The sequence below is a fragment of the Podarcis filfolensis genome (genome assembly GCF_964270895.1).
Source record: "Podarcis filfolensis genome assembly, chromosome: 15".
NCBI classification, from domain to species: Eukaryota; Metazoa; Chordata; class Lepidosauria; order Squamata; family Lacertidae; genus Podarcis; species Podarcis filfolensis.
In genome coordinates, this window is record NC_139618.1 from 3,594,832 (window position 1) to 4,500,880 (window position 906,049).

A 906,049-nucleotide genomic window follows, 5' to 3' on the forward strand; every position below is an offset into this window, starting at 1 on the left:
ATTTCAGAGGCAACCCAGCCAGATGGGCGGGGTATAAATAATAAGATTATTATTCTTATTAACCTGGCTCTTCTTATAAGATCCAGGGCAGATCTTACGCAGCGCATAGTTTAAACTATGGAACTCGCTTCCACTGGAAGCACTGATAGCCACCAACTTGAACGGCTTTCAAAGTGGGTTAGAGAAATTCTCAGAGGAAAAGGATATCGACAACTAACTGGATACCAGTTCCTGCAAACCACAGGAAAGGGGAGGGCTTGTTCCCCCAGATCTGGTTTCCCGAGTTTCCCATGGGCATCTAGTCAGCTTCTGTGAGATCAGGATGCTCGACCACATGGGCCATGGGCCTGATCCAGTAGGATCTTCTACCGGAGACCTTTCGCACGCTGACACCCAACCCCCCTCCGGACGTGATACTGGAACTGGTCCATAAGCCATCTGTGTAAACGCCAGCAAGGGCCAATCCGTATTAATGTGCTCTTTGACCTGGATGTGTTAATGAATGGCCAAATTCACTGGATTAAGGGAGGGCAAAGGCCGCATTTTGACACCTGAGCGCCCCCTCGCCTCCCCATTCGGTGCACAATCTGAAGTCTTGCAAGGGAATCCAGATTCCAAGGCCTGTAGGAATTGCCATACCAAAGCCTTGAGGTGGTTTGCATTCCCTCCTCATAAATCGGCTTCAAACGCCCCTACTCAGTTAATTATTTTTAAAATCTCTGTGCTGGCCAGCCATCCATGGACGCATCCAAGACAGGCTCGTTTTTGTCACTTATAAAATGCGCACCCTCCGTTTCATGGCGATTTGATCTTTGCTGACCCGGCGCTCTCCTGATGGGTTGGACTACAGCTCCCATCAGGGCCAGGGGCCAGCACAGTCAGGGACAAGGATGGGATTTGTAGTTCAAACCATCTAGAGGGCACCAGGATTTAGCTGGAGGTCGCCAACAGGATGCCTTCTGGGTGTTGCTGTACTACAACTCCCATCCCTGCCTGACCATTGGCCCTGCTGGCTGGGGCTGAAGGGAGTTGTAGTTCAACAGTATCTGGAGGCAGCACGTTGGCTCCTTGGGGCTGTTTCCTTGGAACTTGTGTGAATCTGGGTGCTTTATTTAGTTACTGCGTTATTTAGTTTATTTAGTTACTGGGTGCTTTATTTAGTTACTACTACTGTACTCCCCTTATGGTTTTGATCTATGGGCTACTTTAAAAATGAGGCTGCATTTTAAATTGCATTTTAACCTGTATGTTAAATTGGGGTTTTTCCCCTATTATGATTTTACTGTAATTTTACTGGTGTTAGCCGCCCTGAGCCCGGCTCTGGCCAGGGAGGGTGGGGTATAAATGAAATGTATTATTATTATTATTATTATTATTATTATTATTATTATTATATCCCATCTTTTTCCTCCAAGGAGCTCAAGGTGGTGTATGTGGTCCCCCCCTTCATTTAATCCCCACAACAACCCTGTGTGGTAGGATAGGCTGAGAGGCAGTAGCCCAGTCAGCTTAATGGCTTACTTGGGAGTTGGGATTCGAACCCTGGTTTCCCAGGCCCTAGTCCAATGCTCTAACTGCTACACCATACAGGCTCTCAGTGGATGCTGGATTAGATGGGCCTTTGGCCTGATCCAGCAAGGGCTCTGCATCAATTCTTACTGTAGCACCCTGCTTGTGGTTAACGCTTAGCTGGAATGAAATATTCAACGCAGCAATAGAGAAATTAAAATAATCATTTATTTGTCAGACAAATAAATGAGAGACACAGTGGTATATGGTTACCAAAGCTCTGCCCACTCCAGCCCTGATGGTCAGCACTTATATTTCCTCAGCCCAGCCCCCTTGCTCCTCCTTTGGCTGCCTCTGTCCAATCAGCCTGGTTGAAATTCCTATTGGCTGTTTGCTAGAACCAATCATAAAAGATACACCCATTTCCTATTACCTTTTATGGGAGACAAAGAGCTATATTTCCTTCTATCTATAAATGGCAAACAAGTAGACATATATCTTACATTTGCCTCAACAAGGCACCTTAATTACCAGATCACCTTTTGCCCTTCTTGCCCTGTTGCCCTCCAAAACAGATGGTTAAAACAGATGCTCATTCTGTCTTAAACAGATCTTGGGTTCACATTCTCACACACCATCAATGAAATAAGAATCTAACATTTCTTACTTTCTAAATCCTTTGCATAATTACATTTAAGCCAATATATTTCATACATAACATATATAGATTTTTAGAAGCAAAGGCCTTTTCAAAGTAAAAAGGAACTTAGTAAAAACACTTTCCAGAAGCAACCCCCCTTTCAAGCCAGCTGCTGTTTCTATTAGCTCTTGCCCTTTAACCGTAGGAAAATGTGGCTAAAGTCTCTAATGGGAGGCACATGGTATTATTTTCTGTTAAACAATAAATCCTACTATTTACTAACTCTTAATTAGTGCTTTTGCAGCTTGATTGTATTCTGTAGGGTCAGTAACCTAGTAACCTTTGCTCCCAGCCTGTAATTCCCTTTTTACAACTTTGAGAATTTTGGCTCCTGCTATAAATTGTGGCCAGAGGATTGGAGAAGATCAGTCCACATCCCAATCCCAAAGAAGGGCAGTGCTAAAGAATGCTCCAACTACCGCACAATTGCACTCATTTCACACGCTAGCAAGGTTATGCTTAAAATTCTACAAGGAAGGCTCAATCAGTATGTGGACCGAGAACTCCCAGAAGTGCAAGCTGGATTTAGAAGAGGCAGAGGAACCAGAGACCAAATTGCAAACATGCGCTGGATTATGGAGAAAGACAGAGAGTTCCAGAAAGATATCTACTTCTGCTTCATTGACTATGCAAAAGCCTTTGACTGTGTCGACCACAGCAAACTATGGCAAGTTCTTAAAGAAATGGGAGTGCCTGATCACCTCATCTGTCTCCTGATAAATCTCTATGTGGGACAAGAAGCTACAGTTAGAACTGGATATGGAACAACTGATTGGTTCAAAATTGGGAAAGGAGTACGACAAGGCTGTATATTGTCTCCCTGGTTATTTAACTTATATGCAGAATTCATCATGCAAAAGGCTGGGCTGGATGAATCCCTAGCCGGAATTAAGATTGCTGGAAGAAATATCAACAACCTCAGATATGCAGATGACACAACCTTGATGGCAGAAAGTGAGGAGGAATTAAAGAACCTTTTATTGAGGGTAAAAGAGGAGAGTGCAAAATATGGTCTGAAGCTCAACATCAAAAAAACAAAGATCATGGCCACTGGTCCCATCACCTCCTGGCAAATAGAAGGAGAAGAAATGGAGGCAGTGAGAGATTTTACTTTCTTGGGCTCCATGATCACTGCAGATGGTGACAGCAGCCACGAAATTAAGAGACGCCTGCTTCTTGGGAGGAAAGCAATGACCAACCTAGACAGCATCTTAAAAAGTAGAGACATCACCTTGCCAACAAAGGTCCGTATAGTAAAAGCTATGGTTTTCCCAGTAGTGATGTATGGAAGTGAGAGCTGGACCATAAAGAAGGCTGATCGTCGAAGAATTGATGCTTTTGAATTATGGTGCTGGAGGAGACTCTTGAGAGTCTCATGGACTGCAAGAAGATCAAACCTATCCATTCTTAAGGAAATCAGCCCTGAGTGCTCACTGGAAGGACAGATCCTGAAGCTGAGGCTCCAATACTTGGCCACCTCATGAGAAGAGAAGACTCCCTGGAAAAGACCCTGATGTTGGGAAAGATGGAGGGCACAAGGAGAAGGGGACGACAGAGGACGAGATGGTTGGATAGTGTCTTCGAAGCTACAAACATGAGTCTGACCAAACTGCGGGAGGCAGTGGAAGACAGGAGTGCCTGGCGTGCTCTGGTCCAGGGGGTCACGAAGAGTCGGACACGACTAAACGACTAAACAACAACAAGAAATAAATCAGGGGGGCCTTTGTCCAGGAGGATAAACATCTGCCAAAGTCTTTTAGCCAGCTGGTCTTCTGCCTGGCATAAAAACACACAAGCATCTGCAAATATATTTTTTTTAAGCTCATTTTAAAATACAAGTCTTGATCAGATGCCTTATTACAACCCTCTACCATGTCCTGCCTCATCAGGTTGTTGTACAAAAAAAAGTGTGTGTTGTATGGACCATCAACTCCATTAGAAGCCTCTGGTAACCCTGAACTACGATTTAAGAACTGATGCCTGGGTTTGCTTTTTTTCCTCTGCCCTCCCTGCCCCTTTTCCTTGTGTGCCATTTTTGTTTTTGTTGAGGATTATAAGCCTGTGGGATCTTTGCTTTCATTGATTTCAAGGCACTCTGGGAGCCTTCTTGGCCGAAAGAGCAGGCCACAAATCCTCTAAATAAATAAGCAAACGCTCAGTTAATCTTAAACAAGAATTGAGGAAATAATGTCTGGAAATCGATATTTTGGCTCTAAAGATTCCAAAAACCTATCTCTGTTTGTGGACTGAATTAGCAGCAAAGCAAAGAGCGAGGAGCTGTCTCAGCAGGGGAAAGAGGAGGAAGAATCTGCTTTATTTTAATTGGCTGAAGAATAATGAGGGCAAATATTTGCAAGAGATTTGCAACCGGCAAATTGAGAAAATAAAAATCCCCCAGTCGTACAACCCTGACCTTTTGAGGGCAGGTTTTCGCAGACATATTGCATGTCTTCCGTTGTCTTGCGTGAGAGAGGCAACTATTACTGTTTGTCTGCTTTAAGAGAGAGAGAGAGAGAGAGAGAGAGAGAGAGAGAGAGAGAGAGTTTATACTGCCAATATCTTAGGGTGCAATATAGCATATTAAGTGCTGCTTTCGAGTGAGTAGATAGAGTCAAGCCTGTTGAAATCGACAGAGCTCAAAATGACTTCAGAAGAAATTGAACTGGGTTGAGCAATCAGGGATTGAACTGGGTACAGATTTTATTTTTTATTTTTTTCAAAAAAAATATTGGTTTTCACAATATTATAAACAAACAAACACATAAGACAAACAAACATAAATCATAGCCTTATTGAAATTTACACTTATTAACTTTGTTAAATGACTTCCCCGCTTCCCCTTGGTTGAATTTCATTGCATATCCTTTTAACGGTTTCCCAAATCATAATTTTTATAAAATTTAACTTAAACATAAACATCCTTAAATCTTCACTTTATGAAATTAAACATATTAATTCATCACTTAACATAAATAAAATCCTAAGCCAATTAAGTATCTGCAAGCTGTTTTCAGTTAATTTAACTTAACATATTTAACTAAATAATCATTAAATTTAATCCACACTTCCTGATACTTCTCCTCCTTCTGGTCGCGGACTCTTCCAGTTAGGTCGGCTAGCTCCGGAAAATCCATCATCTTCACCTGCCATTCTTTTATCGTTGGTAATTCTTGGGTTTTCCACTTTTTAGCTAACAAAATACGAGCAGCAGTACAGATTTTAATAGACGAGAATCCCACAACTTATTGAATCTGGATTTTATTCCCAATATCTGATTCCCAGCCTTTTAGTCATGTTTCCATAGGAAGTTTGCCTGATTCTTACCCAGAAATTATACAGTGACGCGATGTGATCCAATGAAATAGACTAGAGAGAACTGGCTCCAGACTAACTCTGCGACTCTGATGGTGCTTACGAGGGAGTCAGCCTCATGCAACTGAGCAGAAGTTCCTTTGGAGTAAGCCCAGTAGAATTTACTTCTGAAATCAAAACCGGAATCACTTTTGTAGCACCGCCTTAATCTGTTCAGCTTTCGCGGTTTTGTATTGCATTCCTCTGCATGTTGAGGGTATGTAAGCTGCTGCGTGTGGGCTATGATCATAGCAGTAATAAGAAAAATATAAAGATGGAAGTCAATATGACATAAGGGTGAAAGTATTGACCTTAGACAGGGTTCAAACCCCCCACTCCCAATGCACTCTCACTAAGTGACCCTGGGCCAGTCATATCGTTCTACGCGGACACTGAGGTCCAGCTCCGAGGGCCTTCTGGCGGTTCCCTCACTGCAAGAAGCCAAGTTACAGGGAACCAGGCAGAGGGCCTTCTCGGTGGTGGCCCCCTCCCTGTGGAACGCCCTGCCATCAGATGTCAAAGAGAACAACAACTAGCAGACTTTTAGAAGACATCTGAAGGCAGCCCTGTTTAGGGAAGCTTTTAATGTTTGATGTATCACAGTATTTTAATATTCTTTTGGAAGCCGCCCAGAGTGGCTGGGGAAGCCCAGCCAGATGGGCGGGGTATAAGTAATAAATTATTATTATTATTATTATTATTATTATTATTATTATTATACTACATTTAAACACTCCCCTTTCTCTGAGCTTAACCTACCTCACAGGGTTGTTGTGAAGATTAAAAAAAATAGCGGTGGGGTAACTCATGCTGCCTCAAACACCTTGGAGGAAAGGACAGGGAATATGAATGTGAATAATAAATTTACTTTAATAATCATTTCTATTCATAGATTTAATAATTCTAGTTACAGGTAGGTAGCCGTGTTGGTCTGCCGTAGTCGAAACAAAATTTAAAAAATTCCTTCCAGTAGCACCTTAGAGACCAGCTAAGTTTGTTATTGGTATGAGCTTTCATGTGCATGCACACTTCTTCAGAAAGCTCATACCAATAACAAACTTAGTTGGTCTCTAAGGTGCTGCTGGAAGGAATTTTTTAAATTTTGTTTTTACATTTAATAATGATTATTTAATATTGCATTTTGGTTGTGGTAACCTGCCCAGGGACTTTATGGTGAATAGCAGTAAATTAATATTGATAATAATAAAAATAAAAATAAAACCAATTATAATAAACTTAATTCATTCCTTTGATAATAATTTTTAAATATCTTATTTTAATTGTTGTGGTGTGCCCTGGGGCCTTAAGGTGAAGGGCAGGTAATTGATACTAATAATATAGTAAATCAATTTTAATCAACATTTTCTATTTGCTAATCGCTATTTAATATTTTGTTTTAATGGTTGTGACCTGCCTGGGACCTTAGGGTGAAGGGCAAGTAATTAATACTAATAATACAGAAAATCAACTTTAATCAACATTTTCTATTTGCTAATCGTTATTTAATATTTTGTTTTAACGGTTGTGACCTGCTCTGGGTGAAGGGCTGGGCAAGTAATTAATGAATTAACAACAACAACAACAAAATATGAAACCAATAATAAAAATGACCCCGCCCGCCCATCCGATTTGGGGGTCCCGGGTGTTCCCCCTCCCTCCCTCGGCGCGCGCGTCACCGCCGGCTCCGCCCAATGGGGAAGGGGATTCCCCTCCGCGCGCCCGCCCCCCTGGCCCGCCTGCGCTGCACGTGGCCGCCGCCGGGGAGCGATGCTTCGGCTGGGCTGGACGGCGCGGCCGTTGGCGCTGCCGCTCGGAGCTTCTGCTGCTGCTGCTTCTGCTGCTGCTGCTGCTCCCTCGCCCCGCCGGGGAGGAGGACGATGCGGAGGCTGGAGGAGAAGCGAGGCGCCGAGGAGGACGAGCCCCAGGAGATCCGGCCGCTGCCTCCTCCTCCGCCGCCGCCGCCGCCGCCCTCGCCCTCCTGCTGCGGCCGGAGCCTCCGCCGCCTCGTCCCCGTCGGCGCCTGGCGAGAGGCCCGCGAGCTGGTCCAGATCGGCGGCCCCGTGGTGAGGAAGGAGGGCAGGCGGGGAGGGCGGGGACCCAAAGGAGAACCGCGATCTCTCCCGGGGGGGGGGGAGGGCAGCGGTGGTGCAGTGGTTAGAGCGCCCTTGGCCCGCCTCGCAGGGCTGTTGTGCGGGCGGAATGGGCGGAGGGAGAGAAGCAGATGAATGATCGTCAGGATCAATGAATGAGGAGGAGAGACTGAGAAATGAGAGATCAGAGCATAGCTGTCAACGTTTCCCCTTTTTAAAGGGAAATTCCCTTATTCCGAATAGGATTCCATTGCAAGAAAAGGGAAAAGTTGACAGCTATGGGTCAGAGAGAGATCTGGGGAGAATAAAATGGGAGGGAAAGAGAGAGAATTGGGAGGAATAAAAATCTGTAGAGCTGAAATGGCTTTTAATCTAGTGTTCCGTTTACCGCCAATTGCATTTTTTAAAATAATTGTTCCTAACTGTTTTGACTGATAAATCTCACTGTTCCGTTGTTTTCGCAAACTGCTCTGAGTTTCTCCCTCTCACAATCAAGCAGTGTGTAATTTTTATTTGAAAGACGGAACGAAATAATGGGGTTGTCTCTGACCAAGCTGAACCCCGTCAGAATGGGTGAGTCAGCCGTGCCCCTTCATTTCAATGGGTCTACTCTGAGTGAGCAGAGCCAGCATTGGATGCAACCTGCAGGAGATGTACTGGGAGGCGTGGGGTGAAAGTGAAGGGACAGGATACCCAAATCCTGTCTGTGAAATCACCCCCCCCCAACAAAAGAAGGATGAAGGATGAGAAAATGGGAGGGAGAAAGGCAGAGAAAAAGAAAAGAATGAAATGAGAGGTGAATAGAGGAAAGGCAGGAGGAAGGGAAGAGGAAAGAAGAGGAAGGGAAGGAGGAAATTGAGAGACAGAACTGCACTACGTCCTCTGAAAATAGAACAAGGTTCCAGTCCTCATGGTTCTGAACGAAGGGCTGATTTCAGTTGAACTGCCTTAAGCTGAGTCAGTTCATCGGTCCATTTAACCCAGTGTTGTCTGCACTGACTGGCAGCAGCTCTCCAGAGTTTCAGGCCAGGAGACATTCCCTACCAGGAGATGCCACTGGAGGCTGAACCTTCATGCAAAACAGGTACTCTATCCCACAGCTGTGGTCTCAAGAGACCCACCCTATCTTGTCCTTGCCCAAAAGTGGACTCACCCCTAGATGATAAGGGAAGGAGGTGGGGGGGTCCAAAGTCTGAGCTTATTGGGGCCCAGAAACCCCACCCTGAGCCCTTTTTACGACCCGCTAAAAACTAAAGTACACATTTCATTTTCCGGCTCAGCCTTGTGACCTCTTCCACGAAACCTTACGCGAATGGCTGTTTTTAAAAATCTTTATTTTTGCATGGAAATTGGCACACGATGGAACCGAAAGTGCTTTTGTTTTCTTAAAAAAGAGATTTTCTAATCTGCCTTTCAGGGCAGGCTCCTTTGCCAAGACCTCTCGCACCAGAACAATACAATATAGACGAGACCCACCCGGATAAAACCACGAGGCAAAGCTGAGAACATTGTTTTATCCTGCATTATAGATCCTGCACCGGATTGAGGGGGGAGGGTTAGACTAGATTAGGGGTGGGGGGGATATCAGGCCTGGGGGTCCGGATGCGGCCCTCTGGCTCTCTCTTTCTGGCCCTTGATGTTCTTCTCGGGTCACGCCCCACACCTTCTACCTTTTTTGAGTTCTTTAACTGTTTGGAATGTGTCCTTGAACTGTAAAAAAATAAAAAACCCGTTTGTTTGCTTGGATGGCGAGATGTGTGTGAAAACCTCTGGCTTCTGCACGGCTGAAATGTGCAGCCTATAGTACAAAAGTAAGGCCCCCGTCTTCACAGTGCATTTAAAGCTGTATCATGCCACTTTCATAGAATCATATAGTTGGAAGGGACCCCAAGGGTCATCTAGTCCAACCCGCACAAATCTCAACTGTCGAACAGCTCTTACTGTCAGAAAGTTCTTCCTGATGTTTAGTCGGAATCTCCTTTCTTGCAACTTGAAGCCATGGGTTCAGGAGAAAGCAAGCTCGCTTCCATGTGGTAGCCCTTAAGATATTTGAAGATGGCTATCATATCTCCTCTTAGTCTCCTCTTTTCCAGGCTAAACATAACCAGCTCCTTCAACCACTCCTCATCAGGCTTGGTTTCCAGACCCTTGATCATCTTGGTTGCTCTCCTCTGCACATGTTCTAGCTTGTCGACATCCATCTTAAATTGTGGCGCCCAGAACTGGACACAGTCTTCCAGGTGTGGTCTGACCGAGGCAGAATAGAGTCAGACTATTCCTTCCTTTGATCCGCACACTAGACTTCTTCTGTTGATGCAGTCAAGAATAGCATTAGCTTTTTTTGCTGCTGCGTCACACACTGGGCTCATGTTAAGCTTTTAATAATAATAATAACAGCATCTTAAAAAGCAGAGACATCACCTTGCCAACAAAGGTCTGTATAGTTAAAGCTATGGTTTTCCCAGTAGTGATGTATGGAAGTGAGAGCTGGACCATAAAGAAGGCTGATCTCCGAAGAATGGATGCTTTTGAATTCTGGTGCTGGAGGAGACTCTTGAGAGTCCCATGGTCTGCAAGAAGATCAAACCTCTCCATTCTGAAGGAAATCAGCCCTGAGTGCTCCCTGGAAGGACAGATCCTGAAGCTGAGGCTCCAATACTTTGGCCACCTCATGAGAAGAGAAGACTCCCTGGAAAAGACCCTGATGTTGGGAAAGTTGGAGGGCACAAGGAGAAGGGGACGACAGAGGATGAGATGGTGGGACAGTGTTCTCGAAGCTCCCAGCATGAGTTTGACCAAACTGCGGGAGGCAGTGGAAGACAGGAGTGCCTGGCGTGCTCTGGTCCAGGGGGTCACGAAGAGTCGGACATGATTAAACGACTAAACAACAACAACAACAATTTATTATTTATACCCCGCCCATCTGGCTGAGTTTCCCCAGCCACTCTGGGCGGCTCCCAATTGAGTGTTAAAAACAACACAGCATTAAATATTAAAAACTTCCCTAAACAGGACTGCCTTCAGATGTCTTTTAAAAATAAGATAGCTGCTTATTTCCTTGACATCTGGTGGGAGGGTGTTCCACAGGGCGGGTGCCACTACCAAGAAGGCCCTCTGCCTGGTTCCCTGTAACTTGGCTTCTCGCAGTGAGGGAACCGCCAGAAGGCCCTCAGTGCTGGACCTCAGTGTCCGGGCTGAACGATGGGGGTGGAGACACTCCTTCAGGTATACAGGACCGAGGCTATTTAGGTTTTCCCCAGTCATGGCTTCCCCCAAAGGACCCTGGGAACTGTAGTTTGTTAAGGGGGCTGGGGATTATTAGGAGTTATCCCAGTTTCCCTCACGGGGCTTCCATTTCCAGATTGGTTCAATCCCTCTTCCCAAGGAACTACTTCCTGAAATTTATACGCTGCTTGATTGGAAAAGAAAAACCCCACCTCAAAACGGTTTACAAAAGAGCTAAAATGCTAACTATCAATAAAAAGAACTCAGAACAATCCTTTAAAACATTTTAAAAAATACGTTTGCTGGGCCGCACAACGACGTCTCACTTTTTCTTTTCTTCTAAAATAAAAACACTGAAACTCCCATATTTTATTATTCTGCTCAGTCGCCTCTTAATCTAATATTGGCGTTGGCTGTTCCGATACTTGATTTCCGCTCCCCTTGGCTCCGCTGGCAAAGCAGCAGAGCTCTTGCAACTTTTACAAGGAGGACCTAGAACTGAGTTGTCCACCAGCTTTTCTTCGGCTTGCTTGCCAGGGACCTGAGGTTTTGCAGCGAGCTGCTTGTTGGCCTTTCTGTTCAGATCCTGGAAGGCGTGTGTGCTTCGATCTGTGGCCCCCGCCTCGCCCACTGCTTGCAAAGCGCCCTGGGGCTGGAGCTTGCTCAGTTCCTGGGAGGCCTGCTTATTTTGGTTATCTTGCAAAGGAGCCTTGCAAAATGCTCTGGGCCGTAGATTCAGATTTGTTTGTTTGTGTGTGGTCCAGCACGGCAAATATACCCGCATGAAATTAACTCGGCTAAAAAGATATACAGTGGTACCTCTGGTTACGTACTTAATTCGTTCTGGAGGTCCGTTCTTAACCTGAAACTGTTCTTAACCTGAAGCACCACTTTAGTTAATGGGGCCTCCGTCTGCCGCCGCACGATTTCTGTTCTCATCCTGAAGCAAAGTTCTTAACCTGAGGTAATATTTCTGGGTTAGGGGAGTCTGTAACCTGAAGCATCTGTAACCTGAAGCATATGTAACCTGAGGTACCACCGTATAGGAACAAACGCAAACTTAAAATTTTGAATTTGCTCGGCGGATCACAACATTTCTGTTAAAAAAAAGAACGAACAAACCTGGGGACTTCTGCATGCTGAACTTTAAAGTGCTTGTGTTTGTGTGTGTGTGTGTGTGATCTTATGTTTGGATCAGCTGTCCTGTCCCTCTGGAACAGGGGGAGAGGGATCAGTCCCTTCAATCCCAAATAGCCTTTTGTTCATTGTCCATCTTGCAAGCATCTGACTTTGGGTCGGAAGTTTTCTGCTGCCAGATAATGGCACCTCTTGAAACTTTCATGCCCTGGGGTTGAGGGTTTATGTGTGTCTGACAGTCTGACTTGTTCCTTGAGCACATGCTTTGCATAAAAGGTCCCAGGTTCAATCCTAGCTGTGGGGGAAGGAACAGGACAAATGTGCGCTGCGATAAAATGTTGCAGCATGAAGTGCTGCTCTTCCATATTCTAGCCCCTCTCTCCCCCCATGAGAACTTAGGAAGCTGCCTTGTGATGAGTTGACCCTTTAGTCCATCCAGCACCGTACTGACCACACTGACCGGTAGCGGCTCTCCAGGGTTTTAGGCACAGTGTCTTTCCCCAGTCCTACCTGGTGATGCCGAAAATCGAACCCAGGACTGAGTTCAAACAGATGCTCTTATCACTGAGCTCCACTCCCTTGTCCCCTTTCTCCCAACAGTCTATCAGCATTCCCGGATCGCCAAGCCCATTCAGTCTTCACTGAGATGTTTTTGCGTCACCGTAAAATTGGGGGGAGTATTTTGCAACTCCACACAGCGCCTGAACTCTGGAAATAACAGGAACGTTGATCCTTCGGCTAAAGGAGCCAAAGATCTGACTTTTTAATATTATTTTTCTTCTCCTCTGCTGGGTCTCTCTATTGACGTGTTCCGGATTGGGCCATTCAGCTAACAGTACATTGCCTCTTCTCTACTTCCCCCCACCCTCCCAAAAAATCCACATATTTGTGTCAGGGCATGTCCAGAATTAGAGGACTGCTGTCCTAAACCTCTCCCCGCCATCGCGCGGTCAGGAAACAAAACGCTTATTTTCTCTTTCCCCTCCCAGATCCTTGTCAGGGCGAAAGATTGCTGCCCTAGGGTAGTGCCGAGCTTTGCCTAAGCTGTGCTTGTTGGGACCTGTTCAGCTTCTCTTGGCGCTCTTCCCCAAGTACAAGAAAACACTGCTTTGGATCGGGCCCCGGTTCCTGGAACCAAAAGCCAGTTCAAACTCCACAGGGCCAAGACACACGGGAGAGGTTCTGCGAGGCGCGAGCGGGGAGTGGAAATTTTTTGAACCATTTTTTGGAGGAACATTGCAGGCTCCCTGCAAGTAGAAAGCTAGCCTCTGTGTGACAAAACACCCGGGGTTGTTCCATGCGCCGAGACCTTGCGTTCGGGAGGCGGGGAGGCGGCCTGTTCTCTCACTTTAAAAAAAAAAAGATTTTTATTGATACAAGAAAGAAAAAAAACACAAATACCAAATTACACACAAGAATAACCATAGACACATAATTTTCTTAGCAAACAATAAAACATATATTGGTCTTAACACTAAAGACCCAACCTCCCGTCTATTCCATATTTCAATTTCATATTACTTATTGCCAGTACACACTTTTATCATAATTAAACTTATTCTTAATAAATCTAATTTCTTATATCTACCTTGCAACTATTACTGAAGTTCCTCGAATGCTGCAACAGAATTTAAACTACTATATTTTTCAGATATTCTTTGAAAACCTCCCATTTTCAAACAAATTCCTGTTTTGATTTATTCTTTATTTTTTCTGATAGACCATCTAATTCGGCATTTTCTGTCAGCTTTTGGATCCGATCTTGTACAGAGGGGATTTCATTAGTCTTCCATTTTGCTGCGATCAAAACTCTTGCTGCCGCTGTCGCATATAAAAAGATACCCTTCCTCCTTTGTGGAATATCCAAATCTGTTATTCCCAGGAGGTAGGCCTCTGGTTTTTTATTGAAAGAGATCTTTAGCATTTTTTGCAGTTCTGCATGGATACTCTCCCAGAATACCTGTATTTTCCTACATATCCACCACATATGGTAGAAAGTTCCTGAGTCTCGGAGGCGGCCTGTTCTCATAGTGATGTCCAGCAGATGCCCCCAATAGGAAGCCCTCGAGCAGGACGCGGGTGCGAGAGCCTGTGGCTTGTACATATTCGGAAGCCCTGCCCTCCCTCCAACCACAGAAGCAGAGCAGAACCACCGTGGCAACAGAGAAACTTATCCTCCGCAAACTTGGCTAAGCCTCTTTTATAGGCATCTGAGTTAGTGGCTGCCACTCAGTGACGCAGCGTGGGTTGCCGGTGCCCGGGGCAAGGCAAATAGCATTGGCACAGTCTGCCGATAGGCTGGGACGAAGGGGCAACAGCTCAGTGATCTACCCAAGTGGGAATCTTTCCAAAGCCTGCAGAGGGCACCCTGGCAACCAGCCACCACCCAGATGGACTCCTTAATCTACTCACGTGAACATTGGGAGATTTTCTGAGCGAGAGGATTGGAGTATTGAGGCTGTATTTGAATGTTTTAATGTTGTGTTTTAATGTTGTGTTTTAATCTTGTTTTTAAGTTGTATTTCAATCAATTTGTTTTATATTGGGTGTTATCCGCCCTAAGCATGGTCTTGGCTGGGGTGGGTGGGGTATAAATAATAATAATAATAATAATAATAATAATAATAATAATAATTATTATTAAAATTACAGGTGGTTAGCATGTTGTAGCGGGTTGGCCTGGATGACTCTAGGGGTCCCGTGGCACAGATTTATGCAACGAGGACGAGCTGTGTTTTTATTCATTATTACCACTTCTTCTTTGCCCTCTGAAATTTTGCGCCCCCGAGAATATAAAATACGCAGTGATTTACGTTATGCGAAACCAAAGAGAAGAAGGGAAGCGACTTATATTTTAAGGTTGTTTAAATGAATATTTTAAATTACAAAACAGAAAATTTAATAAAAAAAGAATTATTTTGTGCCCCGGGCAGCCGCCCCATGCTACACCACTGCCGCCACCGCCTCCTGCAGGAGTGCGTTCCGCAGTTTAATTGTGTGCTTGGCGATGGGATGCGCTCACACCTTACCCTTCCTCCTTAGTTCGTGGCGCAGCTTCTGGGCTTCCTGATCAGTGTGGTGAGCTCCATCTTCTGCGGCCACCTGGGCAAAGTCGAGCTGGATGCCGTCACCCTCGCTGTATCGGTACGTAAGGAGCTGCCTTGCGCTCAGCCAGACCCCTGGGCTGCCCCGCTCCCTGAGAGCTGGGGCAAGTGCTCCACCCTCAAGCTGCATCCCCTCTCGCTAAAAGCAGAGCCAAGATCCCAGTCCTCATGGTTCTGATTTCAAGAGGAATGCAGGAAGCTGCTGATGCCGAGTCGGGCCAAGGGGGCGTCTGCCTCAGCACTGCCTGCACTGACTGGCAGCAGCTCCCCGCCGAGGTTTCAGCCCTACCTAGAAATGGCGGACATGCCGAACCTGGAACTCTGATCTTAAGAGTCAAGTGGCAGCTCCTTGTGGTTCTGAATAACGGGAGCTGATTTCGTTAGGAACCCAGGAAGCTGTCATATATACTGAGCTGGGGCAATGGCCTAGCTAGTGTTGTCTGCACTGGCTGGCAGCAGCTCTCCAGAGTTTCGGGCAGGGGGCGTTCCCAGCTGTAGCTGGAGATGCCACTGGGGTCCGAACCTGGGACTTTCTGCATGACTTTGACACCCTCCCTTTCTTCCTTTCTCTCTCATCACTCCTGCCTCCCAGGTCATCAATGTGATTGGCATTTCTGTGGGCACCGGATTGGCATCTGTCTGTGACACTCTCATGTCCCAGGTATGTCCGAACATCGCATAGGGAGCTCCTCAGTACCATGTCTGACTTCTTCTACCCACCTAGTCCAGTATTCCCTGCTCTGGTTGGCAGCAGCTCCCCAGGCTCTTTCCCCCATCACCTGGCTAGCTGATCCCCTTTTAAAAACCCTCAAGATGCCAAGGACTATACAGTGAAGTTTTAAACGTTGGGTGTATGTCTTCCTGTGTTTTTATATTTTGTTGGAAGCCGCCCAGAGTGGCTGGGACATAACATTATTATTATTGAACCTGGGAGCTTCTGCTTGCAAAGCAAGGGCTCTAACCACTATGCCACATGGCACACCCGGAGAGGGATGCAATACGTCCCTGAGGAGGCCACCTCGCCTCTTATCAGGGACGCCAGGAGGGTTTCATCCTAATCCCGAAGTTTCTCCCCTTTCCCTTAGTGAATAACAGCCAAAATTGGGCAAAGCTTTGCAGCGGTGCAAGGAGCAGCGACCAATTTAATTGTTGCTTTCCTGGTGTTTTTTTAATCAGACGTACGGGAGCAAGAACGTGAAGCATGTGGGGACCATCCTGCAACGGGGGATCCTTATCCTGCTCCTCTTCTGCTTCCCCTGCTGGGCCTTCTTTATCAACACGGAGCAGATCCTGCTTCTCTGCAGGCAGGACCCAGAAGTCTCCAGGTTAGATGCTTTCGCTCCTTGCATGCAAATGCACACACACCTTTACAGCAAACATCTCAGGATGGGGTGGGGGGTGGGGAGCTGTGATCCACCCTTCTGTGGCGTTTCCTCAAACCTCTTCCCTCTTCCCGTCTCCTGACACTGTTCTCCAAATCGGTTCCAAGCTCCTAGTCCTTAACGTTTTCCGGCCTTTACGTGAGCGGCAAGCAAAGCTGGGAAACTCCTCTGCCAAGGCTCTTTGCTCTGGTTATCTCCCGCTTGGACTACTGCAACGCGCTCTACGTGGGGCTACCTTTGAAGGTGACCCGGAAACTGCAATTAATCCAGAATGCGGCAGCTAGATTGGTGACTGGGAGTGGCCACTGGGACCACATAACACCGGTCCTGAAAGACCTAGATTGGCTCCCAGGACATTTCCGAGCACAATTCAAAGTGTTGGTGCTGACCTTTAAAGCCCTAAACGGCCTCGGTCTGGTATATCTGAATGAGCGTCTCCACCCCCATCATTCAGCCCGGACACTGAGGTTCTGGTGGTTCCCTCCCTGCGAGAAATGAGGTTACAGGGAACTAGGCAGAGGGCCTTCTTGGTGGTGGCGCCTGCCCTGTGGAATGCCCTCCCACCAGATGTCAAGGAAATAAACAACTATCTGACTTTTAGAAGACATCTGAAGGCAGCTCCGTTTAGGGAAGTTTTTAACGTTTGATGTTTTATCGCGTTTTTAATGTTCTGTTGGGAGCTGCCCAGAGTGGCTGGGAGACCCGGCCAGATGGGCTGGGTATAAGTAATAAATTATTATTATTATAAAGCACAGATTCAGAAGCAAAACTGTGCCACTGTGCAAGGCCCAAGGGCTGAAATCCTTAACACTTGCTAGAGTGCTAGTCATACTCAGAGCAACCTAGTTTTGAGCAAGGATGCTCACACCTGTACTGTTAAGGAACTTGATTTAACCTCTTCTAGCTGCCCTGAGAATCTGGAAGGAAGCTGGGCAAAGTGATAAGGTCAGCCTCCCATCAATCTGAGAAACTCACCAGAATATTTTGTGGTTTTTTTACAATCTGGCGCTTCTGCACAAGTTTGGTCTTTGTGTCCTTATGGACTAGGAACTTAAAAAGAGCTGATCCCCAGTTTGTAGCCGGTTTGTGCTTTTGAGTAATTCGGTTTGCAGGACACACACAATTCTGCACTTCCTACTATCGCTCCCTTCTGTTCTCACATTTGGGGCTTAAATCTCTGCTCCCCTTCCTGGGCTTTGAGAACTCCTTCTCCCTCTCTCTCTCTTTCTCAAGAGACATCTTCGGGACCTCAAACCTTCCTTCAGGTGGACAGAAACACCTGATTAAAAAAAAAAAAACATTTTCAGAACTTCTCCTCTCCCAGTCGCAAAAAAAACCTGAAGATTGCTTTGGGTTTTTATTATTATTATTATTATTATTATTATTATTATTATTATTTAGTTTTTTTTAACATACCATTTTCAACAGTAATTAAACATACTTTTACATCTTATTCAAATTTTTGACTTCCATCAATCCTGTCTGAAAATTTTCCAATCTAATCTCTTAGTATGCATTTCTTATCTTCCTTATTACATTTCAAACTCATCACCAGTATCTCTATCTTTTTCTACTTTGTAACACTTCGTATATTTCTCCTTACAAAACTTCTTGTAGTCCTACTAGTGTAATTTGTTGATTACAGTTGCTCTTCAAATAATTCATATACTTCTTCCAATCTTCTGTAAGTCTCTGGTCCCGCAGGTTTCGAATCCTTCCTGTCATTTTGTCCAATTCTGCGTAGTCCATTAATTTTGTCTGCCGTTCTTCTTTCGTCAGAATTTCTTCTTGCTTCCATTTCTGGGCTAACAATACTCTTGCCGCTGTTGTTGCATATAAAAACAGTTTAACATCTTGCCTATTAATGTCCTGACCTATAACACCAAGTAAAAATGCTTCTGGTTTTTTAAAAAAATGTATATTTCAACATGTTGAAAGTTAGAAGATTTGTTTGTTTGTTTGTTTTAGCTATATACCAGGCTTCCTCAACCTCGGCCCTCCAGCTGTTTTGAGACTACAATTCCCATCATCCCTGACCACTGGTCCTGCTAGCTAGGGATCATGGGAGTTGTAGGCCAAAAACACCTGGAGGGCCGAGGTTGAAGAAGCCTGCTATAAACCTGGTTGTTGTGAGGCTTAAAGAGGGAGGGGAGAAGAACCATGTACACCACTTCAAGCTCCTTCGAGGACAAGGTGAACTATAAACGGAATGATAGACGGATGAATAATGGCATGAACTGGAGCCTCCAGATCTGAGAGCAGTCTACCTAACTATCTGCAGGGTTGAATCCCTGCTTCGGATTCTCCTAGACCTGCGAGCTTCCGATGCAACCAATGAACCCATTAAGTTCCTATCCGCTGTGCCTGGGAAGAAGAATAAAATTTCTGTTGATGTCTTTCAGATTGACTCAGGTTTACGTGATGATATTTATTCCAGCACTCCCAGTAAGTGTTGTTTTTTTAAAAAATAAAAAAATCTCCCCTTCTTTCCTCTCTGCACCCCCCACACCCCAGATTCCTTGTTCCCGTTTACACTTGCCATTAAAACAATTGCGATTTCAGAAGCACCTTAAATTCGCTTCGGGGAGCTGTGTCTCAGAGGTGGGGCTCGGATGTTAGTCCTTCATTTAGAAACAGATTCACACCCCGGCGTTTTCCCATATACCGGTAGTTCTGGGCAGCTTCCGAAAGCAAGTCAAAATACACGGCAGGATTTTGAGGTTTGCGGGTCATGGCTATTTAAAGGTAAAGGGACCCCTGACCGTTAGGTCCAGTCGTGGCCGACTCTGGGGTTGCAGCGCTCATCTCGCTTTACTGGCCGAGGGAGCCGATGTATAGCTTCCGGGTCATGTGGCCAGCATGACTAAGCCGCTTCTGGCGAACCAGAGCAGCGCACGAAAACGCCGTTTACCTTCCCGCCAGAGCGGTACCTATTTATCTACTTGCACTTTGACGTGCTTTTGAACTGCTAAGTTGGCAGGAGCAGGGACCGAGCAACGGGAGCTCAACCCGTCGCGGGGATTCGAACCGCTGACCTTCTGATCGGCAAGCCCTAGGCTCTGTGGTTTAACCCACAGCGCCACCAGCGTCCCTGTCATGGCTATTTGGAAGCAGGCAAATCCAGGGAGGACAATGCTGTCGATGGGCACTAGCCATGATGGCTATGATCCATCTCTGCGGAGGCAGCTGCTGGCAATTGCAAGAGGGGGGAGAGTTCGAATCCTGCTTACGGGCTTCCCACTGGGGTATTTGTTTGGCCTCCTAGAGAACAGGAGGCGAGAGAGGTCCCCCTGGGCTCTTCCGACCATCTCATGAGCTGCTAATTCACCGACATGCTCTGTGGCATCCCAGTCCAAACTGGGAATTAACTGGGAATGCTGGGAATCATCTGGGGCAAGGGCAAAGGACTCTTCGGGGCCCAGTTGCTCAAGGCAAGCTGCCGCCGAAAGAAATCTAATCCAACACGGTTCTGTGGTTTATTTCCCTCCCACCCCCCTCCAGGCAGCTTTCATCTATCAGCTACAAACCCGCTACTTGCAAAGCCAGGTATGGACCCATTAACCTGCTTGGGGGGGGGGTTGGGGGGCCGTCGCTGCGCCAAGGGGGTTGTGCAAACATTTCCTTTGGCATTTTGGACAGTCTGGGTAGTTGGCCTTGGTGAAGATTTGACGTTTTCATCCCCAAAAAGTTTTTGATCCGAGTTTCTACTGAAACGAGGCTGCATTTTAACGCTGTGTGTTAATCTTGTTTTTAAGTTGTATTTTAATCGATTGTTTTATACCTGGTGTTAGCCGCCCTGAACCCAATCATGGCTGGGGAGGGCGGGGTATAAATAATAATTATAATTATAATTATAATTATAATTATAATTATAATTATAATTATAATTATAATTATAATTATAATTATTATTATGAAACGTGTTTCTGGAGTGGGGTGGGGCAGCTTCTCGTTTGATTTATTCTTAGCAGCCTAACACAGTCAAGCACATTTTGAACCGTTAAAGACTGCTGGGGGGGGGCAGAGAGAGATGCTGGAGAGACTTTCCAAATCTTTTGTCAACCTTTCCCCAAAGGGATCCATCCCTGAGGGCAATTCCTCCAGGGTTTGAAGGTTGAGGGAGGTGGGGAGATGTAAACTGGGAGCCTTACCTGGGTGTGGGAACAGGCTGGCTAGCTGGCTGGGGAGGTGTGCTTAATTTTCCCTTTTTCTCCCCCCCCCCCCGGATCCCAGGCTATCCTCCTGCCCCAGGTGATCACGGGCGTCGTGGCCAATATCCTGAACGTGATCATGAACACTGTCTTCCTTTACTCCTTTGGGCTAGGAGTGGTGTAAGTTCGGGGTTCAGGGTTCGGGTCTTGTTGCTAACACAGAAATTCCTGGACAGCTTGGGATCCGGTTTCCCAAAAGGCCAAACTGTCCCTGCGTAGACCTGTAAGATCACTGGGGAAAGTTTTGCTCGTGGTGACCCCTACAGGATATCATGGGGCTGCGACCCCCAAAATTGGCATTTCCCACCCTTGCCGCTGCAACAGGGGAAGCAACGGGCTGTTGATGCCCTCCCTCTTTGATATCCACTCTGTGAGCCATTTTGGTGTGGACGGGGTTGGACTAGATGTCCTTTGGGGTGCCTTCCCACGCTACAATTCTGTGATTCTGTGACATGCTGGCTTATTTCAATGCTAGGCAACCGGGGGCAGTGGGAGTGTTTTATCTGCTGCATTACGGCCCGGGTGCACATATCTGTGTGCATTTAAGGTCCCCATCCCTAATTTGCGGGTTGCCATCTGATTGGATTTCACTTTGAATCCGATTTGATTTTAGGTTGTATCTTAACTGATCGCTTGATTTTATGGTAATATGTTATATATTTGATGTTAGCCGCTCTGAGCCTGGTTTTGGCCGGAGGGGGGCAGGGTATAAATAAAAATTATTATTATTATTATTATTATTATTATTATTATTATTATTATTATTATTACTATCTCCTCCCCAATTTATTTAAAAAATGAAAGCTAAGTTTCTAGTTCTCATGATTGCAAAGAAATCTGCTGCTAGCCCCGCCACCCACTCATAAAACTACATGGCAATGTGTTACTAGGACCACCAGCCTAAAGAAAAACTGAACCTGACATTCTCTCAATTCTTCCTCCTAACTTGCTCAATTTCCCCTCGCTGTTTCACAGGGGCTCTGCGTGGGCCAACACGCTGTCTCAGAATTTGCAGGCCCTCCTCCTCTTCCTGTATGTGTGGTGGAAGAAGATACACAAGGAGACCTGGGGAGGTACTTTATTATTATTATTATTATTATTATTATTATTATTATTATTATTATCAATTGCTTTTTATTAAAATTTATATACCACCATTCCTCCAAGGAGCTCAAAGAAGGCCATGCTGCCATCTCCCTGTTTTATTTCCTCTCAACAACCCTGTGAGGTAGGCTAGGCTAAGAAACAGCGGCCAGCCCAAAGATCACCCGGTGGCTGAGTCGGGTTTTGAACGGTGGCCTCCGAGGTCCCTAGTCCAGCACTATAACTGTGACACCCACCCCTGGGCTCTCTGCGAGGCGTTAAACCTGGGGATTATTTTTTAATTTTTGCCTTTGAGAAGGCAGCGTGGAAGGAGGGGAGAGCGAAAACCCTCTGGCAATGTCCTGTGCCGTTTGCGGGCGACTGCGGTGGGGGAAAAGCCTTTTAAGGGAGCCCCTTTGCAGTGATAGGTCAGGGTGGGTCACGTGACGCGCAGCTAATCAAAGCTTCTGGAATCTGGAAGCCTCTTTCTGCTGGTTCTTGCAGGCTGGACGCTCGACTGCTTGCAGGAGTGGGGCTCCTTCGTCCGCCTGGCTCTCCCCAGCATGCTGATGATCTGCATCGAGTGGTGGACATTTGAGATCGGCAGCTTCCTGGCGGGTGAGGCTAAGGCCGTGTCTCTATCTGCTTCCCTGTCCTGCATCTCCATTCCCCTGCTTCGTACCATGCCAAGTCAACAATCTGCAGTACCCCTTTCTCGCCACGACCAACGGCGGCACTGCAGAGCAGCACTCCCTGTTCCCTCAAGTCTTGCTGGTGCCCCAAACGCATCACTGCGCCCAGAGGCTAATCTTCCCTCTGTAGAATTATGGATCTGAGACAGGACACTTTAACCATTGGCTTCTCCTAAACTCAGATCCCCCTGGTGTAATATCCCTAGCGCTACAAGATTGTCACAAGTCTAAAATTGTCTATCCAAAGCTTCACTCTTGTGGTTTATCACCACAACAGCTACTCGCTTTGGGTTTTAGTAAAGAAAGCAGTCTAATTTGTCAGCGCCTAAATGATACCGAAGAGGGACGCGGGTGGCGCTGTGGGTCAAACCACAGAGCCTGGGGCTTGCCGATCAGAAGGTCGGTGGTTCGAATCCCCGCAACGGGGTGAGCTCCCGTTGCTCGGTCCCTGCTCCTGCCAACCTAGCAGTTCGAAAGCACGTCAGAGTGCAAGTAGATAAATAGGTACTGCTCCGGCGGGAAGGTAAATGGCGTTTTCGTGCGCTGCTCTGGTTCGCCAGAAGCGGCTTAGTCATGCTGGCCACATGACCCGGAAGCTGTACGCCGGCTCCCTCAGCCACTAAAGCGAGATGAGCGCCGCAACCCCAGAGTCGGCCACAACTGGACCTAATGCTCAGGGGTCCCTTTACCTTTACCTTTAAATGATACCGAGTGTCAGAACAACTTGGCCGCAATAAGGAACTTTTGTCCATGGCGTGACTATTTTCCACCTTCCCAGTTTGACTCTCTGGCACCCGATCTGCATAACCTAGCAATTCTAAAATATAGACACGCTTTTACTCTCGCAAGATTGAATGTGTTGCCCTCGGCTGGACTCGAGAGACGATTCCAACAGATTCCACACGAAAAACGCTTATGCCCCTGTGGAGATGGCAGTACAGAATTGGTGGCGCATGCCCTTCTGTCTTGCACTCCTTATAGAGACGCATGAGATTATCACCCCTCTTTTGCTGTCCATTCCGGGTCGCCCAACCACTGTCCCAGTGTCCTTTCTCTTGGCAGATCAAGATGAGCAGGTGACAGCAAAGGTTGCAAGGTTTTTAGCTGGGGCAATCAGAACAAGATCCACTACAGTCATACCTTGGGTTACAGACGCTTCAGGTTGCGTTTTTTTAGGTTACGGACCCGCCGAAACCCGGAAGTACCGGAAAAGGTTTCGGGGGTTGCACATGCACAGAAGCGCTAAATCATGCTTTGCGCATGCGCAGAGGTGCTGAATCGCAACCTGCGCGTGCACAGATGCACCGCTATGGGTTGTGAATGCTGTGGGTTGCAAACATGCATCCCGCATGGATCACGTTCGCAACCCGAGTGTCCACTATATTTGACTATTGATTCAAAACCCAAAAATATATTTTATATAATTACCTTTTGATTTCTATGCTTTGTATTTCGTATTGTTGTTTTACTGCTATGGCTGATGGCTGACGCAAATAAAGATTCATTCATTCATTCATTCTTGCTGGTGCAGAGAGTGAGCTGTGTCCAATTGGACCAGGCCAGCACCTCCTCCCCATTCACATGTCTGCCATTAAGTCTAAAGACCAGCATCTCCCGCCTCCTCCTTTTTGGCCTCTGATGACTCACCTGCTTTCAGTTCTCCTCCATAATTCCTCTGTGTCTCCTTTTCTTCCTCTTTCCTCCCCAAGGCATGATCAGTGTGGTCGAATTGGGCGCTCAGTCCATCATCTACGAACTGGCTACGGTCGCATATCTGGTGAGGAATTGAATTTCCTTGTACTGAGTGAGCCATTTTCGGCTAGAACTCGCCGTGCCGTTATCTCTTCACTCGAGTCTCCCGTTTTTATAAAAATTGCTGCTATTGTTCCAGTGACACCTGTTTATTTTGAATTCTCATTGCAGGTATTTGTTATACCTTAGTGGTTTGCACAACTTGGGCTTTTATACTTTGCAACACTATTTTGCAGCCCTTTTTTTGGCATGAATCATCCCAGTCAGAGATCTGCACTGATTCATCGCCAGACCAAATTCAAGTTGTTGCTGTTGTTAATTAAATTTGTATACCGCCTGATACCCGTAGATCTCAGGGTGGTTCACAAAATAAAATTACAATATACCATGTTTTTCGCTCTATAGGGCGCACCTGACCATAGGGTGCACCTAGTTTTCAGAGAGGGAAATCAATGAAAAAAATATGATTCCCCCCCCCCCCCAGCTCTGGGAGCAGCGGACAGGCTGCACGCAGCCTGTGCACTTCTCCCAGACCTTCTCCCTGCAATTGCGGGAGGTGGGGGAATTCCTCCATCACCCGCAAAAGCCCACAGGAGGGAGAAGGGACTGACTCGGCCAGTCAGTCCCTTCTCCCTCCTTGGGGAAAAGCCCCCAAGAGCGGCACGCTCTTTAAAGGCTGTGCGGCTCCTGCTGGCTTTTCTAGGAGGTGGGGGAATTCCCCCACCTCGTAGAAAAGCCCGCAGAAGCCGCGCAGCCTTTAAAGAGTGCGCGGCTTTTCGTGCTTTTGCGGGAGATGGGGGAATTCCCCCATCTCCCGCAAAAGCCCACAGGAGCCGTGCACCCTTTAAAGAGCGCACAGCTCCTGTGGGCTTTTCGACCTTCCCGCTACCCCCCGAGCCTGTGGGGCTGGCGGTGGGGGAAAGCGCTGCTTTCCCACACCGCCAGCCTCAAAGACCAGACTCTCCTGGCTTCAGCGAAAGCAACGTGAAGCCTCTGGAGCACAAGCTTTGGAGGCTTCGCGTTGCTATCGCTGAAGCCAGGGAGCCTGCATTCGCTCCATAGGACGCACACACATTTCCCCTTAATTTTTGGAGGGGAAAAAGTTTGTCCTATAGAGCGAAAAATACGGTAAAAAGCACAAAATACGTAATTAAAATTAAAACAAATACTATTGGTATATAAAACCCTTAACAGCTTGGGACCAGTTTACTTGTGGGAACGCTTTACTCCCTATATGCCCTTCGATCTGTAGAACTGGCACAGCTACACTCATTTCAAACTTTTAAGAGATTGTTCTTTTAGTGTGGCATCACCTACCCTTGGGAACTCCCTGCCTATAGACATCGGACAGCTTCTTTCACTGTACACATTTTGGTGCCTCCTCCAAACATTATTTTAGGCAAGCCTGTCCAGTCCTGTAGAATATTGACCTGTGTTTTAATCTGGTTGTTTTTTAAAAAAAGTTTTTTGTTGATTTTAGTTATTTTTGAAGCTTTTAAATAGCTGTTTTTAACTGGCAGGAGGGATCGGTTGCTGAAAATTTCATTGCTTTGATATTTTTGTAAACCGCCTTGCGGTGTGTGTGTGTGGTTTTGTGTTCCGTTTTAAAATTCAGCGGTATATATATTTTACAAAACAAAATAAACGTGCTTACTGAATAGGCGTCACCACACACTTTTGAGTAAACATCCCTAGAATTGCACTGTTGTGGCCATCTTCTCTCTCCCCCCCCCAACGCACAACTTCAAAAAAGAAACTCTCCAAATACAGTCACACCTCAGGTTACAGCCGCTTCAGGTTGCGTTTTTTCAGATTACGGACCCGCCGAAATCCGGAAGTACCGGAATGGGTTACTCCCGGGTTTCGGCAGCCACGCATGCGCAGAAGCGCTAAATCACAACCTGCACAGACGCGCTGCTGCGGGTTGTGAACGCTGTGGGTTGCGAACTGCATCCACTGTACTTTTTTTTAGCCTTAAAGGGGCTGTTGCTTTCGCTCCTCACTCCCTTTGACTGCAGAATATTTTGCCCCCTTGGTTAATCCTCTCTCCTGTCGCCCCACCAGCTACCGCAAGGCATGAGCGTTGCCTCCAGCGTCCGAGTGGGGAACGCCCTGGGGGCTGGTGACGTCCAGCAAGCCAAACTGTCCTGCATCACGGGGCTCCTCTGCACGGGTGTGTATGTCTCTTTAAGGCTGTCCCAGTCCCTCTGGTAGTGGGCGGAGCTCTCTTTCCCAGGAAGGGTTCATCCTTAAAGGGGCAGCGTCCCCTAGGCTCAGGGGCAGAGAACCCTCTATTCTCACAAGCATATTCTCATATTCTCACATATTCTCACAAGCGACCTTCTGGGGGCCATGTGATAGTGATGGAAAGGGCCAGAGACAAAGAGATCGAGAGAGAGAGAGGGTGAAAGAACAGGTGCAAGGGGTTTCTACGCACCCATTCCTATCTGCCGTCCTGCAGAACGTCCTCCCATCTTGGGAAAGGGGGCGGGGCTTGGGGAGGCGGGATCTGGAGTGTCCCAAGGGAGCCACAGAGGGCCGCATTCAGACCTGAGGTTCCCCCACCCTGGCATGAGAGATGTGCTACCTCTGAGGCACATTCAGACCGTTGCCAGAGGAGCTCTTTAAATAGTGTTGCATTTTTTAATGTGTGACATTTTTGTGTATTTTTGGTCTTTGTTGGAAGCCGCCCAAAGTGGCTGGGGAAACCCAGCCAGATGGGCGGGGTACAAATAATTAATTAATTAATAAATAATAATAATAATAATAATAATAATAATAATAATAATAATATAAAAACGCTTCTGATCTGATCTCTCTCTCCTGTCCCAGGTGTGTTTGCTATGGTGTTTGCTGGCCTTCTGGCAGCCGTGAAGGACGTGGTAGCCTACGTCTTTACCAGCGACAGGTAGGTCATTCAAACCTGGAGCAGGAAATTCCTTCAGCATTGATCTGGGCAAATAGGCGGACTGCTCAGAGATTCTCAACTTAAAAATGGAAAGCGTAATGCTGGTGGTCAACAAAAGAGGTTTAAAGACTCTCTCAAAAGAATGTGGTATAAACACCGACAACTGGGAAACGCTGGCCTGCGAGCGCTCCAGTTGGAGAACAGCCTTTGCCAAAGGCGTCATGGGCTTTGAAGACACTCGAACTCAGGACGCAAGGGAGAAACGTGCTAAGAGGAAGGCACGCTTGGCAAATCCACACTGTGATCAGCTCCTGCCCGGAAACCCATGTCCCCACTGTGGAAGGATGTGTGGATCCAGAATTGGCCTCCACAGTCACTTACGGACTCACTGTTAAGACCACGTTTATGGAAGACAATCTTACTCAGCTACAAGTGGTCACCAAAGAAGTTTAAACACAAAATGCATTAAAAGCAGGACAAAACAGCAACCAATAATACATAATTATGGTGGAGAAAATTACACTAAATTTGAGATTTTGACAGGGACTAGAACCTCCAAACCCATATTTATTTGATTTGGCATTCTTTTATTACAACAGAGACATCTTTTTCAAAGCAACCCTTTTGTAAGCCTGGCAAATGCAAAACTATACTTGATGATCTGATAATGCTGATATTCTTTACTGGGACTTGGTTATTTTAACCCGTTTTAAACTGGGCTGATCCTACGTGCCTATTTTGTAGCTTTGTTTTTCATCTTTTAATTTTTTTCTGTTAATTGTTATCTCTGTTTTATATACGTTATAAAATGAAATAATGCTTTTTTAAAAAACCTCAAAAACCACAAAAAAGCCCACCTTCTTTCCTTGCCCATTCTCAGTCTTGTCTTTCCTCCCCGACAGAGAGATCATCGCCCTGGTTGCCAAAGTGATGATGATTTTCGCCCCTTTCCATCTGCTGGATGCAATAGCGGTGAGTTCAGTACAGCATGAATTGGTACCCATGGCTCTGTGTGGCTGCAAACCCTGTAGTTTCACTAGGGGGCAGCACAAGCACAGAACGTGGTTCTTCCTTTTCCTGTTCTCAGGTTTAAAACTTAGCAAGCTGCTAGACCTCATGTTCATAAACATATTTTTGAAGCCATTCGGCCAGTCAATCTTCGGCTGCCAAATAAACCTTTCCAGGGTTTGGAGATCTAGTTTTTTCCCTGTCTTGTGGGTATTCTCCCAACACTGCCCCAGCCCCAGCAAGCAAAAATTGCTCACAAATAATTTTCGGATGGAATGTAAACGGAGAGGAGTTGTGCAAATGGATTCAGCTTGCCTCATATAAGCAGCTTTCCTGTTAAAATTATTGGACTTAGCTGAGGTGGCAAAGTTGGCGTGTTTAATCAGAGAAAAATATTTTTTAATATTTACGAAAGACTGGAAACCCCTTATAGACTCTTTGTGGAAAAGAAAATGGAACTGTTGATATCTGGGTTTGAATTAAACATTGGTTTATAGAACCATTGAGTGTTATCTTGGGAGTGGATGTTTTAAATATTTTTCTATATACTGTATAGCCGACAAACGAAGAATTGGAAGTTCTTTCTTTCTTTCTTTCTCCCCTTCTCCTTTCTTCATTTTGGTTTGTGTTTTATTTGGATTAGTTTTTTTTTAACTTTGATAAAAAGATATTGGATATTAATCTCTGTATTTTTTTCAAACTTTAATATTTATTTATTTTAAAGAAAAAAACCCAACCCTTTGAGGTAGGCCAGGGTTTTGACGCTCTCCCACACTGACACTGTTGCTGAACTGGTATAATTTTAGCCCACTCTCCTTCTCATCCCCTCTCCAGGCCACCTGCGGCGGAATACTGAGAGGAGCAGGAAAACAGAAGATTGGTGCCATCGCCAACGCCATCGGCTATTACACCATTGGGCTTCCCATTGGCATCACACTTATGTTTAGGTACAAGCTTGGAGTGATGGGTACGTATCTCAGTAGGCCAACGCCAGCTGACGTTTGCTTAAAAAGAAAGAAAAAGAAATTTAATTTAATACCTGCTGGTCATTTTTTTCTAAGAGACATCAAGGATTGTGTGTGCTTGTTCACCTCTTCCCTCCTCATCCTGTTTTCCTTTTGTGTCGTGTCTTTTTTTTATTCTAAGCCTGTGGGCAGGGACTATGTGTCTGTGTCTTTACTCACACCAGGAGCCATGCTGATTGAAGAGCAGGATATAAATGCTTTCAACAAATGGAAAAAAAAAGAGCAAAGCCTTTGTTTGGGACCTGCCACTAGGTCCCTTCGCTCAGCTGTCTCCAAGATCCAGCCGGACCAGGTGGGGGGGGGACCTGTGGCTCCTCCGGATGTTGCGGAACTACAACTCCCATCAGCCCTAGCAAGCATGGCTAATGGCCAGAGATGATGGGAGCTGTAGTTCAGCAGCATTCGGAGGGCCCAAATTTCCCTCACAGCTTTGTATTTATTATAATAATGAATAATAAAAAAATTTTATTTATATCCCGCCCTCCCCAGCCGAAGCCGGGCTCAGAGCGGCTAACAACAGTAACATGATACAACATTCTAAAATCAATTCATTCTAAAAGCAGTTCAAATCAGATTAATGGCAACCATTGGGCTAGAGTTCTGTGAGGATTGCCAAAGGAGGGGGTCAGACTGTGCCTCGGCCAAAGGCCTGGTGGAACAGCTCTGTCTTGCAGGCCCTGTGGAAAGATGTCAAATCCCGCAGGGCCCTTGTCTCTTGTGACAGAGCCTTCCACCAGATCGGGGCCACAGCCGAAAAAGCCCTGGCTCTGGTTGAGGCCAGCCTAACCTCCCTGTGGCCCGGGACCTCCAAGATGTTATTTGGTCCTCCGTGGGACATACCAGGAGAGGCGGTCCTGTAGGTACGAGGGTCCTAGGCCGTATAGGGCTTTGAAGGTTTAAACCAGCACCTTGAACCTGATCCTGCACTCCACCGGGAGCCAGTGCAGCTGGTATAGCACCGGGTGAATGTGATCTCGCAGCGAGGACCCCGTAAGGAGTCTCGCCGCGGCATTCTGCACCCGCTGGAGTTTCTGGGTCAGTCTCAAGGGCAGCCCCACGTAGAGCGAATTACAATAATCCAGTCTGGAGGTGACCGTCGCATGGATCACAGTGGCTGTGTATTAGGATGCTGCCTTATGCCAAGTCAAGTTGGACAACCCAATACTACCTGCTCTGACTGGCAGAGCACCACTCACTTTGGGAACTGCTGATTTAACATTTGTTGTAGTTCCAAAAACCGCTGGGGTGAGATGCACCGGGTTTGTTTTTTAAATGATTTTTATTGGCTTTACATATAATTATGTAACTTCAGATCCTCTTATTTTATCTCTGGCTCAACTGAGCCTGACAACTTCGTTCCCTCCCATCTGATGGTTTACAACAGGCACCCCCAACCTTCGGCCCTCCAGGTGTTTTGGACTACAGTTCCCATCATCCCTGACCACTGGTCCTGTTAGCTAGGGATCATGGGAGTTGTAGGCCAAAACATCTGGAGGGCTGCAGGTTGGGGATGGTGAATGGTTTCTTTAAATATTAAGGTTCATTATTGTTTCACAAGATGCGTGTCTCTTTAAAGGCCAGAGCAAATAACATGACCTAGTTTTACAGCTGTGAAGCAGTACAGCAGGTGCTGTTAAGTTGTATTAATTAAGCTGTGTCAGCAATGAGGTATTGTATATAAAGAGCAGCATGTAGCTCTCTCAGTCCCCTGGTGAATGGGATGGTGGATGGGTCATGCTTATTGATATAATGTAATTTAGTGTAAAAGGGGTTTTCGTTTTTGTTGTTAATGCCTAGCAAAAATTACTTTTGCATTTCGTGAATGTGTGGTCTCCCCAGCATGCCTTCTGCAGTGCAACTAGTCTGCAAAATAACCAACTGGGGATGCCTGGTTCACAAAATGAAACTTTCCATCTTTACATTTCGCTTCGTTTCCTATCCTTGTCATATCACTACCTAAAATATTAAGTTACTCAACCTGAATAGGTAGCAATTTCCTCTTACAAACCTTCAGGTAGCCCTGCTATAATGATGTGAACTGCTTACAATTGTCTTTCAAACATGATATACATTTGTTCCAGTCCTTTTGGAATGCTTGGTCTCGCTGGTTCCGAATTCTTCCCGTCAGTTTCGCCAGTTCTGCAAAGTCCATCATCCTCATCTGCCACTCTGCTTTTCTTGGGGTGCCCTGGGTTTGGGAAGCTTGACTTGTACACAGAATAAATAAATACTCTAACCCTACTGGACGGTTCAGGGACACGGGTGGCGCTGTGGGTTAAACCACAGACCCTAGGACTTGCCGATCAGAAGGTTGGCGGTTCGAATCCCCACGGCGGGGTGAGCTCCTATTGCTCAGTCCCTGCTCCTGCCAACCTAGCAGTTCGAAAGCACGAAGTGCAAGTAGATAAATAGGTACCGCTCCAGCGGGAAGGTAAACGGTGTTTCACCAGAAGCGGCTCAGTCATGCTGGCCACATGACCTGGAAGCTGTACGCTGTACGCCGGCTCCCTCGGCCAATAAAGCAAGATGAGCGCCACAACCCCAGAGTCAGCCACGACTGGACCTAATGGTCAGGGGTCCCTTTACCTTTACTAGATGGTTCATCTGAGGGATCTTGTTCTCTCTCTCTCTCTCTCTTTAGGCCTGTGGACGGGGCTGATCGTCTGTATCTCCCTCCAAGCTGCCTCTTTCCTGGTCCTCGTCCTGCGAGCCGACTGGAAAAAGGCCTCGGAAGAGGTGAGGCTCCAGAGCACCGGTTCCTTTGGTTTCCGTAAGTGGGCGGGTCCCAGCCTCCCCCAGGGGAAAGGGGGCACCTCATGGAATCATAGAGCGGTAGAGCTGGAAAGGGAGCCCCAAAGGACATCTAGCCCAACCCCTTGCAAAGAAACGCAGGGGAAGAATCCTTGATAGCTGGCCACCCACCCTCTGCTTAAAAGCCAGAGGAGATCGTCTGACAGCTTCCAAGCTTGTCCGTTCCTCTGTTGAATGACTCTTATCATCCTTCCTGATGTTTAGAGAGAATCTGCTTTCCGCAACTTGAATCCGTTGCTTCGAGTCCTATCGTCTGGAGCAGCAGAATAATAATACAGAGGACGCTGGGGTTGCGAACGTGATCCGTGCGGGGTGCACATTTGCAACCCACAGTGGCATGTCTGTGCATGCACGGGTTGCGATTCGGCACTTCTGTGCAAAGCGTGATTTAGTGCTTCTGCGCATGCGTGACCGCCGAAACCCAAAGTAACCCGTTCCGGTACTTCCTGGTTTCGGTGGGTGTGTAACCCGAAAAAACGCAACCTGAAGCGGCTGTAAGCCGAGGTATGACTGCATAGTCAAACCCCGGTTGTTGAACATAATCCGTTCCGGAAGCACGTTCGGCTTCCAAAACGTTTGACAACCGAGGCGCAGCTTCCGATTGGCTGCAGGAGCTTCAAGCAGAAGCCCATCAGACGTTCGGCTTCCGAAAAATGTTCGTAAACCGGAGCATTTACTTCTGGGTTTTCGGCGTTCAGGAGCCGAAACGTTCCAGAACAGAGGCGTTCGGGATCCGAGGTTTGACTGTAACAACAATAGCATCATCAATAGTAATTTAATTGTTTAAATGCTGCCCATCTAACTGGGTTGCCCCAGCCACTCTGTGCAGCTCCCAACAAAATATTAAAAAGAACATGTGGTCTGAGACCTGCCCAGAGCGTTTGGCCCCTGCTGGATTGATGCAAAACACATAAAAGACAAATATCCTCTTCTGCCATGGGGGGTGCTGAACTCTCGGCCTCACAGGAACTCTTCCTTCCTCAGTTCCCTGAAAGAGACGCAAAAGGTTTTTGTGTGTTTCTTGGGCTCTGCTTTCCTTCAGAAATTTCACACCCCAGTTTGTGGTTTTAAGGCAAAGGTGTGTCGTCAAGGTGGGAAAAGTGCCGTACTGAAAACGAGGAGCTCCAGAAACCTGACGATCCAAATTAAAATGTTGGGATTCTGCTCCCGGCTTCCAAATGAGAGGCAACGGGTTGCGGCGAGCTTTGCTCAGAAGTTGGAAATCGAGACCCCTAAGCTAGCCGTGCCCATTATTCCCAGTGGGACTGTTTTGAGCAGGACTAGCATGGGAGACAGCCTTCGCAGGAGACGTACTGAAATTAGCTGCCCTTAATTAGGCGCACCCATTAACTTCAAGGGGTCTACTCTAGGTAAGATGAGAGTTGGATGGTACCCAGTACAGTGGTACCTCAGGTTCAGTACTTAATTCGTTCCGGAGGTCCGTTCTTAACCTGAAACTGTTCTTAACCTGAAGCACCACTTTAGCTAATGGGGCCTCCTGCTGCCGCCGCACCGCAGGAGCCCGATTTCTGTTCTCATCCTGAAGCAAAGTTCTTAACCTGAAGCACTATTTCTGGCTTAGTGGAGTCTGTAACCTGAAGCGGATGTAACCTGAGGTACCACTGTACTTTTCGGAGAGATGTGCAGTTGTGAAAGTATTCAGGCGTCTAACGAAGGGCGACTTAATGAGCCTTGATTGGGACGTCATGGGAAATGTGTGCTATGGGTGTTAACCCTGAGATCTCTCCTCTCTCTCTCCCCCCCATCCCAAATTTTTCATCTCCTAGGCTCAGAGCCGAGCAGGGCTGACAGCCAGACTACAGACCGGCAGTTCTGAGGACATTTCTGCTAATAAACCGGTGCCCTTAGGTAATTTTTCAATGGGGGTGGGAATGAATGGGGTTGAGAGAATGATATATATATTTTGGGGGGGGGGAGATGAATGGGGCTGGGAGTGATTCCTTTTCCCGCTTGTCCCCGATTATATAAACGTCAGGTGGGGCACAGAGGAGAGCGGAGCCTGCAACATTTTCCCACCTTCGCCGCATCAAGCAGTTGGTCCCTTACCTTTCCCGCCCCGACCTGGCCACAGTGTTCCATGCGAAGGTCACCTCCAGGCTTGACTACTGTAATTCGCTCTACGCGGGGCTGCCCTGGAAGCTGTCCCAGAAACTCCAGCAGGTGCAGAATGCTGCAGCGAGGCTCCTCACGGGGTCTCTGCCATGGGAGCATATTCACCCAGTGCTTTTCCAGCTGCACTGGCTCCCGGTGGAGTACAGGGTCAGATTTAAGGTGCTGGCTTTGACCTTTAAAGCCCTTCATGGCCTAGGACCCTCATACCTACAGGACCACCTCTCCCGGTATGGCCCACGGAGGACCTTAAGGTCCATAAATAGCAACACCCTAGAGGTCCTGGGCCCTAAGGAAGTCAAATTAGCCTCAGCCAGTGCCAGGGCCTTTTCAACACTGGCTCCAGCCTGCTGGAACGCTCTGTCTCATGAGACCAGGGCCCTGTGGGATCTGATTTCTTTCTGCAGGGCCTGTAAGACAGAGCTGTTCCGCCTGGCCTTTGGCTTGGAGCCAATTTGATTCCCTCCCCCTCTTTCTTTTTTATTTTTCCTTTCTCCTGTGATGAGGCTGCATTTTAATATTTTAATGTTTCAATATTTTAATGTTGTATTTTAATCTTGTTTTTAAGTTGTAATCATTCAACTTGTTTTTATTATTGCTTGTTAGCCGCCCTGAGCCCGGCCTTGGCTGGGGAGGGCAGGGTATAAATAAAAATTATTATTATTAAAGTTTCGCTTTTAAAACCCAGTTCCTCGCAAGACAGCTTGATCACCATAACTGCTCTTCCCTGTGCGATACGTGGCCCGGGGCAGGTTTCCAAGGGTTAAGTTCCTAGAATTGTGGGGTTGGATGGGGCCCCCGGGGGTCATCCGGCCTAGCCCCCTGGCCATGCCGGAATCGCAGCTCAGGAATCGCCGAGAGATGGCTCACCCTGGCCTCTACTTTGCCTCTTGACCCCCTCTGCTTCTCCCTCTGTTTCTGGACTGCTCTCTGCCGCAGCCTCTTCCTGCTCACTAAGCCCTGTTCGGATACCTCCTTCTCCCATTCTTCCCCCTCTTTGGGCTCTGAGCCTTCTTCCCTTGGGGGATCCTCAGCTCATTCCCCCACATCTCTGCGCCCAACCAGACAATGACATACAGCAATGAAAGGGGTGAGTAAGATTGGGAAATAATAATAATAGTATTTATTTATTTATTTATTTATGCATTCATTCCCCGCCCATCTGGCTGGGTTTCCCCAGCCACTCTGGGCGGCTTCCAACAGGATATTAAAAACACAGTAAAAGATCAAACATTTAAAACTTCCCTTAGCAGGGCTGCCTTCAGATGTCTTCTAAAAGTCAGATAGTTGTTTATTTCCTTGACATCTGACGGAAGGGCGTTCCACACGGCAGGCATCACCAAGAAGGCCCTCTGCCTGGTTCCCTGTAACCTCACTTCTCTCGGGGAGGGAACTGCCAGAAGGCCCTCGGAGCTGGACCTCAGTGTTCGGGCAGAATGATGGGGGTGGAGACGCTCCTTCAGGTATACTGGGCCATTTAGGGCTTTAAAGATCAGCACCAACACTTTGAATTGTGCCCGGAAATGTCCTGGGAGCCATGCAGGTCTTTCAAGAGCGGTGTTATGTGGTCTTGGTGGCCGCCCCCAGTCCCCAGTCTAGCTGCCGCATTCTGGATTAGTTGTAGTTTCTGGGTCACCTTCAAAGGTAGCCCCACGTAGAGCGCATTGCAGTAGTCCAAGCGGGAGATAACCAGAGCAGTGATGGAGAGAGAAAAGGGGCGAGAAACCCTTTCCTTTTTGCAACTGCGGCCTTACGCACTGCCAGGACGCGGCCCGCAACCGATTTCCCCTTCGTGGATTGTGGAAAAGCCGCCCCCCTGAACTAACGGCGAGGTTTTCTACCCCACAGCCTACCTCACGATGGAAACGGAGGTCCCCAACGGAGACGCTCTCGCTGGCATGGACCACGTGATGGAGCACCCGCCGCAAGACCAGCTGATTCCCCCGGAAGAGCTCACTTCGTCTGGCGTGGAAGTCTTGTCCGGGAAACAGCTGCTTTTGCACCGGGGGCTGGCTGTGGCGTTGGCCGTCTCCGTTTTGGTTGCAGGCGTCCTGATCCGCCTCCTGTTGCAGAACGGGTAAGGCGCCGAGGGGCGGCAGGCGGACCCCATCGAGGACAGAAGACACCTGGGAACTCTCTTCAATTCTGGATGAACCCCTTTCCTTCCTGGGGCTCGGCCAGGTGTGTGTCGCACAAAAGAGAACCACTTAGCCAGTCACCCTTGGCCTGAAGGATGGGGGAATATTTCCTGGGCTGGCCTGAGCCGCTCTGCTTTCGTTGGGAAGAGTTGGCCGACTCAAGAAAAGGATAATCGGGTATCACTATGAGGATGTTCAAGCGATGGGTCACTGTTACTCAGTTCTTCTTTTCCTGGAAGTTTATTTTCAACCAGACTTTCCCCCTTGCAGCTCAAATCTTTTTTGAGTATCTCCCCACACCCCGTTTTAAAAATATTTCAATAACTAGCCTGCGGTTGTTGAACCCCGAGGCGCGAGATCAAGGACTTGGTTCATGCCGCAGACTTTATTATCTTGAGATGTGGACCCTGCCGGTTTTATGCGTCGTGAGCTCAGAGCTCGTTAAGTTTCCTTTGGCAACCTCTAGCCGAAAAAGCACCTTTTCTGTGACCCCTTTTTTCCCAGTAATTCTGCATTTTGGTATGGTTCAGGGTTTTTATGAATAAACCGAGTTTTCTGAGTTGTTTTAATAGAGTGCCAGGTCAAGTGCCTCTTCGATGACACCGGCAGAAGTTCTGAGCCAGGTGTGTGGGAAACGTCGGCCCGAGCTGAACTACAACTCTCCTCCGCTGCAGCAAGGGTGTTGGGAGTTGTAGTTCAGCAACGTCCGGAGGGGGACAAAGGCTCCCCACGCCTGTTCCGCCCCAACAGACATTGCTAAATAACAAGTGGGAACTGTAAGAAAGTGCTGCCGGCTGTTCAGGCTGCTAGCCCGTCTGCCGTAAACTCCCTTCCTTTCCCCCAAAAGGCCCTTGGTGCTCTAATAATAATAATAATAATAATAATTATTATTATTATTATTATTATTATTATTATTATTATTATTATTATCTATTTATACCCAGCCCTTCCCAGTTCAAAAACCGGGCTCAGGGCGGCTAACAACAAATTTAAAACACTTAATTATAAAAGCAGCTTAAATTCAGTATAAAAACATGAATAACAATAAAATTCAAAAATCAATTTAGGGGAAATAAGCATTGGATAACCCCCAGGGTAGCTGGCTGAGTTGGTCCTACTTGGGCCAGCGAGGAGGCCAGGGGAGAATTAGCTGTGGGGTCTCAGAGAAGGTGATCTTCATAAAAGGGGAGGAGGAGGGAAGAGAAGGGAAATAAAAGATCAGGCTGAATTCAGATTAAAGGCCAGGCGGAATAGCACTGTCTTACAGGCCCAACGGAAGGAGGTTAAATCCTGAAGGGCCGTAGTCTCATGGGACACAGCATTCCACCAGGTCGGAGCCATCACTGAGAAGGCCCTGGTCACTAACTGGCTGTGCTCAGGCCCCATTGCGGGGTTTTGAGGCTCCGCTCTCTTGCTTGTGGTTATTTTTGTTGGATGATTGAGGGCAGATTAAAGAATGCAGCTTGCTCCTACGGGAGGCAGCTATGGCTACCAGCCTGGATGGCTTTAAAGGAGGATTGTTTAGTCGTTTAGTCATGCCCAACTCTTCGTGACCCCCTGGACCAGAGCACGCCAGGCACTCCTGTCTTCCACTGCCTCCCGCAGTTTGGTCAAACTCATGCTGGTAGCTTCGAGAACACTGTCCCACCATCTCGTCCTCCGTCATCCCCTTTTCCTTGTGCCCTCCATCTTTCCCAACATCAGGGTCTTTTCCAGGGAGTCTTCTCTTCTCATGAGGTGGCCAAAGTATTGGAGCCTCAGCTTCAGGATCTGTCCTTCCAGGGAGCACTCAGGGCTGATTTCCTTCAGAATGGAGAGGTTTGATCTTCTTGCAGTCCATGGGATTCTCCAGAGTCTCCTCCAGCACCAGAATTCAAAAGCATCCATTCTTCGGCGATCAGCCTTCTTGATGGTCCAGCTCTCACTTCCGTACATCACTACTGGGAAAACCATAGCTTTAACTATGCGGACCTTTGTCGGCAAGGGGATGTCTCTGCTAAAGAAGGATTAGATAAATTCATAGCGGAAAAGGCTGCTGGCCAGAATGGCTCTGTTCTGCCCTCCACAGAACATGCTTCTGAATGCTAGTTGCTGGAAACCACAGCAGGGGAGAGTTGCTCTTTTGCTCGGATCCTGCCTGCTTGGTTTCCCTTTGGGGCACCTGGCTGGCCAGTGTGAGAACAGAATGCTGGACTAGACAGGCCATTGGCCTAATCCAGCTGTATTTCCTTACATTCTGCAGATTGTATTTTGCATTTCTGCAAATGTCTCCCGCTGGTGCATGGACCCGGCGTACTGATTCTTTGGCCTTCCAGTTGCTGCTGAGCTACAACTCCCACCATCCTTGGCCATTAGCCTTGTTGGCTCGGTGCTGGTGGGAGTTATAGTTTAGTGACACCCTGTAGGAGCCAAACCTTCCCTGCTCCTGGCACAGATAGCGTTTTGGCTGCAGTCAAAAAGAGTTTGCTATTAGTAAAGGTAAAGGGACCCCTGACCATTAGGTCCAGTCGTGGCCGACTCTGGGGTTGCGGCGCTCATCTCGCTTTATTGGCCGAGGGAGCCGTTGTACAGCTTCCGGGTCATGTGGCCAGCATGACGAAGCCGCTTCTGGCGAACCAGAGCAGCGCACGGAAACGCCGTTTACCTTCCCGCTGGAGCGGTACCTATTGGTCTACTTGCACTGGTGTGCTTTCAAACTGCTAGGTTGGCAGGAGCAGGGACCGAGCAACAGGAGCTCACCCCGTCACGGGGATTTGAACCGCCAAGCTTCTGATCGGCAAGTCCTAGGCTCTGTGGTTTAACCCACAGTGCCACCCGTGTCCCTTGCTATTAGTATGTAGCAGAAATAGAGCGGGGAGACAGGGACCCTCAAACCTTCAGATGTTGTCCAACTCTCATCAGCCCCAGCCAACATGCTCTGTCGCTGAGCTACAATCCTAAGCTTGAAAATAAAAACAAGATTCCAGTCCTCATGGTTCCCCTTTTGAATTAAGGCCCTTCCCCAGCAAGGAACCACCTAGTCTTAGCAAAAAATGATTCGAAATATAACAGCACAGAAACCGCTCAAGTTGAATTGTGAGTAAAGGAAAAAGAGATCAATTTGAGCTAAAAATTTGGAACAAAGGGGTTCTAAAAACGGAGGTAGATCCCTTTTTGCTGTTTTAAAAGTGAAAGTAGTTACCGCTGACCGAAGCCGCAAGCGGGAAAAGCTGTCAGGAAACTTACAAGTAAGCTTTCAAAATCCTCCCTTCTTGCGGGGGGAAGGGGGGGGGAGAACTTTACTTTAAAAAGAGAACCCTGCATGTCGATTTGAGAAACAGCTGGTGTAAAACCCAGATAAAGGCCAGGTGGATAAATATGAATGACAGATTTAATGAAAGTGATAAAAGTCGCTGGATAGAGCTGCAACCATTCCTGCGGCCACTAGGTGTCGCTTCAGCCCCATTTAACCGCTCCGTTTATCTTTTTGGCAATTTGATTTTGAAAGCAAATTTGGGACCCTTTCTACACTTGCACAAGTCAGAGAGGTGCTGGGGTTTGCTCCTGAAGCCCCTCCTCGCGGGTGTGAAAAGTCTGCCCCATGCCACTGGTTTCTCAGTCAGCCGGGGAATTAATTAGTTCCACTGTTCCTTCTAAGAGCAAACTTGGGTGGTTGAGGGCCCATCACTTTGGAAGTGAACAAGACTACATGGAAAACAGAAACTTGCTGCCTTTCCCCCCCAAAAAGGACTCATATGCCATGGGTAGGCAAACTAAGGCCCGGGGGCCGGATCCGGCCCAATCGCCTTCTAAATCCAGCAGACGGACCAGGAATCAGCGTGTTTTCACATGAGTAGAATGTGTCCTTTTATTTAAAAAGCATCTCTGGGTTATTTGTGGGGCATTGGAATTTGTTCATTTGGCCCCCCAAATTATAGTCCGGCCCCCAACAAGGTCTGAGGGACAGTGGACCGGCCCCCTGCTGAAAAAGGTTGCTGACCCCTGATATATGCCAAACTACACAAAGGGAACAACTCTTCTTGAATCACATGGAGGTGTCAGTGGTCAGAAAGCCCTCTTAGGGATGATGAGTGCGCTGCAACATTGCGTTGCAGTTCCCAGGGATATCACATTAATAATAATTTATAGTTTTATTCCGGCTCCCAGCCACCCACAAGGAGTTCTAGGCTGCATAACCATGCCCTCTAGCCCCAAACTTGCTTTATCCTAGCAAAACCCCCACCAGGTACATTAGGCTGGGGTGCTCTGCGTATGCTCAGAGGTGCATTTATCCGGCAACCGCAAACTCAAGCTGTGACCCAGCAGGGAAACAGATTTTAGGGGCCCCTCTCCTGTAAAAACCCTCCAGCTCTGGGTTTTACTGTGCTACTGTTAGGAATAATATTGCACTCACTCTTAAAATGTGGGTCCTTAAGGACCCAAAATGATACAAACGGGAGACGTCAGCAGGGGCGAAGGTTTTGCAGAGGTGCAGTGTGTGTGAAGTATTTAGGAGGGGAAATCTTAAAGTGGGGAGCCCCCCAAAAATAGGCCAACGCAGACTGAGCATGCTCTGTGAGCACAGAATGTTACGTGGGGGTGTGTGTGGAATGGAGTGCCCTGTCTAAGGGCGCGGCTGGCTGATGGAATACTCCACGCTGCAACATTTTGTCGCAGTTTCTGCTGACGAATTATAAGAACTGTGGGGACTCTGGACTCTCGGGGAAGTTTTGATGCTGGTTTGAAGAAAGCACATCGGCTTGGGCCTGCAGTACTGGCTTTTTTAAAAGGAGGCACACACACCCTGAAAAAATGAGCATGCAGAAGGCAAATTTGAATTGCTCCTGGGGCCTTGGCAGAGGAAGACAAAGGAGTTTAATAAGCGTGAGGCATCTTCCGGGGGGGTGGGGGGGTGGCGATTATCTGGGTATTTATGGGGTAATCTCAAAGGCCTCCTGGCAGCAGGTGGTAGAGAACTTTCCAGAGGCAGCCCTGATACTGGGAAATGAAAACGGAAGCCCAAAGCAGCCTGTGGGTGACCCTGCAAAAGCCACACCCCTGTTTCCACCCCAAATGTTTCTGCCTAGCTGGAAATGTGTCCAGGGCTCCACCCCATTTTGCCTGCGGCCTCCAGAAAGTTGCTCAGAAGGTAATATGGCCCTTGGGTCAAAGGTCCCCCTCCCGTCTTCTCCTTTGTAAATGTGTGATGTGCACTCAGTCAAACACCACGCGTGCCGGTGGCGCTGTAGAAATAATGCGCTTTGGACATGCTCAAGGGCACACCGTTTCCTGGTAAAACCTTCCGAGATGTTGCAGGTCTGAGGCCTCCCTCTAACAAAGGTCTGGAGAAAGTGAGGGGAAAGCAATTTGTACATGCTCAGGAGCACTATTGAGTCAAGCAGCAACACCATAAAATTGGCCTTGCTTTATAGCACCATTAATGGCCCTAACACAGATCTACATTTGGATACATACAATGTTTTCAAACGATTTTCAGTTGTTTCAAAATTCTGGCCCTTTTTATTTTTTACAAGCGAGTTTCAAAAACCTGAACTAAATATTACCATGCTCACTTTCCTGAGACGAAGTCCCCTTGACCACAATAGGACTTGCCTCCGAGTAGACCTGCAAAAGAGGCTCGGCCTCTAAGGGGGGGCGGGCTACAATCCCCGGCGCATGCTTTCCTCGGGAGTAAATCCTGAGCTGTTCCCGAGTAGACCTGTAACAGAGAGACATGCAACAATCCGATGGCACACTTTCCCCGGGAGTAAATCCAATGGAACATCGGACCATTTGCTCCCGAGAAACCAAGCAGAGAGAGAGAGAGAGAAGATCAAGTGCGCCTTCCCTCCCTACCCGCAGACTGTCTCACCAGAGTGGTGCATGCTCTGGTTATTTCCTGCTTGGACTACTGCAATGCACTCTACGTGGGGCTACCTTTGAAGGTGACCCGGAAACTGCAATTAATCCAGAATGCAGCAGCTAGACTGGTGACTGGGAGCGGCCGCTGAGACCACATAACACCGGTTCTGAGAGATCTGCATTGGCTCCCAGTACGTTTCCGAGCACAATTCAAAGTGTTGGTGCTGACCTTGAAAGCCCTAAACGGCTTCGGCCCAGTATACCTGAAGGAGCGTCTCCACCCCCATCGTTCAGCCTGGACACTGAGGTCCAGCGCCGAGGGCCTTCTGGCAGTTCCCTCATTGCGAGAAGTGAGGTTACAGGGAACCAGACAGAGGGCCTTCTCGGTGGTGGCACCCACCCTGTGGAATGCCCTCCCTTCAGATGTGAAGGAAATAAGTAGCTATCCTATCTTTAAAAGACATCTGAAGGCAGCCCTGTTCAGGGAAGTTTTTAATATTTAATGCTGTATTGTTTTTAACACTTGATAGGAAGCCACCCAGAGTGGCTGGGGTATAAATTATTATTATTATTATTATTCCCGGGAGTTTTAGTCCCATAACCACCGCACCATTTGCTCCCGCGTAGACACTATAGGAAAGTGGGGAAGCATCCCCCAGGGTACACCCAACACGTGCAAACATGCGAAAGAGAGAGGTTCGCGCCCAGCAAACCCACTGCCAAGCTGGGGCGGGAGAGAAAACCCCAAAGGAGTACCCTGCCATTTACTCCCGAGTAGACACATACACAAAGAGAGCGAGCGAGGGTTTCATTTTTACATTATATTGAAATTGGAAATGTAAAGAAAAGGAAGGAACGTTTTATCATATGTGGTGGACCTGCCCCAAGGTGAAAGACTTCTGGGGAAAGATATATAACGAATTGAAAAAAATGTTGAGATATACATTTATAAAGAAACCAGAGGCCTTTCTTCTTGGAATAACAGGTTTGGAATTGCCCAAGAAAGATGTAAAATTATTTTGGTATGCTATGCCACAACTGCGGCTCGTATTTTGATAGCTAAAAAGTGGAAAACCCAAGAATTACCAACGATAGAAGAACGGCAGATGAAGATGATGGATTTTTCGGAGCTAGCCGACCTACCCAGAAGAGTCGCTGACCAGAAGGAGGAGTAGTATCAGGAAGAGTGGATCAAATTTAATGATTACTTAAACATGTTAAATTAAACTAACTGAAAACAGCTTGCAGATACTTAATTGGCTTAGGATTTTATTTAAGTTAAGTGATGAATTCATAGGTTTAATTTCATAATGTGAAGATCTAAGGATGTTAACGTTTAAGTTAAATTATTTTAAGAACTATGATTTGGAAAACCGTTAAAAGGACATGCAATGAAATTCAACCAAGGGGAAGCGAGGAAGTCACTTAATAATGTTAATAGGTGTAATTTTTAATCAGGTTATGATTTATGTTTGTTTTATGTGTTTTGTTTGTTTATAATGTTGTGCAAATCAATTAAAAAATTTGGGGGGAAAAGAGAGAGCGCCAGCCTCGCGTGCTACAACCAGGGCGCGCTTACTCCCGAGCCGACCGAGGATCGGGGCCGCCGGTCCCAGAAAAGCGGGTCAGCCAGCGGGAAACGGGAGAAAGGATAGGAGAGGGAGACGGAGCGGGTCTCTCCGGTGCGCAGCCCGGGGCTGCTGGGGGCGGTGTCTGCGCGGCGTCGGGGGGCGGGTCGCGGGCCGGCGAGCGCCACGCGGGGAAGGCGAGGCGGGCCGGGCCGGGAGCGCCCGCTGGCGGCGGCGGCTGCCTGGCTCGGTGTGGCTGGGCTCGGCCGGCTGGCTGGCTGGCGGCGGCGGCGGGAGCTGCGTGGGGCTCGGCGGGGATGTCTTCGTCGCCGTGCGCTGCTGCTGCCGCCGCGGCGCCGCTGGCCGAACTGCTGGGCGAGGCGCTGGCGGCGCCCGACGGCTCGGTGGTGCCCGTGGCCTCGCTGCCGGCGAGGGGCGTCTCGCTCGTGGGGCTCTACTTCGGATACTGCGGCGCCGGCAGCAGCGCAGCCGGAGCCGCCGCCGCCGCCGCTGGAGCGGCAGGAGCCGGAGCCGGGCCGGGCGCGCAGCTGGCCGCTAGCCTGGCCGCCTTTTACGCGCGCTTCCAGCCGGCCCGGAGCGAAGCCGGAGCCGGAGCGGCGCCGGAGCAGCAGCGGCAACAGCGCCTGGAGATCGTCTTCGTGTCGGCCGAGCAGGATCAGCAGCGCTGGCAGGAAGCCACGCGGGCCATGCCGTGGCTGGCGCTCCCCTTTGCCGACAAGCGCCGGAAGGTGAGCGCAGCGCGGGTCGGCGGGGAACGTGGGAAGCGGGAGACACGCGTGTTGGGGCAGAGAGGGGGGTGGGTGGCAGGAGGCCACGTCTCTTTCTCCCTCCCTCTCTCTCTCTCTCTTTCTGGGAAGCGTCCATGATGGCCCGGACCCTCCTTCCCAAGCGCACATCCGTGCGCCCCTCTCCAAAAAGCGGTGTTTGGAGAGGCCGGCTTGGGGGACCATCGTTCGTGGCCGCTGGGCGCCGAGAATCACCGTCCCGATAGTTCCTAGGCAGAGGGAACTCCGCTAAAACGCTTTTTTCCGTCGCACAATGCTGCCTGTGCGTGTTCACTCCGAAGTAAGCCCCGTGGAGTTGGGAGGAGCTTTGCTCCGAAGTAAGCGCAGCGTAGGCTGGAAAGGGAGCGCGTAACGGGCCTTACTTTTCTACCCAAACTAGTCCGCCCCCCCTCCCAACCCGCCACTTTGCAACATAATTTTTTGCAGCCTCGTCCTGTAAGCACGCGTTTACTTCGGAAACAAATCCTGTTGCTTTGAACGCGGTTTACTCTCGAGTAGATGCGAGGCTGGGGCGGGGTTGCTGCCGTAAAAGGAATCCATAGTAAAGAAGGCGGTGGGTGAAGAATCCAAAAATCAAAGCCCAGAAATACTGCAATCCTATCTATGTGTCTCTTTACCTGTTGAACTTACGAGGTTTGGCACAAATATTTTTATTTTAGCAGGAATTTTAAGTTTTCTTATTTGTTTTGCGGCTCGTTTTAAACTGGCGTTGTTTTTCCTGTATCTTGTGGTGACCTTACCTTAGACATCACCTTTTGGAGAAGAGGCACAGAAAGGGTCAAAAGGTAGCTATTAATTACATCTACTCGGAAGTAAACCCCCATGAGTTCAGTGGGGTTTACTACCAGGCAAATGGATGTAGTAACTTGGGTGTAGTTGAAAGAAATAAATGGGGTTTTCTGCGCTGTGTGAATGGGTTGTAAATCACTGTGTGGAACCTGCTGTGATTCAGGGACCCCCAAATCTTAGCATTGGTATTTGGTTTGCAAAGAGACCCTTAAAAAAAATCCCCACCCCAAATTTCCTCCTCTAACCAGATATTTTGCCTTTAAATAATTTGCTGAAGGCTCCCCCGTCCCCGAAATCCTCTCTTCCGATTCCAGCTGTGTTAACCCAGATTAAATTCCATTTTTTAATTCCGGTTTTAGTGAAATGGGTAAGGATGTTTGGCTGTTGCAAGGAGCTGGCGTAAACCGCCCAACCCATTTTTCAATTCGTTATGCGTCTTATTTTGGGCGTGTGGGATCTACTCGTTGGTTCTCTCCTGTTCTGTTGGGGATGCTCCACATCAGATTCAGAAAACGGGATTTTGGTACCCCTGCCCTGCCCTGCAGCGAGAGCAGGACATCTTTTCATTTTGCAATAATTTCCAGAGAGTCCTCTGAAAGAATATTTATTGGGTTGTATATGGACTGTCTTTCTCCGTATTGTAGGCGGGGTGGGGGGGGAAGACTTGGTTAAAATAAAATAAAATCAAATCTATACAACACACCACACAGATAATTTTGTTCCGCAGACAGAAGGAAAATATTTCATTTTTTAAAAAACCTTTAAAAAACACATGTAATTCATTCCAATTCTCCACTCACCCCTTTAAAAAGAACACCTAGGCCTTCTCTTTGATGCAAGGCCTTTGGGTGACATTACAGCAGCTAGCTATTTTCTACCTGGGTAATCTGGACCAGCTTTTGATTCTGATTTTAAAAATCACCTTTTTTGGGGGGGGTTGATTATGTGCATTTAAAAGAAAATTCCCATTCATGGTGGAATTGCACCAGCAGGAACTGGCGGTCCTTAATCTGGAAGTAAAATCCACTGCAAAGCTGCCGCCCCCAACCTGGGCGCTGACCTCCTAAGCCTTTTGGACTGCCACTCCCATGATCCCCAGCTGATCCCCTGGGGGCTGATGGGAGTTGTGGTCCAAAAGGTCTGGAGGGCACCAGGTGGCATTGCTTTTGGATTGAGGAACTTTGCTTTGTAAGGCACATTTTAAAGTGGCGAAAGGATTGTTCTTTGCTTGCTAGAACAAAAGACCTCTTAGGTTTACAGCAGCGTCTAAAATATTTATTAATAATGCCAAATAATATAAAAAATTCAAGAGTTACAAGAGAAATTAATAATAATAATAATAATAATTTATTCCCCGGCCACTCTGGGCGGCTTCCAACCGAATATTAAAAACAACACAGCATCAGACATTCAAAAACGTCCCTAAACAGGGCCGCCTTCAGTTGTCTTTTAAAAGTAAAACAGTTGTCTATTGCTTCGACATCTGCTGGGAGGGCGTTCCACAGGGCGGGTGCCACAACCGAGAAGGCCCTCTGCCTGGTTTCCTGTAACTTTGCTTCTCGCAGTGAGGGAACTGCCAGAAGGCCCTCGGAACTGGACCTCAGTGTCTGTGTTGAACGATGGCGGTGGAGACGCTCCTTCAGGTCTACTGGGCCAAGACCATTTAGGGCTTTCAAGGTCAGCACCAACACTTTGAATTGTGCTCAGAAACGTACTGAGAGCCAGTGTAGGTCTTTCAGGACCGGTCTTATATGGTCTTGGCAGCCGCTCCCAGTCACCAGTCTGGCTGCCGCATTCTGGATTCATTGTAATTTCCGGGTCACCTTCAAAGGTAGCCCCACGTAGTCCAAGCCGGAGATAACTAGAGCATGCACCACAATATACATCACCGATTTTAAAACATTTAACTGAAACCGTGTAGCAAAATGCCGTGCTAAACTGAGTTGACCAAGAAACAAAAGATTTCAGCAGGGGCCAAAAACGTACATTGAAGAAGCCTGTCTAATTTCAATGTGCGGGGAGTTCCGAAGTGTAGGGCAACGTGGCAATTGTAAATGGGCCAGTTACACAGATCCCAGCAGTGAATGGGTATATATGGGGACGATCCAGCAAGTAAACTGGTCCCAAGCGGTCAAGGGCTTTGCATACCAATAGTGACACCTGGATCTATGTTGATCTCATTTGTAGCCTCCTCAGTGGTGCAAAAGGAAGGGGCAGGCAGGGGAATCGCAACTGGTTTTCTGACGTTACTCCTCTCTCCCTTTATTCGACTGGAAAGGCCACGACTGCATGGCAGACCTAGGCCCATATAAGGCAGCTTTCTTTCTCATTAAACCAGCCTTTAATTTTGAACCATGAGGACTAGATCCTTGGCTTTCTTTTTAGGTGAGGCGTTGTAGCTCAGTGGTTTGCAGAAGGTCTCTGCTTCGATTCCCGGGATCTCCAGCTAGGTCTCCCATCTGAAACCCTGGACGGCTGTTGCTGGTCAGTGTATCAGGCATGTCCAAAGTCCGTTTTGGGGGCCTAATCTGGCCTGCCGGTCAGTTTAATCCGGCCCCTGTGGCAGTTTATTTCCTGGGGTAAAATACAGTGGTACCTCTGGATGCGAACGGGATCCGTTCCGGAGCCCCGTTTGCATCCAGCACAGAACGCAACCCACGACTCTCTGCTTCCACGCATGCGTCATTTTGAGAGTTTGCGCATGCGCGAGCGGCAAAACCCGGAAGTAACGCGTTCCCGAAAATGCTTAACCCGAAGCTACTTCAACCCAAGGTAATGACAAAGCTCAACAACTTTGGTGTAAAATCATAAAAAACCTTAGCAACTTCAATCTTAAAAAAGGAACTTTGGTTGGCCCTTTGGCCAGCCCTCACGGCCCTTCACGTCATCAAATCTGGCCCTCTTTGAAAAAAGTTTGGACGCCACTGGTGGACAATCCTGAGCTGGTTTGGCCCTGTAAAAGGCAACTCCATGTCTTCCTAGGATTGCAGCCACAGAGTTTGCAAGCGCCCTGACTTGAGAGCCCAGCATACTTGCAGATCTGTGCAAATGACGGCAACATCATCTGTACGGTTAATACATAGACTGTGGAGTAAGTCAAGATGCACAAAGCGGTTTTCTAAGTTGCATGTGTACCCTGGCTTGGGACAAAAACCCTGTAAATATTGGGTTTGTGGAGTGTAAGGAGGAGTCACAGCTAGTGGGCCATATTTCTCTGCTGGCTTTTGATGTAAATAGCAAGTGATGGGGAACCTGTGGCATTCCATGTCGCATCAGACTCCAGTTCCCATCAGCCCCAGCCAGCATGTCCAGCGGTCATGGATGATGGGTGTTGTACTCCAGCAATATTTGGAAGGTCACAGATTCCCTGGCATTTAGGGTCAGCGGTGAGAAAACTGTATGTGATGAAAAGTACCTAAACCAGAAGGGAGTGATTCACATCTGCAGTGGGAAGGATGTTCCCAAGTCCTGGTCACACCTGGGCTTGGATTTTCACTCTGCCCTGGGTGGCAAGGGAGTTTGCTGCTTCTGGGCAACCAGGAAGTATTACAGGAATGAATTCCCTTCATTTCTCTATCCTGAAGACTGACTCAGGAATGCTTTGCAGACAGGCGATGAAAATCCAACAGATTTCTCTGCAAGGCTGCTAGATCTAATGAGACGCTTCAATTTATGAAACTTGGATCACTCAAGGTGGTACCAAAACAATATTTTAGGTAAAAACGACCCCTTGTTTGCAGTGCTTCCCCCCCCCCCCTGGAAAAATAGGTGGGGGAACTCATCACGAAGTAAGTTTGTTTATTTATTGCATGCTCAGTCGCAGTGCTGCCACACACACCCTCCCCACCAGTGCAGTGGCTAAGTGTAAAATGTGATTAATAAACTCAAACAGACAATGGTGTGGATCAAAAATGGCCACAGCTTTATTGATTACAGATACAGGTGGATTTTTGGCTCAGGCATTGGGTATGTTCCCGTTCCAGACAAAAAAAGAAAAAATTAAAAGGTGAGGGAACTTAGTTCGCCTGAGTTCCTGCTCAAAAAATCCCCTGCTTGTTTGTATTTGTTTGTGAATCTCTAGCTTGGCTGATCCGAAAGACATGAGCGGATTTGATGCAGCTGAGTTTGGGCTTGATTCTGAAAAGGGAGCGGCTGTGTCAGACTGAGAATTATCACACCTTTCTTTAGATTGCATAATCCACTGCAGAGTTTATTCAAGTCGCTTCCCAATCTACCAAGCTTTGGCGGCACTCCTCATTGCACCATGAGGACTAGGCCCTTGCCTTTTTCTTACAAATAGCAGCTCAGATTCTCAGGAGCCCACATCCTGTATCCCAGGCCGTATGTTGGTCTGCTAATGTGAAAACAGGTGCGTTACACCTGGCCCGGTCTGCTTGCAGCCTGGCCATCTTTGGAAACGGGCCTACTGATCCCAAACTCTTACCTAACTGATGCTTTTTATAGCAGGGCCTCCTTGTGAGGTGAAGCTTTCTGAAGGCCAAGGGCCGCATTCGCTTCTGGGCAAGTTCCTGGGGTCCACATGCCCATGGTCGGCAGGGCCAGAGGGGAAGGGGGGCAGAGTAACAATTTTTTGTCCACTTGGCTAGTTTTTACACTCAAACCTCCTGTCCCAATCCTCCTTGCAGGCTAACAAAAGGCAAAATCAGAGTTCAAGGAGATTTTCCAGCCCGGCAAAAACACACAATGAGGCTGCGAGTGAGAGGCAGTGAGCGAATCAGAGGAGGGTTCGAAGGGCCAAATAGAAAAGTCTAGGGGGCCGCATTGATTAAACATTGATACCGTTGTGCGGTAAGTAGTTCGCTGAGGAACAAAGTGCTTCAAATGGTCCCTGCCAGTCACTGAGTGGCAAATATGTCAGAAACGTGTTTTGGAATTGGGAGGAATTGAGTGGTGTGTGGAATTTTGAGGGTTTGACGTTCTCCACCAGAAATCTCTTTTCTGGCTGTGAGTTAATTCATGTGGAAGGAACAAAACCGGGTTTGAAACAGGGACTTGGGTCTCCTTTCGCACTGGCACGATTCAGAAGTGACCTGAGCACGTTTGAGGTCGATGTGGAGCATCCCAAATTTTATTTTTCCAAACAGGAGGGATATATTTTTCCTCTTCCACCCTGACATTGAAGAGGGCAGGGCGCTTTTGGGTTGAAGGATGAGGAGATTCTGAAAATGAACTGCCCCCGAAAGGTGTTTGGATTCCACATTCTCGCTTTTGAAGCGAAATTTCTGCCAGAGCTTAAAAATGGGGAAATCATTGTCGTGTGATGCTGGGCGTGAACCCCAAAGGACAAAAGAAGGCGTGCGGGGAAATTGCCTAATTTTCAGGTGTTGAAAGTGGGTGAGCCGGTAATCCACAGGCTTTAGCGCTGGGTGCAGACGTGCGCTGCAGAGCTGTGGTGGCGCAGGTCTAAGACGCATGCTTTGATTGCAGAAGGTTCAATCCGCAGCATTGGGAGATTTGTTTATTTTGAATAAATTTCATTAGAAATTGGAAATCCGAAACTAAAACATTCATCTAGATAAAAACACAGGTCCAGAGGAAAGGAAGAGGGAGAGAAAAAAGAAGGGGGAAAGAGAGAGAGAGAGAGAGGTAGAGACAAATAGAAAAATGATTAAACGAGGGAAAAGGTAATAAAGGAGGGGGGATTAATTTAAGAAACTAAAGAACTTCTGTCCAGTATAATACCTAGCCAGGCTACTTTCTAAGAACCAACATTATCTTCAGCCTTCAAACCCAAATGTCATTCATTCATTATGTTTTTCACGCAAAAATTCATCAGGATGTTTACGACAGGCAGAAGAGAGCCCTTCTTCCCCACAGCGTATAGTAAGACTGTGGAACTCACTCCCACAGGAGACAGTGGTGTCCAACTTAAAAGTGGATATTAGACAGATCAGGGAGAACTGACTATTAATGGCTACCAGCCGGGATGGCTATGTTCTGCCTCCATAGTTAGAGACAGCAACACATCTGCATCCTAGTTGCTGAAAAACACAGGCGAGGAGAGAGGGCTTCTGTGCTCAGGTCCTGATGGAGCATTTCCTGCAGGCATCTGGGTGGTCACTGCAAACAGGATGCTGGACTAGATGGACCACTGGTGGACTCCTCTTATATATTATATTTTCAGCCCACCTTTTCCACCAAGTTGCTCTGTGCTGGCCATCAACTTGGAGAGCTTTAAAAGAGGGAGAGATTCATGGAGAAGAAAACTATTGGTGACTCCTTGCCACAATGGCTGCTCTCAGAGCAGAATCTGGGACTTGGGATTAGCTCAGTTGGTTGAGCATGAGGCTCTTAATCTCAGGTTCATGGGTTCAAGCCCCACATCGGGCAAAAGATTCCTGTTTTGAAGGGCGTTGGACCAGATAACCCTCAAGGTCCCTTCCAACTCTGGAATCCTATGATCTATGATCTTATTCTATGTCAATGCATTCCAGTAACTGGGAATCGCAAGTGAAGAGAGACTCTATGTACAGTTTCTCCAAGGATCTGTCCTGTTCCCCAGACGCCAGGGCTGCGGAAGAGCTCTGTGTCGGTCTGCGGACTGTTAGCTTCCCTCGATCCAAGCTGAGGTTGGGAGTGGAGAGAGATTCCTGTCAACCGATGCTCTTCCAACATGCTCTGCTGTGTCTTCCGAGGGCGTCTGCATGGCGAGATCCCTGCTTGAGGAGTGTGTGCCGGCGTGCGGCTGGGTTTTTGCGGCGGCAAAGAACAGTTTCTCCCTTTCCGATTCAGTTTGCAGCTAATCTGCTCTGAAAGCTGCCGGGCGGCTCAAAGCGGCGTCCTGCCGTGTTGTTCCATATTTTGCTTTTATTTCCTTTCCTCCCTGCGGCACCTCCATGCGCTTGAGCGTCAAGAGAGGGCCGGACTCTGCATGTGGAATGGCAAGGAGCTTCTTTAGAAGAAGACGGGGCTTGCGCCAATCCGATGGGAGGATATGCTTGCTGGTTGCCTGCTTTGCATCCGGCGGGAGTCTTGTATTTCTCCTTCCCCAGAATACGGGCAAGACTTGTGCAGACCTGGCAGGGCTGTGTTGGACAGGGCCCTTGCCACGTTTTATTCCAGATGCCAGGAGATGGCCCAAAGCTCCGTCATGGGCCACCTGCTTCGTTCCTGTTCCATCTGCCCTTAATTCAGAACCATGAGGACTGGAAACCTGTTTTATCTTCATGCAGAAGAGCCATTGCTCAGTGGGAGAGCACCTGCATGCAGAAAGTCCCAGGATCAGTTCCAGGCAGCATCTCCCGGTAGGGCTAGGAAACACTCCTTTCCTGAAACCCTGGAGAGATCCTGCCAGTCAGTGTAGACAATACCAATGTAGATAGGCCCTATGGGCTTACTCAATATGAGGCAGCTTCTTATGTCCCTATGTATATCTTCCTTTTCCTCTTCCTGAATGCAAGTGGAAGGTTAAGGGAAAGGTCCTGCAAGTCTGTAGCAAAAAGCTGGTTGGTGGAAGGCAGCGACTGGCTAGCGCCTGTGACGTCTCCAAGACCCCTTTCCGCCCCAGATTGTTGGAGCGGTTTTGCAATTCTTGGACAACCCCCCCCTTTTTTTCTCTCTTTATAAATCTCTGCTCCTTTAGATAAATAAACTCCAATGAAAGGTAAAGCCACAAACCAGTAAATGTACAGATGGTGTTTGCTTAAAACAAAACAAATAAATTAAAACAACAATGGGGCAGCCCACCGAGGCATGTAAGGAATTGCTAGAATGTGAAGGAGGCTGAAGGCGGGAGCGAAAAATCTTTTGCACCTTCTCTTCGAAGCTCAGGCTTTCGCCCTGAGTGCTGAGTTCCCTAAGGGTGTCCTGGAAGCTGTGAGGTGCATGTTATTGTTGGGATCCTTGTGGGGCCAAACGGAGAAAATTTGGAGGGCCGCATTCAGCAACCTCCCTGAAATTCACTTCTGCCCTTCATTTCTGCCCTTTAGTTAACACTGTTAAATATTTCCTGGTTGGCTCGGTTTCCCGAGCAATAGCTCCGTTAAGCCTTTTGCAGCAGTGTCTTGTGGCCCTTTAAAGACTAACAAATTTATTCTGGTGTGACGCAGGAAGGCTGCCTTATTCTGAGTCAGACCAATGGTTCACCTAGCTCAGTACTGTCTACACTGGCAGGCAGCAGCTCCTTCGGGTTCCAGGCAGGGGAACATTCCCAGCCTGAGCTGGAGATGCCGCTTGGAGGTAGAGCCTGGGAGCTTCTGTCGGTAAGGCAAGTGCTCTACCATAGAGCTGTGCCCCTTCCACTAAAAGTGAAGTTAGATTCTAGTCCTCATGATCCAATATCTAGTACAGTGGCCAACCCGGGTGCCTCTTCTGGGAAGCCCAGGACCTGAGCACCCTCGCTTTATGTGGTTACCAGCGACATTCATCTTGCACCAGCAGCATTAATCTGTACTGGCCAATTCCTTCCTACGAAGATGCTGCTGATTCTGATATACAGTGGTACCTCGGGTTAAGTACTTAATTCGTTCCGGAGGTCCGTACTTAACCTGAAACTCTTCTTAACCTGAAGCACCACTTTAGCTAATGGGGCCTCCTGCTGCTGCCGCGCTGCCGGAGCCCGATTTCTGTTCTCATCCTGAAGCAAAGTTCTTAACCTGAAGCACTATTTCTGGTTTAGCGGAGTCTGTAACCTGAAGCGTATGTAACCTGAAGCGTATGTAACCTGAAGCGTATGTAACCCAAGGTACCACTGTACCTGAAACCTCATTTTTTTGTTGAAACTGTCTCAAAATGCTCTTGATGGGAAAGATACCCTGGCCTTGGAAAGGCAATTAAACCACGTGGCATGCTTAAAAAAAATAACACCTTTGTTGCTGTTCGATCCACAAGCGACAGCAATGAAATCTTTTTATGTCCGCTCACCTGTTTTAAAAGCCTTTCCAGCGAACTGGACAGGCCCTGGAGAGCCTAATAAGTTTCCTTTATGAGGAATATCGAAAATTGAATCCTGGCCTGCTTTTGCTCCACACGCCCCCTGAGTGTCTTTAGGGAAGCGCTAGGAGTGGCTGCAAATTTTATATTTTGGGTCTGCTTTTTTTCTATGAGAACATAGCACTTTAAAAAAGTAAATAAATGATGGTGTCTTTAAGAAGGGGAAAAAGGGGTTGGGCAGGGGCTGGCATTCCCCGAAAGTTCAGTATTGCGGTTTGGATTTGTGTTCCTGCGGAGTGCTGAGTAATTTTGGAGGCGTGTGGGGATGTGGCTCCGCTTTGTAAGGACCTCTTAATCTGGGGATAACAGAGCTTCGCTTGTAAGCTTATAACTGGCAATTAACGTTGGGTGGATCAGGTTTCGAAACAGGAGGTTTATAAAAATGGAAGGTTTGGTGCGCTCGGAGTTTGGGGAGGCAGGCTTGAAGTGTGTATCTGAGATCTGGATGGGGGGGAATTAGTTTTAAAAAAAGAGAAAAAAAGAACCCAGATATCTGTTGTATGGATCTGCAATTTTGAGGCTTCAGGACCAAATCCAGCCCTCCTAACTGATAGCTTCCCAGTGGCATGACTGGGGATCTCTGATTTTCTGCCTGCTCGACTTGCAGCTGAACTCTTGCGAAGCTCATGCTACTTGCCTGAATAAACCTGAATGCTTGAAAAGAGTGCTGTTGTCTCGGCTGAGTAGCACAGTCTGTGTACGTTCTATAAAGTACCTACCAAAGCCATGCATACAGTTGGTTTTGAAGAGATGCAGTGGTGCCCCGCAAGACGAATGCCTCGCAAAACGAAAAACGCGCAAGACGAAAGGGTTTTTCGGTTTTTGCGTTGCTTCGCTAGACGATTTTCCCTATGGGCTTGCTTCGCAAGACGAAAACGTCTTGCGAGTTTGTTCGCTTTTTTCTTAAAGCCGCTTGAAGAGGCGCAGTTGCGACGGACCGTGCTTCGCAAGACGAAAAACATCGCAAGACGAAAAGACTCGCGGAACGAATTAATTTCGTCTTGCGAGGCACCACTGTATTTGTTTCTGAATTGACTTGCAGCTGACCCCTTGCAAAGCTCTCCTGAAATTAGTCTACAGAGGAGATAAGCTCTTGTAAGGAGTTCTGCTGTACTGGCTTTTAATTCTTGATTTTAAAGTTGCAACTGAACTCTTGCAGAGGATCTGGCAGAGGTGTCCCAGTTTGATTTGGTGGTTTGCGGGAAGAAGACCTGAGCCAATAGGAAGAGATTTCTCATAGGCACCAGTGAGTCAGACCATATATACTGAGTCAGACCACTGGTTCATTTTGCTCCATGTTGCTTACACTGACAGGAAGGATTTCAGGCAGGGGACATTCATGGCCTTATTGTCAGGATTGGACCCGAACTTTCTGCATCCAAAGCAGAACCACAACCCTTCCCCATAGATCTGTGGGGGGCTGGACTGGCACCACCCCTCCTCTACAGAAGGTTGCTAGGTGCTGATACCCAACCTGGCGCAAGTTGCTAGGCAACAGCAGCATCACTCCCCTGTCCTGTCAAACTGGCTGCCCCAGGTTGGTTATCTGAGCGGCAGTTTAATGGCGGCAGGTAGCTCCTCCCCTCACCCTTCAAATTAGGCGGGGGCTCATCTGCTAATACCAGCTGTTGGACCCAGAGACATGACTTTTCTGGGAGATCTAGGAAAACCAGGAGCCAGGCCTAGTCGCTCCCCTCCAGATGTTGCACAGATGTTGTTCTGCTTAGCCAAAGAGAGAGAGAGAGAGAAGGCGATTATGATATTACTGGCATATGGGGCCTATTTATTGTTCCCTTAATACTCAGAAAGTGCTGGGTTGAAGCTGCCCTAAGCTTGCAAAAGGAGGCTGGCTGAACTGCCCTGCATCTTCCTAAAAGGTGTAAAGGGGTGGTGTGAAGGGGTATACACTCAGGGTTATAGCCGGTGCTAGAAATTCACCAGGTGCGTTTTGTGACTGGCGCGGGTCCAGCTGAGACCATGTGGAGATCTCTGGAGGCCAGAATGGCGACGGACGTCTCCACCTGGCTGGCCCCTCCAGCTTTCTTAAGCAGGTAGTAAGTGGTCAAACAAACCCCCCTGTTGCAAAGAGAACGTCAGCAATGTCTAAGCAACACGATGACCATGTACCTACGCAATAGACAATCTTTATAGAATTCCTTCAAACCATTTGTTGTTGTTGTTTAGTTGTTTAGTCGTGTCCGACTCTTCGTGACCCCCTGGACCAGAGCACGCCAGGCACTCCTGTCTTCCACTGCCTCCCGCAGTTTGGTCAGACTCATGCTGGTAGCCTCGAGAACACTGTCCCACTATCTCGCCCTCTGTCGTCCCCTTCTCCTTGTGCCCTCCATCTTTCCCAACATCAGGGTCTTTTCCAGGGAGTCTTCTCTTCTCATGAGGTGGCCAAAGTATTGGAGTCTCAGCTTCAGAAGTACAAAATGAAATCTATAGTCTCAAAGTCTCTGAAAATCTTTAAATGAAGCAAGGTACCAGACTTTGTACGATGAAAGACAAGCTGTGAAGCTTTGTGTATTCAGCAAATACGATGTCCAAGACTGGACAGAGATTCCGGATATTGACTACTGTTTCGTAGAATTCTTCGTCAGCGTGGTGGGAGGATATAGAATTGCTTCATAAACCCATCTTATGTCGAATGAATGCATGTAAATGAAAATATCAAATGCTGCGGAACAGTGCTCATGAAATAATTCTTACTTAAGCAGGTAAGCAGGTGAGCTTATTTATTGCATTTACAGTATATCCCACCTTTCCCCTCGGGAGTTCATGGCTAATCCCTGCAATGTCCCTGTGACTGACTCCAAGGTCACCCAGTGAGGTTCCTGACCAAGTGGGGATTCGAACCCTGATCTCTCCAACACTCTGAACCACTGAATCCCACTAGCTTCCTATAGTTCTTCTGCTGTGAGGTAGCTCTGTAAATTAAGTAGGTAAATGAGTATGGCGAAAGCGAAATGCCCCTTAGAGAAGGATCTGAAATATTTCTTTTGGCCCCGTGAGAACAGGAGGCAGGACCAGATGGGCCCCTGGTCTGATCCAGCAGGACTTCCCTTATACAGTGGTACCTCGGGTTACATACGCTTCAGGTTACAGACTCTACTAACCCAGAAATAGTACCTCGGGTTAAGAACTTTGCTTCAGGATGAGAACAGAAATCGTGCTCCAGCAGCGCAGCAGCAGCAGGAGGCCCCATTAGCTAAAGTGGTGATTCAGGTTAAGAACAGTTTCAGGTTAAGAACGGACCTCCGGAACGAATTAAGTATTTAACCCAAAATACCACTGTATTTTTATGACTGGTGTGAATTTTGTGCATCTCTCTTCACATTGCTTAATTGCTTTTTATAAATGTGTTTTTAAAATACTGTTTTTGCATGTGGACGAGGGCTTTAAATTCAGATCTCTTCTCCCTCGTCCCCCTTGCCACATGCTTTAGCCTGTTAGCTTTTGGTTGACACCCCTTTTTGTGGCTTTGTGTTGTAAGCATCCGTGGTGGAAAGGAATGCCAATCCTCCTTCCTGCCTGCGAAGGGAAGAGATTCCAAATGTGTTTAGCACTAACGTGAGGCAAGGGATTAAAATTCTCCTGCGGCTCAGCAGAAATGCAACCTCCTTTCCTTGATTTTGCGCTGAGCTTTTGCACTGGAGAAAAACCACGGCTGATCATAGAATTGTGGAGCTGGGAGGAAACTAGGTGTGTGCTTGTTAGCAAGTGGGGGGATGTGGCCCTCCATACCTCTCTGCCTGGCCCTTGGGTCTCTCTCCAGGCCACTAGCCTACTGCAGAATGATAAAATTATCATTTCTTGCTTCACCCACCTTTGCCTCTGGCCCTGCCCACTTCTGACATGTGGCCCTGGAGAGGTTTCCCAGAAGGCAATGTGGCCCTTGGGCTGAAAATGATTCCCTACTTCTGATAGATATATACAACCCCCCCCCCACGGGAAGATCAGAGATTAGGGGTGTTGTTTGCATCAGTTGAAGGAAATTTTAAATGATGAAATTTGATGGATTCTTAGCAGTGCAGTTCTCTACAGGTCTACTTGGAGCTCATAGGGACTTGCTCCCAGGCAGCAGATATATAGCACCTTTGTTGATCAAGCTGTCGGTTCAACTGGTAGATGGATTTTAAAAAATAATAATCCCAGTACAGTCAAGCCTTGGTTCTTGAACAGGTATGTTTTTGAATGATTCAGCTCCCGAATGCTGTTCTTGAACATTTTTCGGAACTCGGAACAGCTTCCGGTTTTTTTTTTTTTTCTTCTCCATTGACTTTGCTGACCACCCTTTGATCTTCAGTTGTCAAAGGTTTCGGATAACTGAGGTTTGACTGTATTTATTCTGAAATCTGAAGAGGCAGAGCTTTCTTAAAAGTTCAGACGCCACAGCGACGGGTCTAAGCAGGCATCTAAGGAAGGGTTTTCTGTTCTTGTTCAGTGGACAAAGGCACGTCTCGCGCTTATCTTTTTTAAAAAATTTTTTTATTCAAAGTTATAACAAAACATATTTTCCAAAAACATATCCTTATCCCCCCCCATTTTTCCTCCCCCCTCCCCCCACAAAACCCATTCCTCCACCCCACCCCCCGACTTCCCTCAGTTCCAGTCTTTGGTTTCTCCAATAATGCTATTTTCTGCATGTTACAGAGTTGTAGAGATCCTCCAATGGTTTAGCTAATTATTATCAGTAAAAATATTGTGGATGTTTATTCAAAACCTGCCAAGGAGTCCAGTTCGCTTTGCTGCGTCTTCAAATACTTTGTGAAAGGTTCCCATTCATTCTTAAAGTCACAGTTATCCTTGTCCCGTAGCTTATGTGTCAATTTTGCCAGTTCTTCATAATCCATCAATTTTTCTTGCCATGATTCTTTAGTTGGGATTTCTTCAGTCTTCCATCCTTGTGCTACCAGAACTCTCACGGCCGTTGTCGCATACATGAAGATGTTTTTCATGTCTCGCTCTTATCGAAAGCTTTTGGAAACTGGCTTAAAGGCATGCAGGACAGCTTGGATCCGTTAGGGTCGTGGAACTGTAGGCCAACCCCCTGCGATGCAGGAAGCCCAGCGACCATCCAGCCTCTGCCTAAAAGCCTCCAGTGAAAGAGAGCCCACTACCCTCCGAGGTAGCCTGTTCCACTGTGAAACAGCTCTTAGCACCAGAAAGTTCTTCCAGGTGTTTATTCAGAATCTCCTCCCTTTTGCAATTTGAACCTGCTGTTTCAGGCCCTGTCATCTGGAGCGGCAGGAAACAAACTCTCTCCATCTTCCATGTGGCAGCCCTTGAGATAATTTGAAGATGGCTACGCTATCTCCGCTTAGTCTCTTCTCTTCCAGGCTAAACATCCCCAACTCCTTCAACTGTTCCTCACCAGGCTTGGCTTCTGGATCCTTGATCGCCCTGGTCGTCCTCCTCTGCTCACCTTCCAGTTGGCTGTCTCCTCCATCTCTATCTTCCTGGTTACGATGATGGGGCGGCTCGAGGGGAGCTAACAGCTCCTCAGCTGTGTTTTTCTCATAATCTCTCTCCCCCACCCCACTGCCTTCCAGGAAGGCTACACACACACACATACTTTTTTTTTATCTGGCCTTGTGCTTTCACATCTGGCTGAAATCTGGACTGCCGGCGGTCAGGCCAGATGTGGCGGCTCGACTTGAGCAGGAGGGATTATTTCATAAGGCGGCTTTCTTGTGGCAATGTCGAGGCTTGAAAGGATAAAAAGATAGGTGTCTGATCACTTCCTCGCTGCCTTTATTATTATTATTTTTATTAAAGAAAAAGGCGGACTGACGCCCACAGGAGCTCAACGTATGCAGAGGCTTCGCTGTTTTCCTTTGCCTAATTCCCTTTTGGAGCCATCCCAAATTGGTGGCAGTCACCAGTACACATCTATCAGCAGAGAATTGTACTAGTGTGCTTTGCGAAGATTCACCACTCTCTTGTCTGTCCTGAATCTTTTGCACACCCTGGGATGACTCCCATTGGCCCAGCTGCTGTGATGTCACAGAGAGGCGGCAGCCTGATGCTGGGCTACAGAGGAATTCTCAAATGACATTTAGGATATGAAATCCCAGATCAGTAAGGAACTCCTGGCAAACTGTACCGCATATTAATAATTCCTGCTTTGCCAGGGGGTTGGACTAAATGACCGTTTGGGTGCCTTCCAGCTCTACAGTTCTATGATTCTTGTATAATAATAATAATAATAATAATAATAATAATTTTTATTTATACCCCGCCCTCCCCAGCCAAGGCCGGGCTCAGGGCGGCTAACAAGCAATAATAAAAACAAGCTGAATGAATACAACTTAAAAACAAGATTAAAATACAACATTAAAATATTAAAATGCAGCCTCATCACAGGAGGAGAAAGGAAAGAGAAAGAATAAAGAGGGGGAGGGAATCAAATTGGCTCCAAGCCAAAGGCCAGGCGGAACAGCTCTGTTTTACAGGCCCTGCAGAAAGAAATCGGATCCCGCAGGGCCCTGGTCTCATGAGGCAGAGCGTTCCAGCAGGCTGGAGCCAGTGTTGAAAAGGCCCTGGCTCTGGTTGAAGCTAATCTAACTTCCTTAGGGCCCGGGAGCACTAGGGTGTTGCTATTTATGGACCTTGAGGCTCTCCGTGGGGCATACTGGGAGAGGCGGTCCCCTAGGTACAAGGCTCCTAGGCCGTGAAGGTCTTTAAAGGTCAAAACCAGCACCTTAAATCTGATCCTGTACTCCACCGGGAGCCAGTGCAGCTGGAAAAGCACTGGGTGAATATGCTCCCATGGCAGAGACCCCGTGAGGAGCCTCGCTGCAGCATTCTGCACCCACTGGAGTTTCTGGGACAGCATCAAGGGCAGCCCCACGTAAAGCGAATTACAGTAGTCAAACCTGGAGGAGACTGTCGCATGGATCACTGTGGCCAGGTCGTGTATTATTTACACCGCTTTTTAGCATACATCATCCCTAAAGCTCACAGTAGTTCACGGGGGTGAAGCTTGTATGTAACTAGTCGCCTGGGGCGAGTAAGAATCTACTCCATTCAATCAGCCGAGAAAGGCAGGCAGGTGAACAGCTTTGGAAAATCTTCAAGACTTTCTGCAGTGAGGTGTATACAATATTGGAGTAGAGCTGATTGTAGGACCCCTTTGGGGTCAAGTTTGTGTAGCCTTTCCACAAAAGGATGGCTCATTGGGTGACAATGTGACAGCCGCAACCCACTGGGTATTTGTGTGTGTGTGTTTTGTCACTAGGCTGTTTTGGAGGCTGCACAGTAGCCTAGGAGATGATAGGCTCTGCATCTTCTGGGTCGATTCCCCCATTGTGGCATTTTGATCTCGCTGTTGAGATGAAACACCCCCTTTTTTTGCATTCGAAAAGCAGGCCAGTTCATTCTTCCGGGGCAAGGATCTGAACAATGGTTCTGTTTTTTCATACACACACACACACACACACACACACACACAGTGTGTGTGTGTGTGTGTGTGTGTGTGTATATATATATATATATAAAATCTGTTGTGAGATCCTTGAGAAATCTCAGCAATGTGTTCGTATCAGCTGGCAGCAACAGAGAAGAGAATATCATAGGAAATGACGTTTCAACATCCAGCGTGAATTTAGGCCAAGTGGGTCTTGGGGGTGGGAATTTTTGGAAAGAAAAGAGGCTTTCTGAGGCGTTTGCAAGTGGCAGAAAAGCTGTTAACTCCCCTCCCCTCGCATCCCGAGGAAGCCGCTAGAAAGCCCAAACATTTTTCTTATGGCTTCCTCATCTTGCATTTTTCAAAATTTGAATCAGAGCCAAACGGATACAATGATGAACGTCTATGTCTATTTTGCCCTCTTGGCGACACCGCCAGAGAGGTGGCGTTTCCTTCCCTTCAGTAACATAGGAACAACGTGAGCAGTCTTTTCCTTGGTCCATCTGGCTCAGTATCGTCTACACTGACTGGCAGCAGCTCTCCTGCGTATCTTGCAAGAGGTTTCTCTCCCAGGCCTGCCAGGAGATGCTGGCGATTAACCCATCAGATGATTAGTGCATAAAGTAGGTGCTGTCTCACTGAGCTACATCTCTTCTCCTGAAAAAAAGCCAAGATTCCGGTCCTCATGTGTGATGGGAATGGTACAGTTTGAACCCAGATCTCGCTCAGCTAATTTTGCTTCCCCTCTCTTCCCCCATTAGATGTCCTTTGGAGAGGTCCTTGCTGAAGGGATTTTATGGTTGTAAAATCCATGGCTGTTAACAGGTTTCCTGGGGTGCGTGGAAACCGTTTGAGATAATTTGCACAGGATAATTGACACAAGAAAAAATGAAGTTTGCATCGTTATTTTTCTGTTGCCCTGGGTCAGGTATTGCCTTGATGGTTCTCTCTGGATGTTGCTAGACTATAGGCACATGCATTTAAAGGGCTACGGTACCACTTTAAACAGTCTTTGCTTCTCCCCCACCACCAAAAAAAAAATTAAAAAAATTCTGGGAGCTGTAGTTTGTTATGGCTGCTGAGAGGTTGTTAGTAGACCCTATATCCCCTTCCCAGAGCTAGAATTCTCAGAGTTCCCTGCGAAGAGCAATTGATAGCTAAACCACTCAGTATTAAAAAGTTAAAACAAACTATAGTCATACCTTTGTGCTCAAATGTAACCCGTTCCGGAAGTCCGTTCGACTTCCAAAAATGTTCAGAAACCAAGACACAGCTTCCGATTGGCTGCAGGAGCTTCTTGCACTCAATCAGAAGCTGTGTCGGATGTTCGGGTTCCAAAGAATGTTAGAAAACCATAACACTTACTTCCAGGTTTTCGGCGTTCGGGAGCCAAAACGTACGACTACCAAGGCGTTCGAGAACCAAGGTACGACTGTACAGGCGCAGGAATAGGGTGGCTAACACATACACAAGTGGGAATGAGTGTACCTGTGTTGATTTGTACTGTTCAATTATCGTGTACGCGGGTATGCAGGCTATACACTCGTTGGAAAGTTACATGTGAATACCTGTGCGAGGGCACAGCTCAGCTGTTTGTATACATAGGTTGTACACTGGTTGAATGTAATGTGCGAACATCCCTACTGTAACCTAGGGAACCGGGAATCCTGCGGCCCTCCTGGATGTTGCGAGGCTACAAGTCCCACTATACCTGACACTTGGCCACATTGGCACATCCAGTGGCACCCAGAGACCCGTCTTTGGCTTGGGGTTCAAGATCTGGAGAGAGCAAGATGCTTAGCAACTTGACAAACAAACCAAAGCACATCCCTTTGGCTCTGTAACCTACACAAAGGAACGGAAGTGTTAAGACTCTCTGCAGCCCACAACCTGATCGCTCGACAGCACTTTGTGGCTTCTGTGGTCTGTGAGATGACGTCTGGATTCCCGTCTGCTGATGCTTTTGTGTGTGTCTTAAATTACGTAAGCATCTTTTTAAAGGTGGCAGCAGACTAGTTCGTTTCTCTCTCCCCCCCCCCCCCCCAAGGTCTGGCTTTAAGAAAGCTGAAGACAAGCTTTATCAATTTTGTACCACTAGTTATTGAGGATGAACCAGGGATTTTTATTTTTTTAAAGTCGCTTCATGAACTCTTAGCTACATTTGGAACTGGTGCCAAATCGCAGCTACCTGGTGCGTAGAGCAAGAGGGTGTGGCCTTTTTCTGACCAGGGGGCCAAATTCCCTTCTGGGAAAGCTCCCAGGGGCCACATTCTATTTGAGGGCGAGAGCAGAGGGAAAAGTGAGCAGAGCCACAAATGTAACTGTAAGCTTTAAATGTATATGTAGGCTTACACTCTCTGTCCTCCATGCAGGCAAGCAAAGAGGCGCATTCAAGAGTTCGAGGCCACATTCCCAGCCAGGCAAAAACCCTCGAGGGTGTGGATCAGGAGCACTAAGGGGCCTGGGGACAGTAGGCTTGGAGTAGGGGGCGCCACATTTGCAGAAGTTCCCCAAACCCTGGTTTGAAGGGTAAGAAGGCATCTGAGGCACGCGATGAGATACAACAAAATTATGAGCACCGTTTGAAGGTCAAGGTAAAGGGACCCCTGACCGTTAGGTCCAGTCGTGGATGACTCTGGGGTTGTGGCGCTCATCTCGCTTTATTGGCCGTGGGAGCCGGCATACAGCTTCCGGGTCATGTGGCCAGCATGACTAAGCCGCTTCTGGCGAACCAGAGCAGCGCAGGGAAACGCCGTTTACCTTCCCGCTGGAGCAGTACCTATTTATCTACTTGCACTTTGAGGTGCTTTCGAACTGCTAGGTTGGCAGGAGCAGGGACCGAGCAACGGGAGCTCACCCTGTTGTGGGGATTTGAACCGCCGACCTTCTGATCAGCAAGTCCTAGGCTCTTTGGTTTAACCCACAGCACCACCCATGTCCCTTATGAGCACCGTTTAAGAGAGGCTAAATAGCACATATAGGTAGGCAGGCAGACCCAGACCCACACCATACTGCGGTGGGCAGAAGATTTGAAAACTGGCAAAAGGGGACCTTTCTGCGTAGGAACATCATTAACATATGGAGTTGGTTATTGCAGGATGTAAATGGTGCTCAGCTCCCCCCACCCCCAGCCACTGCCCAGATTACATGGCTTTGGGGGGGGGTACACAGTCTTAGAAAAGTATGTGAAAGACTCAAGTCCATCAACCCGATATGTGGCAGCTCAGCGAAGACCCCATGTTTAGAGTCAGTCATCTGAGTTCCAGATGGCGAGGGTGGGGGGGAGTTTGGCAGGCAACAACTTAGAGGGGACCTGCTTGAGAGTTTGCCCCAGAGGCGAGATCCTGGAGCAATTTGATTCAGCAGGGAAATGCCAACATTTTTTATCCATTGTGGTATAAAACCTCTGGAAAAACCGTTTGGGAAGGAGGAAGTGCCGCTGAACCAGCAAATGCAACAGTCCATGTCCCCCTCCCTGTTTCTTTTTAATTTTTAACCCTGTCATCGTCTTAGAATCATAGCCCCCTGCAATGCAGGAATCTTGGTTCAACCTGATTTTTCTGTTGGGGCCACACTGTGGTGGGGCAGTTGTGCCTTCAGTTGCGGTGGCAAAATGCTGCCAGCTGAAAGAAAGGGCTTGATCGGCAGCTTTTAGGCCACACTCGTTATATACTCCTCATTACGTCTCTGGTAATTAAGCTTGAGGGCAGATTAGAAGCAGCGGGTGGGAATCTGCAGACAAGCAGATTTTGGCTAACAGCGGCCTCTGTATTTGTGCCAAGGCCACACCTCTCAACTGCCCTATGTCCTTGAACTCTGAGCATGCCTCTTGGTCGCCTGGATGGAGAAGAGAAACACTCTTGTCTTGTGAGTGTGTGTAAAAAGCAGCCTATTCTACAAAGGTTTTAAAAAAAGTGCATTTGTTGCTTCACCCGCTTCTGCCTTTGGCATGTGGCCCCCAGTAGGTTGCCCCAAAGCAATTCTGGCCCTTGGGCTGGAAAACATTACCCAACCCCTGGTGCAAGTGAAATCGGAGAGTCTACGCCTGCTTCGTTTTTTCTCACTGTCCTCCATTGTCTAATTTGTTTCTGTCTCTAGGGCATGGGTAGGCAAACTAAGGCCCAGGGGCCGGATCCGGCCCAGTCGCCTTCTAAATCCGGCCCTTAGACGGTCTGGGAAGCAGTGTGTTTTTACATGAGTAGAATGTGTCCTTTTATTTAAAATGCACCTCTGGGTTATTTGTGGGGCATAGGAATTCGTTCATATATTTTTTTCAAAATATAGTCCGGCCCCCCACAAGTTCTGAGGGACAGAGGCCTGGCCCCCTGCTGAAAAAGTTTGCTGACCCCTGCTCTAGGCTATCAGGAGAAGGGAGTCTGTCCAGAGTCATTCTTTTGAAAAAAACATGGATGGAGATTCATTCTTGCATTTATATCCCACCTTTTTCTACAAGGAGCTCATGTACATGGCTCTCCCCCTCCTCGCCACGCAACAACCCTTTTGGGTAGGTTAGGCTGAGAGAGACAGTGGCTTGAGCAAGGTCACCCAATGAACTTTATGGACAAGTAGCGATTTGAACTCTGGTCTGCCAGGTCCTAACGCTCTAACCACTCCACCACACCAGACTTATTATTATTTATATAAAACCATAGTCATTTCCTAGCCCTGAAAGAGATTTTTGGAACTCTTCGGTAACCTGGGTACCAATTTTCACGCCCAGTTTTTGCCCACAGCATCTGGGCAAATGCCTTGGTGGGTTGTTAAATTTTATTTTAAAGCAACCTCTATTGAGCTTTCGCGGCCAATGTAGCGCCGCCACCAAACCAGCCGCCTCCGGCATTCGCTTCCATGGCCTTGGGAAGGTGCATTGTGGGAGATTTTCCAGGAGAGAAATTGTCTTGCGCGAGGGCATTGCCTCTGAGGCCGGTTGTGTCTGCTGCGATTCAAGGCCATCTCCCAAAGACATAGGGGGCTGGGTGGGGGTGATTTATTGCTCCTTTGTCCCCACACAGAACATGATGCCCGCCTGGAAAATCGCTGTGTGTCCCTGCTTTCCTGGAGGCTGATATACAGCCTTGTTAAAAGTGATTGCTCCATTGCAATGCGAGGCGGGTGGAAGGAGCAGGGAGATGGCATTGATGCAACGGAAAAAAAGACATCAACGTATTAAATCTGTTAATGGCAGCAGTGCAGGGGGGTTGAATAACGCGTGTGGTTGCATTTTATGGCTGCGGCGAGGCTTCCTTGCATCTTTGTCCTGTAACTGGCATATGTAGCTGGTGTTTTGTAGGGAAATATGATGGTTTGAAAAGATGTAGGATCAACCAGCCGTTGTTATTATTTTAAATGAGAAAGGATATCCTGAGTCTGAACAAGAAAGGGGAAAAGCGCAATGGAAATATGGTTCAAGAAGGTAGATGCATTGCAGGGCTTTGGACTAAATGACCCTTCTAACTCTACAATTCTATGATTATCTGTATTAGGAAGGAAGACTGAAATGAGCATTTGGCCTTCCCAATTCCCACCCAGTTCCTTGTTCTCTTGTAGGCAGTTAACTGGGCTGTGTCGTTTTTGCACCATCCTTTGAGAAGGTGCTGTCCTCCCAATTTACCTTCACAACAACCCTGCAAGGCAAGCTCGGCTGTGGAAGAACGACTGTGCCAAGCGAAAGGGAATTTGAACCCAAGCCTGTGCTGTTCCTATTAGGGCCAGAGGGTGGGGAACATTTTCAACCCAAGGGCCGCATGGTGATTTTCCGAGGGCCACATGCCAGTGGGCGGGACCAGAAGCAAAAGTGGGTGGAGCAACAATTGATCATTTTTACTGGCCACACCCCCCTCCATTCAGGCCAAGCTAAGAGCATTATCAGAGTTCAGATCCATCTTTTGGCCGCAAATCAGGGTTCATGAGTGGTGTGGCCTGGCAGAGAGTCCCTGGACTAGATGTGCCATTGGCCTAATCCAGCGGACTCTTCCTAAACTCTTCTGCATGGGGAGAAAAAGGGAAGATCTTGGTAACGAGAGCCTCGCTGGGGTGGTTTTTGTCTTATATTTTTGCCGCCAAATGTTTCGTGTTGAAGACTGACTGAATGCAGGTCTCTCCCCGAGGCTCTCCTCTCTCTCCCTCTCTCTGTCTTTCTCTTTCTTTGCCCTTCGATGGAGCTCATCCCTCCGGCTGGGATTTCCATACATGGAAGCGCCAGGGCTGCAGCCAGAGGGAGCGGCCGTGGATGCCAGTCCATCTGGGCCTCGGTTTCCCCCGCAGCTGACGCAGCGCTCAGGCAGATGGCTTTGGTTTCTCTGCAATAATCCCGCACAAAAAGGCAAATAAGACGGGATCCCACTGCTCAGGGAGTGAGAGAGCGAGGGTATCGTTTTACGGGCCATTCAGGCCAGCCAGGAGGTTTTTAACCTGTTCTTGCTGAGCTTTGGAAAATAACCTCATTTTTAAAATATATAAATAAGAATAAGGCACTAGTTTTTCTTGAGGTTTGCAACCACCGCTTCTGAGAGAAGTCACATTCCCATGTTGTGGGTTCACTTTGTTACACGCTGTATCCCTGTTTGCTGCTTCTAGGAACTGTAGTTTGCTAGGGGTGCTGGGAGTTGTTAAGGGACCCCATTCCTCTAGCAGAACTACACTTCCCGTAGTGGTTTAACAATCAATTGCTATTGCCAGGGTATTCTGAGAGTTGTAGCTCCCTGAGAGAAATGAGGGTTCCCTAACAACTCTCAGGACCTTTAACAAACTACAGTTCCCAAGCTTCTTCAGAGTGGCATAAAAGTGCTTTTATTGCAACGTGTGGAGATGGCCTCATGTAACGGTGGGACACAGGAGATTTTCCCACAAAGATTTCATGCGAAGGCAGTATTGTGTGGGAGCAATTGTTTTTGAGATCCTCTCTTTGGGGATTTAAAGGGATCAGGCCCAGAAATGGATAGGAAGGCTGTAAAGGGCGCAAATCGTGTGCTCCAGGCAAGCTGCCCCTAACAATGCTATAGCAGCAGCGTTCAGCCCCACTTATACTTTTGGAACACTCTTCAAGGGCAGCCCCAAAGAGACAGTAGTCTAGCAGAGATGTTTCCCAGTCACATGCAACAGTTGCGTCCCTCTGCGGGGAAGACAATAGCTTTGAGGCAGAGCACCTAAAGGTCCTGGGCTCAGCCCCCAGCATCTCCAGATAGGGCTTGGAAATGCTCCTATCAGAAACTCCGGAAAGCCACTGCCAATCAGTGTAGACAGTATTGAGCTAGATAGTCCCAGTGGTCTGATTCCAGAATAAGGCTGTTTTCTCCCTGCTGTCTGGAAGATCACCAGAAACCCACCAGGCCTAAGGAGACCCCTCTGATTCTTCTCACAGATTCCTCTCTGATCAACAGGAAAGCAAACCCTTCCTGCTGTCCTTGCAAAATATTAACAGCAAGAACTGGAGAAATATGGATTATCCGTAACAAATTCCTTTATCGAGGCTTAGAATCTATTAAAGGCATCAGCACCCCATCGGAATGGGCTTGGCCTGAGTTTCCTCTGAGAGCATCCCGGCCAAAGCAAACATCTGGTGCCAAAATGATGGCAAGATCTTATTACACTTGCTTTAACAAGAGGAGGCCCTTTTTGTGAGATAAAAACTCTGCATCCCCTTTCAACTTTAGGTTTCTCCTCCATACAAACTTTGCCTGCTTTCATTTAGCAAACGGGAGTTGCCTTCGTTGCAGGGGACTTTGGGCTGACCCAGCGGACCATCTCTTAACATCCTTAACCGAGAATGCACCAATTCAGGATAGCTTAGTACAGTTTTCGTTGTGCCTGGACACTGTTCTGTAGTGGTTAGAGCAGGGAGGTGAACCCTGCGCACAGCCAGTGGTGAGGGATGATGGGAGTTGTAGTCCAGCAATGCCGCCAGAGAGCCATAGGTTCTCCACCTCTGGTTATCGGGCAGGATTCAGGGAGACCCGAGTTCAAATCCCCACTGGAGCCATGAAGAAGCTCACTGGGTGGTCTTAACGTCATTCACTTTGCTCTCAGCCTAACCTGCCCTGCTGAGTCAATGTGAAGTTAACATGGAGGGGGACCATGCGTACCACTCGCTCTTAGCTTCTGGGGAGAAGAAGGGCGATGGAAAAGGAAGGAAGGAACAGTTATGAGATTTTGAGTTAACGCTTTCGACGTGTAAATTAAGACAAGAAAATGAAGAGATGCAGAGATGTTGTTAAGAGATTATTTATAAGCTAGTGTTGTTGTTGTTGCTTATTCCTGGTAAAAAATGCCCAGTACTCATAATTGTTTTGGGGTGTCAGCACAAAATGGCTGCCATGGTCAAGAAAAAAAAGTGGCAAGGATACCCTGTGCTGGTGAGTCCCATTACAAAAATGAAGCAATTCAAGTTATTAGTGTACTTAAATAAAACTTGAGTATGCTCTACATTTTGAGAAGTTGTTTTTCTGTCTGTTCTCTGTGCATTTGGACACCTTTCAAAATACCGTAATTGAATTTTGTATGGTGGTTCCTGAGGCCAAGGAGCACGTTTTCATCTGTGTTTGGCTACGATAGGACACCATTTTGAATTTAAAAATGGCGGCCTAAAAGTATTCAAAAGCCTCTAAAAACTTTTAAAACGTCAAAATAATTTCTTGTTAGAAATGTGCTGCTGTCACAAGAAAACCTGCCTTGTTCTGCTCAGAGGTAAGTCCTAGTGAGCTCAATGAGAGCTACTCACAGGGTCAGCATGTATCAGATTGCAGCCTAACTATTTCTTCAGGAAACCATAGAAGGAGTTGGGCTCATCTTTCGTTTATTATTTCGCTTAATTGAATTTTAAGCCCCTGCGTTTTTCAACCTGGTGTCTTCACCCTAGGCCCTGTGAGATTTTTCTTTTTTTTTTTTTAAGGGAGCGAGGGAGAGAAATTTATTTATTTATGCCCTGACAGGCTGTGTCAGGGAGGAAATTGAGTGAAGCTTCATTGTGAGGAGAAAATTCTTGACATGGCCATATTTTTTTGGGATGGCGTTCATATTTCAGCCGGACAAAGGCGACGGCGTTTCCTGAAGAGGCAGTTAAAATATCTGTGGTTGTGTCTGTCGTCGTTGTGGGGTGTGTGTGTGTGTGTGTGTGTGTGTGTAAAAGCCAGAAAACATGGATTTTGGTGAGGGAACGGATTGGTTTTGTGGCGACTGAGCGTGTGCTTAAGGGCTGGTTTGGGCTCTTTTCCTTGACAAATTAAGGGCAGAATCTGGTTGAGGTGAAGCAGGGTTGCTCCTCAAAATGGCACCCCTGTGCCGAGTTTTCCTCAGAGAGAGAAAAAGGGGTCGATGGAGAGAAAAAGGTGTGGGGAGAAGGGGTAACGGAGAGAGAAACAGGTGACTTCTCTCTAAGGGGCGACATTAAAAAGTGGTTGGTGGAAGAAAGAGGTGTGAGAGAAAAAGGTCGGGGGTGGGGAGAAGGGGTGATAGTGAAAGGGAAAATAGAGAAGGGGTGAGAGAGAAAAAGGGTTGGTGGAGAGAAGAGGACAGAGAAAAGGGATAGCAAAGGGGAGAGAGAGAGAGAGAGAAGGGGTGACAGAAAAGGGTGAATAGAAAGAAAAGGGGTGATGGAAGGGGAGGAAAAAAGGGGTAGAGAGAAAAAAGGGGGTGACGGAAAGAAGGGGTGATGGGGAGAGAGGGAGAAAAGGAGGTGATAAACAGGAGGGAGGGAGGAATAATAGAACTGGTGGAATAATAGAAAGGGGTGTCCCTGCCCTTTGATATTGCACTATTGCCTTTGGCCCTCCTAACTATTGGCATGTGGCCCTCAACAGAACAATAATGGCGGAGGGGGTTGTCCACCTCTGGTACAAGAGGTCCCGTTACGTGGCAAGTTTCCTTCCCGCCCATCCCCTTGGGAACAACGCAGGATGAGCCATTGTGTTGCCTCCGTGTTACGACGCGGTGGTCTGGGTGGCTGAGGGGAGGGCGAAGAGAGGCTGTTTCCTGAGGGGTTTCTTTCATGTCAGACTCGGAGCTGCTGCTTTTTACGAGCCAGCCGGAAACATGCGAAGTGGTTTTATGGCGCTTCAGATCCTCCGGGGAGTGGGGAGGGAATGGCTCTCTGGGCGCACCTTAGCCCTCCGGCAGAAAAGAAAAACCACATCCGTTAGCATCTCTGCGGCTGAGGAAATTCCTTCTCTGATCCTTAAATTTGGCAGGGGAGAGAGAAAGGGTGAAGCTTTCCTAAGCCAGCGAACCCGTTTTCAAGTCAGGTTTGCTGTCAGGTGAAGGCGGGACCAGGTTTAGTCTGAGTCTGGATGCGGGCCAACCCCTCTTTGATGGCATCCGTATCCCGCCATTTTCTCCAAGGAGCTCAAGGTGACGCATACGTAGTTATCCCCCTCCTCGTTTAATCCGCACAACAACCCTCTGAAGTTGGCTTGGCCGGAAGAGGACATGACTGGCCCCAATGTCACAGCCAGTGAGCTTCATGGCTGAGAGGGGATTTGAACCCTGGTACTCTAACCGCTACACCACACTGTGCTGGCCATGATGCTGGCTGTGTGATGCTCGGCCACCTTTCAGCCTAGTCTGCCTTGCAGGGTTGTTGAGAGGACAAAATACGGGGTAATCCATGCACCTTGCCAAGCTTTCCTTGGGGTGGAAATGTAGAGCATAAAACGTACATGAAAATGGTACATTAAAAGGACGGGTTGCAGGCTGATTATTGGGGTAGAAAACACAGGTTGGGAACAAAATGGGATTCACTAATTTTCCAGTTTCCCTTCCTGGTTAGTAGCAACATAATTGATTCCGTAGTGTGAAAGAGTGAGAATTATGCACCTTCAAAGGGCCCCAACTAATAATAATAATAATAATAATAATAATAATTATTATTATTATTATTATTATTATTATTATTATTATTATTATTATTTACTTATAGTCCGCCCTACCGACTGGGTTGCCCCAGCCAGTCTGGGCGGCTTCCAACATAATATAAAAACACAGTGAGACATTAAACATTAAAAACCTTCCCAATTCAGGGCTGCATTCAGATGTCTTTTAAAAGTCAAATAGATGTTTATTTCCTTATATCTGATAGGAGGGCATTCCGCAATACAGCACGGGCATCACTACCGAGAAAGTCCTATGCCCTGTTTGCTGTAACTTCATATCCCGCAGTGAGGGAACTGCCAGAAGGTCCTCAGAGCTGGACCTCAATGTCCAGACTGGGTGACGGGGGTGGAGATGCTCCTTCAGGTATACAGGGCCAAAACCGTTTAGGGCTTTAAAGGTCAGCACCAACACTTTGAACTGTGCTCAGAAATGTACTGAGAGCCAGTCTAGATATTTTAGGACCTACAGCAGCAACTCACGCAGAGAGACAAGGGGCCACCTCTGCTGCTGCGCCTGTCCGTTGAGAGTGGTTACATGATCCAGCGGCACTTGATGCAGAAGATAAAGATCCGCTGCCTGCCTAGCTCCCAGCAGACACTGACTGAAAGAAGGTAAGCCCAGAGTAGTAGATCATACAGAGACACAGTGGGCAACCTCCACCTGGATAGATTCTTTGGGCATTTTTTTTAAAAAAAACCCTCAGCTTTGGTTTGGTTCATGTTCATGCACTTCTTGTGGGGGTGGTGCAAGTTCTCTTGCAGCCCTGACACACACTTTTGGGGTGAATGACTTAAAGGGGAGAGCACATCTGCAGGCAAAGCTGTAGCCCATCTTTGTGGATCTCTGGTATTTTTTTTGCAACAGGACCTCTTTTTTCCCCTTTTCCTTTTTTCGAACAGACATCTTGCTCTGTTGCTGGCTTGCTGGGAGCCTCTGCCAAGAATGCAAATAATTAGAGCAAATTAAACCCAAACTTCTTTTTTCTGCCTGAGCATGTCCTAACTTAACATCTGCTGAATGTACAAGAAATCCTGTAAGCCTGGACAGGAGCAGAGATGGTTGAGGGAGGTGGGGGGTGAAAAGTAGGATGGGCTGGTGGCAAACATCAAAAGGCCTACATACATCTCAGGAACTTGCTCTGAGACTCGGTGCCTGAGATGGTAGAATCCTGAGGTGTGAGAGTAGGACTGTACCACCTCACACCACGAGTGTGTGATGTGCGTTATTGTTGAACTGCCCTCTGCTTTAATGGAACATCCTGCAAATTAAAAATGAACTATACCCCTTGAAAAAAAGAGTACAGTACTTTAAGCAACAGAAAGCCGGTGTGGTGTAGTGTGAGAGTGTTGAACTAGAGCCTGTGAGACCTGAGTTTCGTATCCCCATTTGGCCAAGATGCTGAGTTGGGGTGACTTTTAGCCAGTCACTTTCTCTCTTTTTTCCCCCTTGTTCCAATTTTAGTATATGTGCTGCCGAAGCGAGCACTACTTTCTCTCATCCTCTCCTACCTTGCAGGGTTGTTGTGAGGATTGAATGGGAGAGGGGGGAACCCTGACAGCTGTGTCATGGAACAGCAGTGTACAGATGCCTAAATAAGTGATATAGAGCATTATTGGATGAGTAAAGGCGAAATGAGAGGTCTTGATGGGGGAATGGTGACCTCTTGAAACATTGCTTTCCTCACCATCACCCACCTCACAGAGCTGATTTCACCCTTCTTTGACCTTAGCTATGTCCTCTGTTAAGGGACACGGGTGGCGCTGTGGGTTAAACCACAGAGCCTAGGACTTGCTGATCAGAAGGTCGGCGGTTCGAATCCCCGCAACGGGGTGAGCTCCCGTTGCTCGGTCCCTGCTCCTGCCAACCTAGCAGTTCGAAAGCGTGTCAAAGTGCAAGTAGATAAATAGGTACTGCTCCGGCGGGAAGGTAAACAGCGTTTCTGTGTGCTGCTCTAGTTCACCAGAAGCGGCTTAGTCATGCTGGCTTCATGACCCGGAAGCTGTACGCCGGCTCCCTCGGCCAATAAAGCAAGATGAGCACCGCAATCCCAGAGTCGCCCACGACTGGACCTAATGGTCAGGGGTCCCTTTACCTTTTATGTCCTCTGTAATGTATAATAGTCATGAGGGGTAAATGGAACCTCCAGCTTCAGGAGCAGTTTATCCCCGAGTCCTGGTTGCTGGGAAACAACAGCTGAAGATGGCTATTGCCTTCATGTCCTACAGTGATCCAGGATGTTGAAAACTCTTGATACTATTTCTGCAGCAGGGTCTCCATCTTCAGCGTCTTAGAGCCTAGACAACATGAAACGGGAGCTTTTTAGCCACTGAGAAGTCTGTCTCCTTTTCCTTTGTAACTGATTGGGGCCAATCAGAGTGAAAGGAGGTGAGCCAGTCACTGAGGACGGGCTCCTAGGGTCACTCTGGAGATGGTGCATGGGAAGAACACTGAGAAGGAGTTGTTCTGTATGCTCCAAACCTAAGTATTTAGGAGCACTGAAAACACAAGGGGTTTCCAAGGGAATGGAGAGTGCAAGTTCTGTTCCCTACAAGGGAATTTCATGGAAAACATAACTTGAGTCCCACCGAAAGAAGGTATTAGATCACTTCAAATCATTTGCCCATGTGCCTGCACAGAAAACAGTAGATCTAGCTGAAAGGCAACAAACACATGGAGATCTGCACCAAGCATTGCAATGCACCCCTAATTATTATAGTTATTAGAGAGTTTTATAAACTTAGAAGGGGCATGGCTGTGACTATCGTGAATGGACCCTGCACTACTGAATTTGCCACTACACTACTGATGTCCTGATTGTGAGCTTCCCAGGACTGGGGGATCTGCCTGTCCAGTCTGGGAATAGAAAGCTGAATTTTTATCTGATTCAGCCAGGCTCTCTGTAATGTCCTTTTTATTGCCTCATTCTCTCTGGCCACTGCTGAGTTGGAGTTCCTCCCAGTTCCGGTAAGTGGGAGATTTTTTCTTCTTCCTTTTTAGAACAGAGGCTGACGGCTTTGTTTTGAAAAGCGCTAGCAGGGTTTTCTGTGGGCTTTGGACTCATGTCAGCTCGTTTCCTTCTCGGCCCGCCAACCCAGGGATCTCCATAGCCAACAACTACTGTATCACGGTGCGTTGTTCCTCCTTGGCTAATGGGGTTGGTTTTTTAAATCCAGTGCCTTCGTCTTCTGCAACTTCGCCCTTTTTTTTTTTTTTTTGCATTCTCAGCTCTTTGCATTTTCATGCTACTGGCATCCGTTGGCTCAAATCCAGTTCCTTTTGGCCCAAAGGCGACAGCGCTTCTTACTCATTTCATTGTTCGGGACCAAGAAAGGGTGGAACTTTCCCACCTTTTCCAGGCCCTGCTGATATATTTTGATTGGCTAGATTCCAGCAAGGAATCCTGATTGGCTGGTTTCTAGCTTGGCTCCCTGATTGGCTGGTTCCAAGTTTGGCTCCCTGATTGGCTAGGAGGCTTATATAAGTGTTCTTAACTCTGGGGAAACTTCTAGTCTTGAACAGCTCTACAGGTGACGGTTACCTCTTTCTTAGATCCAGTGTGAGATTGGATCTCAACGTCTTATTGATGATGAAGCACTTGTAATGTACTTTTGTCTTTCCCTTTCCCAGTTTGCAACACCCTTGTGAAGTAGGCTGCTTTGTTCTCCGTTTTACAGGTTGAAAATGGAGAAGGAAGGATACCCAGTGCATTAAATGGTACAGTCCTTCCTTGGAATTGTACCACTTCAGAATTTAAGTAGGGGATGCAGATTCCTGTTGTGTTATTCGCCTGGTGTCCTTGGGTACATTTTATTTTATTTTATTTTTGGGAACACTCAGCTAGGCTCAAGGTAAAGCAAGCAAGCAAGCAAAACAAAACAAACAAAAACAGCTGTTCTAGTTTAAATAGTGAAAAGAGAGGGAAATTACAAATTCTTTGCCATTCTGGTCACATTTCTGTGACCCAGGAGGACCAGAAGTTACTTAGAAGCACTTGGATTTCCTGATAAAATTATGTTCTGGGACTAATTAATGTCTTAATGATCCCCAAATAGCTGTGGTCAGGATAGCAAAAACATAAACAAAACAACTGTGGTTCTTTCCCCCACGGAACAGAAGAGACTCCCTTATACAAAGTCAGACCATTGTTCCATCTAGCTCAGGGTTGTCTGCACTGACTGGCAACAGCTCTCCAGGTTTTCAGATGGGGGTGACATTCCCAGCCCTATGTGGAGATACGAGGGTTTGAATCTGGGATCTTCTCCATGCTGTATCCCTGAGCTACAGCTGTTCCCCTGGAAATGAACCAGGGTTCTAGTCCTCATGGTTCTTTATTAAAGACTGATTGATTAGGAATATTGGAAGCTGTCTTATAGTCAATCAGACCTGTGACCTTCTGTACACAAGGCAAATGCTGTTCCACTGAGCTATGTCCCTTTCCCTCAATATTCCAGTTACAGAGCCAAATCAAACTCTAAAATCCTCTGTGTGTGTGCCCCCCCCCCAATAAACTTTGATGCTCTGAGTGTAGCCTGTGGGTGTTACCGGTCAGTTCCTGCCTCAGGGCTGCAGTTTCCCCCCACTCTTCTTCCTGGTGGTAGGCCTGTCTCTTTTTGCTAGCAGGTGAGTTTGGAGCCAGCTGCGGATCCTGCCTTTTCAGAGGCCCGTTTGAGCTTGAAAGGAGGGAATGGGGATAAAGAGAAACAGCGCACAGCGGGGATGAATGAACTTGCCCTACTTTGAACAAAAGCCTCCCTCGCTTACTCCCACTGTCGGATTTGAGGGAAAAGATGTTCCGTAGTGCACAAAACGCCTCCTTTGCTACGCAGTGAATTCTGATGCAGGAAGATGGTGGCCGGGAACTGCTTTGGCAAGATCAAAGCTCTGAGGGTCCAGTTCTTTTTTATATATAAAAACATTGCGTTCATAACCCCACTGTGTCCTCCAGGGTGGTGGATGTGGTTCTCTTCCTTCCCATTTTATTCTCACAACAACCCTGTGAGAAGCTGAGGCTGTGAGAAGGTGAGGCTGAGGGACAGTGAGGGGTCCAAGGTTACCCAGCAGTTTCGTGTGGCCGAGTGGGCATTTGAACTCTGGTCTCCCGGGTCTTTGAGTGCAGGGGAATCCCATAGATTGCACTGTTCCTCCAAGACACTTTTCATGTACTTCTAAACCAGAGCTCTGGTAAATTTCCTTCTTGTCTAGAGAAGGATTTGTGAGGAAACGTCACCCTGTCCTGATAAAAGCCAAGGGTGGGTGGGGATTAGACCAGAATCCCCTTCCGATGACAGACTGTCTTTGAAAAATCCACCATAATATAATCTCTCTCTTTCAATTAACTTAAATGAAGCTTCCTCATCTTGATTCCCTTTGGAGAGGCTCTGGAGCTAAGTTGTCCCCCAGATTTTTCCTCTGCAGAGTCAGGTGGTGCTAGCCCCGCAAAGTGGGGTGTTCACCTGGGGGTCCAAAATGAGTTTGATCAGAATCCTAACTGGCCATCACCTGTTTGCTTCCATGAGAAGGGGGAACGGAAGATTTTTCCGGTTTTGAGAGAAGGAAATTTTGCTTTAAAGTGGTTGAGTACATCAGAATCACTGAGTAGATGATAGATAGATAGATAGATAGATAGATAGATAGATAGATAGATAATGTATTTTAAAAACCACCTTTTAATAAGCCTCCTTAGACAGGAGGTGCTAACTGCTGCTATTCTTTTAAACCCAGAGCTGTTTTGACAAATCCAGATCTAGGATCCTGGGGGCCTCTGGAGTCAAGGGAACGGGCTGGGATCCAGCACGCCAGACGGTGTCTGGATGCATTCAATAGACCTTCTGGCTCCAACTGTTGACTGCCTGCTTTTCTGCTATAGGTCGGGATTGTCAGAGCTTGCAAGAGCCTCTTTGAATCCGGAATGTACTGACTTTAATTATCTTTGGGGGGAGGGGAGGGGAACAGAGAGAGAGAGAGAGAGAGAGAGAGAGAGAGAGAATTGTAGCTTCTCCCCAATTCCTCCAGACCTGGGTATAGCATATCTGAAAATTTAAGGGGTTAGCTGTCAGTTCACCCTTGGAGTTTTGCTTCCCTGTGCTCAATCAGACCTAGGAGGCTGGCTATATTTTAAAAAGTGGCCTTTGGTTGCCTGTGACAAGTGCCAATTGCCTCCCAAGTAACCAGGCTAGGAATATGTTTGTAATATCTGAATGTGGGGACTTCCTTGCTGGATCAGGGAAAAGAAGTCAATCTGAATGTTATGGAACCTTCTTCAATCCGAGGACCACATTTCTATCTGGGAAACCTTCCAAGGGCCACGTGCCAGTGGTGGGCGAGGTCAGAGGGGAAAGTGAGTGGACCAATGAAGGTAAATGTCTACCTTTGTGCCTTGGGCTACTTCCTATACATGCGCCTTCTAGGTCTGCTCCATGGCGTTTGTTTTCTTGTGTATTTAACATCCTGGGTCAGCATCTCCACACATCAGCATTGGTGACCACACACTTGAGGTGATAGATGATTTTGTCTACTCGGGCTCCACCATAACCAGCAACTTCTCTATCATTGGTGAGCTGGACAAGTGTATTGACTAGGCAACTACGGCAATAGGTCGCTTCTCCAAAAGGGTATGGAAGAATGTGATGCTGACGACCAATAGCAAGATGAAGCTCTGCTAGGCTTGCGTTTTGAGCATGCTGCTTTATGGAGGTGAGTTGTGGGCAACTTACACCCACCAGGAGCGATGCCTCAAGCCCTTCCACGTGTGCTGCGTCAGGAAGATTTTGAGCACCACAGGGCAGGACAGAGACTCAAACAAAGATGAGCTCTCCCAAGCCCAGATTCCCAACATGTTTGCAGTCCTGTCTCAGCGATGTCTACACTGGCTTGGTCATGTTCACAGAATAGAAGATGGCAGGATCCCCAAGGACACGCTTCAGGCACCAGGCCCATTGGCAGACCAACTCTGCGCTACAGAAATGTCTGCAAACGTGACACAAAGGCTGGCAACATCAACCCTGCTCTGTAGGATTCCCTTGCAGACGACCACAGTGCCTGGAGATAGGCAGTCAGGTCGTGTATCTGTAGCAGTGACCGGAGGAGAAATGACTGCTGGGAGGAGCGCAGAGAGAAGAAACGCCATGGTGCATCTGCAGCAGCACAACCGGATGCCTTCCTCTGCCCCAGCTGCAACAAAACATGTCTCTCCTATATCAGTCTCTGCAGCCACGGTGGGTGCTGCAACCTGCCAACACTTTGACTTCCACTTTTTATACGACTTGTGGAAAATGGTGTGGAAATCTTGTTTTTCAGATTAATAGGGAGGGGGGAAGAGAAGTATTTCTCCTGTAACACTTTCCAACTCGGGAGCCAATCCAGAGAAACTCAAGGCCGGGGCGTTCAGGACACACAACCCAACACACTTGTGGAACTCATGGCTGCAACATCTGGGGAACATTGCCAGGTTTAGATGGCTTTCAGAGGGGATACGGCAAAGATGGAGGAGGGGAAGCCTCATCAATGGCTACTAGTCACAATGGCTATGTGGAACCTCCCAGTTTAGGAGCAGTCTATCCCCAAATTTACCTGTTGAATCACAAATGGGGAAAGGGCTTTTGTTGCGCTCATGTCACTCTGTGAGAACAGGATGTTGGACTTCAACAGCCTCTGGGTCTGATCCAGCAATGTTATTCTTACATTATTGCCTCCCAGTTGTGGAGTCCACAAAAGTTTGCAAGATGCTGTTTCTTTTCTGCCTTTGAGGCCATCAGTGTGCTGCTCTGTGATGATATTGACCTTGAGTGTAGGCCAGGCGCATTTCTTATGGACTAGAAACATTTCCCTACCTCCTCTGGAGGATTTTGTGAAGGTTGGGAAAAAGTCTAGGAAGATTCAGGGGATTGGCTTGTAAGGCTGCAGCTTGGCTTGCTGAGTCTCCAAAAAGAATTATCCACGGTACTTTTGATTCTCCTTTTCCAGCCCTCCATAAATCTCCCCTTGTATTCTACCCTGGAACGGATGCCGAAAGCCTCTGTTAAATCAGACGCAAGCGGAAAGGCCCCATTCAGCCACCTGGCCTGGCCTTCTCTCTCTCTGTGGTCTGGCTTTGGGCTTCCTAGGCATCCCTCCAAGTTGTAAGGCCAAGGTCCCCAGGGAGGGCATCTGTCAGCCGCCTGCCCTCCCCGTCTGGGCCTTCCCTCTGCGGCAGGTGGCATTAAACCCTCGCAAAGAGTCCCACTGCAAACGGCTCATGGGGTCCAGTGAGACTCCCCTCTTTGCTTCCCAGGGACGCTGTCCTCTGCCCACCAACCCCTCTATTGTGCCCTTCCCTCCAGAGAAGCGGCCCTGGTTGGCAACGAGCAGCCGCCGCCACCTCCCCGTCCTAAGACGCCACATTCCTGCTTAATTGGCTAATGCTTTTCTGTTTACCTTTGGTTTGTTATGACAAATCGGACAGATTTTTCCTGGCGCTCGCTGCAGTGGTATCCAAACAAATCAAAAGAGAACGGTGCGTGGAGCCAAGTTCACTGTGATCCATGGAGGGGGGGGTGTTTGTGCACGCGTTCGGAGGAGAGGGGGGGTTTACGTCTGTTTCTTATTTTCGTCTTGTTGTTGTTTACACACCACCCTGGGTGTTTGTGATTCATGTTGTGGCTACGATCTCCAAAGCCATTTCCTGGGGAATGTCCCCTTGGCTTACTTTCTCTCTGGGCTCTCCACCCCACGTGGGCAGCTTACATGCTCAGCTATGCACTTATTATTTGCTTACTACATTCCCTCCAAGGAGCTCAAGGTGGCATACATGGTTCTCCCTGTCCTCGTTTAATCCCCAGAACGACCCTGTGAGGCAGGTTAGGCTGAGAGAGACAGTGACTGGCCCCTAAGGTCATACCCAGGGAGCTTCGTGGCCGAGTGGCGGATTTGAACACTGGTCTCCGAGGTCCTAGTCCTACACTAACCACTACACCACACTTGCAACCAGCTCAGAATCTGCTGTCATCCTCCTCTTCCTTAATCTGATTTCCTCCCCTCAATAGAACTGTGAGCCAGTGTGGTGTAGTGGTTAGAGCGGTAGATTTGTAATCTGGGGAACCGGGTTCGCGTCTCCGCTCCTCCACATGCAGCTGCTGGGTGACCTTGGGCTAGTCACGCTTCTCTGAAGTCTCTCAGCCCCACTCACCTCACAGAGTGTTTGTTGTGGGGGAGGAAGGGAAAGGAGAATGTTAGCCGCTTTGAGACTCCTTTGGGTAGTGATAAAGCGGGATATCAAATCCTTTTTTTTTTTTGTATAATAATATTTATTAAAATTTCAGAGGAAATACAAAAATATGAAAAAGAAAAAAAAGAAGAAAAAAGAGGGGGGGAAATGAAGAAAAAGAAGACAAAAAGATACAAAATACAGAAAAATAAAAATAGTTAAAAACAAATCAGTCATTCCATATCCTATCTTTCGTCTGCCTATTTCCCCGACTTCCTCACACCTCCCTCTTCTTGTATCCTGATTCAATCATTGTTTCAGCAAATCCTTTCTATATTTTAGCTTATAACCAATTAATTAACTCTATATATCCTATCCATCTTTCACCATATTCTGTTATTCAATTTACCTTACTTTATTTAACCTTATCTTACCATAAAATACCATAAAATACCTTAAAACTTAAAAAACTTAATACTTATTTATCCTTATATCATTTCTGCTAAAGCCAGACAATTTCATTCCAACATTCTCCCTAATATTCATTAATTTTACACTAATTCCCAAAATAAAATTTTTTCTTTATAGACTCTTCCAATTTTCATCCAACGTCCCTTCTTTCTGCTCTCGGGTTATGTCAGTCCTTGCTATCCATTCCATCTAGTCCATCAACCTGGTAGTCTGATATCCGAGGCTCTTAAGTCTCTTCCATGCCCCTTCTGCAGATCTTTTTCTTCTTGTTTATTTTTGCACTTTTCCTTGTCTTTTGTTGGTCTCTTTCTTAGTTTCTTTCCTTTCTCCTTAGGGAGTAGGTCTCCGGGGAATTTCCACCCATACTCATGTCCATCTCCCCGCATCAGACCAGCCCATTCCCCACAGTCCCACTCCCCACAGTCATCAATATAATCCAAAAGATCTTTAACAGCATATTTCAAAATCTCTCCAAAGTTGAGAGCCTCCTCAGCTCCCAACTCCCTCTGGCCTAATTCAAGTTCATTCTTCCAAAACAGCTGCTTATGCTCCTGCAGGGCCTCGGGTCTCTCCATTTGTGTTGCTTGAGGTTGCACCGTAGCCTCCTTCATTATTGTCTGCCCTTGCATTTGCCCAGTCGAACCAGTTTCCTGAATTGGTCCCTGTATGATTTCTATGTCAATATTCCCTACTTGTCAGCGGGATATCAAATCCAAACTCCAAACTCAGCAGGAAGCAGTATGGGGGCAAAACCAGACTTCAGTTGGCTCTGCCTGTCATTGTCTCTGGCCCTGCCTACTGTTGGGCTTGAGCAGATATATAAGAAGGGTTGCCATACGTCCGGAAGTTCCCAAACATAGCCAGGATTCGGCCATCGGAAAGTGGAAAGATTTCACTTGCAAAAAAAAGTTCAGCAACTGTGTTGTATCCAGATTTTCACTTTTTGAAATATGGCAACCCTAATACAACTGCTAGCACATTTGCCAAGCTAAGCAAGGTTTGGTATGGTTTCAAACTGAGATTCCTGGGAGCTGTAGTTTGTAAAGGGTGCAGAGAGTGGTTAGGAGACTTCTGTTTACCTCCCAGAGCTACAGTTCCCAGCGTTTCCTGTGACATGGGATTGATCTTTAAATCGTTCTGGGAATTGTGTCTCTACAAGGGGAGTTGGAGTATCTCCTTGCAACTCCCAGCACCCTTAGCAAACTGCAGCTCCCAGAATCCTTTGGGGGAGCCATGGCTGTTTAAAGTGGCATCATTTAAAACATGTGGTGTGAATGTTGCCCAAGACGCCAATCCTAGACCCTCTTGCCTGGCATGTTTAAAGGGAATGCTAGCTTGTTAAAGAGGCTGAGAGTTGTCAGGAGACCTGCACCCACCGTGTGAATGTCGTAAGTGTCCCCTCACCCTTTTTCTTTTCCGGAGTTGTTTTCTTTCCTTGTTGAAGCTGGCTGGCTCTTACGAAGCTCCCCATCCTGTTTGCCCTATCCGGGTTTTGTCAGCATGCAAGATCTCTGGCCGTCTCCTCGGAGGTCTCTCTGGACACCTTGACGAGACCAAATCCGCTTTCTCCCGCCTGGCCAGTGATGGTTGCTGCAAAGAGAATTAACAGAAGAAAAGATCTGTTACCATTATGGTTAAGCTCTTACCCGCCCCCCCGCCCCCCAAGCACAAAAAAAGCCTCTTGTGAAGCTTGAAAACAGCTGAGCTTTCATTCCAAAGCAGCAAGGCACCTCTGTGCTTTCTCTCTTCCCCCCACCCCCAAAAATGTTTCTTTAAATGTTTATTTCAAAGAAAATTAGAAGCAGAAAAATCTCTTGCATCTGGGATAGTTCTGGAAATGGCTTTCTTAGTTTTTTTTTTGTTTTTTTTTTTAAAAAGGGTGCTCAGGGGACATGTTTGGGGAAGTAATTGCCCCTCCCTGATACCATATTAATTTTTTTTAAAAAAAATGTTTTATACATCTGCAAAAAAAATACAACTTCAACATGGACGCAAAGTCAACAACAGATATATAATACAAAGGTTTAATGTATTTAAACGAGGAAAGGGCAAGGAGGAGGGAGGAGGAAAAATAAATAGGAGCAGATGGGTTTAGGACTACAGTGTTCCCAGTGATATCTGCAGCTTAGCATTCTCTTGCATTTTGTTATACCCGTTTTGTGAACTACCAATGCGTCCAGCATTCTGTTCTCACAGTGGCCAACCAGATGGGGTACCTCATCTGGCCTGCTGGCGAGATCCTTAATTGCTCCACTGCCCTATGGTCAAACTTTTGAGGAGTGCCTGCCCGTCAAAGTTCAGAGGCAAAACAAAACAAAAAATTTTTTTCCTTCCAGTAGCACCTTAAAGACCAACTAAGTTAGTTCTTGGTATGAGCTTTCGTGTGCATGCACACTTGTTCAGATACAAGTGTGCATGCACACGAAAGCTCATACCAAGAACTAACTTAGTTGGTCTTTAAGGTGCTACTGGAAGGAAAAAGTTCAGAGGGGCTCTCTGTAATTGGCACTGAGAGTGATCGCCCCACCATAATATAGATGATCCCAGCTGTTTGAGAGCCCAGCTTGTAAAGGAGTTATGTCTCACCTGCATCCCATATGTTGTCAGGTGTGGGGCAGGTGAGTGTGGTTTGGGGGAAACAGCTTATTCAGGGCTGGAGGTTCCTAAGGCTTTTACGCCATGGTCTGTCTGATTGCCCAGACTCTATATAATATAGAGCCACATGCTGTATATTTATTAATTGCATTTATGTCCCACCTGCTTGTCCAAGGAACTCATTTCATTCCCACAACAAACCTGTTGTTGTCCCAGGGTCACCCAGTGAGCTTCAGAGCCGAATGGGGATTTGAACTCTGGTCTCCCAGAGCCTACCCCAGCACTCTAACCACTGCACCACACAGGCTCTCTATAACTACGATCTGAAGCCATGGTTTATTTACTACGGTTCACGCTCTTGTCGGCTCCATTGCTTGTCAGGGCTGCTGGGAGTTGTAGTCCAAAAAATCCAATGCTTTCCAGGTTGTGGGAAGCTGATATCAGTCACCAGTCACACACACACACCCTCTTTCCCCCTGCAAGACTGATACTGTCAGGATTGGACCAGCTATGAGCTGTGGTGTTTTCAGACCATTGAGTGAGGCAAGCTACAAGAGTATTTAGCTGTTGAAGCGATTATTGTAGCTTAGCAACGGAAAGAGTTGAAGTGGGGAGGGAGACGCACACCCTGTTCTCTGAGTTTTTAAAGCAATATTGGATGAGACCTTTTTTCCTTTTTAACGGGAACAGCTAATTTTTTTTTTTAAAGTGCAGGAATCTCTCCAGCCTCCAGAAAAGACGGAGCGAGAGGGATCTTGGCATCCCTCTAGTATGCTCAGGGAACAATGACGGAATAAGCCACTGGAGTTTAGGTTCTGCTGGAGGAATTCCTGCTGTCTTGTTCCCCCTTCCCCCCCCCCAAAAAAAAATAGTCTCTGGGGGGATTATTGTGAAAATGGCTCACCTGTAGGAATTTCAGCATGCCTTGTTTGGATCTTCCATTTTTACATATCTTAGGGACCAAGCTAGGGTGGCTGCTAGAGACTGACAATTTGATTTACTCTTTCCACCTTCAAAGGCAGCCCCATATACATTGCACAGCAGTAGTCTAGCCTGGAGATTTCCTGTGCCATGAGGAGTTACGGTCTGAAAAGCTTACAGAACTGCTTACAAATCAGTCTAAATAACACCAGCTTGCATTCTAAAAGGACGTGACACAAAAGGAAAAAGGGATAAGGTGGGGAGAGGAAAAAAGCAGGAAAGTTTATCCTTTGCTTACCCCTGCAGTAGTCCAAATGACACATACGGTACTTCTTTCCATCAAGGCATTGATACCCTTAACTTCCCCTGCCCCATGGACCACTTGAATTTTTTTTGTTCTGCCTGTTAATAACAATTGTCCTACCCTGTGCTAGATGCTGTATGTTTTGAGGTTTTTTTGAAAAAATGTTGCTTTTATTTCTCGTATTTTAGTGTGTTACAATTAGAGTTCCATACAGTTCAGATTGTAAGTGTTATTCGCTGACACAATGCTGAATGAAGCTTGCGGGCGTTGAATTGCATTGTTTGGTTGCAGCAGAGCACTTGGTTTCAGAAAGACAGCAGCTGCAGCCTCCCAACCTAGTAAGAACTTGGGTTTGATGCGACCTCAGCATCAATCCTTTTAGTGAATGGAGCAAATGTGGAGCTTATTTCCCCCACTTGATCTTCTTGGCTGCCTGGTTCCCCTTCCTTCTCCACCCTCCTCCGTCTCTTCTCTCTCCCTCTCTCTGGCAAAACTGACATTTTTTCTCTCTTGACCCTCCTGAGATCCAGCTGCGCAGGCCCTCTCCAGCTCACTTAAGCATCTGAGCTGCTGCCACATCGCTTGACTTGCGACGGGAGGAGAAACCCGCTCGCCTGTCTCCCAGCCAAGGAAAGCTGATGCAACCCCAGCCGCCCTTCCTCTGGGTCTCAAGGGCTGCAAAGCCCGGCCAAATAAACAGAAGGCTTTAGCCGCCTTTAAGTGGACACTGCGTCCAGAGCCTTTGCAAACACATTCCGAAGCTCCTCTAAAGACTGCGGAAACTCCATAAAAAAAAAACCCTTTTGGCTCTGGAAATGTTTTAAAGTGCAGGCCTGCTGTTGTCAGGGTGAGCGATTGGTTGAGTGAGGGCTGCGTTTTCCAGAGTGCGGCTTTCCTCGCAACCCCACCTCGCTTGAGCTCCTGCAGCTGAAGTTTTACGAGGTTGAACTGACCACCTGGCAGGGCTGTTGTCTTTGCTCATGAATCAATTCTGAACGAATCTGCACATGGCTCATACAATCATGTTGGTGGAAGGCCAACGATTTCAAATGGTGCGTTTTTAAGTATCACCGCCATCCGACATGATAGAATCTTATGCATGGCATGGGAGAGTGGCCAGAGAACAGCTTGCACATAGTTAAACAATGGAACTTGTTGCCAGAGGAGGCAGCGATGGCCACCAGCTTGGATGGCTTTGAAAGAAGCCATCTTTCAAATCATGGAGGATAGGCTATTGATGGCTACTGGCTGCAAGAGCTATGATCCACTCCCATTGCTGGAGGCAGTTAGTACATGCCAGTGTGGTGTAGTGGTTAAGAGCGGTAGTCTCGTAATTTGGGGAACCGGGTTCGCGTCTCTGCTCCTCCACATGCAGCTGCTGGGTGACCTTGGGCCAGTCACACTTCTCTGAAGTCTCTCAGCCCCACTCACCTCACAGAGTGTTTGTTGTGGGGGAGGAAGGGAAAGGAGAATGTTAGCTGCTTTGAGACTCCTTAAAGGGAGTGAAAGGCGGGATATCAAATCCAAACTCCTCCTCCTCCTCCTCCTCCTCCTCCTCCTCCTCCTCCTCTTCTTCTTCTTCTTCTTCTTCTTCTTCTTCTTCTTCTCTGAATACCAGTTGCTGCCATTCATGAGTGGGGAGAATTGTTGTTGTGCTCAGGTTCTGCTTGTGGGCTTTCCCATTGGGGCATCTGGTTGGTCACTGTGAGAAGACTAGGTGCACCATTGGCCTGACCCAGCAGGTCTCTTCATTTGTTCTTTTTACCTTATTTTTTAAAAAATTAATTTATCATACCTGGCGCCACTTGGGACATCTAAGAAACCCAAAATAATCTGTGTGGTTTTGAATTCATTTATTAAAATCAGCGCTGCTTTGAACAGTTCCGTGCACCATCTCGATTCAAAATGGCCTCTGGTTGCAACCGGGAAAGCCAGTTAGGTCCCTGCTGCAAGGAGCTTACAGTCTGAGCTTTTGAACCATGAGGCAGCAACTGGGAGGAGGGAGAGTGGAAGGGGCAAGAGCATTCTAAGTATAACTTCACTCCTTGCTTTTGCAGTTCATTACCACATCTCTCTCTCTCTCTTTTTTCCCCTCCCTCCAGTTGAAACTCTGGAACAAGTTCCGAGTGTCCAACATTCCCTCGCTGATATTTATAGATGCCACTACGGGAAAGGTTGTGTGCCGGAACGGCCTCTTGGTAATTCGAGATGACCCAGAAGGTAAGGCTGTGTGTTTAATGCTCTCACTTGTCACGCCAAAGGAAATCTTTGCATCATTGCCTCTTGTGGGTCACGGTTGCCCTTTTCTGAGAGCATGGCAGAGATTGAGGCAAGCCGATGCACTCGGGCGAACCTCACCAAAGACTTCTTGGAGGCATAGGAAGCTCCAGCTCTTCTCCTAAGAACAAAGCAAGATTCCAGTCCTCATTGTTCAGAATTACAGGCTGATTTAATTAGAATTTCAATATACTGCTTTATAAGGAGTGGTTTATCTAGCTCAGTTTTGTCTACACTGACTGGCAGCAGCTCTCCAGGGTTTGGGGCAGGGAGTCTTCCTCAGCCCCACGTGGAGATGCCATTGAGGATTAAGTGTGGGCCAATTGCCTTCTCCATCTCCTGGGCCATTGTGAGGGTTTAAGCAGTGCTTGGCAACTGAACCTAGCTGCCATATTTATTTCCCACAATGCACTTTCCTGCAATGACACCAGTCTTGGGCCTGCATGATGGCAGACACCATTTTGGATTCTCTTTTGGGGGGGATACAGGTCGAGACAGATGGGGTGCTGCTGTGATGTTGTTAGTCGTTTCTCTGCTTTATGCTGTGCTCCTCCCGCTCCTGCTCCAGGTTTGGAGTTCCCTTGGGGGGCCCGGCCATTCGGCGACGTGGTTGCTGGGCCTCTCCTCCGAAATAATGGCCAGACCCAGGAGAGCAGCACCCTTGAGGGCTCCTACGTTGGCGTTTACTTCTCTGCACACTGGGTGAGCTATGCTCTTAACTTTACCACTTTGGGGGTGTGGGTGGCGAATGGAGCTCAGGGGTGCACGCGAGCATGTGCAGAGTGCCTTCCCCTTACAACTGAGTCATCACAAGCAGAGCCATGTATTGACTAACGTAGTGATGAATTATAAGTAAAGAATAATCAGTGATTGTAATGGGAAGAAGTCTATTTTTAATTAATAGCGGGGATTTTTGTATGGTTTGTGGCTCAGAAAGTTTTGTTATGATTCAGACGCCTTTTGTACAGCAGCTGTGACTGCCAGCATCCCCCATCAACGTATATGAAGTGCATTTGGAGTGTTTTCATACAATCCTAGCATTGTAGAGTTGGAAGGAACCACAAGGGTCATCTAGTCCAACCCCCTGCAGTTCAGGAATCTTTTGCCCAACATTTGTTAAACCCTTTATTTGCATTGCACCGGCTTTACCTGTGCTGAAGGTTGTAGTCCACAGTGTTTCTTGTTTTGCAGCCTGCCTGCCTACACATACCTACTTAAGTCATTTTTGGCATGTAGAGAGCCTGATGGGGAGAAAAGCACTTGCTCCCAGTTGACCAAACCCTTTCCCCGTAGGCAATTCCCACTCACCATGAGGCTGCCTGTGTAATAGTAATGTACCACCTTCCCCATGCTATTTCTTTTGCAGTGCCCCCCCTGCAGAAGCCTCACCCGGGTACTAGTGGAATCCTATCGTAAGATCAAGGAATCCGGTCATAAATTCGAGATCGTCTTTGTCAGCGCAGACAGGTAAGAGCTGCCTCTCTGCCATTGGAACCAGCTCCTGCTACGCTTGGTGGGGAAGGGACAGGACATGGGAATGAAAGGTGATTGGCTATTGGCCAGTCAGAATGGATTGGCAGGTGGTCCATGGCACTGGGGAAGCGGGTGCCAGAAGCAGGCGGGACAGGAGCAGGGGCTGTATGTCATTAGCGGAGCTCTGAGTGTGGAATCAAGCATTCTGAGAGCCTCAGCTTTTGGTTTTCTTAAAGCACAGTTTCTAGTCCCTAGGATTGAGTTCAAAGGTGCATGTGACCCGTTGCCTGGTGAAATGTTAAGTTACAGAGCTCTGGACCTTGACACATAAGCACTTGCATACATATTTTCCCAGGCTTGTTACCTGTTGGAGGGGTTCTGTGCCCTCACTACAGAGGTGCCAAAGTTTAGTTCCTAGAAGGTAATCAGGGATTGGTAAGGCAGGCATGGAGAGAGAGAGAGAGAATTTGAGAGCAGAGCCAGAAACACCCGAGGAAGAGCCTGCAGAGCAAGGGAAGCATCAGGAGGGTAAAGGGACCCCTGACCATTAGGTCCAGTCGTGACTGACTCTGGGGTTGCAGCACTCATCTCGCTTTCTTGGCCGAGGGAGCCGGCGTACAGCTTCCAGGTCATGTGGCCAGCAGGACTAAGCCGCTTCTGGCAAACCAGAGCAGCGCACGGAAACGCCGTTTACCTTCCTGCCGGAGCGGTCCCTATTTATCTACTTGCACTTTGACGTGCTTTCGAACTGCTAGGTTGGCAGGAGCAGGGACCGAGCAAGGGGATCTCACCCTGTCGCGGGGATTCAAACCACCGACCTTCTGATCGGCAAGTCCTAGGCTCTGTGGTTTAACCCACAGCGCCACCCGCGTCCCATCAGGAGGGTAGTCAGGAGCAAAGGAAGGGATGGAATCTAATGCAACAAATGGCTCTCAGCTACAGATTAACAAAACCCATCCACAGTAAAAGGAATTCAAAGACAGCAACTGATATCAGTAAAGTTGCGTGTCCTTTTCCAATGAGTTGCAGTGTGGCTTTGAGATCAGGGGTCCTTCTCAGCTCCTGGCGTTCGAATCCACACTCAGCAGACAACCTTAGAACTACATTTCCATTGTGCAAGGCTGTTCTTTGGTGGCCTCTTCCTGTGGCTTTTAGAATCCCTGTGGCACCTCCTAGGCAGTATTTTTATATATCCCACAATTTTACAGACGTTGGGGTTTTTTTTAGAAACTCTGCATCCCATTCACCCCTGCCTTATTTATATATACAGTATATGAAGAAGAGCAAGTTTCTAGTCCTCATTACAGTGGGGAAAGTACACTTGGGGGCGGGGAACCATTGTTGGAGTGCCTGGCCCCAGAGTGATGGATGGATAAGTTTCCTTAGTATCAACCTTAATATGGTTGTTAAAAGGTAAAGCGACCCCTCACCATTAGGTCCAGTTGTAACCGACTCTGGGGTTGCGGCGCTCATCTCGCTTTATTGGCCGAGGGAACCGGCGTACACCTTCCGGGTCATGTGGCCAGCATGACTAAGCCGCTTCTGGCGAACCAGAGCAGCGCATGGAAACACCATTTACCTTCCCGCCGGAGTGGTGCCTATTTATCTACTTGCACTTTGAGGTGCTTTTGAACTGCTAGGTTGGCAGGAGAATATGGTTGTTACGCTTCTATAAATCATAGGGTGCACACGGTCGCCCTGCCTTGCCGCCTGGCCGCCCCCTGTGCCATATCCACAGCACTGATCAGCTTCATCCCCCTTCGCAAAGAGCACATTTCACAACAGCAGCCCTGTGAAGGCTACTGCAACCAGACTGCTTTTGTCCGCACTCGTTCCGCACTGCAGGGTTGGTGTTCCACCTGGAAAGCGTAAAAGGCTGCCTCCTTTTGCTTTGCCCCCTCCAGGTCAGAGGAGTCATTCAAGCAGTATTTCAGCGAGATGCCCTGGCTAGCCGTCCCGTACGCTGATGATTCTCGCCGCTCGCGTCTCAACCGGCTCTATGGCATCCAAGGTGGGACAAAAACCCTCTTCGAAAACTAACGTTCCTAGGATTGCATGTGTCGTGCATAACATACTTGTGGCCCTTGCTAGAAAAGGTAGTGCCAAAACAAAAAGGTCATTGATTAGGTTTAGTACTGACGTGTAATGTTTATGTTTCCTTATATCCCAGTTATTGGGATATTTGTGTAAAACTCTTATAAAATGTTTACTTGTATGAAATTCTTATAAACGTCTTAAAGTAAAAAAACAAAAACCAGCCCTCAACTTGGTCCCAGATTCGATTTCCCACATTTCCTGGAAGGGCTGGGAAGGTGCCCCAGTCTGGAATCCTTGAGAGCTGCTGCCAGTTAGTGTCGACATTATTGAGAATAGATGGACTGATGGTCTGACTCAGTAGAAGGCAGCATCTTACATTCTGTGCATTACTCGCCTCATTCTCCTCCTCCTTCTTTTAACTCTGTCCAAGAGGGAGGTTTTCTCAGATCTACCTTTTGCCAGGCTTTTGTCATTTGCTCGTTTCCCTTTGTCATTTTCACCACTGTGCCCTGCTGGTGACCTTAGGGGATTTCTAAGGAAGCATGAAATAGTTAATGATAAACACTCAAAACCAATACACCCCTGCCAAGAACCAAAAGACACTGAACAATGATTTAACCATTTAAAAAAAATGCTACATGGGCTATCAACAGAATTTTTGAATTCAGCTTAAGGAACCTTTGATCTTGGGGGTGGGTGGAATTTAAAGGTTCAAAGAATATGCAAAAGTACCTAACTCTGTTAAACACCTGAATTGTAAACATTTCAATAAATAACGAGGGGATAGCAATACCTGTGGTAAATAATAATAATAATAATAATAATAATAATAATAATAATAATATGCTGCCCATCTGACTGGGTTGCCCTAGCCACTCCAATCAGCTCCCAGTAAAATATTGAAAACATAATAAAACATCAACCATTAAAAACTTCCCTTCAGATGTCTTCTATTTAATAACAATATTAATGTTGTATGTACTTATACTTGCCAAATCTCTGGGCTCAATGTTGTTGTCACTCCATAGAGGTGGAGTGGGGAACTTCGGGTTTGGGTTTGAGATGTGGCCCTTGAGGTTTCTCCATCTGGCCCTCTGGACACCCCTCAGGCCACACCCTTCACCCAGCCTTTCTTCGTACCCTCCTTGAATATTTTTGCCTGCCCTGGGAAAGTGTCATTGAACTCTTTCTTTCTTGGATGAATGAAAGAGCGAACGTTTGCATTCACATTTGTTGCTCCGCCCACTTCATCTCTGGCCCCACCCACTATTGGCAGGTGACCTATGGAAGAGAAAGCAGAAAAAAAGCTCCTTCACTTTTCTTCTTGAGTGATCAAGAAAGGGAGAGGAAGGGGTGTGGCTATGCAAATTAGGGCAACCTTCTGATTCTACGGCTCCCATTAAGGGACAAACGAACGGGCTGTGGCTTTGCATGGCTAGGGAGGCACGAAAGTCCTCTTTTTCTCGGCCCACCCAAAAGTAAACTGGAGCTATTTGGAGTAGATTTGGGCCCGTGTTAGACAAGGCTGGTGGGAGCTGTACAGGCGACTCCCCACTTAACGCAGAGGTAATGTTCAGGGGTCCTGCGTGCATAAGTGAAATTGTGTAAAGTGGGGCGCACCCCCCCAAACACCCCAATTGCTGCTCTCTCTTCAATCCATACCAAAAGTACTGTATCCGTTATTGAAGGCTAGAACGATGTTGATTCAGAAATTAAGGGGTTAAAAGCTGTAATGATTATGTGATTAAGAAAAGAAAGGCTAAAAATTATATAGAAATTAGGGGAAGGATTTGCTGAATTGACTTAATTAGAGAATGGAATACAGAAAGGGGAGGTATGAGGAGGTCGGGAAAGTAAGTTTTATGAATATAAGGATGGAAATTATACTTGTTTTGTACGTGTTTTGTTTGGATTGTATGTATTTTTATTGTTTTTGTTTTTTATTGTTCTGTTTTTTCTGTTTTATATAAATTCCTAAACCTTAATAAATATATTATAAAAAAAACCAAAAGTACTGTATCCGAAAACATCCACAACTAGATGTCATCTAGAGGCCACACAGCAAGACGACTGCTGCGCTGCCCCCCACATCACTTGTTAGTTGGGGAGGCCGAGCAGCATAAACAAAGCCCCTCTGTGCCTCCAGTCTCTTCAAGGCTTCCTCCGCCTTCACTGATGTCCTCTTTGGGCTCCAAGGAGGGTTTCCTCATGAATCACGAGGACTCTCCAGCTCTCTCCTGCCATTTCTGGGTTCGAATGGAGTTGTTTAATTATTTTCCAGCACTGCACATGAGTTGTTTGCGCGTAAGTAGGGGGGGACACCTTCAGCCCCAAACATGGCTGTGAGTCCAAAGCACCTGGCAGGGGCCCCAGGCTAAGGAAGACTATGCTAGAGATGTTCCAAGCTGGCTGCGTGTGTCTGCTTCTGTTTTCCTTCCTGAGTAGGGAAATGACAGGCTTTCTTGTTCCTCTGGCCTTGTGCCCTGGAGGTGGTTTGTGCTTTAACTTTAATTTTTTTCTGCCAAAAGGGAAAAGAAAATCAAATCTGCAGGAGGAAATTGTACACAGACCCCGAGAGCTTAATTTGGGGAGTGTCTGAAAGCTCCCATTCACAGCGCTGGGGAAGGGAGGGCTCCACCCTCATCCCCACAAGCCCCTGACCTTGGGAAGGGCTGTAGCTCACCGATAGAGCATGTGGTTGTACAGGCTGAAAGCCACCAGTTCTGCATCTGACATAATCTCCCTTTAAAAGAATCAGGTGGCAGGTGGTGGGTTAAAGACCCTTCTCTCTCTGAGACCCTGAGGAGCCATTGCTAGTTGCTGTAGACTTTGGGGCGGGGATAGACCACCATGTTGGAACTACAACTCCCAGCATTCCTCTCTGTTGGCCAAGCTGCCTGGGGCTGATGGGAGTTGGAGTCCAATAACATCTAGAGAGAATCTTGAGCTAGATGGGTCTGTGATTTGACTCTGTAGAAGGTCACTTTCTAGGTTCCTATGTTCAGGGTTCCCTGTTGCCAAAAGAATTGCAAAAAGGGGAACTTTTTCAGCCTGAGGGCCACCTTGCTTTCTGGACAAGCTTCTGGGTGCCGTGTGCCAGTGGGAGGCAGAGTCAGGGGGGAAAGTGGGTGGAACAGCAAATAAAATTTTTTCCACAGTGGGTTAGTTTATAGACACTCACCCCTCTTAAATTCTCCATCCAAGCAAGCAAAGAGGCGTGTTCAGAGTTCAATGGCACATTCTCAGCACAGCAAAAATACTGAAACAGGGGCAGTGAGGGCTGTGACCTGTGAGGGAGACCCAAGGGCCAGATAGAGAGGTCTGGAGGGCCTCGTTCATTCCCTGAAAATAAGATTAGTCAGAGTTCTTTTGCCTTTTGCTAGAACCCAAACATCTACCAACCTGAAGCCAGGTGTGAAGTAGATGAAATGAAAGACTTCGGCTTGCCTCCAGCTACGTTTTACTTTGAGTAGACCCAATGAGATTAATGGGCCCAAGTGTATAATGTCCATTATCTTCAGTGGGTCTGCTCTAAAAACATAGCTGGCTTTGTGCCAAGTGGTACTGAATTCTTCATGTTCCCTAGGCTTTTCTCATCTCTAATGAAGCTGAAATTATTACTATTATTTATTATTATTACATGGTTCTCACCATTTAATTCTCACAATGACCCTCCAAGGTAAGCTAGCCTGAGAGACTGCGCATGGCCCATTTTCACCCAGTGAGAGTTTCAAGGCTGAGCAGGGATTAGAGACCCAGTTTCCCCCAGGTCCTAGTCCATGACACCGTCATTGGCTTCCTCCTTCTTCCAGATCAGGGTATCGTGCAGAGTGGCAGCACTTAGACTCCTTAGCAGATCTGAGCTTTGCTGTGCTCCTGTGTGCCTTTAACTCTTTTTTTCAATTTGCTTTTCCTCTCAGCACACAGTTTGGGGATTTATTTCCCTCTCCCTGCGTGTCGAATCATCACTTGGGGTTGTTGGTTTTTTTTTGGTGTAGGTCACCGCACAAAAGCAGCTGTTGCAGGAAGAATGCAAACAATGTGGGGAATGAGCTGGAAGCTCTGAAGGCAGCCGGCTTGTGGGGCAAATTCCTGGCAAAGACTTGGCTGGCAACAGCCGGCTGTGAACCCTGATACATATTCTTTGGCCAGGGGTGAGGATATTATATTAAAATTTAAAACAGAACCAGAGGAATCATAGAATTGGGGAGCTGGAAGGGACCACAAGGGTCATCTAGTCCAACCCCCTACAAAGCAAGAATCTTTTGCCCAACGTGGGGCCCAAACCCTTGACCCTGAGATTAAGAGAGTCATGATCTGCTGACTGAGAGAGCTTGATTGCAACAGCTGTGCCTATAAAGCACCACAAAAAAGAAACAATAACTGTTGCTCACCAATTTCAGCACCTCAAAAAAAAATTCCAGATTTTTTTTTCATTCATTCTTAATAATAATAATAATAATAATAATAATAATAATAATAATAATTTATTATTTATACCCCGCCCATCTGGCTGGGTTTCCCCAGCCACTGTGGGTGGGTTCCAACAAAACACTAAAATACAATAACCTATTAAACATTAAAAGCTTCCCTAAACAGGGCTGCCTTCAGATGTCTTCTAAAAGTTTGGTAGTTATTTTTCTCCTTGACATCTGGTGGGAGGGCGTTCCACAGGGCGGGTGCCACTACCGAGAAGGCCCTCTGCCTGGTTCCCTGTAACTTGGCTTCTCACAGCGAGGGAACCGCCAGAAGGCCCTCGGTATATGCACTGGTATATACCACATTTCATCACATAACTTACAGCATACTTTTTTTCTTTTTTAAAAAAGCAAGTTCCTAGTCCTTATGAAAGCTTCCTGTGATCCTGTGATCCTGTGGCTCACCTGATTCCTTGGCTGGTGAGGTGGGGTGTCAGTCTGTCCTCGAAACCAGCCAGCGTGGCAGGGGCTCAGTAAGCAAGGAAGCAGCTCCTGTCCTGGTGAGCTGCCAGTTTGAGCCCTGCGGCACCCATTGCTCTTGACTTGTTACTTCCATCCTTCTGGCTTAGTGCTACATAGAGCTTGCTCATGAGTGAATTTCTCCTACCTCACCCCCCCAAAACAAAAAAACCCAGTTTTATTAACCATCCTACATGAAACCAGTTTCACGCTGCCTACTAGAGAAGGAGGCAGGCTCATCACTGTTTAGCCACAATTTAGGGAAACCTGATTCCTGGACAGCTGAGTGGCAGGTGGTGGCTGCAGGCGGGACATCACTTGACACCTGTCAGATATTTTTTTTCCAAGGCAGCAGGGGGATCAGGTCAGTAGGGGTCCTGAAGAGAGGCAAAAGCAATCCAGAGATCCAAAGTGACTGGCAAGGAGGGTAGGAAAATGCCCAACTGGCTGAACATTTCAGTATGTGTAAGTTAACATCAGAAGAGTCCAGCTGTGGAATCGGGCCACAGGCTGGATTTGCCTATGTGATGTCATCACTGAGGGCAAGCGAAGTCAAATGGCGAGTGAGGGCAGTGTAGGAAGAGGCTGGCCACTGGATCATTTAGTCTTGTTCTCACAGTGACCAGCCAGAAGCCAGATTGGGCTATCTGCTGCCATCACTGAGGGCAAATGCAGTAAGATTGCAGTCTTTATGGTTCTGAGTAAAGAGCTTTGCAACTAAGTTGTGGTTTTCTTCCCCAGAGAGCAGAAGAGACTTCCTTATACCAAATCAGACCATTGGTCCATCTAGCTCAGTGTTACCTGCACTGACTGGCAGTGCCGGCTTTCAGACAGGAGTCCTGCCCAGCCACTGGGGATTGAAGCTGGACCGTCCGCATGCAAATGCTCTGTAACTGAGGATCACCGTCTCCCTCTTCGTATGCACCTTGCCCACACAGAGGCTCACCTTGCTGTTTATCTTTGTCCCTATCCCAGGCATCCCGACCCTCATAGTCCTGGATCCCAAGGGGGACGTGATCACGCGACAAGGCCGGGTGGAGGTGCTGAACGACATCGAGTGCCGGGAGTTCCCCTGGCACCCCAAACCCGTCCTGGAGCTGACCGACTCCAACGCCGTCCAGCTGAACGAGGGCCCTTGCCTCGTCCTCTTCGTAGGTAAGGGATTCCCCCAACTGCGGCAGCCGCTTCCTCACCTGCCTCTTCTCCACTCGGAAGGTTGCAGAGATCAGAAACACCACATCTCTTCCTGAAAGTTGTAGAAGTGGCTTTGGAAATTTTTTCGTCCTCAAGATTGCAACACACACTCTGTTTCTAGCCAGAAGCAACATACCAGGTGGAACCTCAAGCCTGGGGGTCAGATGTGGCCCTCCATATGCCTCTGTCTGGCCCTTGGGACTCTCTCCAAGCCATGATCCTCATGGGTCAGTTTCAAACCCTCATTGCTTTTGTTTTTGAATGGGTCTTGTTAGAAACTAGAATACCATACAAAGGCAAAATCTGCATTTCTTGCTCATTCATTCCCCTCTGCCCCTGCCCACTTCTAGTATGTGGCTCTCAGGAGGTTGTCCAGAAGAGAATGCAGCTCTCAGTCTGAAAAGGGTTCCCCATCCCTGGCTTAGTGTGCTCCCCAAACCCTGGGGTTGCTGTTAGGCTTTCTCCTCCGTGACCACAACCTGCAGCCATAGGACAAGTCTTGGGTTAAGGAGGAGAGACTCTGACTCCGTTTCTGGGCTTGGATGACGTGTTAATCCATGGGGAAGCAGTGGCTCTTTGGGCATCACTGGGCTATAACTCCCATCATTCCTGGTTGTTAGCCATGTAGGCTGGAGCTGATGGGAGTTGTAGTCCAGCATCTGGAGGCCACCCTGCTCCGGAAATCCCGGGAAAGAGCAAAGCAGCTGCGATCTTCTCTTCCCCGGTGTGTTCCCACTAGCAACACAGCTGTTGTTTCCAGTTCTGAATCTGGGTTAGGGCTTCCAGCCCAGTGGAAATCTCTGTTCAGCATGAGGCTACATCTCCCCCCCTGCAAGCAACACCCCACCCACCCACGGTGATGTGGTACCTTAATCGGATGAGCTGTTCCCCAGTTGCAGCCATGCTGTGCCTGATCAGTTCCCTTACAATGGCGGCACTCCAAGCCTCACATTCATCCGTTTCCTGTTTCTGCCCCTGGAGTCTTCTCCCCCTCCACCCAACCGAGGACTCAAGCTGTGTCTGAATGCGGTTGTCTGTAACCCCCCTGGAGTGCGGGGCCAATTGCGCTTCTTTCACGGCACATACATCTAAGCCCCCCCACCAACCCCAACAGTTCTCAGTTTGTATCGGCGGCCATGGGGGAAACGGGGGCGGTGAGCGTAACACCTCCCCACGTAATTAATTCTTTTGCTTTAGATTTGATCTCACGCTTAACCTTTTGTAAAGCGCTGTTTTGTCTGCAAAGTGCTTGAAAATACACAAACGCTTTTTCGCACGAGCGCACACTTGAGACCGTTTAGTGCTTGGAACGGCTTGTCTTTGGCAACGCGCTTGTGTAAGCTGTACATCTCCTGCCTTTATCGCAGTTGTGTCCTTCCCTTGTGATGTGCACACACACACACACACACACGAAGGCAGGCAGACCCACAGACACGTGGATATTCAAACTAGGCTCTCGCCATTTTGTTCCTGTTTTCTGGTTGTAACCGTACCAAATCTGGGTTTAAATGCACCATTGAGGTTTGTTTCACTCTGAAATGTCGCCTCCCACCCAGCCCCCCAAAACGTGTTTTGAGAAAGGCAAAAATGGTTTCTCTTACAGTGAATTGGATCAGGGAGGTAGATAGATAGATAGATAGATAGATAGATAGATAGATAGAAAGAAAGAAGATAGATAGATAGATAGATAGATAGATAGATAGAAAGAAAGAAAGAAGATAGATAGATAGATAGATAGATAGATAGATGGATAATTAATTAAGACTTGCTGCTGCTTAAAATGCTACAACGAAATGAATCATACAATATTTCACAATGCTGTAGGTGAAATGTATTCTGAATGGGAATGTCTATACATGCTTAAATGCAAAAAAATAAAACAAAATGATAACGTCCAACAAAATAAATGTGACAGATTGTGCTTAATGGAGGCTATGTTGCAATCAAGCAGTATATGGATTTCATTACATAAATAAATAGCACTGAGACAGTAAGTTTGTTTTGTTCGTTTTTTAAAAAAACAACAACCCAAAATGATATATCCAAATAGATGCCTGATCAACAGAATTCATGTCTGTTGATCAGCTATCTCTTCAGATAGATCATTTTATTTATTATGGCTTTAAGCATGTATAGCAGTTCCCTTCGTTTTAGTGGAATACGTTTTTATCTGTGTCATCATCAGTTCTTGTGTGCTATATGTGAAACAAACACGATAGTCTCTGGTCTTAGACGAAGCTGTCTTTTTTTGTCCTACTGGGATGGGGCAGCTCTGCTAGTCAGCCTAGTTCTCCCCCTCACCGCTGCCCCCTAGTAATTCACTCTCCTCTCCGCTTTCTAGCTCTCTGTTCAAGCTGAGCTCACTGTGACCCTTCTTATTTATTCAGCAAAGCGCTGCTGCGTGAGGGTCCTCCAGCCCACCGGGAACCCGACTCTTGTAGCCGGGGGTGGGAATAGATTGTTGCGCTCCCTGCGGGTGAGTGGGGAATGATTGATAGGGCGGCCCCATCTGGCTAATGATGGACCACTCTGGAAGAGAGTTATCCCAGCAGCATAATAACATCCTTCCCCCTTCCATGCTTGCCTGTGGGGCAGAAATTCAGCGGGGGAACAAATAATCCAGGAATTGTTTCCAGGGGTTCGGTTAGAGGGTGGATCGTGCTGTGTCCTTGCAGGGTGAAAATGACCTAGAACTCTGTTGCCATGATGACAAATGTCAAGCCCTCTGCTAATGAGTACCTGTCATTACTCTGCCTAGGGGGAAACCTTGTCCTTTTTCTTTTTTGCCTGGTTTAGGGCTGTTGTTGCTTTTGTATTTCTTTAAAAAAAATAAATTTATATATACATGTATACTGAAAGCTTTAGTGATGCTCCATCCCTGTATATATATAATCACGGCGATCAATAATTCAATTAATCCAGCCATCTCATATCAAAAGGAACCTATGCTAATTGTGCAATTAATTCAGCTGAATATTTGAAAACCTTTCAGTTTACCCAATTTCATTCTACTTTTTTATATTTTCCCTTCCCCCCAGATTGATTCTAAACCAGTGCATATTAAAATAGCAGACAATAGCCCCTTAATACAATAAAAGTGTGCTGAAATGATAATGTAAACATAATAAAACTGCAAGACAGTCCAAAATTTTAAATGCAGTCGTTAGCTACAACAGCACATGGTTCACAAATGCTGTTTTAAATTAGCCTGAATGAATGACAGCAGTTAATATTTCATCTGTAGCTCTTCTTCGTAGTTTATACATAACATCCAGTTATTTAAAAAAATTTAATACAGTATCTTTCTTTTTTATTTCATTACTTGTTACACGTGTAGCAAACAAGACTGACAAAATATTCCAACAATTCAAAGAAAGAAATTGTTTTTCTGTCTTCCTTAAATGGTTTATTTTATGTTATTTTTGTTTATACCCTGCTCTCTGAAAAAAAGAATAAGGAGACGATATGGGAGTTAGCACATAGCTATGGTTGATGAGGCTGTTTCAGCTTCTTTGCCTTACCCTAGTATATATATTGCCTCGATCTGTGGAACTGGCGCCATTACAGGCGCCACATAATACTTGTTCCGCCTTTGTAAGAAATCCATCATTTAATGTGGTAAAACCCACCCTTTGGAATTCCCTGCGTCTTGACATCAGGCAGGGACCTTCATTGTACACTTTTCGACACCCGCTAAAAACCTTTTTGTTTAGGCCATGGGTAGGCAAACTAAGGCCTAGGGGCCAGATCCGACCCAGTCGCCGTCTAAATCCGGCCTGCGGATGGTCTGGGAATCAGCGTGATTTTACATGAATAGAATGCATCCTTTTATTTAAAATGCATCTCTGGGTTATTTGTAGGGCATAGGAATTCGTTCATATTTCTTTTTTCCCCAAAATATAGTCCGGTCCCCTACAAGGTCTGAGGGACAGTGGACCGGCCCCCTGCTGAAAAAGTTTGCTGACCCCTGGTTTAGACAAAACCAGACATGACATGTAGAATGCTGGCATGTGTTTTAATCTGTTTTTAGCTTATTGTGGATTTTAGTTCTTTTTCGAATGCTTTTCAGAGAACGGTTTTTACTGATAATTTTATTGGTTATGTGTTTATTTACCCACCCTTCACCCTAAGTTCTCAAGGTGGGTTATAGCATTATTGTATTATACTTTTTGTAAACTGTTTTGAGGTTTGTGCTTAAAAAAACCCACATTAAGTAAAGTAGTATATAATTTTTTTACAAAGTAAATAAATAAAGTTAGATTGGGGTAGCCACTGTAGCTCCCTCCAGATTTTGTCGGCTGCAAACCCCTTCATCTCCTGACCGTTGGCCATTCTGGCAAGTTCTGATGGGATTTGTCGCCTGACAGCATCTATACCTCTATAGAGATCTTGCTGTTCTACAGCTGCCCCCCCCCCACTTCACCTCTGCACCACTCTGGCTCCTGAAATTCCACTTCAGGTGCTGTTGCTGCTATCAACATCATCATCATCATGATCATTATTATTTTCATTTCTATGACGGTTTCTATTTTTAAGGGGGGGGAAATCTCAAAGCTGTTTACAACACATTTAAACACCAAATAAAACAATCCAGAATGAAACATGATTGAAGAAAGTCAAATATGGAGTATACATTCAAAGCAACATAATTAAATCAAAATTAAACATTGTGTCAGGGAACTGACATCGGAGCCAGAGGTGGAGGCAAGGCTCCCAAGCGATGCTGGAGAAGGGCCCAGCAGGGAGAGAGGGAGCTCATCGGCTGGGGAAGGAAATCAGCGTAACACCAGGGATAAAAGGGGGGAGATGGGGGAATCGGCGAGGGGGCTCCAGGACTCCTCGCCGGAGACCAGCGGGGAGAGCACGGGTCCTCCGCTACCCACACCCACCCTGCGCAGAAGACTTCCGCGCAGGGAAAGTAGGCGTAGACTTGGCGTCAAAGAACTTCTTTGCTGGAAGAAGTTCAAGAAACGCCCACTGACGGATTCTGCTAGTGACTGAAACAGCCACGAAGTGAAGGGCTGTCCAGCCAGGAAAAGGTTTAACCAGGCAACCTAGCCAGGAGTGGCAGCAACTTACGCACGAGCAACCCCATATAACCATTACACATTGCAAGGGAGGTCAGCTGCAGAATGCACATTTAATGCAGCAAAGTTAACAACAACAACAACAAGGGATAGGGACAAGGGACTTTTGAAACAGTCGTCGTGAAAATCAACGGGCAAGTTACAGGTGCCTTCTGACACTTGAATTGCTGCTGCATTAAGTTAGATACCAAAAGCGACACTCTCCCTCCCTGTGGCTTCTGAGTTTCCAGCAGGCAATGCTCCCATGTTTTCCGAACATCTTTGCACCCAAATGGACTAGAAACTTGATTTTTTTTAAAAAGAGGCTTTTGATTCTCTGGAATCTAAATTTTGGAGCCAGGACCACAGCATGCATTCTTGCCAGTATTTTCACGGGGTTGTGATGAGACGCAGGACCTGGCTTCCTGTGACACGCCCCCCCCAACACACACACACATTTAAAATTGCTCTGAAAGTTCCCCAGATAATTCAGCTGTCCTTTCAGCTGCGGGACACCCTCCCCTATCGATCCAGCCCGACAGCAAAGCCCCGTTTTACAGTCCCCCCGTCTCTCCATCTCTCTCTCCTCGTGACCCCACCTCCTTTAAATTAAACAGCAGGAGCCTCAGAACAGCTTGGAGGGGTGTGTGTGTATGTGTCTTTACACAGAGCTGCATCTGTGACTATTATTAATCAGCTTTGTGCCGTATATATTTGCCACCTACTTGGGAGGTCAGCCTGGAGGCACAGGAGCTGGAGCGCAGCCAATTAGCTTTGTTGGTGGGGGGAGAAGGGGAGAGAAAAAAATTAATCCCATTATTAATCTTTCTCCCCGAATGCAAACACGGAGGGTGGGTGGGATTGTCTGTGTCTTCAGCCTCTCTTGTTCTCTGTTTAAATTTTTAAAAAAGCGAGAGGAACAGGGAGCTCATCTCACGGGTCTTTGCAAGCTGACACCCCATGGTTGAAATTACACAGCCAATCCAGACACAAGCACCGCAACATTCAAAACGTTCCTAATCGAGTCAGCAGTGTGGCTTTGGCCTTCGGGGTTCTTGCGGGTGAGGCCTGCACATTCCAGCCGGCTTTAGACAAAGAGACTGTCAAAGCCCCAAACCGCTGCCCTTAACTCGGAGCAGGTCAGAACAGGGGACTGTTTGTAGAAACCCCCAAAGCTGTGATCTACTTTTAGGAACGTGGGAAGCGATAACTTTATATCAGACCCTATTATACAGATTGACCTGTTAGGTATTCATTTATATTTAAAAATTACCTGGAATTGGCTTGTTTTGTTTTTAGAGATTGCTTTAAATTCAGTGCCCTTCAGTGCAAGAGGCAAGAGGCCTGTGAATCACCAGGAGGAGGGGATCGCGAGTGAGGGGGGACTGTCACCATTGCACCCCGCTTCCCATGTGGGCTTCCCCGGCCCCTGTGAGAACAGGATGTCAGGCTGCATGGCCACGGGCTTTATCAAGCAGGGCTCTTTTGTTCATGTACTTGATTTCGCTTGCCGTCGGTGATGGCAGCATGGAGTCAAATCTGCCATCTGGTTGGCCACTGTGAGAACAGGATGCTGGATTAAGATGGGCCTCTGGTCTGACCCAGCTCTTCTTATAATGTTCTAAGCTGATTGAAGAAGTGTGTTGGTGTGTATTCAATGCTTTCCAGTAACGAGTGCATGCCACAATTTCACATAAGTGTAGAAAGCATCTGGGGGGGGGGTGTTGTCTTTGCTGTGCCATTCAGCTTCTATGTGGCTGAAACTGCGCCATACACAAAGCCCTCCCAGGATACACTGACAGAAGTTGCTTTTAAAAAGTGAAGACTGGAACCTTGAAGCTGATGCCGATCATTTTTCCTCCACATCTCTTGCCCTGCAGATTCTGACGACGACGGGGAGTCCGAGGCCGCCAAGCAGCTGATCCAGCCCATTGCCGAGAAAATAATTGCCAAATACAAAGCCAAAGACGAAGAGGCTCCGCTGCTGTTTTTCGTTGCCGGAGAGGTACGGCCAGGGAAGGGGGAGCTGCAGCAGTGGGGGAAAAGGGTGGGTCTTGCATGGCCATGTGACATAGTAAGGTAAAGTGACCCCTGACCATTAGGTCCAGTTGCAGACGACTCTGGGGTTGCGACGCTCATCTCGCTTTACTGGCCAAGGGAGCTGGCGTACAGCTTCCAGGTCATGTGGCCAGCATGACAAAGCCGCTTCTGGCAAACCAGAGCAGCGCACGGAAACGCCGTTTACCTTCCTGCCGGAGCAGTACCTATTTATCTACTTGCACTTTGACGTGCTTTTGAACTGCTAGGTTGGCAGGAGCTGGGACCGAGCAACGGGAGCTCACCTGTCGCGGGGATTTGAACCACCAATCTTCTGATCGGCAAATCCTAGGCCCTGTGGTTTAACCCACAGTGCCACCCGCGTCCTGGGGCATAGCTGACTTCTAATGCTTGTGGGCTTCTGATTCCTCTTAGGGAGGGCATCTGTGTTAAAAGCTGAAAGCTGCAACACTAGGCCGTCTGCCCCTTTCCCCAGTGCACCCTGGGAACTGTTGTGATGGGGAAGGGGAAAGGGTTCTTTAACAGAACTCAGCATCCTCACCAACCTACAAGACCCAGAATTCCTCAGGGGAGAGGCGAGGGAAGTGTCATCAGCCAAGGGCCACATTCTCTTGTCAGTGATCTTCTAAGGGCCAGAGGCTTGGGCTTGGGGCGAGGCCAGAGTGAGCGGAGCAAAGGATGCTGCATAAATTTGTAGAGGAAGTTGCTTTCCAGCTGCACCAAAGTCAGAGGTGTCTCACTCTCTGCACATGCACAGAGGGGAGGGGATGTGGCCTAGGGAGAGGACCGAGGGCCACATAGGGGAGCCCTGAGGGCTGATCTGAGCTTCCCCACCCCTGCTGCTTTAGGCAAAGCCATGACTGTTATCTCAGGGTCAAAGAATGCAAGCTGTAAAGCTGCTGGTCCAAATCTCAGGCCAGCTGTGAACTTTCTAGGTGGGCTTACAACTTTCTTACAAGGTAGGAAAGCACTACTATCCTCATTTTACAGATGCGCTTCCTTGCCCTCCCTCCTGCAATGCTTATAGATAATAGCTTGACTAAGGCCGATATCATGCCAGCAGCAAGTTACCAAATACGTAGAATATACCATCGCAGATTACAGTTAATGGTTGTGGCTTTCATACAGTTCAATATTTTCTCAATGAATAAACGGAAACCTTGCCTATCAGGTGAGAAGCTTAGGCTAGACCACTTTTCCCTGACATGCCAGCTTTCTATGTGGAACAAATTTAGTCTGGAGGAGTATTTGACCATGTGATCCCTTCCCTTCTCGCATCCAGTCTGATGTGGTTCAGTCCAGAAACGGGAACTTTAGCATTTTTCCTGCTGTCGGTGAGCAAGCAAGGCTTTACAGACTGTTAGCTTAGGCCTCCACCTGCCTCCCCAATCTGCAAAAAATAATACTGGCCCTCCTTGCAGGTTGGTTTGTAAGGATTGAGAAAGCCAATGTCAGCAAAGCACTGCACCCATTTTAAAAACATGCTTTTTAAATCATAGAATCATAGTGATGAGGTGTCACGAGGGTCATTAGTCCAGCCCCCTGCAATGCAGGAATCTTTTGAAGAGTCTCATGCTCTACTGACTGAGCTATGCACCTTTCATTGTTTGAGAAGCGCACAGTCCAAACACTGTCCCAGGCGCATGGTTAGGATAAAGGCTTTTGGGAACAAGATGAGGTCATGTCCGTTGAGATTTAACTTGGAAACCTGACCCAGTTGCTCAGAGCTTTACTTATATTCAGAAGTGGCAAGCCTGTGTGTGTGTGTGTGTGTGTGTGTGTGTGTGATGTGAGAGAGACAGAGAGAGAGAGCGAGCAATTTTGTTTGCCAAAGAGTTGCAAGGGATCACTAAGAGAATTTTCAGACTCAAATCTGGTTCTTTGCACATTCTCAGGTGTCCTGTTGTCTCCTTATGTGTGGGCTGCTGGCAGTCAAAAGGGGTTTGTGTGTAACCCCTGTGTACCAGGACATTTTCAGACTGCTGACTGCCGTCTCCCTTCCAACCTGGCTCCCCTTGGTAGCTTTTGCTGACTGGCTTCTATTTGGATCGGAGCCATCAGGGCTTCTTATGTACAGCCATGCCTTGGAAGTCGAACGTTCAGAAACGTTCAGAAACTAAAGTGCAGCTTCTCATTGGCTGCAGGAAGCTCCTGCAGCCAGTCGGAAGCCCCATCGGACATTCGGCTTCCAAAACAACATTCGAAAACCGGAGCACTCACTTCTGGGTTTTGATCGTTCGGGAGCCGGAACATTTGACTCCCAAGGTGTTCGGGAGCCGAGGTATGACTGTAACTCATTTGCCACAATTAGTTTGGAACACAGCCTCCCTGTCCACAGAAAGTCTACCTCTGAATATCAGATTCCGGGGACACTGCAATAAATGGGCCTTTGGCCTGATCTAGCGATGTGATCCTTATGTTCTCTCACCCCACTCCTTTTTATTTTAAGGAGTTTTGGGGGCTGAGTATGTAAATTAGGGGGCCTTGACCGAGACATGGCTCAGCTTTTCAACTCCGGGGGGCGAACGGGACATGTGGCCATTCCCCTTGTTTCCCGAGCGAGCCAAACGAACACGGCGTTCCCTTCCTGCCAGAGACCACCCCTCGTTTTCCAGAGCTTTGTTGCTCCTCCGTCCATACGCTTCCCCCTGCCCCGCGACCCCCTAACATGTTTGAGATGCCTGCCTGCCACCCACCCCTTGGGATTTCTGAATGCGCTCCTTGTTGTAAAAAAAAAAAAGCCTTCTAAAACAAAGGTCTCCAGCACCCTATTCCCTCCCTCCCAGATAGCCCCGGGAAATTCCCTTCTCTCCCCCCCCCCCTTCCTCCTGCTTTTCTCCCTCTCGCTCTCTCCCCAAAGCCCCTCCGCGGACCAGCCCCACATTGACAAACACAGCCCTTCATTCATTTCCAACGCCATCTGCTTGCAGGCTCCCTGACAGCCGCCTGAATGACCCATTCATCACCCACGCTGTAGCTCCTGGATGACGCCCCCCGGCGTTGTTTTGCGCTAACCCTGCGAGCGAAAGGGGGCTGCGGTAACGTGCACATGCGCGCGGGGGGGGGAGGGCGGCTCCCACCACATCCACAGCATTGATTTACGGGCACTGCGCTTTTTTGCGGTGGGCGGAGCTTCCCTGCGCCGTCTCCCCCCTTTTAAAAGCAAATAACAAACGAACAAGGGAGGGGTGAAATAAATAGGGGGCAGTGAAATGGGGGGGGAGACTCCCTAGTCCCGCACCTGTTGGGCACTGATAATACGGGGTTGGCGGGACCCGCCCCCTCGCCAGCTGGCCTTGGCCCCCGAAGGTGCTGGGAACGCCCTCTTGCCTCTGGGGACCCGACACAGCGACCCCGGGGGGCTTCTTGGGGCATGGAGGGTCCTTTGTGGAAGACGGAACAAATGTCAAGCCTTTTTTTTGAGGCCCTCCGAGCTGGTCAGAGAATGAGAATCGGAGATTTCGGAGAACTCTGATCCCGGCATCTGGCAACAATGCCTCCTCGCCCCCTTCGTCCAGAAAGCCTCTCCAAGATGCTCTCTTCCATTCTCTATAATGCGCCCAGCACCGTTGGGTCGGCCTGAGGAGGATTGGTTGCAGACAATACTGGGGAAGGGGCAGCGTCTCTGAGCACCCCTGGACTTGGCTGACGATTCCTGCCTTTCCCCCATCCCCCTGTTGCCGCGCCTGCGTGTTCCAGACATTGATGGGATTTTGGGCGTGGAGGGATGGGCGCCCGCCATTTTGTCGAGACAGAGAGGCAGACCAAGATGGATGGAGGCGGGCAATGGGGGTGGGGGAGAGCTGCGGTCGAAGAAAGAGGGGGGCGCTCAGGGTTGGATAAGAGTGAACGAGTAATAAATAATATTTGCCTATTTAGCAGAGGAGCAGCTCAAGATCCACTGTGTCGTGATGGTTAGCTGATGAACCTGCCAAGGCATGTTAGAATCCAGCTCCCATCCGCCCCAGTGGCTAGCATGGCCACCGGTCAGGGATGATGGAAGTTGGAGCCCAGGGCTCTCTGGAAGGCCCCGGGGTCCCCATCTCTGGGCTCAGAGAGTAGCATTAGGGAGATCTGGCTTCAAATCCCCACTCAGCCATGAAGTTGACACTTTCTCTCGGCCTAGCCCACCTTCCAAGGGTGTCGTGGGGTAAAACGAGGAGCTGTACGCTGCCTTGTACTTGTCAGAAAGGTAGGATATTGATGCAGTTAATACGTAGGAGAGTCTAAGCCCTTCACGTGCCTAGGTTAGCCCTCAACAACATCCCCAAAAGGTAGGCAGTGGCCATGAAAAGCAGAGAGTTTGTGCTCCTGGCACTGAGGAGGTGCGTTTTGCTTTTCTTTTAATCGTGGCTGTCGCGTCTGCCTGCATCTCCTGCCAGAAAACCAGGGGAAAAGAGGAATAAATCTCACCAGGGCCTTCATGGCTCAGAATCCTGTCTCTCAGCCCACGCTAGCTGCAGTCACGGTGCCAAGACCCAAACAAAGCAAAAACTGCCTTCAGCAACACACAGACGTTACACACAAACAGATCCTTTGCATCCATCTGCTTCTTTATTAAGGTTTTTATTGCCCATTTCTTTGGCACTCCACCTTGATCAGGCAGGGTGGGCTGATCTGCCCGGGATATCGATGTTCAGGCCGCCTGTTCTGTGCGGGTGCTTGGGCACACCTCTTTTGCGTCTGTGGATGCCTTCAGGTATATCTAACCAAGCCTTATGAGGGAGTTTGGGATGGATTCGCGTTATGGCAAAAGAGATGCTGACTAAAAATTAGGAAGAGCTTTCTGCCATTCGACAGTGGAGCGGATTCGCTTGGAAGGCGTGGACTCTCCTTCCTTGGAAGTTTTTAAACAGGTTGCCTGGTCGTCTGTCAGGGATTCTTTAGCTGCGATTCCTGCATTGCAGGGGGTTGCACTGGATTAACCTTTGGGTCCCCTCCTGTGATTCTGTCTCCTGCACCATTCTAAGCCTGTTTCCCCCCTAATTCAGCCATGAGGACTAGATCCTTGGCTTGCTTTTTTTTAAAAAAAAATGCAAGTGGAGCTTCTCAAGCTGCTAAAGAGTAGAGCAACCTGTCGCTCCACTTAACCTAACCACAATTTGCAGCGCTCTCTGTTCACAGCCTTTTCCCCGTCTGGGTGATAACAGAGCCAAAATAGATAAGGGAACACTTACTGGCTTCAGTCAGCTGTGTGTGTGTCTGTGTGTGTGTGTGTGTGAGAGAGAGAGAGAGAGAGAGAGAGAATGGGAGGAGGCCTTAACCTTTGGCCTGGCTTTCACCCTTTCTAAGCAGAGAGGGGAGGCGGAGGCACTATGCCACAGACCCCCCCCCTTTGTACTCCCCCCCCCCCCGTTTTCATTGTGGCTTGACTGACAGGCAGGGTGAGAGGGTGCTGCAAGTACAGACAAAAGGCAGCTTCTTTTTTCCCCATTGCCCCCCCTCTGATTACACCAGGCCACAATGAACACAAGACCCTCCTGCCTAGTTGATGATAATACTTATTTTACATGGTACCAGCAGTTCCTGAGATGCTTTACACAGTTTCATACACACACAAAAATGTTTTTTGGGGGTATTTTTTAATATCCCGCACCGAAAAGGGTTTGCAATCGGATCAAAGGCCCCTCTAGTCTGGAGCTCCTAGCTATGTCCCCCCTCTGCTTTCAAAGGCACACTGCCCCTGAATAACAGTGGGTTGGGGATCGCAATGACTCCTGCTTGAAACCGTGCAGAGCTGCTGCCAGTCAGTGTAGACAACAGTGAGCTAAATGGACCGTTGTTTTTATATAAGGTGGCTTCCCATACTCCTGCTTAACGCATCCCTTTGTTCAGAACCATGAGGACTGGGATCTTTTAGGGGGACACAGGGAGCTGCTGCTACTCCACCTAGCCCAGAATTGTCTTTTCTGATGGGCAGGGGCTCTCCAGGGTTTGGGTCAGGGGGTCTCTCCTAGCCCCGCCTAGAGATCCTACTGGGGATTGAACCTGGGAGGTTTTGCATGCAAAGCAAGGGCTCTCTGCTTCTGAGCTACAGCCTCCTCTTCCCCTTTGCAGGCAGACAGTCCCAGACTCACTCCCCAAAGGGCATCTCCAGCTAAGGCTGGAAATATCCCCTGTCTAGAGAGCGGGTGCCAGTCAGCGCAAGCAATACTGAACTTAAGAGGGAGCAAGGGGATAAGGAAACTTCCGGTGTTCCTGCCTCTTAGATTTTGGGATAACGGATCTCTCTCGGTCATCTTTTACAGGATGACATGACCGACTCCCTTCGGGACTACACCAACCTCCCAGAGGCTGCTCCTCTTCTCACCATCCTGGACATGTCTGCGCGTGCCAAGTACGTCATGGACGTCGAGGAGATCACACCCGACATCGTGGAAGCTTTTGTGAATGACTTTCTAATGGACAAGCTTAAACCGGAGCCCATCTGAAGAGAAGCAGAGGCAGGGTTGAAAAGGGGAGGGGGCCTCTTTTTTCCTGCCCCCACTCCCAGCTTGGACCTTATTTAAAAAATTGCAGGATTTTTTTCTCTCTCTCCAGCTCTGTGCACAACGTTAACTCTTGACGTTCTTGTGGTGCCTTGTTTTTTCCAAACACAGCAGTTTCTCTCTTCTTGATTTCCCCTCCTAACCAAACTCTTTTTAAAAGGTGCTGCATTTCAGCTGGGAGGTGCTGGTCAGAGGAGGCTTGGCTTATAGTTTTCGGGGTGTGATGGGAAGTGGGAGCTTTCCCAAGAGCCCAGGTGAAGGAGAAGTGATGGATTTCCCATGGTCCCAGCCAGAGCTGTGGCTGCATTCTGGTTTTTTTTTATTATTAAAAAAAAATCTCTGCTGGTCACTCATGTAACCTGTCCAAACAAAACAGTAACCAGATCCTTTATCAAAGCCCAGTTTTTCCATCTTTCCAAGATGACAAGTGACATACAAGCACCCACACCTAAATCCAGCATATGTAATATTTTGGGGGAAGGGTAGGGTAGTTAACCCATCAAAACTGTTTGCCTTTCGAGGCTGAAGAAAAATAAAAGCTTACAGAGCAGGCCACTGCCCTCCTGGCTATGTTCTTTTGAGGGGTAGGGGAGTGAGGATCTTCTAACAAATACTCTGTATCTTCTTCCAGCTGCACTCCCTTAGGGTGTCTTGCAGTAGGGAAACAGCATCAGGTTTCGTAGGTGAGGGTCACCTCTCCAGCTTTGCTGGAATGCTCCGGGTTCAAAATGCAAAAGCATTTAATGCTCACTTGTATTGCAAATCGAATAGCATTTTCTCTCTCTTCCCCTTGAATCTTCCTACAACTTGGATCGTAATCCAGTTGTCCATGCCTTTCTCTCTTTGCAGTTTGTACACAACAGTTGCATCTTGGGAGCCTGTAAGTTGCCAAGCCACCTGAAAGGTCGATATTAAAGACTCGGGAGCCCTGGGATAATGAGATTTCCTCGGGCCCCATATCTGCCATGCAGGGCTTAAAGCACATGGGGAGTCATGGGACGTGCCCGTGGGGTCTGTGTGTGAGATCTTGCTGGTGCTGCCACTGGACTGTATAAATTGAGATGGGGCGGTGTAGGAGGACAAATTAGGGGCCTTGGAAAACGTTTGCATCCTCTTGCGTTATCTTTTACCCTGGGGAGGAGGAGGTTTCCTTGCATTTTTTAGCCTAGCTTTGAAAATCAGCAATTTGACTGTGGAAGGTTGTTCACCCACTGTTTAAAACTTTCAACCGCGGGTTGGTGGGGTGTTTTGGTAGTGGCCTGTTTTTGCTAAAATTAGCAGCATTTTGCTGCCCCTCAGAAATTCAGGCAAGTCAAGACTTCAATGGCTCAGTTAAGTGGGATGTCGCCTGAGGTGTAGTCCGCCATTTGCCCAAACTTTCAAGGGCTCAGAGTAAGGAGAGGAGGGGCGCACATTAACTTCCCCACCCTACTGCGTTGTGTGGCTTAAAGATATGCAAAACTTTTCTAAGTCACATTTGCTGAGTGTAAGCAGAAGCTTCTGCCTGGTCAGGGACCCCAGTAAAACAAGCTCCCTGGTTGGGAGAGGGGTCTGTAGCTGCCATCCTAAAATTCAGGCCACTAGCAAGTAGAGAACTTTCCAGTCACTCTGAATTGTTGAATTCCACCTTCTGCTTTGCAACCAACTTTCTGCAGAGTGCTTTCTTCCACTGACTTTGAAATAAAACCCAGGACTCTCTTCGGTATTTTTCTCCTCCCTCGCCTTTTTTTCTTCCTTAATCCCATGTTAAATACATCCCCCCTAAACATGCAGCTGATAAAAGCTTCAGCAAGTCTCGATAGAGGCGACTCTGATGTTTTTAGCCGTTTTGGCAAGCAAGGTGGGTTGGGTTGGGATTACGCTGGGATAGCACAGCCAGATCCTCTCTCCCCAACCCCATCGTCTCTCTCTCCCTCTTTCTCTCTCCCTGGCAAAGTTGGACGTTGTAAAAAACAAACAGACTTGTACATGGTGACTGGAACTTTGTAATAAAACCCGTTCTAGTAACGTCAGCACGCCCAGAGTGTGGTTTTGCTGTCAAGGCTGCAGAGGCAGGTTGCTAGAATGTGGAGACGTGTTTGGGCAGGATAGCGTGGGAGAAAACTCTTGAGAGAAACTCATGGCAAGGGGCCTCGGGACAGATCTGCCCCCCTCCATGTTTTCTTGCAACATGGAGGTGATTTGTTGTGTTACTCCAGATGCTGCTGGACTACAAGTCCCATGATCCTTGGCTGGGGCTGCTGGGAGTCCCACAGCCATTCACAGGGGCTTCTGATTTGCTCACCCCGTTAATGCAAGAGGTCTTGCTTTCCAGCACCTCTGCTTGGAGGTAACACCCAGGAGCCTGGAGTTTATAAAAAGGCCTTGATCAAGTAGAGTGATGCTTTAGGCCACAGATCCAACAGCTAGAAAGTCCTGCTTCCTCCAGACGTCCCTCTTTCTGCAGGATGCAAACCCGGACGGGGTGGCAAAGCTGAATTCACCACTGCCTAGAGCAGGGATGGGGGCCCTCTAGCTGGAACCCAGCTCTATGATCCATAGCCACCCCGTGGCTGATAGGAATTGAAGTCCAACAACATCCAGAGCAGGGGGTGATGGCAGCTCTGGCCTTCTGGATCTTGGAGGAGTGCTGCTCTCATCCCTGACCATTTGACCAAACTGCCCAGAGCTGATAGGAGACCAGCCTTTGACCAGGGGGGTCGCAGGTGCACCGATCCTGTCCAGGAGTAAAGCAGGGTAAAGAAATCTGGCAATGCTAACTACTTCATGTAGAGTCCCCACCCTTTTGCCATCAAGTGCTTCTGTGAGTGTTCTGCCACCTTCTGGTGAAAAAGAAGCTTAGCAGTTTGAGAATCACACATATACAGTACTAAGAATTTTCAAAAAGCTCCTTTTGGAGGGGCCAGAGTGGCAAGGGTCAGAGCTGGAGGTTCAAAAAGAGAGGAAACATTTAAAAGACATTTCTGGCAGATGGCAGCATTCAGGCTTCCATTAAGGGTGGGCAGGGCAGAGCAGAGAAGCCACCTGTCAGTCCAAACTGGCTTTTACAGAATGTTTAAACCTTGCTGGCAATCTGAAATGAGAAGAAGCCTCAGTGGCTTATTAGAAATACACTCAACAAAGAGGGGAGCAAATCCAGAATTTATTCTGTACAACTCCACATAAACAATGGGAAGATCTCTTTTCCCAGCAGAAAGAGATTTAAAAGCTTGATATTTAACCAGGATGACCGTTTAGCAGATTTATCTTTTAACCTATTGGCTTAATGCACTAAAACGCTATCTGGGTAAGAAACCTGAACATCTGATTTGGACAAAAGAGGAGATTGGGAGGGCTAGGAAGGAAGTAGATGGAGATTCCCCCCCAAAAAATCAGGAGTTTACAGGCTCAGCCAGGAAGGGTCACTCAGCAGGAGAAGGAGACACCAACCGGAAAAAGGCCTGAACAAACACATTGCATTGTGAGGAGGGACTACAGCAAGGGAGCCTGTGGCAGCTTGAGGTCGCCCGCCAGAGGCGACAAGCTGCGCCGTGCCCTTGGCAAGGGATCAGAGAGGACCTGGTGAGGTCACCCTAGAAGCTGTGCCAGAGGCTGAGTCACGGACCCAGCAATGCACCGTCGCTGCCAGAAAAGGGAGGAGGGGGAAAAAGATGGGGTGGGGATGAAGCTGACTTTTTAAAAAGTACACGCTGGCAGATGCCACAGCCCTGGGGCGCTTGGCTACATTGATTTTGTGCCAGCTTCACAGGGTGAGGGCCTCCAGGCCCAAGGCAAAGCTTTCTTTGTTATCTCTGAGTTTCAGAATTCAAAACGCATGCAAGATCTGAGAGTCTGGATTGTACCCCTTTAGCCAGCCAGGTATGTGCACTTGGGGCAGGGTCCTATGCTGGAATGTCCCTCTATAGCTGCTGTTGTTTCTCCTATCAAAGTATCCCTGCATGGAGTTAGCTAGAACCTCAAGGAAAGATCCAAACATGTCCCCCTGAAGTGCTGGTTTTCTAGATGCAGGGACCTGTGTTTTTTGTGTTTTCCCACCAGGGGTGGAAGGAATTCAAATGCACAGGCACTCCACGTACGTATGCCCCCATAAGCCCCAGTGACGCAATGTGGGAAAACAACCGACTGAAGCAGAAAAAGTGTAAAAAATGGGGTTGAATGTTTCTGCTGGGCTTTCTTGCAATCACACCTGCCTCCCCCGGAGAGCCATTCATGGCAAACAGCCTTTTGTAAACGACAGTCTCTTAAGAGACACTTGCCCCCTCCCTTCCTGTTCACTTCCGTTGTCTTCGGCAACAGGGCTGCACTGAGAGTGCGGTCCCACCAAGTCAGAGAGAAGGGCCTCTCCAAGATGGAGGGGCCAAAACCAAAGGGCAATGTTTGTTTCTCTGAACACCCCCACAGGCAAGACTCCGGCATCTCTTCCTCAACAGTTCTGCCGGATCCCGGAGATGGGGTTTCTCCCCGCCTCTGACAGCTTCATCTGCCGCTTTCCTTCGAAGAGAAGGATGCTGGCAGCCATGGCACAGTTCAAGCTGTCCACGCCAGGGACCACCGGGATGACCAGCCGCTTCCCCCCCGTGCTCTGGGCCAGCTGCCTGGCTTCCGTGCTCACGCCATGGGTCTCCCCACCGATCACCACCGCCGTTGCGGGACCCTCCATCCAGGGCTCGGAGTAAGGCTGGACTTCCAGCCGGCCCGGTTCTTGCCTCTCGTCTTCGCTGCCGTCCAAATCACGGTCCCAACCCTGCAGAGCCGGCTTCGCCTTCAGGTTGTAGGGCCGGGAGACCCAGCCATGGCTGGCGGCGTTCTCTGCCACTGCCGGTGTGGCCTGTGCCTGGGAGCAGTCGGCCACGTGCACACAGCTGTCGGGGAGGAGGTAGCTTGGCAGGACCCCCCAGTCCAGGTCGGAAAGGATGGAGAGGCGGAAGTGAGCTCCCATCCCTGCCCGGAGGACTTTGGGCTCCCAGGCGTCGACGCAGCCTGCAGTGCGGGGAGAGGGAAAAGGAGAAATGTTAGAAGAGTCTGGAGCAGTCTTGTGGAGAATGACACACTGCTAGGACAAAAGGGGTGGGACGCGGGTGGCGCTGTGGGTTAAACCACAGAGCCTAGGACTTGCCGATCAGAAGGTCGGCGGTTCGAATCCCTGCGACAGGGTGAGCTCCTGTTGCTCGGTCCCTGCTCCTGCCAACCTAGCAGTTCGAAAGCACATCAAAGTGCAAGTAGATAAATAGGTACTGCTCTGGCGGGAAGGTAAACGGTGTTTCTAAAGGCATGTCTTGTTGTTTTTTAATTTAACAAATGCTTCAAAAATATAGATAGAAAAGTAAACGTCCTTTGGGGAGGGAGGGATTCTCATTTGATGAAAGCAGTCGCAATCCCAATTCCACAGATCTCTTTAAAAGATTAAAGGAGGAAGCTTTCCAGAAGCAAAGCCTGCCCCTTTTGCATATCTGAAGCCTTACCAAGTCCATGAGTCAGGTCAGCTTTGGAGATGCCCTCCATATCTTACAGCCATAGGTTTGGAAATGTGTCATAACAAAAGCTGCTTTGTTAAAGGGTTAATGGCAACAGGCTTCTTGATTAAGAAAACTCCGTTACCCATCAGTCTTATCTCCTTGGAGCCAAACCGCCGCAAGCCCATCAGGTTCTATTCTATATAAACCTTTCTCAGCCTGATGCCTTCAAGTCTGGGACATTAATTCCCATCAGGCCACAGAATGCAGAGAGAGCAGGGACAGGTATTATTTCTGACCCCTCTCCCTGTCTGCAATTTCCAGCAACTATTATTCAAAGGCATGTTGCAGTTTCTGCCTCACTCTCTCTTAAAGCTGTCCAGGTTGGTGTCAGTCACTGCCTCTTGTGGGACCAACCAGCTGGCCTCTGGGAAGACCGCAAACAGGTCCTGCCCAAGGAGCAGAAGCGGAATTGGAACCCAGCTCTGATCTATCCATAGAGTGACGCTCCCCACCTTTTAGAAGCAGCACCCTGCTGCAACCTGCTCCAGCTGCTGATCTCAGGAGGGTGCCCATGTTCCCTGGGTCGCGGATGTTGTCGCAGATCAGAGAGAGGGGCAGCGCATGTTCTCGCTGGACTTCCGGGTACGCCATTTTGGCGTGGTCTGGTCTGGAGAAGATTCCTGGGGGGGAAAGCAGTCAGGGAGGATTCCTTTAATAATAATTTTTATTTATACCCCGCCCTCCCCAGCCAAGGCCGGGCTCAGAGCGGCTAACAAGCAATAATAAAAACAAGTTGAATGAATACAACTTAAAAACAACATTAAAATACAACATTAAAATATTGAAACATTAAAATATTAAAATGTAGCCTCATCGCAGGAGGAGAAAGGAAAAGAAAAAAGAAAGAGGGGGAGGGAATCAAATTGGCTACAAGCCAAAGGCCAGGCAGAACAACTCTGTCTTACAGGCCCTGCAGAAAGAAATCAGATCCTGCAGGGCCCTGGTCTCATGAGGCAGAGCGTTCCACCAGGCCGGAGCCGGAGTTGAAAAGCCTAACTTTTTTAGGGCCCGGGACCACTAGGGTGTTGCTATTTATGGACCTTAAGGTCCTCCGTGGGGCATACCGGGAGAGGCGGTCCCGTAGGTACGAGGTTCCTAGGCCGGAAGGGCTTTAAAGGTCAAAACCAGCACCTTAAATCTGACCCTGTACTCCACCGGGAGCCAGCGCAGCTGGAAAAGCACTGGGTGAATATGCTCCCATGGCAGAGACCCCGTGAGGAGCCTCACTGCAGCATTCTGCACCCGCTGGAGTTTCTGGGACAGCTTCAAGGGCAGCCCCACGTAGAGCGAATTACAGTAGTCAAGAACAAGGATGGAGGCTCCTCAGACCCGTAGCCTCAAATGGGCCCCTCAAGACTCTCCCCAAACCTCTCCCCAGGCCACACCCCCTACTGGCCCTGCTTCACACACCCCATGAGTGCCTGAAATTCTGGAGTGCCACTTCCAGTCAGTGTAGACACTACTGAGCTAGATGGGTCAATACGGTCTGACTCAGTATAAGGCAGCTTCCCATGTTCCTCTTTAAACCAGCCCCTCATAAGGACTAGAATCTTGTTTTAATTTCAGGAAAAGAGCTGTGACTCAAAGTATCAGCCTCGCCCTGGTTCAATTTCCAGCACTTCCAGCTTGGGCTGGGAATATCCTCTTGTCTGAGACCCTGCAGAGCTGCTGCCAGCCAGTGTGGATGTTACTGAGCTCAGAGGGACCAATGGCCTGCCTATGTATAAGGCAGTTCCTGATGAACTTACCAATCACACCCTGAGATGTGATGACATCAGACCAGGTCTTGAGGTCTTCAAACTTCACCTTAACAAGGCTGGCGCCTTTCAGCTTGTCCACTGGCAGCTCCTTCAAATGCTCTATGGTGCTGAAGAAGAGTGTCTGGGGAACGGCGCCAGCTGCCAGCGCGTCGGTGATGAGTCGCCTGCCCTCCAGCAGGATCTTCCCGTGTCTCTCGCGAAACGACCTGGACTTGGCAAGCGTCACCACTTTGCTGCAGAGAAACAGATCCGTCAAGCCCCTCTTCCCCAGGCTGGTTGACAAATGTTATCTGTAGCCCCCAAAAATGACAACCACCAAAAGCGATAGAGCACATCGGCCTGCTCAACCAGAGGTGGTTCTTCCAACAGAAACAAATCCCAAATGTGCACAACTGTTTCCATTTATAACAAGCCCTCCAATACCAGGAGAATGGTTGTAGCTCCACTGTACAGCCTCAGCGTTTCATTCACAAGGCTCCAGGTTCAATCCCTGGCATCTCCTGGGAATGTTGCCTTCCTGAAGTCGTGGAAAGCCACTGCTGGGCAGTGCAGACAATTCTGAGCTAGATGGATGGGTTGCTCTGTCTTGCTATAAGGCAGCTTTCTGTATGAACCCATCCAATCTCCATCACATCCTTCTGCAGCCTTTTTCTGCCAAAAAAAAAACTAGAGAGAATGTGTATCTATGGTGAGGGAGGGAAGGAAACCTTACCCTGCTTCCAGAGCCACATGGAAGACTGACTAAATGAAAGCCACGTGGACTTAGGGACATTGGGAAGTTGCACTGCCTTGCTTGCCAGAGAGCATCATTGCAAGGGGGCGAATAACCCAGCTCATTTGTTTCCTCTACCCTTCCCTTCTCCTGCCGCACCATAATTCAAAAGCATCAATTCTTTGGCGATCAGCCTTCTTTATGGTCCAGCTCTCACTTCCATGGGATGTATGGAAGTGAGAGCTGGACCATAAAGAAGGCTGATCGCCAAAGAATTGATGCTTTTGAATTATGGTGCTGGAGGAGACTCTTGAGAGTCCCATGGACTGCAAGATCAAACCTCTCCATTCTGAAGGAAATCAGCCCTGAGTGCTCACTGGAAGCACAGATCCTGAAGCTGAGGCTCCAATACTTTGGCCACCTCATGAGAAGAGAAGACTCCCTGGAAAAGACCCTGATGTTGGGAAAGAGAAGGGGACGACACAAGGAGAAGGGGACGACAGAGGATGAGATGGTTGGACAGTGTTCTCGAAGCTACGAACATGAGTTTGACCAAACTGCGGGAGGCAGTGGAAGACAGGAGTGCCTGGCGTGCTCTGGTCCAGGGGGTCACGAAGAGTCAGACACGACTAAAAGACTAAATGACAACAACCACAACACCCTTCCCTTCTGTTTTTCCTTTCACCCTGCAAATACTCGACTGCGAATCAGCAGACAGAGAAGACTGCCTTATCTTTTAATATACAGCTGGCACTTTTTTCCAAGTAGTTTAAAGTCGCTTCTTATTAATTTTTAATATTATTATAGGAAACCAGTGTGGTGCAGCGGCTGGAGTGTTGAATTAGAAGGCACTGGCAGACCAGAGTTCAAATCCTCCCAGCCGTGAAGCAGTCATGCTCTCTCAGCCCAATCAACCTCACAGGGTTCGTGTGGGAATAAAATGGGGAAAGAACCCTGCTCCTTGGAGGAAAGGTGGGGTTTAAATACAACAAACATTTCCATCCTTCTGTCTCCCATCCACCCAGAACTGCAACTCCCAGAGGCCCTTGCGCGCGGCCTTTTTCGCCTGCCCTGGTGGCTCTTGGGAGTTGTAGTCCCTTTCCCATTCGTCGCTTCCCGGCCTCCGCCCGTGCCCAACAACAACCCCCAGGATGCCTTGCGCGCACGCGTAGCCTTGCCTAAGTCTCTTGTCTCCGGATTGCGCCCTCTCGAAGCAAAGTTCCGCTTCTTTGCGTTCCGGCACCTTCTTCTCCTCCTTCGCGGCCGCTGCCTTTGGGACCTTGCTCTCCCAGCCGGCCTGGTCTGGAGGCTTCTTCGAAGGTCCGGCCTTGGCCTGAGGAGGGCTGGGGACGACCCGTCGCTGCTCCTCCCGCGTCTCCGCGACGGAGGGCAGCACGCGGACCGGGCTCCTCTTCAGCGCGCGGACCCCTCGCCGCCCGGCCGCGCTGCCCAAGGCCGGCCTGAGGAGCAAGAAGGGGGCTCGCGCTCCCCTCATGAAGGCCGCCATATTGGTTCCTGGCGCGGGCGTCGAGCGGGATTTCTCCTTCTCCGACTATCGCGAGATATCCGTTACTAATGGCAACAGCGTCCTTTTTTTACATACCGGCCCTAAAAAGCCATAGAGATGGAAGAGGGGCGTAAAAACGTTTGTTCGCAAGTTCCGCGAGACATTCGGAAGCGGCCATTGGCTGAGAGTCCCTTGTAGAGATATGGCATAGTAGAGTCATTGTTGCGGTTTCCAGGCTCACACTTTTAAGATGCACCCGACATGGTGTTCACCATAGATATATAAAGTTTTAGACACACCACTCAACGTTCGTGGAAAAACATGAATTATAGAAGCCTTCAAAAAGAAGTTTTATCGTTTTCAAGAGCGCTGTCTGATTTGAGGCGACAGCGCTCTTGAAAAAGATAAAACTTCTTTTTGAAGGCTTCTAAAATTCATTTTAAAAGTTGCCTCAGGTTTAGGCGGCGTGTCGTGACGTCATTCCCACGCGCCAGAAAGGGGAGAGGATAAATACAAAACCAACCCCACCCCCTGAATCAGGCGACCGCGCTTGCTCGCGAATCACTTCTGTGTGGGCGGGTTTGCCCGTGAGGTGGAGTTTGGGAAGAAAGACAAAACCCCTCAATATGAAGGCTCGGCGGGCGCTGCATTTCGTGTTCAAAGTGGGCGACCGAGCCGAGACCGCGCGCTTCTACCGGGATGTACTGGGCATGCGCGTAAGTGGGGGCGCGAGGCGGTGGGCGCTTAGGAAGCGGCCTTGGCTGTTTGGGGGGAGGGCTTTTTGAGGCAGGGGTGACGTCACGACTACGGGTGCCCCAGGGTCCCAAGCCACGCGGGAACGAGTTGGTTTGGTTTTTGAGCGTCTTCCCCTAGAGCGGATAGTTAATTACGGCGGCCTCTTTGGCCCAATCTTTCCTGCAGATGCGGCGTTTGCTTTCGTGAACGTTTGCCGCTCCTGATTACGCCGCAGAGGGGCGCACTTAGTTTTTCAGGAATGCATTGATTTTATATAAGTAACAAACTTCAGGAAAAAATCTGCGTGTGTCTCTGTATATCTATATAGATAGAGTCACATGTTGCGTTTAAGATCACTTTGGAATAGATGAAAATATAGAGTTATAATATGTTAAGATACAGAGTTAAGATAAACGAAAGAGGGTAAGGATTTGCTGATTTGATTATTTAAATGGGGATACAAAAAGGGGAGGTGTGAGGAGGCCAAGGAAATAAGATAATGAGTTAGGGTTACAAAAAATGGATTTGTTTTTATTCTTCTTTTTTCTATTTTATGTACTTTTCTATGTTTTTTTTTGTATTTCTTTCTTTTTATATGACCTTTTTAAATTTATGTTTTTGTAAAACTTCAATAAATATCTTTTTTTAAAAAAAAATAAGATCACTTTGGAATAACAACAACAACAACAACAACAACAATTTATTTATTTATACCCCGCCCCTCTGGCTGAGTTTCCCCAGCCACTCTGGGCGACTCCCAATTGAGTGTTAAAAGCAATACAGCATCAAGTATTAAAAACTTCCCTAAACAGGCCTGCCTTCAGATGTCTTTTAAAAGATAAGATAGCTGCTTATTTCCATGACATCTGAAGGGAGGGCGTTCCACGGGGCGGGCGCCTTGTGTTAAAATGCAATATTAAAAACAATTTTAAAAATAAAGTGTCCCCAAACCATGCACGTCAAAAGTGTCAAAAGCCTTCTTGTTTGTGCCTGAACGTTATTTTTTTTTAAACAAACAGGTTCTAAGGCATGAAGAATTTGAAGAAGGCTGCAAGGCCACTTGTAACGGGTACGTCGTCTTCATTTTCGTTGTTTCTCATCAAAGGGGACGTTTCCCTCGACACTCTTGAGCAGGCATAGGCAAACTCGGCCCTCCAGATGTTTTCGGACTACAACTCCCATCATCCCTAGCTAACAGGACCAGTGGTCAGGGATGATGGGAGTTGTAGTACCAAAACATCTGGAGGGCTGAGTTTGCCTAGGCCTGCTCTTGAATGTTCGGAGGCGGTAGCCCCAAAGGGGTGGAGAGCTCTGAGGCAGGTGCCGCTGCCTGACAACGCAAGCTTCTTCTGCCAATAGTGCCTGCGATATAAATGCTCCCTCACTTCCCATTGGCTGACCTTCTGTGACATCATGGGACGGGCGCAACAATTCTACCTGTGTATAGTGCCAGTGTCTGGATAGAATGCTGCCCTTCAAATGAGTGCAGCGTTGGGTGGAAAGGAGTTGTGAACCATTGATGAGAGTAGAAGACTGGGAAGGTAGATGGGAAACTAATCAGAATAGAAAAAAGCTGCCAATCTGACCTGGTATGTCTGCCCATCAATCAAGCCCTTGATTGCCCTCTCTGACTGGCAGTGGCTTTCCAGAGTTTCAGGAAAGAGTCTCGCTCAACCCTATCCAGAGATGCCGGACTTGGGACCTTCTCATGCAAGGCATGTTCTCTGCCATTACATTGGCATCTGAGTGATCTGAAGAACCCCAGAGGAGAGGAAGATGTAGGCTTTTTTCCTCCTAATTTATTGCAATACAAATAAAAGGCAGCTGTGTTTCTAGCCCCTATGACGGCAAGTGGAGTAAAACGATGGTGGGCTACGGTCCCGAAGACAATCACTTCGTCGCGGAGCTAACCTACAATTACGGAATCGGAGATTACCGCCTCGGCAACGATTTCCTGGTAGGCACCGCTTCATTTGGTTGATAAGTGAGAAGGTTTGCAAAGTACGTTGGTTCTGGGATCGCTAAGGCTTAGTTTCTGCTCAAAAGAACAGGTGAATTGAACAAAGCACTGACTAGGCCCTGGGAGTTCGGTGGGCCACATTTCTCATTCTAGAAAAGGTAAAAAGCTCTGCAGTTGCTGTTGGGGGACTTTAGAGTTTGCATTGCAAAAGGACTAGATCAGTGAGCTTTCGTGGACTGTGTGTTCTGAGGCTTGGAGTCTTCGATTGTGGTAGGGTTAGGTGTACTGCAGGGGTTAGGAAACCTTTCGCCCTCCTGATTCTGCTAAACTACAACTCCCATCAGCACCAGCAAGCATGTCCAATGGGCACAGAGGATGGGAGCTGCAGTTAAGCAAAATCTTGCTCAGTGCCCTCCATCAAAAAATTCCAGGACGGTTTTAATCTGTTCTTAGTGAATTTTTATTTTAACTTTTGGAAAGTCTTAAATTATTGTTAATTTTTCTTATTGATGATTTTATTCTTTCTGTTAAGTGCTTTGAGGGTTTTTCTTTTACAATCAAGCAGTTTATAAGTTCTATGAAACATAAAAATTGTAAAAGAAAGATGGTCTTGTCAACAGAAAGCGAGACCTCTGAAGCCTATCCAACAGCTTGGGCAGGTTCAGAAACTTCAGGGGGTCAAATGTGGCAGGCGGGTGTTATTTTTTTATACTGCTACAACTCCTACATTTATATCCCGCTTTTACTCCAAGGAGCTCAAGGCGGTAAGCATGTTCCCCCCCCCCCCTTGCCATTTAATTGCAAACACAACCCTGTGAGGCAGGTTAGGCTGAGAAAGAGCAATTGGCCCCAGGTCATCCAGGGCTGTGATTCTGGGGCTATTTTCTTCTTCTTCTTCTTGTCATGCCAGGGGATGACTATTGTGTCCAGCCAGGCTGTGAGCAATGCCAAAAAGCTGCAGTGGCCGCTCAAAGAGACCTCAGCAGGCGTCTACGAAACAGAAGCCCCAGGAGGCTACAAGTTCTGCCTGGAAGACAAAACGTCATCAAAGGAAGGTAAAGAGGGGGTGCCATATGATACTCTAGTTAGGATGACAGTGGATTCATCTGCCCATGGGGATTCAGCCTTCTGAAAAAAATTCTTTTCCTTCAAGCTTATGCAGGCAGTTAAGAATGCCTCTTTCGACAATTGCTAACTGATTTCTGATTTTAATTACCGTATTTTTCGCTCTATAAAACGCACCAGACCACAAGACGCACCTAGTTTTTGGAGGAGGAAAACAAGAAAAAAAATATTCTGAATCTCAGAAGCCAGAACAGCAAGAGGGATCGCTGCGCAGTGAAAGCAGCAACCCCTCTGGTTGTTCTGGCTTCTGGGATAGCTGCGCAGCCTGCATTCGCTCCATAAGACGCACACATATTTCCCCTTACTTTTTCGGAGGGAAAAGGTGAGTCTTATAGAGCAAAAATACGGTATTTGATATGGCTTCCATCGTATTGTTTTTATGTTCAATTGCTGCAAACTGCTCAGATTTTTTAAAATAATGAATCAGCAGTACAGGCAACCCCCAGTTGACGCGTGTTCAATATGTGTGCGACTGTGCATACGCTCATCATGCCAAACCCCTGGAAGTGACCTAAAAATGTCACAAAAAGAAGCAGAACGCGGCTGGGTAGGGGTGGAACTGGGTTGGAATAGGGTGTTTGCGGGCTTTTAAAAATGTGTTTCAAATATACGCAGTCTCACTGACGCGTGCGGTGCCCAGAATGTAACCCCTGCGTAAATGCGGGTGGGTGAGAGGCGTTGCCTGTATATAACCAGTTTTTATAAAGAATAACAATAAAGTTGGGGAGAAGAACTACCAGCCACCAGTCTGGAATTTCTTGCAATCCTCAATCCGGTACCTAAAGCCCACCCATTCCTGAAGCTCTTCCGTTCTTCCAGATCCTGTGCTGAAGGTTACTTTGGCTGTGTCCAGCCTGCAGAAATCTGTGGACTACTGGTCCAAGTTCCTGGGCATGAAGCTGTACGAGAAGGACGAAGACAAGCAGAAGGCTCTGCTCGGCTATGGAGATAACCAGGTGAGGCTGAAGGTGCACCAGGCAGCTGAGGGGATCCTCAGGGCATCTTCTAGGTACGTGTGGCAGAGACAGGGCCGCCATTCCAGCTTCTGCAGTGGGTGGGCGTCTATGGCTCTCAGTACCCAGCATGTCACGACTGGACCTAATGGTCAGGGGTCCCTTTCCCTTTTGAAGGGACGTGGGTGGCGCTGTGGGTTAAACCACAGAGCCTAGGACTTGCTGATCACAAGGTCGGCAGTTCGAATCCCCACGATGGGGTGAGCTCCCGTTGCTCAGTCCCTGCTCCTGCCAACCTAGCAGTTCGAAAGCACCTCAAAGTGCAAGTAGATAAATAGGTACCGCTCTGGCGGGAAGGTAAACGGCATTTCCGTGCGCTGCTCTGGTTCGCCAAAAGTGGCTTGGTCATGCTGTATGCCGGCTCCCTCGGCCAATAAAGCGAGATGAGCACCGCAACCCCAGAGTCGGCCACGACTGGACCTAATGGTCAGGGGTCCCTTTCCCTTTCCTTCCTTTCTACCCAGCACCGTGTACCAGGCGCTGTGGTCTAAAGCACTGAGCCTAGGGCTTGCCGATCGGAAGGTAGGCGGTTCGAATCCCTGCGACAGGGTGAGCTCCCGTTGCTCGGTCCCTGCTCCTGCCAACCTAGCAGTTAGAAAGCATGTCAAAGTGCAAGTAGATAAATAGGTACCACCCTGGCGTGAAGGTAAACGGTGTTTCCATGCGCTGCTCTGGTTCGCCAGAAGCGGCTTAGTCCTGCTGGCCACATGACCCGGAAGCTGTACGCCAGCTCCCTCGGCCAATAAAGCGAGATGAGTGCTGCAACCCCAGAGTTGTCTGTGGCTGGACCTAATGGTCAGGGGTCCCTTTACCTTATCCAGCGCTGTTAACAAACTATACAGTTCCCAGGATTCCATCGGGGAAGTCATGTGCTTTAAATGGATGGCATGGATGTCACTGCTCTCTTCGCAAGCCCCACTTCTGCTGCTGCTGCTGCTGAGGCACCAGTCTACATTGCAAACCCAGTGGCCTGATTTCCTTTCCTTTTATTTCTCTCTTCCAGTGTAAGCTGGAGTTGCAGGGCATCGGCCAAGCCGTGGACCACGGGGCAGCCTTTGGGAGGATCGCCTTCTCCTGCCCCAAGGAAGAGGTCAGTGGGGATTGCTTACAAGGTTTGTCAGGAAGGGGCTGCCACTCAAGTGATAGATGGAAGGTCCTGGGTTCGGTTCCTGGCGGCATCTCCAGGTCGGGCTGGGAGGGACTCCTGCACGAAATCTTGCAGAGCCCCTGCCAGTCAGAGTAGAGAACACTGAGGTAGGCCCAGTGGCCTGGACTTGGTGTCAGGCAGCTTCTCATGTTCCTAATATTCCCAACAAGACAAAGGCAACTTTAGCTTGAAATAAATGCTTAGTGGGGAAATATCAAAAGCATGCGACACCTGTTCATAAATAAAAATGATGAATGGCTACCTATCTGTTCATTAAAGTCCTTCTTCACGCAGCACCTAGTGAAGCTGTGGTGCTCACTCTTGCAGTGGCAGGTATGGCTTCAAAAGAGGATTGGGCAATTTCATGGAGGAAAAGACTGCCATTGTTTACTAGTCACAGTGACTGTGCTCTGTCTCCCAATGCTTCTGAATGCCAGTTCCTGGAAGCCACAAGAAGAGAGAGTTTCCCCACAGAATCCCCAGAGGGGCCTCTGGGGGGCCACTGTAAGAACAGGTTGCTGGGCTAGAGGGGCCGCTGCCCCTTCTTCTTACAGTCTTTTTTTTTTATTCATTTCCCTTTTTCATTCATTCTATACATCTCATATTCATAACATTTACTATGCGTTCCTCCCTCCCTCCCCTCCTGGGCTTCCCCCAACTTCTGATTTGTTTCTCCTTTCACCCACTTTGCTACCTCCTAAAAGAAAAAACTACGAATAACATATTTATACAATAACATCAAACATAAAAATAACAATGAATACACCATATTCTCTATCTTCTACACATTTTCTAATACTAATAATGTGTATGTTTATTTAAATCTCTTCTTACAGTCTTAATTCAGCTAGTTATTGAATACTGTAAATGGATTCATTTGGCTTATTTATTTATTTGATGACATTTGGATCCCAACTTTCCTCCAAGGAGCACAAGGTGGCATCCATACTACTCCTCCCTGTTTTATCCCCCACAATAACCCTGCCAGGTAGGTTAGGTTGAGAGACAGGGACTGTCCCAAGGAGCTTTGTGGCCAAGTGAGGATTTGGACCCTGATCTCCCAGTTTGGCACTCCAACCACTGGACCTTAAACACAACTGAAAGGGATTCTTCAGAAACTATTTGGCATCCAAGTTACAGATTTATTTCATTAAAGGTGCTCAAAAGATTTTCCAAAAGAGAAATGGGCTTCCTCTTCTCTTCCCTCGCTCAAAACGGACACATTCGCACTCTGCTGATTTTCCCTTCCCCCGTTTTGTTTGTCCTCCAAGTTGCCCGGCATCGAAGCCTTGATGAAGAAGGAAGGCCAGAAGATCTTGACCCCCCTCGTGAGCCTGGACACGCCTGGGAAAGCGACGGTTCAGGTGGTCATCCTGGCGGACCCCGTGAGTGCAGCCTCAAAACAGCTTTTGGGCCTCCAATGTAGGTCAGGAACGAGGGCTCTGTGGCCAGGTGTCGTTAGACTCCAACTCCTATCAGCCCCAGTTGCAGCAAGGCCAGTGGTCATGGGCGATGGGAGATGTAGTCCATCAGCATCTGGAGGGCCACAGGGTCCCCTATCCTTGATCCCACGAAGCAGCATTCCCTACTTGTGTGCAAGTGATGAAGGAATGCCTCTGTTTAGCAGAGGGAGTCTTTCCTGAGAGAGGAGAATTCCTCTTCTTGGAGCAACGACTGACAAAACTGTAGACCTTCAAATGTAGGACTTCCGACTCCTACCATCTCTATGGGTTCCTGTATATGTAGTGCATGCGGAGGGAAAATTTTAACACATCACAGAGTTCCCAAAAAATAAACCACAGGCAATTTCATCCAGCAGAGCTTTACTGCTGCTGAAGGCAAAAGAGCACAATGGTCACAAATCCAATACATTCAGGATTGACACAGGCCATAAGAAATGCAGTTACAGCAGATTTACCTTAAACTTAACAATAACTTATAATCAGACTAAACCTTAATGGCCTCGGTTCAGTATACCTGAAGGAGCGTCTCCACCCCCATCGTTCAGCCTGGACACTGAGATCCAGCTCTGAGGGCCTTCTGGCGGTTCCCCCCCTGCAAGAACTGAGGTTACAGGGAACCAGACAGAGGGCCTTCTTGGTAGTGGCGCCCGCCCTGTGGAACGCCCTCTCATCAGATGTCAATGAAATAAGCAGCTATCCTATCTTCAAAAGACATCTGAAGGCAGCCCTGTTCAGCAAAGTTTTTAATATTTAACGCTGTTCTGTTTTTAACACTTGATTGGGAGCCGCCCAGAGTGGCTGGGGAAACTCAGCCAGATGGGCGGGGTATAAATAATCAATTATTATTATTATTATTATTATTATTATTATTATTAACACTACAGCATACAGAACAGAACACCACACCAGAACAGAGAAAAGAGAAAGTGTGAAACAGAACCCAGGCTCCTCCTGGCCTGACTATTACAGTCAGCATGACCTTGACAGAAAGGATAAGGAACCAGTTTAAACCAGCTGTGCTTGGTTTCCCAGAATAACCCAAACACCAGAAACCACCTGCCTGTTTCTTTCACGTAGAAAGAAACCTTCCAGAACACTCTTGAACTAAGCAGAACAGGAAAGACCTCTACACATCAGATCAATACCTTCTGTACTAAGAAATGCAAACTGACAGTATATCCCCCAAATAATTGCCAGCTCCCTTGAGTAGTGACTGCGACCGCCGTGGCAAATGTCGCTTCCCTTCAGGTGACCCCTTTGCTGTTCCTCCTCTTCCACCTGCTTTAGGACGGCCACGAAATCTGCTTCGTCGGGGACGAGGCTTTCAGAGAGCTTTCCAAGGTGGACCCAAACGGTGGGAAACTCTTAGATGAGGTGAGTCTCCCCCTTTCAACGTTTATTCCAAATTAAAGGTGATCCAAGGGCTCAGCTTCTCTCCTCCGCGATGCAGCTCACGGCTTTTCTCTACTCTCCTGCAGGCGATGGCGGCTGACAAGAGCCACGAATGGTTTGCCAAACGTAACACCCCAAAGCCTTCCGCTTAGCCTGGGTGGGGAATCGTCTGGTTGGCTGCATCTTTTATGGGGACCTGGGAAAGGAGGCCGTCGGCCATACTTTCCGCGCACGTGGATGAGTAGCGCTGCTATTGCTTGGAACTCCTCTTTTAATTAAATTAATTATGGTTTCCTTCCTTCCTCTTTTGAATCTGTTCCTTTCTTGTGTGTGCGTGGAGCGGGGGGAGGCCTCTTGGCTGCTACGGATGCAGCCTGCAAAAGTGTGATGATTTGCCAAAGCAAAACGCCACTGCATGTCACTGTCCTGTCCAGTGTTTCAAATGCACACACCCCTTTGAGAACTTTTCTGTGCGACTCAGCCAGCAATAGATAGACAGACAGACAGACAGACAGACAGACAGACAGACAGACAGATAGTCTATCCTACTGAGCATTCCTGCTGTCTAAAAGGACAGGCCCCCTTCCCCCAAATTGTTGGGACCGTACCACTCTATCTTGCAAAATGTATGTTTTTAAGTGCCACATTTTTACTAAATTCTCTGCACCCAGAAATTCTAGCAGACCGTTGCCAGAAAACAAATGTCAGAGCCCCTGTCTTGCATGCAGAAGCTCCCACAATTCGATCCTCAGCACCTCCGGGTTAAAGGGATTAGTTAGCGGCAGGTGATGAGGAAAGAGCTGCCTGAAAGATGGGCGGCAGCTGCCAGTCAGAGCAGGCAGCAGTGGCCTTGATGGAGAAAGTGTCTGACCTATAAAAGGCTGCTCCCTAAGCTGCTTAAGCACGTCAGGAAAAGGTTTAAGGAGCAGGTTTGGTGCTCCTTTTCAGGCAAGGCATTTGCCACGGCGGTACAGTCCTCCAACCCTTGCAGGGCTGTACCACAAAACTAAGCCCAGTGCACCTCTCCCAATTTGAAACGACAAAATACCGCAAGGTGACGCTGGAGAGCTTCTCAAGGGGCGCTTTATTGCCTTAACCGCCAGAGATCGTCGGGGCGGAAGATGACTGAAGCGACCTGGAAGCCGGGTTCCGCGCAGCCCTCTCCGCAGTCATCTGCTGTCCTTCTTCTCCAGCTCCTCCACCCTGGTGATGTGGACCTCCTCAGCGGCTTCCTCCTCCGAAAGGTCTCGGTGGTCGCTCCCTGCCTCCCTTGTCGCTTTGGATTTTAGGTCGTGGCTGGCCAGGCAGGGGGCGGCCCTCTTGTGCAGCAGATCCATGACGGAGACGGACCCTTTCACTTGCGAGACCAGGCCAGTGGCTTTCTCAAGCTCAGCCTGTGACATGTTGTCATGAGCGCGCCTTCCTTCTGACCTGTGCACAGGGCCTTTCTCGAAATCAGGAGCGAGTCATGCTTGAAAGGACTGTCCCTGTGTTCCAAACAGAGGGCAGGAAAAGGAGCCTATTAATATTGTTCTTCTTCTTCTTATTATTATTAATTAGTATTAAGGTGAGCATCGCCTTACCCCATACAGCGGTACCTCGGGTTAAGTACTTAATTCGTTCCAGAGGCCCATTCTTAACCTGAAACTGTTCTTAACCTGAAGCACCACTTTAGCTAATGGGGCCTTCTGCTGCCGCCAGAGCACGATTTCTGTTCTCATCCTGAAGCAAAGTTCTTAACCTGAAGCACTATTTCTGGTTTAGCGGAGTCTGTAACCTGAAGCGTCTGTAACCCGAGGTACCACTGTACAGTGTACTAACGGGATCCATTCCAGAGCCCCGTTCGCATCCAGAAGCAAACGTAACTAGTGATGGCACATCTGCGCACACGTCGCTTTTCGCCGCTTCTGCGCATGCGCGTGACGTCATTTTTGAGTGCGCATGCGCAAGCGGCGAAACCCGGAAGTTAAAGCGCTCCATTACTTCCGGGTTGCCGCAGAGCGCAACTCGAACACGCTCAACTTGAAGCGTATTCAACCCGAGGTATGACCGTATATGCCCTCTTGGCTGTTTCGATCTGCAGAACTGTCCCTGTGACGGGTGCCACATAACGGCCATTTGTAAGAACTCAAGCTGTTAGTGTGGCAGCACTTACACTTTGGAACTCCCTGATACAAGGCGGAACTCCCTGATACAAGGCGGAACTCCCTGATACAATTGATACAAGGCGGGCGTTTTCACCATACTCTTTCCGGCGCTTGCTAAAAACATTTTTGTTTAGACAAGCCTAGCCAGATATTTGGAATGCTGATGTGTGTTCAGTTTGTTGCGAAATGTTTTGAATGTTTTAATTATTTTACTTGTAATCTTATTCTTTTTGTAAACTACTTTGGGGATTTCTACAACCAAGTGGGATATACATTCTATGGAATATTAATAATAATATAATAATAAGCCTGCCCTTCACTCTAACGGCCCAGGGTTACAGTAATTAAAACACAATATTAAAGACAGTTTAAGACTGCAATGAAGTTGTTCTAATAATACAATGACAATAACAGTGTATGTTTTGCTCAGAGCAATATTACAGAGCAGTGATGAATTGCAGGAGGACCTTTCATGGATTTAAAAATGCATCGCCTATAATTATCTTCTGACACAGCACCCCGTAAGGTGGCTGAGTTCCAGAGCGGTAAAAGGCCCCCTCGCTTCAGATTCCCAGAGCTGTAATTCTAGTGTTGCCATATTTCAAAAAGTGAAAATCTGGGCAGAAAAGCTGTTGAGCCTTGTTTTTTTGCAATGCCTCGAAGAAATTGGTAGCCTACAGAGAGATACGCTTGTCTGGATGGTGTCGGGCCAACCAGCATGGCCGATGGTCCTAGACTACACGAGGCAAACAACGGGAGGGGGAACCCTGTGGCCTTCCAGCTGTGCCACTACAGCTCCCATGAACCCCAGCTAAAATGGCCAGTAGCGAGGGATGATGGGCGTTGTAGTCTACCAGCATCCGGAGACTCCCCACTCCTTTCATAGCTGCCAACTTTTCCCTTTTCTTGCGAGGAATCCTATTCGGAATAAGGGAATTTCCCTTAAAGAAGGGGAAAAGTTGACAGCTATGCACTCCTTTAGAGTTTCGGATCGGGACCGGGGCAGCCTGGGATTAAATCTCCACTCACCCCAAAATACAGCGGGGCGTTTTATAACCCGTATGCGTTTTATTTGCTTGCAAACGCTTCTGCAGTGCCACCATGCAGACAGAAATGCAAGAAAGCACTCTGCACATGCCCAGAGACGCGTCCCTCAAGCTATCCCCAGGAGGCGATTTAAAAGATGGCAGGTGCGAAACGTCGAGAGCTGGAAGAGAATGTCTCCTGCCCCAATATTTCCAAAGCCCGGCGCCCTTCTCGCTTTGCAATCGGGGAGCCCCGGCACTTGCTACTCCTAGTAAGGAAGGAGGAAGAGAAAGAGCCTCCCCCCAAAAAAACAACCTCCATCCAGGGGCTTTTTTTACCAGCCGGTGTACGCGGGCAGCAGGATGGCTCGGCGGCCCCTGCGCCGTGCAGTGTTCCGCAGGAGCCTACAGAGGTAGCTGTTCCGACGGCGCTTCTGCTTGCGCAGCCCCGTCTCGCTGGCTGCAAAGGGATCCGCCCAGGGACCGAGAGATCCGGGAGGAGGAGCCGGGATCCAGCGCGCCCGCGCGGTTGGAAAGCGACTACAGTTTTGCTGCGGCGGCGGCGGCGTGGCGCAATTTGGCGAGCCTGCCCGTGCGCCCCTCTCCAAAGCTTTGTGCCGTGCGCCCTGAGCGCACAATGGACGGCGCCGCCGCCGCCGTCTCCAACTGCGGAGCCCCGGAGGGCGCCGTCGCCCGAGCCGCTGCCGCCGTCGAGGATCCCGGCGCGGGCAGGCGGCGGAGGAGCCCCGCTCTCGGCCATGCCGCCTTCCCCTCGCCTGCCGGAGCCGGGCTAGGAGGCAGCCCCGAAGCCATGGAGCTAGGTAGCTGGGCGTCTGCTGGCCTTCCTCTCTCGCTTCCCGCTACTCGGAGTAGACCCCTTTGGAATGAACGGAGCCCAGTTGGTCGCGGCTGTTCGTTTCAAGGGGTTCTTCTGCACTGAGTAGGACTTGGGTTTTCTTAAGCGGCTTTTCCTGCCAAGGAGCGCATTTGTAAGAAATCAGTCTTTTAGCGAGGGCAACACGCACACTTTTGAACTCGCCTCCTACTGCCCTCTTTTCAGAGCCTGGGGGGAAAAACATTTTAAGAAAGCCCACCCAGAAGTGTAGTCAGTGGACGTTTGCTTTAAGCTTGTCGTTTATTTTAACTCTCTTCTGGATATTTTAAATAGCTGCTTTTAACCGTACAATGTTATTGTTCTTTTTTTTGTGTGTGTGTGAACTGTTTTGAGGTGTGTGGGTGTGTATATATGCACACACACACACACACAAAAAAAAAATCAAGCAGTTTTATGAAATTAATCAAAATGAATAGGGAAGGTTCTGGTTTGAACCCTGAGCCCACTTAGTGGCCTTCCAGGCATGGCCAAACTCAGTCCTCCAGCTATTTTTGGGACTACAATTCCCATCATCCCTGACCACTGGTCCTGTTAGCTAGGGATGATGGGAGTTGTAGTCCCAAAGCAGCTGGAGGGCCAAGTTTGGCCATGCCTGCAGGCTTAAGCAAAGCCAGGTGACTGTCTCTCTCAGTCATTCCATCCTTGGAATATTGGCTGATTATAATACTGACTTCGCCTTGCCTGCAGGGTTTTTGTGATTGTCAGCTAGATGATGACAAAGTAGTTGATGGTGGTTATTAAGAGAATTACTGTTACCACCCTTCTTTCCTTGTCTATCTGCTTTCTTGAAGAAACAATGGTGCCCCTCAGAGGGGAGAAGAACTCTGTACGTGTTCAGAAGCATTGATAAGTTTTCTTCTTCTCTGAAGCAGACAAAACAACCCTGTTGCCTTTCAGAAGGCACTCTGCCTGAGCTCAGATGCTCCTTTTCCCCTTTAGTACCTTTGAAAATAAAATAAAATCCGCCACACTCTGCGGCAGGTGTGCTCAATGGCGTTATCTGTTTTCTTTATTTTATTGGGAAAAACTTGTCTTCCACTTAACTGTAGGCAAAATCTCGTAAGGAGTTTACCAAAGATAACCTCACCCCACATTAAAAATATACATTAAAATGATAGGTAGGTAGAAATAAAAAAGTGTTTCTTTAAAAATTGAAAATATAATTAAAATTGGCTGTTAAGCTAAAATGGATTCAAATGTATGCCCCCCCCCCCGGAACACTTGCCTAAATGGAAATAGTTTTTGGCAGGTGGCGAAAAGAATGCAGCTAAGGCTCCTGCCTAACATCAAGAGGCAGAGAGTTCCAGAGTCTGGATGCTGCCACCCTGAAAAATCTATTCCATACAAGTGCAGAACGACTATTATGTGGCACTTTTACTACTGCCATTTCCACACATCAAGACGGTCGAGAAGGTACATGTGGGGTCCTGTTGACTAACAGTGTTTGTCACAGAAGGGTCTTGGGTTCGAACCTCCACGCTTCCAGCTCAAAGGATCGTGGAGTAGGTGGGAAGGTGTCGGGCTCAGCAGCAGGGCGTCTTTCTGGCATGTAGAAGGTCCCAGGTTCATTCCCCAGCAACTCCAGATAGGGCTGGGAATTCCCCTCTCCCTGTAGCCCTGGAGAGCGGCTGCCAATCAGTGTGGGCAGTACTGAGCTAGTTGGACCCAGTGGTGTGACCCTATATAAGGCAGCTTCCAATGTGTCTCTGCCCAGGACCGAAGAGTGCTGCTGCCAGTCAGAGGGGGCCGTATAGGGCTGGATGGATAAATGCAGGTCTTTGCCTTCTCAGTATGCCTGTCTTTGCTCAAACAGGGCCGGTGACCATCTGCGGAGAACTGAGTGTGTTGCACGGGGGGTTCCTGTTGGCTTCCAGCATCTGCCACCCCAAACCGCTGTCGGAGTTGGCCAAGTCCGACTGGCCCCAAGTGGGGAAGCCCATCATCGATGCCCTGGAAGAGATCTGCACGTCCCATTCGTCGTACCCACCCGAGCCTGGCGCCTGGAAGAGGAAAGCCGCGGTGGTCCTCTGGTCCAAGATCCTCCTCTCGTTGCCCTCTGTCTCCGCCAACCAGAGGTGGAAGGAAGATGTCTTCTTCTCGGCCAGCAACATGATCCCGGAGATCAACCACACTGTCCTCTTTGAGCTCTTCAAGGCTATCAACGCCCCGCGGCTGTTCGCCCAGCTGCTGCTGGTGTTGCCAGAACACGTCTGCCGGAAGGAGCTGGAGACCTTTGTGGGGTACGTGGCCGACGAGACTTCCCCGGCCGACGTCTCGTTCTTCTTGGACGTCTGGTGGGAAATTCTGAAGCATCAGGAGGGACAGGAGGACAGGCTGATGCTCCTCTTCCGCTCGGTATCCCACCAGTATCTCTCGGAGCCTGACGAGGTGGGGCAGCCCCCAAAGAGATTCAAGAGCGACGCCCCTTCTTTGCTAGGTTCCTCCGTGGCCGCTGGCGTCCTCCCAGTCTTGACCGAAGGCTTGAAGCTCATCAAGGAGAACGTCAACCCAGCCAGGATGAAATGCCACGCTCTCGCCAACCTGGCAGACGTGCTGTCCGTGTCGCTCGCGGCGCAGCGCGAGGCGGACTCGCTGCCGGTCCATGCTTATTTGGAGAAGATCTCCTCCGTGGTAACACTCTGGAGCAGCGACTGCGATGGTCGATACAGCAAGCAGGAACTGAGTGAGCAGGTGAAAGAGGCGGAGAGGAGCATCAGCTTGCTGAACGCCGTGAGGCCACCGGGCGAAGTGCTGCCCGTCGATGTGGGCTTCCTCCGGGCCTTGCTGGAGGAGTGGTCCCCTGCTCTGCAGGAGCTGCTCAACGACCCCCAGCAGATCTGCTACGAGAGCTACCGGCTCCTGGAGTCCCTGGCTTCTCTCAAGAAGACATTGGCGGACTGCTCCAAGCAGGAAGACCACAACAGAGATGCTGCGCAGGAGATGTCGGCGCTCAGTGACCTCATTGCAGGCTTCTTGAAGAAAGTGAGCCCTGAGTTGTGGGGCAAGAGCGCCAGTGGCAACCTCCTGCCATCGGTGGCCATGGTGGTCATCGAGAAAAAGATGGACAGGCACCAAGAGGTGTGCTCCCTTTTTGCTTTGGAGAAAAGCTGGGCGTTCACAGACGACTGGGTCGCTTGCCTCGTTCGGAACAAAGACCTGTTCCGGGAACCAGAGCTGGTCTTGAAATTGCTGGAGACGTTGGCGTCTGCCGACCCCTCCGGGAAGCAGGAGCAGCAAGCCACGGTGGCGAGGGTCCTGCTGGAGTGCTACATGGACCTCCCCTTGCCCGATAAGAACAAAGTGATTTCGGGCGTTTTGGCTGCTTGGGGCAGGCGGGGCCTCTCTAAGGTGTCTCCGGCTTTCTCGGAGGGGTTCCAGGAGGACCTCAACGTGGCCTTCAACCAGATCATCCAGAGCGCCTCTGGAGAAGGCTTGAAGAAGGCCGTGGCTTCCGTGTCCCGGCTGGTCGTCCTCAACCCGGAGGCCACCATCAAGAAAATGAGCAACTTAGCCGTGGCCAATCTGGGGACGCACCAGTTCTTGGCGGAGATCCTGTGTTCCTTCCCGGCTCTGAGCTTCCAGGAGACTCTGGACTCGGAGGAAGCACCTGTCGGCCTGCTGCTGGGGTGCCTGAAAGAAGCCGTCTGGGACCGCCTCTCGTCGCCCAAGGAGAAGGAGCAGTTCCTGGAGTTCGTGGTTTATCTCTTGCAGCCGAGCGCAGCAAGGCCTCTCCTCTCTCCGGCAGAGGTGACGCAGGCCCTCATCCTCCCTTTCCTCAAGGCGGGCTCCCCTTGCATCGAGCTGTGCTTGCAGATCCTCAACAAAGTCCTGAAAGTGCCGCTGCCCGCCGAGGAGGCCAGCTGGCTCCACAGCTGCCACCCTTTCCCTCTCCTCTTCTGCCTCTGCAAGCTCCTCGATGGCTTTGCCCAGTACTGGCACGAGCCGCAAGACCAGCACTGCCTCTCCTTGGAAGCCAAGGACTTGGTGGCCGCCAACCTAGCTCAGCTCTGCGACGCCCTCTTGGCGCAGAAGGACTCCCTGTCGCCCGAGCTGTGGGCACAGTCGGTGGCTTGGCTGCACAAGAAGGTGGCAGCCTTGGACTGGACCGTCGGCCTCCGCCTGAAGAGCATCTATGGGGAGCACTTCAAGAACGAGGTCCCGGCCACGCTCTTTGAGGTCTGCAAGCTCCCAGAGGGAGAGTGGACATCCTGTCCGCTCCCGAATTACGGCGCGGGCAGCGGCCTGCTGGCCTGGATGGAGTGCTGCTGTGTCTCTGCCGCCTTGCGGGAGGAGATGCTGGCGCTCCTCACAGTCAACGTGGACAACCCCGAGGAGGTCAACCTCTTCAGCAAAGGCTTCCTGGTGGCCCTTGTCCAGGTCTTCCCTTGGTGCAGCCACAGCGAGTGGCGGAGGTTGGTTGGCGTGGTTCAGAGCCTTCTAGATCAAGAAGTGCTGTACGTGCCGTATTCATTGGAGTACGTCCAGTTCCTGCCCTTGCTGAACTTCCGCCCGTTTGCCTACCATCTCCAGTTCTCGGTTCTTCTCCTGAGGGCCTTCCAGTTCCTCTGCGGCGCCAGCGGCTCCACCTGGCTGCCGGCGGAGGCGTGGAGGCACGTGGCCCGGCTGTACTGCCTCGCCGTGTCCGATCTGCTGGGTTCGGTCAAGGGCATTGCCCGGAATCAGTGGCAGCCGGCCCAGGAGAAGAGTAACGTGACGCGAGAGCTGTCCTTCGTCTACATCCAGATCTTCTGCCACGCCCTCCACGTGGCCGCCATGCTGCCGGACGACGGCACGGGCGAGCCCCTCCTCCTCCTCTCCCTGGAGATCCTCTCGCAGTACGAGATGCTCTACGACGCCGACGAGGCTCTCGGCAGCGCCCTGAGGAAGGCCAACGAGAGGCACTTCCTGGAGTCCATCGCGGAGAACGTCACCAACAAGGAGCTACGAACGATGCTCCTGCAAAAGCTCCGGAAGCTGTGAAGCCGGCCGCGGTTCAAGAACTGGGAAACAGGTTGCGCGGTCCGTACGGAGTTGAAGGTGCCTTCTGAACCTCAGGACCATGGTTCGTTCTGCAGGCGTCTCTCCCCAAAGGAGCAGGGTGGGAGATTTGGAACCTCTATAATAAACCTTTTTATCACTTTGATGGTTTTCGCAACCGGCTAATCGGTATTTATTTATTTGTGGGAATAGTTGTATGCTGCCATATACATAAATATACATATCCAAGTGGTTTACAGCAAGGAAAGCGTAAAACGTGTGTTGTAAAAGCACAAAAAAGCTTAAAAACGAGCAGCAGCAAAGCATTGTGGAAGGATGCACTCTTAATTACCTCCATAGTCCTGGTGGAATTGAATTTTTTTTTCAGTAGGTGCTTAAAAGTTGGCAGAGAAGGTACCTGGTGAGTCTCCAGTGGCAGAGAGTTCCACAGGACTGGGCCCATGGCACTGAAAGCTGCCGTTTTCAAATGAGACTCGCTGACTTGGGGGATGATCCACAACACTCCTTCAGATGACCTCCGTGGTCGAGATGGGATATAAGCATTTTTGCAATCCCTATTTGTTGTTATTTTGTGGTTATTGGAGTGTATCTCCTACTAAATTCAACTCAGACTCCTGAAACTGAAGCACTTAAGCTAGTCACATCATTTAATTTCAGTGGGTTTACTCAGAGTAGGACGAATGTTGAATGCAGCTTGTCGTTACCAATTCAGTTATCAATCGCCTTTTACATAGGTCTCAAGGTGATTTTATAGACTTAACACTGAAAGAGCTAAAAGTTTTAAAATCTCTGGCTAATATGCAACATTAACCATGTGCAGAGCAAACCCGCTGAAATTAATGGATGTGGCTTGACTTGGGCCCATTAATTTATCTGTTTTGTAACTCACTGCAAATCCTTCTGAGAGTTTTTGTGGAGTCAGCTACTATTTCTGGGGCTTGGAGGAGAAACTTTCCGGCAGAACGCAGTCACCTGTTGGTGGTTTCTCCTGTAATAGCAAAACAATGATTAGCCTAAAATGGTTAGGCACCCAATATTCCCCTCTGCACCACATCATTTAACGGCTAAAGCCTCTGCAAGAAGCACAAAGGGTTTCACTGGATGAGTTGTCCAGGCATTCTCTGCAAAAGTTGAGGCAGCGCTGAACCAAAGCATTGCCACAAAAAGTGGTCAAAAAGAAAATGCCAATCTAAAATGCACATGGGCACTTAATTTGAAGGGCTCCTTGTATTTGCACTCTTTCAGTTGGGCCGGATTTTTAAGGCTTGTCTTTCACCTCCCTAGCTCTGCTTTTAGGTTTTTAATCAGTTGTCCGTTACACTTGATTTTAGTGTTTTCCTAAATCCTTAACCAGCAGAGCTTCATGGTTCAAAAGGTAGGCCTTAGTTTGCCTACCCATGGTCAAGATCCAGTGATCCCCAGGCACGTATCTCCAGGTTGTGGAGACATCAGGCACCATCTTGGCCCCTAGGTATCTTCACTTGGTCAAAAAATGCGCCTGGCATATTTCGAGCACTGAACAAGAGTCCACAATTCAAATTTATCAACAGGTTATCTTTTATTTGTCTGCTTTCAAATATATATATATATATATATATACCAGGCCTGTAGTCTTGCAGGAGAAAACAGTGAATCCAGTGACAAAACCATTTAATATGGAGTCTCTCTTTCTTTCCTTCCTCACCCATTTTGGCAGGGTTGTGTCACAGTGAGAGGAGACTTGTCCAAAAGAGTCGCTTGACGCTGTCCCCTAAAGAGTAGTGTGTAAACGCTGCAAGTGGTTATAATGTTTTGGGCATCTCCTAGGCACTTGTTTGTGATCTTTTGGAGAACCCAAAACCCGTAGAATCCTCTGGTTATGAGGGACACAGTGAATACTTATTTACAGTACATTCCTTTCTGGTTTTGCAATATAACGTTGAAGGTTCCCAGGGAGGGAAACATGCTTCTGTCGGCCTCCCTGCTGCCGATTCCACCTGGCGACTTCAAAAGGCATTCTTAAGATGTTTGGCACGTCTGACCACGTCTCGTAGCATCGTTTGGAAGTCAAAAGACAGCATTTAAATATTGTGGAACAGGGATGGAGTTTGCTGTTCTCTCAACCTCTCTCATATCCCTGGCATATGATCTTCCTTTCAAAGAAAAATGACACTTAGGCATGTTGGAGCAGATATTGTAAACCAGCGAGTTGGCTGAGGGGAAAGGGAAATATCTCCTAGGATTTGTGCAATTTCAGAGACATTTGAGGGCTGTTCCCCGTTCTGTTGTACACAAGGCACCTTATTGGTCTCAAGGAAAATAATATTAATAAAGGAAAGTCTGGGACACATAGGCATGGTCAGAGCTTTTGGCCTGGGTGGGTCACATGGGGGCTGTCGACAGACAGTAGTTCCCATCATCTCTGAAAAGGACTGTGGGAAGAGATTTGAGGTTTCTGAGGGACTCCACAACGAGGAAAAGCGACAGCATTTGGGGGTGAGGGTTTAGTTTAGGAAGTAAAAAAAGGAGGGTTATATGAGGTAGAGGAGAAGATAACCTCCCCATCTTCTGTTCTCCACAGTGCACAGTGTGGAGAACAGTAGATATGAGGAAGAAAACCTCCCAAATACAGTGGTACCTCGGTTTCGAGCGTCCAGGAAGCCGAATATTGCGGTTTTTGCCGAAAACCCGGAAGTAATTGCTTCCGTTTTCAAATGCTTTTTGGAAATCGAATGGCTTCCGGTGAGTCCCCCCCCCCCAAATTTCTCCACTGACGTTGCAGACCGCCCTTTGCGCCTCGGTTGTCAAACATTTCGGAAGTCAAGCGGTCTTCTGGAATGGATTATGTCGACAACTGAGGTAAACCACTGTACTAGAATCCAATGGGGACATCTAATAGAGCTGGAAAACTGAGTGGAAAGAACTTCGCCCAGCGCCGCTACGGAATTCGCTCCCCTAAGTTGTCGTGAGGGCGGCCATATTGGTTGTCTTTAAAGGGGGATGAGGCACATTTGTGGAGGATATAGCTTATCGCTGGCAGCTAGGCAGGCTGGCTGTGGTGTCCCAAGACTGTTGGAGGCAGTAAAAAGCCACTTCTGATGAAGTGAAAGGCGCTTCTGATGAGTTTGGGGACCTCTGGAGAGCACCACAACCTCAGAGGAGACGCTGGTTTGTTAAGGAGAAGTTGTAGCCGCATCAATCCGAAGGCTGCTCCAACGTGGTACAGTGGTACCTCAGGTTACATACGCTTCAGGTTACATACGCTTCAGGTTACACACTCCACTAACCCAGAAATAGTGCTTCAGGTTAAGAACTTTGCTTCAGGATAAGAACAGAAATCAGGCTCCGGCGGCGCGGTTGCAGCAGGAGGCCCCATTAGCTAAAGTGGTGCTTCAGGTTAAGAACAGTTTCAGGTTAAGAATGGACCTCCAGAACGAATTAAGTACTTAACCCGAGGTACCACTGTACTTGCAAAGGAGTTCCGGAAAGAGCAGACATAAACAAGGAGGTAGAAAAAAGACCAGCTGCTTCTTGGCCAAGTTGCGCAGGGTCTAGAGACACCCCCCCAGCTTGACCAGAAAGAAAATGGGCACAAGAAGTGATGGGGGGGGGGAAACACCCCTGTAGGAAAATGGATTGCACCAGTGATGGGGGAACCAAATGCTGCTGGACTCCAACTCCCAGAAGCCAGTGTGGTCAATGGCCAGGGGAATGATGGGAGTTGTAGTCCAGCCCCATCTGGCAGGCCACGGCTTTTCATAGAATTGTCGAGCTGGAAGGGACAACAAGGGTCATCTAGTCGAACCCCGTGCAATGCAGGATTTTTTTTGCCCAAGGTGGGGGGGGGGCTTGAACCCCCGACTCTGAGATTAAGAGTCTCATGCTCTACCAGCCCAACTAACCCTGGGTTGGACCCAAGCTCCACCTGCGGCAGACTTCTTGCGTTCCAAACGGAGGGCCACCGTCAACGTGGAGCCGGGTGCGAATTGCGTGGGGAAGCTTTACCCCTGTGTGGCGCTGGCACTGATGGTGCAGAGATTTTAGGCTGACCCCTGCAGGGTCTCGACAAAAAGACTCATCTTACAGGCAGGACAAAGAAACACCAACACATTTGATTTGGCCCCGAGACCAGGTCACGAGAGGGGGCGATCCCCGCACCAGCCTCCAGCTGCCTGGTCATTCCCCCCCCCCCCCAAATATGATGACCAGGCTGCCCAACGCCCCATTTTCTTCCCCAGCATAGAATCCATACCCTCCTCATTTTTACAGCTCAGGGAGTGGGTGAAAAGACAGCTTGATTTTGCCAAACTGGCACGTGGGTCCCAAGCCCACGATTCGAGTCCTGGGGCGAAACAGTTCACAGTCCTCCCTGCGGAAAATGTACTCTGGGTTATCTGCCCCCCCCCCGGCCTTCTTCACTTCAGCAGTATAATGGGGGGGGGGTCATTTTCTTGCTCCTATTCAGAGCATGACTTGAGAAGCAATAAACCCTCGATTTCACCGAAGCCATCGAGAAACCTACAGCCGGCGTACCCAGGGCCCCCTTTCTGCCCACCCTTTTGTCCCAAGAGAGGCCAGCGCTGGCAGGGGACCGGATCCTGGCACGCTGCCCCCATCCTGCAAACTGGAAGCAGCTTCCAGGAGTCCCGGCCCATTTTGAGCACCTTGGGGGTGCGCCTGTGGGAACGGGGTGCTAGGCGAGGTGGGTGGGTGGCCGGATCCAGCAGCAATCTTCTGGCAGTAGACTCCTCAGAACAGAACAGAAAGCAACCCGGCCTTGCTCGCACCGTATGGCAACTGGATTTCACCCAGGGGCCACCTGCAGAGGTCGTTCGCTTGTCACTTCTGGGCAAAGCCCACGGCGTCCCGACTGAGAGGTCTCTCCCCAGAGGCTGGCGCAGAAAGTCGGGGCGGGCAGGACCCAGCCGACAGGGAGCAGGTCTCAGGCCGCCATTATCGGGCTCGGTCCGGGGCCGGCGGAGCTCTGTACAGCCGCAGGGCCTTGCGGCAGATGAGGGCGAACCAGTAGAGCTGAGGGGCGATGAGCAGGGCGTTGGCCACGTTGCAGTGGAGGGGGATGTGGAAAGGCACTTTGTAGATGGGGAGGCCGGCCTGGCGGCCGTAGGCCCAGTACATGAAGGGGAAGAGGACAATGCGGCAGAGGAAGAAGGTCACCAGGACAAGGATGCCGTTGACTTTGTGCAAGGCCGAATCCTGCATTTTCAGCTGGGGAAGAGAAAGCAGAGTAAAGCGGGAGGTGAAAGTGGTTCTATACAGCTATTTAAACAACAACAACCAGAAAACCCTAGAGCTGTGGAAATTATTACAGTGGTACCTCGAGTTACAGACGCTTCAGGTTACAGATGCTTCAGGTTACAGACTCCGCTAACTCAGAAATACAGTCATACCTTGGGTTGAAGTAGCTTCAAGTTAAGTATTTTTGGGCTGCGCTCCTTGGCGACCCGAAGTAACGGAGCGCGTTACTTCCGGGTTTTGCCGCTCACGCATGCGCAGACGCTCAAAATGACGTCACGTGCATGCGCGGAACCAGCGAAACGCAGCACGCGCAGATGCGCAGTCGCGTGTTACATTTACTTCAGGATGCGTTCGTATCCAGAGGTACCACTGTAGGTTAAGAACTTTGCTTCAAGAGGAGAACAGAAATCGTGTGGCGGCAGCGGGAGGCCCCATTAGCTAAAGTGGTACCTCAGGTTAAGAACATTTTCAGGTTAAGAACGGACCTCCAGAACGAATTAAGTTCTTAACCTGAGGTACCACTGTATTACTAATCCTCATCTGACTGGGTCGCCCCAGCCACTCACTCTGGGTAGCTTCCAACAAATTATAAAACCACACACCGTATTTCCAGCAACATCCTCCTCCTTTGTGTAGGAGAACTCAGTCCTGCATTTGCAGTGTGTTTCAGTCACTGGTACAGTGCATTTAGCATCTCTCTCGGGGGGGCGGGGTGCCTGTTGCTTCTCTGCATGATTGCACTGCTTTTGTTTTTCATAAAAAAAAATACCAGTGACTTGTGGAGAAATGAAGGCAGGTGCTTGCGATGGCAGGAAATTCTGTCTTTTGCCATCAGAAACACAACTGCCCTGAGCCTCAGAGCAAAGCACATCTCTGCTTTTAACCAGGGAGTAAAAGAAACGGGTATCGGACCCCGAGTGTCTGAGAAAGCCTGGGGTTGCGGTTTTACCTGCAACAGGATCTTGCCCAACGATACAAAGGGGGTGCTCAGCTCAGCCGTGTAGATGCAGCCGACAAAGAAGTCTCCCAGCTCACCTCTGAAGTGCTGTGGATGAAAGCAGGGGAGAGAATTTTAGGGATTTGTGTGTGTGTGCAAGCGGCTTGCAACCCAGCAGCCCTTTCTGGCGTTGGTGAGGAGAAGTAGGGAATGCTTTTCAGTCTGAGGGCCAAATTCCCTTCCGGGCAGCCTTCCGGGGCCTGCATGGACAGCTCTGAAGATATCACAGCCATATTTTGCATCACACTTCCTGAAATCGAGGAACAGGCTTTTGCCAGTCCTGGGATGCTGTTTCAAACAGAATTTTGCACGATGGTTCCTGAATCAAGGAGCCCTTCTATGCTTGGATATAATCCAAGTAGAGGCTCCTCATGAGGCCAGAGGAACATCCCCCGGCTGTGAGGTGTGAAGGCTGCTCCCCGCAAGGCCCTTTCCACCTGGCCTACTATGTTAAATATGTACAGTGGTACGTCGGGTTACAGACGCTTCAGGTTACAGACTCCGCTAACCCAGAAATAGTACCTCGGATTAAGAACTTTGCTTCAGGATGAGAACAGAAATCGTGCTCCGGCAGCGCGGCAGCAGCAGGAGGCCCCATTAGCTAAAGTGGTGCTTCAGGTTAAGAACAGTTTCAGGTTAAGAACGGACCTCCGGAACGAATTAAGTACTTAACCTGAGGTACCACTGTATTCTGTAGTTGACCTCCTTTGTAATGTTTTATTTTGACATCTTTAAGATATTTTAGTTTTCTTTTATGTTGCTTTGACTGTATACTCTACACAGTGGTACCTCTGTTTATGAACGTTTCTGGTTACGCACGCTTTGGGTTTCGAGCTCTGCTAACCCGGAAGTAGCTGCTCCTGGTTGCGAACTTTGCCCTGGGATGCGAGTGGGAATCATGCGCCGGAGGCATGCATGCGCAGCAGGAAGCGCCATTAGCGAAAGCGCGCCTCAGGATAAGAACGGTTTCTGGTTACGAACGGACCTCTGGAAGGGATTCAGTTTGTAACCAGAAGTACCACTGTATTTGACTTTCTTCAGATAGTATTATTTATGTTTTATTGATTTAATGTGCTGTGCTGGCCACATGACCCGGAAAAACTGTCTGTAGACAAGCGTCGGCTCCCTCAGCCAGTAAACCGAGATGAGCGCCGCAACCTCAGAGTCGTTTGCGACTGATCTTAACTGTCAGGTGTCCTTTACTTTTTTTAAACCGCTCTGAGATTTTTCTTAAAAATACAAAAAGCGATACAGAAATTTTAAAAATAACCGGGCACCATTGCGAATCGAGATGGCAGGCTGGACCTTTCAAAACGGCACTGATTTTATCCAAATTTTGCAAGTGGGCCCAAGATCAAGGAACAGGCTTTCGGCTGCCTTTGGATACCACTGGTCGCCATTTTGAATCAAGATGGCCGGCCAAACCTTTCAGTTTTGTATCATAGATACAAGGCTGCTAGTTAATCATGGCGATTACAGACACTTTCCGGGAAGTTTCCACGCTTGTGCCTGCGCAGGTTGGCATCTCCCAGCAAGCATGGCAGAGCGCCCACAGGTACGTTTCCAAGCACAATTCAAAGTGTTGGTGCTGACCTTTAAAGCCCTAAACGGCCTTGGTCCAGTATACCTGAAGGAGCGTCTCCACCCCCATCGTTCTGCCCGGACGCTGAGGTCCAGTGCTGAGGGCCTTCTGGTGGTTCCTTCACTGTGAGAAGCCAAGTTACAGGGAATCAGGCAGAGGGCCTTCTCGGTAGTGGCCCCCTCCCTGTGGAACGCCCTCCCACCAGATGTCAAAGAGAACAACAACTACCAAACTTTTAGAAGACATCTAAAGGCAGCTCTGTTTAGGGAAGCTTTTAATGTTTAATAGATTATTGTATTTTAGCGTTTTGTTGGAAGCTGCCCAGAGTGGCTGGGGAAACCCAGCCAGATGGGCGGGGTATAAATAATAAATTATTATTATTAACACCCAGAACGCGCCAAACTCCTTGAGAAAACAGAAGTGCTCTCACCGTAGCCACTGGCGTGAGGACGATGAGGATGAAAAGGTGGTGTGTGACCATCAGCCTTTCTCTCTGCAGGAAGCTGTTGACGCTGGCCAGAGAATGCTTCGGGTGCGCCTCCCCTTTCTCCTCGCCCTTGTGCCAGTGACAGAGGTACATGACGTAGATGTCGTAGGCCATGTAGGAGACCACAACCCACATGTACTCCTGCGCAATCCAGTGCCTGTTTGGGGAGGAGAAGGAAGAGCATAGAGGGGTGGGTTAAGGGTGGGCATTTGAGGGCATCACGGACCGAGGGCCAAGGACCTGGAAATCCCTAATTTCGCACGCCTCGTTTCGAATTTGAAACATGCGTCCCAAGAATAATAATAATAGCTTTAAACTTCAGGGTGTGCCAACGCTAGTCCTGTGTGCAGCAGACCCACTGAAGTTAAGGGACATCGAGAACCCGGGTTCCTTGTTCTCAATGGGTCTACTCTGAGTAGGACTCAGTCAGATACCATGGGTTAAAATTTTAGATTCAACATGTGGCAAAAGCTCCCCCCGCCCCACCAATGTTTCCATTCCAGCTGGCTGTTGTAAGAACTACCGCTGCATTTTAAGAATTGTTTTGCGTGTTTGCTTTCACGCCTCTTCCCTCCCCATCCCTTTTTCCTCTTGTGTCGTGTCTAAGATTGCAAGGCTGCCGGCAGGTGCTGTCTTGGGGGTGGGGGGGCATTCTTCTTGCATTCAGACTGCCTCCACACAAGGAAGCACTGTGTGGCATCCTGGTTAATATCCACCAAAAGGGCTCACCTTCTACCACGAAGCTGTTTTTTATTTTAAACGGTGGAATCTGCAGCTTCAGGCCTTCAAGGGCGGAGAGGGGTGCTTTTTTGTTTTGGTGCCTTGATGCAATTCGTTCTGCAAAGCTTTCCTTGCAGTTAATGATGCAACGCATGCTTTGTCAAAATTGCCTGTTGCAAAAGTGGTGACATTTCCCCCTATTTTTCTAGGACAGAGCTTTGCACAACTCGGGATGAGTTCAGCCAACACAATACGCAACCCCTTTAGAAACTAATTCATATCCAGCAGTCTCTCTGGCAAAAGAGAAGCATTCCTAGTCCTCGTGATTTTTATTTTTTATTTTAAAGTGGCAGAGTGCCATTGGTGCACACGGTGCGCATGGAATTTAAAGTTGAGCAACTGAGTGCAGGTCTCTGCTCCCAGAAGTTTGCAATAGATATTTCCAAGAAGGGAGGAGAAAATGAAAGGAAGTATGGAGACAATATGAGCCAGTGGAGATATGTTAATTTGGGTGGGTGGGGGAGAACAGAGTGAAGGTTTGGAGGGGCAGATCTGTGACCCTCATGTTGGACTCCAACTTCCATCATCACTGACAACCGGCTGTGTGAGATGCTGTGGCTGTTGTTGTCTGGAGCAAGCCAGCTGTAAATCACTAAGGTCTATTACCTCTTCAGCTTCCAGCCCTTCCTTTTCCTAGTCTTCTCCCTCTGATCACTCATCATTGTCACACCACCAACCTCCAGGCTCTGAGCCTTCTTCCCTTAGTGGTTCCCAAAGCTGGTTCCTCCCATCATTCCTCTGCTTGCAGCCAGTCCAGGGCAGTTATCTACACTGAACCCCTGCCTGAAACCCCGGAGAGCTGCTACCAGCCACTGTAGGCAGTATTGATCTAGATGGACAGCTTCCTACGAGGAGCAGTGCCAGCCTCCAAGCACTTCCTGCAACTCAGGGGCATCTGAGTCAGAGAACCTGCACTCCAGGTCTGGATCCGGGTCTCAGCAAGAGTCAGACCACGGGGTCCATCGGACTTAGTATTGTCTGCACTGGCTGGCAGCAGCTGCCCAGGATTTCAGGCAGGCAGTCTCAACCTGTCCTACGTGGCAATGGAGGTTGAACATGGCTCCTTCTGCATGCAGAGCAGATTCTCTCTACCACTAAACTAGGGCCCTCTCCCCATCACCAACACACCCAAATTCCAATCTGGATGTGGGTTGGACTAGATGATCCCTGGGATCCCATCCATTGTATGATTCAGTGAAATACGTCAAACCCTGCAGCAAGGGCTGCTTGGTCTCAAGACCACACACCTTTATTCGGAAGCAAGCCTCTCTGGGATTTGCTCAGGAGGAAGAGGCCTGCAGTCCAAGCATCCTTATCTCTCGCAGGTGAAAGTCCTCTGATAAGCGCAGGTGAAAATCTGCACACCTGGCTTCAGTTTACAAGCCTCTCTTTAATTACCTGTCGTGCACGACGTCCTCGCAGCTGAAGATGACAATGATCCCAGAAAGAGTGGCCATCATGGCCTGGACAGACGACACCAGCCTAGGGAGAAAACAATGGTCAACGAGGGAAATGTTTGTACAGTGGTACCTCGGGTTACAGACGCTTCAGGTTACAGACTCCGCTAATCCAGAAATATTACCTCGGGTTAAGAACTTTGCTTCAGGATGAGAACAGAAATCGTGCTCCGGTGGCGCAGCGGCAGCGGGAGGCCCTATTAGCTAAAGTGGTACCTCAGGTTAAGAACAATTTCAGGTTAAGAACGGACCTCCGGAACAAATTAAGTACTTAACCCGAGGTACCACTGTACACTGTAGCTGGACTCCAGCTCCATCATTCCCCTGACCATGGACTTGGCCAGTAGGGGCTGATGGGAATTGGAGTCAACATCTGGAGGGCTGGCTGCAGGTTCCCCGGAGCTAGATCCGCAGGATCCTAGAACTTAGGGGGTGCCTAAAATGAGGGTGCAGAAAGTGGACACAGAGATGTATTTGCGACCCAACTCTACAATTCCAGGATTCTGCGACTTCCTGATTGGCAGCTTATCATTTGAACTTTGGGGTGGGGCGGGGAAAACGCTGGCTCTTCCCACAAAGAGGTTTAAACTGAAATTGGCACGGTCACCACGTCCCAAGAGACAAAGTAAATACCCTTGAATCAATAAACAGTGGTTTCCCTTTCTCGTATTTATACATTGGTTCTCCGGCTTGTCGTTGGTTGAGTTTGGCCTTCCGTTGAGTCATCAGTTTGCGTCTCGGTCCTGCTGGGAGACTCGTGAGCCGAGAGGAGATACAATGGCCAACTATTTTGAATGGTGGGGGGCTTTTACTAGGTCCATAAATAGCAACACCCTAATGGTCCCGGGCCCTAAGGAAGTTAGATTGGCTGCAACCAGAGCCAGGGCCTTTTCAACTCTGGCTCCGGCCTGGTGGAACGCTCTGCCTCATGAGACCAGGGCCATGCAGGATCAGGGCTGATTTCCTTCAGAATGGATAGGTTTGATCTTGCAGTCCATGGGACTCTCAAGAGTCTCCTCCAACACCAGAATTCAAAAGCATCAATTCTTCGGCAATCAGCTTTCTTGATGGTCCAGCTCTCACTTCCATACATCACTACTGGGAAAACCATAGCTTTAACTATACGGACCTTTGTTGGCAAGGTGATGTCTCTGCTTTTTAAGATGCTGTCTTAGTTGTGTTATAAAATGAATTTTAAAAAATGCGGGGGGGGGGGGAGAAGGCAAAGGGAGGCTGGCTGCCAAGTATCCTGTTCTGACAGTGGCCAACATGATGTCCCCAAGCAAAGCCACCAAGCAGGATTTGAGAACCACAGCAATCAGAGTTTGCGATTCCCAGCAACTGGTATTCAGAGGTAGACTGCACCTGGCTGTGGAGGAAGAACATTGCCACCATGGCTTTCTTTTATCTGCCCTGAATCTCCCGACCTTCAGCTCCCTTGGCTGGCCACGGGTTCAAATGTTACGAGAGGCAAGGAATGCTTTTCTCTACCTACTTTCCCCACACCGATCCATCCTGTTCTCATGTTGTTATGCAAGAGGGAGAGATAAACGTGTCGTCTTAATTCAGCTTCTTGCCAGGACGCAACCAAATCTCTCTGTGTCTGGTGTGAATGGATTGGTCAACCTGCTCTTGATGTAGAAACACAAGAACCGCCTGGGTCTTCTGAGGAGGTTCCCTGCTGCAACTCTGACAGGGTTGCTGCTCCAGGCTCCCCTCGCTCAAAATCAAGAAGTGCATTCCCAGATCAGAAACAAATTGTCATCTAAGGCTCCCGCAGGGCCAAACTGCTATTCTGCATAGGAGGCTGCCCGGTGCATCTCTGGGTGATACCCTGGGATTTATTTTTTAGTGTGCAGTCAGACACAAAAAACCACTGATCCCTAAGGAGAAGCTGCCACTGATATAGGATGTTAAGCAAGGAGCAAAGTATGCTTTTGTCTGTAATGACTGTTTTGAAAATTATCATCGGGTGTGTGATGGGGCATTTGTGTAGTTGGGAAATCTACTTTAAAACACAACGCCGAGTCCCTGTTCTTCTCTTCTGCAAGTTCGGCCACACCTCTGAACCTGCTGCGACTGGCTCTCTCTCACTCCAAACGTCAGGGAATTGCCTGCCCTAGGATGAGGCTGCCCGTTGCACCCCTGCACGAATCCCTGCTCCAGGATTCCTGTCTCCCAATCCAGAAGCACTCCCAAATTAGCATCCTGGGACAACATAGAGAGGTTGGTGTGTTCCTTTTGGGGAGAGGAGCCTATGATCTTGGACACAGTCTGTTAAATGGATGTAGGAGTCGAGTGTGCCCTGGAGTTCAATGTTGAAAGCCTTTTGATGTTTAAAGAGCATTGTGCGTCTCAAGCATGCAGCCTATGATTCGGTTTGGGAAGCTCTGCTTTCAACAGTTGGGTGGGGGTAACCATTCCACACCCCAGTAAGAGGCTAGCGTGATGCTGTGCTTAGTGTTTGGGGTCAAGCACGCGAGGCCTGCGTTCAAATCCCGCCACCTTGAAATTCACTGAATGGTCTCCAACGATCCAAGAGGGCTGATTCAGCCAGGATAATAGCTTGTGTCCAGGGGCGGGGAAGGCTTTTCACCCACGAGGGCCGCATTCCCTTCTAAGCAAGCTTCCGGGGGCCATGTTCCGCTGGCGGGCGGGGCCAGAAGCAAAAGTGGGCGGAGCAATGCATATAAATATTACACACACCTCCGCTCTCTCTCCAGGCGGTAGGCGTGGTCAAAGGCACCTGATAGCCAGGTAAAAAATAGGGTGTGTGGCCTAGGTAGACTTCCCAGAGCCAGGCAGAGGGGCCCGGAGGGCACCCCACACCTAGCATGGAGAATACTGAGCTAGATAGAATCAAGTCACACATTCCAAGCCCCTGCAATGCAAGAATCTCAGCTAAAGCAGTTTTAGGGAAGTTTTTAATGTTTGATGTTTTATTGTATTTTTAATATTTTGTTGCAAGCTGCCCAGAGTGGCTGGGGAAACCCAGCCCGATGGGCAGGGTATAAATAATAATAATAATAATAATAATAATAATAATAATAATAGTTGTTGTTATGGCGGCCATCCAACCTCTGCTTAAAAACCTCCAAGGAAGGAGAGGCCACAACCTCCCAAGGGGAAATTGGAGCACTGGAGCAGAGACTTTGCCAAAGTACTGTGTCCATAATAATAATAATAATAATTTATTATTTATACCCCGCCCATCTGGCTGGGCTTCCCCAGCCGCTCTGGGAGGCTTCCAACAAAATATTAAAATACAGCAATGCCTCAAACATTAAAAGCTTCCCTAAACAGGGCTGCCTTCAGATGCCTTATAAAAGCCTGGTAGTTGTTGTTCTCTTTGACATCTGGTGGGAGGGTGTTCCACAGGGCGGGCGCCACCACCGAGAAGGCCCTCTGCCAGCTTCCCTGTAACTTGTCCATAGTGGCAGAGCATCTGCTTGGCATGCAGAAGGTCCTGGATCCAACCCTCGGCTTCTCCAGTCAGGGTTGGGTAACACTCCCTGCCAGGGAATCCTGGAGAGCCAGCAGCAGCGAGTGTCAGTAATACGGAGGAGGGTGAAACCAACAGCCTGGCTGCGCGGAAGACTGTGTTCTTGTGTAATAGTGAGGGTCATGGCACTGTTCCTGCGAACTCGTAGCCTCCTCTGCAGCAAAATAAACACCCAAACCCATTTCGCAAGCGACTCTCCTTTTGTCCCCAACTAGGACGGTGGAGAGAGAGTGGAATCCAATTTGCAGATGACACCAAGCCGGGAAGGGTAGCAGAAGACAGAATTGGGATTCCAGGTTACCTCTGCAGACAGGAAAATTGGGCCGAAACTAACATGGATTTCAATAAGGGACACTTAGGTAGGAAGAAGCAGCTGGACAAATATAAGGTGGCTTGCCAGTAGGACATGTGAAAAGGATCTAGGGGTCTTAGTGGACCACAAGCTGGTCATGAGTCCATTGTGTGATGCTGCAGCAAAAAAAGCTAATGCTATTCTTGGCTGTATCAACAGAAGTCTAGTGTCCAGATGAAGGGAAGGAATAAAGGTAAAGGGACCCCTGACCATTAGGTCCAGTCGTGACTGACTCTGGGGTTGCGGCGCTCATCTCGCTTTACTGGCGTTTAGGGAGCCGGCATACAGCTTCCGGGTCATGTGGCCAGCATGACTAAGCCGCTTCTGGCGAACCAGAGCAGTGCACGGAAACGCCGTTTACCTTCCCGCCAGAGTGGTACCTATTTATCTACTTGCACTCTGAGGTGCTTTCGAACTGCTAGGTTGGAAGGAGCAGGGACCGAGCAACGGGAGCTCACCCCGTCACGGGGATTCGAACCGCCGACCTTCTGAGCAAGTCCTAGGCTCTGTGGTTTAACCCACAGTGCCACCCAGAAGGGAAGGAATGGTACTCCTCTATTCTGCCTTGGTCAGACCACACCTAGAAGACTGTGCCCAGTTCTGGGCGCCCCAATTTTAGAAGGATATTGACAAGCAGGAATGTGTGCAGAGGAGGGAGACAAAGATTATCATGGGTTGTGGAAACCAAGCCTGATGAGGTGGGTCTGTTTAGCCTGGAAAAGAGGAGACCAAGAGGAGAGACGATAGCCATCTTCAGATAAGGGCTGTCAGATGGAACAAGCCTGTTTTCTCCTGTTCTAGGTGGGACTCAAACCAACGGCTTCAAGTTTCAAGAAAGGAGATTCCGACTAAACATTAGGAAGAATTTTCTGACAGCAGGAGCTGTTTGACAGTGGAACGGACTCCCTAAGCAGAGACCATCTGCCTCAGATGCTTTAGTTGAAATTCCTGCATTGAAGAGGGTTGGACTAGATGACCACTGGGTTCCCAAATCCATGAAATGTCTGTCCTACCAATAAGCACAAGCCATTCTTTGGGGATCTGGCTTCAGAACGATATTGCTTCTCTTGTCCTGTTCCTTGACGACATTTCCATCCCAGCTTTTCACCAGACCGAGCTGTTCCCAATTTCCCCCACATAACATACTGAGCATCCCATAGCTAAAACTTCCTGCCATCTTTCCTATGACTCCGATGGCTGAATTTGTACAAACACGGATCCTTCCCCTCTGGTTCCTAAATTGCAATTATATCATTATATGAATAATATATATATATTTTAAGAAGAAAAAAGTGCCATGAAAAGATTCACTCACTCGACATATGCAGCCTTATACAGAGCAAAACCATCTGTAAATTTGACTCAGTATTGCCTACACTGACCGGCAGCCTCTCTCTAGAGTTTCAGGGGGCCCTACTGCATGCACTGACTTGCAGCAGCTCCCTGGGATTTCAGCAGGGAGCCTTTCCCAGCCCTGACAGGAGATGCTATTGGTGATTGAACCTGCAGCCTTCTGCATGCAAGCTCAGTATTGACTGCACTGACTGGCAGCAGCTCTCCAGGGTTTCAGGCAGCCCTACCCAGAGATGCTGGGGGTTGAACTTGAGACCTTCCGCATGCAAAGCAGATGCTGTGTTGCTAAGCAACAGGAGCCATTCCCTCTGGCTCCCTAAGGATAGAGATAGTCTCTTGCCTGCCTCGCAATCTTCTCTTTCATCGGGACAGGAATGTCCCTGCCTTATCGCTGCCCTGCCCTTAAACTCCTGTTGAAAGCCTTCGCCCTGCCCTTAAACCAGTGTTGCTGTTCTTAGGGAGGCAGGGAGAGACTCCCCTTCCTCCCATGGGCCTTAAGGGGTCCTCTTCCCTTCCCCCCCCCCCGCGCAAGCCCCTCTGGATCCTCCAAACAGGCAAAAAAGCAAAACTAGAGCAATTGCATTTGCAACCGATCCGGACTGAGGAACCTGGTGCTCTTCAGATGCTGTTGGATTGCTACTCCAAGCAGACAGCAGGGCCAATGGTTAGGGAGTCCAACAACATCGGAGGGCCTTCCAATTTCCCCCGAACCCGCTATATGGGATCCTTCTGTATTGTTAAGGGGTCGAACTGACCCCGTTTGCCTTTTCCCAAAGCCCGCCCGCCGAGGAGCCCTGTGCGGCTCGTAAGCAGCCGGCTTTGCTCTTCAAAGCAACAGGCAGCCAAGCCTGGATGGAGAAGAAGTTTCTGAAAGTTCGCGCCAGCTGCTCGCTCTCCCTCGATCCCGGCCACGGAGAGCTGGATCCCTCCAGCCTGGGGAGGGAGAGGGAGAAAGGGACAAAGACCCGCCGTCTAGGGGTAGCATCCAATCCGAGGGCTACACACATAGAAGTTAACAGATCGCAGTGTGAGGCTTGTTGAGGCCGGCGGGTCTACTCTGAGTCGGGCTTACGCCGGATCCGACCCGGCTTCCCGCGCCTGCAAGAACTTTGCGCCGGCTTTTCATTCAACTCCATCCGGTTGCATAAGAGGATCCGGGTGGAATGCCTTCCCTTTTCCTCCGCCTCTCCCCCCTCCCCGCACCTCTGGCTTCCCGTCGGACTCCCTCCCTCTCTCCCCCACCTCGGTGCCAGCCGGTACCTGCCGCTGAGAACGATCCGGTCCTTGAGGCTCCATGCCGGCGCCAGCCAGCGCAGGCTGCGGACGGAGACTGCGAAAAGCCCCGGGAAGAAGAGAGCTCCGAGGGCCAGCGTCTGCCACATCCCTTCCCCGGCTCCGCGCGAGCCCTTCCCCGGCTGCCGGCCGCCCAGGCGCTCCGGGGATCTGCTCCGCAGACAGAAGAGGCGCTCGCCAACGGGACGCCCGCCTCGAACGCCGTGTTTGTCAACAGCAGGCCGAGCGGCGGCGGCGGCGGCGAAAGAGGAGGTGGAGCTGCCGCCGCCGTCGTCGTCGGGCGGGAGAGATAGTGAGAGAGTGATGGAAGGGGCGGGCGGTGGGCCGCCTTCTGCAGCGGCCGGCCCTTCCCTCCCCCTGAGCCGGTAGGAGCGTCAATGTGGGGTGCAGGGAAGTCGAGGAGGAGGAGGAGGAGGATCCTGTGTCGTCCGTCCCCTCGAAATAAATAAATTAAATAAATCTCCCGCCCCCTCGGGGCTGAACCCTTTGCAAGATCGGTTGCCGCCGCCGCCCCGAACTGATGGAACGCCGGCTGCCTGAACGTTCCGCGGGATGGAACGTTGGCTGCCTGAACGTTCCGCGCGATGGAAGGCTCGGCGCCCTCAACGTTCCAAACCCCGCCGCGCGAAACGTTCCAACGTTCCACGGAGCTTTGAAGAAGTTGCCCCGCTCCCCAGGAGTGGGCGGGGCCGTAGAGTTCACGGAGCGTTGACGGCGCGCTCCGAACCGCGTGGGCTGCGGCCGCCGAGACTTCCAAGGGTTCCACCCCTGTCGCTAACACTCCGTTCCATTTTCCCCGCTGGATAGTTTCCAGGAAAGGGGGTGTACCGGGTGGGTGTTGGGATAGATCGAAGTGTATTTGGTGCATAATAAGGAAGAGGCGCCTCTGGTGTTGGGCAAACAGGTTTGTAGGCTTATTTCGTTTATTTTTAAATGAATCCACCCCCCGCAACAACAGCCTCCCTCTAACCTGGCGTGTTTTAGTTTCGTTTTTTAAAACAAGGACGGCTAAAAAAGAAGAAGAAAAAATACAGGAATGGGGAGCTTTTTCCAGCCCGAGGGCCGCATTCCCTCATGTTGGCGGGGGCGGGCCAGGACAATGGTGGGTGTGGCTAGGGGCAAAAGGGGGTGGAGTGTTGGATATGACTGCATTTCAGCAAAGCAGAGTTCTCTACGCACAGACCACTCCATCCTCCATTCTCCATCCAGGCAAGAAAGAGACATAAGCAAAGTTTAGCGACACATCCCAGTCAGGCAAAAGCGCCAGAGGAGCGTATGAAGCATGACTGCTGGGGGCGTGGCCTACAGAAATGGGGCGTGGCCTAAGGAGCCTCCGGAAGGCTGTACTGTACAGTGATACCTCGGGTTACAGACGCTTCAGGTTACAGACTCCGCTAACCCAGAAATAGTACCTCGGGTTAAGAACTTTGCTTCAGGATGAGAACAGAAATCGCGCGGCGGCGGCAGGAGGCCCCATTAGCTAAAGTGGTGCTAAAGCGTGGTGTAGTGGTTAAGAGCGATAGACTGGTAATCTGGGGAACTGGGTTCGTGTCTCCGCTCCTCCACCTGCAGCTGCTGGGTGACCTTGGGCTAGTCACACTTCTCTGAAGTCTCTCAGCCCCACTCACCTCACAGAGTGTTTGTTGTGGGGGAGGAAGGGAAAGGAGAATGTTAGCTGCTTTGAGACTCCTTCGGGTAGTGATAAAGCGGGATATCAAATCCAAACTCTGCTTCTTCTTCTTCTTCAGGTTAAGAACAGTTTCAGGATAAGAACAGACCTCCGGAACGAATTAAGTACTTAACTCGAGATACCACTGTACTTGGCCCTGGGCCTTAAGTTCCCCATCTGTCCTCTATCCCCCAGGGTTGCCATATTTCAGAAAGGGCCCAGGGCCACCCACTGAGCTTCACAGCCTTCCAGATCCTACTCCGATCCTTTATAACTGCTGTTCTTCTAATTCCTGAAAAGGAGTTGGTTGTGATATCTCCCTTCTTAGGGCTAGGGTGGAAATGATATTTAAAACTGTTGAGGAGGAAGGTGAAGGCAGGTAAGCTGTCAAGTTCGATTTGGATCTCAAACCACCTACAGATCTTGCAAAATGTGGATTCGAAGGGAATGGGGAGTGGAGAGGCTGCCTGCTGTGCCAGGGATCATAGAGTGTAGCCTAGAAAAGGGAATGCTGGAATATAAAACTCTATGCTTCGGGAGGACTGAACGATAGGGACAGGTCTTGCTATCCAAACACTCGCTGTACAAAAATTCACTTCTCCACATCAGTACCCAAACACACTGCAGGTTCAGATATCCAAACAGCCTGCATATATAGTGCCTTATTTTTTGTGTTTTGTTGGTGCATGGCAACCATTTCACCAGAAACCACGGCAGGATGGAGCAAGGGGGGGAGATCGGATAAATAAGATTGCATTTTCCCCTTCTTTGCTTGCCTTTTGCAAGATTTCAGTGGGCTTTCCAGGGTTTTCCTGTCATCCTAGCATCAAAATTTAAACCTCTGCTACAAACACCACTAATGACAAAGGCTTCGAACCATGAACATGTGCTTCTTAATTATGGGTAGGCAAACTAAGGCCCGGGGGCCGGATCTGGCCCAATCGCCTTCAAAATCCAGCCCGTGGAAGGTCTGGGAATCAGCTTGTTTTTACATGAGTAGAACGTGTGCTTTTATTTAAAATGCATCTCTGGGTTATTTGTGGAGCTGTGATAGGAATTTTATGGTCTTAGACATATGGTAATGTTCATAAGCTGTACCAACCGAGCACATACATAGATCAGCACAGGAAGACCGACCTGGAACCATTTTGATTCCTAAACTAAGCAAATGTTTTCTCTGCAAGGTCAAAGTGGGAAACCTCCCATTGTCTTTTCCTTCACAAATCTTGTCTTAAGGGCACATTTAAGATATGAATAGGGTGTGAGCCTGTGACCTGGCCCAGGAACTAAGTATTTATCACTACAAAAGACTGGCCAGGCTCCCCAGGCAATCCAATCAAGTAACCTGCCAGACAGGAGAGAAACAACAACAGGAGAAAAACAACATTCAAATTTCTGTTTAGGCCGCCTTTTCTGTGATGTAGGTGTGATGTATCTGAGGGGTGGTCTTAGGTTACACCCTTTCTGTTACAGATAGGTAGCCGTGTTGGTCTGCCATAGTCAAAACAAAAAAAAAAATTTTCTTTCCAGTAGCACCTTAAAGACCAACTAAGTTAGTTCTTGGTATGAGCTTTCGTGTGCATGCACACTTCGTCAGATACCCTTTCTGTGATGTATGTATGATGTTTCTGGGGGTGGTCTTGATCTGCAGGGTGGCAATTTCAAAAGTCTTTATAAGGCCTTGCACACCATTTTTCTGGGTCCCTCCTCCTCTCTTGCAGGTGAGGGGAGCACCCTGTTGCAACAGATCAATAAAGATCAGGCTTACTAGCTGCTTTGCTTCTCAATACTCTCTGGTTGGCCTCTGTTATTTTCTCCTACCATTAGGGAACCTACGTAAGGACTCTATATGGGCTCTTGGATACCCCATAAGGGAAAAGGGCAATTTTTTGTTTACAACAGGGCATAGGAATTCATTCATATATATTTTTCCAAAATACAGTCCGGCCCCCCACAAGGTCTGAGGGTCTGAGGGACAGTGGACCGGCCCCCTGCTGAAAAAGTTTGCTGACCCCTGTTCTTAGTCAATAAAGGTAAAGGGACCCCTGACCATTAGGACCAGTCGTGGCCGACTCTGGGGTTGCGGCGCTCATCTCGCTTTAGTGGCCGAGGGAGCCAGCGTACAGCTTCTGGGTCATGTGGCCAGCATGACTAAGCCGCTTCTGGTGAACCAGAGCAGCGCATGGAAACGCTGTTTACCTTCCCGCCGGAGCGGTACCTCTTTATCTACTTGCACTTTGACGTGCTTTCGAACTGCTAGGTTGGCAGGAGCAGGGACCGAACAACGAGAGCTCACCCCGTCACGGGGATTCAAACCACCGACCTTTTGATCGGCAAGTTCTAGGCTCTGTGGTTTAACCCACAGCACCACCCACGTCCCTTCTTAGTCAATATGGCAACCCATTTTCAAACCTCTTCTCTGCTCACCTCTTTCAAAGCGTTATTTGAGGGATCGAACTCTTGCAAAAGGCCGGCTTTTTACGAGGCAAGCCGTTTTTATAAAACACAGCCATGAGCTCCTGTGTAGTGTAAACACGGCTGGAGAACTGTTGTGGGTGTGCTAATCACAAGAGCCTTTCTTGCTGAGAAATTCCTGCTTCAGAATCTAGAAGTGGCAAGACAGGTCTGGCTCTTCCCCATCTCTGGACGACACCACTGTGTTTTGATGCGCTGTGCTGATGCCAGCGAGGCCTGGCACAGGCAAGAGAAAACTGGCATCACTTAGACTTCTAAACACCCGCCTGTTCTATTCTTTTTGTAAAATTATTCCTTTATGTACCTGACTGTTTTAATTGCTTCTCACGAACATATCTCACAGCAATCTCACAATTGCTATTAAATTGCAGTTTCATATGCAAAAAACCCCCAATTAAACGCAATTCCATTCATTATTTTTAAATGTATATCAAATTCTCTGTATAGAGACAGTTAAAAACAAGTCCATATATGAAGACAGTTCCATAGATTAAATACAAATTTTAATCCAAGGCAGATACATTGAACACACTCCAAATATTTAAAGCTGTACACACCCCCCTCCAATAATACTGTATTTTACCCCTTACAGAGCTACAAATCCCAACACAAACAATAGTTCTCAGTACACTTTGGTGGTGGTGGTGAAATGTGCTTTAAATGTGAGGTGCATGAACAGCCGAATAAAATACAGGTTGGCAGTCAACTATGTTTTTTTTTAATCAAAAGCAGACCCACTTCAAATAATGACAATGGCAAAATTAGACCCATTGACTTCAATGAGTCTGACTTTGTTGAGGGGTCATTCCTTTCAATGTGCTTACTCTTGAGCAAAGCTTAGCTGAGCACCACCCATAATTCTGCCTCCGGGAATATTGTTTCCACACATAGGCAAGCGTAATCAGTTGAAATGAATTTAATTGGGCTGTAGCTGTCACCTCATAGGTCCCTGCCCCAATGAGCTTACAAATTGCATTTCGACTATGCCAGGTGGGGTGAGAGAGAGTGACTATGGGCAGAGCTGGCATCCACCTCTGCCATCCTTTGCCAACTCAGCTGATTCCTGCCCTGGATCCACACCCATGGAGAGAAAAAGTCGTTCCAGGGCTGTGAGTAATGCTGGATCTCTGGGCCTCGCTGCCTTGCAAGCATCCCGCAACCCCCCTGAAGTATTGTCCAGAATCAAAATATAGTGGTACCTCGGGTTAAGTACTTAAGTCCGTTCTTAACCTGAAACCGTTCTTAACCTGAAGTACCACTTTAGCTAATGGGGCCTCCCGCTGCCGCCGGGGCACGATTTCTGTTCTCATCCTGAAGCAAAGTTCTTAACCTGAAGCACTATTTCTGGGTTAGCGGAGTCTGTAATCTGAAGCGTCTGTAACCTGAGGTACCACTGTATAATGAAATAGGTCTTAAGTGCTCCTAGCTATGATACCTATTGCAACCCACCCAATCAGAGGGGTTGAGAAACACTGATTTGCCAAGCTACACATACCATCCTGGCAAGGTAACAATGCGTCCCGGGTGAGGAAACCTGGCCAACCTCATGATCACGTCATGTAAGCACTAGGTTCTGCCCTCCCTTTAAATAAAACAGCCATCCACGCATGAATCAAGCTTTGTCGAACGCCTGATGACAGTCTGCAGGTGGCAGCTCAAAATCCACCTTTGCAGTTGGTGGGAAGTTTGTGTGTTCAGGCAGAATCACCTGCGCTTCCTCTGTTTATCTCTTGTTTTCCCTTTCCGCCCACTGCTCTGTTGTCTTCCAGTTTCTAAATTGTATGCCCCTTGGGGCAGAGACTTGCTGTCTCCTTGATTGCAAAGCGCCACGCTGCAACAATGCACCCATTAAATGTAATCTTTGGGGAAAACGTAATCAGATTTTGGCCTAGAGCAGGCCTTATGCAAGGGACACGGGTGGCGCTGTGGGTTAAACCACAGAGCCTAGGACTTGCCAATCAGAAAGTCGGCGGTTTGAATCCCCGCGACGGGGTGAGCTCCCGTTGCTCGGTCCCTGCTCCTGCCAACCTAGCAGTTTAAAAGCACGTCAAAGTGCAAGTAGATAAATAGGTACCGCTCTGGCGGGAAGGTAAACGGCGTTTCCATGCGCTGCTCTGGTTCGCCAGAAGCGGCTTAGTCATGCTGGACACATGACCCGGAAGCTGTACGCCGGCTCCCTTGGCCAATAAAGTGAAATGAGCGCCGCAACCCCAGAGTCGGTCACGACTGGACCTAATGGTCAGGGGTCCCTTTACCTTTACCTAGGCCTTACGCATCTTAAAAAGAAGAGACATCACCTTGCCAACAAAGGTCAGTATAGTAAAAGCTATGGTTTTCCCAGTAGTGATGTATGGAAGTGAGAGCTGGACCATCAAGAAGGCTGATCGTCGAAGAATTGATGCTTTTGAATTACGGTGCTGGAGGAGACTCTTAAGAGTCCCATGGACTGCAAGAAGATCAAACCTCTCCATTCTGAAGGAAATCAGCCCTGAGTGCTCACTGGGGGGACAGATCCTGAAGCTGAGGCTCCAAGACTTTGGCCACCTCATGAGAAGAGAAGACTCCCTGGAAAAGACCCTGATGTTGGGAAAGATGGAGGGCACAAGGAGAAGGGGACGACAGAGGACGAGATCGTTGGATAGTGTCTTCGAAGCTACAAACATGAGTCTGACCAAACTGCGGGAGGCAGTGGAAGACAGGAGTGCCTGGCGTGCTCTGGTCCAGGGGGTCACGAAGAGTCGGACACGACTAAACAGCAACAGGCCTTACGCTACCTAACGCCTTCCAGATATTTTGGACTACAATGCCTATGAGCGCAGGCCTCCACCAAGGCTGTTGTGGGGGGTGGGGTGGGAATATCCCGAATATCCCATCTGATAACCCAGAGAACTTCTGCCAGTCAGTGTCAATGGTACTGAGCTACATGGACCAATAGTCTTACCCAGCTTAAGGCTGTCTTCCCGTGTCGGAGTAGAGCTATGGTAATTCTTCTACTAGCTTTCACTAGGCGTCCTTATCAGCTACACAAACACTCCAGTTCATTTCACAAGTGACTGTCTCTTTGGTCTCACTGGGATAGGGACAAGAGAGGACTCCTGCATGTTGAGGTCTAGCAACTTGAGCTTTTTTCAAACGGGTTCTTTGAATGCGTCCACAGGCTGGGGGGCCGAAATCAAACAGAATAAGGAATATAAAAAGGGCTTAAGTGGCACATAGATGCCAGCCATTCCCAACTGGGTGCCCTCAGGATGTTTTGCACTACATCTCCCATCAGGCTCAGCCAGCACAGCTTGATGGAATTTGTTATCTGCAGTGGCTTTTTAAGAAACATTGATCACTAAAAATGTGCATTTTTTTGCTGAGGTTTTTTTTTGGGGGGGGGGAGAACCTGCAGTCGGGCTACATTTCCCATCACCCCTGACCATTGGCTGGGGCTGATGGGAGTCGGAAGGCCACAGCTGCCATATCCCTGGTCTAAATATATGATAAGCCAGATACCAGTCTCCCACCCACCCCCTAAAAGAAACCTTTGCAGGAATACAGTGGTACGTCGGGTTAAGTACTTCATTCGTTCCGGAGGTCCGTTCTTAACCTGAAACTGTTCTTAACCTGAAGCACCACTTTAGCTAATGGGGCCTCCTGCTGCTGCTGCTGCTGCTGCTGCACCGCTGGAGCACGATTTCTGTTCTCATCCTGAAGCAAAGTTCTTAACCTGAAGCACTATTTCTGGGTTAGCAGAGTCTGTAACCTGAAGCGTATGTAACCCGAGGTACCACTGTAATTAGTTGCAATTATTCAAACCTGATTACAGCAGAAATCTCCCCGGCACAAAAACTTGGTTAGGGTTGTGAGTGATTCCCACTCACTTACAATTTTCCGGCTAATGTTAGTGCACTCTTAACTCCCACCCACTGATAATATTCTGGAAACAGTGGTGGAGGTTTTAATCTAGTGCCCAGATACGACAATTTCAGCCCTCCTTTTCATCCCATATAGTTCTTGAGCAGATGTGATTAAGCCAGACATGTCTTTCTAATTAGTTTATTTTCCTTTCCTACCTCCACCCTTCCTCCCCACTTAAAATACCGGTAGCTGCAAACTGCCTTCTTCCCTCCTTAAATGGAAACCAAACATGTCAATAAGAAGGCAGGTCCTAATTGCCCTGAATTGCTGAACACACCCAGCAACAAAGCCATCTTTGACTCAGGAACACCAAGGGAACACCAACAAGGAGGAAACCACATTCCAAGTATATTAATTTATCCAATCGGGACTGGAACCTCGAGTGGTGAGATGTGATGGGTGTGACTTAAATATTTCACTCTCTTTTTTAATTATTGCTTCAGGACAGGGACATCCCAGGTTCAGTCCTCAACATCTGCAGGCAGAGCCAGATGTGCATGAATTAAGTGGCCAAATGTAATGATTTACTCAGTTGCTTCAAGAGAGCAGCTGAACTGACACGACAATCTATCACAGGGTTCCTCCACCTTGGGTTCCAAGATTTATCATCACCGTCACCATCAACTAAATTTGTATTCCACCTTTCATTTGTAGATCTCAGGATCGTTCACAGCTTAAGATAAAGGAAAGGTAAAGGTAAAGGGACCCCTGACCATTAGGTCCAGTCGTGACCGACTCTGGGGTTGCGGCACTCATCTCACTTTACTGGCTGAGGGAGCCGGCGTACAGCTTCCGGGTCTTGTGGCCAGCATGACTGAGCCGCTTCTGGCGAACCAGAGCAGCGCACGGAAACGCCGTTTACCTTCCTGCCAGAGCGGTACCTATTTATCTACTTGCACTTTGACGTGCTTTCGAACTGCTAGGTTGGCAGGAGCAGGGACCGAGCAACGGGAGCTCACCCCGTCGCGGGGATTCGAACTGCCGACCTTCTGATCGGCAAGTCCTAGGCTCTGTGGTTTAACCCACAGTGCCACCCGCGTGCCAGATAAAGTATACAGACACAAAATACAAGATAAAAACAAGATCAATAAACCTCCTGGACTACATCTCTCACCATCCATCATATTTGGCCAGCTTAGCCAATGGTCAGTGTTATAAGAATTTTAAGGTCTCAAATATAGAATAAATATTCATAAACACACACATATCTAAATATATGAACCATGTGTCTGAAATAGTAAGAGAGAGCAATCCTGAAGCCATTTTGACTCTCCCAATGACCTCAAATATTCCTCTCCAGTAAGGGAGAAAGCCTTCCCATTGTCTTTTTGCTTGCAAATCCTGTCTTAAGGGCGAATTTGTGTCTGAATAGGGTGAGCCTGTGACCAGCACTCAGGAACTATTAACCATCACAAAAGAATGGCCAGACTACCCAGGTAATGCAATCAGTGACCATTATCAGGTGTCCTGGCGGACAGGATTTCTGCTGTAGACTGCCTCCTTCTGTGATGAATGTATGATGTTTTGAAGGGTGGTGGTCTTGGGCTACAGGGTGGGCAATTTCAAAAATCTATATAGGGGCTTGTGCACCAATGTTCTGGGTTCGCCTCCCTCCTGCGTGTGGTGAGTGAGGACCCTGTTGCAAAAGTTCCTTTAATAAATATCAGGCTTCCTAGCCGCTTTGCATCTCAATATTCTCTGGCTGGCCTCTATTATTTCTCCTACCAATAGGGAACCCACTTAAGGACTCTATATGGGCTCTGGAATACCCCATAAGCAAAAGGGAGCAGTTTTTCTTATAACAGGGATGATGGGAAATGTAGTCCAACACCATCCGGTGGTCCAAGGTTGCTGTTGTCGTCTTGACCATTATGGTCATAGCAACCACAGGAAATAATAATCCTATACTCTGGTTGTCGTTGGCATCCGTCTGTCTCGAGAGACAATGGAGTCTGCCTTCGGGGGTGAAGCCAGATTGCCGTGCTAGCGGCAGTAAAGTGACCTCCCTGGGTGCAAGTCTGGGCAGTGGGTCTGGGGGTGCTGGGCTGCCCAGACGACAAGACCCCCCCCCCAGCCTCGCTGATGTGGTCGAAAGGAAAGCAGAGCTGAGGTCCAGCACTGAGGACCTTCTGGCAGTTCCCTCGTTGCGAGAAGTGAGGTTACAGGGAACCAGGTAGAGGGCCTTCTGTCTATCACAAATTTGTCAGAATCAGACAACAAATATGTGATTTCTGTTTGATCACCACCATCAGGTATCTTAACTATGTCAGGAAAAAAACTTTGCCCTTGGTTCAGAATACAAGCAGCAGTGTATAAATTATGATAAAAATCTTCGGCTGCTTGGGCACTAAACATCGGTGCTGTTCTACTGGAATTTTTTCTGCCATGTGCCTCTAAATATTCTGACGGCGCCATCTGAAGCCGCAAAGCCAGAAATGCTTTCTAAACAAACTAACCGGTAAATCATGTAGGTAAATCTCAAATCCGTGTGATAATTTAAGAAAATGTAACAGTGACAAGAGCGGTTTATGGAATGCTTGTAGATCTCGCTGAGCACAGAAATCACCCAGCTTATTATATATATATTTATATTATATATATATATATATATATATATATATATATATATATAAGTCTGAGTGAGGGCCTGTTTTTAAGAACCTGCAGAAGTATATCAAAAGCAAACATTTGCTCTTCACAATTTGCTACCCAAGTAGTCTCTCTGTGCAGCTGTAGCTTCCATATTAAGAAGTTTAAAACAATACATAAACAAAACCATTAAAATAGAAGACTGTACTGGCACAATTCCAGTCTCCGCTTTAATACTAGCTGCCGGTGGGCAAACCAAGTAATATTTTGAGGATTTTGTTTTGAATAATTTCCAGTTGACTGGAGGGCCAGATTCCCCAAACTACATTGACCTGGAGTGACTTTCCGTCAGACAGTTTCGTACCAGCCAAAGAGACTTATTATTTTTAGTGATTGTTGTGCTCCTTCATTCAGATCAGCCTTCTCCATCTGGTGCCCTCCAGATGGTTTCAACTACAAATCCCATCAGCCATTGTGGCCAATAGTTAGGGATGATGGGAATTGTAGTCCATCAACATCTGTAGGGCACTGAGTTGGAAACGGTTGGTTTACATCAGGCGTCCCCAAACTCGGCCCTCCAGCTGTTTTGGGACTACAATTCCCATCATCCCTAGCTAACAGGACCAGTGGTCATGGATGATGGGAGTTGTAGTCCAAAACAGCTGGAGGGCTGAGTTTGGGGATGCCTGGTTTACATCATTATTTATTGTTGTTGCTGTATATCATGACATATCTTAATAAACTACTGGTAGAGGCCTCGATGCATTTAGCGATTATCTACCTTTATCTCTCCTGATTCCTGACTTAAAACTTGTACTCTGGGATTTACTAAAGGAGTAAATTTGCTGGTTCTGGGTCTCTATGAGTGATTACTCCCCCAGGTTACAGATCTGCTTGGGGAGATATCTTAGGAGCCAAGAGAGACCACAGACAGCGTGTTTCTGCTCTGTGACGCATATCACCAAATGGAGAGAAACATGCTAATTTCAGGAGATGAAGCTGTGTTGAAGTGGAGGGCGAACGTGGACCCAGAAAGTAACATGGGCTGGCATGGCAGGCTAATTGACGGACCCCCTTGCCTTGGCAACTGAATGCAGAGATAATGACACTTCCAAGTTCATTTGTGGCAGATTAGCATAGGCTCAGAGAGTGAGAAAAAAAGAATCAAGCAGAGGCTAGGTACTACTTTTTCTTTTCTTTAATGCGGTTCCTACTTCACACCAGCTGCTCAGACGGTGATGCTTCTTTGCAAGACCCTTTGCATCTCATTAAAAGATAAAGGTTGCATTTTGTCAGACTGAAGCTCTTCTGTCAAAGCTCAAATGTGTTTTACGAGTTGAGTAAGTAAACACCACCGACTCCCGGGAGATTGCAGTCGTGCTGATCCTAATAACAGCTGGGTATTGTGAGGTCTTACTGCTGTTTCGGGGAGTGTGTGTGAATGATAACCGATAAATACAGCTGCCTTATTTTTTCAGAGCATCCTTGGGGGATGTGCGAGAGGCTATATATTTGAGGTTTCTTTCCTTCTCTCCACTTCTAGGATGAATCTATAAACATTCCTGTTTGTTCACCGGGGCATTTCCTAACTGAAAGACATTGTTCCTGGCAACCTGCAATTATTAACTGCGAGAGCAAACAATTGGCTTTGTTCTTAAGTTTTATTCACCAACACGCTTCCTGCCCTGGGATCCTTGTGGAGGAAGGGCGGGATATAAGTCGAATATACATAAATAAAAATAATAATGCAGAGCGGCCGCCAAGACCATATAACACTGGTCTTGAAAGACCTACATTGACTCTCAGTACGTTTCAGAGTAGAATCATAGAATCATAGAGTTGGAAGAGACCACAAGGGCCATCGAGTCCAACCCCCTGCCAAGCAGGAAACACCATCAGAGCACTCCTGACATATGGTTGTCAAGCCTCTGCTTAAAGACCTCCCAAAAAGGAGACTCCACCACACTCCTTGGCAGCAAATTCCACTGTCGAACAGCTCTTACTGTCAGGAAGTTCTTCCTAATGTTTAGGTGGAATCTTCTTTCTTGTAGTTTGGATCCATTGCTCCGTGTCCGCTTCTCTGGAGCAGCAGAAAACAACCTTTCTCCCTCCTCTATGTGACATCCTTTTATATATTTGAACATGGCTATCATATCACCCCTTAACCTCCTCTTCTCCAGGCTAAACATGCCCAGCTCCCTTAGCCGTTCCTCATAAGGCATCATTTCCAGGCCTTTGACCATTTTGGTTGCCCTCCTCTGGACACGTTCCAGTTTGTCAGTGTCCTTCGTGAACTGTGGTGCCCAGAACTGGACACAGTACTCCAGGTGAGGTCTGACCAGAGCAGAATACAGCGGCACTATTACTTCCCTTGATCTAGATGCTATACTCCTCTTGATGCAGCCCAGAATTGCATTGGCTTTTTTAGCTGCCGCGTCACACAAGTATAATTCAAAGTGTATAATTCAAAGTATAATTCAAAGTGTTGGTGCTGACCTTTAAAGCCCTAAAAGGCTTTGGCCCAGTATACCTGAAGGAGCATCTCCACCCCCATCGTTCAGCCTCGACACTGAGGTCCAGCACTGAGGGCCTTCTGGCGGTTCCCTCCCTGCGAGAAGTGAGGTTACAGGGAACCAGGCAGAGGGCCTTCTTGGTGGTGGTGCCTGCCCCGTGGAACGTCCTCCCATCAGATGTCAAGGAGATAAACAACTATCTGACTTTTAGAAGACACCTGAAGGCAGCCCTGTTTAGGGAAGCTTTTAATGCTTGATGTTTTATTGTGTTTTTAATCTTTTTTGGGGAGCCACCCAGAGTGGCTGGGAAAATGCAGCCAGATGGGAGGGGTATAAATAATAAATTATTATTATTATATTATAATAAGCTGCCACGGCGAGTCCCTACACTTCAGAATTTGCCACAACGCCACTGAGATCAAAGTACTCACAAAGGCAGAAGAGCAGTGTTTGGTTAAGACGCTGGCAACCCTTGCTGGCAGAGGGAGGCCAGTTCCAGATTCTGAAGCGGAGAAAAGGTTTGTAATAATAATAATAATAATAATAATAATAATAATAATAATAATAATAATAAAAAATAATAATGTATTATTTATACCCCGCACATCTGGCTGAGTTTCCCCAGCCACTCTGGGCAGCTTCCAATCAAGTGTTAAAAACAATACAGCATTAAATATTAAAAACTTCCCTAAACAGGGCTGCCTTCAGATGTCTTTTAAAGAGAAGATAACTGCTTATTTCCTTCACATCTGAAGGGAGGGCATTCCACAGGGCGGGCGCCACTACCGAGAAGGCCCTCTGCCTGGTTCAAGGTGGAGCAAGGTGCTTCTGTAGCTACCGGAGCTGTAACTTTGCCAGAGGTTATTGTGCGGCATGTGAGGGCTTGCACGAAGCAGCTGGATGTATTTGGAAATTTTCTATAAAGAGACGTCTCCCTGGAGCAATGGGAGGTGTTTGGTTTTTGAAAAAAAACAACACGTACAGACAAATACCAGAAGGAGTAAGAGCAATCATAGCTGTGGCGTAAGGAAATTGGAAGAGCTTGGCTGCAGGAACAGGGTCAAAGGGAGCCCATATATTCCAGGATCCTCTTCTCACAGTGGCCCCTCAGATGCCCCCAAGCAGGTCCTGGGGGCCGCAGCAACTCTCCCTGCTTGTGATTCAGAGGCCTATTGCATCTGAAAGTGGAGCAGGCAGAACGCAGCCATCATGGCTGTTGCAGAATAATTAAAGGTTGGCTTTTGCTGCCCAGTTCCCCAAGGGACTGAGTCCCCAAAGTCCATGATTGGCCAGAGAAGAATGGATGGAGGTAAAATCCAGCGAAAGCAAGGCAGATCTTTATTTTTCTGTTGCAACAGAGTCCGTCCACCTCCTTGCAAGGAGGTGAGAGACCCAGAACAAAGATGTGTTGGAAGTAAAGACTTTCGGCACTGTCCATCCCCTTAGCCAAAGACGACCCTAAGAAGCGTCATACATGCATCACAGAAATGTCTACCACAGACATTTGAGAGTGTGGCTTCTCTCCTGTCTGCCAAGATACCTGATAAGTGTTTTACTGATTGCATTACCTGGGCAGTCTGGCCATTCTTTTGAGATGGTAAATCTGGGCTTGCCCTGTGTCCTCTTTTTCCAGGACATGTCCCCTTTTTCACGGGTATGTAAAACAGGAGTCGGGACGCAGGTGGCGCTGTGGGTTAAACCACAGAGCCTAGGACTTGCTGATCAGAAGGTTGGCGGTTCAAATCCCCACGACGGGGTGAGCGCCCGTTGCTCGGTCCCTGCTCCTGCCAACCTAGCAGTTTGAAAGCACGTCAAGTGCAAGTAGATAAATAGGTACCGCTCTGGCAGGAAGGTAAATGGTGTTTCCGTGCGCTGCTCTGGTTCGCCAGAAGCGGCTTAGTCCTGCTGGTCACGTGACCCGGAAGCTGTACGCCGGCTCCCTCGGCCAGTAAAGCAAGATGAGCGACGCAGCCCCAGAGTCGGCCACAACTGGACCTAGCGGCCAGGGGTCCCTTTACCTTTTTAAAACAAGAGTCATCATAGCGATCCATGGTTAAAAGTAGAAGTCAGCAAATGTGTCCTCTTTTTTACTCTTCAAAACATGGCAACCCTAGAAATACCTTAGTTCTTGAATCCAGGTCACCGTCCCACCCTATTCATACCCAAATATGCCCTTTAAATAGAATTTGAAGGATTTGAAAGTGTAAGAACTATTGAGAAAGGTTTCTCTTCTCATGAGTGATACGGAAGGGGGGGGCATGTCTTCTTCACCTTCTTCTTCGCTACAATATATCAATTTATTTCCAATTGTCAATGTCAAAAGGGACTAAAATCTATAAAATTCATAGAAAATCAAGGTGCCAATTTGCTCAATTTCTCTAGGACTCCATCACACCTCCCCTGTCCTCCATAATCCCTCAAACAAGGTGTCAAGACCCTAATCCTGTCAAATCACTCTGCCTCCAGGAAATGCCAGTACATGGACCATTGTCTTCTCATCAGGATGTGCTTATCTGCGCATATCTCCAGCTCTGCATATTCCCCCCTCCCTCCTCCATATGTTAATCCTGTGTAACCCAACCTCTTCTTAATGTATTCATGATGTAACTGTGTAACCCAACCTCTCTTTAATGTATTCATGATGTAACTGGGATGTATTTTGCACTGTATTCTGGGACATGGAGGGAAGTTTCAAAAGTTTATGTCACCCCTTTCTCGCGGTTCAATCTCGCCTTGAACCTGTTGCGCAATAAACGTGGATCTTCTGCAGCTTGCTCCTGTCTCCGGCTGAGCTCATTTTCCTCCGCAGGGATCCGCGGACTTAGTCCGACGAGCTGGGTGGCTGAGCAGCCTCGCACCCAGATTTTTACCGTAACATGAGGAAAGATTTTGAGTGATTAGGAGAGCCAGGATGGCTTTTGGGGATTGTTCTGTGTGCTAAAAATAATGTGTAATTGTCTCAGAGAATATTTCCTAAATTTTGAAGGATTCGTTTCCTGTGGAGTGTGTGTTTGCTATGTGTGTGTACCGTAAATACACAAGATGGGGAGAAAATCCCTCTTCAACCTGTGAGATAAGAAAATAGCAATTTACAGTAGTAGTAGTAGTAGTAGTAGTAGTAGTAGTAGTAGTAGTAAGAAGAAGAAGAAGAAGAAGAAGAAGAAGAAATTTTTATTTATACCCTGCCCTCCCCGGTTCAGAAAACCAGGCTCAGGGCGGCTAACAACAAATTTAAAACACTTAGTTGATGCAACAAAAAAAAGCATAAAATATGGTATAAAGCGTGAATAACAATAAATTCAGAATTCAAAAATCAATTTAGGGGGGAAATCCATCCAATAAACCTCCAATTTATTGTAGAAGAACAAGCAACTGGATCTATCATGGAGCAGCTTTGAAGTGACAAGGATATAAAAAGGATATAAAGGTTGTTGTGTATTGAGTCAAAGGATTTTATATCTGTATTATTATTGTCTGTATTTGCATTAGGGTAAAGTAACTGCCTTTTGGTTCCAGAGGGGACAGCTACTATTGGTTCATTTAAGCTGCTGTATTTGGATCCTCTGTCTTATTGGTTTCCTCCAAAAGGCAGGACTGTGATTGCCTGATATTGTTCCCTCCAAAATGTACCCTTTCTAGCTAGTTCCCTGTCCCTATAAAGGTAGCTCTCCCCTCCTCAGTTCTCAGTCTTGTTTGCTTTAATAAAGAAGTGTTACTACAGAACTGTCTCCAGCATATTATGTCAAGAGAGCTGAAATCACAAACCCCGCGTCACAACAAAGGTTTATTCAAAATGTGGCAAGCTTCTTAATTACACAAACATTTAGCCAAGAATATAAAACCTACAGAAGCTAATAGCTAAATTCTAATTACCCATTAATACATACAAATGAAGCAGAGTTGCCAGGGGGAAGTAAAAATACAGCCAGAGGAGTATATCAGGAGGCCTGACATAACACCCAGGCACATTGCACTAATTAATCAAACCAGCACAGGGCTAATTTCACCTGGGCAAGGTAAATTCTTGACTGCGGCTAGTAGCCGTTGGCAGGGGACCTCAGATTCCTGTTTGGCTATAGGTGGCCTTGGTCAAGCGATACATCTTGTCTCTGCCGACTCTTGTGCTGCTAAGTTTTGACCCAGTTTGGTCTGCCAGTTGCTGCTAAAGGCAGAAGAGCGGGTGGAGGCAATAAAAGTTGGCAACCCTGAGGCCCATCATTTTAAGTGGCACCCTCTGCTGCATCCCACAGAACTTGCGCCAGAGGGTGTGACACAACGGCTGGGAACCGCAGCGAGGGAGAGTGATCGCATGTTCGGGTCCTGATTGCGGGTTTCCTCACAGACATTTGGTTGGCCGCTGTGACAACAGGATACTAGACTAAATGGGTCATTGTCCAGACTGTTATAAGAAAAACTGCTCCCTCTTGCTTATGGGGTATTCCAGAGCCCATATAGAGTCCTTAAGTGGGTTCCCTATTGGTAGGAGAAATAATAGAGGCCAACCAGAGAATAACTGAGAAGCAAAGCGGCTAGGAAGCCTGATATTTATTGAAGGAACTGTTGCAACAGGGTCCCCACTCACCACACGCAGGAGGGACGAGAACCCAGAACCAAGGTGTGCAAGCCCTTATATTTGTTGTTGTTTAGTCGTGTCCCACTCTTCGTGACCCCCTGGACCAGAGCACACCAGGCACTCCTGTCTTCCACTGCCTCCCGCAGTTTGGTCAAACTCATGCTGGTAGCTTCGAGAACACTGTCCCACCATCTCGTCCTCTGTTGTCCCCTTCTCCTTGTGCCCTCCATCTTTCTCAACATCAGGGTCTTTTCCAGGGAGTCTTCTCTTCTCATGAGGTGGCCAAAGTATTGGAGCCTCAGCTTCAGGATCTGTCCTTCCAGTGAGCACTCAGGGCTGATTTCCTTCAGAATGGAGAGGTTTGATCTTCTTGCAGTCCATGGGACTCTCAAGAGTCTCCTCCAGCACCATATTTCAAAAGCATCAATTCTTCAGCGATCAGCCTTCTTTATGGTCCAGCTCTCACTTCCATACATCACTACTGGGAAAACCATAGCTTTCACTATACGGACCTTTGTTGGCAAGGTGATGTCTCTGCTTTGAAGATGCTGTCTAGGTGTGTCATTGCTTTTCTCCCAAGAAGCAGGCGTCTTTTAATTTCGTGGCTGCTGTCACCATCTGCAGTGATCATGGAGCCCAAGAAAGTAAAATCTCTCACTGCCTCCGTTTCTTCCCCTTCTATTTGCCAGGAGGTGATGGGCCCAGTGGCCATGATCTTCGTTTTTTTGATGTTGAGCTTCAGACCATATTTTGCACTCTCTTATATCCCTTATATAGACTTTTGAAATTGCCCACTCTGTAGCCCAAGACCACCATCCCTCAAAACATCATACATACATCATAGGAGGAGGCAGAAATCTTGTCTGCCAGGACACCTGATAATGGTCACTGATTGCATTTCCTGGGCAGTCTGGCAATTCTTTTGTGATGGTTAATAGTTCCTGAGTCCAGGGTACAGGCTCACCCTATTCAGACACAAATTTGCCCTTAAGACAGGATTTGCAAGCAAAAAGACAATGGGAAGGCTTTCTCCCTTACTGCAGAGGAATATTTGAGGTCATTGGGAGAGTCAAAATGGCTTCAGGATTGCTCTCTCTTACTATTTCAGACACATGGTTCATATATTTAGAAATGTGTGTGTTATTTATAAATAAATAAATAAATAAATAAATAAATAAATAAATAAATATAATTTATTATTTATATCCCGCCCATCTGGCTGACTTTCCCCAGCCACTCTGGGCGGCTTCCAATTGAATGTTAAAAACAATACAGCATTAAATATTAAAAACTTCCTTAATGAATATTTATTATATATTTGAGACCTTAATTTTTTTGTAACATGATCCAACAGGTTGTCCTCATCTAATATGAAGAAACAAGCCTCCTTCTTAACTTTCCTGACCATCTCCAAGCACCCCACCTCTGCACACCCACAGAATATTGCATATATACAGAATATGCAATATCTTAGGCAAGCAACAGAAGCTTAATCTGCCATGTCTGGCTATTGAGAGGGCGGCTTTTTTTGTTTGTTAAGAGGCAGCTGGTGGGCGGAACTGGGGGCGACATGTGTCAGAGGGTTTAGTCTCCCACCCCCACCGCCCCATCTTCAGAACCCCATTTTTGTCCATCTCCGTAAGTCCTCTTTATGGGGAGGGCATGGCTGTCTGGTCTTTTAGTAGGTCCGCTCCTACTTAAGAGGTGGAACGCTGCAACATTTTGTTGTTGTTCCATTTGTTATTGTCATCATCTCGCGATTTGATGCCACACGCAATGCAACATACCATGCTCATTAAACGGGCGTTGAATTATCCTGTTCATAACTGATGCAAGAACATGAGAAGAATGTAAGGAAGACGGCCTGGATCAGGCCAGTGGCCCATGTAGCCCTGAATCCTGGTCTCACGGTGGCCAATCAGATGCCATCAGTTGTTATTAATTGTACTTTATTATTAACAGCGATGATAACACCATTGTAAATATCAGTTATAAGAACTCTGTTGGCAACGACAATAAGATTAATAACAACAGATATTTGAATACTTGGGAAGCCCATGATTCATAAGTACAAATGCGTGAGTCAAAAGAAATGATTCTTAATGGGAAAAGTTACAAAGCATGTGCTTAAATCAGCCTACCTTTGAAAACAAATGGATTTTAAAAAACCAAGCAAACCCTTTTTAAAAAAGTGTTTCCCCCAGCTTGAGCTGAAAGGCACTCTGCCAATGCTCAGAAACGCTGGTGGCTGTCATATATGCAAATGCCATATATGCATATGCATCAAAAAATATTAAGGGGCTCAGAAATACTTTGAAATAAGTATATGAAAATATTCTCGCACCAACGGAAAAGGAATGCAAGCACTCTGTAATTTCGTATAGCGACCATTCACTTTTTTCTTGATAGTGTTTGACTTGTAAAAAGCTTAAATAAAATGTTTATTTATTTTTTAAATAAAAAGTACGCCCACATTTCCCTCACCGCTCCAAGAATTTCGCAGAGTCTCAAGCGCCCATTGAGAAAAAGAAAAACTCAGAGGAAACCCCGCCCCCAGGAGGGAGGGGGGTCGAAGTGAGCGTGACCGTATACGTCATCTGGCCCCGCCCCTCCTTCCCCATTGGCTGCTCCCATTCCCCCTCCCTCCACGCGGTCCTCCAGCATCCCAGAATGCCGCCGTTCCCGGAAGTGGCGCGCTTTCCCTCAAGCGTTGAGAGAGAGGAAGAGAGGAGGCGGGTGGCTAGTCGAGCGTCGCGGGGCAGGCCAGGATGGAGGAGGACGAGCTGGACTTGGCCGACGAGCTGGAGGCCGCCCTGCAGCTGGCGCCGGAGGTGCAGCTGGCCATCGAGCAGGTGAGCGAGAACCGGGCGAGAGAAGGTGAGGGGAAGGGGGCGGGGCTGTGCATGCTAATGTGGGGTTTCGTGGTAGGCGGGGCTCCCGTAGTCCCGAAGCGATTGGGCGGAGTGTAAGGAGGCGGGGCTATGTATGCTAATATGGGGCTCTGTGGTGGGAGGAGACGCCTGTATCTCCAAAGCGATTGGGTGAAGTGTGAGTAAGGGGCGGGGCTCTGTATTCTAATATGGGGGTTCTGTGTGGGGAGGGGCTGTAGGGAGTGGGGGGGGCTGCCTTAAATTGAGGGGGGTCTATTTGGGTGTCTTTGAGGAGAGGGACGTTGTGGGGGTGCTGCTTATTTTGGGGGGGGTCGTGATGTTTTTTCTTCTGTACTGAATTTCTTCTATACTTACCTTCGTTGTAAACGATCGTTTGCATCTGTATTTTAAACCAATAAAGATTTACCATGAAAAATAATAATTTGGGGAGGGGAGCAGGTGCTGGTTGAATGACAGGCTGCTAGATAGGAGACCCCCTGCCCACAGGGCAGCAGTTTATTATTTATTTGCTGCATTTATATCCCACCTTTTTTATATACTGAGCTAAAGGTGATGTACAATAGTATTGTTGTTTAGTCGCTTAGTCATGTCCGCCTCTTCGTGACCCCCTGGACCAGAGCACGCCAGGCACTCCTGTCTTCCACTGCCGCCCGCAGTTTGGTCAAACTCATGCTGGTAGCTTCGAGAACGCTGTCCACCCATCTCGTCCTCTGTCGTCCCCTTCTCCTTGTGCCCTCCATCTTTCCCAACATCAGGGTCTTTTCCACGGAGTCTTCTCTTCTCATGAGGTGGCCAAAGTATTGGAGCCTCAGCTTCAGGATCTGTCCTTCCAGTGAGCACTCAGGGCTGATTTCCTTCAGAATGGAGAGGTTTGATCTTCTTGCAGTCCATGGGACTCTCAAGAATCTCCTCCAGCACCATAATTCAAAAGCATCCATTCATCGGTGATCAGCCTTCTTTATGGTCCAGCTCTCACTTCCATTCATCATACTGGGAAAACCATAGCTTTAAGTATACAGACCTTTGTCGCTGCTTTTTAATATGCTGTCTGGGTTTGTCATTGTGTACATTAGTATTGTAATTATTTATTAAATTGTGGCTCAGGGAGCAACTGGGTTGTGTGTACAGTGGTACCTCTGGATACGAACGGGCTCCGTTCTGGAGCCCCATTCGCATCCAGAAGCAAACGTAACAAGCAACAGCACGTCTGCACACATCATTTTGAGTATCTGCGCATGCGCAAGTGGCAAAACCTGGAAGTAACGTGCTCCGTTACTTCCGTGTTTCTGCGGAGCGCAACTCGAACACGCTCAACCCGAAGCGCATCCAACCCGAGGTATGACTGTACAGTGGTACCTCGGGTTACAAACGCTTTGTATTTGTGTTTAGAGCAGGGGAGGGGAGAGAGTTCCTCATGGGCATGACACGCATGCAGCCAGAGAATTCAGTTTGCAAATGCGCCCCCAAAGGTTGACCCCCCCCCAGTTGACGCAATGTTTGTAGAGTGAAGGATTTAAATGCCAAGGGAGGTCAGTGCGACCTGGCTGCGTTTACTTGGTCAGATAAAGAGCAGGAAGTGGAATAAGTTTAAGGACCGTTCACCATTAAAACAGACATTAATGCGAAGAACCTGCTTGGGGTCTTAGTTCAGTGGTAACAGTAGCATATAAATAAAGGGAAACAAGCAAGATGCACCAAACAACTCATACCATTCAAAACAAACGCGTAATGATTCAAGATTAGGAGGGACAGGAGGACACTGGGATTGGAAGCAGATAGTGCCAATGTGTTTGCATGATGCAGGAGTTGGGGGTAAGGTGAGGCTGAGCTGGATTGGAGAAGATTTTGCTGGTGAAGCAGAACTTGGGAAGGATGGAGGGAGAGGTAGGGGAACCTGAAGCAGCCTCTGTGCAGGCCAGGGTGGGATCCTGACCCCTGTCTTCCAGCCTCTCTCCATAACCAAGGAAGGAAGGAATGTGATCCATATCCCACAAAGCACTGCACAGCCTCTCTGTTTTTACCATGGTGCTGGACATTTGCTGTTTTTGGCACAGCGTGTGTGTTGCTGTGTTCCTTTTCGTCTTTTATTTGAATTGCTAGGGTTTGAGGTTTTTAATGTAAGTCACATTTATTTATTTATTTATTTATTTCATTTATAATCCCATCTTTTTCTCCAAGGAGCTCAAGGTTCTCTCTCTCATTTAATCCCCACAAAAACCCAGTGAGCTGGGTTAGGCTGAGGGGCAGTATGACTTGCCCAGGGTCACCCAGTGAGCCCCATGGCCAAGCGGGAATTTGAACCCCAGTGTCTCCCAGGTCATAGTCCAACGCTCCACGCCGTACAGGCTCTTTTGTAAGAAAAACAACTAACACATACTTCCGTTCTTTTTCTTGACCCCTAGGTGTTTCCGAGTCAAGATCCTTTGGACCGAGCTGACTTCAACGCTGTGGAGTACATCAACACGCTTTTCCCGACCGAGCAAGTGAGTGCATGGTGTCACAATTGTGAAAAACAGTTTCTTCTTTTACCCTGTTTTTCTGTTGGTAGATTCATAAGAGATTCACAAAACAATAGTAAAACGTTGGAGAGTTTCCCTTGCCTCCTAACAGTGATCAACTTCTGGGGTCCATCGATGGTTAACCATTGCCTTCTAAATATATTTATCGAGAGAATTTCCGCAAAAGAGAAATAAAAGGCTGCTGAAAACACAAAAGCAGCAAATACAGTTAAGGCAAGACTAAAAGACTGCAGCTGCCATCATATCCAGCCAGCTTAGCCTGTGGCAAGGGATGATGGGAGTTGTAGTCCAACAGTATCTGGGAAGCCAGGGTTGAAGAACAATGGTCGAGGGAGAGAGCCTGCTTTTGATCTCTGTGGCATGTCTCATTTTGCAGTGTCTTGTTTGTCCACTAGAGGCCACCGTTCTTCTTCCGTTAAGCAAGATCAGAACATAGGAGGCTGCCTTATAGTGAGTCTGGGCGGCTTTCACCATATATAAAAACATAATAAAACATGAAACATTAAAAACCTCCCTATACAAGGCTGTCTTCTAAAGGTTGTATAGTGGCTTATCTTCTTGACAGAGGATGTTTAACTCCGTATCCTCCAACATTTCTCTGATGAAAATAGGGACGTCCTAAGGTGGCACTGTGGTTTAAACCACAGAGCCTAGGACTTGCCGATCAGAAGGTCGGTGGTTCGAATCCCTGTGACGAGGTGAGCTCCCGTTTCTTGGTCCCAGCTCCTGCCCACCTAGCAGTTCGAAAGCACACCAGTGCAAGTAGATAAATAGGTACCGCTCCGGCGGGAAGGTAAACGGCGTTTCCGTGCGCTGCTCTGGTTCGCCAGAAGTGGCTTAGTCCTGCTGGCCACATGACCCGGAAGCTGTACGCCGGCTCCCTCGGCCAATAAAGCGAGATGAGCGCCGCAACCCCAGAGTCGGGCACGACTGGACCTAATGGTCAGGGGTCCCTTTACCTTTAAGGAAAAGTAGGCCATTCCGGGATCAGATCAGATCCCGGCTTCTGTAAATCCGGGACTGTCCCTGGAAAATAGGAACATTTTGTAGGGTTTGCCAACAGGCACCATGCTCTTCTCGGCATGGAGGGCCAAATCCCCATTCTGTTGACACTGCATATATGGCTAAATAACTGACTCCCCCTTTCTCTCCTTTTTCTTTGACAGTCTTTGGCAAACATTGATGATGTGGTGAACAAGATCAAGCTGAAAATAAGGTAAGCAGGGCAATTAAAAATATTATTATCAATGGGGCTGCTGTGGGGCGGTAAAAGCTGCTGTTCCTTTAGCCTAGGGAAGGGGCTGACCGTCTTTGTCCCAACTTAACCCCCGCCAGCCTGCTGGAGGCTCTATGCCAGCGGTGGCAATAGCACCCTGGTGCATGCAGACACATTGGAAATGGCACAGCTGAAAAACACGGAGAAGATAAAAGGCACACAGCCTCTTGCCTGAGGAAAGGGGAGTGGTCGCTTCCTTCTGACTCGTGGAGTGATTGCTGTGATGACAGAGGAGCTGGCTCCTCTGGAATGGGGCGAGCTTGCTTCAATTCAGGAGCGTAGCTGTTTTTGATTTAAACCACTTATTTATTCGAGTAAGCTGTGTGTGGAAATCCGATATGAAAACTGTGAAATGGTATAAAAGCTTGTGACTGTAAATTGTGGCCAGCTCCTGAAACGCGGGAATTGCAGCGAATGTGGAACTGTCGTCTTGCATTGTGGTAACCCTTCCTGGAACCTTGTAGCAAAGAGGAGTGTGTAAGAAGTCGAATAAATATTATTAATAAGGAATACCAAGGTTCCAGTAAATCAGTAATTTAAAAACAGGAATCCAGTAATAACCAGGTTCATTCCTGCTGGTCAGGGAAAGCCTGGGCAAATAGTTATTTCCGGGGAGGGGGGGTGTTCAAGAAACTTTACCCAGAGTAGACCTGTTGAAATCAATGCAACTAACTTAAGAATAATAATAATAATTTTTATTTATACCGTGCCCTCCCCAGCCAAGGCCAGGCTCAGGCGGCTAACAAGCAATAATAAAAACAAGTTGAATGAATACAACTTAAAAACAAGATTAAAATACAATAGTAAAATATTGAAACATTAAAATGCAGCCTCATTTTCAATGGATCTGTAACTGCCCTGTGTCTTTTCAAGAACATAGGAAGACTGCCTTAGACTGAGTTAGACTAAGGTTACCAGATTTTTTTCAAAGAATCTGGGGACACTTTTTTTTTTGAAAAGAGGAAAAAAATATTTAAAAAGTTAAAAAAAAAAGAAGTACCCTATTTTTTGCCCTATAGGATGCACTTTCCCCCCTCCAAAAATGAAGGGGAAATGTGTGTGCGTCCTATGGGGCGAATGCAGGCTTTCGCTGAAGCCTGGAGAGCGAGAGGGGTCGGTGCGCACCGACCCCTCTCGCTCTCCAGGCTTCAGGAAGTTATCCGCAAGCCTTGGGAGCTCCGCGGGAGTTCCCGTCAGGCTCCCAAGGCTTGCGGATAGCAGCCTGCATCCCGAAGCCTGGGGCACGCTGCACAGCACACCCCGGGCTTTGTGCAGATATCGGGCAGCCCCACAAGCTCGGGGGACAGCGGGGAGGCAGAGCGCCGCCTTCCCGCTATTCCCCGACCTGGTTTGGAGGCTGGCACTGGGGAGAAGCGCGCAAGCCTGGGGAGACCAGCGCGACTTCCCGCTGGGCTCCCTAGGCTTGCGGATAACAGCCTGTTCTGGGGGCTGGGGTTGGGGGAAGCTCGGGCATCCCCCGCCCCAGCCCCACGCCTGGGTGGGGGAAATAATTTTTTCCCCCTTTATTTCCCCCCGCCCCCAAAAAACTAGGTGCGTCCTATGGGCCGGTGCGTCCTATGGGGCGAAAAATACGGTAATATATTTTCTTCTGCGGGCAGTTGGCCAGGTGGCTGGGCGCTCTTGCTCCCAGCTCGATTTGGGTCGCGGGGGGGTCAGCGCTTCCCCCAATTGACGTGCCGGGTGTCCCTGGTTCCCCCTTGGCAGTGGCAGCAGCAGCCTGGAGCCAGCCTGGTAGCGCAGTTGGCTCTGGCTGGCTTAAGGAGCTGTTCGCTGCTGTGGCCATTTTGCCTCGCCAGAAGTCCCCATATGATGTATCTTGTGCCGTTGAACCAATCACACAACATTCATTCCCTACTAATAAATCTGCAACACTTAAAATATAAATCCGGGGACGGATTTTGTCCGGGGACAGATTTGTGAATCCGGCGACTGTCGCTGGGAAACGGGGACGTCTGGTAACCGTAAGTTAGACCTTTGGTCCACACTGCTGGGCAGCAGTGGCTCTCCAGGGTTTCCAGGCAGCGAATATCTCTCCCAGCCCACCTGGATATACTGGTGATTGACCTGGGGACCTTCTGCCTGCTGAGCAGAAGCTCTACCTCTTTTGTTGTCAGTCTGGCTGCCTACTTGCTTGCTGTCTGCATGTCTGTCTGGTCCTAGCAGTCTGCCCCTTCCCTGCTCCCTGCCTCCGGGAAGTTCTCATGCAGGTCGCGATTGCAGACAGACACCGGAGGCAAATGCAATCTCCTCCTTTCTGAGATCACTGTCGGGTAAAGGAACAAAACTTAAGCAAGGTTTGCATCTTAGAGCTTGTAGTGGCTGGAGTATCGGACTAGGACATTCCTGGGAGTTGTTGTTGTCGTTTAGTCGTGTCCGACTCTTCGTGACCACCTGGACCAGAGCACACCAGGCACTCCTGTCTTCCACTGCCTCCCGCAGTTTGGTCTTGTCTTTGTCCATGGGGTTTTCTTGGCAGGGATACTGGAGTGGCTTGCCGGTTCCTGCTCCAGGTGGATCACGTTTGGTCAAAACTCTCCAGTATGAGCTGTCCATCTTGGGTGGCCCTGCGTGGCATAGCTCATAGCTTCTCTGAGTTATTCAAGCCCCTTCGCCACGGCAAGGCAGTGATCCATGAAGGGGATTCCTGGGAGACCAGGGTTCAAATCTCCACTCAGTCATGAAGCTCACTGGGTGATCTTGGGCTAGTCGTCATTTCCTGGCCTAACCTACCCCGCAGGGTTGCTTTTTGGATGTGATAAGGCGGCAGAAAACTGTGTGCCGCCTTGAGGTGGGTTAGACATGCAATAAATCAAATTATACAGGAGTGGGATTTCTTTTAACTCTCTGTGGGACTGGTTTACAGTGCTGGAATATTTGTTTTTAGAATATAGAAACAGCACAGTTTTCCCTTCCCTAAAATGGTCTCTTGAACAAACTGTGTAAAAAAAGAAAAGAAATCTGATGCTGAACATCAACCTTCAGGCTGTCTCCCTTCTCTCTTTCTTCCCCTTTGCAGGCGTTTGGATGATAACATCCGGACCGTGGTGAGAGGTCAGACAAATGTTGGGCAGGATGGCCGCGAGGTATGAGTTTATTAAATTTCTCGCAGCTGAATCTATCCAGGGACCTTGCCGGAGAGATGCAAGGAATGGCATTTAGACAGCAGAAAAGTCTTCTTCGGGAGGTGATAGACTCTCCTTCCTTGGAGGTTTTTAAACAGAGGTTGGGTGGCCTTCTGTCATGTTGATCTAGTTGAGATTCCTGCATTGCAGTGGGGTCGGACTAGACATAACCCTCAGGTCCCTTCCAACTCTACCATTCTGTGATTCTCTAGGTTTCCCCCAGCCCTGTACTGAGGACTAGAAACCTGCAAGGGTTGTTGGCCCCATGTTTCAAGATTATTATTATTATTATTATTATTATTATTATTATTTATACCCCGCCAGAGCCAGGCTCAGGGCAGCTAACACCAGTAAAATTACAATAAAAACATAATAGGGAAAAGGAAAAAAAGCACAATTTAAAATACAGGTTAAAATGCAATTTAAAATGCAGCCTCATTTTAAAAGTAGCCCATGGATCAAAACTGTAAGGGGAGGGAAAACATAAGGGTCAGACTGAGTCCAAACCAAAGGCCAGGCGGAACAGCTCTGTCTTGCAGGCCCTGCGGAAAGATGTCAAGTCCCGCAGGGCCCTAGTCTCTTGGGACAGAGTGTTCCACCAAGTCGGGGCCAGTGCTGAAAAGGCCCTGGCCCTAGTTGAAACCAATCTAACCACCTTGCGACTTGGGACCTCCAAAGTGTTGTCATTTGTGGACCTCAAGGTCCTCCGTGGGGCATACCAGGAGAGGCGGTCCCGTAGGTACGTGGGTCCTAGGCCACATAGGGCTTTAAAGGTCAAAACCAGCACCTTAAACTTGACCCTGTACTCCACAGGGAGGCAGTGCAGTTGGAGTTCAAGGTGGTTTCCAGCATGTTGGGGGGGTGTCCCCCCGAATATGAGCAAGTGTACCTGAATATGTGGTACCTTTAAGATTTGGGTCTGGATATAAGAAAGAGTGGGGCATTCAGGATCATCTATTTCCAGCAATAAAAAAATCCCTTTGTGCGTTCAATCCCCACGTTGGGCCAAAGATTCCTGCGTTGCAGAGGGTGGGACTGGATGACCCCTGGGATTCCTCCCAATTCCATGATTATATGATTCTTGCCCCTTGTCACTTCTGAGGAGATGGCTGCTGGTTCCTTCCTTGTTAATATTTGGCTGCACTGGAAATGTTTATTACATCTGACTCTGATTTATATATTTTAGCCAGCGGGTACCACTTGGTGTGTCTTAATTTATTTCAGAACGGAATTAAAATGCTTTAATGTGCGTACAGTGGTACCTCGGGTTACATACGCTTCAGGTTACATACGCTTCAGGTTACAGACTCCGCTAACCCAGAAATAGTGCTTCAGGTTAAGAACTTTGCTTCAGGATGAGAACAGGAATCGTGCTCCGGCGTCGCGGCGGCAGCAGGAGGCCCCATTAGCTAAAGTGGTGCTTCAGGTTAAGAACAGTTTCAGGTTAAGAACGGACCTCCGGAATGAATCAAGTACTTAACCCGAGGTACCACTGTATTCTGTAGCATTTCCGCTTCTAACTGTGGAGGCAGTGCATAGCCATCATGCCCCATCTGGTGCCCATTCCTGCCTCATGTGGAGGAGAGTTCCACAGATTAACAATGCACTGCGTGATGAAGTCCTTTTCTTTTCTCCGTCCCGAATCTTCCAAAAGTGCCGTTCAGGTTGAAATAGTAAAAGCAAGCGTGAGCAATGCGCGTGGCCGCAGAATCTCACTTCTTTGCGATTTTTCCCTGCCACAAAAGCTCCGTTGAACTGGCGGCTGTTTTTGGAACTACAAAGCCGGCAGGAATCTTAGGAATTTCCCGGCTCCAGCAGTTAATAGGTCAGAGCGTAGGGAAAGCAGAGCAGGTCTTATTACACAGGAAAAGCCTCTTGAATGGCATTTTGGTCCGCAGTGGGTTCCCCCCTCCCTTCTTTTTCCTCCCACCCCAAAGAAGCCAGACGAAAAAGGAAAACCCTGGCGAAATAATTTCTCCTCCTGAGCTGCTCTTTCCCCAGGGAGGTGGAAGGAGAGAAGAGATTGTCTGTCTGTGATAATAGCCTAATTAATAATAGGGCTGAAAGCTCCCCCCCTCCCCAAATCATGTTCTGGCCTGCTTTCCCCCCCCTCCCACCCTTTCGAAATGAAGGGAACCTTTGTTCAACACTAAAAATGTATGGCGCTTCAGATTTTTTTTAAAAAAAAAAGGAAAAGAGGCTTATGTGTCCCCGACCACACTACTCCTCAGTCCACCCTCCTTTTTAGAATAATAGAATTGCAGAGTTGTTAGGGACCCTGCAGGTCATCTAGTCCAGCCCCCTGCAATGCAGCAATCTTGCACCCTATGTGGGGCTCGAACCCACAACCCGGAGATTAAGAGTCTGGTGCTTCACTGACTGAGCCATCCCAGCAGTTCATGCACTGTGATGCTGCTACAGGCTGCACCGATGGCCACCCAATGGGATGGTTCAATTCCAGGGATTGGGTCACATCCATACTTGCCTCTGCGAACCACACAAGGAGGATTCAAGAGAGGGTCTTTCCATCACTTTTTGAAAAAATTGGACATCCCAAGGACAGATCTCAGGATCTTTTGTTTCCACGCAAAGCAGATGTTGTGATTGCTGAGCTACAATCCCCCTTCCAAAATTTGGGATGTGCTATCGGTGTGGCAGTGGGACGCGGGTGGCGCTGTGGGTAAAACCTCAGCGCCTAGGACTTGCCGATCGCATGGTCGGCGGTTCGAATCCCCGCGGCGGGGTGCGCTCCCGTCGTTCGGTCCCAGCGCCTGCCAACCTAGCAGTTCGAAAGCACCCCCGGGTGCAAGTAGATAAATAGGGACCGCTTACCAGCGGGAAGGTAAACGGCGTTCTGTGTGCTGCGCTGGCTCGCCAGATGCAGCTTGTCACGCTGGCCACGTGACCCGGAAGTGTCTGCGGACAGCGCTGGCTCCCGGCCTATAGAGTGAGATGAGCGCACAACCCTAGAGTCTGGCAAGACTGGCCCGAACAGGCAAGGGTACCTTTACCTTTACCTTATCGGTGTGCAAGCAGACAGGAAGATAGATATAGATAAATAAATAGATTTAGATATAGATATGCGTGAGAGATATTAGCTTCTTAGGGATGATTTGCAAAGTTGTGCAGAAAGCTTATGTCACATTGTGCCTAAATATAGGTAATTTTGGAATATTCTCTCCCCGCAACAATTGTATGAGATGATGTTTTAGAACCCTTCCTCCTTTAATGCATTGTTCCTTGCTTATTGGAAGCATTTCCCACCCTGATCTTCAGCCTAAAAAAGGCTCCCGGAGCAGCTTGCAGATGTCAACAATGAGACGAGACCAGCTTTTTTTTTAATGGCATAAAAGGAAAAGGCATTGGGAGGGAGGAGGAAAAATGTAAAATTAGGTGCTAGACCTCGGTTACAGAGTTCTCATGACAACCAGCTGGAAAGGAAGCAGCTGAACGAGAGCAGGAGGATTTTGCTCCTGGTCTCCCAGTTGAGCCAATTTAGCAGCCCTGCTTCCCATTTTTTCCTGGTGAAACGGCTGCGTGATGGTTGAGGACGGGGCTGGATTCGCAGTGAAGCCAGTGACATAACCCTGCTTCCCTTCTCTCCTTTGCTGCAGCTGCTCACTTTACAATTAAAACAAAAAGACAGCGAACAGCAACCTTTAACATAGAAACCTTTGCATTAACTTTGGGCAGAAGGTGGAGTTGGGCTAGCAGGAGCTGCAGGTTGTGTCTGGAATACTTGTGGATTTTTATTTTTAATTTTAAAATTGCAAGGCTTCAGGAGCTGCCCTGCACACCAATCTGTAACATTTCTCAAGTTTTGAGCGCGTTCTTTTTAAAAATACGCTGCCCCAGATTTCATTTTTCTCTTAAGATTGTTGGAAACGCTTAAAATAGCCTCGCTTCTTCTGGCTTTCTGGTGGGTGTGCTTCGCTTTTGAAATGGGGCTTTTGTTTTGTCTTGCCCAAAATCTGCAGATGGATTTCTTTTTTTCTTAAAAAAAAAAAGCTGCATCGCTTAATGAGTCCTTTATGGGGAGGAAACAGCGGGAGCGCATTCCTGGGCAGGGTGTAACACACTCCCCGCCCCCCCCCCCAGCAGTTCCAGACGGCGGCTATTTCTGACTCCTGGGCAGGGGCCCGGGAAAGCAGATCCCACTACTGCTACTGCGGTAGTCTCTCCTTCCAGCGTGAGACGGCATTGCAGATGTTTCCCCCCTCCTTTCTCTCTCTCACCCCCCCTTTAGGATTTTTCTTCAGTTCTGCCCAGGAACACATGTTGACACAGTTTTGGTTGCCTCGCTTAAAAAGGGATACAGTGGTACCTCAGGTTAAGAACTTAATTCGTTCTTAACGTGAAACTGTTCTTAACTTGAGGTACCACCTTAGCTAATGGGGCCTCCGTCTGCCGCCGCGCGATTTCTGTTCTCATCCTGAAGCAAAGTTCTTAACCTGAGGTACTATTTCTGGGTTAGTGGAGTCTGTAACCTGAAGCGTATTTAACCCGAGGTACCACTGTATTGTAGAGCATGGGTAGGCAAATTAAGGCCTGGGGGCCGAATCTGGCCCAATCGCCTTCTCAATCCAGCCCACGGACGGTCTGGGAATCAGCATGTTTTTACATGAGTAGAATGTGTCCTTTGATTTTAAAATGCATCTCTGGGTTATTTGTGGGGCAAAGGAATTTGTTCATTCCCCCCCCCCCAAAATATAGTCCGGCACCCCACAAGGTCTGAGGGACAGTGGACCGGCCCCCTGCTGAAAAAGTTTGCAGACCCCTGGTGTACAGTCAGAAAAAGGGTTCAGAAAAGGGAGACTGGAATGGACATGGGGGTGTGAGGAAAGGTTGCAGCTTTCAGTTTGGGGCTTTTCAGTTTGCAGAACAGGCGAGTAAGAGGAGACCTGAGAACCGTAGGATTGTAGAACTGGAAGGCACATCAAGTACATTCCCCTCCAACACGGGAATCTTTTGCCCGATGTGGGGCTTGAAACTACAGCCGTGAGATTAAGGAATCTCATGGTCTACCGACTGAGAACCAGAGAGGTTTGTGAACCTCTGTATGGGGGATGGAGAGAGTGGTTAGAGAGGTGTTTTTCCTCCCTTGTAACCCTAAAGCTCACTGACAGCCAGAGAGCTGAATTTTGGAAGATTCAGGATAGATGGGAGAAAGGATTTATTCACATAGCACATAGTTAAACGACAGAACTTGCTCACACAGGAGGCAAAATGACAGCCGCCAACCTAGATGGCTTTGCAGGAGGATTAGACGAATTAATGGAGGGTAAGGTTATCAGCAAGGGACGCGAGTGGCGCTGTGGGTTAAACCACAGAGCCCTAGGACTTGCCGATCAGAAGGTCGGTGGTTCAAATCCCCACGACGGGGTGAGCTCCCGTTGCTCGGTCCCTGCTCCTGCCAACCTAGCAGTTCAAAAGCACGTCAAAGTGCAAGTAGATAAATAGGTACCACTCTGGCGGGAAGGTAAACGGTGTTTCCGTGCGCTGCTCTGGCTCGCCAGAAGCGGCTCAGTCATGCTGGCCACATGACCCGGAAGCTGTACGCCGGCTCCCTCAGCCAGTAAAGCGAGATGAGCGCCGCAACCCCAGAGTCGGTCACGACTGGACCTAATGGTCAGGGGTCCCTTTACCTTTACCTTTAAGGTTATCAGTGGCTACAAGCCACAATGCCTGTGTTCTCCCTCCACTGAGGCAGTAAACCTCCGAATGCTGCTTATTATTTTTATTTTTATTATTATTATTATTAGATTTGTACCCCACTGTGGTTTACATGGTTCTCCTCTTCCCTGTTTTACCCTTCACAGCAACCTTGTGAGGCAGGCCAGGCAGAGAGAAAGGAACTGGCCCAGTTTGTTTTATTGCTGGGTGGGGTTTCGGAGCCTGATCTCCAGTTGTTCCCAGGCCCTGTCTGTGGGCTTCTGAGAGGAGTCATCTGGTTGGCCACTGTGAGAACCGCCGCCTGGGCTGGATGGGCCATTGGCCTGACCCAGAAAGTTCTTCTGAAGTGGAAACTCCTCTTGGTTCGAATCCCCCGCCCCCCGTTTTTGCAGAAAACCCAAAAGAAAGTTTGTTATGGAGTGTTATAGAACTGTCGAAAGTGGGATAAATAGAATTGTGGCATCGCCAGAGACATCAACATCTGTGTTATCTGCTATCTATTTTTATTTTCTATTAAATTATATTATTGTTAACAGTTTTGTTATCATTACTTAAGGATTGTAATAATAAACGAAAGAGCCTTGTGGCACCTTAGAGTTCTAGGAACTTTTATTCTAGTCCAAACTTTCGTGGGTCCTCTTTTATCAAAATGCCCTCAGCTGGCAGTTCACTCCCTATTTGCCCTCTCTCACCCTTTTTGTTATTTCCGCAAGGGCTCAACACCCTTCTGGGATTTTCCCTGCCCACCAAGAGGACTAGGAGCTTGTTTCTTGCCTAGAGTCCAAGAAGCAGTAGCTTTCTGACCAGAAAAAAGGTTGAGCTCTTGCCGCTTGGCTCAGAAGAACTTGATCTCTGCCTAATTCCTCCTGAATTTGGAAACCAAACTTTAGTCTCCCTCTTCCTCCCTCCAGGCACTGGAAGAAGCCCAGAAGGCTATTCAGCAGCTCTTCGGCAAGATTAAGGACATCAAGGACAAAGCTGAGAAATCTGAGCAGATGGTGAGTGACGAATAATATCTTGTTGCCTGTTATTAATGGTGTCCTCAGCAATCTCCACCCCCCCTTTCCTTTTCCTGCTCCATTAGCACAACGTCTTACAGGAACCTTAACTGAGTCAGATCACTGGTCCATCTGGCTCAATATTGTCTGCTCTGACCGGCAGCACCACTCCTGGATTTCAGTCAGGAGTCTCTCGAGACTCTACCTGCAGATTGAACATGCTTGCAAGGCAGACACTCTGCTGTGCCTGTGGCCCTTCCACAAACCATGGGCGGCCCCTGAAGCAACTTTACCTGGCCCTTGGTAGTTTGAAAACAAGGAGAATATTTTTCAGAGCTTCTAAGGCAATGAAGAGATGACTCTTGGGTGTGTGCAGTACGCTGCCAACCCGTCTCTGGGTACAGGTTTTCCTTGCCGCCCTCCCTTCCAAAGCAATGACCTTGCACAGGGCTTAGCATCCTTTGGCCCCACGGACAGAAGCCATCTGACAGCTGAGCCACGTCACTAGAGGGACACTGGACTCTTCCCTCTGAGATTGTCCTCTTCTGTGGTGTCTCAGGCTCTCCTCTGGGGAAGATGGAGGGGTTCCTGCAGCCTGGAGCCGAGCCCTACCATCAGGCGTGGGGAACCTTTGGCCCTCCAAACGTTGCTGAACCACCCATCGCCCCTGGCCATTGGCCCTTCTTATTGAGGCTGATGGGAGTTGCAGTTCAGCAAGAACCGGCACTGGGTGTCTGTTTCCAAGCGATGCGTCTCGGAGGGCACCTTTTTCAAGTGTTCTCCTAGAGCTTGGGAAACAGCGGCCCGCCTGGGTGTTCCTGGGCTGCAGCTCATCCCTGCCCAAGGGCTTCTGGGAGTTGGAGTCCAGCAACATCCGGAGGACCACCAGTTCCGTATCCCTGCCTCAAAATTTGTGACCAGCGCTGTTTGTTCGCGAGCGGAAAGGGTTGGGGGTGGGGAACCCATTGGGGTGGATTTTGTGGCTTCTACAGACATGGGTGGGGAGAGGGAGGGGTCTGGGCAGGTCAGCAAAAACTCCCATGGCGTCCGTGAAGTTAACTCTTTATTCAAAGAAACAAGACTGCTCTGGAAGCGATGCCTAGTGAGCACAACAGCACTTCCTAGCAGATCTTGCCCCAATGAGGCATTTGTGGGGACTGGAGCTCTCTAAGTCTCTCTCTGTGTGTGCACAGTTTCTTGAATTCTTCTGTTTATCCTGGGAGCATATTCACCCAGTGCTTTTCCAGCTGCACTGGCTCCCGGTGGAGTACAGGGTCAGATTTAAGGTGCTGGTTTTGACCTTTAAAGCCCTTCATGGCCTAGGACCCTCGTACCTACGGGACCGCTTCTCCCGGTCTGCCTCATGGAGAGCCTCAAGGTCCATAAATAGCAACACCCTCGAGGTCCCGGGCCCTAAGGAAGTCAGATTAGCCTCAACCAGAGCCAGGGCCTTTTCAACACTGGCTCCGGCCTGGTGGAACGCTCTGTCTCATGAGACCAGGGCCCTGCGGGATCTGATTTCTTTCCGCAGGGCCTGTAAGACAGAGTTGTTCCACCTGGCCTTTGGCTTGGAGCCAATTTGATTCCCTCCCCCTCTTTCTTTTCTCTTTTCCTTTCTCCTTCTGCAATGAGGTTTCAGTATTTTAATGTTGTATTTTAATTTTGTTTTTAAGTTGTATTCATTCAATTTGTTTTTATTATTGCTTGTTAGCCGCCCTGAGCCCGGCCTTGGCTGGGGAGGGTGGGGTATAAATTAAAATTATTATTATTATTATTATTATTATTATTATTATTATTATTCACCTGCGACAGGTGAAGGAAATCACCCGCGACATCAAGCAGCTGGACCACGCCAAGCGCCACCTGACCACCTCCATCACGACCCTGAACCACCTCCACATGCTAGCTGGCGGAGTCGACTCCCTGGAGTAAGCAGTGCGCCCTGGGGGGGGGGGTGCCATGATAATGTGGGCGCGCAGAGGAGGCTGGGGAAACTGTGGCATGGAATTGGGTACGGGATTAGCTTTTGGGCAAACCCAACTTTTTTTAAAAAAAGAGTAAGCTTCTAGTCCTTAGGGGTTGCAAGTCAGAGGAAGCTTACAGTGGGCTGCATTGAAGGCAAGCAAAACTCAGCGGTGGGCGGGGCCAGGGGCAACAGTGGGCGGAGCAATAAGGATCGATTTCGCCTGGAGACAGGGAGGACCTCGGGGGCCAGGCAGAGGCCTTGGGGGCCAGATTTGGTCGCAGGACCTATGGCTCCCGACCCTGAGTAAGCTCCTTGGTCTGACTGGGTCCAGTATACCTGAAGGAGCGCCTCCACCCCCATCGTTCTACCCGGACACTGAGGTCCAGCACCGAGGGCCTTCTGGTGGTTCCCTCACTGCGAGAAGCCAAGTTACAGGGAACCAGGCAGAGGGCCTTCTCGGTAGTGGCACCCGCCCTGTGGAACGCCCTCCCACCAGATGTCAAAGAGAACAATAACTACCAGACTTTTAGAAGACATCTGAAGGCAGCCCTGTTTAGGGAAGCTTTTAATGTTTGATGTATCACAGTATTTTAATATTCTTTTGGAAGCCGCCCAGAGTGGCTGGGGAAGCCCAGCCAGATGGGCGGGGTATAAATAATAAATTATTATTATTATTATTATTATTATTATTATTATTAGGCAGCTTCCAGTGTTTGATTTAATCCCCAACTTCTCTCTTCTAATTAACCACCCCCCCTTTCTCCTCTCTCTTCCCCCCACTCCCATCTCTAGGGCAATGACGAGGAGGCGGCAGTATGGGGAAGTGGCCAACCTCCTGCAAGGGGTCGTGAACGTGCTGGAGCATTTCAACAAGTACATGGGGATCCCGCAGATTCGGCAGCTTTCTGAGAGGTGAGATGAAGGCGGTGATCTCCCGAGACTCGGAAGAGGGGAGCCCAGGAACATAGCAGCCGTTCAGAGTCTCCCTGTGTTAACAGAGGAGCGAATGTTAACTGAGTTCCTGCTCAGACATTCAGCTGCACCTCTTTGGTCTGCAGAGACAGGGAGGGCATTCCTGCCTTGTTTTTCACTTTTAATAAAGCGACTGCTCTCCGTCCATGGAAGATGTTAACATAAATTTACCCTGACATGCTTTCATGGGATTTGTGTTTTTAATAAAGTCAGGAAACCATACAAAGCGACCCTGTTAGCAGGCAGGACTGTCAAAACAGTCCCTTATACTCCGGGGTTCCTTCAACTCAGTTCTTAAATCTTCGTTTTCACCCTTTAAGGAATATTCTGGTTAAAGGGCTGTCACTCTTGCTTCTTGAGTTGTTTCCGGTACACTAGAAGCCACCGCCTTGTTTGGCTTGGCAGGCGTTTAATTCCCCAACTAGTTTTGCTAGGAACAAAAACTTCCTGCAGAAGCCTGCGTTTGGCGACCAGAGCCCTAACCCAATTTCCTTGTTGGTTCCTGGGCAGGGTGAAGGCTGCCCAGAACGAGCTGGGGCAACAGATCCTGGCAGATTTCGAGGAAGCGTTTCCTTCTCAAGGCACAAAGGTAATGAAATAAATATAAATCCCGGTCTCTCCCTTGCTTGCAGAAGTGCAAATGAGCTTCCCCTATTTCTCAACAACAAAATAATGGTGTTTGTAGCCCAGTTTTTATGCAGCTGGCATGAGAATCATTTGTAGGGGAGAAATGGTAGCGGGGAGGGGAGGTGCTTCACCCTTTACCTTGCAACACCTCCCCGTGGCTGCTTTTTCTGTTTGACCAGCCAATGTCCCAGATTGAGGAGAAAAGGAGCTGGGGCTGGAGAAAAGGGAAGCACCTCAAACCCTCTGCTGTGTCTCCCTATCAATGGTTCTTCTCCCTGCTCCCTCTTCTTTTTCACTTCTATAACTGCTCATCGCTGCATCTTCTGCATCATCCCAGATGATCTATATTCACTATGACTTTACCGTACTTTGGGGTGTCCTGAATACCACCATTTGGTAGCCGAGCCCAAAACCCCAAGTCTCATTTGGATGCTTTTTGGTTTGCCTGCTGCTGAAAGTGACCACGAGGTGATTGATAATATCATTTATCAGTTTTAGACTCTTAAGTACTAGCAGTTGCCAGGACTTGTCCTGTTCGCTTCTGCGTAGTTCCTTCCTTACCACAGATACAGTCATACCTCATGTTGCGTTAGGTTCATGTTGCATCTTTTTGGCTTGCAAACGCGGCAAACCCGGAAGCATACTTCCGGGTTTTGCTGGGCGTGCATGTGCAGAAGCATTCTGTGGGCTTTGCACATGCGCAGAAGCGCTCTATCGCGCTCCGCACTTGTGCAGAAGTGCTGCTCTAGTTGCAGACTTTGTGGGGTGTAAACGGCACCCTGGAATGGATCATGTCCGCAACTAGAGTTACCACTGTATTAAGATATACAGTGGTACCTTGGGTTACATACACTTCAGGTTACATACGCTTCAGGTTACAGACACTGCTAACCCAGAAATAGTGCTTCAGGTTAAGAACTTTGCTTCAGGATGAGAACAGAAATTGTGCTCCGGCGGTGCAGCGGGAGGCCCCATTAGCTTAAGTGGTGCTTCAGGTTAAGAACATTTTCAGGTTAAGTACGGACCTCCGGAACGAATTAAGTACTTAACCCGAGGTACCACTCTATTGATATATCGCGATGTTTAGCTGGTGATATATCACAGTGTTGAAAACCAGATATCGCCCAGCCCTACTTGCATTTAATATATCCCCAAAGTATAGTCACTGGCACCACTGGAAGCGAAAACCCTGAATTCTTTGCCTTTCTCCTCCCTGACAGAGGGCTGGAGGTCCCAGCAACGTCCTGCGGGATGCCTGCCTGGTTGCAAATGTCTTGGACCCCAGAATCAAGCAGGAGATCATCAAGAAATTCATCAAGCAGCACCTCTCGGAATACCTTGTGCTCTTCCAGGAAAACCAAGATGTAAGTCAGGATATTCCCCCTGCGCAGAACTCTTAGCTTTTCGCAGGCTGTTCAGATATCCTCCTTTCTTTTTTGGGGGGCATAGGAAATGTATGCCAGGAACTTCCTTTGTGCTTGTAAGCTTCTTAGAAGGCACTTTGGCAATTGAGCAGCGTAGAAACCAACCAACACCAATCAATCAATCAATCAATCAGTTAACAACCTCTGTCTACAGCTGTTCTCATAGTGCCTCCCTCTCTCTTGCCCTCCAGGTCGCCTGGCTGGATAAAATCGACCGGCGTTACGCTTGGATCAAACGCCAGCTGGTGGATTACGAGGAGAAGTACGTCCGCATGTTCCCGGCGGAATGGTGCATGACCGAGAGGATTGCGGTCGACTTCTGCCACATTACCAGGTAGCGGGGCCCAGGGCACTCTGCTTTATTTATTTGCGGAAGGATTTTATATGCCACCGCCCGGTGTATAAGGTCAGGGTGGTGGACAGCAACATAAGAACCTGCAGTTAAAAGCAGCGCAGAGTAATTATTAAAATGGCCAGCTGCTTGAGAAAATGTATGGTGTGTCAGGGGAGGGGGAGCACCTCTGGTGTCTTCCGATCCCGACAACAGCAGTATAAGAACCAGCAGTTAAAAACAGCACACAGGGTCATCGCTAAAATGGCTACCTGCTTGAGAAAAATGTAAACAACCTGCAGGCCAAGCAGATTTGATCTGGAGTGTCTCTTGGGAATGTCCCTCTCGCCTGAAACTGAGAGAGCTGCTGCCGTTCAATGTAGGCAGCACTGAGCTAGGTAAAGGTAAAGGGACCCCTGACCATTAGGTCTAGTCGTGGCCAACTCTGGGGTTGCGGCGCTCATCTCGCTTTATTGGCCGAGGGAGCCGGCGTACAGCTTCCGGGTCATGTGGCCAGCATGACTAAGCCACTTCTGGCGAACCAGAGCAGCGCACGGAAACGCCGTTTACCTTCCCGCCAGAGCGGTACCTATTTATCTACTTGCACTTTGACGTCCTTTCGAACTACTAGGTTGGCAGGAGCAGGGACCGAGCAACGGGAGCTCACCCCGTCGCGGGGATTCGAACCGCCAACCTTCTGATCGGCAAGCCCTAGGCTCTGTGGTTTAACCCACAGCGCCACCTGTGTCCCATCTAGCACTGAGCTAGATGGACCCAAATGTCTGACTTTCTATAAGGCAGCTTCCTACATCAGGGCAGGTGTGAGGTAAGGACCTACCTAAGCTTCTCTCCCCCTGCCGCAGGACGGAGCTTGCAAAGATCATGCGGACGCGGGCGAAGGAGATCGAGGTGAAGCTCCTTCTCTTTGCCATCCAGAGGACCACAAACTTCGAAGGGTTGCTGGCAAAACGCTTCTCGGGTTGCACCCTCTCCGACACAGTGCCGGTGAGTCGGGTCTCCCCAGCCGCTCTGGGCAGCTCCCAACAGAATATTAAAAACAACGATCAAACATTAAAAAATTCCCTAAACAGGGCTGCCTTCAGATGTCTTCTAAAAGTCAGGTAGTCGTTTATTTCCTTGACATCTGATGGCAGGGCGTTCCACAGGGAGGGGGCCACCACCGAGAAGGCCCTCTGCCTGGTTCCCTGTAACTTTGCTTCTCGCAGGTAGGGAACCGCCAGAAGGCCCTCAGAGCTGGACCTCAGTGTCCAGGCTGAATGATGGGAGTGGAGACGCTCCTTCAGGTATACTGGGCCGAGGCCATTTGAAAGGGTCCGAGTGTTACAAGCGAAGCAGGAAGAGCTCTCCCCTGTCTGCTTTCTCCCTGCCTAATTTCCTTCTGCTTTGTCGTGTCGCCCTTTCCTACCTCATCGCAGAAGAAGGCTGAGCCTCCACCTCCCAACACCAACCCCTTCCTGGAAGACGAAACCGTCCTGGAGTCGGACGAAGCCACGTTAGAAAAGGCCGACATTGACAGGGTAAGTCTCTTAGCCTCTCGAGGCTTTCGTGGGTGCCGCCCATGTGTTTTCAAGCCCTTCTTCCTGCCCAGAACGGCTGGGCACTTAATTCCCTCCTTTAAAAAAATAAAAATGGAGGTTCTCAGATGGAGGAAGGTTTGGTCCCGCCAACTCCTTTCTGACCTGCAGGTCCCCAAGCTCCCCTGTGTGAGATTTTGCATTGGACTACAGCCAGAAACACAGGAAGGTGCTTTGTGTTGTGTCAGAGCTTTGGGCCGTAGAACGTCAGAAGGGAACCCAAGGGCCATCTAGTCCAGCCCCCTGCAATGCATCTAGCTCAGTGTTGTCTACTCTGGCTGGCAGTAGCTATCCAGCCCCACCTGGAGATGCCTCTGGGGGTGGAACCTGAGACCTTTTTTATGCAGAGCAGAAGCTCTTGCCCAGGGGTCAGGAAGCTTTTCCAGCAGGGGGTCGGTCCACTGTCCCTCAGACCTTGTGGGGGGCCAGACTTTTTGTTGGGCGGGGGGGAAATGAACAAATTCCTACACCCCACAAATAACCCAGAGATGCATTTTAAATAAAAGGACACATTCTACTTATGTAAACACATGCTGATTCCTGGACTGTCCGTGGGCTGGATTTAGAAGGCGATTGGGCTGGATCCGGCCCCCGGGCCTTAGTTTGCCTACCTCTGCTCTTGCCTCTGAGCTTGCAGCCCTTCTCCTAAAAACACAGTCAGCTTCTAGTCTTCATGGTTTAAGAGTTCACAAAGGTTCCGAGAAAAATATTTCCCCATCCACTTTCTCTATGCCAAGTTTATTGCAACCCCTTCGACTAACATGTAGGGGATTTTCCTGTTCCGTTTGCTGTTTTATGTTTATGTGGGGATACTGACCTGATGGAGGGGAGCATTGCAAATGGAAAAGGAGACATTTTCCTGAGGGTTGAAGAGTCTGAACTGAGTAATTAAAAAATAACGACAATCAAAATGTCTCTCTTTAAAAAAGTTCCTTCCAACTTTGTTTTCCAGCCCAAAAAGCCGAAAGTTCCAGACAATCCTTTTCATGGCATCGTCTCCAAGTGCTTTGAGCCTCATCTCTACGTCTACATTGAATCCCAGGACAAGTGAGTAAAGGAAGGAAAAAGACAAGAAATAAGAATGTATTGATGCTCTTTCCCCATCCTCACCCAAACTTTTGGTCCTGATCCATTGGGAACATCCTTTTTACATTAGCATTGGTACGGGGCCGTGAGCAACTCCCTTTTTAATTTCTTCAATTTCTCGTGTGGGAACAGACCCCTTTGTCCAGACCTTCAGGACGAAAGAAGGGCCACAGATTTGCACAGCCCTGAGAATCTCGGTTTTTGCTTTAAAAGTCAAGTTTCTAGTCCTTGTGGCTGGGACGGTAGGCTCGGGAGCACGTGCACAGCGCGGCTTGGCTTCGATGCCCTCTGGTAGATCTATGCCTCAGTGGGCAGAACATGAATGAATGAGACAAGCAAAAACCAGTCTAAATCCTTTTGCCTGACTGCCTGTATGTTTGTCTTTGCTTCTCTTCTGCCTCCAGAAACCTCAGCGAGCTGATTGACCGCTTCGTGGGGGATTTCAAAGCCCAAGGGCCCCCCAAGCCGAACGTGGACGAGGGCGGGGCTGTCCTGCCCAGCTGTGCTGACCTCTTTGTGTACTACAAGAAATGCATGGTGCAGTGTTCCCAGCTGAGCACCGGGGAGCCCATGATTGCCCTTTCCACCATCTTCCAGAAATACCTCCGGGAATACGCCTGGAAGATCCTCTCGGGAAATCTGCCCAAGTGAGGTTTTAACACCATCAGATGACATTTTTTAAAAAAATGTTAGCGCTTTAGAGGAACCCCCCCATAGCAAGAAGTTAAACTATCAGTAACAGCGTAATAAAACCAACGTCGAGGGGAGAGCGATGTCTGCATTTAAAGCGAAGCAAAGTCAATACACTAGTCCTCAAGAATACAGAGGGTTGTAGCCAACTAAATTCTGCTTGGGGGAGATCCACTGAGATTAATGGATCTTCTTTAGTCGTGGCTTTTCAGTGGGCCTAGACCAGCGGTTCTCAACTGTGGGTCCCCAGACGTTGTTGGACTACAACTCCCATCATCCCTGAGCTCTGGCCTTGCTAGCTAGGGGTGATGGGAGTTGTAGTCCAACAACATCTGGGGACCCACAGGTTGAGAAAGGCTGGTCTAGACTGTCGCTGGAAGCAACCCATGAGAAACAGCCTTACACTGAGCTGGAATATTGGCCTATCTAGCTTTGCCTACACGGGCTGGCAGCAGCTCTCCAGGGTAGCAGACAGGAGGCCGTGTCCCATCCTTGCCTGGAGATGCCAGGACTTGAACCTGGGACCCTCTGCATGCAAAGCAGGTGCACTCGATCACTGAGCTACGCTCAAGTGCAGAGCATGGGTTGGGAACCTCTGGCCTGTGGGCCAAATGTGGTCCTCCAAGCATCTCTGCCCAACTCTCTGCCCTCTCCCTAGGCGACGCCCCTCACTGGCACTACCCCTCACTCTCGCCCAGTACTTATGCCTGGCTGGAAGGTGTCTAACTGTGAAAATGTCCGGATGGAGAGGGATGTCTGATGTGTGTGTGTTGGTGTAGAAACCACTGGCTCTTGTTTGGCTGGGTTGTTGGCGAAGAGATCAGAGGTGACCCTGTGGACCCGCCCATTTTGCTTCTGGACCCGCCCACCAGTCGGATGTGCCCGCCCCTTTCCCCAAAGATCGTCCACAAAAGAATGTGGAATGTAGCCTGTTGCACCCTTGAATATAATTATTCTTGTTCTGCAGAAAAAGAGACTTCATGGTAAGGAGATTGAGAAAGACAATGGTTTGGTCCCCTTGATTACCAGTGTGAATTATCCCAGAGAATTCAGGACAATGCAGTATTGTATATACCGCATTTTGCTGTGTATAAGACGATGCTTTTTGCTGAAAAAAAATTAGGCAAAAATTGGGTGGCGTCTTATACACGGATAGTGAATTCAGAGGGGGGGGACGTGCGATTAATGGCAGCAGCAAGCAGGAGATTGGCAGCGGCGATTGGGCGGGTGATTGGTGGCTGCAGCAAGGCCTGCTGGCGATTGGCTGTGGCTGCGGCATTTGGGCAGGCAATTGGCGGCTGCAGCGAGGTGTGCGATCGGCAGTGGCTGTGGCAAGCGATTGGCAGTGGCAGGCAGGCGGGTGAGTGATTGGCGGAAGTGACATCCCCCATCCCAAAAAGCTAAACAATTTCTTAATTTGGGGTTAAATTTGTTGTTGTTGTTGTTAGTCGTGTCCGCCCCTTCGTGACCCCCTGGACCAGAGCACGCCAGGCACTCCTGTCTTCCACTGCCTCCCGCAGTTTGGTCAAACTCATGCTGGTAGCTTCAAGAATACTGTCCCACCATCTCGTCCTCTGTCGTCCCCTTCTCCTTGTGCCCTCCATCTTTCCCAACATCAGGGTCTTTTCCAGGGAGTCTTCTCTTCTCATGAGGTGGCCAAAGTCTTGGAGCCTCAGCTTCAGGATCTGTCCTTCCAGTGAGCACTCAGGGCTGATTTCCTTCAGAATGGAGAGGTTTGATCTTCTTGCAGTCCAGGGGACTCTTAAGAGTCTCTTCCAGCAACATAATTCATAATTATTTTTTAAAAATAGTTAAAAAAAATAAGGATTGTCTTATACATGGGGGCGTCTTATACATTTTACTAATCGCCTCCTACACAGCCTACGCAAGAAAAACAAAAGAAGTTAAAAACCCACTAGAAACAGCCGATGCATTTAAAGCAGTGCATTTAAAATGATTTAAAACAAAACAGGCATTCACGGCTGGTGCTTTTTGGGCTGTCAAGCCCCCCTCTGTGTTTAATTGCCGGGTTCTTTCCCCCCTTGCAGGACGACCAGCAGCAGTGGGGGGCTGACTATCAGCAGCCTGCTGAAGGAGAAAGAGGGTTCGGAGGTGGCCAAGTTCACCTTGGAGGAGCTCTGCCTGATCTGCAGTATCCTGAGCACGGCCGAGTACTGCTTGGCGACCACCCAACAGGTAAAGCCTGCAGGTGGGAATTGTTGGGAGATGGATTTCAACAATGACTGTGGCTGCAACGCGCAGGTTGTCTCCTCCCACTTGCTCTCAAGGAAGCATAGCACATGGGTAGGCAAACTAAAGCCCAGGGGGGTCGGATCCGGCCCAGTCGCCTTCTAAATCTGGCCCCTGGATGGTCCGGGAATCAGCATGTTTTTTACATGAGTAGAATGTGTCCTTTTATTTAAAATGCATCTCTGGGTTATTTGTGGGGCATAGGAATTTGTTCATTCTCCCCTCCCAAAAATATATATATAGTCTGGCCCCCCACAAGGTCTGAGGGACCATGGACTGGCCCCCTGCTGAAAAAGTTTGCTGACCCCTGGCATAGCACATCTGAAAACATCCTGCAGTTTCTGACAGAATTCTAGAAATGTGGAAATGGGGGTCCCCAGTTATTAGGGGTGTGGGGTGTACATGTCCCTGGCTGCCTCACACGGGCTGTTTTCAATTTTATACTTAAAGGCAGAGAGCAGTAGGCATGGTTAAGCGAGTGGTTAGACAAAAGACTTGATGTTTCGGGATCAGCCAGACTTTCACGGAGAAAGCCTCTCTCCCTGTCTCACACCCCAAACTTCTTCAACAGCTCGAGGAGAAGCTCAAAGAGAAAGTTGACGCCAGTCTGGTGGAGCGGATCAATCTGATGGGGGAGATGGATACCTTTAGCATGTACGTATGCTGCTGGCGACCTCCCCCCGCCCCAAAATGTGCTCATGGGGTCCATGGGGTCCTGGCTGGGACTGCTGGAGAGTCATAGCCCAGAAATTCAGATTGCCAAAGACATTTGCTTGTCTGGATGGAGGAGAGAGAGAGGTGTACATGTACAGAAACTAGTCTACTGTCCAAAAGTTAAGATTTGCACCCACTGCCCTGACTACTTTTGCCATTGGCTCCGCCCACCACCGAAGTTGCGGCCCCCAGAAAGTTGCTCAGATGGGAACGCGGCCCCCCAGGCTGCAAACCATCCCTGCAACAAGGCCTTTAAACAGGCAGAGGCAAACTTGGCCCTCCAGATGTTTGGTGACTACAACTCCCATCATCCCTGTTAGCTAGGGATGATGGGAGTTGTAGTCCCAAAACATCTGGAGGGCCGAGTTTGCCTGTGCCTGCCTTTAAAGGTTAAAAGGTTAAAAGAACTCTTTAAGTTGGCTTTCCCATTTTTGCAGGTTCCCGTTTTTTTAAACATCTGCTCAGCTCCTCCAAGGACCACCGTGGGGCCTGCGAGCCCCTCTCCCTCCCCGCCACTGCGGCCACCTTGACAACCATATTGGCAGCCACAGCTCCCCGCGGTGCCTGTGTTTTCCAGGCCTTTTTTTCCTGACAGGCCTGTCAGCTGAGGTGACGTTTCCCTCATGCTCAAAGAAAATTGAAGTAGACGAGAGCTGATATTTCTATTAACGGGTGACTGTTTTTATGCGCCGTTAACAGCTGCGTGTGTGAGCCCTGACAGGCCGGGAGTTTTGTCGCGCCTTTTTTTTAATTTCCCGGCATGAGTGGAGGTGCCTGGGCGAGTTCTTGTGACGGGCGGCTTCAGCGTTGACGGCTCTGTCAGGAAGTTATTTTGTCCGTTCCTGAGGGAAGATTGGCAGCTTTAATTTACTAAGAGTAGATTACGCCTGGGAAGGCGTAATTTGTGTCTCCCAAATTTGGCAGCTGAGTGGAGCGCCGAACTTTTTTCTCTAATAGAGCTGTTCAGCACAATTCAAGTTGTGTTAACATTCATTTACCCCCCTGTGTTTCGTTGTTGAACTTCTTAGCCTCTCATTACATAGAAAGGCTTTCTCTCTGGTGTGATTGCAAATTGTTTGGCGCAGTGCAGCTTTCCCCAACCTAGATGTTGTTGGACTACAAGTCCCATCGTCACTTGCCTTACTGGCTAAGGATAATGAGAGTTGTAGTCCAATGACATCTGGAGGTGGGAAAGGCTGGTGTGGTAAATAGAGTGCCATACTGGGACGAGGGAGATGGGGGCTTGGATCCCCACCTGGGCATGAAGTTTGCCAATGAACGCTGGGCCAGTCACTGCCTCTCAGCCCAAACTACCTGGCAGGGTTGTCGTGAGGGATAAAACAGGGAGGAGATCTGTGCATCCCATCTCGAGCCCTTTGAAGTAAAATTCTGGTCCTCCTTTCCTACCGAAGGGAGCCCAGGGCCAAAAAGTTAAAATAATGCCATTTGAAATGAAAAACATATTTAAAACAGTATAAAACAGTTTAAAACATTTAGAACATCTGGAAGTCATGTAGAAGTAATGAGGAAGTGTAAAATGCATTCTGCTCAAAACACATTTGCACAAAAGCACTTGCAATTCATAAAAGAGCTGCAGTTCCCAGAGTGGTTTAACCATCAGTCCGTCTGCCCAGGGAACTCTGGGGATTGTGGCTCTGGGAGGGGAATGGGGGTGTCCCAATAGCTCTTACTACCCACCACAAACTACAACTCCCAGAATTCTTTGGAGGAAGAAGCCATGACTGTTTAAAGTGGTATAAAACTGCTTTAAATGTGGGGCCTAAATGTAGAAAAGTAGGGTGTCAGGGCGCTTTCCCCTGAACTTGCTAGTTTTCTGCAGGCAGGGAATTTTAAAGAAGATTTTGCCGGGAGGCAATCCTGAATCCCTCCCTTTTCCAGCCTCAGGTTGCGTCTCTAGAACAGAGAGTTCAAGCAGAGAAATTCAGTGATCTCCCCCTTGACCCTGAGCTCACCCAGCTGGCCTTTGCCTCAGTCGTTTCATCTCGCTTTTATTATTTTCTAAGTGTCTCTGTATAATTAAAAAAAGGAAATTCAGAAAGCTGTCAGATGAGTGAGTAACAACAACCTTCTAGGGCATCACAGCTAGCGGGGCCTTCTTTGTGTTGGCTCCCACAGCAATAAACGTAAAATGAAACCGCCTTGTTCCCTTTTCAGAGTGATTTCTAACAGCATCCAGCTTCTGGTGCAGGACTTGGACGCTGCCTGTGACCCAGCTCTCACGGCCATGAGCAAGGTAAGAGTCTCAAGCTTTTAAAAACTAAAGTAGGAAGGGATTCCGGAGGACATGTATTCCAACCCCGAGAAGCTTACCAAACTATCAAAGTGCTGTTCATGTTTTATACCGTATTTTATGCTGTTTTTTGTAGCATCAATTAAGTGTTTTAAATTTGTTGTTAGTCACCCTGAGCTCGGTTTTCTGAACCGGAAAGGGCGGGGTATAAATAAAAAGTGTGTTTTGGTCTGGCTGGAAATGTGCCCTTGGTCTTGATGCCTCTTTGCTTCCCTGGATGGAGGCGGAAGAGGGATAATAAAATAATAATAATAATAATAATAATAATAATAATAATAATAATAATATTTATTTATACCCCACCCTCCCCAGCCAAGGCCGGGCTCAGGGCGGCTAACAAGCAATACTAAAAATAAGTTGAATGAATACAACTTAAAAACAAGTTTAAAATACAACATTAAAATATTGAAACATTAAAATATTAAAATGTAGCCTCATCGCGGGAGGAGAAAGGAAAAGAGAAAAGAAAGAGGGGGAGGGAATCAAATTGGCTCCAAGCCAAAGGCCAGGTGGAACAACTCTGTCTTACAGGCCCTGCGGAAAGAAATCAGATCCCACAGGGCCCGGGTCTCATGAGACAGAGCGTTCCACCAGGCCGGAGCCAGAGTTGAAAAGGCCCTGCCTCTGGTTGAGGCTAATCTAACTTCCTTAGGGCCCGGGACCTCTAAGGTGTTGCTATTTATGGACCTTGAGGCTCTCCGTGGGGCATACCGGGAGAGGCGGTCCCGTAGGTACGAGGGTCCTAGGCCATGAAGGACTTTAAAGGTCAAAACCATCACCTTAAATCTGACCCTGTACTCCACCGGGAGCCAGTGCAGCTGGAAAAGCACTGGGTGAATATGCTCCCATGGCAGAGACCCCATGAGGAGCCTCGCTGCAGCATTCTGCACTCGCTGGAGTTTCTGGGACAGCTTCAAGGGCAGCCCCGCGTAGAGCGAATTACAGTAGTCAAGCCTGGAGGTGACCGTCGCATGGATGAGCAAGTGTGCATAGAAGCTGGCCTACTGCACAGAGGCAAAAAATTGGCATTGGTTGCTCCGCCCACTTTTGCCTCTGGCCCCGCCCACTGCCTGCACACGGACCCCAGGAAGTTGTCCAGAAGGGAATTTGGCCCTCAGACTCGAAAAGGTTTCCCACCCCCAGCTGTATACAAAAACCAAGGTGTGTTAGGGGGTCAGCTGCTGCTGGTAGCACAAACGGAATGCTAAAAAGTTGAGCCCAGGGGTCAAATAAATCCCCGCCTAACCCAAATTTGATCTTCTGGCCCACTCCGTCTCCCGCCAAAATTGCACCCGGCAGCCTTTAACTACCTAACAGGACCGTTGTGAGCATACGAACGGGGTTGGAGGGAGAGAATGACGTAGGAGATTTCTAAACGCCTTGGAGGAAAGACGGGATTAAAATACCGTATTTTCCGGCATATAAGACAACTGGGCGTATAAGACGACCCTCCCCCCAACTTTTCCAGTTAAAATATAGAGTTTGGGATATACTCGCCGTATAAGACTACCCCTCTTCCAACGCACGCCAAATAAAAATTTAAAAAACCAGTCTCCAGTCCGGCTCGGAAATCCGCTTCACTTCCCAGTGGCCGGGGGCTTCTGGGGCCAATTTTCAAGTGTATTTCTGCTTCATCTAGAGAGCTTGGTGTCCTCTGATTTAATTTGCTGTCGTTTTATCCTTTGGTGGGGAGCTGCTGCTGTAGCCGGCGTATAAGACGACCCCCGACTTTTGAGAAGATTTTCCTGGATTAAAAAGTAGTCTTATACGCCAGAAAATACAGTAATCACACGGGCACGAAAATCTTGGGCAGCATCACTGTTGGTCTCTGGTTTGTGTTGCGTTCAGGCCTCGGAAGCTGGGTCTCGTTCCGCTGCTACGTAAAAACCTTCCGCCTCCTTGCAGATGCAGTGGCAGAATGTGGAGCACGTGGGCGACCAGAGCCCCTATGTCACGTCGGTGATCTTGCACATCAAGCAGAACGTCCCCATCATCCGGGACAACCTGGCCTCCACCCGCAAGTACTTCACGCAGTTCTGCATCAAGTTCGCCAAGTGAGTTCCTCCTGCTGCTCTGCTTGCATAATAATAATAATAATAATAATAATAATAATAATAATAATTTACTTATTCCCCTGCCCATCTGGCTGAGTTTCCCCAGCCACTCTGGCCGGCTCCCAATCAACTGTTAAAAACAGTACAGCATTAAATATTAAAAACTTCCCTGAACAGGGAATTATGTAATGAGGAATTATGATGCTGATTTATAAAAAAGAATGTGATTTCTCAAGGTTAATAGATGATAGAGAAGTGATCATGAGACTGCGATAGATATGTTAAATGTCATGGGGATGTCAGAAAGAGAGACGGAAAGAAGTCAAAGCTCATTTTGAGCAAATAATATAAGTTGTGAATATGTGTATGGAATTCAAATGAAATACAGAAAAAAATCAATAAAAATTATGTTTTAAAAAAAAACTTCTCTGAACAGGGCTGCCTTCAGATGTCTTTTACAGATAGGATAGCTGCTTATTTCCTTCACATCTGAAGGGAGGGCATTCCACAGGGTGGGCGCCACCACCGAGAAGGCCCGCTGTCTGGTTCCCTGCAACCTCACTTCTCGCAATGAGGGAACTGCAAGAAGGCCCTCGGCGCTGGATCTCAGTGTCCGAGCAGAACGATGGGGGTGGAGACGCTCCTTCAGGTCTACTGGACCGAGGCCGTTTAGGTATGCATGGCCTTCTGGGACCTCAGGCCCTCCAGGCTTCTCTTTTCAGCCCCCCAGGACTCTCTTGCCAGGCCACGCTCCCTCACCGGCCCTGCACCACCACCCTAGCTGGTTTTCACCATCCATGAACTCTGGCAATGCCTCTCACTTGACCGGATGGTGGGCAAAGAGCGTCATGTGCAAGTGTGGCCACTGCTCAGAGCTGGAATTTGCATCCCTTGCCCTGCCCACTTTTGCTCCTTGCCCCGCCCACCGTCGACAAGATTCCCCAGCCATGTGCTGAAACTTCTTCGTCTTCTTTTACTAAACCGTTTTTCATTAAGTTTTACATTTCAAATTTAAATTCAAATGCTGAACATCATCATCATTTAAGATTCCCTGAATGCTTTGACTCCCCTCCATCCTTCCATGGTCACCATTTCCAGTCTTTTCCCACCGCTTCACTTATTTCCTCTATTTTTCTAATCCTTTTTTACCTTCGTTTTTAGTACATTACGTTACTCAAATCCTGCCAAAGCTTTTAGTTGTTTACAGTGTTCTCTTAAATACATTGCAAATTTCCCCCTTAAAGTTCCTCTCTTCCTGGTTTCTGATTTTCCCGGTCACTTTCGCCATAGCCCTGTTCAGGGAAGTTTTTAATATTTAATGCTGTACTGTTTTGAACATTTGATTGGGAGCCGCCCAGAGTGGCTGGGGAAACTCAGCCAGATGGGCGAGGTATAAATAATAATAATAATTAATAATAAAATACCGGCATAGTCCATCATCTTCACCAGCCATTCGTCTCTGGTTGGGACTTTATCTTCTTTCCATCTCTGGGCCAGTAGTATCCGCGTACATAAATAATTGTTTCTGCTCCTATGGTATCTCTGCACCTAAGATTCCTAGCAAAAAAGCCTCTGGTTTTCCCCACAAATGTTATTTTATTTTATTTTTTTTAAATAATATTTATTAAAATTTTTCAAAAATACAAAAAATATCGCTTTACGGGACTCCCCCCTTCCCCCACCCCTACCATATTCCCCTTTCATATTGTTGGCCAAACAAGTTCCCCATTCAAATTGAAACTTAATTTGTTTTACAGTAAAAAAAAGAAAAAAAAAAAAAAAACCCAGTGTTCTTTCCCCAAGACCCACCCCATGTCATTCCACAATTTCCATTTTTTAATAAAAGAAGCACCCCAGATAATAGAAACAGAAAAGGTAGAGAATAAAAAAAATATAATGAATAATAGACCAATTCAGCAAAAAATAACCAAGTTGGCAAGCCTTTGGAGTTTTAGTTCTCCCCCCCCTGTCCCCGGTTTAATTTCCCCCTGACCATCAACCCCTGGTGTCTGCCTGGAATTCTTAAGACCATAAATCACAACTTTTCCCCAACTCCTTGCTGGCTTTTTCTTTTTTTAAAATTAAAAATAAATTTTTTTGAAAATCAAAATTATTATTATTATCATTATTTTTCAAAACTTTAACTTCAGTCTTTAATAAAACTGTAATAGAACTCCCTCCATTGTTCTTTCCAGGTTGTAGTCTGATTTCCCTTTGTTCCGCTGCTAAAACGTTGTAGTTCGAAAGTTTGGTAAGTCTGCAGGGATGGTTGTTATTCAGGGGCAAAACCTTACGTTCAGTCCCTTCCTTTCTTCAATAGAAAAATCTATTGTCTCCTTTAAAAAAACAAAAAAGAAAACACCCTGAAGACGAGATGTTATTTCCGTTTTGCAGCTTTCCCAGAAGATAACCAGTCCTGTAAAGTTCCATTGGTGTTTTTCCACTTTCCCAATCCTTGTAATGTCCCGAAACTCCTCAAGGGGGATTGTTGTATCTTTGTTTCCTCTAATCCAAAAGTCAATTTGTTATCCATATTCGCCATTTTGTATCCAAATTTTAACAAGTTGTAGCAAATTGTATCAAATTTAACCAGCCAAGTTCTCATAATAAAATCCACTCCGCTTTTCGACTTTGACAGCTATTTTGACAGCTGTCAAGATCTCCGACTCCTTTCACCAGGCTCTCTCTTCAGTCACCCCGGTTCCCAGGGGGGGGGGTTGCGTTTCCCTTCTCCAGTTCCTCCTCCAGCACAGTTCTTGTAGTTCCCCATCGTGAAATTTTGGATTTTTATCAGCAATGCAAGCCTTTTTGGGTCTTGGTTTCCCCGTCCTTGTTTTGGAAAGTTTACAATAGGGAGGGGACTGACTTCCTTTTTGGATCCCCCCCGCTCGTATCCAATTCGAAAAAAAAATTTTTTTTTCCTCCTTTTGAACCCGATTTCCAAATTTACTCACGGGTTGTTGTTGAAAAGTCCGAATTTTCAATGGAAGAAGTCAGCGCTCTCCGCCGAATGGCATGCGGCTTCGCTCAGCAGGGGAAGCAGAAAACTCAAGGCACCACGCTTCTCCCCGGCACCCGATCCGTAGCCTTTAAAAAGGCTCCTTCACGAGTCGGGAGGGCGCTAACGGTGCAAGCCGAGTCTCCATGTCCACGGCCTCCGTGGCCGTGGTTTCTAAGGGTCCCCGCATCGCCGGTGCGGTAGAACCCAGCCCCTGCCGAGCAGACTCCCTCCGGAGCTCGGAGGGAGTCCGCCATTCGGCGATGGCGCCAACCCGGAAGTCCCCACAAATGTTATTTTAAACATTTTTTTAACTCATTATATATCATTTCCCAGAATGCTTTTGTTATCTTGCATGCCCACCACATGTGGTAGAACGTACCTGTGCTGAAACTTCTTAGGCTGAAATCCTCCTGCTTAGCAGAAAACCCCAAGGAACAGAACTTTACTTCTGAGCCGAAAAGGAGAGGGTTGTTCCATGATAGTGTGTAGCCTTGAAACCTCAATGCGGTTTGACATGGGGACCAGCCTACACCAAAGGGATGGTTGTAGTCTTAGGCAGAGGATGGCTGAACAAGCCGTCCCAGAGGAGAAGTGGAAGAGCAATGATTACGTACGCATAGATACATAATTTTATTTGTATGACGCCTTCCCATAGTTAAAACCAAGCTCAAAGGCGGCTTACAACAGGGAAAAATACAGTAATTACAAACATAACAAAAATAGGCACGAACAAACAAACATAACATCAAAAAGTATGCATCCAAATTAAAACCATTTCCACGTAAGTCGTAACGCCATCTAAAATAAAGGTACAGCAAAATTAAAATCAGTAACAGCAACAAAAAAACGGCCAAACAGTTGTTGTTGTTGTTGTTGTTTAGTCATGTCCGACTCTTCGTGACCCCATGGACCAGAGCATGTCAGGCAGGTAGCTTCGACAACACTGTCCAGCCATCTCGTCCTCTGTCGTCCCCTTCTCCTTGTGCCCTCCATCTTTCCCAACATCAGGGTCTTTTCCAGGGAGTCTTCTCTTCTCATGAGGTGGCCAAAGTATTGGAGCCTCAGCTTCACGATCTGTCCTTCCAGTGAGCACTCAGGGCTGATTTCCTTCAGAATGGAGAGGTTTGATCTTCTTGCAGTCCATGGGACTCTTGAGTCTCCTCCAGCACCAGAATTCAGTACCCAAACAGTACCCCAGTCCAAGAGTGTTCAGCAGCCTCCACTTTTGCAGCTGGAGTCAGTCTGGACCCCACCTTCCCAGTCCAGGTGGAAAATGCCTGCAAGACAGGGAGCAGGTCTTCCAGGATCCGCAGCCCAGATGGGCTTGATGGCACCAGTTGGTTAAGTTTCAGGAAGCAGAGAGGAACCAGTTCTCCAAATGGAGAGAAGTAGAAAGGGGGGTCCTCCAATCCATGGATTGATTCGGGAAATAAAAGTCAGAGGCCCCGCAATTTTTCCTTGCCTTGTGAGAAGGCAGCCATTACTATTTCTCCTCAGCCTCTGATCCAGCTAAGGTAGACTTCTTTGGAGCAGAGATGTTCCATTCAGTTGCTGTCTGGCTCTGTGTGTTTCTCTGAAGCTTTCCCTCCTTCAAACCCCTCTTTTCATGTTGTTTTTGTCGAGAAATACGCAGGCGGATCTCTCAGACTGGTTTGCACCAACATTTTGGGGCTCTCTGTGTCCCTTTCCCCCTCTCTGGGAGCGTTTAGTTTCACCTTATGGGGCCTTCTCCTGATAAATCATCAGATGTTGGCGGGCTTTCTAAAGTGCTGCCTCTGCGAAAAATTTATGGCGCTTCAGGCTCCAACAGAAACTGTGCCTGAGGTTTTTATAGTATCGCTTAGCGGGGCGATAAATCCATTTATAGATTAAATACACAGACTTCTGCCATTTTTGCTGGGCAGGCTTTTAATAGCTTGGCTCTGCTTGCCTGGCTCTTTTTAATTTCAATTTTTTTTTTTTAAATAAAGACTTCACTGATTAGCCCACATCATGGAGGGAAACTTTGCCCGACTCTTGCATCTGGAACGAGTTTGGATGGAGAGGGGAAGGGAACGTTACTTTGAATATCGCTGCGTTTGTGGAAGCCTGCAAGGGTGTCTCCTTCGCCCCAGCAGCTGTGGGCTGAAAGGCCTAGAGATCAGCTTCTTGGGAATTGAACGTCCCCCCTCCAGTCACTTTTATTCCATTTTAAAAGCTGCTAGTCCCCATGGCCGCAGGAGTACGCTTAAAAATGTGTGGGCAACACCTGGTTGGAATCTCAAGGTGCCTCTGGAACATAGGTAGCTGCCTTGAAACCATATCAGACCTTTGGCATCCATTGAGCTCAGCTCTGTCTACACTGGTTGGCAGCAGCAGTTCTCCAAGGTTTCAGGCAGCGAGTATTTCCCAGTCTTATCTGAAGATACTGGGGGACCTTCTGCATGTGGAAAAAAACAGAAGAGCCTGGGTCAAAGGGGGACTATCTAGCCTAGCGTCCTGTTCCCACAGTGGCGCCCAAGATGCCCTGATGGGAGTCCCATAGTTTAGATCTGTGCTGTGTGAAAATGGACTTTATTTTAGCTCTCCAGAATCTCCCAATAGTCAGCTTCACTGCATGTCCGCAGGTTAAGTGAGAAGGAGAAAAACTTTTCCCTGTGCATAATTTTATAAGATTCTATCATGTTGCCTCTTGTCTGCCATTCTCGGCAGTGGTGCCCGCCTTGTGGAACGCCCTCCCTTCAGATGTCAAAGAATTCAACAACTACCTGGCTTTTAGAAGACATCTGAAGGCAGCCCTGTTTAGGGAAGTTTTTAATGTTTGATGTTTTGTTGTGTTTTTAATATTCTGTTGGGAGCCGCCCAGAATGGCTGGGGAAACCCGGCCAGATGGGTGGGGTATAAATAATAAATTATTATTATATTATTATTTCTCCCAAATGCCACAACCTTTTCTCAGAGGGGTCACTCCATCCCCCTTGATATTTTTTGTTTGTTTCATTTACATTTTTGTTGTTTAAAAAAAGATTGTTTATTCCCCCTTCCTTTTCTTTGTTTGTTAAATTGTTAAAAAGGAGGAGGGGGAAATTATACTTGTGTTTTTTATTTTATTTAAGTAGGGGGATAAAATGTGGAGTGTTCCGTGTTGATTTCTTCGATTATTTCCCTGCAGCTCCTTCATCCCCAAATTTATCAACCACCTCTTCAAGTGCAAGCCCATCAGCATGGTGGGGGCCGAACAGGTGAGAATCGAGGACTGAAAGGGATCAGGTGAAGCAGGGGCCTGCAGGCGGAGCAGCGTAGAGAAGGGAGAACATTGCATTTTGAATTTTTAAGTATTTAAAAAATATAAATATTGCATTGGGGTGGCTAGCATACCACGGTTTACAAGGTGTGGAGAAGCAAATCCTATGTTGGCTGCAGAGTGTATTTCTGAATGGCATTTTCCTTCATCCAGCAAAAAGAAGTCTGAGCAGAGGCAACCCAGTGAGGCAGCCCCTCTGAGCTGCCGTTGAAAATCCTGGGCAAGAGGCCATTTCATTTCCGCTCTTAAATAAACCACGGTGCCTAGTGATTTCTGAACTCGGGGAACTGTGGTTTGTTTAAACTTGAGTGCTTTTTATTGCCTGGGTTTGCCTGGGCTGAAGCAAGCCGCAGTTCCCTGTGTTTCTGTTTCTTAGCATATACCAGAAGAAGAATGTTTTAGTGCAGGTTAGCCAACGTGATCTCTTCCCAACATTACCGACCTGCAACTTCCATCATCTCTGAGCACTGGCTGTTCTGGTTGGGGATGATGGGACTTGGTGTGGTCCGAAATATCCAGAGGGAAGACTGATTTGGGGTGTTGGAAAGCACTAGGATTTCATCCCCCGCCCTCTGGAATAGCCACATCCCGTGTGTGGAGCTTTCCCACTGGGCAACAAGAGTCGGGGGGCTCCCTTGACCCACTGAAGCTTAACCCCCACCTTTAAATCTGATGCAGCTGCTTTTGGACACTCATTCTCTGAAGATGGTTCTGCTGGACCTGCCGTCTATCGGGTCCCAGGTGGTGAGGAAGGCCCCTGCCAGCTACACCAAGATCGTGGTGAAAGGCATGACGCGTGCCGAAATGATTCTTAAGGTAACTTCAGGGCTCTTTCTTTCTTTCTTTCTTTCTTTCTTTCTTTCTTTCTTTCTTTCTTTCTTTCTCTTACCTGACTCCTAGCTGCCCTTGTGCAAAACTCTCCTGTCCCACACACCCACTATGAGAGCCAGTGTGGTGTAGTGGTTGGAGCGGTAGATTTGTAATCTGGGGAACCGGGTTCGCGTCTCCGCTCCTCCACCTGCAGCTGCTGGGTGACCTTGGGCCAGTCACACTTCTCTGAAGTCTCTCAGCCTCACTCACCTCACAGAGTGTTTGTTGTGGGGGAGGAAGGGAAAGGAGAATGTTAGCCGCTTTGAGACTCCTTCAGGTAGTGATAAAGTGGGAAATCAAATCCAAACTCTTCTTCTTCTATCAACTGTCAGCCCGTTTTGTTGCCTATCGGAAGGGGCGGCATTGTCACGGGAGCCTTGCCGGTCCGTAATCTCACAGTTAGCTCTTTCTCATCAAAAGATGGAGTTAGCTCTTTATTATCAAAAACGCAATCGCCATGGACTTGGTTGAGTGCTAGACCTAATGAGCAGATCAGCTCATTCCCGGTGGTCTCCCTTCAGGAAAATCAGTTGCTGAAAGTCCTCGTCTCCTTACAGCTGCTGAAGTTCCTCTCCAGGGCGTTTTCCAAGCAATCAGAGACCGTGCCTTTGTGCAGCCAACCTCTCCTTTGCCCTTTCATGCCTCTTCTGGTTCTGGGAGACAGAGCGGGAGAGGGTGACACCTGTGACACTTCACCAGCCTGACTCATCTCTGCTTTTTTGGCCTCCAACCTCCCTCTCTCTTGCTTCCAACTCTGCTTCTTGACTTCTCTCTGCACCGACTCTCCCAGCTCACTAAGCCCTGTTAGCTCTTCCCAGTCTGCTCCCTCTTCCCCTCATCGACGCCCCACCACCAATCCCCGGTTTCTGAGCCATCGTCCCTTGGAGAGGTTCCCCAACTGGTCCCTCGCACCATTTCTCTGCGTCCAACCAGTTCGTGACCAGTGGTCGACTTTGCCAGCTCAATCCCTGAAAGCATCACCAGGTTCAAAAAGTGACTGGGTGGCCAGTGACCTTTCTCTCCCTGAAGAGCCACTGCCAGATGAGTACGCAGTATTGAGCTTAAATGGACAACAATTCTGTGTCCAGGGCAGCTGTCTACCAGCTCCACCTAGTATGCAGGCTAAGACCCTACCTGCCCGCAGACTGTCTCACCAGAGTGGTGCATGCTCTAGTTATCTCCCGCTTGGACTACTGCAACGCGCTCTGCGTGGGGCTACCTTTGAAGGTGACCTGGAAACTGCAATTAATCCAGAATGCGGCAGCTAGACTGGTGACTGGGGGCGGCCGCCGAGACCACATAACACCAGTTCTGAGAGATCCACATTGGCTCCCAGTACGTTTCCGAGCACAATTCAAAGTGTTAGTGCTGACCTTTAAAGCCCTAAACGGCCTCGGTCCTGTATACCCGAAGGAGCGTCTCCACCCCCATCGTTCAGCCCAGACACTGAGATCCAGTGCCAAGGGCCTTCTGACGGTTCCCTCATTGCGAGACGTGAGGCTACAGGGAACCAGACAGAGTGCCTTCTCGGTGGTGGCGCCCACCCTGTGGAACACCCTTCCTTCAGATGTGAAGGAAATAAGCAGCTATCTTCTCTTTAAAAGACATCTGAAGGCAGCCCTGTTCAGGGAAGTTTTTAATATTTAACACTGTACTGCTTTTAACACTTGATTGGGAGCTGCCCAGAGTGGCTGGGGAAACTCAGCCAGATGGGCAGGGTATAAATAATAAATTATTATTATTATTATTATTATTATTATTATTATTATTATTATTATTATTATTAACAAGCCCATACATTGCAACCAATGATGGTAACTCAGAGGTAGAACACCCGCCTTCCATGAAGAAGGTCCCGAGTTCGATTCACGGCATCCCCCATTGAAAGAGGCAGCAGGTAGGCAGGACTTTGCCCAGAGAGCGACTGCCAGTCCGAGCAGGCACTACTGGCCCAGGTGGAGAAATGGCACGGCCTGTTCTGAGACAGAACGCTGGAATGTCTGTGGCTTTTAATAAGTAAATATCCTAGCCCTCCGGCCTCAGATTCTTGGTGCGTGTGTCATTTTTTTGGGGGGGGGGGATGTGTCTCATTGACACCTCACAAACAGAGGCCTCTCCACGCCTGGCCCCAATTGCTGGTGGTTTGGTGAATCATCTCTCCTTTGCTTCTGTGGGCCTTGCCTTCCCACACCTCGTAGTAGCCGTGATATATACATATAAGGCAAAACAAAACCCCACCAGCCTTACTCTGGTTTTTTCTGTGGATTCTCTTCCCTGCTCCCTCGTCCTGTCAGGTTTTCTGCACAGACGCAGTGGCTGGTTGCTTGGCTTTCGTAGATAACCACATGAACTTCCCACAAGACTATTATAGATCTCCCTCTCTCTCTCTCGTTCCCCGAATGCTGTCCCAGGGCTATGGAGGGGAGGTTTTGGGCTCCCCTCGGGTGGAATTCCTCCGGCGTTCCCGATGAGATCATTGCAGAGGGTTGCCAGCTGTTGCTTGTGGGGCTGCGATTCTGTCAGGATGGGGGTGGCCTTGCCACTAGAAGCATCCATTTGCTCTGAGCGGCACAGGCTTCTTAGATCATGTCTTGCATTTATATACCACCCTGCTCCTCATTTAATCCCCATTCAGCATGGAGGAATGATGGCGGGAAGGAGTTAAACGGCTTTGGCCCTATACGCCTGACCCCCATCGTCCAGCCCAGACACCGAGGTCCACCTCCGAGGACCTTCTGGCGGTTCCCTCCCTGCGAGAAACGAAGGGAGAGGGAACCAGGCAGAGGGCCTTCTCGGTGGTGGCACCTGCCCTGTGAGCGGCTTTGAAAAAGGACTGGACCAATCCACAGAAGGGGGGAGGGCTCTTGAGCTTGGGTCCTGCTTATGGGCTTCACACTGGCACCTGGTTGGCCGCTGTGAGCCCAGGATGCTGGATTACATGGGCCACCGGCCTGATCCAGCACAGCTCTTCTTAAGTTCCTAGGATAGGTTCTTGGTGGCTATTAGTTGGCAGGACTGCGTGCTGCCTCTCTCTGAATGCTTCGCACGGCAACATTTTGATGCCTTACTTTCTTCGCCTTCCTTTAACGCTTCAACGTCCCTTGACTTGCTGTGGTTTTTGTGGTCCGTAGTTGCCGCGGTCACGATCACTTTCTTGTGGGATCCTCTTTAGAGCAGCCTCTAAATCATCCTTTCTCAAGCTGTGGGTCCCCAGATGTTGTTGAACTACAACTCCCATCACCCCTAGCTAGCAAGGCCAGAGCTCAGGGATGATGGGAGTTGTAGTCCAACAACATCTGGGGACCCCCAGGTTGAGAACCGCTGCAAATGAACAGGCGGGAGGGCTAGCATGGTGGCTAGAGCGCTGTGCTAAAACCCGCGAGACCCGAGTTCGAATCTCCCCCTCAGCCGTGAAGCTTTCTCAGTGGGGGCTTCTCTCAGCCAACCCCGTTCCCCAGGGTGGTTGTGAGGACAAAACAGAGGAGAGGGAGAGAGCTGAGCCTGACGCTTTGAGGAAGAGATGCGAACATGATAAAGAACAATGAAATAAACCCCCACTGGTGGCTTGTGTGTCACTTCTATGGGGTTCCTCAAGGTTTTAAGGGGGATATCGCAGCCCAGCTCCTTAAAGTTGGAGGTGGCCATCCCGATCAGGCGGAAGGGCCTTGCCTCAGCCGCCCTCTGCCTGGACGACCCTCCCTTCTGACAGTTTTACTCCCCGCCTCTCCCTGCAGGTCGTGATGGCCCCCCACGAGCCGCCCGTGGTGTTTGTGGACAACTACATCAAACTCCTGGCCGACTGCAGCACCGACACCTTCCAGAAGATTCTGGACATGAAGGTGAGGGGAGCCCTGTGGGCTCCGCCAGCGCTGGTGGCCTCCACCCCGATTCCAGGGTTTTGAGGCCGGCACTGCAGCTTTCCTGCGACTCCCGTTCATTTAGAGAAGCCTGGAGTTGGAAGGGACTCCAGGGTCATTTAGTCCAGCCCGCTATAACGCAGGAATTTCAGGTCACACAGGAGACCATCCCAAGGGGCACTCTGGTGGGAAGGGGGCACGTTGACGCTCTCTCGGGCTGATTTATTTCTGCGTTTATTCGTGTGGCGTTTGCCCTCCTATGTGTGTGACATCATACTGGGTTCATAGGAAAAAGGGTTAACTAATTGTAAAATGACTAACCAATGGGAACCCAGGGGGCAGAGTTAACGATGTATAAGATTTAAGCACAGAGGTTTTTAGTGAGTTAGAGTTGTTGAGAAGACAGTCTGGAGTTAGGAGAGACAGAGAAGAGAAGTCTGTGGGTTGGGCTAGTCTGGTGTGAGAGAGGGAGAGAATTAGTTAAGAGGAGTCAGTCACACAGCTGAGATCATCAGTCAGAAGGTATTAGGAAGGTAAAGGTAAAGGGACCCCTGACCATTAGGTCCAGTCGTGGCCGACTCTGGGGTTGTGGCGCTCATCTCGCTTTATTGGCCGAGGGAGCCGGCGTACAGCATGACTGGCCAGCATGACTAAGCCACTTCTGGTGAACCAGAGTAACACACGAAAACGCCATTTACCTTCCCGCCAGAGTGGTACCTATTTATCTACTTGCACTTTGACGTGCTTTTGAACTGCTAGGTTGGCAGGAGCAGGGACCGAGCAACGGGAGCTCACCCCGTCGCGGGGATTCGAACTGCCAACCTTCTGATCAACAAGTCCTAGGCTCTGTGGTTTAACCCACAGCGCCACCCGCGTCCATCCAGCCTCATAGAACCACTCTAAATGCATGGAGAGGGTTAACCCACAGTGCCAGCCGCTAAAGTTAAAATACTGGCAGGAATATTATCTGAGAAACCACAAATTTGTTAATGTTTGTAAAATAAACTTGTTTTATTTGGTTCACTTTTAACAACTGATTGGACTCGGTGTTTTACCATAGAGTAACTGGTTGTGGCAGTGGGGAAGCGAGCACAGTGGTGGCACAGGGATCAATAGATGGTTAAACATCCGGGGACCCTGTGTGATGGCCACAATTCGCCTACACATGTCATCTCCCTCGTCCCGCAGGGTCTGAAGAGGAGCGAGCAGAGCAGCATGCTGGACTTGTTCCGCCAGAGGCTCCCGGCTCCTCCCTCCGGAGGCGACAGTGCCACCTCCATCTCCCTGGCGGCCCCTACGCCCGAGCAGGAATCCTCGCGCATCCGCAAGCTGGAGAAACTCATCAAGAAGAGGCTCTAGGGGGCTTCTTCTTCTTCTTCCCCTCCACGCCCTGCTCTCTTTTTCTCCAAGATGAGCCGTGCTGCTGAGAATGAGTCTCCCCTTCGCCTGCTCCTGGTACTCCAGATTCAAATTCCTTGTCGCTCACTTTTGGAAGATCCTTGGCACTGAGACTGTACCAGCCGGAAGAGTCACACACACGAGGGGGCTTTTCGGCTATCCTGTGCCACTTCAGACTCCAGCGAGGAACGTCTCCTGAGCCACCTTCAAAAATATAAAGAAATCACCCCACATATTTCACTTTTTCATTGTCACATGCTTGCTTTGCTATGAGTATGGGTTGTCTGTATAGGGAGGAGGATATTCAGATGTGCAGTTCCGCCCTGCGGTCTGAAATGGTACAGGCCAGCAAGTCCTCAACATGGGAGTCTCCTAATGGGATCAGTTCTGCGCTTTTCCCTCCATAGGAATCCCCTGAGCTTCTCCACCTGAGCTGCTTCATCTCCCTGCCATTGCCTTCCCTGTGTTCGCTTCCATACAGTCCCCGCAGCACAGCGGTACTCAGTGAGGCCGAGTGCTGCTTTGTCCTCTGCGTGGGAATGGTTGTTATGGTCTTGCACATAAATGTGCTGTTAATGTAAGAAAACACGGAAGCCAGGTGCAGGGAATGTTGGTCGTGGAACCCGCAGGATATGACAGGTCAAAGGTCCCTATTCACTCCCCCCCCAAGTGACTTTCCTGCAGGGTCCCTTTAGTTGTGGCTCCTAAAAACACCCTGGCAGCTTGGTTTTGAAACAATATTTTGCATTGTTTTCCGGAGGCGGGGCTGAGCTAAGGCCTAGGGGCCGCTAGCTGCCGACCCTCCTTGACTGGAGTCGGCTGCCGCCCTGCTGCTTGACTCGGTTGGCCCTTTGTCCCATTTGGCTTCTTCGAGGCGTGCGTGGTGTTGACTCTCGCTACAGATCCGCTTGCGAAAGGAAGCCTAATCAAGGCGGGCGTGGCTTCTCCCTCCCAGGCTATATGGATGTCCTTGCGTTAAGGGCAAACAAAACCCGGGCCATAAATTCCAAAGGTGATAAAGATCAGGAAGCTGAAAAATATTCAGAGCTAGGTTTGTCCACCCAACCCTGCCTTTGCAGATATGTAGACAAAAGGTTGACCGTTAAAATGGAGGTATACTTTTCGCTGTTGACAGTTTTTGCCACTTTGGCGTGAAGATTTAAAAAAACTTTGTTTTTTTGTCATCTTGATTTGAAACTACCCTCTTTCCTTATTTATCAGGTGCTTTTGGATGGTTAGGTTCCCTTTCAGTTGTATATTTTCTGTTCTGTATAGCTCTCCTTTAAGTTGTACATTTTCTGTTAATAAAGAGGATTCTTCTGTGAGGTTTTTCTTTTTCTTTTTGTTAAGTTCTGCCTTCCTGTCAGATTTTTTTCTTCTTTTGCTGTTTCTTGCAGAGTGAAGTTTAAGTGAAGTAAATGGGCAGCCTCTTTTCATGTCATCTGTGTTTGTACATGTTTTCAGTGATATCTATTAAACAAAGTCGGAACCGTTTTTGCCAAAGGGAGTGTGTGTGAGCAAGCCCAGAACTCATTAAACACACTTTACTCTTACTCCCCGCACCCCAACGGTTTAATTTTAGAGGAGCCAGTTCCTTTGATTTGAGCATGAATTGCTTCTTTGGCCAGGATTCATGCATGGGAGTGGGCAAGCTCCAGAACAGTCATTCAGGCAGAGACACAATGGATATCCTCCTTGGAGGGCCAGCTAGGTCTCCTGCATCCTTGTCTTGGTGGAACTGCCTTGCCTTGAACAGATGCTGATTGGACTGAGCTCTAAGGGCAGAATAGTGCCTCATACAGAGATGCGGTGGGCAGGCTCCTCAGAGGACAGGCAGCTTTTCTGCATCTCTCTGTCGGAAAGAACTGAATGATCTAGTCACATGCAATCCTTAGTTGTGGTAGAATTACTTGCCACTAAAAGGAGCCCAATAAGAAAGAAACAAGGCTGAGGCCCTGGATTCATGCAGAGAGGCAGCAGGCATTTCCTCTGTGAAAGAATTCTTTGACATTCGTAGGAGCCTTTACATTTATCTCTTGTGCCTGAAAGCCTGGAGAGCCCCTGCCAGTCAGTGCAGGTAGTACTGAGCTAGAGGGACCAATAGGTCTGACTCTATAAGGCAGTTTCTTGTTTAAATCTGCTCTTTATTTCGAACCATGAGGACTAGACTCTTAGTTTTTAGGGGATGGGCTGTATATAATGCAGCACCCTATGATCTACCATTTGGGAATTCCCAATCTCTCCAGCAAGGAACAGTGGAAGCTGGATCTCGTGTACACATGATTAAAAAATACAGCTTTATTTCACTATGTTTTATATTTATAACTTTTTTTAAAAAATGCTTGTAACCTCTCCACAAAGTTGCACGTCTCTCGGTGGGGGTCTCTGCGTGTGGCGTTTGCCAGGCTTTGTCCCTTGTTTCTAACAAGCGGGAGTTCCCTCTTTCGCCCTCTAAACTTTTGCAGGAGTGACCTTTTCGCGGACAGAGTTGGTATTCAGAGCCAGGGAGAATTCTCTGCTCCAAAGGCTCCAGAAGGAGCAACTTGGGCGGGGGGAGTTTCATAACCCCTTCTCTTCCATCCCAATGGCTTTGCCTTTCTCAAGTTTAACCCTCATAACAAGGACACATTTCTGTGCCCAGGGAACGCGGTGTGCTTTTCTGGTCCCTCTTTGCTTTTAACCTCCGAGACGAAGGAGTCAGTAAAGGGTGCCCTACAAAGGGACCTCTCCATGTTTGCTTGGCAGTAGATCTCACTGTGTTTGATGCGGATTTCTCCCTAGTAAAGTCTGGTTTTTGGGAGGGGTTGGGATTGCAGTATAAGACATATTTAGAGTGGTACTGGACCAGTTCACAGAAGAAGAAAGATGTCAGAGGATATTGGTCTGGCCATCTAAATTATTATTCATTATTCATTGTTGGAATTCTTGTGTTTTTTTATTTATTTAGCACATTTGTACCCCGCTGTTCAGCCAGAAAGGTTCCCAGCGTGGCTAACGTGCAATTGAAACAAGACAGCCCTTCCCCAGAGGCTTGCAAACACGTCACACAAGGGAAATGTCTCATCTGCTTCTACACTGGTGCACACCTGCTTAAATATCTCAAATATGAAACAGCCCTGGACCTAAGAAACTTGGTGTGGGCTTCTGGCATTTGTGAGAGGCGTCAATGAAAAGCAACTCTTTAAAAGAAAGGAAAATGAAGGGTTTCAATAGGTAATTGACCCAGTTAATCCCGGTTAGTAAGGCACCCTGTTTTTAAAACATCACCGTTGTAGAAACGGCAGCAGCTGAAATGCAACTTCTGCGTCGAGTGCTGGGCCTCCGAAGTGCTTAGGGCTTCATCCGTGACCAGGGAGTGCCTCTGAATACTTTTGCTGAGCTTGATGCCCCCAAGTGAACCCCTGCAGTGCCAGCGCAACTGGGATGGAGAGAGTTAAAAGAGCTTCCCGTTTAGGTGAGACGCAGAGAAGCCTTCCCGGGGCAGGTCTGCTGCACTTTGAGAATCTCACGGAGGAAATCCCTCTACGCCTCATCTGCCTCTTGAAACCCTGCTCCAATTGGCATCAATTTCCCCAGGATCCGGTTTCGGCAGAGACCAGCAGCCTGTGTCCCTCACCCCGCCAGCATGAGGCTGCGGCCTTCCTTCAGGAAGCCCTTGGCCCCGGGACGTGCATAGCTTGAAGCCACAGACGCCGGTGGCGGCTGGCTCCCTCCTGCGCCTCGTTCCAGGAGGGCCATGAAGGAATTTGTCTGAAAGAGGCTTTGGGCTTGCACTCGAGCGCCGTGGCCGCCGGGCCCAGACGTTGGCCGTGTGTTTGCTTTGGCCCCCAGGTCTGCTTTGAGCTCCCCCGCCGCCCCCAGGAGTCCTTCCCCGGCGATGACGCAGAGATCTAGGAGGCTTCCAAAGGTTGTTCTGCACACACTTCTATATATTGTTGGGGGTGGCCAGTCCAGAGCTCATCTGGGATGCAGCCGAGCGTCGTTGCAGGCCTCTGGGTTTGAGGCACGCATGCCATCCCATAAACGGAGGCCGGCTCATGACGACAAATGGGGCTGTGCCTCACTGACCCACACGCAGCTGCGAACACTGGGCCGTTTCTTCTGGCTCCCTCCACTGCCATCGAATGCATCCCCTCCAACAGTTCTCTGATGGAAATAGGGACGTCGTAAGGAAAAGTGTGGAACGTGGGTGGCGCTGTGGGTTAAACCACAGAGCCTGGGACTTGCCGGTCAGAAGGTAATCGGTTCGAATCCCCGCAACGGGGTGAGCTCCTGTTGCTCGGTCCCAGCTCCTGCCAACCTAGCAGTTCAAAAGCACGTCAAAGTGCAAGTAGATAAATAGGTACCACTTGGGCGGGAAGGTAAACGGCATTTCTGTGCGCTGCTCTGGTTCGCCAGAAGCGGCTTAGTCATGCTGGCCTCATGACCCGGAAGCTGTATGCCGGCTCCCTCAGCCAATAAAGCGAGATGAGCGCCGCAACCCCAGAGTCGGCAACGACTGGACCTAATGGTCAGGGGTCCCTTTACCTTTACCTTTTAAGGAAAAGTGGGACATTCTGGGATCTGATCAGAACCTGGGATGGCTTCTGTAAATCCAGGACTGTCCCTGGAAAATAGGGACACTTAGAGGGTCTGTGAACGCGATGTTAGTCGTGATCTATCCGTCGTCCTGTACTTCCTTGATAAATATTGCTTTGTTGCTTTTCTCTTCCATCTCGGCTGCTGTCTGATTTGAAAACAGGAGCTGCTGTTAAGCCGAGGTGTGTTCGCTTGGGCATGTGCAGATGGCAGCTTCCTTGGAGTTTTGGAGGAGGGTCAATGTAAGGGCCCTGCCGGATCAGGCCAGGGGCCTATTTGGTCCAGGGTCCGGTTCTTGCGGTGGCCAACCAGATGCCCATTATGGGAAACCAGCAAGCCACATCTGAGAGCAACAGCACGCTCCCCTTCGGTGGCTGGCAGCTAGTCGCTCCCTCCTGGCCTAACCCACCTCGCAGGGCTGTTGTGAGGAGAACGAGAAAGGGCCAGGAACCATGCACACGCCACCTTGAGCTCCTTGTAGGGAAAGGCGGGGTAGAAATAAATGCAACATCGGTGCAGCCAAGCTCTTAGAGTCTCCTTCCAGCTCTCCTTCCAAGCCGCAAATAGTCCATGAGAGACCAAATGTGGCTTTCAGTGAGCAGGGGTAAAGGGTGCAGGAGAAAATGGATGCGTGCCTGAAAAAAGCACACTCTGTTTCGTGCTTGGCGGGGACACACCTCTGCTTTTTATCACCCCAGGAATGGCTCAGCTATTAATACAGCCATCACACTGTGCAGAAGGACACACCTTTATTGACTAGAGACCATTGGCGACAGAGGGTGAAAGAAGGACTCAATGTCATATTGATTGTTGGTGTCACTGCATAATCTTTTAATGGAAGCTGTAACTAACAATTTGTTTAGGGTGCGGGGAGATTCCTTCCTCTGGTGAATATGGCATGCGTGTGTGAGACACATGCTCCTTCAGAGGTGGTTGGCAGATTGTGACGTTCTACCCTGTCCTTTATAGCTACATACAATTTGCATTAATTCCTGGGCGGGGGAAAACCCAACTGTGAGTAAAATGGGGAACAGCATTTGCAAACCAGCGGTGCTGAACATTTCATGGAAAGGGCAGTGTGACATTCCAGTTCATGGAAGAAGTCTTGCTAACATGCGCTGTGGACCTTACTCTGGTTCAACTGTTTACCCACTGTGGGCTTTTGGGAACCTGATGCAGCGACTGAGAGACCTGCAACAAAATGTTGCAGTGTGGAGTGCTTAGTGGCGTGTGCGCACACGAAAACTTTTAAAAACATAATAAATATGTTTTAAGTATCAAGTGACATAAGAAATAAAAGAAAGGGGAAAAACAAGAAGCAATAAATATCCCATGTGGCTAAAGCAACATAAATATAACACCACCTTACATTTTCAGGTGTCAAATACAAAACAGTCTCTAAATAATAGCTTTCAGATGCCTGGTGGGAAAAGTCCAGCTTTCAGCTTTCCAGCCAGCCAGGCCCTTTCCAGGAAACTCCATTCCATCTGCCCTCCTTTCCAGTTTCACTCCGTGCCTACTGAGCATGCTCAGTCATTGGTTTTGATTCCCACCCTGCCCTTTCTTACATAAATTTTTGGGTGTTGATGCTGCTGTCTTGGCTAAGTAAGGACTGGCACTCCGATAACTGAGATGAGCTGGATTTGCTGCATCCAGTGAAGGAAGTCCACCTGAACCCTGTTTCCTGTCTCCGGTAGTGGACAGCCAGATCCTTCTGGAAAGCCTGCGGTCAGGCCACAGAATGGTCCTCCACTGTTTTCCACCTCCAGCATCTCGTATGCCACAGTAAAGTGCCTCTGAATAATGAATTTTGTTGCTTTGCCTATTAGTGGTTGTTGGTAGCTCCAACCCACCCCCAAATAATGGTCTGATCCTTTTCAAAAGGCTATTCTGCTGCTGTACAGAGTATCATCCTCCTCCTCTAATCATCCCTTGGCCACAGTGCTTGGGGGCTGATGGGCGTTCAGCAACACTTAAAGCCACAGGTTTCCCATCCCTGAATTAAAACATGCTTCACCATTGAGTTATGGCCCACTCTGAGATAAAATTTCTCTCTCTCTTCATCTTCCAAAACTGAGCTCCGGGAGGTCTGGGGCAGCCACTTCACCACCCTAATGCCCTCCTGATTATTTCGGACCACAACTGCCACAACCACTAGGGATGGCTGCCTCTGAAGTGTAGTTCGGGGCTGCGTTGGCAAAAGCCTCCCTCCTCCAGATCTACAAATAGCTCTCCTCGGGGAAACTGGATCAAAGCCGAAAGGGGGGCCTTTTCTTCTGAGTTCACGGAAACCTCGATGAATCCACATCAGGTTTTTTTTTTATATATATCAAAAAAATAAAAATAAAAGTGTGGTTTGACCTTTTAAAAACGCCTTTTCCATACTGATCTGCTGAGTCGCAGGTTCTGTGATTCACTGAAAAAGTGCGAATTCCCAGTGGCTCCCAGCCGGCTGGCTTGCGAAGGCCTGGTTTTGATTTGGGTTATTTATGCTTGCAGACGGAGGTGGGAGTGGAAAGAGGGCAGCCTTTCTCAAGGTCTTAAAAAAAAAAAACTTTCAGTGGAAGCGGAGAGGAAGGGGGGGAGTTGAAGGAGGGATAATAACATTGCAGTGTGGGCTCAAGGGCAGTGGAACTGCGAAGAGGACTAAGTCAGTTCACCTGTCCATCTAGCTCAATATTGTCTGCACTGACTGGCAGCAGCTATCCAACAAAGAGTCTTTCCCAGTCTGCCTGGGATCAAACACAGGACCTTTTTTTGCATACAAAGCAGGTGCTCTGCCACTGAACTACAGCCCTTCCCCTAAAATAAGATTCCAGTCCTCATTATTCTGAATTACGAGGGCTGATTTAAACAGGAACACAGGAAGCTGCCTGGTCCATCGAGCCCAGTGACTGGCAGCCCCTCTGCAGGATTGCAGGCAGTGTTCGCATATCAGAGACACTATGGAATTGCCGGTGCTCAGAGGAGACTACCTGTTGCATCTCTGGAAGAGTTGCTGCTCTGCCGATCTGTCTTTACTTTTGCACCAAAATCACATTGCAATCACATTGGATGTGATTACCTAATTCAAATGATACAGGGAAGCCACAGAAAGAGAGACTCAAGAGATGTTGCCTATTGCATCTCTGCGGGAGTCATTGCCTCTTTCCAGGCAACCTCTCTTTAAAGGTAAAGGTAAAGGGACCCCTGACCATTAGGTCCAGTCGTGGCCGACTCTGGGGTTGCGGTGCTCATCTTGCTTTATTGGCCGAGGGAGCCGGCGTACAGCTTCCGGGTCATGTGGCCAGCATGACTAAGCCGCTTCTGGCAAACCAGAGCAGCGCACGGAAACGCCGTTTACCTTCCCGCCAGAGTGGTACCTATTTATCTACTTGCACTTTGATGTGCTTTCGAACTGCTAGGTTGGCAGGAGCAGGGACCGAGCAACGGGAGCTTACCCCATCGTGGGGATTCGAACCGCCGACCTTCTGATCCGCAAGTCCTAGGCTCTGTGATTTAACCCACACAAATCGGCCATATCTCAGCATCCAGGTGTGCTGCGTTCGTCCAGCTGCTGTGGAACTATCTGGGGAGGCTGTCTCTGCTGCGGGATTTCCATCAGAAAGCCCCTCAAAATCACTGCTACCCTCCAGGAGCTACAATTCTCAAGACTGTGGTTTACATTTAAAGGCAACCCTACCCGCAGTCACGCCATACATTTAAAGGGGTATCAAGCCACTTTCAGCAGTCAAGGCTTCCCCCCAAAGTATCCTGGGAGTTGTAGTTTGTGAAGGGTGCTGGGAGCAATTGCTCAGCACCTGAGCTACAGTTCTCCGAGTGGTTTGACAGTCAACTCCTCCTCGCAGGGAAGTTTGTGAATCGCACCTCCGGGAGGAGAACAGGGGTCTCCTAGCAAGTCTCGGCGCCCTTTGCAAACTTAGTTCCCAGGATTATTTGGAGACGCCAAGGTTCTTGCAAGCGCCGTAGGACGGCTATAAATGGACGGTGCGCACGGAAGTGGAAGATCCGGCTAGCCAGATAGCAGGCCCCTTCAAGCAGCATAAATTTGGTGGAGCCCCGGGCGAGGGAGCCGCGGCCCTTTCCCCTCGGATCGTGTCGCCAGGCTGCTCCCCTCTCGGCAGCCCCGGGGAGGCGGGTCTCTCTCCGGCCTCCGCCCCTCGCCCGAGGCGGCCGCCTGCGCGTCCCTCTCGCCAGTGCGCTCCGGGCGCGCGGAGGAAGAAGGAGGCGCGATGGTGGGGCGGCTCAGCTTGCCGGACGTCCCGGAGCTGCCGGACTCGAAGCGCCGGGCCGAGCGGGGCCTCGACAGCCCCGACTCCGGGCTGCCCCCCAGCCCCAGCCCCGGCAGCTGGCTGCTCTCTGGCGGCGGATCGGAGCGGGGAGGGGTCGCCAGTGCGCTGCCGGAGACCGAGAGACCGGAGACCAAGCCGCTTCCCAAGGTGAGTGCAGGAAAGCGGGCGCCTGCGTCTGTCCCGGCGTGGGACCGGAGTGAATCCGGGTTAACGGAGTATGCGTGCACGGCGATGCAGGTCCAAACGCTAGCAAGGGAGCGTCGAGCGGGGGATGCAATCCGAATTAGCGGCGCGGCTCAAGCGGGATTAGGGGAGGCTGTGGACGAGTGCGCAAAGCGGAGTGTGGAATTGGAGAGCTAATCCGGAGTATGCGAGTCCATGTAGTGCGGGCTCAAGGCGCTCTTGACGGTGCAATCCCGAACATGTTTTATCTGACGCTAAGGTTCAGGGGGATGGACTGTCTAAACTACTCAAGCGAGTTTTTAAAATATATATACTATTGCAGTGTGAACTGGATCATACTCGGTGCAACATAAAATCCAGCGCGCGCCTATTTCGTTTTGCAACGCAAATAAAACGCAAAGCAGCCTCTGCAGATCCGGGCGAGGTCAGTTTGAGATGCCAAACTAGCAACAAATTCCTTGCCCTCCTTCTGCCTCCCTTGACGTGGTGCTTTCTGAGACCCTTCGGGGACTAGGCAGGTGCATTTGTAACCCCCACTTCCTGCCTAGCTGTGGCTCCAGTTTCCCTAACTGGTGCAAACTGGAGAACCCCTCTTCTCCCATCCGTAGTATTTTCCTGCTGGAGGCGACCTGTTCCAGCTCCCCGTGGGAGCAGTCGAGGGTTTTAACTTGGGGAACTTAATCCTCTCGAGATCCTTCGCATCATGGTAGTAAAGTTAGGCCATCATGATCACTGTGCCCATTTTGCAGACTGGATGCCACAGGCAGTGTGGTGACTCGTGTTGGGATTGTCCAAATCTCAAGGGTGCCATCCTGTGCCCAACCTGCTGCACTAGAATTTAGTGGAATCGGCTTGCCATGGGCCCAGATGAGAGGGGCGTATGCCACAACCCCGCTAAATGTTTTCAGTCAGATGCCACTGCATATTGCAAGCTAGTGTGTTGATGATTTCTTATGCCTCTCGAGAGTTTCCAAGTGCATGATGGGCGGGAATAGTAGGGGGTTATGAGCAGGGGTGGGGGGCTGCTAGGATCCCCAAGGGCTCTGTGGGTGGGTTATTACTGTATGTTGTACATATGAACTTCCCAAATTCTCTTGTGGGATTATGGGGCCCCGGCAATTGTCATGGGACCTCCTAACGTTTCGTTTCTTTATTATTATTATTATGACATTTATATGAAGAGCTCAGGGTGGCATACATGACCCATAAGACTGGACATATATTTATATGAATCCCCTGAATCTTTGTTTCATTTGCTGATGTTTTTATGCTGCTCAAGTTTGTATTTTTCCTTTTTTAGCTGGGTTCACTTTTCATATTGCACATAGTTTGGAGGTTTTTGAACTATTCGGCTGTTTGGAAAGGCTTTGAAATAAATACATGGTTCTCCCCACCCTCCCTGTTTTTAACCTCCTAACAACAACCCTGTGAGGTAGGTCTGGCTGAGATGACCCCTGGTGAGCTTCCTTGCTGATTCCAGGATTTGAACCCTGGTCCAACCAGTATAGCAAACAGGCTTCCAAAAAGGATTCTCTCCCCCACCCACCCCCCGTATAGTGTGATTCCCACCTCCAGCATGGTGACAGACCATTTGTGTCTTGTTAATAATTTCTCTTCCAGGCAGCTGCTACGGAATGTAAACCAACATTTGGCGCGCAGCTGCTGTGTCCCCCCAACATGCTGCAACAGGATTCGGAGACAGGTGGGATCAGGAGAGGGAGAGCGTTATCTGGGGTCTGTGGCTTTCTCCGCTGAATATTACTGCCCCACATACAGATAGTTGTGGGGAGGTGGAGGCAGTTACCCCAGCTCAGCCACGGAGTTGTCAGTATAAATGTACCTTGTCCACTTCCTCTTCTGCTCCCTTTTACCTATGAGATTGCCTTGCCACATATACTCAGCCACATTGATTGGTGGAACTGGTGCTCTTACAGGTGCCACATAATACCTGTTCCACATCTGTTAAGACATCCGTCTTTTATTGTCTTTGGAACTCCCTGCCTATTGATACCAGCCCAGGCTCCTTCACTGTACTCTTTTCGGCTCCTGCCAAAAACACTTTTGTTTAGACAAGCCTGTCCAGATGCTCAGAAAGTTGGTGAGTGTTATAACCTGTTTTTAGACTCTAGTTCATGGGTAGGCAAACTAAGGCCTGGGGCCTGGATCCGGCCCAATCGCCTTCTAAATCTGGCCTGCTGATGGTCCGGGAATCAGTGTGTTTTTATCAGCGAGTAGAATGTGTCCTTTTATTAAAAATGCATCTCTGGGTTATTTGTGGGGCCCGCCTGGTGTTTTTACATGCGCAGAATACCGGTATGTGCTTTTATTTAAAAGGCATCTCTGGGTTATTTGCGGGGCATAGGAATTCATTCATTTCCCCTCCCAAAATATAGTCTGGCCCCCCACAAGGTCTGAGGGACAGTGGACCGGCTTCCTCCTGAAAAAGTTCGCTGACCCCTGCTTTAAAACTTTTGAGAGTTTTAAACTATTATTGTTAATTTTTTCCTATTGATTTGTTGTTTTATTTTAATTTTTGTATCTTTTTGAGGTTTCTTTGAAAAAACAAGCAGCGTACAAATTTTAGGAAGCTAATAATTTTGTCACTCTGGGCTAGCTTGCATACACAAAAGGTAACAGGTTTTAAAACGATAGGCTGGCTAATTTGAAGCCCACACCGCCTCTTGGTTCTGACTTTGCAACCACTAAGGTGGATTGGAATCCCCTGCACCCATTAAGAGTGCATTTGAGGAAGGCAGTAAGGTGTAGTGATTGGAGTGTCATACTAGGACCAGGGTTCAAATCCTTGCACAGCTATGAAGCTCACTGGGCAACCTTGAGCCAGTTACTGCCTCTTAGCCTAACCTACCTCACGGGGTTGTTGTGATGATTACACGAGGAGGGGGAGAACCATATTTGCCGCCTTGAGCTCCTTGGAGGAAAAAAAATGGGATGTAAATGCAATAAAGAAATACATGTTGAAAATGAAGGGGAACTGGGTAGTGGTTAAAGGGTGTGAAGGGCGTAGCTAAATAATATTTTAGCCTGGCTACGAATGACCCCCCCCTTCCCTAATTTGCAGGAATTAATTCCCTGAAGGGTATCTCCTCCCCTTTATTTGCAGACTCCTCTGGAGACAAAATACAAACAAAGAATAAAATTGGGGTTTTTTTGCTTTCTTATGTTGGAGGGAGGAAAGGAGGAGGAATTTTGGCTTGATTCTCCTGAAATGTAGGTACTAGGAAACAGCTGTGACTCTTCGGTGTGGCTTCTTTGAAGCAAGAACTCAGAGCCTGACCCCAAGTTGAAATGGAAGTCAATGAGGGGATGTTGAGTGGGGCAACCCAGCCAGATGGGCAGGGTATAAATAAAAACAAATTAAGAAGAAGAAGAAGAAGAAGAAGAAGAAGTCCCCCCCAAGTCGGAGACAGGGCACTGGGATGGATGATTGAGTGCGTGTTGCTCCACTAGCCACTGAATTTACACAACCCGCATTTTTCGCCCTATAAGACGCACCAAACCATAAGACGCACCTAGTTTTTGGAGGAGGAAAACAAGAAAATAAATATTCTGAATCTCAGAAGCCAGAACAACAAGAGGGATCACTGCGCAGTGAAAGCAGCAATCCCTCTTGCTGTTCTGGCTTCTGGGATAGCTGCGCAGCCTGCATTTGCTCCATTAGACGCACACACATTTCCCCTTACTTTTTAGGAGGGAAAAAGTGAGTCTTATAGAGCAAAAAATACGGTAAGTATCTTGGTTACTTGGGGCACTTCAAGCCTGTTTTTTGGGTTGGGTTCGATTGTGTATCGGCAAACTCAGGTTTTGCTGTTATGGTTGGTTAGGAGATCTTGCGCAACGAGCTCGCTTCCCCAAACAGGCTCCTTTTTTTTTGCGATGGGCAAATGCACTTTGGAAAGTGCGGGGGGTAAGGCTTGCATCTAACCTCTGTCCAAAGGAATCAGAGCGGAATGGGCCTTAAGCAGAGCAGGCGACAGATCAGGATTGGAGGCTTGTTAAATAGCCCACGTTATCTAATCTCCCTGGGAAAGAAAGGGATGAGTGTTCCAGAAATGGGTTGTCTGGAAGCCTTGTAGGGCGGCACGTTTTTTTCATGGCTTGGTTTTAGATGGAGGTGTTGGAAAAGAAGGAACTTTTTTCCAAGATGTGTAGCTGCCGGGGCTGAAATGGTTTCAGCGCTGTTTAAGGACTGGATCGAGTTAAGGGCCAGGAGAGGTGTGAGAAATGTGTTCCACCTCTTCCGCCTTGCCAGGACAGTAGCACTGCGCCTGCAGCATCTGTGTGGGAATTGTCTCTGTCCAAAACGCTAAGGACTTGAGTTCATAACTTGCAGTGCTGGGCGGTTTTCCCCCCTTTTCTTTTTGCTTCTTTGTTTTTGGCTGAGCTGATGTTGCTCAACCTCACTTTTCCATCTTTAAAAGAGGAAAAGAGGAGGAGGAGGAATTATCGTGGCCAAATATGCAGGCTGAACTTTTTATAGGACTGCAAAGAACACTGTAGGCTGAGGCCGTGCTATTAAAAAAAGAGAAAAAAGTAAGAGCTGCTGAAATCGGAATGTGTTGGATCTTTTTAAGGGAAAAAACAAAACCTTGAAAATGTAAAAGTGTGAACTGTGTCAGATTTGTGTTTGCTGATACAGTACAGTGGTACCTCGGGTTACATACGCTTCAGGTTACAGACTCCGCTAACCCAGAAATAATGCTTCAGGTTAAGAACCTTGCTTCAGGATAAGAACAGAAATCGTGCCCCGGCGGCGTGGCAGCAGCAGGAGGCCCCATTAGCTAAAGTGGTGCTTCAGGTTAAGAACAGTTTCAGGTTAAGAACAGACCTCTGGAACGAATTAAGTACTTAACCCGAGGTACCACTGTATGTGTAATGACGAGAATCTTTTGCCAGGAAGGGCTGTAGCTCAGGAAGGAAGTATATGCTGGCATGGATTCGGGTTCAATCCACAATGGCATCCGGGTTCAATCCACAATGGCATCTCCAGGTGGGGCTGGCAGAGACTCCCTCCAGGAACTCAGGAGGGCTGCTGCTGCCAGTCAGTGTAGACAAGACTGAGCTAGTCTGACTTGGTAGAAGGCAGCTTCCTCTCCTGTGCTCCTAACAGCGGCATTGCTACTGTGAATTGCTGTCCGGGGCAAGGAAGGTTTTCCAGACAGGGGCCGTGCTCCCTTTGGGGCCACATGCTGTGGTGGGCGGGGCCAGGGGCAAAAAGTGGGCGGAGCAACAAACGCAAATTTTCACAGCTAGCTTTTTTTTTTTTTACACTTCCTGACATGACCTCTCTCTATCCTCCACCTTCACAAGCCAGAGGCATTGCCAGAGTGCAAGGACACATTTCCAGCAAAATGTGGAAACACACAAGGAGGGTTCAGGTGAGGGGTGTGGCTTTCAGAGAGGGGGTGTGGTCTGGAGAGAGTCCCACGTTTGGGCCCCGGGAATGAGGTTCTGCGCTCTGGCTTTGTAAGATTGGCTTATATTTTTGGATATAAAATATCCACGCCTTCCGTTGTCTTCCATGCCTTCTGCTGTTTGATAGAGTCACCGTTCAGTGTGTTGCCTGCCAACTTCCCATGCTGAAAGACGTGCCTTTTCTTTTGCAGGAGACCTCGTCTTCTCCCAGCCCGCTGCTCCCCGGATGCTCCTCTCGCTTATGCCCTCTGTCCTTTGGGGAAGGAGTGGCGTTTGATCCGTTGCCGCCCAAGGATATAAGGTAGACTGAAAGTTGTAAAAGGAGGGGAGCAAAGACGACCAGCAGGATTTGTCAAAGCCCATCGCTGGGCGGAGAAGCGAGATGGCCTTGTGTGGACCTGCAGAGTCAACTGCATTCCTGGGCACTGGAGGCTGGGGGCAGCCTGCTACATTTCTCGAAGAGCTTGAGGAAAATAGCGCTTTGCATATTAGAGCACAATTCCCTGAGGCTTGGGCTCCATGAGCTGTTTTAGGCACAAACAGAGGCTTGCTTTCTGTTATCGGCCGACCCATATGCCATATCGCAGACTGATTTTGGAAGCCCCCTCAAAAGTGGTTTGTCAGGCAGGCTTCTGTTCTGAGAAATCATTATTTATTAGATTTATATCCTTCATCGTAAGATCTCAGGGCAGTCCACAGAGTTTAGGCATTACCAAACAATTCTGCCAGGCTTATGCAAGCAATTAAGAGTTCACAATAGTTTGTTGATACTTGTTTCTTATTTTTTTGCTGTTAAATTGCTTTTAAATGCTTTTATTGTATGTTTTTGATCTTTTTAATGCTTTGATATGTTTTTAAGCAGCATATAATTTAAAAATAAACCTATAAAATCTATTCTTTTTAGCTAAAGCGTTCTGGCAAGTGTAACGATGCTAACTGTTCTGTCCTGTTTTCTCTCTCTGCTCCACCCTGCGTCCATAGGTACACCTCTTCGGTGAAATACGACTCTGAGAAGCACTTCATCAACAATATTTCTATGCCGATGGGGCTGGGATTGTCCTCTTGCAGCCAGACGGTCATCTGCGTCCCCAACAACACTTGGCGCAGCTACAAAGCGGAGGTGCACCTCGAACCGCGCCCCCGGCCCAGGAGTTTCTCCAGCACCACAATCGTCTACCCCAAGCACACCAAGACTGTGTACACCACCACACTGGATTACAACTGCCGAAAGTTCATGCGGAAGTTCCTGTCCAGCGTGGAGCTGGAATCGACTGGGAGTGATAACAACCCTGATGGTTGCTGACTACACTTTCTCTCTCTGTCTCTTTCCCTCCCTCCCTCTCTGCTGTTGCAACATGATGGGTTTCCGTCGCATCGTAAGCTCTCCACCCGATGGAAATGGATGAAACCCTGAATTAGCTTTGCCTCCCGAACGAGTTTCCTCTTGTAGCTACCTCTCCTCCACGGCATGTCTTCAGCCTTAAGGATCCTGTGGGCCTGCACTTAATTTATGTCTACAGGAACGCAAAAACTATTTTCTCCGAGGTCACTTTTTCTCCTTTCTTTTGCTGTCTTTTCCTCGTGTGGGGTGAAAATAAGCGGACCTTTCTGTTCCGAGAGGAAAGTAACTTGTTCGTGGAGAAGAGAAGGAGCTTAGGACAAAGGCCTTCAAGCGAAAACAATTCCTGAACTGGCAATTGGAAACCATCCTAGTGGCTCCTGCATCAAGTAACTTTATATATAAAGAAGAACTCTTTCCCACCTAAAAACCATAACTTATTTTCGATAGTCTCATTTATTACGTTAATGTATTAAAACAGATTTTTTGCCAGGGAGGGCTGGCTGGTGGTCAAATCACAGTTATAGATTATCACTCTATAAACCTTACTGATCACACTCTTTGTGTTATGCCTGCGTCTTTTAAGGAAGCCCAAAAATCAGGCCAGTTGTGGTTTGGCATAAAAACACAATAATTACTAGGTTATCGGTTTCCCAGATATGCATTATATAGCATGTTTTATTTAATTCATTGCGGACTTGTCCAACAGTTCACTTTGGTTAAATTTGGTTGAAGTTGCTCCTGCAGGAGTATAAAGCAAGTATAAAGCTAATATTTACCTTGGGATCATCATCATTTAACGCATCATTGCTTTAAAAGAGCAACATTTTGCAAATGCCACAATTCAGAACCGCCCACGAGTGCTTTGGAAAGCTGAGGATAATGGTGGCACAACCTTAGGCAATCTCTTTTGGATAATGACTTTCAGATTTCTATGATGAAAGTAGCAATTCTGTGGCCCAGCAGCATGCTAAGCTGCTGTTAATGGGAGATTCAGAGCCAGTTCCTCTGTCCTGACTGCCTAAAATGTGTGTGTTGTGAACAGGTCATTTGAGTAATTCTTCACAGGCACAAAAGGAGGATCTGACTTGACTCCTCTGTGTACTGGGGCAGATACTTTGGTCCATCTAGCTTAGAATAATTGACACTGACCAGCAGGAAGTCTCCAGGGTTTCAGGCAGGGGTCACCCTATCTGCAGACGCCAGGGATTGAACCTGGGATCTTCTGCATGCAGTGCAGATATTCTATTACTATGCCACAACACTTGCCCCAAGGGTCTTAGAAAGATTTGCAGTAGCGTGTCAAAACAGTTTTGGTAAATTTGGACAACTGTTTCACTACAAAGGCGGAGTAAGAATGCTGGATACGTACACCCTAGAAATTGGTCCTAAATATTGAGCAGCATAGAGGCATCTGAGAATTTTATTCTGTCTCCATAGCAGTGCCTCCGTTTGTGGTCAGAGACTTCCTGGTTGTGAGGGGTAGATTAAACCTCCTGCAATAATCTGGACTAGAAGTATGACCCAGTTGGCCAGTTCCGATTCAAAGGTAACGATCAGCTTTCTCCAGGGGACAGGGCAGTCTGGATGAGCCCTATGTTGTGTCGAGAGCTTCCCCTTCCCCACCAATTTTTTCTTTGAAAGCCTTGTTCCGTTTTTAGTCTGAAAAACAATTTACGTTGCCTGTTGTAACAGCCATTCCCTGTCAACAAATCTCAGTAAATTTGAGGAAGGCTGTGAGATGGCTGGGGTTTTGTGTTTTTGTTTTGCCAGTGGTTCCCTCTACAAAAATAAACAGCTGAGAATCTTGAGGCACCTGAAAGGCTGATGGGTTTATAATGGCACGGCCAAACAGCGCAAACAAGATTTCATTTTCTTTCCTCCAACAGTTCCCCGGCAGGGTCTCTTGTTGAAGTTTTATTGTTATGCTTTTGCAAGCACTCTGACCAAAGGAAACATTCCCTTTTATAAAAAATGCATTCCCCCCCCCAAATGTTGCTGAAATATAGAGCAGATGAAGCATGGAGAAATTCCTTAGCCTGGTTGGAACAGAAGTTGTTTTGTGGGGTGTGTGAGCCAGTTTCACTCATAAGAATTTATGATCTCTACACCTTAAAAGGTGTGCGGGAGAGATTCATTTTGGGCAAGAACAAGTTTAGTTTTTGTCAGGAATCCAGAATGGAGCAGAAAGTCCAGTCAGTTGAGTTTGTTCTTGCAAGTGTGATTAATGGTAAGTGTAAGGTATTTATAAGGCATTCTATGTATGAAGGCAGGGTTACTTCATGGTAAGAAGGGGAAATTGTTTTTGAGTTATTAATTTGATTATAATTGATGGTTCCTTTGCTGTGAAGGGAACTAGAATCTAGGGAATCTTTTGCAAATGTTGCACACTTTTAAAGAAAACTTTGGGGATGCTACTGCCCCCCTCCTCCATCCCACCATGCCACGGCCAAACCAAAGCTAAGTTTTCAAAAGCCAGGAACTCTGTATGCAAACAAAATACTGTAATCTCTGGTGCAGGATGCAAACAACATGCTATCATTTCCGGTGCAGGGTGCAAACAAATTACTCTGTTACTACGTAGTCATAGAGAAACACTGAATTTGTTGTTTTTGTTGAGTTCTGCAGAAGGAGCAATAACATTCTTTGAAGTAACAGAAAAATCTTTATGAAAGGAGCAAGGTGTAGGAGTCATTCCTCACTTAATTTTGCATTGCTGTTGCGAAAGCAGCTGAATGTATATAAAAAAAGGACATGTAATTTTCCTACTGGGTGGGGTTACCAAGTAGCGTTTAAGGGGAAACGACTGAGAAGTTAGACATTCCTTGAGGAGTGACTGTTTTGTTAGAAATGACCAAGTACTCATTGTCATTGCTGCATACCTAGCAGTGTGAAGAAGTGATCTAAGAACTCGTAGGGCTGCCTATGGGAAGATGTCCTCTTAACTTTTGAATCTGTGAGCTCTCTGGGAATACTAGCAAGTTGTTTTTGTTTTAAAACACACGCACACAAGTCTCTAGTTCTTGTGGTAAAATGAACATGGAAAGGTGGGCAGGTCTCTTTGATGAATTCTTTGCATAGATGGCAGCTGACAGAGTAGCAAGTGCAAATTTCCCCGTAGAACCTTTCTGCGTACAGGCCCCAAATCTTCTAACAGTGATATTTTAACTGGGCAAACAGAATTTGGGGAGAGACATCCCACATGGGATGAGAGATGGAATTTGAAAAAGGATGGGCCACTGAGTCCCCAGTGCTGCAAATGCACGTGGTTCAAAAATACTGAAAAAAAGAGAGCCCAGCATTGGCAGGGCATTATTGCGGAGGTTACTTATCTTTTTCTTTTGAATGGGCTACAAGAACATGTGTGGTATTGCAAATAAGGTTTCTCTTTTTTAAAATAATAAAAAAGGTACAAAAAATGTATTGGGAATAGGAAAAGCATCCAGTGTGGACCCAATAGGGAGATGAGATGTTTGCAACTCTTTGCTCACAAGAGTCACTTATTCACATTGTCATCCCCTCAATTAAGTATCCTCCATAGCAGCCCTAAAAACCAGCTCTGTGGAGCCGATTTATGTGCAAAATGTCTCAGATTCAATCCCTGGCATCTCCATGAAGGACTGGCAAGGATTCTTGCAATAATAATAATAATAATAATAATAATAATAATAATAATAATAATTATTTTATTATTTATACCCTGCCCACCTGCTGGGTTTCCCCAGCCACTCTGGGTGGCTTACAGTACATATAAAAACAAGCTGCTGCCAGCCAGTGTAGAGGGAGCAGTAGGGAAACTATGGCCCTCCAGATGTTGTTTGGCTCCAGCTCCTGTTATCCCCAATGGCCACAGCCTCTGGACAGGGACGACCTGGGCAACTCTAGGCTCCCCGTCCTTCGGATAGTGACACTACTGGACCAAATGGTCTAGCTCAGTATGAAGCCGCTTCCTAAGTTCCTACAATTGCCAACGTGTACCTACTACTAGACAAAGGAGTTTGGCTTCCTTCATTTAGCTCTTATCTCTCAGCCTTCTCCCTCCTAATCTTTTAGGATGAAAAGTCTGTGGAAGGCAGTGATGGCAGATTTTACTCCTTTTTCCAGCAGCCTTTAAGATCAGGATGGTAGAGCGCTCATAATATTTTTATTCCTATGGCAGTGAATAAATCTGTGCCACTCCTAGAGGTATATTTTGGGGCTTTAGTTGCTAACTTGAAAATATTAAACTGCTCTTGCCTGCTACCTCCAGGATATTTTTGTCTGCAGGAACCAAATAGGGAACTGACTAAAGGGGCTTCCTGGAAGTATTTGGTTGAAGGGGCTTAGGCCAATTCAGCGAAGTAACTCTTGGGGTTCATCAGACATGTCACAGTGGCTTCTAGCCTACTTCTTGGTTAAGAAATCAAAGGGCTTCTTTTTGTGTTTAGTAACATGGCATTTGAAGAAGCCCCTAGAATTTGGGTGGTGGTGGGTGGGACCCACCTGGATACTTGTTTTATGCAGATATTTCTCCAGGTCGATGTGCTCTGGGGCTCTCCAAGTTTTGCTTTTTCAATGAGTTAATTAATAAACTAAGCCTTGTATCATCCTCATCCTTGCCTGTTGTTGTTTTTTTTAATAACATGATCAGTCTTCGATATCTACCTATATGTGTTTTTATGTTTTAAAAAAGAGGTGAGTTTTTGGTCTTTTTTAAGTGTCATGACATGATTTAAAAGTTAACTTGTGTTGCTGCATTCTTGCGAAGTCCTGGATATCACTGTGCAATGTCAATGACATGATTCCTCTCCCTATCTCTATGACTGTTCTCAATTTGCTTTGGATTTCTCCCCATTTTAACTAGTAATAAATTATCTGAAGAACATAATCCCAGAGAAGTGTGTTGTGTTTAAGTGTATTGTGTTTATTGACACTCATCGCAGACGAGGCTTGTCACTACTACCATACTTTCTGTATGTGTGAATGTTTACTGAATCTGAAAAACTGACAAATGAAAACATAAGGAATTGGAGGTTATGTTTGCTTTTCTTTAAAATAAATATTTTCATAGGCACTTGATCTCATTTTATCCATACCACCAGGCTCTCAGGCAAACCATTTTAAATAGGTAAAAAAAAATATCATATGTGGAGTTCCTAGCTTTAAAATTTTCTTTAGGATAATTTAGCTTGCACTTCTATATACACTTACTTGGGAGTAAGCCCTATTGAAGTCTCATTTAACTATTTCCAATCCAGTACCAATGCAATTAGGAAGAAGGGCAGGGTATAAATTAAATGAATAAATAAAAACCAAAAGCTCCAATGATAGTTCTTAGCAACCCAGTAAAACCTCAGATCCAAGGGTCAAATGTGGCCCCTGAAGCCTCTTTACCTGGCCCTCAGGACTATCCCTAGGCCACACCTCCTCAGCCATGCCCCTCAAGAGCCCTGCTTCTTTGAGTGTTTTTTCTTGTCTTCAAACTCTGCTTGTGTGCCTGGATGGAGGATATAAAAGGGTGTGTGTGTGTGTGTGTGTGTGTGTGTGTGTAAACTTGCCTGCTGTACAAACGTAAAATGTACACTTGCTGCTCCAACCACTTTTGCCTCTGGCCCTGTGCATCACTGGCACGTGGGACCTGAAATATTGCCCAGAAAGGAATGCAGCCCTCACCTGAAAAAGGTTCCCTACTGTGCAGTAAAAGGGAGTTCAGGTGAAGTTCAGAGAAGATACCTTTATTGTGTCGTTATTCTTCCCCTACCACAAAGGGAGCATACGCCATGTTCTCTCCACCAACTGCAAAGGAAGACGACACTGATTGGTTTTGTACACAGCAAAGTGAGAAGCAATGGTTTAATTCTGACAAAACTGAAAGTCATTCCCGTAGATTCCCCAATCCCTTCCTCCATCTATGGAAGGTTAGTTGGATGCCAGCAAATCATTATCTATCCATCCGCACAGAATTTTATCAAACTTAAATTTGCAGTATGCAGACAGCTGTTGGTTAACTTGATGAAAAGATGAATCATTTCATTAGTTTCAAATATAACCATCTAGGGTTACCTCTTCAAGATCTTCATGCCTTTGCTTAAACAAAGCAAAACAGAAGCGTCGGGAAGATTTCTTTACACTATTTCCTGAGAAACACTTGGCATCAGTGCTGACGGCCTTTTTGAGACGTTTGTTGAGATCTTAGAATTCGGTCCACTTTGGTCTGTCTTGGGCGCTGAAGTAGTAGTGGAGGACATGCTCTTTCGTAGCAACTGCTCCTTGCCCTGAGGAGGAGCCACATAATGTTGTGGCAAGTGCTTAAAAGCGAACGATGGCTCTGGTGGTAGGTTTTTCTGGATGTACTCCCCATAGCGCTTCCTTCTGTTCAGCCTATAGATCCACAGCCTCTCCTCTTCTGCTATGGGATCATCCAGGACCCCATCCCAGCGAAGGCTCTCGTTGGAAAGCATAGAGTCGTTTTGGGTCAAGAACGAAATGCTGGCAGAGAGAGAAGGTTTGCCTGGAGTCGCCTTTGGGGCGGCACCTTGGGGCGTCGTTCCAGGGCCAGTTTGGTGTTGAAGTAGTTCAAGGGGTGATGTCACAAGGATGGAGGGCTTCTTGCTTTTGCTTTCAGGTTTTCCTGCTTGAAAAGAATGGCATCAGAAAGGAAGTTTGAGCACCTTTCAAAGCACATCACAGGAATGTACAATGCCTTAGGCCAAGTCAGACTATTGGTTCCTGTAGCACAGGACTGTCAACGCTGACTGGTAACAACTCTCCAGGGTTTCACGAAGAAAATCTTTACCACTTGCACCAGGGCATGTTGGGGATTGAGCCTGGGACCTTCTGCATACAAAGCAGAAGATCTCTCAATGGCTTGTCCCCCGTATCAGCATATTAAAATACCTGTGTTGAGAAAGACATGCACAAAGGAGCAGCCTTATTTATAGAGTCAACTGGGTGTTGACTGACAGGACAGCAGCTGCTCTTCACCATCACTTTTTTGTAATTACTTTAGCTACAAAATGGTTTAATTGTATTATTCAGCCACTTCTGTTCCTAAAGGCAGAATGTTTCAACATCCTCCTGTTGAAATGGAGTGGCGATTGATGAATATCTCCCGCCCTCTACTGCTTAAACTAGAGAACAGCAGCTGCTTGAAACTTGCTCTGGAAAACACCCAACTCTTCCTACTTGTAGATCCAATTTCTAGAACAAGTGTTTGCTTCTCCAAGAAAGCAGACCGCCACCAGCACTGTTCCTTCCCTTCTTGTGCAAATTGCTATCTAGCATGGAAGACTACTTGAATAAACCAGACATGTGGGTCTAAAAAATGCAAGTTTAGCACTTCCGGGTTGGCGCCATCGCCGAATGGCGGACTCCCTCCGAGCTCCGGAGGGAGTCTGCTCGGCAGGGGCTGGGTTCTACCGCACCGGCGATGCGGGGACCCTTAGAAACCACGGCCACGGAGGCCGTGGACATGGAGACTCGGCTTGCACCGTTAGCGCCCTCCCGACTCGTGAAGGAGCCTTTTTAAAGGCTACGGATCGGGTGCCGGGGAGAAGCGTGGTGCCTTGAGTTTTCTGCTTCCCCTGCTGAGCGAAGCCGCATGCCATCCGGCGGAGAGCGCTGACTTCTTCCATTGAAAATTCGGACTTTTCAACAACAACCCGTGAGTAAATTTGGAAACCGGGCTCAAAAGGAGGAAAAAAAATTTTTTTTTTTTCGAATTGGATACGAGCGGGGGGGATCCAAAAAGGAAGTCAGTCCCCTCCCTATTGTAAACTTTCCAAAACAAGGACGGGGAAACCAAGACCCAAAAAGGCTTGCATTGCTGATAAAAATCCAAAATTTCACGATGGGGAACTACAAGAACTGTGCTGGAGGAGGAACTGGAGAAGGGAAACGCAACCCCCCCCCCTGGGAACCGGGGCGACTGAAGAGAGAGCCTGGTGAAAGGAGTCGGAGATTTTGACAGCTGTCAAAATAGCTGTCAAAGTCGAAAAGCGGAGTGGATTTTATTATGAGAACTTGGCTGGTTAAATTTGATACAATTTGCTACAACTTGTTAAAATTTGGATACAAAATGGCGAATATGGATAACAAATTGACTTTTGGATCAGAGGAAACAAAGTCACAACAATCCCCCTTGAGGAGCTTCGGGACATTACAAGGATTGGGAAAGTGGAAAAACACCAATGGAACTTTACAGGACTGGTTATCTTCTGGGAAAGCTGCAAAACGGAAATAACATCTCGTCTTCAGGGTGTTTTCTTTTTTGTTTTTTTAAAGGAGACAATAGATTTTTCTATTGAAGAAAGGAAGGGACTGAACGTAAGGTTTTGCCCCTGAATAACAACCATCCCTGCAGACTTACCAAACTTTCGAATTACAACGTTTTAGCAGCGGAACAAAGGGAAATTAGACTACAACCTGGAAAGAACAATGGAGGGAGTTCTATTACAGTTTTATTAAAGACTGAAGTTAAAGTTTTGAAAAATAATGATAATAATAATAATTTTGATTTTCAAAAAAATTTATTTTTAATTTTAAAAAGAAATAGCCAGCAAGGAGTTGGGGAAAAGTTGTGATTTATGGCCTTAAGAATTCCAGGCAGACACTAGGGGTTGATGGTCAGGGGGAAATTAAACCGGAGACAGGGGGGGGAGAACTAAAACTCCAAAGGCTTGCCAACTTTGTTATTTTTTGCTGAATTGGTTTATTATTCATTATATTTTTTTTTTATTTTCTACCTTTCTTGTTTTTATTATCTGGGGTGCTTTTTTTATTAAAAAATGGAAATTGTGGAATGACATGGGGTGGGTCTTGGGGAAAGAACATTGGGTTTTTTTCTTTTTTTTTTTTATTATTATTAAGGGTAAAACAAATTAAGTTTCAATTTGAATGGGGAACTTGTTTGGCCAACAATATGAAAGGGGAATATGGTAGGGGTGGGGGAAGGGGGGAGTCCCGTAAAGTGATATTTTTTGTATTTTTGAAAAATTTTAATAAATATTATTTAAAAAAAAAAAAAAAAATGCAAGTTTAGGTAGGTTCTTATGCACAAAATTCACAACCAGCCCTGTAACGGCTGCACTAAAATAACATTTGGCAGCCACAGCGTGGGGGGAACCTGTGGCCTTCTGAATATTATTGGACACCAGCTACCAAAATCAGGACTGAGAGTTGGTTGGCCATGCTGGCTGTGGTGGACGTAGATCAGCTGAAGAGCCACCAAGTTCCCCATGGCTGCTTGAAAGGCTGGCCTCTCTTGCAAGTACCATCAGGCCACTCATACAGAGCCAGTGCGGTACAATGGTTAGAGGGCTGGCCATGGAGCTCAATGGCTGACCTTGGCCCAGTCACTGCCTCTTGGCCTAGCCACAGCTGTCAACCTTCCCTTTTTTGCGGGAAACTCCCTTATTTCAGCGCCATTTCCCGCTGCTTCCCCGGATTGTTAGATGTCCCGTAGACTGTCTCTGGGACAGGTGAGGCTGCTGATCCCTTATTTTCAAATCCGAAAGTTGATAGCTATGCCTAGCCTACTTCACAGAGTTGTGGTGGGGATTAAATTAGGAGCAGAAGAACCATGCACACTACCTTGAGCTCCTCAAGAGAGAAAAGTAGGTGGGATATAAATGCAAGAAATAAAATACCCTTCACACACAAACACCCAGTTCTGGCAGGGTGAGTACATGCAAACCACCATTTTGATTTCCCACAATGCCCAGTTTTCAATTTCCAGCCATGCCGTGCAGGGAAAACTGTGGTCAATTTTAAAATGGCAGCTTGCAGGCACTGCTGCCAAGGAGCCCACCATCACAGAAGGGAGATTATTGGGCTTGGGGGTGCCCACCATTATCTTGTGCTGCCTTCTTTTTCTTCTTTCTTGCTTTCTTCTTGGTCTGAGGGGTGTGTGGGCGTTCCTTTGCAGGTGGCTTTTTGGTCTTGGCCCCCTCCCCCTCGGAGAGGGGGTCTTGCTGACACACGTCCATCTTTCTGGGTATCTCTTGCTCCTTTGGGTGCTGCTGCTGAGCCTAAGAGAGACAGGAGCAGACGAGGAGTGTTGGACTCGGTCTTGGGTTCAAATCCTCCCTCAGCCATGAAGTTCGCCCGGTGGCCTCAGGCCAGTTGCTGTCTGTCAGCCTAACCTACCTCACAAGGTTGTTGTGAAGATAAAATGGAGGTGGGGGGAGAGAAAAATGCAAACCACCTCGAGCCCCTCGGAGGAAAAGGTGGAATATAAATGTAAACAATAATAAATACATCTTCACTTCCAATCTAGTATTTGTTTAGAGGTCAAGGCGTTGTCTGCATGAATCTTGGGAATTGAATTTTGGAGAGGATACTGACTGATCGCCATTTCTGACTCTAATCCGCTCTCACAACTCCCCTGGAGTTAATAATTCTTTGATATGTCATTCAAGAGATTTATATTCTGCTTCCCAAGGCAAATCCTTGAGAACCGTCCACACATCTTTCTGTTTAGTGGGTTTCCTGCGATGTTCACAGCCTGGAGGGGCCTCTTTGCCCTGCAGCAGAGAGGACAAAGGAAGCCCCTCCATGGGAACATTTGCAGTACGAAGAAAGTTACAGGATTTCAGTGGGATGTTACAAGACGTGCGCAGATTGGAAATGGAGGAGTGGGGCTCCCCCAAAACATCGGCAGGCACAACAATATTGAAAGTGGGGTAGTGGATAACCACCCTAATACTCCTCAGTAAACCTCCTTCCCCCCATTAATTGGCCATTTTCTCCTCAGAAAATCCCAACTTTTCACTATCCCCCCATTAATTGACGACTTTCTCCTCAGAAAATCCCAACTTTTCACTATCCCCCCATTAATTGACCACTTTCTCCTCAGAAAATCCCGACTTTTCACTATCCCCCCATTAATTGACCACTTTCTCCTCAGAAAATCCCAACTTTTCACTATCCCCCCATTAATTGACCACTTTCTCCTTAGCAAACCCCGACTTTTCACTATCCCCCCCATTAATTGACCACTTTCTCCTCAGAAAATCCCAACTTTTCACTATCCCCCCATTAATTGACCACTTTCTCCTTAGCAAACCCCAACTTTTCACTATCCCCCCATTAATTGACCACTTTCTCCTCAGAAAATCCCAACTTTTCACTATCCCCCCATTAATTGACCACTTTCTCCTCAGAAAATCCCAACTTTTCACTATCCCCCCATTAATTGACCACTTTCTCCTCAGAAAATCCCAATTTTTCACTATCCCCCCATTAATTGAACACTTTCTCCTCAGAAAACCCCAACCTTTTTCTTACTCTTGCTTCTTCACACCCCCATCCCAATTAATTGACCACTTTTCTCCTTAGAAATCTCCTCATTAGCCCTCCCCCAATTAATTGTTCTCTTCCCCCCTCCCCCATAGCATTTCCATGACCTGCCCCCCCCCGAATTACAGGCATGCTGAGGTGGGGGAGGGGTCCTCCCCTCCCCCCGCACTCCCTCCGCTTTAGCAGCTGCCGCCGTCCTGGGACCGAACCTTTCCGCCAGCTCCGGTGCTCCGCCCCCTGTCTCGCTCCGTGGACGCGTCTCCAAGGCAACAGCGCACGGAGATCCAACCTCCATCCGCGCAGAGCCGAGATGGAAAAAAAAATAGTTCCCGCCACACATTTGGCCTGACTGACACTCCCTAACTCAAAATAGACTACATATTAATTTATGCTAGTGCTGTAAATCGTACTAGTCATCATCACCACCACCATCATTGTGGGTTGGATCCAGCGAGCTTCTGCTCAGAATAGTCCCATTGGGATTAATGGACCAAAAGTCAATGGTCTCCATTAATATCAATGGGTTTAACATTGAATACAACTTTGCCTGCCTACGTGCACAAATAACTATATATGTTTGAAATATTTATATGCCGCCTTTATAGAGTAAAACTTTTATCAAGGTAGCTTCCATTTTTTAAAAAAATCCCACAGCCCCCCTAAGTGTTTATAAAAACAGCACAAACTGTGGATATATGTGTGTTGTAGAATTGAGTTTTTAACATCATTCTTATTGTATATGGATATTTTAAATGGTATATTGCTTCAATTTTTTCTTCTAATCCAAAGCAATTTTCATGATTTTTAAAAAATATACAATTTTATTTATTTTGTAGGATCTATATGCTGCTTGATTGTAAAAAAACAAATAAAACCCTTACAGCAGTTTATAAAAAGGAGAAAGCAATAAAACTATTAGTTAAAACATTTTAAAACATTTTTCTAGGGTTACCATCTTTCAAGAAGTGAAAATCTGGACACAAACAAATTGTTGACCCTTATTTTTATTTTTTTAGAGAAACAACCCAAGGTTTCTGCCGCAATTTTGACCGTTATGTTGCCGGGGATCCAGGATGAACCCCTGAAATCCCAGACGTATGGCAACCCTATTTAAACATTCAAAAATTAATGAGCATGAATGATAGGTGAAAGCTAGATTGAAATGCATGCCATCATTCTTCATGCCTGGGTAGGCTTGCCTAAGTATAAATGTTGTTAGTGGGTGCTGAAAAGAGTAAAGCGCTGACATGTCGTCAAGGGGCAGGGAGTTCCAAAGTGCAGGTCTAAAAGACTTATTTCTTACAAATGCAGAATTGAGTTTTAGGGGACACTTGTAACAGGCTGATGGTAAGGCCAAAGTCCCGGCTGGCTTGGGCAAAACAGACAGTCTCCGTAGAGCTTCCTCAGTGTGCACTGTCAAGGCTGTATCATCTGCACATCACATCCTGCCACAATTTTGTCTTGGCATGGAGACGTTTCAGGCTGAACAGACCCCCCCCCCCCATCACTCATTGAATGGATACACATACTGTCTTCAGTCAAGCTGAAGGCACAGGAGAACAGCAGGACATCTGAACTGCTCAACAACGTCAGGGAAGCTGAGCTATCTTCCAGCCTTTGCAATGACCCTGTAAGGTAGGCCTGCGTTTATGTTAAGTTGTGGGTGAACATATCGGACGACACAGCGATTCTTCAAACAGCTCTTGTTTATTCACAGGCCAGAACAGAACTGGGCTGAAGGGTTCAGCCAACCTGTTTATATAGAGCTCAACTACAAAGCAACAGTAACCACTTTCTGTAACTATCCAATCACTGAACGTCACTTCCAATTCCTTATTTGCATATGTGGACCTGAGTGAAAACTCTCTACAGTATCCCCTTGCTGGCTCAGGGTGAGAACTTCAGTACATAACACCTTATTAATTCCATACTGCAGCTAGGCAGGAGTTTGCCTCTTGTAGTTCTGCCACGATGTTTTCACCCCTCCCTAGATGACCCTTGGGGTCCGTTCCAGCTCTACAATTCTGTGATATTTCACATTTCTTTTGCACTCAGGTTTTTGCTGTTTCATCTTGACTTACGATTCTGCCTCTTATCCTTGGGTTCTCTCGCAACACTGACTGATTATCCTGATTTAACAGCAGACACATAACCCTCCCAAAAGATGCCCTAATTCTTCATCATGCTAATTATTGCTACCAACTGTCATAGTGATTGGTGGCGGTTGTTTTTCCCATTGGAACAAAATGCTTAAACAAGATCAGCCCTTTGTTCCTAAGCAAAGCTTTTCCGAGACAATTTTTGCCGTTAGCGTGATAAATGGGAAATATGTACAATTATTGTATTATTATTGTTTTCAGTAAAAGAATAATTGCAGCCTCCTCCTCACTCTGAGGGTGCCATAATTATAATTCCAAAGAAGACTAGAGTAAGGCGGCTGAAACTAAAAGCCAAAAGATCACATCTGTGTGGTTATATATTGCCTTTATGGTGAGTAGAATGTGTGTGTGTTGTTTTTTTTTAAATATTGTGTTTCAGTGTTGTAATCCACCCTGGAACCTAAGGGTGAAGGGTGGGTAATTATTAGTATTAATTCTTATTTTCAAAGTTTTGTGAGAATCAGATGATATGCCCCCTCCTTTTTGACAGTTGTAGCCCATATAGATCAGAGGTTACCCCCCACTGAATTAAGAGAGACTTACTCCCAGGTAAGGTAAATCTCTATAGGTAGTGGAGATAGGTCCACAGACCTGTCTCCCTCGGGAAGTTGTGGACTCTCCTTCCTTGCAGGTTTTTAAGCAAAGGCTGGATGGCCCTCTGCCATGGATGCTTTAGCCAAGATTCCTGCATCAAAGGGGGTTGGACTAGATGACCCCCGGGTTCCCTTCCAATTTTACGATTCTATGGTTCTATGACAATGTGTACACATTGTCTTCTCTCATAACGCTAGGACTCGCAGACATTCGATGAAGCTGGAAGATTCAGGACAGATAAAAGAATGGACTTCCTTGTGCAGTGCAGAGCTGGAACTGTGGAACTCTCTGCTGCAGGAGGCAGTGATGTGTCCACCAACTTGGATAATCATAATATAATAATAATTTATTATTTATACCCCACCCATCTGGCTAGGTTTCCCCAGCCACTCTGGGCGGCTTCCAACCGAATACAGTGGTACCTCGGGTTACATACGCTTCAGGTTACAGACTCCGCTAACCCAGAAATAGTACCTCGGGTTAAGAACTTTGCTTCAGGATGAGAACAGAAATCGTGCTCCGGCGCGGCCCAGCAGCAGCGGGAGGCCCCATTAGCTAAAGTGGTGCTTCAGGTTAAAAACAGTTTCAGGTAGAGAATGGACCTCCGGAACGAATTAAGTACTTAACCCGAGGTACCACTGTATTAAAAACAACACAGCATCAGACATTAAAAACTTCCCTAAACAGGGCTGCCTTCAGATGTCTTCTAAAAGTCAGATAGTTGTTTATTTCCTTGACATCTGAAGGGAGGGTGTTCCACAGGGCAGGTGCCACCACCGAGAAGGCCCTCTGCCTGGTTCCCTGTAACCTCACTTCTCGCAATGAGGGAACCTCCAGAAGGCCCTCGGCGCTGGATGGCTTTTAAAGAGGATTGGACAAATTTGTAGAGAAGGCTACTGATGACTACTAGCCACAATGGCTATCCTCTGCCTCCACTGTTGCAGGCAGTTCTGCTTCCGGATCCCAGTTGCTGGAAACGACAAGAGGGGAGAGTGCTATTGTGCTTGGGTCCTGCTTGCGGGATTCCCATTCCCCTGGTTGGCCACTGTGAGAACGCTGGCCTGATCCCTTTGACATTTGGGATGGAAGTTGCTTTGCAGGGGAACACACCAGACAGTGGTATTTCTCAATAAATACTATAGGATTGATCTGGGTTGTGGCTAACAGGTCCAGCTACACCATACATTTAAAGCACTCTTAGATGACTTTAATAGTCACTGCTTCTCCTAAAGGATATTGCGAACTGTAGCGTGCTGACATTACAGAGCTATAATTCCTGGCATCCTTAGCAAACTGGAGTTCCCAGGTTTCTCCACAGCTGTCAAAGGGGTAAACAAGAGTTCCAAAACTAGCAGTGGGAACACACTGGAGCCGGAGTAAATGGTCTTATATGCACAGACAGCCTCCATTGGACTAGCACCTTAAACACAGACCACTGCATTTAGGAAACTTCACACAACAGCAGTGATTGGTTGCATTGCATTTGCTGCTAGAGGGCAGCGGAGAGTTGCGAGAAAAGGTCATAGTGAAGCAGATAATCAGGTTGTGTTCCTAAAAGTGTGCGTGTGAGATTGTTATCGCTCATCGCACCCTGCAACACCCGCCTTCCAGTAATTTATCATTCAGCAATCAGTGCGGTTGCAGGTTCAACATGACAGGTTAAAAACACATGGATATGCATCCGGAGAGAAATAGCGAAGGGTATTTTATTCCGAACCTACTTTGCAATGTTGAAGTGAGGATGAAATTGGGTGGGGTGGCGTAAGAAAGACCGTGTCTGCCTCCTGATTTCTTTTTATTCTGTAGAATATATATCTTGCTTAGTTGTAAAAAAACACACAATAACTCTCAGAGCAGTTTACAAAAAAATAAAAGAGTAAAATCAAGAGAAAATCACAACAATAACAAAATCAAAGTTAAAATACTAAAACAGATTAAAATTACCTCAACTTTCTAAGCATCTGGGTAGGCTTGTCTAAACAATAATGTTTTTAGCAGGAGCCGAAAAGTGTACAGTGAAGGTGTCTGCTTGATCTCAATAGGCAGGGGGTTCCAGAGGGCAGGTGCTCTCAAATTTCAGCAATGCCCTGTGCCGACCTAAAATTTAGTGCTCCCACCTCTTGTGGTCTGTTGTACATCATTGTTATGATGCCTCCTGCAACTCAGGGCTGGGAGACCACTGTCTCTCTGAGCCTAACCTACCTCACAGGGTCGTTGGGGGGATTAAAGAAGGACCTTGTATGCTGCCTTGAGCCTCCTTGGGGAAAAAGGCTATAAATGCAAACCATACAAATAGATATTATTATTTGGGGTGGGAAAGAGAGGAAAAGTTCTCTAACCTCCTTCCTCACAAATTATGTTGGAATTTTTTATTTTCCCTGGTTGATCGCTCTGTTCTGCTGGTTCCCCTGCTGTGGTCTTGAGTGATACACTCTGAGCAGGATTTTACCACTTCAATTAGGACTTAGTTGCAGATGAGGGCTGCTTTCAAGCCCAGATTAAGAGTTTAACCATTTACATAAATTGCCCCTCCATGCCTTACGAGATATACGGAAACATTTGTCGGAAATGTAATGTTTTAAGGAGAGAAACATCTCCCCGCCACGCCTTTCTCTCCAGCAGGCTGCAATAAAGCCATAAAATGCTTTTTAGAAAAACAAAATGGCCAATTACCCTAACTGCCTCGTCTCAGCAGGGAAATGCCACAGTGAGCTGCGGCATTGTCTTAAAACATCCCTTTCCATAACTCTGACAGGCGGTGAGGGATGGGGAGATGTGGGCTGCCATGGCAACCAGCGGTCTCGGCCTGCAGCACAACAGGCCTGACACCTGTAAACAGAGGAAAGCCTTGTTCCGCCAGCCTTTTTTTTCCGATTCCTTGATGAAATTACTGCCTCCCTCCTGCTGGCGTGTGGGATGCTGTCGAGAAATGTTAAAACCAGTCATGCAGCAAAGAGGCAATCTACTTTCCAGAGGAAGTGAATTACTGATAGCTTGGATGGAGCTGCTGCCAGTCAGAGTAGGCTCTGCTGAGCTAGATGGGTAAATGCATAAGATCCCTGAGAGAAGGGTTCTTGCAATGTAATCAACAGACAGACAAATTTCAAACGGTGCCAGGGGGCCTCAGTGAAATTTCTGCAAGCTGGATGTTGGATAGGTAAAGGTAAAGGGACCCCTGACCATTAGGTCCAGTTGTGACCGAATCTGGGGTTGCGGCGCTCATCTTGCTTTATTGGCCGAGGGAGCCGGCGTACAGCTTCCGGGTCATGTGGCCAGCGTGACTAAGCCGCTTCTGGCGAACCAGAGCAGCACATGGAAACGCCATTTACCTTCCCGCCAGAGCAGTACCTATTTATCTACTTGCACTTTTTGACGTGCTTTCAAACTGCTAGGTTGGCAGGAGCAGCGACTGAGCAAAGGGAGCTCACCCCGTCGCAGGGATTCAAACCACCGACCTTCCGATCGGCAAGTCCTAGGCTCTATGGTTTAACCCACAGTGCCACCCACGTCCCTCTTCATTTAAAACAGAAAGTCGCATTTAAATCCAGTTCAAAATGCAACAGAGGCTATTTCAAGAGTGCAACAGCTGATGTAACGTGGCAGCTGTTTTGGTAAGGAAGTGAGCAGATATTGGAAATCGGAGGCAGATTTTTACACCAAAAGAGGAGATGAGAGCAGCTGATATGGGGGGCACAGGGAGCAATGGGGAGCAGAGAGGCCTGAGGATGGAAGGAGGAAGCTGGTGTGGAAAATGGCACAGGAAAATCTCTTCCCTGCCCCTGCTGCTTTCTGCCCTCCAACCTCAGCTTCCAAGGCTCCTCTCTGCCATTGATTCACATGCCTTCCCCCCACATCCTGGAGGATTTTCAAAAAACCGGTGGCACCTGAAAATATGGTAAATATGTGTTATGTACTGTGTTGAATAGGATCCAAAATGCAGCAGTCTGATTGGTGCTAGAACAATAGGATCCAAAATGCAGCAGTCTGATTGGTGCTAGAACAATAGGATCCAAAATGCAGCAGTCTGATTGGTCATAGAACAATAGGATCCAAAATGCAGCAGTCTGATTGGTCATAGAACAATGCAGCAGTATGATTGGTCTGCAGGAGCCACCCAATCCAGCTCCAGGTGGAAGTGAATCCACAACCTGATTGGCCTACTGGAGAATCCTGGAATTAGACAGTCACGTGCAGCCCAATGTGTAAATAATGTATATACAGCAGATGTTGTGGGGGAACTTCCATTCCTCCTCACCACTATGAGCTGAATAAAGAGCATGAAATCCACTCTCGAGTATATTTCAATATGTGAATATACTGTTTTAAGAAATCATCAGTTTGAACAATTAACTAAACCACAGTCCTTCCTTATGGAGAAAGTGGAAAGAGAAAAGTTTCCCTGCCTCTCTCGTAATGATAGAACTTGGAGATATCCAATGAAACTGAAGATTGGCAGATGCTCATTTATTTGGCCTGATCCTTTCAAAGTTTCCTTTTCCTTTAGCCGCCTTGCATAGGCATAGCTGGCCAGGGTGGGGGGCAGGGGGCAGCTGCTTCCCCTAAGCCAAGTAAATAAATAAAAGCACTTAACTAAAAGTAAGTTTTAGTTTTTATAAGTTGCAAGACTTCCAAGTCTACAGTTCTATGATCTATGACTCAGAAGCTGAACCATGGTACACCACGTGGAAGAAGGAACTCAGCAAAGAGCAGATAAAAGAGCTGAACATAGCAGACCTATTAAAAGAGGTGGAAATCTTTTACCCCACCACAAAAAAGGTTCTGCTCATCTCTCTTGCTCAGCGAGGCACCATTTGCACCCTGGGTGGAGAGTAAAGAAGACCTGGTTGAGGATGACAAGGGAGCGTCTCAAGCGGCTATGCTGCCTGAGCATGCACAGAAAAAAACTGCCTTGGGGGAAAAGTAGGGATTTGAGATTAAAAGGTTTCCAGCAAATCCAAGAAAACTTGTTTTAGCTTAGATTTGTTTAAAATAATAACAACAAAAAGCTTAGATCTGTTTAAAATAATAATAAGAAAAAGCTTAGATTTGTTTAAAATAATAATAAGAAAAAGGGTGCTCTTTTTAATTTTGCAAAACACACTCGTTAACCACATGAAAGGTACTCCCTGGTGTTAATTTTTTTATTTAACTTCCTGGCTTTCAAATGCCTGGAGAGTTTGACGGATTTCTTCCTGAGGTCAAAATAAAGTAATTGAAAACAAGAGTTACTGTTGAGACATTTCATTCTGAATCTGCTCCAGCCTTTCTCAAGCTGTGAGTGTCCCCAGATGTTGTTGAACTACAACTCCCATCACCCCTAGCTAGCAAGGCCAGAGCTCAGGGATGATGGGAGTTGTAGTCCAACAACATCTGGGGACCCACAGGTGGAGAATCACTGTCAGAGGATGAGGACAGGTGGGTGTCTGTCCTGCACCCCCCCCCAAGATAAATCCTGTTAACTGGAGGCGGGGCGGATCAACCCAACCCCCGCTCCTACAGGGTTGCCAACTTGAATAAAATGCAGTGGTACCTCGGGTTAAGTACTTAATTCGTTCCGGAGGTCCGTTCTTAACCTGAAACTGTTCTTAACCTGAAGCACCACTTTAGCTAATGGGGCTTCCTGCTGCCGCCGCAGCACGATTTCTGTTCTCATCCTGAAGCAAAGTTCTTAACCCGAAGCACTATTTCTGGGTTAGCAGAGTCAGTAACCTGAAGCGTCTGTAACCCGAGGTACCACTGTACTGTACAGTATGGGGGGGCGGTGCACACACACAATGCCCATCAATTTGGGCGTTTTCTTGGGGGGGGCTCCTATGTCCCCCAAACTCTGCCCGTGTCTGGCCCCGCCGCTCCGCAGCCTCTCCGGCTTCCTCCCTCCACCGCCCCCTCCCCGGCTTCTCCCAGCCGCCTCCTCGCCTCCGGGATTCCAGGCCGGGCTTTCCCTCCCTCCCTCCCTCCCTCCGCACGCTCCGCTGCCTGCCGGCGCCTTATTTATTTAAGGTCTGAGTAAGAGCCGCGGTGGGGAGCGCGCCTCTGGCCGGGCCGCCGACGGGGTCCCGATCTGCCGGCTCCGAGCAGCCTCTGCCGCCTGCAGAGCGGAATGGGCGCGGTGAGTGTGACCCGAATCGCGTTTACACGATCACTTTCCAATCCGGTTCTAAACTTTCCCCTAGTGTCCTCCTCCTCCTTGCGCCTTTCCCCCCAAAGATAAAGAAAACCCAGTTGCTCCTCGCCAGAATCTCTTGAAAACCGAAAAGCATTTGTTGCAAACTGGGCAGATGCATTTTTTTCTTTTTTTTAAAAAAATGCATATTATTTTTTTCCCAGTTCCTTGGGAACGGAAATCCCTGGGAACGGAAACTCATTGTAAAGCTGCGGCGGCGGCGGCGGCTTCCTGGCAGAAGCGGTGCGCGGGGTGCTGTGTTGCGCAGGCGCGCGCCGTGGAACCAGAAGAACTTTGTTTCTGAGGAAGGGGAGGAGGCGGAGGCGGCGGCTTGTTAAACGGCGGAACTCACTGCGACAAGAGGCAGCGATGGCCGCCGACGGGAGGGGGGCGGCTTTCAAAGTGGATGGGACAGATGCATGGGAGAGGAGAAGGCCATCGGTGGCTGCTAGCCAGGTGGGCTATGCGGTCAGAGGCAGGGATGCTTCTCAAAATCCAGTTTCTTGAGGACACAGCAGGGTATCGATCTCCTTTATTGGCACAAAAAAGTGCATCGTATACATCATGGGTAGGCAAACTAAGGCCCGGGGGCCGGATCCGGCCCAATTGCCTTCTAAATCTGGCCTGCGCACATTCCAGGAATCAGCGTCTTTTTACATGAGTAGAATGTGTCCTTTTATTTAAAATGCATCTCTGGGTTATTTATGGGGCATAGGAATTTGTTCATCCCCCCCAATGTAGTCCAGCCCCCCACAAGGTCTGAGGGACAGTGGACCGGCCCCCTGCTGAAAAAGTTTGCTGACCCCTGGTATACATGGATCAGAACACAACACAGTTAACGAAACATAGTAGGAGATGCTCTAGGATAAAACTGTCCAGGCATCGTGAGGTACAAAGATGGCTCTTAGGACCTACGGTGATGTAATTTCATAGCGTTACTCAAAAAACTTGCCACATTCTCTCCAACGTCATTCCTGCAATTGTTCAGCAGATAAGACACCCTGGAAGAGTCAGTGAGATAAATCCTCTCCTTCAGTAAGGGGGCCAAATACTTATCAAATACTTTTGCATAAAATGGGCAATAAAATAAAAACGTGTGTGATAGATTCAACCTGTTTTGTGCCACAAGGGCAGTGTCTTTCAGAGAATGAGATTTTCAAGAAACTACCTTGCGAGGGAAAGAGCTCTGTGTAGGTGGGGATCGCAAAGCTGTAAATATAAATATGTGTAAATATGGAGTGTCCTGGTTAAACAAGGGTGGGATTCCCAACCCCAAGGGGGAACAGGTTTTCTTGGCTGCACTGCAAAGGGGTTTGAATTCAGTCTCTAGGATTCTGCACTTGATTTTCTGGAATACTTCCAACTGTGGGAGCACAAGCAGCGACTCGAGTGATAGGCCACAGGTTCTGATTTTGCTCTCAACTCAAGATAGCCATTCGAAGTGGTGGGATTCTACCAGCATGTGGAAAGTTAAAGAAGACCGATCGGACATGAAATGTTTGGAGCCAGAATTTTATAATGGTGAGCAGCTCTTTGGTTTCCGGCAGCCTTTGTCCAGTTTCCAGACACATGGCTGCACATGGCACACAATTTGGCAGCCCCGGGATTTTGCGCTGAAATTTGGATTGGATGCGTTCCAATGGTTGGTTAGCTGCACCGATCCATAATGGAACACCATACAGGAGTTTTGGGGCTACAGTGGTACCTCGGGTTACATACGCTTCAGGTTACATATGCTTCAGGTTACAGACTCTGCTGACCTAGAAATAGTACCTCGGGTTAAGAACTTTGTTTCAGGATGAGAACAGAAATCGCGGTGTAGCACCAGCAGGAGGCCCCATTAGCTAAAGTGGTGCTTCAGGTTAAGAACAGTTTCAGGTTAAGAACGGACCTCCGGAATGAATTAAGTACTTAACCCGAGGTACCACTGTACTTGGGCGTTAAAGCTGGCACGAACTGATTCCCTCTGTTAAAAAAGAAACAGGAGATAGCCAGAGCCTGGAGTATCCGTTCTGTTAAGTGTGAGCTTACAATGGTACCGTATTTCCAAGAAGCGTTATATTGGAAGTGGATGCCTAGGTATTTAAAGTTTTCAACCCTGTTCCAACGGGGTTCCACTGATCTTGAGAAAACAAGCACTTTAGATTTTGCGAAGTTCAGTTCCAGTCTGTTGGCTGTACAATATTCCTGGCAACAGCTTCAAGCCATTGTGCGAGACAAGATGACTGCGTCATCGGCATATAGTAAGATGGGAACGTAGGTGGAGCTGAGCTTCAGGCAATGACCACCCACCCTGTGAGGTGGTGCAAGGTCATTTAAGGTTGAATAAATACGGGGCCAAGACGAAACCCTGCTTTACCCCTTTGTTGGCAATAATTTTTGGGGTTAGCCTGCCTGATTGGAAGAATCTCACTTGGCAACACGTGGAGGTGTGTAGTTTCCTGATGAGAAAGAGTAACCTTTCAAAGATGTTCAATATGGACAGTGTGTTCCAGAGCAGGTCTCTCAGGACTGAGTCAAAGGCTCCTTTCAGGTCCAGAAACGCTGTATACAGTTTTTGATGAAGAGCATTAGAGTATTTATTCAGTTGGTGGCACAATGATCCAAGGTAGCTTTACCCTGGCAAAACCTGCTTGGGGCCTGCAAATTGGGATACCCACTGGGTAAGCTTTCTCAGAAGATGCTTAAAGGTAAAGGTAAAAGGACCCCTGACCATTAGGTCCAGTCATGGCTGACTCTGGGGTTGCGGCGCTCATCTCGCTTTATTGGCCAAGGGAGCCGGCGTACAGCTTCCGGGTCATATGGCCAGCATGACTAAGCCGCTTCTGGCGAACCAGAGCAGCGCATGGAAACGCCGTTTACCTTCCTGCCAGAGCGGTGCCTATTTATCTACTTGCACTTTGACGTGCTTTCAAACTGCTAGGTTGGCAGGAGCAGGGACTGAGCAACAGGAGCTCAGCCTGTCGTGGGGATTCAAACCGGCGACCTTCTGATCGGCAAGCCCTAGGCTTTGTGGTTTAACCCACAGCGCCACCCGCGTCCCTAGAAGATGCTTAGCATAGAGCTTTTCCACTATGGAGGAAGGGGAGTTAAGGATTTGCCCCCCAGCAGTGTAACTTCTGATGGCTGAAGCTTTGGAAGACATTGGGTTGCCCAAGGATTTTGCCTGTTCAGGGTCGTATCAGAGTCTGAAGGGACCCTTGGAATGGCACCCTTTTGTGGAACTCCCTTCAGTGCCCCCCTTTATACAGTGGTACCTCAGTTTACGAACTTAATCCGTTCCGGAAGTCTGTTCTTAAACCAAAACCGTTCTTAAACCGAGATGCGCTTTCGATAATGAGGCCTCCCACCGCCAGTGCCCTTCCACCGTTCGGATTCCGTTCTTAGACTGAGGTAAAGTTCTCAAACCGGGACAGTATTTCCGGTTTTGCGGAGTTTGTGAACCAAGTCATTCTTAAACCGAGGTACCACTGTATGTTATTTGGTGGGAGTACTGCAGTCGGAGAATGGTGGACTCACAGAATTGTAGAGCTGGAAGATTCCACCACACCACATTTTTATGTATGCCTCCCTTCACCATTAAATGCATTTTTGTATATATCATTTGGTGGGAGGTCTGCATCACAAAATCCGGAAAAGTACACATACTGGTTTAGGAAGCACGAATGAGATAGTTTTTCATCAAAAAGCAGATAAAATTGAAATGCTCCTCCATGCCTCAAGTACCAGGTTATGACCAGGGAACTGTGGGAAATTAAAAATGGCACCTGTAGCATCTCATCACTCTCTTTGGGAACCCCTGCTCTAACCACTACACCACATTGCCCTCCCCCAGTAATGCATTTTTGGACACTTGGCTCTCCCCTCTCATTGGGGAACTGCATTTTGCATCATGTATTGTTTCTGGGAACTGCAAAGTAGGTAAACTCAGATTAAAATGCAAACGGATGCAAATTCCACCTCCATCTGCCCCTCCCATCCAGGAACTCTCTCATTAACTGACTTTCCCCTTCAAAAGCCATTGATGGGGCCCCTTCTCTGGTTTTGCCCTCCTCTTTCTGGGGATGCGGCAGAGATCAGCCCGCCTGCCCCTTTTATCTTTCCTCCTCCGCACTTGTTGCTGCCTTTGCCATGGCAACGGAGGGGGCTGTTTGTGCAGGTTGCCAGGGTTTCTTTTCCTGCATAATCAGACTTGGCAGTGAGCTAAGGTAATTGACACCGAAAACCGGTCCAGTTGGAAGGAAAACCAGGCCCGGAGTCTTGCTCTGTCTGGCCCGGAGCGGAGACCCTCCTGTCAGTGATTTAGCAGCCAACATCCTGCTTCCTTCAGTGGCCAATCAGATGCCTCCAAATAGCCCATAAGCAGGGTACCAATGCAGCTACCCTGTTTTGCCTCCGTGGGAGTCACTGCTCTGATCTTCAGCCAAACGGCTGTTCTCAATAATAGATTATTGTATTTTAATATTCTGTTGGAAGCCGCCCAGAGTGGCTGGGGAAACCCAGCCAGATGGGCGGGGTATAAATAAATTATTATTATTACTATTATTATTATTATTATTATTATTATTATTATTATTATTATTATCTGATGCCCAAGCCCAACAGCAGACTCCCCTCCTGTGGTTTCCAACATCTGGGATTCACAAGCATAGCCGTCGTGGCCTCCTCCATGGATTTTTCTGACCCTCTTTCAAAGCTATCCAGGTTGGTTGCCATCTCTGCCTCCTGCAGCAGCAAAAGTCTAAAATTGTCCAACATCCAGCTTTTCTGGACAACCCCGCTAAGTTCCAGTGCTCTGAAATTTAAATTGGCACCGGGAGTAAGTTCCTTTTCTCCGGCAGTCAAGCCCCACACACCTGCTTGCCGGCATCTCAGCCTCAGTTTTCCCCATCTGGTAAATGGGAACAAAGCAAGTGATAAATAGGCTGTCAGGCATTCTGCTGCTGTGGGAATCTGCCTTTCCCACTGACCCACTTCCCTTTCCTTCTTCCCTTCCCCTGCAAACATTTGGGTCATGGGACCTGCCGGATGAGAAGCCGCCAAGTTTGGAAGCCGAGCCCCACCAACAATGTCAAGTTCAGCAGGTTAAGGAAACACAGTGATGTCACCTGACCCTGTTTGTTCAGAGCTGCCTTGAAACAGCTGGGCGAAGGATGGTGGCTGGTTTGGGACACGCAGCCAAGTGAATGAATTCCAGTTTCACTTCTTCATTTTTGGATTTCCATTGAGAGTTGATTTTTGCGACAATAATAGTTCATTACCAACTGAATTTACACCCTGTCCTTCCTTTCCAAGGAGACCACGGTGGCAGGCAGATAGAGAATTTAGAAAAAGAATGAAAGCAAAGCAAAAACAGATCAAAACATTATCGATTAAAAGCAGTTTTGGTTAAAAAAAACATTGTAAGAGCAATGACAGATTCTGCCCTGTGATCAAGGAATTTTCCAGTGCCGGAAAAGTTTTCAGCCACTGAATGCCTGGATAGAGAGGAATAGTGTACGCGGTTCTGGTTGCCTCGCCTCAGAAAGGATATTGTAGAGCTGGGAAAAGGTTCAGAAAAGGGCAGCCGTCATGCTCAAGGGAGATGGAGCGAGTCGAGCGGCTCTTCTTCTCCTCGCGGCACATCGTTAACCTTTGGAACTCACTGCCAGAGGAGGCAGGGATGGCCTCCGAGTTGGATGGCTTTAAAAGATGATTAGACAAGTTGATGGAGGACTAATGAAAAACCTAGACAGCATCTTAATAAGCAGAGACATCACCTTGCCAACAAAGGTCCGTATACTTAAAGCTATTTTTTCCCCAGTAGTGATGTATGGAAGTGAGAGCTGGACCATAAAGAAGGCTGATCGCCGAAGAATTGATGCTTTTGAATTCTGGTGCTGGAGGAGACTCTTGAGAGTCCCGTGGACTGCAAGAAGATCAAACCTCTCCATTCTGAAGGAAATCATCCCTGAGTGCTCACTGGAAGGACAGATCCTGAAGTTGAGGCTCCAATACTTTGGCCACCTCATGAGAAGAGAAGACTCCCTGGAAAAGACCCTGATGTTGGGGAAGATGGAGGGCACAAGAAGAAGGGGACGACAGAGGACGAGATGGCTGGACAGTGTTCTCGTAGCTACCAGCATGAGTTTGACCAAACTGCGGGAGGCAGTGGAAGACAGGAGTGCCTGGCGTGCTCTGGTCCAGGGGGTCACGAAGAGGCAGACATGACTAAACAACAAACCACTGTGGTTCTGCTCTGCCTCTACAGTCAGAGACATTAATACTTCTGAATATCGGAAGCTGGAAACCGCAGGAGGGGAGAGATACTGGGGAAACAGAGGCAGGTTTAGCTCTCTCCTGGACTTTTGAGGTTCCCCTGGCAATGGAATGGGGAAGCCAGCTCTGTCGGGGTGTTACTGCTGTGCGCCCCTCTCCAAACTATACTCGGGCTGTACAGATGTGTAAATAAAGCCATATAACTGAAAGACCCCACTGTCTCCGCTGAACTTCGTTCCAAGGAAACTGAATCCTGGGTAAGATCATAACCCCTGGAGTCTCTTGGTCCTTTACCACAGTCCAATCCAAATAAGTTTATTGTACTAGCCATTGGCCATGACAATTCTGAATCAAAAATAAATACAGACAAAAGGGGTGTTGCGCCACAAATAATGGTCTCTATTTCGATCTCTGCGTCTCCCTTAAGTTCATGGCTGTATTGCCCAGGGTCTTTTTTCTGATTGTTTTGGCCGCCAAGGCAAAAACGGCAACTTTATGAGTCACTGAAATGTTTACATCGCTAGGAGGTCATGGGGCCTTCTCTGCCGGGGAGAGACATCTTTCCCGAATGGGTCCAGTGAATAGTGGGCAATATAGTAAATACAGTCGTACCTTGGAAGTTGAACGGAATCCGTTCCGAAGGTCCGTTTGACTTCCAAAACATTCGAAAACCAAAGCGCGGCTTCTGATTGGCTGCAAGGAAGCTCCTGCAGCCAATTGGAAGCCGCAGAAGCCCCATCAGACGTTCGGCTTCCAAAAATTGTTAGGAAAACCAGAACACTCACTTCTGGGTTTTGATCATTTGGGAGCTGATATGTTCAGGAGCCAAGGTGTTCGAGGTCCAAAGTATGACTGTAGTGCAATATGTCTTCCATCTGTGGTTGCCCACAGAGTCTGTCTCCGTATGGCACCTGTTGTACCGTCCTCCCGGGACGGCAGAAGGCATAGCTTGAAAACGCAGCTCGGTAAAAGCAAATTGTAGTTGGAGGCTGGCCGGAGATTCGACAGGCTCTAAAATGGACCGTCACTTAACCCCAGTATATGCTTTTAAAATTACTGCGTGCACACACAAGAAATTGCATCTATCCAAACGCTTGGGGCCGTCCCACAGCTACGAGCAGGTAAGGGAAAGAGAGAAAGAAATCCCAACACTCGTGCTCAGAGTGGGCCCTATCCAGGAAGCAAGGCTTAAAACAGGCATAGGCATACTCGGCCCTCCAGATGTTTCGGGACTACAACTCCCATCATCCCTAGCTAACAGGACCAGCGGTCAGGGATGATGGGAATTGTAGTCTCAAAACAGCTGGAGGGCCGAGTTTGCCTATGCCTGGCTTAAAAGCTCTTTTCCTCCTGGGTTACCCAAGCCGACCCAATGCGAAAATAGACTTTAAATTCTCCCTCTTGATCTTCCAAGCAAGGGGAAGCCTTAGAAATCCTTTCTGCCACCGGAAACCCTAAGTACACCTGGTGCAAAAAGAGCTTTCGAGCTCTCCACTTGGCTGGGATTGAATTTGTGCAGTTTAGAGGAGCCTGCCTTCAGCCGCATATACAGCTGAAATCACTGCGAGTTAAACGTGCGTCAGGTGCGGTTGTACTTTATGCTCTCCAGGTCCAGAACCGGCAGTTGGGTTTTCGTTTGTTGTTTGTTTGTTTTGTTTCTGTGTGTTTTTGCCATGCGCTGCCTCTTCCCTCTGGGAATGCAGCAGACGGGCAAATATGCTTCTGTGTGATATGGAGCCAAGGCCAAGCCACCTGTGCCGTCGCTATCGGTCTCTGGCGGGAGCCTCGTGGGCAAAAAGAGACAGCTGGGGGTGGGCTGGCTCTGCATTTGGGATCCCGGGGCCTCGAGGAATCAATATTTACGGAAACTGATCCCAAGTGTTGTGTCTTTCCTGGCTCGGTTTGGAGGACAGGAATTTTTTCTTTCCAAGGGATGATTTTGACGCCTGAGCCTTAGATTCTTTTTCTGCCATATAAACACACACACACACACACACACACACACACAGTGGTACCTTGGGTTACATACGCTTCAGGTTAGAGACTCCTCTAACCCAGAAATATTACCTTGGGTTAATAATAATAATAATAATAATAATAAATTTTATTTATATCCCGCCCTCCCCAGCCGAAGCTGGGCTCAGGGCGGCTAACAACAATAAAACAATACAAAAGTACAACACAAACAACGCTCTAAAATCATTCATTATAAAATTAATTAAGTTCAAGCCACTGGCCACTATTGGGCCAGAGCTCCGCGAAGATTGCCGAGGGAGGGAGTCAGGCTGTGCCCTGGCCAAAGGCCTGGCGGAACAGCTCTGTCTTGCAGGCCCTGCGGAAAGATGTCAAGTCCTGCAGGGCCCTAGTCTCTTGTGACAGAGTGTTCCACCAGGTCGGAGCCACAGCCGAAAAAGCCCTGGCTCTAGTTGAGGCCAGCCTAACTTCTCTGTGGCCTGGGACCTTCAAGATATTTTTATTTGAAGACCGTAAGTTTCTCTGTGGGGCATACCAGGAGAGGCGGTCCCGTAGGTACGAGGGTCCAAGGCCGTATAGGGCTTTAAAGGTTAAAACCAGCACCTTAAACCTGATCCTGTACTCCACCGGGAGCCAGTGCAGTTGATATAGCACCGGATGAATGTGATCTCGTAGCGAAGACCCCGTAAGGAGTCTCGCTGCAGCATTCTGCACCCGCTGGAGTTTCTGGGTCAGTCTTAAGGGCAGCCCCACGTAGAGCGAGTTACAATAATCCAGTCTGGAGGTGACCGTCGCGTGGATCACAGTGGCTAGGTCAGGGCGAGAGAGGTAAGGAGCCAACTGCTTAGCTTGGCGGAGATGGAAAAATGCCGCCTTTGTTATAGCTGCAATCTGCGCCTCCATGGAAAGGGAGGTGTCGAAGATTACACCCAAACTCTTAACGGACGGTGCTGGCACTAACTGCGCCCCCGCAAGAGATGGGAGTTGCCCCCCCAATCCCATATCGTCCCGTCCCAGCCACAGGACCTCTGTCTTCGAAGGATTTAGCTTCAACCGGCTCCCACGTAACCATCCAGCCACAGCTTCCAGACATCTGGTCAGTGTGTCTGGGGCCGAGTCAGGATGGCCATCCATCAACAGATAGAGTTGGGTGTCATCGGCATACTGATGGCAACCCAGCCCAAAACTCCGGACAAGCTGGGCGAGGGGGCGCATAAAGATGTTGAAAAGCATTGGGGAGAGTATCGCACCCTGAGGTACTCCACACACCAAGGAGTGGCGCGATGACAATTCCCCCCCAAGCGCCACCCTCTGTCCCCGACCAGAGAGAAACGAGCGCAGCCATTGAAGGACTGTGCCCTGGATCCCCACGTCGGCAAGGCGGTGGTCCAGAAGTTCATGATCGACCATGTCGAAAGCTGCTGACAGATCTAGAAGAATCAGCAGCCCCGACCCGCCTCGATCCAGCTGTCTACGAAGATCATCTGTTAGGGCAACCAGAGCTGTCTCGGTCCCATGACCAGCGCGGAAGCCAGACTGGAATGGATCCAGAGCCGATGTTTCATCCAGAAACCCACCAAGCTGTTCAGCAACCGCTCTCTCAATCACCTTACCCAGGAACGGAAGATTCGAAACCGGGCGGTAATTGGATAGATCTAAAGGATCTAATGATGTTTTCTTTAAGAGCGGGCGCACCACTGCCTCCTTCAGTTCCCCTGGGAATGTCCCCGTGCCAAGGGACAAATTGATGATATCCCCCAGGAGGGCCCGCACCTCGTCTGGACACGCTCTAATCAGCCAAGACGGGCACGGGTCGAGAGGACAGGTGGTGGGCTTTCCAGCTCGGAGGAGTCTGTCTACATCGGCTGGGGATATCCGGTCAAAGTGGTCCAATACTGGACCCGAGGACAGTCGAGGGGCCTCCAGTTCCTTTATTGTATCCAAATTGGCAGGGAGGTCATGGCGGAGCAACAAGACCTTCTCCGCAAAAAAGCTCGCAAATGCCTCACAGCCGTGTGTCAAATTGTTATTTAAATTTGGCTGTCCTTCAAGGGACGTTAAAGACCTGATTATACTAAATAATTGCGCCGGGCGAGAGCTAGCGGATGCAATGGAGGCCGAGAAGTAAGACTTCTTAGCAGCCTTCACCGCCATCTCATAGGTTTTCATAAAAGCCCTATAAGATGTTCTTGAGGCTCCGTCACGGGCACCCCGCCATACTCGCTCTAGCCGTCTGAGGTCCCGCTTCATTTTCCGGAGCTCCTCGGTAAACCAGGGAGCCCGGTTTCTGCGGGGTCGCAGAGGGCGCTTCGGTGCGATCTCATCGATGGCTGCCAGGAGCTGGATATTCCAGCCCTCAACAAGCTCAGTCAATGAGTCGCCAGGGGGAGCAAGGTCCCGCAAGGCTTGGCGGAATCTATCGGGGTCCATCAGCCTCTGCGGGCGAGCCCAAATCGGCTCGGCACCTAAGCAGGGTGGGGGTGGAAAGTCAATCCTGGCTTTCAGAGCGTAGTGATCAGACCATGGCACCTTCATCGAAGGAGACATGATCACATCTATACCTGCACCAAAGATCAAATCCAGCGTGTGGCCTGCTTGATGTGTGGGGCCCGAAACAAACTGGGAGAGCCCTAGTGTCGCCATGGAAGACACCAGGTCCAGAGCCTGTGAGGAGGGAGTGGCATCAGCATGGATGTTGAAGTCCCCCAATACCAATAGGTTAGGGAACTCCAAGGCCCAGCCGGCCACCGCCTCCAATAGGCCTGACAGGGTGGCTGCTGGTGCGCTAGGTGGCCGGTACACCAGCCAGACAGCCAAGCTCTCCTCGGAGCCCCACACTAGGCCAACACATTCAATGCCGGGGATCGATGGTGATGGTTAAGAACTTTGCTTCAGGATGAGAACAGAAATTGCTCAGCAGCGATGTGGCAGCAGCGGGAGGCCCCATTAGCTAAAGTGGTGCTTCAGGTTAAGAACAGTTTCAGGTTAAGAACGGATCTCCGGAACTAAGTAAGTACCTAACCAGAGGTACCACTGTGTGTGTGTGTGTGTGTGTGTGTGTGTGTGTGTGTGTGTGTATCAGATCTGCAAATCTCTCTATCTATACCCTGCTTGCAAATTCTCTCCTCCCCTTGTTATTGAAGTATGTCAATTCAAATAACAGAAGCACAAAAAGAAAAAAGCAGTGCAATATATCTGGAAGAGACTTGAATCAGGTAAGCAGGGTACAGTGGTACCTCGGGTTACAGACGCTTCAGGTTACAGACGCTTCAGGTTACAGACTCTGCTAACCCAGAAATAGTACCTTGGGTTAAGAACTTTGCTTCAGGATGAGAACAGAAATCGTGCAGTGGCAGTGCAGCGGCAGCGGGAGGCCCCATTAGCTAAAGTGGTACCTCAGGTTAAGAACAGTTTCAGGTTAAGAACGGACCTCCGGAACGAATTAAGTACTTAATCCAAGGTACCACTGTACTTAGGAACATCAGAAAAGCCAAATTTAATGCTGCGGTGTAGAGAAGGAGTTCTGTGTGTCTGTGTTTGTTATGTAAAGGATAAAATCCCCCCCAAAAGCACAGAATTTTTCCGGATCCTCTAAGCCTTTGGCAACACATAATTTATATGTTGCTTTATCAGCTAGTCCTAAACTTCTTTTCAAGGGATGATTCCGACGCCTGGGGCTTGGATTCTCTGTCTGCCTCTTTTATTTTGAAAGAGCGGATCTGCGAATCTCTCTATACTCTGCTTGCAGGTGTCACCCTCGACAAAGTCAAATATTGAATGTGTGCACCTTCCTAACTGTTGAATGGGGACGTATTATGTTGTCAGCTCTGGCCTGCCTGCTGTTTTTAGAGCGGGTGTCAAAGCGGGTGCTCATTTGTTTCTCTGCATCTGTCCTTTTGCTGGGTTTTCTAGTTAAAAGATGCTAGGGGGTTTTAAAAAAAAGGGAATCAGGATGCTGTCGGAGAAGCTGGCCAGTGGTTCTGCCATTGGCAAAACTAGCCAGTCGGAAGCAGGGCGGAAGGGCAACAGCCAATTCCTGTTTTGCCCATTATCTGGTATTTTAATATCATTTTTAATTGACTTTACGTATAATCCTCCTCCTGAAAAGAAACCATATGCAGGAAAAACAAGCCTGCGCTCAGAACTCCGGACTGTCATTTCACATTCAAAGCACCATTACTCACTGGGTAGCCCAAAGGTGGAAAGAGGAAGCCGTCCCGACCAGAGAAGATTGGCAAACTGTTAATGGACTATGCTGAAATGGCTAAATGAACTGGAAAGCTCAGAAATGAAGATGACAAGAAATTTGAAAAGGAATGGGAAATGTTTATTATGCATTTACAAAAGTATTGTAAACAGGTTCATACACTGGCAGGATTTAAAGAACACTTGTAATTGTAGAAATAGTATAAATAATTTGGAGTAGAAATGATATGCAGTTGAAGAAGAAAACTAAGGAACCGGGGAGAGGGGAGTCACAGGATTTGGAGAATCCCATTTTATGGATTTGATATTGCTTTTGTGTATAATTTGTTGTTGTTTGTTTGCTTGTTTTTTATTTTCACTATCTTTGTTGAAATAATAATAATAATAATAATAATAATAATAATAATAATAATATGAAAGCAAAGCACCATTACTCATTGGAACTGGCATGGTTATGGGTGCTACATAATACTCATTCCAGTAAGAAATTGGTCTTTTAGCCCTTTGGAACTCCCTGCCAATGGACTTCAGGCAGGTGCCTTCACTCTACTCTTTTCGGCGCTTGCTAAAAACATTTTTGTTCAGACAAGCCTACCCAGATATCTAGAATGCTGGTGTGTTTTTTAGTTTATTGCTGGTTTTAGTGTTTTAACTGTTTCCCTTTGAAATTTCATTTTATATATTTCACACACCCCTGTTTTCCTCCAGGTTTGATGTCTCCGTCTGCCCTGCGTGGTTTGTCGCCATGGCCGATACAATCTTTGGCAACGGGAATGACCAGTGGGTCTGCCCCAATGACAGGCAGCTAGCTTTGCGGGCCAAGTATGTCTCTCTCTTTTTAACCCCACGCTGGGGCAATTTCCTACTGGGGGGGATATCTTTTGTACACTGATGCTGTGATAACCCTTTTTAAAAAAAATAAAATAAATAGAACTGCCTGCCAATATTAGCTGCTGATTCCCAATAACCACTTATTTGTAAGTACCCTATTTTTCGCTCTATAAGACGCACCAGACCACAAGACGCACCTAGTTTTTGGAGGAGGAAAACAAGAAAAAAAATATTCTGAATCACAGAAGCCAGAACAGCAAGAGGGATCACTGTGCAGTGAAAGCAGCAATCCCTCTTGCTGTTCTGGCTTCTGGGATAGCTGTGCAGCCTGCATTCGCTCCATAAGACGCACACACATTTCCCCTTACTTTTTAGGAGGGAAAAAGTGAGTCTTATAGAGCAAAAAATACGGTATTTCAAGGGCAGCTTAAGGGACACGATGGCCAGAGGCCAAAGTAGACAGAGCAGCAAACGAAAAAATTTGGACCCTGTGTTGGGTCATCCAGTTAGGGCTGCCAGGTGGGGACAGCAGCAACTTATGAATATTGCCAGCGGAGGTTCTCTTTCAGATCTGGCGTATTGTGTGGAAATGAATTCTCATCACAAAAATATGACGTTCCGAAGTTCTGCTTGCAGAAACTCCGTTTAAACGTTACAAAACAAACGATGCATTGTCTCATATATTTCCACCATTACCTATACTTAATCCCAGTATAAGGCTCAAGGACATATCTTTGCTAAAAACCACCTTTTTCAGCTTAAAAAAAACAACCCCAGAAGATCTCTGTCCCCCCTCTTTTTCCAGCTTGCTTGCATCTTGGCCAACGCCCAGGGAGATCTGTGTGCACTTGGAAAAACAGCACATGACTCTGGAGTAGTCCGGGCTACCTTCAACAGCATAAGCAAACACTCTGAAAACCTGTGACTCAATCATAAGCTTGGCCCACCCCAACTTTGCAGTGGAAAAATACAAGCATTCTGCCAATTTGTCCGTACATTATGCACCGTAATTTAAATGCAATGCAATATCAACGGTGCACTGTTTTATGTAACGTTTATTAAATAACTTCCAACATCCCAGACCCTGAGATTTCAGAGCCCAGACTTGAGACTTTGGGGTGGCCTCTGGTGATGTCAGAGGAAGTGGAGCCAGTGATGTCATAGGGGCGGGCCCTGGGAATGTCCGTTAAACGCAGCGCAACTGCGGAGAGCCTGTCATTCAAAAAAAGGAAAGGAAAAAAGAGACCTCAAATGAGTAAATTTGTTGTTGTTTAGTTGTGTCCGACTCTTTGTGACCCCCTGGACCAGAGCACACCAGGCACTCCTGTCTTCCACTGCCTCCCGCAGTTTGTTCAAACTCATGCTGGTAGCTTCGAGAACATGTCCAACCATCTCATCCTCTGTCCTCCCTTCTTGTGCCCTCCATCTTCCCCAACATCAGGGTCTTTTCCAGGGAGTCTTCTCTTCTCACGAGGTGGCCAAAGTATTGGAGCCTCAGCTTCAGGATCTGTCCTTCCAGTGAGCACTCAGGGCTGATTACCTTAAGAATGGAGAGGTTTGATCTTCTTGCAGTCCATGGGACTCTCCAGAGTCTCCTCCAGCACCAGAATTCAAAAGCATCAATTCTTCGGCGATCAGCCTTCTTTATGGTCCAGCTCTCTCTTCCATACAGTCATACCTCGGGATGAATACGCTTCGGGTTAGGAAAATTCAGGTTGTGGCCTCCATCTTTCCCAACATCAGGGTCTTTTCCAGGGAGTCTTCTCTTCTCATGAGGTGGCCAAAGCCTTGGAGCCTCAGCTTCAGGATCTGAGTCAATACTGGATGGAAATCAAGAGCGAAGCATTAGCTAAAGGGGGTGTTCTCAAGTCTCACCTGGTTAGAGAGCCTGGGTAGGGGAGCTGCGCTTGCCCACCTGGAGATTCACATCCCCTCCACCTGCCGCCTCTTCCTGGATGGCAGGCACACCTGGAGTCTTCAGGTTAGCCCTGTGGGGCGGAGGATGTCTGGCAACCCCTTCATCCTGCCCGTTGGTTAGAGGCAGGGCATGGAAATGAGAAGTGATGGAGGAGGCAGGGAATTCACCCTCTGCCCACAATTTGCAGCTGAGCCATGTCCTTCTTCATCGGGGGCTGGAACAGGCTGGGTTGATCTTGATCCCCCCCTTCCTTCCACATGGAAATTAAATCACACAGGAAGGTGTCAGGGTGCTGGACAAATACTGCTCAATATTGACATGAGTCTACCAATTGTGTGTGGGTTTGATTGCCTTGTACGCGCCCTGCTTGGCTTCCCGGAAGGTTGTAAAATTGAAGATTAAAAATTGGATTGCTTGGATTTATTTTCTTAGTTCTTTTTTTTTTTTAATTAAACCTTCCTGTCCAAGTCGTTCCCCCTCCACCCGGCTCTCCTGGGATGTTTTTACTGCGAGTGATTTGTTACTGTCTTGTTATTTCGTGGCAGGGGGGTAGTATTTCATCCCTTTGGCTCTCTGTCTTCAGTTTGCTTAGGAAGCTGCCTTGTGCTGAGTTAGACCCATGAGTCCATGTATTGCCCACACTGGCTGGCAGCAGCTCTGCTGGGTTTCAGTCAGGGGGACACTCCCACCCCATTTGGAGACCCTGGGGATTGAACCGGGGACATTTTGCAAGTAATAATAATAATAATAATTTATTATTTATACTCTGCCCATCTGGCTGGGCTTCCCCAGCCACTCAGGGCGGCTTCCCAAAAAATATTAAAATACTGTAATACATCAAACATTAAAAGCTTCCCTAAACAGGGCTGCCTTCAGATGTCTTCTAAAAGTCTGGTAGTTGTTCTTCTCTTTGACATCTGGTGGGAGGGTGTTCCACAGGGCGGGTGCCACCACCGAGAAGGCCCTCTGCCTGGTTCCCTGTAACTTGGCTTCTCGCAGCGAGGGAACCACCAGAAGGCCCTCGGCACTGGACCTCAGTGTCCAGGCAGAACGATGGGGGTGGAGACGCTCCTTCAGATATACTGGACTGAGGCCGTTTAGGGCTTTCAAGGTCAGCACCAACACTTTGAATAGTGCTCGGAAACGTGCTGGGAGCCAATGTAGGTCTTTCAAGACCGGTGTTACGTGGTCTCGGTGGCCGCTCCCAGTCACCAGTCTAACTGCTGCATTCTGGATTGGTTGTAGTTTCCAGGTCACCTTCAAAGGTAGCCCCACGTAGAGCACAGATTCTCCTCTACTGAGCTGTGGCCCTTCCCTAGCCCTGATCTAAATGTACTTTTTTTTAGGATCTACAAACTAGGTAATTTTTTTATAGAAAAAGTTAAACCTCTCCCCAGGGAGACTTGCCCAGCACAAAAACATTTCTTTTCCCCCAGGCCTTTGGCTAATTAAACAATCTATGGCCTTTTAAACTCTCTCTGGTTTTTGTTTTTTTGATGTGTGTGTTATCGTTGTTTGTTACTTTGGTCTAGTTTTTTGTGCTTTTATGTTGTAAACTTCCCCGTGATCCTCAGAAGAAGGGTGCCGTAGAGATTTAATAAAAAGAAGTAAGTAAACAAACCACCTAACTTGAATGTATTGATTTTAAAGCACGACAGGCGGAGTTGGTTTTTTAAAACTTCTTTTTTCAAAAAGAAAGCAATGCAACGGCTGTTAGTACGGATTATTTCGTGTTTATTAAGATTCTGATGGTTTTAGCATATATACTTGGACGAAGTTCTGTTGGTGTGCTCGGAGATGACGCTCAAATTATTTGATTTTTTGGTTTTCCTAAATGCATAATCGTTACGTGTAATTATTATTATTATTTTTTAAATCAACATCCTTGCTTCGTGACAAAGCTCTTCTTTCTCTCCTCCTCCTCTGAATTCCTTTCCTTCCAGGCTTCAGACCGGCTGGTCGGTTCACACGTTCCAAAGCAACCGGCAGAGGAAAACGCAGGCGCTGAATGCCAAGGAGATGGAAGTCATCCTGGAAGTTGTCCGCCGGGCGGAGAAACTGGATGTTGTTGAACAGCAGAGGATTGGGTAAGGTTGCCTTCCTGTAGACCTGAGGGTTTCTCATTACTTAAGAAGCTGCCTTAACACCACACCAGACCCTTGAGCCTCCTAGTCCAGTGCTGTCTACACGGACTGGCAGCAGCTTCTCAGGGTTTCCAGCAAGGGAGCCTTTCCCGGCCCTGCCATGAGCTGCCAGTCGTTGAACCCAGGGCAGTTGCACAGATGCTCTGCTCCTCAGTACCTCAGTTCTTCCCCTACAAATAAGGCAAGGTGCTAGATCTCATGGTTCTGAATGGCAATATAGGAAGCTGACTTATACTGAGTCGGACCATGGGGCCATCTAGATCTGTGTTGTCTACACTGGCTGGCAGAGGCTCTTCAGGCTTTTAGACTGGAGTCTCCCCCAGGCCTGCCTGATGGTGCCAGGATTGAACCTAAGACCTTCTGCATGCGCCACTACTGAGAAGGCCCTCTTGTCTGGTTCCCTGTAACCTCACTTCTCGCAATGAAGGAACCGCTAAAAGTCCCTCCTTGGAGCTGGACCTCAGTGTCTGGGCTGGACAATGGGTGTGGAGACGCCCCTTCAGGTATACTGGACCGAGGCCGTTTAGGGCTTTCAAGGTCAGCACCAACACTTTGAATTGTGCTCGGAAACGTACTGGGAGCCAATGTAGGTCTTTCAGAACCGGTGGTCTCGGTGGCCACTCCCAGTCACCAGTCTAGCTGCCACATTCTGGATTAATTGCACTTTCCGAGTCACCTTCAAAGGTAGAGCGCATTGCAGTTGTCCAAGCAGGAGATAACTAGAGCATGCACCACTCTGGTGAGACAGTCTGCGGGCAGGTAGGGGCTCATCTAGTTTTTGCCAGTGGCCCCTTCCAACATTCAGCCCCTGGAAGGTTGCCCTTTGGGCAGGGCTGTCTTAAGCATATGCGGCGCTGGGGTGCTAAGATCCGCCCAACGCCCCCCCTCCGGTTGCCCAGTCCCAGGTGCACCCCCGACCGGCTGCCTCAGCATCTTGCTGGCTTGGTCGCCCCCGAACTCACGACACAGAGCTGCCTGCAGCAGAAGAGGCCGCTGTGGCGCTCCGGCCGACTGGCAAGCTCTTCCCCGGACTCAACTCTCTGGCCCCGGACTCTCAGCCTGGCGCCCCTGAGAGCCCGGCGCCCGGGTGCCCTGCACCCCTAGCGCCTATGGGTAAGACGGCCCTTCCTATGGGGCTGAAAAAGCATCCCCTCGCTCCTCGCCGTGCTGTAAATGGGCAGCCAAGCCCAGAAATGGCTTCTTCCTCCACCTCGCAGAGCTGATTGAAGAGACCCATTAGCTGGTGGCGGTCTTAATGCTCTGCTTTTTGAAAAGGAAAAGGTCCTGTGGTTGCCGTTTTCAGAACCACAGCTGCCTGGCTGGCATTTCCCGAAGCAAATGAGGCCTTAATAGCTGGACGCTGTGAGGCCTGTTGTCGAAAGGTCTTTAGAGCTGGCTGGGCTCGGCGCTCCAGTCAGCATGGCACAGCCAACAAGCCACTGTTGTTTCTCGACATCTTTCCCTTCATTACCCCGCAATTCCCTGGGAAGTGGTTTTTTTTTTTTGCCTGAGGTGATGAACTGGCTTAGGCTGTCTTCCTTGGCAAATTCCAGCTGAACAGTTTCTTAGCTGGAGTTATTAGCTCATTGACGACAAAGCCCCCTTACCTCCTCCCGCTCCGGAAACCCCTTCATTTGGTTGTTTATGCCTTCCAACTGGAGATATTTTCTGATCTTCTCAACCGTGCATTTCTGGGCCCAGCAGATTCCTATTTTTCTGAGTCACAAATCTCTGAGCCCAGTGGATTTGGAAACCTTTTAAAAAAGCATGTGGTGAGGGGAAGAAAGAAAAAAACAGGCAGAGGAATCTGGGCGAAATAAGCAGAGTTTGGGTTTCCCCCCAGCCTGGGCAAGGTGAGCTGTAAAATTGTTGGTGATTTAAAAATCCCTTCTAGGGTTGGGCGACTGTTGTGATGGCTTATAGCAGGGACGGGGAAGGCTTGAGCCCAGGGGCCATGTGGGTGGCCCTCTGGGACTCTTTGCCTGGCCCCCGGGAAAATTCTCTGCCATTCAGGTAAGCGTGAGCATTATCAGAATTCCATAATGTCAGCCCCCCGAAAACATTTAAGGTAGTATTGGTGAGAGGCATGGGCTGGGGAGAGATCTGAGGGCCAGATAGAAAAGTATGGAGGGCCACATCCAGTCCCACTGGGGCCTGAGACTTCCCTGCCCTGGTGCTAGAGTGTGACCTGAAGGAAATGGCAGAATTTGGTTGGGTGCCTGCTATAAACATTTTTGTCTGGACGAGCCCACTTGGGTATCTAGAATGCGGATGCATTTTAAGTTTATTGCTGCTTTTAATGATCTGAACGTTTTAAATGGTTTTTACCAATCATCGCTTTGTTTTTTTTAAAAAAACAAAAACAAATGATATATAATTTTTATGCAGTAAATAAAATAATAGGTTAAGATCCCCATGGCAAGGCTGTCAAGGATGACGCAGAAGGAATGTTCTTACAGCTGTGGAATTCTCTGCCACTGGAGCATGGCTGATATTGAGCTTGATTCCACCATGGTCACAGAACAGTGCGGTGGGGATTTTGCTGTGGGTGAAAGTAGCGAAGAGGGGGAGGAATTCAGTTCCGTTTGCATTTTACAGCGGACGTGCTTGACTCGCACTTTCTGAAACAATACATGAACTGCAGCACAGTGAGCCTTTTGAAACCCACTGTTCTCTGGATTTTGCAGCGTGGCTCTCCAACCCAAACGTGAGGACAATAAACATGCAAATTAGGACAAAAGTGTGCATTAAAATGAAAATAGCATGCAAAAAATGTGCTACAGTAGGGGAAATTGCTTTGCTCAGTTTTGTACATTGGGAGAAATACCCACTATAAAAGGCTGGTTGAAACTTCTGCAAGGACGGGGGGGGGGGGGGGCAAATTCACAAACTGCCATGGAAACGAGGAGGATAGAGTGGGGGAAATGACAAACGGAGCTAATCCAAAATGACGGATTCGCCCATCATAGCAGAACATCCCAGGTTCAATCCTTGCATGGTGCTGATAACACCAAGGTTGCAGGTTCGATATCCGTATCGGACAGCAGCAAATTCCTGCATTGCAGGGGGTTGGACTAGATGATCCTCAGGGTCCCTTCCAACTCTTAAAATTCTGGGTAGGGCTGGAGAAACTGCCTGCCTGAAACCCTGGAGAGCGGCTGCCAACCAGTGCAGACACTACTGAGTTGGATGAACCAATGGTCTGGCTCAGCAGAAGGCAGCATACTGTGTTTCTAATTGAATCTGCCTTTAATTCGCAACCATCTAGAATCTTGCTTCATTTGCAGTGGGGAAGGAGCTCTAAGGCAGCTCCCTATGTGTGGGGTCACGAATCCTCTGGAAATCCCTGCCTTGTGACAGCAGCCTGATGGAGGCTCTTGCTTTTGCAGGCGCCTGGTGGAGCGGCTAGAGAACATGCGGAAGAACGTGATGGGCAATGGCTTATCTCAGTGCCTGCTCTGCGGAGAGGCTCTGGGCCTGCTGGGGAGCACGGCCGTCTTTTGCCAAGACTGCAAAAAGGTGAGATTGCTGGTACCTGCAGAAGCGTCACCTAGTCTGCTGCAATCTCAGCCGAAGAGTCCCTAACAGGTGGCCACCAAACCTCTGTTTAAAAATCTTCAGGGAAGGAGAGCCCATCACCTCCCAAGTGAGTCCATTCCTCTGTCAAACAGCTCTTTCCGTCAGGAAGTTCTTCCTGATAAAAATAATAATTTATTATTTATACCCTGACCATCCGGCGGTTGGGGCGGTTTCCAACAAAATATTAAATATAATATTGTTCCACAGGGCGGGCACCACTACCGTGAAGGCCCTGTGCCTGGTTCCCTGTAACCTCACTTCTCGCAATGAGGGAACCGCCAGAAGGTTCTCCTTGGAGCTGGACCTCAGTGTCCGGGCAGAACGATGGGGGTGGAGATGCTCCTTCAGGTATACTGGGCCATTTAGGGCTTTAAAGGTCAGGACCAACACTTTGAATTGTGCTCGAAAACGTACTGGCAGACAATGTAGGTCTTTCAAGACCGGTGTTATATATGGTCTCAGCGGCTGCTTCCTGTTACCAGTCTAGCTGCCGCATTCTGGATTAATTGTAGTTTCCAGGTCACCTTCAAAGGTAGCCCCACATAGAGCGCATTGCAGTAGTCCAAGCGGGAGATAACCAGAGCATGCACCACTCTGGTAAGACAATCCGTTGGCAGGTAGGTTACTAGTTGGAATCTCCTTTCTTATAACCTGAAGCCATCAGTTCGGGTCCTGCTCCTCAGGAGCAGCAGAAAAGAAGCTTGTTCCATCTTCCATGGGTCAAGCTCTTCAAATATATGAAGATGACTATCAGATCTCCTCTTGGTTTTCTTTTCCTGGTGAAACACACCCAACTCTCCCTCCTCTGTTCTTCTTAAGCCTTTATCGCTGATGCTCTCTGCTGTGCTTTGGGTTGTTCGATTGATCGTGAGCTTGTTTGTATTCTGCCTTTCCATAGTGAGCTGCGTTCAGAGCAACTTCCAACAGACACCCATTTATTACCATTTTGGGGGGCAGCTTGAAAGCTGGGGGGGGGGGAGAGAGGGAGAATGATTTGCAAAACATACCAGTGAACCCAAAGAAGGTGAAAACCTGTATTTTAGTAAGTTTAGAATAAAGTCAGTTTTAATAATAATAGTAATAATAATAATAATAATAGGGACGTGGGTGGCGCTGTGGGTTAAACCACAGAGCCTAGGGCTTGCCGATCAGAAGGTCGGCGGTTCGAATCCCCGCGACGGGGTGAGCTCCCGTTGCTCAGTCCCAGCTCCTGCCCACCTAGCAGTTCGAAAGCACATCAAAAGTGCAAGTAGATAAATAGGTATCGCTCTGGCGGGAAGGTAAACGGCGTTTCCGTGCGCTGCTCTGGTTCGCCAGAAGTGGCTTAGTCATGCTGGCCACATGACCCGGAAGCTGTACGCCGGCTCCCTCGGCCAATAAAGCGAGATGAGCGCCACAACCCCAGAGTCAGTCACGACTGGACCTAATGGTCAGGGGTCCCTTTACCTTTACATCATCATCATCATCATCATCATCATCATCATCATCATCATAATAATAATATCTGGAATTAGATACATCAGTGGAAAGCAAAAAAATAATTGAAATGTAATGGATCCAGGAGCCTCTGCAGCCTGGGTTGCAGATTACACACAGAGTAAGACCTTCTGTATGAATGGGACTGAGTTTTGTGGCCCAGTTCTCCAGCTTGGTGGCATAGAAAAGTTTTTCAGCAGGCGTTGAAAGGTCAAAGCAGAAGGCTCCTGCTGAATCTCTGGTGGCAGAGTGTTCCACAGGACTGCTCTGTTAAGGCTCAGTTTTTTGTCGCTGTCTGAGGAACCTCGCTGGCACGGGGGGTGGGGGGGTGGGGGTGAGAGAGAGAGTGACCAGCATCGCTTCTACAAAGGATCTTGGATATCGAGCCGCGATGCAAGGAGTCAGGTGGTCCCAAAGTGCCCTGAATCTAAGTTGTTCAGGGCTTTGTCAATTAATACAAGGGCGTTGAGCATGTAGTTAAACTACGGAACTCACTGCCACAGGAAGCTGGGATGGCCACCAGCTTAGATGGCTTCAAACAGGGTGGAACGGATTCCCTCGGGAGGTGGTGGACTCTCCTTCCTTGGAGGTTTTTAAGCAGAGGTTGGGCGGCCATCTTGTCATGGATGCTTTAGCTGAGAGTCCTGCATCGCAGGGGGTTGGTCTAGATGACCCCCAGGGTCCCTTCCAACTCCACAATTCTGTGATTCTATGAGGTTTGGAGGAGGAAAATGCTATGGATGGCTACTAGCCACGATGGCTAGCCTCTGGCTCCTCAATCGGAGGCAGCAAATACTTTTGAATACCAGTTGCTGGAAACCACAGGACAGGAGAGGACTCTTGTGTTCGAATCCTGCTTGCTGGTCAGCCTGAAAGGATAATTAATAATAATAATAATAATAATAATAATAATAATAATAATAATAAATTTTATTTATACCCTGCCCTCCCCGGCCAGAGTCGGGCTCAGGGCGGCTTACATCAATAAAATTTCAGTAAAAACATAATAAGAAAAAATAAAAATAAAAATTTAAAATACAGGTTAAAATGCAATTTAAAATGGTGACCTAGTTGGGCCACTGGCCCAATCCTGCAAACTCTTCCAGCGCTCTCAGCGTGGCTTGGTAGTTGATGGGCAGCCAGCGAAGATATTTATCTTGGGAAGCAACCTTTTGAAAACCTTGTAAAACAAAGGAAGGTCGACTCAGGAACTCTGGCAGAGTGTGTAAACATCTGCCCAATAAGCTGCTCTTTCCTTCGCGTCAAATTTCAGCGGAGTTCGCCCTTCGTGCACTTTCCGTGCGAGGAAAAAGCAACACCCAGCCTTGCGTGAAAATGGATTGCGGCCACCCGTTAAGTATAGCCCTCTGGGCTGGGCTTGGCAAGGTTATAGGTTTGGGGGCTTCCTCTCTCCCACCCCCCCACCAGTCTAAAGTCCACAATTTTTCTTTCCCATCCCGCTCCGCTGCCTTCCCATCTGAAACCCCATTTAGTTTGCGAAGAGCAAGGCTTCCTTCACGCCCGACGGCACGGAGAAAGCATTTAAGTGCTTTTAAATTACCAAGGGAGGTGATGTTGAAATGACAGCTCACTGTCTGCAAAATAGTTTCCGCAGGGAGCTGATTTTTTATTTTATTTTTTTCATTTTTAAAATATCTCGCTTCTTTTTTCAATTTGCGATATTCTAAGGCAGGGGGCAAATATAGCTGGCTGGGTTGACAAGCTAAGCCACTACTCTCTTTTTATTTTATTTTTAATTATTTTGCTCTTCCCCGCCACCCCCAATAGTCAATTTAGCGGGAGAAGACGGGTGGGAAGGAATGAGGAAGGAAGCGATATTGCCTCAGGTAGAACCTACATCAAACCTTTTAAAGCACATTTCCCCCCCCTCCAAATCATCATGGGAACTGTAGTCTACCTTTCAGAGCTACAGTACCTGGCACACTTAACAAACTATACTTCCCAAGATTCGTGGCAGGGGGAGCTGCGTGCTTTAAATAAGGATTTCCCAAACTTGGGTCTTCAGCTGTTTGTGGACTACAGTTCCCATCATCCCTGACCACTGGTCCTGCTAGCTAGGGATGATGGGAGTTGTAGTCCCAAAGCAGCTGGAGGGCCAAGTTTGGGGAACCCTGCATTAAATGTGGATGATGGCAACGACTGCTAACAGAAGATTGTTACCTTCAAACCATGGTTGGTGGAAACACCGACCAACTGTGGTTAGTAGGAACCTAACTGTCAAGCTTTGTGGCTTAGGGCCCTCGTATTTATGGGACTGCTTCTCCTGGTATGCCCCGCAGAGGACCTTAAGGTCCATGAATAACCATAGTTTAGAGGTCCTGGGCCCCAAGGAAGTCAGATTATCCTCCACCAGGGCCAGGGCCTTTTCAGTGATGGCTCCGACCTGGTGGAATGCTCTGTCCCAGGAGACCAGGGCCCTGCAGGATTTAACCTCCTTCCATCGGGCCTGTAAGACAGAGCTATTCCGCCTGGCCTTTAATTTGAATTCAGCCTGATCTTTTATTTCCCTTCTCTTCCCTCCCCCTCCCCTTTTATGAAGATTACCTGCTCTGAGACCCCACAGCTAATTCTCCCCTGGCCTCCTCACTGGCCCAAGTAGGACCAATTCAGCCAGCTAGCCCTGGGGATTATCTGAAGCTTATTTCCCCTAAATTGATTTCTGAATTTTGAATTTTATTGTTTTTCATGTTTTTATACTGTATTTTATGCTGCTTTTCCAATTAAGTGTTTTAAGTTTGTTGTTAGCCGCCCTGAGCCCGGTTTTTGAACAGGGAAGGGCAGGGTATAAATAAAAAATTATTATTATTATTATTATTATTATTATTATTATTTTCTTTGCTATATTTCCACCCCACTTTTCAGACAAATATTGCCTCTCAGTGGTTTGAGAGAGAGAGAAGGGTCTCGTCATAGGTTTTATCAACTAAGAAGGCAAGACCCACAAGAAACGGGGAGCGGAGGAGGGAAATGATGTTTTCTTCCCCAGATGTGCAGAGCTCAGGTTTAAGCAACGGTGCCCAGTTTGAGCCAGTCTGGTCTTCCTTTGCTGGTTCCTCACTGGTACGGCATCACCCTTTCAGGCAGGAGGTTCCAGGTCCAACCCCCAATGGCAGCTCCATGTGGGGCTGGGGGAAAAGCTCCCTGCCTGAAACCGTGGCAAGGTGCTGCTGCCAGTCAGTGTTGACAGTACCGACCTAGATGGACTAGTGTTTTGACTTGGTCCAAAGCCCAGCTCCCTACGTTCTGAAAACTAGAAAGAAGAAGACAGTGGAGATATCCCAAATTTAAGTTCCAAGGGGGCAGCCGGATTAGTTTCGTCTGACCCACATCCATCAGGTTGGCTGATCTTTGGTTCAGTGGTAGATCACCTGCTTTCCATGCAGAAGGTTGTGTGTTCAGGATCCGGCAGGTAGGTCTGGGAAGTGTCTCCAAACTCCAGAGAGCAGCTTCCAGTCAGTGCAGGCAATACTGAGCTGGTAGATTTGAATCGGCATAAGGCATCTTCCTGCGTTCCTATTGAAACCAGCCCTGAACTTAGAACAGGGGTAGGCAACCTAAGGCCCAGGGGCCGGATGCGGCCCAATCGCCTTCTTAATCCGGCCCGCGGATGGACTGGGAATCAGCATGTTTTTACATGAGTAGAATGTGTGCTTTTATTTAAAATGCATCTCTGGGTTATTTGTGGGGCACAGGAATCCGTTCCAAAATATAGTCCGGCCCACCACATGTTCTGAGGGATGGAAAAGGTTGCTGACCCCTGACTTAGAACCATGAGGTCTGGAAACTTGCTTTGGTTCACAAAGAAGGGCTGCAGCTCGGTGGCTGTTCCTTCTTTCGGCTGATAGATGGGGATTTATTCTCCACATGTCAAAATTAAGAATTTTGTGGCGATTTGAGGGGACACTTCTTTCTTCTTAGCATCCTTTAAAGTACCTGCAAATAACCCCCACCTTGCAAAACTCTCTCCCCCTTTTCTCCTCCTCCGCCTGAGAGCCAAAGCGAAGCAAAACGGTTTTTGTTTCCTGGGTGATATGGCTGAAAAGCAGGAGGGAATTTCTTATTTCGAGGGCTTCTAGAATTCCACAGGTGCCCATCAGGGGGCAGCACTTGACTGTTACAGGCCTAAGCTGTAGACTTGAATCCCCGCAGGGAGAGAAACAGCAGCGATTTATTTCCTCCCCTTAAGTAAGAGAGCAATCCTGGACTTCTCATGTTTGGGTCTAGCACAGGGCAGGAGTGGGGGACTTTTTTTCTGTCTTGAGGGCCACGTCCCCTTCCTCGTAACCTCCTGGGGGCTGCACGCCAGAGGCAAAAGTGAGCAGAGTAATAAACGTAAATTTTAAAACACACAGCGGTGTAGGTGATGAGATTCCTGCTCAGAGTAGACCCATTGAATGGGCAGAAGTTGGCCATGTCCATAATTTCAATGGGCCTACTCTGAGTAGCAGTGGCCTTGGATTTTCCCCATGTGCCCCCTCTCTTCCAGGCGAGGAACAGGCATTTTCAGCCAGGCGAAAACACTCGAGGAGAGTGGGGATCGGGACCAGGGGGGCGTGGCCTGAGAAGAAGGGGAGGGGCTTCCCAAGTGTGCCAAGGGCGTGATAAAGAGGGCTAGAAGGCTTCAAGCCCGGACGTTCTTCAGCCTTGCTCTTAAGAACAAAGGAGCTGGATATTTTTTAGCCTGCGCAAGAGGAGGCTGAGAGGAGATAGGAGAGTCATCTTCCAGTATATAAAGGGCTGTCGCATGGAAGACGGAGCAAGCTTGTTTTTTCCTGTTCCAGACAGTAGGGCCTAAACCATCGGTAGGCAAACTAAGGCCCGGGGGCCGGATCCGGCCCAATCGCCTTCTCAATCCGGCCCACGGACGGTCCAGGAATCAGCGTGTTTTTACATGAGTAGAATGTGTCCTTTTATTTAAAATGCATCTCTGGGTTATTTGTGGGGCACAGGGATTCATTCATTATTTTTTTTTCTTTTCAAAATATAGTCCGGCCCCCCATAAGGTCTGAGGTAGGGCGGACCGGCCCCCTGCTGAAAAAGTTTGCTGACCCCTGCCCTGAACCAATGGATTTAAATGACAAGGAAGGAGAATCTCACTAAATTTTAGGAAGAACAGTGCAATGGACATCCTCTGTCAGGGATTCTCAAGCTGCGATTCCCGCATTGCAGGGGTTGGGCTCATAGCTGTCAACATTTCCCTTTTTTTAAGGGAAATTCCCTTATTCCGAATAGGATTCCTCGCAAGAAAAGGGAAAAGTTGACAGCTATGGTTGACACTACAATTCTATGCGGCTTCTCCGGGGAAAACCTGTACGTGTTTTTAATGGGTTAACCAGCCTTCTCGATGGCGATCAATGGCCGCTAGCACCACCTGCGGCTCTTGCAGTTCAATTGGGCACCTTAATTCTCTTCCCCCTCTCGCCACCAGCAGCACCATGAGGGAGTATTGCCGTTCCCTCATTAGGAGAATTGATTTTATATCGAGCACCGGCTGTTTATCCCCTGGCCGAACCTGCCTGCTACATCTCTCTCTCTCTGTTTTTGAAATGTTTACCCATCTCATGCCCTGTGGGTTTGTTCCTCCCACCCCTCTTGTGTCTGGGGAGAGTTGGTCAACCGCTCAGCCACCCTCCCCAATCTGAGGTCCTACGACCTGCAAGCAGGTGCCCAGAAACGGTGATCCATTTCCAAAGGGATGCTGCCTCCCTCTTCAGAACTGTGGGACGCCCCCCTCTGGTGGGCTTGGAAATTGCAGCAGCGCAGCTTGGCACCTGCGGCGGACGGTTAGGAGCCGCCATTTTGATTTCCCACAATGCTCCGGGTCAAGAGTTGCCAACGTGGCGCTTGCTGAACCAGCAAAAAGCTCGCTAAGGCCGCCTTTTGATACCTGATAGGGAGCCCCCCACCCTCAATTTTGTGATCTTTTCTCCTTTTCTGCTCTTTAAGATACCGCAAGCATTACAACATGCCCAACGTGGCAGCCATTTTGTATTGGGCCCCTCTCCCCGCAGCAGCCATTTTGTGACTGTCCCCCACCATAGCTATCAATGTTTCCCTTTTTTAAGGGAAATTCCCTTATTCCGAATAGGAATTTCCCTTAAAAAAAGGGAAATGTTGACAGCTATGGCCCCCGTGGAGCTCTCTCAGCATTTCCCAGTGGAGCAGTGCACCATGGGGAATTTAAATGGCAGGTCTCCTAGATCCTGTTGTTTGTTTGCTTCTTTCCTTCACGGGGAGGGTGGTGTTGGCGTTGGGCTCCTTCGGCCTTTCTAATGGTTCCCACCCCAATCCCTGTGTCGTCTTTCCCCCCCAGAAAGTCTGCACCAAATGTGGGATTGAAACCCTGAGCGCCCAGAAGCGGCCCGTCTGGTTCTGCAAGATTTGCAGCGAGCAGAGAGAGGTGAGTCCATGGTGGCAGGATTTCTGCTTTGCAGTATCAAATGTCTGCTTCTTCAGGAAAGACTCCAATAATAATCAGAGGGGGGCAGAAAAACCACCGAGTTTTTGGGTCAGTAGTTTCTGCCTGCCTCCTTCATCCACACACCAAGGTGGTCTTGAGTATCATGCTTTAGGTTTGAAAGGGTCAGTCTGGATGATGCCCAGGGGTCCCTTCCAAACCTGTGATCCTGTATCCTGAGAGCCGGTTTGGTGCAGCAGTGAGACTCAGACTAGGACCCGGGAGACCAAGGTTCAAATTCCCACTCAGCCAATATCTTGAGAGCATCAGACTGACTTATCCCAGCAATAGAATGTTGCCACATTAAACTTAGATTGCAGGTGAGGAACAAAACACACAAAACACTTCCTGCGAAGAGAGACAAGTGTTGCTTTTGGTTTTGCACCTTCATTTTTTAACCGTTGTGTGAAGGATCTATTGCTTTGCCCTCCCTCCGTTAACTGAGTTTAATCTTCATTTTTCTTGTTTAATTTATTTATTGTTATATCTATATCCCACTTTTCCTCAAAGTAAAGGAAATCAAGTTTGCAAGCATGGTTTCCCTCTCTCCCCCTTTCACCCTCACAACAATCCTGCGATGTAGATTAGGCCAAGAGGCTCAAGAGGAGATCCTTAGGCCCAAGGATCTCCAAAGGAGCTTCATGGCTAAGTGGGGATTTGAACCCTGGTCTCCCAGTTCTTTAGTCGTGTCCACTACTGGGAAAACCATAGCTTTAACTATACGGACCTTTGTTGGCAAGGTGATGTCTCTGCTTTTTAAGATGCTGTCTAGGTTTGTCATTGCTTTCCTCCCAAGAAGCAGGCGTCTTTTAATTTCGTGGCTGCTGTCACCATCTGCAGTGATCACGGAGCCCAAGAAAGTAAAATCTCTCACTGCCTCCATTTCTTCCCCTTCTAGAGAGGAAACCTCATTCCTCAAAGCTTTATAAAGAGTGCAAGCTAGAAGCACAGGAACTCCTGACTCAATACTGCCATCTCCACATGGACATAACTATTTTCCCCAGAGGTGAAGGCAGTATATTCAATCTTGTGAAAGTGAAAGCACGTCTGTATTTTGGAATTGTTAAATTTTGCAAATAGGGTGCCAAAGTGTTAAAATGACTAAGTGGAAAATGGCTCACTGGCTGATCTCGGCCCAAGTGACCTCGCTGGGCTGTTGTGAGGAGGGGGAGAATATGTTTGCCTCCTTCCACCCTTCTGTGGGTGGTATACAAATGTGAGGAATGAGAAATAGTTGAGCAATAAAAGCAGAGTAAGACGTTTTCAAAATGTCTCCCTTCATCAGTGCCCTTATGCAGGAAAAGCAGTCGCTTCCTTTACCTTCTGACAGGGCCGGCACTGTTTTGGATGGGGTGCCTTGCTCAGCCCCTGTGAAGCTTGACGACGTGACGCTGTTTAAACACCAGCCTTTTAACATGAAAAATCTGTCCGGTTTGAGGCTTGTGCAGGGCCAGGAATGATTTATTTGAAGCCTGATCACCTCCTGCTCGCAGCAGACTAGGAACGGGCAGATATGTCAATTTCAGTTTCCGTCATATTTCCAATCTTCAGCTCTCCACATTTCTGCACCAGTTTCCAGTAAAAAAGAAAGCCCTCGTAAAAATTCAGCAATTTAGTGTGAGTTTCTCCTAATAGGCATGTTTGTCATTCGGTTTTGCCTAATATCCACTTTTGGTAAAGCAAGGGTGGGTAACAACAGCAACAGCAACATCAGACTCTTAATATCAGGGTTCAAGGTGGGTTCAAGCCTGAAAGATTCCTGCATTGTAGGGGTTGGACTAGATGACCCTTATTGTCCCTACCAACTCTGTGTTTCTAATAATAAACAATTGTTAATTGATTTCTGATTTTAACTTTTTTGTGGTTTCTGTTGTATGGTCTCATGCTTTATTGCTATAAACCACTTTGATATCCTTTTATGGCACAGTGGTAGATAAATATTTTTATAAATTAATTCTAATGATAATCATAATGTGCCATTTTATGCACGTTTTACCCTGGCAAATGCAATTTTATTTTTTTTGCACACCTTGTCTTGGCCAGACAGCAGCATTTCAAAATCCACAGGAGCGCAAATTCTGTTCACATGCTGGCAGTTCACATGCTTGTTTCAGGGCGTGTAGATTAAGTAAATTCTCGTTTCGGAATTAAACTGAACCGGATTTCTCTGAATTTCTGATGTCTTCTACATCGGAAGGTGCAGTAGGTGGACTTGCTTTACCTGCGTTTAGGAAATCAGCCTCTTCCCACCCACCCATCCCTGCCGCTCTGCAAGGCAGTCGTGTCGTGGAGCCAAGACAGATTGGTCCAAAGGATGTAATTGCAAAGTTCTGCTGGTGCATAATGAAAAGGACCGGGGTGCTTGTTTCATTTCCCCACTTGCCTCGTTTATCCTGCTGCCGCTTGACTTTTTCTTTTTTTGGGGGGGAGGTACAATTCTGTGCAGCCTCATTAATAATGGTGTGCGTGTTCTACATGCTAACCAAATGGGCCCGAGCCCATATGACATCTGTTAGCAAGCTGCTATTTGGTGTAATGAGAGAGAGAATGTATAAAATTACCTGGAGCTGTGCCCATGCTTGCTTCAATCACCAACCCCACCTGCCTCCACCTCCTGGCCAAACCATCCTCCCTGCCCTTAGAGTTGCTTCTCCACGGTCTGCCTAGACTGCCCACCTCAGTCTCCCTCTTCCGCCTTCTTTTTCCTCGCCCACCATCGCTGCTGCAGTGGCTCAACAGGTCTCAGAAGACTGTTAACACTCTCTAGGTTGCAGTGCCACCTGCTGGTGCCCAAAGAAACTACTGTGTGATGACAGCCTTATCTTTTTATTATATCAATGCCGTGCATTTCAAGCATAGCCATTTCAGCATGGGGTGCAGAATCAAGTCTTCTCAGAATCTCTTTCTTCCTTTTTAATAATCAGGTTTTCAAGAGAGGGGCTCAGCATACTTTAGGCTTGCGGGGTTGTTGTTTTTCCTGGACCCCACCAGTTGGAACCAAGGGCGAAACACATATGCTTGGAATGAAAGAATTCTTACCTTGGGGATTTGGTTTTGAGAACTGAACTGAGCTCATAGTCTGTCTACCGCTTCAGATGCAACCCCCACTGTACTTCACATCAGAAGTATAGTTCAGGAGAGAATTCGTTTTGTGTTGTCGCTCTTGAAACATTTGGGAGCCAGAAATCCTCATGGATCTACTTCAAGTGTCCCACAGGTTGAGCAGGAGATCCCAATACAGCTTCCTCCCACACCAGGCCTACTGGCAGCGGCAGGCATCGTGTTGGCCATGCCCACTTAACTGATGGGCACTACTAAATAAATAAATTTAAGTGCTGTGGCATCTGGGGGGGCAGCCCTGGGGACGGTTCATAGAATCACAGAATTGTAGAGTTGGAAGGGACCCCCAAAGGCCATCAAGTCTAACCTTCTGCAATGCAGGAATCTCGACTCAAGCATCCATGACGGAGGGACCCTCAACTTCTTTCTAAAAGCCTCCAGCTGAGGGAGTCCGTTCTGTGGCTCTTGCCCTCAGCAAGTTCTTCCTCATGTTTGGTTGGAATCTCCTTTCTTGTCTTTTGAATCCATTGGTTTGGAGCAAGAGAAAACAAGTTTGCCTATTATTATTTATTTAAATTTGGATACTCACCCTTCATCCGTAGATCTCAGAACGGTTCACAACATAAAAATACAGGATAAAAACAGATCTTCCATGTGACGGCCCTTCAGATATTTGACGACGGCAATCATGTCTTTCCTCTCCTCCAAGCTGAGCACCCCCAACTACCTCAGCCATTCCTCATAAACCCACAGGGCCTGAAATATTTCCAAACCTTCCGATTCCCTCCACCCCAAAAGCAGACCCACACTTCCTTGACTCGAAAAACCCGTCTCGTTCAGTTCACTGTTTGCTTTGTCGGAAGGCTCCAGTGAAACTGGGTTGGCTTTTTTGTCTCTAGATAGTGTTTCGTTTTCTCTTGCGCTCCCTTCCCCCCTCCCTCTCCTTTACCCAAAGCCGTGTATATTAAATGTGCGCTAATAAGCTCCCTTCATCGCAATCTCGCTATTAAAATCTAAATTGGAACGTGTGGCGAGCATTCTTGCGGGAAGCGCGAAGTCTTTATCGCTGTAGCCGGCCGCGTCTGCCGCTGGGGCGCCCTAATCTTCTCGCTCCGATTTTTCACACTCAAACGATCTTTTTCTCTCTGCTTGAGTCCCTCTTAGGCTGAATTTCTATAAGGAGGCAGCAGCCTCTCAGCAGCTTGTAATGCTTTTATTCCGTTTTTAATATTGTACTTTCATTTGCCCCTTCTATGCGGTTTTTACCAGAGAGCACTCAGGCCTATGTGTCTTTCGTAGGCCCTCTTGGGAGTGTCTAACTGCCTTGTGAGCTTGGATTTCTCATTGCGAGGTCCCAGTTATGAATGCCGGGGGGAGGGGGGGGCTATCCCATACAGCACAACCACATCATCCCACAATCTTGGAGGGCATTGGGCCGAACACTCCTGCAGTACAATATCCTGTCCTAAAGTTAGATTGCAGGTGAGGATCGTTTAAAAAATACTATTTGCAAAGATAAACGAGGGTTGCCAGAAAAGGGCTTTTTGGCTCTTGCAGACTTCATTTTCCCCCTCACCATTGTGCAAAGGATTGATTTGTTCTCCCTCCATTAATTTGGTTTAAGCTGCCCTTTATCAAGCTTGTCGTGTCAGCTTCAGAAAAGAGAGAGAGAGAAGAAAAATAGGTTGGAAGAGAAATTCTCATGCTGGACTTTGAATAGCTTGCTTTTCTGAACTGAAATTGGATGCTTTTGCTCTGAGCCCTTATTGCCACAAATGGTTTTGTTGTAAAAAGTTTTCCAAAACAGGTGCAAGACCCTCCTCTCATAAGTGTCTCTGCATGAGTCACTGTTCCAGGTGTCCCTCAGTTGGCAGAAAGCCATGATTCGTACAGAGACGCAAAGGGCAGACTCTTTTGTTTTTGAGGGCAGGCTGTTTCTCAGTTAAAAGGCAATTTCTCTCCTGCTGTTGATTGCCATGGTGATTTTCAGAGCAGGTTGTTTAAAATCAATATGTAATAGATCAATCTTGAATCCTAATTACGATTCCCTCCTCTCTTATATAAAGCGCATGAAGGATCTACCGCATCTTTACATTTATTTCATTACTTCTCTCGTTAATGCATTAATGCAAATAACTGTAAGCTTATATTACAACTCACTGTTAGCTTTTTAAAAATCTAATCATAATAAGAAAGCAATTGGTATTCAGATACAGACAACAACCCTGCGAGGTAGACTAGTCTGAGAGAGACAGTAATAATAATAATAATAATTAATAAGAATAAGAATAATTTATTATTTATACCCGCCCATCTGGCTGGGCCTCCCCAGCCGCTCTGGGCGGCTTCCATAAAAACCAAAAATACAATAAAATATCACACGTTAAAAACTTTCCTGAACAGGGCTGCCTTAAGATGTCTTCTGAATGTCAGGTAGTTGTTTATCGCTTTGACATCTGCTGGAAGGGCGTTCCACAGGGCGGGCGCCACTACTGAGAAGGCCCTCTGCCTGGTTCCCTGTAGCTTTGCTTCTCGTAACTTGCCCAAGGTCACCTAGTTTGCTTCATAGCCGAGGGGGGATTCGAACCCTGATCTCAGAGGCCCTAGTCCGATGCTCTAAGCACTACAGTGGCTTCCCAGTGGCATGGGATGAATAGGCAATTTCTGCACCCGGGTTGATTTCTGTCGGGATTCTCACAGGGCTGAGTGCTGTTCAATCAGTGGTTTCCCTGGGTTAGACGCTCAGTGCTTGTTCCGTTGTCCTCATTCTGTGTCCACAGGATCTTTGCAAGGGAGGAGGATGGAGAGAAAACCAGAACAAAGCAGCCCCACAGCCAGTACAGTGGTGCCTCGGGTTAAGTACTGTATTTTTTGCTCTATAAGACTCACTTTTTCCCCTCCTAAAAAGTAAGGGGAAATGTGTGTGCGTCTTATGGAGCGAATGAAGGCTGCGCAACTATCCCAGAAACCAGAACAGCAAGAGGGATCGCTGCTTTCGCTGCACAGCGATCCCTCTTGTAGTTCTGGCTTCTGAGATTCAGAATATTTTTCTTCTTGTTTTCCTCCTCCAAAAACTAGGTGCATCTTATGGTCTGGTGCGTCTTATAGAGCAAAATATACGGTACTTAATTCGTTCCGGAGGTCCGTTCTTAACCTGAAACGGTTCTTAACCTGAAGCACCACTTTAGCTAATGGGGCCTCCTGCTGCTGCCGCGCCGCCGGAGCAAGATTTCTGTTCTCATCCTGAAGCAAAGTTCTTAACCCGAGGTACTATTTCTGGGTTAGCGGAGTCTGTAACCTGAAGTGTATGTAACCTGAAGCATATGTAACCCGAGGTACCACTGTACATCCCTTGGGTCACCCCAGGAGGGTCCAGAGATCACCCCAATTATTTGCTCTCCTTCTCTCTAGGTTTGGAAGCGGTCCGGCGCCTGGTTCTACAAGGGCCTCCCCAAGTACATCTTGCCTTTGAAAAGCGGCGGCGGCAAAGCCTGCGAGCAGACCCCCAGGCCTCGTCACCTGGAGCCGCCAGCGATGGACCTTAAGGGGGTCTCCCCCCGTCATTCCTTCACCTGGGCCAGAGGAAGAGGTCAGTCCTTTCCTGGCTCTCTGTGACCTGACTACGGGGGGGTGGTGGGGTGGGGTGAAGACTTCTGGGGCTGCAACATGATTTTAAAAGAAATATTGCAGAAATAAGTGGTGGTGGTGGTGGAATCTTATAAGGGCAGTGTTGGAAAGCTACCCCAAGGATCATCCACGAGAGATGGCCTTGTAACATCTGCTTAAAAACCTCCATCGAAGGAGAGTCCGCCATGGATATTTTAGCGAGATTCCTGCACTGTAGGAACGTGGATTCTTGGAACTTGAATCCTAACCTCCTGAGCAGGAGAAAACAAGCTTGCTAACCACCTTCCATGGAGCAGCCCTTTAAATGTTTAGAGCCAGGGTGGTGTTTTTAGTTAGAGTGTCAGATTGGGACCTGGGAGATCTGGGTTCGAATCCCCCATCGGCCATTAAACTGACCGGGTGACCTTGGCCAATCACTGTCTCTCTCCATCTAGCCTACTTAACAGGGTTGTGGTGCGGATTAAATGAGGAGGGGGGAGTCCAGAATAGATTTAGCCAGTGCACAGGGGAGAGGGGAGGGAAAGAGAAGTCCTGTTGAGTAGCCAAAAGCTCTTGGGCTATGGGAGAAGCTTGGTTGGACACTGCCAGTTCTATTGGGGCAAATTGTTTGCAAATGCTAGGAGAGGGGCACACCTGAATGTTTGCAATTTTTTGTGCGGACTTAAAAAAAAAAAGCAAGCTCATAAACTGATCTGGAACCGAGAAAGCCTGGAGAAATGAAGAATAATAATAATAATAATAATAATAATAATAATAATAATAATAATAATAAAATTTATTTATATCCTGCCCTCCCCAGCCGAAGCCGGGCTCAGAGCGGCTAACATCAAATGTATAACACATTAACATAAAACCAGACAATCAATTAAAATACATCCTCAGATCAAATCAGGATCAGAATAAAATCCAATCAGATGGCAACCCGCAGATTAGGGATGGGGACCTTAAATGCTCATCAGGCCCAACTGTTTGTGCTGGGTCCTAGGCCGTATAGGGCTTTAAAGGTTAAAACCAGCACCTTAAACCTGATCCTGTACCCCACCGGGAGCCAGTGCAGCTGGTATAGCACCGGGTGAATGTGATCTCGCAGCGAGGACCCCATAAGGAGTCTCACCGCGGCATTCTGCACCCGCTGGAGTTTCTGGGTCAGTCTCAAGGGCAGCCCCACGTAGAGCGAGTTACAATAATCCAGTCTGGAGGTGACTGTCGCGTGGATCACAGTGGCTAGGTCAGGGCAAGAGAGGTAAGGAGCCAACTGCTTAGCTTGGCAGAGATGAAAAAATGCCGCCTTTGTTGTAGCTGCAATCTGCGCCTCCATGGAAAGGGAGGTGTCGAAGATTACACCCAAACTCTTAACGGACGGTGATGGCACTAATTGCGCCCCCGCAAGAGATGGGAGTTGCCCCCCCCAATCCCATATCGTCCCTTCCCAGCCAAAGGGCCTCTGTCTTCGAAGGTTTTAACTTCAACCGGCTCCCACATAACCATCCAGCCACAGCCACAGATAGGAGCTGAAATTGACAAATTTGTCCACCCCATATCATAGAATCATAGAATTGTAGAGCTGGAAGGGACTACAAGGGTCATCTAGTCCAACCCCCTGCAATGGAGGAATCTTTTGCCCAGCGTGGGGCTCACGCTCTACTGACTGAGCTATTCCCGTAATTTGGGGTATCTTTGGTGGGTGCTGATGCTATGGGTGTGCACTCTCACACAGCTGCATTGATGTGAGTATTTACGCTTCCTGGCTGTTGCCAGGGAAACCCCTCCCAGCCTTTTTCGGCACTTGATTTATGGCTGGAGGAAGTGCCTACAGCTCCGACAACCATTTTGCTGTGTTGACAGTCGTCCTCCGTCCCCTTTTTGCATCGACATGTGTTCGTGGGGACTATCCACTTCTTTGTCGCACAGAAACTCCTAGTGTGGTCTCCTGTATTTCTGAATATCCTCTTGCCACGTGAATTGCAATAGATGGAGAACCACCTATCGGTGCAGAATTTGTGCTAAGCAATTTGCTGTTGGGGCATGGCAGTGTTAAGAGTTGCCCTTCTTGGAGGAACCACTCTTTTTGGGTGTTTGCACAACCCGGGCATGCTCAGAGCAGCCACTCGAGAAAGCCAGAACAGTAACTCGTGCAGAGAGCTGGAACGCAGGTAGCCTGTGCTGTATCAGGAGTGATTCTATGCCCTGTGTAGGGATGGGAGTAGAATGATTTACTCCTAACAGAAGGTGATGGGAAGGAGGAATGGACAGACCAGTGACTCATACAGAGACACAGCAGCCTTTCTGGGCTTTCCAGAAGACTGGGGGGTTAAATGCAAACACCCCTAATTTCCAGTTCCTGAAACAATACGCAAACCAAAATGCACCAATCCTTCAAGATCCAAATAGCTCCAAATTTGGTGATGCCGTTCTCTACACGCACACAGTGTACAAAAACGCACGCTTTCTGGGAAATGGTTCTTAAAACATATATATTGGCAAAACAAATGCACTCTTTGGGGAAGTTCCACTGAAAAATGCAGAGAGCTCCTTGGAGGAAAAAAAGGGGGTGGGATATAAATGCAATGCGGTGACTTCATCCCCTATTTTCATATTTTCTTTGCTCCAGCTTCAGACAGGAGCTGTTGCTCAGCTGGGGCTCACCCTTGGGCTTTGAGGCCTTCTGCAAGGATACTGGGATTGTCTATCCGTTGTCAAATGGCCTTGCCGTAAAAAAAGGAAAAAGACAATTCTGTCTCCTCTCCTCTTCTCCCCTACCTGATCTCGCCATCAAACAGCTGGCAGCTAAATTAGTTCCCTCCTCACATGGTGTTTAAATAGAAGAAGTGGTTGCAGTTTTCTTTTTTCTCCTTTTGTTTTTTTTGCTGCAAAGTGGGAATAATTTACCAATTCAAATCACACCCTTAGATTTGTGTCAGCGAAATTGAGCCTCCTTCGTTTTTATCGCTCTCTCTTCCTCTGTCTCCCTTTCGTTGAGCTTGCAGAAACAGCAAAAAGTGAAATAACATTTAATGAGACTCGTGTTTGGCACGATCCGCTGTTGGGTTTTAGATTGCTTGCTTTAATAGCAGCAACATAACGAAACAAAAAACCTGTCGCAAATGACCAGAACCTTACTCGGAAAGTCACTACGTGCTTCCTTGTTCAAAATCCACAGCATAAGACCCTCAGATCTGAACATATTTGGTCTTGAGGTTCTGGAGCGAAAGAACAAAGAAGTCGATCCCTTCTCCATCAGGATCTGTGAGATCCAATGAAGCCGATTGTTTGAAGATTCCCAATGGGGCATCTGGTTGGCCACTGGCCTGATCCAGCAGCCTAGTCTTCTGCTCTTACATAGTTTTAATCTTGCAGCTAGCAAGCTCAAAACCTTTTAATTTCCAGGTGTCTCTCCCCCCCAAAATATGTTATTATAGGAGTTGCTTCTGAACAACTCCTGAGAAATGTCACAAGAACATTTGGGTCTTATGAACACTGGTTCTCAAAAGACCCGCACTGGTTGCCCGTGTGCTTCGGAGTCTATCTCTAGGGTCTTCCGCTGGCAGACAAAACCCTAAGTGAGCTGAGCACCAAATATCCCATGTAGATCTGCCTGGGGGTTGAAATCTCCCTGCAATTCATTGAGCCAGTACTGCATGACAGGGCCTTCTCTGTCGTGGCTCCCGGGTTATGGAATGCCTCTGAGTAGTGTCTGTCTTCAAAGCTGCATGCATATCTCAACACCCAGACAAGATATATTATAAGCTACGTCTTGTACAACAAAAGATTTACAACAAAGATGTACAACAAAAGAGTTTATTGGACTCCATCACGATTGCATAAACATGGTCTATTGACGACAACGTGTTGTTGGAGATGCAGTAAGGACAATGCTTCTTTGAAACGTATGGTTTACATGGTGGTCAGCGTTAGCAAATATCTGGAGAAAAATACTAGGAGGTATAAGAACTATTGTGGGGAAGGAGTTACAATTTTTGGAAAGTAACTATAGGATAAAAATATGACCTCCTTTGATCAATGGATAGACGACATGACAACTCTTGTAACCTATGAACAGATCGCTTTCAGACGAAAATTATGCATGGACAAATTTAATATTTGGAAAGTATTTATCAAAACCATAGTAACTCATGAAGTGAGGGATATAATAAGTCTTATCTATTTACATATATATTACATAGTTCTGCAACCCTAATTACATTTTAATGTTACTTCGTTATTGTTGTTATCCTGCTTTCTTTTGTTTCTTTCCCTCCTCTTCTTTCTTCTTATTTACTTCAGTTAACTGTAAAACTTTCAATAAAATATAAATAAATGAAAAAACCCCAAAACACCCAGTTTAGATGTGCCTTTCCACACAGACATTTGGGGGAGTTGAGGATTGAATCTGAATATCCCTCTCACTGCAGCAGGCTTGCCATTTCTGACTAGTGTTGATTCAGTTTATAATTTATGGCCGGATCTTCCCCCCTCCTCCCCATCCGCCTTGCATTTCTGTCTCCCTACAGTGGTCTCTAGTGATAGTGACAGCGACTCTGAGTTCAGCTCGTCGAGTCTGGACGACCGGTCTTTGCTCGCAGGATCGAAGGGTTTCAAGATCAGACAACACCGAGCTGAATCTGGTGAGGAAAGCAACTTCTTGTGTCACTGAGGGCTCCTTCAGTATTGCAGTATTATTAATTATTACTAAGATTTTATTAAATGTACAGTGGTACCTTGGTTCTCAAACTTAATCTGTTCCAGAAGTCCGTTCCAAAACCAGAGCGTTCCAAAACCAAGCACGCTTTCCCATAGAACGTAAGGCAAAACAGATTAATCCATTCCAGACTTTTAAAAACAACCCCTAAAACAGCAATTTAACATTAATTTTACTATCTAATGAGACCATTGATCCATAAAATGAAAGCAATAATCAATGTACTGTACTATTAAATAAATAAGAAGGCATTGTAGATGATAAAACTTAATTTTTTTTTTTCTTACCTGCACTGATGATAGTCATTGTTTGGATGGGGGGCTTTTATCCATTTCCGCAGTCACACAATCAATCAGTCGGTAGCTGAACTGGGTTCCACACAGTCACAAAAACAAATTAACTGAAAAAGCCTCAAAAACAAAAACGCAGTATAAATAGCAAAAACAAAAGCGCCAAACTTAATCTGTTCCAGAAGTCCGTTTGACTTCCAAAATGTTCGAAAACCAAGGCACAGCTTCTGATTGGTGCAAGCGCCCCGGAAACAGTAGCCAACAGCCACATCGGACATTCAGCTTCCGAAAAACGTTCGAAAACTGGAACACTTACTTCTGGGTTTTCGGTGTTTGAGCACCCAGGTACCACGGTGTATACATTTGCAGGAACACTTTGTACAAGTTTCTGAGGCACAGGGGCAGAGCCTTTTTCACCCAGAGGGCCACAGAACCTTCTGGGGGGCCACTTGCCAGTGGTGGGCGGGGCCAGAGGCAAAAGTGGGAGGGGCAACTGATGCAAATTTTTACCTGTGTACAGGCAAGTTTCTGCACACTCTCACCCCCCCCTCTATCCTTCCACCCAGGCATGCAAAGAGGAACGATCAGAGCTCAAGGACACACTTCCCACCACTCAAGGAAGGGGTGAAGTCGGGTTGGTGAGGGGTGTGGCCTGGGGAGAGAAAGGGGTGTGGCTGAAGAGAAGGCGTGGCTTGGGGGAGGGCCAGGCAGAGAGATTTAGAGCGCTGCATTTGGTTCTCAGGTCAGCACAGACCATCTTAAGGGGCTGGAAGGCCAGGAGGAATGGCAGCAATCTTTGAAACACTAATTTGGCTCAGGTTTCAAAACCCAGTGTCTTGGTGTCTTGGTTGGAGCTCCGACCCAGGGTTCAAATCCACACTCAGCCATGAAGCTCACTGCCTAACCTACCCCCCAGTGTTGCTGTGGGGATTAAATGAGGAAGGGGAGAACCACATGTGCACCATCTTCAGCTCCTTGGAGAAAAAGGCGGGATATAAATGCACTAAATAAATATAAAAGAAATAAAAACGCAGCGTGGTTTTGCGGGGAGGGCCTTCCATTTGAAAAAAAAAAGTTAAAAATGGTAGCGGTCACACCCTGCTCCCTGTTAATACATAAAAGCCTCTTTTCAGGAACGTGTTTATTTGACTTCACTGCGCCGTAGAGAAATTGATCTTCGCAAGACTCCTCTTAATAAAGTCACGCTGGTTTTTTTAAGGCCGTAATATTATTTTGCGCAGCAGCAGATTTTAATCTGTGACATACTTTGGCATTGACTGATTATTGTTCCAAGGTTTCTTGAGCGGCTGCCTCTGCATGATAGATCGTTTCAAATCATTTTATAGGGAAAGGGGCTGGCTTGCTATTGACAGATAACGTCCTTGCGTACATTTTCTTAAAATGGATGCATGGGGGAATAAGCACCCGTAGCAAATGTTTCTGCAAAAACATTTCCCCCCCTTTCGGTTAGCTTTTGTTTTCCTTACCTTGATGAAGAGCTCCTGTTGCTCTAAGTGCATGAGGGTGGTTTTCTAAGGGGGGGGTAGTGTGTGTGTGTGTGTGTGTGTGTGTGTGCTGGGAGAAACACAGCTCTGTAATAGAGATCACCTGCTTGGCATGTTGAAGGTCTCAGGTTTTCTCCCCCATGACATCTCCAGGCAGCTCCGGAATGTGGAACCATAAACCCTGGAGAGTCGTCGCCCATCACGGTTGACAATACTGTGCTAGTGGTCTGGCTCAGGATAAGGCAGCTTCCAATTTCAACCAGCCCTTTGTTCAGAACCATGAGGACTGGAACCTTGCTTTAAATTCACAGGAAAGGGCTGCAGCTCTGCGTGGCATGCACAAGGTCCCAGGGTTCAATCCTCAGCATCCCCAGGTAGAGCTGAAACTGACCGTCCATCCTGAACTCAATGGAGTTGCAGTTGATAGGGGTAAAGTAGTGTCATGTGGGGGGACGTGGGTGGCGCTGTGGGTTAAACCACAGAGCCTAGGACTTGCCGATCAGAAGGTTGGCGGTTTGAATCCCCGTGACGGGGTGAGCTCCCGTTGCTCGGTCCCTGCTCCTGCCAACCTAGCAGTTCAAAAGCACGTCAAAGTGCAAGTAGATAAATAGGTACCGCTCCAGTGGGAAGGTAAACGGCGTTTCCGTGCGCTGCTCTGGTTTGCCAGAAGCGGCTTAGTCCTGCTGGCCACATGACCTGGAAGCTGTACGCCGGCTCCCTCGGCCAATAAAGCGAGATGAGCGCCGCAACCCCAGAGTCGGCCACGACTGGACCTAATAGTCAGGGGTCCCTTTACATTTACCTAGTGTCATGTGGGACTTAACTGTCAAAGAGCGAGTTGGCAGTAAATCACACTGATCAAAGTTGGAGTTAACTCTTTATTAGCAAAAACACAACTTGCACAGACTTGGCTGAGTGTCTGGCCTTAATGAGCACAGCAGCTCATCCCTGGTAGGTCTGGCCCCATGGAACAGTTGCTGAGACTGAAAGTCCCTCCCCACAAAGCTGTCCTAAGTCCCCTCCTCCCCAGGGTTTCCCCCCAAGCAATCAGAGACTGTGCTTGCATAATGCTAACTTGTCCTCCACCCTTTTCATGCCTCTCCTGGTTCTGGGAGAACAGCGGGGAGGGGAGCTTGTTGCAGCAGGAGGGGGAGACCCCTGTGACTCTTCACCAGCCTGACTCATCTCTGCCTCTTGGCCTCTCCTGCTCCAGCTTCTACCTCTGATTCTGGACTTTTCTCTGCCACAGACTCTCCCAGCTCACTGAGCCCTGTTCCCCTTCAGCTTCCAGCCCCTCCTCTTCCCAGTCTTCTCCCTCTGACCACTCATCGTGGGTCTTCTTCTCCTGGGGGGTTCCCCAGTTGGTGCCTCCCACCCCATTCCTCTACATCCAACCAGTCCATGTCACTAACCATCAACCCCCCACCCCAATTGTTGTGTGTAAGGCCACCAGAAGGGGGTGGCTGCTGGATATTTAGGTATAGTTTTGAATGAGGTTTCACAAACCAGGACAGATAACCCAAAAGTATAAACATCCTCCAACAATTGTCAGCATGAGAACAAACAATTAGCATGAAGGCAGAATGATTCTAGTAGTGACCAGTGCAGGACTCCATAGAAAAACTTAGTGTTTCCGTCCTTGCTGAGGGTCTTCTTGGTAGTGGCACCCACCCTGTGGAATGCCCTCCCATCGGATGTCAAGGAAATAAGCAGCTATCTTATTTTTAAAAGACATCTGAAGGCAGCCCTATTTAGGGATGTTTTTAATATTTAATGCTGTATTGTTTTTAACACTTGATTGGGAGCCGCCCAGAGTGGCTGGGGAAACTCAGCCAGATGGGCGGGGTATAAATAATATGTGTGTGTGTGTGTGTGTGTGTGTGTGTGTGTGTATCTATCTATCTACCTATCTATATATATATAAAATTATCTATTCCTGCATCCTGATCTCACAGCTGCGGTTGGGCTCTCTGCCTCCCGCTCCACCAGCCATCACTGGGAATGGAGCTGTAAGTAGGAATCTGCATGTACTGGCCAAGAGATCAGACCCTCTTCTCCCCCCCCCCCTTGCAGTGTCCAGCAGCGAAGTGGCCCGGACCCCCACCAGGACCCCCAGCCGCGCCTTGGGGAGCATCTTGTCGGAGAGCCAGAGCAGCCTCTGCAGCGAGAGGGGAGGAGCCTTGAGCGCTACGGAGAGCTGCCCCAGCGACCTCCCGGCTGAAGACGAAGACAGCGATGCCGGCCGCGGCGTCTCTGGTGAGTGGGGAGGAGGGGAAGAGGGGCACAGGAGGCTGGTCAGACTGTCCTGGACCATCGAGGAAGCTGCCTTGAGACAGACCAGGGGTCCATCTAGCCCAGCAGTGCCTGCACTGACTGGCAGCAGCGCTCCAGGGTTCGAGGCAGCAGGACGTCCCTAGGCCAAGGATTGCACCCGGGACTTTTTCATGCTGGACAGATGGTCTTCTGCTGATCTAATCATAACTGTCCAGACCTCACGGTTCTCAGGTGAGAGGTGATTATAGCAGGAACATAGAATGTTGCCTTATAATGAGCAGATCATCAGCTCCTCTAACTCAGCATTGTCAATAGCTCAGTCAACAGAGCACGAGACTCTGAATCTCAGGGCTGTGGGTTTGAGCCCCACGTTGGGCAAAAGATTCCTGCCTTGTAGGGGTTGGTCTAGATGGCCCTCAGGATCCCTTCCAACTCTAGTTCTATGATTCTAACACCGACAGGCTGCAGCTATCCAGGGTTTCGGGCAGAGGACATTAGTTTAGTTAGTGCTGTGTAAAGAAGCCCTTCCTTTTGTCTGTCCCGAATCTTCTAACATTTAGCTTTCATTCAGTGGCCCCAGTGAGTTACCGTATTATAAGACGGGGGGGGGGATCCCTTTCCCCTTTCTCTACACATCATGCCCAATATTATACACTTCTCTACTGTGTTCCATCCCATTACTCACTGTTTTCTTCCAGATTAAAAAAGACCCAAACATTGCAATCTGTGCTTGCTTTTGTTTTTAAAGGTACAAGTTTCTAGTCCATGTGATTCTGTGAGAGCAGGGTGCTGGGCCGGATGGGCCCTTGGCCTGATCCAGCAGGCTCAGCTTATGTTCTTAAAGGTGCTTTCCTTCTGTTGTGTAAAAAGATGCTAGTGGGTGGGCCACAGGCAGCAAATCATGCATTTTGGCCTGTCTGTGCCGTGGTCCTGCCACCCAGCTGGCTCCCTTTCATGTCGGAACAGGAAGTAAGGGCTGTTTTTTCATTCCTGCATCCTCCTTAGATCTTCACCTGAGAGTTTTGAACTCTTCCATCAACTTTGCTGCTTTTAGCTTACCGAGGGAACTTGGGTGCAAATGAAGTTTGCAAGAACTGGGAATTAAAAAAGGGGGGAAAAAGCACCCTGAAGTGTGACATTGTTATCCAGGGTGAAAATTTTAGTGTTTGCAATGTATATTTATATATATTTTTCTGGGCCAGTTCTAAATCTAAGGCATTAATATGCACACACTCTGTTTCGCACCTTGACAGTCCTCCTCTCTCACTTCCCCACCCCAAATCAGCTTGCTTTGCAACTTGCCGGAAACTTTTCTGTGTGCCTGTGGGACATTGATTTTGGATTGAACCTGGGAAATTCAGTGCACTCTCCCTGAGCCACAGACGGGGCTAGATGGATGCTGTTTTGCCAGTACAAAATCAACCATTTGCAACTAAGCAACTGAGAATTCTGTGGCCTGCTTTCATTTCAGGTCCCTTATCCTGCTTTATTTGTTTGCCTAATTCATTCTGCTCCTGTTTTTTAATCAAGCCAAATGAGACTTTTGCTCTCTTGCCACAAAGAATCTTATTCACTAACTCAAGTTGCTTAAAGGTAAAGGGACCCCTGACCATTAGGTTCAGTCGTGGCTGACTCTGGGGTTGCGGCGCTCATCTCGCTTTATGGGCCGAGGGAGCCGGCGTACAGCTTCCAGGTCATGTGGCCAGCATGACTAAGCCGCTTCTGGCGAACCAGAGCAGCACACGGAAACGCCGTTTACCTTCCTGCCGGAGCGGTACTTATTCATCTACTTGCACTTTGACGTGCTTTTGAACTGCTAGGTTGGCAGGAGCAGGGACCGAGCAATGGGAGCTCACCCCATCGCGGGGATTCGAACTGCCGACCTTCTGATCGGCAAGTCCTAGGCTCTGTGGTTTAACCCACAGCCCCACCCGTGTCCTAACTCAAGTTGCTTAGATGTCACCAAATTTTGCCCCATCTCTCTCTCTTTTTCAAATATATCTTCTTGCCTATTAAAAACAAAAACGAGCTCCAAGAGCAGGATTCTGCAGCTAGGGTCAAAGACAGGAGCCTAAATAGAGCCTTGCTATATCAGGCCAGTGGCCTGTCTAGTGCAGCATCCTGTTCTCTCATTGGCCAACCAGATGCCCCTGTGGGAAAACAGCAAGTAGGAACTGAGCAAAAGAGCAACCCCCCCCCAGCGATTCTCAGCAGCTGGTGTTCAGAGGTATACTGCTTCCAACAGGGGATAGCAGAACATAACCATCATGGCTAGTTGCCTTCTCCATGAATTTGGGAGCATATTCACCCACTGGCTCCCGGTGGAGTACAGGGTCAGATTTAAGGTGCTGGTTTTGACCTATAAAGCCCTTCACGGCCTAGGACCCTCGTACCTCTTGGTTTCTATTTCCTCACTGTGCAGCAAACTGCTTGTCACAAGACATTGTTTACATTCCACAGTCAGAGTTACTGCTGGGTTCCCACGGGAATAGGAGACTGGATGTGACGTACACTGGTTTCCTGTTTTTCAGCGTTCTCTCGGTTTCTTTGTTAGAGAGACTGTTGCTTCTCTGCTCTTACAGAGGCAGGATGCATGTTTGTATGCTCTCAGCATAGCTTGTAAATAAAGTCAGCATGTGGCATATTACCTGCTTATCCTTCTGCTGTGTGACGACGCTCTGCTTGGGCTCAAGATAAGACGAGCCTGTACCAGCTTCAGATGGGCCGAAGCTGGTCAAAATCTCACAGTACCTATGGGACTGCCTCTCCCGGTATGCCCCACATAGAGCCTCAAGGTCCATAAATAGCAACACCCTAGAGGTCCCGGGTCCTAAGGAAGTCAGATTAGCCTCAACCAGAGCCAGGGCCTTTTCAACTCTGGCTCCGGCCTGGTGGAACGCTCTGTCTCATGAGACCAGGGCCCTGCGGGATCTGATTTCCTTCCGCAGGGCCTGTAAGACAGATTTGTTCCACCTGGCCTTTGGCTTGGAATCAATTTGATTTCCTCCCCCTCTTTCCTTTTTCCTTTCTCCTTCTGTGATGGAATTCCTATCTGGGGACTTCCCTGGCTTTTTTCTGGCCCACGTAGGACCAGTCTGGATAGTTGGCCTTGGTGAAGATTTGACGTTTTCATCCCCCAAAAAGTTTTTGATTTGAGTTTCTACTGAAATGAGGCTGCATTTTAATGTTGTATTTTAATCTTGTTTTTAAGTTGTAGTTTAATCAATTGTTTTTGTACCTGGTGTTAGCCGCCCTGAGCCCGGTCTCGGCTAGGGAGGGCGGGGTATAAATAAAATTTATTATTATTATTAATCCTCTTTTAAAGCCATCTGAGTAGGTGGCCATTGCTGCCTACTGTGGAAGGGAGTTCCATAGGTTAACCTTGTACTGTGTGCAGAAGGACTTTATTTCCTCAGTCCTGAATCTTCCAACCTGAAGCTTTGTTGGGTTCTGGTGCAATGAGAGAGGGAGAAGAGCTTTCCTCTATCCACTCTCTCCACGCCACGCCTGGTTTCACAAAACCCTTTATCATGGCACTTGCTTGCATATACTTGCTTTTTCTCTAAACCAAAATGTCCCCAAACCTTTCCTCCTCGTAGTGAATTTGCTCCAGCCCCTCAATCATCTTGGTCACAGTGGTACAAACTACTGTGTTGCCCACACAGCTGTCGCTCCTTCTTGTCTCCATTAAAAAAAGCATTCCCAGAAATTAGTATGACTCTCCCCCCCAGTCTTTTGTCCTTCCCTGACTCCCCCCTCTGCCCCCCATCCTTCTTCCTTTCCTCTCATCTCCCACAACGACTTACTTCTATAAAGCGTTAATGGACCTTGTTTTCTAACCACGAGTCTGGCTAACAATCCATAACTTCTTCGCTTCATTATGGCTCTTAGTGAGCTTTTAATGATTTCTGCAGAGGGGTTTGTTGTGGGGCGAGGAGAGGCGGAAGCCCCCTCCTGGGAATGTATGGGGCACTCTCTCCCCACAGAACGTTCTCGGAGACATAAGACAATGGGGGAAACAAATCTGTTATTAGGAGTTGGTGGAAGAAGACTGGAAGAAATTTAAAGACTATCTTCAGAAACACTGTAAAATTAATGAATGTTAAAATGATGTTGGATTGAAAATAAGTGGCATTAGCAACAAAGTTAATAAGAATATGCAAAAATGAATTGATAATGGATGAAAATATAGAGTTATAATATGTTAAGATACAGAGTTAAGATAAACGAAAGAGGGTAAGGATTTGCTGATTTGATTATTTAAATGGGAATACAAAAAGGGGAGGTGTGAGGAGGCCAAGGAAATAAGTTAATGAGTTCAAAGTTACAAAAAACGGATTTGTTTTTAATTTTTTTTTAGCTATTTGTCTTTTGTATTTTGTATTTTTACTCTTCTTTTTTCTTTTTTATGTATTTTTCTATGTTCTTTTTTGTATCTTTTTCTTTTTATATGACCTTTTTTCATTTTGTAAACTTATGTTTTTGTAAAACTTCAATAAATATCTTTTTTTTAAAAAAACAAATCTGTTATTAGGATTGTGACGCTTTTAAGAGTGGGCATAAAATCCCCTTTGATTGTCTGCTGCTTAAATTGAGATGAGGGTTTTAAAAAACAAACATAAGACTAGCTTGCTGGATGAGGCCAGCAGCCCATGTAATCCACCCTCCTGTTCTCACAGTGGCCGATCAGATGTCCTGTGGGAAAGTCACAAACAGGAGTTCATCACAAGAGCATCCCCAGCTATGAATGGCCAGTAGCTTTTTTACAGTCAAGAGGTATATGCATAAATAAAATAAATACATATATATAAGGCAGTCGTAAGTGGTCTTACACAGATGTGACTGACCTAATGCAGCCCTGGAGCAAAGGGATCGCAAGAGACTCAGAAGAGCAGCCAGCGAGGGACTGAATAATGGGATATATTAGGACTTTCCTAGCCCCTTGATAGAAACTACAGTTTAAAAAAATGACATGCAAGGTGAACTCTGCCTCAACGTGGCTACAAGGGCAGCATTTATTGTTCCTTGGGCTCTTGCTGTATCTGCCTTCTGATAAATTGGAAGGGAGAACATTAAACCTTGCCCAAAGAGGAAAGCCTTTCTGCATTTTGGGATAGTTCACTACTCAAAATATGCCTTTTCCATCTTCACAAAAGGAGGAATGGCCACCCCGGTGTATATTAGCAAAGATAACCTAAGAAAGGCATTACGTTTGGGGAAATAGTTTGCAAAACTCTCTCTCTCTCTCTCTGTGTGTGTGTGTGTGTGTGTGTGTGTTGGGCATAGCTGTCAACCTTCCTTTTTTTTGCGGCAAATTCCTTTATTTCAGCGCTGCTTCCTGCTGCTATCCCGGGTTGTTAGATATCCCGTAGACTGTCCCTGGGACGGGTGAGGCTGCTGATCCCTTATTTTCAAATCTGAAAGTTGATAGCTATGGTGTTGGAAGAGATTTCCATGAAAATGCTGACTTTTTTTCATGAGGATCCCAGAGAGAGGAAAATCCCCAAACTGGAGGATTTGTTGTCAAGGTTTCCCATTTACGGGGCTGTGTTGAAATCATGTTTTGTTTCCTTTCTTTCCAAGGGAAAAGACGCCTTCTGTCAAGCCCGCGGCGTTGATGGGGGCCCAGCTCCTTCCTGAGAGGTTTCCTCTACACCGACCCGCTGTGCAGAAGCCGGGCTGGACTGTGTGACCCGGGACTTTTGGGGCGGGTGGGGAACCAAAGATACACGCCAGCCTTACAAAGACCTGAGCTTGCCACTGTGCAGATGGTGATGTGACTGTGGCTTTTGTCCTCCTGTTTTGTTTTGCTCCTCTTGCTGATAGATGAAGAACTGGCGCAGTCAAGGAATAACCTTCTGTCTCTTCTGCAGGACACCCCTGAAAAGAAACCAAGAGAACTCCTTTGACCAACTCTCTCCTTTGGCCTTTTCAGTTGGGGTTCCCTGCATTTTTGACCACATGTGCTGAGATGCTTACTAGGACGGCTTTCTCTTGGAAAGAGGGTCCTGCTGTTGAGTGGTTAGGGAGAAAGAGGAGCTGTGTGGTGTGGCTGCAACGCTTAGCTCTTTGCACAGGCCTAAAAATATTTTGCATCCTGGGAAAGGCAGTAAGTATCAGTCCTGGGCGGAAAATGGGCATCGCACTGTGTCTCCCTTCTCTCGAGAGGCAGAGGGTTTAGGATGGATGGACGGAAGCCAGGTTAGTGGCTGGTAGATCCTTTTTAAATTAAATGCCACTGCAGCCATGGGTTGAGGGGGAGAAGCAATGCCATGTGGCAAACTGAGTTGCCTGATTCATCCCGCCTTCCGCCCAATCGCTGGGAGGCTTTTAGGACAGCAGTTTGGAAAGGAGAAAGAGGTGAAGTGGGAGTACCCTTGTGTCTCACTTGCCCCCTTCTCCCCATGAAGAATGCCTTCCCAATTAAGTGTTTTGCAATTGGGATCTGGAACTGGAAGCTCTAAGGCCAAATCCGTTGCAATCATTACAGCTCGTTTGGGGTTGGGAGGGTCGGTCCCTGACGAAAAGTGTCCCTCTTGGATCCCCTCTCTCTTTGCAAAATTCCTTTTTTGGCCTGTATGTTGCACACAATGTGTTCCGCTCATGTGGGAGGCTGTTTTTTTTAATAAAATAAAATAAAATTCCAAACGTGCCATTTGCTGTGTGTGTTCTCGGTTTCTGAGCAGAAGTGGCTTGCCAGGTGAGGTGGAGCTTCCGCAGCAGGTGGGCTGCTGTGGCGTCGCCTCAAAGAGAGTGCTGTAGATTTGGAAAATGTTGAGAAAAGCGCAAGGAAAATGATAAAGGGGAGGGAGATACCCCCCCATGAGGAAACAATGCAGTGTTTGGGACTTTTGTTCTGAGGAGGTGGGGAATCTCGTGCTCCAGGGCCAAATGAGCCCCCCAACCCTCTCTATATAGAGCCAGTGTGGTGTAGTGGTTAAGAGTGATAGACTCGTAAACTGGGGAACCGGGTTCGTGTCTCCGCCCCTCCACCTGCAGCTGCTGGGTGACCTTGAGCTAGTCACACTTCTCTGAAGTCTCTCAGCCCCACTCACCTCACAGAGTGTTTGTTGTGGGGGAGGAAGGGAAAGGAGAATGTTAGCCGCTTTGAGACTCCTTAGGGTAGTGATAAAGCGGGATATCAAATCCAAACTACTACTACTACTACTACTACTACTACTACTACTCTTCTTCTTCTTCTTCTTCTTCTTCTTCTTCTTCTTCTTCTTCTTCTTCTTCTTCTTCTTCTTCTTCTTCTATATGGCCATGCCAACTTTCCCAGGACACACCTCATGCTGGGCTTGTTCAAGGGCCAGATAGAGAGTCCTGTGGGAGGTAGACTTGGTACCAGGACCTGAGGTTCCCCACCCCCTGCAAGTCGCCCTCTCAGACCAAAAGGATACTGCACATCTGAATTTGCCACTACACTGCTGCCCACCAGCTGGGCTTGAAGGCTTCAGCCTTCTCCAGCCCATGACCCCCCCCCCAAAGCAACAGGCCTTCAATGGCACCCGGCTTCTGAACTCAGAGATGCTCCATCCGTCCACTGTGACTTCAGCTCCCTGCAGAAACCGGTCTCCAGGCTCTCGCCAGCCACTGTCAGAAACAGACCCCAAACTTGAGATCATTTTTTGCATATTGCAGCATCTCCCAATTGGCCTGTGACCGGGATGCCAAGAACAGACCTTGTGTGCTGCAGGAACCGTAAATGACTTTGAGGGGGTTGAAGGTCTTCCATGTTTCTGCATTCCTCTCCCTCCTTCCCTCCATCTTCTCAACCCTAACGCCATTAACAATACATCTTTCATAGCCCCGTACTTTCCCCCCATCGACGCTCCTCCTGTGATTATGATTATTTCTACCTTCTGTTGAAAACCATCCAGGATAATGGAGCCCTTTAATAGCGGCTCTGAAGCTGTTCTTCTTGGCCTTCGGCTTGTCATTCATTTTGCCTGACAATGAGCGGGGCCATTCAAACCTCGCCAGCTAAGAAAAATCATGCTATTGTTCATAAAAAATCATATAGCTTTTTCTCTCTAGATCTCCACCTTTTGCTCTCCATTCAATCTCAAGGCTTTTTAATACCTGACATACTTTTTTTTTTTTTTTTTGCAATTTGCATGGTGGTTGTTTCCCCATCCCCCCTTCTCCAAACTCTTTGCAAATTGCTATGGGGTGTTTTGGGGATATTTTTTTTTTTTAAACCCACAGCAATCGAGAGCTGCTGTGTTGATAGGAAATGTTCCTTTCTATGACGAAAAGCTGTCTTGATCTGATGCTCCTCTTTCCCCTGCAGCCACCTCTCTCTGCACACTTCACACCTCTGAATCATTTGCATTCAGCTCTGAATTATATGTATCTAAGGGCTGATTCAATCCTCAGGTGGTTGTGTTTAAAATTTGGAAGCAGGCGCTGTGGGACTGTGACTCCCATCATGCCCAGAGCTAATGACCATCTTGGCTGGGGCTGATGGGAGTTAGAGATCCTCCACATCCCTTCTTCAAGATGCACCCCTCTTTCTCAGGAGCAAATATCTTTTCTAAATAGAGGTGTTCCCGCCTCTCTGGGAGCCACACACTTTCTCAGAGCTCTCCGTGGTGCTGAAACCAAGGACCTGATTCCTTCTGCCTTGTGCTGTCTCTTTGTTGAGGACAGGGCAAGGCAATTATTTTGCCCTGACCACATCTGGAGGGAGCAGCCCAAACACCCATGCGCAGGAGAGAGTGGCTGTTGAGCTCAGGTCCTGTTTGTGGGCTTCCCAAAAAGGAAGAGACCAACAACATCTGGAGGCACCAGGTCCTCTTAACAAGAGGAAGAGTGTACACTCCCCACACTTAAAACGCCTGTGCAAATAAAATTAGGCACGGCATGGAGGAAGTGGACAGATTAAAAAAAATTCTCCCTCCTAACACTAGAACTTGTGGACCATCCAATGAAGCTGAATGTTGGAAGATTCAGAACAGAGCATAGAACTGTAGAGTTGGAAGGGAACCTGAGGATCATCTAGTCCAACCCCCTTTGATGCAGGAATATGCAGCTGTCCCATATAGGGATCGAACCTGCAACCTTGGCGTTATCGGCACCATGCTCTAACCAACTGAGCTATCCATGATACAAGAGAAGACTTCTTCACACAGAGTTAACTATGGAACTCATTCCTGCAGGAGGTAGTGGTGGCCATCAACTTGGACAGCGTTAAAAGAGGATTGGACAAATTTGTGGAGGAGAAGGCATGACGACTATACTCTGCCTCCACAACAATGATTCTGAATACAAGTTTCCGGAGACCACAGGAGGGGAGAGTTGCTCTTGTGCTTGAATCCAGCTTTCTGGTTTCCCATGCAGGCATGTGGCTGGCCACTGTGAGAACAGGATGCTGGACTGGGTGGCCCAATGGCTGAATCCAGCAGGCCATTCTTAGGAGAGGAGTAGAATCTCCCAGGCTCATCGTTTTGTGCTTCGGTAAGTGGAGCAACAAAGTGGCCCCGTCAGGACTGTTAGAAACAGTGTGTTATTTTAATCCCCACAAAACACTCTGTCATCCTTGTTACACCGTGTCAGATGGCGAGAGATCAGCAGGAGTGGATCTGCCCAATCGCCTCGTGCGTATGGTGGCAGGATACTAACCGCAGCAACATTGAGCCTGCAGGACTCCGGTTTTAGCGCCGTTCCATGGTGTCCCCATGGCTCCTCTTTAGAAAGAAGCAGACAGAGGAGTCTGTCATGAGCTCGTCCTACACTCGAGTAGGACCCTGGCAGAGACACATGCCCGACTGGCATGTTCTCTCCCTCCTGGTCGATTGTTCGGGAGCTTCAAAAGCTTTCTTCAGCCCGAACATCACAGCGACCGATGCCAACAGACATCGGCACACTTAGGGATCCGCAGAGTCTTCGCAGCTTACGTAACAGACCTCAGCAACTCAGCATTTTGGCTAATCTACTTTATTTACATATAAACACACACGGAGCACTGCGACATGGCTCCCCCTCTCTCTAGCATCAGACAGCAAAGAGAGAGAAAACAAAGGACAATAGTCCCACTTCATGGAACACAGTAATACCAAAACATCCTGTCTCCGTCACTTCCCGCTCTGTGGAGTCAAAACATACACCGTCATGTGATAGACAACAATCCCATGACTGCAGTCATAGAGCAGGAATTCTAACAGAGTCTGCACAGAGCAGGGGATGGGGAGAAACCTGTGGTCCTCCAGCTCCCATCTGTCCTAGCCAGCACTGTTAGGGATGATGGGAGTTGTAGTCTAGTAATGTTTGGCAAGCCGCAGGTCTCCCATCCCTGCCCCAAGTGGCAGGAACAGCAAGTAGCACTTCTGGGATTGGCATCAGGCACCCTTCTTGTGCTTGGCCCTTGGTGCATGCCCAGTGATGCCAACTTCGGTGCCAGCCTTGCCAACTGTGCATCAGGGCTCAGGTACTCAGATGCCAGGTACTGCACTCTCCACCCTGACTCTTAACTGGTTGAGCCAAAGTATTTCCTCACGGAGGAATAATGTTCCATTCATGGGCGCTGCTTTGCTTTTGGACTCACCGCCTGCAGTTGCCGGCGTGCGGGTGGGATGAGGGAACTGGCTGGGTGGAGACGGGCACGAGGTTAATTGCTTTGTCAAGGAGCCTTGTCAAATCTGGTGGGTGACGCCACATCTTGCTTCTCAGCCTCGCAGGCAGGCAGCCGCTGACACTTTTAATTACCCTTGTTCGTATATGTAAAACAAGGCGCCGAAATCTGCGACCGACTTGTTATTCGCAAGTGCCTGTGAAAAAGGCTGGAGGGGCTCCAGCGCATGAGCCGAGTGCAAATGGCAGGAAGGTGTGCTTGGGGGGGGAGGTGTTTAATGTTGGGATTTGAGGGGCTGAGCCTTCAGCTTTGCTGCCCATAATAATAATAATAATAATAATAATAATAATAATAATAATAATAATAATTTATACCCCAGCCACTCTGGGTGGCTTCCAATCAAGTGTTAAAAACAATACAGCATTAAATATTAAAAACTTCCCTAAACAGGGCTGCCTTCAGATATCTTTTAAAGATAAGATAGCTGCTTATTTGCTTCACATCTGAAGGGAGGGCGTTCAACAGGGCGGGCACCACTATCGAGAAGGCCCTCTGCCTGGTTCCCTGTAACCTCACTTCTCGCAATGAGGGAACCGCCAGAAGGCCCTCGATGCTGGATCTCAGTGTCCGGGCAGAACGATGGGGGTGGAGACGCTCCTTCAGGTATACAGGACCAAGGCCGTTTAAGGCTTTAAAGGTCAGAACCAACACTTTGAATTGTGCTTGGAAACGTACTGGGAGCCAATGTAGGTCTTTCAGGACCAGTGTTATGTGGTCCCGGCAGCCGCTCCCAGTCACCAGTCTAGCTGCCACATTCTGGATTAATTGCAGTTTCCGGGTCACCTTCAAAGGTAGCCCCATGTAGAGCACATTGCAGTAGTCCAAGTGGGAGATAACTAGAGCATGCACCACTCTGGCGAGACAGTCCACAGGCATTTGGGTCAGACAGCCATTAGAATCTCTGCTCCAAATGTTGGGAAGGACCATCGCTCAGTTGATAGAGGACCTGCCTTGCATGCAGAAGGTTCTAGGTTTAATCCCCAGGTGGGGCTGGGAATGCCCCCAGCCTGAAACCCTGGAGAGCTGCTGCCTGTCAGTGTAGACAATACTGAGCTACATGGACCGGTGGTGTGATTCTGCCTAAGGCAGCTTTCTATCTTCTAGCCAAAAAGGTATCACGAAATGTGATGCTGCTACCAAGATGAAGATCTACCAGGCTTGCGTTTTGAGCTTGCTGCTTTATGGAGGTGAGACATGGGCAACTTACGGCCGCCAAGAGTGACACCTTAACCCAGCCTTTCTCAACCTGTGGGTCCCCAGATGTTATTGAACTACCACTCCCATCACCCCTAGCTAGCAAGGCCAGAGCTCAGGGATGTTGGGAGTTGTAGTCCAACAACATCTGGGGACCCACAGGTGGAGAACCGCTGCTAACACCTTCCACATGAGCTGCATCCGGAAGATTTGGGGCATCACAGGGCAGGTCTCAAACAAAGAGGAGCGCAGAGAGAAGAAACGCCATGGCACATCTGCAGCAGCACAACCAGACGTCTTCATCTGCCCCGGCTGCAACAAAACATGTCTCTCCCACATCAGTCTCTACAACCACAGAGGGCACTGCAACCTTCCAACAGCTTGACTTTACCCCCAAAGATGCCCTCCTCCATTGTCTCCCGAGACAGACGGGTGCCAACGACAACGACAGTATCTTTCAGCCACTTCTTGTAGCAAAGGAACCACCAGAAGGCCCTTGGAGGTGGACCTCAGTGTCTGAGCTGGACAATGGAGGTGGAGATGTTCCTTCAGGTATACTGGGCTGAGGCCGTTTAGGGCTTTAAAGGTCAACACCAGCACTTTGAATTGTGCTTGGAAACGTACTGGGAGCCACTGCAGATCTTCCAGGACTGGTGTTATATGGTCCTGGCGGCTGCTCCCAGTTGCCAGTCTAGCTGCCACATTCTGGGTTAGTTGCAGTTTCCGGGTCACCTTCAAAGGTAGCCCCACATAGAGCACATGGCAGTAGTCCATTCAGATACTTTTCAGATGCTCTGCCTCTGAGCCCATTGGGTACCCAGGAGGCCCATAGACCAGGGGTAGGCAACCTAAGGCCCCTGGGCCAGATGTGGCCCAATCACCACCTCAATCCGGCCCGCGGACGGTCCGGGAATCAGCGTGTTTTTACATGAGTAGAATGTGTGCTTTTATTTAAAATGCATCTCTGGGTTATTTGTGGGGCATAGGAATACGTTCATATTTTCCCCCAGAATATATTCCAGCCCACCACATGGTCTGAGGGACGGTGGACCGGCCTATAGCTGAAAAAGGTTGCTGACCAACCATAGACACTCCTCCTTTCTATTAGACTCTAATGCCCAACCTGGGTGGGTCAGGATCTGTCCAGGTCCTGAAATTTCTTTCCTAAGAAGCTACTTCCTGCAATTCATCTGTTCGCCACGCGGGGCAGCAAAGCACCGCATCCAGCATCTACTGGAACTCCATCTAGCCTCCAGCCTCTGAATCAGTTCCTCCCTAATGCCTTTCCTTAGATAACAACTCTCTCACTTTTTTAGGCACACTTTTCCTTAACAGGTACATTTCCGCGCACCTCTTTTTGACTGGAAAAGTCGATCGTCAGAAATCTCGAGCACTGCAGTCAGTGGAGGACAGCCAGGTTTCGGTTTGTGTACTGGTTTGGGGAAACATTATATATTAATTATATATTGAGAATTGCTAACCAATTTCTGCCCCCTACCCTGGAACAGCGCAGGGCTTGGCAGTAGCAATTTCCGTTTCAAATGACGGTCTTTTGCGGTTGATTTTTAATTTTCCAAAGCTGCCCCCGAGCATCGGGATCGAAATATATTTTTTAAGTAAACAAAGCTGGTTTTCTGCGTAAGGAAAGGGAAGGAGACATTAGGTTTGTAGCAAGGCTGTATGCTGGGTAATCTCCCCGACCGGCAGCTTTGCCACTGAGTGATGCATTACAATTAGGTGGAATTAACCTAATAAGAGCTGATGAACCAGAGAGCCTCTCCAGGCCCCGCCCACTCTTGGCCTGGCTTTGCAAGGAACTGCAGGATCCGACTATCACACTCTTGCTTTTTTTGGGGAGAGGGGAACCTTCCTATTTCAGGGATTTGAGAACAGGCCTTCCGGGGATTAATCTTGAGTTGGGGGGAACCGGGAAAGAAGAAATAAGCAACAGCAACTCCAAGCATGTGCAGAGGAGATTTGACTTGCCGTTGCTAAGTCTCTAAAGCTCAGCAGTGGAGATTCAACCATCACCCTTCAATTTTCCTTGGAAAGAGGGGGTGAGCGCTAGATTGTAATCGGGCAGGGGCAGCCCAAGAAGAAGAGGAACCAGGGCTCAGCCCACTATATAATGTTCTCCATCTCCTGGCTTTCAGTTCCTGGCATGGCTGTCAACTTTTCCCTTTTCTTGCGAGGAATCCTATTCGGAATAAGGGAATTTCCCTTATAAAAAGGGAAACGTTGACAGCTATGGTTCCTGGTGCAACAGCTCCCTCACTAGGACTTAAAAATTCAGGTCCTGCTGCTCAACTGGTCATTTTTTACAAATCCATCTGTCCGTCTGTCTGTCTGTCTAAATAATTTACATTCTACTTAACTGCAACCGCTAAGCGGTTTACAAAGAGGCAATATAAACAAATATCACAGAAAGCTATAAAATCAAACTTCGAATCCATTCTGCATTTGTCGCTCCCTTTGCCAAGCCTGCCACAGAGCCTAGGGCTTGCCGATCAGAAGGTTGGTGGTTCAAATCCCCACGACGGGGTGAGCTCCCACTGCTCAGTCCCAGCTCCTGCCAACCTAGCAGTTTGAAAGCACATCAAAATGCAAGTAGATATATAGGTACCACTCTGGCGGGAAGGTAAACGCTGTTTCCATGCACTGCTCTGGTTTCACCAGAAGCGGCTTAGTCATGCTGGCCACATGACCTGGAAGCTGCACGCCAGCTCCCTCGGCCAATAAAGCGAGATGAGCGCTGCAACCCCAGAGTCGGCCATGACTGGACCTAATGGTCAGGGGTCCCTTTACCTTTTTACCTTGCCAAGCCCGGGGTTCCCAGCCTCTGTTTCAAAGCCCAGCTAAAGAGATGCTCTGAAATGACAGGTGAGCAGGATCCACAACTAGGCAAACCCGCCCCCCTCCCATGTTGCAAAATTCCCACAAACGAGTGTTCATTTTCTCCTGCATGTTCCATGCAGCTCTGGAAGGAGGGAGAAATCTCATTGTTTCTCATAAGAAAGGCATTGGGTCACAGTGACATGAAGAAACCATGCTGGACATTGAATCTTGCAGTTGTGGGCTGGGCTTACAAGCTCTGAGTAGAAATATTTTGGGAAGGGGGCTAAAGAGAATGTGGGGAGAATGTGAAAATGGCCCCTCCTTCCTTACAGACCTTCCCAGCTGTTAAGGTCAACAAAGGAGCCCTTCTTGGCAGTGCCACTTCCCTCAGAAGCTGAGGGCCAGGACATGGCCTTCTCGGTGGCGGCCCCTAAGGCACCATTTGCACCACACATTTAAAGCCCTGTGGTACACCCTTTGTTTATTTCCTGCATTCAGAATCTCTCTGCGGCCACAGCCCTGATATCACAAGCTTGGAATAGAAAGCTCCCCAGCGGATGGACTACAGAGAATTGGATAAAATGACAAGAAGGACTCGAAACCCACGGGACCAGAGATTTATAGAAGATTGGAAGAAATATACGAACTATTTGAAGAGCAACTGTAATCAACAAATTACTCTAGTAGGACTACAAGAAGTTTTGTAAGGAGAAATATATGAAATACGAGAAAGAAGAGAGACATTAGTTATAATATTTAAATGTAATAGTGAAAGTAAGAAATGTAAATTAAGTGATAAGATTGGAAAATTTTCAGATGTGATTGATGGAAGTCAAAAAAAGTGTATAAGATACAAAAGTATGTTTAATAATTGTTGAAAATGTTATGTTAAAAAATTAATTAAAATATAATTAAAAAAAGAAAGAAAGCTCCCCAGCGGTGCTGACTTAGGCTCCAGATTATGGGTGCCCAGTGGCCCCCACGATGTAACGTGACATCATGACTTCATGTTACATCACACGTGCTGCAGTGATGCAACTTCCGAGGTCATATCCGAGGCTCAAACATGACTTCCACTTTCACCTAGAAGTTGCATCGAGGCCCCGCAGTGTGGATGTTGAGCACCCACAATTTATTTGTGTGAGTGCCCAGGCCCTCGGGGTCCCCTGGAGTTGGCGCCAGTGGGGTTGCCGATGGCTACTAGCCAGAACGGCTCTGAATATCAGTTGCTAGAAACCACAGGAAGGGAAAGTTGCTCTTCTGCTTTGATCCTTTTTGTGGGTTTCCCATAAAGGCACCTGGTTGGCCACTGTGGGAGCAGGATGGATGCTGGGCTAGAGGGGCCATGGCCTGATCCAGCACTCTCTTCTGGAGTTCTTAAAGGTTTTTAAAGCTTACCCCTCGAATTTCGGCAGCAGAGGTGTAGGTGGGTGGCAGAGGTGAAGATAGCAGCAGCAATGGCACGATTTCACCAGCTGTACAAAGGGAAGAGGAAGCCAATCTAGGTGTGGAAGGAGGGGTGATGGTTTCTTCAAATTAAATTCTGGCTAACCGGGCACAAGAGTCCATCCAGAAGCCCCTGTGTTCTCCAGAAGATGTGGCAGCCGCTGCTATTCCTTGCTTGCCTTTGCCAGAACAATGCCGTCCATGTTAAAAGTTAAACAGGAAAGATGAAGATTGCATGTGCTTCCTCCTAGGCTACAAGAAGCCTATGTTGTTGTTGTTGTTGTTGTTGTTGAGTCGTTTAGTCGGGTCCGACTCTCGGTGACCCCATGAACCAGAACACGCCAGGCACTCCTGTCTTCCACTGCCTCCCGCAGTTTGGTCAAACTCATGCTGGTAGCTTTGAGAACACTGTCCAACCCTCCATCTTTCCCAACACCAGGGTCTTTTCCAGGGAGTCTTCTCTTCTCATGAGGTGGCCAAAGTCTTGGAGCCTAAGCTGCAGGATCTGTCCTTCCAGTGAGCACTCAGGGCTGATTTCCTTCAGAATGGATCGGTTTGATCTTCTTGCAGTCCATGGGACTCTCAAGAGTCTCCTCCAGCACCATCACTGCCTTGCCGTGGCGAAGGGGCTTGAATAACTCAGAGAAGCTATGAGCTTTGCTGTGCAGGGTCACCCAAGATGGACAGGTCATAGTGGAGAGTTTTGACCAAACGTGAACCACCTGGAGCAGGAACCGGCAAGCCACTCCAGTATCCCTGCCAAGAAAACCCCATGGACAAAGACAACAGAAGCCCGCGATGTTGTCTTAATTAGGCCCACACCAGTTCCCACTAATGACTTCCTTCCGACTCCTCGGCGGACTTAACCGAGTCTCCTTCTCTGTGCAAATGTTCACCAGGATCATCTGCCTCCTCTGTTCCTCGCCTCCTTATCAGGAGACTCTGATGTTCAGGTGCAATTGGAGGCAATAGCAAGACCCAGGAGGCTGCTTGCCAGCTCCCCCCCACCTTTCTTTATCGCTCATTCCTGCTTCAAGACCATTCTTTGTCAGACTAGGCTGGAGACAGACAGACAAAGCTACTGCCTTCCTCCCAGCCTCAGCAGGCGTCAGATTCGGTCCTGTCGCCTCGACCCAGAACTTGATTTGTCTCTGGTAGCTCTGGCTCCTTCAGGGATAGGGCTGAGGGCCGCATTCCCTTCTAGGGCACCTTCTGAGGGCCACATGCCAATGGTGGGTGGGGCAACATTCCAAAGCAGGTGGAGCTAAACTATGGAACTCACTGCCACAGGATGGCTGTATTCTGCTTCCACAGTCGGAGGCGGCGATGACTGTGGGATGTGAAACACAAGAGCAGTCAAGTACAACATTCCTAGAGTGAACATGTTTACACATGGGGAGGAATGTTTGTCCAGCCAGCAGGTAAACTTCCTGTTTTCTTCTGGGCTAGGACAGACTTCCTCTGCATGTGACTAGAGGTGGGTGTGGCCTCACCTGTGCAGGTAAGGACAAAAGCATAGGGCAGGGCAGCCATCTCTCTCTCTCTGTGACTACTTTAGTCGAAGAAGCAACATCTGCTTAGCCAAAGATGCTCTCTTGGCGTCCAGCCAAGAGAGGACAAAGGGACTGTCTCCTTATGGGATAGTTTCCAGGTGTATGTTACTTTTCTAAGATAAGTCTGCCTTCTGGGATCCGATTGTGAACAGAATGTGAGTAAACTCTTTTTATACTTTTATAGAAGACTGTGTCGTGTCTTATCTTTTATGAGGGAATAAGGGGAAAATACCAGAACAGTTAATATAGAGGCTTTTGCAAGCCTGAGCAAATGCATCCGCTGTGAGTTTAAAAGGGGGAATGTTACTCTGCTAAATTGTGAACTTGTTTACACAAGTTGGAAAGGCTATAATTAAACAATATATCCTCTCCTGCATCCCTGGACATTCCCACAATGATTCTGAATACCAGTTGCTGGACACCGCAGGAGTTGCTCTTGTGCTCGGATCCTGCTTTGAGGATTTCCCACTGTTTGGCCACTGTGAGAGCAGGAGGCTGAACTGGGTGGGTCACTGGTCTGACCCAAGAGGACTTTGTTCCCTAGGCTAGCTTCTACATGCAAACTTTTTGTCCTGCATTTAGGGAAGCAAGAAGCGTTGTCAGAGTTCAAGGACACAGTTCCAGCCAGGGGAAAGACACTAAAGGAGGTTTGATTCTGTTTACGAATTGGTTCCTGTGAAACATCTCAAAAAGATTAAGATGACAGTGACGTCAGCAAAAGAAGTGTATAAAACCATCGCATCTGCAAGAACAATTTTAGAATTTAGTGTATGAAACAATTCAAGGGGGATGCAGACTGGAATAAGGAAATTCTCCATTTGTCACTGAAAAGACAATAGAGGTGGGGCCTGTTTTGAGATGAAACAGGAGGAGTTTGAAAGGCCCTTTTCCTAGATTGTATGGAGCAGACCTCCAGACAAAATGGTATCTGCAGGAGGCCTTCTCCTGCAGAGTGTCGGTGGTTATTTGGTTGGGCTGGGGCAGAATTGTTGAGTTGGAAGGGATACCAAAGATCATCTAGTCCAACCCCTGCAATCAGAGGAATCACAGCTAAAGAAAATAAACCCAACTTGCATTTAAAGGACAGCCTACCTGATCCACACTTTCCTAAATGATGCACAAACTGGAGTGCAACCATCCTTTGAAATTTGGCCCTTCTCTGAATCTTGCCAGTTGGTTCTGCAGCCAAGTAACGTACGCAGAAAAGGGAACATGGTGGAGCGTCCGCATATTAGCCAAAATAGCACACCCAAATTAGTTATGTTAGCGGAAAGCTGCCCTGCAAAGTTGTGTGTGTGTTAGGTAGTGTTGTCTACAAACTTGCGCATTTTGGGAGAAATTTGCACTAAAAGGATGAAGGCTTCTCATAAGAACTTTAAAATAAACAGATCACAAAGTGCTGTGGAAATGTGGAGATGTAAACATAACAATGAGAAATGCATCTGCATCTGTCCTTATGGGTTGGGCATGTATAGGGTGAGATTATCTTTTCTCATCCAATATAAACTGGGAATCTTCTGTGAGCTCTCCGAGCTCTCTGTCCAGCTCTTAGCAACCTCCCCGGGACTTAAGCATGACACAGGTGAAAGGATTTATTCTTACGACAAAAGAGCGATGAGGTCCAGGGAAACCTTGTGCCAACCTGATTCTTGACCATGCGCAGAGTGCAGCCGTCACTCTGCAAAAGGACTGTGTGCTGAGCGGCCGGGCCACAAACACAGTGTGGTTAACTGGAGCCCCCTGGGGGAGGCAGATTTTGCCACTCAAAAGTACACTCGTTTTAATCATGCTCAAATACTTTTTAAATGGCCCGTTGACTCAGCCCTGTGTCAGAAAGTCATGTTTCTGAGTCCCATCTATATTCCGGTTGCTGGGTTTAGGAAAAAGGATGTGGAAGATGATCTAGGTGGTGAAATCATCTACCTGGAAAGGAAAACTGCTGAGGGATTTGAGAATTGGAAGTAAGTTCAGGGTGTACACGTGGAAATGCTCCCCTCCCGCGCAATGTGTGACGATCCTGTGGAACTCCTCGACACAAGCTCTGAGAGGGGTTGCCTATATGCAGCTGCAGCCTGGAGAGGCGAAAGGGAAGCAGGGCTCTCCTGAGATTCCGTTTTTTTGTCCTCCCTCCCTGAACTCTTTCTGTCCCAGCTGGTCCAGGAAACAGGTGCCTCAGACTGTTTTTCTCCTCCTCCCTTTCCACTCGCTTTTCCTTTTCTGCTGTGTCCTTTAGATTACAAACCTGAGGGCAGAGACTATCTTGAGGCTTCTCTTTGACCAGCAAGCTGCTCTACGAACCTTCGTCCCCCAACCACCCCCCCCCGCCCACCTCTCGGCTGAAGCACAGCAGCTTTTCGAAATTGCTTTCGATTAATAAATTCTGGGTGGTGAGCTCATTCCCAAAGGGCAGCTGCGTTTAGCTGCCGCAGGGAAAACAGAACCTCCAGTCTCAGCGCAGCCTACCTCTCTGGAGTCCCAGATGCTGGTGTGTGTGTGGACATACCCCTTGCCCTGCTCGCCGCTTCCTTAGAGACACGCGGTTGAGTCCAGACAACCAAACCCACCCGAGTTTCCCCGCTTTGCGGCTCAGGATGGAACCCTGCAGATCGCGAGCCATAGGCGCAAGCGGCTGAAAGTCAGGCTGGGCGCTGCTGCTGCTTTGCGCGTGTTTTTGAAAACCAGGCAAGTGGCAAAATTGTTGGGTTTCTTTTAATAATAATAAAAAAGCAAAAACTCACGAACCCTTCCCTGCCTGGGCTCCTCCCCCTCCTGTTAGCGATTGGAAAGGAGCAGGAGGCGGACGAGGCAGAGGACTCCCTCCAGACCCCTTTCCCAGCAGCCAGAGGGCTCTGCGGCCAGAGGGGAGAGGCGCTGCCCCCTCGCCCGGCCACCTGCCCCCCCCCAGCCTCTGAATTCCTCCCCCCGGCTCGGCTTTTGTTGCTGCGAGGTGGTGACATCACCCCGCCTCGCTCCTCCTCGCCGATCTGATCCGTCTCAGGTTTCCCACCGCGCCTTCTCTCCTCCGACTGACGGTGTCTGTGAATCTAGACGGGGAGAGAGAGCGAGAGAGCGAGCGCGAGGGAACCAGCAGCATGATCAGATCCCCGGGGATCCCGAGGGCACAGCGGACCCCGTAAGGCTCCGGCGGCGGGGAAAGCGCACCTCCATCCCCGAGCCCCCCTTGCTGCGCTTCTCCTCGGTCCCCCTCGACGTACTCCGGGCGATTCTCCGAGAGCCGTATGCATGACACTCCGGAAAGGCGAGCGGACCACCATCAGCATCCAAGAGCACATGGCCATTGACGTCTGCCCCGGACCTATCCGACCCATCAAGCAGATCTCGGATTACTTCCCCCGCTTCCCCCGAGGGCTCCCGGCCACCGTCAGCCGCAGCAACAGCCTGCGCTCCTCGACGGCGCCCTCCGCGGCCGGGCAGCAGGCGGTCAGCCCCTCGGAGACCACGGCGCCCCGGGAGGACGACGAAGATGTGGATCAGCTCTTCGGCGCCTACGGGACCGAGGCGCCGACCGAGCAGCCGGCCAAGCGGCGAGCTGAGCCGGAGGAGGAGGCGGCGGAGGCGGTGGACCCCGAGGGCTACGAGTCGGACGACTGCAGTGAGTTCCGCAGGTCTTCTCCTTGAGTCGGGCTGGGGGGGGGGTGCAAGAGCCTCGTTCTGGGGTTTGGGGGTGGTAGTGTTTTGCCTCGAGAGCTCTCAGTCAGTTTCGGTTTTTCTATTCCCCTCCCCAATATCCAGAGTTCTGAAAATGTGCTTGTTGTTTTTTTTAAATCCTCACCAGCGTTTGGTGCAAATAAATTCATTTTTTGCAAGCGATCTCCCCCCCCCCGCACCCTCCAGATATAAAACTGCTTGTTCTTTCTGCTGAGATATTCCTCTTTATGCCTGTTTTTTGTTAAAAGAAGGCATTTTTATTTTTATTTCTTTGGTAAACATTGTATGGCTGGGGAACTGCATTGCAAATTTCAGATCAGTGCAAATTTCAGAAAGTGGGATTCAACTTGACATGCACACCGGGTCAGATTTCTGCCCCATCCCCGACTGTGAGTTTTCCTTCTAATACGCTCCCCCCCCTGCCCAGTTCTAAATCTAGATTTGACCGAGTTTCCTGCAAGCTGGCCTTGGGAGGTCAGTGGAAACCTTGAAAGCTCAGCCGGCCTGTCACCTGTGACAGGGACAATCCGTTGGGTGGCCTCCCTCCCCCCCCTCCTCCAGCTTGCTTGATACAAATGCCGGTTGCTCAGAGGAGCATCACACCCGCACACTTGCGCACCTGTGCCAGCCCCACGGAAGAAACCAGAGGGGAGCTGTGAAAGAGACACCCCCCCCTCTGGTGGCTTGCACCCACCAGTTGCTGTTTGGCACGGATAGCGGTGGAGATGGCAATCGCAGGGATCGCTTTGTCCTCGTCCGTGTCCCCCCCCCCCTCCCGCCACCCACCGAATCCAGAAGAGAGAAAACAACCCCTTGTTGCAAGGGCGCGTGAGCTTTCGTCAAACTCTTCCAGTTTGGCAGAACAAACATTGCACTACGCGGAGCCTGGCACACCGGCGATGCCATCCGTTTTCCCTTTTGCACATTTCCTTTATCCATCTTCCCTCCTTCCGTTTTAAAACAACACCATGACTCCTTTCACCCACTCCCTTTGGCGCTTTCTCTCTCTCTCATAACAAGGCACGCACAATTCCCTTATTTTTTGGGAGGGAAAAGGTCTCTTTTTCCTCTGCAACCCAAACCCCCCCCCTCTCTCTCCCCCTCTCTCTCTCCATTCCTGCAGCCTCCCCCCACTCTTCCTCCTCTGGTTTCTTAATCCCCCTCTTCCCAGTGTCGAAATTCCATCCCTCCATCCCTCCTCCTCCACCCCCGCCCTCAAGCTGCCGACTTCAGCCCCCTCCCCACCTCGCCAATGTCACCCCGACAGCCCACCCTCGGTGGGGTCCAGCGTTGCTACAGCCGCAATCCTCCGCTATGCAGCCAAAGAGCTTGTTCGCCTGGCTCCTCCTTGCTCGACAAAATATAAACAAGCGAGGGGAGCCCCCTCCTCGCCCTGCGCGCACCCCCTCCTCTTATTTGAGCGCTAGGATGTTTCAAAGACACCAGTTGCATCGCCTTCTGTGGTGTGGCCGTGTTGGGAAGGGAGGGGGGCACGACTCGGGTCCTTGGCAGGTTTGAGCTGGTTTGAGAGCAAGGGTAAAGAGGCGTAGAGTGGGGACCTTCTATGCAAGGCGTGCTAGACCAGCTAGTCCACTGATGGAGAAATCTGAGCCCGGGAAGAATTTCAGTGTCTTTCGCCGCCACCTCTCTCTCTCTCGCCTGAATAAAACTCCCAAGCTGTCATCTTCCCAGCAGTGAGATGGGGAGAAAGAGAGATCTCTCTGGTGTAGTACAAATGGTGCAGGCAATCTTTTGCATAACCAGAGCGTTGTATTTTTTTTATTTTTTTTATTTTTAGGAAAACAACATTTTTTCCCCATTTCATCCCAAGCTGACTGGGTATTAACCCTGTTGCCCCTGCCACCTGTTTCAATGAAGAAGCCTTCTTGTCATTGGCAGACACATATGCAAGGCACTGGCTAGGCAATCACAGAACAGGAGATTTGGAAGGGGACAAAAGGGTCATCTAGTCCAACCCCCTTGTGATGCAGGAATCACAGCTATATTTGTGTGGGGGGGCGGCGGTATTTTTCAGCTGATTTTGACTGGAGGAAAGAGCTTGGGGGAAGAGGGAGAGTTGCAGTGTGGCATCCAAACTTGGGAGTTTTTAAAAGGGTTGGGGGAATTGTCAGTGTTTAGGGAGGACGGACCTCTTTGAAGGGTGTGGAAGAGGCCGCCTCTGCTGTTGTGGTAATCACAAGGGGGTTTAAAATACTCTGTCTGCGTTAAGGTTCCCCTCCCCAAATCAGAATCCTTTCTCCCAGGTGTCATGTCAGAGGAAATAAAAAAAAGGTCAGACCAATATTTATGTATGCAGCTAGGGTGGCAAGGTTATTGATTGCCCAAAATTGGAAAAGCAGCAGCGTCCCAACTAAAACAGACTGGTTATCTAAAATGATGGAATACTTCCATATTGCCGAACTAACAGGGAGGATAAGAGGAGATATGGCACAAAAAGTGAATAAGGAGTGGGCTATCTTTAAGGAATACATCAGAATTTATGTGGGGAAAGTAGAATTTCTGACAGATATTGAGTGAATCCAGAAAATGAAAGGAGAGTAAAGTCAAGATAAAAGAAGAGATTAAAGAAATAATGAAATGTGTTTAAGCCAGTTGGAAAAATAAAGTAGTGTAACAAGAACGGCTGGAAGTCAAATCACCGGGTGGGTGTTCGTGTGGGGTAGGTGTGTGGGTATGTTGATATATACAGTATAGGTGGGTATTATATAGAGTAATGTAGGTATGTTTTATGTTATGAAAATAAGGTAGTGTGTTATGTATGTGTACTGTGTAAATGTATATGTATGTGTTTTATATGTTAATAAAATTTATATTTAAAAAATAAGAAAAAAAGGTTCCCCTCCCCATCCACCCTCATATTATTATTTTTTAAGCTAGCCCTGCTTCTCTGCCTAGACAAGGAGAAATTCAAACTGTGATGCTCCGATTGAGCCCATGATGGAAGAAAGTGTCACTTGTTGAATGCTTGTTCCATGTGTGCTTGTGGAAGGAGGGGTGGACAACCAATGGCCCTCCAGATGTTTCTGGTCTCCAGCTCCCATCATCCTGGGCTATTGGGAGCTGATGGGAGCTGGACGCCAACAGCATCTCGAGCTCCACAGGGTCCCCACCTGTCCTGAAGGTGTAGGAAGGTAGGTGAGCTGACAGGTTGCCCTCTGCTCTTCAGATGCATCAGGTCTCTCATATCCTCTGCTCATCCTTCCCGCCTAGGGAGAAACATACAGTGAGGGGTCAGTTGATGGGAGAGCTGAGTCAGATTTTTGCTCATCCGCAGTCACTTGAGTACGTTGCTAAGCCTCGTTTTCCCCCATCTTGGTGGTCTACCTTGCAGGGCTGGTCTGGGGTGCAGAGGAAACAGGTTAGGTACTGTAACTGCTTCAGCTGTAGCTCAGCAGCAGAGAGCATGGTTTCGAACAGCAGGTTTGATCCACAGTGCCTCCAATGGGAAGATTTCGTGGTAGCAGATGCTAGGGGGAGATTCCTGCCCCTGTATCTTCAACCATTTTTGCAAAATGAAATCTTGTGCTCCAAGGACTCTAATGGAGGTGGGAAGGTTTGGAGAGAGCTTAGGAGGAAGATACGGCAAGCTGTCCTCTCCCCCTTCAAATCCACCAAGTTAATCAGACCTGCTCTTATCCTGCTAGAGAGGCGAGGTGCAGTTTCACACCTTTGGAGTCCTGCACATGATCTGCACATTGGCACTTGCTGTCAGAAGCAGGAAGTTGGTTTGTCCCAATTGAGTGTTTTGGATACTTGGAAGTGCTGGAAGAGGATGGCTAAAATGGACAGTCCTCCAGCCTCTGCCATGACTTGGTAATATTCTGAAAGTGTTTGAAGCAGGGGTCAGCAAACGTTTTCAGCAGGGGGCCAGTCCACTGTCCCTCAGACCTTGTGAGGGGGCCAGACTATATTTTGAGAAAATAAAGGAGCAAATTCCTATGCCCCACAAATAACCCAGAGATGCATTTTAAACAAAAGGACACATTCTACTCATGTGAAAACACACTGATTCCTGGACCGTCCGCGGGCCGAATTGAGAAGGCGATTGGGCCGGATCCGGTCCCCGGGCCTTAGTTTGCCTACCCATGGTTTGGAGGGAAGGAAAAAGCGTCTCTCTGTAGCCTGTGCTCCTCAATCCTGACAGCCATGCATTTTTTCCAGGCATGTGGAGCTCCTGCACTCCTGCAGCTCCATGAGCATTCCAAACCATGTAAGAAGTTATAGCTGGTGCTCCACAAGTGCTCCAAACACTATAGTTGCTTTATAACAAGGGGGCAGGAGCCTGTGCAACTCACTCCAGAGATCCAGGCATTTTGACAGGCACTTGGAGCTCCTGCACTCATGAGGCTCCACACACACACTCCAGACATGTAGGTGCTCCACATGCATTCCAGCTACGGCAGTGGCAGAATATTTGCTTTTTAACAAGGGGGCGGGAGCAGCTCTCTGCAGCCCTGTGCCCCTCAATCCAACGTCAGGTGGTGCTCCTGCGCTGGCACAGCTCCACACACATTCCAAATACGTAGGAAGCCAAACAGTGAAAATACCTGGCGACCATTTTTCTGTGGAACTGGTGGGGCTTCTGAATTGCTTCAACCCAAGATGCTTCTCAGCGTCAACACATTCAGCTGCTTAACCAAAAAAGCGTTGCATTGCCTAGAGACCTGTTTCGCATATGAGAACTGATCTTGCATTATCCATTTTTAAAAAGGATTTGCTTCTGGCCTCTGAGAAGCAGTGAAGATCCGACTTCACCAGAGAGTAGAAGTACTGGATTCAGAATTAGGCAAGTTTCTACTCTAGGGTGACAGTCCTCACTGACAGAAGTCGTGTGCCAGAGGATAAATGGGTCCACCTGAAGGGGGCAGCCCCACTTTGCAGAAGTAATTTGCTAGAGCTGGATGAGAATCTCTCTGAGATTGTGATTTCCTAATATAACTCAGGTGGGTTTAAGGATTTGAGAATTGGCTCCCCCGCTTCCAGTTTTGACTCATTTTGAGATGCACATTATTTTTACTACTGAGGACGAGAATGAGAATGGCTTCTTAGGGCGTGTGGAATCTCTGGTCTGGGGTCCAGTTGTGGCCCTCCGCTCCTCTCTCTCTGGCCCTTGGGCCTCTTCCCAGGCCACGCCCCCTCCCAGAGGCCACACCCTCCTTGAATGTGTTTGCCTGGCTGGAAGTGTGCCCTGGAGCTCGGATAATGGCTCTTGCTTCCCTGGATGCAAGATAGAGAGAAGGGTGTGCAGAAAGTAGCCTATGCTGTAATGGTAAAATTTACATGAGTGGCCCCGCCCACTTTTGCCTCTGGCCCCACCCACCTCAGAAGTTTGCCCAGAAGGAGATGCACCTCACGGAGCTCAAAATATTTCCCTGCCTCTCTTAGGCGATCAGAGAGAACGGATCTCCTATGGACCTTAAAAGACAAGAAAAATATATGGAAGTGACTAGGCGAGACATTACTGTAAGGTGCTTATTTGATCTTGTTTGTGCAGATAGAAGTTAAGTGGTTTATATTAAATAAAAGGGAGAAAAACAGAAATGGTTCTTCTAACAGGAAAAGCTTCAGGCAGCAGACAGCGATCATTCTGCCAGGGTAACGGCTTTCTGCAGCTGCTCTGAAAATCCTTAGGTTTCGGTTTTCAGGTAGAAAGGAGTTCCCAGCACCATTCATTCCACAACACTTAGGTGCTGTGGAATATCTAGCGTTCCCCAGCATTGCTCAGAACCAGTTCTCCCAGGCTGCTGCTGCTTCATCCTTCCTGAAATATTTCGCGTGGGTGATCCTATCCTATCAGGGAACCTACAGTGAATGGGACCGCATTCACTGCCCAACTCCACAGCCCATCAGGGATCCCATAGTAGACGCAAACCACCACCGGGTTTTGTGGCCAGTTGGAGTGCAGGATCCTGTCCTTGCCAGCTGGATTTGGCCGCGTGGCAATGTCGCTGAGGGCAAGGAACAAGCAGGCATCTCTGCAAGGAAGGCCCTGGCAGTGCGAGGGTGGCGAAAAGGCATTTGGCGGTGCCAGAAATGTTTGCGACAAATTGTCAGTCATTTTGGCACAGTGCTAGCTCTTTCCATTTTGCCCTGAGAGGCTAAAACATGAAAGGTAACACATTTGCGAAAACGCTAGTATCTTAACATCCCCTTTGAACCTTTTTCCAGAGGGCGATGTTGGGGGAAGAAAGCATTCCCGCCCCCCCAGAAGAAGGGGCCCAGTGTGGCTTAATTTCATTGTCGTCTGTTTGTGGGAAAAGAAGAGCCCCACCCTATCAAAAGGCAAAATGCACATCTGGGAGGCTGTGAGCAGGCGAGAGTGAGCAGGCAAGACGCCCTGGTGTGGATTAAATGTTTGGTAACATGCCAGGTGGCGCCTGCTGAGATGGGGCCACTTTTCTGCTAGGAGAGGCGCGCTGAGCAGTAATTTGCCTTAAAAAAACCCAACACTGCCTGGAATTGAAGGAGAATGGACTTCCCGATCCTCATCTTCCTGGAAGGTAGTGGTCCCAGATGGATTCTGGGGAGGCAGCTGTTGTTTAGCACGTCTTGGAGACAGAAGCTCTAATCTGGGGCTCCCGAGAATTGAGGGAAATGGGTCTTTACCCCTCCCAACACCCCCTTCCCCACAACCTTTTAAATGCAGCTGCACAGCTTTTCAAAGAAGAGGTTTTCCTGCTGCTTAATCATAAACCACTGTGATTAAATAGAAAAAGGAGTGGTATGATGTTACATTGAACTAACACAACAGAAACAAACACATATGTGTTTGCAGATATGCATACACACACACATTTCTATATCTACATACTTACACACATTACAATCTTACGCACACATGTGTGTGAGTGTGTTTATATGTACATCTTCATCGTTGTTTATTTGTATGGCACCCTTCTGCAGTTGAAAGCATGCTCAAGCTGGCTTGCAACAGGAAAACATTTACGTGGTTACAAAAATATAAAGAAAGTCGTCAAAAGGAATAAATATAAATTTGTCACCACCATCCTTTATCTGAATTTGCAAACATATTCCAAAACAACCCAAATGTCTCTCTCTATATGCACACACCTCTCTCTCTCTATTTACACACACATGTGCTTTCTATACCATATTTGCACAAATCCGCCATCACACTGTTTTCATTGCCTGTTTCCCGCTGATCGCGCTTTTGCGGAAATCACGCCAGTTTCTCATGTCGGCGGTTGCTTTGGTGGTTCTGCTTTCTTCACCCTCCTCTTTTCCCATTCTTGCTCATGAACGAAGTGTTGCGTGTGCAAATGGAGCAGTCCTGGTCTCACAGAGAAGCCAAAGAGAACTAACGTCTCAAAGAACAAGGGGCCAGGAATTTCAGGGGAGCAGATTTTGGATGAAAGTTCAGAGATGCATCCTGATGTGATCCACTGTGGGGCAGATGGAGGGTGGGCTCCTTCCTTCACTGGATCTTTTTACACAGAGGCTGGACAGTCACCTGACAAGGTTGCTGTCATTGCAGACCCTGCATTGGGAAGTGCAGTTGGACTTGATATCCTCTGGGGGGCCCTTCCAGCTGTAAAATTCTGTGCAGGCTGTACAGAAAGGGCCTGAGATGAAACTCTTTGTTTGTGATGGCTTTGGTTGTGGGTTTTTTCCCCTGGCATAGGATGAGGACCGGCAGTTCAGAGTGGCACGTACGAGTTACGGCCAGGTTGCCACCTCGCTCTCCCCCAGCAGGGCTCCTGTGCTTTTAAGACGATTGCGGTAGTCAGGAATTCAACAGGTGCAGCTCCACATCAGAACCGGCGTGGAGATCTGACGCTGGGGAGAAGACGGTTCTCTCCCCTCTTCTCAAGCCAGGCAGGAGCCCACACAGGCCTGACGGCAAGTATTTTTGGCAAGATGGCAGGTAATTATCTGCCTTCTTTTTCCGAGCAGGGATGTTGCTGACTGGAGGGCAACCTCCAATGGACAAGTATCTGAGCAATATCTCCTTGGGATGATTCAGCAAAAAAGGGGGGAAAGGCTGGAGGTGGAGGAGGAAAGATTTCTCAGCCCCCCCTCCTGATAATTAAGCAGCCAAGATCTTCCTAATGTGTGTGTGTGAAATATTCATTAGCAGCTGTTGATGATCTCAAAAGATCCAGAGTCTACAGATTGCTAATCCAACAACTTAATGAAGGAAGCAAAGAACTGTGGACGGAGGAGGGAGGGGGAAAGAGAAAGGAAAGGAAGTTTTTAGAGAAGAATTTCGATACTTCACTGAGAAGCATTTTGTTGGCAAATGGCCCCCGGTGCTATTTATATGCGCCTGTTTATCCCTGCGGTTTGGGCCTATCCGAGAGGCACAAAAATAAAGCCTGTTTGCAAACGAGGTGCATCCATCTTCTCCAAGAGTAAGAATGAAGAACATCTGGGGTTCTTCCAGATGTTGGAGGACTTCATCTCCCATCAGCTCTCCTCGCTGGCCACATGGGGGAGGGGGGTTCAAAAGCAGCTCCTCACCCCTGCAGCCATGGCCAGGGGAATTATGGGAGTTGGAGTCCTCTAACTCGCCGACTGCTACCCAAGTCCCAGGAGAAAGGGCAGTTTAGGGCAGGCATAGGCAGACTTGGGCCTCCAGATGTTCTGGGACTACAACTCCCATCATCCCTGACCGCTGGTCCTGTTAGCTAGGGACGATGGGAGTTGTAGTCCCAAAACATCTGGAGGCCCAAGTTTGCCTATGCCTGGTTTGGGGTGAAGCATTTCCTTCCACATTGTGCCAATGTCTCATGGTCCCCACCGTTCTGAAAGCAGGATGGCTTCTTTGGTGTCCGCAGTGTAGGGGAAACTTTAACGTCCCGAGGGCCACATTCCCCTCTGAGCAACTTCCCGGGGGCCGAATGCCAGTGGTGGGTGGAGCCAGAGACAAAAGTGGGTGGAGCAACAAACATTTAAAAATATTTGTTATATATGCACTGTTTCAACACATGGCCTCTATCCTCATCCTCTGTCGGAAGTCAGGGGCACAGCTAGAGGAAAAACAACCAAGGATGGTGCGAATCAGTGGGCCTAGCCAAGGAGAGGTCCAAGGGCCAGATAGAGAGCCTCGGAGGGCCACATTTGACACTTCCCTGGCCCCTGCCTGAGCTTCCTGGTACCCGCTCTCAACACAGCAATGGTGGCTGAGATCAAGGATGCCACTGGCCACGATGGCTGTCCTCTGCCTCCACAGTCAGAATCAGCAACGCTTATTGAATCAAAGAATCATAGCGCTGGAAGGGATCCCAAGGATCATCTAGTCCAACCCCCTGAATTGCAGCTGTCTCTTCTGGGGATCGAACCTGCAACCTTGGCGTTAATAGCACCATGCTCTAACCAATAGAGTGATCCAGCTGAATATGAGTTGCTGGGAACTATGGGAGGGGAGAATGCTGCAGGATTCGCACTGGCATCTGGCTGTGAGAATAAGATGCTGGACTAGAAGGGCCTCATCTAGCAACCTCTTCTTATCTCGGTGTTGCAAGTACGTCTCTCCCTTTCGCTCATCCTTCTTGGCTTCCCACTTCTTGATTGATCCGTTTCGTTATGCAGTCCTGGTTCTCCAGCCCCCTCCCATTTCCCCACCCCCAAATCCCGAGTGGTCGCCAATTCTTTTCATCTCCCTTCATATACAATCTCTTTATTTTTCCCTTTCATTCTCCGTTCCGGGAATCGAATATAATTTAAAATAAAAAATAAAAAAGGGGCAGGAGAAGAGAAGAGTTTGTGAAGGCCATCTTTAAATTGAAAATGTGGGAAGTCTAATTGCTTATGACACCAGGGGACTGTTTAACTCCGCAGAATATAATTGCGTCTACGGACTGCGCTGCATTGATAAGTGCTCTGTGGAACATTAAGTATTTTTGGAAATCCTTCTGATTAAATCTTCACCTGTCGCAAGCCAGACCGATAAGCAGGAATGCCTCGTTTTTTAAAAATAAAATAGGGGGTGGACGAGATTTCGACGTACGTCTCATCAATCCAGTTCTGGCTTTGAACAGTTTCTTTATGATCTCCTGCGGTTTTCTGTAAAATATTGAAGGCGGCTCAAAATAGGAATAAAAAATGCATGCTCATAATCTTGAAAAGGGGGGGGGGAGGAATCAATGAAATTGAAGTTTTGTTTTTTTTAAGAGGGGAACTGTTAAAGGAAGCAACGGTATCAAAAGGAAATTCAGAAAGGAAAAACTTGCTAGAAGTGTCAAAAAGGAAATGTTGTAAGATCAAGCAGACTTCGCTTGAGAGTGAGTGTGGTCCTGAGCTGTTTAAGGCCTTATAGGTAGAAACTAACACTTTGAATTGGGCCTGGAAACTAATTGGCAGCCAGTGTAGTTGAGCCAAGATATACTGAAACCATCTTGCTCCAGTGAGCAACCGGGTCACCAAATTCTGCACCAGCTGAAGTTTCCGAACTGTCTTCAGAGGCGGCCCTACGTATAATGTGTTGCAGTCAGTGCTTTTCCCCCCCTAAAAAAAATATTTAGGGATACTCTAATTTTCCTACTCATATTGAAATACTGCCCCTCAATGAGGCCAAACTTAGATTCACAAAATGTTTAGGGGTGTGCATACCCCTGCGTCCCCCCAGAAAAAAAGCACTGGTTGCAGTAATCTAGCCTAGAGGTTACCAGAGTATAGACAACAGTAGTTAGACTGTCCCCATCCAAACAGGGGCACAGCTGGGGCACCAGCCGACGCTGATGGAAGGCGCTCTGGGCCACTAAGGCCATCTGAGCCTCAAGTGACAGCAAAGGATCCAGGAGGACCCCCAAATTTCATACCCATTTCTTTGGAGGAAGTGTAACCCCATCAAGAGCAGGCAACCTCTCATCCATCCTGTCTAGGGAACGGCCTACTTTAACTCAGCCTGCAAAATGTCTTGGAAGTACAGTGGTACCTCGGGTTAAGAACTTAATTCGTTCCGGAGGTCCGTTCTTAACCTGAAACTGTTCTTGCCAGCATGGTGTAGTGGTTAAGAGCGGTGGACTCGTAGTCTGGTGAACCAGGTTCGCTTCCACATGCAGCTGCTGGGTGACTTTGGGCTAGTCACACTTCTCTGAAGTCTCTCAGCCCCACTCACCTCACAGAGTGTTTGTTGTGGGGGAGGAAGGAAAAGGAGATTGTTAGCCGTTTTGAGACTCCTTAAGGGGAGTGAAAGGAGGGGTATCAAGTCCAAACTCCTCCTCCTCCTCCTCCTCCTCTTCACCTGAGGTACCACTTTAGCTAATGGGGCCTCCCGCTGCCGCCGCATGATTTCTGTTCTCATCCTGAAGCAAAATTCTTAACCCAAGGTACTATTTCTGGGTTAGTGGAGTCTTTAATCCTGAAGCGTCTGTAACCTGAAGTGTCTGTAACCTGAGGTACCACTGTATGACCCTCTTTGTAGCAAGACCACTTTAGCTAATGGGACCTAATGCAGTAGTACCTCGGGTTAAGAACTTAATTCGTTCTGGAGGTCTGTTCTTAACCTGTAACTGTTCTTAACCTGAGGTACCACTTTAGCTAATGGGGCCTCCCGCTGCCGCCGTGCGATTTCTGTTCTCCTCCTGAAGCAAAGTTCTTAACCCGAGGTACTATTTCTGGATTAGCCGAGTCTGTAACCTGAAGCGTCTGTAACCTGAAGCACCTGTAACCTGAGGTACCATTGTACATCTGTCTGACCGTATCTCCTTCTCATGGGTCAATGTGGTGAAAAAGATGCAAGGCTTGCTTTCATGGTGGCCTGGTTTGAGGTTTCTGGAGGGCCTAAAAGACACTCTTGGTGAGTCCCACTCTGCCTCACTGCCACAGTTGCCAGCTGTCGTGCTCCCTCCTCCTCCTTGCTCCCATTGGCTGGCTTGCCAAGCAGGCAGCCAATGGGCAAGCAGGCAGGGATATCTACCGCTTTTCCTGGACCAGGTGGAGAGGCAGATAAGCAATCAGGTTGCAATGGTGAGAAGGAGGAAGAGGTGGAGGTCCTTGTCCCCTGTTCTGGCATGGGCCCCCGTGCAACGCTCAACAAAGCCTGCAGGGTCATTTTTTTAAAAAAATAAATGCATTTCCCTATATGCAGTTGCACTTGGATGCAGCAGCCGCACGTCAGGAGAAATCATTTTATTTTCTGCTTGGCTCTTATCACCAGAAACCGCTCCACTTTGCTGAAAGCCCTCTCCGGAAAGTTCCGGGAGGGTGGGGAAGCCATTGTGGAGAGCCGCAGGGTTTCATTTTCCAGGAGGATCGAAGAGCAAGGAGGTTCGCGGTCTGTGTTGCTCTTGTTTATTTCTTATCCAGGGAATTTTCAAATGAGCTCCCTGGCAGAAACGGAATCCAAAGTAGGTGTTGCAATGGAGAGTCGTCCGAGACAAGGCATTAAACAAAAGCTCCATCCATCCGCCAGTCTGAAGGTTACTGATCCTGTCTTTTCTGCAGGAGAGAGAGAAGAGAGAGAGCTAATCCAGGCAGGCCCCTATCAGCCTCCTCTAGCTGTTCCTGTCAGATCCTCTTGGCACAAACAAAAACAGATTATCCTGGTCTTGGCTGGGCTGATACGTTAGACTTTTGAAAACTTGCCAGCTTTGTGTTCCAAATAAACTGGGCGGTGTGCCCTTTCTGCTGTCGTTGGAATGCAGAAAGCCTCTGAGCACATGCAGAGTGTTGCCCTATATCACTGAACAATAGTGGCCACCCTCATACATTATGGTTACCAGATTTTTTCCAATGAATCCGGGGACACTTTTTTTATTTTTTTGTAGCTGAGTAGCAACAGGGAGTCAGTAGTGGGGGTGGTGAGGCAAAAGACCCTGGGCCCTCGCACACATGCATATTGCATAAAGGTGCAAAGCCCTTCTTTCGCACCCTGTGAAACATAAATGCGCAGTTTTTAAAAAACTGGGCAACAGCCGCCGGCCCGTGATTCCCGAGCCTTCCCCAATCTCCTGCCCCATTCCTCATTTTGACTGATTGGGGGAGGCTCGGGAGTCATGGGCTGGTGGCTTTTGCCCAGTTTTTTAAAAAATCTCTGCGCATTTATGTTTCACAGGGTGTGAAAGAAGGGCTTTGCACCTTGCCTGGCAGAGAAACCACGCATCTTGCGCCCCTCCTGGGCAACGGCCGCCCGTCCGCAACTCCTAAGCTTCCCCCAATCTGTCAAAACAAAGGGGGAAGGGGGCAGAAGATTTCCCCCGCTGGATGTCCCCGGTTCACCTTCGGCAGTGGCGGCAGCAGCAAGCAGCTCCTGAAGCCAGCCAGAGCCAACTGCGCTACCAGGCTGGCTCTGGGCTGCTGAGGCTGCCGCTGCCACGTTTCCCGGGGACAGATTTGCAAATCTGGGGACATTCCGGGGACGGAATTTGTCCGGGGACAGATTTGCGAATCTGGGGACTGTCCCCGGGAACCGGGGATGTCTGGTAACCCTAATGTACATTGAGGGTTGAGATAGACAGAAGGTTTCTGGGTTGGAGGACAGAGATGGGACCTTTTCCTCAGCCCAAGTACCGTGTCCCCTTGTGGCGACTCCGGGGGGACAGCATGTGCCAGCGGTTCTTTCTTTCTTTCTTTCTTTCTTTCTTTCTTTCTTTCTTTCTTTCTTTCTTGCATTTATATCCCACCTTATTCTCCAAGGAGCTCAAGGTGCTCCTTGGTTCTCCCCCTCCTCATTTAATCCCCATGACGACCCTGTGAGGTAGGCTGAGGGGCACTGGGTGGCCCAAGGCAGCCAAGTGGGGGCGGGATTTGAACCCGGGTCTCTCAGGTCTCGGTAAGTGGGACAAGAATCAGAAGCAGGTGGAACAGCAGACGCAGCTTTTCCTTGTTGCTCTATCATCAAGTTTCAGGTCTCTCCCCATCAATTTATAGGGTTGATTCTGGGAATCCCACAATTTCTAAGAGGAAATTCCATTATCCATAGTTCTACATCAGTTTGAGATTTATTTTTTTTAAGTCTTCATGAAAATCCATTCGTATTTTAATACACATCCACCCTAATAGGCACATATTTTTTACAAAGCGATGTTCATTATTATGATTTCGATTTATTTCCTGCCTACTCTTCGCCATCAGGTCCCAGGGCAGGTTGTGCCATTTTAAAATCCAGTCTTAAAAACAGTTAATACAAATTACAAAAGCAGGAATAGGGTGCACCCTGAAAATAAATATCTTAGGTGCTGAATGCCAGGGTAAAGAGGTGCACCTCCAGCATCTGAGGACAGCTCAGCCCCCCCCAAGTATGTGGGGATGGGGCTGAGGCCCCCCCCCCGCCCCAGTCTTGAGGGGCTGGTCCCTCAAGGCCTCCCTGCGGGACCTCTCTACAGCAGCAGAGAGCCTTATGGGAGAAGCCCCTCCCCATGACATGTGGAACTCAGCGCCACTGGATGAAATTGATGTAGCGCCCCCTTGCCTCCCCATTGCCTCTTAGTGTCTCCCCCAGGTAATCCACCCCTGGGAGCAGTACCTCCTGCTTTGGAAACCTAGATAAACACAGGAAGATCTGCACTGATAGTTGCACTGCAGCCCTAATTATAATAGAAGATAAAGGGACCCCTGACCGTTAGGTCCAGTCGCAGACGACTCTGGGGTTGCGGCGCTCATCTCGCTTTATTGGCCGAGGGAGCCGGCGTACAGCTTCCGGGTCATGTGGCCAGCATGACTGAGCCGCTTCTGGCGAGCCAGAGCAGCGCACAGAAATGCCGTTTACCTTCCCGCCGGAGCGGTACCTATTTATCTACTTGCACTTTGATGTGCTTTCGAACTTCTAGGTTGGCAGGAGCAGGGACCGAGCAACGGGAGCTCACCCCGTCATGGGGTTCGAACCACCGACCTTCTGATCAACAAGTCCTAGGCTCTGTGGTTTAACCCACAGCGCCACCTGCGTCCCATAATTACAATATTACTGCATAATCTTTGAAGGGACCCAGCATTTCTGAATTTGCCACTCCGCTGCTAGTCAGCCCCCGCCCCCCAAATCTTGCTTGATAGCAGACTGTGGTCTCCAGAAATGGTGTGCTGTGTGTGTGTGTGAGAGAGAGAGAGAGAGAAAGAGGAAAATAAAAATAAAAGCGGATTTAGAGACGGCATTAGGCCAACGGTCTGCTACATCCAGCGTGAGACAGATAATTAATACCATTGTCACGGTGTCTAAAGTGGATTGAGGCTCTGTGTCCAAATGCACATGTTGTTACCATTGTTCGCATTAATTACTTAATTGCTCTCGTTAATGGTCTTAATCCACATTTGCAAAGAGATATTGTTCAAGGAGCGCCTATGGGCTGGAGACAAATTGCAGGCCTGCCTCTCCTTGGGGGCGCAGGGGGGCGCCCCCCCCACCCCAGCGTCCCTGCACCCCTTTGATTCTCAAATGCTTGCCTCTGTTCTTCCTCGCCTGGAGCCCCAACCAAACGGGAGTCTAAATGGAGAGTTATTGTTGGTTCTCCCGCACCCTGCCAGACCTTTCTCATTCTGGAGGCATTAATAACTTGGTGTCCAGTCACCCCCGCCGCAGATGAGAAATGTCAGTTTCTCTTGTTATTGGAAAAATCTGCAGGAGCCATGCTTGGCTGCCAGTTTGCAGACAAAGAAGATCTCTCACTCCCCACACAGCCTGATCTGTCTCGAAAAATGTAAGTAGAGACCTTCCTGGATCAGGCTGGTGACCCATCCAGTCCAGCATGCTGTTCTCACGGTGGCCAACCAGGTGCCCCCGAACAGAAACCCACAACCTGAGCACAAAAACACATTCCCTTCTCCTGCGGATTCCGACAATTGATATTCAGAAGCATTGCAGCCTCAAACTGCGGAAACAGATCTCAGCCCTCCTAGACAGCAGCCATCGATAGACTTTTCTCCATCCACGAATTTTTCCAGCCCTCTTTGAAAGCCCCCCCAACCCAAATTGGTGGTGTAGTGAAGATTCCATCAACGGTGTCTCCGGAAAATTTTGCACATCACTTGGGAAGACAGGTGAACTAATATCAGTGTACTGGAAGAAGCAAAGATCACCAGTGTTGAAGCAATGATTCTTCAACATCAACTTCGTTGGACTGGTCATGTTGTGCGGATGCCCGATAATCGTCTTCCAAAGCAACTATTCCGAACTTAAAAATGGAAAGCGTAATGCTGGTGGTCAACAAAAGAGGTTTAAAGACTGTCTCAAGGCAAATCTTAAAAAATGTAGTATAAACACTGACAATTGGGAAACGCTGGCCTGCAAGCGCTCCAGTCAGAGAACAGCCTTTGCCAAAGGTGTCATGGGCTTTGAAGACACTCAAACACAGGATGCAAGGGAGAACTGTGCTAACAGGAAGGCACGCTTGCAAATCCACATCATGGTCAACTCCTGCCTGGAAACCAATGTCCCCACTGTGGAAGGACATGTGGATCCAGAATTGGCCTCCACAGTCGCTTACGGACTCATTGTTAAAACCGTGTTTATGGAAGACAATCTTACTCGGCTACGAGTGATTGCCAAAGAGATAAGAAATGAGCGTGTGCTAAAACTGCCTCCAGTACTAAGGTAAACTTTACTTCTGCTGCTCCGCCCACTTTTGCCCCTGGCTCCACCCACCTTGGGCTTGCGGCCCCCGGATGGCTGAGCAGGAGGTAATGTGGCCCTCGGCTTGAAAAAAAGATTCCCCTCACCTCTGCCGCCTTCTGAGCAAAGTACCAAGATTCAGCTGGAAAACTTTATTCTTTCTTTGATGTGTGTGTGTGAAAAATGTCTGTCTCTCCTTTCCTCCCCTCTCTCTTCCCACAATGTTTATGCCGAGGGCAGCCAGTGGAGATCAAAGGTTCTCAATCTTATCCCCCTGGAAAGCAGAGCAGTAGTCACCCCAGCCAGGAAGTATTAAACTGTGGCCGTGCGTCGCATTCAAAAACACTGGCGCCAGCTCTCTTGTCTCTCCCTGTCTCTCTCTCTCTCTCTCTCTCTTTCTCTCTGAGGACATTGGTACAGCTAAGGCAGGCAGCCCAGGGATTTTAGACACCCCTGCAGGGGCGTTGCTGGGTCCTTAAGAGCCGGGGTGGGGGAGTGTTGCACAGACCTGTGGCCCAAATTTGCATAAATGTGCCCTTCCTAATTTACATGGACAGATGATGATTTGGGGGGGGGGGAGGGGAGCTTGCCCTGTTACCAAAGTGAAAAAACATTAAAATTAAAAGCGGAGGTAGATCAGAGCTCACTTAACCCCACAACTCCCAGGCTGTTTGCTTAGTAGGTCTCTATGCAAGCTCATAAGTCTGAAAGAATGTTGTATAGAGTACTCTATCAACTATCTATCTATCTATCTATCTATCTATCTATCTATCTATCTATCATCTATCTATCTATCAATCATCTATCATCTATCTATATCTATCTATCTATCTATCTATCTATCTATCATCTATCTATATCTATCTATCTATCATCTATCATCTATCTATCTATCTATCATCTATCTATCTATCATCTATCATCATCTATCTATCATCTATCTATCTATCATCTATCTATCTATCTATCTATCTATCTATATCTAAGAACAGCATGCTGGATCAGGCCAGTGGGAAACCTGTAAGCAGGATTTGAGCACAACACCCCTTTCCTTTTTTGTGGTTTGCAGCAATAAGAATTCAGAAGCGTCGCTGCCTTTAGCTGTGGAGGCAGAGTAGGCCATTGTGGCTAAAAGTTGTTGTTAGCGTTATCCTCCATGAAACTGCCCAATCCTCTTCTAAAGCCATCCATGGACCAGCTGGAATGGCTCAGTTGGTAGAACATGAGACAAAGAGTCTCATGGGTTGTGGGTTCGAGTCCTAAGTCGGGGGTTGGACTAGATGGCCCTCAGGGTTCCATCGAACCCCACAATTCTACGCTTCTGTGTCGTGGAAGGCGCAGTGCCGTCCTTCACAACCCTTCCCCGTCCCTCACAGCTCTCCTAGTGCTGATTTTTTAAAAAAGGAGTAAGCACAACATATATATTTTATTTCATCCACATCGTACGATGTAAAGGTCAGCGCTGGGGAGTCGGCAGTGGCTTGGAGGCCTGCCGACAATGCAGGTTTTCTATTCCTTAACTTTTAACGAATTGCCTCTCTTCTTCTTTTTTCCCTTTTCAAAAGATCGCCTCTCCAATTAAAAGCACCATCGGAGGCTTAATGTCAAATTTGGAGCTTGGCAGGGAGGGCAGTTTGTGTGTGTGTGTGTACGTGTGTGCGCGCTTTGCCAAGGGCTGTGGCAGGACGAGAGCCAGTCTCTTGAATGGCAAAACATCCTAGCTTTTCAAGCAATGTCTGGCATGGACATTTTCTCGAGTCTGTTGTGAGCATCAGTACAGAGCTGTGTCACAGAGGTCCAGGCCTCTCTGTCTGGTCCTTGGGCCTTAGATTGGAAGAGTGCTGCTGGATCAGCTTGATGGCACACCCTCCAACATTCCTCAGATGAACAAAGGGACATTTCTCCCTTCCCGCCGACTGGCCCTCCTTGACCCACCCCCCAATTTTGTGTGTGTCCCCCTTCCCTGCAGAGTATTTCCTCTTACCATCAGCCTGTTGAATTTCTCCATCCTGTGGCGTAAAGGAGATAAACAGGTGTCGACCCTTCGCTATCTGCTATGTGTTACCTGGAAAAGGGGAGGATGTTAGGATATTGATGTTCCGATCCACATTTCCTCTTACTGCTACAATGGGCCACAACACACATGCCAGCCTGAGAAAAACCCTAAATCCCAATTTTATTTTATTCTTTGGTAGACCTACAAGAAGAAAAGCACATGACAATAAATGAATTTTAGAAAGAGGTAAGATTAGAGGAGGGAGGCGCTGTGGGTTAAACCACAGAGCCTAGGACTTGCCGATCAGAAGGTCAGCGGTTCGAATCCCCGTGACGGGGTGAACTCCCGTTGCTCGGTCCCTGCTCCTGCCAACCTAGAAGTTCGAAAGCACGTCAAGTGCAAGTAGATAAATAGGTACCGCTCCAGCGGGAAGGTAAACGGCGTTTCTGTGTGCTGCTCTGGTTCGCCAGAAGCGGCTTAGTCATGCTGGCCACATGACCCGGAAGCTGTATGCCGGCTCCCTCGGCCAATAAAGCAAGTTGAACACCACAACCCCAGAGTTGTCTGCGACTGGACCTAATGGTCAGGGGTCCCTTTACCTTTTAAGATTAGAGGACGCACAAAGTGTTTTTGTTTTTTTAAATCAAGACTCTGTGCCCTCTGCTCTGCTCCCCTCTTTTTTCCTGCCCAGGACGGCTCTGCCCTCTGCCTGCCCCTCAGAACCAGCATGGCACGCAGGGCCTCAGCCTCCCTTCCTCCTCGCTGGCTCTCCAGCAGCCACTACCAGTTGCCCAAGGGAGGCGGCTGGCAGCAGAGGCTGTAGAGAGGCAACGGGACAGGCGTCGGCTCATCTTCCTCCCCGAGTTCGGCTGTGGCAGTGCTGGCAGAGGAAATAGGGACATCCCAGGATCATATCAGAAGCTGGGGTGGCTTTCGTATTTCTGGGACTGTCCCTGAAAAGTCGGGACACTTGGAGGGTGTGTGATGGCTTATTTAACCCAGCACCCTGTCCAGCGCCAAGGGCCTTCTGGCGGTTCCCTCACTGCAAGAAGTCAAGTTACAGGGAACCAGGCAGAGGGCCTTCTCGGAGGTGGCACCCGCCCTGTGGAACTCCCTCCCACCAGATGTCAAAGAGAACAATAACTAGCAGACTTTTAGAAGACATCTGAAGGCAGCCCTGTTTAGGAAAGCTTTTAAGGTTTAATAGGTTATTGTATTTTTGTGTTCTGTTGGAAGCCGCCCAGAGTGGCTGGGGAAACCCAGCCAGAGGGGCGGGGTATAAATAAATTATTATTATTATTATTATTATTATTATTATTATTATTATTATTCTCACAAAGTCTGACCAGGTGACTTAGTGGGAAACCTAGGATCTGAGCACAAGAGCAATCTCCTCTCCCATGGCTTCCAGCAACAGGAAGCAGTTGTGGCTAGTAGCCTTCTCCTCCTCCGTGAATTTTCCCAATCCTCTTTTAACGCCATCCAAATTGGTGGCCACCGCTCTCTCCTGTGGCAGGGAGTTCCATAGTTTAGCAGTGTGCGGCATGAAGGAGCCCTTTCTTTATCCGCCCTGAATCTTCCAACATTCATTTTGACGCCCTCTCGCCCACCCTTGCGAGGGGAGAAGAGTCCGCTCGCCCTGCACCCAGCCGGATTTTACCCTTCTCTTCCAATGCTAGGCCGACTTGTGAAATGTGGGTCATCGCTGAAGGCACTCTGGCCTGGCTGAGTCGGGAAAAGAGCAAAATGGCTAAGTCCTCTCTCATGCAGCAGCTGGGAGGTTCAAGGTGACTTTGGGATTGGCGTGGGGAGGGCGGAATCCCTGAGCATGATTCTCCGCTCATCCATCACCTGAGCTCTGCCTCCTTGCTTAGGATCAGAGCTTCTTATGCAAAAAAAGCTTAGCCAGAGGTGAGGACACTCAAGGGCGATTGCAAGCCTGTCGAAGGTGCGAGAGGAGCAGATGGTCTGTGGCGTGTGGCTGCAGAGGGGGCTTTAAGCTGCGCTGCATCAGAGCTTGTGGCGGTCGAAGTAGGTTTTATTATATGGCTACTGAGGGGATGGATCCGTCCATTTGCACCCACAGCTTCTCTGTGTTTCTGCGTTAGCTTGCAATTTCCCCCCTTCTGAAAATTCACCTGTGTTTCAGTGCAAATCCCACCTACGTACTTTGGAATGCAGTTTCGTTTTATTTATTTATCACATTTATCTCCCACCGGTTTTTCCTCTCCAGGTGGTGTGTACACAGTTCTGATCCTCTCCTCATTTAACACCTCATTTAATTAGGTTAAGCTGCTGAGGGATTGATTGTTAAACCGCTCTCAGAACCATAGCTCTGGGAGGGGACTAGGGGTCTCCTTGACAACCCTCAGCGCCCTCATCAAACCACAGCTCCCAGAATTCTTTGAGGGAGGAAGAGATTGACTGTTTCAAATGGTATCATAGTGCTTTAAATGTATGGTGTGGATGTGGCCTAAATCTCACTGAACACTGTACGAAAACAGCCACCATTCAGTGGGTCTGTTGCACAATGCTCACTCTATTTCTTATCCTTTCCCACAAAAAAATGCCTTGTCCACACAGGCGCACTGAGCCTGCCCCCTGCCATAGATGGCTTTTGAAAGGAAACCAGAGAAGCTCAATTTTTAAAATTAATTTTGAACCTTAAAGGGTGACTGCTAATCACAATGACTATATGCAACCTCCAGATTCAGGAGGAGTCAACAAGACTCTGACCCAGCAGGGCTCTTCTTTAGTCCCTATACAGAGAACTGGGAAACACTTAATACATGCAGTTCTCCTCTCTTACTTCTCTTCACAACCTTGAGGACTAGCCTCTTGGCTTCCAAAATAAACACATTCTGAGTTTTTCAGGATGTACACACCACAAGTGCACATGATATGTATGGACCTGGTCATCCAGATTGCAGAAGTCCATTGCGCAAATGCTTAACTACTAGTCGTAATAAGTAGATGTAGTTAATACTACTACTCTGGCATTAATCCCTTAGCCCTTGAACTTGGAAGAAAACGCAGAAGGAGGTGCTATCATCCCCCACCCCAGGGCCTTCCAGCCCAGATAATGTGTGTTTTACTGGGCTTATTAGATGGGGGTGACACATGGCCATTGCAATCCTTCCTGCCCCAGGCGACAGGAGCCAATGGCTGTGGAATGGGGTAATTGCCCTTTAAGTCTGCAGGCAGTTCTTCAGAGGGCAAGGGACCAAAAGCAGGACCAGCCCAGCCACACTCTGCAGAAGCAATAACTCCCCCTGGTGGAGGGAGGCTGCTACAACCAGCAGCTTCCACAGTGCTCTGTCCAGGGTCCTGAACTGCCTTGCCTTGGGAGGCAATGGGCGGTGGAGACCCCTACTAGTAGGAAAATCTCAACTCTCACAAGGGAGAAGTCACAGCTGTTAAAGGAGTTTACATGTGTCAGAACAAAGTTGGGCAGGGTTAGTTTTCCAAAAATGTTAAGTCCAGGCTTCCCAAATTAGCTGGTACTGACTCTCTGGGGTTGATGGAACAGTGCAGAAGGGTGAATTATGGTAAGACCAAGGGGGTCAAATGGGCTTAGGCATGTGGAAAATAAGTTGATGAGGTTTAATCCCCCCAAAATAATTCAAAAAAACTATGAGCCTCAGAAATAAAGGGCATGAGCATGTACAGAGCGCACCTCCCTTGGCAATGAGGAACTTCTGCATGGTAGCAAAGCATAAAATTTACATTTTATGATTCCTAGCACTGGTGATGGGTAATTAATACACATTGAATAGATATCAATTATTTCTTGGTTTTATTTCATTTGGGTTGGGGGTCAATGCCAATTTCATGAGCTCATCAAGGGTTCAGTGAGCTCAGAGGTTCTCAGACTTAAGTGATTGAAAATGGTGGAGAAACCCCAACTTCCCTCATTCCTGTTGCCAAAGTCTTTATTTCCTTTAAGAGTGTGAGACTCTTCTGCAATATCTGGAAAACATTCCTGCCCACATCTCATTTTGTATAGAAAGGTTCTGTCTACTATCTGTCAACTTGTTTTTATTATTGCTTGTTAGCCGCCCTGAGCCCTGCCTTGGCTGGGGAGGGCGGGGTATAAATAAAAATTATTATTATTATTATTATTATTATTATTATTATTATTATTACTACTAACCTACCCACGTCAGCCAACCCCAAGACCCACCAACTCACCTACCTACCATGGTTTGACCATCTCAAACCCACTCCCCATTGAAGGAGTAGCAGGATAAATGAGGAAGGATTAAAGTTTGTAGATGTTCAACAAACTACTAAACAACTGCTAAACATTTCCCCCCTGGGTGTGACTGTGTGCATCCATGAGGACCAGAAACTTGAAAAAAAAATCTAAAAAGTTGGTTCCAAAGTGTTCTGGCCCAAACATTCAGACCAGGAGGGGGAGCGGGGTAGATATTCTTTATAATGGTCCTCCAATCACATTCCTGCGATTTCTCAAATCCCACCCCTTTCATGTCATTGGCCCATTTTTGCTTTGTGAAACTGTGCTTAATGCATTTGGGGGGGATTGCACGAGGAGCTCAGCAGCCGTGACAAACCAAAAGCTGCCTCCTTCTCCTGCCAAGGGAGACAGACTGCATTTCTCAGTTCTGCTCACTTTTTTCCTTAAAAAAAAAAACAAAACAAGGCAGGGAGAGAGAAAGGAAATGTAGATACATAAAAAAGAGCATCTGCTTCAATGTTTTGGTTCCTTTTATAATCACGTGTGTTGCTGAACAGAGATTAGTGCCTTCCCTTTCACCTGAGGGTGGAGGGAATTGTCACCATCTTCCTGGGCTGAAAACAAACAATCAATTCTCTTCTTTCTTTCAAACCCAGCCTGTGGATTCACGCTTGGCATTCATTCGCTTGCGCACAAATAGAAGGCTGCATGTGATCATTCCAGAACAGAAGAGGGTGGTGCTCATTGAGACTGGTGGGGTGGGAAGCAGGCAAGGCTCACACCTCCGTAGGAGAGCATCTGCTTTGAATGTAGAAGGTCCCCGTTTCAATTCCTGGCATTTCCAGGTAGGGCTGCCTGAAACCCTGGAGAACTGCTGCCAGTCAGTGTAGGCAATACTGAGCTAGATGGAGCAATGACCTGACTCTGTGTTAGGCAACTCCCAGTGTAGGTGGAGCAAGAACCTCTTACAGACAGAGCCCCATCCTCTTTTTCTATGTGCTCTACAAACACCACACTGGAATTGAGGAGGAGGAAGCTGCCAGCCGGTGCCACCCCTTGGACAAGCTGAGAGTCAGAAGCCAGGTGGGCGGGGACTACTGAGGCTGGTGGAGCAGGCCCCATTCCCTCCAATGGTCTAGCCTCCACCTTTCCAAAAGTCCCCTAGTATGGGCACAGTTCCAGCAGGCAGCTGAGTTCGAATCCAGTTGTTAATCACATTCATGGAGGGTAAGGCTCTCAATGGCGGCTGGCTGTGATGGTGACATGGAGCCTCCAGTGACAGAGGCAGTCTGCCTTTGAATACTGGGAATCTGCCAGCAGGGACAGCTGCCACTGCACTCAGATAACCCAGCAAGGCTCTTCCTATGTGTGTCTGTGTGTCTCTGTGTGTGTCTGGTTAAACCTCGCAGGCCTCATCTCCGTATAAACAGAGCAATTTTCAAAGGATGTCCTCCCAGAGACACTTTTGCAAAACACTGGAAAATAAATCTGCTGTTTGCTTGCCGTAATGGGAATCTTAACGAGGCCCTGAGGATTGATCTCAACCATCCAATTTTAATAGGCCGGGTTTAGCTTCACAGAGTGGTGGCGGAAGGGGGGGCGGGGGGAGGAAAACTGCCACCTTCCATTGGGCTGTGAGCTTAGCGGCCGGAAAAAACACACCATCATTTGCTCCAGGAGCCATGCAGGATCAGGGTCCGGCAGCAGGTGTGCCACCAAAATGGAGTGACCTTTGCCAAGGGCTGTCATCCAATTAAAAAAACAAACAAACATTGCACACCCCAGCCTCCCAGAGCGATGGAAGAAGCCAGGGATAGTTACTTCCCATTTTGCAGGGTCAAAGGGGGATTGTTCCACAGCCTGGCTGGCTGCCTTGCAGAGAGGCAGGCAAAGCTGCTCCCTTCCATTTTCTGGATCCAGAGGCAGAAGGAAGTGTTCAGCTCCATGGCCTTTGACAGCCAGACCCTTCCACTGTATCCAGGCCCATGATACTGGCTACAGAATGAGGCCATTGCCAGTGTCTTGAGTGCCAAACACCAGCTGTCCAGAATCAGTTGCTGCTTTAAAAAAAAAAAATTAAATCATTAAGACAGCAAAATAATAGATTCCCACAAATAAGGCACAATAAAGCAAATAAAGACATCTGCTTGCAAATGCTAACCGTATTACAACAAATTGAAGGCGGCATGAGGCCATTAAAGTTGCTTTTTCCAGTGCATCACAAAGAATACCCATTTTTCTACAAACTTATTAGCTTGATTTATGTGCGCTCTTTCCTGAGTTAATTTAATCATTGTTACTATAGACCAAATCATGTCAAGCCATTCACATACAGTTGCTTTTTTTAAAAGAAGAAGACTTTCCATCTCATTTGCATGTCCAGAACCTTTGTGTCCCTGTTTATCAGTGTCCTTTCCTAACCTGGGGCTGGGGATTGGAGGATCTGAACTCAGTACTATGCAGCCAGGGGCTGGGGAACTAGCCTAGGTTGTTAGCTTTGGGGAGTGGGTGTCTTGGATTCGATTTTCACTCCCAGTCCTGACACCTGGTGAACATGGTCTCATCTGCATCATCATCATCATCATCATCATCATCATCATCATCATCATCATCACCACTTATTATTTATACACCGCCCATCTGGCTGGTCTTCCCCAGCCACTCTGGGCGGCTTCCAACACAATATTAAAATACAGTAATGCCTCAAACATTAAAAGCTTCCCTAAACAGGGCTGACTTCAGATGTCATCTAAAAGTCTGGTAGTTGTTGTTCTCTTTGACATCTGGTGGGAGGGCGTTCCACAGGGTGGGTGCCACTACTGAGAAGGCCCTCTGCCCGGTTCCCTGTAACTTGGCTTCTCACAGTGAGGGAACCGCCAGAAGGCCCTCGGCACTGGACCTCAGTGTCCAGGCAGAACGATGGGGGTGGAGACTCTCCTTCAGGTATACTGGACCGAGGCTGTTTAGGGCTTTAAAGGTCAGACCAACACTTTGAATTGTGCTCAGAAACAATACATTTAAAGCAGCATCATACCACTTTTAAGCAGTCGTGGTTTCCCTAAAAGAATTCTGGGATCTGTAGTTAGTTCTGGGCACTGAGACTTCATAGATGACCCTCTTTTCCCCTCGCAGAGGTATAGTCCCTGAGAAGAAGGATTTGGTGGTTAAAGCACTTTGGGAATGGTAGCCCCGCAAGGGGAATAGGGGTCATCTCACAGCTCTCGGCACCCAAACTACAGTTCCCAGGATTCTTTCAGAGAAGCTGTAACTGTTTAAAGTGGTATGTGAAATGGATTTACAGCTGCGTCCCTTGTCTCCAGATCAGATAATTTATTATGATCAAAGACCAGCTCACATAACACAACACAATAAAACAGCGTCTCCCTTGTCTCCTATTTGAAGAACTTCCATATGACAGGCTTCTACCATTTGAAGGCATCCTTTCAGAATGTGGGACCCCAGGCGTGTGTGTGGAACTGGGGGGGCCAACCTTTTTTGGGGGGTGCATGTGGGATTCTGAAAGAGCACCCACTTTCCTCCCCTAGTCTCTCTGCTCAGCCCTCCTTCCATCCAGCTGCCAAATTTTATATGATTTTTCCAGCTCAGATCAGTCAGCTGGGTGCAGGCTTGAGTCTTGAAAGCCCGCAGAGCTGGAAGAAGAAGCGGGAAAGAGTGTCACTTTTTTGACTTCAACTCTATGCACTTTTTTAAAAGGGGAGAGCCACCATCCTCGCCACCTTGTGACCAAGCGGGAAGGGATCAGGGGCCTGGGGGGCTGTGGGAGGGCCAAAAGAAGTCCTTAAGAGCATCCACCCCTCCTTGGGCAACTTCAGGTGCAGAAACAATCAGCACTTTCCCTGTGCCCATCAACAGTTAGCCCATGGGTAACCAAACCAAGGCCCGGGGGTCGGATCCGGCCCAACCGCTTTCTAAATCTGGCCTGCAGACGGTCCAGGAATCAGCGTGTTTTTTACATGAGTAGAATGTGTCCTTTTATTTAAAATGCATCTCTGGGTTATTTGTGGGGCATAGGAATTCGTTCCTCCCCCCCCCTTCAAAATACACTCCGGCCCCCCACAAGGCCTGAGGGACAGTGGACCGGCCCCCTGCTGAAAAAGTTTGCTGACCCCTGAGTTAGTCCGTAGTGGGCAGGTTGAGCAGGCAGGCAACTCACCTTTGTCACAGTAAAGGGAGATGCACTGCATTCCTAATATAAATCGCAAGAATTATTTCTAAATCTGCAGCCAAACATGGACCTCAGCATATTGATGTCCCCTTTCTTTCTTGGACAGCCAACTTCAGCCTGCCCTCACTGGAAGAGGCAGTAATGGCCACCAACTCAGATTTAAAAGAGGACTAGGCAAAGTCATAAAGGGGGGAAAAGCTATGGATGGCTACTAGCCACAATGCTCTTGCTTTAGCCCCACTTGTGGGCGTCCTGTTAGGGGCACCTGATGGGCCTCTGTGACAACAGAATCTTGGACAAGATGGGTGTGATAGGAATTTTGACGTCTTAGATATATGTTAAATGTTCATAAGTGTATCAACCAAGCACGTACATAGATCAGCACAGGAAGACCGACCTGGAACCATTTTTTATTCCCAAACTGACCTCAATTATGTCTCTGCAAGGTCAAAGTGGGAAACCTCCCCATTGTCTCTTTCCTCACAAATCCTGTCTTAAGGATACATTTAATGACAGCATTTAAGATATGAATAGGGTGTGAGCCTGTGACCTGGCCCAGGAACTAAGTATTTATCATTACAAAAGACTGGCCAGGCTCCCCAGGCAATCCGGTCAAGTGACCATTAAACAGATAACCTGGCAGACAGGAGGTAAACAAAGCACTCAGATTTCTGCTGTAGACTGCCCTTTATGTGATGTAGGTATGATGTATCTCGGGGTGGTGGTCTTGGGTTACACCCCTTCTGTGATGTATGCATGATGTATGGAGGGGTGGCCTTGAGCTCCAGGGCAGGGAATTCAAAATGTCTATAAAAGGCCTTGCGCACCATTGTTCTGGGTTCCTCCTCCCTCCTGCGTGTGGTGAGTGAGGACCCTGTTGCAACAGATCAATAAAGATCAGGCTTACTAGCTGCTTTGCTTCTCAATATTCTCTGGTTGGCCTCTGTTATTCTCTCCTACCAATAGGGAACCTACGTAAGGACTCTATGCGGGCTCTTGGATACCCCATAAGGGAAAAAGGGCAGATTTTTGTTTACAACACTGGGTCCCCGGTTTGATCCACCAGATCTCTTCTTATCTTCTTAACCCTTCCAAGTTGGGGAACCTGACCATCTCAGGTCAAGGGACGAAAGGTTCTCCAACAGTACCAAAAATTTAATATGCCTATATATTATTTTAAGAAACAAAACAGCACAGCAGGAAACTGGGAAGTCCAGCGCTGCCATTTACAACCTATTCATCATTTCTGCAAATCAGCATCCTTATCCCACCCTGTTCCTCTCAATTTTCCCCCCTTTTAAAAATATGCAGTGCTAAATTTAACCAACTTATTGGCACAGTCATCCCTCTCCTCTCCCCGCACCCCCACACATCGCACCCACCTTACTTTCCCTCTACCATTCTGCCAAGGATCGGCTTTGAGTATGATTTGAGAGAGAAAACCAACAGGGTGTCTTTCTGCTTCAATCAATAATCTCTTGTGTGGGAACAAACAGGGCCTCAAATTATAGAGGCTGGGCTCGCAAGGATTGCGTGGGAGCAGTGTGCAGGCATGGAATCCGTAGCAGAGCTTTTAGTTGCCCACCCCCACCCCTCCATCATTTTAAGAAGGCAAGTTTCTAGCCCTCATGGGGCATTCTGAGAAAAGATGCCTTGGAATTCGGTACTGGGCAATGTCAGGAGTAAGCTCAGAGGCCTTCTGAAGTGAGGTGGGCAGTAGATGGACAAAATCGAATTTAAAAGCCAGAGCAAGGAGGGGGTAACATCTGGGAAACTCCCCCCCCGGCTATAATTGGACTCCAGCTCCCATCACCCCTAGCCTGCATGGCCAGTGGCAGAGGATTCTGGGAGTTGTAGTCAAACAGCAGCTGAACAGCCACAGGTTCCCCATCCTTTCAACAGAGGAAAATATTCAGTGGAATGTCAAACATTCATTACTTAGAGGTAGATGTTATGTACTGCAGCAGTCTGATTGGTCCTAGAACAATAGGATTCAGAATGCAGCAGTCAGATTGGTCCTAGAACAATGCAGCAATATGATTGGTTGGCAGGAACCACCCAATCATGCTCCAGATAGAAGTGAATCCACAACCTGATTGGCTTACAGTAGAATTCCGGAATTAGCCAATCATGTGCAGCCCATTGTGTAAATAATGTATATAAAGCAGATACCTTGAGGGGACTTTCATTCATTCCTCCTCACCACTATGAGCTGAATAAAGAGCATGAAATCACTTTGCGACTCTGAGTATATTTCACTGGCGACGAGGATGGGATCCCGCTGAGCTGACTGCCACACACAGCACCGCAGCACCGCCACCTGCCGCACCGCTGCCTCGCACCGTGTATCCAGGCTTCAGCTCCGGGACACAAGGAACTCAGAATGGCAACCGACAGCAGCTTCTCGCCGTTCAACCCAGCATCTGGAGACTGGGAAACGTATGCCTCCCGTTTCACCTTCCTCCTAGAAGCCAAAGGGGTCACCGATGAAGAAGACGCCAAGAAGAGGGCGATATTCTTCAGCGTCTGCGGAGAGGAGACGTTTGAAATCGCCCGGGCTCTCCTTGCACCCGAAGACGTCGCTACTGTTCCATACAAAACAATAATGGAACAGCTGAAGGGGCACTTTTCGCCACAGCCCTCTGTGGTGGCTCGTCGAAATGCCTTCTATGCAAAGCGGCAAGCCCCTGGGGAAACCATAACTGGGTTTGTGACCTCTCTCCGCCAAGCTGCCCGGTTCTGCAACTTCTCAGAGCTGGAGAACATGCTTCGTGACCGCCTCGTCGGTGGCCTGAAGGATGAGAAGCTGCAACGACGCCTCTACGCTAAGAAGGACCTAACGTTCCAGGTCGCTCTGGAGGAGGCCCTGGCAACGGAAGCTGCCGAGAGGTCGACGCAAGAGGCACGGCCGAGCCAGCCGTCCCAACCGAGGGTCCACCACGAAGACCTCACCGACGACTCAGGATCCAACAGGGAGGAGGTGCACCGAGTACAGCAGCGCACTCAAGCAGCCCACATACCACAGCTGCCTCGACGAGAAGCAGGGAACTGCGCAAGCTGTGGAGACAGTCACGAGAGGAGGACCTGCCGTTTCCGCAACGCAGAGTGCAGGCAGTGCAGAAAATTGGGACACATCGCCCGGGTGTGTCGAGCTCGGCCCACCCGACGCCAGGCATCAGATGACCAATCCAAGAGCCCCAGGTCCCGGGGCCCAACACACCAAGGCAACTCGACGGAGCTCACGGACTTCCAGGTATACCAGTTGCCCCACCCCAACGTAGAGAAAATTTATGTAGAGGTACAGATAGAGGGGGCCCCATGCCGCATGGAGCTTGACACGGGTTCAACTCTATCCATAATCTCGGCAAGGACCTTAAGGAAACTGTGTCCTACTGGGGGTCCCAAACTCAGGCCGGCCCCATTCACCCTCCGGGACTTCCAGAAACGTAAGGTCCCCACAATGGGGGTGGGGACCTTCAGGGTGCAATACCGAGGGCGGACGCGGCAACTGGACTTGCTTGTGGTCAAGGGCCCCTACATTAGCTTACTGGGATTGGCATGGTTTGGACCACTGGGGCTAGCCGTCACTGGGGTGAACCACACGAGCTTACAAGTGGACGTGGACGCCATATGCAAGGAATTTCCGGGGGTTTTTGATGGGAAATTGGGACAGTATACGGGCCCCCCCATTGCTCTACAGCTTGACCCCGCAGTACGACCAGTCAGGCTCAAGGCCCGCCGGGTCCCGTTCGCCCTGAAACCCCGTATAGACGAGGAATTGGACCGACTCGTGGAGCAAGGCGTGCTGGAGCCGGTGCCTAATGCCCCCTGGGAAACCCCAATCGTCACACCCGTCAAGCCGAATGGTTCGGTCCGCATCTGCGCAGACTACAAATGTACCATAAACAAGGCCCTCACGGCCCATGCATACCCAGTGCCAGTGGTCAGCCATGTCCTTGCCACCCTGGCTGGGTCGAAAATTTTTGGCAAGCTGGACTTGGCCCAAGCATATCAACAACTGCCAGTAGATGAGGCCACAGCAGAGGCACAGACGATTGTGACGCACAGAGGAGCGTTCAGGGTAAAGCGGCTGCAATTCGGTGTCAGCGTGGCACCAGGCATATTCCAGAATCTAATGGACTCTCTCCTTAAAGGGATTCCTGGCGTCACCCCCTTCTTCGATGATGTGTTGATTGCCGGGCCCACACCAGAGGAGTTTGAGGACCGCCTCCGCACCGTTCTGCACCGTTTCCAGACGGCGGGTCTCAAGGTGAAGCGGGAAAAATGTCTACTAGGAGTGCCTCAGGTGGACTTTCTGGGATTTATGGTGGACGCAGAAGGGGTCCACCCGACTGGGGACAAGGTACGGGCCATTTGTGATGCCCCAGCGCCCAAGAACAAGACTGAACTTCAGGCCTTCTTGGGACTATTGAACTTTTACCATTCCTTCCTTCCCCACAAGGCGGCGGTAGCGGAGCCCCTACACAGACTCCTGGACAAGCGGGCCCCTTGGGTGTGGGGCCAGCGCCAGGAGGCCGCATTCCAGGCAGTCAAGGACTTGCTTGTCTCAAACTCGGTCTTGGCACACTTCGACGAGAGGCTGCCGGTGGTGCTAGCATGCGACGCCTCACCCTATGGCATTGGCGCTGTCCTGGGACACCAACTCCCGGATGGAAGAGAGGTACCGGTGGCATACTTTCCCCAGACACTCAACGCAACCGAGCGGAACTACTCGCAAATCGACAAGGAGGGTCTGGCAATCGTGAAGGGAGTAAAAAAATTCCATGATTTCTTGTACGGGCGGCCCTTCACCGTGGTGACTGACCACAAGCCCTTGCTTGGCTTGTTTGCCTCCGAAAAGCAGACCCCCCAAGTGCTGTCTCCTCGTGTCCTCAGGTGGTCAATTTTCCTTGCCAGCTACCAGTATGCACTGATTCACCGCCCTGGGAAGGCGATGGGCCATGCGGACGCCCTCAGCAGGCTACCACTACCGGAAACAGGCCCCGACCCAGCACCTGCACAAGAGGTTATGAGCCTGGAGCTGCTTCCCGACCGCCCCATTCAGGCACAAGAAGTTGCACACCATTCCAAGAAAGATAGGGTCATCTCCCGCGTCCTGGACTGGGTGTGGAGGGGATGGCCCAGCAGCAGCCCCGGGCCAGAATTCGCCGGCTACACAACCCGCAAACATGAACTGTCAGCCCACAAGGGGTGCCTGTTATGGGGAAGCAGGGTCGTTGTTCCCCAGCCCCTCCGCAAAAGGGTCCTCACAGCCCTACACGAGACACACCCAGGGGTAGTAAGAATGAAGGCCCTTGCCAGGAGTTATGTGTGGTGGCCAGGGATCGACGGAGAGATAGAGGCCTGGGTCAAACACTGCCAGGCCTGCCAAGAATCCCGCCCAGATCCCCCAAGGGCCCCAGTCCAGTCCTGGGAGTCCGCCCGAGCACCATGGTCACGCCTGCATGTGGACTTCGCTGGCCCCTTTCAGGGGAAAACATTCTTCATAGTGGTGGACTCCTACACCAAATGGCTGGAAGTCGCACTGGTACCGTCCACTTCTACGTCCGCAGCCATCCGGGTACTACGCAGGCTGTTTGCAACCCACGGGCTCCCTGACACTCTCGTCTCAGACAACGGGACTGCATTTACGTCAGGAGAATTCCAAACCTTCACAGCGCAGAACGCCATCCGCCACATCCGTTCGGCGCCATTCCACCCTGCCACCAATGGCCAAGCAGAACGCATGGTGCGGACCACCAAGGACACCCTTCGCCGCATGACGCAAGGGGATTGGGAGTACCGCCTTGCCACATTCCTCCTAGCACAACACAGCACCCCCAGCTCAACGACTGGCCGGAGCCCCGCTGAACTACTAATGGGTCGGCGCCTTGCAATCAGATTGGACCGCCTTCACCCCGATAGAGCTCAGGATGAGGTAGTGGTGGGGGAAGGCAGGAACCCCCGGACCTTCGAGGCCCAGGACCCAGTGTACGCAAAGAATTTTGGGGCAGGCCCAGCATGGGTACCCGCCACAGTCACCAGGGTCACTGGTCCCGTGTCGTACGAGGTGCTAACGGATGGGGGGCAATGCTGGCGCCGCCACTGCGACCAGATACGGCGACGATTCCCGGGAGAAAACCAGGAGGAGGAAAGGTCAGAGGAGTCCCAAGGGAACAGAGGGGCAGTGAGGCCAATAGAGCAGGAGGGGCCAGCAGGAGAGGCAGAATCAGTAAATACAGAGAGGACCCGCGAAGCCAAAAGGACACTGGAACCAGAACCACGACTGAGCGAGCCGGTTGCACCAGACCAGACAGGCCCATCACAGCCAGCATCCTTGGAACATGAGCCAGAACCTGAACCCCGGACCAGGGAACACCCCAGGCCGCAACGCACACGTAGGCCACCGGCGTACCTCGAGGACTATGAATGCGACCTCCCGGGCAGGACTGGAACTTAGAGGGGAGGGGTGTTATGTACTGCAGCAGTCTGATTGGTCCTAGAACAATAGGATTCAGAATGCAGCAGTCAGATTGGTCCTAGAACAATGCAGCAATATGATTGGTTGGCAGGAACCACCCAATCATGCTCCAGATAGAAGTGAATCCACAACCTGATTGGCTTACAGTAGAATTCCGGAATTAGCCAATCATGTGCAGCCCATTGTGTAAATAATGTATATAAAGCAGATACCTTGAGGGGACTTTCATTCATTCCTCCTCACCACTATGAGCTGAATAAAGAGCATGAAATCACTTTGCGACTCTGAGTATATTTCAGTAGACTTCCTTTGAACATTGAAATTCCATGTAACTAAGTCATCCCCCACAAGTTTGTTTAATGTAAATCCCAGGACGATCATCACATCTTGTGGAGGTGAGTTCCACACATCAATATGATAAAGATGTTGCACGTTTTCCCCTCTCCCCCACCTCCTTTTATTCTTTCGGACGTTGATACATGTTGTCAGAAAGCCCAGAAGCAGACTCACTTGCAAACATCTCAGTTCTTGGCGGAACAGGAGATGAGGATTAGCTTTGCCCCCTGAACTCGGTGCTTGTTCGCCAATGACAGCTAAGTAGAGTCTCCAGGCTCAAGAGGAGTCTACCGCTTGGTGCTAGCTGCCCAACATTCTCCTTGCGTTTTTTTGCAAAAATAAAAAATAAAAATTGGTACCTATTACTTTTCTACAGAACTGCAAAATTCAGGAAAAAGTACAAATTGCAAAGGGTGCTTGAGTTTCAACTTACGTAATGTTTTGGGGAGCGCAGATCGGGTTGATCCAAAAGGATCCTGTACCCCTAAAGCTTTTGGTTCCTTTCTTTGACTTGATTTTTTCTCCTGTCGTTCTGACTCCGCTTGATTTTATGTTTCAAAAAGGGGCAAACACTTCTCTCCTCAATACATGTCTCCTTTTCATTTTCTTCCAGCTGCCCTGGGGACATTAGATTTCAGCTTGCTGTATGATCAAGAGAACAACGCTCTCCACTGCACTATCAACAGAGCCAAGGTGGGTGTCTGGTAATAGATGTGTTGCTCTAGGGATCAGCCTTCTGTAACTCAGATAGACAGCCTGGAACGATCGAGCCGCCTGCCGAACTCTTGAGGCTCCCGTTAGCCAGCAGTTGTTCAGCCTTTGATCAGTGCCTTGTCATTATTTTATTTAGTATTTCCTAACATTTATATGCTGCTCAATTGTAAAAGAAACCCTTCCAAGTGGCTTACAAAAAAAACCCCACAACGTTATTAGTAAAAACCATGGAAACATTCAGAAAATTATAGCCGGCATTAAACGAAAACACATCAGTAGTCTGGAGATCTGGGTAGACTTGTCGAAGCAAAAAATGTTTTGTTGTTGTTGTTGAGTCGTTTAGTCATGTCTGACTCTTCGTGACCCCCTGGACCAGAGCACGCCAGGCACTCCTGCCTTCCACTGCCTCCCGCAGTTTGGTCAAACTCATGCTGGTAGCTTCAAGAACACTGTCCCGCCATCTCGTCCTCTGTCGTCCCCTTCTCCTTGTGCCCTCCATCTTTCCCAACATCAGGGTCTTTTCCAGGGAATCTTCTCTTCTCATGAGGCGGCCAAAGTATTGGAGCCTCAGCTTCAGGATCTGTCCTTCCAGTGAGCACTCAGGGCTGATTTCCTTCAGAATGGATAGGTTTGATCTTCTTGCAGTCCATGGGACTCTCAAGAGTCTCCTCCAGCACCATAATTCAAAAGCATCAATTCTTAGCAGATGCCAAAAAGATTGCAGTGAAGGTGCCTGTCTGATATCAATAGGCAAGGAGTTTCAAAGATTATGTGCTGCTACACTGAAAGATCAATATTGTAACAGATGTGAAACGGGTATTATGGGCCCGGCCAGTTCCGCAGAGCAAACTGGTCAAGGTGGCATATTTGAGGTAGGGTGAACTCACAGGTAATCTGGTCCCCGGTTATTAAGGACCCGGGACGCGGGTGGCGCTGTGGGTAAAAGCCTCAGCGCCTAGGACTTGCCGATCGAAAGGTCGGCGGTTCGGATCCCTGCGGCGGGGTGCGCTCCCGTCGCTCGGTCCCAGCGCCTGCCAACCTAGCAGTTCGAAAGCACCCCGGGTGCAAGTAGATAAATAGGGACCGCTTACTGGCGGGAAGGTAAACGGCGTTTCCATGTGCTGCTCTGGTGCCGGTTCGCCAGAGCAGCTTCGTCACGCTGGCCATGTGACCCGGAAGTGTCTGCGGACAGTGCTGGCTCCCGGGCTCTAGAGTGAGATGAGCGCACAACCCTAGAGTCTGTCAAGACTGGCCCGTACGGGCAGGGGTACCTTTACCTTTACCTTAAACTAATAGTAACACCTTGAACTTGCCCAGGCAGCAAATTGGCAACCATTACAGCTCTCTGAGCATGGGTGTTAGATACTGACAAGGCCTCACTCCTGTCAGCAATTGGGCTGCAGCATTCTGCACTGACTGCAGCTTCTGGATCGAGCACAAGTCTCCCAAACATACCCCCCCCCCGTAGAGCTCATTACAGTAATCCAGACTTGAAGTAAGTCTGGGGGGGGGGTTTATGTTCGGAATACTCAGTTCCCAGTGCCTTTCGAACCTCTGCTGATTTTATCTTAGCTAGAAATGTGCGGATGAGGAGGAATTTGCACTAAAATCCACAGATTTTTCGGGGGGGGGGAGGAACTGAAATGGACAGATCCAGCCATCCCAGTGCACGAGTAACAAGTAAAAGAGATGAACCGATTATCCTATCACTGTGCACATGTAACAAGTTGTACAGCAGAGGTCAATGCGCGGGGGGGGGGGGGAGCCACCCAAAATGGTCTAAATTTGGGTGGTGGGGAAGGGGAACCCAAAATGAAACATTCCTCCAGAGATGTGGCCCTTCTTGCCCTTCTCTCTCTCTCTCTCTGTATGTTTCCCCCCAGTTGAAAAGGACAAATGTAGACAAATGAAACAGTTTTGGGAAATGATTTATAATGAATTGAAAAAGATGTTCAAATATACTTTCCCAGAAAAGCCGGAAGGCTTTTTGTTAGGCTTGATGGGAGAGGATATAGAAAAAGCAGACCAAAGGTTATCTATGTACGCTACGACTGCTGCTAGAACTTTGTTAGCCCCAAAATGGAAAATACAGGAATTACCAACAGTGGAGGAGTGGCAGACGTGGATGGTGGATTACGCGGAAGTAGCAAAACTGACCTGCAGGATTCGAAACCAGGAGGAAACAAAATTCTGAAGAGATTAGAGTAAATTTATGGATTATATACATAATAACGGTAGAAATTTGAAGACTCTAGGTAAAGGTAAAGGGACTCCTGACCATTAGGACTTTGGGGTTGCGGTGCTCATCTCGCTTTATTGGCTGAGGGAGCCGGCGTACAGCTTCAGGGTCATGTGGCCAGCATGACTAAGCTGCTTCTGGCGAACCAGAGCAGCGCACAGAAATGCCGTTTACCTTCCCGCCGGAGCGGTGCCTATTTATCTACTTGCACTTTGATGTGCTTTCGAACTGCTAGGTTGGCAGGAGCAGGGACCGAGCAACGGGAGCTCACCCCGTTGTGGGGATTCGAACCGCTGACCTTCTGATCGGCATGTCCTAGGCTCTGTGGTTTAACCCACAGCACCACCCGCATCCCTTGAAGACTCTAGCAGGACTGAAATAAATCTTTCGACGTGGACTGGATATAATAAGAAACTGTGGAAAGGAGATTGAAATAAGAAAACCTATTGAAGGGAGGGAAGGAAGTTAGTGCTTGGCAGAGTGCTGGGTAAGGAAATGGGTAGATAATTGTTGAATATTACTGTATTTTGTTTGTTTGAAATGGAAAACCAATAAAAAGCATAAAAAAAGAAAAAGACAAATGTAGGAAGTTGGCAAAGCAGTGAACATGTGGTGGTCTTTAGGAGAAGTGAGTGGGCAGATGGATACCTGGGTGTTCTCCAGTCTGTGGCCCTGAAGGTGGACTTACCGTATTTTCCCATGTATATGACGCTCCCTGTTTTTGGGTTGTTGAGCTCACCATCACGCGACACAAAATCCGCCTCTCGCCTGTTCCAACGTCGGCAGAAGCAGCCAATCACCCGCCCAGTTGCCACAGCGTCAGCCAATCAACAGCAGCCCTTGGCGCAGCAACCAATGACACGCCCGATAGCCTCTGACAGCCGCGGCAGCAACCAATCAAACGTCCACCCTGTGCGCTACCCATGTATAAGACGACCCCCACTTTTCAGAGTCATTTTTAAAGGGGGGGAAAAAACTAGTCTTATACGCGGGAAAGCACGGTGCGCATCCAAAATGACGGAGCGAGTTGGCAACGTTGCTGGGAAAGTGGGGCAGGGTGTGTGTGTGTGACGATGAGTAATTTCCCTTCCCGTCCAATGCAGGTTCCTTAATTGCCGCCTCTGTTTCCTTTCTTGTCGATATAGCTTTTCCCAGCCCACACTCCGCAACACCCCGCTTCCTGGAGATAATTTGGGGTGGGGTGGGGGTTGTGCTGCCTTCTTCTGCTTTCACAGAGGAAGCTTGAGCCAGAATTTGAATCGAGAGAGGCGGCCGTGGAGAGGTGGTGGTCTTCTCACCCCCACCATAGCTTGTTGGGGGATTCATACAGCTAGAAAGAGTGGGACCCCTACCCTGTGCCTCTCCAAGTGAGGAGATGCCAGGGACTTAGCCTGGCACCTTCTGCAGACAAACAGTGGTGTAGCGAGAGGGGCGGCTGTCCAGGTCCATTTTTTAAGGGGGTGTGTATCTGCTTCCCTCTCCCTGCTGGGAAAACCCTTCCCCACCAACATCTCTGCCGCTGCCACCCAGCCCTGATAGGAACCGTTTCCAGGTGGGAAAGGAGAGGAGGCAGGGAGACCGCGGAGATGGAGGCCAGACCTCAGTGGCTCTCTCCTCCTGTGAGGCCGGGTCCCCCACTTGGCATCTGTCTGTGCCCCGATGGCAACCCACGCTACACCACTGTGCTCTAGCACTGAGTTACAGACCTTTGCCTCCAAATAAAGATTCCAGTCCTCATTAAGGACCGATTCAAATAGGAACACAGGAAGCAGCCTAATTTGCATCAGGCTGTTAGGCCATCTAGCTCAATATTGTCGACACCAGCTGGCAGAGGCTTTCCAGAGTTTCAGGCAGGGAACTTTTTCTAGCCCAATCTGGAGAAGACTGAGAGTGTGTCAGGAGCTCGCCCTACTCTCAAGTAGGACCCTGGCTGAGACACATGCCCGACTGGCATGTTCCCTCCCTCCTGGTCGATCGTTTGGGAGCTTAAAAAGCTTTCTTCTGCCCGAACACCATAGCGACTGATACCAACAGATATTGGCAAACTTAGGGATCTGCAGAGTCTTCGCAGCTTGCGTGACAGACCTCAGCAACTCAGCATTTTGGCTAATCTACTTTATTTGCATATAAACACACACGGAGCACTGCAACATGGCTCCCTCTCTCTCTAGCATCAGACAGCAAAGAGAAAAAGAACAAAGGACAATAGTCCCACTTCACGAAACACAGGAACACAAACATCCTGTCTCCGTCACTTCCCACTCTGTGGAATCAAACCATATACCGTCATGTGATAGACAACAATCGCATGACTGCAACGATGGAGCAGGAATTCTAACAGAGTGAACCTGGGTTCTCCCAGCTAAGCTCTGTTACCGAGCTAAGGCCCTTCCTGTAAAATTAAAGCAAGATGCCAGATACTGTGGGTCTGAATTTAAAAGCTCATCAAAATCAGCACAGAGGAAAGTGCCTTATACTAAATCTAGTCCCGGGTCTGACTCTGACAAAGCCTTAAACTGAATTTAGATTGTCTGCCTGCGGGTAGGGAGTGTCTTGCCTTGATTTTATGTAAGCTGGTGTGGGAGCCTTTTTGGCTAAAGTGCAGGGTACAAATGCTACAAACAAACAAACAAGCACAGTTAAACTGTGGAACTCCCTCCCACAGGAGCAGGCAGTGATGGCCACTAACCTAGATGGATTTAAAAGAAGTTTAGACAAATTCATGGTGGAGGAATGGGCTATTGATAAATGGCTATGCTTCTGAAAACCAGTGGCTGGAAAACACAGAGGAAGAAGAAGAAGAAGAAGAAGAAGAAGAAGAGGAGGAGGAGGAGGAGGAGGAGTTTGGATTTGATATCCCACTTTATCACTACCCTAAGGAGTCCCAAAGCGGCTAACATTCTCCTTTCCCTTCCTCCCCCACAACAAACACTCTGTGAGGTGAGTGGGGCTGAGAGACTTCAGAGAGAAGTGTGACTAGCCCAAGGTCACCCAGCAGCTGCATGTGGAGGAGTGGGGAAGCGAACCCGGTTCCCCAGATTACGAGACTACCGCTCTTAACCACTACACCACACTGGCTCTCTACAACACAGGAGGGGAGAGTTGCTTTTTTGCCCAGATCCTGACTGTGGCCTTTCCAGAGACATCTGGTTGGAGACTGTCAGAGCAGGACGCTGGGCTGGATGAGTCCCTGGCCTGATCCTGCAGGCATCTCCTCTCGTTCTTATCTTTGACGCAACATCTACAGAATTCAGCTTCCAGGGAAGCTCGTTTTTGTTTTTAAGATAGGGTTACCAGACGTTCCTGGTTCCCGGGGACAGCCCCCGGATTTGCAAATCTGTCCCCGGACAAATTCCGTCCCCGGAATGTCCCCAGATTTGCAAATCTGTCCCCGGGAAACGTGGCAGTGGCAGCCTCAGCAGCCCAGAGCCAGCCTGGTAGCTCAGTTGGCTCTGGCTGGCTTCAGGAGCTGCTTGCTGCCGCCGCCAATGCCGAAGGTGAACAAGGGTGGTTCAATGGTATAGATCTCCTGCCCCCTTCCCCCTTTGTTTTGACAGATCAGAGGAGGCTCAGTGTGATGTAGTGGTTAAGAGCGGTGGACTCGTAATCTGGGGAACCGGGTTCGCATCTCCGCTCCTCCACATGCAGCTGCTGGGTGACCTTGGGCTAGTCACACTTCTCTCTGAAGTCTCTCAGCCGCACTCACCTCACAGGGTGTTTGTTGTGGGGGAGGAAGGGAAAGGAGAATGTTAGCCGCTTTGAGACTCCTTTGGATAGTGATAAAGCAGGATATCAAATCCAAACTCTTCTTCTTCTCAGGAGTCACAGGCTGGCGGCCGTTGCCGAGAAGGGGCGCAATGCGTGCAGTTTCTCTGCCAGGCAAGGTGCAAAGCCCTTCTTTCACACCCTGCGAAACATAAATGCTCAGAGTTTTTTAAAAACTGGGCAACGGCTGCCTGCCCACGACTCCCGAGCCTCCCCCGATCTGTCAAAACAAAGGAGGAAGGTGGCAGGAGATCAGGGAAGGCTTGAGAGTCACGGGCGCGTGGCACGCCATTGCCCAGTTTTTAAAAAACTGTGCATTTATGTTTCGCAGGGTGTGAAAGAAGGGCTTTGCACCTTTATACAATCTGCATGTGTGCTTGGGCTCAGGGTCTTTTGCTTCACCATCCCCACCACTGACTCCCTGTTGCTACTCAGCTTAAAAAAAAAAAAAGGGTCCCCGGATTCATTGAAAAAAATCTGGAGACAAATTCCTGTTCCTTATGATTCTGCAAGAACAGGATGCTGCTGAACTGGATGGGCCTGATCCAGCAGGGAAATTCTTAGGTTCTTAAGTTCTTAGGCTAGGGAATGGGAACAACGCCAGGCCTGCTTTTGCTCGCTGGAGAAAGGTGCCCTGGAACAATCTGAGATATGGTTGTGTTGTGCAATATAGCAGAAAATAAAAATTAAATGCCTATCATGCACCAACTCTTTGCATCGATGTCGCCACCCCTGCTTCGGTATCCACCCCCCCTTACATCACTGGAGAGCCCCCCCCCCATCCTGAGAGCGGGATGTTCTTCCCAGGTGAGGGCCGCTAGCTTAGCAGAAGCAAAGCTGCAACTTGTGCGCAGCTCTGTTTTTCGAAAATCATATTTTCTTCCCTTTTCTTGCAAAATGGAAAAAGAGCATTGGGAAGGAAGGGGGTGGTGGAAACCTAGTGGCTGCCAATTATGCAGCCGCCAGAGAGAGCCGTTTTGCAGGACGTGATTAGCAGCATTTAACAGCCCCATTTATAAGCTGACAAGGCGGTCAGGAGCGTCAAGTAAATAATCGTTATGTTGGGCTGGCCGTGGGTTGCACTGGCTTATAAATAACTCTTGCCATTTTCCTTTCCTTTCGGGGAGTGGGTGGGTGGGCAGAGGAGGCTTAAAGGTGTTAAGAAACCAAATCTATTGTTCTTAACAGCAATGAATGGCCATCGGTGCTCAGATTGACTAAGCCAACAGTTTTCAAAGACTATCCAAGGTATTTTTTTTAAAAGGGAAGCATTCATCCCTCAAACATCGCGATCTACTTCTTCTTTGGCGATCACTTGTAGCCAAGTAAGATTGTCTTCCATAAACACAGTTTTAACAGTGAGTCTGTAAGTGACTGTGGAGGCCAATTCTGGATCCACACGTCCTTCCACAGTGGGGACATGGGTTTCCAGGCAGGAGTTGATTTGCCAAGCGTGCCTTCCTCTTACCACGTTTCTCCCTTGCGTCCTGAGTTCGAGTGTCTTCAAAGCCCATGACACCTTTGGTAAAGGCTGTTCTCCAACTGGAGCGCTTGCAGGCAAGTGTTTCCCAATTGTTGATGTTTATATGGGTGGCGCTGTGGGTTAAACCACAGAGCCTAGGACTTGCCAATCCGATGGTCGGCGGTTCAAATCCCCGCGACGGGGTGAGCTCCTGTTGCTCTGTCCCAGCTCCTGCCAACCTAGCAGTTCGAAAGCACGTCAAAGTGCAAGTAGATAAATAGGTACATCTCCAGCGGGAAAGTAAATGGCATTTCCGTGTCCTGCTCTGGTTCACCAGAAGTGGCTTAGTCATGCTAACCACATGACCCGGAAGCTGTACGCCAACTCCCTTGGCCTATAGAGCGAGATGAGCGCCGCAACCCCAGAGTTGGTCATGACTGGACCTAATGGTCAGGGGTCCCTTTACCTTTATACTACATTTTAAAAAATTTGCCTCGAGACAGTCTTTAAGCCTCTTTTGTTGACCACCAGCATTACGCTTTCCATTTTTAAGTTCAGAATAGAGTAGTTGCTTTGGAAGATGATAATCAGGCATCCACACAACATGACCAGTCCAACCAAGTTGATGTTGAAGAATCATTGCGTCGACACTGGTGATCTTTGCTTCTCTGAATGTGTGAAAGAGCAAGGATTGCCCACCATTCGCAGGTGGGACCACACCTTCCCATTTTTCTGCCTGAGCTGTTGGCCCAATTGTCTGAAGAGGTGACTCATGCAGAGACACAACATTGTACCTCCTCAAGCTGTGGTCAAGCTGCCTCTCTGCATCAGAAGGGACCAAATGCCCCAGTGTCAGGGACTGACTGGATGAGGACGAGAGCTGGTTTCCCAAAGGGGGTGCTTCTGCCTCTGGGGGGGGGCAGTAGGATTACCTTTGGGGGGTGGGCAAGGGGGAGGCAGGGGGCACTGGAGGTGTAAATGCTATCAGACTTCGAAAAGCTGGTATCACAGCATCAAGTCCATCCATTTTGTTGAATTAATTATACTAAATAGTTTTAACTGGATTTTGAATCGATGTGCAATTAATTGTTACTGTTTTGAATTCTACTGTGCTATTGTTTTTCTTTGTGGGCCGTGAAACCCCCTATTCTGAATAATGTTTTTTATAGGGTGGCGGGCACGGGAGGTGAGTTTATGGAATAATAATATATAATTATAATAATTCATTATTTATACCCCACCCATCTGGCTGGGTTTCCCCAGCCTCTCTGGGTGGCTCCCGACAGAATATTAAAAACATTAAAAGCGTCTCTCAACAGGGCTGCCTTCAGATGTCTTCTAAAAGTCAGATAGTTGCTTATTTCCTTGACATCTGATGGGAGGGCATTCCACAGGGTGGGCACCACCACTGAGAAGGCCCTCTGCCTGGTTCCCTGTAACCTCACTTCTCGCGGGGAGGGAACCGCCAGAAGGCCCTCGGAGCTGGACCTCAGTGTCCAGGCTGAACAACGGGGGTGGACTGAAGGTGCGGGACCCCCCCCAAAAAAGTTTGGGAGTCGCTGGATTAGCCTATACTTCCTGCGGTCTCAAAGTATATTTTGCCCTAATAAAGTTCCTGCTCAACATCACCATGTTTTGCAGTGATTACGGATGTAATTTGAGATAGTGTCTTGCTCTGGTCACCTTTCACAAATTACGGAGCCCATTTTGCTTCGTGTAATCTGGCGTGGGGACCCTAAAACGGTTGGATGGTGCCTTGTACACCTCCTTCCAGCAGCTCTTGCAGCCAAACTGGTGCTCTGCTTTCCTTTGGGCCACATCGGCGAAGCCGGGGTGTGTGTGTGTGTTTCTTGTCATCTGGGTAGCCCAGGACCTCCATACACACTGCCCAGGCTTGTGCCCCAGGGAGGTCACTCCGGTGCTGTTGGACTTCACCCCCGGAGGCACACTCCATTGTTTCTCGAGACAGACGGATGCCAGCCACAAGGTTTGTGTGTGTGTGCTGTATATTAATGATGATGATGATGATAATAATAATAATAATAATAATAATAATAATAATAATAATAATAAATTTTATTTATACTCCGCTCTCCCTGGCCAGAGCCGGGCTCAGGGCGGCTAACATCAATAAAATCACAGTAAAAACATAATAGGGGGGGAAGAGAAGGGGGGGAACCAATTGAAAATCCAGGTTAAAATGCAATTTAAAATGTAGCCTCATTTTAAAGTAGCTGATAAATCAAGACCATAAGGGGAGGGAAACATAAGGGTCAGACCAAGTCCAAACCAAAGGCCAGGCGGAACAGCTCTGTCTTGCAGGCCCTGCGGAAAGATGTCAAGTCCCGCAGGGCCCTGGTCTCTTGTGACAGAGCGTTCCACCAAGTCGGGGCCAGTACCGAAAAGGTCCTGGCCCGAGTTGAGACCAATCTAACCACCTTGCGACCTGGGATCTCCAAAATGTTGTCATTTGTGGACCTTAAGGTCCTCTGCAGGGCATACCAGGAGAGGCGGTCCTGTAGGTACGTGGGTCCTAGGCCACATAGGGCTTTAAATGTGCTTCAGAGAGGATGGGGTGGGTGAAGGAGGTGGGAGAAAACCAAGGCAAACCAAACAGATTCGCTTTACTTGTTTGTGACCGACGCTGATTTAAAACTTTCCTGGGCCACTGGGACTGCGGGGTTTGTGTCCTTGGATGATCTTGTTCTGACTGGATGCATCTCAAGGGATGACCCCTGGCAATTTCTGATCAGGACATTCGTTTGATATATAATCACAGCCAGACTTCCTCTGGGCTCTGATTGCCACCTCCATAAGTAAACCTGTCCCAATTTAGCTGGCAGAATCAGAACCAGGCAACCCCTCCAGAGACACGCTCAGAGAATTTGGGAAGGGCAGACAACCAGAACGATCAAAGAGCTTGGAACTACATCCCAGTGAGGAAGGGTCAACCTGCTTTTTAGTTTGAGCAAGGGAATGTGAGTAAGGAAGCAAGGGAACATGGAGAGTAAAATCAGGGCCAGTGGGTTGGGAAAGGGGTTAGGGAGATTTTGCTAGCTCTCCATGGCAGGGAAGCAAGGGGCCATTGATCCAATGAAGGCTGAAGGGTAAGAGATTCAGAAGAGGGGAAAAGAAGAACTTCTTTCTGTAGCTCAGTGGTAGAGCATCTGTGCCCCAGGAAAGCTCACAATATTTGGGGTGTTTTAAATTAGGGAAGGGACGCGGGTGGCCCTGTGGGTTAAACCACAGAGCCTAGGACTTGCCGATCAGAAGGTCGGCGGTTCGAATCCCCGCGACGGGGTCAGCTCCCGTTGCTCGGTCCCTGCTCCTGCCAACTTAGCAGTTTGAAAGCAGTCAAAGTGCAAGTAGATAAGTAGGTACTGCTCCAGCGGGAAGGTAAACGGCGTTTCTGTCCGCTGCTCTGGTTCGCCAGAAGCGGCTTAGTCATGCTGGCCACATGACCCGGAAGCTGTACGCTGGCTCCCTCGGCCAATAAAGCGAGATGAGCGCCGCAACCCCAGAGTCGGGTTGACTTTAAAGGGAATTAAAGAAACTCAGGTAGGGTGTAGCTATCAATGGCTACCAATTGCAAGGGCTTTATACTACCTCCAGGATCTGGAGATTGACAGTGGGAGGCAGCGGCTGCCCTCACGCCTTGCTTAATAGGTTTCCCGGAGGCATTTGATTGGTCACTTTGGGTAACAGAATGACGTGCTATAGGTGGGTCTCCGTCCTCACCCAGTGGGGCTGCTTTTTATGTTCCTGTGAAGAGAGGAGACCCAGGCCCAAGCGGACAGGCACTCAAGCAGGGAGGCAGCAAACAACCTCCTCTGCGAGTTAGGTCATGTTCAAGCTTTTCATCCCTTCATTTATTTCTTTGTGGACGTCTCGTGGATCTAGCTGGGCACAGTTTGGGGACTTGGCTGGTTTTAAGACTCAGTTGAAATGAAAATCTCAGGCCTGTCTGCTTCTTTCTCTTTATATTCCCTTGCTGTCTCCAGATATGATTTCCTGTACAGCCATCTCTCCATCACAGCTAATCTCTCTCTTTCGCCTGCTCCTCCCAGCGTAGAAAAAAACCAGTTCGTCTTATCTTCCCACTATCAAAAGATGTATCGCTCATATCCCTTTTGATCCGTAGGAACCTTTTCCCTTGATGTATACAGTGAAGTTGGGTCGTTGTTTACCTCCCTCTGACAAAAGGGTAAATGCATCAAAGAAGAAATTGAAAGAACAGCTTGTGTAGATGGGGGGGGGGAATCCCTTTATCCTCCTTTCCTGCCTCGATAATCTGTGTTTAATGGATAATTCTGGGCAATCTGAGGTTTTTATTTTTTAAATGTACATTTTACAGCTTTAGGTTTTTTTGTTTTTTTAAAAGAATGATAAGAATGTGAGAAAATTGAGCAGAGCCTTGCTGGACCAGACTGCCTATTCCATCATGCTGTCGCCCATCAGATCACTGAAGGAGAACTGGTGATGGGGTGGGGGAAGCCTCACAGGATAAATCGTTCCCCATGAGGTGCTTTTGTTCGGGGGGGGGGGGTTAAAGAAGTAGACAACCCTTTGCAGCAGTGCGGGTGGAGAAGGAGGAGAAGGAGGGGAGAGAGAATAGGTGGGTTTGTGCTGGGCAGAAGCGTTTAATTGGGGGAGGAAGAACAAGGGTTGCTATGTTCCCCACTTCTTAAAGGTAAAGGTAAAGGGACCCCTGACCATTAGGTCCAGTCGCGGCAGACTCTGGGGTTGCGGCGCTCATCTCGCTTTATTGGCCAAGGGAGCCGGCGTACAGCTTCCGGGTCATGTGGCCAGCATGACTAAGCAGCTTCTGGCGAACCAGAGCAGCGGACGGAAACGCCGTTTACCTTCCCGCCGGAGTGGTACCTATTTATCTACTTGCACTGGTGTGCTTTCAAACTGCTAGGTTGGCAGGAGCAGGGACCGAGCAACGGGAGCTCACCCCGTCCCAGGGATTCAAACCGCCGACCTAGGTGTCGGAGGGAACCTCAGTGCTCGGGGGCTCAATGTGGCCCTCCAGGTCACTCTACCTGGCCCTCAGAACTCCCACCAGGCCACACCCCTCACCAGCCCCACTTTACATCCTCCTGGAGGGTTTCTGCTGGGCTGGGAATGTATGCTTGAACTCTATCACACTCCTTGCCTCTCTGCGTGGGCGATGTTGTTGTTGTTTAGTTGTTTAGTCGTGTCCGCCTCTTCGTGACCCCATGGACCAGAGCACGCCAGGCACTCCTGTCTTCCACTGCCTCCCGCAGTTTGGTCAAACTCATGCTGGTAGCTTCGAGAACACTGTCCCGCCATCTCGTCCTCTGTCGTCCCCTTCTCCTTGAGCCCTCCATCTTCCCCAACATCAGGGTCTTTTCCAGGGAGTCTTCTCTTCTCATGAGGTGGCCAAAGTATTGGAGCCTCAGCTTCAGGATCTGTCCTTCCAGTGAGCACTCAGGGCTGATTTCCTTCAGAATGGATAGGTTTGATCTTCTTGCAGTCCATGGGATTCTCAAGAGTCTCCTCCAGCACCATAATTCAAAAGCATCCATTCTTCAGCAATCAGCCTTCTTTATGATCCAGCTCTCACTTCCATACATCACTACTGGGAAAACCATAGCTTTAACTATACTATAACCACCTTGTTGGCAAGCTGATGTCTCTGCGTGGGGGAAAGAGAGGGGCAAAATTGAGTCCAACGGGCAGAGGTAAAGCCCGTGTAAGTTGCACCGCCCACTTTTGTCTCTGGCTCCTCCCCCTGCTTGCATGTGTCCCCCCCCCCCCCGATCCCCCAACGAAGGTTGCCCACAAAGAAGAAAAGCTTTCCTGCCTGCAAAGCTGTAGGGAGGGAAAAGGCCCTGAATGATGTGTGATGGAGTTGGTTTTTTCCCTGGCCTGTTTTATTTTTATTTTTTTCTTCTTCAAATATCTTCTTTCCTCTATTTTAATTGAAAGCAAAAATGTCATGGAGAATTGCATTTCTCTATAAGGCTGTGTCGTGCGCGCTGGTGCTTTGGAGACCCTTCTCTCCCCCCCCCCCACCCCCCGCTCCTCCTGCCCTCCTCTGCTTTTCCATTTAGACCACATTGAGTGCTTTTTCCATTTGTTATCCCATTTGTCAAATAATAAAGGAAAGTGTAGCGTCGAATGAACCTATTAAAAAGGGACTGCGCGGGGGAGAGGGAGGCGGGCAGCGGAGCGGAAAGTGACAAAGGCGCAATCTCCCGCGGAACGCGGAAAGGGGGCTAACAAGGGAGGGAGGGCGGCTCGCTGGTCCAGCCATAGACCGGGGGGGTCCTGTGCCAGGGGATCGGGGGGGGGCGAAAGGGGCAGCCGAGGTCACCCCCCCTTCGCCTCCAAACGCGACTCTTAATTTGTTACAGTGGTACCTCGAGTTACATACGCTTCAGGTTACAGACTCCGCTAACCCAGAAATAGTACCTCGGGTTAAGAACTTTGCTTCAGGATGAGAACAGAAATCGCGCCGCGGCGGCAGCGGGAGGCCCCATTAGCTAAAGTGGTGCTTCAGGTTAAGAACAGTTTCAGGTTAAGAACGGACCTCCGGAACGAATTAAGTACTTAACCCGAGGTACCACTGTATTTGTAAGCTTCTGGTCGAATCTTGAACTAGGGTTTCCATATTTCAAAAAGTAAAAACCAGGACACTCCTAAAGTTGTTGAACGTTTTTTGTTTTGTTTTTTTAGGAAGACCAAGGGCTTTTTTTTCTTTTAAAAAAATGTTTATGGGTACTCCCATTTTGACTCAAGAAAAATCACCATTTTATAGTTCAAAGCGGGGGAAATAAATGCAGTAAAATGGACAAAAGTACAAAGATTCACAAAATGTTTAGGAGCATATGTCCCCCTAGGAAAAAAGCACTGGGAAGACCTCCAAACTGTTAAGCTTTTTTTTTTTAAAAAAAGAAAAAAGGTAAAGGACCCCCGAAATTCGTTGTTTTCCATGTCAATTCTGCCTTTGAAATCCTGGTAATGTCCAGATGTATGGCAGCCCTACTTAAGCAGAGGGTCAAGATTTGGGGGTGATTATTCTTATTTTATTTTATTTTTTTTATTTATTTTATTATTATTTATGGAATTCGTTTTATTTTGCCCAGCGCAACCCAAAGCAGCTTACAGCCAATGGGAACCAACCATTGGAGATATATTGCCCCAAAAATTGGTTTTATATATATGTGATCTTGGCAGCTGGAATAGTCATAGAATTGCAGGGTTTGAGGGGACCCCAAATATCATCTAGTCCAGCCCCCTGCGCCGCAGGAATATTTTGCCCAATGTGGAATTCGAACCCACGACACTGAGATTAAGAGCCTCGTGCTCTTTCCAGCTCGATGGAAAACAGTTCCAAATCTTACACTGGGCGCTTGGTACGGCTCACTCTTGAACGTAGTCACAATGGAGAAAATCACACATAATTGGAGATTTCGACAGACGCTTTTTGTATGATTTGCCATCCCTTTATTTCATATACAATGGAAGCATCAGTTTCAACACAACCTGGTGAATCACAAGCCTGGTGAATCTGGAGCGATACCTGATGATCTGACACCGTCAATAGTCTGTACTTGGACTTTGTTATTTTTCACCCATGTGCGACTGGACTCATTCTGTGTGCCTGTTAGATACAGTCAGCCCACAACTTAGCACGCGGGTTAGATTCCGAAGATTGTGCTTAAAGCCCAAATCAGTTACAGTAGTACCTCGGGTTAAGTACTTAATTCGTTCCGGAGGCCTGTTCTTAACCCGAAACTGTTCTTAACCTGAAGCACCACTTTAGCTAATGGGGCCCCTGCTGCCACTGCACCACCGGAGCACAATTTCTGTTCTCATCCTGAAGCAAAGTTCTTAACCCGAGGTAATATTTCTGGGTTAGCGGAGTCTGTAACCTGAAGCGTCGGTAACCTGAGGTACCACTGTACTGATGGTCTGCTTTAGAGTATGAGACAAGTCAAGGAATCACTGAGAGAGTGCCCCACACAAGTACATTTTACAGTGGTACCTCGGGTTAAGAACTTAATTCATCCTGAAGCAAAGTTCTTAACCTGAAGCACTATTTCTGGGTTAGCAGAGTCTGTAACCTGAAACGTATGTAACCCGAGGTACCACTATATAGTCAAAACACATTGGATGGAGCGGCAGCCGAGATTGCCAAAGCCCTTTTTCCTGGACGCCAACCCCTTCCCCACCCACTTTTAAATTTTAAAATATATATATATTGCCAAACACTTAAATCTGAACACGCACAAGTTAAATATACATATGTTGTGGGTCTATTGTAATTGTTATGCTCTTTTTAAATTTCATATGTTGCTGTGTGTTCTCTCTGTGTTGTATGTATTATAAAATGAAATTTAAAAAAATCTTCACCCCTCCCACAAAGTTTTCTTTTGGGGAGAACCACATCTGTTGAATTTCAACCTGTTTCCAAGCTGTTAGAATGAAGCCAGGCGGAACCTTGCTGCCCTTGTAACTGCTAATATTGCCCCTAGTTTTTTGGGGAGGCCTCCTGGTTCCCAGTGCTAATCCCATTCAGAGTAGACCCATTGAAGCCATAGAATTATAGAATTGTCGAGTTTGAAGGGACCCCCAGGGGTCATCTATCCCAACCCCCCTGCACTGCAGGAATCTTTCACCCAGCTCGGGGCTTGAACCCACGGCCTTGAGATTAAGAGTCTCACACTCTACCAACTGAGCTATGAAAATCTACTCGGGTTCATTACCTTGCCTTCTCTGACTTAGATGGATTTTAATAGTGCTGCACTGTTTTTATTATCTACATTTTAATAGATTCGTTCTTTGAATTGCTTTAATTCTATTAGAGTTCCATTACTTTTCAATGGCGTTAGCTTTTTGTATTTTCTCTGTGTTGATTCTATTTGTGTAAACCGCCTTGTCTGGGGGAAAGGCAGAGTAATAATAATAATAATAATAATAATAATAATAATAATAATACTATCCCCAAGAATTTGATTTGTCTGCGTTTTATGTTCAGAATGTTGAGCCCATCCTTAACCCTTTGCCACCCACCCTGCTCAGAGGAACTGTCTCCATTTCATTCTTCACACGTTTCTTTTCTGTTTTCTCTGTTTCCCCCTCCCCTCCTTGTGGTTATTCCCCTCCCCACTTCCTTTCTCCATTCTGCCACACTTCCATTTCGTTGTCTCTCGGCCTGGGGGAAACCAGGTACCGAAGGCTGAGTTCCGAAAGGTAAGGCCTGGCTTAGCCACGTGTCTTGTTATTGCACCCTGCGAGACCTAGGCTGGCCCATCTCACACCGCAGCATGAAATCTAGCTGCTCAAGGTGCTTCAAAGAGAATGGGGTGGGTGCGGGAGGCGCTTTGGCTACCGCTTCATAGCTGCCGGTCGCTGTGTCCGGATATTGCTCACAGGTGCCGCCTACCTCCCAATTTTGGGGGAATTTGCAGGTCGCAGGCTCGCCAATTTGCTGCTCCCGAGTTGTTGGCACGCGCCACCTGAGCTCATTGCTAGCGGGAGTCACGGTTTCGTGTTTCTTATGCACCCCATTGCCACAGCTTACTCACTCCGGGTTCTAGCCAGTGTTCTTCCTATTCAGAGTAGACCCATTGAAATGAATGGCCCTGGATGTTTTAGGCTTGCATTGCTGCATGCATCCCAGTCTCCAAGCTGTGAGAGATTCCTGCAGTTCTGGCACTTCCCCAAAGTTTGGTTTCCTGGGAATGAAGATCCGTGGGGATTGCTGTGTCTTTAGGATATATGGTTTTATTTACACATCCATACAACCTGAGCTTGCGGCATTGACATCACAAGAGATCTTGTCTCCCTATTAGGGTTCCAGGGACGCCCCAAACTCAGCTTTAGGTCCAGCACAGAGCAAGACATTCCCACCTTCCAGCATCAACCAACCAACACACACACACACACACACACACACACACACACACAGACACACACACATACACACACACACACACACACACACACACACGGCCTATTATTCTCCATTCTAGGAGAATGGAGGTTTGGAAAACACCCATCCATTTGTCTCCACGGCAACAGAGCAACCTCTTTAGACATGTAAATGGTGGTACTTAACTGGCCAGCTAAGGCCATCATCTCACAAAGGAACTTGGCTGACCGGTTCAGTGGCCTCTTCTACTTGATTCTAAACATCACATACATAGGATCACAAGCCTCGAAGGGACCCACAGATATAATCCAGACTGACCCTCCAAACCTATAACAATTCATTTCAGTGTTCTACTCTGAGTAGAACTTAATTGGATACAGTATTTCTGCTTCCTTTTTTGGTCTTGCTGTCTGCCCCCGCCAGCAGTCTAGCCTCTGCATTGTGTACTAACTGGAGCTTCCAAGCGCAGTCCGAGCAAGAGCACATTGCAGTAACCCAGCCTCCAAGTTCATATCCACCACAGAGCTTGTGGTGGTGAACCTGGATCTCTATCCCTCTTTTAAGTCCCCACAACGAACCTGTGAGGTGGGCTAGGCTGAGAAAGGAAGACCAGCTCATGGTCACTCGGTGGGCCTCAAGGGATTTGGTTTGGTTTCCCACACCTAGTCTGAGACTCTAACCATTGTACCATCCTGCTCTGGAATGATCGTGTGAAAATAATGATAAGCCAGTGTGGTGCAGTGGTTAGAGTGTCAGACTAGGACCTTGGAAGTCCAGGGTTCAAATCACTGCTCAGCCATGAAGCTCACTGGGTGACCTTGGGCCACTCACTGTCTCTCAGCCTAACCCACCAGAATAACTGGAGCGTCCAGACCAGAAAGAGACAAGGCATTTGAAACCATGAGCGACTTTCTCAGGTCATCTGTGCAAACTTGGGGAAACGGCCCCACTGTTCTCTGCTGGTCTAGGAGCCCCTGGGAATGTGTGACTACAGCCTCTGCTCTCACAACCACCTCCCTCGCTTTGTGGTCTGCGTTGTCATGCATTTGTTTAGGAAAGGCATGGCCAAACTCGGCCCTCCAGATGTTTTGGGACTACAACTCCCATAATCCCTGAACACCGGTCCTGTTAGCTAGGGATGATGGGAGTTGTAGTCCCCAAACATCTGGAGGGACAAGTTTGGCCATGCCTGGTTTAGGACAAAGGCAGGCCAAATATTATCACTGTAGCCATGGTGTGTTGCAAAACACTCCGTTTGTCACAAAATGTGCATTGCCATTTTGCAGAGTAACAGTGAGTACAGGAGGCAGGTCTCTGCTCCCAAGGTGCACACAATCTGAATTTTGACAATTGTTCTCCTTCCTCCCACCCCACCCCCCCACAAAAAAACCAGAGGGCAAAAAAGCAGGTAAGTGACTATGAGTAGTTGAAGTCCTAACCCCCACCTGGGAATAAGCTCCATTGAATTCAATGGGGCTTACTTCTGACTAGACATAGAATCACAGCCTAATCCAACCAAGCTTAGACCACTGAGCTGCTTTTATCCCATGCTTCTTGGCTATTTTTAAAAAAATTTGTTTTAATGAAGAAATGTCTTATTGTTTGTTTGTTTACTGTTGCGTTTTAAATGTGCAAACAACCGTGATGCATTTGTTATGGATGGTGTGTGTGTCTTAAGATAAACACGATGCATTTTTTAAATACTTGAGGGTACTAACAGCAGCTGCTGTGATCAGTTAGTGGATTACTTTGGTTTTGCTTCAGTTGAGAGGTGGAGGTGGAGAGGGTTAAGTCAAAGACTGCATGGAAGGGAAGGGGTGGGGTGAATTTGAAAGATGAAGGTCTCTCTCTCTCTCTCTCTCTCTCTCTCTCTCTCTCTCTCTCTCTCTCTCTGGGCTTTTGGGTATGGCTCCATAGCCAAAAGGGACACGGGTGGCGCTGTGGGTTAAGCCACAGAGCCTAGGACTTGCCGATCAGAAGGTCAGCTGTTCGAATCCCCGCAACGGGGTGAGCCCCTGTTGCTCAGTCCCTGCTCCTGCCCACCTAGCAGTTCGAAAGCACGTCAAGGTGCAAGTAGATAAATAGGTACCGCTCCAGCGGGAAAGTAAATGGCATTTCCGTGCGCTGCTCTGGTTTGCCAGAAGTGGCTTAGTCATGCTGGCCACATGACCCGGAAGCTGTACGCGCTGCAACCCCAGAGTCGGTCACGACTGGACCTAATGGTCAGGGGTCCCTTTACCTTACCATAGCCAAAACCGCTTGCTTTTCATGGATGCTGGAGGTCACCTAATGTTCCTGGAAGTTAAGCTGGCAACAGATTTTTGTCAGGGGTCTTTTGCAGCCCAACTGGAAGATGTTAAAGATTAAACCTGGCACTTTCTGCAAATCAGATGTTCTGCCAATAAGCTGCCAATTTGCCTCTATTGTGGGGAAGTTTCAAATGGCCACCCCCACCCTCTCTCTTGCCCCATCTTTGTGCTAGCCAGTGTGGGGCTTTTGTCTGCCTGTGTTTTTTTCAAGGACATTGACAGGACTATGCTAGAGACTTCTTCTCTGTGTGTTAATTTGTACAGAATCCAGACAGATCATCTAGCACAGGGCAAATCCTTGGGGCTGCAGTGCCTGTTCTGGAGGCTGACATTTTAAAAGCCTTCAATATTTCAACAGAGCCTGGGAACTTCCCCCCCATTCTTAAAAAATAAAAATGAGCTCAGCTTTCATTCTCCTTTTGATCTTCCCTCCAATCATTTTAATCTCTGGCTGTCTAACATCGATTTAGAAATCCCACCTGCATTCTGAAGCCACCCAAATCCACTGGGATCCTTTTCATTGTGCATTTGGGACGATTTGTGCTCACAATGTTATCAGGGCAGTTAGACACAATCTCACTTCCAATACTATCCCAGCCTGCAAAAGTTTTGGGGCGGACAGACTGCTTTGTTCCCGATCGGCTCATGCCCCGTAAAGCCCCCTGTGACTTTTCATATCATAAATGTTATACCTTGGCTTGTGTCAAACCAAATTCTGTTCAGAGTTAGTCCCATTTGAGTGAATGTAGCCAAGTTACTCATGCCCATTCATTTCAATGGGTCTGCTCTGAAAGTTGGTAGACACAAATCCATTACCGTACACTTTAGGGGAAATGGCTTGCAAAAAGAAGCATCTATTAGCAGAAACATGCCCTAAAATGCTAATGCATTTTCATGAGGACTAGAATAGGGGTGAATTTCAGGGTGAATTTCATTAGGAATTTGCATTTTAGGGAAAATTGCTACTAATAGGTGCTTCTTCTTTTTTGCAAAGCAATTTCCCCTAATATAATCTGCTTTCATTATATATAGATAGATGATAGATAGATAGATAGATTATATATATATATATATAAAATAGTTATGGATATAGATATAGATAATTTCTTACATTAACAGCCTGCTTTTTCCCTCCAAGAAGTTCAAGATGGTGTGCATAGTTTCCCCCCCTCCCCATTTTATCTCTACAACAACCCTCTCAGGTAGGCTAGGCTGAGAGAGGCAGTAACTGGCCCAAGATCAGCCAGTGAGCTTCATGGCTGAGTGAAGGATTTGAACCCAGGTCTCAGTCCAGCACTCTAATAACTGCTCCACACAGCCACCAATTAATGCACACTTTACCCCAGTGAAGTCTCCTAATGACTCTCAGAACCCCTTGACAAACTACAGTTCCCAGGATTATTTGGGGGGGGGGGAGCTGAAGCAGTGGGTGTTTAAAGTGGCACATTTTGTTTCTGAATGCATAGTGCTGGAGCAGCCTTCGCCTCTTTCATGCTATAATTAAAGTAGGGGGCCTCTCAATGGCTCCGTCAGGTGGCCAGAAATGACATCAGGGGGACACACACACACACACACACACACACACACACACACACACAAACACATACACAAAGAAACAACACCGTCAATCCATTTACCCCTCCCACGTCATTTCAGAAAGGCCCATTATGGCTTCCTTAGAAGGTAATTCAATTGCAGCAAAATCAAATTGCTACGCAGGGTCTATTTCACGGTTGTTTTCTGGGAGGGAGAAAGAGGCGGCTTTTATGAGCATCTACACACACACACACACACACACAACCACATTGCAGACTCTCCGGTTGTGCAATCAAGCAAAAAGCTCTGCTGAGCTAGTGAAGCCTAGGAAAAGAGAGAGAGAGAATGATAATTTTTTTCTGACATAGCCAACCATTTTCAGAGAGTCAAAAGGCCAAAAGAATGGGAAGGGACGCCTCCGTTCTTGCCCTGTTGTTGTTGTCGTTTAGTCGTGTCCGACTCTTCGTGACCCCATGGACCAGAGCACACCAGGCACTCCTGTCTTCCACTGCCTCCCGCAGTTTGGTCAAACTCATGCTGGTAGCTTTGAGAACACTATCCAACCATCTCGTCATCTGTCGTCCCCTTCTCCTTGTGCCCTCCATCTTTCCCAACATCAGGGTCTTTTCCAGGGAGTCTTCTCTTCCCATGAGGTGGCCAAAGTCTTGGAGCCTCAGCTTCAGGATCTGTCCTTCCAGTGAGCACTCAGGGCTGATTTCCTTCAGAATGGAGAGGTTTGATCTTCTTGCAGTCCATGGGACTCTCAAGAGTCTCCTCCAGCACCAGAATTCAAAAGCATCCATTCTTTGGCGATCAGCCTTCTTTATGGTCCAGCTCTCACTTCCATACATCACTACTGGGAAAACCAGAGCTTTAACTATACGGACCTTTGTTGGCAAGGTGATGTCTCTGCTTTTTAAGATGCTGTCTAGGTTTGTCATTGCTTTTCTCCCAAGAAGCAGGAGTCTTTTAATTTCGTGGCTGCTGTCACCATCTGCAGTGATCATGGAGCCCATGTTCTTGCCCTATCATGGCCCATATTTCCTTGCTGTCATATGTTAGGGCAGCTCAGAGGGGAAAATGGCCAAGGGCACCCATTCAACTCTCTTTCCTGGCCACTCTCTTTTCTCTCTCTCGTTCTCACGCTGCCACCCCTTCCTTCTCCTCCCCTCCTCCCCAGCCACATGAAATTAGGCCAGAGGACTGCGTGAAATCAGGCCTTCGGGCCACAGGTTCACCTGGCGTAATGGCGGGTATCCATTGGCAGATGAGACTGCAACAAAGTGTTGCAGCGTGCAGCGCTCCTGTTTACAGCTCCATTCTGTCAGCCATGCCCTCTTCCAAAGTACTTCAGTCACCATTGTGTAGGCCAGGGGTCAGCAAACTTTTTTAGCAGGGGGCTGGTCCACCATCCCTCAGACCTTGGGGGGGGGCGGACTATATTTTGGAGGCGGGGGGAGAATGAATTCCTATGCCCCACAAATAACCCAGAGATGCATTTTAAATAAAAGGACACATTCGACTCATGTAAAAATATGCTGATTCCTGGACCGTCTGCGGGCCAGATTAAGAAGACGATTGGGCCGGATCCGGCCCCCAGGGCCTTTGTTTGCCTACCCATGGTATAGGCACTGCACATGTTCTGTTTTTTGAGGGGGCTTCTAGACATCTCGACCTCACCCCCGCCAATTCTTATCTACCCTTTCATGGAGGGATATTGGCGAAAGTGCAGTTTAAGGAGGATATCGACAAGCTGGAAGATGTGCAGAAGAGGGAAACGAGGGTGATCAAGGGTCTGGAAGCCAAGCCTTATGAGGAACGGTTGAGGAATCTGGTTATGTTTAGCCTGGGAAAGAGGAGATATGAGAGCCATCTTCAAATATCTAGAGAGCTGCCACATGGAATAATAATAAAAAAATAAAATTTTATTTACACCCCGCCCTTCCCAGTTCAAAAACCAGGCTCAGGGCGGCTGACAACGAATTTAAAACACTTAATTATAAAAGCAGCATAAAATACAGTATAAAAACATGAATAACAAATCAATTTTGGGGAAATCAGCTTTAGAAAATCCCCAGGGCTAGCTGGCTGAATTGGTCCTACTTGGGCCAGCGAGGAGGCCAGGGGAGAATTAGCTGTGGGGTCTCAGAGAGGGTAATCTTCATAAAAGGGGAGGGGGAGGGAAGAGAAGGGAAATAAAAGATCAGGCTGAATTCAGATTAAAAGCCAGGCGGAATAGCTCTGTCTTACAGGCCCGACGGAAGGAGGTTAAATCCTGAAGGGCCCTAGTCTCATGGGACAGAGCATTCCACCAGGTCGGAGCCATCACTAAGAAGGCCCTGGCGCTGGTGGAGGATAGTCTGACTTCCTTAGGGCCCGGGACCTCTAAGCTATGGTTATTCATGGACCTTAAGGTCCTCTGCGGGGCATACCAGGAGAGGCGGTCCCGTAGATACAAGGACCCCAAGCCACAAAGAAGATGGAGCAAGCTTGTTTTCTCCTACTCTGGAGGGTTCAGGAGGGACCTGAACCCGTGGATTCAAATAACAAGAAAGGAGATCTTGACTAAACATAAGGAAGAACTTTCTGACAGTAAGACAGTGGAACAGATTCCCTCAGAAGGTGATAGATTCTCCTTCCCTGGAGATTTTTAAGCAGAGATTGGGTGGCCATCTGTCCTGGATGCTTTAGCTGAGATTCCTGCATTGCAGGGGTTGGACTAGATGACCCCTGGGTTCCCTTCCAGCTCTACAGTGCTGTGATTCTGTGATTCCTCTTCCACCCCTGGAATCCAACACAACACCCCTGGCTTTTGTTATTCTGCTGCCTCTGCTTAATCAGGTACACCCACCCCCTCTCAGGATCCTGCAGTCGTGTGGCAACAAAAGGAGCATGTTTGCACATAAGCAATTATCAAAAATGCCAGAGCCCCGTAATTTGGTACCTCGAGAAACTGCTCAGTTACTTAAGCTGAGAATTAATTGTGAGTTGGAAGGAACCTAGAATTAGCTGCCAGAACAACAGCAAGGCTGTAATTAATTATCTAGGTGGTTTATTGGATTCTACCCAGAATCGTGGCTTTGGAGAACAGCGATGGATCGCAGGTTTCCATCCACAACTGGGAGAACCCAGGATGCCGTTTCCGGGCTTGTTTGAAATGTGGCTGCTTTGCCCATCCTTCTCCAGCTCTCAGTAACCTTGGCCTGGTTTGGAAGGAAGCGACTCGCGAGTAGAGCATCTGCTTTGCGTGCAGAAGGTCCTGGGTTCAATCTCTTGATTTCTCCAGGCGGGGCTTGGACTGCCCATCGCCAGACACCCTGGAGCAGGGGTCAGCAAACTTTTTCAGCAGGGGGCCGTTCCACTGTCCCTCAGACCTTGTGGGGGGCCGGACTATATTTTGGAGGGGGAAAAAATGAACGAATTCCTATGCCCCCAAAATACAGTGGTACCTCTGGATGTGAACAGGATCCGTTCCGAAGCCCCGTTCGCATCCTGAGTAGAACGTAAGACAGGTCTGTGCATGCGTGGGTCGCGTTTTGCTGCTTCTGCGCATGCGCGTGACGTCATTTTGAGTGCCTGCGCATGCACGAGTGCCGAAACCCAGAAGTAATGCACTTCGTTACTTCCGGGTCGCCACGGAGCGTAACTTGAAAACGCTCAACCTGAAGCACATTTAACCCGAGGTATGACTGTAACCCAGAGATGCATTTTAATTAAAAGGACACATTCTACTCATGTAAAAACACGCTGATTCCCGGACCGTCCGCGGGCCAGAATTAGAAGGCGATTGGGCCGGATCCGGCCCCCCGGCCTTAATTTGCCTACCCACGCTCTGGAGAGTCACTGCCAGTCAGTGTAGACAAAACTGAGTTGGATGGACCAGTGGTCTGACTTGGTACATGCCAAGTCAAGCCGTTTTATTGCAGTTGATGACCAGTATCAAAACAAAACAACCATTACAAAATGTAAAAGCTCAAGGCCGAATAAAATAATTTATTAAAAAACCACATATACATGAAAGAGCAGTTCTGGGTGGACATTTATCCGTCAGAAAGGAAACCCTTCTGGCCTAGGAGGGTCAATATGTTATACTAATCCTGGGAGCTAATCACTGGATGTCGTGTTTTAATAGATGCTGCACAAAATTTGGCCACCCGTTGTGTTATTCCGGGATTGTTGTCTAGGAGCAGCAGAGTGGCAAGAAACCAAAGTGAGGGGATGTGTGTTTATTATTATTTTATTTATTTGCAGGAATTCCCCCTTTATAACCTGACATTCTCTCTCCCTTCTCTCTTTCTGTATCTTTTTAAAGGGACTGAAGCCCATGGATCACAACGGACTCTCGGACCCATATGTGAAACTACACCTGCTTCCTGGTGCCAGCAAGGTAGAACATGGCCCCCTTTTTATCTGGGGTGGGGTCTTCTCCAATGTGGCCTCTGTGGGCACTGGAGCATTCTCACCTCACAAACACCCCCGGTGCCCACTCAATTTTTAATTAAAATAAATTAAGATGGGGAAGTTGAGGGGGCTTACCTGCTTTTGGGGAGGACTGCCTGGAGTGCGTTTTTTTTTGTGTGGGGGGAGGTTCTATCTGTGAATGTACAAGGCATTTTGCCTCTTAATTTGGGGGTGGGGGCTGTTCCAAGAACCTCCACCTTTTCTTCTGGGAAATGGGTATTTTTTGTGGTGCTCGCGACAGTTTCTTAGTTTTCCAAATGTACGTGAAGTTTTGGGAGTGGGGTAGGTTTTTGCAGGAGCAGACTGGGGGTGTGAGGCCCCCCCCCATGCAGCAGGTCTTTCTAGGAGTAGCTGGAAAGGCACCGCAAGCCATTGGAAAGTTGTGAGGCTCTCTCTGGCCTGCAGTCTTAACTAGGGTCCAGTAAGAACGAAAACAATAAAGATAATGGGATTACCTAACCATTAGGTCCAGTCGTGGCCGACTCTGGGGTTGCGGAGCTCATCTCGCTTTATTGGCCAAGGGAGCCGGCGTACAGCTTTCGGGACATGTAGCCAGCATGACTAAACTGCTTCTGGCGAACCAGAGCAGCGCACAGAAACGCCGTTTACCTTCCCGCCGCAGCGGTACCTATTTATCTACTTGCACTTTGACGTGCTTTCGAACTGCTAAGTTGGCAGGAGCAGGGACTGAGCAACGGGAGCTCACCCAGTCGCGGGGATTCAAACCGCCGACCTTCTGATCGGCAAGTCCTAGGCTCTGTGGTTTAACCCACAGCGCCACCTGCGTCCCAACGAAAACAAAAGTTTTACCATATTTTGAAATGGCTTTAAAATGCTTCATAGGAAGTGATTCTTCAATGAAATGGTTGTTGTTTATACTAATAATTATATCCAATCGCATTCTAATCTAAATAGACCCCCCCACTCCCCGGGATTACTCGACCCAAGTTAAGTTGTGCCCGCCAATTTCTCTGGGTCTGCTCTGTGGAACGGTGGTCCGAAAGCTAAACAGACAAGTATTGATTTTCAGGGGCTTCCAAGCAGATGGTATATGCGTGTGTCTGTGTGCCTGAGATGCTAATCTCTTCCCACCTCCCTCGATTCTTAGAAAACGTGGCGGATTTTTCAGGTCACATTGCGAAGAAGCCAGGGAGCCCCAGTGCTTTGCAAGCTAATTGATAAATGATTGTGGAATTACGTTTTGGGGAGGGCGCTGTCAAGGTCGAGGCATGGAGAGGAATGAAAAACTATAAATAACCCTGGAGGAGTGAAGGGGAAGCAGGGCAGCGGGGTGGGGGTGGGGAGACAGTCTGCGTACACCGGGAGTCGCCAATTTAGCTCCCTCCAGATGTTGCTGGACTCTAATTCCCATCAGCCACAGCAGCCAGCGTTGGTCAGGGATGATGAGAGTTCCTATCCAGAAACATCTGGAAGGCCAGAGGTTCCCCACCCCTGATTAAAAGATCCCAACCCAACCCAGCCTTTCTTCTACCAGATGTCTCCAGATGTTGTAGGACTCCAATTCCCATCATCCATGCATGGATGATGGGAGTTGGAGTCCAGTAACTATTGACAAACCTAGACAGCATCTTAAAAAGCAGAGACATCACCTTGCCAAAGAAGGTCCGTATAGTTAAAGCTATGGTTTTCCCAGTAGTGATGTATGCAAGTGAAAGCTGGACCATAAAGAAAGCTGATCGCCAAAGAATGGATGCTTTTGAATTCTGGTGCTGGAGGAGACTCTTGAGAGTCCCATGGACTGCAAGAAGATCAAACCTCTCCATTCTGAAGGAAATCAGCCCTGAGTGCTCACTGGAAGGACAGATCCTGAAGCTGAGGCTCCAAGACTTTGGCCACCTCATGAGAAGACTCCCTGGAAAAGACCCTGATGCTGGAAAAGATGGAGGGCACAAGGAGAAGGGGACGACAGAGGACGAGATGGTTGGATAGTGTTCTCGAAGCTACCAGCATGAGTTTGACCAAACTGTGGGAGGCAGCGGAAGACAGGAGTGCCTGGTGTGCTCTGGTCCAGGGAGTCACGAAGAATCGGACACGACTAAACGACTAAACAACAACAACAACAGCTATGCTTTGCCTTCATAGTTGGAGGCAGCAATGCTCCTGAATGCCTGTTGCTGGACCCCACAGCAGGGAAGAGTAATCTTCTTCTTGAACCCTGATTGCAGGTTTCCCACAGGCAGCAAGTTGGCCATTGTGAAAAGAGGGTGCTGGACGAGATGAGCCATTGGACTGATCCAGCAAGCTCTTCTTTATGTGCTTAGGTTCTTAACTTGGATGGTTTTAAAAAAGGATTGCTTGGGACTGCCTGCCATTCCTCTGATGTAGCTGACGTGGCCACCTACTGGTGGCCGTGTGAACTGCAGAGCCTGATGACACGTTACATTTCTATTTATATAGGGAGAAATGTACTTGAAAATATGTGCAGATCTTCATCCGTCCTGAATGTAGCCTTGAACCAAATGTTGCCAGTGACTTTCGGAAGCTCCTTGACAGAGGAAGCTATCCTTCCTTGTAACAAGAGCGGCATCTTTTATTGCTCCTGCTATTAACTTGACATGCTAAATGCCCCCCAGTTTCCCCACTAATGCAGGCCTCACCAAGTAAAGATGATAAATGTAAGCCGCTGCCGAAAAATGTTCAGTGGACAAGTTCTTATACATCGATTTCATCAGAGCTCGTTACCTTGAAAAGTGGCCCGGTCGGGGAGAATCAACTGTCTCGCTTTACATCCAATTAGAGTGGAAATTGGATCTCTGTCCGGTTGTCCTCCTGATGCGGCAAATTAATGGGGAAGCCCAACCTGGAGGAGGAACCCGTGGGCCGGTTCCCCTACCGCTGCCCCTCCTTGCAAAATGATGCATCCATCTCCACTCTTGATGGAAGCTGACCTGTCTCAGGGCGGAAGGATCGGAATTAAATAAATTCTGTTGAGAGCTATCTGTCAGGATTCAGGGCCTGAAAGGGGAAGAAGAAGACGGATGAGGTGCAGGGAAGAGGGAGAGATTGAAAATGCGACTTGACTCAGAATCAATGACCGCTTCTCCCCTCGGGTTGTGCTTTGATGGCAAAGGGAGACTTCCTGGTGGATGAGGAAGGTTACCAGCTACCGAAGGACTTTTAATTTCTGTTTTAAGTAAATGAGCTGTTGGCGGGGATTGGTGTAGTTACATCAGGGCTGGGGAGACAGTTCTGCAGCCCGTAGAAGCCAAGGAGGTGTGTGCACAGGGGCAGTTGAATAGCTTCAGCCCCATCTTCCATCTGCTGCAGTTGTGCATAGAAATCCGCTCCACTTCCCAGTGGGGAGGAGCTGCGGTGGACCGCGTGGCCACCCACTCCCCACCGGGCAACGGGGGATCCCGGCCACGTCAGAGCCCAGCCAGCCAATCCGCTGGCTGGGGGTGTGTGGCAGGGGCCGTTTAAACGGAGGAGCGAGCCAGAGGACTTCCTCTTTGGCTCACTTCCTCAATCACCCGCCTCCCTCTCCATTTTACAGGTTAGGCAATGGCCTTGCTATGGACTTCGGTTGGTCGCCTTGGTTGTCCAAGGGGCCTGGTAGGAATTTTTCCACTTGGCTATTGGCACTGGCCACTTGGTTTTCGCCTACCTCGTAGCAATCGTCACAGCTTTGTTAGGGCCGCAGTTAGGCATTGTTTGACCTTGTTTGGGGGAGGGGAGGTGTGGCCATCACCTGCCCCTCCGTGCTTAAGGGTATTCTGTTAAAGGAATCCGGGGGTGTTGATCTAGTCTGAAGCCCGGCTCGGGGGCTAAGGCCTTGACACGACCCCGACGGGAACACCAGGGGGAGCTTGAGTTGGTTCACATCGACAGGGCTCCCCCTACCGGTGGCTCACCCCTACTGGACTTCCTGCACAATGGGCAGGAGTCAGATATAGTCAGGTCCAATCAATTCCTAAGCCAATACCGCTCACATTCTGTAATTTCAATAAAGTTGTGGCCAAAATTTGCCCAATAACATAAACCTAATATCCGTGTCCTTGTGTGAGTTATTCCCAACGAGGGGGTGGCTGCGGGGTCTCGACACGCAATTGCAGCTCCAGTAAATGAAGCATATGCTTCGTTTTAGTCCATTTTAATTGTGATTCACATTTCTACCCTACTTTTCCTCCAAGAAGCTCAGTGCAGCTTACCTTCTGCATTTCAGTGGGAGGGAAGTGTCAACAACACAGAAAATAATGTAATTATTTAGGTAACATTTACAGACTTTTTAAAGTGAATATCACTCCTGTTTCCTTCTATAATTTCCACTCCTGACCGCAAACACACTTGCAAATTGCAAGGCCTTCCTCTCCTATCTCCATCTCCAATGGAACTGTCCAATATTTCCTGTTTCCATTTCCAGCGCCATCGTTCAACATCCCTAATCTCTATAAACCTTGCATAGAACACAGAACGGCAATATTTAATCATGCAAGTAAAGGGGGAAAGCAAGAAAACATCAGCCTCATTAAGAAACACTCCTTCGCGGCTTCTCAATCATGTCTCAATAAAAGCTTGCATTTTTATTTTTATTTTTTAAAAATGGACCAAATGTGCCAAGGCAGCCATTTCTCTTTATGGTAGTGAGAAATCATTATGCCAAGATCTAAGGATATTTTAAAGGCCTGCCAACTGCAATATATTCTCATCACTTATGGTCTCTCTCTTCCCTGAGACGGTGGAATCGCCCCTAGCTGGCTCCTGAGTCCTGCAAGGACTTTAGTTTGTCTGCCTTCCTGAAGTCTGCCCTGCCACTCAGCACAGCTCTTCCCTTAAAAATAAAGCAAGGTACTAGTCCTCAAATTTCTGAATGACTTCATTGTCTACAACTTTATTAACATCTATCTACAACTCTACTAGCATCTCTCGGTATTGTGAATATTACCGAACTTACCTTTTGTTGGTATCTTCATGAACTTATCTAATAGACTGAGTTGAGCATTTGAAAAGTCTATTGAAACCAGACATTATAAGTTCATTTTAGGCTGGGTAGTTCGCAAGTCTTTGCATTGCATTTTTCTAACAATCCGGCACAAGGCATATTCACACCCTTTGTTATCTCCTCTTGTTTCTGCTGCCTGCAGGCGAATAAGCTGCGGACCAAAACCTTGCGGAACACCTTGAATCCGACTTGGAACGAAACCCTGACGTACTACGGGATCACCGACGAGGACATGATCCGCAAAACGCTCAGGTGAGTGAAACCCCCGGGGCTCTATCGCCTGGTGGCCCCAAGGAAATGGCCAGTTTTAAAGATGTGTTCTGTGTGTACGTGTGTGCTATCATACCACGGTTCTGCATGGGAAGAACAATGGTTCGCTTCATACAGGTATGGAGAACTTCAGGCCGGGCAAGGCCTGATGTGGCCCTCTGCGCCTCTCTTTCTGGCCCTGGCCTGCCCTGTGGGCTGCTTTCGGCTGGCTGGAATGTGTGCTGGAACCCTGATAATACATTTTGGTTGCCTGGAAGGATACAGAGTGGGGAGGGCAGTTCTGAGTGTGTGCAGAAACTAGCCTGCTGTACCAAAACAAAATGGTCGCTTGTGGCTCCACCCACTTTTCGATCTGGCCCCGCCCACCACTGACATGTGGCCTCCGGAAGCTTGCTCAGAAGGAACTGTGGCCCTCAGGCTGAAAAGGCACTCTCCACCCTTGACATAACACATTTCTTAGCCGCCTTCCAAAAACACAGAGTTTTCCCGAGGCGGCATTCAGCATGTAATAAAATCAGCTTGAATTGCATATTCAAAGAATCAGCCAGCCTTCCACAAAACTGGCACCTGCCAGATGTTTTTGGCCTACAATTCTCATTAGCCGCAGCCAGCCGGGCAGGTGAGGGGATAACTAAGCACAGAACAATTAGGAAAGATCTACCAACCTAATCTGTTCCTTCTGTTAAAAGCAGTGATAAGGAAGATCTGGATCAGTGGTTCCCAAACTTTTTTGCCTGCCCCTTTGGTTCTATAAAGTCATCCCCTGTCCTCACTACCCTACCCTGTGAAAAGCTTTATTATTTTTAAAATAAATTTATTGTACCAGCCCAAGGCCATGGCAAACCCACACAATCGGTTTGAAATATAACTCAAGCGCTTGTAAATAAAAGCAAAGACCATATATTGGAAGATAACCGATAGCAGGGATACGGTCACAGCTACACAAACTGAGTTTCAGGTTAGGCCTTCGAATCGCCCCTTACAATTTATGTCTATTTTAACCGGTGCCTCCTCCCTAATATTTTTTGCCACCAGAGCAAAAGGGGGGCCAATTTATGGGTCAGGAAGGCACTGTTGTCGCTCAACGGCCCATGCAACCGTTCTGTCAGAGAGAACCCGCTTTCTTGTACAAACAGGGATTTTAGAAAGTGCCTCGCTGGATCTGCGTATAAGGGACAAGTCAACATATCATGGGAAATATATTCCACCTGAGGTTGCCCATAGATAAAAGAGGCTGTCTGTATACAGTATCTTATTCTAATGATCATCCAGAACAGAAGAAGACATCACTTGAAATCGCAACTCAGTAAAAGCTGTAAAAAAATAATTAAACACAGAACAATAAACATCTAACATCCTAATCTACTCCTTCTGTTAAAAGCAAGGATATAGGGAACCTCTGTGTTAGTGGTTCCCAAACTTTTTGGGGGGGCACCCCTTGGTTAATAATAATTTTGTTTTTTATACCCCGTCCATCTGACTGGGTTTCCCCAGCCACTCTGGGCAGCTTCCAGCATATATAAAAACGTAATAAAACGTAAAACGTTAAAAACTTCCAGATACAGGGCAGCTTTCAGATGTCTTTCCCAGTGCCCCCTACCCCACCCCATAGAAAGCATTATTCAGAATAGCAGCTTGCGTGACCCACTATGGAAGACAACGACACAATAAAATTCGAAACAGTAACAATGAATTGCACATTTGTTCAAAATCCAATTAAAACTGTTTTATTAATTCAACAAAATTGACTGAACTTGATCCGGTATGCCCTGCAATTACCAAAATTACTGGCTAGCTTGTGACTTGTGACAAGACTAGGACTAGCCGCCTGAGAAACAGTTTCTATTCAAATGCGATTTTGGTTTTAAACGCAGTGTAAGGTAGTCTCGATGGGAGTATATTGTATTTAATTATGGGGTTTTTAGGGTTTTTAGGGGGCTAACCAGGCTAGGATAGCTGGGATAGCAGGTTTGTTGGTTTCTGAATGTCTGATGTAGATTTTCAATTTCGTTGTTCTGTATGGGACAATGACAATAAAGATTATCGTATCATAACTCAGAATCGCAACTACAAATAAATGTGGCGAAAAGAAAACAGCTTTGGAAGCAACTGGAGCAGTAAAACTTTAGCCACAAAGTGAGGGACGTGTTTTGCTCCAGGCTCTAGCCTGGTTAATTGCAAATAAGTGGTCAACAGACATGGAGGGGCCCATCTGCTGCCCCCTTGCCCCCTAGGGAATCCCACCACCCCAGGGAATGGCACTCACTTTGGGGACCCTCCGCACTGGTTAATTGATAAATTCAGAGTCATGAAATTGTGATGGGCAGAAACTGCGCCTGGGTTCTGTGGCATTCTGAGTCGCAGACGTTATCTGCTTTCTCATCTCGTCCCGTTCAAAGCAGCATCTCTCTACGGCGCAGTTTGGGATTCCATTCAGATCCTCGATAGAGCCATTAAAATCTCCTTTCTCAGCAGCAGATCAGGGCAGCATTCTTATTTATCGAGGGCCATCATTTGCACTTGCGTCGCTGCTCTGGCATCAATCAGCGTCCCCTCCTGAGAAGGGTGCTTGATTTATAAGCCACCTGGCTTCAGGAGACAGCTTCTGAGGATCTATCTTATGAACACTTCATCACCTTAAAGGTTCGCAATTCATCAGCTACTATGTGCAAGGATGTGTGTGTGTGTTTACACAACTGGCAGCAGCAGAGCTGGAATTAAACCTCTTTCCCCTCCCCAGATCTGCTAAGTTTATTTTCATTTTTTATGCTTCTAGCTGAAGAAACAGTTCATCGATTGCAGATTCTTAGGCTAAGAGGAGTATTAGATTTCAAGGAGAGCTGAGCAAGCAGGGTGGTTTGTGAGACCCTGAGCGAGCAGGTCAGGAGAGGACCAGACTTACCGTATTTTTTGCTCTATAAGACTCACTTTTTCCCTCCTAAAAAGTAAGGTGTGTGTCTAATATGTGTGTGTCTAATGGAGCGAATGCAGGCTGCGCAGCTATCTCAGAAGCCAGAACAGCAAGAGGGATCACTGCTTTCACTGCGCAGCGATCCCTCTTGCTCTTCTGGCTTCTGAGATTCAGAATATTTTTTTTTCTTGTTTTGCTCCTCCAAAAACTAGGTGTGTCTTGTGGTCTGGTGCATCTTATAGAGCGAAAAATATGGTATATAGCAAAGCTGTGTCTTGCCACTGCATTAAAAAAAAATGTTCTGTTGTGAGGCCCTTTAAATTCTGCGCCCAGAAAAGTGCTGTTCTGCAACCGGGATCATTTCTGCAAGTCAAGTAAAACTGCATAGATTCTCCAGTGTTGCAGAATGTGTTCTTTGCTGGTGGTAATTGTTGGCCAGGGCTCCAAAGCTGAGTCAGTGAGCCAGATGGATTGCTCTCTTAAAATGTTGCAATTGACTGTAGCAGTGCTTTGGTTAATCAAACAGCATATTTTCATTTGGATTGCTTATAAAATAATAATTCAGGAGGAGGGGAACATTTAGGGAACTTGCCTAGTCCCCCTAGTCCACTGACCGCACACCGATGGTACTAATGCAATCTGCTGGCATGAGGGTCTTCAGGAAATGCAGCGGTTAATCTTAAATACAGCTACAGCAATGGCAGGTGCCCTAATGGCCAAAGCTTTGCCATTGCTGATTGCTGATCTGAGACTGTCACACCACCTGACTACCCTATACAGTAATACCTCATGTTACGTTTGCTTCATGTTACGTTTTTTCAGGTTGCGTCCCATGGTGACACGGAGGTACCGGAAAGGGTTACTTCCGGGTTTCACCACTCGCGCATGCGCAGTAGCGCTAGATTGTGCTTCGCGCATGTGCACAAGCACCAAATCACACCTGCGCAGATATGGTGCTTCAGGTTGCGGGCTGTTCATGTTGCGAACGGGCCTCCGGAACGGATCCCGTTCACAACCAGAGGTACCACTGTGTATATAAATAGGAGCTCGGCTAGTTTATCTTAAGGCTGAGAGCATTTCTGCAATTTCTCGCTATGCACCATAGGGGGAACCATCTGCTCCCTTCTCTTTTGGCAAAAGCTCATCAAACTGCAAGTAGATAAATAGGTACCACTCTGGTGGGAAGGTAAACGGCGTTTCCGTGCGCTGCTCTGGTTCGCCAGAAGCGGCTTAGCCATGCTGGCCACATGACCCGGAAGCTGTACGCCGGCTCCCTCGGCCAATAAAGCGAGATAAATGCTGCAACCCCAGAGTCGGCCGCGACTGGACCTAACGGTCAGGGGTCCCTTTACCTTCACCTAGACCAGGACCCAAACTTGGGTCTCCGGGTGCTTTTGGACTACAAATCCCATCACCCTTGGCCACTGGACCTGCTAGCTAAGAATGATGGGAGTTGTAGTCCCCCCAAAAAACACAAGTGGAGACCCGAGTTTGGGAGACAACGTCCTAGAACCAAGGTGGCAGGCGAAGTGTCTCTGCCTCCTGAGAGGTGGTGTGGACCAGAGAAATGCACACACATCAGGCAGGCAGTACTACTCCTAGTGTCTGAAAGCGCTGTGTTCGAGAGAGGCTCTAACAAATTGGAGAGAGAGACAAGGACAGAGAGGGAGGGCTGCTGTGGAGGGAACAGAGGAGATGCGAAAGGATCCTCACTCACAATTTGCCCCCACTCTTGGCAGAGGCCCCCACATGCCTCAGGAGTCCTCTCCTGGGTCCTCAGCCAGTCCTCCAGCTGCACCATCCTCATGTATAAATATAAATAAAATTATTATTATTATTATTATTATTATTATTATTATTATGTATCCAGCCCATGAGAGGGTCCATGCGCAGCCCTCCTGCCCGGGGCTGACAGTAGCTAGGATCCAGTGACACCTGGGCTGGGGGCAAAGTCTCCTCATCTCTTCCTCTCCAAACCACCCCCCCCTTTTTTTTTGCTGCCCTTATTTCCCCCCCCCCTCCCCCAGTAACAAAAACAGAGCACGATGTAATACCGCAGGCCCTCTCAGGTCCCCAGGAGCCGTGAAACTTTCCATCTCACCAGATCGCTTCATCTCGCCCAGAAAATATATATATATATTAGTCATACCTCAAAAGTGCCACAGGCTTGTCAGCTTACAAAGCCCGTGTGGTTTTTATTTTTTTTATTTTTTCTGCTGTTTCTCCCCACTCAGTACTCCCCCCCCCACCCTGCTTTAAAGTTCTCAGGTATTTGTACCATGAAAATTGATTTAAAGGGAAAATAGCTCGGAAGAGCTGTTTTTGCTCAAACGCAGCAGGTGCTGCAAATGGGTTCACTGTCGCTTCAGTTTCTGCTTCTGTTGAAGTGGAACCCAGGGCGGTGGGGGGGAGTTTTTTTCTGGAAATTGGTCAGACTCTGAGGTTGCATAAGGAAGATGAACTGCGGGTGGGTGGGTTGCATTAGACTTTTAACCTTTTTCATTGTGGTTTTGCGTCGCGGACTGTCTTCGAGAGAGGACTGTTTTGGCCTAAAAATGGCAGTATTTGTTTGGTTTGCTTTTTAAAAAATCTAAACAAGTAAATCGAAATTGCCCAATTGTGTTTCGAAAGCCCCTTCCGCATCCTCTTCAGCTGTTGAGAGGCTGAATCAACACCATGGACAGAGTCCAGCCTTTTGGTGTTATTGGCTGCTTACATCAACAGCCCAGATCGAACCAAGGTTGATTCATAGAATCATAGAGTTGGAAGAGATCCCGAGGATCATCTAGTCCAGGCCTCCTCAAACTCGGCCCTCCAAATGTTTTTGGCCTACAACTCCCATGATCCCTAGCTAGCAGGGCCAGTGGTCAGGGATGATGGGAATTGTAGTCTCAAAACATCTGGAGGGCCGAGGTTGAGGAAGCCCAATCTAGTCCAACCCCCTGAAATATAGGAATACACATCTGTCTCATAAGGGGATTGAACCTGCGACAATGGCATTATCGGTACCGAACTCTAGAGATCCAGTGTGGTGTAGTGGTTAAGAGCAGTAGACTCATAATCTGGGGAACTGGGTTCGCGTCTCCGCTCCTCCACATGCAGCTGCTGGGTGACCTTGGGCTAGTCACACTTCTTTGAAGTCTCAGTCTCAATCACCTCACAGAGTGTTTGTTGTGGGGGAGGAAGGGAAAGGAGATTGGGTTTTTTATATACAGTGGTACCTCGGGTTACATACGCTTCAGGTTACAGACTCCGCTAACCCAGAAATCGTGCTTCAGGTTAAGAACTTTGCTTCAGGATGAGAACAGAAATCGTGCTCTGGTGGCACAGCGGCAGCGGGAGGCCCCATTAGCTAAAGTGGTGCTTCAGGTTAAGAACAGTTTCAGGTTAAGAACGGACCTCCGGAACGAATTAAGTACTTAACCCGAGGTACCACTGTATATATAAATTTTTCTTAGTTTTTTAACATACCATTTTCAACAATAATTAAACATACTTTTACATCTTATTCAAGTTTTTTTTACTTCCATCAGTCCTGTCTGAAAATTTTCCAATCTAATCTCTTAGTATGCATTTCTTATTTTCCCTATTACATTTCAAACTCATAACCAATATCTCTATCTTTTTCTACTTTGTAACACTTTGTATATTTCTCCTTACAAAACTTCCTGTAGTCCTACTAGCGTAATTTGTTGATTACAGTTGCTCTTCAAATAATTCATATACTTCTTCCAATCTTCTGCAAATCTCTGGTCCCGCAGGTTTCGAATCCTTCCTGTCATTTTGTCCAATTCTGCATAGTCCATTAATTTTGTCTGCCATTCTTCTTTCGTCGGAATTTCTTCTTGCTTCCATTTCTGGGCTAACAATACTCTTGCTGCTGTTGTTGCATATAAGAACAGTTTGACATCTTGCCTATTAATGTATTGGCCTATAATACCAAGTAAAAATGCTTCTGGTTTTAAAAAATATGTATATTTCAACAATAGAAATATAGGGGAACAAAATATAGGGAAAGGATATTGTTAGCCGCTTTGAGACTCTTTAAGGGGAGTGAAAGGCGGGATATCAAGTCCAAACTCCTCCTCCTCCTCCTCCTCCTCCTCCTCCTCCTCCTCCTCCTCTTCTTCTTCTTCTTCTTCTTCTTCTTTGTAATGGTTCTAGGGGTTGCTCGTGCGTAAGTTGTCGCCACTCCTGGCTGGGTTACCTGGGTGAACCCTTTCTGTCCGGACAGCCACCCATCCGTGGCTGTCTCAATCGCTGGCAGAATCCGTCAGCGGGCGTTTCTTGAACTTCTTCCAGCAAAGAAGTTCTTTGACGCCTAGTCTCCTCCTACTCTCCCTGTGCGGAAGTCTACTGCGCAGGGAGGGTGTGGACAGCGGAGGACCCGTGCTCTCCCCACTGGTCTCCGGCGAGGAGTCCTGGAGCCCCCTCGCCGATTCCCCCATCTGCCCCCCTTCTCCACTGGTGCTACGCTGATTTCCTTCCCCAGCAGATGGGCTGCCTCTCTCCCTACTGGGACCCTCTCCGGCATCCCTCTGGAGCCTTCCCTCCGCCTCTGGCTCCGATGGCAGTTCCCTGACATCATCATCATCATCATCATTCTTCTTCTTCTTCTTCTTCTTCTTCTTCTTCTTCTTCTTCTTCTTCTTCTTCTTCTTCTTCTTCCCAACTGAGCTAGGTTGCTTACTTTTTATTTTATTGCATTGCATTTCTTGCATTTATATCCTCCCCATTTTATCCTCCCAGGAACCCTGTGAGGTAGGTTGGGATGACAGATAAAGTGACTGTTCAGCCAGTGAGTTTCATGGCCAAGCGGGAATTTGAACCCTGGTCTCCCAGGCCTTTGCCCAACAGTCTAGCTAGTCCACCATTCTTGCTCAATGGCAGAATCCAGCTCTGTTTGCATTTGCAAGTGCTGCTGTTGGTATATAAAGCCCTTAACGGTTTGAGACTAGTTTAACTGAAATGCTGCCTTGCCCCATATATGCCCACATGTCGTGGGCTGGCTTGGGTGGAGAGGAGTGGTGGGTGACACTGGCTGGGGAGGCACCCAAGGGAACCGCCAGGGTAAGAAGGCTCAGAGCCAGGGGGTTGGTGGTGGGGGACGGTGAGTGGTCAGAGGGAGAAGAGGGGGCAGACCGGGAGGAAGAGATGTTGGAAGATGAAGTGGCAACAGGGTTAAGTGAGCAGGAGGCAGCTGGGGCAGAGAGCGGTTCAGACACAGAGGCGGGAGAGGAGGGGGCAAATAATAATAATTTAAAAATTTATTTATACCCCGCCCTCCCCAGCCAACACCGGGCTCAGAGTGGCTAACAACCAATAATAAAAACAAGTTGATTAAAATAGAATTTAAAGAACAAGATTAAAATAGAACATTAAAACATTAAGATGCAGCCTCTTCACAGCAGGAGAAAGGAAAAAGAAAGAGGGGGAGGGAATCAAACTGATTCTAAGCCAAAGGCCAGGCGGAACAACTCTGTCTTACAGGCCCTGCGGAAAGAAATCAGATCCCACAGGGCCCTAGTCTCATGAGGCAGAGCGTTCCACCAGGCCGGGGCCAGTGTTGAAAAGGCCCTGACTCTGGTCGAGGCTAATCTGACTTCCTTAGGGCCTAGGACCTCTAGGGTGTTGCTATTTATGGACTTTAAGGTCCTCCGCTGGGAGAGGTGGTCCCATAGGTACGAGGGTCCTAGGCCGTGAAGGGCTTTAAAGGTCAAAACCAGCACCTTAAATCTGACCCTGTACTCCACCGGGAGCCAGTGCAGGGCAAAGGGCAAAGATGAATCAGACTGGTGAGCCAATGAGAGGCAAAGCCAATGAATTCTAGCCAGGGGCAGGTCACCCCAATGGACCACCCTGCAGACATTTGATGTCTTTATTTTTAATTTAGAAAAGAAGGCAGATGGAAGGACATATTAGCAGATTCCAAAATTACCTGTGGTGTGGAAGAAGGAGACAGGCATTAGATTTCCATACACACCCTTCCCATCTCATAATTAGTGCCGCACTGAAAATTTCTTCTGTGTTTTCCCCATAGCCATTCTGCATCAGTTGATGAGAAAAGAAATTACATTTGGACATTATCAAAGAGGGTATAAAATTTATTTAGATTTTTCAAGGGAGGGGGACAGGATTGCTTTTTTTGGTGGCCTCGCCTCCCGTTCAATGGGCTGCAGCCAACTCAGCTTTACTCAGAGTAAACCCGCTGAAATTAATGGGCTGCACACAACTCTATTCTACTCAGAATAGACACATTGAAATTAATGGGCTGCATGTGGACACTGAGGTCCAACTGTGAGGGCCTTCTGGTGGTTCCCTCACTGCGAGATGTGAGGTTACAGGGAACCAGGCAGAGGGCCTTCTCGGTGGTGGCGCCCACCCTGTGGAACACCCTCCCACCAGATGTCAAGGAAATAAACAACTACCTGACTTTTAGAAGACATCTGAAGGCAGCCCTTCAGGGAAGTTTTTAATGTCTGATGTTTTATCCTTTTTAAAATTATTATTATCATTAATTCTGTTGGGAGCTGTCCAGAGTGACTGGGGAAACCCAGCCAGGTGGGTGGGGTATACTTAATAAATAATAATAATAATAACAATAATCCAACTCTGTTCCACAATTGTCTAACCACTGAAATTAAAAGGCTGTGTCCATCTCAGTTCTACTCAAATTGAAATTACTGGGCTGTATCAACCTTGGTTTTACGCAGAATAAGCCTGCTGAATTTAATGGATCTAAGACATGCCCATTCATCTGATGGGTCCACTCTGCACGACTAATGTTGCATACAGCCTAATGAACCCAATTTAGTCATGCCCATTAATTTCAATGGTAATTCATGGCTTCCCCCTCCTTGACACCAGGTCAGACGTGGTTGTCCCATCTAGCCCAGTATTATCTACACTGACTGGCAGCAGCTCTCCAGGGTACCAGGCGGGGGCTCTTTCCCAGGCCTACCTGAAGATGCTGAGGGTTGAACCACTGTGCTCCTGAATGCAAAGCTGATGCTGTAACAGTGAGCTATGTCCCTTTGCCTAATCACAGTCCTCATGGCTGTGATTGGGAACCTAGGAAGCTGCCATATGCTGAATCAGACCATTAGCCCATCTAGCTTAGTACTGTCTGCTCTGACTGGCAGAAACTCTCCAGGCAGGGAATCTTTGCCAGCGCTACCAGGACTTGCCACTGGAGATTGAACCCGGGTCTGTTTGCATGCATGCTCTACCAGCTGAGCTTTTCACCTCCAGTTAATGTATCTGTTAATGCAAACCTAGACAGCATCTTAAAAAGTAGAGACCACCTTGCCAACAAAGGTCTGTATAGTTAAAGCTCTGGTTTTCCCAGTAGTGATGTATGGAAGTGAGAGCTGGACCATACAGAAGGCTGGTCACCGAAGAATTGATGCTTTTGAATTATGGTGCTGGAGGAGACTCTTGAGAGTCCCATGGACTGCAAGAAGATCAAACCTCTCCATTCTTAAGGAAATCAGCCCTGAGTGCTCACTGGAAGGACAGATCCTGAAGCTGAAGCTCCAATACTTTGGCCACCTCATGAGTAGAGAAGACTCCCTGGAAAAGACCCTGATGTTGGGAACGATGGAGGGCACAAGGAGAAGGGGACAACAGAGGACGAGATGGTGGGACAGTGTTCTCGAAGCTACAAGCATGAGTCTGACCAAACTGCGGGAGGCCTGGCGTGCTCTGGTCCATGGGGTCACGAAGAATCGGACACGACTAAACGACTAAACAACAATGCATCTGGGCTGGATGTCTCATGCTGGACTCCAGATGTTCCAGAGGTCAACATCCGTTCTTTCATTCCACATCTCCCCTCTCTGGAGGTCCACGTTCTACAGCCTTCGTTTTCTGTCAGCATTTCCTATTTAAAAAATCCCACAATATCTTCAGCTGAGCACCTGACAGCTGTTCAGTGTTGTTGTTTAAGTGAAGTCTTTTTACCTGTAAAGAAAACAGTATGGGAAAATATTTTTTTTAAATAAAATAAAAGCAAAACTCCCCTTAAAAACAGGTTCCAGAGGCTTGCTGGCTAACCTGTCTGGCTTCCCACATTTCGGTTAAAAGCCCATGCGGGAGCCTTATGAGAAGTGTTTTGCAGCGGTTAGAGCAGGCATAGGCAACCTCGGCCCTCCAGATGTTTTGGGACTACAACTCCCATCATCCCTAGCTAACAGGACCAGTGGTCAGGGATGATGGGAATTGTAGTCCCAAAAACATCTGGAGGGCCGAGGTTGCCTATGCCTGGGTTAGAGTGTCAGACTAGGACCTGGGGGAGACCAGGGTTCAAATTCCCACATAGCTATGATCTTCCCTGGGGTTACCTTGGGTCTGTCACTGTCTCTTCGACTGACCTACCTCACAGGGTTGTTGTTGAGGATAAAATGGAAAGGGGCAGAATAATATACATTACCTTGAGGTTATTGAGTGAAAAGTTGGGATACAAATGTATTGATGATGTTTGAGGAGGACGATAATTAATAATATGAGAATTACTCCATCCTTTTGGTCGACTCCGTTCCCTGCATTCCATCCTTATTTAATATCACTTTTTTTAAAAATCAGAAGTTTTTTTGTGTTCTTCCGTCTCGGTTTTCTCATCTGCTCACCTGCCTCCTCCAAATTAAGTCAGGTGATAATTAAAGGAGCTACTGTGTATCTTTCCGGCTTCACACCCCACTCTCTGGAGCATCCCAAATACATTTTAACACATCTTTGGTGTTAATTGACTGAGACTTCAGCTCAGTGCATATTCAGGAAACAACTGAATATGCTGGGTCCCCCGAGGTTTTTTGGGGGGATGACTTTAAGTGGGTTAAAGCTGGCAACTTTTCTTGAACTGGATGTGTAACTGAAGTTCACTGGTGAATCACAGAATTGCAGAGTTAGAAGAGACCACAGGGTTTGTCTCGTGTTTGGCCTCCCCTGTCGGAGACAGTATGCCTCTCTGAATACCCAGTTGCGGGGGATCATAAATGGGGAGAGTGTCAGTTTCAGTTTATTGGTTAATTTTTCTAGTAGGGCTGTTTCCCATACTATTTGGTACCATTGGTCCATGCTTACTCCTGACAGGTCTCTCCAGTGTCTGGTTATGGTGTTTCTGGCTGCTGAAAGTAGGTGGGTTATGAGTTCTTTGTGGTGTAAATGGGCATTGTTGTCTTGGAAGATGTTTAGTAGGGCCAATTCTGGGGTGATATCGAATATTTGCTTAGTTATTTTACATATTTCTCGTGTGGCTGTTGTCCAGAATAGTTGGATTTTGGGGCACTCCCACCACATGCAGTGGATGTGCCTGTGGAGTTGCACCCTCTCCAGCATTTTGGTGAGGTTCCTGTGCATATTAGTGATTTAAAGGGGGGTTTAGACCACGTTCTGGTCCATTGAGTGGGGTTAATCTCATAGCCTATGTCATTCTAACAGAAGAAGATGCCTTTACCCCAGTATGGCTCCCCTTTATCACATACACAGCCCAACAAGACAATGACAAGAATCCACCAACAAATCAATATGGCTAACCTGATCCAAAACACCCACCCACCCCACTCACATACGAAAACAAAGATCACCACAGCCAATCACAAACAAACAACCACACCCTAGGCCAACCCCAACCTCTCTCACCACCAAAGGAACACAAGTGAACAGCACAAGCAACGCTAACACCAAACCCTACATTGTTGTTGTTTAGTCGTTTAGTCATGTCCGACTCTTCGTGACCCCCTGGACCAGAGCACGCCAGGCACTTCTGTCTTCCACTGCCTCCCGCAGTTTGGTCAAACTCATGCTGGTAGCTTTGAGAACACTATCCAACCATCTCGTCCTCTGTCGTCCCCTTCTCCTTGTGCCCTCCATCTTTCCCAACATCAGGGTCTTTTCCAAGGAGTCTTCTCTTCTCCTGAGGTGGCCAAAGTATTGGAGTCTCAGCTTCAGGATCTGTCCTTCCAGTGAGCACTCAGGGCTGATTTCCTTAAGAATGGAGAGGTTTGATCTTCTTGCAGCCCATGGAACTCTCAAGAGTCTCCTCCAGCACCATAATTCAAAAGCATCCATTCTTCGGCAACCAGCCTTCTTTATGGTCCAGCTCTCACTTCCATAAAAACCCTACATTAAGCATAATAGAAACATCGCCACCCGACCCCATCCCCACCCATCTTCCCCCCCTCCACCCCCTTTTTTTTCCTCCCCCTAATGTCTCAACAAATGAAACGGATTTGTAAAAATGTTACATGGAAAAAATACGAGAGACATTACACATACTTCTGTAAAACAAGAAAATCTTTAATTAAAAAAATAAATAAAAATGGGGAGAGTGCTTTTGTGCCTGCGGACTCCCCAATAGGGCATCTGTTTGGCTACTATGAAAACAGGATGCTGTACCAGATGGGCCATCCTTTCACCCTATCCAGCTGCAGGGCTGCCCCACTTCGTGACGCTACACATGCGCACATATTTATATAGGCAGATATAACATGGGCATGGAATTAAAAGACAAGATTATAAGTGAGACGGTTGTGTCCTTACTAATCCTTGAAACAGAGGCTGAATTTAACTAAAATCCGGGGTGGAGGGGTGGGGAGAGAGAGACTTTTTATTAACCTGTAAATATTGGCATCCCTAAGGAAGGTCACCTTGATTGGGTTGGTCTTTCAACACCCGGCCAAGACTTTTGCTTCTTTCTTCTTCCAAGCCTTTAAAGATCTTGTCTTCTGCTCTCTCTGCTACGGTTTGTGGTTTTTCACCTCCTGTATTTGATGTGGATTTCAGCTGCTGCTCCTTTTTTATTGTCCTTTATTCTGCCAGTCTTTTATATCTGCCTTTTATGTTGTTTGCGATTTTTAAAGCTTACTGCGGGGTTTAATTGCTGCATTGTTCTCTGCATTAACGTTTTATTTTTCCTGGTACGGTGCCTGGAGAATTTATTTTATGAGATGTCTTAGAAATCCAGGGTTGTGGCCAGTGCCAGTGCTACCCAGAACAGACTCATTGAAATTAAGGAACATAATATGTGCTCCAAATGTGTAGGAAATCCATATTTTAGTGTGGCAGCACCTGTGGAACTCCCTGCCTCTTGACAGACGCTTTCACTGTTCTCTTTTTGGTGCTTCTTAAAATATTTCCGTTTAAGCAAAGCCTGTCCAGAAATCCAGAAGTTATGATGTTTTTATTGTAACGATCTGCATGTGGGACTTCCGGTCGGCGCCAGCGCCTAATGGCCGCCTCCCGCTGAGCTCCGCTCAGGGAGGCTACTTCACGAGTTCGGGTCTGACCGCTACGGCGAAGCGGGGACCCCTAAAATCTCAGGCGCGGAAGCCTGAGAGCAAGGAGGCTCGGTGGGCACCTTAAGCGCCCCCCCTCACTGCAAAGGAGCCTTTTTAAAGGCTCCGGAGCGGCACCGGGGAGCGCGGTGCTGAGAGCCGCTACCCAGCCCGTGGAGTGAAGCCGCGTCGCCATTGACGGAGAGCGCCGATTCCTTCCTGACATTTGGAATTTAATTGGACTACCGTGAGTAAGACTGAACAACAACTTTAAAAGAAAACAATTAGAAATTGGCTGAAAACGGAGAAGGCAAAAAATAAGGAAGTCTGCCTTTCTCGGACTGCATGTAACCAAAGCAACGAAATAGGAAGCTGCAATTTGACAGAAAGCAGCTTTAAAATTGACGGACTCAGACATTGGACTCAAATCCCCCCCTTAGCAGGCAGGGGCAGGGGGGGAAGATTTGTGATTTGTTTTACCTGCATGAAAGAAGCATAGAAGGGGAAATTTCTGCCGCTTTAAACCCTTGGGGAGGACTGCTTGGAAAGTGAGTCACCGGGACTGAGAACTGTCATCAGAGATTTGCTACAAAGTTGGTGCTTTGCCTTTTGACAAGAAGTAAAGACCCCACTTGCCACAAGTTTGGCACTTTGGAAAGATACAATTTGATATTACTTGGAAAATATTGGACAATTGGTTGCTACTTTTGTTACCTCTGAAGGGAACTTTTGTTTCTTTGTATTTGGAACTTTGAGCTTCTCCCTCTAGAGGCTGCAGGAAAATAGCCATTATTTTTACTGTAAGGAACAGGCTTGTGGAATTCCCCATCTGAAAGTAATTCCCGTGGGAACGACCTTGGGATATGAGTGGCCCAACAGAGGAGAGAATAACAAGGGCTAAGAGCAAAGTTGAACAGAAAAGAAGAGGCTCAATTACAAATCCAACTGCAGCTGCTTCAACCCTCTCCATGGATACAGTGGCAATAACAAAGGCATTAGTCAAAATAAATGAAACTCTGGAAGTGCTCACAAAGCAGAGCACTGAAAACTCCAAACAGTTGAATGAATTATCAACAAAATTGGACTTGAATACAGAGACAATAAATAAATTAGTTCAAGAAAATGAGATAACCAGAAAGATCGCAGAGGAGGCAAAAACTTCGGCAGAGGAGGCAAAAAGTTCTGCAGGAAATACACAGGAAAAGTTAGTACCAGTCTGTAAAAAGCTGGAAGAGCATGATGCGGCCCTGTCTTTATTGGAACTACAGAGGAAAAGTAGAAATTTGAGATTAAGATTGATTCCAGAAAATGAAAAGGATAATTTGATAGACTATCTTACAAAAGAATTTCTGGATTTTTGGCAGGACAGCTTGAAAGAGGAGGAATTTAAGATAACAACTGCTTTCAGACTGGGTAGGAGACAGAACAGAAAGAGCCCAAGAGACTGCCTGATAACTCTGAGATCTCAGGAGGAGAGAGATAAGATATTGAATTTACATTTTCAAAGAGCCCTTGAGATTGAAGATTCTCATGTGCAGATTTTTAAAGATATTCCTAAATATATCTTGGAAGTGAGGACCTACTACAAGGATTTGGTCACCCTATTGAGAAAGAACAACATACTATTCAGATGGGAGTTCCCACAAGGCCTGTCTTTCAATTATAAAGGAAAGAAAATTAAGATAAAAACAGTGCAAGATAAAGAACAGTTTCTGACAAGGAATGAGGAGGACCTTTCGAAGGAAACGGTGGAACCTACGGACCTAGAAGATTTACCAGACATTTCAAACCTATCCTTTGGGGCTAAAAAACCAACAGAAGAAGATCTGCTTGGAGCTGCTGGAGGGGTAACTAAATAAATAACAAGATGTCTCTGCAAATTCTAAGTTGGAATTGTAATGGACTCAATCTTCCCAGGAAGAGACGGGAGGTTTTTCATATCTTAAAAAAAGAACAATTGGACTTGATTTGTTTACAAGAAACCCACGTGACTAGAGTACATCGAAAATTACTTATTAACAAAAGATTAGGACAAGAATTTATCTCATCGGACAAAGTGAAGAAAAGAGGAGTGGTAATTTACGCAAAGGAAAAGTTGGCCCCTAAATTAATATTTAAAGATGAACAAGGAAGATATTTGGCAATTGAAATTCAAGTTCAAGGAGAAAAATTATTGATAATAGGAGTTTATGCACCGAATGAAGGGAAGTCAGAATTTTTTAAGAAATTGCATGAGACATTAATGGACTTTTTGGATTACAATGTAATTTTAATGGGAGACATGAATGGAGTGGTTTCTACAAATATGGACAAAGCACAAAGACAGGTGATCTCCAAGGATGGGAGATTACCTAAGACCTTTTTTGAAATGACTGACAATATGAACCTGATTGACATTTGGAGAACAAGGAACCCTCTTGAGAGAGAGGGAACTTTCTTTTCTGAGGCAAAAATGACTTGGACTAGAATTGACCAAAAATGGGTAACTAGTGGGATGGCATCAAAGATTAAGAAAGTGGAAATCTGCCCAAAGACTTGCTCCGACCATAATGCTGTAAAGATGGAGATGAACCCAACAACAGCTGGTTCTTTTAGATGGAGGATGAATGACTCCCTATTCAGAGACGAAGAGGTGTATAAAAAGGCCCAGAAAGTGGTAAAGGACTACTTTGAGATAAATCTGAGAACAGAAGTGGAAAAAAGAGTAATTTGGGACGCAAGTAAAGCCGTCATGCGAGGTTTTTTAATACAACAGAATGCCATAAAAAGGAAGAGACAGAATGAGAAGAAGGACAAGATCTTGGAAAAGATAAAAGAAGGAGAAAAAAGATTGAGATCCAAACCAAAGTCACATGAAATTCTGAGAGAAATCAAGTTTTATCAGAGACAATATATGGAACTGATGAATCAAGAGATAGAATGGAAAATAAAACAAATGAGACAAAAGACATTTGAATCGGCAGATAAATGTGGGAAACTCCTGGCATGGCAATTGAAGAAGAGACAAAAACAGAATACGGTTACAAATTTAGAAGTGGAGGGAAAGAACATTTATAAACCAAATGAGATTAGAAACTGTTTTCAGAGTTATTTCAGGAGACTTTATGCACAAGGGCCGGTGAATGAAAAAGAAATAGAAGAATTTCTTTAAAAATATGGATTACAAAAAATTTCTGAACAAAGTAAGGTGATTTTGAACCAGAAGATAACTGATCAAGAAATTGAGGGAGCCATTCAAAATATGCAATTGGGAAAATCTCCAGGACCTGATGGACTGACCTCCAGATATTACAAGGCTTTGAAAGAATGGCTTATACAACCGTTGAAGGAGGTCTGTAACGAAATTTTAGAGGGGAAGAAGGCACCTGAATCGTGGAAAGAAGCGTATATTACACTTATACCAAAGTCAGAGACTGAGAAGAACCAGGTTAAGAACTACCGCCCTATATCATTACTTAATGTGGATTACAAAATTTTTGCAGACATTTTGGCAAAAAGATTGAAGAGAGTTTTGGTGGGGGAGATTCATAAAGACCAAGCGGGCTTTCTTCCAGGAAGACATTTGTCAGACAATGTGAGAAACATAATAGATATTATGGAGTTGCTGGAAGTTAATATTAATACTAAGGCAGTATTAATATTTGTGGATGCGGAGAAAGCCTTTGACAATATTTCTTGGAGTTTTATGAAAAAGAATCTCCAAGGGATGGGGGTAGGCCAAGGTTTTGAGAATGGTATAGGTGCAATTTATTCTGAACAAAAAGCATAACTGATTGTAAATAATGTGGTAACAGAAGAATTTGCTATTGAAAAAGGGACACGGCAGGGGTGCCCAATATCCCCATTACTTTTTATATCTGTCTTGGAGGTTTTATTAAACATGATCAGAGGGGACCAGCTGGTTAAAGGGATTCAGGTCGGAGCTAAACAATATAAATTGAGAGCGTTTGCAGATGATCTAGTATTAACTTTACAAGAGCCAGACACTAGTACGAGAAGAGTTTTAGAGCTAATACAAGCATTTGGTCAAGTAGCAGGATTTAAGTTGAACAAACAGAAAACGAAAGTATTGGATAAAAACCTAACAGTTGCTGAAAGAGAGAAGTTCCAGAGTGAAACTGGTTTAATGGTAGCAAAGAAGGTGAAATACCTGGGGATTAATTTAACATCTAAGAATGTGAACTTATTTAAAGACAATTATGAGAAATGTTGGACAGAAGTTAAGAAAGATCTAGAAATATGGTCAAATTTGAGACTTTCCTTGTTAGGCCGAATTGCTGTTATTAAGATGAATGTGTTGCCGAGAATGTTGTTTTTGTTTCAAACATTGCAGATTTTGGATAAAATGGATTGTTTCAAGAGGTGGCAAAAAGACATATCTAGATTTGTCTGGCAGGGCAAAAAGCCCAGAATAAAATTTAAGATACTAACTGATGCAAAAGAAAGAGGGGGGTTTGCCCTGCCGGACTTAAAGCTGTATTATGAATCAGCGGCTTTTTGCTGGCTGAAAAGCTGGCTGCTTCTTGAAAACACAGACATTTTGGATTTGGAAGGGTTCAATAACAGATTTGGCTGGCATGCATATATATGGTATGACAAGGTTAAAACCCACCAAGGTTTCAAAAACCATATTGTTAGGAAAGCATTATACAATGTTTGGATTCGGTACAAAGATTTGTTGGAAAACAAAACCCCTAGGTGGTTGTCACCAATGGAAGCTAAGGAAGTGAAAAAACTTAATATGGAATCCAAATGGCCAAAATATTGGGAAATTATAGAACATGAGGAGGGAAAAGTGAAATTGCAGAGTTATGAGAAATTGAAGTCCAAAGTAAGAGACTGGCTTCATTATTACCAGATAAATGAAGTTTTCAAACTGGACAGGAAAATTGGCTTCCAGGTGGAGAGGTCAAAATTAGAAACAGAGCTATTGGAACCCAATACTAAGAATCTGTCAAGAATGTATAACTTGCTGTTGAAATGGAATACACAGGATGAGACGGTTAAATCAGCTATGATTAAATGGGCACAAGACATTGGTCATGACATTATGTTTGCTGACTGGGAACAGTTATGGACTACCGGTATAAAGTTTACGGCATGTAATGCCTTAAGAGAGAACATTATGAAAATGATCTATAGGTGGTACATGACCCCAGTCAAGCTTGCAAAAATTTATCATACGCCCAATAATAAATGTTGGAAATGTAAGGAAACTGAAGGTACTTTCTACCACCTTTGGTGGACGTGCCCAAGGATCAAGGTCTTCTGGGAAATGATTTATAATGAAATGAAAAAGGTGCTTAAATGCACATTCGTGAAGAAACCAGAAGCCTTCCTCCTGGGCATGGTAGGCCAATTGGTGTCAAGGAAAGATAGGACGTTTTTTATGTATGCTACAACAGCAGCAAGAGTACTCTTAGCAAAGTATTGAAAGACACAAGAGCTAGCCACACTGGAAGAATGGCAGACCAAGGTGATAGACTACATGGGACTGGCTGAGATGACTGGCAGAATCCGTGACCAAGGGAAAGAGACGGTGGAAGAAGATTGGAAGAAATTTAAAGTTTATCTTAAGAACTGCTGTAAAATTAATGAGTGTTAAAATGTCTTGGGTAATGCAAAATAGAATTGCAGTGACAAACAATTGGATATGAGAAAAAAGATTTAAAGAAAGTGCTATAAGTAATTGAAGTTAGGGGTTCCTGGAAAGATTTAAAACAGGGATGCAGAAAGGGGAGGTATGGGGAAGTCGTTGAAAGAAGGCTTAAGGAAAAAAAGGATAAGAAAGTATACGTGTTTATATGTTTGTTTGTTTATGTATTGTGTTGTATTGTCTTTTAATATGTGTTGAAAAACCAATAAAAAATTTATTGTAATGATCTGCATGTGATCTTTTATATGTATGTATTTTAATTCTAAAAATGCTTAATTGAAGTTTTAGAAAATAATAACACCTTGCATGTTATCTATAAAACTGTAGAAAATAATTACCTGCCAGTTTGCAAGTATGATCTAATACATTAAATATTATTGTATGCTGTTGCCAGCCACCAGCTATAATATATTGTTGCTTGCGGGGAAGGGGGAGCAGGGTGTATGTTTAATTCCCCTCTCTTTTTTTCTATTGGTTATCTGAATAATCTTTTGAATGTATTTAAATATCTTTCCCCCTCCCCCCTAGAATTTAAATGTTTTATATTTTTTAAAACCACTTATAGAGGTTTTCTTGCAATCAAGTGATGTGTGAATGTGTGTGTGTGAAATGAAATGAAATAAATCAAATTACTGGTAGGTCCGTTCATTTCAATGGGCCTGCTCTTGTGTAAAACTTAAGCTTGGCACCACCCACAGATACTTAATAAATAAATGTGAATATTCTGTCTCTCCTTTTCACACTGATGAAGATTTGGTCCCAAGAGATTGTTTCTAGTGCTCTCTCCCATCCTGTCCCTCTCGTATTTCCTTCTGGGCTCTGGGGATTTGATCCTGGTACCTTCATGTTTTTACAATTTTATTGTTGTTCTATTATTAGTAGCAATCATAACACTTTATCGTTTATAAATCTCTATTCTGAATCTGGATCTTATAGCAAAGTGGGATGGTATTCTTTGTGCTTTCTGATGCTGCTCTGAGTTGATTTATTGGGTGTGTTGCCTCAATGGCGTTGCTGAGGTGCGACTAATGGATGTAAATAATCAATCAGTAAGTCAGTAGGGTGTGATCATTACAGCCTTGGGGCACCATAAAGATCAAAACAAAACAAAAATACTATGGCATATACCAGCCTTTGCTGCTGTGGTAAGTCCTGAAAGATGTTGTCGTTTTGGACTTTAATTGGGAAGGGAAGATCACTGGGTGACCTTGGGGGTCTGCTGTCTCAGCCTGACCTACCTCAAATGGTTCTTGTAAAATGAGGAGATCTCACCCCTCTTTTTTTGGGAGGGGGGGTCCATCAAGCTCCATACTGCCTACACTGACTGGCAGCAGCTCTCCTGGGTTTCAGACAGGGGGATTAAACCTGGGATGTTCTGCATTCAGCGCAGGTGCTCTACCATGGAGTTATGATCCTTTTCTCAACTAAGATTCCAGTCCTCAAGATTCTGAATCGAAGGTTGATGTAAAAAAGAAACCAAGGAATATTTGGCTGAAAGTGCAATCTTACATTCACTTACCCGGGAGTAAACCCCATTGCACTCAATGGGTTTTACTTCTGAGTATAAGATTGCGCTTTCGAGCTTGTTGCCTTGATTATATCTGCCAGCATCTGAAAATCTAACGAACGCAGCCTTTCTCAACCTGTGGGTCCCCAGATGTTGTTGAACTACAACTCCCATCACCCCTAGCTAGCAAGGCCAGAGCTCAGGGATGATGGGAATTGTAGTCCAACAACATCTGGGGACCCCCAGGTTGAGAACCGCTGAACTAGCGGAAGGAGGTCAGATCCACACACCATACATTCCTACTCTTAAACCACAAAGGTTCCTAGGAACTGTAGCGTGCTCAGGGCACCGGGAACTGTAGCTCAGTGAGGTTAGTGCTCTTAACAGCCAACAACTCATGCTGGCTCCTTTGAGGGAAGCCACGGCCATTAAAAGTCGCCCCCAAAGGCTGACTCTTCCTCCCTTTTCTCCCGAGAAGGGATGGATGCAGTTGCCAGTTTGTCAGTTGCACAGATGTCAAAAATGCTCCCCACAGCCCTTCCTCAGCTGCTGATTCTTGTGTTGATGGGGAACTTTTCCAGCTAAAGTGACACACACACCATTGGCTTTGCTTCAAATCTCTTGGCAGCCAAGGCTAGCGAAGTCCCACTGAGGGAATCATCCAAGTCCCCTTTTGTACACAACACAGCTGGAGCGAGGAAAGAGGTATTTTGGAGGAGCCAGCTCAGATTCCGCTGAGTCACCTTTTTTGCTGAACCGCTTCCTCGTAATTACCCAACATTAACAATCTTTGGCTGTTTCTCTGCAAAGGTTCGTTTCTGGGGTTGTTTGTTTGCTTGTTTGCTTTTTGGAAGAAGGTTTCTCCCTTTCTGTCTCTCTCTCCACCTTGCCCAGGCAGAGTCTGGCAGGGACCAGATCACCGCTGCACACTCTGCGTGGTACCCGGGAGGGATGCGGCTGGCATCCTCGCTCTGTTCCCATGGCAACGGAACCTCCAAAAGATAACCTAGGAGGCAGCGAGCTTTGGAATGAAGGCCCCCCTCCACTTCAGCAGGCTCAAGTGGGCTAGAGATGTTTCTAAAAGACAGCGGGGTGGGATTCATACAACAAACTTGAGAGCCTTGCTGCTCAGCGCCAAAAGGGGGCCCAACTAGCATCCTGTTCTCACATTGGCCAACCAGATGTCCCAATGGGAAGCCTGCAAGCAGGACTGGTGTGCGGCAGCCTCTCTCTTCACTTGGGATACCCAGCAACTTGTAGGGGAGGGAAACAACACAGCCATCAATAGTCTTAATCCTCTTTAAAATCCGTCCAAGGCAGCGGGTGCCACTACAGCTTGTGCGAGTGGCTTCCAAGATTTGTGTGTCTGTGTGTTTAGTTTTAGATGGGAGCAAGGGGAAGATTCCCAGCCATAGCTGTCAAGCGTCCCTTATTTGGTGGGACACTCCCTTATACCAGCGCCATGTCCCGCTGCTGTCCCTTACTGATGATGTCCCTTAAATTTCCCGGGTTTCAAAGGAAGCAGCTCCTCTCCCTCCGTCCCTCCCTGCCAGCCAGGGAGGAGGGAGGCTCCAACTGTGTTGCTTGGCTGCGTTGCTCACCCAATAAGAACGACTGGGGGGTGGAGCTTGCATGCCTTGTGCTGATCAAATCGGCCGCGTTGCCTGGGGACTCGCCTTTGCTCAGCGCTTCCCAGCGGAGAGGTGACGGTGGTTTTCCTTGCTGCATCCCCTTTGCTGGGTTGCTGCGCTGTGGGAACCACCGCTTGAGGCTTCGTTTGGCTGCTGGCTGGGCTTTCTGCCTTTGGCTTGGAGCGGTTCAGAAGTTGAATATACCTGTGTCTGAAAAATCCCTTATTTTGGCTGCTGATCCCTTATTTTCGAGGCTGCTGGTCCCTTATTTTCAAATCTGTAATTTGACAGCTATGATTCCCAGCATGCTGGAAATGCCTCATAGAAGCAAATATTTCAGGTTCAGATGAGCAGTTCAGGCAGAGGCAGAGCAATGTGGATGCAGTTAGTGTGACCTCCGAGGGGGGTGACAAAATGCTGTGCGGCAGTCAACGTCTGTGAGAGACGCTGCGGCTTTGGCGTGCGCTGGCTGCGCAAAAAAAGCAACTTTGGTTCCGCAAAAAAAATATGAAATAAAGTCAAACCATTTTTGCAGGCAAAACATAAATAAAATTTAAAAATTCAATGAGGGCGGGGATGAAAAGAAATTTTCCGCACCGGGTCCCACCTGACCTTTCTACGCCACTGAGTTCAGGTCTGTTCCCAAAGGCTAGCCCAAAATGTGATTCGTGTGATCAGCCATGATGTGTCCGGCATCTTCCAAAATTAACAAAAAATGTCGGAGAAAGGTGCAGCCTCAAAATTTAGGGGCTTAGCCATGTATTCTGACATTTAAAGCCCTAAACGGCTTCGGTCCAGTATACCTGAAGGAGTGTCTCCATCCCCATCATCCAGCCTGGACACTGAGGTCCAGCGCCGAGGGCCTTCTGGCAGTTCCCTCGCTGCAAGAAGTGAGGTTACAGGGAACCAGGCAGAGGGCCTTCTCGGTAGTGGCACCCGCCCTGCGGAACACCCTCCCATCAGATGTCAAGGAACTAAGCAGTTATCTATTTTTAAAAGACATCTGAAGGCAGCCCTGTTTAGGGAAGTTTTTAATATTTAATGCTGTATTGTTTTTAACACTTGACTGGGAGCCGCCCAGAGTGGCTGGGGAAACTCAGCCAGAGGGGCAGGGTATAAATAAATTATTATTATTATATATATATTATTACTATTCTCCTTGTTTTGGCGAGACCAGCTGCCTGCCTCATACTATCTGGCAGATGCAAAGTACGAGCCTCGCTGGTCTGGATCAGGCCTGTCATCCTCTTTCCCACAGGGACCAACCAGGTGCCTCTGTGGGAAGGATCCAAGCAGGATCTGAGCACAACAGCCACTTGGGTTTCCCAGCAACTGGTATTCAGAGGCATATCATAGCAGAGGCAGGCCACAGGCATTGTGGGTTCTCAGTGAAGGATCTTACAGTATAGGACTCAAATCAAATGGACGGCACCGTGTTGGCTACCCTGATAGAGGTGGGCGGAGCAGGGGGGAAAGGCCACGTCGGGCCCAGGAGGAGCACGATGTATTTGAGAGGCTCCTAAATTTCACGGAATCCGTCTTCCTCCTCCTTTTTACTGAATCAAAACTGGAGACACTTTTTGCACTTCATATCTGGCAGCGTTAACACTTTAAGAGTAAAAAGGAACTGCTCTTGTCAAAGCTCTGAATTATGATTATGAGCACCGGCTGCTGAAAACCGCAGGAGGGGAGAGTTGCTCCTGTGCTCAGGTCCAGTGCATAGTTAAACTATGGAACTCACTGCCACAGGAAACACAGGCTCTCCTTATGTCCTTACTGGTTTTTTTAAGGGATATTGACTGATACCTTTCACAGGCGCTGTAAGAGATGCCGGTGGGCATCTGGACACCCGTGGGCACCGCGTTGGTGACCCTGAGGGACCGGACAGGGCAATTGTGCTTCCAGGCCTCTGCAGCTGCTCAGCGCTGGAATTTAGGTGCCGCCGGTTTCTGAGTGAGCAGAGCTTTGCACCTTCAATCATGCCAGAGTGGCAATGAAGGAAGGGGGGGAAATTGAGCGGGGTGTGTGTTTGGCCGTGGTGCTTGGCAGGAAAAGAGCAGCTTTGATCCTATCCATTACTTTTACATTAAAGGGACTCTGAAATCAAATGTATCATGCTGTCCTGTAGACGTAATGAATGAACTTCTTCCCTTCCAAAACAAGGTCTGCGGGGGTGTTGATGGGTACAGATGCTCTTTCAGAAGGATCTGTCTGGTTTTCCTTTGACTTGGTTCTTGGGAGACAGCTCAGGGGACGTCTTGTGTTGTTGCTTTATATATATATATATATATATATATATATATATATATATATATATTCAATTTTGAAGACTTGAATACATTGACTTCAAATTCAATATACACTTCTCTTACAAAATAAACAAGGTGACTTCTCACCCTTACCTCCGTGGTGTTTTTATTCCCACGAATATTCTGTTGTATCATTTGTCCATATCTAATACAGTTGTACCTCGGGTTTAGAACTTAATTCGTTCCGGAGGTCTGTTCTTAACCTGAAACTGTTCTTAACCTGAAGCACCACTTTAGCTAATGGGGCCTCCTGCTGCCGCTGTGCTGCCGGAGCACGATTTCTGTTCTCATCCTGAAGCAAAGTTATTCACCCGAGGTACTATTCCTGGGTTAGTGGAATCTGTAACCTGAAGCGTATGTAACCCAAGGTACCACTGTACATTGACTTCAAATTTAATATACACTTCTCTTATGAAATGAACAAGGTGACTTCTCACTCTTACCTCCGTGGTGTTTTTATTCCCACGAATATTCTATTGCATTATTTGTCCATATCTAATAATATCTTATTACATTTATTGTCATTTTCCATCTGCTGCTCGTGATTCAAATCCTGCCTACAACTTCGTTTGACTATAATGCTTTCTCAGACATCCCAAGAAGGGTTTCTGTTCTTCAGGCCTTGTGATCTTTTGACCCTGCACTGGAAAAGCTGCAAAGTGATGGCGATTGTTGACTTGCCTTAGCTACAGGACGGGGGTGGGGTGGGGCGAGTCTGGCTGTCCGGCTATGAGAGAAAGGAGGCGCAAATAGGCCTCAGCATATGTTTAACACATTCTTTAGACTGTCACGGCTTCCACCAAAGGATTCTGGGAGTTGTAGTTTGTTAAGGGTGGCTAGAGTTGTTAGGAAACTTTCACTACCTTCATCGAGCTACAATTCCCAGGGTGGTTTTGTAGCCTTTTAGACCTCTTCCATGGGTTGGATGAGTGTTGCTCCCAGGAGGGAGGGAGGAGTCAATGGACACCGAGGGTTGGTGCAGAGAAAGAGTTTATTTCTGCTTCCTAGGATAGCAGAAAGGCACTGCGTGATCAGTCACAAGCAAGCACACCTAAACGCAGATGCATACAGCTTATATTCCCTTCAAGTCCCCTTTCCCCCGCTCCCCAGGAATTCAACCTCATAAGTTTGCATCCTTGAGCATGTTCCTGTACTCTTATCTTAGGGCTCCTGGCGCCATTCCCGAGCGTGGGGGCTGACGCAGGCCTGTCTTGCAAGGTCTGTGCGTCAGCGTGGTCAGGATAGTTACAACCGGTAAGATAAGACCATCCTGTCTCCACTCGGAACTGACAAGGCCATCCATTACGCCTTCATGGACTGATAAAGGAGAAGGCTTTGTTTATGCAGCTAAGTTTGTGTTATACAGCTCAAGCTAGTAGATTTTAGCTAATGGATCCCTGGAGAAAGAATCAGGGAAATTTGGGGCCCAGTTCGGGTGACTGCACAGTCAGGTTTGGGTATCCTGTTCCTTCAGTTTAACAATCAGTCCCTCTTTCCAGGGAAATTTGGGAAATGAAGTTCTGGGGTGAGAGTGTGTGAGTTTCTCTCAACACCTCTTGGCCCAAAACTACCATTCCCAGGATGCTCTGGGGGGAGCCATGACTGTTTGAAGTGGTATATATTGCTTGCAACGTATGCTAAGATTGTGAGCTATATCAGTTTCTGCTTTTCGTCTTTTCCAGACTTAAGGTCTCCACATTTCCACATCAATTAGGGATTTATTTATTTTTAAACCCTCACGAAAATCCGCCAGCATCTTCGTGTGTCTTCCTCTAACGTACACCTTTTAGTATCCTGCTTTACCTGATATTTTTGCAAAGCAGTTTTTTCCTAACACAGGCATTTTTTGTAAGTTATTTTCACTAATATAGACATTTATAGTCACACTTTAACCCGAGCCTGTGCACTTTAGCACGCATTGCTGGGCTGGAGAACTGCGTTGCAAAATTCGGAGAAATGTGAATTTCAGAGGAGGGAGGTGTTTTGTTTCGCATGTGCAAATTAGGTTAAGTTCACCTCTAAATGCAAACTGAATTGAATTTCTCCTCCAGCATTCTGGGTAAGAGTCTCTCAAATCAGAAATAAGCCAAACTCTTTCCTTCCCATCTGTTCTAATCTTCCAAAACTGTCCCATCAGATGTCAAGGAGATAAAGAATTATACAACTTTTAGAGGACATCTGAAGGCAGCCCTGCATTGGCAAGTTTTTCATGTTTGACATTTTATGATGTTTTTATATGTGCTGGAAGCCGCCCAGAGTGGCTAGGGAAACCCAGCCAGATGGGTGAGGTATAAATAATAAAAATTTATTGTTATTATGACTTCAACCTACTGGGTGCTGCGACAAGAGCAGCAGAAGTTGCAGCATTCTGGAAAATAGAAGGGAAGATGCATGTTGGATTTTCCACTCTCTTTTCTCTATAGCAGTGGCAGGGAAATCATGGACCTTCTAAATGGCCTCTTGTATGCCCTCACAGAGGGTGGAGAGGTGTGTACTGGCTTTTGTGTGGCTGGAATATAGCCTACCCTTTGTGGCTTAGGGCCCTCGTATTTACGGGACCGCCTCTCCTGGTATGCCCTGCAGAGGACCTTAAGGTCCATGAATAGTTTAGAGGTCCCAGGCCCTATGGAAGTCAGACTATCCTCCACCGGGGCCAGGGCCTTCTCAGTGATGGCTCCAACCTGGTGGAATGCTCTGTTCCATTAGTCCAGGGCCCTGCAGGATTTAACTTCCTTCCGCAGGGCCTGTAAGACAGAGCTATTCCGCCTGGCTTTCAACTTGAACTTAGCCTGATCTTTTATTCCCCTTCCTTCCCTCCCCCTCCCCTTTTTATGAAGATTACCCGCTCTGGGATCCCACAGCTAATTTTCCCCTGGTCTCCTCGCTGGCCCAAATAGGACTAACTTAGCCAGCTGGCCCTGGTGATCATCTAATGTTTATTGGATGGATTTCCCCCCCAAATTGATTTTTGAATTTGAATTTTGAATTTATTGTTATTCACGTTTTATACTGTGTTTTATGCTGTTTTTTGTTGCCTCAATTGTTTTAAATTTGCTATTTACCTGCCCTGAGCCCGGTTTTCTGAACCGGGAAGGGCGGGGTATAAATAAAAAATTATTATTTATTATTGTATTACTCTCCATAACTCCGCCCACTTTTGCCTCTGGCCCCGCCCACCACTGGCACATGGCCCCCAAGAAAGCGCTCATATGGGATTGCTGCCCTCAAGGGGTTAGAAAGTCCTGTCCCCGGCCTCTTCCTCACTTTGCAAAAAACAGGATTTGGACAAGGAGGCGCGAACCCCCCCCCCCCCCCGCGATGTTGGAAATATGTATTTCAAGCAGGATCTGAGCTGTGTCTGAAGCGAGTCATCTCCCTGAGCAAATAATGTATTATTCACAAGAATGCGGTACTCAGCCAATAATTATTTTGTTCACTGATGTATTTTGGCAAATAACAGCCTTACTCACGGCATGCATTATTAAGGGGAGCCGGCTCAGGCAATCTCCGACAGAGACCGAAATCACCAGCGGCACTTCCTTCGCAAGATCTCCTGCAAAGAGGTCAATTGGAGTGTGCTCGGCCCGTGGGGGATGGGCGGGGAATTGGGGGAGGGGCGGAACCTCCAAAAATGAAAGCTTTCCCCCAAAAGGAGCATGGCCGCGGGTGTGCTGATATCGCAAAGGGGTAGCTCAATTGCTCCACAAGCTTCCCAGGGTGAAGATGCGAGGCATAATTGGAGAAGGTCCTTAGGCGAATCTGCTTTGCCTGCATCGGGTCATGCGCTCAACTCCAGGTAGCATAGAGAATATCTGCCTGCCTGGAATCCTGGAGAGCCGTTGGCATTCTGTGCAGACAATGCAGAGCTCCATGGACTGAAGGTCTGATCTGGTACAGTGGTACCTCGGGTTACAGACACTTCAGGTTACAGACTCCGCTAACCCAGAAATAGTGCTTCAGGTTAAGAACTTTGCTTCAGGATGAGAACAAAAATCGTGCTCCAGTGGCACGGCGGCAGCGGGAGGCCCCATTAGCTAAAGTGGTGCTTCAGGTTAAGAACAGTTTCAGCTTAAGTACGGACCTCCAGAACGAATTAAATACTTAACCCGAGGTACCACTGTACAGTCACACCTCATGTTACGTCCACTTCATGTTACGTTCTTTCAGGTTACGTCCCGCGGCGACCCGGAAGTACTGGAAAGGGTTACTTCCGGGTTTTGCCACTCGCGCATGCGCAGAAGCGCAAAATGATGTCACGTGCATGCACAGAAGCGGCGAATCGCAACCCGCGCGTGCACAGATGTGCCACTGTGGGTTGCGCTCTTTTCATGTTGCGAACTGATCCCATTCACAGCCAGAGGTACCACTGTATAAGGCAGCTTCCTGTGTTCCTATTCACTCAGCCTTTGATTCAGATCCATGAGGACTAGAACCTTGATTTATTTCCAGGGAACATGCCGTAGCTCAAAGGTACAGCACCAGCTAAGCGCACAGAAGGTCCCTGATTCAACCCCCAACGGAATGTCAAGGTAGGGCTGGAAACACCCTAGAAAGCTACTGCCAGTCTGTGTTGACAATGCTGGTTGAGCTAGAGAGAGACTCGGTATGGGGCAGTTTCCTAAGTTTGTTTGATACCAAAGCTCTGTGGTGAATGAAAGTACCGGAAACCTGCCGGCGTCCCTGACATGGCGAAAAGGCTAGGGCAGGGCTGCAGACCTAACTCTAAGCAGACCTAAAATCAGAGGTCTCTCTCTCTCTCTCGACAGCCTCCATTAGCTGTTTCCTCTCCCAGAGAGACTCGTTTGCTCATCTTTCTCCCAATGTGGCTGGGGACAAAAGACCAAAGGCAACTCCCTTCAAATGGCGGATTTGCAGCTAAATATCTTACTCACATGATCTAAGGTTAAACACTCACGTGAAAGAGCAGAGAACACTCTCAGTTAATTATCAACCCATTTAGAAGCTCAGAGAGCCCTACTTTGCTTGAGTGTACCCCAATGGAATTTTCCAGTGTTAAACGCTTACCAATACACAGACAGGCATTTTCCATTTCAATGTCAAGTAAATAATTATTACCCTGCCCCCTTGTATCCCTCCTTACTTACATCCAGTCGAGGGAGTGGCCCTGCCTATTGGCTTTCTCCTAAGTGTCATAGAGCTCAACCGGCAGGAGGATGGGAACGAAACCAGAATGATTTGGCTCTGCCTGTGGTTATCTCTGGCGCCACCTACTGTCAGACTCCCTTCCTTCTGCCCCATCACTCCCCATGTCCAGCAGCCACCACTGGTGGCGTCTCTGGGGCCATTTCAGACCAGCCAGGAGGCGTTGCAAGATTTTTCGTAGGCAGAGTGGCAACTGGGCGAACATACAGTTTAACGCAGTCCTTTTCCGTCGTGATTTCAAAGAAAGATCTCAGAGGGAAGGAGGGAGCTCAAATCAAGAAGACGAAGTACAGAGAATCACTCAAAAAGGATGCTGAATGGCTAAGTCTCACTTCTCTCTGTCGTGGACCTGTTTTTAATGTGTGTGTGTGTTTTTAATCATCGGCCTTTTTTAAAAAAAACAACCCTGCACACATCGCGTCACGATGTTGCATCGATTTCCGATAATAAAATCCAGACGCGAACGTAATTGCTTTAACATTCCCTCTCACGGGAGGCAGTGATGTCCACCGATTCGGATGGCTTTACAAAGAGAAACAGGGACACAGGTGGCGCTGTGGGTTAAACCACAGAGCATAGGACTTGCCGATCAGATGGTCGGCGGTTCAAATCCCCGCGACGGGGTGAGCTCCCGTTGCTCAGTCCCAGCTCCTCCACGTCAAAGTGCAAGTAGATAAATAGGTACCACTCCGGCGGGAAGGTAAACAGTGTTTCCGTGTGCTGCTCTGGTTCACCAGAAGCACCTTAGTCATGCTGGCCACATGACCCAGAAGCTATACGCCGGCTCCCTCGGCCAATAAAGCGAGATGAGCGCCGCAACCCCAGAGTCGGCCACGACTGGACCTAATGGTCAGGGGTCCCTTTACCTTTACCTTTACAAAAAGGAACAGACCAGTTCACAGAGGAGGAGGCTATCAGTGACTACTCGCTGTGATGGCAGTGCTCTGCCCCCACGGCGACGCGACAGAAACTCGTACAATTATGCGTGGCATGGAGAAAACGGAAAGAGAAAAGTTTTTCTCCCTCTCCTATAACACTAGACCTCCTGGGCAGCCAATGAAGCCGAAGGTTAGAGGATTTAGGACATGGGGGGGGGGACTTCTGGGAAATGATATATAATGAGATGAAAAAGATATTAAAATATACATTTTTAAAAAAACCAGAAGCATTTTTACTTGGTGTTATAGGCCAAGACATTAATAGGCAAGATGTCAAACTGTTCTTATATGCAACAACAGCAGCAAGAGTATTGTTAGCCCAGAAATGGAAGCAAGAAGAAATTCCGACGAAAGAAGAATGGCAGACAAAATTAATGGACTATGCAGAATTGGACAAAATGACAGGCAGGATTCAAAACCAGCGGGACCAGAGATTTACAGAAGATTGGAAGAAATATACGAACTATTTGAAGAGCAACTGTAATCAACAAATTACGCTAGTAGGACTACAAGAAGTTTTGTAAGGAGAAATATATGAAGTGTTACAAAGTAGAAAAAGATAGAGATATTAGTTATGAGTTTGAAATGTAATAGGGAAAATAAGAAATGCATACTAAGAGATTAGATTGGAAAATTTTCAGACAGGACTGATGGAAGTCAAAAAAATTGAATAAGGTGTAAACGTATGTTTAATTACTGTTGAAAATGATATGTTAAAAAACTAATAAAAATCTCTATATATATTTTTAAAAAGGACGGGGGGGAAAGAAAGTGCAGTGCGTTGTTAGCCTGTGGAACTCACTTCCACAGGACGCAGTGATGGTCGCCAACCTGGATGTATTTGAAAGAGGACTGGACAATTTCATGGAGGAACAGTTGTCAGTGGCTTCTAGCCATGATGGCTATGCACTGCCTCCACGGCCAGAAGCAGTAATGCTTCTGAACAGCAGTTTTTGGAAAAATCAGGAAGGGAGAGTGTTGCTCTTGTGCTCTGATCTTGTGGACACCTGGTCAGCCACTGTGAGAACAGGATGCTGGTCTGGATGGGCCGCTTAGGCATGATCCTGCAGAGTTTGTGTGTGTGTGTGTGTGTGTGTGGTATCTCCAGGCCTTCCAAGTTTTGACTAGACTCAGACCTGCTTCGCTTCTGCACACAAGGAGCCTTCAGGGCACAACCAGGAAATGGTTGCAGAACCCTTGCTGAACTTCTGATAAATAATAATAATAATAATAATAATAATAATAATTTATTATTTATACCCCGCCCATCTGGCTGAGTTTCCCCAGCCACTCTGGGCGGCTCCCAATCAAGTGTTAAAAACAGTACAGCATTAAATATTAAAAACTTCCCTAAACAGGGCTACCTTCAGATGTCCTTTAAAGATAGGATAGCTGCTTATTTCCTCCACATCTGAAGGGAGGGCGTTCCACAGGGTGGGCGCCACTACCGAGAAGGCCCTCTGCCTGGTTCCCTGTAACCTCACTTCTCGCAATGAGGGAACTGCCAGAAGGCCCTCAGCGCTGGATCTCAGTGTCCGGGCTGAACGGTGGGGGTGGAGTCGCTCCTTCAGGTATACAGGACCGAGGCCATTGGGTCATGTATTAGAGACTGAAAAGCAGGACAAATAAAGTCAGCTGCAGTGGGGCCATCAAAATACAATGCCAATCTCCGCAGCAATACCTTTATGAAGCCAGCTAAAATGTGGCTTCTGGTTCTCCAGGAGTTTTCATCAAGTGAAGATGGTTAGAGAAACCATAGCAGGGCAGGGAGGGGCAAAGCATAAGGATTTGCTGATCTCGGAGCCGTGGACGGTGTCTGCTTTGAGTCTAAGAATGGGCTACTCTCAGTGAATTTTGGTTACTCTCAGTGAATCCTTTTTCCAGCCTTACAGTTCTCCTTATTTCCATATCTGTTTGCGATACACAGTTTTGCAGGCGCATCGCTTAATATATGCATCCATGTACACAATTTTGCCTTCACGCACCTTTTGGGAAGCGATTTCCTCCCTACAGTATGCATAATCTCGGGTTACATACGCTTCAGGTTACAGACTCTGCTAACCCGGAAGTAGTACCTCGGGTTAAGAACTTTGCTTCAGGATGAGAACAGAAATCGCGCAGTGGCAGCAGGAGGCCCCATTAGCTAAAGTGGTACCTCAGGTTAAGAACAGTTTCAGGTTAAGAACGGACCTCCAGAACAAATTAAGTTCTTAACCCAAGGTACCACTGTGTGTGCGTGTGTGTGTGCACTCTTCCCCCGATATGCTCAGTCTTTTATGCATTTTTTTAAATGCCGGAATACTGCATCACAAAATTCAGGCAACGCTTCAGGCAACTTAAAGGTAAAGGGACCCCTGACCATTAGGTCCAGTCGTGGCCGACTCTGGGGTTGCGGCGCTCATCTCGCTTTATTGGCCAAGGAAGCCGGCGTACAGCTTCCGGGTCATTTGGCCACAGGACTAAGCCACTTCTGGCGAAACCAGAGCAGCGCACGGAAACACCATTTACCTTCCCGCCGGAGTGGTACCTATTTATCTACTTGCACTTTGACGTGCTTTCGAACTGCTAGGTTGGCAGGAGCAGGGACCGAGCAACAGGAGCTCACCCTGTCGCGGGGATTCGAACCACCGACCTTCTGATTGGCAAGCCTTAGGCTCTGTGGTTTAACCCACAGCGCCACCCGCGTCCCTAGATGGGTCTGTACTAACCTGCAAAATCGACTATTTCCTCCCCACCCCTGCTGTAGTCTGAGGATGGAGTGCTGGAGGAGGTCACACGCATCCTAAGGAGCCTCGATTAGGTGTTTTGCAGGGTTCAGGTTGCCCCATGGCATTCTGGGAAGAAGGCACATACAGCTGTTGACAGCGCAGAAGCAGGAGGCATCTCAGAGCAACCCCATAACCCCTAACACGGATGTTTCCTGAGAAAACACATTGCTGTGTGGATGTTCAAACATTTTCCCTCCAGCACTCACTTCCATGCTCTCCATAACCTACACATGATCCTCCGTCCTTGAGAGCCTCTGGGGGGGGGGGGAATAGAAGGGCTCGGGGGGGGGCATTCTCATTATGCCCTTGCTCTGTCCTACACCACCCGCTGCCCCCTTAGCCCAGTTTCTGTTGATAGCCATCGTTGGTTCCTCTTCAGAGGTAATTGACTTTGCGCCTTTAAGGATTACGAGTTTTAATTTCCCTGGGAAGTTGGAGGGAAATTTGGGGACAGATCTTGGAGGGAGGGGGGAGAGTTGCACTTCTCCGCTGCATCTCCCTGCATCTCAACACAAAGTCGTCACCTCGCTTATCCATCAGGGCTGTTGCCAACCTGCCCCCAGAGGTCGAGGAAGGGGGTGCGGTGTGGACGGTTTGCCCCGGGTGTAATCGCTGAGAGGAGTGACATTCGGTGCACCGCCCGCCTGCGACCCCCAAGCCTACCCCGAGCCATCAGGGGAAGGGGGGGAGCTGCACCACTTTGCCAGCAGCCTTCCCCCCTTCCCCCTTCATTTTGACAGGCTGCTGGAGGCAGGCAGGGTGTGCCGGTCCTGAGGGCTAACCGTACAGCGAGGTCCGAGTCCAGTCCGAGGTCGAGGGTGCGGTATGGAGGCTGTCCGTCAAAGCTGAAGCAGGGTCCAAGGCAGGGAGTCAGGTGAGGTCAGGAACTCTGGCAGAAGAGCAGGACAGGGTGCAGGCAGGAACAGGCTACCAACAATGTTGCTCCCGCAACCTGGGACTGGGCTGGCTGGCTTTTATCTGCCCCGAGGCATATGGCGGCCCCGGTCCACAGGTGACTCGCCTCTCCTGGCCTGGAGGCGAGCACTCCTCCTGCGGGAACTTAGTTCCCTCCACCTCTCTGCCCTCAGCCTCTGCAGCTCAGGAGAGGCTGGAGGGTTACCGGACCCAGAGGCAACCTCAGCTTCCCCTGACGGGGCTGAGAGTGGAGCACCTGCAGGCAATGGGTCCTCCATCACTTCAGGAGCCAGAGCAGACTCAGCTGGTGCCTGCAGCTGAGGATCCAGCACAGGTGAGGACCCTTCAGGCTCAGGCCCCAGCCCCGGCTCAGCTGGTTCTGGAGGGGGGACTCCTGTGCAGGCTGGGATTCCTCAGGTTCAGCTTCTGAGTCCGAATCCCAGGCCATCACACAGGGAGAGGATGGGAAGAAGGCAGGTGAGCAAACAAGTGGACAGTGAGGAGGGAAGGAGAGAAGCAAAAGCTCCCTCAACTCAGGACCCAAACCCTGGAATGCAGAGGAGGAGAGTGTCACGACTTCAGCCTACACTCGAGTAGGACCCTGGCAGAGACACATGCCCGACTGGCATGTTCTCTCCCTCCTGGTCGATCGTTCGGGAGCTTCAAAAGCCTTCTTCAGCCCGAACATCACAGCGACCGATGCCAACTGACAACAGCACACTTAGGGATCCTCAGAGTCTTCGCTGTTGCGTAACAGACCTCAGCAACTCAGCATTTTGGCTAATCTACTTTATTTACATATAAACACACACGGAGCACTGCAACATGGCTCCCTCTTTTTCTAGCATCAGACAGCAAAGAGAAAAAGAACAAAGGACAATAGTCCCGTTTCATGGAACACAGTAATACCAAAACATCCTGTCTCCGTCACTTCCCACTCTGTGGAGTCAAAACATACACCGTCATGTGATAGACAACAATCCCATGACTGCAATCATGGAGCAGGAATTCTAACAGAGAGGTGGGGTGTGAGAACAAAGTTGGGGGGGGTTCAGTGCTTATGCTCACAATGTTAAGTAGATAAACAAGAAAATAACACTTGCAGCTGTAAGTATCTTATTTTTTCCTTCTTTTAATAATTTCAATGTGTGACAAAAAACTTCCACACCAGTTACCACCTGACTTTGCTATGCCTCTGCCTGCCCTACACTTGGAGGGGCTGCTTAGAGGCATCTGACCAGCTGCAGTGGGAAACAGGGTGTTGAACTAGGTGGTCCTTTGGCCTGGGCAAGATGCGCTCCTTTTCAGCTGCTGATGTGACATTCAGTGGTGCAGCAGATAGTCTGGACTTCATGGTCTCACAAGCTTTTGGGGATTGGACAAGCAAACTGGCACTCTTGTGAGTGGGTTGCACCTGCAAGGTTTGTTTGTGTAGTGTCTCTGTGTCCTTGGAGATGGAGTTGCTGCTAGCTCATTGTCCATCCAGCGTACTCTCAGGTGCCTCCCCAGGAAGTGGCCCCTTTCTGACAGGAAGTGATGCTGCTGGCTGTACTTCAGGAGGTCCCTGACTGACTGAGGCCCAGGGACACAAGACCTCTCTGTCCATTTGCCTGGGCATCCCAGGATACTGCACCTGACTCCCTTGATCACTGGCCCCCTCCTCCTCCAGCTCAGACATTTATTTGGCCCCTGGTCTCACCTCCCCCTTGGCACTCGGAGTCATCAAGCTCCAACTCCTTGATTTTCTCTCCATCTTTATGAGGAACGGTTGAGGGAGTTGGGTGTGTTCAGCCTAGAGAAGAGAAGACATGGTAGCCACCTTTGGCTATCTGAAGGGCAGTCAGTGGAAGATGGAGCAAGCTTGCTTTCTGCTGCTCTGGAGGGGAGGGCCCAAACCAATGGATCCGAAAGGAGACCCAACAAGAAGAAGCCTCCATCACCTTCCAAGAATCTTTGATTCTCTTGTTCCTCCTCAGGATCTGACCGTCCCCTCCACTGCATCTCCACAGGGCTCATGCCAACGTTACGCATAGAGCCTTAATGGTCAAGCAAGCATGTTTCCTGTGGGCTGCGGGGTAGTGTGTGTCCCCCACTACACAAACACACATGTGCACGCCAGAGTCACCAACATGCTGCAGATGGGTTCTGAAGCTAAAAACCCAATTTTAAGTCCTAGAGATAAAGGAGGACTTGGGGACGGGGAAGGTTCACACCGCCAGCCTTGATTTTGATGGCGAGGGGAGAACCCCACTTGAAACTGTCTCCAGTTCTAGAGATTTAGACTGCCCTTTTTTATTATTATCTTGCTTTCCGCCCCACTGCAGAAGCTAGCACCCTCCTCCCCTCATTGGCGATAAACATTATAGAAAGCCAGGGCAGATGAGAACACTCAAAGAGATAAAGAAAAATCCATTTCCCGCTCCTTTTGTTCAAGTTACTGCTGTTTTTTTATCATCCCATGTCTTCACTTCCTTTTATATTAGCCTCCTACCGCCGCCCTCTCTCCTGTTTTAAAAAGGTCTTGCGGGTGTTTCTTCCATCCTGCTCTCATCCCCCCATCTCCAGGTACGTCCCACCTGGAAGTAAGTGGGAGTCCTTCTCTCTCAAGGGGTGGGCATTGGGAGGTCAGAGAACTCTGGCGAAAAATGCTAACAGGTCCAGAAATAAAAAAACCCTCTGTAAAAGAGAATTAAAAGCACACAAGCACCCCTTCGTTGTCTTCAGAGAATGGGCCCAGGCAATGGAGGTGGATGGGAGGGAGGTGGAGTACTCAAACTGCACATAAAATAAAATGAAATCTGTTAGCTTCCTGCAGAAGACACAGGGCAATCCATGCACCCCTGTGCACACAGGTTAGCGGGAGTCTAGGAGCATGCCTTAGGGAGGGAATGATCCTTTGGGGGACGAGTCTCCATCTCGGAAGTGATAAGTGTCTTCCCTTTGGGAAAATAGGTAAAGGTAAAGGTAAAGGGACCCCTGACCATTAGGTCCAGTCGTGGCCGACTCTGGGGTTGTGGCGCTCATCTCGCTTTATTGGCCGAGGGAGCCGGCATACAGCTTCCGGGTCATGTGGCCAGCATGACGAAGCCGCTTCTGGCGAACCAGAGCAGCGCACGGAAATGCCGTTTACCTTCCCGCCAGAGCGGTACCTATTTATCTACTTGCACTTTGACGTGCTTTCAAACTGCTAGGTTGGCAGGAGCTGGGACCGAGCAACGGGAGCTCACCCCGTTGTGGGGATTCGAACCGCCGACCTTCTGATCGGCAAGCCCTAGGCTCTGTGGTTTAGGCCACAGCGCCATAGCCGGCAACAATTTCAGAGTTGGGAGCCCATGCCACAATCTGTCATGGTAAGAGGGAGGCCTGTGGATGAAGCGAGCCGGAGCATATCCACAGGGTAGAGAGGACTTACTTACCAAGAGCATCGCGCAGTTCCACTGACCCATTTTGGAGACGTACGTTGGGATCTCAGATTTGTCAAAGGGTCTGGATCTGAATGAGCAGAAGAGGCAGGTGACCCCAGTCGGGAGTGGGGGAACTCATACCACGGGGACTCTCCCTATGGCCACCTATATAAGTTGCGTGTCTTTGTTTCCTAAATTGATCCTTTTACGGGGTTTGTATATATTTTATGCATTGGGAGTTGCTGCTATTTTTATCGATTATACTTTAGTAATTATCTATTGCAATTGTTAAGAGCGAATTTCTGTTTAATTGTCGTTTGCTGCTAATTAATTTCACTGTGCCGCTATTATATTCTAGCGGCTGATTGGATGTTACTTTATTATTTGATATAAGTTGTTTGTTGCAAAGTTATGTTTTTATGGTGACTTTTTGTGTTGGGTCAGATTGTTATATAAAGTGCGTGATCTTTGTTGTTTCTTCAGCTTGTAAGCCGCCTTGCGTGTAGTAATATAGAAAGGCGATATACAAATTGAAAGGGAAAGGAAAGGAGAAAGATGGAGGAGGAAGAAGCTGTCAGGCAGAGCCGCCCCTGGGCTGGGTGTAAGTGAGAAGGGCAGGCAGGTAGAGGCTGGCTGAGGGCAGACAGAGGTCTATGGGGCAGCACCCAGTTTGCCCTAGAGGACTAGCCGCTATTGACATGAGTACACAGGCTGGGCCATGAAGCACACACAGTTCAGGCCTCCCACAGCCCTCCATTGCTGCCTGGCCCTCCGCACCTGCCACCTGAGGCAGCAGGCGGTTCGTTCTGCCCAACGACAGAGCCGGGCCCCGTGCAAGGGAGAACCTCTCCATCTCCATCTCCTGGTCCAAACTAAATAAAAAGTCAATTACGCAGCGAGTGCCTCACCTCCTGATTTAATAAATGCTTTCCCAGGCAAGGTACAATGCCGCTCCGATATCCAGAGTGGTTTTTTCCCCTCTGCAAATGGCTTCTCTCTCACATACACGGCTTCAAACTTTTTTGTAATTTTTATAAGAGGTCTCCCTACGTTCGTATCGAGTCATTCAGGTTCTCCAATAAGCCCCATTTTGGCAGGGCTTATGTCTGTGTCCCCTTGTGAGATTCAAATTGGCCCTGGTGGCTGGCTACTATCTTTGTTGTTGTTGTTGAGTTGTTTAGTCGTGACTGACTCTTCGTGACCCCATGGACCAGAGCACGCCAGGCATTCCTGTCTTCCACTGCCTCACGCAGTTTGGTCAAACTCATGCTGGTAGCTTTGAGAACACTGTCCCGCCATCTCGTCCTCTGTCGTCCCCTTCTCCTTGTGCCCTCCATCTTTCCCAACATCAGGGTCTTTTCCAGGGAGTCTTCTCTACTCATAAGGTGGCCAAAGTCTTGGAGCCTCAGCTTCAGGATCTGTCCTTCCAGTGAGCACTCAGGGCTGATTTCCTTCAGAATGGAGAGGTTTGATCTTCTTGCAGTCCATGGGACTCTCAAGAGTCTCCTCCAGCACCAGAATTCAAAAGCATCCATTCTTCGGCGATCAGCTTTCTTTATGGTCCAGCTCTCACTTCCATACATCACTACTGGGAAAACCATAGCTTTAACTATACGGACCTTTGTTGGCAAGGTGATGTCTCTGCTGGCTACTATCTTAGTCCTTTTCAATTGCTTCTCCTTTCTGTCTGTCTGTCTTTTTCCCCTGGCTCCTTAGCACCAGCTAATAACGAGAGCTTTTGTGAATCTGCTTTGGCTTTGTGGGAGAGGATGATAAAGAGCTTTGCTGAGAAATCCTTGCCAAAGACAGAGGGCCAAGTGGTCTTTAAGAGGTGCCTGCAGAATTAGCCAGGCTCAGTTTGTTTGACTTACGCATTGACTTATGCCTGCCCACTTACGACCCACGTGAAAAGCTTTGTCTCCAGGTGGTAAATTTGGAAAGGTAGAGAATGTTCTCACAGTTACGGCAGGGTGTCGGGCCTTTGGTCTGACCCAGCAGGAATCGTTTGTTCCCATGTTTATTTCTAGTGGGGTTCTCCCCACAAGTACCCTGTGAGGCTGGCAGGTTCCACAGCTATGTGGCCATTTGCCCAACTCCCTGTTACTTTGCGCTCCTTCTCACAAGGTCTTTCGTCTTCCCAGACTTCCCTGGGAAACAAGGCCAGTCACTGTCCAACTTCCAGGAAAATAAACCCGCCGTTCACCACAGGGCTTGGTGTAACACTGAATCATCTCTCATTAGTGCTGAGCTTTGTGGCCCAAGACTCGGCGCATTGAGTTGGTGAGGGGGGGCAGGCCGGGAAATAACATTATGCCACGGTGATTAAAATAAATTCTGACAGCCTCCCTCATCCAAACGATCCCCCCAGCTCGGAGATCAGCCCTTTCATCTCAGTCTGCAAAAGGGACTCAATGGGCGACGCTCTCCCTCTTTTCTCACCACCCACACGGCTGTCGCCAATTTGAGACAACCAAGAGAAAGGGGCAGCTGGACCCAAAGGTTGCCAGCTGCCCGAGAGACATTCTTGGTCCTGGTTTGACAATTGCAAAGGCTCCCCTCCCCTTTCTGCTGCTAAGAGCTTTCCAATGTGTTGGAAATTTCTAGAAGTTGTTCGATGCACTTAGATATTATTATTTTTAAGGAAAAAATAGTTTCAGCAACTGCTTGTGATTTATTTGGTGTGGGGAACCTCAAGCTCTGGGGCTAAATCCAGGCCTTTTTATCTAACCTGTGGGGCTCTCCCCAGGCCACACCCCCTCTCCTAGGCCACACCCCTCTCCACAGGCCACACCCCTCACTGGCCATGCTTCGCACCTTCCTGGGGTGTTTTTGCCTGGCTAGAAATACCGTATGTCCTAGAACTCTAGTAATGCCTCTTACCTGCCTGGATGGTTGGTACAATAGTGTGTGTGTGTGTGTGTAGAAAGGTAAAATGGACATTCATTGCTTTACTCACTTTGCTCTTGGCCCCTCCCACCACTGGCATGCGACCCTCGGAAAGTCACTGGGAAGGAAACACGGCTCTCGGGGTGCAAAAGGGTCCCTACCTCTGCCATAGCTTCTTCTTGTGAGCATTTATTTATTTATTATTACCTTTCCCCCATTCCAACAGGCCATAGCAGGTCCTGCAGTCAAGAAGGCTGTTTCTGCACATGCCGTAGAGGGAAGTGAGGAACAGATAATTAATAATAATAATAATAATAATAATAATAATAATAATAATAATAATTTACTTGTACCCCGCCCATCTGGCTGGGTTTCCCCAGCCACTCTGGGCGGCTTCCAACAAAGATTAAAAATACATTAAAATGTCACACATTAAAAACTTCCCTATACTTCGCTGAGCCTTCAGATGGGCCTCATCCACCTGGGAAGGGAGCCTATCTAGGGGAAGGAAAACTCTGACCCTAAACCAGGGGTCAGCAAACTTTTTCAGCAGGGGGCCAGTCCACTGTCCCTCAGACCTTGTGGGGGGGGCGGACTATATTTTGAAAGGGAAAAAAATTATCGAATTCCTATGCCCCATAAATAACCCAGAGATGCATTTTAAATAAAAGCACACATTCTACTTATGTAAAAACACGCTGATTCCTGGACCTTCCATGGGCCGTATTTAGAAGGCGACTGGGCCAGATCCGACCCCTGGGCCTTAGTTTGCCTACCCATGCCCTAAACCTTGTGGGATCTCTTTGGGAGAAGATAAGGCTAAAGAATAAACCCTACACAAATCCGGAGTGGAGTCCCGAAGGCAGTTGAATGGCGCCTGTCAGGGACTCAGGAGCAGGAGCACTGGGGAGAGAGGAAATGGAGAGCGAAGGGGAAGAATCCGAGGGCAGCGTAGGGGAGTATGACAGTGGCCCGAGAGATTCCATGAGCTTCTCCAGCGAATCAGAAGATTCCCAGAAGGGGGCGCCGATGGTCAGGGCAAGGGGGGTCCCAGGGGGGACGCACCAGAAACAAGGAGACAGAGGGGAACCCCAAAGCAGCAGCGGGGGATTGGGACCAGTTTCCCCACCAGAGCGTAGTGGGGGGGAAGAGTCACATGTGTCAGGGCCAGCGTCTCCTCCAGCGGGGAGAGAGAGTGAGTCAGGGCTGACCACGCCTCCCCCCCCCAGAGGGGGAAGCAGTGACAGCAGCAGCAGTGAAACAGTCAGGAGGAAAGTTACCGGCTGGGCGCGCGTGCCAAGTTCAAATGTACAGGCGCGGGGAACAGCAGGAGACCCGGATGGCGAACCAGCTCCTAAAGCCCGCCGGAGGGAGGGGGAAGGCTCAGGGGACTCAGCGTAAGAAGAGGCTAGAAAGGGCGAGACCCCAACGGCCAGGCGGAACCAGAGACGGAAGGAACTAAGGAAGAGGTGGAGTAAGGCTAGAATCTTAAATTGGTGTCTGGGGGGAGGAGACTCAGACGGAGCATCAGCGGTCTAACAGTTGAGACGTAGAGCTGCGCGCTGCGGCTCTGGAAGTGAAACTGAACTTCAATAAAGACTTTTGTACTTAACAAAGAAGCAGCGTTGGTCCTTTGTGAGCTGGGACCTTGGGCAGCCCTGACAGCGCCATATATGCCTCCTTCCAGCAACTCCTGCAGCCAGACATCTTGCTCTGCTTTCCTTTGAACTCCATCAGTGAGGCCGAGACGAGGGTCTTGTATTCTGGGTGTGTGCTGCAATGGCCCCCTCTGCCTCAGGGGAGGACCAGCCCCACTGCAACACTTCCCTGGCTGGCTAATCCATTCCACCTGCCCATTCACCTTTCTGCTCTTTCCCTGTTGTCTCTTTCAGAATTTCTGTTTGCGACGAGGACAAATTCCGCCACAACGAGTTCATCGGAGAAACGAGGATCCCTTTGAAGAAACTAAAGCCCAACCAGACCAAGAAGTTCTACATCTGCCTGGAGAAGCAACTGCCGGTGAGTGAGTTTAGGAAAGCACGTCGCTAGTAGCTGGTGGTAACGCGACATAGGCTATCTGCAGCCGGGTAAAGCTATCTACCGTATTTTTCACCCTATAAGACGCACCAGACCACAAGACGCACCTAGTTTTGGGAGGAGGAAAACAAGAAAAAAAATATTCTGAATCTCAGAAGCCAGAACAGCAAGAGGGATCGCTGCGCAGTGAAAGCAGCAATCCCTCTTGCTGTTCTGGCTTCTGGGATAGCTGCGCAGCCTGCATTCGCTCCATAACACACACACTCATTTCCCCTTACTTTTTAGGAGGGAAAAAGTGAGTCTTATAGAGCAAAAAAATACGGTATATTGTAAATCGGGCATTAGAAAAGCACAGCACTGTTAGCAACATAGCTGTCAACTTTTCCCTTTTCTTGCGAGGAATCCTATTCGGAATAAGGGAATTTCCCTTTAAAAAAGGGAAACGTTGACAGCTATGGTTAGCAAGACGGTAAATCATTGGGTTTATACGCTGTAAATAGCTCAGGCTGTAGCGCTGATAACAAATCCCCATGAACACAGTGAGGCTTACTTAAGAGTAAACATGCATATGGTTCAGCGGCACAGGATTTTGTGATGGGGCATCCAGCACTGACAGGCTGAAGACCTACAAACCTAGATCAAACTATTACAGAATCTTAGTTCATCTGAAACTCTGAAGAGCCACCACAAGTCCATGTAGACCATAGTAAGCTGGACGGACCAATGGTCAGTGAAAGACAACTTCTTATCAGCCCTTAATTCAGAACCACGGGGGCTAGAATCTTGCTCTGTGTTTAGAGGGGAAGAGCCAGATGTTCCAGATGTTCTGCACACAGCCCAAGCAATTCATAGCTTTGCCTTCCCCCACACCCTACCCCTTTCTTTCTGCAAAAAAAAATTACCCATTGCCAAGTTAGGCCCTGTCAACTCGAATTCCGATGGAAGCCTCTCTCTGAGAGGAAAGAAAATCCTACTGAGAAAGGAAAGAGAGAGACGAGGTTTGCAAGCTGCTCATCAACCGCTGATGAGCAATTCCGGGAAAGAGGAACATGTGGGAGGAAAAAGTGTTCTCCTCCCCTGGGAATAGCAGGCGGGCAGCCTGGCTTGATCTAAGGAGTAACAAGATTGTCGTTTGCTTGAAACCAGGCTGACAGCCAGCAGGTTGCTGTGGGCAGGAGGAAATGTATATGTGCCCTGCGAACCAAGGGAGCAAGCATGTCTATGCACAAATTGAAGATTTTCTTTCCCAACCATCCTGGCGGAGGCCCCGTGTTTTCCAAAGGAGGTTTGAAACAGGCAGAAATCCAACAGGTGCTGCTTTCTGCTCCCTCCCTCGCGACCCACGGCGACTGCTGTGCTGCGGTGAGAGCTGGACTGGTTGAATTTCCTGCTGCTCATCCAGGAGTCAAATGCACAATGTTTTCAATATGTTGTGAGCTCTCTTTGGAGAGGTGAAACTCTGAAATGTTCCTTGTAAACATCAAAAAAATTACAGAGAGGAAGGTCTCTCCTGACATCTTCTGTAATTCCAAGATGTCCCAGGGAAATCGGGACTCTTGAAGGACATGAAAACACTCAAAGAGGATGTTGAGCAGGGCCAGGGAAGGGAATAGCCAAGGGAGAGTTTGGAGAGCCAGGCAGAAAGGGCCAGAGGGCCACATTTGGCTCTTAGACCAGCAGTTCCCCAGCCCTCATAAAGTCCCAGCTGGATCCCAGATGTGCTGCTGTGTCAAGGGCTTTAGGCTCACTGATAGTCCAGGATGAAGCTCCCTGATTGGCCAGCACGGGCAAGATGCTGAAGTTCCCTGATTGGCCAGCTGCTGTGGTTTCCTTCTCCCTTCCATTTTCCTATATATTTGCAATGAGATCTTTTATAATTGGAGGCCTGAAAGGTTGTTTTCTCAGCAGCAGCATTGAACCCTGTCCAAAAGAGGTGAAAAAATTGAAGGGGCGGTGCAAAGAGGGTACAAATTTCACCAGGCTGTCAAGGAAGGCCTGGCCTCAGCCGATCCCGTGCGGTTCGCCTCTTCCAGTTCAGCGGCGGGCAGGCGAGGGATCCTGATTGGATCTGACACTCCCTTAAACATTCAATTGGCTGCTTTTAATCCTGACTCTGCATTGACAGTAATGAGTGCATCGTAATCCCGGCGAACAAATGAATGGTGTCAGGCTGGCTGCTCAGCAATTTATTGTCCTAAGAGTTGGAGAGACAGGATGAGGGGGGGGGGGCGGAATTAAGATTTTCCAATGACTGCATGGGTGACCAGGAAGTGTGTGGCCAGGAACTTTGAACCTCTTCCAAAAGAATAAGGGGGTGCCTTAGTAGGGTACGAATATTCCTGTGGTTAAATTGGTTTTAAAAAAGATCAGGCCTCCTGATGGTTTGATTTGTACTTCTTTATTAAATAGATCCTTGCCAACTGACCTCTTGATGGAACTGTAGTACCCATAGCAAATAGGGAGGAGGCTCAAAAAAATGCTGTGCTGCACACCAGCCACTAGAGGGAGACACAGCACAGAAAGTCACATGAGGAGATCCCCCAGACCCCATCTGCACTAGAGATTTAAAGCAGTATCATACCACTTTAAACAATCATAGCTTCTCCCCAAGTGCTCCCCAAGCAGTTTACTCAGGGCGCTGAAAGCAGGGCCTCTGAAACAGATCTCAAGGCCCTGAAGGACGTTTGTATAGAGGGACGGTCCTTCAAGTAACCTGGTCCCAATCCACTCATTTTTAAGGCTATATAAAGGTCACTAGCAGCACTTCAAACTGGGCCCATAACCTATTGCAACTGGTGCAAAGTTTGTAATGTCAACTGCTGGGCACCAGCCATTAACTGGGTGGTGTTGTTTTGTACCGGTGTCCAAACCCTCTTTAGAGAGCTTATTTACTGAAAGGGTTTTTATCCTGTTCTTCACCCAAAAAAGACTCCCAGAGCAACTTACAGAGGGAGAAGTCCATCTCCTCAATTTACAATCTACAAAAGGCACAGCACAAAAGGAAAACGTATCGGGAGGGAGGAGGAAATAAGTGTGTTTGGGTAAGAGGAAATTAGGAACTGAGTGGAATTGGCTTTATTCTCGTCGCAGATAGACAAAACAGAAGACAAGTCCTTGGAGGAGCGTGGCCGGATCCTTATTTCCCTCAAATACAGCTCCCAAAAGCAAGGCCTGCTGGTGGGCATCATCCGCTGCGCCCATTTGGCTGCCATGGATGCCAACGGATACTCAGACCCCTACGTGAAAACGTGAGTAGCTTGTGTGCGAGTTTGGAGTGGTCAAGTGATGTTTCACCTGGTGATGTCCAGAATACTGGCTTTCAAAGACCTCTGGGGGGGTGGAGTAGATGACCCTTTGGGTCCCTTACAGCTCTACGAACCTTCAACCTGTGGGCATCATTAGGCGTTCCAGGCCTCCCCACATTAACATGAATGGTATTTTGTTCCGGGGCAATGGTGCCATCCAGGCAAGACTTTAGGGGAGACACACACCCCATGTGCTGGTCCTGGGGGCTGCCGAGAGGCGAAGTCCGAGTCCAGTCCGAGGTCGATGGTGTGGTATGGAGGCTGTCTGTCAAAGCTGTAGCTGGGTCCAAGGCAGGGAGTCGGGTGAGGTCAGGAACTCTGGCAGAAGAGCAGGACAGGGTTCAGGCAGGAACAGGCTAGCAACTCCTGCAACCTGGGACTGGGGCTGACTGGCTTTTTATCTGCCCCAAGGCATAGGGCGGCCCCGGTCCACAGGTGACTTGCCTCTCCTGGCCTGGAGGCAGGCACTCCTCCTGCAGGAACTTAGTTCCCTCCGCCTCTCTGCCCTCAGCCTCTGCAGCTCAGGAGAGGCTGGAGGGTTACCGGACCCAGAGGCAACCTCAGCTTCCCCTGACGGGGCTGAGAGTGGAGCACCTGCAGGCAATGGGTTCTCCATCACCTCAGGAGCCAGAGCAGACTCAGCTGGTGCCTGCACCTGAGGATCCAGCACAGGTGAGGACCCTTCAGGCTCAGGCCCCAGCCCCGGCTCAGCTGGTTCTGGAGGCGGGGACTCCTGTGCAGGCGGAGATTCCTCAGGTTCAGCCTCTGAGTCTGAATCCCAGGCCATCACACCCCAACAGAAAGATCTCCCGGCTCAGCAGAAGGTGGATCCTGGTGCCTTTGGGCAAATGAGGTGTTGATCCACCAACCTCACTGTGCCTTCAGCCAGCCCAGCCTACCTGCCAGTCCAGGGGACTGCCCTGCCTGTTAGTTTTCTCCTCCTTATATTCTCATTGTCACCCCTTGGAGAACTCAGCAGGGAGTTGGATGGTGGCAAAACCAGAATGAGCCTTTCACTGGCTCTGCGGCTCCCCCTGCTGTTGGGCTCCCTGCCTTCCAGCCTATCATTCCCAATGGGGAATAAACTAGAACCAGGTGGCTCTGCCTGTCTGGCTCCACCTTCTGTTGGTTGCAGGAAATGCAGTCTATTAATAAACAAATAGATACAGCCATTAGCCACACATACACACATACCCCTGTGTGCCTATTTTTGTGTGTTGAGAACCTGGCTTAAGTTATCCCACTGGTGGAGAAATGATTAGCTTCCTCAGAGCTGCGAACACACACTGCGTGAAGTCCCCAAGCTCATTGTTATTCCGTTCCAGGCTCCAGCTGTTACCCGGGACCCGTGATGTTTCGATATGAATTTCTTGGAGGTTAAAAAAAACACAACCATCCTCATTGAATAGATATTGCAAATGTTTACATGCAGGAAATCACATCTGTCTGTGTTCCTTCAGGTCATATGGCACACTATTAAGTGGTGGTAGAAAAGGAATTGTGATCATTGTTGCTCCTGCTGCTGCTGTTATTATTATTATTACATTTATATCCCATCTTTCCTCCAAGGACCTCAAGGTGGGAGATGCAGGTCTCCCTGAGTCCCATTTTATCTTCACAACAACCCTGTGAGGTAGGGTAAGCTGGCCCAAAACCATCTGGTCGGCTTCATGGTTGAGTGGAACCCAAGTCTCTCTGGTACCAGCCTGGCAGGTTTGCACTGCAGGCCTACCTAACTCACGGGACACGGGTGGCGCTGTGGGTGAAACCACAGAGCCTAGGACTTGCCAATCGGAAGGTCGGCAGTTCGAATCCCCGCGACGGGGTGAGCTCCCGTTGCTTGGTCCCTGCTCCTGCCAACCTAGCAGTTTGAAAGCACGTCAAAGTGCAAGTAGATAAATAGGTACCACTCTGGCGGGAAGGTAAACGGCGTTTCCGTGCGCTGCTCTGGTTCGCCAGAAGTGGCTTAGTCATGCTGACCACATGACCCGGAAGCTGTATGCTGGCTCCCTCGGCCAATAAAGCGAGATGAGCGCCGCAACCCCAGAGTCAGTCATGACTGGACCTAACGGTCAGGGGTCCCTTTACCTTTACCTAATTCATACTATTTCCTCCCCTCCCAAAAATAAATAAATACATAAACTGAAACACGACTACAATGGTACCTCAGGTTACATACGCTTCAGGTTACATACGCTTCAGGTTACAGACTCCGCTAACCCAGAAATAGTGCTTCAGGTTAAGAACTTTGCTTCAGGATAAGTACAGAAATTGTGCTCTGGCAGCACGGCGGCAGCAGGAGGCCCCATTAGCTAAAGTGGTGCTTCAGGTTAAGAACAGTTTCAGGTTAAGAATGGACCTCCGGAACGAATTAAGTACTTAACCTGAGGTACCACTGCATTATTCAAAATTCACACCTCTCTGGATTTCACGAGTTCACCAACTAAATAATACGTACGAACATCCTTGTATTAGAACAGCGTTCTTCAACATTCTGTCCCCAGGCGTTGTTGAAATCTAACTCCCATCATCCTTGACCATTGGCTAAGTTGGCTGTGGATGATGGGAACTTTAGTCCAACTGCACCTGGGAACCCAAAGTTTAAGAACACCGTTTTAGGGGAAAATGTGGATAAAGAGACATGTGTATGCGAAAGCAACATATAAAATGCATTATACTGGGGGAAATTGCTTGCAGGGGTGTGTAGAGAAATTTGCACTAAAATGCTGACAAATTGCCATGAGTACTTTTTAAAAAAAATGCAGACTGCTGCAGGGATGTGGAGAAAAGAAATTCAGATCGGGGAAAATGGGAAAACAAAATTGATAGGTTAAAGCATCCCTTTGTGTCAATTAATGACTGATTGATCTCAAGGAGCTGAGCGTGAAAATAGCAACAGATATCTCAGCACTTAAAACATTCAAAACAGTGTGGTATAGTTAGGTAACGTTGTGATCTGGACAATGGCGATTAAACAAGAAGCAAAAAACGCTTTGCCTTGAGCATGAATAGGTTCTATATTTGTAATATTTTGTCGGGTCTGGTTTATTTACCAATCTACAAGCTGAGGCTACTGGGAGCAAACAGGCACTTCCACCAGCAGGCAGCATGGTTTTTGCAGGAGATCCCCAGAATCCTTCTCTCGGTTTCAACTCGATTTGGAAATGTGTGCTTGGTATTCCTCAAAATTAAACACTGTTCCTTTTATCCAAGGCACGAGACTCTTTAAGTCTCGCACCTGCAGGTCCAGGCAACACTCAGAGTCCTTTATTTATTTAGTTGTGCATATTTATATCCCTTTACCCTTCACTGTATGTGTTAAAGCAGGGATATGGCCCTCGAGGCCTTCTGTGTGGCCCTTGGGACTCCCACTCTAGCCCCTCACCCAGCTCCACCCCCCACCAGCCCTGCATTGCACCTTAATTAAGTATATTTGCCTGGCCAGAAATGTGTCCTTGGATTGTGATAATGCCTTTTCTTGCCCAAATATTGATATGCGTGTATAAATTTCTGAATTTTGCTTGACTGGAATGTAGCCTACAGTGCGCAGGTGAGAATCACACCTGTGGCTCCGCCCCTTTTGCCTCTGGCCCCTCCAGCCATGGGCCCTGAGAGCTGCCAGCGAGGGAACACAGCCCCCAGCCTTGCAAAGATCCCCCCCCCTTTGCGAAAGTCGCAAAAGGTGGCTTATACAAGGAACATGACACACACACAAAACCCCCACCGCAAAACGAAATGGAAACCAACAGAGCAATAAATACATTTCAAGAACGCAGTAATAAAATGATGAAGGCAGAATTAAACAAAAGCCCTAGCAGTGTTGAAAAATATCCCCAGCAGCCATAAAACAGCATCCTTGCTTAATTAAAAGCACCGAGAAAGGAATGCTTCGAGCTCTGCACCTCAAATGAAGCCTGCAAATCTCTGTTCACTTTCCTGGGCTGTCAGCCCCATGGAACGCAGCTTGATTTGTTTCTGAATAGATTTTTTTTAAAAAAATATATATTCCTTTTTAGATATGTAACCAGAACTCACACACACAAACACACACAAGGTTAAAAAGAACCTTGCATCACCCTGCTCTGGCTTCCCCAACCTGTTGTTCTCCTCCAGATGTTTCTAGATGTCCTCCAGATGTCGGCCTCAGGCAGGATGGCCAGTGGCCAGGAATTATGGGAGTTGTAGTCCAACAGCACTAAAAAAAAAACCTGGAGGTGCTGGGGATTAAAACTGAGGTCTTCCACTGAAATATACTCGGAGTCAAGAGTGGATTTCATGCTCTTTATTCAGCTCATAGTGGTGAGGAGGAGTGGAAGTTCCCCCAGAATGTCTGCTTTATATACATTATTTACACAATGGGCCCCACGTGATTGGCTAATTCCAGGATTCTCCTGTAGGCCAATCAGGTTGCAGATTCACTTCCACCTGGAGCTGGATTGGGTGGCTCCTATGGATCAATCAGACTGCTGCATTCTGAATCCTATTGTTCTAGGACCAATCAGACTGCTGAGTTTTGGATCCTATTCAACTCAGTACATAACACCCACATTCAATACATGTCTCTACCACAAATCTATGGCTGTACCTCTTCTACACAGTCTACTTAAAAGTTTAGTTAGTGGCATAGCTGTCAACCGTCCCTTATTTGGCGGGAAAGTCCCTTATCCCAGCGCTGTGTCCCGCTGTGGTCCCTTATTGATGATGTCCCTTAAATTTCCCAGGTTTCAAAGGAAGCAGCTCCTCTCCCTCCCTGCCGGCCAGGGAGGAGGGAGGCTCCAACTGTGTTGCTTGGCTGCGTTGCTCATCCAATAAGGAGTCTAAGAACCACTGGGGGGTGGAGCTTGCATGCCTTGTGCTGATCAAATTGGCCGCGTTGCCTGGGGACTCGCCTTTGCTCAGCGCTTCCCAGAGGAGAGGTGACGGTGTTTTTCCTTGCTGCATCCCCTTTGCCGGGTTGCTGCGCTGTGGGAACCACCGCTTGAGGCTTCGTTTGGCTGCTGGCTGGGCTTTCTGCCTTTGGCTTGGAGGGGCTCAGAAGCTGAACATACCTGTGCTTGGAAAATCCCTTATTTTGGCTGCTGATCCCTTATTTTCGAGGCTGCTGGTCCCTTATTTTCCAATCTGTAAGTTGACAGCTATGGTTAGTGGTAGCCTGTGCCCATAGGGACTGGAGGGACCAGAAAGCCAATGGACTCTATTCTGCCTGGAGTCCAGTGTTCAGTTCTGGGCACCACAGTTTAAGAAAGGTGTTGATAAGCTGGAAGGTGTGCAGAGGAGGGCGAAAAAGATTATCATGGGTGTGGAAACCCAGCCTGATGAGGAGCGCTTGAAGGAGCTGGGTCTGTTTAGCCTGGATAAGATAAGGAGGGATAATCTTGGTTTTTGCTTGTAGTACGGAAGTCACTCTGGAAACCATAAAAAGCGCATAATGGAAACGGCCACGATCCTGAAGAGGTGTGGGAAGTTAGGAGGAATGTCTCTTCTGTTTTGCACACCTTGCCTTGCTTTCGGCGGGCCGGCCAGGCAGCCCTTTAAAGGCTTCGTGTTCTGCGCGTGGCCTGCCCACAATGTGTTTTGCTGGAGACAATGCAGAAGTTGCGAAGTCGAGTGAGCCTGTGACAAAGAGAGAAGGCGCCGGGGAGAACGGAGCAGGAACAGATTGGTGGAAGTGAGAAAGCAACGGGAGCTGAATCACGCCAGTTGTTTGCCGTGCACAAGACGGGGGCGGGAGATTTCGTCGCGCAGAAAAAAACCCACAACCGCCTCAGAGTGCGTCTTAGTTCAGAGTAGCAATTGCATCCTTATGTTCTCAAGGAAAACAAAGTGTTGCTCAGAAGCCCTCAGCCTCTGGAAAAAGCTTGAGGATTAAATGATAATAACCCTTGCAAAAATAAGGCCACAGAAGAAGGCGCAAGACCACACACACACAAATAATGGGTGGGTGGGTGTCATTTTCAGGACCAGGCCAAGGATGAAGCCCAAGGGATGCCATGCCTTTTGGGCAGTTCTTTGGGGGACTCATGCTGGTGGTGTATGTGTGTTCGGCAGCAAAAATGTCCTGAACGACACATAAATGACTTTATAAAACTTATTTTTTTCTAAACATCTCCATCTGGGCACAAGAGAGTGTTGTAAACAAAAGTTGCCCCTTTTCCCTTATGGGATACCCAAGAGCCCATATAGAGTCCTTAGGTAGGTTCCCTATTGGTAGGAGAAAATAACAGAGGCCAACCAGAGAATATTGAGAAGCAAAGCAGCTAGTAAGCCTGATCTTTATTGATCTGTTGCAACAGGGTGCTCCCCTCACACGCAGGAAAGGAGGAGGAACCACAAACAAAGGTGTGCCTGCCCTTATATAGACATTTTAAATTGCCTTCCCTGGAGCTCAAGGCCACCCCTCCATACATCATACATACATCACAGAAAGGGCGGTCTACAGCAGAAATCTGAGTGCTTTGTTTACCCCGTCTGCCAGGTTACCTGTTTAATGGTCACTTGATTGGATTGCCTAGGGAGCCTGGCCAGTCTTTTATAATGATAAATACTTAGTTCCTGAGCCAGGTCAGGCTCACACCCTATTCATATATATGTGCCCTTAAGACAGGATTTGTGAAGGAAAAGACAATGGGGAGGCTTTTCAATTTTCCTTTGACCTTGCAGAGAAATAATTGAGCTCAGTTTGGAAATCAAAAATGGTTTCAGGTCGGTCTTCCTGTGCTGATCTATGTACATGCTTGGTTGGTACACTTATGAACATTTAACATATATCTAAGACCTCAAAGAGGGATACAGGTGGTGCTGTGGGTTAAACCACAGAGCCTAGGACTTGCCAATCAGAAGGTTGTGGTTCGAATCCCTGCGATGGGGTGAGCTCCCATTGCTCGGTCCCTGCTCCTGCCAACCTAGCAGTTCGAAAGCACGTCAAACTGCAAGTAGATAAATAGGTACTGCTCCGGCGGGAAGGTAAACGGCGTTTCTGTGCGCTGCTCTGGTTCGCCAGAAGCGGCTTAGTCATGCTGGCCACACAACCTGGAAGCTGTACGCCGGCTCCCTTGGCCAATAAAGCGAGATGAGCACCGCAACCCCAGAGTTGGCCATGACTGGACCTCATGGCCAGGGGTCAAGACCTCAAAATTCCTATCACAAAAGGCAGTATCATAATTCAGGGACACATTCCAGGCAAGAGAAAACACCCAAGGGCACAGAACAAGGCTGGAGCCCAGCAACACTGGGGAGGAGGCACAAACTGCCCCCTCCTTGCTGGCAAACGAGAGATGGAGGAATGTCTCTCTTTGAAAGAGGCATCCACGCCTGAGAGAGGGGAACGCCTCTTCTTTGACCAGGGACAGGGGAACCTGTGGCCCTCCAGCTGTTGCTGGCCTCCAGCTCCCATCAGCCCCAGCAGACAGCATAGCCGGTGACCAGGGATGCTGGGAGTTGGAGTCCAGCGATATCTGCAGGCTCTCGGTTCTCCATCTCTGACACAGAGCCGTTCTGGGGTGTTCAGCCATGGGAGAACAGTGACCACTACTGGATGGTGGTGGAATGGCAGCCAGTTGAACCTTTTCCCCCAATATTGCCAATCTTTCTTTCCTTGTTTTCTCTCCTCTCTTTGCTGCTTCCTTCCTCTCCCTCCCCACCCCCACCCCCGTCTGTTTGCCCTGCCTTGCCGAAATTAATTGATCTCATTAAGATATGCAAACGAGGCAGCAGCTGCAGTTTGCCTTTCCTGAGGAGTGTCGATTTCCCCCCATCCCGACTGCCACCACTTCAGCGGCGTAATCTGGAGATCATATTTACCGAACGAGGATCACGGGCCAAGCTTGCTTCTAGGAATCATAGAGAGTGGAAAGTGGGTCCCCTAGAGGGCATCTAGACCAACCCCGACACATGTAAATTAAGTCCAAACAGAACCCCCCACGATTTCACTAGAATTCTTTGGAGGTGCAGAAGGTTCCTTCCCCAATCCCAAAATGGGATAATGTGGTTTGGGGGAGTCCAGTTCATAGCTTTTGGAGAGGAGAAGGAGGAGGTCCCTAGCTTCACACTCTACACAGAGGCCAGGGCTGGAAACAGACTTGCCATTATTTCATTGCAATCTACTTTTTATCCTGCATTGCAAGGGGTTGGACTACCGTATTTTTCGCCCTATAGGACGCATTTTTTCCCCTCCAAAAATGATGGGGAAATGTGTGTGCGTCCTATGGGGCGGATGCAGGCTTTCGCTGAAGCCTGGAGAGCGAGAGGCGTCGGTGCGCACCGACCCCTCTCACTCTCCAGGCTTCAGGAAGCTATCCACAAGCCTCTCGCGCCCGGCGGGAGGTCCCGCTGGGCGTGCAAGGCTTGGGGCGTCAGCCTGCAGCCCAAAGCACGGGGCAAGCTGCGGAGCCCGCCCCGCGCTTCGGGCAGATGTCGGCAAGCCTTGCGCGCTGGGCTCGCAAGGCTTGCAGGCAGCAGCCTGTTCTGGGGGCTGGGGTCGGGGGAAGCTCGGGCTTCCCCTGTGCCAGCCCCGCGCCTGGGGGGGAAATAATTTTTTTTCCTTTATTTCCCCCCCCCCAAAAAAACTAGGTGCGTCCTATGGGGCGGTGCGTCCTATGGGGTGAAAAATACGGTAGATGACCCCTGTCATCCCTTCCAGCTCTTCTAAGATCTCATCCCTCTTCTAATAATAAAATAAATAATAAAATTGTATTTACATCTCGCCCTCCCCAGCCGAAGCCGGGCTCAGAGCGGCTAACAACAATGAAAGTAACACAACATTCTAAAATAAATTCGTTTAAAAATCAATTAAAAATCAAATGAATGGCAACCATTGGGCTAGAGTTCTGCGAGGATTACCAAAGGAGGGGATCAGACTGTGCCTTGGCCAAAGGCCTGGTGGAACAGCTCTAAGGCTGTGGGGGGGGACCTCTGGCTGAATCCGGCCCTCTGTGCTTCTCTATCTGGCCCCCAAGACTCTCCCCAGGCCATTTCCCCTCACATCATTCGCTGGCCCCACTCTATCCCCCACCCACAAGGGCTGGGTCTCTGAACGACCTTGCCCCACCTTGGAAACTTCCTTACAAGCTAGAAAAAGTACCCCATATGTGCTCTGAGAAGTACCTTGCAGGATCTCTCCCACTCTCCTCCCCCGTCAGTTTCCTCCCCACAACCACCATGTGAGGTAGGGCAGGCTAAGGTAAAGGGACCCCTGACCATTAGGTCCAGTCGTGACCGACTCTGGGGTTGCAGTGCTCATCTTGCTTTACTGGCCGAGGGAGCCGGCGTACAGCTTCCGGGTCATGTGACCAGCATGACGAAGCCGCTTCTGGCGGACCAGAGCAGCACAGGAAACGCTGTTTACCTTCCCACCAGAGTGGTACCTATTTATCTACTTGCACTTTGACGTGCTTTCAAACTGCTAGGTGGGCAGGAGCTGGGACCGAGCAACGGGAGCTCAGCCCGTCGCAGGGATTCAAACTGCCGACCTTCTGATCGGCAAGTCCTAGGCTCTGTGGTTTAACCCACAGCGCCACCCGTGTCCCTAGGGCAGGCTAGGAGATAGCGATTAGCCTAGGGTCCCCTGCCTCTGCCAGAGAGCTTTGTGGCCATTTAGGGATTCAAAGTTGGGTCTTGCCGCTCTGCCCATCACTTCTTCCCAGCCCTGAGCTTCTGCTTCTGCGAGTGTCTGTAATTAGGCTGATTTGTCCCGAAAAATAATAGTGCAGAAGCCTTTGCTGCTCCTCTCACCTGAGCTACTCTGCCAGAAGCAGTCCATCTGTTCCATCCGTGTGGCTGATGGGTAATTATCTCCATGGCTGCTCCGAGGGAGGAGGAAGTGGTAATTAGATTCGGAATCTTTTCTGGGAAGCTGAGCTGAGTCACAGTTCAGGGTGCAAAGTGGCTGAGTCAGCAATTTGCATGATGGCCAGAGCAGAGGATGGACGGCTGGACACCGCAGGGTCTGTAGTTAGGACCAGAGGTGTGGCTGTCTGGGGCCTGTGGGGAGGGCGGGTCAAAGGCCCATTACTATTTTTGCAGCAGGGAGGCTGTCTCCAGCATCCTAGAACCGCCCAACTGGCACAAAAGGGGAGCTTTTTAGCCACTGGGAAGAAGTCTCTGTTTGCTGGCTGGGGCCAATCAGTCAAAAGAGGTGAGTCAGGCGCTGAGGACAGGCTCCTAGAGTCCCTCTGGAAATAGGAAAAACACTGACGTGTGGAGCTGTACTTCTGCCCCAGCATTTTAGAACATTGAAAAGACAAGGGGATTTAATTTCAAGAGAATGGGGAGCGCAAGTTTTGCTAGGCGCAATGGAGCCGTGCAGAAAACACAGCTCAAGTCACTCCCAAAGAAGATATTGGAGCACTCCACAAATCATTTGCTCCTGTACATGCATCGTACAGTTGTCGATTTGGCCCCACTAATTATTATTGTTGTACAGTTACGAGATTATTGTGTGATCCTAGCAGGGCGTGTGGCTGTGGCTATGATGTAGGGATCCAGCACTTTTGAATTTGCCACTGCACTGCTGGCTAGGACCGAAGAACAAGCCGGGAGTCGGGATCGAAGGACAAGTCAAGGATACAGGAATACACAAGAGCTCAGCAAGGTCTCAATGCCCAAGGGAGGCTCGGCTGGGACAAGAATCCCGTCTTTTGGGCCCCATCTGCACTATACATTTTAAGCACTTTTCATAGTACTCTAAACAGTCATGGCACCCCCCAAAGATTCCTGCGAAGTGTAGTTTGTTAAGGGTTCAGAGCGTCGTTAGGAGACTTTCATTACCCTCAAACGAGCTACAATTTCCAGAGCGGTTCAACAATCTATACCTCTTCCCAGGGAACTCTGAGAATCGCTCCACACACACATCCCAATCACTTGTGAACCTTTTCAAACATTTATGTTCCTGCGATCAGTTGTGAGTACAATAATAATAAGAAGAGTTTGGATTTGATATCCCGCCTTTCACTCCCTTTAAGGAGTTTCAAAGCGGCTAACATTCTCCTTTCCCTTCCTTCCCCACAACAAACACTCTGTGAGGTGAGTGAGGCTGAGAGACTTCAGAGAAATGTGACTGGCCCAAGGTCACCCAGCAGCTGCAGGTGGAGGAGCGGAGACGCGAACCCGGTTCCCCAGATTACAAATCTACCGCTCTAACCACTACACCACTGGGTGATCACTGGGTTGTAAGCATAATCATGACAATAATAAGACCTGTGATGACTGAATTATAAACATGCTTTGTTGTTTAGTTGCTTAGTTGTGTCCGACTCTTCATGACCCCATGGACCAGAGCACACCAGGCACTCCTGTCTTCCACTGCCTCCCGCAGTTTGGTCAAACTCATGCTGGTAGCTTCGAGAACACTGTCCCACCATCTCGTCCTCTGTTGCCCCCTTCTCCTTGTGCCCTCCATCTTTCCCAACATCAGGGTCTTTTCCAGGGAGTCTTCTCTTCTCATGAGGTGGCCAAAGTATTGGAGCCTCAGCTTCAGGATCTGTCCTTCCAGTGAGCACTCAGGGCTGATTTCCTTCAGAATGGAGAGGTTTGATCTTCTTGCAGTCCATGGGACTCTCAAGAGTCTCCTCCAGCACCATAATTCAAAAGCATCAATTCTTTGGCGACCAGCCTTCTTTATGGTCCAGCTCTCACTTCCATACAATTATTGTTTTGTAGTGCTCCGCCCTGTTATTTTGTACAGAGAGTGGTCTACACGTTTTTAAACTAAACAAATAAATGATGGTGTGACTGTAAGTATAATAATAATGATAATTTATTATTGTTGTTTTGATTGGCTTGTTAAGAATATAACCAGAGCAATCATCTGTTGTCATGAGTGGATTGCAAGGACAGTGTTTGTGGGCTTCCCATTGGAGACATCAGGTTGGCCACTGTGGGAACAGGATGCTGCAGTAGATGGGCCACTGGCCTGATCATGCAGGCTCTACTTAGCATCTTCAGGAGAAGAAAGGGTTAAGGAATAAACACTACACTACACATCATAGGGAGTGGAGTCCCTATGATGGTTGGGTGGCGCCTCCTTCTGGCTGCTCCTGCAGCCAAGCTGGTACCATGCATCTTGCTCTGCTTTTCTTTGGACCACATCAGCGAGGTAGAGAGTGGGGGTCTTGTTGTCTGGGCAGCCCAGGACCTCCGTACAAACTGCCCAGGCTTGCACCCCAGGGAGACCGCCTCTCCTGGTATGCCCCGCAGAGGACCTTAAGGTCCACAAATGACAACATTTTGGAGGTGCCAGGTCGCAAGGTGGTTAGATTGGTCTCAACTAGGGCCAGGGCCTTTTCAGTACTGGCCCCGACGTGGTGAACGCTCTGTCACAAGAGACTAGGACCCTGCGGGACTTGACATCTTTCCGCAGGGCCTGCAAGTCAGAGCTGTTCCGCCTGGCCTTTGGTTTGGACTCAATCTGACCCCTATGTTTCCCTCCCCTTACAGTTTTGATCCATGGGCTACTTTTAAAATGAGGCTGCATTTTAAATTGCATTTTAACCTGTATTTTAAATTGGTTTAGTCCCCCAATTATGTTTTTACTGCAATTTTACTGGTGTTAACTGCCCTGAGCCCGGCTCTGTCCAGGGAAGGCGGGGTATAAATAAAATTTATTATTATTATTATTCAGTGCTGCTTTACCTCACCCCTGGAGGTGCACTCCATTGTCTCTTGAGACAGACAGATGCCAACAATTATCTGTGGTGGTTATCGCAACTATCATTTCTTTGATCAAGGCCCATCCTCCTGCGCTGTCTCCCCCCACCTTGAACTAAGCGGCTCCAGCTGCCTTTCCGCAAAGGGGAGGTGTCCACGGATCCCTGCCATCAATCTCACACATTTGGTTCCCCTCCCTCCCTCTTTCTCGGGGTGCGATCCCACCTCACTATCAAGGTCTCGCTTTTCTGCCAAGATTCATAAACACTCCCTGCCTTGTTGAGCGACGCAGCCATCTGCCTGGGACCAACCACACTGTCATCCTCTCAAACCTTTTTTTTTTCCCTAGTGATCTTTGCACAATTCTCTTTTTTAATAGAAAAGGGCATGTAGCAGAAAGTCAATTTTCATCAGACTCATTTCCCTAGGAATACAGAGCCAGACGATTCCTCCATCTAGCTCAGTGTTGTATACACTGATTGGCAGTAGCTCTGAGGTTTCAGGCAGGGATTCTTTTCCCCCAGCCCTATCATTGGGGATGGAGCCTGGGGGACGTCTCCACGATAAGCAGATGCTCTGGGAGTTGGAGGTCAGCATTTTGAGGGCCAAAGCTTCCATGCCGCTGTGTTCGATAATCTGTTCAAAATATAAAAGGTCAACACGCAATGCAAAGGGCTGTGTCACTCACCTGAGGCGACCGCTACCTTCTTTAACCCCCTTCTTCCTCGGCCTCTTCCCTGTTAAGAGAAAATGAGAGAGGCTGTTTTGAAGAATTACCACTGGTTTCCAGAGAATTATCCAAGCAGGGAGATCAGAGACAGATCCTCTTCACTGGAACCTCCAATTGCTCCAGAAAAAGCGGAGGACCTGATTTTTGTGCAGCTAACACACCTGAGAAACCGGAAGCCTTCTTTGTTTAGCTATTTCAGTTCTCTGGCATCAAACAACATTCTCTCTCTCAGCAACTCACCAGAGTCTTTTGCAAGACAAAAGTTTAGGGCAGATCCTTCTGTAGCTCGGAGTCCGCAAAGGGTTTTCATCCTAGCTGGGAAGTCCAGCCTGCAGCTGAATTCAAAGACCAGCATTGACTCAACGTGGCCAGTTCACAGGATGCTGAAGAAAACCTAGTTATCTCTCCCGGCTTCTGCATTTCCTGGCTAAAGGAAGCGCTCTAAGAATAGCATTAGAAATGCGTTTTTGGAGAGAAAGTAAGTTTAGGGCTGATTGTTGGAGTGGGGTGTGAACGCAGCGCCAAGGAGAGGCAGAGTCTGGTAGTACAAGGTTGATCAGCATAGCCTGATCTGGCGACTTGCAACCCGATAGACTGCGCTGACCAGCACAGGCTCTCCAGTGTTTCAGGCAAGGACTCTTTCCCCAGCCCTTTCCCCAGCCTGGGATTGAAGCCAGGACCTGCTGCCTGTGAAACAATTGCTCCACCACTGTGGCCTTTCTCCCAAAAAATGAACCAAGATTCTAGTCCTCATGATTCTCATCTCATGATTTAACCGTCTAGCTCAGTACTTCCTACCCCGATTGGCAGCGGCTCCTTCTGCTCACAGATCCCAGCCTGGCTCTGGATCATCTGACATTTTTGCATTTTTGGGCAGCATGGACTTTGCCGCCTGAGCAGCAAATGCAGAAATCCTTTCAAACAAGGCTCTCCGAAACCACCGGACCCTCACAGCAAAGAGAGGTGCTGGGCCCATTTCAGAGCACTTGCTTGGCATGCAGAATGTCCCAGGCTCAATCCCTGCTGGGATCTCCAGCTCAAAGCATCTCTGGTCCCAAGCAGAGCGAAGGAAAAATCCTTCCACAGCTGAGACCCTGGCAAGCGGCTGCCTGTCAGAGTAGGCAGTACTGGCCAGATAGCCTGATCTGGTAAAAGAAAACTTACCATGTTCCCCCATAAAGCAGGCATGGGGGGGGGGAGGGAATCCAGGCTGGGGGCCGCATTTCCTTCTGCGTAACCTCCAAAGGACCGAGAGGCAAAAGTTCAATGGAGTTAAATGCGGCTTTTGTACAGGGTTGTAAACAAAAGCTGCCCTTTTCCCTTATGGGATACCCAAGTGCCCATATAGAGTCCTTATGTAGGTTTCCTATTGGTAGGAGAAAAGAACAGAGGCCAACCAGAGAATATTGAGAAGCAAAGCAGCTAGTAAGCCTGATCTTTATTGATCTGTTGCAATAGGGTGCTCCCCTCACATGCAGGAAAGGAGGACCCAGAATCAAGGTGTGCCTGCCCTTATATAGACATTTTAAATTCCCTGCCCTGGAGCTCAAAACCACCCCTCCATACATCATACATACATCACAGAAGGGGTGTAAACCAAGACCACCCTCCACATACCAACATCACAGAAAAGGTGGCCTAAAACAGAAATTTGAATGTTGTTTTTTCCTGTCTGCCAGGTTATCTGATTGCCTTTCCTGATAGTCTGTCACCCATTAAAATGCTGATTACTGAATTCCTGAGACAATGGGAAGGCTCCCTGACACCCCCCCTTCCTCCTTGCAGGGAAAACATTTGGTCAGTTTGGGAATCAAAAATGGTTTCAGGTTGGTCTTCCTGTGCTGATCTATGTACGTGCTTGGTTGGTACATTTATGAACATTTAATACATATCTAAGGTCCGTATAGTAAAAGCTATGGTTTTCCCAGTAGTGATGTATAGAAGTGAGAGCTGGACCATAAAGAAAGCTGATCGCCGAAGAATGGGTGCTTTTGAATTCTGGTGCTGGAGGAGACTCTTGAGAGTCCCATGGACTGCAAGAAGATCAAACCTCTCCATTCTGAAGGAAATCAGCCCTGAGTGCTCACTGGAAGGACAGATCCTGAAGCTGAGGCTCCAATACTTTGGCCACCTCATGAGAAGAGAAGACTCCCTGGAAAAGACCCTGATGTTGGGAAAGATGGAGGGCACAAGGAGAAGGGGACGACAGAGGACGAGATGGTGGGACAGTGTTCTCGAAGCTACCAGCATGAGTTTGACCAAACTGCAGGAGGCAGTGGAAGACAGGAGTGCCTGGTGTGTTCTGGTCCATGGGGTCACAAAGAGTCAGACACGACTAAACGACTAAACAACAACAAAAAGACCTTTAAATTCTTATCACAACAGTAGGCTAGTTTCTGCACGCAAAGAACTTCTGTCCTCCCTCCAGACAAGCAAAGATCAGAGTTCAAGGATGTTTTTCCATCCAGGCAAAGACACTCAAGAAGGATGTGAAGCAGGGCCAGTTAGGGGCGTGGCCTGGGTTGAGAGGCGTGGCCTGAGGAGGAGTGTGGTGTGTTCCCACCTGAGAACCTGAGTCCGGAGAACCGTTCTGGCCAGAAACTCCAACCCAGCCCTGTTTTACAGCCGTGGAGATATCCTGGTGGCTGTAACTCCAAAGGCCTCGGCCAGCTGGCTGACAGCTTGGGATCTCTTCCTTGAAATGATCCAGGCCAGGCCTTGAGGTCCGTACGTTGTGCAGCAGGCAGGCACACACACATGCCCACTTTCCGTACACAACACCCCTCCTGCTTTGATACTCCTAATTAGGTTTCATGGATGAAAAACCATCACCCGTTCTCCTCTCTCTCCCTGCCTAATCCAAATCTTTGCTTGTTAAGTGCCTCTCAGAGACATCTGCTTATTCTCCAAAGTAACCTAATTCCCACCCACCCTACAGCTCTGGCACCTGGCCCTGCCGTTAGGCGAGGTGGAGCAAGCGCCTTCAGACGGCACCATTTGGAGTTTTTCAGTTATTTCTGTTAACAATTTCTGATTGTACTAGGCCTAGGTGATGTGTCAACCAGTTTGAGGGCCAGAGCGCAATGGTGCCTTTAAGGTAAAGGTAAAGGGACCCCTGACCATTAGGCCCAGTCCCGGACAACTCTGGGGTTGCGGCACTCATCTCGCTTTATTGGCCGAGGGAGCCGGCGTACAGCTTCTGGGTCATGTGGCCAGCATGACTAAACTGCTTCTGGTGAACCAGAGCAGCGCAGGGAAACACCATTTACCTTTCAGCCGGAGCAGTACCTATTTATCTACTTGCACTTTGACGTGCTTTCGAACTGCTAGGTTGGCAGGAGTAGAGACCGAGCAACAGGAGCTCACCCCGTCGTGGGGATTCGAACCGCCGACCTTATAATCGACAAGCCCTAGGCTCTGTGGTTTAACCCACAGCGCCACCCGCATCCCCAATGGTGCCTTTACCCAGCGGTATATTGCAGGTGAAACCACTGTCGCTCCTGAGTCCCTCCACTTCTGGAGAAATAAGCTCCATCAGCCCCGGGGCTCTGGGGTGAAACTGCTGTTGCTTCCCCCAAGACTGGGGCCAAGGCTGCACATTCATTCTTCTGCACTCTGGGTGCTGGAGGAGGAAGAACGATGCATCGCTATATCAGGATGTTTAGCTGGTGATGCATCGTGTTATAGGGGGGGAAACTGCTCCTTTTCCCTTATGGGGTATTCCAGACCCTGTATAGAGTCCTTAAGTGGGTTCCCTATCGGTAGGAGAAAATAACAGAGGCCAACCAGAGAGTATTGGGAAGCAAAGCAGCTAGTAAGCCTAATCTTTATTAAAACTGTTGCAACAGGGTCCCCACTCACCACACACAGGAGGGAGGAGGAACCCAAAACCAAGGTGTGCAAGCCCTTATATAGACTTTTGAAATTGCCCACCCTGTAGCTCAAGACCACCCCCAAAAACAGCATACATATATCACAGAAGGAGGCAGTCTCCAGCAGAAATCCTATTAATAGTCACTAATTGCTTTACCTGGGCAGCCTGGGCGTTCTTTTGTGATGGTAAATATTTTAATTCCTGAATCCAGGTCACAGGCTCACCCTATTCATACACAAATATGCCCTTAAGACAGGTAAGCAAAAGACCATGAAGAGGCTTTCCTTGCAGAGAAATATTTGAAGTCAATTTGGGAGAGTCAAAATGGCTTCAGGATTGCTGTCCTGTACTATTTCAGACAGGTGGTTTATATACTTACGTATGCGTTTGCCTTGTACATTTATGAACGTTTATTTCATATTTGGGACCTTAGAATTATAACAATCGCAATGTTGAAAAGTGGATATCGCCAGTCCTAGATTTTGTGTGTGTGTGTGTGTGTGTTTGTTCTGTTTATGCATGTTGCCAATTTTTATTTAACCTGCAATGTGGATAACGGCTAGAATATACGTCAGCGTGTGGTTTCACTTGCAGGTACTTGAAACCGGACGAAGACAAGAAATCCAAACACAAGACGGCGGTGAAGAAGAAAACACTCAACCCTGAATTCAATGAGGTAAGGTCACTCTGGTTTCAGGTGTTTGTTACAGGTCTATGGGAGGTGGAAAGGGCCCTAGATGGAGGGACGTAGGAGGGTGACACACTCTGACCATTGGTCCACCCAGCTCAATACTTTGGTCTCCAAAGTTTCAGACTAAGGACATCCCATCCCTAGTCTTGAAGCGGTGAAGGAAGCAGGTCTGGAGTGCTGCTGTGGTGAGCTTAGCAACAAGCAAAATGCCAGGCTCCACATATTTTATTTCTTCCGGGGGTATGGGGGTATGGAACACTGGCAGCCCTTCAGATGCCACTAGACTACAACTCCCATAATGCCTGGCCATTGGCCGTGCTGGCTGCTGGAAGTTGGAGTCCAACACCATCTGGAGAGCCACCATTTCTCCATTAGGGTGAAGGGGGCACTGCCCCACCAACCCACATCTGCTCTCAGCCAATACCCATCTGCATGCATTTCCACCTAAAACCAGTCCAGGGGGTTGGCACCGCATGTCAGATTCCTCCTCCTTAGCAGATAGGAAGATGGGCACCAAGTGAAAATGAGTTGGCCCTTGCTTGACACTGAGCTTAAGAACTTAAGAGGAGCCTGCAGGATCAGTCCAATGGCCCATCTAGTCCAGCATCCTGTTCTCACAGTGGCCAGTGTTGTAAACAAAAATCTGCCCTTTTTTCCCTTATGGGGTATCCAAGAGCCCGTACAGAGTCCTTACGTAGGTTCCCTATCAGTAGGAGAAAATAACAGAGGCCAACCAGAGAATACTGAGAAGCAAAGCAGCTAGTAAGCTTGATCTTTATTGATCTGTTGCAACAGGGTCCTCACTCATCACACAAAGGAGGGAGGAGGAACCCAGAACAATGGCGCGCAAGGCCTTATATAGACATTTTGAATTCCCTGCCCTGGAGCTCAAGGCCAACCCTACATACATCATGCATACATCACAGAAGGGGTGTAACCTAAGACCACCCCTCAGATACATCATACCTACATCACAGAAAAGGCGGTCCACTGCAGAAATCTGAGTGACTTGTTTATCTCGTCTGACACAGGTTACCTGTTTAATGGTCACTTGATTGGATTGCCTGGGGAGCCTGGCCAGTCTTTTGTAATGTTAAATACTTAGTTCCTGGGCCAGGTCACAGGCTCACAGCCTATTCATATCTTAAATGTGCCCTTAAGGCAGGATTTGTGAAGGAAAAGACAATGGGCAGGCTTTTCAATTTTCCTTTGACCTTGCAGAGAAATAAATGAGGTTTGGGAATCAAAAATGGTTTCAGGTCGGTCTTCCTGTGCTGATCTATGTATGTGCTTGGTTGGTACACTTATGAACATTTAACATATATCTAAGACCTCAAAATTCCTATCACACCAGCCAGATGCCCCTATAGGAAACCCACAAGCAGGATTCGAGCACAAGAGAACTTTCCCCTCCTGTGGTTTCCAGCAACTGGTATTCAAAAGGATTGCTGCTTCTGACCGTGGAAGCAGAGCAGAGCCACCGTGGCTAGTAGGCAGCAATAGCCTTCTCCTCCATGAATTTGTCTGATCCTCTTTTAAAGCCACTTAGGTTGGTGGTCATCACTACCTCCTTGTGGGAGGGAGTTCCACAGATTAACTATGTGCTGCATGAAGAGGACTTTCTGTTCTGTGCCCTGATTCTTCCAACATTCAGCATCATTGGATATTCCCAAGTTCTAGCGTTATGAAGGATAATAAAATAAAATAAAATAAAATAAAATAATCCACTTTTTCAATTCCATGCGTAATTTTAGAAACTTCTATCAGGTTGACTCTTACTCACCTTGTCTCTAAACTAAAAAGTCCCCAGCACTCTGGCACCGCCTCCTGTTGGGGCTCCCAGACTTTCGCACTATCAGCCCCAATTGGCACTACTAACCAGCGCCCCCTGCAAACTGCAATTTCTCCAGTGCACCACCAAGTTTGCAGCTCTGGTTCATTGAAAGTGCTGGACAATAGGAGCGAGAAGTTTGGAAACACGTCCTGAATGCACGTTTATCCCTTTCCGCTGCAGGAATTTTGCTATGAGATTAAGCACGGTGACTTGGCGAAGAAGACCTTAGAGGTGACGGTGTGGGACTATGACATTGGCAAATCAAACGACTTTATTGGTGAGTCTGAGGTTCCCAAGGGAGATCTGCAAAGCTTTGATAGTTTAATTGTCAAGGCACCGGACTGTTAAATGTCACCTGGATTCAGCATGACCTTTACAGCAGATTGCACAGATTCCCACTAAGTATCTTCCCACGAGGGATAGAGGGCTCAGCTCTTGTCAATTTAATTTCCCAGTGCATGACAATTTCACCCGCGTTTATTCTTAAACCCCTTCCATCCCATTTCCATATTAATCTGTAATTTTAAAAAAATCCACACCAAAAAATAGCCATACTAAAATTTGTATTTCAATACTGTAATGGTTCTAGGGGTTGCTCGTACGTAAATCGACACCACACCTGGCTAGGTTACCTGGGTGAACCCTTTCTGTCTGGACAGCCTCTCACCCGTGGCTGTCTCAATCGCTGGCAGAATCCGTCAGTGGGCGTTTCTTGAACTTCTTCCAGCAAAGAAGCTCTTTGACGCCTAGTCGCCGCCTACTCTCCCTGCGCGGAAGTCTTCTGCGCAGGGAGGGTGTGGACAGCAGAGGACCCGTGCTCTCCCCGCTGGTCTCCGGCGAGGAGACATGGAGCCCCCTCGCCGATTCCCCCATCTGTCCCCCTTCTCCACTGGTGCTACGCTGAATTCCTTCCCCAGAAGATGGGCTGCTTCTTTCGCTCCTGGGACGCTCTCCAGAACCCCTCTGGAGCCCTCCCTCTCCCTCTGGCTCCGATGGCAGTTCCCTGACAAATACATACCTGTATGTATCTGATCACAAAATAGTATCTTAAATACAGAGTTTATATCAATATACGCACACCCACCCCGAAATTCACATTTTGCAACGCATTCGGGTGCAGTTCTTCTGAGCCAAGAATCTATGTTGCAAAACTTGGAGAAGTACAAAAACTGAAGAATAATTATGCCTTGGTTCCATGTTTTTAGTCCAGGAGGTGAGAATTTGGTCCGTTCCCCCATTTGCAGAATTGCAGGACTGGAAGGGACCACGAGAATCATCTAGACCAACCCCAACAGTGTGGGAATCTGCAGTCCAGGAGCCCCAATATGGGATTCGAACCCACAACCCTGAGATTAAGAGTCTCATACTCTGAGCTATCTCCTTCCTCCTTAAAAGAGGAAGCCACAGCCAATATACACACAGTTTTTAGAAGGCTACAGGGGTGAACCATGATTTGGGTGAAACTGGTGGGATTAGGGGGCAGAGTGTGTGAATTTAATTAAGCGCATCCCTTTCTCTCCACCCCTTTCCCTTTTTTAATTGCATTTTGTGGATGAACAGATAAACAACAAAGCACAATGGCTGGTGAAATTGCAAAACAACTTACCTGTCACTGTCAGAGTCCAACCCTCCCTCCCCCGCAATGCAGGAATCTTTTGCCCAACATAGGGCTTGAACCCACGATCTTGAGTTTAAGAGTCTCATGCTCTTCTGACTGTGCTTGATTATGTTCCTCCACTATTCCTTTTGAATCGCTTCCTTTGCATTTAAAGGCAAGAGCTGTTTGACATTGGAGAGGATTGCCTTGGATGCTGGCAGACTCCCCTTCATTTTGGGTTTTTCAGCAGAGGTTGGATGGCCGTCTGTCAATGATGATTTAGCTGTGATTCCTGCATTGCAGGGGGCTGGAACACAGGGTCCCTTCCAACTGTGCAGTTCTATGACTCTATGAAATGAACGGGGTGCAATGCTGTGTTGTCAGCGTAATTGATGCAGTGTGTAAGACGAACTGCAGCCAAACTGCAACGAAGGTGGGGAACAACAGGAAACAATGTCTCTTTACATCTCTAGGCATCCCTTCAATCAATGACCATTGATATAAAGGAAAAAAAAAACTGCTCTTTTTCCCTTATGGGGTTCCCCAAAGCCCATATAGAGTCCTCTTTTTAGGTTCTCTGTTGGTAGGAGGAAATAACAGAGACCAACCAGAGAATTTTGAGAAGCAAAGCAGCTAGTAAGCCTGTTCTTTTTTAACTGTTGCAATAGGGTGCTCCCCCACACGCAGGAGGGATGAGGACCCAGAACAAAGGGGTGCCCACCCTTATATAGACTTTTGGAATTGCCCACCCTCAAACTCCAGACCACCCCCAGAAACATCGTACATACATCACAGAAGGGGTGTAGCAGCCCAGGACCACCTCCCCCAATACATCATACCTATATCACAGAAAAGGCGGTCTACAACAGAAATCCGAGTGCATTGTTTATCTCCTGTCTGGCAAGTTACCTGATTGCATTATCTGAGTTTTGGCCACTCTTTTGTTATTATAACCACTGAATTCCTGAATCTAGATCACAGGTCACAGGCTCACACCCTGTTCATATCTTGAATGTGCCCTTAAGACAGGATTTGTGAGGAAAGAGACAATGAGGACCTTAAAATTCTTTTTTTTATATAAATGATTTTTATAAAGATTTAAGAACACCAACACCACCAACAACCAACAAAGACATCACATCTTATTACATATATCCCATTTTATGCTCCATAAAGCTGTTGACTTCCGTCCTTCCCTTCCGCCAGTTTTCTTATTCCCATCTATAACTCACAGTTTCATTGATTAAACATTACACCATGACATAAGATTTAATTCAACCCTGCCAACGTTTTCATATTTCTACAGTTCTCACTTATATATACCATAAATATACTCCATTCTTTTTGGTACTTCGTCTCCTCCTGATTGCGAATTCTGTGTGTCAATTTTGCCATCTCAGCGTATTCGACCAGCTTTATCTGCCATTCCCTTACAGTCGGAATCTCCTGTAACTTCCACTTCTGGGCTATCAAAACTCTAGCTGCTGCTGTTGCATACAGATATAATCTTTGATCTGACTTCTTAATATCTTCCCCCACCAAACCTAGCAAAAAATTCTTCCGGCTTTTTTGGAAAAGTGTATTTGAACATCTTATTTAACTCGTCGCAGATCGATTCCCAAAACTCTTTTATTTTGTTACATGACCACCACATATGATAAAAATCGCCATCCTTTTCCTTACATTTCCAACAAGTTTTACTACTTGTCCTATACATTTTTGCCAGTTTGGGGGACCTTAAAATTCTTATAACACCGTGATGCAAATCCAAATTTTGTATTGATCCTTTTTTTGGGGGGGGGGAGGGGATGCACAAACAGCCACCAGGCTCTGGCTGCCCATTTGTCTCTCATTTGTCTTCCTCAGGTGGCGTGGTTCTTGGGATCAATGCCAAAGGCGAGCGCCTGAAGCACTGGTTTGACTGCTTAAAAAACAAGGATAAGAAGATTGAGCACTGGCACACGCTCACAAACGAGCTGCCGGGGGCCCTCCTCAGCGATTGACCTCACAGACACACCCCGGATACCTGGGAAGAGCATAGCACACAACCCCGGCCAAGGAACAACGGCTGCCTTCGGATTTCCTGTTTACTTCATGCCACGGGAGGGATCCCATGTCGGCAAGGATTGAGAGGGGGCGGGCCTTGCTTGGAAGGTCCCAGCTGTGGCCAATTTGCAGGGAACTATTTGACACTGCTACACGCCCCCCTTAAAAGCAACAACCCACAACAGCTTGTTATTTCCTGTTGTTTGCAAGCTTCAGTCCTACAGATTTCTCTGGGATGCCTTGAATTTACTCTTGCAGCAAGTTGGTTTTCTCTGTGTGTGTGTGCGTGTGTGTTTGGGGGTGGGGTGGGTTGGTCCAGAGGGCTGCATGCATTAGATCTGTGACTTCTTTGATATTCTGGATTCAGTCCCTTGCTGCCTTGTGAACACAGTGGCAACATGAATGCACAAATATATAGTAATATAGATCTATAGATACATGGGTTAAGGGTTTTCCCTCTTCCTCTTTTCATTTGGTTTTTTTGTAATATGTAACTGATGCAAAGTGTTTTGTTGAATCTCCGAATTAAGAGATACTCGGTGTCATCTCTAGCTGTTGTCTGTCCTTGGTGTATGTGCGGGAGACGGGGTAGGGGGTGGGCAGAGGGTGGTTAGTTTTCAATTTTGCTCTGAAGTATTTTAGCCGTCCGGTTAGATAAGCGGTGAAGAAGCTGTGGCCCTCAAGATGCTTTTGGGTTCCAGCTCCCATCACTCCCCAGACCGCTGGCCACGCTGGGACCTAAAAGTGTAGGAGGCTGCCTTATACCCAGACTGTTGGTCCATTCAGCTCAGTATTGTCTGCACGGACTGGCAGGAGCTTTCTGGAGGTTTCCTACAGGGAGTCTTTTTCCCCAGCCCTATCATTGGGGATTGAACCTAGGGGACATCTCCACGATAAGCAGATGCTCTGGGAGTTGGAGCGCAATGTCTTGAGGGCTACAGCTTCCATGCCGCTGTGTTTGACAATCTGCTCAAAACATAAACGGTCAACACACAACACAAAGGGCTGTGTCGCTCACCTGAGGCAACCGCTACCTTCTTGAACCCTCATCTTCCTCGGCCTCTTCCCTGTTAAGAGAAAACGAGAGAGGCCGCTGAAGAATTGTCAAAGGCTTCTCGCTGGTTTTCAGAGAATTATCCAAGCAGGGAGATCAGAGGCCTGACTTTTGTGCAGCTAACACACCTGAGAAACTGGAAGCCTTCCTTGTGTGGCTACTACAGTTCTCTCGCATCAAACAACACACTCTCTCTCAGCAATTCACCAGAGTCTTTTGCAAGACAGAAGTTTAGGGCAGACCCTTCTGTAGCTCCGAGTCCACAGAGGCTTTTCATCCCAGCTGGGAAGTCCAGCCTGCAGCTGAATTCAAAGACCAGCACTGACTTCCATAAGTGTCAATACATGCTAAAAAAACCGGGTCTGCTGGGCTTATTAAAAAAAAAAGAATTATTCTTCTGTTAGCACAATATAGACTCTCTAGTTAAAAGAGAATAGATTTATTCTCTATCAGTTTTATGCTTTCTTTCACGTGCAAAGGTCTTTTTAGGGGGTGGGTAGGTTCTGAGTTGTTTTTCATGTGAAGTCATTGCAGAAGACCATCAAACTCATATCTCATGGCTTGTATCCATAAGGTAGTCATAATTAGGGATGGAGGAGAAATTCGGTTCCGTTCAAATTTTACGGAGATTCTCTCTGATCCGCACTTTCAAAAACAATATGTAAACTGGAATGCAGCTGTCCTTCAAAATTCACAGTTCTCTGAATTTCACAACGCAGTTCTCCAATCAAAATAATATGTATATTAGGAAAATGTGTGCACAGCACCGCATATGTTAGTGAAAATAAGTTATAAAATGTGTTTATCAGGCAAAATTGCATACAAAAATATGTATGTTAGGGAGGAATTTGCACTAAGATGCTGGTGAATTTTCCTGCAGACTTTTTTAAAAATAGAAATTGCAAACTGATGCAGAAATCTGGAGAAGCAAAGACTTGAAAGAGAAAGAGAAATTAATAGGCCAGTCATCCCTAGTCCTGCTCAGAGCAGGTCCACTGAAATCACAGCTGCTGTAGGTCTACTCAATTCAATGGTCCTACACTGAGTAGATAGTTGGAGACAACCCAATGCCTTTATGGATCCTGTGAGATTAGTTTACAGATTGAGCACCATTTGTAAGAAGTTATTTGGATACTAATCCACCAAAACTGATGCTTTTCAGATGTTGCTCCCATGGGCAAGACTCATGTACTTGGGAAACAGGAAGTGCAAAAAGTACTTCCTGCCATCATGGTTTAAAACTACTGTTGTTTGTGGATCTTGTTGGAGGAAAAATAAGCCAAATGCTGATTGCAGACAAAATCTCTCTGCAACATTTTGTATTCCAGGGGAAGCCTTGCCAATTTTCCTTAACACCTCCGTCCTGCACTTGTTACCCAACTAGGTATATTTCATTTTGCACAAGGAAAGATGTTTTCTGCAATCAGCTGGATTCTTCCATTAAAAATGGCTTCTCCACCTCCCCAGCCACAAACAATGCTTTAATAACTGCCATATCCAGGAAATCACCATTCACAGAGTCATTTTCAGCCTCAAGCTGTTTTAGCGGACGGTGAACAAAATTGTGGCCAATTTTCATCAGGTGGCTGTGCGGAGATCATTTTCTGTTGTGTTCCAGAAAGCACTTGAAAAGGCAATATCTGGCACTTTGAATCGATGAGCTGTTTGGAGAAAGCATTTCAGAGGCACATTCTGATACCTCTAGTGTGTTTTCCCATCGTTGCTTATTGCCGGTGAGAAAAAGCAGGAAAGGGGCATTTGTGGACAGCTGCCTGTTGTAGACTTTGCATCACAGTCCCCTGTTTAAACAAAAGAAAGCATTTTCACACCCCCCCCCAAGGCTTTCAGGGACGTTTTCGCACTGTCTGCATCATCAACGTGACTCTTCCGCATAGGGCAAAATAAATATTTCCACCACACTTCTATGGTGATGGTGTGCCGGATAACTTCCCTCCAGAGAATATTTTTCCTAGGTACAGAAACAACATCACTTGTAAAGAGGCCCGTGGAACAGCCAAGTCATATGCCTTTTTTAAAAAAATAAATCTCAAAGATAAGCTGTTTTCAGTGTCTCAATATGATCACATGCACCTTTCTGCTGATTTCCGTGGGTACATGATTCTTTTCGTTTTCTATCAAAAGCCTTTTTTTACCTGGACTCTGTACATATGTAAATTAAAATATATATTATACGGTATATATAAATATATATAAATATATATATATATATATAAAACAAAAACTACTGCATGTCAAGTTAGTGGTTGTCATGCAAAAGACTTGTTAGATGTTTGATACCAATGTTTTGCTACAGTGAGTTGGCCGCAGAAACATGTCCTCTGGGCTGCTTCCCCACAGATCAATTTTGTATTTCAGTATTACTATATGTACTTTTTGGTCAGATTTGTTTAATCTTTATAAATAGAACCGCAAATGAATAATAAAAAAAAATGATGGAAAAGTTTCATTTTGGAAGTTGAGTGATTTGATTGTATTTCTGTGCCGTTTCCCATTCAAATGAATCCCAAGGCGGCTCACAAACAATAAATAACATGACAGAGCATCACAAGGGCAGCATAAATCACATCATATAATTAACAAACCATCAGTAAAACAATCACAATCTATTAAGTACTGTTAGCAAACCAGCCGCTAAAGAATAAGCGAAACATCACAATTACAGCGTGAGTCAGATGATTGACAAATCAATAAGGCATTCATACTCTACAAGGCAATATTAACAAAATAACAACTAAAAAATAAGTTGGACAATACGAAGTTCACACACACTTCCCCAGCGATTCATAATCTTTCACTCTGTTCAGTTCCTTAAAATATACATACACATCCATCAAGCCAGAGGACCTTGATCTAACAGAAATACCTGCAACAGGGCTATACTTAAACTTAAACCCACATCCCATTTATAAACAAAGCGTGCAACCCTATAGCTTGTTTACTTTGAAGTAAAAGAAGGCTGCTTTTTTCCCCAGTTGGAACTCGCCAGAACTCAGTTCTGGCACCTCTCAGGTGGTCACTGCTGCCATTATAAAAGAACGAGGGAGGTGTCCATGGTGAGTTGGGGTACCTCTTTTTCTAGAAAAATAGTTCTGAGTAAGAATTAAAGGTAAAGGGACCCCTGACCATTAGGTCCAGTCGTGGCCGACTCTGGGATTGCAGCGCTCATCTCGCTTTACTGGCCAAGGGAGCCGGCGTACAGCTTCTGGGTTATGTGGCCAGCATAACTAAGCCACTTCTGGCGAACCAGAGCAGCGCACGGAAACGCCGTTTACCTTCCCGCCGGAGCGGTACCTATTTATCTACTTGCACTTTATGTGCTTTCAAACTGCTAGGTCAGCAGGAACAGGGACCGAGCAACAGGAGCTCACACTGTCGCGGGGATTTGAACCGCTGACCTTCTGATCGGCAAGCCCTAGGCTCTGTGGTTTAATCCACAGCACCACCCATGTGTGTTGTATTGGGGGTGGACTTGTTCAGCTGAGTTACAGTATTTTCTAGGTGAGTTTCCGGGGGAGATGAGTCAGTGGTGGGTGGGACTATAAACAGAAGTGGGTGGAGTAAGGTTTGTGAATTTTATCACACATTCTCTATCCCCCATTCAAACAAGCAAAAAGCATTATTGGAGTTCAAGGATATAGCCAAGTGAGGCCAAAAAATCAAGGAGGATGCAAAGCAGAACCTGTGAGGTATGGTCCAGGGAGGGTTCTGAGGGCCAGACAGAGATGCTTGGAGGGCCACAATCGCCTTGCCCAGTTTACACACTTACACACACACACTTTTCAGCCATTTAAACTAAGCATCCAAACACTGAGCCAGCGTAAAAGAAAATCCCACTCAGTTAAATGGAGCAGCGTCTTGACATCGTACATAATCAGCTCTTGAACTTCATCTCCTTTTTGGATGGCGAGCTGATTATTGAGACCCCGACTTAAGAAAGCTTAAGGTGCCTTAATGCCTGGGATCTGCTCCAAATTCCTGACACACCTGCGGCCTTATAAAGGGGGCAAGCAGCCCTTCGAGGGAGTCGATTGCTTGCTCAGCCTCTCCTGATCTCCATCCCCAGTAGAAGAAATGCAAGCTTCAAACGCTTCATGGGTTGAGGTGAGAAACAGGACCCCAGGCCCTTTTGAGGGGCCGCAATGGCCCTACCTGGCCCCACAGAGCACCTACATATCAGTGGCTGTCCTCATGGGGCTGGTGGTCATCTCGGCCACCTTGGTGAACGGCTTGGTGATTGTGGTCTCTGTCCAGTTCAAGAAGCTCCGTTCTCCTTTGAACTACGTCCTGGTGAACCTGGCCGTGGCTGATCTCTTGGTCACCTTCTTTGGGAGCACCATCAGCTTCGTAAACAACGCCCACGGCTTCTTTATCTTTGGCCAGGCGACCTGCGAATTTGAAGGCTTCATGGTCTCCTTAACAGGTAGGGAGATGACCCTGGTGGCCCTTTGGTTTCCTTTGAAAAGCAGTTATCAGACCTTGCATTTACCGTATTTTTCGCTCCGTAGGATGCACCTAGTTTTTAGAGGAGGAAAACAAGAAAAAAAAATATTTTGAACAAAACAGTGGATGTATGATTTTTGTGGTTCTTGCTGTGGCCACAGACATGTGATCTGATGGTGAATTTGGGGTGACCCAATGCAAAAATCCTGAGGATCCATGTGGATCCGTGCTTTGTAACCACATTTTGCACCATTGCAGCCACAGGAAACAGTGGGTGCGTGATTTTTTTGGTGCAGGCTGTAGCCATAGACATGCTATGTGATCTGATGGTGAATTTGGGGTGACCCAATGCAAAAATCCTGAGGATCCATGGGCTTTTACCTCCCCCCTCCCAGGCAGCCTCTGCTAGTGTCCCTTATCTCTCTTCCAATCCCACTGATCAGCTGTTTCCTTTCAACACTCCCTTCCCTCTTGTTTGCCTTAGTGTCTCTTCCTTAGCTGGAGCAGTTTTTTGCTCCTCCTTTTCTTCTAATTTCTCTCCTTATTGCATTAGTCTTCCTGTTTCCCCCCTTTGCAAGTTTGCTGTCTTTACCTCCCCCCTCCCAGGCAGCCTCCTTTATCTCTAGCGTCCCTTATCTCTCTCCCCGGTCGGGAAACGATCAGCGGCTTTGTTTCAACACCCAATTCCCTCTTTCAAAAAAAAAAAAAAAAGCAAGACCTGCTTTTCCCCCCTGGGCAATTCGGCTCCAGGCACCACGCATTTGCTCCATAAGGCGCACAGACATTTCCCCTTACTTTTTAGGAAGAAAAAAGTGTGTCTTATGGAGCGAAAAATACGGTATACACTACTGTTGGAGCATTCGGAGCACACTGTTTGTCGCACATCTCCAGTTGCATTTTCATGCCAGTGTTATGATACTCATATTGCAGGTTGGGTGGGAAGGGATGCCTGAAGCAGAGGAAGTCAGAGTTGGCCTACAAACACAATGGGATATCGGGAAGGGCCCAACTTAGAAGTGGAACATCTGCTTTTCATGCTCCGGGTTCAATCCCTGGCATCTCCAGGAAAAGTTAGGAATTTTACCCTTTCTGAAATCCTAGAGGGAGCTGCTGCCAGCGAGTCTGATCAATACACAGTCTCCACCCCCATCGTTCTGCCTGGACACTGAGATCCAGCACCGAGGGTCTTTTGGCGGTTCCCTCATTGCGAGATGTGAGGTTACAGGGAACCAGACAGAGGGCCTTCTCGGTGGTGGCGCCCGCCCTGTGGAACACCCTCCCTTCAGATGTAAAGGAAATAAGCAGCTTTCCTATCTTTAAAAGACATCTGAAGGCAGCCCTGTTTAGGGAAGTTTTTAATATTTAACGCTGTTCTGTTTTTAACTCTTGATTGGGAGCCGCCCAGAGTGGCTGGGGAAACTCAGCCAGATGGGCAGGGTATAAATAATAAATTATTATTATTATTATTATTATTATTATTATTATTATTATTATTGAGTTAGATGGGTTCAAGGAAGATGGATCACGCTGCCATCCAGGAAGGCAGCTTCCTACATTCCTCTTTAAACCAGCCCTTAATTCAGATCCCCAAGGACTGGAAGCCTGCTTCATATTTAGAAGACCTTTCTGACTCAGTGGCAGAAGGTCCCAGGGTTAATCCCCAGTGGCATCTCCAGTTGGGGCTGGAGGAGAATGCTGTCTGAAACCCTGGCAAGCTGCTGCCAGTCAGGGTAGACAATACTGAACTAGATGGACCAGCTGTCTGATTCAGTATAAAGCAATTTTTATTATTTTTCGAAACCTCAGCAACCTTGATTTTTAAATAATAATAATAATAATAATAATAATAATAATAATAATAATAATAATTTTTTATTATTTATACCCCGCCCATCTGGCTGGGCTTCCCCAGCCACTCTGGGCGGCTTCCAAAAAAATATTAAAATACTGTAATACATCAAACATTATGGATGTAGCGCCATAGTTTCCCATGAGTAAATGCCATTTTTTGGCTGCTATCTGATCATTTAGAAAACTCTAGCCATTTTTGCCCCTTCATGGATCACTGCCTTGTAAGGAAATCAGCCCTGAGTGCTCATTGGAAGGACAGATCCTGAAGCTGAGGCTCCAATACTTTGGCCACCTCATGAGAAGAGAAGACTCCCTGGAAAAGACCCTGATGTTGGGAAAGATGGAGGGCACAAGAAGAAGGGGATGACAGAGGACGAGATGGTGGGACAGTGTTCTTGAAGCTACCAGCATGAGTTTGACCAAACTGCGGGAGGCAGTGGAAGACAGGAGTACCTGCCGTGCTCTGGTCCAGGGGGTCACGAAGAGTGGGACACGACTAAACGACTACACAACAACAAGCCATTTTTGAGATTGTGCTCTAGTTATTCCCCTTCTCTGTGGTCAACCTCTCCTCTCTAGCCCTTCTTTCTCCAACTAGCATAGGCTGGTCCATTAGGGAAAATAGGGCACTGCCTCACCACCCTCATTCTCTGCTCAGCCAACCCCAACCTCTCTGCCATCTTACTTACAACCAGCCCAGAGGGTGGCACTGCCCATCAGCTTCCTCCTCCTCCTTAATCTCAGCGTTGCCCTTGCAGAAAGGAGGATGGGAACAAAATTTGAATTGCTAGGCTCTGCCGCCACCTGCTGTTGGGCTCCCTGCCTGTTGCCCTACCATTTCCAATGGGCACCGGTCAACCCTGAGTTTATGTTATGAATAAAACCTGCATTTTTCAAAGGAAACACGCAAAAGCTGTGTCCGCTATGTATGGCTCTGTTCATCCCTGAGGTCTTCTCGAGGATGGGACTACGTGGGGCTACCTTTGAAGGTGACCCGGAAACTACAACTAATCCAGAACGCGGCAGCCAGACTGGTGACTGGGAGCGGCCGCCAAGACCATATAACACCGATCTTGAAAGACCTACACTGGCACCCACTACGTTTCCGAGCACAATTCAAAGTGTTGGTACTGACCTTTAAAGCCCTAAACGGGCTCGGTCCAGTATATCTGAAGGAGCGTCTCCACTCCCATCGTTTTACCCTGACACTGAGGTCCAGCACTGAGGCCCTTCTGGCGGTTCCCTCACTGCGAGAAGCCATGTTACAGAGAACCAGGCAGAGGGCCTTCTCGGTAGTGGCGCCCTCCCTGTGGAACGCCCTCCCACCAGATGTCAAAGAGAACAATAACTACCAGACTTTCAGAAGACATCTGAAGGCAGCCCTGTTTAGGGAAGCTTTTAATGTTTGATGTATTACAGTATTTTAATATTTTTTTGGAAGCCGCCCAGAGTGGCTGGGGAAGCCGAGCCAGATGGGCGGGGTATAAATAATAAATTATTATTATTACTATTATTATTATTGGAGACGTGTTCTCTGTTGCTCTAGAAGGCATGACTAGAACCAAGGTGGAAGCAGATATCGGCTAAAACTTTGGAGACACTGCCTGATGGGAGGGGCAGCTTAACAGGGGAGCTGAACTGTCCCAGGAGGTGGTGGTGAACTCTCTGCAGTTGGGGGTCTTTCAGCAGAGTTGGGTCAGCTACCTGCCAGGGATGCTGCAGGTGCCAAACTCCTGCACTGAATAGGGCTTGGGCTGGATGGCCGCTGAGACATCCCTCCAACCCTAAAATTCTAGGTTCATCTCTTCTTCTTTTTTCCAGGGATTGTGGGTCTTTGGTCCTTGGCGATCCTGGCCTTTGAGAGGTATCTCGTGATCTGCAAACCGGTGGGCGATTTCTGCTTCCAGCAAAGGCATGCAGTGCTTGGTTGTGCTTTCACTTGGGGGTGGTCGATAGTCTGGACAGTCCCACCACTCCTCGGTTGGAGCAGCTACGTCCCTGAAGGTTTGTTGACAGGGGACTTGTAAAATAGAAATACTTATGAAATATACTCAGAGTCGCAAGTGATTTCATGCTCTTTATTCAGCTCATAGTGGTGAGGAGGAATGAATGAAAGTCCCCTCAAAGTATCTGCTTTATATACATTATTTACACAATGGGCTGCACATGATTGGCTAATTCTGGAATTCTACTGTAAGCCAATCAGGTTGTGGATTCACTTATATCTGGAGCATGATTGGGTGGTTCCTGCCAACCAATCATACTGCTGCATTGCTCTAGGACCAATCAGACTGCTGCATTCTGAATCCTATTGTTCTAGGACCAATCAGACTGCTGCAATTTGGATCCTATTGTTCTAGGACCAATCAGACTGCTGCAGTTTGGATCCTATTCAACTCAGTACATAACTTAACTAACTAATCACGTCATTTCTGCCCCCCACAACCAAGTCCTGCCCCCCGCTAACAAAAATCCTGGCTACGCCCATGCCACTGGCCATTCTAATTAGGGATGATGGGAGCTGTAGTCTCCCATAGAAGTGCTGGCTGGGCCGATGGGAATTGAATGTTTAGGAAAGAGTTGTAGCTTGGTCACAGAGCATCTGCTTGGCATGCGGAAGGTCCTAGGTTCAACCCCGAACATCTCTAGGTATGGCTGGGAATGCCCTCATCTGAAATCCTGTATCAGGGGTCAGCAAACTTTTTCAGCAGGGGGCCGGTCCGCTGTCCCTCAGACCTTGTGGGGGCCTGGACTATATTTTGAAGGGGGGGGGGATGAATTCCTATGCCCCACAAATAACCCAGAAATGCATTTTAAATAAAAGCACATATTCTACTCATGTAAAAACACGCTGATTCACGGACTGTCCACGGGCCGGATTTAGAAGGCTATTGGACCGGATCCAGCCCCCAGGCCTTAGTTTGCCTACCCATGTCCTGGATGGTGACTGCCAATCGGTGCCGACAATATTCAGCCTGCTGGATCCTTGGTCCGACTCAGCGTAAAGACTTTGAAGAGACTTTACTTGCAGGTGGCAACTATCAAAAAGCAGCAGTGTTTATGCGCATCAAGTCCAAGGAAACACATTTCTTTCCCTTGAGCCCAAGAGAAGGGCTTTTTGCTTCCAAAAACTCTTTCGCAGCAGTGCGTAAGTTATCAGTCCACTGCTTGCCTATCCTCATAAACTCCTCCGGAGAAGCGTCTGCTTGAAGTTCCACACTCAGCAAAACAAGCAACCAATCTCCAGCTCCCACCCCTCCTATCTAAGACACACGCGTTCACTTTTAAAGAGATTTAACAAATTAACAAGGGAATGATTCGGCATTTCCAGGGCCTTAAAAGGTTTCCTTTTCCCCAGTACAATTCATTTCTTGCATCATCATCACCATCATCATCATCATCATATATTACACTGGTCAACAACAAATTTGTTGTCTGCGTTTTTTCAGCTGATTTAGAATGAATCTCATGCACTGAATCCAAAAAGCACATTGGTTTTGCTCAATCAGGTCAAGTTTTTGAGTTATGGCCACATGTCGTTTTTTTACATTTTTGTTCACATGTACGCTTGTGTGGAGCATTTTAGAAGAAGTTGGTGGGGGTAAAATGCCATGTCGAATGATTGTTTTGATTGGAAATTATTATTTTAATGACAATAAGTATTCAGGTTCGATGGTTCTGGGTGATTATGTCGAAAAGAGATCAGTTTGAAGTCATAAAACCTCGAAATCTTCCATAAATTGGTGCGGCAAAGCATAAAGTTGGGGGATCAAAACCCCTGGCTCACTCGAGTACACTGAAGGAGAACTATGAAGGGGTGAAGTATGTGCTGGAGAAAACTGGTTATGATCAGGTTAAGTGGTTTATTTGTGTTGACCTGAAGATGGTGAACTTTTTGTTGGGACAACAGTCTGGCTTCACCAAATACCCATGTTTTCTGTGCATGTGGGATAGTAGGGACCGTGCTCAGCATTACACGAAGGAGGACTGGCCTGTGCGGGAGGAATTGGTGCCTTGCAGAAAAAGGAACGTCATCAATGACCCTCTGGTGGACAGAGACAGAATACTCTTCCCACCACTGCACATCAAGCTCGGCTTAATCAAGCAGTTCACCAAGGCTCTGGACAAGGATGGTGACTGCTTCACTTACTTGTGCCAGGCTTTTCCAGGATTGACCATGGAGAAGTTGAAAGCTGGCATCTTTGACGGTCCTCAGATCTGTCAGCTCATCAGAGATTCAGAGTTCGGAAACTCAATGAACGAAGTGGAACTGGAAGCATGGAAGGCATTTGTTCTGGTAGTGAAGAACCTTCTTGGCAACAATAAGGCCAGAAACTACGCAGAACTTGTCAACAACATGCTGACTGCTTTCAGAAACCTGGGCTGCAACATGAACGTCAAGATGCACTACCTATTTTCACATATGGACCGGTTTCCTGAGAACCTGGGTTCAATGAGTGACGAGCAGGGGGAGAGATTCTATCAGGACATGAAAGAGATGGAGACCAGGTATCAGGGTCGCTGGGATGCAGTCATGATGGCTGACTACTGTTGGACTCTGAAGAGAGACCTCCCTGCCACTGAGCATTCCAGGAGTTCCAAGAACCGAAGTTCAAGCCCTGCAGTTTGAAAAATGGTGAAGCAACATGCAATTTACGTGTACTTACCTTTATGAATGCCCACCATTCAGTTTACAGTAATCGATGCTTCTATCAGGTAATCAATATATGTTGTTGGAAAAACATTTTTTTCTCTTAAAAACATATTTAGGATGATATGTATTGACAAAAATCAGCTGATAATGCCACAAAAATGTAATCGATTTTGTCACAAGATCTGATTTTTTCAAATCAACATAGCACAAAAACCTGACCTGATGGAGCGAAACGGATGCCATTTCCTGATTCAGCAGTGCAAAAATACCCTAAATCAGTTGTAGAAATCTAGACAACATTCAAAAAGTAAAAAATTGTTATTTATACCCCGCCCATCTGGCTGGGTTTCCCCAGCCACTCTGGGCGGCTTCCAACAAAACACTAAAATACAATAACTTATTACACATTAAAAGCTTCCCTAGACAGGGCTGCCTTCAGATGTCTTCTAAAAGTTTGGTAGTTATTTTTCTCTTTGACATCTAGTGGGAGGGCGTTCCACAGGGCGGGCGCCACTACCGAGAAGGCCCTCTGCCTGGTTCTCTGTAACTTGGCTTCTTGCAGTGAGGGAACCACCAGAAGGCCCTCAACGCTGGACCTCAGTGTCCGGGCAGAATGATGGAGGTGGAGACGCTCCTTCAGGTATACTGGACCGAGGCTGTTTAGGGCTTTAAATACATTTTCCTAACGAATACAGTACAACACTCAAGAGTTTTCTCCCTTCCTCGAACCCTAGGCTTGAGAACATCCTGCGGCCCCAACTGGTACAGCGGCGGAAGCAGCAACAACAGCTACATCCTGACTTTGTTCGTGACTTGCTTTGCAATGCCTCTCAGCACAATCCTCTTCTCCTACGCCAACTTGCTCATGACGCTGCGAACCGTGAGTACCGGGCAGTTGTGGTTGTGCGTGCCCTGTGCTGCTTCGAGTGCATCGCTGTAGATGGCTGGGGGCAGCGAGCGTTCCCTCGACGCTTCCCTGATCCTTCCTGCAGGTGGCAGCTCAGCAGAAAGAGCAGGAGACAACTCAGAGGGCCGAGAGGGAGGTGACGCGAATGGTTGTCGCCATGGTGGCTGCCTTCCTCGTCTGCTGGCTGCCCTACGCCAGCTTCGCCATGGTGGTCGCCACCCACAAGGACCTCGCCATACGGCCAGCGCTCGCTTCCCTGCCATCGTATTTCTCCAAGACGGCGACAGTGTACAACCCCATCATCTATGTCTTCATGAACAAGCAGGTAAGCACCCGAGGGGAAATTAAATGATTGTGGATAGGAAGAGTTTGGATTTGATATCCCGCTTTATCACTACCCAAAGGAGATCAAAGCAGCTAACAATCTCCTTTCCCTTCCTCCCCCACAACAAACACTCTGTGAGGTGAGCGGGGCTGAGAGACTTCAGAGAAGTGTTACTAGCCCAAGGTCACCCAGCAGCTGCATGTGGAGGAGCGGGGAAGCGAACCCGGTTCACCAGATTACGAGTCTACCGCTCTCAACCACTACACCACACTGGCTCACTGGGAGGGCCATTATTAGCCAGGCTCATTTGTGTTCCTATTTAAGGGCAATTGTGTAGACTGGAAAACATCTATGCACTGTGAGTCAATCGACCAATCTCTTTATCATGGTCAAGGTCTAATATTCAGCACCCTGTAAGTCATCGCAGAGGGCTTCTTCCATGGCAGCGGACTACGTATGTCAGGGTTTGGGAACTTTTCTCAGGCTAAGGGCCAAACTAGCTCATAAGGACCCTTCCAGGTCTGCCTTCCAGTAATAGTAGTAGTAGTAATTTATTTGTACCCTGCCCATCTGACTGGGTTGCCCTGGCCACTCTGGGCAGCTTCCAGCACACATAAAAACAAAACATTAAACACAAAAACTTCCCTATACAGAGCCGCCTTCAGATGTCTGAAAAAAGTTGTATAGTTACTCATCTCCACAGGGTGGGCACCACTGCTGAGAAGACCCTCTCCCAATGGTAGGTGGTAAAAAAAGGTAAAGGGGCCCCTGACCATTAGGTCCAGTCGTGGCAGACTCTGGGGTTGCGGCGCTCATCTCGCTTTATTGGCCGAGGGGGCCAGCGTACAGCTTCCGGGTCATGTGGCCAGCATGACTGAGCCGCTTCTGGTGAACCAGAGCAGTGCACGGAAACGCCGTTTACCTTCCCGCCGGAGCAGTACCTATTTATCTACTTGCACTTTGATGTGCTTTCGAACTGCTAGGTTGGCAGGAGCAGGGACCGAGAAATGGGAGCCTGCTGTGGGGATTCGAACTGCTGACCTTCCGATCGGCAAGTCCTAGGCTCTGTGGTTTAACCCACAGCGCCACCCGCGTCCCCATAATGGTAGGGGGGCAGGACAATGGATGCAGCTCTTACCTTTCTGTACTGTAGGGTTACATTACAAGTTTAATTCTGAGGTTCCTATGTGCCTTTTTTTTTTTTTTTTTTTTGGTTTGGAGAAATATGGAGGAACCTGAATTGTGATGGGTTTCAGGATGTTCAAATCAAGAACATCCAAATTTTGATTTAACCAAATTTCTCCTCCATCTTTACGCACTGCAACAAGCTGCTCATTTGGACCCACCCTGGTTCTGCAGGCAAATGTGATGGTGACCCTGTCAATTCTCCCTTCTCGCCTTCAGTTCCGCAGTTGCCTCCTCTACAAGATGAGCTGTGGCCACAGACCATTATCTTCCCAGGACACGACACCGGCTGTGATCAGCCTCCCATGCCGCCTCACCACCTCAGCTTCAGAAGGAAGCAGGAATCAAGTGTCGCCTTCCTAACGATGCAGAAGGGCAGGACCTGCCGCCGCCGCCGCCGCCTTTGAACGTGGCTCTCGTTTCTGTTCTCTAAGTCGCCTTGTTAAAAGAGCAAAATCTGGGAAATGGAATCCCACAGAAGAAGTCAGTACCTTTTATTAGAGACACATCTGATGGATAGAGACAAATCTGTGAACTCGTCGGCACCATGTCTTATCTTCCTCCCCAGCTTGTGTCCTAAACTTTGCCCATTTATAAATGTGAATTGGGCCCAGAAACTAATTGGCAGCCAGTGCAGTTGGGTCAGGATAGGTGCAATATGCTCAAACTGCCTTGCTCCTCTCAAATAATCCTAGTAATTGTAGCTTAGCTCTCACAGAGCTACAGTTCCCAGTACCCTTAGGTTCCTAGGATCCTTGGGGGGGAAGTCGTGTGCATGAAATGTGCTTTAGATATATGGTGCACACGTGATTTATGTTAGAACAACAACAAAAGCCTCCAGGGGTTGCTGGTCTTTTAACTCCCATCAGCCCCAGCCAACATGGTCAACAGATGAGTCACAGTCCAGCAAGATCTGTAGCCCCAATCTCAGAGGATGAAGCTGCCCTTTGGAAAAGCTCCAACTCTTCTCTCCGGCAGGCCAGTTAATCTTGCTACTAACACAACTGCTCCGCACACCTGTCCTTTTTCATCTTCTTCTGGCCACACTGCTGGGACCAGGAGTCGTGAACCCAATTTAACAGCCAACTGCATGATTTGCATTTTCTCCAACTGCTCTTGGGAAGAGATAAGTGTGTGTGTGTGTGTGTGTGTGTGAGAGAGAGAGAGAGAGAGAGAGAGAGAGAGAGAGAGAGAGAGAGCTGCCCATATAAAGACTCTCATCTTATCTGCACACCAAAGGAAGAAATGAAAAACCGTCCGGTTCCTTTCGACCCTCTCAAGCCTTACTTACGCCGTCAAAATATCTTGCACCTGAAATAAAATGTATTGCCCCTTTATTTTTGTTAGGTTAGGTTGTTGTCGTGTATGTGGTATTTTTTTAAAAAAAACTGCTTGGGAGTTATTTTTAACAGTGGTTACCCGGGGCGGAAAAGTGGAGCAAAATAAATAAATAAGGAAATCAAAGCGAAACACTTTGCTCAGGCCTTGAAGGGGCGTGGAAAACGTGTGTGGATTAAACATCTTTATTTAGCACAAAACAGACTGATGCTAGGATCCAAAGGCCTGTGTGCCAAGGTACTGCAGACACAGAGAGGGGTTGCCAACTTCCCTTTCTGGCTGCAGCTCCTGCGACCAACGTAGACAGCAAGCACCATTAAGAGGCATTGCCTCTTGTAAGCGATGCAGGAGTTACTCTGAAGAAGGGACTGCTGCAATGCACTCTGTGTGGGGCTTCCCTTGTGCCTGATCCAGAACCCGTTGTTTGTGCAGAATGCTGCAGCACAATTGCTGGCAGGAGTGAGACCCTGTCAGCGTGTAACACCTTGCCTCAGAGGCCTGTACAGCTTGCCGATTTGCTACCAGGCCAAGATGTTGTTTTTAGTACATATAAATTCCTGAACAACTTGGGACCAGTTTACCTGCGGGATCAGTTCACCCCAGATATGCCCCCTCGACTGCCCTGCTCACTGGAATGCGTACTGCAACACGCGCCACATAACACTCCTTCTGCATTTGTAACAAATCAATCTTTGAAATTTGAACCTCCCTTCCTATTGACATCAAAAAGCATTTTTGTTTAGGCAAACCTGTTAAGACATGTAGAATGATGACACATGTTGTAAACTGGTTTCCAGCTTATTATTGAATTCAATTAGTTTTTAAATGTTTTGAATAATTGTTTTTAACTGTATTTTTTACTGATCATTCATTCATTCATTCATTTTTTGTAAACTGCTTTGAGGTTGAGGCTGTTTTGAAATCAAGGAGTGTATAAATTTTATGAAATGAAGTACTTATAAAAACTGCAGCCCATAAGCACCGTCTGGAAGAGGCGTGCTCTCAAGGGGGAACGCCTGTTCTAAGATGTCATCTGAGGCAACAGACTCGTCATCTGAAAGAGTTTTGTTTTTGCTGCAGAACCATTGCTTCTACTCACACACAAACATATGCAGACTGAATAGTCGACTGATGGATCGACTGTCACTCATGACTGATGAAACATTTATTCAATTGGGTGGCAGCCCTAAAATCTGTGGTGTGATTCCAACTTTGAAAAATACCGTATTTTTTGCTCTATAAGACTCACTTTTTGCCTCCTAAAAAGTAAGGGGAAATGTGTGTGCGTCTTAGGGAGCGAATGCAGGCTGCGCAGCTATCCCAGAAGCCAGAACAGCAAGAGGGATCGCTGCTTTCGCTGCGCAGCGGTCGCTCTTGCTGTTCTGGCTTCTGGGATTCAGAATATTTTTTTTCTTGTTTTCCTCCTCCAAAAACTAGGTGCGTCTTATAGAGCGAAAAATCTGGTCCCTTGCGCAAATAGACTGAGTTATCAGTCATCAATCTGGTCCTTATCTCCATGCTTCGCCTATCTTTCACATCTGTTTTTAAAAGTAGCATGTGTACATTTTCATGTATATATGCAGCCATCCTTGACCTTTTAACAAAAAATAATAATGCAGGGCATATTTTTGGGGGGTGAGGGAACCATGCTGTCAACATCACAGGCACTAGCCAATTGGTGCCTTGAAAAGCTGACTTCCCCTACATGATGAGAAGACGAGGAAACAATAATAATGCTATTATTTGCCCCCCACCCATCGGAGTGGGTTGCCCCAACCACTCGGGGTGGCTTCCAGCATATACAAAAACATAATAAAACATTAAAAGCTTCTCTGTACAGGGCTGCCTTCAGATGTCTTCTAAAGGTTGTATAGTTACTTATCTCCTTGACAACTGATGGAGTTTCTCCACTGAGAAAAGAATACATTTGGGTTGACTGCAGAAGGCATGTCTCTTTCCCTGTTCTATAGCTCTTCTTCTGCCCTCACTTTGCTAGGTAGGAAAACAGGAAGTGAGCATGAAGGGTAAGTGAGGACAATAAATCATCACTTGCCATTCATGGTCTAGGGCAGGATGCCCTGCGCTTCCTGTTGAGCCTGCCTTCCATGAACACCTGAACCCAAACAGATTGATATTAAGTGACAAGTGGGAGCTAATTGCACTGACGGGTCCATGCTGAGCGTAATTATCCAGAGAGGAGTTTGCTGCAAATCAATTAATTAAGAGTGCCTTTCCCCTTTTTAAAGCCATGCTTGCGCTCCCACCCACTCCCGCCTGGTGCCACCGGTCGCTTCGTTTTCTCCCAATTAATACAATTCATCTGCTTTTTGTTTACAACCATCAGGACTTAATCCAATTAATTAAATGTTAAGCGGCGCTCCGTTGACTATCACTAGAGGAAAAGAAGGGGAGGGGGGAGTTAAATTTGCAAAGAGCAACAAAAAGAGAATTTGTCACTAATAATTTGCAAAGTGAGGAAGAGATGCTTTCTGATGCTCGCTTACTCTCTGTGAGCTGACACATGCTGGCTATGCAAGTTTGGTGGGGAAGCATTTGCTTTCCATAGAACACAGAGTGCCAATTATTACCGAGGCAGAATATTGCCCCATCTAGCTCAGTATAGTCCAAACAATTCCCCCCCCCCCCCGTATAATTTTTATTAAGTTTTTCCTTTTATAACACAACAAATACAACCTTACAATAACAAACAAATATACTCAGTAGTATAGTCCAAACTAGCGGTTCTCAGACGGTGCGGCAGGAGACGATGGCAAGTGTTGTGGGAAGATTCAAAGACAATCAAAGAAACTTCAGAATGTTCCCACTGGTAAAAAGTTTTAAGACAAGCAATGAATTTTGCGGCCTCCAACAGGGACATGTTGCAACACTGGTGGAAAAAGATTTGATAATTACTTCCCACCGCCTACAGAAAACTTCGTCCGGGTTAGAGACCCCTTTTCGAACTGCAGCTGTTCAGGGCTGACATTGAATGAAGAGGAGGAAATGGCCCGCATTTTGCATGCTCACACCTTGAAAATGACACACAGGACTCTTTTTTGGGGTATACAACCAGAAACAGTATCCCCACTTCTCTTCATTGGCTATTCTTCCACAGTTCCCCATCACATATTGTTGTGAACGGGGATTTTCTACTCTGACAAATATGAAAGATCAGAAAAGAGAAAGGCTTAATTGCGTTGATGAGGAGATGAGTGTTCGTCTCAATTTAGACCTAATATAAAGGAGATTGTCAGGCAAAAGCAAGCTCACGCCACTCAGTGAGCTTGTATCCATACTTAAGGCACATATTTAAGAGGCTTGTTTATAATTATATTTTGGGAACGACTCACGTTTTTTTGGTAGCTGCATTGTTTCATACTTTCTGGATGTCCTGTGATTATATTATAAAACAGTTGTGTTCCGTCTTATAAATCAAACACTGATAGTTGTTGTTTCAGTTTCTGATGTATTTTTTATCAATAAAAAATTCGACATGGAACAAACTTTTATTCTGAAAAGTGTGGACCAGAGGAAAAAGTTTAAGAGCCACTGGTTTACACTGACTCACAGTGGCTCTCCAGGGTTTCAGGCTGAGGGGATGTTTGCCAGCCTGCCCCAGAGGTATTAGGATTGAATCAGAAACCTCCTGAATGCTCCATCACCAAGCCACAGCCCTTCCAGGTCTTCCGGGGGGGGGGGATTTGAAGGGGAAGTAGTATGAATTAGGCAGATTCATCTTTCAAGGCAAACCAAATCTATTATCTCCCTCATTCTCATAATCAGAACCCAGAGCCCAATTTTGCACCCAGTGTTCCAGTCCCTGCACTGGGATGGCGTGGCAACAGAGAAGAAATTTGGCTCAGTTCGCAATTAAAGGTGGACATACCAAATTTCGCACTTCCCGAAACAATGCACATACTGAACCGCAACTGCTACCCTTTGAAATTTCCACTTCTCCAAATTTTTCAGTGCTGTTATTCCACGAGAGCAGGAGAGATGGCCCTAAGGACCCATGCGTTAGAGGTGGAAGTAGACCTTAGTTTTGAGGCGGACGCTGTATCCTTTTTTAAAAATTGCAAACTGGCGTGGGGAACTTAAGCCTGGAAAAAATGAGCAGCAGAGGAAAATTGAAATTGACAAATTCGCCCATCCCTAACCAAAGCGCAAAAAAAAAAAAAAACCCACCCAACAACCACTAGGCAGACCTGGGTCTCCTGTTTCTTATCCAGGATTCAGGTAAGGAAAAAAGAGACTCTACTGGCGCTAGGAAACAGTTCATTATAAAAGAACTGCTGTGATCATGACATGTTCCAAGCTGAGCTGAGGGACAACTCCGTCTATTCAAGGCTTGTCACCAGACAAGGTGGCTTTCTGCCGTCTCCTGGACTGGCATAAGCAATATCTTGTGACAGAATTGAATAAATTGAGTTGCACCAACCCACCCACACTGCATTCCCAAGACGGCTTGCACAGCACATGTTCTTAATAATCTGTTTCCTGACACTGTCTGGCATCTCCTCCTCTAGGATCCTCGGCCGGTTGATGTCACTTTCAATTCTTTAAAAACGTGTTCCAAGAATTCAAGTGAGACAAAAAGGCGTGGTGAGCGGGGGAGGGAAGCTTCCACCTGCAGGGTGATCACAAGAACTGGCTCCCAAGTTGACAGCTAACAGTGAACCTCATAGTGTGGACAGAGTTCCAGCCTAAGCTGCCCCAAAGAAGTAAATGGGGTGTTGCTTTGCCCGTGAGATTTTCAAGCACCTCATTGGTCTCAGACCTTTTATCGGAGAACAAGGGTGAGGAGGAGAAAGAATCGCTGCAGGGGTCTACAAGGGGTGGGTGGGGGTTCATTTACTGTTTGCATTTTAATGAGAATCAGTGTCAAGACTTCCCAGAACAATATGCAAACCAAAAATGAAACTGTCAACATCCACACATCTCTGACTTGCACAGTATAGCTCCTCCAAAACAATAAAAAATTGTATATTAACACACACACACACACACACACCTCCCGCCACTCTGGCTGGCTTCCAACAAAATATTAAAAATACTAGGATAAAAGGGTCCATAAAGTGTCTATATCAGGGAGATGGACATATCAAGATGCACTGTATTAAAAGAAATTGTTTGCAAAAATGTGTCTAACACTGATGAATCACCACGAGAGCTTTTGTTTTAAACTGCAAACCAAATTTCAGACTGGGAGAATAAACATAAGGCTTATTTGCACATTACACGCATTTGCAAGTGCCTGTGGGAATCATTCATTGATTAATACAGTTATGCACCCAAGTGGGCAATGATTGTGCATTACGTATAAATAACTGTGCAGGTGTACAACTCGGCTATTTGTGTACACAGGCTGCACACTCCTGGAATGGAATGTCCAGACAGTGAAACTGACAGGTTTTTCCATTCCTACCTCCTTCCGGTTACCTTTTGCATTCAAGTAACCACGCAGCCCATCGCATTAAGACCTAGGGTGGCTCAGCTGAAGGTACAAACATAAAGAGAGCCTGCTGGATGAGGCCAATGGTTTATCCAGTCCAGCATCCTGTTCTCATAGTGGCCAACCAGATGCCTGTGGGAAAACTGCAAGCAGGACCCAAGCACAAGAGTATTTTCCCCTCCTGCAGTTCCCAAGAGCAGGGAATGTGTTGAACTTGAAACGTACATGCTAAGCCTCTCCATTAAAATGAAAAGGAGCAGTCCTTCACAGTGGCGTAGCGTGGGTTGTCAGCACCCGGGGCAAGGCAAGTAATTTGCGCCCCCTAACCCGTGGATTTGCGCCCCCTAACCCGTGGATTTGCCCTAACCCCAGATGTTGCGCCCGGTGCGGCCTGCCCCCCCTGCACCCCCCACGCTACGCCACTGGTCCTTCATGAACAAGGGGTACCTAGGATGTCTCTGAATGGAACGTGCCGCTGGACTATGGTGAAGACTTGCAGAATTGGTAGAAGGAAAAAGCGTAGGCCCCAGCAGCCAGGGAAGGTGGGAGCTGTAGTCCCTAAATCTGGAGTACTACCTTCACTCCCCCAAACAAAGAGTAAAGAGAGGGAATGGATGTGAGCAGCAGTGTCACTCTTCTGGTTGGATGAGGGCAGAAATGTGTGCATTTCATCCTTAAAGCACACCTTAGATTACATTTTAGTTGAAATAAAAGCTTTGCCTCCAGCATGGTTCTGATGATGATGATGATGATGATGATGATGATGATAATAATTTATTTATACCCCGCCCATCTGGCCGGGTTTCCCCAGCCACTCTGGGCAGCTTCCAACAAAGTATTAAAATACAGTAGTCTGTTAAACACTAAAAGCTTTCGTAAAGAGGGGATGTGGGAGATGGCTCTGTAACTTCTACCATCCCCCTTTGCAGGGCCAAAGTGGTGGTTAAAAAAACTAGACTGGGGCACTTGGTTAAGCGTTTAACAACCCCAACAGTCCACATTTAATGCAAAAGTGAACCCCAAGTGACTTATCCCAAGTTTGTAGAGCTAAGGCATAGGGCCTATATATGCATGTTTACTTGGGGGGCTCACTCCCATGTAAGCACCTATAGGATTGCAGCCGGGGCTTGTTCTTGATGATGCCTCTGCAAGGCAGTCCTTTTCGTTCCTGCAGGACTTGTGGAGTAAATGGGTCAGGAGGATGGACTGCATTTCTTTGTTTATTGCTGTTGATAAGTCAATCTTTTGTGTTTTTTCTCCCCTCAAAGGGTATTGGTGCACAGCAAACCTCTCACCTCTGAGACCTCGTTTAAAAAAGCATTATTAATTCCCAAAACCCCCACAGGACCACAGGTTTCCGGTCCTGGAGTCTCCTCCTTTCCAAACCCACAGTCAATACTGGCACAGAGGCTGCTTCAGGGGTTTGGTGCAGGTGTTTCTGTGTTTCTGCACCCGCAGAAATCAGGGGATCCCAGAGGATTAATCAGCTAAACGGTGCCCCCTTTCCCACCGCAATGGCACAGCCTCCCACTGTGGAGCGGGAACTATTTGCAAGCAGCTGGAGAGGGAGCACTGGCGGAAATAACACAACGCGGTGGGTTGTTTTTTTTCCACACATTCCTGTATAAAATATAACAGTGTTCATTAAGTTATCTTTCGAGCATATGGTTCATGTTTTTACCCTTCAGGCTGTTTTTGTTTCATTTTTGGTGGTGTTTTTTCCTTTTCTTTTCTTCAAAAAAAGTCTTGGTTCCTGCAAGCAGCATCAATCCCTGCTTTGGCACTCGGCTGCGCACAGTTCAGCTCTTCAGAACAAGCACAGGAAAAATGAGATGCTGTCGCCCTGTCAGAATCTGAATGGTAAGGAGAGGCTCCCCTATCAGGGTGGACTAGACTGAGAGAAGTGTGCAAATGACCGCCGGGGCCATGAAGCCTACACACCTGTTGGATGGCTACCCTCCAGGTCTCCCACTGCACATGGGCCCTCTATATCCACAAAGAAGTTGGTCAAGCAGCCTCAAGAGGACAGCTGGCAAGGTTTTCCCAGCACCTCCCTCCCCGATGCCACCATTCTTGTGTTATGCAAGAGAGTGGAGGAAAAGCATGCCGTTTTACTGATTTTTAGATATTGCGTGGGACCGGGGAGGGTGTGGGAGGAGAATGAGCTTAACCAAAAGGATTGTGTTTTGAAAAGCAATCCCATTTTGCAAAATAAACGAGGCGTCTGGCCTCCTGTTCCTAAGCACCTACTATATCAAACGGATGCATCAGGCACATTTGAGCGAGACGTGAAAAATTGGTTTCCTTCTAGCGGCTGCTTCGGTTTCATAGTCGGCCTAATCCCTCGCAAGGCAATCTTCCGCAGGCGGCTGTAAATCCTGCCTAACAAGGTTAGGAGAGGAGCTCTAACTCCCCGGCAGAGCACCTGCTTAGCATGCACAAGGTCCCAGGTCTCAATCCCCAGTGCACGCTTACTGGGGGCCATGGCCCAGGTAGGGGCTCTGCAGGGCGCAGATGAGTTTCTGCTCCAGTGGAGTCTGAGTGGTGGATGTGGGTGGGTGGTTTTGGGGGGGGGTGCGTGCGCTATTTGGGGAAGAGAACCAGTGAGAAGTTTCACATCGCAAGGAGCTGAGCAAGCATTTTGGATGAAAAGGTCTTGCCACAAAGCTACTTATGAAGATAAGGAGGAGGTGGGGTTGTGGGCTTCACGCCCCTTCCCCACACTCGCGGGGGCTGGCTCCAGCCCCCGCGATAGCAAAGGGAATCCTCGGCCGGGTGGCGCCGGGGGCGTGGCCTCGCCTATTTAGGTCTGGCGCGGCCGAGGCTCCCCCTCTTTCCATCGCCGCAGCGGACTTGGTTTTCCCCTCCCTTCCCACCCTTTAGGCAGGTTCTCTGACGTTGCTATGAACTTCGGCCGGTCGCCGTCAAGGGGCCTGGTAGGAATTTTTCCAAATGGCAGATTGGCTCCAGCCATTTGGTTTTCGCCTACCTCGTAGCAAACCGTCACAACTCCTCGGTATTGGCGGTTAGGCATTGGTGGGGGTATTGATCTATTGTTATGCAGATGAAGGGTGGGAAGGAGCACCATCACCTTCCCCCAAACAAAGGGTAGTCCAGTAAAGGATTCTGGGGGGCGTGGCCTTGTCCTAAGCCTAAGGAGGTGTGGGCCTACGGCACGCCCCCACGCGGTGACACCGGGGGGAGGTCCTAGTTGACGTGCCTCAGCAGGACTCCTCCCATTGGTGGTTAACCCTTACCGGCCTTCATGCCGGTTAGTTGTTAGGACCAATGCCTAAGCCAATGCCGCTCAATTCCTGTACTCAATAAAGTTGTGGCCTAATTCGACCCATTAACCAGAATTCTTGTGTCCTGTGTCTTTATTTCCTTGGGGGGAGGCGGGAAGTCGCCATGCAAAGAGGGTCACACTTGCATAAACCTGGTTCTCCCCCTTCATCGTTCATAAGAGCCTGCTGGAACAGGCCAAAGGCCTCTCTAGCGCAGCGCCCTGCTCTCAGTGGCCAACCAGTTGCCTGTGGAAAACCAGGAGCAGGACCTCAGCACAAAAGCATTTGCTCCTCCTGTGGTTTCCAGCAACGGGCATTTGAAAGCAACTGTGGAGGTGGAGCACAAGCCACCATGGCCAGTAACCATTGATGGACCTCTTGTCCATTAGGTTTGATTTCTTTTGAGCTTGGTGAGGTTTCGAACTCAACACTTGGAAAAAAAGAACACTAAAAAGACACAATGCAGGGGCACGGTTCCATGTTTCTTTTATGGATCAAGACAGACCTTCAACATTCTCGGCAGAACCCTCCGATTCGCTGAAGCTGTCCTCTGCTCCGTCCCTCATCTCGATGTTTCCGTGATGGGCGTGGCTTGGCTCCCTTAGGGGACAGAGAGGTGTTGTGTCAGGGGCAGCTTTGGGGTGCGGCCCGTTTTTAATGGCATCTATCCAATCGGCTCTTCTGGAAACAATTTTAAAGGTGGACCTACAAAAGCAGCCCTTTCTGAAACAGCACGAGAAATGAAACCCAGGTAGCCTTCAAAATTCATCCTTCTGCGAAATTTGCGGCGCTGTTCTCCAACCAAACGATAGGTAGAAAAAATAGTGTGCATATAAAGGCAAGTATTTGTGGGGGAATACACAGTGATGCAATACAGTTAGAAAGACTGCTTGTAAAAATGTGTACCTTAGTTAAAAATTGCATTCAAAAATGCATAGTTTGGAGAAACCTACACCGGAATACTTACAAATTTTCATAAGCTTTTAATAATAATAAAATAATAATAATAATAATTACAAATAGCTGTTGAAGTGTGGAGAATCGAATTTTAGAATGGGAAAAGGAAAACCCATGAGAGCAGAAGTCAACAGTTTCATCCATGTCTACTTGGAAGAATCACCTTCTCCTGTATATATACCTGCCTGGGCCTTGAGATCTTCTCCAGGTTAGGGTCATAGGGTTGCAGCCAATGCTAGTCCTACTACAAGTAGATCCACTGAAGTTAATGCACATGACTAACTTCAATAAGTTCACTGTGGGCAGAATTAGTTTACACCAAGTCCATTGCTCCCTTTAGCTCAGTGTTATTTATAAGGTGTTCACCAGTAATGCTAAGCCATAGTTAACATTAACCACAGTTTATAAACCAACAAGAAACTGCAGCTGGAGAGCATGGTTTGCTCCTGGTTAATAAAGCCATTGATCAAGCCGCTGCATGAGGAGTTTTCAAGCAGGAAGCTGAGAGAATCAATGACCCTCCAGATGTTACTAGACTCCAACTTCCACCAACCCGAGACAGCTTGGACAAGGATCAAGGAATTGTAATATTCAGCAAGTTCTCCCACCTCTGAGCTACTCTTATGTCTGCACTGAGCCAAGCAGTATAGAAACAAGCTGGTACAGACCTATCCTTAAGTCTGCCAGGTACATTTGCCTTTTTCTCAATCCACCTCAATCCGCTAGCGAGCATCAGTGTGGGATCTCTGTCCAGCGCTTTCTAATATGCTGTTGCTTCTGTCACTAGTCAGTTTTCCAGCTCCACTGACATCCCTTCATTCTCACAAGCAGAGAACAGTCTTTCTTGGGTGATACGAATGGGTTGTCAGTCACTTCACTAACCTCTTGATGGGGGCTGATGGCTCTGCGCGAGGGTTGCGACTGTCGGCAACTGGCCTGAGGACAGCTTCCAGAACATCATCAAGGCTTGAGTGAGCCCTGCAAAAGAAAAGGAAACACATGCCCCCAAAATCCAGATTATTAGAAGGGATGCCGGCATGTTGAAGGGCTGGGTGTTTGGTGGGGTGGAGACACAGAGGGAGAGAGGGAGAGAGGGGGAGAGAGAGAGAGAGAGAGAGAGAGAACCATTTTCTCTATCGCTGCCTTTTACTGATACCACTCAAGGTTATTAGGCCTGCAAAGGGAGTTTGAAGAAAGAATTTCAATGCACTTTTTCACTGCCCTTCATCACTGGCTTACACTGAATGTTGGCTTCTCTGCTTCTTTCACTCTGCATCCTTGCTGATATGCAAACAGGGTTTGTTTGTTTTATTATTATTATGAACACAGGAATCTTCTTTATACAGCCAAGACTTGTCGGGTCCACCTAGCTCAGTATTTTCTTCCCTGAATAGCAGCAGCTCTCCAAGATGCCGGGCAGGGAGTCTCTCCCTCCCCCTAACTGGAAATGCCATTGAGGATTGAACCTGAGGTCTTCTGCATGCAAGGCAGGTGCTCTATCAATGAGATGCTTCCCCCGTTGTATTGTAACTTAATGAATTTTGAACACTGCAATTTTGATGGGTGTTGTTTTATCTGTATTGTAATTGTATGCACGCTTATTTGGGGGGAGGCGTGCTAGAAAACCAGTTTGTAAGACTTTTGCATTCAAGTAACCAACTGCAGGGACATGGGTGGCGCTGTGGGTCAAACCACAGAGCCTAGGACTTGCCAATCAGAAGGTTGGCGGTTCGAATCCCCATGACGGGGTGAGCTCCCGTTGCTCAGTCCCTGCTCCTGCCCACCTAGCAGTTCGAAAGGACGTCAAAGTGCAAGTAGATAAATAGGTACCACTCCGGTGGGAAGGTAAACGGCGTTTCCGTGCGCTGCTCTGGTTCGCCAGAAGCGGCTTAGTCATGCTGGCCACATGACCCGGAAGCTGTACGCCGGCTCCCTCGGCCAATAGAGCGAGATGAGCGCCGCAACCCCAGAGTCGGTCATGACTGGACCTAATGGTCAGGGGTCCCTTTACCTTTACCTTTAACCAACTGCAGAGAAATGCTGTAGAGCTGATTTAACAACTCTGGAACACAGTGAAGTGCCGGCCAAAGGTTCTCCGCAAGCTTTTGGCAGGTGGAGGCAAAGCTTTATTCAGCACTACTGCTTTACAACAGCAGAAGCATTAAAAGGCTGATTGGGCTCCTTAAGTCAGTGCTTTTCAACCAGTGTGCCGTGGCAACCTGGGGTGCCTTGAATGATAGTCAGGGGTGCCACGGGCAACACTGGCCTCTGTCCCTCTTTCCTTCCCTCCCTCCTCTGATGCCCTCTCGCATCTCGGCCTCCCAAAGGCTTGCACAGATGTTTATTGCAGCAGCCCTGGCTATAAGCTCTGCAGACGAATGGTGCCTCTGGAGCTGGTGATGGGGTACTGGTTGCCAGGAGCTGAAGCAGACTCAGAAGAGCCCGGCCAGCCAGTCCGTCAGCCCTCACTGTTGGGAATGGACAGACAAGTCCCAGGCCCCTGTGGGGCAGTGAGAGTAGGCACCTCTTTGGTGCAAGAGGGCAGCTCAAAGACCAGGGACGGCGGCAGCAGCAGCTGCCCGGAGGACTCCCAAGGAGGGGGGGAGGAGAGGAGGTTGAGGGAGCACTCCACAAGGGGGGTGTTCGGAAAAGATCGAGAGGCTGTCAGCTCTCAGGTAAGGGGTGATATAACTGGGCTCCTGAGCCCCACAGGGTGCTGCAGAAGAATGCAGTTGGTTAAGGGAGCCGTGGACTCAAAAAGGTTGAACACCTCTGTCTTAAGTGATCAGGGAACTGGCAATGGAAAGAGCCCATCTTGCTAGACTGAAGTGAAATTAATCTCTCTGTCTGTACCTGTCTGTATCTTCTAGACACAAAGTGTCATTGTTCCAGAGGCTGCCATCAGCTTTGCACTCGTCCAGCTTTATTTCTTGATCTTCTGGATCTGCTTGCTCAGGAATCACTGGCATCAAAAGAGCATTAATAGGATACGTCAAAGAGCTGGAGATATTCTGGAGCGTTTTTGCCAAACAATCCCTAGCTCAGCCAGTTTCAAGATCTGGCAATGGACACCCAATCCAGCCTGCGCCTTCTATAAAAATTGAAATTCCACTTTACCACACTGGCAACTTCGAAGGAGCTTCCAGGAATGGTTTTGTGATCTACAGTGGTACCTCGGTTTAAGAACAGTCCAGTTTAAGAATGATTTGGTTTACGAACTCTGCAAAACCGGAAAAAGTGTCATGGTTTGAGAACTTTACCTCGGTCTAAGAACGGAATCCGAATTGTGCAAGGGCACTGCTGGCAGGTGGCCTCATTAGAGAAAACGCGCCTCTGTTTAAGAACGGTTTCGGTTTAAGAACGGACTTCTGAAACGGATTAAGTTCGTAAACCAAGATACCACTGTATTTTCAAAGCACCAGGGCAGCTGACGTGCTCCATTCTTTTGTTTGCATTTATTCGCACATCTGAATTGGGTTGCATTTTATAAATTGTAGTATTTAGGGAGCTGAGTTCGGTGGGCCCTTAGGGGCTGCTGATGAGGAAGTGTGTGGTGGAAGGGATGTTATATTCCTGCATGTGTGAAGCACCAACAGATGGAAAGGTGGGTGACTAGATTACACCTTTTGCTGCACCATTAAAATATTTACAAGTGGGAGGGCAAAGGGCAAAGTTAAGCAAACTGGCGAAGCCCATAGAACACAGAGAGTTCAGAACATCAGAAGGGCTCAACTGCTGGATCTGGTCCAGCATCCTCAGTTCTCACTGTGCTCAAATGCTCCCAATGAGAAGGCTGAAAGCAGGACCTGAGAGCAACAGCAGGACTCTCAAGAACTGGGATTCACTGCCTCCAACAGTGGAAGTATAACATCACCATCAACAAGCTTTCCCCCACAGGATAACTAAGTCTCTGCCACAGGTGTCCATTTTGTACTATTTTTAAAAATACATATAACTACAGTATTCTGTTTCTTTGTGTTGCTTTTAATTCTCTCTCTTAGTTGCTTTGTATATACTGCACATCGCCTTAATGGAAGAAGATGCATACATAGTAGGGGCTGGTAGCCATTGTTTCAACAACGGGGTGTCTCCAAACATTGCACTGAGACTCAGGCTGAGCCCTCAATCTGCATGCTGCCTGCCCTACCTTCCTGGAGCTGGCTCTCCTGAGCAGAAGGGGGAGCCTCCAATTCTTTCTGACCCCTCTGAAGGTGCAACTGTACGCCAGGGGGTTCCGACAAGGCACCCTGTGAAACATAAATGCTCAGAGATTTTTCTTAAAAGGTGTTAAGATCGACAAGGGAGGCCCCAGCTCCCTTTCCCTTAATCAGAATTAACCCTGGGATGGGTCAGAAACAGGGATGTGCGCTTAAAGAAATTGTGGACTTTGGAACAGATTCACTTGGTCCACACACCCTCCTCTCCTGGAGTAATATGCAGCTGGAAGCTTCATCTATTTACTGTATTGCAAACAATTTATATACCCCTTGATTGTTGTGGGGGAGGACACAAAGGAGTTTCCGAAAAGAACAATAAAATCAGTAAAAACATCCATTTAAAAACAAGATAGCCCAGCTGGTAAGAGGGCAAGACTCTTAACCTCAGGGTCGTGGGTCCGAGCCCCATGTTGGGCAAAAGATTCCTGCATTGCAGGGGGTTGGACTAGATGATCCTCGTGGTCCCTTTCGACTCTACATGCTTTTAGCAGGTGCCGAAAGGGGTACAGGGAAGGCACCTGCCTCAGGTCAGTAAGCAGGGAGTTCCAAAGTGTGGATGCTGCCACGCTAAAAGATTACTTTCTTACAAATGCGGAATGAGTGCTTTGTGGCACCTGTGACCAGTGCCTGCTCTGCAGATTGAAGCAGACTACACAGCATCAGGTGATCTTGCAGGTAAACTTAGGTTAAAAAAGGTGAAGGGACCCCTGACCATTAGGTCCAGTCGTGGCCGACTCTGGGGTTGCGGCGCTCATCTCGCTTTATTGGACGAGGGAGCCGGTGTACGGCTTCTGGGTCATGTGGCCAGCATGACTAAGCCGTTTTTGGTGAACCAGAGCAGCGCACGGAAACGCTGTTTACCTTCCCGCCGGAGCGATACCTATTTATCTACTTGCACTTTGACGTGCTTTCGAACTGCTAGGTTGGCAGGAGCAGGGACCGAGCAACGGGAGCTCACCCCGTTGTGGGGACTCGAACCGCCGACCTTCTGATCGGCAAGCCCTAGGCTCTGTGGTTTAACCCACAGCGCCACCCGTTTCCCTTAAAAACTTATGTTACTTACCAGCTTTTGCACTTCCTGGCTGAATAAAGTACTATGAAAATAGGTTTATAGAGAATTATGAAAAAAGATCATCAGTTGCTTATGGTAAATGCCCATGGGGGCAGGGAGACAAGCAGGAGGCCTATTGACAAGAGGGGGCCAACATCCCCCCCCCCACTGCCCTGGGGAGGCAGGGCCACATATTGCAAGGCTGATTGGCATAGCCAGCTCCTTCAACCTCCCCCGCTAAGCCAACACTGACTGGCAGCGACTCTCCGGGAATTCAGACAGGGAGTTTCTCCCAGCCCCACCTGGAGATTCTGGGGGGCTGAACCCGGGACCTTCTGCATGCATAGCACGCACTCTGCCTATGAGTTATGGCCCTTCTCCAGATTAGTGAAAATAATTTGTCCTTACTCCCTGCCTCCCCGCTCAGTCACTAGGGGATACAAAAGCTTCTCATGCCATGCTGACTGATGAGCAAAGCTGGTCGTGTTTTGGGGGAGGGAACATGCCTGGCCCTTGCCTAATTGCAAAGAACATTCCCCCCCCCTTTTCCGTTGGAGGGAAGCAGTTGATTAAAGGGAAAACTCCCTCTAGTCATTTATCCTTCCAGCCTGGCCTCCTTGGTCTGGAATTCTGCACGGCGACTCCAGCCAAGATGAATCTGCGGCCCCTAATGAGTTTAATAAGCACCGGCCGGCTGCCTGGCCAGTTCCTGAGTAGGCGGCAGTGACCTGCCGACTGCTGTTGTGGTTCGGTGACCTCCAATTTTCATCTAGAAGCAGCAACAGCCCTGCCGATGAATGACAACCGGGCGGGCAGGCGAGGGGGGGGGCACAAGAGGAAATCGGCAGCTCCTTAGAATTCTATTGAATGGCAGGGGAGATAATGGAGGGGAAGAGCTGCAGCAACACAGATCAAGGGGACCAGCTGAGGTTGCCTTGGAAATGCGCTGAGAGAACAGAGCAAGGGCTGTTTGACACCACAGAACTGATAATGTCTCCCCGACTGCTTGTTGCTTTAACAAACGTGGGCACATTACATCACTTTCTGAGGTTTTCTTGGGAGGCTTTCTTGACATTTTAAGAAAAGCTGTGCTAAAACAAAGACCAAACTCTTAAGGGAAAGGCTGGTGCCGAGGTTTGGCAAGTTTGGGTGTTTACTAGGGGTCCCCCTTAGGACTAGCAAATGGCCCCCACCAACCAGCAGGAAGTGGATTTCCCATTCCCATGCTCCAGTTATAGTTTCACATCACACCTGCTTTTCAGTTCAAGTCGGAGCATATCAAAGATCGGCTTCAGGGTGGGTGAAGCTTGCTCATTTTCAGTTTATGTCTCCCCACCCCACCCAATTAGATTTCTTGATGTGCGACAGCACACAACACGAAATTGATGAAACTGCAGCACACACACACAAAGGAATCTTGATGGGGTAACTGCATTATTGTAGTTGGATTCTTTCTGCAGTTGCCTGGGTAGGAGGGAAACTGGATTTTTACTCTGAACTCTGTGTAAGCCCTGACTGACTCAACAACAAGTTTGACTTATCTGATTAGTCACATGAGGCAGCAGGTTCCCAGCTACTATAAAATTATGTTTTGTGGACGCAGCGGTTATTGCTGTTTTCACCACTGGGAAAAGTGGGAGAACGCACTTTGTGTGGAATATCCTATTTGCATCCTCAGGAAATGTACATTATTTGTGCGTTTTGAAAAACAAAAAAAGGGATATGATTTACAACATTAGGTTATGTTTGTAGTGAAGGACACATCAACAAGAAAGCAGCTGCTGTGGCTGAAAATCTTCCTTCAGCCACTGATAGATGGAAGAAATGGGCTACATTCCAAGAAGGAGTTTGCTGTCAAACCTCTCCCCAAAGACAGACCTGCAGCCCGTGCTTTGTCTTCTATTATATGTTACAGTTATTTTCCTACCTGTGGTGTTAATTCTTTCTCTCTCCCCCCTCATTTTGAGAGATATATATATATAAATATATGCATGCTATATCCAAGGATAGCATAGCATATTTTCATACTTTGGGTCTTCTTGTTCTCTATATACTCATTCAGGAAACCTCATAAGAACAGCTTGCTGGATCAGGCCAATGGCCCGCCTAGTCCAGCCCCCTCCTCTCGCAGTGGCTAACCCAAAGCCTCTAATGAGAAATCTGCAAGCAGGACCAAAGCACAAGAGCCCTCTGCTCCCCTGTGGCCTCCAGCAACTGGTATTCGGAAGCATCGCTGCCCCCAGCCATGGAGGCAGAGCAGAGCCATCCAGGCTAGTAGCCATCCAGAGCCCTCTCTTCCTCCATGAATTTGTCTAATCCTCGTTTAAAGCCATCCAAGTTGGTGGCCATCCCTGCCTCCTGTGGCAAGGAGTTCCACAGTTTAACTATGGGCTGCATGAAGAAGGATTTTCTTTCCTCTGCCCTGAATCTTCCAACGTTCAGCTTTGTTGAGGCTCCACAAGTTCTAGTGTTATAAGGGAGAAACACTTTTCTGCCTGGCATGCACAGTTATATCATTATGTTGACTGCATTCATTGTTGACTGCACTTTGTGCAGATCTAGACCATCAGCTGACCTAGCTCAGTGCTGCCTGCACTGACAGGCAGCCGTGGCTCTCCAGGGTTTCAGGGGAGAGGATGATTCCCAGCCCCCCAGAGAGGCCTAGGACTGAACATGGGACCCTGTGCATGCAGAGCACATCATGCTCCACCGCTGAGTGACATAGCCCTGAAGCACACGTTCAAAAGCTGAGCTGCGGTTGCAAACAACTTCTCTCTTGCAACTTGTTCTTCTTATGTGTTGGGAAGGAGGGAAGCCCACGTGCCCTGTGGGTCTGGCCACAATTCAACTCACCGTTTTGGAGACTGCGTCTGACGGCTGCTGGAGGGTGGGGGGCAACTCTACGATCTTCCCTTGGGCACAGGCAGTGGCAAAGGTGCTGAATCCCAACAGGGAGGCCTCCCGGCTCCCCCAGCCTGTCGTGTCTATTGTCACGCAGTAGTCCTTGTACTTCGTGATGGTGGAGGAAAACCTGGGCGGCGCCTGTGCTGAAAAGACGTGGCAAAACATAGTGAGAGGGGGAGCTCTGTAAGAACACCTCCCCCTTTTTTTGCCACACAGCAAAAAGTCACAAAAGGCCACCTTCTTCAGCCCAAGGGCTGCATTCCCCCGTGGGCAACCTTTCAGGGGCCAAATGCCAGAGGTGGGTGTGGCCAGAGGCAAAAACTGGGCACTTTTGTCCAGTTGCTTATGTTTCAGCCATGGACAACTCAGGGGTTTTTCTAGGGACATGTACACAAAGTCCTGCTATCCGAACATAATTTGTTCTGAGGAAATGGTCAGTCAGGCCAGCGTTAGCATAACAAGTCAGCACTTTCCATTGACTCCTATGGGAACATTTCTAATGTGTTCCCGACAGCAGAATTTTGACCCCAGGATGATGAAAAAAAACCAGGGAGACAATGTGGCATGAAACCTCTAAAGCCATTTTACTCACCCCTAATCTAAGTGATTTAACAGCACCGCTGAACCCCAGGATCAGGGCTTCCCGAACTCCAGATGGCTAAGGCACCCACCTAAATAAAATATCCACTCCCCTCTTTAACATACCCACCCACACCAAAGGTTTAGCTTTTAAAGCACGCAACAGCAAGGTCTAGTTGCATTCAGAGAAATCCAGTTCCTGTTCCTGCTTGAGTCTATGTTCCAGCTACATCTCCTTACCTGAAATAGTGGGAGGCAAAAACAGTGACTCACGCAGGGAAACAACAGGCAGCCTCCCCCCTCCATTACTGCAAGAGTGAGTAATTCCACTGTGTCTCAGCAGCAGAAGCAACTGAACATGTTCCTGACACAGCTGCTGCAAAATAGCCTGCAGAGGCAGATTGTCCAGAGCAGCCGATCAAATTTTTATGACCATATCTATACTGCTTAATGTATATGAACAGCTCATGCAGAGATGCGCCAGGCAGCCTCTTGTATAGGCCCAGTGCTTCGAGGCTCGCAGAAGCTCTTGATTACTGAATTCTGTTTCTTGCAACACAATGGCAGTCCTCTCAATCAGAGCAGGGGCTGGGGATTAGCGCCTGAGATGGACAGCCAAGGCCCGCCTCCTCCATCCCTCACCTGTTACCTGGGCTAAGCGGAGTGCTGGCATCCATGGGCGAGTGACTGTTTCTGGGAGTTGTGTATGGCGTTGCCTTCAACGTCTCCTCGCAGATGATGCTGGACAAGTCCTGAATATCAATGAGTGACCTGAACAAGGCAGAGGCAAGAGGTAGATGATTTGCTGGGAATGAATAGGTCATCAGATGCCAACTTTGGGCCCTGTGAGGGGTCCAGCCTTTCCAAGAATTGTCTTAGGAACAACCAGAAGCTGCTTTGTACTGAGCCAGAGGCAGGGAACCTGCTTTGCAAGCAGAAGGTCCCATGTTCAATCCCCGGCGTCTCTGGGCAGGGCTGGGAACATCCCTAGTCTGAAACCCTGGAGAGCTGCTGCTGCCAGTCAGTGCAGACAGTACTAGGCTGGATGGACTAAAGATCTGACTCAGCATAAGCTGTAGTTCTGTAGTAGAGGATCTGCTCTGCACACCCAAGGTCCCAGGTTCAATCCCAGGTGTCCTCAGCCAGGTCTCCTGTCTGAAACTGTCAAGAGACCAGACTGAGGAGTACAACTCTGATGACGAATGGTGGGAGCCTACCCCTCGCCCTGCTCATGGCCTGGATCCTGAAACTCCACAGGAGCAGTGGAATAGTGTTGATTTGGAACAACGGTTTGCCGAGGGTCACAGTTTGGAAGGTAATAGCTGGGCAGAACTGGGAGATGAACAGCAAGGAGAAGAAAGGGAAGAGAGTGAGATAAGCAGGCTCTCTCTCACCGGAAGATGTGCAGCTTCTCAGGCCCAAGGCTAGCAGATTAGATAAGGTGGCTTTGCAAAAGGCTCAGTGGTTGAGAAATCAGGTGGCTAGGAGACGGGAGGACGGAAGTGACTAGAAGGAAGTGCACTCCGAGAACGGACGCTTGTTCTTTCGCTGCGTTGATTAAACATTTCTGTTACTGGTGAGAGACTGCTTTCTCTTTGTACTGCTTATCTACGGCCAAGTGGGGAAGAAGCTGAGCCTCCAAAGCCTGACAGAAACCTTGGGGCGGTGCTGCTGGTCAGTGTGGGCAATACTGAGCTAGACAGACCAATGGCCTAACTCGGTATGAGGCACCTGCCTCTGCTCCTAATCCTTGTCCTCTGCCACAGACCCCAGGGAAAACCACCCCTTCTCACTCCACACCGCTACTCGCCCAGGGAGGAAAGTTGCCCTAGGGCTGCGAAATATCTGGTTTTCAATATTGTGATACGCCACCAGCTAGCTAAACATTGTGATATACCGATATATCGCAATGTCTGAAATAAGGATGCAGCTATGCAGAGGCATTGGCTGGCTTCACGGTTTTTCCCACGTAGTGATTTTCGCATAGTGTGTCACATGCACACCCCCAGATTCGTGTGTGTGTGTGTGTGAGAGAGAGAGAGAGAGAGAGAGAGCGCGCACGCGCGCGATGGACACGGACGGACGGACACACGGACACACACACAGCGCAAGAAGAAGACTGCCATGCATTCCAAGATCCAAGTCCTTTGTGAAAGTCTACAATTACAACCACTTGATTCCTATCAGCTATTCCACTGATATTCCCCTTGACAAAACCGTTGTCAACAAGGATGTCTTTAGGGACCCTGCGCTGAAGTATAAAGCCCAGCGAGAGGCCAAAGTGAAATTCGAGGAAAGATACAAGACACGCAAGAGCAAGTGGTTTCTTCCAGAAGCTCAGATTCTGAGTGGCATGTATTTGCACCAATAAATATTTTTGAAAAGCCAAAAACAACAACAACCCAGCGACGTCAAGCACTTACACTTCTTTCTCTCTGAACTCTCCTGGCGCCTTGCTGGGCCTCACAAACTGCGTAGTTCCGGTGCTAGGGGAAGAAAAATAGGTATACGGGGGCTGGTATTAACTGATTCTCTTGGAGTGACATAAAAGGGAGATTTTCATATGTGTTTGTGTGTATTGCAAAGGAATTTTCCGGAGTAAACCAAAGTTGCTTCCATGGAACCTCTTCTTCCTCAGTGTTCAACCTGATTTGACTGTGCTAAGTTTACAGGGAGGTTATATTAGAGAGATTGCTGCTGTTTTCCAGGTAGGGTTCAATCGAATGCTAGCAGATTAAGGCTGAACAAAGAAAGTGGATCTGGTCCTCTTGTGCAACAAACCCAGTTCTGGGAGGCAGGGAGGGGGGACACCTGGAATTTCTGTGATAAAAGGAGAAAGCGCATTGGGAAGGGCAGGATAAACACCAGCTCCGATGCAACATCGTATAACCTCCGGCAAACCAATTGGAACTAACGCTTGACAAACTTAACTCAACTTAAGTGGACTTTGTGCAAAGAGGTGACAGGTCTTCGGAAAGCAATTATTGCGCAATATTAAAGCTGTAATTCCTGGATTGCAGGAAGCTGGACTAGATGTCCTTTGGGGGGGGGGGTCCCTGCCAACTCCACAATGTTATGATATGAAGTGGGTAAAAGGAAAGGGTCCAGGGAGTGGGATAAAATGTAGTAAGAGCAGACTGGCATTAAAGAAAGTAAAGCTCCTCATGCTTCTAGATCTCATGGTGGCAGGAAACATTTATTTGCCTAAGAATTTAATTACACAACACGTCCAGTAGTTTTCACAGTGCACCTGCACCTAAAATTAGAAATAAAAACTTGGAGAAACAAACCCACGGTCCACTGGATCCAGGCTTCAGCTTCTTTAAGCTTATGCTGTTTCAGTGGAGGCATGTGTTAATTACTATGCTCAGCTTTCTCCCCCTCCACCCGCCCCCCTTCTAATTGCAACTCCTTCATTAGGCAAAACCCGAGAAGTGGCAACAACAGCGTAAAAAGCTAAGTTTTGTCGGGGGCTTATAAAGATGATTGCAAATGTTTTCGCTTGCTAGGGAGTGCACAGAGATCTCCATTTACATAACACGCACACCTGGAAACTCGCTTGGGGCACCGAGCTGGTGGGATTAATAACAAAAAAGCACACAACCTAATTTACGTCTGAAGTGGCAGCCCGGCAGACGGACGCTTCCTACCTGGCTGCAGGTGTAAACAAATCCTCCCCTGGCGCCTTGCTAGGGAGATGTTTCGCCTCTGCGCCGCAGTGGGGAAATAGTTTTCCTCCTAAATGCAAATAACAAAATGTGCTCGTTTGGGGGCATCGCGGGGGTTGCAAGGGGGTGGGTGGGTGCTGGGGGGCGGGAGAGAGAACGACATAAGCTACTGAAAAGGAAATCATGGCTTTCAGCAGTTGGCAAAGATAAATGTGTTTTTAAAGAGATCTTTCTTTTCCTCTCCGCTCCTTTTAATAAACACATCCCAAGCTCCTGGGGGTGCTGAAATATTTACAGATCCTCAGTGAATAGCAACCCAATGTTGGAGCAGATGTACGAAGCTACCCGCCCCCCCTCCAGGGTGGAAAATGGGGGGGGGGGTCTAATTCAATCCCCCAGCCGGCTCTTGTAAGTCAAATGCACAGGGTTGCTGAATCAGCAATGGGTTGTCATGGATGTTGATAGAGATAATACGATTTTCTAACCGTGGCGCTACAGGGGTAAGAAGCCTGGTGGAATACAGAAGACAGTGCTTCCCGCTCCCGGCTCGCTTAGGCTTCTCAGTGTGTACGTATGTGCGAGAGAGATCAAAGCACCTCAAACATAAGCCTGCCTGATAAAACAGGACTGATAAAAGGAAAGACTTCTACATGCAGCGCAGAGTTCCAACTCTGGTACTCGCTCCCAAAGGAGGGAGGAGGCTATCAGTGGCCACCAGCCATGATGGCTGTGCTCTGCCTCAACGGGCAGAGGCAGCAATGCTTCTGGACACCAGTTGCTGGAAACCGCAGGAGGAGAGAATTGCCATTGCGCCCAGGTCTGGCTTGCCTGCTTCCCCAGAGGTATCTGGCTGGGCAGCGTGAGAACGAGATGCTGGACTCAGGCGCAATCTTGTGTTTCTAAGAACCTGCGTGCAAGGAATCTTAAGCAGACCTTTCGCCTTCCGACGCTTGAGAGCTGGGGAGGTGGGGAATCGGTGCCCCTGGATAGCAACCTCTGCCCCCCCCCGACCACTGTTGGTGCTGCATCTGGGGGCTGAGGGGAGATGGCGTCCCAACAATATTTGCAAAGGATCAAAAAGGTTCCCATCCCTGCTTTAGGAAGAAGAAAAAGACAGCCATGCTGACAGATGGCAAAGACACACTACAAACTTGTAAAAATAAAAAAAGTAGTAAAAATCAACTTGCGTTGCTCTGCGTCTGTGGGGCATTCTTTCCTCCCACAGATTTCTTGGATTGTCTCCAAGTCGTCTTCCTGACTGCAAATATCTTGGGTGATTTCCAGGTCTTCTTCTTCAACAGCAGTTGAGTTCTGAAGAGAACAACAACAAGGAAAGATTTGGTTTCTAGAGGGGAAGCTTGGAAACAGAGAGCCAAGTCTCTAAACAGCTGGGAATTAAGGAGCTGGCCCAACAAAAACCACTTGGGAGATCCAGAGTTGAACACTAGGAAAGGTGTCAGAGAGAGTCTGCCTCATGACATCAGTGGAAAGAGTGTTGCAGTTGAGCACAGATCCTGCTTGCCACTGCGAGAGCGGGAAGCTGGACCAGGTGGGTCCCCCTTTGGCCTGATCCAGCTTGCAGGTCTCTTCTGATGTTCCCAAGGATGCCCTGCTGGAAACGACTAATTGCTTTAATTGCTCATTTCTGTACCTTTTCATGTCAGATTAATTTCTTCCTCAGTGGAAAGGATTCTCAATGGCTACTACCAACAATGTCTCTGTTCTGCCTCCACTGTTGGAGGCAGTAAATGCCTCTGAATTTCAAGAGCTTCTGGGAATCACAAGTGGGGAGTGCCAATTCTGCTCCTGGGCCACTGTAAAAACAGGACATGTGGCTCCCTTTGGCTGATCCAGCAGGGTGGTTCTTAAGAGCAGGTCTGAAGCTCCCATCACCTTCCCTGATCTGAGAGCCCAACAGCGCCAGAAAGGCCACAGACTCCCCAGCTCTGTCTTAAACAACTGAGACACATCATAGAACCCTAGAGTTGGATAGGACCCCAGAGGCTGTCTGCTCCAACCCCCTGCAATGCAGGAATCTCAACTAAAGCATCCACGACAAGAAGCCCATTCAACCTCTCCTTAAAAGGCTCCAAGGAAGGGGAGTCCACAACCTCACAAGGGAGTCCGTTCCACTGTCGAACAGCTCTTCCTGTCAGAATGTTCTCCCTGGTGTTTAGTAAAGGGTGATGCACAGTGCAGGGTAAGTTGATAAGGATATATTTCTCTTCCTCGCTCTCATACTTTGGGGACATTCAGTAAAGATGCAATGTTGGGAGAATCAAGGACAGACAAAGCAAAGGACTTCGTCACATGGTGCATGGTTAAACTATGGAAGGCTTCCCACAAGTTGGGAGGCTTTAAAATTAGACACATCCACAAGGGCTTTGCTCCACCTCCGCTGTCAGAGGCAATATGCCTCCGAATGTCAGTTTCTGGGAATGGCAGGTGGGCAGAGTGCTCTTGCTCTCATGCTCAGCTTGTGCATTTCCCATGAGGGCATCTGTTTGGCCACTGTGAAAACAGGGTGCTGGGCTAGATAGGGCCTTGGCCTGATCCACCCCCACAGGGCTCCTGTATTCATTGACACCACACTGCCCCCCCCCCTTGACTTTGCTCGCCATCAGCGATGGCAGCGCGCAACCAAACCTGATATGGTTGGCTGCCATGAGGAGGCAGGAGTAGATGGACCTTTTCAGGTGCGGGAACTGCCAACCCACCCCATCAGAAGGCTTGAGGAGCACTGGACAACAAGGCCACCACTAGCAACAACCCTTCAGCTCCAGGGTTGTGTGACCAGGAAGCCCAGGGCTCTGCAGGCAGACGTTCCCACGCGATGACTCCCTTCCTCTTACCTCCGGTTCTGCATTCTCAGGAGGAACTGAGGAGCAGTAGAAGAACTCTGCGTCAGGAGTGAAGAACTCTTCTGATACATCAAGGGAGGGAGACAGGGAGGGGCCCAGTTCCTCCAACTAAAAAAAGAAGGAAAACGTGAAGATTAGAAACCTACCATCTGGGAAAGGGGCTGTGGTTCAGTGGTTATAGAATCTGCTGTGCACATGGAAGGCACCAGGTTCGAATCCCAGCCTCTGCAGGTAGGGCTGGGAGAGACTCCCTGTCTGAAATGCAAGATGCCAATCAGCTAAATGGGCCAGTGGTCTGACTCTGCGTAAGGCAGCTTCCTATAGTCCCACTGATAAAGGGATACAGCTATTTGTATTTACAACATTTCACTATCATCATCATCAGTAGTGCTATTTTTCTAGAAAAAGAGTTGCCGGAACTCACTAGGAACACCTCCCTCATTCTCTTGGAATGGCAGTGGCACCCACCTGAGAGGTACCAGAACTGAGTTCCTGTGAGTTTCGGCTGGAAAAAAGCCCTGATTATTATTATTATCAATGACATTTATATAGCACCTTTTTTCTTCCATGGATCTCAGTGTGGCTAAAATGGTTCTCGTCCTCCCAATTTCATCCTCACAACCACCCTGTGAGGTAGGTGAGGCTAAGAGATGGTGACTGACTCCAAGGTCACAGCCAGGGAGTTTCATGGCTGAGTGGGGATTCGAACCTTGCTCTCCCGGGTCCTGGTCCAACACTCTGACCATTACACCGCACTGGCTTTTCATACTCCCTTTGATTGTATTAGATTTCAGGATTAGATTAAGAGCACTGCAAAACAAAGACATCTGCATTCCCTCAGTGTTTGGACCCACCTGCCACTGGGATGTGGCCCCTGGAAGGTTGCCCCCAAGAGAATGTGGCCCTCAGACCTAAAACGTTTCCCCACCACTGATGTACATGTACAGCTCCCCTAATCTTCCGTTCCCACAGCCCAAGCACTTCAAGCTTTTATCTGACAAATTGTTAATGCAGACAGATAGCCGAGAGGACTGAAGCTGGCTTCCCGCCAGGACGTAACAAGGAGAGCTTGAGGGAAATTCCTAAGAGGGGTCAGGGGAACCCTTCAAAGTAACTGTCTGGGCGGAGAAGCAGGGGGAGCGCTTCCATTACCAACCTCTCTTTGCCACTGTTCAATCCTAACTTTCAGGTAGGGACGGCGATCAAAAGCCAGCATGTCCCAGTCTCCCTTGCCTGGCCTCTGCAGAACAGCTTCTGCTGTGAGGAGGCCTCTCCAGTGGCCTGGCCAATGGCAGGCTTTCCAGGAGGAAGTCCCGCCCAGCCCAAGAATAGGGGGACATCCGGACCCTCCAAAACTCACCACTCTGTGTGCCTAGGTAACCTTATACAGTGGTACCTCGGGTTACAGATGCTTCAGGTTACAGACGTTTCAGGTCTGCTAACCCAGAAATAGTACCTCTGGTTAAGAACTTTGCTTCAGGATGAGAACAGAAATCGCGCAGCAGCGGCAGCGGGAGGCCCCATTAGCTAAAGTGGTACCTCAGATTAAGAACAGTTTCAGGTTAAGAACGGACCTCCGGAACGAATTAAGTTCTTAATCCAAGGTACCACTGTACAGCATTCCTGCAACTCCCAGGGTACTGGGACTCTCCAACCCGACTTTCCGCCAGGATTACCATTATCCACTGCATGTTTTCAAACCAGAGCAGCAAGAGTAGTTAAGGCAGTGCCCTCTGGACACTGCTGGACTACAACTCCCATCAGCCCCTGCACTACCATGTTCAGGGGTTATGGGAGGTGTAAAACCAACAACTTTGGAGGCTGCAGGTTCCCCATCTCTGGCCTACCCTGACTGGCAGCTGCTCTCTGGGAACTCTTTCCCGGCCCTACCATTGCTCGATCTGGATCAGTGTTCTCTATGCTGACTGGCAGCAGCTCTCTGGGGATTCAGGACATCCCTAGCCCTGCCTGGAGAGGCCCACTGGGGATTCAACATGGGACTTTCTGCATGCCAAGCAGATGCTCTTCCACTGAGCCAAGACCCATCACAGGATGCTTCTTCAGCTTAACGTGCAACTGCTCCTGGCCTATAGTCTTCATCATATGGCAGCTAATCAATTTATTAAATAGCAATACAGATCTTTCGATTTGGGATGGGGGGAAACCGGACATCGCAGAGGGTTAAAGTGCCTACCCGGCAAAGGTCCTCGGCGGTGACAGAAAGCGAAGCGCTCTTTCGAGAGGCCAGGCCACACTCCGTTAGCACCTCATTTGCTGGGAATTGGATGCCTCTGCCTAAAAATAAATTATAACTCCACCGTGAAACGCAAGAAAATAAAAAAATGGAGAGTGGGGGGAAATTAGCATGCAAAGAATTAATGGCGTCCCTGGAATGGCTTGGCCAGCTTACAGAATATAAAAGTGAATAAATCAGCTAACAGCAATAGGAGCTGTCGGGGCCCCGTGAAGATAATGGCAATTAAATGTCTATTCCATAAAGACAAGAACATCAGTCTTTACAGGGCGGGCAAAAAAAAAAATCGCCAGTAAATCATTTGCTTTGTAAGGGTGCCTAATAATTCACTTGTTTTGAAGTTTTGAAAGGTTACAACATTTAGGGCTTTTTAGTTTTAGGAAAGAAAGGAGAACGAAGGGGGACGTGATAAGAGGTGCATAAGATTATACATGGCTGGGGGGAGAAAGTGGCCGGGGAGTGGCTAGGAGCCGCTGTGTAAAGCAACTGCACCGCCTGCTGGCAGCTGGGGAAACAGCAGCATAAAAAGGCGCTTCAATAAACTTCAGCGTGGTACAATTAGCACACACGTTGCCCAGAGAACACTCCTGAAGGAGTTCTGCCACTGAAGCTAACTAGGTCCTGCCACTTAAAAGCTGCCTGGATTGAAAACCACAGGCAAGATGCTTGCAGTCTCTGGAAGAAGCAGACAGGTTTATAAGTGTAACAAATATAAATCTAGGACATCCAGTTTTAAGTTCTGTCAAAGGTTTAGACAAAAGCAAGGCCATTTGCTTGAAATTAGGTGGGGGGAAATCCGGGGGGGGACTCATAGAAAGTAAAGGCAATTGTGGGGAAGGGCCCCCCAGAATTCTTCAAAAAGTGTTCGTTAGCTCTGCTATATGGGTGTCTGTGTGTGTGTGTGTGTGTGTGTGTGTGTGAGAGAGAGAGAGAGAGAGAGAGGGGGGGGTCAGCTGTCATTTCCCTTCCTCTCCTTCACTCCAAAATAGCACTGTAAGCATCAGAGCTAATATTTGGTTTAAAAAACAGGGGTCACCAACAGCATCTCTACAAAACATTTGGAATAATTTTGACATGCACATAAGCCTCTGAAAAATTGCTGAAATATCCCACCCCACCTGCTCCAAATCAGTAGCTCTGAACGGGATGGTTAACTGCAGGGAAGGAGCCTTTTTGCTCAGCCCTACCGTCAGTCCTTTGGCTCTCGGGTACCACAAATCTTTTCAACGCAACTTCCGGGGCATTTTCTTCGCTGCGGTCACAGGGCAAACGGTGGTCCCCGATTCCACTGTCAGCCCGCGGCCTCCCCTCCTCAGTGTTCCACTGGTGGAACTGGAGTCTCTCCTTGCTGCTGGTGCTCCAGAAGGCATCCTTGATGCTCTCCCCCTCGCTCTCCGATGTCCATTCACCAAGACGATACTGGGGCGGAAGGCCAAGCTGCCCGGAAGCCGCTTGCCTCGCCATCTGCTTCACTTCCGCTGGGGAGGACAAGGTGGGGGAGCCCACTGTGATTTGCTTTTTCCATTTTCAGAAGGACTTCGTAGGAGGAGACAGGGGGAACTGTAGAGCATACGTTTGGCACACACCGGTGCCCTAGGCTCAAATGATCAGCAAGATGGGGCAGGCTCTTGTCTCCAAGATAAAAGATGCTTGTGTCTTTTGATGTGTCTTGGAATGGGGGTGGTGGGTTGGCTGGGAGAGGGGGGCGAGTTGGGGAATCTCAGCCTCATTTGCAGGCAGAGGAGATAGTCTTCAACGCTCTTGCTTTAAAATGAACTGCTAATGGTTGAAACGTCAAGGTCATGTAAACTGTTTATAGAACAGTTAAGTCAAAAAATAAAAATCTCTATAAATTTTGCTAAATAAATTGCAGTGTTATTATGTTTTAAAGCTATTGTGCTATGAATTATTTTTAATGGTCTGCTTTCCACGAACAGCTTTCAGCACACAATGTACTTGCAGAAAGTGCAGATTGACAAATGAACCAGATTATGACTATGACTAGATATCCCCCGTGGAGAGTGATTTAAAGTGCTCTTCCTACTCTTGGTTTCTCTCCTGCTGATGTGTTCCTCCCACTGAGGCTTACTACCGGCTCGGGAGGAGAGAAAAGGATTTTGTGTCCCTAAGTGCAGCAAGCAGGAGAGCAGTGCTTCGAATTATGGGGGAGAGGAAGGGAAGCCCTTAATATCCAGGGGCGAAGGAAGCTCTCTCCCCCCCCCCCACCAGAGTTATGTTCTGGTTCTTGGCTTTATTATCCCGTTCTTTGTTTGATGCTGCCATCCAGTGGCCAATGAGACAACAGAAAAGGAAGGAGATCTCATCAGGACTCCTTGAAATGCATTCATACCTCCAAAGTCACCCAGGGTGGTGGTTTCTGGCAAGCACCACCTCACCTTCTGATTGTAAAATGCATTTGGGGACATAACTAGACATTAACTACACTGGTCCTTGGATGGGTGTGGGCATGCTGTAAGTACCCAGAAAGCGGGCCTTCAGCCTTGTTCCTCCAAGCTAGACTCTGGCACTTGCACTAAGCCAGTGCTGAAGCAACTTAGCCCTCTGCACTCAACAACAGAGTTGCTGTCCGTGGTCCTGAATCTATCACTCCTGAATGTATTGTCTGTTACTGTCCAGGGTCCTGGCCTCCATCCAGCCCAGGCAGCCTTGGGTCCGCCTCGCAACCACCTTGTCTGTCACCAAGAAGAGATTAAAGCCCAAAGATCACTGTTGATCCAAAGAGGATCCTAGGAAGCAGTCAGTCTGAAAAACACCACCACAGCAAGCAATGTTGCCCTTGGAATTCAAATCCCCTCTCACTAGGTGGTGCTGCAGGCAGTCACTGTTGCTCAGCCTCACCTACCCGACAGGGTTGCCCGCAATGCCATGACTGGGACAGGATACAGAATATATACTAGTCCTGAAAGAACCTTTTCCAGCCTGGTGAATGCATTTCCTCACAGACAACCTTCTGGAGGATCTGCAGGCCAGTGGTGGGTGGAGCCAGAAGCAAGAAGTGGGTGAAACAATGGACATGACTTTTACATTTGTACAGGATGCTACATATCAGCTACACAAAAGGTAGAGGATTTTACACACACACGCCTTTCCACCCTCTATTTCTTTTTATTTAAACAATTTATATACCGCTTAACTACAAAATCTCCATGTAGTGTACAGAAAAGTTTTTTTAAAAAAATAGACCAAAACCATAAAATCAGACTTCAGTTGAAATGCCTGCTGGGATGAAAAAAATAATAATTCAGTAGGTGTTGGAAGTTCAACAGGGAAGGGTAAACATTTTCATTCTTCAAGAGGATGTATTCAAGCCAGGCAAAAGCACTTGCAGAGGACAGCAAAGGGATGTTGCCTGGGGAGAAGGACGTGGCCTGGAAACAGCCCCGAGAGCCAGGCTGAGTGGCACGGGGGCCACATTCAACCCATGGGCTTGATGCTTCCCGCCATCCTGGAGACCTATGGATTGCATGACTCCAATGAAATAAAACACTATACTCACTTGTCCATTCAGACTGTGCCATCCTCCTCTCCTCCCTCCTCACACTATCGTCATAAATTTCAGGTGTTGATTTTGAGACGAACCTGCAAGAAACACATTGGAATATGGGTGGAGATCATCTTCTGAGGCCCTTCTTCGTGTGCCTCCTCCATGAGAGGTCCGGAGGGTGGCAACACGAGAACAGGGCTTTTTCTGTGGTGCCTCCCCATTTGTGGAATGCTCTCTCCAGGGAAACTCGCCTGGTGCCTTCATTAAACACCTTTAGGCTCCAGGGGAAAATGTTCAAGCCTCTGGTTGACTGATATTCAATGCCCTTTTAAAATGTGTTTTGGTGGAGCGAGGACAGGGGGGTTATTGAGTTGTTCTTGTTCTTATTTTTATTTTGATTATGTATTCTGTGTTTTTATATCATGATTTTATCCTGTGAGTATATTTATACCCTGCGAGTATAGGTGGTATACAAATTTAAATTTAATAATAATATTCCTATATTATCACCTTCTATTAAATTTATATCCCTCCTTGCCTCATAACAGCAAAAAGGCATCTTGGAAACACAAAGCCTGATTGCAAGCTGACTGTGAACAGATACAGACTCTATAGGTTCAAAATCAGCCTCCCAAAATATTACCTCTTCTCTCCCCCACCACACACACTTGCTCTGTTTAACATCCAGCCTGACAAAGAGTTCTCGTGGTGCTTTTGTTGGGCTACTGAAGGTATTGCCCTAGCCTGGATTTTTTTGAGTTGAGCTGGGATAGTCAGATGACACTGCAATGCACTCTATGCGGGGCTGCCCTTGAAGACAACTTGGAAACTTCCATCGGTCCAAAATGCAGCAGCTGAATTACTGACCGGGGTTCTGTTTAGATCTCACACAAGCACTGCTTTAGAGGAGCTGCATCGGTCGCCAGTTCGTTTCCGGGCCCAGTTCAAGGTGCCCACGTCAGTGCTTAAAGCCTAAATGACTTACACCCCAAATATCTGAAAGCCTGCCTCTTTCCTTACAGACCTTTTCAGATGTTAAGTTCAGCAGAGGGGGCTCTCGGTAGTCTGGGGAGGGGGCTGGGAGAAGGCACTATTTGTGGCGGCTCCCAAGGTGTGGAACCCCTCCCCTCCCCACGGAGGCACGCCTGGCACCTTTCACTAAACAGATTCTGCCAAAGGCTGAGGCTTACCCAGGGCTTCCGACTCCTGAGGTGCATATTATTAGGCATTCTTGGTATCACATTTTGTTTCGAACGGTTTTTAACGTTGCATTTTAAATTGCTGAGACCCGCCCTGGGACCTTAAGTGTGGGCAATATACCAAATTCATCACAGTCATCTACGGGATTGGAGGCAGTGTGGCTGGGGACTGGGGAGCAGCAGCACTCACCCATCTGAAAATCTGTTCCCATCGTCCACTGCAGAGAGGTTCCCTCGCCACAACTGCGGGCTCATGTTCCTCTTCCTCCGGACGGTGACGCCTGGGTGCAAAAGCTGAAAAATCACTCCAGTCAATCATAACTGAGTGGGGACTCAGGCAAGCATTTATGAGTTATGCAGTTAACCAGGGGGCAAGGCAGGCTGTATATTTAGTGGCTGACTGCTTAATTTCCCACACGTGAGGAAGGGGTGGGTATTTGCCAATAGCTTTTAATGAGAATGGAGAGTAGGCCCTACAGTGGCCTGAGGGGGTGTGGCCTTGGGAACGTCCCAAGGGACAGACAGAGGCGCCTGGGTGGCCATATTCAGCTCCCGGGGCTGAGGCCACACAACCCTCCTCCTAACTCCATGGCCAATATCAGTGCCTAGCAAATGTCCTTCCAGCAAGTCACAATCTGCACCGATAGCTCAGTTGGTTAGAGTGTGGTGCTCATAACACCAAAGTTGCAGGTTCGATCCCTGTATGGGACAGCTGCCTATGACAGAGCCGAATTACCAAATAGGCAGAGTAAGCACCGGCTTATAGGCCCCATGCCTTTTAGGGGCCTCAACAACGGATCAAAATCAATACTGTTTGTTTTGTGTAATGTAATTGGTTTTTAAAAATTGTTGGTTGGTAAAATAAAAAAGTGTATTGGGAGATACCGTGTTTTTCGCTCTATAACACGCACCTGACCATAACACGCACGTAGTTTTTAGAGGAGGAAAACAAGAAAAAAAATATTCTAAACGAAACAGTGGATGTATGAGTTTTGTGGTTCATGCTGTGGCCACAGACATGTGATCTGACAGTGAGTTTGGAGTAGCCCAATGCAAAAATCCTGAGGATCCATATGGATCCATGCTTTGTAACCACGTTTTGCACCACTGCGGCCCCAGGCAACAGTGGGTGCGTGATTTTTTTGGTGCAAGATGTAGCCATGGACATGCTATGTGATCTGATGGTGAATTTGGGGTGACCCAGTGCAAAAATCCTGAGGATCCATGTGGATCTGTGCTTTGTAACCACGTTTTAAGTGAGGAGGGAAGGAAAAGCACTCAAGGGACAAGGAGCACGCGTGGGGTGTGTGGAGAAGGATGCTGCTAATAATGCAGGCGAGGGATTTAAGGGGAGAAGGAACATGCGTGGGGTGGGTGGAGAAGGATGCTGCTAATAATGAAGAAGAGGGGTATAAGGGGAGAAGGCTCCTCTCCTCTCCCACTTTGCTCCTTTAAAGCAAGCAGGCTCTGCTTTTCTCCCTCCTCCCTGCTCATCCCCAGCTTAGCGAGCTGAAAAATTTTGCTGTTATGTAGCGAGCTGAGTGGGGAGGAGAGAGGGACAGAGAGCCTGCTTGCTTTAAAGGAACCAACTGGACAGGAGCCGCTTACACTCGTGTAAGTGGCTCCTCTCCTCTCCCGCTTTGCTCCTTTAAAGAAGCAGACTCTCTGTCCCTCTCTCCTCCCCACTCAGCGGCTCTTCTCCTGCTTTGCTGTTTCAAAGCGAGACACGAAGGAGGGAAGGAAGGGGAACCATGGATCCTCTGCTCACGACTGCAGCAGATCCCACCCCACCCCCGCCACCCGTAGGCATTCCCTCCATAACACGCACAGACATTTCCCCTTACTTTCTAGGAGGAAAAAAGTGAGTGTTATGGTGCAAAAAATACGGTAATTTGCAAGCCAGCCCCCCCATCCCCAATTTAGACTGTCTAGGGGCCTCCGCAGGGTTTAATCCAGCACTGCTGCAGGGGGTCAGACTGGATGATCCTCAGGGTCCCTTCCAAGTCCACAGTTCTATGAATCTACGAACAAGGGAATCTGCCTTGTTACTAGCTTAGTACTGTCTACGCCAGGGGTCAGCAAACTTTTCCAGCAGGGGGCCAGTCCACTGTCCCTCAGACCTTGTGGGGGGCTGGACTATATTGGGGGGGGGGAATGAACGAATTCCTATGCCCCACAAATAACCCAGAGATGCATTTTAAATAAAAGCACACATTCTACTCATGTAAAAACACCAGGCAGGCCCCACAAATAACACAGAGATGCAGATTAAATAAAAGGACACATTCTACTAACGTAAAAACATGCTGATTCCCGGACCGTCCGCAGGCCAGATTTAGAAGGTGATTGGGCCGGATTTGGCTCCCGGGCCTTAGTTTGCCTACCCATGGTCTACACTGACTCTCCAGGCAGGAGGCCCAACTGAGGACACCTGAGATTGCTCCTGGAACCCCCTGCATGCAAAGCAGATGCTTTATCACTTTAGTAGAGTAAGATTCTAGCCCTCATGGTTCTGAATAACGGGTTAAAAAAAGAACACAGGAAGCTGCCTTATACAGAGTCAGACCACCTAGCTCAGTGCTGCCTGCTCTGACTCGCAGCAGCTCTTCAGGATTTCAGACCTAAGTCTTTCCGCAGCCCTACCAGGAGAAGTTAGGGATTGAAGCTGGGACCTTCTGCATGCAAGGCAACTGCTCTACCCCCCAGCTACAGCCCCTCCCTTTACCGCTCTCACACACCTGATAGTTGGGTTCCACTTCCCCTCTGCTCCAGGGGCTTTTGGGCGCCTCCAGCCCGCAGTCGCTCCAGCAGGTGGTGTCCTGGCTCCTGCGCTCTGGCTCCATGGGCTGGAAGGGCTGAATCACCAGAGGCCGCTGCATGGCCATGACGCGCAGCGGCGGAGGGACGTAGTTCACAGACGGAGGGCCCACCGCTTTCCAGAGGAAGGCTCTGGGTCCGCTGCAGGGCGCCCTGAGGTTTCCAAAAGCGGAGCCCTCGTCCTTCTCCCAGTATCCTCGGATGATGGGGTTCAGGGCAACGGCACATGGCTGGGGCTGGAGCTTTCTGAAGCTCTCCAGCTGGTCCAGCTTCCTTTCCGTCCGGCAGAGGGAGTCCCTCGCCTGCTGCAGCAGCGTCTGGGAGATCTTCAGGTTCAGGACGCACTTCCCAAAGTAGTGGCCCCCCTTCCAGGGGGTGTTCTGGCCCCGGGGGCTGGAGAACCTCACCATTTGCTGCACAGGGTAGGCCTGCGACATGTAGGTGACCTCTTCCCTGGTGTATTCAGACTCTGAATCGGAGGTGGCGCCCCCCTCGCTGCAGCTTGTCTGCCCGTCCTGAATTCTGGCTGGCAGGGGCGGCGAAAGGGCTTTGGCCCAATCCCCCGGGACGGTCCGAGGCTGCCTTGGGGATCCCTGGCCCGGTCCAGATGTTGTGTCCTCCTCCGTGCTGTCCCCACACATCTCAGGGTAGCAGGTGTAGATCTCGTTGATTTCAAAGCTGCAGAGGCTCTCGTCCCTGTCGCTGGTGCCCCCCTGGACTTTGGGAGCCAAGAGGTGGCCGGACTGAGCGGCAGGGAGGGCGGGCTGAGACTGGTGGACAGCGGCACCTTCGATTCTGGGAGCAGAAGCAGCGCATCTCATCACGGTGAAGCTCCCGGCTGAAGAATCAAGAGCACGAGTCAGAATGAGGGGCTAAGCTCTTAACAAGCACAGGACAGTGTTTTCTCTCCTCAAACATACACACTTCCAAAGGGCCTCTCAGGATCCTGCAGCGTATTTCTGTCCCATGTGCATGACATCTGGACACCTTGCTCTGCATCAGGGATGTGGAAGCTGCTGCTCTCCACCTCACAGCGCTCCTGGCCGCTAGCCATGTTGGCTGGGGCTGGTGGATAGCTCAGTCTGTAGAGCATGAGACTCAATCTCAGTCCCATGGGTTCAAGCCCCACAGTGGGCAAAAAGATTCCTGCATTGCAGGGATTGGACGAGGGATGTCCAACCAGCAGATTGTGACCTAGTAGTAGATCCCCGGCTGATCCTGGTAGATCGCAGGATCCTTATCATGTGCAAAAAGTTATGGGGGGGAAAGCTTAAAAATTCTGTGCAATCCTCGCCCAAAAAAGCTCAACAACTCTGGGCACTTCCCTCCTTAAAAAAGGTCAATAACTCTGGGCAATCCACCCACCCCACGCACGCTCCTCCTCCCTTGAATGGCAATGGGTAGATCACAGCCAGTGTTTTACTGGGAGTAGATCGCAGTCTCTTGGGAGCTGCACATGCCTGGACCAGATGACCCTCATGGTCCCTTCCAACTCTAGCAGGGCATACAGATGGTTGTTCCCCCATTCCTGGTATGTGTCTGGAGGGCCACAAACATACAGAAGAGACCAACCATAGCTCTGTACTACCTACACTGACGGGCAGCAGCTCTCCAGGATTTCAGGCCTAACTGGAGACACAGCTGTGGATTGAGCCTGGGGCCTTCTGCATGCAAAGCAGGTGCCCTGCCACTTAGATGCAGCCCTTCCCGTTTGCCCCAGGAGGGAAACTGCCACCGGCAGCAAAGACACAAAAGGCCAGGCTTTGGCCCTTGCAGCAAAAGCAGAACTTACAAGGCAGACACGGGACGCTCTGCTCCTCTTCTGGCTTCTCTTCTTCCTGCTCCTCTTCTGGCAACTCTTCTTCCACCTTGACCGAGACAGCGGAGGCGGACGGCAAGCAGATATTAATGTCAGCACGGGGTTCGGCCTTTGACGGTCCAGAACTGTCACCATGGCGGGTCCTACGAGACTCAAGCAAATCCTGCAGTGGCAAGGAGAATGGTGTCAGGACACAGGGGACCCCTCTCTCCCTGCAACCAAATCAGGTTGCCATTGTTGGCATCCGTCTGCCTCAAGAGACAGTGGAGTGCGCCTCCGGGGGTAGAGTCAAACCTTTGCGTTAGGAGCATTAAAGTGCACTCCCCAAGACACAAGCCTGTCCAGATGACAAGCCCGCCCCTCTCAGCCTCGCTGATGTGGTCCAAAGGAAAGCAGAGCAATACGTTTGGCACCACCTTGGCTGCAGGAGTTGCCGGAAGGAGGCTTACAAGGCATTCTCCAACCATCTTAGCGACTCAACTCCTGATTTGTGTGGGTTTTACCCCTTAGACTTTTCTTCTCCTGAAATATCCTGCAAGGTTTTCCTTCTCCTAGATGAGCTACCACTTTTCAAGTGATCCATTGGTGGGGGGAGTTTAAGCACAGGCTCTCTGGAGTTGAGAAGTAGCCTTGCAAAAATAATGTTTACAAAACACACTGGCGGTCAGTTTTTAGCTAGCTAGCCAGCCACACCTGGGTGCCCAGAGGAGGTTCAAATTTGCCAGAAGTGACCAGAAGTAAAGTTGTTTGCAAGCCCAGATTTGGGAGGCTCAATTGCTCTGGTTCACCTTCAGGTCATTCTTCAGGATGTATCGGATATCCTGCAGGTTCATGGTGCGCTGTTTCTGCCTGGACTCCAGCCCGGTCTTCACGATGTCGTAATAGGGCTTAGGCAGCCTGGCATCCGCTTCCAGCCACTGCCCAGAAACTATGAGATCCTTAACATCCGGGCCCTCGAACCCATCCCAGGGGATGGTATCTGGAAGACACACAGACCACATGCATGCTCTGATGTGGTGAAGCTCTAAAGGGGGGGAGCCTGCCTTATGGCAGAGGGCATGTCAAGAATCCGTCTAGCGGATTGTTAAAACTATGGAACACACTTCCACAAGAGGCAGTTACAGCCCCCAACTTGGATGGCTTTAAAAGACTGGGCAAATTCAGGGGAGGATAAAGCTATCAATGGCTAGTAGCCACAATGGCTCTGCTCTGCCTCCACAGTCAGAGGCAGTGATGCTTCTCAATACCAGATGCTGGGAACCACAGAAGGGGAGAGCGCTCTTGTGCTTGGGTCTTGCCTGCGAATTTCATACAGGTATCTGTCTGGCCGCTGTGAGAACAGGATGCTGGACTAGATGGACCATTGGCATGATCCAGCAGGTTCTCCTTATGTCCTTACCTTTGTGAGGCTTAGCATCCCTCCCTCCGCTTCTGTACCTGTCAGAGCCTCCTGCATCACCGCGCAGAAGCTGTAGATGTCAGACTTGGTGGTCGCGGTCCTCTGGAGGATTACTTCCGGAGCGCACCACTTGTATAACTGGGAAGGGATGGGCAGCCGTGTCAGGTCGCTGTGCTCTCCCCCATCCTTGCTGCCAAAGACAGGAAACCAAGAGGCCCTCAGAACATGTGGCAAGGGGGAGAACATACATCCCAGAGATGCTCAGCATTATTTTAAAGCTGGATAACACGTGAAAGGATGAGGGTGGCGCTGTGGGTTAAACCACAGAGCCTAGGACTTGCCAATCAGAAGGTCGGCGGTTCGAATCCCCGCGACGGGGTGAGCTCCCGTTGCTCAGTCCCAGCTCCTGCCAACCTAGCAGTTCGAAAGCACGTCAAAGTGCAAGTAGATAAATAGGTACCACTCCAGCGGGAAGGTAAACGGCGTTTCCGTGCGCTGCTCTGGCTCGCCAGAAGCGGCTCAGTCATGCTGGCCACATGACCCGGAAGCTGTACGCCGGCTCCCTCAGCCAATAAAGTGAGATGAGCGCCGCAACCCCAGAGTCGGCCACGACTGGACCTAGTGGTCAGGGGTCCCTTTACCACGTGAAAATGGGTGGTGGTGGGGAGACAGTAGCTGCAAGAGAGCTCTCAAAGACCCACTTGTTTATGTGGGACATTATTGCAGTCAATCAGCTCTTATGCTTTGCCAAATGGGCACATGAAAGGGCTGAGGCTCACAGAGCTTTCCTGTAAAATTTGCTAGAGAGAACTCAGTGAAATCATTTCCTTTGTCTGCCTTGGCAGGAAGCTTGTAACACTACATACATCCTTCGGGCCTGGGTGGCCTCCTTTTTTCATCATGCTTCCAAGCTGACCATGCATGCACGTCCGACCTCTGCAGCTCAGACACCATTTCCAAACTTACATTTTGTACTTTTGCTAGTTGCTCAAGTAATATGGGGAGAACGGGGGAAAGTAGGGCGCCTTTACCTCTCGATCATGTACTCCAGGTTGGTAAGCTTGGCTTCCCCCGCCAAAACCACCACCACAGCATAGGAGCTGACCGTGCGGTGGATGAAGCCGTGCGAGTGCAGGAACCTCAGGCCATCATTCACCTGGAGCAAGAGGTGAACGAGGGTCTCCATGTGCACAATGGGGAACTCCGAACGCTGCCGAGGGGAAGAGGAAAGAAACCAGCTCTTAGCTTGAGTATTTGCTCTTCCCAGGAACCTCCAGGAAGACAGGATTTAAAACAGGGCAGGTACCCTTCCACACCATACAATTAATGCAATCAACATACGATGTGGGTGTTAGTTTACTGTCTGGTAATCATTCTGCATTAGAACTGTTTGAGATCAGAGGAGATGATCACGGCCCGGTTCACACATAATGCCAAGCCATGGTTTATTCAACGATGGTTCATTAAACCATGGTTTCTCCAACTGTCCAAACCCTGCCCAACAGCTTAACCTGAAGTCATGATTTGCTGTCTTTGGCTTGTTTTAACTGTGGCTCAGCACTATGTGCAAAGCCAGCACCCCTTTTACTCCGTCTAACCTACCACATGACGCAGGACAAAATGGATCAATCCCCTCTTAGCCATGAAGCTTGCCAGGTGACTCTCTTAGCTACGAAGCTCAACGACTTAGTCACAGTCTCTCAGTGTAACCTACCTCACGGGGTTGTTATGAGGATAAAGTTTGGAAGGGGCCGGAAGAACCTGATTTGTCACTCTGAGCTCCTTGGGAGGAAACCACTGGGGGCAGGTAGAACAAATATATTAATTCTGCCAAGAAACAAAAACGGTCACTTTACCCTCTCATGAAGGATGCTATAGAGGGAGCCAAAAGTAACCCTCTCAAACACTAATCGCGTTTTCTCCAAGTCGCTGGATAAACAGACGGCCATCAGCTGCAACAAATGAGGATGGCGGAGCTGGCTGCAGGAGGAGATATGAAAACCCAACAGTGTGAAGGGAAATTGGATTACGAAGGAAGTGCATTTCCAGGCTTACTGATCTTATCCCATCAGAACAGCTCACTCTGCCTTTCCTAACCAACTTAAAGCACCAGAACCAACAAAAAAGCAACAACAGAACATGCCGGGAGCAAAGGCCAAAAGAAGGTGGAAGTTAACATGGATCAGGCCATCAACATGGCACCAGAAAACACAACTGATCTTTCAAGGGATGTTCTGCTGGGTATTACTACGTGCAACCCATCACCGAGCGGTGAGAGGCTCCGGGGGTGCCTGCGCTTATCCATATTTCCGTTTCCTTGGAATGACGGTTAACAAAAGACTGTGGTGTCTTTAAGATGTGTGGTTTTATTTACACATACATATATAATCAGAGGATAAGATGGAAGGTCTCACAGCACTAACACCTTGAAAGATCTCGCCTCCCCAGGGAAGGTTTTCCAGGGAAGCCCCAAGCCACCACTTTGGCTCCAGCACAGAGCAATGGATGCCTCTGTCTCTCCAGCATCAGCCAAAGCTCACTCACAAAACTCTGGCTATTGTTCTTCTATACAGGAATCAGCAAACATTTTCAGCAAGGGGCCGGTCCACTGTCCCTCGGATCTTGTGGGGGGCTGGACTATATTTGGGGTGGGGGATGAACGAATTCCCATGCCCCACAAATAACCCAGAGATGCATTTTACATAAAAGGACACATTCTACTCATGTAAAAACACGCTGATTCCCGGACCGTCTGTGGGCCGGATTTAGAAGGCAATTAGGCCGGATCCAGCCCCCGGGCCTTAGTTTGTCTACCCATGTTCTATAAGGTGAAGTCTGCTTCCACTAGGTGGTGGGGGGTTACACACACACGCGCACACACACACCCGTTTGTCTCTATGGCAACAAGGCAGCCCCTTTTTAATGTAAATGGCAGGACTGAACTGGCAGGCCAAGGCCACTCCCTTAGCGAAGGAACTGATCTGGCTGGTTTCTCCTAATAGATTCTACCCTCCCTGACACAGAATCACAGCTTTGAGAGGGACTCATGGGTTTCATCCAGACTGACCTCCCCCCACAAAAAATCCCCTATAACACTGTAATCACCCAAGAGACTGAGGAGGAAGAGAGAAACAAGTAGATTATTTTCCCCAAGGCAAATGGCCACAATACAGACCCCCTCTTTGTTGCTCAGGAACAGATCAAAACAAGGTTACCAGAATAGCTCTAGGGCTTTTCCTTCTTCCTGCTCAGCGCCCAAATTGCATGGGAACCTATTATGTAGTTGCAAGAAACGCAAGTTGACATCGCTGCTGAGATGCTGTTCCCCCTCCGATCTGAACATCAGTAGAGGAAGGAGCCACAATCGCGATTCAGGTTTTCCCCGCCAAAGCTGCAAGAGGTGGCCGTACCTACTGTACTCCTGTTCCGCGAGAAGCAGGTCCGAGAGGCGCAGCTTGCTGCAGTGCTGGTGGGGTTTCATGTTCAGCTCCTTCACTGTGACTCTGCTTCCACCCCACATCAAACTGCAAGACCAGGGAAGGGAGGGGAGAGAGGCCAGGTGTGACTTTCTGGACTTTTTCTTTGGCAGTATTGCAGTTTTCAATACTCTGCTTGAATGCATACTCCGTCACAGGAGGTGGGCAGAAGGGTAGCTCCCAAAGGAAGATTGCCAGTGGTGGTGTAGCAGGCACTGTGCAAGTGGGAGGCCAGGGTTCAAATCCAGGCAGGTCAAATGCTGACATGTGTTTTCATCTGGTTTTTAGTTTACTTTTTATTTTAGTTATTTTTAATGCCTTATTTAAGTGGTGATGGTATCGTTGTTTTCTTCTTTTCGTAAACCACTTTTGAGACTGGGGGAACCAAAAGCAAGCACCCTTCAAGTTTTTTGCACTCAAAAAAGAAAATTCCACAGCTCATAACTCTTTAAATCTAAATGTGTGTCTTTTTGCAGTAGGCTCCGACTGGTGAATCCTGGGGGTTCTACTCCCCCAAAAAAGTAGTAGTAGTAGTAGTAGTAGTAGTAATAATAATAATAATAATAATAATAATAATAATAATATTATTATTTGTTCCCCAGCCACTCTGGGCGGCTTCCAACAAGAATTAAAAATACATCAAAATGTCACACATTAAAAACTTCCCCGAACAGGGCTGCCTTCAGATGTCTTCTAAATGTTAGATAGTTGTTTATCTCTTTGACAACACGAGTCTAAACGGGCAAAAGAAAGCACCACTGATATGAAACTGCACTGTTAAACCTGTTCTTAATAATGTTTATGTGATTCTGACTGCAGTTTCTCGTCGGGATGTGTATTGCTTTGGGACTTCATCTTGGGTCAGAAGCGATGTATACATTGAACAAGCCTACACCTAGCCTACTTGGTTAAGAAGCCCAACTCCCCCTTGCAAAAGCATCAACCCACTTGGTCATAGTCATGTACGGCCCAGCTGGAAAGGAGAAGGTTGGTTCATCATCAGCCTGGACCACTTCCTTATCCGCAATGATGGGGAGCGATGCCAGGTAGCCCAGCTGACGGCTGCCTGTGAGGTAAACCTGACACGAGAAATAATAATTGTAACAATTGCTCTTTGTTTTCATTTTCCTTCACAACATTCATAATTCTGTAAATCTCTTCCTTATGTTCACTTTTTTAAACCAAGAAAATGAAAAAGAAACCTTTTTCTTACAAAGAAGGATGCTTTGTAAAGAAAGCATAGCTTTCCCCTGGCCCTTAATAGCATTATAAATACCTGTCCTTGTGATGATTTCACCTTCTCTATTGACAGTGAATTTTTATTGGATAATGCTATGTTTTCTTGTCATGTAAACCACTTTGATGTTTCTTTTTCATAAAAGCAGTGCAGAAATGTTTTCTTACATTTAAAAGACACCCACCCACCAATCCTTTTGCTATTGCTCAAGGACACACGTTTTCCAATCAAGGTCCACATTCTCTTCCAGGAAACCTCCTTGGGGCCAGTGACGCTCAAGGCAAAAAGGTGCAGAGCAACAAATGTTGAAATTTACCTTGACTAGTTTGTACACAGATTCAAGCGTCCATATCTATTCTCAATTAAGGCAAGTGAGAGACATTTCAAGGGTTCTAGGACATATCCCAGTGTCAGGAGCACATCAGCAATAAAGCACATAGTGTTAACACTTTATTAGAAGACGCTGCTCAATAGTGCCAGGCCTAGTGAGCACAGCAACTCTTCCTCACTGGTCTGGCCCCAATGAGGCAGTTGCAAGGACTGAAGGTCCCCACCTTCCCACAGCTCCCTAAGTCTACTCCTCTGCCTGGTCCTTCCCAAGTAATCTGAGATGAAGTCTTGTCTGTCTTTGATCTGCCCTCTTCATACCTCTTCTGGTCCTGGGAGATGAGGGGGCAGGGGAGCTGGTCACAGCAGGAGGGGGAGACCCCCCCCGGCTTCTTCAGAAGCCTGCCTCCACTCTGCTTCTTGCCCCCCCTCCTCTCCATCCTCTGCTTCTGCCTCTAATTCTGGATGTGATGGCCTGGGAATCTGATTCAGAATCTGAACCTGAGGAGTCCCAGCCTGCACAGGAGTCCCCGCCTCCAGGGCTGGCTGAGCCGGGGCAGGGGCTTGAATCTGAAGGGCCTGAACCTGTGCCGGATCCTCAGGAGCAGACACCAGATGTATCCACTCTGGCTCCGGAGGTGATTGAGGGCCCATTGCCTGCAGGTGCGCCTCTCCCAGCCCTGTCAGGGGAAGGTGAAGCTGCCCCTGGGTCCAATAACCCTCCAACCTCTCCTGAGCTGCAGAGGCTCAGGGCAGAGAGGCGGAGGGAACTGAGTTCTCTAAGGAGGAGTGCTCGCCTTAAGGCCAGGAGAGGCGGGTCACCTGTGGGCCGGGACCACCCCTGGCCTCAGAGGAAATAAAGGCCAGTCAGCCCAGTCCCAGGTTGCGGGAGCAACGTCGTTGGAAACCTGTTTCTGTCAGCACCCAGACCTGTTCTTCCAGAGTTCCCGTCCACGCCCGGCTTCTTGCTTTGGACCCTGCTTCGCCCTTGCTGGACAGTCTCCAGACCTTCGACCCCAGACCGGACTCTGACCACGCCTCACGGTAACCTCCCCCCAGGACCAGCACACTGGACTTCTCTCTGCCACAGACTCTCATGGCTCACTAACCCTGTTACCTCTTCAGCTTCTGACATCTCCTCCCACTCTACTTCCTCTTCTCCCTTTCTGACCACTCGTCGTCCCAGGCTCTGAGCCTTTGTCCCAGCCCTGACACTCAGCCAGGCAAAAGCACCTGAAGAAGGCACAGAGCAGGACAGACAAGAGGGCAGGAGAATATCAAGGGCCAAAGAGAGAGACCCGGAGGGCTGCATTTGGCCCCTGGGCTCAAGGTTTTCCACTGGCCAAATTCCGCTCTTTCACCACCAGAAGCCACACTCTGCACTAAAGACTTGCATAACAGGGATATACTTTTTTTGAATTCCCAACAAAAAATTCACCAGCTGTTCCCAATTCATTCTTCTAGATACAACCTTGGCTCAAGGGGAACAGGGAGATCCTGTTGCGTCCTGGACCCTTCCGCCATATTTACCTTCCCAAAGCCAAAGCTGTAAATGTTTTGGGGGGCACTGCTCCCGCGTCTCAGAATCTTGTCAGCCGTCCTGAAGGACAAAAAAATAAAGAAAGGGGGAAAGGGGTGTCTCTTGAAGTAGCTGAGGCTGAGAGGCAGCAACTGACCCAAAGTCACCCAGTGAGCTTCATGGCTGAGCTGGAATATGAACCCTGGTCTTCCAGGTCCTTGTCCAACACTCTAACCACTGTACCACACTAGCTCTCATAGAACCGTAGGATCAAAGAATTGTACAGTTGGAAGGGACCAAAAGGGTCATCCAGTCCAACCCCCTGCAATGCAGAAATCTTTTGCCCAATGAGGGGCTCAAATCCATAACCCTGAGATTCAGAGTCTCTAGACACTTCCTACAAAGCATCTGAAAGGAATTTCACAACACAATAAAAAGACTGCATGTACTGGGCACAATTTCAAAGCCAGCACAGATACAAATGGAGATTTGTTGCTAATACCCAATGACAGATTTTGGATTTTATTTGCTTCTGATCTGGGCTTCCTTTTTGCTTTTATGTGTGCAGTTCTGCTTTTTCACCACATGAGGGAGAAAGAATGATGTGACAGCCATTCTCTGCGGAGGAACCAAGGGCACTTCCCAAGTGTTTACAAGCCTCTATTAAAAATAAACGTTTGGTGTGCGGGAAAAGGAAGAGAAGAGGGAGAAACGATTTCTCTCCTCACCATCACTGTTACAACTGGAGGCACTCACCCTTGCTTGATGCCCACAAACTTGGAGGGGCTAGAGACCAAAGCTCTGGGAGAGTCCACCTTCCGTAGCAAGTCTATGGAGTAGTTCTGCACAATCGCCTGCATGTGGGATGTACATCGCTGGATGAACTCGAGCATCTGCAAAACAGAAGAGGAGGAGAAGCCGCCGGGGATGGTTGGTGGCAGCAAAGACTCCCAAGTTTGAGTGCACACCTTGAAAGCAACTAGGGATGGAAGGGAGAAAATGCCTTATAGAATTGAAGAGTTGGAAGGGATCCCGAGGATCATCTAGTCCAGCGGTTCTCAACCTGTGGGTCCCTAGATGTTGTTGGACTACAACTCCCATCATCCCTGAGCTTTGGCCTTGCTAGCTGGGGTGATGGGAGTTGTAGTTCAACAACATCTGGGGACCGACAGGTTGAGAACGGCTGATCTAGTCCAAGCCCCTGCAATGCAGATGTCCATTATGGTGATTGAACCTGCAACCTTGGCGTTATCAGCACTTGATCTAAGGAAATGAGCTATCCAGTGGTGCCAAGCATCAGTCTGGGCAGACTTGCAGTGGCTCTCCGTGATTTTAGACGTAATCTCTCCCAGTCCTACCTGGAGATGCCAAGGATTAAACATGAGACCTTCTGACTGATAAGCAGGTGCTTTATTCCACTGAGCCATGACCCTTGTCGTAGAAACAACTAAACAGTTCTGGATAAAAGCATTTGGGCTGGGGGGTGTTGCAAGGTCAGGGATGGGGAGCCTGAAGCCATGTAAACGTTGCTGGGACTCCAATTCCTACCATCTCCTGCAACCTACAGGGCCAACAGTTAGTTAGGGATGCTGAGAACTGGAGCCCAGCAATAACTGATGGGGGCCCCACAGGCACCCCCATACATGATCAAAATAAGCAACACTGCCTGCTTCTTGCAGGGAATGGAAGGCTGACTCTGCCTGGAAGAGGTATTTGTGGAGCTTTGCGCACACAGGTGCAAGCTTCTGGGGTAAGCAAGAGGCGAAAGGCCCTAGCCGCCCACACACCTGAGCACTGCTCTCCTTCCCAGCTGTCACAGCCCAGCTCTGTGGGTTCCTCCCGTTCCTGTCATGGACTCGCAGGTCTCCACCCGCATCCAGCAGTTTGCTGAGAATTGACTGGTTGCCTGAGAAAGCTGCCGCATGGACCGGAGTGCTCCCATCGTGACAGCGGCTGAGAAAACAAGGAACACAAAAGCACTTGGAAGTCCTGATCGGAGGGCCCCCAAAGACCTTAATAAGCAATTCCTTGGACAAGGTGGACTCTGGGCTTAAAAACAAAATGCAGAAATGCTTACATCAAGGCTGATTAACATCTTATGTCCTTTAAAATGTGTTTCGGGGTAGGGGTATTGTTTCGCTTCATTTTTGTTCCTGTTTTTATCTCGCATTTTTATGCTGTGAACTGCCTTGTGATCTTCGGATGAAGGGTGGTATACAAGTTTAATAAATAATAGCAACACTTGTGCCAAGGATACTCCAAATTCTGCGCAAATAAAAATAGGATTCTGCAAGCTGAGTGAGTTACGCAAACGAAGTAAAATAGTATTGCAGGTTTTCCGGGACCTCACAGCTACTGTCAATGAGCTGGCATTCTCCAGATAGTTTTGACCACAACTCCCATCAACTCTGACCACGGGTCATGCTGGCGGGGGCTGACGCGAGTTGTAGTCCAAAACTTCCGGAAGGGTGCCTGGCTGGGGAAGGCCATTCATTGTAAGGCATTTCCCACACACTTTCCAGCTTAGTTTTGCAGCCCTGGGGTCTCAATGCCTGTTTTTAAAAGGGAATGAGGGGGGAGACCTATCATTATCAGAAAACACGCTTTTTTGCTTTTTCTCCGTTTCTGCAGATCTACATGTAGAGGAGAACTCACACACCTCTGGATTTTTTTTAAAACCCAGAAAATTGTCTTCCTATAACAACAAAAATGTATCTTTTGTACTTACTGATTGGGATCCGAACCATAATCCAAAAGAACGCTGACAACTTTCCCAATACCAAGCAAGGCAGCAGTGAATAGGGGAGTCTGCCCCAATGAGTTAATCGAGTCAGCACTGATTCCTACAAAAATAAGAATGGGGGGCGGGGAGAGAGAATTACTGCCATTCTCGTTCCACTTCCCCAGGGCAAATTTTCCCTAAGTGTGTGAGGTCCCACAAAAGCTGCCCTTCCCCATCTCCAACCCTCTGCAATGAATCAGCCAGAGGCACGCCATTAAGGGCAGATCACAAATTAAGCTACAGTCATGGGAAAAACAAAAAACACCCTACTTAATTTCTCTGATTTTACATATGAAGACATAATAACAATCGTATGTTCCTTGGCAGGTATTAAAATTAGGTAAATACAACCTCAGATGAACAACACATGACATATTACACCTTGTCATGATTTATTTAACACCGGGCACCTTTCTTACATATCTTTAGACACCAGACAATAACATTCCTCTTCTCCCAGGCCTTTGGGTAATTAAACAAGTTATGGTCTTTTAAACTGTGGGGGCAGTATTGTTTTTTTTTGTTGTTTGTTTGTTAATATTGTTTGTATTTTTACATCATAAACCTCCCTGTGATCTTCAGATAAAGGACAATTAATAAATAATAATGCTAATACTAAGTCTAACAGGCTCATCTCTGCAAGGATTAATATTTGTTCAAAGCAGCCATCCTTTGCTCCATGGAATTCCATGGGCTTATTTCTAAGAATCTATGCACAGAATCAGGACATTTTCATTTCATACCCACTTACAAATCTGCTATGCCCATGACCATTTTGAAAGTGTTTTTAACCAATAATTTCATTCATTTATTACTTTTTGTAAACAGATTTGAGGTTGTTATTTTAAAATCAAATTATGCAATAAATTATGCAGAAAAACTAATATGAATGGCTTTATTAGAATTTTAGCCAGATTGCCACATGCACTAACCCAAACCTCTTCAGAAAGGGCAAAATAGGCATTTAACCAACAATGGAGAAATTGCAAAGTTAATGAATATTAGAAGGATGTATCCTTGATACAAGATAATGCCAAATAAACATATAAAGCAAAACGAAACAACACTCTATTAATAATAATTAAAAAAAATTAAAAAATTTAAAAAGGACCAAATATTTATGAGCTAATATTTAACCATTTCAAAAAAGGAGTAAACCACTCAGTCTGTGTTCTCTCCCTCCAACCTCCTTAATAAAAAGGAGGCGGAACGGTCATCAATAGCAGGCAGCAGCTGCAAAATGCAACACTGCCCGCTCGCTTCGCGCTCAGAAGAGAACACTTTAACTCCTCCTCGTGGTTCTCGCGGCCAATCACTTTCGAGTACACTTCTCTAGTTGCAAACTATAGAAATGATCCCTGAAAGTATAGTCTTAACTAAACACTTCTCGGCTCCCGAGCCTGGTTGCCACGATCCACTCTTCAAGACACGGCGACCGATTTATAACCCATCGAAAACATGCGCGACTTTTGATTCTTACGACAGGAAACTAGCAATTCAAGCTCCCTCGGGATAATTTAAAAGAAATGCTTTTATAAATTGGTATTTGGCCAGTTATCGGCGGTGGACCAGAATCCCTCTCGCTTTCTATCTGCATACGGGACCCAAGCGGCCAATCACAGTCGGGCTTTAGTCTCCACTAAACATGGCAGCCTGCAGTTCGCTTACTGGCTCTTCAAACCCAGGCGGCTACCTAGAGGAGGCGGGCCCTCATGACGTCACTCTCCCTGGCTCAGGCAGCTTAACTGTGTCACCGCCGGACAGTCCGAAGGAGTCCTAGTCTTCGCCGCCCCAGGCAAGCCCTGCTCTTGAGTAAAACACGCAAATGATCGTGTTGCAAAGAGACTCCGCAGGGAAGCAACTGGTCCCTGACTCAACTTTCTTGTCAGCCACTAAATGGAGCGATCCTATATACTACAAACTTACTTTTGAAAAAAGACCTGCAGTCCTTGTCAGGGTACATACAGCATTCTAGTCTTCAAATAAGTTCACAATGGTGTAAATCGTTACAACAGCCCCTACAGGTAGGACAGCAATTTTACCCCCTCCACTCTGCCCAACTGGAGCGGCTGAGCGCAGCCACAGTTCCGTGGGAATCACCTCTAAATCAAAGTGCATATGTTCAGGGCAATGTCTGACATTTTCCTGCCCCCAAGACTCTTAGACTAGCCCTGCTGGGTCAAATCAAAGGCCTATGTAGTCCAGCAGTTTTCCACCAGAAGCCAACCAGATTCAATACAGAAATAAAATGTCTTCTGGACCACCTTACTGTTGTATGGAGTTCCACTGCTCTGGAGTAAAAAAAAATTTAAGTGCACTATCAAAGCTAGGACTGAGGTACTATGCACATTTAATCTGGGAATAAATTCAAGTAAACCAAAGGGGATTTATTTCTAAATTATCACCGCGTCAAATGAAATAGCCTAAGCACACATGATCTCATTGCACTGCTACTATCCAGCTGTATGCTTGACCTGTTACTAACATCCACTGACTTTTAATGTGACTTCAAAAAGGAAGTAATTCTACATTACTGTACTTATTTCTTAAAAAAGAAAAAAAAGAAATGCAGGTTGTGTCACCTACAAAACCACCTATTTAAGTAGGAACACCTGTTCCCTGTCTTGAAAGCCTTTTCCACCTTGCCTGGGAAGGCAAGACCCTGACTGCAGCTACGAAAGCTGAGGTTGCTGAACAGACTCTTGGGCTGGGGTGTTTTGTTGTTGGAAGGAGATCTGGTGCTGTTGGTTTTTTATGTATTTTTGTGTAAGGTTTTTTGTGATATATGTGAAAATTGTTCAGCTTGGATGTGTATTTTTAAAAAAATGTTTTATCATTTATAACTACTTTTGTTATGTTGCAGTTATGTTCCTTTTTCATGTAAGACACCTTGAGTATGATTGAAGCGTGGAAAGGCAGCATACAAATTATGTATATTTGTACGTATGTAAAATCTATTTTTGGGACGCGGGTGGCGCTGTGGGTAAAACCTCAGCGCCTAGGGCTTGCCGATCGCATGGTCGGCGGTTAGAATCCCCGTGACGGGGTGAGCTCCCGTTGTTCGGTCCCGGCTCCTGCCCACCTAGCAGTTCGAAAGCACTCTCAAGTGCAAGTAGATAAATAGGTACCGCTTTATAGCGGGAAGGTAAACGGCGTTTCCGTGTGCTGTGCTGGTGCTGGCTCGCCAGAGCAGCTTCGTCACGCTGGCCACGTGACCCGGAAGTGTCTCCGGACAGCGCTGGCCCCCGGCGTCTTAAGCGAGATGGGCACACAACCCTAGAGTCGGACACAACTGGCCCGTACGGGCAGGGGTACCTTTACCTTTACCTTTAAAATTTATTTTTAAAACATTTTTGAAGCAAATAAGCAGTCTCTGCTTTGCCCTTTTAGCCTCTGAACAAGTAAAGAGAATGGGTCATTGAAAGCAGGGAACAGCAGCTGTATAAACACAACACCACCCACTTGCTTCACACTCAGAAAGGAACAGTTTGATTCCTTGTGCTTAACAAGACCCGGCTACATTTGATTACGGTTCCTACATGTGAACACAGTTATCTGCAAGAATAGCATGGGAGTGGGGGAGAACACTGCTTCCCACACACCCAGCCCAGCTGGGGCACATTGATTTTGTAATATAGGGTGGCAGTTTCACTAAACAGATCTTTCTTCAACAAACTGTATTGGAAGGCCTCAAATTAAGGGTATTCCTGGGTACTTAGAAGACTCGGGACTGCCTTAGCTGACCTGATGGGTTCTGGATACTTTAGACCAGAGGTGTTCAACCTTTTTGAGTCCACAGCTCCCTGGACCAACTACCTTCTTTCTGTGGCAACCCTGTGGAGCTCAGGAGCCCAGTTATGTCACCCCTTGCTTGCAGAGCTGGCAGCCTCTCATCCTTTTTTGAACACCCCCATTTTGTGGAGTGCTCCCTCAGCCTCCTGTCCTCTCCCCTCTCCTTGGGAGTCCTCCGGGCAGCTGCTGCCGCCACCGCCCCTGATCTCTGAGCTTCCCCCCCCCCCCCGCCATCACTCCAAAAACAGGTGAATCCCAGGGGCACACTTTGCCTGTGGAGCTTATAGTCAGGGCTGCTGCAATAAGCAGCTGTGCAAGCCTTTAGGAGGCAGAGATGCCAAAGGGCATCGGAGGAGGGAGGAGAAAGAGGGACAGAGGCCAGTGTTGCCTGCAGCACCCCTGACCATCATTCAATGTACCCCAGAGTGCCACGGCACACTAGCTGAAAACCACTGTTTAGACCACAACTCCCATGAGCTCCAGGCCACACTCTGAACTGACCTCAAACCCTGAGCTTCAAAACACTATTTGCAGTGACAAAAAAATATCATGCTAAATTATTTCAAAACCACACAACCTACACTATACATTCAGAGCTACCACGCCAGTTTTCTGTTAACATTTTGGATTCGAAAATACGCTAAGTTTCTAATCACTCCCTCTTGAGCCAGCTAATAAATGCAGAATGTATATTTCATTTTTATATTCATAAGACTAAAGACGGGTAGAATGCAGGGCAGATAAAGCATCCAATATGTGAAAAAATGAAAATAGCACCAATTAAAATCTTGAAGGCAGAAAATGATTTGTATTAGACTGTATAAACCCAAATTGAAAAATAAGGATATGGGGGAAAATCAGCCTATTTTTCAACCATTTTTAAAAAAAGGCAGGAACCACTCAGTCTGTGTTCTCTCCCTCCAACCTCCTTAACAAAAAGGAGGCGGAACGGTCATCAATAGCAGGCAGCAGCTGCAAAATGCAACACTGCCTGCTCGCTTCGCGCTCAGAAGAGAACACTTTGACTCCTCCTCGTGGTTCTCGCGGCCAATCACTTTCGAGTACAATTCTCTAGTTACAAACTATAGAAATGATCCCTGAAAGTATAGTCTTAACTCGGCACTCCGCGCTTCAAAGGCCAGGCGGCGGCTCTCCGCTTCTCAGGTCACGGTAGCTCAACAGCCTCCGCTCGGTTCCTTCCCCCTCCCCGCCCGCGTCCCCGACCCTCTCGCTCAAATGTTGCACCCGGAGGCGGCAAGGCTGCTATTCCCGCCCATGTCCGCCGCTGTGGCTCCATTCCGGGCGAAATTACCGAGTTTCAATTATATTCCCAGCAAAACCCCTTGGAAGCAGACGCGGGGCCACGCCTCCTATTTTGCATAGTCTCCGCCCCTCAGAATAGGCCACGTGTTTTCGTCTCTCCTTAAGCCTCGATCCAAGGAAGATTTATTATTCTACTTCTTAATTTACGTTATTTACTATTGTTGCTTTTATATACAGTAATGTAGGGATGCCATAGAGGAAGAGAAAGCAAGTCCACATCTTTCCCTGACTCCTAGAAGCTCAAGGGGGAAATAGTATCAGGAATAAATTACACTCTTTGTTTTTACATAGAGATATTTATCTACAGCTGCACTCTATCCTATACACACCTGCCAAGGAGTAAGTATCATTACAGAGGCATCCTCCTCAGTACTGTATGCATATTACAGTATTGCAGCGTGCAAGAGCTTCTCACACGCTTAGCAAACGGGAGGTGTTCCTATTGTCACCAGGATTTTTGTTTGGGTTGGGGAAAGGCTTTTGTTAGGGCAGGGCAGAACCTCAGATCTGTATTGATATGTACTGATTTAGGGGGAGCAGCTGCCCCCCCCAGCTACACCTGTGAGCTTACCACCTAGTAAGGATGCTTTGTGTCACTCACAACAAGTAGTAAATACTGTAACAAGATTTCCTTCTAAAAGGTACATCTAGAGTGCAAACAAACCTATGCATGTTTTCCTCAGAATTAAGTCCAACTGTGTTTAAGAGGATTTTCTTCCCCTGCACAGGATCCCAGCCTTAATCAGTTATCCTGTTTCAAAACCTGTCGCATCCACAATCTCAGCAAGCATGGAAGGGATTGATCCCCCACACTTATTTTACCACAGTGCATTTAGAAATAGGTGGCCCCTACACATGAAGGGTGCATTTTGCTACCATAGCTAATGAAAAAAAAAAGGTAAAGGACCCCTGACAGTTCAGTCCAGTCGCGAACAACTCTGGGGTTGCAGCACTCATCTTGCTTTACTGGTTGAGGGAGCCGATGTTTGTCCGCAGAGTTTTTCCGGGTCATGTGGCCGGCATGACTAAGCTGCTTCTGGCAAAACCAGAGGAGTGCACGGAAATATCGTTTATGCTGTTTACCTTCCCGGCGGAGCCGTACCTATTTATCTACAGTGGTACCTCAGGTTACATATGCGTCAAGTTACATACACTTCAGGTTACAGACTCCGCTAACCCAGAAATAGTGCTTCAGGTTAAGAACTTTGCTTCAGGATGAGAACAAAAATCGTGCTCCAGTGGCACGGCGGCAGCGGGAGGCCCCATTAGCTAAAGTGGTGCTTCAGGTTAAGAACAGTTTCAGGTTAAGTACGGACCTCCAGAACGAATTAGGTACTTAACCCGAGTACCACTGTACTTGCACTTTGACGGATTTGAATCGCCGACCTTCTGATTGGCAAGCCCAAGAGGCTCTGTGGTTTAGACCACAGCGCCACCTGCGTCCCCATAGCTAATGTAAAGGTAAAGGTACCCTTGCCTGTTCGGGCCAGTCTTGCCAGACTCTAGGGTTGTGCGCTCATCTCACTCTATAGGCCGGGAGCCAGCGCTGTCCGCAGACACTTCAGGGTCACGTGGCCAGCGTGACAAGCTGCATCTGGCGAGCCAGCGCAGCACACGGAACGCCGTTTACCTTCCCGCTGGTAAGCGGTCCCTATTTATCTACTTGCACCCGGGGGTGCTTTCAAACTGCTAGGTTGGCAGGCGCTGGGACCGAACGACGGGAGCGCACCCCGCCGCGGGGATTCGAACCGCCGACCATGCGATCGGCAAGTCCTAGGCGCTGAGGTTTTACCCACAACACCACCCGCGTCCTAATGTACTCACAGCTAAATATAACCTGTGAAACTTATTTCCACAGGAGGTGGTGACTGCCACCAGCTTGGATTGGCTTGAAGGTAAAATTGGACCAATTCATGGGGTGGGAGGACTAAGGCTATCAATGGCTACTAGCCATGACGACTCCGCTTTGCCTCCAGTTGCTCGAAACTACAAGAGGGAGTGTGCTTGTGCTCAAGTCCTGCTGTAAAACTAGGATGCTGGATTAGATGATCCAGCAGGCTCCTCTTACATTCTGTTAGTTGCTAACAGATATACTGTCATCCTGTGCATTTGTATAATGTTCCTTGACTTTGATATTTGAACCAGAAAGTGGGGGAACAGAACAGAGTTTTATCTCTGTTCGTGGTTATGTATTGAATTGGATGTTATCTGTAAGCTTCATTGAGTTCCTGTCGGGGGTGGAGTATAACAACAACAACAACAACAGCAACAACAACCAGGAAGACAAAGCCTCATATCCCCACTCAGCTATGAAGACAGTCACTTATTTTCCAGCCAAACCTACCTTACAGGGTTGAATGTAAGGATAAAATAGGGGAAAGGGATAAGCAAAGGTTGGATATAAACGTAATGTATGAAAATATTTTAAACTTCCTGGGTAGATGAATGCAAAAGAGTGTCATCATCATCAAAGGATCCGGGATTTATGGATGTGTGCTCTAGAAGAGATCTCTCCCCTGAACAAAGCCCTCTGTATTTGTAACCTAGGCTGAAAGCTATTGAGAAATTGGGATAAAATTACGTGCAGAACCTTTTCTAAGGATATGCAAATTGAGATTGTTGTATCAGTACAGTATTGCTATTTGTGAATATAATTAGAATTTTAAAGAGATTACTTTGCGTGCTATCCCAGTAGTCTTCACTCAGAAAGGACAAAATACCAATACCCATTCAGCAAATGATGGAGGAATTAACCTGGGTCCTTTTGCAAGCAAACAGAATGCTTGCTCTGCCACTAAGCTCCTATACCCCCAGAAATCTGTATTGCAGTAGATTTATATTTGCTGGACCGACACTGGCAGAATGTGAAAATAAGATAAAGCCAATAAATTTAACCTATAAAGATGAAAAAAAGAAATCCTCCAGTACTATAAAATACTAGATTAAAAAAAACACTAAATCTACTTTTTAACATTTTTTTTAAAAGGCAGGAACCACTCAGTCTGTGTTCTCTCCCTCCAACCTCCTTAATAAAAAGGAGGCGGAACGGTCATCAATAGCAGGCAGCAGCTGCAAAATGCAACACTGCCTGCTCGCTTCGCGCTCAGAAGAGAACACTTTGACTCCTCCTCGTGGTTCTCGCGGCCTATCACTTTCGAGTACACTTCTCTAGTTACAAACTATAGAAATGATCCCTGAAAGTATAGTCTTAACTCGGCACTCCGCGCTTCAAAGGCCAGGCGGCGGCTCTCCGCTTCTCAAGTCACGGTAGCTCAACAGCCTCCGCTCGGTTCCTTCCCCCTCCCCGCCCGCGTCCCCGACCCTCTCGCCCAAATGTTGCACCCGGAGGCGGCAAGGCTGCTATTCCCGCCCATGTCCGCCGCTGTGGCTCCATTCCGGGCGAAATTACCGAGTTTCAATTATATTCCCAGCAAAACCCCTTTGAAGTAGACGCGGGGCCACGCCTCCTATTTTGCATATCTACCTTCCCCTGTGACGCCCAACCACGCTTGCAGTTCAACCCTTGGCGTAAAGGTTATTCCACTTTGCAATATCCTCAGTACAGTACAGACCAACACGGCTACCTATCTGTAACTACATTTTTTGAGGCAGACTGCCCCTCCAAAGGAAGACTCCCTTTTGCAATTACAGCTAATGATTCTCTGTGTATTCCTATAACCCATTATCTAGGCATTCCCGTAAACAATCCACCTAGGACAAACCTTAATTTCATTACAAAGCACCACAGAGAAAAGGAAAATGCAGTAAGATTTAAAAGAAGTAGTGCTGTTATAGATCAATGCAAAGTGAGAGGCAGCACAATCGGTGTCTTTTTCACACCTCACCCCGAGCCCTCACCCTAATCAGGCTGAACGAGCACAGAGGGAGGTACTATGTTGTTTATTTTCATACATAATAAATAGTATTTTCCTACCCCTGGGGGGGGGATTCCCATTATTTAAAAGCTGGAAACCAGATCCATGCAGTCCTCACAACTAAAAATGTAAAGGGATAGAAGCTGTCTCATCAGTGGTGCAACTGGGACATTTAATTTAGCCTCTAAACCAGGGGTCAGCAAACTTTTTCAGCAGGGGGCCAGTCCACTGTCCCTCAATTTTTAATTTTTAAATTCTTTTGGAAGGATTCTTTTAAAGACTTTCTTAGATCATATAACTTTTTTTGAAAACTTGATTCTTTTAAGGGGTTTTTTAAGAAGAGTCTTTTTAACCATCTTTTTAAAGAACTGTTTTAATTTATTTTGACTATGGCAGACCAACACGGCTACCTACTTGAAGCCACCTTGAGACACTGTCAGGGGAAAATGCAGTGAATAAATAAATATAAAAATAACTATAATAGTGTACTACGACACTTAAAGGTAAAGGGACCCCTGACCGTTAGGTCCAGTCGTGGCCTACTCTGGGGTTGTGGCGCTCATCTCGCTTTATTGGCCGAGGGAGCCGGCATACAGCTTCCGGGTCATGTGGCCAGCATGACTAAGCTGCTTCTGGCGAACCAGAGCAGCGCACGGAAATGCCGTTTACCTTCCTGCCGGAGCAGTACCTATTTATCTACTTGCACTTTCATGTGCTTTTGAACTGCTAGGTTGGCAGGAGCAGGGACCGAGCAACAGGAGCTCACCCCGTCACGGGGATTCGAACCGCTGACCTTCTGATCGGCAAGTCCTAGGCTCTGTGGTTTAACCCACAGCACCACCCACGTCCCTACTACGACACTTAGAAGCATAGAATTGTCGAGTTGAAAGGGTCCACGAGGGTCATCTAGTCCAACCTCCTGCAATGAAGGAATCTTTTGCCCAACATGGGGCCCGAACCCACTACCATGAGATCAAAAACCTCATGCTTAACATGTGGTAAAGCCGGGCTGGTCTTTTTGCGGGGTAGCAGGGGCTCCCCCCTCATTCTGCTGAAACGGGGGGGGGGGGAGCTGCTTCTGTTCACTCTCCAGAGTTGGGGTGTGTGTGAAGTTCTGCCTGCAAAGTCCTACTCCGAAGGATACCTCTGCCCCCACCTCCAACACCAGCCCTTACCTTTTTTCAGAAGTTTCTTCACTTTCACGTGATTGCCTTGCTTCACATATTCGTGCAAACGAGCTTCAAGAGATTCGCTCTTCAACGTCCCCAGTTTCACTGGACAGGGGATAGGGAGTAAATGGGCCATTGTCCTTGGTCCCCACAAAAAAGAAAGATAGTTCAGGAGAGGTTTTATTTGGGGGGGGGAGTCCTCCACTAACATTATCCCATCCAAACGCATACACACGTTCTTTTTAAGCCTGCAAATCTACTGTCCTGCTCGGAGTAAAGGCTCAGCGACCTCAACCGGGCGCGAACTCGCACGTGTGCGCCCCACTCCCAGACTAGCTTCGAATCCCGCGTTACATCTACGCTCCTTGCTAAAGAGTAAATTCGGATTGCCTCCATTTTACGTATCCCATTCATTACCCGTCCTAGGTCAGGTTGCCAGAATTTAAAATTCAGAATTAACAAGAGTTAAAAAACAGAACACAGCCGCCAGGAATAGCGTGGGCCCTGAAAACGCATACCTAAGGTGTCAATGGCCAGGGTAAAGGGGTGAGTTTTCCCCGCATTTAATAGGGGAATTTTTTTTTATTTGGTGCGGGGGCACAATCCACTCTTCCAAATCACCTTCACGCACACAGCCACCCTCAAGCATGCTTTTTAATAAAGCATGACATGCCACTTTGTTCCGTGGAACAAAGCAAATGCGTTTAGGACTGCAGCAAGGGCTGCTATTTCCGCACTTTTGGATGTGGATGCAAGCATGCCCCGCAAATGATCCAAAGTCCCGCCACGTTTCCCCTTTTCCCCATTTTGTCTGCGTCTCTCACTCGGGCCTCTCTCTTAATCTCTCTCCCGACAAGATCCAAGCTACTTCTGCCCCCACCCCCGCAACTCCTCTCTTGCTATAACGACACCTGCCTCCCCGTCCTAAATTATCCTTTCCCGCCCCTGAACAGGTCTCCTTTCCGGGTCCCAGACCGTGAAACCCACCTGCCCACCCCTTTTGCCAACCGTCGAGGTCTTCACCCGTTAGCGGCTCTGGGGAGCGCGTTCCTTTCGTGGGATCCAACGTGCCTGCGCGAGGGAGCTCAGAAATGTTTATGCACCCAGAACTAGCAATGAAGGTTGCACGAAAATGCGCGTGAGAGAGATTTGTGCACCTTAAACTGGGCTACAAAATGAGAGATTGCTGGAGGTGTGTGTGTGTGTGTGTGTGTGTGCAAGAGAGAGAGAGAGAGAGAGAGAGACTGGGTTACAGCAAAGATTGCATGGCTGTGTTATAATATTCATGCATCGTTTTGTGCGCAAGATTGCATGCACTCAAGTGGTTTACAAGTAAAAGACTGCAGGAGTTGTAAGATTTATGCATTCTACTTATGCTACATTGCATTCCTGCGTGCAACATTCATCACCCTGTAACATTTATGCACCCTGTCTGGTTTATAATAAAGATTGCATGACTGCACGAAGGGGGTGGTATTCATGCACTGTGTGAGTGGTTAATATTTATGCACCGAGTGGGTTGGAATATAAGATTGCACAGCTGTGGTGTGCAATAAACCGTGCAGATGTACCTTTACTTGTGTACCTTTACTAAGTTACAGTAAATGCTGGAAGTAATTTCACTTTGTATAATCATTCAATTCAGTGTGCGTTATATTATTCCGTCTATGTGTCTGTGTGTAATATTTATGCATTCTATTGGGTTACAATTAAAAAATGCCCAACGTGTGTGCAGCTAGAGGCCCAGGTCTCAATTTTTGCATCTATTTCGGTGCTTTGGATTAAATTTTAGGAAGTAGACAGGTGAAATGACGTCTTCCAATAGTTATTTAGGATAGCTAAAGGAAGCATTCAGGTTCAGGGCAGTCTACCACTCAATACCTTCCAGAGTCATCAGTTTGACTGACTCCTATTGGAGACAGGAAACTAGATGGCTGATTAATCTAGCAGCAGGGATCTTCTTTTCCAGAAAGAAGCCAATAAGAAGTCAAATAAGATTACCCTGGGAGGGGATCCAGTCCTCTAAGATATTATTAATACCCCAACCTCAGAATCCTGTACGTATTCTCAAATGCATCACATCATTTGGATCCGATTGCAGAGGAATTTCAGGCAACCCAAAAAGCACAGGGTTAAAAATAACAGAATATTGCAGAGATAACTCAGGGGGCCAAGAGTAGATTCAGTTAAATAAATCGAGGTCTAAATAGGCATGACTAGTCTCAATATGTGCAGGGAACAGCCAACCCAGGGAACTGTGTATTTGAAGCCTGTATGGGTCATTAGTAAGTCCCATTGAGTTGAGTGGGGCATATTGCCATGTACTGTAAATAGGCACAGCATTGCCACTGTGCAGCACAATCCTATACTCAAGATCCTTTGAATTAAATGGGGTTTATGCCCATGTAATTGAGCAAAGGGTAGAAATCCTAGGTGTGTCTCTTCAGAAGCCCCATTGAATTTAATGGGATTTTCTCCTTACAAGTGTGCACTGGGGTGCATTTCCCCTCAGGAGTAACATCCAGTGTATTTGATCGGGTTTACGGCAGTGTATTTGGGCAAAGGACTGAAGTCCTATGTGTTTTTCAGAAGCCCCATTGAATTAAATGGGATTTACTCCTGTCTAAGTAGGTAACTGGGCCACAACCCTATGTGGCTCCTCAGCAGTAAACCCCATTGAAATAAATAGGCTTTACTGCCATGCTAAGTGGGCACAGGGTTGCATGAATTAAATGGGATTTACTCCTACGTTAGTGGGTGTCAGGGCTGCAGCTCCATGTTTGCCTCCTCAGAAGTAAGTCCCACTGAATTAAATGCGATTTACTGCCTTTTTAAGATGGTGCAGGGTGGTAAACCACACTATGATTTAAATGGGATTTACTCCCAATGCAAGCGGGCGCCAGGGTAGCAACCCCATGTTTGTCTCCTCAGCAGTAACCCCCATTGAATCAAATGGGATTTCCTGCCCTGTTCAGCGGGCGCAGGGTTGCGTCTGTATTATACACGGCTCCCCAGGAGCATGCCCCATTGACTTCAATGGGATATATAATCCTGCCAGAAGTCAGTAAGGGAGCGGGGTTGCAACCCTGTGTCCGTCTTCTCTCCTCAGAAACGGCTACTGTACTTCTTCTTCCCCTGTGGGAGGAGAAAAATGCCGCTCCAAAAAGGGGGCCGGGCTGAGAGGAATGGAGGACCGCCTTCTCCTCCTCCTCCATCATGGAGCCGAGGGACGTGGGCAGCTTCCCTTTGCCGCCGAGTCTCCGGGAGAAGTTAGTGGCTGCCGGCTTCCAGACAGCCCAAGAAGTGGTCGAGGTCGGGCCCTGTCAGCTCAGCAAAGGTACCGACGAAGAGGCGGCGGCGAAAACGCCGTCGCTGAGGAGAAAGACGTTTTCCCGCGCAAACGCTTCCCGCCAATTTTTTAATTTCCCCCTCAGCCAGCCTTGTCTCGGTTTAGGTGCCAGGCGTCCTCTCCTCACAAATGCTCCTCCAGGATTTACGTATTAGCTAAACAAGCTTATATATATAGCTTGGGGCCCCACTCTTGGGGCCCCCAAAAAAATTTAAAGGAAAAAAAGTGGATGTACATTTCCAAAATATAAGATAAAAAACCTGCCCTCCCCATTTTATTCATGTTGGCACCCCTGTTCTGTGAAAAAGCCCTATGATGGTGAGCAAGCAGACAGGAAGACAACTTGCCCGCCATTACTTATTCTTCACAGAAATATTATTCTGGGGTGTTGGGTGAATTCTGCATTACTGCCAGTGTGCCTTGTAGGTGCCCTGTGTGAATTGGGGCCTACGATATAATAATAATAATATCTAATACCTGCCCTTCACCGTGAGGTTGCAGGGCAGGTCACAACAATGTAAAATACAGCGTTTTGTGTTGTGTAGGCTCCTATGATGTACATATTTTGTTATGTGCAAATGGCTTTAGATACCTATTAGGTCCATAAATTACCATATAGCATATCTTCAAAACAAAAAACAGCAGCAAAATGTTGTTGACAAAGGACAGCCGGACATATAAAGGGCCCCTTTACCTTCAGTAGCTTAGGGCCTCATCAAACCTAAATCCGGCCCTGTTCCTCCTCATAAAAAACGATGACATGATAATATATCCCATTCTGTGTCATAGTTGAGAGTAGGCCTATTGAAACCAGTTGTTTGATGTCCGCCTTGAATCGTAATGGAGAGTAGACCTATTGAAATCAATTGCCTGCCAATCCACCCACCTTAACGTCGCAACTGCAAGGAGTAGAGCCATGGACCCCGATATTTGATATCCACCTTTAGTTATAATTAATAGTAGACCCATTGATGTCAATGGTTGGATCCAGTGTTAGTAATTTTGAGTTGTTGTTGTTTAGTCGTTTAGTCGTGTCCGACTCTTCGTGACCCCCTGGACCAGAGCACGCCAGGCACTCCTGTCTTCCACTGCCTCCCGCAGTTTGGTCAGACTCATGTTTGTAGCCTCGAGAACACTGTCCCACCATCTCGCCCTCTGTCCTCCCCTTCTCCTTGTGCCCTCCATCTTTCCCAACATCAGGGTCTTTTCCAGGGAGTCTTCTCTTCTCATGAGGTGGCCAAAGTATTGGAGCCTCAGCTTCAGGATCTATCCTTCCAGTGAGCACTCAGGTCTGATTTCCTTCAGAATGGAGAGGTTTGATCTTCTTGCAGTCCATGGGACTCTCAAGAGTCTCCTCCAGCACCATAATTCAAAAGCATCAATTCAAAAGCATCAATTTTGAGTTAAAACTCGTTAAAAACAAAGGGCTTTGGGGTGATAACGTTGGATCTGCTCAGGAGTGTGGCTAGCAATCAATAGCTTCCACTGTTGATTAGTAGTAAAGGCTTCTCAAGTGTTAATTAAAAAGCTTTATGTGATATTAGTAATCTATTTAGTAGCACTCCACGTGTTTTTTAACAGCTTTGGGTGGTGTTGTATCCTTATTTAATGCTTTACAAATCTTAATTAAAAAAAACAAAAACACTTTGTGTAGTATCTATACATATTAATACAAACAGTAACCACAGAGCTTCAAAAACGAAGACTTGGAAAGCATTATTAAATATGGTAATAAAAGTATTCAGGGTTGTGTTTTTTTTAAAAAAAGCTTTGTGGTATCCATCATTATCATTCCTTATATAATAGATATATCCTTATATAATAATGCTCTCAGAAATCTTAATTTTAAAAAAATACACAAAGCTTTGTGTAATGTCAAGAAAGGGATCTGGTTCTGCCCTATTGAGGCTTTAAAAACTGATCTTTCCAACATGCAAAGATGGTAGGGACCTTGATGTTTTTTTCTAAGCCTAATTATTGGTTGAACCACTAACAAAATCTTTGATCAGTTCATTAAGGCTGTACAGGAATCCTAAACTCCTAATTTACAGTGGGAGTAATACATGACATTGAACTTGGTGGGACTTCTGAGCAGACCTGCAGCAGGATCATGTTGAAATACAGGATCCCACTGAAAACAAGCTGTTGGCTTGAAAGGATGCAGCTGGTGGTCTTTTTGTATATAGACAGAAATACTATTCAGGAACTCTGCATTTTGTGCATTGAACCAAAGTTGTGTAGTTGTGGTTACAGTGTTGGACTAATACCTGGGAGGCCTGGGTTCAAATCTCCATGGTTATTATATTTATCTTGATCAGGGCAATCCAAACCAACAAATAAACAGGCGATAAAGCCCACCTATATACATTGAAACCAAGAGGAATGAGAAATACATTTAAAACATCACACTCACTTCTTAAAGGCCGCGGATAGTTAAAGCTCTGGGTATAGAGAAAAGTTTTTGCCTGGTGCCTAAAGATAAGTGGCGAGGGTGCCAGGCAATACTTCCTGGGGACAGCATTCCACAAACATGTTCTGTGAACTGCCTTGAGACCTCCGGGTGTAGGGCGATATATAAATTCAGTAAATAAATAAATAAAACAGGGAGCTACCACAGAAAAGCTCTCTGGGTGACCTTGGGACAATCTCTCAGCCTAACCTACCTCGCAGGGTTATTATGAAGGCAAAACAGAAAGGAGAGAGCTGTGTATAATACCTTGAACTCCTTGAAGGAAAAGTGGAATATAAATGTAATAATACAAATGTATTCCTAGTGTAGGCAGTTTATCCTGTGAGTAAATCCCATTTAACTCAGTGGGGCCTGCTTCTGAGGAGATATGATGAATAAGATTGCACTGTTAATTTGTCACTTGGTGTTCATAACCACTAGATGTCACTATTATATTGCACTTCAGAAGTAGATACTCTGATTTCCAGTCCTCTTTACTAGTTATTTTTGTAATGCATTGCATTTATTTGGATAATGTGCAAATGCCTAAAATTACAGACTGAAAAAAGAAAATGTATATAATCAAAACAGTTGCCAAAATGTATTACAAATGGGGATATTTGTATTTTGGTGAGTTCCCCACTCCCCTTAGTAAGTAATTTGTAACTTGTGCTTTTGCAATTGAACATAAAAGATGCATTAGAATATATATTAGATGCAGTCAGTCAAATGCAGTTAAACATCACCATTAAAGAATCACAATTACTCTTTTTTTTAAAAAAAAAAGTAATAAACCTTCAGCAAAATATTATGTTTTCAGTCAGTCAAACCTTACAACGTTAACTTCAGGGTATTTGCACATAGGAAAAGAAGGGAACCATTTTAATTCACTACTTTGATTTGCCCAGTAACTGTCAAGGGCAAAATTATGAACAGTATTAGTTAGCAGAATGCATTAAAAATTGCCTTCTGTTGTCTCAGACCATTGGTCCACATAACTCAATAGTGTCTACACTGACTGGCAGCAGTCCTCCAAGGTTTCAGACAGGAGTCTTTTTCCAGCCCTAGTTGGAGATGCCAGAGGTTGAACCTGGGACTGTCATCATGTTCTCTACTGAGCTACGACCCTTCCCTTACTATCCTTTGCTTTTTAGAAAATTAAAGTCTACTGTATTCCCCCCCCCCCCCCAGAAGTTGGGATTTCAAAACAGGAGGCCTTAGAAATTCTGCAAGTGATCAAACGGGAACGACATGGCGTTGAAGCAAACACTGTGGGGTTGGATCAGGCACCAGCCAAGAAGTACACAGCCCTTGAGCTTCTGGAAGAGGAGCAAGCTCACGGTTTCATTATAACCTTTTGCTCTGAACTGGATGGTATCCTGGGAGGGGGCATTCAGCTGACAAAAATCACAGAGATCTGCGGAGTGCCAGGAGTCGGCAAAACACAACTATGGTAAGAACTGCTGCCAAAACTCACATTTAAAAGCCTTTTCTGCACTTCTCACGATTCACTATAGTCTGGGGGGGAGGGGTAGACTATGGTCAGGGTATCTCTTCATTTTAGCCCTGATGGATCTTGCTGAGAAGAGTCCATAGCTCAGTGGAAGTACATCTTCACCTGTTGCTCCCATTTGTTTCAGCGGCACTTGCTTCCAATTAGGTAAGCAAACACGTTCAGTACTTAGTGCTTTATTTTTTCAAGGTGGGTGTTTTCTAAACCTGCAGATTTTCATAGGATGACACAATGCCCAGTTGCCCATTCCACATTGCATAAATCTCTTTGTAGTGTCACTTCCTGTCTGGGTTCTCCCGCTCTCTCTGCCAGAAAGGGGGGTGGGGTGGGGAGATTCCGCCAGTCATGAGCTGGGGGTGTGCTTTTAGTAACCCTTATTTATTGATCTATAACTATCTTTCTCTCTGTGACCATGTCTTTATGTCCTCTATCTCAGTATGCAACTAGTGGTGGACGTGCAGATTCCAGAATGCTTCGGAGGGCTTGACGGAGAAGCTGTTTTCATAGACACCGAAGGGAGCTTTATGGTGGACCGAGTCGCAGATATGGCAACTGCCTGTGTTGAGCATTGCCGGCTTATTGCTGAAACACATCCGGAAGAAGGTTTATTATCAAGCTATATGCTCACCTAAGGCTTGGGGGCAGGGTGTAACATCAGGTCTGGAGACCAAATGAAGCCCTCCAGACATCTTTATCTGGCCCTCATAGCTTGTAGGCCACAGCCTACAAGTCCTGAGCTGTTACAAGCTGCCTTGTAACAGCTTTTTATATTATTATTAGGAGGGAACATTGCCTTGCCCTCTGCCTAGATGTCTTCTACCACTACACTGAGAATGTCCTGTTCTGTTGACTTCCATAGCCAGGAATTAAGTCGCTCCACATGCTATCTCTATGTGTAAGGGACAGGCTGGGGAACGAATGTCATGGTTTTACAAATGTGTTCAACGTAGATTCTTATTTCCTTCAGAGCATCAAACAGCACTGGAGACTTTCTCGCTTGAAAATATTCTTTCTCATATCTTTTACTTCCGTTGCCATGACTATGTGGAGCTGCTGGCACAGGTGCACCTCCTTCCAGACTTCCTTTCTGGGCATCCAAAGGTAGGGAGATTCTGTAAATGAGAGCGAAAAAAATATACTGTGTGAGAGGGGAAGTTACTTGTTGTCTCTGATGCATTTGATCTGGGCTGCATTGCTAGTTTGACTGGACTGAGGTCAGATTGTGTATTATACTCTAGGTGTCCTTTTTGATTGCGCATTCATGATTATTGGCGCTCATGATTTGGGGTGGGCATACATGATTCAACTTTCAGCGTTACTTGTGCCTGGAAAAGTTTTGGGACAGGCATACTCTTTGTTTCCTGCAACTTACTGCTGAAATTCTGTAACGTGTCATACTACAAATGTTCCAATTTGTCATACTTCTCTTGCACTATAGTAGTACAAGGGTGGCCCTCCAGACAGCAGTAATGCAGTAACAATGGGAAAGCACCACAGAACATCTAATAAAGTGTGGACCACCCAGTATAGAATCACCACTAATGCATTACTATTGCGTCAATAACATGTTGCAGAAGATGCCTGCAAAAAACTAATGTGGAAGGCCCCCCTTTTATTTCCTTGCCTACCACACCAAGTTTACTTAAAGCTCGCTCCCAACTGAGTTAGGCATGCTTAAACCCACTGACGTTAATGGGGTTAAACACAGATACGACACAAGGCAGATGCGGTGTTGCCTAATCTTTTCACGCTTGCACACTTCTCCCATTCTGTTGTGGGCTCACCTGCTTTCTCTTCCCCTCTTACCTGTGAATTCTTGCACACTAATCTTCCCTTCACTCTTTGGAACAAAGCATGTTTAGCCTCAACCTGTGTTTGCTTGAAGATTTTGTATTTGTTAGCCATGTCATGAATCAGCATAGTTAAGGGGTGTGGGAATATAAATATTTTAAATAAAAATATCGAAAACATGTTGCCTAGACCAGAAATTTCTGGACCACTTGACACCAGCTATTTCTGTACCTGCTACTACTGTAGCCAGTGTCATAGCTGTCAATGTTTCCCTTTTTTAAAGGGAAATTCCCTTATTCCAAATAGGATTCCTCGCAAGAAAAGGGAAAAGTTGACAGCTATGGCCAGTGTGTGTTCTAAGTTAGATAAACTATGTATGTACATTGTGTGGTGGGTTAAAAGTCCACACATTGTCTCTATTTTCAGATAATAAAGTCTTCTACAGATCAGTTATATTCGATGTGAGACTTTAATATTGTATATAGTATAGGCTTGGGTGAGGGTGGGGGGAGAGATGGGAGTGGTGGTCTGTGTAATTATGCGTGTGTTTGGGGTTTGTTGTTATTGCTATCCTCTCTGGAGAAGTGATAAGCTTGGAATATTCTCTTATCACTGGGCAGAACAGCAGCAGCTATTAAAGGACACAGTCCCGTCCTTGTGTCTATTGACTCTACACATCAGTGGAAAATAGCTTGGAGGTTGATATGTGTTAAACCTGCAGCACGTGGTGCTGTGGGGAACCATGAAGCAAGTTTCTGCATTCTGTTGGAAGCGTTGTTCGAATGTACCAAAAGTGTCAGAGAGTTAATAAAACAAGGAGTACCTGCTACCAGGCACTGCCAGTTAGTGTGAAGCAGTAGTATTCAAACTTTGCAGATCCAGGTCCCACCTTAACTCAAGCATTTGGGGATCTATTTCTTAATCTACCATATAATTGCATGGTGCTGGTACTGCTGTTGTGACCCACCTTGGATCAGGCTGTGACCCAGTAGTGGGTCCCTACCCACTAGTTGAAGGTCAGTGGTGTAAACATCATTGAGCTAGACACGGTACAAAGCACTCTGGCTTTAGGGCTTTTTGCTACCCCAGGGAGGGTTGAAAACGATTTCTATGTCATAATTTGATTTTCCAATCTCTCTTTTATGTGGAGCAAGCACAGGCTGTTCCAGGTATGCATGCCTTGGAAGTTGAATATTCCCAGGCAGCTGAGCTGGTAAATGCACAGCAGGGCTGGCTTACTTGTGGTGGGTGAAGAATTTTTGCAGCACAAGTAGCAACAGCAAAGGAATGCTAATAAATCATAATTAAGCATGGTGATCGCATTGAGCCCTGAGCAATTCTAGCTGACTTCCTTCAGAATTATGAATGAATCAGTTAGGCAAAAGCAAATATCCAGAAGGGAGGTAAGAGGCTCCACAGCATAGGATGTATTTTAATGTGTGTATTTGTTATTGGAGTGCCTGTAGGTTTATTGCACAAATGGGGGGTGGGGAGCTACATGTATATCATCGTGGAAAACTTGGATTTTGTTTGAAAGAGAGGAGGTTTTTAGCCTGTACAATTTACAATTGCATAGAGAAGTTTGAAACATAAAGTCAGGTTTTGGTGAAGTCTTTAAAAGACAGATGTTGTGGAACATAGGAAGCTGCCTTATACTGGCTCAGTTTATTTGCCCATCTAGTCTTGTATTACCTTTTTCTGCATACATGTCTTACGTTTAAACCACACACAAACACCCAAGAATCCTGGGAACTGTGGTTTGTTAAGGGTGCTGGGAGTTGTAGGAACATAAGAAGAGTCTGCTGGATCAGGTCGACAGCACATCCAGTTCAGCATCTAATTCTGATAGGGGCCATCCAAATACCTGTGGGGAACCCTCAAGCATGACCTGAACACAAGACCCCTCCTACATGCCTAAAGTGTGCACCTATAAATACTCATTTTTTCCCTTGTTTATTAAGGGTTCCATCTTTTTATCTATATTTTTTATTTTATTTTTTTTAAATGTGCACAGGTGGCTCATATGCTTCCCTGACACTGAGTTCTGAGAAGAGCAGCTTGCTGTGTTTTATATCCTGCTGTTAGGTACGATTGGTTGTGATTGATGGAGTTGCCTTCCCTTTCCGCCATGACATTGAGGATCTCTCACTGCGAACACGGCTCTTGAACGGCTTGGCCCAGCAGCTGATCAGTATTGCAAATGACCACACACTAGCTGTGAGTTGTTGTTGTTGTTTTATGAGGTGGGGGCAATCATAAATGTTGTTTTGCAGCATACAGGCTACTAAGCACTGAACGAAATGTGGCTTAAACTGCTGCGCAAGAGTTGGCTGCAGAGTAAAACTGAAGGGGCATGCATCTTTTAAAATGGAGTGTTGGGATTCCTAGAACACTAAATTCTAAACTGGGTACCAGAATCCATGCTTGAAGGAAGCAAAAATAATTGGGGTAGTAATAATAAAAAAACAAAAAAAAAATGCCAGCTGAAAAATACAATAATAAAATTCCATCAATGCTGGTTTAAACATATATCTTAATATAGGCAGTCCAAAGAGGAATCTAAATAAAATGGATGATTATAAGTCACACGTTCAAGTATACAAAAGACAATGAGATCTCCCAGCCACTGGTGGATAAGTGGTCGGTGTTCATCCTTCCAATCCTTATCATTTTTGACAACCTTATTTAAAAAATAAGGGGGAGGGAATTCTTCCAACAATGACAGGTCTGTCTTAATACACTTTTGTGGTGTCTTACACATATCTGCTGTGCAGGTCTACAGAGTTTAATCACTGTTGGGTGTGGGTTTTCTGTAACATCGTTTTTATTCATTCCTTTATTTCATTTTCATCTGGTTTGTTGTTTGTTTCATGTGTTGGTTTAAAAAATTGTTTTATTATGATCATGGCATTTTATTGCTGCTGTATTACGCCATGTGTTCCATTTCGGATATAAATCTATCAAATAAATTTTATTGCTTTTCTACTCTGCTTTCTGTGAGTGGCTCACATTATGCTGAACAATAAAACAGCAAGAACTTAAATACAACCCCCAACATCAATAAAATGCCCCAAGACAAGAATCAAAGACACTGATTCTGCTGATTAAAATTCCATCTACTTTATTTGAAAGCACTCTGAAATAATATTGCCATTGATCTGCTTTCTGAAAGTTAGCAAGACAGATAACGGGCAGACTGCCCTGGACAGGGTCTTTTCACTGCTGAGTCACGGCGACTAGGAAAGCTCCAGTGATGTGAGATGGAAAGTTTTCCAGAATGGGAAGTTTTCCAGTGCTTTTATTTTTTCTGTTGAATTCTACCCATTTTAGAAGTTCATTAGTAATAATGATGTACCGTTAGGCAAACTTGTCAGTTTCAAAGTTTTTAGCTTCATTAATGATAAATAAAAGTGAAATAACAAGCTAAATTAGATCGCTTTGTAGGGCAGGAATGGAGGAAACTCAGGTTCCGGGGCTGAATGTGATCCTCCAAACCCCTTTGCTTGGCTCTTGGGACTCTCCAGACCATACTTCCATGAGCAACTTCCATGGAGCAACCTCCATGAGTGTTCTTCCTTGGTTGGAATGTGTGCTTGAACTCTGATAATGTGTCTTGCTTTTCTGGAAGAAGGATAGAGAGTTGTTTGAGGTTGTCAAGAAACTAACCTACGTACAAAGGTAAACATGTTCATGAACTGCTCTTCCCACTAATGCCTCTGGCCTCACACCTGCCCTCCCACCATAAACTTTCCCCCACCCCTGCTCTATTTAGAGCAGGGAAGAGAAACTTGTGGGTCAGCGACCTAAGGCCCATGGACCACAAGCAGCCCATGAGGGTTGTTTAACCGGCCCATGGACCCCCGCTGCCCGCTTGGTTGGCTCCCGTGCACCGCGCTAAACTGGCGCGGAGCAGAGCGGGGACCGCCTTCCGCAATGCTCGTCGGCTTCCTATTGGCTGCAGGAAGCTTCTGCAGCCAATGGGAAGCTGTGCACGCCTCCTCCGCGCTGGAAGGAGTGCTGAAAATAGCGTTTGTGCTTGTGCGTGCGCACACTGCCCAAGCCACAAAAACTTTACCGACATGCTCTTGGACTTTTCCTCCCAGCAGCCAGCGATTACCAGGGGTCGGGTGATGAGAGCTGTAGTCCAACAGCATTTGGAAGGCCACAGGTTCCTCATCCCTGCTCTAGGAGCATGAGGATATTTTTCTATGCAAACGAATATTTTCTGATTCAAACTACCCTCATTTGCGTAGGAATTCCCACCCACATCCCCCCTCCCCTAAATCCCATATCACTGAAAGGCTCTGGCTTGTGACAGCCTCCTGCTGTCCTTTCAAACACGGTAACAGCCAATTTCAAAGCTCAGGAGAAAATGTGTGGGTGGATCTTCTTTCTCCCCTCACAGCAAACGCCCACATATTTCAAAAGCGGGTTAAAGAGTTTCCTGCCTTCCACTGATAATTATGTTTAAAGAAAATTAACCCCTGGCCTTCGCCAAAAGACTTGCAGCTGGTCACTCAGAGAAAAGCCACTTTGCTTGCTTGCGGGGGTAGGAGCTGTCTGTGGGAGAAAATCCTTAGCATCCTGCCTTGCCGATTTCCTTTGTTGTTGCACCCTTTGACCTCCACTTAAAGGTGCTGCAGACAGGGCCAGCTTTGTGCCAGCTGAGGGCAGGCATGAGCTGTGTAGCCTATTTATAGGTGGGCTTTTTTTAAACCCTGCCATGTAGAAAGGGATTGTTCAGGAACGAAGCTTACGCAAGTTCTGGAATGGTGCTCGTCTGCCTCTCCTCTCTGTCTCTAGGTAACTCTTGCTCCTCCTCAAGCTGCAATTCTGTGAGCACGCTGGGATTTCTTTTTTATTGCTGCACTACTAAAAATAAACCCCACTACTCAGATAATGTCGGGGAGGAAGTATAACGTAGAAAGAGCCCCACTGGATCGGACCAAAGGGATGTATAGCGCAGTATCCTGTTTTCATGAAGATGCCTCTGGGAAGCCCAAAGGCAGGACCTGAGGGCAATAGCCCTTTCCAACTCTTGGGCGGTGTATATATTATCAGTTTAAAATGTGGCTAGGCTGCTCTTTCTCAATTTGGATCAGAACTGGTTGCCGGCGGAGGAATGCTCAAAACACAGCATTCCATAAGAAACAGCAGGATAGATACAGATCGTGGCTGACAGCGCGCTCTCCACTTCCCAAACCAGTGGCGAGACCACACTGGACACAGCAAACAGTAGCTGCTTGGAAGCATGCTGCCTCTGGTGTTGGAGGCAGTCTATTGCCATCATGACTAGTGACTCGCTCCCACAGGTGATGGCCAGCAATTTGGATGGCTTTAAATGATGCTTGGTCCCAATTCATGGAGGATAAGGCTATCAGTGGCTATGCTCTGCCTCCGTGGCTAGAGGCAGTAAATGCTTCTAGTTGCTAGAAACCACAGGAGGGGAGACCGCTCTTGTGCTTGCTTCATGCTTATGCTTGGGTCACACTTGAATGTTTCCCGTCTGGTTGGCCACTGTGAGAACAGGATGCTGGACTAGATGGGCCATTGGCCTCATCCAGCCGGTTTTCTTCTGTTCTTTGCATCCACTGATGGTCTTATCCTGCATGCATCTGTCTAAGTTCATTTTTAAAAGGACATCTAAATTGGCGGTTTCATCTTGTGATATCAAATTCTAGAGTTCAGCATTGTTAGGAGGCCCCTGTTCCTTGCACAGAGCTACATTTCCTAGAGTCCCTCTGGGAAATGTAGCTCTGTGGAGGGAATAGGGATCTCCTAACAACTCTCATCACCCTTAACAAACTACAACTCCCAGAATTCTTCAGGGGAAGCCACGACTATTTAAAGTGGTATTGTAGTTTTGAAATGTATAGTGTGAATCTGACCTTAGTGCAAATTTCTCCTAATATGCACATCTTGTATATGATGCTGAACATAGTGAATTTTGGATGTTATTTTCAATAATATGTGCATTTATATGTGCTTTGCTGTACACATTACTAGACTGGAGGACTATGGTGAAATATGGAGAAGGTAAATTTTGAAGGATGGCTTTGTTTCAGTTCTCATATTGATTTGGAAAGTGCAAATTAGGTATAATAAAAGCAGGCTGAATCGTATTTCTCCTCCATCCCTAGTTGAAGTTCAGCCACAAGTCCCTTCCCCCTTTGTGTGTGCTAACCATATTTGATGTGGTTTTTCTCCCTCTTCACCCCCAACTGCTCCCCCCCCCAGGTTGTGTTGACCAATCAAATGACGACAAGACTTGAACATGGCCATTCCTCTTTGGTACCTGCCTTGGGTAAGTGTTTTATACTGCAAGTTAAAGGATGCTTTTTCTGCTTTATACAGACCAGGTTTTTCTTTCAAGCACCATGAACAAAAGCACCGTGACAGCCAATCTCGTTTCCCCGGTGATTCTCTCTGAAGATAACTTAGCACAGAGAATGTCCTATACAAACCAGGAGCTCCATGGTTATAGCTCCTGATTCTCGGGGCCAAGTCCTGTGATTGCACTGCAGACTTCTCAGTTAATATTGGGCATTCTCAGAGCAAAGGTATCCCTGAGGGATACTGAGGGAGTATCCTAGCAAGAAAAAAACCTGACTGGCTTTGAGGCATCCTTCAGAAAACAAAAGAAGGTTGAAATTGAGGACACTTCAGCAAAGACCTCCCTGCCTGAGACCAGTGGATTATATCCTTGTAAACTGCTTAGAAGCCATTTTACCATGTAAGAGGTATATAAATTAATAGATGATAATAAAATAATAATGATAATTGGGAACAATGGGGCACTGCTCCACCAGCCTTAATCTTGCCTTCAGCAAGTTTCCACCTGTCTGTCCTCTTACTTCCAACCAGCCCTGGCTGTCAGTTTTCCCCTCCTCCTCCTTAGTCTCAGTGTTGCTCTTGAAACTCAGCAGGGAAGAGGAGGAGGATGGGGATGAAAGTAGAATTAGTTGACTTTGCCTCTTATTGGCTCTGTCTCCACCTCTTGGGCTCCCTGCTTTCTGCCCCGCCAGCCTCAGTGGGTATCAGCGGCTACTGCCTGTGACCTTGGAGATGCATTCCCAGCCAGGATACACAATGGGTAATAAGTTTGGCCTGGTATAAAGTAGCTTGCTCTCTTCTTATGCACAGTTTCAGGAAAGCTTGCTGTGTTCATGTTGGTATGAAACCAGCTCATATCAACATGAACAACATAGCTCTTGAGCATCTCTGAATAAACTCACTGTGAACTGAAATAAAGGCTTTTTGAAGGCCCTCAAGGAGCAGGCTTTTGTTTTGATTTTTAATTGACACTGTTTTTAGAGATGATCGGTAACATTTTTAATTATGCTCTCCTCTGGCTTATTCTTTTCTTTTTTAATTAAATAATGTTCAGCATCAAGATGTGCTTGTAAGGATATGAACCTGGGCAATTCAAATTAGAGGTAGGCACAGGAAATTGGAGTGTGTTCTTTCATTGTGTCTCGTCCCTTTGTAATACATTCTGTACAACTGTCTAGAATGTAGAAGTCCCAAATTTTGGAGAGCGAAGCACATGTCACTCATTTGTGTATTTATAGTCACAAAGCATGAGACGCTGTCTGTTTAAAAAGATAGTTGTTAACCGAGCACAGGTTTCTACCAAAAGCTAGAAAATAGAGAAATGAAAGGATTTTATTCCACAAGCCCATAAACAAAGATGCAAAATCAGAGATGGATAAATGCGCTTCTCTCCCTACAGCACTACATATTCCCAAGACATTTCAAAGAGTAGGCTTCTTTACTTGAGGTTGTGTTAAATTCCTTTCCTTAAAATCATGTTCTCAATTTCAGGTTTTAGGAGATAATTAGTGGAATCTTTGGTCTTCAGCCTCAAAAAACTCTTGTGTTGAGATTTGGGCACTAACGTATTTTTCGCTCTATATGACGCACCAGACCATAAGTTGCACCTAGTTTTTGGAGGAGGAAAACAAGAAAAAAAATATTCTGAATCCCAGAAGCCAGAACAGCAAGAGGGATTGCAGCGAAAGCAGCGATCCCTCTTGCTGTTCTGGCTTCTGGGATAGCTGTGCAGCCTGCATTCGCTCCATAAGACGCACACACATTTCCCCTTACTTTTTAGGAGGGAAAAAGTGAGTCTTATAGAGCAAAAAATACAGTATGTACATTCTTAAGTTTAATAAGTCGATTGCCTGCTGTTAGATTAGTTATATTAGCTAGAATTCTTTACTTGGTTGACTGTTCTGTGAGAAAACATAGCTGCTTCTACACTGCTACTGTTTCCTGTCAGGATTCCGCCGCATATTGGTAAATTCTCTTTTCCTGAAAATACCTGACTTCTTGCAATAAGGAAAGTGATAGGGAAGCTTGCTTTGACGCAACGTCATCTAACCTCCCCACAAAGAAATTGTGGAGTAAATGCTCATTAGGTAGCAAGCACCGTCTAATTTCCCTGCAAGCAAATCTGGATAAATGCTCAATAAAGCACCCTTCCCCACCCCCAGTCCATTTCCCACCACCACCACATAATTATTGTGGGCCTTGGAAGTGCACATTCCAAAGTCTATGATGCACGGGCATGGCTGCTGCCAGGAAAACGTTTGGTATTAACTGTGGCAGCCGTCACCAACTTCATCAGATGCCAGGTCTCCCTGGTGATCTTAACAAAGCATCTTGCTCTGCACAGAACTGGTCCAAATCCATTTTCCAAATGGGTATAAAATCCTGACTTAAAAGCCAGGTGCTTTGCAGCTTTATAGTGAAAACTGAATACCAGACTACTTCTTCTTTAAAAAAAATAGACAATTCTTCTTCTTGCAATTGAAAGCAAAGCATTCCTTCAGTGTCTGTGAATCACGTAATGATTCCCTTGATTATTGGGGTCGGGGAGGGGGCGTTGAGAGACATACAAAGGCAAGAGCATCCCTTAATGTGTGTGTTCAGCACTTCAACCGCTTGGCAGAGATTTAAGATAAATTGAACAAAATAAAAAAGCATGCCCTTGGAGGATGTCGGGTCTGAAATGTGCATGCAGATAAAGACCTTGCTTTCAAACACTGACCTTTTGTCTTCAGTGTGCTTGCCTTCCCCCTGCTGTATACATGATTTTTGGCAGACAATCAGACTACAAAGCAAATTAAAGCTAATAGATTTAAGGGTCGGCAGCTGGCAGTCCATGGGCTGATTCCAACTCCCTGAGGGGTGCTATCTGGTCCCTTAGCTGCCAATCCTCTATCCCATCATGTTCTTGGAACAGCCTTAGGGAAGGAAAATGGTGACTTGGGCAAGCAAATGAAGGGTTTTCCTCTTCAACTGCTGTGTTCCTTGCTGTGTCTTTCTCTCTTGCCCTTCTGGGAAATCAGAAAAGGAAGCAGACTGAGACCAGGGAGGGAGGGAAGCAATCTTAGGCTTGATCTGCACCACGCAGAGGACCTAGGACTGTGTTGGGGGCATTTTATTGGGTTTTCGTAGACAAGCTTGCATGGCTTTAAAAGAGGTTTAGGCAAATTCATGGAGGGTAAGGCTATCAGTGATTACTAACCTCGATGGCTATGTTCTACCTCCACTGTCGGAGGCAGTATGCTCCTGAATACTAGTTGCTGGAAATCACAGAAAGGGAGACTGCTGTTTTGCTCAAGTCCTGCTTGTGAGCTCTGCAATGGGGCAGGCTTTTCTGATGTTTCTTAAACTTGTCCTGGGTTGCGTCTCTAAAGTGGTATCTCCTGTGAGCTTCAGTTTTCCCTTTGTAAAATGGGAACAATATTATTATCCCCATCTCTGTGGCACTGTAGTTATTAATGAACAGTTCTGTTGTTTTTAGATGCAACATGCTGGGTTAGAGAAAGGAAGATTATAATTTGAAATAACACCGTTTTTGCTTCCTCCCATGTCTTATGTGTTTTCCCTTTCCTCCTTTCTGGTGGTGGTGGTGGTGGTGGCAGCAGCAGCAGCAAACCCGTCGATAACGACCAACTTTGTTTTTGTTCCCACCCCAAGTAGCAGGTCTTTTCATCCATGCTATCATTTGCTTGTTAGGCTTAATTTACGGGCCTTCAGAAAGCAAAACTTTTAGAAAAATGAACAAGCAAAAGAAAATAAAAGAACGATGGAATTCACTCTCATGAGACTGAGCAATGGCCACCAACTTGGGTGGCTTAAAAAAAAAAAGTCTAGACAAAATCATGGAGGATAAAGCTATCAGTGGCTACTACCGCAGTTTTGAAGTTCTACCTCCTATCAGAGGTGGTATGACTCTGAATACCAGTTGCTGGGAATTGAAAGGAGGCTTCCCATTGGTAGATCTGGTTGGCCAATGTGAGAATAGGGTGATGGACTAGCTGGGCCTATGGCCTGATCCAACAGGGCTCTTTAGATTTTTTATGTTCTGCAATAGATTCTGAAATAGTTTCCTCTGCAAAAGTTGTTCAAAATCCGCAAATCTTAGTTTTTCTTAGCATTTTTAAATAGAGCTTCTTAATTATTTAGTGGGGGGGGGGGAATCTCCTAGGCATTGCGAGGATTAGGTTAGGCTGAGAAGCCTTTCACACACTGGGCTCCAAAATGGGTGATACTAGATGGTTTTTACTTGGCATACTTAATAATGAGGTCAAATATTGTTATCTCTCTCCAGTTTAATTTTAGTAGCGCTTTTTGCCACGGAGCGTAAAACCATCCATTCCCGCCCCCCCCCAGCAAAGAAATATGGTTTGAAATGGAAATGGCACTCATTTGTATAATTCATACTCTAATCTCGACTTCCAAACGTTAAATCTCACGCTGGCGTAGTGATGAAGGTTGCCAAGATGCCTCTGGGGTCTAGACATTTAATTTTGATAATTCTTCCCGCTGGAATGATACGCTTCTCCCTCTGTATGTGGTAATGAAGATGTTCCACTAGATCCACCCGCCCCGGAGGCTGACAGATGCACCAACTTGGTGATTCTGGAGACAAATTGGGGTGGGCGGGGGGGGGGGAACGACTGCTCATAGTATTTTCCTTTAAATGACCTGCTTTAAAATCCAATCCATCTCCTGACTTATGGGCGCACTGTCTAGAATGGGTTGAGGGAGACGGGCTCAATAAATCTGTCTGGAAATCAAATGACATGGTCAGAAATGAGCTCAAATAATGAGATTGCTTTCTGTCAGAAGCCACATCAGTTTCTCAGGTTTTAAAGAGCCTGAAGTTCCTCTGCAGCTGATTTCTTGCATGTCATTATCTACTTTCTGGTGCTCTTCGCACAGTTTTTCTGCATTAGCTGTTCCTTTGTTTTTGCAGGGTTGTTCTTGGTCTTGGTTTTTTCTTTCTTTTTGGAATAATGCTCAAAAATTCAGCTCGTTCAGAGGGATGTGCAAAAAGCACATGGGAGCGTGGACATAATTCGTTGTTATGCACAATCTGCTTTCCCAACCAGTAAGACATTCCTGGGGCGCAGCACTTAACCCAGTTTGATGGCTCCCATAGGCACACTTGCACCACACCAAGTTTCCCACTGCCTCATGCCTCTCACTCTCCTTCCTGATAAGAGGCGGCAACACACCTGCCAGGAAGCTAGCATTGTGACTCCACTCCATCTGGCAATCTAGTCTCCATCCAGGCAGGCAAGAGGCATTATTGCGTTCAAGGAAACATTCCCGCCAGACAAATAGCATTTGAGGAAGGTGCAAAGCAGGGTCATTAGGAGTGTGACCAGGCATAGGAGCTAACTCCAGGGGGGTGGGGGTGATTGGGTACCCACAATGAGATCATTGTGGGGGCTGGGCACCCACAAAGCCAATGAGAAGAGCCGGCAGGCAGCAGCAGCACTGCCTCCAAGAGAGAAGCAGTTCTGTTCTGCCTCTGCAGCCAGCCAGCAAGGCACCCTTTTCCAGGGGGTGGGAGGTGGGCCTCAGAGGCAGAGTCTCTTTGCCTCTGAGTCTGAGCCCCTCCCTATGGAAAAGGGTGGCCTGCTGTCTGTGGAGAGGAAGAGGAACCACCGACTGCCGCAACTTCTGCCTTGTGGTGGCGGGCACTCACAGTCCTGAGGGTGGGGTGGCACCCCTGTGACCAGGGGAGGTTTTCAGTGGCCAGATAGAGAAGCCTGGACGTCCACGTTTCTCTCCTAAACCTGAGTCCCCCCACCTGTGCAGGAAGGCATCACAATATTTATCTGTCTCTCTCACACTCTAGGAGAAAGCTGGGGGCATGTAGCTACTGTCCGCTTAATCCTGCACTGGGACAACAAACACAGGTAAGAAACCAAAAACACGTGAACTGATCCAGTGGGTGTCTTCCTCTTCTGAAGTTAATCTGAGCCCAGCAATGAATTCCCAGGCTGCATGTGATTCAGCACATACTGGGGTAAACTGACCATAAAAATGCATATATTGTTGAAAAGAATATACAAAAATGTATTCTTTTAGGGGAAATTTCTTTGCAATAATGTGTGCAGCAGGAGAGAGAGCATATAAAAGTGTATATTAGAAGATATTTGTGTTAAAATACAGAATGAGACCTTAAAAAAATGTGAAATGACGGTGAGAAATAAACTTGTGATTGGAAAAATGAGAAACTTGAGGGGAACCTTGTATTCACCTGTCCCTAGTACATAGCCCACCTGTCTCTACAGTCCAACTTGGTATAATCACATGTAAAACCTCCCTATTTCATAAATAAAATTGTTTAGTAACCCTTCTAGTAATTCAAATTCTAAAGGCAGGGAGAGTGAGAGGCACTGTATTTAGCAATGCAGAGATCAGATGGAAGAGAAGATCTATCTCGTAAGGGCTGTTAACAATGTAAGACTTGCCTCTATAAATGGTGCAAATGGTTCTCAAGCTCACACTCTAAGTACATTCTTGCTGCATAGCTTGTCAAACATCTGGAGTATTAAGGCAGCCTTGTCCACTGCGCCTGTTTAGCATAAACCTCATACCTTCCTCTCCTCTCTTCCCCCTCCAGTGCTGGAAATGTGTCAGTACTTAATTATGAGCGGGGGGGGGCTCTGTTTCCGTGAGAACAGGCCCCCCTGTTGAGTCAGAGGCACCCAGCAGAACTCCAACCAAGAGCCTCTTAAAAACATGGCTTAGGGTGTCTCAAGATTAAGGCTATTCTGTAAAGTACAACCCACCAATTTAAATGTTCTAAGGAATTCCCTCTGCAGCTAATGTGAAGTGGTAATCTTCCTCGGGCGGTAATTACTTGCTTTCTAATAGAATGGCACTGAGGGGAAGGAGAAGCAGCCGAAGCCCTAAAAATAATTAACAGCAACCTTGGCAGGTTATCTCAGAGCAAGGCAGAATATTTTCCTGGGGAGTGATGAGGACAAAGGCTTCACTTTCTCCCCACTTTGGGTTTCAGCAGGCAGTTCCTGACACACACACACCCCAAGACTCTGGGGTGAAACAAATGAATGCCATTCCGCTTAATTTAAAATAGTTTATATCCCGCCTTTTCATTTTGAAAAGTGCCCAACATGGCTAACAGACTCTAAATCGCAACCGGCAAGTGCAGTGCCGATTAAGGACGCAGAAACACAAAGGAGGAAACAGCTTGCTACAGCCTTTTTCCCCTTCCCTACTTCAAGCATCTCTTCCATGTGTTGTCAGCTTTGTGGGGCCCACCTGTCACAGGCTGCAAAATGCTTGCTGCTCATGTCATAGGTGTATTGTTTCCAGTGGTGTCCACCGTTTTGAGACCACCCATTTATTCCAGTAGTTACCAGCAATGGTGTCCACGGACACATCTTAGGGTGCCTGCAAAGGTTCCAATAAATGTCCAGTAAAAATCCACAGTGCAGTGGAGGGGCCACTAGGGGCGCATCGGAAGATGGCTGACAATAACATCTCTCCGACCCACAGGGGGTAATTAGGAGGCTGTGATGGGAGTAAATAGCCTCCCTACCCCCCCAGGATTGTGGGGGGGGGGCTGCCTTTGCCTGCTGTGCCCTATACCACCCCCGAATTTGAGGGGATGGGGGCACTAGGCAGAATGCCCTCCTGTGGATTTCGGCGCTCCTGGACGCTGTCTCTGATCCGCGCCGCTAGCTGCAAGAACTTCAAAAGGAACAATTAGGAAGAAGCGAATGCAGATATTTCAAGGAAGGAGGGGGAGTAAAGACTGCTAACTGAAGAGTTCTCTGATAAACAAGACGAGTCGGAAGAACAAGAATCAATCTTGAGAAGACAGCCAAGACTCAGTATGGCAAAGGGACTGGATGGGGGAGGGGGAAAAAACTTTTCTTTCTTTCCTCTATGTGATTAAACAAGAACCCCCACACACAAGTCAGAAATGCCGCTTTAATGACTTAAGCTGTGGATTTACGACTGTGTGGAGATAAAGTTTCTAACCAAAGCATGTTTTAAGAAAAGCGTGGAAAGTTTAAGAGCTCTGGAATGACGCAGTTAAAAATACCATCGCCATATCGGTAAGCTCTGTCGGAGGACTTGAGTCTGGGAGGAGGAAAGAGCTGTTTTTATACTGTGGGTGAGACTCCTCAGTGGGACTTAAGAACGACAGACCCTGAGATTAATGATGGAAAGAGCGATGTTATTTATGAAAGTGATGATATATGGAAACCATCACGATATGAGGATTGGCCGAACGGAAAAATCCACACAGGATATAATTGGTGTTTATCTGCTTAAGGAGATTATCAGAAGAGAGCATAAAGAAAAGGAAAAAATGTACGAACAAGATGAGATGTGGAAACAGCAAGATAAGACTGGATAGAATTATGAACTTTATCTGGACTGATTTGGATATGAATGCAGTAGCAAGAAGATGATTGGAATTCCCCTTTGAAACTTGGAATATGGGTCCCCTCAACAAAAATTTAAAATTCGGCTTTGTAATTTGGAATTTATGTGATGTGATTTGATTTGATTTGATTGGTCGGTTAATAAAAATTATATTTAAAAAAATAAATCCACAGTGCATGAGAATGTTTGCTCTTCCTTCTCAGTTGCACTGATTCAGTTTCTCCTACATGGAACACACACCTTCACACCTTCCCAGTTTTTGTAGGATGCCAGAATTTGACACCTTTCCTCTCATTTTCTGCTGAGGAGCGGTGCAAAGAGCTTCTCTCTGTGAGCAAGTACAGCAGTCACTGTACTTTCTGCCATTGATTGCATAGGGTGAAGGCCCACATCATTCTGTGCTCCAGTCTCTCTTCTTTTTTCAATATGGCAGCCATTTTTTGTTGTGCCATGCCCCCACAGCAGCCATTTTTTGACTGGTACCCACTGGCTCAAAAAGCTTTGGGATCCCTGATCTATATAGGTGTCATTTTTCATATTTTGGAAAATGTTCTGTACAGAGGGCCTACTAAAATGAATGGGACCTCACAAACCGCCCGTGGTTGATTGGCAGGATGTAAAAGGAAACAATAAAACGTGTGGGACGTCATATTATTTTTGCACAGCTCCTGATCATTGCATCAGAATTTCTGCAGAAGAACTTCCTGGGTGAATTGTGCCCTTTGGCTGATTGGCGAAGAAGCTTACCAGTGAAGTTGCACTTGCTGTACTAGTCTTGCTCAACCTGGTGTCTTCCCAAATGTTGTTAGACAGCAATCTCTAGCAGCCAGCATAGCCCAGTAGGCAGAGATTGATGTCATCAGGAGGGGCCTGACTGGTGCAGGGAGGGTGCCCTGCACTGGTTTGCCATGGTGTTATGCGCACATGCTGTCAAATATTTGTAAATGTAACATGAGCTAAACAAGGGAGCAGTGTCACTGAAATCACAATGACTTCCATCCTATACAGATTGGCAACGCTGTACAAGTCGCCAAGTCAGAAGGAATCAACGGTGCCATTTTGTGTAACGGTAAGTACATTGCGGATGGCGGGAGCAGGGCCAGGATTAGGAGCTGAAAAGTGAGGGCAGGGTATCTATACTTAAAGTTGTGCTTTTGGAGCAGCTGCAAGTCTTCCAAGGTGAGCCAATAGCAGAAATGTTCATAGTGGCTCAATTCAAGTAGGGACGTCTCTCTTTTTTTGAGATCCCCACCCCCACCCCCTTCAGAATTTACCACAGTTTTTGTGTTTGTGGTCAGGAACAGAAGCCAGCCAAGCAAAGACAACTGGCATTAATTCACGTTGTTGCTTTTGAAGTTTGCAAAGGATACGTAATTATCTTTTTAAACAAGGTTTCCAAGTTTCCTTTATGACAAAATGAATCCAAGTTACGTGAATTGTTATTAATGTTATACAGTCTCTGTTAAATAACGGACAGCGGAATGAAAAGCGTTGTATTTGGTGGAAACTGAACTGCAGTGAAAAAGAAGCTGCGCTGATTTTGATGAATATAGGTTGGAGAAGAGATTGCTGCCTTCCTGCATCCCTAGGCCTTAGAAATAATCCTTCAGCAAATATTGTGATAGCCGCACTTTCTTGTCGTAATGGGCAGCTTTTGCAGAAGACAAAGCCAAGCAAGCAGAACCCATTTTAAACTCTTCTCTTCAAATGTCAAGAGCATAGCTTACCACATTGTAACTGTTCGCTTGCCATGTGTGCTCCTGGTAACATGTTGCCATAGCATTTCTTACGTTTTTGTTTTTTTAGGGCGAAAACGCTGCCTTCTGAGTACTGAGGCTTTGGGGGGATAAAAATGCGACCTTTCAATTCTTGGAGTAAGACTGCTTTGCAGATGTGCCGTTAACAGCCTCTCGAAAGCTTTATGTGGCTTGCTTGCTTCACAGCACTCCAGCCATCAACAAAATACAGTACGGTGAGAAAGTTTGCTGGATGCTGGACTGGATGGGCCATTGGCCTGATTTAGCAGGCTCTTCTCAAAGCAGTTTACTTAAAAGCATGTAAAGTATCTATGAAAAATACAGCTGAAATAATGTGGTTTTAAAAACCAAATGTGCACAGTAAAGTGATTAAAAATGCAGATTAAAAACACGAACATTTATTTCTTTTCCCCACCCACTTTTTTAACGGGGGGGGTGTTGTTGCTCCTTAGCCAGCTTGATCAGTGCAGCAGAGTGTATTATTCAGAGAGCGCATCTGTAGAAATCTGTGTTCTTAATTAACCACACAGTTCTGAGCAGAGCCATGAAATTTACAAACTCTTTGGTCTTTTACTGGAAGCTGCCTCCCATTTGTTTCTTGGCAAGACAGTTGGTCGCCTCTTTCATTTCAGGGTAATGTTGTTGTCCTCATGGTTATACAGAGGAAGGCACAGAGTAAAGGCAATGTCACAGCATTTTGTGGAACAATGTTGTTGCTAAATATGATATGTTTCAAGCTTCACTTCAGAGTTGTGCTGGACACCAAGAAATGGTAATGGAAAATTTTCCATTTTGCTTGTGAGAAGCTTAAAAGCATTATTATTTATTGATCCTGCCCTTCCTCCCAAGGAACCCTTCCCCACCCGACATAGTAAATGCTGGTAAAAAAAAAGATACCACCTTGATTTACAACCTCGCGTATTTAATGACACACAGGCTGTGTACACACCACACATGATCCCCACCCCCTAGACTCCTGAGATCAGTAGTTTATTCCTCATAGAGCTATAATGTCCAGTGCCCTTAACAAAGTTCCCAGGATTCTTTGGAGGAACTAATGTGCTTTAAAATTATGTACAAAGTTACAGTTTCTTCAGTTGTTATACACAAGGTCACAGTATTTAGCTTAGCGTACCTACCTGGCTCTAGAATAATGGAGCATTATTATTTCATGCTGACATTTTTTAAAACCTTCAAAGTGCTAAGTTCTGCACTAGGGATTCCTGGATAAGATGCTTTGAACTGGCGGATGTTTTTTCCATTTTCTAAAAAACTGTGCAGTGAGAACAGGTCCCATCTGTAGATGGCCAGAGAATGCTTACATCTTCAAAACAGAAGGCTTGTTGCTGATCAAGAGTTTTTTTTGTTTTTTAAGTAAGTTGTCTTGCTCATTCACCCACCCTCCAGTCTGTAGAATTTGGGTGGTTTCTAAATTTGTACCGTGTGAGACTTTGCCAAATGCTGTAAGAACGGTTGTGAAAAGCTGTCCATGTACTTATTCAGGCAAGTGTATGCTATAAAGGCTGATTAAAAGTTACTTACCAGTAAGAGGTCAAGCTTTATTAGAAAAATTACAGATCAAATATCTCACAATGTCTAGGAAGTAGCTGGAGTTAATTTAATAGGTGACATTCATTTTGGCAAAGGCATAACCAGCTAAGAATGATGCAATCAACAGAAGTATAGTGTCCAGATAAAGGGAATTAATAGTACCACTCTATTCTAATTTGATCAGACCCCACCTGGAGTTCTGTGTCCACTTCCGGGCACCACAGTTTAGGAAAGATATTGATAAGCCGGAATGTGCAGAGGTGGGTGACCAGGATGACAAAGAGTCCAAAAATCATTCCGTATGAGGAACGGTTGAGGGAGTTGGGTATGTTTAGTCTGGAGTCCTTTCTTCATTGTTGTATGTAAAATGTTTTGCAATAAAAGTCATTATATTAAAAAAATGAATTTCAAGTGCCACTGTTGCTCCACATAATTTTTAGCTCATCTGCTTATATAACAGCTGGAATACTTTTGCTTGAACAAACTTGGTTTCAGGAGCAAGCTGAGGGAGGATATGACATTTGCAAGTGGGTGGCTGGTGGCCATGGTGATTGATGGAGCAAAAGGCTGGGATCCCAACAGGTGGAGCCAGAGCAGGCAGAGCTAGATTATTCTTGTTTTGTCCCTGTCCTCCTCCCTACTGAGTTCTACAAGGCACAATGCTGAGGCTAAAGAGGAGGAAGATGGCAGGCAATAATAATAATAATACCCCACCCATCTGACTGGGTTGCCCCCATGGGCTAGTTGGCTGGTGAGGGCAGACTGAGCTTGGTGGGACAGTGCCTCAATTGGCCTAATGAACCAGACTCCACTGACATTTGCAGTGAAAGGGGTGTCATAGCAGTAGTGAAACATTAAACCTTTTGATTATGCACTTCATAGACTCAAACACTTAATGACAAAACAGCAGGGGCATCTTGTCTAGATTTTGCCCTTCTGGCATGTCTCTTAAAACGAATGACCCGATTTGCCACACACGGCAAGACAGTTTGTAATGCAGCATGCTGAAAGTTCCCAGAGATCAGCAAGAAAGAAACACTTGCTGTTTTCATTACGGATCAAGTTGGTCTTGCTCGTAGGACCTCCTGGCATTTTGTAAAAGTCACACCAGATAGTAATTCCACCTGATGTTTCACACTCGGCCAGCTTGAAATGTCATCTTTTCTGAAACAACTTTACTGCTTCCTTGAGCAATTGGTAGCCACCTGAAGTGTGCTTCACCTTTCTCAGAACAGGCCTGACAACAGAATGGGTGTGTGTATACACACACCTTAAGGGCTGTCATCTCTGCTTGCTCCAGATGCCACCTAGAGCCCCCCCCCACCTTTTCTGTATATAGGAAGAAAGGTGGCACATTCAGACCATACATTTGAAGTTCATGGCTTCCCCAAAGGATCCTGGGAAATGCAGTTCATGAAGGTTGCTAGGAGTTGTGGCTTTGGGAGGGATAAAGTACAATTCCCAGGGTTCTTTGGAGGAAGCTGTGACTGTAAAAGTGGTACAGATGTGAATGTATTGTATGGAATGCGGGGATTCAGCTAATGAGTCCCATCAGCAGAAGCCTTGTGCAAAGGCTTCTGCTTATGCCATGTTGAATTCTTCCCATTGTCTTGCCTCTCCCTTATGACATTTTAGCAGATGGCAAAGACCTTTTCATTTTATTTTAGAAAGGCCCCTGGCCTTTAATTATTAGCGATTATAGTTGATTGTTACAGTTTTACTCTGGCGATATAATGTGCTAATTGCAGTTACTGTTTTGTCTCCTGCTGTGGCTTTTATAGGTTTCGTTTCTTCGCATCATTTTCTTCCATTTGGGCTTTGCAATTTCAATTTTATTTTTAGTAGGGATGTCATTGGTTGGCCTAAGACTAATTTGGGGAAAGATGGGATATAAATGTTTTAAATAAATAAGGTAGACAGAGTGAAAAACCTAGAGGCAAGGATATAGTATAAGAACATGTAGTTATTTAAATTGGCCTAGTTAAAACCTGGGCAGAAGTAACCAATGGAGTGGCCTCCAGACATTGTTGGACTGCAACTCCTATCAGCCCAAAACAATCTGGTCAGTTGTCAGTGATGTTGGGAGTTGTAGTTTACCAACATTCGGGGGATGTACTGTGTTGGCTACCCCTGCAGTAGATCATTTAGGGCTTGGGAATGCTGTGAACACCATGAAAAAGTTAAGTTTTGAAGGGAGATAGGAATGAAGGGAGGGAGGTGAGTGTCATTGTGGAAGTATTGGGGGTAGCGGTTCTAAACATAAGGAGCAACAAGTAAGAAAGGACCATTCTTGGGTGAGTGGGGGTCATTTCAGGGAACAGCATGGCTGAAGATGGTGGAACAGAAGGAGCAGCAGTCTGCAGACATTCTTGGAGTACACAGATTATTTAGATTCATTCCAACCTAGGTTCAGTCCTGGCCACGGAATTGTGTCGGCCTTGGTCACCCTGCAGAGTGGGACAGTGGGAGTGCGACCTTGCTCCTGTTCCTTGATCTCGTCAGCACTTGATGCCATTGACCATGGTTTCTCCCTGGACCGGCTCCAGGGAATGGGAATTGGGGGCACTGTGTTACAGTGGTTCCAATCCTACCTTCAAGACAGAATCCACAGAATATCATTGAGAGAGCGCCTTTAGGTCCCCTGGCAGCTATGCTATTGGGTGACATGGGGGACAATCTTATCTCTGGTGCTATTTAATAATCCACATGATAAAGCCATTGGGAGCAGTCATGAGTTTTGGGGCAAAGCTGCCATCGGTATGCCGTTGACACTCGGTTCTGTTTCTCCATAACATCTGAATCGGGAAATGTCGTGAAGTCCCTGGGCCATTGCCTGGATGCACAGGTGAAATGGATAAGGAAAAGGGCTGAGCCCCGTTACCAAACTACTCCTGATCTATGGGAATGCTGCTGAATCCCTAAAATTTTAGTTTATTTGCAGCTTTCCAACTGTCCTATTACTTTATTCTTTGTCTTCTCTACAGACTCATGGATTCAGAGACGTTCAGCTTCCATCTCCAAACTGTACACCGGCAGAAAGTGAAGCAAACCCTCGTAAAAGACCACGGACAGAACAGATGGAAGAAAATTGACCTGGAGTAGTAGCAGCTCAGTTTGAAAACAGTTTGCATTGAAGGAGAACATCAGAGTGTTCAAGAGACTATTTCACTTGGGGGTGGGGTAGGGAATTTGTTTATTGCTAATCCATAACATGGTGTGATTTTTATCTCCCCTCCATGTCTCCCATCACTCACCCCTGGACCCCACTCTTTTTCTTTCTAAATAAAGCTTGAAAATGTATATATTTAAAACAACTAGTTACCAGTTTCCAGAGAGGTAGGTGCTTGGTGCAGAGTCCCATGCCATAAAATTAATGGTGAAGTATACTGTAGCCCACAAAAGCTTGTTCTCTGAAATGATTTTTTTATCTATACAGGCATACCTTGCTTTATTGCACCTCGCTTTATTGTGCCTCGCAGATATTGCTCCTTACAAGGATGTGGGTGCAACTGAAAGGCAGCCCAGCTGCTTCCAGGGGAAGGAAGCCCCCCCCCCCTTGTCAACACTTCTCTTCTAACCACAGAAATGGAGCTGGCTAGGGATGGAGCTTGTTTTTTCCCCTTCCACCCCTGCAGCCAGCAGGACCTGGCTTAATTTTGACCATAGTACTGGGAAACAAAAAAAATGTGTGGCTTTATTGCAATATTTGTTTTATTGTGGTGGTCTGGAACTGAACCTGCAATACATCCAAGGTATGCCTGTAGTCTTTACAGTGCCACAAACTTGTTCTCCGGTTTTCTTAGAATGGAGGATAGGAAACTGGCTGATACGAGATATTTGCTGTGCAGCAGAAAGGCAAACTTCAGCCACTTGTGGGGTTCAACTCTGTGGCAGCCAGGCCTTCAATGCCAGGAAGGACTTACTGGAACTATCATGAAGTTCAGAGGTAGGGAACATCAAAGCCAAGCTCCAAATGTGGCCCTCCAGACCTCTCTGCCCAGCCCTTGGGACCCTCCCCAGGCCACACACTTCTCTCTCCAGGTGGAACTTCCCTTGCTGGCTTGCCTTCACACCTTTGTTTAGTGTTGTTGCCTGGCTAAAATGCATCCTTGAACTCTGATAATGCTTCATGCTCACTCTGGATGGATAGAGATGTGTGGATGTGTGTAGAAACTGGCCTGCAAGGCTGAAATTTACATTGCTCTCTGCCCACTTCTCTGCCAGCCACCAGCATGTGACCCCTAGATGGCTGCCCAGAAGGGAACACAGCCCCTGGGCTGTAAACACTTTCCCATCCCCTGGCCTCATTTTCTCCCATAGGATTGAATGGCAGCCAGGGCTTAAAACTATCCCTGAGGTGACTGCTTGGGGCCATTGAGCAACTTCCAGCTGCCCCCTTGGCTATTGACCACAGTTTGAGACTGGGCGAAGAGCAGAGCTGTGGCTGTTTTCCTTGCTTCCCCAGTGCCTATTTAAGTTTATTGCATAGAACTGAATAAGAATTGCTGGAAATTAAGATTGCTCCAGTATGTGCATTCTGCCCTGCACATGCTCTTTCTTTAAAATGGACATGGCTCAGTAGCAGGGTACATGGTTTGCATGAAAAAGCTGTCAGGTTGAATCCCTGGCATCTCCAGGGAGGTTTGGAAGAGATCTATCCCCCTGCTGGCTGAAACTCTGGAGAGACACTGCCAATCAGCAAAGAGAAAACAAAGCTAGATGGATCAAAGGTCTGGTTTCATATGAGGCTATTTCCTGTGTTCCTATACCTGGGAGAGACCCCATCTGAAACCCTGGAGAGCTGCTGCCAATCATTGCTAGACAGAAACTTCTGACTGACAGATAAGGCAATTTCCTGGGTTGCTTTGTCAAATTCTGGTGTGACTTAAGAGGCATAGCTCAGACGTTGACCCACAAACACAGTGGCAGTGTGTTCAGATAGATGGGTGCACATTCACATATTAAAAGCAGTGTTACATGCAACATCTGGCTTGAGAAAGCAGGCATTTATGCTCTGTGGTGCTGCACCTGCTCTTAATACATGATACATCTGTATAAAACCTGCAGCCCTGCAGAGCAGATTTGAGCCCTTCCAGGCTGCCCCATTATACCTGAACAAAACTGCTTCCCATAATACTGGGCTTTTTCCAGTATGTGGGGAAATGCATGCTGAAAATGTGGAGTGGTACTTGCTTTGATGCAGCTTCATCTAACCTCCCTGCAAACAAATCAGAAGGAATGGTCATTGAATAGCCAGTGTCATCTAAGCTCTTCTTTGCCGAATAGGAAGAAAGCTCAATAAGCAGATCACTCAGAAGTACCCACAAAAGGTGAAAAGGAAGAAGAAAACTGCATCTTTATTCTGATAAAAAAAATTAAGCTTCAAACATAACTTTTTGCGGTCAAGGATGGCAGTTGGCATCAATCATGGCACTTTTAAAACGTAATGTGTAGACTTAAAAACAGACATGGTATTTCTAGGGCACAACAGCGTTGGAGGTTTATCAGGGTAATGAAATATTCAGGGTTCCATTTTGGGAACGTGAGATGTTGTCAAATTTTGGAGTCGGTGAGTCAGGAAGAGCTTCCCTGCCAGTGCTGAAACTAAAGAGGAGCCGACAGAAGAGGGAGGGAGAGGAGACCAAGTTGTGACTCAGACATGAACCATTTTTGGCGCAGGAGACATGCGCAAGACAAAAGGATCCTACAGTGGGTGATGTCAACAAGCAAACGCTTTGTTTGGGAATAATAATAGCTGCTTACGTCTTGGCAGTGCCAGCTGAGAGGGGTGTTTGATATACTGGCTACGCCTGCTTAGCCACATGGAAAACGGGATAGTAATTGAGGGATGTTGTGACGCCTTTCTTAAAAAGAGCCGCTGATTGCTACTGATTGAAGCATTGATTGGTGCTTACTCTGCCTGGCTACGAGAAGGAAAATCTTTCTCTGTTCACTCAGTTATTTTGATACATGTCATGGTTATGGTTCTAAGCCTCTTATCTTCCATGGAGGATAATTTTATTTAAAGAGCTGTCTCGTATACGGTATATGTTTTACGCTATCCTTAAAGAAAAAGAGAGATGTCACTCGCTGGTGGGCAGTGTTGAGGCTACCACCTAATAATTATACCTTTTTACATATATATAAAATGTTTGTGCCCACAGAATCCAGCAGCAAATTAAAAGCAAATTAATTAGTACTGGGTGCTTTCTTAAAGCTTAAAGCATGCAGAATGCATGTTAAAGTCTTACGCTTTCAGCCCTGCAAAAGAGTCTTGGGTAGAAGACATTGCATTCAAATTCTTCCTGAAAAGAGAAGCTGCAGAATCAGATCTTGCCTTGAACTGATGTGGCTATTATTCTGTCAACACCATCACCCCGCCCCCACTATAATACTCTCCCCTGGGAGGCCAACCTAGCACTGACTCTAACATCATCTTCACATCAGTGTAAGAGTTTTTAAACATTGCCTAAAAGTTGTCTAGAGCCTGCCCTGTGTTAGGCAGTTAACAAATAATACAATCCATAATATGGTTTTCTGTTTCCCTTCCAGCTGTGCACTCCTATTCCTATGAGTGACACTGGCATATTCTTTGAGAGCCAGTGTGGTGTAGTGGTTAAGAGCGGTAGTCTTGTAATCTGGGGAACCGGGTTCGCGTCTCCGCTCTTCCACATGCAGCTGCTGGGTGACCTTGGGCTAGTCACACTTCTTTGAAGTCTCTCAGCCCCACTCACCTCACAGAGTGTTTGTTGTGGGGGAGGAAGGGAAAGGAGAATGCTAGCCGCTTTGAGACTTCTTAAAGGGAGTGAAAGGCGGGATATCAAATCCAAACTCTTCTTCTTCTTCTTTAGCAAGATCTTGCCCTTTGCCCTTTCACCAGTGCCTCATGATGACCTTTGCTTGGGGGCATCTGCAAGGTACTGTAGTGAGCATTCCACTTCAAGCCAGAACAGAATCTGCCTCTTTATGATAGGTTTACATGTACGGCCAGGTGCAATTGTTTTTCTTACACAGACACACCCCTCTTCGTTTGTGGCTGTTAGAGTTAGATTTAGCTTTGCATGTTAACGTGGGGGGAAAGCAGCACGATACCGAAATGAGAGACGCCTGTAATTGTGCAAAATAAGACGTTTAGCTGTCCAATTTTGTCACGTTGACTCAAAAAGGAAATGTCAGCTTGTTTGGGGATTGATGCTCGAAATGCCAATTGTATCTAAATGCACGAATCCCAAAGATCCTGCTGATTATTAGTATTATTTAATTTTATACTACAGCAAAGCTCGTTGCTTAGGAGCTGGAGGAGGTAATAATCGCTATCCCACAAGCCTCAAGTCCCTACCACAGAGCTTAGCATTAGCATTACCCTGTAGTTGTAACTTGTGTTAAGGTTTTCGGAAACTGCTTAATTTTCTGTTCTGGAAAGAGAAAACGAGGCACTTAACTCCATAGTGTTACCAGCATTTTCTGTTTTGAAGAATACATAAATAAAAACTCCCAACACACCAATCAGGACCCTTTGTAGCATGCTACAATCAGCTCTGAAGCAGAATAAACCTACCGTAATTGTGTTTTTTTTAAGCAAAAAACTCTGATCTGTGCTGGTGGAATCAGATACGCTGCAAGTGATAACGTTTTTGTCCAAATATGCCATTCCTGGACACTAACCTTATTGGGTAAAAGATTTGTCTATCCCAACCTACTACTTACCATGCTGGATTTCTACTTGCAGGGAGATTCCTCCCCCCTTCCTCAGGAAACATTAACACTGATTTCCTCCTTGCCCTCCTCACCTGTCATCTGAAATAATACAGCCCATTCTACCACAGTGAGGATTCTCGTGACTCATTACCACCCAATTCTGCTGCCACAGTTTCTGGTTGCAGGAGCCATTTCTTGCTGGGCTTGCCACCAAAGTGGTAGCATCACTTTGAGGTTATCCCTTTGGAGGTGGAGTGAAGCTAGGTGCCATTTTCTGTTCAGTGTTGTTAGATCTGAGTCCTCTCTATGGTTTACCCTGTTGCAAGCCACCTTGGAGATCATTTGATTGAAAGACAGGACCTATCAATCTTAGAAATGAATTAAATGATGTAATGGTTTTTATAATGCAGACTTTGAATTAGCAGTGGGCTCCAGTTTTTAAGTGGTTTTGATTTGCTGATATATGCTGGCATTGGCATTGGCTTGAAAGGCTTACTGTAAATCTACTTCTGGAACATTTACCGCAGTAAATGAAAGGAAATAATGAGTGTGCCCTAGAATAGAAATCCACTCTGGAGTGCTAACATACACTGTCGATAGAGGTTGTGTCCACCTGCGTTTGGAAGTGTAATTGCATAGAAGGACTAATTAACTAGTATTATTCTGCCCTGGTGTATGGTAATTATATTTGCAATTTATTTTTTATGGGGCTATGAAGGTTTGTCTGAGGCCAACGTTTTTCCTAAGGCAGCGGGACTCCGTAAGACAAAATAAATCAACGGCCATTATTCTGAGCTGTGTAAATGGGCAGAGGGCCAGCGCTAAGTTTATACATCATGTAAGACATCAGTAAACGCAGCGCTGAGAGAGGTGTGGTGGAGCCAGCAGCTGTGTGCTAGGCCTTCTTTGCAGAAATTTCACACACACATGGATTCCCCAGTGGGGATGTGTGGCTTGGGGAGAATTCCGAGGGCCAGATTTGGCCCCCAGGGCTGAGGTTCCCACCTATTTTATTGTTGTTATTCATTATTTATTAAATTTATATACTGCCCTTCATCCAAAGATCTCAGGATGGTTCACAGCATAAAATACAGAATAAAGCCACAAAGTGCATAATAAATGACAGCTGGGAAGAGCGCAGAGAAGAAACTCCATGGCGCATCTGCAGCAGTACAACCGGACGCCTTCATCTGCCCCAACTGAAACAAAACATGCCTCTGCTGTATCGGTGTCTATAGCCACACCAGACTCTTTAACCTTCCAACAGCTTGACTTCACCCCCAAAGGTGCATTCCTCCATTGTCTCCCGAGACAGACAGATGACAACAACAAAATAAGAACGAAACAGTACAAAAATCCCCCCTCCCCACGAAAACATTTAAAGGACCTCTTCCCTGTATGATTACAATATTTCAGGGTAATAAATCTCACAGGTTATTTGTTTTGTTTATATCCTGCCTTTCCTCCAAGGAGCTCATTTATGGTTCTACCACCTGCCCCCAGTTTATCCTCACAAAACCCCTGCAAGGTAGGTGAGGTTTAAGAGGTAGTGGAGATCAGTCCACACAGTCACTCAGTGAGCTCCCACCCAAAAGTGGGAATCAAAGGTTGCCACAAAGGTGGGAGAACAGGATCTGCTCTGAATCATGCCAGGCACAGGCAGACCCCAGAGGGCAGCCTCCGCCATTTCCTCCCTAGAGGTGGGAGGAGAGCAGCAGTGCCCCCTATTCACCGAGAGGATGTTGTAGAGGTGGCATTGAGAAGGCTGCCCAGAAGGCAGCAGATCCAGCCTCCATCATGGCAGCGGACAATGCATTCCTTGAAGGCCAGATCTGTTGCCCCTGGGATCCAGCTGCTCAAGGTGGTTACCTTACCTTGACTTGGGTGGGACAGCCCTGCATGCATTACTGGGATTTTTAACAAGGCAATAACAGGTTAGACAGAGAGAAACACACACAATTTGTTTGCCCCAGCATATGAGGGGAAAGTAATGTCTCTTGGAGAAGGAGCAGTAACTCAGTTGTAAAGCACCTGCTTGGTTTATTGATTTATTTATTTCCAATATTTATATACTCCGAATGACAAAAGCCATCTGGGTGGTTCACAGGTAAAGATTAAAAACATAAACTACAATAGGAAACTAAAATCTAACACAGAATAAAACCAGCAACAGAGAACATCCAGCAAAACAAATATAAAAAGCAGCAACGAAATATTTGTGACTGAAAATGCCTTCACCTGAAACCTAAAAAGGTCATTGTGTAGGCACTAGGTAGACCTTTCTGGGGGTGCCAACACTGGAAAGGCCCACTCTAGTAGCCAACCTCATTTGTTTCATTTTGTTCCACACTCTGTTCTGCATTCGTACATGACAGGCACAATATGTAGTGAACCCAGGCTCACTAAACCTTCCATCATTGTAACTTGAAGAGTCTTTAAGCTGCCACGTTCTTCACCTTGAGAGCTCATTGGAAAGAAAACACAACGCTGTATTGAGCAGCATACATTTAGTTTACCTCACTTCAAAAGACTATTGTATATATAGTTTTGACGAGGGAGTGAAAAACTCATCAGTATGAGCTTTGTTTGTTTGTCTGGTGTTGGGTTCCTAGCCTTACTTTGCAAGACATGGTTCAAAAGGTTTCAGCATCTCTTGATGGAATGAAGTGCAACATATGTTTGGATATAAAAAAGCACACTGACACTCCTTTGAATATGCTTGTGCTGTCTGGATCTGAAAGCGTCAGTCTCTGAAAATAGAAAACCTTTGTCAAACGAGCTTCAAATCTTTTCTTTTTTAACTCTGGCAATCCTCCAGAAGGATCGGGTTTCAGTCCAATGTTGTTGATCCTCATGTTGTTCAGACCCATTGAAATTAATAGGAATGTCTAACATTCATCCATTTGGTTGTATTCAATGCTAGCCCTACTCAGAGCAGACGTATTGAAATAAATGAACATTACCAAGTTGGGCCTTTTCATTTCAGTGGGTCTACTCTGGGTAAAATAGTTGGAAACAACCCATTAATTCCAATGGATGTACTGTGGCTGATGTTGGGTAAGTATGAGTCTGCTGAACCAGGCAATAGCCCATTCAGTCCAGAGTAATGTTCTCACAGTGGTCAACCAGATGTCTGTGGATCACCCCCCAGCAAGACCCTAGCTATGTTTGGTGTAGTCCTTGTTTGCCTCAAACGGCACACAGCTCCCATGAATCCAAGCATTTCAGCTTAAATGGATGTTAGATCAGATTGCAAATTTATTTCCATTTGCCATTCCGTAATGAATGTCTCAATACACCACTCAAGCATATTAAAGCACTTCAATATACAGAGAATTTATGAGACACCTTTAGGATAATGCAGTTTTCGTAACCTGGGACGGATTCCTGGGTCTGTTATAGTACATGGCAAGACTATTGATTTTGACTCCAACCCAGAACTTCTGGATTTGAATGTCAATATAGGCTTTTATGGTAATAATTCATACATGCAGAACCGGTCATCCTAAATACTGTATTTGCCCAGAGCCCAATGTTTCTTATTTAGTATTTGTTATGCTTAAATGCAATTAGAAATTTGTCAGTGCGGGATAAATTTGCAAAAGGGTATTCTTATTAGATGGAACGTGAAAATCCATTCCGGTTCAGACCGTTGTCCATGGTTCTGAACGATTTGATTTCAGGTTTACAGTACTGGCTAAAAGTGCAGTATGCCACATTTGGAAACTGATTGTGACATAATATAAGCAACCCACAACTGAAATGGAAAATGCTGGTGACTTGATTGTGTGTTACATCTTAAATGAAATCAGAAAATATTACTTGAAAAATAAGTTGGCAAAATACGCCACATACATATTACCACACTGCAATTTATTGTTGTTATTATTGCATTTGTATCCTACCTTTAACCAAAAGAACTCAAGGTGGTGTACACCATTTTCTCCCCACAATGGCCCTGTAAGGTAGGCTAGGTTGAGAGAGTAACTTATAAAGAATGGTGATGACATTGAATTGTAATGGTTGGCAAACCATTGTATGGCAAAGTCAGGTTTTACTAACACACTTTTCATGTGCTGTTGAGGGAAGAAAAAGATGCATAATTTGCTTATAAAAGGTGCTTACATGTTGGAAAAGGCATTTTAATGCTGAAAAAAACAAAAGAAGAGTTTTAAAAACAAGGTCATGGTGACCTTGAAAACAACTTTAAAATACCACTTCATTTTAGCGACTTTTATATACCCACTTTCTCCAGTTCTTAGAGAACATGGAAATCAGTCTTATACCAACTAAGACCACTGGTCCATCAAGTTCAGTAATGTCTACACTGACCGGCAACAGCTCTCCAGGGTTTTGAGCAGGAGTCTCATCCAGCTCTATCTGGAGTTGCCAGGGGTTGAATGTGGGACCTTCTGCATTCAAAGCAGCTGCTCTACCACTAAGCTACACTCCTTCCCCCAACCTTTAGTCTTCTACATAGAACATTCCACAGAGCTCCTGTCCACAGAGAGTCAACATCCAGACTCCATGAATAAGCTGGATATTTTGATTTCTGGGGGAAACATAAAATATACCGTATTTTTCGCCCCATAGGATGCACCACCCTATAGGACGCACCTAGGTTTTTTTTGGGGGGGGGAATAAAAAAAATTATTTCCCCCCCCAAGGCACGGGGATGGCACGGGGGAAGCCCGAGCTTCCCCCAACCCCAGCCCCCAGAACAGCCTGCTATCCACAAGCCTGCTATCCGCTTTTCAGTGCGCCCGAGGCTTCGGAATTCAGGCAGTTCTGCGCAACCCTCCAGAGCCCGGCGCGGTTGCGCAGAGCTGCGCAGAGCCCGGGAGGGCAGGCAGCTCTGCGCAACCCTCCGGAGCCCGGTGCGGCTTGCCGCCGGGCTCCCGAGGGTTGCGCAGAGCTGCGCGGAGCCCGGGAGCGCAGGCAGCTCTGCGCAACCTTCCAGAGCTTCCCGAGGGTTGCGCAGAGCTTCCTGAAGCCCGGAGAGCGAGAGGGGTCAGTGCGCACCGAGCCCTCTCGCTCTCCAGGCTTCAGCGAAAGCCTGTATTCGCCCCTTAGGACGCACATACATTTCCCCTTCATTTTTGGAGGGGGAAAAGTGCGTCCTATAGGGCGAAAAATACGGTACCACTATATAGCCTTCATTTTCTATCATGAAAGACCACTATATTCTCTCTTACTAAGAGTTATGTCAATGAGTGCCACAATTTCAGTAATCTTTGAGACTTCCGGGTTAGCGTGAACGACTAATGGCGGATTCCCTCCGAGCTCCGGAGGGAATCGGCTCTTCAGGAGCGGGGTCTTGCCGCTGCGGCGAAGCGGGGACCCTTAGAAATCACAGGCGGGGAAGCCTGTGAACTTGGTGACTCGGCGGGCACCATTTGTGTCCCCCCCGACCCGTGAAGAAGCCTTTTTAAAGGCTTTGGAACGGGGGACGGGGTGAGTGGCGCGGTGCCGAGAGTCGACTGCTTCTCCTGGGGAGTGAAGCCGCGAGCCATGGTCGGAGGGCGCTGACTTTTTCCTGTGAACAATCGGACCCTAAAAGTAACAACCCGTGAGTAGTACGGAAATTGGACTCTTTAAGGAATTTTTTTTTGGAATTTGGCACGATCGGGAAAGGCGCAAACAGGAAGTCCGCCTCCCCCCCTTGTAAAAGATCTAAAGCAAGGACTAGTGAACCAAAGTCGAGAGAATTGCCTTTTCGATAAAAGATATCAATTTCACGATTTGGCGATACAATAAGTAATTGTGCTGGAGGATAAGAGTTAATTTTGAGAATTGAAGTTTCACCCCCCCCCCCCCCGGACCCGGGAGTGATCCGTGAGAGAGCCTGCGGAGGAGACATAGAGAAGTTTGACAGCTGTCAAATTTAGCTGTCAAAAAGGAAAAAGAGAACTTTGTCTTTGCTGTTTCTGCTGGATACAGTTGCTGCAAGTCGGTTATATTTTGTTGAAAATAAGTAAGAATTGATACAAATTAACCTGACTTTTGGATTTCAACTGGAAATAATACAAAGTTACTAAATCCCTCTAGAGGAGGATTTGGGACACTACAAGAATGGCTGGAAAAGGGAAAATCCAGGCTGGGCTGGACAGAATATTTGTTCTCCTGGGAAAGTTACAAGGTCAAATTGAGGTTTTGTCTACAAACGTAGCAACCTTGAATTTAAAAGCAAATAACACTACGGAACTTGATAAGGACTTGACTCAGGAAGTCCATGCAGCTGAACAAAAAGAGGACTTTGAGAATTTTGAAAGTGTGGATAAAGAGATATATGTTGTTGTTCCTGAGGAGAAGGAAGGAGGAGCTGTAACCTTGCAAATGACAAAAGAGAGCCAAAGCCCAGATATCACACCCAAAAAGGGAAATAAAAAATCAAACCAAAGGCCCGACAGGATGATTACAAAGGAAAATAAGTACTGGATGATGAAATTCTGGTCTAAATTGGTGAAGGTGGAATGGAGAGATTCCTGTGTGTGGAGACCGGAAGATTTATGGATTACAAATCTGATTAAAGTGGAAGCTGGAGTGGTGACAATTGGACTTTTGGACCCTGCTTTTAAGTATGGAGGCCTGGCTGGAAGAAAATTGGATCTTGTTGAGACAGAGCTCCTCCGAAATTTGGAGTTTAATATTAAGGACTATCAAAAAAACCGGCAGAGAGGGGCTGAGAGAGAATTAAGAGCCTCGGACGTGAGATCTCCAGGCTGATAGAAGATTAAGACTGGACATTTGTTGGGGATCGAACCCGGGAAAGGGGGTGGTGGGGTCTGAGAATCCAAAGGGTGTATAACTATGATCTGTCTTATTTTTCTTGTTTGGTTAACAATATGAAAATTGGGAATCTCGTGGAATGGAATTAGGGTCGGCTTTAGGAAAAAGATTGGTGTAATGAAGTATACATTTTTGATGTTTATAAGTTAAAATTAGTTAAAGGAAAATGAACTAAATATAAAAAGGTTAAAAATTGGGGATAGGAACTTGTTGAACAAACAACTTGAATTGGAATGCAAGAAGGGGAGGTGTGGGGAAGTCTGGGAAATATGGTAATGAAAATATGAAACTAAAAACTTTAAATTTTTTTTTCTTTTTATTTTTATTTTTATTTTTTTCTATTTTCTGTATTTTTTTGTTCTTTTTAATTTTCTCTGTATTGAATTTGAAAAATCTTAATAAATATTTCATTAAAAAAAAACAATTTCAGTAATCTTTATTTCAGTATCTTCAGAAAAGGAATCTTCTGTCTATTCAAGTTGGAAAACATTAATTTACCAAAAATCCAACAGATTTTGCAAACCTGATTATGAGTCCAAGCACAAATATTTTTCCCCTACCTTAATAAAGGTACAAAATGTGCCTTTATTAATTAATACTCCATCTATAAAATATTAGCAACCAAAACAGGGGATGTACATACAATGGGATCCCCCTCCCCCCCGAAAGTTTGTCTTTTACTTTTTGGATCTGGAAATTGTTAGCACTGTGAGCTCATTATTGAAAGAGAATTGTATAAAAATGGTAATGCAACGACATTTGATGCCTCTGAAATTAAACAAAATCTGTACAGTTAGAAATAGTAGCTGCTGGTACTGTGCCAAAAATGCAGCAGACTGCTTCCGTATTTGGTGAACCTGTTACAGATTTTGAGCATTTTGGAAACTTATTGTCCTAGTCTCTTTCAGTAATGTTTATAACTATGTATTTTGCCTTCCTTGTCTTACTCAATTTATGCCAGATTTATGAGATAGCATTAAGTGTTAAACTGCAGCCTTCACCAACTTGGTGTGGGCACTAGGTGCTGTTGACTACAACTCCTATGCTGAATGGGGATGGGGAGTTGGCAAAGGTTGCTAGTGGTGGCTATACTGGTTTATGCTTGTCATTGGAAACTGCAGGATACTTTTTTATTAGTTTAATTGAAGACATTCCCATAAATCTCCAAGTGCGTTAATGAAATATGCATATACTATGTATTTTGGCCAGTAGTGATGTATGGAAGTGAAAGCTGGACCATAAAGAAGGCTGGTCGCCAAAGAATTGATGCTTTTGAATTCTGGTGCTGGAGGAGACTCTTCAGAGTCCCATGGACTGCAAGAAGATCAAACGTATCCATTCTTAAGGAAATCAGCCCTGAGTGCTCACTGGAAGGACAGATCCTGAAGCTGAGGCTCCAATACTTTAGCCACCTCATGAGAAGAGAAGACTCCCTGGAAAAGACCCTGATGTTGGGAAAGATGGAGGGCACAAGGAGAAGGGGACGACAGAGGACGAGATGGTTGGATAGTGTTCTTGAAGCTACCAGCATGAGTTTGACCAAACTGCGGGAGGCAGTGGAAGACAGAAGTGCCTGGCGTACTCTGGTCCATGGGGTCACGAAGAGTCGGACACGACTAAACGACTAAACAACAACAACAAAATGTATTTTGGAGGCAAAAAATGCAGTAGTTGCAGATCATTTGTGGGCTACATAGAAAAAGACATGTACTCAGTCTCCATTAATTCTAGAGTAAAATGTCATGAATAGGCCTCACTACTCACTTCTTTGCCACTCAGTATGTCTACTTTACCCCCATTATAGACCCAGGTAACACCTAGTTATGCTCTGTGATCCCAATTGCTAATTCCATGCTGCATCGCAATGTCAGACTGAATCAAATTCAGATTTCTCGGTTGTCTAACTCAACTACACCAGCCACAGTTACCATATGTTACACACAGCAGGTTAATCAAGAGGGTTTTTGCACCTTCCCTCTCAAAGAAGAGATTTTGCCAAATATTAGATATACAACATTGGACTTGAAATGCAAGACACAATCCCGCCCCCCAACCAAATGACAAGGGCTCTGTAGCCAAGAAGTCCTGCTCCTGGGCATCACAATTTGATTAAGAGAAAGGGACGGCACCATGGCTGGCATATGGGAGTACACTGGACGGTGTCCACGGCTAAATTTGTTTCATTTATATGTAATTTGCCATGAAATAGAGAGAGGGAGAGAGAGCAAGGGAGGGAGACTGCAGCCCGTGGACGTGTTGTATTTCCGCATTTCATTTGGGTGATTCCAATTGTCTTGGATTTGGGGGTGGGGAAAGCAATTATTGCTTTTGTGCATCTTGTGGGGTTATTGGGTGTCCTGTGGAGCTTATCATGAACTGAGATGTAAAACATTTTACAGGTCTCCATAAATGGTATAAATCGTATTACCTATTGTCCTTAACCAGGGTGATAATTCCTTCAAGCTCCAACGGCTGTTTCTCTGTGTGAGCTGCATATGTTTAGCTTCATGCCTGGCGTGCCATTAATCTATCAAGAAGCTGCTTTGACATTGGGAAGTCTGACAAGTCCATCCCTGTTTAATAGCTAAATCAGGTACGGCTAACAAGAACTGTTTAAAAATCACAAGGTGAGGGTAGAGGTCAGGATATCCTAGCTCCGGTATGGTAAACATGACATCCTTTTACTTTACTAAATTGTCTATAACCCCATAATTTTTGTATCTTCCTTCATGAAGGCTGGCAGCTTTAAATAGAAGTACAATAAAACTTTAAAGAGAGCACTTTGGGATCAATACATCTATATATTTGAGGCCGTACGTTGTACAGTCTTATCAAATGTAGTCTCCAAGATTGTGAGACAGTCACTATTTGAACGTCACCTCAGATATGAACTCAATAGATGGTTTTAGCAAGGTGTTAGCCCTACTTTTCTCAAGCCCCTTCCACAATATGAGGATGATAATGACTCTGACCTTCCTCACAGGGATGTTGTACAGATTGCTAATATATGTGAAGTGCTTTAAACACAGAAAATACTCTATATAAATTGCATCTTTTAAGTATGATGGGTATGATCGTTATTTCTAGAAGGCTGGGGGTGTGGTCATTGTTTCTTAACATTGTGCTAGTGCTGAACACAGCTGGTGGCTGTGCAGATGTTGTTGGGTTTTTATTAGCCTTAGCCGGTGTGGCCAATGCTCAGGGATCATAGAAGGTGGAATTCAGCAGCCTCTGGAGGGTGGACATATCACAGCTACCAGCTAGGCAAAAACATTCATGTAGAGACTCCTGTAAATATATACACTTCTGACTCATGCGAGCAAGAGGTGACATGACAGAAGTTTATAAAATCATGCATGGCATGGAGAAAAGATACTTATTTTTTCATAATAGAACTCATGGGCATCCACTGAAGCTGAATGTTGGAATATTTGGGACTGATAAAAGGAAATACTACTTCACACAGCACACACTTAAAACGATGGGATGTTCTCCCACGAGAGACAGCGATGGTCACCAACTTGCATGGCTTTAAAAGAAGATTGGGCAAATTCCTGAAGGATAAGCCTATCTGTGGCTATGCTCTGCCTCCACAAATGGAGGCAGTCATGAATACCAGCTGCTGGAAGCTACAGGAAGGGAGGGTGCTCTTGTGCCTGGGTCTGGCTCACGGTTTTCCCAGTTGGGCATCTGGTGGGATGCTGGACAAGATGGCTTGGTCCAGCAGGTTATTCTTATGTTCATATTCTATTCAGAGAGGAGTCTGGACTGGAACAATTAAGAGAAAGAGAGAACAAAGGCAGCACAATATAGTCTATTGTTCCTTACGGCTTTCTTCAGGAAAGTCCTGGGATAACCAATTGTTCTTGGCTAACCCCCACCTTCTCCATTACCCCATCCAGACTGGTGGGTCCCTCCAAACAGGACTGGGGAACCTGTGGCCCTCCAGATGTTGTTGGACTCCAACTCCCATCATCCCTTATCAATAGCCTGGCTGGCAGGCACTGATGAGTCCAGTAACATCTGAAGGACTACAGTTTCCCTATCTCTGCTCTGGGGACTTAAAATTGGGCAGGAAAATCTGTATTTCTAAACTCTCTGTTCCTCTTCCATTTTTACTGGTTTCCCTTCAAGATATTTTTTTAAATTATTCCCCAAAACTCCTTGCTTTGTTCTACTCTTGCACTTTCAACTCAATGAAAAGGAAAGAAAGGGAACTACTGAAAAAGAATGAGGGTTTGACTCTGATATATTTTCATAAACTCTTAATGTGGACTCTGGATTGTGTCTCTGGGGAGTTCTTCAGTGGCAGGAAAAGTAGAGATAAAATGCAGTTGGGTTTGGGTTTTTCCCCCTTTCCCTTTGCTATTTGTCATGAAATGGAAAGGCGAGGAAAAGGAACAAGCTAGCTTGCGGGAAGATGCAATATTTCATCTAATGGCATTAGCTTAATTGTATTGGCGAAGCTCTACACCATTATATAGCTTGTTTGGAAACAACACAAGAGAGAAAAACAGGATGAAAACCAAGAACCTGAATATGTTGCTAAAACAACTAACAATTTGGTTGGAAGTAGAACACCCAAATTTTGGGAGTGGAAGATAATGTAAGTAAAAGGCGTAATATGACTTGTGCCTGCGGCTACAGAAAATGGCATTCATTGCCATGGAATATGTGGCTATTACAGGCAGATTAGTCAGCTACAACCCATTGTTGTTTTTAATCAGGGATGGGGAATGGATGCTCCAAACTCTCCAGCTCCAGCTCTCATCAGGCCCAGCCAACATAGCTAACAGGCAAGAATAAAAGGATTTATAGAAACCACAGAGCCTAGGACTTGCCAATCAGAAGGTCGCGGTTCGAATCCCCGCAACGGGGTGAGCTCCCGTTGCTCGGTCCCTGCTCCTGCCAACCTAGCAGTTCGAAAGCACGTCAAAGTGCAAGTAGATAAATAGGTACCGCTCTGGCGGGAAGGTAAACGGCATTTCCGTGCGCTGCTCTGGTTCGCCAGAAGCGGCTTAGTCATGCTGGCCACATGACCCGGAAGCTGTACGCCGGCTCCCTCGGCCAACTGGAAGGCCACAGGTTAGCCACCTGTTTTAATCTTGAAATTTGTATTTCAAGACTTTCTGCAGGGTTTCAGGCAGAAGACATCTGCAGACCTGCCTAGAGATGCTGGGGATTGAACCTGGGACATTCTGCATGCAAAGCAAATACATTTCCTTTGGAAAAGCCGCCCAAGAAACATAAACACCTCAACAGGTTGAAGGTGGTAGTCAGAGGCACAACTGTCCGGTATTCGTTTATCATGGGAATAATTTATTTAATGAATTTTTTTGCTTACCCTGTTTAATGGTAAATAACACCACACCCTCAAAAAGTGGTCTAGAAAAGCCTTTTAATAAACATTGTGAGTTTTTAAAGTTTAGTATAATAGATATACAAACAATATATAAGCATTGCCATGTTTATCGAGATATTGCCATGTTTTAATCTTTCACTCTTAATTTTTTTTGTAATAAAATTTTATTAGTTTTCAATTACAGTCCAATAATAGCCTCATTGTAGTAATACTAATTTATAATACAATTATTAATACCAATCATTCAAATACTGAATTATATAATTTAAAGTACTCCCCCCCCCGCATGCTAGATTTGATGGTTTTCTTTATTTCTGCATTCCAAAATCTTATCTGTTTCAATTACAATCCGGTCATGATAATAATCCCTTATACAACAACTGCAATATTAATAACTTCTATTCACGTTGACACAATAAATGATTTATAAAAATGCAAGTGAGGAACTCACAACTTGTTCTTCGTGTGTGTGGCAATTATTCTTTCCTCTCACTCTTAATTATAATCATCTTTTAAGACATTTCAACCACTTGTTCTTAACTTTTTTTATACAGTAATTTCAATATTCCTTGCAAACTGGTTGATTTTATGACAAATTAAACAGTATATAAATCTTGCAAGATTAAAATAAGAGGAAATATTAAAGAGCAAAGCAGGTGCCTTTGCTGTACTCTTTTTTGGCATTCGCTAAAAACATTTTTCTTCAGGCAAGCCTATCCAGACATGCAGAACTTCGGCATGTGTTTTCATCTGCTCTTTTGCTTATCCTTGCTTTTAATCATTATTATTTTTTCTGAATGTTCTAAATAGCTGCTTTCAACGGATAATTGGCGGCTTTTTCTGACAAAGGCACGTAACTGATCATTTTATTTTCCTTTTCTTCTTCGAGGTTCCATTACAATCAAGCGGCGTATAAATCTTGCGAAATATATATATATATACACACACACCCCCAAATATTAAAAAACCCAACCGTGGCTTGCCTTGCCTTCAGCCTGCTGGGATATGGTGGATTTCAGGCGTCGAAAAGAAAGTTGCTCGAGTCTCCCTCAGGGCGCCCTTCGCGCGTGCGCGAGCGCGCGCACACAGACATACACGCGCCGGCATTTAAAAAAAAAAAAAAAAAACCCTCAAGAGGCTAACGGCTAATAACGGCAGCGGCGGCGGCGCGCCTTGGTAAACCCCGCCAATTTTTTTTTTATTATTATTCTTTCCTTCGCGCGCGCTTCCTTCTGCCTTGTGTGTCCGTGAGCGCGCACACGAGGTGGGAGGGGAAGCGCGAGGGAAGGCGGGAGCGCGCGAGCTCTAACGGACTGAGGGGAGCGCGAGAAACAGCGAAGGAGCGAGCCTGCGCGCGCGAGCGAGCGAGCGAGGGAGGCGAGAAGGGGCGGGCAGGCCAGTGTTGAGGGAAGCTGTCGCTGCCGCCGCCGCCGCCGCCGCTCTTTTTCTCCTGCTCCTCCTCCTCTTTCGCTTCTATTCCTCCGCCGCTGCCGCCGGGCATGCGAGGCGATGGCCGCGGGCGGCGCGTGGAGCGTTGAGGAGCGGACCTACCGCCGCTTCCTGGAGCTTTTCCTGGGCGAGTTCCGCGGACCCTTCGGCGCCGAGCCGTCGCCCCCGTCCGGCGGCGGGGCAGAAGGCGACGCGGGGCGGGAAGCTGAGGAAGCCGTCGAGGTCGAAGAAGAAGCCGTGAGGGGAGACGAAGAAGAAGGTGGCGAAGGAGGAGGGGACGGCGAGCCGCCGCCGCCGCCTGAGGAAGAGGGAGGAGGCGAAGAAGAAGCCGACGACGAGGCGCTGGACGAAGGCGACGATGCTGCTGCTGCCGCCGGCGACGAGGAGGAGGGAGCCGGCGGCGACGGAGACAGCCGCGTCGGAGAAGCGCAGCCCGAGGAGGAGCTGCCTCCGGCTGTGGCCCCGGCGGCAGTGCCCGCTTCGCAGCCGCAGCCTCCCGCCCGGCCGGCCAGCCCGCCGCCGCCGCCGCTGCCCTCGCTGCCCCGGCCGCTCTCGGAGCACATCACCGAGGAGGAGGTGGAGGGCGAGTGCCTGGACCTCTGCCTGCAGCAGCTCTACAAGTAGTGAGTAGGAAGGGGAGTGTGTGGGGGGAGAGAGGTCAGCCCCCCCAGCAGAACCAGCATCCTGGGGGGAACGGCGGCTGCCGTGCATATCGCCCCCCTGCAACCTCCGAAAAGCAGAGCCGTGCTAGGAGAAAGAGATGTTTCCATACCTATTCACAACCCCCCGAAATGCATAACCTTCGTAGGAGAAACTGGACCTATAACATCCTCAACACCCCCCCCCCCAAAAGCATAACAGATTCCAGCAGAAATAGATGTAGAAATAGCAGAAATTCTAGCATAAATAGATGTTTCTATACCTATTGATTCTCCTTGTCCCCTGAAAAGCATAACCATTCTAGGGGAAACTGTGGTTACTGTACCTATAAACGCCACCCCCCCAACCCCGAAAGAGAAGCAGAACCATCCTAAGGGGAAATTGTTGCTGTAGTTTTTACCAGCTGCCCAAGAAACATAACCATCCTAGAAGAAATTGCTGCCGCTGTACATATTATATACCCCCCCCAAAAGCATAACTATTCTTGGGGAAATTGTTGCTAGTCCATCTATTACCACTCCCAAAAAAGTAACCACCCTATAATTAATATCATAATCATTGGTGATAATTGCTATTAATATTAACAATTCCTAGGATAGTGGTGTGTGTGCATGTTGTAATAAGTATAGTAACAATTTTACCTGTGATGGTTATGTACAATTTTCTCTCCCCCCCCCCCCAAAAGAAATCAGACACTGAGTTCAGAATAATGCAATTTGAACAGATGGGTTAAACAGATAAAAGAAATCCTATAGTGTTTATTGCCAGGCAAGGTGTCTTGGCATAATAAACTGTAACTAAATGGAATCATTAAAGCCCCTGAACTTATTATCATTATCATTATTACCACTACCATAATTGTTAGCATTATCAGTGTTGCCACTCACGTGTTAGTTATTATAGTTTTAGGTTGGGACCCATTGCAACAAAAAAAAACCCTCCTAGGAAAAAATATTACTATATCCATTACAAAAAACTAACATGAAAATATAACCATCCTTGGAGAAATTGTTGTTACTATTCTTATTGTGTATATAAACTCCATATGAACAGACTCAAATCCTGTGATCATCACCTGAGGCCCTTCTTCATGCGCTTCCTCCATGAGAGGTCTGACAGTGGAAAAGTCTCCCTCTGGAGGTGGTGGAATCTCCTTCATTGGAGGTTTTAAAGCAGAGGTTGGATGACCATCTGTCATGGATGCTTTAATTGAGATCCCTGCATTGCAGAGGGTTGGTCTAGATGACCCTCAGGTCCCTTCCAACTCTGCAGTTCTATAATTCTATGAATATGAGAAAGGGCCTTTTCTGTAGTGGCTCCCTGTTTGTGGAATGCCTTCTCCAGGAAGTCTTGCCTGGCACCTTCATTACATATCTTTGAACACTAGGTGAAAACGGTTTCCTTTAACTACACTTTTCACTGATTAACATTCTATGTCCTTTTAAATTTGTTTGTGAGAAGGGGGCTAATGATTTGTTTTTGTTTTAATAAAAATGAATGAATGAATAAATAATGATTACAATCCTATAAAAGATATCCTGGGGAAAATATTACCATTATTGATAATAATTATGATAATTTTTTCTAGGGTGGTTGTGTGCATTTTGTAAAAGTTCCCATGCTAAAACTAGCATAAATAAAATAATAAGTGTTGATAGCTATGGTGGTGGTGATGTTTATCAAAGCTGTCACCCCACTACTTTATTACAGTTGTATGGAATGCATTGCAAGCAAAGACATGCATAATCATAAGAGAAAGTATTCCTATTGTCATGGTTACTGTTTGTCATCCACACTTTCTTATCATTATACTATATTATATATTGCCTATTATTGCCGAGTACAAAAAAAAACCACAGGGCAAATCAGTTGATTTATTTACTGAATGTTGATTTTGCAAGATAGAAATGAGAGCTTACATAATAAAATAACAATGGTATTATTATTCCCCGTACCTCATTTACTATGATTTTCAGAGTGTGTTTATGTTTTAAGAACGCATAGCCACCATAAGACAATGAAAGATCAAATGTTATCCAACACACAATAAAAGGTCAACCCTGGATTAAGTGACACAGGTCAGCCACAGACTAGGTGAGTGAATCATAAAAGGTTCCTACCCTCTAGTCCTAGAACTGTATCTTCTTGGAAGACACATTCTTCTTTCCCAGTTCAGCTGTGAAGTAGGTGGACTTACGAGGGAAACAGTACTTTTGAGCATGTATTAAGAACCCCACTTCCTTGGAAGGTGCACCAAGCCCCATGCTCAGCTATGGAATATTCAGGTTGATGACAAGGAAGAGTGCTCTTGAGCATGTGCAGAGAGCCCCAGGATCTTCTCTTTGGAAGAGATGCCATCCTCTTACCACCTCAGCTCTGGATTGCAGATTAGGGGAAGGGGTCCCTAAACCATTGACCAGAAGTATATTGGTTGCCCTCCTGCTCTCCAGAATGTTCTTTCCTTTATCCATTGATCCCTAATGCCAGGAATATGCAGATAAGGAAAAAGATGCCCCAGGAATGCTGAATCTTTCTTCCAACTCCAGGATCTTGTTTTATAAAAAGGAGAGTGTGTGTGCCCCCAAATATGTGCAGAATGTGTCATTTCCCTCAGCCTACTCTACTTTCTCCTCCTCCTCCCACGTCCCTTTCTGTCTCTGGGATTAGAGAACAAGACTTTTGTGTCAAAGAGGGTGACTTTGAGATCTGACAAATGCTCATTTTAGAAACTAGGGGCTGAATTCTGGGGGTCCTTCTGAGCTAATTTGAGCTAGAAACCAATTGCAATATTTTGTTTCTGAGAGGTGCCAGAGCAGCCATGGCATATGTCTGATGAAAAAGAGGGTGAATCCATGTGTGCAGAGTGTCATTTCTCTCCCCTCCATTTCCCCCTCCTAGAACAGTCTTTCCCAACCTGGTGCCCCTGGTTGAGAAAGGCTGCTCTAGGGTTGGAGAACAAAACTTTTGCTTGAGTGTATTTCAGGCTGTCATGAGTCCTTGGAACCATTTCTCTTAGAAATCAAGGGCTTAGGGTTCTTGCTGGGCTGAACCTTGAAATCTTTTTTACTTCCCCTTCATCCATGTTCACTCCACTGGAATTTTGCTTTTGAGGGGCAGCATTGTCTCTACTTAGCTGTGGGATTTAGGAGATGCTGCCTGTAAGCATGTGTAGAGTGTTGTTCCCATCCTCTTAATATGCCTCTGAGATTAAAGGACAAGGGTTCTGTGTCAGAGATAAAATTGCAGGCAGGTTTGGTCCTCAGCTTCTTATTTCAGAAACTATGGAATGTAGCTCAGAGACCCTACAAGTTTAATTTAAATTGGGGCTCAGGCCCATAATTATTTTGTCCCCATCCCCTCACTTGAAGATACCACCTCAGTTTGAGAATATGCAAATGACTGTCCAAAAAAAAGAGTGCCACTGTGCATGTGCTGAGTGAACATATCTTTCTCTAACCCACCACATACAAGATCAGTCATTCTTCTTATTGCACATGGACATTTGCAGTTCAAGCTTGCCTGGAAGTGTGTCGTGTGTGTATGGGGGGGGGGAGGCTGTCCTTACTCTGTCCTTACTCTTCTACCTGCTTTATTTCAGACTATTCTGTTGCCTATTTTTATTTTGTTAAATCACTAATACTGTAAATGGATTCTTAGAGAAACATAAACAAAAGTTAATTAATTGTGACTAAGGGTATTCTGACTAAGTTCAAAGGTGCTTTGTTTTTTACTATGTCACCTATTCTTTGGCCATGCATTGGCAATGAAAAGAGGTTCCTGGGTTTGGCTTGTTGGTTTTGAGCTGATCACAGGTGAGCTTTGAGTTGAAGTGGGAAGGACAATTGTTGGGAAACTCAAGGAGACTTCTTTAAAAATATAAAGGGGGAGTTGGCATCAGAAACTGGGGAGGAAGGTTATATTTCAGGGAGCAAGGTAGGAGAGGGCATGGTGTGCATTGTAAATGAAAGGCTGATGGCAGCAAACATTGAAGTGGAGGCTTCTAAGAGAATTGAGAGAATGATTGGCTTGGGTCTCAAGCTGACTGTTAGCAGAAGGACTACAGAAGGATAGGCAAGGGAGTTAAGCAAAACGGGGTGACATTAAGGGCCAAACAGTTGTGTGATTGGATCTCTTAACTTCCTTTAACTTTTAAACAGGTCAGGGTGCTCCAAATGCTGTGAGACAAATAGGTTTAACCCCTTCCAGCATGCCATTTCCAAATATAAATCTCCTTCAAACCTCTCTTAGATTTGTGTGAGGTATGAAGAAGCTAAATAATGGGACTGATAGAATGTGAAGGAATGCTTTGCTGCAGGAAGGTTTATGATCAGGTGGCTAGACTGCTGGAAAGGGTTATGCAACAGAAGATGTAGGGGGCCTTATGTGGGTGGGTGGTTGATTTGATGAGTCATCCTGAGGGTGATAAATTTGGGAAGGAAGAACTTGGAGTGGGATTGGGTCCTACAGTGAGAGTGCCCTGGATGTTTTCCTAACTTCTAGCTCTCTGCTGCTTCCATTCTTAAAGGATGGGTAGATAAGAGTAAAACATAAATTTTGGCTGTGTTGTGGAGGGAAGATACCTCATGCCTCTCGTAGAATAGGGATGAGTATTTCAGCAGCTGATTGTTAGTAGGTAATGGGATAGGGGATGTGGAGAAAGAAGCAATATATTTGTCAGCTTGAAAGCATCACGAGCATAAGTCTTCAGGATAAGCTATTCCAAGCCTTAGGGGTATTTGAATTGCTGGCTACAGTAGCTAGGAATACTTCATATACTGGGCTGTACAGGATTGTTCTCCGGGTATGCTTTGTACAAGATTTAGAGCACAAAGCAGGAGGCAGATGGGATCTATTCCCAGCATGAAAAGCCTGTAGACTAAAACCTTAAGATCAGTTACCCATGCTTTGTGCTATGCTTCTGCTTTAGCTTTGTAGACTGGAAGTAAGAATGGTTGTTAGTGGCCTTTTCTTCCAAAGAAACCTTTTAAGACTGATAACTGCTGCAGGAGACAAATGAACCTGTGAAAATATGCACAGCACGCAGGGGAGCTTTGTTACTGAGCTGATAATTGTAATAAAAGGTGTTACTCTATTGCCAAAGAAGGGAAAAGGAAATTTTACAATTACGCAGTCTTATTTGTATTCACTTGTGACCTCTGAAATAATAGGGCAGCAGAACTGGAACTTTAGAATAAAATGCTTGTATTTTTGCACATACGCATATCTACCTCTACCCAAACTGCTTTGTAGAAAAAGTATTGTTTTTTTTCAGTATGGTAGCAGTTTAGTCACATGAGATCACATTGCCAAAATGCCTTTTTTGTTTTAAAATAACAAATGCAAAAGGTTGCACACTGTGTCTCTCCAATATATTCAAATTTATTTCAGATATTTCTTTAAGATTTTAAAATAAGGTGCTTCTTAACTTTTGCAAAAGGAATACAGAACCTCTGCTCAGACAGCCTGCTTATAAAACTGAAAGGTAGTTTTACTTCTAAACTATGTTACCAGTAGCAGTATGTCATAATTTTAATCCTCTGGAGAGGTGCTGCTCATTTCCATTAATTTTCCAGTTCTTGCAAATCCTGTTTCTGAATTTCATTTATGCTATCCATGTTTTATATAGTTATAGTTCCAGATGTGCTTTTAGTGCTAATCAGGCCACGTCTGGAGTACTCTGTCCAGTTCTAGCTATCACATGGAGTGTGTCGAGGGCAATTGGGCTGGTGAAGTGGTCTGGAAACAAAATCCTTTGAGAAACACTAGAGGGAGCTGAGTATGTTTATCCTGAAGAAGAGACAATTTAAGAAGAGACATGGTAGTGGTCCTTAAATAACAGAATGGTTGTCATGGAGAAGATGCTGAACTGTTCTCTGTTGCGCCAGAGGGCAATGCAAACTATAACCAGTGGGTGAAGATTTTGGCTAAACATTAGAAGAAAACTTCCAGTGGTAGGAGCTGCCTGACATTGGAACAGACTGCTTTAGGAGGAGGCTTACCACTCTTTCACTGGAGGTATTTAGCAGGGCTGGGTGACTCTCTGTGAGGGATGCTGGAGTTGTATCCTGTACTTCATATCCTGCATTGAGCAGGAGGTTGGACTAGGTAATCTCCAAGGGCTGTTCCAACTTTATGATTCTAGAAGTGTCACACAGTATGTAAAGCAGAAATGGGGAAACTGTGGCCCTCCAGATGATGTTGGACTTCTACTGACCTCAGTCAGCATGGGAAATGGTCAGGGATGATGAGAGTTGCTGAAGGGCCATAGATTCCTCATGCCTGACATTGTTTCATTATTAAGCAATGAAACAGTTAATATCAGTTATATGCATTTGAGGTTGGACTCATACATGCATTTTAAATCATTTAATTATAATGTGAGAATCTTTCCTTGCTTCTGTTAATGAATTTCCCCACCATTCAGAAGGAACATTTTCCTGATTTAGAATATCCCATAAATTAAATATAAACAAACAAACAAAGGGATTGGGCATTCAGGGTGTTGAAGGGGAAGTAATTCAGACAACTAAGAGCATGGAAGAAAATGTAAGTTCTTGTCTTTCTCTATTACATGTATGTGAGCCAAGAAAGCCAAGGCAGGAGAATATGGTGGCTTCTTCTGTGCTCCCTTGCTCTTTGTGTGTTTTCCTCTCCTTCATCTCACTGAATGAAAGAGTTTGGTTCAGAATTGAAGTGTCCTCCCTTTTCTCTTCTTGTTCCTGTTAGTATAGACATTTTTAAAAAGCAATTTAAGTGATGTTTGAAATAGGCCTTAATGTATAATAGAGAGAGAGAGAAATTCTTAGCACTGGAAAGCAAAATAAATCACTTCACATTGGTTGCTAATAGAATATATTTAAACTTTGTCAGCAAATTAGAATGTGTCAGGGAACTGACATCGGAGCCCAGAGTGGAGGTAGGGCTCTCCAACGATGCAGGAGAAGGGACCAGCGGGGAGAGGGAGAACACTTCCCTTGGGGAAGGAAATCGGCGTGACACCAGGAAAGAAGGGGAGGAGGGAAGGTCTTCGGGGAGAGGGCTCCAAGACCCTTCCACAGGGTCCAGCGGGGAGAGCCCAGGACCTCCGCTGGCCACGCCCACTCTGCGCAGGAGACTTCCGCGCAGGGAGGCTAGGCGGAGACTTGGCGTCAAACAGCTTTTATGTTGGAAGAAGTTCAGGGAACGCCCACTGACGGATTCTGCCAGTGACTGAGACAGTCGCCTTGTAAGGGCTGTCAAATCAGGGAAAGGTTTAGCTACCCCAACAGCTGGGAGCAGTTTGGAATTTATGCACAAGCAACCCCAATTCCCATTACAGAATGTATTAGAATAACTATCATATATTTGAGATTTAAGGTAGCTCCCTGTATAATAAATTATGGACCATTTTTAACTGGGTGGGGAACTGCATTGGCTCATGTGCAACCTTAACACAGACTGCATGCCAGTGAGGAGTGGGCAAGAGGCAGAGCAAAGAATGTGACCAGCCACTCAGAAGTTTCAGTGTGTACCACCTCTCCATCCAGGCATGCAGGAGGCATTATCACAGTTCAAGGACACATTCTAGCCAGCCAAAAGCACTAGATGATAATACAGAAAGGGCATAGCCTGGGAGAGGGCTCCATTTGACCCTTGGGCCTGAGGTTTGCTGCCCTTGACTTGCCAAAATATAGTATAGAAGAAAGTGCTACCAACATCAACAATGTGTTTTTCATGGGCTGCCTAGATTTCCTTCTTTAAAAACAGATAAACAAACAAACAAACAAACAAACAAACAAACAGATGAATGATTTTCACTCTGCTCATCCATGAAACATTCTGCACATCTTCTAGATGTTACTGTCAACAAAAGCAACAGAACCTTAAGGACAACTTTTTGTTCAAGAAATCTACATATCATTGTGTCCTCTCCCAGAGATCAAGTCATTGAGAAAACAGATGTGTGCTTTGAAGTAAGAGCTCAAATAGATGATATGTCAAGATGTTCTGTCCTTAGATTATTATTTCCTTGTGGGCTGAACTTATCTCCCAAAGTGCCCACTTGTTGTCTGACTTCCTGTCTATAGTCCTAAATAAGCACCTGTGTGAGATGTGTCTTGAAATAAAATTAATAGCTCTGCATGTCAATTACATCTTGCCTGTCTGAACAGTAGATCCGATTCTTTTCCAGTCTTTTCCAACTTTTTGAATAAAAAAACCTGCTAAATGTATGGTAAGAGCAGTTGCTTTGCCTATGCCTACTTAATGAAACAAATGTAGAAATCCTTAGTAACTGGCCAAAAGTATTGTTGCTCTGCTCTTCATGTCATTTACAAAGCAAAATGCATGAACACAGTTTTTAATAGGACACTTTATAGGGAAGCAAACAGTGTTATACAATGATAGATATAGAAGAGAGCTGCCCTTCAGTATTTCAGTAATTACTATTGAAGCTGAACAAGTTAGCTAGATTGCATAGTTGCTCTGCTTATATTTGTACTTGATGGAAAACATAGCTGCAGGCAACTAATGACTGAATTGGTCAATATTTTCAGGCTCTGACTATGTTCATCAGTTTTGAAAGCTGCATGCACTTAGCTTCAATAGCTTATAGATCCTAACCAACTCTGATTAGTGAAATTCTGAATTAAAAGAAATGCAGGCTGTAATTCTGTACATACTTACCTGAGAGTAAATCCCGTTGAACAGTTTGGCTTCCTTCCGGCTAGATATGTATAGGATTTATTTATTATGGGTCCCCCCCCTTACATTTATATTCTGCCTGTTCTTCAATCATGGAGCCCAGTATGGTGTACAGTGGTACCTTGGGTTACATACACTTCAGGTTGCAGATGCTTCAGGTTACAGACTCCGCTAACCCAGAAATAGTACCTTGGGTTAAGAACTTTGCTTCGGGATAAGAACAGAAATCGTGCGGCGGGGCGAGGCGCCATTAGCTAAAGTGGTACCTCAGGTTAAGAACAGTTTCAGGTTTAGAACGGACCTCCAGAACGAATTAAGTTCTGCTACCCGAGGTAGCGCTGTACATGTAATTCCCATTTGGTCACCCATTAAGGCACTGACCATACCCAGACTTGCTGAGATATTCAGCAAGGTAGTGGCCTCTTGGGGTTTTTACTGCACATTAAACTATTACTTTGACTTGTTGAGTTGGTTCCAATGGCATCCTGTTTCACTTGGACTGGTGTCTTTTGCTGATGGGAGGGTTGTTTTATACATTGTACTAGTGAATAAGAGAGATTAAACCCAGATGTGTTATCTGGTGGAATGCTTCATTGTATTGAAAGGATAAGATAAATCATGTCAACTAACTGTCTGCAAAAATTATAGTTGAAGATGTTCCAGGGGCTAACATGAAAAATCTGTTTTAAAATTTCGACAGACATTTATATACGGTAGATGGATTGTTGATGCATAGGAGGTCCCCTCAATCTGCTACAAATATATGACCTCAGTTGGAGAAGATTAGGCAGAGAAGTAGCTACAGGTTTAAATGCAGCTGCCCAGTAGGAGCATAATCTGTGGGTTAAATAAGCATGGAGTCTGAAGAGATTGAGAAGCAACATTATACAAATGCAGCCTTCTGCTTTCCTTTTGACAAAATATTGAACCTCCTCAAATTGCTGCTTACAGATCACTAACTGGTTAAACAGGAAGCTAAAATAATGGGTGGCTTTCATAATGGAGAGTGTTACTGGAGGAGGAGAGTTGTATAGCAGTGGATTACAAAGTTTGCTTGGCATATAACATCATTACACCACTTCCGCACAATATAAATTCTGAATTTAAATTGATATTTGCCATATAAGTGCTAATATTGCTACTTGTTCCTATAGCTGAAGGGATGTAGAAAATGTAGTATTATTTGAAGGACTTGCAGTTGAAGCTGTTATGTAGCCCAGCTATGAATAATTTAAGATTCAGATTTTATATACTCTTAATTAATTAACCCTGCTTTTCCCTATTCTGTCCCCTTTTCCAGCCACTTCCAGGTTGCCATGATGTGCGCGGTTGCACACATATCAAACACGCCTAAATCAGTCATTACCTATACCTCCAGAAACGTTAGAGGAATGGATATTTGAAAATTGTTTCTGGGATTAAGGTCCCTCTCTTAGACTCAACCACTCCTTAATGTTTTCATTTACTTTTGTCTCTTGCCCTCTCAAGAGCATTTTATCTCCATGAGACCCTGATTTGCTTTGTTTTAGAGCTGTAACATTTTTTCTGGCATTTCTCTCTCTGCTTCCCTCCCCGACAAATGTTCTTAGCAGTTAACTATTATATAAATTTATTTTTCTTCCCACTTATTAGATGCATTTGGTATTTAACCCATAATCTGCATTTAACCTATTTCTAAGGGTATGTAATGGAGGGACTTCCTAAGGTGGCACAAATTTCTTACTGAGGTCCAGCGCCGTGGGCTTTCTGGCGGTTCCCTCACTGTAAGAAGCGAAGTTACAGGGAACCAGGCAGAGGGCCTTCTCGGTAGTGGCACCCACCCTGTGGAACGCCCTCCCATCAGATGTCAAAGAAATAAACAACTATCAGACTTTGAGAAGACATCTGAAGGTAGCCCTGTTTAGGGAAGCTTTTAATATTGGATGAATCATTGTATTTTAATATGCTGGAAGCCGCCCAGAATTATTATTATTATTATTATTAACCAGCTACACATGTATTCAATGGGCTAGAGGTGCTGAATGGTCCTCTACGTATTGTGGCTTAGGTGCTGGAGATTAGTTTTTTTAACAAAAAGTTTCTGGCCTTTTTTCTTTCCACAGTCCTTTGCCATGGATCTGCAAAGCATATTGTGACCCCATAATAGCTTTAGGACTCCTTTCAGTTGTGTGAAGGGGGGAGGACTTTAGTCCCTTCAGAATTTTGCCAGATGACACCGCTTCAGCCACTGTTTCTCTCCCTAGGCCACATACCTAACCAGCTCTACTTTGCACCTTCCTTGAGGGTTTTTACCTTGGTGGAATATGTCCTTGAACTTTGATAATACCTCTACTTGCCTGGATGAAAGATAGGGATGTGTGTGTCTAAAATGAGCTTATGGTTCAAAGGTAAATTTTACATTCATTGTTTGGTCTAGTTTTGCCTCTGGCCCCAACCACCACAGACGCATGAGTTGTTTGCTAGTTGAGTGGCTAGATTCTCAATTTAGGGAGACCAGTTAGGGTCAGTAGCTTTGCATGCTACCTAGAGATGTGGTTTCTGTAGGGAAATTGATGCACCCGAAGTTAATTTTCTAATCAATGTGGTTTTTTCCAGTTTATAGGCGACATCCATTAATACTGTTTACTGGGAAAGGTTTTGTATGCCTGTAGCACTACCCAGGTAACTAAATGAGTCTCTGAATGCTTTCTGTAGGAGGACCTTAAACAGATGGATAAACCAGAAGGCCAAAAAGAAAAGGGTTTTTTTAAAAAAAAAAAATCTGGGTTACTGAAGCATATGATTTAGAACTGTTCATTCAGGTCCAATAGAAGACTTAGAGGCCCTGGTAAAAGAAAATGGTTCTGAGACTTGGAGGAAAGCAACAGCTTTGGCAGATTATCGTCTGGCACAGTTTGTGAGCAGAATGTCCCAAATGCTTTGCCAGCAATAGAAGCAAACACAAAACCTTTCAGTGGTGTAAACAGGAGCACTGCTAGCTCAGAAATGAGCTATTGTCCAAGAGGTGGTAAATTAGCCACTGCTTGAATAATGAGACTTTTTTTCTCTAAGGAAAGAAAAGGGGGTGCTGTTTTAAAATTGGGATGCAGATCTGCATGGCCCTCTGTTGAAGGAAATGAAAGCAATTGAAAAGAAAGAAAGGAGATGGGACTGTAGTTGAAGAGGGGACATCTAAAGATGGTGGCATTCTGGGCTTGTTTGAAAGCCAAGGGTGGGTTTAGGGAGGAAAGGAGATTGGGAGAGACGTAAAAGCATATGGGAGAAAGTAGCGAAGTTGGAGACGGGCAGCAAATGAACTAGTTTGGAACAGGAGGCAAGTGGAAAAGGGAAGACTGTAGGGGTAGAGGCAATAGGAAGGGGAAGCAGGAGGGTCCCTCTGTGTGTGTGACGTGTAGGGAAAGACAACTTCCTAAACTCATGCCTCAGTAACACATCATATATTTCCTGTGCATGATAGGGTAAAAAAAAGTTAACAGTAAAAAGTCGAAGCATGCATGTAACAAAGCTGAATTGAGAGTGAAAGTTTCACTGTTGAAAGGGACACAACTTAATGTTCAGAAAAGAGGAGCCAAAAACAACAGCAAGGGATGACATTTTAAACAACTGTATATAGTGAGACATTTGTTCACAAAATAGATACTGGCATGTAGAAAATGTCATTTTTACAGAAATGGAGGAAAGTAATGGAAAACCTAAAGGAGTGGGGATTGCTTTAGAATATCAATCCATGAATAATGATCCACCAGCAAATGGAGAACGAAGTGCATTGACAATAATGAATGTATGTAGCTAAAGGCTGAAAGTCTGATAAAGAAGCTAGGACGATAGGTTCTCAGATGTTGAAGGCAGTGTAGTGAGAGCTACAAAATTTTGTTAAGTGAAAGTTGTAGAAGTTTAAGTAAGGTAAAGATAGGAAAGGTATAAGGAAAAGCAGTGGAAAAACACAGCTAATATTTTTATTGTGGGCTATTTTATTGTAATTTAAAAGAAAATAGGTATATTTTATGACCAAACTACTATTAAGATTAAAGGAAAGCCTCAATCTCAGAACTTGCAAACACATAAGGTTTTGTGTGAATCTTTTATCTTTGATTCAGAAAAGCTGGAATTTGATAAACTTTGGTGCAGACAGTTGTGATGGTCTAACCAGCTACTCACCTTCATCTGAATGGTTTTCATTGGAAGAATCAACCACAGGGCAGAAATGGGAGTGAAGATAAAACACACTGACACTTTTACAAGAATAGTAATTACATAAGTGGTAGAAAAGTAACATCTTTTATGAATGAAACATGTTCTTAGAATGTTGGAGAATGTTCCTGGAGAGACAAAGCATCCATTTCACATGTCCTCATCTTGCTCTTCAGACTAAGCACTTTGCAGTTTGGGTGTGGAAAAAGCTTTGATGCTCTAGTAGTAACAGCATCTTTTCTGTAGCAAATTAGATTATCCAGACTGGGGCTATTTCCTTTAACTTGATACTGCAATGCCAAAAGCACCAATTAACACTGTGAGGAGATGCTGGGAGTGAGAAAATGAAACTGACAAGGATCTTTACTGCCTGAAATAGATTAGCACAGAAATGTTTTGGTTTGGCCAGACTGTTACAGCTAGAATGTTATTAACAAATCTTATTAGGTTATGCCAAAAGCCTGTAAAGCTGAGGTTAATGAAAACCAGCATTATTTATTCTTTCAGTTTTCATCCTTTGAAGACACAGATTCTGTTGTCTTCTGTAGTAGAACTTAGGGGCAAAAGCTCAACACTGTGGGTGTTCTAGAGTTTGGTACTCTCTCTCTCTCTCTCTCTCTCACACACACACACACACACAGAGAGAGAGAGAGAGAGAGAGAATGAATCCTGCTGATGGCTCTTCTAAGTAATAATAATAATAATAATAATAATAATAATAATAATAATTTTTATTTATACCCTGCCCTCCCCAGCCAAGGCCGGGCTCAGGGCGGCTTACAAGCAATAATAAAAAGAAGTTGAATGATTACAACTTAAAAACAAAATTAAAATACAACATTAAAATATTAAAACATTAAAATATTAAAATGTAGCCTCATCGCAGGAGGAGAAGGAAAAGAAAAAAGAAAGACAGGGTGGGAATCAAATTGGCTCCAAGCCAAAGGCCAGGCGGAACAACTCTGTCTTACAGGCCCTGCGGAAAGAAATCAGATCCTGCAGGGCCCTGGTCTCATGAGGCAGAGTGTTCCACCAGGCCGGAGCCAGAGTTGAAAAGGCCCTGGCTCTGGTTGAAGCTAATCTAACTTCCTTAGGGCCCGGGACCACTAAGATGTTGCTATTTATGGACCTTGAGGCTCTCCGTGGGGCATACCGGGTACAGTGGTACCTCGGGTTACATACGCTTCAGGTTACATACGCTTCAGGTTACAGACTCCGCTAACCCAGAAATAGTGATTCAGGTTAAGAACTTTGCTTCAGGATGAGAACAGAAATCGGGCTTTGGCGGCGCGGTGGCAGCAGGAGGCCCCATTAGCTAAAGTGGTGCTTCAGGTTAAGAACAGTTTCAGGTTAAGTACAGACCTCTGGAACGAATTAAGTACTTAACCTGAGGTATCACTGTATTATTGTTGACTATTATTTGCCTATGTCTTCTACAGATACAACCTATACAGTTTCTAGAGCTTCTGGGAATGTAATTTCAGTTTACCCAGTACTATGTTATGTCATATACTTTGCAATGTAAGTGTTATGCTGTTTGGGAAGTTTAGATTCACTGGAAGTTCTGCCATTCATAAAGCTTTATAGTAAGAAGCAGATCTAAGATTGCGGAACTCTAGATGCTGTTCCCACTTCAGAGACAACTATGCTTACATTTAAGAGGTGATGTTTGGGGTGTGTTTATGTCTTTAGTAAACTTGTGCTGCTTGTAGTCTTTCACCTGAGATTATTTTTTCTGTAAAGCTAGGTCAAAATATAGCAAGCAGCTTCTGGGGCTATAGTTAGTACAAAATGGGGTGCATACTGCCTTGAGGGCAGGGTACAGGTGTGATAAATGTCTCCCCCTGTTGACTCAGTCTACTCCATGAATGCTTCTCTTTGCTACTGTTCTGACTAGCTGGTAACTTAGGAACATAGGAAGCTTCTTTGTACAAAGGTAGACCATTGCTTCATCTAGCTTAGTTTTGTCTACTCTTGACTGCCACCACTCTCAGGGTTCTCAGGAGTCTTTCCCAGCCCTACCTGGAAATGCTGAGGATTGAACCTTCAAAATGGGTTTCATATGTTTTCTAAAATCTGGAATATTCTGCAGAAGGTTAGCGAAGAATTAAAAAGTAATACAAATATTTAAATAGATTCAGATGCTTAAGCCATTTAATTGTATTTTTCTCCAGGAGTGTTGTATTTCTGTTAGAAAGATGAAATGAATATCCCCGCTGGGTAGTGACTGAGAGAACACCAAGTGCTATTTTTCCATGAGAAGGACGTACAGATTTGCATTAATTTGTGGAATTCTTGTTGTGTTCAGAACTGAGCATAGAGAAGAAGAATTGTTCTCTGACAGAATGACGTTTGCCTTCTGAATTGTTGCCAGAGACAGATGGTGCTGTCTGATGACACACAGACAAAAGTTCCACAGTGGGAAGAATGAAATTGTCTCTCAAGGCAACCTGTCTTAAGCATCCTACCAAGGAGTAGGATGTTTAATAGCTGGCCTTGATAGTCAAATGTTGTTACTTATAAGCACTGAGATGAGGGCTTATTGTTTTTGCTCCATAGAAGCAAAATAAGTGCAACCCTTTGGAGCCTGCTGCTTTATGAAAATGGCTTTATAAGATAGGATCCAACATGTATATTACAACCTGTCCCCTCGGTCTATGATCTAATGCTGTACCCTAGCACAAGAAGTTACCTGGCACCGTCTTGAAGGTTAGGAAAAATTATTTTGTTGCTCTTCTAACAGTATATTTGAAGCTTTCCCAACTAGTTGCCAAAACCAAATTTATGGGGCAGTAGGTATATTGCCTTTTAAACTGTGTGTGTGTAGGGTGTTATTGTTTGTTTTGTTATTATGGATTTTTGTGTATTTCTACTGTAAATCACACTGTGATCATTGAATGAAGGGCGGTATATGATTTAATAAATATTAATAATAATTTGAACAAAGTTGAGACATCTTCTTGCATTTGTGTAAGTTAAAATGGCAACTGTGGTCAGAACCATGTTCAGTTTATGGAATACTAGTTCGTCATTAATTTTACCAAATTTGGAACAATCAGAAAAAATTAGTATGATATCTGTGATATATTTTGGCGATCACATGGAATTAAGTCCAAATAATCTTGATCCAAACCTTATTACCAACTATGCTTGACTGCTACACATTCTTCATACTATGTGTAATTTTATAAAATTACCAGCCCCTTTTGGACAACTTCTTTAAACAATTGAAAATGCCCCAAATGCATTAGTCTTTCCTCACAGGGAAGTTTTTCCAGCCCCCTTGATCAATATAGTTGCCCTCTTCTGTAACTTTTCAAGTTCTTTAATAGTTCTAAACCAGAACTTATTTTTTAAATTGTCAAAAATTGTATATTTTAGGAGAAACTTTAGGAAGGATCCATTCTCTCAGTGGGGCAACTTCAGGTTTTTTGGGGGGTTTTGTCATTATGTCAGCTTGAAAAGGGGAGATGGTGGTTGTCCATGTTCTTCACATGTTGATGCAACTGAGTAGAGTCTTGTGTGTGAAGCAGCCCTAGATTTCTAGCCTTATTGGTTGTAGAGTGAAAAGTTGGCTCTTCTGTCAACCACACTGAGGGTCATTGATGTTAGTTTTTATTGTCGCTGATGAACCGAGTTGGAATGTCTGACCAGCAAGGCTCCGCCTACTAAGGGTCCAGTGATTGGGTGATTTGAACTAGGAGATTTGGTGGACATTCGTGTCCTGTGATATGACCAGCTGGGGTGGACGTTAACATCCACCTGGCCCTGGACGATCTGGCTGCCTGGGAATGGTGGCAGGACTGTGAGGGGCTGTAACCACCACCCACCCAGAATGGGGTAAAGCTCTGAATCAGCCCCTTTGCCAACTCTTGTTGGCATCTGCCTGCCACAGGGAAATAGCTCATCCTGATTTACAGCACAGTTTGTTAGCAAGGGGATAGCTCTTATCTAGACGTAATTAAAAGTCTATATTTTAATTTGCCATTAACGAGTTGATTGATTCATTGCATTGGGTAATCGATGAAGACTTTTACTCCTACTTTATAATTTTCCCCATGACTGATGAGATGTAAAGAATATTATAGTTTGAACATTACTTTTCCTTATTCAGACTTTTAATTACATGTTCTAACACCAGCTTTTATTTAATTGCATGTTACAACTCAAGAAGTATACTTTCTTGCAGGCAGGCTTTTTTAATATATAAGAAGGCAGCTTTTATCAAAAGTGGAAGGTGAAATAGTCTAATGAATGTGGTATGGTAGTTATATGGTTCCCAGCCTCAGAACAAACCAAGTTCTAAACCAGGGTTTAAAGTTAGTTTAGGATCCTGGCTTGTTCTGAAGCTGGTAGCCATAGTTTTCTGAAATCTATGAAGCAAGAAACTGAGGTTAACTGAACAGTTAGTTATACAGTAGTCACTTTATTTATATGCCATACTTTCTACAGTTTAATAATTAACAGTTCATTTAAACTATATATTTAAAAATGAGGATAAAACTTAACTGACAGGCTTACTAATTGCATTCAGACTATCAGAAAGGGAAGAGGGGTGTGCTAAGTCTAATTTTTATTTACTATATTACAATTGTTTTGTATTAGCTTGTATCATATATTGGTCATGCTCAGAGTACCGTATTTTTCGTCCCATAGGATGCACCTAGTTTTTTTCCTTTATTTCCCCCCCAAAAGCAGGTCGGGGAAACCTAACCAGGTCGAGGAACAGCGGGATGGCGGCGCTGCGCCTCCCTGCTGTCCCCCGAGCTTGTGGGGCTGGCCGATGTCTGTCCGGCGCGCGGGGCGCTCTGCTTCAGGGCGCCCCGCCCGCCGGGCGGCAGGCTGCTATCTGCAGCGTGGGGATGTCTGTCTGGCACGCGGGGCGCTCTGTTTCAGGGCGCCCCGCCAACCGGGCGGCAGGCTGCTCACCACGCTGCAGATGTGTTCCCGAAGCGCCGGGCGCTCTGCTTTCAGGGCGCCCGACACTCCGGGAAGCAGGCTGCTATCCGCAGCCTAGACATCCCTGCGGGACCTCCCGCAGGGCTGCCTAGGCTGCGGATGTCTTCCTGAAGCCTGGAGAGCGAGAGGGGTCGGTGCGCACCGACCCCTCGCGCTCTCCACGCTTCAGCGAAAGCCTGCATTCGCCCCATAGGACGCACCCAGATTTCCCCTTCATTTTTGGAGGGGGAAAAGTGCGTCCTATAGGGCGAAAAATACGGTAGATCCTTTGAAATTAATGGACATAGCTAACAGGTCCATTAATTTCAGTCTGAATAGAACTGAGTTGGGCACAACCTATTATTATTATTATTATTATTATTATTATTATTATTATTATTACTACTACTACTGCTACCACTGCAACATTTTCATATACTACTGTTTGGCCCAAAGGCCCCCAAAGATGATAAAACAAAATACAATATGTAACAAAATACAATGACATGTCATAAATGAGCACAAGAGCAAAAATGACATTGTTGGAAGGCTACATAAAAGCCTTTGCAAGCTAGAGAATTAAAGTGTGCTCTTGCCAGAAAGGGAAGAGCAAAGGGAGTACATGCTTAGGCAAAAATCTTCTTCTGAACTAATCGGAACCTGGGTTCAAGTACTCACTCAGCCATAATGTTCCCTGGGTGACCTTGGGGGAGACACCTCTTAGCCTAACTTACAGGATTGTTGTAATGGGTAGGAGGGAGAGAACTGTTTGGGTGTTCTTCTGAGGTATCTACAGGAAGAGTAGGCTAAAAATGTAATAAAATAAACAATCATTTTGGCAGAAAGCCATTAGACTGATTTTTTTTTTAAGTAACTAGAATTATTATGTTGGGTCTTTATGTGTTTTAGTGGCAAGTTGCAACATCTCTCTCTAGCCTTTAGACAAATGTTTCTGAAATTTATCATATTGGGCTCCATGTCATGAAAGAACTAGTTGGGCCCACTGCATGACTCCTACAACTGGTAGATAGCCACAGTTGCTGAGAACACTTGCAAGTGTCAGTTGTACTGTGTGGGTGAAAATTTGCATCCCATGGTGCCCCTTTTCCATTTCTATTGAACTGATTGAAAAGGGAGAAAATGGCACTCTTCATGACTCTTGAAGAATGCTTAGCAACTTTCTGTACCTCCCAAGGAAGGCTTACTGAATGCACTCAGAACCTTGAATCTAGAGCAGGAAGTGAGGGCTGATACACAAAGGGTAAGAATTGGCTGGTGGGTGAAAGGAGTCTTTTCCCTTCTATGTTCCTAAACAATAGCTGAGGAACACAAGTTCCGGCCCTAAAGGGACACACAACCAATCCCTGCTTTTTCCAAATATATCCCAAGGCAGCATTCATACTTGTTTATTGCTAGGATAAATAATTTAAAAGGTGGGGGGCATGGGCGTAGCCCATGTTGGGGGGTGGCAGAACCAATGTGATTGGTCAGTTGGGTAAGTATTTCTATTGTTTTACTTGATGGGGGGCAGCTGCGCCCCTGCCCCCTCCTTGGCTATGCCCATGTGAGGAGGCATATCTCATGAACCTCTTTCATGTGTTGATTTCCAGGAGGAGAGATTTTTGGGGATTACATGTGGCACTAGGTATGATCTTAGGTAGTTTCTCACAACTGGGAGTCACACATACAGTGTGGTGCCTATGATGACAGTGAGAGAGGCTGTCATTTCCTGCAATTAAACTCATCTGCTCAGAGATCCTGGAAAAGGGGTGATTAATGCAGTATTATATTGGTCCAGGCTGAAGCTTCAAGGAATAGGATACTCCTTCCTATTTTCAGAGCAAGGAAACACATTGATAAAAGACAGGTTTGTGGCCTCTGCTCTTGTTGAGAGTATATAGTAAGGTTTGCCACACAAATAGCAGTTGCACTGCACAATAATTCATGTTACACACTGATTACCAAAGATTATGTATCATGTATCTTTCTCTGGTATGGTGGCCAAATTTAATTAAACTATCGGTGCATGCTGCTGTGGTATGATTCTTCCAAGCTTGGAATTCTTGATAAAATGCTTGTTCTCTTGGTCTCTATGTTGTTGGAGTCTGCTATGCATTGCCTGGGGCTGAGAGCCCAAGATACGTTGTTTTCGGCATACTTCTGCTTTCCTATTATGGGATTGATATTTATATATGATCTGGCAGTTCTTAATCAGTGAGGTTATCTTCAATACTACATTGAGCAGGTGTAAGAAGTACATATGAACTAAAATTACTAAAATGTCTATCTGGTTTTATTTTGCATGGATGAAATGCTTTAGCGCTTATATTTTTTTAGGCTTTCATTCCTGATTGATTCAGAATCACACCATCTTCCTCCTGCATTGTCATTTGCAGGAATGAATAACACTAATATGTGTTTTTTGTTTTGATGTGTTCAGTGTTGATGTTTTTATTTATTGTGTTTATTGTAATTGGTTTTAGTATTTCTAATGTGTTAGCCGCTTTCGATTGTTATTATGAGTAAAGCAACTAGTTATTGTTAATAATAATAGAACTGTTCACCACTGATACTACTCTCTTTCTGAAAAATACTTCTTTGGATTCAAATTGATTGGAGTGATTGATACAGCTGTGCAGAAAACTTCCCCAGACTTGAATTGTAAGGAAAAAATAAATCAGTTATGAATGTGACAGAAGGCATACAAGTAACACGAGTTCATTCTTTTTCATGCTCTGTGCTGAGTAAGTTGCTGTCTCAGATGGCATAAGACAATAGTCCAGGAGTGTGGGACCTTTTTGGCCTATCTTCCCACCCACTCAGGTGGGCAGGACACCTCACCTGTCAATCAGTGTTAGAAACTCAAATATAAAAGCTAATTGCCAAAGGGCTCCTTAAACCAGGGTTACAGTCGCCAAAACAGAATGCCTAGTTGCCATTTTGGCTCAGGTGGCTTGAAAGTCATATTCTTCAGCACAACTTTTGGTTCCTAAAATTCATTCTAAATATGCAGCTAAAATATAACGGATAAAATTCTACAGGATGTGTTGCTAGTGTTTGAAAACAGTCAAGATCCAAAGATCCCCAGCATTCACCTTCAGATGGTGGAGATGTCAGATGCCATATTGGAACCTGCGCATCTTCATTTGGTCACAAGTGGCCGATAGCCAGGTGCAAAATTTGCTTGGCACCTGGCAAATTTTGAACGCAGCTGTCAATCATCTGATGTCATAATAACACCACATGATTGACACCTGGCAAAGTCTCTTATGCAATGGTTCCCAAGTGCCTGACAACCAGCTGGCATCTTTACCTTCCCCACAAATGATGTCACATGATGACAGGTGAGCCAAAACAGCTTTGTGGGCCAAATGCGGAGGTCTGGTAGGCCAGAGGTGCCCTCAGCCTGCAGTAATAACTTGTCCATGGTTGCTTACAGTGTAATCCTATGAATGTATACTCAGAATGAAGCCTCATTTAGTTCAACAGGACTTATTTTAGGTTGTGTGTAGGATAGCAGCCTCACTGAAACAGTGGGTGATTATGAGTGAAATGTAATGCATGAATATATTCCAGTCGCTGTTCTGTTCACTCACTTTCCAAGTAGTCCCAGTTCCATTTAACTCTTGGGTTACTGTTGTTCCCAGATGGGAAGAAACCCTTGTCAATGTCTTATTTGTAAATCTTTGTTTTGCTTATTTATTAGTTAAATTCATATCTTGCCCATCCTCTGCTAATTTTCAATGGCAGAATCTGTTTAACACTCAGTTGGTCCATTTGTTCTTTATTCATAATATGCAGCATTGTTGTGATTAGTTTGCTGCACAGTGGGATTTTGTTCTATTATGATGCCTATTGCTATATATGGATTGGCCCAAAATGCAGTTTCATTTTGCCTTTATTAGAGTGCCTAACAGGATCTGTACAATATTTCTGTTTGAAAGACCTGTGGCACTAATATTTTTGAGAGATGACAGGTTAGGACAATGTCGTCATTATACAAACAAAGGAGATTGCTTTCTGATCAATGAAAGACTTCCTTTGCCATTGTATTTCAGCTTAGAAATTGCTTTAATGTTTCTTTCTGGTTTTATGAACTGCTGTAACAGCTTCTAAAAACTAAAGACTGTGTTTTTAGTGGTGTTTAAGTTGGTCATGTGAACATATTGTTGTCCTTAACCTTAGGGCTTTTCTGCATCTTTCAGAGTGGTGTGGGGAGTCACAATTCTTTATACCTCATGGGAAAAAGAACTGTATGACATGGAAGAGGTTAATGATTATTCTGCTCTCTACTGCTATTTGGCTTATCTGGTGCACCAGTAGCTTCAAGTAATGATACCATGTCATTCCAATGCTCCCTATGTTGGATGAATGCACTAAGCCTTTTTATAGGGCAGCTGGAATCCTCTCTGTCAGGGGTAGTCAACCTGGTCCCTACTGCCCACTAGTGGGAGTTTCAGGATTCCAGGTGGGCAGTAGGGGGTTCTACGGCACACGTTACTGCAGCACTGGTGGGCAGTAAGAAAATTTTACCATCAAGAAAGATGCATTAGTGGGTGGTAGGTATAAAAAGGCTGACTACCCCTGCTCTATTCTTTTCCCCTTTTATAATCTCTCTGGGCAAATTGTGCAATGGTATATTTGAAACTTGCAGTCATTTTCTTCTCTGGAACCAGGGAAATGGACAAGAAAGTGAAGTGCAAAGGAGATTAAAAAGGACATGACGAGTTGCCAAAGGCAGCAGTCATATCTGATTCAAAGATTTTCATCCATCGGCAGCTTTTAGTGCAGCAAGCTGGATGAAGGTGTGGAATATTTATCATAGTGTAAACTGTATCCATTTCAAATATTGTACCCACATTAGTTCATAGGTCTTTAAAAATCCAAAGTAGGGTATACATCTTTAAATATCAAAACAATACTTTAAACAACCACAGTTTCCTCAAGGTAAAATATCATGGTGGCTCCATTAAAATGAAAAGTGGAAGCTTCCAATCTTCAAATATGCAGAAGAGGAGGGGAGAGTGGAGTGCACAAGCTCAGGGCTCATCACAGCTTATTTACATAGTGGGAAGCTATGGATTTTTGCAGCATCTAAACTATCTGAAGCTCAAATCTTTGCATCTGAATTAGTTTAAATTGAATTAGTTTAACTAATGAATCCATCCAAATTTCTCAATTAAAATGTTGCCTCTAAGGCAGTGAGATTTTTTTAAACAACATTTTTGTTTCTGTGCTTTTATATGCCATAGTTTTATTTCTGTAATACCCCTTGGTTGAAGCAGCTGCTAAATAAATATAAACTAAATCTACAAGCAGGACTACTTAGGTTCACTACATGTTTCAAAGCACTGGAAGCAAAAAATGGGACTACAGTGGTACCTCGGGTTAAGTACTTAATTTGTTCCAGAGGTCCGTTCTTAACCTGAAACAGTTCTTAACCTGAAGCACCACTTAGCTAATGGGGCCTCCTGCTGCTGCCGTGCCACCGGAGCACAATTTCTGTTCTCATCCTGAAGCAAAGGTCTTAACCCGAGGTAATATTTCTGGGTTAGCGGAGTCTGTAACCTGAAGCATATGTAACCTGAAGTGTATGTAACCCGAGGTACCACTGTATTTTGATTCCCAGCATGGATTATCTACCTAAGTCTGGTGCTTATGTTCCCTGCTGAATCAACATGCATTTTGTGGGTGTTGGGATGGAGCAGTGTTTGAAACTCCCATTGTTCTAGGCACATTTTGCGACAGGGAATTTCATTAGTGTGAGCAGTTTCTGAGCTCTGGGTGCCATACTGCACCTAAGATTTCAAATTAAAAATGCAGAGTGGAAGGAAAGGAGGACGTTTTTCTGCTTCCCCACTTCCAGCTGCTCTCTGAAGACTGGAGAAGAGACCCTCTTAAGAATATTAGGGGGTGGGCAGGGGAAGGACTAGACCTTGTGAAAAATGAACATAATATTTTAGCTGCAGTTTATTCATTTTCAGCTTTGTATTCTTGTTATCAAAAAGCGCACCTACACATTCCGTTGTTGCTCCCATAACCTAGGTTTAAGGTGGTGCCATTTAGCTCCTAGATTTCATATCTCAGTTTCTAACACTGGGGTGGAGAGAGTGTGAATGCTTCCTCCTTGAAGTCTGCCTCACATTTTTAGGCCCATTACTTCAGGTTGCCGGTGTTACAGCTATTAAAGGTGGTCTGCCCACCCTCCTTTGGGAAATGCATAGTTTCATAAAAGGTGTGCTGCTAAGTATGTTTGCAATACAAATTGCTGCAGAAGAAATATAGGACTTACCCAAAAGAATGAGCTTCATATAACCTTGTCATATCCAATAATTGTACTGGAGTATGTAATGATTATTTCCATTTCTTCTTCAACTCCTTTTTAAAAGGAAGCACACCTGTGTCTTAGGCAAAATGAAGCATACTCCCTTGACCACAGAAATCATACCTTTTCTCGTCACATACTAGACATAATTATTTCTTCTGCTTCTCCATGGGATAGTCAGGGGAGGATGCTTTTGTTTTCCCCAAGGGGTATGCTAAAAGAAGATCGCATTGTTCCCTTTTTCTTTTTTCTTGACAAAGAAGATTCTGAAGGCTGTAAGTAGAGAAAAGAGCTAAGGCAGCACTTTCTATCACTTCATACAGTTTTTGTCCCCAAAAAATGTAAAATAGAATAGATTAAAATTTCCACCATTGTCTTGGGATTTTATAGGAATAAATATTTCATAAATGTTTTCATCATAAGCAGGGCTTTTGTCAGCCAGAACTTACTGGAACCTCTCAGGTGGGCACCATTGCCATTATAACAGAACAGGGGAGGGGTTCATGGTGAGTTCTGGCACCTCTTTTTCTAGAAAAATATCACTGATCATAAGACATTATCAATCAATGTTTTCTTCGTAGAAGCACACCATCCGTGACAAGAAGCATCTAATATCTTACTGACTACATTCATTCAATAGGAATTTTCATGATATACTGAAGCTGTGTGCTACAATTTGTGTGTTTCAGGCAGCTCATAAACATTTCCATAGAAAATAACTCTGCTATTTTTTTGGTAGTAGTTCATACAAGGTTTTTTTAAATTGAAATAGTATATTTACAGTGTATTTCTGTACGTAGCATAGAAAGAAAATATTTGACAGAGGTTATGAAAAAAATGTAAGTGTAATTAGATAATTTGTTTATAGGTTCTAATGTCTTAAATCTAAAAGTTTTTTTAAAAGTCTCTAATCATTAGCATTTGGCCATCTGTAAGAATAGGGTATATACTGTAAATATCACAATGCTGTGGACAGTGCTGGTGGGCATGGCGGTATGTTAACTAGACAGATAAAAATGTATTGTCCCTTTCGACCTCACTGCTATCTGCCTTGCATTTATTTTTTTTGTAAAAGATTATAACATTTTGGCTCTCCAAAGCAGTGTGTATGTTCACATTAGCATTCTGTGACCCAGAGATAGCAGGTGATATTGCGCTGAGTAATGATGCCTGGATCATGACATAACAAAGATCCTTGTTGAATATTAGCCAAGAGATTACTGTGGTTACCCTTGTATGCAATGCCTAGAGACAACGACCATGTTAATCTCTTGATAGGCACAAATCTGCATCTAAGCAGTGGCGCAAGATATGTAGGACTGTTCTGTGATACTGGTGTTACAGTACTTCAGTTTTTGGTTTTTTTTCAAAGGTGTGGCCATGATAATCCATAAAAAGTCTCTACTTTCAGTTGTTGTTACTGCAATAATTGACCCAGGAGCTCACCCCTTTGTGGGGATTCGAACCGCCAACCTTCTGATCAGCAAGCCCTAGGAGTAAATAAATTACAAATACCATAAATGAATAAATAACATCACTTTTTTACACCACAAATGAACAGGCCCGGCTTTCTTTTTGGTTTCCTAATTCATTGTGACAGCCCAGAAAATAAGCACTAATCTCATTTCTCTTCTACTTGTAGCACCACCACTCTGTTGGTTTTTATGTGTGCTAAAATAAAAGCAGAACATTTTAACAAAATTCATAACATTCAATTCTACAGACATTCTAATTGGTATAATTGCTCTCTGGTAACTCAAAATCAGTACTGAGTGTACACTGCTCAAGAAAAATAATAATTACCATAGCAACAATATGTGCTACCTCCTAAAACATGGTTCATCCTCTTAGAGGCACAGAAACACAACATGCAAACTCTTTACACAGATTTGGGGAGGAAATAATCTCTCCGTTTTTCTTTCAAATAATTGTTAGAGGCAGGCTGGAGATGTAAAGTAAATATCAATCAATGCTTGCTCCTACATACTGTATTTCCTCTCTAGCTATTATAGTCTTTTTTCCTTCTTACAGGTGGAAAGCATCCTGAGGAATGTTATTTTGATAGGAAAAACAGTACTCCACTGGTTCTGATGAAATTTACAGCCTTTCAGCTGCTTTTTATTAAAGAAAAGAACTCAGTGTTACAAACCTTTAGAAGACTGTTGCGTATATCTGCCATGTAGTGTGTGTTTGTCACTTCCTTAGTTCAATAGTTGACCTCTTGCTTTAATGTGAAGGGTAACATTCATATCCAGATGTGCATAATCACTACAGGTGTGTGTATATTTGTGTGCTGAAAAATCTCAGGTTAGGGAAGGGGATTATATCTGCAAACTATCAAGTAATTATAGTGATTATTAATTATAATCCACTATAATTACAAATACTACTTCAGACACCAGTGCTGAAATGCTAGAGAGAAGTTAAAGAAAACTGTACAAAAGAATCCTTTTCTACTTCCAACTGTGCTTCAAACTACTGTCTTTATTTCTGTAATACTCTCAGTATTTGGATCAATTGCAAAAGGTTCTGACAATGAGGAGAATAGGAAATTGTCATATTCAAGGTCAGACTCCTTGTCCATTTAGTCCAGTTTTCCCCTAGAGTCTCAGGTAGAGGTATTTCCCATCGCCTACTACCTGGTCCCTCTTTAATTGGAGATGCTGGTATTACACCCCACTTTATGACGAAAGAACTGTTTTTCTCAATTTCTATCCTGCCCATCATTGACGCAATTCAGGCTATATGTATGAAAGCACGGGCAGGTTAATTTAGGGAGAGGGGCTCTTTCAGGTAATTGGATCCCAAGTTGTTCAGAGCTTAGTAATTAAGCCTTAAAACCTTGAATAGGACTTAGCAGTATACAAACAACCAGTGCATGCTTTTCAGAACGAGCATTTTATTAGCTTAACTAGATAGATGGGACGTGGGTTGCGCTGTGGTCTAGGGCTTGCTGATTGGAAAGTCGGCGGTTTAAATCCCCGCGACTGGGTGAGCTCCTGTTGCTCGGTCCCAGCACCTGCCAACCTAGCAGTTTGAAAGCACGTCAAAGTGCAAGTAGATAAATAGGTACTGCTCCAGCAGGAAGGTAAACGGAGTTTTCGTGCACTGCTCTGGTTTCGCCAGAAGCGGCTTAGTCATGTTGGCCACATGACCCGGAAAAACTGTCTGTGGACAAACGTCAGCCACGTCAGTAAAGCGAGATGAGCGCTGCAACCCCAGAGTTGTTTGCGACTGGACTTAACTGTCAGGGGTCCTTTACTTTACCTTTTTAGATAGACCAATCAATACTCTTGCACCAGCTACAGCATCTGAATAGTTTCCAAGAGCAGCAACTGCAGAGGGCATTACAGTAATCTAATCTGGAAGTTAGCTGAGCATGGAACACTGCCCAGGCTACCTCTGTCCAGGAATGGTCATACCTGATAGTAGGCTCACTAACCTGCAGGGCTGATCTAGAAGGATACCATGGTCAATGGTGTGCAAATGACTGAGAGAACCAGGTGGATTCACAGAGTTGCATTTCCCATGTCTCTTCCCAATACAGTGGTACCTCGGGTTACAGACGCTTCAGGTTACAGACTCCGCTAACCCAGAAATAGTACCTTGGGTTAAGAACTTTGCTTCAGGATGAGAGCAGAAATTACGCGGCAGCAGGAGGCCCCATTAGCTAAAGTGGTACCTCAGGTTAAGAACAGTTTCAGGTTAAGAATGGACCTCCAGAATGAATTAGGTTCTTAACCCGAGGTATCACTGTACAGGTCATCAGCTGGGGCAACCAACTGAAATTTAATACATGATATAGAAATAATATAGAAATTTAATTAACAACAGCAACATATGTTTCAGCGTCAAACTAGGCCTGAAGCCAGATTTGAACAGGTCTGGATAATTTTGTGATTTTTAAAATTGTTTTCTTCCCTTTACCTAGACATAACAAATTATTTTGACACAGTAAATTTATTTCACAAGTTTAAAAGCTATTTTTGAATGTTTGGGGCTTTTCCTTCTTCCAGTATAAACTATTTAACAATACTTTAAACTGTGGTTAAAGTATTATTGCAATAAACACTACAGTCTGTTGCAACAACATCTTTTTTGTACATTAATAGAAAGATACTGGGATCTGAAGGATTTTTTTCACATTAAATACTTTTCAGTTTGGTGTAGTATTTCATTTTACATGAACATTCATGCATACACAATCTGGAAAAATACCCTAGGTGACTTCTCAAAATATTTGCAGCTTGCATTTCTGCTCCTATTTAACTCCAGCATTTCTGTAGGTGGAAGTTGCTTATTTTCAACTATTGGGTTGAGTAACTGCAATTAAAACATTTCAAAGGGAGGTATGGTGTTCTTTTCTGAAGCACACACATTAGTATTGGTAGAGGCAAAAGCATCCTTTCACTCGCTCTTTCAACTGCTTCTTTGTTCATTTTTTTCTTTTTTGCTGCTTTTGCTGTCTCCATAACAACCAGAAATAACACTGTAAACCCTCCTTTAGTAAATTTCCCCCTTGTGAAGTAGGTTCATTGGACTTGCTTGTCTTTCCTCTTTGTTTTAATATTGAAAAGATTTCAAACTGGAGCAGTTAATGTGAAGCCAAATGCCCTTCCTGCTGCCTATCAAATGGGTTAGTGTATTTGGCTGGGCTGCAGTACTGAGCAAGGCCTGGAGGGGACCAACTTCAAATGACAGTCATCCTGCAGGCACAGGTTCCAAGGGGCAAGGTCTGCAGAACCTGGGAAAACTCCCAGAGGAGAACCGTGTTAATTCAGCAGTGTCGAGAGCCTTAACTTAATGGCTGGGATGAAGCAAGTGGATTGGCAAAATATGTAGGCAAAAAATCCAGTGTTATCTGCCTCTGCTAAGATTAGGAATATGTTTAAATACTTCATAGGTGGTACTTGACCTCACAAAGATGTAATAGAATAAACGAGCAGGTCTCGTTTCAGTGTTGGAGACATTTTGGCTGCATTGGAACCATGTTTCACATGAGGTAGATATATGACTTAAACCTTTCCGGAAGAGAATTTTTTATCAAATCAGATCAGTAGTTCAAGAAACACAGTATCCCACAGCTTGCTTTATTAGCTTATCTTGCATTGAGAACAGAAGGATCTCAAACATAAGGAATTGATTACCGGTACTTTTGTTTTTTGAGTTTCAGCAAGACAACTCATATCTCACAAATGGAAAAATCTATGCCACTTACAAATTTATAACTGGAGACAAAAATACATTATTAGGTTGTTTTTGTTATATTGATTATGTATTTTGTGGTTTTATATTCTGATTTCTTCTGTGAACCGCCCTGAGACCTGTGGGTATAGGGTGGTAAATAAATTCATATACTACTACAGTCATACCTCGGGTTGAATGTGCTTCGGGTTGAGCGTTTTTGAGTTGTGCTCCGCAGCAACCTGGAAGTAACGGAGCGCGTTACTTCCGGGTTTCGCCGCATGCGCAGACGCTCAAAATGACGTCACATGCATGCACGGAAGAGTCAAAACGCGGCACGCGCAGACACACCGTCGCTTGTTACGTTTGCTTCAGGATGCGAACGGGGCTCCGGAACGGACCCTGTTCGCGTCCCGAGGTACCATTGTACTACTACTACTACTACTACTACTACTACTACAGACAGTTGAATCAATGGAGAAACTTTTTAAAAAAATAGCTATGTGACAGTTGGAATAACTTGTAGTTTTGTAGAGTACATTTTTTAAAAAATCAAACAGCCAATAAATACTTTTTGAAATAAGAATTAATTTTAGAACCAAAATCAGAGGTTGGGGGAACCACTAGTAAATATTAATGAATAGCATGGCCTCTGCTTCTGTGCAACATGCAGCACTTACTCCTTACATCAATAAATCAAGGAGTTTCAGCAGCCTGCCCCCCAAAAAGTAGTCTTTAATAGGCATTTTTTTTTAGTGAATATTATTACAGTTCAACGCATTGTGCAATCAATGAGAAAGAAACTATTACAAGTCGAAATATAATTGAGAGTCTTCTCTCTTCTCTCTCCTTTTGTGTTCCTCAGACTGAAGTGTCTTGTGCTAAAGCCGTGGCAATTTACCTGCCTCTGTGTCACATAAGTAATTATTGATCAGCAGACATAAAGTAAGCCATTCTTGTTCTGTTTATAAAAGTAGTGTGGGTGGAAGATGCATTTATTGTAATTATGTGTATTTACAGCCAGTGTCAGTACCTGGGGAAAAAGAAGTAGAAACTTGCTTGCAAAATGTATCCTCCCCCACAATTCTTGTACATAAATTAAAAAGGAGCATTATTTCAGACTGTCCTAGCAATCATGCCACTATTGTTTCTTTGTCCCGGGAGCCCCTCAGTGCAGCCTGAATGTGTTTTGTACCTAACCGACTCTAATATAATTAAGTCTGCCTAACATCTTCTGCATTCATTCTTAAAAACGTTTCAAACCACAGACTTTCAGCTTTGACAAAATGCCCAACTTCTCTCCCTCCCCTACATTTGCTTATCATCCAGTCTGAAGAACCTGAAACTTGTTCACTATCCTGTGACTTTCTTGTTGGTCCTAATATATTCTGGCTTTTGGACCAACATAGCTACCTTTCCCCTTGCCCAACACCTCCTTGTGAATAATTTGTGCTGTGTTCATAAATCCTGTAGGATCTTCTCATCCCATGTTTGATTAAGTTCTAATTAATCCACATTTACCTTTTGCCAGAGCTTCTTTTCTAGAAAAAGAGGTGCCAGAACTTGTTGAGCTTTTTTTTTCAGGGGAGCTCACCCCTCTGCCACATCAATATCCATGTCACACACAGCCTCTGTCGCTCAACACAGCACAGAGCACTGTGCCGCGACACTACAGAGGTTTCGGAGTTCCAGTGAGTTCTGGCTGGGAAAAAACCACTGCCGTTTGTCCCATTCTTTCCAGGCATGGCTCACGCTTTAAGGCTCAGTTTTTAGTTCCCTCCACTTTTGCTCTGCAGCTTTCCCTACAACAACCTGCTCTTTAAAGCTCAATTGGAGCAAATGTCAATCTGCTCTTCAAATCTGAATTAACCCAAAGTATACACACACACACAAACACACACACGGGGTGGGGGACCTTTTTCTGTTGAGGACTACATCCCCTCAAGGGTAATCTATTGGGGACAAGGTACCAACAGTGGGCAGGGCACTGCTTTCTGTTTCTTCTGGTTTCTTACCTTTCTCTCCTTCCCCCTGTCCTTGCCACCTGCATAAAATTAGACTTAACTCCAAGGTGCTCCCTTTTCTCCCTCCTCCTGTGTCATCTCTGAACTGCAATTGTTTTCATTCTATTTACAAAATCACCCAATGTACAACACTTGCTGGCAAAATCTCCAGATGAGCCTTCTCTGCAGAACTTGTGGCTCTGGGAATTTGATAAAGTATTTGGATCCCAAGTTGTTCAGAGCTTCATATGTCAACAGCAACACCTTGAATTGGACTTGGTAGCATAACGATCAGTGCAACTGTTATAAAACCAGTGTTCCATGATTATGCTAAGCTGCACTGCTTGGCACTTTCAACCTTGCCTAAAACAGATTATCTGTTTTACTAAAATTGTCTTACCAAAATTGTCTCAGTTTATTGGCCTTCATCTAGCCCATTACACCCTTGAGACACTAACTTCTTTAGCACCTGTATAGCCTCACCTAATTCTGATGACAAGAAGAAACAGAGCTGGCTGTCATCCACATATTGATGATACCATTATCCACATCCCCAACCATATACCCGTTGATATTACTTAGCGAAGGAGACAATATTGAACCTTGTGGTTCAGTATTGAACCTCTCTGACACATGTGCTGGAAGTCATGCAGAAGTCCCTCTGTTGGTTAGAGCATGGTGCTGATAATGCCAAGGTTGCATGTTTGGTCGCCATATGGGGCAGTGCGTATTCCTGCCTTTCAGGGGTTGGACTAGATGATCCTTAGGGTCCCTTACATCTCTACAATTCTATGATTTTATTCATAGAAACAACCCTGCAGGTAGGAGAAGAACCACTGTGATGCTTTGTGTCCATTTTCCGACCTACCAAACTGATCCTGGAGGGTACTATGGCCAATGGTATTAAAAGCTGCTGAGAGGCCCAAGAAGATGCAACAGTATTGCCTTTTCTGTCCCTCTCCTGATATATGTGATCTATCAGGTAAAGGTACCCTTGACCGTTGGGTCCAGTCGCAGACGACTCTGGGGTTGTGCGCTCATCTTGCTCTATGGGCGTTTATTCTATAGGGTTTACAAAAAGACTCTTAGGGAACAATAATCAGTCACCACTGCTTTAATTTTTATTTAAATCTTATTATTTTTGTCTTGATTTTATCCTCTTGTCAATCACAAGAGATCTGTGGGCAGGAAGAAATGTGGTATAGAAATATTTTAAACAAAATTTTGGTGCTGTAGATATATAAAGCAAAGGTGCAAGATAGTCATCTTGCAGGTTGCAGTCCTACATTTTGGTACAGGACATAGATGTGATTTATCTTACTCCAGTATAAGCCACTGACATTTCTGTTGTAATACTGAGAGAAGAAAAATAAACCACATTTTGTTGTCTTAAGAGTGAAATTCAGGCACATAAATCCAGCTGTTGCATTTAAAAATAGCTGGAGCTGTCCTTGGCAATAAAAGGCTTTTTGCATGTTGTTATAGCAACTGAAAAAACCCAGAACTTAAAGATAAGGAGTATTGTGTGCCTTTCATTTAAAGGGGCACAAGCTCTTTACATAGCTAGGTCTGGGTGTTGATTGCTGTGATCATGGGGAAAATCTGTATGAGATTTCTATCTTGTTTTGATTTATTTCATTGATCACTTTTCTGCAGAGTATGGGGTTTGTAAGTTTGCAGCTCTTAAAGCTACTACAGTTTGCTAAACAGAGTGGTTTCATAGAGCTAGCCTATGGGTTCATTTCCACAGTTCACCTACTGTCTGCCTGTGATGCATTGTGGTTTTGACTAAAGTTGACCAATTGGCAGGCTGGTAGATGGATGGCCTTGCCTTACAGAAGTTGGAATGGAAAGTGCTCTTGACCTATCCAGCTGTGTGATTCTAGGCTGATTCACACATGTAAAAATAGCAAGGGAGTCATTACCATCTACTGACTGGTCCTGACTACGTATTTAGAACAGGGTTTCCCAAACTTGAGACTCTAGCAGTTTTTGGACTACAGTTCCTATGGGATTTGTAGTCTAAAAACAACTAGAGACCCAAGTTTGGGAAACCCTGATCTAGAAGTAAGTAGTTCACACCCCCAGTAGCAATGCTACATGAGAACAGCTGTCCCTTCTATCACTAGATTGATTTCTTATCATCAGTGAATAATATGAGGAAAATAAATAAATTCTAAAAATAGCACTACAATTTAAGTAGTCTAAAATGCCATCCTGGTCCCTGCTTTTGGGTAATTATCCTTGTGTTGCCCAATGTGGAAGTGCATGCATTTAAAAGTTGGAAAGATTCATTTAAATCTATTGTTTTAATCAGAGACAAGTTAGCAAGAAAAACTTGTTTTTTAAAAGCTAACTCAAAACATTTATAAATAGAACATATATTTTCTGTGTCTCAGAATATGATGTTAGAATATTTATATAGGGTGAGTCTTTTAAAAGAGACCCAGTGGAACATGCGTACAGTACTCTGTATCCACAGGGCCACTTTTAAAGGACTCACCCTGTAGATGGGTTGCAGACCTTCTGATAATTTCCCATTTTGCAATACAGTAGTGTGGCTGCTAGCAATTCCACTACTGTCAAGTAGGAGCCTTGCTACTGAATTGAGTAGATGAGATACAGATTGCCCATAGTTAGTTAGTATAGAGCGTCTTGTTTAGTCATTTAGTCATGTCCGACTCTTCGTGACCCCATGGACCAGAGCACGCCAGGCACTCCTGTCTTCCACTGCCTCCTGCAGTTTGGTCAAATTCATGCTGGTAGCTTCAAGAACACTATCCAACCATCTCGTCCTCTGCCGTCCCCTTCTCCTTGTGCCCTCAATCTTTCCCAACATCAGGGTCTTTTCCAGGGAGTCTTCTCTTCTCATGAGGTGGCCAAAGTATTAGAATAATTGTCTTCAACTTTTTCAGACCTGGGGTACACCTGGATTCTGGGACCTACTTCTTAATTTTTTACTGTAGTTTTTAACAGTGATATTGCTACTGGGGCAAAGCACCTTATGTCAGGCTGCAACTTGGTAAGAGTCCTGACCAACTAGTTGAAGGCCAGTGGCACAGGGTGCCTGTGACCCTCTTGATGTGGCTCCAGCCACAGTGGTCCATGATCAAGGACTATGGGATTTGTAGGCAGGGCCACAGGTTCCTCATCCCTCATATAGAATATATCTACAGAAATGAGGATCTGAAAAATAACACAATTGCTTGCCATGCGCTCTTCTGCCATCTTGTTGTCACACAGTGCCTGCTGTTCAAACATTTCTACTTGGTATGCATTGGCAGTAGAAACCTGAAATGACGAGATGTCTGGCCTCTAAAGTACCATGCAATTCTACTTGCATTGTGATTCGTACACTTTCACCAGGCTAAACATCTAGCACAGATGGAGTCGTTGCAGACATGTACAGCACAATAACCAAAAGAAGAAAATGAGGGAGCTCAGAACATTGGGAGCAGAAGCAGGGGGGAGAAATACAAATGGAGGATGGTTTTTGTGCAAGACATTTTGCAAGTGTTCTACACATTTCCTGTTGCATAAAATTACAATAGGGAGGTGAATCATTTTGTATGAAGGAGGTATATTACAAATGAGTGAGTGAATGTTTGGTGAAAAGTCTGAGTGAATATGTATATTGAAGGTGCCAGGCACCAAAATATCCGTGGTGAGCTCTGCCCGTGGGAAGAGTAAAAGCCTGTAGGTAGCAAATTGCAGAGGATTTTTTGAAGGAAGTTTGAATTGCTTGAAAGCAATTTCACTAGAGAGCATAGTGAGAAATAATATATTTTCAGAGCCATTTAGGGCTTGAATTAGAACACAAATGGATGAGGATAGCTATAGATTTATGCCAGTTTTCTACAGTATTGCACTGGTGTACAGAATTTGCTCCTGAAACCTTTAGCTCTCAATTGATTTCTTGAGAAATAGTGGTAGAGAATCATCTGTAAAAAGCATTGAAATAATTGTCTTCTTTTTGAGAAAAGCCTTGAGCCACAAACTAGAAAATGCCCTCATTTTTTCATGGTAGACTTTTGGGACCAATTTCCCTGATGTAGGCAGACCTTTAAAGGATCTTATGCAGGTGGTCTTTGAATTGAATAAAAGGCTTGCGTTCTCTGTGGTCTCTTCACTGCTAGTAGTAATTAGAAATGAAAAGGAAAGTTAATTATTATGCCTTTCAACCAAAGCTTTTGTTTTATTTTCTCTTTACAGCAAATGTGGTGAATTGCAAAGTCTCTCTGCATAGAATCTATTTTAATTATACTAAAGGTTCGTAGTTTTTATTATACAGGCATCTAAACCATAAAGTAGAGCAGTCAAGTTATTTAAAAATATTTGTTTGATTATATGCACAGCGTATCTGGCACTCTGATTTAAGACTATTGGAAGCAATGTTGCTCTGGATGCTGCCATTGCCTGAAATGAAGTGGGTTTGGTTTTTTTTTTTGTTGTGAAATAAGTCTTCTCTTCTTTTTGCCTGATCTTAGGGAACTGTCTCTCTTTCATGAGGTCAGAATAGGGGTATAAGAAGGGCATTACTTAGGCAGACCCAGCTGAGTGATATGCTGGGGTACATTTTGGGTCCATTAGACAAACTTTGAGTATGATCAGACCAAGAAAAGTGGGAAGGAAATAGTAAATCCCCCTTCCACACCTGTTACGATGCCCAATATTATCAACCCTATTTGCATTTTTAAAAACTTATAGTTTGACTGTCTTTGGGATCGTACATAGGAAGCTACCTTATACAGAGTCAGACCATTGGTCTATCTAGCCCAGTATTCTTGACATTGACCAGCAATGGCTCTCTTGGGCTTCAGTGGCGGGGGGGGGGGGCAGGGGACGGGACCTGGGACTGTTTTGTTTGCAAAGCATGTATTCCACCACTGAGCTCTGGCTCTTTTTCCTGGGGCCCATGAGGAAGGCCAGGCTTGATGGCGAGATAAGAGCCTAGAATCATATGCAGGGAAGGGTGGAATTAACCCTAACAGAGCACTATGGACCACAGCCTAGTAGAAACTCGATATTATTTATTTATTTACTTATTTAAAGCACCCTTTAGCCAAAAGGCTCCAAAAGCAGGTTACAAAAATTAGTAATATGACAATGAGTAGAGTAATAATCGAGTAATTAGTAAAAGCCCTCTGTCTACACAGATTCTGGCTGTCTGGCAGAGGTCTTTGGAAAAACACCACCACCCTTCGAATTAGATCTGGGAGATCAGATGATAATATCCAAGCCAGGAGGATGTTAAGAACTGAACACAAATTTAATGTAACCCACTTGTAAGGAGTTGCACGGGCAATTCCTTTCTTTGTAGTGTCACATTGTGATCTAGTGGTGTGGCAAGTGCTGTGATTCATGTTTGATTATGTTTTTGCTAATCTTTGAAGATTAGTAGATTTGATTGTGAAATAAGTAAAGTTCTTTGGAATCTCTTCAGTAGGTTTACTCATTATTTATTTTATTCATTGTATATTCTGCCTTCAACCAACTAGCAGAATATAATGTAGCTATTAACTACATTCAACATTATCTGAGAAGAAGCCCTGCTGTACCTAGTTTACGTTTGAGTTAACATGGGTAAGAGTGCACTTGAACTATATGGTGTTGCCAATACTTCTCATTTTTATGACTTGTATAAGTCTTCCAGTGAAAAGTTAATGTTCTGCTGTAGCAATTGAAGTCTAGATGAAAATTAATTATGGAAGCACATCACCACATAATCAGAAATCATTAAATACTCATTGTTAGCTGGGCATTGCCATGATGCAATATATCAATAAAGATTTAGCAGAGCATTTAAATAAATTGCTATCATAAATTGCTTTCATTTCATGCAGATTTATGAAATAGATTGGTGTTGGATGTCACTATGACTTATACTGAGTTGACTTTTCTCAGCTGAGCAGAAGAAAAATATACTTGGTCATCTATTTGAAAGGAATTTTTAAAGAAAGTTGTTGTTGGCAATCGTCTGTTTCAGGAGACAGTGGAGTACATCTCCAGGGGTGAAATCAAACCACTGGAGAATCACAGCACCTGCTGTGGCTGCAGAAACCGGTAACTCTTAACTGCTGCCTCCTTCATGTTTTTGCTGCATTAGCAGCACTGAATTGACCTTTCTGGGACACAAGCCTTGGCAGTGTGCATGGAGGTCCTGGATGACAAACCCTCCTCAAGGATTCACTGATGTGATCCAAAGGAAAGCAGAGCAATACATTTGGCACCAGCTTGACTGCAGGAGTTGCTGGAAGGAGACATACAAGATGCTATCCAACCATCTTAGAGACCCCTCTCTGGATTTGTGTAGGATTTACTTCTTAGTCTTTTCTTTTCCCGAAAATGTCCTGGCAATGGGTCCAGATTTTTCCTTGGAGTTTACTCCCGAGGTCTTTCTCACAAATGAGTATAGCTGCAAGGCAACAGAGGCTTAGGATCAGAGTTTTTCTTCTCCTAGATTCCTTCTTCCCAGATTAACCCATCCACTCCTCGTTTCCCTCTACAGCACATGCTGTAACCTCCTTCTTGATTGTTAGGCCCACTTGTCTGCTCAGTGTTCTGAAACCTGTCTTCGCATGCAGGGGAAATCCTTAACTCACTGAGGGTTTGAGACCCAACTGCTACTCTCACTTGGTTTAGCCAGCTAGTTGAAGCCATTTCCTGGGGTGCGGCTGCTGTTTCATGCTGATAACCTCTAGGAGCCACAGTTGAGAGCTGAGTGCAGGGTAGGGTCCAATGGTGAACATACCACCCCTCCCCTAACATCCCATATATACATACAAAAGTAAACCTTGAGAAATGCCTTAAATTAGCCGGCAAAAATGACTTGTCTTGAAGAAAACACTGTTTGCAACATAAGGATTCTTTTATGTTGGAAATTTTATGATTTCAGCTAAAAGCATGGGGTGCCTGTGTTGATGGAGTATATGCTAATGGGAAGGACTATAATAGATTTTCCTAATCTCTGTAGGATTCTAATTGCTTGTGCCTCAGTGAGTCTTTTTTTTTACTAGAGGATTATAATAACAAGAAATATGTTTATTCCTTTATTGCCATAAAAGCAGGAAGTTTCTTTTCTTAATAAAAAGAAACTCCATTTATTTTACTATGGCAAATAAAATGCCTGTTAAACTATGCAGAACTAATAAAGTTGAGCTAATGAAGTATTGCCAGTATTTAATGATCTTATTTTCCCTTAGTTCATTTCCATTCTTATTCTCTGTCACCACCATCCCAATTTTGTGTTCATTTCCCTGATCCTTAACCTGCATTAAACTGTCCCACAAATAGACATATACTGTACATAAATCTATTATGGTTGGGTGGGTGTTTCCCATATGTACCACTTTCTCTTAATAAACTTGTAGCCTGGGGAGCGTCTCTGGGGCTTATTGGGCCTGCCAGACATTGCTAGATTCTCATCTTTCTAAGACAGCTCTTTTGTGCTTGTTGGTAAAACTCCTACTGCAAAAAGTAATCTCTCCCAACAGGGTGCCCAAGAAAGCATCTTGCAACATCCTTGATCACCAACACCATAGTCTGTGGGTAATAATGACTTTAGCTGCCCCACAGAATAAACACAATATATATATGCCCAGTAGGGTGGAGGATAGGGCTGGGCGATATCTGGTTTTCAATATCACAATATATCACCAGCTAAACATATCCAGCTAAATATATCCAGTTCTGGGCACCGCAGTTCAAGAAGGACGCTGACAAACTGGAACGTGTCCAGAGGAGGGCAACCAAAATGGTCAAAGGCCTGGAAACGATGCCTTATGAGGAACGGCTAAGGGAGCTGGGCATGTTTAGCCTGGAGAAGAGGAGGTTAAGGGGTGATATGATAGCCATGTTCAAATATATAAAAGGATGTCACATAGAGGAGGGAGAAAGGTTGTTTTCTGCTGCTCCAGAGAAGCGGACACGGAGCAATGGATCCAAACTACAAGAAAGAAGATTCCACCTAAACATTAGGAAGAACTTCCTGACAGTAAGAGCTGTTCGACAGTGGAATTTGCTGCCAAGGAGTGTGGTGGAGTCTCCTTCTTTGGAGGTCTTTAAGCAGAGGCTTGACAACCATATGTCAGGAGTGCTCTGATGGTGTTGCCTGCTTGGCAGGGGGTTGGACTCGATGGCCCTTGTGGTCTCTTACAACTCTATGATTCTATGATTCTATGATTCTATGATTCTAAACATTGCGATACCTCAATATATCACAATATCTTAAAGAAGGCTGGAGTTTATAATAATCTGGGGAAATATTGGGGGGGGATCTAAATTTGATGCATATATTTAAATGAAAATTTACTCAGTGGTAGCATGCTTAACTAAACCCTTAAAGATTTCTGGAGGATATATAACTATTCTGTTAAGGGCTTTATATACCCATAGTAACACATTGAACTTGGCCCTGTAGCAAATTGGGAACTGGTGTAGATCAGTGATAGAAAGTCAGGTAAGCAATCTAGGTGCCATATGGTGCCTGAAAATTAGGTTACAGATGGCCATCCAACCTCTGCTTAAAAACCTCCAAAGAAGGAGAGTGTACCACCTACCAAGGGAGTCTTTTTCATTGCTGAACAGCTCTTACTGTCAGAAATTTCTTCCTGTTGTTTAGTCAGAATCTCCTTTCTTGTCACTTGAAGCCATTCATTCGGGTTCTGCCCCCTCCAGAGCAGGAGAAAACAAGTTGCCTCCATCTTCCACATGACACCCCTTCAGATTTTTGAAGGTAGCTACCCTATCTCCTCTCAGTCTTCTGTTTTCCAGGCTAAACATACCCAGCTCCCTCAACTGTTCCTCATAAGGCTGGGTTTCCAGACCCTTGATCATCTTGGTTGCCCTCCTCTGTGCATGTTCCAGCTTGTTAATATCCTTCTTAAATTGTGGTGCCTAGATTTGGATACAGGACTCCAGGTGTGGTCTGACCAAGGCTGAATAGAGTGGGACTGTGACTTCCCTTGAGCTGGACACTATACTTCTGTTGATTCAGCCTAGAATAGCATTCGCTTTTTTTGCTGCTGCATCACACTGTTGACTCATCTTTAGACTGCATGTATGTAGCTCTGCTTACTACTACTCTATAGTTTAGCATAGGTATGTTTCTTATATATTTTGTGCTTTAAAAATAACAAATTTAAAAATATGTGTTCGTAATATTGAGCCACACCAATAAGAGATGTCAAATTATGTGTTACTTACTAAATCCTTATAGTGTTTATCCTCCAAAAAACTCAAAATAATGTACATGGATTCTACCCCACTGCCTCTCATATTATTTTATTTATTTATTATGTAATATATTTATATCCTACCAAGTTGGGATTCAAGGTGGCTTACAACATTTAAAAATGTGTCACAGAATAAAGAATAATAAAAACAAACTTGTTAAAAACAATACTTAAAACCAGAAATTAAAATTTGAACTCACAGCAGCCCAGTCCTCAGCATCGTCTGCAGTTAGTTTCCAAATGCATAAAGCCTTTACTGCAAAAGTAAATTGTTGCTTCCTCGCCTGAACAGATGCAGGAGCCAAGCCACAATGATCTTATCACAAAGAAACTTTGTTTACTGATCAGAATCTCTGTCCCATAGCGCTGCTGATGAACAAAGATTCCAAAAAGCGAACAAAGTTTCTTTTTCTGCCGATAAGATCCACAGGGCTTTAAGGCACACACCATGTCTCTTGCTAGTAGAGACCCTGATATCATGCTTAGCCTGATATTGTGCTGGGTCTCTATCCTGCCTAGCAAGAGGCACAGTGTGTGCCTTTAAGCCATGTGGATCTTATGGGGGGTGGGACTGTTTGCTGATCGGAATCTCCTTCCCTCAGCAGGGAAGCTGGGACTCTAGTTAAACCTCCATAAAAATGCAAGAGCAAAGCCAAGTAGATCTTATCGTTTGCTGATCAGAATAAGGGAAGCTTATTGTTATGCTGGGTCTGTCTCTAGCCAGAGGCACGGGGCTTGCACCTTGCACATTGTGCAAGCAGAAAGCATCTTTTACTGCAAAGTAAAGCCCTTTACTCTGCAACACCTGCTGAGAGGGACCAGGACCTTATGCCCTGGCAAGATCAGCAGGCAAGAAACAGCCATTTACTTTGCAGTAAAGTGCTGCTTCCTGCCTGCTGGGTCTGCAAGGCCAGCTGGGCAGTGCATTCTTTATATGTTAAAGGGTGAAAAAAATATGAAACTTTTATCAAGGTCTAGAGTTCATACCATAGTAGGAGACAAAATATCAATATATCACCCACCCCTAGTGGAGGATAGCTGATTGCTAAGGAGGATAGCATAGTATATATCCTTTTTGTCTGTGAACTGCCCCCCCCCTCACAAGATGAATTCTCAACACTGATACTGTTTCATATAGGACCTATATATGTACAGTGGTACCTCGGGTTAAGTACTTAATTTGTTCCGGAGGTCCGTACTTAACCTGAAACTGTTCTTAACCTGAAGCACCACTTTACCTAATGGGGCCTCCTGCTGCTGCCGCTGCACGATTTCTGTTCTCATCCTGAAGCAAAGTTCTTAACCTGAAGCACTATTTCTGGGTTAGCGGAGTCTGTAACCTGAAGCGTATGTAACCTGAGGAACCACTGTACTGTAGACATGTGTCTTTTCTGGCAGGTGTATGAATAGCAGAGTGCTTTTATCACTACCTGTATCCTGCCTTTCTGTCTGTCAAGCATCCTGAAAACTGCTAGCAACTGTACAGGCAAAGCTTGTGTTGTCTGCAGTATTTTGTGATGGATTTGGGTCATGCGAGATGCCTTGTTTAAAACTTATGTGGGCAAGAAGGCAAACATGGATGGTTGTTCATTGTCTCAAGGAGGGACCATAACAGCAGCCCACTAAACAAAATGACAGCAACAAACACAAGGCAGAAAATAATAACAAAATATTCTATTTTTTATCTCATCCCATTTTTTTGTTATGGAGGTTTGAAATTCCAAAAAATTGACAATTTTGGCCTTGCCAGACTCCACAAAAAACTTAAAAGCATAAACTTAGAATTTTAGATTAAAACTTTGAGTTTTGATCATTCAACAAGTGTACAAAATATTAAGAAATTCGGATGACATGAGGTAAAAAAAATTGGTTTGCATGATATGGAATGACCCATGTACTTTATTTTTTTGGGATATTTCCCCATGCTGTAATATTTTTCCTCCTTAATGTAGTATATTATTGATAGTTTACAATTTCTCAGAAAAGTGCGGAATGCTTATTCTTTATCAGAGCATGCTATGGATTTCTCCCCTTTCCTTTTCTATTAACTCTGTAAACTGCAGCAAACCTAATGTTATTTCTCTCACTTCCTTTTGCTAGATGAAAATCTAAGGCAATTGATTCTCCCACTTTCCTGATGTATACTGCTGTTCAGGTTGTAGATCTTAATTTCTGGCATGGCTCCTACAAGCCATTTTGTAACCAGCCACTGAGTCCCTGCATTGCTCATTCTGTGAACAACCCTGAGTTTGAGTCAATGGCTGTCTGTTAAAACTCAGCCACTTTAAGATTTATGACATTTCAGCAGTTTCATCCTTTCAAAAATGCATGAAAAAATGAGTAACATATGATGCAGTTTTTGAAAACATTTAGAGGATTCACCTTGCTGGAATAGAAGTCTGAAAGAACCATGTAATGTGCTTGTCGGAGTCTGCTAAATTAAGCTTACGTATTTTCATGATACAATGAGTTGCCAGTGACTCATTACTACTTGGCTGCAAGATGCTGATGAAGAATAGGAAAGTTCTGATCTCCTCCTTGATAAAGCAGTGCTTAATATAATAAAATTAATATCTAGACTTCCCTGTCACCACTGCCTTTTGGACAAGAGAATAATCAGCATGGCACAAATTTTAGCAGGGGAGTAAGATGGCAGTGGAAGCTGAGCTGCCATTAATCAAGCAGGCATAATAGCCACCATCCTTTCTAAAGCTTCCAAGATACCGTCACTGTCACTGTCACTGTCACCTGTTCTTTCAACTGACCTCCTCCCCCAGCATAATAAAACATTGGCATACTCTGAAATGTTTTGCCTTACACACATAAATATGTATATATAGAGAGAGGCAGGGTGAGCGGGTTATGATTAAAGAGAAGCAAGTTTTATAATTCTCTTTGGCACTAATAAAATATAACACTGAAATGAGTCATTTTTAGAGAAATCTGGCATGGCCTGATTATGTAACTCAAAACCTGATAAGAAAGAACAGACTGAGCATCAGAAAACACAAAAACAGCTTTGCTTAAAAGGATGACATCTTGTTGTCCTATTACTTGTTTTATCGCAGAACCCTTCTGATGTTAGCAACTTGTTTTAATTTCCCCCAACCTCCAAGGAATTTGCTGCTGCCGCCTCTGCATTTCCTCTTGTTTGACCTTGCTGCAGCTTATTAATTTAACTTGGATTGCTTATTCTGAAAGCTTGTGTTCAAATAACTACTGAATCTGCATACTATCATTATAGATGATGCAGTGGTCCCAGTTATGCCATTCAGAAATAACTCCATTTGACATCATCAGGGTTACTTGTTCGGGGGGTGGGGGAGAATTCTAGTGTAAATGAGGACAGGAGTGGAAATTATGCAAGATGTTTAATTCTAAACACTTTCTGCTCCTCCGAGTGTCTCAAGTCGTCATCAGCATTTCTGTTTCCGATTTTAGATAGTGTTTTATGCTTTCTGAGTTCTACCTTTCTGGGTTTCCCATCAGTTCTGCTTTCCACTCTCTACTACAGTCTGTTTCTTTGTCTAGCTGGCTTTCTAACTTGGCCCAATGCCCATATGATTGGAACAACTGCTTTTCTATCCCACCTGGGGCTCTAAACTATTCTTAGTTTATAACAGCACCTGACATTTACTGATGGTGTCAGACAGAGGGAAAATGTAGAATCCTGAGTTAACAGTGCAATATGAATACTAGAGATTAGTGGAGAAGATGGGAAGAGTACAATGAACAAAAATTAAATCTAAATCTCATAGCCTAACCAATCTTCACATTGTGGTATGATTAAGAGGGAAAACGTGGAGGAGCAGCATATATATAGGTAAACTATGAGATCAGACTTGCAGCAGTGCAGTCTTACTGAAATACTATTTTTCTGTGACAGCAAAGATCCCGAATCTTCTTGTTCCAACAGGCTTTTGGGAATTGACTGCTTCTAATGAAAGGGCTGGTGCCATGCTGTTTTTATTGTAATTATGTATATGTAATTTAAACAGATTTTATATGTGTATATAGTTTTAATTCGATTAATGTCAATTTGTTTTTTAATTATTGCTTTTTCTACACTTATCTGCAAACTACATTGAGTCCCATCAAGGAAAAAGGCGGGAGATCGATAAATAGATAGATAGATAGATAGATAGATAGATAGATAGATAGATATCTCACAAAAAACTACTGCTACTACTATTGACAATAGAAAGCTTTTAATAGCAGGTCTTTCCCTCTTTGCCATAGACAGATCTGCAAAATCCAATGGCTGCTAGGATGGCCTCCCAATATTCAGTTTCCACAATGTTATAGTATTTTGGATCTTGATTGACTGAAATGGAAATAACTTTTAATCAAAAGTGGAAAATATTAGATATACTTACCTATGTTAATATGTAATACTAAGCAATGGTTTGTTTTAACTGTGGTTTGCTCAACAAATGAGTCATCTCACAGATGAGCAAACAAGTCATGGTTTGTTTTCAGCTATTCTTACCTTGTGCCTTTGTAGCTTGATGAGTGTCTGGGTAGGGTGGCCAAACAAACCACAGTTAAATAAGATTGTTTTATGTTTGTACATATTTTATGGGCTAATAGCCGTAAATAAATTGTAGTAGTAAATAAGGTTGTTGGGTTCAGACATAACATCAAGTCATAGTTTAAACCAGGGGTTGTCAATCTGGTCCCTACTGCCCACTAGTGGGCGTTTCAGGATTCTAGGTGGGCAGTAGGGGATTCTAGGGCAAAAGCTGAATCTTCCTTCCATCGAGCACTGGTGGGCGGTAAGGAAATTTTACCACCAATAAAGATGCATTAGTGGGCGGTAGGTATAAAAAGGTTGACTATCCCTGGTTTAAACAAACCATGAGTCATAATCCAACAATAAACTATGGCTTCACATTTGTTGGGAGAAAAAATCACATGAGGAAAAATGATGTATGTGAATGAGGTGGCTTGAAGAAAAGGTAGTTTGAAAATATATGAAAACAATTAACCAGATACATAGTGGTAGCTAGTAAATGGAACAGTTAAAGATCCGTTGCTTTTTAAAAAGTGGTCAAGAAAATTTGAAGACTGGCAGAAATGGTGAAATTGATGGAATATATTTGCCTGAGAGATGACATTCAGCACATAATCATCTGGTAGTGCTTTGTTCCTTTTGTGAAATTAACATATATAATCTGGATATTAAAATGCTTAAATATTTATCAGTTGATCGTATCCAAATAATATTTACTTAGAGTAGGCCCACTGCAATTAATGAATCCAAGTTAGTTATGTCCATTATTTTCAATAGATCTACAATGATTAAGAAATAAATAAATAGCATACACTTTATTTTGGCTATGTGAACATAAGCATGACCATTTTGATATATGTTCTTGTGGTTGGTTGATTCAACATCAGCTTCTTTCATGAATCTATTGTCTGTAGGAATGTCAGTTAAGTTCTGAAAATATATCATTTTGTGCATGAGAGCTATGAAAGTCCCATATCACTGTGCTTGGAGGATCTTCTTCAACTGGAGGATGTACATATCATAGCTCTATTGGATGGCAAATGTCACATCTTACTGCATCTGTGAGATCCAATTTTGGAAAAGTAGTAAAATGTATGCATAATGTTTATCTCTTCTGAGTCAAAGTGAAGGGCTTGCGTGCCACCACACTGAAATAGTGACGGAAGTCTCCTGTTTTACAAATTCTGACGAGGCAGTTTATAAACCCATTGCACCTCATCCAGTCCTTGTATGGCGAATTCTTACTCCTCCTTTTTCCCATCTCTAATAGTACTAATTCTAATACAGAATTGTGCCATTAAAAAGATTGTTTTGAAATAATTTCATTTTTATTGAGGTAATGGATATTTTAAAGAATATTTGTTCCTCAAATTAAATGAGATATCTTTTTTATGTGCCTTGTTTCTAAGTGTGCCTCATATGAAGCTAGAAAATGTTGTTTCCATTGGCAGTTAATTTTGCTATTTCTATTTCACTTTTTACCATTAACAAAGCCTGAAGTTAATATGATGCCTTGAATTTCCTCTCTTCCCTACTTGCTTTCATTAACATTTGATTGCTGAAATGAACAGCAAATAAGAACAACATTTTGTCTGATTGACATGAGTGTGATTTTGTCTAAAACAGGACACATATAGGTTGCTGAAGACAATTAAAGGTGTTAAGATAAAAGAGATACCTTGTAACTTCTGAATTATCCATGGCAAGCTGATGGTCATAGCTGATTTGCATATTCTAGTTTCATGTGGTTGATGTGATTTGCATATCATATCCATTAACATGGCAGATGCCAAAATACAATTTGTTGGCATGTCACACATATTTTACGTCATTTCTGTTATTTCTGTTGTAATCCACTTACTGGGTTTTACAGAGGTCAAAGTAATTACTGGTACTGCATTTTGCATCTAAAGCATTCTTGGTTATAGCATGTTAGGAGTTCTAGATAGTATAATTATTGTTTTCCTTTTTTATAATTACTATTTTCATATTATATTCCTTCTGCTTATACATGTTACTTGTTTTAAGTTAGAGAAGAATGATTTGGGGATCCATTCTGACAGCTGAATATAATTATGACATCACTGCATTTGAAATAGCCTTGAGTGTAATCATCAATGGGGATGACTCAGCTTTTGTTATAGTCTCAACTCACAGAGCTTTAGACAGATTCTGGTGATCTGAAGTTTGCCATATGCTTTGAATATGTTTACTGCTTGCTCCAACCTTAACTACCAGATATTACTAAATTTTGCTTACCATTCATTAAAATAAAGCTAGAAAAATACATACATTACAGCAAAATTCTGCAAGCTGGATAATTTGTCATACTTTTGCTTGCAAACAGAGATTTGTGGTACAGCTTTGTGGGGGACTTGAAGAGGTGTAGAGGACACTGTAGGCTAGAAGAGAGACTGGCAGGCTGTGGGCTTAGTTAGGGAATGTTCAATTAGCTGCTGAAGCCGCCTCTTAATGTGATCCAATAGTTGATCATCTGTGAAATTCGCAAAAATAGGATACTATATCTGAAAATGCAAGCCATAATTTTAACTTTAGCACTTGCTGACTTCATTCAGAAGTGTACCATGAGCCCTAAGTATTTGCATAAAGTTTCACCAACTTAGTCCAATCAATGTAACTGACGAGATAAACAGTTTGCCTGCCAAAATTCGTGTCCAGATAAACAGTTTCAGTTCAAGTATCACAAAGCCAATATCCAAACCTAGTTTTGGTGCTTTGGAGTATCACAATGGACTCCTTGCCTGCCCTTCCTTGGCTTGAGAGATAACTTAGTTTGCTAAGACATTCAAATTGAATATAACATTAACCATAGTTTGCTTCCAAACCAGAAAATAAAACTATGGTTTAAAGTGGGTAGCCATGGTTTGCCCAGTTCATATGGGAAACTCTGGGTCGCTTGAACCACGGAAAGAGGCAGCCCACAGGGGCCATCACAACTGCCAAACTATGCTGTCTGAATTGTGCTTTTGCTGTAAGATGTCACAATGCTTTTTTGCCATTTCAGCTCTCCTTGGAAGCTGGTCACAAATATTACAGACCACTAAATAGTAATAAGATCCAGAGTAGCCCCAGTATTAGTTGCATAACTTGGGTGCCACTAAGGGCAGTAGAGTAAAAGCCAAATTAAACAAAGAATCATAGAACTTGAAGAGCTGGGACCGACCTTGGAGGTCATTTGACCCAAGTCTTCCCCACCTGGTTCCCTTCAGTTTATTTGGGCTATAACTTTAATTGGCCTCAGACAAGACAGCCAATGTTCAGGGATGATGGGAATGAGCTGGAGGGCACCAGGCTGAGCAAGGGTGATCTCATCCAACCACTGCTCAGTGTGCAAGATGCAGCTACAGCATCCCTGGCCGGTGGCGGTGGCCTCCCATGAAGGGGAGCCCAACAGCTGTCATAGCAGGCTGTCCCATTGATGAACATGCCTTGCCTTCAGGATGTGGGAGATCCATGCTTTGGTCACCTATGTGTTGTTTTACTTTCTTTTTAAAATTTTATTAATAATTTTCAGGTTTATACATTTCAATGATTTTACAGTCATTTTAACTTGACTTCCTTCCACCTCTTTCTGCAGTTCCTTAAATTTATTTTTAATATCTTCTGCATATCAAAATTAACTTAATTTGTTTTTTTATTCATCTCCTTTAAATATATACCCTTACGAAACTACAGGCTATTAAAATAATCCTGCCAATGTTCTTATATGTTTACAATTTGTAAATATTCAATAAACCATTTCTATTCTTTTATAAAAAAGTTTGTTATCTGGATTTCTTATATTTCTGGTAAGTTTCGCCATGTCTGCATATTCCATAAGTTTTTGTATCCATTCTTCCTTTGCTGGGATTTCTACTTCTTTGCATTTTGGGGCAGTTTTACTTTAAAAGCAGTCCCTATGCAACAGCTTTGAAAATCTTGTTCTGGTGGAGAGTGTTTTTTCTTTTCTTTTTTCGCCTTTTCTAAATTGCCCCCGCATCTGTACCTTTCTTCTTTTCCCTGCGTATAGATCCAAGAGCAGCTTTGTGGGAGCTACTTAGATCTAGGAAAGGGTTAAATACCCTCTTTTAGTGTGCCACTTACCTGATAATCAAAACAGCTGCATGCGATTGCTAATAGGTTTAAAAAACAAAAAGCTGAACAGCAAAAGATGTTAATCATCATGAGGTAACTGTTAGGAGGATTTGTAGTTGGTTGACTGACTGAACCCAAAGAGTGCTCACTAATAGTTCCTTATCATCCTGGAAAAAAATCACAAGTAGGGTTCTGCAGAGTTCTGTCCTGGCTCTGTTTTTGTTCAATGTCTTTATAACTGGATGAAGGATTTGAGGGGATGTTCATCAAATTTGCAGATGACACCAAAATGGCAGGGATAGCTAATGCTGCAGAAAACAGAATCGGGATTCAAGATGACCTTAACAGATTGGAAAACTGAGCTCAAACTAACAAAATGAATTTCAGTAGGGACAGATGTAAGGTTCTACACTTAGGCAGGAAGAACCAGCTGCACAAGTATAAAATGGAGGACATCTGGCTTGCCAGAAGTACATGTGAAAGAATCTAGGAGTCTTAACAGATCACAAGCTTAACACTGTGTGATGCAGCAACAACAACAAAGTAATGCTATTCTAGACTACATCAACAGAAGTATAGTGTCCCAATCAGTGGAAGCAATAATACCGCTCTATTCTGTCTTGGTCAGAGCATATCTGGAGTACTGTCTCCAGTTCTGGGCATCACAATTTAAGAAGGATATTGACAAACTGGAATGTGTGCAGAGGAGGGCAAGCAAGATGATCAAGGGTCTGGAAACCAAGCCTTGTGAGGAATGGTTGAGGGAGCTGGATATTTTTAACCTGGAAAAGAGGAGGCTGAGAGGAGGTATGATAGCCATCTTCAAATATCTGAAGGACTGTCACATGGAAAATAGAGCAAGCTTGTTTCCTCCTGCTGCAGAAGGTAGGATCCTAACCAATGGATTCACCTTTTCAAGAAAGGAGACTCTGACTAAACATCAAGAAGAACTTTCTGGCAGTAAGAGCTGTTCAACAATGGAATGGACTCCCTTTGAAGGTGGTACACTCTCCTTCCTTGGAGGTTTTTAAGCAGAAGTTGGACAGCCATCTGTCATGGATGCTTGAGTTGAGACTCCTGCATTTCAGGGGGTTGAACTAGATGACCCTCAGGATCCTTTCCAACTATGATTCTGTGAGCTCCCATGTAATGTCAACTTTGGCCCCTTTGAAACCAATATCTGATCCACCAGGCAGAACCAGGAAGGACTCTTCATTCAAATTAGCAAGTGCTGTGCAGGAGAACTTCCTGGCGGTCTGTGCCCCATGTTACTTAACGGGAAGAGGTGCTATTTGAATTTTCCATCTTGTGTAACAAGGGCCAGGCCTGTGTGTGCAGGCTGCCTTATTAGGAAGCATTGCAGCAGTTTTATAACATATTTCCAAGCTACTAGTTGATATTTCTGCAGCTTTAAATGCAAAAGAAATCCACATTGTGTAACACTCCTCTGTCAGACTTGTTTGAAATCCTCTGCTCATTGAGAATCAATTCGTATAACCTCTGTGCGCAAAATATCTATATATAGAGGCAGTGCTGCAGGCAAGCTAAATGGTTCTGTAGGTCTGGAAGGCAGAGGCGGTGCACTCAGAAACAAAGCCTCATATTTCATCTTTGTTTTGTGCTTTGTCATTCGGTGGCTGACGTCTTCTTTAATAGCTGAGCCTGCTGTCTGGATACCATCGGAATGCAGATTGTGACTAACTCAACTGACAGCAAGGGGTGCTGTGCATATAATTGCAGAGGCAATGTTTTTATTTGTGTAGCAGCTAGCCAGGACATTGTTGCTTAGCATTTCATTACCACTTTTGCATAGGAATCCCAGGCACCCCCAAACCCTAAAACCTTTCCATGAAATATTCTGGACTTTAAAAAACTGTTATTTGCATACAAAGATGGCAGACTAATGCAGTGAAAATGGATGCCGGTGAAAATGCAATGCCTGGTTTGGCATGGGAAATGTGTTAACTTATCCTGTCTACTGTCATCTTAATTATCCAGAAATCTTGAACTTAAAACATTTGCATTGGCATAAAGTGATTGTAATCTCAGATAAGCTTCACTACAACACTAAAGTCAATGTCAGTTTCAGTGACACAGCATTTGATGTTCCCTTTTGTTTGTTAGCGCCTCAAGCCTGATGTGCTTCATGCACAGTGACTTTTCTGTGTAGAGTTCATCTTCATGTGTGTAATATCCAGTCTCTTATCTCTCTCTCTCTCTCTCTCTCTCTCTCTCTCTCTCTCTCTCTCTCTCTCACACACACACACACACACACACGCCCACTTCGTTGTTGTCCTGCTTTGCTTTGCAAACAACAGTTTCCAGATGAGAAGCAGGAAGTTAGGGTAGCAGGTCAGCCTCGTCTTTACTATCTTGATGAATCAGAGATCAAGTCTGACCCAGAAGCTTTTACTTCCTTTGCCAGTTTGTTTACCCTGCACTTTCCTTCTCTTTGCCAGATTTTGATGATGCCACATTTTATAAGCTTGTAATCCTAGACAAGTCCTCACTACTCAGCCATCTATGCAATCATGTATGAAAACCAAATGAACATATTTTCCCACAACTACACAACTGGAACTACCATCTTGAAGGTTGCACTTGTTCACGTGCAAATACTACAGAGAAATGTGCAACTTTTATACATGATGTTGTGTGGTGCTTCCCATATGGAGATCATTCAGTTGGGGGGGGGCGCGTTGTAAGACATGTCATGACCCTTAAGATCTACCCACTGATTACTTTAAGCCCCACCCCTTCCAAGGGGCTCAAGGGAGGCTTATGAGAGGTTTCTGGATTTTTGTCCAAATACTAGCCAAACAGAAACCTGCTTAGTTTCACAGATGGAAGTTGGTAAAGTACCTTGAGACCACTGTTCTGTACCATTTAGCTGCTTATAGCAATTTTCTCCTGGAAGTTATTCGAGGCTGTATCAACAGAAGTATAGTGTTCAGATCAAGGGAAATAATAGTACACTGGTACCTCCGTTTACGGACGGGATCCGTTCCAGAGGTCTGACTGGATCCCAAGGTTTTCGCAACTGGAGAGACTGCTTCTGCGCGCATGCATGCAGTGGAAGAGCGCTTCTGCGCATGCGCACGCAGCAAAATCCCAGAAATATACTTCCAGGTTTGCTGCTTACGTATCCCGAAGTTTACGTAAGTGGAGGGATATGTAAGCGGAGGTACAACTGTACTGCTCTATTCTGCCTTGGTCAGACCACCCCTGGAATACTGGGTCTAGTTGTGGGTGCAACAGTTTAAAAGGATATTGACAAACTGGTATGTGTACAGAGGTGGGTGACCAAGATAACCAAGGGTCTGGAAACCAAGCCATATGAGGAATGATTGAGGGAGTTGGGTATGTTTAACCTGGATAAGAAGAGACAGAGAGGAGATATGATAGTCATCTTCAAATATCTGAAGGGCTGTCACATGGAAGATGGAGCAAGCTTGTTTTCTTCTCTGGAGGGTAGGGCACAAGCCAATGGATTCATGTTACAAGAAAGGGGATTCTGACTAAGCATCAGAAATAACTTTCTGACAGCAAGAGGTGTTTGACAGTGGAACAAACTCCCTTGGGAGGTTGTGGACTGTCCTTCCTGGGAGGCTTTTAAGCAGAGGCTGGATGGCCATCTCATGGATGCTTGAGTTGAAACTTCTGCGTTTCAAGGGGTTGGACTAGATGACCCTCAGGCTCACTTCCAACTCTACAATGATTCTGAATGGGGGCTGTGCCTTGAATAAGGATTTCCCTGATACTTTTCCACTCTACAGTTTCACCCATTGGGGTTGATTAAAACAAAAGAGTGGGGAGGAGATGAAGATGAATAGAGAGGAACACTGAATTATTATGTTAGAATACTGGGGAAACAGGAACATATGTAAGGCATTTGCTTAGGTTGTGTCTTTTAACAAATTTTGCTTGTGATTTTAACACACAATTTTTTGTTCTCTTATAAACTGTATGAGATTAAATCTGTGTCTTTTTTTTGTTCTCTTATAAACTGTGTATGTGATTAAATCTGTGTCTTTTGGAGAAACATTTGAAGTCAGATTTGGAACTGTGCTGCTTACATCACCAACCCTATAAGAAACAAATCTAAAGGGCGTCTGAAATCCTCCCAAAGCACTCTTCATGTGTTCTTTCAAACACCCCCTTTCTTCTGTGCTATAAATAATTCAGATTCTTTAGTTTAACTACAACTTGCAACCGTTATTTATTAAAATTTAGTGGAATAACTGTGTGGCTCAGAAGAACAGAATATATTTGGGTTTCAGGTGTGAAAGTGAGCATCTGAAACATTTTGGTCATACTTTAGACGGTTTTTGAAAGTTTTCTGTCAAGCTTTATGTCAATTTGGCAGTGATGGCATGGCACTGCAAGACTAGCATATAGAGCATCTGGAGTGAGTCCAAATCCAGTCCCACTTTTTCTCTGAGGAACATTAAAAAGTGTATTTGCTCACGTGCACACATACTGGTGAATTATAAATTATTCCTACATACTGCTCTGTGAATTCTCAAGATTTGCATTATTGACTCAAACTGATGCAATATTATATAGGCAGGGAGTTCCACAGTTCGGTAGCATGGGCTTTCTAAGATGTTCCCAAGCCATTATTCTTCCATCTTTGCATCATAGAAGTCTCCTAACTCATGCATGCATGAATATGTTTTTAGCAGCTTTACCTGTGTGTTTAATTGTAAAGACTTGCAGTTTCCTTTTGTATGCACCTGGTTTTGGCATTGTATTTGGATAATTAGAATAAGAGGTTCTATGTTGGTTGCTTTAGAGATTCTGTATATAATAGGTCTCCCTGAAACCTTGGGTGCTTTGAGATAAAAGTTGCCCTGGCCTACTTATGTCACATGGTGGGTTTTTTGCTTATGTTTGATTCAGGTACACTGAGGACTGAATTTGGCAATGTATCCCCAATCTCCACTGGGTACATGGTCAGTCCAATGACCTGAAAATGCACTAGAGGTAATCTGGTGGAGCTCAATGTTTGGGGAAATTCTGGTTTGAGATGCCAGATTAGCAGAAAGCAAGATATGTTGATTAGGACCTTCTTGTCATGGAAGGGAGCCTGCAGTAATGGCTTAATCCTGCCAGTTTAGGGTCATGCTTCAGAAGTCTCTCAGGATCTTGCAAAGACACAACCCTATTCAGTATAATGGTCTGTAAGGGGATATATCTTCCACAGGTTGAGCTCACTATTTGTTGGCAGGAAACGCCACACATTGTATTCCTTGATAAGCTATAGGGTAGGCCATAAAATGCAGGGCCTTACCTGTCTGAGAATGTTGTGGTTTGGGCCTTGCCTAGGCAGCTGCTCTGGAAAGAATTGGAGCTGATGGAGTAGATTGTGTAGATCCAGCATCAAATTTGAGGCACTTGAGCAACCAAGTGTCTGTGATAGTCTCAAGCACTGGATCAAACTCAATATTTATTTTATGTTTGTTTGAAGGAGAAAAGATCTTGGTAAGATGACAGTGTAGATATTCTTTAAAACAATGCATAAAACACCTTTAGGTCCCATGTGTTGTTCATCATAACATCTCATATTTTCACAAATCACAGGCACATTTTTTTCTGGAAAGTATTAATTGCACTATTAAGCTAACACTCTCACCATCTCCTCTACAAAATTGGCCTTATAATTTGTACAAACACAATATATGTAAGGGAGAGAGAATTTAACACATTATCTTTAAGAGGAATGTTTCCACTCAGTTACTTTGATTAGTCTACTTTACATAGTTAAAAATATCAATAGCACAAGAGGGGGAGAAATCATTTCACCAGGTGAGTAGCTCCACCGAAATAAGTGAAATTACCGGGGGGGGGGGGCGTAAATGGTTTTCAACTACCTTACCATGAATGAAAATAGAAAACAATGATAGTAAAGAAGAGTGACAGCATGGTTATCCTAATACAAATATCTAAAAACAGGTAATCGAAGGGGTAAAGGACAGCACAAAAGTTCCAGATCTCCTAAGATGGCAGTGCAAGTTGTGTTGGTTGGGGGTGTTTGTTTGTATACAATATAAATTTCCATCAGTGGTAGGAAAAGTAACAGATAGAGATGTGCCCCTCAATGTTCAAAGATGGGATATGTTTTTTCTCCAGAATACCTACATTCCAAATATTCCTGTACCAAAGTGTAAGATCCAAGACCTGTAATGTTTTCCGTTTTTGTACAGTGGAAAAGTGGAGCTACTAGTGAGTAATTCCCTTTCATGTCTTTTGACACTTTGACTCATGCAGTGTTGCATTCCATGGGATTGAATTTGTACCTTGTAAAGAAGCCATTCATTTTATTTAATGAATTCCTGGTGGGGAGATGATAAAATTTGTCTCTGGGGCTAGAGCAGGTTAAAGTCCAATGAATAAACATAGAAGCTACAGTTCTTCCTCAGAAATCATGGGTGCTCCTTAATCTTTGAATACAATAAATTGCACTCTTCTGCTTCAGCATGTTTTAGATTATTTATGTAAGTGTCACCAGCAGATGCTCGATTGAATGAACTAGATCTCTGCTGAAAAATTACCATCTGATAACCAGACAAAGGAGGAAGGGAAGGTAGCAAAGACAATAAGACAAATGAGATTATTATCAACTACAGTAATATATACAGTTTTTAAAGATAAATTCACAAGGCCTCCCAACTCTCTTAGTCAAAAAGAGAATATTTTCTCCACAATGGGGAACAATACAAAAGAGTAGTTTAACCTCCACTGAAGTGATTCTGTGAGCAATACAGAATTGCAGTCGTGTAGTGCTGTTATTTTCCATCCTCTGCTAGTAGGCAGGTGTCTAGTATGTATGTATGTATGTATGTATGTATGTATGTATGTATGTACGTACTTACTTACCTACCAACCAACCAACCAACCAACCATATTTATAACCTTCCCCAGGACAGGGTACATATAACAATAAAATAGGAAATTAACAATAGCTTCAACTAAAATTTGTTAAACATTACACAGACATAAAAAGCAGCAGGTGAAAAAATAAAACGGACAATATCAGTTCAACACTAAGCATTGTGGTGGTCAAACTAATCCACTGCTAAATAAGGACCCGAGGGTCCTCTCCACACCCAAGCTCTTATTCTGCGCTCCACTTCAGTAGGAGGGTCATCAACATACAAAATGGGGAGAAAAACCCCTTCCTGGCTTCTTTTGAAAGGAATTCACTGATGGGAGAGACTAGTGTGGGATGAGTGTTCAAACTATTAGCCACTGTTGAACACAGATGAGATAGTAAGCCACATTTCTTTTTGTTGGTTGCTTTCTTGTTGTTTGGGATAGTTGCTTCTTTATCTGAGAACCCTCCACCCTGACAGGAGAAAGAAAGCAGTGTTTCTAAATAAAGCCACCACACAATGTAAATAAAGCTTGGTGCTGGCTTTTATTCAAATATGAAATTGAATTAGTCTCTCTCTTTTATATAATAGAGTTGAGAATGAGGGGATGTTTCCTTTTGTTTACTAATGGAGCTATTAGAAAGATATTGAATCATGCTGGCTTTCAGATTGACTGAGAACCAAGCAGAGAGGAATCAATAATACCCTCTTAAAACTTCCTGGACTGCTTTTTAATACCCCACCCTCATAGAGTGGAATCTGTAATGTGAAGATGAGGGATCTGAAATGGAAATAGTATCTTAAATTGGAATAGTGCTTTTCTGATAGGCAAGCATTCAACAGTTTCCTGCACAGTCTCATTTGCTGTCATAGTGGCACAATACTTGCTAATGCCACTTACATTTGTGCCTTTGAACTGGCAGCCCAGCCTTTGACCTATACAGTGGTACCTCGGGTTCCAGAGGTCCGTATTTAACCTGAAACTGTTCTTAACCTGAAGCACCACTTTAGCTAATGGGACCTCCTGCTGCCGCTGCGCCGCCGGAGCACGATTTCTGTTCTCATCCTGAAGCAAAGTTCTTAACCTGAAGCACTATTTCTGCGTTAGCGGAGTCTGTAACCTGAAGCGTATGCAACCCGAGGTACCACAGTAGTGTCCCGATCGAGGAAAGTAATAGTACCGTCTTTGTTAGACCACACCAGGAATGCTGCGTCCACTTCTAGACGCCAAAATTTAAGAAGGATATTGACAAGCTGGAATGTGTGCAGAAGAATGCAGCCAAGATGATCAAGGGTTGGGAAACCAAGCCTTATGAGGAACAGTTGAGGGAGCTGAGTACATTTAGGCTGGAAAAGAGGAGACTGAGAGGAGATATGATAGTCATCTTAAAATATCTGAAGGGTTGTCACATGGAAGATGGAGCAAGCTTGTTTTTTCCTGCTTCAGAGTGTAGGACTCGAACCAATGGCTTAAAGTTAGAAGAAAAGAGATTCTGACTAAACATCAGGAAGAACATTTTGACAGTAAGAGCTGTTCAACTGTTGAATGGACTCAGGAGGTGGTGCATTGTCCTTCCTGGGAGGTTTTGAAACAGAGGTTGGATAGCCATCTGCCATGGATGCTTTAGTTGAGATTCCTGCATTGCAGGGGCTTGGACTAGATGACCCTCAGGATCCCTTCCAACTCCACAATTCTGTGATTATGAAAAACCCAGGTTTGGAGCTGACTGCATGCCACAAACCTCAGCAATTTATTGCTATAAAACTTGGGTGGTGAGGGGCAGGGTGTAAGTTGCTTGGAGTAAGCTGTCCCACGGGGAGGAGAGTTTAACATTAGATATTCTAAGTATGCAGAAGCCTCTGCTTCAGTTTTGAGTGGCCCCATCTTGCTTCCAAACTGATAGGCACAGGACCACCCAAGTTTGAATTTGGAGGGATTAAAGATTAATTCTCCACCTATCTTCCTTTTCAGGCTTTTGATGTGCTGCAAATGACTTACAGGAACCCTGCACTAGCTGACTAGTTGTGGGAGATATGCAGTCAAATCTAACAATGCATATTCTTGCTAGTTAGCATGTGGAAAGGTTAAGACCTTAGAGTTGTATTGCTGATAGGTGGACTCAGAGCATAGTAATGTAATTAGTAGAGAAGGCTCTATGTCATGGGTAGGCAAACTAAGGCCCAGGGGCTGGATCTGGCCCAGTCACCTTCTAAATCCAGCCTGCAGACGGTCCAGGAATCAGTGTGTTTTTACATGAGTAGAATGTGTCCTTTTACTTAAAATGCATCTCTGGGTTATTTGTGGGGCCTGCCTGGCGTTTTTACATGAGTAGAATGTGTGCTTTTATTTAAAATGCATCTCTGGGTTATTTGTGGGGCAGAGGAATTCGTTCATTTTATTTTATTTTTCAAAATATAGTCCGGCCCCCCACAAGGTCTGAGGGACAGTGGACCAACCCCCTGCTGAAAAAGTTTGCTGACCCCTCCTCTATGTGATGTCATTTTCCCTCCTCTGCTGGGAGAAGAAGCAAAAGAAGTATTTCCTGTTCCTTCTCCCCCTCTCTCTCTTCAACTATGCTTTAAACACAAGTATTTTACCCGCATTTATTTTTTAATGTGGTTGCTGCTAATGATGACTGCATGACTATGTGTAAAATATATGTTTTAAACTTACTTTTCAGTTTGTAGCCTGTTTCTTTGATAAATGGGTAATGAAAGGACAGCTCAGCCTAACAGCTGATTCTTATTCTTTCAATTAAACTGCATAACTCTATTTAGCCCTGTGCTTTTAAACTTAAGTGGTAAGCTCATCCTTTTGTCTGTTAACCTACTCACGTGGGTCTGTAGGGGGATAAAATATAGTTAATTATATTGCCTTACCTACTAAATAAAACCCATCACTCGTAAACTTTTTTTGTGGTCTGCAAATATTCATGGGCTATTTGCCCTGCTCCCACCAAGGTTGCTTTGACATCACTGTTCCACAACTCCCACAGCAGTTCCTCTTTGTGTGACTTCTTCAGGGGTAGCTTAATGGCCCATGCAGATGCACTAAGCTGCACCTTTTTGTTTTACAAAGAACAAACGACTGAGACTCGAACTTCCTGCAATCTGGAGTGTATACTCAGCTGCCACCCATTTCATGTAGTTTGAGCTCCCACAATTAAAAAGTACCAGGTGTTCGCTTCTTGGATTTAACGCTGTTCCTCTCTAACAACATCTGGCGTAATTTCAACATTGCTAAGATTTCTTCCAAGGGTATTGTAGTGACAGATGTCTGGCGATGCTTGTGGCAGGTATGGAACTGAAGGGTCTAGAAATTGAATTGAGCAAAGGGAGTTACAGAATGAGGACATGGTACATGATTCATGTTACAGAACGATCTCGTTTCAGAAGGGTCAGAAAGGGGATAAGCACCAACAAAGTAACCCATATTAGGCAGCCCATAATTATGTACATTATTCCTCAACAGATGCAGTGTCTTTCTGTCGTATAACTTAGGAGCTAATTATTGATCCCAGAAGGAGTTTGAGTGAGGGGTACCACCTCCTAAATCTCCAGCAGTCACTAATAAGGCCAGCAGTTTTTGAAACGCCATGTTTGAATTATGTCTAGCTCTAGCTAGCCAAACTTATGATTACATTTTGATGTGTTAATTTTTTTGATACATGGTCAGGCAAAGGAATCAATGACATAAGCTTTTATTATAGTATTAATGTATCTTATGTGGACAGCAAACAAAAAGCACCATACTTCTGTTTTGTTTCTGGTTTTTTAAAGGCATTTGAACTTTTTCAGATTACAGGATAATTTACTCCACTATTCATTTTTGTTTTATAATTTTTCGGTCATCTTCTTCCTGCTTGGTAAGATGAAGCCTTCTTGCAGGCCCGCGTTACTTCTGAATTCTTAAATGAGATATTTCCTTGATGTTTTCTAGGCATTACATTAAATGTTGTTTATTGGGGGGGAAAGTGTAAGGCAAGACACGATGTGGCCTTCTTCCACCCTAAACTCCATATACCTCTTTTATGCCTAACAACCAAAATGGATGTTTAGATCACACAGCAAGTGAAATAATATGTCTACTGGACCAGCTAATGTCCAAAATAGAAGTTGGATGTTGCTGGACCACTCCTCCTCCCATCATCTCTGGGTGTGGAGGTCAAGTTAAATGATGGGGGGAAGAATACTTTTGGTGTAGATCACTGGATTTTTATATTAGATTTTGTATTTCTGGTGATAATTTCCCTTGAAAAATAGTGTTATGCTTAGAAGCTGGAACATGTTGGGATCCTTCTATGTTTTTTAGACATTGTGACTGTCCAACCCTGTTTTGGCTGGGCTAGGCTATATAGGGACTATAAAACTTTTAAGTTTTTTTAATTGTTTTACCTATAATTTTGTTTTATTTGTTTTGTAAACCACTTTGAGGGTTTTGGGGGGGTTTTACAGTAAAGCAGTGTAAATATTTTATGAAAAAATAATTTATGCTGCAAACCACCTGTAATCTTCAGATGAAGGACAGTTTATAAATTCAATAAATAAATAAAAAAATCAAGCAAGCAAACATGCAGTTGTGAAGCAATTGGGGTGTGGAGTCACGGTAGTATGAGAATCTTCATCTCATGTTATAGCATTCTTTGTAAGTGAGAGAGAATGTTTCACAAACTTATTTTAAGGCTTTTCTTCATTTTCATCAAGTAGGGAGCCTGTGATTGCCAGGAATTTTATAACCTCATTTATGCCATCTTGCAAAATGGAAAAAGAAAAAGAAATGAAAATCTGATAGCAGCTTGTGAAGGACACACGCTGTTCCTATAAAAGAGCACTCTTATTCGCTACATTTAACTGTAGAGTCATTGGACTATCTTCCCAGATCACAGCCTCTATGAATGTTCTATCAAACAAAGGGAAGAGTCTGATGGCACAAAACAAACACATTTCTTTCCACAGTCTGATGCACACAATTGGCTGCTTCATTGCAGTTACTGAAAACAATACAGTGGTACCTCGGGTTAAGAACTTAATTCATTCTGGAGGTCCGTTCTTAACCTGAAATTGTTCTTAACCTGAGGTACCACTTTAGCTAATGGGACTTCCCGCTGCCGCCGCGCAATTTCTGTTCTCATCCTGAAGCAAAGTTCTTAACCCGAGGTACTATTTCTGGGTTAGCAGAGTCTATAACCTGAAGCATCTGTAACTTGAAGCTTCTGTAACCCAAGGTACCACTGTATTATCTAAGAGAGGGTGATTGGCTGGGAATTGCACTGTCACAAAAAGCAGCTCCACCCATCCCTGGAGTGGACTATCATCTCTCTTTAAATGAAGTTTTAAGAACTAAGTGTGACAAATAAGCATTTAAATGAATGAAATTAAGTTATGCTTGAAAAAATACTTTTAAAAAGGTAGAAAGTCAGGTGAATGCAACTACTGCTTTCTCTTCTTTGTAACGGGGTTGTTTTTTTCATTTTCACATTTAAGCTGTTTAACATAGTTGCATTAAGATATATTAGAGCATATATGCAATAATTACATAAAATTAAAAACATAAATAAAACAATAGACACTCTGATAATGATTTATGAATATATGAACAAAGTTGTGTCAAAGTGTACCAAATTTATTACAGTTATATCAGATATGAAATGATTTATAGTAATGTGTATTGCTTAGATTGGTGATCAAAAGTAAAAGGTATTTTGTATCAAAAACAATTTGAATTTATAGGTATTTACATGGGACTTGGGTGGCGCTGTGGTCTAAACCACAGAGCATAGGGCTTGCCAATCAGAAGGTCGGCGGTTCGAATCCCCGCAACAGGGTAGGCTCCCGTTGCTCGGTCCCTGCTCCTGCCAACCTAGCAGTTCAAAAGCATGTCACAGTGCAAGTATATAAATAGGTACCGCTCCGGCGGGAAGGTAAACAGCGTTTCCGTGCGCTGCTCTGGTTTGTCAGAAGCGGCTTAGTCATGCTGGACACATGACCTGGAAGCTGTCTGTGGACAAATGCCAGCTCCCTCGGCCAATAAAGCGAAATGAGCGCCGCAACCCCAGAGTCAGCCACGACTGGACCTAATGGTCAGGGGTCCTTTTACCTTTTTATAGGAAGGGGGAGAAGGAAAAATATGTACTTCACACACACCAGACTGTGCTGTAAACTATGGGTACATTTCTACCATATGCCTTGTGACTTTATTGATTACACAAATAACACCAGACTGCATAAAAATTGTCATGTTTCTATTGGCCTCTTGCTACTTTTAGGTTTTGTGTCATTTTTTCCAATAATGGTGTTTGCCAAATTGCATTAGCCACCTGTTTTCCAATGTCAGGGCATTTTCTAGAATGGAAGTTCCAATCCTAACCACTGAGGTTTACTGATGAATATGTGTGTTAAAAATCTCAGGACATTTTACACTCAACACGAGACATTGATTGATTGACTGATTGATTGAATTTACACTGGTGCATATGTGCATACAGTTTTTTAGAAATCCTATTTTACTAAATTTCTAGATCATCCATCAGGGCAGTTTACAATATTCAGATAAAATAAATAAACCAATGAGTACAACAAAACAATTAAAACGATAATGCCTTCAGAAGAGACCTTGATTCAAGTGGCCCTACCTTGTAAAATTACACTATTTAGTTTTATGTGGCGGTGTTTTGTTTTTATTGTGTTGTATGTTTTAATTATGTGTAACCCAACCCCCCACCACCACCATTGAAAGTCCATTTAGAGGCATATATGTGCAAAGACTGTAAATATTATAAGCTAATAAGAAGTCATGTAACATTCAGTGGTTTTATATTAGATAAGTTTCCTGCAGCAATTGCTGAAAAGACAGATTAGTATTGCATTTTAACTGGGCACTCTCTATTCCATTAACACTTTAAGGACACTTTGTTTCCCTGAAACACATTTTATTTGCCATCCTTTTGCTGTCTAAACACTGTCTGTTCAAATGGAGTTACACAACATTTAAAAAGACAAATCTGCTTCCTTTTTCTCCTCTATGTGTGCAGTAGCTCTGATTTCACCGTGTGTCAGAAATAAGGACACTCTGATTTTGCCAGCACTTGGGGGCTTAAAAATAACAACCAGAGCCTTCACCTGCTGTGGAAAAACCACTAGCCAGCCATAGGTTAGAGCAGATCAGTGTGCTAGCAAGCGGGGGAAGGTGGTGTGTGCAGATTGAGAGGAGAATCTTCAGTGACACCTCCGCCAAGAATAGCACACTCTTGGCATCCCTTATGTGCACCAGTAATCCGTTCAAAGCTCCACAGGCTGCTTATCAAGGATGGATGCTCCTCTCTCTGGCTATCTCTGTGCCAAGCATCTTTGAATAACACAACCTCTAGCACTAAGGAAAGACCCAAAATCCTCACTGGTACCTAAATGCTAGAACTGTGGACAGAGTCATTTTTATTAGTTGATTTTTCTTCTCTAGCTTTATTAAATGTACTTGCATTTTAACAGAATCACAATAAAGTTGCATTTTCTGAGGTATGGAAGGAAGTTCAGTAACCTACAACGTAATAAGAGCTCCTGCTTGTGGGGGGGAACATCCATCTTTAATATTTTATTGTGTTTTGTATATACGGAAGAGGAAATGTCATGGGTTGAGGTGCAACAGAAACTGAGAAGCTTTCAGGAGTTCTGAGTTTTTCTTACTGATTTTTAAAGTTTTATTAGTGTGCTCAACAACAAAAACTACACACCCTTACACACACACAAAATACGTGTGAGAAAAAAAATACAAAAACAATATAATAAAGACCACTTCATACCTCTTGAACTTGTCACAACTTTAATGTTTACATTAACCTTATTTACACACTTAATAACTTATCTATCTATCTATCTATCTATATTTGTATCTCTCTATATATATATCTACACACGCGCACATACACACACTCTTAAAGAATATGTTACGTCCTATGGTAAAAACCTTATAAAAATCAAAGTTGTCAAATCATTCAGTTGCAGAGATGAATCACAGGAAATACCTTTATTCAAAACATTGCTTCATTGTTGTTTTAATGATCTCCATATTTTCAGGATAGTAGGGGATGCTGAGGATGGTAGATTTTGCGTATCTTTCTCATAAAGTAGATAGATAGATAGATAGATAGATAGATAGATAGATAGATAGATAGAAAGAAAGAATCAGTCCTATATAGTAGATCTTGAAAAATAGTTGAGGTGGTACAGGGAATATTAGAAGCACTGAAATATGTAAAGTACATAAAAGGTAACAAAAGCAAATATTGAATTTACTGGTAGCTGCAAGACCAGGTATGGGAAAGCCCAATCTGCTCCATGAAAGCATGAATGCTTGCAGAAAGTTTGGTACTTAAATTGTCAAACCTTATAAATGTATCACAAATCACTAGTTAAGTTTTTAACTCTTTTGATTATTTAATTTCTATATTATTTAATATATTCAAAATATCTCTAAGCAGTGTACAAAAAACTGAAGCAGCAACAGATAACTTAAACAAAGTATTACAAAAATACACAGGTACATCCACCCAATCCAAATAACTTTATTGTACTAGCCATTGATCATGACAAATCTGAATCAAAAATAAATACAAGCAAAAGGGGTGTTGTGCTATTTAGATCTCTGCATCTCCCTTGCAGTTCACTGCTATATTGTCAAGGGTCTTCTTTCTGATCTTTTTGGCCTCCAAAGCAAAAAGGGCAACTTTATGAGTCACTGAAACATTTACATCACTAAGAAGCCATAGGACCTTCTCTGCCAGGGAGAGACATCTTTCCCGTACGGATGGTAAGGTGATAAATCACCTCCTGCAGTTGCCCACATATTCTTCATATGGTACCCTTTTATATCGTCCATCTAGGACGGTGGAGGGCATAGCTTGAAAATGCAGCTCAGTAAAAGGAAATCTTAAGTGAGTCTGGCTGGAGATTCCACAGGTAACTGGCTCTAAAATGGACCGTTTTTAGAAGGGAGAACCAAGGAGAGAATTTAGAGGATTTGACTGCTTGCAGATCAAATAGTGATTCTGTCCAGTGGCACCAATCCCTTAACTGGCGTTTGTCTGTGGATATAATCTCCTCTAGTTTATGGAAATAATAAGAGTTCAAATAATGTTGGGTGTTACATTTCCATCACTGGCTGTTCTCCAATTCCACATAGCACAGGGCTGGCGAGCGCTTGCAAGGCATGGAGGACAGTCTTTTCAGGTAATTAAATCTGGTGCAATCAGCTCTTGTGTGGTTAACGTTGGCCATCCAGCTTCCGTGCGTAAGAGTGCAGCTGCCATTCCCTTGGGTAGGGAAAACAGTCACTTGAGAAATTGGCTTTATACCATTTCTAACCCTTTAATAGCACTCTCATCCTCGCCCCAGATTTCAACTCCATAAAGCATTTGAGGGATCACTTTACTGCCAAATATTTTTCTGCTCTTCGTGAAGTCAAACTTCATCAGAGCCCCCATCTCTCTCTTCCATATAAAATGTGAAATAAAAATGTTACATTAATACAAAATTACTAATACATATAAATCAATATCAGCTCATTTTCCTTCAGACACACCCTTGCTCTCAGCCTCTGGGTTCTCACCCAGGGTCCAAACAAACTCTCAGCTCACCTACAGAAGTCTCACAATGAGAAGAGTTCCTAAAACAGCAGACATCACTCTAGTCTCGCACTCTAGACTTGCTTTTTATTGGCAGGCCCAAGGTGGATGGTACTTGCTTAGGCTGCCCACAGCTGTATCCCATTTAGCTGAACTCTTCACATCCATTTCCAGGTACAGCAGGTTTGTTGAGTTTCCCAAGGGGTCCAAATGATGGGAAAAGGGCCCCCCTCTACTCACAACTCTTTCTTCATCCTCTGTCCTTCATCCTCCTCAAGCTGCTTTTGAGACCATAGGAGTTCACTCGTGTTTAAATGTAATGAATCAGCTCAATATCAAATAGATAATTGTTTTAACTTGTTGTATCAGGTGCAATAAATAGGTCACACTCAGACTCCAACACCTGCCCTTCATGCAGAGGTAGGCTGGCTTTTGATTAAAAGGAAGGCTACATGTGGCATTGGAATTTCATAAACATATTATATGGTATCAGATGAATGGCTGGTAAAAGAGGCATATATTTCCTCAAGTAGAATGGAAAACCAAAGTGGCATTATTTATTGTCTAGCACAGGTGTGCCATCTACCCATACTACTGCTGGGCAAAAAATAACTAAGGGGCAAATTATATGAAGGCTAAACTGGAGAATATATAGGTACAGCAGCAACAATTTAAATTATCTCATAGCTATTGCCTTTCTTTTTTTTTAAACCAATTGATTTAAAGTTAGTTTTCCAACCCAATAACACTGCAAAACATGTACTTTGGAAACAGTACATCACTGAGGACTAATTTCACACCTGACATTTTGCCTTTAGTTTAAGAAATAAAGCATGGACAACACTGTATGGGGATTATGCTTGTGCCTATTTTTACATTGTGCTGAGGAGCGTCACACAGACTGAAACAATGAAAATACATTCCCTGATACTAGTTTGAAGTTTACTGGTATTAAGTCCAGAATAGTACTGGAGGTACTGAATTGCATGGTTCAGAGTAATATTTCAGAGTAATAAAGTGACATCTCCTCCACTGTTTAGCCGTCAGATTCTTGTCTAGTCTTGGCTGGCAGCGCACAGCAATCCAGTTAAGGTTCCTTAACAAAAGCCTCTGGAAAGAGATTCCGATGGTTCCTAGTCAGAAGCAGAGAGACTGCCCCAGCTGATCACTTCCCTGCTTGCACTGCAGTCCTGGAAAGCCTCTCTAAGAAGATTTGCAATGTACAGATGTCAAAGGCAATTAATTCTGTGGCTGTCTGTTGGTATTATTAGAAGAGCGTATCCTGATGCAGGAAGGGGAGCTTTCCTGGAGATTTCCCCCCTTTATCTTGCCCATCAAAATTGTCGAATGACTGTTTTATGAATTTGGTGGTTTGGTAACTTTTGTATTAAATCTAGAACAGAAATAGAACTGTATAGAATAAGTGTTTTTAATAGAGATCTCTTCCTTACTCTCTGACTGGCTCTCTGATGTTACATGGAGTCATTAGCCCAGACAAATGTAATAAGGTGACACAAGCCTATTTCAGACTGTTTCCCTCTAAAGTTAATTGATGGAAGCTGCCTGCCTTCCAGTTCAGTGGCGTTATTCCCAGGAGTACAGGAGTGCAGCTGTGGGTGTTGTGCCAAGTGCTTGCATTGCCAAAGAGTCAGAAGAATATACTTCCAAAACCATCTAATTTATCTAATAACGCCCTGAGTAGCTTTTGTTGAAGCCAGCGTTGTCAGGGTATTAGCTCGATATTTTGGCTAGATACAAGTGTGCAAGCTTCACAAGTGTGGACTAAGCAGACCCACATAGGTAGCTGTTGGCAAAACCCAGTCACTTGCATATCAGTGGTTATTTTCTGAAAATGCTAATGGAAAAGTTACATTTTAAAAATCATGGGAGGATTTCAATTTCATTTTTGTGATAGGGTGAAAAACTATAGCTCATTAGTAGAGAAAATGTTTGCATGAAGAAAGTCCCTAGTCTCTGCAACCTCCAGTTTTATAAAGGGTTCAGATTGGAAGAATCTCTACCAGAGTCCCTGGAAAGCAGCTGCCAGTCAGAGGAGACAGTACCAGTGTAGAAGAACAACAGTTTGGTCTCCTACAAGGCAGCTTCCTAACCTTGGCATACCTTGCTCTATCCTGATCCTCAGTTTAGCTTTCCATAATGACCTGAACTGTGACTGTTCTCAAATAGCATATGTTCTCTGCCAAAACATTTATTTTTGATGCCACTGGCAAGGAGCAACTTGAAGCTTTAGGAGCATGTGACTCAGCAGGAATTGGTGTATTGCCTTCCCCACCCACCACCACCACTGCCAGTCGACAGGGAAAATGAGGAGAAAATGGCATTTGTGGCACCTGAAGGGTCTTTTGAGAAAAGAACAAGGATAAATGACTAAGGAAGTCTACTGCTCCTTGTTCTTTTCTCAAAAGACCCTTCAGGTCATCTACCTGTATGAACCTGGCTCTGCACTTTTTATTATTTTTAGTATTCCACTATATATGGTAAGTATAAGGCAAGTCTGCTTCCAAACACGGTTACAATCAAAGGTTTGCCAGAAAGGAGAGAACAGAGGGACAGGCAAGAGCAAGCAGGGATGAATGAGAGAAAGTGTAGCATGTTTAGTTTTTGTTGCAGTTGAGGATAGCTAGCTGTGGGTGTAATCAAGGGATATTACAAAAGTTGGGGTTTTGTGGGCTGCTTTGAAGGAAGAGAGACTAATGGAGAAGACTTCACACAAGAGGGAATGGGATCAGGTCATTAAAACCTTGTTCCTTTTTGTATTTTTAATAATCAGGTTTTGTTACTTTAGTATGAAAGCTACCCAGGATGTGTGTGTGTGTGTGTGTGTGTGTGTGTGTGTGCGCGCACACACACAACACACAAAATGCTTAATTTATGCATTCAGATTTTATAATTTGGTTTGCCTTTACATCAGATTTGTGGATGGGTGGCTACATATATTTATTTGTTGACTCTTTTGTTGATTTATTTGTAGCCCTTTTCTCAAGAGCCTCCTGAGTCTATCACAGTTCTTAACACAGCATGCATGAGATGAAATAGCAACAAACTGTGATAGTTTTCAGGGACACAGGAGTTCATTGTAAATATGCACACACAGATACACCTCAGCTAAATAAAGCGATTCATTTTATAAATCTGTGATTGCATTTTGAGCATGCTGGAAATGAGCTGGGAAGAGCATGTCAGAGTGCATTCATTTTTGCTGATGGATGTGGAGAGCCAGCATCTTGCTGCGTGCTAAATGGTATCCAAGGATTTGCCTAGTGCCAGGAAAAACCAACCCAAAGACTCTGTAATATCCCATGCTAGTCGTGCTTCATTAGTGTGCGTATTACTGAGCTTTGAAGTCACTGCGTGGGTAGTCGGCACAACTGCTGATGCTGAGAAAGGGCTCGTGTTGATGGCATTTAAGTTAAAGGGCTAGAACTTGACTCTTGACAGGATATCATTTGGTGGATATTGCTGGTATTTTATTTTTAACCCTATGTTTAAGTCCCGTATTTTTCCATGTATAAGACGAGTTTTTTTGCTAAATAAAAAAAAGTAAAAAATTGGGGGTCGTCTTGTACACGGAACATGGGCATCCAGGGGGATTTTTAAAATATTTAAGCGTATGTCCAGGATTTTGGCTTGGGCGGGCTGAGGTCCCTCCTGCTGCCGTCCCCCCTTTCTCCTCCCCCTCCGGGCTGCATGCTGGTGACTGGCTCCTGAAGCCCCCGCTGGTTCGACCACCGGAGCAAGAGCAGCTGCCACCTCTGCTGCTGAGAGCTGCCTCAGCTACCTGTCCTTGCCCTTCTTTCCTTTCCCCCCCTTCCCCTCTCTCACTCCCACCCTGCCCCCCGGCCCGCTCTTCACCTTCCTCAGCTCAGTTTGCTCCATGGCATGGCCTGGCGCAGAGTGGGTGCTGCCTTCCCCCGGCTCTCCTGCCTGGGAGCCTCCTTCGCCTCGCTTCCCCGCAGCAGCAGCTGCCACTGAGCGGGAGCATGCAGTGCCCCAGCTGCTGCCTTTGCTTCTGCACCATGGTGCACTGCATGCACCCCATGCAGGAAACTTTGAAGGCAATTGCCCCCAAAAAGATTAACTTGCCACCGCAGATCATCCAGATTTTCACTTCTATTTTAGGGTTTTGTTTTCTTAATTTTGGGTTCAAAAAAATAAGGGTAGTCTTATACATGGAAAAATACGGTAACTTACATAAACATGAAATGCTAAAAATTGAAATAGCCAGGAGATTTAGCATATGCACTTAAGTTATAAATCTCTTTATGTAATGACACTCCAGATTTACAGTTTCAAAAGGCTGCTTGTTGGCAAAAGCAATCATCTGGGAAGCACTGAGTAAAGTGGCTTTATGATGGGACTAAGAAGGGCTGTAGCTCAATGGTAGTGCACCTACATTGTGCCAGATTCCCAGATTCAATCCTCAGCATCTCCAAGTAGGGCTGGGAAAGACTTCCTGTCCGAATTCCTGGAGACCTGCTGCCAGTCAGTGTCATCAGTACTGAGCAAAATGACCTGACTCTGCATATTGCAGCTTCAAATGTTCCTAATGGGTGCAAAGCCAAGGCTGCTACTACTCAAGAGTGTAAGGTGTCAGGGTAGGGGTGGGTTACTGAGCTCTAAGACATTTGGACAGAGACCATATCATAACCCCTGTTTCAATTTCCATGTTGTTGCTACTAGGGAAAACTTGTGTTTAGGCTGCAAAGTGTTATACACCATAATAAATAAGATATGTACTTCATGCAGATTTGTGCAGAGTTGTACTTGTAGCCATGTTGGGATCTTTCTAGTAGGTCCACGTCTACCTCTAAGCAGATTGGAACATATGGCAGATATTACTCCAAGGGAAAGATCGCAGTAAATAGATGTGCATACGCTTAGGATAACATTTGATGCTTAGAATCAGTAGTGGAGTACTCAAATTGCCCCACATTTATTATTACAGCCTTAATACTTATTATAACCCTGTTAATTCAGTATTGAAATTAGTAGTAGTATCCAAATACTTGCAGATGGGATTGCTGAAAGAATAGTGGTTTGCTTAGTGGCCACCTAGTGCATTAAAAGCAACTGAGTTTTGCATTGTGGACTTGCTGGTTCACATCTGAGAGTCTTGGACACTCTTCTCCATTAGATCTCATTTGCACGTGCCAGTAACACCAAAAAGAAAAAAGTGTGCTAGTGATCTAGCTCTGCAGTGGGTTATGTGGCAATTTTGGGAGAGGGTAACCAAGATAGCAAGCTGAACAGTGCAGCCTTTCAAAAGAAAAAGACCAGCCCTTAAGGTCCAGCTTTTTCTTTCGAAGTTCTTCTTAGGAAAGATGAGACAAAGGACTAGTGCTATTTGTTTTCAGTTTGGGCAAAATTCACCTTATTTTAGTTAGTATTGTCCTGTGTGATTCTTTGTTGTGGAACTTGCCAATTACCTTATTAGCAGAAAAATGATTTTCCCAATTCTACTTTCTCTTCCAGTAATTGCCCTTCATTTTTGGCGGCTGCTTTAGCCCGTGCGACCGCCGATGAAGTCCTCCAGAGTGATCTTTCGGCACATTACTTGCCCAAGCATGAGGATAGCCCCGATGGGATCATACGTAAGTGCCTTATATACAGTATCTTTTTGTAAAGCACTTTAAGGTTTTTGCAGTCAAGTAGTGTATAAATGTTATGAAATAAATAAAATCCCAGAACATGATGAAATGTCAGTCCATCTGCTTAATTATCAACCCCAAGTCTCTCCACTCCTTTTGGCTTTGATGCCATGGAGCATGATGCTTAATTTGCCCCCGCTCCCCCAGCAAAGAACAGGAACAGCATTGCAAGCAGAATCCTCTGATTTGCATCTTACCTTTGGACAGTTGTTTATGGGGTGGGCATCCATTGTCCTAGGTTATTCTAAGGGATATTGTGTTTCTTCATTTTCCACACATTATTCTCCTCTCAGGAAATTCAGGAGAATTTTAGAGGGATCATTGTTGTTTTGACATTTGCAGCACAATGTCTTTCTTTTTAAAGGCAATCTTTTAAAAAGCAAAAGAAACTTTCCCTTTTTACTTGTTTGTATTTATGATGCAGCAAAACTTTCCATCCTCCAGCCATATGCTGTAATTCATTCTGGGTTGTGCTGACTAAGCTCCCTCTGCGGGCTCCCCAGAACGCTTGTTACAATGAAAGATAGCATCTCATAGGAGAAGCTGACAGGGTGTTTGTTGTTCAGCCTGGAAAATATATTGTCATCCTTCCCTCCTTTGCATTTGCTTAAAATATAAAAAATTAAGTTCATGTGTTATTTATAGCAGAGGCTAATACTGCCTATACTTTGCCCTCATTTGTAGGTCTTTCTGCCTTTCCCAATCCTGTGCAGGTGAATGAAGCAGATTTGTCATTGTTCTGGCTGAGCAGCCCTCATTAGTTCCAAATTGAGATCTGTTAAAACTTGCATAAATATTTGACAGTCTCCAAGGAAATGTTGACATTTTTCAAACTAATCATTCTACACAGAATATTTGAGAGAGCTGGAAATTCCTTGCAGCTGCCCTATTTAGAATGTCTTTAAACTTGTAATGTACAGAGCCCAACACGCTAATATATCAGTTAGCAGAATGAGAACATGGGTCAGCACCAGTGACTCTGTGGCAGAATCATATGCAGAGGGCAGTGGCTCAGATACAGGGTTGAGCAGACAGGGATTTCATATCCCCATTGGCATACAGCTTCTCGGTGACTTAAGGCAAGCTGTGAGCCTTAATTTCCAATTTGTATGTTGGAAATAAGTCCTGCTTTGTTTTGAGAAGAGGAACTCAGAAGCATTTCCGCATTATAAATGTATGGTGATTCCATAAATTACTTAAGCTAGTTGCTAAAATACAAAAAGGATTCTTAAAGAATGAGAGGTTCTTAGGAGGACTTCCCAAAGCGAGTTACCATGTGGTTTCTTCTGAAAGCCTTGACCTTCCTCTCCTTCTTTGATGGCTTTAGGAATGAACCTGAAAGTTATACAAGTCTCACCTGAATTAATGATGGTATAATCACAATCCTTGTTTCATATTGATTTTTGTACTTTGTATTATATTTATATTGAGCTCAAGGAATATTCAGCTAGCATAATGAACTCATCAGCTTTCAGTTGCAAACAGCCGCATAAGCACCCCAGCAGCTTTGAATTTTGGTATGTCAAAAGAATATGCAAATCTACCATTGGAAATGGGTCACACATTTGCTTTCCTTCCTTCACGTGTCCCGTTTTGCAGCAGTTGTCAGCTAGCCAATTGCCATTGTTGGGTAAAATGGCTGGGCCGGGTCTCCCACTGTAACTGATGCAATTAAGCAGCACTTCCAGCCCTGATGGTTCCCAGGCAGCAGGGGGAAGATGAAATGGTGCATGACATAGGCAGGATGACAGCTGACTCAGCCCTAGCTTGGCACTGCAACATTAACGATTGATGAGTAATTTTCAGCTGCACGGGGGTGGATAGCCTGTTGAGGGCTCTTTTTTAAAAAAAATATCTGAAGCAGTAATTATTGATGATGCTAACACTGTGTGTGCTATCCACAGGGGGCTGCGTTTAAAGTTTCAGCACAGCAAATGGGCACCTTCCTTCAGAGGGGTTTTCTGAAATGTGCAAAGCTGCAGGAAAGACAGTGCCTTTCTCCAGGGTATTGGGTGGGGAAGCTCTGCAACCAATGTGGTGTTTCACTTGTGGGACTGGCAACTGCCTAGACTAGAGGAGCGGGCAAATCACCATGTGGTTTGCTCTGATGATTTTGATGTTGGAATATTTGCTACCTGCTGCCAGGAAACCCCATTGGGGTTGGTGCTGGAAAATGAGGAGAATGGAAATGAGCAACTGGTTCCTCAGTGGTGACTACATTAGAGATGTATCAGGCTGGAGAGCTGCCAAGGAAGTGTGCCTGATTAACAATTTGCTTCAGGATTGGCAGACACCAGACAGCTGGTTCTGGTCAGTGTTTTGCAGCTGAGATGCAACCCAAAAGACATATTGCTAATCCTAGAAGTTCAGAATTATGTAGCAGCTGGTTAAAATGAGATTGGAAAATAAATTTGGATAAATGAACTAAGTGGCTAGAAGCAGACTTGAATCATAGTGTTCTGACCCATCCATCACACCAAATTGTTCATTACCCCAGCGTTGCATTTGAGAGCTCACCTGGTCCATAGCTAACAAGGAATTATATGCAGGCAAATAAGCATGCTGGCAGCGGGATGGACTCTGTCCTCCTCTGTAGCCACCATGGAAACATGTAATCCCCTCCCCCCTGCTGCCCAGACTACTACTTTTTTGGACTTATTTACAAAGTTAGATTAGAGGTTATTTCTGTCGAGTGACAAAGGCATGCAGTTTCCCCTGGCTACTTTTGGTGGATAAATCATGCCTACTTAAGGTTCATTTTAAGATCGTGAAAGCACAAAAGAAGGTAGACTGTGCAAATACTACTGGGGACCTCACTAGTTGTGTAAAGGGATCTCTGCATACGATCTGCAGAGTGGGACTGGAAATTAGTATGTAGTTTTGTTTTCTACAAGCACCTGACATAGTGTTGATATATTTGAAAATTTCAATAAAACATAGACAGAAAAGAGGTTATCTGTTTAGGGGTGAGGAACCTGGGGTCCTCCAGATGTTGCTGGACTAAGTTTCCCTCCTGCTGACCCTGGAGCCATGCTGCTGGGAGTCCATCAATATCTGGGGGGGGGGGTGACACACAGGTTTCCCACCCCCACACTGGAAGTTCCTGGTCAGCACAATGATGCTTCTTATTTCAGCAGAGACCACATGTCCACTCTTCTCTTCTCTTGTATCCGGTCTCTTAGAGGTAGAAACAGTGAAGCTGGCTCGTACAGTGTTCAGCAAACTCCATGAGGTTTGCAGCAGCTGGGTAAAGGACTTTCCCCTCCAGCCGAAGCCCCACCGTTACTACGAAACATCCATTCATGCCATTAAGAACATGCGCCGCAAGATGGAAGACAAACACGTCTGCATTCCAGACTTCAACACCCTCTTCAACCTTGAGGTAAAGAGCTTTTTGAGGAAAGGAGAATGGACGGGAGGCAGCTAGGACACAGTTATCAAACCTCAAGTGGGGCAAGAGCCAACAGATCCCTGGTGTGTTCTGAGACAGAGAGAAATTGGCACTTGCTGTACCCACAGATAAGCTTACTGATGTCAATGTAGCTCATGACTGTCCAATCAGAGAACAGAGAAACGTCACCAAACCAGCAACCCTGTTGCAACCACTTATTCAGTTGTTGTCGGCTGCAGAATAGTCACCTAGCTCTTTATAAAGTGTGGCTTTTGTCCCCCAACCCCACTTAACATGCCAACAGCTGAAGCTGTTTGCCTGTGCTATTTGATGAATATAAGAGCCTGCTGGATCAGGCCAGTGGCCCATCTAGTTCAGCATCCTGTTCTCACAGCAGCCATCCAGATTCCAGTGGGAAACCAGCAAGCACAAGAGCACTCTCTCCTTTTGTGGTTTCCAGCAACTGGTATTCAGAAACATTGCTTCCTCCAACTGTGGATGCAGAGCATGGCCATCATGGCTAGCAGCCGTTGATAGCCCTTTTCTCTATGAATTTGTCTAATCCTCTTTGAAAACTATCCAGGTTGGTGGCCTTTCTCAGCCTCGTTCTCAGGGGTTCATCATATCAATGCCCTTCTCTTGGCAGGATCAAGAGGAGCAGGCCTATTTTGCAGTATTTGATGGCCACGGAGGAGTGGATGCTGCCATTTATGCTTCCATCCACCTCCACGTGAACCTGGTGCACCAAGAGATGTTCCAGCATGACCCTGCAGAGGCACTGTGCAAAGCCTTCCAAGTGACGGATGAACGCTTTGTGCAGAAGGCAGCCAGAGAGGTGAATGAGCAACATTAATTCGGGTGAGGGTGGAGGTTAATTCTGAAAAATCTGCTCAACGGTTATTTGAGCCTATCTAAATGGCCTCCCCTGAGGAGTGGGGATTAAAGGGGTTTGGACAAAGCTTTCTTTCTGGGGCAGCTGTTTGTGCCATGAGATCTGCAACAGGGAGCACTTCTGCAGCCAGCCACAGAATAAACAGTTCTTACCTGGAGCAACTTGTGGTACAGGTTAATCTTCCAAACCTTCTAAAGGCTGCGTGTTTCGGTGGAAGGGTGGTTCAAGCTGGGGGAAAGAGTCCTCAGAGAATTACTTCCACTTTATTGGGGATATTTCACATTCTCTGCAGTGTTTTGATTAATGTGCCAGCATATGCAGAGGCACAACTCAGAACCGCACATTGATGCATTAGAGCAACTTGGTAAAATCTTTGCTTGTTATTCCATAGGCTTCAAGTATACAATAATAATAATTTTATTTATATGCTGCCCATCTGACAGTAAATAGTCCATCAATCCAACCACCTGCTTAGTTCACAGTCTAGCTGCAGTTGAGATGTGTGTTTGAAAATGCCTGAAGCAGCCAGGCAGCTTCTGCCTGTCTATAGCAAGACTAAGGCTCTGTTTTCTCCCTAGAGCTTGCGGTGTGGGACCACAGGTGTTGTGACATTCATCCGAGGGAACATGCTGTATGTGGCCTGGCTGGGAGACTCCCAGGTGATGCTTGTCAGGGGGGGCCAAGCAGTGGAGCTGATGAAACCTCATAAACCGGATCGTGAGGTGAGCCTTGCCTGGGATAATGGCAGAATGGATGGTTTTCTAGCCCCACAGGAAGGGAAACAGGTGTGGTGGTCACTACACCATTTATATAAAAGCATTTCTAAGCAACTTTGGAACAAATACAACATCATAAGAAGATAAACAGTAAAACAGTATTATAAAAAAACCCCAAAACCAAACCATAGTCAAATGGTTCAGTTTTTTGTGCCAGGAGAAGCAGAAGAAAAAGATGTGTCTTTTGAAGCAACTGATGAATGATGGCAATCCCTCTGTACTTCTGATTTGGGGCCTGTCAGACCCTCACTGTCCAGTTGCCTACTAGCTACTGTAGTTAGCCATTACAGTGGTACCTCGGGTTAAGTACTTAATTCGTTCCGGAGGTCCATACTTAACCTGAAACTGTTCTTAACCTGAAGCACCACTTTAGCTAATGGGGCCTCCTGCTGCTGCTGCGCCGCCGGAGCACAATTTCTGTTCTCATCCTGAAGCAAAGTTCTTAACCTGAAGCACTATTTCTGGGTTAGCGGAGTCTGTAACCTGAAGCGTATGTAACCTGAAGCATATGTAACTCGAGGTAACCACTGTAATTTAGGGCCAACATATTTCTACTTCAGAGGGAAATGGATGAAAATTGCCACAGCAAGTAAATTGTAGTGTGTGAGAGCGAGAGAAAGCATGCACTGAAATATTTAGGAGAATCCCCAGCATCAGCCTTTGACCAGCTTATGTGTTCCCTTCTGGTTTAGGATGAGAAGAAGCGCATTGAGGCCCTCGGAGGCTGCGTGGTCTGGTTTGGGGCTTGGCGAGTCAATGGGAGTCTGTCTGTCTCCAGAGCCATTGGTAGGAAACTGAAATCCTGTCTTCTGGTCTATTTTATTTTTCCTTCTTCATTTTCTTTTCTTATTAGCCCCTATGAGTTTTAGTGACTAAATATAGTTTCTAAATTGGTTGTGACTTCCCAGCCAAGGGCTACTGTAATCACAGTGAAAGATCCAATGAAAACGTCTTCTCAGAGTGGTGTAGTAGCGAACAAGGCAAATTCAGCACTGGGAAAGGGAAGTTACAGTGTTGCTATGAAAATCTGTCTTCAGATCTAGGTGACTGAACGCCTCATCTCAGAATATTGTAGAGCTGGAGGAAGTACAGAAGAAGGAACACCTGTAACAAAGAGGTTGACGCTTTTCAGTTCAGAAAGCTGGGAAGAGAAAGATATGCCTTTATAAAACACTAGGCAGATGCATGGAGGAAAATATCATCAGCTGTTAGCTGTATTAGTTAAAGTGGAAGCTTTCCGGATGAGTATACCTGATGAGGGGACAAGCAGCTTCAACTTCAGAATTCCCTTGCCAAATCAATGTGTCCATCTTGAAGTCTAGTAGTCATAATTGAGGTGTTTATTGGATTAACAGCACAAGATTATTGCACTTCCAATTAAACCAGAGTGTGACCAGATGGCTCTATAAGTAGAGAAGCAGATGCATTTTGCCAGTCGTCTCTTGAGTGGGGCACTCTCTGACTGCACCAGAGAGCATGGTGCAGGGCTCACTTGTTGTGATAAGCAGGGGCATGTCCAATGCAGGAGTTACTTATCTTTCCACTGTCCTGGAAAGGCAGTGCTACAGCAACATCCCAGAACGCGGGGAGCTGTTGCTTAGGAGAGCTGTGCTTTATGAGCAGAGTATGGGAGAAAGACAGCATGCTAAACTCAACACAAGACAAAATGGACTTTTTATACTCAGGAATTTGCAAGGTCCAATTTGATTTACAGCTTTCCTCTCATCCCCATAAAGCAGTGCAAATCCAAAAGTGGGCCTCTTACCAAACCTGAGGTCTAAACACCCATGAGCCAGTAGCTTAGAAAAGATGGCATTCTGAATCATCAGTCGATTCCTAGGCCTTTTAAATTTGCTCCACCTCTTCTCATGTTTTCTGGCTTTCATGCCAAATGAGAGCTAGAAGTGAGTCCCCACCCAAGAGGTTTCAAGCCCTTGTCTCCCAACCAGTGAGCATTCTGCCTTCACTATTCCACTGCCTTAAGCCAAGAGGTAAAGAGAATTCACTGATCTATCCTGACTTCACAGCTGCCTAAATCTTCTCTGGATCTCTTTACCCACCTACTCCAGGTGATGCAGAACACAAGCCATACATCTGTGGGGACGCGGACTCGGGCTCCACCGTTCTGGATGGATCGGAAGACTACCTCATTTTAGCCTGCGACGGCTTCTATGACACCGTGAACCCTGATGAAGCAGTGAAAGTGGTGGCTGACCACCTGAAGGAGAACAATGGGGATAGCAGCATGGTGGCCCACAAGTTAGTGGCTTCGGCTCGAGATGCTGGCTCCAGCGACAACATCACTGTCATTGTGGTCTTTCTCAGGGACATGAGTACGGCCGTAAACATCAGTGAGGAGTCAGAGTGGACAGAGAACTCTTTCCAAGGTGGGCAAGAAGACAACGGCGACAATAAAGAAAACCACGGGGATTGCAAGAGACCGTGGCCTCAGCACCAGGTCTCCGCACCTGCTGATCTAGGGTACGATGGGAGAGTGGATTCTTTCACAGACAGAACTACCTTGAGTGCAGGTTCCAGGATCAACGTGTTGGAAGACCCAGGCTATATTGACCTGAGGAAAATAGAAGCTAGCAAACTTCAGAGTGCAAAACGCCTGTCCTCAGATCAATGGTTCAGCACTTGTGAACCAAAGAGGGCAACCTTGGGTCAGGGTGTGTCAGCAGAGAACGAGACAGTGGCCGACCCTGCGCCTCCTGCAGGCGGGCAGAGCAGTCTCCAGGAGCAGCTAGCCTCTCTTTCTTCTGGCTCCACAAGCCCCCACGGGTACAGCATCTCCAGCAGGCTCGAAGGTGAGCACTTCAAATCTTGGGGAGGAAGAGCTTCCATTTTCTCTCCCCTTCACTTCTGTGATGCAAAGCGGTGGCAGCGACTAGCCAGACTCAAGCCCAAGCTCCACATGCTTCTCTTTGAGAACAGGCTGCTTTCCCCCACAGAAGAGTTAGCTCTGGCCTCACCTTGCAGTGTGAACAGCCGTAGAAATAAGTTGATAAGAAGCCGTCTCTGGCAGGGCTTCTCTAGTTGTTGCCGGGGTCATGGCAAGAGTATCCACCTGCTGCAAAGGCAGAGCCACTGTATACCAGACCCTGGGCTCCTCTGGAGGTGTACAAAGTAGCATGCTCCTTTGTATTCCCCTCTCCTGCCCCCCTCCCCCAAATAGTTTAGGTTAGGCATTCACAGAATGAGGAGTAAATTTAAAAGAGTGAGCATTTCAGAACCATGTGATTGTGGAATGCACCACTCATGTAAATAGATCCTAGGAATGTGTGTTTCAGTCTAAAAAAAATAAAATGGCTGGTGTGCCAGTCTCTCTCTCTCTCTCTCTCAGCAATGTCACATACACATTCTCTCTCTTACCCACAAACACGTATCTATAGCTTCATCTTGCTCATGGCAACTAGATACTGACAGTGACACGATGGAATAAATAGGAGAGAGATTCTTTCAAAAGAGAGATTGCCAAAAAAAAAGTGTTACCTGTTTGAGATGAGTCTGTGGAGCAATATTTTTTGAAGGATCTCGTTTTTAAAACCTGCCAGTTTTTGTAGGTGGGGTGGAGGGAAGGGAAGAGGAAGACAGAAGCAGTCCAGGTTGTAGTTGGTGGGGTGGTTCTTTAAGGTTAACAGAGCCATTGTGGAAGCAGCAGGCCTTTGCAGGCACATTATTAAAAGCCATAGGGGGTTTGAATCTAGCACTTGAGCACTCCTAGCCCCTGTTGTATATCCAGTTAAGACTAATCTTATCTATGCCCCCATGTAACATATAAAAAAGAGGGAATACTAATTTTTGTAGTTTTTAAAGATCATTTCCTGTGGCTAAAGTTGAAACTATATTGAAATTTCAATAGCTTGGAGTCTTTTGGGGTGCTTAAGTGACATTTTAGTCTTTTAAACTAAAAAAGTAATAATGTTAAAACTGTTTGCATCTAATAATAGTAGTGGTTAAATCTTTCCACCACTGTGTCCTCCCCAATCCCTAATTTATCTCAGGTGTCAAACTGATATAAAGCTAGTTCAGATTCAAATATGTTGTCCTGTGAACTGATGGAGCCAGCAACTCGCTTGTCAGACTTTTTGGTCATCAGTTCTCCCTTCCCCATTCAGAGGGGACAGTAATATGGCAGTGTAGTGTTTGGCTCAGCTATTTGTCTGGTCCTTGCAAGAGACCTTCAGAGTATGAAGGGACTGGGGAAAAGCTAGAGGAAGGCAGCTTGCTATAGCAGTTATAAAATGAGAGAGACTAGATGAACTCTAATTGTCAGTTGCTCAGGAAGGGTTTGATGATCGCCTGTCTCCATCCTTCATACTAAAGAGCAAAACACTTCTCTCTCTATATATATAAATAAAATCAGTTTTAGCATTAAATAGCTGAAATGCAGAATAATCAGGGACAGTATGTTAGAAGAGGTCTCTTGGTTGCTAACATTCGCTTGAATGATCTAAAATACTAAGGCATTAAATGTACACAGATCTGAATATGTTACATTACATAATTCCACGGGGATTAAGTTTTAGCTCAACAGAATCACTGCCCAATGCAGTTTGACATTAGTGTATAGGAACATAGAAAGCTGCCTTATACTGAGTCAGACCAGTGGTCTGTCTAGCTCAGTACTGTCTACACTGACTAGCAGCAGCTCTCCATCATGAAGATATTTCCAGCCCTAGGATTGAACCCAGCACCTTCAGTATGCAAAGCGGGTGCTCTGCCCCTGAGCTGTGACCCCTCCCCAAACTGATAATTTGCCTAAGGACTGGGGAGAATTAGGTAATTATTCTGAATAGCTTTTTATTAACTCAATTTCTTCAAGAAACTTGATGAAACTGTTAGAAATCAAGTGCAGAAAGCTAAAAGGTCTTGGCTTTTACCCATCAGGGATGGGGGAGGGGAATAACCAAAATTAAGGAGCAACAGCACTTTCCCACTTATCTGCAAGCCTTAGGTGCGTTGTGTTACAAATCAAGTGTTACCAATGAAATGAGGAGCTGCAGACAAGCAGGCTGTTTCTGCTGCCATGCTTCAGGACATAGCAGGGGAGAAGGTAGACTGCAATGCCCTTCTGCTCAATTAGTTGTGCTTCTATGGGAAAAGTGCAGTTCTTTGAAGACATGTCAAAATTCTAAAATGTTGCAAATGTGTTTTGACCTCTTCCCAACATGCAGTCATAACTGGAAAGTACTAGCCTCAGAGTGTGCTCTCATGTTTTTTATAAAAGAAGTGTAACTCCATATGTGTGGATTCATACATGGATTATCTGCTGCTCATCCTGTTCATCCTACAGGAGAGAATCTGCCATCCATTCCTAGTGTGGTCCAGTACAAAATATTGTTACAACTAGAAAGTGTTCATCTTTCATTACATAGTGGTAGAGTATGTAGGATCCATTTGTGAGGCAAGTCTTCAGCCATGGTAGAATACATATTTAAAAGTAGTAGTTCTTGGTCCAATATAAGCTGCTCAATTCTACACACTAGGCAAAAAAAAAGCAGTGCTTTGTGATATGCTGTGTGTTTTTCTCTTAATGCCACTGGTGATAGGACGTAGTTCTCTTCAGTTCAAACTCCTGTGCCCTTATTTGCTGCTTGCTGACGTAAGCAATAAGCTCCCCTTTTTAATTAATGATATTCTCAGTGTTCTGTATCTTGTACTTTGATCCTTTAGCTGGTGAGAATGTACAAAAAATATAGGTATCTAACTGTATTTATTAACTGTTAATGTTGGTTGTCTGTAAAGTGTTTTGTAAATCTGTGTATTTTAATAGTGGTGACATTTGCATAATGAGACCTTTCCAATAAAGAGCTGAAGCAGCCCTCAAGTTCTCATAATCTGCATCAGCTACATGAGTTGTGTAGGAACACTAGTAGTAGTGGTGGTAGTTGGTGAGGACAGGAGACTCCAGGCTGCCTCTCCCCTGAGGCTGTTCAAAACCTGCTGGTGAGCTTATTCACTGTGAGTTTCAAAGGGATTCATTTAATCCCTCGCCTAATGTCTCCTGTCTCCAGCTTTAACAGAGTTGTGAGGAATGCCTCCGATTGCAAGAAATGGAATAGCAGCAGAGCAGCAAGCCATTAATCCATTTCACTTGCACTAACAAGTTGTAGAAGTAAAATATTTATATTTTGAAGTGCCATCAATTGTCCTTGTCTGTTTGGAAGCCAGGGAGGCACACACCCGCCTACTCCATGTGACTCAGCCCTCCTCCCCCCCAACAAAAGGAAGCAGACTCCTGTGGTTCCCCTGCTAAGCACTCCCTTCTTTGTCCCCTCACTTCCTGGCTCAGAAAAGCAAGGGAGGACATATGAGGAAGAGAATATCCATCCTTTATTTTGGCAGAGCCTGTTCCTGCTTCTTGTGGCTTTTAGCAGCCGACACTCCTAAGTAGCAGCTGCCACTTGCTAATGCCTTTTAAATTTAGAACCTTCCATCTCATCGAGTATAACATTACCTTTCGCCTTCTGTTCATAGTGGTCCATTGTCATTTATGCAGAGGCACAGTGCTCTTTTCCCTAGAACATTCAATTAAAGCAACTATGCAGATTACATTCAAGCAGTCTTTTCCGTTACCTATAAATTTCGTTACAGCTCTGGAGAACCTGAACAGCCGGCTCCGCCAAAATGTAGCTCATTCTCATGCAAAAAAGAGAAGCAAGGCGAGGCTACTGTAGCTTTGCGTATGCCTATGAGTTAGGGCTTTACAGCATAAAAACCTTCAACTGGAGGAGGTTAAAGTCTTGCACCAATGGCCCAGTTTGCACATGAAAGTAAGCCACAGTTAATGGATTACCAAGAAAGCACCTTTTGGTGTTGTTTTGTCTCAGCCCCGCTTATGCTGAAAGGAAACCAATCATGACCCCCCTCCCAACTTAGTCTTATGTTTGAACCGGGGATCATGTTTTGCTTCAATAGAGCACAATCAGTATGTCAAGAGCAAACCTTGGCTACAGATTGCTGGGAGCAAAATAAATCATGACCCCTGACGAAGCAAGGATCAGGATTTGTTTCCTGCTAGCATAAGTTGAGAGGAACAAAGTGGGCACAATCCACTCATGTACAGTAAGCCATGGTGGTTTATGAGCTTACCACACCATGTGAATGTGCCCACTGTCAAGGAATACATTCAAGTGACAAAGTCACTTTTAACATTACATTAAACACTAATCTATAACTTCCAGTATTAAACAGCACCGTATTATACAAGTATCAGAAGGTTTGGTTTATAAATATAAACAGATTTGTTTTACTTACCATTCTTGGCTGTTGCTTTTTTGTTTCTAGAAGTAGGGAGAGTCTAAACCAAGCTAGGTTGGGGAAAGCCAGCTGAGATTCACCCTTATTACTAAAAACGTTACCATGGCACATTCCTAGGAATGCCAAGTGTATTAATGAGTTCCTGTTGAAATATACTTATGCTGTCATGAAAACTAATGAAGTGGGTTGGTTTACTAGAAATGACTTTACTACTCTGTTGGGACCCGTTGACAACTTTGTTCCTATAGCTCACAAGTTCAGTAGGAATCATGTATTAGCCATATTTTATTTATTAAAGCTGTTCACAAAAGGTAAGGACTATGTTCAACTTCTACCAATATCTTAATAAAACAGCAAACATTATGCTCTTGTGTACTTATTTCAAGGGAAATAACCACATTTTAAAGAGGGGAAAACAAAGTTACTTTTCAAAAGGAGCTAAGTTGGGGGGGGGGGGAATCTTACGTCAGGCAACAACAGGACTTCAATTCTGCTACTAAGCACAGTCTTGCTGTTCTAACTGAAAATATCACCAGAGGAACTTGCAAATGGCTTGACATTTTGGAGTATTGGAATTGACCTTACCCAGTGCAAGCTACACTTTCAAGAGAAAATGTTACATCTTTGTGCCTAACGTGGGCACTAAGAAGTGTGGGATGGGAAATTTCAGCAATCAAGCTATGATCAATAAAGCAAGTGGTATATCAACTGGCAGAGGGATGTGGCCAAGTTTACCCACTGGATCAGACCCAACCTTAAACACCTTCATCAATGCTGCTGCATTGATATGAAGTCCTAAGGATATACATCATTCTCTGCTTTAGGCACTCTCCCTTCACCAGCTTGTAACAATCAGGGCATTTTAACAGCTATTTCTTGCATACAATCTGCCATCCCCATACCACACACAATATCCCTTTCAGTCCAAGGTCTGTGGTTTAAACTGCACAAGCACTGTCATTTCCATGTTCATTTTATTAATTAAAAGTGCAAACCATTTTTATCTGAACTATATGAATTTTTACAGCAGTTAAACGACAAGAATAAATCCTTCCATTAAGTACAACATTCAGGAGGACGCAACAAACATTTATACAGTAACTCGTGCTTAAAAGAAAACAGCCAATGCAGCTTAGCTTCACAGAACACCTTTAGCAGCTCAAATGCAATGCACAGTGGCAAAAGAGTTTGGCAACAAGTGTTTTCAACTGGCCAAAAATGGACTAATGGGGAGAGAGGAGAGACTCATGGATAGAGGCATTTCACTGTAAGTAGCTCAGGAATCAGAAGTGTAACAGCTTTAGTGTCAGTTCAATTCACTTAAAAATAAAGGTGGGGTGGGCATTCCCTTCCCCTTCTCCCTCTCCCATCCCAAACTCCTCAGCCATGAAGAGCAAGGCTGAGGCTTCAGCACCTTTTAGAGGCACACAGGGTGCAGGTTGACACCAAGCAGGATCAGAAAAGCGAGTACAGCTAGATTTTCAGTAGGAAAAGGACCGGAAGGAGCAAGGAAATGTGCACAAGGCATTACCAGAAACAATGCAGGTGAATTAAGAGGGACCCAGTGATGCTTCATCCAGCCACCTTCAATAGGCTAATGAATGCTAATCCAACTTCGGGTAGCCCCTGCTACCTCATGCTCTACCTGGGCCAGAGAGAGAAAGAAATTTCTTAGCAGAAGTAGCCAAGTCAACATTCGGGGGGGGGGGGATACACCTGAAGTATTTTTTTCCAGCCTGGTTTAAAGAACCCAAGCCTAGAATTATGAACAAAAAAGGAGAAAGCAAAGCAAGTAGCTCTCAGAGCAGCCTAATGTCTCCTGCAATAACAATGCAAATAGGCAACTATGTACTGCAATGCTTCAGCAGGATCTCATCCTCCTGGAAAGACAGTTTTTGACAGAAGCATAAAGAGTGAGGAAACCTATCAAGTCTTAAGATGTTACAATATCACCCAGGCAGAAAGTTACTTGTGCCAGAATGGCAGTTTTCTCTGGTAGCTGCCTCACTCCACAGATCCCAAATCCTCATGAAAGTTAATGTATCAAGGGTGACTGAAGTCAGTTGCCACAATGAGGCTTTCAAGTCACACAGAAACCAGTAGCCCAACAGCAGTTCCTTTGCCATTTACCTTGTGCTGCCGTCCTTTCCGGTGGCAAAAGGGAGGTCTTCAGGGCCTGTTTGGTCACCCTCAGGAAAAACCGAGCATAGCTCAAAGGCTGAACACACAAACAACCGGGATTTAGAACACAACACACCAAAAGCAGTTTCAAATAACTTTTTTAAAAAGTAGTAGTAGTATTTTATATAATGCAACCCATATAATGCAAGGCGGGGGGGCTGCTTCTCACACAGCTTTCCCCTGAACATATGATGATGGGAAATACCTGTACTATAACACTGCCACATTGAGCAATGTGCTCACTATACTGTGCTTGCATTGAGTTGCTCAATTTCCAAGATCCCTACACAATATGGGTAGGGGATGTTTGTCCTACTTGCAAGACACTCGAGTGAAGGTCCTCCCACACCATGCAAGAGGCAGCCTTCACGACCATGTGCCCATGCAGGCTGCATCACCAATGTGGTCCTTTCAGTGAAAAGAGAGAGAGTGGTGATGCATGAAGCCTATGCAGTTGCTAAGGCAACCATGCTGTAATAAGAAGGCCCCCACAAATCAACAGAACTGTTGTTGCCTCTTTGGGGGAGTCCTCTCTGCTTCATAACTAGGAACACTGAGGAAGTCAGAGTTTAAATATTGGCATCTTCAGGATCCAAGAGTGTAACTATGATATGTGTGTGTGTGTGTGTGTGTGTGTGTGTGTGTGTGTCAAAACAAAAAAATTTTTTTTCCTTCCAGTAGCACCTTAAAGACCAACTAAGTTAGTTCTTGGTATGAGCTTTCGTGTGCATGCACACTTCTTCAGATACACTGAAACAGAAGTTGCCAGATCCTTCTATATAGTGAGAAGGTGGGGAGGGGTATTACTCAGAAGGGTGGTGGGAATGGGTGGTTGGCAGATAGCTGAGATGAGCCTGTTGACGGCTCTTAACGACTGCAATAGGTCTTACAGGAAAAAGCAAGGGGTGAGAAGGTGAAAAATGGCTTTGTAGAGAGCTGAGGGACACTGTTGGCATTTGATGGCATATACAATGTTAGACGATGAGCAATTAAATAGTCCCGAGATGGTATGTGTGATGTTGTTGGGGCCAGTAATGGTGTTGTCCGGGTGTATGTGGCAGCATACACCAACTTTGCTGCCACATACACCCGGACAACACCATTACTGGCCCCAACAACATCACACATACCATCTCGGGACTATTTAATTGCTCATCGTCTAACATTGTATATGCCATCAAATGCCAACAGTGCCAACAGTGTCCCTCAAATGCCAACAGTGTCCCTCAAATGCCAACAGTGTCCCTCAGCTCTCTATATTGGACAAACAGGCCAAACCTTACGCCAAAGAATAAACAGACATAAATCGGACATCAAGAATCACAAGACAGAGAAACCAGTAGGAGAACACTTCAATCTCCCAGGACATTCTATACAAGATCTCAAAGTAGCTGTATTACTACAAAGGAATTTCAGAAATCGACTGGAAAGAGAAGCTGCTGAATTGCAACTCATTACCAAACTTAAAACCATGGAGAGACCTGGTCTGAACAAAGACATTGGATTCTTATCTCATTATACATGACAAAGCCATTTTTCACCTTCTCACCCCTTGCTTTTTCCTGTAAGACCTATTGCAGTCGTTAAGAGCCGTCAACAGGCTCATCTCAGCTATCTGCCAACCACCCATTCCCACCACCCTTCTGAGTAATACCCCTCCCCACCTTCTCACTATATAGAAGGATCTGGCAACTTCTGTTTCAGTGCATCTGAAGAAGTGTGCATGCACACGAAAGCTCATACCAAGAACTAACTTAGTTGGTCTTTAAGGTGCTACTGGAAGGAAAATTTTTTTTGTTTTGTTTTGACTATGGCAGACCAACACGGCTACCTATCTGTAACTGTGTGTGTGTGTGTGTGTGTGAGTGAGAGAGAGAGTGAGAGAGAGAGAGACTGGCAGATGCAATATTGGGAGTAGCACTAGATAAGAACCATCAGTACAAAATCAGAAGCTCACAGAACTAGGAAAAACAAAAGTATTTGCAACGTATAGGCCAACCACCCTTGGCCTGTGCCCTTCCGATGTTTTGAACTATAACTTCCATCAGCTCCAACCAGCACTGGCTGGAGCTGATGGGAGTTGTAGTCTGAAACATCTGGAAGGTCCCAGGTGGGAAGACAGTTGACCTAGATGCTGAGGCTTTTACCCAGCCCTGATCCCTGTCCGACAGCCTCCTTACCTACCGTCACTTGAAGGCTGGGACTGGAAAGCCTGGCTGAAGACATCTGGAGCGGCACTGGCAGCTTCCCCATCCTCCTGCTCTTCATTCTCTGTGTCGCATTCAATGTCACTGTCACTGCTCATGCCTGGCAGGAGGTGAAGGATGTGCTTCTGGCAAAGCCCAGCTGCACACAGCAAGGAGGAGGAGAGATTGCTGAGGCTCTAGAAACTGCTCTCAAAAAAAGCACCAACAGCTTCAGTCTCTTCCCTGAGAACTGCAATCTAGATCTAAAAAACACTCAAGCATCCCAGCCTTGTTGGCCCAGAAAGCAACATGGAGCCTTGGAAAGAGAATAAAAGCATTCTCTCAGAGGTTAACACCTCCTATGGAGTGACGTGGTGGGGGGAGACTTGATGAACAGGAAGAACCAGCATCACAGGAAATTATTGAAGAGCTGAAGCACCACAGTTCGTTTACACTCTTTGAGACAATACAATTAACAAAAGAAGTTCCACATTTTAATGGGCAGTGGCTGAAATCTTCAGCAAGATTCCAAAACTGGCCACCCAGAATTGTGAGAGCTGAATAAGCAGAGTTAGGCAGTCAAGTCAAAAGATGACGCTGCAGCAAACCCACTGCCTCAGGGGACTCAGAGCAGAGTCTCAGAGCAGTTCCTCATCCTCAAGCAGAGCAGGATATTCAGATTCACCCTGGATAAGGCCCAAGTTTTTGTTTGGGTACTTCTCTTTAGCAATGGAAACCTGTTTCCTCTCAAGATCTGCATTCCCATGGGGGTAAACTGGGAGACAGGGATGCATCAGCCCTTTGAGCCACAAGTTCGATGACCCTAGGAAGGCTAACCTAGTTAAAACCTTAGAAAGGACTCTTTATGACAAATGTTACTGTCTCACTTCTAGTTATATTTCAACACTTTTTGAAAATTAGTTTTTAAAGCTCTGATCCCTGTCCTATGGCCCCAGGATGGTTTACAGCAGGGGTCGGCAAGGTTTACCTCACCTGGGCCAGTTCACTCCCGCAGAGATCGCTCCGTGGGCCAGATTGTGTCTGCACAGATGCAATTTCCGGCATCTGCGCAGGCGCGATTTCTGGCGCCATGAACGTGAGTCTCTGCTCCACCCATTTAGTGCAGCATGCGGGGACTCGCTGAGTGGGCAGCTTGGTTCAGGGGTGACTCGTGGGCCGTTTAAACGACCCCCGTGGGCCACTTGTGGCCCATAGGCCGCAGGTTGCCGACCCTTGGTTTACAGAGTTCAAACAAAGAATACAATACAGTATTAATACTTAATGCAGCTTTGTATTATATAAGAGGGGTTTCTATTGTCATGAACTTACCACTTTCTAGTAAGGTTTGGTTTGAGTGTAGCAATTCTAGGACCTATTAGGATGTTCTACTCCTGGAGACTTACGGAATCTGATGCCTGAGTGCTCTAAAGGATTTTTCAGCATCAATACCTGAGTGCTACCCCTCTGATGTGTATTTCCTCAGGAGTAGGACTTCCAAATATGACCAGATCATTTCCCCAGTAGAAATTTTGAAGTCTCCATGTCCTGACTCCACTGGTCAATGGGAGCAGCACCCATCACTAGATAGATGCCTGGTTCCATCTGAACAGAAGAAACCTTAGAGGAAGTCCAGTGTTCTCCATTTTGCTTCCTTCCTAGTTTCCAATTCTGAGTCATTTTTGTTACCAACTTTCAAACGTGTGGGCAACTACGTGTTGTCTCTAGTTTTTTTGTGTTTTTTAATGAAAGCTATAATTTTAACAAGAATTCCACATGGCCTGGACTGGCTGACAGGTTATATATATTCCTTTTCCACTATATGTTAAGCTTCCATGTCTGCTACAAACAATCGTCAGTGCACTAAAAAGTAAAACCCACTGACATCAATTTAACTTGTTCGGAAGTTCGCATGTTGAGGACTGGACTGTTAGCCACATGTTGTTTTCACTGCAGACCAACGTAATCTCTTTTTTACTCTTACTTCAGTAAATCCACCTAATGATAGTCTTTGCTTCCACTATTTAAGCTGCTTTTTGCAGTTGGTAGCCAGCCAGCCAGCATGCCCTCTTGCCACCAGCAGCACATCCGTGAATCACTGTTTTTCTAAAAGCTCCAAAGTCAAAACGTTATCTATATTTAGCAGCTGAAGGCAGCGCCGTAACCTCCTTAAGCAGGTTCACACCACCCAGCTTCTCCAAGTGCTACCCTGCAAATCAGGACACTTTTCCAGATCACAGAGAGGCTGTAAAGCACACCTGGGGAGTTTCAACAGAAGGGCCAAGGTGCTGTAGGGCTTCTGCCAAGCAGCTCCATTTAGGAAGGTACTCCCCGTTTCACATACAAAGAGAACCTAAACGTCAGAGTGAGGTTTCCCCAGCTCAGAGCATCACACTACAACATCAGGCTCCCAATTAACTTTGTCCTTGAGTATTAACAGAGAACTGCCAACATTCTCCGTCTCCATGGCTACAAAAAGACAAACCAAAAGGGTTCTGCTGCTTCCAATTCCCTTAACAAAAGGAAATAAGAAGGAACGGGGTTTTCCATAATGCAGGTTTTAAAAAACCCAATAAATTAGTGTGTCTGCCTTCTTCCTGCTGCCTCCTACGACAGCCAAACTGCAAAGCAGAGTGACTAAGAAGGAATTTCAGCCTGATGTCAGACACGCCTCCTGCAACACCTACGCAAGACTGCCCTGCGCAGATAACGGTGGTGGATGCTGGCACCTTAGTGCCGTCACACATTGAAATTCAAATGCCTGCAGGGGTAGAAGGCAGAGCTTTGCAAGAAAAGTGTGAGTGGCAGGGGGTGGGTGGGGAGACCTTCTAAATGAACAACCTACTCCCTGCCCCAGGGTGGCCTCTTGTTTCCATAGGGAAAAGCAAAGTCTTCCCCACTGCTGCTAAGCTTGCTTTAGATCACATTCTAAAGATGCATAAGAACCCCAACTAAGCCACAATCATTGCCAAGAGGACCTCACAGCAACCTCAGCCCACTGCTCAAGAGAGATAAACAGCCCCTTTGCTCATTAGCACAACCTCCTTCTGTGAGGCAAGCCACTTATTCCAGTTTCACAGATGGAAGAGCCGAGGTGAGAGATGGAAAATGTTTCCCAGAGGCAACCCACTGACTGCATGGCTACGGCAGAGACCTGTTCTGCATTCTGTTGAGGTACACACCTGACCTTCAAAGCACTGCTCTGGATACTCCTGTTGCTGAATGGCTAGACCCACTTGGTGCCCTCCAGATGTCATTGGACTACAACTCCTACAGTTTACTCAGACAGGAAGAAGGTCCTCCAAGGATCCAAGAACAGGGGCAGATTGAACCAGGAGCCTCCTGGATATAGAAGGCATGCTAATACAGGCTCTCTTTGCACTGGCTAACAACACATTAGAGCCCTGCATGGAAGGTAAGTAACCAAGTCCCTCTGCACCTCAGACCACTAACTTAACCCCAACCCCAAGCAAGCTACCGAGTACAGCTTGGCTTTCCAGCTAGTGATTTGCAAGATTCCAAACGTGTGGAATAGTAAGAGAAGAAAGTTCAGTAGAAGACTCTTTGTATCGACAACCACAGTTGCTTCTTTAGATTCACAATACTTGAACCTGCAAGGTTACTGAGTCCTCAATGCATGTGAAGAGACATTTCTGTTTTTTTAGTTACTGGGCCCGTTTCCCTGCAAAACCGAAACAGCCTTGGGTTTACCTTCTTCTGCCCCTGCTGCTGAGGCTCCCTCAGAGAGCACCACCTGCAGCTCTCCAGCCTCCGTGTTGTTTTCTAAGTCAGCAGGCTCTGTTGTTTCCACGCGGCATCTATTTGAATTGGGTCTAAGAGGAAGAGGCAGGGCAGGTTTTACAAAGCAGCCAAGGACATTCAGTGCTAAGCTAGTACTGCCAAGAAGCTCAAGCTTTTGTTATTTAAAAAGGCACTTGGTTGCTGGGGTTAAACTGAAATCATGCAGACAACAACTACCAAGTCTAGAAGGTCAAGTCTCCATGCCCAAACTTTTACGTAAGAAAGTAAGGAGAACAGAAGAACTCTGCCAGGTCAGGCAAATGGCCCATCCAGCATCCTGTTCGCACAGAGGCCAAGTGGATGCCTGTGGAAAGGCTGCAAACAGGACCTGAGTGCAACAACACTTTCCCAGCTTGTGATTCCAGCAACTGGGACTCCAGCCTGGAGGCACATTTGGAAGTTGTAAGAAACCTTCATAGGCACCCCAAAATATCAATTTCCCAGAATAAAAAGTGGCTATGTTCAGAACCCCCCATTCCAAACAGGTAACCCACCTAAATAACCCCCCAAAAAGATAAAAAAGCAGTCACCCGTGCAATCTGAACAAACAATAAAAAATTGGGAGGGGCAGGGGACCCTGCCAGGCACCAAAGGAGCGCCTGAGGGTGCCATGGTACCTACAGACAACAATTTGAGGCCCCAAAGCCTTACATGGCTATCAGTCTTTTACAAAGGACCACCCACCATATTGCCCCTCTGCAAATACTCCCCTGTCAAGCACACTACTTCAGCCATCATTTTCAAGTAAAGCGGGCACATGCCAGAGAAAACATGGGCTACTTTTAATATATGGTGGTTTTCTGGTGCAGGTCAATTTATTATATATGTAGCATTAACTACTGAGCATCTCCCAACAGTGAAAAGCAGAGGATGGGAAAGAGAGGGACCCCAAGTTGAGAAATATGCTACAAAAGCCACAAGGTGAGAATAAAATGATGTTCTTTTCTTTGAAGCCACAAACAGGCTAACTGAGCAACACAAACTTACCCCACAGCAGTTATTTTCCTGGCCTTTTCCACAGGCATTATGCCATTTAAGCCACACGCACCCACATCAGAATCTGAGACTTCACACTGCCTGTCTTCGGGCTTAGACAATGGCTCTGAGGCACAGCCGTTGGTCAAGGACCTGGGGGAGCCATGCCTACTGCTGGGCTTTGGGTTTCCCAGGCAACCTATGGAAAGGCAAGGCAAGTGTGTCACATGGCCACCCAGGCTATAACAATGGGATCCCAATGTTGCAGCACACAATCCATACTTTGGAAAATACTGTATATTGTCAAGCCTGGATACTTTGGGTGGTTTGGTTTGTGAACAACTTTCTATCGCAAGGGTAGACATTGGGGTCTCCTCCATACGTCACTGGACTTCAACACCCATCAGCCCCAGCCAGCATGGCCAATGGTCAGGGATGATGGAGTCTGGAGAACACCATGTTGGCTACCCCTGCTCTATTGTAAGGTCTATTAACAGCAATTTGGAATCTCAATATGCAGTAGTTACCAGGGAAATATCTCTCTCTCTCTCTCTCTCTCTCTCTCTCTCTCTCTCTCTCTCTCACACACACACACACACACACACACACACAACCTGTTTATACCTTCAGAGGAAATCTGACAATCTCCCTTCAAGTGAAGATTTCCATCCCCACAATCCATTGCTCTTCGCAGAGACAAACTCCCTGCTGCTCCACTTCGGCTAGCTTTGCTTGAATGAATTTTCTTATTTGTGGCTGCAAAATTTAGAAAAGGAAACCTACATTTAAAATAACCAGCATTAAAAAACAAAAAATAACAAAGATATGCCAACTAATATTACCATTATCACATCTTTCAGTAATGACTCTGAAAATGAGGGTGACATCCCACTTGCCCCCCAGGGAGATGGGACTTTCCCTTTCTTTGGGTAAACCTCCCCACATGCCTTTCTCATTCTGCAAGTTTTATTACTCTCCATCATTGAAAACTGCTGCTACAACGGAAGTTATTTAGTATCTAAACCAGAGCACCTCAAAGCACATCTGTCACCTAAACTGATTAAAAGCTTCGTAATTCCAGTTCTGGGGATGGGAGATCACATAGCATCTAGTGGGGGCACAGCTCGGTGGGAGCACGTGCATTGAATGCAGAAGGTTCAGTTTCTGGTGTCTAGCTAAAAGCATATTCTGGAAGCACAGATAGGAAAGACCTGTCTCTGCTGGAGACCCTGGAGAACTACTGTTAGAGTAGATAATATTCAGCTATTGAGATGAGGGGCCTGACCCAGGGTAAGGAAGCAGCCTACGATCCTTAGGTACATGAAGAGGCTCCTACTTAATTGTTATTAAGAACTCTCTACCCAGTAGACCCGCTGAAATCCTGTTATCTTGCTGTGTAAGCAATGATTCTTCATACATTAGTTAAATTATCTCTATCCTCAATACAAATGAGAAAGCAGAGAGTAAAGGAAGAAGTCCCTTTCGGCTCCTCTGTCTGTTCTCTTATTATGTAAATGAACCTGTTTGCATCAACTTTTATTGGTCTGTGACTGTAATAAATCAAATCAATCTATTGAAGGTTTTGCTTCATTTAAATTCTAATGAATTATTTCTACACCAGGCCTGCCTGCTGCAGTCTATCAAGCAGAACACAGCTTCCCGGCAGCTTAATAACCCTCCTGATCTTTCAACCTACACAACTGCAGCATCATGGAATGCGCCTGGAGAAAGCCACAATAGGCTCAGGCATGTGCCGGGCTTGGTAGATCAAGTTATGCAGGCCTGCTCTGCCCTGTGTGAAGCACCAGAAACACACCACATGAGGAACCTCATCTGAAAGTCTTTTTTTGGATTGTTTCAACACTTGCATGTTTCAACACTCCCCAGGGCTGGAATTCTTAGAATCCCAGGAGGCCACTAACTTGAGTAAAAACAACCCTCAAGAGAACCACCATCATGGTGGCTGCTTTGGCAAGAGCTGTTTAACATTCACAGTACAGGCGCAGTCGGTTTGAAATTGGATCAGAAAACTATATAGGCTTCCAAGCTGCTGGACATGTAAATCCACGAATCAAAATGTCTGGCTGGAAAGGTTTATTAAAAACCATTCCAATGGAACCATGAGTGCGTGCTATCAGCTTCTTTTGCCACCTTCAGAGTAGGTGCACTCACAGCTAAGCTATAGAAAGGCTGCATACTTCTGTTCTCAAGCAGACAGACCCCATTCTGCAAAAAAAGGGACAATTAAGCCCCCTTCCCCACTTACAATTCCGTATGTAGCAGCTAGAGAGGGATGATTTTGTCAGCAGTTCCCTCCCAAGTTCTTGCAGCTTGTTGTAGCTCTCCGTCCCACAAGTAGCCAAGGTTCCCTGGTCACCAGAAAACGAGTAAGCGGTTGGCCCATCAGAAGCATTGCTGCTCCGGACCTCCGACAGCTGGTTCTTCACATCTGACATTTTACTGCGGACTTCGGCCATCTGGCTTTTCAACCTCTTCAGCATCTTCAAGTCTGGCGGAACACGCCACATGGCCTGGTGCCTCCGCTGATCCCTCTCTTTGAGAGAATAGGATGCTTGACAGAGAGGAAATGGAGGAAAAAAGTTAGAAGCCCAGCAAGACAATGTCTATAGACAGAGAGCAAATACCTGGGCCTTGCACCGTGGAAGACGCCTTTTCTGCTCCCCAGCTAGTTTCACAATCACAGAGCCCATGATTTCATTCTGTTGGCTGTTCTGTGTACACCACACATAATGGCAACTACAGAACCAGCACAAACCATGCAGTCTGCACAGCAGAAGTGAATGCGGTTGGAAACCAATCAGATGTGGCCATGCGGGGACATCAGTGAAGGCAAACTGAAGCAGCACTGCCTTCGCTCAGAAGCTCTGGGTTCTGCTCAGAATGTGCATCTGGATATACATCAGAATGCTCATTTAAGTCCTTAAATCTGCTGCAGTTATCCCAGCTGCATTCCAACAAGAAACGATAAAATTCATCCGATCTCTTCCTCTGCCCACTCAAACAGTCACAACACACGTACCATGAAACATGGCGATGGAAACGGCAGTAAAGTTCGCTCCCCATCATCTCACTCCTAGCTGAAATTTAGAGCTCCCTTGTCAGTGGCCACCTTGTCATTATCCCCCTGCCTAAGAATCTGGATAACTTCACAAGCCACTTAGCCACCTCTCTTTCTACTGATAACATGAATCCTGCTTAATTTTGCCAGACTGTAGCAGTCAAGTTCTGTTCCAGCCTGCCTCTCTCTCTCTCTCTCTCTCTCTCTCTCTCTCTCTCTCTCTTCCTATCTTTAGAGCTGACAGTACAAGAGGTGTTGCTATGGAAAGAAGAAAAAGTGTGTGTGTGTGTGTGTGTGTGTGTGTGTGTGTGTGTGTGTGTACCAGATGGATCATCATTTTATCCTCTGCTCTCTAAAGTCAACAAAATGGTTGCTTCAAAGTGACCTGAAATCAGGTATCAGTGGCTCCAGGCCAATTAACTCCAAACAAAATAAAAACATTAAAGTTTGACCTTCACTGGTTTGTAGCAACAAAAAGACATGTATGGTTAGGTCACCTTTCCTCTGGCACGTGCCCAGTTAAGGCTAAGATACATCTCCAGTGTTTGAAAGACAGATGAAAATATGGCAAACATGGCTGGTTTGCCCTAAGATCATGCCTGCCTCTCTAAGAGCTCAGATGGGCCATGGACTGAGGACTGCAGGCATCTTAAACAACACCTAGGAGAAGCATCTGCAGCAGTAAGTATGCTACTAAAGGAAAACAGAACTGGAATGTATTATTAGAGAATTCTTAGGCTGGACAACAACAGTAAGTTATGTGGACAACACTGGATAAAAACCCGAAGATTACGCCAAATGCCTACATCCAACCTCATGCACACCCCCTTGGTTGTCTTCAGGGTTCAGGTTCGGGTTCAGCTTTCTCCAAACCGGTGCCCTCCAAATATTTTAAACTCCAACTCCCATCATCCCTGACCACTGGCCATGAAGGCTGAAGCTGATGGAAGTTATGGTCTAAAACATCTTAGCAGATGAGGATGGGCAGAACTGAGGTTGGGGAAAACTAGTGCAGACTATAAATCCTTCCCAGAAAGAGACCCTATGTGACAGACACAAACCTAGCATTGCACGGCTTTAGCAGCCAATTCCAAGACACACAAAGGTTTTGACTTAAACACACAACTGGATGATTGAAGTACATTCTGTTGCTTCACATTAAAAACCATTCCAAGCATAGCAAAGCAATTTGAACAGGAAACCATTCAGAAACCTCCATCCTGTTAATGCTGTTGATTGGAAGATGGGGGGGCGGGGCAGGTTCCATCCACTCACCTCTGTTCTGCAGCAGTGAAGCAGGAGGGCGCGGCTGTAGGCCCCACAGGTTTTCCATCCCATTCCTGTCCTTCAGGTCCAACAGGTGAATTAAAATCAAAGGGTCTATGTCAAGTAAGCTGCTACTGGCTGAAGAGCCTAGTGCGCTTCCTCCCCTCCTGGACATGCGGCTGCTTGCAGTGGGATAGCCGTGGCTCCCACCTGGAAGGAGGAGAAGAATGCTTAGTGTTTCTATAACGCTTTAAGAATGTCCAAAGCACTTCACATTCAGCAGTGGAGGCCTTCTCAAGTCAGGGGTGGCTGCTGTCCATTGGGACTGGTGAGATGGAAGGCAGAGAGACCAACAGGAGAAGAGTAGTAGAAGAAGAGGAGTTTGGATTTGATATCCCGCCTTATCACTACCCGAAGGAGTCTCAAAGCGGCTAACAATCTCCTTTCCCTTCCTCCCCCACAACAAACACTCTGTGAGGCTGAGAGACTTCAGAGAGAAGTGTGACTGGCCCAAGGTCACCCAGCAGCTGCATGTGGTGGAGCGGAGACGCAAACCCGGTTCACCAGATTACGAGTCTACTGCTCTTAACCACTACACCACACTGGCTCTAATAGTTCTAATTTTGTTCCCACCTTTCTCCCTGCTTTGTTGTACAAGGGCAACGCTAAGGAGGAGGAGGCCGACAGGCAACACCACTCCCTGGACTGGTTGTAAGTAAGAAGGCAGGCAGGTGGAGGCTGGCTGAGGGCAGTTTGAGGTTGGTGGGGCAGTGCCCCGTCCGCTGCAGTTGCCAACTCCTACACTCTCAAATAGCTAATTCAGTATGTGTGTCTAACAAGATTGTAGCCAGAATACTCTTGGTGCAAAAGTCTGTGCCGGGAAACAGTGTATCTAGTTGCCAGCTGTAAGTTAGTTGAATGGGGAAAATAAACACCCATATAAAAACCCACTAAGGGGCTCTGGCAAAGCAGGTGATTAAGAACACGCAATTAGCAAAATTGGAGATTCCTCAGAATTGAGTGGGTTAGAGACAGACACCAGTGAGGGAGGATTTTACAGACAGCAAACACTTTTAAAAAGAGAAGGCTAGGGAACACAATCAATCACTTAGTTCTGCAGACATTATGCCTCCACCTCTGTTCCTGTAAAGGGGGTGGTATTAATCAGCTAAATATGAATTAATTTCCTGGCTCAGAAGGAATTCTAACAGAGGTATAATTTAACTGTCGTATGCCAGTGATTGCTATCTGAGCCACAATAGGATTTAGACAGTTATAAGGAGAACTGCAATACAACACCATCAACGCTTCCCTCCCAACAGGATAATTGACAGATCTTTGCTAGAACTGGTATCTTAAGTGCTTATTTAAAAAGAAACCTTCCAAGAGCTTTCAAAATCCCAGCCGCAGATAAAGAATCTGTGTCTGAATTAGTCAAATGTATAGGCACTATTCCCTTGGACTCCTCTCCACTTGATACTTGAGAGGTTCACACATTTCATCCCTACCTCACCCCAGTAAGGAAGCTTATGCAGTAAGATCACACTGTTTAAGATAAAGTGTCAACACTCCCAAGGGAAAAGGAAAATGAGTAAAAGGCAAAAGAGGAAATCAACCACTGGCTCTACTTAAGAGTACTTTTTTTCTTTTCTTTTTAAAAAAGAAGACTGGGAAGCGTCAGCACTCCATTGATGCGTTTTTTAAAAGCCCTTAAGGAAATTCAGCTGCAAGCCTCCCATGACTGTGAGCCAATGGGAAGACTGCCCTACATTGCAATAATCTCCACATACGGTACATGATGCAGCAGTTCCAAAAATAGAAAATCCTGCAGAATACACAGCTCTGCGTTGACTCTGACGTGGCAGTGAGAGAACAAGGAGAAGGATGGAAAGCAGGCTCCGTATACTAAGATGCAGTTTAATGGAAAAAGGGTCCCATTCATACCCGAGGCACCTGCTGCGGCAGAAGCTGCCTCCTCCACAATATCTCCTTCCTCCAGCTCCATGTTGTGATTGTATTCCACATCATTTTCCCCAGACCTAAGAAACAAATTGAACAAAAACAAAGAGCTCCTTTGAAGCCTTTGTTCTGAAAAATCACTTGTGCTTAAAAGAATTTCATAGATTTTAAACTGCACAGATTAGCAAATTCATTGTTATGGGATAAAACCACTCTTTCACACATGTACTTACAACACTCAAGTACTGCATCTAAGGCTCAGTCTATATATGCAGCAGAATGAAGCAGCAGAGCCCCAGGGTGCTGGAATGGATTCTACCCCTTCAGCTACTTCAATACTCCCTACAAGGTAGTGTATCCAAAAGGTTCTAGCTTTGCTACTTTTCTCCTTACAGGAAGATTTGTTTTTTCTACCCTTTAACATTTCCATTTCCGCAACAGAATTCCCCCATCTTCTCCCCCTGCACCCTCCCCAAATCTGTTCTAGATAGCTTGGGCAACCCCCAGAACAGATTTTAGGGGGCACATAGGGAGAGGAGATGGAGGGCAAGTTCAACTGCATGGCCACAAGTGTGTTAAATATCCACTTTCACTCTGAAGTGGTACAGTTCATTCTGCTATCTCAATCAATCAATGAATCAATCATTTTATTTGTATGCTACCTTTCCAAAGTTAAAACCATGCTCAAGACGGATTGCAGCATATAAAAAATACGTAACTACAAGCTTAACAAAAGTAGTAATAAGCAATAAACAAAACATCAAAAAGTACACAACCAGACTGAACAATTTCCACATGAATCATTAGATCCGAAATAAAGATATTAAAAAATTAATAGCAACAACCCCAATAAAACTCATAAACAATACCCCAGTGCTAAAAATACTCATTCTGCTCATTCATCACTATATTAGCCCTTGAACCCTCATTCTATTAAAAGCATAGACCACTGGGAAAAAACATCGCATTTGAAATGTATAGGCATGTAGTCTTAGAAAGAAGCCAAATATTTGTAAGTGCAGACTGCTTCAATGTTACAGGTGCCACACAATACTTATTCTGCACCTCTGTGCTGCCTCTCCAGACATTTTTCTTTAGGCAAGCCTTTCCAGACATGTAGAACTGGACATGAATTTTAATCTCTTTTTAGCTTGTTGATTTTCATTATCTTCTGAATGTTTTTCAGTACCTGTCCTTTTACTGATAATTATGTTGGGGGTTTTTTGTAAACTGCTTACAGGTTTTATTGCAGCCATGCGCTGTCTGAATTTTTTTAAATAAATAAAATAGATAAAAATTTTATTACAGTGTTTCATTTGTCCTTATGCTCTGTTAGCTGCCTTGGGAGCAACAATAATGTAGGGTAGGATTTCCCCTCCCAACCCCGCCTCCAAATGGAAGGCGCTTCCATTTCAATAGACAACAAATATGGCAGAACAAGAACAGGGTCTCTTACATGGTCTCTTCATCAATATCATTTTCTTCTGTGTTGCTGGTCGCTGTGGAACTAGCTGAAGAGCTGCTGCCATCAAGGTGGTTTGCCTCGTCCTCCCCAACAAGATCGACATCAAGGTCCCCATCTGAGAGTTCATGCTGCAGTCAAGAGTAGGCAAAAATGGCTCTGAAATAGTGCGGAGCAGGGGCAGCCAACATGCTGCTCTCCAGTTGGTAGCCCAAGAACTTCCATCAGCCCCGGCCAGCGTGGCCAACAGTCAGGGGACTATGGAGTCCACATCACTTGGAGAGGACCATGTTGGTTATCCTGGTGCACAGCAAGGAGTGACACTAATGTTTAGCTGGTTAACTGGAAAGAAGGAACTCTGGAAGCAGGTTTCCCACAGACATCTGGCTGAACCCTGTGGGAACAGGATTCTAGACTAGATGGCCCATCGGTCTGATCCAGCAGGCACTTCTTATATTCTTATGTAAGCCAGGAACACACAGGACTCTGCCCATACCCCCAGAATTCCAGAGGGTAGCTGGCCCTATTCCAGAATCAGAGATCTGCTGATGCCTGGAGCATGGCAGAACAGGACTTTCCTCTCACAGCACAGAATGAACAAGAGTAATGTCTATTGGCTTGCTAACTGTAGCAAGTAAGAGGGACAGAGTACCTAAGAACATCCTCATCCTTGGAAGGAAGGCATGGTATTAGGTACAGAACTGAGCTCCCTGAGAATCTCTACTTTGATTAAAAAACAATTATTCTAGGTCTTATTGATTAAAAACAGATACTGTATGTCTGAAACTGCCTTCTGAAATCTCCAAAGCCAAGGTGGTGGTCAATGAATAAGGTTTCCACGACTACCAAAAACAGAATACATTATACATTATGCAAGATAGTAGAATTCAGCAACACTAAACACAGATTTGCATGCTCTGGGCACAGACATTGAAAGGGTGTGTGTTTCAGCACTGATAAAAGGCTCCTTTACCAGATGTCCCTCAGTACCACCCAGCATGTAATCTATTTTGAAATTCAAACAACACAGCAACAGTTAGCAAAACAGGTTGGCTACTATTTTCAGATGTCTACCCTTTTCTGCTTACCAAGCACAACCCCTCTCCATTAGCACAGGCTGATCTATAGGCATTGGGATTTGCTCCCACAATAAATAGTGATGGTCAACAATTTGGATGGCTTTGAAAGAGACTCAGACAAATTCATGGAGAAGAAGGCTATCAGCGGCCAATAACCACATGGGCCGTGTTCTCCCCTTCACCATCGGAGGCAGTGTGCCTCTGAATACCAGTTGCTGGGATTCACAAGTGAGGAGTATAGTTGTTGTGCTCAGCTTCTTCTGGGCTTCTCAGAAGAGGCATCTAGTAGGCCACTGTGAAACCAGGATGCTGGACTACAGGGGCCAGTGACATGATCTCATGTTTGGTCATTACTGCAAATTCACCAGGGCAGGAGAGGAGGATTCTTACATTGAAGTCTTCATACTGTATTTTTTCTTCCTCGTCATCCTTAGCTTCTCTAGCAGATGCTGTGCTGGCCACAGCCTCAAGATGCACTTCAGAGTTTGATCCTGACTTCTTAGGTCTTGCTTCTGGACCATCATCACTTTGTGGGCTGAGGTGAGTATCAGGGGGAGACATGCCATGGGATTTCTGGGTACGAGAAAGCTCAATTGCAAGCCTCTGTCATTTAAAAAAGAAAAAGAAAATAAAGCATACACATATGGAAAACAGAAGGCATAGGTTTAATGTAGCCAACATTCTTTATACAGTCGTACCTTGGAAGTCGAACGGAATCCGTTCTGGAAGTACATTCGACTTCCAAAACATTCAGAAACCAAAGTGCAGCTTCTAATTCCTGCAGCCAATCAGAAGACACGGACATTCGGCTTTCAAAAATTGTTCAAAAACCAGAACACTGACTTCCAAGTTTTGATTGTTCGGGAGCCAAGGCGTTTGAGATCCAAGGTACGACTGTAATACTAAACCAGTTTTTCGCAAACTGCATGGTGACTGACCGTGCAGCAAGAGCTGTGATCCGTGAGAAAATAATTAGATATTCCCTAGTGCCCAAAGAGATTACCCACCACATCTACTCCTGATTCACTTTTCTCTTTCCAATTAGCCTCTCCTGGAGACAGACAGCTCTGACACGTCTCTGCATTGGATGTGATTGGATCAATCACTCCAGATGCAGCAGCTTTACCTGCCTGAGAAAGCACACCCAGATCAGTGACTCATGCAGAAATTCAGAGGTAGGTCCTTCTAAAGGCAAACAGCTCTTGCACATCTGGAAAGGTGCTGCAGGACAAAGGGTAGAGCAGGCTTCCTCAACCTCGGCCCTCCAGATGTTTTTGGCCTACAACTCCCATTATCCCTAGCTAGCAAGACCAGTGGTCAGGGATGATGGGAATTGTAGTCTCAAAACATCTGGAGGGCCGAGGTTGAGGAAGCTTGGGGTAGAGCACATGCTTTGCATGCAAAAGGGCTCTAGGTTCAATCCCCAGTGACATCTCTAGATAGTAGAGGGAATGCCCCATCTAAAACTACTGCTGCCTCTCAATGTGGACAGTACTGAGCTAGATGGACCAATGTTACGACTCAACATAAGAAAACTTCCTATGAACCCAAGTGTAAATTGAAGCATGCTTCCAATTTCAAAATACAGAAAATAAGAAAGGTTCCTAAACCCTCAGCAGTCTGGGAAACAAGCACAACACACTAACGTTCATGATTTCATTGTTCAAATTAGCCCAATACACTTGCCCCCCAAAATATCAGTCACCCACTATAGTTAATGGCATTGTCCCTCAATTTAGCATTCATGTGTCACAATGCTGCTCACCTCTTTAAGGTTATTTATCTGTTGGACATAGCTTGTCTGAGCAGCTTCCAGCTGAGAAATGTACCAGTGCTGATCCCGACATTTCTGGAAGAAGGTGGGTGACCGCACCTGGAACCTTGTGGGGGGCAGAAGGAGGGGAAGACTTCACAATGCTTACAAAAGTCCCATACAAGAATAATGCATGTTCTATTAGCAGTTGGGTTCTCTACAAAGCTGCGACAGCAACCTTGTGTCACTATCGTTAAAGAAGAATCTGAAAGGAGGGACAGAGCCATCCAGCTTCATCCCATTTGCTGCTAAAAATTTAGGCTGCTAATTTAAATCAGTGAATTAAATCAGCTAAAGCTTAAAGGTTACACTTTGTTTACTGATGCTTATTTTGCTACTGTAACAGAGATCAAAATTATATTAGAGAATACCCTTCCCTGTAACAGTGACAGGTAGCTTGCATCTATTAATCTGCAAAGTCCTCATACATCAAAAGGCACCAACTTGGAGGTCGAGCCAATATTCACATTTATTCAATTAAAATTCTTGAGAACCTTTTAAGAGACAGGCCTACTAAACAAGTTAAATTGAACTCCTCTCACCATTACAACACTACATACACCATTACAACACTACATAGAGTGAGGCAAGGGCTGCTCCCCCACCATATAGAATGTAGTGCCAAGAGGTTCCTTTTCCTACCATCCACCCTCAAAAAGCTATCTGTGGTCATCTTGCACCCTTACAGCACTTGCACAGTAGGGCTCTCCCATACCTTAAGATAACGGTGTCATTCTGCCTGTTTAAGTAGCCTTCATTAGCAAGCAAGTCCAGTCGAAAGAACCTGTTGTAACCCCAGCACTCGCCAACTTCAAAATCAGACGCAAACTCTCGAATGATATTTTTAGCAGGATCATTAGTGGACTGGTGGACCATTTCCACACGGTATTCATACCTAGAAAACAAAAATGCCACAGGCAAACAGAAAATAAATCTCCCAGTGCTAGACCTGACCTTATGTGGAACCATACATTAACATCTATTAATTTTATAGTGCCACCCATGTATATGGCATTTTGCAAAGAATGAGAGGACAGGGCCCGGCCCCCAGGGGCTTACATTCTGTATATTCACACAGGAGGAAGTGGAAGGGGAATGAGGCAGTGGCAAAAAGGGGAAGAACATGTAGTTACTTCAGTTATAATTGTTGAGCTTTGTTACAGTAATTGTTGGTACAATTATATCCTAAGTTACATTTCACTAATTAATAAATTTCCATCAAATAGCAAGCATGTCATCTTTCTACCAGCTTTTAGTTTTGTTTAAAAAAACAAAAAACAAACCTGCATTTCAATGCATGGCTGCCCTCACAGGGCAACCTATAAGTCACATGAAAATACAACTAAATAAAAAACCACAACAGCAGCACTACTATTCAGCCAAACACAGACTTGAATAAGTGTGTCTTCAGCCTTTTTTCAAAGACTAGCAACAGTGAGGCCATAGATATCTCCCTGGGATGTTTAAAAAATGCTGATGTGATGGGTGCATGGATAAGGGTATACACTGAGGTAACAACCAATGCCAGACAGCCGTGGTGGCCCACTGTAGCCTTCGCCAGCCAGAAGCTGATGGGTTGTTGAGAGTCCAGCATCTTATCTGGAGGGCACACCTGACACAAGAGGGTAAGAACAACCGGTGCAACCATGGCTACCACTGACTTCAACCAAAAATGTTCAGCTTCTGAGACAAAGTTAGCAAACTGGAACAGCTACTTCTGGGTTTGCAGCTTTCGAGTTCCTAGTTGTTCATGAACTAAGCTGTTCAAAACCAAGGTACGACTGTACTATCAAAACGATTTAAAATATGAAGAGACAAATAAACCCATAACCAACCTTCCCATCTTATTTCACAGATCTTTTCAAAAAAGCACTTTTATTAGCTGTAGCTTACCTCCCAAAACTCAAGCAATCTAAATGAAACCGACCCCTGAAAAACTAGGATTGGGGACCAGGGTTTTTATTCACATCAGGGCCAGGAAAACTTTGGCCTTCCAGATGCTATTGGATTCCAATTCCAATGAGACATAGCCTGCATAGCCAATTGTTACATATGATGGGAACTGTAGTTCAGCAACATGTTGGGAGGGCCACAGGTCTCTTAGCTCAGACTCAGATTGGCAGGAGTGGCAGGCTTGGTTCCTTGTCAAGGACACAATCTGGCTGTGGATGTTTTGAAGCCTTTGAATCAGCTGTGCTTAAAAGGCTGCTTAGGGACTATATTCTTGATGACCTAGCATCTATGGTAATTTTTTGGCAGGTAACCTCTAGCTCACCTGAAAGACAGGCTGGCCAGCCACTTGGCTGCATTTGAAATCGATTTCCCACAGCAATTAACAGAGCTCTTCAGACCAAGTTCAGCACAACCCCTCTGTCAAATATTCCCTTCTTGCCAAATATGACCATGAAACTACATTACTTAAGCCACTTTCCCCACAAGCAGAGGGCATTTAAGCCAAAAGTCACACACACTCAAAATGTCCAATAAAATATTTAGCAGCCCTTGTTAGAGCCAGCTGTCCCAGTGTGAAGCCTGGGAGCAGGACATAAGGACAACGTAAGGTAGACGGGGAGCAGCATTCTGCCCACCTGCGATTCCCAGCAACTGATATTCAGACGCATTCTGCCTCCAACAATGGAGGAGAAATAGCTATCATGGCGAATAGTAGCCATTGATGGTCTTATCCTTTGAGGGAAATGCCTAGTGAATTTTCAGAAAATGAAGGTGGCTGAAGAAGATTCTGAGATGTACAACTCTCTTTCTCCCCCCTCTCCATCTCCCCCATGACTAGCTAAATCAGAGCTATGCAAATGTGATGAATTTGCATAACTGATATAGGCAACAGAATCCTGCTCTTGGATGCCTGGGCACATAATTTTGGTCACAGAATCCACAGAGTTTTGGAAAAATCTAACATGGCTCATTCAGATGGGTGGGGTTTAAATAATAAAATTATTATTAATATTCAAGGGCAGTCTAGAAAAGTGCTGATATTCTGCAACTCTTAACATAACTGGCTTATATCTGCCCTTCCATAAACAAAATAACTCCTTATATTTGTAGAACCTTTATATCCCAGCTTGATCACCAAGATCATCTATAGGATTTGCTGGTAGTTCTGAGCTGGGTGAGGCTCATTTGACATCAGCACAAAACTGAGCTTCAGTGTTATTAGCCCTTTCTTAAAGAATGGAGACTTGGAAGGGCTTCTATACTAACCTTCAAAAATTTGCTGAAATATTTTCTTTGCCACCAGGCTTATGCAGACAATAAGACAAATGTTTTCTATTGAATAGTCAGCTGGTGATCCATTTTCATTTTTGTGTATACAAATATTTGTATAAATAAGGTAAATAAACAAGCTCTGATCCAAGGGAAAGTTTCCTCAACATAAATGTGGCAGGCAGTTTTCAACAATTCTGCTTTGCCTTAGCGTACGCAAAGGCTCACTCCAGAAGATTGGGGACCATTCGGAACAGGACAGGAAGTGTTGTGGGACGGGGGCTCAGGGGGAACTGGAAAAACTGCCACACCATTTCCATTCATAGAAAACTCTTCTGGACCAAAGCCCTTTCCACACAAAAAAGGACTTTTTGGATCGAGCACAGTTTTTGGTGAAGACCCCTAAAAGATTGGACTAAGTAATATTGCCTAGGTTCTTTACTACAGTATCGCATGGTTTGAGCATACATTCCATGTTTGGTCAGACACATAATTTAACTAGACTCCCTGCTTCCTCGCTCCAACGTTACCACAGACACAGAGTGCAACCCTATTCCAAACACAGGGGGAAACAGCGATTGTTCTTACTTGGATGTTTCTGGCAATCCAGCCGACAGCTCGAGAAACACAGATAAATAATAGCCTCGCACCACTCCGTTTCCATCCTTTAAAAAATGTTAAAATCAAAGTTAGTTTCTTACAATATGCCTACTACCTGCCAAATGAGATTTCAAAGTTCATAATTCAGCTTCCTGCAATTATTGAAAATACAGCTGAAGTGGGCTTTTACCTGATGCACAGTTCTGGAGAGTCTAAAGTGAGAGAGAATGCTCCCCCTCTCTGCCACAACCAATGCTTAAATACTATCAACAAATTGGTGATCTGTTTGAGGGGGCTTTACATCACAGAAACCACTTGTGCACTGAAGCCCCAAATGTCTTATGGTACTTTGGCCTCAAAAGCCAAGCACTAGCAGCATAGCACCTGAGCCACTAGCCCCTCCTATGGGTGCAGCTTGGTGCATGTTCAAATAAACAGAACTTGGGTGTTTCTCCTTCTTAGGGTAATAGTTTATAATAGTTTCTCCTTCTTATGGTAACCTCTTCTCACATTTGTTAATAATTGTGTATGTGTGTGTGCGTGTGCATGGAACAATTTTTCATATAAGCCAGTAAGAACAAGAGACAACCAAGGAAAAGGTGTGGGAGAAAAAGAAGAGGGGATGAGTAAACCCTGTTAGCATGCTACCCTGTCTTACAAGATGCTGTTTGTATACCACTTCCCACACAGCCTGACTGGGCTTAAGGAGGTGTTTCTGGAATAGATTTGAAGAATCGCAGCATATTATTCTTGGGGGACTTCAATCTCCATGTCAGGGCTGCCTTGTCATGTCAGATCAGGACTTTATGGCCACCACGACAAGCATGGGGCTGTCTTACTACTTTGTTGGTCCAAGCATAGAGTTGGTTATATGTTCAGCCTGGCTCCCATGACAAGGTGGAGTCGGCGTGATCCAGGAGAGAAAAATAAAATGTGTCTACCCCAGCACTTTTCAACGCAGTCTTTGCCATTATTGGAAGAGGTCCAGCTTGTTCTTCCTTCAGTACTGGTGGTGAGGAAGATATTTATACAAGACAGGGCATTCTCGAGGCCAGCACTATGAAACACCCTAACAGGTGCAATCAGCTATGTTCACACACAACTGGATAACTCATCAGGCTTTTGAGGTATGATTGGTGTTGGGGAGGTATTATCTGTTAAGCATTTATTGATAAGCAGCCATTTGATGTTTTCCATGTTTTTATGATTGATCTGTTGCTTTATGTCATTAGCTGTCCTGTGCTCTCTTTTTGGAGGAAGACAGAAAAATGTCAAATAAATAAAAGATAGTATAAAGTCACACAGTGCTGCTTCATGCAAATAGATTGGCGTAAGGAACCCAAATGACTAGATATTTTCCTTCCTGTTGCCTCTGCCAGAAGGCTGCCCTTTCATTTGCTGCCAAAAGACATAAGCCTTCAGTCTGTTGCACAACCAGTGGCAGATATTTTTCTTCCAGCCTTGGAGTACTAACTTATTTGCCACCGTGAATAAGCGCCCTCAACAGCCAAACATGTTGCCCCTCCTCAGTTAGGCCCCATACAATCGGAATGTGGTTCAACAAAACGTTTATACCCACAAACTGGAAAGATTTCTTCGGTGTTGTGGTAATGCAGTATTATAATGTGAAAAACATCTTGCATTTTTAAAAGCGGAATATTTCCTCTAGGCCTCACTGCTTGGAAATAATATCAGCAGCATATAAAGGTCCAAAATCTAGAAAACTAAAATTGTGTGCATGGCCTCCCTCTTACGGTTTTTCTGTTCTTTGTCACTTTGTTCTACCCACCAGGCAGCCACAACTGCAAGGTTTTTTCTTTCCCCCATTTTACCATATTATTTGAAAACAGAAGCTGCATAAAAGCTATTGGCAAAGTTCCTAACCTGCATAATACATCCTGAGCACAGATTTTTGGCTTTTCTACAGAGGCAATTTTAAGGGTTGTGTCAAAGATTCAAATCTTAGCAAAATTGTAAGCTTTCAGAATAACCAGTTAATATGTGAGGTGCCATGCAATAAATAAGTAATTATTTACATTGCCTGCCAATGCAAGACCACTTTTATTTATTTTTTGCCTTATTCCTGTGGCCATTACATGCTTGCTTTACAGATTCACCCTGTTCTAAATATGTATTCACCCATGTAGTGAATAGGGCAAACATGAAACTGGGTAAATGCTGCTGCTAGAGAAAAAAATAAGGGGCTTGTGATCCATCTGTAGTACTGTACTGAACAGAAACTGCTTGCAATATCCAAGCTGCTTTTCAGGAAATGGTCCTACTAAGAGGTATTTTAGTGAACTCTTTTCTTCTGGTGCATCCCTGGTGTATCAAATCATGAGGGTTCTTTTTTCAAGATTCCCCCCTATTATGTTTCCCCCACATTCTTTTAAATATTAGTTCCAGGTAATTAACCCAGAGACTGACATTTTTGGTTTCTGGAAGTTGTAACTCAGGACTACTCATAAGAATAGAACACTGCAGGGCAAGTTATGGATCGCAATGCACCAGGAGTGCGGTTATGACCGAGATTTCAGTAGCTGTTTGTTAACAGTATCAGCCACACTCACTGGATAAACCTTGAGCCTCCAGCAAAGCCCAGAAACTTGAAGAGGTGGACTGTAAACGGGATCTGCCCGCTGGCGTAAAGTGCTGTTGAGATGAGAGAAATAAATATTCAGTGCAAAGGTTAAAGTAAATCTTTCAACACAAATGGGAGGGTCGTCATTTCTAGAGCAAGCATTCCTTAATGTGCATTTTCAAACCTAAGGTAATATAAAATAATTATTCACTAGGATCTACTCTCTCAATACACACCATTAGAATTTTCTTTAGCAGCCATTCCATTATGCAAAAACATTTCCATGTTCTGTTCTATGCCTCACTCCTCTTTATTCTTTTCCAAGGCTTTTATTATAAACTCCCTTATAGTTCTCTCTTTCACACCTCAAAGGCAAATTTTATGCTTCCTTATATTTGTACACACCCTCCTATCTTGTAGAAGACAGTAGGACGGAGTAGCCAATGTGTGCCCTCCAGTTGATGTTGCACTATAACTCATTTCAAACACAATCACCGGCCATGGTGGCTGGGACTGGGACTCCAACAACTTCTGGGGGAGATCATGTTGGTACCCATATAGCAACACAAAAGCCTGACCCCACTCATTCTAAATGGATTGTGGCTATTTGATGCTGGTGAAATGCACTCTGCATGTGCTCAGAAGCACCCTCTAGCAAGGAAGGTGATAAATACAGTCCCAGCAAACATAAGATATGGGAAATTCTGACTTCAGAGTTTGACTCTTGCTTCTGAAAAACAGATTTTGGGTCCCCAGTTACCACAGAGAACAAATTAAGCATTGCGTTCAGTTCTTTTGTTCCAGCTGGGAAAGTGAGCTGGTTACATAAACCAATCTGGAGGATAATTCATGCTCTTCTGAAGGGGAATAATCTGTTGAACAGATAGATTCTGTTCAATATTTCAATATGTCACTGCAAGAGGAATAACAACAGGAGGAGGAGCTAGTAAGGGATAAAAGATCCACCTCCCTTAGTCAGAGGTTTGTGCACAGAACACGATAAAATACAACTTAATGTGTTCTGGAATTGAAACCCTGCCAGTGGCAACAGGCTTAGCCCAACCTCTGATTAAACTCCAGGATCGCACCCAAGCTAGCTAGAATCCCACTTCTTGGTAAGTCATGTCCCTACCTGAAGTTCTCCAAGACGAAGGTAGTTGAATCATATGCAGGAACCAACTCACTACAGGAAGGAAAATAACAGGTAAGACTTGAAAGTGCATGGTAAGAAAATGATTTACTTACCAAGAACATGACTGGCATACAAATGACTCTCCAAATGCCCCTAAAAAACTGCAGGAAGTTTCCACAGTTCACTCACAACATTACTAAAAAGGATGGTAACAACTTGTTAGGCAATCAGTCTTGTTGCAATAGTGATTGTACCCTTAGCTTTATGCAATCATATGAACAAACTTGGGCTATACTCTGGCGGTCTGAGACACACCAAAGTCAAATAAGCATTGTTAGTCCCACTTCAGGTGTTCTCTCTCACCAACACTGAGGGAAGTGGAGCCTGCAGCTCACTCCTGAACTCTCGGGTGGATAAAAGTTCCATAGGAGAAGCAGGCTATAGGTCTGGCCTTCAATCTGGCATCCCAGCGCCATACATTACTGACCATTTTTATCATCCGCTTTACACAAAACGTGAGGCTGCCTCACTCGCAGAAATCTGTCACTGGGCCAAACTAAAAGCATGATTAACACATGGTATCATGGCTAGAGTGTCAGACTAGGACCTGGTAGACCAGAGATCAAATCCCCACTCAGCCATAAAGCTCACTGGGTGACCCTGGGGTGCCTCTCAGCCTAAGCTACCTCACAGAGTTGTTGTGGGGATTAAATGAGGAGGGGGAGAACCGTGTACATACCACCTTGACCTCCTTGGAGAAAAAAGTGAGATACAAATGCAAGAAAGAAATCCCCAAAGAGTTGTGGGGAGCCAGATCCCTCTTACCCACTGGACAATCTTCACCTAGGACTTAATGTCTGCATAGAATCTATGTATGCAGATCAGAACCCTACAACAATCCCTTTCCCTGCAATTGTCAGGGGTAATAATATGTACACCTTGGGAAGCTTGCATGAATAAGGATCAAACGCCTTTTACAACATCAAATCTGCAAACTTAAAACTAGTAGAGTCTGGAGTACCTTGTGAAGTCTGGAGGGACAGGTGTAGTGACAAAAGAGGCCATGGGTTTCCGATGCACCTGCTGAAACATCATCAATATCTCTGAGCTTTTTGATATCAGTTCACTTTTACTGCATGACCGTAGCTGCAAAAAGAGGAAATGGAGAACAAATGCATGCCTATGTCAATAAATCCACCAAGTGAGGTAGCATTTTTAATTGGTTTAATATATTAAAAGTGTCTGTGCTAAGCTTAAGCTGCAGCAGCAATGCCCAGACAGAGGACTAAGGATATCTAGCATAGCAATGTCTAAACAATAAACTTCAAACTTTTAAGAAAGCCAACCAAATCAAGTAAAATAATTCAAATTTGCCAAATGAGGAAGACTAATACTTCTGCTGCATCCAAGCTTTAAAACAGAATGGATGCATGTAGCCATCTGTTATTACAAACACACACACAAAATGTGTTCCTAAGAGCAATTCTCTAAATGTTAATCATTGTTGGCATCTGTCTGTCTCAAGAGACAATGGAGTGTGCCTCCAGGGATGAAGTCAAACTGCTATGTTAGCAGCACCGAAGTGACCTCCCCAGGGTGCAAGCCTGGGCAGTGTTCATGGAGGTCCTGGGCTACCCACTGATGTGGTCAAAAGGAAAGCAGAGCAAAACATTTCGCACCAGCTTGGCTGAAGGAGTTGCTGAAAGGGTTTCAACCATCAGATTCCACTCCGGATTTGTGCAGGGTTTACTCCTGAGCCTTTTCTTTTCTTGAAGGTATACCACAAGGCAACAGAGGCTTAGGATCAGAGTTTTCCTTCTCCTAGATGGGCTACCTTCCCAGGTTGACAAGCCCCAACTGCCCCTTACTTCCCTCTACAGCATGTGCAGAAACTGCCTTCTTGATCTTTGGACCCAATTTTGGTCTCGTCCATTCAATTCGCCGGAGCTTGTCTTCGCATGTAGAGGAAATCCCTAACTCACTGAGGGTTTGAGAACTATCAGCTACCCTCAGCTGGTTTAGCCAGCCAGTCAAAGCGGGGGGGGGGGGGGCGGGCTGACACATGCTGATAGCTTCTAGGATCCACAGGTGAGAACTGAGTGCAGTGGGGACCAAAGGTGGACATACTACCCCAGAAGGACCACAATGTGTCCCCCATTGCAGATACAACCCCTCCCCTAACAACCCATACACCCCACTAATAATACAGAATATATATTTATCCAAAACTGGGGTACTGTTCACAGAATTTACATATGACACATATAAATTCAATTCCAAATAAGAAACTCATACTATTTGCTAGTGAGAATTGATGGATAAAAATAAATCAAACTTCCTCAAAGGGATTCAAACCAGCTGCTTCCATCACCTGATGCTCTACTTCTTGTAACAGGGATTCCAGGAGCTCAGTTTCTTGGGTGAGGGATGTCTTCTGACCTATTTAATTTAAGCCAGACAAGAAAGCCATAGTCAAGTAATGATAGGCTTTTAAGTAAACTGTCCTGGTGCTTTAATGCTAATCCAAACAGCATTTAAGGGATAATACAAAATTTGGAGGGCCAGTTCCTAAAACACACATTACATACATGCATTTATTTATTTAACCACTCTAATGCTTAATTACAGCTGTCTCCAAGGGGTGTACAGAAGGCTCAATACAGTAAAACTAAAATGAATTAACCTTAATCAGTAACACTATAAAACAGGTAACAGACAAGGTAACAAATCATAGGTAACAAATAATACAATTAAGATGCTTCATATGCAGTAATATGATTCCATTTCACTGTATTTTTGTTAACATTTCCCCTTTTTAGTTAAGAGCATGAATTTGAGGTTTAAGGCAAAGTTAAATCATGGACTTACAGCGTAGCTTGTGGGCTACACCTCCTTGTATATTACAATTTATTTTTATTGTATATTACAAATATGTATAGCTGGCTCTTCATCAGCTAACATCAGGTCAGAGTAAAATATAAAATAAGTTTTAACAGCCATCAATAAAACAAATTCCTAAAACAACCAGCAAAGCTAAGCACAGCAGTGAAGGTGAAAGTCACTCTTTACAAGACCTAAAAAGTCTGAGTAAACAGGTATGTCTTCACTTGGTGGCAAAATACCAACTATGTCAAACCTGACATGCCTGAAAAAGAGCACCCACCAGCCATATCACTGTACCATTTAATTAGTCTAATATAACTTATTTTGGGCATCAATATATTTGCTTTCTCTGTCTAACTGTTACCAACCTTTTGGAACAGAGCAAGCTATAGTTCTATGGATCACTCTTATCTCAAGTGGGCAACAGTTTTGCCAAAATCAAGATGCCTGCCCCAAAATCTAACAAAACAAAAGGCAAGCCTACCCATTAGTGTTATAAGCTTGTTCTTCAGCTGAGTGTCTAGCCTAGCAATCATCATCTCTACTGCATTCCTGATTTCCCGAACACGCTCATCTTTCGCACTGCGTACTGCTTCTACATTCCTTTCCTGGAAGACACACAAGACATTAGTTTACTACCAGCTGGAAAATTCACAAACCAGTTAAAAGTAAGTCACCTTGCAGCTGTAAAAGTTTTTTTTGACTGATTTACTTTTAAGATGTTGATTCAATCAGCACCATCATGATCAGTTGAACACAGCATAAGCTAACTATACTGAAAACATGATCTGTTATACAAAGCTATTGTCTAGACACATCCATCATAACAATCCCCAAAAGTAAGTAGCACGAATACTTCTTTTTTATAGTGCAAGTGCATTTTGTTTTGTTTGTGTTCTAAAGAGCGCCCTCTGGTGACTTCAAGAGAACTGGTGCCTGAGCTTGCTCCCCACCCGCCCCAACTCTTCTTTCCTTGTTGTATTGTGTCTTTTAGATGGCAAGATTTGAGAGCAAGGACTATCTTAACTTTATTTATCAACAGTAAGTCATTCTGGGAGGCTTTTCAGCTAATGAGCAGCAAGTGCCAGAATGCTTTAATGAATGAATTAAAGAGCAGAGTATGAAACAGAATACATTACCCAATGTGTCAAGTTTCTAAGTCTACAGACTGCAACCCAGCACAAAGGATGAATGAAGCAAAATTGCCCATTACAGGCATGATATTTTTCCAGTGTATATTTCCTTTGCAGAAGGTGCACAATATAAATTTAATAAATAAATAAAATCCTAAGAACATCGTTGTAATGATGTGTTGATCCAAAATGGGTATGAAGATTGCCCTTACCACTTCTTGCACCAAACTGATCAACTCCATCAGTCTTCGGCGAAGCTTTGCCACCTCTTCATTTACTTTTGTGACATGCTGTTCATAAATTTCAGCTAATGGTTTGAACGTATGTCCTCCATGCTGTTAAAAAGACACAGAGGCTTCAGCTTCATTGCACCAGGACAGGACAGGTTACTTCCCCACCTCCTTCTTAAGAGACTGTCCCATAGAATATTATCTTGTCTTTAATGTGTTAACAAGCCTTGGATCTGGCTTCTGTTCCAGTCACACACTTCCTGAAGGAATCTATTCTGAGTCCAAAGTGAGTGCCTGAAATGAGGTTCTGTATTCACTGTGCATCTCTTCAGCCAATTAATTTGAAACTGGCTTGACACTCTGAACATGTATATACCATTTCAGGAAAAGGCTAAATTAGCTCCCAGACGCACCTCTTATGGGAAGACTAATTCAAGGTTTAGGGGACTTAAAGGACTTACTTTGACAAAGCCGAGCTTCCTCCATTAAAGGTAGATTTATTTATTTTTTTAAAGACCTAGACATTTAAAGAATATTGTTCCAACAAAGCAGTTCAAATCAGAGGTTTCATTGAGCAGTGGGAGGTAGTTAGGCTACTATTTGGTAGTTCTACCAAACTTGAGAGAAAACTATCACATTAATATAATCCTCACATTAAGTCTATAAGCCTACAGGGATCTTCAGCAAAACAGATGGAAGCATTCCTTTATGGTGCAGCCCACTTAGAAGACTAACACTGCACTGCTCTGTCTTAAGGGCCCTTCATTTTTCTAAAGCTATAAAATGTATTTTAAACAAGGACCATTTTCAAGTGCCAACACCTACCATGAGACAAATGAATAAACATGAAATTCTAAAGCAAACAACACTGTCGGAACCTTAAAAGTGTGAGATCTGCATGTAGAGAGAGGCATCTTGACACTGATGCTGGAATGAACCAGAAAGGTAAACAAAAACAGCAAATCTATTTATGAGTTGCCTTAAACAAAAAAAAAGCCTCAAGGAGATTTATTTAAATGTTATACACGTCCAATATAGCAAATATAATCCATAAAACCCTAGCTAAAAACCAGCACTATCCAAATTCCCCCCACCCAACAGCATAAATACATCAATCTGCAAAAACAACAGCACAACCCCCTCCATCACAGCCTTAACTAACACTATTACAGTCAATAAATGATGTTAACAGCTGAAAATGAAAAAAACATATTTAAAAGTTTCAGGATAAGAGGAACATCTTTACCTGCCACCCATGGTAAAATCAGCACCAAGCAAGCTACACTAGGCAGACCACTCCAAGAGGGAGCCTCTGCTGAACAGGCCCTTCCTCTCATCAGTACCCTCTGAATCTCAGCCAGAGGGGCTACTCCAGAGGACCTCCATAGAAGAACTTAGGTCCTGGGTGGGCACAGACAGTATAGGAAAAGGTGCTATTGAATACAACAGAAGTATAAAAATGATATCCCAATGTGTTTTGAGTAAGGATGTTCTTCATCTTGGAATGTCAAAAATCTGTGATACAAAGAGCTATGCCTCCATGGTACTTCAGCTTATATAGCAGCTGGCTGTCCTAATCAGATTTTCATAGTTAAGGCAGACTTCTTTTTCAAAACACTTTTTTTTAAAAACCCTCAAACAAAGTTCTCTGCAAGAATTTCTCAATATTCAGGATTTTTGTGATGGATCAATAACCTGCATAACTTAACTGCTTGAGAGATAAGGGATCTGAGTAATTGAAAGTTACTTATATCCTAAAATGAATCAGTTAAATGTTTCAATGAAGTAGTTTTATATTTGGTGAAGGATGGCTTTGTTCTTTTTAAGAAGGCACAAGCAATGTTCTTCTGTAATGATAGAAACAAGCTATGAAAAAGAAAAAAGAAAAACCATTCAGGATCATAATCATATATACAATATTAATTTAAATAAAGCAAAATTATACCATCCTTTCTGTGCTGTTGGCTGCACTCCTGTATTAAAAAGCAAGCACTGAGTAGGAAAATCCTTGCTCCAGCTGTACACAGAGAAAACTATTCTGCCACTTACCATTCCACCCCAAAGAGCACACTGGTGGCAAATGCATTTCTTACATGTCCAACAAAACACACTGAGCTTTTCGTGATGATTCTCACACCTATGGAGAGGGAGGAAGAAAAGAGTTTGCAAAACACACACCAACATGTCTTTTGCAAGACTGTTTCTCAATCATTCTTCAAAATTTAGTGTCACTAATGAGAAGTTCATTTTCACTTGCCATTATCAGACTCTGGAATCAGACTAGTTTAGGCACATTTCTGATTCACTAAGTTAGAAATGGAATTACTTTAAGGTTAATGTGTGATGAATTCTTCACTGAATTTGGGCATGTTCACAACCAAATGCTGGTAATCTCTCATCTCTTCCGCACACCACTTTTGATAACTTATCCCAATATTACCATTTTAAAATTATACACAGTGTGGCCAGTGTCTATCAGGAATTACTTGTGCTCCCCGCACCCACCCACATCATATAGAGGCAAAACAGACCTCTTAACATTATCCCCATAGCCTCTTTCTTGATATTTTTCACTCATCCACTGTCCTCTAAATTTGAAGTTGTTTCTTTTGTGCTTGTCCTACCGGCACTCCCCCATTCCTACAGTAAAATATTTTTTAACAGAGTGGAGCAAAGCAATTACTAAAATTCTTTGGAAAAAAGATACATCCTGAGAAAGGCAACCTGAACACCTTGAGAGTTTTCCTATGTTCTTCATGCCGTTCAAGAGCCCCAAGATACAATTTCTCAATGAAATGAAAAGGTTGGTTACATCAGAGTCAGTGTAGACCTTGGACTTGGTTACACTTGGAAAGAAGAGCAAGGTGCTTAAAAAAACTAAACCTAAAAAATGAGGGGAGAAAGCAGGGTTCTGATGACCACAAATTTGGCTGCCAAGGCCAGCCAAAGCCGTGGACCCTTAATTTAGACTGTTGTTAAATAAATACAGTGGTACCTCGGGTTACATAAGCTTCAGGTAACATATGCTTCAGGTTACAGACTCCACTAACCCAGAAATATTACCTCAGGTTAAGAACTTTGCTTCAGGATGAGAACAGAAATCATGCTTTGGTGGCGCGGCGGCAGCGGGAGGCCCCATTAGCTAAAGTGGTGCTTCAGGTTAAGAACAGTTTCAGGTTAAGAACGGACCTCCGGAACAAATTAAGTACTTAACCCGAGGTAACACTGTAGTTGCACTGTAAGAAGAGATCTAAACTCACTGGCATCTTACTTAACACAATTGTCAATCCAGCCCTTGACACGATGGCAACAAATTTTACATAGACAGAATACTTTATTTCCTAATTCTGAGCAGAATTAAACCAGTCTTTAGGCAAGGCACATCGAAACTCGCAGCCTAATCCCACTTACTTGTCCTTTTCATTTTCTTCATGCTTGTTCAAATTGCACAGCTGAAGCGTGTCAAGCTGCTGGGTGACCTCCTCAGCCCAACGACAGTTGACAAGTTCTCGCAGCTGGAGTGGGGCCCTGCAAGTAATTAGTTTTCCCAAGTAAGATTGCAAGGAATTTAGTTTAGCAATTAGGAACCAATTCCTACTCTCTAAGAAAGTCAGAACACAGGGAAAGACTGGCTGCTGAATCAAACCAAAACCCCATTGAGTACAGAATTCTGTTCTTAGAGGGGCCAAACAGATGCATATGTGAAGCCCCCAAGGCCAGCCTGAGTGCAACAGCCCTCTCCCCAATTGCATTCAGAGGTATACTGCCTCCAACACTGAAGGAAGAACACAGCCATCATAGCTAATAGCCACTGATAGCCTTATCCTCCATGAATATTCAAGCAAACATTATTATTATTAGGAGGCTGGAATGTATGCCGTTAAAGGTAAAAAGGTAAAGGGACCCCTGACCATTAGGTCCAGTCGTGACCGACTCTGGGGTTGCGGCGCTCATCTTGCTTTACTGGCTGAGGGAGCCGGCGTACAGCTTCCGGGTCATGTGGCCAGCATGACTAAGTCGCTTCTGGCGAACCAGAGCAGTGCACGGAAACGCCGTTTACCTTCCCGCCGGAGTGGTACCTATTTATCTACTTGCACTTTGGCGTGCTTTCGAACTGCTAGGTTGGCAGGAGTAGGGACTGAGCAACAGGAGCTCACCCCGTCGCAGGGATTTGAACCGCCGACCTTCTGATCGGCAAGTCCTAGGCTCTGTGGTTTAACTCACAGCGCCACCTGCGTCCCACAGTTAAAGGTAAATCACTAAAATAGATACAAATTAATTTTCATCATTTTCCCCAGCCTTTGAGACATTGAATAGGTTGACTGAACACAGCTGAGAGTTTGAAGGGGAGGGACCATTAGTGAGGCCCTGACTGAGGGAGGAAACTGGAATTTGCCTTCTGACCTCACACAGTTTCATATGAAATAAATTCATGAGGAACTGCAAAATGTTTTAATGCTCCTTCGGGAAGCCTTGTAAATAATTTAATCCTCCTTGAAAATCCTGGAACCTAAAAACAAAAAAATTCTTCATGAGCAGTCAGGCTCTACACCAGCCATCCTCAACTTGGTTACCTCCAGATGTTGTAGACTACAACTGCCATCAGTCCCCGCCAGAATGGCCAGGTGCATCTAGACAATGAAGGATGCTCTACATAGGCATGCTAAAAAGGTGCTTGGCCACAGAACCAAAAGAGAGATGCAACAGCAAGGTGGTAGAATCTCTCACACAATTTTTGAAAACTTTTCTTTTCCACAATTGTAGGACAAGTTTTTACCATACCCTGATTTGGTAACGCCACTATGGGTCAAATAACACTGCTTCATAGGTCAAATCAGGCCTACAGGCTACCTGCCATTCATCTTCACCTTAAGTAAAGAGTGCAGCAAAAATAAGTGCCCCCAACTAAAACAAAATAGAGCTTTAGAAGTAAGCTTACCGACAATGAGGGCACTGAGCTCTTTGTTCTGTCAGCCAGCGCTGTCAAAACAATGATAGACATATCATAAGAGACTGGAGAATTTCAGAAGTGTTAGAAGATAAGATGTCACAGATCTCTTCAGATTTGGACTTATTTATCAGAAGTAAGTTATCATTCAGGGGCTGTATCCAATGCTCTCTGTGCAGGAACTGAATAGACTTCTATGCATACAAGGGGTCTTCACCTTCCTACAGCCCTCTGTGCACCATAAAAATTTGCTCCAGAGGGTTGGAGGACACTCTGAAACAGGTTTGGAGGTGTGCAGGAGGGAGGAAAAGATGGCAAAGCCTGCTGCACAAGCAGAATTCCACTCACACAAAATTGGATTTTGGAACACTCCTAGAACACTTTTTCACACACATAAAGACACAAGCTGAGGAAATCTGGGAGATAACTTACTGAGTCTGGGAATGGTTAACTTGAGGAAGTTTATGGAAGGAAAGTTATGCACCACCAACACCCAGCTGGCAGCCTCCACCGGCCTCTGTAAAGCCTCTCCAGAGGTTGCACTTGTTCAGAAGAGCCCCAAACTCTCCAGAGAGGCTTTTCAGCGGTGCAGGAGGTTTCAGGGGGAAGGAAGGGATTATAAACTTTCCCTCTGTCAATATTCTTAAGTTAACTTATGTAAGGGTCCAAGCCACTGGGACATTTAGAAAGCATACATAATAGTCATCAAAATATAAATGTCAGAATACATAATACACACACTAACAAGACTACCTTTCTGGAAATCTTCAAACTTCATGTTTAGGAAACTCTACAGTTCCCCAGAAGATCATTGGGGGTTTCTCTATTAACAATTGTATGTCCTTTTCCCACAACACACAGCTCCATGGAGTGTTAGGTATACTTAAGGGTGTACTGTGAGTTTATACAGGGCAACAATTAAGGTCCAATAGCCTGGCCAGTGCTGCATATTACCCGAGTGTAACATTCCTGAAAATATGCTCCACTACCTTCTGCAGTACAAAGACGTTCCATGCCTAACAAAAATTACCTCCAAATAACTGGCCAGAAATGCCTCACAACTGTTAGTTACCCCTCACCACCTCTTTGGTGGTCTGGTAACATAGTAAAAATGTAATGCTAGCAATTTTAGTTGACTTATCTGAAAAGACTGAGAGCTAGTAACTTGCTGGTGTCTTTGAAAGTATGTGTTATACACGTACTTTTCAGATTCATCAAGTAGTTTAGAGCAATTCTACCTACCCTTCAGTTGCTACAGCAGTGATGTAAGAAAATGCAGTGTTTGTGGTAAGGAGGAAAAAATCTCCAGCAAAAATGTATAAATTAGCAAAGTTTTTTTCTTTCAATTGCAGCAGCATTTCACACGTTCACATACAAAAGCTGAAAGTGGAAAGGGTCAAACAACATGGGAGATGTAAAAGAAGTTGCTGGGGTGTGGGTGCTGAACAAGATTACCACTTTGGTCCAAAATGGGTAGATCACCACTGTGGACTGACGACCTAACATTTTCTCTGCATGGAGTTTCAAAGTCTTTCCCCCTCCCTGAATCAGTTATTAGTTATAGTAGGTAAAAAAAGATAGCTGCCAGTCTTTTCCCCCACTGCCACTACTAGCAGTTGGGGAGAGCAGGTTTTTAAAACATGGAAATGGCGCAGAGAGAAAACAACTCCTCTCACCCAAAGCCACGACCAAACCCAGCCCTTCCATGCTGCTTTGAAGTATTTTTTAAATAAGCCAATCCCAAATCTCCCACATAATATATAGTTTGAACCAAAGTTCACAGCTTACCCGAATGCAACTGAAGCAACACAGCTTGGAGCAGTGTGGACATAGGCGTGCATCACGCAACTTTTCCATACAAATGAAACATCGGAACACTTCAGCAATGCTCTGCAAAGAAAAAAAATTAAGTACTTCAGTCATGGACAAGACAAATGTCTATGTATCAATCATGTATGTTAGCCACGTACAGCCACTCAGTTCTTACAGACTCAAGGAACTGGTGGAACTCTCAATACACACATTTAGACATAGTCTAAAATTTTGACATCTTCTAAAAAATCATTTTAAATAAGACCAAGCCAAAACAGTTTTTTTTTAAAAAAAACAACAGAAAAAGCTCTTCCAGATCAATTAGGCCATCTTGGTTTTGTAGTTCTGTGCCTCTATACAATAATCAAAGGGCAAAAGATGAACAGCTAGCTTATTACTCATTCAAATGAAAGATGAACCCAAGAAAGGGGCCTACTACATCCACAAGGAGCAGAGCACCTAGTCAAAAGGCAACCAATGCAGCACGCCAAGACAGTATTTATTAACTTAATTTTATTAAACGTATTTGCATGCTGCTTTTCAGGGAAATTCAGACTGGCTTATAAAACAAACAAATGCAACAAAGAAGTGGTGTTCCAACACCAAAAAATAAGCCAACAATATGATATATCAACAGAGAAGGCTAGGAATCGCCATGTAGAACTTGGTCGGGGGGCAACTTTGATGTAAGGACTTCCAGGACATTCCCCCACCCACTCAGAGGAGAAGAAAAAAGAATGGTGGTCGTGCCTAGTTAGGAAGCTGCTTTGGGGTCCAACCAAAAGGGACTCCCCCCCCCAAAGAAGAGCAGTAACACCCTCAAGAAGCATACATGTGATGGAAGTTGCAAAAGAAAGGCTCAAGCATCCTAATATTATGCCACCCCTACACACCAACTTCGTAACAACCACCAATTTGCAGCACTGCCACCTTGTGAAAGCCGTAGCCTTTGGAAGAGTGCTTAGAATTATCTGAAATAAATTAATTCACTTGCCTGTGAGGAAATGGGGCAGGGACTCAGAAATCTTGATTCCAAAGTAGCCCCACCAACACACTTTAGGAAGGCAAGGCGAAGAAGAGGAGACCAAGGAAAGGACCCAGGAGTCCTAGCCCCCATATTAACCTCTGAACTACTGTCGCCACCCGCTCCACTGACCCCTGATAATGTAGAACCCAGGAGGCCTAGCTCCAAACTAACTAACTAACACATACATACAGTTTAGGAAGGAATAGGAAAGGAAACCAAAAAGGGACTCTGGAGTCCTGACCCCCCCCAAAAAAAACCTAGTATTACCACCCCTCCAGTGACCAAGAGCAGGAAGGAAATCCCAGGAATCCTGGTTCCAATTTAACACATACACAGAGCAAGAAGATATGGGGAAGGAGACCAAGGAAGGGACTCAGGCCTCCTGTCCCAGGCCCTGCCCTCTGAACGAATAATAATAATAATAATAATAATAATAATAATAATTTTATTATTTATAGCCCACCCATCTGGCTGGGTTTCTGCAGCCACTCTGCACAGCTTCCTCTACTACTATTCCCTCTACATACCCGTGATAGTGAAGAACCCAGGAGCCCTGGCTGCAAAATAACACTCACAGATACACATATCCACACCTTAGGAAGGCATAGGAGAGGAGACCCAAGGAAGGGACCCAGGAGTCCTGCCGCCACCCCCGCCTAGTATCGCTGCCCCTTCCACTAATAAGTGATAAGAGAAGAACCCAGGAGTCCTGGCTGCAAAACAACACACATACACACTCACACACTCCAGGAAGGGACCCAGGAGTCCTGCCCAGCCTAGCATTCATCCCTCCCAACCCGAGCGGGGAGGAGGACCCAGGAGTCCTGGCTCCAATAAGCCCACCGACCCACTTTCTGAAGGAGATGCGAGAGGGTGGGACCACCACGTCGGAGAGGGCGAGGGGTTTTTTAAGGCCCCTGCATCCCCTCAGCAGGTGGATCCCCCGCCTGTTAATTTTATTTTTTTACCTCAACACTTTGCTCGTCCATGACTCAAACAGCGTCTCTCCCTCAAGCGAGCGGAGGGGTGGGAGGGAAAGGAAGCGAGAGGGACCTCCGGCGCCGTCACCTGAGGGAAAAGAAAAATATTATATTATATGTATGAATGTATGTATGTATTAATAAAACACATTGCAATGTGGAGGGAGGGGGTCGCCGGTTTTTGGGCACCTCACGCCGCAACCGCCCGGTGACCAGCCATTTTCCTCTCGGGCGAAATAGGAGGGGCGAAGCCGGGGGGCAAGTGGCGGTGGTGGGAGAATAAATAACAGGAATAACAAGGCAAATAACACGGGAATCGTTAACGGCGCCTCCTCCTCCTCCCGCCTTGCGGCTGAAGGGGGAGAGCCGACGAGGCTCTTCTGCCTCACTGCGCATGCGCCGCCATGCTCCCCTCAGAAAGGCCGAAGCGCCCGCATTACAACCGGCGGAGCAGAGCGAGCGAGGCAGCCTGCAACCGCGCATGCGTCTATCTCTTCCCCGCCCTCCAAGGGAAATTGCTTGGGCTCGCCGGTGCTTTTCTCTCTCCCTTGGGCGAGAGGGAGGGAGTGCCCCGCGGCACATGCGCAGTACGGGCTCTTTGGCTCTGGAGGCTGCCGCATTCAGTGGAGGGGGATGAGCGCGGGTTTGTTTGGATGGCGGAAAAATAAGGCGCAGCCTTATAAATCCCTCCAGGGTGAACTGGGGAGAGGATTTTGGCTGAAACGCTGGAGAGCTGCTGCCAGTCAGTGTAGACAGTACTGAGCTAGATCATGGAGCAGTGATCTGACTTCCTGTGTTTCCAAATAAGCTCAGCAGAGGTAGGTTAGCGTAGCTTGCATAGCTAAAGCTTACACTGCCACTTTTATTTTTTTGGGGGGGGGGTGGAATAACTACAAAAACCTCTGCATTTTCACCGACCAAAATGAAAGCTTGTGAGCAAGATTTTGAGCAAGATCTTTATTTTTATCAGGGTTGCATGGGTGTGGCCAAGCGGGGCAGAGGAGGGCAGCTGCACCCCCCTAAATCCAAGTAAATCAATAACTGAGGTTCTGCCCCCCCCAACATAAATCCAGGCTACACCCATGCAAGCTATTTATTTATAAAAATATTTATAGACCACCATATCATAAAAATATCGGCAGTGTACAATAGTAAAACTTAAAGTAGTTTATAAACATATAAAAATATCATCATCAAAGTGTCTGGCTAACCAAAAATAAAAAATAGCTACAAAGGCCCACCTACTATTATAGATGCCTGAAGGTCAAAAGCTTGAGGCCAGTCTTAACACTGGGGACTGAAAAAAATGACAATTAAGCCAGGAATGAGGCACCTGTGGCTCTCCAGATCTTGGACTTGAACTCCCATCAGCCCCAGAGGTCAGGAATGATGGGAATTGTAGTCCAAAACATGGAGGACACCAAGTTGGGGAAGGTTTCATTGGATCCAAGCAAAGCTGGTGCTAAGAGTTCAGCTCCTTGGCCAGCTAGTGCCACAGTAATTAATAGAGCAGCTTATGTTCTGTAAACCTATTAGAATGTATATCCTGTTTGTAGTAGTGGTTAGACCAGTGCTTCCCAAACTTGGGTCTCCAGCTGTTTTTGGACTACAGCTCCCATCATCCCTAGCTAACAGGACCGGTGGTCAGGGATGATGGGAATTGTAGTCCAAAAACAGCTGGAGACCCAAGTCTGGGAAACCCTGGGTTATATTATTGGACTAGGACCTAGGAGGCCAGGGGTCAAATCTCCACTTGGCTATAAGCTCAGAGTGTGTGACCCTGGGCCAGTCACCACCAACTCTTGGCCAAACCAAGGGTTGTTGTAGGGATTAAATGAGGCAGGGAAAAATCATGTATTCCACCTTGAGCTCCTTAGGAGGAAATGTGGGATGTAAATACAATTAAAAATAATATACACACAAGTCTTAGTTTCTGGTATTTATGCTACTTTTTTTTTATAACAAAAATGCCACTCGCTATAACCCTAACAGCCACACATTTTAATCTGTTTTCCCCCTGCATTCATTACAGCAAAACTCTGATCGCCAAGTCAGTACTGTATTTGTGATCAACGTTGCTCCGGTTTTCCTGTCTAAGAATGCTGACACAGTTTACATAACCCTGTACATGTAGTTTAGCAGCTCCACTGCCACCCGCTTCGCTGGGCACCACTCAATGAAGGGGTTAGCACACTGCAGCTTGCAGTTTATGCCACAAAGAAACTGCTTATACAGCGAGGGGAAAACAGGCCAGCTGAACAAGCAGATTCTGCTTATTATCCTATTATTTCCTCAGAGAGAACCTATTTCCCCAACACATTAGGAGTCCTAATACTTACTCAGCTGTACATTACTTTTAAATTAAGTGGGACTTCACTTCTGTGCCAGAATGAATAGGACTAAACTGCACGTAATTTATGGGGAAGGGGCCCCAGCTCAGTAGCAGCATATCCGCTTTGCATGCAGAATGTCGCAGGTTCAATTGGTAGCACATCCAGGTAGGGCTGGGAATGTCCCCTGCCTGAAACCCTGGGAGCCGTTACCAGTCAGTGTAGACCAGGGTTTCCCAAATTTGGGTCTCCAGCTGTTATCTAGCAGGACCAGTGGTCAGAGATGATGGGAGCTGGAGACCCAAGTTTGGGAAACAGTAGATAGTACTGAGCTGTATGCACCAATGGTCCACCTCAGTATAAAAACAGCTTTCTATGTTCATTCCTAGCCATATTTACCTGGAGGTTTATTGTCAGCCTTCCTCTGGACAAGTATAAAGAGCTGTTAGCCAGCATATAGGATTGAGGTTTCTTCTTAAACAGGTTACGATCTACCAGGGATGGGGACTCCAGATGTTGAACTCCAACTCCCATCGTCCCCAGTCAGCATGGCCAGTGGTCAGGGATGATGTGAGGTTGGTTTAGGATTTTGAATTGGGAAGGCATGAGCAGCTGAGGAACAGATAAGGCAAAGAGCCAGTAATTGACTTCTCCTGGTCAGTGAAACTTGCAGTGCGCTTGGGCATGCTTCAGCCAAATATATCTCAGGGGTAGTGCAATAACACTATTATTATTATCATAGGTAAAGGGACCTCTGACCAATTGGTCCAGTCATGACCGACTCTGGGGTTGCGGCGCTCATCTCGCTTTATTGGCTGAGGGAGCCGGCGTACAGCTTCCAGGTCATGTGGCCAGCATGACTAAGCCGCTTCTGGCGAACCAGAGCAGTGCATGGAAAAGCAGTTTACCTTCCCACTGGAGCGGTATCTATTTATCCACTTGCACTTTGACGTGCTATTGAACTGCTGGGTTGGCAGGAGCAGAGACCGAGCAACAGGAGCTCTCCCCGTTGCGGGGATTCGAACCGTCGACCTTCTGATCGGCAAGTCCTAGGCTCTGTGGTTTAACCCATAGCACCACCCGTTGCTTGTTACACAAAGGCCTCCATGCATGCCATCCTTGACCTCTTGGAACTGATGCCAAGGTACAAGAGCCTAGCGGCTGGATCAAACTAAAGGCCTATCTAGTCAAGCATCCTGTTCACAGTGGCTGCCCACAAGCAGGACTCTTGAAGCTAAACCCACTGACAGCTCCCCATCTCTTACATCCAGCATCTCCCGAAAAAGGTTTGTAGCCTTCTGTGAATCACTTGCACTAGAAGGCCATCACACAGGAAGAAATCAGTTTGATCTGTTCAACCTGCATTAGCATTATGTCATGAAAAAACAAATGATATCTTAAAGAGGGGCGGGGGTATTTCTTTTTAAGATAATGTTGGCCACTTGCACCCACTCATTAAGAACTAGCAACCTTGTTCCCAGCGTTGGTCTAGAATTCTAAGAAACCCAAAAGTCAGGGCAGTTTTGAAAGGTTCGGTCCATTTTGAACCAAAATGGTGTGCAATCATATCCAAATAGAGACAAAAACCTGCTCCTTGGTCTCTGGAAACATCGTGCAAGATTTGGTTATGATATCTTAAGAAGTGTCGAAAAAATAGCAAACAGAAAAATAAAAATATAGTAGCCTGCTGCTTCATCAGGAACCCCTTAAAAAAAAATAGAGAGAGAGGGGTATTCTCCCCCCCATGTCAATTATTCAGCTCAGGCTGCAACCCTAAACTCTTTACTATATCAACTAAATCTTACTGAGTACAGCAACACATATTTCAGATATATAGGATTAGACTGTACACAGTTGAACCCCAAATTGTGCCAATTAAATGTCATCATGAACAAAAATGAAACCCAGAAGAAGAAACAACTGGATTAGTAAGCAGTCAAAATAACTCAATCATATTACTAAATAAGACTATTCCCGTAAGAGCTCTCAGCCTCCCTTTATAAAACATGAACCTTGACAGACAGTATTCCAATAAGTCATCTTAAGATGCTATGGTACCTTCCAAGAAATTCAAATCCAAGTGGAACTTTGGTTCGTAGGCACCTAGGCGACATTTTGTCTTACTGCATCCTTGAGCCTTATCAAGGCAAGGCCATATCCATGTGAACAATGCTTTTGTCTTGGGATGTTTGAAGCTTGGTTGTCCAGAGCTACAAGAGGCTCCCAGCAACAAGAGTTTGACCAAGTTCACAGCAAGAAAGTGAGCTGCCTCTTGTAAGTGAAAGGAACTTGCCAAAGGTTGCTCACCATTTCTGGCTGAGACACAACTGGTTGATCACTGGGTCCACTTGGGAAAATCTGGTGCCATTTCTTAATGCCAGCCTACTCGCTTGCCCTTCATGCCCCACCTGTGCTGCCACTGCTAGGCTTAACAAATTTTATGAATTGAATTGCTTTGCCATTTGTTGCTCTACAGAGGAAGTCGTTCAAAGGCATATTTAAGCCAGACTTTCCCCAAACTGTAGGCCTGTCAAAATCATTCAAACTTTCAGGATATGGAACAAGCCATTTAAATTTTTTTCTTACATTATAAACATGCCTACAGGTTTACCCTCTAGGGCACAACCATTCAAAGTTAAGCTTATTTCAACAAGCAAGATTTAAGCTTTTACACTGAAATTGACAGGATTGAAAAGTACTTACTTTGACAGGATAGAGCAGGCATCCCCAACCTTTGGCCCTCCAGATTAGATGGACTACAGTTCCCATCATCCCTGACACTGGTCCTGTTAGCTAGGGATCATGGGAGTTGTGGGCCAAAACATCTGGAGGGCTGCAGGTTGGGGATGTCTGGGCTAGAGTCAATGCCCAGGAGGAAAAAGTATAATATTCTCTACTCCCACAATAACTGCAGGAAGCAACTCAAGAATTTTACAGACACACAGAGAGAGGTGGGGGGGTGGAGAGAGAAGTTATCTCCTGAGCTGTCACTCCAGGTTTACTAACTGAAGATTCACACAGCCATTAAGATTTGGCTTATGCTATCCACAAATCAGATTAGCCAAAGGCACAATAGTTCTGGAGTTAACGGAAGGTGAAAGACACACTAGGAAAAAAGGTGAATAAACCACAAGATTTTAAAAGGGTGCCAACTCTTTGTGTTGTCATACATTTATCTTTATTGTTTCTAAGTATTTAAAAAAACACACACACAATAAAACTTCAAGCACAATGTATCAATTTGGCTACTGTTTCAAAGGTACAGCTATGGCTTTGAATCAGGCTTCCTCAAACTTGGCCCTCCAGATGTTTTTGGCCTACAACTCCCATGATCCCTAGCTAGCAGGACCAGTGGTCAGGGATGATGGAAACTGTAGTCTCAAAACATCTGGAGGGCCGAGTTGGAGGAAGCCTGGCTTTGAATATACAAGTAGATCCACATTAAGGAGAAAGGTACTGTACAATGTATCAAAAACAGCTTCCATTCATTGTATAGTGTAAGCAGCAGACTGAATTAACCCAGAGCAAGACTAGCCAACAGGATGCCTGCCAGGTGTTGTAGGACTCCAACTCCCAGCAGCCAGCATGGCCAATGGTGAGGGATGATTGGAGTTATAGTCCAGTAGCATCCAGAGGACCACAAGCTCTGGTTGAAAGCACCTTTGGAACATTACAATATCAACCCCATCACAACACCAACAGCAACATCACCACCACAAAATGTTCAAGTCATTGTTCATCTGACAACAATTTAGGAAGTATGTACAGGAAACTTGGATACCAATATTAAAAAGAAAACACAAGCAATCTAGACATTTAAGGTGTAGCCTCAGTTTTCAACTTCCAACCCTGATGAGTGCAAGCTATTTTTGGAATTTTTGTCTGGGATCAGTGGGTTTCATGCTCTTTGGGACAATTCTGTAGAAAAGAAGAACAGCATTTTTAAAAACACAAATCATATTCTGTCCTCAAAGGGGAAGGGGGAAAAAAGGAACCACTTTTCATTTGTAAGACATTGCTCTAAACTACAGAAGTCAAGAATCACAGACTGCCATATTTTGCTGCCATATTTCTTATGAATTGTGTTAACTTTTGCAGCAGTATCACATATCACCACCTATCTGAATTCACACACCCATGCCCACTAGACAAAAGCAAGATCAAACTGGTGCTCATACACAGGAGAACTGCCACTACAGATAATAAAGATACAGATGGAACTTTCAATGCCTCAGTACTTCAGGAATGATTGTGGAAGTCTTATTCCACCCAAGCAAGAGCCCAAAATATGTTTTGTAGTTAGGTTTCAAAGCATATCTGTGAAAATATTTAAAGGGAGCCGAAAGTGTGAGCCCATTCTTTAGCGCTTCTCAAATTTCAGCAAGTGGTCAAGTAACGATTTCTACAGGCAAAAAGGTGGGAGAGGAGGTATTGCCTTGTTTCTATTATTGCTTGTTAAATTGTGGAGTAGGAGAGGAACATAAGCCACCTTTCCACCACCCTGGCCTGTTTTTATTTATTTTTTTGCTGCCGGGTGAATCAGGGTCTCCTGGACAACGCAGCAGAAGAAGACGTAGCAGCAGCAAAAAAACAAAGACGTGACTTTTGCTGCTGCACTACTGGGTAAATCAGCTGTTTGACAGGGTAGAGTAATAGCAAAAGACTTGCCTTTTGCTGCCGTGCTGCCCTGGAGACCGGACCCCCTGAATCACCCGGCCAGGCAGGTGGAGGTGCTGGGCACCAAAAGTGGCACCTGGACATCGCCATCAAGTCACAAAAGGCCAGTTGCAAGTTGCAAAATGCAACTGGCACCCACTAATTTCGAACCCTGTCTGGAGCTACTCAGTAAAAACACAGACAAGATCCCAAGGGTTCAGAATTACCTGTTTTTCTGGGGTATCTGATACTTGAACAGTCTGGTACATTAAGTGCTGCATTGCAAGTTCTTCTTCTTCAGATAGAGGTGAGATCTGGGGACAAGAAAGAGGAACATCTTAAGCAGGGCTGTTTACATTCTGCAATAAAATAAATATTGTTCTCAAGAACCTCATCAAATCTTGTCTCTAACCCAGACCCTCTGTAATGTTTTGTAATTTCTTTTGTTAAAGGTCATTTGTTCACATTCCTAGCCATATTTTAGATCATCGAACAAGATTGACAGAGGGTTCCAACTTCCAATCAAATATGAAGGAAACAAATATATATGTGCCATGGCAGGCCTTATGCTAATAGCTTCTATGTCAACTTCAGATGTTCCTCACTTGTGAAATTCGTTGGTTGCCTTTGCCAGGTCTTTGAGAAGTTATGCTGGGTGGTTTTTAAAACCCCCAGTTTGTAGAGATTTAAAATCTGTAGGTTTTAGTAATTTAGTAATATGTAGGATATTCCAAGGCTGGGGCAACCCAGCCAGATGGGCAGGGTATAAATAATAAAATTACTACTACTACTATTATTATGCAGGGTAAGCCAACCTGTTGCCCTCCAGAAGTTATGGGGACTCCAACTACCATCATCCACAGCACAGCTAAGGGCCAGGGAGAATGGGAGTTGTGGTCCAATGCATAAGCTATCCCTGTCCCAGGATATGTCTCACGAAGAGTGGTAGAATATGGGCTCTGCCCCCTAGCCAACACTTTGCAACAGGCTCCACAGCCCCCAACCCTCTGACTCCAGCCAGTGGATCCCAGGAATGTAGCATAGTAGATCCTGCAACTCTGAAGTCTTCCAGATCTTGTTCTAAAATATGCCGTGGGACTGATTCTGGTGCTCACATAGCTTGTGATGGGAAATGCCAAGGCCCAACTGAGTCAAACTGAAACCCAGAATATGCTCAGATGAGCCTTGCTGGATCAGGCCAGTGGTCCATTTAGTCCAGGATCCTGTTCTCACAGCGGCCAACCAGTGGGAAGCTCAAAAGCAGGAGCTGAATACCAGCAGGTGTACATTTCAGACCAATTACCTGCAGATGCACACTTCAAGCAACTTGTGTTCTTTCCTGAAGTTCCTATATGCTGATGGAGGAAAGTCCAATGCTCTCTGTCTCTCCCTATAGGTCTCTCCCTATATCTATATGTGTGCGCACACACCTCCCTCAAGCCAGGCAACTCAAGAGCGCTACCTCCATTCCAGTGTGCTGCTGTATTTCCTGAACCAGCTTCATTGTTTTTGCCAGAGTAGCACGGATCGACCGCATTGACTCTCGCCGCTCGGTAGAAATCCTTTCTAGCTGCTCACACAACATTCTGTAGCGAGACTTCACCAATGACAGCTGCTGTATGACAACCAGAGGATTCTCCTGTTGCCAAAGCAAGGAAGATGCACAGTTGGAAGAGAAGCAGAAATGGGGGTGGGGAGGAGAAAGGAAGGACCCTCAAAACACAACACAAATGGGAGCCCTACCCAATCAGATTCAGCTAACTGGAGGGTTAAAAGTCACAGCCACACTATACCCTTAAAGAATCATGGGAACCATAGCTTCTACCCACAGAGCTACCATTCACAGCACCCTTAAATGAAAGTCTCCAGGATTCTTTGGGGGAAGTCATGTGCTGGAAGCATATGGTGTGGATGTGACCAGAGAACTTGCACAGTGCAGCACGGACATGGTGATGTTTTTCAGGCAATTCTCCTTGGCAAGTATGCGAGTCAGTATATCATGGGTTGCTAAAATTAATTAGAGCGCCGGATTCAGACATCTGTGATTTCCCCACCGCCACCCATAAATTTCAGCAAATTAAAGCATGTACATCCCAATGAGCATCGCTGTGTAATATTTAAGCGATGTTTAATTCCACCGTCCACCACCACAAATTCAAATGCTTGTGGTGGTTCGGGACAAAAAATTAACACAGGATACTTTTTTTAAAAGCTGTGTTTACTGAATACAAATAAAATAAACAAGTTGAATTAGATTACTCTCTGGGGCAGTGGCAACCAACATGGTGCCCCCAGGGATGTTGTGGGACTGCATCACCCATCATTCCTGGCCATTAGCCAAGATGGCTGTGGGTTGATGGGAGTTTCAGTCCAATGGCATCTGGAGAGAACCAAGTCAATTAAACGTGCTCTAGGACACCGGAAAATTTTCTGATGCAAATTACCCTATGTAAATCCGGCTAGTTTGCATATAGAAAATGAATTCAACATTTTTTCAGAAAACTCACACCACTACTTTCAGCACAATCCTAAATAGGGCTACTCAGAAGTAACCCCATGTGGTTCAGTGGGGCTTACTCCCAGGTAAGTGGACATAGGAGTGCAGCCTTAAGCAAAGTTATTATTTTTCATTTCATTTCTATAGCTTTATAAGGGGGTGGGGACTCAGAGTGGTTTACAACCTACATTAAAAGATTCAGTACCTCTTTAGACAGTCCGTCAGCATGCCCTTTCACCATTTCAAACTCCAACATTGCCTGAATGTAATCCAGGTCGGATTCGGCCTTCTGGAACTAAAACATCCAAATGGTCAATCACAATTCTGTTATATAAATTGGAAACCAAACACCCCTACTGTTGCAGTACACACATAAGCGCAGGGGATGTGGAGAGAAGATAGGGAAGGGTGCACTAGGGCTGGGTGATGTCAGCTTTTCAACTTCACAACGTATCACCAGCCAGACATCGCGATCTGCCTATACATCCCGATGTTGATACCTGGCTAAGGGACTCCCAGCGCTTAGCAGCAGCAGCAGCAGCAGTATCAGGCAGCCTTGGCACAGCTCACCATTCCACAAGGCGTGGGGTGCAGTCCAAGCTTTGTGGAGCAGAGCTGCCTGATGTTGCTGAGCACTGGGTCTGGCAGGAGCATCAGGCAACATCTGCAGCCAGGTAAAGCCTTGTGTATTTGTCTGCCTTTCCCTTCGCCCCAGCAGGCAGGCGGGCTGCCTCTTCCTCCCGACGCCTCCCCCACCCCCTGCACCAAGGCAGTGGTGGATGAAGCAATTGCACACAAAATTTCAAAGTGGAACAAGCACACTGCCAATAGGACTACACTGGATATAACACATAGGCTCTGATAGTTCCTGTTTCGTGTTTTCAAAACTTTGACAGCAGAGGCACATTTCCCCTCACCCTGAATTGAAACTGAAGGTTGAGTCCGCTCTTTTCTCTGAAAAAGGTTTACTTTAATTGTGTTCAAGAACTGGCCCACCACCCAGGAAAGAGACCCTGCCCTTGGGTTTCTTCACAAGTCACATTCTGGACTTCCTACATTGCAAAGAGTCACCTTCAAAGGCAGGTAGTTCTCCTTCATCCAACCATTTCCATCTCTATGTCAGAAGGGAACAAATGGCACCTATGACACCTTCCCCTCAATCCAGCACAGGGCCACCTTCCCTGGCACAAAAAATACAAGGCTAGGTGCTGTAAGCCAGCTTGAGCTTGGCTTAACTGCCATGAAGGTATACTGAGAAGCAAGTTTTTATTATCACATTTCTACCCCACCTTTCCTCCAAGGAGCTCAAGGTAGCATACATGGTTCTCTTCTTTCCCACTGCCCCCCCCCACAACAACCCTGTGAGGTAGAGTAGGTTGAGAGACTGTAACTGCCCCAAGGTCACCCAGTGTTTCATGGCTGAGCAGGGATATGAATGCTGATGTCCTGGGCCACCACACTGACTCTCTCTTTTTTGAGAAGTTTGAGAGAATGAAGTGTGATCATTTCATTCACTGGGCCAAAAGGAGTTCTCATACAAACAACATGCATGGTATAGTATACAATGGTACCTTGGTTCTCGAATTTAATCCATTTCCAACTCCCAAAATGGTTTGAAAACCAAGAAGCAGCTTCCGATTGGCTACAGGAGCTTCCTGAACTCAAGCAGAAGCCGCGTTGGACATTTGGCTTCCAAAAAACGTTCGCAAACTGAAACACTCACTTCCGGGTTTGCGGCATTCGGGAGCCAATTTGTTTGGGAGCCAAATGGTTCAACTACCAAGGTACCACTGTACTAGCATGAGCTCTGTACACAAAGGGAGATCTGCTTATGGGCTGCCAAATCTGGGTTGTGTAGTCTCTCTCCCACATAATTACCCTACAAAACTCATCCTCTTGATAGCTCCTCTTGCCAGGCATTTGATAAACAAGGCTGATGAAGAGATAATCAAGCTTACAATGTTACCATTCCCCTCTATTCATATCACTGAGCCACCAGGGAACTGAGTAAGACAGTGGGATGACAGGGGCATTACTTAATTAACGGTAATCAGTTCCTTAAAGGAGCTATTAAAGACTTATGGGAATCGCAGCTGCACACCCAGTTCACAGAAACAGCCCAAGGAATGTCTTCAGAGGAAAAACATCGCTTTGGGAAGGGACTTTATTATTTGCCAGATTTAGCCAGCCAGATCCTGGAAATGTTATCTTGCCATACAAATTGGCCTCCATATTAAAAGTTGGGGCTAGCTAGTAATTAAAGGCTTCCTACTTAGAGGCCAACAGGTGCCTAAGTATTTTAACATGCTAAAAGAAAAAAGAATTAAACCAAAAGAACGAACCTCCCTTCAGGACAGAAGAATGGAGGAGGGATGTCTAACAGACAAAGACCTGTGTTTCCTGACTTTGGGCACAAGAGGGCAGCACGCCATTCACTCACCCTCAAAGGAGACTATGCAGTTATAGGGCATCAGATCCCTTGGAAAAGCCATCTCCACTGGGGTCCCCCTCCACTACCCTCAGCTGTCACCTGGAAGCAGCCCACTCCAGCAGGCGGCCTTAATGGAGGAGATGGGGAGCAGAAGCCCCATTCCCAGGCAGCTCTGCTGCAAAACTAGCCCCACCAGGCACCTCCTGCCTTTGCTGGCCATTGCGAGAACTACAATTTAACTTGAGGAAATCATGCCCGACTTTGCCTCCCCCACCCCCATTCTGGAGGGTCTTTTTTTAGCTGATCAAAACCGTTATTGTGATCACAAGAACCCAAAATACAAAGCACATGCAACAGTTTGTAAAAGAATGCAAAAAGAGACAGGCTGTTGGATTGGACCTGTGGCCCATCCAGCATTCTGTTCTCATGGCGGCCAACCAGAGGCCCTAAGTGGGAATCCTGAAAACAGGACCAGAGTGCAAACAGCACTGTCTCTGCTTGTGATTCCCAGCAGCTGGTACTCAGAGGCATATTGCCACTGGCAGTAAACATAGCCATCCTGGCTAGTAGCCAGTGATAGCTTTATCTTCCATGAACTTGGATAATTCTCTTTTAAAGCCCTCCAAGTCAGTGGCCATCACAACTTCTTATAGAAGTGAATTCCATGTGTAAAGAAGTACTTGGCTTTCTGTTTTCCTGCCACCTATCCAATTAGGGATTGCAGGCAAGGAACTCACAATGTTAAAGCTTGGATATGCCTGATGCCCAAAAGGTTGCATCTGAAAATTGTAAGCATGCCCTGTTAAGTACCCAGATTTCCATATTTCAATTCCATTGAAAGGAATTACATGGTCAGGCTGGGAGCTGCTATATTAGAAAACTAGCGGTCCATTCCAAATTTCCAGCAAGCTACACATAATAAGAGAAAAGAAACCTCTTTCCAGCAGCAAAATAAATAAAACTAGTGCCATTTCTCAGTGATCACAAGCTTGTTGTATCATGCAACAGGCAGGCTGACCTCACAAAGTGATACCTAGTTACCAGGGCCGTCAACAAATTAAAGAGGAAAAATGACAGGGCATTAAAAAATAAACAAATCTTTAAATAAAATGTGCATCTTGCCAGCAGCTCCAGTACCTTTGAGATGCTGAAAGACGTGCAAGAAAACTGGCAATTTAACAAGCAAAAGCTGCCGTTTCAACTATCAAAAGGTGCCACTCCTAATTAAAAGGAAATTAAGGGCCATCCAATATTCTTCTACATCTCCTATTACGGCAACATGCCAGAATCAATATAGACTTTTTTAAAACTCTCAAAGATAGTTGTGCCCTTAACCCACAGCTCCATCAATTAGCCAAAGAGTAAGTTTTAAGGAGGTAATAGGAACACAGGAAGCTTTCTTATACAGTCAGACTGTTGAACAATCTAGCTCAGTATTGTTTACACTGACTGGCAGCACCTCTCAAGGACTTCAGTCAGGACTCTCTCCCAGCCCTACCTAGGGGTGCCAGGGATTGAACCTGGGACCTTCTGCATGCAAAGCAGATGCTCTACCAGTGAACTGTGTCTCCTTCCCTATCAAGTGACTGGCAAAACACACCGGACTAAAACAAATCCCACCACCCAACCTAACCAAGGTGTGAATAAGCAGAATTTATGGTTACTGGACAACACCCCATTTTGTTGGTGATTGAACATTCCTCCATTGCCTTCTCAAAGCAGCCCTCCAGCAAATCAACTTGCTAGCCTGAGCCTTTGTTCACTAAATCTCCGGCTAATGTTTGCAGGCCTGCTGTACAGTCATAAAAGCAAACACAAAATCTTTCCAGCCCCCTCTGCACAATTCACTTACGTGGGCTTTGAAGAAACAGAGAGAAGCCACAAGGCCACTGCTGAGGGTCCTGCCCACAAGTGCTTTGACAATACTATTGCACTGCTCATTGGGAAGTACAGTAGTGCAATGAAGTCAGAGCCCTTGTCAGCAGCAAGGTGCTTTGGAGAGATGTTCTGCACGAGACACATCGCAAGAAGCCTTCAGAACAATGAATAGGCTACTGAACTTTGAATTTATAAATGAACTTCACAATAAGATAAAGGTACACAGCTTCTCCTCCTTTTAAAAAGGGCTGGGGAAGCCTCCAAACTAAATCATAACTCCCGACACACACATAACTCTTTCCAGCAGGCTGTTTGCAACTCATCCACAGTCCATGTTAGTTTGATCTCACCTCATTTTGAGTGGTCTAGATCAAGGAAGAAAGAATTTGGCTCTTTTCTGACTGGGTGCTGATGACGGCAGTGGAAAGCTAGTAACTGCATAAGGCTGTTATTTATGCACATGTTATATAGCTGGGTGCAAATATCAGTACACCAATTTTAAAATTCCTGCTATAAAAAGGAGTCCCCCACCCCTGTTTCAGACAGACGCACAGACATACAAAATATTGCATACTTCCCTTCAAGTTGTCACTTTAGCTGACTGAGCATCGCTGGCCAATGCCCTTTTAACATTGCACTGCTTTTTGTGCACGTTCACTAGTAGTACAACATAAAAAGGGCAGTGGACAGACACCTCTCGCCATCCACAAGGAAGCAGAATCGAACAGGCTCAGAAGGGCGTTCTTTGGTTCCAAAAGAAAGAACAGATCCTGAAAATGTAAATGGCTTGCAAAAAAGAAAAGAAAAGCTTACAAAACATTTCAAGAATTGACTCTATGAAATGCACCATCACCTTTGGTTTAAAAAAGAAAAAAAAGCAAGCAAGATCTTTGGGGGGTGTCTGTTTCTCCTTGGGAACAAAAGTTACTTTCAGTATTTTCATTTAAATATGTGTGTGTGCATATCCACACTAATCCATCTTTAGAGGAGGATGGTGTTCTTGTCAGCTTCCACCTCCAAGAAATATGCCAACTATCAAAGAAAGTAACAAGGAGTGTTCTCATCCAGCCAGCTGACCTCCTTCAACCCTTGACTCAGGATCATGGGTCTCAAGTCTCACTGTCCCCTCCCTCAAATCCATCAGAAATGGAGAGAGGATTCTTTGAACCCCTCTCTGGAAGAGGACAGTGATAAGGTCTCATACTCCAGATCTGGGAGTGCCCTCTGAGAAATTTTGAAAGATGAGTCTGAATTATGACCATCTATTGCACCTGTATTTCACCTGTTGTTTGTTCTCTTTAAGACCCTTAGCAGGGAAGACAAGATACACAATTGGAGGCCTTTCTCCCAACAGCGTGCAAGTTAAGCTAGAGTGCGCTACATTTCTCGCAGCTTCCTCCTAAAGGATGGATTTCTGACCACTGTCAGGCCCCTTGCTTGGAGGACTGACACAAAGCAAGCTGTAGACTCTGTCAGATCAGCTGCCATTCCTGGGATGAAGAAAATTGCAACAGCTACAGGTCAAATATTACTTGAGCCCAAACATTATATATTAATAATATAAAATAGAAACCAAAGTTCAAGCTCACCTAGATGGTGCTATATCATACAAATTCTGCTTAAATAATTATATAACTACTGCTGTGCATATGTTTTTTATTGGCAACCGCTACACCCCACAGCTGGTGGATCTATGTACATGGGTGACAGCTTATAAAGAAATCAAGTCATATATAATATAAAAGCGAAACCCAGGTTCAGGTGGACATAGATAATGTTATGTGAATTATTGGTTCAAAGGGACATAAAAATTTTTTTGGCAATTAGAGTTGTTGCTTAGTAGTGGCACCAGCCTGAACCCTTATTTTCCCTCCCATGGAAGGGGGACATGGACCCTTCTACACAGCCTTATCTTGTTCCACCTTCTCTCTAAGAAAAAGGACCTTTGATGAATGATGGGTGGGGAAATGGACCAATCCGACGGGCCACGCCCCCTCGAAGCTCTGGCCACGCCCCGTAAATAGCAGGCTTTTCAGAGAATGGATTAGGCCGGAGGGCCACGCCCACACAGACGAGCCACGCCCCCAACAGCGAGCCTCCAAAGAGAAATGGACCAAAACCAGCACGCCCCTTTTTGTCCTCCCCTCAGAAGATAGTGGATTCGCCCAATGGAATCTTCTCCGAAGCCTCTCCGCGGTGTGTGGTTGGGTCCAAAACGGCGCGGGGGGGATGGGACTATCCCCTCACATTTCCCCCTTCCTCAACTGTTCCTTCCCCCTCCCGGTTTTTTCCCCGTTCTTTCTCCCATTCGTTGGTCCCACATTTTAACGGTCGGCCCCCTTCCCTCAAGAAAACCGCGGCCACATTCGTCGCGACGGCAGCCCCGGGACTCACCATGGTCTCGAGCGTAGTAACCGCCGTCTCCATGTTGAATAGTTGACATTCCTCAGGCGGTGGCATTCCACCCCTCTCCCCTCCCTTTCTTTATGAGAGGAAGGGACGGCGCCTCTGATTGGGCAGCTGTCACCACGTCCTCTGTTTCATTGGCTCCTCTCAAACACAACCTCGCGCCTATTGGAGAACAAAGCGTACAGCCCCGCGGCATGAGACAGCGGCTCCTATTGGATAGGCTCGAGACGGTGGCGGCTCTGATTGGTTTGTTAAGAGAAAACTGTAGGGGGCGAGAACTGGGCTGGACCGAGAGACTACATTGGTCAAAAGGCTCAACACCCGGTTCTTCATTGGTCCTATTTCTTTCTAAGGCGGGTTGACATTTTGGCCACCCTTTTCTCGTCCCTCCCCTCTCCCTTTCTCTTATTGGTCCCTTTTTTCCAGACCTTTAATCTGGTTGGCTATTGTTTCCTGATTGGCTGGATCTGCAACCAATCGTGGGACGCAGGATGCCAATAGGTTTTTGTCTCAATAGAACACTGGCTGCAGCACGGGGAACTGTGATTGGCTGTGGCGCAGGCTGCTATCAGTTTGAAATGTTGGGCGTGGCAAGGAAATGTTGGCATGTGTCAAGAAGGGCGGAGTTTTGATTTTTTAAGGTAGGGGTTTTGTTCAAGAAATGAAGAATTAGGGGATGGAATGAGAGCGCTCGTAAGTATTCTGCTTTGCGGGAACCACCTGCTTCTTTCTGGCTTTATTGGGTGGGGAGTCAGGTGTGTTTCCCGTCTGGTGATGAACATTGCCATTTTTTCTTCTGTGAAATGGGTACTTGTGTGCCCCCTATGAGAGTTTCTTAGATTTCCATATGCGGCCGCAGCCTCAACAAGAGTGGGGAGGACCCCATATTTCAGCTCAGCTTCTGCTTGTTTGTTGTTGTTGTTTAGTTGTGTCCAACTCTTCGTGACCCCCTGGACCAGAGCACGCCAGGCACTCCTGTCTTCCACAGCCTCCCGCAGTTTGGTCAAACTCATGCTGGTAGCTTCGAGAACACTGTCCCACCATCTCGTCCTCTGTCGTCCCCTTCTCCTTGTGCCCTCCATCTTTCCCAACATCAGGGTCTTTTCCAGGGAGTCTTCTCTTCTCACGAGGTGGCCAAAGTATTGGAGCTTCAGCTTCACGATCTGTCCTTCCAGTGAGCACTCAGGGCTGATTTCCTTCAGAGTGGAGAGGTTTGATCTTCTTGCAGTCCATGGTACTCTCAAGAGAGTCTCCTCCAGCACCAGAATTCCAAAGCATCCATTCTTTGGCGATCAGCCTTCTTTATGGTCCAGCTCTCACTTCCATACATCACTACTGGGAAAACCATGGCTTTAACTATACAGGCCTTTGTTGGCAAGGTGATGTCTCTGCTTTTTAAGATGCTGTCTAGGTTTATCATCACTTTTCTTTCTTTCTGCTTGTTTACTGTGCTTAATTTATATGTTGCCTTTCTGCAATATGCCCAAGACAGTTTACAGTTTTAAGATGCTCACTCAGATGAAATACAACGTAAAGTTAGCCCTGTGGGTGTGGAGAGGATAGATCAACTGGAGCAGGATGTGATTTTGGCCGCCTTGCCTGCTTGGCTTGCTTCATCTTTTCCACAGGTGTGTAAAATGAACGTAGATATTACAAGAGATCAGTACGCATCCAGTGATCTTATTCCAAAGGAAATCAAAATCTGTTTTAGTGTGCAGAATCCCTGAAAACTCAACACTCGGACAATGGCAATATTTACATATGTGGTGGGTGGGTGTTGTTTGTATGGGTGCTTCTTGGGCATGATGTTCCAGCTGGCAACACCTACATTTTTAAAATCTACGCTTGGTCTTTTTAAAAAAGCTGTCTTTTTTTTTAAAGGGTATGGCAGGATTCCTGTTATTCATTTGTCCCCTTCAAACAAAGCTTCAGGGATATGATTTAGCCTGAAGTTTAAGTTAGAGAAAATGGGCAAGGACAGTCAACGGCGTCGAAAACTGAGAGCCAGAGCAAAACGTTTGGCAAACAGGAAGGAAGTTATCGTTCAGCCTCAGTGTTCAAGTTCTCTCCCTCCAAAGTAAGCACCTCTGATCTTTTAATTTTTCTTTTCAGTGTTCTTTCTATGACTAGTCATCACAGTTGCCTTGTTTTCAAACCATTGAAAGTGACCAAGACCATTTATGTAGCAAGAAAGTAATAAAATGCATATAAAATTGTTGCGAAAGTTGGGTGCTTTCCCCTCTCTCTGCCAAGTGGTGGCAAGAGCTCATGGGGTTCCAGGAACTCACCTAGGGTATGTGGAGACTGTAGTAGCTTTAAGAAATATGGTTTATTCACCTATTCACACCTTCAGTCTGCATGGAGGGAGTCCAGATCTTACAGCATAGCCATTTCAAGAGGGGCTTGTACCCCACAGCAGTGCAGCCCTGGAGTCAAAGGCATATCTCCCAGTCAACCCTGCAGCCAGCCTGCCCAAGATGGATCCCAGTCCGTCTTCCATCATCTTCTTTTCCTCAGCAACCCTTGCTCAATACTTTTTTTCCCTGTCACCTCACACCCAGTTACCCTGGCAACCTACCAAACCCCCATCTCTGTTCACATCTCAGGGCAAGAGGGGAGGACAGTTATCTTGCATTGCCAATGGCCCTATATTGTTTCTTGGCCAGGTCATTTTGCATATAGGCTTGCACAGGAATTCATCTGCAGCTTGTATTTCCCCTTCATATCCCAAATAATGAAAATCCCACCATTTATTAATTTCTAATTAATTTCCCCCGCTCTCAAATCTATAACAATATAATTGTAATGCTCATGCACTGCTTGTTCTAGTAATGGAAGCATATGGGAATGAGGAGGTTTTCCGTGCCAAAGACAATAGGAACCATCCATGAAGGTCACCTTTTTAAGATTTTGATTTGGTGTTTGTCTTTGGTAGGCTTCCGGTTTCACCCTGCAGCTGGAGCAAACCTCTTTACTCATGGCCCTTGACATTTCTGAGCATTGCAGTAGTGAAAGCTTTACAGACCACAGGGTTGTGTCTGTACAGGTGGTGCCAGAAAAGTGTTGGACGGGTAAGTTTTTGTTCATGTAATCTTTTTATTTAGGATACTGAAAACTGCAGTGGCACCAACTTTGTCTGTTTGATCTGGTGGGCACATGTGGAATTAGGAGAGTGCATGATGAGTGACCGTAATGAAATGGAGGTGTAGCATGACATAGAATGGCTGCCACATCTAAAAGATCAGAAAAAGTGGCAAAGGCAAGAAATTGTGCCAGGATGCCCCACCTATCAATGTGGGGGACTTTACCTCCATCAGCCCCCATTGCACTGGCTTGCAAAGAGACATTCCTTGAACCCCTGCTCAGTGCAGAATGGAAGAGAGCGAGTGTGTCTAATCTTGGCATCCAGTTTAATGTGGATGTTTTGGGAGAAGGGTGTTCAGCCTAGGAGGGGCTGAGCCACCCCATGCTCGCTGGCGTATCCCAGGTTTCACATGAGTAAAAGTACTGGGTTCAATCTCTGACGCCACCAGCTCAAGGGATCCTGAAAAGCAGCGCTAGAAAGGATGACTCCTCATTGCCATTCAGAATCTACAGTAACAAACTTAGACACAGGGACTGCAGCTTAGTGGGAGAGCATCGGTTTGCAAACAATGACTCCCACTTTTGATCCTCAACACATCCAGCAAGGACTGGGGTAAGACTGCTGTCGGCAGGACATCAGGTGTGGGGCTGTTGGACCAGAGAAACATCTTGATCGATCAAGGAGGTGTCTTCTTAAGTTGTCTGGGGCAGGCTCTGAGGTTTCCTTAACCTGTCACCCTTTCTTTCCTGGGATCCTGGTCACAGGTTTTAAAATCCAGCATGATGATTGATTGTAGCCAGTATTTTAGACTCCCTTTTTCTCTTTGGAAATGGCTTTTCATTTCAAGCAACCACTAGGATGTTGGCAGTCAAAGGCCCACTTCCTGCTTTTGAGGCCCACCCCCAGCCAAAATGAAAAAATAACGACCCACCATTGGAACGGATATATTTTTATTCATATTTATGAACATTTTAAACTCTGTATAGCTTAAGAAAAACGATGTCTCATCAAATCATGTCTCTTACCTGCTCAAATTTGCAGTACTGAGAGTCACATTTGAGTTGGGTGCACATTGAAACAAATTGCCCCCAAAAATTAAATGTGAAAATACTAAATCTGAGCCTGTTATGTACTGAAGTTCTCACCCTGGGCCAGCAGGGGGATACTGTAGATAGTTTTCACTCAGGTCCACATATGCAAATAAGGGATTGAAAGTGACGTTCAGTGATTGGATAGTTATAGAAAGTGGTTACCGTTGTGTTCTAGTGGAGCTCTATATAAGCAGGCTGGCTGAACCCTTCAGTTCAGTTCTGTTCTGGCCTGTGAATAAACAAGAGCTGTTTGAAGAATCGCTGTCATCTGCTATGTTCACCCACAACCTAACAGAGCCCCCTAAAAGAACCCAAGGTAAGTGGCCCTCCTGTGTCCTCTCCCCCCACTGTGTGGGCCCAGGGTGTCTCCTGTTTTTCTGCTGCCAAGTGTGCATATGCATCGGGCTTATGCCTAGCTCTGTAGAAAATCGGCTTCTCTTGCTTCTTTTCTGCTCTTCCAGTTCTTTCAAGTCGTCAAAAAAATTGTATCTCCATCAAACACACATCTGCAGGAGTTGGCTGCGCTCCGGGAACGTTTAGAAAAGCTGGAAACTGAATTTGCCAGCCTACAGTTGCTGGTCAAGGTAAGTCGTACTTTTTACAAAGTTTGTAGCAATCCAATCTGCCACCTCCGGCCAGCTTCTATTATATTGTAATGAATTGATTTGCTTCCTGACATTCCTACTCTGGAAACAGGATCCTTGAAGCCCAAACCATTGGCAAGACTTTTACCTGTGTGGAGGGGTGGCAACTTCGTCTTAAATGTTATTTCTTTGCCACAGGCAAATAGCTGTGGACGAGTCCAATTTGTTGTGGTTTGTAAAATATAGATAATAATTACTTTAACATTAATCTATGTACTGCTTAATTCCATAATAGGCTTCCAAGTAGCTTATGGGTATAAAAACCAGCTATTTCAGTTATTTATATATACTGCTTAATATTCAGACGTGTTATACAAGCATTAAAATATAAGTATCTGAAATTCTATTGTGTGATAAAAACTGCTTTAAGATTATCTGGGGGGGTTTTTTAACAATCATACAGCATAGACATTTTATGAAATAAATAAGAGGAAACATATGTTGTAACTGGGAGTTTGGGGTGTGTGTTGGGTGTGTGCACTAATGTGGTTTAGTAAACTTCCAAAATGAAAATTTGAAGCATAAGAGCTTGCATCCCATAATTGAGTTGACAACCTGGCTGCTCTGGTTCCTTACTGCCGGATTAACATTTCCTGCTAGAAAAATGCAACCTGTGCTGGCTGATAGAAGTAGTACGACTCATGCAACACGTTGGCGACTAATATACAAACAATAATTGCCAAAATAATTATACATTCTTTATCAATCTTCTGAGCAAAATACAAAACCTTGTGTAAAGCCACAGAGACTTATGAACTACCCAACTTAAGATGAACTTATTGTTAAGTTGTGTTAAGTTATTAGACGACACAGTGATTCTTCAGATAGCTCTTGTTTATTGACAGGCCAGAACTGAACTGAAGGGTTCAGCCAGCCTGCTTATATAGAGCTCCACTACAATGTAACAGTAACAACTTTCTGTAACTATCCAATCACTGAAGGTCACTTTCAATTCCTTATTTGCATATGTGGACCTGAGTGAAAACTATTGACAGTATCCCCCTGCTGGCCCAGGGTGAGAACTTCAGTACATAACACTTACAATGTCTGGTTTCAATGCCAGGACGAAGCAGGTGCAAAACGCCAGCACCCTGTCCACAACTTCATTAACATCCATCTACAACTTCACTAACATCTCTCAGTATTGTGAACAACACCGAACTTACCCTTTGCTGGTATCTTCATGAACTCACCTAAAAGATAAAGAAAGCAAAAGACTGAGTTAAGCATTTGAAAAATCCATTGAATCCAGACATTATAAGTTCATCTTAAGTTGGGTAGTTCATAAGTATCTGTGGCTTTACACTAGGTTTTAGATTAACATTTCTAGCTGATGAGACTTCAGATTTCTCCTCTATGTGCTGAATTGAATCCCCCTCGCTGATTTCTCCCTCTTTCAACAGAATGGAACTGTTGTGCCTTTCTCGGAAAAGCCACCTTGCCAGATGCAGTTGGAGAATCCGGAGCCAGCTTTTCCCGCGCATGCGCAGCTGGGCCTTCCAGAATCCTTGCCTCCACAGCCCTTGGCTCCCCCACCTCCCCCACCCCCTCCGCCTCCCCCACCTCCTCTCCCTCCGCCCCAGCCTCTACCTGCACCTCTCCGTCTCAGAAGAGCTGGTGGCAGTAAGACGCCGGTAATGTGTATGGCAGCGAGAGTTCCTCTTAACTCCTCTAATTGGGGTCAGGTTTTTTCTCTAGTCCGTTTCAGTTTCTAGCCTGCTAGTAGCATATGGGTTGGTGGGAGCAATCCAGGGATGGGAAACCCATTTTCAGCCTGGGGGCCACATTCCTCCCTGGGCAGCCTCCCAGGGGCCGCTTGCCAATGGTAGGCAGAGCTAGAGGTGAGCAAGGGTAAAAGCTTCCAAGCTTATGCAGACAATTAAGAACATACGTTAATCGCAATACAGTAGTTAGCTGATCTCCGATTCTCAGTTTTTACATCGTTTTTTATTTTATTTTACGTACGATTGCTGTAGACAGCTTGGTTTATTTTGTGTATGAATACTGCCGTACAAATATCTAACTATGTAAGTATTTTATTTTATTTTTATGTAGCATTTCACTGCTCCTCTCCCTGAGCCCCTTTAGACAGAAGAGTGGGGTAGAAATTTAATTCCTGTAGGATTTCAGGAGGAGCTGAAGGATATTGAGTCAGAGACTTTGTTGGTCAGTGAGAGAGCTGTGGGTTCTGAACCTCTTTTCTGTCCATTTCCTTCTTTGATCCAGGCAGCCTCCTTAAAAAAAGATGTACCCATGCAGATAACCCTCCAGGACCTCCTAAATGTGAAACTAAAGAAAGCCCAAAGCGGCATGGGGATAGACAAGGTAAATTCGGAAAGGCGTGTTAAATGTGCTTCACATTTTGTGTTAAATGCTCTGAGCTGAGCTGTTTGGGCCCTGCTGTCTGATGATCGGCCTCTGTATCAGAATGGTATTGTGAAGGACTCCTAGGCTACCTGGACAGGTGTGGTGTTGTGATGGTGTCAGTAACAAACAAACAAAAATATCTGCAGAAAACGGTCCACTTTCAAACACTGATTAAATAGCATAATGAATGGGACCCGAGTGAAATGGGCCAAGCGGAAGGGAATACAATATTCGCCAAAACTAAACAAATCAGTGTCCAGGTTGATTCATATGGGGAGAAGTGGCCCTTAGTGTATTGGGGAACTGAGCTGCATAAGGCTTTATAGGTCAAAACCAGCCATTTGATTAGTAACAAAGGGAATTCTTTGAGCTCAAAAGGAAGGTTTATTGTATGGTTGTTTTATGAATCTGAGAGTTTGAATCAGGTTTTTGTAGTGAGCTATGCATTTGTGTAGTTTCTTTTTCCAAATTCAATTTTTATTGATTTTCATTGATTTTCTATTACAAAATAAGTTTCAAAAGCGTTTGCAGAACATCTTTAAACAAAATTTTAAAAAATTCAAAGATCCAGTTTATCTTGCGAGAGTGTAATAAAAACAATATGATAGTGGGCTAGACCAGACAAATAGATTTGATTTTAGATTTTCAGCAATAACTTAATTATGTTTGTGCATTTTTTAGTCATTTCCATGAGTTACGAAAGCTATCTTTGTAGTTACTTAAAACCATTTTGATTATTTATATCATTTGTTCTTTGGCTGTAACCAAAAATGCAGCAGCTTGTATGATTCTTTACGATACTTAAGTTAAAACAAAATAAAGCTTTGAAAATACAAAAACACACAAAACACCACTTTCAATTGAGCCCAAAAGCTAACTGGTAGCCAATGCAATTGGGCCGGGGCTGGCGTTTCAGCCTCAGACTGCCTTGCCCTAGTCAACAGTCAGGCCCCTGAATTTGGCCTCAACTGCAGTTTCTGGACAGTCTTCAAAGGCAGCTCCACATATAATATATTGCAGTAATCTAACCTAGAGGTTACCATAGCATGAAGAACAGAGGTTTGGCTATCCCTGTCCAGGTAGGGGAATAAATTATTTTGAATGGCAAGTAAGGAAAAAAATAAAAACTTGAAGCATGGGAAGTCCCAATAAAAAATTTATAATTTAGGCAGAATATTTGGACTCTTTGATATGTATTTGTATAATTTGGAACATTCAATGTGATTTGATTGGATTGTTAAAATGGGAAACTTAACAAAAGTGATTTTTAAAAAAAGAAATAAAATAACATCCCCAGACTTCAACAAGCAGTTAATTTCCTACTGTCCTGAAGTCACCAGCAGTTTAAGCTATTTAAGGTTATGTCCGAACTTCAAGGGAATGGGGGGTTGGGGAGAGGTATTGGTAGGGTTTATTTAGAGCAGAGGGATCTCCGCGGGACCAATCTGGCCCAGGCAAGATAAACCTTGCCAAACCTGATTTAGAGGATAAAAACAAGAAAAATGGAAAAGGGAAAGGACCCAAGAAAAACTTTGTGCCCCCCTGATAAAATTCCTCACAAAGGCCCTGTGTTGCAGCTTCTTTCAAAAGGTATGGTGCGGTAACAAGTCTTTCTTTTCTTCAGAGGAGATCGCCGTTTGAGAGGCGCAAGGCATTAATTACCCTCTCCGACTTGCAAAGCATCAATCTGAAATCCAAAGCCCCAGGACCACAAGCTCGGGTTACCAGTCACTTGATGTAAGGCACCTCTGACCTTTTTGCAGATTTTATGCGCAGCGTTAACATTGGTCCACTTAGGAAATCTGTATTTTAATTTTCCTGTTTGCTCTTCTTTCCCCCTCCAGCACTCCTAGCAGAAGCAGCTTAGATTTCCGGAAACACTTGAGAAAAGTCGCTATTGAGAGGTAACCATCTATATAGGGAAGTGGGAGTCAATCTCCCCCTTTTTTCTTTCTTTTAGATCACTGTATGATCCTGCCCAGACCCCAAGGTCGTCATTTGAGGGAGTTCCGGGGTGAGGACAATGAGAGAACAGGGCCTTCTCTGTGGTAGCCCCCATTTTGTAGCATGGTCTCCCCAGAGAGACCCACCTGTTGCCAACCTTGTCATCACATCAGCACCAGACAAAGGCATTATTTCTTTCCTCAGGCATTTGGGCAGAACCAGTAAATGGTGGCTTTCCCTCTGTTTCTTGAATACATTGACATACAGTATTTTAATGAAAGCGTTTTATTATTCCTGTAAGTTGCTTTGGGATATGTCGCTCTGAGAAGCGAAACATAAATCCAGTTAACCAAAACAAAAGTTTATGGCTCCCAGCATAGACCGTGTACCCTTTTTTTCCCCCCTGCCCCAGGAGCCCAGGTGGAACCCCATTAAGCAACAAAGAGAACATGGAGACTGGCACAGGACTGACGCCCATCATGACCCAGGCTCTGCGGCGCAAATTTCAGGCAAGGCTCTCTAGGGATCTCTGTTGGGTTGGCAAAGCAAGTGTTGAAAGGGGGCTTCGAACGCACAGTCCCATCTTCCCAAGTCAGGGGTGGGGAACCTCGTCCCCATAAGGGCCACATTTCCCTTGCGGGGAAAACCTTCCGCAGGCCGTGTACCGGGATGGGTGGGGCTAGGGGCAAAATTGGGAGGAGCAATGGAGGTGTGACTTGTACTTTTGTACACTAGTCTACATTCCAACTGCAGAAGACAGAGGCTTTTTGCACGTCTGTATATGTGTGTGTATGCTTGTGTGTATGCACACACACACACACACACAGGCAACCCCCCCATTTGCACAGGGGTTATGTTCTGAGGCACCCCATGTTTAATAATAATAATAATAATAATAATAATAATAATAATAATAATAATAATTTATTATTATTTATACCCCGCCCATCTGGCTGGGTTTCCCCAGCCACTCTGGGCAGCTTCCAATCAAACACTAAAATACAATAACCTATTAAACATTAAAAGCTTCCCTAAACAGGGCTGCCTTCAGATGTCTTCTAAAAGTTTGGTAGTTATTTTTCTCTTTGACATCTGATGGGAGGGCATTCCACAGGGCGGGTGCCACTACCAAGAAGGCCCTCTGCCTGGTTCCCTGCAACTTGGCTTCTCACAGCGAGAGAACCACCAGAAGGCCCTCGGCGCTGGACCTCAGTGTCCGGACAGAACGATGAAGGTGGAGACGCTGCTTCAGGTATACTGGACCGAGGCCGTTTAAGTGAATACCGTATTTTTTGCTGCATAAGACGCACTTTTTTCCTCCTAAAAAAGGAAGGGGAATTGTGTGTGCGTCTTATGGAGCGAATGCAGACTGCGCAGCTATCGCTGAAGCCAGCAGAGCAAGAGCAAGAGCTGTGCAGCGCCTCTTGTTCTGCAGGCTTCCCAGCGAAGCGGGAGGAGGAACGGAAGGGAGCCCTTACACGGGAGCCCTTGCTCCGCTGGGTTCAGCGATAGCTGCGCAGCTTCCTCTGGCTTTTCAGGGAGGTGGGAGAAGGGACGGAGGGCAGCCCGTCAGTCCCTTCTCCCACCTCCCTGAAAAGCCAGCAAGAGCCGCTCTATCTTTAAAGAGCCACGCCGAGCGAGCGTGTCTTGCTGGCTTTTCTTGTTTTCCTCCTCTAAAAACTAGGTGCATCTTATAGAGCGAAAAATACGGTATTTGAAACGGCATTGAAAAAGCCTACAAGCAGTGCTTCCCCCACCCCACCCCTTCCCGTTCCGCTCCTTTTTGTGACGTTTTCGGGTCACTTCTGGGTTCGGCGTAATGCACGTTCACATTTTGAACGCGTGTAAATGCGGGGTTGCCTGTGCACACTCGCGCACAACCCTCCCCATCCTCCCCCAGCCCAAGCAAGAGGTGTTGCTACAATGAACATGCATTCTGCATCTGTACAAAAGAACTTGAGGGAGGGTGTGAGGTGAGGAGTCCAGCCTGAGGAGAGGAAGTGGCTTCAGGAAGTGTGGGCAGAACGGTGCAAAAACTGAAGTTACAGCCAGAAGGAAAAGTTGAAACCTCTCTCTCTCTCTCTTTTCTTGACAGTTGGCTCACCCAAAGAGTCCTTCTCCATCCCTGTTGCCTAAAGGAAGCAGCTTTGAGGAGCAAAGTTAGCAGCGCGTCTCCTGCCTACCTGCAGTTCCCCGTGCTGGTTTTCTGGCCTCTGCTGATGGGCACTACTAATGTGGAATGAATTTATTTATTTTTCAATAAAATAGACTGGGAGCAGAGAGGGGAGAAGAAAGGATGATCTTCATCGTCCTTGAGAGCAGAGCTCACCATCCCCAGGTGAAACACACAAAGGAGAGACAGTATAAGTATTTTTTCCCCAGCCTGATTTTTATTCCTTTACGGCAGAGATAGGGAAGTTGTGGCCCTCTGGATTTGTTGGACTACAATTCCCAGCAGCATCCAGAGAGCATCCCTCCTTGCTTAACACCATACTGGCAAATATGAGGTTATCACTTTAAAACACCTTTAGGATATAAAATACCTGCATGGGGAATTGGGCATTCCTAACCTTGTTTTATTTGTAACTTACTTGAAACGTTTATATATATATTTTTAAAGTATTTACTATTTTAAAAAAGATTTGGGGAGAGAAACATTTTTAAAAACTCCCAAGTTCTTAAAACTCAGAAGGGTGGCAGTCAATCTTGGAAATTTCATCTAAAGTGTATGTGTACACATGAATTTGTGTATCTTTTCTCCATAATGACGAATACCTTTTTATCTTCTCTTAGAGGGGGAAGTATATGTTTTTCTCAATAAGGGAAAATGCCCCTTTCTCTGAGGGGGAAAAGTGAATTGCAGAGGAAGTCTAACATGCCTTTGTACCGAAAGAGGCTGTATGTTCAGCAAACCTCAGATGAGGTTTTTGCTTCTGGTTTGAGATCCTGATGCATGTTGAGTCGTTCCTTACACCCTCTTGGTCTGCTGAGAAACAATGAGGTTCTGCCATGATGGAAGAGGTTGGAATCATCAGCTGGTCATTCAAACACTCCTTAAAAAATGTGAGTAGCACCTAGAGCTATTTACAGAGTGTACCATTATGTACAGATTGTATCTGTAAGATGGAGACTAGGTTCTGGTTGAAGATGACAGCTATTGTTTTCAAAGTGCTGCTGATGATGCTTTTCTGTGGGGGTACAGACTTCTCATCAGTCCTGCTCTCTTCGGTCAGACTGGGTTTTGAAGAACTCCAGAACTTGTTTAACTGGAAATTCATCGAACAGAGGAAAGCTAGTGAAAAAGCCACAGCAGCTCATCTAAAAAGCTGTATCGGCAATCTGAAGAGTGTATTCTTTGCCTTGAGTCTGCTTGCATTAAAAGGCAAAGTAAATTTGCAGGACCCGGAAAAGAAGCTTCAGCTCATTAGTTTCCCAAGGCTGTTGACATGCTGCTTTTGCATCAAGCCTATGAGCAGCTCAAAAGGGCGCCAGCATCAAATTGCCTTGGCGGTGCAATGGAAGGAAATGCCTTAAGTTAGATAGCAATCCTTTCAATTAAGACACTGTGGTAACCAACTCTTGGGCACATAACTCTTGTTAACGTTTATTTCTCCTTTAGATGCAGTTGGGTTAGATCCACACTATACATGTAAAGCACAGGTGCTCCCCACCCGAAAAACACAAAGAATTCTGGGAATTGTAGTTTACCCCCACAGAGCTATTGCTCCCAGTAGTACAGTTCCCAAGATTATTTGTGAGAAGCAATGTGTTTTAAATGTATGGTGTAGAATGTGGCCTTAGCGTTTGAAGGGATATTGTGAGCATATGCGCACAAGTGGCGCCAGTTTTCTCCTGATATGCCTATGACACATTCTTGTTTAGCTTGGAATATTGGAGATTGTTCATCTGTGCAAGGACATGGGCCTCTTAAGAGCATCCTCACAAAAGTTCCCAAGGAGAAGCTTTAAAATAAATTGGGGTGTGTGTGTGTGAAGCTTTGTAGAACAAGGATCTGGACCCTGTGGTCCCACCAGACAGTGTTGGACTACAACACCCATCATTCCAGACCATTGGTTAAGCTGCCTGTGGATGAAGGGATTTTGAGTCCAGTGACACCTGGAGGGACCATAGGCTCCCCAGCTTTGCTGCAGAGTAAACAGACACCCTTCAGTCTGTCCATCTGAAACATGGAGCATTCCAGAAAAAAGATTGAACCTTTAGTGCTAAGGTAGAGATGGCCAGTAGGCTAAAGTTTTCCTAAATGTACACGTCTACATATGCATGCTGCATTATACAGCTGTAACCCAGCTCACCTAGTTACAATTATTTACAAGTTTACACTGTGTTTCTGCATCCGTTTCTTACCCATTACTCATTTTATTGCTGTTTGTTGCGTGTGTCAATTCAATCGCTTTGCTGCCTACCTCCTGCACATTTCAAAAACAAATAGCTTCTGTAGCTACCTGTGGCACATTTTGGAGCAACTTGAAACTAAATATTGTAAAGCAGCGCGGACTGAAATCAGTTCAATAAAAAAAATAATATGGCAGTCTGCTGGCTTTCTTGTTCTGCTCCTCATTCATGTTCTCTTTGGAAAACTGTTTTATTATTGTTCAAGGTGATGGGTCTCATCAGAAATGTATTAAGTAGTAGCCAACGACACTTGGTAGTCCAATTACATGGTTGATGTATGCTTCAAGAAATGGCTTTAGCTCGGTGGTAAAGCAATCAGCTTTGCAATGCAGAAGGTCCCATGTTCAGTCCCCAGCATCTCCAGATAGATGGGGGGGGGGGAGAGGAATTTTAGTCTCAAACCTGGAGAGCTGTTGCCAGTCAGTGAAGAGGATGCTGAGTTGGCTGACTAATGTGTCGTCAGAGTCAACAGGACAACAACAAACCTATAGTTACGTGAAACATACTCAATAAACACACAAGATGTAACCGGCTGTACTTTTGAATAAATAAGGTATAGTATTCATTGTATTGTAGATTTCAACAGAAGTCTCATAAAGTTCAATGAAAAAAGCAGAAGACCCAGTGGATCAGTTCATTGTCTAGTCAGTTCATGCATAAGGTCCATACATGTAAAAGTATCTATTCCACCTGTCTGTTCAAAGAGTCCAATAATCCACATGAAGGGTTGTTTCAGTTCCACAGAATCCTTTCACAGAGTCTAAGACAAGGATTTCCGGAATATTAGCCTTGTTTCGCCATCCTAGGCTTCATCAGAAGAGCAGGCTCATATGTAATATTATAGGATAGTGGATCTTATAGCATAGTAGTGATTGCAGTAAACTTTATGAGACTTCTGTTGAAATCTACAATTCGATCATAGCTGTCAACTTACAGATTTGAAAATAAGGGACCAGCAGCCAAAATAAGGGACCTGCAGCCTCACCTGTTCCAGGCACTCTAGTCTTCCTGTCCTCCTGCAGTCTGGTCAAACTCAGGCTGGGTAGCTTCGAGAACACTGTCCAACCAACTTTGTAACCAGAGGTTCAACTGAATAGAATCTGAATTACATGCACCACGAGGCCTATGCAGTCTCAACTTAATATGGCTCCCCGGCCTGGCTTTGCACTGCAAAGTTTGCAGCAGCACATGCAACAAAATGGCGTCCAGCATTCAAAAAACCCCTCAGCTTGCATTAACTAGCCACACATAAGGCATGCAAGCTCCACCCCCAGGTCGTTCTTATACTTCTTATTGGGTGAGCAACACAGCCAAGCAACACAGTTGGAACCTCCCTCCTCCCTGGCCGGCAGGGAAGGAGGGAGAGGAGCTGCTTCCTTTGAAATTTAAGGGACATCATTTAAGGGACATTTAAGGGACATCCATCAATAAGGGACAGCAGCGGGACATGACGCTGGAATAAGGGACTGTCCCTTCAAATAAGGGACACTTGACAGCTATGAATTCAATACAATGAATAGTATACCTTATTTATTCAAAAGTACAGACAGTTACGTCTTGTGTGGTTACAGAGTCAGCAGGAGGCAACTTCTATGTGCTACACCCAAATAGTGGATAATGGGCTGCTGCCTACATAAGAGATAAGCAAACTTTTAGACTTGTGGGATCCGCTAACCAGAGCCACATGCAAATTGGTGGCTTGGCTCAGGTCAGCGTTGCTTATCTACTGTTATCCATTGGCATAACATGCATGCCTCTGTGCCAGGCATCCCCAAACTCGGCCCTCCAGATGTTTTGGGACTACAGTTCCCATCATCCCTGACCACTGGTCCTGTTAGCTAGGGATGATGAGAGTTGTAGGCCAAAAACATCTGGAGGGCCGAGTTTGGGGATGCCCGCTCTGTGCAGATCTGCACTTGAGTTATGACAGCTCACCGATTTAAACACAAAACATTAAAGGTGGCCAGCATAGCGACACAAAAGATATGGTGAAAAGCAACCAATGCATATTCATATTCTTACAGGAGAGAATCATGGAGTTTGATAGGCATTTGTCGTAAGGCAAGCTCTGCTGAAGAACTACTTTACTTGTTATTGATAAATTGGGAGTTCGAACCTAGCTGCTGCACTGCAGATCGTGCAGAGTTCTACCTTTTTGCTCAGTCTGGGCACGATACGTAGCCTCTGTCCCCTATCCACCGTCTTCGGACCTTTCTGTCTTGCTTCTAAGGTGGTGAACTATAGTGCTCTAGTGTTGCACTACAACTGCCATCATCACTGACCATTGGCCATGCTAGCTGGGACTGATCGGAGTTGGAGTCCAGCCAGTGGCGTAGCATGGGTTGTCAGCACCCGGGGCAAGGCAAGTAATTTGCGCCCCCTAACCCGTGGATTTGCGCCCCCTAACCCTAACCCCCAGATGTTGCGCCCGGTGCGGACGGCCCCCCCCTGCACCCCCCACGCTACGCCACTGAGTCCAGCAACTTCCGGAGGGTCACAGCCTGCTCTTAAGGACTTTAATGACAATCGCCGAGCACACATCTGCATCTGTCGACAGGTGCGTGGGGAGAAATAAGTGGGGAATTCATGGAATTTAGATCGTATGTTGTTAGCATATGAAAAGCTGCACAAGCCTATACACCTGTGCAATGCTTAAGGGCCCAATCCTGTGCACGTTGACTTAGAAGGGCGCGCGCTTACGACAACACCCTGCCTGTAGCAGGTCACGTGCTCCATTCAGAGGATCGCAGAAAGAGGAAGGGCACTTCCGGGACTCAGCGGCTTCATAGTGATGTCTGAGCATGTGCAAGGAAAGAGTCCTTCGCCTCCCTGCCCTCACTTGTTTCAAACATAGACTTTAAAAACAGACTCTCACAACGTTTCCACTTTGCAGACCTTTTTTCCCCCTTTGTCTCCTGCCTGCTGGATTGGCAGCAGGATTTGGGAGGGTGCTTGGGGACGGAATCCTGGGTCCCCGTCCTCACCCCGCGAAAACCAAGACGTGCAAGCGAATATCGCTGTTATTTATTTATTTTAACCAAAATAAATAATATATTTCAATATTTCAATAAAAGGTAGCTGGGCTGCAGCTCCCATCAACCCCGCATTGCAAGGGGGTTGGACTAGATGACCCTTTGGGTCCCTTCCATTTATTATTATTATTATTATAATAAATATTATTCCATTTTTTATTATTATTAGAATTAAAATTAGAATTAGAATTCCATTAACCCCTGTCAACACGTTCAGTGGTGTGGAATGATGCAGTCCCCGCGGGTTCTCCTTCCTTTAATGGGAAGCACGCGGGGCTAGATACCTAGTAAGCCTGCCTAGGGTGCAACCTAACCAAACGAAGGTGTGGGGTGTGGAAGAAACGGGGAAACCTCGCCTTCCGACGCTGGAAGTGTGTCACTCTTCACTTTTTCCCATCTCTACGTTCGCAGAAGGCCATTTCTTTCCAGCCGCGGCAGCTTATTGGCTGCTGCTTCGACACATATCGCGTTCTTTTTCCTCCCCGCGCCTGCGCAGTTTCTTCCTTCGTGCTTCCCGGGCTTCGGACGGCGGCTGCTCCCGGGGGGCGACAAAACAGCCCTGCCAGGAGGCTCGCGGTCCCGTTGCAAAAGGCGAGGATGGTGGGCGCGACGGCGGTGCAAGGCCCCGTGGGCTTGCATGAGTTGCTGCTGGCTGGAGCGGAGCGGGGAAGCAGCAGCAGCAGCGCTGGCATTGCTGCCGCCACCCCTGCCGCCAGCACTGCAGCCGCTGCTCCTGCTGCCGCTGCCGCCCCCGCTGCTCCTGCCACCAGCACCACCACCAGCAGCAGCGTCGCCCCCGGGGTAGTTACCCCGGGGGAGGAAGAGGAGGTCTGCGTGGTAGGGATCTTCGGGAAGACCGCCTTGCAGCTCAGCTCGGAGAAGGCGGCCTTGGTGAACACGGTGTGCGACAGGCAAGTCTTCCCCCTCTTCCAGCGCGGCGGCGAAGCCAGATCTTCCGCTGGAGGAACTGATAGTGGAGGAGGGGAAGGTGGTGGTGGCGGCGGCGGCGGCGGCGCAGACCCAGGAACCGTTTCCCCCTCGGCTTCTTCCTCCGCTTCCTCTTCCTCCTCCGCCTCCTCTTCCGCAGCCTCCTCTTCCCAGGGCGACTACAACCTCCTGGAAGCCTATTACAGCCAGGATTGCAAGGTGCTCTACCTGGTCCTCACGTCCATCTGCGACAGTCACCAGCTTCTGCAAGCCTGCAAGGACCTGGATGCCATGGGGGACGCCCGAGGGCCTGGCAGCTTGGGGGCTCACCTCCTGGCCCCGGGCGGCTCCCAGCTGCCCCACGCTGAGGCCCACGAGTTCTGGAAGCACCAGGAGAAACTCCACTGCCTCAGCCTCCTCTACCTCTTCTCTGTCTGCCACATCCTGCTCATGGTCCACCCCACCTGCTCCTTCGACATCACCTACGACCGGGTCTTCCGAGCCTTGGACGGCTTGCGGCAGAAGGTGCTGCCCTCTCTGAAGGCCGCTATCAAGGACTGCCCCGTTGGCAAGGACTGGAAGCTCAACTGCAGGCCTTGCCCGCCCCGCCTCCTCTTCCTCTTCCAGCTCAACGGAGCCCTGAAGGTGGAGCCCGCGCCCGGCAGGGGGCAGGAGTTCTGTGGGCACCTGGAGAAGCCCCCTGCGAAGAAGCACTCTCCCAAGCGGCGACTCCAGCATGCCTTGGAGGACCAGATCTACCGCATCTTCCGCAAAAGCCGAGTCTTGACCAACCAGAGCATCAACTGCCTCTTCACCGTCCCGGCTAACCAGGCTTTTGTTTACATCGTGGCCGGCGGGGCACAAGAGGGCGACGACCCCATTGCTGTCTTGCTGGACCAGCTGCGGAGCAACTGCACCACCCGGGAGGCGGAGGCCTCGCTGGCGCCTGCCTTGGCTGGGCCTCGGAGGTACCAGGCCATGCGGCACGGGAGACAGCAGCTGTCTTTCCACGTGGAGAGCAGCAGCAGCAGTTCCAGCTCCTCGGGGCAGCTGGTGGACTGCACCTTGAAGGAGTTCCTCTTCCAGCACGTGGAGCTGGTCCTGGGCAAGAAGGGCTTTGACGACAGTGTAGGGAGGAACCCGCAGCCTTCCCACTTCGAGCTGCCCACCTACCAGAAGTGGGTGGCCACAGCCCTGAAGCTGTACGAAGTGGCCATTGAAGGCAAGGACAGCGACCCATCTTCGGCCATCGGGGAGCTGACCTCCAAAATCATGGGGAGCATCAAGGTTTTGGAAGGCTACCTGGACATTGACACCAAGTTCTCAGAGAACCGCTGCCAGAAGGCCCTCCCCATGGCCCACAGTGCCTACCAGTCCAACCTGCCCCACAACTATACCATGACTGTCCACAAGAACCAGCTGGCCCAGGCCTTGAGGGTCTACAGCCAGCACGCACGGGGACCAGCCTTTCACAAGTATGCCCTGCAGCTGCACGAAGACTGCTACAAGTTCTGGAGCAACGGGCACCAGCTGTGCGAAGAGAGGAGCTTGACCGACCAGCATTGTGTGCATAAATTTCACTTGCTTCCGAAATCGGGTAAGTTCAGGTCATTCAGGGTTTAGAAGCTCATGGTCTGGACTGTCTTCCTTCCTCCGCTCCCAATTTTCTATTTGTTTACATATGCATCTCACTTAATATACACTCACACAAGTTTGGCAATGGGCCCTGCCAGGCAGGAAGGCAGAGTCTTTTTGCAAATCTTTTAGGTTTCTAGCCTTCATTGTCCTTCACAATATTGTTCAATCATTTCCTGCTACATGTTTAACTTCCAGAGTGGGGATCCCTAATTGAAAGGTGAAACTTTCAGCATGTCACATCTTTCTATATACACATATACGGATGGATAGATAGATAGATACACACACACACACACACACACACACACACACACATTTTAGACTTAGGGGTCTTTAATCTGTCCTATCTGCATTAAAAGCAAGTACAAAATATTCAGTATAATGACAAGCACCATTTTGAATAAAATCTGTGGCAACAAATGTTTTCCTGAATAAAAAGGGCTTGCATCACTTCCAAAATGCATAGTTTTCACTAGACTGAAAAAAGTGGGGTTATGATTCTCAAGTTTCTGGATTCTGTGTTGTTCAAAGCTTTTAAAGAAGCAAAGAAGTCAAAGGAACCAACTGATGGAAGTTTTCCTTCTGTGGCTCTCTTTTTTAGGGGAGAAACCTGAACCAGACAGGAACCCACCTGTATTGTACCATAACAGCCGAGCTCGCTCCACTGGCACCTGCAACTGTGGGAGGAAACAAGCACCCCGGGATGACCCATTCGACATCAAAGCAGCAAATTACGATTTCTATCAGGTAATTCTTTGTCACCTTCCCCTTGCAATACAGTTCTTAGATAGATGGGTAAACTAACAGCTGAAGACTTGTCATTGTGTGGGCCTTTTCATCCCTCTTTAGGGCCACACTCCTTCTGGGGTAATCTGTCAGGGGCTGCCTTCCGCAGTTGGAATCTGGACTGCAAGTGGGCAGCTTCCTGCCTTTCCCTGCTCCTTCTGTCCACCCGCCCCGTGCTTTTCCTGCTTCCCTCTTCGTCTCCCCCCAGCAAGTTGCAAGGAAAGGGTTAGATTGCTCTTGCCCAAAGCTCTAAGCCAATTGCTTACAGAGGGCTTTTGTACTTAGGCCAGGGGCAGTAGATTTCCCACCCCTTTTTGAACTAAAGAGTCTTCAGCCAGGTGCCTCTTCCCTTTGCTGCCCAGGAGGGAGGGGGGCACAACCTCCCAGCAGCCTTTGGAAATCCAGCTTCCAGGCCTTGGGCTTTTACACAGCATGTTCCTGGAGGCATCTCTATATCGCAAGGGTGGCGAACCTCTGGACCCAGGTATGGCTCTCTGTGCCCCTCTGTTTGGCCCTCAGGACTTTCCCCAAGTCATCCCTGTCCTTTAGGCCACATTCACATTAGTTGCTTTTGCCTGGCTTGAATGCATCGTTGGGCTGGGACAATTGTTATTATAATTGGGGCAGTCCACAGAATAAAATACAAGATAAAACACCAGTAAATAATTAAACCAAGACGACCAAAGCCTGGTTGAAGGGAAACAATGGCCCTTGCTCACCTAGAAGGATGGAGGGTGTGTGCAGATACGGCTGCCTTATGCATGACTGGGCTATGGCCTGTGTTACAAAGATAGGAATCTCATCTATTGCTCCACCTGCTTTTGCACCTGTTTTTCATCCACCACTGTTATGCAGCCCCGCAGAAGGTTACCTACAAGGAAACACGACCCTCAAGCTGAAAAATGTTCCCCACCCGGCTCTAGGTTGCAAACCTTCTCATTTCTGCCCCTTTCTTTTGCTTTCCTAGCTGCTGGAAGAGAAATGCTGCGGGAAACTGGACCACATCAACTTCCCCATCTTCCAGCCAAGCACTCCAGATCCAGCACCGGCAAAGAATGAGACGTCGCCCAGCCCTCCAGAGGGCGAAGCCGAAAAGCTGAAGGAGAAGGAGCCGCAGACTCAGGGGGAGAGCACCAGCCTGAGCTTAGCGCTCAGTCTGGGCCAGTCCACGGACAGCCTGGGGACCTACCCAGCTGACCCTCAGGGCGGAGGGAACAACACGGAGTCTCACGGGCAGGCAGCTGACTCCAAAGGAGAGAAGAGGCCCAGCTTGGTTGACCGCCAAGCCTCGACGGTTGAGTATCTGCCAGGGATGCTCCACTCCAATTGCCCCAAGGGCCTCCTGCCCAAGTTTTCCAGCTGGTCGCTGGTAAAACTCGGCCCTGCCAAGGCTTACAACTTCCACACCGGCTTAGACCAGCAGGGTTTCATCCTGGGAACGAATTACCTAATGCCTTGGGACATTGTCATCCGGACACGGACGGAAGAGGAGGGGGAGCTGGACACGAATTCCTGGCCAGCTCCTAACAAGGCTGTCCCCGGGAAAAGGAGCGCAGTCGTCATGGGCAGAGGGAGGCGGCGGGACGACGTGGCCCGGGCCTTTGTGGGGTTCGAGTACGAGGATGCCCGCGGCCGGAGGTTCATGTGTTCGGGCCCTGAGAAGGTCATGAAGGTGATGGGAGGGGGGCCAAAGGAATCGGCTCTCAAGGCTCTCAACTCCGACATGCCCCTGTACATCCTGTCATCCAACCCGGGGCGGGGGCTGAAGCCGCACTATGCTCAGCTGATGAGACTCTTTGTTGTGGTGCCTGACGCTCCACTGCAGATAGTACTGACGCCACAGGTGAGAAGATTATAGAAAAGCTGGAGCGTGTTGTGCTCAGGTCCTGCTTGTGGGTTTCTGGCGTATGTGAGAACAGGATGCTGGACTAGATGGGCCATTGGCTGTTCTTAGCACACATGGCAGGGTCTGGTTTTATAGGTCAGGGGAAGGCTGCGCAGTATAATAAGTCTTCACAAGATAACCGCAGCAACTGACGTATCAGTATTTCAACCTGTGTTTTAGTGAATGTTCTTAGAACATGAGTAGTGGTAGTCCATAGCAGCAGCAGAATGCTAGGCCTATACTAAATGTATTTCTTAGATTTACATCCTACCTTTCCAAGGCTTGTGGTCATCGTTCCCCTGCAGTTTTTATCTTTGCACAAAGTCACTTTGGCTAAGAGGGGGTGACTGGCTCAGGGAGTAAGGTAGTTCTTTTGAAGCGGAGGGCAGATCAAATAGCTTTGTGAATTTTGCCTGTTTGGAGGCACTGATAGGCTTGCCATTTCAGTATCACACATCGTGGCTGGGTGTGGGAAACTTCAGGTCCTGAAGTGGACCTAAGACCTCCAGCTCTCGCTCTCTCTGTGGCCTTTGGGGTTCTCTCTCCAGGCCCCACACCCTTTGCAGTGCTTTTGCCTGACTGGAATGTGACCTGGGAGAGTGGCAATACCTCTTGTTTGCCTGGATAGAGTGGGCTTATGTCAAAGCCCCTGACTTTTGCATGGCTAGAGTGTAGCCTGAGAGTCACATCCATAGATCACTCACTTTGGCCTGTGACCCCACCCACGACTCACATGTGGCCCCTCAGAAGGTTCACCATGAATGAATGTGGCCCTTGGGGTGGAAATGCTTCCTTGCCCCTGGTTTATGTCATGTTACCTTTATTTGTATTCAGGGTGTCTTTAGACCACTACACTTGATCTTAGCCACAAGGCTGAGAAGTGGATGGCTTTAAAAGAGGACTGGGCAAATTCATGGAGGGTAAGGCTATCAATGAATGGCTACGAGCCATGATGGCTATGCTCTGCCTCTACAGCTGGAGCAAGTAGTATGCTTCTGAATACCAGTTGTGTGAAACCACAGGAGGGGAGAGTTGCTCCTATGCTTGAATCCTGGTTTCCCATAGGTATCTGGGTAGCCATGAGCCACTGGCCTGATCCAGTAGGCTTTTCTTATGAGAGAGTTGTCATTTTGCTACAGCTACCTGTCTGGAGATTTTGTTTATGTTTGTTTCTCTTTCATTCCTAGGTTCAGCCAGGGCCACCTCCTTGCCCTGTGTTTTACCCGGAGAAACAAGAGATAAAACTTCCTTCCGATGGACTGTGGGTTCTTCGGTTTCCTTACGCCTATGTGACGGAACGCGGACCGTCCTTCCCTCCAAAGGAAAACCAGCAGCTCATGAGTTACAAGGTGCTTCGAGGAATATTAAAAGCTGTAATACAATAGGACTTACTTGACCACACAAGTTGAATTGGCTTTGGAATTTAGTATTTTCTTTCCCTCCCCCCCCCCACCTCACCCCAATCTAAATGACGGATTTTGATTACCAACAGCTGGAATTCACACAGCAATCACTGCTTTGATTTTATTGCACTTAAAAAGTCCCGGTGTTGAAACCATATGTATGTGCCAAGTCCTATCAGAGACACTGGATTGGTGGGGTATATTAATGCGGGAGCCAAATTAAGTTCTAGTTTGTAAAGGTCTGTGGATCAAGATGAAGAAAGGAAAAATAAAACATAAGACCTGCTCTTAAGTCATTACTGTTTTATATTGTATTCAAGTGACTGCAACAACATATTGAAGTATATCCTCACTCTGCTGGCTGGGGCTGATGAAGTTTGCTCTTAGGAGGACGGGGATGCAAAGAGAGATGATATGAAAAATCAGCTAAAAAGTGCTGTATTAAAGGACGTTCTGGATGCTATTTATTATTATTATTATTATTTAATGTTTATATCCCACTCTTTTACCAATAAATACTCAGAGCCGCTTAAAAAAAAGTGGGACACAATGATGTGATAAAGAACAAATAAAGCACTTTAAAAAGGATTAGATGCAACTAACCATAAAAGGCAGCAGTTAAAAACAACAGCAGAGCTAGATGGTAAATGCCTATTTGCATAATTTCTGTTTCTTTCCAGAAAATTTCAGGGCCAGGCAAGTCACCATAGGGAGGGCATTTCGAACCATCGGCACCACTACTGAAAAGGCCCTGTCTCTTGTGTTTAGTCACTTTGATCATTCATGCAGGGAGCGGGGCCTCCAAAATAGATCTTAAAATGTGGACAGCTTTATATAAGAATCCTTGTGGGTAATCATTGGATCTAGCACAAGTCTAGAATTATATGCTCCAGTCATCAGGTGCCCCTAGTAATTCTGGTCACCTCCCTTTGGACTGACTGAAGTTTCCAAATCCTCTATCCAGTTTCCTGGGAATAAATGCCACTGAATTCAGTGAAACTTACGTACTTCCAAGTAGACAGCCAAAGGATTGTACTGAAGTGTGGATGTCATGTCCATCTTCTATAAAAGGTGATTCAATCAAAGCTGCCAAAAGGCAATCTTGGCTGAAGCTGGTAAAACATACACCTGGCAGCTAATTGTCTCCTGCTTGACAAAAGGGGAAGGGGTGAGAAAGAAAAACACAGACCATTAAGAAACAGATATTTTATGTGGACATATCTTTTTTATATATAAAAAAGCAGAACTTGAACTAAAAACTTCTTAAACATCAGCGATTCTTTTAAAGTGTTGCAACAACAAAAGGCACTGGTTTGTTTGTTTTTTGCTGCTCTGTGGTTTGGACTTCCAGCTAATTCCAGATGTGGAATAGCATGTTACAATTATTCAAACATGATTGGGAAATACTCTGGCCTGGTCAGATGTTTTTTGCTTTTTATTTAATCTATGCACATTCCTGGCCTTGAACCTTTGCCTTTAAAAGAGGAGCAAGGCCTGCCAGTGACCTTTTGGACTATGCAAGTCCTTGTACAAATTGAGCTATCCTTTTCTCCCTCTCTGCACTGTGGCTCCACCTGCTGCTCCTGCAGAAAACAGCCAAAGGCTTTGGTGCACTCTTGCAAATAATCCCACAATGTTTGTTCAGTTTTATGGCCCACCTGCAGATATGAGCCTGTGTTTGGTCATTTAGGACCTTAAAAAGAAAACAGTAATCTAACCTGCCCACCTAGTGACCAGGATGGGATCTACACAGGTAACCAAGTGAGGGATTGTCAGCAATTGGAAACCTTGAGCCTTCAGGCCTAATTTGGCTTTCCTGCTCTCCTTGTTTTGCCCACAAGGCTGTTCTGGTCAAGCCATACCCACTTGTCTATAACCTGCCATGAGATGACATTGGGTACAGGGCAGATTAAGTCACAGCTGCAAAGGAACATTCATTTTCTTTTGGCTGTGCCTTGAATTCAACACCTTACCCTGCTGTGCTGTTTTGTTAAGGGACTGAATATGCTCTGAGACCCCCGATCGCTGCTATGTGTATCCAATCCCTGCTGAAAGCAACACAACAGGGAACGTGCCAAATTCAAGCAGCACAGCTGCAGCTATAAAGGAACAACCTATGAGTTCCAGAAAAACATCTACTTCTGCTTCATTGACTATGCAAAAGCATTTGACTCTGTCAACCACAGCAAACTTTGGCAAGTTCTTAAAGACTTTTGCCTTTGTAATGTATGCTACATTATAGCCTTGAAAATGTCAGAGGTTTCTACACATACATTTCACCAACCAGGCAAGCAAGAAACATTATCACAGTTCAAGGACGCATTCCAGCTAGGCAAAGGCACTCAAAGATGTGGCCTGTGGAGAGCCGTAAAGGGCCGCAATTAGCCCCCAGGCCTAAGGTTTCCTCCCGCTGCTGTGCATCCAGTATTTGAGATTTGGCTGAACATGCAAGGGCAGTTTATGAAGGGATTTGTAATCCTATGGAATAATGCCTGTCATTCACATCTGAGGCTTGCTTGTGGAAGCCCTTGCACTTCAGGGAACCACACGGTTGCAATTGCTTGGGCTAGCCCACTAGGGGGCTCTCAGCACAATTAAAGTTGGGAATGAAGGTATTTCAGCTTCCCTAAAGAGTAATCTTCAATTAACTGAAAGTTATGGAACATCAGTGTTTCATTTTGAACAGAAATATGTTGGAAGTGCTGCAGATGTCCTTGGCCTCTTTGGGGAAACCAGATCAGGTTGATTTTTTCCTTTAAGTTATTGATAAGCTGGTGTCAGTTTGCATGGTGGTTTGGAACACAGTTCAGGAGGAAAGGTCTCTGTCCCAAGGAAGTTACAAACTAGAATCTGTCCACAAGTGAAACAGAGGAAAGGAAACAATTTATGGTTGTTTCTGTTATACAGGACAGTGCTTTGTTACAGGGGAGCAGTGGTATCCAAGATGGTGCCGTCCAGATGTTGCTGGACTACAACTCCCATCATCCCTGACCATTGGCCAATGCTGCCTAGGGCTGATTTGTAGTCCAAGGATACCTGAATGGCACTTTAAGCTGCACCTGCAAGTAGAGTTTGGGAAGTAGAGGGTTGTGTTGAAGTGTTAATGGAAAAGGTAGGTTTTGAGGAAGGGCTGGCAGGAATAAATAGCAATGGCATCGTACAGCTGTTCTCAGAAGCTTCTGCTCACATAGAGCATCATAGAATTGTAGAGTTGGATGAGACCATGTGGGTCATCTAGTCCAACCCCCGCCATGCAGAAATCTTCTGCCCAACCTGGGGCTCGAACCCGCAACCCTGAGATTAAGAGTCTCATGCTCTACCGACTGAGATATTGAGCCAGAACATGATCACTAAAAATAACACCCCCCCAAAAAAAAGTTAACTTAGAATTACCATACTAATCACAGCCTCTTTTGCATCCTGGACTAAATAATCACTGCAACTAATAGATTGACTGCTTAGGGTCTGTGTTGGTCTGTTTTAGTCTATTAAAACCTTATTATGGAGTTAAAGGTTTGGGCATGTGTCTATGTAGCATAAGCAAATGGGGGTGTCTTAGTCAGGATGAATTAATACAGTAATTGTCGTGTGCAAGTCTGTTGAATATATTTTGTATATGACACTGCCCAAAAGTATAAACCTTTGTTGTTGTTGTTTAGTCGTTTAGTTGTGTCCGACTCTTCGTGACCCCCTGGACCAGAGCATGCCAGGCACTCCTGTCTTCCACTGCCTCCCGCAGTTTGGTCAAACTCATGCTGGTAGCTTCGAGAACACTGTCCAACCATCTCATCCTCTGTCGTCCCCTTCTCCTTGTGCCCTCCATCTTTCCCAACATCAGGGTCTTTTCCAGGGAGTCTTCTCTTCTCACGAGGTGGCCAAAGTCTTGGAGCCTCAGCTTCAGGATCTGTCCTTCCAGTGAGCACTCAGGGCTGATTTCCTTCAGAATGGAGAGGTTTGATCTTCTTGCAGTCCACGGGACTCTCAAGAGTCTCCTCCAGCACCATAATTCAAAAGCATCAATTCTTCGGCGATCAGCCTTCTTTATGGTCCAGCTCTCACTTCCATACATCACTATAGCTTTAACTATACGGACCTTTGTTGGCAAGGTGATGTCTCTGCTTTGTAAGATGCTGTCTAGGTTTGTCATTGCTTTTCTCCCAAGAAGCAGGCGTCTTTTAATTTCATGGCTGCTGTCACCATCTGAAGTGATCATGAAGCCCAAGTTAGTGTGGCCTTAATTAAGTAGCACTTTTTAAAAAGTAAAGAATGGCTAAGAAGATACCTTATCTTCTTAGAGCCTGCAACTCCACCCTGCAACTCCACCCTGGCACCTTATGGTGAAGGGCGGGTAAGAATTTGAAATAACATCACTAACAGTAATGGGTCGTATCCATCTAAGTTCTGCTCACGAGTAGCCCCATTGAAACTGATGGACTTAAATCAAAGTCATGCTTCTTTTCAATGGTTCTTGTCTGAGCTGGATGAACACTGAATACTACCCAATTGCTTGGCCATTATATTATTATTATCATTATTATCTTAGAAATACTAAGCTTTATTGTCACTACTGTTTTAACGTGGTGTTAATTATTATTCCGTAAACGTTGGTGGCGTTCGTCATTCCAAAGCGGGAGGAGGGGAAGCGTGACCGTTATTTCAGATTTACCTCACACACTGGATTGGCCGCGGTGGGCGGGGCGTCTGCGACCTAGCGACGGCCCGTGACGTCACAGCGGAGCCATCACCACCGCCAACCCCAGCAATCCCTTTCTTTCCTTCGCCGCCGCCAACATTCTTCGCCGCTCCGCGCTAAAATCGTTATTGTCGGGCCGCGCGCTTCGCCGACCAATCAGCGCGCCGAGCGCGCTCGCGCCTACTTTCCCATCTCCATCACCGCTATCCTTATCATCATCATCACTCCCCCCCCCCACCAACCGCAACTGGGACTGGCGCATGCGCTGCCGGAGTGGGCGGAGCTCCCTGGCGGTCCGGAGAAAAGACAAGGGAGCGGTGGCCGGTCGCCTCAGACCCCCGCTCAGGAGGGAGCGGGCGGTACTAGGCGAGAGGGGCTGCGTTTCCGCAGCTCTCGGCGCCTGCCGTCTTCCATTCCTCCTCGGCCGCCTGAGGAGGAGCGACCATGTCGGTCGTCTTCTACCTCCTCTCCACGCTGGGCGGCTACCTCTTCACCTCGGCGCTGCTGCTGAAGTACCCGGGCTTGCTCCACCGACCCAAGCGCCACCGCTTCCGATGCCGGCACATCTCCCACCGCGGCGGTGAGGGCGGCCGCTGGGCGTCGTTGTATTCATGTATATGCATATATATAGTCAAATCGAGAGGCAGGATTTTTTTCTTTTTCTTTTGTGAAGGGGCGCAGCTTTATTTTGGCGGGTGGGCGTAGCAATCGAGAGAGAGAAAAGCGGGGTGTTCTCTGGTGGAGAGGATTTTTTTGGGGGGGTGTTGCCCACCTTACCATTTGTAATTATTAAATACGGGTTTTTTTTAATATTGAGGCTATCCTGAAGAATATGGGAGGGAAGCTGTTACAAATTGAATCATACAATAATGGTAATTGGGGGCGGGGGTCTTGCCTTACTAATAATATTAGCCGCAGTATTTATATCCCTCTCTTAACTAGACATTTTCAATCCCAGAGCAGGGAACAAACTGATAAAATGAACAGAGGAAAAACAATATACAAAAAATGCAAAATCATATAAACGGGGGGGGGCGGGGTGTCCTAGCATGTTATTTATTTGTAATTATTGAATGCACTGTTTTTAATGTTATTTGTCAGTCACCCAGGGAATATGAGAGGGAAGCTGTATGAATTTAATAATATAATAATGGTAATTTTGTGGGGGAGGGAGATTTGTCCAAATATAAGTGTCCGAATGGCTATTTATTGATGGGAGGGAAGCTGTATACATTCAACAATATAATATTGGTAATGAATGTTCTTGGGGAAGTGCAGATTTTTGGGTGGGGGACAGATATTTTGCGGGGAGGCAAAAACAGGAGAGAAAACTATTACTGGGAATGTAGAGCATTTTGGGGGTGACGAGTTGGGAGAAAATATTCGGGGGGCAACAAATGGAGATAAATCTTCTGAGGAGGGGTTGAAGGGGGGCTACAAAGAACTATAGGGGCAACAGATTGTCATAGAAAAATAATACAGTCTTCTTGGGCAGGAACTGAATGGGGGGGTTATGGTAGAGGAGAGAGAAGACCCACTTGCCCTCCCCCCTTGGGGGTGATGAAAAATGTGTATATGTACAAGGTCACACCCCCAGCCCAGCCCCTGAAAATCTCCGGGTGAAGCAATTGATTGTCCTAGGGACTTCAGCGGAAATTTAAAGAGAAGAAAGGGAGAACATTGGCGGTGATGCTGCCTTGCTCGCTCACTCTCTTCCTCTCTCAAAAAGCTGACCTTGAAATCTGTGCCCCCTCCTTGCTCCCCCGCCCCTAAGAAAAGGGGTGGAGATTGCTACCTTTCTTTCGTGCCTAGCCTCCCCCCCCCCAAAAAAAATAAAACACTTCTTCAGACATCAGCAAGCAAATTTTACTGTGATGATAATGTCCGAATGTTGAAATGGAGATTCTATTCTGTTTTTGTATGTTACACTGTTATTTTTCATCATCGTCTCTCTCAGGGCTGCTTCTCACCCCCTCCACACAATGGCAAGTTTCCTTTCCTCTCTCTCCCTATCCTCTTTATAGAGAGGATCTGCCTTTTCCAACATCCCCCAAATCTGGCCAGCTTTGTTTTCTAAAGTTCCCACACACACTCCTTTATGCAGTCCTCCCCTCTAGTATCCCTTTCATTCTTCCTCCCCTTTCGTCCTCCCCAAGCCCTCCCTTTTGTCAGACACTTCTCTGCTTCGGATTTCAGAAGTGTCTTTCAGAAGTATCATTTAGATTTTCCAACCTCTCCCTCCCCCTTCTGCAACTTGTCTGCTTCCTAAACTTCAACTCCTTCCACCTTTTTGCATCCTTCTGAATTCCTTTTTTGTACATCCCCCTCCCTATGCCCTGTTATCTTGTCAGCCATCTGTCAAATTTTAAATAGGCAATTTCAGAATATTCTCTTTTTTAGAGATGTTGCAAAATCTGTCTTGTTTAGACAGGCTGCAGCCCTGAGAGGGCAGCAGGGTCAGGGTTAAGCTGAGAGTGGGTGGGTTTCAGGGCAGCTAATGGACAGCATGTTTTTAAATCTTGTTTTGTTTTAAAAGCAGTCTTTTAATTGGGTCTGTCCCAAGTTCATATGGAGATAGGGCTTGAAAAAAATCAATGAACCATAATCCTGTGCCTGTCTTTTTGGGAGGTATTATTATTATTATTATTATTATTATTATTATTATTATTAACAATGTTTCTATACTGCCTTTTGTCCGAGGATCACAGGGTTTACAGGTTTACAGTATAAAAACACAACAATACATACCATATGCATGCCAGACCTTTATTGAGCAACCTGTGCTTAAATTGTGTTGGACGCTTTGTAACTTTGTGAGCACACATCTCGCCGTAGTTATTCCCTACCCCTTTATGATAGGAAGGTCTATCCTCCCCATCCCAAATCTGTTACCTCTCACCATTTGATACCAGCTTCCTTAGAGTTGAATGTCAACTACATGTGCTGAAAAGGAAGTAATAAAAAGGTAAGAGGTACCAGCACCTTTGTGTTCATTAGCATTATAATAAATAAGAAGAACTCTTGGATCAGGCCAAAGTGAGCCCATCTAGCTCAGCATCCTGTTCTCACAGTAGAGGTAGGAGGTAAAATGCTCATCATGCTCCTTTTTTGCAAGAGGGGTATCTGAATCCTTTAATGGTATATTTCACAACCCTACGCTTTATCGTAGTAATTGCTCAGCTAGGTCATTTCAGCAGGCAATGGCAATTAAAATGTCATCTTTCCTCAAGGGATTTCACTTGGCTCACTTTCTAATCTGTTTAGCCTGTGCTATTGGGTGGCAGAGAGAAGGCGCAACTGCACAACACCTGCTTTGCCTCTGTCTTCATCCAAAAGGAAAGTGGCGCATAACCTGGTAAATCATGCAACACAATAAATAACACAATAAATCATGCAAGGAGGGAGATTAAGCCCAAGATAGGAAAAGAGCCCAAGATAGGAAAGGGAACACCTAGCTGCTTTAAATGAACTCACATCTCCAGGACCTGATGAGCTGCACCCAAGGGTACTAAAGGAGCTTGCAGATATCATCTCAGAGCATCTGTTTATAAACTTTGTGAACTCTTGGAGAGCAGGTGAGGTCCCTGCAGACTGGAGGCGGACAAATGTTGTTTCCATCTTTGAAAGGGGTGTGGGAGAACAACAAAAAGTTCAGTGGTTCTCAGTGGGTGTGGCATACCCAAACTAACAAAATGAATTTCAGCAGGGACAAATGTAAGGTTCTACACTTAGAAAGGAATAAGAAGCTGTGCAAATATAAGATGGGGGACACCTATGAACAGGATCTAGGGGTCTTAATAGACCACAAGCTGAACACAAGTCAGCAGAGTGATGCAGCAGCAAAAAAAAGCTAATGCTATTTTAGGCTGCATCAGCAGAAGTATGGTGTCCCCATCATACTAGTCCTGTTCTGTTCTGCCTTGGTCCAGTCTGCCTTGGAGTCTGTCGAATTCTAGGCACTACAATTTAATAAGGACATTTACAATCTGGAATGTCTGCAGGGGAGGGTGTCCAAGATAATAATGGGTCTGGAAACGAAGACTTATGAGGAATGGTTGATGGAACTGGGTATGTTTGGTAAAGAGGACACTGAGATATGATAGCCATCTTCAAATATCGTAAGGGGCTATCACATGGAAGGTGGATCAAACTTGTCTGGAGGGTAGGACCCAATCCAATGGATTCATGTTACAAGAAAAGTGAGTCTGACTAAACACCAGGAAGAATTTATTGACAGTGGAACAGACTCCCACAAGAGGGGTGGACTCTCCTTCCTTGAAGGTTTTAAAGCAGAGGTTGAATTCATGTGTGATCTAGTGGAGATACCTAGTGGAGTTGGATTAGATGACCCTCAGAGTTCCTTCCAATGCTACAGTTCTATGCTTCTAATCCAGAAGCTTTTAAATGAATGGATGAGGGCATCTGAGCAGTCACAGAACCTGCAGTCCAGTCCTGAGCTGTTAATACCTGCCTTGCACTCTGAACTGAGACTGCTTTCTGCGTGATGAAGCTTCCCAAGAGTAAACCTCCATCAGCGCATTCCATGAAGATTATCCTGCAAAGCTAATGCCTTCCACTCCTATTGTGCAAAAGTAAGATGTGTGGCCAAACAAAGTTGTGACCTTCAGTTGAAGTGGGATACTTGCCTTGCTTGGACTGGTTCTTGTATTGTCCCTGAAGAGGCTGGCCAGACCAAGGCTGTTTTCTGCAGGAATTAGCTTTAAGTACAGATGTTTAAGTACAGCTGCGTGCAAGGATGATCAGGATTTTTCAACTCCATCAAAAGAATTTAGGCATCTGGATGACAAGATCCTTGTCACCTTTTCCTTGCTCCATTCACCTGCTTATACTACTTCCATTTGCTGCCTTCCATGCATCCCCTAAGGGACGCGGGTGGCGCTGTGGGTTAAACCACAGAGCCTAGGACTTGCCGATCAGAAGGTCGGCGGTTCGAATCCCCGCGATGGGGTGAGCTCCCGTTGCTCGGTCCCTGCTCCTGCCAACCTAGCAGTTTGAAAGCACGTCAAAGTGCAAGTAGATAAATAGGTACTGCCCCGGTGGGAAGGTAAATGGCGTTTCTGTGCGCTGCTCTGGCTCGCCAGAAGCGGCTCAGTCATGCTAGCCACATGACCCAGAAGCTGTATGCCGGCTCCCTCGGCCAATAAAGCGAGATGAGCGCTGCAACCCCAGAGTCGGTCACGACTGGACCTAATGGTCAAGGGTCCCTTTACCTTTTACCTATGCATCCCCTAGACCTGGAATATAACTAGAACTCGCCAGGTTAAGACTCTCTCCCACCTCTGTTGCATCCTTGCGTTCATTTGCTGGTTGTAATCACAGAAGAATTGACCCTTTCCTCACCTCTACTCCTCCATCAAGCTGTAATCTCTCCTTTCGTTTTTGTCTTCCATTATTTAGATTTTTAATGCTCTCTGGGCAGGGATACTGGTTCTTCACAGGGGCAGGGAGAAAAGGGAGGCTTTCTTATTTGCCTTCTGTCCTGATGAATGTGATGTGCCTTGTTTTAAGGCCTTTTAATCTTTCTAGCTCCTGGCTGTACGGTTACCTGCCATATAAAAGCCACCTTGTTTGCTGCCTCCCATCTAATGCAGAAATCAAACTCTGCCTCATCCTGAGCATCAACATGAATGCTTCAAGTTGTCTCAGTTTACAAGCCTTCATAGAACTTCCTCATCTATTATTAGTAGACAGTCCTGCATTAAGAAACTGCTTGTTCTGGAAGATGAGTAACTGAGCTCTGATACTCTTATGCCAGAGCCCTGAATCTCCCATCCCTGAGTGGATGAGCTTTCTTTTTTACTTGTGCTACACAATATGCTTTCTATTGAGTAGATTTGAATGAACGATGCTTGCGGAGGTTCAGTAGCAGAGCTGCCAAACATGCAAATATGAGACCTTCGTTTGGCCTGTTGAAAAGTGGGCTTGTTTAATCAGGAATGGTTTTATTCTTATTGTTATTGCTGTTATATTTGTTTGATGTTTTACCTGCCTTTTTACTATGAGGTCCCACGGCAGGTTACAAGTGATCAAAAAGTCAGTCATATATAAAATTAAAAAGACTTTAAAACAAATTGCACTTAACAGGCATAGGGTGGGTTCCAAAAATATACATCTTAGATGTCAAAGGCCAATGTAAAGAAGTGTGTCTTCAGAATACAGCAGAAACTGTATAATGAAGGTGCCAAGCGCACCTCTTTGGGAAAGGAATTCCACAGTGTAGGAGCTGCCTCTTCTGGGCCACCACCATTCCAAACTTCTGAGGGTGATTGAACGTCCAAGATCTGCTGATGTTAACATCCAAGAGGGTCTGTAGGGAAAGAGGCAGTCTTTCAAATATTTGGGGCCTAAGTCATTTAAAGCTTTAAACACTAATGTGAGCACCTTGGATTGGGTCTTGAACTGGCAACCAACTATATTAGCCCTACTGGGCATCTACATGCATCTGTGTTTTCAAGTGGTGGATCCCGTAAGCTCTTTGGCCCCTGTTCATGTTGAACCGTAGGGCTGCTCCATTTGCTCAAGATACAGGTCATAGATAAGTAGTGATGGCTCTCTTCCACATTGGGTTGTTAAGAGTTGGTTTAAGATGCCAAGTTGAAATTAGATCAGATCTAAAACCACTCATTGCACACTTTCATTGACTTGCGTAGGATTTGCCCCCATGCGGCACATATTGTGGTATAGTCATTCTTTTACATTTCCCCTTCTAGGGAACCGTTTCTAAAGACCTTCTGTCCCAGGATAACAAAGCGATATAGGCTTGCCTTGAGAGTGTCTGGCACTTATCTAGGTCACACTTCATCAGAGTTAAATTACATAGAAGTAAGAAGATCAGGCACTAATGCACCTGAATCTTCTGCAAGCTGGGCTGGTCCTGTGACTTAAACTCACTCTGTAATGTGGGATTCCAGGTTCCATCCTCAGCTGGCTGATGCAACTCAGTTCTCTGACATGTGGAAATAAAAAGCCAACTTTGTGCATGTTTGTTCCCCAAACATGTGCTTTTTATTTCTTACAAAGGGCTAATGTGACAAAGTGGCTTAAGAGACACTGCTAAGAACCTAAGAAACCATGAACTGTAAAAGAATCTGCCTCGTGCTTCTTTTCCACCTAGCCCAGTTTCACACACACACACACACACACACCAACTGGCACAGGATTCTCTGGGTTTCTGGGAGAAAGTGATTTTTCTTATCGCTTACTACTGAGCCCTGCAGGTAGAACTAGGGTGGGCATGTAGAGAATTGCAATCTTCTCTGAATATGTACTAGTATGTATAATCAGCCTTGTACAATGTGGTTATAATGGTTCCTTTATTGCATCCTTCCCCAACCTCTGTCCCTTCATATCAGCCTCACTTTGCATGGCCAACAGTCAGGGGAGATTTTCTTTCTTTCTGAAAATCATGATATACCACTATTGATAAAATAAAATCAAGAGTAGTTTGCTAAAACCACACAGTAAAAAAACGTGGAAAATGTTAAAATCAAAAACCAACCAACTAATATGGAAAGATGTACAGTTCTCTTAACTGCCTGTGTAAGCCTGATGCATGCATTAGAAAAGTTTGCAGCAGGTGTTGAAAAGCAGACACAACGCCTGCTGAATCTCTGTTGGCAAAGTATTCCACAACACTGGACCGATGATACTAAGGACTCTGGTACAGTGGTACCTTTGGTTACAAACTTAATTTGTTCCGGAGGTCCATTCTTAACCTGAAACTGTTCTTAACCTGAGGTACCACTTTAGCTAATGGGGCCTCCCGCTGCCGCTGTGCCGCCACCACGCGATTTCTGTTCTCATCCTGAGGTAAAGTTCTTAACCCCAGGTACTACTTCCAGGTTAGTGGAGTCTGTAACCCGAGGTGTTTGTAACCCGAGGTACCACTGTACTTGTAGGTATCAATTGAGCCTTTCCAACTCAACTGATTATCTCAGTGATCAAGCTGGCATATTAGGGGTTCAGCCAACCCCTGAGGTACCCTGAACCTAAGTTGTTCAGGACTTTAATACAAAGACCTTGAGCCTGGCTTGGTAGCAGACAGACAGCCAGGGCAGATGCTTTAACAATGGTGTCACATGTTTTCAGCCAAATAGCAGCCTGGTATCCCGAATTCTTCACCAGCTGGAACTTCCAAACCAGACCCAAGAGGAGCCCTCCATGGTGGGAGCTGTAGTTCAACAACATATGGAACACAAAAGGTTGTGGGAGACTGATCTCATAGATGAAGTACTGTGCTAAGTTGTGTCTCTTACCTTGCAAAAGTACATTGGGCAGTTGGTACATGTTTTGTCCAGCTGTTTCGTAGTCCAACTTTCTGTTTCCAAAAGTGGTTGACTACGATCACTTATTGCTTGCCCTCATCATCTGAAAACTGGAGGAATAATGTCTCTGAATATGGAGGCTTTATGACGTACTAGTTTGACTAACACTTTTAAAAAGCCATCTAAGGCAGAAGCAATCATTACCTCTTCTAGTAAAGATTTCCATATTTTAATCAGAGAGAAGTTTGCCTCACTCCACACCCAACCAAGGGCTTTAATGTGGATCAGATCTCAGAGTCAATGGTTGCTTAATTCTGGTGCTCAGACCATATAGCTGAAAACATAACTACACAATCAAGTATTTAGAGTCTTCTGTTTATTTTTCCATTGTAATTTTGCTAATTCCTCCATTGCACTGTGTGAGCATGGCAAAGGCAGAAATAGTAATTAGTAAGGGGAAAACATGACTGTTCCGTAGAAGTTGAGTGTGGTGATATTTATGTGTGAGCCACTTAACAAGATGTGTTAATATAGTAATTAGATGAACAACTAAGTGGGCAGGTGGCCATGCTAATATGTTGCAGCAGAAACCTTGATGGTGCATTGAAGACACAGATCCCCCCCCCAACCCAGGTGGATTAGAGTGCATTTCATCAAATCCATTCATTTTTATTTAAGATATTTATATCTGGCCTTTCAGGGCAAAACCCTCCAAAGGCAGCTTATAAAATTTAATTAGCTACATATACCAAACAGGTATATGCACATTTAAATAATTTTGCAGTATAATCTTCCTTTTATGCACCTATCTGTGATCCATACTTCCCCTGTCCAACAAAATTGTCCCCATGCCATATACCAAGGACAGTCAGCATGGTGCCCTCCACATGCTTTGGACTTGAACTCCCATAAGCCCCAGGCGGCATGGCCAGTGGTCAGGGATTATGGGAGTTGTTGTCCACAACATTTGGAAGGGCATCATGTTGTGTACGCCTTCCTTATGTCTCTCCACCCTGCGCACCAACCCATCCCACCTTGGATGGTCTGAAGTCTTAGTCTGTACAACTTTCATTCTAATAATAGAAAGGTTTCAGAATTACAAGCAGTACATCATGTCAGGTGTGGTTGTCATCTTTTGTTCTCCAAAGCTTTTCACATCTGTGTGGCAGGCTGTCATTCAGCAGGTGTGGATCTGTACCTAGGCGTGACGGAGAGATACCTGGCTTATTCCTTTCCTGTTAATGAGCCCAGACTTCCTCTTCCTCACCCTGTTCTGCCTTTATAGAATAAGCAGGAAGAAGGAAGGTGGCAAACCCAGAATTGGCCACTTAATATGGGGCTCCCTACCTTCCACCCTGCCGTTCCCAATGGGTACCAGCCACCAGTCTTTAAAGAATGAGAACAGGGATTGTTACGATGGGGTTTCCTTGCAGAACTTGCCTGGTAACATCAGAGTTCATAGCTTATATTTTCTCTTTCCCTGTTGAGGAGGTGGAGCTGATGCATTTGCTTCCTGATTTAACAGGCGTTTGGTATGTTTAAGCTGAGCGTGACCTATGAACTGTAGCCTTAAGGAGGAAGGGCAGTGAGCACATGCGTTAATGAGTGGGTGAGGGTAAATAATCTTTGAATCTCCTTACGGTTCTAAATGTTAGGGGACCATGGTTAAATTGTACTTTTTCACTTTTCAAGTGCCTCTGAAGAGTGGTTATGCTTGACACATACGCCGGAAGATATCTCAGTAGATTAGACTTTTTGAGAGAGGAAGAGGAAGGATGGGATGGCAAATGTGTGCTAAAGCCTGTTCCTTAACCCACTGCAGTGTCTGTTTGCAGACAGTTTCACACACAATACATTTTATCTAGGATCTCTATTGAAAACAGCTGGTGCACAGCTGTATGTTGTATTAACAAACATTGTATGTTCAGGATGTTGGAGGTAAGAGTTCTGAGTTGCTGCATGGAGTGCATATTAAGTGGCTTTAAACTGGCATCGACCCCACACAGCTTTGCACCCACATTCACTCACTTACCGCAGTCCTTGGCAAGAATTTGTGTCAGACTCATGCCTCTCAACTTGGCACTTGCTGTGCAGTGAAACTGGGTCCTTAAGGATAAAGAAGGAAAGACAAAGAACTGTTTGTTGGAGCAGAGTAGTATAGGCGATTGAGTTTGTTGCAAGTGCTACTTAGATGTCTGGCCAGTTTTGATAGCATTAAATCCATTTAGCAATGGCAGATGGAAGCAGCTTTCTCAAACTTGCGCCATTTCTGTCACTGGTTTTAAGTCTGTGTTATGCATCCCTGTTTATATATATATATATATATATTCTCCTGTGAGGTGAAACTAGGCACTATTCTCCCTTTTTGTGAGCCAAGCAAACCATAAAATTCATGAAATGCCTTTAAAATATTATTTTATTATTTTATATGCCACTTGATGCCAAAATAGGCTTTCTGTGGTTTGCAAAATACGAAGAATTGTTCCACTAATATTAAAATATAAACATCCATTCAGTACAAACCTCAAAATGCACAATGAAACAATCCAGCCACTAAAACAGGAGCATCTTCAAAACAGCTGCAAAGAGGTCCTGTTTAGTTGTTTCTGAATTCACAAAATTCGCCTAGCTCCCTTGCAGCTCTTAAAACATGCAGCCATGATTATAAGCCAAGTGGTTGCTATTTCCTTTAAAATGCTGTTTTTTCCCTACAGGGGCTGGAGAGAATCTGGAAAACACCATGGCAGCCTTTCGCCAGTGAGTATCACGATTTTTATCATCAGTATTTGCTTACACAGACAGTTGGCACATGTGCATCTCTAGTGGCACAGTGGGCCTGGCTGTTAACCAGAACATTGGTGGTTTGAGTCCACCCAGGGATGGCTGTGGGCAGGGTTCCTGCATTGCACAGGGTTGGACTAGATGACCCTTGGGTCTCTTCCAACTCTACAGTTCTATGATTCTATGACCTGCTTACACAGCCAGTTGTTCTTGGACAATAGCACTTGGATTAGCTTCAGTCCAATCTGTTCCAGTGTTTGAGAGCTAATCAGCAGAGACCTCCTGAGGCTTTTGTCTTGCTTATAAATTATCTCAATAAAAATGTTCAGGTTAGGCAATAGGCTTATTCATTTGACCTTTCCCTGAGCTACAGAGATGTGGGTGGCATTCCTCATTTCCTGCAGGTGGCATTCCACATTCCCTGCATGCATTCAGTTTCCTTTGAAGGATCTGTGTGTCTGAAATACTTTAGCGTTTCCTTTCATGTGTAAACAAGAGCTGCTGTTTGCAGAGGACATAATGTCATCCTCCCTTCTATTAACTTCTCTTGAGAAAGGAAGCCATCCAGCACGTGGGGTTGGCTTTTCCAGGTCAGGGAGGCAGGTTTAAGCTGGAGGAGAAGCTTCTCCCTTCAACTCCCCACCTACCTTCCAAGGTATCTTTTCACTTTTGTAGTGGCAGACAGATGTCTTATGGGCTCTGTGTTGTCAAGGTGTCTCCTTCCTTCTACAAGCAAAACAGATGAGAGAGAGGATTCTCTTGGTTTCCTGGCCAGCTTCCATCTGTAGTGGGATGGCCCTCAAAAAAAAGAGTAATAGCTGTAAATCTAGGAACCCCTAGAACAGATTTAGAGGGCATGCAGGGAAAGAGGAAGACCACTTGCACAAACACGAACCTTTGCATAGACGGAACACATTAATTGAACTCCAGCCAATGGATTTTCTCTTTAATATTTTGGAAAGTAATACGTGATGGAGGGAATACTAGTGTGCAAGTTGTGGCTTGCCCAAGATTGCTTGCTTAAGAATAACAAATTTGAGAGTGGAACCCAGGAGAAAAGTTTCTGTTTCCTTCAAACCAAAACATAAAACTGCCTTCCGTTGCCGGCTTTTCAACAGAGCTGAAGCCCTGGACACAGAAGGTCACTGTTGTGAAAGTTAGATAGTTTAATACGTTTGTGTTACTTCTTGGCCTTGAGGCTGGGAATGCCGTGCAGAAGTTTGCTGTGTTCTTTAAAAGCTTTCCTACGTGGGCCTCCTTGCCACATGGATACACATTGGAAAAAAGCTACAGCAGAGGGCAGTGAGAAGAGGCACCTGTTCAGTGGGCTAAAGTTATCAGATGTTCCTCACAGTCTGCTGCAAGGGTCACAGAGAAATAAAGGTCAATGTATTTCCTATTTGCCACTGAGAGCTTTGGCTTCTGAAACAAAATAAATCCAGGGTGGGTGGGTGTATATCTGCACCTGCAATTAAAGATATGAATGTCAAAGCTTGTATTTCATAGACAATATCCCTGGATTAATGAACCTTTTAGTAAGAGGACACCCAGCCTTTCAACAGAGGTGCCACAAGTGGCTGCAGTCTGGGACAGGGGAAAGTGATCCATGCAGGCTTGATTGTGGCAGAGTCAGACCTGCGTGGCAACCAGCCCTCTCCCTAGTACTGGGCTAATGGTTGCCTAATAGCCCAATGCTTTTAGAGGCAAAACACACAGGGCACACAGACTGCATGTGTTCTATAGCACATACTAATCAGATGATGGGGACAGACTGCTGCCAGCAGATCAGTGTTGTGTGTGTCCTGATTTGAGCAAGGGCTGAAGAATCAGCAGAATTGGCGCTGTGATGTGGAATCCCTAGAGGTACGAAGTGATTAAAAAATATTCGTCTATGCAGATCAGGGACTCAGGTGCACGTCTCCAGGGACTATAACCTCCTTTCGCCAAGAAGAACAGATGCCACGAAAAGCAAACACATTCAGTTATCACATGTGAAAGAGGTGTACTGAAATCAAGCATTTGGAACCGCAGTGGGTCTTGCGGCAGCTGGAAGGCTAGCAAATATATTGCGGCATAAGCTGTAGTGGGCCATAGTCTCCTTCAGCAGATGCATTAAGTGTAAGCCTGAATTGCCATGGTGCACCTGTAGCGGCAAAATCGGATGCAGTTAAACCTGCAGTTAAACATAACTCTCCCATATCAGTCTCTACAGCCACAGCAGGCGCTGTAACTCTCCAGCAGTTTGACTTCACCCCCAAAGGCACACTCTTCCATTGTATCCCAAGACAGATGGATGCCAACAACAGCAGTTGCTGAGTTGGCAGTCCAGTGTGGTGCAGTGGTTAGAGTGCTGCACTAAGTCTTGGGTGACCAGGATTCAAATCCCCACTCAGTGGGTGACCTTGGGACAGTCAGTCAAGCTCAGCCTAGCCTACCTCACAAGGTTGTTGTAAGGAGAATATGAGGAGAGAGTGAGTATATATGCCACCTGGAACTCATTAGGATGTGGATGGCGCTGTGGTCTAAACCCCTCTTGGGCTTGCTGATCAGAATGTCAGCAGTTCATATCCGCACTACAAGGTGAGCTCCCATTGCTCTGTCCCAGCTTCTGCCAACCTAGCAGTTTGAAAGCATACCAGCGCAAGTAGAGAAATAGTACCTGTCAGGGAACTGTCATCTGAGACGAAGGAGGTGAAAGGGCTCATGGAGGGTGAGAGAGACCACTCAGCGGAGGAGGGGACCAGCAGGGGGAGAAGTGGAGTTACAAGGGAAAGTGAGTCGGAGGGAGAGCTCAGAGATACTTCAAGCGGGAACAGTGGAGAGGTTTCAGGACCTCCCGTAGGCACACCCACTCCTCGGCGGAAACTGTCACGCCGAGAGTCCAGAAGACGCGTTTCCGTCAAGGAGCTTTTATGCTGGAAGAAGTTCCGTAAACGCCCACTGTCCGATTCAACGAGCGATTGATGGAGCCATGCTTAAGGAGCTCCATCACAGACAGAGGTTTGGGAACTTAGCCAAACTCTGAGGGATCAGGATTTTACGCACAAGCAGCTCACCATCCCATCACAGCAATCGGACAGTCCCTGAAAGCAGCTTGTGCAGAGAGGCATCATGAGCAACCCAGCTGGAGCCGGAGGAGCAGCAGGAGCTGGAGAAGGTCCAACTCTGGAAGACAGGTACAGAGTTTTGGAACTCCAGCTAGCAATGCAAACGGCGAGGCTAGAAGAAAGGAGGGCGCAGGATGCAGAAAGGGCAAAAGGCGCTACACTAGCAAGAAAGATGCCAGGAATGGTGCAGAAGTTTGGGGGGGACCCCAGGAACTACCAAGCCTTTAGGACAGAGATGCAGTATGCTCTTGAACTGCAGTTTAACGACTTTCCCGATGAGGCATCGCGAGTGGCATTTGTGATTGGCCATCTCGAAGGGGGGGCGAGAGACTGGGTCCGGCCCCTGATGGCAGGGAATAGTGACATGCTGAAGGACGCGAGGAAGTTTTTTCGCGCCATGGATTTGATGTTTTCCAGCGAGATTGAACAGGGACTGGTGCGCAGACAATTGATGGCTTGCAAACAGGGGAGCCGATCGGTTCGTGAGTACTGGACTGAGTTTACAATGTTGATACATAAATTGGGGTGGGACCTATCGGCGGAACCCATTCAAATGCTCTTTGAAGAGGGGCTTTCTTCGGCGGTGAAAGACGAACTTTCCCGGGCGCCCAGGGCGGAGTCTATGGACCAGCTGACCAAATCAGCGCTGACCATTGGAGCGCGCCAGGAGGCAAGAGCCTTGGAGAAGCGGGAGGGGAAAGGAGAGCGTTGGAGGGATTTCCGCATTCCAGAGATTCCAGAACCCAGTTTCCCGCCCGGAGAGCCGATGGAAGTTGGAACAGCGCGCGCGCGCGCAGTTTCAAATCCCAGTGAAGGGAGGAAGAAGGAGGGAAAGAGCGGCAAGAAATGTTACCTCTGCCAGCAGCCAGGTCACTTTGCCAGAGTCTGCCCACAAAGAAAGGAATGGCAAGGGATGGCGGGAGCTGTTGGGGGGAAGGAGGAGGAAGTCCAGGAGCCAGTAAAAGCCAGCGCCTGTCTGCCGCTGTCAGGGCACTGCAGACAGGCCAAGGAGCAGTAAAAGTGCCCACTCCGGAACCTCCAAGACCAGCTCTAGTAATAGAGGTGCTGCTAGAGCTGGCAAACGGATACCCACTAAAGACCAAGGCGCTGTTGGACTCAGGCAGCTCCTGTAATTTTATGAGCAAGGAGTTTGCAGCTGAACACCAGATACAGACACTCCCTTTAAGCAACCCCCTGCAGGTCACCACGATCGATGGGAGGGAGCTGTTGGGGGGAGAAGTTAGCCTACAGACCGTCCCAATGGTTATGAGGGTGGCAAGGCACACTGAAAGGATAGCGTTCAATGTAGCCACCCTGGGAGGGGCGCCAGTCATTTTGGGAATGAGCTGGCTAGCGTTGCATGACCCGCTAGTGGGCTGGCATCAGAGAGTGGTCTCCTTTGGGTCAGCACATTGCCTGGAACACTGCAAAGAGGGAAAGGTGCCAGAAGGGGCAAAAGCCTCCCTAGCAGGGATGGAAGTGGCGGACAAAGGGAAGGTGCCCAAACAATACGCTGACCTGAGCAAGGTCTTCAGCGAAAGGGAAGCAGATAAACTACCACCGCATAGAGACTTTGACTGCCAAATTAACCTGGTCCCTGGGGCCCAGCTCCCCGTGGGCAAGCTGTACGCCATGTCAGACAGGGAAATGCAGGAGTTGAGGGAGTTTATTGACAAAAACCTGAAGAGAGGTTTCATCAGAGAGTCCAGAGCGGTGGGGGGCAGCCCAGTGTTTTTTGTGGACAAAAAAAACACGGATAAACCGAGATTGATCGTGGACTACCGGCGGCTAAATGCCGTGTCAGAACCAGTGACTTTCCCCATGCCCAGGATTGATGACATTTTGACCAGGGTGAGGAAGGGAAAGATATTCACGAAACTGGACCTGAGAGGAGCGTACAACCTGATACGAATAAAGAAGGGGGATGAATGGAAGACAACGATGTTCACCCCCCTAGGGGCTTTCGAATATCTCGTTATGCCCTTTGGATTACAAGCAGGCTCCGCCTGTTTTCAATCGTTCATGAACCATGTACTGGGACCTTTGCTCTACAAGAATTGCGTGGCCTTTCTCGATGACGTGCTGATATATTCAGAGAATGAGGAGCAGCATGTAAAGGATGTCAGGGAAGTGCTGAGCCAGCTGCAAGCAAACCAGTTGTGGGTGAAATTGGAGAAGTGTCAGTTCCACGCCAAGGAGGTGGAATTCCTGGGGTACCGCCTATCAGACAAGGGATTAGCCATGGATCCAGGCAAGGTACAGGCGGTGCTGGAATGGAAGACACCGAAAACGAAAAAAGATGTGCAAAGGTTCTTAGGGTTTGGGAACTTTTACCGTAAATTCATCAAGAACTTTGCCCACTTAACGGCTCCCATCACGGACTGTCTGAGCAGCAAGAAGAAATTCATTTGGACGGCAGAGGCGGAGCACGCTTTTGAGGAATTGAAAAAGGCATTCGCTTCGGAAGAACAGCTCCTGCATGTGGATTTACAAAAACCCATGAGAGTGGAAACTGATGCCTCAGACCGCGCGGTGGGGGCGGTGCTGCTTCAGCCAGGGAGCAATAAGTCGGAATGGAGACCGTGTGCCTTCTTTTCGCGTAAGCTGAACAAATCCGAGAGGAACTACACGGTATATGACCGAGAACTACTCGCCATTCACGAAGCGTTCCGGAGATGGAGACACTTACTAATTGGTGCACAGCATAAGGTACAAGTATGTACGGACCACAAGAATTTGGAGTATTGGAGAACGGCACGAGTGCTCAACCAACGACAAGTGAGATGGGCCCAGGAGTTCTCCAAATTCCATTTTGAAATCTGCTATGTGCCAGGTCCAGAAAACATCAGAGCGGACGCTCTCTCTCGCAAACCTGAATATTTGGAGGGGGAGGGAGCGCCAGAAGAGAGACATATTATCCCAGAGGACCACTGGGTGTGTGGTGCGGCCTGGGTGGGGCAAAGAGAACTGGTAGAGGGAACGGTAAATGATGAGTACGCCCAGGATAAGCTCAGAGGTTTAAGGGGAGAGGGAGAAGACCCCGGAGGTTTTGAAGAAAGAAACGGGGCATTGTATTACAAAGGGGCGCTATATATACCCGAAGGGGAATTGAGGGGGAGAGTACTCAAACAGCTGCACGACAATCCCACAGCGGGGCATTTTGGGCAACACAAGACCATGTGGTTGGTGACCAGGGAGTTTTGGTGGCCCAAGGTGAGGGAGGATGTACGGGAGTATGTGAGAAGGTGTGACCAATGCCAGAGAGCCAAAGGAGAAAGGCGGGCACCAGCAGGGTATTTAGAACCGTTACCCACACCAGAACGACCGTGGGAGGCGGTGTCGATAGATTTTATGACTGATCTGCCCAAATCCCAGGGGAAAACCGCCATACTAGTCGTAGTAGACCAGTTAACTAAGATGGGTCACTTTGTAGCTTGCTCACATGCAGTCACGGCGGAAGAGACAGCAAAATTGTTTGTAGAACATATTTTTAGGCTGCATGGCGCCCCCTTGAGGCTGGTTTCCGACAGAGGGAAACAGTTCACGTCCAGATTCTGGAGGAAGCTTATGAGCTTGTTGCACGTAGAGGTCAACTTTTCGACTGCCAGGCACCCTGAGACCAATGGGCAGGCGGAGAGGGCAAACGGTATCCTTCAACAATACCTGAGGTGTTATGTCAATGACAGAGGAAACGATTGGGTCGAAAAGTTGGCACTAGCGGAATTTGCTTACAATAATGCAGAGAATGTGTCCACCGGGATGAGCCCCTTTTTGGCTAATTATGGGTGCCACCCCAGGGCGTTTCCAGGGGAAGGAGGAGAGAGATGGAGTGTTCCGGCCGCTGAACTTTTTGTAGAAGAAATGGAAGCGATCCATCGTCAACTCCAACACAACTTAGAAAGGGCCAAAGAAGAATATAAGAGGCAGGCAGACAAGAGCAGAAGGGAAGGTGAAACAATTAGGGTGGGGAGTCGGGTCTGGCTATCAACCCAAGGGTTGCCGTTCAAGGGTAGTTGCAAGAAATTGAGACCCAAAAGATTGGGACCATTTGAGGTCATCCAACAGGTCAACCCAGTGGCTTTCAGACTCCGGTTACCGAACCACATGAAACTGCACCCAGTATTCCACAGGTCATTACTGTCACCATACAGGGGGGAAGGTGAAGGGGTATCCACACGGGGGCCAGCCATAGAAGAAAGGGAAAGCCGCAACTATGTGGCGGAAATCATCGACTCCAGGTGGAAGGGAAATCAGGTGGAGTATTTGGTCGCGTGGGAAGGGGAACCGGAGTCGGAAAACACCTGGGTGAAGGCAGAGGAGGTCCATGACGAGGTCTTGATCGAAACGTTCCACCAAAGGTTCCCCAGGAAACCTCAACCAGTAGCGAGGTTCCGGAGGGAGTACTTTGGCACCACCGACGATGAGGAGGAAGTGGAGGGATTCAGGGAATCGGAGTTGGAAGAGGGTACAGACTCCGAGGAGGAGGAGTACTTGGAAACCGGGAACAGCAAAAGGTGGAGGGAAGTGTTCGAAACTTCGGAAGATGAGGGAGGTTCCTTCAGGGGTTTTGCTCCCTCGCCTCCCGCAGAGGAGGGGAGGGAAGGGGGTGAAGGGGGCCCTAGAGGGGAGGTGGATGTCAGGGAACTGTCATCTGAGACGAAGGAGGTGAAAGGGCTCATGGAGGGTGAGAGAGACCACTCAGCGGAGGAGGGGACCAGCAGGGGGAGAAGTGGAGTTACAAGGGAAAGTGAGTCGGAGGGAGAGCTCAGAGATACTTCAAGCGGGAACAGTGGAGAGGTTTCAGGACCTCCCGTAGGCACACCCACTCCTCGGCGGAAACTGTCACGCCGAGAGTCCAGAAGACGCGTTTCCGTCAAGGAGCTTTTATGCTGGAAGAAGTTCCGTAAACGCCCACTGTCCGATTCAACGAGCGATTGATGGAGCCATGCTTAAGGAGCTCCATCACAGACAGAGGTTTGGGAACTTAGCCAAACTCTGAGGGATCAGGATTTTACGCACAAGCAGCTCACCATCCCATCACAGTACCACTGTGGCGGGAAGGTAAATGTGAGCTCTGGGACTCGTCACGGTCCTCCATGTGCCAGTAGTAGTTTAGTCATGCTGGCCACATTATCTGGAAAGCTGTCTGTGGACAAACGCCGCCGTCTCCCTCGGCCTGAAAAGCAAGATGAGCACTGCACCCCATAGTCTCCTTTGCCTGGACTTAACCATCCAGGGTCCTTTACCTTACCATTTGAGGAAACGCAGGATGGAAATGTGATAAATGAAATAAATTCCAGTGCTTAAAAACTTGCACCAACTGCCCATATGTTGCCAGGTCATATTCAGTGTCTTTGTATAGTGGAACCTTGGTTTTCTAACATAATCCGTTTCAGAAGTCCGTTCGACTTATGAAACGTTCAAAAACCGAGGATCAAAGAGCTGTCAGCAAGTTCAGCGGGGGGAAATGAGAAATGTTGGGCAGCTGAGACATGCGAAAACCAAGGTTTGACTGTATTAGTTTATAAGACCCATAATAACTTAGGTCCAGGATATCTTATGGGCCATCTGGATCCTTGACATTCCTGTTGGTCGTCCCTCATGGCTCAGATGCATGGCTGTTAACTGCTAGAAGTCCCGGGGCTGTTTTGCAACCTACACACTCTCCAGTAAATTCATTAAAGCTGCTATGTATTACTTCAAGACTACCTTGAAATGTGTGGGCTGTGGATTTCAGCATTAATTTCAGAATCAATAACGTGTTGGAGTTGCCTCCCCCCCTCCCCCATATCCAATTACTCTTTGCAAAATGGCAAATTACTACAGATTTCTCAGTGGGGAACCAGAAGGAACTACACATGCCCGATTCTTTGTGAGGGAGTTGTGATTATAACCCAGGAATTGATTCAGGTTTTTAAAGTCTTTCTTTGTACTTAGTAGTATTATCACAGCTAGTGCTGTACACTTTCTTCCAAAGTGCTAGGCATTGTCAGAATTTTCCTAGCTTGAACAAGGCTGTCGAAAAGGGCCACAGGCAATTCTAATCTCCATGGCAGCTAAACGTGATGGTTTTAACACAACCAAGTTTCCCCTCTTCTCTTCTTTAGCTCTGCTAAAGCAGGCCTTAGAAGGAGGTTCTTCAGATTTCATAAAGATTGTGGTGAAGATTGGCTTTATTGACTGAAATGTCAAAAAGAATAGCCAACAATTTACCAAAAGCAAGAGAGTTGGCAAGCAATTAGCAAGGCACATCCTGACACTTCATTCTTTTTGACATTTCAGTTCCCTCTGAACCCTACAATCCCCTCTTCCTGCCATATGCATTTATTAGTATTAGTATTAGTTTTGTTGTTGTTTAGTCGTTTAGTCGTGTCCGACTCTTCGTGACCCCCTGGACCAGAGCACGCCAGGCACTCCTGTCTTCCCCTGCCTCCCGCAGTTTGGTCAGACTCATGTTTGTAGCTTCAAGAACACTGTAGTATTAGTATTAGTAGTATTAATTGCAATTGCAGGCCACCTTTCCCCCCGAAAAGCTCAAGGTGGTGTACCTGCTTCTCCCCTTCATTTAATCCCAACAACAACCCTGTGAGGTAGGTTAGGCCGAGAGGCAGTGACTGGCCCAAGGTCACCCAGTGTGTTCGGTGGCAGATTGGGGGTTTTCAACCCTGGTCTCCGAGGTCGTAGTCCAGCACTCAAGCCACTGCACCACACTGGTTTGCCAACTCAGAATTACACTCAATGGATTGTGGGCCCGCAAAAGTTTATGCCATAATAAATTTGTTAGCCTTTAAGGTGCCACAAGGCTATTTGTGGTTTTATCATGTGGACTTTTCTCACATTCAATAGCAACTGTGCTCCCTTTTCTTTGGGTCTGTTCTTCCTTGGAGAAGGAGCTTGCTGTCACTGGATCTGTGTCCCTGAACCTCATAGATGACACTGGGAAGAATAATCTTTATTACTTTCTACCTCTAGGGATTCCGCAGCACAGAACCAATTTTGGTGGCTCTTCAGCCCTCGTTCAAATCGGAACGTGCTCCTGCGAAGCCACCAACCGAGACAAGCGTTTAGAGTCTTCCATAGCTTTATTGTGTTGTGTTTGGGCCACAAATGCAAGAGTTTAACATTACACAACAACTTCGTTTAATTAAGCACTCAACGAAGACAGTCAAGGGAGCTGTCGTCTTCTTGGGCTGGGTGGCTTCAGTGTTCCCTTTACGGTGCTGAGGCAGGAGCTCATTAGTGCCTTTATTGGGGCCTGTGGGAAACAAAATGAAGACTTTGGTCAGTCGGATGTTTTGCACAAACACAGTGTCTCAAATGAAGGCGAGACTCCAGGGTGCAAAGTTTTCCCTGTTTGCCTATTTTGTCTGACGTGCGTAGAACATTGTAGGGTTGGTGCTTATCAGCCGCTACACCATACCACACTGGTTACCAGAGTGGTTTAGCAGCATTTTTTTAAAAAAGAAAGGTTTGTCAGCATTTTTAAAAGCAGCTCTATCACACCAAGCATGTATGGGTCTGATTTCAACCAGCTAGCCAGCGCATTGACCCTTTTAGCTTACTTCTTGCACTTTTATCCTGCCTTCTAAGCAGCTCAGAGTGGCATGCTTGGGGTTTATCCCCATACATCCTCACAGCAGCCCTGTGGGGGTAGGCTAGGTTGAACGGGAAGATACTGTGACTGCCTTAGGGTCACCCAGCAAAGAGGGGTTTAGCCTTGATCTAGCACTCCTGATCACTGATGCCAAGCAGTGCATCTTATATGCCTTATTTATAGGTGGAAAATAAACTATTCAGAACCCTTGTTTCAAGTCCTTGGAGAACCAGTATGTAAATGGTCAGTAGCTATTGGTGTATCACATTGTCCTACTAATTCTGAGGCTGGTGTGAAAAAAGTTTTCCCCACCCCTTCACTAGCATGCAATCTACAGTGGTACCTCGGGTTACAGACGCTTCAGGTTACAAACTTCACTAACGCAGAAATAGTACCTGGGGTTAAGAACTTTGCTTCAGGATGAGAACAGAAATCACGCTCCGGCTGCGCGATGGCAGCAGGAGGCCCCAGTGGCATAGCGTGGGGGGTGCAGGGGGGGCCGGTCGCACCGGGCGCAACATCTGGGGTTAGGGCAAATCCACGGGTTAGGGGGCGCAAATCCACGGGTTAGGGGGCGCAAATTACTTGCCTTGCCCCGGGTGATGACAACCCACGCTACGCCACTGGGAGGCCCCATTAGCTAAAGTGGTACCTCAGGTTTCAGGTTAAGAACAGTTTCAGGTTAAGAACGGACCTCCAAAACGAATTAAGTTCTTAACCTGAGGTACCACTGTAATGTCAAGAAGTGAGGCACAGTGACTATATATATATATATGTAGTTTTCTGGTAGTTTTATGTAGTTTTCAATTTCATTGTTCCGCAAGGGACAATGACAATAAAGATATCGTATCGTATCGTATCGTATCGTATCGTATCGTGTATATATATATATTCCTGGAGGCTTAAAAAAAGGTTTTGCATTCTGCTTTTCTCTACCTTTCAGAATTATCTGAAATATCAAAGTGTGTGTCATTATGTTAAAATCCACCCACCGAAACCGTTTTTTTAAAAAAATGTGGCAGAATCAGCAGGGCTTCTGGAGAGGCTGGAGGAGCATCTTTGGTTTCAAACAACATCAGCCCGCTGCATTGCAGATCCTGCATCATTCACAGGCCACGAACAGAGAGAGAAATACTGTCTGCTGAATTAATTCTAATGCACAGGACTGTTGGAGAATAATGGATAAAAAGTTAGGTTACTGTGGCCCCTGGTGGCAGAAAGATGTACTGCAGCCTGGATAAAAATGTCCCATGATGTGATGTCCCAGGGCTCAATGACATTTTCAGCCAAATCTGGAACTTTTAAGCAAATGCTGTAGGCATCATCCCCTCTGGCTATTTCTCTAGCCCTGAGACAGCCCCCTGCTATGAGGGAAGCATGTGCCCATGCACACTTTTGCTTTCTCTAGGGATCTGGGTAAAAGTGAGATCCAGTGGAATTAAACAGACCCTGGAAAAAAACAGAGGTGAGAGAGGAAGTGGGAAAGAGTGTCACTCTTTCAGCCTCCTCTTTCAGCTCCATGTACTTTTTGAGGGAGGAAAAGGTAGCGGCCCTCACCACATCATGACGGGGGGGGCAGTGGGTGGGAGGCTTTGCAGGCAGCACTGCACCCATGGGTGTCTCGCTGACAACCTCTGGGTTATGCAGACGTCTAGAGAACTGAGGCAGTTTCCCTCTTTAGGGAAGTTTTTTTAATAGTTAATGTTTTATTATGGTTTTATGTTGCAAGCCCCCTAGAGTGGCTGGGGTAACCCATTCAGATGGGTAGGGTACAAAGAATCAATCAATCACCCATCTGTGTCTATCTAAACATTCAATTTGTGCATGTGGCCTAAGAGTTGCGGTTGTACATTTTGAGGCTGAAAAGCTCCCTGCACTGTGGTTTCTAAGGAGAAACGAAAGGACTCATTTGGATGGATTTTCCCCCTAAATTGATTTTTGAATTCTGAATTTATTGTTATTCACGTTTTATACTGTATTTTATGCTGTTTTTTGTTGCATCAATTAAGTGTTTTAAATTTGTTTTTAGCCGCCCTGAGCCCTGTTTTCTGAACCAGGAAGGGTGGGGGTATAAATATTATTATTATTATTATTATTATTATTATTATTATTATTATTATTATTTTATTATTATTTATTATTTATTATTATTATTATTATTATTATTATTATTATTATTATTATTATTTCCTCTCTCTGGTAGCACTTGTGCAGTATATAGCAATAAAATTCTAACATTGTACTCTGCAAGACTTGTAGAGCTATATAGCATACATAGTATATAGTATATAGTAGAGCTATATAGTGGGGAGAGAAAGGAGAAATTTATCTTCTCTTTCTCTCGCCTCTCCTGAAAGGCCTCCCTTGCCTGTCAGGCCTGAACGGGACCTCAGGGTTCCTGCTCCAGTCTGGCTGGAGCTCTGTTCTGCCTCAGAACTGCAGGCGACATGGACCTACAGTGGGGCTGAAACCTAAGCTGCATATTTTTTTAAGGTTCGGGATACTTCTCTCCATGTTGCCAACCCCACCTCAAAAATAAAGAAGCTCAAGTTTGCTTTCTGCCTTCAGTGCAGTTGACGTTGGGACCGATATGCTGGAACTTGACTGCCACCTGACGAAGGATGAGCAAGTTGTCGTGTCTCATGACAAGAATCTGAAACGGTCGACCGGGGTCGATGTCAATATATCAGACCTCGAATACTCGGTAAGTTGAAATAAGCACCCTCTGCTTTCCTCCACCGCTTAATTTCCCAACTGGGTGAACTCCATAGGACATCAGACTCCAATTCCCTGCAGTCCGGGGTTGGTTTGTTTACATGATTTGTATGCTACTGAATTGACGGCAAAACTCAATGCTGTTTGCATACAAATTATGGGACTCATATTTCCAAAGGTCTAGAAGGCTGCCTGTAAGACTTGGAAAACAGTTAATAATGTGCTTAAGTATTCTAAATATAGAAAAATAGTGCAGAAGGTCACATCCACAGTCCTGCAGATCTCCCCTGCTGAGGCTTGCAGCTTGCTGAAGTAGCTAAGAAGGCTGGTAATGGAAACGCCCATTTGAAAAACTCACATCAGGCTCTGATATTCTAAAACGCAACACAGTGATGGGGAACCTCTGGCCCAGGGGTCAAATGTGACCCTCTAGCTCCCTCTGTCTAGCCTTCTGAACTCTCCATACCCCTTCCCTGGCCTTGCTCTGCACCTCAGATATTTTTGCCTGGCTGCAATGTTGATCATGCCTCTTGCTTTTCTGGATGGAGCATAGAGAGGGGTGTGTGAAAATTATTATTATTATTATTATTATTATTATTATTATTTATACCCCGCCCTCCCCAGCCAAGGCCGGGCCCAGGGTGGCTTACATGCAATAATAAAAACAAGTTCAATGATTACAACTTAAAAACAAAATTAAAATACATTAAAATATTGAAATATTGAAATATTAAAATATTAAAATGTAGCCTCATGGCAGGAGGAGAAGGAAAAGAAAAAAGAGAGGGAGGAAATCAAATTGTCTCCAAGCCAAAGGCCAGGCAGAACAACTCTGTCTTACAGGCCCTGCGGAAAGAAATCAGATCCTGCAGGGCCCTGGTCTCATGAGGCAGAGCGTTCCACCAGGCCGGAGCCAGAGTTGAAAAGGCCCTGGCTCTGGTTGAAGCCAATCTAACTTCCTTAGGGCCCTGGACCACTAGGGTGTTGCTATTTATGGACCTTGAGGCTCTCCGTGGGGCATACCGGGAGAGGCGGTCCCGTAGGTACGAGGGTCCTAGGCCGTGAAGGGCTTTAAAGGTCAAAAGCAGCACCTTAAATCTGACCCTGTACTCCACCGGGAGCCAGTGCAGCTGGAAAAGCACTGGGTGAATATGCTCCCATGGCAGAGACCCCGTGAGGAGCCTCGCTGCAGCATTCTGCACCTGCAGAATGTGTGTAGAAAACTAGCCTACTGTACAAAAGTAAGATCTGCGTTAGCTGCTCTGCCTCACTTTTGCCTCTGGCTGCACCACCAGTTGGCATGTGGTCCTTGGAGGCTACGAAAGGTTCCCTACCTTGGGATTCCTTCAGTGGTAAAAATGGATTGTATGTTTTTCTGGAGCTCCATAACAGTAGCACTGGTATTTCTTGCTCCCTGGATGCTCTGCAGTGGTTTCCTTGTTTCAGGATCTTTCTGTTGTGCTTCCTCTTAAGCTGATCGGCTGAGGTGCAGAGGGCTCCCAGCACTCAGCTGAGCAAGGCCCCATGCCACTCCGGTAGCTCTCCCTCTAGGAAAAAAGCACTGTATTGAACTGATTAGTTCTTCTATTTAAAAGTCAATTTCTAGCCTAATCTTCCTCTGCAAATTTGTTTCTGTATGTTTAATAACATTTCCCCCCTCGTTTACTTCCTTCACAATAAGACCCAACGTTCTTTCTCTGCAAAGATTACTCTTGTTCCTGTGACTTAAAAATAAATTCCAGATAACTCTTCCCTAGATATTTCTTTCCAGAGCACCTGATGTGTAAGGTCTGAGAGGTTGAAAGGAGACTGTCTCTGGATGATGATGATGCTCAATCAGTTTGTGTAAATCGGCATCTGTGTGGAGTTAACGCATCCATGTCTTATTTATTTATTTATTTATTTAAAGGAACTCCCACCGTACCTCTGCAGATTGGATGTAACATTCCAGAAAGGTAATATTTGGAAGACCTTACCACTTTTGAAATGTTATTTTTTTTTTTGTTCATGGCATCGTTGGGTTTCTGTACCTGAACTTTCTGTCATTGGAAGTGTAGGCAATGCTGAGCTGGGTGGACCCGGTGGTGTGACAGCTGCTTCATATGTTAACCCAGCACCAAATCAGCCTTGTTGCCATGTAACATATGAAAAACTTTAGCTCTCCCTGTTACAAATGATGGCAGCTTGCGAGTGTCCCCAGCAGAACCAAATTCTGCTTGTGTCCATCAGAGTGCCATTGCGAAGGTGAAGACAAGCGCATCCCTCTCCTGAAAGAGGTATTTGAGGACTTCCCCCACACTCCTGTCAACATAGACATCAAGGTGAACAATGACGTACTGATTAAAAAGGTGAGACCCCACCCCACCCCAGCCTGGTTCCTCTCAAAAGCCCATTTGTGTATTTCATTAAACTGGGAGAACATTGACTGATCACTGGTCCTGCTAGCTAGGGATGATGGGAGTTGTAGTCCAGTAACAGCTGGAGACCCAAGTTTGGGAAACCCTGATCTAGAGAAAAAATACAGTGACTTGAGGACTGAGAAATAACATTAAAGAAACTCTGCCCCATTGTGTAACTGCCACAAACAAACAAACAGCAGCCCCTCTGTGTTCATATTGATCTCAGGTCTCAGAGTTGGTGAGCCTTTACAAGCGAGAACATCTGACGGTTTGGGGCAACGTCAGTCATGAGATAGTTGAAAAGTGTCACAAAGAGGTAAGCGGCCAGCATTCCATCCTGATAAATTTTCTCCTGTCCTTCCTCAGGTCCACGTACAGAGTTATTCCTCCCCATCCTTGCATTTTATCCTCCCAACAAACCTGTGAGGTAGGGTGGGCTGAGAGAGATTGTGAGTGCCCCAAGATCGCCCACTGAAATCCGTGGCTGAAAGGGGATTTAAAACTAGGACTCCTGCTCAGATGCTCTAGCAACTTTTAATACTATACATGTCCCCCACCTTGGGGCCATGTGGTAAAGGCTAGGTTGTAAATGCACCTAACATACTGGCCTTAAAGGTAAAGGGACCCCTGACCATTAGGTCCAGTCGTGGCCAACTCTGGGGTTGCAGCGCTCATCTCGCTTTATTGGCCGAGGGAGCTGGCGTACAGCTTCCGGGTCATGTGGCCAGCATGACTAAGCCGCTTCTGGCGAACCAGAGCAGCGCACGGAAACGCCGTTTACCTTCCCGCTGGAGCAGTACCTATTTATCTACTTGTACTTTGACGTGCTTTCGAACTGCTAGGTTGGCAGGAGCAGGGACCGAGCACCGGGAGCTCACCCCGTCACGGGGATTCGAACCACCAACCCTCTGATCGGCAAGTCCTAGGCTCTGTGGTTTAACCCACAGCGCCACCTGCGTCCTTGTACTGGCCTTAGTTGTGCATTAAACCTGCTGTGTTTGTGCCTTATTTTATCTCTCACTTTCTATTTCTCCAGAACGCCCACATCCCTATCCTCTTCTGCTTGCGACGTGTCCTGCTCCTCCTCGGCCTGTTCTATACTGGCCTCCTGCCTTTCTTTCCCATCCTGGAGGAGTTCTTGGAGATTCCTATGCCTTCCATTATTCTCAAGTAAGTTGCTTGTTTTGCGGTGGTGCTAGCAGCACAGCGGAGCGAAGCTCACCTGGTTCCTCAAAGCTCTCGCAGAAACAGAAGGAAGTTGCCTTAAAACAAGTCAAATGATTTGTCTTCTGTAGGCCAGTATTGCCTACTCTGAAGAAAAGGTTGTGAAGTTTGGGACTTTTTAGTTTAGAGGAAAAAGGCAATTAAGAGGAATTTTATGAAATTCCCACCCTTGTTCTGTGGTGTCACTCAGAAGTCTTTGGTTGCTTTTTTATTTAATAAGAAAAAGAAATGCTGAATTCTTATGACCTGTGCATAAATCATGCACATTTATTTCTGTTGCTTTTACAGAATTACACCATTCAGTTCTTAATGCTTGAGTAATTTAGTTTTTATACTTTTAAACTGTTTAAAGGCCTTTTTTTTTTTGCTTACGAGTTACATAAAGTAATGAACTGCTGTTATTACTCTGCATAAGCTAATTTCTTGCTAGACACAAAGGTTTGCCCCCAGCTTTTGGGGGGAAATCTCATTCATCCACCCTTGACTTCTGAGAGAGAAGGGCTAGAAACCTGTATAGGGCTGTGGGTGTGCTCCTTGCACCAGCAGGGATGATAGTAAAAGGGATCCGGGCTTCTCTGTATGTTTTTGAAAGGTTGGTGCTTGCATTCCAATTTCCTACATTTTTCATGTTGAAACTGTGTTGCAACAGGGCCTTGTGGCCTTTCTCAGGCTCTGAGTGCATCTTCCAGCCGCTTGGCATTAAAGCCCAACAAGCTCGATATTTGTGCTACACTCAGCGTGGAACAACAGGAGCCCTCCTGGGACTGCTGCTGTCGCCGAGACCATTGTGATCCCTTTTCTGTTTTCCCAGTTGCTAACAGCATGTATTAAAATGGCAGTCCTGTAAACAGAGGTTCTTCTCTTCTCTTCTTAGGTTGAAAGAATCAGAGAAGATCTCAAGGAGCCAGCGGTTTACCATATGGCTTACTGACGCGTAAGGCTACTTTTTCTCCTCAGCCCTTTGCCATAGTGCCATCATTCTCCTCTAGAGCAGAAGCCTCACCCCTCTCCCCGAATGCAGTGCTTCAAAAGGAGTAGCACCTCTTAGGGCCTGTTTTCAAATGTTATCTCCAACTCTTCCCCTGATCCCACTACTCTTGCTGTTTGGGCTTCCCAGTGCTTCGCACAGCTCTATATCCCAAATGGTCAGGCTCTTTGCACAATATAATATAATATAATATAATATAATATAATATAATATAATATAATATAATATAATATAATATAATATAATATAATATAATTAATATAATAGTATAGTATAGTATAGTATAGTATAGTATAGTATAGTATAGTATAATTAATATAATATAATATAATAATAATTTATTATTTGTACCCCTCCCATCTGGCTGGGTTTCCCCAGCCACTCTGGGCGGCTTCCAACAAAGATTAAAAATACATTAAAATGTCACACATTAAAAACTTCCCTGAACAGGGCTGCCTTCAGATGTCTTCTAAATGTCAGGTAGTTGTTCTCTTTGACATCTGAGGGGAGGGCGTTTCACAGGGCAGGCGCCACTACCGAGAAGGCCCTCTGCCTGGTTCCCTGTAACCTCACTTCTCGCAATGAGGGAACTGCCAGAAGGCCCTCGGCGCTGGACCTCATATCAGGCATTAGGCATATTCAAGTCTCCCGTGAGCCCAGAACACCCACCTCTGAATTTTTCAGTGCCTCCCTCCAACTAGCCTCCACTGGTGGGTTATTCTTTCTTTTTGCTGCATCTTGGCTTCCTCTGGTACCAGTGCAGAGGTGCTGTAGAATTACCTTAACCCTCCTTTCCCAAGGAGGTTGCCTGTTCGTTGCTCTAGCCTTGCCACCTCCCGGTTAGCAGGCACAGCCAGACATGCCACGGGGCATATCCTGCTGGTAATGTACAAAGTGCTGCTTGGGGGAGGAGCCAAAACCCAGTGGCGGAGGACATGTTTTCCAGGCAGAGAATCTCAGTTCCACCCCCTTAGAAGGATCAGGAAGCAGGTGTGAGAAAGATGTTGCTTTGCCTGGTGAACCTCTCCCAGTCAGAGTAGACAAAGCTGGGCTTAAACGCACCCGAGGCCTGGTAGATAATAAAGCCCATCCTGTTTACCCATACTTTTAAAATCATCAGATTACGGCTGCGTTCAGACAACACTTTATTCCATCTTCCCAGTGTTTGCTTACTGGTCAGTTTCTACCTTCTATGTGATCTTTCACACATTGGAAAAGCCGCTTTAGGAAATCTAGTGGAATCTAGCGGAGGCTTGGCACTCATTTCTGTATTAATTTTCGGGGGGGGCAGGGCAGATCTGTTTGCAGCCTCATAAACTTAAGAATTCATGTTGTAATTTTACATGCTGACATTTGGGGCAGTATTCCGGCTGCATGCAATTCCAGCATGCAGTTCTCTCCCGCCGTTTAAAATTTAGCAGAACGTGGCAATTTTATCAATCAAAGAGCCACAGTTCCATAACTCAACAGGTGCCTCGGTTTGAAAGGAACATTAGAAGACATGACAGTGCTAGCGTAATAGCCAGTAAAACTAACACAATAAACCGCACATCTAAGTGCAGCTTCTTTTGCATTAATTTGTCGGATGCCTGGAGTGCTAGTTTAGTGGAAAGAGAGGTATAGCTACACACACACACACACACACACACACACACACACACACACACTGGTACCTCAGGTTAAGTTCTTAATTCATTCCGGAGGTCCGTTCTTAACCTGAAACTGCTCTTAATCTGAAGCACCACTTTAGCTAATGGGGCCTCCTGCTGCTGCCGCGCCGCCAGAGCACGATTTCTGTTCTCATCCTGAAGCAAAGTTCTTAACCTGAAGCACTATTTCTGGGTTAGCAGAGTCTGTAACCTGAAGCGTATGTAACCTGAAGCGTATGTAACCCGAGGTACCACTGTATATATATGTATGTATATGTATATATGTATATATCACACCTTTGATAGACATGTCAATGATCTTACTATCCTGTCATTGCAGATTGTTAATGAGGAAAGCATTATTTGACCACCTCACTGCTCGAGGAATTCAGGTACGGTATAACACAGATCTTCTGAAATTTTGTGTGGGAGCTGATCTGTTCTGTTCCCATCTCCAACTAACCTCAGAAAAGTGTGACGTAAACAACACATTAAAGAACTTGGCATGTGTTAAGTGGGATCCCACATAGTTCACACAAGTGCTACACTGACTCCCACCTCCGCTCAACCTGTAGCCCGGGTGGGGAGCCTTCTTGCCTCCTTGGGCCAGATCCATATTGGGATCAGCCTTGAGGGCTGAATGTGACAGCTGGGTGGCACCCTCCACCTGTCAGTGACTTGATGTCACATTGGAACTTCAAAGCACCTTGCAAAGTGCTGCTAAGAGGAAGTTTTTTTCTCCCATTTTAGCAGGAGATTCTGTTTGAACCCCTTCCTTACTGGATCTCCTTACTGCATGGAATCCTGCCAAACTGAGCACAATTTAACCCCTGGTCATCAGCTGATAGGCAGAAGTTGAATCCTGCTCAGTTTGGCTGTGCACCCCTGTTCCCTGTAATAGGTGCACAGAGGATGCAGGATTTAACCCCACTTTCCCACCCATCAGATGACTTTTCAAGCAGGGAGGCATGGGGGACATGGCCTGGCAGGCCCAAAAATTGACCTCTGCTGGCCAGAGGTCTCCCACCCCTGCTTTCTGGGATCCTAAGGAAAGCCAGTACGAACATCCTCTTTCTGATGTGCTCCTGATGCTTCGAAAGTGACTTATCTGATGCCAAAAGATACTTAACTCCTTCTGACAGACCTAGTACCTGAGCAAGTGACTTCCAGCTCACATTATACTAGCTTTGATCAGCCTGTATGCACAGCCACCACGGAGCATGCCTGTACACTGGAGATCATGCTTCTGGTCCTCATGACAGCAGGGCTGGCTGTTGTTTTTCAGCTTACGGGAAACATGGATGGGCAGTGTTGCTTGACCTTCTCACCTCTGGACAAGCTTTATGCTTCATGCTCTTGTCTTGATCCTCCGGTCTTTCTTCTTCTTCCCTCCCTCCCCACCCAAAGCCGAGGGCAAGGGGAAAGAAGCTTGTAGAAATCAACATGCTTTTTTATTCCCCAGCTTGGGGCTAGGAAATGTCGCCTCCCAGGAGAGCTGCATCAACTCAGGGTGGACAATACTGAAGCAGTTGGAACATAGGGCTGGCTCAGCAGAAAGCAGTTCGCTGTGTTTTTACCTTATTATAAATGTTAACTATATTTGAGTTGTTTTTAATGCTCCTTTTCCACTGTCTTTTATTGGGGGGGTGTGTGTGTGTGTGTGAGAGAGAGAGAGAGAGAGAGAGAGAGAGAGAGAAAGAAAGAAAGAAAGAAAGAAAGAAAGAAAGAAAGAAAGAAAGAAAGGAAGGAGAGAGAACCACTTAGAGGTTTACAATCAGGCAGTATACGAATTCTGTTAAATAAAAATTGAAAAGTGGGTGACCAGACTAATGAAGGATGAATGTTAGCAAATGCCAGCATTCCTGCTTAGGTTCAGTTTCAGTTGAGGCCTTAGCCCATGGATAGGCAAATTAGGGGCCAGATCCGGACCAATTGCCTCCTAAATCTGGCCCGCGGACAGTCTGAGAATCAGCGTGTTTTTACATGAGTAGAATGTGTCCTTTTATTTAAAAAGCATCTCTGGGTTATTTGTGGGGCCTGCCTGGTGTTTTTACATGAGTAGAATGTGTGCTTTTATTTAAAATGCATCTCTTGGTTATTTGTGGGGCACAGGAATTTGTTCTTTTTTTTTTTCCAAAATATAGTCCGGCCCCCCCACAAGGTCTGAGGGACAGTGTACCGGCCCCCTGCTGAGAAAGTTTGCTGACCCCTGCGACTTAGCCAAAAGCAGCCATACGCAAAAGTTGTATTGGAAGGCATTATCAGTCACACATCCATTGTGTGCCTTCTCTCCCTCCAGGTGTATATCTGGGTCCTCAATGAAGACGAAGAGTACCAGCGAGCGTTTGATTTGGGTGCGACGGGTGTGATGACGGATTACCCCACGAAGCTGAAGAACTTTTTGCACACCTACACGCCTGGGCAGCAGAAAGACAAGGAAGGGTAGTTCTTGCAAAGAGGAAGGGGGGAGAGTACACGATCCCCGGACAGCGCCAAGCCAAGGAGGAGCAGCAGCAGCAACCCCCCCTCCAACACACCGGCACCCTCCTGCCTGAACTTTTCAGTGACATGCACTCACCCGACAATGAGACGTAGACGCAGCTGGGTTTTATTACCTCATTCTTAAGTCATTACACCTCTTAGAGATTGCACACAGCTATATTTATTTTAAAATGTAAGCGGCATAGTTGTTATGTAAATAGCTTGATGGGCGGGCGTTGCACCCTGGTCCGACGAGACGTCTCTAGGAAGGAGCCTGCCGACAGGGTGATTCCTAGAGGTGGTAGGTGTAACTTAACCGTATTCGTTGCTAGCTCAGATTCCACCAAGTTTGCACATGGAAAACATTCCAGCGGGACACTTTTTTAAAAATAATAATAATAACAATAATTTTACTTTGTTGCCTACTCTGTGTAAAATGTTCTTAGTGGACTGGCTGACGCGGCCGTAATTGTCACATTTTCTTAGTGAGGCAGAAAGAGGAAAAGAAGAAAGAGCTGGAAAAATGGACAAGCTGGACCTTTCTCTCTGCTAAAAGCCCCTGTCTGACATCCATGTTTTATTTGCTGAGGACAACTTTGAAGAGGGGGTGATGAACTGTTCCCCAATGGCTACTCCCCCACCACCCAAATCCGGTAGGCTGCTTCAAGCGCTGTTTGACAGCAGACACTGTTTGCTCCATGCACCATTCCTGCCTCTTGAGCAGGCTATCTGGCCACAGCAAATCTTGGCCAGGGAACTGATGATGGCCAGTAGTCCTCCAGCATAACTCATGAAAGTTAGCCTTCTTTTATGGTGTGTGTGTGTGTGTGTGTGTGTGTGTGTGACCAACAGCGAACCCTAAAACTAGCAATAGTGCTGTTTGTATCAATGTAGGGATGTCTTGGCCACTTTGTTGTACGTACTGCCATGTTTTTTTTAGCCTGAAGCATTTTTGGGAAGGGCTCGCACTGCAGTCATTGACTCCGAGTGGGAGCAGAAGACACCACTTTTCAGGGGCTGATGGTATCAAAAGCTGCAACCTTTTTTTCCACCTGGCCTGAATTCAGAATGTAGAAGCTACCGTTCTTGGAGATTCCAGGCTCGCCTGCCTCGATAGTCATAAGCCTAGTAGCACATGCCGCATTTTGAACCAAGAGGCTGAAATTCCCAAAACAAAGCCTCTCTAATTGATTGACATACGCAGAAAGAGGTCTCTGCACTTTGTACCACTGTTGGAACACTGCTGCCTCCCCAGAAGTCTGGTTTAAGAATTCCTGGAGTAAGTGCTGAGTGCAAGGAAAGGTCTTAACTTCGCCTCTGCAAGTGCGCTTTGGTTAACTGAGCTGGTCTCCACTCCCATGCACAAGGATGTCTTCTGACCTACTGACACCTGGAGAAAATAGCATCACGTTTACTTTAAAATAAGTCAATAAGTTTTAAATATAAGGGGGTGGCAAGCCACAGAAGAAAGGTCTGGAAAACCAGTGCAGTTCAAGACCTAGACCTAGGTTCAAATATCCGCTTGATTAAAATAAAAAGCAGCTGGGATAGTTTAGAGCAGTCACAATCTCTCAGCCTAACCTACCTCACAGGGCAGTTATGAGGATAACAGGGTATTTTTTAAAGAAAAACAATGGCACTGTAGACCACCCTGAATTCTTTGGAGGGATTTGATACAAACTGTGACTTTAAAAGGCCTTTAAAGTGTAAGAGTTGAAACTGTAGCATGTATATTCCGAAGTACACTTCTGTGTCGCCTCTCCTAAATTTAGCTTAAACTGTACTGTGAGGGACGTAGCGGTCTCTGGATCAGCGAATTAAAAAAAGAAAGAAAAAGCACCTCTCTGTGCCATGTCTGTGATAAAACGGTTTCCCTCGTTAACATGAAAACGGTTTTCAAATTGAAAGGGCGCTCCACCACTGCTCTGACATTGCAAACCAGCCATGCATGTGCACCTTGGTGGCCTGGCTCTTGAAAGCATTTTACAGTGGTACCTCGGGTTAAGTACTTAATTCGTTCCGGAGGTCCGTACTTAACCTGAAACTGTTCTTAACCTGAAGCACCACTTTAGCTAATGGGGCCTCCTGCTGCCGCTGCGCTGCTGGAGCACGATTTCTGTTCTCATCCTGAAGCAAAGTTCTTAACCTGAAGCACTATTTCTGGGTTAGCGGAGTCTGTAACCTGAAGCGTATGTAACTTGAAGCGTATGTAACCTGAAGCGTATGTAACCCGAGGTATGACTGTAATTCCACTTCAGATCTCATTCTCATCACCTCTTGCAGTGAACATGGTCGTTCTTAGGGAATCGCAGACGTGATCTGTAGACATTCTTGACCGAAAGCCCGTTGCTACCTCAGCTCTGTTGCCTTCCCCTCTTCCAGCCCCACACGGCACGTTCCTTGGGGCAGAGAGCATGTGCTTGCTTATGCTACTCTGTAAACCCTCCATGTACTCTCATGCTCACTTCTTGGCAGCAGATGTCGCCCATTAGGGTGAATGAGCCCCACCAACCTCAGTCTACCTTCAGCCCAGCCCCTCCTCATCTGTCTGCCTGCCTTTCTTACGGAGCGGCACTGTCGCTGTCAACTCTTCCAAGTCTCAGTGTTGCCTTCGTGAAACTCGGCAAGGAGTCTCCCCGACTTCTGCCCTACCGGTCCCACCGGGCGCCAAACAGCACTGGGAAGAAAGCTTTTATGAATTGAATCAAAAGAAAAAGTGTCATTTCAATTCCACTTGACTCCTCAGCCAGAATCAAACAAAGCAGTACAGTCTGGTCGTACTTCTATGCGAGGGACGTTTGTGTTATAGATTGTTAGTCTGAATTCACCAAAATGTGGAATTCCCCCAAAATTGGTAGCCGCATACATTCTGAGATAGTTTTATTTATCAGCAGGGTATTCTTTGCTTCCTCAGCTGCACTCTGCCAATGTGGATTCAAGCTTTCAAGCTTAATAAGTAAATAAATTGCACACTAGGGGAGAGGGAGGGAGAGGGAGGGGGGAGGGGGAAACTTGGGCACCGATTTTTAAAACAGTTGTTATAATGGCCAGCTTTCATATTTCAGGGATAGCCAAAGCTGATGGAACGAGCCCTGTTTCCCATAACTCGGCCTCCACAGGCTGTGGTTTAATGCTTCAAACCAACAGGTTGCTCTGAACTGTGCTACACATACACACCCTTCTAACCGTTGAGTCATCTTGCCCTAATGCCGCTAGAAAGACACAGCTACCTCTTTTCCACTCTGCAGGTGAATATTTTCCCTGGCTTTGCACATCCTGGGCCATGTTTATTTAAGCTGTGGTACCTCTCTCTGCCACCAGGGGTCACAGTAACTCAGCGTTTTCTCCATTACTCTCTAATAGTCTTGTGCATTAGAATTAATTCAGCTGAGAGTATCTCTCTCTCTCTCTCTCTCTCTCTCTGGCCTGTGAATGATGCAGGATCTGCAATGCAGCGGGCTGATGTTGTTTGAAACCAAAGATGCTCCTCCAGCCTCTCCAGAAATCCTGCTACTTTTTGCCACATTTTTTTTTTAATGGTTTAAGTGGGTGGGCTTTAACATATGCCTTGAGATTTCTGACAATTTTAAAAGGTAGAATAGCAGGATGCCAAAGTTTTTTTGTTTTTGTTTTAAAAAGCCTCCAGGATACTTTTACAAGAAAAGTTGAAACAACTTTATCCCAATTTTTCCGGAGGCCTGTTCTGCGGGGCTATGGTCTTCCGAGATGTGTGTTTGTTCCTCTTCCTGGGGAAACATGCAGAAGGAAGGTTGATATAAAGAGATGACAGCAGAAGAAGATTCTCTGTAAGGCCTGCTTGGAATTAAATTTCACAAGGCAAAGAAAGCTTCCAGGTGCCACAAGACCAGAGGCAAGAGTGAGTGACCTAGAGAATGTGAATTTTCCTCTTCAGCAGCAGACTGGTTTCTGCATGCAAACAAACACCCACACAGCTCTCTCGCTCCCCCATCCAGGAAAGCAGAAGATAGGACCAGAGTTCAAAGACGCATCTCAGCCAGGAAAACACTCAAAAGAAGGTGCAAAGCAGGTCACGTGAGGGTGTTCTGGAGAGAGTTCTGAGGGCCAGACCCAGAGGGCAGCATTTGATACCCCTGGCCTGAAGACCCCCTCTCCCAATAAACTATAATTGGATCTATGCAGAAATAAGAGATTTTGGTCTACACTTCTAGGTTTTAGCCCCCTCAGGCTCAGAGGGTTGCATGCATGAAGCTATTCTTGTTTTCTCCCCTTCCCTGGATAAGAAGTCCAAAGCTACGTTCCAGGTATCAAGACGAAACATCTCCCCTTATTTGTGATGTCTTGTGCCTTGTTGACGGAGGGATGCTGCAAGATGCAGTAAGCTTCTTTGTGCAGAGTGCAGACACACATGCAGCCTCAGCCGTGGTGGGGGGAATGTTTGTCCAGCCCAGGTGAGTGGTAGAGCCCATGCAGAAGTTCCGGGGCTCAACCCCCAGCATCTCCAGGTAAGGCTAGGAAAAACTCCCTGGAAAGCTGCTGCCAGCCAGCGATGGCAACATTTGAGTTAGGCAGATCAATGGTCATCTCCAAAAGGAGATGATTCCCAGTGAGGATGACACTGATACAGCTTGCAGGGTCGTTGTATGCCTTGCAGAGATGATACATGCACAACTGCTCATTCAAAAAGCCTTCGGTAAATCTCAACGGTTGTCAGGATTAGCTGGGCTGGATACCCAAATGGGGGAGCACCAGCAAGATTACTATATAGTTCAATCTGACATTCATGCGGGGTGGGGTTGAATTGTCCAAACAAGTCATCTGCCAGTTGTTTTCAAAATGGTGCTGGTTGGCTGCTTTCCCGTTGTTACAACATGTGGTTTTTCCTGGGAATTCCTTCTCAGGCTAGCTGAAATGTTGATGCATTAGATGTGTTCTTTCTTGCTTCGCTGGCACGTTCCGTTGTGCTTGCAAACTTTGAAGAGCCAACAGATTTGGGGAAAGAAAATGATCTTAGCACATCCTGGGAGCTGGGCCAGTATTCTGAACTGTGGTGTTAGATCTCCGGTAGCTCAAGTGGCGTTGGCAGTCCAGGCTGCTGAACCCCCTCCAATCTACTGACAGTGATGTTTAAAAAGGTTACTTGCTGGTGGGCATGTGGCAAGATCTCATGGAAGCGGCCCCTTCATTTTGAGAGGTTACCTAGTGGCATTTGGCTATGATACGATACAATACAATAATATTTATTGTCATTGTCCCATACAGAACAACGAAATTGAAAAAATCTACATCAGACATTCAAAAACCAACAAGCCTACTATCCCAGCCTGGTCAACCGCCTAAAAACTCTGATATCCCATAATTAAATATAATATATTCCCATAGAGACTACCTTACACTGCTTTTAAAACCAAAATCACATTTGGATAGAAACTGTTTCTCAGGCGGCTAGTCCTAGTCTTTATAACCCTGTACCTTCTTCCAGGTACAGGTCCAGGGGGACGTGGGTGGCTCTGTGGGCTAAACCACAGAGCCTAGGACTTGCCGATCAGAAGGTCGGCGGCTCGAATCCCCGCGACGGGATGAGCTCCCGTTGCTCGGTCCCTGCTCCTGCCAACCTAGCAGTTCGAAAGCACGTCAAAGTGCAAGTAGATAAATAGGTACCGCTCTGGCGGGAAGGTAAACGGCGTTTCCGTGTGCTGCTCTGGTTCGCCAGAAGCGGCTTAGTCATGCTGGCCACATGACCCGGAAGCCGTGCGCCAGCTCCCTTGGCCAATACAGCGAGATGAGCGCCGCAACCCCAGAGTTGGCCACGACTGGACCTAATGGTCAGGGGTTCCTTTACCTTTACCTTTTTACCTTCTTCCAGAAGGCAGAAGCTGAAAGAGATCAGCTAGACCTTTCCCTCAATGTGGCTTGCTCTTTGCCCTTAATTTTCATTGCATACTTCTTCACGTGGCACAAAGTTAAACCGCAGAACTCACGTCCACAGGAAGCAGTGACGGCCACCAACTTGGATGGCTTCACAAGAGGATTAGACAAATTCGTAGAGAAAGGGGCTATCGGTGTCTGCTAGCCACAATGGCTCTGCTCTGCCACCACAGCAGTGCTTCTGAGTACCAGTAGCTGGAAGCCACAATGGGGAGAGTGCTCCTGTGTTCAAGTCCCGCTTGCTGGTTTACCACAAGTATCTGGCTGGCCACTGTGAGAACAGGATGCTGGACTAGATGAGCCACTGGCCTGATCCAGCTGGATCTTCCTACACAACTCTTATCACAATTATGCATTTCAAATCATTCACTTCCAGGTGTTGTGGCATGGCACAACATCACATAATAAATGCATCTGTGTCTGCATTGCCTCTGCCGTCCTTCGGAAAGAGAATTTATTTTTAAAATAGGGTTCAAAGTAGAATGTGAATCGCGGAGCTATGTTTTCCCCGTCAAACCTTTGGGGTTTCATTTGCAAGCCAGTTTAGTTCAGGCTGGGAAGCGGGTGGCGCTGTGTGTTAAACCACAGAGCCCAGGACTTGCCAATCAGAAGGTCGGCAGTTTAAATCTCCGCGACGGGGCGAGCTCCCGTTGCTCGGTTCCTGCTCCTGCCAACCTAGCAGTTCAAAAGCATGTCAAAGTGCAAGTAGATAAATAGGGACCGCTCTGGCGGGAAGGTAAACGGTGTTTCGGTGCGCTGCTCTGGTTTGCCAGAAGCGGCTTAGTCATGCTGGCCACATGACCCGGAAGCTGTATGCCGGCTCCCTCGGCCAATAAAGCGAGATGAGTGCCGTAACCCCAGAGTCGGCCACAACTGGACCTAACGGTCAGGGGTCCCTTTACCTTTGCCTTTAGTTCAGGCCGGAGACAGAACTCTCAGGAAACTGGATTGTCATGATGATGATGATGATGATGATAGTATTTATACCCTGCCCATCTGGCTGGGTTTCCCCAGCTGACTCAAAGCATTTGTCCATCTAACTCACTACCGTTGACACTGAGCAGCAGTGCCTCTCCAGGGTCTAAATCTAAAGAGGACCCTGTGACCCTTCTGCTGCTGTTGGACTCCTCATCCCATCAGCCCTGGCTAGCTCAGCCAATGGTCAGGGATGATGGGAGCTGTAGTCCAACTGTGACTTTAAATTACAGATAGGTAGCCGTGTTGGTCTGCCATAGTCAAAACAAAAAAAAATTTTTCCTTCCAGTAGCACCTTAAAGACCAACTAAGTTAGTTCTTGGTATGAGCTTTTGTGTGTATCTGAAGAAGTGTGCATGCACACGAAAGCTCATACCAAGAACTAACTTAGTTGGTCTTTAAGGTGCTACTGGAAGGAAAAAAAATTTTTTGTTTTGACTGTGACTTTAAATCACCACCTTGACCACCCCTGGCCCAGAAGTCACTGGTGTGTACACTCACCATTTCACCTCTGATAAGCAAGGGAAACAGGTTACTGGTTCCAAAACCTGATTGACTAGAAGTAGTGTGTGTGTTTGTGTGCTTAAGGATGGGGGGAAAGTTTGGTTCAGTCCACATTTTGATGCAACCAGCCCCTCACCTAAAGGGCACGTTCCAGAACAGGATTGGAACTGAAACACTGCTATTCTTTTTTTTGAAATGCGTAGTTCTCCAAATTTTACAATGTGGTTCTCCCACCAAAAACATGCATATTTGGGGGAAGGTGCTTAAAAGGGGGGGGGGGAGAACAGTGAAAATGACATTTACAATGCATTGCTCTAGGAGTGTGCTGCATTAAAAAAATGTATATAGAAGGAGAAAGGGAGACTAAAGTGCTGATTTTTTTTTTAAAAAGGTCCCACAATTAAAAAACAACAACACACAAATGGAGCAAACTAGGAATGGAGCAAACTGGGAACAGCAGATTAGAAAAGTCAGAAACTGAAATGGACAGATTTGTCCATCCCTCTGTCATTCATTCATTCATTTAACCGCACTACAACATAAAAATCACAGTATAAAAAACACAAAATACATAATAACAACAAAAACAACCTACATCACAGGGGGTTAAACGAGGAGGGGAAGAAGAACCATGTCCACGTCACTCTGAGCTCCTTGGGAAAAAGGTGGGATATAAATGCAATGCAATCAATCAATCAAGCTTGTGTGTTTTATTTATTTCATAAAATTCATATACTGTCTGATTGCACAAAAACCCTGTATGCCATTTCCAAAAGGAATAAAACAATAAAGTTATCAATAAAAAACAGCTATTTGAAATTTTAAGAAATAGTTAAGATCAATGATAAGATAAAGCAGTTTAAAACCTGTTTCCCCTCCCCTCTCTGAAGGGAAAACCATCTTCCATTGCATTCTGCTCCCTTTCAAAGCCTCCCCTGCCTGCCTCCAGCCCCCCCCCCCCGGTGTTTCCAGAGCGTTCGACTGGGGTGGGCTGTATATAAAACAAGAGCCAGGCCCCTCTCTCTGCCTCATTGTCTTTCTCTGCATGGAAACCTTGCCTAGATGATCCTGCTTCTTCCAGCACCCAAAGAATCTTGGGCACAAAGGGAGCTGTCCGTTGGTCATGTGTGCAATGCGATCCCTTCATTCATTTGCTGCACAAACCATGATCAGAGCTGTTTTAAAACGGGGGGGGGGGGCCACTGGCTGCCTGAAGCTGGTCCCGGGTTCAATCCCAGGCACTTCCAGGTAGGGCTGGGAGAAACCCCTCCCTGAAATCCTGCAAGAACTTCTGCCAGGCGGTGTAGACCAGGGTTGATGAAGCATTGATTCTCCAGATGTCACCAGACTCCAACTCCCATCATCCCTAACCACTAGCCATGGTGCTCAGGGCTGATGGGAGTTGGAGTCCAATAACATCTGGAAGGTGCTAGTTGGACAAAGGCTGTGTGTGATGTGCTCAATTATTTCTCTTCTGCTGTCTTTACTGCCTTGCCGTTATTGCATGCTAAACACCCGTCAGTCTCAAGGTTTTGTTTTGTTTTTGTTTTGACAAAGATAAAGGGCTATAAATTTTTAAAACAGCATAAAAATGAAATGTTAAAAGTATCTGTCTAGCGGGGGTTGGAAACAGCAGACTTGAAACAGCAGGAGCCTGGTCAAACTCCAACACAGTAAGAAAGAGAAAAGTCTTGCGGGGCCTGCAAAGTCCAACAGATTCATTTCATTTCATTTTTTCCCCATTATGTTTTATTAATTTTCAACATACACAATAAATACACAATTTCATCTTTTCTCTTATCTTTGTCGACTTCCCAGCCCGTTTTCCATAGAGTTTCTCCTCTTTTGCTGCACCCTGTCTTCTATCTATTAAATCATAACCACAATATTATAATCTAATCATTTCTGTCGCTCATAGCTCAAATCCTGCTCATGAGTTCATCCTACTATAATATTTCTTTAAATAGTCTAAAAAAGGCATCCATTCTTCCATAAAACCCTTGCCATTAGATCCTCTTAGTTTTGCTGTTAATTTTTCCAGTTCTGCCTAGTCGCATTATCTTACTTATCCATTCTTCAGTCCAACAGACTTATTTATGGCATCGCCTTTGTGGACTAGAGTCCTGTTCGTCAGATGCGTGAAGCCTTGTACTTGGTGGGTAGCTGTGATGCCTATAGGGTCTGGTAGGGCGGAAAGCAAGGAGCCCAACACTAGGTGGCGCTAGAACCCTTATTGGCAGAGCCAGGACTTCCTTTTATTTGTCCTAAGTTTCCAAACTCTCAGTCTTCTAGTGTTATGAGCAAGGGAGAAAAACCTTTCTCTGCCCACTTTCTCCATGCCATGCATAATTTTATAAACTTCTCTCGTGACACCTGTTATGCTGTTGCTGGTGAATTGCTGTTTTGGGTTCGGAGGTGATCTGCAAGGAATCGCAAGTCCCAAGGCCAGTGAGAGGGGAGTATAATTATCCAGATTCTGGATGCTAGTGTCATAGGCTGAGCTGGATGGCTCATTTTGAGTTGCACAGCACGTAAGAACAGCTTGCTGTATCAGGCCAAAGGCCCAGCTAATTGAGCATCCTGATTTTACTGTAGCCAACCAGATGCTTGTGGGGAAACCTCAAGAGAAATCACAGCCCAAGAGCACTCTCCCCACTGCCTGCCCCACATTTTCCAGCAACTGGTATTCAGAAGCATTACGGCTTCTGCCAACTCTGGAGGCAGGGAATAGTCATAATGGCTAGTACAGTCGTACCTTGGAGGCCGAACGCCTTGAGAGTCGAGCGTTTTGGCTCCTGAACATTGCAAACGTTCCGGTTTGCGAACGTTCTTTGGAACCCGAACGTCAGGTGCAGCTTCTGCACCTTCCGATTGGCTGCAGGAGATCCCTGCAGCCAATCGGAAGCCACGCCTTGGTTTCCAAACATTTTGGAAGTCGAATGGACTTCCTGAACGGATTCCATTTGACTTCCAAGGTACGACTATAGCTGTTGATCGTGGAACCTCTAAACGTTGTTGTATTGGCATCCTTCTGTCTTGGGAGACAGTGGAGAAGTGCATCTTGGGGGGGGGGGCAAAGTCAAACTGTTGGAGAGTTACAGTGCCTGCTGTGGCTGTAGAAACCGATGCGGGAGAGACATGTTTTGTTGCAGTTAGGGCAGAGGAAGGCGTCTGGCTGTGCTGATGTAGGTTTATTCTCTCTGCACTCGTCTTGGCTGTCATTCCTCCTTTGCTTAAGCCAAGCGCAATTCTGACTCCCACCACCTTAACAAGTAAGTTCAAATGATGCAATTCAAATTGTTCTAGGATTGGGGTTGGGCTGGGGGTCTCTTCCAACCCTGTGGTTTTTACAGCTGTGTAAGGTTTGAGTCTGCAGAAGAGGATAGTTTTATTTTATTGTATTTTATTATTTTATGGTCAAGCTAGTGTCTCATGTCAAACAGATAGTTTGGCACACAGATAGTCTGGGACATTCTCTTTTGTTGGAACCTTTGCATAACTAAAGCGTTGGCTGGGCACAAGTGATTTGTTGCCATAGGAGCTAATAGCTGGAGACCCTTCTGGAAGGTGAGCTGGAGAGGGCTTCTTTTTCTTCCTCCCCTCTCCCCTGGAGGTGATGTTATTGCTGTGTGTGAAAGAGAACAGGGAGGCTAGAAACAGAGGAAACTGCCTTATTCTGAGTCAAACAACTGGTCCACAGAACTCAGTATTGTCTACACTGACTGGCAGCAGCTCTGCAGTGTTTCAGGCAGGGGGCATTCCCAGTCCTACCTGGAGGTGCCAGGGACTGAACTAGGCGCTCTGCCCACCTGGGATTCCCAACAACTGGTCATAACCTGCATCAGCCCCAGTCAGCATGGCCAATGGTCAAGAATGATGGAGGCAGTAAGCCACAACATATGGAAGGTTTGGGAAAGCTGTCCTAAGCAAAAGAATAAAAGGACACAAATCTGACCTCAGAAATGGCAGCATTCAGAAAGGAGTAGGAGCACATTTCAAGGTGTCAGGGCATTCCCCACTGATGTTAGAATTGCCAGACTTGAAGGATGGAATTTAAAAGGAAGGCTCACGAGTGAAGCTGCTACATTGCAAATACTGGAGACATCCAATGCAATTCATTTGGGACTTAATAGAGACAATGGTTTGCAGTTGTAAATTCACTCAGCACTACCAAGTCGGTTTGTTTCATAGCCTATCAACTGCTTCCCTAAAGAGTCTCTGTGCTTATCCTGTCTACATTGTAGCTCTAATATGAATGGTCACTACCTGCATTTCTGGCATTTCTGTTTTCCTCTGACCCCACTGCATACAACTCTCCTTCTACTGCTATGCACGTGTGAGTGTGTGTACACACCCCTGTAACTGAGAATCACCACCATATATGGGATGAAGTAGGCTCTAGTTCAGCACACCTTGGGCCGGAATAACAAATGCGTGCTCCTTCAACATGCCACAAGACTCTTTGGGGTTTGTTGTTCTTGTTTTGCAGTATTCTTATCTCCTGGCCAAGCCCACAATCCTAAACCCAATTAACTGGGGTGGTGGTGGTGGAGGAAATAAGCACCATTTAATCCAATGCAATTTACTTCTGAGTAATCACTTTGCCAACAAAGGTCTGTATAGTTAAAGCTATGGTTTTCCCAGTAGTGATGTATGGAAGTGAGAGCTGCACCATAAAGAAGGCTGATTGCCGAAGAATTGATGCTTTTGAATTATGGTGCTGGACTGCAAGACGATCAAACCTCTCCATTCTGAAGGAAATCAGCCCTGAGTGCTCACTGGAAGGACAGATCCTGAAGCTGAGGCTCCAAGACTTTGGCCACCTCATGAGAAGAGAAGACTCCCTGGAAAAGACCCTGATGTTGGGGAAGATGGAGGGCACAAGGAGAAGGGGACGACAGAGGACGAGATGCTTGGACAGTGTTCTCGAAGCTACCAGCATGAGTTTGACCAAAGTGCGGGAGGCAGTGGAAGAAAGGAGTGCCTGGCGTATGGGGTCACGAAGAGTCGGACACGACTAAACGACTCAACAACAACAAATCCAATGCAATTTACTTCTGAGTAATAGCCATAGGGGTCCATGGGGTCACGAAGAGTCGGACACGACTAAACAACAATAGCCATAGGACTGCAGATCGGCAACTTGGGACACCCGCGCCTCGCACGATTCCAAGACGTTACCTGGGAGCAAGACCCATAGAGGTGAACGGGGCTTGATCCCGAGGAAGCCCATTCCCCGCTCCTCCGCCTTGGCCCGGGATGCTGCACCCCGCGGCCCCTTTAAGGCGCGCTGCGTTCGGTTTGTTATCTTCCCTCCCACCTCCCATGCTGGCGGGGCCTCCGCGCTTGCCATTGGCTGCCTGGCCGCCCAGCTGTTGTCTGCGCCTCTCAGCTCCCTCTTCCTCCGAGCTGGGGGGGAACAGCCCCGGGAACCCAACCCGCCGCCGCTTCCCATTGGCCCCTTGGAAAAAAGGGGGCTGCGGCCGCCGGCAGCCAACCGGCTGGGTGTTGCTAGGTGCCAGGGCGCGCCTATTGGCTGGCTGGGGTGGCCATCAGAGGAGCAGGGGGCGGGCGCTCGCCTGCCCTTTATAAAGGGGAGGGGGGTTCGCTAGCGGGGGTTGGAAATCAGGGGCGCCTTCGGGGAAAGGGGAGGGAGCTGCAGAGCTGGAGGAGGCTGGATCTCTCCAGGGGGGCCCTGCTCCTTCTGCGCGCCGCTTGCGTTGCGGGAGGCTGGAGAGGCTCCAGCGCCGGGCAGGTGCGGGTGAGTGCAGAATTGGTCCCGATCGATCTGTGTGCTGCTGCTTTTTTATAATATCAAAATGTGGTTAAATATATATATATGTTGCGGGGATCCAACCTCCAGAAAGCGGGGTGATCGGGGAGTGGAGGCGCGCCAAGCACTTGGAAATCCAGGGATCCCGGAGTTCTAAATTACGCACGGTGCGGGGCGCAGAAGGAAAACAACCGCCGCCGTGCGTAATGAAGAACAACTCCGGGATCCCGGGATTATTTTGGGAAAGCGGGTGGGGAGGGCGATCCTTCTGGCCAGATCCGACTCTTTCCCGCCGCCGCCGTCCTCCCCCCCCCGCCCCGCCACTCAGTCCAGGAGGGAGATCGGGGGCTGGATCGGCGCCCAGAGGCCAAATCGCCTGGGAAGCTGGGGATGGCGCGCGCCGAGCGAACCGCAGGAGACGTGACGGCCCTGTCTGGAGCTGTGTTCCAGCCTCGCCAAGGGTCACTACTTAATACCCGGCGTTATTACGCTTTTAATCTCCTGCCGCTCTCCTCCTCTCCCTCTCCCTCTCTCTCTATCCCGACTCTCCCCCCAAAAAGAGCATCTCTAGGGCTCCCTGGATTCCTGGCCATTTCTGCTTGTTTTCATTTATTTCCTCTCCTGCCCACTTTTTGAATTGGGAAGCTGGCTGGGGGGGGGGGGAGACTCCCATTCTGTAGGCACAATGCAATGACAGGCAAGTCTACTCGGAAGTAAGACCCCCTGGGCGCCGGTGGGGCTTGCACTCTCTTGGGTTGTGCCCCGCGTCAGGCGTACTGGGATGGACCCATTGAAATAAAACGACCGTGGCTCTTACAGACCCATTAATTCCAATGGGTCTACTCTCGAGTAGAACTTCGCTGGATGCCATTCCTAGTAACTGCGTGTTGCGGCCAGTACTGGATCTGCTCAGAGCAGGTCCATTGACTACAGTGGTCCGCGGCTGAACCTCTTCCGCTTGAGGCGCATGTGTTTGAGACCCAATTTATTTACGTGATAATAAGTTGTTGTAAACTGATTTTAACGTTGTGCTTCGATTGTTGTAAGGACCTTTAGGGTGAAGGGCCGGGTATAAACGGCCCCATTAATTTAAATAGGTCTACTCTGAGTAAAAGGTAGTTGACTGCAGCCCTGTGTTTAGAGGTGCAGCATTTTTACTGAAGGAGCCTAGATCCAGCAGCTCTCCCCTTCATTTCTTTCCAGGTTTTGAAATGGTTTATTTGCTGCTGTTTAAGCTTTTCCACAGGTCAACGTGGAATCAATGCGGAGCCTGGGCAGAGGGCTGCCTTTCTCTGTTTTGATTCCGGTTTGCGTCAATCCCCAGGGCTTGATTTATCAATGGTACTGTGCAATTCGAAAAGGATTTGGAGAGGATGCAATTGGGTGCCCCTTTTCACAATATACCAGAGTCCTGAGGACCCTGAGTGAGGCTGCTTTTGAGAAAGTCTCTCTCTCTCTCTCTGTAGCTTGTGGGGTGAGCTCTTCACAATTATGTCTGGGTACCTATTTCCCCATTTATAGTTTCCACGATTACAAAACTGTCTAGGGAATGCATTTAGGGCGGAATAATCCATCGCAGCGTTAAGTCGCAACAGTGTTTTAAATACGTTTCAATCTCTGCAACATTTCAGCCCTTGCTTCCTTGCTTCCTTTCTCCTTTTGCCACAGACCCGTCAAGTATCAGGTTGCTCTTATGCCCATTTTACACATGTGGAAGACTGAGCAGGGGAGCCAGTGTGTGGCGTAGCCAATTTGGCCAGAACTCTTGGCTGTTTCCCAGATCCAAAAACCCTGGAACAGATCTCTGTGTTTGGATCAAAGTTTCTTGTTGGTGGATTGGCACCTGGTTTGTGTGTGTTTGGTTTCCGGAAGGACAGAGGTGCCTTTTGCAAGACGTGTGTCCTAATGTGCGGGGGTGGGAACTGACTGAAGACTTATTTCCTTGGCAGGGCACTCTGCACAGACACAAAGGCACTATATTTTAGGGAAAGCCTCTGCTTTTTCAAGCTTGACCAGCATTGTAACCCTAGCATGGATTAAGTCCTAAAAGCGAGACTGTGACTGTATCGCAAATAGCCCACTCACCTGTGGCGAGTCAACGTTAGCTCTAGGTAACCAAGCTAGGAACATGGTTGGGGCAGGAGTCAGTACTTTCCCCCTGCCCCCCAGGGACTGATGTGCAGTGGTACCTCGGGTTAAGTACTTAATTCGTTCCGGAGGTCCGTTCTTAACCTGAAACTGTTCTTAACCTGAAGCACCACTTTAGCTAATGGGGCCTCCTGCTGCCGCCGCGCTGCTGAAGCACAATTTCTGTTCGCATCCTGAAGCAAAGTTCTTAACCCGAGGTACTATTTCTGGGTTAGCGGAGTGTGTAACCTGAAGCGTATGTAACCTGAACCGTATGTAACCCTAGGTACCACTGTACTGCAAATGAATAACTTTGACCTGTGGGGGCAAAACAGGCCACTAAATGGATTTTGTGGAACAGAAACATTGCTTGTGAATTTTGCAAGGCTGGGATTGAAGTAGCAGTAAGTTGTATCCACCCCCACCCCCACCTTGCATCTTCTCTCTCTCTCTCTCTCTCTGTGTGTGTGTGTGTGTGTGTGTGTGTGGATCTACTTGGATCACATGGGACTTAATAGCTCAGGATGAGATTTTCCTCCATGTAAGGCCAAGAAAAGCAACCAAGCCTTCAAGACTTTCTGCAATTCAGGAAAGTCTACCCAGGGATTTAGATGGAAGCTGTGGGGTGGGGTATTTAGCACCCTTCCTCACAGTGTAGTTCATGGTTAGGCAAACTAAGGCCCAGGGGCCGGATCCAGCCCAATCGCCTTCTAAATCCAGCCTGTGGACGGTCCAGGAATCAGCATGTTTTTACATGTGTCCTTTTATTTAAAATGCATCTCTGGGTTATTTGTGGGGCATAGGAATTCGTTCATCCCCCCCAAAAAAAAATATAGTCTGGCCCCCCACAAGGTCTGAGGGACAGTGGACTGGCCCCGTGCTGAAAAAGTTTGCTGACCCCTGTTGTTCACACCCTGCAGAAGTTAAGCTGCTAACTTCTGTCCTTCTCTCTTCCTCCTCTCCCCATCCGCACCCCCACGTGATTCTGTTTCTATTTATTTACCAACGTTGCTGCTGCTGTTGCTCTCTGGTCTGGTGCTGCAAAGGGCTTAAGGGTGCTACGCAAAAGAGGGAGGTGCTATTTTTATGTACAAAATTTCCTCTGCTGTGCAAGGAAGGGGGGGTGTTCCCATGTATTAACAGAATGGTGCCTTTCCTCTTGTGCATCTTGTCCTTAAAACAAGAGGGGGAAACACACACACCCCAATTTCACCCTGCAGAGGAGATAAGGATATAGGAAGCTGCCTTATATATCAGATCAGCCCTTTGCTCCATCTAGCGCAGATGCTCATCCACTGAGCCCCAGCTCTTTCCCTAAAAATTAAAAATAAAAACCAAGATCCTAGCCCTCATGGCTTTGAATTCAGAACCGATTCTAATAGGAACATAGGAAGTTGCTTTGTACTGAGTCAGGTCTCTGATCCATCTCAGTATTGTCAACAGTGGCTGGCAAGGAGTCTCTCTCACCCAGCCTTGCCTGGCGAAACAAAGGAATGAACCTGGGACCTTCTGCATGCAGGGCAGATGTTCTTCCACAGAGTTACGGCCCCTTCCATGCATTGACCACAGTCTTCCAGTCCACATTTATCAGAGCTGGGTATGAAGAGATCCTGCTCTTATAAAGACAAATGCTGTTCTTTCGGATTCAAATGTATGCCAAAAGTAGGGGGCAAAGGTGAGATGGGGGGAAATCAGAACCCTATGCCAAAAGAAGTTGGGTTTTTCAATGTCTGTACACCATACAACCTCTTCTTTTCATCATTCATTTTGCAGTGCTTGGTTTTTTTGCACGCTTTTCCTTCTGTCCATCATGGGGGGGAGGCAGTGGGTTCCCCCTCCCCTTAGAAACTCTACTCTGCCATCGCAAGCTCCTGAGACTCCACCTACCGATCTGCTTCCAAGCATCCCTTTCCATGAGGACAATAAACTCACTTAAAAGTTCACAATTTTTAATCTTTTTTTTTAAAAAATGTTATTCCCATAAAAGTTTGCTTCTCTTTGCCCCGTACTGCAAATAAATCCCCTTTGGCACAGAATCGCAGCAGTCATGTGCCCCCGCCCTCGTTTCAGACTCTGCTTCCAGCAGGGCAGATGAAATTAAGAGCCTGCTGAAGCCCTAGGGATTTTATTTTATTTTTTAAAACATGCAGATGCAGTCGCTGGCTTTATCTCTCCCGTGGGGGCCGAGGGAGACAGCAAATGTTCTGTCTCTGAGTGCATGTCTTGAAGGCAGTGGTTTCTGAGATACAGACAGAAGAGGGGAATCCTCAGGCTGTGAAATAAAACAGCCAACAAACTCTTCTGATTTGCCCTCGGAAACAGGCCTTGCTGCAGTGACAAAGACGATGGTTGCTTGATCGTGCACTTTCATACATACATTGCAACCACAGAAGGGAGTTTGGTTAGTGGAAACTCTGCTAGGATAAAAATAGCACCCTGATGGGGGTGGATTTGACTGGAGGGGCCCAGGTTCAAATTGTGTTGGGCAAGTTGCTGCATCTCAGCCTAGCCTACCTTGAAGGGTGGTTGTGGGTTTTGAACAAGCCTAAGTGTGCTACCAGGGACGCGGGTGGTGCTGTGGGTTAAACCACAGAGCCTAGGACTTGCTGATCAGAAGGTCGGCGGTTCGAATCCCCGCAACGGGGTGAGCTCCCGTTGCTCGGTCCCTGCTCCTGCCAACCTAGCAGTTCAAAAGCACAAAGTGCAAGTAGATAAATAGGTACTGCTCCGGCAGGAAGGTAAATGGCGTTTCCGTGCGCTGCTCTGGTTCGCCAGAAGCGGCTTAGTCACACTGGCCACATGAACCGGAAGCTGTACGCCGGCTCCCTCGGCCAATAAAGCGAGATGAGCGCCGCAACCCCAAAGTCGGTCACGACTGGACCTAATGGTCAGGGGTCCCTTTACTTTTACCTTTTTAAGTGTGCTACCATAGCTTCTGTTTAAAGCAGCCTTTCTCAACCTGTCGGTCCCCAGATGTTGTTGAACTACAACTCCCATCACCCCTAGCTAGCAAGGCCAGAGCTCAGGGATGATGGGAGTTGTAGTCCAACAACATCTAGGGACCCACAGGTTGAGAACCGCTGGTTTAAAGCTATTTCTTTTTTAACATAACAGATTGCTCTGTTTAAAAAACATCTTTTTTTTTTAAGAATCTCAATGTGGTAATCAAACTGCACATCAAGGATCTGGGGCTCTTGGGGTTTGGAGGTCAAATACTAGCTTACTATTATAGAACGTTTTACATTAAGTTTGGGCTTACAGAAGCAGCAGAATGAAGTGATAGCATCTGGAAGAGGAGTAGCTAATGAGACGCCTGCAGAACCTTGTTGGAGGACTACAACTCTCATCAGTCCCAGCTGGCTCGGCCAATGATCAGGGATGATGGGAGTTGTAGTCCAGGAACTTCTTGAGGTCACTGCATTGGGTACCCCTCATATGGACTATACCACTTCAGACTTGGTGGGGGATTTGGTTTTTAAATAGGGAGCGGGGAACCTTCTATAGTGGTACCTCGGGTTAAGTACTTAATTCGTTCCGGAGGTCCATTCTTAACCTGAAACTGTTCTTAACCTGAAGCACCACTTTAGTTAATGGGGCCTTCTGCTGCCACTGTGACGCCAGAGCACGATTTCTGTTCTCATCCTGAAGCAAAGTTCTTAACCTGAAACACTATTTCTGGGTTAGCAGAACCTGAAGTGTATATAACCTGAGGTACCACTGTATCTTGTGAACCTGAGATCTTGTGATGAAGGGTGGAACAGTATATAATTTGTTGTTGTTGTAGTAGTTGTTCCAGTTGATGGGCAGGGCTGAATTTGGAAGTGGATAAGGCCACACACAGACACACACTGTACCTTTGAAGCACATTCAAAGCACATTTCTCCCTCCCCTCAAAGAATTCTGGGCAATGTAGTTTGTCAAGGGGTACCCAGAATTCTTTGAGCGGAAAGAAAGTGCTTTTCAGGTATTGTGGCCTTAGACACACAGAGTCAGGCATGCATGTTAGGGGTCCTCCACTCTGTGCATTTAAAGCATGTGGCTCCCCCCCCCAAAAAAAATAATCCTGGGAACTGCAGGTGCTGGGAATTATAGACCCATAATGAGGGATCTAAATTTCCCAGGATCCTCTGGGGGAAGCAGTGTCCTTCAAATAGATGTGCCCAGAGATACACGCAGGTGTCACAATACATAGAGGGTAGAGTTACCTCTTTCTAACTGCAACACCCCCACCCCACCTCCTAGAACAGCCCCCTGCCTCCTGAAGTTAGGCTTGAGAACAAGCTCCTGTTTGTTTCAACGGAAGGCTTTTCCCAAGACTGGTTAGAGTCTGGGGGTGAAGAGGGGAGGCCCTAATCTGGCCTTTGGGCTGGCACCTACTGGCCTCTGATTTAAATGATTCCCCTGTGTGCAAGCCCCCCCCCCCCAAAAAAAAATTATCATTGCAAGAAGTGAGGTGAGGGAACATCTCCTTAATGTTCAAGACCTGCCATTTCAAGTTCCTGCCACCTCCTCCTTGCTAATCTTCGGTAGTAGTAGTAATAATAATAATAATAATTTTTTATTTATACCCGACCCATCTGGCTGGGTTTCCCCAGCCACTCTGGGCGGCTTCCAACAGAACACTAAAATACAATAACCTGTTAAACATTAAAAGCTTCCCTAAACAGGGCTGCCTTCAGATGTCTTCTAAATGTCAGGTAATTGTTTATCTCTTTGACATCTGGTGGGAGGGTGTTCCACAGGGCGGGCGCCACTACCGAGAAGGCCCTCTGCCTGGTTCCCTGTAACTTGGCTTCTTGTAGCAAGGGAACTGCCAGAAGGCCCTCGGCACTGGAGCTCAGTGTCCGGGCAGAACGATGGAGGTGGAGACTGGACCAAGGCCATTTAGGGCTTTAAAGGTCAGTACCAACACTTTGAATTGTGCTCGGAAACGTACTGGTAGGCCTGTGGTCACTGTTTTGAAGATTGTGGGGCGAGTGGTCTGGGCTTGTGGGAAATATGCGCCTTGCCTCAGTCCCCCTAGTGCATTGGGGACCTGACATGTGCTCTTGAGGGCGGGGGGTGAGCTTCCTGGCTTGCAATCTGGACTTGCAGACAAGGCTGACATTTTTTTCCATACCCTGCATGTGATCTCTCAGCTAGCCTTGAGCTGTCCTCCATTGGAAGCAGATTGCTGGGCAAGGTAGATTTAAAATCCTGACCTGACACCGCCATTCTTATTTTCTTAAAAGAACAAAAGCCACGCTTGGAGAATCTCCCAGGCCTCTCTGTCTGGTTTTTGGCACCCTCGCCAGCCCCACAGCCCTCACTACCATTTGCTTCACCTCCCTTGCGAGTGTCTCTGGCAGGCTGGAGTCTGTCCCTGACGTGTAATATTTAGTTATGCTCTACCTTTTGTTAAATGGGACTCAAGGCAGCCCTACGCTTATTGCATTTATATCTCACCTTTCCTCCAGTTAGATCAAAGTGGCTTACATGGTTCTCCACCCCCCACCAGATTTGGTCCTCAGAACAACCCTGTGAGGTAGATTTGGACTAGCTCAATATCTTCTTCATGTCTGAAGCTGGAATTTGAACCCTGGTTCTCCTAGGTCCTAGTCTGACACACTTACTACACACCAGATGTCGTCTTTTTGCTTGCCTGGATGGCAATGTGGAATGTGGCCCCCAGAATATTAGATTGTGGCCCTCTGGCTGAAAAAGATGGCCCACCCCTGGCTGAAAGTATCTTTCCTGTTCCGTATCCAGGTGTCATGTGTGCGAATCATGTGCTCCTGAGTCTCTGTCAAGGTGGAGGCGTGTGTGTGTGTGTGTGTGGAATGAACTTGTCTAACAACCCCAGGGCAGCACTGGAGACGGCTGGCTAGGGGCTGGGTTCCTCTTGCGTTGAGGCTGAGGCAGCAGTCTTCCTACCTGCAGATTCTGCGTCTCTCTTGGCTCCAGATTACTTTGCTCGCTGTCCCTGGCAATCCATTTAATTAATTAGCTCATCAGGCTGATGAGGATGCTGGCCCGGGGTGGGTGGCGTCAGCGGCAGAAAAGGGGTGGCAGCTGGTGGGAGGTTGACCCTGCAATCTTGGCATGTTTTGCACCCAAGACCCTGCAGCAGGGCGTCTTGCTTTGAGCCAGCGTACTGGCTAAACCACAAAGCCTAGGGCTTGCCAATCAGAAGGTCAGTGGTTCGAATCCCCGTGACTGGGTGAGCTCCTGTTGCTCTGTCCCAGCTCCTGCCAACCTAGCAGTTCGAAAGCACATCAAGTGCAAGTAGATAAATAGGTACCACTCCGGCGGGAAGGTAAACCGCGTTTCCATGTGCTGCTCTGGTTTCGCCCGAAGCGGCTTAGTCATGCTGGCTACATCACCCGGAAAAACTGTCTGCAGAAGCGGACAAACGCTGGTTCCCTTGGCCTTGTGGAAGAGTAACAAGAGCACATGCAAAGTGTTTTGTCACTTCATCCTAGCCCCATACAGTTGGGGCTGGGGTTGACTGTGGGGTTTTGAGTCTCACTTGACTCAGAAGTGAGAAACCAGAAGGTTTCCATTTTAGAAAGTTAACGTCTGGTGGGATATTCTTCTGCGATATTTCTCTTAACTTGCTATAAAAAGCTCAGAAAAGTTTTCATTGGGGTTGGTCAGTCTCCCCCCCCCCCCACCGCTGGAGGGTCTGCATTTTCTGGTGAGAGGTGATCTTTTGGGAAAAGGTAAAGGTAAAGGGACCCCTGACTCTGGGGTTGCGGCACTCATCTCGCTTTACTGGCCGAGGGAGCCAGCGTACAGCTTCCGGGTCATGTGGCCAGCATAACTAAGCCGCTTCAGGCGAACCAGAGCAGCGCACAGAAACACCGTTTACCTTCCCACCACAGTGGTACCTATTTATCTACTTGCACTTTGAGGTGCTTTTGAACTGCTAAGTTGGCAGGAGCTGGGACCGAGCAACGGGAGCTCAGCCCGTCGCGGGGATTCGAACCGCCAACCTTCTGATCGACAAGTCCTAGGCTCTGTGGTTTAACCCACAGCGCCACCCGCGTCCCTGATAATCAGTATAATTTGACTTAATTCGACTTTTATGGTGGTGATTTCACTCTCCATTAAATCGCTTTCAAAGTATGATCTGCTCGTGACAAACGTTTCCCCCTGCCCCACGTGGTGTTAGTGTTACGGTTCTTCCCCAAACCACCACAAGCACCCTTCCTCCTGGCCTATCTAGGGTCAGGGAGTTCCACAGGTCAACGGCATCTATGCCAGCTGCGACTCAATGAATGATATACGACAGTGATTCTGCAGTGAGTGCAGAGATAAAAACTTGGTTGTGCTGCAACCACGGGGATGGGGGTTGGGTGGCCGGGAGAGGGAGGGAACCACCAGGCCGTGATCACTGTGATCACTTGAATTTAATTGGGATCTCTGCTGCAGAGGCTTAGTGAGCTATATGGGCTAATGAGGTTACAGTGTGGTTTACGTGTAACGCAGTCTGTCCCAGTAACACTGCATCGAAAAGTAATTTCGTCTCTTCCACGCAAGCACCCTTTTTTTGTGTTCTCTCATTCAGTAGTATTGTGGGTCTCCTACCCTCCCCCCCCCCACAACCACTGCTGTGATTTGGGAGTTGTTAATAGCTGGTAAGTGGGATCATATAACTGTAGGGACCCCCAATGGTCATCTAGTTCAACCCCGTGCAGGAAAGTTATGGATCAGAGTTGATATTCCCTTTTCTTGTTGTTTAGTCGTTTAGTCGTGTCCGACTCTTCGTGACCCCCTGGACCAGAGCATGCCAGGCACTCCTGTCTTCCACTGCCTTCAGTTTGGTCAAACTCATGCTGGTAGCTTTGAGAACACTGTCCAACCATCTCGTCCTCTGTCGTCCCCTTCTCCTTGGGCCCTCCATCTTTCCCAACATCAGGGTCTTTTCCAGGGAGTCTTCTCTTCTCATGAGGTGGCCAAAGTATTGGAGCCTCAGCTTCAGGATCTGTCCTTCCAGTGAGCACTCAGGGCTGATTTCCTTCAGAATGGATTAGTTTGATCTTCTTGCAGTCCATGGGATTCTCAAGAGTCTCCTCCAGCACCATAATTCAAAAGCATCCATTCTTCAGCGACCAGCCTTCTTTATGGTCCAGCTCTCATTTCAATACATCACTACTGGGAAAACCATGGCTTTAACTATACGGACCTTTGTTGGCAAGGTGATGTCTCTGCGTTTTAAGATGCTGTCTATATTCCCTTATTCTCACAAATAAAAGATGGGGTGTATTAACCAGTTCCTGGGCTGATCCATTCCAGACAGTAGATAAGGAATGGCAGCATTAAATGTTTCCTCCTCCCGGTCAATTAAAAAATAATCCCTGCACTTAGAAAGCTAGCATGTTGGAGAGAAGAGTTCTAGACACTGATGATTATTTTATGAATGATTGCTAAGGATGGAGTTGTTCTCCTTTTTGGGGGAGAATGTGTACCCAGCAGCTTGCAAAGCTTTGAATGCGCAGTAAAACAGGAACCGTAAAATATAAACACTTGATACAAAATGCTTGTAAAATAGCAATGAAAGTTAAGTGGTTTTAAAGAGCACCCAGCATTAAAATCAGGGAACCACAGGCTGGTAAACCCTAAAATCAAGCATATGTTAATAGATAGGTATTCATTCAGCAGCTGCCTGGAGAGTAAAATAAAAGGGGCTTGGCGGATCTCCCTGGATAAGATAACACTGTGGTCTTGGTGCCAACACTAAGAAGGTCATGCCTTGGTCACCGACCTGTCTGCTCTTGTGTAGGGGTACCAGGGCCTTTGATACTGATCTCAACCGGCAGACAGATTCATATTTTTATTTATTTCACAAAATGCTTACAACTGCTAAATTTGCTTAAATGAGCTTGATGGCTGTTTTGTTGCAAGGGCTTTGCAAGCGTTTGTTATCTTGGTTTCTCCTCCAAGAAGCCCCTTCTTTACTTCTGAGTATCTGTGTATCAGTAACGTAATATCAATAATGCACAGCCTGTGACAGACCTGAATGGATTGAGCAGGTGTCTGGAAAGTCCTGGTGATTGTGGGGTTCAGGTAACTGAAAGACTTAAATTTATCAGCCCTCTTAAGTTCATTATTATGCAGACAGTCTGCATAATAAGTAGCAAGGCATCCAGAATATTTTATATTGAACTTGACGCTGAACAGACTTGCTCTGTCTTTCTCTTTCCTGACAAACTGATCTGCTTCAATTTGTGTTTTCTTTGGGGAAGGGGAATTCATGGTGCAGAAAGACTCCAGAATTTAAGTCTGCACAGGGATTTTGAGCTCTTGCCTCCCCCCACCCAAAAAAAATCCAAGGTGTTGAATTATTCTGTGGCAAGCGGGAAGTATTTTGTACATGCTCAGAGGTGTTCATGCTATGCTCCGTGCTGGGGCACAGGGGTGAAATAAGGTGAATTATGTTGCCTCTGTGGATCATAGGAGCAAATTAGTTTAATTTGTGTATGTGACTGTACTTCCGAATGTGTTCTTTTGCCAGTCAAGGTGGGAAACTGTCTCTTTATCCCACCCCAGATCCTGCTCTGAATTCTGACAATCTTGAAATTGTGTGGCTTACCTTGAAACCCCTTTGTCTATAGTCACCAATGGTGAGAACAGCTACATGCAAGCGAGTGGAAAGAAAGAAAAATACCCCTTTTCTGTATATTGGAAGAGAGTTGGCTTTCCTTTGCCCTTTCATGAAGTCAGTCACAAATGACCTGACAGCTTGTTGTAGATGGCTAGAGTACTTTTAGGAAAACAGGATAACAAGGGCTATTATCTGACAGAAATAAATCTTACCATAGCGAATAAGACATGTGAGTTTTAATTGATGGATCAACCAATTAAAATTTATGTATGGGGGGAGGCAAAGGATAGCTATCAAGCAAGCAGAATAACTTTTTAGGTGTGTCTGTGTCTTCAGGTAGGCAGGGTCTTAGAGCAGGGGTTCCCAAAGTTTGGTCCACGGACTACCAATGGACCACAAGTTTCATTCAGCTGGTCCTCAGTGGATCCGCATTCAATATTAATATTTATTTTTTTAAAAAAAATTGTGTTTGTAATACATCTTTTATTTCCTGTCTAGTACTACAATTTGAATTCTGTGAAATTCAGAATCGTAATACTGTACAATAAAATGCAATATATAAGAAGCAAGAAATACAGTGGTACCTCGGGTTACATACGTGTCAGGGAACTGACATTGGAGCGCAGAGCGGAGGTAGGGCTCTCCGATGATGCAGGAGAAGGGACCAGCAGGGAGAGGGAGAATACTTCCATTGGGGAAGGAAATAAGCGTGACACCAGGAAAGAAGGGGAGGAGGAAAGGTCTTCGGAGAGAGGGCTCCAAGACCCTTCCACAGGGTCCAGCGGGGAGAGCCCAGGACCTCCGCTGGCCACGCCCACTCTGCGCAGGAGACTTCCGCGCAGAGAGGCGAGGAGGAGACTTGGTGTCAAACAGCTTTTATGTTGGAAGAAGTTCAGGGAACGCCCACTGACGGATTCTGCCAGTGACTGAGACAGTCGCCTTGTAAGGGCTGTCAAATCAGGGAAAGGTTTAGCTACCCCAACAGCTGGGAGCAGTTTGGAATTTACCCACAAGCAACCCCAATTCCCATTACAATACGCTTCAGGTTACAGACTCCGCTAAACCAGAAATAGTACCTCGGGTTAAGAACTTTGCTTCAGGATGAGAACAGAAATCGTGCTCCGGCGGCGCAGCAGCAGGAGGAGGCCCCATTCGCTAAAGTGGTGCTTCAGGTTAAGAACAGTTTCAGGTTAAGTACGGACCTCCGGAATGAATCAAGTACTTAACCTGAGGTACCACTGTAATACAATTTTTAAAAACGTACAGCATCTAGCACAGTGTCTTACGATTGCTGCAACAGGCAGAAACATTACGTGGACTGCCGCAGACCGTCTGTGATTTTTCAAGTGGTCTGTAGAGAGGAAAGAAGTCCTAGGACCTAGAGGGATTTTCTTGAGTGAGAGTAAAGATATAATACTTTCTTTAAAAAAGTTTGTGCTTCCCATCCATCCTATATAGACAGGCTCAAAAGGATGCCACCTGCATTACTTTCCCCCCGGCAGTCAGGAGGACTAGACACTTTGCAACTTGTTTTTTCTTCTTCTTTTAACGGAGACAGGATTACTTTACCATTGACCCAGCGTTTGATACATGAAAATATATATTTTGAATCCGATGCTCAGATTAGTCAGGGGAACAGCTTGTACCAATCGGCTGACTTGCTTGAATACTGGAACCGTATGATTAACCTCTGCAGACTTAACCTGTTAGGCTGCCTCCAAGGCCAGAAACCTGCTGTAAAAAAAAAAAACAACAAAGCAGAATGATAGGTTCTGAGCCTGCATGTTGCCAATGCATAATATATCATGGATAATTATTGTTCTTTATATCATCATTTATTACTGGGGGTGGGGGTGGAATGTATGCACAGCACTTCCTAGGATAAACCCTGATTATACAGCCTTTTCCTGGGATCAGGGGTCCTGCATGCCCAGGTATCCCAAACATAATTCTTGTGTTTTGTAAGTGGAAAGGAAAGGGAAGGTGTAACCTTGGCTGCCGTGTCACCAAAGCAGACAGGAAACAGGATGGTAAGGATAATATTTAGCTCACCCACACCTTCCGCATGACAGTGTCCAAAGTCATTTGGCAAGCCTTAATTAGTCTCCTTTTCCCCATCCCAACTAAATTTGTGACTGCCGTTCTAGGCTCAACAAGTGGGCGATGTGTTTGTGTGTCCAAAGCACCAGGACTTTGGGTGTACATTGGAGCACGCTGGATCAGTGGTAAAGTAATCCTGTTAAAAGAAGAAGAAAAACAAGTCGCAAAGGGTCTAGTCCTTATGAATTCAGGGGGGAAAGTAATGCAGGTGGCATCCTCTTGAGCGTGAATTCAAAGACGCTGAGTCAGCAGAGCTTCTTGAGGGCAAGGTTTGAAGAAAGAGGATAGAGGAGTTTCCTGGCAAGGCATCTTCTGACGTTATACAGGTGGGAAAAGGTTGCTAGACTTGAAGATCCTTTGGTTCAACCCATGACTTTCATCTATGTTGTTTATCAAAATATTGTACACTGCCATCAAAAAAACTGCCAATCACACCAAAAAGTGGTTTATAACATTCGTGCATGCCATACACACAATAAAAACTGGGTAAAAAAATTTAAATCAGAGGTCAACTAACCTATTGCAGAAAGGTAATAATGGTCACTTAGAGAAGGATCTGAAATATTTTCCTTGAAGCTTGAATTCGTTTTATTCTGGATTGTTTTATTTGATGTTTTAAGGTGTTGTCAACTGCTCTGAGATTTTTTTCTTTTAAATATAAAGCTGTATAAAGGTAAAGGGACCCCTGACCATTAGGTCCAGTCGTGACCGACTCTGGGGTTGCTGCGCTCATCTCGCTTTATTGGCCGAGGGAGCTGGCGTACAGCTTCTGGGTCATGTGGCCAGCATGACTAAGCCGCTTCTGGTGAACCAGAGCAGCACACAGAAACGCCGTTTACCTTCCCGCCAGAGTGGTACCTATTTATCTACTTGCACTTTGACGTGCTTTCGAACTGCTAGGTTAGCAGGAGATAAAGCTGTATACTACTACATAAATTTAACTGCGGGGGGGGGGGGGGGAGGCACCTAGACCTTCCATCATGGCAACTCCAACCTGGGTTTAAGGTGCCATTTGGCAATCAGCTTATACAGTGGTACTTGGTTTTCGAACGTAATCCATTCTGGAAGACCGTTCGACTTCCAAAATGTTCGGAAACCTCGAGGCACAAAGGGTGGTCTGCAAATTTACGGAGAAAGTTGAGAAAAATACAGTGGTACATCAGCGGGTGCTGATCGACTTCTGAGGCGCGTTCGAAAACGGAAGCATTTACTTCTGGGTTTATGGCGTTCGAATTCCGAAACATTTGTCAATGGAGATGTTTGACAACCGAGGTACCTCTGGGTGCATGTTAGTACAGTGGTACCTCGGGTTAGACGCTTCAGGTTACAGACGCTTCAGGTTACAGACTCTGCTAACCCAGAAATAGTACCTCGGGTTAAGAACTTTGCTTCAGGATGAGAACAGAAATTGCGCAACGGTGGCGCAGCGGCAGCGGGAGGCCCCATTAGCTAAAGTGGTGCTTCAGGTTAAGAACGGACCTCCAGAATGAATTAAGTACTTAACCTGAGGTACCACTGTACACAGAACTCAGTGGTAGGCAGAGCCAGAGACACAGGGCCAACAGATTATAGTTTTATCTCCATCCTGAGTTCTTCAGGGGAACACTGAGATTCAGGAGGAAGAGGAAGGGGTCCAGAAGGTGCCCTGTGAACTGGTTGCAAGGCAGACAGGGACAGGCTGAAGTTGGTGGGTCCTTAATGTACCAGCTTTGCCAGGTATCAAACTCATCTTTCTAAGAACAACAGAAGCAGCCACCTCCTTTTCCTGGTTCTTTCAACCCAGGCTGGCATTATAGCTGGCGAGCAGAAAAATAAAGCAAATCTGTGCTCCCAGTGACACCAGAGCAGAGCAGCTGCCTCCGGTAGGCAGGTCAGTTTCCTGGCTCCTGGGCCCCCCACCGATCAGATAATGGTTGCAGACAGATGCAGACAGATACTGGAGTTGGGATGCCAGACTGCCAGGGCAGAGGTGGGGGAGTGAGAAACTGAGCAGGCAGGAAAATATAAAACAACCAGTGATTTGGTCTGCAGGGCGAGAAAAGAGAGAGAGGGAAAATTGCAAGCTGAACTGATTTAGAAGACAAAAGGGGATCTGTTTTCTCTTTACATTTAAATGAGGTGGGTGGGGGTGGAAAACCAGCTCAGCAGTCTCGGTTGGTAACATGATATGCCAAGCCTTAAACTGAATGGGCTAAATATATATCAAGCTCTCGTAGGGCAAAACATAAAATAAATTGGAAATGGATGGCAATACAGAGTTGGTTCCCTACATAGCCACCCCCCCCGCCCAATCCTAGGAAAGGTGATGTTGTTTCACAGGTGTCTGAAGAATGAAGATGAAGGTCAATGTCCTTCCATTGTTATATTTGGAGATCTGTTAAAGATCGCTGTCCTATTGTTGTTTATCTGAACCATAGCGGGCCTGGTGTAGTAGGACAGACTGTATATTGCACCACCAACCTTGGCCTCCCTCCAGGGCTGTCTTAAGCGTATGCGGTGCTGGGATGCAAAGATCCATCTGGCGCCCCCTCTGGTTGCCCTGTCCCAAGTGCGCAGGAGGGCAGAGCCGGCCAGACGTCTCAGTGTCTCACTGGCTCGGTCGCCCCCGAACTCGCGATGCAGAAGAGCAGAAGAGCTCCAACTGACGGGCAGGCTCTTCCACGGACTCAACTCTCGGGCCCCGGACTCTCGGCCTGGCGCCCCTGAGAGCCCAGTACCCAGGTGCCCCGCACCCCTAGTGCCTATGGGTAAGATGGCCCTGCCTTCCTTCCCCCCCAAAAAAACACTTGTTGGGTCTTAGTCATTGGCTCTGGCGCCACCTGCTGTTGGCCTCCCTGCCTTCTACCCTGCAAGTCCTAATGGACACCAGGCACTGCTGCCAAGAGGGTTGGGTTCCTCAGTTAAACACATGATCTACACACCTAGCTGAATTCTCTCTCTCTCACCCCAATCTGAATGGGGATGGTGGCTTCAGTGGCCCATGATCTCGTTACCTTCAGTTCACCTAGTCTTCCACCTCCTTGAGGCTGTCTGTTCCACTGTCACACAGCTTGTACCATTGGGAAGCTTCTCCTGATGCTTAGTCAGAATTGGAGAACAAGTCCCTCTTCTGTGTTACAGCCCGTCAGACATTTGAATACTGCTTTGGTGCATTTATCTCAACCTTTTCTTCTCTGCAGGCCCCCAGCTCCTTCTAACAGCTTCTGCCACTGCTATGCTGTGGTTTGCTTAACAAACCATGAGTTGTCCCACAGACAGTCCGACAAACCATGGCTTGTTTGCCATCTTTGTAATTTGGGGAGCATCTGGGCTGCTCCAAACAAGCCATGGTTAAGGAAGGGATGGTGGGGTTCACACATAACTGCAAACCATAGTTAAAACAAGACAGAGTTCATAAGCCAACAAACCTATGGTTCAGTCCCAGTGGGGCTTTTGAGAGTTGTAGGCCGAAACCTCTGGAGGTTGCCGTGTTGGGGCAGGCTGTCTTAGGAGTAAACAGAGGAGGTCCTCTGGTTGGTGGTTGGATAACAATTTGGCTTTTGTGGCTGTAAATGGATATATGCCACACCTCAGTGACTGCTTTTAAAACACTGTCAAGTAACTTTACAACCTTGTGTTAGACCTGTCTTTTGGTGAGACGTAATTTACTAGAGGTGTGTGCGTATTTCAATATACATTGATCTAAGCTCTTGCAATTCACATTGCCTTGTTTTTGTTTTTAAAAAGACAGGTTAATGAAGTAGTAATCAATTGTTAATCTCTACCAGATCAACAGGTTCTGAGCCTCTGTGGTTATAGACAACCTGCTCCTTGTAGCTGAAGGTTTACGGCCTACCTCAAAGAGTGACCTTCATTTAAAGAGTGGCCTCTTTAATCACTTAAGGTTGCCTTTCTTTGGATAGATAATGCAGTCCAAGTTTTTATGGCCAGCATATGTTGGATCAAAGCAAAAAGAGCTTTGAGAAATGCGAACCGTCAGATTTAAGGGAAGGGAAATGGACTGTCTGTTCAATGGTGCAGAAAAGAGGCAGGGTGCATTTCTTCCTGGACTGATCCTTGGATTGCCACTTTGCCAGAGCAAAACCCTCCAGAGCAGCAGCAACAGCAGCCCAAACTAGCAAATTGCAGCTTTTCACAACACAGGATCATTTGCTGATGCGGGCTGTTAAAGTATGGTTGCCATATATATTTTTTAGGGAACCCCCAAATTTGTGGAGCGTTTTTCTTAGGGAAACCCGGAAAATAAGTTGCAGAGTATCTTTTTTCAGACAAACCCCAAAAACTAAAAAAAACAACCCCAAACACCCCATAATTTTTCAATTGACTTGCCTAATATCTGGGACATGGATAGGCAAACTAAGGCCCAGGGGCTGGATCTGGCGCAATCGCCATGCACGGTCCGTGTTTTTACATGAGTAGAATGTGTCCTTTTATTTTAAAATGCATCTGTGGGTTATTTGTGGGGCATAGGAATTCATTCATTTCCCCCCCTTCAAAATATAGTCCTGCCCCCACAAGGTCTGAGGGACAGTGGACTGGCCCCCTGCTGAAAAAGTTTGCTGACCCCTGATCTAGGACAAAGTGCTGCCTTTCAGAAGTTCCCCCATATATCACTTCCGTCAATACCAGGAAAATATGGACGTATGGCATAGAAGCAGAAACCATTTAAAAAGGTGGCAACACTTAACTGTACCACTGCTAGATTAGGGGTTGTGTATGTTATTGCTACAATACTGGAACCCAATAGGCCCATCCAAGTTGGCAGCCATCCCTACATCTTTGGGGGAGCAAATTATAATAAATAATAAATACATAATAAAACATTAAACATAAAAAACCTTACATATACAGTGCTTCCTTTAGATGTATTCTAAAGGTTGTATAGTTACTTATCTCCTTGGCTCAGGGTCACATAATTCCATACCTTTTTCTGATGAAAATAGGGACGTCCTAAAGAAAACCGGGACATTCTGGGATCAAATCAGAAACCATGATGGTTTCTGTAAATCCAGGACTGTCCCTGGAAAATGGGGACGCTTGGAGGGTCTTGTTACTACCTCCAGACATGGAGGCTAGTAGCCATTGATAGCCTTTCTACTCCATGAACTTGTCTGATCCTCTTTTAAAGCTATCGAAGGTGTTGGCCATCACTGGCTCCTGCAGGAATGAGTTCCACAGTTTAGCTGTTTGTTGAGCACTTCCTTTTGTTCGTCCTCAACCTTCAAACATGCAGCTCCATTGGATGGCCCTGCTTGGGTTCTAGTGTTTTTTTTGAGAGAGATTTCCCCCAGAACTTGTTGGGTTCCCAACTCCCATCAGCCCCCACCCACCTCTGCTCAATGATCAGGAATGTAATGTAGTTAAGCAAAAACGGGGGGTCACCAGGTTGACTATCGTGGAATTAAAGGCAGCCTTGTCAAATAGATAGATGTTTATTCTGGAAAACGTCTCTGCGTGCAAAGCATCTATTTTGCCCTGCTGAGGAGCGTGATTAATCGCAAGGGTTTCCTTTTTTTTTTGTATTGATGAGTTCTTGGCAGAATAATGATCACTCGTTGTATTTCTCTGTGATTTGCCAGGGGATGACTTGGGACAACAGCAGGTACATATAATATACCTTGGCGCATCGGCTTGCCTCGATGCCTTTAATTGCTACTTCCCCAAATCCTGCAAAGCCAGCCAATGGTGCAAGCTCTCTCAAGCTGGTAACCATTTTGTTACGTGGAACACCCATTGGTTTGGACATATTTTATCGTATTTTTTTTAAAGCGTTTATCACATGGGAAAGAGAGAAATTGCTGTTATTGGCCATAGACACTCAACGCCTCTGGTGTAGGAGGCTATCCAAATCACGCCATGTCCTGGGAGGGTTGCACTGTGCTAATCACCATTTGGCTATTAGCTCATATATCTGAGTTTCTGATACTGCTAAACCTGTGCTTGGCCCAGCTGTTGTTGAACTTGATACTGGTCCCTGCCAGGGATCAGGGGTGGTGGGGATTGCATTTTGGCAGCCTCTGGGGAGCTGCGAGTTAGCCACCCCTTTAGGGCTCAACCTTTGGCCATCGGGTGCCCTTCCAGGTGTTTTGGAATAATAATAATAATAATAATAATAATAATAATAATAATAATAATAATAATATTATTTTATTTATATCCCACCTTCCCCAGCCGAAGCCGGGCTCAGAGTGGCTAACAACAATAAAAATAACACAATTTACATAAAATCACAATCAATTAATTGAAATGCATTCTAAAATCAATTCATGCTAAAATCAGTTCTAATTCAACCTGGTTGAGTTGGCTGGGGAAGATGAGAGTTGTAGGTCAGGCTGCCGAAGGCTGCAGTCAACCTACACCTTTAGCAGTGCAAGACCCTGCACACACATCTCCATTTAAAAAAAATAAAAAAATAATTTTGCCGCCAATGTTTTGGAAAAGGTCTGATCAGCAGTCCAGAGGGTGAAGATGCGCACACACATGTTCTGGAGATGCTGTGTTCTTGCGTTGCTGCCCATCTAAGCTCCGATTAGCTGTTTGAACTTGATCGTTTGGAAGAGAAGCACTGTGGCGGAGGGGGGGGGGGAGAGAGAGCAAGAGAATATATTTGTTCGAGCAGCTCTTGGCCGGCCGCCAAAATGTGCTCAGCAAAACATCTGTTGCTCCACATGGAGCAATGCCAGGAGGTGGCGATTATGTGGCACGATCCAGAAAAAGCAAGGGCAAATGGACATTTATTTTTATATGCATAGCACTGTAGGCTTGGAAGGGGCCCAAGGGGGGTCATCTAGTCCAGCCCCTCTGCAATGCAGGGGTAAGAAATAAATATTTCTCCTTTCGGAAAGGCGCTCAGGACTCTCCCAGTTCTGTGAGCCTGAGGGCTCCCCTGCCCTCTGCTCTGCCACCGTGGGATGGGTGCCAATCCTGTGGGTGGGTGGGGAAGCTGGTTGCAACCCAAGACTGAAACTGCTGTTTGGCGAAGCAGGGAGAGAGATCCTGCCTGGAGGGGGTGGGTGGGGAATCTGATGGATCCAGCCAACTTTCGCACACCATCTGCACCTTACATTTGAAGCAGTATTATGCCACTTTATAAACAGTCAAGTATTCCTTCCCCCGCAAAAAGAAGAAGAGAGAATCTTGGGAACTCTAGTTTGTTAAGGGTGCTGAAAGGCATTAGGAGATACCTCGCAGAGCTACAGTTTCCAGAGCCGTGTAGCAATGGGTCCTGCTTCCCAGGGAAGCTACAGTTCCCAAGGTGCTTTGGAGGAAACCATGACAGTTTGAAGTGGTATGTGGCTGCTTTAAAGTGTAAAGGTAAAGGGACCCCTGACCATTAGGTCCAGTTGTGACTGACTCTGGGGTTGTGGCGCTCATCTCGCTTTATTGGCCGAGGGAGCCGGCGTACAGCTTCCGGGTCATGTGGCCAGCATGACTAAGCCGCTTCTGGCGAACCAGAGCAGCGCACGGAAACACCGTTTACCTTCCCGCCGGAGCGGTACCTATTTATCTACTTGCACTTTGACGTGCAATCGAACTGCTAGGTGGGCAGGAGCAGGGGCCGAGCAACGGGAGCTCACCCCATCGCGGGGATTCGAACCGCCGACCTTCTGATCGGCAAGCCCTAGGCTCTGTGGTTTAACCCACAGCGCCACCTGTGTCCCTGTCGCTTTAAAGTGTAGATGGAGCCTAAAAGTTACTGTGCTACCCAGGAAATGGCAGGACAGAGTCTCAAAGTTGTGCTCTCCCAAGCCCACATTCCCAACATGTTTGCAGTCCTGTCTCAGGGACGTCTACACTGGCTTGGTCATGTTCGCAGAATGGAAGATAGCAGGACCCCCAAGACCCCTTCAGGCACCAGGCAAATGTGGCATGAAGACTGGCTATATCAACCTTGCTGAGTGGGAATGGCTTCTGAGAGGAGCCTGAACACAGTGCTTGAAGGATGGTGTGGCGTTTGCCCTCCTAGGTGGGTCATAAGGAAAGGGTTAAATGAGTGTGAAGTGATTGGCCAGTGGGAACCCAAGGGGAGGAGTTAGAGTTAGATTTGGAGTTGTTTGGAAGTCAGTTGAGAGTTGGGAGTTGGAGAAGGAATAAGTCTGTGGGTTGGTCGAGTTTTGATGTGAGAGAGTGAGAGAAACTGATAGGAGTCAGATAGACAGTTGGGATAATCAGTTAGCAGTTATTAGGAAGGTATAGGCCGGTAAAGAAACTAAGATTAAGAAACCGACAAGAGAAATTATCTGAAACCATACACTTGTTAATGCTTATAAAATAAACTTCTTTATTTGGATTAATTATTATTAATGTTAACTACTGTCTGGACTCGGTGTGTAGAGAAACGGGTTGGTGGCAGCGGGGAAGCAATCACAGTGGTGGCACAGGGATCAATAGACCGTCAAACGTCTGGGGACCCTGTGTGATCGCCACAGATGGATAGTCAGTTTGTGCATCCAAAACAGTGACCAGAGGAGGAATGCCCTCTGGGAGGAGCGCAGAGAGAAGAAACACCATAGTGAATCTGCTGCAGCAGCACAACCGGACGTCTTCCTCTGCCCTAACTGCAACAAAATATGTCTCTCCCATATCGGTCTCTACAGCCACAGCAGGCGCTGTAACTCTCCAGCGGTTTGTCTTGCAAGAGAGTTAGATACCAACAACCCAGGCAAACATGGGATTGTGGGTTCAATCTCTTACCTGGTTGTGTTACGGCAGGGCTCAGCCGGTGGGACAAATGCGGACCCCAAGCTTCTCTGTGTGGCCCTCTGGACTCTCACCAGCCCAGTTCTACACCTTCATTGTTTACCCCTGGCTGGAGTGTGTCTGTTCATTCTGATAATGCCCAAATATGTGACTAGCCAAAATTCACACCCCGCCCACTTTTGCCTTTGGCCCCGCCCACCTGTGGCATGTGGCCCTTAGAAGGTTGCCCATCACTGGGTACGGCCCTAGAGCTGAAGAAATTTCCCAAGTACAGTGGTACCTCGGGTTAAGAACTTAATTCGTTCTGGAGGTCTGTTCTTAACCTGAAACTGTTCTTAACCTGAAGCACCACTTTAGCTAATGGGGCCTCCAGCTGCCGTCGCGCCGCGGAGCACAATTTCTGTTCTCATCCTGAAGCAAAGTTCATAACCCGAGGTACTATTTCTGGGTTAGCGGAGTCTGTAACCTGAAGCGTATGTAACCCAGGGTACCACTGTATATGTCTCCAGCTTTCAAAAAGAGAAAGGTGGAGCTCTTATCAGCTTCACTTCAGTTCTGGATTTCCAGTTTAAAGGATCTCTGATCTATTCCGTGGCCATGAATGAAGTCGAAGTTCAGTCAATTATTTGGCGCATGGCTGCCCGACCATGCTGAAATAGAAAAATAAAGTTTATGTGTCCCTGCAAACCCAAATAATGTGATGCTTCCTAACCTACAACATGCTCTCCTTTCCAAAGCCCTAGCTTGGGGGCGTGTAGAACATCTGCTTTGCATCTAGAAGGTCCAAGGTCCAATGTCAGTGTCATCTCCTGGTAGGGCTCTGAAATACCCACTTCCTGAAAATCTGGAGTGACGCTGCTGGTCAGTGTCAACGATACTGAGCTCGATGGATGTATGGTGTGACTCAGCATAAGGCAGCCTCCTGTGTTTGTGGAATATATATATTTTTAATGGGAAAGTAGGATACAGCTTCTGTCTCACCATAAAAAGGCACAGCAGAGTGATGTGCGACACTGGCATGAGTCACGATTCTGCCAGTTTCTCTCACTGGGGTCCCTCGCTGCACAAATGTGTGAAAAGTGTCTCATTTCTTCAAGAGAGGGGCTGGCAAAATGAAAACTGCAGTGAGGAAGGGATATGAAGCTTGCTGGAAGAGGTTTGTGGGATGTTAATTTTTTCTTTTAAGGATTGGGATTTTAAAATTTTGCTCTAGCAAGACTAGAGCAGGGGCAGGGAACTTTTCTGCCCGGGAGGCCAGGTCCTTACCTGTCCTCACTGTGACATCAGATGCGGCTGCGCTTTGTAGCCCCGACCATCGGGACATCGAAGTGCAGCATGGGCCTGTTTGAAAGCCCTTTTGCAAAAAGTCCAGTGCTGTTTTTTTAAACCTCTGGGAAACTGAGTTTTGAAGAGCAGCCCGGGGCTGGGTGGAAAGCAGCTTTCAGACAGCAGCGTGCTGCGTGCATCTGTTCTGCAGGTAGCACAGGATACAACCCTGAACCTGTATCCAGTAGCTGATGTTGCCCCCATCAGAGCGATGCCAGCTGAGTGGAAGGTGGATATGGGTATCTGCCTCGATTGGCCTGCAAGTCAGAGACTGCTCCCTGCCTGCCCACCCGCCCTCCTTTGAGAGGTTGCTCCCCGCCCCTCCGTCAAGTGTGGGTCAGGTACAGACAGCCGCTCCCTCTGAAAGTGGGGTGGGGGCTGCTGGCATTACCAGGTTGCTCATATCAAGGGGGAAGGGAGGACCTAGCACACTGCCTGCTTGGAGGAAATGCAGGAAACAAATAAAATAAAAAATAATTCTAAACAGCAAAAAAATGCATTGTTCTGCTCTGGGCCCCCTGCCAGACCTCAGGAGTGCCAGCCTGGCCCTGTGTCCATGGATGCCCTGGGTACCATGCAGTGCGCATGGCCCTGGCATGGCAATTTGTGGGTGCCCAGCCCTTTCACGGGGACTTTTGTGGGTGCTCAGACACCCAGGGCCGCAGGGGGTTGGCGCCTATGCCAGACCTTGTGAGAGGAGTGCAGTCTAGACGTTTAAAATGCACATCAAGCAGTAGTAGGAGAGGAATTTGCCCCTGGGCATACACGGAGTGCAGAATGTCCAACAAGAAGGCATAGCCGCTCCATACTCAGAAAAGAGTTGTGTATATATGGGGAAGAGACCGTTGCTCAGTGAATAAAACATATGCTTTGCCTCAGATTTCATCCCCAGCATCTCCAGTTAGAAAGAACCCGAGGAAGCTGGCAAGGGATGCTGCCAGGCAGAGCAGACAATATTGGGCTCAATGAGCAAATGATCTGGCCTAAGATTTGTAGATTCTGTTTGTGAATTTTGTGGCTTTTTCATACAGTAGGTAGGGTTGCCATGTGACCAGAATTTCCCAAACATAGCTGGGATTCTGTCACCATAAATAGCGTCCGGGCGCGAATCGCTGAAACGTCCAGGGAAATCCAGGCATATCAAAGCTCATGTCGGAAGTGTAGCTCCAACAACTTTGTTGTGTCCAGATTTTCACTTTTTGACAGGAGGCTACACACGCACTCACGCAAGCCTCTCTCGTCATCTAGACAAGTGAGAGACACTTATCAGAGTTCAAGGACACATTCCAGCTGGTTGCAATCATTCACACTTGTCAGCAAGTTTACACTTATCTACAACTCAGTAGGGTTTGCCAACTGATCTCATACTGGCTGGCTCTTCTGCCCATAATAGCCAGCTGATTGGCCGAGAGTGGCAGGGGAAGCCTTTTCATATGTGTGTGTGTGTGTGTGTGTGTGTGTGTGTGTGTGAATGAGAGGGAAAGGGCATGTGGGGCAGAGCAGATCTTGCCACCCAGGCAAAGGCTCCCTCAGAAAAAAACCTCATTCCCAACAAAGAGAGGGCGCAGCTTTAAACCACTGGAGGGGGCGTTGATTTGAGGGAAGCCCCTATTTAAGGAGCAGGGAGTGGAAGTCAAACACTCCCTAATCTTGAAATACTCCAGCAGGAATGGAAACAGAAGGCTCTGGGCTTTAAATAGCTCAAAAAGGCCTTTTCCATCCAGCCAGAAGCTGGTCGAAGCATAAAAGAAGGGGCCGTGGGAGGCTGCAACTGGTTTTATTTATATATTTTTATGCGATCAACAATGGCTACGTGTGGGCATATTCACACCGGCTCTTTACACAGCTGGAAATTGGATTAGGATCTGCAGGTTGGCAGCCCATTTTCTCTGGAAGTTACCTTAATCCTGAGTCAGGCTCTTGGCCCATCAAGTTCAATATTGCCTACACCATGGGTAGGCAAACTAAGGCCTGGGGGCCGGATCCAGCCCAATTGCCTTCTAAATCTGGCCCGCGGACGGTCTGGGAATCGGCGTGTTTTTACACGAGTAGAATGTGTGCTTTTATTTAAAATGCATCTCTGGGTTATTTGTGGAGCATAAGAATTTGTTCATATTTTCTTTTCAAAATCTAGTCCGGCCCCCCACAAGGTCTGAGGGAGAGTGGACTGGCCCCCTGCGGAAAAAGTTTGCTGACCCCTGGCCTACACTGACTGGCAGCAGCTCTCCAGCCAAGCCGGTCTTTGTCCACCCTGCTTGGATCTGCTGGGGCAAAGCTGAGGCTCTTCCACTGAACCACAACAATCTCCCAGTCCTCACGATTCTGGATCAAGGGTTGGTTTCATTAGAACCCCTTGCTGATTTGGAGGCCTCCGAAGATCGCATCGCTCAATGTGTCACGAGGGTCCCCGAGGTGGAGGAAGCAGTCTTCATCTGTGTTTGGAAACCAGACGCCATGTTGAATCAAGATGGCGGACCAGTGAACCTTAATTGGACATTAGCACACAGGCACAAATGGATTTGGGGCTGGGTCAGACAGGAGCCCTGGGTTGGTTGTGCCCTAAAACTCACAAAGGCACTATCCATATAAAAAACCGCAATGTTTTTGGGTTTCCTTGGTGGTGCCGGGAAGTCCCCGCTAGTAAACAAATAGACCAAGATGCCCCAATGCGAGGCCCAGAAAGCAGGACCTGAGCGCCACAAAAACGCTCCCTCCACTTCTGACTGGAGGCTGAATTCAGCCATTGTGGCTGGTAGCCCACCTGCGTTCCAAGCCTGCCTCACCTTCCGTAATCTGGAATCCGAGAGGTTTGGCAAGCGGCAGGGAAGCTCAGCATCTTGAGGGCTTCCCTCCCTTTTTTCCCCCCTGCTGAAAAGCCGATCTGCTCAGTTGGCAGTTCTGCAAAGTGTTGCATTCCCTTTCTCTCTCTTTTTTTAGGCTTAAAAGCGCTGAGTTTACTGTGATGGTGATGGCAGAGGGCCCTTGCTCAGCAGTTTACGAGACAAGTGAGGCGTTCGTGCCTGTCATTCCCCTCCTGGGGCAGAGCGGAACAGGGATCCGCGGTGGCTGGCTGGGGAGAAAACCGTCAGCTAGGGACATTTTGGAGCGTCTGACGTTAGAATCGCAAAGTTGGCAGGGACTCCAAGGGTCATCTAGTCCAACCCCCCCACACAACACTGGCCTTATGTTAAAGGTAAAGGTAAAGGGACCCCTGACTATTAGGTCCAGTCGTGACCGACTCTGGGGTTGCGGCGCTCATCTCGCTTTACTGGCCGAGGGAGCCAGCGTACAGCTTCTGGGTCATGTGGCCAGCAGGACTAAGCCGCTTCTGGCGAACCAGAGCCGCGCATGGAAACGCCGTTTACCTTCCCGCCAGAGCGGTACCTATTTATCTACTTGCACTTTGATGTGCTTTCAAACTGCTAGGTGGGCAGGAGCAGGGACCGAGCAACAGGAGCTCACGCCGTTGCGGGGATTCAAACCACCGACTTTCTGATCAGCAAGTCCTAGGCTCTGTGGTTTAACCCACAGCGCCACCCGCGTCCCTGGCCTTATAGTAGCTGTGAGCTATTTCATTTAATACTCCACCTTCCCAGGGAACTCTGGGAATTGTAGCTCTGTGAAGGGAATAGGGGCCTCCTCGCCACTCTACAGTTCCCAGAATTCCTTGGTATGACCCCACTTTTCATGTATGGTGTATATGGGGCCTGGGGCCTTCTCATCCTGTGAGGCAATGGTACCCCATACCCTCCAACATTTCTCCGATGAAAATAGCGATGTCCCATTCCACAATGATAATTTTACTCTTTATACCACACAAATCTTACTGGGTTGCCCCAGCCACTCTGGGCAGCTTCCAACATATATGAAAACACAATAAAACATTAAACATTTTTTTAAAAAACTTCCCTATACAGGATTGCCTTCAGATGGCTCAGGGGTCAGATACAGCGGTACCTTGGGTTACATACACTTCAGGTTACATACACTTCAGGTTAGAGACTCCGCTAACCCAGAAATAGTGCTTCAGGTTAAGAACATTGCTTCAGGATGAGAACAGAAATCGTGCTCCGGCGGCGCAGCAGGAGGAGGAGGCCCCGTTAGCTAAAGTGGTGCTTCAGGTTAAGAACAGTTTCAGGTTAAGTACAGACCTCCGGAACGAATTAAGTACTTAACCTGAGGTACCGCTGTAACTCCATACCCTCCAACATTCCTCCAATGAAAATAGGGACATCCTAAGGAAAAGTGGGACATTCTGGTATCGAATCAGAAACTGGGGTGGCTTTTCTAAATCAGGGATGTCCCTGGAAATAGGGACACTTGGAGGGTTTGGTACCCCAGCACACAGTTTGGGGATCTTTCTGCTTCACATTTTCTAAACGCCCTGGGGGTTTCTGTGGGGGACGAAGTCTGTGGTTGAAACTTCCCTTCTGTCTAATGAGCCAGGTGGCTGGATCGATTGGGATCTCTTCTGCTCTCCTACTGTCTCCATCCACTGCGGTATCTCTCAAATCCCCCTGAGTGATCAGCAGCACTGCCTCTGCTGAGCTGGGGGCATGCAGTCGTCGTGTTGAGATTTGTGGTTTGGGGTCTTTTTGTGAGGGAGATGGTTTTCAGCAGGACAGAAATAGTTGGAGGTCACCTTTTGGGAGATCAATTCTTCTGCTTTTGGCAAGTTACTTCAGCCAGCTTAGATAAAACTTTTTCTGCTTTCCCCCTTTCATTTTGTCTGCTGGGGAGTTTCCCTTCCAAGTTAACAAGATAATAAAGTGATTAAAAAAACAAAAACCTAAGTAATACAATAGATGGGGGAAGTGTATTTACATCAAAAAGAATGAATACCCTATGGTTTTAGCAGAAAAGCTGTGTTACGTCAAATATAGGTGAAATGCTTAATATGCAGAAGGATTGTTTAAACTGGCCATTTCTAAATTGGAGGAAGAACAGCTGGGCCATAATGCAGATCAGGGATTGTCCAGCAACAATGCTGTCCATGTGCTTTTTGGCTCCCAAAGATGCTCTTTTCAGAAAACTTTTCTCTTCAGCTGCTGGAGAGAGATGATTTTCAGCAAGGACCTGGTGTGTGGACCCCAATCTTGATCGGGGCACATTCCTGACCAAATGGGGGCTGCTGCTTTTTATCTCCTCTTCAGAATAAAAACAGCCAGTTTCTGTGTATGAAAAATATTCTGTGTCATTTGGTCCTCAGTTGATCGATTGCCTTAGTTTTTAATATATTTGAAACCTACATCAAATCAGCATATGCCCAAAACTATATATCTATATGAAAATGGTGCATCTTGCTGCTTGAAGCTTATTTTTTTTAAAAAAAGATACCTGTATATATATTTTAAAGAATTTGCCTTGCCTAACGATAAGCACCGTTTAAGTCAATAAAAATAGCCCAAAAACAGCACACCGTTGCTAAGTAGGTCCTGTAGAACACAGTAGGATTAACTTCCTACTTCTGAGTAAGCATGCAAAGGATCTATTTTGTTCAATATTTTTTCAACTGCTACCACCCCCAGTTGCTTACAGTATAGGGTTGTAAACTGTAAACCCATGTTGACCAGCCCTGCACCTTCTAGATGAACTACAATTCCCTTCAGCCCCAGGCAACTCTGGTGGGAGTTCTAGCCCCACAAATATATGGCAATTTATTCAATAAGTAAAAGCAGTTCCATGACAATTACCCCGTTTGTTGACCATCTCTATAAGTAAAAGGACTGGAGACATGATCAGGCATCCCCAAACTCGGCCCTCCAGACTACAGCTCCCATCATCCCTAGCTAACAGGACCAGTGGTCAGGGATGATGGGAATTGTAGTCCCAGAACATTTGGAGGGCTGAGTTTGGGGATGCCTGGACATGATGAATACATTTTGAATTGGGGGAGGGCCAATAATTGTTTCTCAACTAGGAGGGCATGCCTCTCCCTGGGGGTTGCTTATGAAGATATGGGGAGGGGCGGGTGAGTATTTTCAAAAAACACCAGCAGCCTAAGTCCCAAAAATTTGTTGCAAATAAAATAATCAGGCGAGCCATGTTCGAAGGGGAAGCGTAGGATTTTTAGCTAAAAGGGGGAGCTAAAAACATTGAGAAATTCTGCCCCAGATGTTGTTGGATTCCCATCATCCCTGACCATGCTGCCTGAGGCTGGTGGGAGTCCACCAACATCTGGAAAGCTACAGTTTCTCCCCTGCCCGCCCGCCCGCCCGCCCGCCCGCCTGCCCTGGTAAAAGGATATAGGCCTGTCTGGGAGGCGACCTGGGTCTCTATTGAGAACATAGGAACCAGCCTTATACTGAATCAGACCTTTGGTCCATTTAGCCCAGTATTGTCTGCACTGACTGGCAGCCTCTCTGCAAGGTTCCAGGCAGGCGTGCCTCCCAGCCCTACCTGGAGCTGCCAGAGATTAAACCCTGCGACCTTCTGCATGCAGAGCAAGTGCTCTCCTTGAGCTGCAGGCAGCCCTTCCTCATACTTGAAATACTTAGGTGCTAAGACTACAAATCCTGCACACACTTTCCTGGGATTTAAGTCCCATTGAGCTTAATGAAGTTTATATTTCTGAGTCAACATATAGATAAGATTGCACTGTAAAAACTGGCAGTTTTAGCCCCACAAATGCACCCCTGGAGGCTTCGTTTTGTTGATTTAAAAATAAAGAGACAGAGGGCTAGAAACTTGAAAACTGGTCAGGAAGCAAACAGGCCTAACCTGTTTTGTATTCTGTGTTGTGAAAGCACAACTGTGTTTCTGGAGAAGCTCTTTTCTCCACCCCTATTTTTTATCTCCTTTTTTAAAAGGAAATTTCTAGTGTTCGTATCTCCACCAAAGACACCTTTCGAGAGATCTGGTGTTGGAGACATCGGCATGCTTGCTAAATTTTTCATTGGCTTTGCCCAGACTAACTTCTGAGTAAACCCACCCAAGGTTGTGCTGTAAGGAAAGCCGTTTCTAGGAGCTGAGGGAAAAACCCGGGCATATTTCAAATTGCATTTTCTTCTCGGCAAATAATTGGGGACTGGGAGTTGACAGATTCCAGGTGTGTGTTGATGTGTGAACCGGGACAGGTTTTTAATTTATTTGTTTCCCCATTGCAAAATGATTGGGGCTGCTCATGCAAGAAACAGACTTGAGAGGTTTTAGGTGTGTGTGCATCTGCAAACACGGGTTCGTCATTCACAACTGGAACTTGAGCTATTATAGATGTTTCTGCGTGTGTGTGTGCATTTGTGTGTGTAAGCCCAGGCTTAAATTCAATTTTCTTATTGGAAAACCTGGTGTTTCTCATTTAGAACAGGAACTTGAGAGATTTCAGGGGTGTTTGCATACAAATTCAACTTTCTGCTTGGAAAAATAATCAGGGTTGCTCCTTCAGAACTGGAACCTGGGAAATTTCAGGTGTCTGCCTGCGCGGCTTTTTATGTGTTTAAACCCTTCGTTTCACTTCCTTGTTTTTCCTTCTTCCGCCCTCCGCAGGTCCGAGCGGGTCGTCGACCGGCCCCTGCGCCAGGTTCTCTTCCCCTGAAGCCGTCGCCAGCGTGTGGAGCCTGCCCCACACCTGCCCCCTGCCAAGCCACGGCCTTCACCTGCGTGTTCCAGTGTTTCCCCTGCGACCCGTCTTGTGGGAGCGCCTCCTGGGCCACCCCCGAGTTCACCCAGCGCTCCGTGGCTCCAATGGTGAAGATGACCCGGTCCAAGACGTTCCAAGCTTACCTGCCTTCGTGCCACAGAACCTACAGCTGCATCCACTGCCGAGCCCACCTGGCAAACCACGACGAACTCATTTCCAAGGTACGCCTTGGGAGCGCCGGACCCCAGGGCTTACGAGCAGGGAGAAGGGGCAGTTGCCTCCCCGTCCCGCTTGTGGGCTTCCCAGAGGCGTCGGGGTTGGCCCCGGGATGCTGGGCTGAATCAGCCTTGGGCTTGGTCCAGCAGAGCTCTTCTGTGTGGACCGGGTGTCTCTTATGGGGATTTTGGAACACCTCGTTGCCTTGGATAATAAGGACCCGTGTGGAAAGCTTTAGGCCGAGGAGCCTCCACAAGACGGCCACCAGGTTTTATGGAATCGTGTTGCCCCCTCCTCCAAAGGCATATAAGGTTCTTCTTAGGTAAAGGTAAAGGGACCCCTGACCATTAGGTCCAGTTGTGGCCGACTATGGGGTTGCAGCACTTATCTCGCTTTATTGGCCGAGGGAGCCAGCGTACAGCTTCCGGGTCATGTGGCCAGCATGACTGAGCCGCTTCTGGCAAACCAGAGCAGCGCACGGAAACGCCGTTTACCTTCCCGACTGAGCGGTACCTATTTATCTACTTGCACTGGTGTGCTTTCGAACTGCTAGGTTGGCAGGAAAGGTTCTTCTTAATCCTCACTAATAACCCTGTGAGGTAGGCGAGGCTGGAAGCGGCTGGCCCAGGGTCACCCAGCGAGCTTCATGGCTGAACAGAGATGTGCAAACTGTGGCCTCTTTCCCACCCTCCCCCGCCACTGCCCTCCTAGTCTGAAACCTTAACCACTGCACCACACTGCCTCTCGGTTCCTATTCCTGTAGAATCATAGAATTGTAGAGTTGGAAGGGACCTCGAGGCCCATCTAGTCCAGCTCCCCCCCCCCCTGCAATGCAGGACTCTCGGCTAAAGCAGCGATGACAAATGGCCATACAATCCTTTTTTTAAAAAAATTATTCATTTTCATTCATTACATACATCTCAAATTCTTAACGTTTACTATATATTCCTCCCTCCCTCCCCTCCAAGACTTCCCCCAACTTGCATTTCTGGTTTGTTTCTATTTTCACCCGCTTTGCTATCTCTGAACAGAAAAAGTTATTAATAACATCAAACCTTAAAAACATAAAAATAACATTAAATACATCATCTTATTTCACTAGCTTCCAGATATTTTCTGATGCTAATTTGGATGTTTGTTTAAATCCTGCCATCAAGTCTATTGTCTTTCTTTGTTTCTGCAAATATAATAGGAATGGTTCCCAGTCTTTTTCAAGGTCTCTGTTGTCTTTTTCTCTTAGACAGGTGGCCACACAATCTTAAAAACCTCCCAGGAAGGAGAGCGCACAACCTTCTGAGGGAGACCGTTCCACTTCCCAAACAGCTCTTGCTATCAGAAAGTTCTTCCTGATGTTTAGTTCGACTTTCCTGTACCAAAGCACTGGTGTAGTTTGCCTCTTTTACACTCCTTCGGAGCGGCATTCCTCATCTGCCTCCTTGACTTTTCAGATGACTGCAGGGTTAGGCTTGCGATAAAATGCTGTGCATTTATTTATCCCCTATCTATCTCCCTTCTTCTGTGTAGGTTTCCGCCACCCCTAGTTTTATCCTGCCAACAAGCCTGCGGGATAGGCCAGGCTGAGATACGTTTATTGGCCTTCAAAGCGGCATGGAAAGGACTATTCTCAGGTACCTGCCTTGAGCTGTTTTGCCAACGGCAGGCTTCTTGAAAAGTCACTTTGGCTGCCCAGAGAGGCTGGCTGTGGGTCAGAGAAGGGCACAGCTTTTCCTCTGACCATCCTTCCAAGGACCACATACTGTTGGTGGGCAGGACCAGAGGAAAAAGTGGGTGGATCAACGAATTAGCATTTTACCTTTGGACAGGAGGCTCATTTCTATAACTGCTCTCGGCCCTCCATGCAGCCAAGCATTATCAGAGTCCGAGAACACATTTCTGCCTGGCAAAAACATGCAAGGAGGTTGTGCAATGGGTGAGGTTGGAGGAGGGTATGTGGCTTGAGGGAAGTCCCGAGGGCCAGGCGGAGAGGTGCAAAGGGCCCATAAATGGCCCTCGGTCTGGAAGCCCCCCACCCTTTCCTTTCACTTTTTCCATTTCCACTTTTTATTTGTGTTCCACCTTTCTATATTACACCATACACAAGGTGGTTTACAAACTGAAGAAACAACAAAATAGACAAATCACACGCCTAATAACAATCTGACCCCATACAAAAAAAGTCCCAATAAAAACATTGCTTTAAAACTAACAACATATTGAATAAAGCAAGAGTCAGTAATCCGTTAGAACGTAATAGCAAAGCGTAAAATTAAATGTCGGCAAATAATAGTTAAACTGTTTAGTAATTCTTTATTGTAATTCTTAAGTGTAAACTATAATCAATGAAAGTAATGGAAAGTCACAATGCATAAAATACCACAAAATGTAAAAGGATCAAATTGAAAAACAAGAACACCAGGACCCTTTCTCTTGCCCTCCACCAAATCTCTCTCTGTTTCTCTCTCTGAAACTTTTCAACACATAGACGTGTTGCTTTCCAAAGGAAAATGTGGTCCTTAATCAGCAGATTCTATTTGGGGAGGTACATTGATCACCCAATGCTTTTAAGGAGGCCCCTTAAATCCATTCTGGGAAGTGAGCATATGGAAACTCATTTTTTGCTTTCTCATTGGGTGGTTTGGTGGGTCCCCCCCTCCCCGCTGTCTTTGGCAGGTGTGATGGTGAAAGGGTTTTGTTTCAGCTGCATTGTATCTCATCTGTAAGAAGAGCTACGTGGTGGCTTTGTAGTCCGGCCAAGAAAGTTCTTAGGAGGTTTAAGCGAAAGCAGAGTGGCGACGGGCAGATGCGGCTCAGTTTATTTCTGTGGATTCTTGTATCCCACTTGCTTTCACAAATGTCTTAACATCGTGGGTGTGGTCAGTGGGTCTGGCCAACTGCACCTTTGCCCTGCCCAGTGGGTTTTTAGAACCTAGAGCCTCCCTGCCTTTGGGCTGACTCAAAACAAAGCCACAGAGCAGAGTCCGGTGGGGGGCATTATGCAGAATGTATGTAACCTCTTTACTCACTGAACCATCCTGCTACCTGCTGCTACTGGTCTTAATAATAAATAATAATAATAATAATAATAATAATAATAATAATAATAATAATAATAATTTATTTATACCTCGCCCATCTGGCTGCGTTTACCCAGCCACTCTTGGTGGCTCCCAACAGATTAAAAACAGAATAAAACATCAAACATAAAAAAATTCCCTAAACAGGACTACCTTCAGATGTCTTCTAAAAGTCAGATACAATCGTACCTCCGCTTTCATATCCCTCTGGACACGTAAACTTCGGGATGCAAACGCGGCAAACCCAGAAGTATTTTTCCAGGTTTCGACTGCGCGCGTATGCACAGAAGCGGTCCTCTGGTTGTGAATTCCTCGGGATGTGGCTGGACTTCCGGAACGGATCTCGTTCGCACCCGGAGGCACCACTTAGTTGTTTATTTCCTTGACATCTGATGGGAGGGCGTTCCACAGGGCGGGTGCCACTACTGAGAAGGCCCTCTGCCTGGTTCCCTGTAACCTCACTTCTCGCAATGAGGGAACCGCCAGAAGACCCTTAGAGCTGGACCTCAGTGTCCGGGTAGAATGATGGGGATGGAGACGCTCCTTCAGGTATACTGGGCCGAGGCCATTTAGGGCTTGAAAGGTCAGCACCAACACTTTGAATTGTGCTCAGAAACGTACTGGGAGCCAATGTAGGTCTTTCAGGACCGGTGTTATGTGGTCTCAGCGGCTGCCCCCAGTCATCAGTCTAGCTGCCGCATTCTGGATTAGTTGTAGTTTCCGGGTCACCTTCAAAGGTAGCCCCACATAGAGCGCATTGCAATAGTCCAAGCGAGAGATAACTATAGCATGCACCACTCTGGCGAGACAGTCTGCGGTCAGGGAGGGCCTCAGCCTACGTACCAGATGGAGCTGGTAAACAGCTGCCCTGGATACAGAATTGATCTGCGCCTCCATGGACAGCTGAGTCCAAAATGACTCCCAGGCTGCGCACCTGGTCCTTCAGGGGCACAGTTACCCCATTCAGGAACAGGGAGTCCCCCACACCTGCCCGCCTCCTGTCCCCCAAGAGACAAAGGTAAATGTGCTGCAAGCTAATTTCTGCACCCACTCATACAGGCCCCTCTGCCTGTCCTCTGTCCTGGCAAGCAAGGGGCATCAAGAGATCAAAAACACCTTTCAGCTAAGCCCAAACACCCTCACTTAGGATGTGCAGCAAGTCCAGTGAAGGGCGTGGCCTGGGGAAAGAGAGTTCCAAGGGCCAGAGAGAGAGGCCTGGGGGCCACATCTGGCCCCCCGACTTGAGATTCTACCCAAGCCTGCCCTAAATGAGGGGAATTTGGCGTTTTTTTGTGACACATTGTAGCTCTCTCAAACACATGCATGCCGTCCTAACAATAGGCTGCTTTTTCTGACTTGGATGCCTCCATCTGTCTCTCTTTTTTAAAAAAAGGAGAAATAACCCAACAGTGATGTGCTTGATTATGGAAATATGTAGAGAATGCTCTGCCGGCCTTCCCACACCTCCTTTTTTCCTTCTTCTCTTCAAATGGGCTCTCCCAGTCCAAGTAACTCAGACTGCTCTCTTGGAGACGTCTGTAGGGCTTTCAGCTGCCCTTTCAATAATTCCAAACCTCCCCCCCCCCATAAATCTCTTCCCTTTTAAGAATCCTTTTCTGGGCACAGCTGCAAACCTCCTGGAGGGAAATCAAAGCAAATAAAAAAAAAACACAGGACAGTAAAGCCCAAACTGTGTGGCATGGCCTGAGATTGCCTGCGGAGGAGGGTGCCCGGTGGGTCTCTGTGTGATCCATAGCTCCATCCTCTGAGCACTTTCCAGTTGGACTCCTTGCAGGGAAGCAAGTAATTTCGATTGAGTCATTCAGTCCTTTCTGTGACCGAGACACATTCAGGTGGTTTGTGTTTTACTTGCCTGTAAAAATACAATTTAAAACCATACAGCACCTAGCACAGCACGTGACAATTCCTACGAAAGGAATAATAATAATAATAATAATAATAATAATAATAATAATAATATTTCCCCAGCCACTTTGGGCGGCTTCCAGCACATAATAAAACATCAAATATTACAAACTTCCCAATACAGGGCTGCCTTCAGATGTCTTCTAAAAGTTGCACAGTGGTACCTCGGGTTAAGTACTTAATTCGTTCCGGAGGTCCGTTCTTAACCTGAAACTGTTCTTAACCTGAAGCACCACTTTAGCTAATGGGGCCTCCTGCTGCCGCCGCGCCTCCGGAGCCCGATTTCTGTTCTCATCCTGAAGCAAAGTTCTTAACCTGAAGCACTATTTCTGGGTTAGAGTAGTCTGTAACCTGAAGCGTATGTAACCTGATGTACCACTGTATAGTTATTTATCTCCTTGACATCTGACGGGAGGGCGTTCCGTTAAGTGGTCCACCAAGAACCTCAGCAATTTTCAAATGGTCCGAGGTAGAGGGAGAAGTTGGAGGACCATTGCTCTACATTGTCTCTTTGCCCCTTCCCCTAATCCTCCCCTCACTCAGAGACAGTATACTGGGAACGAGAAGTGTTGCTCTCAGTTCCTGCTTTCAGGCTTTCCATAAGCATCTGGTTTGCCCCTGTGAGATCATGGCGCTGAACTGGTTTAGCCTGAACTAGCAGGTTATTCTTCCTGTTCCTTCCTCCAGGCTAAACATATTCTGCCTTTCCAAAACACGGCTTGGTCTCCAACCCCTCTCACCATTTTTATCTCTTTGCCCCGGGAAACATTCCAGAACATTGCCATTACTTCTCAATATTTGGTCACTTCGCTTTTTTGTTTCTTTGTTATTAATACTGCCTAGAATTGCATTAGCCCTTTTAAACGCTGTGTCACGCTTGCACCCGCATTTCCGTTCGTTTCCAGATTAATGTTTCAGATAAAAACCACACAGATCCCGTTTATCATCTCATAATTCATGTCAGGGCTGCGAATCCTCTGGGCTTTTTATTGGGCCAAGGCAGTCTACTTGCTTAAATTATTTTTTTTTCCCCTCAGTAGTAAATCTGGATGATTTAACTTGTTGGGTTTGGGTTTCTCCACCACCTGTCAGTCTTGAGGGAATAAATTGCCGTTCTCCTGTTTTCTGATCTTTCAGAAGTAGGATTCTTTTGTTTGTAAGGCTGTTTCCCAACGAGATAAGAGAGAACTGTAAGGGTAGTATTATGTAAAAAGAATTAGCATTTATATAGAGCTCCGGATGTTCAGTGTTCCTTGTGAATATTAACACCACAGTCTTCCCAACAGGTATGTGAAAGAAAGCTGCGTTATTATCTCCACATTGCATTATGGGTGGCTGCATGTTTACGTCGTACAGCAGCTGCATTAAGACGTTTGAGCAAGGACCGTGAGTGCCACCACCTCTTCCCCCCCCCCTCCATCAAATCAGTCCCTCTCTTGACACCCAGGAAGACAAATCTGGGCAAAAATTAAGTCCGGCAGAATTAGTATGAACCCCTTGAAAAGCACATACAGTCATACCTTGGATCCCGAACGCCTTGCGAGTCAAATGTGCTGGCTCCTGAATTATTATTATTATTATTATTATTATTATTATTATTATTATTATTAATTTATACCCCGCCCATCTGGCTGAGTTTCCCCAGCCACTCTGGGCGGCTCCCAATCGAGTGTTAAAAAGAATACAGCATTAAATATTAAAAACTTCCGTAAACAGGACTGCCTTCAGGTGTCTTTTAAAAATAAGATAGCTGCTTATTTCCTTGACATATGCTGGGAGGGCGTTCCACAGGGCGGGTGCCACCACCGAGAAGGCCCTCTGCCTGGTTCCCTGTAACCTCACTTTTCGCAATGAGGGAACCGCCAGAAGGCCCTCGGTGCTGGATCTCAGTGAGCGTTCTGGTTTGTGAACGTTCTTTGGAACCCGAACGTCCGACGCGGCTTCCGAATGGCTGCATGTGTTTTAGCTTTGTATCTTCCAGAGGGAGCCCAAGATTCCCGAGGAGCGGATGAACTTATGCCCTGCCATAGCAGGACAGCCGGGGGCGGGGAATGCACATATTTATATGCTAATGCAGTGCCCTGTTTAGGCCTGTCCCCCCCCTAAAAAAAAGGGTGCCGAGCCGAGGGGGCACAAAATTGAGACGACCCATTTAGCAGTGCCAGATTTGGGCCTTGCACAGGGCTCCATAGTATGAAAGATTACCAAAGTCCGCCCCTATACTAATGTGTGTTCATCATAATTTGCGGGGGGACACACCAAAGTTACCTTTCCTCTTGATTAAAGGGTAAAGGGGCCCCTGACAATTAAGTCCAGTCGCGAACGACTCTTGCGGCACTCATCTCTCTTTAAAGGCCGAGGGAGCCGGCGTTTGTCCACTTCCGCAGACAGTTTTCCCGGGTCATGTGGCCAGCATGACTAAGCCGCTTCTGGCGAAACCGGAGCAGTGTACGAAAACACCATTTACTTTCCCGCCGGAGCAGTACCTATTTATCTACTTGCACTCTGACGTGCTTTCGAACTGCTAGGTTGGCAGGAGCAGAGACCGAGCAACCAGAGCTCACCCCGTCGCGGGGATTCGAAATGCCGACCTTTCGATCAGCAAGCCCAAGCGGCACGGTGGTTTAACCCACAGCGCCACCCGCATCCCTTCCTCTTGATTTTGTTGTTGTTGAGTCGTTTAGTCGTGTCCGACTCTTCATGACCCCCTGGACCAGAGCACGCCAGGCACTCCTGTCTTCCACTGCCTCCTGCAGTTTGGTCAAACTCATGCTGGTAGCTTTGACAACACTGTCCAACCATCTCGTCCTCTGTTGTCCCCTTCATCTTTCCCAACATCAGGGTCTTTTCCAGGGAGTCTTCTCTTCTCATGAGGTGGCCAAAGTACTGGAGCCTCAGCTTCAGGATCTGTCCTTCCAGTGAGCACTCAGGGCTGATTTCCTTCAGAATGGATCAGTTTGATCTTCTTGCAGTCCATGGGACTCTCAAGAGTCTCTTCCAGCACCAGAATTCAAAAGCATCAATTCTTCGGCGATCAGCCTTCTTTATGGTCCAGCTCTCACTTCCATACATCACGACTGGGAAAACCATAGCTTTAACTATATGGACCTTTGTTGGCAAGGTGATGTCTCTGCTTCCTCTTGATTACCTATCCCCATAGAAAGCTGCCATATACAGAGTCAGACCATTGGTCCATATAGCTCAGTATTGTCCACAGTCCTCCAGGATTTCAGGTAAGGGAGTCTTTTCCCAGCCCGTACCTGGAGATGCCATCGGGGCCTTCTGCACTTCAACCAGATGTCCTACCACTCAGTTATGGCTCCTTCCCACTCTGTGGTTAGGCCTCCCCCCCCCCTTCAACTAATTTAAAGTCCATCCCCCACTATCTGCCCCCTTGCACGCTCCAGAGGTATCTTGTGGCCTGTTTCTTTGGGGTGTGGGTGAGGTGCTTTGTTTATTTTATTTTTAAGCCTCTGGTGGAGATTTCTGAACTGGTGGGCTGGAAGGGAAATGAAGTGGGTGTAGGAGCTGCGACTGCTGATTAAAAATAGATCTGAATCATTCCATCTGACCTGAGGGGGATCAACAGCTTCGGCGTTGACCTTTCGGATCTGAAATCTGCTAAGTGTTTCTATGGTAATTGGGTCCCTCTCTGGGGCTAATCAAAGATTTTTTTTTAAGCCGGATGAAAACCCTGCGGAGAGTGTGTGTGAGGGAAAGAATGAATTATTCCTGCAGTCCCTTGTTTACGATTCCTAATGTCTCTAGTGCAGAGACCCGAGCAAGGACCTTGTGTGAAGCAGCCATGAAATCAGGTGGATTTGGTTGAAAGACTGGGGTCAGGAGCTATCAAATTAATTCATACCTATCTTGTGCATCTGGGTGGCTAAACAGTTCCAACAGTTAGCTCAGCCTTGCAGTTCTGGGGGAGGTGATTTATGCTTGGTCTCCTGTGGCGAGTCAAGAGTTTTCCTCGAGGTGATCAGGCAGTCAAGGTTTCTTCTTCAAATCAGAGAGTAGTTGTTTCTTTCTTTTTTTGCCCTTGGCCATGAAACAGCTCACCCATCCCTAGTTTATTAGAAATTCTGTCTGGGCAGGCAGGGTAGCAGGAATGTCTGTGGGCCAGAAACTTTGGTTGCTGCAAGGCAGAAGTAATATGCTGATGTGTCTTTCACTAGACTTTGAAGAAAACAATTGTTCCGTTGGAAGATGAGAGTGTCTGCCTTACAGTTAGCAGTGCAGGAACTATTCTTGGCTCTTTTTGATGAGAAACTCAAAAACCAACCCTACCTATTTCTTTGAGCTGGGATGGGGAACACACACACACACACACACACACACACACACAGAGAGAGAGAGAGAGAGAGAGAGAGAGAGAGAGAGAGAGAGAGAGAGTTTTTGTTTTGTTTTCCATAGTCTGGCTTACTATGTTCTCTGTTCTTCACAAAGGGTGTGTGGCTCTTTGAAACCTTCGCATGAGATGGAAAAGTTTCCTTGCCACATATTTAATTCAAACCAAATGGTGTTGTGTTTTCGTGTGTGTGTGTGTGTGTGTGTGTGTGTGTGTGTGTTTTGCAAACATCCCAAGAGGTTGGAGGGGAGGGGAAACGGTCTGTGTTCCACTCTGCAAAACTCAGATGGGGAGATGGAGTGGGGGGTAGATAGCCCTTTAAATGGAGGTAGAGTCTGTTTATTCTTCTTGTGGGCGGGCCATTTCATGTAATTGAGCCAGCCGTCAGGGGACCAATCAAAAGGTGTCTGGTACATTTATGTGTTTGAAGGGGGGGGTGAAGCCAGAGGAGAGCTGGTTGCTAATGTCACTTGAGGACACCTGAGTCAGAGGTGCCATAAACCTCTGGCTGATGTGGGGAGGGGGCGGTCCTGCAATCTGGAGATCCGGCATTTGGTATGTCAACAGAGGACCCTGGGATCAGAAGGTCTGGGGTTTGTTATGCCAATTAACTATGTTCCACAGCCTGAAAATATTGCAAGCCCTTTTTATTTTTGTAATCTAGATGCTACCATCCAGGGTCAATAAAGCCCATTTTACTCTCTTAAAACAAGAATCTGAGCTTCTCTGTCTCTCCCTCTACCCAACCCCACTCCCTACAACCTGCACTGATCTCTCATCCTCTTAAACATCTCCTCCTACACTGCTAACTTTTCTGACCTGCAGACTGCAAGAATCCAAGTTTCCTTGAACAGGCACTTCTGGGTCTTTTCTTTCTCCCCATAACTGCTCCAGAGGGTGGCGAGGTCAGGGATTTGCAGGCTGTAGAGTTGGGGTGTTGTTGTTTTTTGCTTTGCAGAGAGGATCCACAAGGATGGAGCAAATTAATCGCTGCCAGCCTCTTCTGGGTTAAAGGAATACTCTCTCCTCTACCCACCCAGGTGCAAAATCATGCTGCTGCAACTGAGATCACTGCTAATAATTCATCAGGAACTAATTTTTTTTTTTTTGGTTGTTGACAGGGTGTGACTTTCATCATGACAAACACTATTTTTATTTTGCCTTACAGTCTTTTCAAGGAAGCCAGGGCCGGGCCTATCTCTTCAATTCAGTGTAAGTGTCTGGGTTCCACCCCCCACCCCCCTCTCCGTTGTCACTGTTGTCGTCAGAAAGGGAGAGGCGGAGCCTTCTGCCCTCCAGACGTTGCTGGAATACAACTCCCATCATCCTTTTGCGTTGGCCCATGCTGGCTGAGGCTGATGGGAGTCTGAGTCCAGCAGTGTCTGGAGAGCCACGGGTTTCCCCATCCCTGCCCTTTCCAGTTAACAAGCCAATGACTGCTTGAAGTGGCATGATCCTGATTTATGCATATAAGAACAGAGGTGTGCTTAGTGAGGAGCACAGCTGCTGCAGCGAAATGGACCAGGATCTGCAAATCAAAACTTCTCTCTTCCTTCTTCCCACATTTGCAGAGTTAATGTGGGCTGTGGCCCTGCGGAAGAACGGGTTTTGCTAACAGGACTGCATGCGGTGGCAGACATTTACTGTGAAAACTGCAAAACCACCCTGGGCTGGAAATACGTGAGTGTTTTTGTTTCTTAAAATCTTGTCCCCTTTGGCCCTTCGTTCAGTGCGCTCTACTGCAATGCGCTCTACGTGGGGCTACCTTTGAAGGTAACCCGGAAACTACAACTAATGCAGAACGCGGCAGCTAGACTGGTGACTGGGACCGGCCACCGAGACCACATAACACCGGTCTTGAAAGACCTACATTGGCTCCCAGTACGTTTCCGAGCACAATTCAGAGTGTTGGTGCTGACCTTTAAAGCCCTAAACGGCCTCGGTCCGGTATACCTGAAGGAGCGTCTCCACCCCCATCGTTCTGCCTGAGGTCCAGCGCCGAGGGCCTTCTGGTGGTTCCCTCGCTGTGAGAAGCCAAGTTACAGGGAACCAGGCAGAGGGCCTTCTCAGTAGTGGCACCCGCCCTGTGGAACGCCCTCCCACCAGATGTCAAAGAGAAAAATAACTACCAAACTTTTAGAAGACATCTAAAGGCAGCCCTGTTTAGGGAAGCTTTTAATGTTTAATAGGTTATTGTATTTTAGTGTTTTGTTGGAAGCCGCCAGAGTGGCTGGGGAAACCCAGCCAGATGGGCAGAGTATAAATAATAAATTATTATTATTATTATTATTATTATTATGATAACTGGAATCTCCTTTTATTTTTAGAGGGCGAGCTGTAGCTCAGTGGCAAAGCCCTTGCTTTGTATGCAGGAAAGTTCAATTCCCTGGCATCTCCAGATAGGGCTGGGAACGTCCCCTCCCTGCCCGAAACCTAGGGGAGAGCTGCTGCCGGCCAGTGTAGACAGTACTGAGCTAGATGCACCAACGCTCTGATTCTGCATAAAACACATGCTTTATTCCTGGGACAAGGTCTCTTTCTGAATACCAGCTAGCTGATCCTTTTGACGGTGTGGCTGTTGTAAACAAAAATTGCCCTTTTCCCTTATGGGGTATCCAAGAGCCCATATAGAGTCCTTACGTAGGTTCCCTATTGGTAGGAGAGAATAACAGAGGCCAACCAGAGAATATTGAGAAGCAAAGCAGCTCGTAAGCTTGATCTTTATTGATCTGTTGCAACAGGGTGCTCCCCCACATGCAGGAGAGGAGGAACCCAGAAAAATGGTGTGCAAGGCCGTATAAAGACTTTTGAAATTGCCACCCTGTAGCTCAAGACCACCCCCAGAAACATCATACATCCATCACAGAAGGGGTGTAACCTAAGACCACCCCTCAGATACATCACACCTACATCACAGAAAAGGCGGTCTAAAACAGAAATTTGAATGTTGTTTCTCTCCTGTCTGGCAGGTTACTTGATTGGATTGCCTGGGGAGCCTGGCCAGTCTTTTGTAATGATAAATACTTAGTTCTTGGGCCAGGACACAGGCTCACACCCTATTCATATCTTAAATGTGCCCTTAAGACAGGATTTGTGAGGAAAGAGACAATGGGGAGGTTTTCCCACTTTGACCTTGCAGAGAAAACATTTGCTCAGTTTAGGAATCAAAATGGTTTCAGGTCGGTCTTTCTGTGCTGATCTATGTACGTGCTTGGTTGGTACACTTATGAACATTACCATATATCTAAGACCTCAAAATTCCTATCACATGGCGAAGCCAGCTCTGGCCTTCAGCTGTGCAAAAGACCTAAGAGAAGTACACTCTTCCTCAGCAAGGCTGGAGTTGGGGTTGGCTGCTGAGCAGCTGGGGAAGTTAACAACATTTCAGCCTCTGGGATAAATCCGTGAACCTGATCCCATTGCAAAAGGGACCTTGGGAGTTCACGCCAGCCAGGCGCTAAAACCCTCAGTCCTTTGAACAATCGGATTATGTTTCCAAAACACGGTTGGGCAGTTCAGGAACCAAAAAAAAAGAAAAAGAAAAAGTGTGCCTCTGTAAATTTCCTTCCAAACCTCTGCTAATACACAATGTTTAGAAAAGGCCCATAACTTGTGCACACTTCAGCTGGGTTTTAAAAGAAGCTGAGCTCCTGTTTGTGGTGACTGCATTTCACACTGGAGCTGTACTGTCAGATGATGATCACATTTACCACAGTAACACAAGAGGTGTGGAAATTTCCTGGGCCCACCCAACCTCCTTCCCTAACCTGGTGCTCTCCAGATTCCTTACTGAAGAGCTGTAGCTCAATAGAGTTTGAGTTTGGACTTGATATCCCGCCTTTCACTAGAAGAAGAGTTTGGATTTGATATTCCGCCTTTCACTCCCTTTAAGGAGTCTCAAAGCGGCTAACATTCTCCTTTCCCTTCCTCCCCCACAACAAACACTCTGCGAGGTGAGTGGGGCTGAGAGACTTGAAAGAAGTGTGACTGGCCCAAGGTCACCCAGCAGCTGCATGTGGAGGAGCAGGGAAGCGAACCCAGTTCACCAGATTACGAGTCCACCGCTCTTAACCACTACACCACACTGGCTCTCAGTGTGTAGTACAGTATCTTCTTTGCATGCGGAAGGTACTCGGTTCGGTTTCCGGACATCGCAGTCCCTGGACTGAGACCCAGGAGGAACTTCGCTCCTTTTCCTTGTTTTGATTGTGTCTCTTTCCCTTTCCAGGAACACGCGTTCGAAAGCAGTCAAAAGTATAAGGAAGGCAAATACATCATTGAATTAGCTCACATGATCAAGGACAACGGCTGGGATTGAATGGCGAGGAGACGCACGCCGAACATGGGCGAGAGAGAGAGGGAGTTTGTCATCCTACTGAACATTTTATCTCCCGGAAAACCCCACACATATATATATGAGCGAGTGACTGACAACCGTTTGGTTCCGTGCGTTTGGGGGCTTGTCGTTGTCGTCGTCGTGTTGAGATGCTTCCTCACAGAACCCTTCCTCCCATCCGTAGCGGAGACCGGCCTCGATAACTTCTGTCTCTCCTTGCTTTTGTCTCTTGTTTGTGAGTTAACTTCTGGTCCCTTTCCTCCTCCCCCACTCCCCTGCCCAGCTCCCTTACCCCTCTGTGTTCTGGCATTGGGGGTGCGTATAGATGTAAGGAGGACTCGAACTCGGTGCCCCTCAAAACCGGTTCCTAAGTGACATTGTCTCAGTACAAACTGGAGGTTGGTTTTGGGGTGGTGTGTGTGTGTTGTTTTTTTAATCCAAGGGTCCCGGCACGAGGGAAGGAGTGCTGGGTCTTCAGACGTCGGGCGCGCGGGAGAGTTGCATCGCCCCTACCCCTTTCCCCGCTTGGCCTTTTAAAAAAATTCCTGGTCAACCATGGCTTGAAACTTGTGGACCGCAGAAAAAAATATATATACCTCATGGCTGTATCCTCTCTGCATCTCAAAGACTATAGCCTAAAAACTTGTCGCTAGTGGCATCCCCAGACTGGTCTGTGTTCCTCGTTTGATTGCTTGTTTCTTTTTAAGTGATCTCTTTGGATTTTTTGTCTTTTTCGTACTAATGTTTGATTTGAGAGGAGGAGGGTGTAAACACAGGTCCCGGGCCTAGCCCTCCCTGGCCTCCTGTTCCCAGTGAGCAAGCCCACCCAAACACTGCGGTGCTGATGTTGGGAGATCGGAAAACCCTCGCCATTTGCTTCCCACAACGTTGACACTTCAAGTGCAGGAAGCATGTCCCGCTTCAAAACTGAAGGGAGCGAATACATTTGAGGCGGGCGGGGGAGCAAGGAGAACAAGGAGGTGGTGATCTATATCCTTCACAAAATTGCTGGCAGTTTTGCAGCCTCCTGACTGCTTGATTTTTTTTTGCGGGGAGGGGGGCTGACTGGTCTCACTAGGATGATGGAAACAAGCCTGGATCGCTTCTGCAGATGATAAGTTGGACGACCTGCACTTGTGCTGTTAAGTGTGACTCCTAAAAAGAACAAAAACACAACAGGGGTGATGGACTCAGGCAGTAACAAATGTTTCAGAGCCTAAGTGTGTGTTAAGTTCTGGTTCAGCAGTGGGGGGGGGGGGGGTTGGTGAGTGTTTTGAACAGAAGCAGCTCCGAAAGAAGCAGAGGACTCTTAAAAACCTCCGGGTGGAGAACCCTGCAGCCTCCCCAGGTGTCGTTGGACTCCAGTTCCCAGCAGCCAGCATGGCCCAAGGGTCAAGGATGATGGGAGTTGTAGTCTAGTGGCATATGGAGGGCCACAGTTTTCCCCTACTCTGTTAAGTAGAGATAGAGGAACGGCTCTATATAGAAGAGGGAAGAGTTCACAAACGATGGCGGGCCATTTTAGCCTGCCCAAATCTGGAGCTACTGCCAAAATTGCCCTTCCCAATTAGGAAGGAGTGATGCTGTCTTACTCCTGATGTTGCACCAAGGTTCAGTGGCCATCAGAAAGCAGCCAGGCCTCAGTTTCCCAATGCAAGGCCTGTGGGAATCCTTGTCTGCCTCTCCCTCCCCACTGTATTAGAAGAAATTGCTGTCTCCAATGGATCTAGCTAAACATGTTAACTGTCTGTTAAGATTTGCAGGGTGTGTGTGGAATATTACTTGCCAGTGTTCTATGTCGGGCCAGGGTTTTGCATGGCAGAGGGGTAGCCTTCTTTTGAATCACTCCTGTTTTGCTTTCAGGCCTCCCTCTTGTCTTTTTTTTGGGGTGGGGACACAGGGGGCTGCAAGGGGGGAGCTTTGAGAGCCCCCCCTTTTTTTGCATTTCAATGCATTGTCAGTAACACTGTGAATTTGCATTCTGCATCAAAGCGACTCCGGTGTCTGACAAGTGAAGTCAGGCTGAATTTGTACACATCTAAATGAATTCCTTTCCATCCTTCCCCCCTCACTGCCTCTCTCTTTTTCTCATTCGCCCTCACCCCTTGCTTTATTGGTGGAAATCTTGTCATGTAGGTTAATCTGCTCTGCAAATCTGTCGCAATCTGCTGGCAAGAAAGAGATCCAGTATAGCCCATGGTGTGGGTTTTGGTTTTTGTTTATTTTGGTCAGGGCAGGCGTGGAGAACCATCCGGTTTTCATGGCCTCCTGTTGGGATTCCTTTTTCTGTGGCAGAAACTCAGGTTAGCAGCAGTGGGGGGGATGCCCGCTTGAGAGTGATAAACAAAGAGAAAATTTGGGGTGAGGAGGAAGGAATTAGGTTCAATCACTAATGTTTGCTGATTAATTGGCTCTGATGGTGCAAGAGAATCACCCCCATAATCTTTGTAGCAAAAAGCTGCATTTCAGGGCACAGATCTGTCTGTGGGGCAAGATCCACGAATTGCTGCCTAGCAGGAGTCTTGATACATCCCCACACCACCTGTTTACATGCTAGTCCTAATAACAGTGCAATACCCAGCTTGGACCTGGGAAGTCCAGTCTCTCCAAATCCAAGCCTGTTCCACTACAAGCGTCTGTTGTTTACCTGACAGGACACCCCATTTTTATTGTGTGGCTGCAGCCCATGCCCCTCTCTAAACCATTTGATATCAGAAGCACCCTTTGGGCTGTCCCTTCTGAGATCTAGTTTCAGTCTTCCTGCTCTGCTAAAACATTAACCTCAAGTGCTTCTTAACGTTTGCTAGATTTTGCTGCTAAATCACCCATCACCTGCTCTTAGAGTACAGACTCGTGTGACAGCGTTTTATGTTTGGTAATGGAAGAGGGAAAGCAAAAGCAGATGCCCTAAACTACTTGTGGGGAAACTGAGGCCTTCTTGGACGTTGTTGGACTCCCATCGTCCCTCACCATTGGCCATGCTGGCCGCTAGGGCTGCTGGGAGTCGGAAGCCCATCAGCATCCTGATGCCCTCCCCCCCCCCTGTGATTTTGAGTTTATGCTCAAAAACACTGTGTTCTGAATCAATGGCTTTTGGAAATTTGATTTCTCTCTCTTTACAGCATGACCAAAGAACTTGGCTAATTTTTTTTTGTCCCCAAGTTAGTTGATAGGTACCATCTTTTCCTGATGGGTAGCAGACTGCAGAGGTCAGCCGTTGTCTCCGGGGGGGGGGGGCAGGGATTAAAAACGAACATTAAGCAATGAGAGTTGAAGTTACCTCCTGATCATGAGGACTAGAACCATGGCCATTTCTCCCCTGAATCCTACAGGTTGTAGGTGGAAACACCGTCCCTGTCTCATAGTGAGTTCCCCTTGGCTGATGAAAAGAATAGATCTTGAATTATATCCCTCTGACTTGCAGAATTTGATAGGGTTATTCCTCCCCTTGCCCATTCCACTTTGTTCTTCCCTTTCGTTCCTGGATCATATAAAAATGACACCCTGATTATAATATCTACATACCATACAAGGCAGTAGCATATGTACTTTTTATGTTAATAATGTTGAATTTAAAAAATAATATCTATGTGGTGCTTTTACACCCCGCCGACCCCCTCACCAAACCACTTTTGCGTGTTACAGTTTTGAATTTTTCTAAACTTTTATTCTCTCTCTGTCTTGCAAACTATTATTTAAAGGGAAATAATGCAGATGTTAGGCAGATGTTTGTTAGCAGGGAGTTGTGTTCAAATCAAACAAGACCTTAAGAAATGCAGGGCAGGGAGGAAACTAAAATACAGCCAGTTTCATGGTTAATGTGAAGCCCATTGGAACGTCTGGAGGCAAGGATTCATTTTTAAGTATATAAATAAATTCAGGGACGCGCGGTAATTCACACTCTTGAATGTAGACAGAGACAGATGTTGAAATAATTCCTTGTCTTGGGACTTCCATTTGAGTGTATATAGGTTGCTCCTGATAATCTCAGTGAGTGCCGTTCAATGGCTTAAGCTATGCTGCTAACTTTTGCATGATGTTGTTTTAAATCTTGTGCCTTTTCGTCTTTTCAAAGTCTCTGTCTTTGGAGCACCCTCATCGTTGTCCCAGAGAGAAGTGTGGAAAACATGTTTGTACGATGTAGTAATTGGCGTGTTCAGATTTGAATCAGGGGAACATGTTTTCAAATCGGACACTTGAGTGTCAAAGAGCTCCCTGAATATCTTCAGGAAAGGCCATTTTTCAGCTTTTTTGTTAGGATAAAATAGGAGCAGACCCTCATATATATTTGTCAAGGCAGGGCCAAATGAAGTGTCAGAAGAAAGAGATTGAAGATATAATTCTAACTCCATTAACATAAGCTGGACTTTCATTGATTTCAGTTGGGACTTGACTTGTACCTACATCTGAAGGGGGTGGCATTTGTCACGGCTAAAGCGCAGGGTAGCAAAAACAGATGTTGAGCTATACTTAGAAGCAAGGAAGTTTAGGTTGTGGTTTGGAAGGATTTAAATAGCACCAGGCTGTCTAGTCTTTTGTGTCCGGGGTTGATAACGGCGGGGTGTTAGAGGGAAGCCTCGGACTGGGAAATCTCTCAAGAGTTCTTAAAGTAGATTCCTGAGCCACTCTATGACTGCTTTCTAGTTTCTGAGCTGCCTGATCCTCTTGTCAAGGGACATCCCAGGAACACCTCAACCGCTGCAAATCTGTGGTGTGGGCCTTAGGCCATATCTGCACCATACATTTAAAGCTCTATGGTACCACTTTACTCAGTCATGGCTTCCCCCAATGAATTCTGGGAGCCTTAGTTTGTCATGGGTACTGAGAGCAGTTAGGAGACACCCCCTATTCCCCACTCAGAACTACAGTTCCCAGAGTTCCCTGGGAAGAGGGATTGGTTGCCATATTTCAAAAGGTAAAATTCCTGACACCCGCAAAGTTGTCAGCTTTTTTGGGGGGGGGGCGAAACAAAAATTGCACAGCATATGTTTTGGGCACCGCGTAAAATCGCAACCCCTAAAAAACACATTTTGAGGGAGAAATCATGCCGCGAGATCACGGCAACCCAAATGGCCACTGTTCTCTTGCGATAAGAAACAGGGTGTCCTTTTTTCCCTCCCAGGACACTTGAGGGGTATGTTAAAATGTTGTAACACTGCTTTTAAATGTTGGGTGCGGATGTGGCCTTGGCCTAGCTGAGACCTGGGAACAGTTCTTGAAAGACGCTGTCTTCTTTCCTCCTTTCTGGTGTTGTAGGCTGACATGAGCAGTTCTCTATCCAAACAGGAGTGGATTAGTTTGTCGTTCCCTTCAGCCTGATTGACAGCCTAGGGAACATCAATGGCTCTCCGGACGTGGCTAGTGGTGTTGGGAGTGAAGGGAGTTTTTGTCCATCAACATCTCTCTCCCCTGTGTCCCTGCCATCAGTGGGAGCAGCCACAACCAGTGAAACCACCCTCTCCACTGCCCCAGAGAAGACCATCTCTTGTGTGTCTCTGCATGAGTCCGCGTTCAGCATGTGCCTCCCCTACTGCAAGAGAGGTGCAACAGGCACCCCATTCATTGGACTAGCCGGGTCTTAATTTCTCGCACCGCCCCAGACTTTCCCTCTGGACGCATTAGCTAGGTTCCGCTGCACGATGCAGGAATGATTTCGTATCGAAACTTGTCTATGATTTATTTATTTTTTTATATGTTTACCGTGGAGGGGCGGGAGGGAGGTACCATTTAGATTTTCTTGCCTTAGGCACCACCAAATGTATTGGGCCACCTCTGTCTATATGTCTGTATGTAGAGACTTCCTCTGAACCAGACCAAAGAATCAATTTCAGAGCTTGTTCATTGCCTCCGGAGTCACTATAGCACTAGCAATGGCCGTGCTCTGTTCACAACAAGAAGTAGCTCGTGAATCTCTGCTGCCGGATTTCCGTAAATCTCTGTTTTACCAGGTGAACCATCAAATTCTGTAAGGCGAATAATATGGAAACTGTCTTCTAGAATCAGGCTTCAAGTGGCAGGCAGCATAGCAAGGCAAGTGAGTTGGCAGCATAGATTGTCCTTTTTTAAAATAATAATATCTCCAAACAGCACAAGCTGCTTCCTGTCCTGTTCTTTAGCCACCGGTCTCTGTATTGTAAGCAGGTCTCCTGTTTTAGGTTTTTGGGGTGTGTGGCAGCAGATATTGTCTAGGGTTGCCACCTTTTTTTAACAGCACCCTCACACACACACACAAGTTTGCAAGCAGAGCAAAATTTCTCAGCATGGGGAGGAACTAGTGAGGGGGCGTCTATTTAGCTGTCATTTAAAGGCGCAGGAGCAGGGTCAGAAAGAAAAGGTGGCAACCTCTGATTCTATCCGTTTAGGCCCTCCAGCTGTTTTGGGACTACAACTCCCATCATCCCTAGCTAACAGGACCAGTGGTCAAGGATGATGGGAATTGTAGTCCCAAAACAGCTGGAGGGCCAAGTTTGGCCATCACTGTTCTAGATTCTGGCGACGTGTTTACATCTCTGCCGTTAATGGGTCTCTATTTTTTTTCCCGTCGCTGTTAAGTCTTTCCTTTTACCCCAGTTTTGATTGCTCTATAAATCTCCCAAGTGGACCAACAGCACAAATGATTGGATTGCGCTTTGGCAATATGACTCTTTGGCAGTATGCTTGATCAGTGCTGCATGTGCTTCATTTCTCCACATGCCCTGCCCCTTCTCATAAAACTTTCTGGTGCACACACATTTTAAATGACAAAACAAGCAGGTGAAATCTCTTGTTCCTCGTGTTCGCATATTGGTTTGTTTGTTTTTTATTCCTGTGTGTATGTCTGTGTGTTCGAACTGAGATAATTATGTATTAAATATACATTTCATGGTATCATTTCAAGGATGAGGAAGAATCACACTTCCCACCACACATAAACCCCAGCTTTGCGTCGCTCATGATGAAAGAAATGAATGAGTAGCTGAAGAAATGCTTTACCTGTCTGAGAGGAAACCGGGGAGTGGAATGTTCTGGAATATTTGTTTGTGTGTTGACTTTCAGGAATCTTTTTTTAAAAGAAAAAAGAAAAAGGAAGTTGAATGCTGGAAAACAGTTGAAGAAGGAGAAAACAAATGGTTTTTAACTTTAAATTTTAAAAAAACCCTGCACACTTAACTGTGAGCAGAATAGCATTATGGGTAAGATACAATGGGCACCTTAATGCTTTCTTCAAATGAAGCAAATATATTTCCAATACCAGCCTGTCGTGTTGACGCCCTTGTGTTTACAAACTGTGTGTACATATTTCTTGGGTTTTTGTTTTATTTGTATTTTATTTTTATTGTTTGGCATATTCTTCAGGTCGTTTTTTTGCTTCAGTAATAAATGTTTTTAATTGTTTTGGGGTTTTCTTTTTTGTTTTTTTTTTTGGGGGGGGTCTTCACCTCGTCATGTCCTTTGTATAATTGTACATAGTACTTCAGTATTAGAAAGAAGGAAGCATTTGTTGACCTATTTACGATATGTGTTGGTGCTCATTTGGAAGAGAAAAAAAATAAAATAAAAGTTTTCCAATATTAAAAAGCCACAGCTCTGTGGTAGTGGTGATTTTCAGCCTCCCTCTTATTTGTTGCTTAAAAAAAAAACACCCTACAGTTTCTGAACATATGCATTAAATCAAATGTCTCAAGGGGGGGGGGGAATCAAAAGAGATTCTAAGAAAGCATACCTGAGATTTGTAATGCTGATTGCTCCACCCATTTTTACTTCTGGCCCCGTCTACTCCCAGCATGTGGCCCCCAGAAAGTTACCTAGAAGTGAACATGGCCCTTGGTGAAAAATCCCTGCCCCTGAATTAGGAGGTGGTGATCTCTGTCTCCTTTGTGACAGGCATACGCACAGGTCCAGGACCTTTTTGAGCTCACCTGGCCAACCTCCCAAGTTCATAGCTGTCAACGTTTCCCCTTTTTAAAGGGAAATTCCCTTATTCCGAATAGGATTCCTTGCAAGAAAAGGGAAAAGTTGACAGCTATGCCCACGTTCCAGGTTTTAAGGCTTGAAGAGGTGCCAGCCCTTCATGGACCACAGGCTTAACATGAGTTCATTGTGTGATGCAGCAGCAAAAAAAGCTAATGCTATTCTAGGCTGCATCAACAGAAGAAATCTAGTGTCCAGAACAAGGGAAGGAATAGTCTGACTCTATTCTGCTTTGGTCAGACCACACCTGGAAGACTGTGTCCAGTTCTGGGCGCCACAATTTAAGATGGATGTTGACAAGCTAGAACATGTGCAGAGGAGAGCAACCAAGATGATCAAGGGTTGGGAAACAAAGCCGTATGAGGAGTGGTTGAAGGAGCTGGGACTTGGCTGACTTTGAATAAACATTCACAAACTTTTTACTGAGAATAGTTTGAGGATCTATACGACTGTGTAACATGCAGAAAACAGCACTTTTAGAGAAATCAAAGACGAACTGAGGGAAGTCAGGGGTGGGGGTGGGTGGGTTCTGTGGGGGGAGGGAGGAAAAATTGGGGGGGAATAAGAATGATATGTTTCTGGATAATATGTTTTGTTTTAATTTTGAATAAAAAAGTTATTAAAAAAAAAAGAAGGAGCTGGGTATGTTTAGCCTGGAAAAGAGGAGACGGAGAGGAGATAAGATAGCCATCTTCAAATATCTGAAGGGCTGTCTGGTGGAAGATGGAGCAAGCTTGTTTTCTCCTGCTCTGGGTGGGTAGGACTCGAACCCATGGCTTCAAGTTACAAGAAAGGGGATTCCGAGATAACATCAGGAAGACAGCAAGAGCTGTTTGACAGTGGAACAGGCTCCCTCAGGAGGTTGCGGACATGCCTTCATTGCAGGTTTTCAAGCAGAGGTTGGCTGGCCGTCTGCCATGGATGCTTTAGTTGATATTCCTGCATCACTGTGATTCTATGGTTCTATGAGGCAGGTGGAGGAGCAGGCCATTAAAACAAGACTGAACAGCTGTTGGTGTCTACGTCTCGTCATCGCCCTCACACATCAAAGTCCCTTTGGGCCTGGCTTATTTTGAAGTGGCCAGAAGTTATACCCCAAATCCAGACAGCTTGACCTCCCCCCCCCTTTTATTCCTGCAGAGAATCTTCCTTCTCACTCATCCTGCTCTGTAGCTTTGTGTTTCCATGACAGCGCCATGGAGGAGCCCACTGTTTCCATGGTGACAGATGATACCCTGGTACTGGGTTTCACCTCTTCCAGCCTCTTGGTGTTGTGTTGCCGAAATGTGAAGATGGGTTCGGGCGGGTGGCAAAGAGAGCTCAAACGCTCCATTGTAATGTGAGCTGCTGCTGCTTTGTGGCTGAATGGAGATTTGAACCCGGGTCTTTCTCAGTCTTACTCCAAAATGAATGGCTACATCAGCTTTTAAATGTGTCCTCCATGCTACAACATCTACTTTTCAAGCAGATAGAGTAAGGCCCTTACTGAAGAGCTGCTGTAAGTCAGTGCGGGCAATACTAGCCTAGGTAGAATAATGATCTTCCTCAGTATTTGAAGGCAGCTCCCGCAGTTTCCAATTAAATTGCCCTTAATTTAGAACCATGAGGACTGGAATCTTGCTTCATTTTTAGGGGGAGGCCCTAGGCTCAATCCCCACCCTCTCCAGGCAGGGCTGGAAGAGGCACTGCTTGGCCGAGACCCTGAAAAGCTGCTGCCAATGTAGAAAATACTGAACTGGGTGGACATATGGCAAGACACCATATAAGGCAAAACATAGCCTTGTGTTGCTGTCCTCCCCCTGGGCGATTTGCAACGGTCCCTTCCGTGGGATTGTTGTGATCAGGGAGCAGATTTGCAGATAAAACACCCACCCTGTCTATGAATCACCATTACGTTTGCATCTTGGAACAGAAGCTCGGCTAATAGTCAGTGATGGCTGCATGGAACCGAGAGCAAAGCTTGGCATCTGTTTGTCTTGTCACAGCCAAGCTGCTAGCTGGGTCATTAAGGATGGGGGTGTTAATTGTTTTCTTCTGTGTATGAAACTGCTTGATACTGAATCAGACCCAGTTCTGGCTTACTCTGTCTGGCCACTGCTCTCCGGGCTATTATACGGCAGAGAGAAGAGGCTCTTTCCCCCATCCTTTGCTCTGCCTAACATCCTTTTAACAGGATGTAGCAATGGGAGAGAAATCAGGTTCAGTTCACATGAAAAGGTACAAGCCCGCCTAATACTAGCCGAAACACACCCGTCTTTTTCTGGATTTTGTAGGGCACTTACCCAGCCAAGTAATGGGTACAAAACAAATGCATATACTGGGGTAAAGTGTACATAAAAGTGCATATAATCGTGAAAATGACCTGCAAAAGTGCATTATAATATATTGTTACATTTATCTTCCACCTTTTCTCCAGGGAGCTCCAAGTGGCATGCACGGGTTCTCGTCGTGTTTTACCCTCCTCACAATCCTGTGAGGTAGGCGGAGAGGCTGTGACTGGGCTGAGGCAACCCAGTGGACTTCATGGCCAAGAGGGGATTTGAACCCTGCTGTCTCCCTAGTCCTAGTACAGTGGTACCTCAGGTTACATACGCTTCAGGTTACATACACTTCAGGTTACAGGCTCTGCTAACCCAGAAATAGTGTTTCAGGTTAAGAACTTTGCTTCAGGATAAGAACAGAAATTGTGCTCCAGCGGCACAGCGGCAGCAGGAGGCCCCATTAGCTAAAGTGGTGCTTCAGGTTAAGAACAGTTTCAGGTTAAGAACAGACCTCCGGAACGAATTAAGTACTTAAGTACCACTGTACATGACTCTAACCACTACACCATTATAGTAAGGGAAATTGCTTTGCAAGAGTTCCTATTAGGCAAAATTGCTTAGAGAAATGTGTCTATTACAGCATTAAAGATTTGATGAATTTTCGTGCAAATTTGCAAAGTGACGTGGCAAGCCAAACTAAATATATTGAAAATGAACTGGGGGCCTTCTACATTCCAAGCAGGTGTCCTGACACTCAGCTTGTGGGGCCTTGTGGTTCTGGGAACCTCGATGACTGCTGGTGGTTGTTTTCTTTGCTTCATCCCTGCCTGTGACATATTTAGGTAGCATTGTGGATGGCGTAGGTTTTCTGCTTCTGGTGACAGCAGATTTTCTAATGGGCCCTGAAGCTGGAGAGCGCGTTCTGACGCCCGGGGGGCTATTTCTGTTCAAGATGTACGCTTTGGGGTATAAATAGCACAGTGGGTTATGCTTTTCCTGGGACAGGGCATAGCTAGATTAAATGCCTTGCAGAAAGCAGCTGCAAGGCGGGGGAGAGAGGTCACCTAGAGGTCATCATCTCCCGCTGTTCACAGGATTGGTGCCAAAAGATCTCTAAGGAAATGGAGGATGTTTGGCCACTGTTTTCAAGCACCTACCTGCTTCCTCTGCCTCCTCCCACATCACTCCAAATTCTGCATCAAGGTGTCTGGAGCTATGCATTTGCAAAGATGCCTACACCTAATAATAATAATAATTATTATTATTATTATTATTTATACCCCACCCATCTGGCTGGGTCTCCCCAGCCACCCTGGGTGGCTTCCAACAAAGTATTAAAATAAAGTGGTCTGTTAAACATTAAAAGCTTCCCTAAACAGGGCTGCCTTCAGATGTCTCCTAAAAGTCTGGTAGTTGTTGTTCTCTTTGACATCTGGTGGGAGGGTGTTCCACAGGGTGGGTGCCACCACCGAGAAGGCCCTCTGCCTGGTTCCCTGTAACTTGGCTTCTCGCCCTACATTTTAAACTGATGGCAGGTCAGTTTCTAATTGTTGTTAAGGGTCAGAGCGGTAACTTGGGGTTCGGGGGAACCAGTGCAGACCCTCTAAGTGTCCCTATTTACAGAAGTCGTTCCGGTTTCTGATTTGATCCCAGAATGCCCCGCTGTTCCTTACGATGTCCCTATTTTCATCGGATAAATGTTGGAGGGTATGGAGTTATCCGACCCCCAAGCCACCTGAAAATAGCCCTGGATAAGGAAGTTTTTAAAAAAATGCTTAGTGTTTTCTTATTTAAAAAAAAACTGTTGGAAGCTGCATAATAACAGTAAAACTGTTGTTGTTTATTGATGAAGATGTCCCTGTTTTCATTGGATATATGTTGGAGAGTCTGCCAGTGGAGGTGGGTTTATTAGGGCAAATGGGGCACTGCCTCATCAACCTCTGTCTGCCCTCTCGGCCAGCCCCCGCTTGCCTGTCCTTCTTACTTAAAACCAGTTCAGGGCTTACCCCTGCCGGCCAGCTTCCTTCTCCTCTTCATAAAGGTAAAGGGACCCCTGACCATTAGGTCCAGTCGTGACCGACGCTGCAAGTGTGCCTATCTCTATAAAAGCTGAAGATTTAGCAGTTTGCTGGTCTGGACCATTCAGGTGTGTTTTAACACAGTGCCAAGGAGGAAGGTAAAGCTAAAGGACCCCTGGACGGTTAAGTCCAGTCAAAGGTGACTCTGGGGTTGCGGCGCTCATCTCGCTTTACTGGCCGAGGGAGCTGGCGTACAGCTTCCGGGTCATGTGGCCAGCATGACTAAGCTGCTTCTGGCGAAACCAGAGCAGCGCACGGAAACGCTGTTTACCTTCCCGCTGCAGTGGTACTTATTTATCTACTTGCACTTTGATGTGCTTTCGAACTGCTAGGTTGGCAGGAGCAAGGACTGAGCAACGGGAGCTCACCCCGTCGCGGGGATTCAAACCGCTGACCTTCTGATATGCAAGTCCTAGGCTCTGTGGTTTAACCCACAGTGCCACCCGCATCCCTTCTCCTCTTCATAGTCTCAGCAGAATTTAGCAGAATCTGCCTCTCATTGACTCTGGCCTCCCCTAATGTTCTGCCCAGAGTGGCTGGGGAAGCCCAGCCAGATGGGTGGGGTATAAATATATTATTATTATTATTATTATTATTATTATTATTATTATTATTATTATTATTATTAAAAAGCAGCTGGAGCTCACCCAGTAAGCTTCATAGCCCAGAGGTGAATTGAACCCTGCCGTCTCTCAGGTCCTAGCCAAACACTCTAACTACTACACCACACTGCCTCCCCCCATGGGTGATAAATTAGCAGAGTATAGCTGAAGAGCACTATTGTTGCCACTTAGCTTTTGAAACTGGGACGCGGGTGGCGCTGTGGGTAAAACCTCAGCGCCTAGGACTTGCTAATCGTAAGGTCGGTGGTTTGAATCCCCGCGGCGGGGTGAGCTCCCGTCGTTCGGTCCCAGCTCCTTCCCACCTAGCAGTTCGAAAGCACCCCTAAGTGCAAGTAGATAAATAGGTACCGCTTTCTAGCGGGAAGGTAAACGGTGTTTCCGTGTGCGGCGCTGGTGCTGGCTCGCCAGAGCAGCTTCGTCACACTGGCCACGTGACCCGGAAGTGTCTTCGGACGGCGCCGGCTCCCGGCCTCTTGAGCGAGATGAGCGCGCAACCCTAGAGTCGGACACGACTGGCCCATACCGGCAGGGGTACCTTTACTTTTTTTTTAGCTTTTGAAAACAGTCGCTATGCTTAACCTTTCATGCATTTCAGCTTTGTGTCTTGTCTTTGACGACCTTTTTTTATTATCATTTTTATTAAATGTTCTGCTTTACAATTTTGAATACTCATTTAAACAGCCTTAAAATATCAATGACTTCCTTTCTTCTTTTTCCATGGTTCATTTTGCATACCATAAATCCCTGCATATTTTACATAAACTCAACCATTCAGCATTCCATTATTACAGCCATCAAAACTTATTTGAATTTATCTTAATGCTGCCAACATTTTCAAGTGTACACAATTTCCCCCCATATATTCAGTAAACATTTTCCAATCTTCTCTAAACGTATGTTCTTCTTGTTCTCTTATTCTATGTTTGGTCTGCAAGCTGCGCATATTCCATCAGCTTAAGTGACCATTCTTCATTAGTTGGTACCTCGCTCGTTTTCCATTTTTCAGCTAACGAAACACGGGCCACAGTAGTTTGGATCTGCTCTTCATGCCTGACAAAGTGAAGTTGAGTCCACGAAAGCTTGTGCCTGCACTAAATCTGTTAGTCTTTAAAATGCCGCAAGTTTTTTTTTATTGAAGCAAGAGGGTTTTTAAAAATTAAGACATCCACTTCTCTTCCTGTCAAGCAAATCTTCCTTGACACACGACCCTCTTCTTCCCAAAGAGCTGTGTACGACCCACGAGCAGCTTAGCCGGTCAATTTCTTGCACCTGTTCCAGTCACAAGGTGCTATTTCAGATCCAAAAGGGAGATTGTTTCCCATTCAGTGGCCCCGCTTCCCCAAAGGCTTTGCACAGGCTGTTGGCGCATTTTGAACCCTGCATAGATTAGTACATATTTCCAAGAGCCGAAGTCCTCAGATCCTGTTACAGGCCCCTGCTGGCAGGAAGTTCATATTTTGGGGTCTGGCAGTCAGTGCAATCCTATATGCCTCTATTCAGAAGTACGTCCCATTCAGTTCAACAAGACTTGCTCCTAGGTTATTTTACAGTCATGGGGGGAAAGTGCACTGCCTTTGAATTATGTGGTTTTACATATCAGGACATAATAGCAATCATTTGTTCCTTAGCAGGTCTTAAAATGAAGTAAATGCAACCTCAGATGAACAACACATGACATATAACTCTGTGTCATGATTTATTTAACAGAAATAAAGACAGGATGGAGTAATCATGTGTGAAAAACTAAGTACACCTTAGGATTCAATAGCTTGTAGCAATACCATGATAACACCCATATTGCTTCCACAGGAATTAAGAGGCTAAGTAACAGACAAGGAGTGCAAATCAAATCATCAGCAAGTGTGCCCATCTCTATAAAAGCCGAAATTTTAGCAGTTTGCTGGTCTGGAGCATTCAGGTGTGTTTTAAAACAATGCCAAGGAGGAACGTAAAAGTAAAGGACCCCTGGAGGGTTAAGTCCAGTCAAAGGTGACTGTGGTTGCGGCGTTCATCTCGCTTCCATGCCAAGAGAGCCAGCGTTTGTCCACAGACAGCTTTCCGGGTCATGTGAACAACATGACTAAACTGCTTCTGGCACAATGTGACGGAAACCAGAGCACAAGGAAATGCCATTTACCTTCCTGCTGCAGTGGTACCTATTTATCTACTTGCACTGGTATGCTTTCGAACTGCTACGTTGGCAGAAGCTGGGACAGAGCAATGGGAGCTCACCCCATCGCAGGGATTTGAACCGCCGACCTTCTGATCGGCAAGCTCAAGAGGCTCAGTGGTTTAGACCACAGCGCCACCTGCATTCCTCCTCAAGGAGGAAAGACGACACAATGCTCTCAGAGAAGCAAGTGTTGCTGCCCATGAAACTGGGAAGGGTTCTAAGGCCATCTCCAACCAATTTTAAGTCCATCATTCTACAGTGAGAAAGATTATTCAAAAGTGGAAAACATTCAAGACAGTTGTCAGTCTTCTCAGGAGTGGACGTCCCAGCAAATTCACCCCAAGTCAGACCATGCAATGCTCACAAGAAATTGCAGGAAACCCAAGAGTTACATCTCAGGCTCTAGAGGCCTCAGTTAGCAGGTTAAATGTTAAAGTTCATGACAGTATGATTAGAAAAAGACTGAGCGAGTATGGTTTGTTCGGAAGGGTTTCCAGAAGAAAGCCGTGCCTCTCTAAAAAGAACATGGAAGCACGTTTTGGTTTGAAGTCAATCTGACCAAAGCATCAGTTACAGATAGGTAGCCGTGTTGGTCTGCCATAGTCAAAACAAAAAAAAAAAATTTCTTTCCAGTAGCACCTTAAAGACCAACTAAGTTAGTTCTTGGTATGAGCTTTCGTGTGCATCTGAAGAAGTGTGCATGCACACGAAAGCTCATACCAAGAACTAACTTAGTTGGTCTTTAAGGTGCTACTGGAAAGAAAAAAAATTTTTTTTTTGTTTTGACCAAAGCATGAGATTTCTGGAACAATGTCCTTTGGACAGATGATACCAAAGTGGAGATGTTTGCCATAGTTTAGCAAAAACCCAACACAGCATATCAGCACAAGCACAGTGGTGGAGGGGTGATGATTTGGGTTTGTTTTGCAGACACAGGGCCTGGGGACCTTGCAGTCATTGAGTGGACCATGAACTCCTCTGTATACCAAAATATTCTACAGAAAAATGTGTGGCCATATGCCCAGCAGCTAAAGTTTGGTTGAAATTGGGTCATGTTTAGGGAAGCTTTTAATGTTTAGCAGACTATTGTATTTTAATATTTCGTTGGAAGCCACCCAGAGTGGCTGGGGAAACCCAGCCAGATGGGTGGGGTATAAATAATAAATTATTATTATTATTATTATTATTATTATTATTATTATTAATATTATTATGCAACAGGAGAAGGATCCCAAGCACACCAGCAAATCTGCAACAGAATGCCTGAAAAAAAAGAACAGAATCAAGGGGTTGCAATGGCCCAGTTGAAATCCAGACCTCAACCCAGCTGAAATGCTGTGAGGGACCTTAAGAGAGCTGTGCATCAATAAATACCAGCAAACCTCCAAGAACTGAAGCAACATTGTAAAGAAGAATGGGCTGAAATTCTTCCACAACTGAGAGACTGATATCATACAGAAAACAATTGGTTCGTGTTATTGCTGCCAAAGGTGGTTCTACAAGCTACTGTATCCTAAGGTGTGCCGTACTTAGTTTTTCACACACGGCTTTTCCATTTTGGCTTTGGTGTCATGATTGTTGTTCATCTGAGGTTGTATTTACCTAATCTGAAGACCTGCTAAGGAACAGATGGTTGTTATTGTGTCTTCCTATGTAAAACCACAGAATTCAAAGAGGGTGCGCTTTCTTTTTCCCATAACCGGATTTCATTTCATTATATATATCTCTACTGCTTGTTTGTTTGTTTTGTTTTTTAAACCACACACAATCAAAGCTATTTGTTTTCGGCATCAGTCTGTCTTGAGAGACAATGGAGTGTGCCTCCAGGGGTGAAGTCAAACTGCATCAAAGTGAGCTCCCTGGGGCACAAGCCTGGGCAGTGTGTCTGGAGGTCCTGCACTGCCGAGATAACAAGACACACACACACACCCTGGCCTCACTGACGTGGCCCAAAGGAAAGCAGAACAAGACATATTTTTTTTTAATAAATATTTATTGAATTTTCCAATTTTATACAAACACAAAAAGAAAAAGAAAAAGAAAAATATTAAAAACAAATCAATTTCAATAACAGTTTTTCAATAACATGTTTCTTTGACTTCCTCATACCTCCCCTTCTTGTTTTCTAGTTCAAATTGTTAATCCAGCAAATCCTAATCTCTTAACATTCCTTTTAACTAACACCTTATTTTCCAATCAACTTTTTAAATTTTATGACTTAAACAATTTTAATCCCAGTTATTTTTATCATAACAGCTAGAGACCACATAAGTTCAATCCAGCATCTTTCAGAGTTCATTAATTTTGTAGTATTTCTGTAAATAGTCCTTGAATTTCTTCCAATCTTCTTCTGCCGACTCTTCTCCCTGGTCGCGGATTCTGCCGGTCATTTCTGCCGCAGAACAAGACATTTGCAGGAGTTGCTGGAAGGAGGTGTACCAGGTGCCATCCAAATACCTTAGGGACTCCATTCCAGATTTCTTCCAGTTCACTAGTATTAAATAACCAATAAGCAAAAAGCCAGGTTAAAACGCATGCCAACATTTTAATTACCTGGATAGGTTCGCCTAAATAAAAATGTTTTTTAGCAAGCACCGAATAGAGTTCAGTGAAGACACCTCCCTGGTGTCAAGTGGCAGGGAGTTCCAAAGTGTAGGTGCTGCCACACTTAAATGTTAATACATAAAGCAGGGATAGGGGATAATGTGTGGTCTTCCCCAGGGTGCTGGACTACAGCTTCCATCATCTCTGGTTCTTGGATTTTCTGGTGGGGGCTGATGGGAGATAGAGTCCAACAGCATCTTCAGGGCCAGAAATTTCATTCATTCATTCATTCATTCATTCATTCATTCATAGCATGTGTACCCTGCTCTGAATGAATGAAAGGCTTCCAGTGTGGCTGTCATACAGTGTTAAGCACTTCCTTTTGTCTGTTCTGAATCCTGCAACATGGGATGCCCCCGGAGTTCTACTGCTTTGGGAGAGGGAAGGAAACTTTTCTCTGCATGACTCCGTATCCCTCCGTCTTGTTGCCTCTCGGTTGCCGGGGACGGCAAGAACGCCAAGTCATTTTGAAAGAAGGATTGTCGCATCGAGGCTGGATCTGTGAAACAGCCAACCGCAGCAGACACGAACATCACCTGGGAGAAGAACGGCAGGTGAAGAGCCCCGAGGGATGCGCAGGGTGGTTCTTTTGGGAGCAGAGCACAGAGGTGAGCAGATGGAGTCCGTTTCTTGTTGCCTGTTCTCTGGTCTGAGCAGATGTCATTTCTTTTTTGTCTAGAAAGCAGGCCAGGACTGGCTAATGCTTTGCTGAGCTACTGGTGCATAAAGTGAGCTCTGGAGAGAAGATTGAATTGTGTATTTGTGCATATGTGTGTTTTCCTCCAGGGGTTCAGACAGAGTGTCTTTCGCAGCCCTGCTTGGATATTTATTTTTATTTTATTTATTAAATTTGTGTACCGCCCTATACTTGTAGATCTTAGGGCAGTTCACAACATAAAATCACAATATTTATGGGACCGCCTCTCCTGGTAAGCCCCGCAGAGGTCCATGACTAATCATAGTTTAGAGGTCCCGAGCCCTAAGGAAGTCAGATTATCCTCCACCAGGGCCAGGGCCTTCTGAGTGATGGCTCCAACCTGGTGGAATGCTCTGTCACATGAGACCAGGGCCCTGCATGATTTAACTTCATTCCGCAGGGCCTGTAAGACAGAGCTATTCTGCCTGGCTTTCAATTTGAACTTAGCCTGATGTTTTATTCCATTTCCTTCCCTCTCTCTCTCCTTTTTATGAAGATTACGCACTCTGGGATCCCACAGTTAATTCTCTCCTGGTCTCCACGCTGGGCCAAATAGGACTAATTTAGCCAGCTAGCCCTGGTGATCATCCAATGTTTATCGGATGGATTTCCCCCCTAAATTGATTTTTGAATTCTGAATTTATTGTTATTCACGTTTTATACTGTATTTTATGCTTTTTTTGTTGCATCAATTAAATGTTTTAAATTTGTTGTTAGCCGCCCTGAGCCCGGTTTTCTGAACCGGGAAGGGCGGGGTATAAATAACAATTTATTATTATTATTATTATTATTATTATTATTATTATTATATATAAAATGCCAGAGACTGGATCTGGGAGCTTCTGCAATCCAAGGCAAGGCTCCTTTCCTACAAATATACCGAAGCTCCAGTCCTCATGATACCTAATTTAGGCTACAATGGCTACTAGCCATGAAGGCTGTTCTCTGCCTCCACAGTTAGAGGCAGTAATGTTTCTGAATACCAGTTGTTGGTTATTGTGGGAGGGGAGAGTGCTCTTCGGTTCGAATCCTGCTTCCAGGTTTCCCACAGTCATCTGGGCAGCCTGTGTGAGAATGGGATGTTGGACTAGAGGAGCTATGGACCTGATCCTAATTCCCAGAGTTCCCTAGGAAGAGCGATTAACTAATAAACCACCGTGGGAATTGTAGTTCTGTGAGGAGAACAAGCGCCTCATAACTACTCCAGCACAGCTACATTTCCCAGAGTTCCCTGGGAAGAGGGACGGACTGTTAAATTACTCTGGGAATCACAGCTTTGGGAAGAGAACCGGGTCTCCTCTAACAACAATCAGCACCCTTTTGTTGTTGTTGTTGTTTAGTTGTTTAGTCGTGTCCGCCTCTTCGTGACTCCCTGGACCAGAGCACGCCAGGCACTCCTGTCTTCCACTGCCTCCCGCCGTTTGGTCAAACTCATGCTGGCAGCTTCAAGAATACTGTCCCACCATCTCGTCCTCTGTCGTCCCCTTCTCCTTGTGCCCTCCATCTTCCCCAACATCAGGGTCTTTTCCAGGGAGTCTTCTCTTCTCATGAGGTGGCCAAAGTCTTGGAGCCTCAGCTTCAGGATCTGTCCTTCCAGCGAGCACTCAGGGCTGATTTCCTTCAGAATGGAGAGGTTTGATCTTCTTGCAGTCCATGGGACTCCTCCAGCACCAGAATTCAAAAGCACCCATTTTTCGGCGATCAGCCTTCTTGATGGTGCAGCTCTCACCTCCATACATCACTACGGGGAAAACCATAGCTTTTACTATACGGAGCTACATTTCCCATGGTTCTTGAGGGGGGGAGGGAAGCAAAGGCTGTTAAAAGTGGCATGAAAGTGCTTTAAATATCCAGTGAAGACGGGTCATTTGTTTCAGCTGAGACAAAGCTTGGCGTTTTTTGCAACCGCTTTGCTGCCCCAACGGAAAATGTACACAGCACATCCTCTCGCCAGACTGTTCCATGCGGAGTCTTGAACCCTTTTCAAAAATAATACAATATAGGAGTGTGCGCGGCTATGTATGTTTGAACAGCATTTCCATGCTTGGAAAGTTAGACTGATGTTTTCTTTTCCACTGGGTGACAGGAGTCGGGGGGGGGGGATTCTTTCCCCATCATGGAGCTATTTTTATTCAGCCTTTGTAAGTAAAACAGCAAATGCTTACAGCCAGGGAAGAAAGAGTCTTGGATTTATGGGCCTGCAAAGGGAGGTTTGAAGAGGACGGTGTTCCTTTTTTTTAAAAAAAAGTCTGTCTTTGCTGGGGCAGTAGCCAGAACAGACAGAGAATCATAGACTGATGAGTTAAGCGCTGATAGAGCCAGATTTTTGCTGGATCAGAGTCTCAGACGGAATGCTGGCAGCAAACTTAGCAAAATGAGATACACTAAGAGAGAGAGAGAGAGTAAAATGCAATTCAGATCTGCTTCAATGCAGTGATGAGAGACGTCTGACCTGTTGGATTTCTGCCGTCCAGGCAGCTACTCAAGCCACAGAGCCCCTACCCTAGAAGGAACTACAACAACATGTTTATTGTGCATAAATGCTAGAACTTGTGGCCATGCAGTGAAGCTGAATGCTGGACAGTTCAGGGCAGTCAAAAGGAAGTAAGTACCGTATTTTCTGGCGTATAAGACGACTGGGCGTATAAGACAACCCCCAACTTTTCGAGTTAAAATATAGAGTTTGGGATATACTTGCCGTATAAGACCACCCCTCTTCCAACGCACCCCAAATAAAAATTAAAAAACCCAGTCGAGCCGACCTGAGCCTACTCCACGGTAGCTAGCGCTCCAAGAGAGCAGGTGATTGTGGGGGCTTCTGGGGCCAATGTTCAAGCGTATTTCTGCTTCATCTAGAGAGCTCGGTGTCCTCTGATTTAATTTGCCGTCGTTTTGTCCTTTGGTGGGGAGTTGCTGCAGGAGCTGCTGCTGTAGCCGGCGTATATGACGACCCCCGATTTTTGAGAAGATTTTCCTGGGTTAAAAAGTAGTCTTATACGCCAGAAAATACAGTACTTCTCCACACATACAGCACATCGCTGAAACTTTGGAGCTCCCTCCCACGAGAAAAGGGAGGGCCACCAACTTGGACAACTTTAAAAGAGAATTAGTCAAATTGGCCACTGTGAGGACAGGGTGCTGGCCCAGATGGGTCCCCCTCTAGCCTCATCCAGCAGCCAGGCTCTCGTGTTCTTAAGAACATTTGTCCTGATTCATTTGCACAGAGTTTCCAGGAAGATATGACGCTAGCTGTTTATTGAGCACGTCTTTTGATTTGTCTGTGGGTCATTATGCGAGGTTGTGTCAAGCCATGGTGACGTTCCCCCACTTCCTGGGATGTTTTCCTGGCACTTTTCTCACTGCAGAGAAATTTGTGTGTGCAGAGGCGTATTGGTTGCGCCAGGGCTCCAAAAGGCACTTTAGTTGTGCAAACCTGAATTTGTGCCGTTGTGCAATCAACTCCCTAAACACCGAGTAGCAGCAGCGGCGCAGGAGCTCCCTGACTTTCAAAGCTTCTTGACCTATTTCCCCCGGGGCGGGGAGGGCGGATGGACAGATGAGGGAGTAACATTTAAGCTCTACATCCATACTGAGAACATCTTTCAAAGGAGGTGTGCGTAAAAATAAATCTCAGCAGCTGGCCAGCAGAGGAGATGTTTCGCGCCGCTTACAGCTGTGCTCTGTTGGGTGAGGAGGTGAAATTACAGTTTGACACACCAGACTCCTGAGCTGCCTTCTGCAACAATTCCTTCTGCTCCGAACAACTTCAGACTGTGTGGCTGGAAGCAGATGAACATTTTTAGAATTTTACCCCAGGGCATATAATGCCATGGGGGCCGGATTAAATTGACTGGCGGGCCAGATTAGGCCCCCAAAACGGACTTTGGACATGCCTGGATTAAACAGTCAGGCCTTCCCCTCCCAAAGAATTCTGGGAGATGTAGTTCATTAAGGGTGCTGAGGATGGCTAGGAAACCCCTATTTTCCAGGGACAGTCCTGGATTTACAGAAGCCATCCCAGTTTCTCCTTTGATCCCAGAATGTCCCTCTTTTCCTTAGGACGTCCCTATTTCCTTCGGAGGGTATGGAGTTATATGACCCCTGAACTAAGGAGATAAGTAATTCTGTAACCTTTAGAAGACAACATCTGAAAGCATCCCTGTATAGGGAAGTTTAATGTTTTGTTATGTATTTATATATGTTGGAAGCTGCCTAGAGTGGCTGGGGCAACCCAGTCAGAGGAGTGGGGTATAAATAATAAAATTATTATTATTATTATTATTATTATTATTATTATTATTATTGACTTCCCTATTTTCATCGGAGAAACATTGGAGGGGTGGTGGCAGGAACCAATGGCTAAGGCTCCCACAGTGCCAAATTATGTGCTGTTGCGAATTCGAATCCTGGCCTGCTCCTGCCCTACTTCAAACTTCCAACGTCGTCTCTCTCCCCTCCTCCCCACATCCATTCTGAGAGCTTTGGGGTCATATCCCGCCTCTGTGGGAAATATATATAATGACATCAGTGTTCAAAATCCTGGCTTGAAGGTCTGGAGCCTTTACGATGCTTCGGGGAGCAGTAGTACTTCCACTCAAGTTGCATAAAGGTCGTCAAACTCGCCTCCCCCCCCCCCCCCGCCCCTCTTGCGGAGCTGAAAGGCACTCAGTTCAGGCGAAACAGAACAAGCCCACACAGATGGAATGATCCAGGGGGCGGAAGGGGGGGAACCAAAGCGGTTTGGCCGAGAGCATGGAAATGGATAATACGCTACAGAAAAGGCTTCTGTGCTTTCCCGATAGGGATGTAGATGGGGTGGGCAAGTGGCAAGGACTTTGCCCGCCCCCATCCTACCCTCCATTTCCCCCAGCAGCCCCTGAATGCTCAGCTTTATATTTTAAAGTATTCTAAACGCTTCCGTAAAATATCCATATCTCATTTCTCTGGCTATACACACCCACACATTGATACATTGAATGCGCACGTCTTCCCCCCAAGGAAGTGCTACAATTCCCAGCACCCCTAACACACTACAGTTTCCAGGATTCATTGGAGAAGCCATGTGTTTTAAATGTGTGGTGTGTGTGCAGCCCCTCTTTCTCTCTTTTGCTGTCTATATATCTGTTGAGATCGGATATAGATATATCTATTGATTGATTGATTGAATGAACAATCCACACACATACTTGTGCATCGTGGTTTCCATTTGATCTCCTCTTGTGTCTTTAAAATCAGCCTGGAACTTTTCCACCAGTGTGACCTAGTGGCTATTAGAACATCAGGCTAGGACTTGGAGGCCTGGGTTCGAATCCTTGCTCAGGCATGAGACCTACTGGGTGACCCTGGGCCGATTACCATCTCTCTGTCTCTGTCTCTCTCTCAGCCTAACCTACCTCTCAGGGTTGTTGTGAGGCTGAAACAGGAAGGAGAGAACTTTATAAAACTTTATTAAAATCTTCTTCCACAGTTTCCTTGAGTATGCTAATATCTCCCCCGTTTGGTTTCTTAGTGGCCCTTTTGGTTTTTGTCCCAGTCAGCACCCACCATCTGAGTTCGCTATGAGCATGAGAGAGACGATAATCAATGCTGTGATTATTTGCCTCATTTCTATCGCACCTTTCCTTCAAGGAGCTCAAAGCAAAGATAATAGCATTCTCAAGGAAACTGGAAGATTTTTGAATTAAAAAAAAATTAAAAAATGTGGGGTGGGGGGGTGGGACACTAAATGCTTATGAATACACACAGATAGCCCATATGAGCGTTAAGGGGGGAAATAGCAAAGAAATAGAAAGTTGGGATAAAAGATGGAATGGAGTACTAAGAGGCTGAGCAAGGTTGGCTGGCTGGCATTCTGAACAGGAACAAGTATGTGCGTGTTTGGTTGTCAATTTCCCCCTTATCTCTTTGTCCGTTATCTTAATAGCACATGTAGTCACATAGCCTGAACATAAGCTAGCAGGCATCCGATCAGCCTCATGACATTTCTTCTGCTGTTTAAATTACGCAACTGGATATGTTGTTGCTGCTCTTGAGAGGCAATCCAACAGACCTTTTCTCCCCAATAACTCCTAATTTCTCCAATGAACTTGCCCTTTCTTCTCCAAGCTTAATCAGATGTGTCAATTTTGACAGTGCTATGATCGTCCAGAGATTTTGTTTGACCATGAGCCGTATTTCGGTAAGCTTCACTGATTCCATTTGGGATCCACTTTGAAAGAAAAGTACAGTGGTACCTCAGGTTACAAACACTTCGGGTTAAGAACTTTACCTCAGGATGAGAACAGAAATCGTGCGGCAGCGGGAGGCCCCATTAGCTAAAGTGGTACCTCAGGTTAAGAATGGTTTCAGGTTAAGAATGGACCTCCGGGACGAAAAAAGTTCATAACCTGAGGTACCACTATACACCATAGCTGTCAACTTTTCCCTTTTCTTGCGAGGAATCCTATTCGAAATAAGGGAATTTCCCTTATGAAATATACTCTGAGTCAAGAGTGGATTTCATGCTCTTTATTCAGCTCATAGTGGTGAGGAGGAATGGAAGTTCCCCCAGAATGTCTGCTTTATATACATTATTTACACAATGGGCCCCACGTGATTGGCTAATTCCGGGATTCTCCTATAGGCCAATCAGGTTGTGGATTCACTTCCACCTGGAGCTGGATTGGGTGGCTCCTGCGGAGCAATCATACTGCTGCATTGTTCTAGGACCAATCAGACTGCTGCATTCTGTATCCTATTGTTCTAGGACCAATCAGACTGCTGCATTTTGGATCCTATTCAACTCAGTACATAACACCTTAAAAAAGGGGAAACGTTGACAGCTATGCTGTACACAGAAGTGCACTATGCAAATCTGCAGCCATGGCTTTAAGTAGCCATGGCTTCCCCCAAAGAATTCTGGGAGCTGTAGTTTGTTAAAGGTACGGAGAGCTGTTACCAGGCACCCTATTCCCCTCCCAGAACTACAACCCCCAGCGCTCTCCAGGAAGAGGGATTGATTGCAAAACCACTCTGAAAATTGTAGTTCTGTGAGGGAACAGGGGTCTCTTACCAAGAGTCTCAGCACCCTTGACAAACTACAGCTCCCAGAATTCTTTGGGGAAGCCATGGCTGTTTAAAGTGGTACGATAGAGAGAGATAATAAGTCCCCTAAGTCCAGAGACTAAAATTACCTAACTGTTGGTGGTGCCAGCTTTTAGATAGAGCTGGGCCCTGGGGGGGGGGCTGGAAGGGTTCCAGGCCCCCAACCCATTTCTGGAGAACACAGCTGGTTCTTGAGAATACAGGAGTGAGCTATCCACAGTTAGCGCTTCAAGCCAAACATCGCCCCATCTCCCCTTCACCCCCCACTCCAGCCTCTTCTGTTTTCTTAAGGAACTGCTAAAATAATGTATTGATAAAGACAGCTGAACTTTGCTCCTCAGCTGAGTAAATATTAAGTTAGGAAGGAGGAAATTCGGTCCTGTCTAGTTTCTTTTGCAAGGAGCTGAGAGGTAAACACAATATAAATTTCCTTTTGGGTAAAAAATAATATTGACTTACCTCTCTGGTCCCTCTTGGCCCAGAAAGCATCTCAAACAGTATTTGGCTTTGACTGGGCAGAAGTGGATTTTTAGGAAGGCAACTTTTTATCTATTTTTTGCAAGGAGCTATCTAGCAGAAGAAGACCACAGAAAGTCTTGCACTAACACATTTTATTTATTTATCGCATTTATATCCCACCTTTTCCCCTCTAGAAGCTCAAGGTAGCTTACATGGTTTTCCGTATTGAATCCCCACAACAACCCTGTGAGGTAGGTTAGGCTGAAAGGCGGAGACTGGCCCAAGGTCACCCACTGAGCTTCACGGCCGAGTGTTGATTTGAACCCTGGCATTGCAAATTTGGAAGAAGAGTGGATTTTGAAACTGTGGTTCAGTTATGGATTGTTTCACAAAGTGTGAATCTGGTATGCTTGCCTATACAGTACAGTCATACCTCATGTTACGTTTGCTTTAGGTTGAGCGTTTTCAGGTTGCGTCCCGCGTGAACCGGAAGTACTGGAAAGGGTTACTTCCGGGTTTCGCCGCTCGTGCATGCGCGCAAAATGATAACACGCGCATGCGCAAAAGCGGCGAATCGCGACCCGCGCAGATGTGGGTCGCGTTCCTTCCAGGTTGCAAACGGGCCTCCGGAACAGATCCCGTTCGCAACCAGAGGTACCACTGTATAGGCAAAGGGAATCAAATTAATCCCTCGTTGGCATCTGTCTATCACGGGAGACCATGGAGGAGTGAAGCCTTTGGGGGCTGAAGTCAAACCGTTGGAGAGTTACAGCGCCTGCTGTGGCTGTAGAGACTGATGTGGGAGAGACATGTTGCAGCCGGGGCAGATGAAGGCATCCGGTTGTGCTGATGCAGATGCGCCATGGCATTTCTCCTCTCTGCGCTCCTCCCAGAGGTAAGTCCTCTTCTGGCCACTGCTGTGGATACACAACCTGACTGTCCGCAGGCAAGGCAGTCATCTTGCAAGGGATTCCCACACAGCAGGGTTGATGTTGCCAGCCTTCGTGTCACGTTTGCAGACATACTTGTATAAAATAATTGAATTGTAGAGTTGGCAGGGGCCCAACAGGCCTGGCGCCTGAAGCCAGCTCCCCATAGAGCATGTCCTTGGGGGTCCTGCCATCTTCCATCTACCAAGCCAGCACAGATGTCCTTGAGACAGGACTGCAGGCACGCTGGGAATGTGTGTTTTAAGTTAACGCAATAATCTTAGCAGGGCAGGGAGTATTTCCCAGCCTTGCTCAGAGAAGCTGAGGAAGGAGACCCTTTTCATGCAAGGCAGATGTTCTGTCACTGAGCTACAGCCCTCCACTTAAAAACAAAGCAAGATTCTAGTCCTCATGGGTTCTCCATGCCCATGATAGCAACGGTCTGTCTCAGAAGAAGTGGAGGACTGTGTCTTTTGGGGTGAAGGGCTGATTGAATAGGAACTCGGGAAGCTGCCTTATTTGGAGGCAGACAATTTGTGCATTTAGTATTGTCTACAGTACACTGAAGGGACGCGGGTGGCGCTGTGGGTTAAACCACAGAGCCTAGGACTTGCCGATCAGAAGGTCGGCGGTTCGAATCCCTGCGACGGGGTGAGCTCCCATTGCTCGGTCCCTGCTCCTCCCAACCTAGCAGTTCGAAAGCACATCAAAAGTGCAAGTAGATAAATAGGTATCGCTCCAGTGGGAAGGTAAACGGCGTTTCCGTGCACTGCTCTGGTTCGCCAGAAGCAGCTTGGTCATGCTGGCCACATGACCTGGAAGCTGTACGCTGGCTCCCTCGGCCAATAAAGCGAGATGAGTGCCGCAACCCCAGAGTCGGCCACGACTGGACCTAATGGTCAGGGGTCCCTTTACCTTTACAGTACACTGACAGGAAACTCTCCAGGGCTTTACGCAGGGAAATTTCCCCCCTTCCTACCCGGAGACACCAGGAACTGCACCTATCACCTTTTCACATAAAAACTATGTGTTGCACCACTAGGCTACGTAGCCCATGCAAAACATGTTTTAAAAACAAAAATCCAGCCTGCTTTGTGTCATTCTTGCCCCGTGGGTCTGAACAAAGTGAGCTATAAGCAACTTTTTTCCTCCCCCACTTCCAGATTTAGATTCCAGGCTGCCTCTATGAAAAACGAAACTAAAGCTGATTCCTCAGCAGCCGGTGTCTGCCCTGGGAATTGAGCGGAGTTTATTTAAGGCCTTCTGGAAAAAGAAAAGAAAAAGAAAAGAAAAAAACCTTAAGGCTGCCTGCACACGACTGCAATCGAGTAAATGTTTTTGCAATAATTCTCCCGGGGAACTGAAAACTCACCCTCCTGACTCAGGCTATGGAAATAGCAACATGGAAAAAGTAGCTATGGAAATAGGAATAGCATACGGACATTCATTTTGTGCCTATGTTTATGGGCAGTGCTGTGGGGGACATCCAAGGAAGTCGCATACAGGGAGGGAACAATGGTCCAATTCAACATATGGTAGGCGTCCATTTTGTGGTGCGTTCATGAGGATTTGTGCTCGTTACATAGTGGAAAGCTCAGTTGGTTAGAGCGTGGTGCTGATAACGCCAAGGCTGCAGGTTCGATTCCCGTATGGGGCAGCAGCATATTCCTGCATCGCAGGGGGTTGGATTGGATAATCCTCAGGGTCCCTATGATTCTATGATGGATAGTTATAAGGCAAGACTCACAAGGGGTGAGCAGCTTAGGATTCAGTGGGTCTCCAGCTCAGCTGGCCTTAAGTCCCCAACCCCAGTTCTGCCAACGATCCATTGTCATAACTTTATTTATATATTTATTGAGTTTTTGTCTTGCCTTTCCCCCCCACCAAGGGTCTCAAGGTGGTGTATATAGTTCTCCCCCTCCTCATTTAATGCCCACAGCATTAGGCTCTGAGCTGAGGCTAATCTAAGTCCCCCAAAAAGGGGTGTTCTGGGGGCAGAGGTACTAACTTGGATAAAATATTGGGGGGGGAGAGGCTTACACATATATTTGATCACATGGCACAGTGCATGCACACCATTTGAATGGGAATGCCCATCAACTTTGGAGGTCCCAGCCCCCTCAAATATTTTATTGGGGGGCCGAAGCCCCCTTGGTCCTAGGCGTTGACTCCTATGTCTGGGGCCAGGAGCATCTGGGAGCTAGGAAGGAGGGTGTGCTGGAAAGAAAATGAATTGATGTTGATTTACAGTAGTACCTCAGGTTACATACGCTTCAGGTTACAGATGCTTCAGGTTACAGACTCCGCTAACCCAGAAATAGTACCTTGGGTTAAGAACTTTGCTTCAGGATGAGAACAGAAATTCTGCGGTGGTGGCAGCGGGAGGCCCCATTAGCTAAAGTGGTACCTCAAGTTAAGAACAGTTTCAGGTTAAGAACGGACCTCCAGAACGAATTAAGTTCTTAACCTGAGGTACCACTGTATATATATGTATGTTAGTAACTCTGTATTAGTGTAACATTTTAATATGTAACTGTGAATTGTCTCAATGTTTTGTTTAAGCTGGCACTATGAACTTCCTTCGAGCTGCTTTTATAGCATCACTTGTGATATATTGTTGAGGACCGACATGTTTTATTGCTGTTGCTTATTTCCTTTATGAATCATTTCCGATCAAGCATATCAAAGTGATTTCACAGTACAATATTGGATGCAAACTGCTATTAGCTATAGATAGATAGCAGATAGATAACTAGATAGATAGAAAGAGTGGTATATAAATAAGTTAACTTTGACAGTGATAATATATTTGCTAATTCAACCATGGCCAATAAATGACCTTTAGACAATCCCTCCTGCAAAACGTCTCCAGCGAATTCTGCCTGTTCCAGCACTGAATATTGCAAGAGCTCAGTTATCATTCTCCCTTGGCTGCCTTTGGACCAATAAATGAAACAATGGATGAAGCGCTATATTTAAAAAAGGAAAAGGGGGGGGGGAGAAACCACTTAAAAGAAACGAAATCAATTTAAGGCAACCCCTCTCATAAATAATTTTATTTTAAATATGATTCCCCACTTTTGGAAGATCAAAGAGGATGGGAAATGGAATACTTCACAGTTGGTAAGATCAAAGGAGGAAATACTTTGCTTACTTAATGTCATTATACCACAATACTGTAGGAGTCAAATATTTGTGTGCCTACTGATGACCTACTTTTATTTTGCTTAGGATAGCGGCCTTTATATACAAACTACCTCAGTCAAGTAAAATGAGGGGGTGCAGGAACTCGCCTCCAAAACGGAGGCTCTCTTGGCAAGACCAAAATAATAACTTCATTTACGAATCACTTCCTGTGAAGCATATCAAACTGATTTCACAACAGAATTAAAAACACATGGAACAATTGCATGCACAACAATTCCCATGCAACCATTTTAACTGTTTATATGATTACTAGTAATGAAGGCAGTTAAACAATTGCACACCTAATTTTATTTATCTAATTTATACTCTGCTCTTCCTCGCCACAAGGAGCCCAGGGCGGCAAAGAGATATATGATATAAAAAAAACCAAAACAAAGCGAAAACATTTTAAAACAGATTTAAACAATTACAATGAAAAACGACTGAAAGCAGTTAAAAAGATTATTCCACTCAATGATCATGGGGTTGTCAGGAATAGTGTCCTTCGGTCACCAAATGCCTGGGTAAGCAGCAATGTTTTCAAATTCCTCCTGAAAGTTAATAATGATACAGACAGGCGCACCTCACTAGGTAGGGCATTCCACAGCTGCGGAGCCACCACTAGAAAGGCCCTGGTGTGAGTCAGCACAACCGGGGCAACCACCAACAAGACCTCTCAACAGCTGATTGTCGAGTCCCAGACCGGAGGCACCAGCTTCTCCAGACGATTGAGGAGGTCTGATGTGACGTCCTGACGTCATGCATGCAACGTCGAGAGAAGTCGGGGGGCAGAGCCAAATGCCCTCTGAACAATGAGGGGTCCTGGCCCCTACAAAAAACAACAACAGGGATGGGGTGGCAAAGTGCCTTGGCTTCCAGGAGCCGGTCCAAGATGGTTAGCATTGGGGAAGGCGCACTTTAGAAAACCATTTCAAATCCAAAACATATACTAAATGGGATTTGTTTTTTTATCTCCACTTTGAATACTTGTTGGAAGAGGAAAGTCCAACAGGTGATGGAAAGACATTAGTAGCATGGCAGGTAGTGAATTCTATAAAGTAATAATATAACAGTCCTGGTAAAAACGGTCAGATGATTCCAGTGGAAAACCATCAGACCAGTCGCCACAGCCTCTGCTACTCCTCCTCTCTACAGAGTAGGTGTGGGGTAGCTTTGTCCCTCCAGATGTTGCTGAGCTACAACTCCCATCCTCAGCTTTTGGTCACGCTTGCAACATCCTGGGGACCAATGGAACCCAACACATACTATAGGGAAGCAGTGAGGTGTAGTTCAGTGGCACCTGTTTTGGGTGCAGAAGGCCTCATGTTACAGTGTCAGGGTTGGACCGGGGAGATCTGGGTTCAAATCCCCCACTCAGCTATGCCGCTCTCACTAGGTCAGTGATGGCCAAACTGTGCCCTCCAGCTGTTTAGGGACTACAGTTCCCATCATCCCTGGCCACTGGTCCTGCTAGCTAGGGATGATGGGAGTTGTAGTCCCAAAACAGCTGGAGGGCCAAGTTTGGCCATCACTGCACTAGGTGATTGTGAGGCAGATGTTCTCTCTCAGCCTAGCCTACCTCACAGGGTCATTGTGAGAAGATGGGAGGAAGGAAAGAAGTCACATCAGCACCATACATTTAAAGCACCCCCCCCCGAATTATGGGAACTGTAGTTTGTTAGGAGTGCATTGTAAGCACACGAGGGGGAAACTACAGTTCCCAGTAATTTTGTGGGGGCAGGGGAGCAAGGTAGTTTAAACGTGACCTGAGTCATGTCTGCTACCTTGAGCTCCTAGGGTGAGATATAAATAAAATAAAATGGATATATTTGGCCTCTTAACAGCAGCTGGCTTGGGAATAAATAACAAGCAAACCTCTCCCTTCCCTTCTCTCTCCCGACTTTTGATTTAAATGCTTTTAACAGGGTTTTCTAAAGCAGGAACAAAAAGCAAAGGTTAATATTTAATTAGGCGGCTTTTTAATACATATATATTTCCTGCCTGCTTTCTTTGCCTGAGAGAAAACCTGACAAGGAGGTTGTTCTAAAAGCAGATCAGAGAGAGATATTTATACATCCCTGCGTGTCGAGTCAGGGAGGCTTCAGCTTTTTGTAGCCGTTGTGACAGATGAACACAGAGAGAGTGCTTTTGTGTTGTGTACAAGGTTGTAAGTGTGTCAATCCTTCACACGCACACACACACCCTGTCAGAAAAGGGGCATCGCTCACTGACAGAACATCTGCTCTGGGTTCAATTACCTGGTAGGCCTGGCAAAGGCTCAGTGTAGGTCAAAGACTCTCAGGATCAGGGGCCTGATTTACATCTTTGTCTGGCCCTCAGGACTCTCTCCTTGCCATATCCTTCCTCTTCCCAAGTCACACCCCTCACCTGTCCTGATCAGTACCCTGCATGAGTTGGAACACAGCATTAAACTCTTGCTTCCCAGGATGCAGGAATGAGAGGATGTGTGAAGGCAGCCCTGTATGGGGACATTTTAAATGTTCGATGTTTTGCTGTAGTTTTATCCATTGTTGGAAGCGGTCCAGAGTGGCTGGGGCAACCCAGGAAGATGGACAGCGTATTATTACAGTGGTACCTCGGGTTACATACGCTTCAGGTTACATACACTTCAGGTTACAGACTCTGCTAACCCAGAAATAGTACCTCGGGTTAAGAACTTTGCTTCAGGATGAGAACAGAAATCGTGCTCTGGCGGCGTGGCGGCAGCAGGAGGCCCCATTAGCTAAAGTGGTGCTTCAGGTTAAGAACAGTTTCAGGTTAAGAACGGACCTCCGGAACGAATTAAGTACTTAACCTGAGGTACCACTGTATTATTATTATTATTATTATTATTATTATTATTATTATTATTATTATTATTCCTGTTGCACAACGGTGACATTTACTTCTTTTGCTCTGGCATGTTTGATCTTTGATCCTGGAAGGGAACATGACCCCCCAGGCTACAAAAGGTCTCCCTTCCTAGGCAGGGTTCCCAGACCTCCAGGTGATCTTTGAAATCTTGCCTGGCCCCCTCCTGTGGGCAGGTATGGGCCTGAGTCTGCAGGCAGGTGAGAGTGCCTTGAATAATAATAAAATAATAATATTAAGACTGTATATGCAGCTGCAAGCTTTAGCCCAGCAGGAGCTAGCTGGAAATTACAGCATAAGATATTCTGCAGGGTCTGTCCCCCTGTGCTCTCCTCTCCCAATTAACCTCCATCTCCAGGGCTCAGCCCTCCCCATGGCATCACCAGAGGCAGCCCCTAGGTCTCAGCTTTGGACCCTGAAATTGCAGGGTGCTCCTGGTCTGGCAACACTATTCCCAAAGGTAGACAACACCAAGCTGCATGGGCTGAGAATCTGACTCAGATCAAGGGAATTTCCTATGGACCATATTAGGGGAGGGGCTGTAGTTCATCGGTAGAGCACCCAATTTGCACGCAGAAGGTCCCCAGCATCTCACAAGTGGGGCTGGATAAGATTTCCTCTCCGAAACCCTGAAGAGTCACTGCCAGTCAGTGTAGAAGACTATACTGAGCTAGGTGAGCCAATAGCCTGACTGCTATAAGCCAGTTTCTTGTGTTCCTGTTAAAACCAGCCCTTAATTCAAAGCTAGCATCCTGCTTTGCTTGAAGGGAAAGGGCCATTGCTCGGCAGCAGAGCACCTGGTTCGCATGCAGATGTCCCAGGCTCAATCCCTGGTATTCCCAGGTAGGGCTGCAATGGGCCATCTGAAACACAGGACAGTCTCTGCCGATCAGTGTAGACAGTATTGAGTTAGTGTAAGTCAGCTTCTGAAATATTCTAATTCCATATTTGTTGCTGACACAGGACCTCAGCCCCTCACAAATTCAAGGTGTGCCTTCAAGACAACCAAGACTTTAGTAGGTGTTTTAGGACACACAGCTCCAGATCTCGGCTTCCTGTTCCTTGCTCCCTTTTTGAAACAAGCCCTCTGCCCAGATGTGGTTGCTGACCAGGATTTCACGAGTTCAAAAGCAAAGACAGGAACAGCTGCAAATGGAAGACGGGAATGACTTGGTGCCAACTCCAGTAACTTCTCAGACGGGTTCCCCACCCTCCTGGGCCCCAGCACGGTATTTTGATTAAACTCTTAATGGGCACGGTAATTAAGAAAATCCATTAGAGTTAAGGAAAGTCATTTGGAAACCGTTAATTGAACTTGTTGGTTGGGAGGGTTTGGATCCGCCGGCGAGCAAAACGAGAACGACTGTGTCAGCTGCTTGTAAATTGCGGCTAGTTGGTTTGTTTGTTCTCAGCAGAACCTTGATCAGAGAGTTGGAGGGGGCACCTCAGAGGCCATCTAGTGCAACCCGCTGCTTGATGCGGAAAGAGGGGTGGCCAGTGGGTAGAGCTGCCCAGGAAAGCACCTGGCCTCTTGTCAACCATGTTGCTATGCTTACTGGGAGATAGAGAGGTGGGGTGGCAGTGTTGGCGTCCGCGCAGTGCAGACAGTGATGGGAGCATAGCTGTGCTGACATCCTCACTGCCTCACCTCTCCCTCTCTAGGAGAGAACATAGGAATGGCCAGCTGGATCAGGCCAGAAGGGGTCTATCTAGTCCAGCATCCTGTTCTCACAGTGGCCAGCCAGATGGCCCCATAGAAAAGCCCTCAGGGACAACAACTCTCCCCAGTTGTGATTCCCAGAAATTGGGATTTTGAGGCATTTACTGCCTGTGACAGTGGAGGGAGAACACAGCCACTGTGGCTAGTAGCCTGGTCCTCTGTGAATGTGTCTAACCCTCTTTTAAAGCCATCCAAGTTTGTGTCTACCGCTGCCTCTTGTGGGAGCGCATTTTGTTGTTTAACCATGTGCTGTCAGGTATGTCCAGAGGGGAGGAATCAACTCTTTATTATCAAAAGTACACTTACAAGTTACGAAAAGGCATGTCCATCAGTCCTTTTTTTTAAATAAATTTTTAAATTAGTTTTTCAACATATCATTTTCAACAATAATAAAACATACTTTCATATCTTATACCATTTTTTTTTACTCCCATCAATCACATCTGAAAATTTTCCAATCTATTCACTAAATATACATTTCTTACTTCCACAATTACATTTAACTCCTAATATCTCTATTCTTTCTCTACTTTGCAGTGCTTCATACATTTCTCCATCAGTCCTACGTCTCTCAGCTACCTCGATGAGGCAGTTGCCGCAACAGAGCCTCCAAACTCGGCTTATGTATCTCCCCCACCCGAGCTGCGTGCAAGCAGACGAAGACTACGCCTGTAGCCTGTTTCTGCTCCTCCCTCTTCAGCCCTCTTTTGGTCCTGGGAGCAGGAGAGGTGGGGGCAGGAGGAGGTGGAGGTGTGGAAGCCCTTGACTCTCCACCAGCCTGACCCATCTCTCTCCCTCTTCCTGCCCCTGTTCTTCCCTCTCCAATCCTGTACCTTCTCCTGACTCTCATCTCCCAGCTATTACAAGCTCCCCCAGATCCCCTTCTTCCACGTCAGTCCCCAACCCTCTTTCTTCCGGTGCCCCCTCATCTGTATTCAGACAGTCCCTGACCTCTGCTGTAAACCAGGAGCAGCCAACATGGCTCCCTCCAGATGACATGGACTTCCCTTGGCTATGATGGCTGGAGCTGATGGGAATTGTAGTCCAAAACATCTAGAAGGCATTGTGTTGGAAATCCCTGCTGTAAGCAGAGGACCAAAAACACAATGAAATGAACAGCAGATTCCCATCCCATTCTCATGAACTCATTTATAAGAACTGCAGCCAAAATGACCAAGCAACCGTTCATGTAGGTCAGCCTACAATACGGCCCAAAGTAAGTGCCCGTTGTGGGATGAGGGTGGTGCTGTGGGTTAAACCACAGTGCCTAGGGCTTGCCGATCAGAAGGTCGGCGGTTCGAATCCCCGTGATGGCGTGAGCTCCCGTTGCTCGGTCCCTGCTCCTGCCAACCTAGCAGTTCGAAAGCACATCAAAGTGCAAGTAGATAAATAGGTACCGCTCCGGCAGGAAGGTAAACGGCGTTTCTGTGTGCTGCTCTGGTTCGCCAGAAGCAGCTTAGTCCTGCTGGCCACATGACCCGGAAGCTGTACACCGGCTCCTTCGGCCAATAAAGCGAGATGAGCGCCGCAACCCCAGAGTCGTCCGTGACTGGACCCAATGGTCAGGGGTCCCTTTACCTTAAGTGCCCATTGAATAAATGAGACCATAACATTTGGCTTCTTTATATATATATTCCTTTCTGAGTCTGAGCAATGAGGCCTAGTAGCATGTTTTCTGTTCCTCGACCAAAATGGAGCTTTCCCCATTTTTATTCAAAATACCCGGGGATGATGCAGAATGAGTCGCAGGCGGACAGAAGGCCGCCCAATTTGTGTTGATTTGTAATAGTGAGGCACTGAAGAGAGGCAATTGCTCATCTTCACCACTTCAAATCTCCTCCATCTCTTTGAGTAGCCCACATATTATCGAACGCAGAAATGATTCATGAGCACATCGCACACTCTTTGCAAACATGTTTGTGAGCCTCCTGTTGCTTCCACCTATTGCTTCCGCCTACGGTTGGAAGGCAAACACAACCGACAACAAAAAGTCTTACAGCACCTTAGAAACAGAGACCTCTATCTGCACTGTATGTTAAAAGCAGTATGATAACACTTTTACTGCTACAGTTTCTCCCAAAGGATCATGGGAGCTGTTCTTTGTTACGGCGACTGAGAGTGGTTAGAAGATCCCTATCACCTTGCCAACAAAGGTCCGCATAGTTAAAGCTCTGGTTTTCCCAGTAGTGATGTATGGAAGTGAGAGCTGGACCATAAAGAAGGCTGATCACCAAAGAATTGATGCTTTTGAATTATGGTGCTGGAGGAGACTCTTGAGAGTCCCATGGACTGCAAGAAGATCAAACCTCTCCATTCTGAAGGAAATCAGCCCTGAGTGCTCACTGGAAGGACAGATCCTGAAGCTGAGACTTCAGTACTTTGGCCACCTCATGAAAAGAGAAGACTCCCTGGAAAAGACCCTGATGTTGGGAAAGATGGAGGGCACAAGGAGAAGGGGACGACAGAGGACGAGATGGTTGGACAGTGTTCTCGAAGCTACCAGCATGAGTTTGACCAAACTGCGGGAGGCAGTGGAAGACAGGAGGGCCTGGCGTGCTCTGGTCCAGGGGGTCACAAAGAGGCGGACACGACTAAACAACTAAACAACAACAAATCCAATGCAATTTACTTCTGAGTAATAGCCATAGGGGAGGCAGTGGAAGACAGGAGTGCCTGGCGTGCTCTGGTCCAGGGGGTCACGAAGAGTCGGACACGACTAAACGACTAAACAACAACATTCCCTTCCCTGAGCTACAATTCTCAGTGGGTTTAACAATCGATACTTTCTTCCCAGGGAACTCTGGGAAATGTAGTTCTGGGAGGGGGACAGGGGCCTCTCTCCTAGCAACTCTCAGCAAACCCAGACTCTCAGCTCCTGAGATTCTTTGGAGGAATCCCAGTGCATCCTGGCGCTTTAAATGTTTGGTGCTGATACAGCTTAATACATTCATCATGGGAAAATATAGTAAACTAACAAGCCTGCTTCATCAGATGCATTAAGTCTCATGGGCAGCATAGCCTAGCGGTTAGAGCATGCAAAACACCCCAGGCTCAACCCCCAACATCTCCAAGCAGGGCTGGGATACAAGCCTGTCTGAAACCTTGGAGAGCCACTGCTAGCCAATATTAAACAGGGATAGTCAAGGCGGCGGACTCATCACGCTGCTCCAACTCCCATCATTAGGACATCAGGCAGCTCACCTAAAATCAGAATCACAGGAAATGCCTGCATTCACCTTTCAGAGTTGCAATTATTATTATTTCAGGTGCCAGCCGGCATGAGTTATCTGGGCTTCGATCCCACTGGTTGTTTTATTTTTTTAGCAAGATAAAAGCCCCACATAACCATGCTGAATGGCAGCCTTGATTCATCCGCATCTTGCAAAGAATAGCTAATTGTACGAGTTTATTTTCATGTGATAATTAAACTCCCACAGCAGATGCTCCCGTTCAGGCTTCAGGTTATTTCTCCAGTGTGTTTGTGCCACCTTAAAATATGCATGATTTGATGAATCTGGGCATTAAACAATTTCGTCTAATTAATGAGAGAATCAGACGTGCAGCTGTTTCCAAGGCCCTCCTGTGCAAAAGGAACCAGGTGCAAACTGCGAAGGGAAAGGTCGCTGGGTTGCAATGCGGACTCAGCTTTTTCCTGCCTCTGCCTGTGCCTCTCTCCCTTCTGCTAAAACTGCAGAATTCTAGTGGGAAGTTCTGGTGATTTGGTACAGATGATTAAACACACACCCCCATACATATGTCACAGAGGTGGAGTTTGAAAGCTAAGAGCCTTCTGGAACAGGCCAATGGCCGATCTATTTGAGCATCTTGTTCCCACAGGGACTAACCAGGTGATTGTAGGAAACCCACCACAAATGCACTATTATTGTATCAACAAGTTGTTGCAGAATCCATACACCAAAAAGTCTCTGAAAGGGCCCTATTTGTCAAATGCCATGCAGATATTGCCACCAGGGGTTTTTTCTACCTGCCTGGGCCTATAACCACAGTAAGCACCCAGAGATTTGGGCAGGCTACACTACTGCAGATCCTGATGTCGTGCAGCCCCAGTATGAGTTCACCATTTCAGTGAGGACTAGAGACCTGGATCTTGCTAAAACCCAGTCCTATGATCTCAGGCAGAGATGTTATGTATTCCCAAGTGCCCACATTTACTAAGGACCCTGGATTAGAAGACATACAGGTATATAAACACACACACAGTGTGAGAGCCAGTGTGGTGCAGTGGTTAGTGTGTTGGACTAGACCTGGGACACCAGGGTTCAAATCCCCCACTCAGCTACAAAGCTCACTGGGTGACCTTGGACCAGTCACTGCATCTCAGACAAACCTGTTCAGGGAAGTTTTTAATATTTAACACTGTATTGTTTTTAACACTTGATTGGGAGCTGCCCAGAGTGGCTGGGGAAACTCAGCCAGATGGGCGGGGTATAAATAATAAATGATTATTATTATTATAAACCTGTCTTGCAGGGTTGTTGTGAGGATAAAATGGGAAGGAGAAGAACCTTATCGCATTTATAAATTTTAAATTTATTGTTGTACATTGTTTTAATTGTTTGTTTTCCTTCTGGGACTGTACCCCCAAGTGTGTTTTATAAGCTGGTCTCCAACCGTGATAAATTATCTATCATCTATCTATCTATCTATCATCTATCTATCTATCTATCTATCTCTCTCTCTCTCTCTCTCTCTCTCTATCTATCTATCTATCTATCATCTATTTACATCCCTGATACAGTGGTAAAGGTAAAGGTAAAGGTACCCCTGCCCGTACGGGCCAGTCGTGTCCGACTCTAGGGTTGCGCGCTCATCTCGCTCAAGAGGCCGGGAGCCAGCGCTGTCCGAAGACACTTCGGGTCACGTGGCCAGCGTGACGAAGCTGCATCTGGCGAGCCAGCGCAGCACATGGAACGCCGCTTACCTTCCCGCTATAAAGCGGTCCCTATTTATCTACTTGCACTTAGGGGTGCTTTCGAACTGCTAGGTGGGCAGGAGTGCAGTGGTACCTCGGGTTAAGTACTTAATTTGTTCCGGAGGTCCGTTCTTAACCTGAAATTGTTCTTAACCTGAAGCACCACTTTAGCTAATGGGGCCTCTTGATTCTGCTGCGCCGCCGGGGCACGATTTCTGTTCTCATCCTGAAGCAAAGTTCTTAACCCGAGGTAATATTTCTGGGTTAGCGGAGTCTGTAACCTGAAGCGTCTGTAACCAGAGGTACCACTGTATATATATTTGTGGCAGCACAAATGAGGCAACATGCATTTTGGAGGTGCTCCTCCCCACCCCTGTGTGTTTGTGTGTGTGGCTTATGTTATTCTGCAAAAGACCCCATATGCTGACAGAGCTTTGAACAAGCCCTTCTTTTCCCTGCCACCAAAGCCACTGCGTTTTCTGGCATGCCAACCTCTGCTTCCTAAACTGGCTTGACAGCTCAGATTGTGCTGATGTTAACGGGGCCCTCTGTCAACTTCATGCTTCCCTGCTCGGGGCTCTCTGTATTTTATTGAGACAGAAAACATCCCTCTCCTTTAGGCCTTCTCAAAATAGCAGCAGCAGCAGCAGTCTAGAGAGGCAACGATTTGTGAAGCAAAGTGCTCTTGTTTTCTTTCTTTTTCGGGGGAGGGTTTATGTTGTTTTTGTTCTCTCCGAGTTGAGTTGAAAACCACCCCTCCTTCAATCTGGCCCTCCAAGGTATGGCCCACGGATCTCCTGTGCCTTTAAGATCAGCTTGATAAACATAAATCTTCTGCAGGTGGAGGGTAAACGAGGACCTGCTCCTGCTAACATCTGCAGACCAAGGGCGCCTCCAGAATGTCTATTTGCAGGAGTGATTCAGCCGCAGACCTGAACGTCAGCTTTGCCTGCTTAAAGTGCATTAAGGCCTAGGGTGCCCTTAGACACCCACCTTGGCACCCTCCAAGGCCTGCTGCCCCTACTAGTTTTTTATTTTAAATTTTCACACAACCAGAGAATTGTACAGTTGGAAGGAATCACCAGGGTCATCTAGTCCAATCCCCTGTAATGCAGGAATCTTTTGCCCGACCCAGGTTTTGAACCCATGACTCCGAGATTAAGCCAGTGCTTCGCCAACTGAGCTATCCCATCAATATCTGACCCAGGTTTCGAACCCATGACTCTGAGTGGCAACAGCAGCAGCAGCAGCAGCTGTGCAGGGTTTCAAGCAGGGTTCTCTCCCAGCGGCCGGGGATTAAACCTGGGACCTTCTGCATGTGAAGCAGGTGCTCTACTGCTGAGCTATGGCTGTTCCCCTAAGAATAAAGCAAGATTCCAGTCCTCATGGTTTGGATTTAAACAAGAACAGAAGATGCACCTTTTTCTTTCGTTCTAACAGATCTGCAGCCTGCCCAGTCCTGACCTGAAGGAGTGAGATCCGTTAGGGGCAGGGATGGTTCGTGGGGAGAGGTCCCACTGCGCACCTGAGGATCTCCCTTCAGCTATGGGACTGTGCTTACCTTTGTGCTTTACAGACACAAAAAAGGGTGGGGCGGGGTGGGGCGTGCACAGCTTCACAGTGTGCATAGTTAAACTACATCCATCGTTCTGCCCGGATGCTGAGATCCAGTGCCGAGGGCCTTCTGGCGGTTCCCTTGCTGCGAGAAGCCAAGTTGCAGGGAACCAGGCAGAGGGCCTTCTTGGTGGTGGCACCCGCCCTGTGGAACGCCCTCCCTCCAGATGTCAAAGAGAAAAACAACTACCTGACTTTTAGAAGGCATCTGAAGGCAGCCCTGTTTAGGGAAGCTTTTAATGTTTAATAGGTTATTGTATTTTGGTGTTCTGTTGGAAGCCACCCAGATTGGCTGGGGAAACCCAGCCAGATTGGCGGGGTATAAATAATAAATTATTATTATTATTATTACAGTGGTACCTCGGGTTAAGTTCTTAATTCGTTCCGGAGGTCCGTTCTTAACCTGAAACTGTTCTTAACTTGAAGCACTATTTTAGCTAATGGGGCCTCCTGCTGCCGCCGCGCTGCTGGAGCCTGATTTCTGTTCTTATCCTGAAGTAAAGTTCTTAACCTGAAGCACTATTTCTGGGTTAGCGGAGTCTGTAACCTGAAGCATATGTAACCCGAGGTAAGGTAAAGGTAAAGGTACCCCTGCCTGTACGGGCCAGTCGTGTCCGACTCTAGGGTTGTGCACCCATCTCACTTAAGAGGCCGGGGGCCAGCGCTGTCCGGAGACACATCCGGGTCACGTGGCCAGCGTGACGAAGCTGCTCTGGCGAGCCAGCACCAGCGCAGCACACGGAAACGCCGTTTACCTTCCCACTATAAAGCGGTACCTATTTATCTACTTGCATTTGGGGTGCTTTCGAACTGCTAGGTGGGCAGGAGCTGGGGCCGAAAGACGGGAGCTCACCCCGCCACGGGGATTCGAACCGCCAACCATGCAATCGGCAAGCCCTAGGCGCTGAGGGTTTACCCACAGCGCCACCCGGTACCCGAGGTACCACTGTATTATTATTACTACAGAACTCATCCCCAAAGTACGCAATGATGGCTACCAAGTTAGCAGGCTTTAAAAGAGGATTAGACAATTTCATGGAGTTGCTGGGAATTGCAATTGGAGAGAGCACTGTTTTGGGCTTCCCATCGTGGCACCTGGTGGGCTATTGCGGGAAGAGGACGCTGTGCTAATTGGGTCACAGGCCTGATCCAGCTGCAGGTCTCTTGTGATGCTCTGTCCTGCTACCTCACCCCCCTCTGTGTTTCATATTGTTAGTCTGCCACCTTCGGGTAATCCCTGGAATCGCTGCACAGCAATAACTGCATGGCAATTTCCTACCTGCAGATGCTGGGATTGATCCCAGGACCTTCTGCATACAAAAGGCTGCACACTTCCTCTCCCTTAAAAATAAAAGAGGGTTCCGGTATTCATAGGATCATAGTATTGAAGGGGCCACAAAGGTCGTCTAGACCAAACCCCTTCAAAGCAGGAATCTGTTGCCCAACGCAACCCTGAAATTCAGAGTCCCATGCTCTACCGACTGAGCGGTTCTGCATTAAAAGCTGATTTAAACAGGAACACAGGAAGCTACTTTAAACTGAGTTACATCATCATGACATCCATCTAGCTCAATATTGTCTACACTATCTGGCAGCACCTCTCTCCAGGCAGCCCAGGTTTAAGGAAGCTTGGAGACCTCGGGAGGACCAAATTTAATAGCATCATGATAAGTAAGACCTCGTCCTCATCTTTACCTATTCAACGGAAGTAGAACCTCGCTGAAATTTTAGCGCTGATGAATAAATTGTTGATAAATTTATAACTTTTATTGAGTTTACAAAAGTAAACAGAGCATTCAGAGGGGAATAATAGCTATGTAAAATAGTCTAGTTAGTATAGTATACTCTAGAATAGTATAGTTAAAGCTATGGTTTTCCCAGTAGTGATGTATGGAAGTGAGAGCTGGACCATAAAGAAGGCTGATCACCGATGAATTGATGCTTTTGAATTATGGTGCTGGAGGAGACTCTTGAGAGTCCCATGCACTGCAAGAAGATCAAACCTCTCCATTCTGAAGGAAATCAGCCCTGAGTGCTCACTGGAAGGACAGATCCTGAAGCTGAGGCTCCAAGACTTTGGCCACCTCATGAGAAGAGAAGACTCCCTGGAAAAGACCTTGATGTTGGGAAAGATGGAGGGCACAAGGAGAAGCGGAAGACAGAGGACGAGATGGTTGGACAGTGTTCTCGAAACTACCAGCATGAGTTTGACCAAACTGCGGGAGGCAGTGGAAGACAGAAGTGCCTGGCGCGCTCTGGTCCAGGGGGTCACGAAGAGTCGGACACGACTAAACGACTAAACAACAACAACAACAACAAAATAGTCTGTTTTCTAAAAAATAATAATTTGGCAAGAGATTATAATGAGGCCCTGGGATGCAGCCCACTCGGCCCGTATGTAAATCCGGCGGAGTCTCCAGACTGTTGGCATCCCAACTCCAGCCTGATGATGCCGGTGGAGTTGAACCGGGCAACTCCTGCGTGCAAAGCAGATCCTAGTAAGGGCAGAGGATATTCAAAATCCCAATAGGATATTATGGGTTGCCTGGCCATTCTTGCAAAGCGTCTCTCTCGCACCCTTCCCCCCCAAAAAAGTGCAATTGCCGAGCACGCAAGAGCCGCTGCTTCGCTAACGTCCCAGTAGCAAGATGCAAGAAAATGAAGCGGTAGGCGTGGCTTGGTGCGGTGGGCGTGGTTTGTGCAGGGAGGACGGCAACGTCATAGGCGCGCGCCGCTTCTCTGCTGCTTTTGAGTTGGGAGAGGAAAAACAAGGGGGAAAGAGTCGCCTCCAGCCGGGCCACGTGGTTTTCTACCTGCAGAAGGTGTGTGTGCTCAGGGAGGGAGAAGGTGGGGGGTCCTGTTTCTCCCCCCTTCAATGGTATGGGAAGGGGGGGCATTTGCTAAATACAGAACACTGGAGATGTTCTATATTTAGGAGCCACTTTTTGTGATTTAAAATTGTGTTGTCAATATTGTGTAATCCGCCCTGGGACCTTAGGATGAAGGGCGGGTTATTGCAATTATTAAAAGTCCCAGGTTCAATATCTGACTTTTTTAAACAAAAAACGGATCAGGTCGGACGTGGCTTGGACAGACTTTCTCGAGCTGAGACTCTTAAGGCAACCGCTGCCAGTCAGAGCAGGCGTGAGGAAGCTGCTCCAGCTCCAGCTCCAGCTCCTCCAGCTCCAGCTCCCATCAGCCTCAGCCAGCATGGTCAGTGGCCGAGGGGAAAAGGAACTGTAGCCCAGTAAGATCTGGAGGGTTGTCAGTTCCTCATTGCTTCTGGTGAACTATTTGTATCGGGCCACTTGCTGTTAGAGGTTGTGTGTAGGGCTGCCTCCTTTTTTTCTTTTTTACTGAGCTGATTCTGAGCTTGTTGACAAACACATCCAACAGATGCTACTTCCCCACTCAGCATGCTTGAGCTTTGTGGAGGAAAGGTGGGATATAAATGTAATAAACAACAAACAAACAAACAGCTCTCAGTACTCCTGTGCTTCAGTGGGACTTACTCCCAAATAAGTCTGTTTAGAATTGTGGCCTTCTGGAGTTGCATCATTGATCATGGCGTGTTTGTATCTCTCTCTTTAGCCCTGCTGTGTTGTACAGATGAAGCGAAAATCCAAATTGCACCAAGGAGAAAGGAGAGATGATCTGGGCTTTGCCTCTCTGCCAATCTGCAGATACCGGAAGAAATTAGTTGAGGCCGTTCGAGATAACTCATTTATTGTAGTGACGGGCGAAACAGGCAGTGGTAAAACCACCCAGCTTCCAAAATACTTATTTGAAGAAGGTAACCATATATTTTTCTATATGGTAAAAGCAGTGACTATATTTATTTTCCTTTATTGCATTTTAGAATACGAATCCCATTAGCCCCAGGCAGCATAGCTCTGCCTCCTGGAACCAATGGGAGTTATAGAGCAAAATATATGGATTACACGTGTTTCTCTGTCCAGAGGGGTCTGTGTCCTTTATCCTGACAATTCCACATAAAATAATGAATTGCTGCTTTTTCTTTTTTTAAGGTTTGTTAGTCCAGTCAGTCTCTTTCCTCTTCCTGTGCAACTTCGCAAGTCCTTCTCCCTTTTGTAGGTTTCGCCAAGCACGGGGTGATTGGCGTGACACAACCGCGGCGAGTGGCTGCCACGTCTGTGGCTCAGAGGGTGGCGGAGGAGATGGACTGCCCTTTAGGGAGCATCGTGGGGTATCAGGTTCGCTTTGATGAATGTGTCTCGGAGGTACGAGTCGGAATCAGTCTTATCAAACTTTATCTCATATCCCCTGCCACCTCTGAGTCAAAGGGGGAAGGAGCTCAAGGCAGAGGGATCAGGAAGCTGTTGTGAAGCTGTTGCAGCATCTGTCCTCTCCTTCAGATTCTGAGCTCCAAGTGTGTCCTTCTGCACCCTGTCTTGTCCTTGGAGGGCTCCCTGTGTCTGGCTCTTCTTCAAGCCTCCTGCGTCTTCCACCCCCCCCTCCCCCGTTTTCTCCCTCTTCTGATCTTTCTTCTGTGTCCCACCACTACTCCTTTGGGTCTGAGCCTTCTTCCTCTGTGGTTTTGCTAGGGGGTCCCTTAGCTGGAGCCTTCCAACACGCTTTGGCATCCAGCCAGGCCCTGACAACCATGTACATTTGTTGCTCCGCCCACTTTTGCCTCTGGCCCCGCCCTCCACTGGCATGCGGTGCCCCCAGAAGCGATGCGGCCCTTGGGTTGAGAAAGGTTCTCCACATGTGCTCTAACCAAATGCCTGATCTTGAAACCGCACAGGATACTTCCATCCGATACATGACAGACGGCTGCTTCTTGAGGCAGATACTGGCAGATCCACACCTCACCAAATACAGCATCGTCATTCTCGACGAAGCTCACGAGCGGAGTCTGAGCACGGTGGGTAACTAAGCCAGAATGGGCTTATAAAGAGATGCTTGCTTGGTCGCCTAGAAATCGCCTTCAGGAGAGTAGGCAGGGGGAGCAAGTGTACAGTTTGGGACACTGTGTACAGTTCTGGATGCTTCACCTCCAAAAAATGGACATTGTAGAGTTGGGAAAGGGCCAGAAAATGGCACCCAAAATGATCCAAGGGAGAGAGCAACTCCCCTAGGGAGAAAGGTGAAAGCATTTGGGGCTTTTTAGATTGGGGAAAAGGCCAGCATGATAGGCGTTTGAAAAATATGCATGGAGAATGTGGCTAGAGAAAAGTTTTTCTCCCTAACAGTAGTAGTAGTAGTAGTAGTAGTAGTAGTAGTAGTAGTAGTAATAGTAGTTTATTATTTATACCCTGCCCATCTGGCTGGGCTTCCCCAGCCACTCTGGGCAGCTTCCAACAAAATATTAAAATACAGTAATGCATCAAACATTAAAAGCCTCCCTAAACAGGGCTGCCTTCAGATGTCTTCTAAAAGTCTGGTGGTAGTTGTTCTCTTTGACATCTGGTGGGAGGGTGTTCCACAGGGCAGGTGCCACCACCGAGAAGGCCCTCTGCCTGGTTCCCTGTAGAACTCGTGGACATCCAATGCAGATGAAAGATTCAGGATAGAGGAAAATAAATTGCTTCTTCACGTAGTGGCCAGTTAAACTATGGAACTCGCTTACCTAGGAGATGGTGATGTCCACCAACTTGGATGGTTTTAAAAGATGACTGGAGAAATTCATGGAGGCAAAAGCTATCGTGGCTACTAGCCACAATAGCTATGTTCTGCCTTTACGGCTGGAGGCAACAATGCTTCCAGATGCCACTTACTGGAGCCCACAGGAGGGGAGAGAGTGCTGTTGTGCTCGAATCATTCTTGAGGGTTCCATGTGGGCAACTGGTTGGCCACTGTGAGAACAGGATGCTGGACTAATTGGGCCATTGACCTGATGCAGCAGGCTGTGGGTTTTTGTTGTGTGTGTGTCTGGGTGGAAGGCTTGTAAGAGGGAAGACCCTCTTATTTCACCCCTGGGAATTTAATGATGACTAGATGCTTGGCTCCCCTCCCGCTTCCAGGATATCCTGTTTGGCCTGCTGAAGCAAATGTTTCAAGGGAAGAAGCCGCCGGAGAGAAAAAGGCCCTTGAAAGTGGTGGTGATGTCGGCCACTCTGGACACAGACAAGTTCTCCGAATTCTTCAATCACTGCCCAGTGGTGGACATTCCTGGAAGGAACTATCCGGTGGAGGAGAGGTTCTGTGGTCTTGTAGGCCCAAGGGATGCTGACGGCTCTGCGTATGTTACAGAGGTACTTGCTGGTGGGAAGGGCTGTGCCTCAGTGCTAAGCAGCGCTGGCCTTGCTTGCGGAAGGTCCCAAGTTCAACCCCAGCATCTCCAGGTAGGGGCTGGGAACGTCCTGCTGTCTGAAAGCCTGGAGGGCCACTGGCAGGCAGTGTAGACAACCTTGAGCAAAATGGAGCAGTTTTCTGAACTGGTACGGCTGTTTTCTGTGTTCAGTTCTGGTAAGGAAAGCACCTTTCCAATGCCTTAACAACCTCTGGCTGCTCCCACCTTGCCTGTTAATCTTTTCTGGAAGTGGATTAAAATCACATCTAATCATCATTTTCTTCATTATGGGCCTCTGGACTGCCAGCCAAGGTGGCGTCGAGAAAGGTCATTCTTGGCTGAGCTCCGCAGGCTCTTTTAATGGTTTAACTGGGGTTTGTTTGTTTTTCTTTCTGTGTGATAGTGGTGGTGTTGGTTCAGCCGCTATCTAATTTATCAGGGGGCAAGGCCCTTTTTAGTGTTGTTTTATTCTCTGGGGACCCAAGAATTGTAAATCAGTTTCAAAGGGAGCTCAACAGCCTTTCTCAGTGTTTACCTATACAGGTTTTAATCTTTATTATAAGCATTTTTAAAACCTTTTTGTTAACCTTTTAAACTTTTCAGTGCTTTACCACTGCATTATGGTCCTCCACAGGGTCACCAAGGAAAATGGTTAGACCTACAAAGGCTTATTGTAGTCTCCTGCACTGACTTGGTATATCTAAAACACTATGATACCACTTTAAAGAGTCATGGCTTCTCCTAAAGAATTCTGGGAGCTGTAGTTTGCTAAGGGTGCCGGGAGTTGTTAGGAGGCTTTTTATGCCCCTCACAGAGCTACAATTCCCAGAGTTCTCTCTGAAGAGGGATTGGTTGTTAAATCACCCTGGGAACTTAATAAATAATGATAATAAATAAAATTGTAGCACTATGCGGGGAATAGGGGTTTCCTAACAACTTTCAGCACCCTTAACAAATTACAGCTCCCAAAATTATTTGGGGAAAGCTATGACTCTTGGGACGTGGGTGGCGCTGTGGGTTAAACCACTGAGTCTTGGGCTTGCCAATCAGAAGGTTGGTGGTTCGAATCCCCGCGACGGGGTGAGCTCCCGTTGCTCGGTCCCTGCTCCTGGCAACCTAGCAGTTCGAAAGCACATCAAAGTGCAAGTAGATAAATAGGTATCACTCAGGCGGGAAGGTAAACGGCGTTTCCGTGCGCTGCTCTGGTTTGCCAGAGGCGGCTTAGTCATGCTAGCCACATGACCCGGAAGCTGCACGCCGGCTCCCTCGGCCAGTAAAGCAAGATGAGTGCTGCAACCCCAGAGTCGTTCGTGAATGGACTTAATTGTCAGGGGTCCCTTTACCTTTTTATGGCTCTTTTAAAGTGATACTATAGAGCTGTAGATGGTTGAATGTGGCTTTGGTGAATGCAGGATGCATCCCAGGACTTTTGAAGTGTCGTTGAATGCATTATTTCTCCTTCTCTTCTAAGTTATAATGGGGTCTGGCTGAAAAATAGAATTTGGGGGTGGAGCTATGCAGATCAAGGGGTGGAGCTTATACAGCTAGGAACAGGTTCTGAATTCTCAGCAGCTCCTGTTGGGTCTGTGGCCTCCCCCAGGCTGCTGGAGAGCATTTCTGAGCCTGTGAAGGAAGTGTGGGTTGCCCACAGCCCGAAGCCTCAGGTGGCAAAGTGTAGCTTTCCCCACATTGGTTTTTACAGCAGAGGAAGTCCGTGAGTACATGTGTGTGTGAAGCGAAACGGCTTCCAACGCTTTGCATGAAAAGGGGGATCTATTTTCAGCCAGTCCTAATCTTATTAATGTTGCTTGTTTCAGACTGTAAAAGTCACCTTGGATATCCACTTGAGCGGCTCAGCCGGAGACATCCTGGTTTTTCTAACAGGTGAGCATTACCCATGCAGAATAACCACTTTTGGTGGTGAAATTACGATATTAATCAAAACACACCTGGGTGCTAGCAGGCTCTTGTCAGACGATGAGTGCATTGGGTTCTCTTGAGTGACCTGGGTTTTGCTCTCTGCAGCAGAGTATTATAATTTTATTATTTATATTATTGCGTTGTAGCCGACTAAGTTTTTCTTGGAGTAGACTCATGAAAGCAGATTTTCCTCCATTAGTCAAACAATTTCAATGGGTCTCCTCTTGAGATTGATTAGTGTGGAATACAGCCCATTATTTATTACCATGCACAGCTTAATGCAGAAAAAGACTAAAAATAAGCAGCTTGCAACATTCAAAAAACCCCCCCAAAAAACCCCCATTACACAGGCATTCAGATATAAACATCCATATTTAAAATACACAATAAAATTATCCTGTAAAAAACAGTGCAGCAATTAAAACAGGTGACTCCAGTTGGGGGATCAAGGGGAGTGTCTGCTTAAACAAGTGCATCTTCAGAAGCTGGTGGGGTGTCAATGCATATGGAGCCCCTTGCGTTTCAGCAGTGAGTGTATATAATTATTATTATTATTATTATTATTATTTATTTATTTATACCCCACCCATCTGGCTGGGTTTCCCCAGCCACTCTGGGCAGCTCCCAATCAAATATTAAAAACACAATACAGAATTAAACATTAAAAACTTCGCTACACAGGGCTTCCTTCAGATGTCTTTTAAAAGTTGGATACAGTGGTAGCTCGGGTTACAGACGCTTCAGGTTACAGACTCTGTTAACCCAGAAATAGTACCTTGGGTTAAGAACTTTGCTTCAGGATGAGAACAGAAATCGTGCTCTGGTGGTGCGGCGGCAGCGGGAGGCCCCATTAGCTAAAGTTCAGGTTAAGAACAGTTTCCGGTTAAGAACAGACCTCTGGAATGAATTACAGTAAGTACTTAACCCGAGGTACCACTGTAGTTGCTTATTTCCTTGGCATCTGATAGGGCGTTCCACAGGGTGGGCACCACTACCGAGAAGGCCCTCTGCCTGGTTCCCTGTAGCTCCAAATGCAGAGCAGAATCTGGCCAAAGCTAGACAATTTTTAAAAAAACAGGCTTGAAATTTTGGAGCCTTCCCTCTGTCCCCCTCAAAAGACTTCCTTGTTTCTTTTTATTTTGTTTTTAGGCCAGTCCGAGATTGAGAAAACCTGCGAGTTGCTTTTCCAAAAGGCAGAGTCTATTGATTACCAATTCGATGTAAGGGATCGCTCTGTTGAAGGCTTGCTCATATTGCCATTATATGGCTCCATGCCAACAGGTGAGTCTGAGTTCTGCTTTGTGAGAACCTCAACTTTCATTACAAACCGGCCAGCGAACCAACCAAGTTGTTAGTCCTTAGGACTCGGAGCTAAGGCAGTGCCTTGCTGAAACTCAGGTTGACTGGGCAAAAAGGCACAGCCTCATTTCTCCTCCCCATGACCCCATTTGAAGAACTAATGACAGACGTCTGTTTCAAGGTCTCTACAACTCTTTTTTTTCTCCTAGATCAACAAAGGAGAATATTCCTCCCTCCTCCTCCAGGAATCAGAAAGTGTGTGGTGGCCACAAATATTGCCGCAACTTCTCTGACAATTGATGGAATCAGGTTAGCTGTTCGGGGTATTTTTTGACCAGGAGAATGAGGCAGAGGCCTGAGAACAGAGGGATGGGTCACTTGGATATGTATGACAGGGCAAAATTAATACCGCCCCCTTACGAGCTCACATGATTCTTCCTTCACCATTATATTCACATAACAACCCTGTGAGGTAGGTTATGCTGAGAGACCATGACTGGCCCAAGTTCTCTCAGTGAAGTTCATGGCTAAGTGGGGATTCAGACCCCTAGCCCAGGACTCCTAGCCCACACTGGCTGTCGCATTTTACGAAAGCATGGGTTATAAATTTAAAAGTAAAGGTAAAGGGACCCCTGACCATTAGGTCCAGTTGTGACCGACTCTGGGGTTGCGGCGCTCATCTTGTTTGGCTGAGGGAGCCGGCGTTCAGCTTCCGGGTCATGTGGCCAGCATGACTAAGCCGCTTCTGGCGAACCAGAGCAGCACATGGAAATGCTGTTTACCTTCCCGCCGGAGTGGTACCTATTTATCTACTTGCACTTTGATGTCCTTTCGAACTGCTAGGTTGGCAGGAGCTGGGACCGAGCAACGGGAGTGCAACCCGTCGCGGGGATTCGAACCGCCGACCTTCTGATTGGCAAGTCCTAGGCTCTGTGGTTTAACCCACAGCGCCACCCGCGTCCCTGGTTATAAATTTGCAAGTAAATAAATAAAGAGTTCCCAGGGAAGAGGGATTGATTGTTGGGATGGGGTCTCCTAACAATTCTTGGCACCCTCAACAAACTACAGCTCCCAAGATTCTTTGGGGGAAGAAGCCATGGCAGTATAAAGTGGCAGGATACCGCTTTAGATGTATATGGTACAGAAAGGTCCCTGCCGCACAGAATTAAGAGTCGCTTCTGTTTCTCCGCTCGCCTCTGACTCCACCCACTAGTGACATGTGGCTCCACCCCCAAAAGCGTGCCCACGAGGGAATGCAGGCTTCAGGCCGCAAAAGGTGCCCCACTGCTGGTTTAAGGGGTCGATGTGAAATTAGGCCTGCTGTGATAGATGAATGCATGGATCACATTTGAGCTTCTCTTTAAGGTACGTGGTGGACAGCGGGTTTGTGAAGCAGTTAAACCACAACCCGAGAGTGGGCTTGGACACGCTGGAGGTTGTCCCCATTTCCAAGTAAGTTTGAGGTACTGTGGGGTTTGTCCCCCCCCCCCCATTTTAGAGGAAACAGCATTTCTTATAAAACCTGTAATTTCTCCACAGGCTGCTGCAACTAAGAATAATTTATTTGTTATAATTCTGCTCTTCAGCCAAAAGGAAGGCTCCCAGAGCCATCTTTTTTAAGATAGCCCCTGCCAGCAGGCTTACAATCTAAAAAGGCACGACACGAAAGGAAAATGGGTTGGGAGGGCGGAGGAAATAAGCAAATTCGGGTTCAGGTTTTTGGTTGGTAGTAACTATTATTATTATTACAAATATTATTATATATTTGTGTCTGTTATATATTTTGGAAAGTTGTGGGTCTGCTAAATATGCATTTAGACACACCTCTTAAGGTACCATGATCAAAATTTTCATGCGGCGGTAAAACTGCCGGGACGGTCGCAAAGCTAAGCAGGGGGCATGTGGTTTCAAACTGGATGGGAACCTCTTGAAACCGTGCTGATCTTAACCCCTGATTTTACAACTGCCTTGATTTTTTAAAATGAGTTTTTTAGTCTTCTCGAGCAATGCTGGATACGTTGCTGCTAGTTACTAATTTAACATCACACATATAACTATGTTACAGATAGGTAGCCGTGTTGGTCTGCCATAGTCAAAACAAAAAAAATTTTTTTTCCTTCCAGTAGCACCTTAAAGACCAACTAAGTTAGTTCTTGGTATGAGCTTTCGTGTGCATGCACACTTCTTCAGATATAACTATGTTCATTTGACCTGCATTCCATTTTATCCTGGCTTTGTAGAATTTCGGAAGGGATTTCAGAGGTCATGCAATCCAACCCTCTGGTCAGTGACAGGAATCTTGCAACTGCTGAGCCCCATCAGACACCTGCCCACCCTTTGCTTAAAACCCTCGGCCAAGGAGGGGACCCTTTTGTTTTACACCAGGGCTCAGCAAACTTTTTCAGCAGGGGGCCGGTCCACTGTCCCTCAGACCTTGTGGGGAGCCGGACTATATTTTTTGGGAGGAAATAAACAAATTCCTATGCCCCACAAATAACCCAGAGATGCATTTTAAATAAAAGCAGAGATGCATTTTAAATAAAAGCACACATTCTACTCATGTAAAAACATGCTAATTCCTGGACCGTCCGCGGGCCGGATTTAGAAGGCAATCCAGCCCCCAGGCCTTAGTTTGCCTACCCATGTTTTACACAGAAAGGGAACCCTGTTGTTTTCTCTCTTTCCAAATTCTGTTCTTTGAAGTAGTGTGGGGCTGTGCATTAAAGGTAAAGGGACCCCGACCATTAGGTCCAGTTGTGGCCGACTCTGGGGTTGTGGCGCTCATCTTGCTTTATTGGCCGAGGGAGCCGGTGTACAGCTTCTGGGTCATGTGGCCAGCAGGACTAAGCCGCTTCTGGCGAACCAGAGCCGTGCACGGAAACGCCGTTTACCTTCCCACCGGAGCGGTACCTATTTATCTACTTGCACTTTGACATGCTTTTGAACTGCTAGGTTGGCAGGAGCAGGGACCAAACAACAGGAGCTGACCCCGTCACGGGGATTCGAACCGCCGACCTTCTGATCAGCAAGTCCTAGGCTCAGTGGTTTAACCCACAGCGCCACCCGTGTCCCTCGGCTGTGCGTTAACTGTAGTCAAAATAATAATTTTCTGTTGCTGCCAAGCGGCCCCCTCTGCTGAGCTTAACACTTGAGAGGGCCTGTGGGGAAGGACGCGGCCTTTCACATATTTGAAGCCTAAGTTATTTAGTTAGCCGCCAATATATTGATAATTGTTAGTTAATTATCCTCTTTTCAGGAGCGAAGCATTGCAGCGAGCTGGCCGAGCTGGACGGACATCTTCTGGGAGGTGCTACCGGGTATACAGCAAGGAATTCTGGGAGCAGTGTATGCCCGACCACATGGTTCCAGAGATCAGGCGAACCAGCTTGACGTCTGTCATCCTGACCTTGAAGTGCCTTGCTATCCACGATGTCATCAGGTGCCCATCCTGCCCAACGAGCTGAACAGGGAATCACGGGGGTGGGGAAGAGAAGAGGATTGGCAATCTTGTTGTTTCACTTCTTTTTAAGGAATCCCGCAACCTTTGGTGACTCGATTCCCCCCATTTTCTGTTTAGGTTTCCTTATTTGGATCGCCCGGAAGAGAGACGTATTCTGGAAGCTCTCAAGGAGCTTTATCAATGCGGCGCTATTGACCGGTAAGTTTAAGCACCTGTGTACACACTGTACATTTATTTTCCCTGTCATTTTCTTAAATTATGTTTACGTCCCATGCACCTTACAAATCAGTAAAAACAAGAGATTGCCGGTTTTCACTCTCCATTGACACATGGCACTTTTTACTGGAACATCTCATATTATAGCCATCAGCTAATATTTTCTTCTTCTTTTTGAAAAAACTACTAAGCTCTTATTCCCTGTGTTGCTTGAAATTAAGAATCAATAAAAATATTTATCTGTTGGTAGCCGCCCAGAGTGGCTGGGGAAACCCAGCCAGATGGGCAGGGTATAAATAATAAATTATTATTATTATTATTATTATTATTATTATTATTATTATTATTATTATTAAACAGCAGATTAAAGCAGAGCATATTTTGTACAGGGGCCACCTGGATGGTGCAATAGCACCTGTGAAGTCTTCCTCTGCCACCCAGGAAGCCTCTGGGCACCCCCACCCTGCTCAAGTGTCCCTTTAGTTGTGGGGTGGTGAGTGTGGTTACTTTTCTCTCTCTCTTGAATAGTTCATAGAGCTGAAGGAGGAAGTTGGAAGAGTGACTCTCATTCCCACTTCCTCTTTCAGCTCCAATGCACTTTTCACAGCTTGGTTTCATTTTGCTGAATCTGACTGTTACCCAGATCTCTCGATGAAGCGAATTGTCTGTGTGTTGGGATGAAGGTGGGCTGATCTGGAGGAGTGGGGGGTGAGAAATGACCAGAGGGAGTGGTGCACTTGCTCAAAAATACAAATGTGCTCTCAGGCCTAAAAAGGTAGGAGGCCCCGATATATGTGTCTGCTTCCAGATTTAAAAGTTCTTTCTGTAGAGTAAATAAATAAAATTACGATTGGGGCAGAAGTGGGCGGAGCCTTGACTTCTCTGATGTCATTTTGCTACTTTATGCAGTGGGTCACGTGACGCCTCTGATGTCACTTTGTGGAATGGGATCACATGCCTAGGGCTTAATGTTTGGCTAACGGAAGGATAACCAGATTTCCAGATTAACCCTCATTCCTTATTCCCCGCCACCCATCTTCTCTCTCTTCCCAAAATTTAGGAGAGGCTACGTGACCAAACTGGGGGAGTTCATGGTGCGGTTCCCCCTGCCTCCGAACCTGACTTGTGCTGTCATAAAGGCTGCCTCTCTAGGCTGCGAAGACTTGATGCTTCCAATCGCAGCCATGCTGTCAGTGGAAAAAGTGTTCATTCGACCAGGTAGGACGGGAGAAAGGGTGGCCGCTGTGGAGCCAGAGAACACACATTTCCTCCCCTGAAGACTGTCCTTTTAGGGAAGGATCATTCCTTGCAGAGGCCTTAGCTGAGGTTGTTGTGCTCTGGATTGTGATGATGATAATAAGCTTGTGCATCTAGGTAACCCACATCATTTTGCATCAAGAAAATGTGACTTCTATCTAGCCTTGCAAATCAAAAAAAATTTAAAAGCCACGCGCCTAATAGCGAACTTGTGTGTTGGGTGCCAACAGCAGTTGAGAACAAGAGGGTTTCTCAAGAGATCATATAGCACAGGTCCTGAAAGACCTACATTGGATCCCAATACCTTTCTGAACACAATTCAAAGTGTTGGTGCTAAGCTCTGAAGCCCTAAACGACCTCGGCCCAGTATACCTGAAGGAGCGTCTCCACCCCTGTCACTCAGCCCAGACACTGAGGTCCAGCTCTGAGGGCCTTCTGGTGGTTCCCTCACTGCGAGAAGTGAAGCTATAGGGAACCAGGCGGAGGGCCTTCTTGGTGGTGGCGCCTGCCCTGTGGAATGCCCTCCCAGCAGATGTCCAGGCAGTAAACAACTATCTGACTTTTAGAAGACACCTGAAGGCAGCCCTGTTTAGGGAAGTTTTTAATGTTTAATGTTTGATTGCTTTATTATTATTATTATTAATTATCATCATCATTAATATTCTGTTGGGAGCCAGAGTGGTTGGAGAAACCCAGCCAGATGGCTCGGGTATAACGAAATAATAATAATAATAATAATAATAATAATAATAATAATAATAATAATTTATTAACTAATAATAGTGTGTTCAGGGAAATTCTTGGAATTATGGAAGTCCAAAAGGCTATTATTAAAACAAAAGACAGGGAGCCCCCACCCCACCCCAAAATCCTAGCCCAATCTGAGCATCTTTAGCAGGCATGGAATGTTAAGTATCAGATGGAGAAAGAAAACAGAAAAGGGGTGTGTCTGTGTGTCTGTGAGAGTGGAAGGTCCTGCTTGAGTCAACAACACCTGATAGCTCAAGGTGGCATCCGTGTTCCCCTCCATATTTAGTCCCCACAACAACCCTGCGAGGTAGTTTAGACTGAGAAGCACTGAGGGAAATAGCTGTTTTCTGTGCTATGGCAGAGGCCTGTAATGGCTGTGGAAACGAAAAAAATAGGCAAAGGGCTGGGCTGGGGAGTGATGCTTGAATAGGAATGATTGTTGTCAGAGGACAAAGGTCCTTTGATGGTCCTCCCCACATTCGCTGGTGGTGCCGGGTAATCTCTGTAACACATTAACTTTGGGTTTCTTTGGCTCAGCAGTCAAAAGCAGTGCATGCTAGCGGTGCCTTTGAAAGGGAGTTGTTGCGGATGGGAGGCTACTTAATCATTTATCTGTGCCCACTTTAAAAAACCGAACTTGAAAACCTGTCCTGTGCCTTCACAGCTAGCCCCTTTCCCTACCCACAAGCTGGGCTGTAGCAACTGAACAGTGACTGGGAAATCACTCTGCCTATGCCCAGAGGCACAGTTTTCCCCACTGCTAATTCACATGACAGGTTCTGCTAAGCTTTTGCCTTGGACCTTTTTTGGATGAATAATAATAATAATAATAATAATAAACTTCCTGGGTTACTCAACCATTGTTTCCTGTTGCACCTGACCCAGGAAATGATGATAGAAGCCCGCAAGTACCCAAAAAGCATTAGATTGCACTGGAAAATTTGGAATAAAAGGAATTGATGCCCAACTTCATCCAACTCTCAAAGCTTTATTGGCTTATAAACAAGGTTACAATAAGGTTCTGTACAATGAAATCAGCAAAATCTGCATCTAACACTCGTATAGCACTCAGGAATCCTCACTGCGTGCTGCAGAAACCTGGCTGCCATCTCCATCTTATTCCCATCCTGGATAAACATAAGAAAGGCTACCTTACATTCGTCACCGTATTTCCTTAGGTGATCCTGAGGTTCAGAAAGAAGCTGAGCTCCGACACCAAGAGCTGTCTTTGCAAGCGGGAGGAAGCAACGACTTTGCGACTCTCCTGAATGTCTTCGAACAGTGCAAAGCAAGGTACCCAAGACAGGGATTGGCTGCAAAATGGGCAGAATGTAAGATCGGTAGGAAGCAGGGATGTTTAGCCCCATTTCCAGGTCACCTTCTCCAAGCTGGTGCCTTCCAGGTGTTGTCAGACTACAACTCCCATCAGCCCCTGTCGGTGCGACTATTGGGTCCAGGACGATGGGTGTTGTAGTCCATCAATATCTGGAAGAATTTTCCTCTTGTGCCAGAATAGCAGATGGCCAGAGGGTTGTAAGTAGGGTTGAGTTCAAGGTTTCGGGGGGTAGATATTAGGGATGTGGGGCCTTTGCCCAACCTGGGGGCCACATTCCCTTCTGGGCAACATTGCAGGGGCCAGATGTCAGCAGTGGGCAGGGCCAGAAGGAAAAGAGGGTGAAGGAACACATGTTAATTTCCTCGCACATGTTACTACATCTTCTATCCAGGAAAACATCCTGGCACCTGGTAGGGAAGAGACTGCCAGTCAGTGTAGACAGTACTGAGCTAGATAAACTTTGTATAAGGCGGCTTCCTTTCTTATTAAACCAGCCTTTAACTGAGAACCTTGAGGACTGGAATCTTGCTTTGCAGAAAGCAGCTCCCCATGTTCCGTTTAAAACAACAGCTTTTGTTGATCTCGCTTATTTCCCTCTGGCTTAGCAAGTCCCCGTCTGTTTGGTGCCGGGATAACTGGGTCCACTGGAGAGCACTGAAGATGGCGTTCAGTGTGGAAGGGCAGCTCTGGGAGATCACCAGCAAGCTGAAGCAGGTGGGTCTACCTTGGGCGGTGGGGGTCTTGGGACGGGGGGGGGGGCAGTGTCACGCAGGGGTCCTTGAGAGGTTTCCCAAAGGAGCTGCGCACAGTTAGTACTGTGGAAGTCGATCCCACAATAGGCAGCGATGGCTCCCAACTTGGATGTCTTTAATAATAATAATAATAATAATAATAATAATAATAATAATAATAATAAAATTTTATTTATACCCCGCCCTCCCCAGCCAAGACCGGGCTCAGGGTGGCTAACAACCAATAGTAAAAATAAGTTGATTAAAATACAATTTAAAAGATTAAGATACAACATTAAAACAATTAGGGAGCAATCTCATCATAGGAGAAGAAAGGAAAAAGAAAAAGGGGGAGGGAATCAAACTGATTCTGAGCCAAAGGTCAGGTGGAACAACTCTGTCTTACAGGCCCTGTGGAAAGAGATCAGATCCCGCAGGGCCCTGGGCTCAAGAGACAGAGTGTTCCACCAGGCCGGAGCCAGTGTTGAGAAGGCCCTGGCTCTGGTTGAGGCTAATCTAACTTCCTTAGGGCCTGGGACCTCTAGGGTGTTGCTATATATGGAACTTAAGGTCCTCCGTGGGGCATACCGGGAGAGGCGATCCCGTAGGTACGAGGGTTCTAGGCCATGAAGGGCTTTAAAAGTCAAAACCAGCACCTTAACTCTGACCTTGTACTCCACCGGGAGCCAATGCAGCTGGAAAAGCACTGGGTGAATATGCTCCCATGGCAGGGTTAGACAAATTCATGGAGGCTCTCAGCGGCTGCTGTCAGTTCCTGCTTGCAGATTTCCCCTAGGCATCTGGTTGTGCACAGTGAGAAGAGTGTGTTGGACCAGATGGGCATTTGGCCTGATCCTGCACGACTCTTACACTTCTTAAAGCGGTAATAAACGAAAATCTGCCCTTATTCCCTTATGGGGGACACAAGAGTCCTTATAGAGTCCTTTGCAGGCTCTCCATCGGTTGGAGATAAGAACAGAGGCCAACCAGAGAATATTGAGAAGCAAAGCAGCTAGTAAGCCTGATCTTTATTGAACTGTTACAACAGGATGCCCCCTTCACACGCAGGAGAAGGAGGAGGACCCCGAACCAAGGTGTTCCTGCCCTTATATAGACATTTTAAATTGCCCACCCTGGAGTCCAAGATCACCCCCAGAAACATCATACATACATCACAGAAGGGGTGTAGCTCAAGACCACCCCCCAGACACATCATACCTACATCACACAAAGGGCGGTCTACAACAGAAATCTGAGTGTGTTGTTTACCTCGTGTCTGGCAGGGTACCTGTTAATGCTTACTTGATTGGATACCCTGGGGAGCCTGGCCAGTCTTTTGTAATGATAAATACTTAGTTCCTGAGCCAGGTCACAGGCTCACCCTATTCATACACAGACATACCCTTAAGACAGGATTTGTGAAGGAAAAGACAATGGGGAGGCTTTTCCATTTTTCCTGACCTTGCAGAGAAATCATTTGGGAGTCAAAATGATTTCAGGGCTGTTTTCCTGTGCTGCTTCAGACATGTGGTTTATATATTTATGTCCGTGTTTGCTTGGTACATTTATGAACATTTATTATATATATAAGACCTTAAATTTTTTATTTCAAAGCTCATGCTTGGCACCCTTCCCTGACATAATAAACTCCAGATTGTCTTTGGTTTTGCCTGCTAAAACAGTCATTCCAAAATACAAATTTAGTGTTTCACACACCAGAGATTTCACAGCTGTCGTTTAGGTTCCTTTCAAGAGCTGCTAGTGCAAGCCTCGTTGAACTTAGACCTTTTAATTTTATTTTACTATCTCTTGTACTCTTTACTTACTGTCAAAATTGGCCCGTGGAGGGTGGGCTGAGGAATCTGGCTGGCACTAGCTTTCAGTTACCTGGTTTGGGTATACTAAGCCCTGCACAGCTTGAGGTCAGGATACCCGCAAGATTGTCTCGTCCCCTTATATGCCCAGTCGATGACTGCGCTCCGCAGGTGAGGGTCTCCTGAAAATACCATTCCATCAGGAGATTCACTCCACACAAAATATGAAGCAGGCCTTTGGTGTTATTTTGGAGTTTCCTCCCCTTTAAATATTAGACAGACACCATCTCTGTTGTCTTTTTGGTGCCAGCTGAAGACTTTCCTCTTCCAACACGGCTTTTAAGCAGAGATCTTTCCCAGTCTGCATGTGCCTTGGAATTGTTTCGGGGATGTTTTAAAGATGGCTTAGCTTTCTTGTGGGTTTGCCACCTGGGATGCTTTTGGGTGGAAGGGGGAGATATAAACTTCATAAATAAATAAAAATACATAATAGAGGATTGACCTGGATCAAGCGTAGCAAACATGGCACCCTCCAGCTGCTGATGGACTACAGCTCCCATGATCCCTGGCGGTTGGCCAGGCTGGCTGGGCCTGATGGGAGTTGGAGGACTCCATGTTGGCTCACCATGGAGTAGAAAGACCTTCCATTGGATTGAGTAAGGCAGTTTTTGGTTCTCTCTCTCTCTCTCTCTCTCTCTCTCTCTCTCTCTCTCTCTAGGTTTCCTTTTAACAAAAAAATGTATTTTATCTATGGATTCTCTCTCTCTCTCTCTCTCGCTGTCTTTAGCTGCCAGACTTACCAAGAGAGCATTTTGACGGCTCCAGGAATGAAATCCTGAGAAGATGTCTCTGCGCAGGTTATTTTGCCAATATTGCCAGGAGGTAAGGAGTTCAACAATCAATCTCATTACGGTCAATTACCAATATCCAGAAATAAATTATGTACAACTGCAGAAAATAATAGCAAGCAGAACTATAGCCATAATATTACCAATAACTGTATAGTACTTTAGGATGCCAGGCATGGAAAACGAGATTTTAAGTTTGCTGAAATTAGTCCCTGTTGAAATTTGCACGCAGCTGCGCAATGTTTCACTCCCCCTGGGTACATTCTTATCTGAAAGGAGCAAAAAAGTAGAAAATGCACACGATCATCCTGGGAATTTTGGTAAAAGAGGGTTTCAGTAAAAATCTTACCTGTGTCATGATAAAAAGAACGACACACAAGGACATGAGTTACCATTTCTACCTCTCTAGATTCACAAGGACATTTACATTAATGGGGAAAAGGAGTGGCGCTGTGGCAAACCACTGAGCCTCTTGGGCTTGCCGATCAGAAGGTCGGCATTTTGTATCCGTGCGATGGGGTGAGCTCCCATTGCTTTGTCCCAGCTCCTGAAGTTCGAAAGCCTACCAGCGTGAGTAGATAAATAGGTGTTGCTGCGGCAGGAAGGTAAACGGCATTTCTGTGTGCTCTGGCACTCGTCATGGTGTTCTGTGTGCCAGAAGCGGTTTCGTCATGCTGGCCACACGATTCAGAAAAGCTGTCTGTCAGCGGAGATGAGCACTGCACCCCATAGTCAGATTCGACTGGACTTTAACCGTCTAGGGGTCCTTTACGTTATGTTGATGATAGGGAAGTTATTGGGGAACCACCCCTCCAGAACTGCTGATGGAAGGACATTTAAACATACCAGAGTAAAAGCTCTCTGATGTTTTTGAGTGGAGACTGTGTAAAGGGAGTTCACTGGTTTATAGGGCTGCAGTGCTCTGCCAATAAGCATGTTATTGGAGGTTAAGACTATAAGCTCATAGAGTCGTAGAATTGTAGAGTTGGAAGGGACGATTCTATGAGCTTATAGAATATGCCGCTGTCCCATACGGGGATCAAACCGGCAACCTTGGCATTATCAACACCACGCTCTAACCAGCTGAGCATTGCAGGGGTTGGACTAGATGATCCTCAGGGTCCCTTCCAACTCTGTGATTCATTTTGTAGTGTAAATAAAACAGATAGAACAATTATAACAGCAGGTGGAAAATTAAAAGAGGGGAAAACAAAGCTATATAAAATTTGTAGAATGAGTACAGTTGTGCAGGGGTTAAAATGACAAAAGTCCCAAGTCAAAGACTATCGGGCTGGTTTTTGGAAAGTCTGCGTCAGCCTCTTCTTGCGTTTTTTGCCCTTAGATCCATAGGCAAGTCGTTCTGTACCATGGACGGCCACGGGAGCACCGTCTACATTCACCCTTCGTCCGCCGTAAGATCCCCCCTTCTGTTAATAATTTCTGGGGAGTGGGGGGATGGAATGGTTGAGCCTTTCTTTAGATAAAGAAGAAAGCCCAGCCAAGCAGATTCTCTGCATTCCTGGCTTTATTTGATGGTATAGGTAAATAGTCTTTTTAAGAAAAAGGTCCAGGTTCAGTCCCCAATTGCATCCCTGGGCAGGGCTGGGAATGTTTTCCTGCCTGAAACCCCCAGAGAGCCACTGCCAGTCAAGGGAGACAATACTGAGCCGGGTGGAACAGTGGTCTGATGTGGCACGAGGCAACTTACACCTTATAACCTGTATTTTAAATTGGGTTTTTTTCTTTTTTCTTTTCCCCTATTATGTTTTTACTGTAATTTTACTGTTGTTAGCTGCCCTGAGCCTGGCTCTGGCCGGGGAGGGCGGGATATAAATAAAATTTATTATTATTATTATTATTATTATTAAGCTTTCCACTGAGTCAGACCTGACCGGCAGCAAACTCTCCAGGGTTTCAGACAAGGGGTCTCTTGCCCACCTAGCTTGGGGGCACCAGGGATTGAACCTGGCACCTTCTGCAGACAAAGCAGGTGTTCTTCCACTGAGCTATGGCAGTGTTGTTCATCATGCAGCCAGGGGTCCTGTGGCCAGACACACAGGGGTTACTTGATAGCTAGATGATATAACAAGGATTTCCCTTAAGACAGGAAGTCAGGAAGCTGCCAGTGCGGTACATGCTTAACTCTGCAGTTTTTACCGGGGTGTTCCTTTCTTTAAAGAGGGACGTGGGTGGCGCTGTGGGTTAAACCACAGAGTCTAGGACTTGCCGATCAGAAGGTCGGCGGTTTCAATCCCCGCAACGGGGTGAACTCCCGTTGCTCGGTCCCTGCTCCTGCCAACCTAGCAGTTCGAAAGCACCAAGTGCAAGTAGATAAATAGGTACTGCTCCGGCGGGAAGGTAAACTGTGTTTCTGTGCGCTGCTCTGGTTCGCCAGAAGCGGCTTAGTCATGCTGGCCACATGACCCGGAAGCTGTATGCCGGCTCCCTCGGTCTATAGAGCGAGATGAGCGCCGCAACCCCAGAGTCGGCCACGATTGGACCTAACGGTCAGGGGTCCCTTTACCTTTACCTTTCTTTAAGAACATGAGATGTGCCTGCAGGATCAGGCCAGTGGCCTATCTGTGCCAGCATCCTGTTCTCACAGCGGCCAACCAGATGCCTTTGGGAAGGCCACAGGCAGGATCTGAGCAAAAGAGCAACTCTAACCCTCCTGCTTTGTCCATTGATAGCCTTGTCCTCGATGAATTTGTACAATCCTCTTCTAAAGCCATCCAAATCGGTGCCATCCCTGCCCTCCTGCCCATCTGGCTGGGTTTCCCCAGCCACTCTGGGTGGCTCTCAACAAAATATTAAAATACAGTAGTCCATCAAACATTAAAAGCTTCCCTAAACAGGGCCGCCTTCAGATGTCTTCCAGAAGTCTGGTAGTAGTTGTTCTCTTTGACATCTGACGGGAAGGCGTTCCACAGGGCGGGTGCCACTACCAAGAAGGCCCTCTGCCTGTTCCCTGTAACTTGGCTTCTTGCCAGAAGGCCCTCGGCGCTGGACCTCAGTGTCCAGGTAGAACGATGGGGGTGGAGACGCTCCTTCAGGTATGTGAAGAACTGCTTCCTTTTGCCTTCCTGAAACTTCAGGAATTCAGATGGCCCTGTTTGGGTTCTGTTATTTTGAGAGGGGGAGAAAGGCTTCCCCCAGAACTTGCTGCATTCCAGCTCCCATCAGCCCCAGCCAGCTGCGTCAGGGATCAGGAATGATGGACAATGTAGCTCAGGAATAACTGGAGGCAGAGCATAGCCATCATAGCTAGTGGCCATCGATAGCCGTCTCCTTCCTGAAAGGAAGCTCCTCTTTTACGAAGCATTTCTGATAACTTGCAAAGCACACATCTCCCACAGCTCCGTGATCAGGAAGCCCAGCTGGAATGGATCCTCTTCCATGATGTCCTCGTGACCTCCAAGGTTTACGTCAGGATGGTGTGTCCGGTCCGCTACGAGTGGGTTCAGGACCTGCTGCCCCGGCTGCACAAGATCGACGCTTACGAGCTGAGCAGCATGGCCCGGGAGGAGGTGACGGAGGAGGAGATGGCCAAATGGAGGAACAAGGAGGACCTCGAGAAGCGGAATGGTAAGCTCAGACAAGACCTCCTCTGTGGTGGCCCCAGGTGGTGGAGTGGAATGGCATCCTCTCCAAAGTTGCATCTGGTGCAATCGGTATCAGAGTATCTGGCTTGCAAGCAGAAGGCATGAGGTGGGGCCAGGGAGAGACCTCTGATTGAAACTGCAGAGAGCAACTGCTAGTCAGTGTAGACATTAATGAGCTGGATGGACCAGGGTCTGACTCGGTATAAGTTTGCTTCTTGTTTTCCTGTGCCTTTCAATGATTGGTTATCTCCTCCTTGGACTACTGCAATGCGCTCTACGTGGGGCTACCTTCGAAGGTGACTCGGAAACTGCAATTAATCCAGAATGCGGCAGCTAGACTGGTGACTGGGAGTGGCCGCCGGGACCACATAACACCGGTCCTGGGAGATCTGCATTGGCTCCCAGTACGTTTCCGAGCACAATTAAAAGTGTTGGTGCTGACCTTTAAAGCCCTAAACGGCCTCGGTCCTGTATACCTGAAGGAGCGTCTCCACCCTCATTGTTCAGCCTGGACACTGAGGTCCAGCACAGAGGGCCTTCTGGCAGTTCCCTCATTGAGGTTATTGGGAACCAGGCAGAGGGCCTTCTCGGTGGTGGCGCCCACCCTGTGGAACACCCTCCCTTCAGATGTAAAGGAAATAAGCAGCTATCCTATCTTTAAAAGACATCTGAAGGCAGCCCTGTTTAGGGAAGTTTTTAATATTTAATGCTGTATTGTTTTTAACACTCAATTGGGAGCCGCCCAGAGTGGCTGGGGAAACTCAGCCAGATGGGAGGGGTATAAATAAATAATAATAATAATAATAATAATAATAATAATAATAATTATTATTATTATTATTATTATTATTATTATTATTTTGGTTACAATGCACCCCTCAGCCAGATGGGAGGGGTATAAATAAATAATAATAATAATAATAATAATAATAATAATAATAATAATTATTATTATTATTATTATTTTGGTTACAATGCACCCCTTTAGCCTGACGTTTGGCTGAGTGGCTATTCTCCCTCCCGTTGCAATGATGTTCTGTCCTGATGTTAATCTTATTGACTGCTTTATGTATTTATTAGATAAATACCCCTTCCTTCCAAAGGAGCCCAGGGCTGGCATTTTGGATTTTGAAACCGGACTGGATAAACAATCTTTCATCTGTGCCTGTAGTTTGTTGCATGGTTCACGGTAACCAAAGCTGGAGAGAAAGTTGTCCCCAGGCAGAAATAACCAATCACCCCTTTTAGTTGGTAGTTTTATTTTATGATTTTAATTTGGGAAAGGCTGAAGTGCATGGGCAGAGCATCTCCCAAAAGGTAATGTGCCTCTTGGGCTGAGAAATGTTCTCTATCCCTGTTAGTTCTGCCTTGGCCTTATGATTATCAGCTTGTAGTAACAGAGAGGCGTTTTCCCCCCCACCGGTGTTGTGAAACACCCTCCCAGCTGGAATATGAGTGGCCCTATCATTATTGGCATTCCGCCGGATCCTCAAAACACACCTGTTTAAGTGAGCAGGCGATTTTGTTGTTTTCATTTTTACTTTTTTTTAACATATACAGTGAAAAGAATCGTTTTTTAATTCAGGATGTTTTAATGTTATTGTGCAGTTTAATTATGGATTGATTTTATAGTGGTAAACAGCACAAAAGCCATATTGGCACATAATCAGTATATAAATTTATAAATGATAGTAGTAGTAGCAATAATAATAATAATAATAATAGAAACCCTGCATTTTGCAATATTGATTTCTAGTGTGTGGTTTCCCCCTTTCTCTTTTAGAAAAAGTGACAGACAAGTCTGCAAAGAACATGGAGAAGAGGAATGATAACCAGTCCATAAGTGATGCTCGGGCACGGTTCTTAGAAAGGAAGCAGCAGAGAATGCAGGAATTAAATACCTCTTCCAAGAAAACTTGAACCGGCAGCACTCCTCCATCCCTGCCACCCACAATGTACCCTTGTTTTACCTGAATTTACACAGCTAGAGCTGGGGGAATGGAGATGGTGGGAAGGAAGGACCCAGGGGAGCCCAAGCTGTCACCTGATACCTCGGGTGGGTGGAGCTACATCACTGTGTATATAAGGACCAGCTGCAAAGGGACAGCTCTAGTTAGAGAGTCCCAGTGGGTTTCCTTGGAGGCTGAGAGGATGCCATGTCTGCTCATAGCTCAGAAATACTTGCAAACGCCTGCAAGCGTGCTGTGGTGGTTGCTGTGTCATGGGCGAGACCCCTCTGAAGGTGTTGAGGCCAAATCAGGTATATTTTAAGGAGGCAACTACATTACAAGCTACACTTCAAACAAGCCCCCGACTTCTCTTGTCTCTCCTACACCACACACAAACCTTCCTCTCTCATACAGAGACTCTCACACTTCCCTCTCTCATATGCCCTCCTCCTCTTTGTCTCTTTTGCAAGGACTTTCCCCTCCCCCGCAAAAGCCACTTGACAGTTTTCCATGTCAAAATTGATCAAACTGTTGGCATTGTTCTGCGATCAGAAGAGAAAACCACTTGACAAAAGCCTGGCGGGGAGCCACCTTTTAAAAACGAGTGCATTAAAAATATTTATGGTTCTTACCTATGCTGCTTCCAAGCACTGTTCATCTATTGATATTTGGCTTGGAAAGTGGCCTATGACATTGCAACCTTTTTCTAAAAAGGCACACTCACATTGGGTGAACTGTTCAAGCAAGAAGTTATAAAGCTTTTATTAAGCCTTTTAAAGAATATATCCATTGCGATATTGTATATACTGGTGTATGTGTGTATTCTTGGTTGTAAAATATCCACCCTTTTTGTTGAGTAAGAAATGTTTTTTGTACCTTTGTTATAAAGCTCTGACAGCTTAAATTGAGCTTTTTAAGTGTGTGTGTGTGTGTGCGTGTGTGTGTGCAATGAATCTTCAGAGTGGATATCAATCTTGGATGGATCTGCTATTCCTCTTTTTGGAGATGAGACCTTCAATATGAGTTAAAGATGCTGGTCTCCATTGTCTTCAATTTTTCTGCAGGATTACCTATAGCAAGGGTGTGTGTTTGTGCGATCCACCATTGTGGTTAGTCTGTGCCATTCCTTTGTGTGGCCTTTTTAAGAACATAAGGAGAGGCTCTGCTGGATGAGCCCAGCATCCTTGGGAAATTAAGGGCTGTATTCCTTGCTGCACAATCTTCCGAGGGCCAGATGCCATGGTTCTGCAGGGCCAGGGAGAAGAGTCGGCAGAAGAAGACTGGAAGAAATTTAAGGGCTATTTACAGAAATATTGCAAAATTAATGAAATTTGAAAGATGCTGGATTGAATTCATGTGGTCTCTAGCTGTTATGATAAAAAGAAATGGGATAAATATTGTTTAAGTTATAAAATTTAAAAAAGTTGATTGGAAAATAAGGTGTTAGTTAAAAGGAATGTTAAGAGATTAGGATTTGCTGGATAATCATTTTGAACTACAAAACAAGAAGGGGAGGTATGAGGAAGTCAAAGAAACATATTATTGAAAAACTGATATCGAAATTGATTTGTTTTTAATA

At 46.6% G+C, this 906,049-nt stretch overlaps 22 protein-coding genes and 6 long non-coding RNA genes across 53 annotated transcripts; 18 read left to right on the forward strand and 10 right to left on the reverse strand.

The window, feature by feature from the left end:
- Positions 1–7,298: 7,298 nt before the first annotated feature.
- Positions 7,299–36,825, forward strand: LOC310750059 (multidrug and toxin extrusion protein 2-like; the record flags this gene model as incomplete). Of its 3 annotated transcripts, none has more annotated exons than XM_083587695.1 (17): positions 7,299–7,623; positions 15,055–15,156; positions 15,709–15,777; positions 16,293–16,441; positions 18,901–18,943; positions 20,000–20,044; positions 20,732–20,829; positions 21,685–21,782; positions 22,297–22,410; positions 24,194–24,261; positions 26,301–26,409; positions 27,069–27,144; positions 28,047–28,116; positions 28,987–29,119; positions 31,819–31,913; positions 33,776–33,857; positions 35,967–36,825. In XM_083587695.1, exons 1-17 carry the CDS (start codon positions 7,438–7,440, stop codon positions 36,197–36,199), a joined length of 1,770 nt encoding a protein of 589 aa, XP_083443821.1. In that variant the 5' UTR covers positions 7,299–7,437. The 3 variants fall into 3 exon arrangements, with proteins under 3 accessions (XP_083443821.1, XP_083443822.1, XP_083443823.1); XM_083587697.1 differs by lacking the exon at positions 7,299–7,623 and adding an exon at positions 12,075–13,265; XM_083587696.1 differs by lacking the exons at positions 31,819–31,913; positions 33,776–33,857; positions 35,967–36,825 and adding an exon at positions 30,303–30,449 and having other exon boundaries at positions 7,326–7,623; positions 28,987–29,151.
- Positions 36,826–43,880: 7,055 nt separating this feature from the next.
- On the forward strand, positions 43,881–113,500 carry NXN (nucleoredoxin). Of its 2 annotated transcripts, XM_083587846.1 has the most exons (8): positions 43,881–44,414; positions 88,061–88,178; positions 88,804–88,937; positions 89,602–89,702; positions 91,613–91,719; positions 97,658–97,837; positions 104,823–104,947; positions 111,249–113,500. In XM_083587846.1, exons 1-8 carry the CDS (start codon positions 43,983–43,985, stop codon positions 111,429–111,431), a joined length of 1,380 nt encoding a protein of 459 aa, XP_083443972.1. In that variant the 5' UTR covers positions 43,881–43,982; the 3' UTR covers positions 111,432–113,500. The 2 variants fall into 2 exon arrangements, 1 of the variants encoding a protein (XP_083443972.1); XR_014541938.1 differs by lacking the exons at positions 104,823–104,947; positions 111,249–113,500 and adding an exon at positions 99,615–99,882 and having other exon boundaries at positions 43,886–44,414; positions 97,658–99,496.
- Positions 113,501–114,610: 1,110 nt separating this feature from the next.
- Positions 114,611–121,329, reverse strand: MRM3 (mitochondrial rRNA methyltransferase 3). The gene is made up of 4 exons (XM_083587861.1): positions 120,655–121,329; positions 118,753–118,997; positions 117,457–117,624; positions 114,611–116,468 (listed from the first exon to the last, which is right to left on the reverse strand). The coding sequence occupies exons 1-4, from the start codon at positions 120,981–120,983 to the stop codon at positions 115,912–115,914; spliced, it is 1,299 nt and encodes a 432-aa protein (XP_083443987.1). The 5' UTR covers positions 120,984–121,329; the 3' UTR covers positions 114,611–115,911.
- A 157-nt stretch (positions 121,330–121,486) lies between these two features.
- On the forward strand, positions 121,487–130,116 carry GLOD4 (glyoxalase domain containing 4). 2 transcript variants are annotated; one of them, XM_083587987.1, is made up of 9 exons: positions 121,487–121,699; positions 122,738–122,787; positions 123,555–123,675; positions 124,589–124,733; positions 125,623–125,759; positions 126,820–126,906; positions 128,235–128,348; positions 129,714–129,800; positions 129,905–130,116. In XM_083587987.1, the coding sequence occupies exons 1-9, from the start codon at positions 121,610–121,612 to the stop codon at positions 129,968–129,970; spliced, it is 897 nt and encodes a 298-aa protein (XP_083444113.1). In that variant the 5' UTR covers positions 121,487–121,609; the 3' UTR covers positions 129,971–130,116. The 2 variants fall into 2 exon arrangements, with proteins under 2 accessions (XP_083444113.1, XP_083444114.1); XM_083587988.1 differs by lacking the exon at positions 121,487–121,699 and adding an exon at positions 121,827–122,020.
- A 767-nt stretch (positions 130,117–130,883) lies between these two features.
- On the reverse strand, positions 130,884–133,463 carry LOC310750203. The gene is made up of 2 exons (XR_014541958.1): positions 133,330–133,463; positions 130,884–131,305 (listed from the first exon to the last, which is right to left on the reverse strand). It is a non-coding gene; the product is annotated as an uncharacterized lncRNA (long non-coding RNA).
- Positions 133,464–133,623: 160 nt separating this feature from the next.
- On the forward strand, positions 133,624–139,026 carry GEMIN4 (gem nuclear organelle associated protein 4). Its single transcript, XM_083587468.1, has 2 exons — positions 133,624–133,811; positions 135,699–139,026. The coding sequence occupies exons 1-2, from the start codon at positions 133,628–133,630 to the stop codon at positions 138,863–138,865; spliced, it is 3,351 nt and encodes a 1,116-aa protein (XP_083443594.1). The 5' UTR covers positions 133,624–133,627; the 3' UTR covers positions 138,866–139,026.
- A 1,396-nt stretch (positions 139,027–140,422) lies between these two features.
- Positions 140,423–142,989, reverse strand: LOC310750205. The gene is made up of 3 exons (XR_014541961.1): positions 142,438–142,989; positions 142,314–142,392; positions 140,423–142,069 (listed from the first exon to the last, which is right to left on the reverse strand). It is a non-coding gene; the product is annotated as an uncharacterized lncRNA (long non-coding RNA).
- Positions 142,990–143,062: 73 nt separating this feature from the next.
- TLCD3A (TLC domain containing 3A) lies at positions 143,063–156,081 on the reverse strand. The gene is made up of 5 exons (XM_083588009.1): positions 155,889–156,081; positions 149,363–149,446; positions 147,128–147,341; positions 145,068–145,163; positions 143,063–144,088 (listed from the first exon to the last, which is right to left on the reverse strand). Exons 1-5 carry the CDS (start codon positions 156,008–156,010, stop codon positions 143,816–143,818), a joined length of 789 nt encoding a protein of 262 aa, XP_083444135.1. The 5' UTR covers positions 156,011–156,081; the 3' UTR covers positions 143,063–143,815.
- A 10,511-nt stretch (positions 156,082–166,592) lies between these two features.
- On the forward strand, positions 166,593–167,316 carry LOC310749918. The gene is made up of 2 exons (XR_014541871.1): positions 166,593–167,089; positions 167,233–167,316. It is a non-coding gene; the product is annotated as an uncharacterized lncRNA (long non-coding RNA).
- Positions 167,317–176,273: 8,957 nt separating this feature from the next.
- On the forward strand, positions 176,274–219,897 carry VPS53 (VPS53 subunit of GARP complex). Its single transcript, XM_083587595.1, has 22 exons — positions 176,274–176,495; positions 178,937–179,017; positions 180,220–180,269; positions 183,367–183,433; positions 190,057–190,143; positions 191,956–192,071; positions 192,902–193,021; positions 193,592–193,670; positions 194,929–195,072; positions 195,324–195,466; positions 196,327–196,468; positions 196,900–197,001; positions 198,011–198,105; positions 198,549–198,791; positions 200,883–201,030; positions 201,656–201,738; positions 203,974–204,052; positions 206,015–206,163; positions 212,316–212,385; positions 213,126–213,263; positions 217,052–217,156; positions 218,363–219,897. Exons 1-22 carry the CDS (start codon positions 176,412–176,414, stop codon positions 218,531–218,533), a joined length of 2,496 nt encoding a protein of 831 aa, XP_083443721.1. The 5' UTR covers positions 176,274–176,411; the 3' UTR covers positions 218,534–219,897.
- Positions 219,898–223,639: 3,742 nt separating this feature from the next.
- Positions 223,640–239,264, forward strand: RFLNB (refilin B). Its single transcript, XM_083588053.1, has 3 exons — positions 223,640–227,589; positions 233,250–233,359; positions 234,040–239,264. The coding sequence occupies exons 1-3, from the start codon at positions 227,383–227,385 to the stop codon at positions 234,359–234,361; spliced, it is 639 nt and encodes a 212-aa protein (XP_083444179.1). The 5' UTR covers positions 223,640–227,382; the 3' UTR covers positions 234,362–239,264.
- Positions 239,265–240,090: 826 nt separating this feature from the next.
- Positions 240,091–245,912, reverse strand: LIAT1 (ligand of ATE1). 2 transcript variants are annotated; one of them, XR_014541955.1, is made up of 4 exons: positions 245,801–245,912; positions 244,224–244,404; positions 240,440–241,007; positions 240,091–240,172 (listed from the first exon to the last, which is right to left on the reverse strand). XR_014541955.1 is itself a non-coding variant. In XM_083588032.1 (3 exons), exons 1-3 carry the CDS (start codon positions 245,804–245,806, stop codon positions 240,502–240,504), a joined length of 693 nt encoding a protein of 230 aa, XP_083444158.1. In that variant the 5' UTR covers positions 245,807–245,904; the 3' UTR covers positions 240,195–240,501. The 2 variants fall into 2 exon arrangements, 1 of the variants encoding a protein (XP_083444158.1); XM_083588032.1 differs by lacking the exon at positions 240,091–240,172 and having other exon boundaries at positions 240,195–241,007; positions 245,801–245,904.
- Positions 245,913–254,383: 8,471 nt separating this feature from the next.
- On the forward strand, positions 254,384–305,557 carry RPH3AL (rabphilin 3A like (without C2 domains)). 2 transcript variants are annotated; one of them, XM_083587969.1, is made up of 9 exons: positions 254,384–254,536; positions 267,737–267,850; positions 271,721–271,864; positions 275,311–275,440; positions 283,311–283,397; positions 289,926–290,103; positions 294,653–294,766; positions 298,709–298,891; positions 304,493–305,557. In XM_083587969.1, the coding sequence occupies exons 2-9, from the start codon at positions 267,774–267,776 to the stop codon at positions 304,525–304,527; spliced, it is 948 nt and encodes a 315-aa protein (XP_083444095.1). In that variant the 5' UTR covers positions 254,384–254,536; positions 267,737–267,773; the 3' UTR covers positions 304,528–305,557. The 2 variants fall into 2 exon arrangements, with proteins under 2 accessions (XP_083444095.1, XP_083444094.1); XM_083587968.1 differs by lacking the exon at positions 254,384–254,536 and adding an exon at positions 254,909–255,046.
- Positions 305,558–319,381: 13,824 nt separating this feature from the next.
- DOC2B (double C2 domain beta) lies at positions 319,382–459,225 on the forward strand. Its single transcript, XM_083587876.1, has 9 exons — positions 319,382–320,186; positions 354,578–354,657; positions 380,209–380,283; positions 385,460–385,569; positions 428,841–428,967; positions 432,076–432,233; positions 450,131–450,212; positions 452,242–452,338; positions 455,525–459,225. Exons 1-9 carry the CDS (start codon positions 319,817–319,819, stop codon positions 455,659–455,661), a joined length of 1,236 nt encoding a protein of 411 aa, XP_083444002.1. The 5' UTR covers positions 319,382–319,816; the 3' UTR covers positions 455,662–459,225.
- Positions 459,226–460,144: 919 nt separating this feature from the next.
- LOC310750201 (pinopsin-like) lies at positions 460,145–468,988 on the forward strand. The gene is made up of 4 exons (XM_083588096.1): positions 460,145–461,199; positions 464,892–465,074; positions 468,459–468,604; positions 468,717–468,988. The coding sequence occupies exons 1-4, from the start codon at positions 460,851–460,853 to the stop codon at positions 468,981–468,983; spliced, it is 945 nt and encodes a 314-aa protein (XP_083444222.1). The 5' UTR covers positions 460,145–460,850; the 3' UTR covers positions 468,984–468,988.
- A 9,405-nt stretch (positions 468,989–478,393) lies between these two features.
- Positions 478,394–530,487, reverse strand: TEX14 (testis expressed 14, intercellular bridge forming factor). Of its 5 annotated transcripts, XM_083587403.1 has the most exons (29): positions 529,933–530,486; positions 528,952–529,085; positions 518,733–518,847; positions 517,792–517,957; positions 516,761–516,897; positions 516,016–516,085; positions 513,870–514,000; positions 512,856–512,969; positions 511,302–511,425; positions 510,477–510,655; positions 509,484–509,635; positions 508,835–509,025; positions 508,020–508,209; positions 506,149–507,065; positions 503,601–503,704; positions 502,224–502,306; positions 499,894–500,184; positions 498,647–498,747; positions 496,444–496,560; positions 494,779–494,902; positions 493,574–493,661; positions 492,347–492,409; positions 490,573–490,694; positions 489,294–489,487; positions 485,320–485,419; positions 484,026–484,134; positions 482,055–482,150; positions 480,721–480,815; positions 478,399–478,736 (listed from the first exon to the last, which is right to left on the reverse strand). In XM_083587403.1, exons 2-29 carry the CDS (start codon positions 529,079–529,081, stop codon positions 478,666–478,668), a joined length of 4,374 nt encoding a protein of 1,457 aa, XP_083443529.1. In that variant the 5' UTR covers positions 529,082–529,085; positions 529,933–530,486; the 3' UTR covers positions 478,399–478,665. The 5 variants fall into 5 exon arrangements, with proteins under 5 accessions (XP_083443532.1, XP_083443530.1, XP_083443529.1 ...); XM_083587406.1 differs by lacking the exon at positions 492,347–492,409 and having other exon boundaries at positions 478,394–478,736; positions 529,933–530,487; XM_083587404.1 differs by lacking the exon at positions 529,933–530,486 and having other exon boundaries at positions 478,398–478,736.
- Positions 530,488–530,525: 38 nt separating this feature from the next.
- RAD51C (RAD51 paralog C) lies at positions 530,526–559,402 on the forward strand. 3 transcript variants are annotated; one of them, XM_083587945.1, is made up of 9 exons: positions 530,528–532,282; positions 535,935–536,196; positions 536,693–536,859; positions 537,224–537,357; positions 540,133–540,264; positions 544,285–544,351; positions 550,208–550,268; positions 553,786–553,846; positions 559,070–559,402. In XM_083587945.1, the coding sequence occupies exons 1-9, from the start codon at positions 532,162–532,164 to the stop codon at positions 559,175–559,177; spliced, it is 1,113 nt and encodes a 370-aa protein (XP_083444071.1). In that variant the 5' UTR covers positions 530,528–532,161; the 3' UTR covers positions 559,178–559,402. The 3 variants fall into 3 exon arrangements, with proteins under 3 accessions (XP_083444073.1, XP_083444071.1, XP_083444072.1); XM_083587946.1 differs by lacking the exon at positions 530,528–532,282 and adding an exon at positions 534,942–535,373; XM_083587947.1 differs by lacking the exon at positions 550,208–550,268 and having other exon boundaries at positions 530,526–532,282.
- Positions 543,684–731,920, forward strand: PRR11 (proline rich 11). 7 transcript variants are annotated; one of them, XM_083587955.1, is made up of 10 exons: positions 717,436–718,027; positions 720,122–720,317; positions 721,176–721,311; positions 722,878–723,000; positions 724,464–724,694; positions 725,287–725,385; positions 727,052–727,164; positions 727,272–727,331; positions 727,784–727,880; positions 729,467–731,920. In XM_083587955.1, the coding sequence occupies exons 2-10, from the start codon at positions 720,208–720,210 to the stop codon at positions 729,533–729,535; spliced, it is 1,038 nt and encodes a 345-aa protein (XP_083444081.1). In that variant the 5' UTR covers positions 717,436–718,027; positions 720,122–720,207; the 3' UTR covers positions 729,536–731,920. The 7 variants fall into 7 exon arrangements, with proteins under 7 accessions (XP_083444079.1, XP_083444081.1, XP_083444077.1 ...); XM_083587956.1 differs by lacking the exon at positions 717,436–718,027 and adding an exon at positions 718,742–718,881; XM_083587954.1 differs by lacking the exon at positions 717,436–718,027 and adding an exon at positions 718,790–718,933.
- PPM1E (protein phosphatase, Mg2+/Mn2+ dependent 1E) lies at positions 577,211–662,056 on the forward strand. Its single transcript, XM_083587602.1, has 7 exons — positions 577,211–578,006; positions 649,193–649,311; positions 652,551–652,750; positions 653,406–653,594; positions 654,230–654,373; positions 655,120–655,213; positions 656,497–662,056. The coding sequence occupies exons 1-7, from the start codon at positions 577,444–577,446 to the stop codon at positions 657,558–657,560; spliced, it is 2,373 nt and encodes a 790-aa protein (XP_083443728.1). The 5' UTR covers positions 577,211–577,443; the 3' UTR covers positions 657,561–662,056.
- Positions 662,649–702,474, reverse strand: TRIM37 (tripartite motif containing 37). Of its 2 annotated transcripts, none has more exons than XR_014541914.1 (26): positions 702,229–702,474; positions 702,028–702,127; positions 700,009–700,110; positions 698,212–698,252; positions 696,684–696,800; positions 695,322–695,409; positions 693,255–693,377; positions 692,394–692,517; positions 691,398–691,465; positions 690,048–690,172; positions 689,027–689,077; positions 687,884–687,965; positions 685,302–685,378; positions 682,207–682,386; positions 681,444–681,558; positions 680,069–680,281; positions 678,594–678,730; positions 677,123–677,217; positions 675,188–675,388; positions 673,100–673,405; positions 671,458–671,589; positions 670,846–671,032; positions 669,769–669,890; positions 666,055–666,220; positions 663,824–663,911; positions 662,649–663,338 (listed from the first exon to the last, which is right to left on the reverse strand). XR_014541914.1 is itself a non-coding variant. In XM_083587563.1 (26 exons), exons 2-26 carry the CDS (start codon positions 702,046–702,048, stop codon positions 663,335–663,337), a joined length of 2,961 nt encoding a protein of 986 aa, XP_083443689.1. In that variant the 5' UTR covers positions 702,049–702,127; positions 702,229–702,474; the 3' UTR covers positions 662,649–663,334. The 2 variants fall into 2 exon arrangements, 1 of the variants encoding a protein (XP_083443689.1); XM_083587563.1 differs by having other exon boundaries at positions 666,059–666,220.
- On the reverse strand, positions 707,525–718,381 carry SKA2 (spindle and kinetochore associated complex subunit 2). Of its 4 annotated transcripts, XM_083588081.1 has the most exons (6): positions 718,226–718,285; positions 717,091–717,321; positions 711,728–711,817; positions 710,488–710,664; positions 709,253–709,339; positions 707,525–708,287 (listed from the first exon to the last, which is right to left on the reverse strand). In XM_083588081.1, the coding sequence occupies exons 2-6, from the start codon at positions 717,091–717,093 to the stop codon at positions 708,258–708,260; spliced, it is 387 nt and encodes a 128-aa protein (XP_083444207.1). In that variant the 5' UTR covers positions 717,094–717,321; positions 718,226–718,285; the 3' UTR covers positions 707,525–708,257. The 4 variants fall into 4 exon arrangements, with proteins under 4 accessions (XP_083444207.1, XP_083444204.1, XP_083444206.1 ...); XM_083588078.1 differs by lacking the exon at positions 717,091–717,321 and having other exon boundaries at positions 718,226–718,381; XM_083588080.1 differs by lacking the exons at positions 717,091–717,321; positions 718,226–718,285 and adding an exon at positions 714,764–715,858.
- Positions 731,921–734,673: 2,753 nt separating the features above from the next.
- On the forward strand, positions 734,674–741,747 carry SMG8 (SMG8 nonsense mediated mRNA decay factor). Its single transcript, XM_083587543.1, has 4 exons — positions 734,674–737,340; positions 737,983–738,128; positions 739,135–740,010; positions 741,240–741,747. Exons 1-4 carry the CDS (start codon positions 735,414–735,416, stop codon positions 741,435–741,437), a joined length of 3,147 nt encoding a protein of 1,048 aa, XP_083443669.1. The 5' UTR covers positions 734,674–735,413; the 3' UTR covers positions 741,438–741,747.
- Positions 741,744–746,256, reverse strand: LOC310750209. The gene is made up of 3 exons (XR_014541971.1): positions 746,122–746,256; positions 742,464–742,601; positions 741,744–741,837 (listed from the first exon to the last, which is right to left on the reverse strand). It is a non-coding gene; the product is annotated as an uncharacterized lncRNA (long non-coding RNA).
- Positions 746,257–746,358: 102 nt separating this feature from the next.
- On the forward strand, positions 746,359–781,210 carry GDPD1 (glycerophosphodiester phosphodiesterase domain containing 1). Its single transcript, XM_083587979.1, has 10 exons — positions 746,359–746,728; positions 757,148–757,190; positions 770,484–770,619; positions 772,540–772,585; positions 772,860–772,978; positions 773,256–773,345; positions 774,066–774,199; positions 775,128–775,187; positions 777,231–777,282; positions 779,190–781,210. Exons 1-10 carry the CDS (start codon positions 746,593–746,595, stop codon positions 779,334–779,336), a joined length of 963 nt encoding a protein of 320 aa, XP_083444105.1. The 5' UTR covers positions 746,359–746,592; the 3' UTR covers positions 779,337–781,210.
- On the reverse strand, positions 767,384–772,522 carry LOC310750258. The gene is made up of 2 exons (XR_014542029.1): positions 771,965–772,522; positions 767,384–767,576 (listed from the first exon to the last, which is right to left on the reverse strand). It is a non-coding gene; the product is annotated as an uncharacterized lncRNA (long non-coding RNA).
- Positions 781,211–781,697: 487 nt separating the features above from the next.
- LOC310750849 lies at positions 781,698–783,527 on the forward strand. The gene is made up of 2 exons (XR_014542336.1): positions 781,698–782,619; positions 783,011–783,527. It is a non-coding gene; the product is annotated as an uncharacterized lncRNA (long non-coding RNA).
- Positions 783,528–792,376: 8,849 nt separating this feature from the next.
- On the forward strand, positions 792,377–845,412 carry YPEL2 (yippee like 2). Of its 3 annotated transcripts, XR_014541957.1 has the most exons (6): positions 792,377–792,518; positions 823,855–824,169; positions 834,684–834,727; positions 835,087–835,195; positions 837,744–844,207; positions 844,294–845,412. XR_014541957.1 is itself a non-coding variant. In XM_083588083.1 (5 exons), exons 2-5 carry the CDS (start codon positions 824,053–824,055, stop codon positions 837,831–837,833), a joined length of 360 nt encoding a protein of 119 aa, XP_083444209.1. In that variant the 5' UTR covers positions 792,377–792,518; positions 823,855–824,052; the 3' UTR covers positions 837,834–845,412. The 3 variants fall into 3 exon arrangements, 2 of the variants coding, with proteins under 2 accessions (XP_083444209.1, XP_083444210.1); XM_083588083.1 differs by having other exon boundaries at positions 837,744–845,412; XM_083588084.1 differs by lacking the exon at positions 792,377–792,518 and adding an exon at positions 818,327–818,702 and having other exon boundaries at positions 837,744–845,412.
- Positions 845,413–881,752: 36,340 nt separating this feature from the next.
- On the forward strand, positions 881,753–905,378 carry DHX40 (DEAH-box helicase 40). Of its 2 annotated transcripts, XM_083587625.1 has the most exons (18): positions 881,753–881,854; positions 882,624–882,825; positions 883,128–883,273; positions 883,801–883,920; positions 885,020–885,250; positions 887,106–887,172; positions 888,358–888,489; positions 888,717–888,816; positions 889,873–889,959; positions 891,764–891,946; positions 892,085–892,165; positions 893,244–893,401; positions 895,369–895,483; positions 896,132–896,240; positions 898,859–898,953; positions 900,262–900,331; positions 902,276–902,504; positions 904,305–905,378. In XM_083587625.1, exons 2-18 carry the CDS (start codon positions 882,642–882,644, stop codon positions 904,439–904,441), a joined length of 2,244 nt encoding a protein of 747 aa, XP_083443751.1. In that variant the 5' UTR covers positions 881,753–881,854; positions 882,624–882,641; the 3' UTR covers positions 904,442–905,378. The 2 variants fall into 2 exon arrangements, with proteins under 2 accessions (XP_083443751.1, XP_083443752.1); XM_083587626.1 differs by lacking the exon at positions 902,276–902,504.
- Positions 905,379–906,049: the final 671 nt, after the last annotated feature.

Coding starts and splice junctions, on each gene's coding strand:
- RPH3AL (XM_083587968.1), top strand. CDS start 254,997: ATGGGACAGATGCATGGGAGAGGAGAAGGCCATCGGTGGCTGCTAGCC. Junction 275,441..283,310: donor TTTGCCAAGACTGCAAAAAG/GTGAGATTGCTG, acceptor TTTCCCCCCCAG/AAAGTCTGCACCAAATGTGG. Junction 283,398..289,925: donor TTTGCAGCGAGCAGAGAGAG/GTGAGTCCATGG, acceptor CCTTCTCTCTAG/GTTTGGAAGCGGTCCGGCGC.
- LIAT1 (XM_083588032.1), bottom strand. Junction 241,008..244,223: donor GAAGGCAGCACAAGATAATG/GTGGGCACCCCC, acceptor CTTTTCAAGCAG/GAAAACCTGAAAGCAAAAGC.
- RFLNB (XM_083588053.1), top strand. CDS start 227,383: ATGGTGGGGCGGCTCAGCTTGCCGGACGTCCCGGAGCTGCCGGACTCG. Junction 227,590..233,249: donor AGACCAAGCCGCTTCCCAAG/GTGAGTGCAGGA, acceptor TTTCTTTTGCAG/GAGACCTCGTCTTCTCCCAG. Junction 233,360..234,039: donor TTGCCGCCCAAGGATATAAG/GTAGACTGAAAG, acceptor CTGCGTCCATAG/GTACACCTCTTCGGTGAAAT.
- DHX40 (XM_083587625.1), top strand. CDS start 882,642: ATGAAGCGAAAATCCAAATTGCACCAAGGAGAAAGGAGAGATGATCTG. Junction 893,402..895,368: donor AAAAGTGTTCATTCGACCAG/GTAGGACGGGAG, acceptor GTATTTCCTTAG/GTGATCCTGAGGTTCAGAAA. Junction 902,505..904,304: donor GGACCTCGAGAAGCGGAATG/GTAAGCTCAGAC, acceptor TTTCTCTTTTAG/AAAAAGTGACAGACAAGTCT.
- SMG8 (XM_083587543.1), top strand. CDS start 735,414: ATGGTGGGCGCGACGGCGGTGCAAGGCCCCGTGGGCTTGCATGAGTTG. Junction 738,129..739,134: donor CAAATTACGATTTCTATCAG/GTAATTCTTTGT, acceptor TTGCTTTCCTAG/CTGCTGGAAGAGAAATGCTG. Junction 740,011..741,239: donor AGATAGTACTGACGCCACAG/GTGAGAAGATTA, acceptor TTTCATTCCTAG/GTTCAGCCAGGGCCACCTCC.
- SKA2 (XM_083588078.1), bottom strand. CDS start 718,291: ATGCCACCGCCTGAGGAATGTCAACTATTCAACATGGAGACGGCGGTT. Junction 709,340..710,487: donor AGCAGCACACTGGAATGGAG/GTAGCGCTCTTG, acceptor TCTTGTCCCCAG/ATCTCACCTCTATCTGAAGA. Junction 708,288..709,252: donor CAGATACCCCAGAAAAACAG/GTAATTCTGAAC, acceptor TCTTTTCTACAG/AATTGTCCCAAAGAGCATGA.
- VPS53 (XM_083587595.1), top strand. CDS start 176,412: ATGGAGGAGGACGAGCTGGACTTGGCCGACGAGCTGGAGGCCGCCCTG. Junction 197,002..198,010: donor AAAAGGCCGACATTGACAGG/GTAAGTCTCTTA, acceptor TTTGTTTTCCAG/CCCAAAAAGCCGAAAGTTCC. Junction 204,053..206,014: donor CTCTCACGGCCATGAGCAAG/GTAAGAGTCTCA, acceptor GCCTCCTTGCAG/ATGCAGTGGCAGAATGTGGA.
- PPM1E (XM_083587602.1), top strand. CDS start 577,444: ATGGCCGCGGGCGGCGCGTGGAGCGTTGAGGAGCGGACCTACCGCCGC. Junction 649,312..652,550: donor TAGCCCCGATGGGATCATAC/GTAAGTGCCTTA, acceptor CCGGTCTCTTAG/AGGTAGAAACAGTGAAGCTG. Junction 652,751..653,405: donor ACACCCTCTTCAACCTTGAG/GTAAAGAGCTTT, acceptor TTCTCTTGGCAG/GATCAAGAGGAGCAGGCCTA.
- GLOD4 (XM_083587987.1), top strand. CDS start 121,610: ATGAAGGCTCGGCGGGCGCTGCATTTCGTGTTCAAAGTGGGCGACCGA. Junction 122,788..123,554: donor TGCAAGGCCACTTGTAACGG/GTACGTCGTCTT, acceptor CTGTGTTTCTAG/CCCCTATGACGGCAAGTGGA. Junction 125,760..126,819: donor TCGGCTATGGAGATAACCAG/GTGAGGCTGAAG, acceptor TCTCTCTTCCAG/TGTAAGCTGGAGTTGCAGGG.
- GEMIN4 (XM_083587468.1), top strand. CDS start 133,628: ATGGACGGCGCCGCCGCCGCCGTCTCCAACTGCGGAGCCCCGGAGGGC. Junction 133,812..135,698: donor CCCCGAAGCCATGGAGCTAG/GTAGCTGGGCGT, acceptor TTGCTCAAACAG/GGCCGGTGACCATCTGCGGA.
- GDPD1 (XM_083587979.1), top strand. CDS start 746,593: ATGTCGGTCGTCTTCTACCTCCTCTCCACGCTGGGCGGCTACCTCTTC. Junction 770,620..772,539: donor TATCAGACCTCGAATACTCG/GTAAGTTGAAAT, acceptor ATTTATTTAAAG/GAACTCCCACCGTACCTCTG. Junction 773,346..774,065: donor TTGAAAAGTGTCACAAAGAG/GTAAGCGGCCAG, acceptor CTATTTCTCCAG/AACGCCCACATCCCTATCCT.
- TLCD3A (XM_083588009.1), bottom strand. CDS start 156,010: ATGTGGCAGACGCTGGCCCTCGGAGCTCTCTTCTTCCCGGGGCTTTTC. Junction 147,342..149,362: donor GAGGACGTCGTGCACGACAG/GTAATTAAAGAG, acceptor CTCCCCAAACAG/GCACTGGATTGCGCAGGAGT. Junction 145,164..147,127: donor TCCTCACGCCAGTGGCTACG/GTGAGAGCACTT, acceptor TTTCATCCACAG/CACTTCAGAGGTGAGCTGGG.
- YPEL2 (XM_083588083.1), top strand. CDS start 824,053: ATGGTGAAGATGACCCGGTCCAAGACGTTCCAAGCTTACCTGCCTTCG. Junction 824,170..834,683: donor ACGACGAACTCATTTCCAAG/GTACGCCTTGGG, acceptor TTTGCCTTACAG/TCTTTTCAAGGAAGCCAGGG. Junction 834,728..835,086: donor GCCTATCTCTTCAATTCAGT/GTAAGTGTCTGG, acceptor CCACATTTGCAG/AGTTAATGTGGGCTGTGGCC.
- TRIM37 (XM_083587563.1), bottom strand. CDS start 702,048: ATGGACGAGCAAAGTGTTGAG. Junction 691,466..692,393: donor CAAGCTTATAACACTAATGG/GTAGGCTTGCCT, acceptor TAAATTAAATAG/GTCAGAAGACATCCCTCACC. Junction 666,221..669,768: donor AGCAGCAGGGGCAGAAGAAG/GTAAACCCAAGG, acceptor TGCTGTGTGCAG/CTGGGCTTTGCCAGAAGCAC.
- NXN (XM_083587846.1), top strand. CDS start 43,983: ATGTCTTCGTCGCCGTGCGCTGCTGCTGCCGCCGCGGCGCCGCTGGCC. Junction 44,415..88,060: donor TTGCCGACAAGCGCCGGAAG/GTGAGCGCAGCG, acceptor CCCTCCCTCCAG/TTGAAACTCTGGAACAAGTT. Junction 104,948..111,248: donor TGTTTTTCGTTGCCGGAGAG/GTACGGCCAGGG, acceptor CATCTTTTACAG/GATGACATGACCGACTCCCT.
- TEX14 (XM_083587404.1), bottom strand. CDS start 529,081: ATGGCCCATTTACTCCCTATCCCCTGTCCAGTGAAACTGGGGACGTTG. Junction 514,001..516,015: donor ACAGCTTTGGCTTTGGGAAG/GTAAATATGGCG, acceptor TTCTCGTGTCAG/GTTTACCTCACAGGCAGCCG. Junction 480,816..482,054: donor CCATCAGCCCCCATCAAGAG/GTTAGTGAAGTG, acceptor CTGTCCCCTAAG/GGAGCCAAGCCACGCCCATC.
- PRR11 (XM_083587953.1), top strand. CDS start 720,208: ATGGGCAAGGACAGTCAACGGCGTCGAAAACTGAGAGCCAGAGCAAAA. Junction 724,695..725,286: donor CTGGTGGCAGTAAGACGCCG/GTAATGTGTATG, acceptor TCTTTGATCCAG/GCAGCCTCCTTAAAAAAAGA. Junction 727,165..727,271: donor CGGGTTACCAGTCACTTGAT/GTAAGGCACCTC, acceptor TTCCCCCTCCAG/CACTCCTAGCAGAAGCAGCT.
- RAD51C (XM_083587945.1), top strand. CDS start 532,162: ATGGAGCCGAGGGACGTGGGCAGCTTCCCTTTGCCGCCGAGTCTCCGG. Junction 532,283..535,934: donor GCCCTGTCAGCTCAGCAAAG/GTACCGACGAAG, acceptor CCCCCCCCCCAG/AAGTTGGGATTTCAAAACAG. Junction 536,197..536,692: donor GTCGGCAAAACACAACTATG/GTAAGAACTGCT, acceptor CCTCTATCTCAG/TATGCAACTAGTGGTGGACG.
- MRM3 (XM_083587861.1), bottom strand. CDS start 120,983: ATGGCGGCCTTCATGAGGGGAGCGCGAGCCCCCTTCTTGCTCCTCAGG. Junction 118,998..120,654: donor TCCGGAGACAAGAGACTTAG/GCAAGGCTACGC, acceptor GTTTCTCTGCAG/CAAAGTGGTGACGCTTGCCA. Junction 116,469..117,456: donor CAGGGTGCTGCTTCTAAAAG/GTGGGGAGCGTC, acceptor CCCGCACTGCAG/GCTGCGTCGACGCCTGGGAG.
- DOC2B (XM_083587876.1), top strand. CDS start 319,817: ATGACACTCCGGAAAGGCGAGCGGACCACCATCAGCATCCAAGAGCAC. Junction 354,658..380,208: donor GCACTATCAACAGAGCCAAG/GTGGGTGTCTGG, acceptor ATCTTTTTAAAG/GGACTGAAGCCCATGGATCA. Junction 380,284..385,459: donor TGCTTCCTGGTGCCAGCAAG/GTAGAACATGGC, acceptor TGCTGCCTGCAG/GCGAATAAGCTGCGGACCAA.
- LOC310750201 (XM_083588096.1), top strand. CDS start 460,851: ATGCAAGCTTCAAACGCTTCATGGGTTGAGGTGAGAAACAGGACCCCA. Junction 465,075..468,458: donor GAGCAGCTACGTCCCTGAAG/GTTTGTTGACAG, acceptor CTCGAACCCTAG/GCTTGAGAACATCCTGCGGC. Junction 468,605..468,716: donor TGCTCATGACGCTGCGAACC/GTGAGTACCGGG, acceptor TCCTTCCTGCAG/GTGGCAGCTCAGCAGAAAGA.